Source organism: Cetorhinus maximus, chromosome 19 (assembly GCF_964194155.1).
Source record: "Cetorhinus maximus chromosome 19, sCetMax3.hap1.1, whole genome shotgun sequence".
NCBI lineage: Eukaryota > Metazoa > Chordata > Chondrichthyes > Lamniformes > Cetorhinidae > Cetorhinus > Cetorhinus maximus.
Window position 1 is genome coordinate 61,371,910 of NC_135897.1, and position 983,466 is coordinate 62,355,375.

A 983,466-nucleotide genomic window follows, 5' to 3' on the forward strand; every position below is an offset into this window, starting at 1 on the left:
CGTCTGACACCTGTCTGACTAAGGCAGTGCACATATACCATGTGCAGTCACATGGAGGTGCATCACTGATCTGGAGAGTGACTTTGAAGCCAGACAATCACTGTGCTCAAAAGGCTACACTCTGCACCATGGAGAGGTCCTGGACTGCAACAGTAGCCTTTGTTTTGTGCAGGAAACAAAGTTTCACACCTGATTGACACGAACACTGCTCAACATAGCAAGGAACCATAGACAAGGAGACATTCTTGGGAGTATATTTACAATAGTCAACATTAAGTACACGTGATTAACACTCTTGCCCACATTTTGCAACTAAATCTTCTTGACCTTTCTGACCTTGCCACTACACCTTGGTGCTCCCCTGACATCCACAGCGGAGGTGGAGGTGGCATGCTGACTGCTACGCCCTGTTGTCTGTGATGACATTGGCAGGCTTCCTCTGACAGCTGAGACCTGGAGGGCCCCGGCCTGCTTTTAGGGTCTTGCTGTGTGGCAGTGACACCCTCCTCGGCCTGTGGAGCTGGAACTGCTAGGGTCACAGGAAGAGGGGATTCAGATGGGCTGGACACTCTTGGAGTCACCTGGGTGGATGGTTCCAGCACATGCACCTGCTGATCCTTCTCTCTAAGAGTGCCCGAGGGCACCCGGCTGATTCCTTGAGAGGAAGGGGCAGCTGGAGTGAGCTTAAGCTACCCCGTTCCCCCCTCTTGTGTTGACACTGGTGGATGCCAGCAAATGCCTCAGCGATGCAGTGCAGCTCCTGCAGCAGTGCAGGGCCATTGTTCTGGATCAAGATCCCCATGGCAGCCACCATCCTACTAGTGTTGACCTTGCTGCGTTGACATCCGGTGAAATCGCCTCAGACTGAAGGCGGGCGGACTCCTCTATTGTGCTTTGCAATCTGCTAAGAAGTGCAGCGGATATCCCTTCCTGATGTTCCTGAGCTTGCCTTTACAGCTCCAGCAACTGAGGTATGACTGAGTCCAGAGGCTCATCATCTGACTCAGACACAACAGATTTCTGGTCTCCAGCAGTCCTCCGAGTGCTGGGAACCTGGGAAGTCCCTACCTCCGCCTGCTATGGATCATGTGCTCACCAGATTATGACCCCAAGGCTACTCTAGAGCTAGGTTCCAGCAAGGTGTGTGTCTCTGCACTGGTAGGGGGCATGGGTGAGTGCTGTGAATTCACTGTCGGCGTTTTCAGTTTCCTCTTCCAAGGTGTCCTCAGGGCTGGAGTTGAGGACCGGGCTCGTGGACCCCTCAGCTGCTTCCCAGAAGTGCCGGTGAAAGCAAGGAGAGATAATTAGTGCATGGCAGGGGACTGCGGAACATGGGACCTCACTCACAGGATGGTTGTCTGATGGACGTTGCTCTGCTGGATCCTCATTTGTTTGAGCGCCGCCTACCTCACTGTCAGCACAGGAACATTCCAGTTCATTGTTGGCCAGCTGTAAGACTCTATTTTCAAAGTCTGTGAGGACTTTGATGTTGGGTATTCCTCCACCAGTCTGCAACCTCTCCCTTTTGTTGCCTGCCAGCTTGTCTTGCATGAATACACAAGGGGCAGAATTTTTCCGTCGGCGAGCTGGGGGCGGGGCCCACTCGCCGACATGAAAGTGACGTGGGATGATGTCAGGCAGAACGCCCGACGTCATCCCGCCCCATTTAAATATTCAGGAAGGCGGGGGGCATAGCGCAATCAGCTGTCCGCCCACCAATCTGTCAATGGCCAATTGAGACCATTGGCAGGGTAGTTAAATCAATTAAAGGCCCTGCCCGTCCAACCTTAAGGAGCCCCAGTGGGCTTCTGAAAAAACATGAAACCTCATCCTTTGTGATATTTATTAACATGTCCCATCTTGTGTGACATTGTCACATGAGGGAGACATGTTAATAATTTTTTTATTTTTCTATTTTTAGAGTTTCAAAAACTTTCAGTGCTCTCCCTGAGGCAGCACTTAGTCTCAAGGAGATGTGTGCTATTTCGTGCGCATGCGCAAAAGAGCGCACTCTCGCATTTGGGGAATCCCCCTCTGCCTGCACAGGAAGCGCATAGCACATAGCGCTTGTCATTGGCAGGTCAAACGCCACTTTCCCCATCCAATATTGGACTTCGGGGATTTCGGGAATGATTCTGATTTCTGGGACAATTCTGCACCTCGAGTAAGCTCAGGCTCAGCAAGGAGTAGTTGTGACTTAAATCCTGATTTAAACTCAGGTGGGAATCAGGAATAGAAGTAGGCAGCAAATGGTTAATTCTCACCCCCACGCGGAGCATAGAGCCCGTGAGATTAGAACTCCATGGCCTCATTTGAATATCAACTCCCGAATGAAGTCGATGGTAATGGTGACACCAGTGGCAGGTGGGAGTTGAAATTTGCCTGTGCAATGAAGATTATTTAAATGTGTTACCATGACATTCCAAATGTGTTCTGGAGAAAATGATACCAATTTATATCACTATGGATTAGGCTGCAGGCTTAGTATGGATGATGAGCAGCTACAAACTATGAAAGTGTAGGAGTGTTCCTCAAACTTTAAAAAGCAGCTGTGAGAGCTAGGCCATGATATAGGGAAGGTGAAATCAGAATAATCACATAGTTCATTCCAAGCCTCTTTTCAACCTTGTGAGCTTATCCTTGTTTAATCCTAAAGTGAAATACTTGGCCCAGGTATTGTAAATTTATTTTTTATATTCATTTACGGGATGTGGGCATCGCTGGCAGGCCAGCATTTATTGCCCATCCCTAATTGCCCTTGAGAAAATGGTGGTGAGCTGCCTTCTTGAACCGCTGCAGTCCCTGTGGTGTAAGTACACCCACAGTGCTGTTAGGAAGGGAGTTCCAGGATTTTGACCCAACGACAATGAAGGAACAGCAATATATTCCCAAGTCAGGATGGTGAGTGGCTTGGAGGGGAACTTGCAGGTGCTGGTGTTCCCATGTGTCTGCTGCCCTTGTCCTTCTAGACAGTAGTGGTCGTGGGTTAGGAAGATGCTGCCTTAGGAGCCTTGGTAAATTCCTGCAATGTATCTTGTAGCTGGTACACACTGCTGCGTTGGTGGTGGAGGGAGCGAATGTTTGTGGATGGGGTGCCAATTAAGTGGGCTGCTTGTCCTGGATGATGTCAAGCTCCTTGAGTGTTGTCGGAGCTGCAGTCATCCAGGCAAGTTGAGAGTATTCCACCACCTTCCTGACTTGTGCCTTGTAGATGGTGGACAGGCTTTGAGGAGTCAGGAGGTGAGTCATTTGCCACAGAATTCCTAGCCTCTGACTTGCTCTGATAGCCACAATATTTATGTGGCTAGTCCAGTTCAGTTTCTGGTCAATGGTAACCCCCAGGATGTCGATAGTGGGGGATTCAGCTATAGTAATGCCATTGAATGTCAGGGGACAATGGTTAGATTCTCTCTTGTTGGAGATGGTCATTGCCTGGCATTTGTGTTGCGCAAATGTTACTTGCCACTTGTCAGCCCAAGCTTGATATTGTTTAGGTCTTGCTGCATTTGGACATGGACTGCTTCAGTATCTGAAGAGTCACGAGTGTTCCTGAATATTGTGCAATCATCAGTGAATATCCCCACTTCTGACCTTATAATGGAAGGAAGGTCATTGATGAAGCAGCTGAAGATGGTTGGACCTCGGACACTACCTTGAGGAACTCCTACAGTGATGTCCTGAACTGAGATGATTGACCTCCAACAACCGCAACCATCTTCCTTTACGCTAGGTATGACTCCAACCAGCGGAGAGTTTTCCCCCTGATTCCCATTGACTCCAATTTTGTCAGGGCTCCTTGATGCCACACTTGGTCAAATGCTGCCTTGATGTCAAGGGCAGTTACTCTCACCTCACTTCTGGAGTTCAGCTTTTTTGTCCATTTTTGAACCAAGGCTGCAATGAGGTCGGGAGCTGAGTGACCCTGGCGGATATATCAGGACAGCAGAATGAGAAGCACTAGGTCAGAGTTGTGAAAGGGAAGAATTAGGACACGTGGTTCTCCTACACATTTTGCTGCAGCTGTTCTCTGCTCAGGTACTGGGCTTGCTACATTAGGAAATGTAACATGCTCTTCAGTGAGCACTACGATTGAGCACTATTGTTTTCTGTTAGGCAGATCTACAATGATGGAAGTGCTATTTGCTTCACCTATGAACTATAAATGTTCTGTTATGTTTAGGAAACTGACATTCTATTTTCAGCCAAATGAAAGACTGACAGGTTGTGTGTTATATTGAAAATGAATAAATGTATTTTTGTGTTTCAATGCAAGCAATTTATGTCTTCTGTAGATGTATTTTTCATTATTTGCCTGTTGGTTGTTGCTGTCCACTGTTACTCTGTGCCCCTTGATTGTTAAGCGGGTAGCTGGATAATTAATTGGCCAGCTGTAGGGATACAGAACTGTTAGCTGTGGCTAACCTTGGTTTTCTGCATCATCTTTGCTGGACTTGCCATGACTTCTGTTTTCAGAAGTGGATTCCATTGTTGTTTGTGCAGGGCTATGTGATGCCACACAATGGTTACTAATTTGAATTCCCACCTACTTTTTCTGTGTTACTCTGCACATGTCAATGCTGGACAGCTCACTGATACATCCCAACGAGCACTGGCATTTATGATATCTCTGATTGTCTCCCTCGTAGTTGATTGTAACCATCCTCCAAGTAAAGGGAAGCTAGTGAAGCCTGCACCTTTGATTTTCAACTCCAAAATCTCCAAAGTAACAGTAAGAATATTCTTTAGAAATGCAAATGACTGTTCAACATAAGTAATAGGCACTAACATTGGAAAGAAAACCCATTAAAATATGTATTGTCATTTATCTTGGGAAGAAGACACTCTTCACATTGGGCCACCCTCCTTTACCGGCTGGCCTCTCATTAACCCACAATACTTCTACCTCATCATTATCAGGGTTCTGTATTTCACTCTGTGCTTCCTTAGCCACATCACAATTTAAGTTTTGCTGTGTCTATATCTATAACTGGTGTTTGTTTCAAATATGGGTGAAGAGAGCTGGTGCTGTGGTGAGTGCTGTTCTTTCCATGCATCTTGCAGATGAATCAATTTCTCCTCTTTCTGTAAAGAAAGCAGGTAGAATATTTTAAGTATGTACAGAAATTTTCACTTTGAATATTGCCCTTACAAGCACAATTATCTACTCGCACTACTATTTTACAGAATCAGTGTATACAGATAGATTGATATGTTATGCAAATCATAGGAAATACAATTTAATTAAATGTGACGGAAGATTTGGAAAGGCAACTGAAAAGTTGATCAGGCAGATGAGTTTTGAATTTTTAAGGGCGGAGAGAGGGAGGGGGTTTTAAAAAGTGCTCTCCAGACATAGCAAAATGAACAGAAGGTTCTGTCACCAATGGTGAATCAAAACTTGTGAAAGTTTTAACTAAACATTTCCATACTCCTCCATTTTAGTTGTTTTTCAGTTTATCAATTAGTCATAACAGATGAGGAAGAGGAAGACATTTTCTTTAATTAAGACATGCACTGTCTCTCTTGCAGAAAGATTTCTGATACTCCATTGTCTTATTTGTTCCTACAGTACATGCCAAAGCTGTCTAGTTTAAGTGGTAGAATCAAACATTACAAAGTAAGATATATGATGCCAAATAGTTTTTGTGGCATCTAGTGCCCCAATTGTACAGTTAATGTTGAGCTTCTGAGCCCAGACTGGAAGAACATATTGGATGAGATTAAAGTTAATGTCATTCAGCAAGAATTGTTCTACTGATGAAAAGCAAAGCCTCAGTGCAAGAGCCATGGCATAAAACGGAGATTCTATTTTTGTGGAACTTTGTACTTAAGGCATGCAAACCATTTTTTTGGATGATGAGTATGTGAATACTCTAGGTGCTTGGAATGTCAGAAAGGTAAGATATTTAATGACAGGCTATTATATATCAATAATAAAAACAAAAAACTACTGCGGATGCTGGAAATCCAAAACAAAAACAGAATTACCTGGAAAAACTCAGCAGGTCTGGCAGCATCGGCGGAGAAGAAAAGAGTCAAAGAGTCGACGTTTCGAGTCCTCACGACCCTTCAACAGAACTGAGTATAGTTAGGAGAGGGGTGAAATATAAGCTGGTTTAAGGTGGGGGGTGGGGGGGGCGGGGTGGTGGGGGCAGGGAGAGAAGTTGAGGGTGGGGTGGTTGTAGAGACAAGTAAGCAGTGATAGGAGCAGATAATCAAAAGATGTCACAAACAAAAGGATCAAAGAGGTGTTGAAGGTGGTGATATTATCTAAGAAAAGTACTAATTAAGAATGGATGGCAGGACACTCAAGGTACAGCTCTAGTTGGGGTGGGGTGGAAAGACTGACAAGGTATTAGTTGTAGATTTAAAAATAATGGAAATAGGTGGGAAAAGAAAAATCTATATAAATTATTGAAAAAAACAAAAGGGAGGGGGAAGAAACGGGGTGGGGATGGGGGGAGGGAGTTTAAGATCTAAAGTTGTTGAATTCAATATTCAGCCCGGAAGGCTGTAAAGTGCCTAATCGGAAGATGAGGTGCTGTTCCTCCAGTTTGCGTTGGGCTTCACTGGAACAATGCAGCAAGCCAAGGACAGACATGTGGGCAAGAGAGCAGGGTGGACTGTTAAAATGGCAAGTGACAGGGAGGTTTGGGTCTTTCTTGCGGACAGACCGCAGGTGTTCTGCAAAGTGGTCACCCAGTTTGCGTCTGGTCTCTCCAATATAAAGGAGACCTCATTGGGAGCAATGAATGCAGTAGACTAAGTTAGGGGAAATGCAAGTGAAATGCTGCTTCACTCGAAAGGAGTGCTTGGGCCCTTGGACGGTGAGGAGAGAGGAAGTGAAGGAGCAGGTGTTGCATCTTCTGCGTGGGCATGGGGAGGTGCCATAGGTGGGGGTTGAGGAGTAGGGGGTGATGGAGGAGTGGACCAGGGTGTCCCGGAGGGAACGATCCCTACGGAATGCCGCCGGGGGGGTGAAGGGAAGATGTGTTTGGTGGTGGCATCATGCTGGAGTTGGCGGAAATGGCGGAGGATGATCCTTTGAATGCGGAGGCTGGTGGGGTGATAAGTGAGGACAAGGGGGACCCTATCATGTTTCTGGGAGGGAGGAGAAGGCGTGAGGGCGGATGCGCGGGAGATAGGCTGGACACGGTTGAGGGCCCTGTCAACGACCGTGGGTGGAAAACCTCAGTTAAGGAAGAAGGAGGACATGTCAGAGGAACTGTTTTTGAAGGATGGGGATTGTTCGGGCCTCTGTTCAAGGAAGAAGCTAAGGGCCCTCAGACCATCCTGGTGGGGGATGGAGGTGTAGAGGGATTGGACGTCCATGGTGAAGAGGAAGCGATTGGGGCCAGGGAACTGGAAATTGTTGATGTGACGTAAGGTGTCAGAGGAATCACGGATGTAGGTGGGAAGGGACTGGACAAGGGGAGAGAGAAAGGAGTCAAGATAGCGAGAAATGCGTTCCATGGGGCAGGAACAGGCTGATATGATCGGTCTGCCGGGACAGTTCTGTTTGTGGATTTTGGGTAGGAGGTAGAACCGGGCCGTCCAAGGTTGGGCGACTATCAGGTTGGAAGCTGTGGGAGGAAGATCTCCAGAGGAGATGAGGTCAGTGACAGTCCTGGAAACAATGGCTTGATGTTCAGTGGTGGGGTCATGGTCCAGGGAGAGGTGGGAGGAAGTGTCTGCGAGTTGACGCTCAGCCTCCGCCAGGTAAAGGTCAGTGCGCCAGACAACAACAGCACCACCCTTGTCAGCGAGTTTGATGACAATGTTGGGGTTGGACCTGAGAGATCGGAGTGCAGTAAGTTCAGAGAGAGACAGATTAGAATGGGTGAGAGGAGCAGAGAAATTGAGACGGCTAATGTCACGCCGACAGTTCTCAATGGAAAGATCAAGAGAAGGTAAGAATCCAGAGGGAGGGGTCCAGGTGGAGGGAGAATATTGGAGGTGGGTAAAAGGATCCGTTGAACGGGGAGAGGACTCCTGCCCAAAGAAGTGAGCACGGAGACGAAGACGGCGGAAGAAGAGTTCAGCATCATGCCGAGCCCGAAATTCATTGAGATGAGGGCGTAAGGGTACGAAACTAAGTCCTTTGCTGAGCACTGAACGTTCAGCATCGGAGAGGGGAAGGTCAGGGGGTTTAGTGAATATGCAGCTGGGGCTGGGATTGGAAGTTGGGGTGGGGACGGAGGGACAAGCAGGGGTGGAGGGTCCCAGATGGGTGTTGGTGTCGATGAGTTGTTGGAGCTTGCGTTCCTTAGCACTTGAGAGAAAGAGAAAAAGTTTCTTGTTGAGGCGTCGGATGAGACGAAGAATAAAATGAAACTGGGGGCACGCGCAGCTTTGAAAAAGGGTGCGGCGGTGCTGCTGGAGGGAGAGGTCGAGTGTGTTCATATGGCGGCGCATGGCACTGAGTGTGGATCTCAGAATGCGACGGGAACAGCAGTCCAAGAAACGTTTTATGTCCCGGAGATGCCTGTAATCCTGGGTGGGTTCGAAACAAGAGCGATGGAATTTCAGTTGAAATCCACGTGGGGTGAGTCGGAGATGGAGACAGTCACTGAGAAAGGAAATATGGCTGTGAAAGCGGGTTTCAGTAAACACTAATATCAAGCTATATATTTGCTCCTTCACATAAGCACTGAAGAGTTTGGTATAATGTTATCCCCTGTAATTAAAGGCTTCTATGTTTTTTTATCACAAGTAATCATAATATTCCTAATGCTAAAACTGTTAAATTTGCCTTGCTAATGAGACACTGTCATAATAAGAGTGCTAAGCATCGCATTTCAGGATTTTTGACCATTTTTCACTGAAAGGATATTGGTTTGAATGATATTACAAAAGCTGCATTTATGTGAAATCCAATTTTCAGGGGATTATAATTATTACAGCAGCCAGAAGTCGGAGGATTGTGTATTAAAACTAGAAATACCAGCTTGTAGTGTCTCTATTTGTATATCACTTTAAATTGAGACAGTGGGGCCAAGAAATTGGAATGTGCTGTTTTATAGGTATAAAATGGGCGCCTAAGGGTCCAACATAGTGATGGCATGTGTGTGCTTATTCCAAGCTGGTAGTATGGTACATGTTATATTGGTTCAGGCTCCTCTGAAGGCATTCACAGCTTGTGCTTGGAACAGGCATTGGGCCCTTCACATTTGAAAATCAGAAGATTAATGCCTGTTTCAGGCCTTCTTGGCAGGATATAATTACAAATAACCGCAGTATGTGCTGCGCATGCTGTAGTCAGTTTCTTAAGGCTCTTAGCAACCAAACCTATGACCCTTAAAGTAAACACAACTGGAGGTTGCCCAAAAGATAATTTTTAACTTTTTTACTTCACATGGTGTCGAGCCAGGAGGAGAAGGAGTCTTGTTTCCAGCTCCACATTAAATACGTGGGCTGCTGCTGTCTGTTGCTCACCCACCTTCTGATTTGAATTCAGGTTTCCCCAAAGACCATGTTTCAACTCCATAGCGTCCATTTTTTTAAAGATGTGTTTCCAGCCCAGAAGCGAGCCTAATTGACAGATTTTGTTTCCTGTTAGGCAGGCATCGCAGTAGCAGAGGCCACAGCTCAGACCAGGTAAGTTTTGTTCTGCTTGGGTTAGAGATTGGAAAGTGGGAAGAGTGGGTGTAGAGTGGTTTGGAAGGCCAGAGGGTGAGCATGGGGTATCAGAGAGAGATCGGGGCAAAGATGGGAGTTTGAGGTGATTGAAGAGAGAATGAGGGCGGAGATAAGAACATAAGAAATAGGAGCAGTAGTAGTCTGCTCCATCATTCAATATCTTCAGCTTCAACTCCACTTTCCTGCCTGCTCCCCATATCTCGCAATTTCCTGAGAGACTGGAAATCTATCTATCTCAGCCTTCAATATATTCAACAATGGATTCCACAACCCTCTGAGATAGAGAATTCCAAAGATTTTCAACCCTTTCAGTGAAGAAGTTTCTCCTCATCTCAGTCCTAAATGATCAGTTCCTTATCCAGAAACTGTACCCCTGTGTTTTATGTTCCCCAACCAGTGGAAACAAACTCTCAGAGCAAAATTTCCCGTGCCCACTGGCGTTGGGCGTGTTTGGCGGTGTGACCAGACAATATGGCGAGAAGGCCAAAAATTGGTTTCACGACATCGTGAAACCAGTTTGCAATTGTCCGCTCTGCTCGTCAATGGCCGGTGGCATTGGGCGTCGGGAACTTCATTGGAATACATCAGCATTATAAGCCCATCCCGCAGGAATTATCCCCCACACTGGATCATCAGCCCACATCGGCAGGAAAAACGCTGATGCAGAACACGTTTTGACAAGTGTAATGTGCAGAAGTCAGGGCTTACTCAGGGCTTTGCTCATACTGCGACATTTGAGGAGAAGAAGATGCTGGAGCCCGATAACAGCGGGACCCTGGAGGAATGTCCATGGCATGCTGGGTGGATTCCCATGGACATGGCTCCGACGCGAAGCAGCTCACGGAAGGTGGAAAGTCATCTTTGAGGGTCTGCTCACAACGGCTGATCGTCGAGGGGGTGGAGAGGAAGATCTAGGTTTGACTGGGAGAGGAAAGTGTGTCGAGGGGGTGAGGTTGGGCGTGGGGAATGAAGGTGTCAGAGGGGTGAGGTTGTTGGGGGGACAAAGGTGTCAGAGGGGGTGAGGTTGGGAGAGTGAAATGAAGGTGTCAGGGGGGCTGAGGTTGGGAGGGGGTGGAGGGCGTACAGGGGGAAGGGGGGGTATCGGGGAGAAGATAGCAACTGGGGATGTCAGTGTAAGCGGGGGTGGGGGAGATGGTGTAAGGGAAGGAGTTCGGAGGGGGGAAGGAGTCCAGGGGGAGGAAGGAGTCCAGGGGGAGGAAGGAGTAAGGGTGGAGGAAGAAGTGAGGGTGGAGGAAGGAGCCAGGAAGGGGGGAATCGGAGTGGAGGGCTGGGGCAAGAGTTCCAAGAGGGGAAGGAGCCCAGAGTGGGGGGATGACCTGGTGAACGTGCAAGGGAGGGCTCTGTTGAGTCCATTATTGTCTCCTGGGGAGCAAACTGAGGGAGGGAATGGTGAGAAATGACCAAAGGCAGAATGAGGTGGTAGGGTGGGAGGGTTAGGGTATGATGGTATCAATAGAAGGGATGGCGAAGGTAGTTAGTAGGGACTCAGAGGCCGACATGGACACTGGGGTGGGAAGGACGTGGTCAGGGAAGTTAATGTCAATGGGGATGGGATTTTCGGGAAGAAAGGGAACATGCACGTTCACCAGGACATCCCTGAAAGAAAAGGGTTGTGGCTAATTGGTCATGGTGGGGAAGGTGGAAGGTGATGCCAGGGGAGTCGACAGTTATGGGGGAAAGGAAATGGGTGACTAGGGGAGGGGGAAAGGATGGGGGAGTGCAAGAAAAGTTGCAGCACTCTCATGCTGGCTAAATCGAAAGTGAAATGAGAGTCATGGTGGGCGAGAGCAGGTGCTGCATGGGAGTTTGATCAGTGGGTGGGCGGAGATGCAGGTCAATTCAGATGGTCAGCTGAAAGCGAGCCTCAGCAGACATCACTGAAAATGCTCAGGACATTGGGATGCGTGTGATGAGGGAAGAATCCATGTGCGTGGGACAGTCCTTGCTCAAGGCTCTGAAAGGCCCTGCTACACACACACTTCTCTCTCCAGAATCACTCGTGGGCCGGTTACATGCAGCTGAACCGCTAGTTGTGGGGGGGGCAGGGGGAGGATGCAGTGGGAGGACTTGCGAAGTCTGTCAATGAAACTAAAAGACACCATTACACATTATTCAGGGAAAGTTAATATTTTTTCAGATTGTAAAGTGACAAAATGTGTTCACCTGTGCAACCAACTGTGATCAGAATTTCTTAACTTTTGAACACCTTAGACTTCCAGGTGCTGACCTGACATCCACAACAGAGGCAGAACAGCCTGTGCAATGGTTGACCCTGTTGCCTCTGATGACTTCGGTGTGGGTCCTCTGGAGAGCTGAGGCCTTGGGATACCTGGCTTGCTTTGGCTGTCCTCCTGTGGGCCAGCTGCTCCCTCTGTGGTGACAGAGGACAGTGTTGAGGCAGTGACAGGCAAAGGTGACTCAGAGGGAAAGGACAGCCTTTCCTCAAAGTGACTGAGGGGCCTAATGTGGGCCACTCCACCCCTAGTCTGGGACCTCTCCCTGCTGTTGTGAGTCAGCTTTTCCTGCATGAAAACAGATGGAGTGTGAGTAGGACACATGGCACTGCATGGAATGTTTGTATAGTGAGCGGAGATGTGGATGGGATGAGGACGTAAGCTCCAGAGGATGTGAGCCTGAGGAAGATGTGAGGGTGTGCGTGAGAGTTAGTGGTGTTGTCCCTTGAGGTGTGAGATCCCTGTGGATGTGTGACGGGTTTGTAAGTGTGTGAGTTGACAGTAATGAGAAGAGTGACTAACTCTGGTGGAGCGGATGAGACCATTCATCCTGTTGCGGCACTGGGTGGCTGCCCTCTTTTGCAGGGCACTGGCGCTGACCATTGCTGCCACTGCCTCCCATGCTGGATTAATGATGTTGCTGCCCATCCTGTGACCAGAGCAGGGGTAGAAGACATCACAGAGGGCCTCCACTGCATCCAAAAGGCGCTCGAAGGATGCATCATTAAACCAGAGGGCTGCAGTCTCCTTGCCTTTCGGGGCCATGTCTTCTTTGCAGCAGTAATGGGCTGGAAGCACTGAGAGGTATGTGTGTGGCTGCATTTTAAATAGGCGACCAGCGTGATGAAGCAGCAAGGTGATGGTGTGGTAGGTGAATGACAGCCCGCCTGCCATCGAAACGGTATGTTTCCCGGCAATGCATAATTAATTAGGCAGGATTGGGATGATACGGCATGAAAAGCTGCCATTGTGGCCAGTGGGTAAAACGTCCTTTTTCCCACCTGCTTCCGCACTTAGTGCAAATCTGGGATGAATCCACCCTCCTTGTCCACCCTAAGCCCCTTCAGAATCTTGCATGTTTAAACGAGATTACCTCTCATTCTTCTAAACTCAGAGAACATAGGGTCAATTTACTTGGCCTCTCATCATAAGATAACCCTCTCAACCCAGAAACCAATTTATTGAACTCGAAACGTTAACTGATTTCTTCTCCACCGATGCTGCCAGACCTGCTGAGTTTTTCCAGGTAATTCTGTTTTTGTTTTGGATTTCCAGCATCCGCAGTAGCTTTTAGCTTTTTGTTTTTATTGAACCTTCGTTGTACTGCCTCCAATGCTTGTATATCCTTCCTTAAATATGGAGACCAAAACTGCACATAGTATTCCAGGCTTGGTCTCACAAAAATCCTGCAAAACTGTAGCAAGACTGTGTTCCTTATATAAGTACCTCTGAACATCAACACTTACAAGTTTCACACCATTTAAAAAATATTCTTTTTTTCTATTCTTACAACCAAAGTGAATAATGTGACACTTCCCCATGTTATACTCCATCTGTCATCTTGTTGCCCACTCACTTAACCTCTCCATATCTTTTTGCAGCCTCTTTGTGTCCCCTTCAAAGCTTGCATTCCCACCTGGCTTTGTTTTATCAGCAAACATTGGGCAGAATTTTGCAGTCGGCGTTCGTCGGCAGGCCTGACACGCCGACGTGTAAAATAACACGTGATGATGTCGGGCGTGCGTCCTGATGTCATCGCGCGTCATCTTGATATTTTGTTCAGCGGGCGTGCATTGGAGGTGGCGGCATGCCCGCCGAAATGTCAACGGCCTGTTAAGGTCATTAAAAAAGTAATTAAACTTGTTTAGAATGCTGCCCGTCCAAACTTAAGGTTGGCGGGCAGGCGAAGAGCCCAAGCGGCCTTCGCATTTTTCAGTAAACCTCATCCACTGGCGGGATAAGGTTTCCTAAAGCTTTTATAAAATAAATAATTAAATTTTCCAAACTTCACAAACATGTCCCAGCTCATGTTACACTGTCACACGAGGGAACATGTTTTAATAAATTTTTACTTTATTTATTAAAAAGTTTTATAATCCATTCAATCTCCCTGAGGCAGCTCCATGCCTCAGGGAGATTGCTGTGCTCTTTCACGCACATGCGCGAAAGACCGTAGGCCCCAATTCTCCCTCCTCCCCCCGCCTGCAAAGGTAGCGCTGAACGCTACTGGCCGCGCGTTACGCTGTGTGGGCCTTAATTGGCCTGCCCTTGTAAAATGGTTGTGTGCAGCTGATTGCAGGCAGCGATCGGCTCTGCGCCCACCCCCGCCCGCTCCCACCCAGCTCACCTGCCATAGGAAAAGTCCTCCCCATTAAGCTGTTACTTCATTTAAGTCATTAATATAATTTGTAAATGGCTGAGACCCCAGCACTGGTCCTTGCAGCATCCTACTAGTTATAGCTAGCCTGCCAACTTGAAATGTCCCGTTTATGCTTTCTCATTGTTTCCAGTTAGTTAAGCAATCCTAATATATTACCCCAATGCTAATATATTACTCCAACTGCATGCGCCCTTATCTTGTGTATTAACATTTTGTGCCACACCTTATCAAATGCCTTTTGCAAAAGCAAGTATACTACATTTCCTTTTTCCTCTTTATCTACCCTGCTAGTTGCATCTTCAAAAACCTCTAACAAATTTGTCAAACAAAATTTCCCTTTTGCAAAACCCTGCTGACTTCTATGATTTTTGAAGTACATTGTTAAGACTTCCTTAAACCCACTCCTCCCACACCAATCTTTGAGCCACGCATTTAACTCTTCGACTTTATTTACCCTATGCCAGTTTGCCCATGGCTGTGGTAGTAATCCTGAGATGATTACTTTGGAGGTTCTGTTTTTTAATTTAGCTCCTAACTGTTCAAATTCTTCTCAGCAAAACTTCCTTTCGAGTCCTATCAACGTCATTGGTACCAATGTGGACGATGATGACAACTGAATCTCTCCCCTCCCACCCCAAGTTCTTCTCCAGCCCCGAGGAGATGTCCTTAACCCTAACACTGGGCAGACAACACAGCCTTTGGGACTCACGCTCACGGCTGCAGATGGCAGCATCTATCCTCTTAATTATACTGTCCCCTACCACTACTAAGTTCCTATTTCATCCCCCTATTTGAATGGCTCCCTGTACCACGGTGCCATGGTTAGTTCACTCATCCTCCCTCCAGTCCCCACTCTCGTCCATACAGCTGCAAGAACCTCATAACCGTTGGACAACTGCAGGGGCTGAGGCTCCTAAAATGCCCCTGGGTCCCCATACCTTCCTCATCTGCAGTTACACCCTCCTGTCCCTGATCACAGACCAACTTTGAATTTCCTAATCTGAAGTTTGTGACTGCCTCCTGAAGCAAAGTGTCCAGGTAACTTTCTTCCTCCCTGATGTGGCACAATGTCTGCAGCTCAGATTCCAGCTCCTCAACTCGGATCCGAAGTTCCTCAAGCTGCAAACACTCACTACAGATCTATTCATTCAGGATCACCTTGGTGTCCAGCAGGACCCATGTGCTGCAGCAACAACACATCACCCGTCTGTACACTTTATTGTAATTAATTTTTTTTACACCAGTATCGATCTTATATTTAGCAAGCTATTTTCAAGAAGAGAGAAAAAAAAGACTAGAGGCTTAAACATAAACTAAAGACCTTAATTTTACTTTAAAGACTAGAAATACTCACCAACTGTGCAAAAATACAGGCCTTTTTTTATAATGGTCTTGTGAATTGCCTTGCGATATTTCATTACATGCAAAGTTCTATATAAATATAAGTTGTTGTTGTTGTAGTCTGTGCCCTCCTGATATCTTACTTTCCCAACTAGCTTGAATCATCAGCAATCTTAGATAATTACACTCTTCCATGCCACTAAGCAGTGCTGGGAAAGCATTTACCTGTTCCATGCAACAGTTCTCACCTACTTTGGTTGCCAGGTTTCCCAAGGCTTACAAAATCCAGCCAGCCAGTTTTACAGCTGTGGCCAACAAACAGGCCATGCACAAGCTATGTCCCTTTAAGAATGGCACATACTTGGCTGCAGGTCAGTCTTAAAGGGAGCACACAGTGCAACAAGCCAGCACAGCAAACAGAAGTTAGAGGGAACATAGGCTGGAGCAGAGAAAAAAATATGAGGCATGGAACCTCCTTAAAATATTTAAATGTGTCCCACTTCCATATTCCTTAAATATGTTGCCCAACTCCCCGTGACAATCACCAGCCCCTCCCTCGTTCTGCCTCCACTAAAACCGAAAGTTAGCCAGTTCGAGGAGGATTAGGCTCAGGTTTGAGATAATTTACATTTTTGCTTCCCATCTGACTTAAAACCTCCAGTTTGAAAAACAATCGTTCATTACTCTCTGCTTCCTGAACAGAGAAAATGTAACTCTTCTCTCTAAATATCATCATGGGAAAACAACTAGTCTATACGATCTTGGTTGTTGTTGTCATCTGTTTTTAATATTATATAATCATTGAGTATCTAGAAACAGATTCAGTACAAACTATTTGGTATTCTTGCCGGATGCATTTTAAGTGAATATTCTTGTTTGAGTAGTGAGAACTAGTTCCTTTGGAAGTGCTGATGGACATGTTCCTTTCCCACACATAATAAACAGTGTGTTATCCCAATGGTGTTTTGAAACTGGTATTCTGAATTTTCGTTTTTCTACTTTAATCACTGTCTGCTGCTTTTACGTTGTTTTCTTGCTTATTTTCTTCTCTTTAGAAATAATTTTCCTCTGCCATACCACAATTCGGCAGTACAGCAATGGAGGAAAAAAAAACAACTGGACAGGGAGGACTACCCTTGGATCCCTGCTCTTGAACCTGCTGCTAGGGATTTCCTTGTTAGCTATTCCCCCTTGTACTAGGGAACTCGTCTACCTCACCACATTCAAATGATGGAGGCTGGGATTAGGGGGGCAGAATTGGGACGGGGATGGAAATGGGGCCTTGGACGCTGACTATGTTTTAATTTCTTTCTTGCCTCCTGAATCAAGTAACATCAACTCCAGTTTTTGGTATAATGGAGGTTATGTACACAAACATGCACCTCCAGCTGGGGTATAGAGCCTGTGGGCTGAAACTGGCCAATTTTCCCTTTCTCAACCTCCAGAGTGCGGAGGCAACCTCTATTCCAACAGAGACAAGGTAACTTGGGAAAGATCAGAGACTGAATTGAGATTCTTCATGCCTGTATGGTCCAGTTACTCATAGATTCACTGAAAGGAGCAGTCTTTTATCTTTAATGTTCTTAAATAGGAATATAAATGCAAAAATTAAAAATACCAATTAAAAAGGAATAATTTTAGTAATATTTAATATGTTACAATTGCTCTCTTGAAATCTATTTTGTAAATTTTCTGTTAATGCGACAATATCTTCTGTTATTGACAAGGTTGCAGTGTTTCCTGTTTTGGAAGAAAACGTTCTCTTGGTTTCTCAGGCTATTGCAGGCTAACAATTTCAAGCTTCATTATCAAATTACGATGCTTCTCTTCAATATCCTGACCCTGTTTTGAAGCATATTGTTTTCCTAATTATAATTTATATTGTTGGTAAGGACCTATTTTTTGACATCATTTTCTGATGAAGTTTAAACTCTGTGGGAAATACCAAGCCGCAGTGGAACTCTTCCACTGGATCTTTAGACTATTTGTGACATAATGTTTCTCCGCTGGTGGTAGCAAGTAAATTCCTTATTTTCAGAATGTTTTATATCATTTGTCCTGGTCCTGTGCATGTTGGCAGAAGCTTCAGTTAAATTCAATCTGCCATGTTCAAGCATCTCGTTTATCTCAGTTACACATTTCTCTTTTGAGCTGACAAATCGCTGTTTGCAAAGTGGACAGATACTGAATGTACTTATAAAACATTTCTTAGTCTGCTTTTTCACAGATGTACAAACTAATTCAAAATAATTGGACTAACAACTGTTAAAACAGTGAACAGAGGAATGCCATAGGAATATCACTGATAGTAATTTCCATCTATACATTTCTATTACCTTGGCTCGATGGAAGCATTCTTATCCTTTGAGTCATAAAGCTGTGGTTTCAAGCCCTGCTCCAAGACATGAGCTCATAATCTAGGCTGACACTTTCATGTAGACTGAGAGATGAGAAGTTAAATAGCAGGTCCTGGATTGCATGGTCAAGTGGATGTACAAGATCCCATGCTGTAATTTTGGAGAAGAAAATGTAGAGGGCAAGAAATTGGAATTGTTAGCACCCTTTTGTTTGCTCTATGCCCCTCGCCAAAAGTGTTTTTGACTGGGGGCATGTAAAATATGATTGGTAGCTAGTCTACTGCCTTCCCCCCATCCCTCATCCTTTCCCTATAATACCACTAGACCACCTACCCATAGGCCTATTAAGGCCCTTAACTGCTCAATTAATTGGCAATTAAGGGCCTCATTCCACCTCCACTGCCATAATATTTTGGGCAGTAGAAGACGGATGAGAGTGGGAAGCCTGCTTTTTCTCCATCTGGGGTGAAAAAGCGACAAGGAAGAGGAGGTACCTCCTTCAGGAGGTTCCCTGTGTGCATAAGGGACATCCCTTCCCAAGATGGGAGCCTCCACTTTGTGCCTACTCCCCAAAACTGACCCGCTAACCCCTCCCATCCTTCCCTCAGGTGTCCGATCCCTCCCTGCCCAAAAAGCCCAGACTCACCTCACTCCAGTCTGCATCTATCTCCTTCATGAAACTGCTTGCAGTCCCAGCAATGCCTTATACTGAGTTCTGGCGCTGCTGGGACTGCAAGAGCTGCTGGTCAATCAGATTGTCCAGCAGCTCTTGAGGGCAGGTCTTCCTTCTACTGAGGGACAGAAGCCTCAATCTCAGTCTGGTAAGGCTGCCTGCAACATAATATTGTTGTGGGGTAGCCTTTTTTAAAGTTGGTCTGTTTGCAACCAACTTTTCTACCAGAGGTGGCGGGTTGGTGACCTGTGCGAGCAATGTACTCCCCCATAAAATTCACCCCTATGAATATCTTTAGAACAAAACAATGGGGTAAATACCAGAAGACAGCATCTTGGTGAGTTTCATGAAGCTATTAATATTATTGGAAATTGTTTTTATTTTAAAATAGAGGTTTAGTCTATGGGTGCGTCTTAATTGGATTAAAGCCAGCTCGTCTGGGTGCTTTGATGTGTACTAGTTTTGAGATGTCAGAGAGGAAGAGTATATTTGCATTTTTTTTGAATAGAGCATTCAAGAAGTGGGGTGAAATCTGGCACTTAGCTAGCAGAGACCAAGCAATGTTTATATTGTTAATAAAATTGGTACTATGAAAGGGGTTTTAATGTTAGATGGGGTGGAGTTCAAAGGGGCTGGTGATACAATGAGAATTTACATTCAATGAGATGTGCTAGGTATATCAGAGGGCACTTTTGTGTGTGCAGGTCAGAGGCAATGTAAGATCAAAGCAGCTGTAAGTCTGCAACTGTCTCCACAGGAACCAAAGTGAAAGGAACCTCATTTTGAATTTGTAAGGTGAAAATGTTTTGCCTGGTGTCTGCTGAAAGTCTACAGGTTGCTGTTGCCTTAATAGAGATTAGTTTGGGAATTTGTTAAAAGTTATGATAGTAGTAATTTGTAGCTATGTGTATATATTTAACTTGTGTAAGTTCATAAATGTCTCATGTATTTTGATATAAAACCTCTTGAGAACTGGTGGTCTGATTCCTGAATTTAGAGCTGCACCTCAAACATACAAAAGTAAAAATATAGGTTATAACAGTTGTTTAAAGTTTCCCTCTGGGACTTTTAAATAATTCAACTTTACCTACTGCTGGCTCATAACAATTGGGGGCCCATCCAGGATTAAAATATTTCTAATTCCTTGATTGGTTGGAATTGGTGAATTTTAAGGTTAGGGGTGCGAGAAGCACTTTGAATTCAGAAGTTGGTGAGGTATTTTAGAAGTGGTGAGACTGCAAGATGGCTTTGGCAATTGCTATGACTTGTCTGGAAGTAGAAGAGATAACTCTGATTGGGTTGGAGAAAATAACCAAAAGTTATTTGGTTAACAGATTTAGCAGATAAGTTAAATTTGGGATTACCTGAGGGTGCAAGGAAATCCAATATGATTAAGAGTATAGCACAGCTTCTACAGTTGGAACTGAAGCCTGACACTAGTGAGTCACAGCAGGAGGTAGTGAGACTTCAGTTACAAATGAAGACACTTGAATTTGAACAAGCAAAGGACAGAGAAATGGCTTTTAAAAGGGAAATAGAAATTGTGAAGATAGAGAAGGAGGAAAGAGAAAAAGTGAGAGAGAGAATTCCAACTGAAAATGTTGGCAGTTAAAAAAGAGACACCAGTAGGTGAGGCAGGATTTATCTCCAGAGTAGAACCCAGTGGGGAGGTGTTTAAATTTGTACAAGCTCTTCCAAAGTTTGAGGAAAAAGATATTGAAGCATTCTTTATTTAATTTGTGAAGCTAGCTAAATAGATGAAATGGCCACAGGAAAACTGGACATTATTATTACAGCCTAAGTTGTTAGATAGGGCATACGAGCTACATGCTTCACTATCAGAAGAAATGTCGAAGAATTATGATGTGGTGATAAAGGCTATTTTGAGTGCAGATGAGTTGGTTCCTGAAGCATACAGGTAGAAATCCAGGAATATGAGAAAACAGCCTGGGCAAACTTATATTGAATTTAAAAGAGTAAAACAAGGTAATTTTGACCGGTGGATATGGGTGTTAAAAATAGAAACAACCTATGCAGCTCTTAGGGAAGTAATTCTTTTGGAAGGATTTAAAGATTCAATCCCTTCAGTAGTAAGAACTCATGTGGAGGAACCAAGGGTTGATTCTGTAAGACAAGCAGCAGAGATAGCTGATGATTATGAGTTAGTTCATAGAGCTAAACCTTTTCTTTCATTACCCTTTCAAATTGGAAAAGGATAAAAAGTTGGAAGGTGAAAGGAAGGTAGATAGTCAGGGAACACAAGGAGTAGCTGGAAACTCTCAGGAAGTTTTTTTCTCAGAATAAAAAGGAAGGTGCTGAAGATAGAAGTGACATTCAAAAATTGAGGTATTTTCATTGTAATAAAGTGGGGTACACGAAGTCAGTGTGTTGGAGATTGCAGGAAAAACCTGTTGGAATTGTTGGGGTACAGAATAGCTCTGGAAGTAAAAGTACTGTGGGTTCTAAGGTTCAGGCACAGGAGAAACCAATGGCTTGTGTACAGGCGAAACAGGGAGAATCAGTGAAAGGTAAAGAAGTGGGAGTGTGCTCACAGTTTACTCAAGAGAATTCTGAGGAGCAGGTTGCTGAAATATTTAAAGACTTTGTGTGTGAAGGGAAAGTCTTTCCATGTGTACTTGGTGAAGTAGGTAAAGATGTTAAAATTTTAAGAGAAACAGGGGCTAGTCAATCATTAATGTTGTGGGATAGTGATATTTGTTGTTCAAAGTGAGTATTGCAGGAGCAGGTAATAGTAAGTGGGGTTCATGGAGATGCTAAATCTATTTTGTTGTGGAAGGTAAATTTAAAGAGTAAATTGAAGACAATTAAGGAAGAGTGGTGGAAAAATTGCCCATTGCAGGGGTTCAATTTATTCTGGGTATTGATATAGCTGGATTGCAAATGTGGGTGATGCCTATGGTAGTTGAGCAGCCTGTAGAAGTGTTTTCAACAGAGGTGTTACAGAAGGAACATCCTGGATTGTTTCCTGATTGTGTTGTAATGAGATCAACAAATGAGATAAGCAGGCAGTTCAAAGTCAAAAGGTGTCAAAATCTAATTATCTGGCACTGTGTTTGATAACATTGTTCAGGAGGAAGGAATAAAGGACAGTTCACTTGAAATGTTTAGCCCAAGGAAGTTAGTGGAACTACAGAAAAATAATTTGCAATTAAAACAGTTATATATCAGAAAGCTTATTCAGAAACCAAAGCAAAATGTATTCCAGTATGCTATTATCTTCAGGAAGATACTTTGATGAGAAAGTGGTGGTCTGCTTAAGTCTCAGCAAATGAAAGCTGGGGGCAGGTACATCAGATTGTTGTCCCATAAGGGTATAGAAATGAGATTCTGAGAATTGCTTATGAAATTCCAATGGGAGGACATTTAGGAATTAGGGAAACACAGGAAAAGATCCAGAGGTATTTTTTTGGCTAGGATTGCATAGGGATGTTGTCAAATTCTGTAGAACCTGTTATACATGTCAAATAACAGGAAAATCACAAGCAGTGATTACACCGGCACCTTTAATCCCAACACCAGCATTTGAAGAACCTTTTACCAGGGCCATGATTGATTGTGCAGGGTGTCTCCTTAAGACTAAAAGTGGAAATCAGTATTTACTGACACCACTGGGCATGTCTACCAGGTTTCCTGAAGTGATACCTTTAAGAAATATTACAACTAAGAAGATTGTGGAGGAGTTCATTAATTTTTTTTACAAGATATGGTTTACCTAAGGGAATACAATCAGATCAGGGGTCAAATTTCATGTCACAACTGTTTAAAGAAGTAATGAACAGTTTGGGGATAAAAGAGTTTAAGTCAACAGCTTATCATCCGGAGTCACTAGGAGCTTTGGAAAGATGGCATCAAACTTTAAAAATTATGATAAGACCATACTGTCAGGATTATGCACAGGATTGGGATACATGAATTCCATTTTTGTTATTTGCTATTAGAAATGCTCCTAATGCATCTACTGGTTTTAGCCCTTTTGAACTAGCTTATGGCCATGAATTAAGGGGACCACTCAAATTAATTCATGAGAGTTGGTGGGTCAAAATGCAGAAACTATTCTCTTGGATTATGTATCAAATTTCAGGGAAAGAAGCAGGGCATGTGAGTTAAATGTCATTTAATGATATCACAGCAAGTGATGAAAGTGAAAGCAGATAAGAAAGCTAAAACTTACAGTATTGTTTCTGGAGAGAAAGTACTCGTTTTGTTACCAGTACTAGGTGATTCATTAAATGCAAAATTTGGTGGGCCTTACAGGATTGAAAAGAAATTGAGTGAAGTAAATTATTTAATAAGTACTCCAGATAGAAGAGAGAAGTAGAGGGTGTGTCATGTAAATATGCTTTAAAAGTACTTTGACAGGGAAGAGGAACAAAAAGAAGCATTAGCGATGGCGGATGATGAGAAAGAGGTAGAAGTGCAAGACTCTGAAATTGATTTTCCTCTAATCAAATTGGATAATGAGGGGGTGCTTGAAAATTTAAATGAAATATTACGTTACCTACCAAGCAAGTATCAAAGTGATTTGGAAAAGCTATTGCAGTCATACAAACCTATTTGTGGAAATAAGTTGGGAAAGACACACACACGCATGATGTATGTATAGAAATGTCATCTTCAATAAGGCAACAGCTTTATAGATTAAATACGGCAAATTTATAACAAGTACAAAAAGAAATTGATTTCATGCTTCAAAATGATATCATTGAGTCTAGAACTGGAGTTCGCCTATTGTACTGGTACCGAAACCGGATGGAACATAAAGACTGTGTGTGGACTATCAAAAGATGAATGCAGTGACAAAAGCACATTCAGGTCCCATATAATGGTTGGAAGATTGCATTGAGAATGTGGGACAATCGAAATTTATCACAAAGATTGACTTGTTAAAAGGATATTGGCAGGTACTGTTGTCAGAGACAGCAAAGGAGATATCAGCTTTTGTAATGCCAAGTGGACTATATTAGTTTAAAGTCATGCCATTTGGTATGAAGAATGCACCTGCGACATTTCAAAGACTGACAAACAAAGTAATTGCAGGTCTAGGCAATTGTGCTGTTTATATTGATAATCTAATTATTTTCAGTCAGACATGAGAGGAGCATTTACAGCATCTGGAAGAAGCTAATTTGGTGATGAACTTGGCTAAAAGTGAATTTGCAAAAGGGTCATTTACGTATGTAAGGCATACCATTGGGCATGGTAAGGCGGCTCCGAGAAATGTGAAAGTCAAGGCAATCGTGTATTTTCCAGTGCCTACAACAAAATGAGAAGTTTTGAAATTTCTGGGCATGAGTGGGTTTTACCAGAAATTTGTACAAATTTTAGCCAAGTGGGTACTCCATTGACTGAACTATCAAAAATGAAAAAGAAGTTTCAATGGACACTGGAGTATCAGAAGTCATTCGATAGGCTGAAAATTGTATTAACTATGATACCAGTTTTGGCAGTGCCCAATTATGCCAAGCAATTCAAGTTGGCCATTGATGCAAATGATACAGGCATTGGTGCTGTACTATTACAAGAAGATGACACTGGAATTGAAAAACAGAAAACAGATAGGGTATTTTTCACGGAAGCTGAATGTACAACGATTGAGAAAGAGACTTCGGGTTTGGTATTAGCATTGCAGCATTTTGAAATTTATGTTGCAAACAATTAATCAGAAACAATTGTTTATACAGACTATAATCCTTTGAAGTTTTTGGTCAAATTTTGAGTCAAAAGTGCAAGGCTTTCCAGATGGAGTCTATTATTACAACCATTTAATCAATGGATTATATATTTTGCTGGAAGAGAAAATCTGTTCGCAGATGTGTTATCAAGAGTTTGAAGCTTGAAGGAAAATTGGATATTTTTAAAAACCTGGACACTGAACTGGAGTGATTTCTGTTGGTACCAAGAACTTGTGTGTATATATTGTTATGTTAATGCATGCATCTGGTAATGTAATTGTGTAATAAGTATAGGAAATAGTGTGAGATGGGTTATTAAAAAGTGAAGCTGTCTTTTAGAACTATGACAGTTCATTTTTTGATAAGGAGGGGAATGTCATGAAAATTTTAATGTATATAATATTATTGGAAAATATTTTTCTTTTAAAATAGAGGTTTAGTCTGTGGATGTGTCTTAATTGGATTAAAACCAGCTAGTCTGGGTGCTTTGATGTGTACTAGTTTTGAGATGTCAGAGAGGTAGAGTACATTTGCATTTTTTTGAATAGAGTATTCAAGAAGAGGGGTGAAATCTGGTACTTAGCTAGCAGAGACCAAGCAGTATTTATATTATTAATAAAATTGCTACTATGGAAGGGGTTTTATTGTTAGATGGGGTGGAGTTCAAAGGGGCTGGTGATACAATGAGAATTTACATTCAATGAGATGTGTTAGGTATATCAGAGGGCACTTTTGTGTGTGCAGGTCAGAGGCAATGTAAGATCAAAGCAGTTGTAAGCCTATAACTGTCTTCACAGGAACCAAAGTGAAAGGAACCTCATTTTGAATTTGTAAGGTGAAAATGTTTTGCCTGGTGTCTGCTGAAAGTCTATAGGTTGCTGTTGCCTTAATGGAGATTAATTTGGGAATTTGTTAAAAGTTATGATAGTAGTAATTTGTAGCTATGTGTACATATTTAACTTGTGTAAATTAATAAATGTTTCATGTATTTTGATATAAAAGCTCTCGAGAACTGGTGGTCAGATTCTTGAATTTAAAGCTGCACCTCAAATATGCAAAAATAAAAATATAGGTTATGACAGTTGTTTAGAGTTTCCCTCTAGGATTTTTAAATAACTCAATTTTACCAACTGCTGGGTCATAACAGTGAGGACAGTAGTGCATACACAGTGAATGTCTGCCAGAAGCATGCATAGCAGGCTGATCATTATATCACTTAGTGTGCAACGGTGAATTAATGCCAGCACTGCCATTTTGGAGCTCAAAGTTCCAGCTAACGACCTCTTTTTAACTTTGTGCAGCAGGACAAACCCCCACCAACACTATTTAAGGCTATCATCAGTGAATTATAAGTTGGTTGCCAGTTGATTCCTTCTGACTGTCGCTAAAATTCTACAAGTATTTGTTGCTTTCTTTGTCTGCTTCAAGTTGCCAAGGTCTACAGGGAGTTGTGTGGCAGATAATGAAAGGCTTTTTGCTGACCTCAAGGCTTCTGGACAAGCTGGTTATTCCCAGACATTGGTGTATTAGTAGGCATTCCCGTTGGAATACAGTATGACTGTGAAAATGAGCAGAGAGCACACAGAGCAGGACAAACTGCTGGAAGACGGAGAAGTGGGAAAGAGCTCGCAGCATGAAACCCTTTTCACCCAGGATGTTTAGGGAGCAATTCCCATACCTGAACCTCAGCAAAAAGCAATATGTAGGACACCTGTGCTTCAATAAATCTGTGCTCACAGAAATCTACCACCTGTTGCAGCCAGAACTACAACTTCAGAGCTGAGCATGGATTGCTTTGCCAGTGACTGTGAAGGGGACTGTGGGAATGAACTTCTATGCATCTGGCTCTTTTCAGACTGGAACTGGAGATATTCATACCATCTTGCAGTTCGTCATACACTGTTGCGTAAGGGAGTTTACTGACGCTGCCTATTCAAAGAGAGTTGTCTAAATTTCATTCTCTCTTGCCACAGATCAGCATGGCGGAGATGGCATACAGCTTTTCTAAGATCATAGACATTCCCATGGTGCAGGGTACTATTGACAGCACGCACACATACTGCTTTGCTGGCACTGCATGTCAACTCTGCCATGTACCAGACTGAGAGGGATTCCACTCCCTCAACAGCCAGCTGATGTATATCCATAGGCAGAAAATCATGCAGGTTAATGCCAGGCATCCTGGCAGCAGTCATGCTGCCTTCATTCTGCAGCGCTTCACTGTGCCATCTGCATTTGAGCCACTATGGCAAACCTCATGTGGGACGTTGTCCTTTAGCGATCTGGCATCCTGTGTTTTTCTCGCCCCCTGCTCTGGCAGCAGGTCACGCATGCCTGGTGCCTCACCATGTACAGATTCCATCTTTATGCTATTTTCTAATTTGAGTGCAGTGTTAGTATCTGAGCTGATGATTGCAAGTATTAAATCTAGTGATGGTGTGTCTCCATCATCAATGTCTTCTTTGTGTTCTGCCACTGCCTGACCATATTTCACTTCTTGGGTACCTGAAAGCAGAGGGACACTAGGGTAGGATTTGGTGTTGGGAACGAGTGAAAGTAAGAGGTGTATGTTTACACGATTCGCAGCTTGTAAATCAGAAGAGTGTGTGGAATGAGTGAGGGGTGGAATGTGAGGAGGAGGGTTAGGTCTGAAGATACTGTCGACTTCAGTGGTTTCAGCCCCAACACTGTCCATGATCTCACAAATGGACATCCTAATAATGGCCAGTATCTTTCTCCATGGAGATTAGGACACACTAGTGCACCCATCCCCCTCCAGTTAGCTCCTGCTGCCTCTGGCTATGTGCCACTTTTTCTTGAAAGAGAGAGGGAAGTCCATCAGTGTGTGTTGTGTGATCTTTTTGGTAATGTGACTTTCAGATTGAACACCTGGCAGTGCATGCCAGCTTTGAGATGAAGGTGTTAGGCTTATAGCAGCATTAAGTGTGTGAGAATGAGGTGGGGCATATTAATCTTAAACATGAGTCCTGATTGATGAGTGCAGAAACTGTGGTGAATTGAACAGTATCTGAGGCTAGTAGTGCAGTTGGTAGAATATGGCAGGTCTAACAACATCTGTGGAGAGAAAAACAGAGTTAACGTTTCGATTCCCTATCTATGGCTATCTGTCCGTTGCTCGTCCTGCTTTCCACCCTTAATGTCCCCATTAGCACATTTCTTAGCTAATATCACCATTGTCAACACCTCTTTGTCCTTTTGCCTATGACATATTTTGGCAATCTCCGCCTATCACTGGCCCTCTATCCAGCTCTACCTGTCCGCCCCCCCCCCCACCCCCCACCCCCCCCCCCCGCTTAAACCAGCTTATATTTCACCTCTTTTCTATTGTTCCTTAGTTCTGATGAAGAGTCATTCGGACTCGAAACGTTAACTGTATCTCTTTCCGCAGATGCTGTCAGACCTGCTGAGTTTTTTAAATGGTGCAAGCCCATCATGATATTGGCCCCCTGCTGATGTGTCCAGTGAATAAACAGCTCTATTAGCACTGGCTGGATGCTGAAGTTATTAAAATCAGCAGACAGCATGAAGTTGGCATGCTGCCAGAATTGCAATGAATGGACTTGGGATAACTGCACCTTGTGAGCTCTGTTTCAAGTATATTTCAGCAGTCTTCTTTAGTCTGTGTCTGTGAGAGGTCTTCATTGAACTGAACTTGGAGATGTCTGCCCCCAGAGGCAGAGTGTCTCATGGCAGAGTCACATGACTATGGCAATCCAATTAGTACAGCATTGCATTTTCAAAACCTAAACACCCCCTTTTTTCCCAGTAAACAAAAGACATATTTGCATGCACAGCCCTGTGTGACTGTCTGAGCTGTCTCACTTGCAGCCTTGCAGCCTTTGTTTTTCTTTGTTCTTTTCAGTAGCTTTATTTTTGCAGCTTTGAACCTCTCTATGTTCCTGGGTTTTTGGTGTCTTCTCTGCTGATTTTGCAGGGTTTAAAAATCTATTTTTCTTAATTTCTGTACGTCATGTTTGAAGTATAAGGACACCAATCTTCTTTAGTGTGTGTCTGTGAGAGGTCTTTATTTATCTGATCTTAAGATATCTACCCTGAGGCAGAGTCACATGACTATGGCAAGCCATTTAGTCAGTACAGCATTGCATTTCCAAAACCCAAACAATCTCATGGATGTTTTGGGGGCTATCCATTTTAGTGAGAGAATTATCCTAGTGTCCTGGCCAGGGTTGATCCCTCCACTATTACCAAAATCATGTAATTGGTCACTTGTCTCCTTTGCTATTTGTTGGACCTTATTTAATGTAAACTGGGTGCTATGTTTGTCCACCAATCAATAGTAACTATACTTCAAAAGTAATGGTTCTGAGGTGCTTTGCGATGCCTGAGAATGTAAATTGTGCTTTATAAACATGTATTTTTTCAATATAATATCAATATTAGTTCAGTAGTCAGAATGTGTTGCCTTTGGTGGGAATTTTAATGCCATCTGGGGGTGGGATCGCAGAGGGTGGCATAATATTGGGTGCCATGCCAGTGGCATGAGCCACCCACCTATCTGTCCCAGCCTTCCCCACTGTGATTTTACCAGTGGTGGGGGAAGCGTCTGGTTCTCCTGTGGGCCAATTGAGGCATTCAACTGACCAATTAATGATGTCTTCCCGCATTCGCTGGGATTTTACCCATAAGGCTGGCATCAAGTGGCTGGGCTGCCAGGTGAAACTTGGTGGATTGTTGGCTGAGTGTTGGATACCTCCTTTTTGGGCACCCTGTGCCCATCAGAAGACTGCCCAAGAAAACTCTCCCTCTCCCCTCGGTTTTCCCCTCACCCCCTGCACTGACTATCACAGCCCTCCCACCCGCTGACTGGGGCCTGCAAGCCTGGCTCTGGAAAGACTCCAGACTTACTATTAAGTCCAGGCTTCATCAGCATCTTCATTTTGGGGTTGCCTGATGCCCCAGTGGCCACCACTCCCCCTGATTGGCCAGTGATTCTCGGAGGCAGGACTTCTTCTCCGATGGCGGGTGGATGGCCCACCTCAAACATTTAGCATGCCAACAGCCATAAAATGGCTGCCGGGCAACCTGGCCAAGTGGAGGTGGGCTCGTCACCGACTTTAACGTTTGGGGATAGCGGATGGGGACTCCACCCCAGATAAAACTCAGCCCTAATTTGTAGAAATCTTTCATAGCATTGAGACACGTTTTGATAATTGTGACTCAATTGTGTTTGACAGAAATCAGAGGACTAATTGATCCTTCATGGTAAAAGTGTCCAAAATATACACATCAAAGGTTTTTCCTCCTCATTAAACTATATCACCAACGTCATCTGGTCACTTTCATGTCTGTGTTTGTAACAATTATGCTGTAGCTAACTATGAGTAATAAATGTCTATTTGGCTGAGAGATAATATGCTCACCTTTTAATCAGATGGTTCTGAAATCACAACTCGTCTTGAGACTTAAACCCATAACCTGGGCTGACACTTCAAAAGTAATGAGGCAGGGCTGCACTAATAGTATGTTCCAGCTGAGATATTAAGCAGAAGCCCTGTTAGCCTGTTCAGGTAAATGTGAAAAACCCTGATTGCACTATTTGAAGAGGAAGGGCGGTGTTCTGGCGTTTTGATCAATAAATAACCCTGAACCAAGATCACTTTAAAAAAAAAAGATTTTCTGGTCCTTCATCTCATTGTCATTGGGACCTTGTTGTGTATAAATTGACTGCTCCATTTCCCCTGTATTACAACAGCAACTGTAGTTTAAAAGAGCTTCATTGTCTATGAAATGTTTTGAGACATCCTGAGGCTGTGAAAGGAATTACATAAATGCGAGTTCTTTCTTTCTATAAAAGATGTATTATTTTAAAGATACCATTAGCTTTGTATTGCGCAGTGATCTGGGAATTTCTTGTTTCCTCTACTATTTGTAGTGAAATCCTAAATGTGATTATGCTGCAGAAAATGCAGAGGAAATCTTTATTCACATGTTAGTCCATATTACAATTTTCAACAATATCTCACATAGACTTGAATAAAAGAAAATGAAAAATCAAGAAACATCTAATACAAATATCATATGATATACAGTGATATTTACTTTGCATAAAAATTGCTCCCAAATGTCCCAGTGGATAAAGGTTCCAACTTACTCCAAGATACAGTGGAGAAGTGCAGGCACTTGTGAAACTGTCCTCAGTAAGGGTTCTCAGGAGAGTAAAACTACAAAAATTGTATTATGTCATCTTGTATTGTGTCTGTGTAGCAGCCAAACAAGAGAGTAAGATATATGGCTTTGGATGTTCCCTCATTCGCTAAAGGATGAAAAGAGCATAAATGTCACCATTTTTACACTTCAATCTGTCCAGAACTAGGGCTATTGTTGATGTTGAGCCACAATAAATTTGCTTTTCATTCAAATTCCTTTCCCCTGCACCTAACAACCCTTTCATGAAATAAAAATAATTCAGGAATTAAAGCCAAAACTCAAGATCAACTTTCCATGCTGTAATTGATGGCTCGAATAATCTTAATTTTTGTGAAAGCAAACCTGGACTTGGCGGATCTTAATTCTCTCTTTATAATGGAGTGTCTGCACACTCATTAATATAAGAAATACAATCTGGGCCCAGCTTTTCCTTTTTAATGAGTCATATTGAAATAAATGGTTTTGTCATCACTGACTGTGATTTTGAGGATTTCTTTTCAAATATGAAAGACTTACCATTACAGCCCTCCTGTGACGGTCTGATATAATTGAAAACATATCTGCAATTACATTTTGTTCAACATTTTAGCTATTCTACGGGCTTATATACTGTAAATATTGTGTAGAATGTAACATGCACTACAGCACATTTAATCATAATTAACTGCAGATAGAGTGCAATTAATTACATTCCTGAACTATATGAACATCATCAACAGAAACAAAAAGCATCTTGAATCTTATGGAAAAAGTATGGATTATTAATACATTTGAACCTTCAACATTACAGATGTTTATGAATATTCTCAACATTTCTGCAAGCCAAATAAATAGCACATTAAACTATTCAGAACAGTTCTGATAAAAATTGAAATGTTTACATGAAACTTGGCAAAATTAACTGGACATAAATTTAGGTTTTGATCTAACAGCCAGAAACCAATAAAATATGAATCAAAATATTTTAAAAAACATATAATACATTTAATGAATGGTTAATTTCAGTAGAAAATTCTAAAGAAGAGTATCTAAGCAACCTTTATGTCTTTGGACCACAAAGTGATTTGAATGGCACTCTGGCAAGCAGAGAGGTCTGTTTCCTTAATACGAATGGACGCCATTGGTTTTCTGTTGGCAAGATAGCAGATTTGTATTCTGGAGAATCTCTATGGCTTGGCAAAGCTAATTGGAAGCTTTTGGTATAAAGGTCAGACTGAAAATTAAAGCCTGCTAAATCTATTAACTGTTTGCAAAGCATATTATCTATTTTTGGAAGAAATCTAGTGAAATTAATTGCATTTTGTTAGTGAGGGAATTTTATTCCATGTCTGATATTATTTACACTAGATAACATAAAGTCATATTGGTTAAAATTGCAACTGATGACATGAGCTTCTAGAAACACTGAAGTTATGCTCAGATTATAAACAGTAAGGCTGTCTTCATATAATACACCAAGTATTGCTATACAGTATGTCAATTTAACTTTATGGTTTTCGTTGATAGAAATATGTACTGTATTGCAGAGCTTGCTGATCATGTGGCAGTTTGTAAGCAGTTTGAAACAGCAAATTGAAAACCTTATGGAAAGGCAGGAACAGATATAGGTAAACGAAGCAGTCAGTGAAACTGGCGATACAGCTGATCAGCCAATGCTGAAAATCTTATAACTCTCTGTATTAAATATCATTTAATTTTAGTTTCAAGATGTATGAATAAATTGTACAAACAAACTGGAAAATCCCCAACCAGGTAACCCCACATCTCTACGCTAATCCATTTCTGGACTTTTGTGCTTCACCAATTTTAATGCTCCGCCATTGGCAACTTTACCTTCAGCTGGCTAAGCTCTGGAATTTCACTGTTGGGCAGGGTGTTGCTTTGCAAACTGGGTGTAATTTTCAACTTTGTCATTGACTTTGTAATGTTGGTAGGATAGGATGAGATGAAAATCCATCAAGTTCGATAATGGGCAGGTGTTCTACTCTGCCTCATTACTGCCCAGGTAACAAAATTGGAAATTGTTTGTACCAATGTTTTACTAATGTTTCTGTCACCACTATCAGTGTCATTGAGCAATCTGCTAATGTGAGCATTTAAGGAATTGAATTGGTTCAGTATAACACAACAATATTTCTGGCTTTCAGCACTTCATAATTAGCATTGATATTTATAAGATATTCGGCTACATTGTGGATATTCAAGAGCAGCACTTAAAAATACAGATGTTTTTACTGAATAATATATCTGTTCTGCAAGGCTAGACGACATATATCCCATATTGTTAAGAGAACTGAGGAAGGAGTTTTGTGATGAACTGAAAATCACAACAAGGGATGCTGAGGTGGTACTAACAGATTGGAAATGGGCTATTGTGGTTGACTCCTAACTGCTTTTTGAAATGGCCTAGCAAGCCACCCAGCTGAGCCAAATCACTATGATGAAGTATAATAAGAAGAGAAAGAGGGCAGATCACCCAGCATTGACCTAGGCATCGATTCTGACATGACAAAGGCACACCCAACCCAGCAGGCCCTGCAAAGTCCTCTTCACAAACTTCTAGGGATCCATGCCAAAATTGGGAAAGCTGTCAACAGACTAGGCAAGCAACAGCCTGACAGAGTCATACCTAAAGAATCATAGCTTTCAGCCAATATCTCAAACTTGTCCATTACCATCAAGGCTATGGCCCTGGTGACATCATGCGTCCCTGAAGTCTCAATACGTACTGAAGATACTTAATCAAGCAATGCCTTCCACCTGTATATCCTGTATATACTATGGACTTGAACTCTAGAACTAGTTGTGCCCTTAGCTAAGTTGTTTAAGTCCAGCTATAACACCAGCATTTACCCAACAATAAAGTGAAAAAATTCCAGTATGTCCTGTCCACAAAAAGCAAGATAAATCCAATCCAACAAATTATCACCTTCCTCAGTGTACTCTTGATCGCCAGCAATATGATGGAATGTGTGGTCGACAGTGCAATAAAGCAGCACTTACTCACCAACGTGCTCACCGATGCTCAGGTCTGATTCCACCATGAACAGTCAGCTCCAGATATCATTACAGCCTTTGTTCAAACGTGGACAAAAGAGCTGATTTCCAGAGGGGAGGTGAAAGTAACTGCCCTTGACATCAAGGCAGAAATGGGAATGTTCACTGATGATTGCTGTGTTTAGTTCCATTTGCAACTCTTCAGAAAATGAAGTTGTCTTTTGTTAATGGTATATTTATTGAATTATTAAGGTTATTAAGGTGGAGGGCATTGACTGATTAAGTATCTTGAGTGCATACAGAGACTTCTGGGACACGGGTTGTTGGTTAGGGAGGAGGCAACCAATTGTAATGTTGCATTCTGTAAATAAATTTAGTTATAAGTAAAAGATTGGCATCTAACATCTTACTTCACCATCTGGCTGTCAGGAGTTTAATATGGTAGCAGAGAAAGGTGCAGATTGAAAACTAAAATTTTTTTCAGACAGAAGATTGTAATCTGAGTTACTTTTGTGAAGAACAGCTGTAAGCAAGTGTAAGTTGTTAGGGTATGATTATCCATTGATGTTCTACAAGTCTTATGACCAGTGAAAAAATGAAGTGAATATATAGACATGGGTTACGTCCTTACTGAAGAGGATATAAGGTATGGCCTTGGCATTTTCGAATCCTAACCAAAGTAAAATCAGAAGCAAAGTATTTTGTGAGCTGGATGCCCCTCAGTTTGATACTGATGAAGGTTTGGACCTTCTATTAAGCTTCATGGATGAAATTTACAAGAAAGATGATCTATTAAATATATGTAATGCATGGTCAGACTTTGATAGCTTTTGAAAGATGGATGATTATTCCAGAGAGGAATATATTATGGATTTTAACAGGCAATATAAAAGATTGCAGAAATTCAATTTGGAAATTCCTTACTCAGTGCTAACATTAAAATTGTTGGATTGTGCTGAGGTATCGCAAATGGATCGACTCCTTGGGGAGAATTGGCCATGTCGAGCGGACCGTGTGGGAGCGGATGCGGGCAGGCGCGGTCCCGATCGCTGCCCGCAATCGCATCTGCGCCGCCATTTTACACGGGCGGTCCAGACTGCCCAGCATAGTTCACGACTCCCGTGCATAGTGGGAGTGGGCAGGTGGCGGCGGGTGTGCTCAGACCGCTGGGTCCAATGGCGACCTGGCAGCCTGTTTAAATGAAGGCCTGGTAGGCTTGGAAAGGCTGTTCACAATGGCCGGGAGAAGAGCACATCAGAGGGGCAATGCGCCTGACGCAAGTCTGGAGAGTAGGCCATCGGGACAGGCCAGGCCAGAGGGTAGGCTAGCGGGGCAGTGTGCCCCTCGTTTTTCTGACGAGTGCCTAGCTGCCCTCCTGGAAGAGGCGGCAGTGCGGCGAGAGGTCCTTCTTCTGAGGGACGGGAGGTGGAGGTCTCCCCACCTGACCAAACGTGCGTGGGAGGAGGTGGCTGAGAGTGTTAGCCCCCAAGATGTGGTGCGGTGCATATGGCTCCACTGCCGCAAAAGACTCAACAATCTCCTGCACTTGGGAAGGGTGAGTACCATGTTGCCTCAAGTCACTTAAAGCAGCTGTCACCCTTTCCCCCCAACCCCACCGCACCCCCAGCCCCCGCCCCCACCCCACCCCCGGCAACTTTGAGTACAGTAATGGATATTGAATCCCTCACAGCATGTATCCCTCGCTAGGTGTGCCAGCAGAGATTGCCCATGCCCAGTTCACCCTGAGAGGGTTGAGCTAGGATGAGTTCTGCATCCGCAGCATTGACACCCAGAGTATAGAATGGGATTGAAAGTCAAGGATCTGCACTTAGGCAGAGTGTTGGAACTGCGAAGCATGTCAAAGTCAGGGTATTAACATGCTGGGAGGGGAGCTTCCAGTTGACAGGGCACCAATCCATCTGCTGGTCTTTGTGCTCCATGAGCTTGTGCCTCCTTGCTTAGCAAAGTGACACCTTGTGGTACCACATGTGAAGGAGGCCGAATTTGGGCAATGGGGGGGTCAGTCAGCCCGGGCTTCTTTGGGTGAGTGTGCGGCAGCTGCGGGGTGACTAAGAACTGGAGTCCTGCAATGTCCCACTCTGGCTGGGTTGGCAGGGATGCGATGGGAATTCAGGTGCAGGCTGACCTAATCAATGCTCCTCTCTCCTTTTCAGGAGAAGCCTGCTCACAAGGCCTCTGGATGAAAGCGGACTGGCGCAGGGCAGGCCCAGTTGACCATCCTAACAGCTTTCAAGCAGCTGGCCATGGATCTGAAGAGGCGCCATGCCCCCAGGTCCACTGGTAGCGGGGAGGTATGTTTGGCGAACACTCAGGTCACCATGTGTGTCACAGAAGCCATGGCGCTGCTGAATGCTCAGTGATTGAAGTTGGCAACATGGGTTTACCATTGATTGTGAAAGGATGGACTTATAATGATCCAGAGGAGCAGCATGCAAGTTGACATTGTCTGCATCGTAATTAATCAATTGTCCTTTTTCTTCCTTTCAGCATCACCGGAGCAGGGCCAGGAGGAGGAGGGAGAGGGCCCGCCTCTCACCCCTGAAGCCCCAGAGCAAATCCACTCACCAGCGTCACACCATCTCTGCCAGGCAGGCACCAGTGCAGATACTAGTACCTCAGTGGGAATTAGATATTCGGCTAGTATCCCGGGGCACGATGGTGAGGGCACTTTACACTCGCTTGAGGTGCGGACAGTGACAGAGAGTGCCCAGGATGCCGGCAGCCGGAGGACAGCTGGGGACTAGGTACATGCTCGGTCGATGGCTGATGATGTGCCTCTGGAGTCGTCTGTGAGGCAGCAAACGCTGGAAGTGCAGCAGGGTGTGCGGGATGATCTGGCAGAGATACATGAGGCCAAGCGTGGCATGGTGCTCATGCTGGAGGAGTCTGCACGGAGCATCACCAATGCAATGAGCCTCGTGGCTGAGCGCCATGCTTCCTCCATGAAGAGAGTGGCGACTCTCATGGAGAGGCTCCTCCAGGAGAACAATCAGGGCCTCCCGGGGTTGCACTCAGACCTGCAAGCCTTCACAGTGGCATTGGCCTCAGCTGGTCAGTGCCACTTTGGGAGATGGTTTGGGCACCAAGTATCCCAGCTCGGTGCCCATCCATCTACGATGAACAGGGAGATCCGAAATAACCTCACATCAGCGCAGCAGCTGCCTGTCGTCTCTGCGGCTCCTCTCAGGGCGCTCCGGATGAGGGCAGCAGCTCCTCCGTCCCTCTGCTAGTGACCGTGGCATCCGATGAGGCTGCGACGACTGGGGAGAAGCCAGCTGTGGAACTGTCCGCTCCCTCCCAGGCAGGGTCATCAAATGTTTCTCGGGCCAGAGGACGTCCGCCAAGGTCACCGAGGCCAACAGGACAGCACAGTGAGCAGGCTGTCTCAGATGCCAGTGCCAGTGAGGGGATAGCACCCAGACATAGCACCCGTAAGAGTAGATTAAGCCTTAGGCACGCCACGGGTTTCTCACTGGTGCTTTTATGTTGGCCCATAGTACTTTGTGGAAGACTTGGTGTGATGTCCAACACTGTTTTTGTTTTGCTTTATGAAGTTACATTTGTTCACTCAATAAATTTTGACATGTTGCCATGCATCAGGGTGATTCCTCACATCTGGAAGTGGACGGGAAGCCATGATGTTATGAGTGACTTGTTTGACTTTGAGCTTTATTAACAAAGGCCTTAGTTAATGTTAGTATCCAGGCTGATTTAGCACTCAGGTATCGAGTGTGGAGCCTATAGCCCTGGCATGTGCTGAAGGCCCATCTATGGTGGGCTAGCTGAAGGTTCTTTGGATTAAAGCCTCCCAGCTGTCCCTGCCTCCCTGGAGTATGCCCAGATCAGTGTCTACCCCCTTAATGTTCTCCTGTGCGTGCTTATCCTCGGACTCACCGCTGGACTCATTGTGTGCATCCAGAGCAACTGCGTCTACATCTTCTTCATCCACTGCATCAACCCTTTCCAGCGTCAGATTATGGAGAGCGCAGCATGCAACCACTATCAGCGACACACGATCTGGGGGGTATTGGAGTGCGCCCCCTGAGCGGACCAGGCATCGGAAGCGCATCTTGAGTAGGCCAATGGTTCTCTCCATCACAGCCCTTGTGGTGCCCGTGGCTCCTATTGTATCGCTGATCAGCCTCTGTTCTTGGATGGAAGAGAGGCTTCGTGAGTCACCTTTTGAGGGGATAGCCCTTGTTACCCAGGAGCCATCCATCCAGCCGGGCTGGAGCACTGAGAAGCCTCAGTACCTGGGAGTATGAGTATGTCATCGTGTGGGAGCTCCCTGGGTACCTTGCACAGATTTGCAGAATCTGCATCCTGTGGTCACACACTATCTGCACGTTCATGGAGTGGAAGCCCTTCCTGTTGGCGAAGGCACCGGGCTCACCCGCTGGTGCCTTGATGGCCACATGTGTGCAGTCACTTGCACCCTGGACATGGGGGAAGCCAGCAATTGCCACGAAGCCTCTGGCTCGCTCTGTCTGACTGGCATCGTCCCAGCTGTAGTGGATGAAAGTCAATGCATGCCTGAACAGAGTGTCTGTCACCTGCTTGACACAAGTGTGGACAGCTGATTAGGAGACTCCACAGATATCACCCACTGACCCCTGGAAAGAGCCAGAGGCATAGAAGTTGAGGGCAGCAGTGACCTTTAGAGCCACTGGCATGGGGTGCCCACCCACACAGTTTGCGGAGATCTCAGGGCCTATCATCTGACAGAAGGAGGTGACTGTCTCCCTTGAGAGACGGAACCTCCTTCGGCACTGCACCTCAGACATATTGAAGTAACTGCTTCGCCGCCTGTGCACCCTGGCAGTAGGATATTGACATCTTCTGTGGCCCCTTCCGCCTTGCACTTCCTGTTGGACCTGTGCCCCTTGTGCCTGCGCCTCTCCTCCCAAAGATGGCTCCCCTGGAGGATGAATGTGGACTCCTGGTCCGCTCCCCCTCTGGCCCTCCCTTCCTCCTTAGAGGAGGTGCCTCCACTGGATAGCACAACTCCCATTCCCAGGCTAAGGGAAGGCTTTCTGAAAGCTGCAGGCCCCAAAAATGATCTTTACTGTACAGTCCTGACCAAGCCTTTTACTCCTGTCCTAGCGGCTGGTATGAGTTTTGAAGCTTGTGCTCACACAGGCAAGTGTAAGTAACTTTCACACTTAAATACCTGAAAGATCACATTCGCAACCCCATTCACCCCTCTTATCCCTCCGGTGGATGAGGTTTATACAGATGTCTCCTACCTGCCTGCCTGTTGCACCCGTGCGACATCCTGAAGGTCGCAGAGGCTGCAAAAAATCGAGTCCAATTGCTGCCTCAAGGGCCTTAACTGGCCCATTAATTGATGGCGGGTGCGCATCCAAACTTATAGCGCGCCCACCTTCCCAAATATCATGATGGTGCGCGATGAGGCCAGGACGCTCGCCCGACGTCACCGCGCGTCATTTTACGTGTGGGTGTGCGGGGCCCGCCCCCACACGCCAACGGGAAAATTCTGCCCCTTGTCTTAACTGGCAATAGATTCTCAGAAAGTGACACCCTCTTAGATCAGATGTCTGATAATTTTAAAAAAAATATTCTTAGGGAAGCACTTCATTTCAAGCAGCCTTGATGGCGCAAATGGGACATTCCGTGATGTCACAAAGGATGAGGGACTCAATGATTGCATCCTTTCAAGATATGAGGCACAGGTGTCAGTACAACAGAAGAGTGACGGATGGAAGGAATGAGGATGAGGGCACTTTTAGCACATGTGGATATCACAGCGGATGCCAGGATTGGAGTGTAGACATGTGAAAAGATCATGGCTGATCCAATTGTGGCCTCAACTCTACTTTCCTGTCTATCAAATGTACCTTTGACTCCCTTGTCAGTCAAGAAACTATCTAACTCAGCCTTAAAAATATTCAATGTCTCTGCTTCCACTGCTCTCTGAGGAAGAGAATGCCACAGATTGATGACCTTCTGAGAGAAAAAAAAATCTCTTCATCTCCATTTTAAGTGGGAGACTCCTTATTTTTAAACTGTGTCCCACCGTTCTAGTCTCTTTTATAAGGTGAAACATCCTCTCAGCATCCACCCTGTCAAGTCCTCTCAGGATCTTATAGGTTTCAGTAAGTTCACCTCTCGTTCTTCTAAACTCCAATGGATACAGGCCCCATTTGATAAGGTGCCACATCAAAGGTGATTACGGAAAATTAAAGCACATGGCGTAGTAGGTAACATATTAGCATAGACAGAAGATTGGCTGGCTGGCAGTAAGCAGAGAATTTGCATAAATGGGTCTTTTTCTGATTGGCAGGATGTGATGAATGGCATCCCACAGGGGTCTGCGCTGGGCCCTCAACTTTTTATGATTTACATCAATGACTTAGGTGAGGGGAATGAAGACATGGTAGTTAAATTTGCAGATGACACAAAGATGGGTAGGAAAGTATGTTGTAAAGAGGACATGAGGAGGTTGCAGATGGATATAGATCGGTTGAGTGAGTGGGCAAAGATCTGGCAAATGGAGTTTAATGTGGGAAAATGTGAAGTTGTTCACTTTGGCAGAAAGAACAAAAAAGCAGAATACGACTTAAATGGAGAACGGCTGCATAATTCTGAGGTGCAGAGGGACCTAGGTGTTCTAGTACATGAGTCACAAAAAGTTAGTATGCGGGTACAGCAAGTAATTAAGAAGGCTAATGGAATGCTATCCTTTATTACGAGAGAGATTGAACATAAAAGTAAGGATGTTATGCTTCAGTTATACAGGGCATTGGTGAGACCGCACCTCAAATACTGTGTGCAGTTTTGCTCCTTATTTAAGGAAGGATGTAAATGCATTGGAGGCGGTTCAAAGGAGGTTTACTAGATTGATACCTGGAAAGAGTGGGTTGTCTTATGAGGAAAGGTTGGACAGACTGGGCTAATTTCCATTGGAATTTAGAAGAATGAGGAGTGATTTGATTGACGTATACAAGGTCCTGAACGGCCTTGACAAGTTGGATGTTGAAAGGATGTTTCCTCTTGTGGGTGAGTCCAGAACTAGGGAGCACTGTTTTAAAAGTAGGGGTCACCCTTGTAGGACAGAGTTAAGGAAAAACTTTTTCTCTCAGAAGGTTGTACATCTTTGGAATTCTCTGCCTCAGAAGGTGGTGGAGGCAGGGTCATTGAATATTTTTAAAGCAGAGGTAGATAGATTCTTGTTAGGCAAGGGCATTAAAGGTTATCAGAGTTAGATGGGAATGTGGAAATCGAAACACAAGAAGATCAGCCATGATCTTATTGAATGGCAGAGTAGGCTTGAGGGGTCAAATGGCCTACTCCTGTTCCTAATTCTTATGTTCCTAATTCTTATGTTCTTATATTCTAACCTGTCCAACCTTTCCTCATAAGATAACCCCTTCATCCCAGGAATCAGTCAAGTGAACCTTCTCTGAACTGCTACTGTACAAAGTACACCAGATGTGGTCTCACCAACGCCCTATACAACTGTAGCAAAACTTCCCTATTTATATATTCCATTCCGTTGCAACAAATGACAATATTCCATTTGACTTCCCAATCACTTGCTCTACCTGCATACTAACTGTAGTAATTATAGTTCTGATAAACGTACAACTGTAGCTTTAAGAATAATTGTGTTGTAAGATCACATGATCTGTGTAAACCAATCAGTTTGTAGCATGGGGAACCTCTCGGAGAGAGTTCTTCTTTTGTTATAGAGCTTGATGCACACCCGTAGGTGCTGCTGCTACCTTGCAAATAAAGTTCAATGTTTCCACCAAGAAAAGTTGCCTGGAAAATTAATTCTATAACACTAATATTTTGCAATTCATGCACCAGGACACGCAAATCTCTCTGTAATGCAGAGTTCTGAAAATCACTCCATTTAAATAACACTGCTTTTCTATTATTCCTTCCAAAGTGGACAAATTCATATTTTCCCACATTATCTTCCATCTGCCAAATTTTTGCCCACTCACATTACCTATCTAAATCCCTTTGTAGATTCTGTATGTCCTCACCACAATTTACTTTCTTACCTATCGTTGTCTCATCAGCAAATTTAGCCACCATACTTTTGGTCTCTTCATCCAAGCCATTAATATAGATTGTAAATAATTGAGGACCCAGCACTGATCCCTGTGGCTCTCCGCTGGTTACTGCTTGCCAACCCAAAAGTGACCCATATATCCCTATTCTCTGCTAGCTGGCCAATCCTCTATCCATGATCATATGTTACCTCCTACACCATGAGCGCTTATTTGTCGTAACTTTTGACGTGGCACCATATCAAACGCCTTTTGGAAATCCAAATATACCACATCTACAGGTTTCCTTTATCCATGTTACTTGTTACTTCCTCAAATAACTCTAATAAATTAGTCAAACATGACTTTCTTTCCACAAAACCATGTTGACTGCCTGATCACATTATGATTTTCTAGGTGCTCTGCTTTCACTTCCTTAATAATAGATTCTAGCATTTTCTCTCTGAAAGATGTTAGGCTAACTTGCCTGTAGTTTCTTGCTTTCTGTCTCCCTCTTTTCTTGAATAGAGGAGTTTACATTCACTATTTTCCAATCTGATGGGACTCTTCAGATCTAGGGAATTTTGGAAAATTACAGTCAATGCATCTACTATTTCTGCAGCCACTACTTTTAAGACTCTAGGATGAAGTCCATCAAGATTTGAGGGTGTGACAGCCTTTAGTTCTAATAGTTTTCTCAGCACCCTTTCCCTGGTGATTGTTTTATGTTCTTTCCTCTCTTTTACCTCTTAATTTATTATTTCTGAGATGTTATTTGTGTCTTCTGCATTGAAGGCAGTCACAAAATATCTGTTCAATGCTTCTGCCATTTCTCTATTTCCCATTTTTAATTCCCCAAACTCACTCTCTCCAGAGGATCAATGGTCACTTTAATTACTCTTTTCCTTTTTAAATACTTGTAGAAACTTCCATTATCTGTTTTTATATTTCCAGCTAGCCTTCTCTCGCACTCTAATTTCTCCCTTCTTATTACTTTTTTAGTCATTCATTGCTGATTTTTAAATTCTGTCCAATCTTCTGACCTATCACTAACCTTTGCAGAATTTTACGCTTTTTCTTTCAATTTGATACTGGCTGGAATTTTCCGGCCCTGTTGGCATTGGGCGCCATGGCAGGTGGGGGACAATATGGTGAGACGGCTAAAAATCGGCTTCACGCTGTTGTGAAACCAGTTTGCGATCGTCTGCTCCACCCATCAATGGCAGGCCGTGTTCCCACCACCGCATGTTGGGAACCTAATTTCAATACTTATTATAAGCCCTGCTCGCCGGAATCATCCCACCACGCTGGATCATCTGGGCACATCAGCGTGATTGCGCGCCGACATGATTCACAGATGTACATAAGCGCCATGCACCTGGTGAACTGCACTTTGCTTTGACTTCGACTTCAAGGTTTGTTTGCCTACCTTGCTTTGGGCAGCACTTGTGGTCATCAACGCGAGGCTTCGCAGGCAGCACCTCATCACTCTTAGAGCAGAGCTCACGGGCAGGTCTCTGCCTCCTAGGCATTTCAATGGCTGCAGGGCTATGGCTTGCTTGGGGAAGGGGCAGAAGTGGCCTCAGGCAAGGGAAGAGGCTGCAGGGCAGATGCTGTACTGGGTATCCCATGGTGCGTGTTGGGGCACATGTTGATTTGTGCAAGTGACTTCAAGATGGTGAGGGCTGAGGATGCAGACTCCAGACAAGATGGAGATGTAAGGGTGTGTGTGAGAGTGTGAGTGGTGATGTCCCTTGAGCTGGCAGTGAATAAGATGTCACTGAACGTGTGATGGTCTTGTGAGTGTGTGAGTTTAGAGTGATAAATTGGTTGCCTTACCCTGGCAGCATAGTTGAGGTCATTCATCTGTTTTCTGCACTGGATGGCCGACCTCTTATGTGCAGCATTGGCACTGACCACCTCTGCCACCACCTCCTCAGCTGGAGTGGTGAGACTGATAGGCCTCCTGCGGCCAGAGCGGGAGTAGAGGACATCGCTGCGGGCCTCCTTGGCATCCAGGAGGCATCCCAGGGATGCATTACTGAATCAGGGGCTGCACTCTTCTTGGGTTTTGGGACCATGTCTTCACCAGAGCAGTTCTGGGCTGCAAGCATTGATAATTGTGCGTGCAGCTGCAGTTTAAATGTGGCGCCCTGCATGAGGAAGTGGCGAGGTAACAGCATGGAGGGAAAATTGGAGGCTGCCTGTCAGCGAGATGGCATGTTTCCTGTGGCCGCATAATTAATGAGGCGGGAATGGGATGATACGGCGTGAAAAGCCGCCATTGCAGCCGGTAGGTAAAACATCTTTTTTCCCGCCTGCTACCGCACTTAGTGCAAATCTGGGACAATTCCACCCACTATCTTTATCTTCTTTTCTTAGTCACAGATGGTTGTCCTCCTCCTAGTATCTTTCTTTGTCACTGGAATATATCTTTGCTGAGTGTTATAAAATATATCCTTAAATGTCTGCCACTGCATCTCTGCTGATCTACCCTAAACCTAATTTCTTTGTTCACTTTAGCTAGCTCTGTCTTCATACCCTTGTAATTGCCTTTATTTAAGTTTAAAATACCAGTTTTAGACCCACTCTTCTCTCCTTCAGACTGAATGAGAAATTCAATCATGTTATGATCATTGCTACCCAGAGGTCCCTTTACTATGAGGTTGTTAATTGATCCTTACTCATTGCACACATTCCAGATCTGGAATAGCCTGCTCTCTGGTTGGCTCTAGAACATGCTGCTCTAAGAAATTGTTCTGAAAACACTCTTATGAACTCGTCTTCCAGGCTACCTTTGCTGATCTGAATTGTCTAATCTAAATGTAAATTAAAATCATGCATGATTACCGCAATATCCTACACCATTGGTACTGATAGGAAGCCTATAAACTATTCCCACAATTGACCTCTTAACATTGCTATTTCTTATCTCTACCCCTGACTATACTGCCCCCTACTACCACTACATTCCCATTTACTCCCCCCTACCCACCCCCCAGTTGAATCTTTTCCTGTATCATGGTGCCATGGTCAGCTCACTCATCCACCCTGCAGGCCCCTGCTCTCATCCATACAAGCTGCAGGGACCTCAAACCTGTTGGAAAATTGCAAAGGCTGAGGCTCCTTCACATCTACCTCCTCAATCCCCTTATGTGCTTCACTTGCAGTCATATCCTCCTATCCCTGACCATGGATCAAATAAGCCAATCCTAATCTAAGTGGTGTGACTGACTTCTGGAACAAAGTTTCCAGGTAACTCTCCCCTTCCCTGGTGCATTGCAGTGTCTGTATCTCAGCCTCCAGCTTATTAACTCTGAGCCAAAGCTCCTTGAGCCACAGACATTTGCTTCATACCTGTTTGTAGTGGATCACACTGGCATACATCAACTCCCATATACTGCAGCTGCAACGCATCAAAATAGCTGGAGTAAACTACTTTATTAGTACTGATGTAGTCTCTAGTGAGATACCCTTGTTGCTGAGCAAGCCTTCCATGAAAAAGGTGCAAATGAAACCGGACTTGGAACATGATAAAGCAATTGTTTTTGGAAAGTCGGTGAATCTGCAGTTTACCCGATCAGGGGATTATAGCATCCTCTTAACAAAACCTGACATTTCTAATCAGAATGTTAAAGTGTTAATGACATCAGCTGATAAGAATCTGAGGGTCCCATTGTAAATCTTCCATTGGCACAAAACTTTAATGAAATAGTAGCTATGGATCTAAAGGTGCGGGACAAAGACAAATATTTCTATTTTACACTTTATAGTCATGGCAACCATATGCAGCTTTTCTAGAGTGATACATGGTAAGGACAAAAGGGTAATTGTAGATGAGTCATGGAAGTTAACAGTTGCCCTGTCATGGACAATCCATGCAAAACTTTCGCATCAGGTGGTTAGGGGATATAGTCCTTATCAATTGGTCTATGGGCAGGATCCCAAATTATCTCATGCGCTGTGTGATAGCCCTCTTCCCTAGAAGGGACTACAATTAGCTCAATTTTTCTGCATATTTGAATGTTTGACATGCAGGGAGAAGGGCATTCAGCAAGGCAGAAGTCTTGGAGAAAATTCGGTGAGCTTTACTGCATCATGTAAGTCCATCCAAGGTAAACTTTAATCCTGGGGATTTACTATACTATAGAAGAGAGGGTCAAAGAGTTGAAAGGTCTGAATGAGATTGTAGGGTTTGATTGTAAGACAGTTGTTCTCCAACATGGTACTCAAACTATTAGGATCCATTCATCATGATTAATTGTGATTGATTACAAATTTTCAGGATTTGAACAGTTAATAGTAGGTAAATCTCCTCTGCGCTCTCTCTAGTGCAATCACATCCTTCCTATAATGCGGATTCCAGAACTGCATGCAATACTCTAGCTGTGGCCTAACCAGCGTTTTATACAGAGATAAAATATACAGTTCCAGCATAACCTCCCTGCTCTTATATTCTATGCCTCGGCTAATAAAGGCAAGTATCCCATATGCCTTCTTAACCACCTTATCTACCTGTCCCACTACCTTAAGGGACCGGTGGACATGCACACCAAGGTCCCTATGATCCTCGGTACTTCCCAAGGTCCTACCATTCATCGTGTATTCCTGTGCCTTGTCTGTCCTGCCCAAGTGCATCACCTCACACCAACTCCTCCTTGACTATTCCCAACCTGACAACTGATTCCCAACTGGACTCAACTACCCCCTGACCCATCTGCCCATTCACCCACTCTACCCACCTCAACCAGCTGCCACCCTACCAGCTGCCACCATACCCACCTACCCACTTACATTACACACCTAAACACAGACCCATTCACTCACCTACTAACACACTGAGGAGCTTAGGGACCTTTAAATACTTACCAGAATATGGCAGCTAGTGCCATAAAAAGGAGTTGTGACTTCTGCACAGATTCTCTTTGCTGGTCTTTCTGTGGATTTCTATGCTGAGGGAACTCTACAGGATCCTCCATTGAAAGTTGGCACCTTTTCAACCTATGCAAGTAAGTGAGTAGTTTTCTGTCTGGTCAGATTTGGACACAGGGGTTCCGACTCTGATTGGAAGTTTTGGGTCAAGTCTTTATCAATTGAAAAAGGACTGGAAGAAAGTAACTTGATCTGCCTACACAAGGCACTAATGTATGTTTAACTTCATGATTATATTTTACATTGTAATCTTGCTGTTACATCTTGAATTCTCCTGAGCCACTGTTAGCCCCTATAATGTTTTACCTGTAGCAGAGACATTCAATCCTCTTCTAGTCTAGGTGAGGACATTCACCATTAATGCTGACTGGTGAACCAACCACAGTAGTATTCCAGATAGACAATGTTATTGTTTTTCATAGCATAGGAAAGCTGTTGAGATTTTTCGTACCCTGCAGAGATATGAATATTATTGAAATACAAATGATGTAATATATGATTATTATAACAGCATGCAAACCCATTTCAACACATGACCTCATGTTGAACTTATCATGCATCAAAATAGGTTAGATTCTTAAACCAAAAGAAGTGAATTGTTACTTTTTAATAGAAGTCCCTTTTCAAGATACTACTCTTATTTGGCTCCTGACTGCTTATTGCTGTATTATGACATGATAATAAAATTATCTTTAAACATTTATAGGGATGAGTTTATGTTGTGTGACAGTGTGACATTATAGTATGAAATTCCTCTGCCATTTTAGCAAAGATATGAAGTTGTTCAAAATAAAAGCAGTCAACCTCTTTGTATATTAGAGTCAGGTGGCACAATTTCATCCTGTTTGAGGAAATGGACTACAAGTTTAATCCCTTGATGAATTATTATTTAAATGCATTTAGCTATTTATCAAACTTTTCTGTAATTTCAGTAGCCTTATCTATACACTAAAGTAGCTAAAGGGAATCAACATGGCTCTCTTAACTGCACTGCAGTCTATTTTGCTTTTTGATCACATACACTCTGGAATTGAAATTATTGTGTGATTCATAAGATCATGTATAAGCAGCTTGTGAGTTTCATGGAGACTAACTTGTGTTTTTAATCATAGAGATCACAGGGAATATTTTTGGATTGTTGGATGTTAAGCTTAGTTCTGTAGCTGGCTGGGGTATACCTGACCTAGGAATCTTGATACTGATAAAAGTTCCATGCCCATCAAGACATCCCTGACCTTCATGAGCACATTTCCCCTAAAACAGATTTGCATGACACATTGTTTACAATTTAATTTTAGTGAGTAATCAAATTGCTGCTAAGTGTAGATACTTGCTGCCCAGGTTTAAACTTCCTATATTCCAAGTTCACATCTTAACTCATCATAGGTGACATGGCAAAACTTTCAATCAGATTTTAATTAAATTTTTTTTGTTACCGCCTTAGCAAGGCACAACTAAGGAGTTGACCTATGTTAATGAAGGTGATGCTATAAACTGGGATATAATCATATGATTGTGGCGAAAGGTGCCTTCTGAGATAAGCATTAAGATGCAGTATTAGGATTGAGTAGTGGAAACTTAGTTCTGTAATTAGCTGTACCTGACTTAGTCTTATTGCAGACAAATGGGAAAATAAGGAATTGCATTTATATAGTGCCTTTTACAACCTCAAGATATCCCAAAGCACTTCACAGCAAATGAATTATTTTTGAAAAGTAGTAGGGAAATGCAGCAGCTAGTTTACACACATCAACATCCCCCAAGTAACAATGCAGTGAATGACTAGATAATTTGTTTTTGGTGCTGGTTGGTGGATAAATGTTAACCAGGATAATGGGTGCATCCCCACGTTCTTCTTTAAATAGTGCCATGAAACATTTTACTTCTATCTCAGAGATCTTTGCTGAAAGATCACAGCCATCGTACCTCCTCAGTATTGAACTGACGCACCATCCTAGATTACTTGCTGAAGTCTCGAGTGCAGCCTGAACCAAGACCTTCGAACTCAAGAGATGAATGTTCTACCCTTGATCCAGGCTGACACCAAGGATAAAGATTTAGCCTATTTACCAGTGTTGCCATCCTTCACTGTAAAGTTGTAAGAATGTAAATACCAAAATAAATTATTTATCTTTTCATTTCTCAAATAATTAACAACACTGTCACTCTACAGGACATCTATTTAGATGCATATTCTAGTCCCTTTTAATTGTACTTAATTACACAGAGCTAAAGGTATAATTTTGCAATCTAATGTATGCTGCATTTTTAAAATATTCATTCATGGGGTGTGGGTGATGCTGGCTAGGCCAGTATTCATTGCCCTTGTTCGGAAGGCATTTTTAAGAGTCAACCACATTGCTGTGGGTCTGGAGCCACATGTAGGCCAGACCAGCAGATTTCCTTCCCTAAAGGAACCAGGTGGGTTCTTACAACAATGAATTCACGATTATCATCAGGCTTTCAATTGGATTCAAATTTCACTATCTGCTATGGTGGGATTTGAACCCAGGTCCCAAAGCATTATACTCTGGGTCTGTGGAATACCAATCTAGTGACAACACCACTGCACCACTGCCTCCCCCTGAACTGTATTTCCTTGTGATCACAGTTTCCAGTTCATCGGTTCATATTAGCAATCAGTCTTCCTTTTCTCATCTTCTCTTGAGTTTTAATGTGAAAGGGGGTTATGAATATCTGGCAATGAACAAAATAGTTGAACAATAATTTGCATTTTATCATCTGCCAAAGAAAACTACAACATGTTTCCAATAAACTAGGCAAGCCACCAGCAGATAACTGTAACATTATACATTCAACCATTTTTGGAATGCAAAATGCAGCAATTATATTTTATTGTGGTTTTTATTGTAGTTTTCCATATGCAACCAGTTAGAATCTTTTCAAAGTCTATGGAAAAGTGAGGAATAGCATGTGCCATTGTTGTTTATTTAATCAATAATATCTATTGATCAGGAGAGTAGGCGGAAATTTTGAAAAACAAAAGCACTTGGCCAATTACATGGAGCAGAATTTTCTGGCTGACGTATGGGTGGCGGAGCCCACATGTCAGTGCTTAAAATGTCGCGCGCTGACGTCACGCGAGCGTCCCGACGTCAGCACGCGGCATCGTGATATTTCAGTCGGCGGGCACGCACAGCAGCGGGACGATCATCCGCCAGTAATTAAAGGCCTCGTTAAGGCCCTTAACTTGCCAATTATCCAGGATTTTGAGGGGCCCGTGCGAACTTCGGGTTTAATATATAAAAGTCATGCACTGGCGGGATATGTGGACTCAGAGAGGTTGTTCATGTTTTCCACAAAGTTTTAATTGCAGAAAGTGTTTTAAAGTTGCCTGTTTGATTATTAGCAGTTCACATCGATTTCCAAGAGCTTCTTGTGTACTTTGAAACCAGCCTGCAGACAGTAATCTTTCTCGGGCCTGCAGCTTTCCGGAGGCCTCCATTTAGCCTGGGCGTAAGGATTCTGACATCTCCACTGGAGGCAGCTCCTCTGAGGAGGAAGGAAGGGATAGAATAAGGAGGAGGCCAGGCCTGGATAATCAGCCTCCAGGGGAGCCACCTTTGGGAGGCCAGGCGCAGGCACAGGGGGCGCAGGGCCAAGAGGTTGTCCAAGGTGGAAGGGGCCGCAGAAGACGCCACTACCCTGCTGCCAGGGTATACAGGCGGCAAAGCAGCTACCTCAATATGACTGAGGTGCAGTGCCGAAGGAGGCTTCGACTGTCAAGGGAGACAGTCACCTATATCTGTCAGATGATTGGCCCTGAGATCTCTCCTAACTGTGTGGGTGGACACCCCATGCCAGCGGCTCTGAAGCTCACAGTTGCCCTCAAATTTTATACCACTGGCTCCTTCCAGGGCTCGGTGGGTGATCTTTGCGGTGTCTCCCAATCAGCTGTCCACACTTGTGTCAAGCAGGTTACAGACACTCTGTTCAGACAGGTATTGACCTTCATCCACTTCTGCTGGGAGCAGCAAGTCAGGCACAGTGAGCCAGAGCTTTGCGGCCATTGCTGGCTTCCCCCACGTCCAGGGTGCAATAGACTGCACGCATGTGGCCATCAAGATTCCAGCAGGTGAGCCCGATGCCTTTGTCAACAGGAAGGGCTTCCACTCCATGAACATGCAGATAGTGTGTGATCAAAGGATGCAGATTCTGCAAGTTTGTGCAAGGTACCCAGGCAGTTCCCACGACGCCTACATCCTCAGATACTCCCAGGTGCTGGGGCTCTTCAGTGCTCCGGCTCAGCTGGATGGATGGCTGCTGGATGACAAGGGCTATTCCCTCAGGAGGTGGCTCATGACGCCTCTCCGCCATCCAAGAACAGAAGCCACGGCTCCACAAGGGCTGTGGTGGAGAGAGCCATCGGTCTTCTCAAGATGCGCTTCCATTACCTGGACCGCTCAGGGGGCGCACTCCAGTACCCCCCAGATCGCGTCTCTCTGATAGTGGTAGCATGCTGCGCTCTCCACAATCTTGCGCTGGAAAGGGGTGATGCACTTGACGATGAAGACCTTAATGCAGTGGATGAGGCTGCACATGATGAATCCAGCAGTGGCTCAGAGGATGAGGAAGCACAGGGCGATGATGAGGGGCAGCATGTTGACCCAGTATTACACCAAGGAGCAGGGACACCCAGGACACTTTAATCCAATGAACCTTCAGCTAGCTCCACACACATAGATCAGCAGGAACAGCATTGCCTGGCGCTTCCACATGTGGCACTTAGTTGCAGCTGATAAGGTGGAAGATGTAGCACCTAAGGGCTTGGTACAGAAACATCAATGTCCACTCAAACACTCATGAGATGTCTGTGAAAAAGAAAAATGCGGCACAAAGGAAACACCCTCAGCCATGGTCAGAAAAGTGGATGTTATTATGTCCAAAATATAACGGAGACTTCTCCATTGCAAACATAAGTATTTTGTTCCCTATTCTAAGGCCAATACAAAATCACCAGTGACATACCCGTTGAGTGCCTAACGTGCCTTATGCTTACGTTTGCGGGTGCTACGTCTAGGTGCCGCCCCATCGGTCGGAGTGGCTTGTGAGACAGCCTGCTGCCTCTGCTGTCCTGTTGGCGTCAATGACCTTGGTGGCCGTCCTCTGGCCTGTGGAGCCTGTGATGGCCCCGCCTGGGAGGGAGTGGCCAGTTCCAGAACTGGCACCTCCCCAGTTGTCGCAACCTCAACGGAAGCAACATTGACTGGCAGAGGGTCGGAGGAACTGCTGCCCTCATCCTGAGCACCCTGAGAGGAGCTCGCAGTGACGACAGGCAGCTGCTGTGCCGACGTGAGGTCCTATTCGAGCTCCCTGCTCACCGATGATGCATGGTCACCGAGCGCCGACCCTTGGTGCCCACAACATCTCCCACATTGGGAATGACCACCCATGGCCAGTACAGCTGTGAGGGCTTGCAGGTCAGAGCGTAACCCAATCAGAAGATTTTCCATCCGATTGAACTCCCTCTCCATGAGAGTCGCCAATCTCTCAGTGGAGGGAGCCTGAAGCTTTGCCCTGAGGTTCATGCCTTCATGTGCACTCTGCCTGGACTCCTCCATCGCAAACACCAACTGAAGCATACCCTCATGCAACCCTGCCCGATGCAAACGCGCTTCCTGCCACTTGTCCTGCAGCTGTTGCATTGGTGACAACTCCAGAGGCACGTCATCAGTGCCGGACTCAGCATGTGCCTCGTTCCCTGCAGCCCTCCGGCTGCTGGCGCCATCGGCACTCTCTGTCCCTACCATCTCCTCCAGCGATTGTGAAGAGCCCTCTCCACTGTGACCCGGGAAACTAGCCAACGTTAAATTCCCCGAGGTGTGTGTGTCTGCGCTGGTGCCTGGCTGGCTGAAATGATGTGCTGCAAGTTGCACGTCTTGGCCCTCAGGTGTGGAGTGGGTGCTGCGGTGTCTATGGGCGCTGCCATGCGGTGGTGATGCTGAAATTGACAACTAGGACAGTGCATCAGTTAGTGTTCAGTCAGTAACACCTTTCATCCCTTTCCCCCCCAGCCTCATAAGTCGCTCACCCTTCAAGACCCTAAGGAGACGAACATTGGTGGGGTGGAAAAGAGTCAAGAGGAGGCCCAACCATGAGACGCGCATACAGACAGGCTGGTCAGATGGCCTCAGGAATGCCACATGGCATGTTATGTACCATTGGAATGGGGAGAGTGCAGAGGTTCCTGAACTGGATGCATGCTGGCCTGGAGAGTTGGAGTTATGAGGAAACATTGCAAACACTTGCGACATTTGCCATGGAGCACAGGAGATTGACAGGTCACATTATTGACCTTCATACCATTAGGAGGGGCATGGACCAGTTGGGCAGAAGGCAACATTTCCCCTTGGCGCAGGGATGAGTAACGTGGTGGCATTTATTTAAGTTGAGTACCATGAGGTTGATAGGTGAGGTGCTGAGGACCTTTTGGACAGAGCAATGTGGGACGCACTGGCTGAAAAGAGTGGTGGAGGTACAAACTCTCCTAAGATGCAATAAGTCGTTGGCTGTGCAGCAGCAATGCCATGGCATGTTAGGCCATGGGGATAGTGGTCACAAATGGGATAAGGCGACTTTGGAAGGTGCTAGAGACACGCATCCTCAAGGGGCTGAGGGACCTTTGTGTATGACGCACACGTCTGACTGTGCCAGTCTGTGAATGAGCAGTTTTGCTGCATTAACGATTGCAGCAATTATCAGTGGTTTCGATGGTGGGCAGACAGAGTGGATGGGACTGTGGACCTCAAATACCTGGCCGCTGGACCACAGCCTCACCGACACCTGCCATCCTGGCTACCTGCCTCCTCCCCAGCTCCATGGCCCGCTCCACATAGGTGGTGAGGCACTGGAGCAGGGTGTGCCCACCACCAGTCCTCTGGCGCTCCCTCTGATTGTGTTGACTTTTTGCCTGCAGAACAGAGAAGAGGATTTATTGGGGCTGATCGCTCATCTACTCTGCACATGTATGCCGCACCCCAGCCACAGTGGCCCATCTGAGGCCTCCAGCGGCTCCTGTCCACACTACTGGTGATCAGTCACCAGAAGATAGTACGGCTGGTCCAAACCCCCTCCCCCAACAGCCACCTTGGACACATTTGGCGTCCATCACTTTGAATAACACACAGGTCTTAGCGCCCATGAGAAGGAGGCGCAACTAGGTGCGGCGCCAAGGCCAGCAGATGCCACTTGGCCACGACACCTTGAGGCTCCCCTTCCACCATCTCATTACCATCAATAAGACATGTGTTGGAGTTCTGAGTATGTGTCTAGCTCCCTCCCCTGCAGGTTGCCCCCAGACGACTCAAATGCGACAAACACCAACATATGCTGTGGGGAGAACCCATCTTCTCCTCAACCACTAAGGCTGATGTAAAGATGGTCAGTACCCGTTTGCCCACCCAGGGTGCGCCAAATGCCCAATGAAGTAACAACAGGAAGACGTGGGGGGGGAGGGGCTCAAAGGCTAAGGCTACCTGCTGGGTCAAATGGCCAAGGCCGACATGGTACTCACCCTTCCAGAGCACAGCAAGTCATTGAATCTCTTGCAGCACTGAGTGACTGTGCACCACACATCATCATGGGCGCTTACAGCATCACCCACCTCCTCCCATGCCTGCCTGGTGACATGGGGGGCCCTCCTCCTTCCATCCTCCGGACACAACACTTCCTGACGGCTGGAAACCTCTTGGAGGAGGACAGCAAGGCATGCATCGGAGAATCAAGGGGCAACCTGGCCTCTCCTGCAGCCTGCCCCCCTCCTCCTGCTCATGCTCCTGTGGAACCACAGCTGCCTCCCTCTCTCTGAGTGGCCATGATGCACTGCCTCAAGCTGGCTGCCTGGCCACTCTTTATACAGGCTGCCGGCTCCCCATTGGAACCGGCGGTCTGAGCATGTCCGCCCCACGACTATTTTCCCATTCTCCACAGGAGTCGCTAACAGGCCTTAATTGGCCCGCCTGCGCAAAATAGCGGCGTGGCCCATTTCGGCGGCGGCAATCGGCTGCCCGCCCGTCCGTCAAAGGGAAAATTCTGGCCATGAACTCCATAGGCAGAATTTTCTGCTGACGGGATTTTACACTCCTGGCGAAGTCAATGGACTTATGAACTGCTGGCTGTATTTTACAGCCCTACCCCCACCGAGACGGGGCTGTAAAATTCCGCCCCATGTTGCTGAAGATTTACCAAACAAATTGAATTTAGGAAAAACTCTACCTGGCTTAAAAAAATGAAAACCTCTGAATGGCCAGCTTCCTTAAATAACTATTCTATTCCGCCTTATGTTTGTCCACACTATTCTCGTTGCCATCCTGTGTGGCCCACTCTACACATTCATCACTCCCTAAAGCAGTTAAGTTGAAACTCTACATATTTTCTGGTCAGAGATTCAGCTCATGTTCTATGCATTCCAGAGTTTGTGGGAAAACTCAATGGGCAGAATCACCCCAGATTTGCACAAAGTGCGGTAGCGGGCAGGAAAAAGAACATTTTACCCACTGGCCACAATGGTGGGTTTTTCGCCGCATCATCCCATACCCAGCCCTTCCCACCTCATTAATAATGCATTCCTGCGAAACACACCAGATCGCTGGCAGGGTAACCTCTGAATTGCCCGCCCTGCAGTCACCTCAAGCCTTCAGTAATCTGGGTGCCATATTGAAAGGGCACCCCTGCACAGAGCTAGCACTCTCTAAGGGATCAGAAGCTGCTACAAAGTCATAGCTACCAAAGGGAGGAAACATGCTGCCCCAAAATTTAGCAACACCTCCCTTGGGTGCATGCTGGATGCAGTGGAGACCCGCTGTGTAGTCCTCTCCCCACGCTCTGGCAGAAGACCAGCAAGCAAGGTCACCAATATAGCATGAGAAGCAGTGGAAATGGTGGTAAACATCAAGATCCTGCAAAAGAGGACAGCCACCCAGTGGCGAAAGAGGATGAATCATCTCCATTCCGCCAGCGTAAGTCACTCTTCTCATCACTCTCAACTCACACACTCACAAACCCATCACACATCCACAGGGATCTCACTCACTACCAGTTCAAAGGACATTACCATTCACTCTCTCACACACACATTCATCTGCCCTGCAGATTGTGGCCTCATCCCGTCCATTGCACCACTCACTGCCCACACATACCAGGCAGCCTTCTCACCTGCCCTAGCAGGCGTCCTGCTTATACTCTCTCCATCTCTATTCATGCAGGATAAGCTGGCACACAACAAAAGGAGAGGTCGCAGACTGGTGGAGGAATGCCCGACATCAAACTCCTCACAGACTTTGAAAATAGAGTCATCCAGCTGGCCAGTTACAATCTGGACCATTCCTGTGCTGACGGTGAAGTCAGCGGTGCTCAACCAAGTGAGGATCCAGCAGTGCAACATCCATCAGACAACCATGATGTGAGTGAGTTCCCCTGTTCTGCAGTCCCCTGCATTGTACTAATTATCTCTCCTTGCTTTCGCAGGCACATCTGGGAAGCAGCTGAGGGGGCCCACGAGTCAGGTCCTCGACTCAAGCACTGAAGACACCTTGGAAAAAGAATCTGATGACATCTTCACCACTGCAGAGACACACACCTCAGTGGGACCTAGTTCTAGAGTAGCCTTGGGGTCACAATCTAGTGACCACATTGCATGTCTGATCCACAGCAGGCAGTGACAGAGACATCCCAGGTTTCCAGCACTCAGAGGACTGCTGGAGGCCAGAAATCTGCTGAGTCTGAGTCAGATGGGGAGCCTCTTGTCTCGGTCATACCTCAGTTGGTGGATCTGTAAAGGAAAGCTCAGAAATATCAGGAAGGGATGTTCGCTGCACCCCAAAGGTTGCAAGGCACAATAGAGGAGTTGGTCCGCCTTCAGTCTGAGGTGATAGTGCCGGCATGCCAATGCACCAAGGTCAACAATGGTAGGGAGTCAACCATGGAGACCTTGGTCCAGGATGTCACTCCTGCACTGCTGTGCGGGTTGAACTCCCATCGCTGATGCCACAGTCGGCCTCTAACAGTGTGTATGCAAGGAGTGCAAGGCAGCTTGATTTCACTCCAGCTTCCCTTCTCCTCATGGAGTCAGCTAGGGGCCTTTGAGCACCCATAGAGAGGAGGATCAGCAGATGCACAACCAGGGGCCATCCACGCAGGTGACTCCAGGAGTGTCCGGCCCATCCGAATCTCTTCTACCTATGACCCCAGCAGCTCCAGCACCACAGGCCGAGGAGGGTGTCACTGCCACACAGCAGGATCCCAAAAACAGGCCAGGGCCCTCCTGATCTCAGCCCTCCAGAGGACCCCCGCCGAGGCCATCACAGACATGGTGTAGCAGTTAGCAGGCTGCCTCCACCTCTGCTGTGGATGTCGGGGAGCACTAAGACGTAGTGAGCAGGGTTAGGAAGGTTAAGAAGATGTAACTCTTTTCGAGTCAAAACAATTAACTAAATTAACAATAACAAGGGATAAATCAAGCACAGCCCCTAATTCAGGTCAGCTGTAAAACCAAGGACAAAGTTTAAAGGAAACTTGCAAACATTAAACCAAAATGTGATTAAAGGGGTCAACAAAACACCCCAGTCCCCGTGGTGCCCACCGGGCAGGGAAGGCCTCGATGGTGCCAGCAGACACCGCGTGCTCCCTCTCCAGGGACACCCGGCCGCGAACGTAGCCGCGGAAGAGGGACAAACAATTGGGGGTTAAGAAGATGTAACTCTTTTGAGTCAAAACAATAAACTAAATGAGCAAAAAGAACAAGGGAGAAAACAAGCACAGCCCCTAAGTCAGGTCAGCTGTAAAATCAAGGAAGAACTGTAAAGGAACCTTACAAAGATCAAATTAAGATGTGATTAAAGGGGTCAACAAAACACCCCAGACCCCGCGGTGCCCACCGAGCACGGAAGGCCTCGATGGTGCCAGCAGACACCGCGTGCTCCCTCTCCAGGGACACCCGGCCGCGAACGTAGCCGCGGAAGAGGGACAAACAATTGGGGGTTAAGAAGATGTAGTTACACAGACTGGGTATGGGTGTTAATCACTTGTACTTAATGTTCATTATTGTAAATAAACTCCCAAGAATGTCTCCTTGCCTATGGCTCCTTGTTCTGATGAGCAGTGTTTGTGTCACTCAGATGTAAAACCTTGGTTCCTGCACAAGATAAAAGCAGGTAACTCAGTCCAGAGCCTCTTCCCTGTACAGTGTGTGACTTCAGACCAAAGTAATGGCCCGGCTTCACACTCCCTGGACACGTTAGTGATGCCTGCACCTCAACGGTGCTTGTCATTGCTGCCAGAATATCGTGGACAGACGTCATTCTCTTTGTGTGCTCTCAGCACTTCTAAAGTGGGGCTGGCCCCCATCTCTTCAGCATTGGCGACCGGTGACACTGTGCTCCTGAAGGGCTCAGGTGCTGAAGGCTGACAAAGGATCAGGTACATTTAAAGTTTTACAGCAGTGTTTCCATGATATGATCCTGATCACAGAGCGCAAGCGAGCTGCCCTCAGCCAGGCAGGAATCAGACATTCACAGAGGCTATGTGAAGATCTATGGAGTAACCTCACTGCATGTCATCATCACCCTCCTGGAATCTAGTGACTATTAGGGCCTCCGCTGCATCTCCATATGACATGAGCCTGAGCACTGAGGGTATGTGCGTTGCCATCAGCCACAGAGGAGTCAAACATTCACAGAAGCAAGGTGAGGATGTCAGGACTGTCCTCACTGCACCCCGTAATCATCTTCCACAAACCTTGCAGCTATGAGAGTCTCCTGAGTGCACCTGCCCTGTCTGACCTGTGCGATGGCCTTATCGCTGGCATCCTCGCCTTCGAGGGCCTCATCATCATCATCATCCCCTTTGACGTCATCCTTATCGGAGAATACATGCAGCTCCTCCAATCTCCTCCTCAGCCAGGTCCTCTCCCCATTGCAGAGCCAGGTTGTGGAGCGCACAACAAGTGACGATGATGCGTGACACCCTCTGGGGGCTGCATTGCACCGGAACCTCATTTTCAAAATGCCTATCGTTTGCTCCACCAAAGTCCGGATCTCAGCATGACCCTCATTATACCGTTGCTCTGCTGCAGTCTAAGGCCGCCGCACAGGCGTCATCGGCGATGCCCCCTATGGGTAGCCTTTGTCCCCGAGGATCCAACCCTGCAACCATTCTCAATTCCGGAAGATGACAGAGATCTGAGACCTGCTAAGGATGTAGGAGTTGTGGACGCTCCATGGGAATCGTGCACAGACCTGTAGGATGCGTTTGTGGAGGTCACTCACCAGATGAACATTCACCGAGTGGAAGCCCTTACAGTTGAAGTGGTTGACTGCTTTTGCCACAGAGATCTAAGCACCATGTGAGTGCAATAGATGGCATCCTGCACTTGTGGAAAACCAGAGATGTGCGCAAATCCCAATGTTCTTCCTTCCTAGCTTTCCTGATCCTTGGCAAAATGCACAAAGTTCTGTGCCTTCGTGAAGATGTGCCTGTGACCTCCTGGATACACTTGTGCGTGGAGGCTGGCGAGATCCCACAGAGGTCACTTGTGGAGCCCTGGAAGGAGCCACTGCGTAAAAATTGAGCGCCACAATCGCTTTCATAGCCACTGGCAGTGGATACCCTACATGTCTCCATGGCGCAAAATCCTGCAGCAGGTGGTATGTGTGACCAACTGGTTCCCTAGACATGCGCAGTCTTGGGCGACCTTGGTTCTCAATCATCTGCAGGGATGGCAGGTGCTGCCTATGGACCTTGGCTCTAATGAGGAGCCTATGAGCGACGGCTCTCTGTGGATCTTCAGCTGCGTGCGCAGCAGGCCCTGCTGCCCTTCATCTTGAGAGAGGTGCTCCTCCCTTTGCTGAGCCAGGCACCTCCGCCACTCTCTTCTTTTTCCTCTCTGCTCCCTGTAAGTCTTGAGGCATACTGCTAAGCCACCAGGCTCCATGATCCTGATGTTCTCCTCCTGCAGGATCAAAAAGAGAGATGCATGGGTTAGCATGGGTGTACTAAGAACCTCTCATGGTTAAGTCTGAAAGCCCCCTCACGCATGCAGGAAAGTGTTGGCCACCACTTGGATGGCCAATGTGCGGTGTGTTCATTGGCTGTCCAAAACCCCACCCACCTTCGCTCCATTCCACTTGACCGATTGGTGGCAGCTTCGCCCACTGGACTGCATGCTGTGCTCTCAGCTCAGGTGCAGGTATTCTCATAACCCATACTGCAAGGTTGCGCTGTTAGCTTGAACCATAATGGATACTGGTCCAAACCTTAATTAAGACATTGCAAGGGGCTGTGAGCCCGTCCACCAATGACTGCACCATGGCTACCTTTCACAAGGGGATTTTACAATTTGCCCAGTTGGCCAATTGCTCTGCTGCCCCCTAAAATGCACATTAATTTGCAATCTGTGCCTGAGGGGTGAAAAGGCCTGGAGCATTTGGTGGCACTTTTATAATTTTCCATTGCTTGAGTGGGCAGAAAAGCTTCAGAGGTCCAACTCCAAGCATGTGAATGGAGCTGCTGCTGAACTGCCTCAGCTGTGGAAGAATGCTCAGTTTTAACAAACTTTTCCAAGTGCATGGCTGCTTCCCTCACTCCCAACCCATCCCTGGCATGTGCTTGAGGACATCCTTCAGCCTGTGCTGCCTTGCCCCCCACTCCCTCTTCCCCCAACTTGGGCCTGACCCGCACTGGAGCTCTTGCCCCGGCACCTCACTGAAAGCCAACTTGAAAAAAGCGACTTGCCTGTGCCCCCCACGAGTACACGATGCCTCTTCCTTGATGTCGTATGCGCGATGCTCGCGAGGGCTACATAAGGTTGCGTGTTCTCATCTCCGAGTTCCCCTGGAAGTTCAGGTCACCAGGTGCATGCCTTATGAAGGCAGTCGTGAAGCAAGCTGTTCTGAAGTCATGCCGACGTGGGTGGTAAATTTGACGTGGGGGGATGATTCCAACTAGCAGGGCTTATAATTAGATGCAAATGTATTGAAATGATGTTTCTGCCGTGCGGCAGTGGGAAACGTGACCTGCTATTCACGGGTGGAGTGGACGATTGCAAACTGGTTTCACAACGGCATAAAACCGATTTTTGACCTTCTTGCCATATTGTCCCGCCTGCCATGAAGTCCAATGCCAACGGAGCCGGAACATTCCAGCTAATGTGTTTTGGGGTTCCAAAAATCAAAAATGCCTGAAGAATATTCCCTGATCCCCCTCCTCTCCAAAATAAGCAATTTCGGATGCTTTGACCTCTTCTCAAAACTCAAATGTCTTAAAGAAGTCCTCTTCATTGATTCCAGTGTCTGGATATCTTTGCTGTAGGGCAACAGTCAGAATTTTACACAGGTGTGTGTTTACAAATGCCTTTTACAGACCAACTGGGGTAGAGTCATAGAGTCATAGAGGTCTACAGTACAAAAAAGGGCCCTTTGGCCCATCGAGTCTGCGCCGGTCAAACAAGTGCCTAACTATTCTAATCCCATTTTCCAGCACTAGGCCTATAGCCTTATATGCCATGGCATTGCAAGTGCACATCCAAATACTTCTTAAATGTTATGAGGGTTTCTGCCTCTACCACCCTTTCAGGCAGTGAGTTCCAGATTCCCATCACCCTCTGGGTGAAAAAATTCTTCCTCACATCCCCTCTAAACCTCCTGCCCCTTACCTTAAATCTATGTACCTGGTTATTGATCCCTCCACCAAGGGGAAAAGTTCCTTCCTGTCTACCCTATCTATGCCCCTCATAATTTTATACACCTCAATCATGTCCCCCCTCAATCTCCTCTGCTCCAAGGAAAATCCAATCTCTCTTCATAATTAAAACTCTCCAGTCCACGCAACATCCTGGTCAATCTCCTCTGCACTCTCTCTAGTGTAATCACATCCTCCCTATAATGCGGATTCCAGAACTGTACGCAATACTCTAGCTGTAATTTTAATTCTTCGCAGCAGGTAGGAGAGGCGGCAGTTTGGCTACAAAAATCTTATAAGGAGGCTGTCTGCCTCCATTTTAACCCCAGTTTTATTTTTAAAACCTGCATGATGGAATTTCCAAGTCTTCAGTGGCCCATTGAGTCAGTTGACAGCTCAGTGAAAGAGCAATATAGCTAGTCCCACTCCCTTGCTTTCTCCCTGTAGCCCGGCAATTTTTTTTCCTTCAGGTACTTATCCGATTCCCTTTTGAAAACCATGATTGAACCTTCCTTGACCACCATTTCAGGCCGTGCATTTGTCATGAAGCTATTAATGTATATAATATTATTGGAAAATATTTTTTTAAATAGAAGTTTAGTCTGTGGGTGTGTCTTAATTGGATAAAACCAGCTAGTCTGGGTGCTTTGATGTGTACTAGTTTTGAGATGTAAGAGAGGTAGGGTGCATTTGCATTTTTTGAATAGAGCATTCAAGAAGTGGGGTGAATCTGGCACCTAGCTAGGAGAGACCAAGCAATGTGTTTACATTATTAATAAAATTGATACTATGAAAGGAGTTTTATTGTTAGAAGAGGTGGAGCTCAAAGAGGCTAGTGATACAATGAGAATTTACATTCAATGAGCTGTGCCAGATATAACTTCAGCAGTTTTCATGTGTGCAGAGCAGAGGCAATGAAAGATCAAAGCAGCTGTAAGCCTCCAACAGATCTCCTATCAACTACTTCATCTCTAAGGAAAACACTCCCAGCTTCTCCAATCTATTCACGGAACTGAAGTCCCTCATCCCCGAAATCATTCTCAACCAAAGTGAAAGGAACGTCATTTTGAATTCATAAGGTGAAAATGCTTTGCCTGTGTCTGGTAAAGTATATGGGTTGCTGTTGCCTTAATGGAGATTAGTTTGAGAATTTGTTAAAAGTTATGATAGTAGTAATTTGTAGCCATGTATATGTGTTTAATGTGTTGTAGCTTAATAAAATGTTTAATTTTATTAAGATTGGATAGGTTGGGGTTATTTTCCTTAGAACAAAGAAGGCTGAGAGGTGACTTGATTGAGGTGTACAAAATTGTGAGGGGAATAGATAGAGTGGATAGGATAAAATTGTTTCCCTCGATGGGAATTCTAGAACCAGGGGACATGGATTCAAGATAAGTGCCAGAAGGTGTAGGGGGTACATGAGGAAGAACTTTTTTATGCAGAGGGTAGTGGGTGTCTGGAATTCGCTGCCCAAGTTGGTGGTAGAGGCAGAAACTTTAAACTCTTTGGATCTGCACCTAAAGTGCTGTAAGCTGCAGGGCTATGGGCCAGGTGCAGGAAGGTGGGATTAGAAAGGGCACCTGGGTGTCCTCAGGCTTGCATGGACAAGATGGGCTGAATGGCCTCCTTCTGTGCTGTAACTTTTCTATGGTTCTATGGTTCTATTTAGTTTAATATAAAACCTCTCAAGATCAGGTGGTCTGATTCCTGAATTTAGAGTTGCATCTCAAACATACCATTTAAAAATATAGGTTATGACAGTTGTTTAAAGTTTTTCTCTGGGATTTTTAAAGAACTCAGCTTTACCGAAAGGCTGTCTCATAACACATTCCAGGTCCTAACCATTTGTTGCATAAAAATAGTTGTTCTTTATGTCACCTTTAGCTCTTTTGCCAATTGCTTTAAATCTGTGTCCTCTAGTTTTCGATTTCTCTGCCAAAGGGAACGGCTTTTCTCCATCTACTCTGTCTGGACTCCTCATGATTTTGTAAACCTCTATCAGATCTCCTTTCAACTACTTCTTATCTAAGGAAAGCACTCCCAGCTTCTCCAATCTATTCACGGAACTGAAGTCCCTCATCCCCGAAACCATTCTCATAAATCTTTTCTGTGCCCACTCTAAAGCCTTCACATTCTTCTTAAAGTGTGGTGTCTTAAATTATATTTTTATTCATTCATGGGATGTGTGCATTGCTGCCTAGACCAGCATTTATTTCCCATCCCTAATTACCCTTGAGAAGGTGGTGGTGAGCTGCATTCTTGAACTGCTGCAGCCCATGTGGGGTCGGTACACCCACAATGCTGTTAGGGAGGAAGTTCTAGGATTTTGACCTAGCGACAGTGAAGGAACAACAATATAGCTCTAAGTCAGGACGGTGTGTGGCTTGGAGGGAAACTTCCAGGTGGTGGTGTTCCCATTTGTCTGCTGCCTTTGTCCTTCTAGATGGTAGTGGTCGTGGGTTTGGAAGGTGCTGCCTAAGGAGGCTGGATACAATACTTCAGTTGAAGCTGAACCTCCTTGCTTTTGAACTTTAGGGGTGCAATTTAATGCCCCCCCTTGTGGCAAGTTTGGTGGTGGGGGTGCCATTCGATCAAGCAGGAGGGCGGGAATGGCCTTTTGCCCTACTGCCAATTGAGGCCTGTAAGTGAGCAATTAATGTACACTTGAGGGCCTCATTCTGCCACAGTTGGTATTCATCCAATGGCAGACGGGGACTCACCATATGGGGACCATGACAACAAACCCATGCTTGGTTGCTCGCAGGCTCCAGGGGTGGGGGTCCCTTGTTCAAATGCACTCAGTGCCTTATTTAGCGATGTGGCATCTGGAAGTGGGGGGGGGGGGGTGTGCTCATTGAGAGCCACTTCCCTGCCTTGCTGCTGACCCCTCCTTCCCTCCCCACAACTCCTGCTGTCCCAACTCCCGACTCCCTGTCTGCCATTACTCACCTGTAGCCTGGGTTCCAGCAACGATAATAGGCCTCGGGTGGGTGTTGTGCGGGTAGCAGCCACTGCCTCCCTGGTGGCATTGCTGTTCAATACAGCTGCTAGCATTTGATTGGCAGCTCTCGATGGGAGGGATCTCCACCTTGATCCCAGGGAAGGCACGCTGCTGTCCAGTTGTGTGCCTGAGTGGCACTTAATTCGGTTGGCCTTCCTTAAAAGAGGCAACCTGGGGCTCTCTCCCGCTGGAGGGCAAGAATCCCATTGCCTCCATTAAATACTGCCCTATCTCTCTATCTATAAATCCCAGGATTCTGTATACCTTTTTAACCACTTTTTCAACCTACCTTGTCACCATCAATGATTTGTGCGCATTTACTCCCAGATCTCTCTGTTCTTGCACCCCCTTTCGAATTGTACCCTTTAATTTATATTGCTTCCCCTCAATCTTATTACCAAAATTTAACAGTTCACACTTCTCTACATTAAATTGCATTGCCACGTGTCCATTCATTTCCAGCTTGGACATCAACTTGTCTTTACCCTCTTGAAGTTTATCACTATACTTCCAAGTTTTGTGTCATATGCACATTTTGAAATTGTGCCCAAGTCTAAGGCATGAATGCAGATCGAGAAAAACAGTGGTCCTGGTCCCAACCCCTGGGGGACCTCACTGTATGTTCTTCCTCCCATCCAAAGTGCAACTGTTCACAACTGCTCTCTGTTTCCTGTGACTTACCTAATTTAGTATCCATGCCGTCATTATCCCTGGGCTTCAACTTTGCTGATAAGCATATCATACCTTATCAAATGCCTTTTGGAAATCCATATGTACTACATCCAACATCACAGTTACTTCAACAAAAACTCAATAGTTAAACAATACATTTAACAAATCCATTTTGGTTTTCTTTAATTCATCCACACTTGTCCAAGTCACTGTTATTATTTTTTCCCTATGTTGTAAAATATTTCCTACCACCGAGGTTAAATCGACTGCCCTGTACCCTGTGGTGCTGGGTTTATCCTAACACCCTATTTTGAACAAGAATGTAACATGTGAAATTCTCCAGTTCTCTGCCACAAGCCTTGTATTTAAGGAAGATTGGGAGTTTGTGGCCTGCACCTTTGCAATTTCCACTTTGCTCAGTATCCTTGGATTCATTCCTTCCAGTCCTGGTGACTTATCAACTTTAATACAACCAGCCTTTCTAGTACCTTTACCTCATCAATTCTGAGCCCATCTAGTATCCCAACTACCTCATCATTCACTATGGTAGCAGCCCCTTCCTTAGGAAAGACAGATGCAATGTCATCATGTAATACCTCAGCCATGCTCCCAGCTTTATCTAAGTTTCTTTTTGGTCCCAATTGGCCTCACACCTCCACTAGCTTTTTACTATTTATATGCCTATAGAAAACTTTTGGATTCCATTTTATGTTAGCTGTTAGCCTCTTCTCCTACTGTCTCTTTGGCCCTCTTATTTCCTTTTGCACTCCTCGAATGAACTTTCTATATGAGCCTAGTTCTCACTTGAATTATCAACATGACATCAACTTTTTCTCGACTGTACTTGAACCATGCACACCACCTTCCCGTGGTGATATGTCAGCTGAACATTAATGGAGTGGAATTCCTTTTGGATGATGGATATTGCTGGTTGTTCTGAGGGTGTCTTGATTGCCACATGTACAGTCAGTGGGTCACTGGACCTATGGGAATTCATTCATTGCAGCAAATCCAATTCTAACTGGCCTCATCAGTAGCAAAGTGGACATAAGTGATGGTCCTGGCAAACATTGCATCGGTCACCTGAGATGTGCACTTGTGCACAAGAAATTTTGAATGCCTGCATATTCCTGGAAGGAACCAAAGTGAAGAAATTCAGGGCTGTGGTGACCTTGACCATCGTTATATGGAGGTCTTGTTCCAGGAAACTGCAGATGTCAACAAATACCTGCTGAGAAAGGCTGAGCCGCCTAAGGCAATGTTGTTAGTCATGTCCAGAAAGCTGATCCTCTACCTGCATACTCTACGTTGAGGGTACTGTCTCCTCGGACTTGAGCTTGTGTTTGTCTCTTCTTTCCTGTCAAATGGCAGGTGGCTGTGGAGGTGGCAGCTGCGTCTGATGCTGCTCCTGCAGCTCTTGCTGTCGGTGGTGCTGTTCATCTTGCTCCTCATTAGAGATCCCAGAGCTGCTTAAACTGCTCCCATGCTGCAATGAAGGCTGATAGCTGGGAAGTGCAGAGCAAAGGCAAAAATATCCAGGATTGCAGAAATGACCTCAAGTGTTGGAAATCACCTCCAAAACATTGATACCTCACTCTCAGAACAAGCCTTGTAAACAAATGCCATTGACTTAAGAAAGCAAGCATTTGGCACAGTTCAGTAATTAAAGGCTTTCCAGTCTGTCAATTTTACAGTCCTGCCAATCCCTGCTGTGCTCTCATTGCGTTAACACTGGCACATTTCAAACAGCTCAGAAAACCCGTGCATTGGCAGTTAAAACCAGAATGTAGGGTTAAATCTTCAGTCAATTGCCAATTTTCATAATATAATCATTAACCCGCCTGACCAGCACCCCTCCAAACGAGACCTGATTAAAGAAGTCAATGAGATCATGTGGGGTTCCTGAGACATCATCATTTTTTTATGTTTTAATCCCCTGCAAATGCTGATATCTACTCCCTTGCAGCTTAAAAGTCCCCCGTCTGTCTTTGTCTACCTCTCCCGGTCTCTTGTTTAGATGAAAATCCAGATTTCTGAAATAAAATAGTTATGCATTTTCTTTCACCATTTGAACCAGTTCCTTTAGATTAGTCAAGTAAAATTTGCAACATATAGCCAAACCCATATCATTGTCTTTTTTAGACTTGTTCCATTTTTTAAATAACATTGCGCATTTTAAATGTGGCTTGAGAGTATTACTGCTATATAGCAAAAGCATAATCTGCCAAGTTTACTTTTACTAAGCCCATAAAAATTCTGACTTCTTGTCTGGAAAGCATGTCTGGCATAAAAAAGATTGTAAAAAATATCTATGAAGTGAGAGGTTTGAAAATGATGTTTATTTCAAAGCGAAGTAAGCTCTGGTATAGAAAATCAATTTAGAATTTGCTCTTTGCAATCCAACCATTAATGCACTAGCAACAAAGATCAGAGCCGTCACAACAAATCCTAAACATATTATGCTCAATTATGACTGCCAATTGTTCCATTTGCCAGTTGGGGCGGTGCATAGAGATGTGAAGGGTAATTTTTCAATTTCACACTCTGGGCAGAATTTTCCAAGCTCTCTGGCAGCGGGTGTGATAGGTGGCGTGCGTGGAAAATATGGCGGGTCCCACGTCATGATGACACGAAGGCAGGTCGTGATCTTCCGCTCAGCCCGCCGATGGCGGGACGCATTTCCCACCATCGGTCGGCGGGGAGCTAATTGTAATACATTAGCTATAATTAAAAGGCCATCCCGCCAGGCTCTTGGAACCCCGTCGTGTCGTCTGTCCACATCAGCGGGAAAGCACGCCGATGTGTTTCACAACAGCAGGCAAGCGACATGCACTTGGCAGCCTTCACTATGGGGGAACCGAGAACAATGAGCAGCAGCGTTCTCCACAGCTCACCCATTGTTTACAGGCCTTAGGGGTGCAGGGGAAACTGATGCCTGGCCCCGCAGACAACTGCTGAGAGGTGGGGGTGTCGGGGGCAAGTGCTGGCCAGCCTTAGAGGCAACTGCTGAGGTGGGGGCTGTCTGGGGCAAGTTCTGGCCAGCCTCGGAGGTGACTGCTGAGGGGGGAAGGGTTCAAATGCTGACCTGACGCTGTATCCCACGCACAGGAAATCGAGGTGGGGAGCAGGGTAAGTGAGGGAAGTGGCCATGAATTAGGGACATCTGTATAAACTGACCATGCCTCTGCAACTGAGACAGATCAGGCGCAGCCACAGCGATACGATTGGGGTCAGGCTCCTAGCCTGCCCGCCCATGCAAGCAAAGCGGTGGCACCAAAGGGCCACCAAGCGCTCCATAGCTTACCCACTGCACCCCCCCCACCCCCCACTACACCACTCCAAAGCACAGACTTTGAGTCCGCCACCACTTTATTGGACCACAGAACAGTTGGACTGCACACTTGTACAATCTCCTTACCAACGCTGGCCATGTAGCAGTCACTGCTGGAGGCGCTAACAGCCCCTTGTAATCTCAGCATCCTGGTTTGGACCAGTGTCCCCCATGTCACAGGTTGACAGGGCAGCCATGCAGCGCACTCATCTCTGGCAATCTGAGAGATGACCAGCACTCTCCGGGAAGCATTAAGGGGCGGTCACACAGGCCAGGAAAGATGCTTAAGTACAGCCATGATAACCACGTCTCTCTCTCTCTTTCATGCTGCAGGAGGACCACATCAGGAGCATGGATCCTGGTGACCTAGCTGTATGCCTGATGGCCTAAAGACACCATAGAAGATGAGGAGAGAGCGGCTGAGGCACCTGGCCACGCAGGAGCAGGAACCTCATGAAGAAGGGGCAGCAGGGGCTCCCGCACACACTGCCCAGGAGTGATAGCGAGTCATGGCTGGTCGGCGCCTAGCGACACCCAGGGTCTATATACACCGCCTGTCATTCCTGCAGATGACTGAGAACCAGTGTCGCCGACGACTGCGCATGTCTGGGGACTCACATCTATAACACTTACTGCAGGACTTGGCGCCAAGGGAACATGGAGGGCATCCACTGCCAGTGGCTGTGAAAGTGACCATGGGGCTCAATTTCTATGCCATTAGCTCCTTTCAGGGCTCCACAGGTAACTTCTATGGGATTTCACAATCCACCACCCACAAATGCATCCATGAGGTCACAGATGCCATCTTCTCCATGGCACACAACTTTGTGCATTTCACCCAGGACCGGGACAGCCAGGATGCAAGGGCCATTGGATTCGCACTGATCTCAGGATTCCCACAGGTGCAGGGTTCAATTGACTACTCTCATGTGGCACTCAGGTCTCCGTCACTACACTCGGTGGACTTCATCGACCACAAGGGCTTCCACTCACTGAATGTGCAGCTGGTGTGCGACCACCAGAAATGCATCCTGCAGGTATGCGCACGGTTTCCAGGGAGTGTGCACGATGCCTACATCCTGAGTCGCTCGCAGATCCCTGCAGTCTTCCAGGGCCAACAGATGCAGCAGGGTTGGCTCCTTGAGGACAAGGGGCCATGGCTAATGACACGCATGTGGTGGCCTCAGACTGCAGCAGAGCGACGGTTTAATGAGGCTCATGCAGCAGCTCGTAATTTTGTGGAGCAGACCATCGGGATGCTAAAAATGATGTTCCAGTGCCTGGACCGGTCTGGTGGAGCCCTGCAATACAGTCCACAGAGGGTGTCACGCATCGTTGTCGCCTGCTGCGCCCTTTACAACCTGGCGCTGCAACGGGGCGAGGAGCTGGCTGAGGAGGAGATGGAGGAGCTGCACATCTCCTCCAATGAGGAGGACGCCAATGGGGATGAGGCTAAGGGGGTTCCCAGTGGTGACAATGCCGGAGATGAGGCTCTCGTACTGGCTAGACGAGGCAGACGGACTCGGGAGGCCTTCATAGCTGCCAGATATGTGGAGGAGAATGACGTCATGCAGTGAGGTGTTGCTATAGATCCTCACATCGCAGTTGTGAACGTTTGACTCCAATCTGGCCTCTGTGAAAATGCTCCGGTTGTGGAGATGCAGTGGAGGCCCTAATAGCCGCTTGATCGCAGGAAGATGATGACAACATGCAGTGAAGACACTCCATAGATCTTCACATAACCTCTGAGAATGTCTGACTCCTGTCTGGCCAAGGGCAGCTTGCTTGCGCTCCATGATCAGGGCCATCTCAAAGACGCAGCCATGAAATTTTAGACGCACCTGATGCTGTGTCCGCCTTCAGCACCTCAGCCCTTCAGGAGCTGGTGCACAGCATCACTGGTCGCAGATGCTGGTGTGAATGGGGGACAGCCCCACCTTAAAGGTGCTGAGAGCACACAGAGTATGAGAGAACTCTGTGGCGCCTGCCCACTACATTCTGGCAGCAATGACCAGCACTGCCGAGGTGCAGGTATTAGTAATATTTCCAGGGAGTGTGAGGCTGGACCATCACTGTGGTCTGAAGGCCGCACAAAGCACAAGGAAGAGGCCCTGGACTGAGACACCTGCCTTTTATCTTGACCAGAAAGGTTTCACATCTGAGTGACAAGAACACTGCTCATCAGAACAAGGAGCCACAGGCAGGGAGACATTCTTAGGAGTTTATTGACAATAGTGAACAGTATGTACAAGTGATCAACACCCGTGGCCAGGCTGTGCAACTACTTTTACCTAACTTTCCTAACCCTGCCGCTAGGTCTTGGTGCTTCCTGGACATCTACAGCGAAGGTGGAGGCAGCCTGCTGACTGTGACGCCCTGTCCATGATTACTTTGGCAGGCATCCTCTGGAGGGCTGAGTCTTGGAGGGCCCCGGCCTGCTTTCGGGGCCCTGCTGTGTGGCAATGGCACCCTCCTCAGCCTGTGGAGCTGGATCTGCGGAGGTCACAGGAAGAGGCGAGTCAGATGAGCCGGTCACTCCCAGAGTCACCTGGGTGGATGGCCCCGGAGCGTGCACCTGCTGATCCTCCTCCCTATGGGTGCCCCGGGGCCCCTGGCTGACTCTGTGAGCGGAAGGGATAGCTGGAGTGAGATCAAGCTGCCCAGCATACCTCTCGTGTACACACTGTTAGAGACCAACTATGGCATCAGTGATGGAGTTAAGCCCGCGCGCATCCCTCCACCTGTCTGCGACCTTTCCCTCCTGTTGTGAGCCTGTTTGTCCTGCATGGATAGAGATGGGGAGAGTGAATCAGGATGCTTGCCAGGCCAGATGATAAGTATGCCTGGCCTGTGTGGGTGGTGAGTGGTCCCATGGACAGGATGAGGACAATGACGGTGTGTGTGAAAGAGTGAATGATGATGTCCCTTGCACTGGCAGTGAGTGAGGGCCCTGTGGATGTGTGATGGGTTTGAGAGTGTGAGAGTCGGGAGTGATGAAAAGAGTGACTTACCCTGGTGGAACTGAAGAGATCATTCATCCTTTTGCGGCACTGGGTGGCTGTCCTCTTCCACAGGGTGTTCGCGCTGACCACCGCTGTCACCACCGCCCAAACCGGGTTGGTGACATTGTTACCCATCCTGCAGCCAAAGCGGGGGTAGAGCACATCCTGGTGGGCGTTCACGGCATCCAGCAGTCACTCGAGGGACCCATCGTTGAAGCAGGGGGCCTGCAGTCTTTTTGCATTTGCTGGCCATATCTCCCAGGCAGCTGTGGTGAGCTGGTGGCGATGAGCGCTTTGTGGCAGCTGCCTTTTAAAGATGTCGGCCAGCATGATGCAACAGCGAGGTGATGGCAAGCGGGCGAATGAGAGCCCGCCCACCACGGAAACAGCCTGCTTCGTGGGAGTGAATATATAATGAGGCAGGCTCGGGAAGGTACGGCGTGAAAACTCGCCATTTTCATCGGTGCGTAGGACTCCATTTTACCCGCTCACCGCTGCACTTAGTGTAATTCTGGGAAAATTCTGCACTCTGTGTGGAGAATCTGGCCCCTCCAATCCAGGGTACCTATTAGAAATTTGGACATCCACTACCCACAATTTTACAATCCCTGAAAGCGCTGTCATAAAATTTTCCTGTCCGTCCTTTCATTTGAACACACAACCTATTGACACACCAATATCTTATACCAGAAGATTGTCTGTCAAAGGAAGAATCCTTTAGCGGCTCTATGTTGTAACTACAATATCAATTTCTATGGCAGTATTTCTCAGAAAATCTATTTTATTGTTTTGATCTGACCCTTATCTGACAATTTTGGATTTAGATTTCCACATAGCTAAATTATTCCATCATGTATTTAATAAAGCAAAAGCAGTAGGATTTTAAACAATTTATTATTTATAAAATCAGTGAAAAAATAGATCCTATGACCTAGAAAATGCCATTGCCTCCAGTGATTCTTTTAGTTTTGCAGAAAAAAACTTTGCTTAGGCTAGAATTGAAGTATAAAAGCTCCTTGAGGTAACATTGATTTTAATTAAAGTGACTGCTTCAATAATTAAAGGAAATCATGCAAAACTGAAACTGTGTTACAAAAATAAGATTTTAAAACTTTACGCCTGACCTGTCAATAGATTATTGCAATCTTCTAACTTTCAGTTTAGCTTGCAGAGTTTTCCTGTTCAATAAATAAATTCAGTTAATGTCTGAAACAAGCACAAGTATTTATTTAACAGCCAGTCTCATAGATCACTATGATAGCAGATTGAAGGACTGTTGTGACCTTTCCCAGTGTTCTGTCTTTACATAGCTTTGCTTGTTAACATGTTAAAGTTCATAATTTATAGTTTTAAAGTCTTATCATTTAAGAAAGACATTCAAATAATTGCAACAGCTGTAGATAAATACTTACCATGAATGTTCAATAGCTTTGTCTATTATAAACTTCACCCTGGCTGCAAAACACCTGCCCCTTCACTTCCCCTCTCCTCACCGTCCAAGGGCCCAAACACTCATTTCAAGTGAAGCAGCATTTCACTTGCACTTCCCTCAACTTAGTCTACTGCATTCGTTGCTCCCAATGCGGTTTCCTCTACACTGGAGAGACCAAACGCAGACTGGGTGACCGCTTTGCAGAACACCTTCAGTCTGTCCGCAAGCATTACCCAGACCTCCCTGTCGCTTGCCATTTCAACACTCCACCCTGCTCTCATGCCCACATGTCCGTCCTTGGCTTGCTGCATTGTTCCAGTGAAGCTCAACGCAAACTGGAGGAACAGCACCTCATCTTCCAACTAGGCACTTTACAGCCTTCCGGACTGAATATTGAGTTCAACAATTTTAGATCATGAACTCTCTCCTCCATCCCCACCCCCTTTCCAATTTTCCCCCTCCTTTTTGTTTTTTCCAATAATTTATATAGATTTTTCTTTTCCCACCTATTTCCATTATTTTTAAATGTATTTCCATCCATTGTTTTATCTCTACCTTTTAGCCTTTTTCAATTCCTTCACCCCACCCCACCCCCACTAGGGCTATCTGTACCTTGCTCGTCCTGCTTTCTACCCTTAATTAGCACATTCCTTTTGATAATATCACCACCTTCAACACCTCTTTGTCCTTTTTGTCTGTGACATCTTTTGGTTATCTCCACCTATCACTGGCCCTCTATCCAGCTCTTCTTGTCCCACCCACCCACCCCCCCCCCCCCACCCCTTAAAGCAGCTTATATTTCACCCCTTTTCTATTTTTCCTTAGTTCTGTTGAAGAGTCATACGGACTCAAAACGTTAACTGTGCTCCTCTCCACAGATACTGCCAGACCTGCTGAGTTTTTCCAGGTATTTTTGTTTTTGTTTTGGATTTCCAGCATCCGCAGTTTTTTGCTTTTATAATATATTGTGGATTTCCGTCTCCTGCTAGGAAGGCTTGCAACTCTGGATAAGTGAATTATGTGCCGATAGGTTTTATCCTAAAACTGTTGCAACAAACTGCTGAACAAGAATCTTAATTTTACTAAAGATTTACACTGGGGGGCATCCTCCTTTTGCCCTCATCAGTTTCATGCAACTGGCCTAGATTCCATCAGTTTACCATTGCATGTTGGACATAGAGCTCCGCTTTCTCTCCACATCTATTCCGTTATAAAAACTGCTTTCTCTCACATTTGTAGGTGGGTGAACCCTCACCTCCCCTTTTATACTTTTAACTCTAGAGTCTGACCTGAACCCGTCTGGGTGGAGAAAATGGTTAAGCTTCAGAACCCAGCACACCTGGGTATTTTTTTTTACAGTTTATTGTACCAACAGTAACTTACAAGCATCAATAACTTACAAATGTCAGTATCCTACTGCCTTCAAGTTAAATTAATACCTACAAATGCTGTTCCCTTAATTTCCAAACTGCACCCATCCTGTTGATCACTGAGGAGTACGTTCCTGTGTAGGTGGATGATCAATTCCACCCACACTTAACCTTGCTAGTCGCTGCCCTAAACACACATTTCTTATAGTGCAATGATAACACCCGAGAAAAATGATAGACACAAACCCTTTCCACTTTTGTTTGCGCCTTATATCTTGCCACAATCCCACATCCTGAGTTCGTATATAGTCCATTAACATTTGAAAGTGTTTTGATGGGGAAGATTCTGGCTTATTAGCATCATCAAATTAGTGACTGAGTTTTGCTCTAACGAAATAGCTTTTGGGATTAGCATTTCCAAGGGATATGGGTGCACATACGGACATCCTGGAAACCACTACTTATTAGCATGTAAGTACGGTTTACAGTTCTACAGTTTGAGGACAGGGGTTCAAAGATTGAGACAAATCATTTAAATTTTGGATATACACATATTGTGTGGTCTAATGGCCTCTGCCACCTCTTGACTAGTATATTCAAGAAGTTATTTTTTTTAAAATTCATTCATGGGTGTCACTGGCTAGGCCAGCATTTATTGCCCATCTCTAATTGCCCTTGAGAAGGTGGTGGTGAGCTGCTTTCTTGAACCGCTCCAGTATGTGTTGGAAAGGTACACCCACAGTGCTGTTAGGGAGGGAATTCCAGGACTTTAACCCAGTGACAGTGAAGGAGTAGCAATATCTTTCCAAGTCAGGATGGTGAATGGCTTGGTGGTGGTGTTCCCATGTGTCTGCTGCCCTTGTCCTTTTAGATGGTAGTGGGTTGGGTCTTGGGTTTGGAAGGTGCTGTCTAAGGAGCCTTGATGAGTTTCTGCAGTACATCTTGTCGATGGTATACACTGTTGCCACTGTGCGTCAGTGGTGGAGAGTGTGAATGATTGTGGATGGGGTGCCAATCAAGCGGACTGCTTTGTCCTGGATGGTGTCAAGCTTCCTGAGTGTTGTTGGTGCTGCGTTCATCCAGGCAAGTGCAGAGTATCCCATCACACTCCTGATTTGTGCCTTTTAGATGGTGGACAGGCTTTGGGGAGCCAGGAGGTGAGTTAATCACTGCAGGATTCCTAGCCTTTGAACTGCTCTTGTAGCCATGGTATTTATATGGCTAGTCCAGTTCAGTTTCTGGTCAATGGTAACCCCCAGGATGTTGATAGTGGGAGATTCAGCGATGGTAATGTCATTGAATGTCAAGGGGTGATGGTTAGAATCTCTCTTGTTGGAGATGGTCATTGTCTGGCAGCTGTATGGCATGAATGTTACTTGCCACTTATCAGCCCAAGCCTGGAAATTGTCCAGGTCTTGCTGCATTTGGACATGGACTACTTCGGTATCTGAGGAGTCATGAGTCGTGCAGAACATTATGCAATCATCAGTGAACACCCCCACTTCTGAACATATGATGGCAGGAAGGTCATTGATGAAGCAGCTGAAGATGGTTGGGCCTAGAATGCTACCCTGAGGAATTCCTACAGTGATGTTCTGAACTGAGATGATTGACCTCCAACAACCATAAGCATCTTGCTTTGTGCTAGGTATGACCCCAACCAGTGGAGAGTTTTCCCCCGATTCCTAGTTTTGCTAGGGCTCCTTGGTGCCACGCTCATTCAAATGCTGCACTGATGTCAAGGGCAGTCACTCTCACCTCACCTCTGGAGTCCAAACCTTTTATGCATGTTTGAATCAAGGTTTTAATGAGGTCAGAAGCTGAGTGGCCCTGGTGGAACCCAAACTGATCATCAGTGAGCAGGTTATTGCTAAGCAAGTGCCACTGGATAGCACTGTTGATGACTCCTTTCATCACTTTACTGGCAATGGAGAGTAAACTGATGGGGCAATAATTGGCCAGGTTGGATTTGTCCTGCTTTTTGTGCACAGGACATGCCTGGGCAATTTTCCACATTGCCAGGTAGATGCCAGTGTTGTAGTTGTACTGGAATAGCTTGGCTACGGGTGCGGCAAGCTCTGGAGCACAAGTTTTCAGTACAATTGCTGGAATATTGTCAAGGCCCATAGCCTTTGCAGTATCCAGTGTCTTCAACTGTTTGATGATATCATGTGGAGTGAATCAAATTGGCTGAAGACTGGCCTCTTGTGATGCTGGGGACCTGCGGAGGAGGCTGAGATGGATCATCCACTCGGCACTTCTGGCTGAAGATTGTTGCAAATGCTTTAGCTTTATCTTTTGCACTGATGCGCTGGGCTCCCCAATCATTGAGGATGGGGATATTTGTGGAGTCTCCTCCTCCATTGAGTTGTTTAATTGTCCACTGCCATTCACGACTGGGTGTGGCAGGACTGCAGAGCTTGGATCTGATCCATTGGTTGTGGGATCACTTAACTCTGTCTATTGCTTGCTGCTTATGCTGTTTGGCATGCAAATGGTCCTGTGTTGTAGGTTCACCAGGCTGACACCTCATTTTTAGGTATGTCTGGTCTGGTGCTGCTCTTGGCATGCCCTCCTGCACTCTTCATTGAACCAGGGTTGATCCCCTGGCTTGGTGGGAATGGTAGACTGGGGGATATGTCGAGCCATGAGGTTACAGATTGTGGTTGAATACAATTCTGCTGTTGCTGATGGCCCACAGCGCCTCATGGTTGCCCAGTCTTGGGTTGCTAGATCTGTTTGAAATCTATCCTATTTAGCATGGTGGTAGTGCCACACAACACGATGGAGTGTATCCTCAATGTGAAGGTGGGACTTCGTCTCCACAAGGACTGTGCTACAGTAGGGCGATAAGGTGACTGAACTCTGATGTCTGTCAATAGTGGCTAGTACATGCATGACAGAAAATTGGGAACTGCCCTATCTGTATGGTAATATTTGTGCTGAACATCAGTCTTCAGTGATGTCTGTGTCATGGACAGCTGCATCTGCGGCAGGCAGGTTGGTGAGGATGAGGTCAACCATGTTTTCCCTCTTGTTGGTTCCCTCACCACCTGCCACAGACCCAGTCCAGCAGCTATGTCCTTTAGGACTCGGTCAGCTTGGTCTGTAATGGTGCTACCAAGCCACTCTTGGTGATGGACATTGAAGTCCCCCACCCAGAGGACAGGCCCTTCCCTTCCTCCACCATAACCCTGATACATGTTTCACTCCCTCAAGGCTTGACTTCTCCAGTGCCTTCTTTAGTTGGCCCAGCTCATTCAGCAGATCAGGCAGCATCAGCAGAGTGTGAAACAGAGTTAACAGGAAGAATTTTAACCTGCCAGGGTGGGTAGGTTTCTGTACAGGTAGCATATTAAAACTGCTAATGTGGAAGGAGCCTGTTCATTTCCATTCGTTAACTCCAATATGTTCTGCAATGCAGGTGAAACCCGCATGGGACAGGCTGGTCTGGCATTTAGTTATTTTAATCAGTTTTAATCAGGAATTCTGACTATAACCCTGTGTGCATAAGCTTTCTGGGCTTCCAAGGACTTGACAGATAAACAAGGTAAGAAGACAATGGGAATTGACAGGGCTGAACAATGACAGGCAAGAAAGACTTTAATTACAGAGATAGGACAGTTGTTTCCTTGTCTGGGTGAATGGCTTTTTCCCACTGGACTTGTTCTGCATTCACTGTTTTGGAGGTGATTTCCAATACTTTGGAGGTTATTTCATCACATTGGAGTTGATCTGCACTTGAAAAACCTTATCCAGTGATCTTGTTTAAATTAGAAAAGACACATTGTGAGAACAGACCAGCTGAGATATGATGCTCAATGCAATTTCAGGTCTTTGGGGGAATCTAACAGTCCACTCAAATATACCAGGTTGCCTATTTGATATTTTGACTATTTCGCTTTACAGTTTGTCAATCTCCCAGACAGCCCTTCTTTATACTCTTATGTTACCTGGAATAGATTGTTAACAGCCAATTAACTTTCGTTATGTATTTCTGTTAAGAATGGCAGACTTGATTACTGCACTACAAGGTAGATGTTGCATATTTTACACTGACGCTGAGTCTTCGCTGACTGTGCTAATTTGGGTTGACTTCCAACACGCATTCCTAAAGTTCACTACAAAAGATGCTTTCCACAAGCACCCTGTGTCTCTTATAAGCCAAACTTGAACGTCTGCGTGCAATAGGCAAGATGTAAAGTACTTTGGGTTTAATGATTAACCCTTTTATGTTGATTACTGGATATAGATTGTATTGTACATCATTAAATCTGAGTTTACAAATCCACAGTGAACATCACTGCTTTTATGCCAAAGGAAAAAGAGTTGAGGGAACTGGTGTTCCGGAGAGTTATTTACAACAGAATTTCTTGGGTATGCTCATATATGTATTCATTGAACTAGTAATTAGCAAAAAAATCAATGTAAAAAAGGAATAATGTGCTGCTGTACATGCTTTTAAAACAGTTCTGTCTAAGGATTGCAGCAGCAGACAAATAAGGAATAGTGGTTGGCTCAGTGAGTTGACTGTCAGCTAGCTTTACTGGATGCCGAATGACTGGTGTTCTGATTCCTTGACCAGAATATCTAATACAAGAGAACCTAGAAAGGGAAAGAAGAGAAGGCAACAGAATTTGACTGAGGCAGGGAACAGTCTGACTTGCAGAAACTCTTTGATGAAATAAACACAGAAGAGAAAGTGTGTTGAGTGTCCATATCAGGAAACTTGCCATCAAGATGACATTGGCATAAATGCCAACTCTCCCACCAGAACTTGGGTACAGGGTTGGGGTGGGGTGGGGGGGGGCGGGTGGGTGGGTGGGGGGAGATGTAGTGTGATGGGTTAATGTTAAATATGTAAATAGGCAGTCTACATCATCAGTGATGTAAGATCACATGACAACAGTCTTTATTGATCCTATCCAAGTATAATCAAAGCTAAGACCCACAAAGATGATAACAGATGGTGGCAGTGGTAAAGACAATGGAAAAAGCATTGAGTAAATAGCCCAGCTACTGAAAAAGCAGCAAACAAAATGACTGTGAGGAAAGGAACAATGCAACATTGTGATCCCGAATTAATTCATCTTTCAGGGCCCCATGTTCATAATTCTCAGCTAGTTTATATAAATCGTTAATGAAGGAATCTATTTTGGATCTTTGAGTATGCCTGTTGAACTTCACTCTTTCTATGATTGTGTTCCTTCTAGGGCTGAATTATGTATCAAAAGCTTTCGTAACATCTTCGTATGTCGCCGTTTCTTCATTTATCCCATGTCTGACCATTACATAATCTGCACTAACAAACAGCAACAGAATTTGAAGAAGGGCTAGAGTGAAGAAAAGCCATAGAGAAAATCTTACCCTTACAAAAATGTTTCGAACAAGTGGAAGGCCTGGATAAAGCAGAGAAGTGGCAGAACTGGCGTCGCAGGTTTACCAGGTACAGAACTGCTTTGGGACCAGCAGAGAAGCCTAGCAAGGAACAGGTCAATACCCTTCTTTAAGCCATAGGCAGTAGTGCCAATGACATAATGGTCAGATAGAGCATAACTGAAGAAACAGTGGGATACGAAGATGTTATAAAAGAGAGAGCATAGATTCTTTCATTAATGATTTATGACTAGCTGAGAATTGTAAATATGGAGCCCTAAAAAATGAATTGATTTGGGATCGCATTGTTGTAGGAGTCTTAGAGGAGGCTTTATCAGATTTTCTAGTCGAGGGAAAATTTAATGCTATCAAAGGCTGTGCAGTTAATAAGGCTGGCAGAAGTGAGAAAGCAAAGTTGTGTATTTCAAGGTGACAAAGAGAATTTGTGGAGAAAAATGACGGACACAGTGCAGTTTGTAGGATACAGAAGTAGCAGTGCACCTAATCAAAAACAGGGAAAGCGCAAAGAGGGCACAGTAGCTGCCATTAGTTAGTGTGACAGGGAAAGGCTGCATTGGCGCAGAGAGTGTCATGCCAAAAATGTAGAGTGCCATTCCTGTAAAAGAAAAGGACATTTTAAAGCTATATGCTGCAGCAAAAAGCTCCTAATTCAGAAATTTAAGGGGAAACCAAATATGGCTTGTAGCATTCAAGAAATTGAAGGTGCAAAAGACAATGAAGTTCCATTCTTGGGAGATATTACAAGATCTAATGGGACCATAAGACATAGGAGCAGAAGTAGGCCATTTGGCCCATTGAGTCTGCTCTGCCATTCAATGAGATCATGGCTGATCTGATAATCCTCAATTCCACTTTCCTGCCTTTTCCTCATAACCCTTGATTTCCTTACTGATTAATAATCAGTCAATCTCAGCCTTGAATATACTTAACGACCCAGCCTCTACAGCCCTCTGCGGTAAAGAATTCCACAGAATTCTGAGAGAAGAAATTCCTCCTCATCTCTGTCTTAAATGGGCGACCCCTTACTCTGAAATTATGCCCTCTGGTCACAGACTGTCCCACAAGGGGAAACAGCCTCTCAGCATCTGACCTGTCAAGCCCCCTAAGAAGATTTCAATAAGATAGCCTCTCATTCTTCTAAACTCCAATGAGTACAGGCCCAACCTACTCAACCTCTCCTCATAATAAAATCCCAAATCCCTCCATACCTGGGATCAACCTAATGAACCTTCTCTGGACTGCCTCCAATGCCAATATATCTTTCCTTAGATAAGGGGATCAAAACTGTTCACAGTATCCTAGGCATGGTCTAACTAGTGCCTTGTACAGTTTTAGCAAGATTTCCCTATTTTTATACTCCATTCCTTTGAAATAAAGGCCAACACTCCATTTGCCTTCCCTATTACCTGCTGAATTTGTATGCTAGCTTTTTGAGGACTCCCAAATCCCTCTGTGCTACAGCTTTTCTCCATTTAGATAACATTCAGCTCCTCTATTCTTCCTGTCAAAGTGCATAACCTCACATTTTCCCATATTATATTCCATCTGCCAAGTTTTTTCCCACTCACTTAACCTGTCTATATCCCTCTGTAGACTCAGTGTCATCCTCACCACTTGCCTTCCCACCTATTTTTGTGTCATCCACAAATTTGGTGATAGTACATTCACTTCCCTCATCCAAGTCATTAACATATATTGTAAATAATTGTGGCCCCAGCACTGATCCCTGTGGCACTCCACTAGTTACAGGTTGCCATCCTGAAAATACCCAACTCTCGATCTTCTATTAGTTAGCCAATCCTCTATCCATGAAAATATACTATTATGTATTTCTAAATGCTCTGCTATTATATCCTTTATAGTAGACTCTAACATTTTCCCAACAACAGATGTTAAGCTAACTAGCCTATAGTTACCTGTTTTTTGTCTCCCTCCCTTTTTTGAATAAGGGTGTTACATTGGCAGTTTTCCAATCCTCTGGGACTTTTCCAGAATCTAAGGATTCTTGGAAGATTACTACCAGTCCATCCACTGTCTCTGTAGCTATTTCCTTTAATATCCTAGGATGCAACCCATCAAGTCCAGGAGACTTATTGGCCTTAAACCCCATTAGCTTTCCTAGCGCTTTTTCTCTAGTGATAGTTATTGTATTTATTCCCTCCCCCACTTTTGCCCCCTGAATTATTTAGTATTTTTAGAATGCTATTAATGTCTTCTACCGTGGAGACTGATGCAAAGTATTTACTCAACTCCTCTGCCATTTCCTGGTTCCCCATTATTATTTCACTTTGGCCTCTCTCTTCCTTTCTATACATTTAAAGAAGCTCTTACTGTTCGTTTTTATGTTACTTGCTAGTTTACCCTCAAAGTTAATTTTCTCCCTCTATTTTTTTTTGTGATCTTTTGTTGGTTTTTAATAACTTACCCAACCCTCTAGCTTACCACTAATCTTTGCCACATTGTATGATTTGTCTTTCAATTCGATATTATCCTTAATTTCCTTGGTTAACCATGGTTGGCTTATCCCCTTCCTTGGATCCTTCTTCCTCACTGGGATATTTCTTTGTTGTGAGTCATGAACTAGTTTCTTAAACATCTGCCATTGGTCATCAACCGTCTTTTCTGCTAAACTCCTTTCCCAGTCAACTCCAGCCAACTATGCCCTCATTCCTTTGTAATTATCCTATTTAAGGTTAACACAGATGCTTCAAACCCAAGTTCCTAACTCTCAAACTAAATGCTAAATTCTACCATTTATGGTCACTGTGTTCTAGGGGATCCTTTACTCTGAGATAATTTATTAAACCTGCCTCATTACACATTACCAGATACAAAATAGCCTGATCCCTGTTTGGATCGACAACATATTGTTCTAGGAAGCTGTCCCGAATACACTCTATGAACTCTTTCTCATGGCTATCTCTGCCAATTTGAGTTTCCCAATCTACATAAAGATTAAAGTCACCCATGATTAATGTACTGCCTTTTCTTTACATGCCCTCATTATCTCCTGATTTATTCTCTGTCCTACAGTATAGCTACTGTTAGGGGGCCTATAGACTACTCCCACCAGTTTCTTCTTCCCCTTGTTATTTCTTACCTCCACCCATATGTGCTTGCACACGAACAGCAGAGCGAGCACATCCTGAGTGGGGCACGGCCAGAGTGGGTATTCGGAATTTGGTGCAAAGTGGGAATTGAACTGGTAAGTCTTTCTCTTTAATTTTTGTAAGTTCAGTAGTCTAGTTAAAAGGTTGGTAAGGTAGCTGACACAGCTGACTGTGTGACAGTTAACTGTCAATCACCTGAAGCCTGATTAGGGCCTTAATAGGGGTTAATAACTATTTGAAGCTTAACTAGTGGTGAGTCAAGTCAGCTCTATTTAAGAAAGGGACTATCTAGAAGCACGCTACAGTGTGCTTGCACACGAACAGCAGAGCGAGCACATCCTGAGTGGGGCACGGCCAGAGTGGGTATTCGGAATTTGGTGCAAAGCGGGAATTCAGTGCATAGGGAACGAGGTGCTCTTTGCATTTTTTCCTTGCTATCCAACTTCTTAAACCTTCAGAGCATGCTGCAGCAGGAGAGGCTACAAGGGAAAGGAATCACTGCTAAGTAGTGGGTAAGGTATTTACCACTTTAATCGCTTATAGTTTAAGGTCTTTTTGTGGTTTACAGTTTGTATACTCTGCAGTAACGAGGATCAGGAAAGAAGGGCCCTAGAGTAATTGACTTAAAAGGTTTAATTTATAGTGATAAGTCAGGGCAGGAGTGGTCAATGACGTGGTGTGCTCCTCGTGCTCCATGTGGGAAGCCGGGGACATTTCCGGTGCCCGGGACCAGCATGTATGCAGGAAGTGTATCCAGCTGCAGCTCCTGGAAGCTTGGGTTTCAGAGCTGGAACGGCGGCTGGGGACACTGTGGAGCATCCGCGAACCTGAGACCACATTTAGAGAGGTGGTCACACCGCAGATGAAGGGACTTGAGGAAGGAAGGGAATGGGTGACCACCAGGCAGCCCAAGAGAAACAGGCAGGTAATTCAGGAATCCCCTGGGGTCCTGTTCGCAAATCGGTATTCCGTTTTGAATGCTGATGAGGGCTCTGGTTCCTCCAGGGATTGCGGATAGAGCCAAGCTTCTGGTACCATAAGCAGCCTGTCTGTACAGGAGGGGAGGAAGGGAGGAAGAGCAATAGTAATAGGGGATTCTATAGTCAGGGCAACAGATAGGCGCTACCGTCAACGTGACTCCAGGATGGTATGTTGCCTCCCTGGTGCCAGGGTCTGCAATGTCACTGAACAGCTGCAGGGCATCCTGAAGGGGGAGGGCGATAAGGCAGAGGTCATGGTACATGTTGGTACCAATGACATAGGTAGAAAGAGGGATGAGGTCTTGCATCAAGATTTCAGGGAGTTAGGCGGTAGACTAAAAAGCAAGACCTCTCGGGTTGTAATCTCTGGATTACTCCCAGTGCCAAGTGCTAGCGAGCTCAGAAATAGGAGAATAGCGCAGATGAATACGTGGCTTAAGAGTTGGTGCAGGAGGGAGGGTTTTAGATTCCTGGATCACAGGGACCATTTCTGGGGAAGGTGGGACCTGTACAAACTGGACTGTCTACATCTGAACCAGAGCGGGACAAACATCCTTGCGGGTGTGTTTGCTAGTGCTGTTGGGAGGAGTTTAAACTAATTCGGCAGGGGGAGGGGACACAGAATGTTAGCAGAATAGGAACACATCATAATACAGTAAAACAATCAAGTCAGAGGGAGTACAGCTGCAATAAGCTTCAAGGGAGTAAGGCAAGGCTGGATGGCCTCTACTTTATTGCCAGGAATATTACAGGTAAAACGGATGAGTTAAGGGTGAGGATTGACATGTGGAATTGTGATATAGTAGCCATCACTAAGACGTGGTTGAGGGAAGGGCAGGATTGGCAGCTCAACATTCCGGGATATAAAATCTTCAGGCGAGACAGGAGAGGGGTTAAAAGAGGAGGAGGCATTGCATTATTAGTTAAGGAGTCAGTTACTGCAGTAAGGAGGGATGATATCTTGGAGGGGGCATCGAATGAAGCTTTGTGGGTAGAGCTTAGGAATAAAAAAGGGGCAACCACATTATTAGGCATTTATTATAGACCCCCAGATAGTCAGCGGGAAATTGAGGAGCAAAAATGTGCACAATTTGTGGAGGTGTGTAAAAACAATAACAATAGGGTAATTATATTAGGTGATTTCAACTTTCCCAGCATTAATTGGGATAGACATAGTGTGAAGGGCTTGGACGGACTGGATTTCTTGAAATGTATACAGGAGAACTTTTTAGGTCAATATGTAGAGGGGCCAACAAGGGACGGTTCATTGCTGGACCTAATTCTGGGGAATGAAGCCTCAGGTGGCTGAGGTAGTAGTGGGTGAGCATTTTACTGATAGCCACCAGAACATGGTACAGTTTAAGTTTGTTATGGACAAAGAAACTGACAAGTTGCAAAAAAAAATGTTTTGGATTGGGGGAGAGTGGATTTTACTAAAATAAGGCAGGATCTGGCCAAGGTAGACTGGGAACAGTTACTTGTGGGGAAATCGTGGGGTGTTCAATAAGGAAATGGGGAGGGTACAGGCTCAACATGTTCCCTCTAGGGTGATAGGAAGGAGTAACAAGCCCAGAGAACCATGGATGACCAGAGATATTCAGGTTACAATAAGAAGGAAAAGAGAGGATTTTAGCAGGTACAAGGGAAGCAAATCAGCAGAGGCATTAGTGGAGTACAGACAGTGCAGGGTGGAACTTAAGAAAGCAATTAGGAGAGCAAAGAGGGGATATGAGAAAGCTCTGGATGGTAAAAGCAGGGAATATCCCAAGATATTCTATAAGTATATTAATGGGAAGAGGATAACCAGGGAAAGAGTAGGGCCCATAAGGGACAAAGGGGGCAATCTATGGATGGAGCCAGAGGACATCGCTAGAGTGTTGAATGAATACTTCACGTCCATCTTCACCCAAGAGAATGAGGATGAAGGTATCAAACTTGGGGTGAGAGACTGTGAGGTTCTTAAGCAAATTGATATAGGGAGTGACAAGGTATTGGAGATATTGTTGGCAGGCTTAAAAGTGAACAAATCTCCAGGTCCAGATGATTTGTGTCCCAGACTGCTGAGGGAGGCAAGGGAGGAGATCGCAGGGGCTCTGACCCAAATTTTTAATTCCCCTCTGGCCACGGCGGAGGTGCCAGAGGACTGGAGAACAGCTAATGTGGTTCCACTATTTAAGAAGGGTTGTAGAGATAAGCCAGGGTACTACAGGCCAGTGAGTTTCACGTCAGTGGTAGGGAAACTATTGGAGAAATTTCTGAAGGAGAGTATCTATCTCCACTTGGAGAGGCAAGGTTTGATCAGGGATAGTCAGCATGGCTTTGTCAGAGGGAGGTCATACCTAACAAATTTGATTGAATTTTTTGAGGAGGTGACCAGGTGTGTAGATGAGGGTAGTGCAGTTGATGTAGTTTATATGGATTTCAGCAAAGCCTTTGACAAGGTCCCACATGGGAGACTTATAAAGAAGGCAAATGCACATGGGATACAGGGTAATTTGATAAGGTGGATTCAAAATTGGCTTAGTTGTAGGAAGCAGAGGGTGATGACAGAAGGATGCTTTAGTGACTGGAAGCCAGTGTCAGTGGCGTACCACAGGGATCTGTGCTCGGTCCCCTATTATTTGTCATGTATATAAATGACATAGATGACTATGTGGGGGGTAGGATTAGTAAGTTTGCGGATGACACAAAGATTGGCCAGGTGGTTAACAATGAGGCTGAGTGTCTTGGGCTACAGGAAGATATAGATGGGATAGTGAAATGGGCAGATAAGTGGCAGATAAGTGGCAGATGGAATTTAACCCTGAAAAGTGTGAGGTGATACACTTTGGAAGGAGTAATTTGACAAGGAAGTATTCAATGAACTAGGAAGTTCTGAGGAACAAAGGGACCTTGGCATGTGTGTCCATAGATCTCTGAAGGTGGAGGGGCATGTTAGTTGGGTGGTGAAAAAGGCATATGGGACACTTGCCTTTATCAATCGAGGCATAGATTACAAAAGTAGGGAGGTCATGTTGGAGTTGTATAGAACCTTGGTGAGGTCACAGCTGGAGTACTGTGTGCAGTTTTGGTCACCACATTATAGGAAGAATGTGATTGCACTAGAGGGGGTGCAGAGATTCACTAGGATGTTGCCTGGGATGAAACATCTAAGTTATGAAGAAAGGTTGGATAGCCTTGGATTGTTTTCGTTGGAGCAGAGAAGACTGAGGGGCGACCTGATCGAGGTGTACAAGATTATGAGGGGTGTGGATAGGGAGCAGCTGTTCCCCTTAGTTGAAGGGTCAGTCACAAGGGGGCATAAGTTCAAGGTGAGGGGCAGGAGGTTTAGGGGGGATGTGAGGAAAAACTTTTTTACCCAGAGGGTGGTGACGGTCTGGAATGCACTGCCTGAGAGGGTGGTGGAGGCGGGTTGCCTCACATCCTTTAAAAAGTACCTGGATGAGCACTTGGCACGTCATAACATTCAAGGCTATAAACCAAGTGCTGGTAAATGGGATTAGGTAGGTAGGTCAGGTGTTTCTCACGTGTCGGTGTAGACTCGATGGGCCGAAGGGCCTCTTCTGCACTCTGTGATTCTGTGATTCTGTGATATGGACTCTACCTCTTCCGATCCGAGATCATTTCTTCCTATCGTACTTATTCCATCTCATACTAACAAAGCTATCCTACCACCCTTTCCTTCTTGTCTGTCCTTTTGAAAAGTCTCACGCCCCTGAATATTTAGTTCCCAGCTTTGATCTCCTTGTACCCATTTCTCCTTAATGGCTATAAGATCATAACCATTAACCTCTATTTGTGTCATTCATTCATTTATTTTGTTCCGAGTACTATGTGCATTTAAATAAAGAGCCATTAATTTTGCCTTTTTACCATTTTCCCCCTTTGACCCTATTTGCTGCTGTTCTTTTATGTTTGTACACTCTCCCTTCCTGTCACACTCTCGGTATCATTACCTAAATAGCTGCCCTGCAAGGCTGCCATATCCTTTTGCTTTGTAAGCCTACGTATCCCCTTTCCAGAACCCTTGACCCCTCTATTTAGTTTAAAACCCTCTCTACAGCCCTAGTTATTCGATTCGCCAGGACACTAGTCCGAGCATGGTTCGAGTGAAGCTCGTCCTGCCGGAACAGCTCCCTTCTACCCTAGTACTGGTGCCAGTGCCCCTTGAACTGAAACCCATTCCTCCCACACCAATCTTTGAGCCAGGCATTTAACTCCTTGACTTTATTTACCCTATGCCAGTTTGCCCGTGGCTCAGGTAGTAATCCCGAGATTATTACCTTGGAGGTTCTGCTTTTTAATTTAGCTCCTAACTGTTCAAATTCTTTTAGCCGAAACTCCTTTCTAGTCCTATCAATGTCGTTGGTACCAATGTGGACGATGACAACAGGATCCCTCCCCTCCCATTCCAAGTTCTTCTCCAGCCCTGAGGAGATTTCCTTAACCCTGGCAGCAGGCAGCAACACAGACTTCGGGACTCACGCTCACAGCTGCAGAGAACAGTACCTATCCCCCTAATTATACTGTCCCCTACTGCTACTACGTTCCTATTTCCTCCCCCCACTTGAATGGCTCCCTGTACCATGGTGCCATGGTCAGTTCGGTCATCCTCCCTGCAGTCCCCATTCTTGTCCACACAGTTTGCAAGAACCTCGTAACTGTTGGACAATTGCAGGGGCTGAGGCTCCTTGAATGCTACCCCTTGGGTCCCCATACCTGCCTCACCTGCAGACACACCCTCCTGTCCCTGATCACAGACCAAATTTGAATTACCTAATCTGAGGTGTATGTCCACCTTCTGGAGCAAAGTGTCCAGGTAACTTTCCTCATCCCTGATGTGGCACAATGTCTGCAGTTCAGATTCCAGCTCCTCAACTCGGATCCAAAATTCCTCGAGCTGCAAACACTCACTACAGATGTATTCACTCTGGATCACCTTGATGTCCAGCAGGACCCACATGCTGCAGCAGCAACACATCACCCGTCCTGCCATCGCTATCGTATTTAATTTAATTTATGAATTAATTACTCTAGCATCCCTGCTGTTTACACTTGAAGAATTCCCCACTCTTTACACTTTATTGTAATTATTTTTTTTAATTCCAGCTTATACTTAACAAGCTATTTTTAAGAAAAAGAGAGAACAAAATTACTAGAGACCCAAACGCAAACTAAAAGCCTTATTTGTATTTTAAAGTCTAGAAATACTCATCAGGCCTACTCACCAATCAGCGGCTTTCCCTGCACTTGCGTTTTGGTTCAGGACGTCACTCTGCCGCTGGTCTCATTGCAGGTAGGCCTCTCGATCTGCGCCTTTTATCCTCTCCCGCTCACCTCTCACTCAAAATATACTATTTTGGGCCTTAGGAATAAAATAAACGTTAATCAGTTACCAGATACTCACCAGTTAACCAGCTTCTTCGCCTGTAGCAGAGCAAGAATCAATTCCTGGGGGCTGTAAATATCTAGACAAAAGCAACTAAACACCTCTTTCCCTAACTCTGAAGAAGGGTCATACAGACTCGAAATGTTAACTCTGCTTCTCTCTCCACAAATGCTGTCTGCCTTGCTGAATTTTTACAGCATTTTTTGTTTTATTTCAGATTTCCAGCATCTGCAGTATTTTGCTTTTACCTCTTTCTCTTCTTCCACTTAACTCTCTGAAGCGCTCAACTCTGGCAACCTATTCTATTGGAGTGCAGACAGTATGGCCGATGGACATAAAACAAGCTTCAAATTAGATGCTGGAGCAGGAGCTTTAGTTCCTTCAGACACAGAACAGTAAAGCAAAACTTCCTCCAGCCATTGACCATACAATTCCATGATCCAGGAGGCATTCAACTGAAGGTCAAGGGACAGTTGACTGCTACACTCCAGTACAAAGGATGAGAAATCACAGAAACTTTGAAGTGTTCACTATTAAGCTGAAAAGCTTGCACAAACCTACAACTCATCTATTGAGCAGATGAAATGGGAAGCCAAGACAAACCAAAAAAATTCAGAGTAGAATTTCTGTACTTATTTAGAGGCCTTGAAAGCTGAAAACAGCCTAGCACACCACATTTTGAGACCAGATGCCAAACCAGTGTGCTTGTTCATCTCAAGGAAAGTCCACACCCACTTTTACAGAAGGTGAAGCAAGAAATTGAGTCAATGCTGCACCAGGGAGTAATCTCACCTGTAACAAATCCTACAAGTTGGTGTTCAGGTATGGTTCCAGTACTGAAACCAAATGGCTCACTGTGAACCTGTGTTGACCTCACACAGTTAAACAGAGCTGTGGAAAGGAAGATCCACTCAATGAGGTCTGTGGATGAGAGTATGACAAAGCTAGCGAAAAGCACAATTTTTACCAAACTAGATGCAAACTGTGGCTTTTGGCAACTACCTTTGGACGAGGAATCCAAACTACTGACAACATTCATCATACAGTTTGGAAGACATTGCTTCAATTGACTACGCTTTGGTATTGCATCGTCACCAAAGATTTTTCAGAGCGTGATGATGGGCATTATAGAAGGATTAGAAGGGGTCATACGCCACATGGAACACATCCCAATCCGTGGGTCCACTATGTCAGGGCATGATGCCAGAGTGAGTGCAGCGTTGTAATGATTGCAAGAAGCAGAACTAACTCTTAATAATAAATGTGAGTCCTTACAACCAACAATTAAATTCCTGGGACACATCGTTCATGCATCAGGTCTGATCCTCAAAATACAAAAACAATCAAAAATTTTCCAACACCTTGCAACATCATGGAGCTTCAGTGCTTCCTGGGAATGGTCAATCAAGTAGGCAAGTTCTTACTAAATCCGGAACATGTAAATGAACCACTGTGGCAATTGCTTTTTTAAAATTCATTCATGGGATTTGGGCATTGCTGATTAGGCCAGCATTTATTGCCCATCCCCAATTGCCCTTGAGAAGGTGGCGGTGAGCTGCCTTCTTGAACCGCTGCAGTCCATGTGGTGTAAGTACACCCACAGTGCTGTTAGGGATGGAGTTCCAGGATTTTGACCCAGCGACAGTGAAGGAATGACAATATATTTCCAAGCCAGGATGTTGTGTGGCTTGGAGGGGAACTTCCTGGCGGTGGTGTTCCCATGCATCTGCTGCCCTTGTTCTTCTAGATGATAGTGGTCATGGGTTTGGAAGGTGCTGTTTAAGGAGACTTGGTGAATTCCTGCAGGGCATCTTGTTGTCGGTGGTGGAGGGATGGGTTGCTAATCAAGCAGGCTGCTTTGTCCTGGATGGTGTCGAGCTTCTTGAGGGTTGTTGGAGTTGTATATATCCAGGTAAGTAGAGTATTCCATCGCATTCCTGCCTTGTGCCTTGTAGATGGTGGACAGGCTTTGGGGAGTCAGAAGATGAGTTAATCGCCACAGGATTCCTAACCTCTGAACTGCTCTTTTAGCCACAGTATTTATATGGCTAGTTCAGTTCAGTTTCTGGTCAATGGTAACCAGGGCCTGAATTTTGCGCTCATCGGGCACATGCGATCGACGGGCCTGGGAGTGGTCAGGAAATGGGCCCCTGACCATGATCAGCCCCTGTCCGCAATATCATGCTGGCTGGCCAATTAACGGCCAGCCAGTGTGAAATACGAGCTGGAACGCTCAGCACTGCCGGGGTGGGGGCAGGAAGACAGCGGGCGCCAATGTCACTGCGGGCATGGGTGAATGCTTCCACTGAGCTCCCTGAAGGCAGACAGCTGCCTCAGGGAGCTGCAGACCTCCAAATAATAAACAAAAGCACAAAAGTGCTGCAAAAATATCCATACACACGATCAAGCACCTGAAAGCATACCTCATAAAAATGCTGTCCCCAGATATTTATTTTAAATCCTAACAGAGATTTCACCCCACCCTTGGATGAGGAAGTGATTAAAACGTAAATTCCGCCCAGCCTTTTTGCCTGTGCGATGAGCTAAAATTCGCATGGGCAACGTAAAATCACAGTCAATGAGCTTTTTAATGACCTTAACTGGCCCTTTAATTGTCGGTAGGCGCTGCTCCGACTCCTGCACGTGGTGCCCACCGATCTTAATATATGCAATATTAAGATCGACAGCATGCAGCGTGTGCAATGACGTCAGGATGCACGCCCGATGTCCTTTTGCGCAATTTTACGTGCATTCGGGTCGGGTGCATGCCTGACCTCCGAACGCAAAATTCAGGCCCAGAGCTGGCAAGCAATCGGATCCCTCATGGTGAGATTGCAGTGCAAAGCCTGTCAGTTCAGTGAGTCAGACAGCACATCGGGAGGACTAGCATCCGGTTACCTCACTCAGTAAAGGTGGTTGACCAGGGTGTGGGCCGGATCGCTAATGAGTGAGGGAGATTCAAACGACCAAAAAAAGCCATCAAAATCCGGCCAGAGAAGGTCGCAATTATAATGGGCGGTGTTTCGGAATAGGACACAAAAGCAGCTACAGTGACACTCATCCCAGATACTATAGGAGAAGGAATGTCAAAGGCATATTGTCAAAATATCCACAAATATCCCCAGTTTAAATTGGGATGCAGCTGTTCTACTACCTGAATTCAGGATGCTTAAACAATGAACAGAATTATGCTTTCTTGATTCGGGTATATTTGGCTCAGGCAGGCAAATCATAACAATTTGCCTAGCAATTGGAAGTGAAGGCCTACACAGCCTGAACATGTTAGGATTAAAAGCAGAAGAGCTAAAGGACCCCAAAAGATATGGACCTCATTGAAAGATTGGTTCAGAATCAGATTGAACTTGCATATTCATCAATTAGAATTCATGTCATTTCGACAACAGCCTAGAGAATCCATAGACTTTATTAGCAGATGCAGAGAAAAAAGTAGATACTGCGATTCTTCAACGCAGAGCTAGCAGACAGAATTGTTGCATTGGTGATCATATCCACTCCCATGAAAGCATTCTGTAAAGACCTGCTAGACAAGCCCAAAGTTTATAACATCGAAGAGCTACTCAAGGATGGACGCAAGTACGAAGTGAGGTCAACAAAGCTTACAAATCCTTAGGACAACCCCAATTGTTGGTACACTTACTAGAACACCCAAACCGAGCAAGACATGTGGAAGGTGTGGCCTTCTGGATGCATCAAGGAAATGCCCAGCTTTCCAGCAATTCTGCAAGGCTTGTGGCAGAAAAGGCCATTGGCAGCAGCAGTGCATGAGAGCAAAGGCTGATGCAGCTACAAAGAGCTGTGCACTGATCCAAACTTACAGATCACACTGGGTACCTTCAAGCTATAAGAATGACAGTCCGGTGTTCTGCCAGAAACATATATGTGAAGTGATTGGCAAACCAGGGCCAGGATCTTAGGGTCGGTACGTGGGGGTGGGCCCCGCTCGCAAATGCGTAAAATGACGCATGGTGACGTCGGGCATGTGTCCTGACGTCACTACGCGTCATTTAGATCTTCAGTTTGGCGGGTGCGCACCAGAGTCGCCTCCGTGCCTGCCAAACTGTCAAAGGCCTATTAAGACCATTTAAAAACTAATTAAAGTAATTAACTGAGCTGCCCGTCCAACCTTAAGGTTGGCGGGCAGGCAAAGAGCCCAGGCGGCCTTCGCATTTATCATGAAACCTCATCCACAGGCAGGATGAGGTTTCATGAAGTGTTTATAAATTGAATAAAACTTTTTATTACAGTTCACTGACATGTCCCAGCTCATGTAACACTGTCACATGAGGGGACATGTCTTAAAAAATTTTTTTTTTCTTTATTAAAATTTTTTACAATCAAACTAATCTCCCTGAGGCAGTCTGTGCCTCAGGGAGATTTCTGCGTTCTTTCGCAGGCATGCGCGAAGGAGCACAGGCCCCGACTCAGCCTACTCCTCCCGCTCACACAGGAAGCGCACAGCACTTCCAGGTGCGTGTCACACTGGGCGGGCCTTAATTGGTCTGCCCACGTAAAATGGTGGTGCACAGCTGATTGCAGTCACGATCGGCTGTGCACCTGCCTGCGCCCGCTCCTGCTCAGCCTCCCTGACGGGGAGAAAATTCTCCCCCAGAAAATGACGATGACATGCACAACAAGATGAGCAGCGGTGAACACATGTCTCACACTGTCAATCTCATGGAAAATATAGATGCCATCTCGCCATTCGAGGTGTTTGCCAAGATTTGTATTATCTGTCCACAAAAGTTGGTTATTGGCCAAGGTTGACACAGGGGCAAGTGCCAAAATATTACCTATGCGAATTCTAAAAGATATGTAACCACAGACATGGAAGGCCATGGTGAAACCTACTACTGCGCAACTGTCAGAGTACAACGGTTCACTAATTCCATGTGCAGGTTCCATAGTCCTGGAGTGCAAGTACAATCAATCCTCCTGATTGTCACAGATGTTCTACTTCAAGCAGACTAAAGGCCCAGTAATTGCAGGTCTACTGGCATGCAATGGCATCACACCAGTGACAACCCATGGAATTAATCAGACCTCGTAAGGAGATCGACCTCAGAAACTATCCCTATCAGCTCAGTTCATGACCTAACATTGAAATATCCAGAATGTTTTGAAAAAATTGGCAGTTTCATGGGAGCTGCAACGTTATACTTGCAGTGCAAATGCCAACTGTTACAAGAAGAAATGATGAAAGATTCCACACTACAGAAACTGTGGAAAACCATCATTGAAGGACGGCCTGATTTAATTCAGCATGACCACGAACACATGTGGCCATTTTGGCCTTACTGGGACAAGCTAGGCATCTCCAGGGGAGTCATTTTGAAAGGCAGGCAGGTCATCATGACCGGAATCTTTGCGACCTGATATTTTTCAACATCTTCATCACTCACGCATGGGCATAGATCAGACAGAAGACTTGCAAGAGAGACAATCTATTGACTGGTATGAACAATGAGATGTGGGCAAATAAAGACACCTCCATAAAAGGCTACCATTACAAGATCTGGCAGATTACCTCTCCGTTTTAGAGACTCATGGGTTCATCTAACCTATACACTTATGTAATGGTAACTAAGCATGAACATGTATTGTAAATAGTTATACTTCTTTGGAAGGGGGGGAACATCTTTTAAAAAGAAAGTAGGATGTTGCAATGTGCCTTTAAGATATTGCAGCATGACGTCACTAGAAAGGAAGTGTGTCATGTGATCCAGTTTTAATTTCATTTTTGCTTTTCAGCTGAGTACACACACAGTTCTGCAGCTCTGATGTATTCAAGCTTTATGCCTCTCTATACATGTTCCCATGTGCCTACTCTCCATAAATGAACCTACAAAGTGTTTGTACAATCCCTTATCAGCAGTTGGTACCTTTTATATAATTATAAAAACATGACAGTGACCAGTCAGGAGGGTATTAAAATAATCAAGCTTGGAGGTAACAAAGATGTGAAAGAACTGTACAATAAATATTTCACAATGCACATTGGTTAAGTGGAGCACTTAGTATGGCTACCTGTCTTCCCTCGTAGCAAATACATGCATAAGCAATTTTAACACCCTTCCTCCACTTTAATAGAGTGATATGACTTTATCTTTTACTTCAGCATTTCAATGACACTTGGCACACAGTTCTGTTATTCTTCAGCTAACTTACTCAATTTTGTTAGAGAAAATAGCACACAATGCCTGTGAGCAGTCAGTCGGTGAAGGAGATACTCACAACCTAAAACATCTTGTGCCATATAAGGAACTCATCCTAATATCAGCAAATCTCTTGCTCATTTGCGCTCAGGTGCTTCAAATCCATGTTGATTTGGTTAGCTATCTCCATTTGTGTTGCTTGTAATACATCTTTCACAGAAAGGTCCTTCACTGCACTTTATGGAGCATTGAATGAGACAGTTCTGTCGACAACTCTTTTGAAAGAAAATTATTTTTGCCCACCAAAATTTAGTCACCCCTAAAATGTCAGCAGGAGTCCTTTAAGAGCTATTGTGTAGCTAGCTTTTCTGCTATATGTCTCCTCAAACAGGTTTCCTTGCATAAGGAGCCCATTAAAACAATGGAGATGGAGTTGCCATATAAAAGTTGGTGTTTGGCATGCATGCTCTCACTTTGAATGAGGTCAACCGTGATTTTGGGGCTTTGCAAAGCTAAGGCTATAATTATTTTTCTGTTATTTTTAACATGTTCACTGTGGGATGAAGATGAGGCAGGTGAGAGTGACTGCCCTATACATCAAGACAGCATTTGTGTGTGTGGCATCAAGAAGTCCTAACAAAATGGAAGTAAATGGGAATCAAGAGGAAAATTCCACAGTGGCTTGAGTTATACCTACCAAAAAGGAAGATGTCTATGGGTCTATGGTTGTTGGATCCCAATCATCCCTGCCCCAGGGCATCACTACAGGAGTTTCTCCAGGTAGTGTTGTAACTCTTTCGAGTTATCAACAGATCGCATGTAACTCTTTCGAGTACATTCACAGTTCTTGGTTTCAGGTAGAGTTGTAGGCGAACCATCTTCCACTGCTTCATCAATGACCTTCCCTCCATTATAAAGTCAGAAGTGGGGATGTTCGCTGATGATCATACAGTGTTCTGACCTATTTGTAACTCCTCAGATACTAAAGTAGTCCATGCCAGCGTGCAGCATGGTCCGGACAATGTTTTGGCTTGGGGTGATATGTGGCAAATAATATTCACACCACACAGGTGCCAGGCAATGACAATCTCCAACAATAGAGAATCTGACCATCTCCCCTTGACATTCAGTAGTATTACCATTGCTGAATTCCACAACATCAACATCCTAGGAGTCACCATTGATGAGAAACTTAACTGGATCAGCTATATAAATACTGTGGCTATAAGGGCAGATCAGAGACTGGGAATCCTGTGGCGAGTAACTCACCTCCTGACTTCTCAAAGCTTGTCCACCATCTACAAGGCACAAGTCAGGAATGTGATGAAATACCTACTTTCCATTTGCCTCAATGAGTGCAGCTTCAGCAACACTCAATAAGCTTGACATCACCCAGAACAAAACAGCCCACTTGATGGGCACCCTATCAACTACCTCATACGTTCATTCCCTCCACAATAGTGCACAGTGGCTCCAGTGTGTACCATCTACAAGATGCACTGCAGCAACTCACCAAGACTTCTTCAACAGCACCTTCCCAACCCACGATATCAATCAGTAGGGTAGCAGGTGCATGGGAACACCACCACCTGGAAGTTCCCCTCCAAGCCACATTCCATCCTGACTATATAGCTGCTCCTTTATTGTCATTGGGTCAAAATCCTGGAACTCCCTCCCTAACAGCACTGTGAGTGTACCTACACCCCATAGACTGCTGTAGTTCAAGAAGGCAACCTACCACCATCCACCTAAGGATATTTGGGATGGGTATTAAAAGCTACCTTTTTAGTGACACCCACAACTCATGCATGAATACATTTTTAAAAATCAATGTGCAGAATCCTATTGATTTGCCTTCTTTGCAAACTCATGTATAGGGTCTTACTACAGGTACCAGCAAGTTGTTCAGCCAAGCATGTGATCTAAATCATCAAGTGCATTCTTGTGTACTGCATATACACAAACAGCTGTATTTCATTAGTTGCAGAACATCCCTTGACCTAGTTATATACAGCTGTGTCCCATGTGGGTAAATGCAATAAAGACGCATTGAGAGCAATATTGTACAATCACAAATAAGTAACTGATGCTATTGAGGTCTACAGATTCATGTTTTTGCCACTGGAGAAGGATGCATAGATATGGGATTAGTTTCACTGACATTGGATTGGAAAAATTAATAAATAAAATGTGGCAAAATAAAACATTTCTAAGTGGAATCAGCAGCATTGCAGGCAATCAGTAATAGATGGAATGGCCACCATCCAGTTTCAAATTGTCAAATATTGAAAAACATTGTACAAATCAGCATAATATCAGAAAATCATAAGAAATAGAAGCAGGAGTAGGCCATTCAGCCCATCAAACCTGCTCTACCATTTGATAAGATCATGGCCTTAATTCCACTTTCCTGCCTGCCCCCATAACCTTTGTCTTCCTTGTCGAACAGAAATCTGTCTAACTCAGCCTTGAATATATTCAATGACCCAGCCTCCACTGCTCTCTGTGAAAGAGAATTCCAAAGCCTAATGACCCCCTGAGAGAAGCAATTCCTCCTCATCTCTGTCTTAAACGGGAGACCACTTATTTTTTAACTTGTGCCCCCCCCCCTCCACAAGAGAAAACGTGCTCCCAGCATCTACCTTGTCAAGCTCCTTCAGAATCTTACATGTTTCATTCTCCTAAGCACCAATACGTATAGGCCCAATCTGCTCAACAGTTCCTCTTAAGACAAGCCTTTCATCCCAGGAATCAGCCTAGTGAACTTCCTTTGAACTGATTCCACTGCAAGTATGTACCTCCTTAAGTAAGGAGACCAAAATTGTTCACAGCACCAGGTGCAATCTCACCAATACCATTTACAGCTCTAGCAAGATTTCTCCACTTTTATACTCCATCCCCCCTACAATAAAGGTGAACATCTCATTTGCCTTTCTAATTACCTGCTGTACCAGCATGCTAACTTTCTGTGATTCATGTACAAAGACACTGCAGTAATGCAGCATTCTGCAGTCTCTCTTCATTTAAATAATATTCTGCTTTTCTATTCTTCCTGGCAAAGTGGAAAATCCCACATGATACTCCATCTGCCAAATTTTTGCCCAAACACTTAACCTATCTATATCCTTTTGCAAACTCTTTGTATCCTCCTTACAACTTGCTTTCCTACCTATCTTTGTATTATCAGAAAATGTGGCTACAACGCAGTCTGTCTCTTCATCCAAGTTATTAATACGGATTGGAAATAGTTGAGGCTTCAGCACTGATCCCTGTGGCACTCCACTTTTTATAAGTTTGCCAACCAGAAAATGACCCATTTATCCCAGCTCTCTGTTTCCTGTTAATTAGCCAATCCTCTATCCATGCTGATATATCACCTCCAACAGCATTAGCACTTAGATACCTTTTGGAAATCCAAACACACTACATCTACTGGTTCCTCTTTATCCACCCTGCTTGTTATACCCTCAAAGAAGTCTAATAAATTTGTCTAATGATTTATTTTTAACAAAAACATGTTGAGTCCGCATGATTGTATAATGATTTTCTAAATATCCTGCTACTATCTCATTCATGACAGATTCTAGCATTTTCCCAGCGACAGATGTTAGGCTAACTAGTCTATAGTTTCCTGCTTTCTGTCTCCTTCCTTTCTTGAACAGAGGTATTACATTTCTGGTTTTCCAATCTGCTGGGAACTTTCCAGTATCTGGGGAATTTTGGAAGTTTACAACCAATGCATCCACTATCTCTGCAGCCATTTCCTTTAAGGGACCAGGGCATCAGGTCCAGGGGACTTGTCAGTATTTTGTCCCATTAGTTTTCCTAGTACATTTTCTCTATTGATCGTGATTGTTTTAATTTCCTCCCTTCCTTTTGCCCCATGATTTCCACTATTCTTGGGATTCTTTCTGTGACATTTTTCTGTGAAGGCAGATACAAAATAGCTGCTCAAAATATCCGCCATTTCCTTGTTTCAATTATTAATTCCCTGGTCTGACCCTCTAAGGGACCAGTGCTTATTTAACCTACTCTCTTCCTTTTTATATACATGTAGAAGCTTTTACTGCCTGTTTTTATGTTTCTTGTTAGTTTACTCTGATACTCCAATTTCTCCCTCTTTATTACCTTTTAGTAATCCTTTGCTGATTTCTAAACTTTTTCCAATCTTCCACTACCACTAACCTTTGCAGCATTGTACACCTTTTCTTTCAATTTGATACCATCATTAACTTCCCGAGTTAGCCAGAGATGGGTGCATCCTTTTTGAAGTGTCTTTCTTTCTCAATGGAATATAACTTTGTTGAGAGTTAAGAAAAATCTCCTTAAATGCCCGTCACTGCTTCTCTACTGTATTATCTTTTAATCCATTTTCCCAGCCCACTTAAGGCAACCGTGTCTTCATATGCTTGTAATTGTCTTCATTTAACTTTAAGACACTAGTTTCAGACCCAATTTCTTACCCTCAAACTGAATGTAAAATTTTATCATGTTATGATCACTCTTACCAAGAGGATCCTTTACTATGAGGTTATTAGTTAATCCTGTCTCATTACACATTACCATGTCTAAGATAACCTGGTTGATTCCAGAATCTATTGTTCTAAGAAACTGTCCTGAATACACTCTATGGGCAGAATTTTCCCATTGGCGTGCGGGGGCAGGACCTGCACGCCGACGCGTAAAATGATGCGCGGTGACATCGGGCAAGTGTCCCGATGTCAATGCGCGCCATCGCAATATTTCATTGGGCGGGCGCGCGATGATCTCCAATGCATGCCTGCTATTAATTAAAGGGCCACTTAAAGCCCTTGAGGCGCCAATTGACGGTGACTTTTTGGCACCTGTGCAATCTTCGGGTCGTCGCAGGGGCTCAATGGGCAAGTGGGTAGGACACATTTATATAAACCTCATCCATGGGCGGGACAAGAGGCCTCAGTGGGGTCGCGAGTGTGTTCTGTCAAATATTTATTTTTCAAAGTTACTGATACTTGCCTGTGTGAGCTGCAATACTTCAAAACACATACCAACTGCTTGGACTGGATTCATAACCTTCAGGTCGTCACTCTGCAGTGAAGAATCTTTTTTGGGCCTGCAGGTTTCAGGAAGCCTTCCCTTAGACTGGGAATGGGAGTTGAACTGTCCACTAGAGGCACCTCCTCTGAAGAGGAAGGGAGGGTTAGAAGGGGGAGGAGGCCAGGGGTGCACATTCAGCCTCCAGGGGAGCCACCTTTGGGAGGACAGGCGCAGGCACAAGGGGTACATGGCCAAGAGGCAGTCCAAGGCGGAAGGGGCCGCAAAAAATGCCACTATCCTGCTGCCAGGGTATACAGGCGGCGAAGCAACTCAATATGTCTGAGGTGCAGTGCCGAAGGAGGCTCCGTCTCTCAAGGGAAACAGTCAACTATATGTCAGATGATTGGGCCTGAGATCTTCCCTAACTGTGTAGGTGGACACCCCATGCCAGTGGCTCTCAAGGTTACAGCTGCCCTCAACTTCTATGCCTTTGGCTCCTTCCAGAGGTTGGTGGGTGATCTCTGTGGTGTCTCCCAAAAGCTGTCCACACTTGTGTCATCAGGTCACAGATGCTCTGTTCAGGCGTGCATTGACTTTCATCCATTACCACTGGGACCAGGCAAGCCAGACACAGCGAGCCAGAGGCTTCGCAGCCATTGCTGGCTTCCCCCGTGTCCAGGGTGCAATAGACTGCACACATGTGGCCATCAAGGCGCCAGCAGGTGAGCCCGGTGTCTTCGTCAACAGGAAGGGCTTCCACTCCATGAACGTGCAGATAGTGTGTGATCACAGGATGCAGATTCTGCAAGTTTGTGCAAGATACCCAGGCAGCTCCCACTACGCTTACATCCTCAGACACTCCCAGGTGCCGGGGCTCTTCAGTGCTCCGGCTCGGCTGGATGAATGGCTGCTGGGTGACAAGGGATATCCCCTCAGAAGGTGGCTCATGATGCCTCTCCGCCATCCAAGAACAGAAGCTGAGCAGTGGTACAATAGGAGCCACGCATCCACAAGGGCTGTGATGGAGAGAGCCATCGATCTTCTCAAGATGCGCTTCCGATGCCTGGACCGCTCAGGGGGCGCACTTCAGTACCCCCCAGATCGTGTGTTGGTGATAGTGGTTGGATGCTGCGCTTTACACAATCTTGCACTGGAAAGAGGGGACGCTGTGAACGAAGAAGATGTAGATGCAGTGGCTGCAGCTGTGCAAGATGAGTCTAGCAGTGAGTCCGAGGATGAGCACGCACAGGGAAATGCTGAGGGAAATGCTGACCCGGGCATACTCCAGGGAGGCAGGGACACCTGGGAGGCTTTAATCCAATGAACCTTCCGCTAGCACACCACATATGGACCTCCAGGACAAGCCTGGGCTGTAGGCTCTATACTCGATACCTGAGTGCAAAATCTGCCTGGATGGAGACATTAACTAAGGGCCTTGTCAATGAAGCTGAATGTCACACAAATCACTCGTAACATTATTGGTAACCATCCACCTGCAGGAGAAAAGAGACACCCCCAGCCATGGTGACATGTCTGAATTTAATATTATAACAAAAGGAACTTAAGAAAACAAAATGCCAAAGGAGTTCAATATCACACCAACTCATAAAGACCTAATTGCAGGCCAACACAAAAGCACCAGTGATAAACCTGTGGTGTGCCTGAGGTGCCTTATGTTTACGTTTTCAGGTGCTACATCTTGGTGCTGCCCTCTCACTGGGAGTGGCATCTGAGACAGCCTGCTGACTCTGCTGACCTGTTGGCTTGGATGACCTTGGTGGCCGTCCTCTGGCCCGTGGAGCCTGTGCTGGTCCCGCACGGGAGGGAGCGGCCAGTTCATCACCCAGTCGTCGCAGCCACATTGGACGCAACGGTTGCTGGCAGAGGGGCAAAGGAGCTGCCGCCCTTCTCCGGAGCGCCCTGAGAGGAGCCCACAGAGATGACAGGCAGCTGCTGCGCCAACGTGAGGTCACTTACGACCTCCCTGCTCACCATGGATGGATGAGCACCGAGCTGGGAAACTTGGTGCCAGACCATCTCCCACACTGGCAGTGACCAGCTGAGGTTAATGCCGATGTGAGGGCTTGCTGGTCCGAGCGCATCCCCAGGAAGCCCTGATTGGTCACCTGGAGGAGCCTCTCCACAAGAGTCGCCTCTCTGTCCATGGAGGGCGTATGGCACTCGGCCATGATCCGCGTAGACTCCTCCACCGCGGACACCAAGCCAAGCATAGCCTCATGTATCTCTGCCAGATGTTCCTGCACACCCTGCCGCATCTTCTGCATTTACTGCATCGCGGACGACTCCAGAGGCACATCATCAGCACCGACTGAGCATGTGCCTGGTCCCCTGCAGTCCTCCGACTGCTGGTGCCATGGGCATTCTCTGTCTCTGCCAGCTCCTCCAGCGACTGTGAACTGCCCTCACCAGTGTGCCCCGGGACACTAGCCAATGTTCTAATTCCCACCGAGGTGCTAGTATCTGTGCTGGTGCATGTCTGGCAGAGATGGTGTGATGCTGGTGAGTCCGAGACTTCAGGGCCCACAGGTGTGAGGGAGGGCCTCTGCTGCTCCTCCTCCCGGCCCTGCTCCTCTGATGCTGAAAGGAAGAACAAGGACATTTGATTAGTTAACGTGGCGACAATGTGAATGTGCATTCCTGTCCCCCAGATCATTATGCACTCAACCTTCCATAAGCAATGGTCAAGCCATGTTGCAAACTTCAATCACTGAACATTCAGCACTGCCATGGCTGTTGGGAGAACAATGGTGACCTCAGTGCTGGGTAAACATACCTGCCCGTGGCACCCCAACCTCACCGACACTGGTGGACCTGGACGCATGGCGCCTCTCCAGATCTAGGGCCTCCTGCTCGAACCAGCTAAGCATCTGCCAGTCCTCACCCACTCGGCAGCATTATGTGCATTCTTCCCCTGAAAAGGCCACTTGTACCTGGATTCTCTTCGCGGATGGCCCACCCCAACCAGGGTGGGACATTGCAGGGTTCCAGTGCCTCCTCATCCCACTCACACAAAGATGCTAGGCCTGTTCCCCCCCGCCCCCCGACCCTTGCCCAAATGCTGCCTGCGTCACATTTGGTACCACATGGTCTAACCTTCCATAGCAAGGAGGAGCAAGCACGTGGAGCGCAGAGGAGAGCAGATCGATCGATGCCACACCACCTTGAAGCTCCCCTCCCAGCATGTCATCACCCTGACTTTGACATGTCCTGGAGTTCCAGCTCTGCACCTAGGTGCAACTCCTCCAGGTTGCCCCCAAAAGAGTAATGTGGGTCTCAGTGTACCGCATCCTGCGGATGCAGAACCCATCCCATCATCATGCTCTCAGAGTGATGTAGGCATGGGCAACACCTGCTGACCCACCCAGTGAAGGAGACATGCCGTCAATGATTCAATGCAGTCACTACATTCAGACTTGGGTGCGGTGGGCGCCAGTGGGGGAAGCCTACCTGCTGGGTTAAGTGACCAATGCCAACATGGTCCTCAACCTTCCTGAGCGCAAGAGGTCATTGAAGCGCTTGCGGCATTGGATCCACGTTTGTTGCACCATGTCGCGGGAGCTCACTATCTCCACCACCTCCTCCCAGGCACGTTTGGTCATGTGGGGGGGGCTTCCTCCTCCTGTCCTGGGGTACGAGGACCTCCCACTGTGCTGCCACCTCTTCAAGGAGGGCAGCAAGGCAACCGTCAGAAAAAAGGGGGGCACAACGCCCCCCCTGCCCTACCTTCCTGCCTGGCCTGCTCACCAGCAGCGCTCTGAGGAGCCCTTCCAGTAGCCATGTTTGACAGCCTTTGAAAGGCTGCAGCAGCTTTTTAAAACAGGCCGCCATTGGAACCAGCGGCCAATGCAGTCCTGCCACTGCCCGCCCACTCCCGCTGTCCTCGGGAGCCGCGATTCATGCTGGGCGGGCCTTAATTGGCCCATCCACGTAAAATGGATGCGCGGACCCAAACGCGGGTGGCAATCGGGTCCGTGCCCGCTCCTGCTCTGCCCATCAACCGGCCAGAAAACTCTGCCCTATAAACTCATCCTCCATGTTATTTTTGATAATTTGATTTGTCCAAATTAAATGAAGATTAAAATCTTCCATGATTATTGCAGTGACTATTTCTTACAAGCCTCTATGATTTCTTGATTTATATTCTGTCCCACAGTGTAGCTACTCTCAGGGGGCTTATAGACTGACTACTCCTATTAGTGACTTCCTTCCTTTGCTATTTCTTATCTCCACCCAAACTAATTCTACATTTTGATCATCTGAACCAAGATCATTTCTCATTACTGTACTGACCTCATTCTTTGTTAACAGAGCCACGCCACCTCCCTTTCCTTTCTTCCTGTCCTTCTGACATAATTATCAGAGAGAACAGCATATGCACTGTATTGGCATTTTGTAGCAAAATGCATTCACCACAAATGCCATGTGCTTCTGTTTCATGGAGCTCACTGTACTAACAAATGGTGATTACTCTGGCAATACAGCTTTGATTTTAATCATACTGTCATGTGCAGTACAGTTTCATTAAATTGCACCTTAATTCAAAGAGTTAAAGCTGCCCATTAAAGGTAAGTGAAAACAGTTAATTTAGACATAAAGGTGAAATGTGTTCAATACACCATAGACACATCAGATGGATACTTGTGTTGTAAGAAATTAACCACAATGTTGAAAGATAAAGTTTAGCAAGCACGTTGACACTTATAATCTGCAATATGCTGCAGTTCTGTGTATCAGAGCCTTCTGGAGGTTACTGTGTGCCCAGCAGACAGAAAACATTTTCCATGTATAGCATAAGCTTTAATAACTTCCCTCTGTTACTGCCGGCAATGATACCATCAAGTAAGTAAAAACAGATGAAATTGCAGAAGGTCTTTTTTATGGAGAGCAGATGTCAATTGCGAATGTTTTATCGTTATATCATTAATTACAGCCCCAGTGCAGTCTTGAAATATGCTTTAGAACAGAGACGAATATTAATGAGTGGAATTTTCACGAACATTTCCTTGTACGTTTCTCTGTTACATTTGGAGTACCTAACACTATTTGTAACTTTCAAACTACATATAACAGATGTAAAAATGTTTACATGCATTACCACAATGAGAGAAGTGGCAGTTTGACACAGTTGATAGCAATCTTTCCTCTGAGCCAGAAGGTTGTGGGTTCAGGCACCCCTCTAGGACTGGAACATATAAATCTAGGCTGACAGTTCAGTGCTTACCAATGGAGTGCACCATTGTTCATTGCTGCATTCTTTTCACTGAGTTGTTAAAGCGAGGCCCCCAACCCCCTGTTCAGGTTGACGTAAAAGATCCCATAGCACTTTTTCAAATAAGAGAAGGGAATTTTCCCAGAATTCTGGCCAATTTCTATCCCTCAACAAACGCCATCAAAATATTAAGATAAAAGCAAAAAACTGTGGATGCTGGAAATCCAAAACAAAAACAAAAATAAAAATACCAGGAAAAACTCAGCAGGTCTGACAGCATCTGCGGAGAGGAATACAATTAACATTTCGAGTCCTATGACTCTTCAACAGAACTAAGGAAAAATAGAAGAGAGGTGAAATATAAGCTGGTTTAAGTGGGGGGGGGGGCGGGGTGGGACAAGCAGAGCTGGATAGAGGGCCAGTGATAGGTGGAGATTGCCAAAAGATGTCATAGACAAATGGACAAAGAGGTGTTGACGGTGGTGATATTAACTAAGAAATGTGCTAATGGGGACATTAAGGGTGGAAAGCAGGCCGAGCAAGGGACAGATAGCCATAGAGTCTGATGATCCTGCTAACGCTCCTAAGGGGGGAAAAGTATGTGTGAAGATACAGACAAACAAACAAACAATGGCAAGGGCACTAACTAACAGACTATCACTGTTAGTTAGTGCCCTTGCCATTGTTTGTTTGTTTGTCTGTATCTTCACACACACTTTTCCCCCCTTGGGAGTGTTAGCAGGATTAGCAGGCAGATGATCAACCTGCTGAACTGTGTCATGAACACTCCTTCCATGGCCAACAAGTCCCGGAAGACTTGAACCCAAACCTGAGGCCAGAGGCAGGGATGCTACCAACTAAGACACAAGGCCTCCTTTCTGTGCCCATTTAAACACCATGATATTTTGGATGACAAGCTTTTTTTTTGTAAAAATATACTTTATTCATAAAATATCTTCAATCACATTCCAAACCATTTCAAAAACAACATTACAAGGGTACAATCCAGGTTAAACTTTTACAAGATGTATCACCAGGTGCATCAGTACAAACAATATTACAATCATTTACAGCCTTTCATTTTGATCTGTACAGCCCGAGGGGCTCTAAACAGTTCCCAGTCTCTCGGTGCGCTGTGGTAGAAAGGTCTTAGACAGCGACCCTTCCCCATTGCGCCTTTGCGGCAGCTGCCCCAAGCTTTAGTGCGTCCCTCAGCACGTAGTCCTGGACTTTGGATTGTGCCAGTCCGCAACAATCGGTCGGGGACAACTCTTTGTGCTGGAAGACCAACAAGTTTCGGGCAGACCAAAGCGCGTCTTTCACCGAGTTGATGATCCTCCAGCTGCAGTTGATGTTTGTCTCGGTGTGTGTCCCTGGGAACAGCCCGTAGAGCACAGAGTCCTGTGTCACAGAACTGCTCGGGATGAACCTCGACAGCAACCACTGCAACTCTCTCCAGACTTTCTTTGCAAAGGCACAATCCACAAGGAGGTGAACAACGGTCTCTTCCCCACCACAGCCACCTCGAGGGCAACGTGCAGAGGGGGTGAGCCTCCTGGCATGTAGGAAGGATCTGACGGGGAGGGCCTTTCTCACCACCAGCCAAGCTACGTCTTGGTGCTTGTTGGAAAGTTCTGGCGATGAGGCATTCTGCCAAATGACTTTGACAGTCTGCTCGGGGAACCATCCCACAGGGTCCACCCTCTCCTTTTCCCTCAGGGCCTCTAGGACGTTACGTGCTGACCACTGCCTGATGGACTTGTGGTCAAAGGTGTTTTTCTGCATAAATTTTTCCACCAGGGACAGGTGGTACGGCACGGTCCAACTACTTGGAGCGTTCCGCGGCAGCGTGGCCAGACCCATCCTTCGCAACACCGGGGACAGGTAGAACCTCAGCACGTAGTGACACTTGGTGTTTGCGTACTGAGGGTCTACGCACCGTTTGATGCAGCCACACACAAAGGTGGCCATCAGTATGAGGGCGATGTTGGGCACGTTTTTTCCCCCTTTATCTAGAGGCTTGTACATCGCGTCCCTGCGGACACGATCCATTTTCGACCTCCAGATAAAGCGGAAGATGGCTCGGGTGATCGCCATCGCGCAGGAGTCTGGAATGGGCCAGACCTGCGCCACGTACAACAACAGCGAGAGTACCTCACACCTGATGACCAGGTTCTTACCCGCAATGGAGAGGGAGCGTCGCTCCCACATGCCCAGTTTCCTTTTCACCATAGCCACTCGCTCCTTCCAGTTTCTAACGCATGCCCCGGTCCCTCCGAACCATATCCCCAGCACCTTCAGGCCGTCAGCCCTGACAGTGAAGGGGACAAAGGATCGGTCAGCCCAGTTCCCAAAGAACATGGCCTCGCTCTTCCCACGATTTACCTTGGCTCCCGAGGCCAGTTCGAACTGGTCGCAGATGTGCATCAGTCTGCGCACCGACAGCGGATCCGAGCAGAAGACGGCGACGTCGTCCATGTACAGGGAGGCTTTTACCTGAGTGCCTCCACTGCCTGGGATCGTCACTCCTCTTATGCCCGGATCCTTCCTGATGGACTCGGCAAAGGGTTCTATGCAACACACGAAAAGGACAGGCGAGAGAGGACAGCCCTGCCTGACTCCAGATTTAATCGGAAAGCTATCTGTTTCCCACCCATTGATTGAGACTGCGCTACTGATGTTAGTGTAGAGCAGTTGGATCCAATTTCGAATTCCCTCCCCAAACCCCATTTTGGAGAGCACATCCCCCATGTAGGTGTGCGATATTCTGTCAAAGGCCTTCTCCTGATCCAAGCTGATGAGGCAGGTATCCACACCCCTGTCCTGTACATAGGCAATCGTATCCCTGAGCAGCGCCAGGCTGTCAGAGATCTTCCTGCCTGGCACAGAGCAGGTCTGGTCAGGGTGAATCACCAATTCCAGAGCGGATTTGACCCGGTTGGCGATGACCTTGGACAGAATCTTATAGTCCACATTCAACAGTGAAATGGGTCGCCAATTTCTAATTTCCTCCCTTTCCCCCTTGCGCTTGTAGATGAGGGTGATGATGCCTTTCCTCATGGATTCTGACATACTACCGGCCAGGAGCATACTCTCGTACACTCCTAGCAGGTCTGGGCCGATCAAGTCCCACAGAGCCGAATACAACTCCGCCGGCAAGCCGTCGCTTCCGGGGGTTTTACTCTTCTCGAAGGACTCGAGGGCCTTAGTCAGTTCATCAGGAGTTAGCGGTTTGTCCAGGCTCTCCCGCGTACTGTCATCTAAGACCTCCGTGATAGAGGACAGGAAGGACTGGGAGGCCGTGCTGTCCGTGGGCTTCACGTCATACAATCCGGCATAAAAGGATTTGCTGATCCTCAGAATGTCGGACCGTGATGACTTTACTGAGCCGTCTTCTTCCTTCAGGCTGCTGATCACAGAGCGCTCTCTGTGTACCTTTTGGAAGAAGAAACGTGAGCACGTCTCATCCTGCTCCACGGAGCGGACTCTGGAACGGAAGATGATCTTGGAGGCCTCCGAGGCAAAGTGCGAGGCTTGCTGGCCCTTCACCTCTTGGAGCTCCTCCTTGACATCGACCCCCATCGACCGCAGCCGGAGCAGATTCTGCATCTTTTTCTGGAGTCGGGACATTTCCCTCTGTTCCTTTCTAGCTTTCTGGGTGCCTTTGAGGATGAAAAACCTCTTGATGCTTCCCTTGATCGCTTCCCACCAGTGTGTCAGGGACTCAAAGAGGGGTTTCACGGTTCTCCAACCTTTGTAATCCCTCTTGAGCTCCTCAATGTTCTCTGGGGTCAGCAGTTGCACATTTAGCTTCCATGCCCCCCTGCCCACCCTCAGGTCCTTCTCCAAGTGGCAGTCCGCCAGTAGGAGGCAGTGGTCAGAGAAGAACACCGGCTTGACCTCGGTGGATCTGACTGTGAATGCACGGGACACAAACAGGAAGTCTATCCTGGAACGAATGGACCCGTCTGGCCGCGACCAGGTGTATCTACGCTGCGCTCCGTCTGCAGGATTGCTGAAGACGTCGTGCAGCTTGGCATCCTTAACTGTTTCCATCAGGGATCTGGACGTAGCGTCCAATCTGCTGCCGGCCCTGCCGGATCGTCCAGCCGCATCGATGATGCAGTTGAAGTCCCCGCCCAGAATGACCGGCCTGGAGGTCGCCAGCAGCAGTGGGAGCTGCTGAAAAACCTCCAGCCGCTCAGCCCCTTGTGCCGGGCCATACACGTTAATTAACCGGAGTGGAGCGTTCTTGTACATTACGTCTGCTACGAGGAGTCGCCCGCCCACCACCTCCTTGACCTCGGAGACGGTGAAGTTGCCTCCCCGCAGCAGAATACCCAGGCCGGAGGAACGAGAGTCGTTTCCGCCCGACCAGATCGATGGCCCATGGGACCACCATCGTGACCATTGCCTGTAGGAGCTGAGGTGCGGTATCGCACACTCCTGCAGAAACAACAGGTCAGCTTTGACCTTGGCTAGGTAGTCCAAGGTCGCAACACATCGCGTAGTAGATTTAATGCTACGCACATTTATGGATACAATCTTTAAACCCATTTTAAAGCATTTATTCTCCTACCAAACCCACTGTCTCTGAGAGTCCCAGACCTTTAGTCTGCTCCTTCATACCCGTAGTGAGCTCAAATTCCTTCACTTTGGATGGGCTGAGGTAGATCTCCTTGGCCGTGTTCTGCTCCGGTGGCATCTGGAGGTTCACGTAGAGAGCGGGTTTTGAGATGACCTTTGCTGGAGAAGCTTCTCCAAAACTCACCCCCTCTGGGGTGTTGCTGTTCCCGGCTTCCTGGAGCTGGGGTGCGATGATTGCCTCACTGCTCCCAGATTCCAGGGGCTGTGGTGCACTGGCCTCCTCAGGTTGCAGGCAAAGTCGGGGTGCGCTGGTCTCCTTGTTGTCTCCAATTTTCTGGAGCTCGGGTGTCTCGTCCTCCAACGCCCTGGAGCTTTGCCGCCTCTTCTGTCGGTGCCGCCCTGGCACTTCATCATCCGAAGAGCTGCTGCCCTTGTCATCCGTGTCGGATGGGAGACGCCTCTTGCCGCTTCTCTGGGAAACGCCTTTGCTTCTTCTTCGCTCCCTCTTACTTTTCTTGTTCTTCACCGTCCGCCACTCCCCCTGCTGCTTTTCCACTGCTGCCTCCTCCTCCATTGATTCGCTGTCCTGAGGACTGGGAGGTACTGGGGGTAGTGCTGCTGATTGGCTCTCTGTTGCCTCGATCTCTTTCTCCACCTTGTCTCTCTCTGTGTCCTGTGTGTCCTCCTTTGTCCCGTTGAGCTCCCTGGGGGCCTTGGTGGTTGGAGTGACACGAAACATTTCTTCTGCTTCCCCCTGGTCGGCTTTGGCTGCCTGTGCGTAAGTAAGGCAGCGTTTGGTGCAGGTCCTGTAGAGGTGACCTGCCTCGCCACACAGGTTGCAGCACTTGGCCTGTTTGCAGTCTTTTGTCTGGTGCCCTTCCTGTTTGCAGATCTTGCAGAGGGAGGCGCTGCAGTTGGCCGCCACATGACCAGCCTTGCCGCATGAGCGACAATGCTTGGGTTGCCCAGCGTAGACCAGGTAGCCACGGTTTCCCCCGATAGCGAAACTGGAAGGAGGGTGGAAAACGGCTCCCTTACCGTCGGTCTTTAGCGTGACCTTAAACAGGCGTTTGCCTGTCCAGATCCCCAAGTCATCTCGAATCTCGGTGCCGCTCCCCACCTTATCGAAGTACCTGGTGAGGAAGGTGACCACGTCGGCGACAGGGACGAAGGGGTTGTACACATGCAACATCACCACACGTTCCCGTTGCAACGGCAGAGAAAAGTGCGGCTCCGCCGTCAGGATCTTCATCTCCGGCAGGTCTCTCTTCTCCTCGAACACCCTCAGGAGCCGGACGCAGTCTGCCACCCGCTTGAACGTCACGTCAAAATAACCACCTTTGCGGGAGTCGTGCAGGGTGAAGATCTCCGGAGCTTGGAAGCCGCACGCCTTCAACAGGATCCTCCTGGTGAAGAAGCCCCGATCCATAGGTGATCCTCCTTCGCTGTGGTTCACCGTGACTCGGACGGTGATAGGTAACCCACGGTATGGATTTCGATTGCGATTGGTTATAGCCCTTCCATCCCGACCTTGCCTTGGCAGGACCATGGTGTCGCCCCTGCAACACTTGATCTTAGCCAAAAGGCCGAGAAGCGATATCAGTGGTAGTGCCACACAACAGTTATTCAACCAGAGCAGGTAAGCTACTGAAAGTGCAAGATGGAAAGAGTGGGTGCCTTCTACAGGACATCCGGGACCTGAGTAAACAGAGCAAGCTCTGGTATATCTCCTTTAACAATCAGATGGAAGGATTGCAAAACATGAAGGGATAAGATTCCTCACTTGTAATAGTTAATTTGCAGTGCCAGTTAGGTTGATGAGTAGGAATTTACACATCATGCTTTAAAAGGGTACTTAGGTTTGAAATTGCTTAACTTTCTGTGGCGAGTTTCACTCATCTCTACCATGCAAGCATAGGCACTTCACACTATTCAATGCATTTGAATGGGAAGCAAAACAGCAAGATGCAATTTTCACAATGCTAACAGCAGAGCAGCACACCTCTGATGGAATTTCTCAATTTTCACACTTTATTGTGCTGCTGTGCTCTCCTGAAGTAACTATGGCATTCAGACTTAAGTAATGTTGAACGCTATTAGCTTTGTCTTTATTTTGCCACAAGCTTTGGGTCCTTGTGTATTTGCAGGCTGCCGCACTTATCTGCATAGTAACAGTGATTACACTTAAGTAATTAATTGGTTGTGAAGTGCTGTGACAAGTCTTGAGGATGTGAATGGTGCTGTGTGAGCATTTTAGGAGTTAGGTTTATGCATAGTGTGCTGGAACTTCATGTGTTGATATTTAATTCCTAAGTATATGCTATGTTGATATGTGGCATTGTGTATGTGATGGAAGAATGCATTGTTGGCTGTGACTCTGTGGGATGGGAATGCAGGTTGGTATATGATGCTTTTGGCCAGTTCTTCCTCCCTTAGGGCTTGAAGCAGACTGCTGTTCATTCCATTGCCCTAATTATGCAGGTTGCAGCACTCTACAGGAAAGTTCTGGGTGATTGCACCAAAAGTCTTAATTTCACCTATCAGGTGCTCCTTGGCAAGCAAATCGAAAAATCAGCCCTCAGGTTGTTGGGAAGGGTCCAATTGTCACCAGTTCCAAGCAGAGGCTGCTGATGCTGTTTGGAAAGGTATGCATTCCAAAGGTATTTCATACAGGTTTCTTGGAGCAGATGCTCTTTGCTACAGAATGCAGATGTCGGAACAGCTGCTGTTAATATGGAGTAAGATGTACAGTGTTACTTTAGCTCCATTAAGGTTTTGGCATTTTTTTAAAAATTGCAATCATATATCAGGCTTCAAGTTCAATAAAAATAAAACTTTAATTATGATGCTAATTTAGTGCTCACGAAGTTTACTTTTTAAAAATCTGTCAGAACTAAGTGCATTCCATTCCTACAGCACTGAGTGCTAGTACATCTAGCATTATTCTTAAGTTTGCATAGTGTCAAAATCTACAGAAGGATTAGCAATAAAGGACTTGACATACTCTTGAGGGTAAACACCTATGCCTGTAGCAATACCTGTCCCAAGTTGCTGCTGAAAATGTGAAATGACACACAGCTACTTTGAGAAACAGGGGTCAAACTGGCTACCAAAACGAGCAGGAATTTTTAAAACTCCTCCCTGAGTGAACAAAGAGGCTCCTGGGATTCATTACTGTTGGTGACTTCATTAGACCCAGAATAGGCCCTGCATAATTAGACATTGTTCCTCTTGGGACACTTTTAACCGAGTTTCTCTGGAAGCTTGAAAATGGCCCCAGAATGCTCCCACAACATGATGGGGAAGAAGGGAAAGGTGTCCGTACAACAATTTGTTGAGGAGGGAGGGGACTTGGGGCAAAAACCATAAGACCATAAGACATAGGAGCAGAAGTAGGCCATTCAGCCCATCGAGTCTGCTCCACCATTCAATGAGATCATGGCTGATCTGATAATCCTCAATTCCACTTTTCTGCCTTTTCCCCAAAACCCTTGATTCACTTACTGATTAAAAATCTGTCTGTCTCAGCCTTGAATATACTTAATCACCCAACCTCTACAGCCCTCTGCAGTAAAGAATCCCATAGATTCCTCCTCATCTCTGTCTTAAACGGGCAATCCCTTACTCTGAGATTATGCCCTCTGGTCCTAGACTCTCCCAAAAGGGGAAATAACCTCTCAGCATTTACCCTGTCAAGACCCCTAAGAATCTTATATGTTCCAATAAGGTCGCCTCTCATTCTTCTAAACTCCAATGTGTACAGGCCCAACCTACTCAAGATAAAGTCAAAATACTGCAGGTGCTGGAAACCTGAAACAAAAGCAAAAAATGCTGGAAAAACTCAGCAGGTCTGACAGCATCTGTGGAGAGAATTTACTTCTCTTCACAGATGCTATCAGGCCTGCTGAGTTTTTCCAGCATTTTTTGTTTTTGTCCCAGCCTACTCAACCTCTCCTCAAAAGGAAATCCCTCCATACCCAGGATCAACCTAGTAAACCTTTCAGGACTGCCTCCAATGCCAGTATATATTTCCTTAGATAAGGGGACCAAAACTGTTCACAGTATTCTAGCCGTGGTCTAACTAGTGTACTGTGAACGGTTTTGGCCCCCTTATCTAAGGAAAGACATGGTGGATCTGAGTTTCAACCCAAAGTGTGAACCTCCTTACTCTGAAACAGTGTCAAATTTATGCCAACACTTACGCTGACCCTGGAATATCTTCCCTTATCTCATTGTCGTAATGGAAAAGAATGAAAAGAACCAGCCTATATGTAAATAGCTGAAATAATGAAAAGAGTCCCCGCAGCACCAGTGGCAGCAGTGGCCAGTACTGGATGACAAGCAGTCCCCCAGATTCTAAGTCCTGGAGTCCAGGACCAGGGGAATGTGTGCAGGTAGGGGGTAAGGTCTCAAAGCTGCCAGAGGAGGTGAGGCCAGGGGGTGTAAGATGGGAAGCTTGATGGAGAGGAAAGGTGGAGAGGGGGTATCCGTTAGGGCATACCTTGTGTGTCCAATGTGGAGAGGGGTCCCTTGAGGGAGGCCCAATCATGGTGACCTGCTGAGCTTCCCCCGCTGCCCTTGAATTCTTCCCGCCAGCCTCAAACTTGAGGCCAGTCAGAAAACGTCCCTTAAGTGGCCACTTAAGGGCCTTAATTGGGGTGAGGGTGAGGTGGTGCCCTAGACCTTGCCCACCCATGTCAAATAGTGGATAGTAAGGGGCGGGCAGGAGGGCAGTGGGAAGGCCACCCAGGGAATTTTACTCCCCCCAACCCTGCCTGCAAACCTACCATAATATTCTGCCCAATGCTTCAATTTAATGACTTATTGTCAGAAAAAGGAGGAGGTCGAGGAAAGTAAGAAAAGAAAAAACCTGCAACCACAGGAGGTCTGAAAACAAATAACAAAATAAATGGACAATGAAAACACAGTTGGCCACCAGTCTTCCAGAAAGGCAAAATAAGACAGATCAACATCCTGGGTGCACATTCTCCTTTGTCCCATTCCAGAACTAGTTGTCTCTACACCTGGAATACCAGCCTGCACCCTGATAAATTTAAAATCTGTGATAAAGTTAAGGTTTAAAGTTGCTGCAGTTGGTATGTAGATAAAAGGACTGCAGAGTGCGTAAGAGAAAGATAAGATACCAGGACCAATTTTACAAAATTGCTTTCCTAGAGCCTTGGGATGTTTTATTACATTAAACGTGCTATATAATTACAAGTTGCTGTTGTTGTTGTTGAGCCACTCCTGACATGAGCACAATTTGGTAAAAACAGTTCCACTGTTCTGGAAGCATATGCTGAACAGAATTAGAATAGCAAAACAGATCATAGACAGATGTCACATTGGAAAAGGAGTGGAGTTAAATGGTGAACCACAGAGAGGTCAGGTTCACAGTTGGAGAGAGAAGAGAGATGTTCAGAAAAGCAAGCATCTAATCTTCTCAAGTCAAAGAATCATAGAATGGCTACAGCACAGAAGGTGGCCTTTGGGCTCTCCTGTATTGAGCCATCTATTTGTGAGTTGCTTCATACACTTAACCTAAACAAATAAAACTGAGACTAAAATGAATCCCATTCTGAGAGAATCATTATTCTAAATTATTTCCTTGGATATTTACATTCTAGAAAATTCTCTGATGCAATGGAAGATAAATAATATTGGTGTGGTCCCCTCTTGCTCAATATTAGTAGGTTAAACCTATTGAAATGAGACTGACTTTCCTGAATGTTCCCTTTGTTATGATCCCCGTAGAGATCAATAACTTTTAAAAGGAAGTAATTCCCATGAAAGGAAAACTGATCGACAAGTTTCACTTTTTAAAACTGAAATCAACTAAAATCAACATAATTGTAACATAAATTAACAGGTGAAGGATATTTCAAATAAAAAGATAAATTTCACTTGAAGTTGTGGTTGTGTTCCTGAAAAATGTGACTTTAAGCGAAATGACTAAGTGAGTCATAGGTTCCCATAGAAATCACTGTTTCTATTGCCGAGGCCCAGTGTTATGAGGCTATGGCCCTTTATTTTTGAAAATATGATTTTTAAATTTTCAACTGACTGGAAATTTGAACTGAGACAAAGCAAACTGCTTAAAAATGCAAGGCCACAACCCAAGGTGAAGATGAGAAATCAACAAATAACTGTCAGGGGAGTGTGAAGAGAGAGACATTTCCTATAATCCAGACACCCATAGAAACTCGTAACTGTTTAAGGGAGAGACATTAAAAATGCAAAGTACTGGATATTGAAACAATGGCTGCTGCAGACAGACCCACCCAATTCCTCTTGGAAATACACAATGGGTGAAGTATTTCAAGGCAAGGCTGCCAGCCACTAGAGAGAGTTTGCAAGTGACACATGCAGTGTTAAGAAAGTCTTCTTCTCTCTCCATCTCTCCCTTTTGGAATAAGTGTGTTGCCCAGTTTGAGAAGCCAACTCTACCATAAACCTATCAGTGAACTGAGATCTCGTAATAATTGCAAAATCTATATCTGACCGCATCCAAGAAACCAGTTAATCTAAATCAGCCGCATCATTTAAAATCTACGCTTCAAGGACCGTCAAAGGACACTTAACCATATATTCTTTTACCTTTGTTTTATTGGACTCTAACTTCCCTTATTTCTGATACCTATGTGTGCATATGTGTGTATGTGTGTGTGTGTGTGTGTGTGGTGGGTGGGAGGGCGGGGTGGGGGGTTGGGGGCTAATGACTGCATGAGGGCCAAATGATTGATGTTGCACTTTTATTATCTTTCTCGGGTTTAGAGATTAATAAATTTGCTCTTTCTTTGACTAAGAAAACTTTCTTTGATCGACCCCTTATTGCTCAGAGCTTAAATAGTAAAATGCATTCTGATTTGGAAAAGGCATATCCTCATAAGAACGAAATTTAAACCTTTGCTGTGACCAACCAAGGAGGTTGAATAGAGGGGAGCCAGTTCACCCCTTCTCACCTGTTCATAATTCCAGGAATAATGGCAGGGAGTGAGGCCAGGGAACAAGGGTGAGAGGCTCACTTATCTTACTCTATTAAATGGTCTCATGGGCTCTGGCAGCACTGAACAGCAGCAATGGGTCTTGTCCAATCCACAATCCCTTACCCTTCCTGTCTTCAGCTCTCTACTATTTCCAGCTGTATAGCAACACCCAGTAACACAATATTTGCTCTATTCTCAGAGACCTGCTTCAACACTAGGACCTGTTCAAAGACTGCCAAACAGAAATCAGTTCCATCCAAAGCGAATCTTTCTTGTTTTCTACTTTACATGAATTGTCAGTGTATTCTGAACTGCAAAACAGAAAATGCAGGCTGATCCAACCCCATTGTCATTAGCTTTCTATTCACCTTTTGCTTCTTAGCTGTTCATCTCAATGGCAATCTCAGGTCACATTTCTTGGAACCTAATGATATCATAATCAGGAAACAATTAACCTTCTTTCAAAATATTCCCCCAGTCCACTTTGGTCTTAAAGGGACATCACACAAAAGAAAACTCAGGCTTTTCCAGGCACATGGGTCATCACACCTTGAATAACATTTTGCATGTCTTTATATTTGAAGCCTCTGAGACTGTTGCACAGGATAGAAAACAAAGGATGAGATTTTAACTCATTTAAAACACAATCATTTTCACAGAGTTAAAATCAGACCAGTGTTTAAGTGATGAACTCCTGGGAGAAGCCATGGAAAGGTTATTCCAAGGTACTGTACATCCTTGATGTATTGCCCAAACAGATAGGATTACTTGCCAGCTTTAAGCTTGGTAAACTGAAACTAAAAATGAGCATATCGTCAACATCACATAGATACATGAAGATATATTTTTAAAAATCTATAATAAATTTATTAACATACATCCAATCACAATATTAATCCTTGGTGCAAGATATGGTTTATGTCAATTAAAATGCACATATCAATAATGAAGATTAGTAGAATTAGCAAAATATGTGAAACTATTGAACATTTATTAATTGTTTCAAAGGAAACTGTTTCAATCAGAGTAAATATTAGTTAACATCACCTTTATATGATCAGCATTTCCCTTTTGATTCAATGGGTAAATGGGCAAATTATTGATGTTTAGAAATAAAGCAGGACTCTATTATTTTGTGGTGAAGTAGGTAGATTATGCCACTTGGTGTGAAGTTGTGGCCATGCAATTGGGTTTTGTCAACAAAACTGGCTAGGATTTCTAGTCACCACTTCCAGATGTGCATATGTATGATCTTTGGGTGAAGAAGGATCAGGATTAAAGGTTCGGTTGTCATAGGTCCCATGGTGAATAAGATACTATGTACAGGCTATACAAACAATTGTGATAGAATGAGGGGGCAGAGGACTGCTGTCTTCGGGAGAGGAGGAATAAGGGAGGACAAGGGCTCTACAATTAATATTTCTCATAACTGTCCATGGCACAGTGTGTTCTTTTGATTTCTCCCTATCCCTTCAGCAAATTTTGAAGGAGCACATCACTATAGTTATAGATATGCCTAATGTCATAGTTCATATGTTTTAGAGGTATAGCTTTTTAATTTTAGAAATTGAATTTTAAATGTAAGTTTAGCAGGGAAAACTCTGGTAAACAGCTAGAGGCTGGCAAACAACACAGGTTTAAGATAATTACAATTCAAAAGGCAACTACAGTTTGCTGGATAAAGTCAGAGTAAAAAAGGTGGTGGTCTTGGCTAAAGAACTGAAGACATGAAATCTGCAGCTATTGCAGTAAAAGAGATATTATTCATACGGTTTTCCAGAATGAAGGAAAGCTTTGGAACTAAAAGGCAGTTAATTTTAATTTCTACCTGGCATAGGCTGCATGTGTCACATTTGCCATGGAGATGGTTGAAGCTTAGTGAGATTCTTTGTTTTGAGTTTATCTCTGTGAATTCAGTTAGCCAGTAGGCTTAGCCAGTAGGCAAGACCAGTTGATGTTGGAAAAGACTAAGTTAACAAAGCTGACAAAGTTAAGAGACTGTGTCAGCTTTGGGCCTTATAAGCTTGGAGCTCCTTGGAAGTTAAGAGATAAAGCCAGACCTACACCTGAAGTAGAGTAAATGCTAGATCTATCGTCCATGATATAGGCTGCAATTTGGAGCTGGGGTATTCATTATAAGACAAAGTTGCCAAGGGGAAAAATGACTGCAAGATTTGTTTCCCTGGGAGCTAAAGGAAGAAATCTACAGCAATCCTCTCAGTGAAAGGCAGTTAACCTGGAGTTCTGGAAGTAATTAGCTTAGTTGCAACATGAAACCATAGCGGCAGGCTATTGGAAACCAGTGGTGTTTAGTGATGCTTTAAACCACTTGCAGGAGTTGCAGGGAGGCTGGTGCTTGAGGTGTGGAATCCAGAGTTGTGAAATCCGTAAAGAAGTTGGAGGGTCGCTTAGCCAAAAGCTATTGGAAGGACCCCCATGAAACCGTGTTCCTTTGAGAACAGCTGGAACAAGGAAGAGAAGTAAAGTAAATTCCAGAGTGAGGTGATATACCTTTTGGATTGGTCCCACAGAAAAAGTGAGTGAACCTTCAAGATTTCGTAAGAACTCTCGGGGGAAGTAAAAAGAAGAACTGAGTTTATGGCATACGTCTTTATAAGCTATAGTGTTGTTACTAGTGCTAAATTTGTTTAATTCTTTTTGATCTACAATAAAGTTTATTTTTGTTAAAAAACTTGAAATCTTGTGGTGTAGTTCTCTCAGTTAATTGCTGGGTGTTTGGATTTCTTCTTTAAGTGTTAACAGTTCCTAACCGGATCATAACAATAGCGTGTATTTATTACATAAATGACTAATTTTTTCTTTGTATTTGTTAAGGTAAGAATGACACATACAGAGTGAAATTTAAACTGGCCCATGGGAGCAGGTTACGAGGCTGGGAGGGTTGGGGAGGAAGGCAGGGGATGGAGTGCCTGTCATCTTCCCGACTCCTTCGAGGATGGCCTTCTTGCACAGTGTCATTTCAGGTCCTAAAGTGGCTAATTATTGGGGGGGGGGTGCTCTCTGTCACCTGGGGAGCCTGCCCAGAAAAAGCTGGTGGCCTCCTGCAGGCTCGGCCTGGTGGGGGGCACAACTAATCCTGATAAGGGATCCTACGGCCCAAGGAGAGCCCCATGGTGGCAAGGGGTCACCCCTGCCCAAGCAGAATGAACCTTGCCCTCATCACTCACCAGGGCCCGGCTGACTGGCCCCCAGGACCCCAACCCCATTCACCTGGGTTCCAGGGCAGCACCATGATGCTACACCCAGCCAGGCGCAGTCCCAGCAGTAGCCATCACTCCGAGAAGCACCATTGGGATTGAAGAGCTGTCAGCCCTTTGATTGGCCAGCAGCTCTTGAAAGCAGGTTCTCCGCTATTATAGGGACAGAGTTCCTGACACCAGTCTGTAAATTGCCTGAAGAACACAAAATTGTGTCAAGGCTCCTTGAAACGGTTGAGATGGGGCTGCTTCAGCTTTCTGGCCTGTCCTCAGTGCCATCACCGCCTACATTAAATTCCACCCTCAGTGTCAATATGGAGCACTCCCTGGTCATATGTAGCATGGGAAGAAGCAGAGTAACACGCTTCCTTTGAATCGCTACAATATCTGTCTCCGATCATAGACCAGAAGAGCATTCCCTACTGAGAAATTGTGACACTTTTTCACTTCGCACTGACAATCCTGTGGCTTGTGAGTGAAGTTGCTAATTAATGCTGAAGTGGTGTAGTTTTGACACCCACTGGGAGCTTGATTGAAACTATTTAAACTCATTGCATGTAGAACTGTTGCAGCCAGAGTGACTTTCATTTTGCGTTCTGGACTAGATTCCCATCAAGAAATAACCACATTGAAGGATGCAAAAATCTTTGAGTTTACTTTTTAAGTGGCAGATTCAAATAGACCCTTAAAGATCCATGCATTTATCTGCAGTAGGTCTGAGAAAAGCTGTCCGCAGTTTGCACGGCACATTGTCATTCATGAATCAATTTCACAAAGGGCCTGAAAGACACATATGCCCCCGATTTGCATAAGCAATAGGCCTAACCCCTGTTTCACATGGTAGCCCTGGATGACTATGGGGTGCCCTAACCAATATAGATATGCAGTGCACTTCTGGCACAGACAAATGCTGCACACATTATATCAGGCCATGCAGTGCCCATTCATACAATTATTTGGTGCCAGTGATTTTAATCCTGTACTAATAGTGGGCACAGTTTGTTTACTTCATTGCTTTAGAAAAGGCTAGGAATAGGTAAATGCCCATTATTGACTCCTCTCAGTTACTGGCATTTGTAATCATTAAAAACAATTTCAAGGCTTTATACTTTGGGCTGGATTTTAACATTCATAATGGGGCCATATCCATGGCTGCATACGCAGGTGATGGGACGGCTCCGCTGATTTTGCCATGTAGAATCAATTAAAAGCCAGCAGACTGGAGAGCTGGCTAATTACAGGGGACACATTAAAGGGGCGCTGAACAAGGGAGACTGGAGAGGAATGGCTGCAGTGTAAGGAATGGTCGCTCCAAGATTTAGTGATACCTCCCTGGAGGTGCTCCTAGAGACAAGTGATGTTGAGCCTTATGAACAAGATGTGGCTGGAGGCAGCCAAGCAAGTCAATAACTTTTGGGTGGATGGAGGAACATGCGTCTAGTGGCGTCAGAGATTCAATAACCTGATGTGGTCTGGGAAGGTGAGTGACATTCATAATTGCAAACTGGCAGCCCAGCATGAATGATACATGAGGCCGGGTGGTTGACCAATGCATGGGGTATGAACAGACACCATCCTCCACATTGCGGTGCCCAGTTTCTGTGCATATGAACCTTATTGTCAGTTCAAGGTGAGCGCTGCATGGAGGTGACTGAATGGCCACTTGCTGATGCCATCCTAACAGTGCACTGCTGCACATTTACAGCGTCTTAGAGTGAGCTGCACAGATAGGCCATGAGACAGGAGAGACACCCTGTATTTCTGAGCTTGCAGGAAAGGTGCGCTCACAATGCCTGGAGCATCAATGGATGGGAAGTGGAGTGTCATTCATCACTGTGGTGATGCCCATGGAGATCAGATGGGTCGCGGCAGGAAAGCATGTTGCTGAGGGTGAGGTGGGTGTGTAGCCAATGGAGAATGAACAGACTGATGGATGTTTCTAACATTCTTTTTATCATGTGTGACCTGTGGCACCTGTGTGCACCTTCCACACCACTGGAAACTCCTGATCAAGTGGGAGACATCAAAGGTTGATTAAAGGAGCAGCTCTTTTAGGTAAATCACATCCCTCCAGCAGATAAAATTAACTTAATGGCGCAGTTTTAAAGAATGTGCATCTAAAGAGTATGCATCAACAGAGGGCCCTGGAGTGCATATGCATAGATCTAGGAAGATGGCAGAACATATTGAGAGTGTGGTTAACAAGGCATATGGCATCTTGGGCTTCATAAATAAAAGCATTGAGTACAAAAGCAGGGAAGGTATGCTGAACCTGTATAACGCTCTGGTTGGGTCACAACTAGAATATTGCATCTAGTTCTCGTCACCACACTTCAGGAAGGATGTGAGGTTCCTTGAGAGGGTGCAGAGGAAATTTACCAGAATAGTCCCAGGGATGAGGGATTTTAGCTATAAGGTGAGGTTGGAGAAGCTGAGGTTGTTCTCCCCACAGGATAGGAGATTGAGGGTTGATTTGATAGAGGTGTGCAAGATTATGATAGGTTTGGATGAGGGATACAAGGAAAAACTATCCATTTGGTTGATGGTATAAGGACTAGGGGACATAGCCATAAGGTTTTGGTCAAGAGATACAGGGGGGATGTAAGGAAGAACCTTTTTACACAGCGAGTAGTAATGTTGTAGAACTCACTGCCTATGGAGGTGGTGGAAGCAGAGACAATCAATGATTTCAAAAGGAAATTGGATTGGCACTTGAAGGGAATAAACTTGCATGGCTATGAGGGTAAAGCAAGGGAATGTGACTGACTGAATTTCTCCATGGGGAGCCATTATAGATTGGATGGATGAATGGCCTCCTTCTGTAGCGTAATGATGCTATGACTCAAGATCCAGCAGCAGATGAGATAAAGACAAGGGCTTCTGGTCCACTGGACACCTCAGGAGATCACTGCAATCAGAGGAGATGGTGTCACTTTTGTCAAGGAGTGCCGTCCAATAGCACAGCTACCTTCACATCATTGGGTATTGCCACACATGTAGAATGGGTGAGCATTGCACAGACACACAGGAGGAGGTAAAGGAGGCAGTGACAGTGGCAGCCGCTTCTCCACGGAGGAGTGAGGAGAAGCCTTCAATGCCCAAATTTAGGCAGATGCTGAGCTTCAGGTGTCATCAGCAAAGCAACAGATGTTTCAGCAGCAGTGTGAAATGCGTGAGCATCTGTTGGAGTTCCCAGAGGCAGTGCAGTCCCATGTACAAACAGTGGAGGAATCCATCCATGTCATGAGTGTTGCCATTTCTCTGCAATGTGAGTGCATGGCTTCCTCCATTGGGAGAGTGATGGCCCTCATGAAGAGATACATTGAATATAGCATCAAGTGGAAGCAGGGTTGTGCACAGACCTCCATAATATAGTCTTACCCAGGAGATGTATGGACCAGCTATGCATCTCCCTAATGCCAGAAGGTGATAAGTTGCAGGCAACCACAGGAATGCATGTGAACCCGAAAAGTCCGAGGACCAGCAGGCTGAAGGTAATGAAGGCTCCTCTTATGGCTGTTTGATCGCTGAAAGTGAATTCTTGGCCTCTATGATGGTGACACTAACACTGCATATGGTCTGATGACTGAGGTAGCCCGTGCACAGATACAGGTGGCGCTGAATGTGTCAACTCCCAGTAGGGCTCAACACCGGAGGATGAAAGTCATGGCCACCTGGAGCAAAATAGGCAGCAGCCTGCCTCCACATCAACTCCACATGAAGGAAGATCACTTTCTTGGAAGTTACCTTAAGTAGTGCTTAAATGCATGGATTAGCACTTGGGGTTTCACTGATTGATGTTTCTTTGCTTAATGTAGTAGCATTACATGTTTGATGAGAGTTAAATGTGTTATGATGCACATATTAACGGCTTGTATGTTTATTTCTGTACCAGTGGACCCTGACTGATAAAGTCACAACACCTGCTTGAAATAAAGATAAAGATTAAGACTGGCTTTTTCCAACAGAGTTTTATTTTTGGTCCATAAAACTCTACAGAGAACTTGTCTCACCTGTTTTCTCTTTTATACATTCAAATGGGTACGTGGCCAGTTTACTGATGATGACCAATTGAACTCCATGTGAGTTAACTGTTTTCTTCCCCAACACTGACCAGGTATGGATAGAATTCAATGGATGGTGTATAAAGGTGAGCACTTCATGAGCAACAGAAGGGTTTGGCATGTTGTGATGACAGGGCCTATGTGAAGGTAAGTCATTTGATGAAAGGACCACTTGTTTGCCTCAGGGAGAGGACTTAATGTTTATATGGCCCATTGCACAGGAACACATGAGAAGAGTGTACTGATAAGAAAGTTTCAAGACTCCCTGGCATGCAAGTCACTGCCCGATGATCTGGGCCACACGTGCCATCTTCATCGGCTGACAGCTATCGAGGCACCTCAAACTCATCCTCCTTTTCTGAGGAGGAGGTGGCTTGTTTTGCAAAAGTGCAGCAGATAACAACGATGCTGGATAGATACCCCTAGATGGAATGTATTGTAGGGCTCCAGAAGGCCAATGGCTTGTTTGAATGTGACTCTTGTAGTGATGTGGCAGAGTTTGTATGTATCCTTTGCCCCTGTGTTGGGGTTGCATACAGGTGGCAACAGCCATGTCCTCAGTGCATACCCCTTGTTCACCAGTCGTGAAGGCACTCGGGTGGCCTGTAGAGCTGAGGAAACTGGGACAGTCAAAGAATGAGCATGCAGCTCCCCTGAAACTCCACGACAGACACCTGCATGATCTGCTTTCAGTGGCTGCAAATAATTTGAACATTCAGTGAGTGGAACTCTTGTTCTCACAGGTGCCTGACAGCTCAGAGGAAGCCTTGATGGCCACATGTGTGTGCTTATTCACTCATTGAACCTGCAGAAATCCTGCCATGCCTCTCAGTCTGGCTGGCCTGATTGATAGTAAACATGATGTATTGGTCAGCCAGATGGTACATGGCATCCATCACCTGCTTTTTGCAAAGATCAGCCACTGAATGAGAGATGCCATGTAGATCTCCAGACAATCCCTGGGACAAACCACAGGCAAAAAGGTTCAGTGTCAACATCACCTTCACTGCATCAGGCAATGAGTGTCTGACACTTCCCGTTGACATCAACTCCTGCTCCAGTTCTGCACAGCTCTGCTACCACCTCCCTGGAGAGATGCAGTCTTTGTAGACATTAGTGCTCAGACATCTCGGTAGAGCTGAGCCTCTAACGATACACCCTTAGAGCTGGCACCTTCTGTGAACTTGAGGTGGGCTTCCATGTGGCCTCCTCATCCACTTCAATGGCTCTCTCAACCCACTGGAGCTCCTCTGGCAGTGAAAAATTGCATTTGATTAGAACTCTGATGGCCTTAATAGGCCTGTTAATTGTCAGCGGGCACGCTGCCAACTCCCATGTGCACCCACTGACTGAAATATTGCACGAGTGTGCGATGATATAGGGATACTCATCACGTGCCATTTTACGCTCGTTCAGGTCAGCCGCGTGCCCTCCCAACATCCAACCTTACGGTTGACGGGCGGGCGAAAAGACCAAGTAGCCTTTGGATTTTTTGTGAAACCTCATCCATGGGCAGGATGAGGTTTCATTCAGTGATTTAAAAAAAATTTTAAATTTTCAAATTAATTTCTAACATGTCCCTGCTCATGTGACACTCACATGAGGGGGCATGTTATTAACATTTTTAAATTCTTTATTTTTTATTTTCAAAATTCTTCATCTCCCTGAGGCAGCTCTGTGCCTCAGGGAGCATTTACTGCATGCACCCCCACGCATGTGCACACTCACATGCTCGCGCTCCTCCCGCCCCCACTCCGGCCAGCCAGCGTGAAATCCATGTTGGGGCTGGATCGCGGGCGGCGGTTGGCTTCACTGCCACTCCCGAGCCCGCCCGCTGCTCTTTCCCGATGAGGGCAAAATTCTGCCCTGTGTGTTTGAGGCAGTCAGGCATTCTCTATTCAAATCCCTCCATCTCTTTGATCTCACCACATCTCCTTGAGTATGACTGAATATGACAACTCCAAAATCCTCCACCTTCACTGTGGTGATTTACAAGCTACACAGGCACTCATCTTGACGTTCAATGGCATTACCATCATTGAACTCCCCACTATCAACATCCTGAGGGTTACCATTGACCAGAAACTTAACTGGACTAGCCATATAAATACTGTGGCTACAAGAACAGTTCAGAGGCTAGGAATCCTGCGGTGAGTATCCCACCTCCTGACTTCCCAAAGCCTGTCCACCATCTACAAGGCACAAGTCAGGAGTGTGATGGAATACTCCCCACTTGCCTGGATGAGTGCAGCTCCCACAACACTCAAGAAGCTTGACACCATCCAGGACAAAGCAGCCTGCTTGATTGGCACCACATCCACAGACATTCACTCACTCCACCACCGACGCACAGTAGCAGCAGTGTGTATCATCTACAAGATGCACTGCAGGAACTCACCAAGGGTCCTTCGACAGCATCTTCCAAACCCTTGAGCACTACCATCTAGAAGGACAAGGGCAGTTGATAAATGGGAACACCACCACCTGGAAGTTCCCCTCCCAGTCACTCACCATCCTGACTTGGAAATATGTCACCATTCCTCCACTATCGCTGGCTCAAAATCCTGGAACTCCATTCCTAACAGCACTGTGGGTGTACCAACACCACATGGACTATATCGATTCAAGAAGGCAGCTCACCATCACCTTCTCAAGGGTAACTAGGGATGAGCAGATGGGCAATAAATGCTGGCCCAGCCTGCAAAGCCCACATCCCATGAATGAATACTAAAAAAAATCAGCTCAATTCATCCTGTGCCCTCACAATGCTTCTCTCTCTCCCCACTACCTTTCCCTCTCTGCCACTCTCTCTCCACCCACCTCCCCATGACCTCACATGGGTTACCCCCCAGATACTCTTGTGAAATATCCCTAGAGATACCATGATGTATCCTCAGTAACTCCTAAATATGTACCCCCTGTAACTCCCATAGATTATGCCCAGGAACACCTAGCCCCAACATGTGCCAAAAATCACACACACACACACACACACACATGCACACACACACACTGGCGCAGCAGATACATCCCAGATTTGCATTAAGTGCGGTAGCGGGTAGGTATAACCCGCGATGGTGGGTTTTCACGCTATATCGTCCCAATCCTGCCTCATTATTTATGCATTCCCGGGAAACATGTTGTTTCGACGGCAGTTAGGCTCTCATTCACCTGCCCGCCATCACCTTGCCAGGCGCCATATTTAAAATCCAGCTGCACACACATCTCAGTGCTTCCAGCCCAGGACTGCTGCAGGGAAGATGTCCACGAAAGGCAAGCCGCAGCCCCCAGGTTTAGCGACGTGTCAGTGGAATACCTTTTGGATGGAGGCCTACCGCAATATCCTCTACCCCCACTCTGGCTGCAGGATGGGCAGCAGCATTACCAACCAGGCTTGGGAGGCGTTGGCAGTGGCAATGCCCTGCAAAACAGGACAGCCACCCAGTGCTGCTACAGGATGAATGGTGTCATCCGTTCTGCCAGGTAAACTCGCTCTTCTTATCACGATCAACTCACACACTTACAAACCCATCACACATCCACAGGGATCTCACACCAGGGGCTTTAGGAGGTTCGTGCAAGCACTCCCCCACACGCAGATCCTCCACGTTTCACACTCATCTCAGTGTCCTGAGCATCTTGAATACTGCCTGCTGGGTTTCGCTTTGAGTTGTCCATCTAAGCTGACCTCCATCTCCGCCCACCCAATGACCACACTCCCATGCAGCACATGATCTCACCCACCACGACTCTAGTTTCACTTTTGATTTAGCAAGCATGGTCTGATTTCACTGAATTGTGCACTCCCCCATCTTTTACCGTCCCCCAGTCACCCATTTCCTCTCCCCCATCACAGTTAACCCCGTTGACATCACCTTGCACCTCCCCTCCATTACCTACCAGCCACAACGCTTTTCCTTCAGGGATGTCCAGGTGAATGTGCATGTTCCCTTCCTTCCTGAAAATCCCACCCCCATCCACATTCATGTCCTCAACCTCTTCCTTCCTACCCCCAGGGTCCGTGTCTGCCTCCGGGACCCACCAACCACCCTCTCCATCCCTTCTATCGCTGCCGTTGAACCCTCAGCCTCCCACCCTACCACCTCACTCTGCCCTCGGTCATTCTCACCCTTCCCCCATCCCACGCCCACCCTCAGTTTGCTCCCCTGGAGGCAGGCATGGACCTATCCAACCCCTCCCGTGCACCTTCACCTGCACATCCCCCCCTCCGCACCCCTTTTCCCCTCAGCACCCCTTCCACCCTCTGTACCCCTTCACTCCTTCCCACCGGAACCCCTTCCCTCCAGTCCTCCCATACCCCTGGAATCCACACCACTTAGTCCCTCCCCTTCCTAACTCCTTTCTCCACCCTTACCTCTTCCACCATCCTTAATCCTTCCCCACCGACCCCTTCATCCAGCATTACCTCTTCTTCCAGCCTCACTTCTTCCTACAGCCTTAGTCCTAACCACTTCCTGACTCCTCCCTCCACTCTTACTTCTTCCTCTACCCTTACTCCCTCCCCTTTCTGCCCCCTTCCTCCCCCCGGACACCTTCCTCTCTCTACACTTCTCCCCTTACACCTACCTCCCCAGTTGTCGTCTTCTCCCCAATTACACCCACCTCCCCCTGTTCTCCCTCACCCCCAACCTCCCCCAATGACACCTTCATTCCTCCCCCCTCCCAACTTCACCCCATCCTGACACCTTCATTCCCCCATCCTAATCTCACCCGCCCCCCTCCCCCGCTGACATCTCTTCCTCCCCCAGCCGATCCTAGCCCTTCCTCTCCCACTCCCTCGACCATCACCCATTTTGGCATCAACAGTCACTATCCAACTTCCGTGCGCTGCTTTGCAGCAGAGCCATGTTCATGAAAATCCACCCAGCGTGCCATGGACATTCCTCCAGTGTGCCATTGATGTCACGCTCCAGCATCTTCTGCTCCTTGGATGTCTGTGATGTGATCAAAGGCCTGGGGGGTAAGTCCTAACTTCTGCAAGTCACAGTTGTCAAGACGTGTTCTACACTGGCGTGCTTTCCGCCAATGTGGGCGGACGATCCAGCAGTGGGGGATGATTCTGGCAGGCAGGCCTAACAGTGATGTGCTGACGTACTACTCTGAGGTTCCCAACATCTGATGGGGAGAACGCGGCCCTCCATTGGCGGCTGAGTGGATGATCACGAACTGGTTTCATACCATCATGAAACTGATTGCGTCATACTGTCCACTCACACCACCGAACACACCTAACGCCAGCTGGCAGGGATAATCCCGGCCACAGTCTCACACTTTTATAAATTACCGCAGCACGCACCAAAACATTAAACCTGCGACCTCCAAAAATGATCACTTCAGAGGGATTTTTTTCAGGTATGATTTAGTAAAGCGAGTGATTTTTTTTGAGTAAAGTGAGTGATTTCTTTCTAACTCCATTCTGCTCTGCATACTGAAACGTGTTCAAACTGAGCCTGTCCCTGGAATCCCTGATTAGCCAATTGGAGCATTCTGACCAAATAACCAATCAAGGCACTGAAAAGTGAGCCAATCAGGGCAGTGAAAAACTGTCCAATGCCAAAGATTTTTGGGAATAAAAAATATGCGAGCTGGCCTGACTCGGACCCAGATCATTTTACCAGTCCCCTGCCTTCAATCCCGCTGCCACAGGGCAAATAAAATTTTGCCCTTTAACTCATAATTAAAGAAAAACTAGTTTGAAAATTTCAGAACCAAATGTTTCAGTAACGAGGCTGAATGATGTTAAACAGATGAAGAAAACATTGATCCTTCACATAACAACTACTTGTGTTGAATGAAATGGAAAATCCCTCTTAATTTCGCATAACATTGCTTGTCAAACCTGTGTGTACTTTGTGTACTTCCTCCAGTTTGTTTTGAGAGGAAGGCTCCACATGCACAAGTCCTATTTACACATTTCTTGGCGCCCAAAACAGGATAGATCCTTTAGAAGCTTATTGCCAAAAAGTAAATGTGTGTGTGGAGTTGAACATCTTGGGCATTGCAAAGCCTGTAACGTTAAACAATAATCTGTCAGCTCTCGCAACAGCAAGAGCAAAAAAAAAACAAATTTAATGTGACAAAATAGGATTTAAGCATTTTTTTCATCATTTGTCATGCAGAAGGTGGCTGTTCAACTAGCACAAGATTAAATGAGACCATTTCACTGCTAATTGCATGTTGTTTATGGCCACTGTTTCACCTGTGTTTTAGCCTTACAGCCATTCAACTATAATGGTTCCCAGCAGTAAATTAAGCTTCAAAACTCTTTGGCGTTGCTGAGATACCCTTAGCAGGACTTATGCAACCCTCATAAATCAATTCTGGACCACACACTGCTAATTCTATGCATAATGAATTACTAATCATGACAATCGAATGAAAATATTGAAATAGAAAAATTAAGTTAAACCTTCATCTAAACTAACATATCAAATTAACTAATTCAACTCCATTACAGGAAACACTATTCTTAGAGGTTAGATAAAGCACTCTACTTATAATATAGAGTGCAATTGGCTCTATCAAAAAGCATATTTGATGCAGAAAATAATTCTCTTCCTGTAAGGATCACATATTGAAATGTTATTATTATATCAATAGAATTGTTAAGTACTTGGTGAGAATGGGCTTTATTTTTCAATACTTTTGGGGAATATTGTGTTATTCTGTGAAGAAGGCTGTGTGTGTGTGTGCGTGTTTGTGTGCGTGTGTGTGTGTGTTTGTAAGTGATTTAATTAAGCTGGTTAAGGTTACTAGAAGGCAGATTGTCTGGGGGTTTAAAACATGAAAGGATAGAGGTGAGGATAGAGGTGAATAGGTTGGATTTAACATTTTCATTTTTAGATAAGTTGAGAGTTCATTTGAATATCAAAGGGAAGTCAGAGGTTACAAGAAACATGTTTGCATCTTGCAGGAGTTCCATGGATAAACAGAAGAGGGTATATTACATTTTATTGACCTGAAAGCAGAGACAAAATAAAAACATGAAAGAGTTTATATTTGGAAGGATTGGAGTTTCAAAGAGGTGTGAGAACAATGGAACCTGAGATGAAAGGGGGGAAAAAGTTATTTTAGAGTTGCTATGAAAAGCTGAGGGGAGTTGGTAGCTGTTGGCTGATAGTTGTTGGCTATGTGAGGAAGATCTCCTGGAAACAGTTCTAGGCTGGAAGAGGATGCTATTTGAATCAGCCATCCAGTCAAGCCCAAAAAGTCTTGGGCTGCAAAAAGCATTTTTGTTCTAAATCTTTGGATTTCCACAGCAGAAGGGAAGAGAGCTTAAGAGGTTCTATGGTATGCCTTTATTAAAGCTGCACAGTTTTCCATGGGTAATATTACTGGATTTTTATAGCTAAACGTCTATGAAGAAGTGTTGCCTGGAAGCTGTTTACTTGTGGGCCTGACCAAGTAGGGAGTCTTTTTAGGGGAATGTGTTGTAAGGCTAATTTTAACTGTGTAACTGTAATCTTGTGCTCTTGAGTTTTCTTTTATTCTTGTTAATAAAACTTTTACTTTTAATTTTTAAAATCCCAAAGGTGTTACTGGACTCTTGCTGATGAGATCAGTATGTTTTCTTCTTGGTTTCAGAATACAAAAAAAAGAGGGATGGCCTGTCAGCTAAGTTTCTCTCTGGTTTTTGGTTTGTCCAGCAATTAATATTGGCTGTGGTCTTGACAACTTTAAGATTAGGAAAAAATGTTTTCATCATGGATTAATCTCACCAAGATCTGAGCTACCATTGTGAATATTTCAGGGAAATGGGGGTACATAAGTTATAATGGTAGAGTTTTCATAATTGAGCTTTCGTGAAGATCATCACAAAATTTTACTTGCTAATCTAAAATCCTCATTGACAAAGGGAAAAAACAAGATAGACAATCAAACTCAGCAGCGCAACAATGTCCTCTGTACTTTCACAGTTAGCATGTATTTGGGAAGTTAGCCATTGTGAACTTCACAGACAGGTTTATTTTCTGATCATCTATGCTGGTTCCTCAGGCATGAAAGGGATGCAAGAAATTGGAAAATTGATCATGTAGGCCTTACCTGTGTTTGCACCCAATATTTTTCTGCTAGCAATATTCCGACCAATCACAAACTTGTGCTAGCGTACTCATGCACATACTCATACTCATACTCATGCATATTTCATGCATTTCCCACATTTAAGACTCAAAATGCATGCAAAATAATTTAAATGTATACTTTGAATTACTCCCTTGTTTTTGCATTGGGATTATCTTTCTTTGCCTTCAAGACTCATTTTTGCATTTTGCATTGAATGTACAGCACAGAAACAGGTCATTCAGCCCAACTGTCCAATGTTGTTGATAATGCACCCCATACAAAAGCCCTCCCATCCCTCTTCCTCCTATCATCATAACATTTTGTTCCTATCTTTCTCATGCATTTATCTAGCTTCCCTTTAATTACAACTATGCTTTTTGACTCAACTGCTCCATGTGGTAGCAAGTTCCATATTCTACTAACTCTGCATAATTTTGAATTGGCAGAGGGAAGTGCTATATGCAATGGAGCTCTTACATGAGAAAAAACTTTGGATTTTTGCTTTGCAATTTTGTAGTAATTTTAGCAAAGTAATTTCAGTATTTCTTCATTTTTTATTAATTTCGGAAACAATTCTTTATTTCCTCATAATGCCTTTGTTTTTACATGAAGCAAAAATAATTTATATTGCACTTAAAACATAGGAAAAATAAATCTCAATTAGGCAATTCACGGATGCGTAAGAAAAAACGTATGCTTCACCAAAGAAGGAGAGATGACTAAAAGCTTGCTTGAAGAGTTTGAATTTAAGGGGTGTCTTGGAGAAGAAGGAGGTGGAGAGGCAAAGTGTTCAGGGAGGGTATTACAGAGCTTGGAACCTAGATTGCCAAAGGTTAGGCATCAAGGCTGAGTGAAGGGAAGGAAAGGTGCAGAAAAGCCAGAGTCAGAGGAACTGAGAGGGATTGTAAAGGTGGAGGAGGTTATAGGGATAGAGAGGAAATTGCGATGCATCCTAGATTGGATGTCTGATGGACAATACTAAATCATGAGCGATAAGAAAGTGGTGGAGAAGTAGAGTTGGGTGTGGTCAGCATAGAGTGCAAACTGACCTTGTTTCTGCAAATGTAAATAAGAAAGAGGCCATGGTTGGATCCTTCAGGGAAATAGTAATTGGGGTGATTCCACTGAAGTGGAAATGGAGGAGAGGCATTGGAGGACTATGGATGACCTTTTCAGAGGCTGCAAAGAGATTGAGGCAGGATAATCAAAACAGCAACTGATGGAAATTTGGGGCATATAAAGTGATTCTTCCAACACCAATTTTAATAAGATACTCAGGTGCAATCTTCAGACTCCTGTGGAGCAGAGGTAGCAATAATGAACTCTGAATACAGTATTTCATTGTTGAAGTGGTACTAGAAGATATGCCTGGGATATAGCAGGCACCTGAGCTGCACATTATGGCACCAACCAAATATACAAACCTTGGCACATCCATCTGCCAAAGATTGAAGGTAATTGTGTATGGAGGTTTTGGTTCAGCAGAAGCCAGCTACAGAGTCACCTATAACCAACTGCGACACAGGGATGATACTGGCAGTGGCAGTCATTGTCACCGCAACAGTTACCTTTGCTGCATCCAGCTCACTCCAAGCTAGTACCAGCTGTACATGTATCAAAAAGATGGCTGATCCATCAGTCATTATTTGTCTTATGCACTGCTTTGTCATCCAAGCAGAGAAGTAGTGTTGAGATTTTTTAAGGATCACATTCACATGGGCAAGTGTAAGCCCAAAACTCAGCCCATCCTGGGTATCAGTAAGTGATCATGGGAGCATATTGAAGTTGAAGCTTGAATGAGTGTTGGGCTGCGGTTGCATGTATATAAGCTGCAATGAAAGTCATGTACAGTTTGTGATGAAACCTGTACTTATCTAGCTGATTTTGGAGGTCAGGAACTCTGACTCCCGACGAACCTTGGGCCTTACACACTTGTGCCGGCCAGGTACTGCCGCACATACTCAGTTGGGTACTTTACGTTCTTCAGGCCGACAACCTTGTACACCTGTGCAGAAGGAAGAAAGAAGAATGGCGTGAAAGGGCAGGTCAGGTGACCTGATATGGAGCACCATTGTTGAGTGAGTGCTCCAGGGAGCGGGACATGGGAGGGGTCTGGGAGAGGTCCCAAACCAGGGAGGGGCAAGGGAGAGCTTCCAAACGGAAGTCCAAGGTAAGGGACAAAGACAGGGGATAGAAATAGGTCCTGTAAAGTTAAGTTAAAAGATAGGAGCAGAGAAATATGCTCCAAATTAAAGAAAATCTGAAGGGAGCAGATTTAAGCAAAGTGGACATGACAGAAGCCCGAGAAGGCAGCTGAAGGTTGGTAATTCTGTACTACGGGATGTTAGGGATAAAGTACCTCTTTGGAGAAGTGGTGTTCTGTTTGGCACGGCTGAAAATTTGAAATTACGCTTATAAGAGGATGCTTGAGTGTACTCAGAAATCCCGGGGGAAAGGAATCTCGGAAGGTGAGATTGAAACCCTGCGAGGTGGGTCATTGTGGAAGCCATCCAAAGGGGAGCGACTTTTGGAGAAGATTCCAAGGTGAGATCTTCAAAGGTAGAGATTAGAAACCCTTGTGAGAAAGATAAAGTTCCAGTGAGATTGGTTGGCTCACAATGTGACAAACATCTGGGTGGGTTGTTGAGAAATCCTTGGAATTGGGTTTGGTCACATCCGTCATTTATTGTGTAGTCTGGTATGTTCAACCACATTTTGCCTGTTAATTTACACGTACCTTACCCTGAATGCTATATTATAAGATAGATCATGTAAATTGTTTTATCTTTCTGAACTTGTATAGTAAAGCTTATTTTTGTTTGTTCCAAATCCATGGAATCTTTTGGCTTTATTCATTTAGTAAGTGTAACGAATCTTAAACTTTGTACACTTTAAACAAAACGTTATTGGTCCTAAACACCCCCAACCCCCCTCCACAACCCAGGGTCTGTCCAAGGATCATAACAGGCTTTATAAGGATTTGGAATGTATAGGCAACACCTCCGGGGCTATACTTTGTGGTATGCAATCTTGGACCATCTACTTGATATATGGTACAATTGAGAAATCTTAACCAGCCAGCTTCCTCCAAGTGTGGTGTCCTCTTTCACACTTGTTCCCAAGATTCTGCAGGCAGTGGATACTTTGTTTGGAATTGGCTGCCAGCTTCATAAGCTTAGTGTAATCTCCCATTGTTCAGTTGTGATTTTGGGAATCTGTAATCATGGAAAAGCCAAAATACTGACTGCAAACTTTAGCACCATAGTTTTGGAACCATGAGTGAAAAATGGAGTGTGCACTTCTCCCGACCACTTCCAACTTGGCTTGCTCTGATCTCCATGTTGTTGAGGATTATAGCCAGGGTGTTATGTGGATGCACCGGAATTATTCAGAGTAGGTAGAATGTAACATCAACCAGCATCCAATACTGATTTGACCCACAACCTACCATTTTTGACCTCATCACTCTATGTAACTTCTCTCAAACATGCACAGCTAAATCTGAGTCTACTGTATGAGGGACCCTCACGAGTGTTATATAAAGGTATCCATCCAACTTGTAGATTAGTTGCTTCTTACTATCTACTTGCTCTTCCAGAGTTTGTAGAAGTAAGGGATTGTTGGAAGAGTTGTGAAAAGTTGGTTAAGTCTTCAGGATAGTGCTGCTGGGCATTGGGTAGGCACTGTGTATTTCTGAAAGGCCCCTGAGCACACCATTTACTCTTAGTCATGGGCACCAAAGTTAAAGTTCCTGTTGGGCTGCAACATCAGAGGGCAATGGAGCAGAGGCAGCAAAAAAGACAAGCTGAGGGAGGAGGGAACTTAGCAGGAGGACTTCCCCACTTAAGCTCTTCAGGGAGCACTTCTCCTATCTCCACCTAAGCCAGCAGCATATCTGTGGAGGCAGCAATTCACCAAGAGAACTCTGCACCTCTTGGAACAGACCTGCAGCCACAGAGCAGGTGAGGACAGTACTGCCAGCAGTTGTGAAGGTGACTGTGGCCCTGAATTTTTTCGCCTGCGGATCCTTCCGATCTGGAACAGCTGACCAAGCAAACAACACAGAATCTTTACAGTGCAGAAGGAGGCCATTCAGCCCATCGAGCCTGCACTGGCTCTCTGAAAGAGCATTCTATCTAGTCCCACTCCTCTGCCTTAACCCCGTAACCTTGCACGTCCTTTCTTTTCAGATAGCAATCTAATTCCCTTTTGAATACCTCGATCGAACCTGCCTCCACCACCCTCTCAAAAGGTTTGTTCCAGACTCCAACCACCCTCTGGGTGAAAAATCTTTCCTCACATCACTTTTATTCCTTTTGCGAATTATTTTGAATCTATGCCCTCTAGTTCTTGATGCTGTCTTGAGTGGGAACAGTTTCTCTCTATTTATCCTGGCCAAACCCCTCAAGATCTTGAATACCTCTATCAAGTCTCCTCTCAGCATTCTTTTCTCGAATGAAAACAGTCCCAACCTCTCGAATCTAGCCTCGTAGATACAGCTCTTTATCCCTGAAATCATTCTTGTGAATTTCCTCTGTACTCACTCCAATGCCTTCACATCCTGCCTCAAGTATGGTTGCCAGAACTGGACATAGTACTCCAGATGAGGTCGAACATCTTCCAGTTTACTAGTCCATCACTGTGTCCACAAGGCTCTGTCTGTCAGGACAGGGAACTTGATTGTCACCTCTCTAAGCATGTGGCTTTGTCAGGAGAGTGAGCTTTCTCATGGTTTATAGTTCCATCAACTTTTTTTTAATTCATTCACGGGATGTGAGTGTCGCTGGCTAGACCAGCATTTATTGCTCATCCCTAATTGCCCTTGAGAAGGTGGCATTGAGCTGTCTTCTTGAACCACTGCAGTCCATGAGTTGTAGGTGCACCCACAGTGACGTTAGGGCAGGAGTTCTGGGATTTTGACCCAGCGACAGTGAAGGAACGGTGGTACATTTCCAAATCAGGATGATGAGTGGCTTGGAGGGGGAACTTCCAGGTGGTGGTTTTCTCATGTATCTGCTGCCCTTGTCCTTCTAGATGGTAGCAGTCATGGGTTTGAAAGGTGCTGTCTAAGGAACCTTGGTGAGTTCCTGCAATGCATCTTGTAGCTGGTGTACACTGCAGCCTCGGTGTGTCGGTGGTGGAGGGTGTGAATGTTTGTGGATGGGGTGGCAATCAAGTAGGCTGCTTTGTCCTGGGTGGTGTCAAGCTTCACAAGTGTTGTTGGAGCTGCACTCATCCAGGCAAGTGAAGAGTATTCCATCACACCCCTGACTTGTGCCTTATAGATAGGGGACAAGATTTGGGGAGTCAGGAGGTGAGTTACTCGTCGTAGGATTCCAAGCCTCTGGTCTGCTCCTGTAGCCAGTATGTACATGGCTAGTCCAGTTCAGTTTTTGGTCAATGGTATCCCCCAGGGTGTTGATAGTGGGGGATTCAGTGACAGTAATACTATTGAATGTGAAGTGGCCAATGGTTAGATTCTCTCTTGATGGAGATGCTCATTGCCTGGAACTTGCATGGTGCAAATATTATTTGCCAATTGTCAGTCTAAGCCAGGATATTGTCTAGGTGTGGCTGCATTTGGATGTGGACTGCTTCTGTATCTGAGGTGTCGCAAACGGTGCTGAACGTTGCACAATTATCAGTGAACATCCCCACTTCTGACCTTATGATGGAAGGAAGGCCATTGATGAAGCAGCTGAAGGTGGTTGGGCCTAGGACACTACCCTGAGGAACTCCTGCAGTGATGTCCTGGAACTGAGATGATTGACCTCCAACAACCACAACCATCTTCCTTTGTGTTATGTATGACTCCAACCAGCAGAGACTTTTCCCCTGATTCCCACTGACTCCAGTTTAGCTAGGGCTCCTTAATGCCACACTTGGTCAAATGCTGCCTTGATGTCAAGGGCAGTCACTCTCACCTCACCTCTGGAGTTCAGCTCTATTGTCCATGTTTCAACCAAGGCTGAGTGACCCTAGCGGAACTCAAACTGATCATGAGTTAGCAGGTTATTACTAAACAAGTGATGCTTGATAGCACTGTTGATGACCCCTTCCATCACTTTACTGATGATTGAGAGTAGACTGATGGGAGGTAATTGGCTGGGTTGGATTTGTCTTGCTTTTCATGCACAGGACATACCTGGGCAATTTTCCACATCGCCAGGTAGATGCCAGTGTTGTAAATGTGTTGGAACAGCTTGGCTAGGGGCGCGGCAAGTCCTGGAGCAGAACTTTCCCACCGTTGGGTGGGGAGGTTCAGAAACGGGCACGTGCAGGAATGTCTCCGATTGGGGCCCCCAATCGGAGGCGCACCGCCATTTTACGTGGACGGGCCAATTAAGGCCCGGCCAGCGTGACGTCTGCCAGGAAGTGCTATGCGCTCCCTGTGCAGGCAGAGGGGGATTCCCTAAGCTGAGAGTGCATTCTTTTGTGCATGCGCGAGAAAGAGCACACTCATCTCCCTGAGGCTAAGTGCTGCATCAGGGAGATCGGCACCAAATTCAAAAATGTTAAAAATAGAAAAATAAAATTTCCCTGACATGTCCCCTCATGTGACACTATCACATGTGTTGGGACATGTCCATCACTTTTAGTTAAACTTTTATTAACTTTTTAAAAACCTACATGAAACCTCATCCCGCCTGTGGATGAGGTTTCATGCTTTCTCTGAAGCCCGCCAGGGCTCCCGGCCTGCCCGCCAACCTTAAGGTTGGACAGGCAGCACCTTTAATGAAGTCAATTACTTAATAAGTGGCCTCAATTGGGTGTTGACAGGTCAGCGGGCGCATTGCTACACCCCCGCCGACCTGAAAATTGAAATGACACGGAGAGAAGACAGGAGTTCCGCCCGACGTCATCCCGCATCATTTTACGCATTGGTGTGCGGGTCCTGCCCCCTGCTCGCTGACCGGGAAATCCTGCCCCTGGTCTTCAGTATTCTTGCCGGATATTGTCAGGGCCCATAGCCTGTGCCTTTAGCCATTTCTTGATATCACATGGAGTGAATCGAATTGGCTGAAGGCTGGTATCTGTGATGCTGGGGACCTTCGGAGGAGGCCGAGATGGATCATCACTTCGGCAATTCTGGCTGAAGATTGTTGCAAATGCTTCAGCCTTATCTTTTGCACTGATCTGTTGGATTCCCCAATCATTGAGGATGGGGATATTTGTGGAGCCTCCTCCGCCAGTAAATTGTTTAATTGTCCCCCACCATTCACAACTGGATGTGGCAGGACTGCAGAGCTTAGGTCTGATCCATTGGTTGTGGAATCGCTTCGCTCTATCACTTGCTGCTTATGCTGTTTGGCACATAAGTAGTCCTGTGTTGTAGCTTCACCAGGTTGACACCTCATTTTTAGGTATACCTGGTGCTGTTCCTGGCATGCCCTCCTGCACTTTTCATTGAACCAGGGTTGATCCCCTGGCTTGGTGGTAATGGTAGAGTTGGGGATATGCATGCCCAGGGATTATAGATTGTGTTCGAGTACAATTCTGTTGCTGCTGATGGCCCATAGCACCTCATGGTTGGCCAGTCTTAAGTTGCTAGATTCATTCAAAATCTATCCCATTTAGCGTGCTGGTAGTGCCACACTACACAATGGAGGGTATCCTCGATGTGAAGATGGGGCTTAGTCTCCACAAGGACTGTGCGGTGGTCACTCCTACTGCTACTGTCATGGACAGATGCATCTGCGGCAGGCAGATTGGTGAGGATGAGGTCATTTATGATTTTCCCTCTTGTTGGTTCCTTCAGCACCTGCTGTAGACGCAGTCCAGCAGCTATATGCTTTGGAATTCTGCCAGCTCAGACTGTAGCAGTGCTACCGAGCTACTCTTGGTGGTGAACATTGAAGTCCCCCACCTACAGTGCATTCTGTGTCCTTGTCACTCTCAGTGCTTCCTCCAAGTGGTGTTCAACATGGAGGAGCACGGGTTCATCAGCTGAGAGAGGTGGTTTGTGGTAATCAGCGGGAGGTTTCCTTGCCTATGTTTGACCTGATGCCATGAGACTTCATGGACTCAATGTTAAGGGCTTCCAGGGCAACCCCCTCCCTACCGTACACCACTGTGCCGCCACCTCTGCTGGGTCTGTCCTGACAGTGGGACAGTACACACCCAGGGACGGTGATGGTGGTGCCTGGGACATTGTCTGTAAGGTGTGATTTTGTGAGTATGACTATGTCAGGCTGTTGCTTGACTAGTCTGTGAGACAGCTCTCCCAATATTGGCACTAGCCCCCAGATGTTAGTAAGGAGGATTTTGCAGGGTCAACAGGGCTGAGATTTCCGTTGTCATTTCCGATGCTTAGGGCGCTGCCCAGTGATCAGTCTGGTTTCACTCCTTATCCAATTTTCTGATACAGCTGAATGGTTTGCTCGGCCATTTCAGAGAGCATTTATGAGTCATCCACATTGCTGCGGATCTGGACAAATGCGGTGAGGTGTAACCATAAAGGGGGGTTACAATCACTGATGTGTACTGTCCCACTGTCAGGACAGACCCAGCAGAGGTGGCGACGCAGTGGTGTACAGTAGCTCAGGTGGCCCACATCCAGCAGAGCATGCTGCTGAATACCACTATTCTGGTAGCAGTCATAATGCATTCATCCTGCGTCAGTCTGCTGTGCCTGCAATATTTCAGCCACTCTGTCAAACCAGAGGGTGGCTGCCTGACATCAAGAGCTATCCACTCTACACCTGACTGATGACCCCCCTCTGTAACTCCACCACGTGGCCTCATAGAGTGAGGGCCATGCTGGCATGAGGAATGTTACTAAACAGAACATCAGGGTGCTAAAGTAACAGTTCCACTGCTTGGAACAGCCATCCAGTACTCGCCAGAGTGGGTCTCCCAATTTGTGGTGGCCTGCTGCATCCTCCACAACCTGACCATCGTGAGGGCACAGCCTTTGCTACCATGGCTCAGTGACCACTTCAGGAGAAGAGGAGGAGGGGGAAGAGGATGGGAGGAGAGAGCTGGTACATCCATTTTCCAGATGGGCTGTCCATGTGTGTATCATCAGACTCTGGCCCCCTAAATGAAAAACCATATTCCGCTGGTTCAGCAGCTCACAGCTTTACCACCCACTGTGATGAACCACACTGTGTCCTCTAGGCCACCATCCTGAAATAAAAGTCAACACAAAACAACCATTCCATACCAGCTTTATCCAACAACACATCAAAATTCCTTACAATAATCAACTAATCACCCTTGTGCATTCCTTTTTGTTCCTGTCTTGCAGGTGCCTTCACCTGGCTTGGTTCTCCTACACAGGGCTACCCCAGTGGCTGTTAATTATATATGAATTCAATGTTCAACTGTATTCAGTTCACACGTGAAAGCTTGGAGCCCATACTTTCCAGCAACTCCATGAGAACACCTGCAGACCAACTGTGTTGCAGTGTCTAATGGCCAATAACTCAGTAGGGGCAGAAGCCAAGCAAGGTCTGAATGTTGGAGTGGAAGCTCAGACTGAGGTCATGAGATCATTAACTGGGGATTCATTTATGGTCCTAATATCGGAGCAGATTGAAAATGTTGTTGTTAGCTTTGGAGATGCATATTTGTAATGTGTGTCTCTGAAAATAAAAGCTTATAAGTGTGTAAAGATTAGGCTCCACTTCTAACCTTCACCACCAAGTGACCTAGATTAGAACGTTGGCTGGTGGAAAACTGCTGACTTTCAGTGGAGGTGGCCTTGCAACTCACCACCAGCAGCACTGGGCCTTGAGGGATTGGCTTCTGACTACACCACCTTGGCAGGAGCAGCATCATTATGGTGTGGCTGGCTGACAGGCAACAGCAAGGGCACTGGTGGAATGGCAGTGGTAGGAGCATGAATGCTGTCATCCAGGGAGAGGATGCCAGTGCTTCATGCTCCACAGAGGCACTGCCACACCCCTGGGGCAGTAGCTCATCAATCCTCACAGTCTGCTGAAGCACAGGACAGTTATGACACCCTGCAAGTTCCTTTGAGCACTGTTTTCTGCAGCCATGATGGCATCAGTCTAAGCCTGCTAAGCAAAAAGAAAACTGGGCTTGCATAGCAACAAGCAATGAACTCATGACCTCAGTCTGATTTTCCACTCCAACATTCAGACCTTGCTTGGCTTCAGCCTACTGAGTTATTGGCCATCAGACACTGCAACACAATTGGCCTGCAAGTGTTCTCATTGGAGTTGGCCACCACTTCGGTGCTGGAAAGTATGGGCTCCAAGCTTTTGTGAAGTCCTGTGCCAAGTTGGATCCAGACTCCCCCATGCGCCTTAATGATGACAAGCTCTCCAGCAGGCCTACAAATGCGCCAAGAATCTCTGTATGCATGTCTTAGCCTTTTTCTGTAAGCTGCCCCATCGAAGTCCTCATCAGAGCCTGTGAAGCTGAACTCTTGTGAACTTGCCCTCCAGGCATCTGGCACAAGCTGAACCTGCCTATAGCCACTCATGCCTGGTGCCACATTACATGCAGGCCTTGCCTCTATAGTGCCCACTAAATTATACCCAGTGCCAGTATCTGTCAAGTGACTGTGTTTCTCCTTATTCAGTCCACTTTCCCTCTAGGCTTTCAGTATGTGGCACCACTGGCTGGTCAGGCCACATTTCTTGCGTATCTGAAAGCATGAAAGGACAAGGAGAGGTTTGGGGTGAGGAGGGTGGGGGGAAAGCAAGAGATGCATGTTTATACCATCTGCAGCTTGTAGATTATAACAGACTGAGGCATGAGGGAGAAATGGGATTTAAGAAGTTACATTAGGCAGGAATATACCTTGACGGCTTCAGCAATGCCGCTGGCTATCGGCTCAGTGATGACCACTCCCTTATCCCCAACACCATCTCTCCATGGGAGCAAGCATATGCACCCAATGCCTGCCCCCTGCTGATTTACTACTGCTATTGTGGGTGACCTTGTCCTGCAAAAGGGATGGAAGTGTGCCAGTTACTGTTTTGCAACATATTTGGGTGATGTGCCTACCTCAGTTGAATGGCTGGCGATGTGTGTAAGCTATGACCTGTGAATGTGCGACCTCCAGCAGTGCTAGGTGTGTAAGGATGACGAGCTGCATATGAGGTTTGACTCGTGGTTCATATAGGTTGTCGATAGGTGACTGAAGAAAGAGTGTTAAATGGAGCAGTATATGAGGCTAGTGATGCACCATTGACCACCATAAACCCCTGCTGTTACTGCCTTCGGTCCACCTCCTGCAACAGTGAATCCAGCACAGCGTCCAAAAAGGGGATGTCAGACCTGGTGAGTTTTTCCAGCATTTTCTGTTTTTCTTCCAAAAACCTGGGGCATTTTTTGCACTCTTGCCTGTTGTGCTACTTTGGATCCTTCCTGAAGGCTTTCAAATGTTACCCAAGCAGTTCCAGCCCCATTTGCAGTTAGAATGCACCTCGTCTTGCAGAGGTGCAGTCTAGCTTGAAGTTGTGCAGGCTAATTTTAAGCGGTGCTAGCCTTGCAAGAACTTTGGGCCTCATGCTGAATTGTGCAGCCACTCAGCAACAAGTTCAGCACTGGGCTTCATGCCATGATCATGGAAATGAGCAGGCAGCACAAGGTTTGCCTGCTGCTTGCATCACTTTGAAAGGGCGTGAGGAATCGCGCATCACAATCCCTACACCTGATTTCAGGGGCTATCCAATTTAGCTCCTGGTGACTTTTGCAACAATTGCTACATGGCTTTGCTGATAATATATAAAAACTGTTCTAGCTCTTAGTTCACAGCTAGGTATAAAGTTATACATTTAAATGTTTCTGAATTGGTTGGTTGACTTGGTTAGTTATGAAATAGCACAGTGGTTATGCTTCTTCACAATAAGAGATTACCAAAAATTTGTACATGAGAAGGTGCAAATTATTGGACTGTTCAAATTATATCATCTACATATGAACATGGATAGTTAAATGCACATGCAGCCTGACGAGTAGTGACTTATCACTATTAAGATGTGAATCAGGATGCGATTCATACTGGTAATAGGGGTTATAAATACTCAGTAATCATATAGATACCAGTTAATCCATTCACTGTATGTCAATATTGCTATTGTCTCTGGCTGCTCTGTACAGGTCCAAAGCCAATGTCATATGGGCATTTTATGGGAGTAGGAACTGCAGTGGATTGATACTATATGGAGGCATTTTGAAGGGAAAGAAGTACTGACAATTTAAAAGAAATATTTTAAATTGTATATTATTAAGAAAATAAATATTGCTACACGGTAGTTTTCAAAACCTCCCAGCCACAATTTTTGTCTTTGCTGGTTGCCCTCCATTTAGTGTGGCTTGAAGTAAGAGGGCAGGCAGTGCAATATTTTGTAGAGAACAATGCTATTAGCATGAATCAACTACGCATGCTTTCTAACAATGAAAAGCTGATAATATTGCATTTGGTGAAATTTAGATTGAAATCAGTTTGACATGACTCCTTGTACAGCAAATATGATGAGGATAGAATCAGATTTTAACATTTATTATATTAAGAGATAATATTGCTAACCAAATAAATCTCACCAGACAGTGGCTGGAGTGTTGAACATACTGGTAATGCTTGAACATGATGGACATAAGTTTGTGGAAGTTCTGGAGTGCCATCTGCTGGAGGAATAGTATTTGACAACCAAAACAAGGGGTGTGCAACTCACCCAACCATTGCAACATGTGATACAATGTATTTTGAAATCACTTTGCTTTTACTTCACGTCATTTCTTGCGCATCAAGAAATAATACAATCGAATGAAGTGATCTCCTTTCACTGGAATGCTGTGGTCCTCTCTTCATTTCATTACCTTGAGCTAGTTCACAGGTAACAATTCTACATTCACCCTGGAGAATAAAACATCAGTTCACACACACACTTCATTATTTTTAAGTAAAAAGCGCATATGGTTAAAGCAGAAAGAAGGATATTTTCCACTTTAAGGTAGAAAAGTAGATTGCAAATGTGAATAAAAGAATACTAGCACTAGAAAAGAAGGAAAGACCAGCTGTCCCTCTTTTTCCACCTGAACCACCAACATCTTGGGTGGTAAGATGGCTGAGATTGAATTTTTCTTTCCCTCACATACAGATTTGTGTTCTTTCCTTACATGTTCCGTAGTTACAGGTTGTCAAAAGGCCTGTGGACACAGATACAAATGGATACAGCTTTTGGTTTTGCCTCTGCAGCCAAAGTTATGAACAAGTTGAAGCCCAAGCTTGCTAGTCACTCATTCATTCAAGTAATTGCAGAAGGATGAACTACTTGGTTAAAGCACTGGGCCTTTAAATCAAGACTTGAAGCCATCAAGCCTTCCTCCAAAGGGAGACCATGATACAACATGTCAGGAAGCCAGGGGCGTCAAATGGGATAGATACATTGCTTTCATCGGCAAAGGCATGACATTACCCACAAGATTCCTAAAGTTTATTCCCATTGGCTAATGTCTGTAGTCAATCAAGATCAAAGGAGTTCCTCTAGGCTAATATCTTTGGCTGAATAAGCCCACAAGGGCATCCTTGGTTTCTTGAAAGAACATCATACTGACCTTATCTCTGATTCAGTGGATCAAAGCAAAGACTTAACTGCATGGAGATAATTAAAAAAAAACTGACGGAATACGCTGCAAATAGAAGGTGTTAATGAACAAGCTGAATGGAAAGAAGTGGATCCTATTCTGTGTCACCTCGCTAATGATAGGCAACACTTATAGGCAATCTTCATGTTAATTCCTAAAAGTTGCTCTAGGTGAAAACAAAGGAAGGAATCACCAACTCATCTTGAAATTACCTTTATCAGGTTGGCGATTAGACTTTTGTGTAGTATATGGGTATCCTCCAGAGTGTAGTTGCGGTAAATCACCAAAAGAAGGAGCATTTTGTATCTCAAAACCAACTCAAATCTTGCTGATATCTGACAGGGTAGGACATTTTTCAGTTTGTTGTGACAGGTCAGATGCCCTGGAGACTCACTAAACAATCAAAAGGAACAGGTTTGATTCCACTTTTGTGAGAAGTCTAGGATGGGAAAAACCCACTTCCAATTGCTTACATCAAATTCTTAAGATGTTTGATGTAGTGCATCCTACACCCTTCAGGGAAAGTTGAAAGTTATAGGACTATATGACCATATCATGGCTTTTATCTGTGATATTTACTCCAACTCCAAGATCCATGTTAGAATGGATGAGTACTATTAATTCTCTTTCAAGAGAGGTCTAAAGCAAGGACGTTCATTGTCATCATTTGACTGGTGCCTCCATTAATGATGTGTTGAAGGATTTTAAGAGATGGACCTCAAATATCTGTTCCTGCCAAAGGTGAATGTGTTGCATCTGCAAATATGCTTGAGCAGTACACACCAACCCTGTAAACTGGTACCATGTGTTGGAGCACAAATTTTGGATATAGTTTACTCCTGAAGTTCTTTGCCCACTCCACTGGCCCCTTTAAAAGGACTTCACACAAATTGATCTAAAAAATCCAGGTGCACGATGTATATTTCTGTACTCATGTGCATGTTGGGATGCAGGATAATAATTAGGTGTGATTTTATAGCTTCTGAAACTTTTAATACCTCACAACTCTGTGCTTGCAAACAAGCCCTCACAAAATGCATGGAAGCAGGTCAGAATGCGAGGAGGGTCCCAAAATTATTTTCTTTCCAATGCCTTTATGAAGGTCACATTGATAATTCTTGCGATCGAAAGCATGGAGAGCAGGAGATGGAAGAAGTTAAAAGCATCCTCCAGCCTTGGGGCTAATTCCATTTTATCATGTTCTTTCTTAACTCACTCACTTATCCTCATCTGTTTATGCATTCAGCTATAACACCATGGAACAAATTAATGTGATAGCAGGTGTTGTGGCCTAAAGCCAGCAAAATACTTGAGGTGACCAGCCTGTTGCATTGTGGCCAACCAGTGCAAAGGTTGCTGGGTGTCTGGACACATGCTATTCGTTAGGGTCTTTAAGTTCATGAAAAAATTATGAATTAGGAGCTCTTTCTAAAATGCAGATTATTAGCCCCTATATGTTTTGCCAGGTGAATAATATTTGAAAAGATGTTATGCAGCCAGTAGTCTAACGCAGTTTCCTCTTCTCTTTCTATAGACCTTGCTGAAGAGCAAGCTCCAGATCCCATTAGTCCCAAGAAGCCAGAATTTTTTAGCACCATGTGTCCCTCTTAGCAAAATTTGAAGACAATGACAAAGATACACACTTTCTGGACAATCATTGAGCTTGAGGAGTTAGCACTGGGCATGTAATACGCAGAGCAATTGGTGGTGGCAATGGAGAAGCAGGAACCAAACTGCCATATTGATACAATTGATGACATTGTATTTTTAGAACAACAGGTGCCTATAGTTATACTGGCCAGCAATGTTATGCTCCTGTTGCTGTTCTGTGAGAAAGGAGATTGAACTGCCTGCCATGTTGACCAAAGCTTCAGATATTGGTTTGATAAACATGTCAATAGAACATTGGCTAATGATATAAAATACACCTCTGATAGCCTGAAAGGAGGCAGAGGCAGAAAGGTTGAAGGTAGAGGTGGCCTTGGCACTCTTATGCCTATGTTGTAGGGTGGCTGCAGATGTTCTTGTGGTAGATGGCACAATGTGCAATTGGCTTTGTATTGACCTGAAGGCCAAAGAACCAGTTTTCATCAGTGATTGCTGTGTAGGTGCTCCTGGGCTTAGATACAGTTGGTAGCGTAGTGATTGGTGTGACAATCTTACTTTGGCGCCTGCTAATCTTTCATCTTAGATCATCCCTGCCACATGATTTACAAGTTTTGAAATTAATCCCATATATAATGTTAAGTTGCCTTGTCAACTGGCATGGAACTTTTTAAAGCAGTTAAGTGGCTTGTCATTCCCTCAGCTGGAACAATAGTTTGTATTGTAAGTGTCCCTTTTCATGTTCATCTTTTACTGTTTTCCACCCATCTTCCACCCTCCATAAACTTGAATTCATCAAAAACATTGTTGCCTGTATTCTCATTTCTATTCATCTGTCAACCCTGTCTCGCTGACCTACATTAGTTCCCATTTCACCAAAGCTTTTGATTTTAAAATTTTCATCCTCTAATTCAAATCAGTCCATGGTCCCACCCCTTCCTATCTCTGTAACCTCCTCCAACCTCATAACCCTCTGAAAACTCTGCATTCCTCCAATTCTGGACCTTTCACTTCCTTCAACCTACCATTGGCAAATGTGCCTCCAATGATCTAGGCCTTAAGGTCTTGAGTTCCCTCCATAAACCTCTCAGCATCTCCACCTCTTTCCTCCTTTAAAACCTACCTCTTTGATTAAGTCTTTGGTCACCTGTCCTAATGCCTCCATCTTTGGCATGGTATCTGTATTTGCCTGATTATACTCCAGTGAATTGCTTTTGGATGTTTAACTATGTTAAAGATGCTATATAAATGCAAGTTGTTGTTGATCTCTTGAAATTGCTCTGATTACAGTTGGTTTCAGGTGATTTGGCTATTTTTGTTTCAATGTAAAGTTGTGTAAAAGGCATTTTTGATTACCTTCTGCCAAAATTGCAGCAGCCAATTTGAAGAAACAAGCAATATCTTGCCGGCACAAGTCTTTTTCAATGTAACTTCCATTTTCATATATATAAAGCTTTGACTGCTCCAGCTGTCAGTTATATTCACATTCAGACCCCATGGCAAATGTTGACCTCCCTTATACTGCTATTGAAGAAGGTTGAAATATCTAATGAATCCAGAACTTCATCCCTAGACAGCTTTGCATTTCATCTGTAGTTATGGCAAAAAAAAAAGATTCTTCCTCCTCTCTTTCAGCCTGATCCTGTTCTTCTATACCATCTTTACACTACTTTTAAAGTTCCATCTTAATTTCTGTATTGTATGAGAATAGAAGACCCCAGGGTTATGTAGAACCTGAAGCAGCTCTGTGCATGCCTGCTCAGTCCTGTGCATACATAGACTTCAATTTATACTGTTCACTGTCCGATTGAAAAGAGCTAAACTATAAAAGACCAGGATATTTTAAAAGTAATGAATGAATACATATGCATTGAATAATCTGGAAATCTATTGCACATGGTAGAGAACAGCTTGCAGTTATTCACAACAAGGTCATCACATTAAAGGACAAACTGGTAGCATTATATTAATCTTTGAGGCTAGTTTTAAGGAAATCATAGTACAGAACTAGCCCTAAGTGAAGTGTAGTGAAGGTATTAAACGTAGCTCCTCATTTTATCCAGAAATTCAATGTACTTGATGTGGTCTGTGTTCTTCAGCACAGAAAGAATTTTTGCCTTTTTTTAAATGCATTTGATATGACAGTAGGTTATGTCAGCTATAATTCTCATCTCCTATTCCATTACCACTTCAAAAAGAACCACAGACATGATGAATCTTTGACAGAAAGCTGTGGTGAGGCTAAATCCATCTGTTTTCCTGGTGTCATTCTCCATGCAGCACATGACAGAACAGGAATCTTCCAAAAGTTATATAATCTGGTCCAGGGAATCATAAAATCTTCAAGGCTAATCTGTTAAATGCTATGAAAACACTCACAAATCTAGCTCTGCTGCACGTTGCTTTAACATGCCAATGCATTGCTTCATGGGTTTTCATTATTAGTTTTGCGCCAGCAAATACTCCAGTGAGTTTTCAGTCTAAGCCAGGCCAAATGTTACAAGAGGCGAGTGAGACACCAAAATGAAGGAAATTTCAGAAAGTGAGGATCATACATGTTACAGCCCAGGAGGAAGCCATTCAGCCCATCGTGTCTGTGCTAAGTCTGTGTTAGATAAATCCATAATTAACTGGCTGCTCCAATCTATCCCTACAGCTTGGTATTCTTCAAATATTTTCCCAATTTTCCTTAAAAGATGCAATGGCATCTACCTTAACAAAACTGGCAGTGAAATATTCCATGCTTCAACAATACACCGCATAAAATAAATTTCTTCTAACCTCTCTTCTCATTCTCTTTGAGACAATTTTGAATTGATGACTACTTGTTACTAGCTCCTCAACCATAGGGAATAGTATTTCCCTATTCACTCTATTGAAACCCTTCCTACATTTTAAAACTATTATCAAATTTCCTCAGCCCTCTTTAATGCAGTGGAAATTGTCCCAGTATCTCAAATGTCTTTTAACTAATTTCCAATTCTCGGCAAATCTACACTGTATGTGCTCTATAGCTTTAATTTTCTTTCTGTAATGGGGTACAGTAATGCCTTACTTCTTAACTCTTAGTGTACCTATTTATAAAAACCCAAATGATCTGGGCCTGTTATTGACTTTATCAACCTGTAGATACTTTCAGAGAATTACGATCTCAAAGCTCAGTAGTCTGTTACTCTAAGTGCAAATACTGGGATGCACCCACTGGTGACCTCAAGTCGTGACCCTGTCAAATTATGTGTGTGATTGAGGGGAGGACACTCCATGAGAAGAGCAATAGTGGGTGCCTGTGCTCGCAGGGGTGTAATTGAGTGCCTGCCAATCAAGGGAGGTTGAGAATCCTGGCAGAGGATTGCTGCTTCATGGACAGGGTGCCAGATTCCACACCACTGAAAGATGCAGTAAAATGCCTTTTGTAAGTGGGCTAAAATTCCTACTACTATTTGTACAGTAACAGCACTGTGCTTTAATGGTTTATAAATGAACTAATTTCTGTGTAATTCAATATTAACCAAAGCCCCAATAGCCCCATCTCCGTATAAAACTTTCTCTACAATTCAATACAATTCAATACTTTAATTAAAATGCGTAGAACAAAGCATAAACAATGGTTGAAAGCATAAACTGACACAATTGAACCCATATTTCAAAATATTCTAACCATTGTGGTTTGTGTTTTAGCAGCAATGACTGATGTTGAAAAATTAAAAACACTTTATTTGTTGAAATAGGAATTTACAGTGCAATCTCAACCCGGACCTTGGTTTAAACAAATGTTCAACCTTTTCAATAGTTTCTGGGCCCTCCCAAATTAACCAGATTGGAATGAAAAGCTCAGCTATTTTACATCCGCCTGAACACCAAAAAATATTTCGAGTCATAACATTCAAAGCTATGGGCCAAGTGCTGGTAAATGGGATTAGTTAGGTAGGTCAGGTGTTTCTCATGTGTCGGTGCAGACTCGATGGGCCGAAGGGCCTCTTCTGCACTGTGTGATTCTGTGTGATTCTGTGACAGCATTAAAATACAGTAGATTTTATAAAAGTTCAAAAGGATGAATGTAACAATATTATTGCCAAAGATTTATAATGTGTTGATGTAAGGGACTATTAATTTGTGATCTTAAAATTAATGGAATGAGAACAAAATAATGTGAAACCTCCGTTCACAATGGCAGAACACGAAGACCCCGGCAGTGTGAGGAGCTAGAAAATTCCTGCTGTAGCCTTGTTTTTAAAGCCCAGGCTCCCTCCTGGCTTTTTCATTTTCTCTCTCCTACCTGATACACCAGCTCAGGCCTTCTGGAGTCCTTTTAAAAGTCCCTTCACTCAATCCTCCTGAGCATAATCGAATTGACTTCCAGCAGCAAGATACCCACTAGCAATTTTTAGGTCCTTAAATTTCTACAAGGTCCATCTCTTCAAACGGGGAGTCTGTTTTCATTAGCTTTCTTGCTTCTCACACATACAGCTACATCTCTCTCTCAATCTCTCTCCAGTGTCTCTGATTCTGACTGCCTGAGAGCCAGCTGCTCTGTTCTTTGTGTTCAGATGTTAAACTTGTACCTGACTTTCAATAAAGCTTGACCTGGGGCCCTGTCTACAAGATAATCAGGCCACACAGGCTTATCATTGGACAGAACTCGTAGCAGGTCATATGTCTCTCTTTATTTTGCCTTGAATTAACAAGACAGTTTAAAACATAACCTCCCACCAATTAACGTGATAACCTCACACTCATAGCAAAATGAAATTAATATGCATTAACCCTACCTGCAGAAGGCTCCAATTCTACTGCACCCACCAATGTTAATGTTTCTACTTCCTACACTATAATTTTTGTTCCCCTCTCTGAATTTTGTTTTACTTGTTCATGAGATGTGGGTGTCATTGACTAGGCCAGCATTTATTGCTCATCCCTAATTGCCCTTGAACTGAGTGGCTTTCCAGAGGGCATTTAAGAGTCAACCACCTGTGGTGGGTCGGGAGTCACATATAGCCCAGACCAGGTAAGGACAGCAGGTTTCCTTCCTAAAGGACATCAGTGAACAGATGGTTCTTTCTAACAATTGACAATGGTTTTTTTTAAAAATGGTCATCATTAGACTTTTAATTCCAGATTTTTATTGAATTCAAATTCCCCCTCCTGCCATGGTGGGATTTGAACCCAGGTCCCACAGAGCACTACCTTGGATGACCAGTTCAGTGGCAATGCCACTACACATTTGCCTCCCTTATGAGATTGCCAATTCAGCTTCAATTGTACCAAGTTGTTGATAGTCATGGTGCTGCAAGCCCAAGGACACAAGGAATTTTTTTCAGATTCTTAAATTTATTTCAAAGTTGAACAAAAAAGGCCTTCTAGTCTGCCCTCGATACAAACCTAGGTCCAGAGATGATCTCATCGAACTATCCAGTCTCTCTATAACATGGTGGAAATTTTAAAAAGTCGCAACCATTTTCAAATGCACGGAAGGTTTCTTTTTAGTCATTACAAACAATAAAATCAAATACGCATTTTTTGTCTTTACTTATTCAGGGATGTAAAAGTTTTACCAGGGCAACTAATTAATAATTATTCAACATATTCCCCTATGAATTCCTTCAAATTAAAAAAAAAAATTACAGAGACCTGAAACTATATTAAATGTAGAGTCCATTGATTATGGTGATTACTTGCACTGAGGCGTTTCTGTTTCAACTGCAGGGGGAGCTGTTGATGCACATTCTTGGACAGAATTCACATCATTCTCTGTTCTTCAGCACATCCTGGAACATAGGGTGGAATTTTCTGGACTTATTTGCTGGCAAAATGGTGGGACCATTTACAGGTCAGGAACCCAAATGGTGATGGAGTGGGCTTTGCTGGGATTCTTTCACTGAACCATGGTATTAGCATCCTGCCTTTGTGTTCCCTGGTCAGTCAGGAGATGACACATTCACCGTTCTGTCAAAGGAAGGATTCCTAACTAGAGGGACCATGGCATGGGTCATAGGGGTTCGTCAGCACTTGGATTTTTTGCAGTTGCAGCATCCACAGGAATGGAGAGGAGACCTGGGAAACCCCTTTGACTTCAGGAGAAGGGAGCACACAACCTGGTGAGAGGCAGAGACGTGATGGGGAGGCCCTTCAGTGACAGGTACCTTGTTGGCTCCTGGCAATGCGCGGCCAGCTTCCCCACTGGGAAAGAGGTCTTGTTCTTGGAGACTGCAGATGTCAGCAGCAACCTGCCATGATAGCTTGAGCCTCCTGAAAACGCTGGTACTCAGACTGTTGAGAGAACTGATCCACTGCCTGTAGCCCCTGTGTTGGAGGTCCCGTTTTCTTGGTGTCCATTCCCTTTGCTCCGTGGAGGGGCAGGCAGCTGAGGAGAAGGCAGTTGGTGCTGATACTGGTGTTGATCCTGATGTTGCTGGTGCTGTAGGTGATGCTGTGGCTTATGTTTTTGTCCTTCATCAGAGGTCTAAGGTGAAGCTGCATGAGCTGCTCCCATGTTGAAAGCTGGCAACAGGGGAGTGCAGCTGAAGGTGAGCAAGGTGTTACACAAATGAAGTGCCTTCCAACAAATTGGTGATCACCTGTCATGTAGTAATAGCCCTCTCTGACAGAAGTACTTTGAACAGCAGCCTCTCACCCAGCCATGGCTGGAGCCATGCTTTGATGAAATCATGTAATTCAATAGTTTTTTCCACATTTTTGTTCGCAGTTGGGAATGTTTTTCAATGCTTCCAACTGCTAACAAAAATATAGAAACACTATTGATTTCAGCAGAACAAGAGATTTTCTCAATGTTATCGAACAAATTGCAGCCAATTTCTACATGAGGATAATGCTTTAATACTTCTGTCAATTGGTGTGATTTCTGCTGAGGTATTTCTAAACCTCCACCTCAGAAAATAGCTTTCTGAAATTTGTCAAAAAAGACTATACTCTGTTGCTACTATCCAGAACCCAGATCTTATACAGTCAGTAATAATCTCTGGCCAAATGCTATATAAAATTTGCCTCGGTGTGCATTAGTAGTTAGTCTAGTCATGATAAGAAAGAATACAATAGAACTTCATACTCCTGATAATCTGGCAGGCAGCCAGATTAGGCGATTACTGGATTCTGGTCAGAAGACTATTAGAGCCACACCTTGAATGACAGTACAGAAATAATAGTAGGAATGAAACAAGCAGAAAATGTATTTGGAAATAAAAATATTGCTGAACATAAATATATTGTTCAGCAAAAAGCTAGGCTTTCGCCCTATGCAGCAGACTGTCACAAGAGATCTAATTGAAAATCTTTGAGATCCTAACATCTTGGAAATCCTTTAGAAAATTCACTCTATTTTAGTAATTTTCTTCAAATGTTACTACAACAAACCAATAGATAACAGTTCCTTTCTCTCTGCTTCAGTTCATTATTGAGGGAATGCTGATTGTCAGAGGTGCAGACTTTCAGCAAACATGTTAAACCAAGTCCCTATCTGTCTCTTTAGGAGGATGTGAACAATCTAATTTCACTATTTAAAAAAGTTCAGTGATGTGCCATTTGTCTCTTTCTATTCCGGACACTTCAGTTTTTAGCTGGTCTGTCCCCTGTCCAGTGCTGGATGCCTTTATGTCCACATTTTTATTTTGAAGTGTTAATTAGTTAAAATCCCAATTATATTTGTTCTGGACATCATTAAGTCCAGACTTCATTAATTGACAATTAACCCCATGTAGTTGCTGCCCGTGTTGTAAGGTGCCATTGTACTGACTCGTGATTTTTGTGCCCATGCATAAGTAGCAGCGTAAATTGAGTCCCTATACACTCTCGCTCAGAGAAAGGTGTCATGTCAAATGGAATGGAAAATCTGCTGTAAAACAAATTTAAGGGATCTTTATATCTGCACATCCTTCAAGGTGCCCTCCGGTGGGTTCTCTCAGCAATGGAACAAAGTATATGAACAGAGGTGGCGAGTTTCTGCCATGAGCCTTCACATGGCTGAACAGGCTGATTATTGAGCCATAGATCTTTGAGTACATGGGGCAGAACTTCCCATGAGGTAGTGGGTTTTGGAATGCAGGATTTACTTCCTTTTCTTTCCATCTCTGCTGCAGACCTGCCTCATCATTAACACATTGTGACTCAAAACGTAATGCAGCTTTATGGACAAGTTGTCACCATTCTGAATGATTGGTAGCAAGCTCCTCCCAGTCATTAATGTCAATGCTGCCATGCTTCAAGGAGAGATTCAGAGTGTCTTCGAAGCATTTTCTTTGTTCTCCCTTGGAACATTGTCCACTTGAGAGTTGAGAAAAAAGAACCTAGTCAGGGAGAGGGTTTTTGGCCATCTGGAAACAATCCATTTAAATTGAGCTTTGCCTGAATGGTTGTGGAGCTGGCTTCAAGAAGGACACTAGTGTCTGTGCGATGGTCCTCCCATTGAATCCAGAGGATGTGGTGGAGGTATTGCTGATGGAATTTCTGTGTATATTATGTGTCGCTGACACACAGTCTAGGTCTCATTGCAGTATAGGACTGCAGTGATACCAACTGTTCTGTACACTGGGATTTTCATTGACTTGCAGAGGTCTTTGTTATTAAGCACACACTGCCATAGCTTGTAGAACACTGAGCTGGTTCAGTTGCTCCAATATTGGATCTCCTCATCAATGGTGGCCTTTTGAGAGAGGTGGCTTCCAAGGTATGGCAAGTGCTTAACATATTCTACCTTGATGTGGTGGAGAGGCTTGTGCATTCCAATGATCCCTTGAGTGATGCCATTGGGAGCTCCTTGCTCCTGGTAGGGTCACCCATGGCAGCAAGGGCAGGAGAGGTGCCAGCCAAAGTGTGGTCCAAAATGTTTTCAATGGCAGAACAGCTGAAGGAAGACTGCATCTCATCAGCTGTGAAGGTGGAAGAAGGATACAGTGGCAAGGTGGTCCTGGTCACAGTGCTTCGACACGTCACCGAAATCTGACCACCAACCCATCAAGATCGTGTGGGCAATGGCTGCGCCCCAAGGTCCCCAAGTTAAACAAAGTCATTCACAGGCTTCTACCAGAGTTCATTTGTCAAGCCCTGTGGTGATGGAGACTTAGCAACAGGGACAGGGCTGTGAACCTTGGAGTCCCTTGTCAAGAGTCTGCACACAGGTGACAGATATATGAAAATCGTTGAACACCTGCTTTGAGACAGATGTGTCTTTGGGCAGTGGAGTCTGTGACTGAGTAGTGTTCTTCAGGATACCCTTTACTCACCCCAAATGCCAAATGTGGCGGGGAGGGGGCTGGTGGTGGATGAGGGGAAGAGGTTCTCGAAAAGATGCCCTAAAAATAGTCTGTCCCACTTTCTCCTGGCTGGGAACCCCACTCCACGGGATCACCATCTTTGTGGTCAAAGAAAGGAAACTTTACATTTTGCAACTTGGAATTTTAGAACACTCATGGATAATCTCAAGAGTGACTGTCCGGAAAGAAAAACTGCAATTGTATAACTTGAGCTATCAAGACTCCAAATTGACATTACTGCCCTTAGTGAGATCTGCCTCCCTGAGGGGGAACAGTTGAAGGAACAAGCAGGGGGATACGCTATCTAATTATATCATTGTGTTGGTCAAAGATCTAGGTGATGTCTGTATCATCTGTTCTACATGGGGGACTGATGCCTACTGGACAGATCATCGACTTGCTTGACTGGTGATGAACATCCATCTAGAACCAAGATATTGCATGGCCCAAAAGCCCAAAAGGAAGGAGACCAAAGTCTCAGCCATAAAGCAGCCCAACTGAAGAAAGAAATTCCAAGTGCAGCTCACAACCAGTCCGGAAAATCTTCACATGTCTAACTCAAATTCAGAAGAGTGGGAACAAATAAAGTCAGCTGTGCTAGACTCTTATGCCCAGAATATTAGGTTCGAGCTTCGTCGTCACCAGGATTGGTTCAACAAAAATGATGTTGAAATATGTAATCTCTTCGAACAAAAAACGAGTAGCCGTCAGTGCCTGGCAGAACAACCATAGGTCGCAAGTCAAAAAGGCAGCATTCCAACAGCTCAAGGTTGATGCCAAAAGACAAATCCAGAAGATAAAGGGCATGTAGTGGGAAGCAAAAGCCTGAGAAATCCAATTATATGCTGACAATCATGACATACAAAGCTTTTTTGAAGCCACTCGGGCCATCTATAGACCAAAGTCAAATGGACAAAATCCCCTTTGCTAACGGGATGGTGTTTCTCTTTTTAAGGGTGACAATGGCATCCATTAATGCTGGAAAGAATATTTTGAACAACTCCTCAACCATGAATCCACAGTAGCAGCTGTTACTGGCAAGGCTATCCCCCAATACCCTGCCGTAGAATCCATGGTCAAACCACCATTGATGTGAGAGCTGCAACAAGCAATCAAACGGATTGTAATAATAATATAACAATAAACACAGTAATGCACAATAACTCAGCAAGGTAAAGTAAATTATCACAGTTAGGAAAGGATGTGGTGTTCCATACATTCAATCTCATTTGGGATTCATTATGTTCCCATCAGGGGTTGGCAGGGGTTTTCTGGTACTCCTGAGCTCCGTCACTGGTCACCCTGGTGGTGTCCTGACCAACATTTATTTCTCAGCCAACGCTGCCAAAAAGCCATTACTGGTCATTTATCTCATTAGCTCTGATGAAAATTCAGCTGCAGTTGCTGCCAGGCTGCCTGGCCTGCTAAATGTTTTATCCAGCCATTGGTAGGATTTTTTTCAGATTTCCAGCATCGCATTACTTTAATTTATCTCATTGCTATACGTAATTGATTTCCATATTCACCTGCAAAACAGTGACTACACACCAAAAGTAAATCTTTGACTGTAAAGCGTTTGCAACAGCCTGTGGCCATGATAAGGGTAAAATGCAGCTTCTTTCTGTACTCCAATTGTCACATTTGTGGGACAAGTAGCAAAAGTCTAAGTGTAAACTCCTGATTATGTTTAGTTGAGGCAAAAATTTTGTTTGTAAAGTTGCTGTTCAGATAATTGACCATACTCATTTCTTTATTCTTTCATGGGGTGTGGTTGTTACTGACAAGACCAGCATTTGTTGCCCATCCATAATTGCCCTTGAACTGAGTGACTTTGTTAAAAGTCAACCATGTTGCTGTGGGTCTGGAGTCACATGTAGGCCAGTCCAGGTAAGGATGGCAGATTTCCTTCCCTATTGGAACATCAGTGAACCAGGTGGGTTTTACAACAGTGGATGATAGTTGTCATGGTCACCATTGAGACTAGCTATATAATTCCAGATTTATTAATTTAATTTAAATTCCACCAGCTGCCATGGTGGGATTTGAGCCCATGTTCCCAGAGCATTAGCCTGGTGCTCTAGATTACTAGTCCAGTGACATTATTGCAATGCCACTGTCTTCCTGTGATTCACTTTTTTTTAACCACTCACAATTGAAAGGTCACACAACTTTTTCTAATATATCTTACAGAGCTTTCCTTCAAGCTTGAAAATAGATCCCTTAGGTTTGTCTGTGGCTGATGATGAATGCAACAGCAGTGATGTTAAATGTTAATTATTAAAGTGACAAATGTCCCATAACACCATCAACTTGATCACTGTCATTACTTACTGTGTGTTGTACAATGGGTAGCAGTTTGGCAGAAGACCACCAAAGAAGTAAGTAATTCTATAGTCATCCAGTACTGTTGGCTGATAGTAAGATTGACAAAAGCCGGTTACTACTGGAACATGGATATGTATAGCAATAATCTCTATTGAATAGGTCTGGAAGACAAGTGAAGTCTCCTTATGTCTTCTATGTCTGACATAGCAGATATTTATGTGTGTCTTTGATTGGTTCATTTTTCTCTAATTCTTAATTATTTATACTTTAAAGCTTAATGCTAAGACATTTAGAGCATATGAACATCAGTAAGTTACTAATAATGGGAAAAAAGAAAACTGCATTTGCTAGAAATCTTAAATGAAATTCAAAATTGGGCCACAAAAAGAAATGCACAGCAGGTCTAACAGCACTTGAAAGCACAAATCAAGTAAATACTCTGGTTGGTTCATTGTTTTAATTTAATAGAGCTATTACAGCACAATTAATGCATTTTCTGCAAGTTAGGCTTTGTGCACAATGAAGTTTAACTTTTTAATTGTACATTTCATCTGAAGCTTTGTGGCTCAATATACACAGGATATTAAATCTATTTGCAAAATAGAATGTAATAATATTCAGTAAATTGGTTTTTCCAAGCACATATTTTTATGTCTTTTAACAAAAATGAACATTTATTGGTCTTGGGGCATGATATTTGGAGGTCACTGTTGAGGTAGTAATGAACCTTACATTAAAAAACTCACTGTTGGCAGCAAAGTTAACTCTGCGTTACAAAAATAAAGTATGACTATCTTGGAGGGGCATTGGTTATTGGTTATGAATATAACCAAGCCAGAGATGTAATAGTGCTACCTTTACATTTTCTATCTCCAAGTTCCTGCAAGGGTTTGTGCCAGAGATATACTGTACCCCATGTCATGGGTCTGGGCATAATCTTCTGTCCTGGCACCTAGACTGCAGTGGGTCAATATATTCTAACTGTTATGATGGAAAATGTGTGGATTTAGCCAACATGCTGTCACATATGAAGAAAATAGGTGCATGCTTTAACCACGCAGGGGGAACCCTGAAATTCTCTAATGTTATTGTGCAAGGACAGATTTGAGCTATTCCAACAATCTTCACACAAACAGTAAGTTCTGCCTCTGTTGTAATGCAGGGTAAACTGATAGTTTACTGTTGTCTGCTTCTGCATGAACATCTTTTCACAATCCAATTCTTTGTCTATAAGGGATTGAATATGAAGAAAGCAAATGCAAAGGATTACAATAGGCATTTTCCATCTGTTTTACCATATGTGCAAGATTGTACCATATGACCTCTCAGACTCAGATTTTGGTCTTATTTCAACAAATGATTCCAGCTGTAGCCTCAATTCCTGGTCTGGTGCTTCAAATTTAGACCATTAGCTTAGCAGGTGAAATGTGTGGACTGGAAAAATTAATACTAAGTTCTGTTTGCTGCGAAAACCCTCCTGAAATATGACCCTGAAGGGCAAGGTAATTATATAATACCATGTCCTTTTCACAACCAGGAATCACATCATATAACAGAAATGACTTCTATCTAACAAAATAATTCCTTAGCCCTAAGGTTTGCTTAAGTAACACTCAAAAGAGAACAAAAAAAATATGAGGGAGCATGAAGTATTTGCTACAGATATTTAATATGGGATTATTCATTCTTTTAGTTGTTTCAAGTATATTGATTGTGTCACAGGAAGATGTGAATATACCATGTACAACCACTGTGCTGCAGATAGGAGTTTCTTCACCAGCCACTCTGTAATTTACTGACTATATAACACTAATCAATTGGCTAATGCAACCATAAATTTTGAATGAGGTTTCTTTTGGCAAGGTCCTCAGGGGGGCCTTGTAATTTAAATATACGTTGCAGGTATCTGAGCCAATAGGGGAGCATTTGAATCCCTGTTATCCATCAAGTTTCTAGGTTACTGTATTTAAACCTTGAATACAAGACAGCGGCCATATTTACTGTGTACCTATATGAGTACATTTACTAAACTTGCTAAGTCTGTTTTTGGCAGGTGGTTTAACAATGGGCTGAGAAAAGCCTTCGCTAGCAGTTTAGTGAATACTTGTGAGTAGAAATTTGAGCTGTATTGAAATGATGGAGCAATTTCCCCATGCATAGTCTTTGACACTCTAAGGGCACAAACTCAGCATTTGACCTCACCTGAATGGAAGGGTTGGAACTATGGGCACCAGATGGGTGTCCCAATGCAGTTGCTGGTTGAGGCCTAATGATTTCAGACTGAGTCTGGCGCTAAGCCAATTTGTAGCTCAGTGCCGGAGGAGCGAAAGGAATGGAGCTGACAGGGATAACCCTGAGCCAGTAGTGGCCCGCAGTACTTGTGTGGAGCCAGAAGGATCGCTCTTGCTCCATGTGGCTGTACAAAGATATATATTTTGCAAATGTTTAAAGGCTTTTTGCTGTTTATTGGAGCCCTTCTGAGGTCTTTCCAATGGTTCCTTTAAGAAAAAGAATGAAAGACTTGCATTTGTATAGCAATTTTCACCACCATCAGACATCTCAAAGCACTTTACACCCAATGAAGTACTGGAGTATAAGTGTAGGCTTTTGTGCTCAAGCCCTGAAGTAGGTCTTGAACCCAAAACCTTGTGATTTAGAGGTAAGTGTGCTACCAATTGAGTCATAGCTGACACTGAAAAAACCCTGGTTAGGTTACTCAATATCAGTTATAACAAGACAGGGATTACACATTTGCAGTATCCATTAAGGTGACCACATGCTCCATTGACAGAATCTCCATGCAATTGGTAGTGAGCCCTTTGTACGCATGCTACATAAGTTCTTTGGCAAGCAGTTCAATGCACTGAGAAATTTGCGGTCCATCCTTTAAAGACTTCATCCACGTCTTCTCTTATTCAAAGGAAGGATAACTCCCTAGCATTATTGTAATAAGTTAATCTGCACAGTTAAAATACTAATATTGATTTGTTGAGAAAAATTGCATACTGGCGGCTGTATCTAAAATGGCGCTAGTTGAGATTGGAAGATTTTTCATATCAATTCCTTTTAGCTAGCTTCTGTCAAACTGAAAATGAGGACCAGAAATCAGCATGTCACAGATTGTCTGATATTACTTGTGAAATTGTTCAGCCTTTTCCAACTGAGCTGCTAGTTTTACCGTTTAGGGAATCCACTGTTGTCACAGCGGTTCAAGAAATTGATGCTATATATTAGTAGCAAACTATTCATTTTATAAAGAAAAACATAGAATGTGTATTTATTTCTCAGACTGTCACTCTGTATATTTTAACATATACTATAATATAGTTCATTTCTTAATAGTCTAAAACTTCTTTTAAACCAGGGCAGGGAGAAATTTCAGCTGAATGTTAGTATCCAATAATGTAAGATTGGGTCTTAAGTTAATTGTGTTATATTTCCAGTGAATGATCCTGATTTTCTTCGGGCCTGTTTTATGGCACGAAAGCCCCTGGAAATTTTGGCCCAGTGAATTATGACATTATGGCATGCCATAATTTCCTGGGCCTGGTGCTGCTCCAGTGTTACACTTGCTGAAAAATATTTAAAATAATTATCATAGCGCCACCCTCTTTTAGAATGAAAGGCAAAGGGAATTTTCCTGAATGGGAGTTTGTTTTCTCTCCGCCGCGATTCCTGGCGACAGCATGATCTACTGCTCCAAGATTGGTTCAAACATTGTAGCCAGCTGATTAAATAGACAAATCTACCTCATTCATCATAAGAATCAAAAATGTAACTGTGAATATTGTCTGTTGAGATGCTTCTGGGCTATGGATTGCGTGTGTGGCCAGTGTTTCAAAGAAATTATCAGAAAGGAAATAATCGTAACCACAGAGATAATTCACTGTATGTGCACCATACATGACAGTCAGTATGTTACTATCTGTGCGTTACTTCTGATTCACTGCCATGTTCACTGCAGCATTATCCAATAGTTTCTCCATTATATTTTGATGTAAACTCACCACTGGAGCCAATTTTTGGCCAATATTTTAATTCATTTCCAAACATGGCATGTCCTTCTTTACTCAACCTGTGTGTCTGAAAATATTGAACTCCAATAGCTCAATGAACTTGCACAGCTGATTGGACCTGCGAATTAGGAAGAAACAATTAATATTTATATCACAGCAAAGAAAATTCTTCTCTCATTGTGGCAAAATATCAATAAATCTTTGGGCATAGGGGCTGAAAACATGCTCAATATCTAAATTCACCACACATGTATAAATTAAGCATTTGAGTGAACTTAAGCCAGGAGAAAATAGGAGGTTAGCATCTGTCGTAGTAACACCAGAGGCTGATCTTGAGTGCTGGTAGCGACTGGGGAAATGAAGAAAGGGATCGAGGCCTGTCCTGCACATCAGCAGGTGCTGTAAATCTCTGCTACCTGTGGAGCTCAAGAGATTGCACTCAGACTGATCTGATTAAAATTAATAAGATTTTCTTAAGCTCTTGCCATTCTAACTTCCTGTTAAACAAAAATATAGATGACATTTAGTTAAGAGGGTTCCTGACCAGAGTTGACACACAGGATTTGTGACTGAGCACGTTAGCTTAGGTGTTACTTAGGGCCAGAATGAGCATCTCAGAGGTTACTGCAGGGATAGGCCAGTTGGGGGCCGAGAACAAACATTTTGGAGATTACAACCACTGCAAGGTCAAAAAGGAACATATTTGAAGGAAGGAAAAAACATCTTAAAATATGGCTGCTCATCTTATTTTCTTTGCTTATAATTAAGAACTCTTCAAACTATTTCTCATGTAAGCTGGAGAATGTGTGTTCAATTTCTAACAGCCAGTTTTACTCTGCTCTCTTGGGACCATAATTAGTTCAGTTGGCCAGTTTTTAGAAAAGACATTAGATGTGAGTAAGTCCGTGAGCAAGTCTGGTAAAATTAGATGACAAAAACTGTTGCCCGTTATTACTCTGCTTCTTCCTCCAAGGCTCAAAAATGTTTCCCACCAAAAAATTGTTTGGCTTGCAACAAGGCCTTAACAATCAAGAGAGTCTCTAGCCAAATGGTACAGAGGAAGCAAAAAAAAAGCTTCACTCACAATCAGACCTCTGGTTAGGTATATGAAGGAAAGCTTCAGCACCTCACTTTAACTGAAACCCTGCAATCCATTATCAACAAAAAGGCATATTCTTAAAATTAAACTCTTCAGCTCGGATCCTCTGTGAAGTTGCAAGGTTTTCCCACCACTTGCCGTGATTCGCTCCACATTGCTGTGCTCTTGGAGTCATTGTTTACTGGCCATAATGCTTGTTGAAACTCTTTTGAGTTATCAACAGTCACAGATTGCAACTCTTTCGAGTACAATCACAGTTCTTGGTTTCCGGGAGTGGGACATGAACCCACAACCCTCTGATTCAAAGGCGAGGGTGCTATGAACTGAGCCACAGCTGACACCTCAATAATGCTTGTTGAACATGCACTCAGGTATACTTTGTACAAAGTGGGCATACTTTGTTGTAGTTATAGTGAGAAAATCTTTGAGCTGTTAGTGTAACTGCTGGTTGCCATAAACTGAAAGCTTTTAAGATGGTTGTCCTTATCAGTCTTCTGTATTTTTAAAAATTCATTCACGGGATGTGGGTATCCCTAGTTGCCCTTGAGAAGGTGATGGTGAGCTGCCTTCTTGAACCACTGCAGTCCAAGTGGTGTAGCTACGCCCACAGTGCTGTTAGGAAGAGAGTTCCAGAATTTTGATCCAGCGACAGTGAAGGAATGATGATATATTTCCAAGTCAGGATGGTGAGTGGCTTGGTGGGGAACTTCCAGGTGGTGGTGTTCCCATCTATCTGTTGCCATTGTCCTTCTAGGTAGTAGTGGTCGTGGGTTTGGAAGGTGCTGCTGAAAGGAGCCTTGGTGAATTCCTGCAGTGTATCTTGTAGATGGTACACACTGCTGCTACTGTGCATTGGTAGTGGAGGGAGTCAGTGTTTGTGGATGTGGTGCCAATCAAGCGGACTGCTTTGTCCTGGACGGTGTCCAGCTTCTTCAGTGTTGTAGGAGCTGCACTCATCCAGGCAAATGGGGAGTATTCCATCACACTCCTGACCTTGTAGATGGTGGACAGGCTTTGGGGAGTTAGGAGGTGAGTTACTTGTCGCAAGATTCCTAGCCTCTGACCTGCTCTTGTAGCCACAGTATTTATATGGCTAGTCCAGTTCAGTTTCTGGTCAATGGTAACCCCCAGGATGTTGATAGTGGGGGATTCAGTGGTGATAATGCCATTGAACATCAAGAGGCGATGGTTGGATTATCTCTTGTTGGACATGGTCATTGCCTGACACTTGTGGATATGAAACATTTGGACTTAATAGAAGGCACACTTAACAGTTGGAAAAGTTTCACTCTTCACATCTTTATACTAGGTGCAGGAAAAGGTCGCTAATAGTGAACAACAACAATCATAACATGTATTTATATAGCATCTTTATCTTAGTTAAATGCCCCAAGGTGCTTCATTGGAATATTATCAAACAAAATTTGACACCAAGGGCAGAATTTTCATGATAATGGCAAGAAATGAAAGGCAGGACTGCTTCTGGGTCCTGTGCCCACCTCTGAGAGAAATAGATTAAAGTCACAATTTATGTAGGGCCAACCCCTTAATTGTATTGGAGTTGGGTTTGGTGACCAATTAGAGGCCATGGGGGCAGGAATGGGTGTGGGTTAGATGGAAGCGATTTAAACCCCTACAACAGCCATTACTGTGGCTGTGTTTAAATCTGAAGGGAGCAAGCTGAAGACCTTCTGTGAAGAACGCATTGAGCTGAAGGGTTCAAAGATGGCTTTGGAAAGCCCGGCATTCAGAGCAGAACAGCCGTCCAGTTTCGAGTGGCAGGAAAACATCACCCACACAAAGCAAACAATCCTGGGAAGAGGTAGCTACCATCATCCGTGGCAGAAGCATTAATAGAGGAGCATGGATCCAGTGCCCTAAGAGATTCAATGACACAATACAATCTGGCAAAGTGTTACCCCCACCCCTCAGCGCAAGCCTCATAATTTGCACCCTCCAGCAGACACACCAACTGAGTATCCCAGGGCACACACTGCTCCTGAACATGGGACAAGTGTGTGCATAGGGCACTTAATGACACCACAGAACAGCTCAGAGCTATTTTGCTGGTGAAGACCTACCAGCACTGAAACATGCAGCTTCTAATGGATAGGGGCAGATGCCATTCACAGAGAATACCTATGTCTTATCTCACATGAATCACAAAAGGTTAGTATGCAGGTACAGCAAGTGATTAGGGAGGCAAATGGAATGTTGGCTTTTATTGCAAGGGGAATGGAATATAAAAGTAGGGAAGTTTTACTGCAGCTGTACAGGGCATTGGTGAGACCACATTGGAATATTGTGTACAGGTTTGGTCTCCTTATTTGATAAAATATATAATTGTGTTAGCAGTACAGAGAAAGTTCCCACGACTCATAATTGCGATGAAGGGCTTATCCTGTGAAGAAAGGTTGAACAGGTTGGGCCTACACCCATTGGAGTTTAGAAAAATGAGAAGTGATCTTATTGAAACATGTAAGATCCTGAGGGAACTTGATACAGTAGATACTGGGAGGATGTTTTCACTTGTGGGAGAGACTAGAACCAGGGGACACAGCTTAAGAATAATAGGTCTCCCTTTTAAGACTGAGCTGAGGAGAATTTTTTTCTCTCAGAGGGTCACTAGTATGTGAAATTCTCTTCCTCAGAAAGCAGTGGAGGCTGGGTCATTGAATTTATTCAAGGCAAAGTAGGATAGATTTTTGATAGATAAGGGAGTACCAATGGAGGGAAGAGCAATGGAGATAACCAGTATTCCAGATGTGAGGATGTCAGGCCTTGCAAGAAGGGAATCCATGGTGCAGATAGTGATGACAGAGGGTGAGACAATCAATAAGGAGGGACAGCGAAACCCATCCTGTCTGATAGCATGCCTAGCACTGAGTTGCATTAGGTAGCCTCAGCAATACATGGCTTCCGCCATCCGAGGCTGGTTCTCATGATCTCTTCTTGTGTCTCCCACAGGTGCAGGCATTGATGTTATGACACCCTCTCCTTCTGCAGACACAGAGGAACCTCACAAAACTGAGGAAGCACCTTCACACCTGACAAGCTCACTGTCCACCATCACAGACACTGTCACCTTGGTGGATCTTCATGCGCAATTAGATAGATTGTCTTGGGTGGGGAGCAGGGCTCAAGTGGGGAGGAGGAGGTACCAGAGGCAGAGGCAGCTGTGGGCAATTCCTCTCAGAGGATGGAGAACAGACACAGGCACAGATGCAACAGCTCAGGAAAGGCTGTAACTAGACCAGCAGCAGCAGATGTGCTCCCACAAGTCAAAACTCCTTGAGGCAATGTGGGGTCATGGGCTGAGGATGGAGAAGTCCATTCAGCTTACATGCACCATCATGGCTCAGGCTTTGAGCCCATGAACTCCTCCATTGACAGTATAGCCAACCTCATGGAGAGGTTTTTTTATTTGTTCATGGGATGTGAGCATCACTGGCTAGGCCAGCATTTATTGCCCATCCCTAATTGCCCTTGAGAAGGTGGCAGTGAGCTGCCTTCTTCAACTGCTACAGTCCATATGGTGTAGGTACAGCCACCATGCTGTTAGGGAGGGTGTTCCAGGGTTTTGACCCAGCGACAGTGGAAGAACAGTGATATATTTCCAAGTCAGGACGGTGAGAGTTATATGCAGCAGCACTCTGACTGGATGGAGGAGCAACACATTGGCATGCACAAGATGCATGCCACACTTGTGTAGCCTGGGACGATCAGTGGTGCTTGTGGTGCAAGGATGTTTGAAGGGGATGCCAGTTGCATACCAGTTAAAACCCCCTCCAGCCATCTGGATTGCCAGCCAAGGGCTGAGGATATCTCAGAGGAGAATAAGGGTGCAACCCCTCACTGTGCACCTTCATCATTCACAGCATCCTTGGCTCCTCTGACTATGGATCTCTCTGTGCAGCAGAGCCAAGTTTTGCAGGCAGCCTCTGCAATGCCCCCACAGGCATCTCCATGATGAGAATGACCACTACATGCATCTCAGCCACAGGCAGAGACTTGTGAACAGGCCACTCCACCTCCTCCAAGGCCATAGGGGGAGCACTGCTTGGTAGTGGCCAAGGGTGGAAGCTATTGCATAGCAAGAAGCACTGAATGGGTCATTGGGGTCTCTTCTTACTGTCTATGGGCAACATTTTCCCGTCGGTGAGCGGGGGGAGGGACCTGCTCACCGGCACGTAAAACAATGCGCGGTGACGCCGGGCGTGCATCCCGACATCACTGCGCGTCACTTAGATTGTCAGCTCGGCAGGCGTGTAGATGAGTCGTCTGCGCACCCGCCGAACTATCAAAGGCCTTTTAAGGTCTGTTAAAAACTAATTAAAACAATTAAATGAGCTGCCCGCCCAATCTTAAGGTTGGCAGGCAGGCAAAGAGCCCAGGCGGCCTTCGCATATTTCATGGAACCTCGTCCACGGGCGGAATGAGGTTTCATGAAGTGTTTAAAAAATCAGTAAAATTTTTTCCAAAATTTAATTAACATGTCCCAGCTCATGTGGCACTGTCACATGAGGGGACATGTTTCAAAAGTTTAAAAATCCTTTAGTTAAATGTTTAACACTGAAACAAATCTCCCTGAGACATAGAGATCTCTGCGCTCTTTCGCACGCAGGCACGAAAAAGCGCAGGGAACCACTCGGGGAATCCCACCCCCTCCCCACCCGCACAACCTTAATTGGCCTGCCCATGTAAAATGGCGGCGCGGACCCGATCGGGGGCGCTGATCAGGTTCACTCCCGTCCACCCCTGCACAACCCCTCCAACGGGGGGATGTTTCTGGCCATATGTGTACATTTTCCCCATATTGTCATCCTATAAATAACCACACCCGAAGGCACATATCTGATGAATCTTATTGGCTGGTCACTTAGTGCCTTGATGGCCATATGGGTGCAGTTGAGGAAACCCTGCACTTGGAGGAATCTAGCGATGGAGGCAAAATCCACTGCCCCCTCTGCCTGCATGGCCTCATCTGTCATGAAATAAAAGTACTTTCCAGCTCTTGCAAAGATGCTTTCAGTGACCTGCGAGATGCAGTGGTGTGCAGCTATCTGCCAGATGACACTAAGATCCACATGTAGTGTTTTGATAATTGCGCTGAGCACTTTGTCCACTTAAGGCTACCACATCCATATATCAGCAAGGGGAGTCTAGAAGGAGAATAAAGAAATCCATGTTTTAACAGCACATGCAGTTCAGCTTCTTGCTGAATCTTACTATTTCTTCCCAAGAACTTCACACTTCACCAGAGGTGACGTTCAAGGCCACAGTGACATTGATGGCTACTGGTGGGTGTGGCAACCAGTGCTGCAAGTTTCAATATCCTCAACAATGAAGGCATAGATCTCTGTGACCACATGCCTAAAGAATCGCGGTTGCCTATGGCACTGGTTCTCGGTCATAATCTGGGAACTCCATCTTTGGCAGTAGATCCTATATAGAGGGTACAGTATCCATTGCCTTCCTGCCCCTCGTCATTCTTCACTGCCCTCCTGATGCCTGGGGCTCCACCCTTCCTGTTTCCTGAGGGTTTTGCTCCTCATTGCACTAGGCCCAAAATCTGAGAGTCGTGCTCCCGTTGTCAGATGCAGGCTTCCCCATGTTTAGCTGGTTGCCCAGTTCTCCTGGGCCGCCTTGCCCCCCGCGCCCTTCTGTCCCCACCATGCCAGGATGATGACGATCACCCGCACTGCCTGAGCACTGACTGTCCATTGTCCCTGCCATCTGCACAGCTCCAAGGGCACCTGTCTTCCAATGGCCATGTCCGACTCTGCAACACTGAAACTTTTATGGCTCCGGGATAATTCCTCAGGTGGCCACGACTGGCTTCCCACTCTGCACCCATGCCCCTTCTGTTGGTGTGTTGGTGTGCACATGTAGAGCATGCGGCCTGTGAAACTCTCAACTTCGCCCATTAACCATCTATTGGCGAACTCTACAAATACCTTAACTGGCCTTAATCGGGGACCGGACATGTCATGATCACACTTTCCTACAGGCTGGTGAACATTTGGCATATATTCCCGGCCAGCGCCAGGAATAGCATCGCAAAACCGCATGCCAGCTGACACTGGTATTTTCGGGCCCTGTCTGACTCTATCCCTGCACACAATAGGGCCCAAAATGCAGCCCTGAGTCACATGAGGTCTTACTAGTAGAGATGAAAGAGGTAGGTTATAAGGAGTGCCTTAAAGGAGGAAAGAGTGGAAGAGAAGCAGAGAGATTCAGGGAGGGAATTTCAGGGTTTACAGCTTGTCAGCCGAAGGCATGGCCCCCAGTGGTGAAGCAATTAAAATCTGGAAATTTAAGAGGCCTGAATTGGCAGAATGCTGAGATCTCAGGGAACTATAAGGCTGGAGGAGATCATAAGAGATAGAGGGCGATGAAGCAATGGAGGGATTTCACAACAAGGATGAGAATTTTAAAATCACTGCTTAACCAGGTGCCAATGTAAGCCAAAGAGCACAGGAAACATGGATGAGTGAGACTTGATACGAATTAAGACATGGCAGCAGAATTTTGAATGACCTTAAGTTTACAGAAGGTAGAATGAGGGAAGATGGCCTGGAGTACATTAGAATAGTCAAGTTTAGAGGTGACAAAAGCATGGATGATGGCTTCAACAGCATATAAGCTGAGGCAACGATGAAGTCAAGTGATGTTACCGAGGTGGAAGTAGGCAGTCTTAGCGATGGTTGGATATGTAGTAGGAAGCTAATCTTAGGGTCAGACATAATACCAAGGTTGAGTACAAACTGGTTCAACCTCAGACAGTTGCCAGGAAGAAGGATGGAGTCCGTGTCAAGGAAATGGAGTTTGTGACACGATGGAAAATGGCTACCGTCTTGCTGTTGGAGGAAATTTCTGTTCTTTCTGGAACTATGTGTTGGACAAGCAGTTTAACAGTTCAGAAACAGTGGAGGGGTCAAGAGAGGGGATCTGAGGTGCAGCTGGGTGTCGTCAGTGTACGTGTGAAAACTAATGCTGTGTTTTTAGATAATATGTTGCTGAGTGGCAACATGTAGATAAGAAACAGGAGGGGGCGAAGGATAGATCCTTGGAGGAACCCAGAGGTAATGAAATACTGAAACACACTGACAACATCAGCATTGAAGCTGTGGTCATCAAAGTTCAGCTCCATTGGGTTGGACAGGTTGTTAGTGCAGAGATTGCTGAAGGAGTTGCTTGACATTAGTTCATGACACACCATTAACTAATGTTCCTTTCTCTTTTGGCAATGTCAACCTCGAGTACAAGAGACATACAAAAGCTGGAAATCTGAAATTTAAAAATATTCTGGAAACACTCAGCTGTCCTGGCAACATTACTACTGGCAATGGTGTTTCATTATTTATTGGCAGAAATTATGGATTTTTTCCTTACTGCTAATTTTTTTTATCTGCAGGTGTTATTGAAGTTTTTCAAGAAGTGGTCACTGGAATTTTGGTGTTAGATGTTATTCAATAAAAACTATTGCCTAGAAATTTAATGGCTCAGTGCCTGCTTTCCAGATATAAAATGGACTCCAAAACATGGAAAATGTGATTGCATTCCATGCTATAAGTGCGCTGCCTGCCATATTGCTTAGGTATCATCAGAGGTGTCCACAACCTATGCCTGAAACTGGTGTTTGGCACTTTACATATGCAAATTAGGGGCCCAAAGCCTATTTAATGCCTCCTTTACCAAATCAGTTTGCCCTGAATGAGGCTGACCCTATCTCCTGATGATGGCCCTTCTGATATCCTGACCAACCACCTCCCAAAAGGAGTCCTAAATTTGAATCTCCTTCACCATCAAGTAGCTTGGGGACACCCACCAGGTGTCTGTACCTCCACATTCTGATGTAAGTGGGTCCCATTGTCCATCATTAGTTGGGCCTCAGGCATACCTGTTCCAGGTCATGGGTCATTCTCTATTTCATGTCTCAGCTGTAAACAATTTCTCATCCAAAGTGTCATGGGCTATAATCAAAATACTCATGAGTATATTTTCATTTAAGGCATTATTACTTGAATAGAGTTCTATGGACTTCTGATACATGGTACTTGTACTGCCAGTAACATTCCTAAGTGGTAGATGTGTTTAATTCTCTGGGTTTTCAAAAATCTGACTGGCTCAATTTATCTTGCTTAATGTGGTAAGATTATTAATTGTTTTCTGGTATTATGTTACAGTGTAAGGAATGGCTGTTTTACCATTGCCTGTCCTGGTCATTTCCCTCATTATCTTGTGTTGTTTATCTTAGGATTCTCTTGGGACAGTGTCAACTGTCGCTCAGTTGGTAGAGCTCTTGCCTCAGATTCAAATCCAGGCTGAGATTCCAGTACAGTGCTGAGAGAGAGCTGCATTGTTGGAGGTGCTGTCTTACATGTTTCATGTTAGACGTTAAACCAAGGCACTGTCTGCTCTGTCAGGTAGATGTAAAAGAGCCCAGGACACTATTTCAAAGAAGAGCATGGAAGTCATACCAAGTGTCTTGACCAACATTTATCCCTCAGCCAACACCACTAAAAGAAACTATCTAGTTATTGTCACTTTGCCGATTGTGGGATATTGCTGTCCGCTAGTTGGCAGCTGGGTTTCCAACATTATAACCCTTTAAAAAGTACTTCATTGACAGTAAGGTGCTTTGGGAGTTCCTGGGGTCATGGAAGGTGCTATATAAATGCTAGTTTTTCTTTCTTTCTAACATCCTGGGGCAAATTGACTTTTTGTTCTCTTCTTCATTTACTCAGCTGCATCGGAAAGCCTAGTGCATCTTTGTCCTCCTATAAACATGCCAGGTATTACTTAGAAAGTTCACTTTCTACTCTGCATCAGATCTGTTTATTTGGATGTCTGACTCTTTAAACTGCTGTAAGCCTTTTAATCCTATAGCATGATAATTCCTGTGCCCCCAACAGGTGATGTACAATGTTAATACCATCCCTGAAACTTAAGTGGTGATGACTCACTTGGAATCAGACATCTATCGTGCTTCTGCTCAAGATTTAACTGGCATGAAAATTTTACTCAAATGTTTTTACCTTTTCTAATGTCAAAACTTCTACCAATTGTACATTGCTCTTTGGGGGTAGAATTAACTTTTATTGTTGATAAAAATGATGTGTGATAACAAAACAACACCTAATTGTACACCTTTTGGGTGAAGTGTAAAACAGCTGCCAATTTGCAATCATCTGAGATAAATGTTACAATTAAATAAATTCTCCCATTGAAAATGAATCATGGAGTTCCGCAGGATAGCGACCCAGGCCCAACAGCTGCTTCATCAATAACCTTCCCTCCATCAAAAGGTCAGAAGTGGGGATGTTCGCTGATGATTGCGCAATGTTCAGCGCCATTTGTGACTCCTTAGATACTGAAACAGTTCATGTCCAAATGTAGCAGGACCTGGACAATATACAGGCTTGGGCTGAAAAGTGGCAAGCAGTATCCATGCCACAGAAGTGCCAGGCAATGACCATCTCCAACAAGAGAGAATCCAACCATCTCCACTTGACATTCAATAGCATTGCCATCACTAAGTCCCTCATTGTCAACATCCTGGAGGTTACCATTGACCAGAAACTGAACTGGACTAGCCATATAAATACTGTGGCTACAAGAGCAGGTCAGGGTCCGGGAATTCTGAGGAGAGTAACTCACCCCCTGACTCCCCAAAGCCTGTCCACCATCTACAAGGCACAAGTCAGGAGTGTGATGGAATACTCCCCACTTGCCTGGACAGTACAGCTCCAACAACACTGAAGAAGCACAATACCATGCAGAACAAAGTAGCCCGCTTAATTAGCACCCCATCCACTACCTTAAACATTCACTACCTCTACCACCAATGCACAGTAGCAGCAGTCTGTACCATCTACAAGATGCACTGCAGCAACTCACCAAGGCGCCTTTGACAGCACCTTCCAAACCCATGACCTCTACCACTTAGAAGGACAAGGACAGCAGATGCATGGAAACACCATCACCTGCAAGTTCCCCTCTGAGCTACTCACCATCCTGACTTGGAAATATATCGCTGTTCCCTCACTGTTACTGGGTCAAAATCCTGGAACTCCCTTTCTAACAGTACTGTAGGTGTACCTGTACCACAGGGACTGCAGCAGTTCAAGAAGGCAGCTCTCCACCACCTTCTCAAGGGCAATTATGGATGCTGGCCTAGCCAGCGATGGCCACATGCCATGAACGAATAAAAATGAATCACAAAAAGTTTCTCTCTCCTGACGTGAGACCAACATGTTTAGCCAATGCACTAAATATATATATATATAAAAAAATCAGTGAATGCTGTTTATTTATATGGGACAGCAATTGAAAACCCATGGGGAGAAAGTTACACTTAGTCCTATTACAAAATTGTGCTTGAAATTAAGCTATTTTTTCTAATTTGTAGTTGGCTTCACGTTTCAGAAAAGTAGGTGACCTGCCCACAAAAAGGATGGAATTTTGTCACTGGCATGTCATTTCTTACAGCAGAACTGGAAGTGTGTGCCACTTATGCTCTCTTGCTTTTTCCCATTTCCCACGCAATTACAATTAAAATTTAAAGTGCTTGCAGCATGCATGGGAAACACGTGTGATTCTGTGGCGGAGGATGCTTTTCAGTGGAGAAACGTATCATCAGCTGAGAATGCTGAAGCTACAGGTGGGCTATAAGAGATCCTCCTGGTCAAACAGGAAGGTCAAACTCTGTATCATGGCCAAGACTTTCCTGCCCAACCGCACTGCCATTAACATAAAACTTATTGAGAGCACAAATGTGGCATATGTGTTTTTTCAAATGTAAATTTCCCTTGTAAATAATTCACATTACATTTGTTTCACTTTATTCATAGGTGCATCATCATTATTTATTGAGACTAGCTTAGTCACAGAGCTAAATGTACTGGCATGCCTCCTGGTTGACACATAATGATGGCTGCATGGGAGTTTGAGATACTTCCTTTATTGTGGAAGAAACAATGATGTGTTTTTTTTCACTCTTTTTTGAATGTTCACATTCGTGTCCAGTGTTGAACTTGCTGCTCTGTGGGGCATGGCTGAACTTATAGGCTCAGCTGGCCCTCAGTTCTAATGTTGTAAAGGAGATTGTCTGAGATCACTCTCAGTGGAGATAATTGAAATGTTGTTGGTGAACTCAAAGTCCTGAAAGGGTTCTGCCAGTCATCACCCTGAGATGGACCCAGAAGTAGGCAGTACCAATGTGGCCCTTTAGGCCCTATATTTTCTTATCTTGACTAACTCTGTCCCCACCACTCCCTCACCACACCCTGGATGCCAGGCCCTTCTCATTTCCCTCCTCCATGCCTCCGATCCTAACCTCTGTCCTCCCTTGGATGCCTCTCCACTTCTCCATGCCCCCGACCTCATTCCACAGCCCCCCCCTCACAACCGACTCACCCTTGTCGGTCCCGAGCCTCCATGCAAGCTGCCATTCTCCTGCTTCCCTCCCTTGTGCCACAGAGTTCAACAAGGAAAACTGCTGATCTTACATACAACTAAACAAAGCTGACAGGAGCACATCACCTTTAAGCAAATGCCAATGGGGTGCCACAGGATTCTGGTGCACCATTGACTTTATCTTTATCTAATGAATATTCATGACATGTATTACAAGTGGGAACCTGCCACAGGACGACATGAGGCCCCACCTGCCACAAACATGCCACTGATTTAATTCTCTGTACCTAGGAAGTCAAAATTTTGCATCCTGCCTAATTCAGTCACCCCACAAGCCACATTTCCTGCTCTTGTGGGCTCTGTAAAATACCCCCCAAAGGCTGCAACAGCTATGGGGGCAGAAGTTGCAATGCCTCTGGGTTAACAACAGAGCAGGGAGATTGAACAGAAGCTATGGAGAGGGCAATCGCTATGCAAGGCCCTCTGCCAAGTCAGAGCCAGATTTCTCCATGCTCCTTGACAGTGACAGGAGGCTGTCTGGCAGACCAGCCAATGCACCAACATCTTAGTGTCCATGCTCATTAACATTTTCCTGTATACTGCCCCATCAAGGTCCTCATCTAAGTCTTCTGTAGCAGAGCTCGTCTGTGACCTCACCCTCCAGTGAACTTGAAAGTGAACCATCCTTATCCCCTGATCTGGGTTGAAGCTCATTCATGCCCGATGACTAACTACATGCAATTCACTACTCTAAACTTGTCTCTAATATTTGTGCAGTGCCAGTAACTGAGCTGGTGGCTATGAGTGCCAGATCAAGTGACGGGACTGCTCCATAAGCGCTCTCCTGTTGCTCTCCCTTCTCCTCCTGGGAGTGTTGTAGCTGGGAAGTAGCAATTCTTGGGTATCTGAGTGCAGGAAATTGGAAAGGGGAAGGTTGGGGTGAGAGAATGGGGGTGAGGAGGAAAGCAAGAGGTCCATGGTAATACCATCAAGAGATTCCTCATCATGCCAGATAGCAGGATGAAGGAGAAGTGGAAGCTGGGAAGGGGCATAAGGCAGGAACATTTCATCATCCTCAATGTTGTCAGCAATGTTGGATGCCATGGGCTCAATCACAGCTGGCCCCAAGATGAGGAGAACCATCTCCTCCATAGGGCCCATGAGATGCAGGTGTCCAACTCAGCTCTGCTCCTTTCTATTATGTGCCACCTTGTCTCAAAAGAGAGAGGGCAGAATGTTAATGATTGTGTTGCCATGTGTTTGGGGGATACGTCTGTCACAGCTGAATAGCTGGAAGTATGTGGAAGCATGGGAATGGCAGCATTGGAATGTGTGATGATGAGATTGAGTATCCAGATGTTAGGCCTGAGTCTTGAGTACCAGGCACTGCCAATGGGTGAATGATTGGGGTGCAGAGCACTGAGCAGAGTGAGAGGCTGGTGTATTGGAGGGTAGTAATGTTATGCGAAGATGTATTCACTGACCTTGACCACCCACTTGGAGTCAGTAGACTGAGGGAATTGATATCCTTGATCCCCTGCTCCCTTGAGGGTCTCCTGAACCCGGGAACCATGGCACCCTTCCTCCTGCCCAGTTTCATAACCAAGACCTCCAACACCACATCTATGAACCTGGGAGCCCTCTCTCTAGCCTGATGTTCCATTTTCCTTCTTCAGAATTGCAGCAATGGCACTCAGCAGAAGCCTGCTGCATTTCAGTATAGCTTCCCTTTTAGAGGGGCAGATTGCTTTTAAAAAGAGCAGGATGGCTGCACCACATGCTATCAGTACATGCTGCTAAGCACCCTGCTGAGCGCTCAAGCTGCCAGCGGCATGGGCCCTGCTCAGACCATTGCTAGAATCAGGTAAATGAGGCAGCCCCAAATCTGCATGCTGTCTACCTCCAAGTCAACAGATGCGGACAGAACACAAACGCCGACCCCCCCCATGCCCAAAAACAGAATGGACCAATTCCTGGCCCAAGGTATTTTATATTATTAATGTATCAATGAGAGAGTTATAAAAAAATCTTTTGTAGCAGAAATCACAATGGGTCAAAGTTCAGCAGTTCTTGATAAAACTAATAACTAAATTTTACATGTTGAAAACTTTTGATTTGTTAACTAATGCATTCTGGGATCTTTCGAATTGCTACATATGTGAGACATTGTTTTAAGCCTGTTTGCTGGATTGTTAACAGGCAAATTCTTCTAGTTTTGATTGCTTCCTACTGCAAAGTAATGTTTGAAATGTGCAATTATATTTTGATTGATTGAGCTGGAACAAATGATTTCTTATTGAGCCTAATTTATTTCACATCTTGACCTAGAGATGTGAAGTTTAATTTCGGGAAAAGACAGTGTTAAAATGTTCTGGAGGCATTCTATTCTCATCTTTAAACTGTATCACACTGTCCCGCTTTCTGTCTCCTAGGCTACAACTAATTATCAAACACTCACAAGGTTGCTTGCAAATCCGTGTGCATTCGTTTTTGATAATCTTTTGGATAAACTTATAAAATGTCTAAAGAAGTCTGTATAGACAGCATTCATAGGCACATCCCTAACCACCATGTTAGTGACACCTCCAAAATATTCACCTAGGTTAATCAGTCATCCACCTATACTTTACACATTGGCTGGATTTTCCCATCCGGGTCTAAGTCCCGTGGCAGGGCGGAGTTGGGGAGTGTTTCCTGCCATGGAGGTCACTGGGAATTCACGAGGTATCATTAATTATGCAGTCGGAGGTTTCCTGATGTATCACGCAGCGGGCCAGTCTGGATGGCATGCACCCCATTGTCATATCTGGACACCATTTTTAAAAGAAACCCGGATAGCAACTTACTAAGATCGATATGGCAAGAAGGGGACCGGGACCTGTCACACCAAAGTTTAGAAAATCATTCCTGGGCATCTTCCTCGATCAGGTGGAGGCCAGGAGGGACATCCTGTACCCAGCTGATGGGAGGAGGAGGCCAAGCAGGGAGTCCAACCCTGCTTGGGAGCCGGTCGCCACCGCAGTCAGTGCCTGGGGCCTCCAGCACTGGTCAGCCCTCCAATGCCAAGACAGAATGAATGACCTCATCCACACCACCAGGCTAAGTGAGCCCTCAGCTGCTCACATGAACCACAATGAATGGTATAGGGGAAATGGGCCTCAGTGGCAACGCCATAAGGTCATGCCTCATAGCCCCACTGCAGTCCATCTACTCTGCAGGTAGAGAGGCTACTGTGCCTCCCCCACCTTTCCACACAGAGAGTTCACGCGGTCTGGAAGGGCTGGGTGGGTAAGGGGAGGGGGGGCGATGGGGGTAAGGGGCTTAGGCATTGAGGGCACCAGCAATCTCCCCAAATGACATGCCTCTCTGAGCCTTATTCCTATATCTGGATGGTCTCACCACTCTGGAGGGTGGTGGCCCTGAACCCTTCTGGACAACCTGCAGTGCAGCTCCGATATGCCACACAATCCAGTGGGCTATCTCTAACACTGGGAGCATAAGAGAAACATGAAATTGCTATGTAAAACTGGGCGCTAAATACAATTCCTGTCAACCCCATCTTCTCTGTTCTCTTTGAGCAGAAGTTAAGCCATAACCAGTGAGAGAGGGAGAAGACAAGACGGGGTTGTCCACACCTGAAGGAAGTGATTGAATTTGAGGAGTTGGCAGCCCAGCTGGCAGGGTGGAGTGGGACCAGGCCACTGGAGAACCAATATGGATCCATGCATGTCATAGAAACCTCAAAGTCAAGGGTGCCTCCACATTGGAGGCAGCTCATGTTGTCACTCACTCTCTCCTCTCACTTTCAGTTGCCACCAGGAAGAGGGCAAGGGCCAAGCCACAAGAAGCCCTGTCCAGCTCCAATGCAAGCCCGAGCCTGGAGAGGAGCGAGGGCATCACAGAAGAGTGAAGTGCAACTGTACAGGCATCTCAACAGACACTTACATCCTCCACCAGTCCAGAGACACACACATCAGTGGGTCTTAGCTCTAGTGTAGGAAAGGTCTCACACTCTGGTGGTCACCGCATGGACACGTGTCCGCAGCAAGAGGAGGCAGGGTCAGCCGAGCTCACTGGCACTTGGAGGAATGCTGGGAAGTGGCAAAGTAAGCCAGGGTCCTTTAGGCCTCAGGTCTCCAGAGGATGGCCGCCAAGGCCATCCAAGGCAACAGGGCCGACTGGTCAGCAGGCTGCCTCCACCCCTATTGCGGATAGTGGGGGAGCACTTAGATGAAGTGACAGGGAAAGGAAAATTAAGAAATACTGAAATCACAATTGGTTGCATGGGTGCACTATTCAATGTCACAAAGATCACACTTTCATTTAATAATGTCTGATGTGCTGTTTTAGCTGTAGTCCTTAAGGCTTAGCACTTCTCCCTTCCCTCCCTCCCCTCATCTTCCTGGGGACATCCCATCCCTCATAATGAGGCATCTGTAGGAAGGAAAAGGTACATGTCAAAGCCCCTGTGAACCATGTGCAAGCGCTCTCCTGTGCACGCTGAGCCTTTAGCCTTCAAACACTGGCGTGACCCAGGGTCCTGGCATTGCGAATACTACATACTGGGGCTTCACTTCAGTTGTCCAGTTGAGATGACCTGCATTTCCACCCATCCCCGATGACCAACTCCTATACATCATCTCGAGATCTCCACCACATGGCTCTGCATAGTTGTAACCAGCCCAGCCATGGTATTAGTGACGTTCTATCCTAGATCGAACACCTTTTCCCCTCCCCCAGTCACCCACGCCCTATCCCCCACAACAATTGACCACCAACCCCGCCTACCCTGATATAACTTTTTACCGTCCCACCATCAGCCTTCAACCCTCCCCCATCACCTTCGGAAATGTGCAGATTGAGGTCGAGGTGCCTTTCCTCCCCGAGAATCCCACCCCCCCTTAACACTGACTTGCCCGCCCTCATCCTGCCCATCCCCCTGAATCCATGTCCATCTCCGTGTCCCCACCAACTACCCTCGGCACCCCTTCACGTGACATCGTTGCACTCTCACCCTCCCAACCTTCCAGCTCCCTCTGCCTTCTGTAACCCTCATCACACCCTTCTGCCAAGTTACCCTCAGTTTGCACCCCAGGAGTCCACCATTGACTCGACTGACCACTTCGCGTGAAGCCTTTTAGACCTCTGCAGCCCCTACCCTTCTGTGCCCCTCCCAACAGACCTTTGCTGCCCAACAGTACCTTCCACAGCCTTCCACCTGCAGCTGGAGGATCCAAACCCTGGGCAAAGTCCCTGAATGAACCACCTCCTCAATGCTGCTGTGCAGAGAAGATCGACAAGGCTGATGCTTCACCCACCCAGTGCTGCACGTGTTGTACCACTGAAGGCCTCCATCTTCTCCTTGGAACGCCGCGAGCTGCCCAAGGTCTTCTTAAGGTAAGTCCCGGCTTTTGCACACTGCATTAGTCCAGATAAGTTCTGGGCTGGTGTGATTTCCTGCTGCCATCGCGGACGATTGGGCCTTCATCTGCATCTCATTAGTAGGGTGCAAATGGGTTTCACGCCAGGTTCTGGCGAAAAATGCGACCTGCCATGGCGGGCAGTGACAGATGAAAACTAATTTTCCACTGCATTCTCCCCCACCAGTCCACCATTAAGCCTGACGCGGGGGGCATGGGAAAACCCTGCCCCTGGATTCTGACTCTCCTGAACAGCTGGTGTTTGTCCAAGACCTCAATTACTATGGTCGTGATGATTGATTGAAGCAACATCCCTATAACTGATATTAAACTGACAGGCCTGTGGTCATCTGCTTATTCTCTTGCTTGCTTCTTAAATAATGGTGGCATGCTTATGGAAGACTTTACCCAACCCACAAGGTTTAATAGGCCAAGTCACTTTCCTTGATATGCCCTCTTCACCATTCCTTTAATCCTGCATTAGAGAATAACAAAACTATTCAGCCAACTTTTATGTGAATTGCAAAATGACAATGGAGATTCAGAAGTTGCTGTGAAAAGTCACAGGAGACGAAAGTGCAAAATCCGATGAAAATGCATAATTTGATGTCAAGCATAACAATCTCTCACCCAATGTGACAACCCATAGTGCTTTCGTAAAAGAAGGTTTATTAACTTTATTACTCCTACAAGATGCTTCCACAGAGGTTTCAGTAAAACCTCGTAAAATGCTGTTGTTGCTTGCATTGGGACTTCTGAGATGCTTGTATTTGTCACCTTCCAAGTGTTCATACGTGTGAGGGGCCCTCTGGGTGAAGGCTGCAGCACTTTTCTCAGGCAGCTTTTGGACACTATGACGGTTACTGACTAAGGGAGCAGTGAGGGAGCAGACATGCTGATATCCTGAGAGAAGGCAACGTGAACTGTTCCAACATGGACTGCAGCAGTTCAAGAAGGCAGCTCACCAATACCTTCTCAAGGGCAATTAGGGATGTGCAATAAATGCTGGCCTAGCCAGCACTGCCCACATCCCATGAATGAATTTTTAAAAATTGTACCAAGGTATAGCCCAGATTCGGCATGGCAGCCATTTGCAATCTTTCCAGAGCTGCAAAGGATGGTAATGTGAACTTTCTCTGTGAGGGCTGAGCCACAGTATCTCTGGGACAGCTAGGCTATACATTCCAACATAGACTGCACGTGTTGATGCTTGTGACACAGTAACAAATTAGTTTGAATTGGCTCCTCAATACTTTTAAAGATAGAGCCAAAACTCCTTGGCAGGCCTTCAAATACCTTCTAAAACTGTTAGCTAGTGGTAATGGTGCAGACTTGTTAGGAGACCTCCGCTGCCTTTTCTGGCTGGGAGTATTCCACGGATGCATGCAAGAGGAATGTCAGTCTCCGTGTCATGTTTATCTGTAAAAGCTGAAAATTCTGAACAAGTCCAAATCTGTAGCTGTATCTCAAAAAAAACAAGCTCTTACTAACTGAGAGTGAAAGACTTATCATACTCGTTCCTTTTAGTTTGCTTCAGTCAGACTTACTTGAAAAAGGAGATCAGAAATCAACGTGCCACTGATTGTCTGATATTGCTTGTGAAATTGTTCAGCCTTTTCCAACTGAGCTGCTAGTTTTACTGCTTAGGGAATCCAGCCCATGTTGTCACAGTGGTTCATGCAGCCAAGTTGTGGGCTCATCATTTAATTGCTGTTTTATACAGAAAGAGACAGCAGTTATGTACTTATAAAATAAACTTGGATATCTCATATTCTTTCCTCAAAGTGTCACAGCCAGACTGAAATTTTCTTGAAACCATTAATAGAACAACTTACGATAATCCACTTGAGACAGTTTATTTCTTTGAAAATATTTGATTGGCATGGCTTAATAAGATTAAACATCTCATTTTTTGCTCTCTGGGACACTGAGGAATATAGTAGCAGGAGGCATTTTTTGGAGCATAATGAAGAAGCAGATTGTGTTACTCGTTGTTCATGTCTCTAGACTTTGTGTCAATTATCTTAACTGCCAAAAATGAACATTTGTATTGCATAATAAAAACAGAAAATGCTGGAAAAACTCAGCAGGCCTGACAGCATCTGCGGAGAGAGAAACAGAGTTAACGTTTCGAGTCTGTTTGACCCTTCTTCAGAGCTAAAGAGAAGTAGAAATGTGATGAAATTCATACTGTTTAAGGTGGGTGGAGCAGGTGAAGCTGGATAGAAGGCCAGCGATCCCCCCTATTATATTCCATAATAGAAATTCAAGATATAAATTTAAAGTAAGTGAAGACAGACTGCTGGGATTTTTCAGCTCCGCTATGACAGGATGCAGCAGGCTAGCCAGAAGCCCATTGACTGGCCTTGGAAGATCCTGGCCGGCAGGTGGGCTCAGGAAATAAATAAATGTTATGACCATGGAGAACAGGTAGCAAATATAATTTCCAGGCCAGATTGAATGTTGGTGGTGATCGAGGAGGTGATAAAAAAGATGGCACTGACAGTACATCAAAAGGTGCTGAAATCTCCACTACCTCTGGAGCTCAAGGCGATTGCTCTCAGACTGACCTGATTAACATTAATGCAATTTTCCTACGTTTTTGCCTATAACACCGTTTAACTTGCTGCGAAGCAAAATGAAAGATAACAATTAGAATTTTTCCACAATCAACACTCGTTGTTTGATTGATCGAGTCTGAAACTGGGTCAGCATGAATCCTTCAATATAGGGAATACTCAACATTCGAGAAACTGATAGATTTCAAATCTCCTTTTTTTCCCCCCCTCTTTTGTACGGGTTCATTCATTTTTCAAAAAGATGTTGTTGTAATGTTTAAGGGCAACAAGAAAGCTGTGTTATGACAGCTGCAGAGAACAGATGTCAGCACGTGGATAATTAATCCAGAGACCCAAAGGAAAATACACTGAGCTAGACACAATAATGAAAGTATGGTCATAAACATGTAAAAGTGAAAAGGGTAAGCATGAAAAATCTGGGCTAAAAATAACAATTTCACTGAGCAGTACTGAAATATGCACGCACACAATTAATGCAGCGACGACAAAGAGAAATCTCAAATCGGTAAGTAATGGGAGATAGAGGGTGGATCTGACAAAAAGAGAAATCACGGACACAACAGAAGAAAAAGCCAGAAGAGATAAACAAATAAAACTGAAAAGCCCCCGAGGGTCCCTTACTCTGGGATGGTCCATTGAGGGCTGACTCAGGAAATGACAAGGGCCGTGGGGTATCTATCCCCTTGCCAACAACGTTTGTCAAATTTTGGCTCTCTATTTATATTGTCATGGGATTTTTGGGGTTTCCCTGAGAAACAAAGCAGGGCCTACCCCAGGCCAAGGGTTGCTGTAGAAAAGAAGTGGAGGAGGGTATTTCTGGCCCTCCTGCTTCACTTTCCTGTCTTTGTCTTGGAGAGGTGTCCAAATGTAGGGAGTGGGGGAGATAATAACCGTGGCCCATGTACCTGGGAGGAGACCAAAAAAAGGTGATTGAGTTCTTTTGTAGCAAGGACTTTTTGGAGGAAAACAAAAACAAAAATAGCTGGAAAAACTCAGCAGGTCTGACAGCATCTGCGGAGAGGAACACAGTTAACGTTTTGAGTCCAAATGACTCTTCATCAGAACTGAGGGAATATAGAAATGAGGTGAAATATAAGCTGGTTGAGGGGGGTGGGACAGGTAGAGCTGGATAGAGGGCCAGTGATAGGTGGAGGCAAAGAAGAGATTGCCAAAGATGTCATAAATCCTGTCAGAGAGAAGAGCACTTCTTCAAGGTAGGCATTCGTGGAGGAGAACTGGCAGTCAATTAAATACTAAGATAAAAGAAAAATACTGCGGATGCTGGAAATCTGAAACAAAAACAAAAATAGCTGGAAAAACTCAGCAGGTCTGACAGCATGATGCTATCAGACTTGCTGAGTTTTTCCAGCTATTTTTGTTTTTGTTTCAGATTTCCAGCATCCGCAGTATTTTGCGTTTAACTTTTTGGAGGGTGTCTGGCTACTGTTCTCCACCAGGGGTCAGAAGGCCAGAGGCCTGATCCACTTCTGCAGGTCTTTCAGGTCTGCAATTATACTTCTGTTTCTCAGAACAAGGTCCTGTTGAAATCCCCACCAAATTTGGGTATAGCTCATAGCCTTTTGTGAGAGAACTTGACAATTGCTTTTTAGAAGTTCATGAACACTGTAGGGCACTTCACTATCTACTTGGGATATTACTTCCTCAAAGAAATTACTGAGATTGGTCTGCCATGATCTATCCTTTCTGAAAACATGTTGCCTACCGTTCAGCTTGACCATTTGTTTTTTTTATTAAAGTATCTTTCCTGCAGGTGAGAATTTGTGGATGTGGGGCTGGATTTTAAAGAGAACCATGTTCCCTGCAGCCTGCCCACCCAAAATCCACCTTCCCCACAGTAATGTTACCCTGGGAGCAACCTTAATTGTTTCAGAGCGGTACTTTCACCCTCATCTGGAAGCCCCGCCCTAGAGAGCTGCCAGCCAATCTGATCTCTGTAACCTGTAGTCGCAGCAGTGCCAGGATCGAGCAGTGGCCACCGCTGGGACTACAGCCAGACCCTGAGGAAGGAGAGGCGATGGAGCCCGGACTGACAGGCCTGGTTGGCAGACTACAGCAAGAGGGTGGGTGGTGGAACCATGTTTGAGAAGCCAGTGCCAGGGGGAGGAGAAAGGGTTGGTGGGGTATGATCTCAGAGGGGTACCTCTGATGGGCACAGGGGTCCCCTCAAAGGAAGTACCCTCCTTCCTGCCCAACTGCAGCCCATGCAGTGAAAGCTGCTGGGCTATCTGCCTCACCTCCACCTTCCCCAGTGGCAGGGGCAGGATGAGGCCCTTAAGTGACCATTAATTGGCCACTTAAGGACCTCATTGGGCCGCAGGCCAGGCGGCTTCCCCGCTCACCATAATATGGGAGACAGGTCAGGGTGGGGGGGAAAGTGTTGGGGAGGCCATCTGCTTTATTTTATGTGCCCCACCGCACCCCCCTTCAAATATGCCGACAGGGGGCCGTAAAATCCAGCTGGCGATGTTAGAACATTTTCCATTTTGGGTTGAATATTTTGAGTAAACTGTGCAAGAAAATTAACTTGTGCTTAATCATTTTATCAGCTAATTGTGTGCCCAGCAAGGGTCCACTATAATGATCAGAAGCAGAATGGTCATATACAACACACTTTACTAACAGATTATACAGCTGCTACCCTGGAATACACATTATACCTATGCAGCTAAATTAGAAAGGCATGAAGGTCTGGATTTAGTTGATTTATTCAGCCTTTAGATAAGCTAATTAAAATTATCAACAGTTTGTATCACAAAAAATCCATTTTACATTGCTATGCATTCAGAGGTCATGCAAAACACATTACAGCAAAGTGCACAGTATTCTAAAGAGGATTTTCTGTAATATTCCACCTTGAGCCACAAGTGCTGAGTGAATGATTCATCTTGACCTTCTCCTGAGGCGCCCATCATCACAGATATCAGTCTTAGCCAATTTGATTAATTTCATGTGATATCAAGAAACAGCTGGACACAATGGATACAGCAAAGTTTATGGACCTCAAAAACATCACGGCCATAGTGGTGAAGACTTGTACTCCAGGCCCTGAATATTATGTTTGTCAGGCGAGCACGATCAGCAGGCTCAGAAGTGGATGTGAAATGCACTTCCGCTTGTGATCGGCCCCCGAATGCAATTTCATGTTGGCTGGCCGATTAACAGCCAGCCATAGCTAAACGCACACTGAGAAAGCCTTAGCATTGGTGTGGGGGGTGGTGGGGGCAGGGTGGGGGCAGGAAGAGGGGGGGCACCGACAAAAGTGAGGGTGCGGGTGGGTGCTTCTAGCGAGCTCCCTGAAGGCAGACAGCTGCTGTGGACTTGTCTCAGGGAGCTGCAGACCTGGACAGATTAAATGACAAGAAGAAAATGCACCAAACTGTGTCTATTCAGCACATTCAAGCACCTGACAGCAGAACTCAAAAAACATCAGTCCCCAGATATCATTTTTTAATTATATTTCACCCCAGACATTTCATCCCACCCTGGATTGGCATTTCAGCGAAAATGTAAAGGCCGCCTCGCCGATTGGCCAGTCCCCCAACCGTAAACATGGACAGGCCACATAAAATCAATTTCAATTGCTCCTTAATGGGCTTAATTGCCTGCTTAATTGTAGGCGGGCGTGCTTCCGATTGCCACGTCCGCCCGCCGAGTGAAATATTGAGCGAGTGTACAATGGCATCGGGACACGCACCCAGCGTCTTCTCATGCGATTTCAAGCGCTGTCCAGTTGGGCGTGCACCCGCACAGCCAGTGTAGAATTCTCGCCCAGAATTAGTCATGCCTCAAGCCTAGCTGTTCCAGTACACCTACACCACTGCCATCTACCCCTCGAAGTGGAAAATTGCCCAGGCATGCCCTGTCCACAAAAAGCAGGGAAAATCCAATCAGGCCAATTACTGCTCATTAGTCTACTCTCAGTCTCCAGCAAAGCAGCAAAGTGATGGAAGATATCATTGACAGTGCTATCAAGTAGCACTTACACAGCAATAAACTGCTCACCGACGTTCAGTTGGGTCCCGCAAGGGCCACTCAAATCCAGACCTCATTACAGCCAAGCATAAATGAAAAGAAAGCTGAATTCCAGAGGTGAGGTTAGAATGATTGCCGTTAACAGTCATCTCTGCATTGGGCCGAGTGCCCACTAAGAAAGCCATCTTAGGGTTACCCTTGACCGGAAGCTTAACTGGACCAGCCATATAAATACTGTAGCCACAAGAACAGGTCAGAGGCTGGGAATTCCATGGTAAGCAAGTCACCCCTTGATTCCCCAAAGCCTGTCCACCATCTACAAGGCACAAGTCAGGAATGTGAAGGAGTGCTTCCCACTTGCTTGGATGAGTGCAGCTCCATCAACACTCAAGAAGCTTGGCACCATCCAGGACAAAGCAGCCCACTTGATCAGCACCCATTCAGCACCTCCACAATATTTACTCCCTCCACAACCAGTGCACAGTGGCAGCAGTGTGTGCGATATACAAAATGCACAGCAACAGCTTGCCAAGCCTCCTTCAACAGACCTCCCAAACAGACAACCTCTACCACCTAGATGGACAAGGGAAGCAGGCACATGGGAACACCACCTGCAAGTTCCTCCCTACGGCACAAACCATTCTGACTTATAAATATATCACTGGTCCTTCACTGTAATTGAGTCAAAATCTTGAACTCCCTCCATAACAGCACTGTGTGTTCCTACACTACATGGGCTGCAGCGGTTCAAGAAGATGACTCACAGGACAATTAGACATGGGCAATAAATGCTGACCATGGCAGCAACACTCACATCACATGAGGGAATTTAAAAAAACATATTATTGAGATGTATTTTTGTGGTTTATCTACTGACGAAGTACCATAAAATGTCTAGAAGCTATGGTATATCTTTAAATTTTTCATTTATAAAACTCCTTGTTGTATTCTCAAGACATCCCAAAGTACTTCACGTTCAATGAATTGCAACTAAAGTATAGCCACTGCTGTTGTGTGGGCCAATGCTGCACTTAATTCACAAAAATTAATCTTCCACAAATAACAAATAGGATGAATGATCATTTAATCTGTGTGAGTGATGTACACTGAGAATACTTCCCTGCTGTTCTTCACATTTTACTACTGCACTGCAGCCATGTGTTGAATAACAATGCATCGGTCCAACAGCCATATACAGAACTGTAAGAAATGCACTCAGTGAAGTTCCAGCATTTTAAGTTGAAAGTATGATTATTTCTAACTTATGGAAAGGTGAAATATTTTGAGAGGCACAACAATCATCTCAGCTGCAAGAGTTCTGTTCACTGAACAAGGGATTCCTGAAAGAATAACATGTGACAATGGAGCCCAATTCACCTCCAGAGAATTTAAGGAATTTGCTGAGCAATATGGGTTCACCATCATCACCTCATCATCACATTACTCAAGGGGACATGAGTACATACAAAGACACGTCGAGAGAGTCAAGAGAGCCCTCATGAAGTACTGAGAGGCCAGGAAAGACTCAAACCTTGCCTTATTGTCAGAATGATCCACACCTCTCAAGGCTGACATGAAATCACCTGCAGAGCTGTTGAATGGGAGAAAGTATAAGACAACCTTGCCAATCAAGATACTCCCTCCAAGTGACCAGGAGGAAGAAGACAAAAACTCATGGAAGCATGGGTAGAAGGAGGGTAACACTTCAACAAGCATGTTAAACCCCTGCCTGAGCTGTTGAAAGGACAAACTATACATATACAGGATCCAATCATGAAAACCCGGAACTCACCAAAAGCTGCACCTGAGCTGGAAAACCAGAAAAGATCATCAACAACACCAGCAACATCATTAACCAGTATGGCAACATCAGCAATATCACTAATAAGTGGTGCAACATCAACAACGTCACCAGCAAGAGACACAACATTAGCAACATCAAGCAAAACTCCTACAACACCAGGAACAACACACATGTCACCTGTGAAGCATACCAACCCACTGCTGAGATTGATGAATATCAAATCTACAAGATGGAGGCACAGAATTTTACAATCTAAGCGATACCATGAATAATATTTTTAGAAAGGAAAACAAGCAATCAAAGACTGGTAAGCGTATTTATATAAGTTGATTGTTAATCTTATTTAGATTAGAAAAACCAGTTTATAATTGGATCAGTTATATAGATATAGAGGTATTATATATTTTTAAAGAAAGAGGGGTGCTATATTGTTATATTATTTGTAAAGAAATAGGAATTAATTTTTATGAGAATGTACATCGGTGGTGCCACATTTAATTGCTGCACTGCAGACATGTGCTAAGGAACATTCATCATCCTGACTTGGAAATATATCACCATTCCTTCACTGTCACTGAGTCAAAATCCTGGGACTCCCTCCCTAACAACACTGTGAGTGTACCTACAGCACATGGACTGCATCGGTTCAAGAAGGCAGCTCACCATCACCTTCTCAAGCGCAGTTAGGGATGGGCAATAAGTGCTGGGCTAGTCTGCAACGTCTACATCCTGCGAATGAACGAAAAAATTGTATTGGTCCATCAGCCACATAGAGAGCTGAAAGAAATGCACTCGATGAAGCTCCAGCATTTTGAGTCTAAAATGTGATCATTTCCAACATATGGGAACCTTAAAACTTAACAGTAATGAACTACAACAAATCCAGAGCTCCCTCAATACTGCACTGATGTGACACTGTTGATTATATGCTTGGATGTGGAAAAATTCAGAGTGGATCTTGACCCCAAAGCCTTTGACTCAGAGGCAAAAGTAATGCCAACTGACTGGGGTGGTATTTTGAAAAATGCGACACTGCACATTGTGAAATATTGCATTAATCCCTTTACTAGATACATTCTATAAGTTATCCCTGCTGTGAAGTAAGAGTTTGAAGTTCACAGTTATTTATTGATTGACTTAGGTTTAATAAAGATTCTTTTAAATTACTTCTTCAGTTCCATTTTTATTTTCTTGGTATGCAGATGTGAAATTTAATTAAGAAAGGTGGTAATGCTGAACCATTCTGGAGAGCTTCTAATCCAATTCTTATAGGCTGTAGTACTGTTTATGAAAGAGTTAATGGAATTTACTTCAGAAAAGTTAATACAAGGAAAAATAAAACAACTAGAAATTATGAATTAAGTGCAATCCTAATGAGATCAAAGAAAATATTTTGTATAAAAGAATTCATTTTTACAGATTCATTTTTAAGAGGAAATGGAGTTCAGGGTTTGACTTTGAATTTGATTTTAAGAAATCAGCAACTATATAAGCAACGAAATCAAGGTTAAAAAAGGGATCATTTATTTAAAGGGAATAAGAGCAGTTTGAGTTTAAAATACATGTGAACAATGCATGTTGACAATTAAAATGTAGAATATTTTCCACATGACAAGCTGGGTGAAGCAATTGTAATTAATCATCACATAAAACATGACTTGCAAAGCCAAAAATCTATAGATAATAGCATTCTGGCTTTGCTTTTACATGATTCACTCAAAAATAGCCAACCAAGTAAATGTTTTAATCAGCACCAAATATTTAATTAAAGTTCAATTTAATATATTGAAGTGAAGTGGTTATTAAATATTGGATGACATCCATGGCAACGAACTGATGTGCAGTAAAATTGGAGCCCAGTAGTTTGAAGCATATTTTGCACAAGATCTCTTTCAATTCTCTGCTGAAGCTCAGATTTATAAAACATTTTTTCTCTGTCAAGTACTGTTAATGCAATAGAGTATTTTTAACCTCATTGACCGTAATATAGTCTGAAAATATAGCATTGCCTTACAAATTGCATGAGTATATAAGTAACAGCCTTACAGAATGTATGATGTGGGCTCTTATGGCAGAATCTTATCAGCCATGCAGTGGCAGCTCTGAAGGCTGGGAGAGTAGGGGGGGAATTTTCAAAAGATTTGCAACAGATTGTCTACCCGGCAGGATCCTGCCTGTGAGTCTCCTTACTGGAGGCAGGGTCATAACGAAACCAGTTACCCACCCGGCAGTGGCAGGTAGCCAATTTGTGCTAATTAAGTGGCCACTTGGGGAAAGATTTGTGACGCCACCGGTATCTTCTCGATGGTGGATGGGTTCCCCACTGAGACGAAAACCTGACAGACGGCTGGATGCAGCCTCCTATGGCAGGCTAGTGAGGGCCTGTAAGGCCTCCTAATTCGTCCCCCTACTCCTGGAACCATGGGTGCCAGAGGGTCACAGCTGCGACCACAGGCCATCCTGCGGAAGGGCTCCCCCTCCTCAATGATGACCTGGCAGCTGTGGTCGTTCTTATTTTAACCATTTTATGAAGTTTTCAAAGGCACATCCACCTTGAGCAGCAGTACCCACCTCTCCTGGTGAGGCCACTGGCTATCCAGAGCCTCGGGCACTTCCAATTGGCCCTCCCACCTGTGGAGCCTGCCCCCCATACCCAATTGGAGAGGATCTCAGAGGAAGCCTGTTAATTGTCCGCCTCCAGGAAGATCATGTAGGCGGGCGGCTTTCGAACTCCATCGGGATCAGGACCGCATATCGTCCTGACACCCAAGAATCTTCTAAATCAGTAAGATTGCACCCATGCTCATTGAGTCAGAAGTCAATTATAGAGAGAGAGGAATTATACAGCAGAGGCACCAACTTGTGGCCCATGAGCTGCATACAGCTTTGAGACCTGATGATCCAGCCTTTGAAGCTCAGGCTTATATTTCTTACTTGCTGGTTTTCATGTTTGAGTTAGGAAGGCCAAGAGTTTGGAATGCAGCATTCTTAGCATTGTTGATTCAGTGGTAGGTAAATGATAAATCAACAACTGAGATAAATGAAAGTGGATTTTTAATTTATAGATATGGGCCTTAAGGCTGCACAGCATGTACCTACATGACCCACAAAGACTAAAAGTTTGCTTACTCCTGCATCACCATTTCCCTGATACAGTGATTACTGATGTATTCGGGGCCTTTTCATGGGTACATCTTTAGGGATGCTTCAGCATCATTGAAAAGAAACATTACACATGAATGGAAGCACCCTATGACACCACAAATGCAATGAATAAACAGTAACAACAAAAATACAATAATTCAATTGTCATGTTATTATGATCATCCAAGATGCCATTCATACCCTTCACTGTTCTCCAATCACAGAAACCAGTGTATCCTGGGCCTAGAATGCAAAAATGGTATTCGCCATTTTACATTGTGCCAATCTCAATATTTACACACTGCCCCACCGATTAACCAACTTGTGACTGGCCAATTATCTTGTTAGGTCAAAGCAAAATACTGCGGATGCTGGAAATCTGAAACAAAAACAAAAATAGCTGGAAAAACTCAGCAGGTCTGACAGCATCTGCGGAGAGGAATACAGTTAACGTTTCGAGTCCGTATGACTCTTCATCAGAACTAAGGAAAAATAGAAAAGAGATGAAATATAAGCTGGTGGAGGGGGGTGGGACAGGTAGAGCTGGATAGAGGGCCAGTGATAGGTGGAGGCAAAGAAGAGATTGCCAAAGATGTCATAGACAAAAGGACAAAGGGGTGTTGACGGTGATGATATTAGCTATGGAATGTGCTAATGGAGATATTAAGGGTAGAAAGCAGGACGAGCAAGTGACAGATAGCCCTAGTGGGGGTGGGGTAGGGAGAATGGATCGAAATGGGCTAAAAGGTGGAGATAAAACAATGAATGGAAATACATTTAAAAATAACGGAAATAGGTGGGAAAAGAAAAATATATATTAAAAATATATATTTTAAAAATATAAATTATTGGAAAAGGGGGGGTCGGAAAGGAGGTGGGGATGGAGGAGAGAGTTCATGATCTGAAGTTATTGAACTCAATTTTAAGTCCGGAAGGCTGCAAAGTGCCTAATCGGAAGATGAGGTGCTGTTCCTCCAGTTTGCATTGAGCTTCACTGGAACATTGCAGCAGGCCAAGGACGGACAGGTGGGCATGAGAGCAGGGTGATGTGTTGAAATGGCAAGTAACAGGGAGGTCCAGGTCATGCTTGTGGACAGACCAAAGGTGTTCCGCAAAGCGAGTCACCCAGTCTGCGTTTGGCCTCTCCAATGTAGAGGAGACCGCATTGGGAGCAGCGAATGCAGTAGACTAAATTGAGGGAAGTGCAAGTGAAGTGCTGCTTCACTTGAAAGGAGCGTTTGGGCCCTTGGACAGTGAGGAGGGGGAAGTGAGGAGTGGACCAGGGTGTCACGGAGGGAACGGTCCCTACAGAATGGAAGGGAAGGGGGGGTGAAGGGAAGATGTGTTTGGTGGTGGCATCATGCTGGAGTTGGCAGAAATGGCGGAGGATGATCCTTTGAATGCAGAGGCTGGTGGGGTGATAAGTGAGGACAAGGGGGACCCTATCATGGTTCTGGGAGGGAGAGGAAGGTGTGAGGGTGGATGCACGGGAGATGGGCCAGACAAGGTTGAGGGCCCTGTCAACCACCATGGGTGGAAAACCTTGGTTAAGGAAGAAGGAAGACATGTCAGAGGAACTGTTTTGGAAATTGGCATCATCGGAACAGATGCGACGGAGGCGAAGGAACTGAGAGAATGGGATGGAGTCCTTACAGGAAGCAGGGTATGAGGAGCTCTAGCCGAGATAGCTGTGGGAGTCGGTAGGCTTGTAATGAATATTGGTGGACAGTCTATCACCAGAAATTGAGACAGAGAGGTCAAGGAAGGGAAGGGAAGTGTCAGTGATGGACCATGTGAAAATGATGGAGGGGTGGAAATTGGAAGCAAAATTAATTAAATTTTTCCAGGTCCAGACAAGAGCATGAAGCAGCACCGAAGCAATCATCGATGTACCGGCGAAAGAGTTGTGGGAGGGGGCCTGAGTAGGACTGGAACAAGGAATGTTCCACATACCCCATAAAGAGACAGGCATAACTGGGGCCCATGCGGGTACCCATAGCCACACCTTTTATTTGGAGAAGTTAGGTGTGTTGTTATCGGCTGGTACTTTTTTGTAAAACAATTACAACATTGTCTTTGCAGGGATTGCATTTTTCCAAGCTGCACATGATTTCATTAATAGACTATTAAATACAGGAAAAGGACATTTTATTCTGGTCTTGCTTTGAACAGAAGAAAATCTAACACCGAGTTGCTTATTATCCAATTTCTCTTGTTTACATAGTGCAATTACGTTTTGCACATTCCCACAAGCTAATGTTCCGTAACAAATAATATGCCTGCCAGGAAAAGGGAAAGTTGTGTTTAAGTATACACGATAGTTTTGAATGGATGAGGACAGTGCAATGGATTGAACTCTTGATTAGTTTAATTAAAGGGAATATTGCTGTGGAGTTCTCGTTTGTAGCAATAATGATCTGGCTGGGGTATTGTTCTTTTTCTTTCTGCCTCTTGCAGAGTTGTGACATTGATATCTTGTTTCTGCTTTTAGAATTTCGTTTTTTTCACCCTGTGGATGTGGGATTGCTGACAAGGCTGCATTTGTTGCTCACCCCTAGTTGCCCTGCTAAGGTGGTGAGGAGGCTTTTCCTCAATTCCTGGTTGTTTGTACACTTAGTGGCTAAGCCACTTCCAAGAGTATTAAGAATCCAAGGGCCAGGATTTTCCGTGTCCGCCGGCATTGGGCGTCTTCGGTGGCGTGAGCGGACAATATGGCAAGAAGGCCAAAAATTGGTTTCGCAACATCGTGAAGCCAGTTTGCGATCGTCCGCTCCACCCGCCGATAGCCATCGTACATCGGGAACCTCATTGTTATACATCAGCATATCATTGTAAGGCCAGCCCACCAGAACTATCCACCCTTCCCACCCTGGCTGGATCGTCTGGCCACATCGGCGGGAAAACACGCCAACATATCTCACAACAGCATATGTCAGGCGTGCACTTGGCGGGCTGCACTTCGGTCGGGACTTCAAGGTTTGTTTGCCTATATTGCTTCAGTCAACGCTCGCAGTCATCAGCGTCAGGCTGCACAGACAGCACCACATGACTTTTAGAGGAGATCACGGGCAGGTCTCTACCTATCAGATCAGCCATATGTGGTGGCTTTTCAATGGCTGCAGAGCTAGGGCTTGCTTGGGGAAGGGGGAAAAGTGGCCTCAGGCAAGGGAAGAGGCTGCAGGATGTGAGTGCACTGGGGAAAGAAGGTATCCCAGGGTGTGTGTGGGGGCGCATGTTGAGCTGTGCAAGTGGCCTCAAGATGGCGAGGGCTGAGGAGGCAGTCTCCAGAGGAGATGAGGGCAGATGGACATGTGAGGGAAAGTGTGTGAGAATGGGTGGTGATGTCCCTTGAGCTGGCAGTGAGTGAGATGCCAGTGAATGTGTGATGGGCTTGATCTTGTGAGTTAGAGTGAAAAGTTGGTTGCCATACCCTGTCTGCATGGAGGGATCATTCATCCTCTATCTGCATTGGATGGCCAACCTCTTCTGTGGAACATTGGCACTGATCACCACTGCCATTGCCTACCAAGCCAGAGTAGTAATGTAGCTGCCCTGCCTGTGGCCAGACGGGGATAGAGGACATCACAGCGGGCCTCCAGGGCGTCCAAAAGGCTCTTGAGGGCTGCAGTCTTGCCTTTTGGGGCTATGCCTTCTTTGCTGCAGTTCTGGGCTGGAAGCACCAGGCACAGCTTGACTTTAAATGTGGTGCCTGGCATGATGAAGCAGTGAGGTGATGGCATGGCAGGCAAATTGGAGCCTGCCCGCCATCGAAACAGCATGTATCCCGGGAATGCATCGTCAATGCAGCGGGTTTGGGATGATACGGTGTGAAAACCTGCCATCAAGGCTGGCGGGTAAAATGTCATTTTACCTGCCTGCTACTGCACTTCTAGGACTATTGTTTCAGCTCTGCCGTTCAGGGAGCTGCACGTTCAATGCGGGGTAGCGGATAGAGGAGCTATGGACGGGAAACCTGGAAATACAGTTTTCCTGATGGTCCTGCTGTTAAAAGCTGCAGGATGTCTTTTCACTTTTTTCTCATGTCAGCTGTGAAAGCGTCGAGCGCAAGGACCCATCGAACAAAAACAGGTAGGGAGGGAGAGGTTTTGATAATGAGATGGAGGTTGGAGGGTAGGTTGTGGTCGGGAGGAGCCCAATCTTGGATGGGGGGGATATGGAGGTCTGGGGGCTGGGGTGGTGGGGGAGGTGGCGGTGCACAGATCACCAGGTGGTGAAGGTGGTCAAGGTGGATTGAATGGCATGGGGATTGCAGATGGCGGTTGAAGGTGAGGAGATCAGGTTGCAGTGTGGAAATTGCGGATGGGGGGGTACCAGTCCTGGTGTATTAGAGGTTGTGGTTAGACTGGGGGTCTGATCATTAAGAAGGGAGGAGATGGTGCTCAGGGGAGGTTTAATCGCGGTGGGCGGGGGATGGTGCTTGGTGAGGGTTTAATCAACTTGGGAGGAAGATGGTGCTCTAGTGGAGGGGTTTAATCGAGGTTGGGGGGAGATGGTGCCCTAGTGGGGGGGGTTTAATCGAGGTTGGGGGGAGATGGTGCCCTGGGATTTTAATCAACATGGGGGGGAGATGGTGCTGGGTGGGGGTGGTGTTTAATCGAGGAGGGGGGGCAATGGTGCTTGGGGGTCTTAATCGAGGTGGCTGTAGATGATGTCCGGAGGTTTAATTGAAGTTGAGGGGGAGCAGGTACACATGGATGCTTAAATAAGGTGGAGGTAGATGGTGCTCTGGGGTGTTTAATCGAGGTGGGCAGGAGATAGTGCTCAGTGGGGGGTTAATCAACATCAGGGGCGTGATGGCGCTCTGGGGGTGGGGGTTAATTGAGGTGGGGGGAAATGGTGCTCAGGGGGTTTAACTAAGGTTGAAGGGGAGATGGTGCTCGGAGGGGTGTTAATTGAGGTGGAGATGGTACTTAGGAGGGTTAATCAACATGGGGGGTATCATGATCAGGGGAACTAATCGACATGGGGGGAGACGGTGCTTTGGGGGAGTTTAATTGAGGTTGAGGGAGCGATGATGGTCGGGGGGGTTAATCAAGGTGAGGGGGTGTGATTCTCTGGTGGTTTAATCAGGGTGGGTGGTGGGTCACAGGAAGTTTAATCGGGGTTAGGGGACATGGTACTCGGGGGGTTTAATCGACGTTGGTGGGAGATGATGCTCAAGGGGGTTTAATCAAGGTTGAGGGGGAGATGGTGCTGGGGGGTTTGATCGAGGTTGAGCAGGAGATGGTGCTCGGTGGGGTTTGATCAGTGAGGGGATATGGCGCTTGGGGGGGTGTAACCAAGGTGGACGGGAGATAGTGCTTGTGGGGGAGTGTTAATCAAGGTTGGGGATGTGGGGAGATGGTGATCAGTGGGATTCCAATTATGGGTGTGGAGGTTTACTGGGTTATGGACAGTCACAGGGACTTCTTGGCCACAATGCTGAAATAAAAGACACTACCAAACAACCATTCAACACCAACTTTATCCAACAGCACATCCAGTACTCCACACCATACTCATCACCCTTGTGCATTCCCTTAGTGCCTGTCTTATGGATGCCTTTGCTTGGTCTAGTGCTCCTGTTCAGTGCTACCCCAGTGACTGCAGCATGGCTGGCAGAATGCTGCTGACTTTCACTGGATGAGACTGCAGATGGCCGTGAAGGATGACCACAATCAGCTCTGGGCCTTGACAGCCTGGCTTCAGACTGCACTACATTAGCTTGGAGTCTGGACTGGCTGGCTGAAAGGCAACAACAGGAGCACTGGTGGAGTGACAGTGGTGGGAGCATGAATGCTGACCTCCTGCCATTTTACTGCTGCTGCCATCTACTGTGGGTCACCTTGTCCTTCAAAAGAGAGGGAAGTTGATCAATGAATGTGTTGTGATGTGTTTGGGTGATGTGCCCACCACAGTTGAATAGCTGGCAGTATATGAGATGTGAGTGTGCAGCTTCTAGCAGTGCTAGGTGTATGAATGTGAGGTGAAGCGTGTGATTATGAGATTTGAGTTGTGGTTGATATTGATTGCTGATAGGTGAGTGAAGTGAATATGGTGAATGGAGCAGTGTGTGAGGCTAGTGGTGCAGCTGGTAGGATGTGACATGTAAAATGCATTAACTGACCTTAACCGTTCATGTGAGGTCATTAAACTTCTCACAGCACTGCATCCAGGTCCTCAGCATCAGACCAATGGCATTCACCGCCATGGTAACCTGCTCCCACTGACTTCTCAGCAGTTGTCTGGAGAGCATCCTGGCCCTCTGGGGGAAGAGAACCTTTCTCCTCTGGTTCACTTCCCACATCAGCGACTCCAGCATGGCATCCGAAAACCAGGGGCATGCTCTATTGACTGTTGTGCTATTTTGGACCCTTCCTAAAGACCTTCAAATATTTTCCTAACAGTTTCATCTCATACTGCAGCTAGAATGCACCTTGCCTTTAATAGGTGCAGTCTGCTTTTAAGTAACGCAAGCTAGTTTTAAGTGGTGCCACCCTCGCACAAACTTGGGCCCCCTGCTGAGGTGGCAGCCATCTAGCAGCAGGTTCAGCGCTGGGCTGTACATCAGGATCTTGGAAATGAACAGGTAGCACAAAGTTTGCCTGCTGCCTGCATTACTTCGATCGGGTGTGGGGTAATAACAAATGCCTAAAGTCTGACAATCCACACATGTAGCCAAATTTATGTAACTCCCCAATCTTATTTACTATACTCCGTGCATTCACATACATGCATAGTAACCCTGATTTAGATTTTGTTTCTTTCTCCCTCACCCCAACTCCACCTATTAACTTACTATTCTCTATATTAGTTCTACCTGTCTCTCCCAGTATTTTGTACATCCTGGTATTCCCCTCTAATATTCTCTCCTGGTTCCGACACCCCTGCCAAGTTAGTTTAAAGCCCTCCCAATGGCACTAGCAAAACAAGGAACTCAGTCCCAGCTCTGTTCAGGTGCAACCCGTCCGGCTTGTACAGGTGCCATCTCCCCCAGTGCCAGTCCCAGTGTCCCAGGAATCTAAAACCCTCCCTCCTGCACCATCTTTTCAGCCACGCATTCATCTGCCTTATCCTTCTATTTCTGTATTCACTGGCAGGTGGCACTGGGAGTAATCCAGAGATTACGTCATTTGAGGTCCAGTTTGCTGATTTTCTACCTAGCTCCCTAAATTCTGATTGCAGGACCACATACCTCTTCCTAGCTAAGTTATTGGTACCAGTGTGGACCCCAGCCTCTGGCTATTAACCCTCCCCCAGAAGAATCAATCCCTTTCAACCCCTTTTCAAGTTTTGATCCCTTTTCAACTGAGCAAAGCAAACGACTCGGACATTGGCACTTCTGCAATCTCACTAATGCAAATTCTCAGATTCATGTTTCAAACCTCGACTGCTTTTTGGTTTTGAATTGAGAAAGACAGACATGGGAATTTGCCATGTGGAAATATGATGATGTGGTGATAACAGAGACCGGGCCCAAGGAAGGGCAGAACTGGGTGTTAAATACTCCTGAGTACAAGGTGTTCAGAAAAGATAGGAAAGGAAAGAAAGGAGGAGGAGTGATGGTATTGGTTAAGGAGAGCATTACAGCACTGGAGAAAGAAGATGTCCCACAGGGTTTAAGGACTGAATCAATTTGGCTACAGCTAAGGCACAAAAAGGTTGCAATTACATTGCTCGGTGTAGTGTATAGGCCGCCAACTAGTGAGAAGGATGTAGAAGAACAAATCTGCAGGGAAATTACAGAGAGATGCAAGCATTATAGAGTAATTATAATGGGGGGCTTTAACTAACCGAATGTAGACTGAGACAGTGGTAGTGTAAAGGGCGGAGAGGGGCAAAAGTTCCTAGGTTGTGTTCAGGAGAATTTTCTACAGCAGTATGTGCCCAATCCAACATGAAAAGATGCACTGTTGGACCTAGTTCTTGGAAATGAGGTGGGCCAAGTAGATCAAGGGTCAGTGGGGGAACATTTAGGAGACAGTGATCATTGTATTGTACGTTTTAGGATGACGATAGAAAAGGACGATAGGCAATCCAGAGTAAGAATAATTAACTGGACGAGAGCCGACTTCAATGGGGCAAGAACGGAGCTGGACCAGATAGACTGGAACGAAAAATTGGTGGGAAAAGCTATAGCTGAACAATGGGCTACTGTCAAAAAAGAATTGGTTCAGGCACAGTCAAGGCATATTCCATCGAAAGGGAAAGTTAGGGCAAACAAATCCAGAGCTACCTGGGTGAAAAGGAGATAGAAATTAAGATAAAGAAGAAAAAGCACGCTCACGACAGGCATCAGGTAGAAAATACAATTGAGAACCAAGAGGAATACAGAAGGTTCAGAGGGGAGGTGAAAAAGCATATCAGAGAAGCGAAGAGGGATCATGGGAATTTGCCATGTGGAAATATGATGATGTGGCGATAACAGAGACCTGGCCCAAGGAAGGGAAGAACTGGGTGTTAAATACTCCCGAGTACAAGGTGTTCAGAAAAGTAGGAAAGGAAAGAAAGGAGGAGGAGTGACTGCCAACATAAAGGGCAATCCCGAAGTCTTCTTTAGGCATATAACTAGTAAAAAGGTGGTAAAAGGAAGTGTAGGGCCGATTAGGGACCTAAAAGGGAATTTACACATGGATGAAGGGGGCATGGCTGAGGTATTAAATGATTACTTTGCATCCCTCTTTACCAAGGAGGTAGATGCTATCCAGGCCATGGTGACAGATGAGGAAACTTTGTCACTAGAAGGGTTCAAAATTGTTAAGGAGGAAGTGTTGAATAAACTGTCAGTACTTAAAGTTGACAAGGCACTGGGACCGGACAAGATGTATCCAAGGATATTGAAGGAAGTGAGAGTAGAAATTGCAGGGGCACTGGCCATAATTTTTCAGTCTTCCCTAGACTCAGGGGAGGTGTTACAGGGCTGGAGAATTGCAAATGTTACGCACTTGCTCAAAAAAAGTTGTAAGGCTAAGCCCAGCAATTATAGACCAGTCAGTTTAACTTCAGTGGCGCAAGATTCTGGAAACAATTGTTCGGGATAAAATTAGTAGTCACATGGAAAAATATGGGTTGATAAGGAAGAGCCAGCATGGATTTCTAAAGGGAAAATTGTGTTTGTCTAACTTGCTGGAGCTTTTTGAAGCAGTAACAGAAAAGGTCAATGAGGGTAATGCTGTTGCTATGGTGTACTTGAACTTTCAAAAGGCATTTGATACAATGCCACACAACTGACTTGTGAGAAAAGTTATTGCTCATGGAATAAAAGGGACAGCAGCAACATGGATATGAAATTGGCTAAAAAATAGGAAGCAGAGTGTAAGGGTCAATGGATATTTTTCGGGCTGGAGGAAGGTTTGTAGTGGAGTTCCCCAGGGGTCAGTATTGGAACCCTTGCTTTTCCTGATATATATTAGTGATCTAGACCTTGGTGTACAGGGGACAATTTCAAAGTTTGTGGATGATATGAAGCTTGGGAATGTTGTCAACTGTGAGGAGGACAGTGTAGAACTTCAAAAGGACATAGCCAAGTTGGCGAAGTGGGCAGATAGGTGGCAGATGAAGTTCAATGTCGAGAAGTGTGAGGTGATGCATTTTGGTAGGAAGAACATGGAGAGACAATATAAAATAAGGGGTGAAACTTTGAAGGGGCCACAGGAGCAGAAAAACCTGGGTGTATTTGTGCATATATCATTGAAGGTGGCAGGACAGGTGGAGAGAGCAGTTAATAAAGCATATACTATCCTGGGCTTTATTAATAGGCACATAGAGTACAAGAGCAAGGAGGTTATGCTGAATTTATATAAGACACTCGTAAGACCTCAGCTGGAGGATTGTGTACAGTTCTGGACATCACGGTATAGGAAGGATGTGAACACATTGGAGAGAGTGCAGAAGAGGTTTACAAGAATCATGCCAGGAATGAAACACTTCAGTTGCGAAGGTAGATTGGAGAGGTTCGCACTGTTCTTCTTGGAGAGAAAAAGGCTAAGAGGAGATTTGATAGAGACGTTCAAAATCATGAAGGGGCTGTGACAGAGTAGATAGGGAGAAGCTGCTCCCACTCATAAAATGATCCAGAACAAGAGGGCACAGATTTAAAGTGATTTGCAAAAGAAGCACTTGTGACGTGAGAAAGAACTTTTTCACACAACGAATGGTTCGGTCTGGAATGCACTGCCTGGAAGTGTGGTGGAGGCAGATTCAATTGAGGCATTCAAGAGGGCATTAGATGATTATTTGAATAGAAACAATGTGCAGGGGTACAGGGAAAAGGCAGGGCAATGGCACTAAGTGATAATGTTCATTTGGAGAGCCGGTACAGACATGATGGGCCAAATGGCCTCCTTCTGTGCCGTTAAAATTACATGATTCTGTGATTCTGAAATTTTCCGCTTCATTTTCTTGTAGCACTTTTAGAGCCCCTGGAAGAAGCCAATGACTGCATTTAATTGGGTTTGATTCAAATCTGGGGAAAAGATGGTCTGCTCAATGAGCTTGACCATCCAGGTCCCACTCAATAATATATCGTAAAGCTTAATACTTCATAATAGTTGTCTAAATTATTAGAATATATGTTTTGTAGTGTCCAAATTTCTTTTCATTGAACTACATACAATCCATTGGAGTCTTCAATCATACTACGCCTAGAATTAACTCAAGTATTATTTGCCTAGCAGCATTTCCAGGTAGTGGTTAACTTGCTGATCATAAATCAATTGTTTTATCCAGAATCCTAATCTCTAGGATTATATATTATATATAATATATATTATATTGTACGATTATATCTCATGCACATCAATGTATTATGGTTATCAGCTTGACAGCAATTCAGTGGCTTTTATTGTTTGTTTCTCCAATCATTGATAGCATTTAGTCCCTTAACTGTTTTACTGTCTTCCATATTTACAGATTTACAGTATTATGGCAATTCCTTGTCATTTCATGCCCCCTGGTGGAAATAAATGTTCAGTTAGTCATTTGAGTTTACATTCAAAATCAGGGGGAAACATTCCAAAGTCCCTCCGGCAAACTCCCTCAAGGAAGAGTACAGCAAATTTTCTCCAAAATAGGCCTAAACCTGAATACACTGGGTCTCGATCTATGCTGCCATTATTTCTGAAGCCTTGCAATGGTTTGAAACTTTTTCCACCAATTACAAGGACACACATGTCAGTGGAGAAAGAGTTCCATGACCTTAACATCTCAGACATTTAGTATAGCTTTAGACAAAGATACACTTGGTAAATAAAAGGAAGATCAGCCTCAGATTCAGTGGATGTGGAGGAAGACTTTGGGAATCTAAGTCAGGGAAGTGACCAGTTACTTTTTAATTGGTAGTGGTCCAAAGGGACACCACATTAATTATTTCTGTTTAAGATAGCAGCGCTATATATTCCTAGCTTGGCTCCAAGGCTGCCTTTTGTAACTGCCCAGGATTGATGGGTTCTCATAACGTAACCTCCCAGTGTTAATTAGTTTTCCTTCGCTGATCCCATACACTTTAGTGGGGTCAACACTGGAGAGCATCAGCAGATGAAAACTCAGCATAAATGTCGGGATTGTCAGCCCACACAACTTCAGGATCAATAGGTGGAATTTTACGCCGGCAGGATTTTAGGGTCCCGCCGAAGTCAATGGGCTTTTGAACAGCTCGTTGTGCTTTACGGCCCTGCCCCCAACACAACAGGGCTGTAAAATTCCGCCCAATGTCTTGTTACCCACTTTAATAACTAACAAAACTATGCCTGTAAATTTAGAGTTTGGTGCTCATTACAGCTTCTGCAAAGATTTTTGAGACCATATAGGTTGGCATTCCAGTGCAGTGATGTAAGGATGCTGCATTTTTGGAAGCACCAGCCTTTGCATGAAGCATTAAACCAAAGTCCCAGCTGGAAGTTAAAATCCCAGAATGATTTTCAAAGATAAGCAATTAGCTTTCCTGAGGTCAAATACAATAGCTCAGAATTTGCAATCGTGATGACGGCAAAACTGTCTGCACTAATTGTCACTACTTTGTAAAACTGACAGCAACTTCTGGTGTCTGCACATGGCTAGTTAAATGTGGAACAAGCATGCACAAGGTATCAAACTTTTATGGGGAAGACTGGATGGACTATTCTTCATATCTACAGTTACTTGCAATCTTCTGTAAGGTGGATTTGGAGTCTAACTGGTAAGAAGTGCTTAACAAAATTGATTTTGGAAGTCTGATGTAACAGTGCTGAATGCAATGTGAATTTTCCTTTTGTACTTAAAGAACAAACTCAGTTGTTATATTAGCAAATTGTGTGACATTTGTTGTCTGATTTTTGGGAAGATGTGGCCTTAATTAATAAAGGAATCAATGAATTTTCAATTATTGTCAGTGTGTCTCCTCAGGTCAATCTGATTGGCCAGCAGCCCTCCAGTCCCTCCAATGACAAGAGCTCCAGTGGACTGAAACTCTTTCGAGTTATCAACAGTCACAGATTGCAACTCTTTCGAGTATAATCACAGTTCTTGGTTTTCCGGGAGTGGGACATGAACCCACAACCCTCTGATTCAAAGGCGAGGGTGCTATGAACTGAGCCACAGCTGACACCGAAAGAGGTGAAACTCTTTCGAGTTATCAACAGTCACAGATTGCAACTCTTTCGAGTACAATCACAGTTCTTGGTTTTCCAGGAGTGGGACATGAACCCACAACCCTCTGATTCAAAGGCGAGGGTGCTATGAACTGAGCCACAGCTGACACCTCTAAAGCTCTAACTCCTCATCACTAGGGAAACTCTTTCGAGTTACCAACAGTCACAGATTGCAACTTCTTTCGAGTACAATCACAGTTCTTGGTTTTCCAGGAGTGGGACATGAACCCACGACCCTCTGATTCAAAGGTGAGGGTGCTATGGACTGAGCCACAGCTGAGGAAAATGCCTGAGCCTAAGTCCTAGGATTGGAGGGCAAGCTAAATTTAATGGATTGCAAGGCAGGGAGGGTAGGGAAGACCTGGGGGTTGCAAAGGGGGCAATTGAGGTGTTGGGGGTGGGCTGAGGATGTGGGAGGGCGGTTCAATGGCCATTGGACCTTAAGGGGGATGGGGGGTGCCTTAAGAAGGGAGTTTCTGATGGAGGCACCCCCGCCCCCTGTTTGGCACCTAAGATCTAAGCCCATTCATTTTCGGGCTTCCCCCACACAAGATAAGTCCCTCTGCCAGCCTAAGAATTGAGGCTGTGGGAAATGACCCTTAAGTGGCCAATAATTGGTCACTTAAGCGCCTCAGTTGGAGCAAGGGCGGTCTGAGGCCTTGCCTGCCCTGGCTTCAATATTCAGTGGCATGTTATGATCTCTACTATAGTGGAGCCTTTCCATTATTATCCTTTCCCGCACAGAATCCAATTTTATTTGTATTTACATCACAGTTAAGGTATATAGGTTTGGCATGGCCTTTTGTGGATAGTAATTAATGGATTTAAAGTCTTATGTTCAGCTAATTCCCCTTCTAAAGCACTGCAACATTCTGAAAATCTTTTTTCCAATATATGCCAGTTACCTACATAACTTTCTCTTCCTCTTTTGAGCTGCGGAATTACTCTAATTAATTCTCCTGTTTATTTTAGAATGAATAATGGGGCTGATGTTCCTCGCCACCCCCTCCTCTCCACCATTGGATGGGAATGGAGAGGTAATGCAATGAAAATTGCAGCACCTACTGGCCCATTCTTGCTAACAGCTGGGCCACCATGACTTTTTGGATGCCTTGAAATGGAGGGTCCAAGTCCCTGCCAGAAAAAGGTGGACACCTCATAATGCATGCATATTAGGACCCTATGATTTCAATAAGATCCTGTTATAATTTAACTCCAAAGGTGCAAGCAGCTTGCCAATGAAATACTAATGAAGCCAGATCATGAAAATGGAACAGGTCTCCAACTGCTTCCACTGGGCTGGCAGCAGGTTTGCTCTAGTCACCTCCCAACTAATGGAAGCACAACTTCTAAATTGACCACTATGTGTCCCAATGCGCAAAGAAACAAAGAGACATAGAAAATAGGAGCAGGAGTAGGCCATTTGGCCCCTCAAGCCTGCTCCACCACTCACTTGGATCATAGCTGATCTTCTACCTCAACTCCATTTTCCCACACTATCCCCACATCCCTTGATGTCTTTACCAACTAAAAATCTATCAATCTCTGCCTTGAACATATTCAATGAATGAGCCTCCCACAGCCCTCTGGGGTAGAGAATTTCAAATATTTACCACCCTTTGAGTGAAGAAATTCCCCCTCATCTCAGTCCTAAATAGCAATGGCCTACCCCTTATTCTGAAACTGTGTCCCCTGGCTCTAGACCCCCTCCCCAACCCCTCCCCCCCACCCACCCCCCCATGCCCCCATCACCCCCCCACCCAGCCAGAGTGTCCTACATCTACCTTGTTAAACCCTGTAAGTTTCAATAATCTGTTGTATCACAGAAGTCCTAGTTTTTAATTTGGACAAATTTACTTTTACAATGAGGTACACTACACCTTATCTTATTATTACTTTAAATCTGTCGGATTCTTGAAGCTACAAACCAGGTTGGACTGTTCCTCCGGACAAAAAAGAGAAGCACTTAATAAAAAAAATTGGAACTCAAAACCTTCGGATTTTTCTGCCAATTTTTTACTGTTTTATTTGGACTTTTTTTAGTTTATTTCCCATTGCTTTCTCCTGCACGCCACCCCTCTAAAGTATCAATATACCCAAAGGTAAGATCTACTTTACAAAGTTGGCAGTATTGTTTATGGAGTTCTCCTCTGGCGTTCTTCCACCCTGTCACCTTAACTTTGGCATGGAAACCCTATTTATGCACATACCCTATAAATCGGGTTTCCACCACATTCTGGCAAGGTTTCAGTGATGGAGAAGGAGAAGCCTCAAGGAAATTCCTGGCAACAAAGTTCTAAACACTATACAAATGATATATTACGTCAGGCTAGCTCCCAAACATTTAGTTATAAGAAAGACTTATGTCCAATTCCTCATATTTCTGTGGCTTCTAGGGACGCCCATGTCTGAACTGACAAATTACATTTACAGAAGTGTTTCCACACATTTCTGAATAATTACTTACGTTAGTTTTAGGGAAAATATTTAGAGTATATTACAGGTAAATCATAATTGATTGACGAAATTTTTCCACAGTACTACAATACCTAACAAGGGAAATCAGAATAGTATTTTTTCCAGATGTCGGTACATTCTCATCTTATTTCTGCTGGATGTAAATTCTACCGAGGTAGATTTCTGACCAGTCTTAAGTTGGCCAATAATATTTCTCATGCAGCTTCAAGAACCAACAATTTAACCAATTATCAGTGACATATCCATCAATTTTGGAGTTGTCATTTTCCAGTATAATTAACATCTAGCCTTAACTAGGTTTGTAATCAACTCCTCGGTGGTTCTCCACACTGGATTGCTTCCATCTCCCTCAGCTAGCAATTTTTAACTAAAGATGTTTGACTTGAATGCCATAATGCTGAATCAAACACCAATTTTACTGTAATAAAACATTATTTGGGTTGGAGGAGCAGCTTTATTACTATCATAACCTACTTAACAGAAAAGCATTTTAGAATTGAATTCTATACAATTCTCTCTGTTTCTCCCGACACTATAACAATTTTAATAGTTATTTTACAAATGCTATTACAAACCCAATTCTAACTGGGGTTGAAATTCCATGAGGGCTCTCTTCATTATCTGCAGTAACTACAACAAAAGAGCAGCAGAAACCATGGAGAAATGGCTTAAATGCCATTTATGCTGTGTCTTTATGATTTCTGCTGAAGTTATGGCAGACGACTAGGAGGGTCACTGTTGTTGTATGATGTGCTTGCATGCCATTGTAATATAAAGGTGCTCAGCAGAGCCAGGGCTAATGTGGGATTGGGGAATAGCACTGCCCACAGCATGATGCATGGAGTCACATGGTATTAGACTGAGAGAACAGTCTAGAGAGAACACTCTGGATCCAACCTCAGTAGAGGTAATAGCACCATGCATGACAGTAACCTGGGGTCTGTAAATAGCTAAAGGTTAACAATAAAGGGCTCATGTTCAAATATAAAGTCTCAAGATCTCATCGTTGAGACATCATCGTACACCATAATACAACATGGTTGGCAGCGGTGGGAGCTTCCACAAGAAATCACATCAGAGATAGTGCCATAATCCAACATGGTGATCTTTGGTGATATGAAAGGTAGCAGCTAAATGCACGAACCCAGAACTGCATCCCAAGGTATGAAACACTATGAGCAACTGAAGCCTAACTAAAGAGACCTGCACCTAAGAGGAAAACTTCAAGAAAAAGTTGAAGAAGCTTCACTACAGACTTCAAAGTAAAAAATCCACCAGAGTGAGTGGAAGTCCATTACAGAATATTGCCGGAGTGACACAGTTCACGAGATGCTGAGCAAAAATACAAAAAAAGTAGCATTTTAGAATAGTGGCAGTCCCAAGGGCTCAGACCCAGAGGGCAGCTAAAAGAAAGCTGCAAGTTTAAAAAAAGACTGTAAAAATAAATATCGGCTGGCAGAGTCAAGGGAGAAACCTGCAGGGCACGGTTAAAAAAATAGGAAAAGGCCTGCAGAGTTTCAGTTAGTTGCTGCAGGCAGTGCTGGAGGATAGCTGCAACGTCAGCTGGCACCATATGACAAGAGGTGATTGACCTGCAGTAAAAAAAGAAGAAAACCTGCTGAGTTTAAAAGCAGAAATTGCTGCAGAGATGATAGCTCACAACATTAAAAAAAGCACGCCCACCGAAACTCTCAAAGCGCAGGACATTCAAAAAAAAGAGAAGCTCCTGCAGTTGTTTTTTTTAAAAAGGCCAAGTTCCAAAGCTTCAAAGGCCTTAAAAAAAAATGAAGTGGCCGATCGTCGGAGAGCCTGCCAAAATTACGAAGCGTGGGACATTCACGGAATGAAAAACACTTGCAGAGTAAAAAAAATAGAAAGAACTAGCCCAGAGAAAAGAAGTGCTGCACTTTTAAAAAGTTTAAAACAAGAGAGGACCCACGATTCTCGGAGAGCCCACCAAAACCCAAAAAAGCACAGGAAATTCACAACAAAGAACACTGACAGCTGCCGGCAGCCTGAGCATTAAAAAAAAATGGTTACTGCACTCACAGTCTTAAAGCAGCAATACAATTTAAAGCTGTAACTACAAGAAAAGAAAACTGCCATGGACAGAAATTTGGAAGAGGCCCCAGAGATAGAGGGCAACTCCGCGAGGGCAACAAGAGACCCCAAAGAGAGAGGGCAACTCTGCCAAGGGGAACAGACAACCCCAGGGAGAGGGAGCCAAAACACCTCAGAGGGAGGAAGGAAGACAGAGGTCAGTGCAGAGTGAGCAGATTGCTATGAATGAAGAAAAGCTACCTGAGGTAACTCAAAAGAAGCAAAACATGTGATAAGTCAACAAAGCTGTTCTATAGGAAAGTGTTTGCATCAGAGTTGAACTGGAAGGTTTGAAGCACAAGATTCAAGCTGGCTATACACCTTTGACAATGCACTATAAACTGAAGTCTTCAGTGAAGCAAGCTGTTCGAGATGTGAACAAACAAATTTCAGAGACAACTCAAAGCTATCAGGAGGAAATAACGAGTCTCAATTCCACAGTTGGCAAATGACAAAAAGCAGGAAACTATAGGCCAGTCAGCCGAACATCTGTCATTGGGAAAATGCTAGAGTCCATTATTAAGGAAGAAATAGCAGGACATTTAGAAAAGCTTAAATCAATCAAACTGAGTCAACATGGTTTTGTGAAAGAGAAATCATGTTTGACAAATTTGCTAGAGTTCTTTGAGGACATAACAAGCAGAGTTGATAAAGGGGAACGAGTAGATGTATTGTATTTGGCTTTCTGGAAGGCATTCGATAAGGTGCCACACAAAAGGATATTGCACAAGATAGGAGCTCACAGTATTGGGGGTAATATATTAGCATGGATTGAGGATTGGTTAACACACGGAAGACAGAGAGTCGGGATTAATGGGTCTTTTTCAGGTTGGAAAGACGTAACTAGTGGAGTGCCACAAGGATCAGTCCTAGGGCCTCAATTATTTACTATCTATATTAATGACTTGGAGGAGAGGGCAGAGTGTAATGTATCCAAATTTGCTGACGATACAAAAATAGGTGGGAGGATATGTTTTGATGAGGACATAAGGAATCTACAAGGGGATATAGACAGATTGAGTGAGTGGGCAAAAGCTTGGCAGATGGAGTTTAATGTAGGAAAGTGTAAGGTCATGCACTTTGATGGGAAGAATCAAAAGGCAGACTATTATTTAAATAGAGAGTGACTCTAAAAACGTGCAGCACAATGGGACCTGGGTGTTCTTGTGCATGAAATACAAAGGCCAAAATTTTTCCCTTGATGGGCGGGCAGGCTCCACCGGCTTGGCGGCGGGCAGGGAGCTGAACTCCACCTCCAAAACAGGGCCCGCCGCCATTTTGAGTCGGCGGGCCTTCATTGGCGGCCTGCCCGACAGGAAGCGCTATGCGCTCGCTGTGCAGGGGTGGAGGAGGGATTCCCCATCTGTCAAAGTGCTGTCTCAGGGAGTTTACTGACAGTGTAAAAAACTTTGAAAAATTGAAAAATATAAAAATTATTAACATATCCCCCTCATGTGACAATGTCACACAAGGTGGGACATATTAATAAGAAGCACATAAACTTTATTAAAGTTTTTAAAAACGGACCTGAAACCTAATCCCGCCAGTGCTTGAGGTTTCATGTATTATCAGAAGCCCGCTGGGGCTCCTGGCCTGTCCACCAACCTTAAGGTTGGACGGGCAGGGTCTTTAATTGTCTTAATTATCCTGTCAATGGCCTTAATTGGCCATTGACAGGTCGGCGGGCGGACAGCTGATTTTGCTGTCCACCCGCCTTCCTCAATATTTAAATAGACCGGGATAACGTCGGGGGTTCCTCCTGACATCATCCCATGTCATTTTCCCATCGGCGAGTGGGCCCTGCCCCCAAATCACCAACGGGAAAATTCTCCCCAAAGAGTTAGCATGCAGGTGCAGCAAGTAATTAAGAAGGCAAATGGAATTTTGGTCTGTATTGATAAGGAGTTAAAAAATAGGGAAGTCTCGTTACAACTGTACAGGGTGTTGGTGAGGCAGCACCTGGAGTACTGTGTACAGTTTTGGTCCCCGTATTTAAGAAAGCATTGGAGGCAGTTCCAAAGAGATTCACTAGGCTGATTCCTGGGATGAAGGGGTTGACTTATCAAGAATGGCTAAACAGGTTAGGCCTTTACTCATTAGAGTTTAGAAGAATGAGGGGTGATCTTATTGAAACATACAAGATTCTGAGGGGGCTTGACAGGGTAGATGTTGAGAAGATGTTTCCACTAGTGGGGGAATCTCAAACTAGGGGACATAGTTACAGAATAAGGGACACTCATTTAAAACTGAGCAGAAAAGTTGCTTTCAGTTACGAAGGCTGTAGTTGCAGTTCCTCTTGGGTTGTATCATGACATGAAGATGGAGGAGAGGCAGAAAAGAGAAGCTGTTCATAGAAAGAGGAGGAAGAAGGTTCTGAACAAAAGACTATATCCACCTAAAGCTTTCAGAAAGCATTTCTCTCATCTCCACCACAGATTGGAGCAGTGCCAGAGTCCCTAAACTGTGCCACTCCTTCGAACTGAGTCTACAGTCAAGGAGAATGGTGAGGACACCATTGCCAGTGGCTGTCAAGATCATAGCTATACTTAAATTCTACCCCTCAGGATCCTTTCAGGCTGGAGCTGGCAACATCACAACATCTCTCAGTTCGCTGCACTCGGAGAAAAGACTTCATTGTCTTCACTTTAAGCAGAGAGAAGCAGGTGGAGTAGGTATGTAGCTTTACCAAAGTAGCGGGATTCCGAGTGGTGCAGGGAGCCATCGCTGCACTCACCTGGTTCTGCAGGCGCTACATCTCAAAGGGGAGATGTACCAGAACCACAAAGGATTCTACTGACCATGTACAGGGTGTCATGTTGATGAATGCCTGCTATCCTGGCAGCAGTCACAATGCTTTTACCCTGAGGCTATTCCTACCATATTCAAGCCACTACAATGAACAGAAACTGGCTACTGTGGTCAGGGCTATCTGCTCTACAATTGACCCATGACTCCCCTCTACTATCAGACTGCATGTGGACAGTGCTCCTACAAAGAGAGCCAGAAACATTGTGGAGCAGACCATTGGCATCCTCAAACAATAGTTGCACAGCCTGTACTGTTCAAAGGGAGCACTTCAATACTTGCTGGAACGTGCCTGTGAATCATGGTGATCTGCTGTGTGTTCAACAACTTGGCAAGCTCAAGGGCATGGTCCTCTCCACCACATCTCCAGTGACCACCTGAGGAGGAGGATTATGAAGTAAGAAGGCATCTGGAACATTGTAGCTCTGAGCAGGTTGACTGTTAGCATCTCATCAGACTCCAGTTCCCCTGAGAAAAATCTCCAGATTGCCATTGTTCCACACTCTACCACCTTTCCACCCTCTGACAGGAACCATCGCACCATCCTCTTGGTCAAAATCCTGAACTTAAAAACACCGCATAATGATCATTCCATCCTAACTTTATCCAACAATACTTTCAATAATATATGCAATTCAATCAAAATCCATCTGGTTTAAATATTGCAATTAAGTGTTTTCACATGGACTGCAGTGGTTCAAGAAGTCAGCTCACCATCACCTTCTCAAGGGCAATTAGGGATGGGCAATAAACGTTGGCCTAGCCAATGATACCCACATCCTGTGAATGAATAAATTAAAAAAAAATACATATCAACTATCACCTTTGTGCTTTCCCTTAGTGCCTGTCTTGTGGGTGCCCTTTACCTGGCTTCGGTCTCCTCCAGAGTTCTTCATCAATGGCTGAACCATAGCTGGTGGAGGGCTGGGTGAGATTGCATTTAACAGAAGCTCTGCAAAAACTTTTAATTGTTGGAAGTTTTTTTCTATGTCAGCTTGGCCTTTTTACCTCTGAAATAGGAGGTTGTAGGTCTCCTGGCTGGAGAGTCTAGAACCAGGAGTCATAGTCTGAGGATAAGTGTCCAGCCATTTATGACTGAGATAATGAGAAATTTCTGAGGTTGTGAATTTCTGGGGCCACTGGGGATGCTCTGTCAATGAATATGGACTAAGGGAATCAAGGAATAGGGTGCAAATGGTTTTGCTGTAAAAGATTGGCTGTGATCATATTGAATGACAGAGCAGGCTTGAGCAGTATGGCCTACTCAGGCTGCTCCTGGTTCTTATGTTCAAGATTCACTCCAGGATTAACCGAAGGAAATTGAATTTCAGCTGGGATTCCCTGATCTCTTGCCATAACGTACGTAAAAAAAATCAATGGAAACGCCAGAAAAATTGTGTTTCTGATGATCCTCTGCTGACTTTCCCATGGACAATCAGAAAGCTCCCTGCAGAAATTCCAAATGCTCATCTAGGCAACAGCTCTGTGTACTGATTGAGTGTTGAATTGCTGGGAGGGCTGTCTTTCCCATGTGATGATAAACTAGGATGCTGTTCAGGTGAATGTAAAGGATTCCACAGCTCTTCTAAAGAAAAACTGGGATTCCCCCAGTGTCTTGACCAACATTCATCCATCACCCAACACCACAAAGAAACAAATTAACTGCTCATTTATCTCACTGCTAGGTACCAGTTGGCTGTTGTCTATGCCTACAAAACAGTGAGCACAATTTCAAAACAGTTCATTGGCTATACAGGCCAATTGAGATATTCTGAGGACATGAAAGTTAATTCTTTATAATGACTGCAAAATAATTATTTTAATTGCTGCTGGTTTCGTCGTTGTTCCTTGTTCTCCAGGCTTTCCTTTTTTTGCATCTTCGGCTTTTCAGTCACTAGCCTCTGCTACTCAGAAGCAGAAAAGGACGAGTCGAAAGAATTGAGGGAGGCCAGGCTGATCAGACATTGTGAGAGTCCTTTGGCACCTGCATCTACAGAGAAAGATGCTCACATCGGAGCCAGGAGCAATACTTAACCAGAATGTGTCCGTTTTGAAGCTGTGCAGGAGTTGTGTTAGCAGATCGCAGCATCTTCAGGCCTATTAAACGTTGTAGGGGGGGCTCCCCTGTGAGATACTGAGGGAACATACAGCTAAACAACCTGGCAAGTGAGCTATGTAATCGACGGTCTGAACAAGGTTTTAGATGCACATTTTGAAGTACATTTTTCTCTTCCCTTTCACTCGGTTTTTAGATTAGGCATTAACTGTATTCATCGCACTCTAGTTGGATAGGGGAAACGTTACTATAACAGATTGGCCCATAAAAAACTTTGGGTCAAATGGAAATATTTAGTCAAGATTACATTGGATGTGGATTTGACGTAATGCAATCTGGTTTCTCCTCCCCCATCCCGAACTAGCCATTAATTACTCCTAATTAGAATCAATACACACCTCGTTATCCTGAAGGAAAGTGTTGCAAGTGCCGGCATTGCCCCTTCACACAAGGAAGGGCAAGTGGAGGAAATTAATTTTGGGGATGTGTAATTGGCAGTTGTATGTCAGCGATTCGCACATTTTACTAATACGAGTCGGGTTTAGCATTTGCAAATTAATAATAAACATCTGTTAGTCGAACATCTTTGCTCTTGAACAGGTTTTACATTTAATTTGCAAGTTTAAGCCGAGTCCCCCCTCTTCCACTTCTCAGGCAAAATACGAAAGATCCAGGATGTTAAGTGTTACTGATCAACATTTTTTTTTACATAAAAATGTAATATAAATGAGTTTTAAGGTTTGCTGATAGTTAGGGATTCGTTCCTGTCACTTTGCAGAACTAGCCGATACTTTCTTGTAATCAGCTCGAAGATAATGCGAGAATATACCAGAACAAAAAAGGGTACAGAGTCCAGATAATTGTTATACGAACCTGCATCCTGTGGTATATTAAAATATTATTGTTTATTAAAGTATTTGTAATTTATGGAAACTCTTGCATTTCTCTGAAGATTCTGTTCAAAGCTTTCAATCAAATATTGCTTTTACAATCTAGATTTCAAATGTTAGTTTTACAGATTATTGAAGTTGGAATGAGACAATAAAATAACTCCTAAGAATTGCAGGAAAGCAATCTGGTTTCCAATAGTTTTAAGCGGGGTAGCTGTTTTTTTCCACATAACCAGTAAAGGATAAGACTGCAGTTCCACAATGTTTCCATTAGCTGGATTTCATTAACATTGTTATCTTTGTAATTTCACAGACCTGCACAGCAGCTCTGTGAAGTGAGCACTGACCTTTAAGTTCGAGGTGCAGTGCATAGTTTGCAAAGTGTGAGCGGAGTATGGAGCTCGGTTCCTCCGTTAATCGCTCATTGCTGCTCTTTTATTTTTCTAACTAGCCTATGAATTTTAAAACATCCCTTTCAAAGTTATTGTTAGACCACAGATGTGATGTCGACTTGCTTTTCGTGTTGGTGCTGAACTGCTTACCCTCCGTCAGTTAACAGAAAGTACGACAGATGCGCAGTTTGTAAATAATTATTTACATGCAGACCTTTAAAATGTATAAGAGAGAAAATGAAGAGAATAAAACGCCTGCAATATGTTAAGGGAAAGTTGCGAGGATGGAAATAAACACATGCAATAAATTGTCAAATCCACAAGAAGCATTCCTGTTGCCGTCCCAGTTCGTTGTTACAAGTAACAATTTTAGCTTCTTTCAGATCAGTGATAATATATATCAGCCCTGTCATCGGGAAATCCGTTTCTTAATAACTCTTGTCTAATCTTTTGCGTCTGACAGGATTTCACTGTATGTTATCTAGATGTTATTTCCCCTGTTCTTATGTGGGCAGGGAACAGCAATAGCCCTAAGAGCTTTTACTGAATAATTGTATTTTAAAAAAAGTATTCTAAGCTTTTGGTTTGACCCACGCGTGTTTCTAGCATCCTTTGTGTTGTAAGGAAAGTATTAAGTAATACATTGATAGAGTATGGACACTCGCTTTGGACACATCCTGACTAATGTTTGAAAGGTTTAAAACTGGTTTGTGTTCAGAAACTGAGCCTCAATAATGTCTTTCTATTGAAAGCAGGCTCGAAGTGACAACCGCTTACAGAGAAAATGTAGCCCTTAAAACATCTGTTTTCTCTTCCTGACCTTCTAAGCCGAACATGTTTGAGTACATTTTGTAAAACAATGTGAGAGTCGAATTGCACTCAGAGATGTGCCCTACTATTTATTAACAGTCTCTTACAAACAGCTCGGGAGCTTCGGAACTGAATTTCAAAGAACACTGGTCAGATTCGTCACAAGGGACTCCTTGAACTGCGCCTGCCCCAAACAAAAGAAACGTCCTTTTCTAATGCAGCAGGAAAGATAAAACCAGGTTGTGCTGTTGTCGGGACGTCATGAATTCCTGCCACTGCACTGTGAAGTTCTGGAACAAATATTTGTCGCTCCGCTCTGTCTACTTGTGTGGCGCCCTGTGTTCCACATCTGGGGCTCACAGCTAGCCGCCAATATGAATGAACCCCTAGAAACACTCTCATTTACACCTCCGCAGAATTACAGTCATCCCGCTTTGCATCTTTGAGCGGAGTTGAGCGTGTGTAACTAAACAGGATGTTTAAAAAGAAAATTGGGTGGGGGGGGGGGGGGTCGAAAGTTTGTTACACAACAGAAATCACACCGCATTAAAATCAATTCATACTTTGGATGAAACCCCTCAGCTCTGACATTACTTTAATCCCACACACTGTGCCTGCAAATGGTTCATTTACTCGGCACAACATGATTACTTCACAAGGCCGAGTGCAATGTTAAAGTGACTGTTCCGCACTACATATGCGCTGATGTCCTTCAGTTTAGCTGTCGTAAATGCATCTCCTTAACTTCAAATTAAATGTAATCTGTATTTCGGATTAGAATTTGAAATATTGGCGGGAATCACTGAATAATGTGTAGATTTTGGGAGGAGGTTGTGTTGGTGTCGGGAACAACCCAACCGCCAGTGTTACACCTGATTGGTGTTTTTTTAACCCTCGATCACAGGGACCAGGTGGAGTCCTCATATGCCATTTTTCCCATGTGGGAACAGTTTATCTGCACCGTTTACGGGAGCCGTTGTTCCCCAGAAATGCCAAATATAAAGAATCTTTACATGCATGCTGCAGTTCTACATTTCCCTGTTCCCAACTTCCTATCTGTTTTCTGCATTGATATTTACAGTCAGACCCATAATTACAACCACATGAGCTCCATAGTTGTGGACGTACACTAAATGGTTGAAATAACATTGGCGGAACTGTAGCCCCGTGAGATGACACGTTTGATTTTAAATAATTCGAAGTAATACACCTATCAAATGACATAAATTTCTAGTCATCCATTTGTTCAGAACTTTACAAGTAAGCAATCGAGACTATATCTAAGCTGTCTTTACAAATTGTATCTTGTGTCGTTGCTGAATGACAGAGAAATAGTTTGAGTCAGTCGAAGGTGATATTTGAAGATAATGCACAAAGTAGTGCTGAATCTGCCGGGTTACAAATACAGATACAAGCTCGTTTGAGTGCGAGTTCTATAAATACTCCCGGAAGTAAGCGCTCCTGTATTCCTTTCAGAAGCGTTGTCTCTCCCCCTCCCCGCCCAAATCTAATTGTCCTTCAGATTCTATTAGTAATTGAGCAACCTGGGTGAAGGGTCAAGGCCATGGTGCAGGGACAACCACTGGATGCACAGATTAGGGGATACCATATGAGAGCAAGCCAATTAGTCGCATGAGACTGGTAGCCATGTCAGAGTAAAAGAGCACAGCCTTGTGGGACTGGGGATGCAGTTAGGCTGAAGGGAGTACTGCACAGGGGTGGGGGCTGGGGGGTGGGGATAGACTGATATCAATAGACTATCTCTGTCAGCCGCTGAATATTTGTGTTGTGAAATGGTTTCTGGCTTCCTGACCATGTGACTGGTCATTGATTGGCACAGGCAACTTCTCAAGATGTGGAGCAGAATGGAATGGGTAGTAATGGCACCTCGCAGTAAACACGCTGGATCGGGAAGGGAAGCATTATTCCTATATCGTTGCCTTTGTTAAGACCACTCCAAGATCTCGCCCTGTAATAGGGTCCAGGCTCAGGCCGCCGAATATGTTCCCGAGTTAAAGACTTTTACAATTCTGTATTCGATGCTAAGCTTGGCATGCTGAGTGTGTAACTGTGTGGGGGAAGACGTGGAAGAGGGTTCCAGGAGGGGAATAATGTCAGCTTTATTTCATTATTATTATTTCATTATGTCAGCCTTCAGACCATGTAAAGTGGCAGAGGAAAACTAACCAGGGAGTGTATGTGTGTGGTGGCGGGGGAGAACAAGATCTTCCATTAAAGAATTAACTAACTGAATAAAGTTATGACTCACTGGTCAAAATTGTGAATTAAAACGGACATGTGATCACGCCGGTTTCCAAAAAGATGATTTGTTGCGGGTAAAAGGTCAAACCTTGCGTTTAAGATGGATTATTATGTAGGATTCGTCCAATTATAGCGTTCAGAGACTATATAATCCAACAGTTGATTCCTATCAAATTGAACTAGACTATCTGTTGCCCTCGAACTCTCACTGACCACCAGTGAGCAAAGAGGGGGTGAGACAAAGATTGAAATTCTGCTCAGGTATTTTGGAATCAGTATGGTGTTTACATTATACAGAATCAACGCAACTTTTAAGGAGCGCCGAAGTTCAGTAAATTATATAAAAGGTTCCCTGAGACAAATGGTAAAGGGCAATAAAAATAAGTTTATTGAACTTTAGTTAACATAATATTAAATGGGTAATTATTTGATTGTGGGAGTAATTTTCCCCAAATTATTCTTGGGATTTTTTTGTGATATCGATCAATACGTTTCACATCGGAATATATCTCTGCTGACTGACAATTCGTTAAAATGGATAGAATGTGGCTCTTTGCAACTATTGTGGTCAGGCGGAAACGTTAGTTAGCCAAAGCTGCCTGGGACCCTGGACTGAGGAAAAAAAACTCAAATAATGTGACTCCCCTTGAGACCAGCACATCTGACCTCAGCATAACTCGGTATCGTCTTGAGTTCACTTCTGGTTCGGAAGGTTTTCTAATTGGAAAGGTGTGTTCATGTAGAGAATACTTGACCCAATCTACAATATTGTTACATCTAAATATCCCCACATCGCTACTGCACCAAGTAAAATACATTGGCTCATATTCCGAGAACTGCTTTGGAGACGCATGAATCTGTCATTTGCTTCAAATTGGTGGGAATGAAACCTCCAACAGCGTCGGCATCCCACGACTTAATTTAACTCAAGGCAAGCAAGAAAGGAAAACGGAAACAGGCCCGAATTCAGATTTCTGCCATGATACACATTGGATTAATCGTAACCCCAGTGGACCATCCTCTGACATGGCGTTCAACATTCGGATCTGAAGTGTACAGGGGCATGTCATCAGTGGCACAATGCCGTCTGTACTTCAATAACTTCGGTGTACACGAGTACAGTTCTTGTTTGGCAACAGGTACACCGCAAAGGCTACAAGGAAAGGGGCAGACACTCTGGGCAGTAACACAATCAAACAAAATGTACTTTGCAGCTTTCTGGAGTTCACAGGCAATTTACAGTGTTCACCCAGTCTTGCTCCGCTTTAGACAAATGCAAATACCGCCCAGGGCTTTGTGAAAGTGTATTTCACTGCTCAATTGATTCAATCTCACAGTGGCAGATCTCGGGTTTTTAAATACACACTTGGTTCTCGGCTCCCAGTTTGCCCAGGTCTGTTTTTCATTGTTCTAACACTTGCCCAGTGAGTTCGAAGAAGATCCCACGCTGTGTCCGCTAATCATCTTTCTATGAGTCGATTGGAATATTCCAGTGATTAAGGCTTTGTTGACTTTGATGCAGATCCAGGGCTTTGTTCGGAGTATATAAAAATAGGGAGTCCGGACACAAGGCAGCATTGGGAGGCTTGGATTTCTTGTAGCCACAACAAACCGACGCAGCTTTCGAGAACTTCTCAAGGCCCCGCGACTGGCTGTTGTTAGCTGGAGGGAATCATTGCCCAGTGAAAAAGTGAATTGTCACTCGTTGGATACAATAGACACGATGAAAACAGATTATCTGATCTCTGTATTACACCTAGCTTTTATTTTTAAGTTGTTGTCAGAAGCAGCCGCTTTGCGACCGAAAACTCCTTCTTTACCCATTCAAGCAGAAGATGACCAGGTCCAATCTAAAGGAGCTGCAGGTAACTCTACTGAAATTGTTTCTTAGCCGGTCAGGTTTATGTCGCTTCATGGATGGACAGTGACAGTAACTAGTCAGTTTGTTTTCCCAATTACCCCTTTTCACCCTCCAGGAAATACCCCCCCCCACCCCTAATATGCTTGGAATGTAACCCTGGAAAGAGCCTTGTTTTTCTGAAAATAAAACATTTGCATCTTTTCTCAGCAAATCTCTGAATTTGGGCGAACGATTGTCACAGAGAGGAGTAAGTCTCTGTTTTGGCTATTTGTGGGAAGTATTTAAGTGAGTGAAAGGCCGGGACTTCAGGTGTTTTCCCTATTTCTTTTGTAGGCTGCTCTTTCGGTGAGAAAGTGTACGCTCTCCGGGATACCTGGCACCCAGACCTGGGACAACCCTTCGGAGTCATGCATTGTGTCGTTTGCCATTGCGAGCCGGTATGTTTATCGTGGCTACCAGATGCTTTTTTTTTAAAAAAAAACAAATAGAACTTGATACTATTCCGTTTGTACTTTATTTTATTTAAGAAAAAACACATCCCTTAGATCCATGAGTTGATATAACCATTGCGACCGTTTGTGGCGTGTTGCTCCGATTGGGAATCCAGTTACTGTTTCCAAATGTGACGGGGTCTTTTCAATATTCGCATCATGATGTGTCCTTTATAGTATTCGTCCTATGGAATCTTCTATACATCTAAGTTGTGGGCCTCGTTTCGTATATTTATTCAATAGGGTGTACTTAACAATATTCGTAAACATTTAACATCATTCTTACTATGGAATCTCCGTCATTGTGGTTATTGTACTATTTTATTCACATTTATGATATGAGATCTCCATTACAGTATCCAGAAATTGCCTTCACGGAATTCATTCTGGGGGGTCTAGAGACTGCTTCACTCACAGCATTCGTGGTATGGGGTCCGGTTAGAAAAAAAATCAAGTGCCTGGATTGAGTTTTCTGTGAATCAACATTAGGAAGCGTACAGTGGGTCTGAACGGTTCTTTCCCATTCTGTCATATCAAGTTCCACTGTCGGATTTTACAGGAGGTCGTTTCCACAGTTATTGTGTGACACAAACATTGGTATTTTGAAGGCTGTGAATTGAGTTTAGCCGGACTAAACCACGCTTCACGCGTGTGCCTATGCACCCGCCGGGGGCACGAATTAACAAGTCCTCATTTTCCACTACATTTAACATAAGCCAATTTTACTCAACGACATTTCAGACTAGTCTGCGAATTATCCACAAACAATTACGCAATGTATTATTTCCCCATTAGCAAGAGATTATGAGTTGTTTGCGGAGCAAAACAGTTTAATTTTTAGGAAGACGCCCCCACTCACCTTGCTAATGAGGTGCTGTCTGATTGCATCTTCCAAGATGAATGTGTATTCGATTAACAAATGTGTTACTCTATTCCTGCTAATCAGGGTTGATAGTTATGCGTTGGGTAAGTGTTGTCGTGAATTATGGAACAGGAAAGCAAAATTAGATGCAATGACATTCGTCAGGCAAGTAAGACTATTTTCCCTTTTTGAACATGAGTGGGGAAGTGTCCAGTGGGATCAAACCATGCGGTACTGTCAATAAATCTAATATTGTGAGTGTTGTTTCATTATTTGTGCCAGATTTATTTACTGCTATTTGTGCTACAAAGTGATCTGATCTGCTTTCAAACAAGAAATATATGTATTTTTAAAAAATGTCTTTGCTTTTTAAAGCAAAGAAATCGAAGAGGTAAAGTTAATGGCAAAGTAAGCTGCAGAAATATTAAACACGACTGTCCCGAGCCTGCTTGTCGTGCCCCCATCTTGCTGCCTGGACATTGCTGCAAAAGCTGCCCGAAAGGTGAGGATAAATCGCTATGGTGATCAGTTTACAGCTTTCCCATCTTTAAGAAGGTTTCCAGACAGGGTTAACAGAGCGCCCCTTTCTCACTTGTAGAGAGCGCCAGAAGCCACGAGAAGAAACCTGAGCAGATATTCGACGGATTTGAATATTTTCCGCTTGAAAAAGAGGACAATTTGCAAAAAAGTCACAATGATCGCTCTTACATCAGCTCTGAGGACATTTCAATGGATGACAGCAGAACAGGTATATATCAGACACTTGTGTTTAGACGATAGCACCTTGTGTATAAGAACCGTGTGATGTTTGTGATGGAGAATTCACCAAGCTTTTCGCTCTCTGTAGATTTTGTAGCTTTGCTCACGGAAACATCTGGACAATCGCCAGCATCCAAAGGAGTGGCCAAAGGTCGATTTACTCTGGTCAGATCCAACCTCATATTCGCCATTCATTATGAAAGGTATTTTAAATGGGGACGGGGGAGGAGAGTCGTGATGGAGGGTGCCCTCCAAATGGCAGCTCCACACAATTGTGTGGTAAAACTCCGCGGTGTCAAAATAAATATAAAATGTGCCTAGGCTGTCTTCGGACCGATCTAGGTACCTTTTTTTAAAAAAGTTAGCAGGACATCTGTTTAATGTTAGGAATAAGTGGATGCTCCCCTTCCCCCGGTCTCATTTGAACAGAATACCGTTCTGGATATACGCATAAACCTACATGTGCTGAGCTCCTTCTGGCTGCCTGGGTGCATTGGGTCGTGAACTCGCGTTTGTGGTCTGCCCATAGCGTCATCCAAATATCAGTCTCAGATAAGAAAACTTAAGGAACACATGTAGGAACTGTGTGGTCCAGTGAGTCAGCACATACTCTTCCGCTTCTCACAGCCAACTGAACATCTGGAAAGTAAACTATGAGCCATCTCCCTCCCCCAGCAACAGATTCTGCTCTCTTGCCAGCGATTCCTGGCATCCCTGGTCAACTGCTCAGACTAAATTGGACCATGTAAAACCTCTGCATTCATTTCAGAGCCGACTTGAAAACCACCACTTTGTGCATCACCAGGACTACTTGCACCCAATTCGGTAGGACTAAGTATTTCTGGGGCTAGGGATGGCTGCACAAATGGGATGGTCAAAACTGGGGATGAGTGGATAAAATGAGCAGTAGGAAAGATTTAGTTGAGAGTGAGAAGGGAAAACTCTCCTAGAGTATCCTTACAAAACTGCATCTTGGTGTCCGAGCCTTGGTCCTATCGATGGTTAAGATTAGCATCCACATGTGAGCAGGGTGGGACAATTACAATATAAGAGTCCTGTGCACAAATATACATCAGGTAAGGAATTGAACAGCTGAGTTTTGTGCACAAATTACATTTACAGGGTATGATGCTGTAGTCTTTACAAAGGTTTGACTACAAATGGGGCATCATTGGGATCTAAGCATTTCTGGCTGTACAATCTTTAAAAAGACCAGGCAAATTGAAAAAGGAGGAGACTTATGACATTGATGAAAGACACAATTACAGTAGCAAAAAAGGGATTTCAGTGAGGTGATTTTAATTTTCACACAAACTGGGAGAACAACTTAAGTCATAAAGGCAATGGATTTCCAGAATGTATTCAGGACAGATTTTTAGAATTAAAGCAAAATGGTCTGGATGCTGGAAATCCAAAATAAAAACAGAAAATGCTGGACACACTCAACAGGTCTAACAACACCTGTGAAGAGAGAAACAGAGCTAATGTTTCAGGTCGATGACCTGTTCAGAGTTCTAATGATAGGTCATCGACCCAAACAATTAACTCCGTTTCTCTCTCCACAGATGCTGCCAGACCTGCTGAGCATTTCAGCATTTTCAGTCTTCCAGATCAATCTATTTTAAACCCGGCAAGAAAACAGATTATATGAGATTTAGTAACAAAACAAATTAATTAGCAATCTGGCTATGATGTGATTGAATTCACAAATAGTGACTTTAAAAAAACTGAATTTGATATTAGGTTTGAGAGAGAGAAGAGAGAGCCACAAAGTTTTTAAATGTAATTGAGGCAAACTTCAAAGGGATGAGAAATGAATTGACCATGGTAAACTGTGCTAAACTGTTAATGGGTAAACCTATAAGCAAACTGTTTGAAGTATTCAAAGAAGTATTTGTATGATAGAGAACCATGGCATACCCTTAAAAGGTAAAAGACTGCATCTGGGCAGTTAAGCAATCATAGTTAACAAATTTATTAAGCGAAAAGAAAAGGCTTATACAATTACAGGAAAATCGGAAATCCAGCTGACTGGGATACCTGTGCAAAAGGAAAATGGATGAAATGCAAGCCAATGTCGACACTAACAATATAAATATAAATATACTGATATGAGAGAGGAAAGGGGAATGTGGGTCCAATAAACACAGATGCAAGTGAAGCTATATGGACAATAAAGAAATAGCAGACTTACTAAATTAACACTTTGTATTCATCTTCACAATGGAGGGAGGACACAGAACAAATTTTAGTGGAACTTAGTGGATTTAATATAAACTTTAAAATGGTAATGATAAATAAGACACCTTAAGATAGAGGAATCAACAGGACTCAATGATCTCCCACCCCAGTGTAATAAAAGAAACAGGTGAGCAATTTGCAGCTGTGTTAGTCGTAATTTTCTAAAACTCTCTAGATTAATGGCTTTTCATTACCCAGTCAAAGGAAAGCAGCTTTTCCCAATTTATTCTTATAAAAACCCTTAATTCATTGTCTCTGGATGTAAAGTGCTACCAGTTGGGAAAGTTGTTTGATTCAGTTTTGTTCTGGCTGCCTTCCACCAGAGCTTTCAGCCTATTTAAACAGGCTGATGATGTGATGATCCACAGGCGGGGGGTGGGGTAAAGTCCACACAGAAAATGGTGAAGTGGGAGCTGTGAATTTGTAACAGCTTTGCATACACAGATTTTGCATTTGTTCTAATTTTACCTTGCAATGTAAATGGGATGAAATGGGCAGAACATAAATTGGATACTATACAAACCTGGTATTGAGGGTTTTTGAGTTCATGCAATAATGTGTATGTTTTACTTTTGCTTAAATTGACTTCTCAATAAGGGCTTCAGCACATGTCTGTCATGCAGACATTAGACCATTAAATATCAGGTCATTTTTAAAAAGTGTAATCTCATGTATTGGATCCCTGGGTGAATGCCAGGTGTTCAGTAACACTTCCTGATACATATCGACATTTAAGAAAAACAAAAAGTTATGCATGCTGCCCGCGAGATGGATGCAAATTTGCATTACATTCATTTCTAAAGGTTTGGTTTTCTATCTCAGACCAAAGAAAAATGGGAGGGATTAGGGAAATCAGGTCAATATGCTGCTGCTGTTAACTAATGGATAGAAAAGTGACCATTGAGGAAACCCCTCTCAGTAATCTGAAAATTGTCTTTTCTCTTTCCCATAGACTTAGCCGTCCTATCAGGGTTAGCTTTCGGGACCGTGATGGTACTGTTTTATTTGAACATCCTGTCCACAAGACATCTTCACCACAAAGCAATCTGGTGAGCTACGTATCAGCGTTTACCATGACCAAATTGATGCTCTGGCATTCACTCTCTGACTTATGCCTCTGGCTGTGTTTGTAGATCTGTGGCATGTGGAGGAATGTGCATAAACCTTACATCAAGCTCCTCAAGTCTGATCAGCTCCACGTTGCTCTGATGACACAGCCCAGGCCACATGCTGGCATCCAAGGCAAGATTGTCAAACATAGGGCACTTTTTGCTGGTAAGTTGTAACACTCAAAAGAGCAAAATAAACCTCTTTCATCCAGCTAGTTAAACTATGAGCAGGATTGTGGAGCCTAGTATGCTTAACATGTTTTTATTTCCCCAGAAACATTTAGTTCTGTTCTGACCTCAACTGACCTTGATCGCTCAGGACTAGGTGGTATTGCTATGCTGACACTCAGTGACGTTGAGAATAACTTGCACTTCATCATTATGTTTGAGGGGTTGCTGAAGAGGAGTGAAAAAGGTAAAAACATTTACCTACTTTTGGGTGATTTATTGAATTCAAATACTAACTCAAAAAGACTGATGGGGTCTTTATAACCCTGTCTCTTAATATAATCCTACTTCATGGCATCCTAAAATGATATAACGCATAGATGATATCTGGCAACACTATTGCTGTTTTTTGAAGATAGCACTGTTCTACATATTAAGATTTTCACAACCCTATTTAGGTTTTGATAGTCATGTTTTATTTACCACTGTTCCATGTTGTGGCTTTGACCAATTGATAAAGCACAGTGCAACGGCCCCTTTATCTCCACATGACCTTGTGAAGCACTGTTTGCTCACAGTTCTGTCGCTCTCTTGCAGACCGCAGCATGGTGCCAGTGCGAGTGCAGTTGCTGTACAGAAACAGACCACTGAGAGAAGTCAGAGCCAACATAAGCACCTATGTAAGTCTATTTACCCAAACTTTACAGTGCAGCAGCTTGTACATTTTGAAGAAAACATGCCAGGCTTAGGCTCAAGTGTGGGTTAACCTAGGACTTGTAAGTCCTTTACCTAAGCTTTAATACACTTGAGAAGCTTTTCATTGTCCTTGTATTCCCATTAGACACATCACTAATTCAAAGTTAACAAATAGATAGTTTAACTTTTGTAAACATAATTCTAATTCTGTAACCCTAAAATTTACTCTGAAGTTGAATCTGGTTTTAATGCTGCACTGCACTAATTTTGATAACAAATTTGAAGTAATTTGTGGTATGAATGTTTATATGACAACGTATTAAAGACTTTTGCTATTTGATTATAACTTAAACATTTGATGTATTTTAATAGCAGGGACCTAATCCACAATGATGTTATTAATTTATATGAAGTTGGAAAAAATATCTTTTTTCCTTTTGCCCAGGACTCTGATTTTGGTGAAGTGCTGACTGATCTCAGCAACAAGGAGATGTTCTTGCTTTCGCGTGGCCAGCTAGAAATTGCCCTAGAGACTGAGGGCAGAAATCCAGATCGTATTTCAGGATTCATCACAGCCAAGAAGACATGTGATAGTAAGTGGAAAATCTAGTTAACTGGAAACTACTTTAATACATGAGAGTTTGGGGGTAGATTTTTGAGTGGTTATCCCACTAGTCTACTGTAACTTAAGAGGAAGAGCCATGGAAATCCTGGTAAAATTGAGTAGAGGGCATTTATGTTGTTTTGCTAGATTTCATGAGGCTTTTCAGTGAAAGTTACAGCAACCAAGTACAAGAATGTCCTTGGTCCTAGACCACTATTTAGGCTACATATGTAAAAGGGTTTGAAGCGATTTCACTTTGCACTAATGCCAAATGCTTTCTTATAAATTTGGAGTCAGCAATTGTTCACCAAACTCACCACCTTCGCAGAAGTTTGTTCCAGAGGGCTAGAAAAAGAAATAATTCCTGCCACCTAATCCAATTCTTTACCTATGGATTTAATAGACATAACACCTTATCCTACCATCCTTATCCATTCCAAACAATGTACACACTGGACTGAACCAATCACATTAATGAACTTCAATCAAAAATCCCACTGTCTGAATCTTTCGAGAATAAATAACACTAAACCTTGGAACCTATCCTTCTAACGAAGAGCAGTAAAATTTCATATAATTCTCGTCACCATCCTCTATTCACTCTTCAGAGCTTCACTTTCATAAGTGAGGCTCCTGCAGTGGAGGGAGACTTTCGCAACTTCTCACTGGAACTATGTTGGGAATGACTCTGGATTTTCACTACTATTAATTGCTGCTTTAATAGTGCACTTAGTGAGACATTAGGGTGATGTGTCACCCCAGCTCCAGATCCGTCTGTCTTGTTAACTTCAGAATATTTCAGTGTTGCAGCAATAAGCCCGATATAAAGTAACATTTGTACCAATTTAGTATAAATGCACACTTAAAGAAACTAAGCCAAATAGTATGCCCATCACTAAGAAAGGAATTGCATTTATTCAGTGCCTTTTACATCCTAATGCACCTCATAGTTAATGAATTATTTTTAAATGTAGCCGCTCTTGTTTTGTAGGCAAACAAACTGGCAATTAGTGCAAATGTGATTTTTGAGCTTGAATCCCAGCTTTGATTGTCATTCAAAATCTTACTCCTTCCATCTGAGAAAGTTTGACGAGGTTTTGGTCATATTTCTGGATAGATATGTCCGTCAGAACCAAGCACTTTAGGAATGGGATGAGGGTTAGTTGAAGAGCAAATCCAGGAAAAACTAGTCTGCCCTCACAGAGGTTTACCTCTTATTGGTTAATACTTGAGTAGCATTAATATTGAAATTCTTCCATGACTCAGACTAGATCAATTTTTTTTACACAATTTTTTACTGCTCTACTGTTGTATACAATCAAATTTGTTGAACATTCGCAATCTGATTTTTAAAAAATGATTTTCCTTCTTTCTCTTAGCTATTCAGAGTGTGCTATCAGGTGGAAATGCTCTTACACCAACTAAAACTGGTGCTGTTGGCTCAGCAAAATTTATTTTGCATGATAATGGCACCCTAGAATTCCAGGTAAAAATTGTACATTTTGTTCCAGTTTATTTTGTAAGAAACTGCACAAGAAACCATTAAAAACAGACTTTCCAATGACATGGATTCTTCCTTTTAAATGCAATATATTTTCTGAATTGTCCACCTCACTCTATGCTTCATAATTTGTATTCATTTATACTTTGAAATATAATTGGAGATGATTCTAAATATTTGATTACAGCCAATTGAAAGCATTGCTGGGAAATAATCATGGCAAGTGGTTATTTTACTACAGGTACAAGTAGCCGGCACAGCCAGTGAAATCATAGGACTCACAATTGAAACTAAACCTCGGCGCAAGAACAAACGTAATATTTTACACGACGTAACTTCTGACTACAGGAATAATTTTGTAAGTACTTTTGAAAAGAAAGTGCATAGCCGTTGATAAATAATTATTAGTGTTTTAAATTTTAACTTTCTATTTTGTGATTTTAGGCAATTGGAGTTAGCGATAGGCTAAATGCTAGAGACATTCATATGCTGTTGCAGAATGAGCTTTTTATCAATGTTGCAACGAAGGAGTATGAAGAGGGAGAGTTAAGAGGACAAATCAGTTCTTTACTCTATAGTGGTCTTCAAGCAAGATACTATGGTAAGGAAAATGAAGTCATATCTTATAAGAAGTTTACAGCTGTTCAGCTGAGAGTGGGTTATGTCAGTCATTGATTCAAAACAATATATACAGTTTGAAATTTTACACAGAATATATTTACTTCAGTAATCCTGTGATTTCACTTGTTCAATTTTATTTTATGCAGTAAAAACAGAACATGCTGTAATCAGATATCTTCTGCATGTGACTCCTGTCTTTTTAAAAAGTAGCAAGGGGTGTGCCCTCAAATCAGAGGGCTGTGAGCCTTTCCTTAATTATGGGAAAAAAATGTTCTAGGCTTTGATGAGGGACCGTGTGGCAAGACAGAAGCTGGCCAGCATGGGTTCAGAAAGGGCAGGTGGCTTATGACCAATTGACTGAATTTCTAATGAGATGGTGGTAATTCTACTGAATAGAAGACATTTTTGTTTATTATTATTGCTATTATTAATTTGAACTTTTGTAAAGGCATTAAAACTCCTGTTATGTGCTCGTGGAACACATGGCTAATTATTGTGCTGCACTGGCGGTGGCTAGAAATTAGCAAATAAATGGGTGGTGCTGCATGGGGAGGTATCAAATGCTAACCGGTTGCCAGAGGAGTTCCACAGGTCTGCATTGCTGCTTTTGTTGTTTATAAGTTTTATAAATAACTTGGAGGATGGGCTATTGTCAAAGTTTATTGATGTCAGTGACAATAGCCAATGAACAGTAATCCAAAGAGGTCTGTGCAGGCTGGTAAATGGGCAGACAGTTGGCAGAATACATTCAGCACAAATGAATGTAAAATTATTAATTTGAGCAAAATAAGTATGAGTGTGGACTACATGGTAACATGCTTCAAATAGCAGAACAGGAATGGGAGCTTGGGGCTTGGGTGTTTGGATCATTAAAACAACAACAAAAAACAAAAACTTGCATTTATATAGCATTTTTAACACAGAAAAATGACCCAAGGCATTTGACCATCAGCAGTTCAGAGGCAGTCAGAAAAATATCAAAGAAACTGTTGGGTTCTAGAGCTTGGAAATCAAGAGGGATGATTTTGAAGTTATATCTGTCTTTGGTGAGATGGCATCTGAAGTACTTTATTCAGGTTTCGGTCTCTGTATTACAGAAATTATTAAAGATCATCCAGGGAAGGGCCACAAGATGTGTTGTTAAATTTAGAAGGCTAGGTGATGAGAAAAGATGAACTACCATGAGACTTTACTGTCTTAAGAAGTGGAGGACAAGAGGGGTCCTTTGAGGTTTTTAAAATTGTCTGTAGTCAGGAAGGACTAAATCCAGAAAAATTCCTATGTTGGGCAGAACACTTTGGGACACAGCTCAAAGTTAAGGGTGTCAAAAGGAAACAAGGAATTTAGACAAAACATTTTTCAATTGGAAGATAATAGAAATGTGGAATAGATTACCAGCAGGGAGTGGTGCAACAGAACAAAATGATAAGTTAAAAAAATGGACTGGATGAATAGTTGTTAATAAATAGGTTTCAGGTTATTAGTTTATGGTCAGAAACCAGATGGGAAGTTTCAGCAACTTAATAAGTATAGTATCTTTTCCGACTCAGAGTATTACTGCATTACATAGTGGGCCAGTCAGCATCTAAAAAGGCAGATTAGTGTGTTCAGGAAGAGCTTCATCAGGATTATTTATAGTCATGCGAGCCTCTCTCTGGACATATAAATGGTTTCTCTTAGCCAATCAGTTCTGATTGAGGTCACGGTCAAAAACATTAGCTGTGTTTTTCTTTGAGATGCTGACAAACTTGTGCTGTACTTGTAGAATTATAGAATGATTACAGCACAGAATAAGGCCATGCAGCCCATCGAGCCTATGCTGGCCCTTTGCAATTTAGCTAGTCTCACTCCTCTGCTTTTTCCCCCTGGCCCTGCAAATTTTCTCCCTTCCAGTGCTTATCCAACTCCATTTTGAAAGCCCACATTGAATCAACCTCCACCACTCTCTCAGGCAGTGCATTCCAGATCCTAACAACTCCCTGCATAAAAACATTTTTCCTCATGCCACATTTGGCTCTTTTGTCAATCACTTTAAATCAATGTTCTCTGGTCTTGGCGCTTCCACCAATGGGAACAGTTTCTTTCAATCTACTCTGTCCAGACCCTCATGACCTTTAATCCCTCTATCAAATCCCCTCTTAACTTTTTCTTCTCTCAGGAAAACAACCTCAGTTTCTCCAATTTATTCACGTAACTGAAGTTACCTCATCTCTGGAACCATCCTGATAAATCTTTTCTTCATTTTCTGTTTTTCATTTGGTCTCTTTTATTTTATGTGTTCACTGATTGCATACCCTGTTTTTACCTCTTGTGAGAGGTCATGGGCTGTATGGTAAAACTGCAAAATTCAACCTGTTTGTGATTCAGCTCAACGTGAAATACTAACACAAGGAATCTCTCCTCCACAGAGCTTCCAGTTCCTCTAGCTGGACAATTTGTGGTGCCTCCCATAAAGACTGGTTCAGCAGGACATGCGTGGGTGTCCTTGGATGAACATTGCCACCTACATTATGAGATAGTTGTGGCTGGGCTTAGCAAAGCTGAAGATATCACCATCAATGCACATCTCCACGGGTTTGCTGAGATTGGGGAAATGGATGATAACAGTGGGGAGCACAAGCGCCTCCTCAAAGGCTTTTATGGATCAGAGGTACAAAACTGTTTAAATGGTACTATGGGGTGAAATTTTACGGTCCCGCCAAAGTCAATAGACTTTTGAACGGCTTGCCGCATTTTACGGCCCTGTCCTGCCCCGCCCTGCCGCGACAGGGCCTTAAAATTCCACTCATAACTTTTAAAGCAAAATTATAGTTGGGGGTAATTTGACTAGAGGCAGAATTTTCATGAGGTTACCTTCAGAACGTTATTCACCGACAACAATAACAATGTGTAACTGACACGTTAAACTATTACTTTGATCCCTGGTCAGTTCTGAGTTTGCTGATCTCAGCTTGCATAGTTGTCCGAGTGTTAATGTTGACTGAGTATCCCTGAGAAGAGCTGGATCAGCTGGGGTTCCAACTCTGGATCTAGTGGTTGCAAGAGTGCTCATGTGGGGATGTCCAATGAGAACAGATTGGACCCATGCTGAAGCAGCCTGCCAACACCCACTATCGAGATTCTCAAATGAAGAATCATCACTAGATCAGGAACTCGAAGGTCTTTAGGTACTTGAGGAATCATACCCCATCAGGAAATGACCACCTTCAGTAGAGGATAGAAGAAAATGTGAATAAAAAAGCAGAAACTGTTCCACTTCAAAAGCAAATTCCTGTCTAGCTCATTCTTGTTATACTAATTCTCATATAAGGTGACTAGGCCTTTGATCTTGACCTTTTTACCCTATTCAGACAGAATGGGCAGGGTTTTCACTGCCAAGGGGCCAATTTAGCAGACCTGTCTTGGTTTAAACGGCCCTGCTAGACCCAAAATTCGCTCTGGGTGAGGGGGGTGGGGGTGGGGTGATGGGGGGGTGGGGGGGTGTGGCGGGATGGTGGCAGAATTGTATCGGGCCTGCTGATCCCAGATGCAGATCCTAGGTGGCCATGGAGGCAGGTAAGTGTCGAGGGTAGCTGGTTAGAAGGCCCAATTTGGTTCCCTGGGACTTTGTTGTTTTAGAAGCTGTCAGGCCCTTTATCCCTTACCCCTCACATGGCCTCAACCACCTACCCACCCACCATGACCTGTCCATGCTACCTAATTGCCCCCACCCACCCCATGCCATCCCATGGCCCCTCCATGCCAACATGCCCCCTCTACACTCCATGTTCCCTCATACATGCATGCACCTCTATAGCCACTCACCCAGTATCCACCATGGGCAGATCTCAGGAGCCATCTGGAGATGACAAAAAATAAACTTCTAACAATCTAATTCAACCCTGACTCATACACACCTGATATTGAAAAAAATCCCAGACATGAAATCCATTCAAAGCTTTTACATCTCCTCAAATGTTCAATCTCTTATAAAAGCAAACAAACTTTTTTCAGACCCCACATCAAAGACAGATAATCTTAATAGCCTGTTAAATTGCCAATTAAACTTGATGGTAGTGTTTTTCCTAACCTACTCCAGATGGCCTGCTGATCAAAGCAATCCTGCAGTTTCAGCCTGTTTTTTCATGTCTGAAGAACAGGGTATTTAAAAAACTTCAGACCGTAGGTGGGATTTTGTGGCCTCGCCCACTGCTGGGATCATCCGGTTCCATCGTAAGTCAATAGACTTTTGGCTGGGCTGCCAAATGTCCTGCAGCGGGTTCCTTCACTACAGAGTCAGACAATCCCAGCTCATGACACTTAAACAGACCTTATCTGCCTTTCGAGAGGATTTATATGCACTCCATCAATTTTTGACTTTCACACTACACCCCATTTTAACGATCAAAACTCCTGGATCCCTCTGATGGTGTCTAAGTGTAAAAAGGAAATGTTTGGCTAAGATAAATATGGGTCCATTACAGGCAGAGTCAGGAGCATTTATAAAGGGGAATAGAGAAATGACAGAGAAGCTACACGATTACTTTGTGTCTGTCTTCACTGAGGAAGATACAAGAAACCTCCCAGAATTAGAAATCCAAGGGACTTAGGCAGAATGAGGAATTGAAGGAAATTTTTAATACTAAGAAGGTTGTATTGGAGAAATTAATGGGGACTGAAGGTTGATAAGTCCCTGGGACTTGATGATCTACATCCCAGAGTGTTGAAAGAGGTAGCTGTGGAGATAGTGGCTGCCCTGCTGATCATCTTCTAAAATTTTATCGATTCTGGAATGGTTCCAGTAGATTGGAAGGTAAAAAATGGCACTCCACTATTTAAGAAGGGAGCAAGAGAGAAATCATGGAACTACAGATCTGTTAGCCTTACATCAGTAGCAGTGAAAGTGCTAGAATCTATTATGAAGGATGTGATAAATGGAGACTTGGATAATAATGATCTGATTTGGCATAGTCAACATAGATTTATGAATGGGAAATCATGTTTGACGAACCTGTTAGAGTTTTTTTGAGGATGTTACTAGCAGAATTGATAAAGGGGAGTTGCTGGATTTGGTGGAGTTGGATTTTCAGAAGGTTTCTGATAAAGTCCCCACATGAGGTTGGTTAGCAACATTACAGCACATGGGATAGGAGGTAATATACTGGCATGGATTAAGTATTGGTTACAGGCAGAAAACAGAGACTAAGAATAAGCAGGTCATTCTCGCGTTGGCAGGCTGTGACTAGCAGGGTACTGCAAGGATCAATACTCGGGCACCACCTGTTCACTACATATATCAATGATTTGGATGTGGGGACCAAATGTAATATTTCTAAATTCACGGATAACCCAAAGCCAGGTGGGAATGTGTGTTGTGAGGAAGATACAAAGCAGCTTCAAGAGGATTTGGACAGACTTAGTGAGTGGACAAGAACATGGCAGATGGAATATAATGTGGAAAAATATGAGGTTATCCACTTTGATAGGAGGAACAGAATATTTTTTAAATGGTAAAGGATTAGAAAATATAGATGTATAAAAGAATCTGGGTGTCCTTGTTAATAAATCACTGAAGGCTAACATATAGGTGCAGCAGGAAATTAGGAAGGCTAATGGTATGTTGGCCTTTATCTCAAGGGGTTTGAGTAAAGGAGTAGCGAAGTCTTGCTTCAATTGCCTAGAACCTTAGTTAGACCGCACCTGGAGTACTGTGTGCCATTTTGGTCCCCTTACTTTAGGAAGGATATTTTTGCCATAGAGGGAGTGCAACAAGGTTCACCACATTTGTTCCCGGGATGGTGGGAATTTCCTATGAAGAGAATTTGGAAACTGAGCCTGTATCTTCTAGAATTTCAAAGAATGAGAGGTGATCTCATTGAAACCAACAAAATACTTAAAGGGATAGACAGGGCAGATGCAGGTAAGATGTTTCCCCTGGTTGGGGAGTCTAGAGCCAGGGGATGCAATTTCAAAATAAGGGGGAAACCACTTAGGACCGAGATGAGGAGAAATGTTTTTACTCAGAGGGTTGTGAATCTTAAGAATTCTCTACCCCAGAGGACTGTGGAAGCTCAGTCATTGAGTATGTTTTAAGTAGAGATTGACAGATTTCTAAATGCCAAATGACATAAAGAGATATGGGGATGGAGTGGGAAAACAGCATTGAAGTGGGTGATCAGCCATGATCATATTGAATGGTGGAGCAAGATCATTGGGCTGAATGGCTGACTCCTGTTTTTATGTTCCTAAATGAGATGTGAATGATTACTAAACCTGCTAATGTTATTAGAATTTCCTTCCTGCAAAATAATGTTTCCATAAATCTTATGGTTGGTATAGTTAACTAGTGATATTTTAAAATTTCAATAATATCTCAGTAAGTCATTTGTCCTTCTTTGACATGGCCATTCTTTGATTTTCACAATAGGCCTAATTAATGTATTTTGTAATGGTCATTTAGGCTCAAGGTATATTAAAGGATATCAGCACAGAACTTCTGAGACATCTTAACAGAGGAACTGCATTTATTCAAGTTAGCACAAAACTTAATCCCAAAGGAGAGATACGAGGGTCGGTATGTATAAGTGCATTTATTATTGAAAATGTGCTTTTAGAACAATGTAAAGGAGGGGATTGCTATGGAAAATTAAAGAAAGATCCATTTAAAGAAATATCGCTATGTTTAGTAAAATGCTGAATGCTTCTCAAACATCAGCATTTTCCTGTACTAAACTGTAATTTGATTTGGAGCTAATTCACTTGAGTCCTGGTTAATAGCTCTTATAAAAAGTCATTTGTTTGTGCACAATGGATGATAAGGCACTACAGAAATACTTTACAAAGACTCTGCTTCATAATGTGATCATTGCAATATCTCACCATAAAAATCTGCACTTAAATGAAGCACTCAGCTGGATAAAGCCCATGTAATCAATCCAAGTAGCTGAAGCAGTCCTTGCAGACCATGATTTTGTATTGTGTTACCATTATTAACAGGGCTCTCAATTCAGAATCATTGTTGGTCTTATTAAAACTGTTATTCTCTTCAGGTGCTGATTCAAAACCAGTGCGAATCGAAAGGATTTGTTATACCTAAGGAACCCGATTATGAAGATAGTCTCTTTCAGGAAATTAAACCTGATCCAGAGGAGTTGAAGAAAGATCCAAATTCCTGTTTCTTTGAAGGGCAGCAGCGAGCACATGGGTCTCGATGGGCACCAGACTATGACAGGAAATGCTCCATCTGTAGTTGCCAGGTGACATATTGAAAGTCAGCTTGAGTGATGTGAAGTGTTAGTTTGATTTATTTTACTAATTTATTTTAGTATAACCAGATTCAATCAAACTTTTGCACATTTTCTTTCTATTTTAGAAAAGGACTGTGATATGTGACCCTATCATATGCCTTCCTCTAAACTGTTCAGAAATCATTCGTGTTGAAGATAAATGCTGTCCTGTTTGCAAAGGTATATTTTAAATCAGTGAGAAGTGATGTGCTATGCAAATGTCAAAACCCATCACTGCTGTGTTCAATAGAGAAAAAGAAGCAGCTGAACTCTTGTAATTGAAAAAAATGGTTTGTCAAACGAGTGGTCCGTTCAGTGGGATACTTCGGCTCTTTCTCTGCGGATTATAAGTTAATGATACGCTTTATATTGCTCACTATTGCAATCTGGTTTTCAAAAGTTCACTTGTTGTGTGCGATGCCACATAATTCGCTGTCCCGGTGAGCTCACATAGGGTTATAAATATGGAATGTACGGGAGTGACAGAATGATGTGACAAACAGTGAAAACATTTAATTCATTTCATATCTATCAAATATATATATTTTTTAGATATTTACTACTGCGCTGGTAAAGTTGATTTTTATTTGGTTTTGATATTTTTGATGTAATTTTGACAGATAAAGTAGAAACAAAAGATGAGAAGAAAACAGAAGCAGAGCAGGTTGAAGGTAAGTCTATAATACAACTTCATTAAAAAAAAATGCTATTAATAGTCTAATCAAGGATGAGCTGTTGTTAAGTAAACTATTAATATCAATTGACGCAATGGTCAGAAATCTGACAGGTAATTTAGAGGGATGAGTTCAGCTGTTCATTATTTATAGGAAAATCATAAATATGGGGATAAATGTTTGAAGCAGAGAAGTTACGGGGCTATGGGGAGGGTGGGTGAACGGGTTTAGTTTTTAAGGACATAAGATCATAAGAAATAGGAAGAAGAGGGGGCCGTACAGCCCCTCCAGCCTACTCTGCTATTCAATAAGATCATAGCTGATTTTTGACATCATTACCATTTCCCCTTCAATCCCTGTATCTCTTGATTCCCTGAGAGTCCAAAAATCTATTTACCTCAGCTTTGAATATACTCAACAACCGAACACTCATAGCTCTTAGGGGTAGAAAATTCCAAAGATTCACAACCCTCTAAGTGAAGAACTTCCTGATCATCTCAGTCTTAAATGATTGATCCATAACCTGAGATTATGTCCCTCCATTTGTTCTAGACTCTCCAGACATGGAAAACAACCTTTCAGTGTCTATCCTGACAAGCACCTTCAAAATCTTATAAGTTTCAATGAAATCACCTCTCATTTTTTTAAACTCCAGAGAGCATAGGCCCAATCTAGTCAACTACTCTTCATAGGACAATCCTCTCATCTCAGGAATTACACTAGTGAACCTTCACTGCAACACCTCCATTGCAAGTATATCCTCCTGAGATAAGGAGATCAAAACTGTACACAGTGCTCCAGGTATGGTCTCACTAAAACCCTCTACAATTGCAGCAAGACTTCCTTACTCTTGCACTGCATCCTCCTTGTAATAAATGCCAACATGCCTTTTGCTTTCTTAATTGTTTGCTGTTCCTGCACACTAACTTTCTGCATTTCTTGTATGAGAACACCAAAATATCTTTGAACATCAACATTTAAAAGTTTCTCACCATTTAAAAAATATTTTGCTTTTCTACTTTACCACCAAAATGAATAATCTCACATTTTCCCACCTTACATTCCATCTGCCAAATAATCCCGTCCATATCTTTTTACAGCCAGTTTATGTCCTCCTTCCAGTTCACGGTCCAACTAAATTTGTACTGTCAGCAATCTTAAATACATTATAGTACTCGGGATTTTCATCCAAGTCTTTAACGTAGGTTGTCAAAAGCAGGGGCCCCTTGAACCCTGTAGCACCCCACTAGTTACAGCCTGCCATCTTGATCATGCTCCATTTTCCCCACTCTCTGTTTTCTATCCATTAACCAATCTTCTATCCAAGCTAATATATTATCCCAACCCCATGAGCCCTTATCCTATGCAAAGCTTTTTATGTGGCACCTGATCAAATGCCTTTTGGAAATCAGGATATGTTCCATTCACTGGCTCCCCCTTATCTAACCTGGTTATGAGACATGATTTCCCTTTCATAAAGCTATTGTGACTCTACCTAATCATTTGACTTTCTAAGCGTCTTGGTGACACCTCCTTAATAATAGATTCTAACAATTTTTCTGATGACTGGTGGGTGTCAGGATAACTAGCCTATAGTTTCCTGTTTTCTTTCTCCCTCCATTCTTGAATAGCGATGTTATGTTTGCTACCATCCAATCCACTGGGATTCCCAAGAATCCAATTCTTGGGAATTTTGGAAGATCACTACCAACGCATTCGCTGGGCGGAATTTTCTGGAGGCCATGGTAGCCCTAGTAGTGGGCCAGAAAGCTGAGTGCAACGTAGCCTCAGCTACTTCAAGAAGCCCTGGCCAGATAATGTGACCATCAGGCAATTAACTGCCTGGCGTTGGGACTCCTGACCCTTTAAGGACTAAGATCCCACCTTCTAGAACAACCAGCCAATCAGAAGGCCAGAAACAACTCAGTTCCAGCAGCTCCACTGAGAGCAGTGGCTGCTGCTGGGACTGCACCCAGCCCTCAACAGCATCATGGATGCCGCCCTGGAACCAAGATATGTGGGGTTGGGGTCACTGGGACCAGCCATACAAGCCTCAATGAAATGGATGTTCGTTGGTGAGGGTGGGGGGTGGGGTGTTTCATGGGGGTGGCCTTGCCACTGTGGGGGGGAAGCAGCAAAGCCACCAGCTTTTACTGGGCAACCACCCCCCATGGCAGTGGGAAGAGGCCCTGAAGTGGCCCTTAATTAGCCTCTGTGTGGAAGGCTGTCCTCGACCTTCCCCGTTGCTGAGAGAATGCCACCGCATTGGGAAAGCGAAAGTCCCCCCAACCTCACAACTTGCTCTGAGAGGCACATTAAATTCCGCCCACTATCTCCGCAGCCACCTCTTTTAGAATTGCTCTTTCAAAATTGCTGGCACAGGGACGTTAGACTAAATGGCCCCTTTCTCTTCAGTAAACTCCTCTGGCTTTTTAATGTTTGTTTCTGATTGTACCATCAGTGGAAAAAAAGCAGAATCCTTCCCACATCATCTTTTGTTTTGTTTCAGTGAATATTTTTCCTGATGTGCTGTTTTAATTTGTTGATTAACGTCTGGCAAAATGGTGCAACATGTCTGGATCCCAAAGTATGGTGACATAGACTACAGGCAGAGTCAGGAGAATTCGTAATGGGGAATAGAGAAATGGCAGAGAAGCAAATGATTACTTTGTGTCAGTTTTCACTGAAGAAGATACAGGAAATGTCCCAGATTTAGAGATCCAAGGGACTAGGGAGAATGAGGAGTTGAAATTAATGGGACTTAAAATTGATAAGTCCCCGGGACCTGCTATCCTGCATCCCAGAATGTCGAAAGAGGTTGCTATAGAGATAGTGGATGCATTGGTGGTCATTTTCCAAAGTTCTATAGATTCTGGAATGCCTCCTCGAGTTTGGAAGGTAGCAAATGTCACCCGCTATTTAAGAAGGGATGGAGAGAGAAAACAGGGAACTACAGACCTGTTAGCCTTACATCAGTAGTAGGGAAAATGCTAGAATCTATTATAAAGGATGTGTTAAATGGATGCTTGGATAATCATGATTTGATTGGGCATAGTCTGCATGGATTTGCGAATGGAAAATCGTGTTTGACAAACTTGTTGGAGTTTTTTGAGGATGTTACTAACAAAATTGATTAAGGAGAGTCGATGGGCTTGGCATACTTGGATTTTCAGAAAGCTTTTGATAAAGTGACAGTAGGTTGATTAGCAAAATAAAAGCACATGGGATAGGAGGCAATATACTGGCGTGGATTAAGGATTGGTTAACAGGCAGAAAACAGAGAAGGAATAAACGGGTCATTCACACATTGACAGGCTGTGACTAGTGGGGACCGCAAGAATCAGTGCTTGGGCCCCAGCTGTTCACAATGATTTGGATGTGGGGACAAATATAATATTTCCAAGTTTGCAGATGCTACAAAGCTAGGCGGGAATGTGTGTTGTGAGGAAGATGTAAAGCGGCTACAGGAGGATTTGGACAGACTTAGTGAGTGGGCAAGGACATGGCAGATGGAATATAATTTGGAAAAATGTGAGGTTATCCACTTTGGTAGAAGGAACAGATGTGCAGAGTATTTCCTAAATGGTAAGAGATTAGAAATTGCAGATGTCCAAAGGGACCTGGGGGTTCTTGTCCATAAGTCACTGAAAGCTGACATGCAGGTGCAGCAGGCACTTAGGAAGGCTATTGGAATGTTCGTCTTTATCACAAGAGGATTTGAGTACAGGAGTAGTGAAGTCTTGCTTCAATTCAAAAGAAGCTTGGTTAGACCACTCCTGGAGTAGTGTGTGCAGTTTTGGTCCCTTTACCTCAGAAAGGATATTATTGCCATAGAGGGAGTGTAATGAAGGTTCACCAGACTTGTTCCGGGGATGACAGGACTGTCTTATGAAGAGAGATTGGGCAAACTGGGCCTGTATTCTCTAGAGTTTTGAGGAATGAGAGGTGATCTCATTGAAACCTACAAAATACTTAAAGGAATAGACAGGGTACATGCAGGTAAGGTGTTTCCCCTGGTTGGGGAGTCTCGAACCAGGGGACACAGTTTCAAAATAAGGGGAAAGCCACTTAGGACCGAGATGAGGAGAAATTTCTTTACTCAGAGGGTTGTGAATCTTTGGAATTCTCTACCCCAAAGGGCTGTGGAATCTCAGTCATTGAGTATGTTTAAGCTAGAGCTTGATAAATTTCTGATTAACAATCATGTGAGGGGTTGTAGGGATAGTGTGGGTAAAAGGTAAAAGGGTAAAAGTGTTCGATCAGCCATGATCGTATTGAATGGTGAAGCAGGCTCGATGGGCTGAATGGCCTTCTCCTGTTCCTATGTTTCTGGTAGATGGGCAACTTTAGGTTGCATTTCCTATATGGTGGGTCCCTTAGCTATGTGATCAGGGAAGGCGCGGAGCAGATGCCACACTCCTCTTCTCCTCTTCTTGATCCCATCTGGGCAGGAAGGAATAAAACTCCAAGAGCAAATTACCCTGCGGTGCTCTCAATCAGCAGCAGAGAGCTAGGAACAGGTTACATAACTGACATTACAGCCAAGCAATGGTGCATGGCCCTTGGAATACTCTACAAGAAAGGGAAAGTAAATGCATTTGTAAAATTGGGAGAGAAACCTGAAATTAATTATAGAAAATTTTACCAACCTTGTCGAGAAGGATTGTTTTTGTTAGCATTCTACCTTTGGAATAGTAAGGTATTAATAACTGTTGGATACAGTTTTACAGTGATTCTAGAGAGACCAAATGAAGCTACAATTATTCTGACGAACTATCGATCTCATATTTCAGGCTGCTATTTTGATGGGGACAAGAAATGGCATCCTGCTGGGACAACCTGGCATCCGTTTGTACCACCCTTTGGCTACGTGAAATGTGCAGTGTGCACTTGTAAGGTAGGAACCTCCTTTGGACTCATAAAAATTGATTTCTACTGTTAGAACTTTCTGAAGGAGGAAGTAATAAAATTAGCAATTATTTTGACATCAGTAGCATCTAGCTAGTGAATATAATGGCCAGGAAGTTCTTCACGGCTGCTCCCACTCTGCTGCTATCACTTAAGGGGGACTGTGGTGGGAACTTCATTTGCACATGTACAGGAGGTTCGGTTTTCTATAAATGTTGATGATATTGGTGATAAGGTGAATCCTGAAGTGGTTGAGAGTGTGATGTGCGATACTGTGATGGATAAATGGAACATTTTAGTTAAGTTCATTTAAGCTATGGGAAGGCAAAGTGCCAGGACCCAATGGGATGCAACCTGGGATCCTGAAGGAGTTGAAGGAAGCGCAGAGGCCCTATCTCTCAGAGCTCATGAAGTGCGACGCATGTAGGAGGATTGCTTAGTGGCCAATATAGTTTCAAGTTTTAGAAGGGAGACAGGACTATTCTAGGTAACCTATGGTGGGCAAAATTTTGGAGATGTTGATAAAGAATGAAATTACCATTTATGTCGACAGTGAAAGTAATATTTTCACTAAAACAGCAAAATTATTAATTGTCTGAAGATTTCCAATATGATATGCGCTGATACTTTATAATAATATAGGTTACATATAATTTAATACCAAAAAGTATACTTATATGTCATTCATAGGGAGCAACTGGGGAGGTTCACTGTGAGAAGGTTCAATGCCCTCATCTGCCTTGTAGCCAACCTGTTAGAAGGAATGCATCAGACTGCTGCAAAGAGTGTCCAGGTTAGTAATAAGTGCTGGTTTAATTTTCTATTATCTTTTATGTAAGAGAAAGAAAGACTTGCATTTATGTAGTGCCTTTCACAACCTCAGGACATCCCTAAGTGCTTTACAGTCAATGAGGTACTTCAGTCACTATTTTACTGTAGGGAATCTACTGAGACCCAAATTAATCAATTGAAACTGTTTAGTGAATACCGAATAGGCATTTGCTCAAATATTAGTGTCAGGCAACATCAGCAACATTTTGAAACGTACCCCAGAGTGCCCACATACATTGCCCATCAAAAATAAATTGTGCATAATTGTGGATAGATACCCTGAACTTGCTTCTGAAATTTGCTTTTTTACCACAGTTACAGAGATTACCCCTTTTGACCATACAGACATGATGCAGGCTGATGAGCCGAGGCCCTGCAAATTTGGGCGTCATATATACACGAACAATAATAAATGGCATCCTGAAGTTCCTCCGTTTGGGGAAATGAAATGCATTACTTGCTGGTGCGATGTAGGTATTCTATTTAATTAAAAATTATATACCTCAGACCACATCAAAAGTGCTGATATTGCTTGAAATGTTGAGTTATTATTTAAGAATTTATGAAGATGCTGTTGTCAAAGACTTAATTTGCTCAACTGGTTTGCAAAGAAAATGAAATCTAGTTGTAAGGTTTTCTGGGAGATTTATGAATAATTATAATTGCAGTTCCATGAAATAAATAATTAATGTGTGTCTTTGTTAGTTCACATAATAAATAATAACTATATTATGTGGTATATTAGAGTATCAGTGCACAGTGTCAGACTGGATTGGTGGAACACTGCTTCAGCCCCACTTTATTGAGTTTCAGAGATTAGTCACATTGATGTCAGGAGGCATAAAACAGATAGCAGGGCATCCTCACTGAGAAGCAGAGGAAAGCAGAAACTGTACCCCTTTCTAGCTGACTGAGAGTAGTGTTGGTGGAAACCTGCTCTCCTGTCCTCTGGCTTTAGCTGGGGCATATCCTCGAAAGAGGACAGAGAGAAGTAAAATAAGAAGAAAAGAAAGCCAACGAGTAACTATCTTCTAAAAGTTTGACCATTTATGAAATAGTTAAAATGAAAAATATTATATGTCATTTTTGATATTTATTTAGAAAAAGAATTTGCAAATAGACAGTACCTTCGAGGACCTCTGACCACTTAAAGCACTTCACGGCCAATGAAGTACTTTCGAAGTGTCGTCAATGTTGTAATAGGGAAACACAGGAACAAATTTATGTACAGCAAGATCCCTTAAAAAGCAGTGAGATATTGACAAGATAATTTGTTTTGCTGATGTTGGTTAAGGGATAAACATTGGCCAAGACACCAGGGGAGTACTCAGTGACTCATCTTTGAATTATGCCATGGAACCTTTTAAATTCACCTGAGCGGGTAGACAGGACCCCAGATTAACAGCTTATCTGAAAGACAGCGTGGCCAACAGCTCAACGCTCCCTTAGTGCTGCACTGATTATGTGCCCAAGACTCTGGAGTCAGATGTGAACCTAGAATTTTCTGATTCAGTGCTCCTGCTGGGCCAAGGCTGACACCAATTTAGTTAAAATTGGAATTAAGAATAAAATTGGAACCCCTGTATGTAACAGTGACTTACCAAACAGGGCAAGAATGCTGTAGCAAACTCCAATAATTGTGTTTTGCTTTGAAATTTTAGGAAGGATCCACAAAGTGTCAACGAGAGAAGTGTCCAGTTCTAAACTGTGAGAACATTGTAAAGCGACAACAAAAGTGTTGTCCGGAGTGTGAAGGTAAAATTCAGCAGATTTACTTTAAAATAAGTTAGCTAAAAGCTCCTGACATATTTCAACCATTTAAAGAAAATTGCATTCTGTTAGACATTTCTGAAGCCAGCCACTGAGGCAGTTTGATTTGGAAAGGTGCCAGGCTGATGAAGGGAGCACGCAAGACAAGGTGGCAGCAGTCTACGGCACATGGCAGCCTGGGGAAGCCTGCAAGACATGGAAAGGCTAGTGCTCTCTGGTCTTGCTTTGCCACTTCATCCATAGAGAATGTGATGTAGGGGTTCTTCCTGGTACAAAGAGACTCAGTGACCTCATGACACAGTGGTGGACTGTGAGATGCCACTGATAACAGCTATTGAAATCTGGGAAGAGCCTGTTGTATAAAATCATGGACCACAATGACTGTGAATGCCACAGGCTTTGGTTTGAGGCTCCAGTTGTGGTGCAGCAGGTGATATGACTCAATGATAGCCTCCTCTGTGAAGTGAAGGTATTTGAGACATTGCTCCTCAGCAAAGTTCATATAGGAAGAACTCCCTGGAAATCCATTTCAGTGCAGTGCCCAACTCCTCCCTCTTCCCATCTGCTCCTTCTCTCCACTCTTTTTTGCTGCACACCCTGGTCCTCCAGCCCCAAAGGCAGCCCTACCAGACCCTACCAAGTCCCTTCAGGATCTTGTATGTTTCAATAAAATTATCTCTCATTATTCTAAACTCTAATGGGTATAGGCCCAACCTGTTCAACCTTTCTTCATAAGATAAGCCCCTCATTCCCAGAAATAACTCGAGGTAAACTATTGTGAAAACAGACAAAAGCATTCCAGAAAGAATGTTTTTCTCAGATATCAGCATTCAGTTTTATGAACCAGAATACAAGCTAAATACCATCAGAAGTTAATAAGCACCTAATAGGACAGAGCAAAAAGTGACCTGTATGTAGCGAATGAGCCATTAAAATAGTGTCCCTCAACTGTCCTTTCTGCCTATTAGCATCCTGAGTTGCCAAGCAAGATTATTATGTGATTAGTGAGACACTAGGGAGGACCAATATCACAGAAGGAACCTACCATGAGCATTGGACCCTTATTTAAACTTTTGAATCATTATTCAACATAGTTCTGCCATGAGCCTTGGATGTTTATGGAGCAGGAAGAATAGAAAAGCAAGATACTATTAATAGAGAGATTGTAGCACTCGGTGGTACAGAGGGATCTGGGTGTCCTGGTACATGAATCACAAAAAGTTAGAATGCAGGCACAGTGAGTGATTAGGAAGGCAAATGGAATGTTGGCTATTATTGCAAGGGGAATGGAATATAAAAGTAAGGAAGTTTTACTGCAGCTGTATAGGGCATTGGTGAGACCACATCTGGAAAATTGTGTACAGTCTTGGTCTCCTTATTTGAAGAAGGTATAATTGCATTAGAAGCAGTTTAGAGAAGGTTCACTCGAGTTATTCCTGGGAATGAGGGACTTATCTTATGAAGAAAGGTTGAACAGGTTGGGCCTATACCCATTAAAGTTTAGAATAATGAGAGATAATCTTATTGAAACATATAAGATCCTGAGGGGACTTGATAGGGTGGATAACTGGAGGATTTTTCCACTTATGGGAGAGTAGAATTAGCACACACTGTTTAAGAATAAGAGGTCTTATTGATGAGGTGGGAGAAATGTTTCCTCTCAAAGGGTCATTAATATGGAGGCTGGGTCATTGAATATATTGAAAGCTGAGTTAGACAGATTTTTGACAGACAAGGTTATGGGGGTGGGGAGGAGCAGGGGCACACGGCAAAGTGGAGTTGAGGCCACAACCAGATCAGCCATAATCTTATTGAATGGCGGAGCAGGCTTGATGGGCTGAATGGCCTACTCCTGTTCCCCAGTCCTATATTCTTATGTTCCTTGAAGCAATAATATATGAAATCGCATCCCAGAGTATTCCATGTACATTATCCATCAGAAGCAGGGAAATAATGAATTTCTAGACTAATAAGTCTAAGAATACAATGCAGAGATGGTCTGTAATCTTGCTAACTGCTGAGTTTATAATATTTTGCTTCTTAAAATGGAAGGAAGAATGTCAAAGGAAGAAATGGAACTTGCAGGTTAGCTTTGCAAACTGTCTGCAGAACATACCACATTGCTATTTCTCAGATCTATATGTGAGAAATCTAAGCTGTTACTAGATTGACCAGGACTGACAATTCATCTCATCCATATATATCTTTAGAGTGGTGCAGGAGACAGCAGTTTCTCTTGAGGAGGTGTAGTGAGTGAAAGGCAAGGAAATAATCCTCTTGAAGAGTTAAAATGCAAAAATAAAATCTGTGTGCTTCTCTGTCTGTTATAAATGTTGATCTGCTTAATGGTTTCTGTTTAGGCACCATAAAAATATTACCTCCAACAGGCTTGTTCCAATACATTAAATACCTTTTTTATCTTTAGATTTGTCTTCATATTATGATGAAGATGGAGAGAAATTAAAAGGCCAAAAGAAGGGGAAGAGCAGCTGGGGTTCTAAACCATAGATCAAATTTGTATGAATGCACTCCATACATGCAATGGACAGAGTTTGCATGTGATATATGCTGTGATGTCTTCTCCAGTTGATCGAGCTGGGATTTTGAGAACTTCATTTGAAAGCCAGATGAAGAAAAATCATTAATTTAAGCGCACTCAGTAGATTCAGTGCTCAGTGCAGTTAATCAAAGGAAAACAAAGATGTTGAACACCATTGGACAAGACTATGATATGCTCTTCATGCTGAATTCTTAAGTGCATACCTCATGTGTTTCAATCCTGCCGTGAAGGAACATTGTCATAATCTGCAAGAATGTTATTAGTTACGAGGCTCAGTTTGGAGCTTTCAAACGGTTCATGGATGGGCTAAAGATGACATATTCATTCCTAAAGGGGCTCAGTGAACTGTTATCGTACATTCTTCCATCTATTCAAAGGACATTGATAATATAGGGAGTGGATTTATTGCATATTTTTAACATTTTTATTTTCAAATGAGAAAACATTGTGCTTCTCGTCCGTATGTTAAACGTTTCTTGAAATGCAAATCCACAATCATGTTATTAAAGCTAGGAAAATCACATGGGCGTGTGAGCTCCATCCAGTGAGGGGTTTCCTGAGAAGAAGGCTCAGAACACAGCTGAATGAATGAAGGTGATATCTTTCGTTGTCTTTTAACAATTTGCTGTTAAGTTTCTGTTGCAAATTCCAAGTGGGAGAAGCTGCTTCGTTCGTGTGACTTGATCTCCATTGCAATTGACCTTTTTTATCTTCACTGTGAATGGGATGCTGCTTCTGTGATTGCCATTTGCATATGTGAAACCCCAGGGAGGAAAGTGTCAGATAATTGATGTGTTAGATTATGTGTATGAGGTGATTCACATGCGTACCATCAGCAAACACCAGATGCATTCTTCATAAATTCCTCATAGAGACTTCATTTGTAAACCTCTGGAAGGCGGCTTTTGTTAAGGGTCTTACCAAGAAGTAGATTGAATGTGGTGAAAATAACGAATGGTTGGTGCAGGACTGTGCCTAAGGACCACCTGCTAACATTCACTGTAAATTACAACATATAAATAGAAGTGTGTCCTCCCTGTCTGTACTGCATGTAGCTGTGTTAATGTGAATAACAACCTGGACTCTGCTGTAGGTGAAGTTGTGGAATGTAAATAATGTAAGTGCTTCAGTTTTGATTATTTTCATCAATATATTTCTATTTAACAGAAGAATGCAATGATATACTTGTTAGTAAAATAGTGAGTAAATCACACCTCAGTGCTGCAATACATTTGAACTCTTACTTCCTGCCTTTCTGATTTCACTTTCAATTAGCCATATATAATTTTAAAAATCGGCCTTCAGTTTTGAGACAGAGGCTGCCAGTGAAAAAAGAGTCACAACAAGCAATAAGTATAAAAATAAAGAAACAGGGATAAATAGAACACCAAAGATTAAACACATTGATGGTTCCTTCTCCCTCCCCACCATCCCCCAACAAACTCCAAAGTTCAGTGGGTACATGTATACAGTGGTATGGTACTGAATCATAGGGAAGATGTAGGTTCCAGGTTTGCTCCTAGTCTCTGCTGAACAACAAAGCTAGAAAATATCTGAACTTAAATTACTTTGTCAGTTGAGTTCTCCAGAATTGTTCCAATTCCTTTCTTAATGTTCTTTCATTAATAAGTAATTAGCCTCAGTGTCTTTAAGAAAAATCAAATAAGAGTTCCTGCTACTGATCATTATGCTGTTAACTGTGCTAAGAAAATAGCTATATGGGGGTGCCAAGAGAGGAGAGAATCAGGATGAGCTGTGATACTTGAATACTTTAAATAACTTCATTGAGGAAGAAAGGCTACCCTAGGATAGATAGCCAAGTGTCCACTGATGGCTTCTGTAGGTCAGGTTATCTAGGGTTTGTTATAAATTGATTTTATTCAAAAGGAAAATTGAGTCTCTGAATCTATGTGATACTGATAAATTAATTGCTATTTATCTCATACCTGTGTGTGGAATCTTGCTGTGCCAATGAGCTGCCATGTTTGCATATGTAACAACAGTGACTACACTTCAAAAATAACTAAGTGGCAGTGTAGCATTTTGGATCATCCTGAGACTGTGAAGGTGCAACATAAATGCAAGTTCTTTATTCTTTAGCATCCAAGCCCTGATGGTACTGTCTGAAGTTCCTCTCTCTGCTGTTTTGTAGAGGAGTTAGCCTGTTTAAAGTGAACTCTTCCATGAAAATAGCTGAAAGAGAAATTTCAGACAGGCACAATAAGGGTTTGTAGACTATAACCCCGCAGATTAATAATCTTGGAGTCCAAGGATAAAGAATGAAGAGGGTACTAGCTTTAGCAATTTTTAACTTTAGACAATGGTCATCGATAACCATTATAAAATTAACTAAAATTCACTAAATAAAGTCTCGATCATCTTTTTATTTAAGAACATTCAAAGTAGCTTTCACAAAGTTTCATCCTTCAATGATTTTGTGACAAATGCAATTTCCCCCTCATTTAAATGGTCTGCATTATATTAATTAGAATTGAACCTTTAGCCAAGTAATATAAATTAGTAATCAATCATAGCCCTGGATATCCCTTTTAAAACATTTCATATGACAATTATATTGAGGAAATGAATTATATAGTCACAAATGAAATATATTCTACTCTAATTTAATATTCTGACAGTGATAATAATGTTTATTGACCATGAATATAATCAGGCTTGTCTTGATGTTAATTCTAGGTGTCAGATAGAATTCAACTTGAGTTTGTCAAATTGTATTTGTGGACCACACCTGATCAAGTGATGAGGATGAAAGTCTCATCTTCCTCAGAATACACTACAAAAGATAGCATGTTCCAAACATTATGCACTTTACTTTTAATAACACAGGGCATAGAAAAAGAGAGATAGGCAAATAATTGTCTTGACTTTCTCTGAGTGCACCTCAGCCCAGACATGCACTGTATCTTGTAACAAGTGTGTTACTTGACAAAGGCATTGGAGAAGACCAATAGTCAGACATTCCTCTCATTGTTCTGTATGGCAATAAGCTGTGTTTGCAGAAAGTAAAGGAGAAAAACAGCAGAATTAGCTTTTTATGAAAATTTGTTCAAGTTTCTGTATTGGGCATGGAATATTACAGGACTTCAAACTCTTGTTGTGAACAACATCAATCATAGGCTTACAACGCTGTCAAGTTCACCAATGGAAAAGCTAGTAAGAAGCCAGGAAGGAATTTAAACTTGAAGATGAGAATTGGAAATTTGAGGCATTGGAGGACAGGAAACCCTTGTAGGTCAGCAAGGAGTGATGAGTGAGTGGGATGGTGCTGGATAGGATACAGGCAGCAGAGTCTTGGACAAGCTGAAGTTTACGGAGAGTGGGGAATGGGAGGCTCCCTAAGAGCGCATTTGAATAGTCGAGCCAGGAGGTGATGGAGGAGTTTTTCTTGAGTTGACAGGCTGGGGTGTGGGTGGACATGGGTGATGTTACGAAGGTGGAAGGAGATGGTCTTTCCGATGAAGTATATATGAGAGTTGGAGAATTTCGGTTGTGATTGAATGGGATACTGCGATTGCGAACAATCTGTTTCAGCCTGAGGCAATGACTGGGCGAAGGGATGCAATTAGTGACGAGCTTACCGAGTTGGTGGCGGGGATCAAAGACCATTATTTCAGTCTCCCAAATGATTAACTGGAGGAAATTCTAACTCATACAAGAACGGATATTGAACAAGCAATCTTACAACACACGGGGAATGGTGAGGGTGACAGATTTTCTGGTCATATAAGGCCGATAGGCATTGGTGATGCACCCAAAATGGAGCTTGTAAATTAGGTGTCCTCCCACTGACCTCACAATCTTCAGTAGGTCAGCACTGGAAATCACCGGTGTATGTGATCCTGGAATAACGGCAGGAATTGCATACCGAGGAATTTCAGGACCAATGCATAAAAGAATGTTAGAATATATGAGAAGACTGATTGGACTACTCCCCATTGAAATTTATGCACAAAAACTTAAACTCTGATGTATCAGTTATGTAACCCTTTCACAACACCAAAACATTGTGCAAAAGAAATTGCCTGTCTGCTTCCAGCTTGGCAGCCAATCACTCCAAAGTCATTTGTTCTCCTTAGACAGCACCTTCCAAACCCATGACTGCTACCATCTAGAAGGATAAGGGTAGCAGTTAGATGGGAGCACCACCCCTGGAAGTTCCCCTCCAAGCCACTCGCCATCCTGACTTGGAAATATATCACCATTCCTTCACTGTCGCTGGGTCAAAATCCTGGAACTCCCTCCCTTACGGCACTGTGGGATGTTCCTACATGGACTGCAGCTTTTCAAGAAGGCAGCTCACCACCACTTTCTCAAGGGCAATCGGAATGGGCAATAAATGCTGGCCCAGCCAGCGGTGCCCACATCCCATGAAGGAATAAAAAAACCTTACCTCTATCATTTGTCTGTTGCCTCCTTCTCAATCTCTCTGATTACTAACACAAAGAGACTTTTTTGAATGGCCCAGCCCATAGAGCTGGTAGATCCCTGATTGATCTGAATCCATAAATCATGACTTCCCAGTCCCCTAATTCTTCGTAGTTTAATGACACTGAGCTCCAGAAGGCTATATGTATAAAAACGTAAAGAAGAAAACCTGATTGTGGCTGTCATAGCCAGGTGGTGGATGATCTTTGGGTGGATCTGGTATACAAGTTACATTTAGACCTACTTGCATTAAGTCCCACTTACCTATCTCCCCTATTTTCAAAGACTTACACTGGTTTCCTGTCCCCCATTGAATTTTTCATTTCAAAATCCTTGTTGTTATTTAAAAATGTCTCTATAACCTCACCCGGCCCTATTTCTGCATCCACTGCCACCTCTGCTTCTCAGCTCACAACCTCACCTCTCCTTTGGCTCCACCATCGGGAACATTTCCATAGAATATTACACATCTCCATGATGGAATTCTCTTCCTCAACCCCTTTGCTTTGCTACAGCTGTTCCACTTTCAAAGTTTCCCCAACGAGTACTTCTTCAATCATGCCATGAGGTGTCAGCTGTGGCTCAGTTCATAGCACCCTCGCCTTTGAATCAGAGGGTTTTGGGTTCATGTCCCACTCCCGGAAACCAAGAACTGTGATTGTACTCGAAAGAGTTGCAATCTGTGACTGTTGATAACTCGAAAGAGTTTCAATCATGCCATGAGGTGTCAGCTGTGGCTCTGTTCATAGCACCCTCGCCTTTGAATCAGAGGGTTGTGGGTTCATGTCCCACTCCCGGAAACCAAGAACTGTGATTGTACTCGAAAGAGTTGCAATCTGTGACTGTTGATAACTCGAAAGAGTTTCAATCATGCCATGAGGTGTCAGCTGTGGCTCAGTTCATAGCACCCTCGCCTTTGAATCAGAGGGTTGTGGGTTCATGTCCCACTCCCGGAAACCAAGAACTGTGATTGTACTCGAAAGAGTTGCAATCTGTGACTGTTGATAACTCGAAAGAGTTTCAATCATGCCATGAGGTGTCAGCTGTGGCTCTGTTCATAGCACCCTCGCCTTTGAATCAGAGAGTTGTGGGTTCATGTCCCACTCCCGGAAAACCGAGAACTGTGATTGTACTCGAAAGAGTTGCAATCTGTGACTGTTGATAACTTGAAAGAGTTTCAATCATGCCATGAGGTGTCAGCTGTGGCTCAGTTCATAGCACCCTCGCCTTTGAATCAGAGGGTTGTGGGTTCATGTCCCACTCCCGGAATACCAAGAACTGTGATTGTACTCGAAAGAGTTGCAATCTGTGACTGTTGATAACTCGAAAGAGTTTCAATCATGCCATGAGGTGTCAGCTGTGGCTCAGTTCATAGCACCCTCGCCTTTGAATCAGAGGGTTGTGGGTTCATGTCCCACTCCCGGAAAACCGAGAACTGTGATTGTACTCGAAAGAGTTGCAATCTGTGACTGTTGATAACTCGAAAGAGTTTCAATCATGCCATGAGGTGTCAGCTGTGGCTCAGTTCATAGCACCCTCGCCTTTGAATCAGAGGGTTGTGGGTTCATGTCCCACTCCCGGAAAACCGAGAACTGTGATTGTACTCGAAAGAGTTGCAATCTGTGACTGTTGATAACTCGAAAGAGTTTCAATCATGCCATCAGTCACCTGCCTTAACTCCTTACCTCAACTCAATATTTGTATGTCTTCCTTTTTTACCCACCCCACACCTTCCCAGATGAAACGCCTTGGCATATTTTCAACATTAAAAGTGCTTTAGAGTAGCATGTTGTTGTTGTTGTTGCAGGAAGATATAACTACTATCAGTAAAAAAGCTTTTCCCATTTGTTAACATAGGCTTGAGTAAGGAGGCTATTAGCATTAAATCATCATTAAGCATCCTAGCATTAAATCTAGTTAGTGCTATGGCACAGCAAAATAAACACCACAGTCTATTTGTGGATAAAGCCAATCTTATACCAATGATTCTGGTAACTTCGAAATCTGGTATTGGTTATTTAATTTCCATTGTATAACAACACTGCTGTTCCTAATAGGAACCAGAGTCAGACACAATCATCCTCCCTGCAATGTTTATGTGAAGGAAAATGGAATAATTTGAGCTCAGCGCTATTACATTCATTTCACAATCAAAGCACATGATTCTGAAAGAGAAGAATATTCCATAACATTAAACAGTAGGAAGAACAAATATGAAGATGAGAAGGGAAACATTTTCGCTGTTACAAATCAATCAACAGAAGTGTTCCCAGGGAATACAAGGCTACTTGAAAAGCAATTATTTTCTGGACATTTGCTGTAAAGTGTAACTATTATTGTTACCATTCTTGATAATAGTCATCAAAATGCCAGATTTATGTATTTAAACAATAACCCCAGCTGTTCAAATGTACTTGCTATTCTTTAGCACAAAGCTAATTACTGAACGAGGCATTCTAAAACAATTAGATAAAAGCTAAAAACTGCGGATGCTGGAAATCCAAAACAGAAATAAAAATACCTGGAAAAACTCAGCAGGTCTGGCAGCATCTGCGGAGAGGAATACAGTTAACATTTCGAGTCCGTATGACTCTTCAACAGAACTAAGTAAAAATAGAAAAGAGGTGAAATATAAGCTGGTTTAAGGGGGTGGGCGGGGGGGGGGGGGGGGGGTGGAGCTGTATAGATTGTTTTATCTCTACCTTTTAGCCTTTTTCGATCCCTTCCCCCCACCCCACCCCCACTAGGACTATCTGTACCTTGCTTGTCCTGCTTTCTACCCTTAATTAGCACATTCCTTAGATAATATCACCACCTTCAACACCTCTTTGTCCTTTTGTCTATGAATCTTTTAGCTATCTCCAACCTGCCCCTTTACTTCCCCTCTCCTCACCGTCCAAGGGCCCAAACACTCCTTTCAAGTGAAGCAGCATTTCACTTGCACTTCCCTCAATTTAGTCTACTGCATTCGTTGCTCCCAATGCGGTTTCCTCTAAATTGGAGAGACCAAACGCAGACTGGGTGACCGCTTTGCAGAACACCTTCAGTCTGTCTGCAAGCATGACCCAGACCTCCCTGTCGCTTGCCATTTCAACACTCCACCCTGCTCTCATGCCCACATGTCCAGCCTTGGCCTGCTGCATTGTTCCAGTGAAGCTCAACGCAAACTGGAGGAACAGCACCTCATCTTCCGACTAGGCACTTTAAAGCTTTCCGGACTGAATATTGAGTTCAACAATTTTAGATCATGAAGTCTCTCCTCCATTCCCACCCCCTTTCCAATCCCCCCTTTTTTTTCCCAATAATTTGTATAGATTTTTCTTTTCCCACCTATTTCCATTATTTTTAAATGTATTTCCATCCATTGTTTTATCTCTACCTTTTAGCCTATTTCGATTCCTTCCCTTCACCCCACCCCACCTCCACTAGGGCTATCTGTACCTTGCTTGTCCTGCTTTCTACCCTTAATTAGCACCTTCCTTAGTAATATCACCACCTTCAACACTTCTTTGTCCTTTTGACTATGACATCTTTTGGTTATCTCCACCTATCACTGGCCCTCTATCCAGCTCTACCTGTCCCACCCGCCCCTTAAACTAGCTTATATTTCACCTCTTTTCTATTTTTACTTAGTTCTGTTGAAGAGTCATACGGACTCGAAACATTAACTGTGTTCCTCTCCGCAGATGCTGCCAGACCTGCTGAGTTTTTCCAGGTATTTTTAGTTTTATCCTAAAACAATAAATGGAAGAATGGGAATATTAAACCGTTAGTGAAAAGATGGCTTTCTTTTATCGGTACAGATGAACAGAGTGGGATTAGAAACAATAATTCCATGGTAAAGGTTAACCAGAATAAATTATCTTGCCAGGAAATCTACAAGCTGTGACTGAGATTTCATTTCAGTTTGAAATTTATATTCCTTTTTGCTCCTCTACCATGCTTTCCTCTTTTAAGACACTCTTTAAAATCAACCCTCTTTGATTAAGCTTTTTGGTCATTTGAGGTACTGTCTCCTTACGTGGTTCGGTGTCATGTTTTGTCTTATAGTGCTCTTGTGAAGTGCCTTGGAATGTTTCACTATGTTAAAGGTGCCATCTAAACATATGGGGCAGAATTTTCCCGTTGGCGTGAGGGGGCGGGCCCCGCACGCACACGCGTAAAATGACGCGTCCCGGCGTCACCGTGCGCCATCACGATATTTTGTTGGGCGTGTGCGCGATGATCTCTGATGCACGCTCGCCTTTAATTAACCGACCACTTAAGGCCCTTGAGGCGCCAATTGTCGGGGATTTTTCGGCACCCGTGCAATGTTCGGGTCAGCGCACGGGCACAATGGGCAGGTGGGTCAGACACATTTGTATAAACCTCATCCACGGGTGGGATAAGAGGGCTCAGTGGGGTCACGAGTGTGCTCTGTCAAATATTGATTTTTCAAAGTTACTGATACTTGCCTGTGTGATCTGCAATACTTCAAAACGCACACCAGCTGCTTGGTCTGGATTCACAACCTTCAGGCCAACACTCTGCAGTGAGGAATCTATTTTGCGCCTGCAGGTTTCAGGAAGCTGTCCCTTAGCCTGGGAATGGGAGCTGAACTCTCCACTGGAGGCACCTCCTCTGAGGAGGAAGGGAGGGCTAGGAGGGGGAGGAGTGCATATTCAGCCTCCAGGGGAGCCATCTTTGGGAGATCAGGCTCAGGCACAAGGGGTGCAAGGCCAAGAGGTAGTCCATGGTGGAAGGGGCTGCAGAAGATGCCACTACCCTGCTGCCAGGGTATACAGGCGGTGAAGCAGCTCCCACAATATGTCTGAGGTGCAGTGCCAAAGGAGACAGTCGACTATATCTGTCAGATGATTGGGCCTGAGATCTCCGCTAACTGTGTGGGTGGACATCCCATGCCAGTGGCTCTAAAGGTCACAGCTTCCCTCAACTTCTATGCCTCTGGCTCCTTCCAGGGCTCGGTGGGTGATCTTTGCGGTGCCTCCAATCAGCTGTACACACTTGTGTCAAGCAGGTTACAGACGCTCTGTTCAGGCGTGCATTGACCTTCATCCATTACCGTTGGGACCAGGCACAGCAAGCCAGAGGCTTCGTAGCGATTGCTGGCTTCCCCTGTGTCCAGGGTGCCATTGACTGCACACATGTGGCCATCAAGGTGCCAGCAGGTGAGCCCGGTCACTTCGTCAACAGGAAGGGCTTCCACTCCATGAACGTGCAGATAGTGTGTGACCACAGGATGCAGATTCTGCAAGTTTGTGCAAGGTACCCAGGCAGCTCCCACGACACCTACATCCTCAGATACTCCCAAGTGCCGGGGCTCTTCAGTGCTCCAGCTCGGCTGGATGGATGGCTGCTGGGTGACAAGGGCTATCCCCTCAGAAGGTGGCTCATGACGCCTCTCCACCATCCAAGAACAGAAGCTGAGCAGCGGTACAATAGGAGCCACGCCTCCACAAGGACTGTGGTGGAGAGAGCCATTGGTCTTCACAAAATGCGCTTCCGATGCCTGGACCGCTCAGGGGATGCACTCCAGTATCCCCCAGATTGTGTGTCGGTGATAATGGTTGCATGCTGCGCTCTCTACAACCTTGTGCTGGAAAGGGGGGACACAGTGGACGATGAAGACATCGATGCAGTGGCTGCAGCTGCACACGATGAGTCCAGCAGTGAGTCCGAGGATGAGCATGCACATGGAAATGCTGAGGGGGTAGGCGCTGACCCGGGCATACTCCAGGGAGGCAGGGACACCTGGAGGCTTTAATCCAATGAACCTTCAGCTAGCACATCACATATGGACCTCCAGGACAAGCCTGGGTAGAAGGCTCCATACTTGATATCTAAGTGCAAAATCCGCCTGGTTAGGAACATTAAATAAGGTCCCTGTTAATAAAGCTGAATGTCCGACAAAACGCTCATTGCATTTATGGAAACCATCCACATGCAGAAGAGACACCCCCAGCCATGGTGACATGTCCGAATTTAATATTATAACAAAAGAAACTTAATGAAACAAAATGACAAAGGCATTAAAAATCACACCAACTCATAAAGACCTCATTGCAGGCCCACACAAAAGCACCAGTGATAAATCCGTGATATACCTAAGGTCCCTTATGTTTATGTTTTCGGGTGCTACATCTTGGTGCTGACCCCTCTCTGGGAGTGGCATCTGAGACAGCCTCATGACTCTGCTGTCATGTTGGCCTCAATGACCTTGGCGGTCATCCTCTGGCCTGTTCCACAGCTGCCATCTCCCCAATTGTCGCAGCCTCACCGGATGCTACGGTTACTGGGAGAGGGGCGGAGGAGCTGCCGCCCTCATCCGGAGCGCCCTGAGAGGTGCCCGCAGAGATGACAGGCAGCTGCTGCGCCGACGTGAGATTGCTTCAGATGGGCACCGAGCTGGGAAACTTGATGCCCAGGCCATCTCCCACATAGGCAATGACCAGCTGAGGTCAATGCCAATGTGAGGGCATGCTGCTATGAGTGCATCCCCAGGAAGCCCTGATGGGACTCCTGGAGGAGCCTCTCCATGAGGGTCGCCACTCTCTCCGTGGAGGACGCATGGCGCTTGGCCATGAGGATCATTGGTTCGGCGATAGTCCACGTAGACTCCTCCACCATGGAGACCAAGCCAAGCATAGCCTCATGTATCTCCCCCAGATGCTCCCGCACACCCGGCCGCATTTCCTGCACCTGCTGCGTCACGGACAACTCCAGAGGCACATCATCAGGCACCGACTGAGCATGTGCCTGGTCCCCTGCAGTCCTCTGACTGCTGGCACCATGATCACTCTCTGTCTCTGCCAGCTCCTCCAGCGACTGTGAAGTGCCGTCACTGCTGTGCCCCGGGGCACAAGTTGATATTCTAATTCCCACCGAGGTGCTAGTATCTGCGCTGGCGCCTGCCTGGCAGAGATGGTGTGACGCTGGTGAGGCTTCAGGCCCCTCAGGTGTGAGAGGGGGCCTCTGCTGCTCCTCCTCCCGGCCCTGCTCCGCTGATGCTGAAGGAGAGAACAAGGACATTGGATCAGTTAATGTGGAGACAATGTCAATGTGCATCCCTGTCCCCCGGATCATTATGCGCTCATCGTTCCATAAGCAATGGTCAAGCCATGTTGCAAACTTCAATCACTGAACATTCGGCACTGCCATGGCTGTTGGGAGAACAATGGAGACCTCACTGCTGGGCAAACATACCTGCCTGTGGCACCCCATCCTCACCGACACCGGTGGACCTGGACGCATGGCGCCTCTCCAAATCTAGGGCCTCCTGCTCGAAGAGGCTAAGAACCGCCAACTGTGCCAGCCCGCCGCCAGTCCTCACCCGCTCGGTGGCATTATGTGCATTCTTCTCCTGAAAAGAGGAGAAGAGCATTGATTAGAGCTACTTGTTTCTGGACTCTCTTCGCGGACGGCCGACCCCAACCAGAGTGGGACATTGCAGGGCTCCAGTGCCTCCTCACCCCCCGCTGCTGTCTAATACTCACACAAGGATGCTAGGCCTTCCAACCCCCACTCTCCTCCCCCACACCACCAGCCACCCCCTTGGCCAAATGATGCCTACATCACATTATCAATTTGGCACCACACGGTCTAACCTTCCATAGCAAGGAGGCACAAGCACATGAAGCGCAGAGGAGAGCAGATCGATTGGTGCCACGCCAAACTGAAGCTCCCCTCCCAGCATGTCATCACCCTGACTTTGACATGTCCTGGAGTTCCAGCCCTGCGCCTAGGTGCAGCTCCTCCAGGTTGTCCCTAAAACAGTGATGTGGGTCTCAGTGTACCACATGCTGCCGGGGCAGAACCCATCTCATCATCACCCTTTCAGGGTGACCTCGGCAGGGACAATATTTGCTGGCCCACCCAGCGAAGGACACATGCCATCAATGATTCAATGCAGTCACTACACTCAGATTTGGGGCGGGGGGGGTGGGGGGGGCGTGGTTTGTGCCTGGGTTGGGGGGGAAGCCTACCCGCTGGGTTTAGTGACCAATGCCAACATGGCACTCACCCTTCCTGAGCGCAACAGGTCGTTGAAGCGCTTGCGGCACTGGATCCAGGCACACCGCACCACGTCGCGGGAGCTCACCACCTCCGCCACCTCCTCCCAGGCACGTTTGGTGATGTGGGGGGGGCCTCCTCCTCCTACCCTGGGGTACGAGGACCTCCTGTTGCACTGCCACCTCCTGGAGGAGGGCAGCAAGGCAATCATTGGAAAAACGAGGGGCACAGTGCCCCCCCTGTCCTACCCTCCTGCCTGGCCTGCCCACCAGCAGCGCTCTGAGGAGCCCTTCCACAGGCCATGATTCGCAGCCTTTCAAAGGCTGCAGCAGCTTTTTAAAACAGGCCGCCAAGTCGCCATTGGACCTGGTGGTCATTGCAGTCCCGCCGCCGCCCACCCACTCCCGCTGTCCTCGGGAGCCATGATTCACGCTGGGCAGGCCTTAATTGGCCTGGACACGTAAAATGGAGGCACAGACCTGATCGCAGGCAGCGATTGGGTCTGCACCCGCTCCCCTCCAACACACCACCCCCCCACCACCCCCCCTCCCTCCGGCCAGCCAGGAAATTCTGCCCATGTTGTTGTTGTTGTGTTTTCAACCCTACGGTTTGAACTATTGTTTGGTCTCTCTCTCTCATTTTACAATATATAACATAAAATGTGTATTCACATATGCGTAAATGCGTATTTTTATATTTGGTTCCTCTCACAGTTGTTCGGCAGGAGGAAGGATAGCCCCATCCCTGCTCATGATTGTTTCTGTTCCGTGGTTAACCCAGCAACTGATGGATGACAAACCACTGTTCGCCCTCCAAGATAATCTATCCAGAACTGGAAAAATCCCCTTAAAGAGAATGCCAGCAAAAATTAGGATTTCAACTTTGTTTTAGCAGATTTTAACCTCATCATGTCTGTCAGAACCTCTGCCTTTTGAAATCTGATAAGACCTCTGCCCTGGTGATTTTCCTCCCACGGTTTTCAAAGTATGTACTTCTGGGTGGATAGTGTGCACTGCTGCATTGTCAACTGGATGAGATGAGTTTCTTGGTCTCATTGTCTATTCTTGTTCTTTTTTTCATATGTTTGTATCTCTCTAATACACATTATTCCTTGCCCATCTTTCCTTTTCCTTTGGAAATTGCTTGTGTTCACCCAATTCATAAGAGCGGTGATCCCACTTACCCTTTGAATGATTATCCTCTTTCTGTTACAGCAGCATTTTCTAAAGTTATAGAAGCTACTGTTGACCTTCAACTTATCCATTGCATTATTCATGGTACCTTAATCCAGGGTCACCAGTGCAGTTTTTGACATGGTGAACAATCTGCTGGACTGGCTGTTTTTATAATGTATCTGCAGGAGTTCATTGTTTGATGCTTTGATAAGTCTGCCTTGGGCATCCGGGCATCCCTCAAATGCTTGACAAGCTCTGACCCCATACTCTTTTGAATAAGTTAACATTGTATAACCGAAGCTACATTTATTCAATCTAATTTCCTCTCAAATTACTTTATCAGTGTTCTCGCTAATTTTTTTATCGTCAGATTATTTTTCCATTAATTCAAGGGTTCCTAAGAGACATCCTCTCTCCAACTCTGTTCCGTCTTAATATAAGTGATCTGCTCCAGTCATCACACAATGCTATCAACTCTGTTTCTGACTTTATATTAATTAATTTCTTCAAAACTCACCACCTCCGCAACTCTCAGAGTACAATGGCTGAATCATTACATGTTAATCTTCTCCATGACCTTCAACAGGGAAAGAAAATCTATTTTTATTCTTCAAAAAAAGTTTCTTAACTTTGATATGAAAACAAAAAATGCTGGAAAACTCAGCCGGTCTGGCAGCATTTTGCTTTTCTTTTCTCAACTTTGATGTTTGTTTATCCTTAGTTCTCCCTCACCTATCCGTATTTTTTAATCTTGGAATCTTCTTGGCTTCAAGTAGAATTTCTGCATCTCCTCCATTGCTGAAACTACCTTCAGGGAGCTTAGTTTCCAATGAATATTCTTTATTCCCCAGATCTTCATTTCCTCTACAGGTTTCAGGCTTTTAAAACCTAAGTACTTTCTGATTTGTTTCCGCTTCTCTTTTACGCTTTTTAACCTTGATAGTGGCCTGTATTTTAAACATTGGTACATCACTATGTCTTACAATAAAACTAAATATAATTGTAGCACAATAATGCACCAATTTCTTCTCAGTTTTCTACTTCGGGCAGTTCAATACATGCACATACATTCCAGTAATTTCTCTATAGACAGCAGGTTTACATCAAAGGAACAGGAACAAGCACTGATTCAAGTCCTAAAATCAAGTATGAACTTTGCAATGGTTTTGACAGCAATGCTTCTTATTACTAAACCAGCAGCAGGCATTCCTGTTGTACAGTGAATCTCTGTGCTCCCAAGATTAATTGCCGTGAAGTATTCTACATAATTACCAATGAAGTGCTGCTAGAACCCATCACCATTATGCTCTGTGGCTGATCTGCTAGACAGCTGTGGAAATTTTAAATCATGGAAACTATTGAAAAGCATCCATCTTAAATGCTGCACCACTTTGTGATTTTAACCCTTTGGGGAATTCCAGTTTCCCTCAGCCAGCTATCTTCCTAAATATTTCTAGCAGACACACTATAAAACTGAAACTAATACCAATATGATATTAATAAAGCTACTTTGATATTGGCCATTGAATTACCATCACATTAATTATATTCTGCTAAAATACTCCAGAAATGTACTTTGATTTAGAAATATATTTTAACATCTGATGTTTCAACACGAGAATTCACAAGAATGGTTCCAGGGATGAGGAACCTCAGTTACGAAGATGAATTGGAGAAGTTGGGACTGTTTTCCTTGGAGAATGAAAGGTTGAGAAGAGATTTAATAGAGATATACAAAATCATGAAGGGTCTGGGCAGAGTAGAGAAGGAAAAACTGTTCCCAATGGTGGAAGGATTGAGAACAGGGTGGCACCGATTTAAGGTAATTGGCAGAAGAAGCAATGGAGACGTGAGGAGAAACTTTTTCACATGGTGACTGGTTAAAATCTGGAATGGGCTGCCTGTGAGTTTGGGGGAGGCAGATTCTATTGGATCTGGAATTGGATTATTATCTGAAATTGGAAGAATGTGCAGGGTTATGGGGAGAAGGTTGGGGAATAGCACCAGGTGAATTGCTCATTTGGAGAGTTGGCACAGACACGACTGGCCGAATGGCCTCCTTCTGTGCTGTAACAATTCTGTGATTCGGCGAACACCTCTTTCCTTGATTTTCTCTCCTTCCTTCCCTTTTGCTGTTCTCTTCCTTTCCTCGGGTTCATTTTCATTCTACTCCTTTTTTTAATAAATGAAGAATTAAAATGTTTTGTACCTATGTTACCTTCTGCTCCCTAGTCGCAGAAAAACCTTTATTCAGGTGATCAAGGTCTCCAAGTTTGAATACTGATAAATATAGATCATGCATATGAGCAAGTTAAACTTTTGGTGTTATTTTCCATCATCATTGTATGGGCAGGAACATAGATGTTTGACAATTTACCAGGCCTTTGGGTGAACATCGTCTATCTTGGTAAAGTTTATTTGAATCTAACTCATTAAAGTCCATGTCTACAGCAGCACATAATCTACTTGTGACTTGTAAAGTGCTGCTGTAAGTGTTGCAAGAGTAGTAATATATCTGCTGTCAGCACAGATGCTATTGTGACAGAAATGCTGCTGGAAGGAGACTGGAAGATATGATGTATGAAATTTGAATTAGATACAAAAAAAGAACTGGCATTTAGATAGCACCATTCACAACCTCATGACACCCCACAGCCCTTTACAACCAATGAAGTACACTTGAAACGTAGTCACTATCAATTTGCACACAGCAAAGCCCCACAAACAGCAATGAGATCATGATAAGATCATTTTTTTTTAGTGATGTCAGTGGAGGAATAAATATTGGCCAAGACACTGGGGAGAACTTACACATCTACTTCTAAATAGTGCCAAGAGGGCTCTTTCTACCAATAAAAGAAAATTTAGGGCACCTCAGCTTAAGCAACTTACCAGAAAAATGGTACCTCCAACAGTGCAGCACTCCCTCAATACTGCACTGAAGTGCCAGCCTAGATTATATGCTCAAGTATCTGAGGTGGGACTTGATCCTACAATCTTCTGACTCTGAGGTGATAGTGCTACCACTAATTCCAAAATAAGCGAAAGCATTCTGAGGAATGGGGAAGGGCGATCTTTGTGCTGATTACACAAAGTGAATCAGCTTGCTCAGTCAATTGTTTCCATGATGTATTCAATGAAGATTTAGTGGCCATGGTGGCAGTGATCTTGCATGAACAAATAGGGCAGGATTTTTAGGTGGGCGTGCGGGCGCGATTGGCGGGCCCGGGTGCAGCCAGGGAATGGACCGCCGCACGCGATCAGCCCCTGACCGCAATTTCATGCCAGTTGGCCCATCAATGGCCAGCCAGAGTGAAACGCGTGCTGAAATGCTCAGTGCTGCCAGGGTGGGGACGGGAGGAGGGCGGGTGCTGACATAAGTGCGGGCGCGGGGAAGCGCGGAATGAAAGCTCCCTGAAGGCAGAGAGCTGCCTCAGGGAGCTGAAGAGTTTTAAAGCAATAAATAAAGATTTTAAAATCTGGAATAAAATGTCCAAGCATCAGAATGAGTCACCTGAAAATATACATGATGAAAATTCTGTCTATACATTATTTTTAAATTTAATAACTGAAACCTCACCTGGCCCTTGGATAGGGTTTCATTAATAATGCAAAGTCCGTCTGGCAGATTTGCCCGACTGCCAACTGTAAGGTTGGCCGACCACTGAAAATCAGAGACAATTGGAACTTTGAAAGAAGAACAAAAATAGCTGGAAAAACTCAGCAGGTCTGACAGCATCTGCGGAGAGGAATACAGTTAACGTTTCGAGTCCATATGACTCTTCATCAGAACTAAGAAATATAGAAATGAGATGAAATTGTTGAGGGGGTGGGACAGGTAGAGCTGGATAGAGGGCCAGTGATAGGTGGAGGCAAAGAAGAGATTGCCAAAGATGTCATAGACAAAAGGACAAAGGGGTTTTGACGGTGGTGATATTAGCTATGGAATGTGCTAATGGTGATATTAAGGGTAGAAAGCAGGATGAGCAAGTGACAGATAGCCCTAGTGGGGGTGGGGTGGGGGGAAGGGATCAAAATAGGCTAAAAGGTAGAGACAAAACAATGGATGGAAATACATTTAAAAATAATGGAAATAGGTGGGAAAAGAAAAATATATATAAAAAAATTTAAAATTATAAATTATTGGAAAAAGGGGGATCGGAAAGGGGGTGGGGATGGAGGAGAGAGTTCATGATCTGAAGTTGTTGAACTCAATGTTAAGTCTGGAAGGTTGTAAAGTGCCTAGTTGGAAGATGAGGTGCTGTTCCTCCAGTTTGCGTTGAGCTTCACTGGAACATAGCAGCAGGCCAAGGACGGACATGTGGGCATGAGAGCAGGGTAGTGTGTTGAAAAGGCAAGTGACAGGGCGGTCTGGGTCATGCTTGCGGACAGACCGAAGGTGTTCCGCAAAGCAATTGGATCTTTAATGGGCTCAACTGCCCTCTTAATTGTCTGCAGGTGCGCTTCTGACTTTTGCACATGCCCGCTGACCGAAATATCGCACGAACACGGGATGACGTCAGGACGCGTGCCCAACGTCATCACACGCTATTTTACGCTCGAGTGGGTCGGGGCATGTTAGCCCGCATGCCAAGCTAAAAATTGTGCCCATAGCATTCCGAAAGGGCCATAGCGAGGGTAATCAATTATTCACTTTTCCACAACTCAGCGGAAGATACATTGAATACAATTATACTTCATCAATTTTATTGACTGCAAGCAGTCCTTTTACTTAGTTTGGCAAAGCCTCTGTTTAGAGGGATGAGGGCTGGAAACAATTGTCTGACTCACTGAAAAGCTCTACAGTATTTCCTGAAATCCAGTACAGATAGGAACCAGGTTGACTGGTTCATAGCCAATTTTGGGATAAAGCCTGCCTGAGAATTTTGACTTTTGTTTTCCAATACAAAAGGTTAATGAACAGAGTGTTGAGTGACATAAATCTAGGTCCATTGTCCCAAACAAAATGTCCAAATAATTTTCACTATGCAGACACAATAATGCTGATTACAGATAATGTTGGTGACAATAGCAATAGGTATTGTAGGTAGATCTTTTGGGCTTTATATCTATACCATAAACTCTGAAATCATGCTGTTGCTAAGGGGAGAATTACTACTTGCAAGAGGTAGCCTTCTACTATGGATGGGATCATTACATAGATTGGTAAACAAGAAACATCAAGTCAGGAATTCCAGATGTGTCAGATCAATTGTAAAAGCTAGAAATAAAAGATTCTTATTTTCAAAATGCCTGTTTATTCTGGATGTAAACAGATAGCAGCATCAATGAAACCAAGTCAATACACAAACAATTCTGATTGTCAGAATTGTGAAAAGGCATCTAAAGCGCCTGAGTTTGTTCAGTGAAATGCTGCAGGTACAATCTCAACATGCCTAATAAATATCCCAACAGTGTCAACAGAAGCTGCAGAACTTAGTACAAGTGGACATTTGATTTCATCAGATAGACAGCAGATGTTAGACAGTCGAGGCTGCAGGTCGTACAGTTCAAAGGTGAGTGATCTGAGTTATCATCATGCCAGAGCAAACCTGTCAGTGAAAGGTTACAACGATGACATGTTTTACACCAACACCATGTACATGCCTTTGTAAGAAATTGAAGGGTTTAGTATATTGCAGACAGATGGAGTAAATATGTAATTGGATGTGATCGTCACAAGCTTGTCCAGTTATCCAAAAGGAGATTTGGCACCTTATTTCAGAAGATGATAATTATAATGACTTGGCAATGACAGGTGAAGCAAATCTACTGCTAGGCAAACAGAATTTCTTAATTTGTACTGATAACTGGAGAAAACTGACACCGAACTGCACTTTGGCCTGTTCTTCAGTTCTGTTACGACTCTGAATGTTAAGATTTTATTTAGTCATGAGTTAACAACATGCCAATTTTTTCAATATGCCTTCGTGTCAGTATCTTTTATTATATCCTGACTTTGCACACTCTTTAACAAGCTTCTCTTTACAATTATCCTCTTTAAACTTTGATTTTGTTCACCATGTGTAGACTGGATATAACCACAAGGTGGTGCTCTCGACAAATTAGTTTGAATTGTTTCATTACATCTATAGTTGTCCTTATTAAATGATTTTTTAAAGAATGTACACTGTCTTGCATGCTGACACTTGGGTAAAGAAAAATATACATTTGTTACAGGAGGGTATTTGATATAATGAGTTTGGCACTACAATTTTGTTTATAGGTATAGTTTCAGAAAGAAATGAGCAGGCTACACCAAAGAATTTGCTGTCCGGTGAAGTGTAATCGCTTGTTCTTGTAGTTCAGGTTGGCCAGGTTTTGGGAGGGGGAAAATCAGCATTTTCCCTTCCCACATTTTGCTGATACTCCTTCCAAAGGATCTGTGGATCCTTTTCATATATCCTGTTCAGGGCGGTGAAGGTACCACTGAAAAAATGATTGACTTATTTCACTAAGGGTTCATTCTGGAGCAGTTCATTCTGAATACTTTAGTGAAGAAACCTGCATTGTTTTGGGTTAAGTGGTATTTCTCACTTCACTGTTAAACTGTTGGTCTGCTTGATTTAAAATGATAACAATAATCCACAGCAGGCCTCATCAATCCCACTGACTTCAACTGAAAATAAATGTCTAATGTATTATTATCTGGCTGCCTATCCTGAAATAACTCCTCCTTTTGATCTAATCACTTTTTAAAAAATAACACACACCTGTCTATCTCAGTGCCACAAATTAAATCTTGAAGTGTGGAAAGATGAAACATGAAAACATGAATTATTAATTAGGGAAAATAGGTATATTCCTTATTTTCACTTAAAAAGATCTTTACCCTTAAGTTTATTAAATTCTAAATTGCACTTAAAAATTACCAATGAACAGAAGAGAAGTGAAGACTAGAATGCTGTGCTTTCCGTGGTTACAGGGGTTGTCGGTCTCTATGATTGTGGTCAATCTGGTTCTACAAATATTCAGAGAATGAGTCATCCTAATGATTCCCATCCTGCCTGCCTGTCGAATACTGCATGTTAACATATTTAACATCAGCTGGGAATTGTCCTCCTTGGATTTCCTGCTGAGATGAGATGCACTCTCGTTATGAAGGTTGTATGAAGCTGTCCATTTTATTTTATCTGATACAATCCACTGACAATTAGGAGAGGTGATGTATACATGAACATCAAGAGCCAAGATGTATCAGGAGATACATTAAGATCACCTTGTTAGATTGCAGTATAGTGGAAGAGAAACTAAGGTTCCAGAATTTGGTTTTCTTTTGACTAGATGACAGATGACACCAGCATTTAGAAAGCAGGCGAATCATTTGTTGATTTCAAAGACCTAGGCAAAGTGTGGATTTCACCTCTTAAACCATTGGTACTGAGATGGGTTAGTTACGTCCTTGGGAAGAGAAACATGAATATTACAACTCATGTAGATCTCATGACGATTGCTCAGCTGGAGGAAGGACTGTCACTGAGTGGCATTTAAAAAGCAATGCTGTTTGATATTCCCTATCTCAGATAACCAATGGGACACTGAATACACACTAAAACGTTAGACTGGCTAGAGATTATTTTGTAATAGAGGGGCGTTAGGTTTGGATTTGGTGTGGAATGGGGCAAGGAGCAATAAAACATAAATATTCAGCTGGAGGAGTGCTAATATTGGCGAGTTGAAAAGCCATCTGGTCCACGTGGAATCAACTCAATGATTGACAGTTAAAACAGTGAATGGGCAATGGGAGACCTTCAAAGAGGAGATCGTTTGGGTAAAGGTTAGGCATATTCCCTTGGGGGAAAAGGAGGGGCGCTTAAAGCTAGACCTCCCATGATGGTTGAAGGTACAGAGATTAAAATGAGACAGGATAAAGGAGGTTTCTGATAAATACCAGGCTCATAAAGAAATAGAAAACCATGCTGAATACAGAAAATACAGAGGGTAAATGAAAAAGGAAATAAGAGGGGAAAACGAAGTATCAGAATAGATTTGTGACTAATAGCAAAACTGAAAGTCTTCTATAAACATATAGGAAGGCAGTCAGAAGGAGGGTGGGGCTGATTAGGCTGCAAAAAGGAGATCTTGTAGAAGCAGAGGGCATGACAGAGGCACTAAATGTGTACTTTGCATCTTTCTTCCATAAACAGAAGGATGTCACCAATGTCACGGTAAAAGGAGGAGGTAGTAAAGGAGAAATTGGAAAATTAGATAAAGAGGACGTGCTTAAAAAGATTGGCTGACTCAAGGTAGAAAAGTCATTCAGTCCAGATAGGATGTATGCCAAGTTGCTAAAGGAAGAAAGGGCAGAGAAAGCAAGGGCTCTGGCCACAATCTTCCCCGGACATGCGGGCACTGCCAGATAACTGGAGGATTACACGTCGTTCAAAAAAGAGAAAGGTGTAAACTTGGCAATTATAGACTAGTCAGCCTAATATTGATGGTGGGGAAACCTTTGGAGGCAATAAACAAAATTAGTCGCCACTCAGAAAAATATAAGCCAGCACAGATTTGTCCAAAGACTAGGAGCAGTATTTTCCGTGCCCGCTGGTGTCGGGCGTGTTCGATGGCGTGAGCAGCAATATGGCGAGAAGCCCAGAAATCGGTTTTACGACGTCATGAAGCCAGTTTGCGATTGTCCGCTCAGCTCACCAATAGCGGGCCGCGTTCCCCACCATCAGACGTCAGGAACCTCATTGTAATACACCTGCATATCATTATAAAGCCAGCTCGCCAGAGTCAACCCCCCACGCCCCCGCCCACCCCCCCACCCCCACCCCACCCCTCCCACCCCCCACCTCCCCGCGCTGGATTGTCCGCCCACCCAAAGTGTTTCACAACAGCATTTAAAAGATGTGCACTTGGCGGGCTGCACTTTGAGGGGAACTCGGAGGTGAGTGCACAGTAACATTGCGCAGTGCTCGCCCGGGTCGCCTGTTGGACTTCAAGGTTAAGACACTTTGGGGGAGGGGGGGTGCAAGGACTGCCCTGTGGTTAAGGCACATTGAATAGGGGGACAAGGCCTGCCCTGCAGTTGAAGTTAATGCACAAGCACCTGCAGGGTTTTTTTTTTTGGGGGGGGGGGGGGGTGCGGTGGTGAGGAGAGTAGTGGGGGGGGGTGTTAGGGGGAGGGAAGCTGCCACACATTAGGGAAACCTTGTATAAAGTGACCATTCCTCTGCAGCTTAGACAGTTCAGGTGCAGCCACATTGACATGCGTGGAGTCAGGCCTCTAGCTTATCTGTCCACTCAAGCAACACAGAGGCATGCAAGCGCCACCAGGTGCTTCAGAGCTTTTCACCCCTCGGGCACAGACTGCAAACTAATGAGCATTTTAGTGAACTGTAGAACAGTTGGACGACAGGACACTTTGTACAATCTCCTTGTTAAAGCTGACCATGGAGCAGTCACTGGTGGAGGTGCTCACAGCCCCTTGCAATGTCATCATCCCGGTTTGGGCCAGTCTCCTCCATGGTTCAAGCTAACAGTGCAGCCTTGCAGTGTGGGTTAGGAGAATGCCTGTGCCTGAGCTGAGAGCACAGCCTGCAGTCCAATGGGCAAAGCTGCCACCAATCGGTCAAGTGGAGTGGGGCGGAGGTGGTTGTGGTTTCGGGCAACCATGCAGCGCACTAAACTCTGGCCATCCAAGTGGTGGCCAGCACTCTCCGGGATGCGTTAAGGTGCCATCAGACTTAAGCAAGAGGTGTTCTTAGTACACCCACGCTAACCCAGGCGCCTCCCTCTTTCACCCTGCAGGAGGAGTACACCGGGAGCATGGAACCTGGTGTATGCCTCATGGCACCACCCTCTGGGAGAAGGGGTGGCTGGGGTTCCCATACAAGCTGCTGAAGAGCCAGAGTGATCCAATGTTGGTCGGTGCCTAGCTAGACCCAGGGTCTATAGACGTCGCCTTTCATTTCTGCAGATGACCTAGAACCAGTGTCGCCGAAGACTGTGCATGTCTAGGGAACTGGCTAGTCACATCTGCCAGCTACTGCAGGATTTGGTGCCACGGGGACATTGAGGGCATCTACTGCCAGTGGCTGTGAAAGTGACCACAAAAGTCAATTTTTATGCCAGGAGCTCCTTTCAGGGCTCCACAGGTGACCTCTGTGGGATATCACAAGCTTTCACCCACAAATGTATCCATGAGGTCACAGATGCCATCTTCGCGAAGGCACACAACTTTGAGCATTTCACCCAGGACCAAGAGAGCTAAGATGCAAGAGCGATTGGATTTACCCAGATCTTGGGTTTCCCACAGGTGCAGGGTGCGATCGACTGCACTCACTGCTCAGATCTTCAGCACAACAAGGGGTCAACTATGTCAACCACACGCGCTTCCATTCGCTGAATGTGCAGCTGGTGTGTGACCACCACAAACGCATCCTGCAGGTCTGCGCACGGTTTCCAGGGAGTTTCCACAACTTCTACATTCTCAGTCGTACGCAGATCCCTAACATCTTCCAGGGTCCACAGAGGCTGCAAGGTTGGCTCCTAGGGGACAAGGGCTACCTACAGAGGACGTGGCTGACGACACCCATGCGGTGGCCTCAGGCTGCAGCAGAGCGAAGGTATAACGAGGCTTATGCTGCAACTCGCAACTTGGTGGAGCAAACCATTGGGAAGCTGAAAATGAGTTTCTGGTGCCTGGACCGGTCTGTTGGAGCCCTGTAATATAGTCCACAGAGGGTGTCATGCATCATCATTGCCTGCTGCGCCCTTTACAACCTGGCACTGCAACACATAGGGGAGATAGCCGAGGAGAAGATGCAGGAGCTCGAGGTCTCCGATGAGAACAACGTCGACAGTGATGGGGGTGAGAAGTTCCTCAAAGGCGATGATGATGGGGATGAGGCCCTCGCACTGGGGCCAGATGAGGCAGGTGCACTCAGAAGGCCCTCATAGCTGCTAGATTTGTGGAGGATGATGATGACATGCAGTGTGGAGACACCATGGACCCTCACATTGCATATGATGAGTTACATGAGAGGAATGAAGACATGGTAGCTAAATTTGCAGATGACACAAAGGTAATTCTGAGGTGCTGAAGGATCTAGGTGTTCTAGTGCATGAGTCACAAAAAGTTACTATGCAGGTACAGCAAGTAATTAAAAAGGCTAATGGAATGCTATCCTTTATTACGAGAGGGATTGAACATATAAATAAGGAAAAAGGCAAAATACTGCGGATGCTGGAAATCTGAAACAAAAACAAAATATGCTAGCGTAAGGCAGACTCAAAACATTAACTCTATCTTTCTCTCCACAGATGCTGTCAGACCTGCTGAGCTTTTCCAGCATTTTTTATAAAAGTAAGGATGTTCCACTTCAGTTATACAAAGCATTGGTGAGACCACACCTCGAATACTGTGTGCAGTTTTGATCTCCTTATTTAAGGAAGGATGTAAATGTATTGGAGGCGGTTCAAAGGAAGTTTACTAGATTGACACCTTGAATGAATGGGTTGCCTTGTGAGGAAATGTTGGACAGACTGGGGTGGTTTCCACTGGAGTTTAGAAGAGTGAGGGGTGATTTGCTTGAAGTATGTAAGATCCTGAACAGCCTTGACAAGATGGATGTTGAAAGGATGTTCCCTCTTATGGGTGAGTCTAGAATTAGGGGGAACTGTTTTAAAATTAGGGGTCACCCTTTTAGGACAAAGATGAGGAGAAATTTTTTCTCTTGGAGAGTTGTGTGACTTTGGAATTCTCTGCCTCATAAGGCAGGGTCATTGAATATTTTTAAGGCAGAAGTAGATAGATTCTTGTTAGGTAACGGACTCAAAGGTTATTGGGGTCAGATGGGAATATGGAAATTGAAACACGAGAAGATCAGCCATGGTCTTTTTGAACGGCGGAGCAGGCTTGAGAGGCTGAATGGCCTACTCCTTTTCCTATTTCTTATATTCTTATGTTCTTATGAACATTTGACTCCAGTCTGGCTTATGGCAGCACACATGCCCTCTGTGATAATGCTGTTGTCAGTGAGACCCAGTGAAGGCCCTAATAGTCACTCGATTGCAGGAGGATGATGATGACGACATGCAGTGAGGACACTCCATCGATCCTCACATAGTCTCTGAGAATGTCTATGTAGTAATTGTAGCTTTAAGGAATGTAGTGACTGTAGCTTTAAGACTTATTGTGTTGTATAGTATCACGTGACTGTGAACAAATCAGCTCTAAGCGCGGGGCACCACAGAATGGGAGTTCTTCTTCTCGTTGCGGAGCTTGATGAAAGCATGTAACTGCTGCTGCAGCCTGCAATTAAAGTTTGATATTTCTAATGAGAAACCTGTCTGGAAATTCAAGATCTTAACAAACTGGTGATGAGGATAAACTGGGTCCAACGTTGTCCCTTGCCCAGCGACTGTGAGTATCTTGTTTAAACAGAAAAAAAGGAAGATATACTCAACAGATATGCCACATTTTGGCAGGATTGACCCCTTTGAAGCATCCACAGAGCATTGGTGTCAATATGTAGAATGCCTCGGGTTCTATTGCCAGGCAAACAAAATAATAGGGGAGGAAAGGAGGAGAGCAATTCTCCTAAGCATTTGCAGGGGTAAAACCTAAATTTAATCCAAAGTTTGATGGCCCTGAACGCCCCCAATTCGAAGACCTTGGGGTGAATTGGTGTACCTCGTTAAGGGACACTTTCAACCCAAACCCCCAGTCACTATACAGAGATTCCGGTTTAATTTGAGGGTTAGAACCTTGGTTGAGACCATTGCTCCATACGTGGCGAAATTGAAACAACTGACCGAACACTGTGATTTCGGGGAACCCCTAAGTGATATGCTCAGGGATCGTTTGGTCTGCAGTGTGCAAGATGATGCCATTCAACGACGATCATTAGTTGAAGTAAACCTCGATTTAAAAAAAGCATTGAAAACAGCACTCGCGATGGAAAGCGCCGAACGGGATGCGCAGGCTGTACAAGGTGCACAAAATGGCGCTGTATTCCAGTTGGGACGGGAACGGACAGCTGGTGTGGCACGAAAAGCTGATAGTATCGCTCCCACGCCATAGAGGGATGCACCGCAGGTTAGTACCAGTTCAGAAAAGCTGGGACTCCGCGAGGCAGGAGACAGCCCCCACTACCTGAAAATTGAAAATAAATACAGCAAACAGCTCAGTAGCAAATCTGAAGATGAATTGTTACTGGTGTGGAAGCAATCATACTGCTGAAACTTGCGGCCTCAAAGAGGTGGGGTGCTATTTTTGCCATAAAAGAGAGCACATACTGAAGCATTGAAAACAAGATTAGGACAGGCTCCCAGGCAGCAAACTAAGTTAATCAAAGTACATAATGTGGAAGGACCAGAAACCATCAACTCTGATATTTACTCCCTATTTAGTGTACAAGTAGGAGAGATAGAGCCAATCACTTACTCTGCAGGTAAATGGAAAACTTTTAATGATGCAAGTGGACACTGGTGCTTCAACCACCGTAGTGGAAGAGCACACCTTCAAATATTTAAACAAAGGTACTCAACAATTGAATTTGGAGCAGATTTCAGCCAAATTGAAAATTTACACTGGCGAAGCTTTCCAATTGAAGAATATTACCACTGTACCTGTTTATTATAAACACCAAACAGCACAACTCCCAGTGATGGTAGTAGAAGGCGAAGGACCAAGCCTTCTAGGTCATGATTGGTTGAAAGAAATTAAACTAAATTGGTCTGAAATTTTCCAGCTACAAGTAGGAGGACTGCCAGAGCTGCTCAGGAAGTATGGCAGGATTTCTCAAGACGCACTGGGCAAAATCAAAGGCCTACAGGCTCAGATCTACATTGACTCGGAAGCAACTCCTCATTTCTTTGAAGCAAGGCCAGTTCCATGTGCTCTGAGAGAGAAGGTTGACACCAAATTGATCAGACCATCCGGATGTGTGGGGGCTATAAGCTAACAGTAAACAAAGCTGCCAAGCAGGACAAGTATCCCCAAGATTGAGGATCTGTACGCTAAATTAGCAGGAGGAACAATTTATACTAAATTAGATATGAGTCACGCGTATCAGCAGCTGGAGCTGAATGACACCTCCAGAGAGATTTTGTGACCATAAACACCCACAAAGGGTTATATCAACACACGCATCTACCCTTCGGCGTTTCTTTGGCCTGCGCGATTTTCCAGAGGACGATGGAAAGTTTGCTACATAGACTACCTCAAGCCTTGGCCTACCCGGACGATGTCCTAATAATGGGGTTCATGGAAGCTGAACACTTGGCTAATTTGGAGGAAATCTTGAGATGATTTTTGGAAGCAGGGGCGTGCTTAAAAAAAGATAAGTGTACCTTTCAGGCAAATGAAGTCATTTATTTGGGCCATTGGGTGGATGCCCAAGGGTTACACCTGGTAGAAGAAAAAGTTAAATCTATGAAGGAGGCACCTTCACCTAAAAACGCCTCTGAACTCAAGTCATTCCATAATGGTTAATTTTTATGGTTGATTCCTACCTACACATTATCAAAGAAAAATCAGTGTTAGGTTTTGGCCCCAAGAAGAAGCCTTCACGAAAGTTAAACAACTCTTGCACTCTTCAAACTTGTTGGTGCACTACAACCCGACAAAGGAACTGGTACTAACCTGCGGTGCATCCCTCTATGGCGTGGGAGCGATACTATCCCATCCATCCCAAGATGGATGACGGCTCAAAAAGGCCAATAGGCTACGCGTCCAGGACCCTTTCCATGGCCATAAAAGGGTATTCACAAATCGAGAAAGGAGGATTATCAATTATTTTTGGAGTTAAAAAATTCCATCAATACATACATGGCCAACACTCTACGATAGTGCCTGACCACAAACCACTCTTGGGTCTATTCAGTGAAGAAAAAGCTATCCCTCCCTTAGCTTCTGCATGAATTCAAAGATGGGCTCTAATTTTATCCGCATATGAATACACTTTTGTGCACAGAGCAGGAATGCATATAACCAATGGTGATGCCCTAAGACACTTTCCTTTGCAGATCGTCTGCTCCTGCCTTTAATGGCGTTTCCTGTTGCACCATGTCAGGAATGTCACTTTAATACGTTTTAATATCATGCATACTCATCATAATGGCTGCTCACCGGAATCACCCCTCCATGCTGGATCAAGAAGGCACATCAGCACCACAAGCAGCACCACATCACTTTCACAGGCAAGGCTCTACCTACCAGACCAGCAGTGTCAGTTGTGCCCAGCATATTGTGCACAGGGCATGGTTGTAACATCAGGCACGTTAGTCCAGGCTGTTTCTGGCATAATACTGGGCCTCAGATGGCACACTCAGAGTCAGGGGAGACCTCTGCAGCCTATAGATGGGGAAAATGTAGTGTAGGGGCATTCGAAGGTTTCATGGGAGTGAGGGTGGGGGCAGTATCTCTATTTCACTGTGCAATAGGCCTCAAGATGGGGAGGGGCAAAGGGCATGGGCACATCCACCTCAAACGACTCAGGGGTAAACATAGGGATATCCTCCACAATTACAATGGGATCAAGGATTGGAGGGGGGAGGTTTGAGAATTATTGGGGGGCGCAGGATGGGAAACCTGAATATTATGTTTCTCCGGAATGATTGGAGGGATTTACACAGTCAGACAGGTAGGATCCAAGCTGGTCTGGCAGTAAGACCTCAGCACCACCATCTTGCAACCTGAAGCAATGGCGCGGTACAAAATTGAGCTGAGGAAAAGCTCTGCTAGTGAGGGCTCTGAGGGCCATTTAGAGGAGTGGTGCACTGCACTGAGGGGCAGATTAAAGGGGCAGCCAACTGAAGTGTGTACTCCCAAATGAGGGGAGATGCATAGATGAGATGTGTTAGGAGCCTTTCAATGACAATGCAGTGTCCTGGGAGAGTGAAGAAATGAAGCGCATGCATGCGAGGCTAATCCTGATTCATGGCACTAAACAATCTCCTTGTATTATTAACCTCTTGTTCTCAGTGTGGAAATTCTCCAGAGCTATAATGAGGTCAAGAAATATTGGGCAACTGGTCAAGCTGTAGATGTGTGTTATAAGCAGGAGCTCAGAACCTTGGCACTGGCAGGTTCACAGATGAGAAGCCTCAGCAACCCCCTCAAATAACCTCAGTTCCTCACTCAAAATTAGCCCTCATGTGTATTCCAAAGAGTGTAGTCTTAGAGTGCAATGAATGAGGATCCCAGCGCCTGGCCTTAAAGCAGCACATCCAAGCATCTGGCCAAAACAATGTCATAGCAGTTGGTAATGTAAATGGGTGGTGGGCATGGGGAGGAGCATCTTGGCCAGGATTTCAGTGGCGAATAGGTGCTGACACTGGAACCAAACCCTTGAACTCACAGTCACTCACTCGTCATCGACAGAAATGGGACCATTGGAGGCTAATGCTGACCCATGTCTTTTTCTCATTGATGTTGCAGAGAGGAGACTGCCTCATAATCACATAAAGGCAGGAGGAAAGGTGAGAAGATTGCGATGGCCGCACCAGACTCGCCAAAGGGAGGAGCTTCACTCTCATGAGCAAGAAGCAAGAGGGCAGGACCCCCTCCTGACAAAGAGGATGAGGCTCACAGAAACCTCATGCGTAGGCGGCTCTCAAGACCGAGGATGTACACAACACACATGTCTTTTCTGCAGATGAGCAAAAGACAGTGTTGCCTCTGCACGTCCATGGATCTGGTGGCTCACACCTGCCACATTCTCCAGGCATTGACGCCGCGGGGACTGGGAAAACATCCATTACCAGTGGCTCTGAAAGTCACCGCCGCTCTTAACTTCTACGCGAGTGACTCTTCCCAGGGCTCCCTTGGGGACCTCTGCAGGATCTCTCAAGCTTCCACAACACAAGAGCACACTGGAGTTAACAGACACCTTTTTTGCCAAGGCCCATAATTACATTGACTTTGCTAGATTTCAAGCTAGCCTGGACACCAGAGCACTGGGCTTTGCTGCAATTTTCAGATTCCCACAGGTGCAGAATCTCAAAGTTTGCAAATGACACAAAATTCAGATGAGTCATAGACACAGAGGAAGATAGTAGCTAATCCCAGGAGGGCATAGACAAACTGGTGAAGTGGACAGGCACATGAGAGATGAAATTTAATGCAAGGAAGTATGTAGTAATTCATAAAAACATAAGAATGAAACAAATAGATGCAGGAGTATGTCATTTGGCCCTTGGATCCAGCTTAGTCATCCAGTAAGATCATGTTTGATCTTTGACCTCAACTCCACCTTCTTGCATTACCCTTGTATTCCTTGATTCTCTCAGGATCTGAAAATGTGTCAATCTCGGTCTTGAATATACTCATCAACTCAGCATCCACAGCTCTCTGGGGTAGAAAATCCCAAAGCTTTAAAATTATGATTTTCAAAGTGCTTTTGTTATCTAAACCATTATCCCTTGTTAGGGTCCCAGCTATGAGAATACTGGACAAGCCTGATACTTGGTAGGATGTGGCTTGTTGGGCCATTATCATTTAAAGAAAGTAATGTGTGGAAGTACCAAGGGTAAGAAAATAAGCGGCAGGACTTTAAGATTAAATTGAAACACCAAAAGACTCTTAACAATACAAACTGAAACAAAACAAACACAAGAAATAGTGACTAAGGCACACTGAGCAAATAAGATAATGAATCTAAACAATATGTGTTTCTACCTTAAACTCAATCCAACAGACTTAACCCAACTTAACGTTTTTACTGTGGCTTTCACTCTGATAGGCTTTTAAACATACTCATACTCTGGCAGGCAGTTCCTTTTTCCCTGTGTCTGGCTGCACAGGTCACAGCTCAAGTCTATGGTATATTTCTACTAATATGACCTCCTGGTCCAAGCATAGGCATCACTGACGGTCACACGCCACAACCCACCAGGCACATGTAGACACTCCTTTGGCATCTCGTCATTGACGGCGGTCCCTTGAAATCAAGGATGATGTCCGTCAAGCTTGATGAGACTTCAGATGGCTGAGGAGCCCAATTCTGGATCCACATGTTCTTCCGCAGTGGGGGCACGTTGTTGATCAGGGGAATGGAAATTGCAGCCCCAGGTTGGCTTCCCTCTCCTTCCTCTGCTGCCGCCGTTTTGCCTCGCTGTCAAGTCGCTGAGCCTCAAAGTGGCTTGCGCCTTGATGGGCCAGATAGTGCAATGCTGAGTGATCAGCAGCATTCTCCTCCCAGTCAGTGATGTTAATGTCTCTATGCTTTAGGGTGACCTTGAGTGTATCCTTATACCTTTCCCTTTGGCTGTCCTTTGAGCGTTGGCCAACAGAGCTGTGAGAAGAGAACCTGCCGAGGGAGTCTGTTTTCGGGCATCCAGACGCAATGGCCCATCCATTGGAGTTGGTTCCGCAGGAGCAGAGCTTCAATGCTGGTAAACGCAGCTTCATGGAGGACCCTTGTGTTTTCCAGCAGTCCTCCCATTTGATCCCCAGGATTTGTCGCAAGCACTGCTGATGGAGGCTCTCAAGGATCTTAAGGTAGCATCGGTAGACAGTCCACCCCTCGCTGCAGTAGAGGAGGGTGGTCAACACAACGGCCTTATAAACCAGAACCTTTGTTGACTCCCAAAGGTCCCTTTTATCAAAGACAAGTTGGCGTAGCTTGAAGAAGGCAGCGCTGGCACTGTTGACTTGGTGTTGGACTTCCTCATCGATGGTAGTCCCTTGGGAGAGGTGGCTGCCAAGATACGGGGAGTACTGCACATATTCCACAACCACCCCATCTACATGGATATTGCGGGGATGCTCAACTGGCCCAGGTAAGGTTGGTGAAGGACCTTCATCTTGGCGATGTTTAAGGACAGGCCAAGTCTCTTATACGAGGTGTTGAAGAGGTCAAGCTTCCTTTTGCATGTCCTGTTCAGAGTGAGCCATCACACAGCAGTCACCACAAGCTGAAGGTCGTGGATGTCCATGGTGGTGAGTTTTGTTTTTGCCCAGAAGTGACCAAGGCTGAAGAGCTTCCTGTCCAGACGATACTAAATGCTGACACCAGGTGGTTGGTCATCTTGGATGAGGTGGACAATGACAGTCAGGTAAATGGTGAACAAGGTGGGGGTGTTCACACAACCTTATTTGAGCCCGGTCCGGATGTGAAAGATGTCAGTTTCAGATCCTCCACTCAGGATGGTGGCGGCCATTTTGTCATGCAGGAGTCTCAGGATGGTGACAAATTTCAATGGGCAACCAAAGCATTGGAGGACAATCCATTAGAGCTTCACAATTTAATGGATCAAACACCTTGGCCGGGTCAATGAAGGCAAGGAACAAGTCTTGATTTTGTTCCTGACATTTAGCCTGGATCTGTCTAGCCACAAAGGCCATGCCCTCTGTACTCCAGGATGGTTGGAAGTCACACTGGGTTTCCAGGAGGATCTCCTCAGCAACCGGATGAAGGCGGTTCAGGAGGATGCGGGCCAGGATCTTACCCATGATGGACAGGAGGGAAATTCCCCTGTTGTTTTCACAATCAAATTTGTACCCCTTCTTGTGGATAGTAATGATGGTCACGTTCTTGATGTCCCGGGGGATGTCCTCTTCTTCCCAGATATGGAGCATGGACTGTTGGAGTTGTGCCCTGAGCTGATAGCTGCCAGCATGGTAGACCTCTGCGTCTGGCCCACACGCTTTGTTGCTTTTCATTTGTTTGATTGCCCCACTTAAGCTCATCGATAGTTTGTGGATCACCGAGGGAATCCTGTAATACAGTGGAGTCGTGATTAAAGAGCAGTTCGAAATGCTCCTTCCAATGCTGATGGGTGATGTTGTCGTCCTTGATGAACCGGGAATCATCTTGTGATCGGAGAAGGTTTTGTCCAATCGAGCGGGGTCCATAGATCGTCTTGGAGGAAGTTGCGCATGTCGTGTTGGTCAGTGTAGGCCTGAATTTCGTGCGCCTTCTCCACCCACCAGTTGTTCTTCATGTCTTGAATGCAACGCTGGACCTCAGCTTTCAGTCGGTGGTACACTGCTGTCATTCACCGTGTATGTGGGTGACTTTGCCAGGCAATGAAGGCTGCTTGCTTCCACTCGAGGAGATCGCGGATCGCAGTGTCATTAGCATCAAACCAGTCCTGGCTCCGTCGTGGCGCAAACCCGATAGTCTGTGCGCAGGTGTCTAGGACAGCGGGCTTGAGTTGCTCCCATTATTCCTGGATGGAAATGGCATCAGTGGTGGGCACTTGCTCCAGTGCACTGTGCAACTGGGCATCTAATCCATAACTAGACTGCTGCTCTTTGCAGAGCTACTTGCTCCTCCACAATTCTCTGGGGCTCCCTCTTTTCCTCCCTAAACATACAGAACTGAGTTTTCGGGTTAAACACAACTGCAGCCTTCAGGGCAATTTCTCATACACTTTTTCATAAAAATAGCCAAAACCCACTAGTTTTCCTTTTAGAGCATAGCTCCACCCTCAGCAATTTTCTTCATTGCAAACCAAGGCTTTCTTGCTTCTGAAAGCTTCTCAGTTGGGTGAAAAGTTCAAGCATTGTTTATAACTGCACCCAGGCATACCAAACCAAACCAAAAGTAAACAGCCACCAAATCTGCTTATACTGAAACCCAAACTCCACATCCTTAACCCTTAATATTACCCACAATAGAGATAGTTATAATACTCTGTAGCCATCTCTTTTAAAAACCTGGGATATGGGCCATCAGGTCAGGAGAAGGGATTTATATGTTACCCCCATTATGTCTCCACTACTATTTCTTTAATAATGCTAATTTCTTCAAGATTCTCATTCAGACAAGACCCTCAGCAACCTGCTATTTTTGGAAATTTTCCTGTGTCTTCCACTGTGAAGGCAGATACAGAGGGCTGAGCTTTGCCAATAGTTGGTAGGTCCTGCTACCAGGGCTAAACATGAGAGGCATCTCCACTTCGATGGGCAGAAGGGCCTGGGGTGGCAAGTTGCTGGTGATGCCAATTAACAGGCTGCTACCAGGTCCGCAATCCAATTAAAGACAGCGGCATGCCCCCATGAGCTGCTGGCCCAATCGGAGGGCTGACAGCTCAGGAGCCTCAGCAGTGCCACTGCTAGCTCTGGCCATTGCTGAGGCTGCAGGTCCAGGGAGAAGGCGCCTTAGGCATTCTTGAATCTCGAAGAGCATTGAGATAGGTTGGAGGATACCAGGGCCAGGCAGCAGAATTTCTGCGATTGGGTTGGGGGCAGGAAAGTCATGAAGTACCAGCGCTGCTGGCATCAGGGGGTAGTTCCATGGGCCATGACGTGCCCATAATGGATGGCCCTTCCAATCTCCCAGAGATAATTGGGAGACCACCAAGTTCCACTGGGCTGTCTCCCCAAGCGGCGGCAGGCCCTCATGACACAAGCAAAATGCCTGGATGGGGTGGGGGGCAAGTGGCTCTTAATTAGCCACCCTGCAAGTGTCCAAACCAACATCTTTCCCACCACTGGCTCCCTCCAAATACTTTCTCCTGCCATTTTACCAGCCCTCGCAACACCTGCCTGTCCCTAAAGCGCTCAGAAAATTCTGTCCATAGTATTTGTTCAATGTCTCTGCCATTTCCTCATTCCCCATTATCATCTTCTCCTGTCTCTGCCTTTAAGTGACCCTTGTTTACCTTCAATGATCTTTTCCAGTTTTGATACCTATAGAATATTTTACCATCTGTTTTTATGTCTTGTCCTAATTGATTTTCATATTCTGTTTTCTATTTCTTTATCAATTTCTTGGTCATTCTTTGCTGAAATCTAAAATCCTCTCAACCTTTGGTTTTGCTACTTATTTTGAAAACATAACAAACCTTGCTTTAAACTAATATTTTCTTTAACTTCTGTTGTTGCCTACAATTGGACTAATTTTTCTGTGAGGGTTTTTATTCCCCAAGTTGTGTATATTCATTGTGAAATGTGAAAGAAGTCTTTAATTTTGCAATTGCTTATTTATTGCCATTTTGGTAGGATGAGGAGAGGGAATATAAATTAGATGGTACAAGGGAGAGCAGGAATGGAGTGACCCTGGTTACATGTAAAGAATTCTTTGAAGGTGGTTCAAGTGGCTGTTAAAAAGTCATATTAGATCCTTGGTTTTATAAATACAGACTGAGAGTACAAAAGTAAAGGAGTTATGTTAAGTATTTATAAATCACTGATTAGGCCCCAGCTGCAGCATTATGTGCAATTCTGGGCACCACATTTTAGGAAAGATGTCAAAACAGGGATGAAATGTACCAGAATGGTATGAGGAATGCGGATCATCAATCACATGGAGAGACTAGAGAAGATGAGGCTGTTCTCCTTAGACAGAGGGTGAAAGGGAGATTTAAAGGGGTGTTCAAAATTATTAAAAGGCTTTGATAGAGTAAATAAGGAGAAATTTTTTCCAGTGGCAGGAGGTCCAGGAATCAGAGGACACAAATTGGCAAAAGAACCAGAGGCAAGGTGAGCAGAAAGTTTTTGTGCACTGAGTTGTTGTGGTCTGGCATGCTCTGCTTGAAAGGTGGTTGAAGCAGATTCACTAATAATTTTGAAAAGGGACTTTAATGGGGAAAGAATTTGCAGAACTTTGTGGAAAGGGATTGGCAATGGATAGTTCTTTCAATGAGCTGGTACAGACACGTTGTTCACGGTGGCCTCCCTGTGCTGAATCGTTCTATAATCCTATGGCAGGAACTGCAGAGTACAAGGAAACTGCCTCGAGATTGATGTGACCTAGGAGGAATTGGAAAGCCTGTCATATGGTACCCCCGATGGCAAATCATACTGACAAAATTTGAAAACATGTTTACATTGCAGGGTGAATACCAGTTACCATCCCCTTCATTTTTAAAATACACTTCAGTGAACCTCACTGGAAAACATACATGTAAGATGGAGAAAAGCTTGGGCCTATTGATCAGTCTGCTGCCACGAACTGTCTTTGCTCCCACGTGAGGAGTGGTTAACTAGGTGAGCCATGGAAAACACTCATTGTCAATCAAATCATAACTAAGTCACCAGGTGACACCAGGACCGGAAGAGGCATGAGAATTAGAAAAAAATTGTTAGATTATAACACCCAGAAGCAAATTGTTCATCAGTCTCTCAGTGGCCTGCTGAAAAAGCTGCAGCGTTTAGCTGTTTTGTAGCAGTAATATTAAAATGCTGACTTATTGAAGGACACATTGAAACAAATTTAAAAACCATTTGTCTTGTGGTAAATTGAAACACTAATATCCTATCTCATTCAGATGTTGCAATGTTGGCAAAGTAGTAACACCACAGACATCTGGAAGCACTGGAATACAAGATATACAAGAATACAAGGAGGTTTCAAATCATCAAGGTAATATAACTTAGGGCAGAATTTTATGCCTCGCGCACGCGTGCCCGACCCGATTAGGCGTAAAATCGCACGAGAAGCCGTCAGGCGAGCATCCCGAACGTCATCCCGCACAATCTTAAGGTCAGCGCCGCACGCGGGTGTCGGAGCCCCACCCACCATCAATTAAAAGGCCACTTAAGGCCATTAAAAACCCAATTGATCCAGATTTTACATTGCCCATGCGATTTTGCACTTGTCGCATGAGCAAAATGAGCCCACATTTTGCAAAACCTCATCTAAGGGTGTGATAAAAAGTGTCAGCAGAATTGGCAGTGTGAGTAGTGAGGGGTTTAGGAGATAGTTTGCTGCTGGTTACTTATCTGAACTTGACAGCTTCACCTCAGTTCTGAGCTTCATTCTTAGCATTTTCAGCCTTCGTTTCAGGACTCCTTGAGTCTCCAAGGCCCCCGGAGCATTTTGGCCAGGTGTCAGACAGCCTTGTTACCCTGGTAATGGGGATTGTGGTCTCCACTGGAGGCACCTCCTCTGAGGAGGGAGAGAGGGGCAGAAGGGAGAGGAGGCCACGTGTCCCTGCGCAGCTTCCAGGGGACGGACCTGTGGGAGGAGAGGCGCAGGCACAAGGGGAGCAGGGCCAACAGGAAATCCAAGGCAGAAGGGGCCGCAGAAGATGCCATTATCCTGCTGCCAGGGTTTACAGGCAGCGATGCAGCTACCTCAATATGTCTGAGGTGCAATGTCGAAGGAGGCTCCGTCTCTCCAGGGAGACAGTGACCTCCATTTGAGAGATGATTGGGCCTGAGATCACCTCCAACTGTGTGGGTGGATACCCCATGCCAGTGGCTCTGAAGGTCACAGTGGCCTCAACTTCTATGCCTCCGGCTCTTTCCAGGGGTCAGTGGGGGATCTTTGTGGAGTGTCCCAATCAGCTGTCCACCGTTGCATTAAGCTGGTGACAGAAGCTCTGTTCAGGCAGGTAATGACATTTATTCATTTTTGCATGGAGGAGGCCAGCCAGGCTGAGTGAGCCAGAGGCTTTGCAGCGATTTCTGGGTTCCCCTGCATTCAGGGTGCAATCGACTGCACACATGTGGCCATCAAGGCTCTAGCAGGTCAGCCGGGAGCCTTCATCAACAGGAAGGGCTTCCACTTGATGAACATCCATATAGTGTGTGACCACACGATGCAGGTTCTGCAAGTCTGTGCAAGGTACCCTGGCAACTCCCATGATGCTTATATCCTGAGACACTTCTAGGTGCCAAGGCTATTCAGTGCTCCTGCCCAACTGGATGGATGGCTGCTGGGTGACAAGGGTTATCCGCTGAAATGGTGGCTTATGATGCCTTCTGCCACCCAAGAACAGAGACAGAGCAACATTATAATAGGAGTCTTGCCTCCACAAGGGTGGTGACAGAGAGGACCATAGGTCTTCTGAAGATGGGCTTCCGTTGCCTGGACCGTTCAGGGGGAGCACTACAATACCCCCCAGAGTCCAGTCTCTGATTGTAGTTGAATGATGCGCTCTCCACAATCTGGCACAAGCAAGGGGGACCCACTGGAGGAAGAGGATCTTGATGCAGCTCCTCAGGCCACAGGTGATGAGTCCAGTAGTGAGTCAGAAGAGGAGCACGGTTAGGAGAACGCTGAGAGCATGGAGGCTGACCTTTGTAGCCTTCAGGGAGGCAGCTACATCAGGGATGCCTTGATCCAATGCTCCTTCAGCCAGGCTGCCAAAGATCAACTTCCACCTCACTCCAGGGCTGCTGCCTTCACCCTGGATGTCTGAAATGACCTTTTCATTTGAGCACAAAGCCCACTCAGTGCCTGTGCAATAAAGTTTAGAGCCACTCATGTCCAACATTATATATTGGCCTACCCTGCACCAAAAATAAAAAGTGAAGCATACTCAGGCCATTGCGACAAAAACAACATTCAAGTAATTTTCACACTCAAAACAAATTAACATTACCATGTCTGGTGTTCATTTCCACATCAGTAAACTTACAAACAAAACATTACAGAACAGAAAATCATCCGTGACCAGTCCCTCTTGTGCTCATGGTGTCTTAAACTTACGTTTACGAGTGCTACATCTTGGTACCTCCCCCATCGCTGGCAGCGGCATTGGAGGCTGTCTCTTGGCGGTCATCCTCTGGCCAGTGGACCCTGTGACGGTCCCACCTGGGAGGGAATGGCCAGTGCCATGGCTGGCATCTCCCCAGTTGTCACAGCCTCATCAGATGCCATGGTCAATGGGGCAGAGGGGCAGATGTTGCAATCATCCTGAGCGCCCTGAGAGGATCCCGCAGAGATTGTGCACCAACGTGAGGTGGCCCTGGATCTACCTGCTCACCATTAATGGACGGGCACCTAACCCGGGTGCCCAATCCATTTCCCACACTGGCACTAACATCCTGAGGTCATTGCCTGTGTGAGGGCTTGCAGGTCCAAGCACAACCCCAGGAACCCCTCATTCTGTCCCTGAAGCTGCCTCTCCATGACAGCCGCCACTCTCTCAATGGAGGAGGCAATGCGCTCGGCCATGAGGATCAACGCAGTGATTATGCTCTACATGGACTCCTCCACAGCAGAGGCCATGGCATGCATACCCTCATGGATCTCTGCCAGATCCACCCCCATATCCCACTGGACATCCAACATCTGCCGCCTAATAGATGACACCAGAGGCTCATCATCTGCCTTCAGTTCAGGATTGTCCTGGTCCCCAGCAATCCTCCGACTGCTGGCGCCTTGGCCACTCTCTGCCTCCGCCTCAAGTGAGTGTGAAGTGCCCTCAACGCTGTGCACCGACTTTCTAGCCACTGATCTAATATCCACTGAGGTGGTGGTATCTGCTTTGGTTCTTGGTTCAGAGAGCAGGCGTGACACAGGTGCAGCTGAAGCCTGGTGGTCCTCTGGCATCAGGTGTGGCTCTTTGGGGTCCTGCGAATGAGTACCTGCTGGTGAATCTAAGGGAGAACAACAACATGTCATTAGTTTAAGTTATCACACTGTCACTGTAAATGCCAGGCACCCTGGTGAGACAATGGAGATCTACATCATGGTGCCCTCGTCTTTCAATGATCAATGGAACTCCAGTTTTGAGGCTCCCATAAATTAATAGATTACACAAGAATGTTTCCACTGTCCGAAACTCTCATCTCTGTGCACTACACTCTTACCTTCATCTAACACCCCACCCTCTCCTCGACCAGCTAAATGAGGTGCCTCTCCAGCTCCAAACTCTTTCGAGTTATCAACAGTCACAGATTGCAACTCTTTCGAGTACAATCACAGTTCTTGGTTTCCGGGAGTGGGACATGAACCCACAACCCTCTGATTCAAAGGCGAGGGTGCTATGAACTGAGCCACAGCTGACACCTCCTCTCCAGCTCCAAGGTGTCCTGCCTAAATCTGGTCAATATTAGAAGGTTTGGGGGGCCTCCGCCTGTCTGTGGCCTCTCTATTTGGTTATGGCCCGTCTTCTCCTGAAAGGAGAGAGGAGCATTGATTAGTTCACTCTCTACCTGCAGCGCCATTGCAGCCAGGCCAACCACACCTGAGGAACACCTTGGAGGGCACACCCGAGTCATGGCCCTCAAGCCGCAAGCCAATCAGTCCAAACTGCCAGGGCTCACCCCCTTGGCCAGCTCCGCCATCATTGACAGTTGGCACTCAAACTCTAGCACCCCTGAGCTCCATGGGGGGGGACAGCCAGCCCTTAACACTTCTTTACACTGATCCATGTCAAAATGGTACTCACCCTTCCCGAGCGCAGCAGGTCATTGAACCTTTTGCGACACAGCACCCACGTTTGCCACACAATGTCGTGGCTGCTGACCTCAGCTGCCACCTCCTCCCAGGCTTTTTTTGTCTGGTGTGGTGGCCACTCCTTCCATCTCTGGGAATGAGAGTGTCCCTTCTGGCAGCCACCTCCTCCAAGAGCACCGCGAGGCACTCATCCGATAAATGCGGGGCTGAGTATTCATCCGACCTGCCCTCCCGCCTGGTGTCTCCAGCTGCTGTTGAGGCCATAGCTTCACTCTCCAGAATGCAGAATATATGATTCTTCCCTGGCAGCCATCAAGGAGCTGCCTATGCCGTTTTCAAACCGCCTGCTGTGTCGTCATTGGACCCGGCGCCCAACAGGCCCCCACCCCTGCCTGGCCCTTCCTGACCATTAGGAGGACGCATTTCACACTGAGCAGGCCTTAATTGGCCAGCCAGCGTGAAAGCGTGGTCATGAGTCAATGGCGGACGAGGGCCTGTTTCCCGACTGGTCCCGGACCTGCCAATCGCGTGTACCCGCCAAGGGTAAAATTCAGGCCTTAGGATTTTTCCAAAGGAATCCCAGAGAAAATAAGGAAACAAAACTAATTAAAAGTCACAGGATAATTTATTGACATGAGATGTTGCTGATTGGCTTTTTAAATACAGCAGTTTACAACTTGATAAACCTGATAAGGAATGTTAGCAATCACAAATCACGCAAGTCCTCAGTTGAAGTATTACTGATACTGATAGTTAATATGTAGAATGCATTGAAACCATTTCACAATATCTTGCAAGAGCTTTGTACTGATAAACAACAAGTATAAGGTTATATTCTCCAAGTCTGTGGCTAGTAGCACAGGAGCAAAAGTGGCACTGGTGAAGTTCAAAATGTGGCTCAAATCCATATAACATAAACATTCCTAATGTTTTAGATTGACCTGTAGAGACCTTGCCAAAAGGATCCATTGCTTCAATGAAATAATACATGGGATTTAAATGAAGTGTGATTTCCTATCTGCTTAGGAGGAGATTGGGTCTTTACTCTCTTTGTCCATCTGTTGTAGGCCTAAGGGAAGCACCATGGACAATGGAACTCTGAAGGGATGAGAAGCTTTACAGCTATTTTTGGTTTTGCAATATGTTTTTGCTAATTCTTGCTGGTACTTTTATTCTAAAATGTTTGAGAATGCTTTTCTCCTACTGGTACTGTATATGTTTATGTGAAGCCAAAATTAGCTGAATTGTTTGCAAGTTCACCAGAAAGCTAATTGTAATTGGAGCATTGACAAGGACTCAGCAGAACAGGAAGAGCTTAAAACAATAGTGTACAGAAAAAAGCAGATCCTACAATACAAATATTCACACAAGCTCAAGGAGAAATGGAGCATCTATGCAAAAAGGCTCATGACAATTGGCAATTGAGATAAAATTAATGATGGGGTTGGTTTTGAAGCATCACACATACAAGGTTGAAGCAAAATAGTACAAGATGAAGGAAGACATACACAGTAGGCATAATCTTACCTGTAGTCCCTGACCCCACTAACTGGCAAAGACCATGGAGAAGCTTAGCCGTGGTTTGACTTTGCCTAAAGTGAATGCATCATACAGTCTTTGAATGCTGGTGTGAAATATAAACAACGGACAATTTGTCATATACTGTAGCACTGTTGTTTTGGAGTCACATGCTCAGATCTGAAAACAAGGAGTTGGGAAGTATTCCACATATTTTTCTTATTCTTCCAGCTTTCATATGTTGTTTACTTTATATTAGATGTAAATGTTTTACACCAGAATGATACTGCAAAATCCTTCTAGATTTAGTAGCTTTTGTTATAAGTTTTATAAAGCAGCTTTAATAATATTTGTTTTTAAAATAAGCACCCCAAATGCCAATCTTGAATAGTATAAATAAAAATTAAACACTAAAAAAACATTTTTAACATTGTAATCTGATTAGTTGGATTATTTCTGGCAAACTGTGATGTACAGATAATTATGTATGCCGATGAAAATAAAATTGTTTGGAATTTATAAATAAAGCGATGGTTATAGTACAGAAATCTGATTAAAATAATCATTCATTTTGTGTATTTTTAAATTTAATCAAATTCTTGAAACTAGGATGTCATTTTAATTTAGTTAGCAAAGCAGAATAAAAGACAGTGCAGTTAAAAGATTGATTTATGCATGCAACACTGAAACTGAATATGCCAGAAGCTGCCAGCATTGCCCTTTGCAAGTGAAGGCAGGAATGGGCAGAATTATGATTCCTATCCCCACCGCTCTCCCTACATACATTGTGGTCTAAAGTCCTGTAACACTCTCTGTCAAGATGTATACTGGCATAGCAACCACTTAGTTGAGGTATTTCAGGTTAATCAGCACTTTGTCACTATCCCTATGTGGAAACTGTAAACCAAAATAAGCAAATTTGCTGAATGACCACTAACCACCACTGCCCCACCCCCACCTCAAATGAAGGGATTACCAACAAGATTTCACTTGTAACTTTTACTTTAACACAAATTAGAATCAACATAAATTAAATATGAAATTTCACTTCAAATAGTCGATTCAACATAGATACATCTTACAAAACCACAAGCACCCGCATCACTCCCTGCAGACATGTGCCACTATGTAGCTATATAGTTCCTCAATCTTTTTTTATTCATTCATGGGATGTGGCGTGTCACTGACTAGGCCGGCATTTATTGCCCATCCCTAATTGCCCTTAAGAAGTTGGTGGTGAGCTGCCTTCTTGAACCGCTGCAGCCCATGTGGTATAGGTACACCTACAGTGCTGTTAGGGAGGGAGTTCCAGGATTTTGACCGAGTGACAGTGAAGGAATGGCGATATATTTCCAAGTCAGAATGGTGAGTGACTTGGAGGGGAACTTCCAGGTGGTGGTGTTCCCATGTATATGCTGCTCTTGTCCTTCTAGGTGGTAGTCGTTGTGGGTTTGGAAGGTGCTGTCTAAGGAGCCTTTGTGAGTTCCTGCAGTGCGTCTTGTAGATGGTACACATTGCTGCCACTGTGCGTCGGTGCTGGAGGGAGTGAATGTTTGTGGATGGAGTGCCAATTAAGTGGACTGTTTTGCCTTGGACGGTCTCAAGCTTCTTGAGTGTTGTTGGAGCTGCACTCTTCCAGGCAAGTGGGGAGTATTCCCTCACACACTTGACTTGCGCCTTGTAGATGGTGGACAGGCTTTGGGGAGTCCTTTATTCATGTAGGGTGGCACCGGAGTCCTATCTGATAACAGTTTTCGTCCCTGAGTTTCATGCCTATGATCATCATCAGCAATGTACACTTATATGAATCCTCCCTCTCTCAGGTCACAACAGTCCTGATGGTGTAGCTTTCCCGGGTTCTTTTACAACCAACCAACCAAGCAATAACATCTCACTTCAAGTTTGTCCACTTCTGGGAAAACATCCAGATCTTTAGCATGTCCAAGCTATTCATGCAGCTTTCCAGGATTTAGACAATTTTAGCCAGCATGCACAACACCTAAAAGAGCTCCTGTCTCCTTTTCTGCTAAACAGAAAAACTGACCTCTTCCTGAGAGCGATTTGCATCTTCTCCTCACAAGAATTCTCTGTGTTCCTCTTTCAGTCTCTGTCTGCTTTCTCTATGCACTGATCACCTTCACCCTCCAGCTCCTCTGCTTGCAGCTCTCCTTTATATCTGCAGCTGTATGGTGTGTCTGTCAGCTACAAGGCTTCTGTCTTAACTTCTTTCTTGTTGGCACTGTTTCCAGGTCAAGGGTCGCCAGGTCACATGGGCCAGAATTTCTTATTAATCCAAGAAAATTACAATTGATCCCTTTACAATTGATGCAAACTCTTAAAAACCCTTTTCAAACATTTTTAAAAACAATTACAGATTCCAAGGACTTTTTAAAGAAATTATCATTTTTCCTTACAGTACTGCTTCCAGTTCAAAGGCCATCACAACCCATGGAAGTATATCCCAGCAAGGACTTATAGCTTCAAGGATAAAACAAGAGATGTAATGGTATGCACTCCACTGTTCTCTTCCTCTCTGTTACATTCCCCTACACTCTCCACCTGCCCCCACACCCCATTCACGTATCTAGAGCACCTGTTCTTTTCAGCTTCAGCTTTCTTCACTTCTCATTACAATCCAGCTTCTTATTATTTTCCCTATATTGACAATTCTGCCCATTCTTCTTTTGATGCCATTTTCCACTCCGTGCTACCGGTGCAGCATGAGAAAAATTATTTGAAAATTGATGCACTTCCAGTAGTTAACATGGTAATTTTCTATAAAAATAATTCTGGTCAGATCTCTTGTCTCTTCACTTTCCTATTGCAGGAATGTTTTTTTTGCAGCATTGATTCAATGGAGATTAACAAACAGATATTTCTGCCTCTGAAAACATTACAACACCCATAGATACCAATAACTTTCAAAAAGAGATTCAAACTTACATTTGTTAGCTGAAAGAAGGGCAAAGCAAGATCTCACGTTCTAAAACTTTCACTGTAACAAATGACTAAAAAGCATTATTGACTTTTTGTGGCAACTTATACTTTAAACTACAGAAAGTAATGTCCCCTTGTAAACTTATCACCCATTCTTAACATTCACTCTCTATGGAATTGCAATCCTTTTAACAAACAGTCCACATTTGCTCCCAGCTTTCAAGAGGTTTCCATATTCCCACATCAGTGAGTAATAACTTTGAATAACGAACGTCTCCAGGCACTTTCCTCAGTTTTTGGAGAGTTTTTAAAAATCCACCACAAGCCTTGAAGCCTGTTCCAATGATTCTTCTTCCTCTTGGCCATGCCAGAATAAATCTCTTGGAATTCGTTGAAGGCTGTAGGATGCATCTCTTCGACGAGAGACCTTCTTCCTCCCGCATCTAACTGTGGTAGCTCGCAAAGCCAAACAGGCTTTTCCCTCTGCTGACCATACAGAAACTCTGCTGCCTGTCTGTGATATACATTGATTTGTAAGGAAGCCTGTAACCCGATCTCAAAAATGGCCTCCTCTGCCGTCTTTCCCTTGCCAATGTGAAACACATTAACCTTGCCCCCAGGTAGAAATACTAACTTTCTATCTCTGATCCCAGCTCCCTTTCATCTTAGAAGTAAATGGACAGCTTACATCACAATTGCTTACAATCCAATACCAGCAACATCTTTCCGGGACTTTGTGAGACTAATCATGGTAAACTCAGAGACTCTGACCATTGTCTCCAAGCATAAAGACCTTGCACCTTCTTCACAGTAAAACAATCTGAACCTTCCTTTGTTTCTAACAGTCAAACCATTCAGGCTTACTATCAGACAGAATAGGTTACATGACCCCTTTTGTTTATCTTAAATTTAAAGATGCAGTCCTATAATATAATAATTTTATAAATCTCATAATTGTAACACAGGTCCAAGGTCCTAGTGTTATTTAATTTGCAACACAGAAGAAAGTTACACCCCCATCCCTTCACATGTAAAGGACCCATAGTTTGCCTCAGTGCTTGATAGGATAAACAAAATTCTAATCCTTTCAGAAATTTCAGATATTTCTCAGCTTCAGAAGCCTAAAATATAATGTTGTGCAACATGCCGAATAATGCTCTAAATATTTGATTTGGGGAATAGTTTTTTGCAGGAAATGTTAATTCCCTTAAGTGACACTGCCTTTATTGGGCAAAAAAATAATTGGAGCCTTGTTTGTTATTTTGGGATGGAGAAGAGCCAACAGAACCATCATCATAATGGTGTATTCAGCTCGTGCATTGATGCATTTAAACTCAATTTATGTCATTAGGCACAAGCTTGTAAACAAAGAGAACATAGGAACAGGAATAGCTCCTTTAGTCCCTCAAGCCTGTTCCACCATTCAGTGAGATCATGGTTGATCTGTGGCCCATTCTCACCTTGACCTCATATCTTTAAAGGCCCATATCTTCTGTTCTTCGGATGGTCGGAGGCTGCACTTACCCCTCAAGATATGTTATAGGACTCCTTGGAAGCCCTGATGCAGTGACACCGTGGGAGTTGCCCAGGAGGTTCCCTGCTCCCCGGGACCACCATCTCCCCACCCCAATGACCAGCCCCCACCCCCCCACCCCACCTCATGCCAAAAAGTCTCAAATTCTGAGTTAGAGTCAGAGACTTTGGATGGTTCTGACTAACTTACCTGGATAGTTACCCAGGAATGTTAGACAGAAAAATCCTAGTCTAACTCTAGGGTAACTACAGAACTTATCCCCCAATCACTCACACTGAACTCCCTTACTCTCCTCTTCACCCCCAATTCCTCCCCCAACCCTCCAACTTCATCGCAGCCCTCAGACACCCGTCCCGACCCCCCCACAACTCTCCCTCAACCTGACCTGACCTCGCCACCTGACTACCCCCCAACCCTCTGACTCCTCTCCTTCCCCCCAATCCCGATCCCATCCCCTTCTACATTCCAGAGAATACAACTCTAATTTGTGTGATTGCTCCACATAACTCTGATAAACCTATGCTACACACCCACCAGGGCCAATATACCCTTATAAAGATGGGGTGCCCAGAACTGCTCACAATACTTCAGATATGGGCTTTCTATAGCTTGATTTCGAACCCTGGTCTTTTGAATAGAAAGACTGGCATTGCATTAGCCTTTTTGATTATTTTTATCCAGCCTGCATAAAACGTGCGGTGAAAAGCTCAGCGTTGCTGGGGTGGGGGCGGGAAGAGAGCGGGTGACGACATCACCGCAGGCACAGGTGAGCGCTGCAAGAGAGCTTGCTGTAGGTAGACAACTGCCTCAGGGAGCTGCAGACATTCAAATAATGAAATAAAGATGTGAAAAGCTGCAAAAAAATGCCCATGCTTCACAATCAAGCACCTGAAAGCATACCTCATAAAAGTGCTGTCCACAGACATTTATTTTTATTTTATTTCAGAACGGAGATTTCATCCCGCCTTTGGATGAGGTTTGATGAAAAATGCAAAGGCTGCTTGGCCAATTCGCCCATCCACCAACCATAAGGGTGGATGGGTCATGAAAAATCGGAGACTATTGTCCTGTTAGTGGGATTAATTGCCCGCTTAATTGTCAGCGGGCGCGCTTCCTACTTTTGTGCGCACCTGCTGAGCGAAATGTCGCACAAATGCGCGATGGCATTGGGACGCTCGCCCAATGTCACCTCGTGCGATTTTACACCCGATCGGGTTGGGTGCGCGCCCGCCTGCAGGACATAAATTCCTGCCCAATGTGTTCAGTCACTCTACCCTTAGTTCTAGACTGTGATACTATCCAAACAACAGATGTTAGACTAACTGGTCTATAATTCCCTAGTTTCTTTTTCACATTCCTAAAATAACGCAGTGAAGTGCACAACTGTGCAATCTAAAGGAAAAGTTCCTGGATTGAGAGAACTCTAGAGGATTATAGTGAGGGCATCTGCAATGTTCTTACCTTCTTCCTTTAAAAGCTTTGCCACAAAATTTTCCATAAGGGTAATCTAAAGGGGTAATTTAAACCTCTCCCCTACCTGCTGAATAACAATACCATTTCACAACTCTCATATATGTTTCAAAGTACTTCATATGTGAGGAATTACTTTGAAGTGCAGTGACGGTTATTGTGTAGACAAATGTGGTAGTCATGTCTGACCATAAGATCAAACAGCAATGAGGTGATTGGCCAATTTATCTGTTTTTCATGGTGTCAGTTGAGGGAGAAATGTTGACCAGGAAGATTGATATTGTCAACTGATTATCACACACTGAACCAACTTTCTCATTAGTTGTGCAACATATTTCCCCAGGCCAGCACAACAACTGATTTATTATCAGGGTTTATTATGTCTTTACTTGAGCATTTAACAGTTTATTTCCTGATTAATTTCCAATCAGAAGAGTCAAAAGCTCAATCAATAACTTTTTGATTTTTATCCAACGCAATGATGCCTGTGACCTAATGTCACAGCAAATTCAATGCTCAGTGTGCCTAAATATGGATTATCATAATTATCACATGCTGGTGGACTGAAGCAGTGATTCTGTTTGCAACCTGTTCATTTAGCAAATAGGACATCCAAGTCAAATCACTTTAAATTAGATCTTTCTTAGAAATAAATGGACATTTTTTGACAAACAAAATACTTGGCTACTCAGATCAGATGAATTCAAACACTTATTCTTGTCTCCCAAAGCAGTTTTCTATATGCAAAACCATTGAGGTGGTTCAAGTGCTACCGGAAATTTTTTAAGCCATCAACGGAGGTCATTTGGACTCATGCCTCTAGTGACAAATGCCTCTTACTAGTGTGCCATCAAAGGTGATCACATTTTAGCTGTTGATTAAAGCACTCAGATGTTTGCAGCCTCTATATTCTGGATAATAGATTAGTTTAATTCTTGTTCACTGGTATAAGGCAAGATAGCTTGGAAATGTTTGCAAAAAGCAGACTTTGAAACAACCAGGCAGAGCCGTTACTAATAATAGCAATTCTGTTTGCAAAAATGCAGCCTATTCCTGATCCACTTCAGCAACCAATCCCATAGGACCCATGACGATCAATTAGCCTGTAGTAGATTGTGAAAGGCTTTTTGAAAATCCAAAAATATTAAGCTGACTGGGCTAGCTTCATCCACAAACCCAGTAACCTCCACAAAACATTCCCAAGTTGGTAAGACATAACTTTATCTTCCAGGGACCATGTTGAAAGTCTCTCATAATCCCTCCTCCATCCAGGTGATCATATAATGTATCTCTAATGATCCCTTCTAGCAACTAGCACATAACTGGAGTCAAGCTAGTGAGCCTCTATCTTGTTGCCTGTTTTGAATATTGGTACATTAGCCTCCTTCCAGTCCATGGAAACAATCCCTGATTCTAGATTCTAGCAGGAAGAAAGCTCACTGAGCTTCCATTGGGCTGAATTTTACAGTCCCCGCTCTGGCAGGTTTGAAGGCAGGGGGCTGTTAAGATGCGAAGTGCATAGACTGCCCACCACCTACTCCCTCGCCGCAACCTATCTCCCATTTTACGGGGAGGGTGGCGTGGGTGGTGATGAAGAGTCGTTGGGTGGCCCACCTGCCCTTGGGCCTATTGGGGCCCTTAAGTGGTAATTAATAGCCACTTAAGTGCCTCAGCCTGCCCTTGCCACTATTTTACCCATGATAAGAGGAGGCCCACACCAAGCAGATAGCCCAACAGCTTTAGCTGCATGGGCTGGTGTTGGGAAAGTGTGAGGTTCTTCTTTTGGGGGTCCCCTGTGCCTATAGGCAGTGCCTTCCCATAAGGTCATACCCCCCACTTTAACCCTCCATCCCATTCTGTCTAACACCCCCCCACCCCACCCCCCCCACCCCACCCCAACCCCCCACTCCCCTCGCTGGGGCCTGTCTGCCAGGTCCTGCCAATACTCTATGTGGAGTAAAGGATTAACATCGGTGGTACCTGATACTGATGTAACTACGGATGTCACTGTGATGCAAAACACATGACTAAGAGACTGAGATCTGGTGGGAAGCAGAAGTACAACCTCATGTAGAGTACTGAGATGTACATAGATCTGTAAATAAACAAGAATGGTTTTTTATGGATAGCAGTCTTGAGGTAACACGCAAACCCTAAAAAATCCCATCTAGACTCTGAACCTAAGACGAAACATGATGACAGCTGGTGGTTTCTGTCGACTGTTTATGTGCACCATCCAAAACATGGTGGCGGCAGACAGAGTGTAAAGACCCAGAAAAACTCCTAGAGAAGACCACAGGGCTGATAAGCCTCTAAACCCATGGAAAAGGATAGGAAAAAGGATCGAAGATTTACCTGAGAACAGAACATCGTGAGTGCTGCAGCTGATAGCCAAAACACAGACTCAGAGTCCAGACAGCAGTGAGTACAGATCACAGTGTATAAGCCAAACTTCTGAAGTAGCAACAGATCCAGAACAAATGGGTAAGCATGGAGGTTACATTGGGCAGAATTTTCTGCCTGTCGGGTGGGCGGGCCCTACCCAATCTCTGGCGGGCGGGGAGCTGATCCCCACCAGTGAAGTGGGCCACACCACCATTTTGCGCGGGCAGGCCAATTAAGGCCCGCCCAACATGACGTCCAGCAGGAAGCACTATGTGCTTCCTGTGCGGGCAGGGGGGATTCTCTAAAAGTGAGAGTGTGCTCTTTTGCACACATGCACGAAAAAGCGCACGTCTCCCTGAGGCTAAGTGCAGCCTCAGGGAGATTGCTTCCACTTTGAAAAATATTAAAAATAGAAAAAAAAATTCCCTAACATGTCCCCCTCATGTGACAATGTGACAATGGGTGAATTTACAGATTCATTTATAAATTACCTGTGCAAATTCCTGGAGAATTGCGACCATGGGATCCTCATAGATGAATTAATGTGTGATTTACAGTGTTTGGGGTCTTAGGTAAAACCCTAGCAGATCTTTTACAAATGAAGGAAGGTTTAATTCTCACAAAGGCAGTACAAATAGCACAACAGACCAACCTTAGGAAGCAAAACAGAGCAGTTGTTCATGGGGGAGGTGATGTTCCTTGGATAAAAATAAATGAAGCCATTCAATATGTTGGACAGGAAAGAGAAAACACAGTGAAGCAAAAGCCCATAAAATTGGAAGAAAGCGAGCCAATCAACATCTTGAGATGTTCTCGGTGTGGCGGGAAAACCCTACACAAGCGAGAGGAATGCCCAGCGGCAGGAGCTGAGTACCGTTGTGGGAAGTTAGGACTTTTTGAAATAGTCTGCAGATCCAAAGTTCCTATAGCCTCTAGGTAGAAAGAAAATTACAATGAAACCAAATAAAATCCAAGAAGTGGAAGAGCACAGAAAAAAATAAGTGACTTTTTGAGAAGATGTTAACAAAACAAAATATAATTATTAGAGCATTAAATTAGAAGTTGATGGTCACTCCACAGGATTCAAGATAGATAGATACTGGCACAAATGTTTCAGTATTATCTGATGAAGTGAAATGGCTTAAAAATATCACATTCAGCCATCCTTCATCCAGTTGCAAGGTCTAGTGGAGACTACACTAAAAGTAATAGGCCAACATTTGGCAAGATTAAGATACAAGGTTGAAGGAATTGCGGAACCCCTGTATGTGATAAAGAACCAGGAGTCATCATCATTGAATAGAAAAGCATGCTTGCAGCTGAGGCTCATTTACAAGGTAGATGGAATTGCTGATGAGCAGTCCAGTGAGGTATTCAGGCTTGAAAAGCTGAAAACAGAATATCACATAACCCTGAAGGCAGATGATAAGCCTATATGTCTCTTTACAACGAAGAAGGTCCCTCTCCCACTCTTAGACAAAATCAAGAGCGAGACTAAACACATGTCCACCAAGGGGCCATCTCTCAAGTAACCATACCGACAAAGTGGTATTCTGGAACGGTTACAATACCATAGTTTAATGGTTCAATTAGAATCTGTGTGGAAATGACTCAACTAAACAAGCCAGCAGAGCATGAGATCCTCTTGATGGCATCAGTGGATACTAACAATGCCAAATTAGCAAAAAGCAGCCCCTTCACAAAATTGGATGCTAACAGCGACTTTAGGCAGTTGCCTCTGGACAAAGAATCCAGACAGCTAACTACTTTTATCATCCCATTTGGTCATTATTGATTTAACAGGTTGCCATGCAGAATTGTATCTGCAACTGCGATATTCCAAAGAACAATGTGTCAAACCCTGGAAGGCATGGAAGAAGTAATATGCCATATGGACAACATTCCCATAAATGGTTCATCGAAGGAAGAACATGACTGTCGAGTAAGAACAGTCCTCAAAGTTCTACAAGAAGCAAGTTTGACATTAAATGACAAATGTGAATTTGCAAACCCTATGATAAAATTCTTAGGGCACATTGTGCGAGCTTCAAGAATTACAATGAACCATAGAAAACCAAGGTCTTTAGAGAGTTTTGCAGCCTAAAAATATCACAGAATTACACACACAAAGATTCCTTGGCATGGTAAATCAAGTAGGCAAGTTCCTACCAAACTTGGCAGAAATCAGTGAGTAGTTATGACAGCTGTTGAGACAAGGTCAACAGTGCTGCTGGAATGTGGAGCAGCAAAATGCTTTTGACAAGATCAAAAATCTCCTCATTTCACCAGAAATTCTAGCGTACTACAATTGTAGCAGCAGATGCATCAACTACAGGCTTGGACACAGTGCTGTTTCAAGTTCAAAAAAATGGACAAAGAAGACCAGTTTATTATGCCGCAGGGTCTCTCATGGACAGAGAGAAGAGATACGCAACCATTGAGAAAGAAGCATTAGCAGCCACACAGACTTGCGAGAACGCCTCTGATTATGTCATTTAAAATCGAAACCAACCACAAACCTTTGGTTACTCTTCTTCACCTAAAGGAAATTGCAAAAATGCTGCCTAGAATTCAACATTATAGCCTGAGGGTCAGGAGACATGATTCATTTACTGAGTATGTTCAGCGGAAGTACCAGACAACAGCAGATGCATTGTCAAGAATACCAGTGGAAGGAGTCAAGCAGGAAGATTTAAATTTTATTGAAGAAGCGGAAGCACATACTTTGTTCATTACCAATTTACCATCCACTGATAAGAGATTACAAGAAAGTAAGCAAACTCAATAGCAGGATGATGAGTGCATCAAAATAAAAGAGTATTGCCAGAATGGATGGCCAGAGTACACCAAATTATATGGTAGTCATTTTGTCCAGGTGTTCACCCGCATGGAGCTCTGATACTGTATCAGGATCTCTACTATAAACTAGACCCAATACCAGATTTCCTGTGGTTTCTTCCCTAACATACTGTGTATCATTTATAATCCTGTACTTCACCAATATTTTGAGCAAAGGAAACATCTCCCAATCATTGATGATTCTTAGTTTTTAACGACAGATTAGACATCCCTAAAACATTTCGACTCGACACTCTTCAGAAAATCTATCAAGGTCACTTGGGAATAGTGAAATGCTGAGCAAGAACCCAACAGTCAGTCTGGTAGACAGGCATCAGTCACTCCACTGAAGAGTTAATTAAAAATTGCCTTATGTGCGCAGTGCATTGCCAGCAACAGAGCGAACCACTTGCACCATTTACCATCCCTATGGGGCCATGGGAGCACCTGGGAATGGATTTATTTGAGTTTAAAGGTGAAGTTTTCATCATTGTCATTGACAACTACTCCAGATGGTTTGAAAAGAGCAGACTGCATAACACCACAGCAGAGGCAGCCATTACATCACTGAGAAGAATTTTTGTGACACATGGTATCTCGGATATTGTTGTGTCAGGCAACAGACCTCAGTTTGCTAATGGCCTGTTCCATAATTTTGTGCAGGAATATGGTTTCATGCCTGTGACTAGTTTGCCCATCCTCAGTAAAACAGAAAAGCAGAAAGAGGAGTTTTAACAATCAAGGAATTGATGAAAAAGGACGAAGATATTAATTTAGCCCTTCTTAATTACAGCACCTCACTGCCAAAAAACAGGTTTGCGCCATCAGAACTATTGATGGGAAGACGGCTGCAAACACAACTTCCAGCTCTACGACAAACACTACAACCTATCATTACCTCAGATGATCATGAGAAAGTTTGGAAGCATGAAGATCAACAAAAAGACAGTCAAACTCGTCATTTCAACTTCAGACACAGAGCACGAGGCTTGAAAGTGCTACAGCCTGGGGAGAGAGTGTGGATATGAGATCAACAGAAAGATGGCATTGTAATGGAAAGAATGCCACAGCCGAAATCTTATAGAATTGAGTAGGACCAGGGAAATATCAGAAGGGACTGAAGAGCCTTGATATCATTGGGAAGGAAACCAATGGAACCTTGGACATACTATTTAGATCCGGGTGGAGGCAAGGAACCAGAAACAAATAGAAACTCTACAACCACCTCCTAGTGAATGATGAGAGTGCAATTTGTCCTCAACCTCAAAATGAAATCAGGATCAGATCAGGGAGATTGGCACCACAGAGACTCTGAAGTCTGAGACTTTGGGGGGAAATGTAGGAGTGTGTATATAGTTGTGATAAAGACTTGTTGGGGAGATTTAGAGTAAAGAGTTAACATCAGAAGTGCCTGATACTCTTGCAACTATGATGCAATAACACATGACTAAGAGACAGAGATCAGAGATCTGGTGGGAAGCAGAAGTACAATCTCATGTAGAGTACCGAGATGTATATAGATCTGTAAATAAACAAGAATGGTTTTGACGTATAATAGTCTATGGTAGCATTCTTAAGGTAACAGGCATACTCTAAAAAGACCCTATCTAGACCCCAGGCCAAAGATAAAACACTCCGGCCTTACCTTCAGTCTGGCCTCCATTAGCTCTTCTTCTTCGAACCTGGCACTGCAGGGACTACAGAGCCGATGGTCATCCAATTTGCCGGCAGCTCTCTAATGCGGGTGTTCCTCCCCAAACGTGGGTGCAAGTCTCGTCCTTAGCTAATTAACATGGGTTAGCCAGCACCCTGTCAACTCTTCATGTGGTGGGTTGTGAGAAATCCCACTAACCGGGAAACCCTGCCCCACCACTTTGAGCACCTTCGGTGAATACTGTCAGGACTGGAGTCACTATCCCAGGATCACATCTGTAGGTACTTTGACATTTGTAAGATTTCTGCCCTGAGAAATCCTTTAATGGGCCTATGCAGTCTTTTATTGCCATCTGAATCTTAAGATTGCCAAAATGGACCTTACCATTGTTACCACTTCTAGCTATCACCTTCTGTTCCAACTTGGCTACACTGATAGTAGATTTTGTTGACTTTAGCTGAACACAATATGTCTCCTTATTCTCTTGAGAGTTATTTTCCTTTAACCTGTACAAATATTTCTACATAGATCAGATTTGGCCTTTCAAATGGCCAGTTAGCTGCTTTGATTTTGCTCTAAATGTGACCCTTCTTTTAATTCTGAGGACATACATGGCTTTCTTTTGAGCCTGAATGGTTTTAACAGTTTCATTTCCCTTCAGCATTTGGTAATTTCCCTATCTGTTGGGTGCCTGATCCACCTTTGCCAGTTTTGCAAACTTAGCCCTCTTCAAATCTGGAACTAGCATTACATTTTTGACATCTTTAACTTGACTGATCAAGTGAACCAAATTATATGGTAGTCACAGCTGTCCAGGTGTTCCCCCAAATGGCAGCCTGATACTGTATCAGGATTTCTACTAAAACTAGACCCAGTACCTGATTTCCTCTAGTTTCTTCCCTAACATTCAGTGTAAGGAAATCATCATTTATATACTACATATTCAACACAGACAGGAAATCAAATGAAAAGCTGCTGGAGTTATTTGGGAAGGTAGGGTACCTTTTTGGAGAGGTAGGGTACCCTTTCAGATGTCGTCCTGGGACGCCTTTTGGAGAGGTAAGGTGCTTTTGGGATTGTTAAAATTAGACATTGTCATGAAAATATAATAACTTTCATAGTTAATGTGATTTATTGTAAAGGTAGGTTAATAGCGGAGTTTGGATTAGTTTCTCTGTGTGTAGATGTGTGGCGGGGTGGTGGGGGGGGTGTGTGGGGGGGGGATTTAATTGAATTAAAGACAGCTGATCTGGAGCTTGAGTTATCAAAAGGGAAGCTAAGTTTGAAATGCTAAATACGCAAACTTGGTTGAAGTTTTAGAATGTGAGGTATGAGGAACATTTACATTTTTAGATAAACCAGAGTAGTGAATTTCAAAGAGATGATAAGATTTTACACCTGGCCAAAAGAAGCTAAGCCAAACAGTGTGTTTATTTTTCCAAAAGGTTACTGATAAAATGAGTATCATGAAAGTTTTATATTATGAGAAAAGTAAAGCTGCAAAGACATATTGGAACAATGGAATTTACATTAAAGAGGGAGAAACGTGTATAAAGGAGATGAGGTTATGCGTAAGGAGGAGGTATTCTAAGATCTAACAAGTGAAAAGCCTCCAGCCGCTATGCATTAAGTTGCTGTCTACAGGAACCGAAGCTAAGGAAATTCACTGTGAATATCACTTTGATGTGTTTTGCTTGGGTCTGTTGAAATTTATTTGTTTTTGCTGTTGCCTTAACGGAGGTGTAACTGGGAGTCAGATTAATTAGGGGGTGAGGAGTTATCATAGTAGTAATTTGTAGACCTGTGTATGTGCTCAAAATCTTTTTTTTTTAATAAAAATATTTAATTTAGTTTTGTAAAAACCTTCTAAGTCTCGGTAGATTCATTTCTGCTGAATTCAAGACAAGCATCTCAAAATAAAATACAAATTGCAAAACAATTGTGGCAGCTGTTTCGAGTTTTCCTCTGGGATTTGAGCAGCTCGGCATTTACCATTCGTTGTGCCATAACAACATGAATGTGCATAAAAAGTGCTCTTGCTCTTTCACTCTGTCTGTTGACATGAGCTGGAGGGTTATTGTGATATTTGTGTTTATCGTTTATGTTCTTTGTAAAAGGACATTTTAGTTAAAAAGAAGTGCTATATAAAAATCCTGCCAGTAGGGTGTGCTAAGTCCCAGATGTATTGCCCTCTGCTGTAGGAAAACAGTAAAGGAACCTTCCGTTAGACACAGGAAGCTGGGGTTCAGAAGCGGAGAGGTGTGTTTGCGTGTTGTATTCTAAATTATTAAGAAGTGACAAAACATTTCAGTAATCATTACAGAATTAGTGCTGCATGACTGATTTCACAACTTTTCATTATCACAGTGGGGTGCCTTTCAGTTCACAATTTGATTGACAGCTTCAACTGGATAGGAACTCTTTGAAGTAGAACTATGAATTCCAATGTTTGTTTTTATAAGGGATTAATGGAAGTCAAATGTATCGAATAGATTTTTTATCAATGACTGTTTTTAAAAAGCGTGAATTCATCAATAGATACTTAAGAACTTTATTTAATCTCAACATGTGTCCTTAGGTCTGTCCATGGTGGATCTTGGTAAGTTGGCATGGCAGGTGTCAAGGCAAAGGGTGGTGGATGGGAACATGGTTGGCTTGAGCTGGCATGAGGCTGTAATGAGCATGGTGGTGGTACAAGGACAGTGCTTGGCATGGAAGGTATGAGGGGCCATGGTGTTGGTTGGGGGCATGAGCTGGTATGGGTTGGCATGGATGGGGCATCAGGATGGTGATGAGGTATGAAAGATAAGGGCTGTTTTCTGCTTTACTGCTTTTTTGCATTGCTTCGACAAGGTGCTGGTACACCAAGACAGGCCTTTCAACCAGCCCACCTCCGCACCCGGCAGCCTCCAAACTCTTTTCTGGGGTCACCTGTCTCCCATAAAACCACCCCCACAACACTCCGGAACAAAAATTTGAAGTTCCAGGGCACTTTTTCCCGGGTTGGGTTTGTGGGAATCATCCCAACTCTGCACTTTTGATCTGGGAGTGAAAATTCAGACCATTTGGGTGGGATTGTTCTCCATTGGGTTACCAAAGGACGCTAGATTTTTCAGTTTTGTCTGAAATTTGGATTCTGGAATCGAAAACACAATTTCTAAATTTGTAGATGATATCAAATTGGAAGGGATAGTCAAAACTGAGGAATACTGCAACAAATTACACAAAGACATTAATAAACTTGAAGGATGGGCATATAATTGGCAAATGAGTTTCAACATAGGTAAGTGTGATGTATTATGCTCTGATAAGAAAAATAAGGAGGTCACATATTACTTAGAAAATAAAAATCTAAATAGGGCAGAGGAGCGAAAGGAACCTGGAGCATGAATACACAAATCACTAATAGTTGTGATATAGGCCAATAGGACCGATAACAAAAGCAAATCAAGCACTTCGATTTATTTTGTGAGGGATGGAATTGAAAAGCAGAGAAGTTATGCTCAACTTACATAGAATCTTGGTTAAACCACGCTTGGAATATTCTGTGGAGTTCTGGTCACCATATGAAGGATGTAAAGGCACTTTAGATGGTGCAATAAAGATTTACAAAGGAGGATGCTAGAACTGCAAGGTTACACCTATCAAGAAAGAATGAACAGGCTGGGTCTCTTTTCTCTTGAAAAGTAAAGGGGTGACCTGAGGGGTGATCTAATTGAGATCTTTTAAAATTATGAAAGGTTTTGATGAAGTCGATGCAGAGAGAGCATTGAGGGGAAGAGCAAAATTAGAGACCATCAATAGAAGATAGTCACCAAGAAATCCAATAGGGAATTCAGAAAAAGTTTCTTTACCCAGACAATGGTGAGAATATGGAGTAGTTGAGGTGAGTAGTAGCGATACGTTTGCTGGATAAGCAAATGAGGGAGAAGGGAATAGAAGGTAATGCTGATAGAATTAAGTCAGGAAGGATGGGAGGATGTTCAAGTAGAGTATAAGATGGACTGGTTGGGCTGAATGGCCTGTTTCTGTGCTGTATATTCTATGTAAATCTACATAATTCTTTTTAGTCATAGGGAGCTTTGAAAGTGATAAAGTTCCCAAAAATTGAAAAGAGAAATTCAGAACTGTTTTGAATTAACAATCCGAATGCTAGCTCTTTATATATGCAAATTTTTTTTCAGAATTTTCCTCTGTCCAGCTTTCGCGATTCATGAGTGCCAGTGTTTCTCAATGATTGACAACAGACATCAGAGAAATGCCACATTCCCTTCTCTATTCAATATTTTTCCTTTCCTTTGACAGTGGGGAGATTATATAACATTGATATTCCTCAGTTATCTGCTTTATTTTCTGTTCAGCATTCTGTGCCCCCCCTACTGCGTTCTTCTGTCTGTTCACTATAATCACTAACATATTCTTCTATCTAATCATAAAAGGTCTCTGCCTCAATAAAGTATGGACCTCCAGGGCAGAACTGTCCCAAATTTGGCATAAATTGAAAATTCTCACTCAGAACAGATACAGACTGCCCAGCTGTGGGAAATGCAAAAATCCACACTGCCGCGCTGGGGCACAACACAAGGAGTTTTATTTAGCGTTTAACTGTGCTATATGTAACTTGAGAATGTTTCATTTTAATACGAGGAGCTAGATTTTCCTCTTTGAAAAGAAGAAAGGAGCCAGGGCCAGGCTGCCCTTGCAGAAGAAGTGATGCAGTTTGTAGTGGATTTTCCCCCAGGATTTGGCTGCTGTAGGATAGGAGACACAACAGTCCCAAGGGGCCCAAAGACAAAGACAGCAGCCAGCTCATACTTCCTCACAAATTGTTTTAGATCAAATATCCTATTGATTTCTTTCAATTGCCTGATTAGGTCTCCTTTATTCTTTTCAAAGTTATAATAGCCTTGAAATTCCTGTTCCTGCACAAATTAGTGTAAACACCACATTATGAGCTGTCTCAATATTCATAATTTGTATATAAATCAACCTCATGTCTGCTCTTGCACATGGAAAGTGCACAAGTTGAATTGGTGTGGCGTTTTAAAAGTATTCCAACGTGACCATCTGGCAATGGATTTTTCTTTATCCATCCACCACAGGCATATTGTTAAAGGTCATTACAAGGGTCCACTGTACGGTCTAGGGATTCTGTTATCTTAGCAGACACCATGATACAAGTTTCTGTCAGACAAATTTTACGTGAAGGATCTTGGGCATTTTTTATTACCAGAGTAATAATGCAACCAATGAGTGCCATGACCACAACCAAGAGGACTGCTAACAAGGTCAGTTCCAACTGTGTTCTTGTCCCAATTGATCCCAGAGAAAGTGATTTACCTTTTCTGAAACCAACCTCCACACTTTCTGGTGGGACATTTCCATCTGCTGCAGTATCTGTGGGATCATCATCTTCAAAAGTTACACGCTTATAGTGCAGGCATTTAAACTGCAGCATTCTCACCTGGGCTAGGGAATGCGTTGAAAATGACAAAATAATGGCAGCTAAAGCTCCAGGAGTGAGGAAAGGGATAATGTCAGTGTCTTCTATGAGGTTGCCTCAAAAACTAGTCCGGCAGGAGATTGCTGATTGGGTCAATGCTGTCTTCAGCACCCAGAGTATCTGGATCCGAATATGAGAGAAGATGACAAACTTGAGGTAAAGCTATAGAACAATATGCAAGTAGCTGGTCCATGTGCAAACTTGTTCCTTGATAACATGCTACTTATTTCCTGTTGCCTGATACAAAACCTTCATACAAAAAGGCCATTTCCAACCGAAACCCTTGGTAACAACACAGCGTTTTAAATTCAATTCAAGCTGCCACACCCCTAGAGAGACAGTCGCTTGCTATGTAGCAGCCTTAAAACAACTGGCAGAGCACTGAGCTCGGGACGTCAATGAACGACATGTTAAGAGACTGATTAGTGTGTGGGATTAACGAAGACACCATTTAAGAAAGGTTGTTGTCAGAAACAAATTTGGATTTCAACAAGGCACTGGAGTTGGCGTTCGCAATGGAAAGCGCCGTCAGGGATTCAGAAGCAATCAAGGGGGCACAAAATGGCACCGTTCTCCACATCAGGAGGGAAGCACTGGCTAGAAATGGCACGGGAAGCACAGGGCCCCGCGGAAAGGCGGGAAACAGCCACCATTAACAGACCAGCAAAAAGCAATGGTTTAATGGATAAAAACCACATTCATAATAGCAGAATTGGAACCAAACAGCCTACAAATGAACGACAATTTAGAAGAACTGAGTGCTTCTACTGTGATCGCAATGGACACATTATGCAACATTGTAAAGAAAGATTGAGGCGAAAATTCAAACAAAAAGGCAGAAGTGGTGAAATTTATATAATGGAGGAGCCAGAAGAAAAAGTCAGATATTTACTTGCTACACAATTTAAAAATAGATAAAACAGAGCCAATCTACGTACAGTAGAAGTCAACAGAAAACCCATCCGAATGGTAGTGGATACAGGCACATCCACGACCGTCATAGGGGAACATACATTTAAGAATCTTAATGGAGGAGACCACTCACTAAGGCTGGAAAACTCAGATGCCAGACTAAAGACATATACTGGCAAAAACATGTGAGTGAAGGGTATATGCAAGGTTCCAGTACAATATGGAAGCCAATCTGCTAACCCACCCCTGATAGTGGTAGCGGGGGAGGGTCCAACTCTACTTGGTTGGAATTGGCTTAAGGAAATAAAGTTGGAGTGGACGGAGATTTTTCAACTCAGAATGAAAGATCTGCAAGAAATAGAATGGGGAAGAGCTTGGGAAGATTCAGGGACTGCAAGCTAAAATCCACATGGATCCCGCAGCAATCCCCAGATATTTGAAGGCGAGGCCAGTCCCCTATGCATTGTGAGAAAAAGTGGAAATAGAATTAGACAGGCTGGAAAAGTTGGGAGTCTTGCAACCTGTACAATTTTCTGAATGGGCAGCACTTGTAGTTCCAGTACTAAGGTCTGACCAGAGTGTGCAAATATGCGGGGACAACCGTTGACAGTTAACGAAGTAACCAGACTTGATAGGCACCCTATACCAAAAATTGATGAATTGTACTCCAAGATGGCAGGGGGACCTGCATATACAAAACTTGATATGAGCCACGCTTACCAGCAAGTCAAGCTAGAAAAGGCCTCTCGCAATTTTGTGGCTATCAACACACATAGGAGATTATACCAGTATATCCTTTTGGAGTCTCATCGGCTTGTGCCATTTTCCAAAGGACTATGGAAAATTTGCTCCAATATCTACCCCATGTGGTGGCTTTTCTCGATGATGTCCTAGTAACAGGACTAACTGATGAAGAACACCTGGCTAACTTGGAAGAGGTGTTGAAGTGTTTCTCACAAGCTGGAGTATGCTTGAAAAGGGAAAAATGTATCTTCTAAGCAAAATAAGTGGTTTACCTGGGTCTTAAGGTCGACTCGCTGGGCCTTCACCCAGTAGAAGACAAGGTGAGAGCTATTCGTGAGGTGCCAGCCCCCAAAAATGCCACAGAACTCAAGTCCTTCTTGGGAATGGTTAACTACTATGGTTGTTTTCTCCCAAATTTATCAACAGTACTGGCTCCATTATACAGGCTACTCAGGGAAAACCAGAGATGGACTTGGCACGCCCCACAACAACAGGCTTTTATGGCAGTAAAGCAGTTATCACATTCATCGGCCCTATTGGTACTTTGCAACCCAAAGAAACAATTGATTTTAACATGCGATGCATCCCCTTACAGAGTAGGGGCAGTACTCTCCCACCGGATAAAAACAAAAAACTACTGCGGATGCTGGAAATCCAAAACAAAAACAGAATTACCTGGAAAAACTCAGCAGGTCTGGCAGCATCGGTGGAGAAGAAAAGAGTCGACGTTTCGAGTCCACATGACCCTTCAACAGAACGGATGTCAGATGGCTCCAAACGGCCCATTGTCTACGTTTCAAGAACACTCAGTGAGGCAGAACGAAGATACTCACAAATAGAAAAAGAAGGCTTATCCAATGTAGTTAGCATTAAGAAATTCCACCAATACATCCATGATTGCCACATCACCATAGTGTCCGACCACAAGCCACTACTAGGCTTGTTTTGGTGAAGATAAGGCAATACCCCCAATCACCTCGGCATGCAACCAAAGGTGGGCGCTGATTTTAGCTCCTTACGAATATACTTTTACCCACCGGCCAGGAAGTCAGATTGCCAATGCCGACGCGCTGAGCCGCTTACCTCTAAAGGGCAGCAATGTGCGTGTCCCCATACCATAAGAACTTGTCTTGTTATTAAACTTTCTGGATTCATCACCAGTGAATGTCAAACAGATCAGAGAATGGAACAACCACGATCCAGTTTTGTCTCATGTCAGGGAACAAGTCTTGCAGGGGTGGTCTAACGAGCCAAAGTCGGACAAAATGAAGCCCTATTTTGACAGGAGATACAAGCTCACCTGCCAGGATGGCGTCTTACTGTTGGGAGTGAGAGTTATTGTGCCCCCCAGAGGAAGAGAACCATTATTGATTGAATTGCATAGCACTCACCCCGGCAATGCCAGAATGAAAATGTTGGTGCGCATATTTCAATGACAAAATACATCAATACTAAAGTCATTTTATCGGAAACATTTATGTGCTTTAATTCATAATGGAGCCACTGAAGGAATGTTAAATATCTGGCCTTCATCACAAGGAATTTCAAAAGCCTGACCTTCACCACAAACTGAACAAATCACCTGACATTGCTTGCTATTCATGGGTGCTGAATGAGGTGAGTCTAACTATTGTTCACAAAATTGTTAACATTCTCTTGAAGGAATTTAATTGGAACCTTAAAATCTATTTTGTAGAGGGATTTTAATCAATTATTTTACAATAGTTGTGTTAAAGCAATAGGAGCAAAGCTGCTATCCCTGTTATTACAGGATCCAGATGAAGGGTTTGCATTTCCAATAGCTATGGAATTTCCCCTCTGTGCCTACTCACATGCAGTAGGTATTTTACAATGAGTATTCAGCAGGTAAGACACTGCTACATACACCTAGTTCTTTGTTCTGCACGCAGCCACTAATAATACTTTTCTGGCTCAGGTGTCCTAGCTCAAAATGGCACCCTGGACTGTATCCCTAATCAATAACAAATGATTAAACTGGCTTGCATCACAAAGTAATATTGATCAATGGTGCAAAGATGCCAGCATATTTAAACTTTTAGCATCAAAATTAGCACTAAAGCTGTGGAAAGAGAAAGTGAGCTTCAATTTATTGTACTTGTTGAAATATGGCATTGCATCTTATCATGTACGCTGAAGAACTCCTTCAACATCATCACAGGAGTACAGCAAGGCTCCATATACTCCCCATTTCCTTTCCTCTTGGTTATTGATTTCTTCATGAGGAAGGCGATAGTGGGTGCTGACTTTGGAATCCCATGGCAACACCATTGGTTGACAGACCTGGATTTTTCAGATGACATCACCCTGCTGCCTGAAGAGTGGTGCTCGCTCCAAGACATGACCACCAGCCTTGAAAGTAGCGGCGCCAAGGTTGGTTTATGCATCAGCTGCAAGACAACCAAGACAATAATGACTAGATGGCAACAAAACCCTCCCCCATTACCATCAGGCAACAGAACATCAAGGATGTTGACCACTTCCCCTATCTAGGGAGCAACATCTCCAGTGAGGGTATATAATAGTGTATTCATTTGTTCAGTCTCTGTTTTCTCATTCAAGCCTGATGCTATCATATATCCTAAAGATCTTCTTCTCCATAACGCTTAATTTTTCACCCGATCTGGCCCTTCTATCTGCCTTAATTGATCTGACAATGTTGGTTTACCATCCATGACTGTTTTTAGCACAAGGGAGTACAGCTTTAAATTTTTTTTTCTTTCCTCGCTTGTTGGAATTTGGCAGGCTCCCGCTATGGTTGCAGAGCCGTTTTAAACTCCAGCGATTCTGCAGAGAATCTTTTGAATGAATCATTTTGTCTAGCTAGTTGCTTTCCTGAGCTTGGAGAATCAAATTGAAGCCAATGTTTTGCTCTAACTTCTCCTTAAATTTTTTTTTTCGTTTGCGCTGGGTTGCCACATGTTAAGGCGCTGACTCTGGATCTGGGCTGCTGTATTCTTCAAGCTGCGCTCGTTAAACAATTGGTCTGCCAGTGTTGCCTGATTATTAAGCTGAAATTAAAATCTTAATTCAGCCTTTTTTTTCGGAGTTTGCTCACCTTTTTTGCAATCTGGCTAGGTCCTTTGACTCTGCTTTCGATCGGGTCTCACAACAGATATCCACATGCTCTGGTGGAGCCATTTTACACTGTAAAATGGATCTTTCTTCTGCCCTTGAGCCTCCACATCTGCAATGGAGCTTCTTAGGTGATCTGCAGTCTTCAAGTTATCACACTTCACTTAGGTCAGACTGCAGTTTCTTTACTTCCTCATTGCTAGGAATTTTGGGGTCCTTCAGCTGCTGCCACCATGTTGTAAGGTTGTATGTTATCTCATGAAGAGGCCTAGAGGCTTGTGTGGTTGAACAATAACTGTTTATGAATAACACATAACTATTTACCTATATAGGACACAGTCCTGACTAGGTGCCATCTCTGACTTCTACCAGACTCACTCCTACACTCTACTACTCCCATGTGACTCTCTACATCATGATGTGGTGATACTGTTTTCCCAGTCCCACATTAACCCTTACAGTGCTCAACACCCTAATACTACACAGTCCTACCCAGGGAGGTGTTGGGAGCAGAATTATGTGGTTAGCTGTGTTAAAGGTTACAGGCAGCTTGAGTAGGGCTGGGATGGGTAGTTTACCTTTGCCAGTCAGATAGGATGTCATTTGTGACATTGATAGCCATTTTGGTAATATGATGGAGGTGGAAACAAAGTTGGAAGGATTCAAACATGAAGTTCTGGGAATTTTGGGCATAAATTGGGGAGGTGACAACATTTTCAAGGACTTTGGAGAGGAAAAGGAGGTTTGAGATGGACGGTAGTTTGCAAGGATGGAGAGTCAAGGGTTAATTTTTTGAGGAAAGGGGTGAAAGCAGATTTGAAGGCAAGGAGGTCAGTACCTGAGGAGAGAGAACCAGTAATAATGTCAGCTAACATAGGAGCCAGGGAGGGAAGTTGAATGGTCAGCAGGAATAATGATTAGAGAGCAAGAGATCGATCTCATTGACAAAATAAACTCAGAGAGGGCATGGGTGAGGGGTGAGGGGGGTTGATATAGGAGAGAAACTAAAGAAAGATGTAAAGTTATTGTTATGGCAAGGGGATCCTTAGTTGAAATTAGGCCTGGGGGTTAGGGAAAGGGACAGAAGTGGCAGAACCAACTGACTGGATGATCTCAATCTTTGTAACAAAACAATCCAGGAGCTCATTGCACTTAGGTGAGAGCGGGGAGGATAGGGTGATTTATAAAGCTGGTTAGTGGTCGACAAGAGAAGCCGAAGGTTATCTTTTTCCATCCTGGATGATCCTAGAATAGCAAGTAATTGTGTTGGAGAACATTGTCCGATAATGGGTGGTCTAGCCAAATGTGGTGATGAAGTTGTTCACCAAGGATGTTCAAATTAGTGTCCCCTGGATTTAAGGGAGCAGAAATGAGAGGTACACCAGGGAAAATGATTATGGTGGGAAAGAGTAATATTTCTAGTAGGACAAGGGCATCAAAGGTGGTGGAGATTGTGTGGTTTAGCAAATCTGTAGTTACTGAGGTGTTACGATGAATTAAAGGTCAAAGGCTAGATAGTTGGAATTTAAGAGAGCAGAGGTAATTGACTTGGGGGAGATTTTTTTTCCCAGGGTCGGACACAGAAAGAAGGACAGTGGAAGGGGCAATGTGGATAGAGAGTGATCCAAGGAAATGGTCAGAGATTGCCTTATCAGTGATAGTCATGATCGGGACAGCAAGGGCATATAGGATGATAGGATTGAGGAGGTTACCAGTTCTGCTCACTTCTGTACAAAGAAGATTTGCAGGGATTGAGAAGATATAGAAGAGAACAACCAAAACGTTTGAGGGGATAAAGCAATTAGGTTATGAGGAACAATTACATAAATTGGCATATCCTCAATGAAATGGTGATATGATTGCTGCTCTAAGGATTATGAGGGGACTAAATAATGTAGATCATGGCAAGGTGTTTCATTTTGTCCAAAACAGTAGAACCAGAGGACACTGCCTGAGATCAAAGGGGAGTAAATTCAGAGCTAACTTAGGAAACATTAAATTTATGGGACAGGCTCAACTGGGAGACGATGAAAGTGGAAAGTGTTGATTCATTCAAACTGGATAGATTTCTTTCAGAAAATAATATTTTGGGATACAGTATATAAATAAGTTAAGGCCAGGCTTATTGTATGTTTTTGATAATCCTAGTGGTAGCATGAGCTGTATTGTATTTACAGTCTGTATGTCTGTTGTAGCCTTAATGGCATCATTAGGCACAGCTGTTTAAGTAGCTTTTATCTCCCAGGAGCTGTGCTTCCTCTTCTCATGCCATTTCAAATAAGGTTGTCATAGATAATTGGTGTAAAATGAAAGCATTGGGTGGTGGGGGAGGGATGTCTTAGAAAAGTAGGCATTGGAATCATGGTCTACTACTATTGAAAGCCCAACGACCTTGGTAGAAGAAGACAGCCCTCTTCTTTTATATAATAAATGTGATGCCTAATGCATCCGTCATCTCGTGATGCCTCCACGGACAGTAAACTGATGAATGCTACAATTATTTCTCCCACTTATGGAAAGAGTCAGACAAGAAAAAATGAAGGCCTTGGTGACCCTGAGAGGGGTGACTCTCCAATCGGATTGTCCCAATGAAAAGTGGTAAGTAGGAAGTATATTTTGGAAATCACTGCTGCAAAGTCTGTAATTTGCTATTCATTGATTTTAGTGGTTGAAAAAATCATGGATGTATTCCTGGACTTTTCTGAGATGTGCTGCTGTGAACGCCCCTCCTGATAGATAGCACCAACTCTTCGAATCACACCTCTTATCTTAATTATGCCACCTGTAGGAGGTGGCATTCCTGTATCACTGGCTGCCTGCTAAACCTTAGCCTCCTAAGGCACTATTCTTCAGTGAAGCGCTGTTGCTCGTGCCTGGGATGGAAGTGTGTCCAGACTGTATATCTTTGTCATCACACTCTGTCAACATTTCTTGCTTTCTTGTTGGTCTTCTTTAAGCCAAATGTTAGGGGAATACTGAAGGCTGTAGCGAACATTCTGTATTCTGAAACTTGAAAGCTCATTAGTTGCGGCATTAATTCATGGCAAGTGATGTGGTGGCTCAACTGTAATACCCAATTAACATGGCCAATAGGAACACAATGCAAGTGAAATGCAACAGCATTACAACTTGGGGCACTTTCTCCATAAATGCTATATTATGCTAGTAACAACCAGCTAAACCACATTAATGTGCCAGTAATGCATACTTCTGGACATAAACCTCTTCCTCTTTAAAACAGTTTGGGAAGGATCCTGATTTTACTGTTGTCGTCATTACCTTTAAAGTCAACAGTAATTTTAGGGCTACAGCGATACACTGGAATGAATGCTGATGCCAGACTAAATTGTGCATAGTAAATTTTAAAAAGCTGAAGTTAAACAGGAGCAGATAATGGATAAGGCACTTTCTATAAATGTATTTGATCACTTGAAAGAATACAAACAGTTTAATATCAAAGTGTAAAGTATGAAACTATTTGGTGAGTAGAATAGCTCACACCTTGTTACCTAAGATCTAAGAGAAATGATCTCTGATAGCCAGCATTTTCAAACTGAAACAACTTAGTGACCCTACACAGTGGTTTGAAAAAAGAATGGAATCAATTAGGCCAATTCTTTCTCTGTCCCACTATCGCTGGATTGCAGAGCTGTTTCTGGTCTTTTGTTGACATTCAAAATGTGCCTTTTTTTATTCATTCATGGGATGTGGTTGTCACTGGCTAGGCCAGCATTTATTGCCCATCCAATCCCGAATTGCCCTTGTTCAGAGGGCATTTTTAAGAGTCAACCACATTGCTGTGGGTCTGGAGTCACAGGTAAGGACAGCAGATTTTCTTCCCTAAAGGACATTAGTGAACCAGATGGGCTTTTACAACAAATCAGCAATGGTTTCATGGTCATCATCAGGCATTTAATTCCAGATTCTTATTAAATTCAAATTTCACCATCTGCCATGGTGGGATTCAAACCCGGGTTCCCAGAGCATGCTAGTCCAGTGATAATACAACTATGCCACCACCTCCCTGCTTTTACATAAAATAATTTTCCATGCAGAACATAAAATGCCATTGTTTTCATAGGCCAGAATTTTGTCCTTGGTGGGCGTGCGGGCCCCACCAGCTCAGCGGCGGGCGGACAGCCGACCCCCGCCACCGAAACGAGGCCCGCCACCATTTTGAGTGGGCGGGCCAATTAAGGCCCACCCAGTGGCCTGCCCAACATTCCTGTGCGGGGGGGGTGGAGGGATTCCCCATCTGTCAAAGTGCGCTCTTTCGCGCATGCGTGCGAAAGACTGCACTGCTCCCTGACGCAAAGTCCTGTCTCAGGGAGTTTTGTGAGAGGTAAGTAAACTCTAAAAATAGAAAAATATTAAAATTATTAACATGTCCTGCTCATGTGACAATGTCACACGAGATGGGACATGTTAATAATAAACACTTAAAATTTACTACATTTTTAAAAAACGGACATGAAATTTCATCCTGCCAGTGGATGAAGTTTCATGAATAATCTGGAGCCCGCTGGGGCTCCTGTCCTGCCCGCCAGCCTTAAGCTTGGCCGGGCAGGTCTTTAATTATCTTAATTATCCTGTCAATGGCCTCAATTGGCCATTGACAGGTCGGCGGGCGGACAGCTAATTTCGCTGTCCTCCCGCCTTCCTAAAAATTTAAGAGGTGTCAGCTGTGGCTCAGTTCATAGCACCCTCGCCTTTGAATCAGAGGGTTGTGGGTTCATGTCCCACTCCCGGAAAACCAAGAACTGTGATTGTACTCGAAAGAAGTTGCAATCTGTGACTGTTGGTAACTCGAAAGAGTTTCCTAAAAATTTAAAGAGACCGGGATGACATCGGGGGTTCCTCCTGACGTCATCCCGCATCATTTTCCCCTCGGTGAGCGGGCCCTGCCCCCAAATTGCCGACGGGAAAATTCAGACCACAGTTTCTGTAATTCATGTTTTCTTCAAACTCTTTACAAATTATTTTTTCATAAAATCTAACATATTTTTACACAAATTTAGTTGCAAAGGGATGCTATGCCAATCATTACTGGAGTCCTAACCATGGGGTGTTTTGTTTTTGGCTTAATAAAAGTTGGCCCTCAGAATTATATGCATATAAATGTGACTGCCAGAATTTTATATATGTGGTGCTATGCACAAAAGTGTGCTTTGTGTACTTTGAATAAATTGGAAACCTTTCTCATATATTTCTACACTCTGAACCCATTTATCAGAGCTATCGAAAATATGGCTATCGTTTCATTTTAAGACTATAAGACATAAGACATAGGGGCAGAAATTAGGCCATTCAGCCCATCGAGTCTGCTCCGCCATTCAATCATGGCTGATAAGTTTCTCAACCCCATTCTCCCGCCTTCTCCCCGTAACCTTTGATCCCCTTACCAATCAAGAACCTATCTATCTCGGTCTTGAATACACTCAATGACCTGGCCTCCACAGCCCTCTGTGGCAAGGAATTCCACAGATTCACCACTCTCTGGCTAAAGAAGTTTCTCCTCATCTCTATTCTAAAAGGTCTTCCCTTTACTCTGAGGTTGTGCCCTCGGGTCCTAGTCTCTCCTACTAATGGAAACACCTTCCCCACGTCCACTCTATCCAGGCCTTTCAGTATTCTGTAAGTTTCAATCAGATCCCCCCTCATCCTTCTAAACTCCATCGAGTATAGACCCAGAGTCCTCAAACGTTCCTCATATGTTAAGCCTTTCATTCCTGGGATCGTTCTCGTGAATCTCCTCTGGACATTCTCCAGGGCCAGAACATCCTTCCTGAGATATGGGGCCCAAAATTGCTCTCAATATTCCAAATGTGGTCTGACAGCCATATTTTCGATAGCTCTGATAAATGGGTTCAGAGTGTAGAAATATATGAGAAAGGTTTCCAATTTATTCAAAGTAAACAAAGTACACTTTTGTGCATAGCACCACACATACAAAATTCTGGCAGCAGAATTTCAGCAGCAGATTAAATGAGGCAGGGTGAAGCCAGGTTATGTTACGAAATTGGAAATAGGCTGTCTTAGTGATGGAAATGTGGGTGGAAGCTTATCTTGTGGTCAAATATGACACTAAAGTTGAAAATAGTCCTTTTTCCTTCTTAGGCAGTCCTCAGGATCGAAATGACTTGCTTCCACTCTGGTTCAGTGAGTTCTGAGATGGCTGACAAGTCCAATGCATGATGGATTGATGGATGCTTCAATGGATTTCCAGCATCCGCAGTAGTTTTTTGTTTTTACCAATGCATAATCTGCAGACTCTGTCACATGCAGCACAGGTGGTGTTTGGAGGGTTGGGTAGATGAGCTGTTGGAAGGAATGGTTGCAGCAAATCCCCAAGGCTCCTTCGACAGCACCTTCCAAATGTGTGACCTGAACCACCTAGAAGAACAATGGCAGTAGTTGCTTGGGAACACCACCACCTGCAAGTTCCCCTCTAAGCCACGCATCATCCTGACTTGGAACTATATCACCATTCCCCCACTGTCGCTGGGTCAAAACCCTGGAACTAACACTGTGAGTGTAACTACATCAGGTCTGCAGCAGTTCAAGAAAGCAGCTCATCACTAGCTTCTCAAGTGCATTTAGGGATGAGCAGTTTGCTTACATTCAATGCATGAATAATAAAAATGTCCCACCCAGTTGGATGACAGTCTTTTAATTGTTTTTAATAGCATATTTTAGGTTTAGGTGCAGCCAACACATACCACAATTCCTAAAAACTGAAAAATTTGTTCTGTAAAAAGTTGGCCAGATGCCATTGTATTTTTCAAAATTGACAAGTTGTAATCTCACTTTTCGGCAAAACATGACATAGAGTAACCTGGTTCTCACATCGGGGGTGATTTCTGTGGGGGTGGGCATAGGGATAAGGGGCTGTGTCAGCTTCATGCCTAACCAGAGGCAATATGATTTTTTTCCAAAGCTCATTGGCTTATGCTGTATTGCCAAAGAAGTGAACACATGAATGTTCTGTGAGGATAAACTTAACTTCATGTATAAGCTTTGCCTTCAGCACTGGTCTGTCACTGATGCTATTCAGTTTCAGGATAAATAAAAGAGTTAATGATGATCCATGCCTCTCATTGTTTAAACTAAGGAGATGGTAATTAAACTCTATTTGTATATTTTAAACAAAGAGTGATATTTCTTTTCTCATGTAATGTTTCTGCCAGGTTTGAACTGGTGACTTTACATTTGTGAAGCAAATGTGATAACAGGGTAACAATAGTGCAATAGTTAAGAGGTCTTCAACTTCAACCGTTGGGCTGGATTTTTAAACAGGATTGCATACCCGATGGCTGAATTATTTCTGGGTCCCAACCCGCATCAGATCAGCATCAGTGGGTAAATACATGTTAAGAGGCTCAAAGATCATAAGAATGGAATAAGAATATCACTTGCAATCCAGATTGTCCACACTTTAATTTTAATGTAGTAAATAGCAGCACTGTTAAAATGATTACAAGGAATAAAGGTTGTGAACACAAACTGACCCAACTAATATTGCAGGCAAAGGAGGAAGAGCGGGTGTACCAATTAGAAAAGCTGAAACTTAGTTCACAAAGGAACAGGGGAAAAAAAACTTCACACGTTCAAAATAGCAAAAAAAAAGGGAACAATGAAAACATGTCCATGTGAACATGTGAAGTCTCTGCTCAAATAAAACACCAAAGAAAAAGAGAAGTGGTGACAGAGACTGAACTCATGATCGGTCACTATGATGAAAGCAAAATAAAAGAGTTAAAGATGATCCACGTCTCTCATTGTTTAAACTGAGGAGATGGTAATTAAACACTATTTGCTGGAAATCTGAAACAAAAACAAAAATACCTGGAAAAACTCAGCAGGTCTGACAGCATCTGCGGAGAGGAATACAGTTAACGTTTCGAGTCCGTATGACTCTTCATCAGAACTAAGGAAATAGAGAAATGAGGTGGCATATAAACTGGTTGAAGTGGGGTGGGACAGGTAGAGCTGGGTAGAGGGCCAGTGATAGGTGGAGGCAAAGAAGAGATTGCCAAAGATGTCATAGACAAAAGGACAAAGGGGTGTTAACGGTGGTGATATTAGCTGAGGAATGTGCTAATGATGACATTAAGGGTAAAAAGCAGGACGAGCAAGATGGCCCTAGTGGGGGTGGGGTGGGTGGAAGGGATCAAAATAGGCTAAAAGGTAGAGATAAAACAATGGATGGAAATACATTTAAAAATAATGGAAATAGGCGGGAAAAGAAAAATATATATTAAAAATTATAAATTACTGGAAAAAGGGGATCTGAAAGGGGGTGGGGATGGAGGAGAGAATTCATGATCTAAAATTGTTGAACTCAATATTAAGTCCGGAAGGCTGTAAAGTGCCTAGTCGGAAGATGAGGTGCTGTTCCACCAGTTTGCGTTGAGTTTCACTGGACCATTTCAACACACCATCGTGCTCTCACGTCCACATGTCCATCCTTGGCCTGTTGCAATGTTCCAGTTAAGCTCAACGCAAACTGGAGGAACAGCACCCCATCCTCCTACTAGGCACTTTACAGCCTTCCGGACTGAATATTGACTTCAACAACTTTAGATCATGAACTCTCTCCTCCATCCCCATCCCCTTTCCGATCCCCTTTTTTCCAATAATTTATAATTTTTTACATTTTTTTAATATATATTTTTCTTTTCCCACCTATTTCCATTATTTTTAAATATATTTCCATCCATTGTTTTATCTCTACCTTTTAGCCTATTTCGATCACTTCCCCCCACCTCACCCCCATTAGGACTATCTTGCTCGTCCTGCTTGCTACCCTTAATTAGCACATTCCTCCTCTGGACACTTCTCCAGGGCCAGAACATCCTTCCTGAGATATGGGGCCCAAAATTGCTCACAATATTCTAAATGTGGTCTGACCAGAGCCTTATAAAGCCTCAGCAGCACATCCCTGCTTTTATATTCTAGTCCTCTCGAAATAAATGCCAACATTGCATTTGCCTTCCTAACTACCGACTCAACCTGCAAGTTAACCTTAAGAGAATCCTGGACTAGGACTCCCAAGTTCCTTTGCACTCCAGAGTTCTGAATTCTCTCCCCATTTAGAAAATAGTCTATGCCTCTATTCTTCCTACCAAAGTGCATGACCTCACAATTCTCCACGTTGTATTCCATCTGCCACTTCTTTGCCCATTCTCCTAACCTGTCCATTCCTTCTGCAGCCTCCCCGCCTCCTCAATACTACCTGTCCCTCCACCTATCTTTCTATCATCTGCAAACTTAGCCAGGATGCCCTCAGTTCCTTCATCTGGATCATTAATGTATAAAGTGACAAGTTGTGGTCCCAAAACTGACCCCTGCGGAACTCCACTAGTCACCGGCCGCCATCCTGAGAAGGACCCCCTTATCCACACACTCTGCCTCCTGCCAGACAGCCAATCTTCTATCCATGCTAGTACCTTGCCTCTAACACCATGGGCTCTTATCTTACTGAGCAGCCTCCTGTGCGGCATCTTGTCAAAGGCCTTCTGAAAGTTCAAGTAGATAACATTCATCGGCTGTCCTTTGTCTAACCTACTCGTTATCTCCTTAAAGAATTCTAACAGACTTGTCAGGCATGACCTACCCTTGATGAAACCATGCTGACTTTGCTCGATTTTACCATGCACTTCCAAGTATTCTGAAATCTCATCCTTAATAATGGACTCTAAAATCTTACCAACGACCGAGGTCAGGCTAATCGGCCTGTAATTTCCCGTCTTTTGCCTCACTCCCTTCTTAAACAGGGCGGTTACATTAGCAATTTTCCAGTCCTCTGGGACCCTCCCTGACTCTAGTGATTCCTGAAAGATCACCACTAACGCTTCCACTATCTCTTCAGCTATCTCCTTCAGAACTCTGGGGTGTAATCCATCTGGTCCAGGTGATTTATCCACCTTCAGACCTTTCAGTTTTCCTAGCACCTTCTCCTTGGTAATGGCCACCATACTCACCTCTGCCCCCCGACTCTCTTGAACTTTCGGGATGTTACTCGTTTCTTCCACCATGAAGACTGACGCAAAGTACCTATTCAGTTCCTCCGTCATTTCTTTGTTCCCCACTACTACTTCTCCAGCGTCATTTTCCAGTGGCCTAATGTCCACTTTTGCCTCTCTCTTACCCTTTATATATGTAAAAAAACTCTTGCAATTTTCTTTTATATTACTAGCTAGTTTACCCTCATATTTAATCTTCTCCCTCCTTATTTCTTTTTTAGATGTCCTCTGTTGGTCTTTGTAGGCTTCTCAATCCCCTGCTCTTCGCCGCATTGTATGCTTTCTCTTTAGCTTTTATGCTGTCCCTGACTTCCCTTGTCAGCCATGGTTGCCTCGTCCTCCCTTTAGTATGCTTCTTCTTCCTAGGGATGAATTTTTGCTGTGTCTCCAAAATTACTCCCAGAAACTCCTGCCATTGCTGTTCCACTGTCTGTCCTGCTAGGCTCATCTCCCAGTCAATTCTGGCCAGCTCCTCCCTCATGCCTTTGTAGTTGCCTTTATTCAACTGTAATACCGTTACATCTGATTCCAGCTTTTTCCTCTCAAATTGCAGGGTAAATTCTATCATATTATGGTCACTTCCTCCTAAGGATTCCTTCACCTTTAGTTCCCTTATCAAATCTGCCTCATTACACATCACTAAATCTAGAATTGCCTGTTCCCTAGTGGGCTCCACCACAAGCTGCTCCAAAAAGCCATCTCGTAGACATTCCACAAATTCCTTTTCTTGGGATCCACTAAGAACCTGATTTTTCCAGCCTACCTGCATATTGAAATCCCCCATGATCACTGTAACCTTACCTTTCTTACACGCCTTTTCTATCTCCTGGTGTATCTTGTGCCCCACATCCTGACTACTGTTCGGAGGCCTGTACATAACTCCCATTATGATTTTTTTACCTTTGCGGTTCGTCAACTCTACCCACACAGATTCTACATCAACTGACCCTGCGTCGTTTCTTGCTATCAATTTAATTTCATTTCTTACTAACAAAGCAATCCCACCCCCTCTCCCAAACTGCCTATCTTTTCAATAGGATGTATATCCTTGGATATTTAGCTCCCAGTCCTGATCCCCTTGCAGCCATGTCTCCATGATGCCCACCACATCATACCTGCCAATTTCAATCTGCGCCACAAGCTCATTTACCTTATTTCGTATACTGCGTGCATTCAGATACAACACCTTCAGTCCTGTATTTCCCGTCCCCTTTCTCATTGTCGTCCCTTTATCTGATGTGCTTGAAGTTAGATTCCTAGCCCTTTCCAAACACTCTGTCCTATTTTGTGTTCTGGAGACTTTAATAGCCTCTCCTGGGCTCTCCTTTCTTTTCAGTTTTTTCATAATTTTCCATGAAGTTGAATCCACCCCCCACACACTAACCTGCTCCTTTGTTTCCCATTAGTCATACTTCTTGGAGTTTTACCCAAGAAAAGTCCAGGAAATAGAATGTCATGTTGAGTTCAGCATTGCAGTGCTATTATTAGCAATATAATCTTCCATAATTACCCAACAATATCCATAAACTCAAAATGTTGCACAAGCACATTCTTGCAATGATAAAACCAATGAAACTGTTAATGTAACTAAATGAAACTAGACTTTGTTAAATGAAAGAGACAAAGGGTAATTTTATTTTATTCATTGCCATCAAACCTCTGGTAGCATTATTATAACTGGTTGCTGGTGTCTTACTGCAATTATATAGAACCTTGGTGAGACCACACCTGGAGTATTGTGTGCAGTTTTGGTCTCCTTACCTAAGGAAAGATATACTTGCTGTAGAGGGAGTGCAACAAAGGCTTACTAAATTAATACCTGGGATGGAGGGATTGTCTTATGAGGAAGGATTAAGTAGACTGGGCCTTTATTCTCTGGAGTTTAGAAGAATGAGAGGTGATCTCATTCAAACACATAAAATTCTTATCACACTCGACAGGGTAGATGCAGGATGTTTCACCTGGCTTGGAGTGTCTAGAACCAGGGGAGACAGTCTCAGAGTGAGAGGCAGGTCACTTAGGACTGAGAGGAGGAGGAATTTTTTCTCTCAGAGGGTGGTGAATCTTTGGAATTCTCTGCCCCAGTGTGCAGCAGAGGCTTGGTCATTGAGTATGTTCAAGCTTGAGACTGATAGATTTCTACATATTAAAGACATCATGGGATATGGGGAAAATGCAGGAAAATGGTGCTGAAGTAGAAGATCAGCCATGATCTCAATGAATGGTGGATTGGGCTCGAAGGGCTGAATGGCCTACTCCTGCTCCTACTTCTTATGTTCTTTTTTTTTTACTTTTCTCTCCCAGTTTGTGCAGATTTATCCCTGGAATCAAGATTTTGGTATTTCCACATTGTTCACCTTTGGCCAGGAAGAATGAAACAACATTTATGAAAAGATGTTCTCTAAGAACCATCATAAGAGGATATACTCAGCAGGTAAATTATTGGAACAAAAATCACACATTGTGCTAATGCATCCAGTGACTTATTAATTGTGTGCTACAGCATTCATAATGCTAATTTTAGATTCTGTCAGCTGTTTATGAAAGTTACAGGAATACATATTTCTGTCATGCAGGCCATGTATTTGAATTTTGGCCCCATTTTATAATAAACAGGTTAATATCTATAATGGACATGTTTTTCATTTTGGAGCTTCTGTGCTACAGAGGGATCCAGGCTGGTGTGCAAGTGCTGTCTGTGTTTGAAAAATGCATAATAGCAGCAATTCTACCCAATTAAAGAGGTTAGTTTGTTATTTTCTTTTCCCATTTGTCTGAAATCCCTCCTTGAAGCAAAGCATTCCTCTAAATAGAATATAAAGGAAAAGCTACAAATGTGGGAAATATGAAATGAAAGCAGAAAATGTTGGAAATACAGTCAGGTTATGATCAATATTCCCTGCAAGGAAGCTAACAAAAACCCAAAACCCAGTCAGCCCTTTCAAGTTACAGCATGAAAAAATTTCAAGGGGCCGCGCACTTAAATAAATCACCCGCACAATCCAAAAGGAAAATGAGAGCTCTTTGGGTATGATGTTTTTCATATGTACGTTTTAACTGAACAGTCTGATGCATACCTAATGCTTTGTTATTTTCACAGATTCTAATTGACCCATTGTGCATTTCCATATTATCTGGTTTTGTCCCTCAAACTGATACTGTAACTACTTTGAAGTAGCTTTAATTTCAGCCACAATGAATGTGAAAGAGCATAATAAATAATAAGCTACATGCTTTTAACATTTTCAATGTGATTACAGTTACACCTGAAATACTTGGAACATATCTCAACTAAATTCTGGAATTCTTTCACCACAGTGACTGAATCATAACTGCATTCTTATTGAAGTAGTTTTCAGGGACCTGCAGACAAACGTGCTTTGCCACCCTCTATTTATTTGATGGGACTCTCTTAAAGAAGATGTCTGTTCTGAGGAATGCTTGAGTAGACTCCAGCACTCCTCCAGGTCACCATTCTTTCTGTGTGAGCCTGGGCCTACAGTGGCAGCTAACTGTTCAACACACTGATTGGTTGCTAATTGTCAAATGTTAACTCCCACATCTGAAATATCAATGCCATGATCATTGAAATTATCAATTTGCATAATGGAATATTCAAAGCAGGCCAAAGACATGCATACATGACACCCATGACACCAATAGATAGTTTTGCCTCAAATTTCCTGTTGCATACTCACAAAAGCAAATGATTGACCAAAAAAACGCAATACACTGGAGAAAGAGATTAAACACTGCATTCAACTGATCTCCCCTTGTGAAAATAATTTTTCTGGTAAGCAGTGTTTTGAGTGGAAAATTTTAAGCAACAGCATTCAGAATGCTGTGCCAGATTTAAAGCAAAATTCTCACCCGAATGCAGAATGTGAGCTCAACCCTCCTCTCCAGAGGTTTGAGCACCACATCTAGGTTTACACTTTTGTGAATTACCCCAAGGGAGCTCTGCAATAAGGTCTTCATCCCTTTGGATGAAATGTTAAATCAAAGCCCAGCTTCCCTCTTGGGGTGGGGAGGTGGTAGTGGAGGAGGGGGGGGGGCATAAACAAGACAATGCATTATTCGAAGATGAAGAAGAGAGTTTTTAAGGTCCTGATCAACATTTTTCCTACGACAACACTATTAACAGATTATTTAGCCATCGATCTTGTGGTAATATGAGGTACAATACACCTTTAAGAGAATGTGAGCAGATTGACCATGTGACTGTACGATCCAATAGCTGTATAGTGCAGGCTACAATATTAGCGTTAGTCTAGAGTAGGGTTTGGTTGGAGAAGCATATATCATGTTAGTGCTCTGTTGTCTGTATAAATAAATAGCATGTGCTTCACCTCATATTGATCTCTGTGTCTGCAGTATATTGTTATCAACTCACCCGCTGACAGATAAGCGTGCAACTAGTTCGCAAGCAAAGCGATCCCACTGTAGAACATAACAGATCTCATTGCTAAGTGTGGTATTTTGCTGTATTCAAATTTGCTGCTATATTTTCTGACATTCTAATTGTGGCTACAAGTCAAAAGTACTTTTTTTTTGCAAAAATATACTTTATTCATAAAATATCTTCAACCACATTCCAAACCATTTCAAAAACACCATTACAAAGGTACAATCAGGTTCAACTTTTACAACATGTATCACAAGGTCATCAGTACAAACAATCAGAAGTACTTAATTGGCTGTGAAATGCTTCAGAACATACTGATGACATAAAAGGCACTATGTTGACGCTGTCCTTTTCTTTCTGAATTATCCTTCTTGGTGATGGTTGTTGTGACCACAATTAAGTGTTTGTCAATCAATAATGGAATAGAAATTTCATTATCAATCAGTAATCTTATATTTCATGGTCAGATCCAGTTTCCCAGCCTGTACTGCCCACCTTTTTTGAATTGGTTGTTTGTTTGGATGTGCCCTTACTTGTTACGCTTACAGCGAGGATTGCTTTTCTGTGATTGGCTCGGTTGCACCAGCACAGGCTCACAGGCCTGATTAACTAGCTCAGGATGTTTGGTCTGGGCATCTTTCTTTCCACCTGCTTGTTGATGTTCCTGCAAAATGTGTGTTCTCAGCCAATTAGCTTTGGGTTTTAAATTTACTGTCCAGTGATGCCAAAGACATTGATAGGGCGAGAAAGAAAGTTCTGCTGAAAGAATTTGAACAGTTAGGAGCTAAACTAAAAAACAGAATGTCCAAGCTAATAATCTTGGGATTACTGTCATTGGGAAAATGTTAGAGTCTATTAAACTTCTTTCGAGGAGGTAACAATAACAGTAACAACAGGTTAGATAAAGGGAACCAGTAGATGTAATATATTTGGATTTCCAAAAGGCTTGCGGTAAGGTACCGCACATAAGGCTACCTAATAAGATAAGATGGTGTTAGGGGGTAGTATATTAGCATGGATAGAGGATTGGCTAACTAATAGAAGACAGAGAGTTGGGATAAGGGGGGCATTTTCAGGATGGCAACCTGTAACTAGTGGAGTGCCACAGGGATCAGTGCTAGGGTCACAATTATTTACAATATATATCAATGACTTGGATTAGGGAAGTGAATGTACTATCACCAAGTTTGTTGATGACACAAAAATAGATGGGAAGGCAAGTGGTGAGGATGACATAAAGAGTCTATAGAGGGATATAGACAGGTTTAGTGAGTGGGCAAAAACTTGGCAGATGGAATATAATGTGGGAAATTGTGAGATTATGCCCTTTGGCAGGAATAATAGAGGAGATGAATATTATTTAAATGGAGAAAGACTGCAGAAAGCTGTAGTACAGAGGGATTTGGGGTCCTCATGCATGTATCACAAAAAGCCAGCATACAAATTCACAGGTAATAGGGAAGGCAAACAGAATGTTGGCCTTTATTTCAAAGGGAATGGAGTATAAAAATAGGGAAGTCTTGCTAAAACTATACAAGGTACTAGTTAGACCACACCTAGAATACTGTGAACAGCTTTGGTCCGCTTATCTAAGGAAAGATATACTGGCATTGGAGGCAGTCCAGAGAAGCTTCACTCGGTTGATCCCAGGAATGAAGGGGTTTTCTTATGAGAGGTTTAGTAGGTTGGGCCTGCACTCACTGGAGTTTAGAAGAATGAGAGGCGACCTTATTGAAACATGTAAGATTCTGGGTGGCTTAACATGGTAGATGCTGAGAGGTATTTTCCCCTTGTGGGAGAGTCTAGGACCAGAGGGCATAATCTGAGGGTAAGGGGATTTAAAACAGGGATGAGGAGGAATTTCTTCTCTCAGAGGGTAGTGCTGGAATTCTTTACTGCAGAGGGCTGTAGAGGCTGGGTTGTTAAATATATTCAAGGTTGAGATAGAGTGATTTTTAATCAGTAAGGGAATCGAGGGTTATGGGGAAAAGGCAGGAAAGTGGATTTGAGGATTATCAGATCAGCCATGATCTCATTGAATGGTGGAACAGATTCGATGGGCTGAACAGCCTACTTCTGCCCCTACGTCTTATGGTTACTCATTCGGAGAGCCGGTGCAGACACGATGGGCTAAATGGCCTCCATCTGCACCATAACAAATCTATGATTCTGTGACTGGAATCACAGATCACCTGGGACGGCCATTAAAAACTGATTCCCTAGTGTGGGGTTATATTTTTTTCTCTCTACACAGTGTTTTCCTCCAATCAAAGCTTTCACTCTTCATTTCCAGTGTTAAAATTGTGTCTGAATGGCTAGACAGTTTACACAAAATCTTAAATTTGTTTATGGTCTTCACGTGTGCTCTTAAAGCTACACTTCTCATAATCTTACAGTCATCATTGAGTGATGGTGCAAGTTTCTTTGTCATTGTTTCTGGTTCATGTTTTGCTGGTCTGCTATCAATTCAAATGTACACACAAAAAAATTAATGTCTTCCAGATCATTACGTTTTGGGATTTGATTAGATTGACTATTTTTATCATGTACCAGATTATGGGCTCAATTGATTGAATCCTACTCACTTCATTTCAGTTTGTTTCAATTTGATAGGACAAACTCATAGTGACCGATTGAAGGGGGGTGGACAGGTAGAGCTGGGTAGAGGGCCAGTGATAGGTGGAGGCAAAGAAGAGATTGCCAAAAGGACAAAGGGGTGTTGACGGTGATGATATTAGCTGAGGAATATGCTCTTGATGACATTAAGGGTACAAAGCAGGACGAGCAAGATAGTCCTAATGGGGGTGAGGTGGGGGGAAGGGATCGAAATAGGCTAAAAGGTAGAGATAAAACAATGGATGGAAATATATTTTAAAATAATGGAAATAGGTGGGAAAAGAAAAATATATATTAAAAATTATAAATTATTGGAAAAAAGGGGATCGGAAAGGGGGTGGGGATGGAGGAGAGAGTTCATGATCTAAAGTTGTTGAACTCAATATTAAGTCCGGAAGGCTGTAAAGTGCCTGGTAGGAGGATGAGGTGCTGTTCCTCCAGTTTGCGTTGAGCTTCACTGGAACATTGCAACAGGCCAAGGATGGACATATGGGCATGAGAGCACGATGGTGTGTTGAAATGGTCCAGTGAAACGCAAACTGGAGGAACAGCACCTCATCTTCCAACTAGGCACTTTACAGCCTTCCGGACTTAATATTGAGTTCAACAATTTTAGATCATGAATTCTCTCCTCCATCCCCACCCCATTTCCGATCCCCCCTTTTCCAATAATTTATAACTTTTAACATATATTTTTCTTTTCCCACCTATTTCCATTATTTTTAAATGTATTTCCATCCATTGTTTTATCTCTACCTTTTAGCCTATTTTGATCCCTTCCCCCCACCCCATCCCCACTAGGGCTATCTTGCTCGTCCTGCTTTCTACCCTTAATGTCATCATTAGCACATTCCTCAGCTAATATCACCACCGTCAACACTCCTTTGTCCTTTTGTCTATGACATCTTTGGCAATCTCTTCTTTGCTTCCACCTATCACTGGCCCTCTACCCAGCTCTACCTGTCCCACCCCACTTCAACCAGTTTATATTCCACCTCATTTCTCTATTTCCTTAGTTCTGATGAAGAGTCATACGGACTCGAAACGTTAACCGTGTTCCTCTCTGCAGATGCTGTCAGACCTGCTGAGTTTTTCCAGGTATTTTTGTTTTTGTTTCGGATTTCCAGCAAATAGAGTTTAATTACCATCTCCTCAGTTTAAACAATGAGAGACATGGATCATCTTTAACTCTTTTATTTTGCTTTCATCATAGTGACCGATCATGAGTTCAGTCTCTGTCACCACTTCTCTTTTTCTTTGGTGTTTTATTTGAGCAGAGACTTCACATGTTCACATGAACATGTTTTCATTGTTCCCTTTTTTTTTGCTATTTTGAACGTGTGAAGTTTTTTTCCCCCCTGTTCCTTTGTGAACTAAGTTTCAGCTTTTCTAATTGGTACACCCGCTCTTCCTCCTTTGTCTGCAATCTTACTTGGGACAGTTTGTGTTCACAACCTTTATTCCTTGTAATCATTTTAACAGTGCTGCTATTTACTACATTAAAATTAAAGTGTGGACAATCTGGATTGCAAGTGATATTCTTATTCCATTCTTATGATCTTTGGCCTCTTAACATGTATTTACCCACTGATGCTGATCTGATGCGGGTTGGGACCCAGAAATAATTCAGCCATCGGGTATGCAATCCTGTTTAAAAATCCAGCCCAACAGTTCAAGTTGAAGACCTCTTAACTATTACACCATTGTTACCCTGTTATCACATTTGCTTCACAAATGTAAAGTCGCCAGTTCAAACCTGGCAGAAACATTACATGAGAAAAGAAATATCACTCTTTGTTTAAAATATACAAATAGAGTTTAATTACCATGCCCTTAGTTTAAACAATGAGAGGCATGGATCATCATTAACTCTTTTATTTATCCTGAAACTGAATAGCATCAGTGACAGATCAGTGCTGGTGGCAAAGCTTATACATGAAGTTAAGTTTATCCTCACAGAACATTCATGTGTTCACTTCTTTGGCAATACAGCAAAAGCCAATGAGCTTTGGAAAAAAATCATATTGCCTCTGGTTAGGCATGAAGCTGACACAGCCCCTTATCCCTATGCCCACCCCCACAGAAATCACCCCCGATGTGAGAACCAGGTTACTCTATGTCATGTTTTGCCGAAACGTGAGATTACAACTTGTCAAATTTTAAAAATACAATGGCATCTGGCCAACCTTTTACAGAACAAATTTTTCAGTTTTTAGGAATTGTGGTATGTGTTGGCTGCACCTAAACCTAAAATATGCTATTAAAAACAATTAAAAGACTGTCATCCAACTGGGTGGGACATTTTTATTATTCATGCATTGAATGTAAGCAAACTGCTCATCCCTAAATGCACTTGAGAAGGTAGTGATGAGCTGCTTTCTTGAACTGCTGCAGACCTGACGTAGTTACACCCACAGTGCTGTTAGTTCCAGGGTTTTGACCCAGCGACAGTGGGGGAATGGTGATATAGTTCCAAGTCAGGATGATGTGTGGCTTAGAGGGGAACTTGCAGGTGATGGTGTTACCAAGCAACTACTGCCTTTGTTCTTCTAGGTGGTTCAGGTCACACATTTGGAAGGTGCTGTTGAAGGAGCCTTGGGGATTTGCTGCAACCATTCCTTCCAAAAGCTCGTGTACCCAACCCTCCAAACACCACCTGTGCTGCATGTGACAGAGTCTGCAGATCATGCATTGGACTTGTCGGCCATCTCAGAACACACTGAACCAGAGTGGAAGCAAGTCATTTCGATCCTGAGGACTGCCTAAGAAGGAAAAAGGATTATTTCAACTTTAGTGTCATATTTGACCACAAGATAAGCTTCCACCCACATTTCCATCACTAAGACAGCCTATTTCCAACTTCGTAACATAACCTGACTCCACCCTGCCTCATTAAATCTGCTGCTGAAACCCTCATCCAGGCCTTTACTTCTAGACTTAACTATTCCTGCGCACTCCTGACCTGCCTCCCACATTTTACTCACAATAATCTTGAGGTTATCTAAAAATGCCCCTGCCTGTGTCCTTATTTGAAGTCGTAATCACCAATCACCCCTGTGCTCACCGACCTACATTGCCTCCATGTTAAGCAACAACTCGATTTTAAAATTGTTATCCTTCTTTGCAAATCCCTCCATGGCCTTGTCCCAATCTATCTCTGTCATCTCCTCCACCACACTTTCAGGTAACTGTGCTCCTCTATTTCTGGCCTCTTGAACATCCCTGATTTTAATCGTTCCACTACTGGTGGCCATGCTTCTAGATGCCGAGGCCCTAGCTCTGGAATTCCCTCCCTAAAACCTTCTGCCTTTTTACCTCTTTTCCTTCCTTTAAGATGCTCCTTAAAACTTACCTCTTTGACATGCGTTTGGCCATCTTGTCTAATATCAACTTACCTGGCTTGGTGTCAAATTTTACTTTATAACATTCCTGTGAAGCACTTTTGGGACATTTTATTACATTAAAGTGCTACATAAATATAAGTTGTTATTATTGAGAGCTTAAGGAGATTTGTATAAACAATCAAAGCAGTTAAAGTGAGTGCTTCCAGACTCCTGCTTGAACGAAAGGTGGACTGGCACTGTGGTATTTCCAGCATCAAATGGGAATGCCGATTCTCTCCAAACACACTGGGGTAATTGTAACCTACCCAGGCCAGAAGATAACCTGATGGAATTGGGCCAGCCACATGTTTTACACTCTGCCTGATGTTACCTTGACTTCTGGTAGCCAGCCCAATTCAGTCAGTTTCCTAAGATAAAAGCAAAAAACTGCGGATGCTGGAAATCCAAAACAAAAATAAAAATACCTGGAAAAACTCAGCAGGTCTGGCAGCATCTGCGGAGAGGAGCACAGTTCCTCTCAGTCAGTTTCCTGTTGGAGAAGTTTGGTTCAAGTTACCCTCAGAATTGGGGTGGTCGGAGGGGGGGGGGGGGGGTTGGCGGGGTGGGGGGGGGCAGTGGTTGGGGAGGGGTAAGGTGGATGCCAACCTGCCCTGACGTTGGCAGTGTGAGGCCTGGGTGATTTTAAGTCCCGCAGGCCTCATCTGCATGCCACCGGTAAGCTGCTTATCAGGCAGGTACTGGCTGCTGGCCAACAGATGAGAAGGGCATTTCAACTGGTAGGTGGCTGTGGGCCAACACCAAAGTTACAATTATTGATAACAAGTTAAGGCATGGGATGGAGATTTCAAGAGGGCCTCACAGGTAAGAATGGGGAAAGCCCAAGGAAGCAGTAAGCCTAAACTTTTCTTTTGGGGCCTAGTGTAGCACTCCCCCAGGCCGCACTCGCCTACTGCCCCAGGCTGCTCTCGCCTCCTCACCCAGGCTGCACTCGCCTCCTCCTCCAGGCTGCACTCGCCTCCTCCTCCAGGCTGCACTCGCCTCCTCCCCCAGGCTGCACTCGCCTCCTCCCCCAGGCTCCACTCTCCTCCTCCCCCAGGCTGCACTCGCCTCCTCCCCCAGGCCGCACTCGCCTACTGCCCCAGGCTGCTCTCGCCTCCTCACCCAGGCTGCACTCGCCTCCTCCTCCAGGCTGCACTCGCCTCCTCCCCCAGGCTGCACTCGCCTCCTCCCCCAGGCTGCACTCGCCTCCTCCAGGCTGCACTCGCCTCCTCCCCAGGCTGCACTCGCCTCCTCCCCCAGGCTGCACTCGCCTCCTCCCCCAGGCTGCACTCGCCTCCTCCCCCAGGCTGCACTCGCCTCCTCCCCAGGCTGCACTTGCCTCCTCCCCCAGGCTGCACTCGCCTCCTCCCCCAGGCTGCACTCGCCTCCTCCCCAGGCTGCACTCGCCTCCTCCCCCAGGCTGCACTCGCCTCCTCCCCCAGGCTGCACTCGCCTCCTCCCCCAGGCTGCACTCGCCTCCTCCCCCAGGCTGCACTCGCCTCCTCCTCCAGGCTGCACTCGCCTCCTCCCCCAGGCTGCACTCGCCTCCTCCCCCAGGCTGCACTTGCCTCCTCCCCCAGGCTGCACTCGCCTCCTCCCCAGGCTGCACTCGCCTCCTCCCCAGGCTGCACTCGCCTCCTCCCCCAGGCTGCACTCGCCTCCTCCCCAGGCTGCACTCACCTCCTCCCCAGGCTCGCTCACCTCCTCCCCCAGGCTGCACTCGCCTCCTCCCCCAGGCTGCACTCGCCTCCTCCCCCAGGCTGCACTCGCCTCCTCCCCCAGGCTGCACTCGCCTCCTCCCCCAGGCTGCACTCGCCTCCTCCCCCAGGCTGCACTCGCCTCCTCCCCCAGGCTGCACTCGCCTCCTCCCCAGGCTCGCTCACCTCCTCCCCCAGGCTGCACTCGCCTCCTCCCCCAGGCTGCACTCGCCTCCTCCCCCAGGCTGCACTCGCCTCCTCCCCCAGCCTGCACTCGCCTCCTCCCCCAGGCTGCACTCGCCTCCTCCTCCAGGCTGCACTCGCCTCCTCCCCCAGGCTGCACTCGCCTCCTCCCCCAGGCTGCACTCGCCTCCTCCCCCAGGCTGCACTCGCCTCCTCCCCCAGGCTGCACTCTCCTCCTCACCCAGGCTGCACTCGCCTCCTCCCCCAGGCTGCACTCGCCTCCTCCCCCAGGCTGCACTCGCCTCCTCCCCCAGGCTGCACTCTCCTCCTCACCCAGGCTGCACTCGCCTCCTCCCCCAGGCTGCACTCGCCTCCTCCCCCAGGCTGCACTCTCCTCCTCACCCAGGCTGCACTCACCTCCTCCCCCAGGCTGCACTCGCCTCCTCCCCCAGGCTGCACTCGCCTCCTCCCCCAGGCTGCACTCGCCTCCTCCCCCAGGCTGCACTCGCCTCCTCCTCCAGGCTGCACTCGCCTCCTCCCCCAGGCTGCACTCGCCTCCTCCTCCAGGCTGCACTCGCCTCCTCCCCCAGGCTGCACTCGCCTCCTCCCCCAGGCTGCACTCGCCTCCTCCCCCAGGCTGCACTCGCCTCCTCCCCAGGCTGCACTCGCCTCCTCCCCAGGCTGCACTCGCCTCCTCCCCCAGGCTGCACTTGCCTCCTCCCCCAGGCTGCACTCGCCTCCTCCCCAGGCTGCACTCGCCTCCTCCCCCAGGCTGCACTCGCCTCCTCCCCAGGCTCGCTCACCTCCTGCTCCAGGCTCCCCAAGAAAAGCTAAAAATTTACTGTTCTGGATCTTTTTTAATCCCAGGTTATCTTCCCAACATTCACCTTCCAGAAAAGCCACACCAGCCTCCAAACCCAGGCCACAGTTTCAGATATTGCTGCCTGTTGGCTGCTGCCCATGCTGATGCTCAGAAGAGCAGGTTCTATCCACTTGTCCGGTTTCCACTGGGCAATTGGAGTTAAAATTGGCCCACAATGTCAGGAAATCACTGGCGAAAACCCACTCTTGTCCAGGTTTTTGCTAACGTTGCAGTGGCCAATCAGGAGACAACCAAATCTGCAGCTACCAATGTCAAGACCAAGGTCCCAAATGGAAAAATGTTATTTTTTATGATTTGAAATATGACAGCATACATACCCACTGTCTCCTCCCTGTCCACCATCACCACTGTTCTCACAGTGGGTCTTAAGAAGGGATTTTTGTCCATTTTAGAATTAGTCTTTCTCTCCTTTGTCTTTATTGTCTGTCTTCAAGCATAAACTTGTAGCACAGTAGAGGTTATGTAATATCTGGCCTCAGCTGTATTTGGCTTGATGCATGGAGTAAAATAAATTGCACAAGTGAAAGTATTGAGGACAAGTTGTGACATACAGGTAGAATTTGATCAGAAGGAGACAGCAGCGACACAAAATGCTAGGCAAAAAACAAAACTACTATTTCATTTCATAAGATTGATCTTTCCTGGACATTCACTCTCCTGTATGATCTGATGAAAGGAAACAGAATGGCCCAGATTTTGCAGGAAACGCTGAGATGATCGCTGCTCTTGAGAGTCAGGACATCACCGCAATGTCTGACAATTACACTTGTGCCAAAAACTGGGAGCTGTGGTGCATCTCAAGAGGGCCTCTGGAGGAATCTCCAATGATGGTCCCTCCAGGTCCCTTTGTAAAGTGGCAGGGACCTGTACTTCTTTAATTTTGGGCTGATTGCCCACAATTACCACTGAATTTAATGTTGATTTATTTAGAGCTGGTATCTGCAGGCAAAGAGCCTGCCCAGGAGTGCATTCACATCTGTTGACACCATTTAAATTTTAAGCAAGGAATGTACCACTTCTGTTTCACATTTGGAGCCAACTTTTAAATGATTTTTGATTTTATGCGGACCAAAAGTAAATTCCTCTGAATACTGAAGTCTCAAAACATTGAGCTCTAATCTTGAAGGTTGTTTGACCTTCAAGAGCTGTTGCTGGCAGGAGGACAGTGTCCTGTCATGGTAGCACATTCTTGGTATTCAGAGATTTATTTTAGAGTTGTATTAACAGCTTTGTGTGTTTGCCCTACATAATCAAAGGTGACCATGACATCAATCCAATGTCATTGAGTTAAATTTCAGATGTGTTCGAGCAGGAGGGCTGGGAAGTGGTGAGTGGGAGGGAGGAAGCGGGAGGGTCAGGGAAGGGGAGCAATGAGTGAGGGGCTTAGGGGATGGAAGCAGTGAGTGGGAGGATCAGGGAGGGAAGTGGGGAGGGGAGGGGTGGGAAGGGAAGCGGTGAGGGGAGGGTCAGGAAGGGAAGCAGAGTGTGGGAAGTGGCAAGTGGGAGGTAAGAAGCGTGAGCTGGGGGTAAGTAGGAAAAGTTGGTAAGTTAGTAAGGGTTAGTAAGAATTAATAAGTTGGTAAGAGTTAGTGAGTTAGTAAGAATTGGTAAGCAAGTAAGCAGATTTTTGGACCAGTTAGGATCAAGGCAGTGAGCAGATTTTTAATGTAAAAAATGACAGGTCAGGAACATAATCCATCAGTATTACATGGTTTCTTATGGGTATGTGATTTTTGTTCCACACTTTTTAATTTAGCATGCCTTTTATTTTAGGAACACATTTGGAATGTTAAATGAGAGAAAACTGTACTTTAAAGTAAGCTTGAGTATTTAAACTTCAAAGAGTTGGTATTCAGTGTTAAGACAATCATAACTAATGAGGAAATGATACTCTTTATGCAGTAAATTCACATTTCTCCCCACAGTCAGCAGCAAATACTGTTACATCACCGGTGACCACAAAATCTGGGTCAATGACGTAAAGTTGTTTGATGAACTGTAGAGAAACGTGAAAATATAAACAACATTGGAATTGGTAGATAAAAGACTAGTCTCCAGAACATTTGTCTGCAGCAACCTGGTAATTATGGGATACAACAATATTGTCCTGAGTTTTACTGTGAGCGACAAAGCAGCGGATTTCGCCACAGACCAGTGGAAAAATGAAAATTTACCAAGTTTATTGGCTGCACAAGGGTTTCAACTTGGTGAGGATTGCTCGTGGTGACACCATGTCATATCATGTCATGGGCTGAAGGCACACCCATTGAGGTCAATCTTCAGATCAAAAGCGAGTGAGCGTTTTATAATGATTTTAAGTACTTTTAAACAGTTCAAACATTTTTAAAACTTTCACAAACTTTTAAATACTTTTCAACACCTCAAACTTGAAATACTTAAAGCTATCAGGGACAAGAGCAAACAATGTTTCCATAAAATAAATTCAGATCCCATCTCACGCAAGTGGCACACAAATCTCCCTCTCTCCCTCTCTCCTCGTCTGGATTTGCACTGAAAGTGTCTGCAGTGATTCAGAAGAAGCTTCTTCCCACTCATCCACTTATCAAACATGTGTTGAGAAAAGATGTGTAAAAACTAGGATTTATGATCCTTGTTACACCACTAATGCAAAGTTCTTTCAGAAATCAAGTATCAAGTCATACGGACTCGAAACGTTAACTCTGTTTCTCTCTCCATAGATGCTGCCAGACCTGCTGAGCTTTTCCATCATTTTCTGTTTTCATTTCAGATTTCAAGCATCTACAGTATTTTGCTTTTATACTAAATTTGTAATCCTTCGATTCGGAATTTGCCTGAGATTCCATTGTCCAAAATGGATGCCTTGATCTCAAGTAAAAGTGAAACACGTGCCCACTCAGAGTGACATAATGCAACCTCGGGTTGGATTTAATGCAGCTGTTATGATGGGATCCATGGAGGCCGGGCCACTTATTAATGGTCAATCTGTCGACAGCAGGAAAACCTCCCCCCATTTAAGTTGGGAGCAGAAACGCTGGATTCCCAGCTGCCACTGGCGAGATGTCAATTAGGCTCATTAATGAGCCAATTGATGCCCATCATACCTGAGTCCACCATAATTTAATGGTAGGGAGGGTGTGTGTGTGATTTCAACCATCCTGCTGCCACCCCCCCCTCCCCCCACCCCCCAACCCAGCCTTTTTCCAGTGGCCAGTGCTGGCTGAAGCCATTGCCTCCCCCTGCCGGAAGATCGTTAAGCCCCCACCCACCGTCCATCTTCAAACCCGGAGACACCCACCTGGACTTTCCCCTTTCCCTCCTGTGCTCCCTGTCCTCTACCCCTCTCCCTCCTCTCCTCTCCTGCATTAAAGGGGGAGGTTATTTCAACCTTTCTCCTCCTCTCCCTTTCCTAGGGAGGAGCTTTATTTAAAAATAAATAATTTAATGGTGGTTCAGGTCTCCAGTGCCCTCCTAGGGCAGCCGATCAAAACTTGTCGGATGAGTCAAGGGGATCCCTTGCTATCAGGCACTCTGTGTCCAATTGAGGGGCCTTACATTGGGCAAGCGGGTGACTCTGAAAGCCACCCCCCTGCCCTTGCTACTAAACCCCCCCCCTCACGAATCCCACCCTGCGACCCCCATCCCACCTTCACTCTCCTGTGACCTGGGGTACCCCCGCGATTCTGGGCTTGGGTGGGTGCAGCGCCATCAACAGGTACCTAGCACTGGCAGCAATTACGAGCTCTCAGCCTCTGATTAGTTGGCAGCTCTTTGCGGGTAGGACTTCTGGCGCTGGGGGTCTCAATCGCAGGGAAGGTCCAATAGCAAGTGATCAATGACGTGCCTGGAGGGCACTGGTTAAGTTGGGCCTCCTCCTTGGGATTGACAGGGGCTCCCCATCAGTTCTCCGACTAGTGGAAAAGACCCCCATTGGCCCAGCAAAATTCCGGCCACCATTTCTACATTAGTTATGATTGTTTTTTAACATCTGTGTACCAAACCTTTGAAGTTTAAATACTCATGCATACTTTAAAGTACATTATTCTTTCAGAACAATTTCATATTTATCTGATTTCTAATTAGTCATTGTAAATATCAATGCTTTATTCCTGGCAGTTTTAAAGTTCATATTTCATGCAAATAACTTTGCAATCATGTTCAGAATTCACCCTTAAAGCCAACATGATTGAAGAGTTGTAAAATTTAAGATTATTTCAGTGCCTTTGTTATGAGCCATTGTTATGAGCCAACAGAGATCACTTATTTTTCCCACCCACTTTCTAATTAAATGTAATTTCTACAATAACATTTCATCATAGCTTTGTTCATTTAAAACTGCACAGTATCACCTTTTGTCTGACTGTGAATATGTTGCTGTTATGCTACAATCTGCACTCATTTCTCAAAGAGCAAGACACTGTGGGTTTTCTCGCCTCAACTCAGAGAGACACGGGATGGAGGTGGGAGGAGGGGGGGAAGAGGGGAAGGTCTCAGCAGGTAACAGGGTCTCAGCAGGAAACAGAGTGTGTGAGGCTGGGGCACCTTCCAGCCAGTGTTAGGAGAGCACCATGAGTTCAGCTCTTTACTGCTTCCTAAAGCTTTTAATGCAGTTCTAAAATAAACCTTTGAACACTGAGAATGTGCTACCCTGACAGGGTATGGTCCTACTGCCTGAAGGTCAAGCAACCATTAAATAATAGAGCTCGGTGTTTGAGACTTCAGTATTCATCGTCACAGAATCTCACAGTGCAGAAGAGGGCCTTCGGCCCATCGAGTCTGCACCGACATGTGAGACCTACCTACCTAATCCCATTTACCAGCACTTGGCCCATAACCTTGAATGTTATGACATGCCAAGTGCTCACCCAGGTACTTTTTAAAGGATGTGAGGCAACCCACCTCCACCACCCTCCCAGGCAGCGCATTCCAGACCATCACCACCCTCTGGGTAAAAAAGTTTTTCCTCACATCCCCCCTAAACCTCCTGCCCCTCACCTTGCACTTATGTCCCCTCGTGAATGACCCTTCAACTAAGGGAAACAGCTGCTCCCTATCCATCCTGTCCATGCCCCTCATAATCTTGTACACCTCGATCAGGTCGCCCCTCAGTCTTCTCTGCTCCAACGAAAACAACCCAAGTCTATCCAACCTCTCTTCATAACTTAAATGTTTCATCCCAGGCAACATCCTGGTGAATCTCCTCTGCACCCCCTCCAATGTAATCAGATCCTTCCCAAAATGTGGTGACCAAAACTGCACACAGTACTCCAGCTGTGGCCTCACCAAGGTTCTATAGAACTCCAACATGACCTCCCTACTTTTGTAATCTATGCCTCGATTGATAAAGGCAAGTGTCCCATATGCCTTTTTCACCACCCCACTAACATGCCCCTCCGCCTTCAGAGATCTATGGACACACACGCCAAGGTCCCTTTGTTCCTCAGAACTTCCTAGTGTCATGCTGTTCATTGAATACTTCCTTGTCAAATTACTCCTTCCAAAGTGTATCACCTCACACTTTTAAGGGTTAAATTCCATCTGCCACTTATCTGCCCATTTGACCATCCCATCTATATCTTCCTGTAGCCCAAGACACTCAACCTCACTGTTAACCACCAGGCCAATCTTTGTGTCATCTGCAAACTTACTAATCCTACCCTCCACATCGTCACCTATGTCGTTTAAAAAATGACAAATAATAGAGGACCCAACACAGATCCCTGTGGTACGCCACTGGACACTGGCTTCCAGTCACTAAAGCACCTTTCTGTAATCACCCTCTGTCTCCTACAGCTAAGCCAATTTTGAATCCACCTTTTCAAATTACCCTGTATCCCATGTGCATTTGCCTCCTTTATAAGTCTTCCATGTGGGACCTTGTCAAAGGCTTTGCTGAAATCCATATAAACTACATCAACTGCACTACCCTCAACTACACACTTGGTCACCTCCTCAAAAAAAATCAATCAAATTTGTTAGGCATGACCTCCCTCTGACAAGTGGAAATAGATTCTCTGCTTCAGAATTTTCTCCAATAGTTTCCCTACCACTGACATGAGACTCACTGGCCTGTAGTTCCCTGGCTTATCTGTACAACCCTTCTTAAATAGCGGAACCACATTAGCTGTTCTCCAGTCCTCTGGTACCTCCTCTGTGGCTAGAGATGAATTAAAAATTTGGGTCAGAGCCCCTGTGATCTCCTCCCTTGCCTCCCTCAGCAGTCTGGGACACAAATCGTCTGGACCTGGAGATTTTTTAAGCCTGCCAACACCTCCAATACCTTGTCACTCCCTATATCACTTTTGGTACAAATGAAATCAAAATAGTTTAAAATGTTGCCTCCAAATGTGAAACTGAAACAGTACTGAAGTACTCAAGAAAGGAGGGAGAAAGAAAACAGGGGACCATAGGCCACTTAACTTGACATCAGTCATCAGGAAAATGCTGGAATTTGTTCTTAAGCAATACTTAACATTGCACTCAGAAAATCATAATATGACCAGACAAAGCCAACATGGTTTCATGAAAGGGAAATCATATTTAACCAATTTATTAGGGTTTTTTGCGGATATAACTAGTAGGGTAGATAAAGGGGAACCAGTAGATGTAGTAAATCTGGGTATCTGAAAGGCATTGGGAAACGAAATAAACGGAAGGTTTATAGGCGAGTTAAAGGCTCGTGTAGTCGGGGGTAATAACAGAATATTGGTTAACCAACAGGAAGCAAAGTGTGGGCATAAAATGGGGCATTTTCAAGTTGGCACGCTTTGACCAGTAGTTTTTCACAACCTCAGGGCATCTCAAAGTGCTTGATAGACCATGAAGGAACTGTAACTCTTTTGAGTACATTCACAGTTCTTGACTTTTTTTTTTGTTCAAAGTCCTGGAGTGGGACATGAACCCACAACCTTCTAACTCAAAGGTGAGGGTGCTATGAACTAAGCCACAGCTGACACCTCCACGCTTTGACCAGTGGAGTACTAGTTTCAGCATTAAATAAATCAACGTTAATCCAGAGCTAGTTGTGGCCAATCAGGTCAAATTAACAAAACACGGATCCCTGCTGCTTTACAGAGCTCCCGGTGGGATCATCATTGGAGGTTCCTCCGAAGCCCATTGACTCACAGCCTAAATTCAAGATTTTAAATTCACAAGTTGCGCTGCCGTTCCCGCCCTCAATAGGGGGGCAAACAGCCTCAGCGTTCATCGCGTTTGGGACCTCAAAACCTGGGCCAAGTGACAAAGACAAGTCTTCGTGTTTCCTACATGTGTATCACGGCAAGGTGATGGTAAACCCAATGACACGGCATCTGCCTGGGAATCTGTGCTTTTTTTTTTCTATCTACCAAGAACTCGGGCACGTCCCCTCCAGCGGCGGCAGCTGATAAATATCCGGAACTCTGCTCCCTTTACAAGTGCTCGTGTGAATGATCACACAAACAAAGGCTTGCGGGTGAGGAAAGCGGGTTCCGGATCGCTCCCGCTCACACACAGACCGGCGGCAGCAGCTGTTTGCGGTCGGGTCGTGTGAAAGAACATCGGGACCCCGCAGGAGAGGGTCTCCCCCGGGCCAGGTGCACTCACAGGGCGGAGTGTGTGCGTGGCTGACAGGCGGCGTTTCCCCTCTGTCTCCGTCAAGTGGTGCGCTCCACGAGGCTGAAATTGACAAGAGTGCGGCTTTCACCGGCAGATACAGACATGGCTGGAGCCGAAGCAAACCGGGGGGCGCTCCAGTACGAGCAAACTTTGGTAAGCACTTCTATTTTAACCCTTTTTGGTGCTGCGAGCGAGCGAGCTTTCGGCTGCAGCGGCTGCAGCGGCACATCGCGACTCCGGCTTTCGTGCTTCGCTGTCGGGGCAGCGTTCCTTCAGCTTCCGCGGCCAGCCGTCCGAGCTTTCCCCGTTTTCTGAGCGTTTGGTTGCAGCAATGTAGTACCTAGTCTTCACGGTGCAGATAGGACAGTATCCATGAAATAACCGCTATTTTGTCAGATGTAAACACCACTCGTAATGCGTTGGAGAACGCGTGCTCTCTCTCCAATACAATCCGGCCTTGGTCATTTGCAAGGAGTCTAAAAAAAAATATATAGCAAACACACAGAAATCTGGATGTTTTGTGTTGTGCTCTTCTGAAATCATTTCTTGGTAGGGAAGTGTAGACGAATAATTGCACAACTCTCAAATTGTCCATCGCTGGTTTTCATTCATAGGACAATTGTTTTGAGATTAAACATACATAATTAAAACTCTAGCAGTACACTCTCTCAGAATTGTTCAATATTTGCCTCAAAGGCCTCATCCAATACTATCAACCACCAGTGTCACTAGGCTGAATCGATGGGACTCTTCTGAACAATTAACCTAATTACACAACCCTCAGACCTGAACTGGGTTTGGAACTTTTCCCAGTACCTTCAATTTATTTGCTGTGCACCCATTGTCATTTATGGGAAGCAACCACTTCAAATGTTGACAGATATTGTAACCTGGTGGTATAAGACATTGCAGCGTCTGGAAAGGACAGGTTAGTAAAGTGCTTGTGCTCCTATATTGCACACCAAGAAGCACCCAGAGTGGATAGGAATGCAATGCCAGTGGTGGAACATTTCTCAAGATGAAAGCTTGGGAGGATACTTCAACTGAAATATCCTCAGATAAGGAGGGTCTTAGTTTAATTTCATTTATGTTTTGGTTGCAACACCATGCCATACATTACATTCAACAATAAACATTTGCACAGCATAGTACACTTGGTAGATTGATAAAAGAGTTGTGATGACCATGTGGAATGCCAATAGTGCATGCTGTTGTGAGCATTACCCTGTCAGTGCCTTGTGTCTTTTGCTTGTGATAATTCTTCTATTTAGGATTGAATGGAGCATATTCCAAATGTTTGGTATTTAATTTGTGATGATTAGACAGGAGTTGAGGAGAAATATTTTCACCCTGAGTGTGGTGGGGGTCTGGAACTCGCTGCCTAAAAGGGTGGTAGACGCAGAAACCTTTGAGTACTTTTAAAAAAGTAATGGATATGCACTTGAAGCATCGTAACTACAAGGCTACAGACTTAAAGCTGGGAAATTGGATTAGACTGGTTGACTCTTTATCAGCCTTTGTAAACAAGATGGGCCAAATTGCCTCCTTCTGCTATGCTATTAATTTCTCTAATTCTATGGGCTTGAATTTGGGAACCTGATAGTTTCTGGATCCTGACACTGCACCTCACCTACAACAGTCACACACAATACAATCTTGAAATATGAATGCCCTAATTGGGCTGAAGGTGAGCTTGGTGCCAAATTAGTGGCGTCAAGCATAATCGGGAAGGGGGAGCTGCCCCAGAGCACAAACAGCAAAGGCAGACGGCAGCCATGATGGGGCCTGCTGCAGCTTGGCACAAGAGAAAGACAGTGCCTCGGAGGGCCAGCAGCTTCACCGAGCACAGAAGTGGACAAATGGCCATAGGGAAGTTAAAGCATGTGATCTGGTGCAAGATCTCCCAGCTCCTGAAATTTTTCATCATCAAAACAAACCTTTTTCTGCCTGCTTTGAACTTGACAGCTGTGCACTAACGTGCACCAGGCTGTTCAGGTTTGCAATTGCAACTTTGAAAATCGCTGCCTTGTTCTCTCCAGTCTGTTAACAAGCTCCTCAAGGATCTTAAATGGGCCATTAATTGGAGGCAAGCTGGTTCTCCATTCCCTCTCTCCTGCCCTCCCTTTGAAAATGTTCACGTTCCAGAGGCAGTGGGATCCAATGCCTCCCTCTTTTGGGGACACGATTTTCAAATCACACTTGCACCCCTTTCTGACCCGCCAGCAATTGAAAATCCTGGCATATGAGTCTTCTGACATGTCCTGAGAGTATTGGCACTGAGCTTAGAATAAGGACCAGGAGGTTGCAGTTTTTAACATCATTAGTTTTGAAGTATAAAGTTTTGTTTACAATAATTGTGTTAGAAATTTGTTGTGTAAATTTGACTTTTTGCTTCCAGCTGTGTTTCCCCTATGAACTAGGAACTTGGTCTCATTTAGTGATGCCATTCATTAATGTCTGTCCATAGTTCAATATCACTTTAACTTCATTCTGTTGTTTTCAGTGTAGTAAGGAATTTTTCCTACACCTGTTGAATCTCACACTTTGCGGCCGCTCCATATGGAATGGTCACAGCTTAGTTTTGATTTTCTTGGTGACTTAAAATAACAGAAAAATGCAGCAGAATTTCCGACAATCCCAATTCTTCCCTCGCTTGATTATCACAGCTGGGCACGTTCTAGCAAGAGTCACTGTTTAAGAGCAGCGTCCAGCCACCCCCATAAATGGTTTTCTGCCTTCCTCCCCCAAGCTACTGTAGTATGTACTACTATGCCAGCAGAGATCTGCTAACTAGGCACAATTGGGTGATGGAACTATAATGTTCTTTGCCTCTATGCTTCATTACCACATGACATAATGCATTTACCCATTTAACCATGAATTTTCATTTAAGTTCATCCATCAAATGTAGCACTCTGTTTTCAGATCGTCATTTGTAAAATGCCTGGGGTCGTGCACTTTCCAGATAATGTCTTAGAGGTGTCAGCTGTGGCTCAGTTCATAGCACCCTCGCCTTTGAATCAGAGGGTTGTGGGTTCATGTCCCACTCCCGGAAACCAAGAACTGTGATTGTACTCGAAAGAGTTGCAATCTGTGACTGTTGATAACTCGAAAGAGTTTCCAGATAATGTCTTGTATCACCAGATCACAATAGTGGTCAACATTTGAAATAGTTGCTCCTAAATGCCAAAGGGTGTACACCTAATAAGCATAAGTACTGGGGAAAGTTCCAAACCCAGTACAAGTCTGGGGTTGTGTAATTAAATTAATTGCTCAGAAGATGTCCCATTTGTTCAGCCTAGTGACACCACTGGTTGTTGGTATTGGGTGAGGCCTTTGAGGCAAGCATTGAACAATTCTCAGAAAGAGAGTGCTGTTTGAATTATGTATATTTGATTTCAAAACAATTATGTAATGAATAAAAAAACAGCATTGAACAGTTTGTTGTGGAAGGCATGGTTGTTCACCAACAGTTAATGTCTTCTCTCTCTGCTTCTTCTTTGTCTCCTATCCTCTTGCTCCTTCTTTCTCTCCTCAGTCTTTTTATCCACTTTCCTCTCTTCTGCTGTCTTTGGAGATGATTGGTAATGATAACAAGAGAAAATGAAATGGCCAGAAATGGAGAAGAATGAGAAACTCAGAAATGACTAGCAAACCGGAAAATGTTCTAACTGAGACAGTGTTAGGGCATTAGAACTTCAGCATGCTGTGCCAGCACCTGCAGCTTACTAGGGGGTGAGATCCTGCTCTGGACCTCGTCATCGTCTAGATGTGCTGGGCAGACATTTCAAGGAAATGGGAAAGTTGGATTTGCTTTTGCACGCTCCCAGGCGACTGTTTCTTTCTGAAGTAGGCAAGATTCTGCAAGCAAACAATTCGCCGGACCTCCAGCTGGCTGGTGATGGTGCAGAAAATCAGTATTTCTTCAAAGTGAAGCTTTTTTGGGGGATCATGATGAGGAGTGCATTGATTTGGAGGTAGTCTTTTAACTTGGGTTGGAAATTGGCTGAGTGATAGGAGACAGACAGTGAGAATTGGGGTACATATCGGTACATATTATTGGCTGGATGTGACAAGTAGTGTTTCCCAGGAATGTGTTCAAGATTTCAACTTTATAGCATATTTGTTATTTGAGGTGGAGAAATCCATTTGCATAGCACTGCTTCTAGCACAACCTGCTCCAGTGAATCAATGTAGCTCTGCTAGAAGCTGTGCTTTGTGAATGAATTTCTCCCCAGGGAGGTGTATACTGTATCCAAGTTTGCACATCACACAAAATAATGCAGATAAGACCAAGAGGTTGCAAAGAGACATAGACAGATTAAGTGATTGGGTAAATCAAAGCCAAATGGAGTTCAGTGGAGGACAAGTGTGAAGTCACCTGCTTTGGACCCAAGAAAAATACGAGTATTTTCTAAATGGTGAGAAAGTAGAAACTGTAGAGGAGCAAAGAGATATATCTTAAAAAATTATTCTTTCACAGGATTTGGGTGCCGCTGGCTAGGCCAGCATTTGTTGCCTAATTGCCCTTGAGAAGGTGGTGGGTGAGCCACCGCCTTGAGCCACTGTAGTCCACATGATGTAGGTACATCCACAATGCTGTTAGGGTGGGAGTTCCAGAATTTTGACCAAGTGACAGTGAAGGAGCTGCGATATAGTTCCAAGTTAGGATGATGTGTGGCTTGGAGAGAAACTTGCAGATGGTGGTGTTCCCTTGCATTAGAGTACATAAATCATTAAAAGAAAGTAGACCAGCACAAAAAGCAATCAAGAAGACTAATGGAGTGTTGGCCTTTATCTCAAGGAAGCTGGAAACAAGGGGAAAGAAGATATACTTCAGTTGTGTAGAGCCTTGGTCAGGCCCAATCAGTGGAACTGTATTGAGTTTGGATACCGCACCTCAGGAAGAATATATTGGCCTTGGATGTGGTGCAAAACAGATTCACTATAAGTATATCATGGCCTAGAGGGTTAATTGCAAATATAGAAGCTGGAGTGGGTGGTCTGATTGAGGTGTTTGAAAGGATTTGATAGGGTGGCTCATATTCTTGTATTCTAAAAAGGCAGATGAAACAAGTCCCAGGAGCTAAAGACCTCTTAGGTCAATGTCAGTGGTAGGAAAGATAATGGAATATTTTCCCAAAGATGTAGTGGGGGGAAGCTGTGCCAAGATATTTAGGATGGGGTTTCCCTTCCTGCCATCTGAAAAGTCAGCAGCAAATGCGCCCCCACAGCCATTTAACCCTCCAATGCACAATAATTGACTGGAGACGGGACTTCTCCCCTCACTTGGACGCAGCCCGTCATCAGAGAGTTGCCAGCCAATCTGATTTGCTGGCAGCTGCCTGGTCCCTACAGTGGCAGAAGCCACAGTGGACAGGATTGGGACTGCAAGCTGTTCCCAAAGTTTAAGTCCGGGACAGGTAGGTAGGAGAGGTGAGGCCTGGGGGTGGGGTGGGCAGAGAGGGGTCGGCATGGTGGGTTGGGGGTGTTGCTGGAGCGGTTGAGAGTAGGGGGCGGGGGGGGTAGGGAGCGCCCGCAGGGGTCAGATCTTCCAAGGGTATGTCCAATATTGAAAGGAGGCTGTTTATGTTTGACACCCCCGCCACCACTTCCTGCTTAAAGCCTGAGTGGGGTCATTTTCTGGCTTTCCTGCATCCCTTAACTCCTGCCAGCCTGACAATTGAGGCTGGGTGGGAAACGGCCCTTAAGTGTTCATTTATTGGCCACTTAAGGGCCTCAAATGGGGCAAGGGTGGGCATGTTGGCCTCTGCAATTTTATGCTGGGTTGGGTGAGGCAGAGAAGTCGCGACGGGCAGGAGTCTGGTGTGAAGGCCATCCGAGGAATTTTATGCTCCAGCCTGCAAACTCACTGTGGGGTATCGTAAAATCCTGCCCTAGAAACCAAAAATATGACAGCAGTCAGCACAGATTTCAAAAGGCAGGGCCATGCTTGACCGACTTTATTGAAGAAATAACAAAAAAAAGTAGACAGTGTAATCATATTTTCAAAAGGCATTCAATATGATACCACATAGACTCATGACTAATGTCAGAGCATGTGGAGTCAGGGGACAGGTAACAGAATAGATAGCAAACTGGCTACAAAACATAGAGTATATGTTATGGGTGGGTGCTCAGGCTGGTAAAAGGTGGGAAGTGGTGCCTCACAGGGATCAATATTGGGACCACTGTTGTTCATCATATACATTAATGATTTGGGCCCTAATCAGAAGTAAAATTCCAAAATTTGTGGACTGCATGAGTTTGAGGGGTTTAGTTAATATGAATGAATAATGTAGCAAAATGCAGGACATTTTAATAAGCTTGCACAATGGGTCTGTAATTGGCAAATGAATTTCAATATCACTAAGTGTGAAATGGTGCATTTTGGTAGGAAGAATTGGACAATTAAGAATTTAAATGTGGTAGAGGGATTTGGAAAAACACACATCCTTAAAAGTAGTGACACAAGTTAATCAATTAAATTTTTTGAAAAAGAAAAAACAAACACTGAGCTTAATTTGCAGAGGGAAAGAACTGAAAAGCAGAGAAGTTAACTTAAAGCTAAACTGAATCTTGGTTCGACCACTTTTGGAGTACTGTGGACCGTTCTCCATATTGTAAAAGGACGTAGTGGCATTGGGGAAAGTGTATAAAGTTTCACAAGAACAATATCATAACTGAAAGGGTATAAGAGGAAAGGCTGAACAGGCTAGGGCTCTTTTCTCTAGAAAGAGAAGGTTGAGTGGTAACCTGATCAAGTTCTTTAAGATAATGAAGGGGTTTGATAGGATGGATATAAGAAATATTTTCCATTTGTAGAGCAGTCCAAAACTAGAGGCCATTTAATGTGAGAGCCATTGATAAAGCCAATAGGGAAATCAGAAGAAATTTCTTTATTCGGAGAATGCTCAGAATATGGAACCTGCTACGGCAAGGAATAGCTGAGGGAAATAGCATAGATGCATTTCAGGGAAAACTGGATAAACAGGTGGGGGAGAAAGGAATAGAATATATATGCTGAAGTAGGGTTCGAGAAGGCTCATGTGAATCATAAATGTAGGCATAGAACAATGGGCCAACAATTGGGCCAACTGGACTGTTCCTGTCCTGTACACTCTGTATGGTACAAGGAAACTGCTGTGTGTAAATCAAGAACAAGGGAACATAATCTTAAAATTTAGAGTGAGGTCATTCAGGAGCTAAATCAGGAAGCAAGATCCCTGACAAATGGTAATTAAAACCAGGAACTCATCTCCAAAAAGATGTGGATGTTGAGAAAATTGGAGCTTTCAAGACAAAAATACAATTATCATGGGAAATGGAGTGAAGGTAGGTAAAGGGAGTGGAAGCATGATCTAATTGAACAGTAGAATAGGCCCAAAGGGCCTAATTATGTTCCCAATGTTTATGTGAGGTGTACCAAGGATTCTGAAAATAAATTGTTGAAGTTTAATTCTTAAGTCTGAGCTTTTCTGAATGCCACTAATATGTTCCAGTTATAATATAAGTAGTCATCTTCTTCGCCAAGTAGCTGCCTGCTGGTGACACAGTTTAAACTTCATTTTTATCTTTTTTGCTTATTTTCATGGTATCTTTATGGGACTTGCACGTACTTTTTAAAGTGACTTCATAGATTATTACATCACTATTGTCTGATTGCAAATGAATTTAGCAAGGTGATGGACATAACCCATAATCCATTGGTCCCTTCATTCTTTGATAGGTCCTTGGCTGATGTTTGACTCCTTTCACAGCCCTACAACATGCACTTGGAGAATTAGGACAGCAATTATAATTGACTTCTGAAGGCACAGCCTGATCTGATTTACACCTATTTATTTAGTTTTGTTTTGAGTCTTATCTGTTACAATTTGGACTTGCTCCCAGATACATTTTTTTAAGTTAAGGTTTATATTCTGTGAGGAGAGCTGCATCTTCTATGATCTGAAACTTGTTGCATTGCTCTTTGCCAATCTGTCTAAATTATAAATATGCATTCTTACCCACTCTGGAAGGAAGAAAACACCAGTCAGACTGTGCACAATACTTCAATTGTCCTGAAAAATTTGGAATCCTTTTCAGAATCTTTTAACTGATTCTGTGGGTGGAATCTTTTGATGTGTTGGGGGTCTCGCCTGCATCTTTGTGGGTAGGCCAGCCGAACCACAAGCCAATCAGGCAATGGTGGGCCTTCCCCTGGAATCAAGTTTTGCCTACTGAATGCTGTCAACCAATCAGAGGCTGGTAGCTCTTGTGCTCAGCAGCCCCGCTGGGGAGGTGGTACTTGCTGCTGAATGGATAAGCACCAGAGCCCAGGATTGCAGAGCAACCCAGGCCACAGGTAAGTAATGTCGGGGTGGTGGGTGGTTGGGGTGTGATTGTGTGGGGGTCATGGGGAGAGGACAGCAAGGGTACTAGGTTGGCTGTCAACAGCAACCCCCCCCCCCCCCCCCCCCTCCGCCACCCCACCGCAACTACTTCCTGATGGCTAGTCCATCGATCAGGCACTAAGTGCCTTTGATCGAGGGACCCCTCCCCACCCCCCCCCTCCTGAGCTGACAAGCTAGGTGCACAGTTTTTACCTGCTATGTGCACTGCATGGTGACAGGCTCGTCTGCAGCTAGGTTAATACCAGTGGCGGTGGAATGGTGCCTTTAAGTGGTCATTGATGGACCACTTAAGGGCCTCAATTGTTGGTAGTGGGGTGGGGGTAATGGAGAAGGTTGACCGCAAGGCTTTCCTCCCAGCACAGCACCATCTTGCCTAAGTAAATGCCCTTCCTGCCTCCAAGCTTTGCCACCAGCCAGAGCACAAGATTCTGGCTTGTAAATCTTTCCACTTTGTGGAGCACTTCCTATTTAGGAATTGGCAGTCAAATGGTGACTTGCACATGCTACACTTGTTTTCTATGTATATTCTTGGGTTTGTTTTTGGAGCGACTTCTTTTCTGAAACTCCAGATAATAGCAATCCTTTTCCCATTAGACCTGTACTTAATTAAATAGACAGCCTGGAGCTGTTGTATATATTCTGAGTCACTCACTTGGGCAAGTTCTGGGACAAACATTTTTGGAATTCTTTCTAGCGTGACACTTCTTTAAGAGCTGCAGCAAATAAAGATAACCAACCAAACTTTCAACTTTGGGACATAAAACAGCAATGCCAGATTGGCCGCTCATTACACACCCTGTCTGATTTTACTCTCCATTGAAGTTGATACAAAGTGGTCAGGCATGGGGCATAATGGGTATCAATCCAATATTGTCTGTTTAACATGCCCACGAAAGTTCCACCCACTGAGTTCTATCTTTACCAACAGTTTGAAGTTTGCAGTATTAACTGAACAAATATGACCTCATTAAGGATCTGGTTATTGGTAGTGAAATCACCAATGACTAAGTGCCCTCTCTGAAATTAATAACTATCGATAGACAGATTTTTCACTTAGGAAGAGTGCCTTTGTCTTTTTAAGTACATAGCTAATTGGAGTTGCTTTTTAAAATTAATAATTTATTGATCTAAGTATTCCTATGGAAACGTACAGAAATTTTAGGGTTGGAAATAAGATTAAGCACTTCATATAATCTTATTACAGTTTAATCTTGATATGGGGCACAAACAAAAATAGTACAGTTGTATGCACTCAGTATCAGTATTTAATGTCACATTTATTATTGTAAGGGTGAGTCTCTGACCATAACCTGAAGCATTTGATGGACTGTGAAATGTTTTTGCCTTTAATGGAATTTAGGCTCCAGAAAGTGCGACACTGCTCCAATATGGAGCCTAACAGTGGAGTACTGGTAATAGATATTTGGTTATTTTTTTAATGTTTGTTTTTTGGCACTTTATAAAGAAGCACCATGGATTTTTTTTCTATATCTATCTTGGAATATTTCTCCAATTCTATACATTCACACTTTAGGTTTTGGTAATTCTGCTCTGTTTTTTGAATGGAGTGCTCAACACTGTAGAAAAATATCTTCTGTGATATACTGGTCACTGGGGTACTGTACATTATTAAAAAAATACATTCTGTGAATGATTTACAGACTGGGTGCTTTTTAAAAAGTTGCAAGCTAAAATTTAATACAAGTTGAATATTATGAAGCAAGTTCAGATAAAATAAAGTTGATACAAAAAGTTGAGTTGAGTTTTGTCATAAAAGCTAAATATAAATCAACTGACAAACTAATGGGGAAAGATTACATGGATAAATAAGTGTGGGGGAGGGGCTGACTTTCAGTAGGTGGCAGAAACAAAATGCAAGTTGAAAGGAAAAATAATGACGAGAGAGCCATGGAACAGAGAAATAGGCCATTATATGGCTGTAATACTTCTAAAATGCTTGCAATTGCAGTCTAAATAAGTTTTTGTTAATAACACCAGGTCATAACTCTTTACTATTCATCCTGGCTAAGTTTGCAGATGATACAAAGATAGGTGGAGGGACAGGTAGTATTGAGGAGGTGGGGAGGCTGCAGAAGGATTTGGACAGGTTAGGAGAATGGGCAAAGAAGTGGCAGATGGAATACAACGTGGGGAAGTGTGAGGTCGTGCACTTTGGTAGGAAGAATAGAGGTCTTTTCTAAATGGGGAGAGAATTCAGAAATCTGGAGTGCAAAGGGACTTGGGAGTCCTAGTCCAGGATTCTCTTAAGATTAACTTGCAGGTTGAGTCGGTAGTTAGGAAGGCAAATGCAATGTTGGCGTTTATTTCGAGAGGACTAGAATATAAAAGCAGGGATGTGCTGCTGAGGCTTTATAAGGGCTGGTCAGACCACATTTAGAATATTGTGAGCAATTTTGGGCCCCGTATCTCGGGAAGGATGTGCTGGCCCTGGAGAGGGTCCAGAGGAGGTTCACGAGAACGATCCCAGGAATGAAAGGCTTAACATATGATGAATGTTTGAGGACTCTGAGTCTATACTCGATGGAGTTTAGAAGGATGAGGGGGGATCTGGTTGAAACTTACAGAATACTGAAAGGCCTGGATAGAGTGGATGTGGGGAAGATGTTTCCATTAGTAGGAGAGACTAGGACCCGAGGGCACAGCCTCAGAGTAAAGGGAAGACCTTTTAGAACAGAGATGAGGAGAAACTTCTTTAGCCAGAGTGGTGAATCTATGGAATTTATTGCCACAGAGGGCTGTAGAGGCCAGGTCATTGAGTGTATTTAAGACTGAGATAGATAGGTTCTTGATTGGTAAGGGGATCAAAGGTTACGAGGAGAAGGCAGGAGAATGGGGTTGAGAAACTTATCAGCCATGATTGAATGGCGGAGCAGACTCGATGGGCCGAATGGCCTAATTTCTGCTCCTATGTCTTATGGTCTTATTCATCTGTGATGGAAATCAAATACATTGGCAAAATTAAACACAGCCAATGGACCAGTCTCTTCTTTTAAGTGCATGTTACCTATCAACACTTTAAACTTGAACAAGACAATAGCTCTATTTTTTTCACTGCAGCAATAAAACTTTCATCAGCTTTTTAATGTACTGTATTGTTTGTTCCTTTTGCACTGTTCAGATTTTATTTCTTTTTAATTTCCACATCTTTTCAGATTTCAGCTTTCAGTCTCTAAACGTTTCAATTATTGAACAACTTGCTCTGTTATTGTTAGACAGGGCTCAACAGCACAGACCTCCAGTTTAAATTTGTATCTATTTGTGGAAACTAACCCTCCGGACTTTAGCGCTTCATTCTTCTCAGATTAATTTACTATTGTATATGGGGCTTAATTGTCCTGTGGCCTTGACATTTAATTTGTGTGAGATTCTTTAACTTGCTTCATCCAGTGAAAGTTAATACTTGTGGATATTGAACAAATATGCCAACTAGAGAAGATTTTATTACCAAGTGCTCAATATGAAACTAGCAGAGTTCTATGTTCAGGGTTGCTGAATATTATTTATTGTGTGACAGTGATACTGTGACATAAGTTTCCTTGTATGATTAGTTTTCACTCGAGTATTCGTTGCATGGTCACAATGTATCATTAACAATCATTTTTTTTGACTTGCATCTTTTTTGATTAGCACAGTGAGACTAGTTTCTGATAATCTCATCAGGAGATAAACGGTGTGTATATTTACAGTCTCACTGCTCACCATAGAATGCTGGAATCCTTGATTAATGCTGATTGTGCTTCAGCCAAACTACATGGTACATGTCAACACAAAATACCAAATGTAGACATCTTAAATCTTTATATTTCTGGGTTTGCACTCTTTAATTTTTTATATAGTACCAAACTTAAAGCATTTAATATATTGCTTCTTTCAAAAACTCTTCTTGACTTTATCTCCAAATAATTTAGCTGGCATCAAGCTAGTGTTCTGAAGTTTGCAATAGTCCTAACAATTTCTATTATTTTAATATCAGCTTTTATGCATTAATGTTAGCTTTTGTATTGGTTTGCAGCCACTATATCACTTAATGCGACTCTTGCATATCCTTTGGCAGTGAGAGAATGAACTAGCTGGATATTTTATGGCGTACTTTTTTTCCATATCTCCCTGGCTGCTGAAGCCAGTGAATGTATGTTCCAGTGTCAGCAGTACATTATCGTACTGCTATCACAATGTTAGAATCAAGATGTCAGCACAAATGCACATTCTTTATCTTAGTATCATGACTTCAGTACTTTGCAAGGGTACTGGTGAAAACATGACAGTTCATCTGCACGTGACTCAATAGCAAGCCACGCAATGCTGCCCATTTACAGAAGGCCAGCTCCCACTGCCCATTTACAGAAGGCCAGCTCCCACGAGTGTGACACTAACACAGGTAGTTATTTCCTCCTGACTAAAGTCATTGTTTGCAATCCCCTCTCCAAACCTTGTCCCTTAGCTAGTGACTCCATCCTTCTCGCTTTCAACAGTCTGAGCCTAAACCTTGGTGTCATATTTGACACGATGAGCTTCCGACCTCATCTATACCATAACTAAAACCACCTAGTTCTCCTTCTGTAACAGCAGCCCATCTTAGCTTATCAGCTGCTGAAACCCTTATTCATGCCTTTGTTACCTCCTAGACTATTCCAACACACTGATCTCCCACATTCTATTCTCTGTAAACTTGAGGTCATCCAAACTTTGCCTGTCTCAAGTTGCATCAAGTCCTGTTGACCTATCACCCTATGCTCGCTGACTTAAATTGCTTCCCAATCAGGCAATATCTTGCTTTTAAAATTCTCATTCTGGCTTTGAAATCTCCACCCCCCCCAACCCCCAAACCCCCTGCCACCTCATACGCCACTCACCGATGGCTTCACCTCTTTCTATCTCAGTCATCTCCTCCAACCCCACACTCTCCAAAATACCTGCACTCTATTTCTGGCCTCTTAAAATCAGGGATGTTCAAGAGCTCGACTATTGATGATTACACCTTTAGCTGCTGAGGCTCTAAGCTCTGGAATTCCCTCACTTCTCTGCCTCTCTACCTCGCTTTCCTCTTTAAGACACTCCTTTAAAATCTATCTCACTGTCCATGTTTTTGGTCATCTCACTTATTCCCCTTGGGTAGCTTGGTGTCATACTTTGTTTTATAATGCTCCTGTGAAGCACCTTAGGACATTTTTATTATATTAAAGGTGGTATATTAATATAATTTATTCTTTGCTCTCAAGATTTAATCTACAGTATAAAAGTAGCTTTAGTCTACATTTTGACCCTATTATACATGATGCTACAACCAAAGGGAGTAAATGGCTTCCCAGAGCTGACAACCACAAGCTTGACAAATAAATTTAAATGCATTTCATTTTTGCCTTATAACATTAAAATGATAGTTTCAGTATGTAGACAGGATGTTGATGATGTGGCCCTGTCAATCTTAACAACGGGGCCTTATTTTAATAAAATCTCCTGGACTTTCATACGACACCTTGCCAGTGGGCAGGAGGAGGAACTTGGTTGCCAAAGGCTGCATCCGGGGACCCAGGAAATAGCCCCTGGCAGTTGGGAAGTGGAGGTTTCAGTGTAATCGCAATCAGAATGGGGAGGGCTGGTGATTCCTCTTGCATTTAGGGTTGGGGGGGGCTGAATGCAGGGAGGGGGGTGTTCAAGGACTCCTTGAAGGTCATAATGGGAGCACTCCTGCTCCTCCTCGCCCATAAAGAATTCCGAGAAGGAGGTTTTTGAAACTTAGCACGCCTTTTCTGGCCAGTTGGCTGTCCCTGCCAGTTTAAGGCAGCAGGTGATGTGGGGCTCCATTGATAACTAATCACCCATGCTACAATGTAATAAGATTTCAGTTTACACTTAATGCAACATTTGTATTTGCAACTGATATTTAAATGCCCTTCTTGATTAATATTTATAGGATGTCAGCACTGTGCATATAATGTGCAAAGAAAGGATTTTTGGGGATAAGATTGGACTTGGGCTAGGATAGATGATGAGCCATACGTCTGTCACCTTTATGTGCTCAGTTCCATTGACTTTCATCAAACTCCCTATCGGGCGTGTCTCCTAGGAAGAAAATGTGATTGTCTGTTTTGTGTCCCAACTCAGGCATAATTTCACCCCTTGTGTAAGCTTTTTTAATCTACACACATGACTGGATGGAATTTGATCACGTCTATATATTTACAGAAAGATATGAAAAGCTGGCTGTTATCACAAGCTACAGTTTATGTCCTAGCTTTTATGAACTATAACTGCTGCTAAACATTGATTTAAGAGCTTGCTGGATTTCGTCCAGATACAGCTGAACAGTAAATTCCTGACTTAAGTAGCCATAAACTTGCTCATGAAATCTTGGAGATACTTGATGGTTTGCTTAGTTTTTAATCAGTCGGCACATTAAAAATAAATGCACTGCTCCACAGACTGTGACTCCAGGAGGTCAAAAGCAGCTTCTAAGGAAATTCCGTGCCATTTTGTGAAACAACAACTGATTTAAAATTTGAATTTAAAAGGGGCACTGAATTCATGAAAAAAATGTTTGTGTGACCAGTACTCATTTTTAGGTTGTAGAATGTAAGTGTAGGCGGGCTCTTCCCCTGTGGAGGCATCACAGCTGAACATGGTTCTGCCTTTGCCTGGTTGAGTGTGTGTTGAATGGGTGTTACTGGCCAATCATCAGGAATTGGAATCCAGGTAGATTTTTTCTTTTGCCCCTTTTCTTTACCAGATGGAGTGCTAAGGCTAATTGAAATGCTGGCCTTCACTGGTGGAAAAGTCTGCATAGGCCGGGAATTGAATCTTAGATCTCTTCGATTACAAAATTGGCGCGATTCATTGAAGGCACATCTCTCGGTCACCTTGTGATTGATGGCAAACACAGCACTCTTCTCCTGGTTCTTCACTCGGCAATAACTTCAGAGTTGGGGTCTTCCATACGCCGTGGGGGGAGGTGTTGAGAGTCCGTTCCTCGAGAGTCTGCTCCATTTCAGCCCACTTGGGGTGGAATGCAAGTTGTATATTCGGCTGGCTGGCAGTCTTCCCATTGTCTTAATGGGATTACAGTTTATTAAAATCCAGCCAGAAAAAAGGGATTAGGAAATTGTATCTTTTTTCTTTTTTAAAAAACGCATCCTCAGAACACTTCCACACCATGTGGAATGAAATGAGATTCACTCTTGTTTTATTATAAGACTGGGGGGGAAAAAAAATCACAATAATAATAATAAAAGAAACAAAACTCATATACATACATTCATCCACACCCTCAGATCTTCCTTTTTACTCTGTTGGATCTGTTCGCTTGAGATTCAAGTTGTTGTTCCTGTGAGGGTTTAAAACTCTGGACAGAGCATCCATAATCACATTATTTTTCCCTGCAGTATGGGGTTTTTTTTTTAAGTGATATAGTTGGAGGAACAAACCCCAATGAAACAGTCTCGCATTTTTGGTTTTGAATTTTTTCTGCAAAGGCTAAGGGGTTGTGGTCTGTATAGACTGTGGTCTCTGTGTAGCCATTTCGGACACATATATCTGTGCTTGAGAGCCAGTAGTAATCCTAAGGTTTCCTTCTCCACAGTGGAATAGCGTTTTTGCATTTGTTCAATTTCTTGGAGAAATAGCTGACTGGTCTCTCTATGCCTGATTCATTCTCCTGGAGCAGGACAGCCCTACCCCAAGGTCACTAGCGTCAATAGCTACTGTAAATACATTGTTGAAGACTGGAGCTGCTAACACAGGTTCATTTGCTGGAATATCTTTTGGCTTCTCAAAAGCTGTTTGGCATCTCTCCATCCACGTTACCTTTGCTTTTTTTCTGTAATAGTTCTGTTAGTGGGGCAACTATAGTAACGAAGTTAGGGACAAACTTGCAGTAGAAACCACACATCCCTAGGAATCTCATTATTTCCTGTTTTGTTGTGGGGATGGGAAAATTTGCTACTGCCTGTACCTTTTGCAATTCTGGGCACTACTTGTCCTCGACCCACCACATGTCCTAGGCAAGCCACCTATGTCTTAGTGAACTCTTGTTTTTGAGGTTAACCACTACGTCAGCTGACCATAATCTTTGGAAGAGGGCTTTCAGTTGTTCTAGGTGACATTCCCAGGTGTCACTGTACACTAGTCGGCCATCTAGGTAGACTGCACAGTTGGGTAACCCCGTCACTACCTGGTTCACCAGCCTTTGGAAAGTGGTTGGGGCATTTCCGAGTCCAAATGGCATGACTCGGCACTGGGATAACCCATCCGGAGTTAGTATTGCAGAGATCTCCTTTGCTCGGGTGATCAGAATCACTTTTTATCTTAGTGATGTAGGCTGTGTTACCTTTTGTGTCTATGCAGCCTTCTAGGTGGGAGGTCGGGTAGGAGTCAGCTTTGTTACTGCATTAATCTTTCGGTAATCAATGCAGAGCCTTGCGGAGCCACCCGGCTTAGACACGAGCACAACTGGGGAACTCCAGCTGCTGTCACTGGGTTTATTTAGTTTATGCTCCAGCATTTTTTTGATCACCTCCCAGACCTGGGTCAGTTTTTTGAACCAACATGGTAGGGAATCTGTTTAATGGGAGGGGGCTCTCCCACCTCCACAGCACGTAGAGCTGAAGTGGTGCAGCCTGGCTTGTCTCTACAGATGCTGTTGAACGCGGTGAGCAGCCTTGCTAGGTCACTTCTTTGTTCTGCATTTAAAGGGGTGAATATGGTGTCTAATTGCTCTAAAATTTCTGTGTTTGCTAATTGGATGGTTCGGGGCTTCAATTTGGGCCTCACCCAGGCCTCCCTCTAATTTGTCCTCTGTCCCTTTTGTGCTCCAGCTCTTTTGCTATAGGACCTCCCGGCAGTGATACCGTTAACATGTTGACATAACACACCTGCTGTTTTTTCCCTATGGTTTGAGCTGTCGATTTTACCTCCATTCTCTTTGCTACCCTGTATGGGCCAATGAACTGAGCTTTCAGGGATTCACCCTGGATTGGTAGTAGCAGTTGCACATACTCTCCTGGCTGAAGGGTTTGGGCTTTGGCATGTCTGTCTGCCCGTTTTTTCATAACTGGGTTACATCCATGTTACCTGTGACTTCTTGGATAATTCTGGGCGTGAAATTCGAATCCTGATCCAACTGGGCAGCCCATATAGGGTAAAGAATTGTGTTAATCCCTCCACTACCTTGGCAGCGAGAGTTCTCAGGGAAGTAGCCTCTGGGAATCGGGTAGCCACATCCATAATAGTAAGAGTATACTGGTCCTTTTATTTTCAGCAGGGGTCCTACACAATCCATTAGCACCTGCTGAAGTGTTTCCCATAGGTAAGTATGGGAATCATAGGCACAGGCTTCATTGCAAGCTGCGGTTTCCCCACTACCTGACAGGTGTGGCAGGTTTTGCAGAGCCTCACCACATCTGTGTGGAAGTGAGCCCAGTAAAAATGCTGCTTTATGTGGGCTTGGGTTTTTCAAATACCAACATGTCCAGCCTTCGGGATTTTGTGGGCTAGCCTCAACATTTTCCCTCAGTACCTTGGCGGCGCCAGTACCTGGTGGATTACTGTCCACCCCACCCCCCCCCACCCCATCTGTGAAGAGGTCTCCACTTCCTCATCAGTACCTCATTTATAAAATAATAGCACTCTGTGACTCCCTCTGCTTCAGCTTTGGTTTGGGCAGTCTGTGCTAACTTCTTTAGCACCAGGTTGGCTTGGTGAGCTGCAACCAAGGAAGACCTACTCGTGATATCCTTAGGGTGTTCTAAAGTTCTGAAAAAGGGTTTGGATAGCCAGACGGCAGGGTCATCCATCTGGCCTCCTCTGACGGGGCTTGTTTAGCCATAGGCCGTGTTACCAAGCGGTCAGGAAAAATACCAAGGATTTTCTCCTGCAGCTGCTCTGTTTCCCTGGCCTTGCTCAGCTTCTCTAAAACCACTGGGGGACGCTACCACCTTTGATCCCACCAGGTCATTTCTGAGGAGCGTGTCAACTCCATCTACCGGTATTCGGGGATGACCCCTTTGGTAGCCGGTCCTGAAATAAGGTTGCATTCCAGGTGCACCCTGTATCAAAATATGGGCATGTATTCCCCCTTGATGCACTTTCGCCTCTACTGCACTCTCCAGGGGAAAAGGTCATGCCTTTTCCCAGCAGTAGAGATTAGCTGGCTCCAGTATCCCTCAGTATGATTACAGGCTTACTTGCCTCACTCTGGGGGGGAAATGGGGACATCTTTCCTTCTGACACAAACTCTCAGGGACTTTGCTAAACTGGGTACGCTTAAAGAGACTTACTGCTGCGGTCAGAGCCGCAGCCTGGTCTGCTATGTTCTTTGCCTGACACTCTCTTTCTGCACAGAGCCAATGTGCCCCAATAACTCCAATGGCTTTCCCCATCACTTCCAACAACCTGCATGAAGGTGCCCAGCTTTACAACAATTGAAATGCACAGACTTCCGAGTCGCAGCACTGTCCTTTCTGGTCTGAGAAGGGGCCCTTGTTTCCAAACATCCCTTCTCTCCCATAGGTACTCAGCTTCCTACCACTCTGTGGGGGTGATTTAGAGGAGGGTTTCCTCAGGGATTAGGATTTATGGACTAGCTGATAATCACCAGCCAGAGTTGCTGCCTGTCTGGCCTTTACCACTTTATGCTCTTCTATGTGCATTTTCATAGGGAGAGGAGGTGAATTTTTGAACTCTGAGGAGCATCATTTCTCAAAGGTTTTCATAAGTGGCTTTGATCTTAAATGCTCATATCCACCGTTTAAACATGAGCTGCTTAAGCTGTTCAAATTTGATTTGTATCTGGTCCTGTCAGTTTTGTAGGGTATGGATTTCCGATATGTCTCTGGCACCAGTTCGTATGCACTTAAAATAGCTGCCTTTGCCACCTCATAGTTTGCTGAACTCTCATCAGCCAACAGAGGGTAAACTTCATAAGCCTTGTCTGATGGCTTACTTTGCAGGAACAGGATCCAGCTTTCCACTGGCTGCCTCACTTGCTGTGCTGCTGCCCTCAAATGAGATGAAGAAGGCTTCCACCTCTTCCTCATCTAACTTGGGGATTAAATGAGCAAAGTTGAATAACTCACTACTCAAACCTGAGCTAGGGGTCCCTTCAGTGGTCACGGGATCTGTCCCTTTGCAGTTCACATATTCTTATCTCCTTTCTTGCTGTTCTCTTCAGAAAACTTGTTGCCTATCCCTTTCTTTTCTCTGTCTCTTTCTTTAATACTTTCTTCTCTTTCTTTCCATCACTTGGAATTCTAGCTCTAGCCATCTCTGTTCTATCTGTAATTTTGCTAAAGCTGGGCTGTCTGTTGCAGCTTCTCCAGGTTCGCAATCTAGTTCTCTAGCTGCTAGTTTTAAAGTTTAGCTTTCGGGCTGTATTATAACTTCAACTCCTTCACTACGCTTTTCAGCTGTTCGAGGAACAGAACTTTAAAATCAAAAGTAACTTCCACCTGACCTAGAAAGGTACTGGCTTTGAATGTAGACATTTTTGCACTTAGTATTGTAAACCCAAGAAAACCTGTGGCGATTTTTTTTAAAAGAAAATTTGCTTCCAGAGAACAATTTACTTTCCCGACTGATTTCTTCTCCGCCGATGCTGCCAGACTTGCTGAGTTTTTCCAGGTAATTCTGTTTTTGTTTTGTTTTACTTTCCCAACTCCATTTCTCTTGTTGTCTGTGGGATCTAATCCTGGATGTTAGCCTCCAAATTTCTGTTACGACCACGTGAGGAGTACAAATTGACTCCCATAATTTACCACTCCATATTTGGCTGTAACAGGGTTTAGTTGCGAATTTAGTGAAGATGTGCCTTGCCAATACTGCAGGAGTCCCACTGTGTATACTTTCAGATTATAAAGAATTAATTAGACAGATTTTTGGAGCTTAAGTCAAAGAATGAGGTAAGTTCATTAATCCTCCTTCCCAAATTTTAGAGGTAAATCGCACATTCCTAGGCCCCACACGTACACTAGTACAGATGGTAGAAAACATTTTACAGTTTGTGTAGAAGAAAAACAATTAAAGCAATATATGGTTAACTGCCTTTTCTGGTAATTCCAATCTGTGGCCACCTTGTTCAATTGTCCTCCTGGGTGTAGTTGTATGGAGCAGATTTCCACTTTTTATCCCCAGAAGATCTTGGTTGGCAGTAGATTCTTCTTCTCAGGCTGGCTACTCTGCAATATCCGTGCACCTTACTTCCGAAAGAGAGAGGGGACTGGTTCTTGCAGCCTTTCAGTATACCCTTACGATTTCTGCTCTGACTTGGTAAACAGTTCTTCAAAAAGCCTGGCTGGCTGTATGTTCCAGAGGAAGTTGATTACCATGTGTGCTGTAGACATTGAGTTGTAAAATATTTTTAATGTCTCACCTCATAAATATTTCAAGAGCAATGTTGTAAAAAAAATCAACAGGAGATGGGGTCTTTCACACTCCCCGGGGGTGGGTGGGATGTACTTTGAGTCTGTTCCTTTTCATCCCACTTGGGGTGAAATGCAAGTTGTATATCTGGCTGGCTGGCTGTCCTTTCCATTGCCTTCACAGGATTACAGTTTATTAAAATCTGGCCAGAAAAAAAGCATTAGAAATTGTACCTTTTTCTTTTTAAAAAAAAAACACATCCTCGTAACAGAGTAGCAAAGACTTTGTTGTGTGGCTTTTGAAATATGAAGTTAAAATATGGATAATTCCCATTGGGGTTACCTTTGACGTAATTTGAAATGAGATTGTCAATATTTTCATGGTTGTCAGTGGTTAAGTAGAATCTGTGCAGATTTATTGTAAGTGATTTTGAAATAAAATGTAAACATTTCACTGGGGCAGAAGGAAAATCACAGTGGCATAACTTTTTAAATGGTTGTACTTTTCTGCTTTGCAGTGTTGCAAAAGTTTCCATGCACCCATGAAGATATGTCCCCATCTAAGATTTGGAGTAAGCCTTCAATGCAGCGTCCAACCCATGGACCTCCTGGGCATGCAGGAATTTTCTTCCCTCGTGGTTTGAGTTCAAGCACTCCGAAACCAGGAGCTGCATGAATGTATATAAATATTTGCATGCTGTGCTCTTTTTCTGGCTCAGAATTCAATTCATAGCCTGGCAGTCTCAGACAAGCGTTGCTGTGTAGATACAGCCTAAACTATCAATGGCACTGGTAGAATAATACTTAAAAACTTAGCTGAAATGGTCATCGAGTTAACGTTTGCCACAGTTCGTTTTGAGTTGCAGATAATCCCCTGATAATAAATGACATCACAACCATGAGCCCTTCAATGAGGATGTATCAGCTGTTTGAACAGCCTGGCTGGTGATATCTACCACTACAGCTACCACAGCTAAATGGTTGGATGTCTTCTCTTGGTGTTGAGAGATGCAAATAGAGGCAGAGACTGATTTAAAGTACTAGTCTCTTAGTAATAAACAAGTAGATATAGATTTGGATGGTTGCAATGGACTTTTATGGCCTTTATAAGACTCTGGAACAGTTGCCCGTAAGGAATGGCTGAAATGGCATCTAAAATGTGGCGTTATCTGTTCCTACCTTTGCATCAAATTTCTGTCAGAAAGGAATTGAATTTGTGGATCTTCCTTGGAGTGTTCAGTGCAATATTTCAGTGGTGACCATCTAGTATTTTACTGTTTGCAAAGATCGCAATGGCCAACACCACATTTTTTTTTGTCTGCTCCTGAATTTGGCAAACTTTGCTATGGGAAAATACATTTGGTGTGCACCTGAATGATTTACATTAATAGTTTGATGATTGAAATTTGTACATTTGAGTTGATTCTAAAGATCAAAGCTGAAACTTGCCTCTTGGAATTTAATCATTGTTTATTTCTTTCAATAACACTTGAATTTTACACTTAAAAACAAAGCACCACAGTACTATCATCTGTGGCAGAATGTTTGCGAGCATTTTCTTTTCTGCAGCTCACCTGCCTCCATCCCACTGCAACATTGTTTATGCCCGGCATCATAACTGGAGGTCACTCAAAGACGATTAGAAAAAATACTTTTTGCCTCAGTGATTTCCTTCAGATTAACAGATGCAATTTGTTTTTGTTGCGGACTTGTTTTGTCACTGTGGTTTCATGGTTGACCAACAAATGCCATTGCATAACTCAACAACTTTACAATGTCAGTGACTAAGCCCCATTTCCCCCTCCCCCACCTCAAAGCTAGTTCCAGCCAAGAATTGACTAACTCTCCCAACTGTGGCATCCAGTACCAAATAGCCCTGAGAATCAAGTTCATGACCTTCTGGTTAGCAGCACTTCACTACTTGAGCTGGCAAGCTTCCAGTGATATCTTTATAATTTGGGACAAGTATCTGATCTTCTTGATAGCGTGACACTGAGAAAAATTGTTTGGAATACTGGAATCCAATGCGCTAGAAGCAGCATAATATTTCCTTGCTAACCTATATGTTAACTTCAATAGAATTCCTTGTTTGGGTTCTCCAGACTATGGATGAACATAAAGCTGCAAAGACGGTTGCACAATCTCTTCCCAACGCAAGGAGCTGCTGCAATGTCCAAAAGGCTGGTGCATAAGGACAAATATCCTTCAATTTAATAATGAGAATTTCCAAGCCATTTAAATGTTTTAAATCCTTTTAAGTCAAAATACTTTTTGTACCTTTTTTTAATAATTAACATTTTCTGATGGACCATGAATTTGATACCAACGTAACATTTCCATTTCTACTACTTAGTATTTCAGAAGTAACATGAAGTGCTCTTATTAATGGTACGTGTGTCCAGTAAATTTAACTTGTAAAATGCAAAAATAAAGGAAATCCTGATTAACTCTGGCTTTTTGCAAAAGTAAACCAATACAGAAGGGGTAAGAATTTCGGTAGTTACGTGCTGCATACCTAATGAAATTATAGAAGAATTCTTTCCCATTTCATATGGCTTCTGTGCCCGATTTCCATAATTGATGTACACATTTGTGTACCTTTTGCAACATTGGATTTTTTGTAGTTTGTTTTAAATATTTTATTTTTACTACATCACTGTAGAAAAATTCTTTTATGCTTTGGTTTAAAAAGACTTCCTGTGAATGTCTTGGCACAGAAAGTTTCGCTAAATACAGACTAATGCTGTATGTTGGTGGAAATGCAGAGCCCCTTCAGCATGTTGAAAGATGGCTTCAGATTAATGGGTGGTGTTGAAGCCACACAAGGTTTCCTTTGTTTTCTAAAGCCATGTGATTACAAAGTGAGATTTGTTTAAGAACATTTCCCAATGTATTTTATCTACAATTTCTGTTTAAATTACTAACTCGCGTGATGTTGGAAAGTTGTGGAAGGTTGCAGAATTAAAATAAACTTTTTTTTTGCCTTTTGCAGACTTGAGGTTTAAATCTGCATTTGTTCCAGAACAGTCCTGCCTCCTGCTTGATCTCCCTTTTACATGGTGATCACTTCTACCTGTCTGCAAGCTTTAGCACTGTGGGACCTTGAGACCCAAACATATTACTGATATATTTGTTTCATGACAAACTTCTGAAATAAACAGCTGCGTATTAGAGAGGGATCCGTTTGCAGAAATGACCCAGATATGTGCGTGGCAACTAGCGGGTGGGATATGTCTGAGTAAATCACTTATCAGCCAGGAAGAAACATAATTTAACCTTGTGTCCGACTCCTAATTGACTTGCATTTATTTAGTCCTTGGCCCACGCATTTCTACCAGACAAGACTGTTAGAGCTGAAATTATAAACTAGCAATGGGAAAATGTACTTCTCTTTGGCAATGCTGGCTAATTTGCAAGAATGCTGTTGTCCAAAAAGCAGTAACTAATCCTCTTCACCAATGATTGTGGCGCACTATCTCCCCTTCTCGACTTCTCTGCATGGTCAATCACATCACTCCTCTGTAACTCCTCTCCTCTGTTGTTTATCTGAGTGGGACTATTCTCACATAAGGACAGGCGTAGGGCTTCAATCCCACAAGCCTGATCTGCCATTCAGTTAGATTTTCTGTACCTCAATTCCATTTAACTGGCTTTTCTTCTTTTATTCCTTGATGCCCTTTCCTAACAAAAATGTATCCATTTCAGCCTTGAAAATTTTAACTGACGTAGTATCCGTAGTCTTTTAAGGGAAGAAGTTCCAGATTTCCACTAGCATTTGTGAAATTGCTTCCTCATTCACTTCCAATGGCTTCATTTTTAATTTTAAGATTATTCCCCCTTGTTTTGGATTCCCTTAGAAGTAATAGTTTCTCTGTACCCTTCCTATAAAATCACTTTACCATTTTAAATACCTTTGATTAGATCACTCCAGAACCTCCTATATTGGGGTATGCAAGCCAAGCTTATATCCTTATAATTTAACCTTTGAAGTCCAGGGGTGGGATTTTGCCCATGGGTCAGGGTTGTGACGTCTGGGTCAAATGGGGGTCGCAAACCTGCACTATGTGGGGAACAGTCACCCGGCAGTGTTTTTCTTTTTTCCTCAGCAGCCAGGCCACCATTGTGAGGGTGGGGCCCTTTTACAGGGTGACTTGCTGAGTCCAGGCAGCCGGGGAGGGCCTCTAAGCCTGTTTGCAGCACTGCCTAGCTCCCAAAGCCTTGGTTCTGCGGGGGGAGGGGGGGTGGCGGGGGGAGAGGTGGGGGGGTGTGTGCGCCTGGAGGTTGTCTGGAAAATGCCAGTTGGCCTCTGACAATAGGCCTTTAAAGACCCTTAATTGCTTACCCATTGTTGCCAGACTTGCTTGTCCACATTTGGAGTTGCACCGACCGATTTTAAATTCCATGTGGTTAGGGAGTTAGCCCTTCAATCACTGTGGTTCTCTCAGGTGGTCTCAGTTATTGGAATGTGCAGGCTGTTTACCTGTAGTTGTAGCTGGTTCAGATTCCCTGGGCCATGGAGGGATACATCATTAGTTCATACATTTTTAAATTTCAGAACAGAGTTGACTGTCTTGCCAACTCTTTTCTGTCAGCTCTTTTCCAACACGAAAAGATGCTCTGGGGAGTGTTACGGTCGGGGGACAGATGTAGGATAAATTCCCCCTTTTCCCACCTCTTGACTGATGATTTTAGAGAAGGAGTGCTTTAATCCCTTGGGTGCTGTGACTTTTAAGAACAGACACGAAACACGCTTTCTGGTGTGTTTAAATCATGTTTGTTTTGCACAATACCCGGAATGTGATCGCAACAAACACCCAATCCTCATTCGCACGAGACGCACGTACGTACGAGAAAAGATGATTACAAAAAAACAAGGTATCGCGCATTGATATCTGTAAGAAGAGTTCAAAAATCACTATTACATTGTTTCCTCAAGATGGCTGTTAGAAGTGTTGTAGGCCTGAAAATTCCCTTTTGGTTCATTGAACGAAAAATGAAGGTCTGAGGTTTCTGGTGATGAATTGACAATGGTTTTATCCAAGCAATTGGAGGTTTCTGGCTTCGTCCAGCCGAAAGCTGTCTCAAGCCCTTGTGGTTAAATTTAAAATCCAAAAGTACAAGAATAGCTCCACCTCTCAACCTGATTTCTTTGAGGCAAAGTTTTTTTTCTTCTTGGGACATGATCTCCCTTTCTGGTGTCCTTATCCCAGATCGGCTTTTCTGGGCTGTACTTAGAATAATATATCTTAAATCTCAAGCCAGTTTCGTCCATGTAACATAAGTATCAATGTTTCCATTGTCCACACAACAGGTTGATAGCTGAGCAATTTGCCACAAAGTGGGAGATAAATCACAGCCATTCACACCTTGATAAAAGCAAAATACTGCAGATGCTGGAAATCTGAAACAAAAAACTGAAAATGCTGGAAAAACTCAGGTCTAACAGTATCTGTGGAGAGGAAAAAAAAGAGTTAATATTTCGAGTCCTTATGACTCTTCAGAGCTTCACACCTTTCACACCCCTCTTTGTGGGATTTCAAATTTGCAGACACCAAGTCTGGGGTGACCATTATATCTGAGTTTCTGCAAACATCCAGACAGTAGTAACTGTTAATTCCATAAGTGGTCTTGCTCTTTGTCATCTTAAACACCTTGATTACATCACTCATGAACTTTCTACACTGGGGAATGCAAGCCAAACGTACGCAACACATCCTTATAGTTTAACCCTTTGAAGTTTTACAGTAGGCCTTTGCCCTTTGGGCGGGACTCTGACAGTTGGGCCACCATTGTGAAGGGGGAGCTTGCAGCTGAAGCCAGGTAGGCGGTGAGGGCCTCGAAGCCTGTCCGCAGCACTGCCTAGCTCCTGAAGCCTTGAGGAGGCTCTGTCACATCCTGACACTTCTTTAATGGAAGGTTCCCCCAAAAGATCTTTTACATTTTAACAACTTTACAGAGACATGTCGAAACATGATTTAGACCCTGTCTGTACAGAAATGACAAAAGATGTCACCTGACCCCCTGGAATCTATTTTGTCAAGGTAAATTGTCCATAATCTATGCTCCTTTTTAAAAGTGACAATGTCCATCTTCCTCATATGTTCACTAGCCTATGATGTGAAGATAACAGGGGTGACCTGGGCCCTTCTCGAACTTTAATTCTAAAAGTTAGCTTTGCACTAGTTGCGGAGATGCAGAACATTGAATGGCTTTGTCTGCAGTGATGCTTGCTCTTTTGTTGCTGCAGCACCATAATTGCTTTGCAGCAAGGTGAGATGAACTATACAGTTAGTGTTACAGTCTGCTCCACAGCTGGATTTTATTGCTGTTTGAATTCCTTGAGATGTGAACTCTTGCACCAGCACTAATTTGGAACAGACAAACTGAAACAATTGTGAGATAGTGTTGGAGGTCTAATTACAGATTCGATCTGACCTTTGAAGTGCATGTCTGCGCAATATGAGGAACACTGCTACAATGGAAAGCATTCTTGTGAAAGAGGGTTCAATATTTCACCCATCAGTCAATGTGAGGGAAGCCATGCCCATTTTGGACATTCGCTATTAACATTATTCGGTCCCAGATTGAGTAGGGCCACTTGCAGACTGATGCTGATTCTATTTTTTCCCCAACAAATGAAGGAAGACCTTTTTTAACTGAAGTGGGGTGAACTTATTTATTTTTAGTGTAGATTATAGCCTATGTTGGTATTACAATCAACTCAACACATCACTTCACAGAATCTTTACAGTGCAGGAGGAGGCCGTTTGGCCCATTGTGTCTACACTGGCTCTCTCAAAGAGCATTTTATCTAGTCTCTCTCCCCTGCCTTATCCCCGTAACCTTGTACATTATTTCTTTTCAGATAGCAATCCAATTCTCTTTTTTGAATAGCTCGATCGAATCTGTCTCCACCACTCTCCCAGGAAGTTCGTTCCACTCTCCAACTGCCCTCTGCATCAAAAAACTTTTCCTCACATCACTTTTTTTACTCCTTTTGCCAATTATTTTGAATCCGTGCCCTCTAGTTCTTGATGCTCCCTTGAGCGGTATCAGATTTTCACTATTTACGCTGTCCACACCCCTCAGGCATGCCTCTATAAAGTCTCCTCTCGGCCTCCTTTTCTCCAATGAAAACAGTCCCAGCCTCTCCAATCTATCCTCATAGCTACAGTTCTTTATCCCTGGAACCATTCTTGTGAATCTCCTCTGTATTCTCTCCACTTGCTCAGTTTTGAATTAGTTTTCAATTGTAAATATTGTGTAGACCAATGTGACAGCCATTTATGCCAGCAACAACATAAACGGTCCTGCAATGAATGAAAGTTAGGTTGCTTATTCAGGATATTGTTGGAGGAAGGAGTGTTAAGCAAAATACCACCAGAGCTTCCAGCTTCACTTTGAATTGTTCTATAGGTTCTCTTGATGAGATGCAAGCAGGACATTAACTTAATGAATGGTTCAAAGGATTGTACTGACAGGATAGCAACCCTTCAGTAGTGCACATGAGTGGAACCTGGATCATTGTCAAGCCCACAATCTGTAAGAAGTGAGCTATATCAACTGAGCAAGTTGACATAACTGCTCAGCATTTATTCAAGGGCTCGAGACAGTTTGTATTGTGAACTTGTGCACACTAGAACTTGGGTTAAGACCAACCCAAACTTTAATCCTCTTGACAGTTGGCATTGAGAGATTTTTCAACACACAGGATGGGATTTATACACAGGCAGAGGAGATGAATATCCTGAACCATCCACAGTTGTACTCTTGAGCTGACCTCCATGTGAGAGCAGCTGAAGCAGCTTCTCCTCCTCAAAATTTCCTCACGAGCAAAATCCATTTTAACTCGGCCCCTTCTAAATAATAGTACTGTAGCTGAAAATTGCAGGCATAAGCCCGCATCATATCACTGCTGGCATAGTACCTGAGAAAAGGGGTGTTGTTTCTGTGTACAGTCTTTAACATCCTATGGCACATGACTGGATATGCAGTAAGACTGTCATTACCTGATCATCCTGCAGGCACTAATATCACACAATAATTTGAACTGCAGTCTGCAGAGCGTAGAAGACGACAAACAGCATAGTTACTCATTAAATGCTAACATCACCAGGCCATTTTAATCATGGGGACGTATTATGAGTACAGTCTGTGTGAATACAATAATCATTTGTGATCCAGACTGTAGCTCATTCATCAGCTCGAACTCGTAGCAGAGACTTAGAAGATGTAAGTGCTGTCTTATCCCAGTCATTCTCACAAGGACTGGGATGAACTATGTGGTAAAGGGGAGGCAACCACACCCTGGTTTAGTTGATTTAATTCGTTTTGGTTCAGGTTTTTGAAAGTAACATGGGGCTAATTTTCACTTTCCTTACCTGACCGAGACAAAGGCCCAGATTTTCATCCCGGAGTCTGTTGCGCAAAGTTGGGAGATTTCCCGGCTTGGTGACCCCTACCTTTAAAAAATGTCTGCCCGCAGGCCAGATTTTAGGTCGGGGGTTGGTGGCGGGGTGCTGAAATAAGAGTCTAGGCGGGTGACCCTGGAAGGAGAGCAGAGGCTGCCGGTTGCGGAGGTGCACTGGGAAGAAGGTCTGCCTCTGTGCACTGGCACTGTGTTTAAATAAATGAAATAAAAGATTAAAACAAAAAACAGCCTTTACCCCTCACCTCTCCCACACTCTATGTCCCATCTATGCCAACCCAGGACCCACACTCACCATGGCCCTTCATGTTCCCAATGCCCCACACCAACTACACTTTGCCCTTGCCTCCTCCATGCCAACTCACCAAGTATTCTTGGACACTTCCTTGACAGCTTTGACAACTTTCACACTTCCTTTACAGCTGGAGTGTTCCTTGACAGTTCTTTGACAGCTTTACAGTTCCAGTGAATTTGTGTATAAAATGTGCATAATCATGTTTGATTTTAACAATCCCAACAGGTGCCTTGCCACTCCCAAAGGGGTACCATACCCCTCCAAAGGGGTACCCTGGCTATCCAAATGACTCTACCAAGTTCAGACCTCTTACTTGCTCTAATCTGCGCATTCTGGTTTCACACTCCTGGCCTTCCAAAATCCCACTTCACTGAAGGCTGCTGGTGATTTAAATGGGCAGCTGCTTCTGCGAATCTCACATACGTGAACCCCAGCCCGAATCCAGTCTCACCCCTGCCCCGTGAATGATTTTTGTTTTGAAAAGGGGGATTAGGTCTGAGCATACTGTCATTGTCAATGGTTTCAGGATTGTCAATTTTGACCTCATGATCTGAAGAGGAAGAATTTGATGGACCTGAGAAGTAGGAAAATGAGCAGTGAGTGGGGCCAGGGATCAGTTGATAAAATAGCTTTTCTGATTCCCCTTCCCTGAAGAGCTACATGAAGCTGTTCTGTATTAACAGCCCTTGTTGCCCTTTTCACCAGTTCCTTAATCCAGCATTGAAGAACTTTGAAAATGCTGGAGGTGGCCACTGGCTGTTAAAATGCACTGGACTTGAAAACCACATCAGCAAGTGTGTGTTTTTTTTTTGGACTGTTTTGCTCCCAGTATTCGGTGTTGGGTTTATTAATATTAGGATGAGTTGAGCTAAACTGATCTAAAAGTTGAATAGAGGCTGGTTTAGTGTTAAGAAATTTTTCAGAGTGCTGTTTTATATCTGATAATCTGGTAAACCTTGGTCATGGTCATTTCAAAGGTTTTTTTTTGGATAACTGAACCAACAGAAATGTTCCAGAGCTGATAAAGAAAGAATTAACTTATGTTTGAGCAAGGTCCCATAAACAACAACGAGATAAATAATGACCGGATAATCTGTTTAATGATGTTGGTTGAGGGATATATGTTGGCTAGGACACAGTGAAGACTCTGCTGTTTTTTACTTTAGTGAACTTAAGTTCCCATGGCACTATTCAGAGAGGGCAGACTGAGTCTCTGTTTAACATTTTGTCTCTAGAGCTTTGAATCCAGAAACTTCTGCTGAAATTATTAATCCTGAGGCAAATCTGACACCAAGGCTGATCAAACTTGAAGTAGTATTGAAGTATATGTATATAGTTACAAGTAATTATTAAAGACTTGCTATTAACCTATTGAAGACTGAAGACTTCTTTGAGGCACTGTTCTGTAACTAAAACCCTCCCAACAACCACCATCTTATCATGCACAATTCATGTTGGCCTTGCTAGTGATGCCCACATCCCACAAATGCATAATTAACAAAAAAAACTATATGGAAGTGATTTTTTCAAACTTTTCTTTAAGGATGACTCCTTTTTCTGTTGTCCAGCTACTTAAAACCATCAGTGTTATCATTATAGTTTAAAAAAAATTGGAACAAAGTATCAGAAGCATTTTGCTAAATCAACAACTATAGATTAGTTCAGAAATCTGATGACCTTGTAGAGTCCCTCAGGTAATGTATGTTATGCAGCTAAGCAGAGAGCTTTTCTCTTGCCATATCCCTCTTCTTTTGTCAGTAGATGTAACATTTACTGAACTAGTCTTTTAACAATCGTGTGACATGGAGCATATTCACAGCACTTCACACCTCCCTGAATTTCCTGATTTTCTGCAATATGTGTCTTGTTTGCTGTACTCTTGAGAATCTATAGTTAAATGATTATTATCATTGATGACAGGAATTATAGCATAGCAAAAGGCCATTCGGTGCATTATGTGTGTGTTAGTCCTTGAACTAGGATGGTCATTTTAAATCCTATTTCCCTGCCTGACCTCTATCTCCTCATATTCTTCAGTTTCACCTAATTATCTCATTCCCTTTTTAATGATATAGAATCTCCCTCAATAGGCACTTGTTGTAAAGTATTGAATTTTCTAATAGATAATGAAAAATATTGTTCTAACAATAATTCTGACTCTGAGCCTTGTTGAGTGGGAACAATCTTTTACTATTTACATTTCCAAAGCCTTTCATTATTTTGAAAACTTTGTTCAGATTGACTGATCTGCTGCCATGGATTAAAGAAATTTAAGTTCTCTGCATTTTGGCTCTGAAGCCCTTGACTTGGCAATCAACTTGCTTTGCAATTAGTTAAACTGAAGTAAAACGTTTAAAGATTTAATGTATGTCTTTAGCTCAGAGCTCATGATATTGTTGGTAACTATTGTGCAATACTTTCAGACACGCAGGATGAAACTGCCAAGTCACTCAAATGGTGTGCTAACTTGATCATTGTGGCTTAGAATGGAACCTCAATTATGTATCATACGGAGAGCCCTCTGGCAGATAATAGAAACTGGTGGATAATTATGAAGCTGCCTATACTTACACTCAATTTTTAAAGTTCTGATTAGGTAATTAAAATAAACCAAACTGGCTCTCAATGCATGCAAACAACGCACACTTCCATTTTAAAAATAAGATTCTTTTAAAAATTGTTGGCAGTCTGACTCCTAGTGGATTTCAAAAACCACTGTACTTTTAACTTGAAGTCCTTCAATAGGCACAGGATAATAACTACTTATCCTGCTGGACCAAGAACTCAAAAAGGGAAAAATCAATTTAAAAATGCTCAATTGCTTATGCAAAACTGACCCCCATGTTGTGGATAATCCAGTATGGATAGTTAAGAGTGAAAAAACTTGCTTTTGCACACTATTTTCACATCTTTGATACATTGGAAGGGCTAAACATCTATTTAGTTAGTTTTGTAGTTGAACTATTGCTCTGTAAGCAAATGCAACTGCCAATTTACACAAAGCAAGGTCCCGCAGACCAAATTGAAATGAGTGAATAATTTGTTGATTGAGGGCTGAATCTCAAACAGGTTCTCCTGATCTTGTTCAAAAAAGCAATGGGATCTATCTGAATACATATACAAGTTCTTGTTTCAATGTTGCATCTGAAAAGTGACCCCTACAATTCTCCCAGCAATTCCAGTGACCGTAACAGTGACCTGGAGACAATTCGGTCGACCGTCTCCAATTATTCTCTTTGTTATAAAAAAAATTGTGTATTCATTAAGTGATATTGTTTATTAGTACACATATATATTTTTCTTAAAAGAAAAACAATTTGAAAAGGCTACAAGGTGAGCATATATTTTAGATTCTATATGTATGATAGCTATGCGAAGACAAATTTCCTGTCCTTATGAGACCACTTCCTTGTCAGTGTGCAGGCATAAGTAACATGGTCACATTAAAGTATTCTTTTTATTATAGTGATACAAATATGCACCTCGTTCTATTGACAATAAAATATTCTATTGTACAAAAAAAATCAAAAAACAGCAGATGCTAGAAATCTGAAACAAAAAGTGCTGGAGTTGCACAGCCTGTCTGTCTGCATCTGTGGAGAGAACAATCGCCTTGATATTTCGGGGATAGACATTCCTTCATAACTGAAAAATGTTATTGTGCACATGGTTCCCAAATGCCAATTTGTGTAAATATACTAAACAAATGGTTTCCTTGATATAATGGGGAAAAAAATCTAATTTGAGCCAGACTGTGATATCACTACATCTCAATTCTCCTCACTCACACTCTCGTGCACAAAGAGTACAGATAAAGAAGACTAGAACAGCACCACTTCAAGATCCCCTGATAGCATAATGAGTTGATCCAGTGAGTAGCTGCTGTATAGATGAGAAGGACTTTAGATCCAGACTCTGGGCTATACTGAATTAGTATCCCTGGGACAGTAAAAACGTAGTTATAATTAGTAAGGATAAAATTGTCCAGGGTTGGTATGTTCATGAATTTTAGTTGAAGATGAGATTGACCTTGACTCTGATGCTTCTTGTAATTCAACAGGCTAATGCTGATGGTCACTGGTTAAACAGTGAGGAATGTTGAGACCTATAAATGGAAAAGTGGTTGAAGCAGATTCAACAATGATGGGCTGTTTTTATAATTCACACCATCAAATGTTCCTTAGCAGCATAGTACAGCCCAAAAACGTTTTGGTCTGCATGACCCTTCCAATCAGTAATTGTGTTAGACAATTCTACACATCCTTGTCTGTAATTTTATGGGTAAATGCTAGAAGAAAATTATCTAATTACATTTGGGGAAAAATTAGACTACTCATTGCATTGTCAATAAAACCGCATTTAATGTGAGCCACTTAATACTGCCTGAACCCTTTTTCAGTGAAAAGCTAATAGAAGTAGTGAATAAATACAGAGAAAAAACCCATTAGCTAGTTAGAACAGATTTTGAAGGCAAACTGCGTTGAATGGGTTTAATATGACTCTGCACTTATAGCTTCGAAACTTGTTTTAACTGTAACTTGACCTTTGAGTAAAAGCGTGTGGGATTAATGCTGGACACTGATTGTAATGTACATTCTTATAATGTCATTGTATCACACGAATGCATGTGAAAGCTGAATAAAATTTATTTTTGCCAGCATAATAGTTGCTTGTTTTGGGTTTGAATAAAACAGCAACTTTGTGACAATTTAAGTGAGCAGTGAGAAAGAAACCCTGAGTTCCTTCATTGTAACTGTCTGTGTCGGGGCAAGAAAGGGTTAGGAACAATAACCAAAAAAAATCTTATGCAACACTTAACCTTTTGATAATCCCCTTTAGTTAAACTATGTATTAACAATAGATTAGTTTCTCTTTTTATCACAAACACTCCTTAGTTATTAATTAGCTCTTCAGTGCCAAAAATGTAAAAAAGTGACTTGTTTAATTCTCATTTGTACAATTTTGGTTGAAATTTATTATATTTATAGAATGCAGAACAAACTTTCACCGACTTTAGGCGTATATTTTAAAGCTGGAATTGTTTTAACAGTTTCTCCCCCACTATAGGCAGCAGCTCGTGCTAGGAATTAGTTCCAGAGTTCCGAGCACCCAGTGAGTGTTGGCAATGTATTCAGTCACTGGGGCATGGAGCCTCATAGACTTGTGTGCTCTTCTTCACTAGAAGTTTATAATTGCACTTTCAAACAAATGCCACTAGATAATGATCAGGAGTGGAAATTCTGGCTAATTTTCCCTAGGCTGGAAAACTGAGGCCAGTTGGACACTGACTGTGACAACTAGGATTTTCTTCTGAACTGAATTCCCGGCACCTTTCTAATCTGTGATTTAATGCTACACCCCATGATGAATTGATGTATTGAGTTATCCTTTTTTTCATCTTTCTTAAAGACAAAAGTAATCCTTCTTACAAGTATAAAACTCCGAATATCTCATCCATTCTCTTATTAGAACAGATGGTTGTGTTGTTGAAGCTGACAACCTGAAATCAATAAGGTATAAGGCAAAAAACAAATTATTATTTCATACATTCTCAAAGTGATCTTAGATTGTATTTGAAGATTTATCATACCACTCACTCTAACATATACCTCCACATCCTGTTGACATCTTTTTGTGAATCATTTTAATCAAAAGCAGCAAGAGGACTGTACACCAATATCTCCAAGAGAACAACATTGCTTGCATCAACTTCATTCAAGATATTCTAAACTCTCCTGCAATAATTTTGCAAAGACTTCTTTTCAACCTCAATTGGCTTATCCTTTCAGAAAGTTGGAGAAGGAACAAGAGATATAATATAAAATCTAAATTATATCTCTTCCATAATAGAGTACTACTTGCTTGATGAGGGCCTTCAAAGAGGGGGAATGAAACATGATATGGAACATGTTTTGAATGGCTTTATCAGATTGATACTATCGTTTTTACCATCAATGCTTCCTAATCGTGCAAAGTCAGAGCCTGGCAAAACTTGCATGTTTAAAAGGGGAAATCGTGATTGTGATGCACGTAATATTTTGTCTCTGCTTCATAATGTAAACAAACAGCTTATTCAGGCAGCATAGAAGTCAAAAAGTGTTTAAGGAAATATTTGTCAATTATGGTGACTAGCGTGAGTAAGTATATGAGAGAACAAAAACTTCCATTTTGAAAATGGTGAATACACCGAATTAATTTTAGCTCAGTGAGTGGGAACTTTAGGGCAACACAATCTCATTTATTGCTTTTTCTCTCTTTTCCTATCCACTCCCTCCTGAACAAGGTAGCCCACGATAGGTTCCCTGTAAATTAAAAATGTGTGGCTCTGTTCATTTTCCTTCTGCTTATATGTACCACCTTTACTAAATAAAACAAATGATGGAGTTAACATTTTGAATGACTATATAGGTAACAGTTTTCATTCAATCAGTTGCAGATAATATTGCTTATTTTTCTTTAGTTTGGTACTGAAACCAGTATGGAGGAAAAACGTCATGCAACATGAATAGGAATAATCAAAACTAAATACTGCAACATAGAATGTGGCGCTGTTTGCATTTTCTCATCATATGTTTTCTGTCTAGAAATAATGCTCAGTTTTTCCAGAGATAACCAGTTTTATACTTTATTGCATGAGTTTTGTTCTTCAATGCAACAATGTTTTCAAAGTTCTCTCTCTCTCTCCCTCCTCCACATTGTATTTAGTATTCCGCAGCTCAAGTCTCCTCCACAGGCACTAGCTCTCTCTCGGAAGCGTGAAGAGGATTCCCAACAAATCTTCTTGCAGAAATTGGCAAAGCTTCCTTCTCTTCAGAAAAAAAACCCTAAAAAAGCTAAGGTTTCAGCTGTCATCTCCTGGTCTGGTCCAGTGGGAGAATTTTTGTCCCCCACTCACCCCTGGCTGGTGTAATTTCAGGTGAGGGGGGCATGCAAAATAGGATGATGGCGAGCCCACTGCCTTCCTGCCCACCCCTGGGTTGTCTCCCTTAATACAGCGAGGCATCAGCCAGCCTGACAGCCCTTAGGCCTTATTATTGCACTGGAGATGGAAACAGGGGGGATAACTTCTCTGGGGGATGCCCTATGCCCATTGGGGGGGCAACCCCCCCCCCCCTCCCTGGATAAAATACCCAGGATTTGTCCAAACCCAGTTGCCATGGATCTTCGCCTTGAGACTCCCTTATAGTCCCAGCAGCGGCCAGTGCTGAGTTCTAGGACTATACAGCTGCTGGCCAATCTGATTGGCCAGCCAATCTCGAGTGTGGGATTTGCTGTCCCTGAGGGATGGAAGTCCCACAATTGTCATTAAGATTGTACCAGGGTATTATCGCTGCAGGATGGCCTTTTTTAAAGTCTTGCAACCGACTTTTCTACCGGGGGTGCTGGGAGGGAGGCGGTGTGGGGTAACCAGCCCTATGCTCCAGTAGCTACCCGTATCCCAACATAACTCCTAGCAAATCAGCCGTAAGATAAATAAACCCACATAGACTGGCTATTTATATTTGCACTTCACATCTGAAGGAGATTTAATGATAATTATATCAGAAGTGTTAGGAGTTAAATTTGTGCGTTGATGGTTGGTTTTGGAGTGTTCTTTCCTGTAACAAAATGTGAGAAGAAGTCATTTAAATTCTCAGTTTTGTTTAGTTAATTTGCATAGAAATAAATTGACATGCAGTTGCCATGGTTTACATTGCTGTTTAGTGCCAGTTCTTGGAACCCTTGCATTGGTCTTGCTACGAGATTTGATGGAATAAAATTTGGAAAAGCACAATCTGGGAGCTCAATTCATTAGATGGGGATCAAGGGGTTTACTGCCTCATTTTATGGGGGTGGGAAATGGACAGAGTAGAACATGCTTTCATGACCTATCACAAAAGAGAATATTTTTATAATCTTAAAAGGGGCATTTGAGCAGTACAGCTTTCCCATGACCCTGAGATTATTAAAACCCCTAAAAATTTCTCAGTTGGGATCCATGTCAGAATCCTGATTAATTATTCCAGTGGGAGTAGTGTAAAAGGTAAATTGGTTGAGTTGTTTAAACAAATTGGTTTCACCGCAAGTGTGAAGTTTGTAATTGAGGGTTGCTGGTACAACAAGGCAGATTAAAAATCTTGTATTTTAACATTAGTTTAATCTTGAAAGGTTAAATAAAATCCTTTACTCAAATGATTTGAGTGCACATCTGTCTTAATTTAGGCCTATACTTTTTTCTCTTACTTTGCAATTAATTTATTTTTCTTTCCCTTTATCTCTTTTTGAGCTATTTCAGTTTGATATATATCTAACTAGCTCAGCTTTTACAGCACTTGTGTAGACCATCTCCCTATTTTTCACCATGTGACCATGGTATCTGGTTCTGACAATTTTGTCTGGTATCCATAAGGGAAAGTTTTTTTTTTGTTTAGTAATACCTGGACTGGCAAAATTTTCCTTGAACAGCACATGTGGGTGTAAATGACATCAAAGGCCAGTATTTAAGCTTGTGACAATACGATGTTGTACTGTTCAATCTTAGAGTGGGTTATCCCAACGTCTGGATTTTATAACACAGTGCAGAACAGCAATCAGGTGGAAGTGCTACAATCTTGAAATTCTTCTTAAAGCACATAAGTGAAGCTACAGCAGCTTATTCAGTCACAGGAATTCTTAAGTCAGCAACATCCGACCTCTAGCAACCCAGTCAATAAAGTCCAGACAGCTCAGTCCTGTCTGCATTTACTATTTGTGATCCCAGCAGGTGTGTGATACTCGCCAATGTGGCCTACAATGGCAAAAAGTTTAGATAGCTCTTCAGCTGGTGCGATTTGCAATGGACTCCCACACAGCCTTTATTAAATTTTGTGTTTTGATATTCAATGCTTTCCTAAATTTTGCAGAACTTTACTTTTCAATTTCAACTTCAATATCAATTAACAAACTTGTAGTTCCTGTTTTTTAGTAGCATTCTCTTAGTAGAGATGCCACTGTTGAGTTACATTTAGGTACAGTAGCATAGTGGTTATGATACTGGACTAGTTATCAAGGGGTCAAATGTTTAACCCCCCCCCCCCATCCTCCCCAAATTCTCAAGTCTAATTCAATAAATTTAGAATTTAGTAAGTCTGATAATTTGAAGTCTGGTACCAGAACAGAATGACCATGAAAGCAAAAGCTGTTGGATTGTTATAAAAACCTAACTGGTTCATTAATGCCCTTCACGGAAGGGAACCTGCTTGGGCTGACATAGTCTAGATGCTTCCGGCCCAATACCATCTGAATGACTCTTAACGCCCTCCTGAAGTGCCCTACTAAGGCACTAAATTGTAAAAACAAAATCTAGGGATAGGCAATAATGTGAGAACAAATGGAAAAAGAAACTAAGATTTGAATTTCTTCATATTCGGTGCATTATGCTGGTTTTTATAGCTCCATAGTTGTATAAATGGCTTTGTGTTCTCATTGGGTGGAGGTGGTTGAGGATGAACTGTCCCTGTAATTATGTTGGAGCTTTTCTGTTTGTCCCATGACTGACTTCTTGTCAACACAGGGCTGAAGTTTTTTTTATTTGTGGTATGCTCTTGGTTTGCTTTTACCCTTGTGTTGAAATGTTTGATGGTACATTATTTATTTGTTGCTGAATCTTTGGGGATTCAAGGACATAAATTATTTGTGTGATAGAATAGGTATTTTGCACAGGGAAGTGGATGAATTTTTTAGTAGGTGACAATTAACAATGATTTTTAAAATTTATTTATGATCAGCCATTCCAAACATTGGTTGATTGTTGCATTATTTTCTCAAGACTGCTTTATGGCCTGGTTTGTTTATGGTCATGGAAGTTCCTAAATTTCATCTTTCCAAAAAATGAATTAAATAGAATTAAAAGAGTACACTACATTTTAATCTACTGACAAAGGCTTTTAAGGGACTAAACTAACCTAAGAGCTGGATTATTGAAGTTTTTTCCCTCAAGAAAAACCTTTTAACAGCCTGAAACTTAGGAAACTGAAAATGTTTGATTTTTGTTAAAGATATTTTGCTTTCTATTGCCCTGTGAAGAGAAATTGCAGTTCTTATTCACAAACGAAAACTCCTATTTGTTTTTGGGAAAAGAATCATTGGATTCAGAACACTCACTATATTTCGCTTCAATTATATTTTGGTTCTTTTTTCCAAATTTGTATGCCCCAAATAATGCAATATTTTTGGTTTACCCATGCCCACCACCGATTTCCTCCTCCACTGCCCCCTATTCTACTGGCAGAATACTAGTGACCTTCAAATTCAGGGAATGTCAACTACAGAATGGTAGAACAGTATAACATGGAAGGAGGCCATTTCGTCCATCAAGTCTATGCAGCTTTTTTGAAGAGTAATCCAACAACCTTCCAGATTTGAGATTTGCTTTAGTTGTAGTGTGATAAGTATTTTATTTTTATTATTCACATTCTATTTGTGGGTGTTGGTGGTATTTATTTCCTATCCCTAGTTGTCCTGTGAATGTTGTGCTTGGTCTTCTGTACTAATTAGATATGAATGAGTGGCTTACTAGGGTGCATGGTGGGACTGGAGTTACTTGTAGGCTTGCCCAGATAAGTTTATTTTCAGACTTTAAAAAAAAAAATTAATTCAAATTCTCACACTTCCAATATATGATTTAATCTTGTGTTCTCTGCTTTATTAGTTCAGTCTATTCAATACCAGTCCAAGAATATATCCACTACACTACCTTATCCTTGGTTGAAGATTGCTGTGATTGTTGTAGATGAGGAAGGTCATTCAGCCTACTGTGGCTCAACTATCCAGAACAATTAAGCAGTTATTCCCCTATCCCCATCTCGGTATGCAGCTGTTTTCTTAAGTCACTCTTGAGGCTTATGCCTCCACTGCCTTATATGAAAGTCAATTTCATGTGTTGTGCCCTCAACTTCCTGATATCAATCCTAATTTTCCATTCTGCCAGTTTGAACCTATCTTGCCTGCTGTCATGATTTAACCATATTCCAGGTTTACCTTTTTTCTATTCCATGTAATATTATGGCCACACCCAGAGTATTGTGCATTGGAAGCAGTGCAGGAAAAGGGTAAGCTATGATATCAGGTTAAGGTGCTTTGGATTGTTTATTGTGGAGACAAAAAGGCTCAGGTAGGATATTATTCCACTATATAAGGCACTTAAGAACTACATTGATATATTGGAGATTTCCACAACCAGCAGGCCATAGGTTCTAGTTTAGAAGAGGAAGGTGCAAAGTCACTTTAACTGCACCTGTTCAGTGTAGTAAATCTAATTTGTGGAATGAATTGCCCAAAGATATGAGACACCATGAAAAATTGAGACAATTGGATAGGTATTTGAGGGAATTATTACATAATTGAGATGTATTGTTATTTGGACTGGTCAGAGAGAGTGCGGTCTTTCGTGATCCAGTTCTTTGCCATATGCAGTGAGGTTGCCACTAATGAAGGCTGAGAAACCCTACCCGGAAGCAAAAAAACATTTCCCCATTTTACTGGTGTTCCATTTTAAGGTATATAAGACCAGCTCTGGCTGGTGGTATTCTTTCCCAGTTTTTACTGTTTTTTTTTTCTCTTTCTGGGTCATTTCCTCAGTCTTTCCTCAGGACTCTGAGATACTAGGGATAAGGCTCTTGGTCCTTCTCTGTGCTGTTTGAAGTTTGAATGCCATTGCCTCAATGATGAAAACTGGAATCTATATTGAGATGCAGTCTGACCAAAGCATCACATTCTCTGACTTGTAGTTTACTGATTTGGCTACGTAATTCAGAATTCTATTTTTTAATTGATTGCATGAGTATAATACCACAGGATATTTAAAGTTAACCCTCAACTATTTTGACCCATTTTATGGTGCACAATGATCATTTGATTTTTCTTTGTGTAATACTTCATCTGCATTGAATTTCCTCAGTCCCTCATCTGGCCTACCAACTCTTGGACTGTCCCTTGCTTTTCTCTCCTCCCATTTTGATTTGTCTACAAAAGTGACCAATTTGCATTGAGCTAATGAAACAGAAGGTAATAGTGCACATTAAACGAGAAGCATTACATCTCAACTGAGCAAATGGTATCTGCTAGATTTTATATGTTCATAATAAAGTTACTTCATCACCGTTCACAAAAGCAACTTCTTTAGCTCGGGTATTCCCTTCAGTGTAAGCATCGAATGGATGGTAAGGCCCTTTCCCAATAGAAAGTCTTTTAATTCTCCCCCTAGTTTGTGGATGTACACACTAGCTTTTGCTCTGCCCTTGTGTAATTTACTGGTGTGAAGGGTTGCAAGCATCAGATATGAATTGACTACGCATAGTAACACCACCAACCCTGGCCAGAATTGAGATGATAGATAATTTCCTCATCAGTCATGCCCAGAGCGCTGCTGCAAGTGCTTGGGTTTGACCTTATGCACATAATTTATCTTTTTAAGTAGATTCTGTAGACTGTCTTCTGTGATGGTGTCAATAGGCACTCTGATACAAGCTAGAAGAGTGATAATGGAATGTTAGATAGGGAAGGAGGAGTGCCCTGGGAATTCTTGTAACCCTACTGATTCCAATTTAAATTAACTACCTCTTTTAAAATAACTTACTGATGTCCATCCTAAATTTCCATTCTGCCAGTTTGAACCAATCTTGCCCACTGGTTTAACCATATTGCAGATTTACCAATTCTATTCCATATTATAGCCGCACCCAGAGTATTGTGCATTGCAGGCAGTGCAGGAAAGGGTGAGCTATGATATCAGGTTGAGGTGCTTTGGGTTGTTTACTGTAGAGAAGAAAAGGCTCAGATAGAATGTTGTCTGCCCATTAAGGCAGACAATGTGATAATAAGGTTCATATGACTTACGATAATTAAGATATTTCCAAATGAGTGGTTGCATACATTGCATGAATCTAATTTCCAGACCTTCTTGAGGGAGATGCTACTTTTCTGGAGAAATTGAATCCTCTCCCATTGCACCATAGGATAAATGGAACCATTTTACGTGTCTTAAATATTGTTCAGGAAGTGTTGAATTTATAATCTGGCTTTGCCCTGTTAATGGGTATAAGTAAAAAGTTACACTGAATACTTGCCCGTGCTCTGTTTGTAAGTGTTCTCTCTCTGAAATTGTTTTCCATATCAATTTTCATTTTTTAAAAGAAATATATTGAAAAAAGAGACATGTCTAAGCTTCTCATCTTGCACTCATCAGGACACTCACAAGAATACCAATATAAAGGGAAAAACAACAATTTATACTGTATGTGAAGAAAGTGCTGATTGATTGGCAAGTGGCATTGTCATGGAGAAGACACCACTGATGGTCACCTACAGTTAACTGCCAAGCATTGTTTGAAATTTAAACCAGGCAGCTTGACCCCAATTGGTCAAGGCATTGCCCTGAGGAATGAGTCAGTAAATAGCTGTCACTTATTTTGTTTAGCTGAAACAGGCATGTTAATATTAATGCACAGGACCCTGTTCTTTGCAGACAGAAAAAAACATGTACGTACATTGCACCTGTTTCAGCTAAACAAAGTATGTGACAGTCATTCACTGACTCATTCCTCAGGGCAGTGCCTTGACCAATTGGGGTCAAGCTGCCTGGTTTAAATTTCAAACAATGCTTGGCAGTTAACTGCCAGTCACCATCAGTGGTTCATTCTCCATGGCAATGCTACTTGCCAACCAATTGGCATTCACATACATTATAAATTGTTGTTTTCCCCCTTTTTAAATTGATATTCTTGTGAGTGTCCTGATGAGTGCAAGATGAAAACTTAGACGTCTCTTTTCTTCAGCAATACTCAAATATATTATTCATGAGGGACCAGGGGGTTTTGTGTATTGATCTTTGAGAGAGTAATTATTAAATTTTATTGAACCTTGGGTTTCATAAGTTGAGTACAAAATTGGAATGAAAGGTTGGTTGGCAGGTAAAAAGGTATCTGAGCATTGGGCTGCACGAGAGAGAGTTCGGACACAGGCTGGGTATAGTCCACAAAGCGGAAAGGCAGGGCAAACAAATCTGGAGCTCCCTGGATGAAAAAAAAGATGGAGATTCAAATAATGAAGAAAAAGCATGCTTATGACAGATGTCAGGTGGACAATACAACCCAGAACCAGGCTGAATATATAAGGTTCAGAGGGAAAGTGAAAAAACATATAAGAGAAGCAAAGAGAAAGTATGACACCAGATGAGCAGATAATATAAAAGGGAATCCCAATGTCTTCTATGGGCTTATAAATGGTAAAAATGTGGTAAAAGGAGGAGTGGGACTGATTTAGGGACCAAAAAGGGGATTTATGCACGGAGGCAGGAGGCATGGCTAAGGTTTTAAATGAATACTTTGCATCTGTCTTGACCAAAGAACAAGATGCTGTGCAGGCCATGGTGATAGAGGAGGTAATTCAGGCACTTGAAGGGTTTAAAATTGATAAGGAAGAGGGATTGGTTAGGCTGTCTGTACTTAAAAGTTGGAAAGGTGCCAGGATCGGATGGGATGCATCCAGTGATACTGAGGGGAGTGAGAATGGAAATTGCAGAAGCACTGGCCATAATTTTCCAGTCGTCTTTAAACTCTGGGATGGTGCTAGAGGACTTGAGAATTCCAAATGTTATACCCTTGTTCACAAAAGACTGGAAAAGATGAGCCTAGCAACTACCAGCCAGTCAGTTTAATGTCTGTGGTGGAAAAACTTCTAGATAAGAGAATTTGGGACAAAATCAATAATGACTTGGGCAAAATGCGGGTTAAATAAGGAAAGTCAACTTGGATTTCTTAAGGGACAATCGTGTTTAACTAATGTGCTGGAGTGTTTTGAAGAGGTAATAGAAAAGGTTGATGAGGGAAATGATGTTGATATGGTGTACATGGACCTCCAGAAGGCATTTGATAAAGTGACACAACAGCCTTGTGAGCAAAGTTATAGCTCATGGAATAAAAGGGACAGTGGAAACATGGATATGAAATTGGCTGAGTGATAGCAAACAGAAAGCAGTGGTTAATGGATGTTTTTCAGACTGGAGGGAGGTTTGTAGTGACATTTCCCAGGGCGGCGTTGGGACCCTTGCTCTTCCTGAACTACATTAATGACGTGGACCTTGGTCTACAGGATACGGCTGCAAAATTTGTGGCTGATACTTAACTTGGGAGCATTGTGAATTGTGGGGAGGATAGTGTAGAACTTCAAAAGGACATAGACAGGTTGGATGGGTGGACAAGTTGCAGATGAAATTCAATGCAAAAAAGTGCGGAGTGCTTCCTTTTCGGTAGGAAGAATGCGGAGAAATGATATAAAACAAAGGGTACAATAATACAGAGGAGCAGGCTCAGAGGGATATGGGTGTATATGTGCATAAATCATTGAAAGAGGCTGGACAGGTTGAGAGTGGTTAATAAAGCATGCAAAATCCTAGGTTTTATTAACAGGTTCATAGAGTACAAAAGAAAGGAGGCTATATTAAACTTGTATAGAACACTATTCCAGCTTCAAACGAACCATTGCATCCAATTCTGGGTGCTACAGTTTAGGAAAGATGTGAAGGCTTTAGAGAGGGTGCAGGAAAGATTCACAAGAATGGTTCCATGGATAAGGCACTTTAGCTATGTAGATAGATTGGAGAACTGGAACTGGAACTGTTTACTTTGGGGAAGAGAAGGTTGACAGGAGATTTGATGGAGGTATTCAAAATAATAAGGGATCAGGACAGAGTAGCTATTGGAAAATTGGTTTCCATTGGTGGAAGGATTGAGAACAGGAGGGCCCAGATTTAAGGTAATTGACAACAGAAGTAATGGTGACATGAGGTGAAAAAAAATTGCTTACGCAGATTAAGATCTAGAATGCACTGCCTGTGGGTATGATGGAGGCTGGTTCAATTGAGTCATTCAAAAGTGAATTGGATTGTTGGAAAGAAAAGAATGTGCAGGGCAATACGGGAGAAGATGGGGGAGTGTCACTAGGTAAATTGCTGCTACAGAGAGCTGGCGCGGACTTGATGGGCTGGACGGCCTCCTGTGCTGTAACAATTCTGTGATTCAGTGTGATTTGGACATGGGAATCAGAAGTATAATTTCAAAATTTGCAGATGATGCTCAATTGGGTGAGGGATTAATATAGCAGAGGACTGACAAAATACAGGAAGACTCTAGTAAGCTTACAGAATGGTGTATAGTTGGCAAATGAACTTTCAATACAGATAAGTGCAAGGTAATACATTTTGGTTGAAAGATAGAGGCCACAAAGCCCTTGGAAAATAAATGTCTAAGTTGGATAGAGGATCTAGGGGTACAGATGTACTGATCATAAAAAATAGCAATGCAGGTTAATAAGGCCATTAATAAAAAAAAAACCTTGATGTTACTTTCTAGAATGATAGAATTGAAAAGCAGAGAAGCTGTATTAAATTTGTACAAAACCCTGGTTAAACAACTTGTGAACAGTTATGGCCTCCAAATTATAATAAGGATGTAGAGGTACTGAATAAGGTGCAAAAAAACTTATTCACAACCCGTCAGTCCTGATGTCAAGTAAGTATCAGGAAAGCTTGAACAGGTTGGCATTTTTTTCCCTGGAGAAGAAAAGACCAAGGGGTAACCTGATGGAGCCCTTTAACATCGTGAAAGGGTTTGATAGGGTAACATAAAATATTTTTCCACTTGCAGGCAAGACCTGAAGTTATGGCACAGTTGATGGTAAATGCTGAGTTGTTCAAATCCCAAAGGGAAACTTGAAACAACTGCCACAACTTGTTTTACAATTTATATAAATTTTGAGATGTGTGCCTTGAATTCAGTAGTAATTAGACCACCAAGTCTTATAGGTTTTTTACAAAACTGGATTAAACATTTTTTAATAAGAGAAATGATCTTAAACACATACATAGATCTACAAATTGCTACTCTGAAAACTTCTAAATCCCCTAGTTAGTCTGACTCCCAGTTAAACTTTCACTAAAGCAACAGTAAAACATGCAGATTTTAAAAGACCCCGATAAGGTGACACACAATACCCTGAACCAGTCGAGTTCAAAGTGAGTTTTCTTAACTTCAGTTCTTTGAAAACTGTAGCTTGAGGCATAGATACTAAAGGCTTTTCACACTTGTTAGATATTAAAAATGCCTACACTTACACGCAGCCTTCACTCCTCTTACACATATTTTCCTCTTTTGAATGCAAATTCCCATTGTTTCACTGTTTTTGGACTTTATCTTTCTGATAATAAAAATCCCTCATAGCACTAAGTTTTACCAGTAATCTTTGGGAAAAATAAACGCACTGTTTCTGAACTTCACCTGGCTAGGTGGCACATTTCACCCTCCTTTGAAAACAATCTAGTCTGGTTTATTTAAAAATGCAAATGTCCTTTTACACCTTACATCCTAAGCTTCCCCCATGTTTACATCAAAGCCTTCAGATCAGCTGCATTTAACCCAATTAAGATGCGCACACGCACACCACTATTTGATAATAAATTCCAATAGCATTATGAGAATTAGCATATCTTCCTGACACCTGAACTGTAAGATGGTCACTATAAATCTAATAGGGAATTCAGGAGAAACCTCTACCCAGAGACTGATTATAATGTCGAACTCACTACCGCAGGGACTGGTTGAGTTGAATGGCATAGATGCATTCAACGGGAAGCAATATAGTGCATGAAGATAAGAGTGAGAGGAGCCTTGTGTGGAGCAAAGAAACCAGCCTGGTCTTGCTGGGATCTGTTTCTGTGCTGTAAATACCCTTAATATTACAGATTGCCCAGTCATTAAAATCTTCAAAATGCTTTCTTATTCCTCTAATGGCATTTGGAAAACCTCTTTCCTGATGACCCATTCTTTTGTTTACATTTGTGGTAAATTAGGTAGTCCCGTTAATGTTCTGTTTTTATAGCCGCCCATAACTTGGGCTACATAGCTGGGCAAATTCCTTGCCTATCCTGTGAACTGTGTCATCTTTTCTAAACCTATTATGTCTAGTTCCATGTTACAGCATGGCTGTGAACCAGGCTCATCGATATTCCTAAATAAGTTGAGGAGCTATTTTATTTGGCTAATATATATCATTAGCTTCTCGATTGAGCTGGAACTCTAGTAATATTCCAAAGGCTACCATATTGGGAATTGAGGTTTGTTTGATCATTTTCTAGAACAGTAAATTGAGATAATGCAGGTTCCGGAACATGTAAAACAAAAACAGAAAATGCCGGAAATAGCAACTCGGGCACTGTGACTTGGGAGAAGACAGCGTAATGTTTCTAGCATAGACCCTTGGTCACAATTTTCTTAAGAGCTAATCAGAGCTATTCTTGATGTTCCTTAAAATGCCTCACCATCAACCTTTTGAGGACTGAACACTTGACAATATATGAATGGAATTTTCCTCCTCCCTCCCTCTGCAGAATTTTTCTCCTCCTCCCTCCACACTCTTTATCATCCATACCCATGATATACTTATTTAGCATCAGATATATACCCCATAGCCCTTTTATTAAAAATAAATCATCCTTGTTTTCAAATCCCTCCATGCCCTGGCCCCCCTCTATCTCTGTAACCTACAACCCTCTTGATCTCTGCTCCTTTAATTCTTGCCTCCACCGCATCTGAGTTTTGTTGCTCCGTCATTAACAGCCATACGTTTTAATTTGCCCCAGCCTTAAACTCTGGAATTCCCTTCTTAAACCGTTCTACATCACTACCCTTCTCTCCTCTTTTAAGATACTCCTTTAAAACCTACCTCTTTGATTTGGTCACCTGTTTTAATATCTTCTTATGTGTCTCTGTGTCTAGCTTTTGTTAATGCTCCTGTGAACGTTTTAATCTTAAAAACATGCTACTGCAAGCTGTTATTCATTGGATTAGCCATAGTTTTGCACTCGTGGAATTTTATTGTACTTTTTTGTAAATCAAAAGCTGTTCTGATCTGCATGTAGATGTTGATTCAGGACTACATTCTCTGAATTCAGAGTGCCATTCTGTGCTGTTGTTGATGTGATTTGTGCTCCTTCTGAAATCCAGCGCCAACTGAGATCTGGATATGAAGGAGTAACATCAACTTTCTTTAAAAGAAAGCAAAGTAAAATGATACAAGAACAATTCACCCTACAGTTTTGCAAGTTAAAACTCAGAAATAGAATTGATATGACGTGTATCAGTAGCAGTAAATGCACTGATATAGAAATGTGCAAACTAGATTCTGCTTTTAGCTTGCAAGCCCTAGTATTTAGGCTGAATTTCCTTCAGCAATTAAATAGTCATACTGTGCAGCTCCTAGACTTGTAGGTTTTACAAGGACATGTATCAGTGACTTGCAATTTTTTCTAAAGAATGAAAACACTCTTTTATATGAATATCCATATCATAATGTCTTATTCTTTAAAACTCGTCTGACTTTTTAGCAAAAAGCTCTTTCTGTCAGATAACACCTTTTATAAATCTGTCTAGCATTATAGGGTTATGCCTGTTTAGAGAGGAAGGTATGGAGATTTAGTGTCTGACAGAAGCCATGGAATTGTTGCAGGCAAATGGGTAGTATTAGACTTAGCGATTGACTTGTGATGACACAATGAAAGGTCCAGGCTCTGTTGGAGACAGGTGGTGAGGAAATGGCAACAGTAGGTGGGTTCAGGTGGAGAAGTGTAAATTCCAGTGAATTTGCCCAAGGGATCATACTCTCCATCAATGAACAGGTCCTAGACACTGAACGATGAAGAAAATCTCAGAAGAAGCAATAGCTTAAAACAGTGGACAGCTTCCTATGGAATGTCAATGGGGGTGGTGAAGGGAAGATGTGTTTAGCGGTGGCATCATGCTGGAGTTGACGGAAATGGCAGAATATGATACTTTGAATGCGGAGGCTGATGGGGTGAAAAGTGAGGACAAGGGGGACCCTATCATCGTTCTGGGAGGGAGAGGAAGGTGTGAGGTCAGAGGCGCAGGAGATGGGTCAGACACGGTTGAGGGCCCTGTCGACCACCGTGGGTGGGTGGGAAACCTCGGTTAAGGAAGATGTGTCAGAAGTGCCGTTTTGGAAAGTGGCATAATCGGAACAGATGTGATGGAGGCGAAGGAAGTGAGAGAATGGGATGGAGTCCTTACAGGAAGTAGGGTGTTAGTTATAGTCGAGGTAGCTGTGGGAGTCGGGCTTGTGAATATTGGTGAACAATCTATCACAGGAATTGAGATAGAGAGGTCAAGGGAAGTGAAGTGCCAGAGATGGACCAAGTAAATTTCATTACATTTTTACTTTAGCTCTGAAGAAGAGTCAAAAGGACTCAATGTTAACTTTAATTTTTCCCTCCACAGATGCTGTTAAGACCTGTTGAGTTTTTCCAGCATTTTCTGTTTATCTTAGCTAATCTGTTATTTTAAGGTAAATTGGAAGAATAAAACATGCAAATATGGATTTAAGCTGGTAAAAGGCAAATTTAGGATTTACATCAGGAAATTCTGAGTGATCAGTATATGGAATAGACCACTGGATAGATATGTGGAGGCTACAATCCTGGAGCCAAGTGAATGTTGAAATGGGAGGAATGTAACGTGCCTCTGGATAGGTGATCTAAGATGGGATGAATGGCCTTCCTCAAGCATAATTATGTTGTGATCCTATAATATAGAAAATTTTCTCCTGGGTGATGGGAAGATGCAGACCACAAATAAAACTGAAGTAGGAAAACTCAAAGTGGAAAAGAAAACAAACTGCATCACGGCTGTCTAAGGTGCAGGTTTTTTTTGAATAACTGTGGAAGCCTTTTGAGCTTTATGTTCATTCTGTTATCAATTCTTGATTTTACCTGAGCCTAGGTAAGATCTCCAGCCATCATTTATCCATCTGCTAACCCTTTCCCAGCTACCCACTGTTTGCTAACCCCATTTCCTTTTTACCATAGGAACTGTCACCAAATGATTTTACCTGCTGATTAATGATTTTCCGGATTTACTTTTTGATTATGGCTGTGTCTTTCGATTTTAAAACAGTTGTAATATTGTGAGATTGAATTGGAAATCTGTTGTAATCTTCCTTTGTAACCTATTTTTATTGAAGCCTTTTTAAGATTGAGGTCAGCAGACACATTTTTGGTCACTTTTGAAAAAGGGCAGAGAAGGAACATAACAAGAACTTGCACTTGCACTATAGCATTTCTCACCATCTCAGGACATCTCAAACTGCTTCAAGGCCAATCAGGTACTTTTTGAAATATCATCACCATTGTAATGTAGGAGAACAGGGAAGCCAATTTACACACAGCAAGGTCCTATAAACAGCAATGAGATAAATGAGCAGATGGTATTGGTTGAGTGATAAATCTTGTCCAGAACACTAGGTAAACTGCTGTGCCAATATCGAGATGCACAAATGCATTGTAGCCTGGCAAATATACAAACTGCTGTGAATTTCTTGCTCCGGTTGGGAGTGAGGCTAGTCAAATGATTTTATGCCATCAGTTGGAAAGATTGAGGTGGGAATGTATTCTTAAGTGGTTCACTAGGCTTGATTTATATGAAATTCATCACCTAAAGTATTTCAGTGCTGTTTGTGTCTTTAATATCCACTATGCATGGTAATGAGCTGCAGAGAGGTAACGGCCTGTAAGTCACAATGAGTTTCTTGGAAAGATGCACTCAAGGTTCTTTGAATAGTTCAGTGGGTAAATACATTAAATTATGTTCCTATTGGGCCAGTCAGATGAGGAAGCTCTGCTTTGATTCCTGAGACAAGATTTTGGTGACCAAATGGGAGCAGGAACTGAGGTGGATGAGCACATAATTACCTGAGAATAGCCATCATTCCAAGCACTGTTTTGATGGTCAATGAATTTTGTGATGTTGGGGAAGATGGTGGTTGGGTGGGGTGTCGAGTTGGGGAAGATGGTGGTTGGGTGGGGTGTCGAGTTGGGGAAGATGGTGGTTGGGTGGGGTGTCGAGTTGGGGAAGATGGTGGTTGGGTGGGGTGTCGAGTTGGGGAAGATGGTGGTTGGGTGGGGTGTCGAGTTGGGGAAGATGGTGGTTGGGTGGGGTGTCGAGTTGGGGAAGATGGTGGTTGGGTGGGGTGTCGAGTTGGGGAAGATGGTGGTTGGGTGGGGTGTCGAGTTGGGGAAGATGGTGGTTGGGTGGGGTGTCGAGTTGGGGAAGATGGTGGTTGGGTGGGGTGTCGAGTTGGGGAAGATGGTGGTTGGGTGGGGTGTCGAGTTGGGGAAGATGGTGGTTGGGTGGGGTGTCGAGTTGGGGAAGATGGTGGTTGGGTGGGGTGTCGAGTTGGGGAAGATGGTGGTAGGCAGCCCTGGCAACCTGTTTGATTCTGAGCCATGACAAATAAGCCTGTTAATGAGCTTGTCAGCTCATTAAGGACTAGCCCGCAATTTTTGAGGGAAGGCTCGGGATCTGGACTGGATCTGGAACAGGTCAAGTGAGAAATGTAATGGGCAGCCAATCATGGCCATGCTATTAATGAGATGGACTCAAAGGGCTGGGAGGGGCACTCCTCCATTGGCACACAGTTACCATTGGGTGAGCAGAGTTAGCAGAACAAGTGATCTGTGCACGGTTAGTCAGTTGAGGGGTTGTGCCTTTCCAGTGATCGTGAAGCCATAAGATTGGGAGGGGAGGGTTGAGGTTCTGCTTCTTAATTTGGTGCCCAGCTCATCATACTGACTATGCAAAGCCTCCTTCCTTGGCCTGCCTACATGGACCATGACCACTGGATCCTCCCCCTCCCACTGCAAGTTCCTCTCCAGCCCTGAGCAGATGTCCTGAACCCTGGCACCAGGTAGGTGACAAAGCTGCCTGGACTCTCGCTCCTTGCTACAGAGAACAGTGTCAATCCCCCTCACTATACTGTCCCTTACTATCACTACATTCCTTTTTGCTCCCCCCCAACCACCACCACTTGGATAGCTTCCTGTACCACAGTGCCATGGTCAGTTTGCTCATCTACCCTGCGGCCCCCACTCTCATCCAAACAAGCTGAGAGAACCTCAAACCATTGGACAATTGCAGAGGCTCACACTCTCCTGCCTTCTGGGTCCTCTTACCTGCCTCACTCGCAGTCGCACCCTCCTGTCCCTGGCCACTAACCAAATCAGAAGCGTCCAGCTCAATGACTCTGAGCTGAAATTCCTCAAGTCGCAAACACTTACTGCAGACATGTTTGCCCTGGATCACAATGTTATCCAGGAACTCCCACATGCTGCAGCCTTGACACATCACCTGCCCCCATGTTTCACTTTAAAAAGGTGCCTGCATTTCTAATGAGTTTTAAAACTCCTAAAGAGAAGTTAAGCAAACGAGTAGAAGAATTCGGCTGTTGCCTAGAAACAAGAGTCCAGAGACAGGTCCCTCCCACAGACGCACACACAAACTAAAGAAACAGCAGTTTTAAGTTAAGTTTGAAACCAAGACCCCAGAGAGACTGGACACTGGGAGAGGGAGCTGCAGATTTCCCAAAAGAACCAAAAGATCCCAAGGCCAAAGGAGTGAGACAGAAACAGAGGAAAGTCCCAAGGAGACCTTCTAGTCAAAGGAAGGACATGAACCTGAAAAAGGTCCTGTTAATGAAGTTAAGAGCGAGGGTCAGAGAGAGGCTCCAAGCTTCAGATTTGTAGAGACAAAAGTGGATTTAAAGCGTGAACAGCTTGTAAGAGGCAAGAAGGTCCAAAGAGACAACTGAAGGTCTGTAACTCTTTATGGGCATATGAAGCAGTTGTACTGTTGATGGCGGGGAAGACAGCTTGAATGTATGTGGTGACCTAGGGAAGAGAAACATCGGATGGAGAGTTCGAAACTCTGAAGGTGGACCCTTAGAGAAAGTGTCAGTTTGGGAGAAGATTCCAAGGCGAGTTATTGGAGAGTAGAGATTGGAAACCCCATGTGAAAGACGGATTGCAGTGAGACTGGTTGGCTCACAGCATGACAAGTGTCTGGGGGAATTGAGGTGACATTTGTCACTTGGTTTCAGAGTGTGGTGTGTCTGATAGGTGTACATAGACTGTGTACTTGCTTTGAATGTTAAAGTATAAGATAACATTTGTAACTTGTGTTATCCTTACAAATCTGTATATATCTGTAAAGATATTATTGTGGGTGAAGGAGCTTTGTAATATAGTTGATCTTTTCTTGTTTAATAAATGTTTTATTCTTTTATTAAAAGTTCATCAGTTGACTCCTGTGACTATGTTCAGTAGCTATTCTCCACATATCTAAACAAACAAATAAAAGTTAGCATCTATCAAGCCGGGTTTAACTCTGGGACCAGGCTTGTTGAGGTGTAACCTCAGCGGGGATCAGAACAGTGACGTGTAAATTCTGTGGTTTCCATCTCCTCTTGCCCCCTGTGACATTGCTGTGGCACGGGCATGCTTTCCTGCCCTCTCCACAACTGGCCCTGTGAGAGACAGAAAAAGGAGATACTGAGAACTTGCCTCTGACAACAGCTGCCTCTGCAGAGCGGAGGTTTCCCAATGCAGCTGAAGTTTTGACATGTTTGTCAGAGAGGAATATCTTTTCCCACTCTGCCATGGGTATTCCCATTTCTCCAACATACTTCCTCATGTGACACCAGCCCCATGATGTCGTCACCTCTACTGCAGTTAGGATATTGAACTGAAACACTCCTTCACCTTTTGTAAGCCCTCTCCCTGAAATTGTGTGTTCTCTTCTTGCAAGGAAAAAAGATATAAGACAATGCTAGCCACTTATTTAAACGAGATGCTCCATCTATCAGTGCTGTCAGCTCTTCAGTAGCTCTAGGTATTTGAACCTTGCTTACAGGTCAATAGTTATCCTGGGCACACATCTTTCCTGTGTTCAGGTGCACCATATGCCCTCATGCTGTTCAGCTGGTGTGTCTGCTGGTGGCTGCAGGCTTGTCATCTGGGTGTCATCCTGTACTCACCTTGCCAGGCTGAAGAAGGTCATTGAATCTCTTACAGCACTGTACTCAGCTCCTCCTCTCAACTTTGTGCCTGTTATCTTCCTATTCCACCTCCAGCCAGGTCTGCTTGGTTTGGCTGAGTGGCCTTCTAACAAGAGACCTCGCTTAATTCTCTCCACCTGTATCATCATCTCAAGACCTGCATCACTGAACTTTTGGGCTGCCCTGCCATGCTGCCTGGCCTCTGCTTCCCTGCTCCTCGCTTCTTCCTGATATAGTATTTCAATATGGCTGCCATCATCCCTATAAATTAAGCGCACGCTTTCGGTATCCCACTTTCTTCCTGCGCTCATGGCTCCAAATTGGCAGCCAAACCTGCCTTTCAGCCAATTAGAGTCAACCTCCAGGAAAATTGCATCTCATGACTGCTCCCCCCTTGGAGCTGGGCTGGGACCTGGAATTGGTGCTGATGTCAGGACCAAATGGAAAATCCAGCCCCTGGTCTCTGTAGAGGTACATTTTGGTCAGATTGGCAGGACAGTTGCAATTCTTTGTTTTGGCTTTTCAGGTGTAGAAGAGAAAAGATCAGCTAAATTTCCACTCCTGACTGCTTTCTACTCGATGCTGAAATGCGTATTACGACACTGAGTAAGGACAGGATCACATTTGGCAGTAATCAAATGACCAATATTGATCACCTTGGTTTATGCATGAAGAATAGTCAGTTGGATGAGATAATGGCGAGGTTCCATGAATCAACAGACTTGTGGCTTTGCTGCCTGTCTGATTAGCATTGCCTGGATAGAGCACAGGAAGGAGAATCTGGAAGCAAAGATCAGATAGACATTTACAACACGGGGAGGCCATTCAGCCCATCATGTCCGCACCAGTCAACAAAGATCTGACTACGCTAACCCCATTTTCCAACATTTGGCCCATAGCCCTGGAGGCTATGGCAATGCAGGTGAATATTTAAATACTACTTAAATGTTACGAGAGTTTCTGACTCAAACACCCTTTCAGGCAGTGAGTTCCAGACTCCTACCACCCTCTGGGTGAAAAGAATTTCTCCTCCACTCCCCTCTTAGCCTCCTACCTCTTACCTTAAATATATACCCCCCACCCCCCGGATATTGACCCCTCTACTAAAGGTTGATAGGAAGGCACTTTTTCCATATCTATGTCCGTCATAATCTTATACACCCCTATGAGGTCCCCTTTCAACCTTTTGCTGCTCCAAGGAAAAGAACCCCAGCCTATCCAATCTTTCCTCATAGCTCAGACCCTCCAGCCCAGGCAGCATCCTGGTAAATCCCCTCTTCACCCTCTCCAGTGCAATCACATCCTTCCTCTAATGTGGTGACCAGAACTGCACGCAGTACTCTAGTTGTGGCCTAACCAGTGTTTTATACAGTTCCAGCATAACTTCCCTATGCCTTGGCTAATAAAGGCAAGTATCCCATATGCTACCATAACCACTTTATCTACCTGCCCTGCTACCCTCAGGGATCTGTGGGTGTGTATGCCAAGGTCCCTCTGATCTTCAGAACTTTCCAGGGTGCTACTGTTCATAGTGTAATCCCTTGTCTTGTTAACCCTCCCCAAGTGCATTACCAAGTGCAGTGCGGAACCCCACTGGAAACAGACTTCCTGTCACAGAAACATCCATCTACCATCACCCTCGGCTTCTTGCCTCACAGCCAATTTTGGATCCAACATGCACTTTGCCTTTGATCTCATGGGCTCTTTCTTTCTTTCTTGACCAGCCTGCCATGAGGGACCTTATCAAAAGCCTTGCTAAAGTCCATGTAGACCACATCAAATGCATTACCCTCATCAACACTCCTGGTTACCTCCTCAAAAAATTCGATCAAATTTGTCAAACATGACCTTCCCTTAACAAATCGATGCTGACTAACCCTGATTAATCCATGTCTCTCCAAGTGCAGATATATTCTGTCCCTCAGAATTCTTTCTAGTAACTTACCCACCACTGAGGTTAGACTGACTAGCCTGTAATTTCCTGGTCTATCCTTTCCTCCCTTTTTTTAATAATGGGACAACGTTACCTGTCCTCCAGTCCTCTGGCACTTCACCTGTGGTCAAAGAGGATTTGAAAATTACTGCCAGGGCCCCTGATATCTCTTCCCTTGCCTCCCTCAACAGCCTGGGATGCATCTCATCTGGGCCTGCGGATTTATCCACTTTTAAGGCTGCTAAACCCGCTAGTACCTCCTCTCTCCCTCTGTTAATTTCCTCTCATATTTCACGGCCCTCCACCCTGATGTCTATACCTGTGTCGTCCTTTAACATCGTGAAGACCGACGCAAAGTATTCATTGAGGACTGTGACCACATCTTCTGGGTCCACACACACATTACCTCTATGGTCCCTAATTTGCCTTACTCTTTCCCCAGTTATTCTCTTGCTCTTTATATATCTTTTAAAAATCCTTTGGGTTTTTCTTTATTCTACACACCAATGCTTTCTCATGCGCTCTCTTAGCTCTCCTAATTTCTTTTTCAAGTTTACCCCCCTGCACTTTTTATACTACTCTAGGGACTCTGCCGTTTTAGCCCTTGGTATCTGTCATAAGCTTCTCTTTTTGTCCTTTGACATCCAGGGTTCTCTGGACTTGGTTCTCTCTCTTTGTCTTTACAGGAACATACTTGCCCTGTACTCTCGCTATTTCCTCCTTGAATGCCTCCCACTGCCCTGACAGTTTTATCTGCAAATAGCTACTCCAAAGTAGTTGGGCCAAATCGTATCTCATCATAGTAAAACTAGCCTTTCCCCAGCTTAGAACTTTTATTCCTGGCCCAACATTATCCTTTTCCATAGCTATCCTAAATCTAACTGAGCTACGGTCACAGATCATTCACTTTCATGGAATAAAAATCTGGCATGTTCTGTTACTGCCATACGTATCTTCCACTGAAGATCTGAAAGCTTATCCTTCTAGTGTCTGTTCAGGCTATGCTTAACACCCTGGGAGTTGAATGCAAATCTGGCCTGCTGTCTTTTTAGGTATAGTTGGATGGTAGTACCCTGGGTATACCAAGGTGGGGAAAAAGAACAAAGTTTGATTACAAATTAGGAACTTTGAAAATCCTGCCCCAAATTTTTATAAGTATTATTGTAGATTCAAATTCAGATATGTGTGCAGTTGTATTGATGGCTTGAAACTGGAGGTTTGAGTTCAGGGGTCCCTCTTATTATGAGGCTGCCACAATTAATAGGATGGACATTGTTCTGTTGCTGACGTTTTCAGTAGTCTAGTACAGTCTTCATGCTCTCCACAAACACCTTTTTTAAATTAAAGTTCTGGCTTTGTCGAATCTTAATGAAATCAATCCTGGGCTGTATCATACAGCCCTATGCCTATTAGCTGTATACCCCACTGCCTTTACATGTGCAGTGATGCTGTGAGTTTGAGAAAGCCACAATTGCCCTTATACCCTGGCCAGTACACTATACTTGCTGACTGGTTGACATAGCTGCTTCCAACTTGCAAAATAATTTATACCTTTCAGCATAGGTCCTATGACTTGAATATCATAGCTTGACTCAGTAGGAAGTACTATCCTTTGAGTTAGAAAGTTTTGGGTTGAAGCCCCCTTATAGACATGTACAGGTCATCTCGGCTAGTGATTGTGTTGTATTGTTGATGGTGCCATTTTTCTGATAATTGTTAAACTGAAACTGCATCAACCTATTCACATGTACAGGTTCCATGGCACCATTTACTTTTCTCTTTTCCTGTGTCTCATTTTCTCTTCTCTCCTTTTCTCTCTCTTTTTCTCCCTCTTTTTTTTTTCTCCCTCTCTTTCTCTCCCTCTCTTTCTCTCCCTCGCTCTCTGTATCTCATTCTTGGAGATGATTTTCATCATGTAATTCAGAAGTGAGAAAGTGATGTGTAAAGTATTTTCAGGGACATTGGAGGGCCCCCTGGTGGCAGTAAGTACATAGTAGCAATAACAGGCCAAGGTGTCTGTGTGTGTGTCTCTCTCTCCCTCTCTCTCTCTCTCTCTCTCTCTCATTGTTTCTGTTATTCTTTTGGAAAGATTCTAGAAAGTCTGGAAATAAACACAGCTAGTTTATAGAATGCCAATTTTTTTCTGGATAAATGATTCTTTTTCTGTCTCTCTCACACACCTTCCTTTTTTCCTGCTCTCTCTCGCTTTCCTTTTTTCTCCTCTCTCTCTCTCAATTTTTTTTTCTCCCTCTCTATTTCTGTGTCTCTTTAATACTCACCACAACCACCTTTTCCCTTTTTCTCTTTCTCTTACTCTTCCTTGCTACTTCCTGATTTTTAATGTACAGGACGTTGTACATGCTCATATTATTTAGCTGGAGTTGCAGAAAGTTTCTTTCCTGTGTGACCACTACTTTGGTAGTGATGGAAGTGAGGAAGTCTGGGTGGTTTAAATCTTAGTTATGTAAGGGATTTGTCGGATGACAATTTTTTTTTCCAAAGTATACTTCATTCAGAATTTGTAAAAGTACATTACATAACTATTCATATTTGATGTTACAAAATGCAAAACAGTTAAATTTCTCTCAGTACAGTGTGACATTGAGGTGCCTCATACTTACTTTTGCAGGCCATGTTAATAGTATGCATTACATTCCCTGTCAAACATACTCTGATGTATACAGTCTAAATGGTTTTCCATGGGTTCCACTCATTCATGGACAGCTCTTTGCACTGGAAAACCAGCAAGGTTTGGGCAGACCAAAGAGCATCTTTCACCGAGTTGATGCTCCTCCAACAGTAGTTGATATTTATCTTGGTGTGCATCCCTGGGAACCGCCTGTAGGGCACTTAACTCCTGCATTTTGGAGGTGCTCAGGATGAACCTTGGCAAAAACCATTGCATCACCTTCTTTGATAAGGCACGTTCCAGAAGGAGGTGGGCGACACTCTCTTCACCACCACTTGATGCAGTCTCACACAGGTCAGGATGAGGGCAACATTGGGTATGTTTTTTTTTCCCTCCTTTATCTAGAGTCCCTGCAGGCACAGTCCATTTTCAACCTCCATATAAAATAGAAAAATGACTCGGGTGACTGTATGCCGGGCATGGACCAGACCTGTGACAGAGTGCGCAACACTGAGTGTGTCTCACACCTGATGACCAAGTTCTTACCTGCAATGGAGAGGGAATGTCACTGACACATGCTTAGTTTCTGTCTCACAATGGCTGTATACTTCCAGTTTTTGCCCCATGCCCAGTGCCTCTGACCCATATTCCCAACACCTTCAGGTCGTCTGACCTGACAGTGAAGTGGACAAAGGAGCAGCTGGACCAGTTAGCAAAGAACATGGCCTCTCTGTTGCTGTGATTTACTTTGGCCTGAGACCAGTTGAAATTAGTTGCAGATGCTCGTCAGTCTGCAAACGGACTGCAGAATAGAGCAGAAAACGACTGTTGTCCATGTACAGGAAGGCTTGGGCCTCAATGCCTCCGCTGCCTTGGCTTGTCACCCTGCAACCTTCCTGATGGAGTCGGCAAAACGTTCGATGCAGCACATGGAACAAGATGGGAGAAAGAACATTAAGATGAAAGCAAAAAACTGCGGATGCTGGAAATCCAAAACAAAAACAAAAATACCTCGAAAAACTCAGCAGGTCTGGCAGCATCTGCGGAGAGGAACACAGTCAACGTTTCGAGTCCAAATCTGAACTGATCAGTTCTGTTGAAGGGTCATTTGGACTCGAAACGTTGACTGTGTTCCTCTCCGCAGATGCTGCCAGACCTGCTGAGTTTTTCCAGGTATTTTTGTTTCTGTTTGGGAGAAAGAACATCCCTGCCTGACTATGGATTTGATTGGAAAAGCTTTCTGATTCTCATGCATTGATTGAAACTGTGCTCCTGATGTTTCTGGAGAGTAGCTGGATCCTATTGCAGGTTCCTTCCTCAAACCCCATTTTTGGAGGGTGCATCCATCATGTCGGTGTGCAGCCTTCTGTCAAAGGCCTTCTCCTGGTTTAAGCCTCTGAGGTAGGTGTCCACCTCAATGACCTGCATATAGGCAATCATAGCCTTACACTAAAATAAAAGCAAAATACTGTGGATACTGGAGGTCTGAAATAAAAATAGAAAGTGCTTGGAAAGCTCAGCAGACCTGGCAGCATGTGTGGAGAGCAAAACCGAGATAATGTTCCGAATCCAAGATGACTCCTTTTTGGAACTGAAGAGAGGTAAGAGTGCGATGGGTTTTACGCTGTTGAGAAAGCGGGGAGGGACAGGTGGAGCAAAGGAGAAGATCAGGGATAGGTTCGAAGGTGGGGGGAGATTAAATGACAAAGATCATGGAACCACTGTTTTTCTCAGTGGAGTGGGGGGAGGAAACTTGTTGGGGGAGGGCTGTTGGTCTCCCTGGCAGCAGCTGTGCTCACTGTTCCATCCTTGTGACCCTCCTTGATTCTAGCTGCCTGGGCATAGCTGAGGCAGTGTTTTGGGCAGGAGTTGTCTGGGTGGCCCGCCCCACCACACAGGTTGCAGCACTTAGTCTGCCTGCAGTCCTTTGTCCGGTGGCCTTCCTGCCTGCCGTTCTTGCGTAAGACTGCGCTGCAGTTGGCTGCCACTTGACTAGATTTGGCACAGCTGCCACAAACCCTGGGATGTCTCACATAGACTAAATAGCCCCAACTTCCCTGATAGCAAAGCAGGAGGGAGTGGGAGGCTGGCTACCTTGGCTTCCACCTTTTTGCTGAGTCCAAATCCCAAACGGGTCCTTGACCTCGATATTGTTCCCCGTCACCTCAATGTATCTGGCGAGGAAAGTGCATGACAGGGACATAGGGGTTGTAGAGATGAATGGATACAACACAGTCCTGTTGCGATGGTAGTGTAAATGATGGTTCTGCTATGAGGATCGACATTGGAGTCTGGTTTCCTCTTTGCTGAACACCTTCAGGAATTTCACACATCCTGCAATGTTGTTAAAGTTCACATCAAAGTGTTGGCCACTGGGAAATTCCTGCAGGCAATAGATGTCCATGGCTTCAAGTGCACAACATTCAAAAAGGACTTTCTTATTCAATAAGGTCTGGTTGATGGATGTACTACCTCCTTCACTGATCTTCAGCATAACAGAGTTCCGCAGCACCCCCCCCCCCACTTAGCTTGGAGCTCAGGTGTTGGAACCACCACCTAAAATCTTAACTGGACAAGCACCAAGGCTTGATCCAGCACAACAACAACCACAGGAGAGCTCCAACACCAGCAGAGGGAAAGGCCAAAGGCCAGCACTGAGAACCCACCCACCACCCCACAAAAAAAATAAAATCAAACCCACAGAATCATGATGCTCACTCATCCAGGGAGAACCATCATGGTCTCTCCCCTGCCAGGATAATTCTTGCTGTAAAATTCCAAGAAAAAACAAGCATTAGGAAGCCAAAGCTGTGTTGAAAGAGCTTGGAAGAAGGATGACCTTGCACCCTTTCATCTTTGGTTGTGGCTTATATTTACAAACGCTGTTACACCAATAAACATGCCAAACTCCAACAAATAATTTGTTTAACATACTTAAATCCTAAATACATCATATCAAACTCATACAGTTAATATCTTCATGATAATGTGTTACATTCTTTCTCTCTCCCTTCTTTCCTCTGTTTTTCCATTTCTCTGTCCCTCTGTGTATGTGAGAAAGGAGGCCTATTGACATCACTAGCTACTGATCACTTAACAAGGCTCATAGTGACATTTTGGAGGTGGTTGAAAGTTGCCCATCTGTATGATTTTTTGTATTCGTAAAGTTTCACTTAAATGAACTGGACACTTAGAACCTGAGTGAAACAAGTTGTACAAGTTTATGTCCAGCCCTATAATAAAATCTCCTTTTCTGAAAGCAAACAATCTTAAGATTCTATCTATTAATACTGGTTTTGCAGATTTACTTTTGACATGATGCACCATTATTTCACAAGTGCATTGAATAGATTGGGGATGGTATTTATTTTGTAACTGAATAATTAAAGTTATTCTCCTTTTACTTTGTGGTGAATGAGAATGTGAAAAGTTATGTGTGTCAGTAAGCACCATCAGAGAGTTCCTCAGCCATTAGAGTTAATGTGATGGCTTTTGGAGGACCTTTTTATTTTATATCTCCTGTAAGACTCTGCTTTATTCTATAGGGTGAGGGGAAGGAGTGAGAAAGGAATTATGTTCAGGTTTGCATCATGGAACTGATCTCTCTGACATGTCAAAGAATTGGAGCTGGCACAATAACAGGGTTCACGCAAGCTGATAACTGTGCAGTTCGTAGCTCAACTTATACACTAAGTAAGGAAGTGAACCATGGCTGTGGGTGGTCACCATCTTTGTCATTCACCATGCAGGGTCTGCTCTGTGTCTTAAACTCTCATGCATCTTTACAACACAGTCCGTATTGCCTGCTTGATCCCTTGCATCCAATAATAAGGTACGTAAGTAAAGCATCCATCTGTTGGGTGAAAAATTGAGGCTCACTACTCGTGTGAGTATCGCACGTCTTGGCTGAAAACAAGTGGTTGGGGTTGATTTATATTCCTATCAACAACAACTTGCATTTATATAATAACTTTAGCGTAGTGAAACATCTCGAGGCTCTTCGCAGGAGTGTTATCAGACAAATTTCAAACCAAAGCACGTAAAGAGATATTATAATCTATCACTTGCTCTAAGTTATGCCTTAAAGAAGGAGAGAGTGGTGGAAAGGTGGAGCAGTTTAGGAGCTGAATTCCAGAGATTGGGGTCTAAATGGTTGAAAGTGTGGCTGCCAATGGTGGGGCAGAGGAAGCCAAAACCTTTTTTTAAAGCTGAGGGAACTTGCCTGAAGTGTTCTGCATGTCTGAGATGATGTGTGCATGTCAAGTTACTTTTTGCTTTGAGAACTTTCACCACTATAATGGGAAGGTCAATGCAAACTGGGCTGCAGCGTTTAATAATAAAGACTGTGAACATCATTAAGATGTATTCATAGCCAAAAGGTCAATGCTGAATGAGGCTGTTGGTTGAACAGAGAAGGGATTTATATCAGCAGGCAGTCCCAAATCTCCTTTACCCCAAGGGTTTATGCAGTGTCCTGTTAATTTATCAAAGCTTCATTATATTCTACACCTACTGGGTAACTGAACAATTGCCGTTTCAGCAGCTCAGACATTAATGTTACCTTTTTGGAAAAGAATGTTATTTGACAGGACACTAAATTGGTTTTAAGTTGTTCACTGGCAAATCTTTGTTCCCTCGTGTGACTCCTTTTATTAAAAAAATGAAGCGGGAGCTGTGCATTTAAATCCAAGCAAGTCTAAATTTCTGAATTTTAATTTGTGTTGGGCTTGGTGAATATTTGAGACATAACGATTCCCTTATCCAGCAGCAAACATGTTTAAAAAAAATAACCTTCAATAAGGACAAGAGTGTTGGAATATTTATTCTCTTTAGTTAGCATCAGCTTCCAGAAACAATTTCCTTTTTAATTCTATTGGAATCCAGTTATTGTATGTAAATTTAGTGAAATGATCCAATTTGATGCTGTGTGCTGTGCTGAATCAGATAATGCTAGACAGTGTGCATGGCAAACTTGGTGGAATATATTCAATGTTTCGCTATTGACGGCCCTGTATTAAGCAACCTATACCAGCCACGTAGGCTAAAGACATTTTGGAGGGTGAGGGTGGGAGGAGGGATATTAATTTATAATGATTGAAACTACGTGGGCCGCTAATTATAATTGCAAAAGAAGTCTTAGTTGAGTAATGTATTATCTTCAGAGAATATTCATTATGGCATGAGTTTGGGAAATAATGAGACTAATTGAGCAGTTTTTTTCTCTCTATTTAGTACATGTCGACATTTCTGCCAATCAGTATTTAATTTTGGCCAAGCTCATAATTCAATATGAGAAGTTGAAAGAGAGATTTTGGTTGCTTGGATTTGAAATGATCCTCACCCTTGATGATCCTCTCAGTCTTGTAAATAGGTACTTGACTTCAGTTCAATTATGGTGATTGTACATCTAAACACCTTCTAGGAGCTTGGGGAAAGAGTTTTTATGTAGTAATATCCAGGATATCAGCACACAATGTGGTGTGGTATATATCGTATTGGGGAGGTACAAATTTGGAAAGCACAACTTTTGTTTTGGTTTTAAGTATCTATGTGTAAAATTACTGGAGATGTAAAAACGTGGAATTACAAAAGGTACCCTAGGTGTTGGCGTATAAGTCAACCTTTGAAACCTCCCAAAATGAGGGTCAATGTTCGAGTATAACAGTGAACTGTTGGTGTGGGTGGTCGCCATCTTTGAGATTTGCCATGGCGGGGGTCTGCTTTGTGTCTTAAACTCCCATGCATCTTCACAACACAGCCTGTGTACTGCCTGCTTGGTCCCTTACATCCAGTTATAAGGTACCAGTAAGGAAAACATCCATTTCTGGGGTGAAAAATTAAGGCTGACTACTAATACAAGTATAGCATGTTGTGGCTGAAAAGGGGGATCGACTTATATGCCAAGTATGTATAAAAACATTTTTGGGGTTGAAGAAAATGTCTTGTATGCTGGCTTGACTTATATGCTGCAATTTATGGTATTTATGTCATCAAACTTGTTCAAAGCAGATCATATTTTAACTTGTACTCTTAACTCTTATGTTCTCAATTATTTCATTTCCTGAGGCAGATGACTAGGCACAGATAACACTACAAAAATGAACAATGTTAGCTGAAATTTCTCCCTGATCTCCAATGTTGTGAAACTCTCAGGCTAGCTAACCAACTTTACAATGTATATCTTTCAACCCTGAACAGTTGTATTCCACGACAGATGTTTCCATGACCTCAGAAGTACAGGATTTCACAGAGCTTCTGATCAGCTACATTATTTGAATGGGTTTAATCCTAATCTTAAACAAATAATTACACTGCTTTTTAAAAGGAATTAATTTACAAAAGGCCAACTGCTTTGATGGGAGCTTATTTGATATATCAAATTGCCTAATGGGAGGCAGAATTTCTTCTAATGATTTTAATCCCTTCTCAATTGGTGGTCGTGCTTTCATTTGTCCAGGCCCTAAGGCCTGGAATTCCCTGCCAACACCTCCCCACCTCTCTACCTTGCTTTCCTCCATTTAAGATGCTCCTTCAAACCTACCTCTTTGAACAAACTTTTGGTCATCATCTGATTCAATATCTCCTTAAGTGTCAGTGTCATACAGTATTTAGCTTTACCCAGCGAAAGCACATTATGTTTCATTACATTAAAGGCACCATATAAATAGATTTATTAATTCTGTGTCCATCTGAGGCTTGATAGTTATACTAGTGTCTCTTTATAAATGTAATCAACTCGTATTTTATTTTGCTTGACAAATGAATTCCCATCCATAGCTCAGACGTATGGCTGGTGTGGCAAGTAGAAAACTTATTATAAGTGCATTTGCAGATGTTTGTATAGGGAGTCAATTCTGAATTAACTGAAGGAGAAATTACATGTGGAAGTATTATTATTGCTCTTGAAATACATTATCAGGCAAGAATTATCTGAATGAAAGACTTCAATAGCTCTGTGACAATCTCCCTCTGATGGATACTGATACAACTGCTCCACATAGTCATTGAACATTATTGCACCATCTTTTCCTTCAAAGATTAAGGATTAAAAATTGGATTGCTTCTCTTTTTGGGCACTACGGTCATGATGAATGATTACCCCATGACCGGTCCTGTTACTGTAAATTTCATTCTGCCTGTTCATTTGATTGCAGTGTTCAGCTGAGCATGCCCTGTGCTGTTGGCTGACTGCTCAACATAGGCCCCAGAGGCATGCATAGACAGCACGTGTTCCAGCTAGCTTGCACCTCCTTAAAGGCAAAGTGCCCTTCATAAAGTAGTGGGGAGGTGGTGGTGGGGGGGCTTCAGTTACTTGGAGGAAGCTACTGCTGTCGGTCTGGCTATAAGGTGAAGGACACAAAATGGAGCAACAGTGAAGAGAGAGCGCTTCTAGATTCTTGGGTGTGCTGCTGGAGGCCTTAGTCCAAGAGGTTGACCAGAGGAGAGAGGCCACTGCAGGAACACTCTCAGAAGGGAGTGGGAACAGGTGGCCAGGAAGGTCAATTCCCAAAGCCTTGCCCGAGGATCTGGCTGCAATGCAGAAAAATGTTCAATGATCGCACATGTGATTAGCGCATTAGAAAGGGATGACTTGAGTTTAGGAAACCAAAACGTTAAGCATTTTGGGTTAGATGGGAAACAAGGCAAAAGTCACTTGTGAGTGTGGTGTACAGGCCCTTTAATTGTAACTACACAGTGGAACAGAATGTAAAGGAAGAGATAATGGGAGTTTACCAGAAAGGTACAGCTGTAATCATGGGGGATTTTAATGTAAAGACTGGAAAAATCAGATGGGCAAAAGTAGCCTAGATAAGGAGATCGTGGAATGTTTTGTGATAGTTTCTTGGAACAGCACATTCTGGAGCCAGCCAGAGAGCAGGCTATACTAGACCAGCTACTGTGCAATGAGATGGGATTAATTGATAATCTCATAGTGAAAGCACCCCTAGGTAGCAGCAATCATAATATGATTGAAGTTTACATTCAGTTTGAGGGAGAGAAGAGTGGGTCCAAGACTAGTATTTTAATCCTAAATAAGGGCAATTATGAGGGCATGAAAGCAAAGCTAGCTAAAGTGAACTGGCAAATGAAGTTATGGGATAGGCCCACAGCGATGCAGTGGCAGACCTTTAACGGGATACTTCAGAATTCAAAGACTAGATACGTTCCAATGAGAAAAAACTTCCAAGGGGAGAGCCCACCACCTGTGGTTAACTAAAAAAGTTAAAGACAGTATCAAACTTCAAGAAAAAGCATATAATTGTGCAAAGATGAGTAGCAGATCAGAATATTGGACAGAATATAAAGAACAGCAAAGAATAACAAAAAGATGAACAAGGAGGGAAAAATTAGCGTACGAGAGAAAGCTAGGTGGAAATATAAAGACGGAAAGTAAGATTTTCTTTAAATCTTTAAATAAGGAAAGAGTTAACAAAGTGAGCGTTAGTCCTTTAGAAAATGAGTCTGGGGAAGTAATAATGGAAAGTAGGGAGATGGCAAATGAATTGAACAGATGTCTTGCATCTGTTTTCACTATAGAGGATAGGAGTAACATCCCAGAAATAGCTGTAATCAGGAAATAGAAGGGAGGGAGGAACTCAGGAAAATTACAATCACCAGAGAAGTGGTGTTGAGCAAATTGTTGGAGCTGCGGGCTGACAAGTCCCTAGATCCTGATGGACTTCATCCTAGGGTCAAGTGGCTAGTGAGATAGTTGATGTTTTGGTTTTAATGTTCAAAAGTTCCCTGAATTCCAGGAAGGTTCCATGAGATTGGAAAATAGCAAAGGTAACACCACAGTACATCCACAAATTTTGCAAAAGCAAAAGTAAATTTGAAGACATCTCATCTGCAGGTTGGATGGCTGGCCCATTAAACAATGAGTGCAGGTGGTTCCTCCTGGAGCTGAAACACGTGCAGCTGTGCACATGGTGTTCACTTGGATCTGCGTGCTCCAAGTTTACAAAAGGTGCATCAAATTGGTCAAAGAGACTGTTTAACATCATGATCTGCCCCTGTCAAAGCTTCTGGTACATGCATGGCATGCCCATGCCCTCCCAGCATGGGGCACCGTGGATTCATGCCAGAAATGGCTGGAAATGACCTGTCCGCCATTTTGAGGACATCCATAGCACCGGCTCCGGTGACTGTATTGTGCCAAATTTTGTGGCCTAAATGTCTAAAGATTAATTTCTAATTTTGATGAGAAATTGCTGTTACCCAAGGCCGGTGACATACATTAATGTTTTAGTATTTCCTCCAAGTAGTTACCTTTGAATTGCAAAGATAATTCACCATTCTTGTCCATGTTACATTTGTAGCTCTTCTAAAATTATGTGGGTATTATATTATTGCAGTAGCATCCTTCATTGCTTTAAAGGTAATTAGTATACATTGTGTAAGCATTAACTTTTTATTAAACATTTAATTTTTTAAAATCCAAACCAAAAATAGAACATCATGATGTTGCTTGCACAGATAATGTGCTGATCGATATTCACATTGGTCATGAGGTAATTTACCTGGAACACATTTGTAAGCTTTACCCTTCTGAGGTAACACTTGAAGCAAATATTAAAGTGCATCACTATCCTACTACACCATCAAAATAGCCCATGTCAGGCTATTCAAGAGCAAGAGATAAGAATTTTTTGAGCATTACAGTTCACATTTAATGCAACACCCCTCAATCTTCTAAACTCCAGTGAATACAGGCCCAGCCTGTCCAACCTTCATAAGAAGGTATCCCAGGTATCAGTCAAATGAATCTTCCCTGAACTGCTTCTAACAGACTCCGGTGGCTGTATTGTGCCAAATTTTGTAGCCTAAATGTCTAAAGATGAATTTCTAATTTTGACGAAGTATTGCTGATACCCAAGCCCAGTGTTGTACATTTAATGTTTTATTATTTGATCCAAGTGAATTGGATTGAATTGCAAAGATAATTCATCATTCTTGTCCATGTTACATTTGTAGCTCTTTTAAAATTATTTGAGCATTGTGTTATTGCATTAACATCCTTCATTGCTTTAAAGATAATTAGTATACATTGTGTAAGCATTAACTTTTTATTAAACATTTGAGTTTTTAAGCAGGAATGAGAAATTTTGTTTTTAACCATGAATAGGACAGAAACCCATAAAATAGCAAAATCCCCATAGAGCCGTCTCTTTATTTTCCTCACATAGGGGTAGATCATGGCTGAAATGAAGCCCAATCCCTTTTTACCTGCATTTGCCCCATTTCCCCTAATATCCTTAAGCAATTTTTAAAAAAAATCTAGCAATTAACACAGCATCCACTGTTTTAGGAGAAATAGAGTTCCTGATTTATATCCTTATGAGAACAGGTTCCATAAACTAGTCTTGTATGTTTGAACATTTTAAGGGGTGATCTAATTGAGGTATTTCAAATAATTAAAGGAGTCAATAATGGGTATGGTGGGAAATCCAGCACAAGAGAATGCAGTCGGAAAATTGGACCCATTCAGGAGTGAAATCAGGAATGCATTTCTTCACATGAAGACTAATGGAAATCAGGAACTCTCTCCTAAAAGACCATGAATGTTGTGTTAATTGCCAAGTGTTTTTTTTATTGGTTAAGGCTATTAGGGGAAATGGAGCAAATGCAGGTAAAAGGGATTGGGCTTCACTTCAACCATGATCTACTCCTAATCCTATGTAAAAAAAATAATAAGACTTGGCCCTATGGGGATTTTGCTATATTTTGGGTTTCTGACCTACTCATGGTTCAAATCCCAATTTCCCATTCCTGCTTAAATCTGACCAAATCAGAATAGACAGTGTTAGAACTGATGGGCATCACCAGCAGAGGTAAATAGATAAACTACCATATCTGCGACTCTGCCTTTTTTACTCTGGATTTGTTCGAGCATGCTCCACCTCAGCTCCCATTTACAACAGCTGCGGTGGACTGATGTTAAGAGGTGAGAGCCTTGGAGAAAATATTTTGACCCTGTGATAAAAACTCAGGCTCACACTTGTAAAAACAATGAGGAATCAAAAAGCTCCCTCCCCCGCCCTTCTTTATTACTTGCGTCTAATTTAGGGTTGATTGTTTTCTGCACAAGAATGCTGATGTGGAACAATTGCACACTAAAGTGAATCAGACATTAAACGACTGAACTTGTCTGAAAACAGACAAGTAAATCTCTTACTGCATGAGGTAATCAACAATTAAGACAGAGGGACTTTTAGAACTTCAAATTCCGTGGACATCATCAAACTGTGACAGCCTTCAAGCAAGTACTAAAATGTTGCAGGCAGTGGAATGCATGTCAAACTGACATTTGGTTTTACATCTTGTTTTATGAAGTTGCAACATTAGCAACAGTATCATGAAATAGGTTTTCCTAACTGGACACTTAACTGAAACAGTATATTTGTTTCTTTTTAAGTATAATGCCAGAAACTAAAATTGAGTATTTCTCACATGGATATACAGAAATACAATTAGGGAAATTTGCAACAGAATTTAAAGACTCAACAAATGCATGCACATTTTAGATTGAACTCATCAGAATTGATCTAAATTTATTAATTCAATGCTATTCAATTTCACTTTATCCATGCAGAAGTTCATACGGAAAATCATTTTGGGTACATTGCATGTTTGTTTAAAAAAAATTATACATGTGAATAGTAACAATGATAGAAAATTACCCTATCACAGAGATCTAACTTTAATATTAAAGAGTGGGTATAGGTTGTTGTATTTTTTTTCCCTTTCTTACATTCATCAAATTTTTCTTTATGAATAAATACTTGTTTTAATATTTTGGTGGTTTTAAATTCTGGTGTTAATGATATTGATGGCCATTCCTGAGAGTGCTGAACTGTGAATCTTGCAGTTACCATGGAAATAGGGTGCTTACATACCACAAGCCCAGAAATGTCCACTTTTTCTTACAACTAAACTTTTGGAGACCTTCCCACCATCACAGCTACTGGACAGTCACTGATCTTTAAAAGTGGGTAGCTGGTTGACAAATATGTCGTTGCTGTCTCAGATTTGCAGGTTAGAAAAACCAAAGCATGAAGATGCGGTTTGAGAATCAGTTTTCAAAGCCAATAACTATAGCTTTTTAAAGCTGGAAGCCTTAGTGATTCTTCATTACCTTACCAGTTTGAATGTCTCTGAGTAGTTTCTGTGTTATTTCTCAGCTGAAACGCTGGAATGAGGTAGATGGAATGGAAGGAGACTCGTGGAGAGTATAAACACTAGCACAGACTAGTTCGGCCGAATAACCTGTTTCTCCTGCATACGCCATGTAATGTAATTCTATCTCTTAGCTGTATAAAGCCAGTCTCTGCATCCAGGTAATATTGGTATTTCCCCCTCCTTATCCTATCATTTCTTATCCTATTGTGTATACATCCATGTAGGGTCAATAAATAAAAATGTTAGTCCAGACAGGAATTTTAAACTCTCTGTTTGAGAGTCCAGTACTCATTGCTGCCAATGGAAATACAAATTGGGGAGAGAATTTACTATCACCTGTTTTATACTATTGCATAAAGTCGAAATCTGACCCATTACATGTGAAATGAGCCTGAAGGACCTTTTAGTGGAAGATATTCTTTGCAGCCTGATTTTATGCTTAGAGTTTTGAAAGCGTGGTGGTGGATCTACACAGCATGTACAATCTGTAAGCAGGAAACTCGTGCGTAGCAGTTGAACACCATTTTGTGCTTAAAGAGCTGTCAATTTGTTATCAAAAGAAATAGCATCTGATAAATTAACTCCATTGGGATTTTCACATTGATTTCTCTGTTCCAGTTCTTTTGATGTGTGGTGAGCCATAATGTCACCACGTAAATGTTTTGTCAATCCTGTGCTCTGGCATGCAAACTGGAAATCTCTGACACATGATCTTTAACCCTTTTGAGTACTAAACATGCAATCCAGAGTTAATAACTGCCTCCTGGGCTGTTTGGATTTAATTTTCCCTTAAGTGTTGACATCTTTGCATTTTTATTTGGACCAGAGGTGACATGTTTTAACTGTCAGCAATTTTTATATATAACAAAATATCCAAAATTTGAGCAACATATATCCCTTTGGAACAAAAAAGAAAATCTGACATCTGTAGTGCAACCTTTTTTTTTTAAAAGTGTAAATTGCTTTTATTTAAAAGATCCAGGTACTGAGAAGAGCTCTCTCTCAAGCTAGTGGTGTGCGGAGAAAACATGTTAATTGAGCAATAGTGTTCATTGTCATGCATGATTTGAAATGCACAGAAGTGGGGAACATTTGCCTATTCCTGTTTTCTCTGAATAAAGTGTAACCTTGCTACATGTAAACAAGGATGGGGCGGAACTAGTACTGAACCTGTCCTGCTTTCTGGGGTTTTTTTTTCTAACCTTCTTTCTGAAAGTGCTGACCTTTACTGGGTGCAATTCCATGATCATACCCACCTCTCACTCAAGTGACCATTGTTGAGATAAATACATATAATGGCCCGGCACTTGCAGTCAGTAGTGCCAGCCATTAGCTACACTTGGCTCACAGGCTTTCTATGAGCTTTTGCTGAAATTTAGTGTTATTAGAAATCCAAAACAGTGCATGCCCTGTAGAAGGGATCTGGGACCTTTGTGACCAGGTCAAGTGATGGTGTATCTCCCTAACCAATGGAATTGAACAATCCTTTGAGGTGCACAGTCTGGAATTTTCCCAGGCTTGCGGAAGTGGCTTTGGAGGTGGGCAAGAGGAAATTTGCATGCCTACACGGCAAAGGACGCCTACCCACATGCCACGCTGATTGGGCATCCTGATGCTGGAACCTGACTGCGATCCCTAATTGGATAAGACTTCCAGAGGTGGGCTGCATAATTGGCCGCTGGGAAGATCACATCTGGTATACTACCACTCGCTCTCCCGGGTTCCTGACCCTGGGGTCACTAGCGGCAAAATTCAGCCCACAGGTTCTGAATTAGGAAGTGTAAATTAAATATTTAATTCACTTCAAACCAGATACAGAAAGTGAAATAAAAGAGGGAGATAGAGATTGAGAAGATGAAAGACAGAAATAACTAGTAATAAAAATATTTTTTTCAAAACCTCCAATAATTAAAACCTGACGGAATGGGATTCCATTATTGTAAAAGTTGATTTTCAGTGCCAGAGAGGTTTTTTGGCTGTAATTAACACATTACACTGTTTAAAAAATTTGTTTAACTCGAATGGAGAAGCCCTAATGTTTTCTGAAGAGTTTGTTATGCAAGTGTAGCAACTCCGTACCCTTCCACGTGTTTGTGTTGCATCCCTCACTCAGATAATGGAATAGCAAAGCTTCTGGAGGAATAGGACTACTCTTGACAACAACTTACTGATTTCCACATTAAACTGTATTTGTATTTCCTCACTAAAGAGAAAATTGGACAGCTTTTTCTGGTGGTGATTGCTGATAGCTTCACTGTAACTTCTACTGCAAAATCATCTTTTTAAAAAAAATCTCATCTACATGTACTTCCTGCCTCCCCTTTTCATTATAAACTCTTATGTCCTCAAAAACAATGAAAACTGCTTATGTAAACTTTAACACTGTAATTAAATCTTTTCACCAGTGGTGAGACTATAGCATCTCCACTGTGGGGGAGGATGTAATTATAATGTGATACATTTATCTAGGGGTTTTCCATTATAAGTGTGATCATAGGTGTTTATAATGAAAAAAGTTTACGGTATATGCTTGCAGATGTAAGATTTTTAATAATATACTGGTTGATTACCCACGCATTATGCACATGGAGTCGAGACCAAGAGCAGGTTTCGGGTGGAGTGGGATTAGCGAGTGAGAAATAACTAAATCGGGCTAGGCAAACATAATTCCTTTTCTGTTTTGCAATTATGCTGTCCTGAATTTTATTGTATTTCCATTTTTGTATATTTTCCAATAGTTTTATAATCTACATGATCAGTTGGCAATATAAATTAAACATAAAGGGCCGGATTTTCAGTGCCCGCAAGATCAGGTGTGGGGATGCTTTGAAAACAGTGCTCCCAGACGGCATGTCAGCTTTCTGAAGCCTCTGTGCTGAAATTTTCAAAGCGGGAGGGGGAGGGGTAGGAGAAGGAGGAGGCGGGCGTTCAGGAGAGCTCGCAACTGGCTTACCTCCAATTAACTGCCCATTAGCTCATTGAAGACCTTATTAATGAACTGGAGAGGGCCAGGAGATTTTCACAGCGGTGAAGGGGATAAGCATAACGGTCTGGGGCAACTTTGTGTCAACCTGTCGGCAGCACTGCAGGGAGCTATAATGTGATGATACTGAATTAAAGCGTTGAAAATAAAGTTATTCAAACTGTGGTGCTCAAGCAGTGACACAAAGTCACTGAGCAGAGTGGGTCAAGTACCTTGAGATTAACCATTTGGCCGCATGTATGCAGCATTAGGCTGCTGGCCCTCTGCTTTCCTGCCAATTCAATCTGCAAGGCAACAGTAAGCCCATAACAAAAATAAAAATACCTGGAAAAACTCAGCAGGTCTGGCAGCATCTGTGGAGAGGAACACAGTTAACGTTATGAGTCCGTATGACTCTTCAATAGAACTAAGTAAAAATAGGTTGCTATTTTTACTTAGTTCTGTTGAAGAGTCATACGAACTTGAAACGTTAACTGTGCTCCTCTCCGCAGATGCTGCCAGACCTGCTGAGTTTTTCCAGGTATTTTTATTTTTGTTTTGGATTTCTAGCATCCGTAGTTTTGTGTTTTTAAACAGTGAGCCCGTGATTGCCGTCAGCCTTTGACAATTGTACTGCAGATCCTCATTTCTAGTCAGTGCCCAGTGCCATAATTGGGCTTTGAGCTTGCGTCCAGCCCAATTTGGGGCTTTACATACTAAAATAGCTTCATATTAGCGATACAGCCACAACATGGAGTCAGGACCTGGAAATGATTTGGGTGTTGGATTCCCAATCCGGTTTGAAAATCCAGCCAAAGTTTGTTGTGGAAATCTGACCATAAAAGAAATGTAATGTCCTAGAAATCTGCAAATGTACTAGCATATTCCCTCCAAATCTGGCACGCGTAACTAGAATCTAAACCGTGACATAGACAATCTTGGATGGCATTGCGGAAGCAGAGCCTTCACCATCCCTTTGAGGCCCTTGACATTGAGATGAAGATGGCCTGTATTGGGAGTGTTTGTGATCTTGGTCCTTGACGGAGCCGAGTGTATATTTTGTGCAGGAGTGACTAGAGAGACCAAATGAACCAGCCAACTTTATCCTGCTGCATCTCTCCCATTCTTGAATCCTGCTTTTAAAAACTCTGCTTTAAAAACCACTTCAATAGTGCCTTTGGCCACTTTAACTAAACTACACCCCAATTGTGCCCTCTAGTCAGGTCTGACCTCTAACTGAGAGAGATGCCTTGCATACATTGCAATTGCAAAGATTCTAATGCTGTTGCAAGTTTTTGTTATCTTTGATAATAATGGCTGTATATTTGGTTTTAATGGTCAACTTTTTTCAGCTAATTGTTAGATTACCAAAGTCCAGTTTCTAGTTAACGTTATTGACTAAAATCTTGTGCTTTAGTTGTGCTTCTTCTAAGGAAGTTTGCTGTGATTGTTTCACTCCTCCTTTGTTTTCTAATTATATTTGACCTGTGTAATGCTAATTTACTTCATTACCATCACCAGAGTAGTTCAGCCATAGATATAGTTATAAAAGTGACATGTTTTAATCTTCTGCCAAAACCACAGAACAGCCCTTTAACTTTTCGGATTCCAGATTCATCTCTGTTGAATTTTATTTGGCAAGTTGTTTGGACTAAGCTTAGACCTTTAAGCAAATAAGTTAACTAAAATGTAAAGAATTTTATCTTCTTGTAGTGGAGCAATTGATTACAATGATGTATTGTATTATTGCAGTATATGAAAGGTCAGTTAGATAGATATATCAGGCTCATAAAATAATTGTTGAGCTTCTCATGAAATTCTTGTAATTCCATCAGAATTTACAAGCTATAAAAGAGTTAAGACCTCCAAATGCACTCTGTTAGAGTAGCTTTGTAAGCTGTTCTGTAGCAATACATTCTGAATTGAATCAATAATGAGTTTTTTTAAGGAACTGGATGTTGGAGGAGGTTACAATATTGTTTACTCATCTCTGTGATCTTGCTATTTGCCTCTGTTTATTTCTTATCAGGAGTGAGATCACAGCGTACAATTGTGCATGGTTTGGCAATAAAGTGACACGGAGATAAATTGGTATGGGAAAAACCAAACCTGATTCAGCTGAAATTAGAACAATATATGGGAGCTTTATCCTGTTTCTTACTAACAAAGAACAATCTTACATTTTTCAGCACTTTACACATTCTTGGGTCAGCCGAAAGCACTAAACAGCTGATGACATCCTTTTTAAATTACAATCACTGTTGTTGTTTAGGCAAATGTTGCAGCCAATTTGTGCACAGCAAAGTTCCACAAACAACATGGAGAGGATTGAAAGCAAAATACTGTGGATGCTGGAAATCTGAAACAAAAATTGCTGGAAAAACTCAGCAGGTCTGACAGCAGCTATGGAGAGGAAGACAGAGTTAACGTTTCGAGTCCGTATGACTCTTCATCAGAAATAGAGGAATAAAAATGTGGTGAAATATAAGCTGTTTAAGGGGGGGGGAGTACAGGCGGAGCTGGATAGAGGGCCAGTGATAAGTGGAAGCAAAGGAGAGATTGCAAAAGATGTTATAAACAAAAGGACAAAGGGGTATTGACAGTAGTGATATTAGCTAAAGGATGTGCTAATGGTGACATTAAGGGTAGAAAGCAGGATGAGCAAGTGACAGTTGGCCCTAGTGGGGGTGGGGTGGGATCGAAATGACCACCTGATGTGTTGGGGAAGATGTTGGGAGAATTTTCAATTGTGCTATGAGATTTTATGGGCCTAATTTTGGCTCACTCAAAATTTTTTATGTTAGAGTTAAAGTTGGACACTTTTTTTTGAGAGATCAGCTGAGGGAATTTAAATTCAATGAATAAAAATCTGGATTAAATGCTGGTTTCATTAATAATGATCATGAAGCTATCATGAAATATCATGAAACATAGTCCAAGATGTTGCCATATACTGGCATCTATCGGCACTGACAATGTGATGCTGGAGGTTGTTGATAGTTTCACATGGACGCTCACCAGCAATGTGTCAATTGATGCTGAAATCAACATACACATCACAAAAGCTGCAGCTGTTATGTACTTTATTCATAAAATATCTGGCAGTACAGTACAAAACATTTCTAAATCCCCATCACAAAAACTACAATCAGATTCAACTTTTACATATGGATCACGAGGTGCTTCAGTACAATCAATGAATATTACAATCATTTCAATATGGTCATTACAGACAGTGCAATGGTATTGGAGTTATCAACATACATCATGTTGCACTCTGAGGTGCTTCAATTCAATTATAATACAATTAGTATTCAATACATACGTTCATTGTGAGCCGTACAGCCCGAGGGGTCTATACAATTTCCAGCCCCTCGGTGCACTATGGCTGAAAGGTCATAGACAGCAACCTTTCCGCTGTTATGTCCAAGCTTTTTTAAAAAAAAATGTACTTTATTCATAAAATATCTGGAAGAACATTTCAAAACATTTCAAAATCGCCATCACAAAAAGTACAATCAGATTCAACTTTTACACATGGATTACGAGGTGCATCAATACAATCAATGAATATTACAATCATTTCAATATGGTCATTACAGACAATCAGACAAAGGTATTGGAGTTATCAACATACATCATGTTGCACTCTGAGGTGCTTCAATACAATTATAATACAATTAGTATTTAAAGCATACATTCATTGTGAGCCATACAGCCCGAGGGGTCTATACCTTTCCCTGCCCCTCGGTGCACTATGGCAGAAAGGTCTTAGACAGCGACCTTTCCCCATTGCACCTTTGCGGCGGCTGCCCCAAGCTTTAGTGCGTCCCTCAGCACGTGGTCCTGGACCTTGGAATGTGCCAGTCTGCAACACTCGGTTGGGGACAACTCTTTGCGTGGAAGACCAACAAGTTTCGGGCAGACCAAAGAGCGTCTTTCACCGAGTTGATGATCCTCCAGCTGCAGTTGATGTTTGTCTCGGTGTGTGTCCCTGGGAACAGCCCATAGAGCACAGAGTCCTGTGTCACAGAACTGCTCGGGATGAACCTTGACAGAAACCACTGTATCTCTCTCCAGACCTTCTTTGCAAAGGCACAATCCACAAGGAGGTGAACAACGGTCTCCTCCCCACCACAGCCACCTCGAGGGCAACGTGCCGAGGGGGTGAGACTCCTGGTGTGTTGGAAGGATCTGACGGGGAGGGCCTTTCTCACCACCAGCCAAGCTTCATCTTGGTGCTTGTTGGAAAGTTCTGGCGATGAAGCATTCTGCCAAATGACTTTGACAGTCTGCTCGGGGAAACATCCCACAGGATCGCTGTTATGTCCAAGCTTTTTTTTTGAAAAATATACTTTATTCATGAAATATCTGGAGGAACATTACAAAACATTTCAAAATCACAATCACATAAGTACAATCAGATTCAACTTTTACACATGTATCACAAGGTGCATCAATACAATCAATGAATATGACAATCATTTCAATATGGTCAATGCTGACAATCAGACAATGGTATTGGAGTTATCAACATACATCATGTTGCACTCTGAGGTGCTTCAATACATTTATAATACAATTAGTATTCAATGCAGACATTCATTTTGAGCTGTGCAGCTCGAGGGGCTCCCAACAGTTCCCAGCCCCTCGGTGCACTGTGGCAGAAAGGTCTTAGACAGCGACCTTTCCCCATTGCGCCTTTGCGGCGGCTGCCCCAAGCTTTAGTGCGTCCCTCAGCACGTAGTCCTGGACTTTGGAATGTGCCAATCTGCAACACTCGGTCGGGGACAACTCTTTGCGCTGGAAGACCAACAAGTTTCGGGCAGACCAAAGAGCGTCTTTCACCGAGTTGATGATCACCAGGTCCAAACTAAGTAAGAGAATGTGGAGCAACAGTAACCTGACTGAGAACACTAAACTGCAAATCTCCCAGGCCTTCATGCTCAGTGCACACATTTACAGTGGTGAGACCTGGACAACATATGCTCGTTAGGAGAAAAGGCTGAAGAGTTTCCATCTTCACCGTCTCAAATGTAGCCTCGATTTATTTTTTATGGCTGGATAAAGGTTACCAACTCTGAGGTCTTGGAGCATGCTAATTCTATCAGCATACACTCATTGTTAACCAACGACAGCTGTGCTAGCTTTGTCATGTTCATCAGATGGATGATGGTTGTATACCCAAAAAGCTCTACTGTGACCTTGCCACTGGGTCAATACCTCCTGGGTGTCCACAGCTCCCCTGCAAAGACACCAGGCAAGATATGAAGACGGTCGACATTGACACTGAACTGGGAGACAGTCACTGACTGGAATGACTTCTGGAGGCTGATTGTTCGGTAGGACATTGGACGAGGAAAACAGAAACGAAAAGCTCACCTGGCTGAGAAAAGGGCTCAGAGAATACAGAGGCCAGTGAATTGCACACCTTCTCAGCCCACTGTCCTCCTCTGCAGCAAATGCGGTGGAGATTGCCATGGCAGAATGGGGCTCCTGAACCACACCAGCTGGTGCTTAACAAGAGCTGATCACCCACGGTGCAAACCATTGTCCTAAGAGACAAAAGGCTGCCACCAAATGAAACTACCAGCTTGCCATAAAAACCCATCTACTTGACTATCCCCTTCAGGGGAGAAAATCTGCTACCATTACCTGGTCTGGCCTATGTGATTCCAGACCCACAGCAATGTGATTGACTCTTACCTACACACTGAAAGGACCAAGCAGGCCACTCAGTTGTATCAAACCACTACAGAAAAGTCACTGTGGATGTACCTACACTACATGGATTGCAACAGTTCAAGAAGGCAGTTCACCACCAAAACTTCAAGGGCAATTAGGCATTGAATGCTGGCTGTGGCAGTGTTGCTCACATCCCAAAAATGTATATATAAAAGAAATCTCTCTAAAACCTTAGGCCACAATTGGAGTGCTGTGTGCAGTTCTGATCTAAGCTATAGGATTAATGTTGAAGCAGGAGAGAGGCATATTAAAGAATTGCTAGAATACTGCCTGGTATGATGAAATACAAATAATTCCAACAATTTCTTTTTTCTGACCAACCTGTCTGAAATTTTATAGGGACAGGGAGGTGTTGGGCCGCCCACCTGCCCTTGGGCCTTTTGAGGCCCTCATGTCCAACTAATGACCTCATTCCACCACTGCTAATATTTACGCACATGGAGAGAAGCCACATGGGAAGCCTGGCAGCTTTAGCTTGTGGGCTGTTGTTAGGCAAGGGGCTAGGGGAGAACCACCTTTTGTGGGATCCCTGGGCCAATGGAGGCACCACACCAAAGGTAATCCTCCACCCCTTTAATCCTCTCCCAACCTCTAACCCAGGCCCCATCCCTTGCCTAGACTCCTTACCTGGGCTCCTTGGTGTGGTGGGGACTGCCTGTAGCACCAGCAGTAGCCACCATTCCTGGCTGGCACTACTAGGACTACAGAGCTATCAGCTATCTGATTGGCTGGCAACTCTTTAAGGCGGGACTTCCTCCTGAGAAAGGGGTGGAACTCTCACCTTAAAGCAATTAACGCTACTCCTGGTGTTAAATTGCTGCAGGGCAACCATTGGTATTATGAGTGGGCTTTCCCACCCCAACCTTTTTGTCTAGTGGGGGTTGTAGAATGAAGAACGGAATGTAGAAACCCCTAAAATACAGCCAGATTTTACACAGGGTTTTGAGCCTGTGGAGTGCATTACTTGAGTTAATGATTGTTATGGCACAGCGGATGGTAAATGCTGAGTTGCTCAAATCCAAGAGGGAAACAGTAAACAAATAGTTTTAAATATACCCAGGCAAAGCAACACAATTCCCTGGACAGTCGCATTCAAAATTAGTTTTCTCAGCTTCGGTTCCTTTAGAGAGCAACTTGATGCACAGAGATTGGAGATTTTTCACTCTTGTGTTAGATCGTAGAATGCCTTCTCCATACACAACCTCATTTCCTTTATACATGTTTCTTCTTTTTACTGCCAGTTCCATTGTTCCAATATGTCTTTGCAACTTTTCTTTTCTCGTAATATTAGTATGAAAGATTTATATTGTCAGTAACCTTTGGGAAAAATAAACAGTGTTTGTCTTAGCTTCTTTTAGCTAGGTGTAACATGCTGCCATCTCTTTGAAATTCAAACTAGTCTAATTTATGTAAAAATACAAATTTCCCTCATACCTCATTCCAAATCTTCAGCCATGTTTACGTATTTAGCATTAAAACCCTAGCTTCTTTTTGATAACTCAAAACCTCCAGACTAGCTGTCTCCAATTCAATTAAATCCTCCCCCCCCCCCCCCCCCCCCCCCCCCCCCACCACCCCCACCACCCCCCGCGCGTGCACACATCCTGACAGAGAAACTAATCCAAGCCCCACTATTAACCCACTTTGGCAATAAATCGCAATAAGATTATGAAAGTTATTATATTTTCAGACAATGATCGAAGCACAGTCCAGGTGAATATTTAAGAATAGCTTAGATATGGTTGAAAAAAGGGGGGAGATAATGGGAAATGTGAACAGGGTGAGTGCTTGGAATTAGGATTACTGTCTCTGTGTGTGTGTGTGTGTGTGTGTGTGTGGAGGATAAACATTAACATGTTTGTTGCTCTATGTAATTACATGTAATATAGCAACTTGGGTGTTAATAAGTGATTGTGTGTAGCCAGTTTGATTTACTGCAAGGCAAGGTGTTATGGTCTTGGAACATGAATGTAGCAAGTTTTTTGGTTGTATATTACCTTTGTGAAGTGTGCTGTACCAAAGAATAAGATACAAAGTACAAGTTGTACAGTTGGGTTTGGTGAGAATGAGGTGTACATGTTTGGTGCACCAATTTTGATGAACATGTGCTCTTTGAGGGCTGGCACCACTTGGGGAATGGAACACTTCCAGCTAAGTCTCTTCTGATATGCCAGGGGGCATTAGCAGAATCTCTGAACCAGCTTATTTTGGAAATAAGGACTTTTTACTATTCACCTAGATGCAGGGCAAGCTCCCTCTGATTAATTGTGCAGAAATCTTCCTTATTCTTCAGTTTCTAGAATATCCATCCTACCAGCACAAACTGCTGCAAACCACTGTGAAACTCCTCTGACTGGTAGGAACGGAGGAAAAGAAAAGATTGGATTTGATTGAAACTTACTTTATTGAGAGACAGTTTTTTAATTAAAACAAAACCAAAAAACTGCTCTTGTAATCACAATATTTATGTGGCTGGTCCAGCTCAGTTTTTCGTCAGTGGTGACCCCAGGATGTTGATGGTGGGATGATTTAGTGATGGTAATGCTGCTGAACATCCAAAGGGAGATGGTTAGTCTCTCTTGTTGGAGAATGTTATTACCTGGCAGTTGTGTGGTATGAATGTTACTTGCCACATATCAGCCCAAGACTGAATGTTGTCCAGGTCTTGTTTCATGGGGTCATGGACTGCTTCAGTATCTGAAGAGTTTTGAATGATGCTGAGCATTTATGCAATCATTAATGAACATCCCCACTTCTGACCTTATGATGGAGGGAATATCACTTGAAGCAGCTGAAGATAGTTGGATTTGGGACCTACCCTTAGAAACTCCTGCAGCAATGCCCTGAGCTGAATTGATTGGCCTCCAATAAGCACAATCATCTTCCTTTGTGCTAGGTACAAACCAGTGGAGAGTTTCCCCCTGATTCCCGTGTGTGTGCTTGCACGTGTGTGCGTGCTAACTGTGTTACTCTTTCTGCTATCTTATTGTGTGCGTGCTAACTGTGTTACTCTTTCTGCTATCTTATTGTTATAATAGAGATCAAAAGGTTTCATTGGCTCTAAAGTGTTGTTGGATATCATCAGGATTTGAAAGATGCTCTATAAATGCAAATTTTGTTCTTTTAATTGTTTTCTGTTCAGCTGACAACTCTTTCCATTCATTTACGTTTTACTTACCTGCTTTTCACAGAACTTTAACGGCACAGAAGGAGGCCATTCGGCCCATCGTGTCTGCACTGGCTCTCCAAATGAGCAGTATGTTCTAGTGCCACTGCCCTGCCCTTTCCCCATACCCCTGCACATTGTTTCTATTCAAATAATCATCTAATGCCTTCTTGAATGCCTCAATTGAACCTGTCTCCACCACACTTCCAGGCAGTAAATTCCAGACCCAAATCACTCGTGTGAAAAGGTTTTTTCTCACGTGTCATTTGTTTCTATTGCAAATCACTAAATCTGTGCCCCTGTTCTTGATTCTTTTACGAGTGGGAACAGCTTCTCCCTATCGACTCTGTCCAGGCCCCTAATGATTTTGAATGTCTCTATTAAATCTCCTCTTAGCCTGCTTCTCTCCAAGGAGAACAGTCCCAACCTCTCCAATCTATCTTCATAACTGAAGTTTCCCATCCCTGGAGTTGTAAACCTCTTCTACACTCTCTCCAAATTATTGAGATCCTTCCTGTAATATGGTGCCCAGAACTGTACACAATATTCCAGCTGAGGTCTAATGAGTGTTTTATGTAAATTCAGCATAACCTCTTTGTTCTTGTACTCTATGCTCCTATTAATAAAGCCCAGGATACCATATGCTTTATTAAGTGCTCCCTCCACCTGTCCCACCACCTTCAATGATCAATGCACATATACACTTTCTACTCCTGCACCCCCTTCAAAATTTCACCCCTTATTTTATATTGTCCGTCCATGTTCTTCCCTCCAAAATGCGTCACCTCACACTTCTCTGCATTGAACTTCATCTGCCATCTATCTGCCCAGTCCACCAACTTGTTTATGTCCTTTTGAATTTCTATACTGTCCTCGCAGTTTACAACACTCAAGCTTCATATCATCCACAAACTTTGAAATTGTCCCCTGCACACCAAGATTTACATCATTAATATATGTCAGGAAAAGCAAGGGTCCCAATACCGTCCCCTGGGGAACTTCACTACAAACCTTCCAGCCTGAGAAATATCCACTGACCATTACTTTCTGCTTCCTATTTTTCAGCCAGTTTTGTATCCACCATTGCTACTGTCCCTTTTATTCCATGAGCAATAACTCTTCTCAACAACTCTTCACAAGCCTGTTGTGTGGCACTGTATCAAATGCCTTTTGAAAGTCCATGTACACCACATCAACAGCATTACCCTCATTGACTTTTTCTGTTACCTCTTCAAAAAGCTTCAGCAAGTTAGTTAAACACAATTTCCCCTTTAGAAATCCAAGCTGGCTCTTCCTTCTCAACCCATAATTTTCCATGTGACTACTAATTCTATACCAAAATAATTGTTTCTAGAATCTTGCCCACCACTGAAGTTAAACTGACTGGTCTGTCATTACTGGGCCTATCCTTACAACCTTTTTATAATTAGGACATAATGTTTGCAATTCTCCAGTCCTCTGGCACCTCAAAATCTCACAGTGCAGAAGAGGCCATTCGAGTCCGCACCGACATGTGAGAAACACCTGACCTACCTAGCTAATCCCATTTACCAGCACTTGGCCCATAGCCTTGAATGTTATGAGGTGCCAAGTGCTTAACCAGGTAATTTTTAAAGGATGTGAGGCAACCCGCCTCCACCACCCTCTCAGGCAGTGCATTCCAGACCGTCACCACCCTCTGGGTAAAAAAGTTTTTCCTCACATCCCCCCTAAACCTCCTGCCCCCTCACCTTGAACTTATGTCCCCTCATGACTGACCCTTCAACTAAGGGGAACAGCTGCTCCCTATCCACCCTGTCCATGCCCCTCATAATCTTGTACACCTCGATCAGGTCGCCCCTCAGTCTTCTCTGCTCCAACAAAAACAACCCAAGCCTATTCATCTTCATAACCAGGCAACATCCTGGTGAACCTCTTCTGCACCCCCTTTAGTGCAATCACATCCTTCCTATAATGTGGCGACCAGAACTGCACACAGTACTCTAGCTGTGGCCTCACCAAGGTTCTATAGAACTCCAACATGACCTCCCTACTTTTGTAATCTATGCCTCGATTGATAAAGGCAAGTGTCCCATATGCCTTTTTCACTACCTCACTAACATGCCCCTCCACCTTCAGAGATCTATGGACACACATGCGAAGGTCCCCTTGTTCCTCAGAATTTCCTAGTGTCATGCCGTTCATTGAATACTCCCTTGTCAAATTACTCCTTCCAAAGTGTATTCCAAAGCCTCCCTTGAGTCTAGGGAAGGCTGAAAAATTATGGCCAGTGTCCCTGCAATTTCTACTCTCTCTTCCTTCAATATCCTTGGATACATCTTGTCCAGTCCCAGTGCCTTGTCAATTTTAAGTACTGACAGTCTACTCAACACTTCCTCCTTATCAATTTTGAACCCTTCTAGTGACAAAGTTTCCTCATCTGTCACCGTGGCTGAGAAGCATCTACCTCCTTGGTAAAGAGGGATGCAAAGTATTCACTTGATACCTCAGCCATGTCCCCTTCGTCCATGTGTAAATTCCCTTTTAGGTCCCTGATTAGCTCTACTCCTTTTACCACCTTTTTACTATTTATATACCTATAGAAGACTTTGGGATTCCCCTTTATGTTGCCTGCCAGTCTTTTCTCATAACTCGTCTTCGCTTCTCCTATATGCTTTATCACTTCCCCTCTGAACCTTCTGTATTCCCCTTGGTTCTCAATTGAATTTTCTACCTGACACCAGCCATAAGCACACTTTTTCTTGATCTTAATTTCTATCTTCTTTATCACCCATGACGCTCTCCATTTGTTTGCCCTGCCTTTCCCTTTCGATGGAATATATCTTGACTGTCCCCGAACCAATTCCTTTGGACGGTAGCCCATTGTTCAGCTATAGTTTTTACCGCCAATCTTTCGTTCCAGTCTATCTGGCCCAGCTCCGTTCTTGCCCCATCGAAGTCGGCTCTCGTCCAGTTAATTATTCTTACTCTGGATTGCCTATCGTCCTTTTCTATCATCATCCTAAAACGTACAATACAATGATCACTAATATCCTAAATGGTCCCCCACTGACCCTTGATCTACTTGGCCCACCACATTTCCAAGAACCAGGTCCAACAGTGCATCTTTTCATGTTGGATTGGACACATACTGCTGTAGAAAATGTTCCTGAACACAACCTATGAACTTTTGCCCCTCTCTGCCCTTTACACTACCACTGTCTCAGTCTACATTCAGGTAATTAAAGCTCCCCATTATAATTACTCTATAATGCTTGCATCTCTCTGTAATTTCCCTGCAGCAGATTTGTTCTTCTACATCCTTCTCACTAGTTGGCAGTCTGTATTGCACCCTTTTTGTTCCTTAGCTCTAGCCAAATTGATTCTGTCCTTGAACCCTCTGGGACATCCTCCTTTTTCTCCAGCACTGCAATGCTCTCCTTAACCAATACCATCCTTCCTCCTTTCCTTCCTTTCTTATCTTTTCTGAACCCCTTGTACCCAGGAATATGTAGCAGCCAGTTCTGCCCTTCCTTGAGCCAGGTCTCTATTATAACCACATCATATTTCCACATGGCAATCTGCGCCTGTAACTCCCCAATCTTATTTACTATACTCTGTGCATTCACATACATGCATAGTAACCCTGATTTTAAAATCTGTTACTTTGTCCCTCCCCTTGACTCCACCTATTAACTTGCTATTCTCTATATTAGTTCTATCTGTCTCTCCCAGTATTTTGTGCACCCTGGTATTCCTCTCTCATATTCTCTCCTGGTTCCCACACCCCTGCCGAGTTAGTTTAAAGCCCTCCTAACAGCACTAGCAAAACGCCGCGCAAAGAACTCAGTCCCAGCTCTGTTCAGGTGCAACCCGTCGTCCGGCTTGTACAGGTGCCATTTCCCAGAACCAGTCCCAGTGTCCCAGGAATCTAAAGCACTCCCTCCTGCACCATCTTTCCAGCCACGCATTCATCTGTTTTATCCTCCGATTTCTGTACTCACTGGCACGTGGCACGGGGAGTAATCCGGAGATTACTACATTTGAGGCCCTGCTTGCTAACTTTCTACCCAGCTCCCTAAATTCTGATTGCAGGACCACATCCCCTTTCCTACCTAAGTCATCGGTACCAATATGGACCACGACCTCTGCCTGTTCACCCTCCCCCGGAAGAATGTTGTCCTGCAGCCGCTCTGTGACACCCTTGACCCTGACACCATCATTCATGTTAGTCAGTTTCTAGTTTTTAATTCATGTTCAATTTAAAAATTAATCTGCGATGCTCTTGGAAGACTTTGTGACCTTCTTGTTAACCTTAAAGAATTTCAAGTTTAAAATTTACATCCATATTAACAGTAATTATGTGTATCTCATGCCTTTAGTTCTACAATACTGAACCATAAGTTAATAGGGGATAATCTGCAGTGACTGGAAAAATGTCTGCCCCTTCATCCATGATATACTTTTAAGTAACATTTTTTAAAAAAAATGCCATGCCAAGTAGTAATAATTGTTTTATTTTTGCTCTTGGTTGTATAATACAGGGCAGTAGGTTAATTGTGGGTGGACCTTTTTCTGATCTCTGGAGTCTTTTATTATTTAAACCAAAGCATTTCAGACCAGAGGCTTAAATTTCAGATAAATGTATTGCCCTGGGGACCCAGTGTACCTTCATTGTTCTTGGGCCAAAGTAAATTGCTCCATACAAAAGGCTGTATTTCATTTAGAATTATAAACGTGCACTAGGAAATGAGATTAGTGATTATCACTGCTCGCGCACTATCTACAGGAAGTAACCAAATGCATTGCCGTCTAGGTTTGATTTGTTAATCATTTGAACATAATAGTAATTCAAACTGTTCATGATTGGAAATCCCTAATGATGTCCTCACTGCTGTAAATGTATTCCATCAACCATGGTGCTTTTTCCCCCTCGGTATTTACATAGTTTGCCTTTTCTGTTGGTTCACTGCAGTGACTTACTTTGTAACATGTATTAAGATATGTGGATTGAATATTTGAGGACATATGGTTTTCTGGGATGTAGTTGTCAACAAGTCACTGCCGGCAGTGGGTGCAAGCAGGGTAAGTAATGACTGGAGCTGTGTTATAAAGGTGCAATGCAATCCAAAAATTCCAATGGTGTCTAAATCTGGGACAGCAAGGGGAATCCCACTTGACCTCTTGCCAAAATGCTGGTGCTGTGGGTCACACACGGTGACCATGTCATTTTCATTTTGTAATGTTATATGCATGAGGAATACGCTTAATGTTTCTAGCCCATAATATCGATAATGGGCAAAACATTTGCATTTGGCAATAAAATATTTGAAATACCTTGGAGCCAAATTTATCTTTGCTGGTGGGATTTAACAATATCTACCATGTCCACATTATCTTCGTAGTTAGAAAACCCTTTTCTGCCTGTTGAATGTGTTTATAGTACTCTGTTTGAATCTGTTGCAGGGTTATTCTTCTCATTTGCCTGTTGTTCAACAGCAGTGTGGGTAATCTACCCACCCAAGTACATCATTATAACAGGAAAAGAATGCTTAATGTTTGAATCCGTATACTTATAAAATGATCCATATTGTGAAGTAAATAACAGGATTAATACTCCTAGTTTGCTTCTTTTTGCCTCTTGATTTTATAATATTGTGCAAATTTGTATAATTTTCAAAAAGTGGATGTAGTAAGAGGGAAAGTTTGAGTAGTTCAGCAATATTAACATTTTTCTGATGACTAATCTGAGAACAATATTCTTGGGGTTATTTAATCTGGAAGGCAAACCATCAATGTACAGTGAGAGATGATGTGAAGAACATCTATCTGTCACAGCCACAAAGCATGCCCTAGAAGCTTAAGGCATTTGAATTCAATAGTTGTCTGTTCCAATCATCATTCTGTGAATGTGGTGTGATGATAGACTGCTGCTTTTGCTCATTCTTGGCAGTTCCTGGTCTAATTATTTGAGAAGCATGGGTTTCCTCATAAGAATGTTTGTGCAGAGTATCTGATTGTTTTCCTAGACTGTACTAGAGCATTGGTGTTGCTATTTTAAAGTTCAACCATTTTCTTTTGCTAATTTTATTTGAATTTTGTTCATAGCATCTATGACCTCATTGGACAGACAGTTGGTAAAATATAGTAACAAAAGATAGTGGAAGTATTCAGCAGATCTAGTAAATGGATTTTGACAAAAAAGCATCATTAACATAAAACTTTCACCCTGTTTCTCACACCACAGATGCTGCCTGACCTGATTTTTTTCAGATTTCCAGCATCTGCAATATTTTGCTTTTGTGTCACTTGTGAAAGAGCTGAAAGTTATAACGCCATTTACAGTAGGCAGTATGTGCCAATAAAGTAATGCAGTGACCATTGCAGGTGCATGTCCTAATGATATATTGAAACTTACTATTTTACCTGTTTGGTAGTACAGAACTTGAATATTGCCGAAAAAAGAGACATGTCTAAGCTTTTTATCTTGCACTCATCAGGATACTTCGCAAGAATACCAATATAAGGAGAAAAACAACAATTTATACCGTGTGAAGAGAGTGCTGATTGGTTCGCAAGTGGCGTTGCCATGGAGAATGCACCAGTGATAGTGACTGACAGTTAACTGCCGAGTATTGTTTGAAATTTAAACCAGGCAGCTTCATCCCAATTGGGCAAGGCCTTACCCTGAGGAAAGAGTCAGTAAATGGCTGTTACTTATTTTGTTTAGCTGAAACAGGCACAATGTGTGTACATGTTTTTTCTGACTGCAAAGAACAGGGCCCTGTGTATTAATATATGTATTAACACATAGTGCTTGTGAAGTGTCCTGATGAGTGCAAGACAAAAAGTTTAGACGTGTCTCTTTCTTAAGCAATATTTTAATATATATGCACCATCCTATCTTTACTAAACTATGATTGAAGTTTAATTTGTCACCTTGCTCTCATGCTCACATTTCTATCCTCAGCCTGCTGCAATGTTCCTGTGAAGCTTGACACAAGCTTGAGGAGCAACACCTCATCTTCCAACTAGGCATTTTATAGCCTTCTGGGCTCAACATTGTGTTCAACAATTTCAGATCATAGACTTTGTGCTCCATTTTGATTTGCTTTTTTTTTTGCCAAGTGCCAGTCTGTATCTTACTTTCATGTTTTTGCTTTCAGACTGAGGTGTTCATTATTCTGCCATTAACGCTTATTCTGGACAAATGCTTTGTTTCTTTATTGTAACCATTATGGCTCCCTTTGCCTTTTGTTCCACGGCATCTTTGTTATTTAATGTCTCCTGCTCTCTAACCAATTTCAGACCTTTTATGTGTGAAATGTGTGGACATTTCTACGTCCCTTAAGTTCCAAAGAAGAGTCATATTCAACTTGAAATGTTAACTCTTTCCCTTCCCACAGATGCTGTCAGACCTTGAGTTTTTCCAGCTCTTTCTGTGTTTTTTGGAGCTTTAGCACTGCTAATTAGTCAGCAATCTGAAGAATAATCATTGTAGCAAGATAACCCAGAATGTATTTATACTGCTAGCACTGCGCTCTGATTATTATGCATCATTTTAATGTGCACACATATGCCAAAGTACAATATGTGCAGGATAAATGACCTCTGCCCCACATTGAGCACCATGTTGTCCAATCATCTACTTCAGCGATGGTACTGCTATCATGCTGATGCTAAGTGTATGACTGCATCGCCAGGCAATCCGAACAAGCCAGAAAAGCGAGAACAGTCGTTTAAGACTTGATTAAACATCTGTCTATGTTTCTGGAACTTGAAGGGTAATAAGGGAGTTGAAATTAATTTTAAAATTACCAATGGTAATTATAATTCATGTTAAATTGCAGATGTCTGCAGATTAGCAGTTGCAATGCCAAACTGATCATAGTCATAGAGGTCTACGGCACAGAAAAAGGCCCTTTGGCCCATCGAGTCTGCGCCAGTCAAACACGTACCTAACTATTCTAATCCCATTTTCGAGCACTAGGCCCATAGCCTTGTATGCCATGGCATCGCAAGTGCACATCCAAATACTTCTTAAATGTTATGAGGTTTCTGCCTCTACCACCCTTTCAGGCAGTGAGTTCCAGATTCCTACCACCCTCTGGGTGAAAAAGTTCTTCCTCACATCCCCTCTAAACCTCTTGCCCCTTACCTTAAATCTATGCCCCCTGGTTATTGATCCCTCCACCAAGGGGAAAAGTTCCTTCCTGTCTACCCTATCTATGCCCCTCATAATTTTATACACCTCAATTATGTCCCTCCTCAATCTCCTCTGCTCCAAGGAAAATAACCCCAGTTTACCAATCTCTCCTTGTAACTAAAACGCTCCAGCCCAGGCAACATCCTGTTAAATCTCTTCTGCACTGTCTCTAGTGCAATCACACCCTTCCTATAACATGGATTCCAGAACTGTATGCAATACTCTAGCTGTGGCCTAACCAGCATTTTATACAGTTCCAGCATAACCTCCCTGCTCTTATATTCAATGCCTCGGCTATTAAAGGCAAATATCCCATATGCCTTCTTAACCACCTTATCTACCAGTCCCGCTACCTTAAGGGACCGGTGGACATGTACACCAAGGTCCCTCTGATCCTCGGTACTTCCTAGGGTCCTACCATTCATCGTGTATTCCCGTTCCTTGTTTGTTTAGTTAGTTTTGTCTTAGCTAATGGCCTGTACTTTTTGGACAACCATGGCTCAGTTTTGTGGCACTTTCACCTCTAAATCACAAGACTATGGATTGAAGTCTGACTCCAGGGCTTAGGCACAAAAATCAAGGCATTATGATGGAACACTGCACTGTTAGAGCTGCCACCTTTCAGATGAGATGTTAAACTGAATCTGCCAGTTTGGGTGGATGGGAAAGACCCCATGGCCCTATTTAGAACAGGAGGAGGGGAGTTATCCTTGGTGTCAACAGCAACATTTATCACTCGATCTGTTTGTGGGAGCTTGCTGTGCGCACGTAGACTGCTGCGTGTCCTACATTACAACAGTGACTACACTTCAAAAGCACTTACTTGGCTCGTGGTCAGGTGGTCACGAAAAGTGCTATATAAATGCAAGTCTGTCTTTTTTTATATTAGTTTTGGGCTTTACAACTAAACTCATTTGACGTTTAGGCCCCTACCTGATGTGCAGATCCATGGGTCAAAAATGTTTGGGCACCTTTTCCCCACTATCTCTATTTCATGATTAGTCTTTTTAAAAATACCTGTTCTTTCGCATTATGGCTGAGTTTCATCCCGTTTTTGACAAAGTCATGTGATTGGTTAGACATGTGTTGTCACATGTATCTGCTTACCTCTATGGAATAATTAGGAATAAAGGCTAGCAAGGCTTGCAATTATATAGAGCCTTTCATGACCTTCAGATGTTCTAAAGCACATTACAGCTTTTGACATGCAATCACTATTGTAATGCTGGAAAAGCAGCAGTCAATTTTACACACAGCTTCCTCAGTACTGCACTGCCACGTCAGCTAAGATTTGTGTGCTTCGGTCTCTGGGATTGAACTTGAAACCCCAGCCTTTGGGGTGAGAGTACAACCAACTGAATCATATTCCTTTAATGTAAGGTGACAACAGGGGTTGTTTCTATTGGTGGGGTCCATCTCGTTTGATGAAAGATGGTCAGGTCCAATAATGTTGAGGACTCCCAGGGCAACTCCCTCCCGACTATACAACTGTGCAACCACCTCTGCTGGGCCTGTCCTGCCAGTGGGACCGGACATACACAGGGATGGTGGTGGTGGTGTCTGGGACATGTTCTATAAGGTATGATTCCGTGAGGATGTCAGGCTTGACTAGTCTGTGAGCCAGCTCTCCCAATTTCGGCACTTGCCCCCAGATGTTAGTGAAGAGAACTTTGCAGGGTCGACAGGACTGAGATTGCCATTGTCGTTTCCAGTACCTAGGCCGATGCCAGTTGGTCCATCAGGTTTCATTCATTTTTTGTGACTTTGTAGCAGTTTGTTACAGCTGAGTGGCTTGCTAGGCCATTTAAGAGTCAACCGCATTGCTGTGGGTCTGGAGTCACATGTAGGCCAGACAGCAGAATTCCTTCCCTAAAGGGCATTAGTGAACCAGATGGGTTTTTACAACAATTGACAATTCCATGATCATCATTAGACTTTTAATTCCAGATTTTATTAAATTCAAATTCCAACATCATCTGTGGCGGGATTCGAATCCAGGTCCCCAGAATATTACTAGTCCAGCTACAATACCACTACGCCATTGCCTCCCCATCACCTCTATCACACCCAAACCAGTGGAGTTTGGAACAGGACGTTTAATAGGTCTTTGTTCTTCATCATGGGCCACTGCTTTTTGGTTCGTTGAGAATGGGCAGTCTGTTTTCAGTTATTCCATGAAGAGACCTGGTGATGGTAAACGGTGACAGTTTGCTACGCCACACAATATAGTTTATTATGAAAATAATAATAAAACTTGTGTTTCATTCGGTTTAATTCAATGTTCTGACTAAAATTTAAATGGTCAATGAGAAACAGGCATTTTTTTTTTCCATTTGTCAAATAGTCTTGGAGTCGTAAATTCATTCCAGTACAGAAGGAGCCATTAAGCCCATCAAGTCCATGCATGTTCTTTGTAAAGCAATCCAGTCAGTCATATTCCCCCACAGCCCGACAAGTTTATTTCCTTCTAGTACCCATTCAATTTCTTTTGAAATCAATCATTGTCTCCGCTTTTACCACCTCTGTAGGCAGCAAGTTCCACTTACCTTTGTTTTAAAAAAAAATGTTCTTTATCGCAACCCCTGCATCTTTTGGCCAAAACCTTAAACCTGTGTTGCCTAGTCTTTTGTATGATCAGCTAATGGAAACAGCTTTTCTGTTTCTAACTGATCTAAACCTGTCGTAATGCTTTAACATGATGGTGCAGATCAGATTGAAACATATTATTATGCAATAGAAATGTTATCCAGCTGCTTATATGTAACATCATAGCATTGAAAATAACCTGCTTTCACCCCCCCTGCCCCAACTTTCCCACTGCAAAGAAAATAATATTTTAAAGGAATATTGCTGAAAAAAAGAGACATGTTTGTCAAGAATTACGCTGACGACCAATTTAAGATTGTCTGTTGGGTTCGCAGTGTGGCACATTTGCGTGTACCAGAAGCTGCACATATTAATACACAGGGCCCTGTTCTTTGCAGACATAAAGAACATGTACACACATTGCGATAAAAGCAAAATACTGCGAATGCTGGAAATTTGAAACAAAAACAGAAAATGCTGGAAAAACACAGTAGGTCTAGCAGCACCTGTGGAAGGAGAAACAGAGTTAAAGTTTCGAATCAGTATGACCCTTCTTCAAAGAATGCTGCTAGATCTGCTGAGTTTTTCCAGCATTTTCTGTTTTTGTATACACGTTGCGCCTATTACAGCTAAACAAAATAAGTGGTTCATTCCCCAGGGCAATGTTTTGACCAATCGGTGTCAAGCTGCCTGGTTTAAATTTCAAATAATGCTTGGCAGTTAACTGTCAGTCACTGTAAATTGGTGCATTCTCCATAGCAATGACTCTAGCAATCAGAGTCCACTTGCCAACCAATCAGCACTCTGTTTTCATACAGTATAAATATGTTGTTTTCCCCTGACGTCGGTGTTTTCTTGTAAATTGTGCTGATGAGTGCAAGATGAAAAGCTTTGACAAAAAGGTCTCTCTCTTTTCAGCAACACTCAGGTTCTGTTTTTAAAGGAAACAAAACCCTGTTCAAATATATGACTTTGACTTTGTGAACCGAATGATCAAGGGAATTGCCTGCACACCTAGTCTTACTTTTTTTAAAAAAGGCTTGCATTTATATCATGCATTTCAGGTGTCAGGGTTTCCCAAAGTGCAAGGTACTCTGGACCATAGTCATGATTATAACGTAGGGCATTGCAGTAGCAAATCTGCAAGCAGCAAATTTTCACAAACCGCATCAAGATCAACGTCAAGATAACCTGTGAAACTGGGATTATCCGTTTGCGCCTCTGGAATGGGGTTTGAACCCGTGACCCTCTGACTCGGGTGAGAATTGTCACCATTGAGTCAGTGCAATCTGCCATTGCCAACATCACTGGAATAATAGCCTAGATCTCCCAACTCTGGATCGTCAGAGACTGAACGTACAACACAAGATGAGCACCAGGACCCTGTGGAAGTCCTGATTCATTGACTCCGTGGGAATCGCCCGGGAAGTTTGAACTTCTGATGGGCAATTCCCTTGCTCCCCGGGACCCTCCAAACAAAGTCATAGAGCCCTGGAGTTATACAGCATGGAAACGGGCCCTTCAGCCCATCATGTCCATACCTGCCATCAAGCACCTATCAATTCTAAACCCACTTTCCAGCACTTGGCCCGTAGTCCTGTATGCAATGGCATTTCAAGTGTTCATCTAAATACTACTAAAATGTTGTGAGGGTTCCTGCCTCTACCACCTCCTCAGATAGTGTGTTCCAGATTCCAACCACCTTCTGGGTGAAAAAGTCTTTCCTCAAATCCCCTCTAAACCTCCTGCTACTTACCTTAAATCTCTGCCCCCCTGGTTATTGACACCTTCGCTAAGGGGAAAAGTTTCTTCCTATCTGCACCATCTATGCCCCTCACAATTTTGTATTCCTCTATCAGGTGTGCCCTCAGCCTTCTCTGCTCTAAGGAAAAAACCCTAGACTACCCAGTCTCTCTTCATAGCTGAAATGCTCTTGCCCAGGCTACATCTTTGTGAATCTCCTCTGCACCCTCTCCAGCGCAATCACATCCTTCCTATAGTGTGGTGACCAGAACTGCACACAGTACTCCAGCTTTCGCCTAGCTAGTGTTTTATACAGCTGACTCAGAGTTAGAGTCTGAGACGTTGGACAGTTCAGACTTACTTACCTGAATAGTTATGCAGGAAATGCAAGACAGAAAAATCTTAGCCTAACTCCTGGGTAACTATACAACTGACCCCGTGCCAAATCACTCTCATTGATGCCACTGTCTCCTCCCTGACTCCTCCCTCGATCCCTCCAACCCACCGACCCAGCTGCCACCCTACCCATTTACCTCACATACCTATTCGCTTACCCATTCCCCCCTCACATTCATTCATTAACACAGCGAGAGGCTTGGGGACCTTCCAACATGAAAATGCGGTGGCTTCTGCGCAGGTTCTCTTTGCTGCTCTCTCTCTGGATTCCTGCACTGAGGGAGTTCTGCAGGACCCTCCATTGGAAATTTGGCCAGGAAAATTGTACGGAGATAAGTAGGTAATTTTCTGCCTGATCTGCCTTGGATACAGGGGTTCCAATGCTGGCTGGAAAATTTTGGGCCAATATTCTAGAGCTCCCCAATCCTTCCCCTCCTCACACATTGTCTGGCATTGATTGCAGCATAATGCTTTTCTTGTGTGCTGAGCCCTCTCCGCCTCTATAAAACCATTTTATTATTTGTAGTTCCCACCCATTAACGTGTTTATTTGCAACAGCTAGAGTATGCATTTTTATTGGGTAAATGAGAATTAAAACTGGGCTTGTCCTGGTAGCTAACTGGTGTTTTGCCACAAAAAGTGATAATTTCAGTCAGAAAATGTGCCAAAAGTACAGTGGTAGTGGAACTATAATCATGCACCTCAGCAACATCTGTCAACAGCACATGCAGTAATTCTAGACATCCCTCTTTGAGGAACTGTCTGTAGTTGGTTCCATTATAGGAGAAGGTTGCCTTGGTTGAATGCTTATCAAATCAGCAGAGGTGATGAAGATAAACAGAAGTTTGAATTTGGGATGGGAATGTGGCCCTTCATTAATATGGTGTTGACAATGCCCCTCTTGTTTGTTATTTATTTATTTGATTGTTTTTCCATTTTATTATTAGATGTATGGCAGATATACCCAAGACTTGGGTGTATTTGCCAAAGAAGAAGCGGCTCGTTTGCGCCATGAGAAGGACCACGCAAGAATATTTTCCAAAGAGCATATTAAGCGTGCTGAGTTAATAGAGTATGATCGGAGTCGTTGCTCTAGATGTAGAAGTAAGTCATTTTAAACCATATTCATGTGGCAGTATAATTAAAATGTAGCAGCAAATATTAATATTTGGTGCAGATTATTGACTGGCAGCTATATAACACAATGAACGCAATTAAACTGAACTGCTGTTTTCTATAATATTTAATTGTAAGTGGATTGGATAATGACAGTTCCATTAAGTGTGTTGAATATTTATTTTAAAAAAAACACCATGGACAAAGACTGATTGTTATGCTTTTTCATCATGCAGAGTTCATGGTTAAGAAGTAATTTTTGACATGGGGTGTCTTGCTCTAGCATAGATCTTTCAGCAGTTAGGCTGTGGTGAAGAACTCCATGTTTAATGTTTTTAACAGGCAGACTGTGTGAATTTTTTTTTTGTTAGCCTCAGGTAAGACAATACTTACTGGAGGAACGTTCACCCTGTTTCTAAGCAGGTTCCTGTTATAAGCAGCAATTGAAACCTCTCCTAAACCAGAAAATAAAGATGCAGCATTAAAAAAAAATATTTTTCTGATGCAATGTTAATGGATTTTGGGGGGAAATGTATATGTTGTTTAATCTGGCAATGGACCACTTTCTTTGCAAAAGGGAAGTGGGAAAGGAAGGAAAGTGGTTTATCCATCCTATGTGAAAGTTAATTGATAATCCAGGAAATCCATACAGGAAGGATGGGACAATCCCTGTTGAGTGGAAGAGTTTTTTTCCCCCTCCACAATGTGATTGTATTCCTCACTAAACCTTCCTGTATGGCATTTTGTTGCTATCTATCATTATTTGCCCTTAAACCTTCAGATATTTTTAAAGAAAACTTTGATTTTTATGATGCCCTGGTATCAACATTTTTGCTTACTGAATTGGGTTTCAACCTGTGCCTCAAATGCTTTCCAAAACATCTTGATTTTGTTCATGGCGAGTTTTCCCCGAAATTGTTCGACAACAACCTAGGTAACAGATAAGATAGAGCATGAAGGATAGAGTTTTTGCTTTGGGTGCATGGATGCAATGGACAGTCCAAAAGTAAGAAAGAAAGACTTGTATTTGTGCTTTTCATGACCCCAAGACGTCTCGATGTGCTTTACAGCCAATGAAGTACTTTTGTTGCTATCTGGGTACAAATTGCAGCCAAAATAGGAAGGATGTGATTGCACTGAAGGGGGTGCAGAGGAGATTCACCAGGATGTTGCCTGGGATGAAACATTTAAGTTATGAAGAGAGGTTGGATAGATTTAGGTTGTTTTCGTTGGAGCAGAGAAGACTGGGGGGCGACCTGATCGAGGTGTACAAGATTATGAGGGGCATGGACAGGGTGGATAGGGTCAGTCACAAGGGGACATAAGTTCAAGGTGAGGGGCAGGAGGTTTAGGGGGGTGTGAAGAAAAACTTTTTTACCCAGAGGGTGGTGACGGTTTGGAATACGCAGCCTGGGAGGGTGGTGGAGGCGGGTTACCTCACATCCTTTAAAAAGCACCTGGGTGAGCACTTGGCATGTCATAACATTCAAGGCTATGGGCCAAGCGCTGGTAAATGGGATTAGGTAGGTAAGTCAGGTGCAGACTCAATGGGCTGAAGGGCCTCTTCTGCACTCTGTGATTCTGTGCAAATAACACTAGTTTTAAATACTGATTTTTCTTGACTGTTGCTCAAACTCGTTTACATATCAGCAAATGTAAAATCTACCATGAACCAGTGCAATTGGGCAGTATTTAAATTCCATCTATAATGGGATTTAAAAAATTATTTAGAATAATCTGTGATATGTTTGAGAGGTAACAAGGAAATACAGCTGAAAATACCACAAAAATAGGCAGCATTTTAAATAGTGTATCGTCCACCATCTGCGAGAAACCTGGGGTGGATTTTATGTGAGGGAAGGATTACCTGTCCACCACACTCTCCCACCCAATCTAAAAGTTGATCAACGCTTTGCCGACCAGAAATCCAGCTACCCCACAGTGATATTATATTCCAAGGACCCTTAATTGGTCAAGCGTGGGCTCCCAACACGGAGGAGGTCCTGCACGAAAGAGCTACAGATCTGTAGCCCCAGCAGCGCCAGAAGACAGTAGTGGCCGCTGCTGGGACTGCAACCAGTCCCCATGAAGTGAAAATGGAACAGGACTTAAGGTAAGTCTGTAGATTTTGGGTGGCCACAGCTGCAATACCCCAGCGAGTGTAGGGTTGTGGGGAGATCATGTTAGAGAGTCCTTCACATGCAGGAAGAGTTGCCGTTGGGCTTCTACAAAGACAGCAGATAAGGACCAAATCTCGGGACGCCTTATTCAACTGATAATGTCCACAGGGCAGGGGTGACTTTCCTCGATCTGTCTGAATATTGTTATCAAGACAGGTTGTTTCTGCCTCCTACAGACTCCTGCTTTGCCTGGGGCTTAACCCAGGCCAGTCGATGTTAAGGGGGTAACAGTCCCAAGCTACTTCACCTCAGGACCAGTTCTAGAGTACTGTGGGGGATATCTCACACATCTTGCAGCTGGCCTTCCATAAGTGAAGCACTGGGATGATTAATGCATTCTTTATATCATGGTGGACTTCTCCACCTCCCATCTGATTCAAAATGGATTCACACCAATGGCTGGGTGCTGCCCTGCACTCCTGCTGCCGTCGGGGTATCTCAAGACCAGCTTAGGAGGTTTTGTAAACTCTAAGCAACTTCTCTCGATTAATGTGCTGCTTGTATGTGATCAAAAGAAAATGGTTGTACAAGTCTGTGCTCGGTTTGCAGACTGCTGTCAGGACACATTCTAGCTTTACAACTTGCCAGGAATGTTTTGAGGATGGCTGCTTGGGGATAAGAAAATAAGAAAGACTTGCATTTATATTGTGCTTTTCATGATCGTCAGATGTCTCAAATTGTTTTATAGCGCAAGTACTTTTTGAAGTCTAATCACCGTTGTAATGTAGGAAAGATGACCAGTTTTGCACGCAGCAGAATTCCACAAATGGCAATGTGATAAAGATTAGATAATGTGATTTTGTGATGATAATTGAGGGAACCCCCACTGTCCTTCTTTGAAATAGTGCCGTGCGCACTTTCACACCTACCCACGCTGATGGATGGGACCTCGGTTTAAGGAAGGAAGGCCACGACAGTGCTTTGCAGGCAGAAATCAAAGCAATACTTTAATTGCACAATGCTTCAGATTGTGTGTTCACCATTCTACTGTGAAAACTGAAACCTGTCTGTAAGCAGTGTTATGATCCCCAGCTGAGGTTACCACTGGACAAGCCTGATTCCAGGGTGGAACCCAGCTTGATAGATCTTGACTTTTATTTGTTTGTTTAGATACGTGGAGAGTTGCTGCTGAACAGTGTCACTGAAGTCAGCTGATAAACTTTTAACAAAAAAACATTTATTCAACAAGAAAAGATGAACTATATGCTCCTTCACCCACAACTATACCTTTACAGATATATACAGATTTGTAAGGATAACACAAGTTACAAAAGCTATCTTATACTTTAATGTTCACAGTAAATACCCAGTCCATGTAAAACTATAGCAACCTGTGGTCAGACACACCACACTCTGGAACCACAAATGACAGATGTCACCTCAACCATATGCTATGGATCGCTCCTCACCTCTTCCACCACCCCAGACACTTGTCACACCGTGAGCCAACCAGTCTCACTGAACTCCGTCTTTCACACGAGGGTTTCCGCTCTTCGCTCTCCAAGAGCTCGCTTTGGAATGTTCTCCTGAGCCAATGCTTTCTCTCAGACACCTTCCACAAGGGTCCACCTCCAGAGTTTCGAACTCTCCATCCAATGTTCCTCTTCCCTAGGTCACCATATGCATTCAAGCTGTCTTCCATGCACTGTCTGTCACCAACTCAGCTGTGAACAGTACACCACTGCCCATAGCAAAGAGTTACAGACCTTCAACCATCTCTTTGGACTTTCTTGCACCTTTCAAGCTGTTCTCGCTTTAAATCTGCTTTCTGCAGCTTTTGCCTCTTTAAATCTGAAGCTTGGAGCCTTTCTCTCTGATCCTCACTCTGAACTTCACTTAACAGAACCTTTTCCAGGTTCCTGTCCTTCCTTTGACTAGAAGGTCTTTTTTGGACTTTCCCCTCTTCCACTCCCCTGGATTTTTGGGGTTTTCCTCAGCTTGGGACTTCTTTCTGTCCCCTTCACTCCAGTCTCTCCTGGCAGCAACTTTCAAAAAAACCAACTGAACACCACAGCTTCCAAATCAAAACGGCTGTTTCTCCGAGAGTGTGTGTGTCTGTGGAAGGGACTTGCATCTCTGGCCCCGCGTTGATAGGCAATAGTTCAGGTCTTCTACCCTTATTTGTTTAACTTAGCAGCAACAGTCATTGCATTTCATTTAGAAATGCAAGCACCTTTTTAAAACTTTAAAACTCCATTTGACCTTTCTTAACACACAGAAATACAAATCAAATTTAAACTTTAAAATTCATTCCTAACACCTACAAATACCAATATAACTTACTTAGCTATCTCTATTTCCTAACAGCAGTAACAGTCACGTTACCTCAGTACCTCATTTGAAAGATGGCATCTCGAATGATGCAGCACACACTCTACTGCATCCCTCCCTCTTCTAACGTTGCTCCATAAGCTCAAGCTCACTCTCCAGCTCCTAACACAAAGGTTAAGGTACTTTGATAAGTACAGGTACTCTGGAGAGAATCTGCTGCATCATTGTGACCTGTTGCATAATAGCACTAGGCAGTAAGAGTTGCAGATTGGTAAGGAATCTTCATTTTAATGAGGGATAGATGGTTGGAGGAAAGGGGGAAGCAGAGGATGGAAGGTCACAACAGCTCTTTCCAGACAGAAATTGAAATGATACTTTAATTGCATAACACTTCAGATGAGGTGTTCAGTACCTACTGTGAAAGCCATATTCCTACTCAGTAACAGTCATGGTTCCTTCAGTACCTCAGTAAACACTCTATTGATGGCCATTAGAATTTTTGACAGTGAACTCTTTGATCACTGTGCAAATAACAGAACTTTTAATCTCAACATTTGTGATGTGGTGTTCTATTCATATATTTGTCTTGTTCTGGAGTATCTTCAGCATTTTTCAAAGTCTGTTTAAAAACTCAATTATGTCACCTGTTCCACAGTTGCTTCCTTGGCTCTACATCTTGGGATTCAAGTTGACAGTGTTTGGAATAATCCTTTACAAATTTACGAGCACTTCTGTCTGGATTTGACAGTAATGCTTTTGACAGATCTGTTGTCGTAGCTGGTATTGTGGGCCCATTACAGGTGCCTGTAATACTTTTGGTGTTCAACAATCTTTACTGTCTTCAATCCAAAACCAAAATTACTCCAATCTCAGTCTTTGAGCTTCAATGTGCAGATGACGCTTGTGTGTCTGCTCAGTCAGAAACTGAACTCCATGTCATTGTTGACTCCTCCTCCGAATCATATGAGAAATGGGCCTTTCACTAAACACCGGAAAACTAAGGTCCTTGTCCAATCTGCTCTCACAACGCCTCTCGCCACCAATTAAGATCAATGGTGAGGTCCTGGAAAATATGGATCACTTTCTATATGTTGGGAGCCTCTCTACAAACCTAAACATAAATGGCAAAATTTATCACTACCTCCAATGTGCCAGCTCTGCCTTTGTCTGACTGAGGAAAAGAGTATCTGAGGGCCAGGATCTCAAACTATGACCGTAGTCTTGGGTTTATCAGGCACCAGTGATCCCTCCACTCTTATATACCTTGGAGACTTGGACAACTTACAGCAGACACCTCAAAGCACTGGAGAAGTACCATCAGTGATGCCTTCATGCGATGCTCCAAACATGGTAGCAAGAAAGTTGGTCCAACAGCAGTTTCCCCTCTCAAACCAACTTGCACAGCATCGAGGTGCTAATCACTCCAAAACCTGCTCTGCTGGGTGAACATGTCGTTTGTGTGCTGCTTATCAGACTCCTGAAGCAACTGTTCTGTTTGGAACTTGGTCACGGCAGGACTCTCCCAGGAGGACAGCAGAAACGCTTTAGGGATGTCCTCAAAGCATCCCTGAAGAGGCCAAACATCCCCACCGACTCATGGGAGCCCTTGGCCTGTGACCGGCAAAAATGGAGAAGGCTTATTTGGGAAGGCACCAAACACACTGAGAGATTTCATTGGGAAGATGTGGAGGTGAAGTTGAGGCTTAAAAGAATTTGTATAAATGTTCCAACAACTTATCTACCCAGCCCTTCAAACGTCACCTGGCTGCATGTAGCAAAGTCTGCAGATCATGAGTTGGACTTACCAGCCTTCTCTGAATCCATTGATCCAGAGTGGAAGCAAGTCATTCTTGATCCCGAAGGATTGCCTAAGGATAATTTTCGTGCACTTCTAAGATATCTGAGGTATGCTTAATGTAGGAGACCGATTAGTCCTGGATATTTATAAGGTTGTCTTCATTATTTGAAATACATCCTCAGCATTCACCTGTCTCCTTGGGCAGTGTAACTGCATGTGGCTATGTGCTAAAGACTTTAACAGGCCCATTTTAGGTTTCAAATATTATATAAGTTTATAAATCTTTTGAGTTTCAAATCAAAATAAATTGGTGCAATGGCTCTGACTCTTGAACTTTGTACAGGATGGGAATAGGAGGCCTTTGTGGTTATAGAAAGAAAAATAGAATTTGCATTTGTAAAGCAAGTTATCACCCATCTGTAATGTCATTAACATTTTTTATGTGCATTTCAGGCATGTTGATTCTCTAGAACCTGTCAAGCAAAGCTTTACTGTGTGTATTATAAGAATGAAGATGCTACAGGGTATGGGTACTTTGTCTTTTTGAAGTTTATGCTCTGATTTTAACTTTGAGCATGAGTGTGTGCGAGGGAAAGGTCGAGTGTTGCATGAGGCTTGGAGAGATTTTAACACCAGAGCCTAATTGCCAATGCTTGAAGTCTCACTCGATCTTGCCAGCAGCTGAGAGCAGAATCTCATGCAGCGACTAGGTGGAGGGGCAATGGGGGGTTGGGTTGGCCAGGCAGGGTTGCGTACTCCAGAGGCAAGAGCATTTGGGGAGGGAAGGGAAGCTCAGGCCAGGGGCACCTCGAGGTTTTGTTGTGGGGCCTGGAGATACACCGCAGCTCTTTTCAACTTGCAAGGAAACACAGCAAAATTGAATTGTCCTTGCTTTTCTTGTCCAGAGGCTGCTTCTCACCAGGTTAAACAGTTAAGTTCAACACTGCATGACTGGCGGGATTGTCAGTTAAAATCATATTGTGGTCCCAATTGCACCAAAGGACTTTAACATTTCAATATTAACAAGACCCCTGCCTGCCTGTGGTAGTCACATGAAATGTAATGCTGTGTTTTCTCTGATTTCAAATTTGAGGAGTATGAAGCTCATGCACTTGACTTCCAGTGCAGTGAGGATTGTTATAGGCAAAAAGAGACACCTGAAAACTCTCAGCAACTAGGCAAAGATGCTATTGGCTACCTACAACTCTAGGATTAGGGATGGTCATGCAATGCATCAATTGTGAATAGTTGAGAGTCCTATAGGGTCACACTGCTTTCAAGCTGCTAATGAAGAAAGCAATTCCAAATGCAATTGGGGAATGAAACTTGAAATTTTGCAAATAAAGCAAGAGCTCATTGATGTGTGTAAAGTTGCCACTGAGAGAGGTGATGCTATTGTTACTTTAAAAGCCAACTGGCAAAACAATGCATGAGAATCAACATTTCAAAGTTAGAGAAGACCAGTATGATTATCAAAGACCAAGCTATTAACAGCAAGCTGCATTTATCAATCACCAAAGCATCCTAAAAAGCTTTGCAGAGGTATGAGACTAGCAACTTGGAGGGCTAACTAAAGGCTTGGTTTCAAAGAGGCCCCAGGAAACAGTGACCATAACATGGTAGAATTTAGCATCCAGATCAAGAGTGAGAAATTTGGGTCGGAAACAACTGTGCTAAACTTAAATAAGGGCAATTATAAAGGAATGAGGGCAGAGTTGGCTGGAGTGGACTGAGAAAGGAGTTTAGCAGAAAAGGTGTTTGGTGAACAATGGCAGACGTTTAAGAAAATAGTTCATGACTCTCAACAAAGATATATCCCAGTGAGGAAGAAGGATTTTAGGAAGGGGATAAACCATGGTTAACCAAGGAAGTTAAGGATAGTATCAAATTGAAAGAAAAAAAACATACAAAGATTAGTGGCAAGCCCAGAAGATTGAGACAGTTTTAAAAACCAACAAAAGATGACCAAAAAAGTAATAAAGAGGGAGAAAATAAACTTTGAGGGTCAACTAGCAAATAATATAAAAACGGACAGTAAGAGCTTCTTTAAATATATAAAAATGAAGAGAGAGACCAAAATGAACATAGGCCCCTTAGAGAATGAGGCTGGGGAAATAATAATGGGGAACCAGGAAATGGCAAGGAAGTCGAATTAATACTTTGCATCAGTCTTCACGGTAGAAGATACTAATAGCATTCCAAAAATACTAAATAATCGAGGGGCATAAAGGGGGGAGGAAATAAATACAATAACTATCGCTAGAAAAAAAGTACAATGTAAACCGATGGGGCTAAAGGCCGATAAGTCCCCTGGACCTGATGAGTTGCATCCTAGCATTTTGAAGGAAGTAGCTACAGAGATAGTGGATGCACTGATAGTAATCTTCCAAGAATCCTTAGATTCTTGAAAAGTTCCAGACGACTGGAAAACTGCCAATGTAACACCCTTATCTGAAAAGGGAAGGAGACAAAAAACAGGTAACTATAGGCCAGTTAGCTTAACATCTGTTGTTGGGAAAATGTTAGAGTCTATTATAAAGGATGTAACAGCAGAACATTTAGAAATACATAATATAATCAAGCACAGTCAGCATTGCTTCATGAAGGGGAAATCATGCCTGACAAATTTATTAGAATTCTTTGAGGAGGTAACAAGCAGGATGGATAAAGGGAACCAGTAGATGTAATATATTTGGATTTCTAAAAGGCATTTGATAAGGTACTGCACATAAGGCTACCTAATAAGATAAGAGCCCATGGTGTAGGGGGGAGCATATTAGCATGGATAGAGAATTGGCTAACTATTAGAAGACAGAGTTGAGATAAGGGGTGCATTTTCAGGATGGCAACCTGTAACTAGTGGAGTGCCATAGGGACCAGTTCTGGGGCTACAATTATTTACAATATATATTAATGACTTAGATGAGGGAAGTGAATGTACTATCACCAAGCTTGTGGATGACACAAAAATAGGTGGGAAGGCAAGTGGTGAGGATGAAGCAAGGAGTCTACAGAGGGATATATACAGGTTAAGTGAGTGGGCAAAAACTTGGCAGATGGAATATAATGTGGGAAAATGTGAGGTTACTGACTTTGGCAGGAAGAATGGAGGAGCTGAATATCATTTAAATAGAGAAAGGCTGCAGAAAGCTGCAGCACAGAGGGATTTGGGGTCCTCGTACATGAATCCCAAAAAGCTAGCACATAAGTTCAGCAGGTAATAGGGAAGGCAAATGGAATGAATGTTGGCCTTTATTTCAGAGGGAATGGAGTATTAAAATAGGGAAGTCTTGCTAAAACTATACAAGGCCACTATACTAGTTAGACCACACCTAGAATACTGTGAACAGTATTGGTCCCTTTATCTAAGCAAAGATATGCTGGCATTGGAGGCAGTTCTCTAGGTTGATCCCAGGTATGGAGGGATTTTCTTATAAGGAGTGGTTGAATAGGTTGGGCCTGTACTCTTTGGGGTTTAGAAGGATGAGAGGCGACCTTATTGAAACCTTCTTAGGGGGCTTGACAGGGTAAATGTTGAAAGGTTGTTTCCTCTTGTGGGACAGTCTAGGACCAGAGAGCATAATCTCAGAGTAAGGGGTTGCCCATTTAAGACAGAGATGAGGGGGAATTTTTTCTGAGGGCGGTGAATCTGTGGAATTCTTTACCGTAGAGGCTGGGTCATTAAATATATTCAAAGCTGAGATAGACAGATTTTTAATCAGTAGGGAATTGAGGGTTATGGGTAAAAGGCAGGAAAGTGGAGTTGAGGATCATCAGATCAGCCATGATCTCATTGAATGGCAGAATGGACTCGATGGGCTGAATGGCCTACTTCTGCTCCTATGTCATATGGCCCTGGAGAATTGGAGAGGCAGAAGGGTTTTCACAGTGAATTCCAGGGCATGGGCATAAGCAGCTGAAGGCAAGGCCAGTAATTGTAGCAGGGTCAGGATGCACAGAAGACTAGAGTCAAAGAAACTAGGTGTTGGAAGTGTGGTATGGCTAAAGGAAGTAACAGAAATAGAGAGAGGTAAGGTTATGGAAAGTTAAAAGGAGTAACATTGTAAATTTGAGATGGCGAGGGGCCAGGATATCGGCAAGGACCTGGAGACAAATTGCACTTTGGTGTTGGACAAGAGATGAGCTGCAAAACTGTGAACGAGTAGAAGTTTATGGAGGATGGAAAGACAGGCAGGACAGTATTAGATTAATTAAGTCTGGAGGTGATGAAGCCCTGAAGAAGGATTTCAATATCGGATGTACTAAGATTGGACAGAGGCAGACAAATCTTAGAGGTAGTAGGAAGTGGTCTTTGTAATGGAGGGGAAATAGTCAAGAATTCAAACTCTTTCGAGTTATCAACAGTCACAGATTGCAACTCTTTTGAGTACAATCACAGTTCTTGGTTTTCTAGGAGTGGGACATGAACCCACAACCCTCTGATTCAAAGGTGAGGGTGCTATGAACTGAGCCACAGCTGACACCTCCCTAGTCAAGAATTCAACTTGAAGTCAGTTAGAATAGAGACAATGTGCACCACCTGATTCAGCTTGAGACAATGCCCAGGGAGGGGGATGGAGTCTGTAGCAGTGACCAATGATGTTGGTTTCTGTCTATCTAAAGTTTAACTGGACAAAGTCAAAACTCAGCAAGGCTGCCAGAAAAGCAGTCTAGCAGCACAGAGACTGGAGAGGTAAGAGCCATATGTTGTTGGTGTACACGATCCCATGTTTTCAGAGTATGTCACCAAGGAACAGCATATAGATGAGGGAGAGTGGGACCAAGCATCTTTGTGGGGCTCTAGAGTTAATAGTACAGAGATAGCAAGACAGCCCTTTGCTTGAGATGGCTACAATTGGATCGGTGGGAGTGATCTAGATCCTGCTAATCTAAATAAGGGAAAAAATGGGGGAGAATGGTTGACCGTGCTAAGACTGCAGAGAAGTCAAGTTGGACAAAGAGGGATAACGTGCCTTGGTCACAGCCACCAGGGATGTCATTTATGACTATGATTAGGGTTTTTTCAGTGTTGCGAATTACTCTACTAATTGAACCATTGTGCTTTTAAGTCATTTCTGTATTTTCAGTAGAAACAATTTAGTTTTTTAGTTTGAACTGGCCTGTGGGTGTGTTGATTTGCACTGATGTTGAGGACTAAACAGGGTATAACCCATGCCATTTCCAGTACATATCTCAGTGGTAAAAGGGTTTGTTGTTCATCCGGAGGCCTGCTGTCCTACATACTTTGCCTTCACAGGAAGCATGTATTTGTTTATGGAAGTAGACTTCTACACCGAACGTGAGTTTAAAAAGTAATGAATAAGACCCCCTAATAGAGGTTTTCCTGTTGCTTTTCTGGCTGTTTCAGTTTCGCTGAGGTGAATAACAAACCAATGGTTTAAACCCATTTGATTAATCATAATAAACTAGTTTATTATCATATTTATCAGGCATTGACCATTTGAAGTAACTATAGAAGATAACTCTGTCCAGGAGTATGTAAGAATGACGTTACATAATGATTTTAACCTAGACTTGCTATTTTAAAAAAAACTTGTTCTTTTTTGTTTTATTACTGCTAAGTAAATACACTAAAAATGTGTCTGAATTCACTATCATGTTGCTCCATTTGTAGGAAGGTAGAGCATTAAGCCCTTTGCTGCAATAGTTTCTCACTTGGATATATATTTCTCTTAATATTGGACCCAAGTCAGGATGGTGGGCACACACCATTTTGCTTCTGAAATTTCTACACAATCTAAATCCGTGGTTGTTAGCAGATGGAAACTTCTTGGCCATTCATAACGCACCTGTAATTATGATGATTTCATACAGCTCCAGCACTTGAATTTGCACATATCCTATTTCATACATCCAGCGTTAAAGTGCACAAAGATTAACTGAAATAGCAAAGGTCAGTTTAGAGACCTGGACATAGAGCTGTAGTTAAATTACATAATTGAAATGTGTAATAAGCTTTGACTGAGGATACCTCTGGCTAAACTTCAAAGAAAGTGGTAGATTTAGGAAGATGTTGTTGCATCCCGTCGTTAAATGGAATTCCATTGCGAGCTCAAACCCGGCTGCTGCTGACTTCTTGAACCAGCCGACCTGGCCTGACCTGACCCAACCCAACACGGCTAGATCCAACCCAATCTGACTCATGCAGAATCTGATGTGCATCAGGTATGTAATTATCTGTCAAATCCACATAACCAATTACTACTTTTATGCCTGTTGCACTTAGGTACTTGAATAAATCATGATAATCTGCTTTTCAACTTTTGGATTGAATTTGGATCTTTTAGAAAAGGGGTTCCTAGAATTTTACAGCAGAGGAGGAGGCAATTCAGCCCACCTTGCCTGTGCTGGCTCTTTGAAAGAGCTATCCAATGAGTCCCACACCCTGTTCTTTCCTTTGTTTGTTTGTGTGTGTGCGTGTGTTATAACTCAACTTCTGTGCAAAAATTGTTATTGAATTGTCTCCACCACCCTTTCATGCAGTGCATCCCAGATCAGCCTAACTTGCTGCATAAAAACATTCTCTTCATCTTCCCTCCGGTTCTTTTACCCAGCTCCTTAACTCTGTTGTCTAGCTACTGACAGTGGAAACAGTTTCCCCTTATTTATTCTATCAAAACTCTTCATTTTAAACACCTGTATTAAATCTTCACATAACTTTCTTTGCTCTGAGGAGGACAAACCCACCTTATCCAGTTTTTCCACATACCTGAAGTCCTGGCATAAGATTACATAAGAAATGATTTCTGCAATACAACTGGATGAATCTGATCAGTTCATCTTCATTTATCTAGATGCCAACCCTTCACCCTCAGCATTTGGACAATGACAATAAGCAAACAAAATATTATAAAACTCAAATATTTACCTTCTTTAGTTCATAAGTTGGGAATTCCAGTTCCTGGTGAACCTAGAATCCTGTTGCACATGCACATTCGGTTTTTTTCCATTCTTCAGGCCAGGGACCTGCGCAGAAGGAAAAAGAGAAAACAGCGCAAAGAGGCAGGTCAAATGAAACGGAGCACCATCATAGTGAGTGTGTCCCAGAGAGCAGGACACGGGAGGGGAACAGGGAGAAGGTCCCAAACTGGGGATGGGGACAGGGAGAGGTCCCAAAAGGTAGTCTCAGATAATGGATGAAGACAGGGGACAGGAATAGGTCCTGTTAAAGAAAGGAGCATAGTAATAGGCTCTGAATACAAGACCGAGCTGCAGGGGGCAGACTTTAAGCGAAGTGGGCATGAGAGGAGTCCTGAAGATCCGAGAAGGCAGCTAAAGGTTGGTGACTCCATGCTGCCGACGGCTGGGGCATAAGTACCCCTTTGGAGCAATGGTATTCTGCTTGGCATGGCCAAAGATCTGAAATTGTGTGTGGAAGATGAAGCTTAAGTGTGCTCAGAGATCCAGGGGAAATGAATCTTGGAAGGTGAGATTGAAATCTGTGAGGTGGGTCATTGTTGAAGATGTCCGATCAGGAACGACTTTTGAAGAGAATTCCAAGGCGAGATCTTCAGATGTGGAGATTGGAAACCCTCATGAGAAAGACAAACGTTTCAGTGAAATTGATTGGCTCACAATGTGACGAACGTCTTAGTGGGTTGTTGAGAAATCCATGGAATCTGTTTTGGTTGCATCTGTCATCCATTGCGTAATGTGGTGTATCCGACCGTAGTTCACCTGTTAATTCACATATACTTCATAATTACCCTGAATGTTAGAGTGTAAGATAAATAATGTAAATTGTTTTATCTTTCTGAACTTGTAAAGCTTAATTTTGTTTGTTTAAAACCCGTGGAATCTTGTGGCTTTATTCACTTAGTAAGCGTCTTGCCTCAAACTTTATCAACTTCAAACAAAATGTTATTGGTCCCTAACTGGATCTCCTCCCATGTCCTGGGGTGTGCCCAAGGTTCAGAACAAATGTCAGAGTACTTATTTATGTTTCCTCACTAGCTGAACTTTCACATGCAAGTAGAAGGCTTGTAAACCTGCAAACAAACTCAGCAATAAAACAGGATAATAAATGAATGTGCTTTGTTGAGTAGGTGTTTCTGCTCTGTTCTTTTGATGCTCACACTATCCATATCATAAAAATTTATCATCCTAAGTTAGAAAATATGGTGTGCTTGCAAGTTGATCAGATTTCTTGCCTCCTACTCTGAGACGGACACACTGCATTTAATGAACCAGTGAGCAGTCTCTAGAGAATTCGGTATTCCTATTTTTTTTAAGGAACTCATGTTTTTATTATAGTGTATTAACCTAACAACATTCCCCAACGTGAGGATTGCTTTCCTTGAGCTTGCCGACCTAGTCTTTTGAAAGTTTAGACGCAGTTTCTTCCGTGAGCGTTGTCTATATTTGCAAGGCAGCATTCCCCACCACCCCCCACCCCCAACACATATACACACACACACACAAACTTGGAAACCAGCTCCCTATAGCTGTGTGCCCAGGTGATGAGCATAAGACTGATTGATAGTATTCAAAATTTCACAAATAACATACAAATTTACAATAATTTGTTTATATACTTGGAATCAAATCCAGTTAAATGCCTTGCATTTACAAATTACTTAACTTGGTTTGTCAGAAAGCAATTATTTATCTGCATTGGATAGCTCTTATCAACTATTTCAGTTATCTCCTCCAAAAAGTCCAGCAGATTATTGTAACGTGAAGTATTGGGTCTAACTTCAGCAATGATTAGATTAATGGTAACAACCTTCTGCAGAATGAGCTTGTATTTTCCCCACCATATATATGTCAGGCTATATCTCCCTAGTTATTCTTATGTTCCTTTCTTTTTGAAGGTCAGAGTAATATTGTTCTATCCACTAGCTCTTGCGCTTGTGTAATTCCAGCTTTGTCAATCTTTGCTGGTTCCTTGAGGAATTTGATGCAGTTATCCTGTATATGTTTAATTCATTGAGCTTTGCTTTCAAAATGACTTCTCTCTGTCACAGATTCACAAGCCAGTTCCAACAGGACCTGCATTTGATCTGTGGCTTCAGTTGTGAAGAATTCATTCTAAGATTTTTCATCTTACACAATAATTCCATCTGGTGCATTTTAGCATTTTAAAAATTGAAGCTGGCAGCAGACGGCGCTTTGTTATGAAAGTGCTCATCCTTACCTTTTTGTAACAATATAGTACCATTTCTATATTGCCTACTTAAAGGAGAAACTGCATAAATTGACAGTTCCTTATTCCATATGCTGATGTGTTTATTTGTGGGCAAAACAAATTGTCGACTCAATTCTGTTGGAGGCTGTGTATATCCTGCCACCCTCTGGCTGACTGTTGTTACAGCAATATTAATCTAGTTCTCAATTCTGAAATATTTGCAGCATTATTCTTCTGCAACTAATATACTAAATATTCAAGTCAATAAACAGCATTGACCTATAATTTTTGCTCATTCATGAGATGTGGGTATCACTGGCAACGCTCACACTTATTTATTGTACCAAATTGTCCTTGAGAACCACTCTGGAACCACTGCCATCCATGTGGTGCAGGCACACCATCAGTGTTAGGAACAGAATTGCAGAATTTTTGATCCAGCTACAGTGAAGGAATACACTAGATCTGGATGGTGTGTAACTTGGAGTGGAACTTGCAGGTGGTGATGTTTCCCAAGCATCAGCTGCCCTTGTTCTTCTAGATGATATAGGTTGTGGACATGGAAGGGGCTGTTGAAGGAGAGTTGGTGAGCTGCTGCAGAGCATCTTGTAAATGGTACACACCGCTGCCATTGTGCGTCAATGGTGGAGTGGGTGAATGTATAAAGAGGTGAATGGGGTGCCAATCAAGTGGACTGCTTTATCCTGGATGGTGTCAAGCTTCTTGAGTGTTTTAGAAGCTGCAATCAGGCAAGTGGAGAGTATTCCATCACACTCCTGACTTGTACCTTGCAACTGGTAGAAAGGCTTTTGGGAGTCAGGAGGTGAGTTACTCCCTACAGAATCCCTAGCTTCTGACCTGCTCTTGTAGCCATAGTATTTATATGGCTAGTCCAGTTCAGTTTCTGGTCAATGGTAACTCCCAGGATGATGCTGTTGGAGAATTCAGTGATGGTAATGCCATTGGAAGTCAAAGAGGAATAATTTGATTCTCTTCTATTTGAGATGGTGATTACCTTGCACTTGTGAGGTGTGAATGTTACTTGCCACTTATCAGCCCAAGGCTGAATGTTGACCCTGTCTTGCTGCATGCAGTCATGGACTGCTTCAGTGTTAGGAATTACGAATGTTACTTAATAAATGACTTTATGATGGAGAAAAGCTCATTGATGAAGTGGTCTTGGTGGAACCTAAACTGAGCATTGGTGAACATGTTATTGCTATCACTGTTGACGACATCTTCCATCACTTTGCTGCTGATTGAGAGTAGACTGGGGTGATAATTGGCTGGATTGGAATTGTTTTTTTATGAGCATGACATACATGGGCAATTTCCCACATTGTCTGGTAGATGTCAGTGTTGCAGCTGTGCTGGAAGAGCTCGCCATGGTTAATTCTGGGGCTAAGTCTTTGGTGCTATGGCAAGGATGCTGTCAGGGCCCAGAGCCTTCTACTGTTTCTTGATATCATGTGGGGTAAATTGAATGGGCTGAAGACTGGCATCTGTGATGCAAGGGACCCCAGGAGGTGGTTGAGGATGGCTGCAAATGCTTCAGCCTTATCTCTTGCACTGATGTGCTGGGCTCCCCCATCACTGATGATATGGATATTTGTGGAGCCTCCTCCTCCAGTGAGTTGTTTAAATGCCCACCAGGTTGGCACCTCATTTTCAGGTATGCCTGATGTTGCTCTGGCATGCTCTCCAACACTCCTCATTGAGCCAGGGTTAGTCCCCTGGCTTGTTGGTAGAGTGAGGACATGCTGGGCCATGAGGTTATGGTTGATTAGAATTCTGCTCCTCCTGATGGTCCACAGCATCTCCAGAGATGCCCTATTTTGAGTTGCTAGATATGGTCTAAATCTATCCCATTTAGTGTGGTGGTAGTGCCACCCATACAATGGAAAGTGCCCTCGGTGTGAAGTTGTGACTTTGTCTCCATAAGGACTATGCAGTGGATGCATCTGTGACAGCTATATTGGTGAGGATGAGGACAAGTAAGATTTTCCCTTGCCACCTGCTGCAGGCCAGGTCTGGCAGGTCTGTCCTTCAGGACTTAGCACCGCTAACGACCAAGCTGGCTACTGAACCACTCTTGAGCAGTGAAGCCTCCCACTCAGAGTATGTTTTGTGCACTCGCTGCCCTCAGTGTTTCCTCCAAGTGGTGGAGGAGTATTCATTCATCAGCTGAGGGAGGGAGGTCGGTGGTAATCAGCAGGAAGTTTCCTTGCCTCGAAATGAGGACTCGAAACGTCAACTCTTTTCTTCTCCGCCGATGCTGCCAGACCTGCTGAGTTTTTCCAGGTAATTCTGTTTTTGTTTTTTTCCCTTGCCCATGTTTGACCTGATGCCTTGAGACTTCATGGGATCCAGAGTCAGTGTTGAGGACTGTACTACCTGTGTATGTCCAGCGCATGAGCATAGAATGAAAGAGCCCTGGCCTTTTACTGCTATCATCTTGCTCTTGTGAGATCTAAGTGGTTTTAAATATTAGCTGTTCAGTGATAAACGGTTGATTATAAATCAGTATTCTGCTTTTTAGAAAAGCCTACATATAGTATTGGAGAGCACTGTGGGAATAAGGAATAAAAGCAAGGTGAACCCCTCAACCCTTTGTCCTTCAATCGGTGGTAAATCAGTGACTGTAATGTTGCTTTATTTTTGTACATGGTGTAACGCCTTGCAGCTGTCTTTGAATGGATAAAGTGTACCTTGATAAAAGCTATGCTTTCATAGCTGGCCAGGTTATTAAGGGTATTGTTGATCCTGGTGTGATACTGATGCTATTTTTGGAGCAATATGAGTGACTGTACAGAATTATAATGAGCACTTGTACTCCTCTTGAATCCAGAAAAGCAGGGTTCCACACATATACTTAAATGCAAACCCTGAGCTCTGTCACCAGAACCTATGCAACTTTTGGTGAAACTTTATTAAATAAGAAAGTCATAGAATATACTTTAAGCTCTTTCTGGCAATCGAATCTTGATGATAACCCAGTGAAAACTGTTTTTAATATTAAAACCTGTAAACTTTGACTTTTTTAAATTCATTCATGGGATGTGGGTGTCGCTGGCTAGACCAGCAGTTATTGCCCATTTACTTGCCCTTGAGAAGGTGGTGGTGAGCTGCTGCCTTGAACAGCTGTATGATTGTAGCCATGCCAAAGGTTTATCACCCCAAGCAAATGGTTTTACCCAGTCATTTTTGATTGCTACGGTGTAAAAAACCATTTGACCAATGCAAACGTGCATTAGTACTGAGCTGTTAATCAGTCATGTTGGGAAACTATTTGTTTGACAGATTCTGTAATCCAGATGAGAATTAGTAGGAAAAAGAAGATCCAATTCAGCTTTTAATTTGGGCATCATGTTTGAAAGATGCTTTGTCTTGTAGCGTACAGAATATATAGACTGTCAGCAGCAGCTACTGCAATCAAGTAAAAAAACATGTTATTAAAACTACCAGAGCTGGTGACTGTGAAGGGTTTTTAATTTCATTAGTCAATAATTAAGTGATCAAAAAGTATTTAGCTGCTTGAATCAAAATAGATTTGACACACTGTTCACCAGGAACTGACTTGTAGTTGCTTTGCTGTATATTGACATTTTCCTTTTCTCTGGGAGCATTGAAGAGGAAAGCTTCTAAAGCTGAGTGAACACTGCTCTGTGATGTTGAAAATTTCAGTGCAAGGATGAACTCGCCCAAAGCCTCAGAAATAAAAATCAGTGACAGCACTAATTTTGCTTGGTTTTGAGTAGCGGAAGAGAAGGTTACCCCTCCTCATTTGTAAATCGTGGAAGATACAGCACTGAGCGAACATTGATGTTAAAGTGCTTTTTTTAAAAAAAAATGGGATTAGTTTTGAATGTGGTTTAAATTTTTTAAAGCCATTTTTAGGGGGGCACATTCCCTTTATACTAAAATCCCTGATCATTGCATAAGTCATGTTTACCCCAGTTGACGGAACTGGGAAGTGAAGGTGCTGCGGGAAAACTGGATTTCTGCACCCTGACAACTACATGCCGAGGAATCAGATGAATTCTTGATTTCCTCCTGTAACACCTTTTGAAGGAATGGCCTGGGCTTTTGACTCCCAGTGTAGGTTTAACTTATCTCACCAATTTGTTGTCTTATAACACATTTTTGGACCAAAATGGATATAATTTCTTAACCCTTAGTTAGGTTGCCCTCAAGCTGCAGAGTGAGTGAAATAATTTTTTGCCAGATCATCAAGGAGGAAACCAAACTGAAAGTCATGCGCTAAACACTATAAATTTAAAATGTGATGTGTGACCAGTAAAGTTGGCTGCATGATGTTTAATAAAAATGCATCCATATAATTATCATTCCCAAAGAGTTGAGTAATTAATCATTAATCGGCATAGTTACATAATAAAACAAGTAGCTAAGGTTATGGTGGACACTGTAATCACTAGCAGTGACTAGAGTATGAGGTTATAAATTGATGACATTACTTCGAGCTTTTCCTCAGTTGATTTGAGGCTATCATATAGCTCAACTCTACGTGTGAATAGCTATATGCGCATTGGCTCACACCGGCCCCTCCATGGGACACCCAAGGGGACTCCTTCTCCCTCCACCCCCAGACCCCCAACTCTCCATCGACTAATCTCCCTGCCTGTTCCCCACAGGATACACCCCACCCCCAATTACCCATCCCCATGGGACTCCCACTCCCCCTGCTGACTTCACCTCCTGCAACAGGAGCCCACCCCCATGGGACTCTCCCAACACCCCCCATCCAGATCCCACAGGCCGACTAAGCCCCCCACCCCCGCCATGGGTCTACTCTTTACCCCCACCCCCACGGGACTTCCCACCCCCTGTGAACTTGCTCCCCCAGGGCCTGACTCCCAATCTCACCCCACCACCCCCAACCCTGCACCCCAAACCCCCACAAGGCTAGACTGCCGCCCTCCCCCTCCACCCTCAAATCCCAACTGCAAACCCCCTTCCCCCTCCGCCACCATCATCATCCCCCACCCTTCCCCATCCCCAGCTAGGCCTGACTACCGATCTACCTCTTTACCCCCTCTTTCCCCCTCAGCCTCTTGGGCCAGGCCCAGCTACTGATTTCCCCACCATTTCCTCTTCCAGGCCCTCACCCAACTTCATTCACCCTGGCAACCCTGCCAAATCCTATCCTCTTACCTTATACACTTACCTTCCCCATGGCTTCTCAAAGACCCTTGGACCTGGTTGGACCTTCAAATTTACCTTGTTTATGGCAGCTAGTGTTGTGAAAAAGGGCACGTGGTTTATTACCTGCTACTGAGCTGCCCTCGACAGAAGGCCCCGGAGGCAAACTGCACTGCACAGACCTTGCCTCGCCTGAGATGGAAAGTCGGGCAAGGTAGAATACTTGGATTTCCAGGTAAGTACTTTTGAGTGGACTGGTAATCCGACTCGTTTGCCACTCCATAAGAAGTTACAGCCCGTAGGATCAGTTTGGGTGGAGCTAAGAAACAGCAAGCACAGTAAACATTAGTAGGAGTTGTTTATAGTGTCACGTGGCTATGCCCCTTTCTTTTGGAAAAAAAGATTTTTTGCTCTCTCACGCTTGCGCCCACTCGCGCTCACTCTCCAAGCAACACACAATCCTGACGTGGAACCATATCGTCGTTCCTTCAGTGTCACTGGATCAAAATCCTGGAACTCCTTTCCTAACAGCACCATGGGCGTACTTAAACCACATGGCCTGCAGCAGTTCAAGAAGACAGATCACCACCACCACCTTCCCTAGGTCAATTAGGGATGTGCAATAAATGTTGTCCATGCCAGCGACTCTCAGATCCCATGAATTAATTTTTAAAAATGAGCTGGATACTTGCCTGCGAGGGGAACACCCTGCTTGTTTTGGGCATCGCACTGAGAAAGATTTTTTCATGTTCTAGCCCACCCTTCCCTACTGTCAACTTTGCATAACAGGTCTGGCCTTTGCTGACACCTTCAGACAACAGCTTATGTAAGATTGAGCTATAGTTTTTCCCCCAGAATGATCAAGCTACATTGTGCAGTACTAATGTGCTGATCTTAGTTTAAACCCCCTTAGCTGCTGCTGTGTATTAAAGCGTCTGTAGTAACATCCAATTACCTGTGTATTAAATAAAGTTCGGTATTTATTTGGTCATTTCTAATCCTCCTTAATGTGAAAATAAAGATTAATGTTTTAATTGGCTGTGATGACATTAATCATGCACATTGTTATGAAATAGTTGTTGTTTATGTGACTGTTTGTTCTGACTGTTTTTAAGTTAGTTTATCTTTGTCATTTACCACTCAAACATCACAAAGTCTGACAGAAGTATATTTGACAGCCTTACTAAAGAAATCTTAAGGATGTCTTTCTGGTATGTTATGACTATTAATCCATACAAATATTTCACTAAAGAATAATGCTGCAATATTTTTCAACTGCATTTCAATAAGCAGCTAAAAATGCTTACACTAATTTCAGTTTTTGTGAAGTATTCTTGTTCAGTTTTTTCATAATTTACGTTTCATTTGTATTTCATTGACCAAAGCTTGTCCTGCCAATCTCTTTTGACATAAATCATGTTCTGCTTTGCCATATAAAGGTCAGACAGAGCCAAGGCATCCATTCATGAGGAGAAGTATACGCTGCATTCCAATCGATTGTAAATCCTGTACTTTTAGGTGAACATTTTATGCATTTGCTTGTACAAAAACAACAACCTACACTCCAAATAGAAATCGCCATTAAGCAAACCTGCAATCTTTCCATAAAGTTGAATGGCTGCAACCTGTAAATGCTGATCTGGGATGTCTTGGTGTGCTGGCCTTACTAAATGACATGGGCTCACTGCTGTGCACCCAACAACAGGCATGTACATCCTAGTGACTCACAAGGATATAATACCTACAGTGCAGCCAACCAAAGGATGATGACCACTGAGCTGTAAGAAAGCACAAGGCAGTGAAAACAACTCTGAACTTTTCACAGAGAACAGTGATGGGTAACATTGTCGATTTGGGGATAGTGAGGGGAAGAAAACCCATTGATGCATTACATAAGGAAGAAGTTGAAAGTAAAAGCTTAGAAGGAAAAACACAGAATTGACCAGTTGGTACTGTTTATTTGTTTGCTAGTATTTTAAGTCATGGAGTATGTGTTTGTGCCCATGATTTCTCATACAGTGATCTTGATCTCAAATACATTCTAAGGCATGCTGTAGACAGATGAATCCATTCTGTCCTAAAAGAGGCAAAAACAGATGAGTAAAAATATGTCCTCTTCGGGCATCAGCAAGCTTCACTAAGAAACTGACAAGATTGCTTGCCAACTCTCTCGGTCAGGCACTGAACAAATCAAAAATTAGAGAATATAATTTTTTTTTTAAAAAAACGAGAAAAGAGCAAAACGTTCCAGCTGGAAGGCAACAATATTCTGTGATTTAATTGCCCCCTTGATTTTGGATTAATGATATTGATTTGTGGGCCAATGATGTTTGAATCTGTCACTTTCTCCCATATTCTGTAAGCCAAAGAAACTTGACAAATATAATATTCAATACCTGGAAGACTCAGCAGAATAAAGGAGACTTGCAGCACAATATATGGAAATTCCATTCCTCTGCCTGGCCCCTGGTGTGGGAGGTCCCAGCCCAATAAAATAGCTCCCTACCTGTCATGGCGTCTGCTCCTACCCCAGCTTACATAACCAAACCATGTGCAACAGATGCAGGGTTCCTGATTTTGAGATGATTTGCTTGCAAGGTGATATTCTGCTTTAACAACACTGAGCAAAGTGTCTGCCTGCAGGAGTAAGAATTGGGACCACAAAACATTTTGCCCTCGCTGTGAGCAAATAAGCTTCCATTTTGGACATGAAACACACCAACCTGCCTCTCCATGGGCTTGCCAAGCGAGCCAATGTTGCTAAGAGACACTCCTGCTCTATTCCAAAAGGCAGGCACAAATGTACTAGTTACAACATAAATCTTGAGAAGCAGTGGCTTTGTTCGTAGATCTTTATTCAGTTGTATTTTGCTTTTTGCATTGTTAGCGTTTCTGGATAGGGTGTCAGCTTTTTTGGAACTGTTTATCAGCCTCTCCAACTCTGTGTGCATTCTGTTGGCAACTTTTTTTGGCACCAGATTAATATTCTGCTGCTTGCTGCTGCTGGCTGAAGCATTTGTGGGAAGCACTATCATAGTAAGGGACTTTTAAAAATGAGACATATGGGAGAAAGGGATATGCTCATGATTAATCAGAAGATTCTGCAGCTCGCTGGGGAAAAAAATTGAAAAGATATCGAACTTCTGATTTCCAGTAATTGCAGCAGCTCAAACCCCTGATGCTGTCTGGGGGAGTAAAATATTTCTAACAATCCCCCCCCAACACATCACTTCGAAGTCTGCTTTTCACTAAGTAAAATGTAAGTTTAGTGATAGGGTTTAGATATTGGTATTACAATTCCCATAGAGATTAATAGCGTTTCAAAAAGAAAGGGATCCTCATGCCAACAGAGAAAACTGCTAGACAAGGTTTTACTTTTTCAAACTTTTACTGTAACAAACCAACTAAAACCAACTTAATTCATAGATTAACTTAACAGGTGAAGGGTATTTCAAACAAAAAGGTAAATTTCACTTTTAGTCGATACAACAAAGATATATCTTGCATAATTGTAAGCAGTCGTGTTACTTCCAGCACAAATGTGGGACCACGTGCAATCTCTGTCTTTCCAACTTGGTCTCCTGTTTGTAGGATCTCCCATTTCCCATTCAACTGTTTCGGCTCTTGAGTCACATTCACTAGCAGCTGTATTACATCCAAAGTCCCTGGACATGGTTACCACTGACGAGGCACAAGTTTACGAATCCTCTCACTTGGGTCATACCAGTCCTGATGGCACAGAATATCCAGAGACGCCCTTCTCCACCCTTTTAAATGGTCTTTTAGGCTCTAGCACCACTTCAACAGCAGTAATGGATATTGTCCAATCCACAATGCCTCACTCTTCCTGCCTTCAGTGTTCTGTCCTTTCCAACTGTATAATGCAGACAGCAACACAGCCTCTGATCTATTCTCAGGGACTTGCTTCAACACCAGGATCTGGTCAAAGACTGCCAAATGGAAAACTCTTCCATTCAAAGGCCTTTCTTGTTTTCTTTGGCACAAATTCTTGGTCTTCTGAACTCCCAAACAGATAACCCTGACTGGAACCCAACCCCACTGCAACTGGCTTTCAATTTACCCTTTGCTTCTTAGCTGTTCATCACCATGGCCCCCCAGGTCACATGGGAATTTCCTGGAACCTAATAATGTCATAATCAAGAAACCAATTAACCCTCTTTCAAAATACTTCCAGCCCCACCTCTCCACAGGTCACAACAATAGTTCAATGTTTAATTCACTCACCAAAATGACTATTTTTTTAACCTTTGATACAACTATACCTAACGCAAAAAGACTTTAACCAGGCTTCTTACAATAAATTAATTTTTGTTTATTGAAAAACTTATTTTTTTTTAGAAAGAAGCTGCAAAACTGGTTAACATAGACTTTGTAATTTGCAAGTGTAACAATTTTCCCCATTTTTTAAAAACAAAACACACAGACACACACGCACACAGACACACACGCACACAGACACACACGCACACAGACACACACGCACACAGACACACACACACACACACACACACACGATATAGCCTGAAAAGGTCTCGACTCTGTTGATCTAACAGCATTCTGGTCATAGAGGTTCTAGATCCTTGGTGACACACACGGTCTTTGATAACTCTCATTGGTCACAACTTGCAGACTTTCAAAATACAGATGAGTTATTCTAAATTTTGTGACAGACGGTTAACTCACTCTCTGTACTGCTTGTAGCACAAAGAGGGGAGAGAGACATAGTCTTCCTTTTACAGCCTGCTGTCAAGGCATACACACACACTCTGAGTTCAAAAGGAATAAAATGTTCAGAGAATATTTCTCTCAGGCCAGGTTTTTTCAACCAATCAGCAAGAGTCTCTAGCCTGGCAACAGTAGTTCTTATTTAACGCAGATAAACAAAGTAACTCTTCTCTCACCAGGTATACCTGCTGGACACCTAGCTGTTGACCTGTCGTTTCTTGGGGGTGGAAAAAAACGATATTCACAGCCCAAAATAAATTATAAGCTTTTTCCAGTACCTGGGTCATCACATTGGCTTACATTTAAAATGTATAGTATTTCCCCATTCAGTAGATTTCTTTTAAGCGATTTATAAAATGAGGAATCTGGCAAATCTTACTGTAGAGTTTAAAAACTCAGTTTGTTCCAAAAATGAATAAATTACTGAAATATTTAAATAAATTACTGGACAAATAAATTACTGAAAAATTTAAATATTCATGTAATATATTCAACATGTCGAGATTGCACAATAATTCCACTTTATTTTGTAAGAACGATTATAAAATCTTTTCCTCATTTTAGCCACATTTGATTGACATTTTAGTTGATCTCCTTTTATGCCCAATTCATGCCTATACATTTGAATTATTACCTATATTATTTTAGGTTCCCATTTTATGGCGATATCTCTTCATCAGTGAATTATTGTTTGCCATAGAATAAAACAGTATGGCCGAGTAAGGCCCTATTCAAAAATTGTATCTGAGCTCTGAAAACTATTATCATGGTTCGTTGTTACATTGTGTAGAAGTTCAAAGCAGAACATACGTTTCGAGGACCAGGCCTTAACCGTAATGGTTTTTCCTTTCATAATGTGTTTGTCATAATTGATTCTTTGCTAATAGTGTTTCTATACTTTGATCACCATGTCAAACCATGAAATTTATGATGCAACAAATAGTTCTAAAGTATCGCTCATTTGCATTGTCACATCTGAAGAAGGTGATGTAATTAAACTTAATTGGTCAATGTCTAAGTATACAGAACTTATCCTCTCAAAATCAACACAATCTGATCTATATTTATTGGGATCTCATCCTCAAGAGCATATTTGGGCAGATCCTTAACATAAAGATTAATGGATACTTGAAAATAAATAACCCCAACTTTAATTAATCATAGTTTTTAAGGTTTTAGGCTGCAATATTGAAAATGTAAATTGTTTGGAAAAGCAGCCTTGCAATCCGTCTGAGATACCTGCACCTAGAAATTTGATATTGCAGCACCCATTCTAAGCCTGCAGTAGAACTACGCTACACATAATATTAGTTAGGTTAAAGGCAAAATACTGCGGATGCTGGAAATCTGAAATAAAAACAAAAAATGCTGAAAAATCTCAGCAGGTCTGACAGCATCTGTGGAGAGAAAGACAGGGTTAACGTTTCGAGTTCTTATGACTTCTTCAGAGCTCTGAAGAAGAGTCATAAGGACTCGAAATGTTAACTCTGTCTTTCTCTCCACAGATGTTGTCAGACTTGATATTAGTTAGGCTGCCCTTCTGAAATGGGTACTTGATTTGTATAAGTAAAAGAGCTACTGTGTATTTCGGACCCTTTTGTGAATTTAGTTTGCAACTGACCACAGCATTCGCCATTCATGCTGTTGGCCATTTGTTTGGGCATGAGACCGCCAAACAGCAGTCCTTAAAATTTAATGTCTTTTTTTTTTCCTTGCCTGAATGTGGAGTCAGGAGGGGCAAAAGTGCTATTCCTGGCCCCACCCGGGCAACACTTGCATCTACCCCACCCAGCTGCCTGGCCTCATCCAGAAAGTCATATTAGGTGTGGTGGATAAAAAGATTTGTCATATTTAAGATCCTAAAAGTTACACCTATATTGAACTCTGCTCTCATACTATCTTTATTTATTGAATTAGGCTTTTTACCCTTAAAGGGACAAGCAGCTTAATCTTTAGTAAATACACTATTAATGTGACTATGATGGAATGTACCTGTCATATACAAGACAAATGCATCGTCCAATTTACTATCAGCAATACCATGTGAGATGTGTGCATTAACGTTACATGTTTATATATAATGCATATATATATTTCTGTAAGCATTAATCAAAAGTGAGCAATGTCTATGGCACATGAAATTGTCATTGGCATACATTTTCCAGGAACACATCTCTCTAATTTCCTTCAAAATCCTTTCAGTTGCTATATGAATGCTTAATCACTCCCATACTGCTGTACTGCCCATTGACATGACATAGCCTCCAAACTCACCACAGGCTGCATCTTGGAAGATCTGCCAATATTACAAAAAAATAAATGCTCCAAACATTCTACATTAGGAAAATAGCCTTTAATGTGAAGTTATTGCAGCTTAAATAAAATCAATCTGTAGCTGCTTTGGAGTAATCCTTTATTTGAATCGTTGAGACAATCCAATGCATTGTTTTAATTTTACGGGTAGAGTGCATAGATAAATAGCATTTTCTCTAATCTGGCATTTGATATTTTCCACCCAAAGCTTAGCATTTTGATGGTCTTGATCTAATTGTGTACAAGTTAAGTAGTGTAAGTAGCAGTCCTGCTGAGCTGTTCTCTCCTTTGTCATTTGTTCTACAATTGAAAAGACCCTCTTTCATCCTGCACGACTTAGGTATTTTTTTGTTTTTGTTATGTATTGATGATGCTGGTTTCTGTTCCCTTCGGCAGATATCCACACAAATTGCCATGAAAAGGAACCTCCTGACTTCAATATTTTCCAGTCTCCATTTATAGTTCTGTGCCTTTTGCTGAACTACAATTTTTAGAATATGCAGAATGGGGAGAATGTACAATAAAATATTTTCATTCCAACATTTTAACGTTTTGACTAATTTAACTATTCATTTGTCCTTTACTAAGTTAGCTCTCAAAATACTGTAAGAACCTGACATTCCACCAATAATTGTACATTGTGAACACAGGCTGTATGAAAGTCGAATCAGAAAAGTACTTTAACTTATGTAATTTCTTTAAATGGTAATGAATAAACCAGAAAACCTAACCTGTATTGAATATTTATTTGTGTTCCATTGGATAACCCTGACACAGCAGACAGCATTACTCCAAACTGTATCTAATTTCTTTTGCTGGAATTTCATATGTAAGGCAAAATAGAGAGACATAAATTTAAGGCATATAGAAAATTGTTATTATCTGATACTCTTTTATTTTACATTGCCCTTTAGCCTCTTTTTTATATTCCATTTATTTGATTGGGATATGCAATCTATGATTTCTGGTTGCTCTCTATGGTTGCAGGTTTTGGGTACACTTAGTATTCATTTGTGGAATGATGCACACATTGAGGTCACGTGAAGAGGTCTTGCTTGTTTTTTCGGCAACAGTTTGAACAGAAGCTTGAACAGTGAGTTTGCAGAGCATGAGAGAGTACAGGGAAAATCGGGATGATGTCCTATTTGAAGGAATACCACATTTTTAACGTTTGCCCAAGTAAGTGGGAAACAACTCAGGAGCTTTATTGTAGCTTTTTTTCTAAGTTAACCATAAGAAATTGGAAGAATTTTTCCCCCCCACTAAGAAAGAAATTAGAATGCATGGTCCTTTGATTTGTGGCTGTTTGGTTAGAATTAATTGTATTGTCTGTTAGATCCATGCATTGAGTGTTCCATTAGTGACCTCATAATCAAAAATAATTCAATTTGCACTAGGTTAAGGGGGGTTTCATAATTACCAATTGTTCAGTTCATCCAAAAGCATACTTTTCTTTACTTTATTTGTTGAATGATTTTACATTCTGTAAATGTTCGTGTCCAATAATTTTGACAATTTGGACTGGAGGAATTTTATTGTCTTCAGTTTTTTTTTGAAGAACTGTATATTTGTTAAATTTCTGTCGGTTTGTAATCTAAGATTACTATCAATATCTTCGTGAAATTACAGATTTTTGTTCTGTTCTATAGGTTTTTAGCTTGTGCCAGCATTATCCCGGTTTAAGATTTCAGGCCTTGGAATTAAAACGGTTACAGCCTTCAATTAAACAGCCATTGTAACTGCACAGTTTTTTTTTAGTAGGTTGTTGCGGGGACCTAGTGAATACTAGCAAATCGGGATCCTCATTAGGATGCCATTAGGATCACAACAGCACTTTAACTTGCAATCAGACAAGTCTTGCCCAAACTCCAACCTGCCAGCAAAACCTAGTGGGATTGGTGTCTCAAAACCCCTGCAATGAAAATGTTGTCCTATAATGAAAACCTGAGCAAATTGGGTCCATATTCTCTAGAGTTTGGAAGAATGAGAGGTCACCTGATTGAAGCATGCAAGATTCTAAAGGAATAAAAGCAAAATATTGCATATGATGGAAACCTTAAATTAAAAAGAAAGTGCTGGAAAACTCAGCAGGTCTGGCAGCATTTGTGGAGAGAGAAGCAGAGTAAATGTTTCAAGTCGAATATGACTCATCTTTGGAACTGGATTCTGAAGGCTTGTGACAGGATCGACACTGAGAGGTTGTTTCCCCTGGCTGTGTCAGGGCCACAGTCTCAGGGTAAGGGGTCAACCATTTAGATTTAAGATGAGACATTTCTTCACTCAGAAGAATTGTGAATCTTTGGAATTCTCTACCTCAGTGGGTTGTAATTGTCTGCCCCGCAGGCCATGGATGCTCTGCCATTGACTATATTTAAGGCTAAGGTAGATTTTTGGTGTTTCAGGAAATCGAGGGCTATGGGGAGTGGCAGAAAAATGGAGTTGAGGTAAATCAACCATGATTGTATTGAATGGTGGAGCAGACTCAAGGGGCCATTTGGTCTACTCCTACTATTTCTTATGTTTAAAGGGTCACTCAGGCACTGGTAATTGGATTATCAAATGTGTGTGTCATAGGATGAAGAAAGTAAGCACTTGTGTTTATGCAGAACCTTTGACCTTAAGTCACCACAAAGTGCGTTATAGCCAATCAAGTACTTTTGACATATAGTCACTGTTACATTGTAGGAAATATAGCAGCCAATTTGTATAACACAAACTCCCATTTACAGTATTGTGATTTTGATCAGATCATGTTTTTAAGTGTTGTTGTTTGAAGGATAAATATTGGCCAGGATACCGTAGAATTACCCTGCTCTTCCTCAAATATGATCATGAGATCTTTCTTCATCCATCTGAGAAAGCAGACGGGTTACCTTTTTTTAAAAACTTCGTTCAATTTCTTTATCCGAAAGATGGCACCTTTGATAGGGAAGCATTGCAAGAAGTGTCAGCCCTGATTATGTACTCAAGTCTCTGCATCCACAATATTCTCCCCTTGGTGAGAGTGCTACCCACAGAGCAAAGGTTGACACTACCATTGTTGCCACAAAGACACTGCTGGATCTTAGAGGTGTGCTACATACTGCACAACCCTTAAGTATACAGAGAGGTCTGAACTTGGAGGAGACAGAGCAGCAGCCATCATTGGATGGGGGGGAGATGATGGCTTAGTGGTATTGTCACTGGACTAGTAATCCAGAGACACAGGGTAATGCCCTGCGGACCCGGGTTCAAATCCTGCCACGGCAGATTGTGGAATTTGAATTCAATAAAAATCTGGAATTAAAAGTCTAATGATGACCAAGAAACCATTGTTGGTTGTTGTAAAAACCCATCTGGTTCCCCAATGTCCTTTTAGGGAAAGAAATCTGCAATCCTTACCTGATCTGGCCTACAAGTAACTCCAGACCCACAGCAATGTGGTTGGCTCTTAAATGCCCTTTGAACAAAGGCAATTATGGATGGGCAATAAATGCTGGCCTAGCCAGCAACGCCCACATCCCATAAATTTAAAACAAGACCAAAGGGAGCAGAGGAAGGAGCGCCCCCTCAACAGAACTCACAGGAGCAACATTATCACCACATGGACTGCAGTAGTTTGGAGGGAAGCCCCTTCACCAGCTTCTCAGCATAATTAGTGATGGGTAATAAATGCATTCTTGCCAGTGCTACCCAGATCCTGAATGACACTGCTAATTCTAAGATTCATATGGCTGAAGACCATTGTTCTGTTGGTGTAAATGAGAGATTGGATGGAAATGTCTTGCTCTGTTTCAATGAGTAACTATGAATTGATGGCAAAGCTTGGCGATTATGGAAGAGCTATATTTATCCTGAAAAGGGTGGATGATATTGATATGGAAGGATATGGCTTAGCAGTTTGATTGGTAGAAGTTTGAGTTAGTGTTGACTGAGTCACAGCCTTGGTGGTTATTTTGATTGGCTTTACAAAGTGCTGACTTTTTTGTAAGCTGGTTCCTAATCTTTTGATAGCCAAAACTACAAATAAAATCAATTATTGCATACGCTGTAGAAGTCAGAAGTGGAATAGCTGGTTGGGAACCTTTGTCTATACCAGTTACTCAACAACAACTTGAGTAAATAGCTCAGCATCCATATTTCAAAGCCTCTATTCTACAAACGTTCATTTACTGTCAACATTTCTGAGGCATACAGGAAAGTGAATAGAATGTAGCATCCTGAGTATTTATCCTTGTTTCAAGCTGGAGTTTTCTTATTGTTAACATGTCCTTCATATTCAAGAAATTGCTTCTGGCTATCTCTATCCTTCTTCTGACTTTGGCATCATATCTACCATCTTCTGTTATTATTTGTCCTAAGTAGGCAAACATATCTACTTGTTCCAGTGTGACACCATTCACTTCAATCTTCCCTCTAGTTTCTTCCAATGTGTTCCTTCTGACTATCATTGTTTTTGTCTAGAATAGTAGATAACTGGAAATGAGTTAGAAGACTGTTATTAAATATGGAATTCTGATGAATCCACAAATGACAGCATTTTGGGGAAAAATATAGAGTTACGTGCTGAATAATATCAAAAAAGCAATACAACTCCCTCATCACATCGTAATGTTTGTTTACTGTTGGTTCTTTCCGTTTCCACTACAACCCCCCCGCCCCACCCACCTTGAATACCCAGCACTTAGCAAATCCGTTCACATCATCAAACTGCTTCCATGATATGGTAATAGATGCACAAGGGAGAGAAACAACGGATGAAACAATTATTTGATAGAATATATTACACTGGTGCATTATTGCTTTGAAGTGTGTTTTAATGTTTTGCCATTTGTTGTCATTGTGCTATTGACTCTTCTGATTTGTGGAGAATAGTTTCTGAGCACACAACGGCTATGCTGAGCTAATCAATAATGACATATAAAAGTCAATAATGTAACTTTATCACCACAGAATCCTGGGGGTTAAATGTAAGCCTGGAAGGATGTTTTGCTAAATGTTGAAAAAACTTCATAGAGGCTGAAGGAATTCTCATAGGTGTTGGATACCTCAAGGTACTTATTCTTGAATAGCAAATCTATGAAGTGTTACTTTCTATTGTACAATTGCACAGAAGATGCAAAATGCTGCATAGTAAAATATGGTCCTTCTGTAATAAAATGTGGAGCAAAGTCAGAAATAAGGGAAGCCAGATTTACAGATCTATTGCAAGTTTGCAGCTTTGCAACAGGCTTCAACCAGGCAACCAATCGGCTGTAAACATGGAATAAAGGTAGTTGATGACGTTCATGGTTCTCTGCTTTGTAATAAAGCAACTGTAATTGGAAAGTGCTGTCATATTTTATGAGCTAAAATATGTGTGACATGTTTGCTTCTGCAATGTTACAGATTACCTGCTGTTTCACTATCTGCATTCTACTTCATCTATAATGCTTTTAAATAAATAACGTTTAGATCAGAAAGATACTCAAGTACTTGACCTTGCTGCATTTGAAATGATTCCCAGAGATAGAGTTCCTACTTTGGGTGGAATCAGTGTTTGAAATTGTGCTGCTTTTCGAAAGGGAAATTTTGCTTCAAGTTTTCACCCAAGCTAATTTGCATTATCACAAATGCAAAATCTTTGATGAGCCAGCACAGAGAGTAGAATAGAGCATAATTGTTTTTTTAAAATGCAAATTATTCATTTATTTAAGGAGGGTAACCTGATGGTAGTTTTTGTAACACAGCTGCAAATGGGTTTATGGGTGGCTAAATGTCACTGGACTAGTAATCCAGAGGCCCAGGGTAATGCTCGGAGGACATGTGTTCAATGGTGGAATTTAAGTTCAATTAATAAATCTGGAATTAAAAGCTAGTCTTGGTAATAGTGACCATGAAACCATTGTCGATTGTCAAGTTCACTAATGTCCTTCAGGGAAGGAAATTTGCCTTCCTGACCTGGTCTGGCCTACATGTGACTCCAGACCCACAGCAATGTAGTTGACTCTTAAATGTCCTCTGAGATGGCCTAGCAAGCGACTCAGTTGTAGCAAATAGCCATGAAGTCTACAAAAAGGAATGCAACTGGACAGACCACCAGGCATTAAACTCAGCACTGAAAATGACAACAGCAAACCCAGCCCTGTCAATCCTGCAAAGTCCTCCTTACTAACATCTGGGGGCTTGTGCCAAAAATGGGAGAGGTGTCCCACAGACTGGACAGGCAACAGCCTGACATAGTCACACTCATGGAATCATACCTTACAGATGATGTCCCAGACACCACCATCACCGTCACCATCCTTGGGTATGTCTATCCCACTGACAGGATAGACTCATCTGAGGTGGCGGCACAGTGGTTTATAGTCAGGTGAGAATTGCCCTGGAAGTTGTTGACATCTACCCGAACGCCATGGACGTCTCATGGCATCAGGTCACAGATGGGCATGGAAACCACCTGCAGGCTACCACCTACTGCCCTCTCCATCCCTTTCTCCCCCCTACCTCAGCTGATGAATCAGTGCTTGGAGGAAGCACTGGAGTGGCTAGGACATGGAGTGTACTCTGAGTGGGGGAAATTTAATGTCCATCAAGAGTGGCTCGGTAGTACCACTACTGACCAAGCTGGCTGAGTCCTAAAGGACATAGCTGCGGCAGATGGTGAGGGAACCAATGAGGAAAAAATCTACTTGACCTGATCCTTGCTGATCAAGCTGTGGTAGATGCATCCATGGTAGTATAGGTAGGAGTGACCACTGCATAGTCCTCGTGGAGATGAAGTCCTGTCTTCACATTGAAGATACCCTCCATTGCGTTGTGTGGAATTACCACTGTGCTAAATGAGATAGATTTTGAACAAATCTTGCAATTCAAAACTGGGCATCCATGAGGCAATGTGGGCCATCAGTAGCAGCAGAAGTGTATACAACCACAATCTGGCCCGGCATATCCCCGCTCTGCCATTACCATCAACACTGGTTTAATGAAGAGTGCAGGAGGGCATGCCAGGAGCAGCAGCAGGAGTACATAAAAATGGTAAAAAGGATAAGAAGCAAAAGTTTATCATAAAACCATATGGCATGCCTTCCTACATCCCCAGTTGCTAACATCCTCGAGATTGATTCCTCTTCCTCATTGGGTTAAGGTCCGAGATCAAGGCTTTCCACCTTTGACTTCCCTCTTGCTCAGTAAATGATTATATACAAGTAGTGTTTAATGTGCAGGTTTTTTTCTGTGCTTTGGCTATTGCATAGAATGCATCCCCATTCATTTATTAAGCCAAATATCTAAGTAAAAAGAGTGTACAATGAGTAGAAATTATATCTTTGGAGCACAACACATGCTTTCTTCATTATGTAAGACCCTGTACCTGGTCTAAAGGTTCTTATCTTGGATATCAACAGCACGTAACTTGGATGAAGTTTCACCAAAGGTGATAAATCTTTATTAAACCATTAAGCAACAGTACATACTCATGATAATGCCAATTGTTTAGCTTGCCTGCAAGCCGGAGTCCATCTCAGTGGTCAGTACAATGACGAATCCTCTGTGCATGTCTTCTGAGTGATCGATCAAATCACTCTAACTCACCACAGTAGCGATAGTTCTTGTGGACCCTTTATACCTTTCTTTGCTATGGCTCTGTGCCATATAAGGTAAAGGCTGCTTTTAGTCCATTTAATTGGTTTTTAATTACATCACTGTACAACTCCATGCCTTCTCCAGATGTTCCCTGGCTGGGCCCCCTTTGAAGGTCACGCTTGAGGTACCATAGCTAGCTTGACTCTGTTTTGTTACCTCCACCACCATTATCAATCTCCAGAGTTGGGATAAGGCAGCACATTTATTGCCCCTTAATGAAGCTCAGTCTGTTTATCTTCCATTGTACAAGCCCCCCAAGGTTTACGTCATTTTGCAGAACTTGCTGATTCTAGTAAGGCTTTCACTTGACTAAATTAACCATCATGCTTTGAGTTTTGATCCCACAATGCAGTTCTGTATAATTCTTTATATATCTTTGGTCTGGGTTTTTTTCATACCTTGATGTTCCATGTTACCACCATGAGACAGACTCCACATACAGGGTTACACCACTACTGGCCTGCATTAATTAATATGAAAGAAATAAATGTAGTTAAAAACTGTACATTAAAAAGCTAAATAATATGTTTGCTTACAATTATTACAGTTTTGGTGTCTTAGTGATTCTGTAGTAGTTCATTGAAGTTCACAAAATAAATTCACCATAAATATTTGATTTATCACTCTGATTCTGTCTACTTGTGAGAATTAAGTTAACCCTTAAGTTGAGTGAATTTTCTCATGATGCTCAGTTCTTTTTTGAGCATGCGATCCCTGGGAATTGTCCTTATGAAAAGGCAAACTCACCTCAGAGAAACTCTGGAAATGAAGCCATTTCATTTGGTTAATATCGTACCTTTTCATATTCTAAATGCCCCATTTGATCCCCAACCACTTGAGTAGTGGAAGGTGAATCTGTTAGGATCATTTTGTTTTATATCCTGATCTGACTCTCATTTGATTAGGGTTATTCTGGACATGATTTTCTTGTGACTCTGGTGCCACATGTGATCCAGAGACGAGTTTCTGACCTATTCGTGCCTTATCTAAGACTGCCTATTTCCACCCACATAACATTGCCCAACTTCACCCTAATTTCTGCTCATCTGCTGGTGAAACCCTCATCAGTGCCGTTGTTATCGTTAGGCTCGACTGTTGCAATGCACTCCTGGCTGTTCTCCTACATTCTGCCCTCCGTAAACTTTGAGGTCATCCAAAACTCTGCTGTCCGTGTATTAACTTGCAGACAGGCTATCACCCCTGTGCTCACTGACCTACAATGACTCCCGGTCATGCAATGTCTTGATTTTAAAATTCTCATCCTTGTTTTCAAATTCCATAGGTCTTGTCCCTCCTTACCTGTACAATCCAATCCAACCCCACAGCCCTCCGAGATGTCTCCGCTCCTCTGATTCTGGCCTCTCGTGCATTCCCAGTTATAAATGTTCCACCATTGGTAGCCGCGCCTTCAGTTGCCTTGGGACCCGAGCTTTGGCACTTTCTCTCTACACCTCTCCGCCTCTCTACCTCACTTTCCTCCTTTAAGACACTTCTTAAAGCCAACCTCTTTGACCAGGTTTTTTGTCATCTGACCTATTGGGGTGTAACGTCCCTAGCGATTGTGTGGGGGGGGGTACCCCAAAGATACATTGGGGAATCCACTTTGGATGTTCCCAGGTAAGGTTTGCACGGCAATTGCCAGGAGTGCAAACTTTCCCTGCACAGGGAACCGTTCACAAAATGCAATTTGAATCACAAACTGTGGATAGTTCCAACTAGGTTACATCAATAGTTACCCAGAAAAAGTTAGGATTAAAACCACAACTAACTTCTGGGTAACTATTGTAGAGACTCTCACTGACCACCCTGCCCCCTGTTTCCCCCCCCCACACGCCCTCCCCGTACCCCCAACTACCACTGCCCAAGAGATTCCTCCTGCACCTCCGGCGGTTCCCCCCCAGGGGACTTGCCCCACCCCAGACTACCCCCATGGGACACCCCCACAACCCCGACTCCCACCCCACTCCCTGGCTATCCCCCACTCACACTGAACTCCTCACACTCCCTCACCCTCGGGCCCGACTCTCATCCCAACGCCCCCAAGGCCCGGCCCAATATCCGTACCCACCCTTCCTTGCCAATGAGGCCCGACATCACCCCCCAAAAAAATTTGGGGCCAGATTCAAACTGACCTGAGGCCTGACCACCCCCTGACATCTGACCCCTGGCATCCCCTCAGATCCTATCTACTTACCTTAGACGTTTACCTTCTCCCTGGCCTGTCAAGGACATTTAAATTTCAATGGACCTTTAAACTTATCTGGTTTACGGCAGCTAGTGCCGTAGAAAAGGGGGCCTGGCCTCTGTCACTTTGACTCCACTGGGCTTCGATGCTGAGCCCTGGGGTGGCCCTGCCCTGTCTAGGTCAGAAGGTTGGGCGAGACAGGCTAGAGAAAAAAAATTGGGTAAGAAATTGGGCACGGAGTGGCAATCCGACACTGCCACTCTGAGGAAGTTCAGGCCCAATGTCTCCTAATGTGGCTTGGTGTCGCATGTTTTCTGATGTTCTTGTGATATGACTTGGGACTTTTAATTACATTAAAGGTGCATATAAATATTAGTTGTTGTTGATCTAAGTCTTTTCAGATTTCCTGATATCCTTTTGTTTTTTTTTTAATTCCAAATGCAAACACATTTTTTGAAGTATTGAAGTTGCATCAATACATTGGACTTCTGGGTTTTAAAGCTAATTGACCATCGCAGTAACAAGTGACAATCAAATAACCATAAGCAAGAAGTGGCAGAATGAATATTGGACATCAAGTGATCTGTGTGACCAACAAATTTTAAAAAGTTTTGTTCTCCTGCAACACTGCCACAATTTGGAAAAAATCCCACCAGCATTTTCCAATCTGCTTTGACAATATCAGCGTTTCTTTTGAGTGCTTTGGTCATTGCAAACCTTCCTACTTGCTGTTCAGAATTTGTTAAAGGTGCCAATAGCCATTGTGTGACAAAGGACAGAATCTATTTTCTTGTTCCCATGCTACCAGTATGCAGTATAAAGAATTTGACTGAAAGAAGTGGCAAATGAATCACTGAGGCAATGATAGTTCATTAAACTACTGTGACATCTTGTGAAGAAAACCGATATTACAAAACTATTGGCTGGGCCTATTTTTCCAACTATAGCCTCTGCAAGTAAGTGGGAAGGAGCACAAGCCACTTCATCTTAGTGTCCTATTGTGAAGCAACATGGTAACAAAAATACTTTGGAAGCACATGTTTATAAGTGATCCCACAAGCAGGACATAACTTACCTTTTAGAGGTAGACATCCTGTAAGCTGTGACTAATGTGATCTCTTGGACTAGTTTTGACGAACTACGAGAGAAATTTCCCATTCCTGTATTATCCGCCCTAATTTGTTTTCTTGCCTCTCCCAGGAGATTTGGTGGCTCTGGGTCTAGTGGGAGAGCATGCATTGTGATGCACAAAGCAACACATTGGTATGGGATTGTTCATCATCATTTTTGTATTTCAAATTATGATCAATAACGAGCTGCAAAGTGTTTTGTACATTCACGCTTTGCCACTAAATTTGTACTCTGTTTCACAACTTAAACTTCTTGTTGCATTAGATTAATTTTCATTGAACTATGCTTAAAATTGCACATAATAACTGCATTTACAATGTAATTTTTGAATGTTGGAAGATTTTTAAAATATATGATTAGATGTTCTCTTTCTTCCTCAAAATCAAAAGGTTCATTAGTTGCTATGGTTAAGCGCCTATAGCTTTTTAAAGCATGCAATAAAACTTAGGCATACATTTTCAAATGGATTACAACATACCTGGTGGCTGGGGACTCAAATGTATTATAGTTTTGCGCTCAGTATTCTGGTTGGTCAAACTTTACAAATCCAAATCTCATTACAGTCTGCTACTTTTCATATCTTTTATGAGTTACAAGTTCCTTCTCAAAATGTCTACTTATGGTAAGCTGCACAGACCTTGATCACATCTTGTTCACATTGCAGACTTACATCCTTAAACCCTAGAGTCATGACTAATGGTTAATTTTTACAATAATTGTAATGAATGACATGGGTGAAGATGTAAACCTCTTACTTTCCATTTTCTCGGGCTTCTTGTCTCACCCCTACTAAATGACAGTTTACACACTTTTACGTTACATTGTATCTATTCCTTAAGTTAAAAAGCTTATTTACTAACTAACTAGCTCTTTTTTCCATTGGGCTAATAACTCTAATTTTGTTATCTTACAAACTTCTCTAATTATATATCCCTTCTATTCCACAAAGTGAAATTTTTAATTGTAAGTCTGTCCTGTACCATTCAGCATCAGCACCTGTCTCCCCCGATCTTTCACTGCTGCAGAAACCCTAAATCAATGATATTCAGCCAAATGTTTTCATTTTGCAGGACTGATTGTTGCCCTTGCACCCAATTGATTTGAGCTCCCTGAAATGTAGGAACCAGCATGCAATTCTACATTTCTGCTTAACTTTGTGCGTGGGCAGGATATCATGTATGGTTGTTCGGTTCTGTCACTCTGGTGGATGGAAGCTTTATTCAGTTTTAAAACAATTAACTCCCAGACCTGGCAATCACATATTTACAAGGGAAGTAAATTGTGAATGTGGTTGGAAATGCTGATTGAATAGATTACCAAAGATCCTCACCGTACACACCAACTTTTCCACCGTCTTTGCTAGACCTGTCTGGATAGCACTACAAAGGAAACAGCGTATCCTGTTCTGTGTTATTCCTATAATCCCATTGACTCCCCATTAGTTTACTAAAAGAGAGCACAGAATCTAATGTGTTAAAAGTCCATACAATTTGTATTGTCAGAAATGAAAAGATAGCTTTGGGGGAATAATGTTAAAAGTACATAAAATCAGCATTTTAAAAAAAAATCATGAAATGTGATGTACTTTCAAATTTCTTCTGGTATGGTGAGGGTGAAAGTTAGTCTTGAAGCCAGTGGAAAAGGACAGCGAGTGAAGAGTAAAGCGGGCTGCTGATTCATGATCACCCAGTTTGCACTACTACCTAAGATGAATGTCACCCCCATTAACTGTTGGAGTCTCAGACGCAGTAGTCACCATTATGTGCTTTTCAAAACATGCTGTCCTATCTTAAAACTTGACAGTTAAGTGAAATGTCTAGTATTATCCTTGATGAGTCTTTATTTAGCCTCTAATTATAATCTTTATTGGATGTGTCACTTTGCCTGTTCACCAGCTGAAGATGTATTTCAGCATGGAATGACTGATTACTGGATACACTTTTGTGTCTGTGGGAATGATTTCAATGCTTAATGGAAAATTAGTGACTGACAGCCTTCTCCCTATTGAAAGAAACAGAATGGATGTAGCTAAACCCTTTAAACTCTACGCTTCTTACAAGCTTAAGGGCCACGAAATTGGACCCTGTGACACCTCTGGTGCTGGGACACTACCAACCATCTCCAGTGATGTTGCCTGCAGAGTAGGTAGATTGTGATGTCATACAGTCTCTGGCTGATCTGATGCATGTTCTGTCAACTCGGACCATGCGGATCCAATTAATGTTTTTTTTTCTATTCACTTGCAGCTGAACACGTGTTCAGCTGTAAGAGGAACCCTCCACTAGTGTTACATAAAGGACCAGTCAGCTAACTTGCAGATGAAATGCTTTTGATGTACTTTTGCTGTTGCAAAGTTGTGGAAGTGTTCTTAGTGGAGTTTTGGTTGTTGAATTTTGAAGGGAGGGTTGCTGCATCCTGAGAGAAGCTTAGAGGAGTTTTCAACCCCGTTAACTGTAAGCCTGCAAGAATTATGGGGGCTTTGGCTGCAGACTCTCTATTAGCACAATAGGGACATGCACAGGCTGCCGAGAGGGGTAGCTGTGCGCTGTGAGGAAGAAGGAGGAGGGCTCTCAATAGAAGGCCCCAAACACCAAAAGCGTTCAGGGAACACTTATTCTAGCTCCACCTTAACCGGGAACAATGTGTAAGGTGCCTACGATCCAAGGAGGTGGTCACTGAACTTCGTCACCTCCTTGAGCAAGACCTGCAGCCACACTGCAGGGTGAGGACCTGCTGTCAGGGCCTGTCGAGGGCATCGTAACTCTTAACTTCTGTACAAGTTCAGGTGAGGGCAGGTGTCATTGCAAACATATCCCAGCTTGCCTTCCAAAGCTGCTTCCGAGAAGTAACGGAGGTTCTATACACCAGGAGAGGAGAGTTCATTGTTTTCTCTATAACTCGAGAGAAGCAAAAGGAACAGAAACTTGGTTTGCCAAGGTAGCTGGATTCCCAATGGTGTAGGGAGCCATCAATTGCACACATGTTGCTCAGCACCCCCTCCCCCCCCACCTCACTAGGGGGAGGTGTAGTGGGAATGTCACTGAACTAGTAGTCCAGAGACCCAGGCTAACGCTCTGGGGACATGGGTTCAAATCCCACCATGTCAGCAGGTGGAATTTAGTCTAATGGTGACCATGAAACCATTGTCGATTGATGTAGAAAACCATTTAGTTCACTAATGGTCTTTACCTGGCCTGGCCTACATGTGATTTCAGATCCACATCAATGTGGTTGTCTCTTAAATGCCTTCTGAAATGGCCCAGCAAGCCACTTGGTTGTATCAAACTGTTACGAAGTCGAAAAGAAACAGTCTGATAGACCACCCAACACCGACCGAGGAACCAGACACCACAATGGCACACCTAGTCCCGGCAATCCTGCAAAGTCCTCTTTACGACATCTGGGGGCTTCTGCCAAAATTGGGAGAGCTGTCCCACAGACTGGTCAAGCACCAGACTGACATAGTCATACTCATGGAATCATACCTTACAGAAAATGTCCCAGACATCACCATCACCCTCCCTGGGTATGTCCTGTCCCACCAATGGGACAGACCCACCAGAGGTGGTGGCACACTGATATACAGTCAGGAGCAGTTACCCTGGGAGTCCTCAACATTGGCTCTTGATCCCATGAAGTCTCATAGTATCAGGTCAAACATGGAAACCTCCTTCTGGTTAACAGCTACTGTGCCCCCCTCAGCTCGTGAATCAATACTCCCCCATATTGAACACCAGTAGGAAGAAACACTGAGGGTGGCAAGGGCACAAAAGGTAATCTGGGTGGGGGACTTCAATGTCCATCACCAAGTAGCACCACTACTGACTGAGCTAGCCAAGCCGTAAAAGACATAACTGCTAGACTAGGTCTTCAGTAGGTGGTGAGGTAACTAACTAGAGAGAAAAACCTACTTGACCTCATCCTCACTAATCTACCTGTGACAGATGCATCTATCCATGACAGCATCGGTAGGAGTGACCACTGCACAGTCCCGGAAATGAAGTCCCATCTACGCGTTGAGAATACCCTCCATTGCTTTGTGTGGCACTACCACCGTGCTAAATGGGATAGATTTCAAACAGATCTAGCAACTCAAAACTGGGCATCCATGAGGCACTGTGGCCCATCAGCAGCAGCAGAATTGTACTCAACCACATTATGGAATCTCATGGCCTGGCATATCTCCCTATGTACCATTACCATCAAGCCGGGGATTAATGCTGGTTCAAATGAAAAGTGCAGGAGGACATGCCAGGAACAGCACCAAAAAATGAGGTGAACCTGGTGAAGCTACAACATAGGCCTATTTGCATGCCAAACAGCAGAAGCAGCATGCAATAGAAAGAGCTAAGCGACCCCACAATCAACTGATCAGACCTAAACTCTGCAGTCCTGCCACATCAAGTCATGAATGATAGTGGACAATTAATCAACCAATTGGAGGAGAAGGCTCCACAAATATCCCCACCCTCAATGACTCAACACACCAGTGCAAAAGACAAGGCTTGCAGCAAACTTCAGCCAGAAGTGCCAAGCGGATGATCCATCTTGGCCTCTTCCTGAAGTCCCCTGCATCACAGGTGACAGTCTTCAGCCAATTTGATTCACTCCACGTGATATCAAGAAATGGCTGAAGGCACTGGATACTGCAAAGGCTATGGGCCCTGACAACATCCTGGCAATAGCACTGAAGGCTTGTGCTCCAGAACTAGCAGCGCCCTTAGCCAAGCTGCTCCTGTAAAGCTACAACACTGGCATCTACCAAGCAATATGGAAAATTGCCCAGGCTTGTCCTGTACACAAAAAGCAGGACAAATCCAATCCGACTAATTACCACCCCATCAGTCTACTCTCAATCATTAGTAAAGTGATGGAAGGTGACGTCAACCGTGCTATCAAGCGGTACTTACTCAGCAATAACCTGCTCACTGACGCTCGGTTTGGCATCTGTCAGGGCCACTCAGCTCTTGATCTCATTAAAGCCTTGGTCCGAACATGGAAGAGCGGAACTCCTGAGGCGAGGCGAGAGTGACTGCCCTTGACATCCAGGTAGCATTTGACCGAGTGCGACATCAAGGAACCCTAGCAATACTGGAGTCAATGGGAATCGGGGGGGAAACTCTCCGCTGGTTGGAGTCATACCTAGCACAAAGGAAGATGGTTGTGGTTGTAGGAAGTCAATCATCTCATTCCAAGACATCGCTGTAGGAGTTCCTCAGGGTAGTGTCCTAGGCCCAACTATTTTCAGCTGTTTCATCAATGACCTTCCTTCCATCTTAAGGTTAGAAGTGGGGATGTTTGCTGATGATTTCACAATGTTCAGCACCATTCGCAACTCCTCAGATACTGAAGCAGTCCATGTTCAAATGTAGCAAGACCTGGACAATACCCAGGCTTGGGTTGACAAGTGGCAAGAAACATTTGTGCCACACAAGTGCCTGGCAATGACCATCTCCAAAAAGAGCAAATCTAACCATCTCCGTATGACATTCAATGGCATTACCGTAGTTGAATCCCCCACTATCAACATCCTGGGGGGTTACCATTGATCAGAAACTGAACTGGACTAGCCATATAAATACTGTGGCTACAAAAGTAGGTCAGAGGCTGGGAATTCTGTGGAGATTATCACTCCTCCTGATTCCCCAAAGCCTGTCCAACATCTACAAGGCACACGTTCGGAGTGTGATGGAATACTCTCCACTCGCCTGTATGTGTGTAGCACCAACTACACTTGAGAAGCTTGACACCATCCAGGATAAAGCCACCCTCTTGATTGGCATCCCATCCATCACCTTCCATCTCCATTCTCTCCACCACTGATGCATAGTGGCAGCAGTGTCCACCATCTCCAAGATGCACTGCAGCAACTCACCAAGGCTTCTTCACGAGCACCTTCTAAACTTGTGATCTGTACCATTCGAAGGTCAAGGGCAGCAGATGGATGGGAACACCACCACCTGGAAGCTCCCCTCCAAGCCACGCACCGTCCTGACTTGGAAATATATCACCATTCCTTCACTGTCGCTGGTTCAAAATCCTGGAACTCCCTCCCTAACAGCACTGTGAACCACAGGGACTGCAGTGGTTCAAAAAGGCGGCTCACCACCACCTTCTCAAGGGCAATTAGGGATGGGTAATAAATGCTGGCCTGGCCAGTAATGCCCACATGCTGTGAACACGCAAAAAAACATAGGCAGATGCGTCGGAACCACAAGGCTATCATTCACCAATATTCAGCTGGTGTGTTACCATGCACAGAGCATCCTATCAGTGAATGCCTGGTACCGTGGCATTATCCTAAGGCAGTCTGCCATTAGCGCCATCTTTGGTCCTCCACAGTGAGCTGGTGACCACACTGCTTGGAGATTAAGGATACTGTTACGGACAGAATTTGTGTGGTCCCTTCCAGTCCATAATCAGGGTGTTTTTGTGTAAGGTGTGAGTGTATTACCTTACCCTCAGTGGTTTGTCTTAATTTAAAATAAATTCCAGCAGCAGGCTTTTTGGTGTTTTTTTTTCAAAAAAGGCTATTTATTATCTCACACCTGCCCCAGTTGTGTAAAACACAACATCCCAATCACTCATGCCACTCTCACTATCATACATGCAAAGATTAAAGACTCATGAAGTTAAATCTGTAATTATAAAAATCGAATTTTTAACTCAGTCTCTATATCGATGCAGGCCTGATGTTGTCTTAGTTGGGTTGATACTTTAGTTGGAGTGAAGGCCTTTTAAAAGCAAAGGGTTCTCATGAAGCTTCAAAGCCTCTTGTAGACGAATAGCCAGGAAATTGTTTCTCAGGTGGACTTGGAAGCTGGAACAAATTCAGTACTTTGAAACAGCTGAACCATCATAGCTGTAAGTCTTCCAATGTAGCCAGATGTTTCCTGGTGCTTCAGTTGTTTCTCTCACACAGATTTGCTTTGTTCAGTGGTTATATTACAGTCCCTAATAGTTAATTTCAGGACTGCAGGGTTAACGCTTCTAGGGTTCAGACCACCACGGTACAGTGGCAGTTGACAATGGTCATTCACTCTTAACTTTGCCCCAACTTGAGCGCAAATATTCTCCTTTGTAAAATATGCCACTCGGAAATCAGTAGTCTAGAGATCCCATGATCCTCAAATGCTGGCTCTTCCTTAAACAATGAGATGTTTAATCTTCACCAGTGGCTGCAAAGTGCTCTTATTCTGGTCCATGATCAACTAAATATTTGCCACAGAATCGAATACTGTTCAAAGTTTAAATGTCCACAGTCATATGTTAAGTTGCAGCCATTTTAACAGAGTTTGTGGCCACTTTCACAAAGCATGATCTTACATTGTCATGCTTGTACTGAGCTTGACGAGGCCCCCTATTCACCTGGTTCATACCTATTCTCGACCATCCGACCACGTGAGGACAACTTGACTATAACAAGAGCCACACAACCACAAGAAACGTTATGGAGAAATATACCTGTCCCCTTCAGGTTCTGCCCTACTCCCTGCTGTTGTGGGCCACCATGCCCTTCAAGAGAGAGGAAGAATGTCAGTGATTATGTTGCAATGTGTTTGGCTGATGTGGCTGCCGTGGCTAAATAGCTGGAGGCATGTGGAAGCAGCGAGTGATGCATGTGAGACAGGCAGCTGTGTGTGTGTGTGTGAGGGTAAAATGGAGTATCTGAATATTTGGCATGAGTCCTGATTGTTAGGGGTTGCTGATGGTGGGTGATAGGAGTACGGTGCATTGAGTAACATGAGAGGCTGATGCTGCAGTGGATAAAAAATGTCCTTTGAAGATACATTCACTTACCTTGACCACTTGTGTGGTGTTATTGAACTTCTTGCAGCACTGTTGCAAGGTCCTTGGTGCCAGACTTCTGGAATTGACCTCCCTGGCCACATCCTCCCATTTTCTTCTCAGGTTGTGTCTTTAAGGTTTTCTGGCAGAAACATTGCTTCTCTCCTCCCTTCCAACTCCTCTACTAATACTTCCGTTCAGTGCTGCATCAGAATACCCAGGATCCCTTTCTTTTGCCTGTTACCTCCATTTTCATGCTTCTTGGTGTAGCCAATTCCTTTCCAGTCTGCAGCAGTTGCTATACATTGGTCTGAATGTGTCTCCTGATGTGTGCACATGCACAGTGCTTCTAGGTGGGAAGTTTAAACTTCTGATTGCTGGTTTTACCCTGCCTGCGTTGCTGCACGATTCCCTAAGACAGTGAGATCAGATGGCCAGGATCAGAGGGATTTGGGCTGTTTGCCCTAAACTTACCCTGGTTTTTACACTGATTTTCCTAGCAGGTGTAAAGCCTGCCGAGAAGCACAGTTCAAAGTAAGTCAACTGGGGTGTCAAAGGACTCGAGCACCATGGCAACCCTAACACCACTCAACCCCTCTCAGCAATTTCCCCCCCCTCTTCCCCCAGCTATGTTCATGCCCTCTCAGCAATGTCCCCCCAACCCACTCCCCTTCCCAGCGATGTTAATCAACCATATCCCAACAATGCTCACCCCGTCCTTACACTGCTCACCTACACCCACTGTCAACTCACTTTCTGGAATCCCTGGCTCCTGTCAGGCTGATGTCAGGGGAATCAACATTGTCCAAGATATGTAGAGGAGGGGGGAATGAGCATTGTTTGGGGTGGGGGGGTGGAGGTGGGGTTGGTAGGTGGGAGGGTGAGCCAGATGGGGCTGAAGAACAGTGTGAGCATTGTCGGGAGGTGAGGGAGGAGCGATGAACATTGTTGGGGGCGAGGGTGGGGGTGAATAATGTGGGGGTAAGGGGGATGAACATTTTTGGGGGTGAGCATTGTTGGGGGTTTGAGAGCAGTGAACATTGTCAGGGAGGGGTAGGATGTGCAGTTTTGGAGGTTGATGGGTCCATTGAAAAACATTCTAAGTCAATTAACTGAAGACAGACCATCAGGGAGATGTCTCCAGGTCATGATGTAAAAGAAGGCTGGCTTTGTCGGAATTACACTTGCCACTTGGCCTCCGGACTCTGTCGCTGGATTCAAACTGGAGCCAGGACCAAAAGTGTAAAGGCTCCAGTGTAAAGTAGTTAAATGGGAAGTTTAAATCAGTCAGCGGCAGGTGTACCCACTCCACTGCTCACCAGAAGATCTGGGATGTCTTTAAGATGTGCAGGCCAGTTGAAACATGTGCTAGCCACGTATGCTGCTTGGCCCTCTGCTGCATGTGCAGCCAGCCAACAGTTTGTTTGGTGCTGGGCTGCATGCTGAAATCATTGAAATGAGGATTGCTTGCTGTCTGCCTCAATGGAACTAGGCGAGAGGTAATCATTGATTGTGACCATTTCACCAAAAAAAAAGGAAGACTGTTCAAATTTACATCCAAGACCTTGCAATTTACTTGCACAAAAAAGCCAGCAGAAAGAAATATATTTGGCTCTGTATTCTATAATCACATCCTCCTTCATTACAACATTAATGAAAACATTTGCAGAAATTAACTTTTGCAGCTATAACATGGGAAAGCCATGTTGAATGTTGCACAGGAATTTTAAAAATATCTTATTTCAGTTCGCTCTGTTTTTCAAATTCGTTGTTCACTCTCAGGTTGATTCACTCTTGCTAACAGCACACTTTGAACATTTGAGGCTAAAATGTGCATGAATGATTGAACATTACTGTAAGAACAGTGGCACCATCCTTTTCAGGAGAAATATATGCAAGTATGCACCAGGTATGGTTAGAAATATGGGTTGTGTACACATAGCAAAAATCATTAGTTACATTTGCAGGATATTACATTGTTTTATTAGTCTTACACAATCCAATTAAAATAAATCCTACTGGAACCACTGCAGAATGTGAGCTGTGAATTAATATTGGGATACAATTGTAGCAATCTTTATGACAATCTTTACTACATTTAGATTTTCAAGTGTTATATTGCGTTCACGCAGTTATTTTTTTAAAGTTTCCTTATTATTGATCATCAGTAATTGGATGTTTAGGAATACTGAATAAGTTGGTAAATCTTGTTTTAAGTGTCATATTTTAGTTCCATAAAACACAAATGTATTTTGTGTAATGTGGGTAATACATTTGGAACTGTAAACTGCAAAACTTAACCTTGCGCCTGCAATATAAATAATAGGACAAGGATAGTTCTAATGAATGAATTCGCAGCAAATAAACCACCGGTTTATTAAAACTCCTTCAAGTGTTTAAATTCATTGGCCATCAAATCTATTATTGGATAATTGGCCTTCTAAGCAAAATATTTCAATAAATCCTGCAGATTTTGCTTATTAGAATTAATGTGATACCCAAAGGATTTACCAGATCTAGTTAGATCCAACAGTTATAAAATAAATTGTTCACTTTACCTGTTGGATGATTTAAAATAATCTTAGCAAGCTTGTTGAATCCTTGCAGCACATTTGGACCTTAGATTGTGAGATGTTCAAATAAAGTGGCTTGCCTCCTTTTGAGTTGTCCAATCTGTTACCCTCTCACCCGGACCTTTTTTAAAATTCATGTGTGAGCATCGCTGGCTAGGCCAGCATTTATTGCCCATCCCTAATTGCCCTTGAGAAGGTGGTGGTGAGCTGCCTTCTTGAACCGCTGCAGTCCTTGTGGTGTAGGTACACCCATGGTGTTGTTAGGGAGGGAGTTCCAGGATTTTGACCCAGAAACAGTGAAGGAATGGCGATATATTTCTAAGTCAGGATAGTGAGTGGCTTGGAGGGGAACTTTCAGTTGGTGGTGTTCCCATGTGTCTGCTGCACTTGTCCTTCTAGATGGTAGTGGTCATGGGTTTGGAAGGTGCTGCCTAAAGAGCCTTGGTGTATTCCTGCAGTGCATCTTGTAGATGGTACACACTGCAGCTACTGTGCATCAGTGGCGGAGGGAGTGAATGTTTGTGGATGGGGTGCCAATTAAGTGGACTGTTTTGCCTTGGACGGTCTCAAGCTTCTTGAGTGTTGTTGGAGCTGCACTCTTCCAGGCAAGTGGGGAGTATTCCCTCGCACACTTGACTTGTGCCTTGTAGATGTTGGACAGGCTTTGGGAAGTCAGGAGGTGAGTTACTCGTCACAGGATTCCTAGCCTCCGCTCTTGTAGCCACAGTATCCAGTTCATATTTTGGTCAATGGTAGCCTGAAACTGTACTTGTTATATTGCCAGTGAATTTTCAGTACAATCTATTCTTGATCGTTAAAAATCCCTTTTCTGACCAAAAATAATGAATATCCAAATTAAGCTGTGCAAGAAACAGAACTGAGGATAATGCTTAAAATGCCTGAATTAAAGTGACTTTGAACTATGAAGAGACTTACACAGGATGAAAACGATTGTTATTTTTCCTTCCATGTACATATACGCTCAAAATTTGACAAGAGTACTCAAGCTGAGGTAAAGTCAACAATTTGAGCCTCTACTTTGGAGAAAAGGTTTTTAGAATGAATCTGAATTTTTGCTCTATTGGTGTGTGTTACCCTGGGTTGTGACATTTCTCAGTTGTAACATATATGAATGCATGCTGGACACAGTGGATTCAGCCACCATCAGAATAACCAGCAAACAGGAATTGTAAATGAAATGAGACTACTACAATTTATAAAAAATATTCCTTCATGGGACATGTGCCAGCATTTATTGCCCATCCCTAATTGACCTTGATCAGAGGGCATTTAAGAAACGACCACGTTGCTGTGTCACGTGTAGGCCAGACCAGGTAAGGACGGCAGAATTCCTTCCTTCCCTAAAGGACATTAGTGTACCCATATGGGACAATATGACAATCGACAACAGTTTCATGGTCATCATCAGACTTTTAATTCCAGATTTTTTAATTGAATTCAAATTCCACCATCTGCCGTGGTGGGATTTGAGCCCGAGCCCCCAGAGCATTACCCTGGTCTCTGGGTTACTAGTCCAGTGACAATACCACTAGGCCACCGTCTCCCCCACAAGTCAGATAGAAGTCAGATATCCTTATACATTTGCAGCATTTTCCATTCTTGAGGTTATTGATCGGTGATCCTTTTCCAAGGCTGCATTTGGACTGAAATTTTTTTAAAGATGTTATCATCACAAATGGTTTGATTTTGATTAATGAAAGTGGTATTTGGCAGTTGAAGATGGAAATCTAATCCAGGACTGTGTTCCAGTGCCAATTTTTATTTTAATTTATTCCTAATGAGCATAAATGCAATTAACTTAATTTTTACTCAAGTAACACCATTTTGTTTGCGTTATTATACTTTGAAAGTTTTGAGGTAATTTGCTGTTATTAATTTCTACATTTATATTTAACCCTGAGAGAAGAAATCAAGTCTTGACAATTATAACTTGGCAGTATAATAATACTCCTATTTTCCAGCAGGAGGTGCAATTAGTCTTTAATACATTACACGTACTGAAGTAATTTATTCTATCCAGATTTATTTTCTGGCTGCTGCCTGCGTAAATCTCTTATAGATATTTGGTATTGGTTAAGCATATCTTGAATGTCAAAGGGGCAGAAAATACAATAATATTTATGGTGTTTAGATTGGCTTTATATTTGTGTTGAAGTGTTTATTAAATTGCTTTTTTTCAAATGATAGAAATTGTACATAATTCATATGGCTTCAGCTGCTACAAATCATAATTATACCTCATTAGTTACATTTCTTCCCGGCACCCTTCAGAACTAAAAGTTTTTTGTCTCCTAGCTTGCTGGAAGTCTGAGCTGATTACAGTGCCATAAGGGTAACAGGACATCTATGACATCAGTGAACATTGGGATCAACAGTGTATCTCCTTAATCAATGAGATAGTAGGATTGAAAAATAAAGGAGCAGCTGAGAACAGGGTGAATTAGAGTCAAATCAGGTACAGAAAGAAAGAAGGAAAGACTTGAAAGAAAGAAAGATTTGCATTTATATAATGCTTTTCACAACCATCGATGTCTCAAAGTGCTATATGGCCAATGAAGTACTTTTGAAATGCAGTCACTGTTGTAATATAGGAAACATGGCAGCCAATTTTCACGTAACAAGCTTCCAGAAGCAACAATGTGATAATGACCAGATAATCTGTTATTGTGATGTTGTTTGAGGGATATTGGTTACGACACCAAGGATAACTCCCCTGCTGTTCTTGGAAATAGTGCCATGGGATCTTTCATATCCACTCAAGCAGACAGGTGAAGCCTCGGTTTAACATCGCATCAGAAAGATGGCACCTCTAATAGTGCAACACTCCTTCAGTACTGCATCGGAGTGTCAGCCTTGACTTTTGTACTCAAGCAAACATGTGGTACTTGAGCCCACAACCTTCTGACTCAGAAGTTGAGAGTGCTACGAACTGAACTATGGCTGGAAAAAAAATTTGACCTTTAAAAGATTTCCAATAATTTATTGCCTGAGAGAATGAAACTCCACAGTTTAAATTTCCCACTTTCTGTGCCAGGGATGTTGATTGGCAGCCATTAACATTTATCACATGGTTAAAAGGGTATTTATGCTATGACCTACGCAATTTCCTATGGTGAGTTTAGTGGGTAATCAATCCAGCAAGCTCTTAAAAATAACCAGCATACTAAGGGCGAGATCCTGTTCACAAATAGTGGAGCAGCATAGATCAACCAGCAGGTTCTAGAGATTCATAAGTCAGTGAGTTTCTTAATCTCCTGAACTTGCTGGTCGTTTTTCATATTAATAATCATGCATTATTCACACATTATTTTTTTAGACAAGTCCTGAATCATTATATTTCAGCAAGTGGTAACTTGAAAGTTTTGTTGCACAGATTTAATGATACATTTTGTTTGAGATTCATAATGTTATGTAGGTTCTTTATTTTCTGTGTAAATGTTAAAACACTCAATGCTGATCTTTTATGCTTTTTGTAACTGTTGTGGGCTGCTATAGGTAACATTCTGTCTCCATTGCTGGAAACGTCCTTAAGGAAATAATGTGAATTTCCAAACTATAATGGTTTTTGCACATGCTGCCTTAGTAGAGGTGAATTCAGAAAATGTTTCCCCCTTTGCTTTGGGGCATAGAAGTAGATTTTCAGTTTGCTGACTGGGTATAAAACTGATCTTGTTTGTTTGGCTGCCCAATCCAGAAACTGCCTGATTTTCATTTTCAAGTTGAAGCCTATGCAATGATAACTCCTAGCATTAAATAAATTGTGAGGAAGATAGTATGCACAGTATATTGAAAAGCAGAAGTAAGGGAACTTTATTCTGAATATGTCCATGCCAGTAACCTGATTTGGGAGAATTGAGCTCTCACTGGCACCAAAAAATGGGAATATGTTCCATTTTCTTGCACACTCTGTCATAAGGTTCCGGGTTCATACGAACATATGAAATAGGAGCAGAAATAGGCCATTCGGCCCCTCGAGCCTTTGCTGCCATTCATCAAGATCATGGCTGGCCTGTGTTTCGAATTCCACATTCCCACCTACCCCCAATAACCTTTGATTCCCTTGCCTAACGAGAATCTACCTAGCTCCACCTTAAAAATATTCAATGACCCCACCTCCACAGCCTTCTGAGGCAGTGTGTTCCAAAGTTGCACAACCTTCAGAGAAAAAACTCTCTTCATCTCTGTCCTAAAAGGGCAACCCTAATTTTGAAACAGTGTCCCCTAGTTCTGGACTCACCCACAGGAGGGAACATCCTTTTCACATCCACCATGTCAGTGCCATTCGGGGTCTTATATACTTCAGTCAAGTCAACCCTGACTGTTCTAAGCTCAAGTGGAAACAAGCCCAGTCTGTCTAACCTTTCCTCATGAGACAACCCGCTCATTCCAGGTATCAATCTAGTAAACCTCCTTTGAACTGCTTCCAGTGCATTTACATCCTTCCTTAAATAAGGAGTTCAAAACTACACACACTATTCGGGATGTGGTCTCACCAATGTCTTTTTGTCTTGCACTCATCAGGACACTTGCAAGAATACCGATATAAGGGGGAAAGCAACAATTTATACTATATGAGAAGAGAATGCTGATGGGTTTGCAAGTAGTGTTGCCATGGAGAATGCACCATTAATGCTGACAGACAGTTAACTGCCAAGCATTGTTTGAAATTTAAACCAGGCAGCTTGACCTTGATTGGTCAAGGCATTGCTCTGAATAATGTGTCAGTGAATGACTGTCACTTATTTTGTTTAGCTGAAACAGGCATAATGCATGTACATGTTCTTTGTCTGCAAAGAACAAGGCTCTATGTATTAATATGTAGCTCCAGTACACGCAAATGCGCCACACTGCAAGCCCAACTGACAATCTTAAATTGGTTGTCAGTGTAATTTTTAGCACAATGAGGATGATTTAGCAAATGTTGTCCAATTGTGGACATGGTCTGTACCCTGCTTGTTCTGAAACAGTGTTGGACACTGTTTTGACTTGTGCAAGCACAGGTTGGCTGGGTACAGTCTGTACCCTGCCTGTTGCACACAGTGGCTGGGACTTGCTGTTTGATACAATCTGCCAGTCTTTGGGACGTACGGCCTACGTACCTAGCATCACACTGGCACTTAAATTCATGTACCACATTACTCATGAGAGGGTCTAAGGCCATCACTTTCGGCCCTGAAAAGTGCCCAGTCTACCTCAGATTACCCTGGAAGGGCAAGGTATCTTTTGAATTTGAGCAACAGGTGAAGCTAGCTGTTTCACGCTGCTACTATGCAGCAGCAACACGAGTGGTATCCATCAGTAACGGGATGCTGCTGTCAAGCCAAAAAGATATTTTGCCTACCACACAAATGAGTAATGTGGTTGATGAATTTCAGTGCCAGTGTGATGCTAGGTATGTACTCCATATGTCCCAAAGACTGGCGGATCATATCAAACAGCACATCCCAGCCGCTGTTCAGAACAAGCAGAGTACAGACCCTACCCAACCAGCCTGTGCTTGCAAAACTCAAAACACAGTGTTCAATATTAGTTGTCCGTGTCCAGCCCATCACCCACGCCTCTGCCTTCACACCTTCCTCTCCCTCCCAGAACCATTTTAGGGTCCCCCCCCTTGTCCTCACTTTTGACCCCACCAGCCTCTGCATTCAAAGGATCATCCTCTGCTATTTCCGCCAACTCCAGCATGATGCCACCACCAAACACATCTTCCCTTCACCACCCACCACCCCCCCAGCCCCCTTGTCAGCATTCCATAGAGACCATTCCCTCTGGGACACCCTGCTCCACTCGTCCATCACCCCCAACAGCTCCCCCTCCCACGGCACCTTCCCATGCAATTGCGGAAGGTGTAACACCTGCCTCTTTACTCACCCCCCCCCCCCCCCCCCCCCACCCCGTCCAAGGGCCCAAACACTCCTTTCAAGTCAAGCGACGCTTCACTTGCACTTCCCTCAATTTGGTCTACTGCATTTGCTGTTCCCAATGCGGTCTCCTCTACATTGGAGAGACCAAACGCAGACTGGGTGACCGCTTTGCGGAACACCTTCGGTCTGTCCGCAAGCATGACCCAGACCTCCCTGTCACTTGCCATTTCAATACACCACCCTGCTCTCATGCCCATATGTCCATCCTTGGCCTGCTGCAATGTCCCAGTGAAGCTCAACACAAATTGGAGGAACAGCACATCATCTTCCGATGAGGAACTTTACAGCCTTCCAGACTTAACATTGAGTTCAACAACTTCAGATCATGAACTCTCTCCTCCATCCTCACCCCTTTTTGATCCCCTTTTTTCAATATTTATTTTAAAATTTTTATGTACATTTTTTCCCACCTATTTCTATTATTTTAAAAATTTATTTCCATTCATTGTTTTATCCCCACCTTTTAGCCTATTTCAATCTCTTTTCTCCACACCATCCCCTCCCCCTACTCTACCTCCACTAGGGCCATCTGTCACTTGCTCATCCTGCTTTCTACTCTTAATGTCACCATTAACACCTTCTTTAGCCAGTATCACCACCTTCAACACCCCTTCGACCTTTTGTTTATGACATCTTTTGCAATCTCGCCTTTGCCTCCACCTATCACTGGCCCTCTATCCAGCTTCACCTGTCCCACCCCCTTTAACGGTATATATTTCACTACATTTCTACTTCTCTTTAGTTCTGAAAAAGAGTCATATGGACTCCAAACATTAACTCTGTCTTTCTCTCCACAGATACTGTCAGACCTGCTGAGATTTTCCAGCAATTTTTGTTTTTGTTCAACAAAAGATGTGATTCCACGATTGGACAACATTTGCTAAATAACCCTCAATGTGCTAAGAATTAAGCTGACAACCAATTTCAGACTTTAAGTCAGGCTCGCAATGTGGCACATTTGCATGTACTGGAAGCTACATATATTAATAAATAAGGCCCTGGTCTTTGCAGACAGAAGTAACATTTACATACACTGCACCTGTTTCAGCTAAACAAAATAAGTGACAGCCATTCGCTGACTCATTCCTCAGGGCAATGCCTTAACCAGTTAGGGTCAAGCTGCCTGGTTTAAATTTCAAACAATGCTTGGCAGTTAACTGTCTGTCACCATCAGTGGTGCATTCTCCATGGCAATGCCACTTGCCAACCAATCAGGACTTTCTTCACACAGTATAAATTGGTGTTTTCCCCCTTATATTGGCATTTTTGCGAGTGTCCTGATGAGTGCAAGACGAAAAGCTTAGATCTGTCTCTTCAGCAATAATCTAACATATTTAAAACTAAATGGCTACAAAATTGATTCGTCTTTATGTTCCCGATTTGTGATAGAGGTTAGAGCAGAGAAAGCTCACCAATCCAGTTTAGTCTCATAAAATGGAGCTTTTGTTGCGAATGGCTTGTGGTATGGGATTATTTTAGAAATACCGAAAGGAACGAATTTTTGTTGATTGAGATATTTATTCACAAAGAAACAAATTTTTAGTATGCATGCTTCGGGAAGTGTCAGCATGAAAAGTGTCTTGCATTATTTATTTATTAGATTCCGTCATTGCTTATATGTGTGGAGAGGAGTTTCATTTCATGCTCTGTGGGTTTTTTCTAGATATATTTCCCAAGTGAGAACAGTGGGTATCTTTACAGTTGAAACACACGTTAATGGCCATATGTATTGTACACTGGAGCCAAGATTGGTTTAATACAAAACGTTAATTATTCTATGAAAAGTGGCCTTCGTTCCTTGTTGTTTAGGTTTGCAAAATCATTATTATAGAACAGCAGGAAAAGAAGCACTGATTTTGAAAAATGTTTTAAGTTCTGAAATGGCTGTGCATAAAGCAACAGATAATTATTCAAGACTAGCATTGTGAGGGATTTTAGCTTTCTGAAGGTAGAAATGTTGACAGATCCCCTGTGACTGGAGGGAGAATCTACCTCTCACTGAAGATGCCAGCACTGCTATTAATGCAAGTGGATAAACTTAAATCCCTCAGAACATCAGCAACCAACTTTTTTTATTCTCCAAGGCTGCAAACCTTAATTAATACAATGTTGTATTGATGACTTTCAAATCCAAGCTCCCTGAGTGCAATTTCCCCTAGAGTGCAGAAACATAGAAAGTAGCCTTCTAATCTCTTAGTGAAGAATAAAATATTACTGTTTAAAGCTAATGCATGTTGCGATATGAGAGGAATTGCAGAGTCTTTTCTTTAAATATTAAGACTCTTAAGCCTCTATAAGTATCATGAGCTAACAAATACGCCATTAAACGGAACCTGTAATTCAGGGGCCTCAACGCTTGCTCTGGAGACACAAGTTCAAATCCCACCATGGCAGCTGGCATTTAAATTCAATTAATTAATAAATAGTCACTTGGCAGCACAGAACTTGAGTAATTTGTCAGCAATAATTTAATTAACTAATCTGTAAAAGTGACCATGAAATACTGGGTTGTTGTAATAATTCATCTGGTTCACTAATGCCCTTTAGAGAAGGAAATCTGCTGCCTTTGCCCGGTCTGGCCTACATATGACTAGACCCACAGCAATGTGGTTGACTCTCAAATGCTCTCTCAAGTAACATAGCAAGCCACTCAGTTGTAACAAACTGCCACAGAAAAATAGAGCAAGGATAAAACCGCCAGACCACTTGTCTTTGACATAGGTATCAGAAAGGACACCCTGCCCAGTCGACCCTGCAAAGACTTCCTTACTAACATCAGGGGACTTGTGCCAAAATTGGGACATCTGTCCCACATGCCACCTGATATTGACTATAAGCTATGATTTTGTGAATATAACAATGTCCCTGACCCCTCCACCACCATTCCTGGGGATGGCCTGACCCAATGGTAGACAAACCCATCAGAGGTGGCGGCACAGTGATGAACGGTTGGGAGGGAGTTGTCCTGGGACTGCTCAACATTGATACTGGACCCCATGAAGTCTCATGGCATCAGGTCAAACATGGGCAAGGAAACCTCTTGCTGATTACCACTAACTGCCCTCTCTCTGTTGATGAATCAGTACTCCTCCATGTTAAACACCACTTGGAAGAAGCACTGACGGTGGCAAGCACACAGAATGTTGTCTGGGTGGGGGACTTTAATGCGCATCAGTAAGAGTGACTTGGTAGCATGACCACTGACTGAGCTGGCTGAGTCCTGAAGGACATATCTGCCAGACTGGGCCTGTCTGGTGATGAGAACCATCAAGAAAGGGAGGTGGCGGAGGGTGACAAATCAGTGCAAAAGACGAGGCTCTGAAGAATTTGCAACCATCTTCACCCAGACATGCCGAGTGGATGATCCATCTTGGCCTCCTTCTGAGGTTCCCAACATCACCAGTTCCAGTCTTCAGCCAATTTGATTCACTCCATATGATATCAAGAAACAGCTGAAGGCACCAGATGCAGAAAAAGCTATGGGCTCTGTCAAACCCCTGTCAGTAGTACTGAAGACTTGTGCTTCAGAACTTGCTGTGCTTCTAGGCAAACTGTTCCAGTACAGTCAGGCTTGGGGCATTAAATAGAAAGTAACTATCATGTACAACTGCCAGGCAATGACCATCCCCAACAAGAGAGAATCTAACCATCTCCCATGACATTCAACAGCATTACCATCACTGAATTCCCTCACCATCAATATCCGAGGGGTTACCATTGACCAGAAACTAAACTGGACCAGCCTTATAAGTACTGTGACCATAAGAGTCAGAGACTGGGAATTCTATGGTGAGTAACTCACCTCCTGACTCGCCAAAGCCTGTCCGTCATCTACAAGGCACAAGTGCGATGGAATACTCTCCACTTGCCTGGATGCGTGCATTTTCAACTACACACAAGAAGCTTGACACCATCCAGGACAAATCAGCCCGCTTGATTGGCATCCCACCCATCACTTTCAACATCCATTCCCTCCAACACCGACGCACAGTGGCAGCATGCACTGCAGCAACTCACCAAGGCTCCTTCAGCAGCACCTTCAAAACCCGTGACCTCTACCACCCAGAAGAACAAGGGCAGCAGATGTATGGGAACACCACCATCTGCAAGTTCCCCTCCAAGTCGCACACCATCCTGACTTGGAACTATGTAGCAGTTCATTCATTGCTGGGTTTAAAAACCTGGAACTTGCTCCTAAAAGCGCTATGGATGTTCCTGCAACACATGGACTGCACCGGTTCAAGAAGGTGCCTCACTGCCACCACCTTAAGGGCAACTGGGGATGGGCAACAAGTTCATTTATTTTAAATTTTTGCAAAATAACTTGCCTCTAAATAGTTAATACTGAAGAACATGAAGAATTGAAGAAATGTACAGTCAATAATATTAAATGCAACAAGTTCTGGAATAGTGTCACTGAAAGCATCAGTATAAAAGTGTAATGAACGCAAACACTCTTTCTGTAACCCTCCCTTCACCATTTTGTCAGATAGACGACCAGTTGGTTTAATAATTAAACCCAGCACTTCAATGCCAATAGGCTGATTTGTACATTTCTCTTTCTCTCAATGGGAAACCTTCTTCAAAAAATTAGCTTTGGCAGAACAGAGGGATTGAAAGCCTTTATAAGTAATATGTTCCTCACATTATTAAATGCTGTCTTGCCACTGTTCTGTATGTATCTGGTTTTGGTACATTATAATGGACTTGGATGAATTTTATTCATGTCATTTTGCAGGATGTAATGTGTATCATGTAAAGTAATGATTATAGATGTGAAAGTGCACAGATTTCACAAAGGCTTTCTGGACCTACCTGTCAGACTTGCGTTCAGAATTTTTGAGACATCAGTTATAATTTGCAATTGCCCATTCCCTAAGAATTCACTTAAGACACACAAAAAAGAGATTTGATGAAACATCATTTCCAATGGAATGTTCAATATTAATATTTAATGGCAAATATAAAACATTGTCAATTTAGTTAGCTAATTAGTTAATGCAGGATGGATTCCTGATCCCATACAGCTAGGCTGTAGAATAACCTGTTTTTATTCTCACTACTGCTGCTACAAAATACAGGAAAATCAGTGACAACGCCTCCTATCATCGTTGAGTCAACACCATCTAGTTACTGATCTTCACAAGAAAGTGCTTTATTCCTAAGTAAATCAGTTTTCAGTTTTTAGCTGCAATCCTTTAATGTTTTAGATTACATTAACTTTGGAAGAGATGTGACTTGTGCTCTGCCAGTTGTCCACATGAACAGATTCTTCGACAGGTGAAACTTTTTCTGCAGGCCTAATGACATTAATAAAGCAACATGGAATCTGATGCAACCATGGCAACTTCTATGTCCCACAGTTAATTCTTTCATGCCTCAAGGTGACAGAGATTGAAGCCACTTTGGAGAGGGGGAAAAAGAAACACATAGGCAGTAGTCGTGTCTCCATAGCAACTAAAAGGACATGATAACAAGGTCCAAATATGATTAATTTGTCAGCTGCCAATTTTTAAAAGAAATGTTGCTGGGAAGCCGTTATTTTCACGAGTTGGTAATATTTATGATTTCTTTTTCCTTTGGTTCCGTATGGTGTACAGTGTGTCAATCAGTGTTTTGTGTTTTTGAAATTTGTATTAGGCAGCCTAAGCATGTCTCTCACAACCAGTATCGGTGCTGGATGTTTTTGTGGAGATGCAAGATCTGAAATAGCACTGGGGGTTAACCTATCTGATTTGTCTATGACAAATCAACTTGTGGAATTCAGTTAGTAAATTGTTTTAATCATATGAATAAACCTTGTTCTCGCAACAAAAATCTGTCCTACATAGGTGCTGGTGTTGAAAGCAAAACCACTCCTCTTCCTGTCCCTTGAATGGCCATAAACCTGCTGTGCTGAGTTCCTTTATGGTAATCTACTGGTGCAATGATGTCCAAAGCAATTTTTAAAAATTCTTCCATGGGATGTGGGTGTTGCCGGCAAGGCTAGCATTTGTTGTTCATCCTGAATTGCCTTTGAACTGAGTGGCTTGCTAGGCCATTTGAGAGAGCAGTTAAGAGTCGACTACATTGCTGTGGGTCTGTAGTCACATGTAGGCTGGACCAGATAAGGATGGTGGGTTTTCTTCCCCAAAGGACAGGGCCTCTGGATTACTAGTCCAGTGACATTACCACCATGCCACTGTCAATTAATATATCATTTACTGCCTTTATTTAAAAATTTGGATCATTAATTATACAATTTTAATTTTTTAGGTAAACTATCAAAATTAAAATTCAGATTAAGCAGTACTTTTTGTACCTCTCCTGTTAGAGCCAAGTGGTAAAGTTTTAAAACAGTTGTCAGATAGAATGGCTTGGAAGCCAAACTACTTTAAAACTTTTTTTAAAAGGCATAAAAGCATCTTGGCCTATTCTCGCATGATAACTCAATCTCCATGTTTTTCTAGGTTTTATTTTCTATAAGAAAATGATTTGACCCAAATTGACCAGCTGCTCTGGCCCTCTCTGAATTTCAAAAACAGCAGTGATAGGTATCTTCCATCGCTGGGGCAAAAATGAACTAACTTTGCTGAGTTCGGCCTGCTCCAAAGGCTGCCTAAAAATCAAGTTTCAGGTGACTGTGTAAAACCTCATTGGCGTTTGCAAAGGACCTGATACCTGTTTTAGATCATCCCTGAGAAATTGGGCTGCCTTGCGTTGGAACAGACGTTGCACCTGCTCTGCTCGGGTTCTCTGGGCATGGATGCAGCCCAGCAAGTGATCGGCACTGGGCAGCAAATATTTCAGTTTAATTTTGTGGAGCCAAGCGCAACAGGAATGTGCCTCCCTGTTTCATGCCACTCCCAAGGGCTGCTGCTACCTCTCAATCAGCTTCTCAATGAGCTTTCCTCCTAATCTCCCTCCTCCCCACTCGAGGACACGCCACTGCTACAGAGGCAGGCAGCCTGGGATTCAGCTGCTGAAACAGAGGAGCTGCCAGTGAAGGTGCAGCAGATGCTGGAGCACACCGAAATGGTTGAACTGAGTGCTCAACCACTGTCCTAGGCTAGCCTCAGGATTCCCGACTGGGGTATACTGTTTGCATTAGGATGAATTTTTACCCCGTATCATTTTTAAAATACCTGACTTACTTTTTTTATATTTAACCTATTGTTTGTAGATCCGATTAATTTTGCTTAAATAGATTAAAATTCTTGAGTGTATAGGTATGGAATTTAACTCCGCAGCAATGCTGCAGATCACTCTCCGAAACCCAGCGCCCTCCTAGTGGGGCATGTTCCGACTCCTGCTGCTCCTGACACAGCCTGTGTGGTGCCCCAAGCTGAGAAGGGCACTTAGGTGGGCATGCACTGTGTGGTGCCCCATGCTGAGGAGGGCACTAAGTTGGGCACCTCTTGTGTGCACTGGAAGTGTGTGGAGCGGAGTGGTGCTGTCATGATGTCACTCGGCTCTGCTGACTGAAGCGATGTCCAACTTTTGAATTTGAATCGTGCAGATCCGTTGGACAAATTCACTTGTCATTCACTAAAGATCAAGCATTCAGCTGCAAAAGAGGAGCCCAGCACTAGCGCTACTTAAAAGGTCAGCTACCCAATTTGCTGGTAAGGTGATTTTGAATAACCTTTGCGATTGCAAAATCCCTCAAAATAGAACAAAATGTTTTTGGAGGTGTTGCAGTGAGTTCCTGGATTTGGCAGGAGAGTTGTTGCATTTTCAGAGGGAGGTTAAAGGATTTGGTGACCCGTCCACACACAGGCTTCTTCAGGGCTGCAGCTGCATTGTCTCTGAGTCAGCAGCTTGACAGAGGGGTAGAGCAGAGAATGTGGAGAGGGCAAGCTATGCACAATGCCCTCTGCCAACTTAGAAGCATAGAAATAGAATGGTTACTGTAGTATAAGTGCCTGGCACATAAAGGGTTAATGTGGGACTGAGTACAGTACCACTCACACAGTAATAGAGGATGCATGACCCACACCTATGGGTCAATGTACTGTTGGATAGAATCATGTGTAGAAGCAAGCATGGAGACAGATCTTGGCTTGAACCCTTTACTGTGCCTCTGTACATAGCTTCTAGTAGTTAATAAATACTTACTGTTGAATTACCTAAGACCATAAATACCTTAAGACCTTTCGAACTACGCCCAACACTTTACAACAGTTACAGGCTTACAGTACAGGAGGAGGCCGTTTGGCCCATCATCTCCCATTCCCTTGCCCTTTCCCCATAACACTGCAAATTAAAAAAAAAAAATCTTTGGGTGCTTATTCAATTCCTGTTTGAAAGTCACAACTGAATCTGCTTACACCACACTCCCAGGCAGTGCATTCCAGATCCGAACCACACTCTTTTTAAAAAAAAATTCATTTGTGGCATGTGGCTGCCACTGGCTGGGCCAGCATTTATTGCCCATCCCTAATTGCCCTTGAGAAGTTGATGGTGAGCTGCCTTCTTCAACCGCTGCAGTCCCTGTGGTGTAGGTACACCTATGGTGCTGTTAGGGAGGAAGCTTCAGGATTTTGACCCAGTGATAGTGAAGGAACAGCGATATATTTCCAAGTCAGGATGGTGAGTGGCTTGGAGGGGAACTTCCAGGTGGTGGTCCTCCCATCCATCCACTGCCCTTGTCCTTCTACATGGTAGCAGCTGTGGGTTTGGAAGGTGCTGCCTAAGGAGCCTTGGTGAGTTCCTGCAGTGCATCTTGTAGATGGTACACACTGCTGCCACTGTGTGCTAGTGGTGGAGGGAGTGAATGGTTGTGGTGCCAATCAAGTGGGCTGCTTTGTCTTTGATGGTGTCAAGCTTATTGAGTGATGTAGGAGCTGCACTCATCCAGGCAAGTATTCCATCACATTCCTGACTTGTGCCTTGTGGACAGGCTTTGAGGAATCAGGAGGTGAGTTACTCGTCACACAATTCCTAGCCTCTGACCTGCTCTTGTAGCCACAGTATTTATATGGCTAGTCCAGTTCAGTTACTGGTCAATGGTAACCCCCAGGATGCTGATGGTTGGGGATTCAGCGATTGTAATGCCATTGAATGTCTAGGGGCGATGGTTAGATTCTCTCTTGTTGGAGATGGTCATTGCCTGGCACTTGTGTGGCACGAATGTTGCTTGCCACTTATCAGCCCAAGACTTGATATTGTCCAGGTCTTACTGCATTTGGACATGGACTGCTTTAGTATCTGAGGAATCGCGAATGATGCTGAATATTGTGCAATCATCGGTGAACGTCCCCACTTCTGGCCTTATGATGGAGGGAAGGTCATTGATGAAGCAGCTGAAGGTGGGTGGGCCTGCTTATAAAAAATATTTCCTCATGTCACTTTGCTTGTTTTGCCAATCATCTTAAATCTGAGTCTTCTGGTTTTCGACCCCTCTACTAAAAGGAATAATTTCTCGCGCTCGCTCTCTCTCTCGCGCTCGCTCTCTCTCTCGCGCTCGCTCTCTCTCTCGCGCTCGCTCTCTCTCTCGCGCTCGCTCTCTCTCTCGCGCTCGCTCTCTCTCTCGCGCTCGCTCTCTCTCTCGCGCTCGCTCTCTCTCTCGCGCTCGCTCTCTCTCTTTTGACTGGACCCCTCATGGTTTTGGACCTGGACTCCTCCATGTTCCTCGATAGTGACAGGAGGCTAGCTGGCAGACCAGCCAATGCATCCAGAGCCTTGGTATGCACATCCATCCAACAATCTCCTGTATGCTGGTTCCATAGACGTTCTCATCTGAGTCTCCTGCCACAGAACCTGTTATGGGCCTAATGGTCTGGTGAGCTGGCACACGAACCATCGCTTCCCCTCTGGCGTGGCTGCAACCCATTTGTGCCCTGTGAGTCACCATGTGCAGATTCCGACTCAAAACTAGCCTCTGAAGTTTAAGCAGTGCCATTATCTGAGCTGGTGGCTACGAGTGTTAGATCAAATGATGGGGCCTCACCATTAGTTATGTGCCACTGCCCACTCTCCTCCTGTGGCTGGGCAGATGGAAGCTCTTGACTGTCTGAAAGTAGGAAAACAAAAAGGGAAAAGTTGTGGTGATAGAATGGCACAGGGGAGACTAGAAGCAGGGGACACAGTTTTAAGAATAAAAGGTCTCCCTTTTCCGACTGAGATGAGGAGAGTTTTTTTTATCTTAGAGGGTTGTTAGTCTGTGGAATTCTCTTCCCCAGAAAATGGTGGAAGCTGGGTCAGTGAATTTATTCAAGGCAGAGTTAGACAGATTTTTGATAGACAAGGGAGTCGAAGGTTATGGGGCAGCAGTCAGGATAATGGAGTTGAGACACAAACAGATCAGCCATGATCTTATTGAATGGCAGAGCAGGCTCAAAAGGGCCGAGTGGCCTACTTCTGCTCCTAAGTCCAATGTTCCTATGAGCGATTCATGGTCACACTGTCTGCAACTTCCTCATCATGTCAGAGAGCAGGATGAGGGTGAGCTGTGAATTGAAAAAGGGCATAAGGCAGGAACATACCATCATCCTGAATGCTTTCAATGAAGCCGGATGACATGCTCTGTAACATCCAGCCCCATGATGCAGAGAACCATTTCTTCCATAAGGCTCAGGAGATGCAGGTATCTGTTCCCCCTGTTGGTTCTGCTTTGCTCCCTTCAATTGTGTGTCCTCTACAAGAGAATGGGAGGAATGGCAATGATTTTGTTGTACTATGTTTAGATGATGTTGTGCCTGCCATGGCTAATTGCTGAAGATATATGGAAGCAATCGGAGCTGGGCCAGCATCACTGGAATGTGTGTGATGGTGAGGTGCAGCACCTGGATGTTGGGTATGGGTTTTGAGTGCCAGGGACTGTTGATGGTTCATTGAACAATGTGAGAGGCTTGTGGAGCAGTGGGTAGGAGATGCCATGTGACGATGCAGTCATTGACCTTGACCACCCATGTGACGTCCTTGATCTTCTTGTGGTACTTCTTCCAAGTCCTCGGGTGCAGGTGTATAGTGCTGTACTGAGCAGCAAAAGGTTCACTGAAAAGCTCAGGTAAGTAAACTGCTTGTACATGTGTAGTGGTGGCTAAAGCTATCAGGGCAAAACTGCAGAGATCTTTCCCATTGAGCCCTATATTCTTCAGTGCAAGTACTAATTAAGAGTTAGTTATATTGGGAATGTGCAAATTGCGGAGTTCAGAAAGCCCTAGGCCTTCCACAAAAGGGCACAGGGCCTGAGCTGATTTGAGGTTTTTAATTTACCCACCAATTAAGTTGAAACTGAGATTTAAGAAGGTATTTAATATGCAAATGTAGGATCTCTTATTATCTCATGATTAGCTTACAGCTTTGAAATATCAAAGCACCTTCTGGTCCAATGAACACAATCCAAATTAATTGCCCTTGTCTGGTTCAGATTTAGCTTAATAAATATTTGGATTTTGAACCTGCATTATCGAGCTCTGTCACTTCTACTTAAGAAATCAGTAGGATTGTATGTCACTTGCAGGAAAAGTGTTCTAATTTATTGAAAAAGGTGGATGTCATTATCTATGTGAATGACCCTGAAATACACTGGCTCATTGGCCTTATCTTCATACATCTCACCAATCACTTTTTTATAATTTCATGCCCCCAGAAAAAGACTAAACCACAGCTTGTGCTTTCTGGGTTTGGTTTTGACAATTGATACACCATTCTCTCCTCTATCATCCCCATGTTGCTCTAGAAATCTAATAATAATGATCATTGTCGCTCAGCCTGACTTGATCTAGATTTTACGTTCCTGATGTACTGGGAATGGAGGTGGCATTGGAAGTGGGAGTGGGACTTGGTTGTGTATGGAAAACATGGAAGTGCAGTATTTCTGAAGCAGGAACAGAGAATGTATGATACTGGCAAATGTATGAGAAATTCGAGGAATCCACCTCCAGCATCAGTGCTATGATCTCTCAGACCTTTGCGATTAATGTTTTTGCTCATGGAAAGATCAGGCACCTGCACAGAGTATCAAATGAGTACATGTAGGCCTTCACCAATGGCTTAATGCCACTTTCATTAAGATGCATGGTTTCCTATCTACTCATTGCTACACCGATCTGCAGCAAAGTGTTCTGTTTATTGCTAGCGGGGTGGGGGGGGGGTTGGTGGTGGTGGCAGTGGTGGTTGGGGGGGTGGTGGGGTGGGGGGTGTTGTGGCTGGGCCATAGGAGGGGCCATGTGATGGACAATGGTTAGAGTGGGCCTGGAGTGGAGCTTTGGATTTGGAACCCCCTCAGTCAGTTCCCCACATGTTGCGTCATTCGGTTGAATCTGCCCCTGCATAGGTTCAGGTGGAGCATTCTTTGGCTGGGTCCTTACGGCCTCCAAAACTCAGGACATTAGCTATGAGTATCTCAGCAGTCAGAGCAGGGACCTGACAGCCTGCGTCTAGCTCGAGTGACAGTACATGGATCGTACCATATAGAAATACTAGGAAGAGGAAAGACTTGTTGCACAAATGCATGCACAAGAGTGTGTTTCATTTTGTTAGCTTAGTAAGTTTCATTTTATATTTGAATCACTTTCTTGTGTAGCTTATTTTTGGTTGCTGCCTGACACATGACGTTTTTTTGTGATGAATAATAAGACGAGAATTGAGGCTAAGAAATGAGGGACTGTGAAAAGGGATGTGTGGGTGTTTTTACAGGCCTACTTTGTGTTTAAAAAATGGGGTGCTGATTGTTGTTGGGGGTGGGGGGTGCAGGAGGGGAGAAGGAGTGCCTTTTACATGAGGTTATCAGATAGGTGCATTGTGGAACCTAAATGAACCTCTCAATAATGAGGGCATCCCGAGCAGCAACATGTGCCTCTTCTGGTACCTTGACTGCATCACAGTTTGGCTCTTGCTTCTTGGAAATGCCTGAAGAGGCTCTGTTCCTTGTTTCTCCTGCAGGTCCAAGTTTCATTGCTGTGCAATGTTGTGAGTGCAGCACCCCATAGCCATTCCAGAGACCCTCATTGGTATGTACTGAAGGCCTCCTCCAGATCTGTCCAGGCACCTGTGTATCTTCAGCATGCTGATGGTTTGCTCAATGACAATGTGATTGTGATGTGGCTTATTGGTCCTAGGCCTCATTGGTTAGGTTCCTCACGGGTGTCATCAGCCATGTTTTAAGAGTCTGTGGGCAGCCAGCCTGTAAGTCTACTTTAAAGTGCGAAGAGATCAGGGAGGATGGACTGCCTGAGGGTGAAAACATCATGGTAGCACACCTATATAAAAAATCTGCTTGTGGTTACACACCTGCTGCATGTTGATGGAGTGAAGTGGGAAGCCCTTGAGGTTGGTGAAGCCTTCTGAGCGATTGGGTGCCTTAATTGTCACATGCCTGCAGTTGTTGATACTCTTCACCTGAGGAAAGCCAGCCAGAGCCACAAATCAAATGCCCACTCATTCTGACTAGCTTGATCAGTGGCAAAGTTGACAGAATTGCCTGCCCTGGAAAAGCTTATGTATTTGTGGGCCACCAACTGTGAGATCCTGCAATTGTCTCTGGAAGAGCCCTGGAAGGATCTGGACAGTAAGAGGTTGAGTGGTGTTTTTTTTATTCGTTCATGGAATGTAGGTGTCACTGGCTAGGCCAGCATTTATTGACCACCCCTAACTGCCCTTGTTCAGAGGACATTAAGAGTCAACCACATTGCTGGGGGTCTGGAGTCACATGTAGGTGGTAGATTTCCTTCCCTATAGGACATTAGTAAACCAGATGGGTTTTTATGACAATCGGCAATGGTTTCATGGTCATCATCAGACTTTAATTCCAGATTTTTATTGAATTCAAATGTCACCATCTGCCGTGGTGGGATTTAAACCCGGGTCCCCAGAGCATTACCCTGGGTCGCTGGAATACTAGTCCAATGACAATACCACTACGCCATCGCCTCCCCACTGGTAAAAAGTGGCCACCAGGTCTTGTGCCAACAGGCTGCAATTGTCTGCCACCATCTCACATGACACCTGAGCCTCCTAAGTCACTGGTGTTTGGCATGTGGAGAAAGCGTATCTTCTGCTGGTACACCCTTTTGTTGCTGGTATCGCCTCCTGCGAGCAGCATCCCTCTCTCCTGGGAACTGCAGGTCTATGAGAAACAGGTTGTTACTGCTGCCCGTGCTAGTGCCCTTCCTGCAGCCCCTACTCCTGCAGGTCCTGTTGCTCCTCATCTGAGGTCCTAAGCGAAACAGTACAAGTAGTGCTGATCTGCTGGATCAGAACTCCAATGTGGAGTTCAGATGTGCAAACCTCCAAAGTTGTCATAGTACACTCTAAGTATAAGTACTGGGAACAAAGTCTTTCACACAAGCAGCAAGAAGACGGCTGTGAGGTTACAATACATGTTGCCATAATTCCCTTTTATGTCTTCAGTCCCCTCAATTGCTTCTGTGTTCTTGCCTTGCTTTTTAACTGGCAAGTTCCAAGGAAGCCTAGGAAACCCATGGACCCACAATTGAATGGAGAAAAGCCATGTTAATATCACTGTAATTGAGCGATTGACATGTTGAAATTGACAGCTCACCTCTCCCGAGAGTGTTGTTTGCATGCAGACAAATGTGTGGCAATTAAGAGTTGGTGGGAATTGGAGCCAGTTTGCTGACGCACTGTCAGTTTCCCTGGTTTTAATCCAAAACTACTACTGAACCTCCATGGTCCTGCACATTTAAAATTCAGTCCTCAGTGTCTGGAGATATTTTAAGGCAGTATGTAAATGAAAGCTGTAGTGGCATAATCCCATGAAGTAAGAAGTCTTCTAAGCTTTGGAAGAAATTCCATCAGTTATATTTCAAGGCACATATGTTTAGTGAGTTTTAAAGAAGCTATATTTGTAACAGATGCAAATCAAAAAAGAAATCGCTTGATTGATATTTAAGTTGCGATCAACATAAAGTAAATTCACTGTTGGCATGCTGGCAATAGTTACTGCCATGATTTCAGGAGTTTCACACAAATCCATTAGTTTTGATTAACAGAAGATTTTAATTATTAGCTATGTTGCATAGCTTAACAAATACAACAACAATTTGCATTTATATAGCACCTTTAATGTAGAACTGTGTCACGAAAGCACTTCCCAGAGGCATTATCAGACAAAAATGAACCCAAACCAAAGACTGAGCTATTAGGAGGTGTGGCTGAAAACTTGGTTGACGTGGTTTTAGTGACGGTCCTTATGGACAAGAGGGAGGCAGAGATGTTTAGAGAGGCGGGGGGTCAAGAGGGCTGAAGGCATAGCTAGAAAAGTTGAAGAAAAGATTGAGGGGAAGGCATGGCTGGGCCAGTGGGTAGAGCTGGAGGAACAGTGTAGTTGAGGAAGACATCTGAGGCTGGAGAGTTTAAAGATACCGAGGGGCAAGGCCATGAAGGGCTCTATAGTTTATTATTCTTTTCCTATCTACTAAGAGAATCTAATGCTTCCAGCCACTGGTATAATTAACTAGACAATGTGGTGACTTGACACAGGGACTTGTAGAACTGTTGTGTTTTGCTCCTAATCTGACGACCTTCTAACATGTCACCCTGAACAAATATAAAATAATCATTCTGTTCAGTTACACGGCTTTAAAAAGGCTCTCAAAATCCACATCTGTATTTTTCTCTGCCTAGCAACCATAGACGCACATCTTCCTTTTCAATGGGACATAATTCAGAACTTACATGAGTGGCATTTCTGGAAATTCATGTTGCCCCCTATTTGATATCTTGAGAATTTCATGTCAAAATTATAATTAAGTTGCAGTTTTTCACACAGGAGCTGACTGTAACCCAGAACTTGAAATGTACATGATCTTCAAAGTAAATGGAGGCCCAGTGAGCCCTCCCCCTCCCCCACACTCCATTCCCACTTGTTGATTATGATATCCAAAAATTTGGCCCTTCTTTCAAGTATCATGGAGTTCTTGTATAATTTAAAGAGTACATTAATTGTTTCCGATAAAATTGCTGGATAACCCATATAAGGCTTTTCCTTTGACATTATCTAAATGAAATTCTGACATTTTTAAAAAAGTTACCTCAAAAGAATATTCCACAAGATACTTCCTAATTAAAATAGGTAACTTATTATGAAGTTTACAGTGTCGGCTGTGAGCCATCAGGATAATTTAATTGATGTTGCTGTGAGGAGCACCATGTTTAGATGCTGCCCACCATGGGTAACTTTGGCTCTGATATTTACTGGGATGGAATTTTGAAGCAGTTGGGGGAGGATCTCACATGGAAGTTTTAACTCTGCAATGTGAGTGTTTTTCTAATAGGTTCCCTGCCTGGAAACCAGCCTGATTGACAGGCGTGGTCCCCTGTTTGGAAACACTCCAGAGGAGGGAGGTGAGCGGGCCTGCTCCTCTGGGTAGAGAGCTTTTGGTTTGAGATTTTTCAAGAATTTAACCTCCCGCTTGACTCAAACTCACCGTTTTCCAAATTTAAAATGATCCTTATTTTGTCTGTCACATGTAACGCGGTCCATGGTCCAAGAACAATGGAGGGAGGGTCATTGAATATGTTTAAGGCTGAGTTGGTTGGATTGTTGACTGACAAAGGAATCAAAGGGTATAGGGAGTAGATAGAAAAGTAGAGGCCACAATCAGATCAAGCATGATTTTATCAAATGGTGGAGCAGGCTCAAGGAGCTGAATGGCCTACTCCGGCTCCTAATTTGTATGTCTGTATTCAAATTGCCTTAAAATGGTTTTTGGATGACAAGTCCATGCATTACAGTTACTTCTCTACTAATCAGAGGTGTGGAAAACAGCTGGAAGACCCTTGCACATCATGCGTCATCTGACTGCCGTTAAATTGTGTACATGATTGACTTGAGGAACTACTTTCTGTCAAAATGTTGAGCTACGTATCTTTAATCCATCAGTAATTTTAGAATTTCACTCCATTCCTTTCAAACAAATTATTTACTTTTTTAAATAACGTCCCTGAGAAAATTGCAACCATGTATACTATCGTTTAATGATAGTATAACCCAGTCAGCCAACAAGCTAAATCAGTGACTCCAGACTGCTAGATACTGGCCTTTATCTCAAATGTTACAATATGCTCTTTTCTTCTGCACTTCTGTTTCTTCAATATTCTGTGAACCTTGAAGTGTCACTAACACTCAACTGCCCTAAATTGGACAATACTTCAGTAATCTCATCCTGGGATTCTTACACAAAAGAAACACCTGGATTATCTAATGTAATTAGACCGTAGATGCTCTTCCTTTATAGCCACAAGGTTGAGACATGAATCCAAAATTTAAATATGGGTGTAGACTGACTAATTGATTATTTAGGCTGGAAACATGTTAGTCACTATGTCTGACATGTGAATATTGCTTACAATTTCTTAATCATTTTTTTGGTAAACGTAAGTATTTATAGAATTCATTTTTAACAATAATTAGAGATATTGAGGATGTGCAATTCATAGCTCTTCTAAATATTTGATGATATGCGTGTTGTACATGAGTGAGTGATTCTTGTTCTTTCCACTAGTTAAAACTTGGTGCATTTGGTAACTCCAACATCAATGGTAACTGTTCTTGTATACAGCTCCATGTTCCAGCGTCATTACACCCGCTTGTCAAACTGATGGATTTTTCCATTGGTGTAGCGCCGAATTTACCTATCGGTAATGAAGCATGTGATTAGCAGTAACACTGTACGATGTTGGAGGAACAATTACAAAGAATACTTTATTGTTCTAATTTCTTTGTTTAAATTTGTATTTTTATTATTTCTTCCTTGGAGGCAGGAGTCTGTTTCCAGATTTCTCCCTTCTCAATTTTGCAGGGTACTTTTGTCTTGTCTTTTATGGCACCGGTCATAATGCAATCTGAACTATCTAGCATCAGCGAACCAGTCTGTGATAGTGACACTGTCACTGTAGCTGTAGCTGCTTGGGGCATTTAGTTACATTGTTCTCCCTCCACCAACTCAGCCTTTTTTCCTAATTCTGTGCTCCTTCTAAAATGACGAAGTGCTCATTTCTCAATACCAGTAGGTGGGGGATTAGCAAACCAAGACTCTGGCATTATGCTAACCTCAAATTGCATGTATTCCAGGTCCAAATGGTGACGGTGCCTATGTGATAATAAGGGCCAGCACATCTTTGAAACCCACTGTTGCATCTTATTGTCTTGTGTTTTATTATATATAGTCAGTGATTATGTTGCCTCAGAACTAATTCAATATATTTTGCATCTACAAAAGAACAAATTAAGTGCTGATAAATTTAGGCTGATTATCGCACATGCTGTATACATATGTTACAACTGAAATCTTGTGTGCTCGAATTGTAAACCTTTAGCCACTGCATTTTGATATTTGATATAGGTTATAATCTACATATGCAGGAAGTATACACTTCCTGTTTGACTGGTTCATACAATGTAGATTTACTATTTATGAGGTGATTTGAAGAGCAGGACTGTACAATAATTTTCTACATTTTTTTCATGGAGATAGGTCTTCTGTTAACTTGAAATATTATATATTTAAGGAAGTTTTTCCATTCTAAACATGTTTTTTGCTGTGCTTTCTTCACGTTCTTTATTAACAATAAATCCTTCCACTTAAATTCAGAGCCTCACTGGTGCATGTTTAGTCATATAGAAATATTTCCATCTATGTGGGTTGAGCCAAACGCTGAATTGGAAATTGAAGTAAAGCCTACAGAGCAAGTTATTTTCATTTAATTTTCTTAGTTTGTGAGGAGAGTCTCTGAACAGTTGTTAAATGTTGTGCTATTTACGTGGGTGGCCTCCTCCTGTGTCAGGCCCATTGTGCCCTATTTAAGAACTATTGGAAATATTTCTCGTGTCTGAGATTTAAGCTAGTCGCACTGCAAACCAGGCTAACATATATCCAGCTGGCAAGTTTATCACAATTTTTAAACATTTTAATTTGACGCTGTGAAGAGAGCTTCTCAAGGGCTGTTTGCTCAATGGCAATAGCTGTGTGCACTGTTATTGTCCTGCTGGAAATATTTCCGAATAACTGTGGGTTGAGTTAGCTTGCTTCCCTGTCAACACACACAAAATCTTACAAAAGCTTTCATTATTAATTTCTATATGTATATTTAAAATGGAAACTCTGCATAAAACTTACTTGGTTATATTGCATGATTCACCCATAGTGGACAGAATATATAACTTTAAAATGGAGCCAAAATGAGTATAATTATCCCCTGCCTTCTAACCTTGCTTCTCCTTAAGACTGCACATGGTTTTCACTCATGGTAATGCCTCCAGAGTTTGACAAATTACATATATTCTTAAGTGAAGGATAAATAATTTTTAACTTCAAATGCTAAATTAAATGTTGGATATTGCACCAAAAATTTATTAAGGGAAGTTTTTCAATTGTACTCTATTTGATTTATGAGCTTACATTTAGGGATGCATCAGTTTTTTTTTATACCTGTTCCTCAGGTTTTCTGAATATTGTAGGTTGTCATGTAAGAAAGGCTTCTCCTCCCATACTTGCAGTCACCTTGGGATTAATCCAAAATCTCTTTCTCGTTCTTCTCACCAGGGAGTTTTGTGTGGGCATCACCTAGAGTTATGAGGTCATTTTTCATAAGTATAGTGTTATGATCCTAGCTGATAACCCTGGGCAAGTCAGATTCCAGAGTGAAACCTGTCTTGATAGATCCTAACTTGTTTATTTAGAAATTGTGGAGGAAAGTTACCGAGCAAATTCACAGGGTCTGCTGGTTCAAGAGGGCATTAGATGATTATTTGAATAGAAACAATGTGCAGGGGTACGGGGAAAAGGCAGGGCAATGGCACTGGGTCATAATGCTCATTTGGAGAGCTGGTGCAGACATGATGGGTGAAATGGCCTCCTTCTGTGATTCTGATGAACTTTTAACATAGAATAAAATATTTATTAAACTAGAAAAATGAGCTACATTACACCAGGCAAAAAGGTTGGAAAGATCTTAATACAAACACAAGAAGATGATTCAATTTCCCAATATTCCTTTATCCAGCAATATCTTTACAGACACACAAACCAGTAAAGCGTTACAACTAGCTTCACACAAAGGTTCCTGGCTTGGTACTGGCACATGTGCAAATGATCTTCTTCCGCTGCATTCACTTGATGTTTCTCATCCAACTCGTATCTCTCCCCAAGGCACCCAAAACTGCACTCTAAACTCACAATTGCTTCAACTGCAGGACAAACACGAGTTCCCTAAACTCAGTCTCCCAGAAGCCTTGTAGTATTTCTTATCTCAGAGAGAGATGAAAATCCCTCTCCTCACTCCCTGACACACACTGAACTCTTCACTGTTTTTCTCTGTCTCCACGTCACTTGACCACTGTGGCTAGGCAACAGACCAGTATATATACACACACACACAAACAGCCACAGGTCCGTCCAGACTCCTAGGCACCAAAGTCCATAAAAAAAATCTAAGTGAAACTGGAACCATCTTATCTTTCTTAACACAAAAATACATATAGATAAAAAGTCAACTAAAAATTATACATTGTTCCTAACAATAGTGAAGACACCCCAGCTCTATTCCGTGACATTACTGTTAACTTTATTATCACCGCTGTGCTTTTTCACTGCTTACCAAATACCAAGTCATCCATTTTTTCTTTGCAACCTTTACAACGCCCCACATTATATTCCACCTTCAGCACTCAGCCACAGATTCTGGAATAATGTTCCTAAACTCTCTGTTCCTAAGTCACTTCTCAGCTTCAAAAAGTTCCTTAAATCTTACCTGTTTGAATGTATCTTTAATGACCTCCTCAAATTCTTTTCCTCAGCATCTGTCTTCACCTCTGAACTGCTTTTGGATTGTTTTATGATGCTAAAGGTGCTGATCAATATTCTGGTTCTTACTCTTGAAATGCACCATAACTTCATGCAAAGGTGCAGAAATAGTTTATTTTGGAAATGAACAAAAGATAAGCTGCTCTATTCAAAAGTGAAGTACACACCACAGGAAAAGTTTTTTTCTTAGGAACAGCTTGAAAAAGTAAAAACAAAATGTATATTATTACCTTTTGTGTTCAGAAACTCTGCCATGCAATTTATAACGTCTGTAGCTTTATTCCTGTGACACAAACCGAAGCGAAGGTATGTCACACTATTATTATGAAGGCTTCTGGGTTTCAGTCACCGACTTTCAGATGTGCTGTGAAAATTGTATGTTGTGTTTGTCCACATAGTGTGCAGATTTCTTACTCATGATTCTTTACATGGGCGCAATTCCTAATAAAGTTTCCAACCTTCATCTGCATAAGATGAGCATAGTGCAGCAGTCAAAATGGCAGATGATTTTACTCATGATACATTGATAGGTGATCTGTCTTAACCTTGAATAATTTTACCATAACGAAGCACCTGTGCAGTGTTTCAAGAAAAAGTCTAGACATTTTTCATGGTAGTCCAAAACCATTAGCTTTGCATTTTTACTTGGGTGAAATAATCTCTAGAAAATGAACATAGGAACAAAGGACCAGGCGTAGGGCATTTGACCCCTCCAGCCTGTTTCACCGCCATTCAATGAGATCATGGCAAAATGTGACGTAGCACCATATTCCTGCCTTTGCTCCATGTCCCTTAATATATTTGGTTAACAAAAATCTATCAATCTCAAATTAAAAATTTGTAGTTACTATTTGTGGAACAGAGTTCTAAACTTCTACCATATCTTGTGTGTGGAAGTGTTTCCTAATTGCATTCCTGAAAAACCTGACTCTAATTTTTAAACTATGCCCCCTATGTCATCGATTTTCCCAGCCATTGGAATTAGTTTTTCTCCATCCATCCTGTCTGTTCCCTTGAATATCTTGAAAACTTCCATCAAATTACCCTTTTACATTCTCAATTCCAGGGAATTCTAAGTTGCCTTGTTTGTGTAATGTCTGTTTGTAACTTATCCCTTGGAACTCGGGTATCATTTTGCTAAAGATGGGCTGATCTCCCTCCAAAGCCAATATATTCTTCATGAGATGTGTTGCCCAGAATTGCTCTCCGTATCCAGGTATTGCCTAACCAAGGCTTTATATAGCCAAAGAATAATTTCTACCCTTTTGTATTCTTTCCCCCCGATTTATAATGTGATAATTGACTATAATACTTTCTTGAATAAATCACCTGAATCACATAAGACCTTGATAGAAAATATCAGCAGGCTGTTTGACTGTGCTGTCATGAAATTTGTTTTCAATCAGACTTCAATCTTTTGTATGTGGTTTCAAATCCCACTAATCAAAAACATGTCTGGACCAATTGCATGCTCACTGAGCTTTGTCAAGCAAAAATAAAGCAATTGAAAGGCAAAGGATTGTTGAGTGTGTTATGCATTGGACCTAAAAGAAGGACAGCGAAAAGTTGTTCAACAGCATGGCTTTAAGGGGGAGCTGGAACAGGACGTGAAAGAGAAAGGAATAGAGGTTTTATACTGATAGAAAAAAAGACTTGTATTTATAATAACGCCTTTCAGGACCACTGGATGTCTCAATACGCTTTACAGCCAATTATCTAATTTTCGAAGTGTAGTCACTGTTGTAATGTAGGAAAGGTGGCAGCCAATTTGTGCACAGCAATATCCCACAAACAGCAACGTGATAACAAAGGAAAAGAATTTGCAGGGCTGCAGGGAAAAAGCAGGGGAATGGCACTAGCTGAGTAGCTGTTGCAGAGAGGTGGCAGAAACACGATGGGCTGAGTGGCCGCCTTCTGTGCTGTAAGCGTTCTACAATTCTACAAATAATTTTTCCATCACTGTTTCTGAAGTGGAACTTCTGTTACAAAGAGCTGGATAATCAGAGTATCATCAGGTACTCTCCTATGTTTGCTAACATAAATATTTTAATGCACCAAAAAGAAATGTGATCTATATGAAATACATGGAAATTTGCATTCTGTAGTACAAATTATTTTTTGTGATGTAAGCATACAATATTCAACCACCTGCTTTTTAAGATGATAGTATTACAACATTAACATCAACCTTTTTTTTTGAGTTTTTCTCGTGGAGTGTGGACAATGCTGGGAATGCAACATTTATTGCCTAACTCCAATTTGTCTGGGTTCAAAGCCATCACATAATGTGGAGTGGAGTCAAATGGAGGTCAGACCAATTAAGTTCACTTCCCTGAAGAACATAAACCAGTTTGGTTTTATGATAACCTGGCAGCTTTTGTGGTCATTCTTGCTGATACTAGCTTACAAATTACGAGATTTGACGAATGTTGAATATACTTCCATAACTTGAGAGATTCCAACTCGTAATCTCTTGAGTCCCTATGCCTGGTATTATAACCATTACATTACAATACGCTATCTTACAAGGAAAGTCACCTTTCTTCACTGAGACTAGAAGCTGTAAATTACAGATAATTTAGAAGGCAGCTCTGACAATTGTCACAATGGTACAGGGTACGGTAAAATGGTGAATGATTGAGTTCAAATCTTACCTTGGAAGTTTGAGAATTTGAATTCAATTTATAAAAAAAAAATCTGGAATAAAATCTGGTATCAGTAAAAGTGACAATAAAGCCGTCAGATTGTAATTTAAAACCCAACTGGTTTTCTAATGCCCTTCTAATCCTGACAAACCTGTGTCCCACTTCACTTTCAGCATAACTCCTTGTCTTCATTGTATTGTTACTCACATATATTTTTGAGCCTGGTTGATTTGCAGAACTGTAAGATGTTGGGTAACTGCTACTTTACTGGGTTGGCTTGTGTGTTAAAGAAAATACAAACTAAGATCATGTGACTGGCAGAAAGGCAGTTCAAGGTTATTTTAAAGTGAACTTTATGACTATTTACTATATTTGTGCATAGAGTACATCAATATTGTGTTGATTCACCTGTGCCTGCCCTAAGTTTCAGTGAAGTTAACTAATATGTATGGGCCACCTGAAATGGTTTAAGTGCTATCTGCGCATACTTCAGGTTAGTCTTATTCAGAGCATTCAAGTGGTGTGTGCATTCTGTCCAGATTATTTACTCTGGGGTGAATTTTCTCTCACAGCCACTTCTGGTCATGTTGACAGGAGACCTGTCCGAATGAATGAATGAGTTGTCATGTCAAATGAGTGAGATTTGGTAGCCCTGATGACTGTAATGATGTGTGCGCAGGGGAAAAAATGTTGGTGAGTGGACTGAAAGTATGACAAGATAAAAGCAAAATACCGTTGATGTTTTTAATTTTGAAATAAAAACAGAAACGTTTGAAATACTTAGCAGGCCAGGCAGCAGCTGTGGAGGGGAATGGGTTTAATCTTTCAAATTGTGGACCTTTCATCAGAACATGTAGTATCTAGCATAGATCTTACGTGGACCTCTCAGTTACCCATGTAAGACATGACACACTTGCTGGGAATTTCCCATCTTGCCCGTGGTGAGAATTGTCGTGGGCGGGATGGAAAAAAATGATGGACCATTGACTTTGGGAGGGAATGTTTGCTCCTCCCCGGCCATTGCCTGTTTTAAAGTATAACTGTTAATTGGAAGTGGCTGGAGTATCAAAATGTTCCTTTAGGACTTTTTATCCAGCATTTTCCCACATGGTGTGAGCCCTTGATGATCTTCAGGTTGTCAAATGGAGTTGAAGAATGAAGATTGGGCAGTTCCCCAAAGAGAAAGACCAGTAAAACGTAGCTGCATTCAACCAGAATACTTAGTCAAAATAGCTTCTAGTTTCTTATTTGTGTGAAACTTCAGGCCAAAATTTGATTTGTATTTCAGAAGTTAATAAAGCTGTCATTAAGCTGAAGGTAGTGCCACATATTTAAATATTAGTTTGGTCAGATTATTTAAACCTTAATTTTGGGTAAAATACTAACTTTTACCCAGCAAGAAGTATATTGTATCACAACCTTGCTCAAAAATTTTGTAGTGTAGTTGTAAGACAAGCATTACAATTATGTAAAATTTAGCACTGACAATTGAACCTATTAAAAAAGCAGGCACTGTGGTTGCTGGAAATCTGAAATATACACATTGTCAAACCCAGTGCTGACAAAAGGTTATTGACCTGAAGCATTAACTCTGTTTCTCTTTCCACAGATGCTCTCTGACCTGCTGAGTATTTCCAGCATTTTGTTTTTAAAACTGAGTTTACCTGACAATAAGTTTTACAACTAATGCATAGTTATCATGGGTGACAAAATAAAGGTCACACTTGAAGGCATCAGACATGCAAAAGTTTGCTTCGCAGTTGTAAAGAAACGGACTTGCCCTCCTCTTGGGGTGTTCCCGGGGGGAGGCTGAGGACGGCAATTTTCAGCAGGCCAACAATTTTGGCGCATGCTCTGTTCTGGGTCTCTCCTCCTGCAATGGAAGGGCTCAGCCATCCTAACAGCAGTGCGCCTGTGTGGAAAACAGCGCGAGAATTCGATCACAGGACCCAGTATGGCGCCAAAAGAGGAGGGAGTCCAGAGATGGTTGGTAGGACCACCAGAGACCCATCAGAGGAAGGCGACAGGTCTCAAAAGAAGAGCCTCTGGCAGGGAACAGGGAGAGGTCCCAGTTAAGAAAAAAGAGGAGCAGAGAAAGAGGCTTCGAGCAGAAAAAGGGCTGTGGTTAGAGAAGGAGCAGGAGAAACTCTGACAATGTGAGGAGGCAGCAGAAGGTTGGTGACTCCGTGATGCAGGCCACTGGGAGCGAAGGTACCCCTTTGGCGCATTAATGTTCTGCTCAGGACGACCAAAAAGTTGAAGTTGTACTCGTGAGTTGGTGCTTGAGTACAGACTCTGGAATCCAGGGGAACGGAGTCTCGGGAGATGAGATTGAAACTTTGTGAGGTGAGCTGTCACTTAGGCCGTCCGACTTGGAGTGACCTTTGAAGAGAATTCCAAGGGGAGGTCTTTGAAAGTAAAGACTGGAATCCCTTGTGAGAGAGAGTTTAATGAGATTGGTTGACAGTGGGCAGTGGGACCCGCACGCCGATGTGTAAAATGACATGGGGTGACATTGGGTGGAACTCCTGATGTCACCCCGCGTCATTTATATTCTCAGGTTGGTGGACGCGCAGCCGAGTTGGCTGCGTACGCGCCAACCTGTCAACGGCCTATTGAGGCCATTAAGAAACCAATTCAGCTCATTAATGGACCTGCCCGTCCAACCTTAAGGTTGGCGAGCAGGCCAGGAGCCCAGGCGGGCTTGTGAAAAAACATGACACCTCATCCACGGGCGGGATGAGGCTTCATGAGGGCTTTTAAATTTTAATGAAAGGCTGAAATAAAAGTTATGGAAATGTTCCAATTTGTGACAGTGTCACATGAGGGGACATGGCAGGGAAAAATTTTAAACTCCTTTATTAAAAGTTTCAAAACGGAGCTGATCTCCCTGAGGCAGCAATTAGCCTCAGGGAGATCTGTGCGCTCTTTCTCATGCATGCACGAAAGAGCACACTCCCGACTGAGGGAATCCCCCCCCGCCTGCACAGGGAGTGCACAGCGCTCCTGGGGGATGTCACACTGGGCGGGCCTCAATTGGCCCACCCACATAAAATGGCGGCGCGCTCGCTCTCGCTCTTCCCCTCCCCCCGATTGGGTTGGGGGGAAATTTTTTCCAGTGTTTACTGACATCTGGGTGGTTTGTTGAGAAATCTGTGGAATCTGTCTTGGTCACATTTGCCATTTGTTGTGCAGTGTGGTGTGTTCACCCATAGTTTGTCTGGGTCAAAATCCAGGAACTCCCTCCCAAACAGTACTAAGGGTGTACTTACACCACATGGACTGCAGCGGTTCAAAGCAGCTCACCACCATCTTCTCAAGGACAATTAAGGATGGGAAATAAATGCTGACCTAGCCAGCGATGCCCACATCCTATGAATGAATAAAAAAAAATCACATGTACCTCATATCAATGCTGAATGTTAGAGTATAAAATAGATGTTGTAAATTGTTTTATCTTTCTGACCTTGTATAATGAAGTTCATTTTTGTTTGTTCCAAACCAGAATCTTTTGGCTTTATTTTCTTAACAAGTGTCTTGAATCTCAAACTTTATCTACTTTAAACAAGTTACTGGTTTCTAACTGGATCGTACCAAGAACTTGGAGATCTGGTCCAAGATCATAACACAGTCATATTTTAATCCTTTTTGGCCATTTTTATACAGAAGATACTTAATTATTTTTATGCAACATGTATGACTGACAAATGTTAAACAAAAAATGCACTGAGATGAAAGGTAGTTAATATGCTAAAAAGCAGTTGTTTTCCCCATAGTCTATACAAAATTTGATAACTTATCTAGGTTGTTGAAAGCACCTCATATCTCTTGTGTCAGGGAATCCTTCTCTTTTTTGAAGAGCGAGTTAAAAGCGGAGCTAGGGGCACAGTCAGAGACTTATTGAAATAGCAAGATTGCAAAGCAGGCTAGTTTTTACAGAGTTGCAAAAGCTTTATGCAAATTGAAGATTGTCAGAAATGCTATAGTGGAAGTTAGAATACATCTTGTTTAAGCCAAGTAAGGTTTAAGGAAAGAGGTTCTTTACTATGTATCATTTGTACTGTTTGAATTTGGTGAGTCTGATCATTACTGTTACTCTCTATTTTCATCTTGCGTTCATATTGTACCTTGAATCATCCAGCATTTGCTTGATCTGCTTTGGGAGAAGTCCATGGGCAGTATTTTACAGAGCCCGCAAGAATGGGAAACATGGCATACAGGGTGACATAATTAGGTGGGATGCGAAATCTCCATTTCTCGACTACGTGTTGAGATGCAGAGATAGGTCAGTGGTGTGTTTGTGACATGGTGAGCATCGTGCTGGCCTGTGGTGGGCTCATACTTGTAATACATTTACATGTCATGAATATCCATCAGCGTAAAACTTTTCAAAAATTATGTCCTACCTTCAAGATAACACCTGTGGCACATGCAACTCTCATGGTACCCGGCTCATGTTTGTTTAAAGGTGGTGTTCACCCATCGGCTTTGTGAGGCTGTGCCGAAGGTCAACGGTTTTTGTTGTTTAGGAACAAAGGGGAGTAGAAGAATGGCAGATTGCATGGAGACTCAGAACCAGCAAGGGTGAGTTAGTGGTAATGGGAAGGGAGTGAGGAGTGAGGTCAGGGGCATGGAGGAATGGAATGGGGATCCAGGGAGGGGAGGAGAAAATGTTGGTTCGAGGGTATGGACCAGTGAAGTGGAGGTGGTGAGGGGGTGGTGTGGACAGTCAATCTAGAAAAGAAAGTTAGGAGCCTAAAGGGTGGTGTCAGTCATGTCCAAATGTGTGTCCGACTCTGGGTGTTGGCTGGCAGAGCCCCCAAAGGGCTTTGAGTTCACCTATAACGTTTCAATTATCTCTGTTGAGAGTGCTCTCGGGAAATGCCCTTTACAATATATAAAAAGGAGGGCCAGCTGCAAGTTCAGATATGTCTCTCGTAGTGGCGAGTTCAACACTCGACACCAATGTGAACGTTCGATAAAGAGTAAGCAAAAAACACAACGTTGTTTCTTCCGTGATAAAGGAAATGTCCCTACCTCCCCTGGAATAATCAATGCATGCCAACTTTGAGGCGTGGCAACATATTGAGCTCTCTGACTAAACTAATTTCAACAAATAATGTTAATGCACTCATGAATAAAGTGAAGCCAGTGTAATGTGAAATATTTCCAGATGAAATTTAATTTTGGAAAAACACCTATGCCACCCTTGAGTTCTTAATGAGACTTATGTTAATGGCAATGGAATTGGGCAGGAAAGTTGTGACCGTGATGCAGAGCCTCCCTGTTTTTCCAGGAGGCTTCTGTATATCCCACTGGTAGCTGCAGCACTCTTGGCTGATGGTGGGTTTCACCATTGGAAATCTTCCTCTGCCGCGTGATAGCATGTGTCTCCTGTGCACACCACCAGCACTTTAAATTTGAATTGTAATTGTATGGCAAACGGGGGAGAAAGCAAGACTGCACACTTCTGACTATGCTGTTGGGAACAGGATGCTGTTAACAAACCCCACCCCCCCTCGCCTCAATATGCGAAAGATACTGCCATCTGGTTTGTGTCATAAAGGGGTGCTTATAGTTACACCATGGTTCTGGTGGAATTCAAACTGAACATTGATGACCGGATGACCCTTGAGAGTACGATTACACTTTTCCATCACTTTGCTGATGATTCCAAGGAAGCTAATAGGGCAGAAATCAAATGGACCTATGGGAAGACCCTTGACAATGAGGAAATAGTTGGTGTGGACAGAGGAGTGAAAGCTGGATTTTTGAGGATGAAGTTGATTTTCACTAGATAGTGGAAAAGAAGCATGACAGTGCTTAGTGAGAGACATATCAACCAACAGGGGTCCAGGAAAGGAAGATTTGGTTATGAATAGATGAGAAGATCTGTTGTTGGACTTATCTATATTTTTGTATATTAATCAACATGGTGTTAATGGATTTTTAATCGATTGGCAAAGGGCTGCAAAAGGATTCAAAGGTGGCAGTTGAGTAGGTTGACACATGGTATCCCTTTCAAAATGCCTTTCTGTAGAAAAATATCAATATTATTTAATTAAAGTCAACTGAAGGAATGGTAAAGGTTAATGAAGAAGGAAGAATGCCTGAAAATTAAGTGCAAATGCATGTCTGTTCTCCGTATTCCTCAAGTGTTAAGAGTGTTGATGTGTGGTGTTGAAAACAGGGAATTTTCTTGGATTTGACTTTGTTGTTTAATTATGGTTCCTTAACGTATGATTCTTCCCTCTTTCTGGCAGGAAAGCACAACTTAATTGTGCTGGTTAATGCCACTGATGGAGGAGGGAAGTATGTTATGATATGAATGAGCTTTGGCTAACAAAATGTAAGTGATTATTTCAAAGTGAATTCCAATGTACTTGGTTCTATTAGAAGGAACTGTTTTCATCTGCCAAAAAATAAGACCTGAAGGCATGGGCAAAATTTATTAATGTTCAGAACCTCCTGTAGTTTTGCAGAAGGAAAAATCTGACCAGAATGAAAAACTGAAACCCAAAACTAAGTTGCGAAAAAATTCTGACCCTGCGCAGCCACCATATGGTTGACAAAAGGAAAGTAGGAAATATTTTTTCTCATGATGCATTTGCCAACTTCAGATGTAAGATATTTTCACTGCTTCAACCCTAGGATAAGATAACCTTGAATACATAGATGGAAGCCTACACGCTACTGCCCAACTAATCCTGCAACCATTTTCAGGGAGACCTTTTCTGAGGGCAAATGTTTGGCAATGCTGTTGCATCACTCTCCTGGAGCTGGTGTTAAAATGTCCAGACGAGTTAATATGATTTAAGTTCTTGCACAGAAATGCAGTGGTACAAAACGTTTATTCACAGGAAACCAGCACAAGTCCAGGCTCCAGGGAGCTGGATGGCTGTCGGAAAATCAAAGCTGCTTCTAGCACTGATGATAAGAATTCAAAGGCTACTGTATAATGTGCCCTTCAGTGTTTAGTTCACTGTCAAAAGCGGGTACCCTTAGCAGGGTAATAATTCTGTTTGCTTTCGTTAAGATTTAGAAAGCATTACTGGAATTAGACTCATGCTGGGGTCTTTTAACCTCGTAAGAGCATGTTGGCAGGAATAGCTTTGCAAATATCGAAGCCTTTATCAATAAAGTCAGATAAATGGCTCTCATACAAGGGAGGTACCAAAATGCAACCTTTCAGTCTGAAATAATTAAGTTTTAAAGTTGCTAGATAGACTTTTTAAAAGCCTAGAATTGACTGCTGTTGATATTTGTGAAAGACCACTTAACACCTTCCTAGGACACTACTTGGCCTGCTATCTTAGTAGAGATGTGAGCCCATTTTATGTGGACTAACGACTGAGTTAAACAGATATTGTCAAAATATTCCTATCAAGCATTTCACAGTGATTTTTGGCTATATATTTCTTAAAATTTCCCCCACTATTAAAATTATTAAATATTGCTGCTGATATTACAGCGGATGCAGAGTCTTACCATAATGATGGAAGATTATGAGGGGTGGTCCTATATTTTTCTGATGTGCACTTCTAGCTGGTGAGAGCCCATTTGTAAAATTGGTAATATTATTTCATTTTGGAACTGCAGTCATTATTTTGTATTCTATTTAACACAGCTGGCATGTATATTGAAATATCTCAAAAGATTCTTTTTGTTTTAAGGCACAACTTCATTCTGATTGTATCTTAGCGGCAAATAAGGCCTAATACCATTATCAGTTTTTACCAGTGACAGAAACCAGCTGCACGAAAATGGGTTCCCAGTGAATCAATGGCACATTTTAAAATGTGCCTGATTTTATTTCCAATAACTGCAATGCTGATTCATGCTACTGGCATGAGACCAATTTCATTCACATTACCAGAGACAGCGAGCTAGGGTTAAAACAGAACTCCAATTTCAATTTTGGAGCAGAATGAAGATGAGGATCTGGAACAATATTCTTCCTTGGAAGAGGATGGGGTGGAGAATGAAGGCAGCTCTCCAGAGGAGCCAAGCACTCAGGTATTGGAGGAAAACTGCTGAGGTTGTCCTAGGCCTCGGGATTGGCAGGCTGGCATGGCTGCAAGGGTCACAATAATTCAGCAATGTTTCACTTAAGTGCCTCTCAGCCTATTGCAGATGATTCTGGAACTCGCCATCCCTCAGAGAGAGGTGAGCACACGTATCTGGATAATCCCATTACCGCCCAAGAGCATTGAGAATGGTGTCTTCACCACCACCATTCTCCCACATCACAAATCATGAGACTACACCAGACCCAGGCACCCCTGCACCACCACTCCTTAGTCTGCATTTCACTTTTGATATTAAGCATTAATAACACAATGCTGAATGAAATAATAAGCAATTGTTGTTGTTATAAGAGAAATCGATGACTCTCTGTCACAGGGCCTTGCAGCATGAAGCCAAGGAGGTGAGGGATGACAGTGTTACTCCCTGAGTGAGGGCCCCTTCATCAGCCTCTTTGGCTGCTTCAGGCCTTTCATGGCACTCTTGCATGGTGGATGAAGCCACCAGTTGGGATGCAATTGACCTCTATTCCATGCATTCAGCAACACTGAACATCAATGCTACAGAGAGTCTCACTCTTTCTGTGCATGTCAGCGCACTGCTCCTGCACCCATTCGGAGTAGTGCTGCATTTGACTCTCCAAGATGGTGCCCCACACTCAATGGAGGAACTCGTGCTTGTGTCATAACAGAGCACATGTGCTGCATGGACTCCTCCATTATCTGCCCATGACTCCAGGATGCCTCACAGAACTCCAACACAGCTGATTTTTTAAAAATTCTTTTACAGGATGTGAGCATTGCTGGCTAGGCCAGCATTTGTTGTTCATCCTTAATTTCCCTTGAGAAGGTGGTGGTGATGACCTTTTAGGACCATATTGCTTCCCCTCCACTGCAAGCCCTGTGAGAAACACAAAAAGGTTGTAATGAGAACTCTGGCTATTCAGCAGATGCCTTAACACAGCCAACTCCTTAGATGACGGTAGATGAAGTGTCACTGTGCACATTGGGCACAAGATTCCTCATGCCCTTTACCTCAAGATAGAGCAATCAAATGACTCTGCTCTTCACGGCCTCCAGCCTCAATATCAGTGATGTTGCTGTAATGGTACTTTTGTAATGTCTAGCGCCACCACCTACATCAGTGTCAGGTTGTGCAGGTCTGCAACACCGCCACACATTCGAAATATCATGACTGTTATGAGCTCTCTTCCTGCAGGGTGAGGAGATTGCGTAGCCTGGCCTCCTACACTTATTACAGCAGGACAGGCATGAGCTGTTGTGCTCCTCAGTGATGCCAACTTCACAATGGCTCCCCATATATGAAGGTGGCTGATATCTCAGTGATGCAACTAGCTACTTGCTCTGATAATGTAAGAGAGAACTAAGGGCATTTGGTCTCCTCAGCGTGTGTGCAATGTGGTATTTTTCTGCCTTTTGACAGGAACTTATCAACATACAAAATAACAGCAGAAGTAGGCCATTTGGCCCATCGCGCCTGCTCTGCCGTTCAATAAGATCATGACTGATCTGTTTGTTTTGAATTCCACATTCCCATCTACCCCTGATAAACTTGATTCCCTTGCATAACACAAATCTATCTACCTCTGCCTTAAAAATATTCAATGAGCCCTTCTCCACAGCCTTTGGAGGCAGAGAGATCCAAAGTCACACAACCCTCTGTGAGAAAAAGTTTCTCCTTATCTCTGTCCTAAAATGATGATCCCTAATTTTAAAACGGTGCCCTCTAGTTCTGCACTCACCCACAAGAGGAAACATCCTTTTCACATCCACCTTGTCAATACCATTCAGGACCTTATATACTTCAATCAAGTCACCCCTCACTCTTCTAAGCTCCAGTGGAAACAAGCCCAGTCTGTCTAACCTTTTCTCATAAAACAACCCGTTCAGTCCAGGTATCAATCTAGTAAACCTCCTCTGAATCACCTCCAATGCATTTACATCATTCGTTAAATAAGGAGACCAAAACTGCACACACTATTCAAGATGTGGTCTCATCAATGCCCTGTATAACTGAAGCATAATATCCTTACTTTTATGTTCACTTCCTCTCTTAGTAAAGGATAGCATTCCATTAGCCTTCTTAATTACTCGTTGTACCTGCATACTAACTTTTTGTGACTCATGCACTAGAACACATTGACCCCTCTGCACCTTGAAATTCTGCAGCTGTTCTCCGCTTAAGTAATACTCTACTTGAAATATAGTGGGCGTCCTACGTGACCTCCAGTGGTTATGACAACAATTAAAGTTTGGATGTTAATCCTAGGCGTGCTATCCCACTCATTGCATGTATATAGATACAGGGGTTGAATTTTACACTAGGGGCTGTGTCCCTGGCCCATGTTGTAAAAGTCGGGATGACCCTGGCTCTGCTGGCTGGCTCACTCTGTAGCCATTTAATGGCCCTATTGGGAGGAAGTCCTGCCAGCCAATTGGCTAGTTAGCTGCTCTCGGTCCCAGCATGCCACTGAGAGAGCAGTGGCCACTGCTGGGACTGCAAGCAGTTCCCAATGATGAAAAATCTGTGGAGCCTGGGCTTCAGGTTAGTCTGGGGTCTCACTGTGGCCAGGCTGACAGGCCCTGGCGAGAGGGGTCGGGCGTGGGGTGGCTGGAATTGTCAGGGCAGGGGTTTGGAGGGGAAAAGGAAGCTCGGGGGAGGGGATGTGTTATAGAATTACCATCGGTGGGGGGCATCCAATGGGATCAGGGGGCCTGTAAAGGAGGCATTCGTCTTGCCCGGCCACCAGTCTGCCAGGTTGCACCTGGTGAGCTGCACACTTGGTTTGGCCACCCCCACCCTAGAGCAAAATCCCATGAATTGGCCACTTAAAGGCCTCAATTGTCTCATGGACAAGCAGGCTGCCCAACGCCTCCCCTGTTGCTGCTAAATACTAGTCGGGGGGGGGGGGGGGGGGGGGGGGGGGGGGATGGGTGGGGGGGGGGGATGGGTGGGGGGGGGGGTGTCAGCAGGGGTGGGTAGGCAGTGAGCACTGCCACTGCAATGGTACCTAGTTTTACCAACCGCCCCCACCCACCTGCCATCTTGCTCCCAGGGGGCCTTAAATTCCGGCCCAGCTTTCAGTTTATGGAAGACTCTGCTTATGGAAATGGCCTCTTTCCTATGAATCCAGGACAAACCTGTTAAAAGACCTGAACTGAAAATAATGGGATTATTTGAAACTAATCCTGCCACCATTCCCAATCCTCCACCTCATCTCCTTGTTTATGTTGAAACTCTTATAGAATCACATTCCATTCACATCAAGCTGATCTGAATGGGACATGCCTCTTGGGATTAATAATAAGACTGCACGTAAGTGCATGGTCTGGGTTGTATTCTACCATTGACTCATCTATTCATATATGCTTTCTCTACAGAAGAAAGGCAGAAAATTCACACTAGTCTTGGGTATCTGTTTGATATGAATTTCCTGGTTCACAGTATTGCTGAGTTATGAGGTCAAGTAGCAGGAGCGCTCATTCTGAAATTTTGTCAGAATAAACAAATCCAAACACTTGCATTTGGTCCCACAAGTGCAGCTTAGCTGCAGATTCAAAACAGTTCAGATATAAATTGACCGTACACTTGGTTGAGGCTAATAAAATCTTCTGTTTATATTACCGACAAATGTAAATGTCCTTGTTGTATAACATTTACCAGCAAGAGAAACTGGTGCAGCTTTCAGGAGCTAAATAACACCTAAGGTGCTTACTTGAACATCTGCTGGATGGGTTAGTAATTACAATACCATTTACTTGTATCTATATAGCACCTTTAACATAGTAAAATGTTCCAAGGTATTTCAAAGGATGTAATCAGATCAAAACATTGCCTTCTTTGGTTCAGTGTCAGTGTTAGGATAGATCAAAGAAGTAGGTTTTAAGGAGTGTCAGAGAGGTGGAGAGGCAGAGGGGTTTACGGGTGGAGTAGAATCAAATAAAAAGATTGATCAAGGTAGGTAGGCAGAGTCTTGATGTGGAAACTGTCTTGAAATCTGATTTAATAAATTTGCGCTTTACCACCTTCTCAAAGGATTTTATTTGCCTCAGTTGGTGCTGCTGCTGCTGCCTTCCCAGGAACTCATCCAGGAGAAATGACCAATGGTACATTGCATCCTCCACAGAGCAGCATATATGATGGATCTGCTTTGCTAATCAGAATAGCTGAATGCTTAGGCCACCTTGGGAAGAGGTATAAGGGAAAAAAAAGAAGGAACAAACTTGAGATAAAAGCAAAATACTGCAGATGCTGGAAATCTGAAACAAAAACAGAAAATGCTGGAAAAACTCAGCAGGTCTGAGAGCATCTGTGGAGAGAAAAACAGTTAACGTTTCGGGTCCGTATGACTATAAGACTGTTTGTTGACCTGTTAAATTAAGTTCTTCTTCGAAATAAACTGTAACACTCTAAGAATCGTACGGACTCGAAACATTTACCTCTGTTTTTCTCTCCACAGATGCTGTTAGACCTGCTGAGTTTTTCCAGCATTTTCTGTTTTTGTTTAGGAACATACTTAATCTTGTCACTTCCTCGGGATATCCAAGGTGTTTCACATTCAATGAATTGTTTTCGAAATGTACTTGCTGGTACATGGGAATTAGAATAATAAAGGAAAACCTGGCCCTTTTCTTGCTTCAAAGTTGGTGTATTTCCTATGAACTAGGAAAAAGGCAACACAGTGAAAAGTGGGAAGATCAGCAGTGCAGTGCACATTAGAAAAATGGAGTTTAAAAATTCAAAATGATCATTTATTCTTGCTGTGATCGGCAGACAATGGACAAGATGCACTTAGTGCAAACATTTAACTGTTGTTCTTGAGCTATATATTGTCAGCATGCTTTGTTTGAGATTTTTGTTAAATGCCTTTTACTTTATTGAAACTCCTTGAAGAATGTTGAAAGTAATGTCCAGCTGTTGCAGTTATTTTTGTGCAACTCAATAAAAGCACTAAGATTAATAGTGACCCGTTTCCCATTTAAATTGGATTCATGCCATTGTATGGAATTACTTGTAAACTACAATAACCTTCTCTCATCTGTTAGTTGACCTGCTAAATTAAGTTGTTCTTCAAAATAAACCATAACATAATCAATATATGCATTTTGCTTTATTAATATGTACATTGCGGTCACTGGTGGTGCAAATGTTGGTTTGTCAGGACTGTAAACACTTCTAATGTAATCTCCTAAATGGAAGCTGATGCATATGATGAACTTCAAAGACCAAGACCTTACTGAAAGTCAGTTTATTAAATTCCCATAGTTTAATTCTGTATGTAACAGCACCTTTCTGTCTAAATATACATATATCTAATGACGTCAAAATATTGGCCTGAAATTTCTTGCAACAGCAATATTGGTAATGAATGCTATAAATTAGTCCTCAGTGTGTCCTGATTGATCAGTGGTAAGTTTGCTGAATGACTGATGATATGCTCGCTGTGGTGTAATCTTGATGAATCAGAAGCAGCACATCCAATGACCATTATATTTTCTGTCACTCCATAGATAATTCCTGATATTTTAATTTAAAACTGATACTTTAAATGTGAATAGTTAATATCGGTTATTTACTGTAAGTCATTTTTCCTCAGCTGGGCTTCGATCTTTTCTAACACTGAGCATAAGAGAAGCACACTTTATTAGGCTAACATGTTCATAATCTAATTGAGAGTTGGGGCCACCATTATCCAATATTCCTTCAACTTTGTGACTTCAGGAACATTGTCAGAGAAAGGTCAGATCAGGTGTAGGCCATTTAATCCCCTGAACCTCTTCTACCATTCAGTGAGATCATGGTTGATCTTTATCTTGACTCCATTTACCATCTTGGTTCCTACAGCCCTTGCCTAAAATAAATATTCATCTCTGTTTTGAAATTTTCAATTGATCTTGCCTCACTGGGTTTCTAGCTTTTCGTTACCGAGGTGCAAGGTGGAACTGATATATAGGAGGCTAATTCTTGTCTTCGTGGAACTAGTTGTTATGGATTGAGCAACTGGTGCGTGTATGTTAATCTTGTGTGAAGGGAATCCATTGAGTTGAAGTGTAGACTTAGTATGGTGAAGTTCTTGTTGTAGATATTTCCTGTAATGGATGGAGTAAACTCTTCTAATGAGGGTGTTAGAGATTGATTGGAGGGTGGAGGGATGATGGAAAGATCGGTAGTTCAGTTATCTGTCAGTGTGAATGGGCTTATTTATTGGTGTGCTGTTGTGGGACATTGTAGTGAGAGTATCAAGAAATGGTATGGCAAGTTATTGTTCTGCCTCCATGGTAAAATTAATATTCAAGACAAGAAACCATCTCACAATAAACCAGGAATTTACAGCATACCACGTGATTGAGGATTCATCTACATTGGGAAACAGGCCACAGCCTTGACTCGAGGAACATCAAACCTGCTTCGGAATGTTAATGGGGCAAGTCAGTTATTGTCAAACGTGCTCAAACTTAACAATCATCACATCCAACAGTCCAGCTCCAGGCTACTTTTATCCCTTATGCACTAACATACAAGATGCATCAGGGAGGCCATGGAGGTCTACCAACCCCCCCCCCCAGGATGATGACCTCCTCATCAATGACATCTAGTGACCCTTACTCAAGAAACACTTGCCATCCATTTGACCATCAGCAGCAAGAATGTTAACATGTACCGATTTATTACAAATACAACAGCCGGAATCAATCAACAGTGAGACCCTGTCCATATTTTCATCCTCCATTATATATAAATATCTTTTTGTTTGTTCCAGTCATTCCTCCAGATAGCGGACAGAGTACGCTGTCCAAAATTTCGAGGCTTAGCAGTTCTTCTAGGGAATTCTTTTTAAGGTAACTACTGCTCTTTTCAGAGCACATTTCACATGGTGTAACCGCTCTCGCCATGAAAACCTTCAAACTTAATATGGAGACTTGTTGAAAGTCTGATTTTTTTTAATGTACTTGTTGGACAGTCACATATGAACAGTTAACAATGATGCAACACAGCATCCACAATATCGACAGAAAAAGTAAGTTGGGTGAAAGCATTTTTGATAATTGTGAAATTTGTAATTCTAAGACTGCAGTGAATTTATTAAGAATTCCTGGGACAAGTCAGTGAAGCAGCATGCAATGACAACAGCATGATGCATTTATATAGTGCCTTTAAAGTAGTAACACATCCCAACATGTTTTGCAGGAGTGATATCAAACAAAATATCGCACCAAGGGTCAGGAGATATTGGGACAGGTGACCAAAAGCTTGGTCAAAAAGAGAGTTTTTAAGAATTGTTTTAAAGAAGAGAAGGTTTAAGTGGGGGGAACTATGGATCCTGGGGCCTAGGCTGCTGAAAGCATAACCCCCAGTGGTGGAGCAATTAAGATCAGGGATGTGTAAGATGTCCGAATTGGAGCATAGATCTTGGAGGGTTGTAGAGTTGGATGTGGTTAGAAATGAGGAAGGATGATGTCATGGAGGGATTCAGAAAGCAGGATAAGAAGTTTAAAATTAGTTTAAGCACATGGACAGTCAAAGTTACTCCTATTGTTCCTGAATATAGAAACATCCTTTATCAATCTTCCCCACAAACTCTAAGATCCTTTTATTTTTAAAAGTAGGAATTTGCTCAGTAAATGCTATTTGCTTAAATGCTTCACTTGCGCTGGTGCCATGTGTTTGAATCTTGTGCATAGCATTGCCCTAGTCATTACCTAATTTACATACTGATCTAGCAGCAGTCTTGGTCCCAGTGACGAAACTCATAGGTTAACATTCAAACATGACAAAGGCATGATGGTTGATTGTGGTTGGGTTTGATTGTGCTGAAGGCTCTTGAAAATCTGATCCAGCATCTCAGAAGGGCACTGGTGGCCGCCACCTCTTCTACACCAAATCTTCAGAGCTTTCCATGAGTTATAAGCTAATTAATGCCTGCTCATTAATCATCAATCAAAAATCCATCTAGACATATGTCTCTTCAACAGTTTCCTTTCATCTAATAGTCTTGCATTAAGAATATCACTCCCTCAGGCTTTTTGTAATACAAGTAATTCTTTACATTTTCATTTATCATGTCATGCTGTCACTCAGAGGTCCTGAGGTTTTTGTCTATTAATTTCCAGCCTCTAACTTTAATCTGCTGCTAATATGATTTGATCTCTTTCTCACAGATCTAGGAGCTGTAAATTACAATGACAATGTAAACAGCTATGTGAGTCTGTCTTTATTATTAAATGAAATCCTTAACAGAGATAATTTGATTATCTAAAACTGCAAACATCCTAATTTCTGAAGTTTGCTTTAACCGTTCCAGCTGGTTAGCCATAGATGCCAAGGTCCTAATAAACAGGCTCATTAGTAAGGGATTGCTTCTTATTAGATATTGCTAGAATTATAGATCGGTTTGAACAAGATAGAACATAGTTGTTTTTTGAAAAGCATGGAAAGGCCAATTGGAACACAAAGATCAATCACTAACCTGCCTAATGAATATGCAAAAATGAAGGATAGGAAAAGACCAACCAGTTCATCAAGCCCATCCACCCAAAAAGCCTGCATATTCACCGTCAAGCCCTTTCCTTTCAGTCAGCAATCTCTTGCGAAAATTGATTAAAAAGGAAGGCCGATTTTAGGGAAAGAAAATTCTGGAAAATTTTTCTTTAACTCCCAAAGACAATCAAGTAATTTCCTGCAGCTCCTCAAAAAAAAGGATCAAATCAGAAAGCATCTCACACTAGTGTGACCTGATTCAGGAATATCTTTTATCCTATATCACTTTACATAAATTTGCACCACAGAAAAACAAACATGAATGCAATGGCCTGTGATTTCAACTGTAAATAGAAACTTGAAAATAATTTTCAAACAAGCCCTGCAAATTCCAACTCATGCACTGATCCTATTCCTCTCCATCTCTTACCCTTAAAAGCATCTTTCGCACAACCCTCCTTAACTTGAGTGCTGCCTGAATGGATAGAGTATCAATTCTGGACCAGAAACTGAATCCCCCATTGAAATTTGTTTGATTCAACTGAAGTGTACCGAATCACCTAGCCAAGAATGGAACTGTTGATGTGATTCTCTGCACACATGCAATGATGATCCCAAAAAAATCAAAACAAATTTAGAGGCAGCAAAACAGTTCATTGTTATGTCATTTTCCATTCATCAATCTTAAATTGCAACTGCATGTATGCAAATCCAAGAAATAACTAGTGTTTTCTCTCAGGGAAGAGGGGGAGATGTTGGCAGTGGTTGTGGTGGAAATGACAGGGAATGAAGGGAGTTGGGCATTAAGGACAAATCAAGTACCCCTGGGGTTTGACTTGTATCTCCTTTGTAAGCTCACCTGATAGTTTGATAGAAATCAAAGCATTAAAAAAGTACATTTTTCAAGAGTACAGAATTATTTTCCAGTGTGCTGTTTGGCTTAGTTTGAATAATCTGAGCTTTACATGTTTCATTAGGGTTGGATATCTGAACGATCAGACTTGATGCTGCTCACTCAACAGTATACTTAGCATATGATGCCCTGGAGGAGATCCAACATTACTCTACAGCTTGTGGCTGGGAGAAGTAGAGCAACATTTTATCTTTTAATGTGTTTTAGAGTAACATGAGGTGGAACTCTGCACCACCAGATGAATAATTAAACCTTATTAAAATTCTACTTCTGTTGCTTTTCAGTGTTTCTATTGTTCTGAAATGCTGAGAGAAATGGCCACACAGAAAGTAACTAGCCTTGATTTGGAGAGAAATGAGGTTTATTTGTAACAGGCCTTGCCATATATTACTTCTGGGATCTCTGCCCAATCCTGGTGTTATTTCAGTCAATAAAACTGTTAAATGCAGTCACATTGTATCACCTCTGGGGTGGGCTTTTCAGTGTTGATAGGGGAGGCCTATGCAGTGCTGAAGCCTGTATCAGTGGTTCTCAAACTGGGATCTATAGAGACTTACCCAGGGGACCTGTGATATAATGTGAAAATGCTAGTTGGGAGAGTAGCTACCAGATGTGCAGTGCAAATTGGGCAGGCTCTCACCTAGGAGGGCAGTAGTGCACATTGAGGAGTCCTGAGAGCAACACAAGTGTTACGGACAGGGGAGGGAGGCAAAATTGAAATTGTTTATTTTCTCACCATCTGTCCATAAGCAGAGGTGTTTTAATTTTTGAAATAGGCTGTGGTGTGTTTCCGCATACCCTCTGTTTGTGAGGTCAAGTTTTAAAGTGACCCACAGCAAACTCTCTTTAGGGTTAAACTAAAAGTATAGTTTATTCACACATTCAAACCTGGGGAATGGCCATAACTTCATGCATGCAATAAGAAGATAGGAAAGAGGAGTTTTTACAACTATGAATGACTGAAAAACACCACAGATGTGAATATCAGTTCGCATGATTGCCAGAGTCCAAAAAGTCAAGTCCAGTAAGGGTTCCTTCACAGAAGAGCTACAGTTCAGCTAGCAGAAGCAGGATTTTGATTTTGCAGAATTCCTTTAAAATTGATGGTGACACAGTGAAATGAGGTTGGTTTAGAGAAACTTGACCTGCTTGGTAGGTGATGGCAGGAATTTTCCAGAGAAACAGGTTTGAAGAGGCTTAGACTTGATTCAGACTGTTGGTAAACCTGGAGTTATGCTTTGATGTTTGCAGACTGGCGTTTAGACAGCATACTAAGTTGCGAGTCTCAAAATGTAATATTAAAACTTTCCAAAGGCCAGAAGTTTAAGTCATGTGATGTGGCCATCAATGAGTCAGTTGCAAGCTCACAAGCACTTTCTATGCCTCTGGTCAAAATCCATTGTCTGCCTTAGCTGGTGGTGTTTAGCGCCTCTGCAAGTATAACGAGTTTTGATGGCTCTCTCTTTGTTAGAGATCAGGCTGGGGAGACGAGTCGTCTGCTGGTCCCTGGTTTCATTGATTGTAATGTGCCCTTACAATGAGAGGTGTGAGATCCCACAAGGATGAGGATTGAGCTTTTTGTTCTGTAACTGCTGTTGGAAATTTCCAGATAACTGTAGCCACTTGTGAATCATGTGACCTGTAGCTGCCATCTTTTAATTTAGCAAAGTCCACTTTTTAAATAAGCAAAAAAGTAAGGTTTGATCTAACAGTTTATGCTCTTTTTCATGTCTTAGGGACATGACAAGTAAATATGTTTTCTTAAGAGCATTATTAAAGCATCCTTTACAAGTAGCACTTTAAATTATTACACTATATAATATAATATTTATTAGATGGATTTAGATCTGTAATTATTAATCCATTCGAAAAGGTGTCTTTCAATCAAATTGTTTGAGAACCACTGCTGTATCATATTAAAAGGACCCATTCCTTCTCCTTGGGGAGGATGTGCAATTTTAACTATCAGATTGTGTGATTTGATTTCTGCTATGTGATCTCAGACTGAGCCAGGTGGAGGCAATTTGTGCCATCTGCAGTTCTGTAGCTGACTCACCCTGCCCCTGTAATAGAAGCTCAGTGTGAAATTCCTGTGTCGCTGCCAATGGAGGAGGCAGAAGGATGAAATGCATTGCTTTTTTGCATGTTGCTAACAGCATTAGCAACAGATAGTTTTGTTTTAATATACTTCAGATGGCAAAACAGCAGGGCGCATACGGAAGGAACTGTACCCAGGACAGATGTCTAACACATTTGACCCTCTTGGCTGCTGAAGCAGGGAGATATTTTGAGAATTGTACAGGAGGTGCATCTGGCAAGCCTCATTTCTCATACCCTTGTGTACAATCTGTAGATTAACTCCTGTGTTTGAATTTCTGCACTAAAGGAACAGGTTTCAGAAGCCTGGCGGCAGAAAGGGAGACAGAAATTTTTATGCTTCTGTTCTTTTTGTGGAGGCTCCTGCCTCTGAGCTAGAAGCTCCAGATTCGAACCCCGCTGCAGGACTTGATGGCCACAGAAGCTCATAACATGGCCAAACAGGCTGATAATCAACTCCTAAATCCTTACAATACACCTATGGCAGGCAGTAAGTGTGGGAGGGGCTCCTGGTCAACTGTGCTTGATGCAGAGAGGAGCGCCTCAATCTATAGCCTCTGGTGTCAGGCTGATGACTTGTTTCAAGAAGAACTGGCCATGGAAACTTGATTGAAACCTTTAAACTCCTGAGGGGTCTCGACAGGGCGGATGTGGAGAGGATGTTTCCTCTTGTGAGCAAATCTAGAACTAGAGGTCACCTTTTAAAAATAAGGGGTCGCTCATTTAAGACAGCTGAGGAGAATTTTTTCTGAGGCTATTGAGTCTTTGGAACTGTCTTCCTGAAAAGGCGGTGGAAGCAGAGCCTTTGAATGTTTTTTAAGGCAGAGCTAGATAGATTCTTGATTAACAAGGGGGTGGAAGGCTATCGGGGTAGGCAGGAATGTGGGGTTGAGGTTACACTCAGGTCAGCTATGATCATCTTGAATGGTGGAGTAGGCTCAAGGGGCCGAGTGGCCTACTCTTGCTCCCAATTCGTAAGTTCGTATTTAAACATAAGTATGTGCTTTCTGTCTCATGCACCATTGGGCATGGGAAGAGAAATTAAGAGGTTGTTCATTTTGTATTGATTAAGAATTTTGAGGTATAGCTTTAGTAAAATTTCTCTGTTCTTGGCAAAAAAAATTGAAAGTTTAGAAATACTTCAGTGTGGAGAATTGATGATCTGGGTCTCATCCTTAGTGTTGTAGTGGGTGGGCTGTGGCATACGTCAGATTGAGCTCAAGTGCAGTGAACTGCATGATTTTTGATTGCACTGAACATAGGAGCAAACAGCCAATTAAACAAGGTTCCAATATGTGGCTGGATGTATAGACATTCACAATAAGGAATGAAAATAGTTTAAGATAGTGTGAGTGTACACTAAATTATTGCCATACAAGTGTTTCTTTTGCCTTCGCTGCCTTAAGGTCACTAACCCTCTTCTACATTGCTTCCAGGCACACGGTATATTCCTCCTGACATGCACATCGGTTAATATCTTGTGCTGTTCCTGTTGGTTAGCTTGTCTGGGCACCTGCACATTTTGTCCCAAGGAAAGGCATTCTCTTGTGCCTTACATCTTTCATCAAAATTGTCATGCTCTGTTAGAGATGTAGGGCTCTCTGAAGTCCTTGTAGGCATGCTTCCAATTGCAGTGACTTTACTAATTATAATGCTTTAAGCTACTGCAGTAGAATTTGAATCACTACCTTCCAATGGGCATTTTTCACACTGGGAGTTCACCTCCAATATGCAAATGATGCTGACTCCAACAATCTTAGTGCGTTGTGCTGGTGATCTTTTCAAACAACTCTGATTCAAGTTTGTACAAGAGCATATAGATCTGAAAACAATGGTTCAAGATCCAATTAATTCTTAATTCAAACCTTGTACCTGTAATCTTCCACCAAGTTTAAACTCCTAGTAAAATGATAACAGGTGATAGCTTTTAGAAATCAGAGGATTCCTTTGCCATGGACAGTAATAACTAGCACAGGATTCTGAGCCACTTTGACTCATTCTGTTTGTGATTTGGGCAAATGAAGGTATTTTTCATCTGCAACACAAGAGATACATTTCACAGGATGAAGTTGATTGTGCAACTTATAGCAATGAACAAGGGCAGCAAATGTATGGGAATGCCACCACCTGCAAGTTTCCCTCCAAGCCACACACCATCCTGATTTGGAGGACTATATCACCATATATATCAGCTTCACTGTCGCTGGATCAAAATCCTGGAACTCCCTTCAGCATTGTGAGTGTACCTACACCACATGGACTGCAGCGGTTCAAGAACGTCGCTCACCAACACCACCTCAAGGGCAATTAGGCATGGACAGTAAATGTTGGCCTAGCCTGTATCTTGTGAATGAATAAATAAAAATGTCAATGGTTCTTAATAAAATTTAATTAAATAAATTTTATAGATAAACCATACTACTTTCAAGGCTAGTTAATCTCAAAATATTTCTTAGAATTAACTTAATTGGTGAAATGGGAACTGATATTGCCTAGTAATCACATTGTAGAGTTTATAATAATTGGACTGGGTTTTTATTTGTATTTATTCATTCTCAAGAAATATGTAAGAAATAAGGTGATATACTGGAAAAGCCAAATTTATTGCCTATCCAAAGTTGTCATAAGAAACTGGTGATGGGACTTCTTAAATTACTGCAGTCTTTGTGGCAATGCTGTTTCTACAATGATGTTAGGTAAGGAATTCCAGGGTTCTGACACGGCAGTAATGAAGGAATTATGATGTACGGCAAAGTCAGTATGGTGTGCAATAGGTTTACCCAAAACATTGCCGATCTTGTCTATCTTTCTGGTAGAGGTTGAAGCAACTTTGGTGAAATGCTGCTGTGCATCCTTTAGGGCTGTATGTTGTATCCCATGACACGGAATGGATCAAACAAACTCCTTCCTACTCTTTGTGTAGTGACCAGGGATTTTTTTAACATATCAGAAAAGGAAAATGGCCCTCACTTTGTACCTCATCTGAAGGGTAGCATCCCCAATAATAAAACACTCCCTCTGTACAGTTTGAGGTGGCAGCTTAAGATCTTTTGGATTGAGTTAAGAATATTTTCACTGGATGCACGTTGACCCCTTAAGTACAGAAGTCAGTCTTTGAATTACTGCCAACATCATCTTACTAGCAGAACTCTTAACATTGACCAGTTTCGAAGGTGCTTCAAAATAACCTAATATCTGCTTGAGGTGATGGTTGATTTATTCCCAACATCAACGTCAACCAGCATTTACATTTGGAACTGAACTGTTCACCATTTAGAATTTAAATGTATGTAAACATGAACTGAGCTGCAGTATGCTGGTGGCAGCCAGGTATACATCCAGACAGTGGGAGTTTCTAAAAACAATAAATTCATTGAAATAAAATAATTATGTTGAAATTGTTCTTTTACCACATGACAATTTACTGTCATTGAAATTTTTAACAAGCCCCTCTTGTTTATATACACAATTGCTTCAAAGTTACAGGGTCTTGGAGAGTGGTACAATAACGAGTCGAATTGTGGAGGTGGGTAGATGGGCATCAAAGGTCTTGGCAGGAAAGGGTGATTGTAAGAGAGATGGAACTGGTTGGATGAAATCTTCACCACCTACTCCTCCTCCCCCAGTTCTATCTTTCCTGCAGCCAATGTAAGGTCTGTCTGTGTATTTGCCATAACATCAAAGAAAAATGAATACGACAAACAAGGAAATGAGAAATTGAAGTCTGAAACAGCAAGAATATGTACATATTTTCATGTTGGGAATGTAGGACTTGCTGCCACACAGAGTAATTGAAGAAAATAGGCACTGATGCATTCACAAGGAGCCTTGAAACATATTTCAGAGAGAAAGGAATCGAGAGATATGAGGTGAGGGGTTAGAATGGGCCAAATTGGAAACAGCTAATTAAATTGAGAGGAGGTTTGTGTGGAGAATAAAAAATGGCATAGACAGTTGGGCGAAATAGCTTGTTTCTGTTCTGCAGATTCCATGGGCACAATGTTTTGCTATTGGGCTGTTAATTGGCTTGAAGTAGGACTCTTTCCCCCATATGGGAGGAAATCCCACCTCTTGAGCTGTCAGCCAATCAAGTGGCCAGCAGCTCTCTTGCCCCAGCTGTAGCATAGGGACTGCAGTCCCCAAGGAGGCCACACTGTGATGATGCCAGTATGAAAAGTGAGCCTTGGGTCCCACTGAGGCTAGGCTGGCAGGTCCCAGTGAGAAGTTGGAGGGTGGCAGTGATTGTCTGGTGGGGAGGGAAAACTCAGTGGGGGTGAATTACGTTGGGTGATGGGGGAATCCTCTGATGGGTACAGGGGGCCCAAAAAGGAGGCCCACACCCCTTTGCCTGGCCACAGTCTGCCGGGTTTAGCTGGTGAATTGGATACTTGACAGTGGCCTCCTCCACCATGGGGAAATTTCCAGTGGCAATGTGAGGAAGCCTTTAAGTAACCATTAATTGGCCTCTTAAGGGCCACACTTGGCCCATGGGTGAGCCTAATGTCTCCCTGCCGCTGGTAAATTTGCAGCAGGGCGGGCGGAGGGCAGGTAGGTGCCAGGTACAATGCCATGACCATGGCGCCAAATTTTCTGGTCTCCTTGCCTGTCAGCCAATCACCAGGGGGCCATAAATTTCCAAAATGTAGAACTAATGGAGGGTGGGGTGGTATGGGGTAATGCTAATACTGAACAGCATGTTTCATTTTTGTTAGTAAAAGATATTCGGTTAAATTAAAAAAAGTTAGAACCCCTGACTCAATGTTTTATATATCGTAAAATATTGTCTTCTGCACAGTAGAGGCAGCAGAAATGGCCAGGCCTTGGGATTTAGAGGTATGTTTGGAAACATAGAAAAAACATAGAAACATAGACGGTACTGCTTAAAGTCACTAATTGGCCTGGGGATTAATTTATCTTATTCATTCATGGGATATGGGCTTTGCTGGCTGGGCCAGCATTTATTGCCCACCCCTAGTTGCCCTTTAGAAGGTTGTGGTGAGCTGCCGCCTTGAACTGCTGCAGTCCATGTGGTATAGATACACCTGCAGTGCTGTTAGGAAGGGAGTTCCCAGATTTTGACCCAGCAACAATGAAGGAACGGCGATATATTTCCAAGTCAGGATGGTGAGTGACTTGGAGAGGAACTTCCAGATCGTGGTGTTCCCATATATCTGCTGCCCTTGTCCTTCTAGATGGTGGTGGTCGTGGGTTTGGAAAGTGCTGTCTAGGAGCCTTGTGGATGGTACACACTGCTGCTACTGTAATTCAGTGGTGTAGGGAGTGAATGATTGTGGATGTGGTGCCAATCAAGCGGGTTGCTTTGTCCTGGATGGTGTCAAACTTCTTCAGTGTTTTGGCAGCTGCACTCATCTAGGCAAGTGGAGAGTATTCCATCACACTCCTGACTTGTGCCTTGTAGATGATGAACAGGCTTTGGGGAGTCAGAGGTGAGTTACTCCTCACATGATTCCTAGGCTCTGATCTGCTCTTGTAGCCACAGTATTTATATGGCTATTCCAGTTCAGTTTTTGGTCAATGGTAACCCCAGGATGTTGATGGTGGGGGATTCAGCAATGGTAATGCCATTGAATGTCAAGGGGCGATGGTTGGATTCCCTCTTGTTGAGATGGTCATTGCCTGACACTTGTGTGGCACGAGTGTTACTTGCTACTTGTCAGCCCAAGCCTGGATATTGTCTAGGTCTTGCTGAATTTGGACTGCTTCAGTATCTGAGGAGTCACGAATGGTGCTGAGCATTGTGCAATCATCAGTGAGCTCCCCCACTTCTGACATTATGCTGAAAGGAAGGTCATTGATGAAGCAGCTGAAGATGGTTGGGCCGAGGACACTACCCTGAGGAACTCCTGCAATGATGTCCTGGAGCTGAGATGACAGACCTCCAACAACCTTGGTTTCCTTTGTGCTCGGTGTACTCCAATCAGTGGAGAGTTTCCCCCTGATTCCCACTGACTCCAGTTTTGCCAGGGCTCCTTGATGCCACACTCGGTCAAATGCGGCATTGATGTCAAGGGCTGTTACTCTCACCGCACCTTGGATATTCAGCTTTTTCGCCCATGTTTGAACCAAGGCTTAATGAGGTCAGGAGCTGAGTGGCCCTGGCAGAATCCAAACTGGGTGTCAGTGAGCAGGTTATTGCTAAGCAAGTGCTGCTTGATAGCACTGTTGATGAACCCTGCCAGATGGTTCAAGAGTGTACAGGACATACCTGGGCAATTTTCCACGTAGATGAGTAGATGCCAGTGCTGTAGCTGTACTGGAACAGCTGGCTAGGGGTGCAGCAAGTTCTGGAGCACAAGTCTTCAGTACTATTAACGGAATGTTGTCAGGGCCCATAGCCTTTGTGGTATCCAGTGCCTTCAGCCGTTTCTTGATATCACATGGAGTGAATTGAATTGGCTGAAGACTGTGATGCTGGGGACCTCTGGAGGAGGCTGAGATGGATCATCCACTCGGCACTTCAGGCTGAAGATTGTTGCAAATGCTTCAGCCTTATCTTTTGCACTGCTGTGCTGGCCTCCTCCATCATTGAGGAAGGGGATATTTGTGGAGCCGTCTCCTCCAGTGAGTTATTTAATTGTCCACCACCATTCACGACTGGATGTAGCAGATCTGCAGAGCTTAGATCTGATCCTTTGGCTGTGGGATCACTTAGCCCTGTCTATCACTTGCTGCTTATGCTGTTTGGCATGCAAGTAACCCAGTGTTATAGCTTCACCAGGTTGACACCTCAATTTTAGGTATGCCTGGTGCTGCTCCTGGTATGCCCTCCTGCACTCTTCATTGAGCCAGGGCTGATCCCCAGGCTTAATGGTAATGGTAGAGTGAGGGATATGCCAGGCCATGAGGTTACAGATTGTGTGTGAGTACAATTCTGCTGCTGCTGATGGCCCACAGCACCCCATGGATGCCCAACCTTGAGTTGCTAGATCTGTCCAAAATCTATCCTATTTAGCATGGTGATAGTGCCACACAAACGATGGAGAATATCCTCAATGTGAAGGCGGGACTTCATCTCCACAACGACTGTGCGGTGATCACTCCTACCGATACTGTCATAGACAGATGCATCTGTGGCAGGCAGATTGGTGAGGATGAGGTCAAGTATGTTTTTTCCTCTTGGTTCCCTCACCACCTGCTGCAGACCCAGTCCAGCAGCTATACCCTTTAGGACTCGGCTGGCTCGGCCAGCAATGGTGCTACCGAGCTGCTCTTGGTGATGGATATTGAAGTCCTCCCACCCAGAGTACATTCTGCGCCCTTGGCACCCTCAGTGCTTCCTCCAAGTGGTGTTCAACATGAAGGAGCACTGATTCATCAGCTGTCGGAGGGCGATACATGGTAGATCAGCAGGAGGTTTCCTTGCCCATGTTTGACCTGATGCCATGAGGCTTCATGGGGTCTGGAGCCAATTTTGAGGACTCCCAGGGCAACTCCCTCCTGGCTGTATACCACTGTGCCACCACCTCTGCTGGGTCTGTCCTGCTGGTGGGACAGTACATACCCAGGGATAGTGTCTGGGACATTACCTGTAAGGTATGATTCTGTGAGGATGACTATGTCAGGCTGTTGCTTGACTGGTCTGTGAGACAGCTCTCCCAATTTTGGCACTAGCCTCCAGATGTTAGTAAGGAGGATTTTGCAGAGTTGACAGTGCTGCAATTGCTGTTGTGGTTTCCAGTGTTTAGGTCGATGCTGGGTGGTCTGTCCAGTTTCATTCCTGCAAGGTTTTCCCTTGCCCTTGGGAGGCTGCCAGCAAAACCTGTTGGGTTTGCCAGCAGCCTCTTGGGGTGGGGACCCTTGTAGTCAGTCACCTTGGGCCCAATCAAAGGACCTGGAATCATGCAGGGGGTGGCTGCTAAAAGCCAACCACCTGTCCTTGTCTCCACTCCTTCCACCTCTCCTGCGACCCCACACCCACAGACCCCATCCTGCCCTCCCTCACCTTTGGCCTGGGGCCACACGATGATTCTGGGCGTCTGGTGGGTGCAGTGCCCCCCAGCAGCCACCGTTCCTGCTGGCAGCAATGATGAGCTGCTGGCTTGTGATTGACAGCAGCTCTCGGCAGGTACCTCATCAGGGGGAAAGCCTGTTAAGTACCTGAAGCCCCAAAATAATTTTATCATTTGAAAACTTTGGACAAGCTGCAAGAAAATTATTGTAGTTGCTATTGATTTCTAAGTGTGAGATACAGCTTCTGAAAGCAATTCTATCAGAAGTGATACAGGTTTGACTTTGGCTGTGTAATATAGGACAGGTGCACGATTTTTTTCCTCTTTTCTCGAAAGCAGGTATGTTTAAATAGTCTGAATGCTGCGGAACATGTTAGCGTACATTATGGTACATGCTCCTCATTCCCCTGTACTGTACATATTTGAACAGGAAGTAAATGGAATCAGAATGGTGTAATTCATCATGTTATCTCTGCTTTCTGAAACATTCTCTAGTGTACCTATTGGCCTAAAAAGTTCAATAAATGAGTGCCGGCTGAACAGATTGCAGCCACTATAATTTGTCATGTGACTCTTGCCTGACTCTGTCGTATCCACATTCTATAATAAGTGATTGCGATCTAGGCCAGCTCAAGTCCTGGGGAGAAATTCACGCCAGATGAGATTTACAAAACAAGCTCCATAAGAGGCAAGCAGCATGTGCATGTTTGGTTTACAATTCGTCTGTGGCCAAAGCTGACATTTGTCTTCACTAGTGATTTTAGCCAATACAAATGTAGTATGTGCCATTAATTTACATCTTTTAATTGTCTTTAGTTCTTCCTTTTGTTTATCTGAGCTTTTGTCTTGGCAGAGAACTGTACAACAAGTTACAACGCATCAATAAATTAATGGCAAGGTTTAACATGTGGAGTCATTTTTATGAAAAGGTCATCCCTATGGCAACCAAAGTAGTTGCCAAGGAGAGGAACGTCCATAGGAGCTGTCTCTTTTAGAGATGGGGAGAATGATCCCAGTGTGCCACACTTGAGTTCAGGTGATTGTGGCAACTTAAGAGTTGATGTCTGCTGCTATGGAAATGGGAGTCTAAGCAAAGATTAATACTTAGCAATAGATGTTCAGTCTCCATAGCAACACAAGCAGATGCTCCAGGGAAATCAGGCTAATCACAGTCGACTGTTTTTCATGCTTGAGCTCAGCAGATAAAAGGGTTGCTGCATTATAGATTTGCTGAGAATTACAATCACTATTTCTAAAACTCTGTGATATTTGGGCAAACAGTATTTACATGAGGTATTTGTGAAGTATCAGATACACAACTATTGGTTTGATGACTTAATACATTCTGTTTACTTGTGTATTCCATGTGGTCTTGCAGATTATTGGTAAACTTAATATACATTAATGCACATTGTGAAATCTTATGCATTTGTGGCTAACTATCATTGTTGTTGAATCCAGCACTTCACTTTAAAACATGCCTTTATGCTGGTGACTAAATTACAATAAAATGTAAGTGCCATGCATAACTTTTATCTTTTTCACAAGAGTGAAAAGAGTTGATTTACCTCTGCAGAAACACAGCGTACAGAATGCCTATAATATTCCACTCTGCAACTGCAAGAACACTTGCAATTGTTATAATTCTAGTCATATCATGCTATACACTGTTAGGTTTGTAACTTCTATCCATGTTGCCCCATCACCTACATCGAATACGGGATTCATTCTGCAATGGAAGACAAATTGTGCCATGGCACAAAAAACAATGGTACCTCAAGGCAGAATTATTAACACAATCTGATAAATATAATAAACGATAAGAACTGTCCACTGGACATGAGAACTGTTCTTTGTATTCCTCTGAAAATTGCAACCATTATTATGGATTGTCTAGAGTGTTTGACCTGCCTTCATATAGTGCGAAGACCTATACTATTGGCTTTATGATATATGGTGACTGCTCCCTCTTGTTTCATAAAGCTGTTACACTCACACCCAACAACAATCTGCTGAAATGTATCAGAAACCTCTGAGTGTACTTATAGCCTATTCCTAAGGGCCGTTATAGACTGTTTTTTCAGGATTTCCTGGCAGCACTTTTTCTCGTGTTAGTTGGTGCCAAGAGTACAAATAAGTGAAATAATGCTAGAAAAGAAACTTTAAAAGCAGATACATTTTAGTTTTGCATCTGTCATCGGAGAGAATTCTTGGCAGTGTAGAATTGGGTAACCTTTGTGTGTTGATTCTGGCACATCTATTTTCAGAGCTTGTAGCAGAATTGAATTTGTTTGCCTGCCACAATGATGAAATTTATAATTACATCATATTAATATAGTGTTTCTTTTGATTTTGTGTGAATATGCTGATCTGAAGACAAGCTTATCCTTGTGTACCAACTTTTGTACCTATGGAATTAATGCGATAGGTGAAGTCCCAATGAGGTTGAGGTTCTAGAACACTTTTTTGCTTTTTATTTTGTGATCTGGTTGGAAAAATCTATTTTTAAACAGGTTTTGCTGTGCTAGTGTATTTTTCACTCGCCTAGTCAACAAAGATCTTGTTTCAAATTGAATTTTATCATCCTGGACTCCTTTGGGAGTTTGTGCTGAAGTCAGAAGCTGACATACCTTGCACTTCAAAAAAGACAATACATAGCAGAATCTTGGGAACCATGTAAACAGTTTATTTCTATAAGGTACATGGTGGTCTGTTTATTCCCTTGATTGACGATGGGTACAGAAAGTACGGGTAATTTGCAAAAGCTCAGATTTTCCAGTAAAGGAACTGTGTGATTCATTGTTATTAAAGTGTAAATTGGACAGCAACTTCGGGAAACTGCACATGTTCAGTTAAACATGGAAACCATAAAGTTGCTGTGCGAGTTGCCCTGCTCTTCTGGAAACTGCTCTGTTCTTGCAGAGAGAATCGGCACTGAATCACATGGAGTGCATGTGGCTATACTTACATGATTGATACTTACTAAACTCACTAGAAAAAGTTATAGCTTCCCCATTTAAGGTTCAAGTCAATTTTTAATGGCATGCTAAGTGTTGATGGCTGGCAAACAACTGTGTCACTGGAAATTAACTTTACCATGTGGAGTCTCATCCCTTCAGATTTTAATTGTTGTTGGATTTTTAAGAAAATCAAGTTTTCACTACTTTCTGTTTTATCGCTCTCTTAATCCCATCTTTCCTTCTCTCTATTTTGCTTTCTGTGCATGATTTGTAGTTAATGGGGATGATCAGGTCTCGTCTGCTGCTGGAGAGGCAGCAAGAGCCCCATATTGCCCCTTTGAGGAAAAGCTTGCTGAAGTTCTGGCACTTAACTGGATAGTGGCAGGCTTTCCCCAAGATCAAGGACCCCAGGGTGGAAGTCCCATCCGCTGAGAGTTGCTCAGCTAATGAGAGCTGGGGAAGTGGTGACTGCTGTATGACACCTTTCAAGAACAGGTTCATTGCTGGATCCTCAAGCCGCGAGTGAGTGATGGCGGGAAAGGCAGTCGTGGGGTGGTGGCTGTGAGGGAGGGGAGTTGGCAGCATGGGCAAGGGGGTGGCTCTTAGCGGGTCTCTTGATCAGGCACTGAGTGCCTTTGAATGAGGGAACCACCACCCCTCCCCAACGGAAACCCGCAAGCAACACTGTACAGATTTGTTTGTTGTGCTCCCTGTATGGTGAGCATTTTGCCCAGCAGCAGTGGGATGAGGCCCTTAATTGGGCATTAATTACCCATGTACCGGCCTCAATTGGTGACGGGACATCCACAGGCCTTCTGCCACGGGCTTAGTTGGGGTGGAAGTGGGAAGGCGACAGGGTCCCCTTCCACTTGATTAATTGCCTCCCACCACCAAAATCACTATGCAAAAGGGCATTAAATTCTGTCCTCTAACTTCCCAGAAGGAAAAAACATTTCAGACCCATACCCTTATTTCCCAGTTTTTACTGGTGTTCCATTTTAAGGTATACAAGACCAGTTAGGACCAGTCTTCTTATTTCTGAGTTTTTACTGCTTTTTCCTTCTGGGTTGCAATTCCTGGTTTACACTCTGCCTGCTTCATTAGCCACTCATCAATCTAATTGGTTAAGGAGATGCTCAGTTGCTTTCTCTGCTCATGCAGGTCCCCTGTTGAGGCTGCTGCATTATTTTACATAGGAGCAGGAGTAGGCTATTGGACCCTTTGAGCCTGCCCTACTATTCAATATGATCATGGCTAATCTGGCTGTGGTCTCAATTCCACTTTCCTGTCTGCCCCCCTTAACCCTTGACTCCTTTGTCTATCAAAAATCTACCTAACTCTGCCTTAAATAAATTCAATGACCCAGCCTCCACTGCTGTCTGAGGAAGAGAATTCCACATACTAATGACCCTCTGAGATAAAATAAAATCTCCTCATCTCAGTTTTAAAAGGGAGACCTCTTATTCTTAAACCGTGTCTCCTAGTTCTAGTCTCCCCTACAAGTGGGAAACATCCTTCTGGTATCTGCCCTATAAAGTCCCCTCAGGTTCTTGTGTGTTCCAACAAGATCATCCCTCGTTCTTTTAAACTCCAATGGGTATAGGCCTAACCTCTTCAACCTTTCTTCATGGGGTGAGCCCTTCAACCCAGGAATGAGGCGAGTTTTGGATTTCAAACACCGCAACTTCCAATGCAAAGAGCCATGGAAAGTCTGTGGGCAAGTGTAACGAGTGGCTAGCACTATTTCTTCAATGCTGACCACAAAATCTGGGCCATTATCGACAATACACTGAACCTTTTGTTCACTGTAGCTTGTAATTAATTCTGAGTCACTATTGGATAAAGCTGTAAAAAGGCTAATGGAGAAATTGCCTGGTAGGACCAGGGATGACGGCAGCAGGTTGCTTCTTGTAACACCTATAATTTCCCATTCTCCTGAGAACATTCAGAGGTTAGAAAGAAGAACTGGACCAAAAAGTACAATTTTAAGGACCCTCAAAGTACTTTAGCCCTAATATCATCCTTATGCTGATGTCCAATTTATGGAATAACCAGATGCCAAGTTTGAGTACTTTTGTGTCATTCAAAATAAAGAGCATGAATGAAAATTAAGCAAGAAAACAGCAGTGATTTAGAGGCCTGAAACCTTTTACATCTGGACTACCCTTCTTGGTGTTGCTTATATATGTTGCTTCTTATATATGTTGTAACTTGAGAAATCTGTTCTACGATGTTTGGTGCCAGCTTCTTTCTATGCCTCACGCTTCCTAACATAGTGCCCTGCATTTTAACACCCCTTTTTAAAATAGTACCATCTGCAATTACATTTTGGCAAGGCCACCACCTGTTTCAGTATCCCTTGCAAAGCTCAGATGTTTAGCAACTAAACTGAAAACCCAAGAAACTTCAGGTCCTTCATTAAGGAAGAGGAATGGATACTAAAGAGGATAGAGTAGAGGAGCTTGTAGAAATGCCATGTGCCCAAATACATTTTAGAACATTGGTGCAAATGATCTGCAAATGTGATAGTGGGTTTAAAAGACAATAAAATTGGTTTCTCTTATGTGTCATGTTTCTAGTAAACCAGAATTGCTCAGCATAGACTCCAGCTATTGTGTTCAAGTTATCTTGGTATGGGATCAAATGCACATGTCTTGTGGATTCCAAATGAAATGCAAGAAACTTCTGAAAGACGTACATTTCCATGGCAGTGATGCAAGACATTAGCCTCCTGTGCAGGTTGAGACTTTTTCAGTTTTGACGAATGGCAACTGTTTGATTGATTGGATTGCTCTCAATTTTCCTCATTGGTTTATGCTCAGCAATATTATTCATTCTGTATGATCGTTCATTCAGTATTGATACTCAGTAGATCAGCGAGCATAGAGTAGCCGAGAATGAAAGTTGGTTGATCACATCACCATAAGCTAAATACAAATTGCGAGAGGCCTTCTTAATTGACCTGTTTAGGGGAAAAAGTAGTTTGCCACCTCGTCGCCCTCCCCTCTCAGCCAACACATCGCCCAACTGGATCTTGAATGAATCTAAGATTTTCACCTTCACTTTCTTACCAGAAAACTGTTTTGAATATTGGTTATTTTTATTGTAAAATAATTCTTGCTCTCATCAATCCTAAATTGGCTTTTCATCTATCTTGACTAATACTCCCTATTCTTACTGTCATGGGTTACTACCTCTGTATCATGCAATATTTTATATATCTGCTCTAATTATTCCATTAGTCAACTAAAGGTCCTAATTTCTCAACTTCACAATCTGATCCTACACTTCGGCCTTGTGATTCTTCTCCATACCACCTGCAGGGTGTGAATGTTTCCCTTGTACCTCAATGACCAAAACTGGACAAAATGCATTCTGATCCGAGCACTGTACAGATTTAGCACCACAGCGTGTTTTACTGATTTGGCAATACAGTTCAGCATTCACCACTTTTTTTATTGCTGCTCTTCAAGGACTTGGCATGCTAAGCTTTGTCTGTTGCCCACAGATCTCTTTCAATTAGTTCTAAACCATCCACAGTCTACATGTGACATTCATTTTCCCTTGCAATGTGCGTAACCTTGCACTTGGCTGTATTGAGTTCCATCTGCCACTGTTGTGCTTTTTTTTATAGATTTAACAAAAAGAAATCGGTGAAAGTTGTAAATCCAGACTGAGCACCATTTCAGTAGAAAACAATGTCAAATAGAACAACAGCTATTGCTTTAAATAATATTTCTGTTGAAAACAAGTTGTCAAAATTGCCATTTTCAAACAGGATTAAGCTATAGAGAATCAAAAAAAAAACTTTTACTCATGCATGTCCTCAACAATTATACATATCTGGAACCTGATTATTTCACAATGTTTGGTGTGGAGTCTAATTATACAGATTGTCATCCTTAGTTAGATAAACTCTAATATTAGCAAAAAATGAATACTAATATTTTGAAATGCAACACATTGTTATGACGCGGCAGCTGATGTGCACTAGGCAGACCAAAGCCACAAGGGAAACTTGGTCACGCTATCACAATGATTTTGCATTTTGTATTTATTACGATATGTGTGCACTGAATTCAGAAGTAATAAGTCCACTATGACCTTTAGAGATTTTTAAAAATTCAAATATTTATTAATAAAATAAAAGATGTCAAGCACATACATAAGACTACAATTGCTGTTACAATAACTCCTATAATTCCTAATTAACCTGACTCTCAGTTATACTTCCTTTAAGGCAATGTCCAAAAATAGATTTTAGATTTAAAACAAACCCAGCAAGTTAATACAATACCCTGGACAATGGAATTCCAAATGGCTTTTCCTCAGTTTCTATTTCTTTAGATAGCAGACTTAGACAGCTGGAAGCTTCATTAAGGCTATTTCACACGCCCCTGTTAGATCTTACATGGCCGCCTCTTTTCAAGTAGCTCTTCATTCTCCTTTATATATGTTTCTCTCTTTTTAATATGTAAGTTCTATTGTTTCATATGTCTTTGAAACTGTATCTTCTTCACAATATAAAAACTTTTATGTTGTCACTGTTCCCAGTAACCCTTGGGTAAAATAAACACATTCCTTAGCCTTGCTTATCTGGTTAGTTGTAAACAGACTGAGATCCCTTTGAAATCCAAATATCCCTTCATTTATCTAAAAATGCAAATTCCCTTCACACTTTCCATGATGAGCCAGCATCCATGTTTACTCATTAGCATGTCAAGTACCCAGCTTCTTTTGATGATTTAAACTTGCAGTCTACTTGACTATAAATGTAATGAAGTCACACACCCACCCAACAATACTTACCCCCATAAACCTACTTCACAATAAACCTGAAAAATATTGTGAAAATTATTATACTTTCATGACAACACCATAACCTTGGTAGTTACGCTTTAAGCAGTGGCTTCTGGATCTAAAAAGCAGGTCTTGGATCTTTAACTGAAAAAATAATTTGTCTTGATAGTTCTAGCTTCCTTCTCTATGGTTACCAGAAGTGTCTGTGCGGATAACCCCACTACTGTGGAACAACATACGGTCAAATGGCTTGGAAATTCCTCAGACGTCTTGAGAGTAGTGAACATTGCCATGTGTTTGTGCAACTGTTGTCATCTAGCAATAGGTCTAATGTATTTAAGTGGCTGATTGTTTAACCATCAGGGAAAATCTGCAAAACACAGAGGAAAAGAAAATTTAGTTAAGAGTGATGAACTTTGATGTGAGCTAAATGGCTGGCTTCCCACATTCTACCCTCTAAACATGAGATCAACAAAACCCTGCTGCCAATGTCCTTACTTACATAAAGTTCAGTTCATTCATCGTCCCTGTGCTCCCTAACCACATAGGCTCCCAATTAAGCAAAGCCTCAACATTAAAATTATCACCCTTGTTTTCAAATCCCTCCATCACCTCAGCCCTCCTTTGCAATTTCCTACAGTCACTGTGTTCCTTTAATTCTGGCCTCTTGAACATCCCACTCCATCATAGGTGGCCCATGCTTTCAACTGCTTAGGTCCTAACTGGAATTCCCTCTCAAAATCTCTCTGCTTCTCTACCTCTCTTTCTTCCTTTTAAGACACTCCTTAAAACCTAGCTGTTTGACTATGCTTTTGGTCATGACTTTGTTATGCCATTTACTGCTTCTGTGAAATGCCTTGAGACATTTATGTTAAAGGTGCTAAATAGATATAAATTGTTAATGTTAAATGACTTTTCTCACCCCTGACTTTTATGTTCTTTGAGTTTGCATATTCAAATAAAGCTCTAAGTGTTCATTTTTTAAGTATTTTGTTTTGGATTTAGAATTTAAAAAATTGTATGTGAGAAGGCTATGATGAGGATACCATCAGGAATGCAGCTGTCAGTTGGATGTGGTACAAATTTAAAAAAAACTATTCCAAATCATTAAACCTCCAGCCAATTAAGTGGAAGTGTACTATGTGGTTTGAAACAAAAAACCATTTCTAAACCTGTCTGTTTTCACAATTTCTTTTTATTCAATCATCTTACAGAAGAACTAGTCTCTATTTATATATTCTTCATAAAGGATTCTATTAAATTCCACCAATAATATCTTTTTTGTTTTATGAATGTTGTTTTAAAAAATATTCACAGATTATATGATTTTGCATCTCTAGTTTGTGTTTCACCCTTTGCTGTTGTTGCATGCTGGAAATTGTCACTTCTTCAGTTGGTACAGTTTTTGAAGTGACTATTTTTCCTTGGTATTCAGGCAATTATTCTGATGTTCTAACATGCCTGTCTCCCTCATCGGTAACCCTTGGAAAAAGCTTCTTACCCATCTAGCGCACCCAGTAGATTTCTCTGCTCCTGCTTGCTCCTACTGGTATTAAAAAAATGTTTGAGGTGGAATCTGTTTGGGTTTAGCAGAAGAATTCAAGCACTTCAATTCCTATTCACTGAACTGTTTTTTCTGGCAGTGTGAGAACAATAACGAGTGATTCCAGTTGGCTGGCTACATGGCAGCCAGAGATGTTGATTCTTTTATTTATTTTACACTAACAGTGCTTACATAAGAACATAAGAAATAGGAGCAGGAGTAGGCCATTTGTGCCATCAAGCCTGCTTGGCGCCACAATAAGATCCTGGAATTGTTACAGTCTGCTGACAGTATGGCCTTAAAGAAAATATACAGACATTCTTCGACAGAAGTGATTGAAAGGGAAGGTCTGCTAGCAAAGTGCAGACAAGAATAAAAAATGTGGCTTCATTAAAACACAAACGCACAACTGATGTCCAGTTATTCCAGCCCTTGTTTATAATAAAAAGGCAGCTGACTTGCCTATTTTGCCTTTTTTATTAAAAACAAAAAAACTACTGCGGATGCTGGAAATCCAAAACAAAAACAAAATTACCTGGAAAAACTCAGCAGGTCTGGCAGCATCGGCGGAGAAGAAAAGAGTTGACGTTTCGAGTCCACATGACCCTTCAACAGAACTGAGTGAAGTTAGGAGAGGGGTGAAATATAAGCTGGTTTAAGGTCGGGGGGTGGGGGGTATTTTGTTTTTGTTTTGCCTTTTTTATTGTTGAATCAGGTTTGGGTGGAAAGTCTACAGACAATAGGCAATTGTTTCTTCATCAGGAAAAATTGTCCTACCTGCTGGTTGTTATTGCAGGCAAATAAAACCTTTGAATAGATCTCAGTTGCTGGCCACTAAAGCACACCGACAATTCCATCAAAGAGCATCATACTGATTTACATGAAGCACTGATGTTTGCAAAAGAAATTCTGAAATTTAAGAATGTTTACTTTGGTGCATGCAATGTGATAGTGAAGCATTGCATATCATGCCACTCTAAAACTGTTTTAATTTTTCCTGAATTTTCAACATTTTTTAACTAAATTACTGCATCTGCAAGATGTGAGGAGCACACTATAAATACAAAATATTGAAGCATTTGTATGATTTATTTGCTTCTAGTTTTACTTTTCATTTATGGTCAACCTATCTGAGTAATCCAATTTGAGTTTAGGTTCCGCATGATTTAGCGCCGCCAGACAGTGGCACTGCAGAGCACTTGCCTCTTCATTCTATCATCATGGGCTGTAAAGGAAGCTGGTTTACAACAGCAGGAGTTAGTCCCACTCCAGTGCATTAGGAAATTATTCAGAATGTGGTGCAATTGTTGATGATATTTTGCTGATTTGAGTCTAACAGGCCATTGATACACAATACACAAAGCTTACTCTGAAAAAGGTAATGCAAATTAATACAAGAGAATAGATGCGATTTGACAGTAACTGTGCCCTAATAGCTTCAAAGCTGTTTGTAGAGCTAATGCGAAAAACAATGATATACTGTAAGAGAATTGAACATATGCGAACAGATATCTTAATAAACTGTTGTGCAATTGTTTAATATTCTTGTTTCAACTCTGGGCTCTTTGCAGAATCATAGAACATAGTATAAGGCCATCCAGCCCATTATGACTGCTGTTTTTGAAACAGCTATCCAGTTATCCAGTCCCAATCTCTAATGATCCTGCAATATCTCCTTTTCAAGTATATATCCAATTCCCTTATGAAAGTTACTATTGTAACTCCACCATTCCAAGTATGCGTTCCAGGTCATCATAACCGGCTGTGTTGGGGGGAAAAAAAGTTAAGTTTTCCCCTCTGGATATTTTGCCAATTATCTTAAACCTGTGTCCCCTGGTTACTGACCATTCTGCAGTGGAAACAATGTTGCTTCATCTACTCTATCAAAATGGTTCCATATTGTTTTGAACACCTCTCTTAAATCATCCCTTAACCTCCTCTGCTCTAAGGAAAATAACTCAGTCACAGTTTTTCTAGTTTCTTCACATAACTGAAGTTCATCATCTCTAGTGCCATTATGGTAAATCCCATCTGTACCCTCTCGAAGGCCTTGACATCCTCCTTGAAGTCTTGTGCCCAGAATTAAACACAATTATTTAGCTGAGGCCTAACCACTGGTTTATAAGTGTTTACCATAAACATCTCGTGTTTGTTTTCTATGCCTCTTTTAACAGCCTTCGCAACTTATCTTGCACCTCTAAAGATTTATGCATGTGATCTCAGTTATCGCTGTTCCTGCACTCCTTTTAAAATTGTACCATTTAATTAATATTTACCTCTCCACAATTTTCCTTCCAAAATGCATCATCTAATTTTTCTGTGTTTAATTTCATCTGCTATGTGTCTTGTTTTTTGGTTCAATGATGCACACAGGCTGTCAACATTGTAGCTGAGCTAACTTTATTGATAACACGTTTTCCTAACATAAACACACATCTGCAGTAACTGAACTCTATCAAGACAGGGCTCCAACATGTGCTAACTGACCGTCAATCCCAGGTCAGGTGACCCCATATCTAGTACAGAGTACCGTATAGCATCTAATACTGGAGTCCACTGCCACAATCAACTATTATTATGACATTTCCCTTTTAAAAAAAAACTTTTATACAACTCAAGTACACAAGTCTCTTATCTATTCTTTCTCCTTCTGTTTTGATCAGTCTGTTTTGTCTTTTACTCATCTCTGTATCTCTGTGGTTTTTTTCACATTCTTCCACTGGATGTTCTGAATGGTGCCGGGGTGATTTTGAAGGACAAGGGGCCTTCTCCAGCTCTCTGACCATCACTCCTGGGATAGTTTTCAGGACTCTCAGGCTTTGTCTGGTTATCTGTTGCTTCACTGGTGCATTCTGGTTTTTGATCTTCAGCTACACTTTCAGAGCAGGGTTATGTTTCATTTGTTTTCTGTAAGAATTTCTGGCTTCTCCTGTTCTGTTGTCTGTCTGGAGTCTGCATTATGTAAGACCTTGGTTCCCCTGTGATTCCTGTGAAACAGCAGGATTCCAGATCCCTTCATGCTGAATCCTCACTGCCTCTCCCATGTTCAGGTCAGGCAGAGGTCGGGCAGAGATCAAAGTACTGTTTCTGTTTCTGCTGTCTCAGTTTGAGCAGGTCCTGCACACTGTAGCTCACTGGCTGTGGAAATAACAGTTGGGGTGCAGTTGGAAGCTTAATTCTTAGTCTTCTCCCCATAAGGAGCTGCGCTTGAGATAATCCAATGGCGTCTAATGGAGTATTCCTGAAATCCAGCAGAGCCAGGTAGGGGTCTCTTCCACCTGCCTTTGCCACCTTCAACAGGTGTTTTAAGGTCTGCACAGTACGTTCCACCATTCCGTTGGATTGTGGATATTTGGGACTTGGTGTAGTTTGGCAAAACTCTCAGTCTTGTGCAAATTTGCGAAACTCAGTGCCTGAGAATTGTGAACTGTTATCTGAGATGAGCACTTCAGGTATTCTGTGGCGAACAAAAATTGATTTGAATGATTTATTACAGTGCTGCTCTTACTATCATTTCTCAGCAGCACTGACTTAAAAAACTTTGAGTAATAATCTACTGCTCGTAGGTACTCACTGTTGTCAAATATGAACAAGTCCTCTCCAATTTTCTGCCAGGGCCTCTCTGGAACACTGTGTGGTTGAAGTGGTTCTTTTTTGTTGTGATTTACTGTACTTTTGGCACACTGCACACACATTCACTATTTCACTGCACAGTTCAGGGGCCTTTTAAGTATAGCTTCCAAAGGCTAATAATCAGACTCTACATCTTTGCCATAGACAAACTGGTGGAAGCGTTCTAGGACAAACACAATTGCTAGCATTTCTTTCTCTATTTAGGCATACTGCTACCGTGTTTCAGTCATTGCCTTTAAAGCGTATGCCACTGGTGCCTCATTTTGCAAGAGGACAGCTCCCAGGCCAGTCTTTGAAGTGCCCACTGAAATCCTGACCAATTCACTGACATCTTAATACTTTAACACTGGTGCCTGGGTCAGTGCTCTCTTCAGACTGGTCAAGGCTTCCTGGTGACTTTGTTCCCAGTGCCATTCCACATCATTTTGTAGTTCTCTGAGAGGTGCTGTCAGGTCTGACATGTTCAGAATGAATTTCCCAAGATAGGTCACCATTCCCAAAAACCTCTCCAAGTCTTTCTTACACTCTGGGGGTGGCATGTTCATGACTGCTTCGATTTTACTCTGGTCCGGCTTCAGCCCCTCACTTGTTAGAACATGTCCCAAGCACTTGATTTCATGAAAACCTATTTTGCACTTTTCCTTCTACAACCTGAGGTTTCTTTCTCTAGCTCTGTCCAGAACCTGCCTCAGTCTGTGGTCATGTTCTTCTCATGAGGCTCCCCCGACCAGCACATCGTCGATATAGGTTCCCACACCCTCTAACCCTTCAAACAGCTGCTCCACTGTTCTGTGGAACACCTCTGGAGCTGAATTAATACCAAAAGGTAAGCGTAAAAATCTGTATCGCACGTATGGTGTGTTGAAGGTACAGAGATAGGAGCTGCGTTTATCCAGCTTGACCTGCTAGAAGCCTGAACTCACATCCAAGGCTGAATAGTATTTTACATCAGCTAGCTTACACATGATCTCTTCTACTGAGGGCCGCTGGTAATGCTGTCTTTGTGCCGCCTGGTTTAGGTCTCTGGGATCCAGACAGGCTCGCAGATTCCCATCTGATTTTTCTACAGTTCCAATTGGATTAACCCACTTTGTCAGTTCTTCAATTTTCTTGATGTGAAGTTTCTCCATTCTGTCCAACTCCGCTTTCATTTGATCTCTCAGCATTAATGGTATTTTCCTGGGTGGGTGTATTTTGGGTGTCACGGTTTTGTCGATCCTGATGGTGTGTTCTCCTTTTAGGCAGCCAATCCCCTGGAACACATCTTTATACTCGCTCAGGATGTCATCAGTGGTGACAGTCATTATTCTCTTGATTAGCTTCAGATTTTCACAAGCTTTGATTCCAAGAATGTGTTTTGCATCAGTTTTCACCACCATGAATGGAAGTGCTTGAGACTGATTTTTGTAGTTACTTTAAGTGTGCTCTTGCCTTCTACAACAATTTTTTCACCTGTATAACTGGACAGCTTCACTTTTTTTTCAGTTAGCTGTTTGTCTTTGCTTATCTTACAATACAAGCTTATGGGAATGATATTTGTGCACCTGTGTCAAGCTTGAAATTCATTATGTTGGCAATTATTAAATCAACCTTCCATTCTTCTTTTTTGGAATTTTTTGTTACTGCACCAACAAAATGTTCAGCTTCAGTGTCTGCCAATTTTGTGCCCTTTCTTCGATTGAAACATCCTAGCGAAGTGATTTAGTTTATCACAGTTCTTACACTGCTTTCCATAGGCTGGATAACTACATGGTAAATGCTCTGTTCCGCATTGGTTACATTTAAATAGCAGTTTTGTTATTTTTACATTCTATTTGTTCTTTCCCGGGCTGTTTCTGTTTAACTGCATCTAACTGCTTGACCATGTGCGGCTTATCATCTCCTGTCATCTGTTTAGTCTGGCATTTCGTTGTCTCTGCTGCTCTGCAGATATTTATTGCTTTCTCCAGCATGAGATCAACTTCTCTCAAAAGCCGTTCTGAGTGTCATTTGCGATTCTGCAAATTATTCTATCTTGGATGAGTGATTCTTCAAGCTCTCCAAATTCACACGATTTAGTTCATTTTCTCAGCTCAGTTACGTACTGACTAGTGTTGTCACTGCCTTGCATGCACATAAAAAAATTGGTATCTTTCATACATAATTTTTTTAAGGGCTGCAGTAGGCTTCGAATTTTTCCATTATTTCTTTCAAGTCATTTCGTTTCTCAATACTTTCAAATGTGAATGTGTTATAGATTTCTAAGGCTTCTTTCCCGCTTTGTGAAAAGAGGTGGAAGACTGTACCTGAGGGTGTTTTTTTAGCTGTCGCTGTGAGGTACAGCTCGGATCGCTGCCGGAGACACCTCCAGTTTTCGGTCAGCTTTCCCTCCAAACTGGTTTCAGAACCTCCATTGTTGTTTAGTTTACTTCTGACACCATGTCTTGTTTTTTGTTTCAATGAGGCATACAGGCTGTTGACATTGTTGCTGAACCAACATTTTTCTAACCTAAACACATATCTGCAATAACTGAATTCTGTTAAGACAAGCTCCAACATGTGCAATCTGACTTTCAGCTCCCAGGTCAGGTGACCCCACATCTGGTACAGGGTACCATATAGTATCTAATACTGGAGGCCACTACCACAATCGACTATTATCAAGGGGAGGTGATGGCATAGTGGTATTATCGCTGGACTAGTAACCTAGAGACCCAGGGTAATGCTCTGGGGACCTAGGTTAGGCAGCAGGGCAGATGATGGAATTTGAATTCAATAAAAACCTGATGACCATGAAACCATTGTTGATTGTGTAAAAAAAACCTCATCTGGTTCACTAATGTGCTTTAGGGAAGGAAATCTGTCGTCCTTACCTGGTCTGGCCTACATGTGACTGCAGACCCACAGCAATGTGGTTGACTTTTAAATGCCCTCTGAAATGGCCTAGCAAGCCACTCAGTTATATCAAACCGCTACAAAGTCACATGAAAGGAATGAATCCAGACGGTTGACCTAGGCACCAGAAACGACAATGGCAATCTTAGCCCTGTCAACCCTCCTTACTAAAATCTTGGGGCTAGTGCCAAAATTGGGAGAACTGTCTCGCAGACTAGTCAAGCAATAGCCTGACACAGTCATCCTCACGGAATCATATTTTACAGATAATGTCCCAGACACCACCATCACCATCCCTGGGTATGTCCTGTCCCCCCACCGGCAGGACAGACCTGGCAGAGGTGGCGGCACAGTGGTATACAGGTGGGAGGGAGTTGCCCTGGGAGTCCTCAACATTGACTCCGGACCCAATGAAATCTCATGGCATCAGGTCAAACATGGGGAAGGAAACATCCTGTAGATTACCATGTACCACCCTCCCACAGCTGATGAATCAGTGCTCCTCCATGTCGAACACCACTTGTAGGAGGCTCTGAGGGTGGCATGGGCACAGAATGTACTCTGCGTGGGGGACTTCAATGTCCATCACCAAGAACGGCTTGGTAGCATCACTGCTGACTGAGCTGGCTGAGTCCTAAAGGACATAGTTGCTAGACTGGGTCGTTGGCAGGTGGTGAGGGAACCAACAAGAGGACAAAACATACTTGACCTCATCCTCACCAACCTGCTTGCTGCATATGCATCTGTCCATGTGTCGGCAGGGGTGACCACTGCACAGTTGCTGTGGAGACGAAGTCCTGCCTTCACATTGAGGATACCCTCCATCATATTGTGTGGCATTACCACCGTGCTAAATGGCGTAGATTTCAAACAGATCTAGCAACTCAAGACTGGGCATCCATTACGAGATGTGGGCCATCAACCGCAGAATTGTACTCAAACACAATCTGTAACTCATGGCCTAGCATATCCCCTACTCTACCACTGCCATCAAGCTAGGGGATCAACCCTGGTTCAATGAAGTGTGCAGGAGGGCATGCCAGGAGCAGCACCAAGTATACCTAAAAATGAGATGTCAAGCTGGTGAAGCTGTAACACAGGACTACTTGCATGCCAAACAGCATAAGCAGCAAGCAATAGGGCTAAGCGACAACCTTCAGGGACCTGTGGATACACACACAGCTAACTCCCAGGATGTTGACATTGGGGGATTCAGTGATGATAATGCCATTGAACATCAAGGGGTGATGGTTGGATTCTCTCTTGTTGGAGGTGGTCATTGCCTGACACTTACGTGGCATGAATGTTACTTGCCACTTGTCAGCCCAAGCCTGGATATTAGCCAGGTCTTGTTGCATTTAGACATGAACTGCTTCAGTATCTGAGAAGCTGCGAATGGTGCTGAACATTGTGCAAACATCAGTGAACATCCCCACTTCTGACCTAATGCTGGAAGGAAGGTCATTGATGAAGCAGCTGAAGATGGTTGGGCCGAGAACACCACCCTGAGGAACTCCTGCAGTGATGTCCTGGAGCTGAGATGACTGACCTCCAACAACCACAGCCATCTTCCTTTGTGCTAGGTATGACTCCAACCAGTGGAGAGTTTTCCCTGATTGCCATTGGATCCAGTTTTGCTAGGGCCCCTTGATGCCACACTCAGTCAAATGTGGCCTTGATGTGGATAAAACTGGCTCTGGCTCTGAATCCATCTCTGAGTGGTGAGGCGGAAGTCTGCTCTTTCTCCTAACTTCTGTGCTGGCACTGAATTAAAATGAAGCTATAAAATTGCCTGAATAAATTGAACCGTCTTGCTAATCAGAGCAGGGACCTGCTTCACCTCAGTTGATCTGGGCAACTTGTGACGCCAGTCCTGCTTACATAGTTGACTCTTAATGCTTCAGGGGCAATTTGGAATAGACGATAAATAATACTACCTTGCTCGTATCACTCCCATCCCAAGAACAATTTTTTTTAAAACTGTTTGGGATTATTTGGTGTAGGCCCTGGAACCACATGATGCAAAACGTCTATCAATTTATCAATCTGTTTCAAAAATGTTAGAGAAGTGGTTGGTATGGAAATGTACTGTAGTTCTAGGACTGAGGCAGAGGTCCAGCTAGAACTCACCTGGGAGTGCTTGATGCTGATACTGAGTGACAAAAATAGGAAAATATTCTGTTTCACAGCGCATGTGCATGGAACAGCTATTTTTAACATTTTGTATATGCTTTGCTGCCCATTCTCAATTATTTAGCTTTCATACCCTGGGCCGTTCTAGAGCTACTGATGTAACTATTTTAGAATCACAAAATGGTTACAGCACAGAAGGGGACTGTTCAGCCAGTTGTGTCCATGCTGGCTCTCTCCAAGAGCTTCTCAGCTAGTCCCACTCTCCTGCCCTTTCACAATAGCCCTGCAGAGTTTTTTCTCTTCAGGTAATTATCTAAGACCCTTTTGAAAGCCACCAATGAATCTGCTTTCCAGAACTTAACCACGTTCTGTGTTTAAAAAAAAAAAATCCTCATGTCGCTACTAGTTCTTCCATTCACGTTAAATTGGCCTCCTTTGGTTTTTGACCCTTTCAACAATGGGAGCAGTTTCTCCCTATCTACTCTGTTCAGAACCCCCATGATTTTGAACACCTCTATCAAATATCCTATTCATCTCTTTCTGAAGGACAACAGCCCCAGCTTCTCCAATTTACCCTTGTTACTGAAGTCTGCCATCGTTGGAAGCATTTGTGTAAATCTTTTCTGCGCCCTCTCTAATGTCTTCATATCTTTCCTGAAATGTGGTACTCAAAATTGGACAGAATACTACAGTTGAGGCCAAACCAGTATTTTTTTATAAAGGCTCACCATAACTTTGCTTTTTACTCCATGCCTCTATTTATAAAGCACAGGATCCTGTATGCCTTCCTAACTGCTTTCTCACCCTGCCCTGCCACGTTCAACATTTTGTGCACACATTAACCCAGGTCGCACTGCTCCTGCACCCATTGCATAGTTTATTTTATATTGCCTCACCTTATTTTTCCTAGCAAAATGTATCACTTCACACTTCTCTGCATCAAATTTCACCTGCCACATGTCTGCCCATTCCACCTGCCTGTCCATATCCTCTTGAAGTCTATCACTATCCTCCTCGCAGTTCACGATTCTTCCAAGTTTTCTGTCATCTGCAAATTTTGAAATCATGATTTGTGTGTCAAGTCTAAGCCATTAACATAGAACAAGAAAAGCAACGGTCTATGTACTGATATCTAGGGAACCCCATTGCACATCTTTCTCCAGTCTGAAAAGCAACTGGTCACCACTACTGTTTCCTGTCACTCAGCCAACTTTGCATCCAATCTGATGCAAACATGGATTTTAAACTTGCTGACAAGCCTTTTATGTGGTACTTTATCAAACACCTTTTCGAAATCCATGTACACCACATACCCACGTTACCTCATCAATCTTCTCTGTTGCCTTATCAAAAAACTCAATCAAGCTAGCTAAACATGTTTTGCCCTTAACAAATCCCTGCTGTTTTTCCATAATTAATTCACGTTGATCCAAGTGACATCTAATTTTGCCCTGGACTATATTCCTAAAAGCTTCCCCACAGAGGTTAAACTGACTGCCCTATAGTTGTTACACTTATCTTTATACACTTTTTTTGAGCAAGAGTGTAACTCTTCAGTTCTCTGGCACTACCCCTGCATCTAAGGAGGGTTGGAAGATCACGGCCTGTGCCTACGTAATTTCCACCCTTACTTCCTCAGTATCCTTGGATACACCCCATCTGGCCCTGGTGACTTATACATTTTAAGTATGGCCAACATTTCTAATACCTTCCCTTCATAATTTCTAGCCCATTGTGTGTTTCAACTGTATCCTCTTTTACTATGACTTGGGAAGCATCTTTTACCTTGGTAAAAACAGATGCAAAGTATTCATTTAGTACCTCAGCCATGCCCTCTGTCTCCATGCATAAATCCCCTTTTAGGTTCCTAATCAGCCCCACCCTTCCTTTTACCACCTTTTTACTATGTATATGCCAATAGTAGACTTATGGATTCCCTTTTATGTTAGTTGCCAGTCTTTTCCCCTGCTCGCTCTTTGCTTCCATTATTTTTTCACTTTCCCTCTGAACCTTCTATATTCAACCTGGTTCCCACTTGTATGATCAATCTGATAACTGCCATATGCGCCTTTTTTCTGCTTCCTGTTACTCTATCTGTTTTGTCATCCAGGGAGCTCTGGCTTTGTTTGTCCTACCTGTCTCCCTTGTGGGAATGTACATCGACTGTACGCATGACCATCTCCTCTTTAAAGGCGGCCCATTGTGCCATTCCAATTTTGTCTGCCAATCTTTGATTACAGTTTACCCGGACCAGATTTGTTCTCACTCCACTGAAATTGGCCTTGCTCCAATTAATTATTTTGACTCTGAATTGCTCCTTGTCCTTCCTTGTCCTACCTTGATAAACTGAATTTTGCAATAATATTGACTGAATTAGCCACATTACACACAGGTGCAGCAATGTAAAATTGGCTGCAAGAACAGACAACTTATATTTCTCTTGCAATAAAAGGTATTAGTAGCTGCCACTGGGAAAAGCATATCAAAGGTGGACATCAAATCAGGAAAGGGTCAATTAGAAGGGGTGACCAAAAGCTTGGTCCAAGAGATGGATATTAAGGACATTTTTTTTTTTAAGAAGTGAGAGTCATGGTGAGTCTTAGGAGGTTAAGTCCAGATGGTAGGACCCAGCAGGCTGAAGACCCTGCCACTAACCATGAGGTGAAAGGAAGGGGTTTTAAGAGGTTGAAGTCTGATAGGATCAGACAGGCCATGGAGAAATTTAAAGGCCAGATTGCAAACATCTCAATATCCAAATGAATGCCCAGGTGTTCTTTTCCATTTCAAATCTGAAGGAGGGGCCAATAACTTGGAAGGGCAAAGTGTCTGCACCAGTTGTGGTGCACTGTGGACATCTGGCCCTCAGTGGAACCAGGACCTGCAGCTCCAATAGAAGGTTAGGGTATTACTACCCAAAGGGCAATATTAAAAACTATACTTCAGCTGCTGGCAGAAAGTCCGCTTTGGGCCACTGCGACCACAAATGTAATGCAAGTATGTTTACTTCATACGGATGTACTTTAACTTGGTCCTAATAAACGTTGTAACTGGTGCCTGCACCACCTCATCAATTGAATAGATTGTAAGAAGAAGAATGTTGTGGTTGATTTAACCGACAATGTTTATGGGCTAAACCAACCAAATAGGAGGAGACCAGCTCACGGGAATCTTTGCCTTCCATTGACATTATCTGTAAGGTATGATTCTGTGAGGATGACTATGTCAGGCTGTTGCTTAACTAGTCTGTGGGACAGTTCTCGCAATTTTGGCAGAAGCCTCTAGATGTTAGTAAGGAGGACTTTGAAGGGTCGACAGGGATGAGTTTGTCGTTGTCATTTCCGGTGCCTAAGTTGATGCCGAATATTCCGTATGGTTCCATTCCTTATAGACTTGTAGCAATTTGATACAACCGAGTGGCTTGTTATGCCATTTCAGATTTCAGATAACCCCACATTGCTGGAGTCACATGTAGGCCAGACCGGGTAAGGACAGCAAATTCCCTTCCCTAAAGTGCATTAGTGAGCCAATGGGTTTTTGCGACAATCGACAATAGTTTTGTGGTTTAATTCCAGATTTCCATTTAATTCAACTTCTGCCATCTGCCATGGTGGGATTTGAACCCCGGTCCCCATTACCCTGGGTTACTAGTCCAGTGACAATACCACTACGTCACCACCTACCCATGCCATAATAAAGGATAATAGTTTATGAAAGTTGGATTGATGTGCCATAGTTCATTCATATGCCAAAATTTGGAACATCATAATGCTATATAAGGTAAATGGATTATAGCTAATTTGTAATCCAGTTAGTGAATTTTTTTTTGTGTATTTTCCAATAATGCTTCTGCAGTTTCTGCATTGTAGTTTCCAATTATCGATGTAATGGGTACAGGTTTATTGGTGCAGTGTTCTGTACAATTGTGATTATATTTACTGAGCAAAGCTTTTCTTTGGCTTTGTCGTACAGATGCAGAATATTGGAATAAATTACAGCTTTTGTTGGCCACTCTTATTCAAAGTAATTCAATTTTAGAACCTGAGAGTTTTTGATTTTGTACTATAAGTACTGCAGGTGCTGGAAATCTAAAATGAAAACCGAAAACCCTGGGAATGCTCAGGAGGTCAGACTGCATCTGTGGAGAGAGAAACAGAGATGGTGGCCAGGATTTTCCCCTCGGCGATTTGGGAGTGGGGCACCCTCGCTGAGGGGAAAATGACATGGGATGACGTCGGGAAGAATCCCCGAGGTCATCCCGGTCCCTTTTAAATTTTTAGGAAGGCGGGTGGACAGAAAAATCAGCTGTCCGCCCGCCGACCTGTCAATGGCCAATTGAGGCCATTGACAGGCTAGTTAAGATAATTAAAGACCTGCCCGTCCAAGCTTAAAGGCTGGCGGGCAGGCCAGGAGCCCCAGCGGGCTCCAGATTATTCATGAAACTTCATCCACTGGCGGGATGAAGTTTCTGTTTATTACTAACATGTCCCATCTCGTGTGACATTGTCACATGAGGGGGACATGTTAATTTTAATATTTTTCTATTTTTAGACTTTGCTTACCTTTCACGAATCTCCCTGGGACAGGACTTTGCCTCAGGGAGCAGTGCGGTCTTTCACACACATGCGCGAAAGAGCGCACTTTGACAGATGGGGATTCCCTCCACCCCCCGCACAGGAAGTGCATAGCGCATAGCGCTTCCTGTCGGGCAGGCCGCTGGGCGGGCCTTAATTGGCCCACCCACTCAAAATGGCGGCGTGCCCCGTTTCGGTGGCGGGGGTCGGCTGCCCGCCCGCCATCCGAGGGCAAAATTCTGCCCGGTGTTTCAGGTCAATGCTCTTTCATTAGAATTGAGAAAAGTTAGAGGTGTAATAGGTTTTAAGTAAGGGTGAGGTGGGGGGGCCGGGGTGGGATGGGGGGATAGTGTGTAAAAGAACAAATGGGAAGGTCTGTAATAAGGTAGAAGGCAGGAGAGATAAAATAACAAACGGTTAATATTGCAAAGCCAGAGGGAGTGGCAATGGGACAAGTTAAGAAACAAAAGATGTGTCTCGATGAGGTGTGAATGGCAGGATCATGAACAGTTGCCATCCAAAAGCGGGGAAAAAAGAGGAAATGAAAAAAAAATGCAAAGAAAAAGGAAAAAAATGGGAGCAGAGGTTACAATCTGAAATTGTTGAACTCAGTGTCGAGTGAGGAAAGCTGTAAAGTACCTAATTTAAAGATGAGGAGCTGCTCCTCAAGCTTACTGCTTATTACAGTACTCGAGCTCGGGTTACCTTATACTACATAAAGAATTGCAATTGAGCTTTTATTCGTATCTTAATCCTTTCATAAGGGGATTATAAAGGCTGGAATGAAAAACAAGATTCGTTCTAAAACTGGGTCTATCCAATTGCTTAAAAATGGTTGATGACATTTGGAGATTCAGGGAGTGTAGTGCTTTTCACAATCAATTATTTTTGGAGCAGAGAGAGGTCAGCATCCAACATTACAGAATTGAAATTGTTCTCTGGTTATCCAGTTGCATTATGAAGTTCAAGATAATCTTTGTTAGATATCACAGATAGTGTTAGTTCTCACACATCTCATAGAAGTTATGGAATAAAAAACTTCTGCTCGAAAAGAAAAGTTGGATCAGCTCCAGTGTATCAGGTGACAGTTAGCATTTAATGAGTGAGGCCCAAGTCAAATGTTTCTGGAATAACAAAGCAGAGATAAAATCCCTGCCTAATGATTATGAGCCTATCTGCAATTTACCTGAGCAAAGATGTCCCTGCTGTTACAAAGCTTGAGCAAATTTTATATTGACTTTTGAGATTTAATAAGCTCCCTTAAACAGCATTGCCTTATGAAAATGTTCATTAGCATTCTCTAGCTGTTTTCATTTTATTTTCATCCATAAGCAAAGACCCTTACAGTGCAGACAATGCTCTGAACTAATATAAAAACATAAAATGTTGGAAAAGCTCAGCAGGTCTGGCAGCATCTGTGGAGAGAGAAACAGAGTTAACATTTCGAGTCCGCATGACTCTCTTTCAGAGCTCTGAAGAGGGGTAGAAATGTGATGGGTATTATGCTGTTGAAGAGAGGGGGTGGAGCAAAATGGAAGGTCAGGGATAGGTGGGAGCTCAGGAGAGATTTGACAAAGATGTCATGGACACAAGACAAAGGGAATGGTAATGATAGTCTTAAAGGCTAATGGCAGGTGTTATTAGTGACATAAAGGTCAGTTAGCAGAATGTGCTATTAGCAGAACAAGGGTCAGCACTTCCTGAAGGCAAAACGTGAGACAAAGTTACAGACTGGCACTTGTGGGGGGAGGGGTTTGGAAAAAAAATCAAAATGGGGGGACAGAGTTCATGGTGTGAAGTTGTTGAACTCAGTGGCCTGAATTTTTCGGATGGCATGGTCTCGCTTCCTGCCAGATAGAGTCAACGGGGAGCACATCCCCGCCAACTCAGAGTGCCCAGCAGCCATTTCACATTTGAATGAGTGTTAAGTGGCTGTGGCTGGGACTTATGCCCCTCGCTCAGGAGGAATTCCCATCTTAGAGAGCTGTCGGCCAATCTGATTGGCCCTCTAGCCCCTGCAGCAATAGCGCTGCAATGGACAGAAGAGGAACTTCAGGAGGACTTCGGAGCCTAAGTCCGGGGAGTGGAGACCCAGGTAAATTCAGGGGGTCCCAGGGTGGGGAGGGTAGGGAAGGCCTGGTGGGCAGGGTCTCGGGGGAGAGGCCAGGGGAGAAGGAAGTCCAGAGGCCACCGAACCCACGGGGAGGAGGGGGTTGCCCAACTTCAGAAGGGGGCTTCTGAGGGAAGTGCTCCACCTCCTCCCCCTTCCCCACTCCCCCTTCCCCACTCCCCCCCCCCCCCCCCCCCCCAAAAAAAAAACAACTCACCCCCTTCCCACCCAGGATGTAACTCTGTTTAATTTTCGGCCTTCCCCCACACCAGCTCAATTCTCCCACCAGTCTAAAAATTGATACTGAGTTGGAAAAGGCCCTTCAGTGCCCCATTATTGACCTTGAATGGGGCAAGGGTGGGCTTCCCATCCAAGGCCTTGCCCGCCCCAGCATAAAATCACTGCATGGTTGGCGTAGGTGGGAACCCGGAGGGAATCCTGTCCCTTGAATTTCACACTCCACACCCCCACCGCCCACCTGAAAATCCACTGGTGGGGGAGCGTAACGTTCTAGCCAATGTTAAGTCCAGAAGGCTGTAAAGTGCCTAACCGGAAGATAAAATGCTGTTCCTCCAATTTGCTTTGGGCTTCACTGAAACACTACAGCAGGCCAAGGACAGAAATGTGGGCATGCCAGCAAGATGGTCAATTGAAATGGCAAGTGACAGGAAGGTTGGGGTCATGCTGTGGGCTGAGCGAAGGTGTTCTGCATAGCGGTCACCCAGTCTGTGTTTAATCTCCACAATGCCGAGGCGACCACATAGTGAGCAGCGAATGCAGTAGACCAAATTGAAAGAAGTGCAAGTGAATCGCTGCTTCACCTGAAATGAATGTTTGGGGCCTTGGAAAGTGCGGAGGGAGAAGATAAAGGGGCAGGTGTTACACCTCCCGTAATTGCATGGAAAGGTGCCATGGGAAGGGAGTGAAGTGTTGGGCATGATAGAGGAGTAGACCATGGTATCATGGAGGGAGTGGTCCCTACGGAATGTTGACGGGGCGGGGCTGAGGGGAAGATGGGTTTGGTGGTGGCATCATGCTAGAGTTGGCGGAAATGGCGGAGGATGATCCTTTGAATGTGTAGGCTGGTGGGGTGAAAAGTGAGGACAGGGGGGGACACTATCATGGTTCTGGGAGGGAGGAGAGGTCCTGGGAGGGAGGGGAAGGGGTGAGGGCAGAGGTGCGGGAGATGGGTCAGACACGGTTGAGGGCCCTGTCAACCACAATGGGGGGAACCCTCGGTTAAGGAAAAAGGAAAACATGTCAGAAGCGACATTGTGGAAGGTGGCAACATCTGAACAGATGCAACAGAGGCGGAGAAACCAGGAGAATGGGATGGAGTCCTTACAGGAAGCAGGGTGTGAGGAGGTGTAGTCGAGGTGGGTGTGGGAATTGGTCGGCTTCTAATGAATATTGCTAGACAGTCTGTCACCAGAAATGGAGACAGAGGGGTCAAGGAATGGAGATGGACCATGTGAAGGTAAAAGAGGAGTGGAAATTGGAAGCAAAGTCAATCGATTTTTCTAGGTCCAGACGAGAGCGTGAATCCATAGCCACACTTTTTATTTGGAGGAAGTAAGACAAGTTAAAGGAGAATTTGCTCAATGAGAAAACAAGTTCAGCCAGATGGAGGAGAGTGGTGGTGGATGGAGATTGTTTGGGCCTCTGTTCAAGGAAGAAGCCCTCAGACTGTCCTGCTGGGGAATGGAGGTGTGGGGGGATTGGCCCAGTGAAGAGGAGGCGGTTAGGGCCAGGAAACTGGAAATTGTTAAAATGGCATGGGGCATCAGAGTAATGCTCAGAACTAGTTGCATATTATTGTTTTGAGTGTGGCAGGACCATTTCTACCAAGCATCAGTGTTTCAATGTTTCACTTGTGCTGCATGCAAAAGTGATATAATCTAATGAGGGAGAGTAAATTCATGTGGATGGCTGATTGTTGCCCACATAGTTGCTCCGAGCCTAGGTCTGACTGTGTAATGTCCAATTTGCAAGCACAACCACTGCAAGTTATGTATTACTGTCAGCAGAAAGGTACTTGATCATTACTTTGGGGGTTGATTTTAACAATACACCAGGTAAACGGGGAGGGGTGGCAGTTAAAACTGGGCAGGTTACATACCCGCTCGGAGCTCAACCATTCCATAGTTTAAGCTGCAAGGTCGTGCGGGTAGTTGTGATGCTTGCCTAATGCAGATGGGAGTTTCATAAATTTAATGCAAATTGTGGTTCTATTATATCAGTAGGATCCTGATGTAGTATTAAATGGGGCCTGAGTGGAGGAACTACAATGGTTTTACTGCAAGGCAGCAACAGTTCTGGAGATAGAACAAGACCTGGCAGCTAAGTTAGAAGCTCCAGTGCCCTGGACCTGCCAACCACAACATTTCCCTGCACATCTCACCCCCTCCCTCCACCACCCCTGTACCTTGCCTTCTGCAAGCCTCTTGGAATCCCTCGCTGCCACTTGCCTGAAATGTATCGCCAGGCCAAAGGATTCTCAATCTTCGTCTGCCAGAAGGCAATCTGTGTCCTCCGTTTGGACAGGTTGTGAACCAACAGCAGTTAATTGAGGTGCAGATATTTAAAATACCATCGTTTTTAGACCAATGAGTGTATTTCACAATTACCCTGCCCCCACTCATTTGCTCACATTCTGGCTTGAAATCAACCTCGTGTCCAATTATCCAGCTCTCTCCATTTAGTACCCACTGTTAACAGCAGCAATGATATGAATTAGGAGTAGGCCACTCGGCCCCTCGAGCCTGCTCTGCCATTCAATAATTCATGGCTGATCTGAATGTAACCTAAACTCCACATTCCTGACTTCCCCGATAACCTTTGACCCGCTTGTTAATCAAGAATCTACCTAGCTCTGCCTTAAAAATATTCAAAAACGCTGCTTCCACTGCCTTTTGAGGAAGAGAATTCCAAAAACTCACAAACCTCAAAGAAAAAAATATTCTCCTCATCTCTGTCTTAAGCGAGCGACCCCTTATTTTTAAACAGTGACCCCTAGTTCTAGATCCTCCCACAAGAGGAAACATCCACTCCACATCCACCCTGTCAAGACCCCCCAGGATCTTAAAGGTTGCAATAAAGTCACCTCTTACTCTTCACTGTTCTAAATTCACAGTGGATACAAGTCTAACCTGCCCAGCCTTTCCTCATAGGGCAACCTGCCCATTCCTGGTATTAGTCTAGTAAACTTTCTCTGAACTGCTTCTAATGCATTTACATCTTTCCTTAAATAAGGGGCAGGATTTTCCAGTTGGCGAGCGGGGTGGGGCCCGCTCGCTGACGTGTTAAATGACACGCGGTGATGTCGGGCGGAACTCCTGATGTCACCGTGCCCCATTTAAATTTTCAGGAAGGTGGGGGATCAGCAAAATCAGCTGTGTGCCCGCCGACCTGTCAGTGGCCAATTGAGGTCATTGACAGAGTCATTAAACTAATTAATGGACCTGCCCGTCCAACCTTAAGGTTGGTGGGCAGGCCGGGAGCCCTGGCGGGAATTAAAAAAAGCATGAAACCTCATCCACTGGCGAGTTATTGACATAAAATGGCAGCGCGCCCCCAACCAGGGGCGCCGATCAGAGGCACACATCCGCGCACCTGCACTTCAAATTCCCCCCAACGGGGGGAAATCCTGCCCAAGGAGACCAGTACTGTACACTCTACTCCAGATGTGGTCTCACCAATGCCCAGTACAACTGAATCTGTAATCAACTCCCCTCACAATAAATGATAACATTCTATTAACTTTCCTAATTACATGCATGCTAACCTTTTGTGATTCATGCACTAGGACACTCAGATCCCTCTGAATCTCAGCTCTGCAACCTCTCACCATTTAGCTAATAACCTTTTTTATTCTTCCTGCCAAAATGAACAATTTTGCATTTTCCCACATTATGTTCCATTTGCCAGAACTTTGCCCACTCACTTAACCTATCTGCATCACTTTGTAGCCTCTTTACATCCTCTTTCCAATTTACTTTCCTACCTATCTTTGTGTCATCAGCAAATTTGGCAACGATTCCTTTGGTCCCTTCATCCAAGTCATTTATATAAATTGTAAAAGGTTGAGGCCCCAGCACTGATCCCTGTGGCAGACCACTCGTCACATCCTGCCAACCAGAAAAAGACTCAGTTATGCCAACTCTCTGCTTCCTGTTAGCTGGCCAATCTTCTATCCATGCCAGTATGTTACCCCCTACACCATGAGCTTTTATTTTCTACAATAACCTTTGATGTGGCACTTTATCAAATGTCTTCTGGAAATCTAAATACAGCACATCCACTGGTTCCCCTTTATCCACAGCACATGTGACTCCTTCAAAGAACGCCAATAAATTGGTTAAACATGATTTCCCTTTTACAAAACCATGTTGACTCTGCCTGATTGCCTTGGATTTTTCTAAGCGCCTTGCTATAACATCTTTAGTAATAGTTTCTAACATTTTCCCTATGACAGATGTTAGGCCTACTGGCTTATAGTTTCCTGCTTTCAGTCTCCCTTTTTGAATAAAGGCGTTATATTTGTTATTTTCCAATCTAATGGAACCTTCCCCAAACGTCGGAAATTTTGGAAACTTAAAACCAGTGCATCAACTATCTCATTTCTCGCCACTTCTTTCAAGACCTTACGGTGAAGTCCCGTCCGGACCTAGGGATTTGTCAGCCTGCAGGCCCAACAATTTGCTCAGTGCCATTTCCCTGGTGATTGTAATTTTCCCGAGTTCCTCCCTCTCTTGCATTTCCTGATTTGCAGCTATTTCCGGGATGTTACTTGTGCCCTTAATAGTGAAGACTGAAGCAAAGTACCTGTTTAATTCATCCGCCACCTCCATGCTTTCTGTGATCAATTCCCCAGGCACATTATAGGACATGTCATGGCTGGCAGGGTTAATATTCTCGCAAAGGTCTTGAGCGTTCAACTAAGTTTTTACTCTGATTTTACTGCTGATAGCAACATTTGTTGGCTTTAAATTTGTTATTTAAGAATGTTTTTGTTGTTTTCTTTTTCTTCCTGCATGGACTGTTAACGTTCCCCACAAGTTTCGGTAACAATAAGCAGACTATTTTTTTCTTTTTGCAGGAAGCAAAACTTTGAAGAGAATGTTACCTTTTTCATTTGGATTTTTTTTTTGAAGTCTGGCGCATTTAGTCAGCAGATGGAAGAGTAGCATTTGGCAACTAATAAATTGATGAAACAAGAAGTAATTTTAACGCTCTGGGTTTGAGATGGGCTCTAACAATATCTACAGTAACTGCCTTTAATATTCCCAGAGAGGTCAAGGTCTGATTAATTCTGGAGTAAGTTTGCTATGTTATTCAAAAAAATGGAGAAATACTAATAATAAATGAAATATGTTTTTAATAAAATCCATGAGAGTGCATATCACTTTTGATAAATTTGGAGAATTACCTGCAACGAAAGCACACAACAGACAGAGAAATTTCCACTATTTTGATATATAGAGCTAGTTCCTATTCATTAATCACGAAAAACCTACTTTCAAGACACTGAAATGACGTAATTCTGAAAAGACGTCTAGCTGTCTAGATTCAATGTTTGTAGATTGTTATTTTCTGAAGTAGATCTGCTCATTTCTAATACAAATCGGCCAGAAAATCTGCTCTCCAAAAAGGATAGCAGGAGCAAGAAAGTTTAAAAAAAGTGCTTTATGGATGATAAATTTGAAAGGTAATATAAAAATAAAAAAAGAGAGCGAGGGAGACCATGTATTAGATAAAATGAAAAAGGATCGAATACAAGAAGTGTTTTTTTTATGCAAGATTGTACCTTAGTTGTTTACTTGGTAAGTCAGGCTCAGAAATAATTAATATTCCAGTAGAAAGCTGTCACTGTAGCTCTATTAATGTAACTTTGAGATATTGGCACTACAGTATCTGAGCCGAAAATAAAACCAATCAGTGTAAGGGAATGTGAGTTGCTCTGAACCAGCCTTTGGCGTAACAATTAAAGATGTAGCTAGTGTCCTTTTTGTCCCTAATACAAGTCAAGGATCTTTATTAATTTTTTTTATAAGGTGAAGCTTGCATCAGAATGCTAGACATGTATCTACATTTATTCATGAATTTCCTGTTAAAGTATGCAAGGATCAACTGATTATTGATTTATATACATTTTGGTGATTTACACTTGTCACGCCCCTAGCCAAGCTGTTCCAGTACAGCTACAACACTGGCATCTACCTGGCTACGTGGAAAATTGCCCAGGAATGTGTTGTACACAAAAAGCAGGACAATTCGTACCCGGCCAATTACCACCACATCAGTTTACTCTCGATCATCAGTAAAATAATGGAAGGGGTCATCAACAATGATATCAAGCGGCACTTGATGAGCAATAACCTGCTCACTGACACCCAGTTTGGGTTCCGCCAGGGCCACTCAGCTCCTGACCTCATTACAGCCTTGATTCAAGCATGGACAAAAGAGCTGAACTCCAGAGGTGAGGTGAGAATGACTGTCCTTGACATCAAGGCCGCATTTGACCGAGTGTAGCAAAACTGGAGTCAATGGGAATTGGGGAAAACTCTCTGCTGGTTGGAATCATACCTAGTACAAAGGAAGATGGCTGTGGTTGTTGGAGGTCAGTCATCACTGCAGGAGTTCCTTAGGGTAGTGTCCTCGGCCCAACCATCTTTAGCTGCTGCATCAGCATCTAAAAATTCGAAATCTTTTATTTTTCAATAATATCATCTCTCATTCTTCTAAACTCCAGTGAGTATAGGCCAAACCTTTTTTTTATTCCTTCGTGGGATGTGAGCGTCGCAGGCTAGACCAGCATTTATTGCCCATCCCTAATTGCCCTTGTTAAGAGGACATTTTATCTTAACAGTCAACCACATTTCCGTGGGTCCGGAAAGAGCTCTGAAGAAGAGTCATACGGATTTGAAACTTTAACTCTGTATTTATCTCCACAGATGCTGTCTGACCTGCTGAGTTTTTCTAGCATTTTTTGTTTTTCTTTCAGATTTCCAGCATCCGCAATATTTTGCCTTTATCTTCATCCCAAGAATCTGCCTAGTGATCCTTCTCTGAACTGTTTCCAGTACAAATATATCCCTCCTTAAGTAAAGAGACCAAAACCATACACAGTATTCTGGTACGATCTCGCCATTGCCCTGTACATCTGTAGCAAGACTTCCCTACTTTTATATTCCATCCCCCTTGCAATAAAGGCCAACATTCCGTTAGTCTTCCTAATTACTTGCTTTACCTGCATGCTAACTTTTTGTGATTCTTGTACAAGGACACCCAGATCCCTTTGTACCATACCATTCTGCAGTCTGTCTCCACTTAAATAATAACCTGCTTTTCTATTCTTCCTGCAAAAGTGGATAACCTCACATTTTCTCCACATTATACTCCATCTGCCAATTTTTTGCCCATTCACTTAAACCTTTCTATATTCTGTTGCAGACTCTTTGTATCCTGCTCACAACTTGCTTTCCTACCTACCTTTTATATCCTCAGCAAATTTGGCTGCATTGGATCTGTCCCTTTAGCCAAGTCATTAACATAGTTCATAAGTTGTTAAGGCCCCGACACTGATCAATGTGACACTCCACTAGTTATGTTTTGCCAAACTGAAAATGACTATTTAACCCAGCTTGTTGTTTCCTGTTAGATAGCCAATCCTTTATCCATGCCAGTGTATCACTCCAAACACCATGAGCTCTTACCTTATTTGTAACCTTTTATGTGGAACCTTATCAAATGCCTTTTGGGAATCCAAATACCCTACATTCATGGTTTTCTCTTTATCTACTCTACTTATTACACCCTCACGAATTCTCATAAATTTGCCAAACGACTTCCATTTCATAAAACATACTGGCAGAATCAACATGATATTATGATTATCTAAATAAGCTGCTACTATCCCTGTAATAATGGATTCTAGCATTTCCCAATGACAAATGTTAGAGTAACTGGCCTATAGTTTCTTGCATTTTGTCTTCCTCTTTTCCTGAACGCAGTTGTTACTTTTGCGGTTTTCCAATCTGCTGGGATGTTTCCAGAATCTAGAGTGTTGTGGAAGATTACAAAGCATCTACTATCTCTGCAGCCACTTCCTTTAAGACCCTAAGATGCAGGCCATTGCATCCAGGGGACTTGTCAGCCTTTATTTCCTTCAGTTTTCTTGGGCCAGAATTTTACGTGGCAAGTGTGGGCAAGCAGCAGTCCTGACTCAGCACGAAATGGTGCCTGATGACGCCAGGAGGATTTCCTGACATCACGCCGTTTTGCGATATTTTGGTGGTCGGGTGCATACAAATATCAACAATTAAAGGCCCAATTAAGGCCATTAAAAGTCCAATCGTTACGGATTTTGAGAGGCCTGTGTGCTTTTACACTTGACACATGGGCCACTCAAGCAGGCGGGATTCACGTTTTTTTAAACTTTCTGGATCCAGGGCGGGACATAAGGGCCAGAAGGAACAGAGAGGTGAGGAGGTAGGAGCTTCAAATTGAGGTGTAAATGTGTGCATTGTTGTTCATTTCTTGAAGCAGTCTGTTCAATTATATTACTTTAGGAGGTTTAAATCTTTGCAGAGGCTTTCTGCAGACAGGCCCCTTCATAATTTAAGTCAAACCTCTGCAAGAATAAGGTTTGAAATGGGCATTTTGTACTCTGCTGGAGGGACCTCCTCAAGGGAGGAGGAGGGGTCAAGGATGCCTGTTGCCCACAGGCACCCTAACAGAGTCTGACCTCAAGAACGAGAGGCACAACCTGAAAGGGTTGAAGGCCAGCAGGCCTTGCAAGGGAGAAGGGGCAGGGGAAGGTGCCAGTACCTAGCTGGAAGAGTCTACAGGCAGAGATCCAGCTACCTCGACATGACAGAGGTACAGTGCCAAAGAAGGCTCCGCCTTTCAAGAGAGACAGTCACCTCAACATGCGGTGTAATTGGCCCCGAGATTGGCATCCCATCCACCACCTTAAACATTCACTCCCTCCATTACTGGCACACACTGGCAACAGTGTATATCACCTATAAGATGCACTGCAGCAACTCATCAAGCTCCTTTGGCGGCACCTTCCAAACCTGTGGCCTCTACCACCAAGAAGATGCATGGGAACACCACCACCTGAAAATTCCCCTCCAAGTCTCACACCATTCTGACTTCGAAATACATCACCATTTCTTCAGTTTCACAGGATCAAGATCCTGGAACTCACTCCCTCCTTAATCGAACTGTAGGTGTAGCTGCACAACATAGAACTGCAGCAGTTCAAGCAGGTAGCTCTCCACCGCCTCCTCGAGGGTAATTTGGATGGGCAGTAAAGGGCTGACTTTTCCAACAATGCCCACACCCTGTGACAAATGGGGGAAAGAAATGTTTGTAACATTGCTGGTTGGTTGTCACTTCCTAAAGGAAGTCAATGAATTTGGCCAGGCAGGACCTTCACTGTTAAAAGACATGTTGACTGTCGTTTACCAGGTGGTTGTTGTACAAATAATCTTCAAGTTTCCTCTCAATAATCAATTTCATTATTTTACATAGGATAGAAGTTAGACAACTGGGTCTGAAATTACCTATATATGCTCTGTCACCCTTTTGAATATGGGCAGCACATTTGGTTGTTTCCAATCTGCTCGTGCTTTCTCAGTCCCCATTAACTCCATTATAATGATTCAGTGTCAGATCTCCTCAAAATTATCTTTCAACATCCAGAATAAATACAATTTAACTGGAGGGATTTTTTTTGTTCAGCTTATCTAAAACTTCAATCTTATTTATGTCAGTTATGCATATTGCCTTGGTACTTTTTCATGGGCTATTTTAAAGGTTAAAACATTAAAAAGCCCTCTGACACTAGTGGTCCCTTTCTTCATTGATGATTGCAATATCCAAGCAGCAGCAATCTTTTGCACTATCGTTATAGCAGACTGAAAAGGCACTATGCTGCAGCATGTGCAGAGCATTTCTTACATGTGGAAAAAGAGTTGCATATGCAAGTAAGGTGATAAGAGTTGGTATTGAAAGTGGACACGCAATGATAGCAGCACCCAACTTTTTCCATTTAAAAATGTGCCATGCCCCACTCATACTCTACAACAATCAATGATATTGGACATTAATATTGCTGGGCCAAACACTTGTTGACAACATGTCGAAAGCTCATGGGACATTTCAAACATAGTGCAGCTAATAGCACAGAACAAGAAATACAATACTCCACAAATGGACAGAAATAAGAATCTCTTACAAAGTGTTTTAACTAGATGGAACTCCACATTGCGTGAAATACTTGACAATGCCGGCAATGACAATCCCATGTGAATGACTTTTCTCACTTTCCAATCAGTTCCAGTCAATAAGCAGCAAGCAGTATTATTGCCTGAAAATGACATCAATCTTGCTGGTCAAAGCAACTGGTGAAATTGCAGCAAGGAATTGAACTGAAATTCCTTTTAGACTATTGGCGGTATTGCATTCTTTTTGCATCCTATAGCTATGTAAAGCCTAGCAGTTTTCCTTTTAAATTTACACTTTTGGATGAAATGGTTCAAAAGCTTTTGATCTCTGCAATAAACAGTTCAGTTTATGAGCTTCTTGGCGTAATTGCTTGTAAATAAATACAAAATGTTGAAGAGGCACCAACTTTACGAATCCAGAAATAGGAAAATAGGTTTTTTTATGCTGGAGTGGTTTTTGGATGATGATGCTAGCATTAATTATGAAACAAATTTGAATTATCTGGTTGCAGCAATCGTATCAATTAATGTGCAATTAAAGCAGAGATTAACTGATTAAAAATTTAATTGTGAAATTAATCATGGTTTTTTAAAATCACTTGACAGGCCCAATTATATAATTCAGTAAGTTAGTGTCTAAATTCTGTAATTTATTAAATTGGTCATTATGTTTTTTAATTCAGTAGTTTAGTGATTGTATTTAATAATGACATTACTGCATAAATTAATAATCAAATTACCTATTACATTTATTAAATAGCTCCTGCATTTTATAATTAAATTACTACAGCATATTTTATAAATTGGTGACAATTCACAAAAGAATTGAAATGAATTCTATCTGAATTTATTAATTTACGACTTCAGATCTGTTATTCTGATCCTGCCCATTCTGTCCATGAACAATGTCATGAGGATCAATTAGTTTTGTAATTTGCTGAAGACAACGGGGGGAGCAAGCTTTCCATATGTATGTTATCACACAGCTGCTTTTTTATTTTAAGTCAAATTCTTTGCCATGGTTTGATGATGTGCACAGCATGTTGATTTCCATATTGACCATTTTATTCATTATTCAACAATGCCTAAGCCAATGAAAAAAACGATGATTTTCATAAAGATAAATGTTTTTTTCCTTTCAAAACACCCAAATGAATTTGATCACCAGGCTACTTTTTTTTGCTGGTTTTCACTTATACCTATCTAATCAATCAAACGCCTATTAACTTTCAAGGTTTAATAAGAATTAATAAATTGGAAAGTAAATACTATTGATTTGAACTAAATTTGGTTCTTTTGTAGCCACCGTACATGGACTTTAGACCCTTTATATCTGTAAATTAAAGTATTTTGCTTGTTTTATGCCTCCTCTGTTAAAGTGACCAGTGCTTGGTGGGAAATCCACACCGGTCTTCATTCAGGAGTCTTAAGCAGTTGCTGTGGTTCGCCAGCAACAAAGCAATAAGTACCCCACTGTGTTCCTGAGGGGCACTGACATTCAGTGATCAGCCTCTCTCATGTTGCACACTCACTTCCCTGGATCTTGCCTAAGGGCCTGCTGCTAGCAAGGTGAAAGGTCCATAAGTTAATCTTTTGAAGGAGGCGTGACAGGCATCAACAGCTCACCTCAATTATCAAAATGAAGCCCAAAGCCCAAATTTGAGTGAGTCTTGGCTCAGGTGCATGCTGTTGCTTATGCACCTGAGAGAGGTCACAACCAGATTTTACCCGATTTGTTCTTACAAGTCCTAAGTATTAGATGAGATCATTATTAAAAACCCAGCCTCGGGCTGAGTGATGAAGAGCATTTTTCACTGATTACTTGTTACAGTCTCTGGAAGAAATTCTGACATTGTCTGCCTCTAATAGGCATAAATTTGCATCCAGTTCCGTCTCCATTCCAGCATCAGAAGTCTTAGAAAAGTTGTATATCTTCCCTTCCGGTGTGATATTATTTACATGATCATTCTCTCTGCTTTATTTTCCCTAACAAATTAATAATTGTGATGTAATAAAAATGATCAATGCTGTATGTGGCAGCATTTTGTAGGTCACTAACAAAAAGTAAATTCTTTAGGACTACTGTTTCTCAGGTGCTGGAAGAGAAGCAGCATTCAGTGTTGAATCCCATTCTTGCACTTCAGGCTCTGAGTTCTGTTGTTCCATACCTGCACATTAGTGCCAACAGACAGGTGTATTGAATCACTGAAGTGCACTGCTGCATATGGTACTTCACCCCCTTCATAGGGAACTATATAACATGTTTACAGCTTGAAAGCTAATGCTGTGTAATTTACTCTGAGTAAACTTAAAAAGATAAATAAATATCTCCCAGCTTTGGCTATTTTTGAGCAAAATGTATTGAAGGGATTCTGAATAGATTTTACTCTAAGTAAAGATAATTTGTCAGCTACGTAAATTATTAAGACTAAAATTAGGAGGATTTCATTAATGTGGCTGGTTCTAGCAAATGGGTGGTATCATTTTTTTATACTCTGTGTTAGCATGGCAAATGTTATTGTACAACAGGTACCCACTAAGAAAACATTTTGCCTTTAATTTGTACAAGTTACGTTCCTGATACTGAGGACAGTGCCACACGCCAGTACTTAAACTAGTTTTAGTATCAAGGTTTAGCAAACTCCATAAGGGTTAGCATATATCCAGTGTCAAATGTTTACTGCAAAAGGACATTGGATTATGGGCAGAGGAGATGGAGAGAATTAACTACTAATTCCAGTTTAGTACAATCTCCCAATCTGTCACTCTTCTGTCATTCTTTCAATCTAAATTTCCTGGATGTTTAAAGGATATTATCAACTTCCAGTTTTCGGCAGGTATAGTTCCTAGAACAGTGATATTGTCCAGTCTGAAGGCTTTGCTATTGCAGATATTGTGGTAGTTTTTGCAATCAACAGCAAAGCACTGGTGCTGGCCACTGACCTCAATGAAAGCTGCTCAGAAAGATCTAGCGATCTCTGTGATGTGGACTTCCCCTTGCCCGGTGGCAGTTTAAGTGTGGCACCAAGTCAAAGGGATGCCCAGGCATGCAAATGTCAGCAGGCAGGGTAAGCAGCCAATCGTATTGAAGTATTCTCAGACAGCAAACCAGCAAGTTAAAAACCACTGATTATCTTTCACTTGTAAGTTTTCAGACAGTGGAATAAATTGTGATTGGATTTAAATAGAAGCTAAAACATCAATATAAAAAGAAGTATATTTTCTAAAACGTGGAATTTTTCATCATGAATTTACTGACCTTCCACAAATATAAAATTAGCTATTCAGAACTAGTGAGGGTATTTAACAGTAATTATGAAGTTAGTACACAGTTAAAAACCCAGTTACACCTCATTCAACAAGGTGCAACCTTTTCAAGGGATTTTACAGTGAGACGAACAGCATAAAATGAAACTCGGCTGGGACTGACTTCCTTGCGGGGCGTTTTGTTACTGCTGTTGGGAAGGCTTTAAGCTAACTCTGTAAGGGTGTGGGAATGGAGAGAAGATATTAGAGAGGAATACGAGGGTGCACAAAATACTGGGAGGGACAGATAGCTCTAGTATAGAGAATAGTAAGTTAATAGGTGAAGTCACGGTGAGGGAGAAAGTAACAAAATCTAAATCAGGGTTACTATGCATGTATGTGAATGCACGAAGTATAGTAAATAAGATTGGGGAGTTACAGGCGCAGATTGCCATGTGGAAATATGATGTTGTGGCAATAACAGAGACCTGGCTCAAGGAAGGGCAAAACTGGGTGTTAAATATTCCCAGGCACAAGGCGTTTAGAAAAGATAGGAAAGGAAGGAGAGGAGGAGGGCTGGCTGTATTGGCTAAGGAGAGCATTGCAGTGCTGGAGAAAGAGGATGTCCCAAAGGGTTCACGGACAGAATCAATTTGGCTAGAGCTAAAGAATGAAAAGGGTGCAATTCCATTACTTGGTGTAGCTTACAGACCGCCAACTAGTAGAAGAACAAATCTGCAGGGAAATTACAGAGAGATACAAGCATTATAGAGTAGCTAGAATGGGTGAGTTTAATTAGCTGAATGTAGAATGGGACAGTGGTAGTGTAAAGGGTGGAGAGGGGAAAAAATTCCTAGATTGTGTTCAGGAAAGCTTTCTACAACAGTATGTGTCCAATCCAACAAGAAAAGATGCACTGCTGGATCTGGTTCTTGGAAATGAGGTGGGCCAAGTAGACCAAATGTCACTGGGGGAACACTTAGGAGCCAGTGATCATTGTATTATACGTTTTAGGACGATAGAAAAGGACGATAGGCAATCCAGAGTAAGAATAATTAACTGGATGAGAGCCGACTTCAATGGGGCAAGAACGGAGCTGGGCCAGATAGACTGGAACGAAAGATTGGAGGTAAAAACTGTAGTTGAACAATGGGCTACCTTCAGAAAAGAATTGATTTGGGCACAGTCCAGGTATATTCCATTGAAAGGGAAAGGTAGGGCAAAGAAATCCAGAGCTTCCTGTATGAAAAAAGAGATAGAAATTAAGATAAAGAAGAAAAAATGTGCTTATGACAGGTGTTAGGTAGAAAATACAATTGAGAACCACGAGGAATACAGAAGGTTCAGAGGGGAGGTGAAAAAGCATATTAGAGAAGCGAAGAGAGATTATGAGAGAAGACTAGCAGGCAACGTAAAGGGCAATCCCAAAGTCTTCTATAGGCATATAAGTAGTAAAAGGGTGGTAAAAGGAGGAGTAGGGCAGATTAGGGACCTAAAAGGGAATTTACACATGGACGAAAGGGCCATGGCTGAGGTATTAAATTATTACTTTACATCTGTCTTTACCAAGGAGGTAGATACTTCCCAGGCCATGGTGACAGACGAGGAAACTCTGTCACTAGAAGGGTTCAAAATTATTAAGGAGGAAGTGTTGAATAGACTGTTAGTACTTAAAGTTGACAAGGCACTGGGACTGGACAAGATGCATCCCCAAGGATATTGAAGGAAATTGCAGTAGAAATTGCAGGGGCACTGGCCATAATTTTTCAGTCTTCCCTAGACTCAGGAAGAGCCAGAGGACTGGAGAATTGCAAACATTATGCCCCTTGTTCAAAAAAGGTTGTAAGGATAAGCCCAGCAATTACAGATCAGTCAGTTTAATTTCAGTGGTGGGCAAGATTCTAGAAACAATTACTTGGGATAGAATTAGTAGTCACATGGAAAAACATGGGTTGATAAGGAAGAGCCAGCATGGATTTCTAAAGGGGAAATCATGTTTGATTAACTTGCTGGAGTTTTTGGAAGAGGTAACAGAAAAGGTCAATGAGGGCAATGCTGTTGATGTTGTGTACATGGCTTTCAAAAGGCATTTGATACAGTGCCACCGATTTGTGAGAAGAGTTATTGCTCATGGAATAAAAGGGACAGTCGCAACATGGATAGAAAATTGGCTGAAAAATAGGAAGCAGAGAGTAAAAGGAGGAGTGGGGCCGATTAAGGGCCTAAAAGGGAATTTACACATGGATGATATTTTTCGGGCTGGAGGAAGGTTCGGAGTGGAGTTCCCCAGAGATCACCATTGGGACCCTTGCTTTTCCTGATAGATATTAATGATCTAGATCTTGGTGTATATGGGGCAATTTGAAAGCTTGCGGATGAGACGAAGCTTGGGAGTGTTGTAAACTGCGAGGAGGGCAGTGTAGAACTTCAAAAGGACATAGATGAGTTGGTGGAGTGGGCAGATAGGTGAGAAGTGTGATGCATCTTGGTGGGAAGAACATGGAGAGAATATAAAATAAGGGGTGAAATTTCGAAGGGGGTGCAGGAGCAGAAAGACCTGGGTGTATTTGTGCATAGATCATTGAAGGTGGTAGGACAGGTGGAGAGAGCAGTTAATAAAGCATATAGTATCCTGGGCTTTATTAATAGGGGCATAGAGTACAAGAGCAAGGAGGTTATGCTGAATTTATATAAGACACTTGTTAGACCTCAGCTGGAGTACTGTGTACTACGTTATAGGATGGATGTGAACACATTGGACAGAGTGCAGAAGAGGTTTACAAAAATGATTCCTGCGGTGGAAAACTTCAGTTACGAAGGTAGATTGGAGAGATTGGGACTGTTCTCCTTGGAAAGAAGAAGGGGAGATTTGATAGAGATGTTCGAAATCATGAGGGGGCTGGACAGAGTCGATAGGGAGAAGCTGTTCCCACTTGTAAAAGGATCAATGACGAAAGGGCACAGGTTTAGTGATTTGCAAAAGAAGCAAATGACACATGAGAGAGAACTTTTTCACACAACGAGTGTTTTGGGTTTAGAATGCACTGCCTGGAAGTGTGGTGGAGGCAGATTCAATTGAGGTATTCAAGAGGGCATTAGATGATTATTTGAATAGAAACAATGTGCAGGGGTGCGGGGAAAAGGCAGGGCAATGGCACTAGGTCATAATGCTCATTTGGAGAGCTGGTGCAGACATAATGGGCCGAATGACCTCCTTCTGTGCTGTTAAAATTCTGTGATTCTAAATTCACTAATTGCTTATCTCAACTGCACACTATAGAGAAGCATAAAATCACTTGTATAGAAGCAACTTCTGGATCTCCATGTTATTCTGAGCATGTGCAGACTCCATAAGTGTTGTCAGTTTCAGTGGCATCATGGTGGTGAATACTGACAGTTTTGCTGTTATTACCACTGCAAAATCTTGGCGGAGATTCACTGCACTCTTTTTTTTAATCCTTAGTTGGAATTAAAAAGCATATTGCTATTTGGTCTGATTAGTACCCCTTTGGCAACTGTGCATTCCTGATAGCATCATCACAGCTTTGTCTGACTGGACATGTTGTCGTGACAAACTGTCCCATTAAATAATGGTCATTGTTATGATCCTGATAGGAGCAGCTAAAGCTTAAAGGGAAATCTGAATGCTCAGTGATCAACCGACAGAACTATGCCATAAAATTTCACGTTTTTAAACCAAACCAAACTTTATTGTACATAAGAATCAAAGCAAGCACTATTAACTTAACACTATAGTTTACAACCACTTAGGCTATGAACTCAGTTCTACTTTTTACCCCCTGCACCACCAGAAAAAATCCCTTATACATTAAGGTTCATTCACGTCATCAGGGGACAACCCAAAAGGTATACCACAGCTTTCTGGATTTCACTCTAATTCTCTTTGGTGTTCCAGTTATTCTCCAGAGTACAAGATTTACAAGGATCCTTCCATTAGCTTTTTGGCTAAGCAACTCCCCAGCTTTTCTTTAAGGCCTCAGGGCTGTGGCTGCCTCAGCTCCTTGTTCTGGTTGCTAGCAGATACCCGACTGCCTTCTCGCAACTTCCAAGCTATTTCTGCTGATTGATTTCTACCATGAGGCTCTGTGAGAATCACCAAATTCCTTCCACTAGCTGGAAGCTAGAACAAATTTTCCAGCTGCTTTTCCCCCATGAAATCCAAACTGAGATAGAGCCCCACCCATGTTCCATGTGGTGAACAATGGAGTTAGTATTTTCGCTGCTTGAAATGCAGGCCGAACTGACTAGCATTTATTTTCTTTGGTTCTTCCCACTCAGTGAGTTGCAGTCTACATCTAGATGAAAGCTGCAACTGCCCCTCCCTCTTTCCAAACTGGACTGCTTGCTTCTATTATTAAACCCCCAGATAATTTAATCAAAAGAACCTTCTATCCCCACAGCCCATCTCTAAGACAATGTATCATGCTTTGGGATGGTCGCAAACAGAGATGTAAACAAATTATTTTACCTACAACACAACCTCTTGATTCTACAACCTATATGAATGCTTTCTATCTCTAATGGAGTTTGACTCTCTTTCCCAGAATTGCTAGCTTTTAACTCCCTTTATTGAGATAATAATAGAAACCATGGCTCCATCAAGAGGTCCAGATATGGGTCCTTCATTGTTCAAGTTTTTTTTCCACTATCAACTCTGAACTTGTAAGGTAAACACCAGTTCATTAAAACTAGGCTTGTTTGAATTGCACTGATCAGTTATTACCAGAGTCAGCATGGATTTATGAAAGAGAAATCATGCTTAACAAACCTATTGGAATTTTTTGAGAATGTAACAATGTTGATGAAGGGGAGCCAGTGGATGTGGCTTATTTGGACTTTCAGAAGGCTTTTGACAAAGTCCCACATAAGAGATTAGCGTGTAAAATTAAAGCGCATGGGTTTGGGGGTAGTGTATTGAGATGGATAGAAAACTGGTTGGCAGACAGGAAACAAAGAGTAGGAATAAACGGGTCTTTTTCCGAATGGCAGGCAGTGACTAGTGGGGTACTGCAGGGATCGGTGTTGGGACCCCAGCTATTCACAATATATATTAATGATTTAGATGAGAGAACTATATGTAATATCTCCAAATTTGCAGATGACACAAAGCTGGGTGGGAGGGTGAGCTGTGAGAAGGATGCAGAGATGCTTCAGTATGATTTAGACAAGCTGAGTGAGTAGGCAAATGCATGGCAGATGCAGTATAATGTGGATAAATGTGAGGCTATCCACTTTGGTAGCAAAAACAGGAAGGCAGATTGTTATCTGAATGGCTATAAATTAAGAGAGGGGAATGTGCAATGAGACCTGGGTGTCCTCGTACACTAGTCGCTGAAGGTAAGCATGCAGGTGCAGCAGGCGGTAAAGAAGGCAAATGGTATGTTGGCCTTCATAGCCAGAGGATTCGAGTACAGGAGCAGGGATGTCTTGCTGCAATTATACAGGGCCTTGTTGAGACCACACCTGGAATATTGTGTGCAGTTTTGGTCTCCTTATCTGAGGACGGATGTTCTTGCTATAGAGGGAGTGCAGCGAAGGTTTACCAGACTGATTCCTGGGATGGTGGGACTGACATGTGAGGAGAGATTGAGTCGGTTAGGATTATATTCGCTGTAGTTTAAAAGAATGAGAGGGGATCTCATAGAAACATATAAAATTCTAACAGGACTAGACAGGGTAGATGCAGGAAGGATGTTCCTGATGGTGGGGGAGTCCAGAACCAGGGGTCACAGTCTGAGGATATGGGTTAGGCCATTTAGGACTGGGATGAGGAGAAATTTCTTCCCCCAGAGAGTGGTGAGCCCGTGGAATTCGTTACTACAGAAAGTAGTTGAGGTCAAAACATTGTATGTTTTCAAGAAGGAGTTAGATATAGCTCTTGGGGCGAAAGGGATCAAAGGATATGGGGAGAAAGCGGGAGCAGGCTATTGAGTTGGATGATCAGCCATGATCATAATGAATGACGGAGCAGGCTCGAAGGGCCGAATGGCCTACTCCTCCTATTTTCTATGTTTCTATGATATGTTTACCAGCTTCTCAATTAGATGCCCCCATTTATGTTAAGTCAAAACTTTAATTCCTAAACTATAAGATACATTCTAAAACATAAACCACGAACCAGATTTTTGCAACACCACACATATGTTGAAAATGAAGGAATTTTTCACTTACAGCTTTAGTAACATTGAGAGAACAATATGGAAGCTCATGAAACTGTTTTTGACTGAACATGTAAACAATTAATAAAGATCCGGGCCAGGATTTTACAGTCCCTCCCGCCCAGCGCGATATCATGGACCCGTCAAACTGAATGGAGATTTAAATGGTTTGCAGCATCCACCGGAGGGGAGTCGCGCCATGGAGGGACCGTAAAACCCTAGTCCCCATTACTTTTTGCTTGGTTGGCCACATAATTAATTATTGCGAATTGTCTCATTGATAATCCACTATATTCTATAATGATTGCCACTTTTTTTTGTCTGCAGTATGTACTGTGCGATGTCAAACATTCCTCATCTCGAAAGTGGGGGAAGACTGGATTTTCCTGATACTGCTAGGATTGCTGATGGCCTTGGTCAGTTGGGCCATGGACTTTGCTATCGCCATGTGCCTGCAAGGTAAGATTAGATCATTGCTATTGACAAATGAAAATATTGAGCTCCGTTGGAACATAGCCGTCAAAAAATGCTGCCAACCCTCCACCACCTGGCTTGTTCTGACAAAGTTGATGGATCTGCAGATGCCATCCCACCCCAAGTTCACTGAAACCAATGATAATATGTTTCCTTGCAATAGGAAGGGGTAGGTTTTTTGTGGATTTTTGTCAGTGGGTAGTTGTTTAGTTTGGTTTAGACAAGCAGCTACTAAATTAGACTGGAAAACTTGGGTTACTTTTGCAATTTTACCCGAATCAGGCAATTTTAGCTGTTTTCAAACCTTTCTAAATCTGCCATGTTTGGACTTCAGCCGACATATATCAGGGAACGCCACAAAATATAATTGCAAGGCTTTGAAGTTGGTTCCATAACAATGAGAGTGCAGTCATATATGAAAGAATCTATAACCAAATCCCATGTTTGGCCTTGAACAGCCCAAACTTACTCTCTAATCCATTTCTGAAATTGAGATCAGGATTCATCCAACTGTATTCAATCCTGTCAGGAGCCCAGCACATTTCAGCAAGTTGGCAGTGGTCAAATGATTATTTGGTAATGAGTTAAGTCATAGTTCAGATAACAGAAAATGAAGCTTATAACTTGCTGAAAAGCAAGTATCACTCATATTCATTTGGTCTCTGAAAACTTCTGCTTTTTAAAAAAACTTGAACTTTCCAGTTTTACATATTTCAATTTGCTCGCCTCTTTGAGGCTGTATGGGCCCAGCTTATCCAGCTATTCCTTAAACCTCTCACCCTGACCATGGGTATCAGGCTGTAAAATGCCTCTTTCAGTATTGGTAAGTACATTGAAATGATAAAACATTGGTTGCGTTCTTCCCAGGAAAGAGATTGCACAAATATTAACTCCTGGGGTCTCGGCGCATCTGTCAAGGTTATTGAGCAAATGGGAGTACCAATCCACTGCCATAATGATTACACATTATCATAGTTATTTGGAACAATGAATGGCAAAAATTAACAGAGCAATGGCTCTGATTCCATTGGCAGAGACTGCTTTAAGCCAATGTAGTCAATGTCAACCTCGTGGAAGCAAAGCATTTCACTTTAGGGCATCAAGCAGAGGAGAGGACAAAAAGCTTACTTACAGTATGACTTGTGTTTTCCTTCAAACAACACATTGGCCCCAATTTTTATGGGGAGAGTGCAGGGGGACAGCAGGGAATCCAAATATCCTGAATTTAACAATGGGTCCTCATTATCATTTCCTTCCACTTCCTGTTAAGCAACTGGTCAGATTGTCAGTGCTGGGGGTTTGTTGGCTGATCATGGGGTAGGCTGGAGATCAGGGTGGTGGAGGCTTTCAGTTGATTGTGAAGTAGGCTAGAGAGTCGGGGTGGGGAGAGCAGGGGAAGTTGCTGATCATGGAACAGGCCAGAGAACAGAGATTAGGTGGGGCTAGGGGCAAAGGGCTTAGTCCTCCTGACCCACAAGAGTGTTCCGAAAAGCACATTGCTGCTTGAACCAACAGTTCCTGTCTTCATTTGGCTTCTGGCAGGAAGCTGTTAAATTTTAATTCATCTGTGGGAGCCTGATTTTAAAAAACGATAATGAGATATCCCGCCTCTCCAAGACAGAGGAGGGGGGCACACCCACTGTACTGCTAGTGCCATAAAATGGCAGCAGGCACATAAGTGGAGGATGGTGAAGCATTACCCAATTTAAAATTTTTACCCCCCATCATTCGTCAGTCGTGGGAAGGAGCAGGGTTTAAATCGACCCTATTCACTCCGCCAGTATGCTGCAACTTGATTGGTGGAGAGATTCATGGCTTGGTATCTTCCTTACTGTCACTTTAAGTAACTACAGTAAAGAAGCATTCAAAAGGATAGAAAATCTAAAAATGAATAAACCAATGAATGGGGACTTTACCTCATAAAGCTCAGCATGTTTTGATCAATGGATATTAATGTCTCATTCTACATTAACATATCTGTTGTTGCTCATCCAGAAATATTTTATAACAGTCTGTTCAAAACCTATTTTGCATAGTTAGTTCCTTGGAAAATTAGAATATGTTGGTAAATTTGTTTTTTGTCTTTAACTCCGAAAGCCCTGATAGAGTGGTGAGCTCATTCTTGATTTTGACATCAAGTTGCACTGGCTCGTTGTAACACTAAATCTGGTTTTAAGCTGAAACCTGATATTGTTCTAAAACTTCCGTTAGTGTTCCTTTGTGACGCTTCTACATGACATTGCAAATGCAAGACAGATTTCAGCTAATAAAATCTCAAGTCCAATTAAAGCATCAAAGCATGGAACATCTTGATTTTATTGTGAGCCAAGCTGTAAAAATGAAGATGTGACAGTAATAGGCCAGTAAACAGTTGCATTGTAGCACTGTGAAAATTGACTTTCTATAACTGGTCTGACGTGTTTTATTTCTCTTTTAGCATTTGTGGTCCTGATTTATAAATAAATCTTCACTGTGATTACACAGAAGTATCAAACCTAAAGTTCTTAGCAGAGCCTTTAGGTGACAAGTTATTTTAAACATGATAATGTATGTTGGGAGTACAATCATTGATCTGTCTTAAGCTGTGCTGCATTAAAAATACTTAATTTTGAATCTTCTCAGGAGAAGGATTCTGGAAGCATAAGACATACTGTCCTCATCATGATGACTCAGTTGGCCTGTTCTTTCAGAGAATGAAGTTATCTTCAAATTAATTTACATTAATGCTTCAGATTTTTGCAATTTTGGTATTTTAAATTCAATTAAACTTTGAAGGAATACAGGAAGATCACTTTTCACCATGTTCCAATATTCCTATAGTGAAGTGTCAAGGCTTTGCCTCCACTCCTCAGTCTTATTCCCCTGCCTATCCAAATGCTAGTTCTGTGCAATATTTTGTTTCCACTCTGAATATTCCTTTAAAACATTATGAAGATCTGGAATTTCACCCTGGACTCAGCATACCTGAGAAAGGTAGTGGCCGTTCAGTTTTATGTGACAGGACTAAAGATGTCGGTGCTGATTTGAGTAAAGATTTTGAGAAGGGAGGAGTTAAAACATAACGTAAAACTAATGAACATGTATTTCAAATACTAAAAGTGCAGATCTGTGATGCTCTTGAAATATTATCAATTTATTTCATGTCGTTCAATTAGCATGTAAACTGCAAGGGTTGTCTGTGCTGAGGAATGGAACTAACACATGGGCTGAATTTTCGCCATGGAGGTTTGGAAATTGGAACCAGGTCTGTTTTGGGGGTCAGAAACTCAACTCCAATAAGAAACTGGTTAAAGTTCAGATTTTCACAGGGGTGAGCCCTTAATTGATATGGAGACACATTTCCTGTCTACTTGGAGCTAGTGGACGAGGGAATGGAGGTGGATCAGGTCAAGTGTGGGATTCATCTCTCCTCCCATGGCAGCTATCACTGACACTCCTGATTGTACTAAGGGAGAAATCTGCTGACTTGTACCAAGGCCTTCCACTTTACCAGAGGGAAACAAAATGTCACATGGGAGCCGGAGGCCTGACACTCAAGGCAGGGCAGATCCTGCTTCATCGATGCTGACCTGGGTCTAATGCTGGAGGCTGTGGTGGGGAGGAGGGAGATCCTCTTCCTGGAAGGTGGCAGAAGGAGGCCACCTTGTTGTACAGCAGGGGCATCTCTTTGTTCAGTGCCATTTTCCTCCACCTTCTCTTCCTCTCTTACCTCCTGCTCCTCCCCTGACGAGCTGTTACGTTGTAGGGTCTCACTATCCTCAAAGTCCACACTCTGGAGGACTGTGTTATGGAGGGCACAGCAGACCACCACAATAACTGAGACCCTTATATTGAAGGGCACCAGAATCACATTTTCAGAAGCTAGGTGGCCTGCTCAATGGTTGTACCACTGAAAAGTTGGCATTAATTGTATTGCCTCTGTGCCCTGTTCTGGGGCTCCCAGAGTGGGGTCAGTAGCTATGTCTTCAAGGGATTTCCCTTGTCCCCTATGATGATCCATGAGCTTTAGCGATTGGAGTGAAAATCTGAGATGGCCTGGACTGGCAGAGGACGTAGGGGTTAAGGCAGTTGCCAGGAAAGTGAGTGGACACAAGGAGAAAGCTCTTGTTGTGGTTGCAGACCAGTTGGACATTGGGAGAGTAGAAGCCCTTTGTTGATGGATCTCGCTGGCTAGTCACTGGGTGTCTCATTGGCTACATGAGTGCAATTTATGGGGCAGAATTTTTCAGTCGGTGTGCGGGGGTGGGCCCAACACACCGATGCATGAAATGATGCGCGATGATGTTGGGCGTGCATCCTGATGTCATCGTGCTGTCTCGCGATGTTTCATTCAGCAGGCGTGCACCGGAGTTGGCTGCATGCCGGCCGACATTTAAATGCCCGTTAAGGCCATTAAGGAAATAATTAAATAATTAAGGTCATTGTTGACTATGTCTGTCCAACCTTAAGGTTGGTGGGCAGGCGAAAAGGCCAAGTGGCCTTCACGTTTTTTAGGGGCCATCATCCACGACACAGTCACATGAGGGGACATGTTTAAATAAGTTTTCGATCCATTTATTTATTTATTTGAAAACTGCTTCAATCTCCCCGAGGCAGCTCCAAGCCTCAGGGAGATTGAATTACGTTTTAATTCCTCCCCCCAAAATCTTTACTTAAATCAGCACCAATGTCATTAGTACTGTCACATGAAACTCACTCTCCTTCCCCCGCCCGCCTTAATTGACCCGCCCATGTAAAATGGCGGTGCGGGGGTGATCGGCTCCCCAACCGCTCCCTCCGAGTCCGCACACCAACTGAAAAATTCAGGCCATGACGCCCTCCTGGGGAATCCAGTGATTGAGGTGAAACGGACTGCCCTCTGGTGTGAAGCTATGTCTGTTGTTAAATGAATATGCTGTCCAGCTCTGGCAAAGATGGCATCAGTGACCAATGTCATGAAACTGTCATGTTTTTCATAATAGTATTGTGGGATATTGTAAGGTAGGCTTATGTGGGTGGCTGATTTTAATTGAAATAGAGTCAGATAGACTGCAAGAATGGAATTATCAAAAGAGTAGGTGTAAAATAAACTTTGGAAATGGAGATGGATAAACTAGGATGAAGTCTCCACAAGGTGTGAAGTTTGCGTTTTTAGATAAGTGATGGGGTTGTTTGATTTTCAAAACGATGGTGTAATGTTTACAACTAACAAGATAAGTGAGGCAAAGCAATACGTTTATTTTTCCAGAAATGTTGACCATAATGATGACAGGAAAGATTTTTATATTATGGGGAAAGTAAATTTCCAATGACATGTAGAACAATGGGATTTTACACATTAAAGAGAGAGAACCATATATAAAGAAGGATGGAAGTCTATGAATGAGTGACCGTGTGAAACCTTGAAAGTTACACCATGTGACAGACTTGGAAGAAGCCCTAGCCACTCTGAAGAAGTGCCGCTCCAGTAACTAGAGTTGTGTTAAAAGACTTTGGAATTCCACTATTGAGTGGATGCTGTGGCAATCTTGCAGGATTGATTATTTCAATTTAAAATCTATTTTGGACTGTTGCCTTAAAGGGGGTGTGTAGTTGGGAGTCAGGTTAATTAGGAACTTTGAGATTTGTTATAATGTCAAGTAACAGTAATCTTACATATGTGTCTGAATTCTTTTCTTTCATTTATAAATGTTTTAATTTAAGCTTTAAAATCTCTGAAGTTAGTGGACTCATTACTTCTGAATCCAGTGTACGCATCTTCTTGTAATAAATACAAATTGCAAAACCACTGTGATAGCATGGCCAAGTTTCCCTTGTGGAATTGATCCACTTGGCACACATCACCTGCCACAGCATAACACCAGCGAGATGTGTTGCCTTTTGTGAGATGCCACTAAGGCCTGCAACTGATCAGTGAAGGCCACAGTCATTTTGATGGCTACTGGCAGGGCATGGTGAGCAGTGTTACAAGGTGTGAGGTCTTTGGCATTGGGGCACAGATGTCTTTGACCATCTGTCCAGAAAGTCCTAGCCTTCAGCAGCATTGCTTCTTGGCCAGCTTCAGGTATTTCCTTCTTTGGGGTTAGGTCTTATGTTGAGGGTTTGGCCTCTGTTGCCTCCCTGCCCTGGCATTCCTATGCTCTTCCCCTCTGATGCCTAGGGTTCAGCCCTTTCTGCCAATGGTGTTGTCCCTTATTGCCACAGGACCCAAAACCTGACAGTCATGTCCCCATTGCCAACTGGAGCCTTCCTACCAGGCAGGTGACCACCCAATTGTCCCAATTATCCTTGGCAGCCTTGCCACCCTGTTCTTCTGCCCCTGCAATGCCAGGGGTGCAGAATATGTTCGAAGCTTGGGTGCTGAGTGCCCACTCCCCCTGCACCTGTGCAGCACCAAGTGCACCCCCTAACCAAGTGCCCAATCCCTCATTGCCTCACTAAACATCTTATGGGACTGGAAATATGTTCTGGGGCAGCTGTGATTGGCTCCTCACTTTGCACTCGTCTGCCTTCAGTCAGGAGTAACCTGTCCTGCACTTCAAAAATGAACATTTTCAACACTTAAAAACTCTTAAATGAACTTGTCAACTATCTTAATTCATCTGAATTGGAGGGAGAGTAGGATTCCTGTTCCACCCAGCCATCTATGCTGCACATTATTGCCGGTGTGGGATTGGTGCATTGAAATTGACACTCCACCCAATGCCAGTGTTTTTGGGCCCCTGCTCCCATTATTTTCAGGGCCCCTGCCTCCATTCCCACCCTTGGGGAAGCCCCAGAAATTCAGCCCATGCTTCAAGTCTGCAACCAGCGATTGCACGAAGCATTTTCATTTCAGGTTTTGTACAAGTCAGACGTACTAAATGCTATATTAATGGGCTTCAGCCCTCAACCTCAGAAATACATCAGTATTGGACAAGCATGACATTTCCATTTGTTGTTTTGCCTCACCCTTATGGTCATTGAATGAGATTGACAAATTAGTTCTGAATTATGAATTATTTTGTGCTTTGAACTTTTATCCACTGGGACCAGCTTTAGATTGCCTAGAATTAATTTAATTTACAAGTCATCCATAATTGTCATACTTTGTGCAGAAGTTTGAAAACTTTGCTTAGTGTCACTCCAAACTGCACATTGGAAAAATTATGTCCGCCTAACTTTTCCATCGACCCTGAAATGTTCGACCAACTGTAGTAGAAAAAATTAACAAGTATGTTACGGTACTATAGTTCCAGCCAATTTGCCAGATGACATTTTAGCCTGTATTCTGGACTGAGATGTCCAGGGATGGAAGGATAGTGTTATTAGTTTAATGACTAACTCCTCATTGCTGTTAAGTGAGATTGAATTTTTTTATTCCTCAGAGCTGTATTCGAATCCAAGTCATACGTTCAGAAGGATAATGGTCTAACCTACGGTTGTGCTCAGCACCGCCTTGGTGTTAATAATTTCACAACTTAATCATTTTCATTTTGATAGGTAATTGTAAAGTGGCGATTACAAAGTTAAAGTTAAAATTTTCCCACATATAAATAGATTAATGTGGCTAACTGGGTGGGTCTTTCAAAGAACAGGCACAAGTCAGAAGTGTCAACCCTGCAGGAATGCAATATTAGTTTATATGTTGATTGGAATGTTTTAAAATAAACTTTTATAGTCCTCCTAGGCCCAAATATTGGCATATACCATCAATCAACTGTTTAACTTTCAAGTTACACTTCAGATTAGCTTTCCTACATAAAGCAAATTAGAATAATATAACTAAATTATGTCATCATGTTTTCCTTTCCGCTGAAAAAGAATTATTTTCTTCCTCGTTCACTAACTTTCTTCAAATATTATTCGTGCTGATGTATTTTAAAGGGGTGTCAGTTTTCAATTCTTTCTTTTTCTCATCAGCTGTGTAGTATTGTAACTCCCCCAATAAGAAAAAACGGTCATCAAATAATCTCCTGTTTCTGAACACCCTCAGTCTACCGTAAGAAGCTTTGTTACCATTCTCGTCTTGACTCAGTTTTAATATTGATTGCCTGTCCCCATTGCAGCATGTTATTACTTTTGTTCATATTAAAAGAGCTATGCTGTATGTCCACACTGGGCTTCACATTTTGTGTGTCCTGTCATTAGATTTTAGCTTGAAATATTTCGTCAAAGTACTCTTATTTATTGGACCTTAGTTTTCGGAACAAGCTCAGCAGACCAAATGATTAAACAAACACTCCAGGCGATACAAAAATTCTTGCAGCACAGAAAATCAACATTGGTCTTGAACCTGATTCATTTCAAGAGCATCAATTGTACTTTATATTATCTCATTAGGAGAAAGCAGTGTGTTTTTCTATGACTTATCAGTGTTGTTTTCCAGCTTTTGTGCTTGAACCTTCACGTCAGCAGGCACCAAATGGAGCAATTAATGTTTAACTGTTAATGCATGTTAAACTTTGGGTGGCCTGTTTGTACTTGGTCTTGTTCAGGGGCCTTGTGACAATTTCATGTTATAATTCTTCTTACTGTTGCTGCCTTTAATCTTCAGAATATATCAGTTTAACAGACCTTCATTTCTCATTTGATAATTGTTTATTAGAGACGTGCCATTGTATGTGGCATCATTTATTTAAATAGTTAATTTGAAAATTCAATCTATTTTATTCTGAGGGAGTAGTTGCTGTTATTTGTTGGACATGTGGTGAATATCATTATTTAAGATATATAAGTGATATATCACATTTTATGAATATTATCAACTTCTCTATGCCTAGTACAAATCATAGAGCAAATTTCTTAGTGTCTTTTGTTATAATGGTAACATAATTCTTTTAACCTAAATGTTATTTTTATAACTTAGATAGAAAACAGAACCTCCAAAACTACTGCTTATGCAACCAGGCATTACAAAGCATCCTTTGTTTTTCACTCAGTCTTTTATCTGGTAATTATAAGCCCTCTTCACCAGGCTTCCATAATGAACAGTAGACATAGTTAGGATGACTATTTTTTAGATTTGGATGTTGATAGATTTACAGCAACTGACCATAGCTGATACTGACTACTTTTAATAAATTATTTCAGCAATTATGGTGCAATTTGAATAGTATGTGTTAGATAATTATTTAACATAAACAGGTGGTTCAACTACGGAAATGACATTTTTAATTTTAATTTGAAGAGTCTGTTATGTGAATAAAATAATAAAATATATGTGGGTAAAGCTGAAACCAAATCTGACACAACCGAGTTAACTTTACCACAAAGTGTTGATGCCCTAACCTGCTGGTAACCTAATCTGATGATCTAAACAAGCTATTTATGAGGAAAAATCAGTAACCAGAAAAACGAAGTTTTCATCCTTCAGATTGACACCAGTAGGCACTTGAACAAAGCGCTGGGGACAATATAGTAATCATAATATGTACCTTATTGACATTTAATGAAGTGTAGATATGAACAATCTTTCAAAGTATAGTTGGTTGGACAATTAAATTTTATGTATGTGTTTCTGCAAGTTTTAATTATGAGCCTAATCTTAATGGAGTGAAGAGTCAGATTACCTGAACTAATGTTGGTGTGAAGAATGCTATAAATATGAATGATTTATTGAGGTTTGAAGAAAGTACAGAGAAGCAGAAGTATGCAATGCACAATGGTGTCTAATTCAATAGTTAAGTCAAAAGCTTAAGTTAGTATGAGCAAAAGAAATGTAGCATGACAAATATGTGCAAGAATAGCTACAAGTTAAGAAACAGTGAGCCAGGATAAAAGAATATTCTAGACTAGAGCCCCTCATTCTGTGGCATTTTGTGTAAAGGGCAGGCTGTTACTGAAGCTTTTGTTACTCAAACATCTTTGGATTCTGACGAAGCATCCTAAAACCTAAAAGCTAACCTTACTATCATCTCTCTTCAGATGTTGTGTAGCCTGCTGAGTGTTCCCAACATTTTCTGTTTATATTTCAGATTTCCAGCATCTGGAATATTCTTTTCTTTAGCTGATTTACCTAGGACAGATCAGGAGACACGTACACAACTTAGACAGAAATATAAATCCCCATCCATCATTGCTGTAAAACTTCAAATAGTTTATGTCTTTTAAAAAAACTTGTTTGATATATAATCTTTATAGCTTTGTCAAATCAGCTATTTGAAGCTGATCAAGTTAATATACTTAGAGAATGAGTGAAAGCAATTTTCTCACTGGATTTTGGAGGTACTGACTCTCAAAATGTATATTCCTTATAAATTAATGTTTAGTTCAGGTCATGAGATGAATAAGGAGGGGGATGGACATAAACTCTGTTTTAGCTCATCTGTTTGGAAAAGATTACACAAAATCACAAGATAAAAACAACAGATCATAAAATGCCATATTGAGTCATGTCTTGTTGTAATAAAATGAGCATGAACTTTGTGATGCTGTGTAACCATTATTTAGATTATTTCTGTTTGACAGTGATGTACCGCAATAAAAACGTACATTTAATAAAAGGCTGAAATCTTGTTTTGCAGCCTAATATTTTCTTGGGCTAGATCCTTTACCCATACCTCTCCAGTTTTACTTAAGCTAGATTGATGGGTATTGGCTTCAAGTCAAAAGATTATTTGCTAATGAGCCAAATTTGTATATACAAATTGTACCCAATTGGTATAGCTGTTGTCTGCAATAATGTATGTCTTTCAAGTTTCATAAATATATACTTTCAGGAGGGGCAGTATTTTTGATACAAAGTAGTCTTTGAGTTATTTAAAAACAGTGCATTTTTAAAACAGGTGATCACTTATTGCATTATTTAAATACTGCAGGTTGTGAGTTCTTACTTCGTACTCCAATTAAGTATTTTTGTCTCTTTTTCTTTTCTGTTAAGAAAATATGACAGCTGTTACAAGATCCAAACTTACCTTAAATCAAGTAGGGGGCAGGAACTCCCAAGCCCTGACAGGCCTCAGGACTTTCGCACATGCACGGGCCAGGAGTGGACAGTGGTAGTTTTTCCGGCCAATGGTGGACTCAGTGCGCCTGTGCAAAAAGAAAACGGTGCAAAAATGGGGTCATGTGGCTGGGAACAGAACACCAGACTTGGAGAAGAGTCCCAGGTAGGATCAGGGCAAGGGGACATTGAGAGGTCTCAGTTAAGAAGAAAGCTGAGCAGAGGAAGAGGCTCCAAGCAGAAAAAGAGCTGCAGCTGGCAGTCTTTAAGCAGCAAGAGCTCAGGAGAAGCCATAGAGATCAATGATGGCAGCAGAATGTTGGTGTCTCTGTGCTGTGGGCTATTAGGGTGAAGGTAACCCTTTTAGCAGTGGTATTCTGCTCAGTGTGACCAAAGAGCTGAAGTTGTGCTTGGGAGTTGGAGCTGGAGTGCAGACTCAGGAATCCAAGGGAATTACGTCTCGGGAGATGAGAATGAAACCATGGAAGGTAGACGTCGGTGAGGCAGTCTGAGTAGGAGCAACTTTTAGAGAGAATTCCAAGGCGAAATCTTCGAAGGTGAAGACTGGAATACTTCATGAGAGAGAGAGTTTCAATGAGGTTGGCTGACTCAGTGTTTACTGACATCTGGGTGGATTGTTGAGAAATCTGTGGAATCTGTCTTGTTAGCATTTGCCATTTATTGTGCAGTATAATATGTTCGACCACAGCTTGCCTGTTAATTGACATGTACCTCATATTAACCATGAATGATAAGGGTGTAAGATAGCTGTTGTAAATTGTTTTATCTTTCTGACCTTGTATAGTAAAGTTTATTTTTGTTTATTGAAAGGCCGTGGAATCTTGTGGCTTTCTTGAATATCAAACAAAAAGTTACTGGTCCCAAACTGGATTTTACCAACAATGTGGGGACCTGGTCAAGAACCATAACACAGTATTAAAAGTATTGTCGCCTTTACTCCTGGAGTTGTATTCTGTTGTACAAAGTAAACACAAAGTTCTAGGTACTTATTTACATGTTTCAGTTGAAGAATCATAGGGGAGAATTTTCTCCGCATTGGGGAGGGGGGTGGGATGTGTGGGGGCAGATGCGGCGGGCGCGCAGCCGATCAGCGCCCCTGATCGGCTGGGCGCTGCCATTTTACGTGTGTGGGGCCAATTAAGCCTGAATCGGGAGTGCGCTCTTTCGCGCATGCGCGCAAAGGAGCACAGAAATCTGAGATTAGTTTTAAGTTTAAACAGTTTAATAAAGTGTTGAAAAAATTTTTATGACATGTCCCCTCATGTGAAAGTATCACATGAGCTGGGGCATGTGCATTTATTTTAATAAAAATTTTTCTGAAAATTTTAAATCATTCATGAAACCTCATCCCGCCCGTGGATGAGGCTCCATGGAAAATGCGAAGGCCGCCGGGGCTCTTCGCCTGCCCGCCAACCTTAAGGTTGGACTGGCAGCTCAGCTGATTGCCTTAATTACTTTTTAACAGACCTTAATAGGCCTTTGACAGTTTGGTGGGTGCTCAGCGGAGTTGGCTGTGTGCCCGCCGAACTGAAAATTTAAATGACGCGCGGTGACATTGGGACGCACGCCCGATGTCACCCTGCGTCATTTTACACCTCAGCAAGCGGGCCCTGCCTCCATTCACCAAGCCGAAGATTCTGCCCATAAAATCTTACAGCACAGAAGGGGGTCATTCAGCCCATTGTGCCTGTGCAGGCTCTTTGCAAGAGCATACTAGTTTAGTACCACACCCCCACTTTCTTCCCATAACTCTCCAAGTTAGTTCACTTTGGATACATGTCCAATTGCCTTTTAAAAGTTCAAATGGAGTCTGATTCTACTACCATTTCAGAAAATCCAGAACTAAACAACCCTCTGTGTGAAATCATTCCTCTTCATTTCCTGTCCAGTTTCTTTGAAAATTATTTTAAATCTATCACCTCTGGTTATCAACCGACTTGTCAGAGGAATCTTCTTGCTTGCTCTATCAAAAGCCCTCATTGTTTTGAACACCTCTATTTCCCTACTTTAATGAGAGCAATCGTAACTTTAATTTCCGCACATAACAGAAGTCCTTCATTCTTGCTATCGCCTGGGTAAACCACCTCTCAAAAGCCTTGACATCCTTCTAAACTGTGGTTCTCAAAATTGTACACAATACTCCAGCTGAGGCCTGATCCCTGATTTATAAAGGTTAATCATGATTTGCTTTTATATTCAATGCCCTTATTTTCAATGCTACGTATCCCATAAGCTGCCTTAACTGCCTTCTCAATTGGCCATGGCACCATGAAGGATTTATGGATATATACTCTCAGATACGTCTGTTTTTGCACCCCTACAAACAGTACCATTTAGATCATACTGGCTCTCTCCATACTGGCTTCTTCCAAAATGCATCACTTTACATGTAATCTGCATTAAATTAGATCTGCCAAGTGCCTTCAATTTCATCAATCTCTGTGTCCTGCTGAGGTCTACTATTATCCTGCTCACTATTTACTATTTTGCCAAGTTTTGTATCATCCACAAACTTTGAAATCGTATTCCCTCTACCCACTTTGCTTTCATCACCAGTTCCACTCTGCTGGAAAGAACCTTAAGGTGAGAGGCATTTGTCATGAAAATTAAAATCTAGTATTTTAAGTTATGAACAAAGTACCTTCTCTGGCTATAGTGCATTTATCAATGACTCATCCATTACAGCAGATTGGCCTCTATCAGTTTTTCAAGTTGACAGTAGCATTTCAATCTACCTTTTCAGTATTTCACAGGAAAAATTAGCTCTATTCCCTCTGGAATTGGAGGTCATCGCTCAAAGAAATCAATTGAAGGGCAAAGCTGGAGACTATTGAAACCAAACATAGCAAATGTTTATTTTCATTCGGTTAATGCTTCTGTTAAAACATCAGATAGAGGAATGTCACTTGACAGCAGTTACCACCAGTGATTATCACCATTTCATCCTTCTAAGAAGGGTCATCGTTGGCCTGAAACATTAACTCTTTCTCTCCACAGATGCTGCCTAACCTGCTGAGTATTTTCAGCATTTTCTGTTTTCATTTCATATTTCCAGTATTTTGCTTTTTTGGTTATCACCAGCCTGTTTTGAGGTTTTTAACACAAAATGTTTGAAATGTACAGCAGGCTGATTAACATCAAAAAGAAGAAGGACAGATTAATCTTTTGATGTGACCATTTACCTGTGCTCAACTCTAAGCTCTTGTTTCAATAATTTCAGCTCACCATTGCCTTTACTGAAGCTACTCAAAATATATGGGAGCATAATTTGCTGTAGCAGGGCATCTACTGCCATTAGTTGGACTTGTCCTTGCACATATAGGTTTTTAAATTCTTTTGTATGGTGTTGTTGAAACTGTGAGCTGACAACTGTGTGCAGTGAACGAAACGGGCATCTGGGGCCTGAGTGAACAAGAAAAGCAATTGTGTATCTACATAACAAATCAGATTGAAGGACTGTGAAACTGACAACACAAGGACTGAATGGTTGAATTCAATGTCAACTCAAGTACAGAAAGGGGAATAAAAAGAGAACCAAGGATTGGACTGAAAAAGAGAAAGCAATTCAGAAAAGAAAAGTAAAAATGAATTTTTAAAAACTTTTTTTTTACAATTGCCACAACAACTGAAGGAATTTAACCCTATACTTGTAAAAGTTAATTTTCAGTGCCAGAGAGGTGGTGCTATTAGTAATTAACATTAGTAATTCATCCTGTTAAAAGAGAATTTACACTGAAATTGGCCAAAGTTAACTTTGTGTTGATTTTAGTTTATATCTATTGTGCAAATACAGCAATTTCATGCCGTTCTATGCATTGTAATGTTGAGGCAGACAGCGAGATGCTGTTCTCATGAAGCTAAATGCAGTGGCGGAAACTTGAAAGACAACTTTTGGATTTTTGAGTTTAATGGAACATCTGCCCCTGGTATGAAATTCCTGAACCATATGTACATAGATAATGGTGAACATCATTCGCCTCATTGTTATTTTGGCAGCTAATTATGGCTCATGGTGTTTATTTAAAAGTTAAATCAATATAACCTTCATCCAGGTAATCCTACCTACCTCTAGCCTGATACTGGTGTGGTGTACTGATAGATGTGATAATGAGCCAGATGTGTGTTTTAAAAGGGTTCAATTCATAAATTAACAGGATGTCTGGGATTAAATTCCCAATAAAAAGATTCAGTCATGGTAAAAATTATATTGATGTTCCTGCAACCACTTTTATTTTCAAAGTTAAAATATCTGTAACTTTCCACGATGAAGGAAGTTGGTCTTGAAAAGGTCGAATTACAGTCGGCTTCAAAATGTTGGAAACTGCACCCAAAAAAGTGTCAAAAATTACATTTTGTGGGAATGTGAGAAGTTTTTTTTCTTTATTCTTTCATGGGATGTAGGCGTGGCTGGCAAGGTCAGCATTTGTTGCCCATCCCTTATTGCCCTTGAAATGAGTGGTTTGCTGGGCCATCCCTGGGGTTACCATTGACCAGAAACTGAACTGGACTAGCCACGTAAATACTGTGGCTACAAGAGCAGGTCAGAGGCGAGGAATCCTGTAGCGCGTAAATCACTCCTTGACTCCCCAAAGCCTGTCCGCCATCTACACAGCATAGGTCAGGAGTGTGGTGGAATACTCTCCACTTGCCTGAGTGAGTGCAGCTCCAACAATACTCAAGAAGCTTGACACCATCCAGGATAAAGCAATCCGCTTGATTGGCAGCCCATCCACAAACATTCACTCCCTTTACCACCGACACACAGTGACAGCAATGTGTACCATCTACAAAATGCACTGCAGGAACTCACCAAGGCTCCTTATACAGTGCCTTCCAAACCCATGACCTCTACCATCTAGACAGACAAGGGCAGCTGACACATGGGAACACCACCACCTGGAAGTCCCCCTTCATCCTGACTTGGAACTATATTGCTGTTCCTTCACTGTTGCTGGGTCAAAACCCTGTAACCCCCTAACAGCACTGTGGGTGTACCTACACCACATGGACTACAGTGGTTCAAGAAGGCAGTTCACCACTACCTTCTCAAGGGCAATTGGGGATGGGCAATAAATGCTGGCCTAGCCAGCGACACCCACATCCCATGAATGAATAAAAAAAAAATTCAGAGGGCAGTTAGGAGTCAACTTTGCTGAGAGCCTGGAGTCACATGTAGGCCAGATCGGGCAAGGATGGCAGATTTCCTTCTCTAAAGGACATTAGTGAACCAGATATGTTTTATGACAATCGATGATAGTTTCATGGTCACCACTGCTGAGATTGGCTTTCAATTCCAGATTTATTAATTGAATTTAAGTTCCACCAGCTGCCTTGGTGGGATTTGAACCCGTATCCCCAGAGCATTAGTCTGGGCCTCTGGATTACTAGTCCAGCAATATTACCACTAAACCATCATATCTCCCACCCAGCTGCCCAACATCTGGAGGCACATGCCCCCAGACTGCACAGCAAATTCAAGATGAAGGTGGATCAACACCTGCTAAAAATTTGATATTGGAGTAACAGAGGAACTCTGGGTTGTTGTCTATTCGCTACAAATTTAGACTATCCAGGTGGACTTTCTGGTCTTGTACATTTGCATGATATATAATTTGAAAATGAAGAAAGTGGAAAACAATAGAATGACCTTAAGTGTTGTAAGTACTGCAGATAAATAATATATGATCTATTATTCTAATTTGCTGGCTAAAATCATTTTAAAAAATCTCCTAAGGTTATATTACATGACAGTCATATTTCCAAAGGCCTGATTTTAAACCTCAAATGGTCTGGTTCTCTTGTTGACGAATCGGTGAGCCTGCTGCTCACCCCATTGCCCCCAAACTGACCTCCTTCCCCAGATTAAAATTAAGGTTTAAAATTTATTTAAAGCCATTAATCAATGTCATGATACTGTTCATGGAAATGTGAGCTTAAATTTGAATTGAGAATTAATTGATTGGTCAGCTAATACAATGAAAATGAGACTGCTTCTGTAAATATTTTTTGAAAGGTGACATTGAACAATTTCTTTGAGCATGCCAAACAGGGTGGCAAAACAGCAATTTGCCATTTTTAATGAAATGTTCAAAATGTATTAATAGTGTATATCACAGTATATTTTAAAAAAAAAGACTAGCATGAACAGATTTAAAGATACATTCACTGAGGCACTCCCTGGACTTCAGCTTAACGTTAATTATATTTGCTTGTTTCCACAGCTCAGAAATGGATGTACGGTGGCCTGGAGCACAATGTCTTTCTGCAGTACTTGGCCTGGGTCACTTACCCTGTTGTTCTCATAACCTTCTCAGCAGGATTTGTCCAGATCATTGCTCCACAGGCTGTAGGTATGTGCCACATTTCATAATATGGAAAATCTAAAATGTCTTGATGCTTATGCGGCAGTCATTAAAAGTAACAGCATTAACCAGTTCTATATTGTGACTTTCTTGTAAATCATTTATATTACTGAAAAGAGAGACATGTTGCCAAAGCTTTTCATCTTGCACTCACTGGGACAAAAGCAAGAAAGCCAAACTTCAAACAATAATAACAATAATAATAATAATTTATAATACAGGGACAGAATTTTTCAGTTGGCGTGTGGGGGCGAGCCCGACACGCCGATGCATAAAAAGACCCGCGATGACATCGGGCATGTATCCCGATGTCATCGTGGCGAGTTGCGATGTTTCGTTCCGCAGGCATGCGCCAGAGTCGGCTGCACGCCCGCCAATATGTAAGCGGCCTATTAAGGCCATTAAGGATCTAATTAAGGTTATTGTAATCACTGCCCATCCAACCTCAAGGTTGGCGGGCAGGTGAAAAGGCCAAGCGGCCTTCATGTTTTTTAGGAAACTTCATCCACGAGCAGGGTGAGGTTTCCTAAAGCTTTTATTAAATAAATTTTTAAAAATTTATAGAAATAAAAACATGTCCCATCTCATGTGACACCTTAATTGGCCCGTCCTCGTAAAATGGCAGCACGGCTCTGCAACCGGCCCCACCTGCTCTCGCCGAGCCCGCCCGCTGCCTGAAAAATACAGGCCCAGAAGAAGAGGGATGCTGATTGGCATGTCAAATCTGATTGGCTAAGGCATTGCCATGAAGAAAGCAAAAGGGAATTTTTGTTTGCAGGGAACAGGTCCCTGTGTATGAATGTATGTCACTTTTAACAAGCATAAATGAGCTACATTACAAGCTCGACTGTTATCTTAAATTGGTTGTTTATGTAGCTATTAGCTCATTCAGGATTGTTCAGCAAGTGCTGCCCAATTGCAGAATCACATCTAACAGTAGATGTTTTGTCCAATTTAAAATGTTAATTGAGGGATTAATATTGGCAAGGATACCAGGTATAACTCCCCTGCTTTCTTTGAAATAGTGCCATGAGATTTTTTACATCCACCCAAGCAGATAAATGGAGTTATGCTCATTTTTTTGCATTGATATTGGCCCAGTGTTTGCTGCAGTAATAATGGTGAGATTGTTGGTGCTTGCTGTTATTATAGGATAAAGCTGACAGCAACTTCTGGCATCCACACATGTGCAGTTAAATGTAGAACTCCAGGAATTGCTGTCAGAGGCACACTGCTCCTTCACAGACTTCAGTGTTGCACTCTTTGCAGATGGAACCTGCACAGAGATCACAGTATGACACAAATTTAGGCTAAATTAGTTATTATTCTCACACTAAAGACAAATTAAAACATGAGAACTTCTTCACTCAGGAGGAACTGAGTTTTTGACTGTGCAATAAGTGATAAGTACTGCTGAATAACCTCTTTGACCTTGAAAAATTAATTTTAGAAATGCAGGATCTCATTCCCTCAGAAGAAAGTTAATTTTGCATTTAAAAAAAATATTTTTTGGGCTTTTGTTTTTCATTTATGTCTCTGCTTTAATCCCATCAGCATCCAAATCTCTATATGGCTTCATATTCCCTGATTGAAATATAATTTATATTTCCTAATTTTTACTTTTTTTTATTCATTCCTGGAATGTGGGCTTCTTTGCCCATCCCCAGTTGCCCTTGAGAAGATGGTGGTGAGCTGCCTTCTTGAACTGCTGCAGTCCATGTGGTATAGGTACACCCACAGTGCTGTTAGTAAGGGAGTTCCAGGATTTTGACCCAGTGATAGTGAAGGAGTGGCGATATATTTCCAAGTCAGGATGGTGAGTGACTTGGAGGGGATGTTCCCATCTATCTGCTGCCCTTGTCCTTCTAGGTGGTGGTGGTCATGGGTTTGGAAGGTGCTGTTGAAGGAGCCTTAGTGAATTTCTGCAGTGCATCTTGTAGATGGTACACACTGCTGCTACTGTACGTCAGTGGTGGAGGGAGTGAATGTTTCTGGATGTGGTGTCAATTAAGCGGACTGCTTTGCCCTGACGGTGTCCAGCTTCTTCGGTGTTGTAGGAGCTGTACTCATCCAGGCAAGTGGAGAGCATTCCATCACATTCCTGACTTGTGCTTGTAGATGGTGGACAGGCTTTGGGGAGTCAGGAGGCGAGTTATTCATCGCACGATCCCTAGCCTCTGACCTGCTCTTGTAGCCACAGTATTTATGTGGCTAGTCCAGTTCAGTTTCTGGTCAATGGTAACCCCCCAGGATGTTGATAGTGGGGGATTCAGTGATGGTAATGCTATTAAACATCAAGGGGTGATGGTTGGATTCTCTCTTGTTGGAGATGGCCATTGCCTGACACCTATGTGGCGCAAATGTTACTTGCCACTTGTCAGCCCAAGCCTGGATATTGTCCAGGTCTTGCTGCATTTGGACATGGACTGCTTCAGTATCTGAGGAGCCGCGAATGGTGCTGAACATTGTGCAATCATCAGCCACTTCTGACTTTATGATGGAAGGAAGGTCATTGATGAAGCAGGTGAAGATGGCTGGGCCTAGGACACTACCCTGAGGAAATCCTGCAGTAACGTCCTGGAGTTGAGATGACTGACCTCCAACAACCACAACCATTTTCCTTTGTGCTAGGTATGACTCCAACCAGCGGAGAGTTTTTCCCCTGATTCCCATTGACTCCAGTTTTGCTAGGGCTCCTTGGTGCTACACTCGGTCAAATGCTGCCCTGATGTGAATGGCAGTCACTCTCACCTCACCCCGGGAGTTCAGCTCTTTTGTCCATGTTTGAACCAAGGCTGTAAAGGGGTCAGGAGCTGAGTGGCCCTGGTGGAACCCAAACTGTACATCAGTGTGCAGGTTATTGCTAAGCAAGTGCTGCTTGAGATCATTGTTGATGACCCCTTCCATTACTGATGATTGAGAGTAGACTGATGGGGCAGTAATTGGCCGGGTTGGATATTTCCTTTTTGTGTACAGGGCATACCTGGGCAATTTTCCACATAGCCAGGTAGATACCAGTGTTGTAGCTGTACTGGAACTGCTTGGCTAGGGGCAGAGCAAGTTCTGGAGCATAAGTCTTCTAGACTTGTGCTCCAGAACTTGCCGCGCCCCTAGCCAAGCTGTTCCAGTACAGCTTTGAGTTTGAGTCTCATTAAGAGTTTTTCAATGTGATTGGTTGATGAGCTTCCTTGCTTAGAGATACCACAGTTCCACTGTAGAGGGCGCCACATTGAATCAGATATGCAAGAAGTAGAAATTTCCACTGACAAGCCCACAGAAAATTTCTGGGCAACTATTCACGAGGTGAACAGCAAGTGCCATTCCTTTGATGCATACAGCAAAATCTGAGCCAATATAACCGGTTTCATGAATGTAATTATGAAAGCATAAACACGGCCTTTTTCTGTGCTGTGGACCTCTATGACAGCTCTCCTTTGTTTCAATGGGCCTGTGATCTCTGAACAATCATTCATTATAAATATCGCCCCAAACATCTTGATGCTGGCACAATGCTGAGGTTGATTCAATTACAGTATAATGGTCCATAGCTAGAATGGGAACTGCGACTGCTCTTCCCCCTCTGCACCCAAAAAAAAGTTTTACATCCTGCCTTAATGGAAATCAATACACAAAGCAGAATATATAATCTTGCCAACTCCAAAAAAGAAAAGGCTTTGGAGATCATAGGAGTAATTTGATTTTCAGATCTTAACCCTGAAGGCCAAAAGTTGTTTGGTTAACTTGCATAAAACTCAACAATATGACCTATCACTGTCCTGTCTCACCATTCAGTCATTTTTTTTAAGGAAATGATAAGTTAGTTAATGTTGGCTGACAGGTTTCAGTGCCATGGTTTGTGAGAACTTTACAAATAACCAACATGGGGACTTGGATATTCCCAGTACCTGCTGGCAATCTAAGATTGAAGCTTTCCAGGCACATGTAATAACATTCTGATATAAACTTAAGTTGGCTTTTGTACACTGACATGTTTGAGTGCACTTACAAGCAGAAGCTGTGTGAAACTTGAGTATTGGTGTAACAATTGTATTAATCAACACACATTGACATGGATTGATGAGAAATGGGTTTGCATCATGATTTGGTGATCTCAGCTGACACATTAGAGGAGACCCTGTTTAAAAAAAAAAGAGGTGCCTTTTCCATAGGAAAGGAGGGAAAACTGAGAGAGAACTAACTCTTCTACATATTTTAGCACTGCTTCACAGAACGCACTTTACATGGCCCAGCAGTGGAATGATTAACCATTTTCATGAAGGAAATGACGAATGCAAATAGAAGCAGAGTAATTTACCTTTTACCTTGTATGTTTTCGCTGGGCCACCAGTAATCCTGTTAAGACTGTTCAGTTTCACTGGGCAGAAAATCAGAATTGCACCAGTGTTCTAAATACTTAATAGGTGTCTGCCTGTTTTGGAGGGGTATGCTGGTCACCTAAATCAAGGTCCATTCAAAAATTGCATCAGGAAGGCTCGGGCAGCAAGTTGGTGGTAAACTATTAAAAGCAAATCTGTCTTGCTACTGCCCCATTGAGGCTGAAAGAGGGAGACATGTGGGACCAAAGCTGCAGCCTATATTTTTCTCTGTATAGCTGTTAGAGATGACAAGTGGGGGGTGGGGGCGGGGTGGGTGAGGAGTGCTTTCTCTGCTAATAAATCAAATTGAAGTGGTTCAAGTATTTCAAAAATGACACACGTCCAAAGGAATAACATGTGACCTTCCACCTTCGATTGTTTAATTACAAATTCAACTCCACATTCCACTCAATTCCAGCTCTGAATCAGGCAGAGATTGTAATATGTCCTGGAGGGTGGGGAAGAGGCAAATCAGACAGGAATGTCCTGTTTGGGCAGTGCCATATGTTCCTAACAGCCAGCCCAATGCCATTTGCTGGAGCCTGGAAATGGGCAGCTTACCTTCTCAGGGGCAGAGAGGTGCACACACGTGGCTGATTCTGAAAATTGCATGTTGACGTAGCACCAAATGGCACTTGTGCTAAACTAATTTCCGTCGTATGAAGTCAAATCGCTGCATAACTAGGAAAAGTTGATTGCTTTTTAAAATGTGATTCATGCATAATCACGCACAGACACTCGTCTGATATAGACGTTTCTTAGAACATTGTCAAAAATTAAAGAGGTAGGTTTATGCTGTGGATCAGGGTGTTTGGATCCAAACTTCGACATTATTTTAATCATGTGAATCACTGAAAGACAACCATCCTGATTGAGTTATTGCTTCCTGTCTGTCCAGCATACCCTGCATTACCAGCCTATTCCTCTTTTCCCACTTGTTCTATCACCAGAATTTCATAAGCCTTCTACCATACTTTGTCCCATAAACACACCACATACCTAAAAGTCTGATTAACTTTGAAAGAAAACATTACTTTAAAAAAGAAAATGGTGAACTATAGTAATAGGACTGGACTTCATTCAACAAATCTCCTACTTTATCTTGGCTAAATAACTTATCCAATAACAAATCCACTACTTCTTTAAGAACACTGCCATTCAAGCAGCACTCAAAATCATTACATTTCAACATATAAGATTGGTGTTGATTTTTTTCTGTGCCAAGGTTATTAATTGTTCTGTCCTTACATACATATGCAACCCACCTACTATACCCATTCTTTGAGGGTCAGTAGGCACCTTCCTCCAGGCTTCCACCGTTCATGATCTGATTGTTCGAGTGTCTGTAAGAATAACCAATCATGCTCCACTTCATGTTGAAAAACACCAGGCTTCTGCAATACGCAACCTTCACCTCCAACAACACAGCTGTAAGCAAACCATCAGTGCACTTATTGGCCATTGCTTCACTTTTGAGGCTGGGTGAATTGTGAACTAAATTGTGTGTCACTGCATTAAATCCAAATCCCATTCCAGGTAAGTGAAAATGCTTAAAATAATTGTAAAAATATTATTCCCATTTGACTGTGCTCCCTGGGTATTGCTTCTGCTCTCCTAGGGAGGTACTGGAGTGTGGATATAATTGTTTTGTATTTGTTGCAGCGAGTTAATGAAGTGAAGCTGTTTGTAAACACAAGGACATGAATGCCAATTATGCTTCTGACACACAGCACAAGAACGTTGCAAATTATTATTGGGTTTGAGCTCAAGATATTTTTCTGGAATGTTTCTATTTCTACAGCACTTTGGTGATTCATTAATCTCAAATGCACAGCCATATTGTTTACTTGCCATTGTCACAGTGCGTGACTGATGAAGAGTGGCAGCCCAGGGTCTTGCTCGAATGATGTATTATTGATCGTATTAGGAAAAGAAATGAAAATTGAATCTTAATAATACAGTTTATGTGATTTGTACTGAATGTTCCATTAAGCAAGTGGTTAGATTAGCAGAGGCTCTTTGCCACAATCTACATTAACAAAACGTGTTGTCTATAAATTCCAAACCTGTTGAATAGTGTGCTACTGAAAATTAACTGTTATATGAAGTGACAGGAACACACCACGTGCGATACATTTAATTAGAAAACTGTAAATTAAAAAGGAGAGCTTGGAAATGCTGGAAATCAGAATTAAAATCAGAAAATAAACAGCATTTCAGTCAGCATCTGTTAAGCGAAAAGACAGTTATGATGTGTACCCTTCAACGATACAGTTAATGACGGGTGCACACTCGTAATGTCATAACCTATTTTTTCTCTTTACAGATGCGAACAGACCTAATTATTTGTTGCTTCATTTTGCTTTTGTAATTGTTTGTTGTGCTCACTTACTTTTGATAGAGTAAGATTATTACGGAATGGCTTTTGGTGCATGGTTACAAGGCTATTTGGTGTGGCTGGCGCTCTCTTTAATATGCTGAACAGGGCACAGGCATAACAACCCTTCCTGATTGATATCACTACAATGCTTGGGTAAATTGGAAAATTGCTTATTTTGTGAAAACATATAAAGTGAAATTTGGCACTCAAAAGTAATCATGCCCATCAAGTAATCTGTGCAGTGTTAACTTATTCACATCCAGATACTAGTTAACTGAAACTGAATGCACCACCATTTAGACCAGCTTATAACTGAAATTTGCTAATGTAAAGTTTTTGTGTCAGTAAACTGTAGTTAACTTAATACAAACTAATGGTTAACTCTTGTTTTCCAATTGTCTGTTGAAATGTATTTTGAGATATTTAATGAGTGGATTATTTCCTAATAATCAACGGAGCATTATTTCTCAAGAATCCCTTAATGAGTATGATTTTGCTACATGTTTAAATGATATACAGTGCATTGTCCATTAGTATCTGACATGATGTCCCCTGACTGCAAAAACAAAAGGGAAAATTCTCCTCTTTGCGTCTGAGTTTCTATAGGGCATTAGTTTCATCCTCCCTTCGCTATCTACCCCATCCCTGACACATTCTCCTAGGTCAGGACTCATTTACGGATGCAAAACGGGCTCCCAGTAGGAGCGGGGTGGCACTAGGAAGAGGCAGTAAGTGGGCAAAGAAAGGAAAATCAACTGGAAACCTGGGCCTGACTCCCACACCACCCTATAATTGCAGTGGTGGGGAAAGAGGAAGCTGTCCTGGTCAGGGCTGGGGGAGGAAATCTCAGTTGGGGTGGTGCCTTGCTTGTCGGTTTTGCCAGCTGAATTTTGTCAGATTCTCTGTTGCGATTCTACCTATTTTGGGCAGGATCACTCAGAAGAATTTCTCCCATTAGACTAAAAGCTGCATGAAACTACACTCTGAAATTCAGCAAATCTTAAGAATAAAGGTCCTGTGACTGTCACAGCCTAATAAAAATTCTTCCCACTCATATTATAGTTTAAAAACATTCTTGGGTACAGTTGTCATGAGAGTTTACTCATCCACATTATATGTACAGCCCTAAAAATAACATTTATAATCTAACGAAAATGCACAAATTCAACAATTCAGATAAAATCTTGGCTTGCCAGTAGCACATCCTATCTTACAATTGCCTCAGTTGTCTTTCTCATACACAGTCTGCAATTGCATCTAACCAGACTCTTAGGCAGCCTACATAAACCTCATTCAGTCTTATGCTTTAAGGCCTTTGCCCCAAATGCGGCAGAGCTTTAAATGCAATTTTTTCCTCTCCCCCTCCCCCACAAAACAACGTTACAGAAAACAAAGTAGCTGTGGCCATGTCTTGTGACTTTACATGACCTCCCCAATATTTTACATCACGCTTAGCTGTCATCTTTGCCTTGGCCTTGTAGCCTAATAGAATCCATCATTCAGCAGTCAAACATAGCTCTGCAAAACATAGCTAGGCTATGCCCTCACTCGCTCGGTGACAGGACATTCCTGTCAACTGGCATTAACTTATATCAGAAATGTCACTATTTTTCCCTTCTATCTTTATGATGAGTATCGCTGCATTTTTCTACATTAAAAGTGCCACATAAATGTAGATTTTTGTTTATTTGCCCTAACCAATGAATTGCTTTCGAAGTTTTCAAAATTACTATTCTTATTCTGACAAATGCATCAACCAAATATACCAAGCAAAGGTCCCCAAAAATGAAATGAACAACTAGTCAATCTGGCTTCCTTGTGTTGTTGGCTAGGAAAGAAATGTTGGAAAGGATGGTGGGAGAGCAATCTGTTCTTTGAATAGTTCAATGGCAAGCTTCACATCAAGCATATGATATCTGAAATCTGCTGGAGTGTGAACATTTTCAAAGACTTTCGTGGAACAGAGAGAGCTCAAAAAAAGAGAGAACATGATGATGTCTCCTGTAATACAAACTTTCACAGGGCCTTAGGGAATGGCAAGATCTAGAAATAAAGATTCCTATGGAAGTCAGCAAGTCAAGTATTGATTGAGCTGGTTTTGAAATATTATAAATACATATTCATGGTTGAATTGCTTGATGGTAAAAGAAGACTTGAAGAACAAGGAAAATCAGCAAGTGCCAGAGCCAGATTGTTCACATCTGCCATTTTGTCACCAATCATCTCTGCAGGGCCTAGAACACTTACTCGCATCCATCCCATATAGTAACACCTCCACTTTGCCAGCACCAAAGGTTTTGGATATTTCAGCACTCCACGATTTGCCCACAAACTGACTCATATTTATTTTATTAGTCTCTTTTTTTGACAAGTTTGAAAGAGGAAGGTAAATTCATTGATGTCATACTCCCAACAAAAAATGTGTATGATGGTAATATAGAACACAACGTCTATTCTGTCCTCTTTAGAATTAAGATGAGCCAACTCGGAAAGCAGGACAGTGAATTTACACAACACTTTTATTTACAACCTTGTGGCTATATTCCATTAAATTTGAGCTTTTTCTTTGATAAGGTCCCAGTTCCAAGTCCAATTTTCCAAAATATCCTCTGTGATCAGTGAAGCGTCATGTTGTCCTGCATTGACTTACATGTTGACAGCTAAAGAACCAACGACTAAAAGTATGAGGATGTTGAAAAGGGCTTGTATCCACAGAAATCAGTATTTTTCAAGAAAATGTTGTCTAAATGCCAGAGAAAGCTAGGTCAAAATGCCATCTGTGGGTTTTTCAGAGAAATTTTAGGCTGACTTGTTTTATAGCAAATAATGAGTTGTTGGCTAATAAAAGGAAATTCTAATTAGGACTTTAATTTAGAAGTCAATTTTTCATATTAGCCATGCATCAGTGCAATAATATTGTATGTAGATAATTGGAGAATTTTGTTATAAAAAGGGATGGGAGTTAGAATTGATAATCCAAGCAGCTTCAACTTCATCCTCTGAGAAATAATGAGATTTGCAAAACATATTCTGAGATAATGACAAGCAATGGATTTTTTTTAACTACATAATTTCTTTTAATTGGAGGTAATTTTACATGAGCTAATAACTTATTGTATAGCATTTTACCAGCACCCTTCAAAACTATTTCCAGTTGCAGAAAGGTTGTTTAGCAGAGGGCACAGATTTAAGGTAATTGGTAAAAGAATGGGAGGTTAATTGAAGAGTATTTTTTTAAGACAGCTGTTATGATCTGAAGGGGTAGTGAAAGCAGGTTCAAAATCACTTGCACAAGGGAATTGAGTAAATATTTGAATGGGAAACTGTTGGCTTGTGTATGGGGGAAGGGAATGAGTCTAATTGAATGGCTCTTTCAAAGTACCAGCAGAAGTACAATGACCAAATGGCTTGTTTCTGTGCTGTATCATTTTATGATTCTAAAATGTGATTCTTGTCAATACCGGTGGTGCCTTAATATTAATGCAACTATTATTTTCTTTAAAATTCAAGTATTAGCTTGGATCAAAGGCAGTATTATTGTGTCTTAAGGTTATGGATTAAACCTTCATTGCAGGACTTGAGCACATAGTCTAGGTTAACACTTTAATGCAGCACCGAGGGAGTTCTGCATTATCATATTGGTACCACATTTCATATGTGATGTTAAGTTAAAGCCCTATCTGTTCAGGTGGGTGTATGATACTACAGTATTTGAAGGAGAGCAGGGGTGCTCTCCTTAAATCCAAACCAACATTCATTTCTCAAGCAACACAGAAACAGATTAACTGTTAGTTATCTCATCACTATTTGTGGAGCCTTGCTGAATATATAATTGTCTGCAGCATATGCTTATGTAATAATAGTGATTATACTTTAAAAGTAATACTTTAGCTAAGAAACATGGAATGCCCTGAGAATGTGAAAGGATTTTTTTGTGTAAATTGGCTTTTTCAACAAAATATTATTGAGACATCATCAGAACATTATCAAGACATCATCAGAACATTATCAGGGTGAAATTGGTCTATGCCATTGAAATTCACAGAATGCTAGTTTAAACTCTTTGGAAATCTGTTTCCTAGTCTCACTGCCATCTTTACTTGGCTTGAAATTAAACATCTTGACAAAATTTTCCAAGTCAATAAACAGTGAAAACGGATGCAATAAAAAATCAGCTGTCAGTTCGGCAAGAACCCATTTTGTGTTGCTGGCGTTGTCCAGTTTGACCCCCTATCTGTTTTTATATTTGGGTGAATAACAGATGTGACGTATTGTATCCAAGTTTGTGTGCCAACGTTAGTGCCTAGTGTAGAGGAATTTTCTAACCAGTTAACTTTGATAAAATATAAGCCAACCAAACTTTTCTTAAAGCAAAGGCATTTCTTTCCAAAGTTGGTGTATACGCTCTTTGTTTTACACGTCCAGAAGGAACATTTAAATAACAACAAAAACTTCTGATGATAAAGCGCCTCCCAACGCACAGAGGAATGAGAGAAAAAATTGGGTGCTGAACTAAAAGGGATTAAGAAGGTTAACAAAATTTGGTCAAAGACGTGGATTTGAAAAGGGCCTTAAAGAGGAGGTGGAGATGCAACGAGGAGTAGGAAAGGAATTCCAAGTATGGGGCCTCAGTAGCTGAAAGCATACTCCCAATGGTGGGACAAAAAGAAGGGGCGATGCTCAAGAGTCCTGAATCAAAGGAACAGAGAATTCGAGGCAGTTACAGTCAGGGAGGTATAACACAGTGGTGGTTATGCTCAAGTGTGAGAATTTTAAATCTGAGTCATTGGGAGACCTGGAGCTAATGTAGATTAGTTATGACAAAGGTGTTGGATGAGTGGAACTTGCTAATTGGGTAGGATATGAACAGCAAGGTTTTGGATGAGCTGAACTTTATGGAAGGTAGATAATAGGAGTCCGGCCAAAAGACCATTGGAATAGTCTAGTCGCAAAGTTATAAGGGATGGATGAGGGTACAGATGGGCTGTGATAGAGATGGCAGCATGCAGTTTTAGAGATAGAAGTAGGTGGTCTTTGTGATAGACAGGATTATGGGTTCAGAATTGGAAATTGGATCATTTAGGATATTAATTGTTAATAGTCTGGTTCGGCCTAATATAGTGGTTATAGAGCAGGAAGCAATCAATGGTGAGATCACTGAGTTTGTGGCAGGGATTGAAGATAATGGCTTTGGTCTTCCCAATATTTAACTGGAGGAAATTATAGCTTGTTCAAGAATTAATCTTGGGCAAGCAATCTATCAGCAAAGAGGTAATGGAAAAGTTGAGAAGTGTGGGCTGCTTTTTCTCGGAGAGTGTCAAGTCCCTCCAATGGGGCTGAAAGGAGGAGCCTTGGCAAGCGACAGAACCCCAGGGCAGCATATTGCCTGTGGTGTCCATTTAATAGGCCTCTGTGTTATGTTCTTCTATTCAATGAAAACATACCAATCATACGACAAGAATTGGTTAAACAATAATGTCGGTTCTTTAATAGAAGATGAGACTAACTGGGATGTTCAGTATACACATCTGCTTTCTGCATAATGAGTCATAGGACTACTACATCACATCCTGTTTTGGTGCCAGTAGTTGACAGCAGTTAAAGGTACACATACATCATATCGCACCCCCCCCCACTTTTTTTCCTAAGGGTTTACCCTTAGCAAATCAAACTATTTACAAGAAAGCAAAAGAAAATAATATTGTGTTTGAATATTCTCTGATACAAAGCAATAAATGTAAAAGTTTCTGAAATGTATTAGAAGTTTTCTTATCCATTGGACTTGATTATGATGATCTTGGTTGGAGGCTGTTGTATGTTTTCTGAAGGCTGGTTAGGGTGCTTTGTGTTGTGTTCTATTTGCATTAGGATTGCTAAGTATTTCTGGTTGTGGTATTGTTCTGATTTGGCATTTGTTTCACCACACTGTCATGTCATTTGGTGTTCGTATTTGAAACGATCTTGGTTCTGGGCATAAGCTGATGATTCCTGCTGGATTCTATGTGCCATTGTTTGGGTGCTGTACTTAAACCTTTTGCCCAAGTTCAAGTTGTGTAGTTCGTTACCCGCTTGCTGGTCATGGGCACCTTTCATCTTACCCTATTTTTCAATTATTGCATCTCGTGCTCCTGGGAGTATCGACAAGTGATGACTGGGGAGGGTTGTCCACGTCTGTCTGCCGAAAAGTAATTCTGCATTGGTTCTGCAGTATGGTGAAGTTTGCAAGTTCAGAATAGGTTTGCTCCAGCTGTGCTGCTCAGCTTGTTGGTTGAGAATCTGCATTGCAGGATTGAGCAGTCTTCTCCCAGTTAAAGAATGTCCAATGGCTCTCCTTATGGTCTGTGGCCCTTGTCCTTTTTGATGATGCCATGGATGGTGACCAAGGGCAGGTCCCTACATATTGATAGGCCTGCAATCACTGGACTGTGGTGTCCACTATATTAAATATCTGGGGTGACCAGAGTGAGTTGTTGTAGTGACACTTGAGTGTAATGGATCTGCGGGATAGAATCTCAGAACCATTATACATGGTGAGTTTGGCAGTGTTTTGTTGAACCATCGCTTGCCATGCCTGTGGATGCATACATTTCAGTGTGTGAAGTGGAAGGATGTTTGCATCTGCACCAGTATCCAGTTTTATATAAAAGCAAAATACTGCAGATGCTGGAAATCTGAAACGAAAACAAAAATAGCTGGAAAAACTCAGCAGGTCTGACAGCATCTGCGGAGAGGAGCACAGTTAATGTTTCGAGTCCGTATGACTCTTCATCAGAACTAAAGAAATATAGAAGTGTGCTGAAATATAAGCTGGTAGAGGGGGGTGGGACAGGTAGAGCTGGATGGAGGGCCAGTGATAGGTGGAGGCAAAGAAGAGATTGCCAAAGATGTCGTAGACAAAAGGACAAAGGGGTGTTGACGGTGGTGATATTAGCTGAGGGATGTGCTAATGGTGACATTAAAGGTAGAAAGCAGGACAAACAAGTGGCAGATGGCCCTAGTTGTGGTGGGGGGAAGGGATCGGAATGGACTAAAAGGTGGAGATAAAACGATAGATTTAAAAATAGGTGGGAAAAGAAAAAGATATTTTAAAAATATAAATTATGGGAAAAGGGGAATCGGAAAGGGGTGGGGATGGAGGAGAGAGTTCATGATCTGAAGTTGTTGAACTCAATGTTAGTTTTATATATAAGTTATGCAGTCCCTGCATCTGTAGGCATATGATCTGGATAGTGGCAAAGGCTTCTGTTGGTACCACAGTGCCAATACATTCTTTGATGTTCACAGTGCCGAATGTCTGCTCCCTTTGTGTATCGATGGTCTGGTTATCCTCATTATCTGTCTGTGCAGCTTGGCTCGACATTTATTATTTGGATGATGTCTGTTCTGTGCACTTGGTTGATTGGAACACTGTATCTGTCTGGCCTCTGGTCGTAGCTTCCTGTGATGTTGAACCTCTTGCTCCGGCCTTTGCTTTCTGGATTGGCGCTTCAGTGTCCTCTGGTGCCACATGCCTTGCATACATCATTGAAATATGGGCAATTTCTAGGTGCGTGTATGAGGCCGCACCACCCATATTGCTTACTCATCTTACATGTATTGGCTATCGTGCCAATGATGGAAGAATTACACACAACCTGTGGACTCTGTCTACCCAGTTGTATGGCTCAGTACTTGTGTCCACTTAGCAGTGCCTCCATGCTGTAAGTCCAACTGGTATATTTGGAATGCTTCTATGAGGGTAGATGCTACCATGAGCTTGGTTATTCTGTCGGCTAGCTCTGACGCTGTAAAGTTGCAATCGTGCCCCTTGCTTCCGCATCTACTTATGAATTGATCAATGGTCTCTAGGTTGTTGACTAAAAGACATAAATTCCAGACAGAGTATTTGGAAATTGAGCTTCACTTGTAATTGATCTTTTAGCATTAACCATATTTTATCTGGATTTTTAAGGTCATTGTCCGACAGACCTGAAGTGTTCAATCTGTGCAGGTCTCCATTGCCTATAGCAATTTTAATCTTAATGGCTTGTTTGTCTGTTTCAGAAATATTGAGGTCCAGAAAACAGTTGTTTGATGTGTTGTTGACAAAGTAAGCTCAGATAGAGATCCATTGCCTTCCAGTTGAGTGTTGGAAATGTTATGGTCATCTGTGGCTTTTGCAGGTTATTAAGATTATCAGGAACAGCTATTCAGACTTTTCTTTTTAACAACCCTTAACTACTTGATTAACTACCTTAAGTGGCCACTGCCTTAGCTTGTCATGGGTTGTTGCATGACTGAAATGGTGGCACTGTCGAGCTGTTTCTGCTTTGCTGGGCTTAGGTTAAGCCCTGCCCACAAAACAGTGATTTTGGCATGAAAATGAACTGCAGGCTTCAAGGAGAGAATTTAACAGAGAAAAAAAATACTTTTTACAGCCTTCTTCAAGCAGTTAGGAGCTGTTACTGGATGGACTCCTCTTTGCTAGCCAAGTTTCCAGATCATCCTCCTCCCTCTCCAAAAAAAACCTCCTGAGAGGACAGCAAGCTCCAGTAGTGGATTCCTTTCTCTGTGGAGTTCTGCTTAAAGCCAGATCCTCCAGATTCGGCTCTTTAATCTCTGTTCCTGCACAAACTTTGCAGCAGGTAAACTGATACAAATAAAGCTCTCCCAAATTTGAACAATCTTACCAGGGTCTGGTGCCTGCTGGCTGGAGCAAGGCACAATATCCCAGAATTAAGGTACAGTGTAGGATCCCTACAGTGCTGTAGAGTCACTTACACATAGTGAATTAGTACTTGAGTGTTGTTTCACTTCCACATCAGTTCTTCTACTGCTTGGAAAAAGGTTGAGGCTTGTATATTCCTCAGTTAAATCTTCAAAAACCACGCTGACACCATGTTATGTTCTTCTATTATATGTAAACGTGCCAATCATTTGACAAGGATTGGTAAAACAATAATGTGGATTCTCTATTAGAAGAATAGACTACATACATATAGTGTTAACTGGGAGACTGAGTACACACATCTGTCTTGTAGAGCTGCTTGCCGTATTCTGAGTTATGGGACAACTACATCACATCCTATCCCATTGTTAGTGATTGACAGCTGTTTAAGATATGCCTCCCTTAAAAGTTACATGTATGACACACCACAACAGCTTCTGTCCAGTTGAGGACTGCAGCGTACACCCAAGAACTGCTAGCCCAATCAGAGGGCTGTAAGTGCAACAGTGCCACCATTAGCATTGGCCACTGTTGCAGCTACATCATAAGGGAGAAGGGTCCTCAATACCAAAGTGGCCTTTTTTTTGGGAAGCTGGAGCTAGGCTAGGCAGGTAGACCCTGGTGATTAGTAGGAGGGATGAGTGGTTGTTCCGATGGCAGTGACCTGATGCCGGGAGTGCTTCTACAAGACATGGGGCTCCCATCAAGGAGGGCCCTCCACCCTGGAAACCCAATGGGAGGCCACCAAAGCTTGCCTGGCAACCTCCCATGGAGCAGTGGGCCCTTCTAATGAAGGCAGAATGCTCACAGAGCAGGAAGTGGCCCTTAACTCATGTAAGTAACTTAATTGGCCACACAGTGGCCTCCCCACTAAAGTCCCCACTGCTGGCAATATGCCACGGCAGTGGGAAGACGTCAGGCTGTCCTCCCCCCGATGCATTTCCTTGCCATATTGCCAGCCCTCCCACCTCCCAGCCTGTCTCCATTGGGCTGGGGAAATTCATTGTATGGGGGAAAATGTAGTTTGGTGCCATCAGCGAACGTGATGAGGAAAGGGAGGATCCTTGGACAGGAGCCCCAACGTGATGTTGCAGGTTGGGAATAGAAGGTTTTGGAGAGATGCTTAGGCTTCGATTTGATAAGTAAGAGTGAAGCCAAGTGAGGACAATCTTCTTCAGTTAGGCAATGGAGGAGAGGCACAGCAAGTGGTCAACCATGTTATAGGTTGCAATGACATGGGGAGGATTAGCAGGGATAATCCACCATAGCCAGAACCAGTGAGAATGGCAATCATGATGTTAGTTAGGGGTACAGCTAAAAAAATTTGGTTCAGTGAGGTTTGTGGTTAAGGCTTTACCCCAACACTTCTGTTTTATTCACGGCAAAAAGGCTGTTTCCAATACACTAACTCCTGTTACTGAACAGGAACTCAGCACCCGCTCTGATTGCCAATGCATGTGCAGTTTCATCCATTTCTGATGTCATTGTTGTGCGCCCATGATCTGCCTCCCTCTCCCTTCCTCGCTCCCTCCTGCTTACTTCTCCCTCTTGCTTGAGTTGCGAGCAGTTGGCTGTAACAAAGGGGGAAGCGAAGGGAGCAGTGGTGGGAAGTGTGCGGCAAGCAGGAGGCAGCAATGAAGGGAGTGGGGAGCAGCGGGTGGAAGGGAGCAAGAACTGTTGTGTTTTTTTTTCTGCCTTTGTTTGACCTGTTCCATCTTTGATGTAGGTCGCTGACTTTGATGTCACAGGCACTGCATCTGCATGTGCAAGTAGTGTGGCGTCAGCAAACGCAGCCTTTCCATTAAGACGTCAAGTCTCCGATAATCCTAAAAATATCCTTCTTGTGTTGTGTCTGAAATAGTGTGCCCAGAAATCACAGGTGATTGGAGATAGCATGAAAAGCCTACATTTTCTTTCTACCGTTGGAAGATGAAAAATGCTCTGCTCTCAGATTAATATGGGATGAAGTCAGTCAGAACGTAATCTTTTTTTGTTTCATATTGGGGATAATCACAAATTCTTATAATTCTCTTCAGTTGATCTTACTCTCTATGGTGCATGTTATATAAACCTCTCTCCCCACGCTATAGGAAATAAATCTTATGTATAGTAAGTGAATCATCCACATCCAGGCATCAGACAATAACTCAGTTAATAGCTGTATGAAATTTCCCCCCTCCTTCTCTGGTGAATGCTTCCTCTGTACACATCTTTCATTATCATTCTTAATTTAATTTATTGGAGATAATTTTGACTTTGTACAATAGTATATAACAGGTGGTAGTAAATCAGCCACTTGTTTTAAATATCTCCCAAGTTTTATTGCCATTGAAGTCAATGATCCGCTAATGGCACATACTCCAGCTGCCATACTGGGAAAGGTTATGCAAATATTTATAGGTTCAACAGTTAGAACAATTTTTAAAAATAATACTGAGGTAATTTACAGGGCCAAAAAGTTTTAAAATATTTTAATGAACATTGAAATATGATATGAATCTGCCTCCGACTAAATATAATGTCTTCCAAGGCAGTGTCAACCTGTGCATCCTCTTTTAATTGGGCTTTTGATTGGTTTTCCCCATTGCTTCTCTAATCGTAGCTGTTAATTTTAGAATTAATGCTGCAGCTCCAATAGAGAGAAAATATTAACTTAATGAGAAACCTCTCTTACTCTGCCCTTTCTGAACACCTTGATTTCGCTTGGCTGGCAGACCATCTGTAATGAGCAAATCATTTTTACTGTTAGAATCCAATAACTTCTGTGTATATTCTTCCTAATTATTATTACTCTTGGGTGCCTTGCCTTTTGCACCTCAGCTCATAAGATGTATTGAAGGATTCTGAAATACGGATGGAATAGACTTTGTAAACCATTGCTGAGTCATTAACCGCCGCTATAATGTAATACAATTCTCATTCTCCATTCAGAAAGCAAAATAAACACTTCAGCCAATTGATAGTTTATCTGAATGTATTCTAATATTTCATGATCTGAAAAAAATGGCAAATAAAGTGAAAATTTAGTGAATAGAAATAAATAAGCATTTGACACATCAGAGTCAATATTGGAATTTTGAGGTGGCATAGTGAGATGGTTAAGTCACCAGTCTCTTGTGTTCTCTTTGCAAGGACAATGATGCCCATGATAATAAAACAGATGGAATCTTATCTGGTACATCAAACTTTTTTTCACATCTTACAATACAGTTGGTAAATAGAAAACAAATGATTTGGGCCAGAATGCATTGTATCTTTTTATGCACCAAGCAGTTTATTTTCCAACTATCAATGTTGATGCCATAAATACATAGGTGGAACACTAATCAATTAAGTGATTACAATAAATTCACAATTGAGAGTAATGAACATCAAGTCACCACTACTATTGGGCAGCCTACATTCCTCTGAGTTTTTTCCTTAAGGTAGTTAGAGTTTGCTGGTGAAAATCGAAACTTACTTTGTAGCAATTGAATGTTCTCTGCACACTGCATTTAAAAAGTGCTAATGTGCAACAAGTTGTGGAGTGACGATCGCCATTGTAAATGTTTATGAACTGGATTGCAATGAAAGTGCTGCTTTACTTTAGAGTTTTCAATGTGTTTGTGCAATGCACAAAGATGAAAAAATTTAAATAGATGGTAAATTGGGCAGGCTTTATTTCGAGTGTGTGATTCTCCCAGCCCAGTTTTCTTTTCTGCCAGGCAATACTTTACATTCTGCTGGTATAGGTGCAAATCTACTGGCTTCTGGAATAGGCTACTGCCAGCACAGTAAATACTGTTGATCCTATTTAAAGCACTTAGGAGAGAAGTTGATCAGTTTCTGATACCAATAAATAGTAGGAGCAAGGTATTAACCTGGGTTCGGGAAAATAACATAATTGGTCAGATTGAATTGTAAAACAGGACCTAGATGATAAATAAGGCAGAGTGGTTAAATAATATCTTATATTGTGCTAATGAGCATGTGTTAATCATTATGTGCTGCAACATAGAAAGAATTGTTCAGTTGCCAACAACTTGATAAAGATTTTGATGTTTTCACTCAGTGCATTGCTTTGTCCTTCAAGGTGAAGATGATCATGTTCATCATCTGGAGTTTTTGGTTGTGTTCCAGTGGCTAAGGCCAATCTGTGCCTGGAAGGTTCTGCTACAAATAGCTCAGTACTTATGCAGTGGGAAAACTATAGGCACAAATGCCACATTTGCACACTGCTAAATAGTATTGATGCCACATTTCAAAACACTAATACTATCTAAAGACAACATATCAGTAATGGCCTTTTGGAGAGCTAAGCTTTATGCTTTATTTATCTGTTCTTTTGGTAAGCACTCAGAAATAATCAGATCAAAATGCAGATGAGTATCCTGTGCACTTTTCAAACATTTTGATAAGTATTCTTTTTTCACAGGATCTGGGATACCGGAGATGAAGACAATCCTACGTGGGGTGGTGCTAAAAGAGTACCTCACTTTAAAAACTTTTGTAGCCAAAGTGATCGGCTTAACCTGTGCATTAGGAAGTGGGATGCCGTTAGGTAAAGAGGTAAGAAACTTGATTATAGTCAGTTGTGTTTCGGACTTTTGATCATTTGGCTAACAAGTGATTGCTGGTTCAAACTATTGATACAAAATTGGATTGGGTATTCAAAGGATATAATTTCTAAAGATACAGAATCTTTTTTATTTTTACTTGGTTGGAGAGTAGACGAAGGCTAGAGTTGCTAGAACATAAAGGTAACTAGATATTTAAATAAGATATCATTAAAGAAAATGGTCAGTTATTAAAACTGTTAACCATATCAGTTTGAGACAATGGTTAGGAGGAATAAATGCATTCCAACATATCCTAGTAATATTTATACATATAGACTTGCATTTTTCCCAGGGCTTCTACATTTATATGAAGTTGTGACAGTGGCCAAGTGCCCCACCCACCCCTACCCCGAGATTTCCCTATATGTCTGTCCAAGGCCATTGAAGAGCTGCGCCTGTATTATGATGCCTTGTGGGTGGGAAGAGGTCAGAAAGTTGAAAGGTTGCACAGGAGTACAAATCTTCAAAACTAGTTTAGTTGGGATTCGCTTCCATTACTTCGAAGCTGCAGTTTCTGAACATTTAAAGGTGCATAATGAAACCTGCTGAGAAATTAAATAATGGATTTTTCCCTGGAGATTCCATTGTTTGTGTCCTTTGAGGCGGAGGTGGATGAGAACACACAGGAGGCAAGGATGGTAATGAGAGTGCAGGAAGTTGCCATAGGTATCTGTGCCACAGAGTCGATAGACCACAGAAGACCTATTTGATTTTTCTTGCAGACAGTGTCCGAAAATGCTGTGATTTCATCTGACATTGTAACAGAGATACCAGTTGTTGAAACCTGACTTGTAGCCCTTACTCCCAGGGCAGTGCACTATATGTGGCAATGATGATGGCAACAGTGTTTTAACTTCTATGCGTCTGAATGCTTCTAAACAATCTCTACATTAGTTACATCAGACAGTCAACATCTTCTGATAAAGTGGGTTTCCTCCATCTACATGATGTAATAAAATCTCTTGCCTTTTTGACAATATTCAGTTAAACTAATACTTTTAATGTTCTCTTTAAAAGAAGACCATTAATCACCTGATAAGGATAACTCCCTGGGAAAAATACACTGAAATTTATCAGAAATGTACATTTTTTGCTATTCCCTTACTCTTCATTATGCCATATTGCTACCTTTTATCATGGTGACTACCTCCTTGAACCTAAAACTCTTTCTTTATGTGCACGACCCTAACCTCTCATCCTACATGGTGTTACCTCATTGTCAGAAGGTTATGAGCTTTGTAGCTGGGACTTTACCAGTGGAGTCCTCGAGGAGTAAGATGGCACTCACCTCAGTGAAACTGATGCCATTGAAGAGCTTGGCTAAATGAGACTGCAAAGAAAATGTAGTAAGGTGCCAACAATATCATGTGGGCGGGTATGGCCCCAACCCACCATTTCATGTCAGTTTGACTTTATTTTTACTCAGCACAATAGGGACGTTTTTGAACGGATCATAAAGATACTGTTAGCAGAAGAGATTTTTAATCCAAGATCAGTTTAGTTGACTGGTCAGCTGGCATTGCTGAGCATGGGATGCTGGGGAAGGATCTGAGCTTAAATCTGAGGTCAAGTCAAGCAAGAAAGGACATAGAAGCAGACTTTTTAAAGAGATCTGATAAAGGAAGGAAAGTAAACTTATTACTGACCAGTTTCAGAGAAATTACTGGTTCACTAAAATAAATAGGAAATAACAAAGTATTTCCATACTATTTGATGAAGAGCACCTATTGTAAACATTATTCTAAAGGAGCCTGATTTATAGTTGTCTCCATTACTATGTTCATCAATCTGCTTTCAGGTTGATGGAAGACATTTACATGGGGGTGTATATGAGATTATGGCGCCCAGTTCATATTAGAAAGGAATTTTCATTGTTATAACCCCTACATCATGTTATTGCATGGTTAGATGTTGGGCAGTAAGAGAAAATGTCTAAATCATAAGGGCTAACACATAAGCAAAATACTGTGGATACAGAAAATCAAAATTAAAAACAGAAAATGTTTTGTTTTAAAAAAAATTCTTTCACGGGATGTGGGTGTTACTGGCAAGACCAGCAGATGTTGCCCACCTCTAATTGCCCTCAAAAAGGCGATGGTGATGAGCTGTCTTTTAGAATCACTGCATGCCCACAGTGCTGCTGGGAAGGGAGTTATAGGAGTTTGATCCTGTGGTGATGAAACGGTGATATAGTTCCAAGTCAGGATGGTGTGTGTCTTGGAGGGGAACTTGCAGATAGTGATGTTTCCATGCATCTACTACTTTTGTCCTTCTAGCTGGTAGAAGTTAGAGGTTTGGAAGGTGCTGTCAAAGGAGTCATGGTGAGTTGCTTGTAGAAGGTACACACTGTTTCCACTGTGCATCAGCAGTGGAGATAGGAATATTTAATTTAGTGCATTGGGTGCCGCTCAAGTGGACTGTGTTGTCCTGGATGGTGTTGAGTCACTTCAGTGTTGTTGGAGAGGCAAGTGGAGAGAATTCCATCACGCTCCTGCATTGTGCCTTGTAGATGGTGGACAAGCTTTGGGGAGTCGGGAGGTGAGTTACTCGATGCAGAATTCCCAATCTCTGACCTACTCTTGTAGCCATGGTATTTATATGGCTAGTCCAGTTCAGTTTCTGGTCAATGGTAACACCCAGGATGTTGTTAGTGGAGGATTCAGTGATGGTAATGTCATTGAATATCAAGGGATGATGGTTAAGTTCTCTCTTGCTGGAAATGGTCATTGCCTGGCACTTGTGTGGTACGAATGTTACTTGCTGCTTATCAGCCAAGCCTGAATATTGTTCAGGCCCTGCTGCATATTGGCACAGAATACTTCAGCATCTGAGGATTTGCAAGTGAAGCTGAACATTGACCAAACATCAACGAACATCCCCACTCTGACATAAGGGGTGGTAACTGACCAGGTTGGATTTGTCCTTTTTGTGCGCAGGACAAATTTTCCACATTGTTGGGCAGGTGCTAATATTGTAGTTGTACTGGACCAGCTCAGCCATGGACGTGCCTAGCTCTGCAGCACAAGTCTTCAGTACTATTGCTGGAATATTGTCAGGGCCCATAGCGTTTGCAGTATCCAGTCCTTTCAGCTGGTTCATGATACCAGATGGAGTGAATAGAATTGACTGAATTGGCATGTATGGTTCTGATGGAGGGAAGGTCATTGATGAAGTAGCGAAAGATGGTTGGGCTTTGGACACTATGCTGAGGTACTCCTGCAGTGATGTCCTAAGGGGGGCTGAGATGATTGGCCTCCAACAAACACAATCATCTTCCTTAGTGCTAGTTATAAATCCACCAGTAGAAAGTTTTCCCCTGATTCCCATTGGCTTGAATTTTGCTAGGTGCCACACTTGTTCAAATGCTGTCTTGATGTCAAGGGCAGTCACTCTCACCTCCCCTCTTGAGTTCAGCTCTTTTGTCCATATTTGGACTAAAGCTGTAATGAAGTCAGGAGCCAAGTGACCCTGACAGAACTCAAACTGAGATCAGTGAGCAGGTTATTGCTGTGTAAGTCTCGTTTGATAGCACTGTCGACAACTCCCTCCATTACTTTGCTGATGAGCGAGAGTAAACTGATGGGGTGGTAACTGACCAGGGTTGGATTTGTCCTCCTTGTGCGCAGGACATACCTGGGTAATTTTCCACATTGTTGGGTAGATGCCAGTGTTGTAGCTGTACTGGAACAGCTTGGCTATGGGCGTGCCTAGTTCTGGAGCACAAATCTTCAGTACTATTGCTGGAATATTGTCAGGGCCCATAGCCTTTGCAGTATCCAGTCCTTTCAGCTAGTTCTTGATGTCAAGTGGGGTGAATCAAATTGACTGAATTGGCATGTATGATTCTGGGGACTTCAGAAGATAGATGGAAATCAGCGTTATTTTTGCATTGGTGTACTGGGCTCCCCCATCGTTGAGGATGGGGATATTTGTGCAGCCGCCTCCTCCAGTTCGTTGTTTAATCATCTACCACCATTCTTGACTGGATGTGGCAGGACTTAGTACTTTCATCTGAGCCATTGGTTGTGAGATCACTTAACTCTGTCTATTGCATACAGCCACTCTTTAGCTTGCAAGTATTCCTGTGTTATAACTTTACCACATTGACACCTCATTTTTAGGTATGCCTGGTGCTGTTGCTGGCATACACTCCTGAACTTTTCATTGAACCAGGATTGATTCCTTAGCTTGATGGTAATGGTAGAATGGAGGATATGCCAAGCATGAAGTTACAGATTGTGGTTGATTATAATTCTGCTTCTGCTGTTGGCCAACAGCGTCTCATGAACTCCCAGTTTTGAGCTGCTAGATATGTTCTGAATATATCCCATTTTGTATGTTAGTAGTGCTGAACAACACAGTGAAGGAAATGCTCAGTTTGAAGATGGAACTTCATCTTCAAAAGGACTGTGCTCTAGTCACTCTTATCAATACTGTCAAGGACAGATGCATCTGCAGCAAGGTCAAGCAGAATTTTCCCTCTTGTCGGTTCCCTTACCAACTTCTGTAGGGGAAGTCTGGCAGATACGTCCTTTAGGACTCGGCCAGCTCAGTCAGCAGTGGTGCTACCAAGTCACTTTTGGTCATGGGTGTTGACGTGTCCCACCCAGAGTTCATTCTGTGCCCTTGACACCCTTGATGCTTCCTCTATGTGGTGTTCAACATGGAGGAGCACTGATTCATCAGCTGGAGGGGATGGTACATGCTAATCAGGAGGAAGTTTCCTTGCCCATGTTTGACCAGATGTCTGAAATTCATGGATTACGGAATCAATGTTGAGGACTCTCAACTATATCCCACTGTACCACTGCCTTTGGGACAGGACAACATACCCAGGGACGGTGATGGTGATGTCTGGGACATGATCTGCACACTATGATTCAGTGAGTATAACTGCATCAGGCTATTGCTTGACTTGTCTGTGGGACACCTCTCCCAATTTTGCACAAGCCCCCTGAAGTTAATCGAGGATTTTGCAGGGCTGGATTTGCCATTGTAGGTTCCAGTGCCTAAGTCAATGCCAGTTGGTTCGTCCGGTTTTATTCCTTTTTTGGCTTTTCTGTAGTGGTTTGGTACAACTGAGTGGTTTGCTAGGCTATTTCAGGGGGCAGTTAAGAGTTGACCATGTCTGTGTGCCTAGAGTTACATGTAGGATATACCTATATAAGGATAGCAGATTCCTTGCCTAAAAGACATTAGTGAGCCAGATGGGTTTTTACGATAACCGATGATAGTTTCACGCCACCATCAGAGAAACTAACTTTCAATTCCAGATTTTTTTTTATTAATCAATTGAATATATTCATTAATTGAATTCAAATTCTAGCTGCCATGGTGGAATTAGAACCCATACCCCCAAGACATTAGCCTGGGCCTCTGGATTATTAGTCTTTTGACATTCCCACTATGCCAGCATCTCCCAAAATCAGGAATGCTGAGAAGCCAAGTTGGCAGCAAAAGCTCAGCAGGGTAGGGCAGCATCTGTGGACAAAAAATAGAAATAACTTTTCACATCAGTGACCTTTCATCAATTAATTGAGTTCAGAAATGGCTCCTCTCTTCATCCACCTATCAGATTATTTAAATGTATACATGTTAGACTTTTAAGGTGTTTTTATCTGTTTTCATGGCCTTGCTAGCTTCTGTTATTTTCTGTTTCTCCAAGAAAAGAATCTTTTTTAAAATAAATGCTGCGTACAATGGAAGATCCAGATGAAATTATGTAATGTCAATTTTGTGTGTTTCTGTAGAAGTGCAGCAGTGCTTTTTTGAAAAAAATGGTTCAGGTAAATAGAATATTGCAAAAGAATTATGTATGTATTAGACTCTATCATTGCAATACATGAATGTCCCTTATCTTCATGGATGTTTGACAATAGGTCTCAATGGGAGGTCAGTTAGCTCAGTTGGTTAGATGGCTAGACTGCGATGCAGAATGATACCAATGATTCAGGTTCAATCCCTGTGCTGACTGTGTTAGTTCATGGAGGCCTGCCTCCTTGCCATGCCCCATGCTTGTGGAATGGTTCCCCCTCAAGCTGCATAGAACCAATTGTCTCTCTCTAATGGCGAGAGATGCCTCTGGTTCTCGATGATCTATGGTTAATTATTTCTGTGTCTCATCACAGTCAAACCAGGAAGCACTTGATACTATAGGATTAAGCAGGTTATACAAGAGTAAGTGCCTTGATGCCTCCCAGTTTCTGAGAAATTGGTGCTCAGAAAAGTATATTTAGTACACTTACAGGCATACTGTAATGCTTTACTGATTAAATCTTCCAGCATATCCTCATCAGTAATATAACAGACTCAGAGATAATTGATTTTATGGAGTTCTGGAGAGTGGCAATAAGAATATTATTTCAATCTGTCAGAAAAGTACTGAGCAGCATCAGCAATCAATTAATGGAGAAATTGTTTGAACTATATAAGTTCACATACATTGTTTGCAAATGTAATACAGCACATCTTTAAAATATGAGATCTGTGTGGCCGTGGCCTCTAATGATTTTACTTCCCTCGGGGTGGGGGGGAATCTTGGGGTGGGAGGCTTGGACCTCGGGGCAAGGGGTGAGGCGGGTGTCAGACCTCAGAGTAGGGTGGAGTGTTATAGAGGAGGGTTGGACCCTGGGGAAGGAGGGTGGGGGGTTGCGGTTTGGACTACGATGGGTGTATCAGACCTCGGAAGGGGCTGGGTCGACCCTTGGGGGTTTTTATTGTGGAGTGAGTGCTCGGTCCTTGTTGGAGGAGGTGTGTGCGGGCGTCGGACGAAGGGGGGGTGGTTGGACTTCAGTGGAGAGCAGTGTGGCAGGTTTGCCGGATCTTCAGTGTAGGGTCAGCCTTTGGGGGAGGTGGGGGGTGCTGGGGAGGGCGGGGTGGGGGGGTGCGGTCGGTCCTCATTTTGTGGGAGGTGGGGAGGGGTGTCGGTCCTTGGTGGGGATGAGGCGGAGGGGAGTTGGACCTCGGGGGTGGATGGATGCCGAGGGGGCAGGTCAGTCCTCGATGGGTATTGGTCGGTCCTTGGTAGGTGTTGGTTGGAACCCAAACTGGGCATCGGTGAACAGATTAATGCTAAGCAAATGCCACTTGATAGCACTGTTGATGACCCCTTCCACTACTTTACTGATGATTGAGAGTAGACTGATGGGGCGATAATTGGCCGAGTTGGATTTGTCCTGTTTTTTGTGGATGGGACATACTTGGCAATTTTCCACATAACTGGGTAGATGCCAGTGTTGTCGCTGTGCTGGAATAGCTTGGCTAGGGGTGCGGCAAGGGGTGGAGCATAAGTCTTCAGTACTATTGCTGGAATATTGTCAGGGACCACAGCCTTTGCAGTATCCAGTGCCTTCAGCCATTTCTCGATTTCATGTGGAGTGAATCAAATTGGCTGAAGACTGGCATCTGTGATGGTGGGAACCTCCAGAGGAAGCCGAAATGGATCATGCACTTGGCACTCTGGCTGAAGATTGTTGCAAATACCAGCATCCCCAGAGCATTACACTGGGTCCCTGGATACCTAGTCCAGTGACAATATGACTCTGCTACCCCTCTTTCTCAATGATATATCAATGACTTAGACTTAAATGTTTGAGCATGATTAAGAAATTTGCAGATGATATAAAAATTGACCATGTGGTTAATAGTAATAGTGGTAATAGACTGCAGGAAGATATCAATTGACTGGTTAGGTGGGTGGGAAAGAGGCAAATGGAATTCAATCTTGACCGGTGTGAAGTAATGCATTTTGGGCAGTGCAACAAGACCAGAGAATACACAATAAATGGTAGGATACAGAGAACAATAGAGGAACAGAGGGGCCTTGGAGTGCATGTTTATCATATCCCTGAAGGTAGCAGGACAGGTGGTTAATGTGGTATTAAGGTATTCAGGGCTGACAGGGTTAATGTGAGGGCTGGAGAAACAGTAGCTCCCTCATGATGATGTAAGGGAGAGTCACATGACTAGGAGTCTAGAAGGAGTCTTAGATTGAGTAACACCTGTAGTCTTGTATATCTGTAAATAGTCATGTTATCCAATAAACCAGTTATTGTTCAGACATACCTATGTCTCTGCAACCGTTCCATTGGTCTCTCACGACCAACATGCAACAGATAAGGTCGCTGAGAAGGCACATGAGATACTTTCATTTATTGGTCAAGGCATTGAGTATAAGAGCAGGGAGATTATGCTAGAAATGTATAAAAAAACTAGTTAGGCCACAGCTAGAGTGCTGCATACAGTTCTGGTCACTACATCCTAAAGGAAGGATGTGCTCACTCTAGAGGGGGCATGGAGCAGATTAGAAGGATGTTACCGGGACTGGAGATTTTAACCATGAGGAAAGGTTGGATAGGATGGGAGTGTTTACATTGGAACAGAGGAGGCTGAGGAGAGATTTAATTGAGATTTTAAAAAATTTAATCATGGGATGTAGGCGTTGCTGGCCAGACCAGCATTTATTGCCCATCCCTAATTGCCCTTGTATAAAATTATGAGGGGTCTAGAAAGGGTAGATAGAAAGGACCTATTTCCCCTAGCAGAGAGGTCAATCACCAGGAGATATAGTAGAATTTAAGAGTCGAAGAAAAATTTTTTTTACCCTTGTGATTGAGGGTCTGAGACTTACTACCTGAAAGGCTGATAGAGGCAGAAACTCTTATTGCATTTAAAAAATGCTTCAAGTGTTGTAACATACAGGGTTGCCACTAAGAGCTGGAATGTTGCATTAGACTTGGATAGCTTTTTTTGGCGGGCACAGATGTTATGAGCTGAATGGTTTCCTTCTGTGCAGTACATTTTCAATGTTTTAAGCTCTTGACAGTGGATTGCTCCTCAGGAGATAGTTTTACTGAATGTTAAGGTAGTTTTACTGCCTGGAATCCTTTGTTTTTTTCCCCCCATTAAACCTGGCAATTCATGAGGAGTTTGAGAAACATTAACCAGTGCTCCACACCCCTAGAATATGAATCACGAAGGAAGAGGAGAGATAATGTAAGAGCACATTAATTTCTACAGCAATCCGATTAAAATACTTGTGTAATATAGCTACAATAGTTATTAAGTTTGCATATTTTGATTTAGTCACATTAACTATCTGTAGAATATTAAAAATCTTTGCTCTGTGGTTCATTTTCATTATACATTCTTTTCCCTACATTTATAATAGAAACTGTCCATGTAAAAGTATACATGCAGGACCCTTTATGCTGCAATAACTGTTTCAGTTAACTGTTTCATCTTTTTTGTTACTTATGAGTACCAAGAGCATGATCTAACTGCAAAATGTGACTAGAGTGCTCCATTTCCCAAAGTACAGGGGGCTGGAAATCAATGTACTACAGCATTTTTGTTGAGTACTTATTTGGACCGTGTGCTGTTTGGCAAGTGCTGCTGTTTGGTAGCCTTCGTTAATGTTTTCCATTTTCTTGTGCAGTTGTTCCCAGGTCTTATGGGTAATGAGCACAGAATCAAGGCCAGATCATAGGCCTGGGGGCTTGGCAGGGGCTAGGCTCGAGTCGGACCTGGCCGGGGAGGGGGTGGGGGATAGTTGGGCCTTTAAGGTGGTGGGGCAGAGTCCATATGGAGGTTGCAGGGGGGAAGAGTCCTGTGGGGAGTGTAGTCAGGGGGTAGAGGGAGTTCCATTGTGGGGAGGGGGATTCCCATGAAGGGGTAGTTGAGGGGCGGGGGTTCTGTGGGGGGTGATAGTCAGTGGGTGGGGGGAGTTCCCTGGGGTTCGGGTGCTGTTGGTGGAGTCCCGTGGGGGTTTGGGCTGGGTTTGTGCCGTAGTTACCCAGAAGCATAGAAGTGGTTTTAATTTTTCTAACTTTTTCTGGGTAAGTATTGATGTAATACAGTTGGAACCATCCGAAGTTTGCAATTTAAATTGCATTTTTGGATGGTTCTCAGTGCAGGGCAATTGCTCAGGGGAAGTTTGCGCATCCAGGCAATTGCCTCGTAAACCTAATCAGGGAACTTCCAATGGGTCGGGGAGCAGGGGGGTAGCGGTGCTCCCCAAGCATCTTTGAGGTACCCCCAAAATACACTGCCCTAGAGCTCGGAGGTTAGAGTCCATCTCTTACCAACCATGCTGCAGCATTTTCCAGGGCAGGCCTCATACTCGTTGTCCATGGGCACTCATTTCCTGTTTTCACAAACATTTTGTCTACCTTTTTTTTTGCCAATGAATGCTTTGCCTCATTGCAACACTTTATAAAAACCTTTTCTTTGTGTTCATCAGTACAACTTATATAAAGGCTTTCCACATTTACCTCCATATATGTGGCCACTTGCCTTTTAAGCTGCTGCTGTCATAATAATAGCTGATTGTGGTAGTGGACTCCAATGTTAGATACTGTACGGTACTTTGTATTCTATACGGGGCCACCTGACCTGGGGGTTGAAGGTCAGACAGCACACGTTGGAGCCTGTCTTGATAGAGTTCGGACACCGCAGATATGTGTTCACATTAGGAAAATGTGTTATCAGTAAAGTTAGCTCAGCTACAATGTCGACAGCCTGTGTGCATCATTGAAACAAAAAACAAGACATGGTGTCAGAAGTAACCTAAACACAACAATGGAGGTTCTGAAACCACTGACAGAGCTCAGTTTGGAGGGCAATCTCCCCGAAAGCAGGAGGAGGCTCCGGCAGCGATTCGAGCTGTAACTCAGAGCGATGGGCAGTGATAAAAAAGACCCTCGGGTACATTCTTCCATCTTTCTTCATACAGCAGGGGAAGAAGCCCTTGAAATCTATAACAAATTCACGTTTGAAAGTGATGAAAAATAAAATGACTTGAAAGAAATAATGGAAAAATTCGAAGCCTACTGCAGCCCAAAGAAAAACATCATGTATGAAAGATACCAATTTTTTTATGTGCATGCAAGGCAGTGACAACATTAGTCAGTACGTAACTGAGCTGAGAAGATGAGCTAAATCATGTGAATTTGGAGAACTTGAAGAATCACTCATCCAAGTGATGCCGCAAATTATTCTGAGAGCGGCCTTTTAGAGAAGTTGATCTCATGCTGGAGAAAGCAATAAATATCTGCAGAGCGGCAGAGACAAAATGCCAGATTAAACAAATGACAGGAGATGATAAGCCGCACACGGTCAAGCAGTTAGATGCAGTTAAACGGAAATAGTCCTGGGAAAGAACAAATAGATAGCCTGAAGGTAAAAAGAACAAAACTGCTATTAAAACATTTAAATGCAGCTGATGCGGAACAGAGCATTTACCACGTAGTTGTCCAGTCTGTGGAAAGCAGTGTAAAAACTGTGATAAGCTAAATCACTTCACTAAGATGTGTAAGTTGTCATGAAGCTATTAATGTATATAATATTTTGGAAAATATTTTTCTTTCAAAATAGAGATTTAATCATTGTTTATGTCTTAATTGGATTAAAGCCAGCTAGCCTAGGTGCTTTGATATGTACTAGTTTTGATATGTAAGGGAGATAGCATGCGTTTGCATTTTTTGAATAGAGCATTCAAGAAGTGGGGTGAAAACTTGACACCTTTCTAACAGCTACCAAGCAATATGTTTATATTACTAATAAAATTGGTGCAGTGAATGGCGTTTCATTGTTAAAAGGTAAAGTTCAAAGAGGTTGTTGATACAATGAGAATTAACATGCAATGGGACTGGTAGGTATAACTTCAGTAGTTTTCGGGTGTGCAGGCAGAGGCAATGTAAGATCAAAACGCAGCAGCAAGTCTCCAACTGGCTCCACAGTGAAAGGAATCTCATTTTGAATTCATAAGGTGAAAATGCTTTGCCTGGTGTTTGATTAAGTCTATGGGTTGCTGTTGCCTTAATGGAGATTAGTTTGGGAATTTGTTAAAAGTTATGATAGTAGTAATGTGTATCCATGTGTATATATTTTAACCTGTGTAACTAATAAAATGTTTCATTAGTTTAATGTAAAACTTCAAGAACTAGCGGTCTGATTCCTGAATTTAGAGTTGCATGACAAACATAACGCTTAAAATTATTGGTTATGACAGTTGTTTAAAGTTCCCTCTGGGATTTTTAAATAACTCCACTTTACCAACTGCATCAGTCATAACAAAATCGAAGAAAGTGCACATGATTGCCGATGATGACACAGACGCTGAAACTTTTTGTTGGTGCAGTAACAACAAATTCCAAAGAAAGCGCATGAAAGGTTGATTTAAAAATTGCCAACATGATGGTGAATTTCAAGCTTGACACATGTGCACAAGTAAATGTCATTCCCATAAGCCTGTATTGTAAGATAAGCAAAGAAAAACAGCTAACTAAAACAAAAGTGAAGCTGTCCAGTTATACAGGTGAAAAAATTGTTGTAGAAGGCAAGAGCACACTTAAAGTAACTACAAAAAACAGTCTCAAGCACTTCTATTCATGGTGGTGAAAACTGATGCAAAACACGTTCTTGGAATCAAAGCTTGTGAAAATCTGAAGTTAATCAAGAGAATAATGACTGTCACCACTGATGACATCCTGAGCGAGTATAAAGATGTGTTCCAGGGGATTGGCTGCCTAAAAGGAGAACACACCATCAGGATCGACAAAACCGTGACACCCAAAATACACCCACCCAGGAAAATACCATTAATGCTGAGAGATCAAATGAAAGCGGAGTTGGACAGAATGGAGAAACTTCACATCATCAAGAAAATCAGATGGGAATCTGCGAGCCTGTCTGGATCCCAGAGACCTAAACCAGGCGGCACAAAGACAGCATTACCAGCGGCCCTCAGTAGAAGAGATCATGTGTAAGCTAGCTGATGTAAAATACTATTCAGCCTTGGATGTGAGTTCAGGCTTCTAGCAGGTCAAGCTGGATAAACGCAGCTCCTATCTCTGTACCTTCAACACACCATATGGGCGATACAGATTTTTACGCTTACCTTTTGGTATTAATTCAGCTCCAGAGGTGTTCCACAGAACAGTGGAGCAGCTGTTTGATGGGTTAGAGGGTGTGGGAATCTATATCGACGATGTGCTGGTCGGGGGAGCGTCACAAGAAGAACATGACCACAGACTGAGGCAGGTGCTGGTCAGAGCTAAAGAAAGAAACCTCAGGTTGTAGAAGGAAAAGTGCAAAATAGGTTTTCATGAAATCAGGTGCTTGGGACATGCCTAAAAAGTGAGGGGCTGAAGCCGGACCAGAGTAAAATCGAAGCAGTCATGAACATGCCACCCCCAGAGTGTAAGAAAGACTTGGAGAGGTTTGTGGGAATGGTGACCTATTTTGGGAAATTCATTCCGAACATGTCAGACCTGACAGCATCTCTCAAAGAGCTTCTACAAAATGATGTGGAATGGCACTGGGAACAAAGTCACCAAGAAGCCTTGACCAGTCTGAAGAGAGCACTGACCAGGTACCAGTGTTAACGTGTTAAGATGTCAGTCAGTCAAGATCTCAGTGAATGCTTCAAAGACTGGCCTGGGAGCTGTCCTCTTGCAAAATGAGGCACCAGTGGCATACGCTTTAAAGGCAATGACTGAAACACAGTAGCAGTATGCCTAAATAGAGAAAGAAATGCTAGCAATTGTGTTTGTCCTAGAACGCTTCCACCAGTTTGTCTATGGCAGAGATGTAGAGGTAGAGACTGATTATTTAGAAGCTATACTTAAAAAGCCCTTCAACTGTGCACCACCTAGAATCCAAAGATTACTAATGTATCTGCAGAAGTACCAGGTCTGAGTTAAATACAAACTGGGCAAGGAAATGTACAATGCAGAGACTCTGTCACATGCGTATCTACCCATCACGGAGGAAGAGGATAAAGAAACGGAAGCACAGGTTCACATGCTGACAAAGAACTTACCTGTGGCTGTAACCAAGTGGATGAGATCAGGGAAGTGACCAAGAACGACGCCACCCTGAGAAAACTGCAGCAGATTGTGCTAACTGACTGGCCCACACATTGTAGCGGAGCCCCATCTGCTGTACAAGAGTACTGGAACTTTCATAAGGAATACTTTTCAAGGGAGAAAAGATCATAATTCATGCAACACTGAGGAAAGAAATGCTGCAGCGCATACATGAAAGTCACCTCGGCATAGAAACATGCAGGAGATGAGCTTGAGATGTAATGCATCGGCCTAGGATGGGAGCACAAATCAGTGAAATGGTGAATGTGTGTGCAGTGTGCCAAAAGTACAGTAAATCACAACAAAAAGAACCACTTCAACCACACAGTGTTCCATAGAGGCCCTGGCAGAAAATTGGAGAGGACTTGTTCACATTTGACAACAGCGAGTACCTACAAGCGGTAGATTATTACTCAAAGATTTTCGAGTCGGTGCTGCTGAGAAATGATAGTAAGAGCAGCACTGTAATCGTTCAAAATCAATTTTTGTTCGCCACAGAATACCTGAAGTGCTCATCTCAGATAACGGTCCACAATTCTCAGGCACTGAGTATCGCAAATTTGCCCAAGACTGGGAGTTTTGCCAAACTACACCTAGTCCCAAATATCCACAATCCAACGGAATGGTGGAACGTAAAAACAAAAAGCTACTGCGGATGCTGGAAATCCAAAACAAAAACAGAATTACCTGGAAAAACTCAGCAGGTCTGGCAGCATCGGTGGAGAAGAAAAGAGTTGACGTTTCGGGTCCACATGACCCTTCAACAGAACTGAAGTATAGTTAGGAGAGAGGTGAAATATTATTTATTTATTAGTTATTTCACCTCTCTCCTAACTATACTTCAGTTCTGTTGAAGGGCCGTGTGGACCCGAAACGTCAGCTCTTTTCTTCTCCACCGATGCTGCCAGACCTGCTGAGTTTTTCCAGGTAATTCTGTTTTTGTTTTGGAATGGTGGAACGTACTGTGCAGACCTTAAAACACCTGTTGAAGGCGGCAAAGGCAGGTGGAAGAGACCCGTACCTGGCTCTGCTGGATTTCAGGAATACTCCAATGGAGGACATTGGATCATCTCAAGCGCAGCTCCTTATGGGGAGAAGACTAAGAACTAAGCTCCCAACTGCGCCACAACTGTTATTTCCACAGCCAGTGAGCTACAGTGTGCAGGACCTGCTCAAACTGAGACAGCAGAAACAGAAACAGTACTTTGATCTCTGCCCAATCTCTGCCTGACCTGAACATGGGAGAGAGAGTGAGGATTCAGCATGAAGGGATCTGGAATCCTGCTGTTTCACAGGAATCACAGGGGAACCAAGGTCTTACATAATGCAGACTCCAGATGGACAACAGAACAGGAGAAACCAGAAATTCTTACAGAAAGCAAATGAAACATAACCCTGCTCTGAAAGTATAGCTGAAGATCAAAAACCAGAATGCACCAGTGAAGCAACAGATAACCAGACAAAGCCTGAGAGTCCTGAAAACTATCCGAGGAGTGATGGTCAGAGAGCTGGAGAAGGCCTCTTGTCCTTCAAAATCACCTCTGTCACCATTCAGAACATCCAGTGGAAGAATGTGAAAAAAACCACAGAGATACAGAGATGAGTAAAAGACAAAACAGACTGATCAAAACAGAAGGAGAAAGAATTGATAAGAGACTTTGTGTACTTGAGTTGTATAAAAGTTTTTTCTTTTTTAAAAAAGGCAATGTCATAATAATAGCTGATTGTGGTTGTCGACTCCAGTGCTAGATATTATACGGTATTCTGTACGATTATACGGGGTCACCTGACCTGGGAATTAAAGGTCAGAACCCACATGTTGGAGCCTGTCTTGATAGAGTTCAGTCACTGCATATATGTGTTCATGTTAGGAAAATGTGGTATCAATAAAGTTAGCTCAGCTGCAATGTTGACGGCCTGTGTGCATCATTAAAAAAAGAAAGAAATATGACAGCGGCTTCCTTTTTATTCTTTCCACAGTAAAATGTGAGCTGCTGAAGTATGATTTCCTGTGATGAACTCCCAGCGCCAGGCCCAATTGAGCTAGGAGCTGGCATACATAAAGCTATATTAACCAATCATGAAAACTCATTGCAAGCTGATGGCCTACATCAGCAATGTGTAAGCTTCAATCTGCTAAATTTGTAGAATTTCTGGCCTTAGGGAACTTTGTCAGATTATGAATTCATGATTAGTCTAAATGCTAGCAAATACTAAGCTTAAATGGTGGCTCATCGTGAGAATTCTGAGTTCCAAAGCCTGGCTTATGGTAAACTTGCAGCGTTGGTGTATATTTACAGTGTTTTAACTTCATCACAAGCCTTTTCTTTGTGAAACCAATATTATACCTATTACTGCACAAATCCAGCAAATATCTTAGTGCAATCATCCACAATAGGAAGCCAAAATTGTTGCATAATTGTTTGATGATATTTATAAATAATTTTGACTAGGAATACTGTGCAGTTTCATTGTGGAATTGTGTGATGGATGTTAAGAGCTATTATTAGATACAGGATTTCTTCTCCAATGTTCTACTTGCCAATTTTCATCACTACGAAAATCAATGAGCCAGAACCATTTCTGAATAAGTTACCGCAGGAAAGTGTTTTTCCAAGTTTTTTAATGCTCAAGTTGAAACGATTACAGGAACTCAATCACCTGGGTAAATACTTTGAAGAAGCTCCGCTCTTATGAAAAAGGGTCCAATTTTAACTCTCTGCAAGTGAATGGGTTTTGAGTGAGTTAATATCATGCCCAAAATGTTTGGAAGTTCATTTTGTCGGGATCGGGAGAAAAGTTGTTTGGCATTTACATTCACAAGTGATGCATTTCAACAACCGCACCTTGCATTATTCAGTGCCTTCAGCATAGGAAAATATCCCAAGGTGCTTTTGGAGACATAATCAGACACAAAATGGATGTCAAAAGGAAGAAGGAGATATAGAGAGGGGTGGCCTAGAGGTGGATATTATGAAGGGTCTTAGGAGTACAGGAAAGTAGAGAGGCAAATGGGTTTACACAGGGATTCCAGAGCCTGGATAGCTTAAGATATGTTGTCAAAAGTAGGTGGAAGGAGAAGGGTGAGGATAAAATTCAGTTAAGGGAATGGAGTAATCTGGAATGGAGGAGGTCTAAGTCTGGAGAAGATTGCAGAGATGAGATAGGGCAAGCCACAATAGGATTTAAAATTAAAATAATGGATACCAGCAGGGATAGCAGTACTTTACATGAGAGAGCTTACGGACTGCAGAGTTTTGGTTGAGCTGAAGTTTATAGGAGGTGGAGATTGGGAGGCTGCCAGGAGAGCATTGGAATAGGCGAGTCTGGAAGTGACAAAGGTATAGATGAGGGCTTCAGCAGCAGTTAAACTGAGACAGGTGGAGGCAAGCAGTGTTGCCGAGGTGGAAGCAGGCATGCCTTGTGATGGAGAGGATATGGGTAGGAAACCCTACTCAATGTCGTAGAGGACGTTCAGATTGTGAACCATCTGGTTCAACCTGAAACAGTTGCTGGTGAGGGGGATTGAATCAGTGGAAAGGGCATGGAACTTCCCAGTGTTTAACTGGAGGAAATATGCAGCTCAGTTAAGTATGAATGTTGGCAAGAAATCTGAAACATCAAAGCAATGGACTGATTGAGAAAGATGGTAGAAAGGTAGAAGTGGGTGCTGTCTGCAGTGATGTAGAATCTGCCCAATGTCTTTGGATGATGTTGCAAAGGGCAGCATACAGGCGAGGGAGAAATGGGCCGATCATGATTCCTTGGGAGATTTCAGTGTTAACAGTGCAGGGGTGGGAAGAGGAATAATTTCTGAAGACACTCTGCATATGATCAGGTAAGTGAGAGTGGAACCAAGTGAGGGCAACCCCATTGAATCAGGGAACCAGGAGAGGCTTGTAGGAAGATAATGTGGTTGACCATATGGAAGACTGTGGAAATATCAACAAAGACAAAGAGTGATAAAACTGACATTAACAGAGGATATGTGTTGTGATGTTGACCACTGCTATGGCATGTGCAGAAACAGAAACCTGATTGGGCAGATTCAAAACTTAGAGTTGCGGGGAAGGTGGGCACAGATTTGGGATTTGACAGTATATGTTTAAGGACTTGAAGAGGAAAGTGAGGTTGGAGATAGAGTGCTAGTTTGCAAGGATAGTGGGGTAGAGGATTTTTTGTTAGAGGAAATGAGTTTAAATGGTAATGAAAGGGATGGGACAGTAACTGAGGAGAAGGAACCAATTACAATGTCACCTGGCAGGAAGACCATGAAGGGAAGTTGACTTGATGACAGTTTAGTAGGAATGGGATAAAGGAAGTAGAAGTAGTTATGGATAAAGTTAATTCAGTGAAAGCATGAGGGAGATGAGAGAGAGAGACTAGAGAAATATGTGTGGGCTCAGGGCTAGGACAAGAGAACTGAGAAAGAGGAAGAAGCAGCAGATGATCTTAATCTTGGTAACAAAGAAGTCCTCACACTTTTTGGCCATGAGGTTATAGGGTGCAAGGGAGAGGGGTTTATGGAGATGGTTGTGTAGAAAAGGAGCCAGTGTTTGTTGGATGTCCAGAATAATTCTAGAGTAGTATGATTGTGTTCTCTGCTTATAAACTTATACACAAATGTTCTTCTTAATTCGTTCATGAATGTGAGCGTCGCTATCAAGACCAGCATTTATTACCCATCCATAATTGCCCTTAAGAAGGTGGTGGTGAGCCGCTGGATGAGTACAACTCCAACAGAACTTAAGAAACTCAAGCAGATTCAGGCAAAGTATCCGCTTGTTTGGCATCCCATCCGCCATCTTAATCAGGCTCTCTGATCCACCGCCAATGCACAGTGGCAGCAGAGTGTATAATCTACAGGATGCACTGCAGTAACTCACTAAAGCTCCTTCCAAACCCGTGACCTCTAACATGCAGCAGGCTAAGGGCAGCAGATGCATGGGAACACCACCACCTGCCAGTTCTTCTCCAAGATACGCTGGATCTGGACTTGGAACTCTACAGTCGCTCCTTCATTGTTTTAGGGCCAAATCCTGGAATTTTCTTCCTAACAGAACTTTGGGTGTTCCTACACCAAATGGACTGCAGTGATTCAAGAAGGCGGCTCACCAGAACCCCCTCAAGGGCAATTAGGGATGGGCAACAAATGCTGGCACAGCTAGCAATGCCCACATCAAAATAAAAAGTATTATCAGCGAACATCCCCATTTCTGACCTTTATATATTGGAGGGATGGTCATTGATGAAGCAGCAGAAGACGGTTGAGCCTAGGATACTACCCGGAGGAACTCCTACAGCAATTGTTCTAGAGCTGAGATGATTTGCCTCCAAAAACCACAAACATCTTTATTTGTGCGAGGTGTGATTCCAACCAGTGTCATCTTCTCTTGATTCCCATTGATTTCAGTTTTACTAGGGCTCCTTGCTGCCACACTCAGTCAAATGCTGCCTCGGTGTCAAGGACTGTCACTCTCAGCTAGCCTCTCAAATTCAGTTCTTTTGTCCATGTATGGAGCAAGGCTGTAATGAGGTCAGGAGCCGAGTGGTCCTAGTGGAGTTTGAGTGTTCTTTCATGAAGACAGCAGTCGATTAAAATAAAGGGTTTAGAGAGACAAATCCGTCCTAATTGCACTTGTGAAAGAATGGATATTATATTCAAAGAAGTGTACATTTCTAATATTAAGACCTTTCATGCCAAGTAACGAGCATGATGTATTTTTCAATGTATAAATTTGACACAAAATCTAAAATACCATGACAGTATACTTCATACGGCATTTTTAAATTAAAAATCCCTCCAGTAATTGTGATATTTTATTTATTAGGGTTGTGGTTGTTAATTATAGAGACGTGAATACTGTATTAAAGAAATTGCCTCAAGCTGCACTAACATCTTGACTTTCCTGTTCATTAGCTTGTGATGTGGCATCAGCTTTTAATGTGGCTGCAAATGACATAACACCTTCTTGATAGTTCCTTTAATAATTTTTCATTTTTGACCTTTGCTTATAGACTCGATCCTACTCATATCTCGCTTTTTTTTCTTCTTTTAATCCACAGGGACCTTTTGTTCACATTGCAAGTATGTGTGCTGCATTGCTGAGTAAATTCATGTCACTGTTTGGTGGGATTTACGAGGTAAGATTTCTCACATATTTAGAAGTATTGATTGAAGCAAGACAGTCATGGTCTATTTTATTTGCATCCATTGTGCACTCTTGCTTCTGCACGTGCTTCTTTGTCTTCCATTTATCTCCCCATCTCCCCTAGAACTTCTGCAATTGTAAATCTTTTGAATGAATGTCATTAGGGCCGGAAAGGAGGAAGAAGAATTGGGCAGATGGCAGGAGGAGCTACTTATAAAATAGGGAACCATCATAACACCATGCCATAGAGCCGGAGCACATTGAGAGCTGACCAGAGCATGGGTATATAAAGGAAGTTATGGTGAATCTTTATAAAACACTGGTTCAGTCTCAACTGGAGTATTAACCTGGATTTGCTCCGAGTTGAGATTACTCGGGAGCCCTTTAAAAAGGCAGTGGATCCCGATTCCGGGATTTCCAACCCCATTCCCAGCCTGTCTGATTTTTGGGAGTGCCTTTTAATGGGTGTGGGCTGGTTTTTGCCAAATGCCTGCATCTGGCACTCCTGACCTGGTCAGTTCCATTGCGGGGATAGGCGTCTCCTACATCTCTGCAATTTTCATGGTGTCGGGCCAAGTTTTCAAAGAGTTGTGGTTCATCACCCCTCAGAGGAGTCATGAATCCTAATCTGTTGGAGTTAAATGTGTTAAAATGTGCATTCGAAAGGTGCTCCTCATGCCTCCTATGCTAAGCTCTGCTCTTTTCCCCATCCCCTATGGCCCTTCATTCCCCCATGCTAAGCTATGTGCTGCCATGTTCACTGACCCACTAAACACAATGATCCCTATAGTGTATAGTGGCATGTATAAAGATAAGCTTTGAAAAAAGTAATGCCATTCATAACTTTCTCCTATTTTGAAAAAAAGTCATTTCACTACAAGCTAATAAATGTGTCAATCATCCATTCCTGTAAAGTATCAATAAAAAACCCATAAACCCTTAAAACTTCTTAATTTGTGTAAGTAAGTATTATGAAATTGGCAGCAAAGATCAGAGAGCCTGAGCTGTCAATCAAACAACATTTTCTCTGGGGCACAGGTGTTTTAGTACTCTAATGGATGTCTGGGCTCTCAACCAAGCATGCGTAATGAGAAATTTCACAGCAATAGATGTATAAATGAGTAAGAGAATATGTCAAATCCTGGAAAAATGGCCATGCAATAAACAATGTTTGATGGTATAAAGCATTAGATCTTTTGTAATTGCTGTCCCACATCAAGGCTTATACCATTAATACTAATAATGACTAAACTTGGACTAACCCTGTCTTCCACAACCTGCATTTAAATAAAGAAAGACTATGTACAGTTCTCCTTGGTAAAATTTTCACTGCTTTAGTATTGGAATGCCTAGCGTACTTCTAGTTACAATTCTTAGCTGTGATTTGGTTTAATACATAGAATAAAAGAGGGAAGGAGATCAAGTGACACAGGAAAATAGAAATTCATGGGTCTGGATTTTACCGTCGCTGAGTGGGGGCGGGTCCCGCTCGCCGGCACGTAAAATGTCGCACGGTGATGTTGGATGGAACTCCCGACGTCACCATGCCCCATTTAAATTTTCAGGAAGGCGGGGGTGCAGCAAAATCAGCTGTGCACCCGCTGACCTGTCAATGGCCACTTGAGGTCATTGACAGAGCAATTAAACTAATTAGTGGACCTGCCTGTCCAACCTTAAGGTTGGCGGGCTGGCCAGGAGCCCCGGTGGCAACTAGAAAAAGCATAAAACCTCATCCACGGGCGGGATGAGGTTTCATGTAGGGTTTTAAAAATTTTAATAAAGTTTTTTTGGAAATTATGAACATGTCCCAACTCATGTGACATTGGGGACATGTTAGGGAAATTTTATTTTTCTATTTTGTGCTTTTTCACATTTTGAGCTGATCTCCCTGAGGCCTCAGGGAGATGAGTGCGCTCTTTCGTGCGCATGCACATAAAAGAGCGCACTCTCGATTTTAGGAATCCACCCATGCCCGCACAGGGAGCGCATAGCGCTTCCCTGCGGATGTCACACTGGGCGGGCCTTAATTGGCTTGCCCACGTAAAATGGCGCCACACCTCCGATTAGGGGCACCGATCGGAAACGCACCTGCATGCGCCCACCCATCAATTTCCCCCCCCAACCCAACAGGAGGAAAATTCAACCCATAGAGTCTGATCAGGTGGGCAGCAGAGAGTAATAAACTGGAAGAATACCAGCCAAGGTATGCCAGTTATAAAAGTCAATGCTTGTGCAGAAGTACAAGAAATTTTAAGTCTGAGCATATGAACACTTAAGCAAGCACTGTTTAGTTAAGAAGAAAGGTATGCACAAGGAATACAATCTAAAGGGGAATGACCCATACAAGTGGAAAATTGAATTAATGCCCTTAATCTAACCAGCAAAAATAAGCATAGGCAGGTCAGTAGTCATTACAGTGATTAACCAGCGCAGCACAAGCAAAAAATGTTCTCATTTTGCAAACATGCAGCAGGACCCATTGTTCCTGTTTCAGTGCAGTGTTGCTGTGAAATGCCAGGACAGGCCAAACTTGGTAAAAACTACAAGAGAATGTATTGACTAACAACACAGGTCCTTTAAAAAAAAATCTCATTATTTCATCTATATGGTTAGTCATAAAAGAACCCTTATTAAGAGTTTCTATCATTAGAAAATACTTTTGATCACATTAATCATATATAGAAGGCGGCAAAATTGATGATGTTGCACGTCAAGTTCCAGAATACTGTTGCTTGGTTACAGCAAGTTAGTATCAGATGAATCTCTTGTTAATATTTGTTTGTACAGTGACTGTGAAATAGCATCACAGCACTTTAATTTGGAAAAAAATAACCTGCTACTTACATCTAACATTTCACTGGGCTTGAACAATTGCTTTAGAATGTGCCTATCTTTACTCGGTTTTGCAGAACTGCTCAGAATTTTAATTGCAGAGCTGCAGTTTTCAAGCATTATGTTGACGGATTCACTGGGATCAACTTTTCATTAAAATTCTGTGACCTTCTTTTCTGTTCTATACTATGTTTGAGAATTGACAGGATGTAGTCATTAGGACCAGAGAAGTAGATTACACAAAATAATGATTTTGCATTGCCTGTCTCAATGCCAGGAGGATATTCAAGGAACGTGAACCACGGGGCGATGACTGCATATTCTGAATGAAAGACTATTCAGTATTTGGGATTAGATTTCCCTCATCTCCTAATAGTCACATAACGTTTCTTTCAAAATAGCAAAACAAAACTTTAATGTGATTAATTACTGTAACAGTGTGCTCTAATTTGTCCTCTATCAGTTGACAGGTGATGGCACGAACTGCTAATTTTTATTTTTTTTTAGTAGGCGTGATGGTCTACACTGCAGTGCAAATGTTTTTTTTATGCCAGCATCAAAATAAATGGTTTATCGTAGATATTGAGATAACATTAACTGGAAAATCTAGACAGTTAATGTGGCAAACTGCACATTTTCATAACCTACAAGAGGTTGGGCTCTGATTTAATTCCAACTGAAAACTCGTGCCATGGATTTGGAATTTATTAATCAGTGGCTAAGGAGAAATTGGGAAAGAATTAAACTTTAATTCACCAGCGTGTCTAATCATCCTTCTTGAGTGCAATCTAAAAATGTGTGTCTTTGGCATTAGTTATTCCCCCCAACAACACATTAGAATATAATTTCCAGTCATATAAAATACCCAACCTGGTGTAGGAATAAGCACAAGCTTGCCACTGCACATACTGAGGTTAAATGGAACACGAAACAGTTAAATCTGTCACCGTATAGGAGAAATTGCTATATTTGAGATCTATATAGGATGCATATTTTTGCTTTTAGGCATGTAAGAGTATTGTCTATTTATTCAGAATAATCTCTTCTACAGCTAATTACAAGAGTTCAGGGATGTTACTATTTGATGCAATGGGATGAGAGATAGAAACAGATGAATGGCTGAGGGAGTTTAATGTGAGGCAACCAGGATTGCTGAGAGATTTAAATGAATTTAGCAGAAGCTCATGTGGGAAGGGTATTATTCAGTACATTTTAACAATTCTAGTGAAGTGAGAGCTGGAATGGATAGAAATGCAAAAAATATTAAAATATGTAAAATATAAAGGAAAGAATAGCACTAGTATTCTGCTGATATGTGTGAGTGCTGCATACGTTTGACAGATTGCAAGATCATGAAGGAATGGTTCAATCTGGTATAATTGTGACCTGCCATGCATAGCACTATATTACATGCAGATTGCCATTTTCAAAGCATATGAGTCTGTTCTATGTTTTTCCTATGACTCTGCTTTGCCCAGTATTGGGTGTTGTAATCCTGGAATTTCTGCAGTGGTTCTCTTGATCTCCTGGCATAACTTTGGCAGAAGATTAGCTGAAACATTGGATAAGTAACAATACTATGGGTGTACCTAAACCACCCTGCAGCTGCAACAGTTCAGGAAGGCCACTTACCACCAACTTCTCAAGGGCAGTTGTGGATGGGCAATAAATGCTGGGCTAGCCAGTGCAGCCTACATCCCATGAAAGAATAAATAAAAAAGTGGTGGAAATGGCTACGTATGCTGCTGCTGTTCTGGAGTTTCCACTGAAGTTATGACAGGAGACCAGGACAGCTCCAACAGAAAGTCAACCCCATATTTCTGCAGTGACACCATACAGAATTATCTCATAGAATATTGAGCCGGTGAATCAGTGCTTCAAATCAATGGAGTGCAAAACGAGGCCTAATTATTTCCCTAATTGGAACCAATATTTTTGGAATTAGAGATAGTATAAATCATCATGAAACATATGACCTATTTTCTGTCATAAATTTAATCTATGAGGAAAAATAGCATGACGTAACCCCTCAAAATGTTCCCTTGGCAATACTCTTGCCTTCACAATAAAGGTGCACACAAGAGCACAAATTAGTTGTTCTACCTGCAACCTGAAGAATGAGTATTCCATAAACCAAGCACCTATCTTTAGGTGCTTCACCCTTTACAGTCTTGTTTTTATAATATCCTTAGCGTTGAATATCAATGTGGGAAGCTTGAACAGATTCTCACCGAGCAATGAGGTTTGAATGTTTTAGTTAACACACAACAGCTTCTGAATTCAGAGAGCACTGGACTCCATTGTGCAATGTACTGACTTAGTCAATATTTGAACAAAGATATAAAAAGAAATGGTTTGGAGCCATATGTTTTATTATCACAATTATAGAGATATCGGGATAAATTTTTATTTTCACCTTCTGGGCAGTAATCTGGCGAAGTGGATTGCCCGCCTGTTGTAAAACTTGGCTGACTGGACATGATTTCAGCCACATTATAGTGACCAGGAGGCTGGTTACATTCCTTTAACAAAAAATACAAAATGGTTTCCATACCGTACTTCGTGAGACACGATAACTCTCTATTCCTTTTCACTGCCAGTAGTTTTCAATAGTTCTGGTCTTACGTGGAATAGTGGAAGACTTGGCTTATCTTTGTAACCAAATAACAGAAGCATAATTTATTGCTCAGCCAAAAAAAGAGATTTTAGGTAAGGTGACCAAAAAGTTGCTCAAAGAGGTAGACTTTGTAAAAGACGTTCAAGGAGGAGAGAGAAGTGAAGTGGCAGAGGGGTTTAGAGAGGGAATTCTGGAATGAGGGGGGTGTGGGTGGCTCAAGGCAGCCAGTGCTGGGGAAGGGGAGAGGAGAATGTACACAAGGCCAGAGTCAGCCAAATGGAGGAGGTTACAGAAATAGCCGGGAAGAGACCATGAACAGAATTAACCCGGGCAGCAGTGTTTTGGATGAGCTGAAATTGACAGAGTGAAAGCTTATCTCTGCTCCAGACTCAGCCCATCTGCTGTTGAAAATCTCATCCTTTGTCACCATCAGATTCAACTATTCCCTTGGTTAACCTTCTTCATTCTTCATAACCATCACCTCATTTAAAAGCTCGGTGCCCATTTCCATTTAACATTCACATCTACTTCCCCAGCTCCACTGCTGGCCTCTCTTTTCCCCCTCCACCTGAAAATGGAGCCTGGTTCCCTACTGATTTTCTGACCTCCGTACAGCCACTTCCCATGGCAACCAGGTAGGAAGTAACTCCAGGTCCCAGGAAATAGTTTTAATGGTTCTGAGATTGACCTATGAAGCAACTTATTGCAGCTTTCTGTCCTTTTGTTCTGGCCCTCATTTGTTCTGTAGGCCTTGAAAGACAACATTGTGACATAGGCAGTAAGTTCAGTGGACAGGTATGTCTGCCTGTAACTGGTCTTTATAATACATAGACTCAGAATTTCTAGGTTTGGAGGTGAGAAAATAATCGACTGAGCAAATGATGAGAAACAATGAACCAGATTTGGAATGATTTCAATCTTTTAGATAACTGGAACAACAGGTGTTGGGGTTCAATGTGGGTAGGTGTAAAATAATCAGTGAGAGCAAGGTACTAAAAGAGGAAAATTGTTTTAGAAAATCCAAAATGAGATTCTAGGGATTCTAGAATTGGTGTATAATCTTTAACAATTGTTATCTGTTATATAATTGTCAAATCTATTACGCATAATTCCAATATTTAAAACTGCAATTAAAAAGGCAAGTAAGAAAATCTATCGGATTAAAACAGAGAAAAAGGGCTAAATTTATTAATGACCACAGAGGCAGACAGGCCTGTCATTTCTCACCACTAGCCAGTGTGCCAGTATCCTTTCACAATCTTGCCTCCAGGCCATTTTCATTCTGGGATGATCATGGCGAGGGTTGTTTGTGATGGCTACATGCCCACTACAGCGGGTAGCCTATTGGGTCAATTAAAGGGCCTTTTAAGGTGACTCAGCAGAAGCCCACTGGAATTTTCCAGTTGGTATGCTGGAACCCTACTAGAACTGAAACAAGTGATGGAGGTGGCTTCCTAGTAGCAGACCGGGGTGGGTTGGGGAGGGGGGTGGTGGGCTAGGCGGGAGTAGATGTTGCCAATGCTCCATCTACCTCAGGAAACCGAGGCACCTTCTGTTCCACAACTGCAGCTGCTGGCTGCCCAGTGGATGGTTGCCCCTCCATGGTGATACCCTGGCAGCTGTGGCCTTTTTACTGCTCAAAACTTTAAAAATCTCTTCTATTTCTCCCCCTCCGTTGGTAGATTCCACCTCAGACAGTGGGGTTGCGGTGTGTCATTATTGGAGGACCTCCTATTGGCCCTCCAGCTTCGGGAGCCCACCTGCCATCCTTAATTGGATGGTGAGCGCACGCACCCTGCTCCCTATTGGCCGTTCATCAAAAATCATCTTGGGCGAGGTTGGAAATCTGGAAATTCACCCAGCGTTAGAATCCCAACCTCTGAGTAAATATTCAGCCTAAAGTATTGATCGAGGGATCGTGTTGTTTCTGTTTTCCTGTTTAGAAAGCTGCGTGCATCACAGGATTAACTTATTCATAGGAAGAAAATTATTGCCCTGAAGGCAACAGAGATGATTCTGGGAATAAAAAGTTTAAATTAAGAAGAAAGTTTAACAAAGTTGGAGTTGTTTCCTTTGGCAAAGAGAAAATTTAGAAGTTTCCTAACTGAGGATTAAGAAGAAATGACAAAGTAGATCCTGGCAAATTGTTCAATGTGTCGACAGGTTCAAAAACTGGCAACAAAATTTAAAAGTTATGAAGTAAGGAGTAAGAAAGGGCATGGAATTTCACCCAAATGGCAAGAGTTGTAGAGCAAGTTACTAGCGAAGATTGTTGAACATAAATTTGCAAGATAGGGTGGTTCTTAATGCCCTCCCTCATGGCGAGTTTGGTGTTGTGGTGGGAGGGGGGGCATGTTTAATCAGCAGGAGCGTGGGAGCCCCTCCACCTTCCTGCCTCCATCCTGATGATGTCTGTAGCTGGGAAGGCCCACTTAAGGACCTCATCTCGCCACCATTGGTATTAAACCCAGCGGCGGGCATTGCTCCTGCTATTCAGGGAGCACGATAAACAAACCTGCGCGCAGTTGCTTGGGGGCTCCCGGCGAGGGGTGGTGGTGGAGGGGGGGGATCACTTATTCAAAGACATTCAGTGTCTGTTTGAAGAACCTGGCATCAAGAAAGTGGGTAGGGCGCTGAGAGCCACCCCCTTTCCCCAACTCCTGCCACTACACACCTGTGACATTGGATCCAGCGACAATACTAGGCCTTGGGTGGGTGTCATACTGGCAGCAGCCACCGCCTCACCCGAGGCGCAGCTGTTCAATAGAGCTGCTGGCTTCTGATTAGCCAGCTCTTGGTGGGTGGGACTTTTGCCCCCGGGGTCCTTGATCCCAGGAGAATGCCTGCTGCTGGCCTGTCACGTGCCTGAATAGCATATGATGTGGCAGGCTTTCCCAAAAAGAGGCAGGGTGGAGCCCTCGCTGGCTCTCCAGCTGGTGGATGAGACCTCAGTCGCCTCTATTAAATACTGCCCACATTTGCAGAAGGGATTGAGAAAGCTAGTCAGAAGATTTATAGGTTAGCTGATTTATGAGAAAGAATTCTCTCCTAAAAGTCCATATGTTATGTATTCCTATCTGCCCCTGAGTTTTTCCATTCTCCTCTTTCTTCCCATATTATGAGACAGTTATAAGATTTATGGAATGGGTATCCACAGCTGAGAAACTAGGTTACAGTAATCACTGGTCTGAACATATAGTTATGCAGACAGACTGGGGCTTCTCTGAGCAGCAATAGATAGTCCCACTGTTAATTGTAAATGAATATTGTTCAATTGTATGCAGATGGTAAGCATTAACTAGGGTTTCACCTGAGCCTTTATAAATAGACAGAGACTAAAATTGTAGTTGTTGAGTTAGGAATGTGTAACTCTGTAAATAAATATAAAAATGCGTAAGGATTGGCTCCAGTTCTATTCTTCACCAACTAGCTTTCTGGAGTGAAGACTCACCATATTTGAGCACAGACTTCAAACAACTACTGTCACCAGCAGTGCATTTCCAAATGCTGCAAGACCTGGACAATACCAGGCCTGGACTGACAAGTGGCAAGTAACGTTCGAACTACACAAGTGCCAGGCAATCACCATTTCTGACAAAAGAGAATCTAACAATTGTCCCTTGACATTCAATGGCATTACCATTGCTGAATCTGCCACTACCAACATCCAGGGAGGGAATATCATTGACCAGAAACTGAACAGGACTAGCCATATAAATATTGTGGCTGCAAGAGCAGGTCAGAGGCTAGGAATCCTGTGATGAGTAACTCACTCCTGACTCCCCAAAGCTTATCCACCATCTACAAGGCACAAGTCAGGAGTGTGATGGAATACTCATTACTTGCCTGGATGAGTGCAACTCTAACAACACTCAAGCAGCTTGACACCATCCAGGACAAAGCAGCGCACTTGACTTGCACACCATCCACAAACATTCACTCCCTCCAGCACTGACGCACAGTGGCAGCAGTGTGTACCACCTACAAGTTGGAACTCACCAAGGTTCCTTAGACAGCACCTTCCAAACCCATGACTGCTACCGTCTAGAAAAACACTGGTAGCAGACACATGGGAACACCACCACTTGGAAGTTCCCCGACAAATCACTCACCACCTTGACTTGGAAATATATCACTGTTCCTTCACTGTTGCTGGGTCAAAATCCTGGAACTCCCATCCTAACAGCACTGTGGACTGTAGCAGTTCAAGAAGACAGCTCACCATTACCCTCTCAATGGCAATTAGGTTTGGATAACAAATGCTGGCCTAGCCTGTGGTGCCCATATCTCATGAATGATATAAAGAAAAATCACAACTCTGCAAAATCAATTAACGACACCGATTTTCCATGCACACCAGGAACATGTTTTACAGACGAGAATATACATAAATGCACACAAAAGTTATTGACATCCAGAGAGTTGAGGAGGCTGGATCACTGAAAATATTTAAAGAGGGAGTAGATAGATTTTTGAAATACCAGGGAGTTGAGGGCTATGAGGAGCTGGCACAAAAGATGAGTTGAGGCCTGGAGCAAATCAGCCATGATCTCATTGAATGGCGGGGCAGGCTTGAGAAGCCGAGTGGCCTACTCCTGCACTTATTTCTTATATTCATATGTTCTTATCATTGTACATAATGTAGACCATAACTCAGACCTTTTGAAATACAACTTCATGTTTCTCGTAGATATACTTTCCATTTCCTCGTTATTCTTTTGCCAAATATCTAAAATTGAATTGTACAAAACATGCTTGCATGGATAGTATTACACTGCAATATTAAATATAAACACATGATGTGGCAGAGTTAGCCCAACCAATGGAAATGGTCAGAGGCATGAGCATCTTGACGCGGGGCCTGATTATCATATTTGTGGAGAATTGTCCTGCCTTTGAAGCTTCCCAGCAGGACTGGGAGAATGAAATTCCAAAAGATCCTGCATGGAGCTGAGCCAGTCGAGTTATGTTGAGGAATGGGGGAGATGATGTCTGAGGAGGACCGCAGTGGTTGAGCCAATATCTGTGGGGGCAGGAGGAGCATTTATCCCCCTTCTAGCTCCACAACATTTCCTTATAAATCCTACCTGTCAATTTTTGAGTGGCCTCCAGTGCTTCTTTGGCATTGCTTAGGCTGCTCTTTGTTCAGTAGCATTGGGTCAATTCCCCACATTACACGCTCCACCCTATGGTACTTACAAGTTGCACCTCAGGACATTTGACTTGATTGCCTGTCGTCTAGGCAGAGCATAATTACATGTGCCATACACTTGTGCCTGGGTTTTCTCGATCTTACACACTGGATGTTTACTTTATGCCCTGATCATGCTTGTCTGGGAGGAAATACACAAAGTATCATCCATCATTATATGTTTGGACAACATCTCGATACATTTGCAAAGCTTCTAAGCACATACTACAAATCTCATCTATAATGGAAACTGTAGGTTTGCAATTCTTTTTATAGTGTTGTAGTTTACCTATAATGAAGCTTTGACACCCTTCCTGGGTGTGTGTCTGGAGTTAGGTGATTGTAAATTACTGAGTATTAGCTGAATCTAATGATAGTTGTCCTTGGAAATCTGACAATAGTTCTGAATAAACTAAATTATACTCAGTCACAGGAATCTGTTTGTTACAGATGGCTGCTTTATTCAGAAAGAAAGTCTTTAACTCCTTGATTAATATATGCAAGTAGGTTGATCAGGCTGAAAGGGGACGAAGGGCTAGAAGTTCAATCCCATTGAGTTGACCTCAACTAACTTCTGTTACAGTAACATTTCTGATGAACTTACAAGTGAGTTCCAGTCAGCTCCAAAAGGGAGGCATGAATGGTATCCTGTTGATATTCACAGTATCTTTACAGTGCAGAAGGAGGCCATTCGGCCCATCGAGTCTGCACTGGCTCTCTGAAAGAGCATCCCTAGCCCCACTCCCCTGCTTTACCCCCATAACTTTGCAACAACTGTGAAGTGTTTGTGGAGATGTTGTGGTGACTTGATGGGAATGTTGCTGGGTGAGAGCAGAAGATCTGGTGACCTGTCCACAAAAAGGTTGCAATAGCTGTAGTTGCAGTACCTTTGGGACTGTAGCATTACAGTGTTACGGCCACGTAAGGAGGGGTAAAAATGACTCCCAAGTCTGACCGTAACAGGGCTTTTTCTCTCAACTTGTAAGGATGAAGGTATTTACTCAATGGGCGGAATTTTCCCAAATTTGCACTATGGTGGGCAGACTCTCATTCACCCGCCCCCCCATTACTTCGCCGCTGCATCACGCCGGGCGCCATGTTTAAAGTCTAGCCGCAAGCACATAGCTCAGTGCTTCCAGACCACCACTGCTGCACGGAAGACATGGCCATGAAACTGAAGAAGACTGCAGCCCCCTGGTTTAATGACAGGTCCCTCGAGTGACTTTTGGATGCCATGGAGGCCCACCGGGATGTCCTCTACTCCCACTCTGGCCGCAGGATGGGCAGCAATGTGATCAATCCAGCTTGGGAGACGGTGGCAGCGGTGGTCTGTGCCGACGCCCTTCAGCAGAGGACAGCCACCCAGTGCCGCAAGAGGATGAATGATGATCTCTGTTTCGACAGGGTAAGTCACTCTTTTCATCACTCTCAACGCACACACTCATGAGCCCAGCTCACATCCACAGGGCCCTCACTCACTGCAGTTTAAGGGACATCACCATTCATACTCTCACACTCACTGTCATTGTCCTCATCCCGTCCATGGGACTACTCACCACCCACACAGGCCAGGCATAATTGTCATCTGGCCTGGCAGGTATCCTGCTTACACTCTCTCCATCTCTATTCATGCAGGACAAGCTAGCACACAACAACAGGGAGAGGTCACAGACTGGTGGCAGAATGCAGACGAGGCAGGCGTGCTCAGGAGGCCCTCATAGCTGCTAGATTTGTGGAGGATGATGATGACAACATGCAGTGAGGTGACCCCATAGTTCCGCGCATCACATTTGTGAACGTTTGACTCCAGTCTGGCATGTGGCAGCGTGAATACCCTCTGTGAGAATGCTCCTGTCATGGAGATGTGGTGGAGGCCTTAATAGTCGCTCGATTGCAGGAGGATGATGACGACATGCATTGAAGACACTCCATAAATCTTCACATAGCCACTGAGAATGTCTGACTCCAGTCTGGCCGAGGGCAGCTCGCTTGCGCCTTGTGATCAGGGCCATATCATAGAGACGCAGCCATGAAACTTTAGAAGCATCTGAATCTTTGTCCGCCTTCAGCGCTGGAGCACAGCATCACTGGTCACAGTTGCTGAAGAGTTGGGGGTCAGCCCCACCTTAAAGTTGCAGGATGTGCTTATGGTGGTCGCCATATGGTGGTTCCATTCAGTGAATGGAAGCCCTTGCTGTTGATGTAGTCCACTCTGTGTTGTGATGGAGATCTAAGCGCCACATGAGTGCAGTCGATCACACCCTACACCTGTGGGTGAATTCAATTGCTCTTGAATCCTGGCTGTCCTGGTCCCGGGCAAAATGCACAAAGTTGTGAACCGTTGCAAAGATGGCATCTGTGACTTCATGAATGATTTGTGGTTGGCGGCTTGAGAGATCCCACAGAGGTCCCCCTTCAATTCCTGAAAGGAGCCACTGACATAGAAATTGAGCACCACAGTTACTTTCACAGCCACTGGCAGTGGATGCCCTCCATGTCCCTGTGGCGCCAAATCCTGCAGTAAGTGGAAGATGTGAGCGACCAGTTCTGTAGTCATTCGCAGTCTTTGACTGGTTCTCAGTCATCTGCAGGAATGAAAGGCGGCATCAATAGACCCTGGGTGTTGCTAGGCACCGGCCTGCGATGGCTCACTGTGGCTCTTGGGTGGCGTGTGCGGGAGCCCCAGTCGCCCCTCCTTCCTGAGGTTGCTGCTTCTCAGAGCCTTCTTCGTCTTCGCTCTCTGCACGCCATCAGGTATACAGCTAGTTCACCAGGCTCCGAGATCTTGATGTACTCCTCCTGCAGGACGAAAAAGAGAGACACGTGGTTAGCATGGGTGTAATAAGAACCTGTCCTGGTTACGTGTGACGGCCCCTTAACACTTCCCGGAGAGTGCTGGCCACCACTTGGATGGATCCCTAATTGCCCTGTTCATAGGACATTTAAGAGTCAACCACATTGCTGTGGGCCTGGAGTCATATGTAGGCCAGACCAGGTAAGGGCAGCAGATCTCCTTCCCTATAGGATATTAGTGAACCAGATGGGTTTTTACGACAATCGACAGTGGTTTCGTGGTCATCATCAGACTTTTAATTCCAGATTTTTATTGAATTCGTATTTCACTATTTGCTATGGTGGGATTCAAACCCGGGTCCCCAGAGCATCACCCTGGCTCTCTGGAATACTAGTCCAGCAATAATACCACTATGCCACCACCTCCCCTAGGATGATCTAGCGGGGCTGCAAAGGCCTGACAGGATGGCCTGATAATGATATGCTGATGTATTACAATGAGGTTCCCGACAACCAATGGCAGGAAACGTGGCCCACCGTCAGCAGGCTGAGCAGACAATCGCAACCTGCCTTCCCATCGTCATGAAACCGATCGCGCCATAATGTCATCTCACACCACCTATCACGCCCGCCACCAGAAGGCACGGAAAATTCCGCCCAGCGCCTGTGCTTAACCATTTACGTACTCGTTGCTAAGAAACTAGCCTGGTCAGCTTTCTTGAGTTTACGACAAAAATGGGTTCGTTTTTATTGAATCAAAAACCCGTTCAGGTAAAGATATAAAAATACTTAAAAAGATAAATCCAATCCCAACCTTTGCAACACATACACATTCAAAAGCATGCAAAATTCCAAGATATATAGTAGGAGGTTGCTTTCTTAGCCAAGTTAAAGTTCGATGCGAAAAGTTCAGTTTTATGAGGCCTTTGCTGGTATCTGTGGCTGCGGCAGATTTTTCTCCGTAGTGATCTTCAAATTCCAGAGTTGAAACCTGTGTAAAACTACAATTGCTGGAGACAATTTCTTTTCAAAATGTAATCTGTCTTTTCAAGAAGTTGATGATTTTTTGCACCTGAGGTTCCTTTCAATGGAAATTCTCCATCCCTGCGCTGGATTTTAAACTGTATAGCGATATCCTGAACTTGAGAAAGAAGAGAAGGGAGCTTGATACTGCTTCACTGGCAGCTTTTCCAGACTACTGCTTAGCAGCGTGCATGCTGTTTTAAAAGATATTTAGAAAATGGTTACTCCAGTCACATGATCTCTTTGCCCAACATGATTTCAGAAAGTATTTGCTTAGCTGATATCTGAACAGGCTGTGGCTCGTGTTCCATGGCCTATAATGTCCCAGCCATTAGCTTCTGAATGATCCATCATCAAACTTGATGGGATAGGGAGAATGCCTTTCCATATAACTATTATCCTGCGAGACTTCCTGTCTCTGCTTGAGAAGTAGCCTTATAGAATTGCAAATATGAAATCCTGTACAGTTTCTGTAAATCTTTGAAGTAGCTCTTGGCATCAGCAGGTGTGAAATTTCATGAGGATGTTTGGCTATGCCTTAATTGCACTCCACATTGGAACCTTCCAGAAAACGAATCAATTGGTAATACCAGACATCAGGTGGCTTGTGGCAGCCATCTTAATTCAGTGTCTTTGCTTGTGTTTTTTTTAATATCCTTTTTAAACAGTTCAATATATGTTTGATAGCTGATAAAATTACAGATTGATATCACTCATGCCCACAAGTCACATCATCGTGATAACAAGGGGATGGTGTATAGGCTACCGAGTGGGGAAGCTCTGCACTGAGGGAGGAAGCGACATTTGGAATGCCTTCACTCCGGACAGGGTGCCCGTGAATGTTGACTCAGGCTCTGGTTCCCTTAGGAATGGCATCCCTTCACTACCATTGTTCCACCATATGCCACCTAACTATTCATCTGAGGCATCAGATCACAGCCAAGATCCTGCCATCAAAACCACCAAAAAATCTTGCCAGAATGTCTTTATCAAACAAGACAGCCAATTATACAAGCAAAGTGGGCTATTGTTACAATTTCAGTAGAGACCAGTAATGTTTTATTATTATTATTATTTTGGAAACCCTAAAACCTAGGTGTTTACTCAAGAATTAAGCCGCAAGATTCACTGTTTTAAACAGAAGAATTTTACTGCACAAAAATCAAAGAACGTGAATACTAGTAACTAAATAGTCAGTATGTTAACGATATTGTAAATACAGTGAGCATAGTTACTTATAATCTAAACCAAATTTCCTTCTACGTCCATTTAACTTAAACCCCCCCAAAAAGTCGTCAGCTACTTTTAAGAAATTGGTCTTTGTCTGAGTACTGTTTCAAAGATTTGTATAAGGGTTGGGATTTCTTTGGCTTTCTGCTTACTTCCAGTAAGGTTGTTCATTCAAATCTGCTCCAATCATCCCATGGTTGTAGATGTCCAATTCAACATAGGCATCACTACCATCTCAAATGTAGCCAACTCTGGTCAGAACTCTCTTGGTTCTAATGTGCTTTAATTCTGGAGTCTTGCATCTGGGAACTTCTTTCTCTTTTGAGCTTGGCTATTGCAGAAGTCTAACTCACTGTTGGTGGGGTCCTTCAGTTATCAAATAATTCAAATTATTTAGCCAGCACACAGGATTTCAACTGAATTTGGCTTAAAATAAATTTTCCCTACATCCAGCTTTTCTAAAGTAAACAAAACTAACTTGAAAACAGAAGCAGACCCATAGGAATCTACTCCCCCTTGCAATTAACTTCTTATTTACACTTTTTAAACTTTGGTTATCTCCTAGGCAGCTTGGTCACATGATCAGTTACTGGAAGAAAGTTCCCTTTTACGAGAAATCACCTTCCAGAGAAACACAGTTCATAAATGGACTGTCACCCCAACATGAACTATAGGAAAAGCACATGGGCTATCACATTATTCGCACTAGTGCAATGAGTTTAGTGCATATCCTGTGGGTGCCCTTGCCTGTCCTGGTATTCCTCTGCACTACTACACCTTTGGCTAGTGGAAAGCTGTGGACTTTCACTGGCAGAAACTGATGATGACCTTAAGTATCCCTGGGCTTTGAGATCTCTGCTTTGGAATGCACCATGTCAGCATGGGTGCCAGCAGTCTGCGCTGGCTGGCTGAGAGGCAACAGGAAGGGCACTGGTGGAGTGGCAGTTGTAGGAGCATAAATGCTGTCATCCTGAGAGAGGACAGCAGGTTCATGCTCCATGGAGTCTGTCACTTCCCCAGGGCAGTGCCACAGCAATTCTGAATGTCCATTAGAAGACAGATTGTTGGACTTCTCTGAGAACCCTTTTGAGCACAGGTCTGCAGGAGTCTGGGCCTGCATAGCAGCAAGCATGGATCTCATGCCCTCTGCCTGAGCTTCCACTGCAACAAGGAGACTTTGGGTGGCTTCCCCGTGTGCTGCAGTGGAAGCTGAGATCAGATGCTTCATCGCAGACAGGTCCACAATGCTGACTTGGAGTTGGTCCGCCACTTCCATGGTGGAAAGGATGGGCTGCAAGTTCTGTGCATTGCCTTCTGCCCTCTGCCACATTGCAGCTGGACTCGTCCATGCTCTTAACAGTAGCAAGAGACAATGTGACAGACCTGCCAATACGCCAAGCATCTTGGTGTGCATGTTCATCAGCATGTTTTCATATATGCCACCCCCATCAAAGTCATCATCTGTCGTAGAACATGCCTACAACCTTGCCTTCTGGTGAGCTGACACATGAACTATCCATTCCCCCTGAATTGGTGACAGTGCAGTCATGTCCAGTAATTCTTTGTGTGCAGACCCTGATCCTATAATTGCCTCTAATGTACATGCAGTGCTAGTATCTGATTTGGAGGTTTAGTGTGTCAGGGCAAGTACTTCTTCATCAGTGCTGCAGTGTTGCTTTCTCTTTTCCTAGAGGAACAAGCGGCAGGTCTTGGGTGTCTAAAAGTGGAAAAGCAGAGGGGGAAAGGAGGTGGGGTGGAAAATAAGTCCATGGTCAGACCGTCAGCTTGCACATCATGCCAAACAATAGGATGAAGATGAAGTGAGAGTCGGGGAAAGGGATTAGGAAGGGACATATCATCATCTTCAATATTTTCAGTGATGTGGATGCCACACCTCTGGCACTGCCTCCCCCTATGATGCAGAAAATTGTCTTATCCATAGGATTCAGTAAATGCAGGCATCCTTGACCCCCACCAGTTTTGCTCTGTTCTGCTCCCAGCTGTTATGGGTCACCCTGTCGTGCAAGAGAACAGAACATCAGTGATTGTGTTGCACTGTCTGGGTGATGTGTCTGTCACAGCTGAATAGCTGGAGGTGTGGGGAAAGGAGGGGTTATAAAGTTGAAAGGTGTGTGAGGGTAGCGTGAAGTAACTGAACATTAGGCCTGAGTTCTAAATGCCGGGTACTGCCGGTGGGTGAGTGATGGGAGTGTTACATTGAGCAATGCTTGACGTTGATTGTGTGGGGGTTGGAGGGATAGGAGATGTTGTGTGAAGATACATTCACCTTGAACGCCCACATGGGATCCTTGAATTTCTTCTGGCACTGCTGCCAGGTGCTTATGGCCAGACTGCAGGCATTAATCTCCCTGGCTGCCAGCTCCCATTCCCTTCGGATTGTGATCCTAGCGCAACTCCTCCCCCGCCGAAGGGAATGTGGTGTTTCTCCTTTATGCCAGCCGCTATCACTAAGGCCTCCAGCACCCCATCTGTGACCTTCGAATTCCTCTCTATTCCCTCCTGCTCCATTTAAACAGTTCTTACTTGCAGGGAGTACAGGCAGCCCACAGCAGCTTTGTTGCAATGAGTGCAGTTCTGCTTTGAGGGCCAGGCCGCCTTTAAGGGGAACAGGCTATCAAGACTGTGAAGACACACACCTGAGTGTTCAGCCAGCCAGCAATGTGGGCTCTGCTTGGCCCAGGGCTGCAATCATTTGAATGAGGCAGCATGGATTTTGTGTGCTGCCCACCTTAATGGGTCTGGGGACAGTCTGCTTGCGCCTTGTGACCCCTGCACCCGAAAGCAGGCCGAAAGAAATTTTCCCGCCCTAACAGTTTACAAAGAGACGGAGCTAACTGTCAAACTGACCTGAAACTCGTTCAATGCAAAATCTTCCAGACATCTCTCTGAAAGCTTCTGTTGGCACTACTGCCTCATTTCAATAAATATGATTTTTCTTTCTGGTTTACCTCCATTTTCGGCGTGCCTTAAAATATTTTTCATCTTGTTCACTTTATTGATTTGTTTAAAACATGCTAGCACTATATTATGTAAAATGTCCCAGTTCTTTTAAACAATGACAATCCCACCTCATTGCCAATGGGCAGAAAGCAGCCTGTTTTAATCACAGCTTTGTTTACTTTGCTTTTAGAATGAATCCAGAAACATTGAGATGCTGGCAGCTGCCTGTGCTGTAGGAGTTGGCTGTTGCTTTGCTGCACCAATAGGAGGTAAGAATATTATAAAAACAAAAAGCTAAAAGCTACTGCGGATGCTGGAAATCCAAAACAAAAACAGAATTACCTGGAAAAACTCAGCAGGTCTGGCAGCATCGGTGGAGAAGAAATCAGTTAACGTTTCGAGTCTTCATGACCCTTCGGCAGAACTGAGTATAGTTAGGAGAAAAGTGAAATATAAGCTGGTCTAAGGTGGGGGGGCGGGGGGAGAGAGAAGTTGAGGGTGTGGTGATTGTGGAGATAAGCAAGCAGTGATAGGAGCAGATAATCAAAAGATGTCACAGACAAAAGGATCAAAGAGGTGTTGAAGGTGGTGATATTGTCTAAGAAAAGTGCTAATTAAGAATGGAAGACAGGACACTCAAGGTACAGCTCTGGTGGGGGTGGGGTGGAAAGACTAACAAAGTTTTAGTTTTAGATTTAAAAATAATGGAAATAGGTGGGAAAAGAAGAATCTATATAAATTATTGAAAAAAAAGGGAGGGGGGAGAAACGGGGTGGGGATGGGGGGAGGGGGAGTTTAAGATCTAAAGTTGTTGAATTCAATATTCAGCCCGGAAGGCTGTAAAGTGCCTAGTCGGAAGATGAGGTGCTGTTCCTCCAGTTTGCGTTGGGCTTCACTGGAACAATGCAGCAAGCCAAGGACAGACATGTGGGCAAGAGAACAGGGTGGAGTGTTAAAATGGCAAGCGACAGGGAGGTTTGGGTCTTTCTTGCGGACAGACCGCAGGTGTTCTGCAAAGCAGTCGCCCAGTTTGCGTTTGGTCTCTCCAATGTAGAGGAGACCGCATTGGGAGCAACAAATGCAGTAGACTAAGTTAGGGGAAATGCAAGTGAAATGCTGGGTCCCCCTTGTCCTCACTTATCACCCCACCAGCCTCCGCATTCAAAGGATCATCCTCCGCCATTTCCGCCAACTCCAGCATGATGCCACCACCAAACACATCTTCCCTTCACCCCCCCTGATGGCATTCTGTAGGGATCGTTCCCTCTGGGGCACCCTGGTCCACTCCTCCATCACCCCCTACTCCTCAACCCCCACCTATGGCACCTCCCCATGCCCACGCAGAAGATGCAACACCTGCCCCTTCACTTCCTCTCTCCTCACCGTCCAAGGGCCCAAACACTCCTTTCAAGTGAAGCAACATTTCACTTGTATTTCCCCTAACTTAGTCTACTGCATTCGTTGCTCCCAATGCGGTCTCCTCTACATTGGAGAGACCAAACGCAAACTGGGCGACCGCTTTGCAGAACACCTGCGGTCTGTCCGCAAGAAAGACCCAAACCTCCCTGTCGCTTGCCATTTTAACACTCCACCCTGTTCTCTTGCCCACATGTCTGTCCTTGGCTTGCTGCATTGTTCCAATGAAGCCCAACGCAAACTGGAGGAACAGCACCTCATCTTCCGACTAGGCACTTTGCAGCCTTCCGGGCTGAATATTGAATTCAACAACTTTAGATCTTAAACTCCCCCTCCCCCCATCCCCACCCCGTTTCTCCCCCCTCCCTTTTTTTTCAATAATTTATATAGATTCTTCTTTTCCCACCTATTTCCATTATTTTTAAATCTAAAACTAAAACTTTGTTAGTCTTTCCACCCCACCCCCACCAGAGCTGTACCTTGAGTATCCTGTCTTCCATTCTTAATTAGCACTTTTCTTAGACAATATCACCACCTTCAACACCTCTTTGATCCTTTTGTCTGTGACATCTTTTGATTATCTGCTCCTATCACTGCTTGATTATCTCCACAATCACCACACCCTCAACTTCTCTCTCCCCCCGCCCCCCCACCTTAGACCAGCTTATATTTCACTTTTCTCCTAACTATACTCAGTTCTGCCGAAGGGTCATGAAGACTCGAAACGTTAACTGATTTCTTCTCCACCAATGCTGCCAGACCTGCTGAGTTTTTCCAGGTAATTCTGTTTTGGTAAGAATATTATGTTTCTCTATAAGAGTAAGAAGTATCTAATGTGCACAAACTCCTTTACAAGATATCTAGTTTGCACACTAATGTGGGCAAGGCCAGTTTTGAAATTTGTATTCCAACTTCACAGGTTTTAAAAAAAAACAAAATTCACTAAAATGGAATTTGACTTAATCTTCAGGCACAGGTTGCTGTGGTATCTGGTTACCTAATGAGACTCTTCATGTAAGATATGAACAATTTAAGGTTCATTAGGATTAAAATTCCTATTCAAAAAACCATTTTTATACAAATAAATACGCCAAATATTGAATCTGTTTTTCTAGAATGTAACCTACGGAGGAGTGCATATTTGCATGCGATATTAATATATATATTATATATATACAACTGTATGGAAAGAGATTGAAATGAATTAAAAGTGATTAACATATAACAGCACAAACTAGAATATTAAACAAGAAGAAGGTTGAGGTTAGAACTATTTTCTCATTTCCATTATAACCCTTCCTGGTTTGTACGATGATTGTCCCAGGGATCAATGAGTGACTTGTGCTGAAACTGAACAACTGCACAGAAATTGTCAAATAATGGTGTAACAGAGCACTTCATCGACCACTTTGCAAGTTTATTAAAATAAGTGGTATATCTTGGTTACAGATTAGCAAACATTTTGATTCTCGCAGCAATTCAAAATATATAATTCAAAATTTTTGAAAGTGAAATTGATTTCATGCCCAGAAACATACATGCTTGTCAGTATTTATCTTTGGCTAATGAGTGGCAAAATAAGATGAAGATATAGGCAGTTGTAACAACAGATTTCTTGCAACAAACCTGGTTGTTGCTGACAGCAGGGAGACTTGGTGAAATTAAGCTTAGAGGTCAACTGGCAAGCCCGAGGTGATTCTCCATTGCTTAATACATGGTCTAGCACTCTGCTTCAGTCAGTGAACGCTGCATACAAGAGTCAGAATTCCAGGAAATAATACGGTCTAGAAGAATGCCCCACGGGCAGTGGATATTTTATGTGAAACTTCACAACTGATACTCTGTATGCAATTTCCAAACGTTGAGGTACAGCCGCAGCAGCTCTTGCATTTCGAGTATAAACGTTAAAATCTGCCTTAAGCACTAACAAATTGTGTGCTGCTCCAGTGATATGGTTGTAGACAACTGACAACTGGATGATGCAGAGAATGGACCCTGGCATTGAACTCTCATCAAATCCCGCAAGGTTTTGCACTGTGCTAATATTTATATACTAACTTTTAAAAAGCAAATATGAATATTGCTTCCGACATTGTTTGTTGAAGGGCATTCTCTCAGTCCAAAAAAATTCTCATAAACTTTTCTCCACAACTTGCTGAACATGAGCTTGATCTTGACTGAACATGTATGGTTTGTTAAACACTGAAATTGCCAATAGCAAGAAATAGGACCAAATTTTCTTGAAGATTTCTATTCTTTTATAAGCATTTCCAAACTTCTTTGCTGCTTATCTGGCCCAGTGTAGATCAAATGTAATCACTACATTTCTTGATATAGTCTTCTTAAAACTGCAAATAACACACTATAACCTATCTTTTCTGTAGGCACAGTTCAGAATGGTTCAAAGCAGGTTTTAAACACACAGGTTACTGGCTGTTCAGTGTTCTGAAGTTAGCTTATTAGCGTAGTTCCAAGTGCAGCTTTGGACATATTCAGGAACCATACTAATTATGGAGGCGCAAACTTGTCTGTAGAAATGGGAACAATTAAAGGATAAGCCTCTGAAACCTATTGAGTCTTTTCCAAGGCTGAAACAGAAGATAGTTGCATAGAATTTACGGCATAGAAACAAACCATTCAGCTGGTTTTTATGCTCCAGAGAGCCTCCTCCAGTTCTGTTTACGTCATCTCACACTATCAACATATCAATATGATAAAAGAGGATTAAGAAGTGGTAGGCAAAAGGTGCAGGCAGGTGATGCTACAGCTCATTATCTGACCCTGTGTTTGTTGACTGTTGAAATGGAGGTAATGCTGTATAATGTGGATCTAGGTAGGTTGGCCTTTTTGCTGCTGCTAGCCACTGTCCCCAGAGCCTAACATTGCAGTATAGATGAGAACAAGTGAAGATAGATTGAAGGCAACCACAGATCGTTGTTGTTACTACCTGTGTCAGACCCATGCTGCATCTGGCTATCTGCTGATTGCACCCGTTAATATAATTCTCCATGGCTGTTCTGGCTTCGTGTCACAAGGGCTGTGCTTACAGTTAACAGTATCTTGACAGATGTAACAAATTACGCAATGCTGGCTGTTGATCATCTTAGCATACCGTCTCTCATGCAATACCTCTGACAGCATGATGTGCTTACCATGATGGGGGTGTTTTCGAGGAAGCATTCAACACCACCTATAGTCAGGCATCATATGTCACAGTGGTCCCATTGTGTTTGCTGTGTCAGCTTCTTTTGGGAATAAGAGCACCCACTAACCATCTGCTATGCTCCATTTCCAGATGTGGCTAGTAGGTACCTACGATGAGAACAGAACAACTCTGGTATACTCTGACCCTTCTACATCTTGCCATTCTTTTTCAAACACCTCTGTTAGGGGCAGTGGCCTGGGTGGTGGGGGGTATCTCACCGGAAAAGCTATTGGTACCACAATGGAACTGGAAGAAGAAAATCTAAAACAGTTGGAGCTATTGTTGTCTAGTGATCAGGAATGGGAACACTAGCTGTAGCATCTTTATCATCGCCAGACTGCGAGCAACCAACTTGCTGTAATCTCAGGATCAAGCTAGGAAGCTTCCTGATTTTATATATATTTCCGTGCTTTTCCAATTCTGATGTCTTACATCCCAAAATGAAATCTCTCGACCATTGGTGGCCGTGCTATGAGCTAACTAGATCTTAAACTCTTGAATTCCCTCTCTGAACCTCTCTGCTTTTCTCTCCTCCTTTAAGACATTCCTTAAAACTACCTATGACCAAGCTTTAGATCATTTGTCTAATATCTGCTGACATGGCTCAGTGTCAAATTTTATTTGATTACACTCCTGTGAAGCACCTTGGAACATTTTAAGCTAAAGGGTCTATAGAAATGTAGGTTGTTGTTGTTGTGCGTTATTCATTCTTGGGACGTGGGCATTGATGGCACACCAGAAATGATTTCCGATCTCCCTGAAGAAGGTGCCAATCTAAACAACTGAGTTACTTTAGAGAGTAGTTAAGCCGACCATGTTGATTGTGTGTAGGCAAAGGTCTCAGGTATTCTTCCCTGAAGCACATTTGTGTACCTGTCAGTTCAACAGTTTCATGGTCACTCTCACTCTTACTGATACCAACTTTTTATTTCCATTTTGTTTCGACTGAAGGAATGGTGGGATTTGAACTCACGTTCTCTGGATTGATCCAAGCCTCTGGATTGTAGTATCCAGTAACATAACCATCATGCAAATTAATTTAATCATACTAGGTTATTTCAATAGGTTGCCAAAGCTGGACCCATTCTCCTTAGAGAAGAGAAGGTTGAGAGGGGATTTGATAGAGATGTTGAAAAGCATGAGGGATCATGACAGAGTAGATAGAGAAGAATCGTTCCCATTGGTGGAAGGGTCAGAGGACCACAATTTAAGGCGATTATCAAAAGAACCAGAAGCCTGTAGGAGGAAGATCTCTTTTTTATGCAGCGAGTAGTTAGGATCTGAAGAACACTGCCTGAGAGTGAGGTGAAGGCAGATTCAATCATGGTTTTCAGAAGGGAGTTGGATAATTATCTGAAGTTAAACATTTGCGAGGCTATGGGGAAAAATAGACAGTGAGACTAACTGTGTTGTATTTTTACAGAGAGCTAGCACAGGCACGACTGGCTGAATGGCCTCTTCCTGTGATGTAACCATTCCATGATTCCAAGTCTTTGATTTGAATTCTATTCCAGAAGGAAAAACCAGTAAAACTTGCACTGGTCTGAACTGGTCTTTAGCTTTAGACCTTAAAATGGAACTCTACTTCAGACCAGTGCCAGTCACTTCCCAAGTTTTACTAGTTTTTTCTTCTGAGATCCAATAACTTGTGCTGGAAATTAAGTGAAGAGAGGCCGTGGCAATGATGCCTCACATGGGGAATAGCCTGTGAATACTCACTTTTCAATTCGCACCTTAATAATAGCAACGAGAATTGCGTCTCATAGTCATTGCCTAAAGGAGAGGCAGCAAGAGCATATCAGGATAAAACCATAATACTGTGGATGCTGGAAATCTAGAACAAAAACAAAAATACCTGGAAAAACTCAGCAGGTCTGACAGCATGTGCGGGGAGGAATACAGTTGACGTTTTGAGTCCGTATGACCCTTCATCAGAACTAAGAAATATCAGAAATAAGAACATATCCGGGTCCGGTAGGCAGCAGTGGGAAGCTAACCGGGTGGTCTGTTTTGGATGTTGGTTGTGGGATAAATATTCACCTGAACACCAGGGAGAACTCCTCTGCTGTTCTTTGAAGGTAATGCCAAAGATCTTTTGAGCCCACTTGAGAGGGCAGACAGGCTTTGGTTTGGCGTTGCATCTGAAAGACGTCCAAAAGTGCAACATTCCCTCAGTGCTTCATTGAACTGTTAGCCTAGATTATGTGGTCAAGTCTCAGGGAGTACATGGGACTATGAACTCTCAACCTTCTGACTCAGAGGCAAGAGTGCTACCACTGAGCCAAGGTTAACATTTAATTATGTTGTCTTTCATTCATCTAATGAGGTATTTTGGATTTGCTATATAAACTGTTTCTTTAACCAAGAAACCTCGATCCATAGCAAGGCCTATAGTATAAAGCATCACCAAGGTTGAATCGTGAAAGTAGAAAATAAGGTAAATCACGAAGTGGTTCGGTGACACAATTAACGTCAGGTAATTGAAGGAGTGAGGCAAGACTGCTGTGTCCTAGTTTTACACAGCAAAAAGCATTTTGTTATAAATTGTAAGCAATTATATTTTGAAGGGGAAAACATTTCGGGGCCATAGAGAAACAACAGGGTAGGGGGGATTAATTGGGTAGTTTTTTCAAAGAGCTGGCATGATGGGCCAAATGACCACTTCCTTTGCTGCAGGATTCCATAAATCAATTCTATAAAACAAGAAAACACAAGAAAAAACAATCATTTCCCTTAAAATGAGTGAAAAGTGTCTGAAAGTGATTACACACAAGATTTTATATTTTCAGGTTTACAACAACAATTTATAATCATGTAGCACCTTTAACGAAATGAGACCTCCCAAGGTGCTTCACAGGAGCGTTCTAAAACAAATTATGACACAGAGCCACAGAAAGAGATAGATGTTAGGTCAGATGATCAAAGGAGGTCAAAGAAGTAGATTTTAAGGAGTGTCTTAAAGGAGGAAAGTGAGATGGAGTAGCAGGGAGGTGTAGAGGGAATTCCAGAGCTACACAACCGAAGGCATGGCCACCAATGTATAATTCAGAATGCACAAGAGCCAGAATTAGAGGAGCACAGATATTTTGAAGGGTTGTGGGGCTGGTGGAGAGTACAGAGATAGGGAGGGGCAAGGCCAAGGAGGGATTTGGAAATAAGGATGTGAATTTTAAAATCAAGACATTGCTTTACCAAGAGTCAATGTAGGTCAGTGAGAACGGGTGATAGCAGATTGAGCACCACCAATAATCAAGTAAGAATGTACTCCTCCTAAGCCATATTTAATTGATATTAATAAAGCAATTGGGTCACTTGATAATATTACTTTTCTCTTTCTGACTCTTTTCCCTTTTCCATTTTTTTAACAGATTAACGGCATTAAATGCAATGATTTACTTACCATACCGATTTCTTAATTCATTTGGCAAAGTCATTATTTTAATCCCTTCTTTACTTAATTTCTTTACAATCCTGACTAATGGCTACAGATAGTGACCTTGTGGCTTTCTCTGAACTTGCAGCTTATGCTTTTAGGTTAGGAGTGCCAGCTGGCCCCTTATTTGAGTGTTGGCAATATTTTGCCCTTTGACCTGTTGCTGTAACTGCTCTAGTGCTGCTGTGGCTGCTCACAAGTTAATCTGCATGAGTTTGCAATCGTCCTTGAAAAGGACAAGTTACATGTTTGCCTCAGATTTTATTTTATTTTTATGTTCTTCTATGGATGTTTGACCGATACCTATCTTTATAAAGAAAATATAGAATTAGATTGAATCCCAAATCTTCCATTTTGTTATTGTTAATTAGTTTGTTTTGACTTCTTCCAATAGGTGTCCTTTTTAGTATTGAAGTAACATCAACATTTTTTGCTGTCAGAAATTACTGGCGAGGCTTCTTTGCTGCTACTTTCAGTGCCTTTATTTTCCGAGTCCTGGCTGTGTGGAACAAAGATGAAGGTATATTAAAATAGCAAATAGATTGTGAAAACTTAATAATGTCCAATTCTAGAGAAATATTGCTCCATCTGTCCCTGAGTATCTTGATCTCTAATAAGATATAAACTCTCATCCATCTTTTGCAGAAACCATCACGGCCTTGTTTAAAACTCGATTTCGTCTAGATTTTCCATTTGACCTTCAAGAACTGCCAGCTTTTGCAGTCATTGGGTATGTTTTTGTACCTGAGGCAGATATGGTGGTTAAAAATTATCATATAATTAATGTATGATTTATTATAAATGTGAGATGGGTCACTATGCGTAAGTTAAAATGATTTATTATGCTATAAGGGAAAACTGTCCCTTTGTAACTGTACAGGATAGAATCCAGGCAATCTTGGTGGTGATGGAACTCCATTGATACCATTGTATTGCAGGTAATATTAAGGAGTGGTATCAGCTCTAGAGCTTGCAGTAGTGAGTTATATTGTCCTGTTCTTTCAGATCAAGCGAAATCCAAGGCTTGCGCATGTGTTCTCAAAATGAAAGTTGCTGAATTCATGTTGGTGTGACCCCAGTGTTTATATAATATCTAAACCACTTCGTAGTAACATTTGAAGACTAAAAAGATTGAAATGTTGTCATGCTTCATCAAACCAGTAACTTCGGAAAAAAATGTCCAACATTGCTTTCAAATAGGTGGACTACTCGTTCCATAAAATCCCGGAAAAGATTTATTTTTGTGTCATTTGAAGAATAGTTCTGGAATATAAAGAAACAAGCCTCTAAATTTCTAAATATTTTAAATTATGTCAGGCATAGTCTATGTGTCAACAAAGGGCTCGCACAATGACTTAACATTGCACTGTAGGAGAGGGCTCTGGCAATTGGTTTCCACTAACACATTTTTAAAATTTGAGATGTTCTCATGTAGAAATGGAAAACTTAAACAGCACAGTTTGATCTGAGAAACATATTGCAAACCTTGTTGGAAAGAATTGGAAGTCTTGTGAAAAGTGTGGAGATGAACATCGAGCAAAACCTATTTTATTGTGAGAAAGTGATCCCTGGTTTCTTGAATTTCCCAAAGGGTGCGAGGGATAGGCCAGAAAATGATAGTCCGGTCACTCTGACCTCGATGGTGGGCAAATTATTGGAAACAATTCTGAGAGACAGGATAAACTGTCCCTTAGGCACGGATCGATCAGGGATAGTCAGCATGGCTTTGTTAGGGGAAGATCGTGTCTTACTAACTTAATAGAATTTCCTGAGGAAGTAGCAAGGAGGATTGATGGGGGTAGTGTAGTAGATGTTGTCTACATGGATTTCAGTAAGGCATTTGACATGATCCCACATGGCAGACTAATCAGGAAAGTGAGATCTCATGGAATACAGGGGAAGGTGGCAGGTTGGATCCAAAATTGGCTCAGTGACAGGAACCGTGACAAATCGTTTGATATAATTCATTATAGTTCTGCTTTTACTGTTGGCTTCATTTGCACAATGGAAAACTTCGTCCCTGGTGTAAGTGACTGAATATTTTTAAAGCCTGATATAGTTTCTCACAAGGCTCGATGGGCCAAATGGCCTATTCCTGCTCCTATTTCTTTTGTTTTAAAGAAAATGTATGCCAATTTGATACACTTATGCCAACCTTCAAAATGTAGAAAACCTGATGAATACTTTCCTATGTAACTGATACAGACTAAGAAAGAACATTCAGCTGAAAATAACCCTGAATAAAGCCCCATAACAACAACCAATGCCCCAGAGCGACTCCTTTATGTACATTAGACAGCAGGGACACTATTGGTACTTTGGGTGGTTTCACAGTTAAGTTGTTATGTGAAAATTGAAACCTGATGGCCCTACATATGACATATGAAAGCAATTAATTACTGCTGTGGGGACATGAACAGGGGACTTGATCTGCACCTATCGCTAATATTCAATCAATTGAATTATAGGGGAAATATAATTGTTGCACTGGTGGATGTGGAATTTTTAGGGTTGTGGGGGGGTCAGATGGGCTGTGTAAAGAACCACTTTCTAGGCAGTGGGCAGGAGGGGGCAATCAGAGGACAATTTCCATGTGCGCTTTCCCCCCCCCACACACACAACCTTTAATATTTTTTGATATTTGGTACTTTCTTGATCCATTTTAAACATCACTAAAGGAAAACAAAGATGAAATGGTAAATGATCATGGCACTTGCTGAATTCAGGCTATAAGATGTCAAATCATAACCTTAGCTACTTGACACTCCAACAACAAACAGCATAAGGGAGTGTCAACTTTATTAAAAAAAAAACTAGATGTATTCTATTTAAATTTATGACCTGAACTCAACAACTGCTAGACAAGGCAATCTCTCATCTTGTGATCATATATCATTTCATTTTAGTTCTCCTCTAATGGTAAAATATTGATCAGTGGAGCAAAAGTACAGGTGGCAGCACATAGCCAACAAATACTGTGCAAGTTTTAGGTGAATTGTTAGACTGTCAGGCTTGTCTGAGCAATAGAGAGAACGATCTAGCCTCCCCACCCCTGCCTCCCAAATAATCCCCTACAAAATAGCGATTTTAAATTTCCTATTACTCTGAGTTTTGGTTCCTGGTTCCAGCATAGATTTATCTCTTTTGCCTCCTAGACTACCTTTACTGATCACAAATGAGAAGCTAGATTTTTTTTTAACCTTTAGGTTAGGTAAAAATGATCTTGTTTACCTTCTGAGAAACTATATCAGGCTTTAAAAATATTCAGTCAATTACACTTACAAGTTTTCCATTGTGCAAATGAAGCCAACAGCAAAAGTAGAACCACTATGTATTATGTCAAATGATTTGTTCAAATAAAACACTGTAAACAAAAGCACAGAGAAGTCACAACGTATTGTTTCGATCCTGTTAGGGACGGTTAACATTTAAAGACGAGATCTGAACACCCATCCAGTGATGCACTGCAGAAATTCGCCAAGGCTCCTTTAGACAGGACCTTCCAAACCCATGACCGCTACCGTCTAGAAGGACAAGGGCAGCAAATAGATGGGAACACCACTGCCTGGAAGTTCCCCTCCAAGTCACTCACCACCCTGACTTGGAAATATATTGCCGTTCCTTCACTGTCGCTGGGTCAAAATCCTGGAACTCCCTTCCTAACAGCACCATGGGTGTACCTACACCACATGGACTGCAGCAGTTCAAGAAGGCATCTCACCACCACCTTCTCAAGGGCAACTAGGGATGGGCAATAAATGCTGGCCTAGCCAGTGAAGCCCACATCCCGTGAATGTTGAAAAAAAATTAACCGACAGAACTAAGCCACGAGATTTCATGATTTTAAAATCAAAATCAAACCTCATTGTATATATAAAAAGAAATTAAACACAGCAAGCACTATTAACTTAACATTAAGGTATATTAAAAACTTAAAATTATAAACTGAGTTCTATTTTTTACTTGCCCCTAATACTTTCCTTATCTTACGAAGCCTTGAGGGACCAACCCAAAAAGTATGCCACAGCCCTCCCAAACTAACTTAATTCTCCTTAATATTCCAGCTATTTCTCAAGGTACTAATTAAATGGGGATTCTTTCATTCACTTTTGTTTGAGCGATCCTCCAATCTTTTTTTAAAGATTGGGGATCTCACGATGTCTAAGAAAGCAGATGTTTAAGAAAATAGTTCATGACTCACAACAAGGATATTTCCCACTGAGGAAGGAGGATTCTAGGAAGGGCATAATCCAACCATGGTTATCCAAGGAAGTGAAGGATGGGATCAAATTGAAAGAAAAAACATACAAGGTGGCAAAGATTAGTATTAAGCCAAAGGATTGGGAAAGCTTTAAAAACCAACAAAAGATGACCAAAAAAGTAATAAAGAGGGACAAAATAAACTTTGAAGGTAAACTAGCTAGTAATATAAAAACGGACAGTAAGCGCTTCTTTAAATATACAAATAGGAAAAGAAAGGTCAAAATGAACATAGGCCCCTTAGAGAATGAAGCTGGGGAAATAATAATGGGGAACCAGGAGATGGCAGAGGAGTTGAATAAGTACTTTGCATCAGTCTTCACGGTAGAAGACAATAATATCATTCCAAAAATACTAAATAATCAAGGTGCAAAAGGGGTGAGGAAATAAATACATTAACTATCACTAGAGAAAAAGTACTAGAGAAACTAATGAGGCTGAAGGCCAATATAGTCCCCTGGACCTGATGAGTTGCATCCTAAGATATTAAAGGACGTAGTTACAGAGATAGTGGGTGCACTGGTAGTAATCTTCCAAGAATCCTTAGATTCTTGAAAAGTTCCAGAGGATTGGAAAACTGCCATTGTAACACCCTTATTCAAAAAGGGAGGGAGACAAAAAGCAGATAACTATTGGCCAGTTAGCTTGACATGTGTTACTGGGAAAATGTTAGAGTCTATTATAAAGGATGTAATAGCAAAGCATTTAGAAGTGCATAATATAATCAAGCAGAGTCAGCATGGCTTCATGAAGGGGAAATCATGCTTGACAAATTTATTAGAATTTTTGAGGAGGTAACAAGCAGGATAGATAAAGGGGAACCAATAGATGTAATATATTTGGATTTCCAAAAGGCATTCGATAAGATACCACACATAAGGCTACTTAATAAGCTAAGAGCCCATGGGGGGTAGTATATTAGCATGGATAGAGGATTGACTAACTAATAGGAGACAGAGAATTAGGATAGGGTGGGGGTGGCATTTTCAGGATGGCAACCTGTAACTGGTGGAGTGCCACAGGGACCAGTGCTGGGGCCACAATTATTTACAATATATATTAATGACTTAGATGAGGGGACTTAATGTACTATCACCAAGTTTGCAGGTGACACAAAAATAAGTGGGAAGGCAAGTGGTGAGGATGACACAAAGAGTCTACAGAGGGATATAAACAGGTTAAGCGAGTGGGCAAAAACTTGGCAGATGGAATATAATGTGGGAAAATGTGAGGTTATGCACTTTGGCAGGAAGAATAGAAGAACTGAATATTATTTAAATAGAGAAAAACTGCAGAAATTTGCAGCACAGAGGGATTTGGGGGCCCTCGTGCATGAATCCCAAAAAGCTAGCAAACAAGTTCAGCAGGTAATAGGGAAGGCAAATGGAATGTTGGCTTTTATTTCACAGGGAATGGAGTATAAAAATAGGGAAATTTTTCTAAAACTATACAAGGCACCAGTTAGACCACACCTAGAATACTGTGAACAGTTTTGGTCCCCTTATCTAAGGAAAGATATACTGGCATTGGAGGCAGTCCAGAGAAGGTTCACTAGGTTGATCCTGGGTATGGAGGGATTCTCTTATGAGGAGAGGTTGAGTAGGTTGGGCCTGTACTCATTGGAGTTTAGAAGAATGAGGGGGCGACCTTATTGAAACATATAAGATTCTTAGGGGGCTTGACAGGGTGGACACTAAGAGGTTGTTTCCCCTTGTGGGAGAGTCTAGGACCAGAGGGCATAATCTCAGAGTAAGGGGTCGCCCATTTAAGACAGAGATGAGGAGGAATTTCTTCTGAGGGTAGTGAATCTGTGGAATTCTTTACTGCAGAGGGTTGTAGAGGCTGTGTCATTAAGTATATTCAAGGCTGAGATAGACAGATTTTTAATCAGTAAGGTAATCAAGGGTTACGGGGGAAAGGCAGGAAAGTGGAGTTGAGGATTGTCAGATCAACCATGATTTCATTGAATGGCGGAGCAGACTCGATGGGTCGAATGGCCTTCTTCTGCTCCTCCGTCTTATGGACTGTGGACTTTTTACTCTTTGACCCGGCTTTGAACATATGTAGACTGTTTTCCCAGTCTGCAGCCACAGCTCTTCCTAAGGTAAATATCAAGCTGACTGCTTTCTGCCACTCTGTAAGGACCACAGTGGATTTCTTCCACTAGCTGCAAACTTGAGTAAATCTTACAGCTGCGTTTCCCTCACAAAACCCCAACTGAAGTTAACTGTCTGCTCCTGTCAGCATATACAAACAAATATATTAAACAAAGGAACCTTCCACTCCACAGTCTATCTCCATGATGATGTGGTATTCTCTTAGATGCTTTCAAACAGAAATATAATGAAATCACTTTATCTTCCACGCTACTTTTTGATTCTGTATCCCATATGAATAATTTATATTGCTACTGGAGTTTTATGAAACCCCTCTCCCAGACCATAATGCCATGTTAAGGCGCATTCTTGTTTACAACCCGGTTTTTGTCAACTTTTGATTTCTGAACCATATAAATCATTTCAGTCTTTTATTGATATAAAGGCAAACCTTCTGGCTCTATTATGCTAAGATGGAAGATTCCCAATTGTTTATTGCTTTTGCAACTCTACCCATGGCCTTGTGAGATAAATATGGGTTAGCTTCCAAAGGTTAATTAATTCCAAGCTTGGCTGAATTTCATTTTCTTCAGGGCTGCTTATCAGTTTCTCAATCAGATGCCCCCATTTATCTGCAGTTAAAACATTGGGCAGAATATTGCCGTCGGTGTGCGGGGGCGGGCATCATTTCAATATTTTGCTTGGCGAGGCGGCTGTGCGCCCGCCGAACTGTCAATGGCCTATTAAGACTATTAAGAATGCAATTGACCTTATTAACAACGCTCCCCATCCAACCTTAAGGTTGGCGGGCAGGCAAAGAGCCCAAGCGGCTTTCGCATTTTCCAGGAAACCTCATTCACAGGCGGGATGAGGTTTCCTGAAGGTTTTATAAAATTAATAAATAAATTTTGTACACTTCACAAACATGTCCCAGCTCATGTGACACTGTCACACGAGGGGACATGTTTAAATAATTTTTTACTTTATTTTTCAAAAAATTTTATTATCCACTTAAGCTCCCTGAGGCAGCTCCATGCCTCAGGGAGATTGCTGCACTCCCTCATGTGCATGCATGAAAGAGTGCAGGCCCCGACTCTCCCTCCTTCCTCTCCCCCGCCCACACAGGTAACGCTGAGCGCTACTGGCCGCACGTTTTGCTGGGCGGGCCTTAATTGGCCCAACCTTGTAAAATGGAGGTGCATAGATGATTGCGGGCGGCGATCAGCTCCGCGCCTGCTCCCGCCCAGCCTGCCTGCCATAGGTAAGATTCTACCCATTATTTCGGAAAACGTAAAGTTATATTCTAAAATATGTGAATGATGAATAATATGTTTACAGCAAAGTCAGTAGGTCATTTGGTTCAAGCAATGCATGTTAGCATTTCCCCCACTACTCCCCAGCATCTCCGCCCCCCAATCCAATCTAATCCTGAATGTTGACATAGTTTCTTTCTCAACTAGTAATGATACAAAGGAATTCCACAACCTTACAACACGGTATAAAGAAGTTTTTCTCTATTCTAAATCAATTGCATATAACCTTGTGTTATGGCATGCCCGATGGTAAATGCTGAGCTGCTCAAATCTCAAAGGGAAACTTGAAACAACTGCCAAAACTGTTTTGCAATTTGTGTGTTTATGTCAAGTTGCGTGCCTTGAATTCAGTAGTAATAAGACCACCGGGTCTTATTGGTTTTTTACAAAACTAAATTAGGCATTTATTAATGAAATAAATAATTTTAAGCACGTGCATAGGTCTACAATTTATTACTATGATAACTCCTAGCTCCCCTGATTAACCTGACTCCCAGTTACGCCTCCGTTAAGGCAACAGTAAAACACACAGATTTTAAAAGACCCAGGCAAAGTAACATGATACCCTGAACCGTCGAATTCCAAGTGAGTTTTCCTAACTTCAGTTCTTTGTAGACAGCAGCATGAGGCTTAGATACTGGAGGCTTTTCACACTTGTTAGATCTTAAAATGCGTGCCCTTACACACAGCCTTTTCACCTTTATACATATTTTTTCTTTGAATGCAAATTCCCATTGTTTCACTATGTCTTTGAACTTTAGCTCTCTAATAATAAAAATCTATCATAGTACTAATTTTACCAGTAATCTTTGGGAAAAATAAACACACTGGGAAAATTTTTCTTCCCGTCGGGGGTGTTGTGCAAGGGCGGGTGTGAACCCAATTGGCGCTCCCAATCGGAGCCATACTGCCATTTTACGTGGGCGGGCCAATTAAGGCCCGCCCATCCAGAAGCGCTGTGTGTTCCTTGTGCGGGCGGAGGGGGATTCCCTGAGTCGTTTCCTGTGCTCTTTCGCGCATACGTATGGAAAAGCTCAGAAATCTCCCTGATTAGTTTGACATGTGTAAATTTAAATAAAGGAGAGAAAAAACTTGTCCCCTCCTGTGACACTGTCACATGAGCTGGGACATGCCAAAGAATTAATGTAAAAATTTTTATTAGATTTTAAAACACTTCATGAAACCTCATCCCGCCTGAGGATGAGGTTTTGTGAAAAATACGAAGGCCACCTGGGCTCTTCGTCTGCCCACCAAACTTAAGGTTGGACGGGAAGCTCATTTAATTGAGTTACTTGGGTTTTAAATGGCCTTAATAGGCCTTTGACAGTTCAGCGGGTGCGCAGCCGACACGGCTGCCTGCCCACCGAACTGAAAATTGAAATAACGTCGGGACACCCGCCTGAAGTCACCGCGCATCATTTTACGCATCGGTGAGCGGGCCCCGCCCTCGCTCACCAACTGGAGAATTCAGTCCACTGTTTCTTAACTTCTTCTGGCTAGGTGTAACGTTTTACCCCCTCTTTTGAATTCAAGCTACTCTGGTTTATTTAAAAATGCGAATGTTCCCTTTAGACCTCACATTCTAAAACTTCACCCATGTTTACCTATTTAGCATTTCAAACTAAGCTTTGATTCTTACATCAAAACTTTCAGACCAGCTGTCTTTAATTCAATTAACACACGCAACACACACACATACCCATAGACACAGACCACACTATTACTCTACTTTACAATAACATTATGAAATTTATTATATCTTCCTGACACCTTGTACCTACAGACTATTGTTCTAGAACACTGACCATTCTGCTTCTACCAACCTTGTTTCATCTTTTTATAAGATTAAACACATTGGTCACATTGCCTTGCATTCTACATTGTTCAAATGAAAATGCTCCAATTTTTCAATTTTTTTACATGGCATTTTCTCATAAAACAGCACCATTCACATAGTAAAGCCTAATTCAACGTACAATACTCATGTCTTATTAAGGTTTTATGTAAGTCCATCGTTGCCTCTTCACTTTTATATTCTATACATCATGATGAAACATAGAATTTTATTAGCTTTATTACAGTCTTAGCAAGGTGCTGTCTTTAATGTTCTGTGAACTTGTACCCCCAAACCCCTCTGCTCTACCACAGCACCAAGCCTACTTCTATTCAAAGTATAATTGCTGCTATTATTTTTACCAAAATACATTACCTCACTTACTGGTATGAAATTCCAACTGCCATTCTCCATGTTTATCAATCTCCCTTTGCAGCTTCCTTTAGTTTTCTAAGGAAGTAATTATACCTTTTATTTTGAAACTGTGAACTCCACTTCCTTTAGGCCTACAACCAGATTATGTATATGCACAGTGAACAGAAGTGAACCTTGGGCAACAGCGCTGCCCACTTCCAACTGTTCTCAAAAAACTGCGTTAAATCCCAGGGCCGAATATCGTCTGGGTGTTAAGGTGTGTCTGGCCTTTTTGCGGACTAGGAAAGCCTGGTGTGAAAAACGCACGTCTGCCCGCCCCCAATTTCCTCCCGCACACCATTTTTTTCTTATGGAGTGGGTTTTTGGAAGCCCGTTAAAACCATAGGTTTGAGAATTTGTGAAGACAATGGAAAGCCTGCTGAGGGGTCATTTAAATGCCACTATTAGGTGTTGTATCGTAATGTAGGTGTGTTTTTAATGCAGTGATTCATCACCGGGATCTGCCCTACAAAGGTTAAGTTAACCATTTTTAAAAATTCTTTCATCGGATGTCGGTGTCACTGGCTAGGCCAGCATTTATTGCCCATCCTTAGTTGCCTTTGAGAAGGTGGTGGTGAGATTGGACTGCAGTGGTTGAAGAAGGCAGCTCATCATCACCTTCTCAAGGGCAATTAGGGATGGGCAATAAATGCTGGCCTAGCCAGTGACACTGATATCCCGTGAAAGAATTTTTAAAATTACATTGATCAGCATTGTGTACTTATTCACATGCAATACACCAGTTTTCCAATGGAAAAAGCACCGTAATGTATTAAAAAGAAAGAAAAAATATCCTCTGCTGTCATGTTTTTGTGCTCTGATTCAATTGGACTGGTAGATCTGGCTGTTTTAAAAAAAAAACTTTCTTAAGGTAGAAGAAAAATCGTCTGCACCTGCTCCCCTTCCATCGATTGACAGGCACTCTGCTTTGAAATGGAATTGGATATCTGTTCCATCAGCGGAGGCGGAAGCTTTTGTTATGACAGCTGTTCCATTATGAATGCTTGGCTGGGTTTCATAAACTTAGGCTCAGCAAGTGGTCTTAATGATCCAAGAGCTATTGAAATTTTACAAATCTATAGTAACAGAATATGTCCTTGTTAATTGCTTACAAACTTAATAGGCATTTAATGGATTACAACTTATTTTTCTTGGGGCTTTTTGACTCAGTATCAATGATAGTGAGTTTGTATTCAGAGTTTTCTTAGATTTTTAGAGGTTTAATGGTTTTCTAATGATTTTAAAACAATTCCCATTGCTATTGCATGGCTCCTGAGAACTGCGCACACTGCAGACTGGGTGAGTGGCTATGGCGGATACATAGGGGGCATAGAGGTGGCATGGGGAATGTAAGGTGGCATGAGATGGAATGGGGGAATCTGAGAGGGCATGGGGTAGCATCCGGAAATGTGAGGTGGCATGGGAGTGGGTAAATGGGATGAGGAGTGATGTTTATGGGGCCTTTAAAAGATGTTTTAAACTGGGCTGCTGTGTTGGAGAACCAAGGCAGACCTTATAACCGACCTGCCTCCATACCCACATTCCTAATGCACTTGCAAAATGCAATGTGAACCTGATCCCTGTGTGAGAGCATAGGGCTGAATTTTCTCTTCAGCGTGTGGGGGCGGGCCCCGCATGCCGACGCATAAAATGACACGCAGTGACGTTGGGCGTGCGTCCCAATGTCACCGCGCGTCATTCTGATCTTCAGTTCAGCGGGAGCACACTGGAGTCGGCTGCGCATGCGTGAAAGAGTGCAGGCCCCGACTTTCCCTCCTCCCCCTGCCTGCACAGGTAACGCTGAGCGCTTCCAGGCGTGCGTCACACTGGGCGGGCCTCAATTGGTCTGCCCACGTAAAATGGCAGCGCGCGGCCAATCGTGGGCAGCGATCGGCTCCGTGCCCGCCTGGGTCTGCTCCCAATTGGCCCGCCCGACGAGGAGACAGTTCTCCCCATGAAAATCCTTTGTGAAATCACATGTTTCAGTTGTGCCTTTTACAAGCCGCAAAGGTGCGCGGGTCAGCTTTTTTGAAGCTCAAACGAAAATTTGCCCCCTACTGTTTTATTCCTTCTAGCCAATTTTAATCCAGCTTGCTACCCTCCCATACCTTAGCCTTCTCTAATAACTTATTGTGTGGTACTCTATCAAAGGTTTTTCTAAAGTCTCTGCATACAACATCCATTGCACTTCTCCCATCCACTGCTTCTGTTACCCCCTCAAAGGAGATGCATGAATTATGTGGAGAACAGTTGCTTATCCTGGAATCTGTGCTGTTTACTTCTATTTTCTCTTTTTCTCCATTTTCAATTAGGTAGTAACTTCAACATTAATTAAAGACTCTAAAATTTCCCTGACCACAAATGATAAACTAACTGGTCTCTATTCACCCAGATTTGCCCTGTCTCCCATTTTTATACATCAGTACTACATTGGTTACTCTCCACTCCTCCAACACACCTCACAATTAATGGAGCCCTGAAAAACAATTTAAGGCCTAAGCGATTTCACCCCTCTTCTCCATCATGATGCTGAGACGTACTCTCCTGGGAACTAACATGTTTTCATCCTTTAGCCTAACTAACTTATAAAAGAATTTCATTTATTCCATCATTGTATCACTCATCTCGATCAACCGTTTCATGCTTCACATCCTCTCTGATATCCTGTTTAGGAAATGACTTGGTCGACGACTTGGAAGAAGTGAATATTCAAGTGAAAGAATTGGACTTGTCAGAATTCTTCCATTGGCAGCAAGTGAATGAATCATAGGAAATTACTTGACAAAGTTGAAATAATTTATAGCGATGTTGGTAGATGAGAGAAGTACGGCAAAAAGGTTAAGTCAAGCGGAACAGAAAGTTAATGACCTGGTAACTTAAAAGTTGGAATGAAACAAAATGATAGAGCAACAGAGAAACTGATAAATGACAGCAAGAAGCCCTCAAATGGATACCAATGATAAAAAAGTATTGATTTTCCCCAATGATAGGAATAAACTACAGAAGAAAAATTGTTATTAAATCCTACCTACAGGGTTGAGCCTGCAAGGGATATTTGCATTAAAATGCAAGGAGCTTGCATAAAGTGCTGCTGGAGAAAGTAAAAATGAAACTTTGAGTAGAAAAAAACTAAAACACACACAGCACCTCAAGATAGCTGCTAATCTGTGAAAGGATTGGACAATTGTCATCTGTATTGATGTCAGATAAGGAAGAAATGGAATGAGCACACAGTGCCATGCCAGGCATTGATGACCAGTTAAAGTTAATTTTATTCACCCAGAATAGGATTTCACAAGACCTTTAAACGTTGCATGATATGATGTTGCAATATTGCAACATCATAGCTTTTGCAGTTAGAATTTGGTGTCACCTACCTTCCAATGGTTTGTCTGACAGATGCCTAGGTTTCCAGTGCCTTTATCTGGCTTTATCTCCAAGTACAGGGAAAGGAGCTTGACATCTTCAGATAATGATTAGCATTAACAGAAAAGAAACAGCCAAAGACACCATACAGTAAAACAAATAAAAAGTGTAATGTAAAATTTAAATAACTTACTGGTGAGCTCAATGACAGCTGATGAAAGAGTGCTAACACCCTGAACATGTAATTGACCAGATATCTTAGGGCTAGCACATACATCAAATGGTGCCTGACAATTTACAAGTGAAATTCCTAAATACTCACAGGAGTATATAGTCCCAAAGACACTGCAATTTTAAATAGTTTTTTTCACTTTTTGCTGCACTCACTTAAAGTGTTCAGGTTAGTTTGATAGTTGTCTACTGAAAAGTGCCTTGAGATAGTGATTTTAAATGAATTTACAACCATGTAAAGGCGTCAGGGGAAGCAGAACATTTATTCAATTCTATTGCAGATATTGGGAGAAGACGTTCAGGTTAAGCATTGAACTTGGGACCAGAAGATCTTGAACTTGAATCCTCATAGAGTTTGTTTTGGCCTAATCCCCTAAAATGGATAAATGAACATGGGCTGGATTTTCATCCTCAAGGTGCAGAGGCAGGCTGTTTAAAAGGCCTGCTCAGTGCTGTGGGACTTCATCCCAGTTATAATAAAAACAAGCCCTCAAGCCCTTATCCCTCACACTCCCTCAACCCCCACACATTCCCCATGCCCTATACATTCTACCTCATTGCCTCCATGCCAAGCTATACCCCCCCAACCAACCCCTATGACTCCTAATGCCCTCTATGTCAAACTGTGGTAGTTCTATCCAATATAGCCACGATACACTGTAAAGAACCAATGAACCCTATAGTGACAATGTCTTGAAGAATATTAAGGTGGATAAGTCCCCAGGGCCAGATGGGATCTACCCCAGAGTACTGAGGGAGGCAAGGGAGGAGATTGCTGGGGCCTTGACAGAAATCTTTGTATCCTCACTGGCTATGGGTGAGGTCCCAGAGGACTGGAGAATGGCCAATGTTGTTCTATTGTTTAAGAAGGGTAGCAGGGATAATCCAGGAAATTACAGGCCGGTGAGCCTTAGATCAGTGGTAGGGAAATTATTGGAAAAGATTCTTCGTGACAGGATTTACTACCATTTGGAAGCAAATGGGTGTATTAGTGAGAGGCAGCATGGTTTTGTGAAGGGGAGGTCGTGTCTCACTAACTTGATTGAGTTTTTCGAGGAAGTGACAAAGTGACAAAGATGATCGACGATGGAAGGGCAGTGGATGTTATATACATGGATTGCAGTAAGGCCTTTGACAAGGTCCCTCATGGCAGACTGGTACAGAAGGTAAAGTTGCACGGGATCAGAGGTGAGCTGGCAAGATCAGCTGGCAGAATTGGCTTGGTCATAGAAGACAGAGGGTAGCAGTGGAAGGGTGCTTTTCTGAATGGAGAGCTGTGACTAGTGGAGTTCCGCAGGGATCAGTACTGGGACCTTTGCTGTTTGTAGTATACATAAATGATTTGGAGGAAAATGTAACTGGGCTAATTAGTGAGTTTGCAGACGACACTAAGGTTGGAGGAGTTGCAGATAGTGAAGAGGATTGTCAAAGGATACAACGGGATATAGATCGGTTGGAGACTTGGGTGGAGAAATGGCAGATTGAGTTTAATCCGGACAAATGCGAGGTAATGCATTTTGGAAGGTCTAATACAGGCAGGAATTATACAGTAAATGGCAGAACCCTTAAGTGCATTGATGGGCAGAGGAATCTGGGTGTACAGGTCCACAGGTCACTGAAAGTGGCAACGCAGGTGGATAAGGTAGTTAGGAAGGCATATGGCATGCTTGCCTTCACTGGCAGGGGTATTGAGTATAAAAGCTGGGAAGTCATGCTGCAGCTGTATAGAACCTTGGTTAGGCCACACTTGGAATATTGCGTGCAATTCTGGACGCCACATTACCAGAAGGATATGGAGGCATTGGAGAGGGTGCAGAGGAGGTTTACCAGGATGCTTCCTGGTCTGGAGGTTATTAGCTATGAGGAGAAGTTGGAGCAACTCGGATTGTTCTCACTAGAGCGACGGAGATTGAGGTGCGACTTGATAGAAGTTTACAAAATTATGAGTGGCATGGACAGAGTAGATAGTCAGAAGCTTTTCCCAGGGTGGAAGAGTCAATTACTAGGGGACATAGATTTAAGGTGAGAAGAGAAAACTATAGAGGAGATGTGCAGGGCGAGTTTTTTACGCAGAGGGTAGTGAGTGTCTGGAATTCGCTGCCAGAGGAGGTGGTGGAAGCAGGTACGATAGTGGTGTTTAAGAGGCAGCTTGACAAATACATGAATAGGATGGGAATAGAGGGATACGGACCCCGAAAGTGCAAAACGTTTTAGTGATGGGCAATATGATTGGCGCATGCTTGGGCCGAAGGGTCTGTTTTCTTTGTTCTTTGTTCTTGATGTGTAAACAAAAAAGGCTTTTAAAAAAAGTCATTCATTGATAACTTTTCACTTCCTCAAAAAAACTCCTTTTTACTGCAGCCCAATGAAAGTGTCAAACATCCAGGCCCTTTAAGCATCAATAGCAGAAACAGAAACCACTTGAAACCTTTGAAATAAACATTGTGCAAATGACAGTATAGATCAAAGAGCCATAGCGGTCAATTAAGCGATGTTTTCTCTGGGGCTCAGATGTTTGAACAGCCTAATAGATTTGAGAGCTCTCAGCCAAGCCTCATTAATGAATAACTGGGCTCACAGCCAATATTGCATAGAGCACTGAAACACTTAAGCCCCAGGAAAAAAATTGCTTGACTGACCAGCAATCCCGAAGTTTTGGATTAATAATCCAGGGAATGTGAGTTCAAATCGCACAGTGGCTGTTTGGCAATTTCAATTGAGTTTTTAAAATGGATGGAAATAAGCAGTTGTTATCAGTAAAAGTGTCCATGATGCTGTTAGAGAGTAAGCAAAATCCCACTTGGTAATGTTCTTCTTAGAAGGGAACTTGCTGACCTTAACAGGCCTGAGTTGTATGTAACTTCAATCCACATCAAACTGGTTGACCTTTTAATTGCCCTCTGAAGTGCCCACTCAGTTGCATCAAACCGTGGCAACTAGTGATGGGTAAGAAGTGACATCAACAAATAGCACCCAAAATGTTCCAAGGTGCTTCATAGGAGCATTGTAAAACAAAATATGACATCAAACCACATAGGGAGATATGAGGCCTGATGACCAAAAGCTCGGTGAAAGAGATAATGATGCTCCCATCTCAAGAATGAATTTTTTTAAAAGTTGTGACATAGGCACTTAGACAATATCACAATTTCCTGAGACCTAGTTAGATACAGCTAAACATTAATTAACATAGCTCCTTCCCTATTAAACTCAATGGCGATGTTCTTGTGGACTGCTGTTCCCCCAGGATGAAGGTTTGTACCAGCCTGAGAGATGGCACAAAATTTGTACTGCCAGAAGAGCAAGCTACCTGGAAAGGTATGACAGTTGCAGGCAGCTTGCCCACATTATTTAAATGAAGCCCAAGGCCCAATTTTGGAAGCCAATGGATTTCTACGCCTGGGAGTCTTTGTGGAGCTTGACATATTGACTCAAATTAGCTGGTAATGAATGTTATTTGGAAACAATCGAAGTAATCTGAATCTTTTCCTTAATCAATATAAAGCTGGTGATTTGGGAAGTAGCCTGATCCTTTATAAGATATATTCACATCTCCAGACTGAATTAATCAAGTCGCTTTCATGCAAGGAGCCATTTAAAAACCCTGTCTTTAAAGAGACCATAGTTATTTTGTGCAGAAACAGAGATACTGAAATTAAGTCTACACAAATGAATAATAGTTTTCGTTATTAAGGAATGGAGGTAGTAGTCCCTCCAGGATCTTCTGAAAATGAAAAGGATGTTGGAAATGTCATAGTTTCTGGATATTGGGGGCACAAGGAAGGTTACCATGGAAACCCAGAAGCGGAGGTGGAAGTTTGTTGTCCTGGTGAGGAAGTGGAGCATGGGGGGGTGGGGGTAGAAGATCAAGGCCTCAGCTATGCAAATGTTAGCTGTGATTAACTTTAAGGAGCAAATTGAAGAATTAGCATATTAGGCAATAAATCATCCTTCAGTATTTATAACCTTTGGTGTTAGATTACAGGTTATTTCCTCAACTAGGTTAAGTTACAGGTTATTTCCTCAACTGTAATCAGGTTTTTCATATATGCTGTGCAGTTTTGTTGTATTTTTCCTGAATTCCCTTAACAGCTGCTCTGCTACATTCATCCAAAAGTGAAAATAGTTCTAAGAGCAGTATTCAAACAGTTGCCCCATTGCAGTCTATTCAGTTTCTAAATCAGCCTGTGAAAACATTAGCATGGTGCATACCATGCACCACCTCACACCACCTAACAGTGCTGGTTCAAACACTGCAATATGTCAAACACAATTTCCCCTCTTTCCACCTCACTGTCTTCCTGTAGCATTATTAATAATGGTTTTTGTCTGAGATCTTTTTCAGCTATTTAATTTTTCATGATAATTTGCTTTTGAATATTTTCTTGATGAATATTGAAACTTTAAAAAAATGCCTCAGAATTTACTATACTGGTCCAAAAGAATGTAAATTGAGGGTGGTTTTGGGGGATGGAGGGGTTGGAGATAATGGGCACAAGGGAGTAACCATTATAATTGTGAAAGATTTGCTTGCCATGTATTCCAGTTAACTCTTACTTTTCCCCCATAGTTTCACCCCATCAATAAATAATTGTAGTCACAACAAATGACCGAGATCTTGGGATCTAGCCTCAGATCTTAGCTACCTGTTGAGGTAAAACTCGGAGCTCCCGGGTGTTGCTGAGTTTTTACTCCTACCTAATGGATTTTTTTTTTGTTTGTGTGTTACTCCTCTGGATCTGAATGAGTGAAAAGACAATAAATAGCACGATAGCTACTGAACTGCAAAATAATTTGAATCAAAGGATATGTTTTAACATTTTGATATTTGCTTTCAGCCCTCTACGTTTCTGCCTGTTTTTCTCTATTTGTCTTTTTTTTGTCACTCTTATTCTTCCTTGATCACTCCATGGGCAGAATCTTCTGCTTGTCAGGCGGGCCGGTCGGGAGCGGACACGGGCGGACACGGAGCCGATCGCTGCCATTTTACGTGGACGGGCCAATTAAGGCCCGCCCGGCGTGACGCGTGCCTGGTAGCGCTCAGCGCTACCTGTGCGGGCAGGGGGAGGAGGGAGAGTCGGGGCCTGCGCTCCTTCATGCATGCGCGCAAAAGAGCGCTGAAATCTCCGAGGCACGGAGCTGCCTCGGGGATTAAGTTCAGTGTTAAAGTTTGAAAAAAAGAAAAGAATAAAATTATTCAGTCATGACCCCTCATGTGACAGTGTCATAAGCTAAATTCCATTAATTTCTGGCTGAAATACTGCAACAGTGTCACATGAGCTGGGACATGTTTATGACTTGTCAAAAAAATTTATATTCAGTTAATAAAACTTTCATGAAACCTCATTCCGCCCGTGGGTGAGGTTTCAAGCAAAACGCGAAGGCCGCTTGGGTGCTTCGTCTGCCCCCCAACCTTAAGGTTGTACGGGCAGCCCTGTCAATTGCTTAAATTGGTTCATTAATGGCCTCAACAGGCCTTTGACAGTTCAGTGGGCACGCAGCCAACTCCGGCGCGCGCCCGCCAAATGAAAGATCGGAATGACGCATGGTGACGTTGGGACGCACACCCAACGTCACCATGCATCATTCTACATGTTGGGTGTGCGGGGCCTGCCCCCATACACCGAAGAGAAAATTCAGCTCCATGACTCAGTTTCAACATTTCTTTTAAGCCAGCTGCCAAAATTCCAAGTAATGCATGAATCTTTCATAACTTACTGAGGACTGGAGGATCTGTTGTTATCTTGGAGATCGTTGAAGAAGCTAACTTTAAAATGAAATGGCAAGGACTTGTCCACTAGGCCTTTCATCTTTCCTTTTTAGGAACTGTTCCTTTGCTTTTGCTGTTCAAATAAAAACATGAATTACTGCTCATGTAAGAGCACAATGTTCAAAGACAGGGCATACCAACAGAAGCTGAAACTAGCTATCGGCGTTAAATATTCAGATTCACCATGAACAGTGAGCTCTTTTTGGATGCACAGTGGAAAATTCAGCCAGTGCATATGACCTGTATATCGGCAAATTTATTTGAGCGAAAGGAACATTAGTAGGGCCTGTAAGTTAGTCCATCACGTTGTTTTAGATCAAACGGTAAATGATGATTTAGATAGATTAGATTATTGTGTGGCAGCAAGTGGAGAAGTGGGTGGAAGGAATCTGTACACTATCCACCTGCTTTATACGTAGCTCCCTAACACTGGCTAATGTGGGCAAAAAAAATGCATCGAAAATGCAGATGGAAAACTCAATTTGCACAAACATGAAGGACCGAAGTACATTTATGCTAATTTGTCATGAGAGTTTAGCTCAGTGTGACTGAGAGTAAGGTTTTTACCAAGTTTTAAAAAAAAAATATTTGATTATTTTCATAAGAATAATTGATACATTATCATGTATAATAATGTTCCATGGTCCCAAAAAGTAGGCTTCAATAGGAAGATTATTGCTTCTGTAATGGCTGAACTAAACTCATTGCTAGAATTAGTCATTTCTGTGATCCACAGTAATCCTGATTTCATTCTCATTTCTGTAGCTACACAGTTCGTTGGCTGTCCAAATGAAATTAAAGATGCATGTTCTTTTGAAATGTGGTTAGTCATTTAATTTTAAAGTAGGACACTTCAGATGCAGTTAGAAATTCTAAATGCGGTAGTAAAATCTCATAGGATAATGTAGAAGATGTTAACAGCCTTTTGTTAAACTAAGAGCAAAGTTTAAAATGAACAAGTGTCTCAATGACCAAATTAAGTGCATCACTGGAGATTGAGCATATTAGTTCATAAGGATATAAGCACAGTACAAAAAAAAAGCTGTAAGCTAAATTCCAATAATTTCTGGCTGAAATATTGTGCAAAACTTGGGCAATAATAAATTGCAAACCATGCAGCTGATAAAATTGCTGCTGTGCCATATCTAGGATAGAGCTGAGTGCTAAAACTAACACTCAATAAGAAATTATTAAAAGAAGCAAACAAATAACTGCAAAAAGGTGTACAGAGAGAAAAACTGGAATCTGACCAGCACAATTGAAATCAAATATCTTGATCCTATGCCCAAAGGTCTTTCCAACACCAATGGCCAATTTTAGTATTTTAATTTATTAACATCTTAATGTTTCAGTGGAGCAAATTGCATTGTAATGTCTTGAAATACTTATATACAGAAATTTTACAGGAGTATGTGTTGATTTCTAGAGTAGACACAATTCTTGCATCTGTCTGAATAGAATCATACATTTCCCCACAAGATAACTTGGAGCAAGGCTAGAGTTCAGTTTGAAGCAGATGTTCTAAACTTGGGATAATTTGCTAAGCAATGGAGATGTGTTTTTTCAGTCTTAACCAGGTAAAGTACCTTGCAATGGCACAGCGTTCTACTTAGGGTGAACAAAGCAAATACAGTTTCTGTCTTCAAAAAATTGAATCTGATGCATCTGCAGCTGATGTAAGCAATGCAATCAGCATTTAGCGCAAAATGACCTTTCTGCAATAAATGCAAATAAATTCATGAAATAAGTTAATTTTGAGCTTTCCCATTCAAGTTTTCTTGTGTTTGAAGGAGAATTCAAAGCTTATGAAGTGATTTTAAAAGATAATTTATTAACAAACAATGATAAATAAGAACATGCACAGTACGATCTAAAATGTATCAACATTTGAAAATGTGCAGAGCAATGCACACTTGACAGTGATCCTAATTACTTTAATGTTAAAATGCTTGGGCCCAATTTTGCTCTCTTGGTGACATCACCAAGGTTTTGATAGAGCGGATAGAGAGAGAATGTTCCCTCTTATGGGAAAGGGCAGAATTAGAGGTCATCAATATAAGATAGTCACTAGGAAATACAAGAGGGAATTCAGAAGAAACTTCCAGAACCAAAACATGGTGAAATGTGGAAGTTGCTACCATACGGAGTGGTTGAAGTGAATAATTTAGAAGCATTTGAGGGGAAGCTAGAAAGCATAGGAAGGAGAAGGGAATAGATGGTTACGATAGTAAATTTAGATGAGCAAAGATGGGAGGAGGCTCCAGTGGAGCAGAAGCACCAGAATGGACTAGTTCGATTGAATGGCCTGTTTCTGAGCTATATATCCTATGTAATTAGTTTTGCTAATGCAGATACCGTTCAGAGGTTAATGTAGAGTCTGCGGAAATGAAGTTAGATGGATGAAATAAAAACAGAAAATGTCAGGACGCATTCCACAGATCTGGCAGCACCTGTGGAGGGGAATACAGGGCTAACCTTTTTGGTCACTGAAATTGGGACCACCTGAGATTAAGATGAAAGCAAAATACTGTGGATGCTGGAAACCTAAAACAGAAACAAAAAATGCCGGAAAAACTCAGCAGGCCTAACAGCACCTGTGGAGAGAAAGACAGAATTAACGTTTCGAGTCCGTATGACTCTTCCCCAGAGCGAGTCATACGGACTCGAAACATTAACTCTGTCTTTCTCTCCACAGACGCTGTCAGCCCTGCTGAGTTTCTCCGGCACTTTTTATTTTTGTGCCACCTGAGATTAAATTTACCTTAAAGAAACCCTTGCACTTAGTGAAGAAGTGAGGATGGTCAGAACTAGGGAAGGAGGTTGAACTGGTTGCTTGTGGTGGAGAAATTGTTACTGACAGGGTGAGCGAGAAATACTGTAATCCCTTCCCTACTGTCTGTAATCAGTAAGCTTTTGAGAAGGGGTGTGTGTGTGTGTGTGTATGTATTTTAAGCCCGAGTGTGTGGGCAATTTGAATAACCAACAGCAAGCTTTTTGTGGGTTTAAATAAGGAAAGGTGATTATTTATTTAAGCACTCTCCCTAATGCACACACACACACACAAACACAATCGAGAAAAGTACTGTTGAAGAGAATAGTGCACTTTTACAAGTTATAGACAAAAGAAGAGTTCATAATTCACATGATTGCAGCTTCTGGAAAACATGCGTTGCAGGCCTAATGAAAAAGACGTCTTCCTTCCTGAAGTGTAGTTTAGGTAATTTCAACAGCCAGAGTCATGTGCCGAAGTGGTTTTCGGGATTTTCTCAAAAGAGATGGATTTTCTGCAGGTTGCAAAGCTAGTTGCTTGTAGTCTTGTTACCAGGAGGTCAGTTTGCAGTATTGGTTGACCCGAAAAGGAACAGGCTTGGAGACCTTACAAGTTTACAGTCTCCAGTTATTAAGGCATAGATGTTGTTGCCCTTTCTACTGCTGCTGTGTCTTTCTGCAGACAGCACTTAAAGATTAAAAAGGATACAAACATGGCCTACCTTGTGATTTCCCACATTCCCTTTTCCAAATATTGTAGTTGCCTTAGGTTGATTAGCCACAACCCGGTTTATTGTTTGAAAATATTCATCCGGAGAGGTATTGAGACAATCACCGTCCTCTTTTCAGAAAGACCCATTCAATTTGGGAATGTATTTTACATAGCCTCAGGATATGAGTGGTTGACATCTCTTATTCTGGAAAGTATCCTTTTGTCGATGTGAGACATTGTGGCAATTTTTGAATTCAAAGATCAGGTCAAATGATCTTTGGTGGCCGTCTTAGCACAAATTGTCCATTTTAAAAGAAAAGTCAGTCCCGAGGGATTACGTACTGAGTAAAGTTCATATTTTAAAAATTGAGTATTATATGCTTTTACTGGGCATGGCCTTATAGAAAGATTTAGAAACTGAAAGGGAGAGGTGATAGTGTTTGATGAGGTCAGGTTTGATCTAGAAGTTGTTTTATTTTTATTCCTTTGTGGGGTGAATGTTTCTGGCAAGTCCAGCATTTATTTCTTGCGTTATGACCAGTAATATCTTGGGTGATAATGAGATGAGGGGATGATAATGGATGTGTGGGAGACTGGGTGTGGAATTTTATGGAAATAAACCTGCTTGTAGTGGGTGGGGGCAAGGTGGTTGCAGAGGGGCTGCTGGCAGCAGGCTAAGAACCCACCTGCAGGTTTCCTGACACAGTGTGCGTGTGTGGTGATAACCCACACGCTGTCAAAGGAAGGATTTTCATTTAGTGTTCTGGGCAACCGTCAGAGTGACTACGTTCTACATGGATCCCTGAGGCTTCAGGCAACCACAGGACTAGAAAGTAGACATTGAAAGGCTCTTCCCCAGAGGTCCTGCCACAGGTTCTAAGGAACTAAATTGAGGGGATGATTCTCAAGGAAGGGAGGAAGAGGCCAGCTTCTCAAACCTAGCAGGCGAATACAGAACTGGCTGAGGAAGTGTCAGAAATGTGGTCCCAAGAGAATCAGTGACCTCATGAGGCATGAAAGGTGAGTGGCATCTCACCTTCACTTGCCAACCCCACTCTCTGACCTTCCCAGCATCCTTCTCCACAACATTCCATAGAGTAAAACATATTCCAGCTCCATTCATTCCTCTCTTTAAAGACACCTTCTCACATCCCCACCTCAATAGCCAATACTTACACTTGCCCTCATTTATTGACATCTCACACCTTACCCTTATCACCACCTTCCACAAATGTTGCCATTGCATTCTCCCAACACAAGCCATTTTTCTCACACACAACTCTTCACTTTTCCTCCTTGCGGAATGAAGCTCACAACTTCCGGGAGAGGCAGAGAACTGGGGACTGCATACAGTTTTGGTCTCCTTATGTAAGAAAGGTTATGATTGCATTAGAAGCAGTTCAGAGAAGGTTCATTTGACTGATTCCTGGGATGAAGGGGTTAGATTATGAGGAAAGGTTGAGCAGGTTCGGCATATACCCATTAGAGTTTAGAAGAATGAAAGCTGATCTTATTGAAACGCATACGTTTCCGAGGGGTCTTAACAGGGTGGATGCTGGGAGGATGTTCTCTCTTCTGGGGGGTGTCTAGAACTAGAGGACATAGTTTAAAAATTGGGGGTGGGGGTGGGGGGCAAAACCCAGAAGTGTGTGGATCATGTCATGTTTCTGACCGATTGGCATTTTTCAGGGAGTTAACACCCTGCCTGCACCTGAACCTGCCCCACCACATTGGCAGTTAAAATTCTGTCCCTAATGTGCAGAGTGAAAGCAGAGTTGGAAAAGGAGGAGAGGGTGAAGGGATATCATTGTGTAAGTTGAAATCATAGAATGATGAGTCCCTTCACACAGAGTCTAACTCTGGAGACTAGAAAAGACATTTTGATGAGGAAGTTGCTGGGGACTTAGAAGTGCAGCCAAAGTGAGGAGTGTGATGGAAAGCTAAGGGGGGTTGTAGAGGATAACATTCGTAAATAGGAATTAAGTTTTAGAGAAACATGGAAAGCAGTCAAGGTAAGATGACAGTCAACCGATTGCCATGGCAGTTTGGGACAAACATGCTGAAATGCTTGGCCAGGTGACACATTCTCAGAGGAAAGAAATTACCCACAAAGTGAACTGGGTTCGAGTGAAGCTGAGCATGTCATGAATTCGTTCAGGCTCACATGGGAGCCAACATCTACAGGGCACTGCAGAGAACACAAGAACAAAAGAAATAGGAGGAGGAGTAAGGCTTTCGGCCCTTTATATATTTCCACTATTCCAGGCTGATCTTCTACTTCAAATTTATCTATCTGCATTATCCCTCTATCTCTTAATTTCCTTAGTATCCAACAATATAATGACCACTATTTTGAATACACTCAACAACTGAGCATTCACAGCTTTTAGGGATAGAGAATTATATAGACTCACAACCCATTGAGTGAGGAAATTTCTCCTCATCTCAGTCTCAAATGGTCTGAAGCTGTGACCTCCAATTCTAGACACCTTTACAAAGAATGGATAATATAAACTGCGTATTTTACTTCATTCATTGTTCTACACATTCCTTTCATAAATCTAAATTGCACCATGCTGATAGTTAAAGGGTATAAATCCTTGCTGTGGGTGGAGAGTTTCACTCACTTATCAGAAATATAGCAGTTAAAATGCCAACAGGGACGTATGTACGTCATAGGACCCTGATTTTCATTAATGCGTGATGCTTCTGTAAAATTCAGGCAGGAGCGTTAACTGCCTGAAATGACTTCATTTTTAACTCCCACTCTGCCAGATGGGGGGAATTAAAATTCAGCCTTTTGAGTCATACTCATATTTAATGTTCAGATTGAGCAATTTTTTTGTTTCTGATGATTAGCTCTGCTCCTAGTCACATACCTTTAAATATTTCTTTGTTCATAGGGTGCACTAGCTCACATGCACTGGTACCAGCCATGTCTATCCCAAGTGAATAGGGTGAATAGGCATATGTCTACATGGTCAATGACCTTTCCTTTTATTTCTGACATTTGTTAGAAGTCTTGGGCCAGAATTTTTCCGTCGGCAAGTTGGGGGCGGGGCCCGCTCGCTGACGTGAAAATGACGCAGGATGACATCAGGAGGAACCCCCGACGTCATCCCGTCCCATTTAACTATTCAGGAAGGCGGGCAGACAGCGAAATCAGCTGTCCGCCCGCCGACCTGTCAATGGCCAATTGAAGCCATTGACAGGATAATTAACCCAATTAAAAGGCCTGCCCGTCCAACCTTAAGGCTGGCGGGCAGGCCAGGAGCCCCAGCGGGCTCCTGATAATACATGAAACCTCATCCACTGGCGGGATGAAGTTTCATGTCTGTTTTTAAAAACTGTAAAAAACTTTATGAAATATTTATTAACATGTCCCATCTCGTGTGACATTGACTCATGAGGGGGACATGTTAATATTTTTTTATTTTGCTATTTTTTAGGTTTACTAAGCTTTTAGCGCTCTCCCTGAGACAGCACTTAGTCTCAGGGAGCAGTGCGCCCTATCGCGCGCATGCGTGAAAGAGCGCACTTTGATAGTTGGAGAATCCCTCCCCCTCCCGTACAGGAAGCACATAGCGCTTTCCGTCGGGCAGCCCGCTGGGCAGGCCTTAATTGGCCCTCCCTCTTAAAATGGCAGTGGGCCCGTTTCGGCGGCGGAGTTCGGCTGCCAGCCAGCCCGCCCATCGAGGGCTAAATTCTACCCTTGGTTTTAAACAGAATGACTTCTCATCAGTATTCACCAAAGAGAAGAACTTAGCGGTCGATTTGTCTAGGGAAGAGTGTGTAGATAGCCTGGAGCATGTTGAGATCAAAAAAGAGGTGTTGGGTGTCTTGAAGAATATTAAGGTGGATAAGTCCCCAGGGCCAGATGGGATCTACCCCATAGTACTGAGGGAGGCAAAGGAGGATATTGCTGGGGCCTTGACAGAAATCTTTGTATCCTCACTGGCTACGGGTGAGGTCCCAGAGGACTGGAGAATGGCCAATGTTGTTCCATTGTTTAAGAAGGGTAGCAGGGATAATCCAGGAAATTACAGGCCGGTGAGCCTTACGTCAGTGGTAGGGAAATTATTGGAGAAGATTCTTCATGACAGGATTTACTACCATTTGGAAGCAAATGGGCGTATTAGTGAGAGGCAGCATGGTTTTGTGAAGGGGAGGTCGTGTCTCACTAACTTGATCGAGTTTTTCGAGGAAGTGACAAAGATGATTGACGATGGAAGGGCAGTGGATGTTATATACGTGGATTTCAGTAAGGCCTTTAACAATGTCCCTCATGGCAGACTGGTACAGACGGTAAAGTCGCACGGGATCAGATGTGAGCTGGCAAGATGGATACAGAATTGGCTTGGTCGTAGAAGACAGAGGGTAGCAGTGGAAGGGTGCTTTTCTGAATGGAGAGCTGTGACTAGTGGAGTTCCGCAGGGATCAGTGCTGGGACCTTTGCCGTTTGTGGTATACATAAATGATTTGGAGGAAAATGTAACTGGGCTAATTAGTAAGTTTGCAGATGACACTAAGGTTGGAGGAGTTGCAGATAGTGAAGAGGACTGTCAAAGGATACAACGGGATATAGATCAGTTGGAGACTTGGGCGGAGAAATGGCAGATGGAGTTTAATCTGGACAAATGCGAGGTAATGCATTTTGGAAGGTCTAATACAGGCAGGAATTATACAGTAAATGGCAGAACCCTTAAGTGCATTGATGGGCAGAGGGATCTGGGTATACAGGTCCACAGGTCACTGAAAGTGGCAATGCCGGTGGATAAGGTAGTCAGGAAGGCATATGGCATGCTTGCCTTCATTGGCAGGGGTATTGAGTATAAAAGCTGGGAAGTCATGCCGCAGCTGTATAGAACCTTGGTTAGGCCACACTTGGAATATTGCGTGCAATTCTGGTCGCCACATTACCAGAAGGATATGGAGGCATTGGAGAGGGTGCAGAGGAGGTTTACCAGGATGCTGCCTGGTCTGGAGGTTATTAGCTATGAGGAGAGGTTGGAGAAACTCAGATTGTTCTCACTAGAGTGACGGAGATTGAGGGGCGACTTGATAGAAGTTTACAAAATTATGAGTGGCATGGACAGAGTAGATAGTCAGAAGCTTTTTCCCAGGGTGGAAGAGTCAATTACTAGGGGACATAGATTTAATGTGAGAGGAGAAAACTATAGAGGAGGTGTGCGGGGCAAGTTTTTTACGCAGAGGGTAGAGATTGTCTAGAATTCGCTGCCAGAGGTGGTGATGGAAGCAGGTACGATAGTGGTGTTTAAGAGGCAGCTTGACAAATACATGAATTGGATAGGAATAGAGCGATATAGACCCCGGAAGTGCAAAATGTTTTAGTTGACGGGCAATGTGATCGAGGCCGAAGGGCCTGTTCCTGCGCTGTACTTTTCTTTGTTCTTTGTTATTTGATTTGGCTCGTCCTCAATTGTGTAAGGTTTGGAATCTGTTCCTAATATCTTCTCTTGAAGTACACCAAGACCTTTGTGCATTTTTAGGCTTCCACACAATGCCATGAACATTGCAGATTATGTCAATTCAATGCAATGGTTTTCCACATGTATTCAAAAGCAATCCTAATTGTTATAAAATTGCAACACATTAAATGTTTGGTAAATAAGTTAATATCATGCTGATCTCTAAGACAAAATCCGACCCAAGTCTAAGTAACATTTGCTGTGGCTGGGAAGGTGAAGTGAGGGCAGTATTGTGGCAAGCTGCAAAACTTTTATCTTATATATAATGTACTTCTGGCCAGGGTGCAAAACCCACTTCATTTGATTGTCTTTTTACAAAAGCTTGACATGAATGCGTTGACTTGAGAATGAGTCACTTGGCACAACAATCCGAGCCTCGGGTACATTAATTGAAGTAACACCAGAAGTGATTGTTGTTGCCATGCTGACTACATCATACCTGATTTAGTAGCATTGCTGGATGTGCGTGAAACTGTGTCCTTCAGAGTCACCTCTGGAACTATTCAGCTATTTGTGTTGTAATGCTAACAATCAATTTGTTTGAAGCTCAGATGATTCAACATGTGTAATTTTTCTTCTTTCAAGAATTGAAGATTTCATTGAATTATGTTGACTGCTTTGGTATTTCTCCAGCTGAAAGTGGTTATGTGAGGAAGGATATTAATGCTGGTTGAAACTTTGACTCAGTCACTATTGAAGCCTGCCAAAGTATATGGAAAGGTGCACTGCTGATTTTGATAAATCTAAAGACTCTGTAGGTCTCTATCTACAGAGACCACCCATCTATCTTGATATCCATTGAAATATTTGCTAATTATCCATTCCTAGAATCACTGCATATCATTGTTTCACTGGCACTTTTGTTGATTGCTTGCACAACAATGCTTTAAGTAGCGTTAAATATGGTTTATTCCCCAAGATCACTGAGGGATATTTTGATGCAGATTTGTAAGTTGATCATCAGTGTTTGTCAGACTACTTTTGCTATCCTCCCATTCACCTAAATGCAGGCTGCGAATGCACCATAGAAGGGGCTTATGCTCAAAAGTTTGATTTTTCTAGCAGTTTTGGGGTCTTAGATGCCTGTGTTGTGGAAGTACTCTTGCCTTGGAGTCAGAAATGTATGAGTTCAGGCCCCACCTCTGAAACTTCAGTTATCCCTAAACCAGATGCCAAGCTACCAGTTCAGTACTGCAGTAAGGGAGGGCTGGCAGAGATACTGTCTTTCATATGAGTCATTTAACCCAAACCCTGTCTACCCTCCAAGGTGGACATAAAAGATCCCATAGCACTGGATAAGAATGAGGGAATTCCTCCCAAAGTGCTTGCCAACATTTCTACCTCAACAAATATCACGAAGAAAAACAAATTATCTGCTCATTTGTCTGATTGCTGTTTGTAGGACTTTGGTGTGTGCAAAATGACTGCTGCATCTTCTTACATTATAACACCTCAACTTTAAGTTTTTGGTTGTGCAGCTCTTAGGGATGTCCTGAAGTCATGAAAGGTGATATATAAATGCATGTTTGTTCTTTCTTTCCTCCTCCTATCTAAAAGAAGCGGCTAGAAGACCTCAAGTGCCAATGGTCCTCCTACAGTCCCTAAAGTAAAAATGCTTTACATGGTTGTAGGTGGTGAAAGTTTCCATTGATCCCTTCTTAGATGCTCCAGTCTGAGCTGGGTGTATGAAACTTTGGAGAGCCCACTTTCAGAAGGTCTTATGCCGCTTGGGCCACTACCCAGTGGAGACGTAGGTGAAAATATACTTGCTTCCACAACCAGGGAAGTCCTCAGAAATGAACATAAACAAAGGGGTAAAGGCTTGAAGTAATGGACCTTCCCTCCTTTTGCTTGCATTTTCAAGTTAAGTCACAAGAGCAGAGGGAAACCAGTTGTAGTGTGTTACTGGAATAAATAATTTTAAAAATAATGTCATTCTTCCTTTTCCTTGTAGGATTGCTAGTGGTTTTGGTGGTGCCCTGTTTGTCTACTTCCACAGGAAGATAGTGGCAATCATGAGAAAACAAAGAACCATTAGCAAATTTTTGATGAAAAAGTAAGTACTAAATACTGCGTTTCTGAGATTAATAAGGTTTGTTTACATTTTCCATATAACTTAAATTTTCCACTCATGGTGGTGACAGTCATGTTGGCTCCACCAGCACAGTTTCTCAGGGGCAAATCTATAGGGAATGCAGTGCCAATCGTGCTGGCCACAGTTTTTGTTTCTCCCAACCTGCTTTGTCACTCCGATGCCAGCAGCATTGCCAAGAGAAGTTTTTGAAGTTCAGTTCAGGTCAGCAACCATTATCCTCTCATGTTCACCTATAACCACGTTTCAGATATAACTTAAAAGAGCCCGTGTGTAACTATTTGGGCCAAAAATAGGATTTTATTTTTAAGGTTTAACTTTATTTTACTCTTTTTATTTCAATGAGATTCCTGCTGCTCCAAACATCCAAAAATGTGGGGTATTGATCCATTGTTTAAACACTTCTTTCTCTTTACCCAAAAATAGTTCACAATCTGGTTCACTAATCAGACTAAATAAATTACCATACACCTATTCAATTTTAAATATGCATTTACCAAGTCCAGATGAGAAATTATCCATTTAGCTTGTTCGTTCAATTCAGACACAATTTGCAGAGGGCCAGTGACAAAAATAAACCTAATGCCAGTGGAAAGGCACTTTTACATATGTGTCATATATGGATTTTATACCATCAGGCTAATATAACCAGCCCGCAGCTTTATCAGTTATTCAATATATGGTCAACGTATATCTTCTATTTCTATCTAATGTAGTGCAAGAATAAATTGAATCAAATTTACTGAAGGAAGAATGAAGCAAAACTGTCCTTCAATCCCTATCTTAGTCACTGATAGTCATTTAAAAAAAGCCTTTAAACCTATTTGGAGTTGGTGAAATGCTTCAATTATTTTATGTCAGCACAGATCTGTTGAATATGCTCTGATCTAAGTCAGCTTGTAAAACTGTGGTTAAACTAAAAGCTGCTGCTAGAGATGCCTGAGTGCTTTAATAACTTCTGTGGAAGTCATTTATAATCAGATTTACTAGCACCAAGTATATTCAATTTATAATATGTGATTTTTTTTTGGGGAGAAAAAGAAAAGCATGTTGGCTGTTCTGGTGGAGCTTCTGAACATACACTACTAAACTGAATCAAATGTTATATTAACATTAGTTTGGTGCAGGCTGCCAAGAACTTGGGACAGAGTAGTGGGTGTGCATGTATTTGGACAGAGGATAAATCTGGTGATTTATATGTTAACAATTAAAACTGTTTTCTTTTTCTTAGGCGTTTGCTTTATCCAGCACTGGTGACTTTGCTCATTGCTACCCTCTCATTTCCTCCAGGGTTTGGTCAGTTCATGGCTGGAGAGGTACGTTGTTGTTTTTCCCTACATTTACTTGCAGAATTTTATAAAAATCAATCAATCAGCTTCAAATCAGTCTGGAAATTTGAAAGCAAGCAGGATACCACAGCTATATTTCAGTTGTAATGGAAGAATATGATTGCATTCACTGTTTGGAATTCTGAACGACTGTGTTGTGTAATATGAAAACCCAATCTGGGGAGAGAGAAATATAACAAACCAGCCCAAGCATTAACTGTGCCAGGGAGGGAAGGGAGAGACTGTGTAGCAAATGCGGCATCAGAACGGTGGCAAAAAGAATTGATCATGCAGCGGAAGACTTAGGTCTGCAATATGTTCAAGATTTCAAAACCTGGATGGACTCATTGAACTAATTGTGATCTTGAAACATTTTAACTTTTAGGAACATAGAAAATAGGAGCAGGAGTGGGCCATTCAACCCCTCGAGCCTGGTCCACCATTCAATTAGATCATGGCTGATCGCTTACCTCAACACCGTTTTCTCACACTATCCTCATATACCTTGATATCTTTAATATTTAGAAATCTGTTGATCTCTGTCTTGATTATACTCATTGACTGAGCCCCATAGCCTTCTGGGATAGAGAATTCCAAAGATTTTCCACCCTCTGACTAAAGAAATTCCTCCGCATTTCAGTCCTAAATGGTCTATCCCTTATTCTGAGACAGTTGTCTCCTGGCTGTAGACCCCGCTACCCCACCACCTCCCTCTCCCCGCCCCCAGCCAGGGGAAACATCCTTCCAATATCTACCCTGTCAAGCTCTGTAAGAATTTTATATGCTTCAATGGAATCGTCTCTCATTCTCCTAAACTCTATAGAATATAGGCCCAGTCTCCTCAATCTGCTCGTAGGACAATACCGCCATCCCAGGGATCAGTCTAGTGAACCTTCATTGCACTCTCTTTATGGAAAGTATATCCTTCCTTGGGTAAGTAAGACCAAAACTGCACACAATACTCCAGGTGTGATCTTACCAAGGCTCTATACAATTGCAGCAAGACTTGTATGTAAATCCTCTTGCAATAAAGGCCGACATGCCTTTTGTCTTCGTAATTGTTTGCTGCATCTGCATGTTAGCTTTCAGTGGCCAACTTGGAGCCTCTGGATTTTCATGACCTCCATGCTGATTCAACAACCATTAATCCCTCCTAATTGACGGTGGTATAAATGTAACAAGAGGATCATGGTGTCTCAGATACCTTGCATTTCACTGAGTTTGTGTTGAACATGAAAGTTTTTAGGGTTTCAAGGGATATAATCTCATCCTACTTATTACACCTTCATCAGTTGCTTATATTTTCACCCTCAGAAAGCACCTTTTCTCCTTGTTTTATGCCCAAGAAACAGGCGATACAAGATATCCACTTTCTCCATCTAAATGTTTTTTAGAGGTAACAGAAAAGGTCGATGAGGGTAATGCTGTTGATGTGGTGTACATGGACTTTCAAAAGGCATTTGATACAGTGCCACACAGCTGACTCGTGAGAAACGTTATTGCTCATGGTATAAAAGGGACAGTAGCAATGTGGATACAAAATTGGCTGAAACATAGGAAACAAAGAGTAATGGTCAATGAATATTTTTCAGGCTGGAGGAAGGTTTGTAGTGGAGTTCCCAAGGGGTTGGTATTGGGACCCTTGCTTTTCCTGATGTATATATCTAGATCTTGGTGTACAGGGGACAATTTCAAAGTTTGCGGATGATATGAAGTTTGGGACTGTTGTGAACTGCGAGGAGGATGGTGTGGAACTTCAAGAGAACATAGACAAGTTGGTGGAATGGACAGATAGATGGCAGATGAAGTTCAATGCGGAGAAGTGTGAGATGATACCTTTGGCAGGAAGAACATGGACAAACAACATAAAATAAGGGGTGAAATTTTGAAGGGGGTGCAGGAGCAGAAGGACCTGGGTGTACATGTGCATAGATCATTGAAGGTGGCAGGACAGGTGGAGAGAGCAGCTAATAAAGCATACAGTATCCTGGGTTTTATTAATAGGGGCATAGAGTACAAGAGCAGGGAGGTTATGTTGAACTTATATGAGACATTTGTTCGATCTCAGCTGGAATATTGTGTACAGTTCTGAGCATCATATTTTAGGAAGGATGTGAACACATTGGAGAGAGTGCAGAAGAGGTTTACAAGAACGGTTTCAGGGTTGAGAAACTTCAGCTATGAGGATAGATTGGAAAGGTTGGGACTGTTCTCCTTGGAGAAAAGAAGGCTAAGAGGAGATTTGATAAAGATATTCAAAATCATGAGGGGGCTAGACAGGATAGATAGGGAGAAGTTGTTCCCATTTGTAAAAGGATCAAGAATGAGAGGGCACAGATTTAAAGTGATTTGCAAAAGAAGAAGTGTGACATGAGAAAAAACTTTTTTTCACATAACGAGCGGTTTGGGTCTGGAATGCACTGCCTGGAAGTGTGGTGGAGGCAAGTTCAATGGAGGCATTCAAGAGAGCATTAGATGATTATTTGAATAGAAACAATGTGCAGTGGTACAGGGAAAAGGCAGGGCAATGGCACTAGGTCATAATGCTCATTTGGAGAGCCAGTGCAGACACGATGGGCCGAATGGTGGCCTCCTGTGCTATTAAGATTCTGTAATTCTGTGAATTGATTTTAAGGTAAGTTAAATTACCTTTACAGGAAATTTTGGACTAAATTCAAAAGGGGAAGATCAGGGAATGAAAGAGTGTTATTTACAGCATACATCACAAATCGTGCCACTCGAGCAAATTCTGGGCCACCAACTTGCATTTATATTGTGACTATAGCGTAAATGTTTATAGAGGAGACATGGATGTCAAACAGTGGGAAAAGTCAAAAGAGATGATGGAAAGAATTGTCAAAAGCTATGTTTTGAGAAAGTAAAGATACTGGCAGGAAGCAGGGCATAAGGCGAAATTCCCGTGAGGCTGAGTTGACTGAAAGCATGGGTGGAATAGAGGAGGCAATGATATATTGGTCAGAGTTAGAGGACTCAAGGGCATGGGCTGGTGCATGTAACTGTAAAATTAAGGTATGGGTAAATAAGGATGAGAATTTTGAATTCCATGTATTGGATGGGGAGCTAACTGAGGTCAGTAAGAACCAGAGAAATGGGTGACCAAGACTTAATCCAGCTCAGGATGGAAGCAGAGAGGAGCAGACCTGCAGGAGAAACACAGACTGGGGAGTGAATAAATAAAGCCCGGGATGTGAGGCCTCCAGCACTTACCTTCGGGGAGAGATAGCGTTGTCAACTCTCCCGGAATGTCCGGAAGTCTCCTGGAATTGGCATCGATCTCCCTGTGGCCATTGAAATCAATCCAGGAGATTATAAAATGTAATTTTACGCAAATAGATTAAAATAAATTAAAATTCAACACAAAACTTCATCATTCATTGTAGAATGGTGACATGTTGGTGTACTTGTCAGACTGATTATATAAGACGTAAACTGGTACTGATGTGGGTCGTGCATGGGTACTGCACTCAAATGTTGTTGCCTGTTTTTTTTCCCCACTGAGAAGGTTAAAGCTCGCACATGCAGTTGTAGAGAAGAGTATATATGGATTTGCCTCTCAGTCAGAGGGAACTCCCCCTAGCTGCTTTGCACCCAGTTTTAGTGCAAACTGTGAACCTCCAACCCAGAATCCCTTGACAGGCACAGTGAGCGAGCTGCAGAAGTGACTCTGTGTAACGGAAAGGTGACCGTTGTGTCTCTGGCTGCTAATTTGCTCGGTAGGAGACTCAGTGAGTGCAGTTTGAACAGGCGGGGGAGTTGGCACTTCTGCGGGAAGCAGGTGCGGGATGCGAGGCCATTGTCCCACACAGGCGGCTCGCTCCCTGCCTGAGAGGGGAGTGGAGACACTGAGGGAACAAGCAGCACCTCTGCCTCGTCCAGGACTGACCGACAGATTACCGAGGCAAGAGGGAAAAGCTGGATCCATGATACAAGGCACCAGCAGTGCTGGCTCAAACCTTCCTGGGTAGGAGCCACGAGTCATCCCCACTCTGTTTCCATGGCCAAGAGCCACCGCCCCGCCACTGCCAAGCTGCAGCTGGTGATCCCGGCGAGGAGGGCAGGCAGGATTCCGTGTCTGGAACCCTCCAGCTCAAAGTGGCACCGAATCACCAGGCAATTTAACTAAATAAGGCAAAACTCCATGCCCATGATAATCTGCTAAATCCTTTTCATCTTTATTTCAAAATTCTTACTTGAAAATAATCCCAATTTCACTGAGAAATCCTTCAGTGAATCTCAGGAAAACTGCATGGGACAGTTACTTGTCTCCCTCTGTCCAATGGCTCCATTCTTTAGGGAAGCAGGTCACTTTCACCGATGTATCCCAGAATCTCACCAGCCAGAGTTCACAGCCCTAGGAAGAGAGGGGAGAGGAGCAGAGCAGCAGGAGAAACACAGATCGGGGAGCGAATAAGTAAAGCCCAGGGAGCAAGGCCTACAGCACTTACCTTTAGGGAGAGGGGCAGAGAGGAGTGGAGCTTGTGGAAAAAGTTCAGGAGTGCCCTGAGTTTGAGGAAAATAAACAGTGACATCATAGGAAAGTGATAAGTTGATTGGCTGGTGAGTATTGCTGCTCAGGGACTGAGTCTAAACACCTAGGAGTTAAACAAATGTTAAAAATATTAGCTATTAATAACAATAACATGTGAGTAGCTGATGAGTCTTATCTTCTAATTTATGTAAGGTTTATTACTACTAGTAAGGTGTATTAAGTATTAGTAGGGTTTGTCAGTAGTAAGATTGATTAATATTGGTAAAGCTTTATTAGTATTGGTAAGGTTTATTAGCAGCGACAAGGTTATTAGTTAATAAATAGAGAAATGGCAGGGCTGCTCCAACCTCAAGAGTGCACATCCTGTGGTGTGTGTGAATTCCAGGAAGCTTCCCATGTCCTGGATAACCATTTTTGCAGGAAGTGTCATCAGTTGCAGTAGCTTGAGATCTGAGTTTCTGTACTTAAGCAGCAGCTGGTATTACTGCGGTGCTTCTGTGAGGTTGAGAGCTTTGTGGACAGCACATTCATAGGTATGGTCACTCCACAGCTTAAGATTATGCAGGGAGAAAGGAAATGGGTGATCACCAGATAGTCAAAAAGGAGCAGGCAGGTAGGTCAGGAGTCCCTGAATGCATCCCACTTTCCAACCAGTGTTCAATTCTGAATACTGATGAGAGTGATGACATTTGATAAAGTGACGTACAACAGACTTGTGAGCAAAGTAAGCTTATAGAATAAAAGGGAAAGTAGCAACATGGGTACGAAATTGGCTGAGTGACAGGAAACAGCCTGTAGTGGATAATGGATGTTTTTCAGGCTGAAGGAAGATAGTGGAGTTCCCCAGGGCTCAGTGTTAGAACCCCTTGCTTTCCCTGATATATATTAATGACCTAGACCTTGGTGTACAGGGAACAGTTTCAAAATTTGCCAATATTACAAAACTTGGAAGCATTGTAAACTGTGAGGAGGATAATGTAGAACTTGAAAAAGGCATAGAAAAGTTGGTGGAATGGGCAGACTAGTGGCAGATGAAGTTCAATGTGGAGAAATGTGAAGTGATTCATTTTGGTCGGAAGAACCTGGAGAGAGAATATAAAATAAAGGGTACAACTCTAAAAGGGAGTGCAGGAGCAGAGGACCAAGTCATTGAAAGTGGCAGGACAGGTTGCGAGAGCAGTTAAAAATGCATACAGTATGCTAGGCTTTATTAATAGGGGCATAGAGTGCAAGGGCAAGGAGATTATGTTGAACTTTTATAAGACACTAGTTCAGCCTCAGCCAGAGTATTGTACCCAGCTCTAGACACCACACTTTAGGAAAGATGTGAAGGCATTGGAGAAAGTGCAGAAAAGATTCATGAGAATGGTTCCAGGGATGAGAAACTTCAGTTATGAAGATAGGTTGGAAAAGTTAAGACTGTTTTCCTTGAAGAGAAGGCTGAGAGGAGATTTGATAGAAGTATTCAAAACCATGAGGGGTCTGGACAGAATAGATAGGGAGAAACTTTTCGCACTCCTGGAAGAATCGAGAATGAGAGGGCACAGATTTAAAATATTTTGCAAAAGAAGCAAAAGCAATATGAGAAAAATCTTTTTCAAGCAGCAAGTGGTTAAAGTCTGGAATGCACTGCCTGAGAGTATGATGGAGGCAGTGTCAATCAAGGCATTCAAATGGGAATTAGACTGTTATCTAAAAAGGAAGAATGTGCAGGGTTATGGGAGAAGGCAAGAGAATCGCGCTAAGTGAATTGCTCATTTGGAGAGCTGGTGCAGAAATGATTGGCCGAATGGCCACCGACACTGTAAAAGTTCTATGATTTTGTAATTTCAGTAATAGTGTCCAAGAAGCCAAGTCTAGAGGTAATTTAAAGCCTGAATGTTAAAGTTACTTTTGAGAAATATAGGCCCAACATAAATTTCAGGGGCTTTAAAGTTTGAATATTTGTAGGTTTTCTCCAACAAATAGTCCTTCAGTGCACCGTGTATTTGATATAGTGATAGATTTGCTTTATGTCTACCTGGTCTGGCAGTCCGCTCTGAACATTATTTGTATACCATTGTTCCTGGGTGCATTTACACTGCCAGAACAAGTCTCAGTTTGGTGGCAGTAGTTTAGGTTCCAGGGAGAGACAATCCTATTTGCAGTGCTTGTCTCCTGTATGTCTGAACTCCTGGTTAGGAGAGAGCATGCACAAACTCTCTCTCAACAGCTCCAAATTTAAATATTTAGAGTGAGGAGGAAGAATATTGGCTCTTCAGAAGTTTGAATTAAGGTCCAGTGATTTCCCTGAGCCCTTTGCGACCAGGTGTAATGCCACATTAGATCTACATTCCCATGCCATGCCATGCCAAACAAAAGTAATGAAGATTACCCCATCTAGGGAGTCTTGCGCTGCTTTGCTGCAGAGTAAGATTGGACCTTGAGTCAGGTGTAAATTGTCACTTTAATATTAATTCAAAGCACAGGGACAAAGGAACATGAGTAGGAGAAGGCCATTTGGCCCTTGAGCCTGCTCCGCCATTCAATAAGATCATGGCTGATATGATTGTTATCTCAGTTCCACTTTCCTGTCTGCTCCCTTGTCTATCAAAAATTTAACTAACTCAACCTTGAATAAATTCAATGGCCTAGCCTCCACTGATTTCTGAGGAAGGGAATTCCACAAACTAACGATACTCTAAGAGAAAAACTTTCTCCTCATCTCTGTCTTAAAAGGCAGGCCTCTGATACTTAAACTGTGTCTCCTAGTTCTAATCTCCCCCCACAAGAGGAAACATCCTCCTGGTATCTACCCTATTAAAACCTCTCAGGATCTTTTATGTTTTAATAAGATCATCTCTCATTCTTCTAAACTCCAATGGGTTCAACCTTTCTTCATAAAATAATCCCCTCATCCCAGGAATGAGTCAAGTGAGCCTACTCTGAACTGCTTCGAAAGCAAATATATCCTTTTTTCAAATGAAGAGACCAAACCTCCTTATTCTGAAATAACAGTGTACCAAATGTGGTCTGACCAAGGCCGTGTAAAGCTGCAGTAAAATGTCCCTCATTTTATATTCCATTCTGCAATAAATGCCAACATTCCAATTACCTTCCTAACCACTTGCTGTACCTGCATACTAACCTTTTGTGATTCATGTACTGGGACACCCAGATCCCTCTGTACTGCAGAGTTCTGCAATCTCTCACCATTTAAATATTATACGGCTTTCCTAGTCTTCCTGCCAAAAAAGATAAGTTCACATTTTCCCACATTATACTCCATCTGCCAATTTTGTGCCCATGCATTTAACCCACTTTTATCCCTTTGTAGGCTGTTTACCTCCTCGTGACAATTTACTTTCCTACCTATCTTGATATCATTGGCAAATATAGCTACCATACATTTGGTCCCTTCGGCCAAGTCATTGGTATGAATTGTAAATGGTTCAGAACCTGGCAGTGATCCCTGTGGCACTCCAAGAGTTACAGCTTGCCAACCCAAAAAAGATCCATTTATCACTACTCTCTGCTTCCTGTTAGTCAACCAATCCCTTATCCACACTAATATGTTACCCCCTACATGATGAGTTCTTATTTTGTGTAGTAACCTTTGATGAGGCACCTTTATCAAATGCCTTCTGGAGATCAAAGTACACCACATCTACAGGTTCCCCTTTATCCACCTTGCTTGTTAATTCTTTAAAGAACTCTAATAAATTTGTTAAACACAGTTTCCCTTTCACAACCATGTTGACTCTGCTTTATCCCATTTTGATTTTCTAAGTATCTTTCTATATCCTCCTTAATAATGGATTCTAGCAATTTCGCTATGACTGATGTTAGGCTAACTGGCCTATAGTTTCCCAACTTCTATCTCCCTCCTTGAATAAAGGTGTTACACTTGTTATTTTCCAATCCGCTAGGACCCTTCTAGAATCTAAAGAATTTTTGAAGATTATAACCAATGCCACTACCATTTCTGCAGCCATTTCTTTTAAGACCCTGGTGTGCAGGCCTTCAGGTCCTGGGGACTTGTCAGCATTTATTGCCCATACCTAATTGGCCTAGAGAAGATGCTGGTGAGCTGCCTTCCTGAACCGCTGCAGTCCATGTTGTGTGGGTACACCCACAGTGCTGTTAGGGACGGAGTTCCATGATTTTGACCCAGCAACAATGGAGGAACAGCAATATGTTTCCAAGTCAGGATGGTGAGTGTCTTGGAGGGGAACTTCCAGGTGGTGGTGCTCCTGTGTGTCTGCTGCCTTTGTCCTTCTAGATGGTAGCGGTCGTGGGTTTGGAAGGTGATGCCTAAGCAGCCTTGGTGAGTTTCTGCAGTGCATATTGTAGATGGTACACACTGCTGCTACTGTTCGTTGGTGGTGGAGGGAGTGAATATTTGTGAATGTGGTGCCAATCAAGTGGGCTGCTTTGTCCTGGAGGGTCGTTGGAGCTGCACTCATCCAGACAAGTGGAGAATATTCCATCATACTCCTGACTTGTGCCTTGTAGATAGTGGACAGGCTTTGCGGAGTCAGGAGGTGAGTTACTCACTGCAGAATACCTAGCCTCTGACCTGCTCTTGTAGCCACAGTATTTATATGGCTAATCCAGTTCAGTTCCTAGTTAATGGTAACCACCAGGATGTTGATAGTGGGGGATTCAGTGATGGTAGTGCCATTGAATGTCAAGGGGCGATGTTAGATTCTCCCTTGTTGGAGGTGGTCACTGTCTGGCACTGTGTGATGCGAATGTTACTTGTCAATTATCAGCTGAAGCCTGGATATTGTCCGGGGGAGAATTTTCTCGTCAGGCTGGCCAGTCGGGGGTGGGCGCAGAGCTGATCGGCTGCGCGCCAGCATTTTACGTGGGAGGGCCAATTAAGGCCAATACGCGCACCTGGTAGCGCTCAGCGCTATCTGTGTGAGCGGGGGGAGGAGGGAGAGTCGGGGCCTGCGCTCTGTCGTGAAAGAGCGCAGAAATCTCCCTGAGGCAGCTCCGTGCCTCGGGAGGTTAATTTCAGATTGAGAATTTTTAATAAAGAAGGTTAAAAATAATTTACACATGTCCCCCCCCCCCCCCACCATGTGACAGCATCACATGAGCTAGGACATTGTTATGAAATGTATAAAAAATATTTATTAATTTAATTTAATAACTCCTTCATGTTTCATGAAAAATGCGAAGCTCACCTGGGCTCTTCATCTGCCCGCCACCCTTAAGGTTGGACGGGCAGCCCTGTCAAATTGCTTAATTGTTTTATTAATGGCCTTAACAGGCCTTTGGCAGTTCGGCAGGTACGTGGCCGACTCCAACGCGTGCCTGCTGAACGAAAGATCAGAATGATGCGCAGTCGCCCAACGTCACCACGCATCATTTTACACGTCAGCATGCGGGGCCCGCCCCCGCACTCTGAACAGAAGATTCTGCCCCAGGTCTTGCTGCATTTGGACATGGACTGCTTCAGTATCTGGGAGTTGTGAATGGTGCTGAACATTGTGCAATCATCAGCGAACATCCTCACTTCTGACCTTATGATGGAAGAAAAGTCATTGATGAAGCAGCTGAAGATGGTTGGGCCAAGGACACTGCCCAGAAGAACTCCTGCAGTGATGCAAAAACAAAACTGCAGATGCTAGAATATCTGAAATCTGTTGGAAAAATTCAGCAGATCTGACAGCATCTGTGGAGAGAGAAACAGAGTTAACATTTTGAGTCTGAATGACTCTTCTTCAGAGCTCTGATTCCTAATCCCTAAGCAGAACTTCTTTCTTAGTCCTATCTATGTCATTGGTCCCCACATGGACCACGACAATTGATCGTCCGCCTGTCACTGCAAGTTCCTTTCCAGTCCCGAGCAGATGTCCCAAATCTTGGCACCAGGCAAGCAACACAGCCTTATGGGCTCTCACTCTTGGCTACGGAGAACTATGTCTATCCCCCTGACTGTCCTGCCTCCTACTACCACAACATTCCTATTTACTCCCCCAATTGAATGGCTTCCTGTACCACAGTGCCACGATCAGTTCATTCATCCACCTTGCAGCCCCTGTTCTCACTCATACAAGCTGCAAAGACCTTGAATCTATTGAGAAATTGTAAGAATTGAGACACCTCCACTTTTATCTTCTCGATCCACTTGCCTGCCTCACTCCTGCTCCTGATCACTGATTAAATCAGATAACCTTATCCGAAGGGGTGTCTCTGCCTTCTTCTACAGTGTCCAGCTAACTTTCCCCCTTTCTGATGCATTACAGTGTCTGCAGTTCAGCCTCCAGCTCATTGACTCTGAGCCGAAACTCCTCGAGCCGCAGATACTTACGGCAGATGCAGTTACCATGGATCACAGGGGCGGGGTGTCCACCAGCACCCACATACTGCAGCCACAACACATCACCTGCTCTGCCATCTTTATTGTGTATAAATTAATTTATTTTTCATAAATTAATTTATAAGTAATAAACCCTACCACACCTAATAAGCTTTACTACTACTTGTAAGAAGTTAGGACGAATAATAAACTTTACAATTATTATTAAATTTCCTGAGTTTCACAAGATAAATGACGAAAATACTCACCAACCAATCACTTATCTTACCAAATCACTTCCCAAAGCAGTAATTGCTTCACGCCAATGCTAAACTGGCAGTTTAACTACAGACACAAAAACATGCACTAATCCTTGTAAAAAGTTTCATGTAGCTAAATGTTGGCAGCTTTTGCTAACTGAAATTAAAATTGGCTGATTTTAAACAGAAGATTTATTCAGACCAAATTGTCTGTGGTACCCTGAACACTGAGGATGAAGTGAGTGAAAGAGGAGAGATTGCCATTGGAATTGTTAATATCTTTAAATTAAAATCTAATCTGTGTGAACTACCAAAGGGGCCAGTATCCCTTCAATTCATTAATTGCTCTGTTATTCCTCTCGCCTTTTTTTGGTATTTTCATTGAATTTTACACAAATCACAGGTGCCTGTTCCAAGTGCTGAAAATATATCTGCAGGTTACAGGCTGCCAACAAGGAGACTTCATAATTTCCTTTGCGGTTTTTGGAAGGAAACAGGGCCAACTTTTAAATCCCAAATATATAAACTATTAAAATCCTGCTTGACTTGTCTGGAAGAAATTAATTGGTGCCGTCACTTCCTGTATATTTGACATTTATATATGTATGTATATATAAATATATATAAACTATATACTACCAAGCGGAATGAAAGATTTTCTTAAGCCTTTAATCTATCATTTCAATAAACATGGGGTATGTGAACTGGTTAGTCGGCAGCCTGTTTCTCAATTAACTGCCCGGTGACTCATCACTGCAGTGCCCTTTCTTGCAGTCCCTTTCACAGATTGCCTTGGGCATTATTTTAATCAAATCGGCTTTAAGCCCATATTCTTTCATGACTGCTCTCATTTTGAAAGCCACTAATAAATGCATATTTCTTGCAAATTAGAGCAGATGGCTGCAATCTGGTTATTACACTGTTTCATAATTAACATTGTATATTCATAATTGCATTTTATACAAGAGAATTCAAAACAATGAGCTGAAATTGCCCAGCACCATCTATCTAATTGCTTCTCATGTCAGCATCGCATTGCTCATGAACAGCTGATTAGGCTATCACACTAACTAAAAATATTGATCAATAGAAGAAATTTTCACATTGTTAGTCACATCGTTGGTTACAAAATTCCAATTATTCTGAGTAAAAGGTGAAAATGAAAGCAATTTATCCTCCAAAATTGTAACATATGCTGTTGATCTTTGAAATGCCATTATGTTTGCTAAAGAGGGTAGAACAAGATTATGCACAAATTTGTGAAGTCCAGTATTGGTGTAATTTGCCAGCAGAAAAGGCAGTGGCTTAGAAATCAACACGTGAGGAATTTGATATTTAATATTACTCCTTAAATAAATACTATGCAGTCATACAGCTTTGTTACGTTCATTGTTGCATTTTAAAGTGATGCTTTTGAGTTGATTTTAATGTGTCCAATTGTTAAACAGCTGGAGAGCTGCTGTTTAATCTCAAAGCCTGTTCAACTGGTTATTCCTTACTCATTGTTGATTTGTTTTTCATTTGTAGGTATGTTTTTGTAAAACCTATTAATCGAATTCACTATGTTTGGTCCATAGCTCACCCAGAAGGAAACACTGGTCACTTTGTTTGATAACAGGACTTGGGCCAAACAAGGAATTTCTGAAGAATTTGACTACATTGGGATTTCAGAAGCCTGGAAGAATCCCCGAGCAAATGTCTTTGTGACCCTAGTGATTTTCATCCTGATGAAGGTAGGCCATTAATATATTCCCCATAAACTTGTACATTAATAAGCATTACATGGCACTGTTTTCTTCCATGAAGTAACGATAACATTATTTAATCTTTAATGGTGTCCTAGTTAGTCCCTTTGAATATAGTAGTGAGCATTTGATTATGTACAATAAAAAAAACATAAAATGCTGGAAAAACTCAGCAGGCCTGGCAGCATCTGTGGAGAGAGAAACAGAGGTAACGTTTCGAGTCCATATGACTCTTCTTCAGAGCTAAAGAGAAGTAGAAATGTGATGGATTTTATACTGTTTAAGAGGGGGTGGAGCAGGTGGAGCAAAGTAGAAGGTTAGGGATAGGTGGGAGCTCAGGAGAGATTGACAAAGATGTCATGGACACAAGACAAAGGGAGTGTTAATGGTAATGTTAAAGACTAAAGAAAGTGCTGATAGTGGCATAAGGATAAGGTAGCAGAATGTGTTAATAGCAGAACAAGGGTCAGCACTCTATGAAAGCACAACATAGAAACAAATGACAGATGGCCCTGTGGTGGGGAGTAGGTTGGGGAAAAAGGATAAAAATATATATTAAAAATTGGATTAAGATGGGGGTAAAGATGGAGGAGAGTGTTCATGGTCTGAAGTTGTTGAACTCAATTTTATGTCCAACAGTTAAGTCTTTCCAGTGAAGCCCAACATAAACTGGAGGAACAGTACCTCATCTCCTGATTAGGCACTTTACAGCCTTCCAAACTTCCCACTGAGTTCAACAACTTCAGACCATGAACTCTCTCCTCCATCTTTACCCCTTTCTTAATCCAATTTGTAAAATTTGTGTTTATTTTTATTTATTTATTTATTTATTTTAAAAAAGTATATATATATTTTTAAATCCCTTTTTTCATCCTTTCATCCCAAACCCCCTCCCCCTTACAGAGCCATCTGTCACTTGTTTGTATGTTGTGCTTTCACAGATTACTGACCCTTGTTCTGCTATCTTATTTTTATGCCACTATCAGCATCCTTTTAGTCTTTAACACTACCATTAACACTCCCTTTGTCTTGTGTCTCTTTCATCTCTTTCTCTTATCCACGCCCTCTTTTTACAGCACTAGCTGCCGTATTCTGCTAAGAGTTTAAATGTCCCAAAGCTTCTGTGAAAATATATGAGAGAAGGTAAGAGTGTAAGGAGGCAGGGTGGGTGAGGTAAGGGCTAAGTGGGTAGGAGGGTATGGTGGGTAAGAAGGTAGGATGGGCAAGGGGGTAAGTGGGTAAGGGAGTAGGGTGGGTAAAGGGATAAGGGGGTGGGCGCATCAGATAATGGGGTAGGTTGGGTAGGAGGGTGTGTTGGGTAAAGTAAGTGGGTAAGGGGGTAGGTGGGCACAGGGTTATGGTGGGTAAGTGGGTAATGGGATAGGATGGCGAGATCGGGTCGGGGGAGTCAGGGGTTCAGGGGGGAATCAAGTGGTGAGGTCAGCTCAGGTTGGTTTGGGGGTGGGGAGGTGGAGTCAGGTGGGAGGGGGCTCAGTGTGGGTGATTGTATAGTTACCCAGGAGCTACACTAGGATTTTTCTGTCTAACATTTTTGGGGTAACTATCCATGTAAGTAAGTCAGAACTGCCTAAAGTCTCTGACTCTAACTCAGAGTTGGAGACTCTTTGGAGGGTCCTGGGGGTAGGGGGGGACGGGTGGCAGGGCAGGGGAATTGCCCATTGGAAGCTCAAACTTCCTGGGAAATTCCCGTGAAGTCATTATATTGGGACTTCGGAGGGGTCCCATAGTGCTAGGGGGTTACATTCGGTTTCCGACTATCTGAAGAACGGAAGATCTGGGCCTTAGTACAGGAAAAAGTCTGGCCATCAATAAATGGACATGATCCTGTGCTTCCTGTATCATTTTATATTCTTATTTCCAATTCCTGTTTAAATGACCCTATCTCGGAAAGAACCTTACCTTAATAGACAGTTGTATAGATGCAGATACAAAGATATTTCGAGTAGGAAATGCAGGTAGAAAGGCTAATTGGGATTCTGTTTTATGTATACATGCAACACTGAATACCAAAACAAGAAATGTGGATTCAGTTCGGGCAGGGTATTAGTTGGGAGGATTGTTTGCAATTTTGAGAATCCTATTATAGGGAGGATTTGAGAATGATGGAAAGGGTATAGTAATGATACACTAAAATGATGTCAGATATGTGCGTTTATAGTTATGAAGAAAGAGTTGAAAATTTGACTTTTTCACTAGAACAGAAAATGTTTCTGTGGAAAATTGAGAGGTTTTCAAAAATTTTGAATAGGTTTTAAGACTAAAAGATGAAAGGTCATTTCCACTAGTTGGAAAATTGGTAACAAGAGACACAGATTTTCTACATAAATCAGTGCAAATGAAATAATATATTTTCTATGACAAGCAGCCAATGCATTATACCAGTTTTACACCCAGTTGATAAACTAAGATTATACCCTCTAGACTCAGGACTTTCAGTAGAATACTGAAGGAGATTTTTAGAAGTTGTTTCTACTTAGGATTATTAGGACATGAAATGTTTACTACAAATAGGCAACAAGGCATAGACTATAGGGGCTTTTAAAAAGGGAAAATATAAATGACACAGCAATAGAGTTGGAAGATGAAAGGAAAGCAGGTAGTTCTCCTGGCCCCCATTGTCCCACACTGCACCACCTGCCCCCACTCTCCCAATACCCACTCTTCTAAGCTCTGTAAACTTCAAGACACCCCAATTTCTGCTGCTCAAAGCCTTTGTGAAGCATGCCCTGCTAATCTATCACCACCATTCCCTCTGATTTACATTGGCCTCTGGTCCCTCCAATGCATCAAATATAAAATTCTAACCCTTGGGCAGGATTTTGCTGTGAGCACCTGAATCTCTGTCAGGCTCCAATGGGGTTCAGAAACCCGCATTGTCCGGGAAACAGCCGCTCAATGTGATTTATCCCGAAGCAGCCAGTTAATGACCAGAGGGCGTGCTTGCTGAGCAATTAAGGAAAGCAGCAGCAGGATATCATGGTAGTAAGTGAGGGAGAAGATGCCACAAAATGGAGGTGTCTTTTCTCCAAGTTTTACAGCCAGGCCTCCATTGTGGAGAGGGATCTCCTTCACAGAGCAGTTTATGGCCCAGGAAGTCAGGGAGGGCCTCTATGCCTGCCTGGAGTTCTGGCCTGCAAGTCTCATGCTGCTGGGAAGCCGGCTCCAGGCAACAGCATTGTCCTCCATCGCCTGTTGGGGCCTGGAGACCAACTAGAAAATTCCATTCGGCCTCTGACAACAGGCCTCAATAGGCCTTTGAGCAGCTTGTTTGGCTACCAGTCACTTGTTGGTGGGTAGACCTGCATCCTGCTTCTGGGAAAATGGCCCGGGTGTGGGGCAGTGCTGCAAATTGGCTCACCAGACAACACTGCAAAACTTCACACGTTCTGCCCCTAGGTGCTAATAATACAGCCCCTTGTCTTCAAACTGTTTGCACCTTACCCCTCTATTCTGTAACTCTTACAGAACATGCATTTCTCTGCCTCTGGCCTCTAATGCACCCCATCCCCCACCCTCCCCTTCTTCCTGGAAGTGCCTCCCTAACTCCACTGCCTTTTCATGTCCTTTAAGATCCTCCTTAAAACCCACCAAGCTTCTGATCATCTTTGGGGTGCTTTTCTACATTTAAGATGCTAAATAAATGCAAGTTGATGGTTTGATTTGATGAGGTACTACATAAATTGACAATTGGGCTAAGATCCATTCAGAGTGAACGCCTGACAGCCTCTGTCACTGTTGAATTGTTTCTGCACCAATATATCCAAAAAGCAGAATGACTGAGCTACACACTTAAATTTCCCCTCTAATTTACACTAATTCTGGGGACAGTGATTCCCCCACATGTTTAAAGTTTACTTTGGGGGAATTGAGTTATGTTCATTGTTATGAATGCTGAGTGCAAAATTTACCCACCCGCACCCCCAACTCCTGTCAAAAGAATTTCCTGAGTTTTGATTTTCCTCCTCGATTTTGTTACAAAGTGAAAAACCTGGGTACAGATTTTGAATCCAACACTGATTTTCAGTGTTGTTTTTGCGGATAATATTTATGGACCTACTGTCTGTCTCTCACAATGAAACGAACTTTCACCCGTTTGTTATCATTACTGTTGTCCCTCTGGGTCCATATCCATTAATACCAATCTCACGTAAATTACATATTGAAAGTTGTTTGTATCAAAGCTGTCTGGCCACAGTTACGATCCTTGGCCAGACCCCAGGACGTGGTTAGGGAGGGGTGGGGGGAGATCCAGTTAGGGACAATAACACTTTGTTTAAAGTATATAAAGGTTGAGATTGAAGGCACCTGCTTTTGGAATAAAGGCACAGGATTCCACAGGTTGTGAACAAACAAAAACAAACTTTACTATACACGTTCAGAAAGATAAAACAATTTACAATATGTATTTTATACTGTAACATTCAGGATAAGTGTGAGGTACATGTGAATTAACAGACGAACTGCGGTCAGACAACACCACACTACAGAGTAAATGACAGATGTAACCAAAACAGATTCCACGGATTTCTCAGCAAACCATACAGATGTTAGTCCCACTGTGAGTCAACCTATCTCACTGAAACTTCATCTTTCTCACAAGGGTTTCCAATCTCCACCTTCAAAGATCTCTCCTTGGAATTATCTCAAAAAGTCACTCCCACTCAGACCCACTTCTAAATTGAGTTGTGACACTGCTCTAGCTGTTTAAAAATAACACCAGCTTAAGGGTGTTTTTCTTAATCTTTAATAAAGTAACGCATCAATTTCACCCACAAATCTTGGCATACATACTTAGTACAAAAAATTAGATTGCTGTTTTTGTGCATCTAGGGCATAAATTACTTGAACAATCTGATTGAAGCCACAAAGGCATCAACTTACTACTGCTGTGGCAGCAAGTACGTCAACTTATTTATTAGTGTGGTGTCATGAAATCCATTGATCTTTGTGTCCCTGGGTGCTAAATTAGCCACTTCACACGGTTTCAATCTCACCTTCCGAGATTCTTTTTCCTTGGATGCCTGAGTACACTCAAACACTAACTTACGAGCGCACTTTCAGATCTATGGTTGTGCCAAGCAGAACACCACTGCACCAAAAGGGTACCTTTGCCCCAACAACCCTCTTAACTTAAAGTCTGCTCCCTGCAGCCCCTTCTCTAACTTTTTACCTCAACTTAACTGGGACCTGGGCCTGTCCTGTCTCTGTGGTACTTGTTGGCTTGCAGAGTCCCTGAAACTGACTGGCTCAAGAAGAGCTGTTCACTCACCCTTGAGCTGATCTGGTGACCTATCACAACATCCCCAGAGGGTCCCACCCTTGTTACTAGGCAGGAACCAATGTAACGTGCATTAGAGCATCCTGTACCTTAAATGTTACAATCTCCACAGACTGCTAATTTAGCACCCAGAGACACAAAGATCAATGGATTTCATGACACCATACTAATAAATAAGTTGGCATACTTGCTGCCACAGCAGTGGTAAGTTGATGCCTTTGTGGTTTCGATCAGATTGTTCAAGTAATTTGTGTCCTAGATGCACAAAAATAGCAATCCAATTTTTTCTATTAAGTACGTATGCCAAGATTTGTGGGTGAAATTGATGCGTCGCTTTATTAAAGATTAAGAAAAACACCCTTAAGCTGGTGTTATTTTTAAAGAGCTGGAGCAGTGTTATAACTCAATTTAGGATTTTTGTTTACAACAAAACAGTTTGAGAAAGGTGCAAACTGGGCAGCAAAAAGGGAAGTGAAAATAGGCAACAGCTTTAGCTTTACCTATGGGACGAGTGGGTGATTTGTTTTGGTTTTTGTACATCAAAGACGCCATAGAGTCTATTTTTAATGCCACTGTTCTAAAGAATCCTGTGGCATTTCAAATATAAATGAGCTCATTCGGGCACACTGGAAAATCATTCACTGCCTCCAATACACTCCTTGAAGGAAAAACAATGACCAATATTTCATTAAATGAACATTAAAAAAGTCTGTGCTTTCTCAGGTGTTCACAATACGGAAAATATTATTTATCCATTCAAAATCTGTAAATTCTATATGATTCCCAAATTCCCAGTGACCATTGATTGATAATCCCCTACTCAAAAACAAATTGACTATTAAGAATATTTTGTAAATTTTCACTGTTTTATCTGCACAGTGCCATTTCCCCAGAAGCCAGACCAAAGCACATTATTCGGGCTACTCTTATACTGGCATTGTTTTAATTCAATTTGCCTTTGTCAAATATGTAAACAACTTGGGCTGAATTTTCAGGGTCCCCCATCCCACCCCCCCCCACCCCCCAAAGTCAGGAATGGGGGTTCGGACTCCAAAAATACCGGCGCCAAGCAGCATGTCAGTTTCAAGGCATGATCCTGGCATCAGCAATTCTCACCAGAGCAAGGGGAAATAGGGACAAATATCCCACACTCCTCCCAATTGAGTCCAATTAAACTTGTTAAGAAGCTCATTTAGAGCTTGTCAGGGGCTAAAGTTCCAACTTATCCATGCGGTCAGAAATTGTCCAATTGAAGGCTGGCAGCTGAAGAATGGGAGCCAATATTGGATGCCCCATGGCATCGCCCCAAACCCATGAGTGGCCCAGCAAGGTAAAGGGGGACCGAGCAGTTGATATGGGGGGATTTCGGTGAAAGTGGGCACTCAGCGCCCAGGCTTTAAACAGCCCCAGCACTCACCTGGCATCACAGGGGCACAAGAGCAAGGAGGCGAGGCTGTCGAGGACAATTGGATGGTCACCTGCCAAGAAGGCTTCAAGTGGTAATAGGGGCATGACTGTCTGATTTTGGGCCCCATGGTGATGACGGGCAACACCTTCTGCAGCAAGGGTGGAACCCCGACAATCATGAGGGCATGGGAGAGGAAAGGGCAGGTGGACAAGGGAAGCCAAACCCTTGACACAGGATCCACTGCCAAAGACACAGCTACCTGGAGGTGATTGAGAACTAATGCTGCAGGAGACTGCTACTCTCCAGGCAGATGGTCACAGAGATCTGTGCCCAGGTTGCCGAAGACCTTGTACGTCGGAGCACTGGTTGCCTTGCCCCTGCCAGTAGCCATCAAAGTCAATGTGGCCTTGAACATCTTTGTTCTGGCTTTTGCCAAAGAAGAAGTGGCACCTTAGTGGCATCTCGAAATGGCTGCACACCACTGCATCTCACTGGTCACTGATATCCTCTTTGCCAGAGTTGGACGGCACATTCCTTTAATGCCCTTGCAGTGACAGAGAACATCAGATTTTGCTATCATCACTGGATTTCTCCAGGAGCAGGGTATCATCGATTGCACCCATGTGGCCATCAGGCACCCCCCAGTGACCAGCCAGTGAGATCTGACAACAGGAAGGGCACCCAATCCCTCAATGTTCAACCTGTTTGTGCCCATACACGAGCTGCTTGCATGTGTATGCACACTTTCCAGGCAGCTGCCATGATTCCTTCACCCTCTGCCAGCCCACAATGCCTCAGATTTTCACTCCAACAGCCAAACAGCATGGATGGGTTCCAGTGTACAAGGGAGTTCCTTTGAAGAGATGGTTAGTCACTCCTCTATGGGAGCCCCAGCCAGAGGTGCGGAGGCAATACAACCAGATTCACCTGCCCACTAGGCCAACCATTGAATAGGCATTGGGCTTGTGAAGAAATGGTGCCTAGAGCAGTCAGGTGGTGCCCTCCAATACTCTCCTGCAAGGGTCTCTGTCACTGTGGTGGTTGCTGTGCTCTCTGTAACATGGTCCTCCAGAGCAGAGAGGTCTGGTTCTTGAGGTCAGTGAGGCACTCGAAGGAGATGCTCATCAAGGAAGGACAGGGGGTAAGAGAGGAGGAGGAATTGCAGGCAGACGGAGATAATGCTGGACATAGTTTCTCTTCATGCATGACGAGATGAATATTTCGTGCCATCCTCTGGGGAGAGGGCCTCCCTCTTCTCCCTCATGGCCTCCATCATTAGATCCAGATCAGAATCAATGAAGCGAGGGTCTGTCCTGCGCGAGGCACCAGGCCTCAGACCTCCCGCTGTCTCTTGCCATTTTGCTTCCCTCTGGTGCAGCAGATGTCTGAACTCTAATCAGTTTCCGACTGGAGGCGGGTTCCTGACCCAGAAACAGACTCAGCTCGTTTCTTGCCTACATCGCAAAGGTTCAGCCTCATGTGTTTATCCTGCTAAAGATGGCTCCCTTATCTAGAAACAGTAGATCCTGTTTTTCATGGATTTGTGAGTCTACAGCTATTTTCATGGCTTTGCTTACTGTTGTATAGGCTCTTGGGCAGAAGTTTATTCCTCTGCTCAATCTGTTGTGTCCTGGGCTGATCATCACATATGCCACTGATTTCCTTTTGGGCTGGTTTCTGCTCCTGATTTCCTAGGTTTCATTCTGCTACACCAGTGTAGATGGATCAAACTTCTCTCAACAGCCTCTGCACTCTCAAACATAAAGTTGTAGATGAGCCAAATTTCTTCCATCTGAACACTGGGAAGCCCAAAGCCATTGTTTCTGGCTCAATCATTATCTCTGCTTCCTTGTTACTGATTACACTCATCGCTTGCTCAGGCTGAAGGAGACCATACAAAACCTTGATATCCTTTTCGACCCAGAGCTAAACTTCAAACACCATGTCCAATCCATAAACAAGTTCACTTAATTCATCCTATTTCTTTGACATCACTTTCCCCCACTCCTGTTGCCGCTGAAACACATTGACACTTCTTGACTTGACATCTCTGATGTGCTCCTTACCAACTCCCTCGATTTCCCCCTTCATAAACTCCACTCTGTTCAAAATTCAGCTGCCCATGCTTTGTCCTGCATTAAGTCCCACTTCTGTCCGCTCTAGCCTACATTAGCTCCTTTCCCTCAATACATTGAAGTTAAATACTTATCTTCACCCACTAGCCCCTCAAGCCGCACCACACCCTATTTCTGCGGCCTCCTCAAGATTTACACTTCTCCTGTACCCTTTGGTCCTCCACCTTATCCTTTTGTTCATGCCCTGCTTCATTTGTCCATTATTTGTGGCACAGCCTTCAACAGCCACAGGTCCACTCTGAAATTCTATCTCTAAACCACTCCTCTCTCCAAAATCATTTTTCACCTTTTAAAATCTCCTCAAAACCCTTCTTTTTAATCAAACTTTTGATCATCTCTCCTAATTGTTTGTTATCCATTCTGTTTATTTCTTCTATTTTGTTTGTCTTTCCTTCTCCTCTATAACCACCCTTGAATATTTTGTACATTAACGCACTTAGCAAATGTTAATTATTGGCTGCTATTGGCATAAGTGAGTTGGAGTTAGCAGTGTAAATGCAGAGAGTCAGATCTTGGATGCTGGAATCCAAAATAAACCAGTGCCAGTATAAAAGAGGCTGCAGATAGCAATCAGAATTTCCATACTTTGTTAAATTGTGCTTTCTTGTGTCAAAATTTTAATCTCTTCCTTTGTTTTGCTCTGTATGTAGTTTGACTGCAAGCTAATCTGCTAGTATTGTGCTTTTTAGATGAGAAACGCTGTGCTTCAGAAATTACTTATTCTCTTGCCTACATGATTAATCAAACATCACCAGCAAAATATCTCCAATGTGTATCAGCAAAACAACCAGCAGCCTTGAATTACACAAAATATTCCATGGTTACCATTACAGTGATTGATAGTAAATAGAAGCACAAAATTACCTTGAAGAGGCTTGACTGGCATTACTTATTGAAGAATAAGTTTGTATATTATTAAAAAAAAGGAAATAAATTCTGAATCTTAAACTATAATTTTAATTCAGTTTTAAGTGAATTTGAAATCACCTATTTATTCATCAGTCTTAACTTGGTTCAGGTCAATTTGGAATCGTGTAATTTGGAGTATTTGAGGGTTTAAATCTCCTCCCTAAAATGAAGCTAATTATCCATGCCGCTGATTAACTGTGCTTCATACTGACGTCAGCCACAGCAGGGCTATAACTGCCTAATTATTGCAGCCCTAGTATTAATATTTTGTCAGATTTTGGAGCTTGTGTGAAGCAACCCTGCAGATAGAGCATGTAATTAGACAAGGCTTGAACCATGAGTTTAAGTCCGATAAATGAAAGTAGCTTAACCCATGTAGTTATCGAGGACCCCGAGCAAACGGTGAAGTGCAAAGGCTAATTATATGAAAGGGCAATATACCTGTTGGAAGACAATATATTTGTACGTTAAGAATGTCCAAATTTAGCATGTGTTGTGATAACAAAGACATTCCATCGTGGATGGAATGCAGAAAAATGACACCTAACTGCTCCCATAAAGCACCTATGTTAGTGCTGCTGCAAGTTTAATTTGCAAAGAACCATGTTACATAATATATTTGTGGATGTTGTATTTGCCTTCCCTCTAGGAAAAGCAGATACCAAGATTAGAATAAAAGACTACAAAATTTGACCAAAAAGCTTGATCAAAGAGGTGGACCTTAAAGAGGGCCTTAAAGAACAAGAAAGTACAGGGATTTAGACTGAAATTCTGGGGCATGAAGCCTCAGTGGCTGAAGAGACGACCAGCAGTGGCAAGTGCAGGGAGAATATGCCCAGAAGGCCAGAATCAGAGGTATGGAGAGTTCAGAGGATTGCAGCAGTAGAGGGATTTAAACACAAGGAAGAGAATTTAAATTTTGAGACATTGGGAGGAACCTGCAATGAAGTCAGGGCCACACAGAATATTATACGAGCACAGAGTGTTGAATGAGCTTATGTTTATTGAGTGTGAAAGATTGGAGGCCGTCTAGGAGTTTGGAGATGATAAAGGCATGAAGTAAAATTTGAGCTGAGGTAGGGGCAAAGCCGGATGATGTCACCGTCATGAGAAAAATCAAAGCGTTTTGTTTTCCTACTCAATTAACTGCCACCCTTTACTGTTGAGTCAGATTCATGGAATGGGGGTAAATTTTACCACCCAAAATTGAGAGGGTTTGGGGTTAAAAGGTAGAATTCCAACTCACCCATTTCCTGTTTTACCAGGTGACGAGGCAGGGGACAGGTAACCAACTCACTCCCATGATGTGGGTTGGCATTTAACATTATAATGAGGTTGCTTCGTTTTTATTCGCAATTTTAAATCCAATTCTGACCGGTCAGGTTTTCTGAGCTCTGAGGGGCTGCTGGATCAGGAGGCAAGTGCCTTCCCATATGTCTACCTGGCCAGCACCCTGTCATTGTACACCCATTCCCCCAACCTTGCCACCTCCCACTGCCCTTCCCCCACCAAGGCCTCTGATTTCCCCCACTACCTGGAATTGGATCGGTCCACCTCCTGCAGTCCAGGAATCTGTTGCTGATGTCTCTCACACACTGTGTAAAAACTCTGAGGTGTGAGAGGGAATCCCATCTTCCAGGTTTCCTATGCTCCGCCTGTGCCAACACACCACCACCCACGACCACCGCACCACCTCCCCGTCCCCATCCCCCCCACCATGCCCCCTCCCACCCTGCTCCCTGCCTACAACCACCACACCAATCCTAACTGGCCAAGAAAGTTAAACTTCCTCCAACCAAAGCAGTCTAAGAGCATAGTTATGGGAGCAAGCTATTGGCTTAGAGGAAGCAATCCCACTTGGGAACCAGAAGTTACAATGTTCGAAGCTTGCTTGAGACACTCTGGTTCTGAATTCAGGGTTGACATCAAGTGGTATAGTCACATCTGGTGGCTGTGGACTAGGGAATAGTGCAAGAGGGGGAAAATTAAAAAGGCAAAAGTATATATCTTAAAAATGGAGCATATAATACCGTATCATGTTCCAATTGTACCTCTGGATTTGAAGCATCCCAAGGGCTGATTTTAACAAACGGGAATCCGGCACAGAATATTAACTGTTCATTTGTTTTGGGTGGAAAGCAACACTTGACTGCCTGCAGCAAGTTAAATCCAGGAGCTGCCGTGTTGTGAGGGTGTTATGGCTGGGTGTAGTGCAAAAAAGAGTCTAAGACAGCAGGTGCCTGGACTACCTGTGTGTAGAAGAGCACTTTTCCTCTTTGCCTGATGAACAATCATTTTTTAAAACCTACTTTAGAGGGTCTTGCTGGCTTCTCAACGGCCTTACCTGGTGCGGCAGCTAAATGGGGATGCCAATCAACCCCAAAACGGAGGCATTGAAATGGGGAATGGAACCGAGCAAGAAATTGAACTACTGCATTCTAACTGATCCCCACTTCTTTACTAATGATCAGGGAGCACTAAGATTCCCTCTTGTGTCGTCTTTCAAATTTCCAATTTGAAGTTTGCGACACGGAAGGGTTCAGGGATAAGAAAGGCTGTGATTGTGACTACATATTCCAGCAATCAGTAGCTCTACAATTATTTTAAAAAAAGTCATTTCAGGAGCCAGCCATGCAGAAAATTATTGCCCATTTATCCAACTTTCCATTCCCCTTCCATCCTGCAGCTTGAAGATCATAGAAGGGAACAGGATAGAAACAGCGAATTCAGCCCAACAAATCTGTGCTAATTTTCATTTTAATAAACTTTTTTAGTCTAATTCTGTCCTGTTCACTTCTACAAGAACATCTTTTTTAAAGAAAAAGAAACCTGCATGTATTTCTATGTTAAATGAAAAATATATTCTAGCAATAGTGCTGATTATATATTCTCTGGCCATTTTTCAATTACTACATATTACTTTATGATAGAACTATACAGAATGCACTGTTCTGTGAATTGATTAAACAAAGCCAAACTGACACATGTCTCCCTCCCTTCTGGTATTACATGTTGTATGAAAGCCGGACTGTATGCCGGTAAACCGGTAAGCTTCACATTAGCTCCCACTGTATTATGATTAACTGTCTGGATACCTTTGTAGCAAGTATGCCTGTTTGTGGTTGTCATCTATGCCCTAAAGCATGCTAGACACAGTTATTGTATAAATGTAATTAAGTTAGAATGCTGTAAAACCTAAATGGATGTGGTAAATTGTGAAGTATTAAATTTAACTCAAGAGCTAGGATATCCTTTTGTTATCCTTGTAAGTTAAGACAATATCATTTCATTGTTCATTTATTTGCATGGATAATTAGTAACCTACTGAACCAATAATGTAAAGCTCCTGTATAACATGCGTAACTATATAAAGGGTACAAATAACACTTTCAGCTACAGGTCGAGTACCCTTTATCCATAAATCTGAACACATCCAAAAACCGCACTTTTTTTAAACCTCGTCTGCCTTCAGCACAGGAAATCTAGTTGTTTGTCTGCACTGTTTACCTTGTGATTTTTGTGGTGAACATGTCAAAAAGGAACTTTTTACAGGCACCCTGTATTTATTATTCAGTGATGCATCTTACATTTCTAGCCACTTTCTTCACCTGAGACTATCGCTAGCCTAGGCTTAGGCTATTGTAATGTAAGTTTATATGCGGCATCCAAAAACCTAAATGATCTGAAATCCGAAATACAATCAGCCCCAAGGGTTTTGGATAAAGGATACTTGACCTGTATGACCTTAACATGTACTTAAGGTGAGACTTACTGTTACAGAGCCAAAATCTGAATATACAATATTAAACAAATGACCAGAAGCATAATAGTGAACACAAACCATCCAGAACACAGGATTTTTGAGGATATTGTACTCATCATAAAGGACATGCAACACGACTATAAATAACTATGATCATGACTGAAGAGTGACAAGTGTTTAAAGACATTTGGAAGGTGATTGCAGCTATCCAGTACTAACTCAATTTTCTCCTCGGCTTTGATTTAGAAAAGGGAGCAGGCACTGACTTTTTATTGTGTCACTGGGATGCTCATGAAAGAAAATTGAGATTTTAGTGTCAAACTTAGTTTACTCACTGTTTTAGAAATGGGAATGCCCTGTTTCAAGGCTTTTCATTGATACAGGCAATCATTAATGTCAGCCCATTCTGGGATTAATTGAAATTTGCTCTGAATTTTGTGCTTGAAATCACAGCATTAAACAAAATGTTCATTAACACTTTAAGAGGAGACGGTGAATTTGCCCTAAAGAACCCAATAATTTTAGCAAAGCAGTGTTACTTGGATACTGTTTCTATCTTTTATATGTATAGTTATTAAAAAGGCGTAGCTTGGCAAATGTTATTTCTCTCAATACCCTTTAGGAATCTAGTTTTCTTCTCAAGTGCCATGTATTGCATTTTACAGACATTTGTTTAAACTTCATGGCTTTTTTCCTCTGAGGATCTTTCCCTGTGGCATAACTGTTTAGAAAAAAGGAGCAAGGATATTTACAGCTTCATTTTTAAAACCTTCATGTTTGCACAGGATAGTTTTCTAATCAGATTTTGGGTCGAGACAGATCTTCTAAATAACTAAGCAAGATAATTTGAGGGAACAAAAGGGATCCTTGGGGAACATCTGGATCAAGCATAGGTAATTAAAGGACAATTGTAGACAGTGTGATGGTGCAGAATGCAAAATATATGGCAGATTGAGCTTTTAAATGATTTTCTGGTGGCTTCCAACATAAAAGATGTAAGAACTATTCCCAAGCAGGTAAGTAAAGGATACATCAGAATTAATTAGAGTAAGGATGGAAGAAAGGAATCGCAATTAGTTGCTGTCTTGTAGCACTTTGGGCCAACTGGACACTTCACAGTGCTTTGCATCCAATAATTAATTGTTGAAGTGCAGTTGCTGTTGACAAGCAGCCAAACACAATATCACATTGTACACAGCAAGGCCCCACAAAAAAGAAATGAGACAAATACTCCTCTTTGAGAAGTACCATGGGATTCTTTTTTTTTTACCATTTCAACCTCTGAAATAGGCAAATATGGTCTTGTTACATTCGAAGACACCAACTCTGACAATGTGACACACCCTCAATGCTGTACTGAAGTGTCAGATTAAATTATGCACCCAAGCCGTGTAGTTAGCCCACAACCTTCTGATTCAGACATATGAGTGTTCCAGGCTGAGCCAAACTGACTAATAACAGCCAAAAATATTTATTAAGAAGCTGAAGTACTTAACTTTAGAAAGCTCTGGGCCCCAAGAAAAAATATCCAAGTCCATGAAAATAAATGAAGTGGAGTCTATGTGTAGTTATAAAACTTTAGTGGCGCTCATTGCACATGAACATGATGGCTAATCTGATTGGTGTTGGCATCGAGCACTCTTCGGTATTAGTTATAAAGTATACACGAAGAATAAGACTCCTCAAATCTTTAGCAACAGCATGCCTTAATGTTGTTGGAAAATCATTCACTATTCCATCAGTTTACATCTCGTGATGCATTTCTCATCGAAGCTGGAATCCATTGGCAGAACCTTTCACTTGGCGTGCGGGTGTGCGCCCGACACGCTCGAGCGTGAAGTAGCGTGTGATGACATCAGCGAGCATCCCGCGTCATTGCACATGTGCAATATTTTGGTTGGGCGCACGCAAGAGTTGGCAGTGCGCCTGCTGACAATTAAGAGGCCTATTAAGGCCATTAATGCATTAATCAATTGTGATTTTTCCTTGCTTGTCCAACGTTGCGGTTGGCAGGTGGGCAAATTGGCCAGGCGGCCTTTGCCTTTTTGAGGAAACCTCATTCAAGGGCGGGATGAGGTTTCCAATACTAATTAAAAAAATAAATAAAAATGTTTGCACAGAATTTTCATCCAGAATATGTTCCGGTGACTGATTCTGATACACGGGCATCTTTTCCAGGTTTTTAAAATCTTTATTTTTGGCATTTAAATTCTTCAGCTCACTGAGGCTGACCTGCTAGGTTAAGTGACCAATGCCAGCATGGTACTCACCCTTCCTGAGTGCAACAGGTGATTGAAGCGCTTGCAGCACTGGATCCAGGCGCACCGCACCACGTCACGGGAGCTCACCACCTCCGCCACCTCCTCCCAGGCACGTTTGGTCATGTGGGAGGGCCTCCTCCTCCCGTCCTGGGGTACGAGGACCTCCAGCCGTGCTGCCACCTCCTCGAGGAGGGCATCAAGGCAGTCATCAGAAAAACGAGGGGCACAGTGGACCCTTGCCCTACCCTTCTGCCTGGCCTGCTCACCAGCAGCGCCATGGGGCTTTCCACTGGCCGTGATTTGCAGCCTTTGAAAGGCTGCAGCAGCTTTTTAAAACAGGCCGCCAGGCAGTCATTGCAATCCCGCCGCCGCCCGCCCACTCCCGCTGTCCTCGGGAGCTGGGATTCACACTGAGCGGGCCTTCATTGGCCTGGCCACATAAAATGGCGGCGCGGACCTGATCGCAGGCAGTGATTGGGCCCGCACCACCCACCCAACAGGCAAAATTCTGCCCCAAGTGTTTGTTTAATGAGGTCAGACTTAGAAGGGAGAGGATTTGAACCTTGGATGACCAATCTCTGGACCCCTTGGTAGAGCCAAGGCATCTGTTGTTATCTCAATAACAGAAGCTGAAAGCAGCTTTCTAAATAGGGAGGTTTCTCCATGGACACAGGGAGACTGGAAAGAGGGAAATTACATCCATTAGAAATATAAATTATTTGTATGGGTTACAGAATCAAAGAGTTTTGTTCAAGGTAAAATCATTTGTTCACATTTCTGTTTGCAATCATCCCAAAGCATGCCAAGTTGTCATAGGGGTGGGTTGTGGGGTAGAAGGCTCTTATGTTTACGTTATTTGGGTGTTTGCTCAGAAAGCAGGCAGGTGCAATTTTGCTTTGGCGTAGACTGCATCTCACTGGATTGAGAGAGCCAATAGGGGATTGCTAGTCAGGCCTGCACTTTAAGCGAGAAAATACTAACTTTATCCTTCACCAGGTGAAATGTGGGTAGGGCTCAAGCTATGTTTGGATTTTGTGAGCATAAAAAGCAGTTGGAAGATTTGCCTGGTTTTCAGCTAGAGAAAGCAATCTACAGTGGTCCTCACAGAGCCTTTTGGCAGAAAGACGTTTGCAGAGTTAGCTTGGAAGCTTTGAGAAGGCAGTTGGATTTTTGTTGGCAAGCAGAACAAGGAGCTGAGGCATCTACAGTCATGAGGCATTAAATATAAGTTGTAGGGTCGCTTAGCCAAAAAGCTAATGGAAGGCTCCCCATAAAGAATGGATGGAATACTGAGGAGAATTAAGATGAATTCAGGAGGGCTGTGGGCCTCGCTGGATAGGCCAGCATTTATTGCCCATGCCTAGTTGCCCTTAAGAAGGTGGTGGTGAGCTGCATTCTTGAACCGCTGCAGTCCATGTGTTGTAGGAAAACCCACAGTGCTGTTAGGAAGGGAGTTCTAGGATTTTGACCCAGCAACAATGAAGGAACGGTGATATATTTCCAAATCAGAATGGTGTGTGACTTGGAGGGGAACCTGCAGGTGGTGGTGTTCCCATTCATCTGCTGCCCTTGTCCTTCTAGGTGGTAGAGGCCGCAGGTTTGCAAGGTGCTGCCTAAGGAACCTTGGAGAGTTGCTGCAGTGCATCTTGTAGATGGTACACACTGCTGCCACTGTGCATTGGTGGTAGAGGGAGCAAATGTTGAAGGTGGTGGATGGAGCGCGCTAATCACATTGGCTGCTTTGTCCTGGATGGTGTCAAGCTTCTTGAGTGTAGTTGGAGCTGCACTCATCCAGGCAAGTGGGGAGTATTCCATCACACTCCTGACTTGAGCCTTGTAGATGGTGGACAGGCTTTCAGGAGTCAGGAGGTGAGTTAATCTCTGCAGAATTCTCAGCCCTTGACCTGCACTTGTAGACACAGTTTTTATAAGGCTGGTGCAGTTCAGTTTCTGGTCAATGGTAACCCCTTGATGTCAAGGGCAGTCACCATTACCTCACCTCACCTCTTGAGTTCAGCCCTTTTGTCCATGTTTGGACCAAGCTGTAATGACATCAGGAGCCGAGTGGCCCTGGTGGAACCCAAACTGAGCATCAGTGAGCAGGTTGTTGTTGATTAAGTGACACTTAATATAGTACTGTTGACGACACTTTCCATCACTTTGCTGATAATCGAGATAGACTGATGGGGAGTAATTGGCCAGATTAGATTTGTCCTGCTTTCTGTGGACAGGACATACTAGAGCAATTTTCCACATTGCCGGCTAGTTGCCAGTGTTGAACCTGTTCTGGAAAAGCTTGGCTAAGGGAAAGGCCAGGTCTGGAGGACTATTCTTTAGTACTATTGCTGGAATGTTGTCAGGATTCATAGCCTTAGCAGTATCATGTGCCTTCAGCCATTTCTTGATATCACGTGGAATGAATCGAATTGGCTGAAGACTGGCATCTGTGATGCTGGGGACCTCCAGAGGAGGCCAAGATGGATCATCCACTTGGCACTTCAGGCCGAAGATGGCGGTAAATACTTAAGCCTTTTCTTTAGCACTGATGCGCTGGGCTCCTCCATCATTGAGGATGGGGATATTTGTGGAGCTGTCTCCTCCAGTGAGTTGTTTAATTGTCCACCACCATTCACGACTGGATGGGGCAGGATTGCAGAGCTTAGATCTGATCTGTTGATTGTGGAATTGCTTAGCTCTGTCTATTTCACACAAGTAGTCCTGTGTTTGTAGCTTCACCATGGGCAGAAATTTTCGCTTGACAGGCAGGCATGCGCCTGACCAGAACGAGCATAAAATGACGCGCAATGATGTTGGGCAAGTGTCCCGACGTCATCGCGCGCTCACATGACATTTCGGTTGGCATGCCTGCTGACAATTAAAAGGCCTATTAAGGCCATTAACAATCCAATTGATTTAAATTTTTCACTGCCCGTTCAACATTATGGTTGGTGGGTGGACGAAAAGGCTAAGTGGCCTTTGCATTTTTTGCGAAACCTCATCCACGGGTGGGATGAGGTTTTGATCCATCCTTTTAAAAAATGTTTTTTAATTTCGTACTTGTTTCTAACACGTCCCTGCTCATGTGACAGAGTCACATAAGAGGACATGTTTTTTAACATCTTATATTGCTTTATTTTTTATTTTCAAACTGTTCATCTCCCCGAGGCAGCTCTGTGCCTCGGAGCTTTTCCAGCTTGGATGCGCAAAGTTGTGCACCTGCTTCCTTCAAGTGGTGCTCAACATGTAAGAGTACTGAGTCATCAGCTGATGGCGGCGGTAGGTGGTAACCAGCAGGAGGTTTCTTTACTCATGTTTGACCTGATGTTGTGAGACTTCATGGGGTCCAGAGACTATGTGAAGAACTCCCAGGGCAATTCTCTCCTGACTGTATACCACTGTGCCACTGCTTCTGATGGGTCTGCCCTGTTAGTGGGACAGGACATACCAGGGATTGTGATAGTGGTAAAAACAAAAAGCTAAAAGTTACTGCGGATGCTGGAAATCCAAAACAAAAACAGAATTACCTGGAAAAACTCAGCAGGTCTGGCAGCATCGGTGGAGAAGAAATCAGTTAACGTTTCGAGCCTTCACGGCCCTTCGGCAGAACTGAAGCATAGTTAGGAGAAAGGAGAAATATAAGCTGGTTTAAGGTTGGGGGGGGTGCGGGGGGAGAGAGAAGTTGAGGGTGTGGTGATTGTGGAGATAAGCAAGCAGTGATAGGAGCAGATAATCAAAAGATGTCACAGACAAAAGGATCAAAGAGGTGTTGAAGGTGGTGATATTTGTCTAAGAAAAATGCTAATTAAGAATGGAAGACAGGACACTCAAAGTACAGCTCTAGTGGGGGTGGGGTGGAAAGACTAACAAGGTTTTAGTTTTAGATTTAAAAATAATGGAAATAGGTGGAGAAAGAAGAGTCTATATAAATTATTGAAAAAAAAGGGGAGGGGGAGAAACGGGGTGGGGATGGGGGGAGGGGGAGTTTAAGATCTAAAGTTGTTGAATTCAATATTCAGCCCGGAAGGCTGTAAAGTGCCTAGTCGGAAGATGAGGTGCTGTTCCTCCAGTTTGTGTTGGGCTTCACTGGAACAATGCAGCAAGCCAAGGACAGACATGTGGGCAAGAGAACAGGGTGGAGTGTTAAAATGGCTGCGGTCTGTCTGCAAGAAAGACCCAAACCTCCCTGTCGCTTGCCATTTTAACACTCCACCCTGTTCTCTTGCCCACATGTCTGTCCTTGGCTTGCTGCATTGTTCCAGTGAAGCCCAATGCAAACTGGAGGAACAGCACCTCATCTTCCGACTAGGCACTTTACAGCCTTCCGAGCTGAATATTGAATTCAACAACTTTAGATCTTAAACTCCCCCTCCCCCCATCCCCACCCCAATTCTCCCCCCTCCCCTTTTTTTTTCAATAATTTATATAGATTCTTCTTTCCCCACCTATTTCCATTATTTTTAAATCTAAAACTAAAACCTTGTTAGTCTTTCCACCCCACCCCCACTAGAGCTGTACTTTGAGTGTCCTGTCTTCCATTCTTAATTAGCACTTTTCTTAGACAAATATCACCACCTTCAACACCTCTTTGATCCTTTTGTCTGTGACATCTTTTGATTATCTGCTCCTATCACTGCTTGCTTATCTCCACAATCACCACACCCTCAACTTCTCTCTCCCCCCGCCCCCCCACCTTAAACCAGCTTATATTTCTCCTTTCTACTAACTATGCTTCAGTTCTGCCGAAGGGCCGTGAAGGCTCGAAACGTTAACTGATTTCTTCTCCACCAATGCTGCCAGACCTGCTGAGTTTTTCCAGGTAATTCTGTTTTTGTATTGTGATAGTGGTGTCTGGGTCATTGTCTCCAAAGTATGATTCCGTGAGTATGACTATGTCAAGCTGTTGCTTGACTGGTCTGTGGGACAACTCTCCCAATTTTAGCACAAGCCCCCAGATGTTAGTAAGGAGGACTTTGCAGGGTCAACAGGGCTGAGTGTGCTGTTGTTGTTTCCAGTGCCTATGTCGATGCTGGGTGGTCCTTTTCAGACTTCGTAGCAGTTTGATACATCGGAGTGATTTGTTAGGCCATTTCAGAGTGCCAGACCAGGTAAGGATGGCATGTTTCCTTCCCTAATGGGCATTAGTGAACCAGATGGATTTTAACAGCAATCGACAATGGTTTCGTGGTCAACATTACTGAGACTTGCTTTTAATTCCAGGGCAGAATTTGTAGACAGCACGTTCGACCTGATCGGACTCAAAATCGCGCGATATTTCGGTCGGCGGGCACGTGCAAAAGTCGGAAGCACCGCCCACCGACAATTAAGAGGCCAATTAATGAAATTAAAGTTGCAATTGTCTCTGATTTTTAAAAAAACCTTCATGAAACCTCATCCCGCCCGTGGATGAGGTTTCATGCTTTTTCTGAAGCCCGCCAGGGCTCCCGGCCTGCCCGCCAACCTTAAGGTTGGACGGGCAGGTCCATTAACTGCTTGAATTACTTTTTAAATGACCTCAATTGGCCGTTGACAGGTCGGCGGGCGCACAGCTGATTCGGCTGCACCCCCGCCAACCTGGAAATTGAAATGATGCGTCATTTTGTGCGACGTATATCCTGGTCCATGTATATGTTCAGTTGACTGATTGTGATGCTTGCATATTTTTTTCCTGATTTGAAAGACTTTATTTAATTGTTTTCAAGTCTTCAGCTCCCTGAGGCAGCTCTCTGCCTTCAGGGAGCTTTCATTCGGCACTCGCCCTCCTCCCGCCCCCACCCCGGCAGCGCTGAACATAGCGCAAAATCGTGGTCAGGGGCCAATCACAGTCGGCAGTCTGTTCCCCGGCCGATCCCGGGCCTGTCGACCTAAAAGTCCTGCCCCAGATTTATTAATTATATTCAAATTCCACCAGCTGCCGTGGTGGGATTTGACCCTGTGTACCCTGAGCATTAGCCTGGGCCTCTAGATTACTAGTCTGGTGACATTACCATTACGCTACCAGGCAAACGAACCTTCAACATTGTTGTAATGTATAAGGGAATTCTTGGGGGGAAGTAAAAAGTAGAGCTGAGTTCATAGCATAAGTAGTTATAAACAATAGTGTTAAGCAAAGCGAGCACTATTAACTTAAGTCTTTTTATATGCAACAAAGTTTGTTTTTGTCTAAAAAAAAAATGAAATCTTGTAGCATAGTTCTGGCAGTTAATCACAGGGTGTTCTGATTTATCTTTAAACATTAATAGTCCCTAACAACTCAATTTCTTAAACTATATGATACCCCTGGGAAAAAATGAAATCTTTTCATTTGAGTGTTTGCTGGCACTTGAGTATTTTGCCTGGTTGCCATAGTTACTCTTGCAGATTATAGTTCCTTTGGAGCAGGGTTAAAATTACTACTTCCATGGTATACCCTTCTGTCTCTGCCATGCAAAAGCAATCAGGAGGAGTCATAGCTCAACCCCAGCCCAGCCTCGTGGACAGACACAGGCTCCCAGCATTACCTGAGCCTGAAGGAAGCTGCATGCGATTAAAGTTTCCACTTTTAATAAGAGTATTCTTAATTTTAACCCCTTTTATCTGGTGGTTGTGTGGCATGAGTTATTGTATTATACTCCTGAATATTTAAGGTGCTATTCACCAGTCAGACGTTAACCTTTGCTCTGCCAAGCACCTTTCCATTACAATGGCGTGCAGGCACACACAACATCATACAACGTCCTTAGCAGCTAAGTGGGCAGCTACAGGTGTTCCCCCCCACCACATCAGACTTCAATTCCTCCTCCTCTTACTCCTCCTCTTTCTCCTTCAATGATACAAAGTGCTCATCACCTTCCTCCTCCTCAATTTCCAGTCCTCAATGCTGCGCTATATTGTGTACGACACAGCAGGCCACTACCATTCTAGAAACCCTAGCTGGTATAATGAGAGCCCCAGATCTATCCAGATACCTGCACCACTTTTTCAGCATCCTCACTGACCAGTCTTGTGCTCATATGGCTTCAGTTGTACTTTCATGAGTGACAATGGTAGGGCTCCTCACAGATGTCATCAGCCACATCTTTCCCATATCTCCAGGGAACTATGTGCTGACTCTACATGGAAGTGCAAATATCTGTGGGAGACTTAATAGGTACAGGATGAAGGCGTCATGGTAGCTCCATGGATATCTTGCAGAGACATGCATGATGAATTTCCGGTGGTTGTATAGCAGCTGAACATTGTTGGAGTTTTGATTGATGAACACTGCTGGGTGATCTGAGGGCACCTTGATTGCCAGACGTGTGCAATCTATGACTGTCCATTTCTGTGGGAATCCAGTCAGTGCAAAAAATCCAAGAGCCGCTCATTCTGACTGGCCTCATCCGTAGCGAAGTGTACCTAAGTAAGTGGCAAACACGTGACCTGGACGTGTGAGCAGGAGATTGTGAGATTCTACAAAAGTCACCAACGGGTGTTCGGAAGAAGCCAGAGGCAAATTAAAATCAGTGCTGTGGTGACCTTGATGGCCATTGGCAATGCGTGCCCACCTGGGCCACTTGGGGGGGAGGCCTTCCAGAAGGCTGCAAATATCAACAGGCACCTGACCAGAAAGTCTGAACAACCTGAAGCACAGGTGCTCAGCCATGTCCAAAAAGCGAATCCTCCACCTGTATGCCCTGCTTTGGGGCAATCGCCTCCTGCAAGCTGGAGCTCTGTGCTCATCCCCTCTGCCCTGTTAAACGGCAGGCTCGTGCTTGAGGAGAAGAATACTGCTACTCCTAGTGTTACTCCTTTTGTTCCTCATCAGTATTCAAGGTATAGCTGCATTAGCTGCCCCCATGCTGCAGTGAAGGCTGACAGCGGGGAAGTGCAGATCAAAGGCAAAACATTCCAATGTAGCAGAAATTACTTCCAAAGTATCGGATGTCGCAATCAGAACAAGTCCTGTGAGCACAAACCTTTCACTTATGCAGGGAAGCAGCTGTCATGTCTTGGTATTCAAATGCTTCCTTGCCTGTGAATTGCTCAACACCACGAATCCCTCTTGCCCCTCTCACCTTGCTTTATCTGGCAAGTTCCAGGAAGCGCAGGAAACCTGTGCAATCCTGGGTTAAAACTGGACTTAATCACCATTTAACATGCTTAAATCTCAGACTGGCCTGTCCCACAGGAGGGGATGGTGGTGGTGGTTTCCCACAGGCTAACAACCACTCCTGGTTTCAATGTAGATGCTGGTGAGTTTCTGCAGCTTGCTGACAGATTGTGTGGTTTAATGTGCTGCGCAGACGAAAACTCACCCACCCTGGGAGGTTAAAATTTTCCCCCAGGAGTCATCGGCGTGGGCCCAGGCATCTGGGAGAGGCTGAGGTCATTGGGTAAAAAACAAACCCATTAAAATGACAGAAAAGGAAAATTCAATGAATTAACTTAATCAAACCATTATGGAACATGTAATTTGTTGAAATTTAAAGGCTATTTAAGCCCTTATTTTGAATATTAGAAATTTCAATTACTGAGAAGAGAAAGGCTAATAAACTGCAATTAGAATTACTAATCGGAAAAGCTCATACGTCAGAGCAGCAAATTTTAGACACACAAAAACTGCAGGCATCAGCTTCCACAGGAAATGAATTTTCATGCATATGATTATAGTTGGTGAACTTGGCACCTGAACTGCTCCATGTTAATGCATCTTTGGCTTGCTTAATAATGAAATCCAAGACTGTGAAGCTGAAGGAATGGACACTGTCCGTCAACATGTTAACCTTTATGCCACAGATAGTAAATATGTCTGAATCAGCTGTGCTGATTTATTATGAGGTAAAATACCTTGGTCTTGTTGATTGCACACTAACTGAGAAAAAGCGATTTTGTTAATGATGACTGTAGAGATTTACTTCTGTTCACTTTGACAGTCTCATAAAAGCACGTGCCATTATTCAGCTATCCATCCCCATTCCCAAACTCAAGTTTTCTATTCCAAAATCATCAGTAACTTCAGCATTGCATTTTTTTTTTAAAAAAGCAGCGATAGAAGCATGTAGGTGGGCTCTGGACTCATGGGAGTTGGAGTATCATTTATTGAAATCATAAAATCTTGGAGCAATACTTGACGTGTGAATCCTTATCAGGGCAAATAAATTAGTTTCTTGCAGAGCATGATTTCACTACTCCTAAATATCTGTATAAGCAACAATAAGCAACTACTAAATCATGGATGTAAGGCTACATTTACACTATAACTCAAGAGTGTCAGAATGGGAAGAATTAACTGTGCATCAGCACTAAATTTGCAGTGCTAATCTGACGTCATGGTTTAATCTGACTGCGGCAGAACAGGGTATGACTTGGCATTGGTCTCAAGTCAGATCAGAACCTTCCTTCTGATTTACACTGCAACTTTGAGAGTCTGTGCAAAGTAAAGCCACTCCAGGTGCTGCAATTGTAGTGTAAAGTTAACATAGGCCATAGGATCATACAGAATAGGAGACCATTTGCCATATCATGTCTGTACTAGGTCTCTGAAAAGGCTACACATCAGTCCACTCCGCTGTTCCTTCCGCATAGTCTTGATTTTCTTTTTCCTTTTTAAGTCAAAATGCCTCTTGAAAGTTATGAAACCTGCTTCTACCTCCTTTCAGACAGTGCATCCCAGATCATCATAACTCGCCAAGTTTTTAAAAAAAACCCTCATCTTCACCTTGGATTTTTTGCCAATTATTTTAAATCTGTATCCCCTGGTTACCAATCTTCCTGCCAGTGGAAACGTAACCAAAATGATAAAGTTTCAAATTAAAATATTGTTAGATTAAACTCTTCATTCATGTGTGAGCTTATGTGTCACTATTATGACTAATATACGGAAGTCATAATCCTTAATATATTTCAGAAAATGAATCCATTCATTGTCAACCAATCAAATTACCCATCAGATTGCCTGAATGACAGTATATTTGGATCATATTGCAACCCTGGGATATTAATAAATCTTTAGGAATTGCCTTTAGGATTATCAATAATATTAAAAGGTATTAAATGGAGTTGGAAAAATACACTGAATCTTAGGATGGACTATTTACCAGTTGGAAGTTGAAAAATAAAGTACGTAGTCATCCATAAACAATGTTTTAATTGTTTGGTTTTCTCATTTCCAACTTCCTCTGATATGTTTGGAATCTGTTGCAGCTCTTCCATTGTCTTCTGACTAGTTTGATACCAAGAGTACACTGTTTATTCCTTCTAGGGTATATTTGAATCCAAGTATCAGTTTTTGGTAATGAAAAATTGATTTGGGCAAGGTAAAATCTTGTCAAGTCCAACTGGTACTAATTAGCATTTTAGGAATGTTCACATCGCAGATGGGTTCCCATGATTCATTTGTTTGTACTTGAACAAACTTGACGAGTTCTACTTACTGAGGTACAGAATTGTTTATGAAGATATTGAAAAGGATTAGTAGCAAAAGTGTTAGGAAAATAACTGTGGGCATGGTTGAAGCAATAGGTTTTGAGGAAGCTTTTGAAGGCGATGAGAGGGGTAGAAACATGGATGTGTTTAAGGAGAGAGTTCCAGAGTAGGGCCAAGATAACTGAAAGCCCTACCATAGAAGATGGAATGAGGCCAATGAAGCTAGCATTGAAAAATGGAGGACATGCACTGGTTTATAAGGTTAGAAGAGGTTATAAAGTAAATCAAAACTTACTTCCACTGCTACTTCATGTTAGCCCAGCAAAAGGTGAGTGCTACAATTTTAACCGGCAAGTTAAGGGTGTAGAATCAGAACTCTGCATGGCTGTTGCAGCTGCCGCTGATGTGTTTACAAAGAGTATCATAGCAAATTATCTGGCCCAGACTTAATAGCTTCATGTTTTCAAAGCCTCCTCCATATAATTGAATGAAGTATAAATTGGAAAGCTGATAGTCGATTGAATATTTAAGCTAACAAATTCAGTTTTTCAATAAATTAACAACAGCTTAATCTAATTTCAAAGCCAAGGTTTTTTTTTGTCATTGCCACATAGCTCTATTCCAAGGTTTGAATGCAAAGGCTTTGTAATATTGAATCCTTTAGTAGAGATTTTAGATTAGAGGTTAGAGATTCAATGCTTAAAAAGGGAGCTTTAATGCATTAAATAGTTCAAACTGCTGCACTATGGTTTGTGTATGGGGTAGTTCAGCATGTTCCAGTTTGGATGCTGCTTAACCACCCTGTAGACCAAATCTGAATCCGTCTTATTTTTAAGCTATATAAATATTTATTAACTGGAAGGTCCTATGTGAAATCAGTTTGAATATTCTTAAACCAACTTCCATTTGCATGAGCCCAGAATTGAGCTTGAATTGGCATGAAATTAGCAATTTCACTCAAAAGCCACAGGGATGGCTCATGTGGAAACCAGAAATGCTTGATGCAGTTGGATTGATGCTCAGTTGGACCATCCCTTCCTGAGGTTGTCATTAGAGTGCATTAAGGCAGAACAGAGAGAGCCTAGTCGAGTAGTGACCTATGAAGCATCAAGGCAGGTAGTGCTTAATGTTGGCGGTGAATGCCAAAAGTAGAGAAATTTGCCACTGTTGATGATCTTAAATTTACAGATAATCTAAATAGTTACCTTAAAATAAAACGTAAATGACTGGGAAACTAACCGATTGTTTAAATTAGTTTATAAATATAGACATATCCTGTAAGCAATCAAATACTTCATTTTGATTTGCAGCCTTTTCAATATGGCTATAGTTTGTTAACAAAATTTTTTATGCAGGAGTCAATGATAGAGAATAAATCAATATGCCATATCATTTGCTTGAAGTGTTTTATTCCAGGCCTGAATTTTAAATCTATGCCTCTTAGTGGGGAGCTATATTAGGAAGAATGCAGTGTTAGTTTGAATTTTGAAAGGACATTCTGTGCACTTTGAGGTAGAAATTAGCTGTGGCCTGGACTTGGCATTAGATAAGCAGCCTGAAGCAAAAGGTCAAGAGTGACAATAATTGGGGTGTGCTGTCAGCATTAGTTGTGCCTTTACAGGCAGCACATCCAACGGGAGCCTTCACTTTTGGTCTCCCTGCTTCATTGGCAGCAGCCACCCTAGCAACTGTGGACCGCTTTGGTTGAGGAAGAGAGAAACAATTATGACTCCTGTGGAGTGGAGGAAGCACCCTTACTTTTCCTGGCTCCATTGGGAGGTGATTTTTTTTATTCAGAAAATAAATTTTTAAGTGCTTCATCTGCCCCTCCCTGTAGTCCTGCAAATGTTTCCCCTTCAAGTATTTATCCAATTCCATTTTGAAAGTTATAATTGGAACTGTTTCCACCACTCTCTTTCAGGCACTGCATTCCAGATCACAGCAAAAAATGTTTTCCACCTGTGATGTCTGGTTTTCTTGTCAATTACATTAAAACTTGCCTTTGGCTGGTGGCTGCATGGACAGAATAAACCTATCATCTATTCCTCTCAGTCGATCCTTTGACAAGTGTTGAGCCCCTAATTTGCATTTTTAAAAATTCATTCACGGGATGTGGGCTTCGCTGGCTGGGCCAGTCTTTATTGCCCATCCCTAATTGCCCTTGAGAAGGTGGTGGTGAGCTGCCTTCTTGAACCGTTGCAGACCATGTGGTGTAGGTACACACGCAGTACTGTTAGGAAGGGAGTTCCAGGATTTTGGCCCAGCGATAGTGAAGAAATGGTGCTATATTTCTAAGTCAGGATGATGAGTGACTTGAAGGGGAACTTCCAGGTGGTGGTGTTCCCATGTATCTGCTGCCCTTGTCCTTCTAGGTGGTAGTGGTCGTGGGTTTGGAAGGTGCTGTCTGAGAAGCCTTGGTGAATTCCTGCATTGCATCTTGTAGATGGTACACACTGCTGCTACTGTGCATCGATGGTGGAGGGAGTGAATGTTTGTGGAAGGGGTGGCAATCAAGCGGGCTGCTTTGTCCTGGATGGTATCAAGTTTCTTGAGTGTCGTTAGAGCTGCACTCATCCAGGCAAGTGGAGAGTATTCCATCACACTCCTGACTTGTGCCTTGTAGATGGTGGACAGGCTTTGGGGAGTCAGGAGATGAGTTACTCGCCACAGGATACCTAACCTCTGACCTGCTCTTGTAGCCACAGTATTTATGTGGCTAGTTCAGTTCAGTTTCTGGTCAATGGTAACCCCCAGGAAGTTGATAGTGGGGGCTTCAGTGATGGTGATGCCATTGAATGTCAAGGGGTGATAGATCGATTCTCTCTTGTTGGAGATGGTCATTGCCTGGCACTTGTGTTGTGCGAATGTTACTTGCCACTTGTCAGCCCAAGCCTAGATATTGTCCAAGTCTTGCAACAATTGGACATGGACTGCTCCAGCATCTGAGGAGTCGCGAAAGTGCTGAACGTTGTGCAATCATCATCAAACATCCCCACTTCTGACCTTATGATGGAAGGAAGGTCATTGAAGCAGCTGAAGATGGTTGGGCTGAGGACGCTACCCTGAGGAACACTTGCGGTGATTTCCTGGAGCTGAGATGACTGACCTCCAACAACCACAACCATCTTCCTTTGTGCTAGGTATGACTCCAACCAGAGGAGAGTTTCGCCCTCATTCCCATTGACTCCAGTTTTGCTAGGGCTCCTTGATACCACACTGGGTCAAATGCTACCTTGATGTCAAGGGCAGCCACTCTCACCTAACCTCTGGAGTTCAGCTCTTTTTTTGTCCATGTTTGAACCAAGGCTGTAATGAGGTCAGGAGCTGAGTGGCCCTGGCAGAACTCAAACTGGGCGTCAGTGACCAGGTTATTTCTAAGCAAGTGCCGCTTGATAGCACTATCGATGACCCCTTCCATTACTTTACTGATGATGGAGAGTAGACTGACGGGGCAGTAATTGGCCAGATTGGATTTGTCCTGCTTTTTGTGTATAGGACATACCTGGGCAATTTTCCACATAGCCGGGTAGATGCCAGTGTTGTAGTTGTACTAGAACAGATGGGCTGGGGGTGTGGAAAGTTCTGGAGCACAGGCCTTCAGTACTGTTGCTGGAACGTTGTCAGAGCCCCCTAGCCTTGGCACTATTTTAGGCCCATATTCATGGGCCTAATGTCTGTATAGCTGTCCATTTGGCAGGCCGAAAAAATGGGCCCCACAAATTGGGTGCAGGTCATCCCGCTACTAAATTGGTATGTTTTGTGCCCGTTTTACAATCACCAATCAGGCACAATATATAACAAAAACAAAAAATGTTGGAAAAACTCAGCAGGTCTGACAGCATCTGTGGAGAGAAAGACAGAGTTAACGTTTTGAAGAAGAGTCATACGGACTCGATACGTTAACTCTGTCTTTCTCTCCACAGACGCTGTCAGACCTGCTGAGTTTTTCCGGCATTTTTTGTTTCTGTTTCAGATTTCCAGCATCCGCAGTATTTTGTCTTTACAATATATAACAATTTATTCCCAATTATATTTTCCTGTTAAGTTTTGAATATCTGTGAATCTGAGAAATTAATGTCTACTGGACAGCTAGTTAAATCAATAATATTTGTTACTCGGCAGATTACTTATTTGTATTCTGAGTTTAATGAAAGCAATACCAAGAACACAATAGCAGTAACCAGAAAGCAATCACAGTAAAAGCACTTCAAAATGACTCAGTGGAAGCTCCATGACGAGTAGCTTTTCAACCACTCATCATCATAATACTGCTTTGATGTCATAAAAGTACTCCATTGCAGCTATAAATGTCTTTTTTTCTAAAAAAATAACTACTAGTCAGCTCATCAGACTTAGGCATGTCATGAAACAGAAAAACTGAATGATAAAAATAGTTTTTTTTTAAAACAGATCCTGGTCACACAAGTAGGACTATAATGCAATTATATGAAGAAGCTTGACTCATGCGCTACACTGCTGCTTTACCCTTTAATTGGTTTGCCCCTGTCCTGACAGAATCTCTTGAAGGCATATTACAGATGCTTTGCAGAAGGACATTTTTTTTGTCTTTGGAATGGTCAAATGATTGCACGGATTGACCCTATGGCATAGTGGTGACTTAGGAAATGGATGTTAGATTTTTGATAGGGAGAATCAGGGAAATTGATCATTATTTTTTAAATTAGTCTGTGCTAAAGATGAGCATTTGCATTAGCCTTTGCTTCAAAGTTTAGATTGTTTGCAATGCAGTGAAAATGTTTGCAGTTGGTAAAGATCGAGGAATGAAATTCCAATATCGTGAAGGAAGATGAACACTACTTTACTGATGCGTATGGTCTCTGATCATGGGGTGTGAATATTCTGCTCACCACATGAATCAGTTCAATTATGCTTACTTAGACTGGAGCTCAAGCACCACTTAAGAAAGTTGTGTGCATGTGCAAATTTAATCACCTTATTCAAGTTGTAGTTGTAGGGTACTCTTGAATGTTTTGTAAATTGTCCTAAATGGGTGGTATGTTTTCAGTATGGGTTCAGGCTAAAACTTCTCGCGAGGTTGCACGAGTGCGTAGTCTTGCAAGAATCTGGAAGGTGCCTCACAGGCCACTGACAAATTGTTCCTTGAAAGATACAGCGGCTGAGCAAAATGTTTAAAGATACCAGGCATCAATATAAACAGGCTGTGTACAACAAAGAATATTTAAAGGGAATATTGTTCAGGACCAGTACACAAACACCTAGGGATCAATTTTAACATTTGGACAGATGACACCACGACCTCAGTTAGATGGAATTGGTAAGCTATGGCTGCTAAATGGGCACATCAGTGCAGCAAACTGGATTCTGGTCAACCCAGTAATGGGCATACTCAGGTGCCACAAGGCCAGCAGCAAGATAAGTTGAGGGAAAGGAGTGGTGATCACAGAATGGGGAAGCTGTGCTGGTAGATGTACAGGTTTATTTTTATCTTGCTGCTCCTCTTGACTCTACAAAAATAATTTAAAACTTACCCTTATCAGCTCCATCGCCAGTGAAACAGGTTGGAGAGTACACAGCACATGCTTCAGCTGGTAGATGCTTCAGCCACCCAGTGTAGCTCTCTGAATGTGGCAGCAGGCTGAGTGGAAGTGTTAACAGAATAGTAAATCTACATCATAGTTACAACAGATTTTGGCAAGTTAAAATCAACTCTATAGGATGAAATAAAACAACCTGCATAAATGTATAGCAGACAAATTTATTACTAGAGGAAAAGGTAAATCTTTGGGTAAGTGTCTAAAGATCAAACCAATTACATTGAAACGTCAGCTGAAGCAGCAGTTGCCTTTACAGGCCATTGATTAATTTGTGTAAAGTGGGCATCAACTGCACATGGGCAGAGACAATGCTGGTGGACAAAACTGTTGTTTCCTAATTAGGACAGACAAGGTGAGTGTAAAGTAGACTTCAGGGCTGGGGGTTTCAAACTTAATTCTCATGTGACATTTTCATTTAAAAACAAAGCGCTAAAAGTACTCAGCAGCTCTGACAGCATCTGTGGAGAGAAAAACAGTCAATATTTTGGGTTGAATGTGACTCTTCAGACTTTTTTAATATACTTGTTGAAGCAACCAAGAAGGAAGCAAAAATGGAAACAAATGTAATAAGGACACAAGTCTCATGACATTCCTCCTGATCAATATTAGAAATAATGAAAGCCTTAGAGAAATAGTGCTAGGCCACTAATTACAAATCATACATTTTGTGTAGTCCAATGATAATGTGAAATATCCAATTAAGTTAATATTCTTCTTCCCCTTTTAGAGCAGATGTGTCAGGGATGGTGAGAAATGACTCTCACTGCTATTAACAAATATCTGTAAGACACTCCTTTTATTTGTAATTTCAAATATAGATATTAGGTTGATTCATCTAAAGTAGATGGGTTAACAGTTGCATTAAAATAACAGACAAAAGGAATGTGCAAGCACATTGCCTTGTTACTTCTGGGGATATGGGATGGATGCGGCGGAACATGGGCCGGGATTTTCCATGCCCGCTGGCGTCGGCCATGTTTGGTGACGTGAGCGGATAATATGGTGCGATTGGTTTCACAATGGTGTAAAACCAGTTTGCGATCATCCACTCAGCCCGCCAATGACAGGCCGTGTACCCCACCATTGGACATCGGGAACCTCATTGTAATACATCTGCATATCATTATTAGGCCAGAATCGCGCCCCCGAGCACCTCCCCCCTCAACTGCTGGATTGTCCACCCACATCAGCGGGAAAATACGCCGATGTGTTTCACAACCGCATAGAAGTGACGTGCAACTGGTGGGCTGCAATTTGCTCGGGACTTCAACATTTGTTTGCCTATGTTGCTTCGGTCAGCACTCAGTCATCAGCGCCAGCCTTCACCGACAGCACCACATCATTTTTAGGGGGGCTCACAGCAGATCTGGGATGATTCAACCCATGATTGCAGAGGACAAGCCCGGAAATTCCAGGAATGCAGAGGACCTGCTGGATTCAATGGCAAAGACCTCATAGTTTAGTTACCCTGATTCCTGCCCATCAGATGCAGATTGACAGAATGGCCAGCGAGCTGCTGTGAAAGCCAGTGGTGGAAGGCTGTAGCCAAGGTCCATTGGGGATGATCCATGGAAACCAGGAAAGACTGGGGGTTGGAGAGAGGTGTGTGAGACTGGCAATCAGGAAGGAAGGGGTGCCGGGAGCAATAGTGTGGCACAATGCTCGGGCTTGTGGTTTTGACAGGGGTTGGTGCTATTGTTGGCCAAGTTGCAGCAGAAGATTACCGCTCAAGGGGCAGGTAGAACACTCCCGCTTAGCCAGGCCTACGAGCAAAGCTTAAAAAAAAAAGCACTTACCTGCTTGATTGGGTTATTACAGCTTCTCTGTAGTTACCGTGTTTCCTGAGCCCTGGGAATCTCAGCCTGCCAGCATTAAATGTAAAACAGGCCTCCAGCTGATCTTTAAGAACCTTATTTAAATATTATAATGAGGTGTCCTACCCCTCGAATGGGATATAAGGACACAATGTTCGCACCTTAGAAATGGTAGTTGTTGTCATGTTACACTATTTAGAATCTTTTTTAGCCCCCACCCCACTGGCCCGACACACTCTTGGACATTGTGGGATGGGAGCCGGGTTAAAGTTTCCATCTATTAGTGTAGCCAGCACTAGTTTCTAGTCTGTAATATATTTGCGATTGGTCTTGAAATATTGTTACTTAAACTGCCTAACCTACATTAGTTATATCATCAAGGTGAATATTCATGATATCCTTTCACTGTATGACTCACAGCAGATTAATACTTAGCGGAAATTTGCAGCATTACAAGTGGGAAAGGTTGAACTCTATTTCAAATGTAATTTTTTCATAACTCGTTTATTGTCTGAAGGACCATAGAAAATACAAATCGGACTATTTCCACTGAGAATTGGCTTTATTTAATTTGAGTTAAATTGTGATATTTCATTATGATCGAGTTCAGTGTGGAGCAAGGCTAATTAGCAACACTTGATTTGTCGCTTGTGCTATCACAACAGAATCAAAGGTAACTGAGGAATAATATTACTGTACAGAGGTAAATCCAGGTTGAAACGTTTTAAATGTTAATTTAAAAGTTAACAGCATATGCTTCCCAAATAGATCGTCTCCCCAGTGCCAAAATCTATTTGGCTGGATGGCATTTAACATTGTTAGGGGGAAAATCACTACCATGTAACCATAACAATACCGAGGTGACACTACGTGCACACTCTATCATTCTTTTCCATTTGGGAACTAGGCATTCCTACTGGATAAAATGAAATCTGAATGGGAAATCATCTGAAATCCCAATTATTTCATATTGATCTCAAATAACTGAATTTGAGTACTTTGGTTTGCTAATTTAATTTTTGACTTTCCCGGGTCGTGGGTAGTTTGTAAGAAAAATGGGCGCAAAATTCAGATCCGTAAGGATGTTTGTCGCTCACCGAAGGCTATGCACGAGGACCCAGCATTAGGACCAGACAACAGCTTGCAGGTGAGGTTACTTCTGCTTAGACTGAGTTTGTGGGAGAGCTATGCTGTGTTTTTGGAGGTGTTTTTTGAGAACCGGGCCAGAATTTTACAGCCCGCAGGCGGGCGGGCACCCAATCCATCCGATCACAAAATAGCGCGAGATGGCGTCGCGCGCACACGCAATATCTCGCACAGCAGGCGGGCACGGCAGTCGGATGGGCGCCGTCGACAATCAAGCAGGCAATTAAGCCCAATAAGGAGGATATTGAAAGTCGTTTTTGGTTGGCAGGTGGGCCAATCGGCCAGGCGGCCTTTACGTTTTTGTTCAAACCCTGATCCTGGGCGGGATGAAATCTCCACGAGGAAATAAAATAGAGAGAGATATCTGGGGAATGGTTTTTTTTTATGAGGTATGCTTTCAGGTGCTTGATTGCACTGTATGGACATATTTTGCAGCCTTTTTGTTGTTATGTTTATTCTGTGGAGGTCTGCAGCTTCCCGAGGCAGCTGTTTGCCTTCAGGGAGCTCAGTGGAAGCGCTCACCAGCACCCGCGGTGACATCAGTGCCCGCCCTCTTCCCACCCCCAGCGGTACTGCTGGGCCTTTCACAAGGCCCGTTTCATGCTGGCTGGCCATTACTTGGCCAGTCAGCACAAACTCGTGGTTGGGGGCTCATTTCCCGTCCACTCCCAGGCCCGCCGATCATGTGCGCCCAACGAGTGGAAAATTCAGGCCCTGGTGTTTAAAATCAGGGAAAACACGGGAATTGTTAGCCGAGGTGTGGAGGCTGTGGCTGCAGTAGTACCTCCCTAATCTGCAACATGGCAATGAGATGAAACAAGTGCTGCAGAGACAGGAAGCTCTGGGAATAGAGGGGAGGAGGGTTCTATACAGAAGACCCTATCCATCAAAGGCTTTTCAAAAGCACTTGTCCCACCTACACCTGATCCCGGAGCAATGCCTGAGGTGATTCAGGATCAACAGGGAGGCGGTCACTGAACTGTGCCACCTCTTCAACCTGACCTGAAGCCTCGCACCAGGTTAGGGATGGCACTGCCAGTGGCTATGATAGTCACCATCGCCTTAGGTTTTTGTGCATCTGGGTCCTTACAAGCAGGAGAGGGAAACATCTCCAAGTGCACCATTCATTGGAGCACCCAGGAGGTCACAGAGGGCATCATCTCCAGACAAAGACAGTACATCATCCTCTCACTCAGGAGGGACAAACAGAATGAAAGGGCATGCAGCTTTGTCATAATAGCAGGACTCCCAATGGCGCAGGCACCATCGAATGCACATACATGGCACTGTGGGGGCCCCCCATAACAATGAGGGGATGCATAGTAACTATGAGATTCCTCTCCATAACTCTGCAGTTGATCTGTGACAATGCCAAGAACATCATGATGGTGAATGCGCGTTACATTGCAGTACCCATGATGCATTTATCCTGACCCAGTCGGCCCTACACACCGTTCTTGGCCCTCTTTAAGGAACCCGAGGGTGGCTGCTTGGATCAAGGTCTGCCTGCTCTACATGTGGCTGATTACCCCTGTCTGCCATCCCACCAGGCAGAGAGAGTGCATGTATAATGGAAGTGACAGAACCACACGAAACATCGTGGAGTAGGCAATCTACCTGCTGAAACAATGGTTCGCTGTCTTGGCTGCTCGGGGAGAGCCTTAGGGCGTTTTCTGTAGGTCTCAGAGTTTGTGGTGGGCTGCTACAAGCTCCACAACATCTCTATTATGAGGATACAGCCATTGCCTCCAGGTATCGGGAGGAGGGGGAAAAGGAGGAAGCGGGGAGGAGGAGCCCTTCAAACCAAACTGGCTATCCGAGAGCATACTTTCAGTGAAACTACTGTCAGCAACCACCATGAAACCCACCTGGTTGTTTCTCTGAGAGGCAATAGCCGGCAGATTGGCAGAGTGGCAGTGGTAGGAGCATGAATGCTGTCATTCAGAGAGGACAGTAGCCTTGTGCTCCACAGAGCCACTGCCACTTCCACAGGGCGGCATCTCCGCATTCCTAGTAATCTGCTGGAGGACAGATTGCTGAACTGCTGCCAGAGCCTTCATGTCCCTTTTGAGCATGGAGATCCACAGCCATAATGGCAGCAGTCTGAGCTGGCATGGCAGCAATCCGGGATCCTCTGACCTCTGTCTGTGTTTTCACTCCGCACAGGCAGAAGTCACCCAGCATCTCGGTGCTGCAGTGGAAGCTAAGACATGTGACACGGCCACCGGATGCTCCTATTATGGTTGAATCAATTAGTGCTTTCAGGGAGTTGGGCACCACTTCCGTGGTGGAAAGGATGGGCCCTAAGTGCTGCATGATGCCCTGTGGCACATTGGAACATGGAACAGGCTGGCAGAAGATTATCTGGCAGGCCTGCCAATGCACCAAGTATTTTGCTGTGCATTTTCATCAGAGTTATCCTGTAGGCCATGCTAAAGATGTCCTCATCCAAGTCCCCTGTAGTAGAGCCCCTGTGCAAACCTGCCCTCTGGAGGGCTGGCACATATGCTATCCTTTTCCAGTGGCCTGGCTGCAACTCACTAGTGCCCGGTGACTCACCAGATGCTGATCCCAATTCTGTGTTCACCTGTAAGCTCTGTGCTGTGCCACTCTGAGCAGGTGAGTGACAAATCAAGTGATGGTGCCTCCTCATCGGTTGGGTGTGGAGCTTTTGTCCTTCCTGCTCCTGAGTGTGCTGTGGCTGGCTAGATGGCAATTCATGGGTATCTGAAAGCAGAAAAGAAGAGGGAGGCTGAGAGTGACGGGGGTGGGGGGGAGGGTGTAGGGTATCGAGGGTTGGGTTGAGGGAGTTTGGTGATGAGGAAAGCAGGTAGTCCAAGGCCACATTATCTGTAGCTTTCATTTCATGCCAGATATCAGGATGAGGGTGAGAAGGGTCATACAGCAGTAACTTACTATCAGCCTCGATGGTCTCCATGTCACCAGTTCCATTGCAACAATCATCATGATTCATAGCACCATCTCCTCTGTCAGAATCAATGGATAGACTTGTGCTGGTCCATCAACAATTCTCTGTTGCTCGTGCCTGCTGTGGGCGAAATTGTCTTGCAAAACAGAGGGTAGAATGTAAGTGACTATCTTGCATTATATTTGGGTGCCGGACATAGATGAATACCTGAGGGTATGTGGGATCAGTGAGAGATGCGTTTGAGGTTCGAACATGCTCCACCATTTGATAAGATCATGGCTAAGTTGATTGTGGCCTTTACTTTCCTGCCTGTCACCCATAAACCATAACTCCTTTTCCAATCAAAAATCTGCCTAACTTGACACTGAATATATTCAATGGCCCAACCTCCACTGCTCTCTGGGCACAAGAATTCTGAAGACCAGCAACCCTCTGAGAAGAAATTCCTCCTTATCCACATCTTAAATGGGAGACCCCTTACTTTGAAGCTGGTCTCTAGTTGTAGATTCCCCCATGAGGGGAAACATCCTCCCAGCTTCTACCCTGTCAAGCCTCACAGAATCTTATCTCTTTCAGTAAGATCACCTCTAATTCTTTAAAATCCAATGAGTACAGGCCCAACCTGCTCAACCTTTTCTCACTGTCTTCATACCTTTGTAATAGCCTTTATTTAAGTTTAAGACTCTAGTTTCAGACCCAAATTTCTCATCCTTGAACTGAATGTATAATTCTATCATGTGTGATTATTCTTAACTAGAGGATCCTTTGCTATGAGGTCATTAATTAATTTTGTCTCATTACACAGTACCAGGTCTAAAAGAGCCTGTTCCTTTGGTTCATTCCAGAATTTACTGTTCAAAGAAACTGTCCCGAATACACTGTATCAGCTCATCCTTCATGCTACTTTTGCCAATTTGATTCATCCAATCTATATGAAGATTAATGTCTCTCATGATTACTGCAGTACCTTTCTTACAAGCCCACATCAAACTTTGAGGCATGCATTCAAATCTCTAATTGTATTTACCCTATGCCAATTTGCTTGTGGCTCAGATAGTAATCCAGAGATTATTACCTCTGTGGTTCTGCTTTTTGATTTAGTCCCTAAACTGTAAGACGTGAGTCCTGAATGCTGGTGAGTAATGGGGATGTGGTACTTTGAGCAGTGTGGGAGGCTGGTAGATGGGTAAATATGAGATGTGAATGTAAAGATACATTGATTGACCTTGACCACATTTGCAAAGTCATTAAACTTTTTTGGCCCTGCTGCAAATGTCCTCAAGGCCAGACTCCAGCACTGACCTCTCTTGCCACCTCCTCCCACTCCCTTCAGAATGTCTATCTTGAGGGCCTCCAGGCTCTCTGCGAAAACATTCCCCTCTTCTCCTATCCACCTTGGTCACTCTTGCCTCCAGTGCCGCATCTGTGAACCTGGGAGCCCCCTCCATGGCTTGGTTTTCCATATGCCTTGTGTAGATTGCGCCAATATCAATGAGCAACAGTTATCTGTTAATGAGTGCAGCTTCTCTTTAAGAGGGACATATTGCCTTTATGTGCTGGAGGCTATCTGGAATATGTGCTAGCCTTGCATGTTCTTAGGCTCCCTGTGGAGCATGCAGTGGGCCAACAGCGCAGGTCACACTGGACTGCATGGTCCAACCATTGACATGAGGAGGCAGCATGAAATTTGTGTGCTGTCTACATTCACGGCGATGGGCGCAGGCAGGGCACGAACCCCAGCGCTCGTGTGCCCAAATAACGCATTTTCGCTTCACACTTATTTATTCTCGACAAGGCCAATTGTATCAAATGCCACAGAATCTGTGAGAAATTATTACATTCCTGCTTCAGCAGCTGATTTTGGTGGACAAAATTTCCCCCTTTGAGATCAGTGTTGTTTTAGCCCGAGACGTGTTTGTGACCCAGCTCGCCGCAGAGGCAGCATGCTGTGCATTTTAAAGGCTCCTGCTGAAGTGAGATATTATTGAATTTGGATTTGATGCCCCCGTCGCAACTGCCAACAGCACTGAAAAGATCAATTTCTTGTGAGCCTATTCCATTACAGATCGTCTCCTCCTGCCTATTTTAAAGCGGTGTAACTGCTCTGCAGCACGTGCTATTGTTACTTGTGTTTTATTAAGTTGTATATTGCCAGAGTTTAAATATTAGCTGTGTTATTTGTAATCTTCACATGAGACCAATTGAAGTACATCCTTATATAAAGATAATTTTCAGCATCCGCCACAGTGTTGTTTCTTTTTTTGTCTACGTGTTGATTAGAATTTTTGCAGACCCGAGGCAGTTTGGTATCTTCTTTACAACCCTGAGCAGTGTAGTTTGCAGTGCAGAGCATTATAAATCAGTTAATAGGTTAAAAGCCATTCTTTTTTTTTATTTCCTTTCTGAACTGTGGTGTTACATGTGACAAAGTAATCTATTGTGATGCAAAAAATACTGCCTACAGTTTCTAATTGAATTTTTAAACGCTAAAACCTTTTGTAAAAGTGTTGAGTGATTAGTATCAAATGACATTATAGTTATTCCATTTGTGAGTAAATTATCTTTAACCTTGTTAGTAACCTATAGCTATTAGAATTTGACTCTCTCACCTTTTAATCACACACATACACAGGAGATCATAAAAAAAACCCAATGCCAAGATGTCCATGACTCAGAACATGTCCTTTATTTATTTTGCTGCCGCCAATAAGTGTTCAAGACCCTTGATGGCAGTGATGGCACTTTTCTCCAATAGGGCCACAATGATTTTCCCAAGGAAAACCCTTCATCTGTACTCCTTAGAAGAGAAAAGAAAAGATGACTAATGAAGGGATGCAGGGTGTGCTTGGCTGGATTAGATTTGCTCTGTGCCCACTCCCTGGTATTTGCATTTACAGACTGAGATGCACTGCCCACAGCTATTGGTAACAGTACGATTCACAAGGAAAACTGTGAATGAGTTGTGGCATGTGCTGCAAAGTGGATTGAAGGCAACTGTGTTTACAGGAACAGTATTAGTATTGGCTGTTAAGATCATTACATCTACTCAAGGACCTAAAGCTAATTTGAGGATCTCAATGTCAAATTGAGCAAAATCCATGCATTTGTTGACCAAACAGGCAATAACAAATCACAAGAGACTGAGCCCCCAAAAGTGCGATGCTATGGAATTGTGTTTCATGCTTAACCCCTCAATCCCACTCTCATCAACTTAGACGATGCCGAGATTGCACAAGTGTTCATTCAACTACTAGGAATCTACATTCAGAGTGACCTCAAATGAGATTCTCAAGTGCGTGAAATGATTAAGAGAGCAAATGGAAGACTTCACATGCTACGTCTACTCAAGCATCACAACATATTTCAAACTGTGTATTTAGTATTTATGTAAGACCTATTAAATACACAGTGCGTGTTTGGAATGCTGAATTCAGCAAAGAGCATGTGAACAAGCACGAAAGCATTCACAGATAAGCACTGAAACTGATCCTGGGTAACGCGGACCAATGCTATTCTGATGCAATCAAACAACTGAATAGATGTTCCCTTGCTGAAAGGCAGAAAAAGCTCTAATTGGACTTTGCTGGAAAACTCTTGAATCCCACCTCTCATTGCCACTATCTCTTATTCTAAGCTCACGGAAGTAAACGTGACAAAATTCAGGAGAAAAGGTGCCGTTCTTCAAATAAGATACAGAACAAATAGACGATGAGACAGCCCAATCCCCTACATTTTGCAACATATTGTAATTATTTATATTCTGAAATAATCATAATTGTGCAATCCTTTTAATATTTTATACTTTATTTTAATTTTAATGATTGTCTATAACTATGTCATGAATTATGATTATTTGTTTTATTTGTATCATCATCATCACAATTGGGCACCTGCAGCCATGATGATTTTTCAACAAACCAATTATCTATTTAACCTGTGCTGCACTCAGACTTTCTGGTTTTACAGTGCCCTAACCAGTGGTCCTTAAAGGAACCACTGGAAACCAGTAAAGAACAGTTAAGTTTTCATTTTTTAAGTTATGTTAATGTGGAATTAGGAGGAGGAGTCGTCCTCCTGGTTCCATAGCAACCGTGGGGTCGCTATCAAAACTGCACTCACTCCCGTCTCCCCTTCCTGCAAACAGGCTGCACATTGTAGTTGGATGAATTTTCCAGGGTTCTAACCAGTGAGCTGCATAGAAATGCCATCAAGCATTGACATCAAGATCCATTTTGCTATTTAAAATCATTTCCACAAGTTTGCTATGCCCTACTCTTGCAGGCTTATCCAGGCATACATCCAAACTCATGTCATCTGTTCTTCATCTAGTCTATTGTATATTTGTTCCACTATCAGTGTCAGAAGCCATCTGCCTTCATGACTTTACATCCTGGAACTCCCTTCTAAAACCTTTTCACTCTAATTAATGGAAGGAGACAGACCATGTAATGATTCATGAAACATATTGCTTATAATTAAATCGTGGTATTGACAGAAAAATACATCCATCCATCATTCAGTCAGTTGGTGCTGGGTTAGTATCATCTTAAGTTCATAAGCTCATTACTTGAATACTGCGGATCTTCTAATTCCCTTAAGTCATGACACTTCTTAAAATATTTATACTTTTAATAACTTTCTCAATTATACACCACACATAGCAGACTGAAATTGCAATACAAAATATATTTGTGCAACTCAGAAGGATAATTCTGGTGAGAATTAATTTTGTTTGGTTTGGCTTTGGACAGCTGGAAAATTGCTCATTAACAGCTGAAGTGCGCACAAGTTACACCAAATTTATGCAAATCAATATTCAATTTGCGTACTAACCATTTTGTATTTATTTTCAATGGCAATTACACCTGCCCTTAAATAAGTAATAACAAAGAGAAGAGAAATCCCACTTTATAGTCAATTAAATGTTTTTGAAGCGTAGCCACTGTTGCAAGAGGCAAGACAGCCAATTTGCACACAGCAGGCTTCCACAAACAGCAATGAGGTAAAGACCAAATAATCTCCTTTTAGTGACGTTGCTAATACCTCGTGCCACAAAATTATTTTCTTTCCAATCTATAGCATCTGTACCTCAAAAAAGTCTTTTTTTGCAATGGCCACATTCAGAAATGCCCAGTCTTTGAATCTCTGACTCTTGCTATCAGTTCTTGCATTCTTTACTTGTTCCAGAAACCTACAGTCAAAAGAGCAAAGGAGAAATACATCAGTACATAAGATTGAGTATTAATGAAATTGGCTTCCACTGCAAAAATGTCAACATCTTTGCAGTGAACAGTCCAATGGAAGACATAATTTTAACAAATTAGTTTCTTGACTTCCAGTCTAAAGTCCCACCTTACTTTTATAAACTTATTTATTCACCAGGTACTCTCCTATACAAAAAAAGTTCTCATAGGGATCAGAGTAAGGATGGTATATAACAGTGGATGAATTACATCACAGACTTCAATCATAAAATATGCTATGCCGACTTGGCCACTGAAGCTTTAAAGGATTCCCTAATTATCCATTGGCTTTAACCACATTAACAAACCTTAATCACTAAAAACGAGACATTCAGAGATTGAAAAGCAACAAAAGGATAAATGGATTATTGTTTTGCCTTGTAATCTTTGTTGAACACAATCAATTGAGCCCCGGTATCTTTGCTTATCTCTTCTCTGTGCACAGTAGAAAAAGATCCACATTTAGTGAGAATTTAGAGTAACCTGGTTGCACATTTTGAACTATTCTCCTGTAGATGTAGAATGGCCTGAATGTTTATAGCATCCATTGGCCTACTGTTATGGGTAGTGTTTAATTTCTGCATTATAGTTTCAAAAAATCTGTATTTATTAATGTTCATATTCTGCAAGCAAGATCATAAAGAATTTTTTACTGTTTGCTCACAGAATCTAACACCAGATCAGGTATTGCAGATTAAATTTCCCTTTGCAATTTCTACAACAGCCATACATTATAGTCTCTTGATTGAGACAGTACCAATTAACATGGAGTAAGGCCAGTTTTATGCTGTAGATTGGCTTAGGAATCTTACGATTGAGTAATTAGATGGAGGTTTGATTTTTAGTCAGAACAGGTGTCAAACCCAGGTACCAGTGGTGAAACAAAACTTACTGGCCTAGGCTCTTAGGAACCAGAAATTCTGATCGCACTCATGAAGGGCTGTCTTTAATCACCTTGGTGTGCTTTACTAAAGGTGCTATATAAATAAAAGTCGGTGTTGCTTAACAGGTAGGAGGAAAAATTACTTGCTTAAAACCTTCTCTTACAGGCAATGCTTGCAACCCCACCCCCCCACCCCCAACCTGGCCCCTGTCACAAAAGGACAGAGACCTGCTACAGATATGCTCCACCTTACCCTCCATTTTGGCCAGACTCTGGAACGGAGCCAAAAGAGCTCGCCTCTTGTATTTAAATGGCCTTAAGACTGGAGGACGGCCGAGGTCAGCAGGCCATCTCTGCATTAACAAAAGACTCCACACCCCTGCCTCAGAGCTGCACCCAAATCAACAAGGAGAGGATAGAAGGACTAGGGTACCTTCCTTCAAAATGTAAATAAAATTCAGGGGATGTATAAAGCGAATTGCCAATTCACTATCACCCATTTTACACTATCGCACAAGTCAGACATACGACCAAATGCCTTGGTCAAGTAAGTTATCTCTTTTCCACTGATTAAAGGAAGACAGAAATCAGTGCTAAGAATTATATATTTTTTGCATGAACTATCAACCCTAGCCAGGCATTGCATAGATTAGATGAGGATTGTTGAATATCGATGAGCTCTCAAGATTCCAAGAATAAGGAATAAAACGTATGGTCAAAGAAAACATGGAACAATGCAAGAGCAATATCAAGCTTGGCTCATCAAATGCATTTATAATAAATCATGCATGATTTGCATCACCATGGACTCTTAACCACATTATTTAATATTACGAAGATGCCAATACCTACTAGCAAAACATCCAAACTTATAAAGCCTTTTTTCCAAGTTAATGGAAAGTAAAATGGGGCAGCATATAAAATGAATGGCTGACCTGAATACATTAGTTTTCTACTCGGCATGTTAGTGTAAAATCCCAGCCCCTACCTCAGAAGAGCATCCCTTACTGCAGCAGTGTGAGATTTTTTTTTTTCCATATCAACCACCTGAGTGAGATTGCCAATTAATCCTGAATTCTGAAAAAGCCAAATGTTGCATATCCACTAGGAACTAATCACACTCGTTTTAAATCGGGCTCGTACAGTCAGCAGACAGAAGAGACTTTTATCCCATCGGCCTGGATTTAAACCCAAGTCTCAGCTGAAAGGTGAGATCTAACCTCCAGTGTCACCCAGTTCCTGTTAATTCCCTTTCCAAGATATTCCTAATTTTTCCCCTCATTTAAAACCTTTGAGAGGGATTATAGTCCTGGATTACCTTTGCTAACAACAACCTTATGTTGACAATATTTTTGTGAAATAACATGGTAATTATTTATTTTTGTTATCCACCTTTGCCAGTTGGCATTTACCCATTACATTGCCATCTGTGATCTATGTGGTTTTTCCTTTTTATTTTCTCCTGATCTTCGAATTATACAAATCCACAGGACAGGAAGAGGTCATTCAAATATAACAGCTGGTACCTGGAACAATTTCAATCTAATTCTAGTCTGCTTCAAATATTTATTCAATGATCCTTTTGGTCCCCTACAGTCCAGCAGATCAGTGGGTACTCTCTGAAATCTGTAAAGAAATAGAAGGATTTGTTGATGGGGCTAAATGAAGACGGTTGGGAGGAGACTTGTGTGACACATTGGGCAGAATTTTACATCCCGCGAACGGGCGCGCACCCAAACTGATCGGGTGTAAAATTGCGCGCGATGGCGTCGGGCAAGGGTCCCGATGTCATCGCGCACTCGCGTGATATTTCGCTCGGCGGGCACGCGTGGATGCCAGAGCGGCACCTGCCATTAATTAATTACTTAAGGCCCTTAACAGTCCAATTGACTGATTTTTCCTTGCCCGTGTGATTTTCTGCTCGTCGCACGGGCAAAATGGACCAGGTGGCCAGCCTCATCCAAGGGCAGACTAAAAGGGTCAGCAGCATTGTGAGTGGTGAGGAGTTTTGGAGATAGTTTGCTGCTGGTTGCTTATTGGTACTTGGCAGCTTCATCTCTGTTCGGGGCTTCATTCTTAGCATTTCCAGGCTTCATTTCAGGACTCATTGCTGTCTGCCAGGCCCCCTGAGGATTCAGACCATGTGGACCCTTCCGGGTCTCAGATAGCCTTTCCTTACCCTGGTAATGGGGATTGTGGTCTCCACTGGAGGCACCTCCTCTGAGGAGGAGGAAGAGAGGGGCAGAAGGGAGAGGAGGCCAAGTGTCCCTATGCAGCATCAAGGGAAGGGACCTGTGGGAGGAGAGACTCAGGCGCAGGGCCAGCAGGCAGTCCAAGGTGGAAGGGGCCACAGAAGACACCACTATTTTGCTGCCAGGGTTTACAGGCGGTGATGCAGCTACCTCAATATGTCTGATGTGTAATGCCGAATGAGGCTTCGCCTCTCAAGGGAGACAGTGCCCTCCATTTGCCAGATGATTGGGCCTGAGATCAGGCCAAACTGTGTGGGTGGACACCATGCCAGTGGCTCTGAAGGTCACAGTGGCCTCAATTTCTAGGCTTCTGACTTTTTCCAGGGGTCAGTGGGGGATCTTTGTGGAGTCTCCCAATTAGCTGTCCACAGTTGCGTCAAGCTGTTGACAGACACTCTGTTCAGGTGAGTACTGACCTTTATTCTTTATCATACAGAGGAGGCCAGCCAGGCTGAGCGAGCCAGAGGCTTCGCGGCCATTGCTGGCTTCCCCCGCGTCCAGGGTGCAATAGACTGTACACATGTGGCCATCAAGGCGCCAGCAGGTGAACCCGGTGCCTTCATCAACAGGAAGGGCTTCCACTCCATGAACGTGCAGATAGTGATCACAGGATGCAGATTCTGCAAGCCTGTGCAAGGTACCCAGGCAGCTCCCATGACGCCTACATCCTCAGACACTCCCAGGTGCCGGGGCTCTTCAGTGCTCCAGCCCGGCTTGATGGATGGCTGCTGGGTAACCAGGGCTATCCGCTGAAGAGAAGGCTCATGACGCCCCTCCACCATCCAAGAACAGAGGTAGAGAAGCATCACAATACAAGTCATGCTTCCACAAGGGTGGTGGTAGAGAGGACCATAGGTCTTCTCAAGATGCACTTCCGATGCCTGGACTGTTCAGGGGGAGCACTACAATACCTTCCAGAGTGGGTGTCAGTGATCATGGTTGAATGCTGCACTCTCCACAATCTGACTCTGGCAAGGAGGGGGGCCACTGGAGGACGAGGATGTTGATGCAGCTCCACAGGCCACAGATTTCCACTGAGGAGTCCAGTAGTGAGTCCGAAGAGGAGCACGCTGAGGGAAACGCTGAGGGCATGGAGCCAGACCTCGGTAACCTGCAGAGAGGCGGGGATGCCAGGGACGCCTTGATCCAATGCTCCTCCAGCTAGGCTACCAAAGATCAGCTTCAAACACATGCCAGGGCTGCTGCCTCCATCCCGGATGCCTGAAAGGGCCCTTTTATTTGAAACCAAAGAACACTCGGTGCCTGTGCAATAAAGTTCAGAGCCACTTATATTCAGCATTACGTACTGGCATTCCCTGCACCAGTGGGATAAAAAGGTGAAGTATACTCAGGCAATGACGACAAAAACACAATTAATGTCATTCTGACAGTTCAATAATCTTAACAGAAATGTTTCTGGTATTTAACATCAGACCAGTATACATAAAGTAAATGAAAATGAACATGAAATCACCCGTGACCTGTCCCCCTTGTGCTCATAGTGCCTTTAACTTATGTTGGCGAATGCTATGTCTAGGTGCTCCCCCCTTGCTGTTACTTGTTTGGAGGCAGCCTGCTGATTCTGCTGTCCTGTTGGCCTTGATGACCTTGGTGGTCGTCCTCTGGCCAGTGGAACCTGTGCTGGCCCCACCTGTGAGGGAGCGGCCAGTGCCACGGCTGGCATCTCACCAGTTGCCGCAGTCTCATCAGAAGCCACGGTCACTGTTGGAGGAGTGGAAGAGCTGCTGCTGTCATCCAGAGCGCCCTGAGGGGAGCCCGCCAAGATGACAGGCAACTCGTGCACCAACATGAGGTCAGTCTGGACCTGCACATCATTGATAGATGACAGGGCACCTAGCTGGGATACTGGGTGCCTCATCCATCTCCCACACTGACACTGACCACCTGAGGTCAATATCTGTGTGAGGGCTTGCAGGTCCAAACGCAACCTCAGGAACCCCTCATTCTGTCCCTGGAGCTGCCTCTCCATAAGAGTCGCCATTCTCTCAATGCAGGAGGCAGTGCGCTCAACCATGATGATCAATGCAGTGCTCACGCTCCACATGGGCTCCTCAATCATGATTAGGGTTAGGGTTAGGGTTAGGGTTAGGGTTAGGGTTAGGGTTAGGGTTAGGGCACGCATACCCTCATGGATCCCCACTAGTTCCTCGCGCACGTTTCACTGGACATCCAGCATCTGCCGCCTAATGGACGACTCCAGAGGCTCATCATCAGCCTTTGACTCAGCATCATCCTGGTCCACAGCAGTCCTCTGACTGCTGGTGCCCTGGGCGCACTCTGCCTCCACCTACACCTCAAGCAATTGTGAAGTGCACTCACCAATGTGCACCGAGATACTAGCTGCCGCTCTAATGCCCACTAAGGTGCTGGTATCTGCACTGGTGCCCACTTCAGAGAGCGGATGTGACGCAGGTGTAAATGATGCCTGGTGGTCCTCCGGTGTCGGGTGGCCCTTCAGGGTCCAGAGAGCGAACGCCTGCTGGCAAACCGAAAAGGGAGAAGAAGGACATGTCATTCGTTTAAGTCATCACGCTGTCACTGTGCATGCCAGGCACCCTGGTGAGACAATGGAGATCTGCATCATGGTGCTCTTGTCTTCCAATGATCAATGCAGACTCCAGGTTTGAGGCTCACATCAATGAAGAGACTACACTAGAGTGGCTGCACAAGCCGAAATTCTCACCTCAGTGCACTGCACTCTTGAAGGTCATTGAAGCACTTCCAGTGCTGCACCCAGGAGCGCTGCACCACGTCACGGCTGCTGACCAGCACTGCCACATTCTCCCATGCTCTCTTGGTGAGGTGCGGTGTCCTTCATGGCAGCCACCTCCTCCAGGAGGATGGCGAGGCACTCATCACCGAAGCGGGCTGCCGAGTGCCCACCCTACCTGCCTCCCGCCTGCTGTGTCCAACTGCACTCGGGTCCACAGTGTCGGCTCAGGAGACATCCTCCGTGGCAGCCCCCCAGAGGCTGCCTGGGCCACTTTTAAACTGGTCGCCATTGGAGCCGGCGGCCGACAGGCTCCCGCCCCCGCTCAGTCCTTCCCAGCCAGCGCAGAGCGACGTTTCGCGCTGAGCGGGCCTTAACTGGCCTGCCAGCGTGAAATCGCGGTCAGGGCCTGATTGCGGGCGTTGGTCCGTTTAGCGGCCGCTCCTGGGCCTGCCCACCGACCGGAAAATCCTGCCCATAAAAACCAGCATGGACCTTTTAGGCCAAGTCACCTATTTCTGTAATGTAAATATTACATAATACCAGCAATGTGCCCTGTAAGCTGTATGGCCGCGCGGCCAGACAACACACACATTCCTGCACATGTTCCTCACAAGTTGGCCCCTTTAAGTAAACAAGAAAAAATTTAAAGGGAAACGAATTGGCCGCACACAGCAAAAAAAACTAAATCAGAGGGTATGTTCAATACTAGTATTGTTGAGATCCTTTATAGAAATCTAACATAACCAGGACAGCAAAACAATTACTGAAAAAGAAATTTATTACTTTGTGTAGACAAACTAATTTCCGTATTTCCAGCGGTAAAAGGAGGAAATAATGGCCCAGACTATGCTGGAGCATTTGCCAATAGTCAGGTTTGTTTGTGCACATTGAGGTTTATAAATATTTTCTTTGCAAGTTGCTGAACGTATAAGTTGCTACATCATGACGAGAATCATGGCATTTGGATCCTGGACAGCCAAACTGTACATCTCCTTGCCCAATCAGATAGAAGGATTGAGACATAAACAGAGGAAAGTTGGAAAAAGAAGGGTGAGTTACAGTGGGTGAATTCAATATCAAGTCGATAAAGAAAGGGGAATAAGACAGAAAATAGGATTGGATTAAAAGCGAAACGAAAAAGAGAATAAGGGAAAGTAAAGTGCTGCCTGAAGGAATGAGACTGCTCGCTTGTAATTAGTTTTCAGTGTCAGAAAGGTTGATTGGTAGTAACTAATAGTTATCATGTCATTAAAAGGATACTGACACTTGGAATAACAAGACATGGCTTTATGTGGCCAATTTAGTTCGTATATACTGTGCAAATAAATCTCATGATCTTCAGTGTAAGTCAATGGTGATGCAAACTGCAGAATGCTGTTTTTGCAAAGCTAATGGAGGGGTGGCACACTTACACAGAAACTACTGAATAGTCACATTCAACCATACATCTACTCATCACCTGAAGTTGCTGTGCCAATTACCCATGAAAAATGCCAATAGTCCTTAGCTTCACTGTTATTTTTGACAGCGAATGCTGGCCCAGTATGAAAATGCCCATGTCGCTACGGAAATATATTCAGTTATGAGAAAGATTGAAGTTCTAGCACTCACTGTTTAGTGCAACAGGGGTTCTAGTGGAATGCATTCATAGCTTATGTTGGTGCTTCCAAAACCTTTTCCCACTGTTGCCTCATTTCAAGGCTTGAAGATTGCTGTAACTCCTCCGTGGGAACTGTGATTAGTGGGGTTGTGGGGAGAGACCTGAGAGAGCAGGAGGTGGGGTGTTGCGGTGTGGGGGGGGAAGGGGGGGGAGGAGGTGGGTGGTGGTGGAGGGAGTGTTTAATCTTCATGAATTTTTAAAAACTTACTTTTTCGCTGGCTTTTTCGGAGTAGGAATCAGGCCTCAAATGTTGGTGAGTTAGGCCACACCCAATGTTTTAAAAAAAAGCAAGGATTTAAAGGGACCTTGCAGCTCCATGGCAGCCATCGCTGCCTCAGAGCTCACAACCCGGGAATCGCGTCTTACGACCCCACTGGGGGGTCGCAAACCAGTTTGGAAAGATCTGGTTAAGTATGGTTAACAAACCTGAAATTGCATTGTTGCTCCTATTCATGACTAATGAATTAAAAGTATTTAATTAAAAGTATTGTCAGTACTTTTATCACATGATATTATTAAATGATATCATCTTGTTTGAGGAGGTCATATGGCACAATGGGTAGTGTCCCTGTCTCTGCATCAGAAGCTCCAGGTTCGACTCCCCAAGACAGGCGCATTCATTAGGCGGTCAAACAGGTTACAAACATTCAAATTAGGAACAGGAGTAGACCATTTGGCCCCTTGAGCCTGCTTCTCCATTCAATGAGATCATGGGGGATCTGGTTTGGCAACATTCCGCTTACCCGGGCTAGCCTTAGATTATTGACTAACAAGGGAGTCAATCTTAAAGGCGTTCATTGATCTTATCTCCACTGCTCTCTGGGGAAGAGAGTTCCAAAGACTCATAATCTCTAAGAGAAAAAAAATTCTTCTCATCTTCATCTTAAATGGGAAACCCCTTATTTTTAAACTGTGTCCTGTAGCTCTAGTCTCTCCCACAAGGGTAAACATCCTTTTCAGCATCCAATTATTGATTATCAACCTGCAAATCTAAACATGCCAATGGCAGGCAGTAAGAGCAGGAGAGATTCCTGGTCAGTCATACAATGGAAATAAAGTTGGAGCCTCTACTATCACTATCTGTAGCTCCAGACCACAACATGTAAGTAAACGTGCATGTTGCCATGGCAATTTGGACTTGCTGAGTGAACTGTAACATACCACATCATCTTGTTTATTTTGGCTTGATTAATTAAGAGATCAGAAATGTAATACAAATACACATGTAGATGACACCAACAAAATACCTCTGAACTATTGTGTTACCATTTCTGTATTGATGTAAAGTGTTTCCATATGTACATTACAACAAAAGTGGCAGAATGAGCCAAGAATGTGCAGCTGATGTGAAGACAATGTACAAGTGCACTGAAGACAATTGTTAGGAGAACACCCTATAGTTACAAACTGCTTGGGATTTGCATCAGTTGTGTGGCATCTGATTGCCGCACAATCGCATTGTCAAGGTGCCCAGGTGATTCATTAGATCTTCTGGGAACTCTTAATCTTTGTGTGGGACTTGTGTAATGTAACATGCACATGCAGATCTCACTAAGCTCAGTACAATTTGTAATGAGGTTCAATCAAAAAAAATGATTCATGTCTACCAGCTGTGGATTACTCTATACACATAACCAGGTCCATGGCCATTATCTATAATGTAATATCAGCCATGAATATTGCCATATTTACATTGCTGTGAGGCAGAGCAGACCTGCAGGAGACGCTGGGAGCGTCTATAAATACAGACTGGGGATTCGAGTGAGGCCTACCTTGCTGAGAGTTGGAGTGGAGCTGAGGAGTGCACTGTTTCACTGTTTCAGCTGCTGTGAGGCAGCAGTAGGGGAAAAAAAGAAAAAAAAGTAACTATGGCGCCACAGGAAGCTAGTAATTTGATTGGCCGGTAAGTGCTCAGTCTAAGGGCAGTGTGTGAGAAACTTGTTTAGGACAGGTGAGTTCAGGTAGATCTATAAATCAAAATAATTAAAACTTTAAGATAATAAACCAAAATTTGAAACCTTTAATATTAAAATAAAACAATAAAGAATTTTTAAAAATAAAGTTATTTAAACAAACATCAAAAACACATACCTTTGTAGGTAAGAAGCATATAACCTTTAGATGTCAGTGGTACTAGCATTCAGTAAACACAGTAAATTGTAGCATACATAGGAAGAAAGTAATTAGATGTGGTGAAGTGGAGTACCATGTACCTCTAAGAGAATGCAAGTGGACTAACCACGTGACAGTACTGACCAATTACTGTATAGTGCCGGCTACTGGCTAACTAAGTCTAGAGCTGGAGGTGGTGTGGGAGCATGCAAGGTGAAAGCAAGGTCTGCAAGGTGGATGAGCAGGCTGGCCATGGCACTGTGGTACAGGAAGCCGTTCAAGCTGGGGCAGTAAACAGGAATGTAGTGGTAGTAGGGGATAGTATAATGAGGGGGATTAACACTGTTCTCTGCAGCAAAGAGTGAGAGTCCAGACGGCTATATTGCCTGCCCAGTGCTGTGGGAGGGGGGGTGGGATCCAGTTGATGCGATCGATGTAGGTACCAGTGACATATGTGGAACTAGGAAGGAGGTTCTGTAAAGTCTGTGTAAGGAGCTAGGTACCAAATTAAGAAACAGAACATCAAAGGTAATGATCTCTGGATTATTACCTGAGCCACGTGCAAATTGATAAAGGGCAAATAAGATTAGAGAGACGAATGCGTGGCTCAAAAAAGTGGGAGAAGTGGGTTCCGGTTTGTGGGGCACTGGCATCAGTACTGGGGAAAGTGGGGGCTGTACCATTCAGACAGTTTACACCTGAACCGCGCTGAGACGAGTGTCTTCGCAAATTGCATAACTGGGAAGTAGAGAGGGCTTTAAACTAAACAAGAGGGATGAGGGATCTAGCTTGGTTAGAGGTAGCAATTCAAGGTGTAGAGTCAAGACAGGGAGCAAAATAGTAATATGAAAAATAATGGTCAGAGAATGACAGGAAGGGACAGAGAGAAAAAAGCTAAGAATACATCAACAGTCAAGAGTAGATATTACAAAGGTAACAAAAAGACAAACTGAAGGCGCTCTATCTGAATGCACGTAGCATTCATAACAAAGTAAATTAATTGATGGCCCACATTGAAGTAAATAAACATGATCTGATAGCAAGTATGGAGACATGGCTGCAGGATGACAAAGATTGGGTTCTTAATATTGAGGAGTATATGACATTCAAGAAGAATAGGAAACTAGGTAAAGGTGGAGGGGTAGCACTGTTAATCAAAGAGGGCATTGGCGCAATCGTTAGAGATGACCTTGGTTCTGGAGATCAGGATGTAGAATCAGTTTGGGTGGAGATGAGGAATAGTAGGGAAAAAAAGTAATTAGTGGGAGTGGTCTACAGGCCCCCTAACAGTAGCCACAGTGTAGGACAAAATATTCAAGAGAAAATATTGTGTGCTTGTGATAAAGGGACCGTAATAATCATGGGTGATTTTAATCCACATATAAACTGGAAAAATCAGATTGGCAGTAGTAACCTGGATGAGGAGTTCTTAGAAAGCTTCTTAGAGCAGCATGTTCTGGAACCAACCAGAGAGCAGGTTACATTAGACTTGGCATTGTGTAAAGTGACAGGATTAATTAATGACCTCCGAATAAAGGTAGCAGCGACCACAATATGATTGAATTTTACATCCAGTTTGAAAGGGAGAAGAGTGGGTCTAAGACTATATCTTAAACTTAAATAAGGGCAACTATGTGGGGATGAAAGCTGAACTAGCTGAAGTGAACTGGGAAACTAGGCTAGAGGATAGATCAATAGAGAAGCAGTGGCAGACATTTAAGGGGATATTTCAGAGTATTCATAATAAGTATATTCCTATTATAAAGAAAAATTCTAAGGGGCGGACCCACAATCCGTGGTTAACTAAAGAAGTTAAGGAAAACATCAAACTTAAGGAAAAAGCATACAACTCCGCAAAGATGAGTGGCAGGACAGATGATTGGTCAGAATGTAAAAAACGACAGAAAGAAACTAGAGTATGAGAGGAAGCTAGCTAGAAATGTAAAAACGGATAGCAAGAGTTTCTACCGGTATTTAAAAAGGATAAGAGTAAGTAAAGTGAGTGTTGGTCTTCTAGACAGTGACAGTGGGGAGTTAATAGTCGATAATAAGGAAATGGCAGAAGAAATGAACAAATATTTTGCGTCTGTGTTCACTATAGAGGATACAAAAAACATTCCAGTAATAGCTGCAAATCAGGAGGTGAAAGGTAGAGAGGAACTTGGTGAAATTGAAATCACCAGGGAAACAGTACTGAGTAAATTGATGGAGCTGCGGGCTGGCAAGTCTCCGGGTCCTGATGGACTACATCCTAGGGTCTTAAAAGAGGTTGCTAATGAGGTAGTCGATGCGCTGGTGTTAATTTTCCAAAATTCGCTAGATTCTAGAAAGGTTCCATCAAACTGGAAAGTAGCAAATATAACCCCTCTATTCAAGAAGGGACGGAGGCAAAGAACAGGAAACTATAGGCCAGTTAGCTTGGTGTCTGTCTTGGGGAAGTTGTTAGAATCGATCATTAAGGAGGTTATAGCTGGACACTTAGAAGAGCTCAAGGCAATCAGGAAGAGTCAGCATGGTTTTGTGAAAGGAAAATCATGTTTAACCAATTAATTGGAATTTTTTAAAGGAGTAACATGCACAGTGGATAAAGGGGAGCCTGTAGACATATTGTACTTGGATTTCCAGAAGGCATTTGATAAGGTGCCACATCAAAGGTTATTACGGAAAATAAAATCACAAGGTGTAGAGGGTAACATGGATAGAAGATTGGCTGGCAAAAAGCAGTGAGTATACATAAATGGGTCTTTTTCTGATTGACAAGATGTGATGAGTGGAGTCCCACGGTCTGTGCTGGGGCCTCAACTTTTTATAATTTAAATCAATGACTTAGATGAGGGGAGTGAAGACATGGTAGCTAAATTTGCAGATGACACAAAGATAGGTGGGAAAGTATGTTGTGAAGAGGACATGAGGTTGCAGATGGATGTAGATAGGTTGAGTGAGTGGGCAAAGATCTGGTTTAATGTGGGAAAATGTGAAGTTTTTCACTTTGGCAAGAAGAACAAAAAAGCAGAGTACTACTTAATTGGAGAATGGCTGCATAATTCTGAGGTGCAGAGGGATCTAGATGTTCTAGTACGAGTCACAAAAAGTTAGTATGCAGGTACAGCAAGTAATTAAGAAGGCTAATGGAATGCTATCCTTTATTACGAGAGGGATTGAACATAAAAGTAAGGATGTTATGCTTCAGTTATACAGGGTATATATTGGTGAGACTGCACCTTGAATACTGTGTGCAGTTTTGGTCTCCTTATTTAAGGAAGGATGTAAATGCATTGGAGAAGATTCAGAGGAGGTTTACTAGATTGATGCCTGGAATGAGTGGGTTGTCTTATGAGAATAAGTTGGACAGGCTGGGTTTGTTTCCACTGGAGTTTAGAAGAGTGAGGGGTGATTTGATTGAAGTATACAAGATCCTGATTGGCCTTGATAAGGTGGACGTCGAAAGGACGTTTCTTCTTATGGGTGAGTCCAGAATTAGGGGGCAATGTTTTAAAATTAGGGGTCACCCTTTTAGGACAGAGGTGAGGAGAAGTTTTTTTCTCTGAGGGTTATGAGACTTTGGAACACTCTGCCTCAGAAGGCGGTTGAGGTGGGGTCGTTGAATATTTCTAAGGCAGAGATAGATAGATCCTTGTTAGGCAAGGGAATCAAAGGTTATTGGGGATGGATGTGAATGTGGAAATCGAAACACAAGAAGATCGGCTATGATCCTATTGAATGGCGGAGCGGGTTTGAGGGGCCAAATGGTCTACTCCTGTTCCTATTTCTTATGTTCTTAAAGCATCAATATTTCCATCCCTCCCATCTTTCTTCCTGTTTACACAATTCTCTTGCAAATGTTTTTCTATCTCAGTTCCTTGCATTTCACACCAATAACATCAAGTAGATATGCACTTTTCACATTATGCTGGATGTGAACGTTGTCAAAATATAATGAACCTGCATTTACCACCAGTTTAAATGTATTATTTATTTCTATTTTCAAGAGGTTCACCTGGAACAAACAACAAATACTAGTTGGACTAATCAGGAACTGGGATTACTTTTTGTACTTGCCAGTTCTATTACGCTAATACAGTGCAAGGTCAAAACTATCAGCTTGTTCCAGGTTTGGCTAACCTACTGCATACACTTGATAAAAAGACTGAATTTAAAAAACACATCAGTGAAATCAGCATTAGAACTTGTACATTGTTCCTTAACCTTCAGTGATTGTCGGTACAGTGGCGGGGGTTTAACCTTCGAGCAGGGGCCAGCTGTAGGTTCTTGTCAGAGTTAAAGAAGCAAGAAATCTCTGCATGTTGGGAAGCTGACATGAACCTGTCAACTTCCGTATTTAACCAGTGCACCTTTCAAGGTGGCAGGGAACCCTATGGGGCCAGTGGACCTGTGATTTAAGTACACAAAAAGGCAATTGTCCCGAGATTTAACCCTGCTTTCCCGAGCTGTCTGAAACTTTCTGGGGGTCAACAGAGCTGCAAAACTAGCAGGCTGGAAAACCTTTAAATATGGAGACCTTACAGCTGCTTCCTCTAAGTTTTCTGAGAGTGTGCTTACACTGCTTTCATGGTGATTTGAGGCTTGAGGTCATTTCTGTTACCTTGACTTTTTTGACTTTGATCTGCAGTTCCCTGCTAAGCCTTCACTGCAGCATGGGAACAGGTTATGCAGCCCTACCTTGGACCTTTGATGAGGAATAAGAGGAGCAACAGCAGCAACGCCAAGAGAAATAGGAGCAACGCCAGCTGGAGCAGGAGCTGCCTTCTCCACAGCCAACTGCTACTCCACAGTACAAAGGGAATGAATACAGAGCTCCAGCTCACAGGAGGTGATACCCACAGATCACTGTATACAGAGGATCAACTTTCTGAGAAGTAGGGCCTCAGAGGCTCAGACTTCCTCACCAGGCTGTCGCTGATACCTGTCACCTCCTGCAACAAGACCTCCTTCCAAGTGGACCTGCACTGTCAGTGACCATCAATGTCACCATAGCCCTGAATTTCTGCCTCCAGCTACTTCCGGGAATTTCTTGGTGACCCCTATCCCTCCATTTCCAATGGCCACGTATTCTGCCACTTTGCTGATCTTCATGCCTCCTCCTCCAAAGTGGTCAGGGTAGAAATGATTGGAGGGCCACCCACAGTTTTTGGTTTCCCCCTGCCGTTCTGCACTTGTTCTCCTGCAAGGAGAGAAAGCAGAGAATTACGAGTGGGCGAAATGGATTGTGCTGAGAGGGTTGGAAGGACAGTCTTTGTGAAGGGTTACTGTGAGGGATGGGTGCACGATGGCAATAAGATGAGGGTGAGTATCAGTTTTTGGCTTTTTAGATGGGGATGTGAGGAGGTGTCTTGAGAGAGAGGAAGCCGTGTTGGACTGAGGAGTGATGTGCAAGGGAAGGCTGCAGAAGTCAGTGAACAGGTTGACACTTGTGCCACACCACTCATTTTTCCTGCCCATCTTTCAGCAGTATCCATTATTAGAGCATTACACTCCTGCTTCCCATCCCCTCCACGACTTCCAATTTCCTGGCTTTCAGAGGCTGGTTTCTTCCTCCCATCTGCTAGGAATAACATTTCTCTGTGGATACTTACAGCCCACAACATCCTGAAATGCCCCCAATAACCCTGGGGACATAGGGAAACCTTCTCAAACCGAGGCTCCACCTTTTAATGTTCCTACCGGTGTCCTGACAATTGCAGAACGGATCAGTTGTGACTCCTGCCGTGCTCTCTGGCATTAACAGTCAGGAGCTGGTCATGATCACCCGCTGCTCTGATTGATCAGGTAACCCAAGGGTGGGGCACTAATGCCGCGGTTGAGTTAAACAGTTATGGCAAAATCCTCTGCACTACCTTCTAACCCGCTGCTGGCCTTCCCCACTACAAGCAGGCTAGAATTCTGACCAGGGTTTAAGTTCTTAAAAACATCCATTGTAAGTGGAATAAATACTGTGATCTTAGTGGCAATCAGTGTATTTGATAGACTTTGTACTAACCTTTTGAATATGATCTTCTGTCAAAATAGATATCAAAGCTTCAGTGTGTGTTCATGCATCGGAAAATTATTTGCTTTCTTAAAATGAGCTACTGCTTTAACATATGTGGATCTAAGAGCGATCTACAAATTGAAGATGACATGTTGTTGTCAAATGACCTCCTCCAAATAATCTTATAGGTAAATAATTACATATCTCTGAGCCTTTACTGAATTCATTAAAGGCACTGTGTCTCACAATTTGTAAAAATGCAATATACAACCTAATCAGTCAGATATTGAACATTTAATTTTGAAATAGTACCACATTGATGCATTTGGTATCATCAGCAACAATTTGCATTGGTCAGAATTGTACAAGGAACTGTTTCTACTGTCTAATTAACTAATTGTAAGTCGTTGGTTTGGTAGAAGAGGCAATGGCTGCAATTCTGTTCTTACTGCCTCCATTATCAGGTAAAAGGTTTGCATTAAAAACTAATGTCTTCCCTTGGCTACAGTTAAACTTTTCATTTGTTTATCTTTTTAGCAGAGGGGGAGGAGAAAGCACCAGGTTTATATCAGCATGGCAAAAGTTGTTTGTATATGCCTTTTTAAAGTTTTGCAATTACAAATGAACAGATAGACTATTTGTACTAGAAATCTCAGCTTTTCTGTTGTCACCCAATAGGAGAGCTGAACAAAGACCTTCTGCATGGCTATCCCAATTCCCCACCAAAGTTGTGGTGAGAGATCAGAAAACCCAAGTTGATATTTGGGCAATGTGTTTTCCCAAGGGGAAGGGAATCAGAGACTGAGTCAACCTGCACTTCTCCTAATGGTTAACTTATGGAATACTAGTGAAGACCAGGGAGTAGGGTCTTCTGGTCATCATTTGCCTGGGGAACGATGAATTGATGATAATGAAGAAAATGATCTTTGAAATGAGTATGTGGAGCAGAGATTATAGCCCCCTATTCCTCCAACATTGTAAAAAAAAAAAATGACATTTATAATTTTATTCTGTATATAACAAGCTGTCTACAAAACAGAAGAGAGAGAGAGCAGGGGTTAAGGGCAGTCACTCAGACTAGCAAAAGATAGGAAGTGGCATGCTAAACCATTGTTGTTCATTTACATTAATGATTTGGACTCAGGAATTGAAAAGTACAATTTCTAAGTTTGTGGATAACACTGAATTGTTGAGGATGTACTTCATACAAAGGAAGATTGGGACAAAATCAAAGAGGACAGTGTAAACTTGTGGACTGAGCACTTAATTGGCAAAAAAATGTCAATGTAAATAAAAAGGAAAGTCTTACATTTATATAGTGCCTTTCCCTGGATGTCTCACAGTGCCTTACAGCCAATGAACTAATATTAAGGTTGGAAACACAGTAGCTCATTTGTACAAAGGAAGGTCCCACAAATAACAGTGTGATAATGAGCAGATAATCTGTTTTTGTAATGTTGACAGGAGAGAACTTTGGCCAGAATCCCAGGGATAACTCCCCTGCTCTTTGACATAATGCCATGGGATCTTTTACATTCATGAGAGGGAAGATGAGCCCTCTAAAAGAGGGCATCCCTGACAATGCAGCACTCCTTTAGTACTGCATTGGAGTGTCAGTCTTGATTGTTGTGCTCAAGATCTGGAGTGGGACTTGAGCCCATAATCTTCTGACTCAGAGGTGAGAGAGCTACCAACTGAGCCATGGCTGAGAGTAAGTGGATGCTCTATTCCAGAAAACCAGTTGGTGAAAGATAGAACTGGAGCCAATCTTCTCACGCATTTACATTTACTTAGAGTTACACGTTACAAACATACACCTTCTAAATCACCAACCATAATTTTTGTCTGTATCTATTTATAGGGGCTCAAGTGAATGTTCATCACCTACACACAATTAAACACAATTAATATATAATGAACAGTGGGTGAGGTGTTGCATTTTAGCAGGAAGAATAAGGAGGTCAGTTACTGCTTGGATAATAAGAGTCTAAATGGAGTAGAGGAGCAAAGGGATCTAGGGACTGTTACAAATACAAAGTTTATATTGTTATGTTTTGGGACTGTCTCTTTAAAGTAAAATGGTGGAATGAAAGGGGTCATACGTGACCTGCTCTGGATTCTGCCTGACAACAAGCCTCGGTGATATGGTTGTTAAAGGTTAAAGGGGAGCTGGGTTGATTTACTGGGAAGAAGATGCACGATATTCATACCTCTAGACAATGGCAAGAGCAACTGTGGGTACTGTTCGTCTCCAAATCTTAGAGAAGTCGGGTTTTATAGATAGTTATACTTTAAACTGTCCATTTAATTCCAAGCTAGAATGGAGTTGGGGGGTCTAGAGGATAGCTAATTACCATTTTTACCCGGATACAAGGCCCATGTGATCCACGTTGCCATGGAGATGGGCTTTGAAAAGGGAAGAGTTCATTGTAAGCCATTGTAGTACTCGGTTACAGGGTTTTTCGAAGAAACTCGCAGAAGAGGGAGCCTGCAGCAATCTGAGAGACAGAGCAAGCAGAGAGATAGAGGCAGCTAGTCCAGCACCTGAAGCAGAGAAAATGCTGTCTTTATTATTCACCACCCAGAAGGCGATAGGAGCTCACACTCAGATTGAAGAGACTGAGTTCATGAGGATTTAAACGAGGCTGGAAAATTTTCCTAGCTTTAGCTAGAGGGAGGAATCCAAATGTGAAAGTTGGTTCTAGGACTAGTGGTTACCCATTTGGAAAAGGGAAAAGGAAGCAGGCCATAGGGAATGGAGAATAGCTTTGGACAGGTTCTGGGAGAATAAAGTGCCCACTTAAGGGACATAGCAAAGTATAACAGTGGTGTGGGATTGTTGATCACGTTAAAAGTCACCTGGGTCTTTTTGGTAGTTTCAGATATAAGGTAACTATAGTCTTAGTCAATGTTGCTTTTAGTTTGTTATTGCAGTAATAGTCTTAAAACTTGAAATCTTGCTGTGTGATCTTTTCAATTAGTCACTGACATTCAAATATGTTTTTGAAAGTTATTGATCTCAATAGAGATCATAACTGAGTCCAGGTAAATAAATCACTAAAAGTAGGGAAGCAGGTTAATAAAACCATAAATAAAGCAAACCAGAAACTGGGCTCAATTCTAGAGGGATAGAATTCCAAAGTAGGGAAATCAGGCTAAACTTGTGTAGAAGCTTGATCAGACCACAGTTGTACAATCCTGGCCTCCATATTATAAAATGATGCAGAGGCACTGATGAAGCTGCAAAAAAGATTCAAAAGGATGATACCGGAACCAGGTTGTAGGTATCAGGAAGGATTGAACAAAGAGAAAAGAAGGTGGCTGAGGGGCGACCCTCAGGTGTGATAGAGATCTTTAAGATTGTAAAAGGACTAGATAGGATAGATGTGGAGAAAATGTCTCCCTTCTGAGGAAAGCAAAACTAGAGGCTTTAAATATAGGATAGTCACTAATCAATCCAGTAGGGAATTCAGGAGAAACTACTTTACCCAAAGAGGGGCAAGAATGTGGAACACATTACCACAAGGAGTAATTGAGGCAAGTAGTTAGGATATATTTAGATAAATGCATTTTTGGGTCCCTAGGACATGAAAAGAAATCCAGAACTTTATTCTTATTGCTATTTTTTTTAATGATTTCCTGCTGAACCTAAAAGATGGCTGCTACAAGTCACATGACCACTGGGTTCGCCCTTTGCCTGGGAGCTACCCCCAGGAGTTACAAGAACAAAATAATTATTTTCTCAGCAAATGGTATCTCACACCTCATTGTACAGACCCCTTGTAATCATGAAACAGGAGACTCGCACTCGAAACTCGTTATGCTTGCAGAGCTGCTAAGAGACTCGTCTCATACCTGGGACTGTCCAGGCCCATTTCAAAAGGGAACCAAAGGGACATCATTTGCACCTGATAAGTTTATCTTGCTAGCTGAGTCAGTGGGTTTGCCTAGACAATGGCTTCCTGACAGCAGACCCTCAATGTGAATGATAACTCTTCCAACAACTAATGACTGGGACATTATCAGCCCTAAAATCTAAGCCAGTTTCAGACACTGGATAAACATCCCTTTTGGAAGTAATTGCAGAGAAAGGTCACATGACTCAAGTGACCATTTTGAAATCTCTATATGCCTTAGAGAACTAACAAATCCTCAGACTGCTGTTTTAACATGAACTGGAAAGGACTCCAGCAGCCTGACTGAGCAAGCAGTCGGTTACCATCTCTTAACTCCATGAAGCCTACTTGATTTTAAAAGTCTCTGATCAACGCCTGCCAAGCTGTCTAAGCACAGAAAGCTCATCATGCTGCAGCTTCATTCATTTCAAGGATTTTCGTATTGTTATCTCCAACCAGAAACTCATTGAACTGAACCCCACCACAAAGGAATCACCCTCTGGACTTTGACTTCTCAGACTCTGGAAATCACGTGAACTAAAATTCATTTCTGTGGTTCTTGTACTGTAAAACTCTTTTCCTCTATCCCCCTTTTCTGTGTGCATGCGTGCGTGTGTGTGTAGTGGGAAGTTGCAGACAGTCCTCCCCCAGTTTTTTTGAATGTGAAATAAACTAACCTTCTGAGTTAATCATAGCGTGGGTTTGCTGTGGATTATCAGTAAATTGGTTCATGCAAACTGGGGGAGTTGGGAAATATGCCACCGCATACTTTAAAAAATTATTCAAAACACCTTCTGTTTATGGACAGGTGGTGAGAAGAAATCAGTGCAGTTTGCCCATCTCTCTCCTGTCTGTAACAACATAAAAGAGTGTGGAATAGGAGGATATATTGATAGGATTAGATGGAGAGGGGTGAGAGGAGGCTCATGTGGAGCAAAAACATCACCATAGACCAGATGGGCCAAATGGCCCATTTCAGTTCTATAGACTCGATGCACATTCAGTTAGTGCCTCACCACACACCCTACCTCTGCAACATCCTTCAATCCCATTTACCCCTCTAAGAGCATTCTGTTCCTTTAACTCCAGCCTCTATTTCCCCTCTCTTTGCCCGACCACTGATAGGGTGGTGTTCAAGTGAAGCATTGGACATGTCCTGCCTAAACCTTTCTGCCTCTCTACCTCACTGTCTTTTCTCTATCATTTTAAAATCTCCTCAAAACTGATCTGTTTGACCAAGCTTTTAGTCAGCCAAGGTTAACTCCTTTCCTGGTACAGTGCCTGGCGTAGCACAGTTTCTACAGTATATGCTTATTCTGTGAAGTGCCTTGGGACATGGCTTATGTTAAAGGCATTATATAAATGTATGTTGCTTTTGTTGTCATGTTGTTATGAATACAAGGTTTTATAACCTGATTATGTTTCGGAACTGTCTTTTTAATTCAAGTCAATTCTTCACAATTAAAATGGAGTAGTGAAGATGATCATGTGATCGGCTATGAGCTCTGTCCAACAACAAGCCTGGGTGGCTTGATTACTATAGGGATAAGGAGGCCCAGGGTGGGAGCAAAGTGTAAAATGCTAACACCTGAAAATAAAAGCAAGAGCAGCTGTGCTGATGGTGGATAGGCTTTCTGGGTAGAATTTTCCCCCTGTCGGGGGGGTTGTACGGGGGCGGGCGCAGACCCGATCGGCTCTGCACCGTCATTTTTTGTGGGCGGGCTAATTAAGGTCTGCCCAGCGTGATGTGCACCCGGAAGTGCTGCGCACTCCCTGTGCTATTTGAAGGAATTCGAAACATTTGTCATGGCATGGCCAGGGGAGGAAAGAATCTCTGGAGTGGGTCTTACTGCTGGTATTCAACTTCAGACTTCTGCAGAAACTGAGAGAAGGCCTTTTGATGGTCAAAAAAGGCCTTTTTGGTGAAACAGGGAGAATCAAACCCGTTGGAAGCTAGGAGTGATGTTGGACTGGTTCTTGTTTGAAAATGTTATTCTGCAGAGAGCAGGGCTTAAGTATAATTGTGGTGTGGGGTTTTGGTGGCAAAAAGCTAGAGGTATCTTTTCTGTAACTTAGAGTACTAGTTGCTTACTAAATAATGTTTAGTCATGTTATTTTTAGTTTATTTGTTACAGTAGAAGTCTTAGTGAAATCTTGTTATGTGATCCTGTCAGTCAGTCACTGGGAATTCCAATATCTTTTTAGAAGTTATAGGTCTCTACAGAGATCATAAGTGTCAATTTTTTGAAAATGGAAAAAAAATGCAAGAAAGCGATGAATGCAGAAAATGCTACAAGAAGAAAAATTCGAGCGTTTCAATGGATTTTATAGTTGAGCTATTTGCCTTATGCATTCATCAATTTGTAAATATTTGTTTTATTTGTTCACAGCTAGCTCATACCACTGGCCATAAAAGGAGGTGAAAGTTTGAGTCATTTGCTGTAAATCATGAGGGAGAACACTACACCACAGATATGACATATCAGAACAGTTTAATTTAAGTGACTTTAATTAACTTTTTAGAAGAAAAACCAGTGCGAGAATTAAATATGCACAGTGAAGAATTAATGGATTCAGTGGGGTGTCACTGGATTTATTCTAGCTTGTATGTTCCTAAAGGCATTATCCACTTAAAATGAATTTGTTAATAAATAAGCATTTATTTTCCAAAAGGCAGTGAGATTCACAAAACACTGGGTCTTAATAAAATGCTAAGCCACGATAACTGCTGTGTTATATCATAAGCTGATGAATATAAATTTTTCAGATCATTTCAGCTGTATAGTAAGAAATAATTTACGATAAATGACCATCAGGCTCCATCTGGTACTCTGAGAAGTTACTCTTGATAAAGCAAAACAAAAGCAACTTTTGGAATTTTTACATCCCCTCTTCCCTCTACATAGCATCATTTTTGCTTTATTTTTATTTTAGAATTGCCCTTACAAAACCTAATCCAGTGGACCCATTTTCCAATACCCAGAATTGGCCTCTCATGGATGATATCATGTGCTGCCTGGGAAAATGGCATATTCAACATGGACCTAGATGAGAGGGAAAGCTAGATGGACTGAATTGCATTTTCTCCCTCCTGTCTGCCGGTGATGTTGTTTACGGATCACATGCCACTCCCAGATCTACCCTAATGCCTTCCCCTAGCTTACTGATGGATGGTGCCTTTTCTGCTGTTGCTTGCTGACTTTCTTCTGTCTTTTTTTCCCTAAGTGCCTGTCTTAAGAAATGCCCTTTCCTTTCTGTCACTCAACAATAACAATGACTTGCATTTGTATAACATCTCACATCCCTGATTTTAATCACTCCACTGTTGGTGACTGTGCCTTTAGCTGCCAAGGCCCTAAACTCTGGAATTCCCTCCCTAAATCCTTTTGACTCTATACCTCTCTTTCCTCCTTTAAGACGCCTAACCCTTTAGCCATCTGTCCTAATCTTTTCATAATGTTTCTCAGAGTTAAATTTTATTTGATAATGATCCTGTGAAATGCCTTTGCTACATTAAAGGCTGCTGTCTAAATTCAGCCGGTTATTATTATACAAAAAATATCTCGAGGAGCTTTACAGAGGCAGAGTTAAAAAAGAAATTGCCTTTGTCACCCTGGAGCCTTTTTGTCCCCATCTCAGTTCACTTTATGAAGATCACTGATGTGAAAAGAGCAAGCTGTAGCCATAAATGCTGATGATGCTGATCTCAAGACTACATTTTCATTAAGAGCCCAGCACCATTGCCAGTTTCTCTCAACACTAAGCAATGCAAAAACCGTAAACCTTTGAGTAAGAAATCTACTCCTGATAATTCATTTTTGTAGTAATAAATTTGTATCATTCAAGTCATTGAAATTAATAAAGAACATGGCAAAGTGGGAACATGGTGCAAAAAATTGATTTGCCAGATTTTCGAAGTGGGTAACATTGAATTAAGAGAAGTAGCCCATTACTTAAAAAAAAAACACCTAAGGATGTATTGGTAAAAGAAAACGTACATTGGGTAGTAATGAATTACTAGAATAAGGTATTTGTCTCAATGCTGAAAAAAAACTGCTGATAAGTTATGTAACCTGGTGCCATTTCTTTTGTTTCTTTTATGTATCTTTGTCCTGTTGAAGGCTGTGAAGAAGAGCTATGGAAATTTAGAAATATGGTTTTGTAACTGTGCCAATCAAAACAGAACTAAGCTTCAGATGGGAGGTTTGGAATGGCCCAAAATTATTGACTATTTAATGAAGCACATGTAATGTCATCAACTCTACTCCCACTTCCTGGTTTTTGAATTTTGAGTGATTGATAAATTAATTTATATAGTCACAGCTTGGTTTGTCATATTATTGAAAAGCATTGGTCCTGCACTTTTGAGGACAAATAAAGTTCAACAACATTGCCAGACATATCCATTCAGAGTCTCTGCCTCATCTATATATGCTTGTTGGTTGATGGAAATATTATCAATAACATTTTATAGCAGATTTTCATGCTATACTGCATTTGAGTCTTACATTTCTTTTCAAAAATACAGTATGCTTACCACATGCCAGTGGATACTGTAGAAAATTTCAATTATGAACAGTAGGGTGGCAATGTAACGTATTCAATAATTTGCGTAGCTATTCACCTAAAGTATGTGGTCACATAATGAGGGTTTTATTTTCATGCTCGTGCTTTGTTTTATCGACCTGGCGATGGAACTACAGATTCCTGTTATTTAAGCTGATAATGTGTCTGTGAATTCTCTACTATAATTCTATTATATCTCTGACTACAGCGGAATTAGATTTATTTATTAGTTTACTTAATTTTACTCATCTTGTTTCCCGTTTTTAAAATTGTAATGAAACTCTTTCTTTCTTTCAGTTCTGGATGTCTGCACTAGCCACAACTATTCCTGTACCATGTGGGGCCTTCATGCCAGTCTTTGTCATTGGTGAGCTATTTTCCTTTTGGATTCCTTAGAAAATGATTTTAATTATGTAAAGTGCGTGAGATACCTAATTGCAGTTTTTCCTTTTTATTGATCCCTAACTTCATCAATTTCCTCTTCAATTTATCATTTTGGAACATCCTTTGTTTTAGCTATGTTTCTATGTGGCCTTTCTTCAACTAAGATTAATAGTATGAAGAGTTTTCCTTTATTTCGATCACCATTGCTGATCCATGGCTGTTTAACTTGTTATCACATTGCATTATGATTGGTAGCTCTGACTATCAGTGGAGCTCTAGATCTGTAATAACAAGCACCATGATCACTACATGTTCCTAATTTATTTAAGTTGGCTATAGGTCTGTTGCCTTTCAGCATTATTTTATTAATTAAATATGATAAATATAAGAACTGCTTTTTACTGAATATATATGTTTTTCTGTATTTCAAACTACTTCTGCGTTATATTTTGTCCAGAAATGTATATTTAGAATCTCTTTACTCCAATATAAATTTTAAAGGATATAGTTATTGCAACTTATTATTTAAATAAAACATCTCCACTGAACGAGCTTCTTTGTGAAGCTCTGTACATGATTCATTTCAACAGGCAGACCATACAGTATATGAACTGAACAGTGATGTAAGCCAGATATCCCTACTGTTGTACATACCCTTATATTGGTATCCTAGCGATAAAACAGTTGTCTTTCAGCCAATACTTATCAGAGTGTGGGGATAAAAAGACAGGCAATGATCTGTCTGAGAACAGACTAACTAGACTGAGCATCAGTGAAAAACGTGCACTTTCCAAATGAATTGTAGCCCAGCTTACCTTATGCCCTGTATGTCAATGGGAATCCAGGGAAAAACTTTCCATTGGCTGATGCGCAAAGAAAGATGGTTATGGGAGGCCAACCATCATAGCTCCAGGACATCTCCTGCAGGAGTTCCATCAGAGCAATGTCCTGGACCCAACCATCTTCAACTAGTTTATCAATTATCTTTCCTCCATCATAAGGTCAGAAATGGGGTTGTTCACTGATGATTTATTTTTATTCGTTCAAGGGATGTGGGCATCACTGGTTAGGCCAGCATTTATTGCCTATCCCTAATTGCCCTTGAGGTGGTGAGCTACCTTCTTAAACCGCTGCAGTTCATATGGTGTAGGTACACCCACAGTGCTGTCAGGGAGGGAGTTACAGGATTTTGACCCAGCGGCAGTGAAGGAATGGTGATATAGTTCCAAGTCAGGATGGTGTGTGGCTTGGAGGGGAACTTGCTGGTGGTGGTGTTCCTATGCATCCACTGCCCTTGTCTTTCTAGGTGGTAGAGGTCATAGGTTTGGAAGGTGCTGTCGAAGGAGCTTTGGTGAGTTGCTGCAGTGCATCTTGTAGATGGTACACACTGTTGCCACTGTGTGTCGGTGGTGGAGGGAGTGAATGTTGAAGGTAATGGATGGGGTGCTAATCAAGCAAGCTGCTTTGACCTGGATCTTGTTGAGCTGCTTGAGTATTGTTGGAGCTGCAGTCATCCAAGCAATGGACAATATTCTATCGCACTCCGACTTGTGCCTTATAGATGATGGACATGCTTTAGGGAGTCAGGTGGTGAGGTACTCGCCACAGAATTCCCAGCCTCTGACCTGCTCTTATAGCCACAGTATTTGCATGGCTGGCCCAGTTCATTTCTGGTCAATGGTAAGCTCCAGGATGTTGATAGTGGGGGATTCAGCGATGCTAATGCCATTGTATGTCAAGGGGAGATGGTTAGATTCTCTCTTGTTGGAGATGGTCATTGCCTGGCACCTGAGTGGTGCGAATGTTACTTGCCACTTATCAGCCTGAATGTTGTCCAGGTCTTGCTGAATATGGGCATGGACTGCTTCAGTATCTGAGGAGTCATCAATGGTGCTGAACGTTGCAGTGTTCAGTATCATTCTCAACTCCTGAAAAGCAGTCCATGCCCATATGCAGCAAGATCTGGATAGGATAACATTCAGGCTTGGGATGACGAGCAAGTGCTAGGCTTACTAGTGCACAGCTTCACTACATATTTGCTGTGAAGGAATAAATAGTTGCTGGAGGAACACCTGAAGCTGAACATAATTAGTGTGAATTTGGTGTGTGCACATTCATCTGATGAACAGTGGGCTGAGTAATGTGAGAACGGGACTCGATCAGATCTTGTGGCTGGCCACATTTAAGACGCAGTTGTTAAGGCGCCAGCAGAAAACATGTGACCCAAAGCAGTTTACCAATTTGGGGGTGGTAATTAGGCAGGGCTGGCCCTGTTGCAGCTGAACGGAGTGGCGTATTTAGTGTCAGGATCAAAAAGAAGCACAGCTGTGAAGGGAAAGGCGATGCAGGTACAGAACCTACCACAGCTATTAACTAACATTTAAGATATCTTGGGGCTGCAAAACCCACAAGCTCCTGTGAGAACTTTGTCTCCAAACGTTGCAAACAGCTTTATCTGACAGCTGAGGATCTGTTCAATTATCACTGGAAATGGCCTCCTGCTGATTTGTTACTTGGTGGGTGGAAGCAAGAACTGGCAGTAGTCAACAGGCAGAGACAGAAATGGTGCTAAAGACGTAATTGCATCGCTTGACCTATATTTGCATATATTTATGAAGCTCCCACCTGTTTCCGATGGGAGACCCAGTAGCCAGGATGCAGATTCGCCTGGAAATCAGGATGAATAACAACAGCATAGCTATCTGCCACCTGCTGCCTTATTTTTAAGTGTAACCAGAGCAGTGGCAACACAGAAATGACCTTTTTTTTAAAAGGAAGGAGGTACTTTGGACACATCCAGTGTCAAATGCTTATCATTCCAAGTGCTTCCCATGCAGTTACATTGCTCTTTAACCTACATGGTTCGAATTTGCTTCCATTTTACCTTGTGCTAAAATCACAGAACTGTGTTTAGAGAACTGTTGAAATTTTATCAGATCCATTGTTATATAACCAACCAAGTCAATATACCTCAAAGCAGGTGCATTTATTAGATATGCTTCATGAGCTTTGGCTGCTGATTCATCCAGTGCTCATTTGTCTAATTCAAACTTCAGATATTGAAGTCCCTGTATGTCAGAGCCAGAAACTCCTGTACAGTTCCTTTCTTGGCTGTTTTCCATCAAAACTCTCTGTACACTGAAATATCCTTCCTTCATCTGAATGTGTCTATGGACAATTTTTAAGCTGAAGTGTGTTTTTAAGACCACCAGTAGACAGGTTCTTTGTTTATATTGAGCCCTAGGTACGACTGTAAATTGTGATTCTGTGTTTAAGCCTTGAAATAATTATTTAAGCTATAGAGAATTTTTGGGCATAGTTACTGTGGGCAAGTTTCACAGTACAAATGCGGGTAGATCTCAGAAAACTGTGCTCAAGACATGTAGATTTAAGTACCAGGTGTTTTCCAGGAGAGAGAATGAAAAATGTGGGCTCTATACAATCTTCCATCCATTAACATGAATGCCTGTGCTTTCATCTGAATTCCCAGCACGTGCTCCCAAAAGCACAAATTTTCTCACAAGATGGAAAGTTTATATAATATGTCCTAAAACATTGAATTTAAATCAGTTAACAAGACTAAGTTGAACTTATTGTCTGAGTGACATGAAGCTATTAATGTATATTACTGAAAATTATTTTTCTTTTAAAATAGGTTTAGTCTGTGGGTGTGTCTTAATTGGATTAAAGCCAGCTAGTCTGGGTGCTATGATGTGTACTAGTTTTGAGATGTAAGAGAGGTAGGGTGCATTTGCATTTTGTTGAAGAGAGCATTCAAGAAGGGGAGTGAAATATAGCAGAGACCTAGCAATGTTTATATTTCTAATAAAATTAGCACTATGAAAGGGGGTTTTATTGTTAGAAGAGGTGGAGTTCAAAGGGGCTGGTGATATAATGAGAATTTACATTCAATGAGATGTGCTGGATATAACCGATAGCAGTCTTGTCTGTGCAGGGCAGAGGCAATGTAAGATCAAAGCCTGTAAGCCTACCACTGTATCTGCAAAGGAATCAAAGTGAAAGGAACCTCATTTTGAATTTGTAAGGTAAAAATGCTTTGCCTTGAAGTCTATGGGCTGGATTTTAACGTCGGCGAGCAGCAGCGGGGCCTGCTTGCTGACGCATAAAATGATGCGCGGTGATGTCGGGCAGAACTCCCGACGTCACTGCGCCCCATTTAAATTTTCAGGAAGGCAGGAGCACAGCAAAATCAGCTGCGTGCCCGCTGACCTGTCAATGGCCGATTGAGGCCATTGACAGAACAATTAAAGTGATTAGTGGACCTGCACCGGCATGAACTAGAAAAAGCATGAAACCTCATCCACGAGCGGGATGAGGTTTCATGTAGGGTTTTAAAAATTTTAATCAAGTTTTTTTGGAAATGATGAACATGTCCCAACTCATGTGACATTGTCAAATGTGGGGACATGTTAGGGAAATTTTATTTTTCTATTTTGAGCTGTTTCGCATTTAGAGCCGATCTCCCTGAGGCTGCACTTAGCCTCAGGGAGGTGCGTGCGCATGTGCAAAAGAGCACACTCTCGATTTTAGGAATCCCCCCCCAGCCCACACAGGGAGCGCATAGCGCTTCCCTGCAGATGGGCTTCCAAATGGTGCCGTGCCTCCAAACGGGGGCGCCGATCGGAAGCGCGCCTGTACACGCCCACCCATCAACTCCCCCCACCCCCCAGCGGGAGGAAAATTTAGCCCATGGGTTGTTGTTGCCTTAATGGAGATTAGTTTGGGAGTTTGTTATAAGTTATGATAGTAGTAATTTGTAGCCATGTGTATATATTTAACTTGTGTAAATTAGTAAATGTTTCATGTAGTTTGATATAAAAACCTCTCACGAACTGGTGGCCTGATTCCTGAATTTAGAGCTGCCTCTCAAACATACCACTTAAAGATATAGGTTATGACAGTTGTTTAAGGTTTCCCTCTGGGATTTTAAATAACTCAGCTTTACCAACTGCTGTGTCATGACACTGAGTAAAACTGCAGCATGGCCGAAGATATAGTCTAACTGATTTGACTTAATCCAGCCTGATCACAAGATGAAGGGAAAGTCATTTGGGCCATGTTATTGAAATTGGTCTGATGATAGAAAAGCTACCAATCTCCGCTTCCTCTGTAACATCTAACTGCCTCACGAATGGGGCCGAGGCTCTTAGCTCTTAACCAGGCAACAGTTAGTTCTTAGGGCGGAACATTTCACATTGGCGAGAGTGTAAAGTGGCCCGTGGAACACCCTGCCATTACACACTCCTCCCAATTTTCCTTTCCGTCAAGTTCACAATACTGCTTGCCACCTGCTTTAGTTGGTAGCCAACAAATCAGCCCACGGTTAAAATGGTATCTGTGCCCAAATACAAACATATGAAATAGGAATAGAGGTAGGCCATTCAGCCCCTCGAGCCTGCTCCGCCATTCAATAAGATTATGGCTGATCTGTTTGTGTTTCGAGTTCTACATTCCCATCTACCCCTAATAACCCTTGCCTAACAAGAATCTATCTACCTCTGCCTTAAAAATATCTAGTGACCCCGCTTCCACTGCCTTCTAAGGCAGAGTGTTCCAAAGTCACACAAACTTCAGAAGGCAAAATTTCTCCTCATCTCTGTCCTATAATGGTGCCCCCTAATTTTAAAACAGTGCCCGTAGTTCTGGTCTCACCCACAAGAGGAAACATCCTTTCCACACCCACCTTATCAATACCATTTAGGATCTTATATACTTCAATCAAGTTACCCCTCACTCTTCTAAGCTCCAATGGAAACAAGCCCAGCCTGTCCAACCTATCCTTATAAGACAACTTGCTCATTCACTGTGTCAATCTAGTAAATCTCCTCTGAACTTCCTCCAGTGGATTTACATCCTTCCTTAAATAAGGAGGCCAAAACTGCACACAGCATTCACCATGTGGTCTCACCAATGCCCTGTATAACTGAAGCATAACATCCTTATTTTCATGTTCAATTCCTCTCATAAAAAAGGATAACATTCCATTGGTCTTCTTGATTACATGCTGTACCTGCATAGTAACTTGTTGTGACTCATGTACGAGAACACCTCAGCATTCTGCAGTCGTTCTCTGTTTAAATAACACTCTGCTTTTTTATTCCTCCTACCAAAGTGAAAAACTTCACATTTTCTCACATTATTGTAATCAGGTGGTGACTTTGCCATTTAAATTACGCTCCCATTTCTGATGGGGAGGGTAGCCCTCTGTTATGACAATGCAGTTGGTAAAGCTGAGTTATTTAAAATTCCCAGAGGGAAACTTTAAACAACTGTCATAACCTATATTTCTAAGTGTTATATTTGAGATGCGACTCTAAATTCAGGAATCAGACCACCAGTTTTCGAGGCTTTACATTAAACTAAATGAAACATTTTATTAATTTACATAGGTTAAAATATATATACAAATGGCTTCAAATTACTGCTATCATAACATTTAACAAATTCCCAAACTAATCTCCATTAAGACAATAGCAACCCATAGACTAAACTAGACACCAGACAAAGCATTTTCACCTTACAAATTCAAATTTAGGTGCTTTTCACTTTGGTTCCTGTGGAGCCAGTTGGAGGTTTGCAGCTGCCTTTTGATCTCACATTGCCTCTGCTCTGCACGCCCGAAAACTGCTGAAGTTATACTTACCACCCCCATTGAGTGTTAATTCCCATTGTATCAACAACCTCTGAACTAAACCTCTCTAACAATAAAACCCCTTTCATTGTAGCAATTTTATTAGTAATATAAACATATGGCTTGGTATCTGCTAGATCGGTATCATTTTTCATGCCATTTCTTGAATGCTCTATTCAAAAAATGCAAATGCACGCTATTTCTCTTACATATCAAAACTAATACACGTCAAAGCACCCAGGCTAGCTGACTTTAATCCAATTAAGACAGACTCACAGACTAAACCTCTATTTTAAAAGAAAAATATTTTCCAAAATATTATATACATTAATAGCATCATGACACCCTCCCGTGCCTGATCTAAAGAAAGTTAAGATAGTACAGGCTGACAAACTGTACTTATTGATGGCAGGGGGGAAAAGGGTGACTAAACACAATCTTGTACAAGAAAGATTGTAAATGCGTTGGAAGCAGTTCAGAGAAGGTTTACTGGACTAGTACCTGGAATGGGAGGAAAGGTTGGACAGGTTAGGCTTGTATCCACTGGAGCTTAGAAGAGTAAGAAGCATATTGATTGAAACATATAAGATTCGGAGGGGTCTTGACAGGGTGGATGTGGAAAGAATGTTTCCTCTTGTGGGAGAATCTATAACTAGGAGTCACTGTTTAAAAATAAGGGGTTGGCCATTTAAGACAGAGATGAGGAGAATTTTTTTCTCTCAGCACGTTGAGTCTTTGGAACTCTCTTCCTCAAAAAGCGGTGGAAGCAGAGTCTTTGCGTATTTTTAAGGCAGAGCTAGATAGATTTTGGATAAGCAAGGGGGTGAAAAGTTAAAAGGTGGGAATGTGGAATTGAGATTACAATCAGATCAGCCTTGATCTTATTGAATGGTGGAGCAGGCTCGAGGGGCCGAGTGGCTTATTCCTGCTCCTAATTCATTTGTATGTTTGTATGTATTATCTGTGATCTTTGTAAATAATTATGGGTTATCATTTAGCTCAACGTTAAGTTGGTAGCACCTTGCTTGTTTGCTTGAGATTATGCCATTCAAAATGGTAACTGATATTCATTGGCCAGAATTTTATGCTCCCTACCCGTGGGTTTTTAGGGGGGAGGAGTGTGAAGTTGCAGGGATTAGATTCCTTCTGGGTTTCCACCAGCCCCGACCTTGCAGCAATTGTGTGCTGGGGTGGGCAAGCCTCAGACAGGAAGCCCACCCTTGCCCCATTTGAGGCCCTTAAGTGGTCACTTAAGAGCCGTTTCCTGCCCAGCCTCAATTTTTAGGCTGGCGGGTGGATTGAAGCTCCCTGGGGGAAACCTGAAAATAAAGAACGTTAGATCTCGGGTGGGAAGGGGTCGGGGTCACACCTACATCAGAAGCCCCATTCTGACTGGGGGTGCCCTCCTCTTAAGGCCTGGTAACCTCCAGAGCTCCCTCTGTAACACCCCCCCCCTCCCTGCCGCCCCCACCCCCAGCCTATCCCATGAGACCCTGATTGCCCTCCCCCCCCCCTCCAGGCTTTCCCTACCCTTCTCCCTGCCCTGGGGTTGTTACACTTATCTGGGTGTCCAGTTCTCGGGACTTAATCTCAGGAAACTCCATGTAGTTCCTCTACCAGTCACTGCTGCTCTGTTGCTGCAGGGACTAGAGAACTGACAGCCAATCAGATTGGCCGACAACTCTCCAAGGAGAGACTTGTGAACTAATTCACATTAGTGTAAGGGGCAGAATTCTCACTTAAGTCTCAACGCTCATTACAGTGTAAATTTGCAGTGGGGCAGCCAGGGGCAGGGGAGGGGTGGGGGAGGAAGGGGATATGTTCCCCGTTATCTAATTCAGGCCATTGGTTTTCTGCAACTTTACCCTGTTTTATGGGGCAATTGTTCCCTAATTTCTCCCAGTTTTTGATGTGAAAAATAAAAATTCAAAAACACCAGATAGATGCATTTTTTGAAGTAAGCAATTTAAACTGGCCTTAAAGCTCCCAATTTATAATCCTCAAAAACTGGTTAACCCTAAATAAAGGCATCAATAGAACAAGGCTGCAGAAACATACTGTAAAAGCAAATTTGTATATTACTTTGGGCGTACTTTGTACACATTGATACATGCACAATATGACTATTTAATCCATTGAGATTGTCTCTTTATAACCTAGATCTTTAGATCAAAGGTCACATGTAATCGTTTCTAATTTATCATCTTTACCATTCCTGGTCCTCAGGCTTCACGGTATATACAGTGTGGATATTATAAACTATAACATTAAATTTTAAAAGTAGAATAAGGGGAGGCATGAATTAAACATTATTGTACTGTGGTTCAGATAAAAACATATGCCCTCCAATTTTCTCCTGGTTGTGAAAATGAGCTAGTTTTATCAACAACTCTTTGTTTTTAGCTTCAGTTAAAAGTTAAAAGCCCTCTGAGAGACATGAACTAGAAATTAGTTCACACTGTTCTGGACAGAGAGTTGTGAATCGCAACCCGTCCGCACATAGTGCCATGGAGATAAGCTGCTTGTAAATTTGGTGCCGCCTCTACACTTACCTGATTGTAGTGTTGGTTCAGGCAAGGCATATGTTGCTGGCTGCCTGAGCACTCAGCAGAGTCCTAGCAGCGTTCACAGAGATCATATGGTACAGACAGCCTGCTGCTCTTAAAGCCAGTCTCTCCCTCTTATAGGGAAGCTGCTCTGAGTCATAGGAGAGATGCCATAGCTCTGAGGGGGATCAGGTGGCCCCTCAAGGACTACCTTTGGAAGGGAATGAGAGCAGGTGGCCAGAGAGGTCAGTTCCGGAGGCTGACCCCTAGGACCTGGCAGCAGGCCCACAAGAAGCCTAATGACCTTACGTGGGTGGTCAAGATCAGTGAATGCATCTCCTACCCTCCACACAACCAGCCTCTCACTATATAATGCAGCACATGCCTATCACTTTACCCATTCCTGACACTCAGGGCTCACGGCTAGCATCCAGATACTCCACACCACCTTCACACATTCCAATAGTGCTAGCTTCACACGTAGCTCCTGCTGCTTCCACACGGACTGTGTTGGAAGTGGCTGGAGGGACAATGCGGGCCACTTGGAGTGCCTCCAGTTTTCATAACACCATTGTGCTACAGATCAGAAGTTCACACCCAAAGTTTCTTTCTTTTGTGATTTTTATGAGTCATCTTACCTAGATTGGTGTTCCAACTTTTAAAACAAAGAGTGTACCAGGATCCTGTCCAATATTACCTGTTGCTTTAACTGTGTAAATCTTGCTTTCCCCGAGTCTTGCCTTAACAGAATAATCCAAAATTGCTATAGCCAATCAGCAAAGGACAGCAGTTCAGGAATTACATTTTCACCTAGTTCTATACTTTATCGCTGATTCCTGCAAATGTTTTTTTCAAGCGCTCTCTCGATCGATTACAAAGAGATTTTATTGGATCTTTAAATATATTTGATAAAATGTTGTCCTATCATGCACATAGGCCAGAGTTTTTGTTCCATGGTCAGAACCCTGATGTCGGCTGCATTTCGGGGTTCGGACCCGCATCGTGTAGGCCTCAGATGCCCAACAGGATTTTTGAAGGGATGGCCAATTAGTGGCCAGAGGGCTCGCACGCCATCCAATTAAGGATGGAGTGTGGGCTTCTGAGGCTGGAGAGCCAATAGGAGACCACAGTCAGAGGTGGGAATTTCCAAAGCAGGTGAGAAAGAGAAAGAGCTTCGTTATGGGTAGGGTAAGAGAGAACTGCTGAAATCCCTGTTCCTTTCCCAACTGTTCACAATCAATAAGTTTTTGAGAGGAATGTGTGTGTGTTTTTTTAATCCCTGATCGTGTAGACAATTTGAACCAACAATACAGCACTCAAGAAAAGTACATTTGAAGAGAATAGTGCACTTTTACAGGTTATAAGCAAAAGGAATAGTTCATAATTCGCATGATTGTCTTGTTCTGGAAAACACGCGTTGCAGACCTGATGAAGGAGATGTCTTCGCTACAGCCAAAATCATATACCAAAGTCATTTCAGAATTCTCTGAGGGATGGGCTTTCTGCAGGTCACAAAGTTATGTGCTTGTAGCCTTGATACCAGGAGGTCAGTTTGCTGTATTGGTAGACCTGAAGGAACAGGCTCGGAGATCTTATGATGTTACAGCCTCCACTTCTTAAGGCAGAAATGTTATTGCCCTTCCTGCTGCTGTCTCTTACTTTCTGCTGTCGGCATGTAAAGATCACAAAGGGACAAACATGGCTGCCTTACCACATGACCCCTCATCATTTCAGTTCTTTTTCCAAATATGGTGGTGGTCTTAGATTGAGTAGCCACATTCTGGTTTATTGTTTTAAGACATGAAAGGCGGGGTGAGGGGTGGGGGGCCCTGCAGTTAAGGCGATCACCCTCTTTGTTTCAAAAAAGACCCATTCAATTTGGAAATATCTTTTGATGGTCTCAGGATATGTGTAGTTTACACCTTTTCATCTGGGATGTGCTGCCTTATCACTGTTGGACAGTGAGTCCGTTTTTGAATACGCAGGGCAGGCCATCTGACCTTTGGCCATCTTTGCAGCACATTTGGTTCAATTTTAAAAAGCAAAAGTTAATTTAAAAGAGTCCACGTTGCTTAAAGTTTGTATCTTGAAAGTTAGGAATAGGATCTATCTTTACTGGGCATGACAGTTAATAACATTTCTTCAAATAAAAACTGGCCACAGCTGCCAGCGTGCCATTGTGGAGGGGGAACCCTTCCACAGGCAGCCTGTAGCCGCAGCTAGGACCATTGTTAAGATCTGGTTGTTGGAGGGGCTGGTTTAAAAGCCACCTGGAGTGTTAACACCCTAGTCTGATGTTGAACGGGTGCCTGATACACTGGCTGGGCTCTGTCCACCATGGGGGACTCTCCTGCTGCCTCAAAAATTCCTCTTGGCAGCAGCAGAGGGGTCTTAATAGGCCTGTTAATATGCCTAATTAGCTACCAACTGCAAGCAGGTGAGTCACTGCCAACTACCCGAACCAGCATATCCTGAAATGGCTCGGAGATGGGAACACACCAGCAAACCAGCAGAGCAGCCGATGTTAGGAAATTGCAGGTCCATGTGCCACCGAACCTGTCTCCTCTGGAACTCAAACATTCTGCCCAGTAATTCTGAGAATGGAGAACCGGAGTGTGCTAGTTTGGTAAATACGTAGAACTGGGGGGGCCGAACCTTCCTTTGGGCTCAGGGAAAACTCCGGCCTGTGTAGATTCATGGCTCGCAAACTACACACCCAACTTCACATACCATTTTTGTCTTTTCACACTGAGTTCCAATTAGGCGTGCAGTTTGCCACACTGAAGTGCAGAGGAGTGTGCATGCAAAAGTGGGCCAGTTAGAAGGCCCACCTAAGTTCTCCAACACAGTATCCCAGCTCCCAACATTGTTTATAGGCCCCCTAAATTTCGCCATTCGCCTACCTCACCCCCTACCCATTCCTCATGCCAACCCATCCCCTCTTCAGATCACCCATGCCACCTCTATGCCCATGTCTTCCATAGCACTATGTATAGTCCTCAGATTTCATACAATATCAATGGAAAATACTTTATGTTCCTTGCGGGGGGAAACAAACCTCTCGCCGTCTAATAAAAGCCTCCATATCATTGATACTGAGATAAAATTAATTCAGCCCATGTAAAAAAAAAAATCTTGTAATACTATTAAGTAGAAACCACATGAAAGCGACAATCTGTTTTTACAACTTCTTGAATGTATCATTCATTCTCAAATGAATGGAACATCTACTGTGCTGAAAGCTATTAGCACTTGAAACTCAGCCAAACTTTCACAACTACTGGCCACAGCTATCCAAACAATGGACTAGAGAAGGAAAGAACAGAAAGTGCTCATTTCAATTTCAAAGCAGAGTGCCTGTCAATCAATGTGGTTAGAAATTTTTTCCAGTGTCAAAGCCATGTTTTATTTTCAGCTAGAGCCATTTAAATCACAGTAGAAAAGATGACAGCACAGGCTGACAGGAAATTTTATAACATTTCTCACTGCGCTATGGCGCATTTCTCACTGCACCATGGTGCATTGTCCATTGGAAAAGCATTGTGATACACATGAACAAATACTCAAGGTGGTCAATGTAAGGGTCAACTTACCTTTGAAGGACAGATCCCTATGATAAATCACTGCATTAAGAAAACATCTGCATTACATAACAGTGCCCAGTAGTGACATTTGAAGGCGTGAAAACACTTTACACTTACCTCTCAGAAGTTTCCGACTCCTGAGCAGGCTTTTCATTTTCTTCATGAACTCTCAAACCTGATGTGTTTTTAATCAGCTTCCAAAACATCACACCACTAGACAAAAGTGGCGTGTGGGAAGAAATCAGATTTTACTCCCCCAGCAAAGCTGGTGTGCGCGTGTGCAGAGCTGGTGTGCACGTGTGCAGAGCTGGTGTGCGCGCATGCAGAGCTGGTGTGCGCGCGTGCAGAGCTGGTGTGCGCGCGTGCAGAGCTGGTGTGCGCGCGTGCAGAGCTGGTGTGCGCGCGTGCAGAGCTGGTGTGCGCGCGTGCGCAGAGCTGGTGTGCGCGCGTGCGCAGAGCTGGTGTGCGCGCGTGCGCAGAGCTGGTGTGCGCGCGTGCGCAGAGCTGGTGTGCGCGCGTGCGCAGAGCTGGTGTGCGCGCGTGCGCAGAGCTGGTGTGCGCGCGTGCGCAGAGCTGGTGTGCGCGCGTGCGCAGAGCTGGTGTGCGCGCAGAGCTGGTGTGTGTGTGCGTGTGTGCGCAGAGCTGGTGTGTGTGTGCGTGCGTGCGCGCAGAGCTGGTGTGTGTGTGCGTGCGCGCAGAGCTGGTGTGTGTGTGCGTGCGCGCAGAGCTGGTGTGTGTGTGCGTGCGCGCAGAGCTGGTGTGTGTGTGCGTGCGCGCAGAGCTGGTGTGTGTGTGCGTGCGTGCGCGCAGAGCTGGTGTGTGTGCGCGTGCGTGCGCGCAGAGCTGGTGTGTGTGCGTGCGTGCGCGCAGAGCTGGTGTGTGTGCGTGCGTGCGCGCAGAGCTGGTGTGTGTGCGTGCATGCGCGCAGAGCTGGTGTGTGTGCGTGCGTGTGCGCAGAGCTGGTGTGTGTGTGTGTGTGTGTGTGCGCGCGCGCGCGCGCAGAGCTGGTGGCGGAGCTGAAATGTGTGTGTGCGCGCGCGCAGAGCTGGAATGTGTGTGTGTGCAGAGCTGATGTGTGTGCAGAGCTGATGTGTGTTTGTGTATGTGGGTGTGTGCAGAGCTAGTGTGTGTTGGTGTGTGTGTGTGTATATGCAGAGTTAATGTGTGTTGGCGTGAGTGTGTGTGCGGAGCTGGTGTGTGTTGGCGTGAGTGTGTGCGCAGAGCTGGTGTGTATTGGTACCTGTGGACAGCCAGTGTGTATTGTCATGTGTGTGAGTGTGCAGAACTGGTGTGTTGGTATGTGAGTGTGCAGAGCCAGCACGTGTTGGTATGTGTGAGTGTGCAGAGCCAGTGCGTGTTGGTATGTGTGAGTGTGCAGAGCCAGTGCGTGTTGGTATGTGTGAGTGTGCAGAGCCAGCGCGTGTTGGTATGTGTGAGTGTGCAGAGTCAGCGCGTGTTGGTATGTGTGAGTGTGCAGAGCCAGTGCGTGTTGGTATGTGACTATGCAGAACTGGTGTGTGTTGGTATTTGTGAGGGTGCAGAACTGTTGCGTATTGGTGTGTGAGGGTGTTGCTTGGAACAAGTTGTATATCATTAATCTCCTTTAACTCTGTCAAGATACTATTCTTCATTTTTTAAATCATACTTAATATTGTTTGCATTAATATGCGCTTTTTCACATTATATACAATGATAATTTCCACATCTGTACCATTGGGAGCCTTACTTGTCTATAGTAAGAAATTATGGTTGCGCTCCGTATATTTTGATATTTATTAAATTCAACGGATGGAAAATCATAGGCAGCACTCCCACAATTTCAGAATACATGTGGTTTTGCAGATGGGGTTCCTCAGCAATGGTGCAAACTTAGAAAATCTGCTTTTGTGTAATTTTGCTAATCATCTGATAGTTGCTAAATCTCTATAAATCCACTTTGTATAATCCCCACCATTTCTGATACATTTGAACACCCCACAAAAATGTTGAGTTGTCAGCAAATTTTGAAATGCACTTTTAATTCTTTTCTGCAGCTGATAGATAAAATGAGGCAGAGGATTGATTACTGGTTCTCCACTATAAGCACTACTTCAAAGAGATGTCACACACACCAATTTACAACCACATCCTTCTTCCTATTTAAGTTTTTCTGCACAACTTTAAATGTCATAAACCAAAAAAAAACTTGTTGGTGTTTTGTTTCATAAACCCAAAAAAATGATCCTTATTGAACTGGCTTTATCTATCAATGCTGTCAAATTCTCAGAAGGACCTAATATGTCTCTAAGTTGTGACCTTTCTTTACTGAACCAATGTGGCCCTTTACTTATCAAATTTAATCCACCTGAAAGCTCAATAATCCCTTCCCTGTAATTACTGGTAAAATACTTCTTGATGTTGACCTCGATCATCCCTTTGACTTTTCTGTTATCCAGGCTTCTCATATCTCTCATAATTCTGATGAACTTTGGAGGATTTCTGCCATGCCTCCTAACTCCTATGTTCTTCTCTAAAGGCGTTGCCATAAAGAAACTTTTCACTTGTGACTCAGTGTTAGGATCAACAGTTAGATCCAGAAGAGAAAGCAATTGCTCTTCAGTGGCATATTTGCCCAGTCATTTCAACAGATCTTATCCAGCTGAATTCCTTTGAAGTTCAAAATTGAATGGCAGGTAGCACTGGATGTGGAACTTGGAAACTCTTTCGAGTTATCAACAGTCACAGATTGCAACTCTTTCGAGTACAATCACAGTTCTTGGTTTCCGGGAGTGGGACATGAACCCACAACCCTCTGATTCAAAGGCGAGGGTGCTATGAACTGAGCCACAGCTGACACCTCTGTGGAACTTGGAAAGGTGCATTAAAAAATAGAATTAGGTTAAATTATTTTAATCAATGTGAAGCCTCAACAGTTATTTGGTATAATGGCCACAATTATTTCAATGGGTCAGAGTTGCTGCAGAAATAACAGCATGTGAATGATACACGCCTTTATTAATGTGCAATTCAGCCAGTCATTTGTGGTGTAAATTGCCAATAGCCACAAGTTGCTGGCCAATTTGCACCACTCTACCTCTAGCTTTGCAAAAACACCACCTTCCCCTTGATTTTCATGAACTTGATGTTTTGGAACATTAATTGCCCATTAAACTCATTACAAAATGTTAAGTCTAGTGATTTCTAACGTAAATACTCTTTCTTTCTCTCCTTTTATTTCTCTTTCTGACCCTTAATTTAACATTGAATTCACCCAGTGCCATTCACCTACCTTTTTAGTCATTCCCCTCCTCGGTTTATTTCTCAATTTTTAAATGTCATTGGTTAAGGAGGTATGCTGTTGGTGCCATCAACAGTGGTCTCATGCAACCTTTTCAGCTCACTTCCACCAACACTTTGGACAAAGTATTTTTGAGCTGGAAGATTCAGTAGCAAGTCTATAGGTCTAATTAACAGTGCACTCCATGAAGTACCACACTCGCGCAGATTCTATGCCCATATTTTACACAAACCCATACCCTTTGTTTCTAGCTCTTTGTTTACATTCTGCAGATTCAGATGTAGTGTCTCTGAATCTGCAATATGTACATTTTTTAAAAATTGCACATTTAATTAATTATTGTGCACACCATTTGTCCTAGTTTCAATATACATTTGGGGGCATCCCTTGTTTGTAGTTCTAGTGTAAAGTATTCATTTCAACATTTGCACATAGTTAGATTTTTTTACAGTTAAACCCAGCACATTCTGGTGGCACTGAGTTTCATTCCAAGATCATAGTGATATTGCATCCATTGGGATAGTTTGAATTCACCCAGTTTGAACTTTTGCTCTCTTCAATACTGCACCAAAAAAAAACCTGTCAAAAATAGAGAAAAGCTGGGAAATTAGACATACGCAACGCTGTTTACATTTTAACATTCACAGGACAACTCTCACTCCTTTAGAATGCACTGTAACTTCAAAACTAAACAGCAGTTGTGATTCCACCCACCCACACCTTTCTTTCCAGTATTCAGATTCTATATAATTTCCTTCTCTCTACCCAAACAATTGGGTATTGCCTCAATCCCTCTTCGGCCTGTTCAAATTGTCCTGATTTTTTTTTATTTTGGTGAATGGTCAAAGCCCATTGTGCAGCTTCCAATTCTTATGTTCTTATACCACCAACATTGGAAGCTCTAAGAGACAAATTAAGCTAAATCTAGAAGTCAAAAGATAGCCAGCTTAATTTCTAAAAACTGTAGATTATTGGAAGAAGGGAATCCTTAATCGGGTCCTGACCATCTCTTCCTAACATCAGAAAGAGTGTGAATGATCTCCTTTCAACTGCTTTTTGCACAGATTCCAGATATATCACAGCCACTGTGATGCCAGTGTGGTGAGGATGACCTCCTGAATGTGGCCTTGTGCTGTTTGCCCACAAATCAGGAAATGTACAAACACAGTTTGCATAGATGAAAACACACAAGCCTATGTCCAAGCAAGTACGCATGCACACTTTCCTTCACTTTACATTCAACATATTGAATTGCTTTCTTTCTGAGAAGCTCAGCTGTACTAACACCTGAGTTGAGCTTTGACAGCCTTTAGTAGTGCAATTGATCCAACCTCCAGACACACAGAACTAGTGTCAGACTTAGTGATTTCATTGCTTCTCATGCCATTTCTTTTGTAGCTCATCTGCTCTTTCTCAGGCTTGCCCGCATTTGCTTTCTCAATGATAATCTCATGATTTCATACCCATGCTGATTTAGTGATGATTTTTCACACTCTCACAAACTGATGTCTCGTGATTCCTAACCAACGCTATTCACTAATTGTTTTCATTCTTACTGTTTGTAGTTACATACTAATTATTTTAAATCCATAGAACATAGTCAGCTATTGTCTTGGATCATTTTCATCCAGCTATTTTTAATTAATGTGGAGCTGGCACCAAGCTAGGACAAAATCAATCAACGTCACTTTTAGTTTAAAAAATTACTGAAACAAAACCAATTATTAACATGAAAGTAAAAGTAACATGAGTGAGAAAGCACAAGATCAGTCAGTGACTGCTAAATGAGAGAAGAGAGAAACCCTGTTTGGACTTGGATCAGCCATATCAAGAATGAGCTCTGTGGGGAATTCTGGATATTTGCATCCAGTGTAGTCCAACAGGGAGTTGAGGAATCTGGGAAAATTAATTCTGATTGAACATTGGGTGCTTTGATTGGAGCAACTTTCAAACCCACAAACTCACCTCATATCAGAAAAGCATCCCCCTCCCATGTTGATTTGAAATGGTGGAATTGAGTAAGATGGAAAATCAAAAAATTAAAGACGATTAGAAGATTCTTGAACTATGTTTTAGACCCATATTATATAGATTTTTGCTGTAGGGAATGATCACCTTGTTTAAAACATAAGTGTTATAAAGATATTTATTACTGGTAAAGTTCTGATGAAGTTTTAGAGAGGCTGGAATTCAAGTGTTGGACATTTATTCATTCCCATAGTCAGTCAGGAAGTTTTTATTTTCTCTTCACAGGTCTTTTGATACTGCATTGCCTTTTAACAATATGGCCAATCACACCCTCAGTGGTCTAGGTAGCTTCCTTATGATGGTTTAACATTTTCCAGTATTAGAAGTTTAGACCTGAAACAGTTTCTGAACAAAATGTAGATGTTAAATGCTTAATTTTGAAATAATTGCTTGTATTCACAGCATTTTGTACTTCACAGACATCCATCAGTAGAAGTGAGGCCCAAATGATCTGATAAAGCAAATAAAGTGGGAAGAATTGTTATGAGATCAATATGTAGCATTGCAGCAAATGCATTCAAAAAGTTTAAGTAGTGATCAGGCAAATTTTTCTTCGATGTTGGATTTGAACAAATTGACATATATTTCTTTGTCAATGAACAGTGGTTGTTTTCCCTGCTTCAGCTATTTGTGTTGGCTTCTTTTTTCAGGTGCTGCATTTGGCCGCCTTGTTGGAGAAAGCATGGCAGCCTGGTTTCCTGATGGTATCCATGCAGATGGTAGTATTTATCGTATTGTGCCAGGTGGATACGCTGTTGTAGGTGAGGCTTTTTCTGTCTGCCATCATTATTTTTGGCTGTCATAGTTTATGCCAAATGAATCTGGACTTTGCTGCCAGCTGCATCATTCCCTGGTTTTCTCTGCAGGTGCTGCAGCACTGGCAGGTGCAGTGACCCACACAATTTCCACCTCAGTGATTGTATTTGAGCTCACGGGCCAGATCTCCCACATTCTGCCAGTGATGATCGCAGTCATTCTAGCCAATGCTGTTTCCCAAAGTCTGCAGCCCTCTGTCTATGACAGCATTATTCGCATCAAGAAACTTCCGTACCTTCCTGAGCTCGGTTGGGGACACCTTGAGTGAGTAGCCTTTTCAATTACTACTATTTAAAGGGATTGGATATACAAGGACATTTAAAGCTTCAAAGAGTTAACGTTTCAATTACAGAATTTAAGATGTAATTTGACAGGCAAACGGTAAATTAACAGTGAGCATCCTAGATCTTGATCTTGGCGTTTAGAGATGTTGCCCAAGAAGCAACAAAGCTGGAATTCTGAGGCTGAAAGTTTGGAAGCGAAGCATTTTGGGACCTTCAAACCGAATACCAGCTTTATACCCATGGTGAAAATCATTGAAAATCATGCTATGCAAAATTTCAAAGCTTGGTTAATTTTTAATTTACCCTTGATCAGAACCTAAACTGCTTCCATAATGGAAGATTGAAATCCTATTCAGACAATAGCTGTAGAGAGGCCTGGAGTTGAACGATCCTGACAGAGCTCAAACTGAATGTCTCTGAGCAGCTTAATGCCGATGAGGCCTTTTTCTTTTGACCATTGACAACCAATGATATTGACTCTCTCTGTACCTGTCTCTTGTCCACATCAACCCTCTCCACAACATAGGTTTGCACTTTACCATTCCACTTTTTCCTTTCTTGCCTTTTACACCTCCCATGAATATATTAATCCCAGTAAATTTATTTTCTTATCCCGCTTACAAGCATGTTTCTTTTAATGCTATTAAGGCTAGATCTTCCGGTAAAACAATTCCTTTCAGTTCTCCCAATTTTTCCTTCAATCCGCACATTGTAACACTTCCATTTTAACCATTTTTATTTGCTCTGTTCTTGCAGAATATTCCTTTCCCATTACAATTGTTGCTTATGATATGCCCTATTTTAGTTCAGTCTTTTCCCAATTTACAACTCAACCCTGATATTGATAATTAATTTAATTCCCTACAAAATATTTGCCTTATACTTCCAGCAATGCATTCAAATTGACCTATCCTTTGTTGTGGATTAGGTTTTAAAACAGCAAAAAAATCACATGAAAATTGCTATGTAACCAGCACATCACTTGAAACTATTCCCTTCATCAGCCTCTATGCAGGAGTTGCAATAAATTCAAAGTTTAGGACCAAGGCAGCATTGCTACGATACAGGTGCAAGGATCCTATTTAAATTGTGGCATTCGCTTGGAAAGAAAGTTGAATGGTCCAGTCAGTTAGTAATTGCAGTTCTACAGGTCAGATGAGCTGAGGATTGCTCCATGTTCTGTGCTGAGTGTTTTGGTGTCAGATTAGATAGTGAATGGTTATTGCAATTGTTTGCAGTGCCTTGGGTTAGAGTTCCATCCCTGATTGCATTCCAGTGACCGCTGCTGAAAGTTTACATGTGTGAATATTAGTTGACGGCAGATGCAAGCCAGTTATAATGCCCCTCATGGTAAAATGCCTCACCAACATCATCAAAGGTTACTCATTATTAATGACTACTTTTATGAGGTAACAGACCCCATGGAATTGAAATCCCAAAAAGACTCAATTGCCAGAATTTTACACCCACCGCCCCCCCACCAACTGGGGGTGGGTTGGCAGACAGAGGAGATGTCGAATGGCCTGCTTGCCTGTGTGCCAACTGAGGTTCTTAAGTGGCCACTCAAGGGCATCCTCAGTCCACCACTGGGATTGTTACCACAGCAGAGGAGGCCCACACCAAGTGTTCACCTGGTAGCCTTGTTGCTGGGCTGGGGCTCTGCCTCCCGTTTAGGTACCTTATGCACATAGAAGCACGGACCAAAGATATTCACCTCCACATTATTCCCTGCCCTTCTAACCCTGGTCCCCATCCCCTTCCCTGGGGCATGCCAACTTGGCCCCAGCAAGATCCCAGACTTACCATTTGGTTGGCTGACAGCTTTTGGAGGTGTGACTTCCTCCCCGATGGAAGCAGAAGTCCAACCTCAAGCCAATTAATGGCCCAACAGCCATTAAATGGCTACAGGTAAAGCCAGCCAAGCAGAGACTGGTCCGCCTTCGGATTTTACATTGGGGGCGGGGCCACCACCCACGTAAAATTCAGCTCCGTGTTCCCAGAAGAGGGGAAAATTAGCATGGAAGCCAAAGATTAAACAAAATGTAAAAGTGGTTGAAAATTCAGTATTTGAAACCATTATTTAAGACCTACTAATTCAATGATCAGTATGCCATCTGGTGTTGTACTGATCCGTATAAACCCGAGAAGATTTTGTGTTTCATCCTTGGTTTGTGCTGAATTAGTTGTTCTGAACTGAGATGGCACTGAGGGTGTTAAGAATGGCCTTGGCCTTCTGCAGAAAATGAGGGAAAAAATAACAGTCAACATTCCCACTCCTGATTATCTCCATGATCCCTGCTGTTGTGGCTGATGGACAGGATTGGACTCATCTGTGAATGATTAGACTCTTGATATGCACTGCTTGGACTCACCCTTAAAGAATAGCGAGGAAAAGGTATCAGAGGGCTGCCAGTACCATGGAGTCATTCCCCAGTAATAAGGTGATGAATTGCTTTATCAATATCGATTCTTGCCAGCCAGCATAAGTGAAGCACTTGTTATGATCTGATTAGGAACCAGTAACTTTTTTTTTAAGTAGACAAAGTTTGAAACCCCAGTTACCCATGAGAAGAGTAAAGCCATAGGATCCCACAGTTTTAAAGAAAACAAACATTACAAAGGCGGAAAAGTAAAACAATCTACAATACCTGTCTTATACTCTAACATTCAAAATTAATATGGGGTAAATATGAATTAACAAGCAAACTGTGGTCAAACACACCACGTTGCACATTGAATGGCAGTTGCGATGAAGACATATCCCATGGATTTCTCAGCAACTCATCCAGACACTAGTGACCACTGAGAGTCATAAAACTTCGGTAAAACTCTGTCTCGCTCACAAGGAATTTCATCTCTTCACTTTCAAGGATTTATCCTCTGAATTCCCTCAAAAGCCATTCCAACTCGGACTGCCTCAATGACTGAGTACCTCCTGATAGTTCAATCTCTTCCCCTAAGACTCCACGAGATTCACAAATCTGCATTCCCGCTTCTAATTACCAGCAAACTTCCAACTCTTTTACAGACCGCCAGCTTCACTAAGCTGGCACTGCCTCAGGTTTCTCTAAACTCCAGTCTCCGTGTTGCACCAAGCTGTAAGTGGCTTCCACAGCTTCTCTGAGCCCTAACTGTCTGGCATGGAACCAGTGACCTTCCACCACCTTCTCAGCTCCCCAGGACTTCTCTGAACTCTAACTGCCTAGAGCCTACTAACAGCTACCAGGGTTTCTCTGTGAGCTGTAAACCACACAAACTGCAGTCAATACCCCTCCCCCTACAAACACAGATTGAAACCAGAGAACCTTCTTAAGCTCCACCCATCTCCATGACGATGTAGCTTTTCAGGGTTCACATGAATGCTTTTAAACTAATTTAGCTTAAACTCCCAAGGCAAAACATCTCTCTGGACTGCAATTCTTTGCAAGCAGGTGTTGACATTACATCTCCAGTTCTCCAGTTAAGTAAGCCCACCTGCTCCATCTCTTCTATTCTGACTCTATTAAACAAACACAGGTAACCTTCTAAACTGCCATTTTCTTTTAGGTGTTCTGGCAACTTCTAAAGCCCAGAAATTTAGTTACCTTACCTTCAGAACAATAATCTTCCCAGGACTAAACATTACCCCTAAAACATTAACAGGAGCCACGAATGAAATATTCATCATTCACACTACATTGCTGACTGCATTTCGACTGACATTTATTCTGTTCTCTGATATCATCAGTGTCTCCTGTATGATATAGTGCTCGAGACAGGCTGGGAGACCTCCAGAAAATGGCCAGGAGAAGGTGACAAGAGGGGAGCCCGATGTCTTACCGCTGCCATGGGATATTACCATGGAGCCTCAGCAGTGGCCACCCCTAGTGGTGACGCTGCCGAGCTCCTGGCCCTCTGATTGGGCCAGCAGGTCTGGGATGCAGGCCGCCATCTCAATTGGATGGCAGTCCCGGCAGTGGCCTGTTAATTGGCCGCCACTGGTAAAATGCCACCCAGGGTCCTGTCACCTGCCCACACAGGGTCGGGTCCCACTTTCAGTACCCGTGATGGAACAACCCTTGAGGTTAGAAAATTCCAGACAAATTGTTGACAAAAAACAACAATGAAAATAAAGCACAAAGAAGTGTTTAATTGTACACTCTTTTTGAGAGGGTTCAGATAGGAGTAGTATTTTTTTGTGATTTTTTTTCTCATTCCTGCTGGGAAGTGGGTCAACCAAGACACCAAAATTGTCCCCTAAAGCCTGACAAATTGCTTTATCCCAGCAGCCCTTCATAAGAAACATTAAAAGCACAGGTTCTTTCCAATCTACCAGAACCTACAGTCTCAGGTTAGATTACACCGGTTTATTCACTACTTGTCTTAAATAATAACAGTTGGCAGCCTGTGTCTGCCTTAGTATTTTCAGTTCTCAACCCCTCAATGATCTGTCATGTATTCACATTTTCTGTCACTTCGAATTGGTGCCTTACTGAGTGAACATCAATGTCACTGAATGGAAACAGTGGGTGATAACAGTGACAATGTACAGACTTGTGTGTTACTAAAACACAAATCAATTCACAGGAGTGTCCTTAGGGTCTTGTATGCTTTCTGATTAGTATTTTTCTTTGTCATGCCATTTCTGTAGAAGCCTGAATTGCACTCCGCTTCCTGGATTGTCGTAGATAAAACTTCCTAATGAAAGGGAAGAGACTGCAGCTCAAATTTTCCCGATGAGAAAAGCTGGCGAAAGTTCATCATGCCAGATGTCCATTTGCTCTGCATCAATTTCCTATGAGCTGCTATGATTACACACCTTAAACAAGCAGGAACTTCAATTAAATAATAATTTGAGGCCGGGGTGTCCTACCCACCATTTTCCAACATTCTGGCACACACAAAATTGTTTTGAAACCGTGCCCATGGGAAGAGGGCATCCAGGGCTGCTAGGTTCTGATAAATATATCAAAAGTCACAGGAAGGATGCAATAACATTAGATAGTGTATTTTAACTATTTCTTGACAGTTTTTCATTATTTTGCTTTTTCTCTGATGGCATTTAGGTTCTCGGGAGCCTTTTTGCCAATTGTGCCTTTTCTTTTGCCCCTAACATTACTGCCGTTGCCACCAATGTGTTATCTTAAAGGGATTCCCATGTTTTGAAGAAGAAGAGCAACAGAGGGATGAAGGCAGGTTAAGCTTTATGAGAGGAACTTTGTGATGACCCTTTTTTTTTATTCATTCTTTCATGGGATTTGGGTGTTGCTGGCAAGGACAGCATTTATTGCAAACCCCTAATTGCCTGTCAACTGAGTGGCTTGCTAGGCCATTTCAGAGGGCTGTTAAGAGTCAACCACATTGCTGTGGGTCTGGAGTCATGTAGAGTCTAGAGTCACACCAGACCAGGTAAGGATGGTAGATTTCCTTCCCTAAAGCACATTAGTAAATCAGATGGGTTTTTATGACAATCATTGATAGTTTCATGGTCACCATTACTGAGACTAGTTTTCAGTTCCAGATTTTTTTTTAGTACAGTAAGTCCTCACTTAATATTGCCTCACTTAATGTTTTTTCATTTTAATGTCATTAATAAGGCAATGTCAGTTTATCCATGTAATGTTACCAGTTTCATTTTAGTGTTGTTTGCCACAGACTGCCTCTTCTCTGGCCTGCCTGCTCACAAAATCGTTCCCCCCGCAATTCCATTCTCGCCTTCAGTACTTCTTCCCTTCCCCCGCCCCTCCCCCAACCCCCACTGCTGCCGCCCTTGCTCCCTTGACTCACCACCCGCCCCCTCCCTCACCCCAATCACCTGCACAGTGAATGTGTGTTTTTTTTTATTGGACACTATTGTATTTCTTTTATATTTAGTGACGTATTTTATTTTGCAAGTTATTTCAGCTAGAAATGCACCATGTTGCACATGTATGGTACAATATTTCAACTTGTACGTTGTTTTTTTCCGGACAAGAAATGTTCGAAGGAACCTACCTCCAATTTTAACATTGATTCCCATAGGAACCCATGATTGACTTAAAGTCGTTTTGCTTAAAGTCACGATTTTCAGGAATGCAACCATAATTTTAAGTGAGGATTTAATGTAATTGTGGTGAGATTTGAACCCATGTCCCCAGAGTAATAGCCTTGGTCTTTGGATTACTAGCCCAGTGACTTTACCACTACACCGCCGTCCCCCACATTCAGACTAGACCACTTGCACCCAAAAACAGAGGTGCACATTCCTCGATTTGCCAGGTTATTGATGCATGGAGAGGCTCCTATTCTTAAAGGAAGCTGAGACAACAGACCTGATGGCACCACTGAGATGTGAGTAGCTGACTAATTATAATGCTGCATGCTTCCCAATCATAATATGTCATACTTTAAGTGGTGTTGCATGAAAGACAAAATGCCATGATGACCAAAAGCCAACAATCAAATCTGCAGGCATTCGTATGCCAACCTTGCAATGTCTGTTGGGAACCATCTTTTCACAACTAGCTTATTCCAAAGCAGTGATAATTTCGTCAAAGTCCCGAAAGTTCGCAAGAAATAGACATAATGAATTTTGCAGGTGTTCTTGACAGTTCAGTAGAATGCTGTGCTAAATTGTTCTTTGTTAATGTTCAACCTACACAAAGAATTACCTGGAAAAACTCAGCAGGTCTGGCAGCATCGGCGGAGAAGAGCACAGTTGACGTTTCGAGTCCTCATGACCCTTCAACGCACGAGGACTCGAAACGTCAACTGTGCTCTTCTCCGCCGATGCTGCCAGACCTGCTGAGTTTTTCCAGGTATTTCTGTTTCTGTTTTTGTTTTGGATTTCCAGCATCCTCAGTTCTTTGCTTTTATCTACACAAAGAATTGCCTGCTGTCACAAACTTTCTCACTCTGCTGAGATACACAGAAGAGGAACAATATGGGGAATAGAAATGGAAGTTAAAAGCTTTCTGCTGCATGGAAGTTAAATGCTTTCTTCAGAAACAAGAGGAATTGAAGACAAATTTGCCACTAAATTGCCCTTTCATAGAAATCCTGCAGTCTTATCAAAATGCTTTCGCTTCAGGTCATGTTGAGTAATAAAATGTTACATCATTGATAAATTTACTACTCTGCCATACGGATTTAATAATATTTAATATTATATATTAAAATTCAATCAAAATAGCCATCTCTGAGATATATTGAATTACTTAAGGCAGTATCTTCAGTTTATACACATACCCACCACTGAACATCAACGAACATCAAGCAATTGTTTCCAATACTGTCACTGACCTCATCTCCTACGGAGATCCTCCCTCCACAGCTTCGAACCTCAGTGTCCCAACCCCGCACAGCCCACTCTCACCTCCTCCCCAAAGTCCATAAACAGGACTATCCTGGTAGACCCATCGTGTCAGCCTGTTCCTGCTCCGCCTAATTCATTTCTTCCTATCTTGACTCCATTCTTTCTTCCTTTGTCCAGTCTCTTCCCACCTACACTCACAATTCCTCTGATGCACTATGCCATATCAACAGTTTCCAGTTTCCTGGCCCTAACTGCCTCCTCTTCACTATTGACATCCAGTCCCTCTACACCTCCATCCCCCAGCGGGATTGTCTGAGGGCTCTCCACTTCTTCCTTGAACAGAGGCCCGAACAATCCCCATCCACCACCACTCTCCTCTGCCTGGCTGAATTTGGTCTCTCACTGAACAATTTCTGCTTTAACTTGTCTCACTTCCTCCAAATAAAAGGTGTGGCTATGGGTACCCACATGGGCCCCAATTATGCCTGTCTGTTTGTTGGGAATGTGGAATATTCCTTGTTCCAGTCCTACTCGGGGCCCCCTCCCACAATTCTTTCTCCAGTACATCGATGACTGTATCAGTGCTGCTTCATGCTCTCGTCTGGACCTGGAAAAACTTATTGATTTTGCTTCCAATTTCCATCCCTCTCTCACCTTCAAATGGTCCATGACCAACACTTCCCTTCTCTTCCTTGATCTCTCTGTCTCCATTTCTGGTGATAGACTGTCCACCAATATTCGTTACAAGCCCACCAACTCCCAGAGCTACCTTGACGACAGCTCCTCACACCCTGATTCCTGTAAGGACTGCATCCCATTTTCCCAGTTCCTCTGCCTCTGTCGCACCTGTTCCAATGATGCTACCTTCCAAAATGGCGCTTCTGACATGTCTTCCTTTTTCCTTAACCAAAGGTTCCCCCTCCATTGTGGCTGATAGGGCCCTCAACCGTGTCTGACCCATCTCTTGCACCTCTGCCCTCACCCCTTCCTCTCCCTCTCAGAATGTCCCCTCCCTCCCAGAACAATGATAGGGTCCCCTCTTATCCTCACTTTTCATCCCATCAGCCTCCGCCATTTCTGCCAACTCCAGCATGATGCCACCACCAAATACATCTTCCCTTCACCCTCCCTATCAGTGTTCTGTAGGGACCGTTCCCTCCGGGACACCCTGGGTCCACTCCTCCATCACCCCCAACTCATCATCCCCTTCCCACGGCAGAAGGTGTAACACCTGCCCCTTTACCTCCTCCCTCCTCACCATCCGAGACCCCAAACATTCCTTGCTTTGCTTGCACCTCCTTCAATTTGATCTACTGCATTTGCTGCTCCCAATGTGGTCTCCTCTATACTGGGGAGACCAAACGCAGACTGGGTGACCGCTTTGCGGAACACCTTCACTCAGTTTGCAAGCATGACCCAGACCTTCCTGTCACTTGCTATTTCAACACACCACCCTGATTTCATGCCCACATGTCCATCTTTGGCCTGCTGCAATGTTTCAGTGAAGCCCAACACAAACTGGAAGAACAGCACCTCATCTTCTGATTAGGCACTTCGTAGCCTACCGGACTTAACATTGAGTTCAACAACTTCAGACCATGAACTCTCTCCTCCGTTTTTATCCTTTTTTTATTTTTGTTAAGTTATTCTTTTTTGCACCTTTAAAAATTTATTTTTCTATCCTTTTCCCCCATTCCCCTCCCCCCGCCAACACACACAGGGCCATCTGTCACTTTTTTTTATGTTCTGCTTTCACAGAGCACTGACCCTTGTTCTGCTATTAACACATTCTGCTATCTTACCTTTATGCCACGATCAGCACCACCTTTAGTCTTTAATACTACCATTAACACTCCCTTTGTCCTGTGTCCATGACATCTCTGTCAAATTCCTCCTTAGCTCCCACCTATCACTGGTCTTCCATTTTGCTCCATCTGCTCCAACCCGTCTTTGACAGTATAAAATCCATCACATTCCTACTTCTCTTTAGCTCTAAAGAAGAGTCATACGGACTTGAAACAGTAACTGTGTTTCTCTCTCCATAGATGCTTCTAGAACTTCTGAGTTTTTCCACAATGTTCTGCTTTTATTTCAGAGTCCTATTTGATCCTGACTTGAGCCACATCATAACTACCACCAAAATAGATTATTTCCACATCCAACACACTTTCCGCACCTGTTCCTATCTTGCCCTATCCTCCTTGAATCTTTTTTCTCATGTCTTTCTGACCTCCATATTCAATTACTCCACCAGCCTCCTTACCATTTATAAAATGCAATCCATCCAAAATTCTGCCACCTGCATCCTATCCCACACTCTCTTGTGCTTCTATTAACTATGTCCGTGTGTGCTTTCATTGTCTTACCATCCACCAGTTGGTCAATTATCATCGTCTACAAGTTGCTGTATAATTCTACATTCCCAACCCTTGCAACCTTCTCCTGCCCTGTGTTCCAACACATATCCTAGGCTCTTGTCAAAGCTGACTTGATGACTGTGATTTTCAATCACCGGTCGGATTGAGAACGAGGGTGTGCTTTGATAAACATGCTCCCAAATGGTGTGTCAGTGTCCCGACCTCTCTGAGATGCGCTGGCATTTTCAAAGTGAGTTGAGTGGGGGAGCCGGGAATGCCTCATCTCCAATTAACTGCCTACTAAGTTCCTTGAAGAGCTTGTTAACAGGCCAGGGAGGGCTAGAAGATGATTTTCAAATCATAGAAACCTGAATGATCCGGTGAACATTAGTGCACAGCTGCCAGTTGCATTGTGAGGGGCCATCAAGTAATATTTTATCTGAGGAATATTTTTGGCAATACTGGTTATTGGTTCACATTGGGTGCAGTACCTGTTTGATGGCCATTTGGCCAATTCTCTGTGCCATGAGGTGGGTGGCTCTCCGTTGTCCTACCTCCTCCATTCTGCACGACAGCAGCAGTCCCTCTCATGGCTGCCGACTGCCTTTGATAATCGTGCTCTGCAGACAGCTCCTGCCTTCTGAAATTAGGTGTGAAGCTTGCTTCTGGTCCAATCAGGTGTCACGGAAAGAGTTTATGGCAGAATCTCCTGCCCTCGCTGGTGACTGGCTTGGAGGCAGGAAGGGCATTCACTTAGTCAGGGTGGCGGTATCCCTGAACCCTGCCACTTTTCTGCCTCCACCAGAATTAAGTTCTGGTTGGGAAGGCCCATGGTCAACCTTTACCCCCACTGTCAACTGAGGCCCTTATTTGGACAATTAATGATCACTTAAGGGTCTCATCCCACCGCCGCTAGGATTAACCCCAGCTGCAGCATGCACGATAGGTGAACCTGTGCAGGCCACTTGTCACCTCAGGGGTGGAAGGGGAGGAGGAGGGGGAGCCCTTGATCGAAGGCGCTCAATGCCTGATTGAAGGACACAACATCAGGAAGTGGGGGGGGGTCCACTGAGAGCCACTCTGCTGTCCTTGCTTCTGACCCCCTTTCCCCATGACCCCTCCACCCCACAAACCACCCCCCCCCCCCCCCCCCATTAATTAGCTGGGGCCTGGGTCCCCTCCAATTCTGAGACTCTCGGGTGTAACCTTCCGGCAGGAGCCACAGCCGCCTCCGTGGCAATGCTTAGCACAAAAGCTGCCAGCCTCTGGCCAGCAGCTCTCGCTAGATGGGACTTCTGCCCGGGTCTTGATTTGAGGGGAAGGCCTGACAGTGGACTCACCACTGCCTGATTGGCTTGTGGTTTGGCAGGCCTTCCTAAAAAGGGGCACCGCAGGTATCTGGCCGGCTCTCCAGCCTGCAGATGAGACTCCCAACACCACAAGATTCCACCCCTGGTGTTTTATTTTATCCACGATCAAAGTGTTGAAATGTGAGATAAGCGCGTTTCCTTCCCTCAGAGTGGCTTGTCCCAATTTAAATGATTTCAGCAACAAACATTTGTGAATTTAAAAATAAAGAAGTTTATTCATTAGCGCACGTTTGCCCCAGAGGTTTCAATGCAATGCAATTACTCACTATCATACACACACAATGAGTAGATACAGATGAAGAAAAAAGCAATACAGTTACAATCTGGAATTATTTCAGTCTCTTTCGTAGCAGGCCTGAAGTTCCTTAGATGAACTAATGTTTTGGCTGGAGTGGATGTCTTGTAAAGCAGAGATTGAAGTTGCAAGGCTTCTTGTAGTTGAATTGCCAGGAAGTCAGCTCTCAGGTGAACTTGAAGATGAAACAGGTTGGGGGAGAATTTTCTCCCACTTTCAAGGTGCAGTTGTTTTACCTTGCCTGTGTGGTTGACTTGCAGCTGGTTCAATGGGATTTCAGATGGTACCTGTCATGGTGTTTCTGATCAGAATGGCTTATGCTGTCATTTTTAAAAGGACAGATAACAAATGTCGCTGTCTTAACCATGTGACCTGTGATAAGTCCAAAGTCGCCCTTCCAAAAATGCTGGTGAGTTGGACTGATGCACATCCTGTGTTGTAGCCTTTCACAGTTTGAGAGTTTGAGACATCTTTGCATTTGGATATGGAACCATCAGAATACAATGAAAGCAGGTCAACGGGATCTATTTCATAATTCATCTACCACCATGGAGTTTCGACGCCCCTGTTGTTGCTGGTGAAACATGGGGATGAGTTGTCTGCAGACCCTATTGTCTAGAAGTTTTGGTCCAATCTTAAACAATGAGATGTGTGAATCTCAAGTGGCTGTGAAGATTCCTTCACTCAGGTCCTTTTTAATCAAGTACTGGCCACAGGCTCTATTGTCTAACAGTTCAAATGCCAAAGAAGTAAAGTGGTATGCTGTGGCCATCTTAAGATTTTTGCGTCCACTTTTAAAACAAAATACTGTCTTAAAATTTGTAATAAGTTCGTGCCCATACTGGGCATGACATAGGGCATCTGCATATGTAAACAGTGTTACGTCAAAGATGTAGATGTGGCGCAAGGTTGGGGAGTGGAAATGATCTGACTGTCAGGTTTGCACTCCCAAATTGAAAATCAAGCTCCATCATATTCCTACTCTCACCAACCAGCCTTCAGCAGCAGGGTCTTCAGCTATCTCTGAAATGCTTAACCCCATGCCATGCTACTGGCGTCCCCTCCTTCATATTTCCTCCCTAAAACCTACCTCACTAATGTTGCCTTGAGGCACCAGGCCAAACCTGTCTCCCACCTTACTCAGTATTTGGTTATTTTTGCCACTGTGAAGCACTTTAGCTGTTCTAATTAGGAAGGCAGCAGGGGCCTTACAATTTACTTCATTGCTGAGTGAGGACGGGATTGGACACAGCTGTAGTTAAATAATTTGCCATCACTCACAGTCAAGTTTCACACAGAAATCATGGTCGCTTGGGTGAGGTACTGTATGTGACTGATGTAACTGGTGTTTGTGGAACTGTACCCTAGCAAGGAGCCAATGCCTGCAGGAAAGGAGGGAGCAAAATAAATGAGAACATTTTAAGAACTGATAGATTTTTTATAAGATACTTGCTGTCAAATTGTGGCAATTGCAGAATTATATGACCAATAATGCAATGTTATGTACTGATAACACACAGATTGTTGAGTGTTGAGGGGGGTTCAGTGCTGCAGAGGACCCTGGCGTAGGCATGCTCACCATAGAGACCTTCAGCTTGGTCAAACGATCTTGCAGCAATGCACCAGTGCTGGCTGTGGACTTCCTCTAGAGGTGCCCTAAAACTGTGCAGAGCTACTTGGGTCACTCTCAGATGATTGCATAAACAAGGGATGTTGAACTATCAAATTGCAGCCTTAGGCAGACCTTATGAGATCCAGATGCCTGGATGTAGCAGCTGAAAGAGACTTTGAGGTTGTCCTCTAACACTGTATTGGAGCCAATCTGCTGTGTCAAATTGTTGAACTTTTTCTTCCATTCAGCATTAAGGGAACTTTAAGAGCTGTTGACAGCTACCTACCCCTTAATCCTTCACTGTGTGCCAGGAGTATTGCACTGTCATGTAACTGAACTGACCTTGCCTTATAGTGCAGTGTAATTTCTCAGCACTGCAGAGATATACAATGGTCCCAACCATGTCTATAACAATGCCTTTTCATCTTATGGAACTTAGTTCCTCCCTTGTCATCCCACTCCCATCACACATTCTGAATTGTACTTTTGTCACACAGGATGAGAGGAGTCAACTTCCCCCCCACCCCCTCCCCACATAAGACTGAATCCTATGCATTGCTTCAGCTGGACAGCCCACGTTTATTTGAGGCCAGACAAGCTCGAAGTTCAGTTTTAATCCGGCCAAACAAACAAATACCTAGCAGCACCGCATAGATGTCTATAAAGCAGAGAGGAAGATAGTGTCCCCATTGTCAATGTAAACTCCCTTAAACATACTCACATATCCTACTTTTTCAAAATGCTGCAGAGTCTCGAAATGTAATGTGGTCAATTAGGAGATAAAATTTACTTTGTGACTCAAAGCATAAATATGCCTAACCCAGTATATGGATTTGTTAAGAAACATTCTGTTTTGACGCAAAAGTTAATTAATTCAGTATAGCACGTTGAACAAGTATAACAATGACTTTTACACCTAAATGTTTTGGATATTTTGTGCAAATGAATGGATGATTTTTGAGTCTCATTTGGCAGTGTTACCAAGACAATTCAACATACTGCAGCATAATAAAACTGAACGTGGTGACCACTCCTCCTGATTATACTGCAAGAGAAACAGTTTGGGGTGACTTTTTTTTAAACTTTAACTGCTTAACTCAAAAATGCAAAAATAATTTTGTTTTGTTTTATAAACTGCACACACCCTTATTAGGCCATGTACTCCAGTGAGAACTGATTGCTTAGCAGCCCTTATGGTAGGCTCACAAGCAGGAGGGCTTGAGACATTCAGATTTTGCCATCTCTTTCCTGCTGGTAAAATTGCCCTGAATTATAAGATCTATCACCAGGAGAACAATTACTTTCAGAAGAAGCTGTGCATTATACTGAAGCGTTAGGTTTGTGTGAGTATCTGACCATATCAATCCACTCCTTAAAATAACTAATAAACATCATCACTGTAGTGTGTTGTTTATCCACGTACTCTGTACAAATCACTGGCAGTAATCAAACCTATAACCAAGTGAACAACTAGTAATTTAGACTGTAATTATACTGTCAGTACTATTCTGAGGATGGTATCTGCTGGTTGTGAAGTGCAGTCAGAAGATCCTTGTAACACTTTAGGCATATTTGACTCTGACTAGCGTCAAGGTGATGACCACAGGGAGGTGTGTATGTGGGCGAGCATGTGTGACAGCACCCTTCAATATATAAAAGCAAAATACTGCGGATGCTGTAAATCTGAAACAAAAACAAAATGGAAAAACTCAGCAGATCTGACAGCATCTGCGGAGAGGAGCACAGTTAACGTCTCGAGTCCATATGACTCTTCATCAGAACTAAGAAATATAGAAATGAGGTGAAATATAAGCTGGTAGAGGGGGGGTGGAACAGGTAGAGCTGGATAGAGGGCCAGTGATAGGTGGAGGCAAAGAAGAGATTGCCAAAGATGTCATAGACAAAAGGACAAAGGGGTGTTGACGGTGGTGATATTAGCTGAGGAATGTGCTAATGATGACATTAAGGGTAGAAAGCAGGACGAGCAAGTGACAGATAGCCCTAGTGGGGGTGGGGTGGGGGGAAGGGATCGAAATAGGCTAAAAGGTAGAGATAAAACAATGGATGGAAATACATTTAAAAATAATGGAAATAGGTGGGAAAAGAAAAATATATATAATAATAAAATAAATAAATAAAAATAAAAAATTATGAATTATTGGGAAAGGGGGTGGGATGGAGAAGAGAGTTCATGATCTGAAGTTGTTGAACTCAATATTAAGTCCGGAAGGCTGTAAAGTGCCTAGTCGGAAGATGAGGTGCTGTTCCTCCAGTTTTCGTTGAGCTTCACTGGAACATTGCAGCAGCCCAATATCGGACATGTGGGCATGAGAGCATGGTGGTGTGTTGAAATGGCAAGCGACAGGGAGGTCTGGGTCATGCTTGCGGACAGACCGAAAGTGTTCCACAAAGCGGTCACCCAGTCTGCGTATGGTCTCTCCAATGTAGAGGAGACCGCATTGGGAGCAGCTAATATCACTACCTTTGTCCTTTTGTCTATGACATCTTTGGCAATCTCTTCTTTGCCTCCACCTATCACTGGCCCTCTATCCAGCTCTACCTGTCCCACCCCCCTCAACCAGCTTATATTTCACCTCATTTCTATAGATCTTAGTTCTGATGAAGAGTCATACGGACTCGAAACGTTAACTGTGTTCCTCTCTGCAGATGCTGTCAGACCCTTCAATTTATGCTCTGTTTCCTGATGTCTAATCTTAGGACAGCATGGGTGGGACAGTTTGCTTTCTGCTAACACAAAATAAATCCTAATAAATATTTACAAATGGACCACTATTAAAATTTGAATTATACTAAGCCAGTGAAAAGGTGAAGCAGACTGAGATTATGCAACTTGGCTTTATTGCATCTAACAGCTAGATTTTCCTATGGGTTTAACAACCCCGACGTTGGGACCAAATAGGGGTCCTGAGCCCACACCTGCTGACAACAAGACCAACTCAGCAATCTACTGGGAGGTGGCCTCCTAATTGGCCACCTTGCCTATTGCCCTATTAGGATTGGTGGGTGGGCTCCTGATCTTGCAGGCCCAATCAGAGAGCCTGTAGCTAGAACATCAGTAGCCCCACTAGGAGAGGTGGGTGCTGCTGCGGTTCACTGCGAGGGTGCCTCAACACGAAGGCACAAAGATAGGTAGGAAAATAAATTGTAAAGAGGATGTAAGGAGGCTTCAAAGTGACATAGATAGGTTAAGTGAGTGGGCAAAGATCTGGCAAATGGAGTATAATGTGGGAAAATGTGAAATTGTTAATTTTGGCAGGAAGAATAAAAAAGAAACTTATTATCTAAATGATGAGAGATTGCAGAGCTCTGAGATTCAGAGGGATCTGGGTGTCCTAGTGCATGAAACAGAAAAGGTTAGTATGCAGGTACAGTAAGTAATTAGGAAAGCTAATATAATGTTATCATTTATTGTGAGGGGAATTGATTACAAAAATAGGGAGGTTATGCTTCAGTTGTACAGGGCACTGGTGAGACCACATCTGGAGTATTGTGTACAGTACTAGTCTCCTTATTTAAGGAAAGATGTAAATGCATTAGAAGCAGTTCAGAGAGGGTTTACTAGACTAATAGCAGGAATGGGCAGATTGTGTTATGAGGAAAGGCTGGAAGGGTTAGGCCTGTGTTCACTGGAATTTAGAAAAGTAAGAGGCAACTTAAGTGAAATCTTATGGGTCTTGACAGGGTGGATGTGGAGAGGATGTTTTCTCCTGTGGGAGAATCTAAAACCAGGAGTTACTGTTCAAAAATAATGGGTTGCTAATTTAAGGCAAAGATGAGGAGAAATTCTTTCCCTGAAGGTTGAGAGTCTTTGGAACGTTTCCTGAAAAGGTGTGAAAGCAGAGTCTTTGAATATTTTTAAGGCAGAGCTAGATAGCCTTTCACCCCCTTGTTAATCAAGAATCTATCAAGAGTAGGCAAGAATGTGAGGTTGAGGTTACGTTCAGATCAGCCATGATCTTATTGAATGGCAGTGCAGGCTCCAGGGGCAGACTCCTGCTCCTAATTCCTATGTTCGTATGTTCGTACGTATGTTTGAACATCCACAAACATTCACTCCCTCCACCACCGACACACAGTAGCAGCAGTGTGTATCATCTACAAGATGTACTGCAGGAATTCACCAAGGCTCCTTAGACAGCACCTTCCAAACCTAAAACCACTACCATCTAGAAGGATGAGGACAGCAGATAGATGGGAACACCACCACCTGGAAGTTCCCCTCCAAGTCACTCACCATCCTGACTTGGAAATATATCGCCATTCCTTCACTGTCATTGGGTCAAAATCCTGGAACTCCCTTTCTAACAGCACTGTGGGCGTACCTACACCACATGGACTGCAGTGGTTCAACTGCCACCTTCTCAAGGGTAGTTAGGGATGGGCAATAAACGCTGGCCCAGCCAGCAAAGCTCACATCCTGGTGAATGAATTTTTAAAAAATGTTCGTAAGGCACCCTCTGAGGTAGACATTTAAATAAAAAATTCTGAGGCGTGAAGCTGATAGGCTCCTCACAGTGGAGGGGGATCCCCTCCAGGTGGATTGTTTGGGTCTTGGGTGCCACCTTTCCTGCTTGCACCCCCGTGATTGGGGCATGAAGCCACTGGCTCTGATGGCTCTTTACCCCGCACCCCCACCCCTCCTCCCAGTCTGCCACATGGAGGCCGTCTCCATTGAGCTTGTGGTCTCCTCCACGGGGAGCTGCTCCGCCACCAGCAAAATGCCAGCAAGGCCCCAAAATAGCTCTTCTTGGGGCCTTACCGATGTTAATTTGCTGCCCACCTCCGCTTGGAAAGTTCCCCAGTGGCAGGAATGCATCAGGGAGCCATCCCAATGTGGCTGCTCTCTATTTTCCTGGCCCTCCTGCCTCCAAGCCTGCCACCATGGGGCCCAGAATATTCAGGCAAGAGTGTCAGATTAGGAACGAGTGATATTGCTACTTTATGCACTCACTAGATTTTGTTGACATGAAAGTGCAGTATGACGTCGCCCTTAGACACGAAAGATCCAATTTTCTGAATCTGATAAAACTGGGTTGTGTCTACCAGTGGCACAGACACACTGGTGTCTGCTGAGCAGGGATGGGCCAGTCCAATTTGTCTGACAGAAGCAGAGAGTGCAGGCATGTGAACATCTTACCCGGAGAGCATGACCTCAGCACATGGTGGTAGATCACAAAATTCAGCAAAGCTGCAGCCTGTAAAAGGCTCCAATCCGATATAAATAGGAAAGTTGTGATGTGAGCAGAAAGGTGGACTGATTGTTCACAAGGAAACAGTGCAGCCATGGACAACTTTACTCTCTTTGATGCTATAACATTAGCACTGCTATTTCAGAAAGTGACTCTATTTTGCACAGGAGCCAATAAAAGCACAAGCTACATGGAGGAAGGTCACCAACCAATTCAATACAGTCACCCAGGCCCTTCATACCTGGCCGAAAATAAGCAAGTGATGTGCTGGTGTTAGGAGCAAAGGGAAGAAAAGTATGCTCTTTGCTTTTGCACATGTCGGTATACCAACACCTCATGGACTGCAGCGCTTCAAGAAGGTGGCTCACCACCACCTTCTCAAGGGCAATCAGGCATGGGCAGTAAATGCTCGCCTACCCAGTGATGTCCATTTCCTGTGAAAGAATTTTTTAAAATAGTTTCTTATGGGACCCATCATATATGCTGTAAGTTGGGAACTGCCTCACCCCAGTAGCTGTACTCAGGTGAGACTCTTCTCCTTCAAATAATCCATTATGGAATGTCCCATTGTGAAGGCATTATGTCTGCTTCCTGGATGGCCGTCACTGATGTGCATGATAATTTGGTCAGATTCTACTGAAACATTAATTGAGAGTAAATGTTTTCTGCTCATGAAGGTCATAGGATTGACACAAAGAGTCCTGATGCCTACATTGGCACCACATATAACTCTGCACTCCATCGGATCCAGCCTGTGTGTCCTGCCCAGCTGATGACTCCTTTCCATAAGAATATTCATGAAGGTGTTGCTGCTTATAAGCACAGTGGTGTCACTTCCCTGCTATGAGTGTGTGCCACTGAATGTGTGATGGGGCAGGTGCCTCATTAGGTGATTTGAAGGCCCAGTTAGAATGAAATAATCATGCTGCTGTAACCTTGGCTTTTATAAAGGTGTTGTTTCTGGCCTAGGTGTGTAACAAGTCACTGTGCAACATGTTGCACACCATGATCACAACTGTCTTGCGAAGGAGAGGTGACGAGATAGGCAGTGGGTGCGGCCAAATTGCCTCAGTGGTTGTGGTTGTTGCACCTGCACTTTGTAGCTCCTCATCGAGCTCCATACTCAATTCAGTTATGGAGCATGTTCAGACAGAAAGGTTAGCTCATATTTATCTCTCTTTATGTTGCGGTGGAAAAAACAGAAACATGTTTAAAAATAAAATGGAGGAGTGCCCAGCAAAATAATTAATGCGACACAGCAGACGGAAAATGACAGAAAACAAAACATTTTCGAAAAACCTACTTTAAAAAGCCCAGTGCAGCTGATCAGGCCTCAAGGTTCTGGTCCATTGGGTTTTTAATTGGTGAAACCTCACACAAAGCCAAAATAATTAGTATTCCAAGCTTTAACTGAGGCCTTGCCTATTGTAAGAAAGGCTTAATTATTTGTTCCTGAATCACCTATTAGAAAATTAGAAGTCCTATAAAATGGTTGTTTGCAGTCAGTCACTCAATTTATTTTTTGACCCTGGACCATTATGTGTAAACCATTCCCAATGGTGTGGGAACTTCCAGAATGCACATTTCCGGACTGAATTTTCATCCTTTATCAAAATATGGTTGAAATAATTATTTGCACCCCATTCACATGGTTGTGAACTGAAAAAAATATGATTTAATTAACCAGGAGTTGAAAAACTAATGAAGATATAACAATCCTTTAATAGTTATCAAGCAGACATCTAAGCACTAACCCAGTATTAATGTACAGAAATAAAAACAATGCTGGAAAATCTCAGTAGGCCTGAAAGCATCTGTGGAGAGAGAAGCAGAGTTAACATTTCGATTTCAATATGATTCTTCTTAAGATAAAAACAAAATACTGCGGATGCTGAAAATCTAGAACATAAACAAAAATACCTGGAAAAACTCAGCAGGTCTGACAGCATCTGCGGAGAGGGATACAGTTGTCGTTTCGAGTCCGTATGACCCTTCATCAGAACTAAGACATATAGAAATGAGATGAAATATAAGCTGGTAGAAGTGGGTGGGACAGGAGAGCTCAATAGGGGGCCAGTGATAGATGGAGGCCAAGAAGAGACTGCCAAAGATGTCATAGACAAAAGGACAAAGGGGTGCTGACGGTGGTGATATTATCTAAAGGATGTGGTAATGGGGACATTAAGGGAAGCAAGCAGGACAAGCTAGTGGCAGATGGCCCTAGTGCGGGTGGGATGGGGGAAGGGATCGAAATGGGTTAAAAGGTGGAGATGAAACAATAGATCGAAATAAATTTAAAAATAGGAGGGAAAAGAAAAAAATATAGTGTAAAAAAATTATAAATTATTAGAAAAAGGGGGATCGGAAAGGTGGGTGGGGATGGAGGAGAGAGTTCATGATCTGAAATTGTTGAACCCAATATTAAGTCCGGAAGGCTGTAAAGTGCCTAGTCGGAAGATGAGGTGCTGTTCCTCCAGTTTGTGTTGAGCTTCACTGGAACATTGCAGCAGGCCAAGGACGGAGATGTGGGCATGAGAGCAGGGTGGAGTGTTGAAATGGCAAGCGACAGGGAGGTCTGGGTCATGCTTGCGGACAGATCGAAGGTGTTCCGCAAAGCGGTCACCCAGTCTGCGTTTGGTCTCTCCAATGTAGAGGAGACCGCATTGGGAGCAGCGAATGCAGTAGACTAAATTGAGGGAAATGCAAGTGAAATGCTGCTTCACTTGAAAGGAGTGTTTGGGCCCTTGGACAGTGAGGAGGGGGGAAGTAAAGGAACAGGTGTTGCACCTTCTGCGGTTGCATGGGAAGGTGCCGTGGGAGGGGGTTGAGGTGTAGGGGGTGATGGAGGAGTGGACCAGGGTGTCCCGGAGGGAACGATCCCTGCGGAAAGCCGCCCGGGGTGGTGAAGGGAAGATGTGTTTGGTAGTGGCATCATGCTGGAGTTGGCGGAAATGGCGGCGAATGATCCTTTGAACGCGGAGGCTGGTGGGGTGATAAGTGAGGACAAGGGGCTCCCTATCATGGTTCTGGGAGGGAGAGGAAAGTGTGAGGGCAGATGCGCGGGAGATGGGCCGGACACGGTTGAGGGCCCTGTCAACCTCAGTTAAGGAAGAAGGAAGACATGTCAGAGGAACTGTTTTGGAAAGTGGTATCATCAGAACAGATGCGACGGAGGCAAAGGAACTGAGAGAATGGGATGGAGTCCTTACAGGAAGCGGGGTGTGAGGAGCTGTAGTCGAGGTAGCTGTGGGAGTCGGTAGGCTTGTAATGAATATTGGTGGACAGTCTATCACCAGAAATTGAGACTGAGGGGTCAAGGAAAGGAAGGGATGTGTCAGAGATGGACCACGTGAAAATGATGGAGGGGTGGAAATTGGAAGCAAAATTAATAATTTTTTCCAGATCCAGATGAGAGCAAGAAGTGGCACTGAAGCAGTCATCGGTGCACCTGAGAAAGAGTTGTGGGAGGGGGCCTGACTGGGTCATATTGGACTCAAAACGTTAACTGTTTCTCTCTCCACAGATGCTGTCAGACCAGCTGAATTTTTCCAGGATTTTCTGTTTTTATTTCAGATCTCTAGTATTCATAGTATTTTGTTTTTATTATATGACTGCACAGAAGTTTATTAATATAGTTTAGAGCGCTGAGTGCAAATTTGAATGGCTCTCTTTATCTATGAAAAATGTATTTCCCTCCACTGCTGTTGCAGTCTTGCAGGAAAGATATAGGGGCTGCATCTTCTGGCTGAGGGCGGGGCCTGCTTGCCGATGCAAAACATGACGCAGGTGACGCCGGGCAGGCAACCTCATTTACATTTTCAGGTCTGCGGGCACGGAGCCGAGTTGGCTCTGCGCCCGCCGACCTGTCAACGGCCATTTAAGGCCATTAATAAAGTAATTGAGGTAATCAATGGACTTGCCCGTCCAAACTTAAGGTTGGCGGGCAGGCCGGGGGCCCAGACGGGCTTCTGAGAAAACAGGAAACCTCATCCACGGGCGGGATGAGGTTTCATGAGGGTATTAAAATTTGTCTGAAATGTCTAAATAAAAGAAATTGACGTGTCCCAGCTCATGTGATAGAGGCACATGAGGGGTCATGCCAGTAATTTTTTTTCCTGATCTTTATTCAATCTTTCGAACCTGAGCTGATCTCCCTGAGGCAGCACTTTGCCTCAGGGTGATCTGTGCACACTCGCATGACGTCATGCTGGATGGGCCTTAATGGCCAGCCCACGTAAAATGGCGGCGCGCCCCCGAGTGGGGGCGCCGATCGGGAACCCACCAGCTCGCGCCCGTGCCTGCACAACCCCCCCTGACGGGGGGAAGATCCTGCCCATACAGAAAGACACTGTGGCAAATTCTTTCCAATCTAGTTCAAAACAGCTTTCTCAGTCAGCAGATCACAGCCATTCCCATGTGAATGAAGAAATGAAATAACCTGCGAGAACCATTTCATGAGTACAAATTGTAGCCATGTTGATGTATTCAAAAATATATAATGTTTGTCAGAATTTAAATTAAACAGAATTAATCAGGGGCTGGATGTCGCTTATTGATGGGGGAATATAACCTTTGTAAATATAGTCAATGTATCGAACCCACCTCACACCTGAATCTTTTATTAAAACAAAAGGTGCAATTTCCCCACCCCTACCCCAGAGGAAACTAGAGTTTAATAATCTAAAAACAAAATCCAGATTGTTTAAATGCAATAACAATTGAAAAATGCTAATATTTTTAATTAAATTATTTTTGTTTACTTTAGTCTTCAGGTTATATTTGTAATCACATTTGCAAATATAAGGATAGTCACTCCAGGCTATAGAAAGAGAACCTGGGCTCCACGTAGAATTGAATTTATTAATATTCCTGAACATTTAACATCTTTCTGTCAAGTGACTTCTTTATTACTGAAATTGGAGATTACACAAATTCCAGATCAAATTATTTCAGAGTTCTAAATCTATACGAACAGCTTTAATAATTGGCTTCCTAAGTAAGAGCTTTTGGAAATAAGTGATAGATAGCCCAAAGGGCTACATGGATGCTGTATTCATATCCAATTTAAATGGCCCAGCACATTTTCAGAATCTAAGCCAGTTTAAAAATGGGTGTCCATGTGAAATCTGCCAGAACATCTGTTTTTGGAGTTGAGGGTTTGCAGTAGCATTGAGAGTTTATTTTGAGACAAAATGCTGTCAGTTATGTTGAATTGCACAGCAGGAAAATTTATAATGAATATTGTATAATTGAGCAGACAACCTACCAGCTTAAAATCCATTTACACTGAAGTTGTGCACCTTTACATTCCTCAGTCAGTACTCTGTCCTTAATTATATCCTGCTTATGTCTGTTATTTGCATCAGTTACTTTCTTTGGTAACACTCTTTCTTCACACAGTTCACTTAATTTCCTGTTGGAATAACTTCTGTGACTTACTTTAGTTTTTCTTAGTTTCTATGTTTGCTGTACATCCCAACTCTACATTAGTTCTAAGTCTTTATTTGGCAGTTCCATCTGCTACTAACCCATTCCTGATTTCTTGCTTTTTTGGGGGGGTTTTTCTTTATAAGTCTCAGAACCATAGAATGGTTACAGCACGAAGGAGGCCATTCAGCCCATTGTGTCCATGCCAATTAAATATTGTGATTTAATTTGTACTCTTTTCTCTGCATTTAGTTATGAGGAGGGTCTTGCGGAACTTAACTAGTTTTCAGTGCAGAAAACAAGATTTGAGAATCAAGATCTTCAAAATGCTGAGAGACATGCTGTGGGGGGAGAATTGGATTTCACTGTGCCTGTGTTTTGGCCAAAAATATTATGGCTGGGGAGATCAATTCTGGATCACGATCAGCTTTCCCAGAATGTGTCAGCTACCAAATTCAAAGCTGGCAACCTCCAAGTGTCTCCCGAAAAAAGGATTGCGCAGCTCAACAATGTAAATCAAGGTCCTAACACAGGCTCTAGGACTCTGATGGAAAGCTGACAGAGCATTTACAGGTCTTGAGTGGCCTAAATTAACAGTCCTTAAAGGGAGCACTACTGGCTGCCAACATAAAGATAATTTTTTAAAATCAGTTTCAGTTCCGTAGAGCCATGAAGAGCAAGTGTTCCTCCCACCCCTGAAAAATACTGTGGGCAGCTAATAACCTGGCTTAACCTCCAAGGCATCACCCTCACCCACCCCTCACCCAGGAACCTATCTGCAAACTTGGTTGACATCGGAAACAGCTGAAATTTCTATATCTCCGACCAAAGGGCTGAATTGAGACACCCAATTTGTACCTGCAACTGAGGCCCAAAGCCCAATTTCAATCAGGCCTTTGGCCAACATCTTCGTGTGCATGGCATAGTTGCATCATCCCTTTCAAGCCAGGAGCTGGCACTGCTTGGTTATTCTCCGTGAAATATTTATATAGAACTGTCAATAAAGAAAGAGGTTTCAAAGTACAAAACAAAAGTTAAGATTTTCTTTTTGCCCTGGTGGATATCGGAAATAGATTTCCAGTGAGAAGCCATTGCAGTATCCATTACCTTGTTTAACTAGTTGCTGCTTGAGTATCTGGTTGAGGTTGTAGGATGGAAAATTAGATATGAACTGAGATGATTGAATATTTTATAGGAAATGACCATGCACATACTGCTGGGGCTAGGGGGTTTGTTTATGGTGGCACCAACTCAGGTAAAACACCATTCTATCCTGAATCCTTGGATATTACCCTTCACACTTGCAAATGGTCCCTATATTCTTGGGGACCTCCAGCGTTACAAGTGTCCAAGAGTCAAAAAGACTATCATGTACAATGGGCATCCTAAGGGGGACAGTGACCTTGGATGTATATGAACCAGCATTTAAAGTAATGGATAAATGTGTACAACTGAATGGGCTTGTGGGTTTAGAATATAACTAAATAGTTAATATTCTTATATAAGCTTCAAGATAATTTTGCATACTAATGCTTACAAAATTATTCTGAAAAAATGCGTCTTTGTTCCAATTTCCCAATCCTGGTACAAGTCAGCATGCTATTCACCATAGTTAAAATCAATGTTCCCTGTAATTTTTTTTTGTTGTGTGTGGCCTATTCATTTAAGTGATCAGGCATTTTAACTTTTTCGCATGGCTGCACACATGCAGCAACATGAGGGTTCGACTTATGTTCGGTCTGCTCAGGAAGTTCTGGATCAGCTTAGAGGGAATGTTGGTTAAAATGTACCACAATCCAAAATTTGTTGAAATACTTGGGTGGTGGGGGGGGGCGGGTTTGCTCTGTTTGGCATTGTGGGAGTGGTGTGGGCAGTGGTGCAGCGCTCTGGGAGTTCTGTGGGCAGTGGTGTAGTGCTGTGGGAATGGTGTGGGCAGTGGTGTAGTGCTGTGGGAGTGGTGTGGGTAGTGGTGTAGTGCTGTGGGAGTGGTGTGGGTAGTGGTGTAGTGCTGTGGGGTTGATGTGGGCAATGGTGTGAAATCCATGATTATTCTGCATCGATAATGTCACACAATCAGCAATGTTATCATTGTTAATGAGTTTCAATGATGGTGTTGGATGATGGTATAATTTTGGACACCAAAAGAACTGCTGACTTTTCTTTGAATAATCCCATGTAATTTTTAACATCCACCACAACCTACAGAGATGGTTCAACAAAGTGGCCCTCCATCAGCTTTGTATTGGAGCATCAGCCTAGATTATGGGCCCAGACACACAACTACATACAACCAGCACATCTAAAGGCATGATTGCTACCAATTAAACTAAACCGAATTCACTCACTCATTACAGGCAACATTTCGAAAAAGAAATCCATGAAAAATCTCATTTGTAGTTTTTTTTGTGCTCTCCATTGATATTTTTTCAGTTGAATTTGATAGAAAAAATATGACAAATGTCCCAATTTTGTGATGCCTGTTCGTGAATGGAAATTGAAAACAGTTCATTCAATCTTTTAATGTATGATTCACATGCATTTATATTAAATTTTAATATGGGCATCTGCATATACAGCAGGGGTTTACTTAGAAGAAAACTGTTATCTAAAATATTTTGTAATATACAAGATTGTGTTAATACTTTAGTGTAAATCTTACAAAGCTAGGAATCCGATAAAGCTCTAGACTATTGAATCAGAAATGCGCATAATTTGTTGAACTGTATCCTTCTGAGAAATGTTCTGCTGCATTTCTGTCAAATGTAATCTAAATGTCAAATGTTAGAGGAAAGCCTAGGCAATTTGTTACGCCCTTGAAATAATTCGAGTTTTGAATAAGGAACAGGTTTCACTCTATAGCATTCAATCCGCATCTCCTTGTTTAAACTTCACAAAAATTGTTTATTTAAGTATTTTTCTAATTTTAATAACAATATAATTGATGCAAACAATATAAACCAAATCTGTACTTATAGTGTATTCTCAAAAAAACATAAAATGGATATATTTGTTATACTCAATACTTTGCAGCGCTGGTTTAGCCAACTGGGTTAATAATTAAAAATGAAAGACTTGCATTCCTGTAACCCCCTCCATGACCTCAGGATGCCCCAAAGCTTTTTACAGCTAATGAAGTACTTTTGAAATGTAATCACTGTTGTAATGTAGGAAACACAGCTACCAATTTGCACACAGCAAGCTCCCACAAACAGCATTGTGCTAATGAGCAGTTAATCAGTCTTTCGGTGATTAATGAATATTGAAGAGCAAGTTTTGACCAGGTTCCAAAAAGAAAACATTTACTTTTACAAAGCTCTTATTTTCCAACTTGTCATCCAACAAAATCACCCTCAAAATGAAACCTTACCAAATGTTGCAACTACCCAAAAAGGATGATGACTGAAATAAACATGTTAATATCATTTGACTTACAAGAATTTCACAACTCATTCGGGAATTCAATATATGTTATTAAACTCAATGTATTTGACGAAATATTTGCAAAACTTGGCTCCACATCTTAAATATTGAAATACCTCAAACAGAATATTGCTAAATTGTTTTCTGGATAGACCTCAAGGAGATGGCTGACTATTAAAGTAACACCCTAGACAAACCTCTGGAGGTTTTATTATAAAATCTTTTGGATTTTATTAGTTGCTGGTTATTAATGTTCATCACTAGACATTTTCAGTATTCAAGTGTGGTTCCCATGTTGTTTGGACCTGATTAGTATTTTGTTTTGTAATTCTAATTCATTTCAACTACTTGTCTTTATTGTTTATCAGACTGTCTCCAGCAGATGTATTATTGTCTTTGATTCAAAAGGGCTCATACTGTTGCTGAGCAACCAACAAGCATCAACCAGTTAAGCTATTTTTGTAGGTGGAAGGAATTTAATTTGGTTAATTTTCAGAATATGGCTCAAATCCTATTACCTTGAAGGTAGGAAGCAAGGGTTTTATGTAAAGGCCTGGATGCAAAAAATACATGTTGTTTGACATAATCAAAGAAGTTCTTTTGGTTCATGGGGAACTGTTGTATTTAGGAAACATGCTGGTTTTCCAAGAATCAGCCAGAGTTTGGAAATGAATTACAGGAAAGAACAACATATGGAAGTTACGCGAAACCATTACATGTCATTGGTCATACGTCAGCTGGAGTGTTGTGTCCAATTCAACACACACCACTTTAGAAAAGATGTCAAGCTCTTAGAGAGGGGCAGATGAGATTTAGTCAGAATGGCACCAGGTATAAAGGGATTCAGTTATGTGGAGAGACTGGAAAAACTGAGGTAGTTCTCCTTAGAGCAATGAGGATTAAGGGGAGATTTTCATCAGAACTGGTAGGCATCAAAATGAAACATAAAACGCTACTTCTTTCTATACCGATGTCGTCAGAGCTGCTGAGTATTTCCAGAATGTTCTGTTTTTATTTCTGACATTTGCTAGTCTCATAATTTTTTTAAAAATCTGCACTTTCATTCTTCCTTCCAAAGTGGATAATTTCACATTTCCCCACATTATACTCTATCTGTCACCTTCTTGTCCAATCATTTAACAGGTCTATCTCCCTGTGCAGCCTCTTTGCATCCTCCTCGCACTTCCTTTCCCTCCTGCCTTTGTATTGTTAGCAAAGTTAGATGTATTACACTCAGTTCTCTTACCTAAACTATTGATGTAGATTGTAATTAGCTGAGGCCCAAGCACTGACTCTTGCAGCACTCCACTAATTACATCCTGCCAACCCAAAAATGGTCTGTTTATTCCTACTTTTTGGGATAGATTTAATGCAGCCTACCGTGGTGGAAAATATGGCACCCAGGCCCACTTAATCGCTGGAGAGGCCCTGCATCAGTCTCCTGGTGGTGGCAAAACCTCTCCCGATTAAGTCAGAGGATGGAGGGGGATGAGACGGGATTCCCAGCGGCCAGTGGCAAGATGTCAATTGGGCTCATTAATGAGCTAATTAACACCCATTATCCCTGAGGCTACTGCAATGTAGTGGTCTCTCGGGGATTAAATGGTAGTCGCGCAGCTTTCCCATGCCTCCTGAAGGCCACACAGCAAAACCTGTTGGGCACTCTGTGCCTGATCGAGGGACCTGGCATCGGGGAGGGACAGCCACTGAAATCCACCATCCTGCCCTTGCCTCCGACTGCCCCATTCCCTTCTCCTGTGACTGTGACTTCCACCCTACAATCGCCATTCCACCTTCACTCGCCTTTGATCTGGGGGTCCCGCAATGATCCTGGGCTACTGATGGGTGCATTGCCGCCCGTGCTAACAGACTCTCTCATTGCCCAGCAGCTCTTGGCAGACATGACTCCCGCCACTGGGGACTTCAATCGCAGGGAAGACCAATGGTGGCCGCTTAAAGTGCCTGAAGGGCCTTTGATTCTGTTGCCCCCCCACCCCACAGAAGTGACCGGGATTCCCCACCAGAAAACAATATCCCCATCGCCTCAATAGCATCCTGGCCTCTGTTTCTTTTCCATTAATCAATCCTCAGTCGTTGCTACATTCCCATTCTCATAAGCTCTAGGCTGGGATTTTCCGTGTCCGCTGGCGTTGGGCATGTTTGGTGGCGTGAATGGGCAATATGGCAGGATCGCTTTCACAGTGAAACCAGTTTGTTATGTTCCGCTCAGCCCATCGATGGCAGGCCGCGTTTCCTGCCATCGGACATCGGGGACCTCATTGTAATACATCAGCATATCATTATAAGACCAGCCCGCCAGATTCATCCCCCCCTCCACTGGATCATCCGCCCACGTCAGCAGGAAACCACACCGACATGTTTCACAACAGCACATAAGCCACGTGTACTTGAAGGGCTGCACTTCACTCGGTACTTCATGGTTTGTTTGCCTACCTTGCTTCGGTCAGCACTCGCAGCCATCAGCGCCAGGTTTCACAGACAGCACCACTTGACTTTGAGGGGGGGCTCACAGGCAGGTCTCTACCTACCAGATCAGCCATATGTGGGTGGCTTTTCAATGGCTGCAGGGCTAGGGCTTGCTTGGGGTAGGGGTAAAAGTAGCCTCAGTCAAGGGAAGAGGCTGCAGGACGAGAGCTGTACTGGGGAAGGAGGGTATCCCAGGGTGTATGTGGGGGCACATGTTGATCTGTGCAAGTGGCCTCAAGATGTTAAGGGCTGAGGAGGCAGTCTCCAGAGGAGATGAGGCCAGATGGACACGTGAGGTTATGTGTCTGAGAATGTCCCCTTGAGTTGGCAGTGAGTGAGATGCCAGTGAATGTGTGATGGGCTGGTGTGTGAGTTTAGAGTGATGAGATGGTTGCCTTACCCTGGTAGCACGGATGAGATCATTCATCCTCTATCGACATTGGATGGCCAACTTCTGTGCAGCATTGGCACTGACCGCCGCTGCCACCGCTTGCCATGCTGGATTGGTGATGGCACTGCCCGTCCTGCAGCCAGAGCGGGGGTAGAGGACCTCACGACGGGCCTCCATTTTGTCCAAATGTCATTCCAGTGACAAGTTATTAAACTTGTGGGCTGCAGTCTTTTTGCCTTTCGTGGACATCTTCTCTGTGGTGGTCATGGGCTGGGAGCACTGAGATGCGTGCGTATAACTGGACTTTGAATATGGCACCCAGCAGGATGAAGCAGCAAAGTGATGGCATGGTGGACGAATGAGAGCCTGCCTGCCATGCCATAGCATGTTTCCTGGGAATTCATAATTAATGTGGCGGATTTGGCTGATACGGCATTAAAAACCCATCATCATGGCCGGCAGGTAAAATGTCATTTTACCCGCCTGCTACTGCACTTAGTGCAAATCTGGGACGATTCCATTTCTAGTCTTGTTTAGCAACCTCTTGCATGGCACCTTATCGAATGCTTTCTGAAAATTTAAATATACTACATACACTGCTTTCCCCTTATCTACCCTTCTAGTTACACCTTCAAAAAAACTCCAACAGAATTGTCAGCCACAATTTCGATTTTATAAAACTGTGTTGACTCTGCCTATTGCACTCAGTAATCAACATCTGTTGAACAGATGTGATTCATTACAACTTTCTGTGACGCCACATTCTGGTTATTAAGAAGCTGTATTTGAAACTTTTCATTTTCCTGTCAATTACTGATATTTTATAGTTTTGTTAAATTCATCATTGGGGTGCCTGTGGGTTGAAGTTTATTTATTTTGTAGAATGTAGTGAAGGTATGAAAGATGTTATGAAACCAAATATGAAAATAGAAATGGGAATAGAATAACAGTGTGAATTTATTAAGACTTCGCTGTGTTGGTTTGTTTTGGTGCAAACACAATCCTTCAAATGGTGACAGGTAAATATGAGGATGGAAAATGTCTATAGACCTACTTCTAATAAAACGTCATTAATCAAGTTGATAGTGATTACCTAAGCTAGGTGGTGCCTGGCTAGCTTACTTTGCTTTAACTCCTGAATGTTTCTGTCTAAAGAAAGGGAAAGGGATTGTGTCAGCGATTGTATCCACTGTTGTCTGCCTTGGACTTGGAATGGATGTATTTGAAAACAATTGAGCACTGGGTTATTATGCCCTGTTGTTTTGCATGTTAATAATTCCAGGCATGGTAAAAAAAACATGGGGGCAGAATCTTCTGCCTGTTGGGCGGGCCGGTCAGGAGCGGGTGGGGGAGGGCGCAGAGTCGATCGCCGCCCATGATCAGCTGCGCGCTGCCATTTTATGTGGATGAGCCAATTAAGGCGCACCCAGCGTGACGCCTGCCCAGTAGCGCTCAGCGCTACCCGTGCGGGCGGGGGGAGGAGGGAGAGTCGGGGCCTGTGCTTTTTCGCACATGCGCATGAAAGGGCGCAGAAATCTCCCTGAGGCATGGAGCTGCCTCAGGGAGATTAAGTTCAATTTGAAACTTCAAAATAATGAAAGTTTAAAAATCATTTACACTTTTCCCCTCATGTGACAGCGTCACATGAACTGGGACATCTTTATGAAATGTTTAAAAAATATTTGCTAATTTAATAAACCCTTCATGAAACCTCATCCCGCCTGTGGATAAGGTTTCATGAAAAATGCGAAGGCCGCCTGGGCTCTTCGCCTGCCCCTCGCCAACCTTAAGGTTGGAAGGGCGGCCCTGTCAAATTGGTTGTTATTAATAGCCTTAACAGGCCTTTAATAGTTCAGCGGGCACGCAGCCGACTCCGGTGCACGCCCACTGAACGAAATATCGGAATGACACGCGGTGACGTCGGGACACACGCCCAACGTCACTGCGTGTCATTTTACACGTTGGCGTGCAGGGCCCACCCCCACACGCCGAAGAGAAAACTCTGCCCATGCTGTTAGGCATTTCCAATTCCATCGTATAGGTATTTAATCATCTCGTCTTTTCTGGCTGAGGCAGAATTTCCACCATCTGGAATAGGCGTGTACGTCTTGACTTTGGCCGGAATTTCCACCCCTGGCGGGGTTCATGGCGGGCAGGTACAGTGGGGTGAAAAAATTGGGTTCCGGCCGACGGGACCCTTCCCCCCCCCCCACCCTCTCCCCCCCATCCGCACCACCAGCGGGATTTCACACTGGTCTGAAACACAACCAGACCAATGTAAACCTGAAATGGCGAGGACTCACTGGTAAGGCGCAGCCTGGTCCACTCAGTGCGCAACGAGCGGGGGAGGGGATGTGGCAGAAAAGACAGGGGATGCCAGAACATGAGGGGTTGGAGAGGGCAGACAAGATGGGGGGTGCTGGAACACGAGAGGGGGAGCGCCGACAGGACAGAGGGTGCTGGAACATTGGGGAAGGGATAAAAGCCAGAGTTGGGGGGGTGGGATAGATGGAATCATGGAGCCTTGAAGGTGGAGTTGGAGGAGGGGTCGGGGAGAAGGGATGGAATCAGTGCAGGGGCCATGGGAAAACAGGGACAGTGAGCGGGGGAGGAGGATTCAGCGGAAGGGGCCTGAGGTGTCGATGGAGGAATCTTGGGGGCAAACCGAGGGTACTGGTGGTGGGAGGGCACAGTAACTGTTAAGGGGGTAGTGGGATGAGGTAGGGTGAGAGGATGAGGTTCCGTCTGGGGCAGGTGAAGGGCTGGTTTGGGTGGTTGGAGGGGACACAGAGGTGTACACAGACCCTAGGGGTAGGCACGATAACGATGGGCACATGGACTGTGACAGGTGTGGGTTCATCAGGGAGGGGTGGCATGTGAAGGTTTACAGTGATAGGCTGCAGGGTGAAGGGGGGGCGGGGTGGTGGTTCAAGGGTGCCAGATGGGAAGGTGAAGGTAACACCTGGCGAGGGATCAACGGTGATGGGAGGGAGGGTGTGGGTTACAGGAGGAGGGTAGAAGGTTTTGGATACATTCTGAAAGCTCACGCACACCATCCTGATGCTAAGGCACAGCACTGAGTCCACACCCTCCAAGCCCAGCTCAAGAAATGCTGAGTTGGGAGGAGGTCATCAGGTGGGCAGAGCTGAAGGTCAGCTCAACTGGATAACTGAAGGGGTTCCCTAATATTCTGTCCTGACAAGGGAAAGGTCTTTCTATAGACTCAGAAAGGCAGTGGAGGGAAAGAGAACAGTATACGTGGGAGGCTTCCCACCCATGGCTCACAAGGACCTTGGCAAAGCTTGATGCCTCTGTTTGCAGGCGTTATTCAGGTGGGCAGACCCTGCCTAGTTCAGCCCCTTGCAAAGGGAAGGGGCAGCGGGGTACGCACAGGTATTAACACAAGCACCAGCAAGAAAAACCCAGCAGACCTCCGTAAAGCGCAATGAATTATATAATTTCAAAAATGCAAAAGCTATCTATTTACAATGTTTGTACACCCACACTACCTTCCTAATTTTCCTAACGCCTAAGTGCTTCCCCGACATCCGCAGCAGAGGTGAAAGCAGCCTGCTGATCACTATACCCTGTTGTCTCCGATGACTTTGGCTGCATCCTTTGGAGGCCAGAGGCCTGGAGGACCCAAGCCTTATTTGGGTCTCCTGCTCTGGGGCAGGTGAACCCTCAGTGGCCCCAGAGCTGATGGGGTCACAGGCAGGTGGGACTCAGAACACCTGGCCAGCCTTGGAGAGACCTAGGTGGAGGCTTCAGGGGTATCGGCCCTTTGGGTGCCTGAGGGCCACTCCGACTCCATGAGAAAAAAGGGCACCTGGTGGGAGGTTGAGGTGCCCCGTCCCCCCATCGCGTAGCCACAGCAAGGTCACCCATGGCTACAGCGAAGGAATGTTGGCCTGAGTGCATCTCCAGCAGAAACTGGGCATTCTGCTGGACCATGGTCTCCATGGCATCCACCATTCTACACGGAGACCTCAATGCGCACACACATCGGTGCCACTATATTAGAGAGCAGGCAGACGGTCTCCTTCGCCTCATGTGCAACTCTGTTGAGGGCCTCTGACACTCCTACCTGATGTCCTCCCATCTCTCACTGCACCTCCAGCATCTCATCCATGACTGCTCCCAGAGGCCCATCGTCAGATTCGGACTTAGCAGGGGCCTCTTCTCCAGCAGTTCTCCGAGATCTTGGCTGTCACTGCCTCCTCCTGCTGTGGACACAGGTCCTAGAGGTGACCACCAAAGTGTGAGGCCCAGCCTAAACTAGATCTGTAACCCACAGAGATGAGTGTCTCTGGGCTGGTGGAGGGTGCAGGTGAATGTTGTGAGGGCTCTACAGGTGAGAATTCATTGTTCTCGTCCTATTCCAAGGGCCTCTGCAGGCCGGGGCTAGGGCTACGTTCAGGTGCGGGGGCTGGCCTCAACCCTTTCCTGCTGGCATCTGTAATGGAAAGAGGAGAGAATGAGTGACTGCATGGGCTGCTCCTGTATTGCACAGAGCCTCACCCTCGGGTTTTGAGATGCAGAGATTAAGCATGCTTCCTCACCGAATGGCTGGGGGAGGCCGACCTCACTGTCGCCACAAGCGCAGTTGCATTCCTCCCCTGCCAGCTCCTGTCCATACTGTATGAGGGGCTGGATTTCGGGCTCCTCCCATCTTCTCCGCCTCGTGCCTGTTGTGCGCTGCCTTCTCCTGCGTAAAGATGGAAGATGTGAGCACTCCTGATGAAGGAGTAGGTCACATGCTGCTAATTCTGTGTCTAGTGAGTAACATTGAGTCCCCAAAGCATGTCCACCATGTGCAAGGCACAAGTGGGGGGGTTTGACGGAATACTGTCCACTTGTTTTGATAAATGTAGCTCCAACAGCATCGAGGAAGCTGGAGACCGTACAGGACGATGCAGGCTGCTTGACTGACACCCCATCCAGCACCCTCAACATTGAGACCCTCCATCGCCAATCCATTAGCAACTGTGTGCCACATGAAAGATGCAGCACTGCTGCTAGTCCCCAGCAGCACCCTCCATCCCCACGAGCTCTCGCAGCTAGAAGGACAAGAACAACAGAGGTATGGCACCAGCAGCATCTGCAAGTTGCCCTCTATGCCAATTGTGCCCTCAGTGTGGCCGGGTCAGCAACCCACAGTTGCCTCCCTCCCAGCAAACCACATGGACTGCAGTGGGGCTATGAGGCAGCACCCCAGCACCTTAATGAAGGACTTTTATGCATGGGCAGCACAGATGCTGGCCTTGCCCTTGAGGCCCACATCCCAGTACCCATTCAGTGAGGTGACTATGGGGAGCAGAAAGTTCACTTCCTGGTGACGTGAATTAGGTCATTCATTCACTTTCTGCACTGCCGGGCAATCCTCCTCAATTGAGATGTGGCATTGACCACCCTGGTGACCTCCTCCAGGCAGGTGTGAGGTGTGGTGAGACGGGTAGGCCTCTTCCTCCCATCCCTCTGAAAGAGGTCGTCCCTCCTGTCCTCCACGGCCTGCAGTAGAGTCTGTAATGAGGCGTTGCTGAAGCATGGGGCCAGTGCCTGCTGCTTCCTGGAGGTCATTTCTGTCTTGCAGAGCACTTGGCGATGCATGAAAGAATGCCCGGGTGCCTTTTAAATATGGTGCCCAGATACGATGGTGGGGTGAGTGACTTGCTGCCCACCCCGCCGCGTGATTCGACGTCCCACAGGACTTAGGGCCGGAGCGGTAAATCGCAGCCTTTTATCTCTGAATAAACAGATAAGGTGGTTTTCCTGGAAAATTACTCTCATTCCTTTGAAGGGAAGTTCAGTCCTATATTTCAGTAAAAGTTGCTCACAAACACGGTCCTTTATTATGTGTTTGGCATGTTTGTAGTGCAGGAATATGGAAAGACCAACTTCAACCTGTGCATTATTCATCACAAGGAAATACCTTTGTTTTCCCTTATTATTGTGGAATATCTTACATTTGCTGTATATTGTATTTTGTAGCTACATTATATAATCTTGAACGTTATCTAGTCTTTTTTTAAATGCCTATTAAGTCTAGAGAAACTCTATAGCACGAGCAATCCTCAGCATATAATGTTATCCTTCTTCCATAGTTTATTTTTCCAACCTTTTCTGTATTTCACTTTCCCTTGAGTGATCTGTAATCTCTTAGAATCCTTGACATAACTTACACCTTTGAGAACTGTCGGTGAACATTGTGCTGAAAGAATGGCTGTTGCTAAATTCTGGCTGTACGTCACAAACTGATGGATCAGTAGATTAGCCCACATTGCACTGAGACCTGATCTGAGAGAGTTCTATTACATTTTTCCCCATATGTGCTGGGCCATTTCAGACAGCGATCAAGCAAATCAGAAAAAAACATGGGCTGGATTTTTCCTTGTAGATCAGGACTCCGATGTCAGAGTAAAACGGGGGGATCACAATCCCAAACTGTGTGGGAAACAGTCACCTGCTAGTGATTTTCCCCAAATTGGCCAACTACTGGCCAGAGGGCAGGCTTGCCATCCGATTTAGGACATGTGTGGGCTCTCGAAGCTGGAAACCAATAGGTAGCCCTCCAGCTGTGATGAAACTCCAGCCTGCAGTTCAGGTAAGAGAAAGAGAGGATGTGTCTACCTTGAGGTGCCCTCTTTGCAACTTTTAAAGTGTTAAATTAAAAAATAGCCTTACCAGCCGGGCCACCGATGTGGAGAGGGAGCCCGTGACGGAGCGGGCTGTGGCCAGCTCGGCAGGCATGGCCTCAAAGCCTGCCTGGTGCACGAAGCCCCTGGTCTGCCAATGGGAGGCTGCCTCCAGGCAGCTGGCCTAGTTCCCAATGCCTTTGGGGGCCAGCAGGCCAACATTAAAATCCTAGTCAGCTTCTGACAACTGGCTTTAATAGGTCATTAATCTACATCGATTGGCGACCTGCTGCTTTTGGGCAGGTGCCCTTCCAACCCCCATCTTGACCTGAAAATGTAGCTGTTTATCTCCACAGTACTCCTGCTGAGTATTTGCAGCATTTTCTGTTTTATTTCGGATTTCCAGCATCCACAGTATTTTGTTTTGTTTGATTTTTGATTGTCTTCAGGATCTGTTATGTCTGACAGAGTTAGAGTTTTATGATCCCACTTGAATGCATTGAGTGACTAGGCATATCCTGACTGTCAGTAACAGCTGTACCCACAACATAATATGCAAATGAAATACAGAAGCAAAGTGACCCAAATTCTGGGGAAAGGATAATGAACCATCAAAATTTTCAAGGGTAGTAGTAATCCAAAGTTACAATCTTCCAATACAAATGCTTACTCGCGCCATACAGGTGTTTCTTGGTGTGATACTGTCAAACATGCGTTAACCCGTTTAATGTACATCCTGAAAATTATGCTGTGGGATACAAGCCTCCATGTGTTATAAAAACATGTGGGGTAAAAATTAGTCTGAGCCTGTTTACCACACTGTGGTCAGAGGTCAATAAGATGGCGGTGCTCATCTCCTTGGTCAGAGCCTATGATCAAAGAGGATATTTGGCTTTTCCACAGCCAGCAGTTATTACATTGAGATTTGTGGTTTGAGGATTTATAAGAATTAGTCCTCAGGCCTCATCTGAATAATAGGGGTGAGGCTGCTGACATTATCTGTACATACATACAGCCTGCCAGATGGGGGAAATCAAACTTGGGGCTGTCAACAGCAGCAGCATTTGAGGAAAGCCGGGGAAGTGGGGGGTAGGGTGGAGTTGGAGGCAGCTACAGGTGATGGGGTGATTGTAATGCCAGTGGAGTCAGGAAAGCAGGAATCCTGAACGGGTCAGGCCTGACAACCACCCTGCACGTTGGGAACTCATTTTGAAAAGGCTGATCTAACAGGGACCTAATGCAATTTTAGGCGTCTGCCAGGACAGCTGAAAATAGGCCTCTCAAATTCAGCAGTAGGACTAATGCCTGCACCGATTGCACAAAGGCCTGTCACAGTGTTTGAGTGTTGTGCCTAAAAATTGGTTGTAACAGATACTAATTTCCACCCAGTAGGAACATTAGAACAGGAGTAGGACCTTAAATCTCTTGATATCCCTACCTAACAAAAATCTATTGATCTCACTCTTGAAAATTTCAATTGGCCCAGTGTGCACAGTCATTTGGTTGGAGAGAGTTCCCGATTTGTGTGAAGCAATACTTCCTGATTTCACTCCTAAATGGCCTAGTGTTAATTTAAGATTATGCTGTGCTTAAATAATTAAGACGAAATTCAGAAAAACACATTAAAATAATGTGTAATGGGTAATTTCAGTGTCTTAGTTTTGCTCTCACCAGCCATTAACATGCTGAGTCCTATTAACCTCAGAGAGAATACTGTTCTTTACGGATCGTTGTTTATTGAAATACTCTTTTTCTTCAGGAAATATAACATCCGTGTGGAAGATATAATGGTAAGGGACATCCGCTTTGTCATTGTAAACTGCAAGTATAGAGACCTGCAAGATCTCCTTCTCTGCACCAAACTTAAAAACCTTCCTCTTGTTGAGTCAGCAGGTAAGAAGAAGAAAGCCTTTAATAATTTGTGACATAAACTCAGGAATCTCAGCTCTGTATGCTAAAAGGATCGAACTTTATCTAAAGAATATGGTGTTAGGCCAAATTATTTTCTTAAGTGCAAGATTTGATTTGCGTTAACATTCTTTGAAGATGTACAGTTCATCAGTGGGTTCATCATCCATGCTTTTCAATCTGTAAATCACTTTCGTCCAGAATAGATAATGAGGAGACAAAAACAAAGAGACTCTTTTATAGAACAAGATTTTTTATTTTAAGGAAAATGGAGGTCCTTAAGAATTTTTTCTTTTCTTCACTTAGGAAATGTGTACTTTCTGCAAAATCAACTTCTAATTTATTTTTTATGGTATAGTGCCACAAATCTATGCTACAGATCTGCATGCATATTTATTATGGGGTGTTAACTTTTGGTGACAGTATGTTATGTGACTGAATGCCTGTGGTACCACCTCATGTATAGTGTGTATAATGGGCTGCAGATCCAACATTGCACATTCTACACTATCACCGATAGCTAAAATTACCCCTATGGGTAAAACTGTAATACTTCTATTTGCTGGCTTCACCAAATGTGTTCAATTCTGTCAACATGCAGCTCTTTTAGCATCAGAAAGCGTAATTGAAATTTCCATTTATGCATTTTATGATATTTTTTAAGTTAAGTTTATTTTTATTTTTATTTAGTCCAGTTTAGCTGCTCAATAGTAGGAGCTAATTAAAGTTGTTTGTTTGGTGCCTTAACTGTGGGCCAGACTGAACGAGCAATAGGTAGTTAATTGGTTACAAGAGAGGTGTGATTAGCTGTTCTCTGGCTTTCTTCTTCTGTGGCAGTTTGAGTTATTGTGATAATTAAAGTGGCATAAATTTGAAGCAAGTTGCAAGAGCTCAATTTCGAACTGCAAGAAGCCGGGGTGGGGGGGCAAAGTTTAGCCTCAGTGGGACTTCAACCTTGAGCTACAGTATTTGTTTTCCTTAATTAATGGTTGTGCAAAGTGAGTAAGAGGAGTATGATTCTTGTGAGTGTGGTGCTTGTGTGGGTTCAGGCTATTTTTTGAATACAAATGGCAGTGCAGAACCATTCTGGAGCATGATATATCCTCAGTGCATCCAGGGACATCAAAATTGTATTTTTCCTGTTATTCTGGAGCAGACTAGCAACAGGGAGGTTGAGGAGTTTCGAAAGTATACTCACTGAAATGAGGTCATCCAAGAAGACTCAGGCATAGAAAGATAAGTCAGCCAAAGAGCAGGAGAAAAAGACCAGGAGTGCCTGAGTTAGTGGAATTGTTCAGTAGAGGCTTATATGAGGTGGGCAGTGACAGCAACTCAGAAGGGTAGTGATGAGATAACACTGGAGCAAAGAATTTAGGCTTTCCTTGCACAGTTTAATCAAGGACAGCTAGCAGAGATTTGTTAAGGACTCTTTGCAATTGACAAATTTAATTACAACTTTTGAAGCAGTGGCTGATTAGATAAAATAATTGTATGAGAATGAGAGTTTTCTGAGGACATCCAAGAAAATACCTCACAAGAGGCAAATAAAATCAGGCATTAGTGAAAGGAAATGTAGCACCATGAATAGAAGGTTGATTAACAGACTGGAATAAGAATTAAGAATGTTGTTTGGATTGTTCAAGGGTTGGAAATTATATACCCTGGGGTCAGTGATGGATTCACTTTTGTTCTTTTTATAAAAATAATTTGAACTAATTTGAACTAATTATGGGCCTCAGATTCTCAACACTTGTTAACAGCACAAAAGTAAGGAATTTGGCAAATAGCAAGGAAGACTTCAGCTCAATATAGTCAGTGTGCAGATTGAGTAGATAGGTGGCAGTTGCCATTTAATGTGCGTAAGTGTGAAGTAAGAAATTTTGGGATTGAAAAAGCAAGGAATAAAAGTATCTACTTAATAGAAAAACCTGGATGGAGAGAGAGAGCATGGGGTGTAAACACATGTAAAAATGTAAGAACATGTAGATAAAGCCATTAAACATTTTGGGCTTTCTAAATAGTGACATAGAGTTTAAGAGTAAAGCTGAAATTTTAAACTCATGCAGAAAACTTGTTAGGCCACAGACTATTGTGTGCAATTTTTGGCACCTCATTACAGAAAAGAAATTAATGGCATAGGATATGTCTGACATTGCTTTACCAAGGTGATGCCAAGAAAGGAAAACTATGGGGTGAATTTTACACACCCCGGCTGGAGTATTTGAAGACACATAAAATAAAATGGGTGGCCAGCTCACCACCTTCCCGCTCACCCCCACGAGGCGGGTAAGACATCAGGCAGCCTGCCTGCCCTTAGGCCTATTGAGGCCCTTGAGTGGACAACTAACTGCCACCTAAGGACTTCATTTTACCTCTGTTGGTATAATACGTGTGGCTGGGGAAGGCAGGCAACCAGCTCAGCAGGTTTCACTGCTTAAGCTAAAGGGGGGAAGGAAGGGGGGCACCTCCTTTGCGGGGTCCCTGTGCCCATCAGTAAAACCTGACCTCCCCACCTCGCACCCCCACCCCCCACCAACCCCTCGCTGGGGTCTCCAATCCCTGCCCAACCAAAAAGCCCAGACTTACCTTCAAGCTGGGTATCCATGTTCTTTCTTCCTGGGGACTACTTGCCTCTGGCAATGCTGGAACTTCAGAGCTGTGGCCAGTCTGATTGGCTAGCAGCTCTCGGGGACAGGATTTCTTGTCTCTGAGAAGCACAATTCCCACACTCACCCTATTAAAGTCCCCCCCCACCACCCCAAGCGTATTATCACTGTGGGGCAGCCGGATTTGAAGTCAGCGAGGTCCTGAGTCACATTTTGACCGGATGGGGTGGGTGCGAGGGATACACCTCCTGTAAAATTTGCCCCTACAATTGAGAGACTTGAGATACCAAAGCCTTTATTTTAACCAGGAGTGGGAATCAGCCAGTTGGTCAGAGGGTGGTAGTCATGGGAGTGAAGAAAGTCAAATCGCCCTAGGCTTGGCAGCATGAGGCCCAGTCAGCTTTAACGTCCAGGACTCATCGGCACGTGGGAAGTGATTGCCATCCAACGGACAGGGCTGAAATTCTGGGCAGCAGGATGTCGCCAGGAACTGTCGCTGGCACTAAAGTAAGCTACAGGCTGGGGGTTCCCTATCGGGCTGAAGGAACACTCCTGCTTCTCTTAACTCTACAAGCAAATTTTTTTTTTTTAAGTTTCCTGTTGTGCCCTGTTCTGGTCCCGGAGCATCGGCCCACTGTCTGATAAGCCACAATGACATCATTGGATCCCATTTTGCATAGTTAAAGAAGGATCCTACCAACTTCAGGTGGACACCCTTGCTACCTGTTAGAAGAGCAGGCTAAAACTGAAGCCAGCTGAACCCATGCAATTGGCAGGAAGTCACCCAACCAATTTTAATGGCTGCCTGACCGCCCAGTTCCTCTGGCAGGGAGAGTGAAAATAGCCCCTTAGGACTATTCCCAGAGAATGCTAAGAGAAGATGTAATAGAGATCTTTAAAATTACAATGGTTTTCCATAGTGGTAGGGAAATACTTTTCCTCTGGTTGGGGAGCCAGTGATGAGAGGTCATCAGTTTAAGATTAAGTGCAGAGCCAAAAATATATGTGCAGCACTGGAAAGAGGTAATTCAATGAGGTAAAAGGGGCTTTAGTCCAAATTACTGTATTGATTTTTAAGATTCTCTGCTTCATGGATTAAAGTCTTGAGTACAGAAAGGTTCTTAATTTGGTTGCATTTTAAACAGGAAACAATGATTACTGCAGAAGTGCATGCAGTTTGTACTTTAGGTGCAATGCTTCTGGTACATATGTAAAAGATTGTAATGAACTTGGGCACTATAGTTATATTTTATACTTCAGCTTGTTAAGCAAATGTGGAAAGAAAATGTATGCTCCATCTTGTTTTCTTCCTCCTGTTGTAAATGTTTATTCTATTCTTACTGGCCTAGATTTTCCAATTGGCATTAATTTAACATCAGAATTAACTCACTTGAATTAAATGGGTTTGCACTAGACAGAAAATAACATTGATCGGGAAATCTGTTCTTTCTGCACTTGCCTCTGACTTTTCCCTGTAAGTACTGCACTCAGTGTTTGCTTTTACCTCCATGCACCCTCGGGTTTTCAATCTTTTCTCCTCTTTTTATTCTCCCTTTGCCCTCTCCTGTTGTATTTTAGGTTTTCTTGTTTTTCACCATTGTACCTATGCGTTTTATATCTACTCTCCCCCTTTTTCCTGAGTCAGGCCTGGCACCGCTGCTTAGTTTTCCAATTGTCTGTTGTACAGATTGTATACGAATATATAAATCTGCCATTCTGTAGTCTTTAGAATTTGGCATCAATTTGTGTTGTTTGTATGGTAAGCTGTGTGTTCAGAATGGTGCAAACACTGATCTGCAGTATTTCCAAAGCAGCTTCAATTCAATTTGCTAAAGCAAAATAATGCAGATGCTGGAAATGTGAAATGAAAATGGAAAATGCTGGAAATACTCCAGCAGGACATGACAGTCAGCATCTGTGGAAAGAAAAACAGAGTTAACATGGGGAATTTTAATTGGGGGGGTGTGGGGGGAATGGACAACAGTGCATGAGAGGGGTGAAAACATCTAATGGTCTTGGCGTGTCAGACGCCTTACATGACCCTGCTGGTGAACATTTAACCGGTACAAGTTTGAAGGAGTGTGGGAAACCCCCATGTGACAAGTGGGTCAGCGATTTGCAAGTACAAAATGGCAATTTAAAAAGATTTAATCCTGCGTTCTGGCTTTAACTGTCAGTGCATGGCTTTCCGGAGATGTCTGAAACTCGCCAGATTCAATGAGGCGGGAGTACAGCAGGGATTAATGGGACTGTGGAATTGGCAGGCTGGAAAACCTTTCAATACTGAACTAGGAGAACTGCTTCTTGTCCTGAGAGTGCACTTTCACTGCGTTGGAGGTGATTTACAATAGTTTGGAGGTCATTTCTGCTAATTTGGTCTTTTTAAATTTTGACCTGCACTCCCTCCTGTCAACCTTCATAGCAACATGAGAGCAGCTTACACAGTTCTACCTTGGACCTCTGATAAGGAAAAATAGGAGCTGCAACACCTACAGCAACAGCCATAAGAATAAAGCCAGCAGGAGCAGCAGCTGCCTTCTCAAACAACTGTCACTCCGCACAATAGCGACGATGAACTCAGAGCTCCAACTCAAAGGAGGTGATATATTCATCACAGGGTACATAGACAGAGGATCAGTTTTCCAGACATGAGTGAGAATCATTGCTTCAGGAGATTCAGATGTTTTTGGCAGGTCATTGCTGACACCTACAGCCTCCTGGAACATGACATCTAGCCTAGTGGACCTAGAGATAGGCTGCTCATCCCTCTACTCTGACTGCTGAGGTGCCCATGGCTGATGTTCTCTAGGTCTGGGATCCACAAACGCTCTGCCAAAGACTGACCCACATGCAGTCAGGCAGGGGCAGACTCAAACGTTGGGACAGGAGGCAGCATGTGGAGCTCTTACTGGGAGAGGCAAAGGAAGGGGGAGTTAAAGTCCCTTATTATCTCTCTCTCCCTCTCATGGCCCATCTACACTTCCCTTCTGGCTAGGAGCTGGAGAGCACTTTGCTGCAGTTCAATGAGGCACTGAATGATGAACACACGACTTTTTTCCATCCTGTTTAAAGTGGCAGGTTGAAGATGGAGTGTGAGCCAGTATGCACTCGGTTGTCTGCTATAGCTGATGTCCCATGTAATTGTCCACACTTTCCATGGCGGTGGACATCAGCACAAAAGTCTGTGATATCATGGCACTCATACTGGAGACACCTCCAATCTTGCTCCAGTGCCACACAATGCCTCTAGAAATGCTGACTGAACCTCCCTCACTTTCTGCTGCTGTTCCAGCATTGTCCTCTTTTTGGATGACCCCCAAGGCTCAGCAACTGCACCCGGGAGTGTCCTGCACCCTCTGACAGGGGCTCTGCACTGTTGTCCCTGTCTCCAGCAGCTGCTCCTGCTCATCTGTGACATGTGGCTCACCATGTGACAACCTGTCTTGGAGGCGCCACTGAGGAGTGTGTGTTTGATCTGGTGGCGAGTGCGGGTGAGCTGTGTGATAGTGCTTCCTCAGAGTGCGTGATCTCCTCTGCGGGGTCGTTGGCCTCCAGCCACAACAGCTTCAGTGTGACACACGAAGTGCCTGTGGGTGATGAAAGAGATGAGCTGTGCAGATCATTGTGCAGATGATGATATTTCAGTTACTGGTGATACCAATTCAATGAGTGAGTGCAGTGCGCCATGTGGCATCTAATTCTGGCACCAGGTAGTTGGGACACCTCCAGTTCTCCATCTCCAATGGCCACGTACTCTGCCACTCTGCAGATATCATGGCCTCATCTTCTACAGCAGTCAGGCTGCCAGCCGCAGGAGGGACGAGCGCCCCCACCCCACCCCAGCCCACCCCACGGTCCCCCAGATCTGTCTCTCCCTGGTGTTCTGCGCTCTCTTACCCTATAAGGAGAGAAAGCAGAGGTTCTGTTTGTGAGAAGTGGAATGTTTTGAGAGGATGGATGGCTAGCATTTGTGGAGGGTGACTGTGGAGGATGGGTGTGAGATGACAAATGAGGATGAGTGTCAGTGGTGGCTGTTCAGATGGGTATGTGAGGAAGTGCCTTGAGAGAGGGGAATGGGTGGAGCTGCAAGATACCCTGGTCTGAGGAATGTTGTGTAGGAGAACGATGGGGGAGTTAGAGTGAGGGGGTTGGCACTTGAATGCAGGCTCACCTTTCCTGCCTTGACAACGTATCTTGCAGCAATGTATTGATGTTCATTTTCTTCATAGGATGTGAGTATCACTGGCAAGGCCAGCATTTACTGCCCATTCCTAATTCCTCTTAAGAAGGTGGTAGTGAGCTGCCATCTTCTCAAAGGAAGTTGGTGATGGAAAATAAATGGTGACTTTGCCAGTGATACTCACATCTCATGAATTAATAAAACAAAACATGGATACAGTTCCAGCTGCTGACCTCCTGAGCCTCTTCCAGCCACACCTGCTTGGCTTCAGAAGCTGTTTCTTCCTCCTGTCTGCTGGGAAGAATGTCTCTCTGTAGACCCTTACAGACTGCAACATGGCTTCCAGTGATGCCTCAGAGAACCAGGGGCAGCCTTCCCACATTGAGACTCCATCATTGCACTTGCTTTCTCTGTCCTGACTGTCCTATAATTGATGCATTCTAACCCTTGCTGGGGTCTCCTTAAATATAGAGTCTTTAACTATCAGGTGAGGGTTTTCATCATGCCTGTCTGCTCCAATTGGTCAGGAAAACAGGAGGCGGGATGCTAATTACATGGCTGACTTAAAGGCCATGAGAAAACCCACTCCGGTAACTTTTGGGTTCCTGACCCACTGCCGCCCTCACCTCAGATGTTGAAATTCTGCCCTGTGTTTCAGGTATTTATCTGCTGAGTATTTCCAGCATTTTCAATTCAATTTGGTAATGGTAATTAGCCATAGTCCACAGAAGACCATAGGCATCTCTCTACCTTAGAGAGAGACAATTGGTTAGATATAGTTTGATTGGCTACACTCCTCAAAGCTGGGACAAGGTGAGGAGGCAGGCTTCCATGAACTACCTGGTGCAGGATTGAGCCCAACCTTTTGGCATCATTCTGCATCACACTCGCGTTATCTAGCCACTTAACCAACTGGCGATTGTCTCGTGCAATTGATATTGTGTTTCCATGTAAATTCATCTTAAGGTTCTTGCAAGGTTCTTTTGATGAAGAGAGAAACCTTTAAATTATTCAGAAGAACAGCAAGTTTTGAACACTAGTAGTTAACTTGATAAATCACTGTTGGTGCTGTTTTAGGAGGTAAACAAGCTGATCTACTGATGAGTGTAAATTAAACTGTTCCTTACCACTGCAAGTTGCCAATTTAAGCACTCTTAAAAAGTGCATTGATTAATAAACTTTGTGTTCCAAAATAAAACAGGTGGCTATGCTGCTTCCAACACCTGCATTTTGCATTATTTTCGTCACAATGAAAGAGCCCATACTTATCTTTGGAAGGTGCACATTATGTAGAGTCAGTGTTCCTGTGTTTTTCAATGTGCTACAATGATTTGTACAGTATAAGGTTTATGTTGTAATCTTATTACAGTGTAAGATTTATCCAGCTGGTAAATAGTCTTACAATTGAACAATGTAACACTTGGTAAATATTCTGTGCCTTAAAATGTTTGTTTTTTTTCATTCTGAATATGGTATGCTCTAAATTACAGTGGAATTCAAGTGCAACCCTCTTCATATAAAATCTTTAAACTTTGAACACACTGGTTGTTAAAATGACCTCTGTTTTCTTGGATATTGGTTTTTCTTGTCTATCTGCTGAATTATGATGGTAAAGCAAATATGGAAACATGGAAGCAGGTGAGTATAGATGACAGGTTGTAACAAGCGTAGGCTACTGAAGCTAATTGAGAGTGTTTCTGTAATGAATTTACAGGCTGATATTCTTGGTGCTGACATTATAGTCTTTAAATGTCTAACAAACTGTTTGGATTGGTTTTGCCTCTAGATTCCATGATCCTGCTGGGCTCCATTGAAAGAAGTCAGCTGCAAACTCTTATTGATAATCAGTTGAGTCGACAGCAGAGGATGGACTACCTTAAGGAGAAAGCTCAGACCGAGAAGAAGGTGGATGCTGACAGTCACAGAATTATTGATGAAGGAAGTAAAGATGCTCATGATTCTGGGGTCAGATTTGAGGTGAGGATTTGGAGCAGAAATAAAGAACCCTTTTGATCACTAAATACGTAATGCACGTAGTACCAATCTATTTATATCTGGATCTCAAATGCACTGTTTAATTTTAATAAATAAGAAAAAAAGGCTAGCACTCATATAGCATGTTTCATGGCCATAGAATGTCCCAAAGCAATTTACCACCAATGAAGTATTTTTGAAGTAGTCCTCCTTGGTTTCAACCTCCATCTCAACTCATTATGCTCTCTCTCCTCTGAATTCACTCTCCTCATATCCTCCCTAAATTGCTCCCTCCATGTAAAATCTCCAACCCTTATTCACAGCCCCACCCCCTTGACCTTGCTACCTCTCATGGTCCTGCTAGGCCCATCGTATCAATTACAGATAAGGCCATCACTAATCATTTAGTTGTATTATTTTCTACCCACATTCCCTTTCTGTGTCCCAACCCTACCTCCTACTGTATCTGCCTCTGGAGAAAACTGTCCCCCAATTCACTTACAATCGCACTTTCAAAATGCTAACTATCTAGCCTTTAGCCCTCCGTTCTTTATGACATTTCTGCAGATACTGATTTGCTCAACCATCCCCCTCACCTCCACCTTTGACGCTATGACCCCCCAATAAAACCATGGCCTGGCCGTTCCCCCGATACAGCCCTCATCTTTGCTCCCTTAAGGGATGCAGACTTGTAAGATATGAACCAGAATTTTTTGTCGCCTGAGCAGGCGCGCGCCCAACCCGACAGAGCATGCAATCACGCAAGAAGACATCAGGCGCGAATCCTGATGTCATCGCGCACTCTTGCTTGACAGAGACGTGTGACTGTCAGAAGCACACACGCCGACCATCAAGCAGGCAATTAACCTCGTTAAGGAGTCACTTAAAAGCGATTTTACATGGCCCCGTCCACTTTTACGGTTGGCGGATGCGCCAATTGGCCTGGTGAGATTCATGTTTTTGCTACAACCTCGATCCAGGGCGGGATGAAATGTCCGGGGTGAAATATAATTTTAAAAGATGCCTGGTGACTGAGGTTTTTTTTTGAGTTCTGCTGTCAGATGCTTGGATGTGCTGCATAGTCACAGTTTGCTGCATTTTTTTCTTCTCATTTAATCTGTGCAGGTCTGCAGCTCTCTGAGGCAGCTCCGCAGCAGCTGTCTGTGTTCAGGGAACTCATTAGAAGCACCCAGCCTCACTTTTCTCGGCGTCTGCCCTCTTCCCGCTGCCCCGCGGTAGCGCCGAGCCTCTCTCGGTGCGCGTTTCACGCTGGCTGCCCGTTAATTGGCCAGCCTGTGTGAAATTGCGTTTGGGGGCTGATCGCATCCGCTTCTGGGCCTGCCGATTGCATGCGCCCGACGAGTGCAAGATTCAGGCCATGGTGAACAACTGGTTTAGTCATTCACCGCCAGAGCTGGCTGAGCCACATAAAACAGGTCTTGCTCTTGTCTGCTAAAACTACTCACTATTCCAGGATCATTCTGGAATCCCAGTTTCTTTTCTCTACTGCAAACTGTCTTCTTAAACCCAACTTCCCAATTCCCTCCAGCCTCACCTCCAACAGTAATTGCAAGGAGTTCATGGAATTCTTTCTCACCAAGACTATCCTATTAGCTACCTCTGTTATGCTCCCTCCCTTCCATTAGCCCAGTGGGGTAGGTTTCCTCTAAGCACCTCCCTGCCCTAGCCCTGAACTCACATCTTTCACTAGTTTCTTTCATATCTCCCCTCATGCCTTCTCCAAGCTCATCTTGTAGAGATCGACCTTGTGTTCACTCAACCCCATTCCCATTAAACTGCTGATCACCCAACTTCTACTCCTGGTCTTCATGTCAGTTGATATTGTGAAAAGTTGTCTATCATCTTTGTCATGTCCTTCTCTCCTTTAGCCCTCCCATCATCACCCCTCTCCTCAAAAGCAGCCCCTGACCCAACTGAACTGTCCTTACAAACTATCGTCCCATCTTCAAACTCCCTTGCCTCTCCGAAGCCCTTCAACTTGTCACCTCCCAAATCCATGCCGATCTTTCCTGGACCCTCAGGCCGGAATCCCTCCAATCAGGTTTCCACCCACAGTACCAAATGGCTCTTATCAAAGTCACAAACAACACCCTATGTCACTGTGAGAGAGGCACACTTTCCCTTCTCATTTTTCTCAACCTGTCTGCAGCCAATGACATGATTGATCACACCATCTTTCTCCAGTGCCTCTAGGCTATTATCCAACTGGGTGAGACTGCTCTCACTTGGTTCCATTCTTATCTATCTAAACGTAGCCTGAGAATCACTTGAATGGCTTCTCATCCTGCAGCCACTCTCTTACCTCTTGTGTCCCCCAAGGATCTATCCTTGGCCCCCTACTATATCTCATCTACATGCTGCCCCTCGGCAATCTCATTCTAAAGCCCAGCAATAGTTTTCACATGGACGCTGACAACACCCACCTCTGCCTCACCACCGCCTCCACTGTTGCAAAATTATCAGACTGCTTATCCAACATCCAGTCCTGGATTAACAGAAACTTCTTCCAGTTAAATATTAGGAAGAGTGAAGCCATTGTTTTTGATCCCCGCTCAAAACTCCATTCCCTAGGTATGGACTCCATCCCTCTCACAACAACAGCCTAAGATTAAACCAATTTGTTCACAACCTTGGTGCCATATTTGACTCCAAGATGAGATTCATCATATCTGTGCCACATATTCACCACATCAATATCATTACCAGGACCGCGTATTTCCACCTGCATAACATTGCCCGACTTTGCTCCTGCCTCAGCACATCTGCTGCTGAAACCCTTCCCTTCCTAACAGAACTGTGTATCTACACCAGATAGACTGCAGCAGTTCAAGAAGGCAGCTCACCACCACCTTCTCCAGGGAACTTAGAGATGTGGAAAAAATGTTGGCTTTGTTAGCAGCACTCACATCCCATGGAAGGATTAAAAAAATCCCAATCACTTATCACCACTGTGCTCGCTGACCAATATTGGTTCCCAGTCAAGCAATGTCTTCATTTTAAAATTCTCATCCTTGTTTTCAAATCCCTCCTTGGCCTCACCTCTTCCTATCTCAGGAATTTCCTCCAGCCTCACAACCCCTCTGAGACTTACCTAATTCTGACCTCGACCTGATTTTAATCGCTCCGCCATTGGTAGCCGTGCCTTCAGTTGCCTGACCGCTAAGCTCCCTACACATCTCTGTTTCTGTATCTTGCGTTCCTCCTTTAAGGCACTCCTTAAAACCTTTTTTGAATAAAAGGTCATCTCACCCAAAATCTCCTCATGTGGCTGGGTGTCATATTTTGTTTTATAATGCTCCTGTGAAGCACCTTGGGGTGGTTATTTTTATATCAAAAGGTACTATGTAAATACAAGTTGTTGTTGTTACTATTGTAATGTGGAAAATGCAGCAGCCCATTTGCACACAGCAACCTTCCACAAACAGCAATGTGATGATGACCAGATAATCCGTTTTTGTGATGTTGATTGAAGGGTAAATATTAGGCAGGTTAGCTGCTCTTCTTCAAAGTTGTGTCGTGAGCCCATTTGCACCCACCTGAGAGCGGACAAGGCCTCACATGAAAAACGGCACCTCTGACAATGCAGCTTTGCCCCAGTACAGCACTGGAGTGTCAACCTAGATTTTAATGCTCAAATCTCTGGAACCAACAACCTAGAATAATTAGCGTGCAGAGGGCCACAAATGGAGCTATAGCAGATGCTATTTTGACCATAAAAGTTTCACCGTCAGTGTTTATGCAGTAAACTGCTAAGGCGGGGAACCAATGGAAATGAAAGTTAGCTGAGCCCTATAACACGGTGGTCACTCTCTAACACCATGAGATTTATGCCCAGACAGCAGATTAAAAATGTGCCTCAATGTGTTTTTATGGTTCATCTTTGGAGGTTGAATTTTTAATTCTTGCCAAAAAAAATCTCTTCATAAGGGATGAGCAGGGAATTTCAAGCCTAATTCGATTGGAGTAGACCTTTCTGAAAGTGTATGTGAGTTGGAACAAGAACATTGGTTACCCAGCCTTGGGTTTTACACATGGTTTAATGATAGCAGACTTGCCCCTGAGGCAAAAGTTTGAGTTTAAACATCATTTCAAGAGACTTGAGATCATCTTGAATGACATTCCAGTGCAGTCTCCTGAGTGAGATATTACACTGAGGTCATGTCTGCCTTCTTGGTTGAATGTAAAAAGAACACATTCGAAGAAAAACAAGTGAATTCTCCCAGTCTTTTGGCCAACATTTATCCCTCAATCAACATCAGTAAAATGGATTATTTAGTCATTTTATCTTTTGTCCGTTTGTGGGACCTTGCTATGCACAACTTGGCTGCCGTACTTCCCTGCATTACAACAGTGACTATACTTCAAAAAGTACTTCATTGAAAGGGGCATGTTAGTTGGAACAGTTTTCCCATTTTGATATATTTTCTACATCAGATGTTGCTGAACCCAAAATCTCACACCTCCATCATGGTGGGTGTTGTTGCTGAGAATAGACTGTCAGTTTCTCTACCTTGCCCTTAATATTCTATTCCACCCACACTCCCAGGAAACTATTTTATTAATGTCAGCAAATTTCTTTACTTGGAGGGAAGTATTACTATCAGATAAAACTATTGTGGAATTGGGAAGCAATTGGACTACTCAGTGGAATACCTAACTAAGGAGTTAGGACAAGAAATGCAAATATATTATGTTTAAAAACACCAATACTGTCAGACTTGTAGAATAATTCACTGATGACACTGATAAAGCACTGTAGAAATCGTTATAGTTTGTCATATGACACTAACAGAACTGAAGATTTTATATCTAAGATCTATACACATTCCTTTCATCTGTTGATGGTTCAAGTTTGATCACTAAGCAGTGTATTCCTTGATGGGTTACGAACTGTTTGCCTGATCAGTTTGGCACGAACCAGAAGAAGTTGCATTTCATTTTGACAAAATGGACCTACAGAGCAACCAATGTCACTCGGGTCTCCATTTTATGGTAGTGTCATGAAGCTCCCATTATCCCTTTATTGCTAGAGAGTATCGCTCAAAATAGACTGGCTTTCTTGGTACATTAATCTTGAAAGAAATCATAGTCTATCCACTTCTTTTGGCATTATTGTCGAATACTCTGAAACTGTCGTGAAAATGTATCTTTTCACGGTGTGATCTTCCTAATTCTTTGAATTTAGTTTATTTTCTGCATGGCTTAGCTCCAGCCCCTTTCTTACCATTTCTGACTCTATTTTGAGATGTATGATCATCATTATTTAACACAAGTTAATTTTTCTGTTATAACAGCCTAGCCTACACTATAGGCTGTTTGCTTTGAAAATAAGTGTGGACTAGTTACAAATAAGACTTTTGTTTAAAGTAGCAGCAAGGAAGATTGTATGTCTCTACAAATTCTCCTTGGCTAAATGATAGAAATAGCCTATTATATGCCCAAAATAAACAAGACTGTAGAAGGCATTAACAGTTCAAGTTCTCTCAAAGTTTACTTCATATTATGACCACTGAAGTAAAGGAGCTTAATTTAATTAGCTGTAGAAGACGTTTCAGTGTTATAACCTGGTGAGAAGGGGTAAACTGGCTCCCCTCTATCCAATCTCCCTGGCTGGTCACAGCAAAGATTTAAGTTTCTTTTTCCAAATCAGAATGTATTTAACTATTTAAGCTCTGAGCAAAAATAAGGAGCCAAACAAACAAGATTTTCTTGAGTCAAATAAAGAGCAAACTTATTAACCACTACTATTAATAAAAACGTGATGTCAATCATTCAGCCCTTATACAATCATTCAGGCCCCCACACACACACACACACACACACACATATACACACACACACACACACACACACAGACACAGGTGTCAGAAATAAAGGGAGTTATGGTCCAATTTAAAAAAGGTAAAAGAATATACGGTTAAGTGTCCTTTGATTGTCCTTGAGGTGTAGATTTTAAAATGCTGCAGCCGATTTAGGTTAGTTGGTTCCTTAGATGCAGTCAGATGTAGAAGATGTTGCAAATGCTATGAGATCTCGGTTCACTGGTGGGTTTCTGGTAGAGTTGGCTTCTCCAACCGAGTGACATCCTTATTCCAAAAAAGAGAGAAGGAGAGAGAACAGCCTTCACCCTGTTCCCTCTGCTGAAGACTTTCTTGACACTACCTGTGTCACTTGCCATCTCTCCCAAGTGACTTGCTTTGAAATACTTCATCCATTGTGTGTTTCTAAGAGGTCTTGGATGTGCCTGTCTGTGGTAGCCATTGGCCGGGATTTTCTGGCTCTATCATGGCACGACCCACTGTAGGAGTCTATTGACTTTCGGCGAGACCGGTTGATCCTGACAGTGGGTGGAGCCAGAAGATCCTGCCCATTGCTTCAATATCCAGTACTTGACATTTTTAATGTCTCTTCCTTAGACAGTTATGAGCTTCGATGGATGTCTGGATTATAGGAAATGTCTCTCTCTTCACACTCCCGTGAGGGTGATTTGTTTGTTTCTCACCTTCACCTCGGAATGTGGCCTTGCCTTTTTAGGCAGTTTGATCTGTCTCATTTCAAATTGCAAAATTTCCAGTCAGTTGAAAATTGAAAAATTATATTTTCAAAAAATAAAGAGGCATAGTCTCATGACGTTAGCTATGGAACAATTACTGTACATTATAGTTTTTCTGTTCACCATTATTTAATATATTGTGACAGTAGAAAGTTTTGAGATATGTGTCTTTCTCACTTGCTATGTTGTTGCAACATGTTATAACAATTTGAATTTAACTCCATGGTGATGAGTGCCATTTTTGTTATTTCTGTATTTCTCTCAGATTGGTGAATAGATTAATAAATGAATAATATTTTGAATCAATACCTCTTTCTGCTACCTAGTGTAGTCAAGTCGCTCAAAAGCCAACTCAACACTGCCAAGCAACAATTGCTTAAAGGAAAGCAACTTCCGGTAACATTGAATTGCATTAGATATGCAAGATGAATACCTATAAAATGGGGCTCCTGCTGTAAAATTATATTAGGTCACAAGAATGAATTTACAGATTAATTGGTTTAAAGGGTTATTATTAACATGTGCGTTTCTGAACTGTTATGATGTGGGTGATGTGTGCCAGATGGACCAAATCTACAAGGGAAACTTGACCATGCTCTCACAATGGTTTTATAATTTGTATTTATTACAAGAGGATTTGTGTGCTGAATTCAGAAGTAGTGAGTCCACTAACAACTTTAGATATTTTAAAAATTAAATTAATACATTTATTAACAAAAGAAAAGAATTCAAACACAGACATAAGATTCTAGTTATTTGATATTACAACAAATCCCAAAATTCCTAATTAACCTGACTCCCAACTACACACCCCCTTTAAGGCAACAGTCCAAAAAACTTGTAAATTTAAATAGGCAATCCAGCAAGGTTACCACACGCACCCACTCAACAGTGGAATTCCAAAGGCTTTTTAACACAACTTTAGTTACTGGACACAGCAGTCTTCTGCAAAAGTGACTAGTGGCTACCCCCCAAGGCTGCTTTACATGGTGTATCTTTCAAGATGTTCCATGGCCACCCCCCACATAGCCTTCCATCCTTCTTTATATATGTTTCTCTTTCTTTAATGTGTAAAATTCCAGTGTTCTATATGTCTTTGGAAATTTACTTTTCCCATAATATAAAAATCTTTCATGTTGTCAATATAGCCTTTTTCCTTTTGAGAAAAGTAAACATCATAACCTTGCCCTAGTTATCTTGTTCGTTGTAAACATCCTACCATCCCTTTGAAAATCAAACAACCCCTTCACTGATCTAAAAATGCAAATTTCCTTCACACCTGATCTACTGACCCTTATAATCTAGCTCACTCATTGGCATTTCAAATACCGTTTTTACATCTAACCCTTTTGATAATTTCCACCTTGCAGGCTATCTGACTCTAATTCAATTAAATCAGTCACACAGACTGAACCATCCACACTCACACCTATAAGCCTACAGTAATATTGTAAAAAATATATAGTTTTGTGACTACACGTAATTTTTGTTTCTCTCAAGATTGGTACTGAGGAGTCGTCATTTTCTCCAACTCGAAGTGGATCACAGAAGCCATTGAAACCAGCATTAAAACGAGTGCCAAGCAGTTCTCATGAAATTACATCAGGAACAGGTAAGCATAAAATGGGGGCAAGCAAAGAGTAGAAACTATAAAGTTCTCAGATAACATTTTGTTTCCTTGGAAACAGTTCATCGGCTTTTTAGCGCTTTGCATTTTTTTCCTAAAGGTTTGTGCTTTGAGGTTACATATACAGTAACACAAGCTGCTGTGTTCCGTGCATTTTGTGTGGGAAATTATGCAAATATATTCATTACGCTGATGTACATCAGTTAACTAGGCCACATTCAGAAATTTGACGTTCACTTCAATAATCTCATATTCAGGCACAGAAAACATTTCCTTTGAGCTTAACCACTAGCTAAAAATATTTAACCTGTTTCTGACCATTTTGAAAGCCACTGCTTGAAAGTCTGTACAGAATATTGGTATATGTTAAAAGAATTATGTCAGTAGAAACTTCCGCTCAACACTTTTGATTATGAACTTATATGTACACAATTTTAAAGGAAACTATTTAAGCAAAGTGTTGGGATGTAACTACATCCTACCCCTAATTGAAGGTACTGCAACATGGTCTAACTATAGCACAACAAGTTTTTATTATAAATGTGGATGCAAGAATAATTTACAATGGAAATGCAAAAAAAAAACAATAAAAATGCTTCATGAAATTCACCCACTCTGCCATACGCTGCCACATGCTTGCTCACAACCTTTTATTTGTGCATTATCAGTTCATTCACTGCTTGATTATCTACCTTCATAGGTCAATGATCTCAGGCCAAAGGGATCATCTTAGCTGCCCTTCTATTACCCTCTCCAGAATCACACTGGGAGACAGAACTTCATAATGTTAAGATTGGAGGGGACTGCCTACAGAAGGCAGTGCATGCCTGACTGAGAGATGGTTGTTAATTAAAATCATATTACACCTTTACCAAATCAGAATTTCTTTTGGATTCCACTTCTATTTGCAACTGCAATGTAATTTAAAATATTGTAGAAAACAAGTCAGATAATATAATTGTCCAGATTAAATTTTATTAATGCTAATTTTCCAGTTGCAGAATGCTTTGCCATAATGTCAAACCTGGGACTTCTGAAGCATCTGAAATCAGCTTGGCTTTTATCTGTTGATTATCTGCTTTCTAATGTCTAATGTAAATGTAGCTCTTATTCTGCTCAACCTTTCAAACAAAATCTAATAAGTTTTCAGATGATTTGCAATTCAATCAAATCATAATATTGCAGCTGTACATGCAGTTATAAAATATTTTGTGACTGTCAGATGAATCTGTAATGTGTTTAGAGATATAATTTAAATGTCAAGTAGTTTAAAAGGTAATACAGTGAAATTCACTTCTATGCAAATCTGAAATGTTAACTCATCTCATATGAAAAAAGATCAAAGTGCTAATTTTCCCTTATTTGTGGCTGCAGTGCTTAGTATTCCGCAAAACAGTATACATTCTTCTCAAATACAGGAGCAATTTTTCAGCCCACTGTTAACCTCCCTGAAATATTTTAATGTGAAAAGGAGTGTTATCCCAAATTCTTTCCATTAGAATGATTTCTGAATCAGGTTCTAATTTTTTAATTTAATACATTCATGGGATGTGGGTACCACTAGCAAGGCCAGCATTTATTGCCCATCCCTAAGAAGATGTGGTGAAGAGCTGCAGTCCGTGTGGTGAAGATGCTGCCATAGTGCAGTTACAATTAAGAAACAATGACACGACTTGGTGGGAAACCTATAGGTGATTGTTTTCCCATGTGCCCAACTGCCTTTGTCCTTCTAGGGGGTAGAAGGTGCAACTGTGGGAGGTGTTGTTGAAGAAGCCTTGGCAAGTTGCCGCAGTGCATCTTGTAGATTGTACACACTGTATCCAAAGTGCACCACTGATAGAGGGATTGAATGTTTAGTGTCATGGGGTACCAATCAAGCAGACTGCTTTGTCCTGAATGATAATGAGCTTCATGAGTGTTGTTGGATGATAGCATTATACCAGGATTTTAACACCTACACTCTCCAACCCTATTGTGGAACTGCAAAAGGACACATGGTTCTGTGGTGCACCAGATGGCAACATGGACTGTCAGTGAGGATGATCCCAATTATCAGAAGGCTGAGTTTAAGAAAAAACTTAAGCTTTTCAGTTTTGAAAGTAAATACTAAGACCCTGGATGTATATAAGATAGTAAACAATATAGCTGAAGTAAATCTACAGCACCCTGGCCAGTTAACCATTACATTGGACAAGGGGGGGACAGGTTCAAGCTGGCTAACGTTAGGAAGTTTGAAATATTTATATGCCAGGATTTCCCGGTTGGCGAACTCGCGATGTCACCCCACCCCATTTCAATTTTCAGGTCGGCGGGGGCTCAGCCAAATCAGCTGTGCACCTGTCAATGGCTAATTGAGGCCATTGACAAAGCAATTAATGTCATTAGTGGACCTGCCCATCCAATCTTAAGGTTGGTGGGCAGGCCGGGAGCCGTGGCAGGCATTGGAAAAAGTATGAATCCTCATCCACGGGTGGGATAATGTTTCATGTATGTTTATAAATTTTTAATAAAAGTGAAACTGAAAGTGATGGACATGTCCCAACTCATGAGGGGACATGTCAGGAAACTTTTTTTTCTCTGTTTTCAATATTTTTTAATATGTAGCCAATCTCCCTGAGGCTGCACTTAGCCTCAGGGAGATGAGTGCGCCTGCGCAAAAGAACGCACTCCCAGCTCAGGGAATCCCCCCCCCACCCGCACAGGGAGCGCAAAGCGCTTCCTTGCGGACGTCATGCTGGACGGGCCTTAATTGGCCCGCCCATGTAAAATGGCGGCGCAGGGCGCCGATTGGAGGCACGCGTCCATGCACCCACTCTTGAACTTCTCCTGGGGGGTGGGAAATTCTGCCCATAGTGAATTTCTGGGGAGGGTAAGAGAGAACAAACATTGGAACCAGTTAAGAAATGGATGGATTCTCTGATTAGGTTGGATTCATTCTGCTTAAATGAGCCAAGCTCATGGATGAGCTCAATGTACTCCTCCTTTATCAATCTTACCATACGTTCCAAATAAAACAGAGCTTGTCATTCTTTGTTATCCTCTCATTTGCTAAGATCCAATCATAAATTGTTACTAAATTTCAGTAGACTTAAACTTCTCTTCTACATTGAAAAACCTCTTCGCTTCCATTTTTAACCAATTTACAGACCTAACATTCTCCACTCTGTATGAGAAATTATTCAAGGAGTAGTCAATAACCCAGTGCAAAAAGAAGACCTTACCCTTTGCTCTCTTCATAGCTTCTTAAAGCTAATCTCTTCTCCTACAATCTAGATTCAGTTCAAATAATTCAACTTTATTTCCTCCCTATTTTTAGAAACATGAGTCCTTTCACATTTCACCCATTGTTTTGCTGAATAGCATGATGTTAGATCTTTTTATATGTCTTAAAACTGTTGCAAAGTTAAGACTGCCATAGTTAATACTTTCATTTCGTGGAGTCAGTGGCCTCTTAAGCAGATTAAGCATTTGTCTTTGATTGGGAGTTGACTCATGCTGCCATATAGCAATAGCATGCTCTTGAAACCTGGATCAAATACTTGCGTCTTTTACACCAAGCCACCAAGTAGATCAAAAGGCTACTAAATGAGGCAAGGCTTGATATAAATGGTAAAGCTGCTTTAGTGCACAATAAGGTGAACATAAAGAGCAACAGTTATCAAATTCTCTTGATTTTTATATAGTTGCACACAAAGAACTCAATCTCCCTTCTGTGCTACACTGCACCAGCATCTTGTTACAGGTGATTTCCTAACGCTTTCTTTCTGCACTGTATCATTTTCACAGCACTTTGCTGCATGGCTTTTCCTTTAACAAATCTTAGCCCCTGCCTTCTCGTCCCCACCCTGTATCAGAGCTGGCCAGAAGAAGTAATAGACAAGCCTTCTACCATGCCTCATGCCTTTGAAATTAACTCCATGTGACGCACAACAAGAAGGAATATTTCATCCCTCCCCCATTCAAATTGTTAGTTGCTCCTTTATATCCCACATTCAAGTTTATGATGTCAAAAAGTCTAACTTTGTGCTTGTAGCCATTGTTCTGTGGAACAATGGTCAAAATAATCCTGAAAATGTGACAAGGACATTGATTTAAGCCCAGATAGGGAGATTCTTTTTTGTATGATGTATAGTGAAATTATCAATATGTTTCTTATAATTGTGGTTATGACCACACTACACCAAATACAGAGAAGATCCTCCCACACCATTTGTCTTTGTTCCATTCTTAATATGAGCATTTGGAAGTACAGTGACTAAAACTGAATATGTTGTATGTTTTCTCTCATGATGTTTATTATACATAATTAATACTTAATCCTTGAGCCTGTGCTAATGTGGTTAAAATCTATTTTTGCTTTAACTCACACCATGAAGCTAATCCTCACACCATTTTTGTAAGCTCTTTTCTCTGTCTTTAAGACTTTGCACTATTAGCTATCAGAGAAACCAGACAGCCAATCTATTCCTATACCTAATACGTGACACCATTAGACTGCTTTTGCAGATACAGATCTGCAATCATTTCAAAATCTTTCTCTTGAATAACCTCCATCAAAGTTCAGCTGTGCATCTTGTAATTACAGTTAATTTGATTTGTATCTGCATGCACTACATTCATTTATCTGCATTAAACAGCATTAGCTCAACAGCTGAGGCTCTCCAGATCCCTTTGAATCATCATGCATTTTGACATCCCACGCCATTTTGTACCAACAATGAACTTTTGCTTTTGCTCCCTTGTAGTACCAAGATCAAGTATTCAGCCATCTCTTTTGAACAAAGGCACAAAAATAAATGTCAATTGAAAATCAATTTTCTCTTTTGTACTTATAGGATATGTTTTTTCTTTGAATGCTTACAGCCCTCATACCATTTCAGGAAGGCACCTGCCTAAGAATTATACACAATGCAGCAAAAGACCAGAGCATTAAGTATTTGTGGCTACAGACGTCCTGATGAATGGTTATCGACCTGAAACGTTAGCTCTGTTTGTCTCTTCACAGATGCTGCCAGACTTGCTGAATAATTCCAGCATTTTCCATGTTTGTTTCTGTACAATTCTTTTGTTGAACTGGTTGTTGCATTCATTGAAAGCTAATGAATGATAACTAAGTCAATGAAGATCTGTACCAGCCCTATATTCAACTGCTCTTGCGTGCTGATAAATTCCATTGTGCATGTCTTCACTAGAGTCCTGTATATAGCCTCGTTCTAGAATGAATATATTGTCAAATACTTCTTATGTAATGACTGTATGTAAATGCTTAAAGCTACAGGTCTGTTGAAGCAGTAAAGTAAGGATAGGGTGTGCTGTTGCTGCTGTTTGTTACTATTGTGGAGAAGTGCAAAACTACTTTTCTTCTACAATAACATCTTGGTAGAGAAAGAAAAAAAGAGGATGATCTCCTTTTAGGTTTTGAAAGAGGCACCACAATAACATGTAGTAGCTCTATGGCCAGAGATACTGCACATCAAGGACATGGTACCAGGTCAAACTTTCCACCTTGACCTTCATCATTGGACATGCTGATTCACTTGTTGTTCATATATACTCTGTAATAGCACACAGCAAGAATGCTTCTTTGACTCCAGTGGCATTAATGCTGGAAAATCAGTGATCCTGAGCAGAAATTTCTACTGCTGTTTTCAAACTCAAGACCACAACAGACTAAGGGGCATGCAACTTCAGTGGAACAGTTGAGGAATCTAAGCTCATCTCCTTCACTTCTGTTTGAGGTCTGAGGCCTAGGTGGAGCAAACAGTCCATAATTGACTGAATTTGTATTTTCAACCATTTGTTTCTGGCACCCTAATCCTCTAGGATGCTGGTTTGCATCTATCACCAGTGTGTGTGGGGGTGTGGGAGGGTGGTTTGAGATGGTGGGGGGTAGTTTGCTCTGCTTCACACTTGTATGAAATCCATGCATTGACATTTTAACAATGTAGACACTTCATTTAGTCTATTTTGGAACAGCTTGAAGAGGATTGTGGGAGCTCCCCTATGATGGGATAAAGCTCTTCTGTCAAGAATACATGAATAAGATCTCTGAAATTAGATGGTTTGAGAACTGAAGTGTCATTTGATGGTTACTTTTGGAGATTTGACCCTGGAGTGGGCATATAAAGAGAAGCCTATGTTGAGGAACTTCTGATTTGTTAGGTCCAAAGGCATGTTTATTAGGCCTCAACTCTAGGTTCTTCATGATCAGGACTGCAGCTTGTCCTTGCAACTGGTAAGCTTTGCAGAACATGGAGTGTTTTATAAATCCAAACTGAACAACTGTTATTTAAAGGATTTTAGCTAATCTATGTTTTTAATTTGAATAATGCCAGTTGTCATTCATTGGCCTCCTTCCATGGGTAATTCTGATTATGGAATCATGGAATAATATAGCACAGAAGAACATCGTTTGGTCCATTGTACTCTTTGGTAGAGCTATCCAAGGGAGGCAGGAAACATAAAACTATAGGCCAGTTCGCTAGACGTCTGTCATGGGGACGGTTTGGGCCAGGATCTTTGGGTCAGCGAACAGGGGGCGGGACCCACTCACCGACGTGTAAAATGATGCGGGATGATGTCAGGTGGAACTCCCGACGTCGTTTCAGTTTTCAGGTCGGCGGGGGTGCAGCCGAATCAGCTGTGCGCCTGCCGACCTGTCAACAGCCTATTGAAGCCATTTAAAAAGTAATTGAGATACTTAATGGACCTGCCCGTCCAACCTTAAGGTTGGTGGGCAGGCCGGGAGCCCTGGCGGGCTTCAGAAAAAGCATGAAACCTCATCCACGGGTGGGATGAGGTTTCATGTAGGTTTTTAAAATTTTAATAAATGTTTGATTTAAAGTGATGGACATGTCCCAACTCATGTGACAGTGTCACATGAGGGGACTTGGCAGGCGAATTTTGTTTTTTTACCCCTTCACCGTTTTTAAATTTGGCGCCGATCTCCCTGAGGCAGCATTTAGCCTCATGGAGATGAGTGTGCTCTTTTGCGCACATGCACGAAATAATGCACTCTCAAATGAGGGATTTCCCCCCTCCCTCGCCGGCACAGGGAGTGCATAGCACTTCCTGGCGGATGTCACGCTGGGCAGGCCTTAATTGGCCCGCCCACGTAAAATGACAGCGCGCCAATTGGAGGCGCCGATCGAAGACACTCCCACCCACGCCTGCTCCTGCACTTCCCCCCCTGACGGGGGAAAAATTCTTCCCTTAGAAAAACTGAAGATAATTGGAAAGAATCAACATGGTTTTGTGAAAGGGGAATCATGTTTAACCAATTTATAGGGATTCTCTGAAGAAGTAACATGCACTGTGGATAAAGGGGAGCCTGTAGATATACTGTACTTGGATTTCCAGAAGGTATTTGATAAGGTGCCACATCAAGGATTACTGCATTAAATAAAAGCTCATGGTGTAGGGGGTAATGTACGAGCATGGATAGAAGATTGGCTGGCTGGCAGAAAACAGAGTATGCATAAATGGGTCTTTCTTTTATTAGCAGGATGTGACAAGTGGAGTCCCACAAGGATCTGTGCTGCGACCTCAATTTTTTACAACTTATATCAATGACTTAGATGAGGGGAGTAAAGGCATGGTAGCCAAATCTGCAGGTGACATAGATAGGAAAGTAGGTTGTGAAGAGGACATTGCAGATGGATATAGATGGACTGAGTGAGTGGGCAAAAATCTGGCATTAGGAGTGTAATGTGGGAAAATACGAAGTTTTCAATTGTCAGGAAGAATAAAAAATCAGAACTTTACTTAAACTGAGAGCGGCTGCATAATTCCGAGGTGCAGAGGGATTTTTTAAAAATTCATTTACGGGACGCAGGCATCACTGGCTAGGCCAGCATTAATTGCCCGTCCCTACTTACCCTTGAGAAGGCGGTAGTGAGCTGCCTTCTTGAATCACTACAGTCCCTGTGGTGTAGGTACACCCACAGTGCTGTTAGGAGGGAGTTCCAGGATTTTGACCCAGTGACAGTGAAGGAACAGCGATATATCTCCAAGTCAGGATGGTGAGTGGCTTGGAGGGAAACTTCCAGGTAGTGGCGTTCCCATGTATTTGCTGCCCTTGTCCTTCTAGATGGTAGTAGATGTGATTTGGAAGGTATTGTCTAAGGACCCGTGGTGAGTTTCTGCAGTGCATCCTAAGGATGACAAACACTGCTGTCACTGTTTGGCTGTGGTGGAGGGAGTGAATGTTTGCAGATGGGGTGCCAGTAAAGCAGGCTGCTTTATCCTAGATGGTGTCAAGCTTCTTGAGTGTTGTTGGAGCTGCACTCATCTAGGCGTTCTAGTGCATGAGTCACAAAATGTTAGTGTGCAGGTGCAGCAAGTAATTAAGAAGGCTTAGTGAATGCTATCCTTTATTACAAGAGGAATTGAACATAAAAGTAAGGATGTTTTGCTTCAGTTATACAGGACATCGGTGAGACCACGGGGAGGTTTTCCATTCGTTGAGCAGATGGGCCCAGGAACGGCCGCAAAACAGACCCTCAATCAGGCTCTGACCGCGATTTCACACCGGCTGGCCAATTAACGGCCAGCCAGCCTGAAACACGCACTGAGAGCCTCAGCGCTGCCAGGATAGGGGCGGGAGGAGCACGAGCGCTGAAGTCTGCGCATGCGCGGGGGGACATGCACTGAAATCTCCCTGAAGGCACAGAGCTGCCTCAGGGAGCTGAAGAATTTTAAAACGAAAAATAAAGATTTTGAAAATAAGGGAAACATGTCCCACATGTGACTCAAGTCAGGGACATCATAAAAAATAATGTTTCAAAATTTTTATTTTTTTAAATTACTGTTGGAAACCTCATCCCGCTCATGGATGAGGTTTCCTCAAAAATGCAAAGTGCACCTGGCCTATTCGCCCACCTGCCAACCATAAGGTTGGATTGGTAGCGGAAACTAGGATTAAATTAATTGATTAATGGCCTTCATAGGCCTCTTAATTGTCGATGGGCGCGCTGCCAACTCTCACGTGCGCCCGATGACCGAAATATCGCGTGAGTGCACAATGACATCAGGACGCTTGCCCGGCATCATGATGCACTATTTTACTCTCAATCGGGTCGGGGGCACGTTCGCCCGCGGGACGTAAAATTCTGCCCCACATCTCAAAACCTGTGTGCAGTTTTGGTCTCCTTGTAAATGCGTTGGAGGTGGTTCAAAGGAGGTTTACTAGGTTGATACCTGGAATGAGCGGGATGTCTTATGAGGAAAGGCTGGACAGACAGGCCTTGTTTCCACTGGAGTTTAGAAGAGTGAGGCATGATTTGATTGAAGTATATAAGACCCTGAATGGTCTTGAGAAGGTGGACATGGAAAGGATGTTTCCTCTTGTTAGTGAGTCCAGAATTAGGGGGCGCTGTTGTAGGGTTAGGGGTCGCCCTTTTATGACAGAGGTGAAGAGAAATTTTTTTCTCAGAGGGTTGTGCGACTTTGGAACTCTCTGCCTCAGAAGGTGGTGGAGGCAGGGTCATTGAATATTTTTAAGGCAGAGGTAGATAGATTCTTGTTAGGCAAGGGAATCAAAAGTTATCAGGGTTAGATGGGAATGTGGAATTCAAAACACATACAGATCAGCCATGATCTTATTGAATAGTGGAACAGGTTCAAGAGGCTGAATGGCTGACTTCTGCTCCTATTTCATATGTTCATATTAATCCCTGACCCCTTTCCCAATAGCCCTTCAAGCCTGCTTTGCCATTCAATAAGATCATGGCTGATCTGATTGTAATCTCCTGCCTACCCCCAATAACTTTTCACCCCCTTGTTAATCAAGAATCTAGCTCTGGCCTTAAAAATATTCAAAGACCCTGCTCCCACTGCCTTTTGAGGAAGAGAGCTCCAAGGACCAACTACCCTCAGAGAAAAAAAATTCCCCTCATCTCTGTCTTAAATGAGCAACCCCTCATTTTTAAACCATGACCCCAGTTCTAAATTCTACCACAAGAGGAAACATCCTCTCCACATCCACTCTCAAGACCCCTCAGGGCCTTAAAGGTTTTGATCAAGTCACCTCTTACTCTTCTAAATTCCAGTGGATACAAGCCTAACCTGTCCATCTTTTCCTCATAAGACAACCTGCCCATTCCAGGTATTAATCTAGTAAACCTTCTCTGAACTACTAACGCATTTACATCTTAAATAAGGAGACCATTACTGTACACAGTACTCCAAATGTGGTCTCACCATTGCCCTTTACAACTGAGGCATAACCCCCCCCTACTTTTGTATTCAACCCCCCTCGCAAAAAATGATAACATTCTGTTAGCTTTGCTGCTTTACTTGCTGTACCTGCATACTAACCTTATGTGATTCATGCACTAGGATATCCAGATCCATCTGGATCTCCGAGCTCTGCAATCTTTCGCCATTTAGATAATATGTTTATTTTTTATTCTCCCTGCCAAAATGGACAATTTCACATTTTCCTACTTTCATCTTGAAAGGGCAAAATTAGATATCTGAATGAGGTTATCAAATCTCAGCTTGGGTGGGGGATGCTGTAGAGAACACTGATCCATACCTTAAATCATTTTGTTGAAAATGGCTCTGCTTAACTTGCTTCCAGTTGCCATCAGTCATCATGAATTCCCCAGGTAGTTACTTTCAAAGATTGTTTAAGAACACACTCTCTCAGTTTTAATTCTGCTCAGAGTTCATTTCATTGTCTTAGGGCTTGATTTTAAACTAAAGCTATCTGCAGCAATGAATGTTTTGTTCGGCAGTATTATCTGTGCAGAGGTTGGTAACTGATGTTTCAACTGCAAAATACAACATTAAACTAGATTTCCTGCTTTGTTTTAACATAACCTTGTATGCAGAAAGATAGACTTGCTACTGTAGGGATATACTTGCACTGCATTTAATGTCAGTATGAAACATTTTTTTGATCCATTGCTAAGCATGCAGGGGGGAATTTTAACCCCAACACCTGCCTGATGGAAATGGGTGAACCAGTTAAAATAGAGGGGTCGATTTACCGACTGGCTTTCCGTGCCAATATGGACAAATGCAATTTTAAAGAATGAGTTAATTCCAGTTTTCACAATGGAATTTTTAATAAATGTGAATTTTATTTCTTCAGGTCCCCTGGATCAAACAGGAATTGCACTGAAAAGCCTGTTCTGTGTGAACCCAATGGATGAACCAGGAGAGGTAGGTGTCTCCATCATCATTTGTAGCTGCATATTCAATCCTGCTTGTTTTGTTAGCTATTCAGAGCACATATACCTCTTTGAGACTCTGAATAGTGTCTCTGCAGGTGTCCCAAGTAGACTTAATCTGTCAATCTTTTTGAAAAGGCTGTATTTTTCCCACCAGCAATGGAAACAATTTCCATGATAAAATGAGCTTTAAGCAAAGCCTTGTGCCTCACCTTTTGATGTAAGCTTTGCTACAAATTTTACTAGTGCTTTCCCTTATATTTAACAGGATTTGGTGATCCATGTGGGGATTTTCACTGTCACTTTGCCAGTTCATGACGAAACCCTTTAACTGGTTGATAATTTGAAATTATGCTAGGATATACTAAATGTTAATTGTAGTTTATGCATTAACACCAATGTATCTTGAGCAAAAATTGAAGTATGCATGATAAATTCTCAACAAAACTGCAGCAAAATGTTATTGCACCTTCTCCAGTTCATCTCTAACATAGATTACATCAAATGATAACTAAGATGCCAACCACATTTAGCAAGTAGTTAACTTCTCTTTGGTACACTGGAGTTGTGAATGAGATTATGGATAGATAATAAATATGACATTGCAACCATGGGCCACTTTGCATTTAGCATGTACAAACACCTCTAACTCAAATTAGTAAGTTGTGGTTGCATTTAAAATATGCTAATTTACCAGGCAACCTGCTGTACCTTTGAATTGTCTAATGGGTGTGGAGTTGATTAGCAATCTTACAGGTGTTGAAGGCCAAGTCAAATAGCTGAGTAATACTGTATAATGTTTTGTGAAACATTTAGGAATGATGCCCTCCTCACAATACTGAAAATTAATGATATGCATTGTTCTAAGGGAGATGGCGAAGATGTCATCCAGATGGTTTTCAATTTTTCCATTCTTGTTCATATTAGTTTTGCAAAACTGGAGGTACCTCTTTAGTATGAGAAAAAGATGGGATTAAATTAGTCTGGACCCAAAAAACCGGCACAAAACATAATCAATTTCTATCCCATTAACTCTGTTTTGGAGTTGTACTTCATGAATTGAGCAGTTATTTATTTTTTTGTCGACAAAGAAAGAAATACAAGTTACTGGAGTAAGAAGGCTGCTATTTAAATGTTGAGATATTGAGATCACAGTTTAACAAATTTCTAATGAATATGTGTGACTTTTGTTTCATCTGACTTTGCTTTAAATTCTTCCCCTGATATGAAGAATTAGGGAAGTGCTGAAAATACTGTGAATTAATGTGCTGCCTTGATAAGATCATGCTGCTTTCCATTTTGTAACAGCAGTTATTGAATGACAAGTAAAAAGCTAGCTCCACTCCTCCTCATGCGATGTGCTGTGTTTTTATTATGTAATATATCTTCTGTGCTGCTATATTTGTATCATATCTGTCATTTTGCATAAATTGTAGCAGGAAAGCTGAAAGAGCCTGTTGTGGCATGCTGTCTTATTGTGACATAACCTCCAGTGACGTGAGATGTTCAGCAAAGTGCATCACTACTAAATACTGTTTGTTTTTTAGGGGGCATGCTTTAAAAAAAATTAAATTATGACTGATGGGATAAGGAGAAAGAGACCTTTGAAAAATTCAACTGTTAAAAAGAAAAAATTTCTTGACCGAAAATATTGCAGCTAATATTAAGCAGATGTAAGGCTTCTCCCCGGATGGTGCGACATGAGATGTATAACCTACATTATCCTATCTTTCTATCAAAGACTCAGGCAATATCAGAGTACAGAAAATCGAAACGTGTACGAATATCTATAGTGGTAAGTGAGGAAATGACATGCGGCCAAACCATTATCATCAATATATAACCGCATTGTCCAATCAAAATTAATCCAAATTTCTTACTCCGCTCAAACATCAAGCAAAATCATTTAAATGTCATCCTTTGAGCTCAAAAGGGAGATAAAGGGACAGAGCAGTGCAATTAAGTAACAACATTGGTGGCCTTCTCTGGATATTTGTTTTCTGATATGCCGATGCAGTTTGGAGTTAATACAATGCAGAAACAGGTTCATCTGCAAAACAGTCTGTAATTAGTTTTATGACTGTAATTATTCAACAAACTTCTCATTTTCATAATGAGTTTGCTTTCAATCAAGGGTGCTTACTAGATTATTAAAAATCAGTTTAAATAAAGAGTCATGGAATTCCATCCTACTCAAAATAATCAAACCATTTGCACCAAGTTCTATGCACTTATGGTCAATTTAAATGTAATGTAGTTATTTGTCCTTCAAACTAGTATTTATGAAAGAAAAGTAAAAGTGTCACACCTTCTGAAATCTAACAAAACAGCTACGAATGCTGAAAAACACCCCCACAATCTCTGGGAGTATCACTTACTCACAATCTCCAAATGCAACAATGGTTATAGACCATATTGAAGTAGATTGTCAGATTGCAAATCTACATCAGCCCCAGCTGTAAAGGTGCATTATGTATTTCAATAACTGTGGAAGGGCACCTAATTGGATAGAATATTTGTACCTTACACAAAAAGATTCTCTTTAGAGCTCAAGGGATAACCATTTCAATAAATACTTACACACATAAAAATCATTTTCATACTGAAATACATTTGCCATTGTGCTGCAACAGCACTTCGCCAAGAGAAGAAATGCTATTCAGCACTGTAAGACCTTAGAAAAGAATTATCCATGGCTGAATTCAAGCTATGGCAGCATCAGCACTTGAGATAGCTACTGACATCATTAGTGCTGACTGTTGAAATGCTGATGATTCCATCTAAAATAATGAATTAATATATAAGCAAATGCAGTTGATTCTAAAAATATGACCAGTTTTGACCATGATTTGTCAATTTTTTGATCTGACCTAGTTGTAGCTGATTGTTTTTAAATCATATATTCACATTGTGACTAACGTGTTTTGATTCTCTTTGGCTTTGATGCGTTTGATGGAAGAAATCATGCAGAATTTCTGAATTACTCTTATTATATGCGTATTGCAATGGCTTCTCTTCCTGCTCCCGTACCATTACCTCTGGTGTTCCCCAAGGATCTATCCAAGATCCCCTCCTATTTCTCATCTACATGCTGTCCCTCTGTGACATCATTCAAAAATACAGTGTTAGTTTTTACATTTACACAAACAACTCCCAGCTCTACCTCACCACCACCTCTCTCGATGACTCCACTGTTGCTAAGTTATCAGACTGCTTATCTGACATCCAATGCTGGATCAACAGAAACTTCATCCAATTTAATATTGGGAAGACTGTTTTTGGTCCCTGCCCCAAACTCTGTTCCCTAGCTATAGACTCCTTCCCTCTCCCTGGCAACAGTCTGAGATTAAACCAGCCTATTCGCAATTTTGGTGCCATATTTGACCCCAAGATGGATTTTCGACCACCTATTCACACCATCACTAAGGTTGTCTATTTCTACCTCAATAACATTGACCAACTTCACCACTGTCTTAACACATCTGCTGCTGAAGCCTCATTCGTGACTTTGTTATCTGTAGACTTGACTATTCCAATGCAATCCTGACTGGTCTACCACACTTTACCCCCTATACACTTGAGGTCAACCAAAACTCTGTTGCTCGTGTCTTAACTCTCACTCCAAGTCACATTCACCCATCGCCCTGTGTTTGCTAACCTACATTGGCTCCCAGTCATACAAAGTCAATTCTAAAATTCTCATCCATGTTTTCAGGTCCCTCTACGGCCACACCCACCCTATCTCTAATCCCCTCCAGCCCCACCACCCCTGAAGTATCTGTGCTCCTCTCATTCTGGCCTCTTGAACATCTCTGATTTTAATCACTCCACCATTGGTGGTTGTGCCTTCAGTTGCACTCCCTACAGCTCTCTGCCCCGCTACCTCACTTTCCTCCTTTAAGACATCCCTTAAAACCTACCTGTTTGACCAAGTTTTTGGTCATCTAACCTAATATCTGCTTATGTGGTGTTATGTCATGCTGATAATGCTCCTGTGAAGCATCTTTGGTCCTTACGTTGCATTAAAGGCACTATATAATTATGTTATTGTTGTATTGACAATGCTCTTTTTCTCATTTTACTGCTTTCAGTCCCCAGTCACCACATGCTTCGTCCTGTAACACAGAAACAGAATTGCCCGGACTGCAGATTCATCTGTGGTTCTTTGATTGTCCACTAAGTTTGCTTCAGGAGGATTAGATTTATCCATTTTATCTTGCTAGATTTCCCCATTTATGGTAGAGTGTTTCACTGTTGCAAAATACTCCCAATTAACAACCCTACCAACAGCTGGGATAGTCTGAATACCTATAAGGGCCAAGTTTCAATCAGAACTGCAATGGTTGGGAGCTTAAATTTGTTACTCATTGTTATGTTTGTGTGTTTATGTTTTTGGATTCTAGCCCTTCCCTGGTCTGTGGGCATTATATACAGAATCAATGAATCCCAAGGCAGTGTTAAATCTATACTAAATGTTGGTCATGCCACAGCTGGAAATTGTAACTTTGAACATCCAATTGTAGAAGATGTCACAGAGATGGACAAAGCTTCAATGCATATTTGCTAGGGTCATATCAGGAATGGAAGAATACATCTCTCACTCCTAGCCAGGAAGCGATACTGTTATGACGTGTGTCTCACAGAGAGGGCTCTAACATTTAAGCCATTAAAATGCGACTTCCCACCATGTATCAGTGATTGAGAAGCTATGGAAAAACAGGGCTTGTTCATGGAAGCACAGAAAGTTAGTGGTGGGGTGGGGAGAGAGCTAATAAAGGTGTTAAAAATTTTAGAAGCATGCAAAGGTGTAAAAAAATGAAAGACAATTACAGTCATCAATGAATTGCCAATAATGAATTAGGCCAAGGCGATGGCGTAGTGGTATTGTCGCTGGACTAGTAATCTAGAAACCCAGGGTAATGCTCTGGGGACCTGGGTTCAAATCCCGCCACGGCAGATGGTGGAATTTGAGTTCTATAAAAATCTGGAATTAGAAGTCTAATGATGACCATGGAACCATTGTCAATTGTTGTAAAAACCCATCTGGTTCACTAATATCCTTTAGGGAAGGAAATCTGCTGTCCTTACCTGGTCTGACCTACATGTGACTCCAGACCCATGGCAATGTGGTTGAACAAGGGAAATTGGGGATGGGCAATAAATGCTGGCCTAGCCAGTGATGCCCACACCCCATGAATGATTAAACAAAAAGGTTAGGTGTTTCTTAGACAAAAGGTTGAATTGAAGGAAAAGAAAACCCTTTGATATGAAGTTAGCCCCAGCATTGGTGATGATGGGCTATCACCTCCTACTCTACTCAAATATCTATTATTTTACAATGCACCCTCAATGATCATTTAAAAGGTTTGTCTTCAGCTTATCATATGGATCTGATTTTGCTATTAACAAACAATGACAATTGGTTATTGACTCCATACTTGTTTAGAAGTGGAGTGAAATTGGGCCTATCTGATGCTACTTAATGGTAGTCAACATCTTAAAGGAGAGGAGCACCATGGCTGTAGATGAGAAGGGAGAATTGTGAAGAGAGAAATGGCTGCAAGACCCATAGATCAGGGCTCCAGGTTCTCCAATAATGCTTTGGAGGCTCTGTATAATAACCAAGCATATAATCGAGCACAATATAGGAGCTTAGACAAGGCAAATTCTTCATGATTCCATTAAACTGTTATTCAAATCTGAAGTGAGCTTTTGAATTAAAATTTTGGTTTTCTGGATTTAGTCTTGGTGTTCATATTCCTCAAGAATTGAGGGCAAGGCCCATGAGGTTGGACTAAAGGAAGACAATCAGATGGCAAGGGGAGTGGTGATGAGGATTGTGATACTATTGGTTTAATGGGAATAGGAAGGACTATTGAGGAGAAACGCTCTTGGATAGGCTGCTATCTGAGAATTCACAGAGCTAGGGTGGTTGATGCTGGATCTAATCTTTTGCCTCCTCTTCCTGGCCTTCCTCCACTTCTTATTGTCCAGGTGATTGGAAGGGCTGGGCCCTCAGTATAGCAAAATTATGGAACACATGATCACAAATCTGGAAACATATTTAAGAGTGTTGTGCAGAGCTCCCAAATGGTCCAGGCAGCAAAAGCACTGCTTTGCCATCAATGATCTGTCCAGTGATTTTTTTTTTTTTTAGTGACATGGCTCTCATTGCAGGCATACTCTGTGCATGTCCCTAGGTTCCTGACAGGAGACATGTATAGATAGTCCAGTTGGTTACTGCCAAGTAATGAGCGTCTGACTTAACAGCCTGGTTTAAATAAAGGCAGCACATTGACTGATGCAGGATGAATGAATCATGAAACTGGGCAGAATGCGTAATGAGCAGCCTGTGGTCTTAAACACACTACATTCAGGGAGTGGTATTCCTTTCTATTGACATAGAGGTGAGGTGAGAGTGATTGCCCTTGACATCAAGGCCACATTTGACTGAGTGTGGCATCAAGGAGCCCTAGCAAAGCTGGAGTCAATGGGAATCAGGGGAAAACTCTCCGCTGGTTGGAATCATGCCTAGCACAAAGGAAGATGGTTGGGGTTGTTAGAGGTCAGTCATCTCAGTCCCAGGACATCACTGCAGGAGTTCCTCAGGATAGTGTCCTTGGCCCAACCATCTTCAGCTGTTTCATCAATGACCTTCCTTCCATCATAAGGTCAGAAGTGAGGGTGTTTGCTGATGATTGATTGTACAATGTTCAGCACCATTCACGACTCCTCAGCTACTGAAGCAGTCTATTTCCAAATGCAGAAAGACCTGGACAATATCCAGGCTTGGGCAGACAAGCGACAAGTAACAGTCATGCTACACAAGTGTCAGGCAATGACTATCTCCAACAAGAGAGAATCCAACCATCGCCCCTTGATGTTCAATGGCATTACCATCATTGAATACCCCACTATCAACACATCCTGGGGGTTACCATTGACCAGAAACTGAACTGGTCTAGCCATATAAATACTGTGGCTCAAGAGCAGGTCAGAGGCTAGGAATTCTGCGACAAGTAACTCACCTCCTGGCTCCCCAAAGCCTGCCCACCATCTATAAGGCACAGGTCAGGAGTGTGATGGAATACTGTCCACTTGCCTGGATGAGTGCAGCTCCCACAGCACTCAAGAAGCTTGACTCTGTCCAGGACAAAGCAGCCCGCTTGATTGGCATCACATTCATAAACATTCACTCCCTCCACCACTGACGCACAGTAGCAGCAGTGTGTACCATCTACAAGATGCGTGGCAGGAATTCACCTAGGCTCCTTAGACAGTACCTTCCAAACCCACAACCACTACCATCTAGAAGGACAAGGGCAGCATATAGATGGGAACACCACCACCTGGAAGTTCCCCTCCAAGTCACTCACCATCCTGACTTGGAAATGTATCACTGTTCCTTCACTGTCGCTGGGTCAAAATCCTGGAACTCCCCTCCTAACAGCACTGTGGGTGTATCTACACCACATGGACTGCAGCGGTTCAAGAAGGCAGCTCACCACCACCTTCTCAAGGGCAGCGAGGGATAGGCAATAAATGCTGGCCCATCCAGCGAAGCCCACATCTCTTGATTGAATTAAAAAAACGTCTGGCTGGTATTATTGGGGAGCAAGAACAATGTAGATGCAGACTTATGGAACGTTGGGCCCCAGGGGAGTCTGCAGTGCAGGCAAAGCCTAGCCCTGTCTCATCCTGCTTCACAATGCTTCCATGGCGAACGTGGCACTTGTATTCCTTCTGATATATCAAGCTTCGGTCACCTTCCTGAGACAGTGGTGTGTGGCAAACTGGAATGTGTTGCTTATGTCACCAACTACAGCCTGGAATGACCCCGCACCATAAAAGTTAAAGGTCACGGTGACCTTACCAACTACAGGCAGATCTGCTCATGCCCTGTTTTGGGGTTCCTGTTGGGGCAGCAGCAACTGCAGCTCCATGACAGCCTCCTTGTTAAAAAGCAGGCATCTCACATATTGCTCCTCGATAGTGATGTATGGAAGTGTTCTCTCCTACAATGTCCTCGTGCGATGTCTTTTGACAACTGCCCCTCCTACCTCCTGACTTTTCCGCTGCCTCATCCACCAGCCCCAAAGGCAGATTTACCGGACCACTCGTGTCTGGAATAAACTGGTTTTAAAGCAGTCCAGCTCCAGCAGAAGGTTGTTCCCAGAAATCAGAATTCACTTGTGGAACACAGAAGATAACCCAAAAAAAGATGAGGACAAACCTGCAACCAACCTATATGGAGTGGATGGGCCCATAGCACTCCAAGAGGGTTCTCTCTGACTGTTGAGCTCTCCCAGCAAATCTGGGTGACTAGTCAAAATATGACTAGTCAGTTGTTGGACAAACAAATTTTGCAAAAGGGTTCTATAACCAGCTTGGAAACCTTATTTAAGTATTGCAATGATTTTCTTGAATTATTTTGCTGCACACTCAGGGTGCCAGCAGAGGTGTCCAATCCAATGTGGTGGGATTGTGGGACAGGCATGGGTGTGTATGAACAATATTGGGCCCTTAGGCACTGATTTTTATGTCTGAAAAATGGGAAAAATGATTAACTTCTAAGTCCATAATCACCACAATTTGTTGTTTCTTAGTTGTAAAAAAATGCAATAGTAATGCTCCTTTTCAACTGTAAAACTGAACCATTGCTAATCAGACAATGACAGCAACTTTATAAAAAATAGAAACTTCACAAGATGTTAGGATTTTCTAAACGAACTTGTAGAATCTCCTCCGTCTGGCTGAACTTGTTCTCACACTGAACAATTTCTCCTTAAACCCCTCTCACTTCCACCAAATAAAAAGTGTGGCTATGGGTACCTGCAAGGGCCCCAGCTATGCCTGTCTCTTTATGGGGTATGTGGAACATTCCTTGTTCCAGTCCTACTCTGGCCCCCTCCCACAACTCTTTCTCCAGTACATCGATGATTACTTCGGTGCTGCTTCATGCTCTTATCTGGACCTGGAAAAATGTATTAATTATGCTTCCAATTTCCACCCCTCCATCATTTTCACATGGTCCATCTCTGACACTTCCCTTCCCTTCCTTGACCTCTCTGTCTCAATTTCTGGTGATAGACTGTCCACCAATATCCATTACAAGCCTACCGACTCCCACAGCTACCTCGACTACAGCTCCTCACACCCCGCTTCCTGTAAGGACTCCATCCCATTCTTCCAGTTCCTTCGCCTCCGTCGCATCTGTTCTAATGCCACTTTCAAAAACAGTCCTCTGACATGTCCTCCTTCTTCCTTAACCGAGGTTTTCCACCCATGGTGGTTGACAGGGCCCTCAACCGTGTCCGGCCCATCTCCCGCGCATCCGCCCTCACACCTTCTTCTCCCTCCCAGAAACATGATAGGGTCCCCCTTGTCCTCACTTATCACCCCACCAGCCTCCGCATTCAAAGGATCATCCTCCGCCATTTCTGCCAACTCCAGCATGATGCCACCACCAAACACAGCGTCCCTTCACACCCCCTGGTGGCATTCCGTAGGGATCGTTCCCTCCGGGACACCCTGGTCCACTCCTTCATCACCCCTTACACCACAACCCCCTCCCACGGCACCTTCCTATGCAACCGCAGAAGGTGCAACACCTGCCCCTTTACTTCCCCTCTCCTCACCGTCCAAGGGCCCAAACACTCCTTTCAAGTGAAGCAGCATTTCACTTGCACTTCCCTCAACTTAGTCTACTGCATTCGTTGCTCCCAATGCGGTTTCCTCTACATTGGAGAGACCAAACGCAGACTGGGTGACCGCTTTGCAGAACACCTTCGGCCTGTCCGCAAACATTACCCAGACCTCCCTGTCGCTTGCCATTTTAACACTCCACCCTGCTCTCATGCCCACATGTCCGTCCTTGGCTTGCTGCAGTGTTCCAGTGAAGCTCAACGCAAACTGGAGGAACAGCACCTCATCTTCCGACTAGGCAATTTACAGCCTTCCAGACTGAATATTGAGTTCAACAATTTTAGATCATGAACTCTGTCCTCCATCCCCACCCCCTTTCCGATTTTCCCCCTCCTTTTTGTTTTTTCCAATAATTTATATAGATTTTTCTTTTCCCATCTGTTTCTATTATTTTTAAATGTATTTCCATCCATTGTTTTATCTCTACCTTTTGGCCTTTTTCGATTCCTTCACCCCACCCCACCCCCACTAGGGCTATCTGTACCTTGCTCGTCCTGCTTTCTACCCTTAATTAGCACATTCCTTTAGATAATATCACCACCTTCAACACCTCTTTGCCCTTTTGTCTGTGACATCTTTTGGTTATCTCCACCTATAACTGGCCCTCTATCCAACTATTCTTGTCCCACCCCCCCTTAAACCAGCTTATATTTCACCTCTTTTCTATTTTTCCTTAGTTCTGTTGAAGAGTCATGCGGACTCGAAACGTTAACTGTGCTCCTCTCCGCAGATGCTGCCAGACCTGCTAAGTTTTTCCGGATATTTTTGTTTTTGTTTTGGATTTCCAGCATCCGCGGTTTTTTGCTTTTATCTGATAAGCATATGTTATTCTGTTTTGCTGTTTTGGATTAGGCTGTCTGCCCTCCCTTATGCGCAAACTGTACAGGCATCCGTAAATAGTGTTTTTATTTCCTCCTGTTTGACAGGAGTGGTCCCGAAAGGGCTAGTTGAAGATCGATGTAACAGAGGTCTCCAGAGTTGAGGTTAAGCGGAGGGAATATTCAAATCCTGAAGCGATGTTTCACCATTTCATGAAAATGGTTGACAATAGCTGTTTCTCCCTGGTATCAGTTGAAAGGCAGGAACGAGTCACAGGTGTATAAGAGTAGCATTGTGCCAACACTAGGATGAAACTACCCTTTGGCAAGGTGCTTCCAAGTGAAAATAGGTAAATCACCAGTGGATTATACCATGGTACATATTCAAACTAAATTTACCTATAAGTTGATGTTGTCGTCAATACTTCCTGCAATATGCTGTAATTATAGCCAGCTCTTATTGAAACTAAAAAGTATAACGTACATCAAAATAGAAACAAAACATTTGCTAAAACTTGCAAATGCAGCAGTGTCGATCAGATGAGATTGGATCACAATTTGTTATAGGAATTCCTTTAAAATCAATAGAAAGAAGACTGTGTAAATGGGTTGCAGTGTATAACAAGTGACCAATTCAATACCGTTCACTTTACATCCCCGCCAAATTGGAAAGTTTCCCTCAGTTACTTTAGTTGCAACAATGTTCCAGTCTTGTTTGCTGGTCTTGGACTGAATCTGATGTGTAAGAGATCGGGACCCCAACATTTTATAGACCTAGAGATCCACTCCCACAAGAACTCCAGCCAAATTGCAGTGTCCATTGTATGATGAGCTCACAAAATTGGGATCCAAGCTGGGTCATGCCGCTGGTGGAAAGTAAGGAGAAATTTATACTGTGAAGAATTGAGGTCATTAGTGACCATTTCTTAGGTGTGACTTTAGAATTCTAAAATGCTCGCTGCACGCTCAGAGAGAGTCACAGGTCGGAGAGAGAGAGTCGGGAGCAATGACCACACATCAGGAGTGGATCATGTCAGGATTGGGAAGGAGTGTGTCGGGAGCTGGAGAGGGAACACGTCGGACCAGAAGAAAGACTTGGGAATTGGAAGTGGGAGAGAGTCCATGTCTGAAGTGGGAGAGGAAGCATATCAGGGACGGAGAGGGAGCATATCAGAAGCAGGAGGGAGACCGCATCAGGAGTGGAAGACAGCGTGTGTCAGGCATGGAAGAAAGCGTGTGTTGGGAACAGGAGAGCAAGCGGGTAAGGATTAGGAGAGGGAGCATAAGACCATAAGACATAGGAGCAGAAATTAGGCCATTCGGCCCATCGAGTCTGCTCCGCCATTCAATCATGGCTGATAAGTTTCTCAACCCCATTCTCCCGCCTTCTCCCCGTAACCTTTGATCCCCTTACCAATCAAGAACCTATCTATCTCAGTCTTAAATACACTCAATGACCTGGCCTCCACAGCCTTCTGTGGCAATGAATTCCATAGATTCACCACTCTCTGGCTAAAGAAGTTTCTCCTCATCTCTGTTCTAAAAGGTCTTCCCTTTACTCTGAGGCTGTGCCCTCGGGTCCTAGTCTCTCCTACTAATGGAAACATCTTCCCCACGTCCACTCTATCCAGGCCTTTCAGTATTCTGTAAGTTTCAATCAGATCCCCCCTCATCCTTCTAAACTCCATCAAGTATAGACCCAGAGTCCTCAAATGTTCCTCATATGTTAAGCCTTTCATCCCTGGCATCGTTCTCGTGAACCTCCTCTGGACCCTCCCCGAGGCCAGAACATCCTTCCTGAGATACGGGCCCCAAAATTGCTCACAATATTCTAAATGTGGTCTGGCCAGAGCCTTATAAAGTCTCAGCAGCACATCCCTGCTTTTATATTCTAGTCCTCTTGAAATAAATGCCAACATTGCATTTGCCTTCCTAACTACTGACTAAACCTGCAAGTTAACCTTAAGAGAATTCTGGACTCGGACTCCCAAGTCAGGAGAGAAAGAGAGAGCACGGGTCTGAAACAGGAGAGGGAGCGTGTTGAAAGTAGGAGAGAGATCATGTGAGTGGGAGAGGAAGCGTTCAGGACCGGGGGAAAGATTCAGGTGTCAGGAACGGGAGAGAGTCTCAGGAGTTGGGAGCGGGACAGAGTCTGTCAGGAATGGGAAAGTGTGTGTCAGGAGTGAGAGTGAGTGGGTCGGGCACAGGAGATATTCTCAGGTGTCGGGAACGGGAGAGGGAGCATTTCTGGAGCTGGAGAATGTGTCAGGAATGGGAAAAGATCTCAGGAGTCAGGAACGGGAGAGGGAGCGTATCAGGAGCGGTAGAAAGCCTCAGGACTTGGGAGCAGGAGTAAGACCCGAGAGTCTGCAATCGGAGCTACAAAACCATCAAAGGCTTAAAGAGTGAAGTCACAGGGCAGCAGGTAGATTGGCTGGTGAGTATTAAGAATTTGATTTTTGCTCTTTAAACTAGGGAGATGTACCAAACTGCTGAGCTGGAGTCAAAGCTGCAAACATTGCAGGGTATCAAGGGAAAGGGAGAGTTACCTGAACACTTTGTTTTGTCACACCTCTTAGGTTAAGTAGGAATTTAGTGGTGATCAATGGTCAGGGCCAGGAAGATGTGACTGAGAGTCAGGCATGTGTAGGGACTCAGGATGCAGTGAGGAGGAGCCTCAGCCCATGTCCTTGTCCAACACTTATAAGGTACTTGCTCCCAAATGGATGAGAACAAGAACTGCAGAGAAGATGGGCAAACTGACCATGGCACCATGGTGCAGGAAGTCATTCAAGTGGAGGGAATTAAAAGAAAATGTATTAGTGGCAGGGGATTGCATAGTCAGGAGAATAGATAGAGCTATCTGCAGCCACTACCGGGAGTTCTGAAATCCTGTCCGGTGCCAGGATTGAAACATCCCCTGACAGCTGGAGAGGAACTCTGAATGAGAGGGGAGGATGCAATTGTAGTGGTCCATGTAGGAGTGACATAGATAGAACTAACGATGAGATTCTATACAAGGAGTTTGAGGAACTGGGTTTAAAGATTGGTGTGGGAAGATGAGATTTTGATTCATAGAACAAGGGGAAGCTGTTTCTTTGGAATGGACTACACATAATCTGGACTGGGATCAGGATCCTGTTAAATTGTATAATTAGGGCAGTGGATGGGGCTTTACGCTAAAAGTGAGTGAGAGGACTCGGGTGAAGGAACGTTTAGAAATTGAAAGAAAACTTGAAGCTATCGAGCAGTGTAGCGATTTAGGTAAAGACAAGCAAGTGGGACAGGAAGGGACAGAGAGTTTAACAATAATAGTGCATGAATGAATAAGGTCTATGCACAGAGCAATGGCAAAAAAATTAATGGTACAAAAGCAAAATACTGTGGATCCTGGAAATCTGAAATAAAAACAGAAAATGCTGGGAATATACAGCAGGTCTGGCAATATCTGTGGAGAGCGAAACACTGTTAATGTGTTTGATTTTCAAATCGAGGTCAGGAACCTGACACCCAGATAATTTGCAGGTCACAATGCTGCACTGCGATTTTGAAATGTAAATGCCTCATTTGGGCCGGAGATGAGCTCTACATCCAATAATGGCACCGAGCATGACCAGAATGCGGGAGCTGCTCGCAGAGCACAAGCAGCAAAGACAAGCCGGCAGTCATGAAGGGACCTGCCACTGCCACTGCCTTGCCTAAGAAATTAGGCAGCATCTTAGAGGGCCAACAGCACGGAAGTGGCCAGTTGGTTAAATGAGAGGAAATGCACACGATGCAGCCTAAGACCCCCCAGGTTCCAAGATTTCTACCTTATTAAAAAAAACTTGCACTTCTCCCTGTGATCAACCTGACAGCTGTGCACTAACACACACCAGGCTGCTTGGGCTCTCCGATTTCTACACTGAAAACTTTGTTCTTGCTTCCCCGGCTCATTAACAAGCTTCTCAAGAAGCTTGACGGTCCATTTATTGGAGGTGAGCAGGTTCCCCATTCCCTCCCCCCACTTCCCTCCTTCTGAAAATTGTAGTGCACCCGGAGTCATCGGGAACCAGAGACACTTTCTGGAAACATGATTTTTAAATCACGTCCACGCCTGTCCCCACCCCTAATGGCGATTACTAATCTGGATCAGTCTTTCAGTTTGTTACTTTTCGTCAAGATTCCCTGGAGTCGGCATTTCATTGCTATGGCCCGAGTTTGATTCCCAGTCAGAATGAAAATTAAAGCTTCTTCATCTGAATGCATGAAGTATTCGTAAGAAGATGGTTGAACTTGGAACAGAAATAGACTTAAATTAATTTGATCTAATTACCATTACAGAGACATGGGCGGAATCGCCCAGATTTGCGCTAAGTGCAGTATCAGGTGTGAAAAAAGTTGTTTTACCCGCCGGCCGCAATGGTGGGTTCTCGCGCCAAATCATCCTGTTTCCAGCATCATTAATAATGCATTCACAAGGAAACGCCGGATCGCTGATGAGGCAGCCGCTGATTCGCCTGCCCCGCTGTCACTTCAGGCCTTCAGGAATCCAGGCGCCATATTTAAAAGGCGCCCTTGAACAGAGCTCACTCTCTCTAAGGGATCGGAAGCAAAGTCATGGCTGCCAAAGGGAGGAATCATGCTGCCCCCAAATTTAGCGACGGCTCCCTCATGTGCCTATTGGATATGTTTACTTCAGGTACTCACTTTTTTTATATACTTATAAAAGGCCTTACTATCTGTTTTTACATTCCTGCTAGTTTACTTGCATTTTTTTTCTATTGTGTTCTATTCACATTGCTAAAGTGTTGTTAGGGCCCATAGCCTTTGCAGTATCCAGTGCCTTCAGTCATTTCTTGGTGTCACCTGGAGTGAATCAAATTAACTGAAGATTGGTAGTTGTGATGCTGGGGACCTCAGGAGGAGGCCGAGATGGATCATTCACTCGGTACTTCTGGCTGAAGATGGTTGCAAATGTTTCAGCCTTGCCTTTAGCACTAACGTGCTGCATTCCCCCATCATTGAGGATGGAGATATTTGTGGAGCCTCCTCCTCTAACTAGTTGTTTAATTATCCAGCAGCATTCATGACTGGATCTGGTCAGACTACAAAGGTCCTGATCCATTGGTTTTGGGCTCACTTAGCTCTATCGCTTGCTGCTTTCGCTGTTTGGCATGCAGGTAGTCCTGTGTTGTAGCTTCACCAGGTCGACACCTCATTTTGATACCTGGTGCTGCTCCGGACATGCCCTGCTGCACTCATTATTGAACCAGGGCCTGGCTTGGTGGTTATGGTAGAGTGGGGGATATGCCAGGCCATGAGGTTATAGATTGTGATTGAATGCAATTCTGCTGCTGCTGATGACCCACATCGCCTCGTGGATGCCCAGTTTTGAGCTTCCAAGTCTGTTTTGAATCTGTCTCATTTAGCACCATGCCACACCACGTGGTGGAGGGGGTGCTCAGACTGAAGATGGGATTACATTTTCACAAGAACTGCACGGTGGGCATTCCTACCTAGACATGGACAAATGCATCTGTGGCAGAGAGCTTGATGAGCACAAAATCCAGTAGGCTTTTCCTCTTACTGGTTCCTTGATCACCTGCTGTAGGCTCAGTCTGGCAGACATGCCCATCAGGACTTGGCCAACTTATTCAGTAGTGGTACATCAAGCCACATTGGTGATGGGCAGTGAAGTCCCACACCCAAAGTACATTCTGTGCCCTTGACACACTCAGTGGTGTTCAACATGATAGGAGTACTAATTCATCAGCTGAGGGAGGGTAGTAGGTGGTAATCAGTAGGATGTTTCCCTGCCCATGTTTGACCTGATGCCATGGGACTTCATGGAGTCTGGAGTCAATGTTGAGGGCTCCCAGGGCAATCCCTCCCAACTGTATACCACTGTACTGCTGCCTCTGCTGGGCCTGTCCTGCCGGTTGGACAGGACATACCCAGGGATGTTGATGGTGGTTGTCTGGGACATTGGCTGTAAGATATGATTCTGAGTATGACTATTTCTGGCTGTTGCTTGACAAGTCTGTGGGACATCTGTCCCAATTTTGGCACAAGCCCCCAGATGTTAGTAAAAAAGGCTTTGCAGAGCTGAGCATACAGTTATCGTTTCCGATGCCTAAATCGATGCCAGGTGGTCTGTCCGGTTTTATTCCTTTTTGACTTCTCTATAGCAGTTTGGTACAACTGAGTGGCTTGCTAGTCTATTTCAGAGAGCAGTTAAGAGTCAACCACATTGCTGTGGGTCTGGAGTCACATGTAGGCCAGATCATGTAAGGATGGCAGATTTCCTTCCCTAAAGGACATTAGTGAGCCAGACAACAATCAATGATAGTTTCATGTTGACCGGGGGTCACCGGTAACGGTTATTGGCTTAGTACAAAGAGGAGAAGAGTCAATTCTCTCTTAACGCTAAATTCGCTTTATTCACGTTGTTAGATCATATACATATAACTTATACATCTGGTTAGATATAGACATGCAGTTTGCACCAGGTTATACAGTCTTATACCCAAACTAGGATCTAAACGCACACCCACTAGGTTTCTCTGACACTCCCTGAGTGGTCACAGAATATAAAAGCTAATACCCGAAAAGGAGAGCTGCTGCTGGCCAGGCGTTCCGTTCTCTCTCTCTTTCGACATCGTCTCTACGTTGCTGACGTAGGTTCTTCCACTTCCGCAATGGTTGACTCTTCTCCTCTTTGTACTAAGCCAATAACCGTTATCTGGAGTCTCCGCTGACTCCACGCCCTAGATTCTCCATTCTTATTCTGAATCTTATCTCTTCAAGCTGTGCTGTCTCTCTCCCGTTGGTTTAGACTTGCTTGCCTAGTCTGTGGCATCTCCTTATTGGCTCTGTCCCAAGGACTTAGGTAGCATTACCTCATTACTCCTTTCTAAATAAGGACTTGTGTCTTATCACATTCCCTTTGTTCTTCATGAAACTCAGCTACTTCAAACCGGTTCCAGCCAGCTCAGGCCAGTGACTGGACTCAGGTTACTTCAGGTCAAAAGTTGCTTTTGCCTATGTATCAGCAGTTTGGCTGCGGCCCCTGGCCAACATTCATGATCACCATTACCGAGACTAACTTTCAATTCCAGATTTTATTAATTGAATTTTAAATTCCACCACTTGCCATGGTGGGATTTGAACCTGAGTTCCTAAAGCATTAGTCTGGGCTCCTGGATTACTGTCTGGGGAACCAGATATTATAATAAGTTTCAAATAGGTCATAACTTAAAATTGGGGGAGTGGTGGTACAGTACTGAGCAAGGCCTATATCACTAGACGAATAAGCATTCAGAAACAGGGCATTTAGAAAATCATCATAAAATTAAGCAGAGTTAACATGATTTTGTGAAAGGGAAATTGTGCTTGACAAATTTACTAAAGTGTTTTGAGGAAGTAACAGGTGAGGTGGATAAAGGAGAACCTGTAGATGTGGTGTACTTGGATTTCCAAAAGGCACTCGAGAACGTGTTACATCAAAGTTTACTTCACAAAATAAGAACTCATGGTATAGGAGGTTAACATATTATCATGAATAGAGGACTGGTTAGCTAACAAGAAACAGAGAGCATTTTCAGGTTGGCAAGCTGTAACTGGTGGAGTGCCACAGGGATCAATGCTGGTGCCTAAACTACTTACAATCTATGTCAATAACTTGGATGAAGGACCGAATGTATGGTAGCTAAATCTGTTGATGACACAAAGATAGGTAGGAAAATAAGTTGTCAAGAGGAGTTAGAGTCTACATAAAGATGTTTCATAAATACATAAAGATCAAAATGATAACTATGGAAAGAACAGGGCCTATTAGAAACCAAAAGGGTAACCTATATGTAGAGTTGCAAGATGTGGTCATCGTTCTTAATGAATGGCCATGAAAAATGCTATATAAATGCAAGTTTTTCTTTCTTAACACTTTGATCGGAATTTTCCAGCCTCTCATGCCAGTGGGATTTCCGGTCCCGCCGATGTGAACAGAGATTTCAATGGCTCTCCAGCCCCGCCGTTGGGGAACCCACCATGGAGGGCCTGGAAAATTCCATCCTTCGTGTCTGTCCTTACAAAAGAGAGGGAGTCCTTCAAACATTATAGTTAAGTGGGAGGAGTGTTGGATATTGGATGGGATAAACATAGTGAGAGAAGACATATTAAGGGATTTAACTTCTTTGAAAGTAGATATATTGCCAGTTCCGGATGAATTGTATCCCAGACTGCTAAGAAAAGCAAGGGAAGAAATGTCAAAGGCTTTGACCATCATTTTCTAGTCCTCTTTGTCTACAGGTGTGGTGCCAGAAGGCTGAAGCACTGCTAACATTGTACTGTTGATTAAAAAGTTAGAAAGGAATAGACGGAGTGATTACAGGCCAGTCGACCTAACCTTGGTGGAGGGAAAATCATGGGAAAATTCTGAGGGGCAGGTACAAATCATCATATAGAATGGCACAGATTACTAAAGGATAGTCAACATGGATCTGTTAAGGGATGGCTGTGTCTGATGAATGTGATTGATTCTCCTTACTTCGGCAAAAAAATTCAATGAGGGTAGGACGTTTGATGTAGACTACCATACATGGATTTTAGCAAGACTTTTGATAAGGTCCCACATGGCAGATTAGTCCAAAAACTAAGAGCCGTTGGGATACAAGGACAAAGGTAAGTTCAATCCAAAATTACTTTGGAGGCAGGAAACAGTGTGGTCAAGAGGTGGTGAATGGAAGGTTGTTCCCAGTGCAGTTCTGCAGGTTTTCATACTAGGTTCCATGGTTTTTATGGTATATATCAATGATTTAGACTTAAATGTAGAGTTAAGAATTTGAAGATGTTATAAAAATTGGTCGTGTGGTTAATAGTGAGGAAGAAAGCTGTAGACTAGAGGAAGATATCAATAGACTTGGGTCAGGTGGGCAGAAAAGTGGCAAATCAAGTTCAATTCAGAGAAGTGTGAATATTGCATTTGGAGAAGGCAAACAAGCCAAGGGAATGCACAATAAGAAGTGTAGAGGGAAAAAAGGGACCTTGGAGTGTAAGAGCACAGATCCCTGAGGTAGTAGGACAGTAAATAAGGTAGCTAAATAGGCAAATGGACTTTCCTTTATTGCCCCATTGCAGGACTTGGAGGAAATCAAAGGTAGCGAGTTAAGTGTTGCAGTGAGTAGAAAAGGCAGACACACATAATTAGGTTTTGGCCACGAGATGCAGGGGGAATGTGAGGAAGAACTTTTTCTACACAGCGAATGATAATGAACTCACTGCCCACGAGGGTGGTGGTGATTTCCAAAGGAATTGGATGGGCATTTGAGGGAAATAAATTTATCAGGCTCACGGGGATAGAGCTAGGGAATAGGACTGATTGGATTGTTCTACAGAGAGCCAGGTATGGAATTAATAGGCTGAATAGCCTCCTCCTGTGCCGTAATGGCGCTATGACTCTATTTAAAATCAAGAAGATCAAATACTATATGGAACATGTTGGTCCCTTAATTATTTGAATCAAGGAAATGCTATGTCATGGAATGCAGCCAAAGTTGAACAATGTAGTTTGTTAGGTGAGAATGCCACCCTGGATCTTCACTCTGTTACCTTTTGAGATGCAGGGAAGATATTTTGCATAACCTTCCTTCAAGGGTTTAAATAAGTTGGATCCTGTAAGTTAAACACCTGAGAAAGAATAAAGCTTAGTGGACCAAATTTTCTTATCATTACTTACTTCTCTTGTGCTGCTTTGCATATCCATGCTTTCAGTAAACAACAGCAACTTCCTTTTATATCTTGCTCTTAATGAATAAAAACCTTTATCTCATCGCTGAAGTGCTTTTTGAGTTGCATCCAAGTGCTACATCTTCAGACATCTGTGACAGCCTGGGCACAAAGTCAGCAGCTGGTGGAAAAATTCAATATGACCCCACGCTGCATGCAGTAACCTACCATTAACACGCACACCTTGAAAGGTCTGAAGTGTGTTAATAGAAGTAGACTGAGTTGAATAAGTGACAGCGGCTATACATTTCCATCTCAACGAATTAGCTCATTAATCTTAAAATGTTAATTACATTTTAGATATAGAATTTGGTGATATGAATGGGATGACCAGGAGACTGCAGATAATTATTATGTTATTCATAATATCATAATAACAGGCTGCAAATTTCCTTTTATATCAAGATGCACTGTAGAAACTCACCAAGGCTCCTTAGGCAGCACATTCCAAACCCACAACCATTACCATCTAGAAGGACAAGGGCAACAGACACATGGGAACACCACCACTTGGAAGTTGCCTTCTGAGCCACTCACCATCCTGACTTGGAAATATATCGCTGTTCCTTCACTGTAGCTGGGTCAAAATCCTGGAACTCCCTCCCTAACAAGACTGTGGGTGTACCTACACCGTGTAGACTGCAGTGGTTCAAGAAGGTAGCTCACCACCATCTTCTCAAGGGCAATTAGGGATAGGCAATAAATGCTGGCCTAGCCAGCAACGCCCAAATCCTGTAAATGAAATTTAAAAATCGTACTCAAAAGAAAAATTTATAAAAGAGGTAGTGAAATAATATTGGATTTAGCTATCATTACATCCCAGACAAGCAGACTTGGGGCTGGATTTTTGAGGCATCACAAAAACTACATGGACCTTTAACAGTGGTGGATGGGGTCGGATGTGGAAATCCCACCCCCAATTTCTGACAGATCTAATTTTTGCCGATGGGGGATGTGGGGCGATGCATGATTCACACAGGTAGCAAACCTGAACTAAATTTGAATTTAGTGCTGAGTTCAAATGTACCCTGTTTTGGCTGTTCCAAGAGCGTTAATGTGGGAGTCACAAATTGGTGGAGTAGATGTAAATGTCCTTGAAGAGTGGATAAAGTCTTTTACGTGTCGTCATCATCTGTTGTTTTTTAAATGTTCCACTCTTTAAACATGAAAAAAGCAGGCTGAATCTGTCAGTTAGTTTTAAAAAAAAACACCATCTCTTGAACTGCTTTTATTGATTGACCATCTGATGTTGGTTAGATCAAACATTACCATCTATTAGTACAGTTTCAATACAATTTTATGTTAACCTTTCCCAAGGGCTATTGTTATGTCATCATGAATGCTTAGCAGAATTTCAAAAGCTACAATTATCTCCACGAGAAGGTCTGAGTTCACAGTTTGATTGACATTTTAAAGAAGCTATTTAAGGATTAGCTGTTTTTGATTTGGGGTCTGAATATAGGTTTGTTTTTATACAGATTAACCAATAGAGATTTAATAACTTTGAATGGGTTTTATGAATGGGAGGTTTTTTCACTATCAAGTGTGTATGAGTGAGAGCTGGTATTAGACTGTTAGAAGTTATATTTTTTCATCTCCGTGTGGCTTCTGAGGTCTGCCTATGGTGGATACTGATTGGTTATGGAGGTGCCATGGGGGTATGAGGAGCCATGAGGTGGGGTGGGGGAGGGATGCAGGTGGGTATGAGGGATATTCCTTTGCAGGAAGAATCCAACAAAACAACAATTTGCCTGAATCATCTTCAACCTGTCCCCCAAACCTCAGCAGGTCCCACTGGCCTGCAGTGGTCTGGAGAAAGGCGCACATCAATCTTAAGGTGTCCCTTCACATCCAGTATATATAGAAAGAGGAAAGTTAAGCAGAAGTCCAGAAATGCTGCTTGCCACCTGGTTCTGCACCTACTACAAATGCAGGCCTGATTACATCCACCACCTTCTCAAGGGCAATTAAGGATGGGCAATAAATGATGGCCCAGCCAGCGAAGCCCACATCCCATGAATGAATAAAAAAACCCAGAGAACCCCCAGGAAATCCCAAGTCAGTGGGAACTTACACCAGACACAATCTACATCCCCTTTTTTCTTTTTCCTGGTTTGGAAACGTTATATCAAAGGTACAGAGAAGAGGAAAATATACCATCTTGGAAGGGTACAGATTGCATGGGTATACACATTGGAAGGGGCCACAACTTTTTCAGTATTGTTACAAAAATGAAAATTAAGCCAGTTAGTCTTTTTGTAGAATACACAGAACCTGGCTTTTATCAGGGTTGTTGAGGTTTTAAGCGGTTTGTTATGGCAGAGGATTCTGTCACAAGGCTTGAGTGTACATATTGTTTTTCACTTAATGTTTAGAAATAATGGCTCTGCCCAAGGTGGCACTCTTTTATAGTTATATTGATTACCAGGAATTCATGATGTTGTAATATTGTACACTCCCAATTCTTTACTCTTTAAGAGATTAAACCCCTACATTAGAGAGAGATTCCTGTACAATTTTCTTCAGTTCCCAGTTATGTGCCTCTGGTTTTGGATTCAATTATCTCCCAGCTGGCCATCTCAGGTTAAGTACAGGAGGTGCAAAAACCTGGTATGCAGCTTAACCCCAAGTTTGCTTTTACTCTTCACCCATTCCATTATCAAAATCTACATTTTTTCAACCTCGACTGCTTTTACCCTATCACTCTCCTGCTGAAACCAAACATTATCGCTTTAAAGTCCAACTACCACAACATGTTTCTACCCAGCCTCTGACCTCTACAAATGGCAACTCATTTAGGTCACTGCAGCCAACATCTTCAACCCCAGGAGGATCCATTCTCCTATTGAACCATCCTTTCTGCCCATGTAATTTGGCCTCAAGATTCTTGCTCACTTTCAAGACTCTGCATAGTCATACCAACCAAATCTCCACCAATATATTCACACTCATCATTTCTCACACCATGTTGTCCACTCCCTGCACAATACCACTGGGGATCTCTCTCTCAGTCACCAGTCCCTTTCCCTCAGGAACCCATTTTCTATATCCCTCTACCATAGTAGCCTCCCTCCCTGCTTTCAAAAGCTTCTTCAAAGCCCTTTTCCTCACCCATGAGTTGAGCTCTTCCCCAACCCTCAGCATTTTCCCTTTTGCATTCTCCTTGGCAGGCCTCATTTTCCTTTTCTATTGAGATGTTCTCCTGAATGCCCTAAAAAAATTATGTTGTCTATTACTAGCCTGATACATAATCTTTTGGAAAAGGTACATTCCCTCCATCTGTGGATTACGACTCAAAATGTTGGTGATTTTTACACATGTTCCTTAGCAATATTTTGTATGGATTACAGACAGTTTCAGACAGTCATAGGAACATAGGATTTAGGAGCAGTAGTAGGCCATTCAGCCCCTCGAGCCTGCTCCAGTATTCAACAAGATCAAGGTTGATCTGGCCGTGGTCTCGGCTCCACTTTCCTGTCTGCACCTCTCTGCCACCCGCCAGCAATAACCTTTGACTCCCTTGTCTGTCAAAACTCTATTTAACTCAACCTTGAATACATCTAAAGACCCAGCTTCCAATATCTCTGGGGAAGAGAATTAGAGAATTCCACTCTAATGAATTCCACTCTGTCTTAAAAGGGAAACCTCTTATTCTCAAATTCTGCCCCCCAGGAGTTTAACCAATTTATTGGAGTTCTTAGATAGGAGAACATGCTCTGTGGATAAAGGAGAGCCTGTAGATGTACTGCACTTGGATTTCCAGAAGGCATTTGTTAAGGTGCCACATCAAAGGTTATTGCAGAAAAAAGCTCATGATGTAGGGGTAACATATTAGCATGGATAGAAGGTAGGTTGGCTGGCAGAAAACAGGGAGTATTCATAAAAGGGTGTTTTTCTGATTGGCAGGATGTGATGAGTGGAGTGTTGGGGCCTCAACTTCTTACAATTTATATCAATAACTTAGATGAGGGGCATGAAGACATGGTAGTTAAATTTGTGGATGACACAAAGATAGGTAGGAAAGCTTGTTGTGAAGAGGACATAAGGTGGTTGCAGATGGATATAGATAGGTTGAATGAGCGGGCAAAACTCTGGCAAATGGAATATAATGTGGGAAAATGTGAAGTTGTTCACTTTGGCAGGAAGAATAAAAAGGCAGAACATTACTTAAATGGAGAACGGCTGCAGAATTCTGAGGTGCACAGGGATCTAGGTGTTCTAGTGCATGAGTCACAAAATGTTAGTATGTAGGTGCAGCAAGTAATTAAGAAGGCTAATGGAATGCTATACTTTATCACAAGAGGAATTGAACATAAAAGTAAGGATGTTACGCTTCAGTTATACCGGATATATTGATGAGACCACTTCTGGAATGGTGTGTGCAGTTTTTGTCTCCTTATTTAAGGAAGGGTGCCAATATATTGGAGGCGGTTCAGAGGAGGTTTACCAGATTATTGCATGAAATGAGTGGGTTGTCTTATAAGGAAAGATTGGACAGATTAAGCATGTTTCCACTGGAGTTTAGAAGAGTGAGTGTGACTTGATTGAGTGTATGAGATCCTGAAGGGTATTGACAAAGTGGACATGGAAAGAATGTTTCCTCTTGTGGGTGAGTCCAGAACTAGGGGGCACTGTTTTAAAATTGGGTGTCACCCTTTTAGGACAGAGATCAGGAGAAAATTTTCCTCTGAGGGTTGTGTGACTTTGGAACTCATTGCCTCAGAAGGTGGTGGAGGCAGGGTCTTTAATATTTTTAAGGTGGAGGTAAATAGATCCTTGTTAGGCAAGGGAATCAAATGTTATTGGTGGTAGATGGGAATGTGGAATTCAAAACACATACAGATCTGCATGATATTGAATGGGGGAGCAAGCTCGAGGAGCAATGACCTATTTCTGCTCCTGTTTTCTATGTTTAGCTTCCCCAACAAGGGGAAACATCCTTCTGGTACCCACCCTATCTAGTCCCCTCAGGATCTTATCTGTTTCAATAAGATCACCTCTCATTCCTCTAAACTCCAATTGGGGTATAGGCCCAATCAGTTCACCCTTTCTTCATAAGATAAGCCCCTCATCCCAGTAATGAGTCAAGAGAGCCTTTTCGGAACTGCTTCTAAAGCAATTATATCCTTTTTTTACCAAATAAGCATGGTGAACAACACCCATGCCAGAGTACTCATTCTAAGAACATAATGCATTGAAATGGAGTTCAGCTTCATAAACATCTTAATTTTGGACTGTGGTAAAATGAGGTACCCTTTAAGAGAATGCAAGTGTACTTATCATGTGACAGCACTGATGAATCACTTTACAGTGCGGGCAACTGGGAACTGAAAGTCTAGTTCTGGAGATTTCTGAGTGAGCAAGTATGATCTGGTGCTCTGTCCTATGTCCCAATAAACCATCACTGTTTATTCTTACATCAGTCTCTCCCCATTATTGATTGCAAGCAGCAGTTGAGGAGAACATAGGAAGGCATGCAGTTAGAGTTCGGTTGGCCAACAAACTCATTTACCCAAGACACAAAAGGACTTTCAAAACTGAGTTTGAAAATTAGTACTGAAGAAAATGGATTGTTAGTTCCAATGATTTTTACTTCTGAGAGTGTGAGCTGATAGTTTATTTTTTCTGAAGTTCAGAATACTTGGTGTCGAATTTCACAAGCTATGTAAGAGATTTCCCAGTAGCATGCTCTCTGATGAACCTGGTTGTCTGTCGGAGATTAGATTATAGAGCTGTGGGCAATTGTGTAATTACAGCCACTCCAAATTAAAATCAAAGTTTTGAACTAAAATCCCACTGAAACCCTGAAGGTTTATTAAATCTGCCATATAATCCACTTACACTTTCAATTTGATGCTGAAATGATAACAGTACCTTGTAGCATTTACTTCCAATTGCACAGAAGAAATAGTATGGATTGCTGGGCTCTAGATGTGTTGCATTATTAGTTAAAATATCTTCCAAGGTACTTTCATGCATTTGGTGGCACAGATCATAAGGTAATACAAATGAAGAAGGCCATTTGACCCATTTAGTTCATCCAACTTGATAGGTCCTAATGCCTCCCCTTTGCATCATTTAATTATTTCTGAAATGACTTCAGGGACTTTTCTTCCTCTACTTTATCAAATTGCTACTTATACTTTGTGTGAAGAATTTCTTACTATCAGTCCTACATTTACATTTGAATAGTTTGAACCTGTGTCGCTTTGTCTTATTTGTGAATTGAGGTTAAAATAATGTTCCCAATTTAGATATTTTCTATGGTGTGTGCTATCTTGCACACCTCCATAAAATCAGCTCTCAAAATCCTCTTCAAAGCTGAAAAGCCCAAGTTTTTCAATATTTCCTTACAATTCAAATCTTTGTCACTAGAAATCAGCCTCGTGGCTCTTCTCTGTATTCCATCCAGTATTTAAATGTCTCCCTTGCATGTCATTGGCTAGAACTGAACACGGTAGTTATAGCATGGACTGACCAGAGCAATACAGTTTGATGATGCCCTCCTTTGACATATTCTATTTTTCTGGCTGTATTTGTTCAATATTCTGCTAACTTTGTTGATTGATAATGTGCATTAGTTGGACATGTTGAGCATTAGGATTACTAGACCTCTTTTAACTTCATTCTTAGCTGTTTCAGGAACATTCTTGGAATATGTGTATTGCTAATATTTCCTTCCGCTGTACTCTTGTCTCTATTATTTCATCTTTCACTTTTCAGCCTACTCAATACATTTTTTTATTCCAATTCATGTTGTAATTTCTGTGGTGTTTCCTTGTCCACAGAAATGTTTAGTTGTTCGGTTCGTGGCAGTCTCATTGGCCTGAATCTTCTGGGCAGCGTGCGGGGGCGGGCACGGCTCACTGATACTTAAAATGACTTGCGGTGACGTTGGGCGTGCGTCCTAACGTCACCGAGCGTCCTAACGTCACCGAGCGTCATTCCGATCTTCAGTTTGGTGGGCATGCGCCGGAGTCGACTGCGTGCCCACCGAACTGTCAAAGGCCTACTAAGGCCATTTAAATACCAATTGAAACAATTAACAGAGCTGCCCATCCAATCTTAAGGTCAGCGGGCAGGCGAAGAGCCCAGGCGGCCTTTGAATTTGTCATGAAACCTCGTCCGCAGGCAGGATGAGGTTTCATGAAGGATTTATAAATCAAATAAAGTTTTTAATTAAAATTCATTGACATGTCCAACTCGTGACACTGTCACATGAGGGGACATGTCTGAATTTTTTTTTTCTTTATTTAAATTTTTCATAATGAAATTAAACTCCCTGAGGCACCTCTGTGCCTTAATTGGCCCGCCCACGTAAAATGGCGCACAGCCGATCACGGGCAGCAATCGGCTGTGCGCCCGCCTGCACCCTCTCCCACTCAGCCCGCCCCCCCGACGGGGGGAAAATTCTCCCCATTGGGTTTTTATGGCCTGGATCTTTGTATTGGCATCTGGTCTTTGGGCCTATTAAAACTGATGTCAGCCCATAGTAAGATGTCAGAGCAGTGAGCTACTGTGTGTATATATTTGAATGCAAATACACTGTGTAGGTCAGTAATGGAGGCCCCTAATTGGGGTCGTGTTAAGTAAATGGAGGCATTGGACTGAAATCAGCACAGACAGTTTGGAATCTTAAGCAGGAGCCATACTGTAGATGAAATCGAGTTTCTATTTTGTGCCTTATCCCCATCCTAGCTTTCATTGTTTGGATTGGAGGAGTTGATGCAATCAATTGCAAGAAGGCCAAAGATGAATTGAATTGATTTACATTCTGGAGTAGAAGCACTTAATAATGTTGATTTTATATTTTTTAAATATCTAATAGTATCTTGCAGCAGTTCAGTTTTCATTATCCACATGATGAGTAAAGAATCACAACATTTCCCAACATTTACTTGTGTTTGGTTTAGACTTCATCCCACGTTTCTTCCTCGGGCTTGCACTGAAAGATTGGTTTTCATAAACTCAATAGCCCCTGAAAATGGCGCAGGGGCCTTGATAAGGGATTAACCTGTTCTTGTTCCTTCCCATGCAGGCAGCACTGAGCTTTATGCAACCTGCTAATTTATATGTAGTAGCATGCGGCCCAGCAGTTGATTAGCTGCACGCCTCAGCAGCGGGCCCAAGTATGTACGAGGCTGGCACTGCTTAAAGCTAACTCCACTACTTAAAGGGCATGTACATTCCAGCTGTAGCAGGTGCTGGAAATTGGGAAGGATGTTTGACCTGCAAGAAGAGTGAATGTGGCACAGCTGGGCAGAGAGCAGGCTCCAAGTTTCTCTGAGGTAAGCACTAGAGGCAGGAAGCGGACAGGAGGAGAAAACTCCTCTATGCACATGGAACCCGGAGGCCCTCCAGACAGGATTTGCGAAGGCAGTACAGGACTAGATACTTATTGCTATCAATGCCAGCAGTGTAGCCCCAAGGAGCTGGATGCAGTGCAGGAAGACCTCCCGCAAGTCATCAAGGTCATATGTCATATCCTTACAACTGAATCACTAGCCTCACACACTGTTCAATTCACCACATCCTCTTCTCTAACCTACCAGCAAATCCCAACTCAACCTAACATTATGATAAAAGGTCGCAGGTTTGAAATGTTAATTCTGTTTCTCTCTTGTACAGATGCTGCCTGTATTTCCTGCAGTTTCTATTTTTATTTCCAACATCCTCAGTACTTTGCTTTAGTCATACCAAACACTCATAGCTTCACCACACCGTCACACAATTAACACTGCTGCAAGCCTCACATCCTCATCTCAGAACTTGCACACACTATCAACTATTCAACCATGACTTGCAGGACAAACTGAAGTGCAACTAGAGGTAGCAGCACTGAACTGGCAGTGGACAGGCACAGTTGCATGTCCTTACCCCATGGAGGATATGGTGCTTGCCATCATTGGAACAGCCATAACTGATACTGTGGCCAGTGGTGGGAGTGAACCCATTGAAGGTGATAGTATCTTCATTCCTAATCCTCCTCCTAAAATCCCACATACCCCTCATCGTACAATCTTTTCAGATTTCTAAAATGCAAGTGGTTCAAGGAACCACCACTTACTTCCCCCAACCCCCCGATGTGCCTTCACCACAACCCACCCTTGTACCATTTTCCTTTCAGCTACCCAATAACTGCAACTTGTCCAGGCAGTGGTGCAGGTGCAATAGATGGTAGAAGAAGAGACTGATGATGAAGAAAGATCACCGACCCAGACAATGACAATGTGCATACCTTAGATGGTAATGTAGAGGCGGGATCTGCAGATGGTGAGACACTGGGCACAAGTGACTTGCAACCACAGTGGAGACAGGTTAGTGTGGGTGCCAGCTTGCTGGAGGATGAAGTCGTACCCAGGTTCTGCTGCAGAGGACTCAGAAGAGGACTTTGATGTTAGCATGCATAACGAAAAACTGAGTGCATTGGCTGGCCTGTCAGCCTGTGGTCACTGTCAACAGCATGGAGAGTCTTGCATCACGCTTTGCACAGGACTCCATGAGAATCCAACCATGTTGCATTGTCTGACAGCCAATGTCTTAGCTTCCTTTGAAGCACAAGCAGAAGCCGCACAACATCTCAGTGCTGGAAGTTCAGACAGAGATCTTGCAAGCTCAGCTTTCTGCCTTCATGGCTATGGACATCAATGATCACAGGGGCTTGCAGAGTCTCATAACAGGCCTACAATCTATGCTGCAGCAGTTTGCTAGGATTGCTGAGGTGCCATGCAATGTGGGTGGCAGTGGTTCTGGAGAGTACAAACCTAATGTCCTCTCTCAGGATGACAGCATTGCCCTCCCACCAGTCCACTCTAACTGTTGCCCGTCAGCCAACCAGTCCAGTCTGCTGCCACCCATGTCGAAATGGTGCAAACCAAAACTGGGCCTTCCAGGGCCAGAGCTGCTTGAAGATGCTCGCCAAGGCCATCTGCAGTCTCCCCACTGGAAGTCAGCAACCTTCCACCAGCCATGCTGCAGCCACTGAGGTAGTACTGAGTGGGACAGGCAAAGATGCACAGAAGCTATGCTTCAATGGAATTCTCAAGGATGATTAGGTGACTATCGTATGAAATATTAGTTGGTTTGTTTGATAACGTTTTGATTGGAATGTTTGTTTTGTGGTGATATATATTCCAGCCAAGAGGACATTGACTTTCGGTGACAGCAGGATGGTAAAGTGTGGGACTCTTGTTGAAAGGGGAATTGGGTTTTGTTTAGGGTACCACAGTCTTGATGAGCCAATCATTGACAACCCAGGAAGAAAGGGGACATCTTGGTTTCCTCCTACCTTCTTCCTTCTCCCCTTCCCCTTTCCCCTCCTCCTCCTCCTCCCCCCACCTCAGCTGCTTACTGTTTACCTGATGGCAAGGGTTGTGCCCTCATGATGGTAAGGTTGTATAAGATGCAGCAGATCATGGCAAATCGCGACGTGTGCTCTGGAGAGTACTGCAGGACCACCGGGAGCATGGCCAAGCAGCCCAACAGGCTGCCCAATGACATTTCATGTATCAGCATGGTTCTCATTATATGCAGGCTGGACATATGTGCATCGGTTGTGCACCAGAACCATATATTTCTACTGGCTATTGCTTAGTTAAGCAGAAGTGTTTGGTGGTTTGCCATTTAAAGTTGGTGAAGCCTACAGGAATTGGTGTAGGACATGGTGAAGGCCTTAGTTCTCACTTCAAGGGCTTTATTCAGACCACTTGGACCCAGTCACGGGGCGCTGTGGTTTCTATCCCCCTTGACCTGCGGCATGACAGGGAGAGCAGACAGAGGCAACATAGAGAAGAACAAGTTGCTCAAGAGGTGAGGAGGAGATGGAGAAGGGTTCTCGGTAGGACCCACCCAAGGTCTTCAGGAAGAAGTTTTCCTATCTCGACCTCAGTAAGGAGCAGTACATTAGATGCCTCAATTTTACTAAGAATGTGCTGACTGAGATTTGCCAGCTGTTGCGGGCAGACCTGTGCCCTCAGAGCAGGGCTAGAACGGCACTGTGAATGGCTGTAAAGGTGACCATCGCTATGAACATTTTCATGCTCCTTCCAGGCTGGAGCAACGGATACCTCCAACATCTTACATAACATTGGACAGTGAACTGTAAGTGAGGTCACTGCTACACAGGGCTGAATTTTACAGGCAGCCGGACTGCAGAAAACAAGCCGCAGCTAATCTGTGGATGGCTGACTATCCCTTTAAAAAGTGCTGGTGGGGGTCCACCCTACCGGTGAAGTATGTTCAGCTGTGCGAGGTTAAAAGCGGGTGTTGGCCTTTGAGGTTGAAAATGGCACCATGAGAGTCAAATCAGCATTACACATTGATTGATGTTACGATCTGCTACTCTGAATATTTGCAGTGCCCGATCCTTGTGCTTACAACCAACCTAAAATGGCGGATGGCAAACCTGCACCAGAATTATTCGCATGGTGAGGATGGCATTTGGACTCGCGACAGCACCCATTGCCCCCACAACGTGCATGCTACGCAACAGAATTTTGTGGCCAGAGTCTTCTATGATCAAAAACAGAATGATAGTATACAGCAGACCCAAAATTACCAAAGGGATGGTCTCTTAGTGTCCTCCAAAAGGCACAACATTCTTTTCTCATCAGACCAATGTGTACAGTCTAAATTTAATGGGTTTATTTACAGGTTGAGGGGTGGATTTACAATGAAACACACTCATGGGACCCCCAAACGATAGGGGGGGGGGCCCAAAATGATGAATGAGCGCTGAACTGTTGGAAGTGCTGTCTTTCAGCTGAGACGTTAAACTGTCTGCTCGGCTGTATACAAAAAGCCTCCTGGCAGTTTCCCCGTGTTCACTGGGGGGATAGTTCCCTGCTTTTGAGAGCTCAACACGTCCACAGCCCCCGGATCCACAGCATCAGCGTGGGCACTGACTGAAGCACACGCGGCAACCTCCGGCAGATTGAGGGCAGCCAACCGGGCAGCCCTTGCGTTCAGTGTTAATGTTGAGTCGGGAAAGCTTTACCTGCACACGCACACCAACTATCTGTGGGGTCAGGAGGCTGGGATCCAGACAGTGTCTAGAACTGGAAGCTGCAATAAATGAGCAGCCCGTCACTCACCGCCACTGGCCTCACTGTCATTGGAAATCCCCTTCCTCAGGCTGGGTCCCCTCAGTGTTACAGGGAAATGAGTGAGGGGCAGAGTCCTGTGTGTGGGAGCAAGGGAGGCAGCAGTGGCATTTCCACCCACATACCCGTGCGTGCGTGTTTGTGGAAGGACAGACAGATGTGTGTGCGTGTGCAGACTCATCGTAAACTCGATGTACATTAACCCTTTATATAACCAGATTGACATTTCTAAACTTCTGCCTGTTTATTAAGCCCAGGATCCTGTGAGCTTTTTAATAGTTTTATCCGCTGCTTGGAGACAGAATCAGTTTCAGCTGTAATTCTCCCCAAGGTCAAATATCCAGCTCACAGCTCAGCCAGTGAATAATGTTCAGTTGGGGGTGCGACCCTATGGTGGAGGGAGCGGGGAGCAGAGCTGGTGAATCCTAGCCACCACTGGTGCCACTGGGAAGGAGGGCTTTGGAGATTAAAACCAATAGGAGCAGGACCAAGAAACTGGGCTGAATGCAGAGTGAATGCTGAGAACTGGAATGAGAGGAATTCCCTAGATCTCTAAACACTGGGCCTGGAATCATGCCATGTGATATTCATCCCAATCCCTGAACTCCCAGCTCTGTACACTTCCCTGGTTTGACCCTCTGACAGTGCAGCACTCCCTCAGTACTGACCATTTGAAAGTGCAGCACTGCCTCAGTACCGTCCCTCAGACAGTACAGCACTGCCTCAGTACTGTCCCTCTGACAGTACAGCACTGCCTCAATACCGTCCCTCAGACAGTGCAGCACTGCCTCAGTACTGTCCCTCAGACAGTGCGGCACCCCCTCAGTACTGACCCTCTGACAGTGCAGCAACCCCTCAGTACTGACCCTCTGACAGTGCAGCAACCCCTCAGTACTGACCCTCTGACAGTGCAGCACCCCCTCAGTACTGACCCTCTGACAGTGCAGCACCCCATCAGTGCTGTCCTTGCAACAGCCCAACGCTGCCTCAGTACTGACCCTCTGACAGCGCAGCACCGCCTCAGTACTGACCCTCTGACAGCGCAGCACCGCCTCAGTACTGACCCTCTGACAGTGCAGCACCCCCTCAGTACTGACCCTCTGACAGTGCAGCACCCCCTCAGTACTGACCCTCTGACAGTGCAGCACCCCCTCAGTACTGACCCTCTGACAGTGCAGCACCCCCTCAGTACTGATCCTCTGACAGTGCAGCACCCCCTCAGTACTGACCCTCTGACAGTGCAGCACCCCCTCAGTACTGACCCTCTGACAGTGCAGCACCCCCTCAGTACTGACCCTCTGACAGTGCAGCACCCCCTCAGTACTGACCCTCTGACAGTGCAGCACCCCCTCAGTACTGACCCTCTGACAGTGCAGCACCCCCTCAGTACTGACCCTCTGACAGTGCAGCACCCCCTCAGTACTGACCCTCTGACAGTGCAGCACCCCCTCAGTACTGACCCTCTGACAGTGCAGCACCCCCTCAGTACTGACCCTCTGACAGTGCAGCACCCCCTCAGTACTGACCCTCTGACAGTGCAGCACCCCCTCAGTACTGACCCTCTGACAGTGCAGCACCCCCTCAGTACTGACCTTCTGACAGTGCAGCACCCCCTCAGTACTGACCTTCTGACAGTGCAGCACCCCTTCAGTACTGACCTTCTGACAGTGCAGCATTCCCTGAACCTCTGACAGTGCAGCACCCACCCAGTGCTGTCCCTCTGACAGTGCAGCATTAATACACCACTTGCTAACCGATTGTGCCGCGAGAGCAAAGCAGCGCCATTTGCTTATATGTTTAAGTTGTATCATCTCGTTAGCGGCACTAAGTGTTTTTGATTGAGTGGCGGGCACTGAGGTTATTTGATAGTGTGTGAAAGAAGTTGCGTGACTGTGGAAAAGTCAGTGAAATAACCAATGCCCTGTGATTTTGGGCTGTGTCCAGTGGGCAGGGGGACCAAAAATGAAGCTGAACACAGGGCCCCACTAATTGTAAATCCGCCACTGCATTGACTGCAAAGCTGTAAGAATTGAGAGTACAATACATTAACACAAAAGAAGTAGAAGTAGAGCCCATAAAATATTAAAATCCTCTTTAACGAATCAATCTCTTGCACAGAATAAAAGCAATAGGACTTTTGGACGAGACATAGAGGTTCATGCTGTAATGTACAGTTTGGGATATGGGCACTGGTGGCACAGCCAACATTTATTGCACATTCCTAATTGCCCTTGAGAAGGAGGTGGTGAGCTGCTGCCTTGATCTGCTGCAGTCCTTGCTATATAGATGCACCCACAACACTGTTAGGGAGGTAGTTCCACTATATTGCTCCAATGACTGTGGAGGAAAGTTTCAGGTCAGGATGGTGTGTGAGTTGGAGGGGAGTTGCAGGTGGTGGCGTTCCCATGTGGAATGATGTATGTGAATGCCTCACCAATGAAGTTCAGATCTCCAGCCAGAAAAATCTAAGAAATCTTAACAGTTTTTACACACAATTACACCATGAGATTATTTCAAATTGTCGTCCTTGCTCGGCAGACATAAAACAGTGGAATTATAACCACTCTAAAACCTTTGAGGTGATGTTAATATCTAGCTATTCCTTTCTTCCTTCAAGCCTTTCCCTTGAGGTATATATGGATAAAGCATATCCAGTGATCTTATTCACACTCAGTCAGAGGAAAAATAACTGTTTTTATCTGCATTTGTTGTAACAGGACAAAAACACACGCAGGTTTGGGTGACTCATGTCTCTAGTGGTGGGGCAACTGAATAGTAAGCAGTATCAATGTTACCGATTGAAAGTAAGAAATGTAGGTGTCACAGTTATGCTTCAGTCATTACCTTCTAAATGTTGTCAAGTTCATCAAGGTTACCATAACAATAGGAAATGAGTGTGACTAAGAGGAATTGTATACAATGCACAAAAACATCTGCCTCCACCCCATTCTCAAAACCTGCTCCTTTTTGACAATCCTTTTTAGAATGATGCCCAGAAATCAGGAATAAAATAGAAGATCAGCTCCCCAACTAATTAACACATTTCAGTAAAGGTGGATAATTTGAGTTAATATGGAAGCAATATGGCAAAATATGGTCATCTATGGTTTAAATTGATCACTTATGTTTTGTTCATACAAGCAACAGAAAGGATCACACTCGTATGAATACAGCAGTCCTGTAGTGATACCTTAATACGACAGAAATAGTCCTTTAGCTTCAGGATTTTAATTAGTAAAACAATTGGTACTTATTATGAATAATATTGCATTTTGACTTTGATTTATCATTGGTATGTTTTTACAGTGATGAGTTTGGATCATGTTCAGGTGGCCTAGAGGCAGCTGAAGTTTCAGTTAGACACCACAGATGGGAACAAAGTGACGGATAGGCAGACTGTCAAAACCAAAGGGTTGACTTTTGTTTGTGTTAACAGCGCAATAAGTAAACACTGGATAGCTATATAGTGTGGCAAAGACATCTGAAGCAGAACATCATTATGGCACCAAATTTAATCTTCCCTTTTATTCCATGAATATATTGACGTGTTGAAAATTGGGTATATTGAAAGTACAAATAGACTTGAGTTGCAGAATCCTAGACCAAACCATTGTTCTCAGTACTAAAAAAAGTCATTACTATTGTACCCCATGATCTGAAGAAGCTGCCAGGTTCTCTTTATTTCAGTTATGCAGAGAGACTTTGGGTGTGTGAAAACAACATCAAATGGTATGTACACCAATGTATGAGTTAATGGACAATCTGTTATGTATTACCCTCTCACTTTTTTGTTACGTCAAGCCATTTTTGTTTGAAAGGTTCTTGATTGGAGGCGCCTTAAAATTCATGTGCCTATTACAAGTGGCCATTTCTTATCTGTAGGAAGTTGTTCAATACTGATCGATTTTTTTTTTTGGTTCAGGATCAATATGAAATTGAAGATGACATGTCTGCATCAGAGGTGAGCCATCTGTTAATTCGTTTATTTTTTAAAAATAATTGAATTAGTACCTGTTGATGAACAAGATAGAAGTTATAACAAATATTGGCTGTGTTGAATATATTCTCTGTTAACGTTATTGGGAGTGGTGCAACACATCTGCTTTTACAGGATCAAGAAACTGTCACCCTTGCAATTCAGCTGATCGGGGCTGGATATTGTAACGTGTAGTATTAGATTGATACCTTCCTTCGAAGGCTAAATAAATTGATGTGGCCTACCATGTATGAATTGGGCATGATCAATCTAAGAAATTGGTCTAATTGGTCCAAAAGTCTTCATTTGTGCTTTGTTTTCTTATGTTCTCAATGATTGCTAATGAAATCAACATTTTTAATCCTCTACAAGGGTTGTAAAATCTTTTCAATTAGGAGAATTCAATTCTCTGATTTGTTAATCATATCTGATAGACACTGAAGCAAACGAGTGACAAAAGTAACTGAAAAAGCTTGTAGAAGAATAGGATTCCACCAAAAATCTTGGCCCCACTGTGTCCAAAAGAAAGACTAAATTCATTCAGTGATAGAATATCGTGACCCTGATTTGCAGGTTGCAATTATTATGTATTAATCTAATTCTCTGGCTGGAGTTTTTCTAACAGCTAGGAGGTCCTGCCACCAGGACCGAAAGTGGGTCTCGAGCCCGCGCAAGTAAACGGCATGAACCAGGGCAGCATTTTACCAGCCAATTTAGATATTGTCACAGGGACTGTCATCCAATTGAGGGTGGTGGCCCACCACACACAGAGTTACTGGCTCAATCAGAAGGCCAGCAACTTAGCAGTCTCGACAGCATCATCGATTGAAGTGGCTGTTGCTGAGGCTCCAGGAGGAAGAAGAGGAGCCTTTATGTTGAGGTGAACTCGAAGGCCAGTTAAGTATTTTTTTTGCTAGGGTCAGGCAGGCAAGCCCCAGAGATTGGAGGGCTGAACCCTGCAGTGGCAGCGTCGGACCGCAGGGGTGCCATTGCTGCCAGGGGCTCCTCTGTGGGACCATGGATTGGCAATTAAGGAAGCCACCCCATGCTACTGGGACCCATCCCAAACCCGGTTAAATGCCAACAGGAGGTGGAAATGGCAGTTAATTGACCATTTATTGGTTTAATTGGCCACCAAGCTCTGGTTGGCGGGCAGCCATACCATTGGGGCTCCTGCCCCAGAGGACATCCGTGGTAGTGGAGCATGTCAGGCTCCCCTCGATGCCTTCACCGCCATTTTATGAGATCTTCCAGGTCCCAGCTCATCTCCAGGGGGCTGGTAAAATCCAGCCCTATGATTCAGGACAGCCCTAAACAATTGCAAGCTAGCAGACTCTGTCAGAATATATCCCCCACAATATCTGGGAGATGTGGCTGCCTTGTTAGACCTGCGCGAGATTTACTACTGAAGAAACACAATGCTTTATTTTACGTAAAGTACCATCTTTAATTTTCTGCAATAATAACACCAAAACTTCACACAGCTTTTGCCACCTTGAAGTTGTCTCCCAGTCAATGTTGTTACCTGGATCTCTGTCCTGCCATGTAAATCCTGAGTTAGCTATCACTGAGCCAGTTTCTGGAGCATGCATCGGGCTTTGAAAAATTTCTTACTTGCCTGTTGATGTCCATTTGGAATTTTGCCCAGTCTCCTTGTGTTCACAGTTTATGTCAGGTAAAATTTCAGATACCTGCTGTTGTTACAGTTGTCCCTGTTCACAGTTACATCACAAATATCCAAAAAAAGGATATCGATAAGAATTTCCTTAGAGTTTTCTCCACTCCGCTGATGTAACTTTGTCAGCAGTTTGGTGGCAACCCCATTGAATGCACATTCCTTTAAAATTTGACCCATTAACAAGAAACTCTTAGCATTGAAGCAATGAAAGATCAGTATTTTGAATTTTCAAAAGTAAGCAGTGATTTTATATTTTTCTACTCCATTCTCTAATGAATAAATAAATATAATTATTTGGCATTTTCAATACATTCAAATTGACAATAGCTCAGTATCTCTGTAATTAGTAAGATGACAAATGTTTTGAATGCATGCATATTGTGCTTGCCAACATGCCACATTGAAAGGAGGAGTTGAGTGGAGTCTCAGTGCTTCAACCAATGTTGTTTCTAATCTATGGAAATTACCTGAAAATCAAAACCAACTAGAAGCTTGTCAGATTTGCTGGCACTCTAATAACCAGAGCAGCAGAGACCAAGAATGCAGCTAAAGGTTAGCAAAAGGATTTAAATCCATTTTGCAATAAATTTAACATTAGCAAAAGAAAGGGATACTAAACAGATCCATAAGTATGCAACAGATGTAATTGAATTAGTACAAGGAGATTTTTAAAGAAATTTTGAAGTAATAGCCAGCTTATCACTTTCAGTACCTGAATAAAGTGACAAAGCAATTAATGATTCTGGGATGTATGTCCAGAACACTGGGGTTAAAGTTCAGAAAGTTGCACTAATGCATATTTTTAGAGTATTATGTTAATTTTTTTTTGACACAAAGGAAAAGCACACGCATTGAATAAATACTGGGCCCTGAAGATACTCACTCAAAATGATTGAAATAAGTCAGAGAGGAGAGAACAGAAACTATGGCCACTATTGTTCAATCACACTTAACTACACCACAAGATTCAGAAGTAGTCAGTATTACATCTTTGTTAAAGAAGGAAGAAAAGGGTAGCCAGCTGATTATGAACCATTAATCCAAAGTCAGATGTGGGAAAACATTAAGATAAAAAAGTGCATATTTGGAAATATGTGAGTTAATGAAGAAAAACCACCACAAATTAGTTGAATGCAAATTTTGTTTGACACATCTAGTAGAGTTGTTTTTTGAAAAGGATGTTGAGTATATAGATTTCCAGAAGACATTCAATAAGATGTCTCAGACGAAGCTTGTTAGCACATTTCTGGTATGAGGAAACGTAGAAGTATAGAGAGAAAGGTGTTTAACTGGCAAGAAATAAAGAATTACAACATATAGGTCTTCCTCAGATTGGAGACAGCTGGAAGTGGTGTACCCCAGAGTTTAGCCTTGGGTCCAATTTTATTTTTGGAAAAATAGATAATTTGCTATAATTTGCTACGATTTCAAAGTTTGCTAAAGACTGTAAAGACTTCAGGAAGACATAGGTTAACAGAATGGGAAGGCAGGTAGATGATGTAATTAATGTCGATAAGTATGAGGGAGAAATAAAAATTTTGGGAGAATGGATGTATTCATTCAGTGGGAACTGTATGAAGGATGTGGATGAAGTTGAAATTTAGGGGGTTTAGATATATAATTCCCTGAAAATATGACAATGAGTAGCTGAAGCCAATTTTTTAAAAAAAACAAAAACATCTTCTATTTTAAATAGGGGCATAGAATACAAGTAATAATGGATATGTAAATAAGATTAGTTAGCCACGGTACTGTGTTCAGTTTTGAGTACTGATTTATTGGAAGGTCATTAAAGTAGAATGTAAAGTGCTGATTCACCAGAATGACCCCAGGGTAGGACACTATTTCCAAAGGTGCACCACAAATAGAGATTTTTTAAATTATGAAGACTTCTTTTTATATTATTCTTTCATGGGATGTTGCCCATCTTTAATTGCCCTTGAAAAGATGGTGGTGAGTCACCTTTGTGAGCTGCTGCAGTTCGGCTGGTGTCGGCACACCCACAGTTCTTTTCAGAAGGGAGTTCCAGGATTCTGATCACATGATAATGAAGGGACAGCAATATAGTCCCAAGTCAGGATAGTGCGTGGCTTAGAGGGGAGCTTGCAGGTGGTGCTGTTCCCGTGATTCTGCTACCTTTGTCCTTCTAGGTGGTAAATGTTGCCACTTTGGGAGGTGCTATTGAAGGAGCCTTGGTGAGTTGATGCAGTGCATCTTGTATACTGTGCACAATGCTGCTGCTGTGCATTGGTGGTAGGGGAGTGAACGTCTACTGTGGTGGATGAGGTGCTGATCAGGTGAGCTGCTTTTTCCTGGATAATGTCAAGTTTCTTGAGTGTTGTTGGAGCTGCACTCATCCAGGCAAGTGATGAGTATTCCATCACGCTTCTGACTTGTGCATTGTAAATGGTGGACAGGCTTTGGGGAGTCAGGAGGTGAGTTACTCGTCGCAGAATTCCCAGCCTCTGTCCTGCTCTAAATGGTTGAAGCAGAGAAAGATACAGAGCTGTGGGGAGAAAGCAGTGCAGTGGGATTTGTTTGGATTATGCTAGCCAAGAGCCAATAGAGACAATGGAACAAATGGCCTCCTTCTGTACTCTAAACCACTATGATTCTAACGTTTGTTAAAGAAAAGAATGATAAATGTTTGGACTAATCTCTAAGAAGTTAGAGGTGCAAAGGTTCAGGTTGTTCAGGATACATTTGAACATAATGGGAGATAGGGTAATGGATGACCTTGATGAACTAAATGACATTTTCTTGTTCATGATGTTTTTTATGTCATGTCACATTCTTACCCATTTTTGATCTCATCCCACTGGAAGTGAAATTTCCCGGGGAGCTATTTACTTCCAGTTGAAGTGCAGTTGTCAAGGGAATATTTTAAATGGTACCAAGCCCACAACCCGAGGGTTGTGGATGCTCCATCATTGAACAGACTTAAGGCTGAGATAGATTTTTTTTGTCACTCAGGAAATCAAGGGATATAGAGAGTGGGCGGAAAAATAGAGTTAAGGCAGAAGATCAACTACGATTATATTGAATGCCAAAGAAGGCTCGAGAAACCTTTATTGCAAGGGATTTGAATACAAGAATAAGGAAGTCTCACTGCAATTGTACAGGGCTTTTGTGAGACCACATGTGGAATACTATGTGTGGTTTTGATCTCTATTTTTAAGGAAAGATATACTTGCATTGGAGGCAGTACAGTGAAGGTTCACTAAGTTGACCCCTGGAATGAGGGGGTTGTCCTGTGATGAGAAGCTGAGTAACTTGGGCCTATATTCTCTGGAGTTTAGAAGAATGAGAGACAATCTCATTGAAACGTACAAGATTCTGAAGGGGCTTGATAGGGTCGATGCTGAGAGATAGCTTCTGCTGGTCAGGGGATCTAAAACATAAGGCCACAGTCCCAGGTTAAGGGGCTGATCATTTAGGATGAGATGATGAGAGATTATTTCACTCAAGGGGTTGTGAATTTTTGGAATTCTCTGCCCAAGAGAGTTGTGGATGCTCCATCGTTGAAGACATTTATGGCTGGCATAGACAGATTTTTGGTCTCTCAGGGAATCAAGGGATATGAGGACTGGGCGAGAAAGTGGAGTTGAAGCCCAAGATCAGCCTTAATTGTATTGAATAGTGGAGCAGGCTCGACAGGCCATATGGTTTACTCCTGCTCTTATTTCTTGTGTTCTTATGTTCATGTGGGCTGTTTGGTCCACTCCTGCTCCTGTTTCTTAAGTTCTTATGTTATGTTCGATCTTTACTTTTATCCTGTCCGTGATTTTCCAATGGTGAAATCAAATTTATACTTCCTGTTTTAGAAATACAGGAACAGGAATAGGCCACGTAGCCCTTCCGCAAGTCAATGATATAATAGCTGATCAGCAACCCAATGCCACATACCTGCCTTTACCCCATATCCCTTAATATCTTTGGATGATAACAAAAATCTATCAATCTCAGATTTAAAATTTGAAATTGATCTGGTATCAATTGCCATGAGCAGCAGAGTTCCGAACTTCTATGAACCTTTGAGCATAGAAGCGTTTCCTAATTTCACTCCTGGAATGTCCAGCTTTAATTTTTTAGGTTTTTTAATTTTTTAGGTTATAGCCCCTAGTCCTAGACTTCCCAACCAATGGAAATAGTTTCTCCTAATATCTTGAGAGCTTCAATCAAATCACCACTTAACCTTCTAAATACAACCTTTGTTTGTGTAACCACTTCTAATCATTCAAACCTTTGGAGTTCAAGTATCTTCCTGGTAAACCTACACTGCACTCCCTGAAAACCAATATAGACATCTCAGGTGTGGTGCCCAGAATTGCATGCATTTGGTGCTAGGAATTTGTCACTGTTCAGTGCCATTATTTTCTTCGTTATGGCTAGTTTGTTTATGTTAATTTTAGTGAGTCTCTGTCCTTGATTCAATATTAGTTTCCTTCAGATTTCCAGTATGCTGACATCATCCTCCACTGTAAATGCTGATATAAAATTATTATTTAACATATCCACCATTTCCTTATTTTCATTGACAATATCAATGTTTCAATTTTCATGGGACCCACATTGCTGCTGCCCAACCTTTTTTCCCCTAATATAATTGCAGAATTTTTTGTTGATTTTGATATCTCTTGCAAGTCTTTTTTTTCTACTCTGTTTTTTGTAGTTCTTACTATCCCTTTTGTCTCCTTTTTCCCATCTGTCAGGATCTGTACTTTATTTTACATTTTTGTGTGTTTTTTTTATTTTTGTTTTGTGTTATCTCTTACCTTTTTATATTCTGTAATAGAGTCTGTATGGGCTTGATTATAACACTGTGTAAGTGAATGGGTTTTGAGGGAGTTGTAATCAGGACCAGTGTGTGTCGATGGGGACTCTTCAATCTGCTCACAGATGGTACAAATTCCTTGTAGAGGGCATTGCGCTGGGTCAAATGCCCAATGATAGCAGGTTTGGGCTCCAAAGCCCATGAAATGTCCGTGAGCAGCTGTCAGTCTAGTAAACCACGAGCACTGTTCCTTTGCTACTGATAGCAAAATCTGGACAATTAAGATAAATTCGGCTACAGCCCTGCTGAAAGTCATTTTCACAAAATACCAAATATGCACATTAAACATTTGACTTTAAAAAGTTGTATGACTTGATATTGCCAGAACAATTCTTGTAACTTTTCAAGAATACCTAAGGCTCACAAAGACAAATTTCTATCAACACTAAAGCCTTTTATTATTATTATTAAGGTGAAGGTGCAAATTTCTTTCCCCTGAAACCAATTCAGTTCCATTAAGGTAATTAATTTCACCTCTATTTAACTTTCTTAGAAGATTGTGCCTCCAAGTGAATCACTTCCTCCTTGCTTGTCAAAAAGATAACAAAGCAAGTGGGAAAAGTGTAGTGGGCCTAATACCATATTATTTATATAGCCCTGCAGTTAATGATCTTTCAGCTGTCAGATGGCGCAATAAAAGTAGCTGAGGGTTCCTCAGTGTCTATCTTGTAATTATAGCCCTGCTTCTCTAATGTATGAGATCAAAAATGGTTTGAGAGTGCAATAAACATATTCTGCATCCTCTTACTGGTACATCTGTATGTAGTTGATGTCCCAATCCATCTTGCAACATGGTGACCACTTTTTTCCTGACCTGTTGTACTATCATACACCAGTGTGACCTCTGTTGATGTCTGTGTGACCAGCCCTGATTGCGTGTGGGTAACTTTTGAAAGCATGAAGAAATTAATTCTATGCAGAATGATAGGAATTATGCATGCATGTATTCATGTAGTATGTATCAATGGAGTATGATGAATTTCCCAATACAACGTTGATTTTCCCAGATTATCTGTTTATTTGAACTGAATAAAGTCTTACACAGAGTTAAATAATGACCAACATGGTGTGGTTTAAAATCTCTCAATATTTGTTTTGTACTGCACTTCATTATAAGAAATTTGCTTCCATATATAACTGAAAAGCTAGTAGAAAACAAACAACTATTTTAACTATCTTTGCTTAGCCATTTCCTTGCCACTGACCAGAATTTCATTTATAATTATGAATGAATGTGTGATATTGGAGCAATTAAAGTAATTGAAGCGTTGATTGGGATTTCCAACTTGGATGACATAAATCAGAATTACGGCAAAGCATGAGTGAAGTTCATAGTGTTTACTGAATTGATATTAAGTTAGTCACTATAAGATACTGGAATTTCTATCCTCTATTTCATATCTCCAATAATACCAGATGGAATACTAGGCTAAATTAATGTACTTGGAAGTCTGCACCACATGGCGAAGTGTTACAACCCATTATCCAAATGGAATTCTATTTAATTTTGCTACACCGAATTTAGTTGCAAAAGCTGAAACACTGTAACAGCAATTTAATAATTTAAAATATTTCCCTAGATTGCCGAATGGGAAGACAAACAGTTTGAACAGCAGGTGGACTTCAACAATTGTAAGATCGACCCAGCACCCTTCCAACTTGTAGAATGGACATCTCTACACAAGGCAAGAGAAACTAGATTCCTTTTGCATGGCAAAAACCAGTTAGTGCAGGTTTTCTATTAGTGAATTCAAATCAATTGAAGCCGCTGCAAAACAGATTATTAGCTAAATGACTATTTTGTGCTGTGAGTTTTATTTGAGTATTACAGATGCATTTTCATTATAAGTAATTAGAATTTTAATTAGATATGTTTGAAAATGAATTATGGCATTTAGAAACAATTGTCATTGAAGTAGTTTACCTCAGAGTTTGGTACTATTTTGTGTGAATTTGCAATTAATCAGAAACTGGAACTTATTTTTTGAAACTTTGAAACTAATTCTTACCTCTACCACCAAGGCAGTACTGTTACGGAATGAATCACTTCTCTGTTGTAGAACTCATCCGATTTTTATCCCTTTGAAACTTTTACATATACAGCACTTTTCACAACCTCAAAATGTCCGAAAATGCTTTACAGCGAATTAAGCACTTTTTCATTGTAGTTACTGTTGTAATAAAATTAATGGGCAGGCTTCACTAGCTTCACCAGGCAGTAAAGGTGAAAATTATATTGAAATAAATCTTCAAAATTGAGGAGTAATCTAGGTTGTAACACTGGACAGATATTCTGCAGCTTCACTTGAATACTTTCGGGGGCAGGAAGAAATTTCTGTTTGGGGGAAGGGCCCTTACCCAAAACATTGAGCCAAATCCTCCGAGGAGTGTCATTCATCGTCGGATTGCCGGTCCGCTCCTGTTTACTTAAATTGCACCGGATCTCCCCAGACCTCCGTATCAGGCCTCCTCAGAGATATGGAGCATACCTTTTTTCAAGAGTCCTACCTTCATAGTGCAGGAAAGTCAGGGGAAGCCAAGCCACATCCCCTTTTTACAGCACTATCTGCTGTATTCCAGTAAGTTTAAACGTCCCAAAGCCACTTTGAGAAGCTACGGAGAGAAGGTAATTTTGTAAGGTAAGTGAGTGAGCAGGTAGGGTGGCAGGTAAGTGGGTGAGGGGATAGGGTGGCAGGTGGCTGGATAAGGAGATAGGGTGGCAGGTAAACGGGTGATGGGGTAGCGTTGGTTAGGAGTTAGTCAGGGGGATCAAATGGGGAGTCGGGGGGTCAGTAGTATAGTTGCCCAGGAGTTAGAACTGATATTAATCCTTCTAATGTTCCTGGGTAACTATTCTGGTAAGTGAGTCAGAACCATCCGAAGTTTCCAACTTTAACATAGAGTTTTGGAGAGTTCCAAGCACAGGGGAATTGGCCATCAGTAATCCAAACTTCCTGGCTAATTCCCGTGTAGTCAGAGCATTGGGACTTCCAAGCATTTCCAACACACCTCGGAGGGTGCTTCTGGGCTACGATTGTTCGGAGATTGGAGGTTCTAAGCCATTAGTTTGTCTCTTCTCTCTACTGATACTGCCTGACTGTTGTTAGTTTCTAACCTTTTCCATTCTTGTTTCAGAATTCCAGTGTCTGAAGATTTTGCTTTTAATTACAGTAGTTATGATTTCTTCTTGAGTTCTCTGCGCAAAGGCAGGTCCTTGCGATTATTTGCCAAACCACAGCAAAGCGCCATGATTTTTTTCTACAGGTATGGCAAGGAGGCAGGCCCGAGTCTACCTCAGCCAGAACGGGCATCGAACCCCATGCTGTTGCATTAATCTGATATACTTACTAGCCGCCTAACCAGAATAAAAACTGAAAGTGCTAGAAAAACTCAGCAGGTCTGGCAGCATCTGTGGAGAGAGAAACAGAGTTAATGTTTCGAGTCCAACATGACTCTTCTTTGGAACTCTTCTTCGGATTCCAAAGAAGAGTCATACGGACTCAAAACGTTAACTCTGTTTCTCTCTCCACAGACGCTGCTGGATCTGCTGAGTATTTCCAGCACTTTTTGTTTTCAATTCAGATCTCAAACATCTGCAATATTTTGCTTTTATTGTGTAGCTGTCTGGCCATTGGAGCTAACCGGCTCCCTTGGTTTCCTTTCATAGTGTTTAAAGGAGTTTACCTAGTGAATGTTTGCAATGTTATTTCACTGTATGATGAATGATGTACTGATGACTGCTGCAGAGCACACTCTAGGTCTTGGTAGTTAAGGTTTTTCTGTTTGTATTTTCACTGGCGTACATACCTGCAGCAACTGTTATTAGATTTCTTATAAGAAAAATATAAAGGATTCTTCTATTGAATCTGCATATATACTTAAAATCCTGATGGGGTTAAATGCATTTTTTATTTCTTATGTGAAGTATGCAGTTGGTATTGAAAATTAGTAGCAATTCTATAGAACATATGGGCATTGAAATTGCACAGTAGGAGAAGTGGTGCATTTTCCCTATGGTTTTCAACAAACACTGCTACCAATAAAAGTAATTGCCTTAATGTGGATAATTGATAATGTAGACAGCATGGAGGTTGCTGTCTCATTGTTTTAATCTCTGATTTGAGAGTGAGAGTTGCAGCAGTAGGCACATTATTCATCATGTTGTGTAATAATATTGCAAATAATGCTGTGTAGAATGACTGTCATAAATATTTAAAAGAGGAAGATAATAAAGTAACATGGTGCTTGTTTCCAAAGAGGGTTCAGCGTACAATATAAATAAATATTGAAATGGAATGATGCACTGTTTTCTTTACATCCATATTCAACAGCACAGTTTTAATCATTAGACCTATCTTATCACACACAACATCCACAATTGATTCTGTTAAACCCACTGGATTAAATTTCATGTGACATTATGAGTACAGTGACTAGTCGGTAAACTAAGCAGTATTGTCTTCAGAACTAGATGCTAATGTTAAAATATTGATCTTAGAATTAGTAAAATAATGTGGCGATATTTCAGAGAGACTATTAGAGCATGTGATTATCTGAATCTGATGAAGGGTTATTAATAGCTCATAATATTTTATCCTCTCTCGAGTGTTTTTGCTATTGCACTTAACATTTCTCCTACAGTGTAGTCATTTTTATGCCTTTACAGGATCCAAAATGATAAACAAGAGTTCCATTTTTACTTAAGGATTCAGTGCTGTTTAAGTGCTGTTTCATTTGAAGTGCTCCATTTGCCAGATACACCCAGAATGGTTGTCTTAGAGAGGTTGGAGAGTGAATGATAGTGAGAGGCTGTTGAGGAAGGAAATTAATAACATGCATCTGTTGCAAAATAGACTCAATGTCCATTTTTCACCATAATCAGTGACCCACTACGATATCATGGGAATATACGGCTTTGCAGGTGGCTTGTGCACAAATTCTGCAATTTTGTGAGAATGTCCTTGTGCTAACTAGTAGCCAATCACATTGCAGTAATAATGATTCCTTACTAAATAATACAATCATTAACTCTACAGCTCATTGCGTCTAGATGAGAACATTTGATCAGAGAAGTCAATGTACATCAGTGGTATTCTGCTCACTTCTGTCACTATTGTGGTGCCACTTCAAACTGTTCACGGTTCATTAGATTTACTAATGCAAAGTTTGAGCTGGAGCAAACAATGTTAAATCTGATCTTGAGCTGAAGGGAGCTTTATGAATTCTCTGTTAAGGACAACCTACATTTCTATAGTGCTCCTCATGTACAGAAAAATTCAACAGGCACAACTCAACTATTTTTCTTGTCTTTTGCTTTTTGTGAAGACATAACAAGCAGCAATATGAGGAAAGCAGAGGCAAAAGTGCTCTAAAGCACCAGGGGCAGGCTTTCTTCTGTGCAGTTAACTAGAGATGATAATCTGCCTTCCAGTATTATGATGATTCCTGATTTTCAAACACTCAAAATTAAAAAGATTAAAAGGTCTTTGTTCAAGCGAACAGGATTAGGCCTAAGTAAACATTGCTGCTGGCACAGTCGTTCTGCTACCATCAATATTGAGCATTAAGTAGAATGGCATTTCAGCTGTCAAGTTTTCATTATAATGGTGTGTAAGATCAATAAATAGTTACTGTATGTCCCTATCCATCTTACTCTGTTGCCGGGCAGAGATCATAAGAGATAGGAGCAGGAGTAGGCCAGCTGGGCCCTTCCAGCCTGTTCTGCCATTCGATAAAATCATGGCTGACCTGACTGTGGCCTTAAATCCACTTTGGCCCCTGCCCACCCCTACTCCCATAACCCTTGACTCTCTGTAGATCAAAGATCTGCCTATATTGAATATATTCAATGGCCCTGCCTCCACTATCTAGGGAAGATAATTCCAAAGGTTAACAACCCTCAGAGAAAAAATTCCTCCTCATTTCCATCTTAAAAGGGAGACCCTTTACTTTAAAATGTGGCCTGTAGTTCTAGATTCCCCCAGAAGGGCAAACGTCCTCTCAGCATCTACCCTGTCAAGCCCCCTCAGAATATATTTTTAAATAAGATCACCTTTCATTCTTCTAAACTCCATTGAGTATAGGGCCAACCTGCTTACCCTTTCCTCATAAGGCAGCCCCTTCATCGCAGGAATCAGCCTAATGAACCTTCTATGAACTGCTTCCAATGCAAGTATAACCCGTCTCAATAAGGAGACCAAAGCTGTTCACAGTACTCGAGATGTGGTCTCATCAGTGCCCTGTGCAGTTGTCAGAAGACTTCCCTACTTTTATACATCACCCCTCTTGCAATAAAAGCAAACGTTCAATTTGTTGCCTTAATTCTTTGCTGTACCTCCATGTTAGCATTTTATGATTCATGTACAAGGATACCCAGGTTCCTCTGTACTGCAAAATTCTACTGTCTCTCTCCATTTAAATAATATACTGCTTTTCTTTTCTTCCCGACAAAGTGGACAACCTCAATGCTGTAAATTTTCCCAAATTATACTCCATCTGCCAAGGTTTTTGCTCACTCACTTAACTAGCCTATATGCTGTTGCAGACTCTTTGGTGTGGATTTTCACCACAACAGATAGTCTCTCTTTTGTGGCATAAGTCCCAGAAATGGCCAAAATATCGAAGTCCCACCCCCAACATCCTCCATCTTCACGGGGGCGGGACTGGAGTCGGGCCGGGGTTCATGCGTGCACAATTCACAGGGGCAGCTGGCCATTTAATTCACCAGCTGCCCCTACTGAAGTGGGATTTTGGAAAGTCAGAAGTGTGAAATGGGGAGTGTGCAGGCAAGAGGAGATCTAAACCTGGTGGATTTGTTTGGATAGCCAGGGTACCCTTTGGATAGGGTCCCGGGCCACCTTTGGGAAAGGTACAGTACCCCTTTGGATAGGGTTCCAGAACAACTTTGGGAGAGGTAAGGCACGCTGTGGGATTGTTAAGTGAACATGATTACGCACTTTCTACACACATTGGAGCTGTCAAAGAGCTATCCAGATGTAAAGGAAAGAGCTATCCGCCTGTCAAAACTGTCCAGGAAGTGTCAAAGCTGTCAAGGAACTGTCCAAGGTGAGTTGGCATGTAGGTGGTAGGGACAAAGCGTGGTGGATGGGGGGGCCATGGGTTGACACTGAGTTGGCGTGGGGCAATGGGGGTTGGTTGAGGGGAATGGGTTGGCATAGGGGTATGAGGGACCATGGGGGTGTGGTACAAGTAAATGGATTGGCATGGGGTGGGGGGCATGGTGGCATGGATAGGCTAAAGGGAGTGTTTGGGAGTGGTGAGGACTGGAGGGATGTTTTTTGTTTTATTATTATTTACTTATTAATTTAAATGCAGGCCTTGCACCCAGTCCACCTCTGCACCCAGCAGCCTCTGCACTTATCCTGGGGTTGTCCACCCTGATTCCTATTACAGTATCTTCCCACCACCAACCCCCCACCAACCAAAAATCCAACCTGTGGGCAGGGATTTTTAAAGTTCAGGCTTGCCAAGCTTGGAAATCACCCAAATCTGCCCACCCGACCTGGGGGGCGAGAACCTGTGCCTTTGTGTCTTCTTCACAACTTGCTTTGTACCATCAGCAAATTTGGCTACAATACACTCAGACCCTTCATCCAAGTCATTAATATAGATTGTAAATAGTTGAGGTCTCAGCATTGGTTCCTGCAGCACTCCACTAGTTACAGTCTGCCCACCTGAAAATAATCAATTTATCCCAATTCTGTTTCCTGTTAGTGAGCCAAACCTCTATCACACTAATATGTTACAAAGTTCCAAACACCATGAGCTCTTATCTTGTGTAGTAACCTATTTTGGCACCTTATCGCATGCCTTTTGGAAATCCAAATACACTGCGACCCTTTATTTCCCGGACACAGGACAGGTAGCCCAGCTGGTATATTAACAAGAATAGTATTGCATGCTCAGGAAGCAAATAGAGCTATGATGATTCCTTATGCAATGCTGTAAATTATCACACTTTATGTAGGACAGTAGTAAATTTGTGCTGAAGTGTTAAAATAGAAGCAAAATACAGTGGATGCTGGATATATAGGCCAGGATTTTGCCCTCGGCGATTTGGGGGCGGGGCCCGCTCGCCGAGGGGAAAATGACATCAGGAGGAATCCCCGATATCATCCCGGGCCATTTAAATCTTAAGGGAGGCGGGCGGACAGCGAAATCAGCTGTTCACCCACCGACCTGTCAATGGCCAATTAAGGCCATTGACAGGCTCATTAAGATAGTTAAATGCCCTGCCCGGCCAACCTTAAGGCTGGTGGGCAGGCCAGGAGCCCCAGCGGCCTGTAGATTATTAATGAAACTTCATCCACTGGCGGGATGAAGTTTCATTACCGTTTTGTAAAAATTTAATAAATTTTATGAGTTTGTTATCAACATGTCCCATCGCGTGTGACATTGTCATGTGTGACACATGAGGGGGACATGTTAATAATTTTAAAATGTCTCTATTTTTTGCTCTTACTTACCTTTCACTAAACTCCCTGAGACAGGACTTTGCCTCAGGGAGCAGTGCGCTCTTTGACAGTAGGGGATTCCCTCCCCCCTGGAACAGAGAGCGCATAGCGCTTCCTGTCGGGCAGGCCGCTGGGCGGGCTTTACTTGGCCCACCCACTCAAAATGGCGGCAGGCCCTGTTTCGGCGGCGGGGTTCGGCTGCCTGCCCACCGCCAAGCCGGTGGCGCCCGCCGCCAGCCGAGGGCTAAATTCTGCCCATAGTAACAGAAAGTGCTAGAAGAACGCTTCAGGTTTGGCAGCATGAGTGGAGAGAGAAACAGAATTAATGTTTCAAGCCCAATATGACTCTTCTTCGGAAAGTTTATATTGAACTTAAAATGTTAATTCTGTTTCTCTCTCCACTCATGCTGCCAGACCTGCTGAGTTCTTCCAGTTTGTACTTAAGTGTGTTCTTTTTCCTTTGTAGTCAACACAAAAGCCTTAAAATGACAGTCACCCCACATATGTTTCAACTCATTCCATGTTGGATTATACACTGAGGGTGGGCTTCCCGCATCCCAGCTTAAATATTGGGGGCGAGCCCACCTCCACTTAGCCAGCTCGCCCCGCTTTAATTTTTAGGGCGACGGCCTCTAATTCATATGAAGCAGGACTTTTGTTTAGCTCCAGGGGAAGCCCCGCCTCATAGAGCTGCCAGCCAATCAGAGGCCAGAAGCTCTGCGCACCAGCATCACAAGCAGGAGAGGAGGAAACTGCCAGTAATACAGGTAGATCAAGGAGGTGGTATTCATCTCCTGACTCTCCAAAGCCTGTCCACCATCTACAAGGCACAAGTCAGGAGTGTGATGGAATACTCCCCACTTGCCTGGATGAGTGCAGCTCCAACAACACTTGCTTGACACCATCCAGGACAAAGCAGCCCACTTGATTGGTACCCCATAGACCACCTTGAACATTCACTCCCTCCACCACTGACGCATAGTGACAGCGGTGTGTGCCATATAAAAGATGCACTGCAGCAACTCACCATGGCTTCTTTGACAGCACCTTCCAAACCCGCGACCTCTACCACCTAGAAGAATAATGTACGGGAACAGCACTATGTGCAAGTTTCCTTCCAAGCCACACAACATCCTGACTTGGAAATATATCGCCTTTCCTTCAATGTCGTTGGGTCAAAATCCTGGAACTTCCTTCCTAACGGCACTGTGGGTGTAACTACACCACATGGACTGCAATGGTTCAAGAAGGTGGCTCACCACCTCCTTCTCAAGGGTAATTAGGGATGGACAACAAAGATGCTGGCCTAGCCAGCCATGCCCATGTCCTGTGAAAGAATTTTTTTAAAAATACAGTGATGTACCTGGACATTCAGGTACATCCAGGGACTTGCTGACAGGCCCCAGCTAGGGAGGTGTTTGGGGGCATGTTGTTGGGGAGAGTGGACTTGGTGAGATAAAACTGTGGGGGGAGGCCTCAAATTCGCGCTGGGGCCCCAAAAAAGAGACATCCCAATTCCCCCCAACCGCACCCTTAACAGGCCAGCAATCCACATCTCACTTGAGCACAGGCTATGGACCACACATGAAACCTGGGGCAGAATCTTCTGGTCGGCTTGCGGGGGCGGGTCCGACACGTAAAATGATGCGCGATGATGTTAGGCGTGCATCCCCACGTCATCACGCATCATCGCCTGCCAAAATATCAACAGGCCATTAAGGAAGTAATTAAAGTAATGAAGAATGCTGCCCGTCCAGCCTTAAGGTTGGCGGGCAGGCGAAAAGCCCAAGCGGCCTTCATATTTTTCAGGAAACCTCATCCATGGGCAGGATGAGGTTTTCTGAAGCTTTTATAAAATAAATACATAAATTTTCCTAACTTTACAAACATGTCCCAACTCATGTGACATAGTCACATGTTTGAATAAATTTTTACATCATTTATTTAACTTTTTAATTGTCTATTCAATCTCCCTGAGGCAGCTCTGTGACTCGGAGATTGCTGCGCTCTTTCGTACGCATGCGAAAGAGGGCAGACCCCGACTCTCCATCCTCCCCCCTCCCCCCCCTGTGGAAAATGGCGGCGCACAACCGATCGCGGGTGGCGATCGGCTCCCACGCCCGCTCCTGCCTAGCCCGCCCGCCATAGGAAAAATCCAGGCCCAGGGTTGTTTCATTACTCTCACTAGGCAGCACCTTTTAACTTCTAACCTGCAATCTCACTGCTTTAGCCAGCTGCACGTTGAGCACTGGCTTCTCCCGCCGCTCTTTAAATCAGAGCGGCAGTGAGATGAGGCCCTTACCATTGATTGCCTATGTAAGGGCCTCAATAAAGCCACTGGCAGGTGACCCACCCAGCGCCTCCCCCACAGCTTGTAAAATCGCACTGGGAGCAGGCAGCTAGCGGCCACACCACCGATGGCACGGTGCCCTAATTTACAAGTCCACCCGTCTGCTTTCCCACCTGCGAGTTGCCTGTAAAATGCAGCCCAATGTCTTTTTTATAAGAAGTTAAAACTGCAGAAGCTGGAAGTTGAAATGAAAGCAGAACTTGCTGGGAATCCAGAGCTGATCAATCAGCATTCATAAACGCAGGGTATGATGTTCCTCTTCACAGAATTAAAGATTAATGAAAATTTTAGTAATATTAATTCCAATAAAGGTTACACATCCAAAACATCAGAGTCTGCCTTATTCTTTAGAAATGCTGATGACAAAGATGTTTCATTTCTTCATGAAAGAAAATTTTCCATTATTTTTCTCCCAAAATGATGTCTGCAAGTTGTGCTGACCATTGCTGACAACTTTGAATAGCACATGGAACAATTAATATTGGTTCACACTGCACCGTGAAAAAAATTAACATTGCGCTTTAAATGGTGCAAGACTGCTGTTGCGATGTATCAGAGTTTTTTTTTAAACTAGATAAATGAACCACTATGTTGAATTACAATCAGCCATCTAATCAAAGATTTGTGTCTCTTTTCAGACTCACACCATGTTCTCCCTCTTGGGACTTAACCATGCTTACGTCACCAGCATCGGAAAGCTAATAGGAGTGGTAGCTCTTAAAGAGGTGAGATATTCTACATTTTATTGGCAATGTGAAGGTCAGTGACTGCAGTAAAACGTGCTGACAGGATTCATGTTTAAACCCCATTCACAGTCAGAAAATTATAAGATGCAGAGTTGCTCTCTTGTTTCCCCACATTTCATGATCTCAGTTGTTCTGCTATGAGCAGCAAAGGAAATTCAGGAAGCAAAATCGAAAGCACTAATCAACCCAGCAAGGTTATCTTATGGAACAGAGTGGAGATCAGCCCATCTTCCAAATGGACTTCACTTCAACCTTCCTTGGTCACGTTAGCAAACAGAAAATGAATTAATTAATCTATAGATCTACCTCAGAGACCGACATTCCACAATGGCAACTCTTTGCTGTCACCGCCAAGGAGAGGCGGGGGAAAAAAATTGGCCTGAATTTTCACTCGTGGGTCAGGAGCACAGAGTCGGGACATTCCCCAGCAGTTTTTTTAATCGTTCGTGGGATGTGGGCATCGCTGGCAAGGCCAGAAATTGTTGCCCATCCTAATTGCCCTTAAAAGCAGTTAAGAGTCAACTACATTGCTGTGGATCTGGAGTCACATGTAGGCCAGACCAGGTAAGAATGGCAGATTTCCTTCCCTAAAGCTCAGAAGTGAATTTACAACAATAAATGATAGTTTCATGGTTACAATTACTGAAACTAGCTTGCAATTCCAGATTTGTTTTTATTAATTGAATTTAACTTCCACCAGTTGCTGTGTTGGGATTTGATCCCATGTCCCCAGAGCATCAGCCTGGGCCTCTGGATTACTAGTCCAGTGACAGTACCACTACACCACCATCTCCCCAAACATGACCCGGGAGAAAGCGCCCGGAAATTGGGATTTTTGTTCCGGGGTGAAGGGGTTCTCCGGCAATCAGGCCAGGCAATACCGGAACGAGTGCAGAAGCTGTCAGGTGTGGAGGCTTTGGCGCACTGGCACTTTGTCAAAGATTTTTTTTAAAAGCATTAAAACAAAAAACAGCCCTCACCCCCCACCCACTCTCCCCATCCCCATCCATGCCATGCCAACCCATGCCATCTCATGCCCTTGACCCACTCCCTATGGCACCTTATACCCTCCATGCCAACATATGTCCCTCTGCCTGCTCCCCATGGTTCCACAAACCCTCCATGCAAATCTATGCCCATCTACCCACCTCCAAAGCCCCTCATACCTCCCATGCCAATCCCTGCCCTCTACCCACCCCCTTGGCCCTTAATGGCCACTATGCCAACCCATGCCCCTCCACCCACTCCTCATGACCTTCTATAGCCCCTATGGCAATCTATATCCTTCCACACACTCCCCGTTACCCTTTATAGCCCTTATGCCAACCTGTGCCCTGCACCCACCCCATGGCCCTTTATAGCCCCTATGCCAACTTAGTGCCAACTCATTCCAACCCATCCCCCCACCACCCTTTGCCCTTATACCTACACCAACTCACCCAGTATCGACCATGGGCAAACCTCAGGAGCCATGCTGAGATTAAATAAGTGCCTATTGCAGCCTTCATTTAAAACAAAACACTCAATCATAAAAACCCATTCACTACATTACATTCCTTCAACTAAATAATTCCTTATAAGAGCAAAAATTTCATACAGTGGCTTAATTCCTTTTAAAAAACAAGCATTGGAATTCATAATCCCACTTCAAAGAACCTGTAACCACTAGGAACTGTCAATCAAACTGAAATGGCAGGCACCCCACAGTGATAATGGAACCTTATGAAATCAGTCATGCAGCACAAATCCAGTGATGATATTATGTCAACAGACAGAGTGAAGTAGGAAGCAATGATTTTTTTTAGCATCCCCCCCACCCCGCAGTTTTTTCAAAAATTTAAAGGCCAGGAATTTTAAATGCCTTGACTGTTTGACAATTGCTTTTGATACTTTTGACGGTTTTGACAGCTCCTCTTGCCCTTTCCTCTCAATCGCTCTCTTGACGTTTCCAATGAGATTATGCACTTTATATGCACATTCCTGACCACTTTTAACAATCCCAAAGGGCACCTTAACTCTCTAAAAGGCAAACTTTCCTCTACCAAAGGTGTCCTGGGACCATATCCTTAGGGATAGCTTACCTCTCCAAAAGGATACCCTATCTCTTCAAAGGACTCTGCAAAGTTTAAGCCTGCTTTACCAGGTCTAATCTGCACACGCCATGTTTCCCACTTCTGGCTAATTAAAATCAGATATGACTGTAGGCAGCTATCTCTGCCAAACGTGCATGCGCAAATCCTGACCCGGCCCATTCCCGCCCGCACGAAAATGCGGTAGGTGCCGTACTCGGGCGGGACTTCTGTATTTCAGCCTCTTCCAACATTTTCGCTTGACACTAGATGAGGCAAAGATTGGTTCAAATTGGCCAGCTGCTTTAATCAGCTAGCTGAGACATGTGAAGCACCAAGGCACATTTCACTGTCTGATGGGCTAGGCAATTCTATATACAAATGTCAATATGCTATTTTAGGTTTTAACGATTCACAGGGATAGATCATAACCCTTTCTACACAATGGGCTGGATTTAATGGGATGCCAGGGTCCCGTTTCCCTACCAAAAACGTTGGGCCCGAGCACACCCCAGCTCTGCGCTGGTCACACTGCAGGCATTTAACAGCCATGAGGCCATTAGTTGCATTAATTGCATCCTACTTCATCTGGGCAGGAAATCCCACCTCTGAGAGCTGCCGGCTAATCAAATGGCTGGCAACTCTCTGGCCCCAGAAGCGCCACCAGGAGCGGTAGCCACTGCTGGGACTATAGCAATCCCCAGTGGCGAGGAGCCAGAGCCAGAGTGAAAGGGAATACATGGGGAGGGGGTTGATATCGCCGGGGTCAGGCTAGAAGGCCCCGGCAAGAGGGGATGAGGGGCTGTGGCAGAGAGGCCAGCAGGGAGGAGTACCGAGGTTGGGGAAAAGACCTGGGTGGGCCCTCCATTTGGCCGAGGGGGCCCATTAAGGAGGCAACAGACCCATCTGCCACCAGCCCATGTAGTAAAATCTGCCAGTCTAGACACTTGGCATGGAGCTCCTCTGCCTCTGGTTAAATTAATTGACCGCTTAAGGGCCCCAACTGACCCATTGTCGAGTGGGCCTACCAATGCCTCTCCCGCTGCTGGTAAAATTGCAACAGGGGCAAGGGCCGGGTGGAGAGGTGGCAGGCACGGCACCCAACACATTTTATTGGGTACCCCTTTGCCTGCAAACCCACTGCCAGGAGGCCGTAAAATCCAGCCCAATCAGTGCAACCTGCTAATCATGTACTGAACAAGCCAAACAATTGCTTAATATTTGATCTCTGGAAAACCAGCTTCTGATTGGCAAATTGGGTGCAGTATAATGGTGCTTATGTCACAGACCAGTAACCCAGAGGCCTAAAAAACCCAGGGACATGAGCTCAAATCCCACCATGGCAGCTGGGGAATTTAAATTCAGTTCATTAAAGAAATCTGGAATCAAAAGCTGGCGTTAGTAATGCTAAGCACGAAACTACCAGATTGTTGTAAAAATCCATCTGGCTTATTAATTCACTTTAGGGAAGGAAATCTGCCATCTTTACCTGGTCTGGTCCACGTGTAACTCCAAATCCTCATAAAAATGTGGTTGACTCCCAATTGCCCTCTGAAATGACCAAGCAAGCCATATGTTGTATCAAACTTCTGAAAATGTCAAATAAGAATAAAGCCAGATGGACCACCTGACTTCAGCCTAGGTGATGACAAGGGCATACACATATGTCCTCCTTACTACCATCCGGTGACTTATGCCAAAATTGGGAGAGCTATCCCACAGACAAGTCAAGTAACAGCCTGACATAGCCATATTCTCATCATCATAACTTTCACCAACATCCCAGACTCCTCCATCACCATCCCAGGGCTCAAGTCCTTCCCATTTCCCCTGGTGTGCAATAGCTGGCCCCTGAATGGCAAAAATTGATTATGCAGTCCTCAGTGCACTGTTGCAACAACCTTTTTATAGGAACTCTGCCTTTCAAAAGAGAAGGCTGCCTTTAGCACATAGTTTCTTCCTAATGATATTTAGCCCCACGTCTGAGCAGAGAACACATGCACAAAAGTGGAATCCGGGGCTATGGAGGAGCCGTTCATGGTCACTCCACAATCTTGGAAATGAGGTCCGTAGATGAATTTTTTGCCTTATGCACCTTGTTTCCGATTGACATTGGGACGCCATGAATTGCAACACCTGCACCCAAAAATCAGGGCAAATGAATTTCATGCCTTATATCTTTAAACAGGGAGAGGTCAATATTTTTACACATCACCGTAAAGTTTTCCAGTGTAATCTGATTGACTCACCTTAAGTACATGAATGGAAAAGATTGATGCTCAATGTTATTGGTGCATCATAAATAGGGACAGGTGCTAAGCTGAATTTTTAATGTTAAGTGACACAAATTGGACCTTTTCAGGTTTCCTTGAGAGTATTAAATTAGGTCCAGTTTATGTTATTTTATTCTTTATTATGTTGACCCTTCAGAAAAAGAAAAATAATCATATCTGATTATTCAGTAAAAGGTACCCTATCTCTTGCAGTCCATCCATGTTACCTGCCAATATAGGGTGTCAAGCAACCTGAATTTATGGTATTTAGCCTCTAGCTTCAGCATTGGTTTTTCAAAGATCCAAATTTTTAAACTCTCCTCTCTCCATCCTTGCCACCCAAAGAGAAAGAGAATTTCTAATCTCCAGTGCAAATACTGAGGTTGGCAATGTAAGAAGAGTTGACATATTTTTTGTTACTGTTCATACATTGGAAGGGCCTTTTTGAACTTGTAATCAAATAAATGACAGTCAGTCTGCTTTTTGTGATGTCAACTTAATTATAGAATGTCCCTGAAGTATTAAGAGTTAATATTTTCAAGGGCCCCAAACTTATTTTTGGTATTATTTTTGCGTATGAAGTCTAAAATACCTCTATATAGAACATGGATGTCATTTGCACTTTAGGCATTGCATAACAGAAATTACATTAAGAAACAAATGCGCAAAGCACTAGATCATTTAATGCATGCAGCAATGCTCAAGATTATTTCTTATGCTAATAAAGTAGGCACAAGGTTCAATTCTCCAAATGCAACCTCCTGGCATGAACCCTGGTACCATTGGAAGCATATATTACTAAACTGTATACACTGAACCCACATTTTTTCGCCACACAAAGGACTGCATCAAGAGTATGCAATTAAAAGTGTTACCCTATATTAACAAGTGGATGGTAGTAAAATAGAAAATTATTCAAAGGACTGGAAGCCCTCGTAACTCACAAGTGCCTATTGTCCCGAATTACTCTTCATTTCTATTGTTCTTATCTATTTAGTAAAAATGTATATGTGGCCATATTAATTAGATGACTGGCTTGTAGAGTAGCTGATTGTTTTGTAAGAAAACTTTCAATTCTCTCTTTCATTCAATTCGTTTCAGCTGAGAAAAGCCATCGAGGGATCAGTCACGTCAAAAGGAGTGAAGATGCGGCCACCATTGGCTAGTTTCAGGGAAAGTGGCAACAGTAGCAGTGAATCAGACACTACAGAGATTCATAAGCTGTGGGACAGAAGGGAGAGCCTGACACTTCCCCGTGAATCCAGTCCATCAGACACCGATGACAAATCACACTGATCAAGCCTTGCAGGGAACAAATTGCCTCAGTATAACTGCACTATTCACATTTAATGCACTTGATTTTGGATGAGGAAATGAAATCTTTCTTTCAGCTGTTGTCAGAAGTGTTGGGAATTGTATGATGCGCTTCTAACCAATAGGGTAATTTCAAGTTGATAAACCTTAAAAGCACTGATTGTACGTTTTGTTGACAGGCTTTGAAGTTTTTTTTTCTGGTCAGCATATGTTGACAATTATCCTTTGTTCAAACTAGTATGAAACCTAATTTTTGAATTGATAAGTTAAGTCCGAAAATAGTTGTGCTGAGTTTTTGAGTTTGGAAATGCAGTAGTTGACAAAATGATTTTACTTCCACTAGGAATTAATATATAGACTTATTCCTCAGCAATTATTGTCCTGATGATATCAAAACTCAGTTTGTGCCAGTGTTTACAAAGCAAGCTTGTATAATGTGGGGGGATAGCAGAAGCACACAGAAATTTAATTTGAAATGGAAGTTCAGCATTTAAACTGGACGGTTGAAGTGAAATGTGGGAATATGCTGTGTTGCTGTAATGATGTGTGAGGCCAATTCTTGTGCTGTACTGTTTGTCCCATTCTGGTGTGCCAGTGAGATAGGCCCATAGGATGAGCTGTATTAATGTACAATTTTTTTGCATGAAACCACACACCAGCCAGTCCAGATATATTATTTGAATGCACTCTGCTAATTTGCAAGAAATGTTATATTCTTACCATAGCCGTGTAACAAATAGCTCTCTGTCTAATAATGTAATGAAGACCATTATTTTTTGGGAGGTTTTATATATATATGGTCTTTTTTTTGCCTGCCAGTTACTAAATTCTACTAATGAAATTCAATCTGGTTGCGGTTGGTACAGCCACTCCGACCCATGCCAAAACATTCCCATTGTAACTTCTGTTCTGAATTAGATTGCATATTTCATGGAACATAGTTCCACAGTGATTGCAGCAGGTCTGTTTATTAATACCTCATAATGTGCTGTGTATCCAGCAGAGGAGTCATTGGCTATTGGATCTAACTATCATTTTTTAAGCCCATGTTAGTAAAACATTCACTTATTTAAAAAATCATGAAATCTCTAAATAATGGGAGTGATTGGCAAATGTATGTTGGAATTCTATTGTTGGTGTGGTGATAGTTACATCCAAAGCCTAATATACATCCAGTATAAGAGCCAGTATTGGTAATGGACCAGTTTTAATGTGGTATATTGTTCCTTTTCTGCAGTTCATTATTTCTTACGCAGAAAAACATTTACTCTCATTGCTCAGCGTTTTTCATATCTTTTACGTTTCAGTGCCTCCAGAGTAATTAAGTATAACAAACAAAAAAAAAATACTGAAATTTAAGCTTATTGCAAGGTTAAGGTGAATATGCAACTATTCGAAGGCCATTTTTATTACCTGCTCCCATCAGCCTCATTGGATTTGTTTCATCCAGCTCAGTTGGTAATCACTCAAGATAGATGCGTAAACCATAGGGGTTACTTAGTACAACTAGGATCAGCTCAAGTCCAGCTTCTGATCAAAAGTTAACACGTGATAAATTACATGTGAGATCCTGCTTTAGATAAACAAATTTAGATTTGAATGTTAGACCAGTGTCATTTATGTTCAAAGTTTTTTTAATTGGCTTTCTCTCAACGCTTTTAGCTCCTACTCAGAGCAGAAGATGAGGCCCATCTCCATTAGCTGATCAAGTCTCCTAGAAATAGAAACCCACATCCTTTTGCCTCTGTGACAATTGCCCCTAATTGTATACCAGTGGTTGGTTCTGCATGAGGTATTAGATGCCATACTATCACACTACTGATCCTGATTTTACAGTCGTATTGAAGGCAAAACTTTCAGCATGCACCACCATTAGTCATCTAACACTGACAACAACTTCTGGGGCAGAATTTTCCCTTTGTCTTGCGGGGTCAGCCCCCGCACGCCGACACCTAAAGTGATGCGCGGTGATGTCAGGCGTGTGTCCCGATGCCACTTCATGTCATTCCGATCTTTCTTTTGGCGGGTGAGCACCAGAGTCAGCGGCGTGCCTGCCGAACAGTCAAAGGCCTGTTAAAGCCGTTAATGAACCAATTTAGCCAATTGACAGAACTGCCCATCCAACCTTAAGGTTGGCGGGCAGGCAAAGAACCCAAGCGGCCTTCGTGTTTTGCATGAAACCTCATCCACAGGCGGGATGAGGTTTCATGAAGGTTTTATTAAATAAATTTTAAAAATTTCTGACAATTGATAAACACGTCCCAGCTCAAGTGACACTGTCATATGAGGGGACAAGTCTGACTAATTTTTATCTTTCTTTTTTCAAACTTTCATTTTGATCTTAATCTCCGAGGCAGCTCCATGCTTCAGGGAGATTTCTGTGCTCTTTCGCGTGCATGTGCGAAAGAGCGCAGGCCCCGACTCTCCCTCCTCCCCCAGCCCGAACAGGTAGCGCTGAGCCACCGGGTGTGCGTCACGCTGGGCGAGCCTTAATTGGCCTGCCCATGTAAAATGGTAGTGCGCAGCCAATCGCGGGCAGCGATTGGCTCTGTGCCCCCTCCCGACCGGCCCGCCCAACAGGGAGAAAATTCTCCCCCTGGAGTCTGCCCATGAGCAGTTAAATGCAGACATTGAGAAATTGCTGTCAGTGATTCCAGGGAATACTGTTGACGTCCCCCAAGACTACAATCAAATAGAAATCAGTGAATTGACAAAATCATACTCTTCTTAACTATTGGTCATGCTGTAGAATCCCTTGGAAAAAATTACACCTTGTTGAATGCAGTGTAGCTCGATTTTTAATAGCGTACTAAGTTATGATGCCAAATGGCTTCACTATACCTGAAAAAGTAATTTTATATTTGTTCAATGTCACATTCCTCAATTATTATAATTCAGTTTTTTAAAAATTCGTTATAATATTTCAGTTTTGACCTAAATCCCATGTGTTTGTCTCGATCATTTATTTCCCTATGTGTAAAAATATAATAAGTGAAAATTTCAGTGCACTTTACTTCCCGGTTTTCTGTCTATGTAAATACTTCAATATGATTGGCTTCTTACTCTGCTTGATGACACAATTGTTGTTGGACATCTGGAGATCCCCTTGACTTGGTGCCAGATTCAAACTGACATAAATTAACAGAAAATTCATGCCACAAAGATTGCTAGAGTTTTTGAGCAGCTTTCTTCAAGTCCAGCGCTGTTGCTCTATCACTGACTGCAAAATTTGGGCCATTCTAAAGCTAAACCTAAACATCCGATTTATTTACATGTAAAATAATGCACGGAAGCAGTAACCAATGACACTGATGATACAAAAAGAAAAGATAAAATTGGTCCATGTGGGATTAAAATTATTATTAGACTGGCAAATAATCTGCTATTTTTCAACTGATGTGGACTTTTATAAACTTTGGGATGCAGTGCATGCACAGATGAGACAATTCTTAGGTCAACAGCAGAATTCTGCTTCACAAATAAATTGAATTAAATTTGAGCAACTAGTCCCTTTATTGCAAAAAACAAAAATCCTTTCTTGTCGCAGGTATTAATGTTGAGACATTAGGGTAAATTCAATGAGGCAAATATCCCAGCACAGATAATCACAGGATGGAAGTATGAGCAACTAAATTGTTAAGTGACCTATCTCAGCCCACACTCCTCTCTGATAAGGCTTTACACTGAGAGGGAGCCTCACTGAATTTATTGACTATGATGGGTTAGATGTTAAAGATAATGAATTTGTCTGCCTCCCCAATCTGTGAGCACACATACTTAAATGTTTCAAAAACAGGCTGTCCAGTCACCAAACAAATTTTGACTTAATTCATTTTTAACACAGGCCAAGAGACTAACAAAGTAGGCTAGAAGGCTCTTGGTGGAAGTATGGATGGTTATTTTTGTGTATTTAAAAAACCCTGGGCACTGAGACAAAGGACTCTAAGCTATGCCTGAAGGCAACATCTGATGCATATTTATCAAGTCTGGACAATGAAAAAATATCACACACAAACCACATCACCCTGTAAGCTTACATTGCTGCCTTCTTTTCCGAACTGCAATAATTCATGAACCCAAACTTTGTTTAGCTAGGGATTGTCAAACAGAAAATTAACGTTTTAAGCCTCAACTTAAGATTGGTATAACAAAATGTTTTCTGTGCGTTCTAATGGTTAACTGAGGGTGTTAAAGATGACTTCTTGCCATTGATGTTTTTATCAAATTGCTGCGTGAAGAACTATTAACTTTCACTGGGCGTCCTTAGCACATTTTGAAAGGGACCCTAGGTGGATTTAATCAGTAAACTAACAACCATAGCTATCAGCATGTTAGTTCTGCAGCAACTTTTCTTTTATTACTAACAAAATTCACCTGAGGAGACTATAGGGCTCCACAGGAAGTTCTGAATATTTGTGCAGTTTTTCAGACAATGCCGCAAAAAAGATACAGATTGAATTAGCAACCTAACTAAACACAACCTTTCTATAACAGACAAGACTAATTATATTGCTGTTTCTCATATCCAAAACATATATGGTAATTTTTTTGAAGAAAATTTATTTTTTTCCAAATTTGATTGAGGGTATCCTCTATTTTTCTACCTCTTGCTATTCTTTTTATAACATCATTACACTAATTAGTATTTGTTCTGGAATAGTCTGTTCTTATAAACAAACAACCTAAACTTACAATTGATACATAAATTCATATTTTTAATAAGAGATTCTATAGATGTTCCTCAGTTATGCAATTCAGACATGAGAGACATTTACTACTGTTGATTAAAATGCACCTTATATTTTTACAAAATGTACAATGTATGGATCAATGATAATATTATGGATCTCGTACTTTAATTCTTCAAATATGTTTGTGTTCTTCCTGCCTCTGTTCCTCCTGTCTCTTGGTTTTTACTCTTGGCTGACTTCTCTGCACTTAAAGTCTCTTAATTCCACTTCTGTTTATTCTCACCGTTATACAATTCTGACTAAACTCGATTTAACTGTTTAGATTTGTATTCTTTTTTTCCCATAATGAAGATTTTCTTTGTTTAAATGTCTGGGATAGATTATTGCCACAAAGAATGACATGTAATAGATAATCCTGAAATAATTTAGATCTGGAATTGTTATTTACAGAGTGATAATAGGAATCCTTTGGATTTGAATAAAGTTAGACAAATGATTTTAAAGACATTGAGAAAACAAAATACCTATTCAGAACCTAATAATATATTTGCATTAATTACCATGTTAACTAAAATAAATAGAAATTAGCTACCTAACAATCAAATAAATGGCATGTTTTACTAAAATGCTACATGCGATAAAATAGAAATTTTACTTAAATGGAAAAAAAATAATGGTATGTCATTAAAAAATTACGCAAATAAAAGATAGAGACACACCATGAATAGATCAACTACAAACATCTTGTGAGTGAAGATTAAGATTTAATACATTGTGTGTCATTTATATATTTTCTTCTTCTTACTATTAGTTCAGTGCCAGTAATGTGTCCTGAAACTTTTTGGTATTCTGCTGCCTTTTCCTTAGCTATTACTTTGTGTTCATTTTAATCATTATCTGCGCACAGCTAGCCAGTTATGGACTGCAGATTTGTATATTTAGTGTTTCTCCCTATTATTTAGTAAGTTATTACCTTTTTTTACTGTCCTTTGCCTAGATTCTTAACTCGTGTATCGGTGTCATTAGAAAGGAGTCCATAAGCAGAATCCTCATGCACTCGGCTTATCCATGATTTCTCCGAAATGATTAGTCTTTCATTGGATATTTGCCAAATTCCTTTGATTACTGAATACAGTTTGAGTGCTCAAACTAAATTAGTAGGTAACTATCATTCCACGTGAGAAACTGAACCAAACTCGTGGGATTTTTCTGGTTTAGTTCACTTTTTTTCTTTATGTAAATTAAGAAACAATGCTGATGTCGCTGCTTTACTGCGTTCTTACTCACTACTCACACCTACAGCCTTCAACAACTGACAGCTAACTAATGTACCATTACTATTTCAGCAGTCAGCCAATAGGAAGCATGCTTACTGTTGGGTAATTAGGTAGGTTTACAAATCATGATTAATAATCTGAAGTAAGCTTCCTATCTGTTGCACGGCCAGCACCATATAAATTACTGGTTCCCTGGTACAGTTCTGCCCTTTTAATACTTAGAGTTTGCACATGGAAACAGACATTGTAAACACGAGGCAGATTTTATCCCAGGGAACATTGCCCTTGCTTCTGGTTTGCTTTTACTGATATTTTCACAGGTTGTTTTAACCTATTAAGCTTTTTACTGTATAGGATGTAATTAGCACATGCTTCTAAACTGAATTGTTTCATACTTCTCTTAAATGGTGTGAACACGTATTCTGGAATTAAAACTTGAATTTGTTTTGACCACTGGCTCTCGAGAGCCCATCTGTTAAGATATCTTTGATAAATCTGCTGCTCATTGTTGACCTCAAATCAGGTCTTCAACAATTGCTCATTTCTCAAGATTCATCCTTTTGCTTTGAATTGCATTGTGCAATTGCAGACTACTCAGAAGCAATCATTTCATTTAAACCTTTCTCAAAAGTATTATTGATTGCAAGGGAGAATGGTTAAGCATTTTGAGAGTGGTGCTAAAATCAAGACTGGAGTACAAAAGATTACTTGGATGGTCTTTCAGCCACAGGTGTGTTTCTGATTGTACCACCTGTAATAGTAGTTGTCTTATGGATTTTTTAATGATCTCAAAATACAAAATTCTGCTTCTACAATGTCGTTTAGTTTATTTCTCATTGAATTTACTTTTTAAACTCTGTTTTGCATGATTACACAGGACCTTTCCATAATGAAATGGGAGTCAATATAACAAAGATACATAATTGTGTTTTCTGCAACTGTCTTTAAGAATTCCTTCTGTAATGACCTGAAGACCACAAAAATATAAAAGTTTGCAGTTTTGTAAACACTGTTAAGATTGCTAAACATAAATAAACATTGGATGAGGATTGAGTGTTGCAAATATTCTAGATATTAAGTAATCTCCCTTTGAACCTGTGGCAATGTTCAAGAAAGCAACTCCAAGTCTGCAAACTATAATAATCTTTAAGAAATTTGTGATGAATACTGTGATGAGTTTTCCACCTTGTAGGTTTTGTGCAAGTATGAAAAATCAAATGTTATGTATTATTTGACCAGTTCCTACTGCCCTTCCGTGGTTGGTGTAAAATAGCTGTTTCAGTAGCATGCATAGAAAAAGTTTCTGTAATTCTATGTAACCATGGAGCAAAAATGTGATTCTGAAATGAAGACAACCTTTTTTAAAAAGAACATAGTTCGCATTGAGTATTTGAAGTATTTTTAATGAAATCTTAACACTAAATAATATGACTTCAACAACTGTAATAATTTGGCTAAAATATAACAATTGGATCGTATTTTAATGTTGCTGCAAGTTAATTTGTACATATCTTTTCTACATAATATGGATCAGTGATCTGAAACAGACGCTGTGTTTATTCAGGTCCTGTGCAGCTTTTCTCAATTATAAATTTACATGGGTACTCCATGCTGATAATATTAGCCTCAGAATCACTACTTGTGCAATAATTATTTTGAATGGCAAATTTTGCCCAGCAGTCCGATGTATGGAATTAATTCAATTAACTTTACTTTTTGTATCAAGAATAGTAGTTTGTTTCAAATGCCAGTTGTAATTGATCAAATTTCAATCTTTAATATTTTTTATGCTATCAATGTTTTGATTATTTTTTCTGATCTGTTCCAGAATTCTCAATGAAATGATTTCTGTATATTAGTGAGCTCAGAGTTTAACAAATATCAGTGTTATTTAAAAATAATTTGTTTATCCTGAAACTACGAGAAATAATAAATTTTAACCAATATGTACTGCTCTTGTATATTTCCTTCTTGAGAAAATTGAATCTCTTTGGTGGCGGTCAGTTAATGTTGTAGTAACTTAGTGTAAGATTGATGAGTATTGTTGGTGCAGGACATAGACGTGAAATTCCTTTGTGCAATGCAGCATTAACTATACATAATTAGTGACTCTTGCCATCACGTTGAAAGTAAAGGAATATTACGTGATAATATATATTAAAATATTTAGTACAAATTACGACAGTTTATGCTGCTATTGAAGCTCAGACAGGTGCTATCTTGGTTTTGGGGCCACTATTGAAATGGGCTTTCATTTCACTCTTCAACTCTGTTCTCCAAAAGAACCTTAGGTGCGCCTGTGTTTTATGACAGCATGCCTGCCCCCCTGCCAGATACTTCATTAGAGCCACTGATGTTGCCCATGAGCCCAGACTGCAGCAGCTCAAGCTGAGATGTTGCAGTCAGCAATCGGAACCTCAAAACCCAAAGGTCATCCTCCGGAGCCAGATGAAATCTCCTCAATGGGATCTCAGCAGCCTAGCATCTTCCAATCTGTAGCCACTGGGGAAGCTCCTCATAGAAGCCCCCACAAAAGACAAATGAGCACACACGTGGCATTATAAGGGCTTGCATGAGGTTGATGCATCACTTTTGTCAATGTTGTTTTGATAAATCTATTTTTTAATCTGGATCTGGTTTGGTGTTTGGCTTTCTAGTGAAGTGAAGGCAAAAACCAATAAGTTTGGAGTAAAGGAAAGCAATCACATTGTGGTTTTCAGAATAGTGGCAAAGATTGAGAGATTATTGGGAAATGGAAGTGCTGATTTAGTTGAAATGTTCCCCAATGATCTTGGATAGGATTTTCATCCTGATATGGGAGCAAGACCCGAGGTGTGCCGGCATGTAATTTTACACTGCTGGCCAACTTGTGCCAATTTACTGCCACTATCCCTCTCTCGAGCCATGTTGGTGGAAAAGGTTGGGGGTGGGGGGTGCAGAACAACTACCTGTCCGTAAGCAACAGGCAGTCAGCTATGCTAATTTAAAGACCAAATATCTGAGGCTAAATGGAATTTTTCAGTCAGCCAGAAGACCCCCATGGCATCAGGAGGTGGCTCCCCGACAGCAGATCTAGGGGCGCGTCCAGCACTGCAGGGAGGCTTTGAGGCCAACCATGCCTACCTGGTCACTTGCAATTGTGATAAGCACATAGTATGTTATAATAGCCATACATTGCATACATATGCTGCCTGCTTCTCAATCCACAATCTTCTGATTCAGAAGTAAGAGTAATGCTCTCATGATTTGCGTTAGAAGGCTGGGGGTTTAAATCCCAGACTTAAGCATGTAATTTAAGCTGACACATTGGTGCAGTACTGAAGAAGTGATATGATATGAGACATGCTGTCCCTCAATGCATACATGCTACTTCTGCATTTTATCCTGAATGTCTACTTGGTTTGCGATTCTGCTCGAGGGGGGAACTGCTCCTTTGAACCTGCAGAAGAAAGGAGAAACAGAAAGCCAATTCGCTCCTGTTATCCTTGTGCAAGAGCCAGTCAGCAGGGAGCACTTTACATTTTAATTGGCCAAATGTACCAAGGTTTTGTGCCCAGTTTTGGGGCAGAGAGGCAACTTCAGAGTCCTGCAGCTGTGGTAACAACTACAGCCTTTTGAACCTTTTGGCTGCTGTCCAAAAACAAAGCTTTTTAGCTACGTTATAAGGTCTACAAATCTTTCTAAATAAAATGCCTGCAAACTGCTTTTTGGCAAAACATGTAACACTTTAACACACAATTTGCTTATGATTTGGTCTGCTGCTTCATTTGGACAGTTTATATATTTCTGGTTTGAGCATTAATAACCACCAAATCCACTCAAGTAATTTGGTGGTCAAAAAGTGACAATTATACTTGGTGCTATTTCGTTTATTGTGACAATAGGAAACAATACTCGTTTTTTCAGCTTATAGTCCAAATGACAGCTGCAGAGTAGCGTTTCCAATGTGACTTCAATAAGAAAATCTGATTAATTTTTTTATATAGAGTTTCTGCCAACAGGTAGTAATGAAAGCGCAATAAATAGTTCATAAATCCATCAATTAGTTCATTAAGGGATATACTGTTACGAATTTACACATTTTAAGATGGATTTACAAGTCAAATTATAAGTGCATGTATTTAAAAATGTTTTTGTTTTAAAATCAGGCTAGGAATTTTTAATGATCAATATTCTGTGGAACCAAATTAAAGTGCTACATAATTAAATGCTTTTCCTTGCTCGTGTTTGCTAATTACAACTGTAGGAATAATTTTTGCAAATAAAAACGTTGGCAAGTAAAAACAAATAATCACAGGTAGACATATTGTCCAAACAATCAGCAGCAAGAAAAGTGAGTTCACAATTTTCTATGAAAGTAAGAACTCACATGAACCTCAAACATTGCTTATGAAAGAACCATTTTATTTTAGGTTGCCCCTGGTTTATTTTAAAACATTCTGCTTGGTGTTATTGTGAAAAGAGCTCAGTTATAAAACTCATCGGGCAGAATTTTGCCCTTGGAGTGCAGGATCGGCGGAAGCGGGAAGGGGCAGTCAGGAAATCGATCGCCACCCGCGATCGACAACGCACCACGATTTCACACTGGCGGGCAAATTAAGGCCGCCCAGCGTGGTACGTGAGCGGCAGTGCTGAGCGCCGACTTTGCGGGCAGGGGGTGGAGGGCGAACAGACCTAGCGTGAACTTCACGCAGGCATGCGAGAGAGTGCTGAATAATCTCCCTGAGGCACGGAGCAGTTCGATATGATTCAGAAGAGTCTGCTGTCTGAAACAAATTTGGATTTTCAGAAGGTGCTAGAAATAGCACTGGCCATGGAAGGCGCAGTGAGGGCCTCGAAAGCCATACAGGGAGCGCAAACTGGCACCATCCTCCACGTTGGGCCGGGAGCCCCAGACAAAAAGGGCGCGAAAATGCACAGCTCTGATGAGAAGTGGGAAGCAGTCACCACTTACAGGCAAATAAGAAGAAATGACTTAGCGTTGAAAACATGGAATAATGGTAACAGGGGTGGAAGCAGGCAACCTTGTAATGAATGGAAGTTTAAAAAAAATTGAAAGTTTTTATTGTCATTGAAACGGATACCTCATCAGACATTGCAGGGATAGATAAAAGCAAAAAAACTGTGGATGCTGGAAATCCAAAACAAAAACAAAAATACCTGAAAAAACTCAGCAGGTCTGACAGCATCTGCGGAGAGGAACACAGTTAACGTTTCGAGTCCATATGACTCTTCAACAGAACTAAGGAAAAATAGAAAAGAGGTGAAATATAAGCTGGTCTAAGGGGAGGTGGGACAAGTAGAGCTGGATAGAGGGCCAGTGATAGGTGGAGATAACCAAAAGATGTCATAGATATCTATGCTATAATATGCTATGCTATATATCTAACCCACTAGGGTTTATCTGTATTCCACATTCCTTAGATAATATCACCAGCTTCAACACCTCTTTGTCCTTTTGTCTATGACATCTTTTGGTTATCTCCACCTATCACTGGCCCTCTATCCAGCTCTACTTGTCCCACCCCCCCTTAAACCAGCTTATATTTCACCTCTTTTCTATTTTTCCTTAGTTCTGTTGAAGAGTCATACGGACTCGAAACGTGAACTGTATTCCTCTCCACAGATGCTGTCAGACCTGCTGAGTTTTTCCAGGTATTTTTGTTTTTGTTTTGCAAGGATAGAATCAGGCAGATTTTCAATCAAAAGTAAAAGCCCCATGAGATCCATAATGTAGAAGAGCCTGAAGTAACAGATTCTGATATTTATTTGTTGTATAATTTAAAGGTAGGAAGAACAGAACCAACCTATGTAACAGTGAGGGTGAATGATAGACCTATCAGAATGGAGGTGGACACAGGAGCTTCCACTACGGTAATACTTGAGCATACCTTTAAATACCTGAATTATGGAGAATGTAAATTAAATTTGGAAGAAACAGATGCCAGATTGAAAACTTACACACGGGAGAAGACATCAAAATCAAAGTCAGAGGCATAAGCAGTGTTACTGTACAGTACAGAAGTCAATCAGTAGAAGTGCCCTTGATGGTGGGAGCAGGTGAGGGGCTACGCCTCCTTGGACGAAACTGGCTGAAAGAAATTAAATTGGACTGGGCTGAGATCTGTCAGCTGAGAGCCAGTGGGCTACCTGAGCTGCTACAAAAATTCCCCTCAGTTTTCTAAGATAAACCCAGGAAGATCCAAAGGCCACAAGCAAAAATTCATGTGGATCTAGGCACTACCCCCCGATTTATGAAGGCAAGACCAGTACCTTATACAATGCAGGAAAAGGTAGACGCCAAATTGGATAGATTAGAAAAGCTGGGAGTTACACAACCTGTGCAGTTCTTAGAATGGACAGCATCAATAGCCCCTGTACTTAAACCCGACCAAAGCGTTCGAATTTGTGGGAACTACAAATTGTTTGTTAATAAAGCGGCTAAGTTGGACACACGCCCTATACCAAAAATTGAAAACCTGTATGCTAAGCTGGCAGGTGGAACCTAATTCAACAATTAGAGTTAGAGAAGTCCTCCCAGAAATTTGTCACAGTTAATACACACAAAGGGTTGTACCAATATATCCATTTGCCGCCTTGGTGTATCCTCAGCACGCGCCATATTCCAGAGAACAATTGAAAGTTTACTGCCGGGATTGTCCCACATTGTAGTTTATTTAGATGGCATTCTGGTGACAGGACTTACTGAAAAGGAACATTTGGTAAACTTGGAAGAAATTTTGAAACGTTTCTCACAGATGGGAGTGCGTTTAAAAAAAAGAGAAGTGCACATTCCAAGCGAACAAGGTAATTTATTTAGGTCACAGGGTAGATTCACAGGGCCCCCACCCAGCTGAGGAAAAAGCGAGAGCCATTAGAGAGGCACCAGCACCAAAGAACACCTCCGAGCTCAAATCACTCTTGGGGATGATCAATTACTATGGACACTTCTTGCTTAATTTGTCAACAGAACTGGCACCCCTGTATTACCTACTCAAGAAAAACTAATGTTGGTCTTGGCAAACACCACAGAAAGAAGCTTTCACAAAAGTGAAACAGCTGTTGCACTCATCCATCCTGTTAGTACATTTTGATCAAAGAAAAGAGTTGGTTTTGACGTGACACATCTCCCTACGGAGTGGAGCAGTGCTCTCCCATTGAATGGCTCAGAATGATCTATTAGATATGTATCAAGAACGCTCAACATAGTGGAAAAAAGGTACTCACAGGTAGAAAAATAAGGCCTGTCAATCGTCTTTGGTGTCAAGAAATTTAACCAGTACATACACAGTCGTTATTTTACTATCATTTTGGACCACAAGCCATTGCTAGGATTGTTCAGCGAGGATAAGGCTATACCACCCACTGCCTCAGCAAGAATACAGAGTTGGACACTGTTCCTGGCAGTGTATGAATATACTTTCATCCACAGGCCTGGAAATCAGATTGCAAACGCTGATGCATTTAGTCGTTTGCCTTTGAAAGAAAACGATGAGGATGTTCCAGTTCCTCAAGAACTCGTTTTATTATTGAACTTCTTAGATTCATCACTGGTATGTGCTAGACAGATCAGGGATTGGACAAGTTGAGACCTGACCTAATCCAAAGTACGAGAACAAGTCCTTCACGGTTGGTCACAAGAACAGGAATCTAATGAAATGAAACCGTATTTTCACAGAAGATATAAGATAACCAGTCAGGATGGTATCTTATTGCGTGGAGCTAGAGTGAATGTTCCTTCAAAAGGACGAAAGCCATTGTTAATTGAACTACATAGTGCAATCCAGGTATTTCCCAAATGAAGACCATAGCACGCAGCTATTTATGGTGGCCTGGAATGGATGGAAAAATAAGAGAGCTTAGTGAGAAGTTGTATGCAGTGTCAGCAAGTGCATACGCCCATGGGAATGGCCAGGAAGGCCATGGGTACGATTGCATATTGACTATGTGGGTCCTTTTATGGGAACAATATTTCTCCTTATTGTTGACGCTCACTCAAAATGGATGGACATATATGAGGTGAAGTCACCAACATCATCTGCTACAATTGACAAGCTATGTCAAAGCTTCGCCATCAATGGACTACCAGAAGTGGTCATATCAGATAGCGGCATGGCTTTTATGAGTGCTGAGCTTCAATGATTTATCAGTCTCAATGGTATCACTCATGTAAAAACTTCACTGTACCACCCCTCTTCGAATGGACTGGCTGAGAGAGCAGCTCCAACATTCAAAGCTGGCATGAAGAAATTAACTGGACATCCCATAGTGACCAAGCTAGCACGGTTTCTTTTCCATTATAGAATCACCACTCACACAACAACAGGTGTCACACCTGCGGAATTATTGATGAAACACCGTCTCAGAACAAGATTGAGCTTAATAACGCCAAATTTAGGGGGGTAAGGTGAAAAGGAGTCAGGGAAGTCAGAAAACTGGACATGATTGGCATAGTCATGACAGAAAGTTTACCGTAGGAGAAATGGTATATGTGAAAAATTTTGGAGAAGGACCAAGTGGTTATCAGGTGAAATAAGTGCAGTGACTGGACCTCTTCCTCACCACGTAATAGTGGAAGACCGAGTTATACGGAGACATATAGATCATATAAGGAGGAGAGAAACAAAGTATCAGGAAATGATTCCTCCTTTGTTTATGACTGCATCAACGTCCCCTGTTGAAAGAATTCAACTGAATAGATCTGTCTGAGGGATCGGCTGTACCTGCAAGAGTTGAGGGAACAGATTTGCAGGTGCCCACTAAGAAACCTGATTTTTGGACAACACCAGAAAAGGAGGTTCCTGACAAAGCATCTGAAGCTGTAGAGCTGAGACATTCTACGCACAAAAGGAAACCCCCAGAAAGAATGAATTTGTAAATTACTTATCTGTGTGAATAATTTGATATTTTGAGAAAAATTGTAATTGTAACTGTAAATTGTATTTCAGTAAAGGGCAAGGGCTGTCATAATCTGATGTGTAATATACCTTTAAGAAGAATGTTATAATGGAAGATCACGTGATCTTAGTATCCAATAGCAGAGTAGCGTGGGCTACCTTCGTAGTCAGCAGCCTAGAGTTAAAGCCTGTAATGTAGAAACAGGGTTTGAGTTGTAAGCACACAGGTGTAGCTGCTGAGTTGCTTTGTAAATAAATAGAATGTGTTCTACATAAGAACTGTCTGCTGATCTACTCTGTCTATGGTGCCAACTTAGTCTTCCCGAAACTAGCGAGCAACCCGGATCCATTAGTCCAACTAAACTAGTGACCAGGATCAAACAACTAGGTTTCCAATATCCTTCCTGGCTCCTTAGCCACCTTTAGGGGCTTCAAGCTGCTCTAGGCTCCTGCCATTCACAAGCCCTGGATTAATATTTTGCTGCCACCTTCCTTGCCTCATAGCATCTGACTCTGCCCCTCAGCTTGTCAAAGACACAGCTCCCTGCAGGGTACCCACAGGGGCTGACCGGTTCCCCTTCTCGGTGCCCTCCCCCAACATCACTACCTACTACTGGAGGTTCTGCTACACAAATAACCTACAAGTTCTGAAAGGACTTGAGAAGAGTAGTCACTGAGAAGTTGTATCCCTGGCTGGCGAATCTAGAACACGGCCTTAGTTTAAGGGGTCAATCATTTGGTACTGAAATGAGGAGAAATTTCTTCACTGTGAATCTTTAAAATTTTTTATCCCAGAGGGTTGTAGATGTTTTATCACTGAACATATTCAAGACTGAAATAGACAGATTTTTGATCTTTCAGGGAATTAAAGGATAGGTGGAGTGGCTGGGAAAGTGGAGCTGTGGCAGTCATGATTGTATTGAATGACAAAGCAGGTTCAAGGGGTCATATGGTCTATTCTTGCTCCTATTTCTAATGTTCCTAAAGACATAATCTAGTAATACTGTATTCCCCACATGGTCGTCATTCACCTTTATGACATCAATTGCAAGTGTGTTAGAAGAAAATGTAAATGTACTCAAAAATTAGGCTCTCTTATCTGCAGCTGTGGAATGTAATCAGTGCTAACTCTAATGCATGCTGACAAAACAATTTGGCAAATACTGCTTAATGGTACTTAAGCGAATTGGGAGATTGCCTTAGGAGAGCTACCGGCATTATCACCTAGTGCTCCAGTTTATAAGCTTACCGGGTTTTACCTGTCTTCTATTCAGAATAAATTAGGTTGCTGGAGGAGAAAACAATCATGTAGAAGGTCTTCCAAGCATTTTTGTCATTTTTTATTTACTACTGAAAACCTTTCATGCATTCAAACTAGAACTTAACCTGGTTTTCACAAGAGGAAACATTAAATCATTTCCAGGCATGTTAAGTGTATTTGTGTGCAGAAATTGCTGAGCAATCATTTGCTTTGATCCAAACTGGCAGAGTTACTGTGATTGCAATACTATAATGCATGTATGTCACAGGGATCTTTTCTCTTCGTAGGTGCTATTGCAATATTATCTAATAGGTTCTGAATTTTCCCATGTGCATTTGTTCCTGGATTTGTTTTCTAATACCACTAGAAACAGCTTTTCCACACAGTGAAAATGCATTCCACTATTTATTTCAAAGTTCCTCCCTCTTTCATTTTTTAAAGATTAAATACGTACTTATCAACATCAGAAATCTCTTTGATGTTTCCTACCAATAGGACATTAATGATTACCCTTGTGTTATGCTTTCCCAGGGACATTTACTAATCTGCATGTTTCTATTAATTGTTGTCATCTAGATTGACATCATTAATTTTCAACAGTACCAACAAAACATGGCAGGCAGCTTGTAGCTAAGCAAGTATCTGGGATAGTTTCAAACAGAACATAAGAACATAAGAAATAGGAGCAGGAGTAGGCCATTTGGCCCCTCAAGCTGCCCTGCCATTCAATAAGATCATGGTTGATCTGCCCCAGGCTTCAACTCCTCGTTCATGCCAGCTCCTCATAGCCCTCAACTCCCCAATATTTTAAAAATCTATCTACCTCTTCTTTAAATACTTTCAGTGATCTAGCCTCCACAACTCTCTGGGGTAGAAAATTCCAGACATTCACTACCCTCTGAGAGAAGAAATTCCTTTGTATCTCAGTTTTAAATGAGTGTCCCCTTATTCTGTAACTATGTCCCCTAGTTCGAGATTCCCCCACTAATGGAAACATCTTCTCAACATCTACCCTGTCAAGCCCCCTCAGACTCTTGTATGTTTCAATAAGATCATCCCTCATTCTTCTAAACTCTAATGAATAAAGGTGTAACCTGTTTAGCCGTTCTTGATAAGTCAATCCTTTTATCTCAGGGATCAGCCTAGTGAATCTCTTTTGAACTGCCTCCAATGCCAGTATATTCTTTCTTAAGTACAGGGACCAAAACTGTACTCAGTATTCCAGGTGTGGCCTCACCCTGTACAGTTGGAATAAGACTTCCCTATTTTTAAACTCCAACCCCCTAGCAATACAGGCCAAAATTCCATTTGCCTTCTTAATTACTAGCTGTTAACTTCTTGTGTTTCATGCACAAGAACATCCAAATCCCTCTGTGTTGCACTTTCTTGGAGTCTCTCTCCATTTAAATAATAGTCTGCCTTTTGATTTTTCCTACCAAAGTGCATGACCTCACACTTTCCTACATTAAATTCCAGCTGCCAAGTTTTTGCCCACTCACTCAATCTGTCTATATCCCCTTGCAGATTCCTTATGTCCTCATCACAACATGCCCTCCCACTTATTTTTGTATCGTCAGCAAATTTAATTACATTACATTCTGCCTTGTCCTCCAAGTCATTAATATAGATAGTAAATAATTGAGGCCCTAGGACTGATCCTTGTGGCACTCCACTAGTTACGTCTTTCCAACCTGACAAAGACTCATTAATCCTGACTGTCTTCTGTGTGTTAACCAATCCTCAATCCATGCTAATACATTACCCTCAATACTGTAAGCTCCTATCTTGTGCAATAACCTTTTATGTGGCACCTTATCGAATGCTTTCTGGAAATCCAAATACACTACATCCACCGGTTCCCCTTTATCAACTCTACTCGTTATATCCTCAAAGAACTCTAGCAAATTTGTCAAACACGACTTCCCTTTCACAAAACAATGTTGACACTGTTTGATTGTGTTAAGCTATTCTAAATGTCCTGCTATTTTTTCCTTAATAATGGACTCTAGCAGTTTCCCGATGACCGATGTTAGGCTGACTGGCCTATAGTTTCTACTTTTTGTCTCCCTCTCTTCTTGAACAGGGGTATCACATTAGTGGTTTTCCAATCTGTCAGCCGCTGTTGGCTGCTAAAAGATTCCCAATCCTCTGGCCTATCACTAATTTTCACCGCTTCCTATGTCTTAGTTTTGATTGGATACTCTCCTTGACCGCCTTTGTTAACCATGGGTGGTTCATCCTTCTCATCGAGTCCTCCATTTTCACCGGGATAAATTTTTGCGGAGCGTTATGAAATATCTGCTTAAATGTTTGCCATTGCTCATCCACTGACCTTCCCCTTAATCTATTTTCCCCGGCCGCTGTAGACAACTCTTTCTTCATACTTCTGTAATTGCCTTTATTTAAGTTGAGGACACTGGTTTGAGACCCGAGTTGCTTGCCCTCAAACTGAATTTGAAATTCTACCATATTCTGATCTCTGCCTCCTAGAGGATCCTTAACTATGATATCTCTTATTTATCCCACCTCATTACACATTACTCGATCTAAAATAGCCTGTTCCCGGGTAGGTTCTGCATTATATTGCTCTAAGAAACAATCCCTGATGCACTCTACAAATTTGTCTTCCATGTTACCCCTGCCAATCTGATTTGTTCAGTCAATATGCAGATTAAAATCACCCATGACAATTGTAGCTCCCTTCTTACATGACTCCATTATTTCCCGATTTATACTTTGCCCTAGAGTGAGGCAACTCTTCGGGGACCTATAGTTGACTCGCACCCATGATTTCTTCCCCTTGCTATTCCTTATTTCCACCCAGACTGATTCCGCATCACAATCTATTGCACCTATGTTACTACTCACCACTGCACTGATACCTTCCTTTATTAACAAAGCTACCCCACCCCCTTTTTCTTTTCGCCTATTTTTCTGAAACGTCAAATATCCTTGGGGCTGAATTTTCTGGTTGGTGGGGGGTGAAGCGGGAATGGACGTGGGCGGGCCCAGATCCCATTGCCACTCGCAATTGGGTCTGTGCCGCCATTTTACGCGGGCAGGCCAATTAAGGCCCACCCAGTGTACTTCACAACTCCCATGCATAGCGGGAGTGGGAGGGTGGCAGCGGGCGCACTCAGGCTGTTGGGTTCAAAGGCAACCTGGCGGTCTGTATAAAGGAAGGCCCTGGCAGCCTCGGAAAGGCTCCTTGCAATGGCTGGGTGAAGGGCTGTGCAGAGGGGCAATGAAGTTCATGCAAGTCCGGAGGGTAGGCCATCGGGGCAAGCCAGGCCAGAGGGTAGGGCAGTGGGCCAGCGTGCCCCTCATTTTTCGGGTGACTGCCTTGCTTCACTCCTCGAGGAGGTGGCAGCCCGGCAGGAGGTGCTGGTTCCCCAGGATGGGAGGAGGAGGCCCCCTCCCCACATGACGAAACGTGCCTGGGAGGAGGTGGCGGAGGGGGTGAGCTCCCGTGACGCGGTGCAGCGCACCTGGATCCTGTGTCTCAAGCGTTTCAACAACCTGTTGCGCTCTGGCAGGATGAGCACCATGTTAGCATTGGGCATTTAACCCAGCAGGTTGGCTTATCCCCCTGCTTCTTCCTTTCAGCATCAGCGGAGCAGGGCCGGGAGGAGGAGCAGCAGAGGCCCCTTCTCACACCTGAGGGGCCTGAAGACTCATCAGTGTCACACCATTTCTGTGAGGCAGGCACCAGCGCAGATACTAGCACCTCGGTGGGAATTCGAACATCAGCTAGTGTCCCGGGGCACAGCGGTGAGGGCACTTCACATTCGCTGGAGGAGATGGCACAGACAGAGAGTGCCCATGGTGCCAGCAGTTGGAGAACTGGAGGGGACTAGGCCCATGCTCAGTCGGTGCCTGATGATGTGCCTCTGGAGTCGTCCTTGACGCAGCAGGTGCAGGAAATGCAGCCGGGTGTGTGAGAGCATCTGGGGGAGATACATGAGGCTATGCTTGGCTTGGTCTCCGTGGTGGAGGAGTCTACGCGGACGTTCACCGAAGCAAAGAGCCACATGTCCAAGTGCCATGCGCCCTCCATGGAGAGAGTGGCGACTCTCGTGGAGAGGCTCCTCCAGGAGACCAATCAGGGCTTCCTGGGGATGCGCTCTGACCAGCAAGTCCTCACATCGGCATTGACCTCAGGTGGTCAGTGCCAGTGTGGGAGATGTTCTGCGCATCAAGTTTCCCAGCTCGGTGCCCATCCATCCACAGTGAGCAGGGAGGTCCAAAGCGACCTCACGTTGGCGCAGCAACTGCCTGTTGTCTCTGGGCACCCCTCAAGGTGCTCTGGATGAGGGCGGCAGCTCCTCCACCCCTCTGCCAGTGACTATAACATCCGGTGAGGCTGTGACAACTGTGGAGATGGCAGCTGTGGAACTGGCAGCTCCCTCCCAGGCGGGGCCAGCACAGGCTCCACGGGCCAGAGGACGACCGCCAAGGTCATTGAGGCCAACAGGACAGCAGAGTCAGCAGGCTGGCTCAGATACCACTCCCAGTGAGGGGTCAGTGCCAAGATGTAGCGCCCGGAAACGAAAGCATAAGGGAACTTAGGCATATCACAGGTTTTTCACTGGTGCTTTTGTGTTGGCCCGAGATGAGGCCCTTATGACTTGTTCTGATTTGTAACACTATTTGGCTGTTTTTTTTGCCTAAGTTTGTTTGCTTGACATATTAAATTCAGATATGTCACCATGGCTGAGGGTGCCTCTTTTCTTCTGCATGTGGATGGTTTCCAAAACTGTAATGAGTGCTTTGTTGGACATTCAGCTTCATTAACAAGGCCCTTAGTGACTGTTCCTAACCAGGCAGATTTTGCACTTAGGTATTGAGTATGGAGCCTACAGCCCAGGCTTGTCCTGGAGGTCCATCTGTGGTGTGCTAGCTGAAGGTTCATTGGATTAAAGCCTCCCAGGCGTCCCTGCCTCCCTGGAGTATGCCCGGGTCAGCATCTACCCCCTCAGCATTTCCCTGTGCATGCTCATCCTCGGACTCATTGCTGGACTCATCTTGTGCAGCTGCAGCCACTGCATTGATGTCTTCATCGTCCACTGTGTCCCCCCTTTCCAGCACAAGATTGTGCAGAACGCAGCATGCAACCACTATCACTGAGACACGATCTGGGGGGTACTGGAGTGCACCCCCTGAGCGGTCCAGGCATCGGAAGCGCATCTTGAGAAGACCAATGGTTCTCTCCACCACAGTCCTTGTGGAGGCGTGGGTCTTATTGTACCGCTGCTCAGCTTCTGTTCTTGGATGGTGGAGAGGCGTCATGAGCCACCTTCTGAGGGGATAGCCCTTGTCACCCAGCAGCCATCCATCTAGCCGGGCTGGAGCACTGAAGAGCCCCGGCACTTGGGAGTATCTGAGGATGTAGGTGTCGTGGGAGCTGCCTGGGTACCTTGCACAAACTTGCAGAATCTGCATCCTGTGATCACACACTATCTGCACGTTCATGGAGTGGAAGCCCTTCCTGTTGACGAAGGCACCGGGCTCACCTGCTGGCGCCTTGATGGCCACATGTGTACAGTCTATTGCATCCTGGACACGGGGGAAGCCAGCAATGGCCACGAAGATTCTGGCTCGCTGTGTCTGACTTGCCTGGTCCCAACATCAGTGGATGAAGGTCAATGCATGCCTGGACAGAGCGTCTGTAACCTGCTTGACACAAGCGTGGACAGCTGATTGGGAGACACCACAAAGATCACCCACTGAGCTCTGGAAGGAGCTAGAAGCATAGAGGTTGAGGGCAGCTGTGACCTTCAGAGCCACTGGCATGGGGTGTCCACCCACACAGTTAGGGGAGATCTCAGGCCCAATCATCTGACAGATATAGTTGACTGTCTCCCTTGAGAGATGGAGCCTCCTTTGGTACTGCACCTCAAACATATTGAGGTAGCTGCTTCGCCGCCTGTATACCCTGGCAGCAGGATAGTGACATCTTCTGCAGCCCCTTCTGCCTTGGTCCACCTCTTGGCCCTGCGTCCCTTGTGCCTGCATCTGTCCTCCCAAAGGTGGCTCCCCTGGAGGCTGAATGTGCACTCCTGGCCTCTTCCCCCTTCTGGCCCTCCCTTCCTCCTCAGAGGAGTTGCCTCCAGTGGACAGTTCAGCTCCCATACCCAGGCTAAGGGAAGGCTTCCTGAAACCTGCAGGCCCAGAAAAGATTCCTCACTGCAGAGTGCTGACCTGAAGGTTTAGAGTCCAGAAAAAGCAGCTGGTATGCGTTTTGAATTATTGCAGATCACACAGGCAAGTTTCAATAACTTTGAAAAATAAATATAAAAACAAAAAGCTAAAAGCTACTGCGGATGCTGGAAATCCAAAACAAAAACAGAATTACCTGGAAAAACTCAGCAGGTCTGGCAGCATCGGTGGAGAAGAAATCAGTTAACGTTTCGAGCCTTCACGACCCTTCGGCAGAACTGAAGCATAGTTAGGAGAAAGGAGAAATATAAGCTGGTTTAAGGTGGGGGGGCGGGGATCTGTGACATCTTTTGATTATCTGCTCCTATCACTGCTTGCTTATCTCCACAATCACCACACCCTCAACTTCTCTCTCCCCCCACCCCCCCACCTTAAACCAGCTTATATTTCTCCTTTCTCCTAACTATGCTTCAGTTCTGCCGAAGGGTCGTGAAGGCTCAAAACGTTAACTGATTTCTTCTCCACCGATGCTGCCAGACCTGCTGAGTTTTTCCAGGTAATTCTGTTTTTGTTTTGAAAAATAAATACTTGACTGCGCACATTCACGACCCCAGTGAGCCCTCTTATCCCGTCCGTGGATGAGGTTTATACAAATGTGTCCTACCCGCCTGCCCATTGTGCCCATGCGCCGACCCGAACATTGCACGGGCTCAAAAAATCGGCGTCAATTGATGAGTCAAGGGCCTTAAGTGGCCTGTTAATTAATGCAGGCGTGCATCGGACATCATCGCGCGCCCACCCACCAAAATATTGCGATGGCGTGCAGTGACGTAGGGACGCTTGCCCAATGTTACTGCACGTCATTTTACACGTGGAAGTGCAGGGCCCACCCCCACACACCAACAGGAACATTCTGCCTTTGAATATTGTGTTCCCAGTCTTAGTCACCCCGCAACCACATCTCTGTAATAGTTATTAAGTCATACTTATTTATTTCTATTTGTGCCATCAACACATCTATCTTGTTACAAATGTTGCGTACATTCGGATAAAGAGCCTTAAGCTTTGACCTTTTACATTATCACTCATCCTGGTTCTAATTTCTGCTGCATTCTTCTGCTTATATTTTCTGCCCCTTCCTTCACACATTGATTATCATTTTGCCTCTTCATTACCCTGCACCTCTGCTTTCTCATTTCATTCTGATTTTTTAAAACTTACCTTCAATTCAACCCTTCCCACCACTAATTAACTCAAAGCCCTGTCTTCAACCCTAGTTATAGGATTTGCCAGGACACTGGTCCCAACATGGTTCAAATGAAGCCCGCCCCAACGGAACAGCTCTCCCCTTCCCAAGTACTGGTGGCAGAGTCCCATGAATCGGAACCCATTTCTCGCACACCAGTCTTTCAGCCACACATTTACCTCTCTAATCTTATTTACCCTACGCCAATTTGCATTCGGCTCAGGTAGTAATCCGGAGATTATTACCTTTGTGGTTCTGCTTTTTAATTTAGCCCTGAGCTGCTCGTAGTCCCTCAGCAGAACCTCTTTCCTAGTCCTACCTATGTCACTGGTACCAACGTGGATCACGACAACTGGTTCCTTCCCCTCCCACTCCAAGTTCCTCTCAAGGCCAGAAGAGATGTCCTTAAACCCTGGCACCAGGTAGGCAACACAGCCTTTGGGACTCTCTGTCTTTCCTGCAGAGAACAATATCTATTCCCCTAACTATGCTATCCCCTATTACCACTACATTTCTCTTTTCTCCCCCCACTTGAATGGCGCTCTGTACCTTGGTGCTGTGGTCAGTTCACTCATCCTCCCTGCATCTGTGTCCTCGTCCACACTGGGAGCAAGAACCTCGTACCTATTGGACAAGGGCACTGGCTGAGGCTCCTCCAAAGCTAAATTCTGGATCCCCATACCCACCTAATTCGCAGTCACACCCTCCTGTCCCTGACCATGGTCCAAATTTGATGTAATTAATCTAAGGGGTGTGACTGTCTCCTGAAACACAGTGTTCAGGTAACTCTCCCCCTCCCTGATGTGTCGCAGTGTCTGCAGCTCAGGCTCCAGTTCATCAACTCTGAGTTCCTTGAGCAGCCAACACTTGCTGCAGATGTGGTCACCGTGGATCGCACCAGCATCCACCAGCTCCCGCACACTACAGCTGCAACACATCACCTGCCCAGCCATCTCTATTCTATTTAATTAATTAATTTGGATGTTAATTAACATAAACATACTTTAAAAGTGAATTTCTTAACTGTACTCTTCAGTTGTAATAGCATCTCCTGATTAAACCACTTGGCCAATCAAAAGACACACGGAAGAGATACCCACCAATCACCTACCTGTTTTCCTTTGACGTCACACTTTGGCTCTGACATGTAGTAACAGGTTGAAGGGGCTCTCAATCGTCTCTATCCTTTGTTTTATTGGGATTTGCTGCCAAATTTACACCTGTAGTGACACTCATAAAAGTGATGATCTAATATAGAATGGCCGAATTGTGCTCAGATCCAGCTGCTCTGCCTCCAACGAGACTTACTAAGTAAGTGGCTTGACTTTGGAGGAGGACTGGGTCAGAATCAGTATAACAGTTGAAGCCAGAACAGCTCACTGGAGACCAAATACACAAAATGCATGGTGCAAACAATTTATGAGTACACGTGTATAATGGATCATGGACAGAGGAGTAAGCCATTCAGTCCCTCAAGCCTATTCTGCCATTCAATGGCTGATCTGTACTGTACAGCCATGACAGGGTTAAAATTGTTACTTATTAGCAATGAAAAATGTAACCCTTATCCCTGAACTCAGCATGTGCATGGCTCGGTGAAGGCAGTCCACAAAGCTTTGAGGCTTGGTCAATTAAAAATGTCGAAACTGAGATTTATAGATTTTTAACAGGCAAAGTTATTAAGGATTATGGACTAAGGTGGGTAGATGGAGTTAAGGTACGGTACAGATCAGCCATTGAATGGCAGAATAGGCTTGAGGGGCTGAATGACCTACTTCTGTGTCCCATGTTCCATTATACACATGTACACATAAATTGTTTGCACCATGCACTTTGTGTGCAGATGCCTGAACATTAGTTATGATGTTCTAAGATCCATAGAGAGCCATCGAGTGCTGGCAATGTAAACCAGATAATGCTGATCAGGCAGCATTACTTAAAGCTGTGATTCCAGCATCTGAAGTGCAATAAGTGGTTTGTAGTACATAAGTTCTGTTCTTGTTGAGATTGCACTCCATTGTAAATAAACGAAGAACTGCTCAAATGAATTTTGGAACTGTCTAGAAATAATTTGTAGCGAGATACAGTGCAGTTCACACAGAGGTCTAAGACATGGGTTTGTGTCAATGATTACCTAGATCATTGCTTATTTTATAATTGTTACTGGTGAAGCACCCTAGAATATTGTCATAAACCTCCAAGTAGCTAGTTACACAACAGCACTGGCAGAAGTCTGTGTGCTGGTCACTTGCTCACCATGTTAGCCTGCTAATGAGGCAGGGGAGTAGGAGAATAAACTGAAGTGGGAAAGATTTAAAAAATAATGAAGTGGGTTAAATAAGTTAATTTTTATATAATTGAAACTTGTTTAAAATACATAAATCTTATTACATTAGTATAATGCAGACATATGTACAAATTACTTTGAAAGATACAGACCTGCAATGTTGATAACATTCTCTAAGATTGCTGAACTGTTCAAATAAGGTGTCCTGCCTGTTAAGTCTTTCCATTTGTTTATCAGGTCTTTTTGTTAGTTTTTTCTTTTACTGAACATTATAATTATTTTTCACAGAATAAAACGTTTTTGTAGATTAATCTTCATATCTTTTGGAGATGATGTGTGATTCACTCAGTTATCTCATGATCATTAAAATCTCAAGGTAACTAATCCTAAAATGATCAGGGCTCATTTCCATCAAAAGAGTGGGATGGAGGTGGAAAATGAGTGCCCACAGGATAGGCTGCATGCAGCTCCAGCCTAAATAATACCAGGGAACCTGACCCAGAATGATGGAAGCCTAGGGTAGGTTAGTAGAGCATGGTAAAGCAATACTGCTCTACTCCACCAGCACCACCACACCCCCACCCAACCCAGCCCCCTCGAGCATTAATGAAGAACAATTCACCTTTGAGGATCCTCATTGGTTGCACGGTCATTGATACTGGCCAGAGCATGCCTGGCATATATTCCAGCTAGTTCAGTCCAAAAATGGGAATCAGAGTCCTATTGATGTAAAGGGACATTGAGTTTCATTTTAAATGATCTATTGCCCTGATTCTTGGGGCTACTCTGGCTGCCCAGCGGTAGATCCCGGTGAACATTGCCAAAGCACAGCAACAATGGGGCAGTAGGTCATTCCCTGCCACTTTTTAGGGCATTATATTTCCAGAAGGGCTGAAAATTAAGCCAAGGTCATGATTTGCAGGATGAGTTTAATCTGGTGCAAATGACGTTGAATCAATTATGCTTCCAAAATAAATTTTAGTTTTAAATTCTGCAATTGTGAATTTTCATTTGACAGAGTGAGAATTTTGAGGTAGAAAATTTGTGGAGCAATTTTGAGAAGTTAATCCATATTACTTGAAATGGCCTCATTTTATATTAATTTACCAGAACCTGTTTTTTGTTCATTCCTGGGATGCGAGTGTCATTTATTGCCCATCCCTAATTGCCCTTGAGAAGGTGGTGCTGCGCTTCCCCTTGAACTGCTGCAGTTCAATTTTGCTGAATTTATAACACTTCTAATTGATGTATTTCTATCACAGTACTGTATGTACATCCTGTCATTCAGTTACGGCCATCACAACAGCTGGTGATGGAGCTGTTGTGTTGAAGCTAAAGGAACTGGCAGTAACTACCAGCATGTTCTTAATTAGTCATTAAGTATTAAGTAGTGTCAGATTTTTGGCAATCTAACTTATCTGTTCCTGTCCTATTCACGTGTGGTAATTAAATGTACTTTGTGATGTAAGTATAGCTTTCTCATGCCTGAAAATAGAAAATGTATGTATTTATTTTTATTATAACTTTAGAATAGTCAGAACAACATGTTTGAAAATTGACATCAATTAGCGATGTTGGAAACAAAGAGTTCATTTGTTTTTGTGAGGAGAGAAACAATATGCAGAAGTCTCTAGGAATATTAATATTTTCATCAATATTTGACCTAGTCAAAAACCTACAGCAATGATACTGTCAGTGTTCATTAAATAGTCGCATCATAAATTACATCTTGTCTTTGAAACATTAACATATGCCAGCATGTAGGCGCAACAAATATTCACAGAGTCTTTACGACACAGGAGGCTATTTGGCCCATCCTGCCATCGCTCTGTAGAATGATGCAATCAGTTCAATTCCCCTGCTCTATCCCCTATCATAGTTATTGACAGCCATTGGGAGAAATGTTTGAGTACCTTCATTTTTGGGTGCAGTGGTTGTAATTCATGACTACCCTGCATTTGGTCCCTTTGAGGCAGGCAGCACACAAACTTTGAACCATGCTGCCTCCTCACCTCAAAGATTTCATCATGTAGCTGAGCATGGCCAACACTGCTGGTTAGATGCACCCTCAACAGGGAGATAAGCAGCATGTGTAGCTAGCATGTGATTCAATAAGTCTGCACAACTTTAAAGGCAGCCAGTCCCTCTTTAGGGGAGTTGCGCTCATCATATAGAAGCTACTGCTGACTGTTTTGGGCTACAAGGAGAAGCACACTAATTGGAGCGATAGACGAGAGAGAGGGCTCCCAGGTTTTCTGATGCATCACTGGAGGTGGAAAGGAGGAGAGAAGTAATTTTCTGCAGGAGGTCTAGAGGAAAACCTGAGGAGGGAATGGAAGGAGGTGGCCAGGGAGGTCAACTCTTGGAGTCTGGTCCCAAGGATCTTGTAGCAGTGCTGCAACAGAGTCAGTAACCTCACACAGTTGGTCAAGGACAGTGAATACATCTTCATGCCATCTCCTACACACCACACCATCAACCTCTCAAGCTGCTCAATGCATCAAATCCCCATCACTCAGTATCAGCAATCACTGCTCAAGATTAATATTCGGAGACTTTATCTCACCCTTACATACTTACCAAAGCTGCCAGACTCACACCCCCTCTGTCTGCTTCCATGTACCTCCAGATACTCAACAATGCAGGTACATTGCCCAAACACTTTGCAATTATACTCATTGACAATTTCTTCCTCTCTCTTGCAGGACAAGGTGGCCCATAACCGCAGAGAGCCACAAAGACTGACTGACGGGATGGACACTGCATTTTCTGAGTTCTCTAGAGATGGTGCTCTGCACAATGGGGCCAGCTGTGACAGAATCCATTGCATTTGACATCACCAAGAACATTGAGGGCAACGGTGCATTCCCATCTCACACCCCTTCTCATATCCCACCTCACCTCATCCTGACACCTGACATGAAGTACAAGATATAGATCGTATAACCATAGACCTTGTGCTTTCCAATCAAGCCCCTTCCCTCACACCAACCTTCCCTTTCTGCATTTCTGCTTTCGGATGCTCAAGAACTGCTCCCTGATCAGCCACTGCTGAGTATGAGGAATTTTGAAAGCTGCCACAGGCCTCTGCAGAAGAAGAATCATGGCTGGATCTGACACTCACAGCCACCAACTCAGATATTGGCACAGTGTGCACCTTAAGAGGGTAGTCAAGAGTAAGGACTTGCATGTGGCGGGCCACCAGGCAGTGAAACCAGAGGGACAGGACAGTTTGTGTGCCAGCTCCCCAGAGAGCAAGGTGTTGCACATGATTTCTACTGCAGGCATCTCAGATGAGGGCTTCGATGGAGCAGCAGACAGGGGGATGCTAATAGACATGCAGACTAAAATGCTTGGTGCATTGGCAGGGCTGCCACAGAGCCTGTTGTCATTGTCAAGAGCATGGAGGATTCTGGATTTAACTTTGCACATATCTCCGTACAGAGCTTAGAACTCATCCTTTCCACTGCAAAGTGGTTGTTAGCTCCATAATACATTTGTGATGCAGTGTCTGGTGGTCAATGTGCTCTCTGTTTAGCTCAGACAGTAGTGCATGGTGCTTCTACATGTAAGATTGTGGGTTCAATCCCTGAATTGGTGAACTCTGCTACTTTATTTAATTGATAACCATGATTTCCTGGCACAGGTCCAATGGGCCAAATGGTCTCCCTCTGTGCTGTAACCATCCTGTGATTCTATTTATCTAAATTTCCACTGCAGCACAGGCAGCAGCCACTCAACATCTCAGGTGGTGCAGTGGAAGCTCAGGCAGCGGTCATGAGATCCATATAGGCTCATACTACTCCCATCATGGCTGCGGATCTAAATGCTCAAAGGGGATTGCAAGCTCACACAGTAGCCTAGCAACCTGTCCTCTAACAGCGAATGCTGAGGGGCCAGTCCAGGGGAGTGCCAGTGGTTCTGTGCAGAACAAACCTACTCTCTCATCATTCCTCCTACCACCACTGTCACCCAGTTCCCATAATGTTGGCACTGGAGATGCTACGGAGCCCAATTTCACAACTTTTATCTTTCGTAGTTGAACCATACAATAAAGTTCCACTTCAAAATTTTAATATGCATTGTCTTAGGTTTTGGCATGTGTGATATAGATGTGAGTCAACTTGCTTGCAGTTTATGAAACAACATATTTTTGGGTGTTGAAACATGTCTTTGATATGAGGTTCATTAACTTTCCATGCACCTCCAGCTCTCACTTTTGGCTAATTCTACGTTGAGACCATTGAAAAGAGTAATTGTGTTGATCTACATGATGTTTTACCAATGGCTTGGTTCAAGGCTTATTGGATTAGATTCCTAAAGATTCAGAAAATTTTCATGTTTTTAAACTGTTTATGTTGCAAGTCAAGCAGTATGCTGCAGTTTCTTGCTATCTATTTCTGCTTCTGTGTAATTAACACTGCTGATAAATAAATTCAACTATTTGTTTTAGCCTGAATAGTGCAATCTGCCTCTATCATAATATAATTTGAGGTAGACCGGCAAACATGCTGTAATTCCTAAAAACACCACATTAAAAGCATGTTTTGCTAACTCTTTTGCATTTTTTAAGGGTATGAATTTCAGCTGATAAGAGGCTCGGGTCTGTTCATGGAAGTTTCTAGTCATCTGTGAATATAAAGTTAACAATTTTAGAGAAAACAAGGATAGTAATACTTATATTCCCTGAAGTTCTAAGACCCCTGGCATTATGCTGAGCAAATTTTTATTTTCTTTGGCAGTTAGGTGGATGGGCATATCCAAACATTGATAATCTCTTGGAGGACTGTTCTATCAAATCCTTTGTGTGTCGATTTCCCTGCTGGTTTGAAATAGCATCGAAACCCCAGCAGCATGGTGATTAAGTATGTGTCCAGTTTTGCTGGAAGTTATTGGGTTGATCAGTTGTGGTGAATGGAAAAAGGAAAACAGTCTGACTCTACTCTTTGGTCTCAGTAAGTGTTTTCCCCAGTATAACTGGAGGGATGTACTCCTATTCCCTGGTGTTTTAAAGAAATCTCAACACCAGGTAACATGATTGGTGTTCGTTCCCACATCTTACCCACGAAGGCTATTATGTTATCTGCATTACAACTGTGTCTACACTTAAAAATATTTATTAGTTGTGAAGCACTTTAAGATGGAAGGATGAGAAAGATGCTATATGAATACAATTTCTAATTGTGACTTTACCCTCTTGACTAGGATTAGACATTATTGCTAGTATTTCTTTTCCCCATTTTATAATTCATTCTATTTGTGCTGTTATGTGACAATTGTTGGTGCTTTAATGTGCTTTGTAGTCTCAGCTCTTGCTGTCTTTACTGCCATTTTGTTTAAACATCTCCCAGATTAAATTCAACCAATTTCAGGAATTCTTAAACTAACCTAAAAAGGTTTAATCTGCCTCATTTACACTCTGAGTGTAACTTACTTTTTACAGGATACCACAGAGCCACCCTAGAAATTTGGCCTCATATTAAGAAATTGTGATTTTTTTTTCTACACTGAAAGATGATGTTTCATTATTAATAGGTTCAAAATGACCAAATATACAGCCTTTAATACACACTTCCTATATTGAGTACAGCCAATGCTAACTTGTTCCCAAGAAAATAGGAGAAGCAGATTTCTCCACAGCTTCCAGAAAAATAATCAGCCTGTGGACATGAAAAAAATCTGACAGTAAAGAGAACCAGACTCTGATAAGCATTAAAAAATCTACTTTTGTTGCTGGGAAGCCCCAGTGTCCAATTACCAATGGCTCGTGGACACACATCATAACTACAATAGAGTTTTTCTCTCCTCACTCCATAAATTCAAATCACAAGCAATATTGATTCAAGGCAGGGACTTTATCCCATTACTATCAGGCTACTGAATGGTGAAAACAAAAATACCCGGAAAAACTCAGCAGGTCTGGCAGCATCTGCGGAGAGGAGCACAGTTAATGTTTTGAGTCCTAATGACCCTTCAACAGAACTAAGTTACTTAGTTCTGTTGAAGGGTCATTTGGACTCTAAACGTTAACTGTGCTCCTCGCCACAGATGTTGCCAGACCTGCTGAGTTTTTCCAGGTATTTTTGTTTTTGTTTTGGATTTCCAGCATCCGCAGTTTTTTGCTTTTATCTTGCTGAATGATGAATTTCTGAGTTTGACTTTGATCATTTTTGGCTACATTGATTTTAGATATGTTAAAAACAAACCTGCAATAAGACAGAATTGAAATGAAATTGTGGATTTTAACTTTTCTTTGATTTTAAATGTGATCTGTAAAAGGCAAAACTAGTACATGCCTTTCAGTGAAAAAATAAATTATTTTGTGTGACTTTTTAAAAAATTATAATATTCAAAGCGCAATTAGCTTTTAGAATCTATTATTTTCTTCCACACAAATATACATGCCTGTGTGTGTTGGACTGTGTGCAAACCTAAGGAGCATTCCAAATACTTTTGAAATAAAACCTGCTAGAAACATGCATCATTGTTTTAACTAATGTTGATGAGACAGCATGGGCGAATAGGCTGCTCCAGACACCTACAGCTTAACTTCACTCCTATAAACTGACTGTGGTGATTCTGCTTGTTTCAGTGGGCTCCTCCTAACATTGATGATCAGAATGCCGACATCTGTCAGTGAACAGCACACAGACATAGGGTCCATATCTTCAGGAAGCTGACACTTATGAGTGAAGGTATTTATGATTGTTCCATCTTCAGCTACCTAAAATCAATGAAAGCAAAATTTAGTCAGCTTGTGAAGTCATGGCCCACAAATCATTCTTCTAAAAAACAAACATGCTTCATTTAACAAGAGATAATTTTGCATAAAAATCATTAACATACATTCAGGAGCTTTACAGTTTCTTAGTATAATCTTATAAGCTACATGAGCTGTAATGGTATTTCTTGGTTCAATAAAAGAGTGTTTCCTGGATTAGAGTGTGAAATTAATGTTGAACTGAGTGGATTTTTAAACATAGACCAATAGAAGAGTTGGCACTCTAGTTGTGTCAAGCTTTGTTATCCTGTGCTTATAAATTTGTAAAGACAAATTTAAATGAAATTTTTGTTGTCAAAGTCCATTTTACTTCATCCAGTCTTGTGTTGCAAGTATAGTGTCGCTTGAACTTTCACTTGCAACAGTTGATATAGGGATATAGGTAGGTTAACTGAGTGGGCAAAAGATTGGCAGATGGAGCAAAATGTGGGAAAATGTGAGGTTGTCCACTTTGGCAGGAAGAAAAGATAAACAGACTGTTATTTAAATGTAGAGAGACTGCAGAATGCTGCAGTTCAGAGGGATCTGGGTTTCCTTGTACATGAATCACAAAAGGTTAGCATGTAGGTACAGCAAGTAATTGGGAAGGCAAGTGGAATGTTAGCCTTTATTGTAAGTGGGATATAGTATAAAAGTAAAGAAGTCTTGCTATTACTGTAGAGGGCAATGGTGAGACCGCATATTGAGTACTGAGTACAGTTCTGGCCTCCCTTACTTAAGGTGGGATATACTTGCATTGGAAGCAGATCAGAGAGAGTTCATTAGGCTGATTCCTGTGATGAGGGGGTTGTCTTTGAGAAAAGGTTGAGCAGGTTGGCTCTATGCTCATTGGAGTTTAGAAGAATGAGAGGTGATCTCATTGAAACATAAAAGATTCTGACGGGGTTTGGTAGATGCTAAGAGGATGTTTCTTCTTGTAGGGGAATCTAGAACTAGAGGGCTCAGGTCAAAAATAAGGGGTCTCTCCTTTAAGATGGAGATGAGGAAAAATTTCTTCTCTCAGAAAGTCATTAGTCTTTGGAATTCTCTTCCACAGGCAACAATGGAGATTGGGTCATTGAACATATTCAAGGCTGAGTTAGAGGTTTGTGATCGACAAGGGAGTCAAGGATTGTGGGGGACAGGCAGGAAAGTGGAGTTAAGGCCAAAATCAGATCAGCCATGATCTGATTGAATGGCGGAGCAGGCTCGATGGACCAAATGGTCTACTCCTGCTCCTATTTCTTATGATCTTAGGATGATATCTCATCAGCTGTGAATGTCAACAGATTACAACATAATCCTCAAGACAACAGAATGTTACATTTGAATGGAGGGAATCAAAGCCTGATTCACCACCAATGCTGTTTTAACTGTTCCTCCACTTTTTACAAGGTATCCCGTGTTTCTGCACTATAAATTTCATTTCCTGCTTCTTACGTTCTTTAAGTCATTCCTTTCAGTGATCCATGCAAAGGGAAGGATCTTCCACTTCACTAATTCCACCCTCTTATTATGTGGTATATGCATTGTTACCCTGCAGATTGTATTGATCCTAGTTTCATCCTTCAATGCACTGAACCATTTATCTATCTTAAAATCTATGATAGCCCTACATCTAAAAAGAATAATGTTTTCTCATGTTGTGAAAATTGAGACTGGTTGATAGTGATATAATGACTTACAATTAGCAGTAAATAAAGGCATTGCTGAAAATTAGTATGTGTAAATAAAAATGCTTCTCTTTCTCAAATGAACTAGTAATTTTTAAGGTTTTACTTTTAATATTTTATATATGACAAGACAAGGTATAATCATCTGGACCTTTTCTGCTTTGATGACTATGTTGGAATTGTACATTGTAACAATAACTTCTTCTGGGTTAAACTGACTGACATCGGCTGTGACTTGATAAGTATCCCCAATGGTTCTAACATTTCCAAGGCTTCCTGGACGGCCAGATACTGGACCTGTGAGGTTAAAAAAACACATTGTGAAACACAAACCTAAAAATCCTGGAAATACTTAGCAGGCTGGCAGCATCTGTGGAGAGAGAAAAACAGAGTTAACAGGCTGAATTTTCTCAGCCTCCTTACTAACTTCTGGGAGCTTGTGCCAAAATTGGGAGAGCTGTCCCATAGACTAGTTAAGCAACAGCCTGGCATAGCCATACTCTCAGAATCATACCTTACAGCCAATGTCCCAGACACCACCATCACCATCCCTGGGTATGTACTGTTCCACCAGCAGGACAGTTCCAGCAGACATGGCGGTACAGTGGTATACAGTCAAGAGGGAGTTGCCCTGGGAGTCGCCAACATTGATTCCGGACCCCATGAAGTCTCATGGCATCAAGTTAAACATGGACAAGAAAACTGCATTCTGACTACCAACTACCTCCATCCTGCACTCCCTCTCAGCTGATGAATCAATACTCCTTCATGTTGAACACCACTTGGAGGAAGCACTGTGGGTAGAAAAGTACATAATGTACTCTGGGTGGGGATCTTCAATGTCCATCACCAAGAGTGGCTCAGTAGCACTGCCACTGACCAAGCTGGCTGACTCCTGAAGGATATACCGGCCAAACTGGGCCAATGGTGGGTGGTGAGGTAACCAACAAGAAGTAAAAACCTACTAGGCCTTGTCTTCACCATTCTGCCTATTAGTGAAGAGGAGTTTGCAGGGTCAACAGGGCTGTTGTAATTTCCAGTGCCTAAGTCGATGCCAAGTAGTCCATCCAGTTTTATTCCTTTTTGACTTTTCTGTAGCAGTTTTAGTACAACTGAGTGGCTTGCTAGGCCATTTCAGAGGGCAATTAAGAGTCAACCACATTGCTGTTGGTCTGGAGTCACATGTAGGCCAGACCAGACCAGGTAAAGATAACAGATTTCCTTCCCTAAAGAGCATTAGTGAACCAGATAGGTTTTTATGACTATCATAGCATCATTATTGAGACTAGCTTTCAATTCCAATTTTTAAAAAAATTAACTGATTGAATTTAAATTCCACCAGCTGTCGTGATGAGATTTGAACCTGTGTCCCTAGGGCATTAGCCGGGACCTGGGCCTCTGGATTGCTAGTCCAGTGAAATTATCGCAATGCCACCATCTCCCCCCATTAGAGGAGTGTAGGATATCTCTGAGAATTGTGCAGTTGGAGGAGATTACAGAGATGGGAAAGGGTAAGGCTGTGGTGGGATCTGAAAACAAGGATGAGAATTTTAAAAGTCAGGACTTTGTTTGACAGGAAGCCAATGTATGTCAGCAAACACGGGGGTGATGGGTGAATGGTATCTGATGCAAGCTAGGACACGGGCAATAGAGTTTTAGACGACATCAAGGTTACTGAGGGTAGAAGATGGGAAGCTGGCCTGAGTGCATTTGGGTAGTCAAGTCTAGAGGATCACAAAGGCATGATGGGGATTTCAGCATTCTTAATTAGAATGTATTTCTGTGAAATAACCTCGAGTAGCCTTTGACCTTTTCAGAATCATAGGTAGAGTAAATGACTCCCTGGCAATAGAAAATCCCTCAACAAATCTCATTAATTTCTATGCATAATGCCTCTGATACAATTTGCTGTTCATTACTTTGATTTTACATATATCTGAGAGACAGTGAAAATGTCAACTTCTGAGTAGATATAAGCACTAAAATAATTACTTGCTACAATAAGCCATTCGTCCTAATCATGATTGGAAAAATTCATACAAAAATCATTTGGCAAGCTGTGCAATTTAAACAATCCTTTTTGCCAAATGGTAAAAATTGGTATTTAACATATACTTTCTCATTACACATATATAATATTGATAGGTATGTTAAAGCATTGACTTAGAATTTATTTTAAATTAACATAGTCATTAAGAATATACTATATTTTAATTAATTTGTATTACAAAGCAAAGGCTATCATTGATCTGGAAAATTTATATTAATTCTGAAGTCAAAAATCAAAGGAAGTTAGAAACAATAAAATCAAAACCTGTGTATCCAAAGGATTCATTTCTTGGTCTTGCAAAGTGCCCATTCCTGAAGGACGATTTTTCCACTTCATCTTCAAATAAATTCCGTGCTGCGTCTATGTATTGGTCAAAGCAGGGATCACCTGAGGATCGTCGACTATAGTTGCTGTAATGCTCAGATCTGAAAGTTGAGGAAGAACTAAGGGATGACATTGTGTTTGTAGCACTGCATAGGAAACAGTCTGGGTATGGCCAGTTACTGGGGATAATAACAACAAATTGCACCTATATTGGCTAGAAGTCAAATGATCCTTTATATTCTGAAGGAATTTCTCAACACCCAGTAGTAATTCTTCAATTGTTTCCATATGTAGGGGCTATTAATAGTCTCCAATACAAATAAGCAGAAGGTTTTCAAGTCACTTAAGTCATGACAACGAAAAAGGAATGGTGTTCATGGAATGCAAGATAGTAAAGCTTTCTCTGCTATCAACAAAATGCCATTGAAATGATACAGTCCATAAGCATTTCTATAGAGCAACCACAATCACTATCTTTTATTTTTTTTACAGTCAACAGTTTAAGAGGGAAATATTTACAATTATAATTTATGTATTTTTGTGATACAAAAAACTTTTGGGGGGCTGGGAAAATTGCATTTCATTGCTCAGAATGTTGAAAAGAGTTGAGTATAACGGCTCCTAAGTGCATCATAAATACTGAAGCTGAAATATGTGGTTGTAATAGAAACAGTGTCAATGTGAATAGTAGGATCAATTTGGAGGTTCTGAGAAAGCGTATGATATGTAATAGTTAAGGGGAACAAAGTAACTGAGTAACTTGCAAAAGATAAAACATTATAATAGTGGATTGTGAGCACTTGCTAATTTTTAGTTTTGGTTTTGAAAATGCTTTTTTTCCCTAAATTTTCACAAAATAAAACTGAATGGAAGGAAATAACGTACTGAGATCTCAAATCAAATTGAAGTATTATGAATTTGCAAATAAATACCTTGGTTTTCCTACATGAAGCATTTAGTGGATGAAAATAATGATTCACCATTACCATGCCATTTTGGCAGGGCACTTGCTGCAGACCATTAAATGTGTACTTTATCTCATTAACTCAGCCATACCAGAACCCTATACTATGAATGTACTATAGTAAGCGACAACAGAGTTTCTTTAAATGTAATATCCATCCGCTTGGTATAACGCTGTTGATTTATTGCAATTCCTAAAATAATACTAATTTATTGAAATATTTATTTAATAAGTGTACTGGAAATAATTTGATTTCACTTGCAGATGTCCCATGCTCATGTTGAACATGTTAAGGGGCAGAATTTTTTGCTGAGCGGTGGGCGCGTGCCCAAGCTGCTCGAGCGTAAAATGACGCTCGATAATGTCGAGCAAGCGTCCTAACATCATCGCGCACTCGCGTGATATTCCGCTCGGTGAGCACGTGCAGGAGTCGGAGCCGTACCCACCATTAATTAAGAGGCCAGTTAAGACCCTTGACAACACAATTGACAGTGATTTAACATTGCCTGTGTGATTTTTCGATCATCGCACAGGCAAAATGGGCAGGCGGGCAGCCCACAATTTGCAAAACCTCATCCACCAGTGGGATAAGAAAGGTCAGCAGCCATTGTCATTGTGAGTAGTGAGGAGTTTTGGAGATAACTTGCTGCTGGTGGCTTATTGAGACTTGGCAGCTTATTCTCTGTTCGGGGCTTCATTCTCAGCATTTCCAAGCTTCATTTCTGGACTCATTGGTGTCTTCCAGGCCCCCTGAGGATTTGGACCATGTGGACCCTTTCAGGTGTCAGACAGCTTCCCTTATAGGGATTGTGGTCTCCGCTGGAGGCACCTCCTCTAAGGAGGAAGAGAGGGGCAGAAGGGAGAGGAGGCCACGTGTCCCAATACAGCTTCCAGGAGAGGGACCTGTGGGAGGAGAGGCGCATGACCAGCAGGAAGTCCAAGGTGGAAGGGGCCGCAGAAGAAACCACTATTTTGCTGCCAGGGTTTATAGGCGGCGATGCAGCTACCTCATTATGCCTGAGGTGTAATGCCGAAGGAGGCTCTGCCTCTGAAGGGAGAGCATGGCCTCCATTTGTCAAATGATCAGACCTGAGATCAGCTCCGACTATGTGGGTGGACACCCCATGCCAGTGGCTCTGAAGGTCACAGTGGCCCTCAACTTCTATGCCTCCAGCTCTTTCCAGGGCTCAGTGAGGAACCTGTGCAGAGTCTCCCAATTAGCTGTTCACAGTTCTGTCAAGCTGTTGACAGAAGATCTGTTCAGACAGGTATTGACTTTCCTACATTTCCATACAGACGAGGCCAGCCAGACTAAGCGAGCCAGAGGCTTTGCAGCGACTGCTGGGTTTCCCCACGTCCAGGGTGCAATAGACTGCACACATGTGGCCATCAAGGCACCAGCGGGTCAGCCCGGTGCCTTCGTCAACAGGAAGGGCTTCCACTCCATGAACGTGCAGATAGTGTGTGACCACAAGAATGCAGATTCTGCAAGTCTGTGCAAGGTACCCAGGCAGTTCCCATGACGCTTACATCCTCAGACACTCCCAGGTGCAGAGGCTCTTCAGTGCTCCAGCCAGACTGGATCGATGGCTTTTGAGCAACAAAGGCTATCCCTTGAAAAGGTGGCTCATGACGCCTCTCCACCACCCAAGGACAGAGGCGGAGCAGCGGTACAACAGGAACTACGCTTCCTCAAAGGCTGTGATAGAGAGAGCCATAGGTCTTCTCAAGATGCGCTTCTGATGTCTGGACCATTCAGGGGGCGCATTCCAATACCCTGCAGAGCGGGTGTCACTGATAGTGGTTGCATGCTGTGCTCTCCACAATCTGGCACTGGCAATGGAGGACCTACTGGAGGAAGGGAATCTTGATGCAGCTGCACAGGCAACAGGGGATGAATCCAGTAGTGAATCAGAAGATAAGCATGGTGAGGAGAATGCTGAGGGCGTGGAGCCAGACCTCAGTAAACTCCAGGGAGGCAGGGATACCAAGGATGCCTTGATCCAACGCTCTTTCAGCTAGGCTGCGAAATAAGAACTACCACCTCATGCCAGGACTCCTGCCTCCGTCCTGGGTCACAGAAATGACTCTTTCCTTGGCCCCCCAGATACACTCAGTGCCTGCGCAATAAAGTTTCGAGCCACCCACATCCAGCATTACATATTGGCATACCTTGCACCTACAAAATAAATGAAGCATACTCAGGCCAATAACACAAAGCAAATGTAATTTTATGTTGGAACTCACATAGTTTTGAACGAAAAAAAAAGTGTTCGTAGTCACACCATTTAAAAAAAGAGAAACAAATTAGGGGAACGAAAGATCACCCGTGACCAGTTCCTTTTGTGCTTAGGGTGCTTTAAACTTACATTTACGGGTGCTACGTCTAGGTGCTCCCTGCTTGCTGGCACCAGTAATGGAGGCAGCCTGCTGACCCTGGTGTCCTGTTGGCCTCGATGACCTTGGTGGTCATTCTCTGGGCAGTGGAGCCCGTGCTGGCTCTGCCTGGGAAGGAGTGGTCAGTGCCACAGCTGGCATCTCCCCAGTCGCTGCAGCCTCATCAGATGCTACAGTCACTGGCAGAGGGGCGGAGGAGCTGCTGCCATCATCCAGAGTCCCCTGAGAGGAGCCCACAGAGACAACAGGCAGCTCGTGCGCCAACATCAGGTCGTTCTGGACCTCCCTGCTCACCATTAATCGACGGGCACCTAGCCGGGATACTGGGTCCCCCATCCATCTCACACTTGGACACTGATCAGCTGAGGTAAGTGCCTGTGTGAGGGTTTGCAGGTCCGAACGCAACCCTAGGTACCCCCTGCTTCGGTTCCTGGAGCAGCCTCTCCATGAGAGTCGCCACTCTCTTCACAGAGGAGGCATTGCACTCAGCAGGGACTCCTACACAATGGAGACCGTGGCACGCATTCCCTCTTGGATCTCTGCCAGATCCTCCCGCGCACCCCTCTGGACGCCCAGCATCTGCTGCCTGATGGATGACTCCAGAGGCTCACCTTCAGCCTTCAACTGAGCTTCATCCTGGTCTTCAGTCCTCCAACTGCCAGTGCCCTAGGCACTCTTTGTCTCCGCCTGCACCTCAAGTGAACGTGAAGTGCCCTCACCAATGTGCACCGAGATGCTAGCTACCGAACTAATGCCCATCGCGGTGCTGGTATCTGCGCTGGTGTCTGCTTCAGAGAGCGGGTGTGACGCAGGTGCTTGGGGAGCTTGGTAGTCCTCCAGTGTCAGGGGTGGCCCTTCAGGGTCTGGAGAGCGAACGCCTGCTGGGAAACCTAAAAGGGGGAAGAAGGACATGTCATTAGTTAAAGTCATCACACTGTCACTGTGCATGCCAGGCACCCTGATGGGACAATGGAGATCTGCATCATGGTGCCCTTGTCTGTCAATGATCAACGGGTCTCCAGGTTCAAGGCTCACATCAGTGAAGAAACTACACTAGAATGGCTGCACAAGCCGAAATTCTCACCTCAGTGCACTGCACTCGTACCTTTGTCTGACACCCCAGCCTCACCACGGCCGCTTGACCGAGGTGCACGACGCCTCTTAAGCTCCAAGGCCTCCTGTTCGTACCAGGAGCGGATGAAGAGGTGTGGGGGTCCTCAGCTGGTCCGCAACCTCTCAATATTGCTATGGGATGTCTTCTCCTGAAAGGACAGAGGAGAAGCGATTAGTCCACTCTCTACCTGCAACACCATTGCAGCCTGGCAAACCCCAGCTGAGGAACACCTTGGAGGGCACTTCCAAGTCATGGCACTCGAGCCTCAAGACACTCAGTCCAAGCAGCCAGGGCTCACCCCCTTGGCCATTGCCGGCGAGATTGACAGTTGACACTCAGACTCTGGCCTTCCCCCCAAACTCCACGGGGGGATGACCAACCCAAAACAACTGAACACACTGACCAACGCCAACATGGTACTTACCCTTCCAAGCGCAGCAGGTCATTGAAGTGCTTCTGGCACTGCACCCGGGTGCGCCGCACCACGTCGTGGCTGCTCACCGGGCTGCTACCTCCCCCCCCATGCCGCCTTTGTGAGGTGTGGTGGCCTCCTCCTCCCATCCCTGGGGATAAGGGTGTCCCTTGTGGCAGCCCACTCCTCCAGGAGGGCAGCGAGGTACTCGTTGGAAAAACAGGGTGGGGGGTGCCGAGCGCCCACTTGACCTGCCCTCCCACCTGGTGTTTGCTGCCGCACTCAAGTCCATCTTTACAACGGCAGATAGATGTCCTTCCCTGGCAGCCTTTCAGGAGCTGCCTACGCCATTTTTAAACAGGCCATCAGGTCGCCATTGGACACGGCGGCCAACAGGCCCCTGCCCCTGCTCAGCCCTTCCCAGCCAGCAACGAGCTGCATTTCATGCTGGGCTGGCCTTAATTGGCCCGCCAGTGTGAAATCACGGTCAGGCCCTGATCACGGGCAGCAGTTGGATTCCTGACCACCCCCGCCGAGCCCGCCCGACGGGGACAAAATTCTACCCAAGAGGAATATTATAACCAAACACTATAACAGCATTGGGAGTTGATTCTTGAAGCAATTCAAAAGAAATCCAAAGTCCAGCAATGTTGATGAAGGTCCCAAGGCTTTTGGGGAGGTGGAATGGAGAATGGAGAAGTGTCTGACAACATAAAAAAGATCTCTGCAGTAAAAGGAGGAAGAAAGGCCTAGCAACCTTAAGGGAGAGGGGTGTTCAGGAGGATGGAATCCAAAGTGACCTCAATTCTTTGAAATATCAGGCCTTAATGCCCACTGTGTTCCAGCCTCTCTCCTGACCCATTTTACAGCCCCTTTCACATCTTCCTCTCCCCCGATTTTCCCATTGCCATCCCGTTCTTGTCTTTATGGAACTGCCTTAAAGAAGTTACGAGCAAATTTTTCGATTCTTAAAATAAATAGATAGATCACATTTTGTGTGGATAAGGTTGAGGTGGATAACTTTGTAATTGAGCAGCTGGCGCAGAAGCAAATTGCCATGAAATAAGCTCATAAAAACTCATGTTTATCATCTATTCAATTGATTTTCAAACTAACAAAGAAACCACAATCCTATGTCTTGCTGCTTCCAGGTGCTGGTGTCCCACAGATGTTGTTTGTCTGAGCAGTTCCTAATAAGAAGCAGCGTTTTTAAGAAACGCCCATTGCTTCTATGAAATAAAGCTTTCATAAAACTTTCAAATGTGCAAGGACGCACCTTTCTACTGTCTAACTCCTCTTGATATGCAGACTCCACATTAGGAAATTCTACAATTTGGACCTGCAAAGATTGAGAAGTTCTCCCTAACTGTTGAAACTCTTTCGAGTTATCAACAGTCACAGATTGCAACTCTTTCAAGTACAATCACAGTTCTTGGTTTCTGGGAGTGGGACGTGAACCCACAACCCTCTGATACAAAGGCGAGGGTGCTATGAACTGAGCCACAGCTAAGCAGAACAATAATCAGTAGGAGCCTAGGGCAAGTAGTGATGTGTCAGTGATGTGTCCTACTGAGACAGGCTGAGATCTGGAAATAAATGATAGTAATAAAAGCTGCCAAGGACAATAGATGCATTTAAGCATGTCATTGGGAAATATAACCACCATTTTTAAATTGTTTTTGGACTTCAGGAGTTTTTATTATTCGTTCATGGGATATGGGCATTGCTGACCAGGCCAGCATTTATTACCCAGGACCTGAATTGGTGGCTGAGTCAGGACAAGTGACGGGAGCTCTTCATTAATGATGTGTTGTAGCTCTCTCTCTCTCTGTTGCTCTTGGGGGTGCTGTGGCTGGACAGGCCACAGTTCTTGGGTTTTGAAAGCAGGAGCTCAGAAGCGGAAGGTCAGTGTAAGCAGAGGGGGGAGGCGGGGTGGAGTGGGAAGCAAGAGGTCCATGGTCAGATTATGTGCAGCTTGTTCATCGTGCCAGTTAGCAGGATGAGGGTGTGTTGGGAGTTGAGAAGGAGCATAAGGCAGGAACATATCTTCATCCTCAGTCAACCCCATGATGCTGAGAACCATCCCCCTGTAGGGCTCAAAGGATTCAGGCCTTGTCTCCCACCAGTTCTGCTCTGCTGCCGCCTATTGTGTGCCACCATGTCCCATAAGAGCAAGGGCAGAATGTCAGTACTGTGTTTCAGTGATGTGCAGGCCATAATTGAATAGCTGGAAGTATATGGAAACATCGAGGGTTAGATGTAAGGCTGGCAGCATTGGTAAGTGTGGGAGGGTGAGGTGGAGTATCTGGATGTTAGGTGTGAGTCCTGAGTGCCACGGAGTGCTGCTGAGTGTGTTTTTTTCAATTCTTTCATGGCTTGTGAGCGTTGCTGGCAAGGCTGGCATTTGTTGCCCATCCCTAATTGCCTGGGTGGCTTGCTTAGTCATTTCAGGGGATAGTTAAGAGTCAACTACATTGCTCTGGGTCTGGAGTCACATGTAGGTAAGGATGGCAGATTTCCTTCCCTAAAGGGCATTAGAGAACCAGATGGGTTTTTATGACAATTTATGATAGTTTCATGGTCACTGTTACTGAGACGAGCTCTCAATTCCAGATTTATTAACTGAATTTAAATTCCACCAGCTGCCAGGGTGGGATTTGAACCCATGTCCCTGGAGCATTAGCCTGGGCCTCAGGGCTACTAATCCAGTGACATTACCATTGGCAAAAATATCTGACTCAAAATCAGTTCACAGGAAGTAAGGTACATGGACAGTGTGCACCATGTGTATGGTTTTTAATGCCTGAAAAATTTGAGGAAATTGAGACCACATGGACTGCAGCGGTTCAAGAAGGCAGCTCACCCCCACCTTCTCAAGGGCATTTAGACATGGGCAATAAATGCTGGCCCAGCCTGCGATGCTCATATCCAGGAATGAATAATAAAAAATATGGATTTTAGTCATTAGTAGCTGGGAGGTTAAGATGCAAATATAATACTCCACTGACAGTGGTAACTACATGATATGTACAGTATAGTAATAATGTAGTAATGTTACAATAAAATCACAACTAACTGAGCCCTCTAAAGGGTTCAGCACTTCAACAAAAAAAATTAATCAATGTTTTCACTGTCCCCTCCACAATAGGATTGATTGAAATCACTCACATGGAATTCAAAATGTAACAAGAGGTAAGAACTTGGACTGGCAAATGGTACTTGGAAGCAGATAAAGTTAGTGTAAGAAAGCTATTGTGACATTTTATAACTACACCATATGTCTGACCTTATAAGCCTTTATGTTATTTGCACATGTGCATTTTGTGCTGTTTCTCAGTGTTTGGGCAATATTGGAGTGTTTGTCAAGCACAGATGGAAAGTTCCTCTCTGCTTGTTTATGTATAATGAATCCAGTGTGGTTAAAACCTAATGGTTTTTTAAAAAACTCATTGGGTGGAATTGCCCGGTCCCGTTGGCTGCAGGCGTCAGTGGTGGGCTGGGCGGACAATATGGTGGGAAGGAAAAAAATTGGGATTACGCCATCCAGAAACCAGTTTGCGATCATCCGCTGGCGGCAGGCGTCAATGGCGGGCTGCGTTTCCCGCCGCCACACATCAGGAACCTAATTTCAATACTTTAGCATCTCGTTATAAGGCCTGCTCGCTGGAATCATCTCCCCATGCTGGATCATCCAGGCATGACGGCGCACAACTGTTCATAGGTGACATGCACCTGGCGAGCTTCACTTCGCTCGGGACTTCGAGGTTTGTTTGCCCACCTTGCTTTGAGCAGCGCTCGTGGTCATCAGCGCCAGGCTTCGCAGGCAGCACCACATCACTTTTATGGGGGCTCAAGGGCAGGTCTCAACCCACCAGACTCATAAGGCGGGGGTGGCTTTTCAACGGCTGCAGGGCGAGGGCTTGTTTGGGGAAGGGGGAGTAGTGGCCTCAGGCAAGGGAAGAGGCTGCAGGGCGAGGGCTGCATTAGGGAAGGGGGGTATCCTGATGTGTGTGGGGGCACATGTTGATCTGTGCAAGTGACCTCAAGATGGTGAGGGCTGAGAAGGCAGTCTCCAGAGGAGATGAAGCCAGATGGAGATGTGAGGGTGTGTGTGAGAGAGTGAGTGGTGATGTCCCTTGATCTGGCAGTGAGTGAGATGCCAGTGAATGTGTGACGGCCTTGTGAATGTGTGAGTTTAGAGTGATGAGATGTTTGCCTTACCCTGGTGGCAAGGATGAGATCATTCATCCTCTTTCCACACTGGATGGCCAACCTCTTCTGTGCAGCATTGGCACTGACCACCACTGTCGCCGCCTCGCAGGATCTCCTGTGGCCAGAGTGGGGGTGGAGGACATTACAGCAGGCCTCCGAAAGGCACATCAGTGATGGGTCACTGAACTCTTCTTGTCTTTCAGGTCAATGTCTTCACTGGTGCAGTCCTGGGCTGCAAGCATTGAGAGCTGTGTGCGCGCTTGCAGCTTAGATATGGCACCCGGAGTGAGGAAACTGAGGTAACGGCGTGGTGGGTGATTCAGAGGCTGCCCACCAGCGAGACAGCGTGTTTCCTGTGGTTGCATAATTAATGAGGCGGGAAGCGGGCGATTCGGTGTGAAAAGCCGCCATTGCGGACAGCGGGTAAACCATCACTTTTCACGCACACTACCGCACTTAGTGCAAATCTGGGACAATTCCGTCCACTGATGTCACAACTAAAAGCTTACAGTCAAATGAATATTTCCAGGTACAATTTTCAGCTTTTCGACAATCAAAAAGAGCCAAAATTCTGATGATGTTGTCTCTCTATCAAGCTTAGTATTTGACAGGTTGCTTTTTAAAAATAGAATATTTACAGACACAAGTTACACCCACTTTGTTTAACATCCCAAATAGATTTGTTCCTTTTTTGTCTTATTACACGATCACTATTATCTTCCACTGCCTGCCAATCCATTGGAAAGAACTAAAGGACATTTCTGCATTCATTTATTGTTATCATAACACTGACTTCTATTCACCACTCAGCATGTCTGCTAGATCTGCTGACTGGAAGTATACTTGCTGTTGTGTAAATGAATGCATTGGTTTTTTTGTGTCCATCACTTGGATTCACTTCCAATCCAATGTAATTGGATTGATTTTTCAGAGGCTCCATATACCATCACTTCAAAGAACTTCACACTTACCAGTGTAGTGATTTTAAAATGAACATTTCAATATTTAGCCCATAGCAAAATCCTAACACGGATAATGCATTCTGCTTTGCTGTGAGAAATCAGAGTTGCAATATTCTATTTTTCACCAGAAGGGGGCTCTGTTGCTGATGCAGTGCAACCAAGATATGGATCTAGAAGCTCGTCCACATAATAAAAAATAATTCAAATTCCGTAGTGAAACCAATTAAGGCAAATTTATCATTTTTTTTCTGTTTTGTTTACATTTCTATTTTATTTGTAATGATAATTATTACTTTTTTGGTTATGTTTAATTATGGTGTTAAATAAGTTAGATACGTTAAAAATGAGTTATTTACAGTGATTTTCTAATGAAACAAGTTCCACTGAATTGTCATCTTAAAAAGGTAAGATTTAGCAGGGATAAACAATGATGAAATAATAACAAAAAAGGCGTTGCCATGGAGAATGCATCAGTGAGGACTGACAGTTAACTGCCAAGCATTGTTTGAAATTTAAACCAGGCAGCTTGACCCTGATTGGTAAAGGCATTACCCAGAGGAATGAGTCAGCAAATTGCTGTCACTTAAACTTGGCGGTTAGCTGTCAGTCACTATCACTGGTGCATCCTCCATGGCAAAGCCTCTACCAATCAGAGTCCTCTTGCCAATCAATTACAAAAAAATCTAATCACAGTCCCAAGTAGTCTCATTGTATGCATTTAGTATTATTCTGTATGTATATCTATTAAGAGGACAATATTTTTAAAAGTTGGTAAACGTATTCTCTAGATTTGATTCAAACTCAGGTTCAGCAGTTTAAAAAGCAGTTGAATTGCCTATCAAATGAATTCAAAAACTGCAAATGATTTAAAAACAGCAAATGCTGAAAATACACAGGAGGCCCATTAATGTTTCAGATGTAACCCTTCATTGGGACTACCAGGCCTGATGAAGTGTCCACACCTAAAACATTAACCTAGGTTGTTTTTTCTCTTTCAAAAGCTGACAGGCCTAGACTATATTTAAAACATTTCCTGAATTGCGTCCCACTCAGTGTTATCTTTTAGTTTGGAATAATTATATCTGTACCATTATTATAAACTTATATCACCCACAAGGCCATGGTGATGGTAGCAGTGTGATAGTACATGGTGATCTATCATATAACTGTATCCATGAAAAATGTTAGCAAAATGTCACAGGCAATTTTAGATGCTGCTATAGTAGATTTTATTCCTCTGTGCACAGCTTCAAATTTTATAATACCTCCATAGGTCTTTGGCAAAGTTGCTGTCACATCAATAAGACAATAATTGCGCAAATCTTTCAAACACTGTGTACCAGCATGATGCTATTAAGAACACTGATTTAACTTCAGACAATGAATTAAACAACAGCATAACCCACAGAGACAAATCAGAACTTGGCAAATCATTTATACCCTGTTATGATTTAAAATAAGACTGTGTGATAACACTCTGTCTAATTAGATAGTTCAAAATCAACATATCTTTAAATTCTTTACACCCACATCTCACAGGGAAGCTTTTACTCTGGCCAATCTACTGTGGTGCATTGCACCCAAATGTATAAAAATGCGCTTTATTTATTTTTTGAATCATAGAATTCTAGAAATTTACAGCATGGAAGGAGGCCATTGGGCCAATTGTGTCCATGCTGGCCAACAGCAACTAACCGAATCCCACCTTTCAGCTCTTGGTCCGTAGCCTTGTAGGTTACAGCATTTCAAGTGCATTTCTAAGTATTTTTTAAATGTTAATGACAGTTTCTGCCTCTACCACCATTTCAAGCAGAGTTCCAGATCCCCACCAATCTCTGGATGAAAAAACTTCCCCTCAAATTGCCTCTAAACCTCCTACCTGTTACCCTAGATCTATGCCCCCAGCAATAGACCCCTCAGCTAAGTGGAATATGGTGCTCTCTATTTAGACCCTTCATAATTTCAAAAAACTTCAATTAGGTTTCCTGTCAGCCTCCATTGTTCCAAAGAAGAAAACCCCAGCCTATCCAATCTTTCCTCATAATTAAAATTCTTCAGTCCATACAAATTCCCTGTAAATCTCCTCTTTACCTTCTCTAGTACAATCATATCCTTTTTATGGTGCAGTGACCAGAACTGCATGTAGTACTCCAGTTGTTGCCTAACTAGTGTTTTCAACAGTTCCAGCATGACCTTCCAGATCTTATATTCTATGCCTTGGCTAATAAAGGCAAGTATCCCGTATTGCTCTTGACCACCTTAACTATCTGTCCGCTCATCTTCATGGATCTGTGGACACTCCAAGGTCCTTCTGTTCCGCTACACTTCTCAGCGTCCTACCGTTTGTTGTGTATTCCCTTGCTTTGTTACCCTTCCCCAAATGCATTACCTCACACTCTTCTGGACTGAACTCCATTTGCTACTGTTCCACCCACCTGACTAGTCCATTGATAACTTCCTGCAGAATATAGCCTTTTTCTTCATGAACAACCACACGGCCAATTTTTGTATCATCTGCAAACTTCTTAACCATACCTGCTACATTAAATTCCAAGTCATTCTTATATACCACAAAAAGCAAGGGATGTGGTAATGAGCCCTGCAGAACCCCACTGGAAAAGCCTTTTAGTCACAAAAACACCAATCAACCATTCTTACCCTTTGCTTCCTTGCTCAATCATTTTGGATCCAACTTGCCTCTTTGCCTTAGATCCTATGGGCTTTAACTTATGTGTCCAGTCTGCCATGTGGAAACTTATCAAAAGCCTTGTTGAAATCCTACATCAAATGCACTGTCTCATTGACTCTCCATGTTACCTCCTCAAAAAAATTCAATCATGTTAGTCAGACACAACCTTCCCTTAACATATCTGTGCTGCCTTTGATTAATCGGTGTCATTCTAAGTGAATGTTTATCCTGTCCCTTAGAAAATTTTCCAATAATTTTCTCACCACCATGGTTATCCTGACTGGTCTGTGATTACACAGCCTATCCCTTTCTCCCTTTTTAAACAATGATACAATGTTAGATATCCACCAGTCTTCTGGCACTACACCAGTAGCTAGAGAGGATTGGAAAATGATGGTCAGAGGTTCCATTATTTCTTCTCTTGCTTCCTTTACAGGCTAGAATACCTTTCATCCAGGCCTGGAGATTTATCCATTTTCAAAGATGTTAAACCCCTTAGTACTTCCTCTTTCGCTCTGTCAGTTTCATCTAATATTTCATCCTGATTAAACATCTGTAATTGTCTCTCTCCCTTGTGACAACAGACACAAAATATTCATTAGGAACCACACTAATGTCTTCCATCTCCACACAGGTATGGCCTGTAATTGGCCCCATGCTTTCTGTAGATACCTTCTCGCTCTTTATGTATTTATAAAAAATCCAAGGGTTTTCCTTGATTTTGTTTGCCAACATTTTTTCCTGCCCTCTCTTTGCTTTCCTAGTTTCCTTTTTAATTTCACCCTTACACTTACACAAGGCTTTCTGCAGTGTTGAGCCCTCAGTATCCGTCATAAGCTTCCATTTATTTTTTTATTCTCTCCTTTAAGCCCCTCAACATTCAGGCAGTTCCGGATTTGTTAATCCCACCCTTTTGCAGGGACCATCTTTGCTCCGAATGCTTGCTATCTCCTCCTTGAAGGCCTCCCGCTGATCTGGCACGGATTTACCTTCAAGTGCCTAAGTCCAGTTTAGAT

At 43.0% G+C, this 983,466-nt stretch overlaps 3 protein-coding genes and 1 long non-coding RNA gene across 6 annotated transcripts; 3 read left to right on the forward strand and 1 right to left on the reverse strand.

Moving 5' to 3' along the window:
- The first annotated feature begins 82,356 nt into the window (after positions 1 to 82,356).
- LOC144694210 (uncharacterized) lies at positions 82,357 to 112,521 on the forward strand. The gene is made up of 3 exons (XR_013579680.1): positions 82,357 to 82,602; positions 88,688 to 88,783; positions 112,364 to 112,521. It is a non-coding gene; the product is annotated as an uncharacterized LOC144694210 (long non-coding RNA).
- Positions 112,522 to 220,612: 108,091 nt separating this feature from the next.
- On the forward strand, positions 220,613 to 247,758 carry chrd (chordin). The gene is made up of 23 exons (XM_078564437.1): positions 220,613 to 220,754; positions 221,084 to 221,187; positions 222,479 to 222,624; positions 222,715 to 222,851; positions 222,951 to 223,065; positions 226,056 to 226,152; positions 226,237 to 226,378; positions 226,487 to 226,618; positions 226,978 to 227,060; positions 227,522 to 227,669; positions 229,060 to 229,166; positions 229,423 to 229,539; positions 229,626 to 229,782; positions 232,211 to 232,452; positions 236,242 to 236,355; positions 236,831 to 237,037; positions 237,154 to 237,247; positions 237,688 to 237,738; positions 242,535 to 242,638; positions 243,340 to 243,442; positions 243,796 to 243,950; positions 245,142 to 245,235; positions 247,676 to 247,758. The coding sequence occupies exons 1-23, from the start codon at positions 220,613 to 220,615 to the stop codon at positions 247,756 to 247,758; spliced, it is 2,874 nt and encodes a 957-aa protein (XP_078420563.1).
- A 95,972-nt stretch (positions 247,759 to 343,730) lies between these two features.
- Positions 343,731 to 940,993, forward strand: LOC144693842 (chloride channel protein 2-like). Of its 2 annotated transcripts, XM_078563927.1 has the most exons (23): positions 343,731 to 343,981; positions 440,703 to 440,859; positions 591,225 to 591,356; positions 608,517 to 608,645; positions 628,535 to 628,668; positions 648,653 to 648,730; positions 667,576 to 667,654; positions 675,834 to 675,959; positions 676,085 to 676,169; positions 705,648 to 705,749; positions 707,017 to 707,101; positions 719,753 to 719,908; positions 787,176 to 787,245; positions 806,000 to 806,110; positions 806,216 to 806,429; positions 844,686 to 844,819; positions 853,407 to 853,597; positions 861,669 to 861,780; positions 872,894 to 872,964; positions 909,284 to 909,322; positions 917,430 to 917,534; positions 927,312 to 927,398; positions 932,863 to 940,993. In XM_078563927.1, the coding sequence occupies exons 1-23, from the start codon at positions 343,931 to 343,933 to the stop codon at positions 933,055 to 933,057; spliced, it is 2,643 nt and encodes an 880-aa protein (XP_078420053.1). In that variant the 5' UTR covers positions 343,731 to 343,930; the 3' UTR covers positions 933,058 to 940,993. The 2 variants fall into 2 exon arrangements, with proteins under 2 accessions (XP_078420053.1, XP_078420055.1); XM_078563929.1 differs by lacking the exon at positions 608,517 to 608,645.
- LOC144693843 (heat shock protein beta-7-like) lies at positions 403,804 to 969,968 on the reverse strand. 2 transcript variants are annotated; one of them, XM_078563931.1, is made up of 4 exons: positions 969,641 to 969,968; positions 967,550 to 967,623; positions 964,877 to 965,617; positions 403,804 to 403,870 (listed from the first exon to the last, which is right to left on the reverse strand). In XM_078563931.1, exons 1-3 carry the CDS (start codon positions 969,831 to 969,833, stop codon positions 965,432 to 965,434), a joined length of 453 nt encoding a protein of 150 aa, XP_078420057.1. In that variant the 5' UTR covers positions 969,834 to 969,968; the 3' UTR covers positions 403,804 to 403,870; positions 964,877 to 965,431. The 2 variants fall into 2 exon arrangements, with proteins under 2 accessions (XP_078420057.1, XP_078420056.1); XM_078563930.1 differs by having other exon boundaries at positions 967,478 to 967,623; positions 969,641 to 969,965.
- Positions 969,969 to 983,466: the final 13,498 nt, after the last annotated feature.

Coding starts and splice junctions, on each gene's coding strand:
- chrd (XM_078564437.1), top strand. CDS start 220,613: ATGAAAACAGATTATCTGATCTCTGTATTACACCTAGCTTTTATTTTT. Junction 229,540..229,625: donor CTGACTACAGGAATAATTTT/GTAAGTACTTTT, acceptor TTGTGATTTTAG/GCAATTGGAGTTAGCGATAG. Junction 237,739..242,534: donor AGAAGCAGAGCAGGTTGAAG/GTAAGTCTATAA, acceptor CTCATATTTCAG/GCTGCTATTTTGATGGGGAC.
- LOC144693842 (XM_078563927.1), top strand. CDS start 343,931: ATGGCTGGAGCCGAAGCAAACCGGGGGGCGCTCCAGTACGAGCAAACT. Junction 648,731..667,575: donor TGTTTGGTGGGATTTACGAG/GTAAGATTTCTC, acceptor CTTTGCTTTTAG/AATGAATCCAGAAACATTGA. Junction 853,598..861,668: donor ATTCTGGGGTCAGATTTGAG/GTGAGGATTTGG, acceptor GTTTCTCTCAAG/ATTGGTACTGAGGAGTCGTC.
- LOC144693843 (XM_078563930.1), bottom strand. CDS start 969,833: ATGTCATCCCTTAGTTCTTCCTCAACTTTCAGATCTGAGCATTACAGC. Junction 967,624..969,640: donor TGAATCCTTTGGATACACAG/GTTTTGATTTTA, acceptor TTAACCTCACAG/GTCCAGTATCTGGCCGTCCA. Junction 965,618..967,477: donor TAGTCATCAAAGCAGAAAAG/GTCCAGATGATT, acceptor CATTGATTTTAG/GTAGCTGAAGATGGAACAAT.